The 1,089,955-nt window shown below is 36.9% G+C and overlaps 1 protein-coding gene and 1 pseudogene across 3 annotated transcripts; both read right to left on the bottom strand.

Moving 5' to 3' along the window:
• Positions 1 to 78,970: 78,970 nt before the first annotated feature.
• Positions 78,971 to 80,625, bottom strand: LOC309831897 (inositol-3-phosphate synthase 1-like; annotated as a pseudogene). Its single transcript has one exon. The product of its transcript is annotated as an inositol-3-phosphate synthase 1-like (transcript).
• A 39,304-nt stretch (positions 80,626 to 119,929) lies between these two features.
• On the bottom strand, positions 119,930 to 1,087,859 carry NKAIN2 (sodium/potassium transporting ATPase interacting 2; the record flags this gene model as incomplete). 2 transcript variants are annotated; one of them, XM_082669379.1, is made up of 6 exons in its annotated part: positions 119,930 to 120,015; positions 139,068 to 139,128; positions 263,649 to 263,849; positions 561,136 to 561,216; positions 629,343 to 629,480; positions 1,087,806 to 1,087,859. In XM_082669379.1, 6 exons carry the CDS (start codon positions 1,087,857 to 1,087,859, stop codon positions 119,930 to 119,932), a joined length of 621 nt encoding a protein of 206 aa, XP_082525505.1. The 2 variants fall into 2 exon arrangements, with proteins under 2 accessions (XP_082525505.1, XP_082525506.1); XM_082669380.1 differs by lacking the exon at positions 263,649 to 263,849.
• Between the last annotated feature and the right edge of the window lie 2,096 nt (positions 1,087,860 to 1,089,955).

Genomic DNA, 1,089,955 nt, shown 5'->3' with positions numbered 1-1,089,955 from the left:
TTCCTGAAATATACCACTGCAAAAATGGAAATCGACTAACTTTTGTGAGTTTCCATTTCCCCAAGTAGAAAGATGTCATTGAGAAGGTACGGTATCCACTAAGGCAAGAATAAGACAAGTTTAATATAAAAACAGAATAAGAGAAAATTCCTGACCTTGTTCTTGGCACACAAGAAAGTTGATTGTCTCAGAAAATATAGATAATTAAGTGACCCTTTTAATTTATGAGGTGCTTGAAATTCATTTTGACATTTCACTTGACAAAATCTAGGAAAATATTAAATGATTCTGAAATGTTCTAAGCTGACAGTTTAAGCCATTCAGTTACATTTATTTTTAAATTATGGCAAATAATTTTATCTATTTATCCCTTAACACACTTGCTACCAAGTTGGAATGGGAGAACCCAGCTGCCTTTGGAGGATGTTAAATACCACAAGCTGTTTCTCAAACACTGTGGAATCAATAAAGCACAAAATATTTTCTCAAATACTTTTAAAAAATTTCTCAGCATGTATCTTAAAAAGCTTTTTATTCACAAATTCTTAACTCATTTATATTTTATTTTTTCTTATAAGACTTTGGAGTTGTTATTATAAGCCTTATGAGAATAATGTTTTATTCCATAATTATATAATAGAAAAAGCACAAGACTGGGTAATTTAATATCTGTATCGTAGTCGTATTTTGCCATTGTCTATTTCTGGGCCTCAGTTTTTACTTCTGTAAAATGGGCAGATTGAACTGGATGACTCTAAGGTTCATTTCAATACTAAAATTATCATTTTCAATTTAACTAATAGACATTAATCCCTATTTTGTGTACACAGTTGTGAAATGTATAAGGTGTATAAATGGTGAATGTAACTCAATCCATGCCTGGATGGTAGAGAACCGTAAATTCAGGATTATGGGAGTTGCAATGCAGGGGGGATTTCTGCCTTGGTGGATCATAGAAAGTTTTATGAAGAGCCTGGAAGATAAATTAGATTCTTACAGATGGAGAAGTTAGTGAGGATAGTAAACATTTCAGTAGGAGGACTAGATGAGCAAACATGATGGCAGATCACATATGGTGCCTTGGGTGGCAGCTTGTGGTCCTGGGTGTCTGATCATATGTGATGCATGGAGAAAGGACAGGAGGGGAGGCAAGAAAGATAAGCTGACACAAAATTATTTAGGGACTCTGTACTGGCTAGTTCTATTTGTCCTTTAGATCCACTCTCTGCTGTTGTCTACCCTCTCTGCCTCTGGAGGCTGATGCATAGGGGCACACATCAATGTCCTCAACCACCCTCTGCCTTCCAAAGCTGCTCACCCAAGGGAAGGCACTGGCAGGTGACCAGAGAGTTGGTGTGTTTATTTTTCTAGCTCTCGATCTGCCAGTTCCCTGCATGCTGCATGCTGTCTGTGCCCCTCTATCAAAGGCCATAGGTGCCATCATCTCTGGGTTCTGAGAATTTCTTCCTTCAGATCAAGAGGAGGTGTGTTAGTTTCCCAGGGCTGCTATAACAAAATACTGCAAACAGGAAGTCTTAAAATAACAATAATTTATTGTCTCATAGTTCTGGAGACTAGAAGTCTGAACTAAAGCTGTCAGCAGGGCCATGCTCCCTCTGAAATCTGTAAGGGAGAATCCTTCTTCGCCTCTTCTAGCTTTTTGCGTTTGCTAGCAATCTTTGGCATTCTTTGGCTTGTAGAAGCATCACTGAAATCTTTGCCTCTGTTATAAGAAGATGACATTCTGAAGTACAGGGGGTTAGTACTTCACATATCTGTTTGAGGGACACAATTCAACTTATAACAGGAGATAAGGCTCCCCGCAGTTGCTAATACCGAGGTACTGTCCTATCTCTTATGCAAGTCCTAAACCCTATCCACACCTTTGTAATTGGTCCCAGGACTAAGCTCTACTATGTTACCCAGTTGGTTTGTACAGTCTGTTTTCTTCAGGGATTCTGATTGTACAGATTCGAGTTCCCTGACAATGATTGGACCAAGAATTTTGTTTTGCTTTAGACAGTGGGATATATTTAATAGTTTAAGTTCTGGGTTTAAAAAAAGATAGATACTGTAGCAAAGTAAATATGCAATAGAGGAAGGAGAGCCAGGGGACAAGACATGACGTAGTAGCTTATTGGTATGTTGCCATGTTGGGTCCCGATGGGGTCTGAAGTGGGAAGGGGCACTAAAGGCTTCCTGCATCCCAGAGTAAAATCCGAAGTCTTCCTTAAGGCCTTTCATATGGTTTCACCTCTTCCTACCCATGACCCTCATCTCCCCCTCATTCATCACACAGACTCTCATTGGCCCTTTGCTTTTCCTCAAACGTCCCAGTCATACTCTTAGCCCAGAGCCTTGATCCATATTCCCTCTGCCAGGAGTGCTTTTGCTCCCTGGCACAGGCATGACCCCCTCTCACTTCCTTCTGGTCTCTGCTCAAAATGTTCCTCTTCCAATAGAGACCTTCAATAACGGACTTTGGTAAAATACAGTCACCTTCATATACCTCAACCCCAGTCGTCTCCAACCCTTTATTTATTTTTCCTTACTGTGATCACCAAGTGAGGTAGTATTTATTTCTTTATTTGTTAATTATCTCTCCCTCCTTAGAATTTAAGCTCCGTGAGAAAAGGGATATCTTCCATTTGTCTCCTATTCTGCCCCAGTGGATAGAACTGTACCTGGCACAACAACATTCATTAAATGGCAGTCACCATTAGAGGCAGAATCTGTGGGATATGGTATAGATGTAACGTGGTGAAAAGGATGACCAAAAGGAACTGAATATGGCTCCAAAGGGTGTTTTTTCCTCTTAGGTAGACCTGATTTCACACAAGTTAATTTTAATGCCTTTCAAAGATGGGAATGTGTGGTAACCCAGTTTAGTTATTTTTTCATTTTACATTTAAAAAAAAGTTTCTTTTATTTTCAATGTCATTTTAAAAGTTTTAACGTTAGTCATTGAAATCAGTAATTCTTACGAGAAATGTGAGTAAGTTGTGACTCATAAATACATTTTTAAGATTGTGCTTCCGATTTGTATGCTGTTATTCTATTATCAGATTCTATTGATATGATTCTGTCTGTGGGTTGTGGCGGAAAGTTCTAGTGCTTTTTTTCCCCTTTCCTTTAACTTCATGTAACAGTCTTACTATGCCTATGCCTCACCAGCTGACTCAATGCTCCTTTCTTTACATCAAATAGTCAAGTTAGAGAATTCGTCAATATGTTTAACATAATTATCCAGCTTGCTCTGTGATGCATGACATTTGTTACTTAATTACTTGCTTCCAGATTTAGGCATGACTAAGAGATATTGTGAAATTACAACTCAACAATGCTTTATGGGACAGGTGTTCCCACACCTAAGAGACTATCCATCATTGAGCCAGCACCTCGCAAAATGGCGTCAAGCCAGCACTTCTCAAAATGGCGTCAGTGGATGAAATTCTGCAGGCAGATGGAGACGCGATCTGTTGACCTCTAATTGTCTCAGTGAGTCACGAATCTGCAAAACCTCTCAGACCCTGGGCTCTACAGACTATTTATGCTATTATTTTAAGAATCCTTTTAAATTCATAGGGACTATGAAGTAATAAAATTAGGGTAATTTTAAATTTACTAGTGATAAATAACTGTCAATGAACTTGAATCAAACAAGACTTAAGGGCTTCCCTGGTGGTGCAGTGGTTGAGAGTCTGCTTACTAATGCAGGGGACACGGGTTTGAGCCATGGTCTGGGAAGATCCCACATGCCGCGGAGCAACTGGGCCCGTGAGCCACAACTACTGAGCCTGCACATCTGGAGTCTGTGCTCCACAACAAGAGAGGCTGTGACAGTGAGAGGCCCGCGCACCACGATGACGAGTGGCCCCCGCTTGCCACAACTAGAGAAAGCCCTTGCACAGAAACGAAGACCCAACACAGCCAAAAATAAAAAATAAATAAATTAAAAGAAGGCTCAACATTAAAAAAAAAAAAAAACAAGACTTAAGTCAGGGAAAAGACCTTCTTTTTTTCCCACTAGAAAATATTATGATTAATAAAGTATTTTAAAGTCTAGATATAATTCCTACTTTTTATGTTCACTAAAATGCAGCAGTGAAGACTCAGAGTATATAATCATTCACTTTTTAATGTATAATATTCATTTGAAAGACAAATAAAAGTTAAAACTAGGAACTTGGAAATTCAAGTTTACTTCAATTGTTTACTGAACAGTTATGTTAAAATCAGATTATGAAGAAGTCAAAGTATATCACCATCCTGGCTACGGAGGATTATGACTGTTGATTTTATGCCATTTTTCTCTAATTCCAAAGCAGCCAGATTATTCTTGCTAAGGTTAGATTTGGAAAAATATTGTGAAGTGAACAATGTGTGTGTTGGTGTACCTTGCCTTGCTCATGGTGTAAGTGGTAGGGTCTTATGCTGGTAGTACCTGGAAAATAATGTTGCCTGCCAAATTCATCTGGCAAGACTCAAAACATTCCTTTATCATTCCCTTCATCAAAACTTAACCTTACCTATGTCCAGTTCCCTCAGACCTTTGTGTTGCCCTCAAAATGACAAGGGGTAATTATTATCATTAATAATAATATCACTTATCTATAGCATGATTCACAACATATTTTCACATGCATTATCTCATCCGATTCCTCAACATTGTACAATAGGAATGTCTAATACACATAAACCAGCAAACTACCGTCTGCCACTTGTACAGCTTTCAAGCTAAGAATGGTTTTAACATTTTTAAGGAGCTATAGAAAAAAATAAAAGGGGCCATGAAGCAGAATGTTGCCACAAAGTCTACAATATTTACAGTCACTTTACAGGTAAAGTTTCCCTATCTCTGGATCAGCATTATAACATTCATTAAGAGATGACTAAACAGAGACAAAGCTGCATATAGGTTAAAAGCTAGAAGCCTTTGATTTTAAATCTATTTTTAACAATGCCAAGAAACTAGTGTGCTCTGTCTCTCCCTTTCTTTTTAAATTTTATTTATTTATTTATTTTTGGTTGAACACAGGCAAGTTTATTTTGTTTTGATAGCTATCCCTTTTAATATGTATTAGAAAATGCATACTTAGCACATCAAACCCATGGTTTCACAGTAATCGCTACTCAGGATGAAATTGAAGTAGATAACTATATTAGACCTAAGACAACCTCAAGAAAAATATTGAGTAAATAGTACAGGAAGGAAATTTGGAAGTATCTGTTAAAAACAAAAATATAAATAACCTACGATTCTGCAATTCAACTTGTAGGAATCAACCCTCAGTAAATTTTCACACACACACACACACACACACACACACACACACACACACACACACACGACGCTCCTGCTAAGTATCCTATAACAACAAAAACAAAAGTCTTCCTGTCTATCACATGAGAAATGGGTAAATAAAATGTGGCAGAGTCACATCATGGCAATCTACATAACAATTACAAAGGATGAACTGCATCTAGCAACATGCTAGATCTCAAAAACATTGCTAAGCAAAGAAAGAAAACTGCAGAATGATTCAATACACCATCTGCATTAAACACAGTATTTTCAATAAACTCCCTTTCTTTCTCTCTCTCTCTCTCAATTTATTTTGCTTAGAAAGGAGTGAGAACAAGTTCTCCCTTCTCACTAACCACAGCCTGAGACCCTGCTGACCTCATCCTCCTTACTTATCTGTCTCTTTGAATCTGTAGTACGGTGAAGGCAATGAAATAGTAGGGATAAACAAGACAAGGAGAGAAGAAAGGATGGGCATATGGGAGAGTTGCATTATTTTAGAACAGGAATAAAATAAAAATTCCAAAAAATAATAAGAGCGCTACTTTCCATTGCTCTCCCTGAATTCAAATGTATCATGAGGGCATGGGCAATTAATAAGAAAGATGAGAAGTAGAAAGATGAAGAATGAGTACTTACTGACACTTATTTTGTACCAAGAACTTTAGGATGTGTTTTTCTTTTTTAAACATCATCTAACTTAATTCTTAATTTATCCACTATTATCCTATGTATAACAACTACTCAGGAATCCTCTCTGATTCTTAGCAGCTCAGGAAATAACACAGCCCTAAAGACATCCAACAGAGGGATAGAGTAGATAGAGTTAAGAATATGTAGTGACATACCACAGAAGTATAATCCCTAGGGTATGATACAAATAGCTCTTATTGGACATGCAACATCAGGAAACTTTGTCTAATGCCCATTTGTGTTAATGTTTAAATCACGTAATCATTTGGTCTTCAATTTCTAATCTGCAAAATTAGAGGGTTTATCTGGATACTTGAATCTGTTCCATCTCTAAGGCCTGTAAGTCTGAAATGCCTCCACTGGCTAAACTGTAGAGAATTACATCCTTCCAAGTCCAAAATATACCATTAGTTAAAACAATAAAATGTTGCAAGGGAATTGTATAATTGTATCAATTGTATCTCAATTGTATATCAATTGTATCTCCTGAAGGCTCTGAAAATAAACTGAGATTGAGTTCAATAGGAAATAAAACTTTTTGAAATACCTACTTTCTTTGACATTTTAGACACTATTATTGGACTTTTTCTCCTTCAGACTTAATAGTTCTATATGATTTTAAAATTTCAAAAACTGACAATCAAGTTCTGCTTCTATAGTCATGTAAGCTCTTAGGGGACTGACTCTCCCTCATATAGCAGATATAAACTCTGAATCAAAACCAAAAATAAAACAAACAACAACACACAGACCAAAAAACAAAAACAATTACTGAAAGCTCTGGACAGGGAGCAAAAGCAGGCAGATTCTGGAGGAGAGTCAACCTTGAAAGAAGGAATTGGCTCAGGATGAGACTCCTGTTTCTATAGCTTTATCCATAGGACAGACCATGGTCTGTGCTGCACAGGGTGGCAGGAAACATGTTAGAAAACTCAGAAGTTTGAATGAAACTCAGAGGTTTGAATGACTGGAGGAGAGTTTGGACAACATCAGCTGCCAGAAAGTAAGGGGGGAATCTCATAAAGAGAGAGGCAGTAGGCTAAGCCACAGACTCTATGTATTCGTTCTGCCAGAATCTCTGGCTGACTCTGAAACACACATGAATGGGGCACAGTGTAAGCAGTCCAGCTAAGGATAAAATAGTTACAATGAGATGAAAGCTGCTACAAAGAGACAACATTTGTAGTTTAAATCCAGCCAAGTTAATTGCGTGTTCAAACAAAACGAATAAGCAGTTAATAAATAGCTAAATCCAAATATCATTAAATATCAACAATTTGGAGAAATATAGAGAACTGATAATCCTACAACATATCATTCCCAATGTCCAGCATACAATCCAAAATTATTTGACATGAACAACAAGGAAAATATGACCCATTTGCATAAGACAAAACATCAACAGAGAGCAAACACAAAATAACCCAGATGTTGGAATTAGCAGACAAGGACATTTAAAGCAGATATTATAATTATGCTCAATGAGGTAAAGGAAAATCTTCTCATAATGGATTTTAAACTCTCAGCAAATGTACAGAAACTACAAAATAGAACCAAATGGAGATTTGTTCAAGATGGCGGAGTAGAAGGAGTGCTCTCACTCCCTCTTGCAAGAACACCAGAATCACAACTAACTGCTGAACAATCATTGACAAGAAGACACTGGAAATCACCAAAAATGATACCCAAAATCCAAAGACAAAGGAGAAGCCACAATGAGACGGTAGGAGGAGCGCAATCACAATTAAATCAAATTCCATAACTGCCAGTTGGGTGACTCACAAACTAGAGAACACTTATACCACAGAAGTTCAACCACAGGAGTGAAGGTTCCGAGCCCCACGTCAGGCTTCCCAATCTGGGGGTCCAGCAATGGGAGGAGAAATTCCTAGAGAATCAGACTTTAAAGCCTAGTGGGATTTGACTGCAGGACTTCGACAGAAATGGGGAAAACAGAGACTCCACTCTTGGAGGGAATGCACAAAGTGGTGTGTGCATCAGGACCCAGGGGACAGAGAAATTACCCCATAGGAAACTGAACCAGACCTACTTGCTAGTGTTGGAGGGTCTCCTGCAGAGGCAGGGGGTGGCTGTGTCTCACTGTAAGGACACGGTCACTGGCAGCAGAAGTTCTGAGAAGTACTCCTTGGCATGAGCCCTCCCAGACTCTGCCATCAGCCCCATCAAAGAGCCCAGTTAGGCTTCAGTGTTGGGTCACCTCAGGCCAAACAACCAACAGGGAGGGAACCCAGTCCCACCCATCAGCAGACAAGTGGATTACAGGCTTACTGAGCTCTGCCCACCAAATCAATAGCCAACTCTACACAACACTAGTCCCTCCCATCAGGAAATTTGCACAAGCCTCTTAGACAGCCTCATCCACCAGAGGGCAGACAGAGAACCAAGAAGAACTACAATCCTGCAGCCTGTGGAACAAAAACCACATTCACAGAAAGATAGACAAGATGAAAAGGCAGAGGGCTATGTACCAGATGAAGGAAGAAGATAAAACCCCAGAGAAACAACTAAGTGAAGTGGAGATAGGCAACCTTACAGAAAAAGAATTCAGAATAATGATAGTGAAGATGATCCAGGACCTCGGAAAAAGAATGGAGGCAAAGATCGAGAAGATGCAAGAAATGTTTAACAAAGATCTAGAAGAATTAAAGAACAAACAAACAGAGATGAACAATACAATAACTGAAGTGTAAACTACACTAGAAGGAATCAATAGCAGAATAACTGAGGCAGAAGAATGGATAAGTGACCTGAAAGACAGAACGGTGGACTTCACTGCTGAGGAACAGAATAAAGAAAAAAGAATGAAAAGAAATAAAGACAGCCTAAGAGACCTCTGGGACAACATTAAACACAACAACATTTGCATTATAGGGGTTCCAGAAGGAGAAGAGAGAGAGAAAGGATCCAAGAAAATATTTGAAGAGATTATAGTCGAAAAGTTCCCTAACATGGGAAAGGAAATAGTAACCTAAGTCCAGGAAGCACAGAGAGTCCCATACAGGATAAACCCAAGGAGAAACACACCAAGACACATAGTAATCAAATTGGCAAAATTAAAGACAAAGAAAAATTATTGAAAGCAGCAAGGGAAAAATGACAAATAACAACAAGGGAACTCCCATAAGGTTAACAGCTGATTTTTCAGCAGAAACTCTACAAGCAAAAAGGGAGTGGCATGAAATACTTAAAGTGATGGAAGGGAAGAACCAACAACCAAGATTACTCTACCCGGCAAGGATCTCATTCAGATTCGATGGAGAAATCAAAAGCTTTACAGACAAGAAAAAGCTAAGAGAATGCAGCACCACCAAACCAGCTCTACAACAAATGCTAAAGGAACTACTCTAAGTGGGAAAGAGAAGGGAAGAAAAGGACCTACAAAAACAAACCCAAAGCAATTAAGAAAATGGTCATAGGAACATACATATCGATAATTAACCTAAACATAAATGGATTAAGTGCTCCAACCAAAAGACACAGGCTAGCTGAATGGATACAAAAACAAGAACCATATATATGCTGTCTACAAGAGACCCACTTCAGACCTAGGGAAACATAGAGACTGAAAGTGAGGGGAGGAAAAAAGATATTCCATGCAAACGGAAATCAAAAGAAATCTGGAGTAGCAATACTCATATCAGATAAAACAGACTTTAAAATAAAGACTGTTCCAAGAGACAAGAACGGACACTACATAATGATCAAGGGATCAATCCAAGAAGAAGATATAACAATTATAAATATATATGCACCCAACATAGGAGCACCTCAATACATAAGGCAACTGCTAACAGGTAAAAAAGAGGAAATCGACAGTAACACAATAATAGTGGGGGACTTTTACACCACACTTACATCAATGGACAGATCATCCAAAATGAAAATAAATGAGGAAACAGAAGCTTTAAATGACACAATAGACCAGATAGGTTTAATTGATATTTATAGGACATTGCATCCAAAAACAGCAGATTACACTTTATTCTCAAGTGTGCATGGAACATTCTCCAGGATAGATCACATCTTAGGTCACAAATCAAGCCACAGTAAATTTAAGAAAATTGAAATCATATCAAGCATCTTTTTTGACCACAATGCTATGAGATTAGAAATGAATTACAGGGAGAAAAACGTAAAAAACACAAACACATGAGGGTTAACAATACGTTAGTAAATGACCAAGAGATCACTGAAGAAACCAAAGAGGAAATCAAAAAATAGAGACAAATGACAGTGAAAACACAATGATCCAAAACCTATGGGATGCAGCAAAGGCAGTTCTAAGAGGGAAGTTTATAGCTATAGAAGCCTACCTCAGGAAACAAGAGAAATCTCAAATAAATAATCTAACCTTACACCTAAAGGAACTAGAGAAAGAAGAACAAACAAGACCCAAAGTTAGCAGAAGGAAAGAAATCATAAAGATCAGAGCAGAAATAAATGAAATAGAAACAAAGAAAACAATAGCAAAGATCAATAAAACTAAAAGCTGGTTCTTTGAGAAGATAAACAAAATTGATAAACCATTAGCCAGATTCATCAAGAAAAAGAGGGAGAGGACTCAAATCAATAAAATTAGAAATGAAAAAGGAGAAGTTACAACAGACACCACAGAAATACAAAGCATCCTAAGAGACTACTACAAGCAACTCTATGCCAATAAAATGGACAACCTGGAAGAAATGGACAAATTCTTAGAAAGGTATAACCTTCCAAGACTGAACCAGGAAGAAATAGAAAATATGAACAAATCAATCACAAGTAATGTAATTGAAACTGTGCTTAAAAATCTTCCAACAAACAAAAGTCCAGGACCAGATGGCTTCACAGGTGAATTCTATCAAACATTTAGAGAAGAGCTAACACCTATCCTTCTCAAACTCTTCCAAAAAATTGCAGAGGAAGGAATACTCCCAAACTCATTCTATGAGGCCACCATCACCCTGATACCAAAACCAGACAAAGATACTACAAAAATAGAAAATTACAGACCAATATCACTGATAAATATAGACGCAAAAATCCTCAACAAAATACTAGCAAACAGAATCCAACAACACATTAAAAGGATCATACACCATGATAAAGTGGGATTTATCCCAGCGATGCAAGGATTCTTCAGTATATGTAAATCAATCAATGTGATAAACCATATTAAGAACATTGAAGAATAAAAACCATATGATCATCTCAATAAATGCAGAAAAAGCTTTTGACAAAATTCAACACCCATTTATGTAAAAAACTCTTCAGAAATTGGGCATAGAGGGAACCTACCTCAACATAATAAAGGCTATATACGACAAACTCACAGCAAACATCATTCTCAATGGTGAAAAACTGAAAGCATTTCCTCTAAGATCAGGAACAAGACAAGGATGTCCACTCTCACCACTATTATTCAACATAGTTTTGGAAGTCCTAGCCACGGCAATCAGAGAAGGAAAAGAAGTAAAAGGAATACAAATTGGAAAAGAAGAAGTATAACTTTTACTGTTTGCAGGTGACATGATAGTATACATAGAGAATCCTAAAGATACCACCAGAAAACTACTAGAGCTAATCAATGAATTTCATAAAGTTCCAGATACAAAATTAATGCACAGAAATCTCTTGTATTCCTACACACTAATGATGAAATATCTGAAAGTGAAATTAAGGAACCACTCCCATTTATCACTGCAAGAAAAAGAATAAAATAGCTAGGAATAAACCTACCAAGGGAGACAAAAGACCTGTGTGCAGAAAACTATAAGACACTGATGAAAGAAATTAAAGATGATACAAACAGATGGAGAGATATACCATGTTCCTGGATTGGAAGAATCAATATTGTGAAAATGATTATACTACCCAAAGCAATCTACAGATTCAATGTAATCCCTATCAAATTACCAATGGCATTTTTTACGGAACTAGAACAAAAAATCTTAAAATTTGTATGGAGACACAAAAGACCCCGAATAGCCAAAACAGTCTTGAGGGAAAAAAACGGAGCTGGAGGAATCAGACTCCCTGACTTCAGACTATACTACAAAGCTACAGTAATCAAAACAATATGGTACTGGCACAAAAACAGAAACATAGATCAATGGAACAAGGTAGAAAGCCCAGAGACAAACCCACGCACCTATGGTCAACTAATCTAGGACAAAGGAGGCAAGGATAGACAATGGAGAAAAGACAGTCTCTTCAATAAGTGGTGCTGGGTAAACTGGACAGCTACATGTAAAAGAACGAAATTAGAACACTCCGTAACACCATACACAAAAATAAACTCAAAATGGATTCGAGACCTAAATGTAAGAGCGGACACTATAAAACTTTTCGAGGAAAACATAGAAGAACACTCTGACATAAATCACAGCAAGATCTTTTTTGAACCACCTCCTAGAGTAATGTAAATAAAAACAAAAATAAACAAATGTTACTTAATGAAACTTTAAAGCTTTTGCAAAGCAAAGGAAACTACAAACAAGATGACAAGACTACCCTCAGAATGGGAGAAAATATTTGCAAATGAATCAATGGACAAAGGATTAATCTCCAAAATATATAAACAGCTCATGCAGCTCAATATTAAAAAAACAAATAACCCAATCCAAAAATGGGCAGAAGACCTAAACAGACATTTCTCCCAAGATGACCAAGAAGCACATGAAAAGCTGCTCAGCATCACTAATTATTAGAGAAATGCAAATAAAAACTACAGTGAGGTATCACCTCACACCAGTCAGCATGGCCATCAACAAAAAATCTACAAACAGTAAATGCTGGAGAGGGTGCAGAGAAAATGGAACCCTCTTGCACTGTTGGTGGGAACATAAGTTGATACAGCCACTATGGAGAACAGTATGGAGGTTCCTTAAAACACTAAAAATAGAATTTCCATGTGACCCAGCAATCTCACTACTGGGCATATACACAGAGAAAACCATAATTCAAAAAGACACATGCACCCCAATGTTCATTGCCGCTCTACAATACAGGTCATGGAAGCAACCTAAATGTCCATCAACAGATGAATGGATAAAGGAGATGTGGTACATATATACAATGGAGTATTACTCAGCCATAAAAAGGAATGAAATTGGGCCATTTGTAGAGACGTGGATGCATCTAGAGACTGTCAGAGTGAAGTAAGTCAGAAAGAGAAAAACAAATATCGTATATTAATGCATATATGTGGAACCTAGAAAAATGGTAGAGATGAACTGGTCTGCAGGGCAGAAATTGAGACACAGATGTAGAGAACAAATGTATGGACACCAAGGGGGGAAATCGGCAGGGGGTGGGGGTGGGATGAATTGGGAGAATTGGATTGACATGTATACATTAAGGTGTATAAAATGGGTGACTAATAAGAACCTGCTATGTAAAAAAATCAATAAAATAAAATTCAAAAAAAAAAAAAAGAACCAAATGAAAATTCTACCTGAAAAATACAATATGTGAAATTTAAAAATTCACTGTATTGGCAGAATAACAGAATGGAGATGATAGAGGAAACAGTCAGTAAAACTTGAAGATAGATAAATTTTTTTAATCTGAAAAAGAGGAAAAAAAGTTTTTAAATAGCAAGAGCCTCAGGTACCTATGAGACAATACCAAAATACCTAATTTGCAAGTAACTTAAGTCTCAGAAGGAGAAGAGAGGTTTGGTGAAACCTCTCTCTTAAGAGAAAATTACTTAAGGAAATAGTATCCAAAAATTTCCCCAATTTAGTAATCAACTATTTCAGCAGTCCTCAAGCAGAGTAAATAAGAACCTTGGCTCATTATAGTCAAATTGCTGAAAGCCAAATATAAAAGAAAAAATTTCAAGCAACCAGAGAAAAATGACATGTTATATACAGAAAAACATGGCTTCAAATGATCACTGACTTATCTGAAACTAAAGAGGCCAAAAGGTACTGGAACAACAGTACCTTTAACCTTTGAAGTGTTAAAACAACAATAACAACAATAAAACAAAACTGTCAACCTAGGATTGTATAACCAGTGAAAAGATCCTTCAAGAATAAAGGTGAGGGTTTCCCTGGTGGCGCAGTGGTTGAGAGTCCGCCTGCCGATGCAGGGGACATGGGTTCGTGCCCCGGTCTGGGAAGATCCCACATGCCGCGGAGCGGCTGGGCCCGTGAGCCATGGCCGCTGAGCCTGCTCGTCCGGAGCCTGTGCTCTGCAACGGGAGAGGCCACAACAGTGAGAGGCCCGTGTACCGCAAAAAAAAAAAAAAAAAAAAGGTGAAATAAAGACATTTCAGAGAAAAGAAAAAAGAGAAATAGTTACTAGCAAATAGTTACTAGTTACTTCCTGTACTATGAGTAGTGCTAAAGGAAGTTCCTCAGACTAAAAGTTCCTCAGGCTGAAGGGAAATGATACTAGAACAAAATCTCTATACTAGTGAAGAAATTAAGAGCAGCAAAAATGTGAAGTATTATGTAAATTAAGTACAAAATAGTCTTTCTTTTTAACTTCGTTAAACTACATATGAATATTTAAAGCAAAAATATAACATTGCTTTCTGAGAAATATCTTTTGTTTTGAGCCCTTTTTCATTTTTGGTTTTAAAGTGTCCTATATTATAAGGTAAAAGTGTCCACCTTTACTATTTCTATTCATCATTAGATAGGAAATCCCAGTTAGTTCAATAAGAAAATGAGGGATATTAGGGGGAAAGAAAAAATTAGTTTGACTTTATTCACAGATGACAAAATTTTTACAAAGAAAATTCTACAGAATCTAAAAAAAAGTTTTTAGAGGTAATGAGCATATGTAGCAATGTCATAAGATACAAGGTTACTATATAAAATGTTGTTGTATTTTTATGTATTAGCAGCAAACAATTAGAAAATGAAATTAAAAATCATTTTAAATAGTGTCAACATAAAATACTTGGCAGTGAATTTAACAAAAAATGTCAAAGACCTCTACATTGAAAATTACAGAATATTACTGAGGGAAATTAAAGAAAAGCTGAATAAATGGAGAGATAAAACATGTTCATGAATTGGAAGACTCAGTATTATTAAGAAGTTAATTCTCCTCAATAGATCTATAGACAATACAATTCCAATCATAAACCCAAAATCTTTGTTTTGACTAAATTTAACAAATTGATTTAAAAATTTATATGTAAATGCAAAGGACATGAATATCTAAAGCAATCTTGGAAAAGAAAAACAAAATTGGAGGACGCATATTGCCTGACTTCATGACTCACATAACTTCATGACACTTCATAAATCAAGATGGTGTGGTATCGCCATAAGGATAAACCAACAGAGTAAATGAACAGAACGAACACCTCAGAAATAAGCCCATGATTTATACAGTCACTTGATTTTTTACAAAATCCCCAAAGCAATATACTGAAGAAAAGACGGTATTTTTAATAAATTGTGCTGGAATAACTAGATATACATTTGGAAAAAATGAAATTTGACCCCTAATCTCACGTCATACACGACAATTAATTGGAAATGGCTCTTAGACCTGAGTACAAAAACCTTAATCATTGGGCTTTTAAGGAAATCATAGGAGAATATTTTTGTGACTTGAACATAGGCAAAGATTCTTAGATTATGAAAAAACAATAACTATAAAAAATGAATTGCTAACTATCAATTTATCAAACTTAAGACTTCTCATTGAAAGACACACATGAGCCATCAAATTGAAGTCTGGGAGAAAATATTTTAAAAACATGTATCTGATAATAATAGACTGGTATCCAAGTTGTAAAAATAACTCCTATGACTTGATAATAAGAAGGTCAAACAATCCAATAAAAAGTGGGCAAAGAATTTGAAGAGAAAATTTCACAAAAGAGATATATGAATGACCAATAAGCACAGGAAAAAGTGTGTGCATCATTAGTTGTCAGGGAAATGCAGATTAAAACTTCACGGAGATACCTCTACATAACCATGAGAGTGGCTAGAATTATAAAGACTAATAATAGTAAATGTTGGTGAGGAAGTTGCATGAGTGCAATTCTCATACATACTTGCTGGTAATGTACAAAGGTGTAACTACTTCATAAAAAGTTATGTCAATTTACTATAAAGCTAAACATTTTCCTATTTTATGACCCAGTACTTCCAATCTTAGATATTTACCCAAGAGAAACAGAAACAAATGTCTAGATAAGGACTAGCACAAGAGTGATCATAAGAGCTCCATTCATAATAGTCAAAAACTTGAAATAAAAAGGATTGTATTTTAAAATCTACAGCATATTTATATAAATTTAAAAAAACATAAAGAATGAACTATTGATACACACATTAACATAGATAATTTTTTTAATATGCTAAGTGAGAGACACTTTACACAAAAAAGTACCTACTGTATTATTTCATTTACATGAAGTTCTACAACAGGCAAATCTAATACACAGTAGAAAACAAATCCGAACACTAGTTGCCTTTTGGGATAGAGGAAGAGATTGCTTGGGAAGAAGCATGAGGAAATTTTCTAAGGGGGTGGTAATGTCTTGGTAAAGGGTTGGATTATACCAATATATACATTTGTCAAAGCTCAGAAATAAAAAAGTGACTGTAAATAAATTTTGAACTCTAAATATGCAAGCTTAAGTATTTGAGGGAAATGTATAAATGTCAGTAATTTACTTTGAATTGCATCAGAAACATAAGAGCAATTAACAAATGGATAGAAACGTGGCTAGATAAACAGGTATGTGATAAAACAAGCATAATAAAATGTCAACGGTAGAATCTAGGTGGTGGGTACTGTTATATTCTTTCAAATTAGAAAAGTTTCATAATAAAATGTTAGAAAAAAAATCATAACCAGGAATTATATTGTGGGAATGACCAAGAGTTCATCTTATTTAAAATTCTTGAGTTTACTTAAAGGCACTTTGGAAAGTCTCTTTATATACCAGGCATCTACTTGAGGGAAAATTAAATTCCATATTAATCTACAGAATCTTAAAGTTAATTCTAATGGTTTTGTTCTAAAATTATTAACAAACTCCTAAGTAATTTACAGGTAAAAACAGAATGAATGTTTTATAAAAGGGAGAGGAAAGTACAAACAAGATGCTATAGACTGCATGTTTGTGTCTCTTCAAAATTCACATGCTGAAATCTATTCTCCCAGTGTGATAGTATTTGGAGGTGGGGCCTTTGGGAGCCCTCATGAATGGGATTATGAAAGAGACCCTAGAGAGCTGTCTTGCCCTTTCTACCACCTGAGGTTATAGTGAGAAGACAGCCATGTATAAACCAGGAAACAGGCTCTCACCAGACACAGAATCTGCAGGTGCCTTGATCGTGGACTTCTCAGTCTCTGGAAATGTGAGAAATAAATTCCCATTGTTTATAATCTATGATATTCTGTTATGGTAGCCTGAATGGACTAAGACACTAGGCCTAATTGCTTTGTATAGAAATTTAGACTTAATCCAGAAATTTAAGAAAACTTGAGAGGATGGGCTCTGGGAGAAGTATGTCCAGACAGGCTCCCATAAGAAGAGAAAGCACAGAGCCCCTGATAGGCATTGTCCAGTAACAAATGTCTTCTTGCTGTATTTGGCTAGCTACAGGAATTTAGACATGAAAGATATTCTGTATTTTTTAAATATAAATGTTTTAATATTTGCATCTGTGCAGCTCCTTTGACCACTTTCCAGGAAAAAGGAATTTTCCAGCTATTACTACACTATCTTACTATTAGCCTTGAATCAGAAGACAATGAATGATCTACTAAACAGATGGCGTAGGCCCACAGCACATCTCCAATGCCTGAGCAGTCACAGGAGCATTTTCAGTGGAATCAAACCAACATTCACCATGGTGCTGCTACTGACTTTAGATACATTTTTTTCTCCAAATACATATTTCCTGGAAATTGTTTAACTGTATTACATTGCATTTTAGTATTTATCAATAGCATCCTATTGTTAGTTTTAAGGAAAGAAAAGTTTCATGAGTTGGAATAATTGTGTTTTTGGCTAAGCAAAGAGTCCCCTTATTTTTCCTGTCCTCTCTAGCTTGATTTGAAGTTATTCTTGGGTTGTATTAATATTCGCTTTCACAGCAAAAAGATTACAACTTGCTGAAGACTCAGATGATGGTTAGCATTTTTAGCAATAAAGTATTTTTTAAATTTAGGCACATACATTAATTTTTTTAGACATAAAGTCATTGCACACTCTAGACTACAGTATAGTGTAAACATAACTTTTATATGTACTAAGAAGCCAAAAAATTAGTAGATTCTCTTAATTGCTATATTTGCTTTATTGTGGTGGTCTGGAACTGAGTCGGCAATATCTCTGACATACGCCTGTATTGTCCTCTCAGTAGTGAATGTGTGTTGACTGTTTGATGGTGGTCCATGCAAGGGGAGATGCCCTCTAGACAGCTGGAAATATGGAGCTACTCTGCTCTGAGGAACAGGGCATTCAGATTGGGATGATCACATAGGGATGAAGCTATGGGGAAAAACTCTCATGGACAGTTGGGTGCGGAGAGAAAAGAGCAAAGAGGCCTAGTCAGGAACTCTGTGGAGGTAAAGTAGGAGAGGTAAGAAGCAGAATAGGAGCAAACTCACTTAGTATCAGAGAGCTGTTGGGAAGGGGGAAGTAGGATATAAAGGAGGCTAGGATTTTACAGAGTAATTAATAGTGAATTGGCCAGAAGAAATAGTTTCACTAAAGCTGTGGGATCAAATCATGATTACAAAGAGTCTGGAACAGGAAGAGTGTTTAGCCATATTTTTGGCATTAAAAATTCCTTCTTTACTTCCTTAGCAAGCAAAATATTGAATAAATTATTGTGATTTAATGGACTAAGTTGTCTGACCTGGTTTTCCAGAAGGAACATCCACACAAATGTATTTCTATTTCCTTAGATTTATTGGTTCCAACTGTAATTGTATCTGGATGTTCTCCATTTATCTATACTTTATTCATTTCCTTTCTTGATATCCTCATACTTTTTACTGCCTTTCCTTTTGCCTCTAGACCACTCCTGAAGTCATTTTAAAATGCCAAGTGAGGACAACCTACAGAATGGGAGAAAATATTTGCAAATGATGCAACAGACAAAGAATTAATCTCCAAAACATACAAACAGCTCATATAGCTCAATATTAAAAAAAAATAAACAAACCAATCAAAAAATGGGCAGAAGATCTAAATAGACATTTCTCCAAAGAAGACATACAGATGGCCAATAGGCACATGAAAAGATGCTCAACATGACTAATTATTAGGGAAATGTGAATTATATTAGAGAAATGTGAATCAGAATGGCCATCATCAAAAAATCTGCAAATAAGAAATGCTGGAGAGAATATGGAGGAGAAGAAACCCTACTACACTGTTGGTGGGAATGTAAATTGGTGCAGCCACTATGGAGAACAGTATGGAGGTTCCTTAAAAAACTAAAAATAGAGCTACCATATGATCCTAGTAGATCTGTTATAAATACATAACCAACAAGGGCCTACTGTATAGCACAGGGAACTATACTCAGTATTTTTTAATAAGCTTTAAGGGAAAAGAATATGAAAAATAATATATATATATAAAATAACTTTGCTGTGCACCTGAAACTAACCTGAAATTAACACAACATTGTAAATCAAGTATACTTCAATAAAAAAAAATAAAATGACAAGTGGGATTGATACTTAATGTAGATAGAAAAGGAGGTAAGATATAGTAGATAACATAGCTCCACCGTCACCTTAAGAAGGGGAGTGGGATGTGTCTACTGAAGAGCTACCCAACATATGTTGGGATGCCCTTGAGAAAGTGACTAGGAGGAGAGCAAAGCTTTCCAGGAATATTAGACCCTTGGAATGACTGTGAAAAAACTTTGTACCTCTCTTTGAAGCAATTAATTTATCAGTCCAATCAAGTTGGGGTTCTAGTGCCAAGTCTGTCATGAACTGGTTAGATGAATTAGACCAGTCATTAAGCTTTCACTTCTTCAGTTCTCACGTTTGAGTGAAGAGGGGTTGGACAATGTGACCTCTAAGGTCTCACTGAGATCTAACATTTGGTGATTCCTTGGGGAAGAAAGCTGGAATATGCCAAAATAAATAATAAAATAAATAAGTGGAAAGATCAGCCTGCTAGCTTTCCTATGTAGATATAGAGCTCACTGAATAATCTTTCTTTTTTTGGTTTCCACATTTCTAGATCACTTAATAATTTCTTAATTACTCAATTATTTTCATTGAGAAATTTCATATTTCTTCTCTTTTCTCCCAGATAAATAAAACATATAGCACACTAAAAAGAATCCTCAAAAACAAAAGGATAAGATAAATGCCTAATAAAATTTCCCAAGTTTATTTGTAAGTTTATTTATTGTTTAAGACCAAAACTTCATAGTCAAAAGAAAAGGGAGAATTGAGACAAGAACTGATTTTGGTTCCTATAAGGATAAGAGGAAAAAAGATTCCACAACTGATGTGACATAGTATAGAGAGACACTTGTTTCTTCTGTCTAAGCCCACAAACTAACTGTGAGAGAAAGACCTGCCTCCCTTTTTAATTTACGAAACCCCTCCTCCCTTTCCTAAATAGCTTGTAATTCTTTGATTACTAGTAACATTGAATGTCTTAGCATATCTTTATTCACTATCTGTAGTTCTCCTATCATAATCTTTGGTTATTTTTCTATTTATTGACATGTATTTTAAAGATATTAAACTGTTTTCTACTATAAATATACTAATTTGCATTGTAGATCAGCAATGTAATGATAGCTAATCACATTTTATTTTATTCAAAAATTATTTCTTATAGGCACCCATGATTTTATTGGTGCAACAAATCAGATATCAGCCTATAGGTCAGTATTCATAGGAAATATCTCTAAAGGTCTCATACACATTGTGTAGCAAGTTACAGTTTTCAAAGCCTTCAATTACTAACTTGAACCAGTAGGATAATAGCACAGTATTTTCACTGCAAATCCAGTTAAGCTGGCCTCTTCTGTCTCCATATACCTCATAGCATCTTCCCAAATAATCATGTTTAATGTGTTATACTTACTCTGTGAAAGCTTTCCAGCATGCAGAACTTTATTCTTCAAGAATTTAGAAATACTAACAGTGCCAGAATTTCAACAGGAACCTGAGAAAAGTAAATGAAAAAGAGGAACCATTGCAGGCAATGAGGGCAAAGAAATGGAAGACATTTCTACAGATGCGTTGTCTTGACTTTCTGTCAACTCTAAAATAGTCCAATAAAATGAGAGCATAGTTTTAGAACTAGAATTGTAAAATGAGAATGAATAGACTTTGCTTAGTTTTATGTTCTTTGTAAAAGCTTTTGGAGAAATCTAAAATGATAATCTAATTTATTGAGAGTTGCAATCACATGAGAAGAGGAGGCATACTAAGAGGAATTTTTTGTTTCATAAACACTGGGCAATATATTTTTTATGCTATAATGAAATTAAGAAATATTTTCATAGTATTACATGACAAACAAGAGGCAGATGAAAACTATAACCAAGAAACAAATGAATTATAGCAGAAATCATTAAATTAACCAGCTGTTCATTCTAATATACCAGTGAATGTTGGAATAAATTAAGACTAAGTCACTGTATTACCCAATTAGATTATGTATAATTCTCAACAGAACAGCTTATCATTTCCCTCTTTTCTTTTTTTCTTACTTGAAACCTTATTAAGCATTGAACATTGGTAAGAAAACAGAGTGGTGATATTACAAGGTCCATTAAGAATATGAGTTTCACAATATTAATAATTTTAAAATATTCTAGAAGATAATCAAATTAAGCAATTAAATATGATCAATCTATATGGATACATGAAATGGCTCAGATTTTCCATGTAATTGCATTTCTCTTTTCTTTCAGGCAAAAATTTGAGAATTAGATTTTTTTTTTTTTAAAGCCTATAAGGCTTCCGGGAAGATGGCGGAAGAGTAAGACGCGGAGATCACCTTCCTCCCCACAGATACACCAGAAATACATCTACACGTGGAACAACTCCTACAGAACACCTACTGAACGCTGGCAGAAGACCTCAGACCTCCCAAAAGGCAAGAAACTCCCCCACGTACCTGGGTAGGGCAAAAGAAAAAAATAAACAGAGACAAAAGGATAGGGACGGGTCCTGCACCAGCGGGAGGGAGCTGTGAAGGAGGAAAAGTATCCACACACTAGGAAGCCCCTTCGCGGGCGGACACTGCGGGTGGCGGAGTGGGGGAGCTTCGGGGCCGCGGAGGAGAGCACAGCCACAGGGGTGCGCGGGACAAAGCCGAGAGATTCCCGCACAGAGGATCAGGGCCGACCGGCACTCACCAGCCCGAGAGGCTTGTCTGCTCACCCGCCGGGGCGGGCGGGGCTGGGAGCTGAGGCTCGGGCTTCGGTCAGAGCGCTGGGAGAGGACTGGGGTTGGCGGCGTGAACACAGCCTGCAGGGGGTTAGTGCGCCACGGCTAGCCGGGAGGGAGTCCGGGGAAGAGTCTGGACCTGCCAAAGAGGCAAGAGACTTTTTCTTGCCTCTTTGTTTCCTGGTGCGCGAGGAGAGGGGATTAAGAGCGCTGCTTAAAGGAGCTCCAGAGACGGGCGTGAGCCGCGGCTAAAAGCGCGGACCCCAGAGACAGGCATGAGACACTAAGGCTGCTGCTGCCGCCACCAAGAAGCCTGTTTGCGAGCACAGGTCACTCTCCACACCCCCCTTCCGGGGAGCCTGTGCAGCCTGCCACTGCCAGGGTCCCGGGATCCAGGGACAACTCCCCAGGGAGAACGCACGGCGCGCCTCAGGCTGGTGCAACGTCATGCCGGCCTCTGGCGCCGCAGGCCCGCCCCGCCCTCCGTGCCCCTCCCTCCCCGCCCCTCCCTCCCCGCGGCCTGAGTGAGCCAGAGCTCTCGAATCAGCTGCTCCTTTAACCCCGTCTGAGTGAAGAACAGACTCCCTCCGGCGACATACACGCAGAGGCGGGGCCAAATCCAAAGCTGAGCCTCTGGGAGCTGTGAGAACAAAGAAGAGAAAGGGAAATCTCTCCAGCAGCCTCAGAAGCAGTGGATTAAATCTCCACAATCAACTTGCTGTACCCTGCATCTGTGGAATACATGAATAGGCAACGAATCATCCCAAGTTAAGGAGGTGGACTTTGAGAGCAAGATTTATGATTTTTTCCCCTTTTCCTCTTTTTGTGAGTGTGTATGTGTATGCTTCTGTGTGAGATTTTGTCTGTATAGCTTTGCTTCCACCATTTCTCCTAGGGTTCTATCCGTCCTTTTTTTTTCTGTTTTTAAAAAAACTTTTTTTCTTTTTTTCTCTTAATAATTATTATTTTTTAATAACTTTATTATATTTTATCTTACTTTATTTTATTTCACTTTATCTTCTTTCTTTCTTTATTTCCTTCCTTCCCTCCTTCCTTCCTTCCTCCCTCCCTCCCTCCTTTCTTCCTTTCTTTCTTTCTACTTCTACTAATTCTTTCTTTCTACTTTTTCTCCCTTTTATTCTGAGCCGTGTGGACGAAAGGCTCTTGGTGCTGAAGCCAGGAGTCAGTGCTGTGCCTCTGAGGTGGGAGAGCCAACTTCAGGACACTGGTCCACAAGAGACCTCCCAGCTCCACATAATATCAAATGGCGAAAATCTCCCACAGATCTCCATCTCAACACCAGCACCCAGCTTCACTCAACGACCAGCAAGCTACAGTGCTGGACACCCTATGCCAAACAACTAGCAAGACAGGAACACAACCCCACCCATTAGCAGAGAGGCTGCCTAAAATCATAATAAGTCCACAGACACCCCAAAACACACCACCAGACGTGGACCTGCCCACCAGAAAGACAAAATCCAGCCTCATCCACCAGAACACAGGCACTAGTCACCTCCACCAGGAAGCCTACACAACCCACTGAACCAACCTTAGCCACTGGGGGCAGACACCAAAAACAATGGGAACTACAAACCTGCAGCCTGCGAAAAGGAGACCCCAAACACAGTAAGATAAGAAAAATGAGAAGACACAAAGACACACAGCAGATGAAGGAGCAAGATAAAAACCCACCAGACCTAACAGATGAAGAGGAAAAAGGCAGTCTACCTGAAAAAGGATTCAGAATAATGATAGTAAAGATGATCCAAAATCTTGGAAATAGAATAGACAAAATGCAAGCAACATTTAACAAGGACCTAGAAGAACTAAAGATGAAAAAAACAACAATGAACAACACAATAAATGAAATTAAAAATACTCTAGATGGGATCAATAGCAGAATAACTGAGGCAGAAGAATGGATAAGTGACCTGGAAGATAAAATAGTGGAAATAACTACTGCAGAGCAGAATAAAGAAAAAAGAATGAAAAAAACTGAGGACAGTCTCAGAGACCTCTGACACAACATTAAATGCACCAACATTCTAATTATAGGGGTTCTAGAAGAAGAAGAGAAAAAGAAGGGGACTGAGAAAATATTTGAAGAGATTATAGTTGAAAACTTCCCTAATATGGGAAAGGAAATAGTTAATCAAGTCCAGGAAGCACAGAAAGTCCCATACAGGATAAATCCAGGGAGAAATACACCAAGACACATATTAATCAAATTGTCAAAAATTAAATACAAAGAAAACATATTAAAAGCAGCAAGGGAAAGACAACAAATAACACACAAGGGAATCCCCATAAGGTTAACAGCTGATCTCTCAGCAGAAACTCTGCAAGCCAGAAGGGACTGGCAGGACATGTTTAAAGTGATGAAGGAGAAAAACCTGCAACCAAGATTACTCTACCCAGCAAGGATCTCATTCAGATTTGATGGAGAAATTAAAACCTTTACAGACAAGCAAAAGCTGAGAGAGTTCAGCACCACCAAACCAGCTTTACAGCAACTGCTAAAGGAACGTCTCTAGGCAAGAAACACAAGAGAAGGAAAAGACCTACAATAATGAACCCAAAACAATTAAGAAAATGGGAATAGGAATATACATATCGATAATTACCTTAGATGTAAATGGACTAAATGCTCCCACCAAAAGACACAGATTGGCTGAATGGATACAAAAAGAAGACCTATATATTTGCTGTCTACAAGAGACCCACTTCAGACCTAGAGACACATACAGACTGAAAGTAAGGAGATGGAAAAAGATATTCCATGCAAATGGAAACCAAAAGAAAGCTGGAGTAGCAATTCTCATATCAGACAAAAAAAGACTTAAAAATAAAGACTATTAGAGGAGACAAAGAAGGACACTACATAATGATCAAGATATCGATCCAAGAAGAAGATATAACAATTGTAAATATTTATGCACCCAACATAGGAGCACCTCAATACATAAGGCAAATACTAACAGCCATAAAAGGGGAAATCGACAGTAACACATTCATAGTAGGGGACTTTAACACCCCACTTTCACCAATGGACAGAGCATCCAAACTGAAAATAAATAAGGAAACACAAGCTTTAAATGATACATTAAACAAGATGGACTTAATAGATGTTTATAGGACATTCCATCCAAAAACAACAGAATACACATTTTTTTCAAGTGCTCATGGAACATTCTCCAGGATAGATCATATCTTGGGTCACAAATCAAGCCTTGGTAAATTTAAGAAAATTGAAATTGTATCAAGTATGTTTTCCGACCATAACGCTGTGAGACTAGATATCAATTACAGGAAAAGATCTGTAAAAAATACAAACACATGGAGGCTAAACAATACACTACTTAATAACGAAGTGATCACTGAAGAAATCAAAGAGGAAATTAAAAAATACCTAGAAACAAATGACAATGGAGACAGGACGACCCAAAACCTATGGGATGCAGCAAAAGCAGTTCTAAGAGGGACGTTTATAGCAATACAATCCTACCTTAAGAAACAGGAAACATCTTGAATAAACAACCTAACCTTGCACCTAAAGCAATTAGAGAAAGAAGAACAAAAAAAACCCCAAAGTTAGCAGAAGGAAAGAAATCATAAAAATCAGATCAGAAATAAATGAAAAAGAAATGAAGGAAATGATAGCAAAGATGAATAAAACTAAAAGCTTGTTCTTTGAGAAGATAAACAAAATTGATAAACCATTAGCCAGACTCATCAAGAAGAAAAGGGAGAAGACTCAAATCAATAGAATTAGAAATGAAAAAGGAGAAGTAACAACTGACACTGCAGAAATACAAAAGATCATGAGAGATTACTACAAGCAACTCTATGCCAATAAAATGGACAACCTGGAAGAAATGGACAAATTCTTAGAAATGCACAAACTGTCAAGACTGAATCAGGAAGAAATAGAAAATATGAACAGACCAATCACGAGCACTGAAATTGAAACTGTGATTGAAAATCTTCCAACAAACAAAAGCCCAGGACCAGATGGCTTCACAGGCGAATTCTATCAAACATTTAGAGAAGAGCTAACACCGATCCTTCTCAAACTCTTCCAAAATATAGCAGAGGGAAGAACGCTCCCAAACTCATTCTATGAGGCCACCATCACCCTGATTCCAAAACCACACAACAATGTCCCAAAGAAAGAAAACTACAGGCCTATATCACTGATGAACATAGATGCAAAAATCCTCAACAAAATACTAGAAAACAATCCAACAGCACATTAAATGGATCATACACCATGATTAAGTGGGGTTTATTCCAGGAATGCAAGGATTTTTCAATATAGGCAAATCAATCAATGTGATACACCATATTAACAATTTGAAGGAGAAAAACCATATGATCATCTCAATAGATGCAGAGAAAGCTTATTACAAAATTCAACACCCATTTATGATAAAAACCCTGCAGAAAGTAGGCATAGAGGGAACTTTCCTCAACATAATAAAGGCCGCGTATGACAAACCCACAGCCAACGTCGTCCTCAATGGTGAAAAGCTGAAAGCATTTCCACTAAGATCAGGAAAAAGACAAGGTTGCCCACTCTCACAACTCTTATTCAACATAGTTTTGGAAGTTTAGCCACAGCAATCAGAGAAGAAAAGGAAATAAAAGGAATCCAAATCGGAAAAGAAGAAGTAAAGCTGTCACTGTTTGCAGATGACATGATACTATACATAGAGAATCCTAAAGATGCTACCAGAAAACTACTAGAGCTAATCAATGAATTTGGTAAAGTAGCAGGATACAAAATTAATGCACAGAAATCTCTGGCATTCCTATACACTAATGGTGAAAAATCTGAAAGTGAAAACACTCCCATTTACCACTGCAAGAAGAAGAATAAAATAGCTAGGAATAAACCTACCTAAGGAGACAAAAGACCTGTATGCAGAAAATTATAAGACACTGATGAAAGAAAATAAATATGATACAAATAGATGGAGAGATATACCATGTTCTTGGATTGGAAGAATCAATATTGTGAAAATGACTCTACTACTACCCAAAGCAATCTATAGATTCAATGCAATCCCTATCAAACTACCACTGGCATTTTTCACAGAACTAGAACAAAAAATTTCACAATTTGTATGGAAACACAAAAGACCCCAAATAGCCAAAGCAATCTTGAGAACGAAAAACAGAGCTTGAGGAATCAGGCTCCCTGACTTCAGACTATACTACAAAGGCTACTATAATCAAGACAGTATGGTACTGGCACAAAAACAGAAAGATCAATGGAACAGGATAGAAAGCCCAGAGATAAACCCAGGCACATATGGTCACCTTATCTTTGATAAAGGAGGCAGGAATGTACAGTGGAGAAAGGACAGCCTCTTCAATAAGTGGTGCTGGGCAAACTGGACAGGTACATGTGAAAGTATGATATTAGATCACTCCCTAACACCCTACACAAAAATAGGTCAAAATGGATTAAGGACCTAAATGTAAGGCCAGAAACTATCTAACTCTTAGAGAAAAACATAGGCAGAACACTCTATGACATAAATCACAGCAAGATCCTTTTTGACCCACCTCCTAGAGAAATGGAAATAAAAACAAAAATAAACAAATGGGACCTAATGAAACTTCAAAGGTTTTGCACAGCAAAGGAAACCATAAACAAGACGAAAAGACAACCCTCAGAGTGGGAGAAAATATTTGCAAATGAAGCAACTGACAAAGGATTAATCTCCAAAATTTATAAGCAGCTCATGCAGCTCAATAACAAAAAAACAAACAACCCAATCCAAAAATGGGCAGAAGACCTAAATAGACATTTCTCTAAAGAAGACATACAGACTGCCAACAAACACATGAAAGAATGCTCAACATCATTAATCATCAGAGAAATGCAAATCAAAACTACAATGAGATATCATCTCACACCAGTCAGAATGGCCATCATCAAAAAATCTAGAAACAATAAATGCTGGAGAGGGTGTGGAGTAAAGGGAACCCTCTTGCACTGTTGGTGGGAATGTAAACTGATACAGCCATTGTGGAGAACAGTATGGAGGTTCCTTAAAAAACTACAAATAGAACTACGATATGACCCAGCAATCCTACTACTGGGCATATACCCTGAGAAAACTATAATTTAAAAAGAGTCATGTACCAGAATGTTCATTGCAGCTCTATTTACAATAGCCCAGAGATGGAAACAACCTAAGTGTCCATCATCGGATGAATGGATAAAGAAGATGTGGCACATATATACAATGGAATATTACTCAGCCATAAAAAGAAACGAAATTGAGCTGTTTGTAATGAGGTGGATAGACCTAGAGCCTGTCATACAGAGTGAAGTAAGTCAGAAAGAGAAAGACAAATACCGTATGCTAACACATACATATGGAATTTAAGAAAAAAAAATGTCATGAAGAACCTAGGGGTAAGACAGGAATAAAGACACAGACTTACTAGAAAATGGACATGAGGATATGGGGAGGGGGAAGGGTAAGCTGTGAGAAAGCGAGAGAGTGGCATGGACATATATACAGTACCAAACGTAAGGTAGACAGCTAGTGGGAAGCAGCCGCATTGCACAGGGAGATGAGCTCGGTGCTTTGTGACCGTCTGGAGGGGTGGGATAGGGAGTGTGGGAGGGAGGGAGAGGCAAGAGGGAAGAGATATGGGAACATATGTGTATGTATAACTGATTCACTTTGTTATAAAGCAGAAGCTAACACACCATTGTAAAGCAATTATACTCCAATAAAGATGTTAAAAAAAAACCCACATTGTAAATCAACTACACTTGAAAATATTTTTTAAGTGCAAAAATTTTTTTTAATTAATTTTATTGTGTGTGCGTACCACAGTTTCAATATATAAATTATGTCAAATTGATTTCATTGTTTTTCAAAATAAAGAATTTTTGATATTTAGGAAAAAAAAAGCCTTTATACTTACATGAGTAGATGAAATAAAATTTCCTTTGTTGCCTGACTTCATATAATCTATTTGTTTCCTAAAGAATTTCACTTTATTCTCCAAAGCTTTTCTGTTAATTATGGTACAAATCTTCAAATAAGGTAGTAGCTAAGCTTCAATAAATTTGAAATTAATTCCTCATGTAATACAAATCCAAAAATAAAATTATATTTGAATAATAAGGAAAAAATTGTAATTTATGGACTCACTCCTATTTCTTATGAAGAGTTTAATCCCCAGGACATATTGTCAATGTACCTTTTATATTTCATTTAAAATAATCCAGTGATATCTTTTAAACTGGCCAGATAATTACAGTTATATTAATCTCAATGTTAGAAATAATTTTTAGATAATATTTTCTCAAAAAAAAAATTTTTTTTTCTCCAGCACATGTAAACAATTCTGGGAGGGTCTTGGTGGTCAGTTCTGCTGGGGAATGTATCAGAAACAGGGCCTAGAGTGATGCTTATCTCCTTCACCTCAAATTAAAATAACTCTTCTTGGTCATTGCTTCAGAAACTTTTTGTATTTGAGACACCCTTTTGAATACAAAATGTTCAAAATTTGGAACAATTAAAATTCTCGAAACAAATCTGCAAAATTTACAATAAAGCAACCTGCGTGTAACAAGATCCCACAGAGTTTAGAAAAGCATCTATAGAACTACATTACGTCTTTGAGAGCTTACTGAAATATGCCTTTGAGAAAAATTCTTTACTGCTCTAAGCTCTGTCATATACTCACAAAGCAAATTTCATGGATATCCTTGTAAATATATGATTTTTCCTTAAAACCAGTTGGATATTATAATATGCTTTCTTCCTTAGAGCCAGCTTTTTATCATTTTGTCAAACTTACTCATCTAAATGTTCACACGGTAATATATGTAGTTTCATTTCTAACAGAAGTGATTTTCCACACTATAAAAAATTTCACAGCACTCTATAAAGCACTGTGAAGTTCCAGTAACTCCATGGAACACAGCGTGTATGGTTGAGAAATACGCTTCTAAAATCTTGTCTGCTATGAGTCCATTTCCTTTTCTCCTGATTTATGCTTTTATACGCCATCTAAATTTCCTATTGTTCTGCATCATTTAATATTTTCCAGGCATGTAGTGAACTTTGCTTCATTTCTTCTTTTTTGTTGCCGTTGAGCAGTAGCCTTTTTAATTCTTTTTTCTAAATCCACTACCAATGATTACTTTTCTTTGGACTAACTCCAACTCTTGTAGCTGGTTTATAATAGATGTAGAAGGGAAATCAAGAAATCCTTGAAATCTAGGCTCCTAGAATAGAGGCAGAGAAACATAGCAGTGTTTGGGCTAAGGTTTTCTCTCCCATTCTTGACAGAGTCTAAAATCTAGACCATTCGAGTGGCTCTGGAGGGAGTACCATTTTGGGGCTGAGAGACTTGGCGGACATCCAAAACCACAGTGTTTAGGAGCATCCTGAGTCATGAGCATGACCCATCTTGACAATGAAACTGTTCCACTATACAAATACCAGCAGTGTCTGGGCTCTAATCCTTTCACTCAAGCAAGGGCCATAGTGTATCTTGCTTGCACTGACTGGAAAAAAAAAACTGTGAACAGCTTGATGTCTGGATGATAGTCAACCTACAACCTTTCTAAAACTGCCAACGAGCTCACTGGTTTTGCAGAATTGTGTCTGTGGACCCACAATTCCATTAGACTGGAGGACCTCCAGGTGTTTGCTTAAGGAAGTCATTGAAATTCAATGCAAATTAAGGCCAGATTTCCAGAAGAAGAAATTCAGCAGTAAGAATTTTCCAAGCACAAGATTTCAAGACACTATTTAGGTGTTCAATATGTGCTTATAATATGAGGAGTTAAAATAAGTTTTAACTTTTAAAAATACAAGCTACTTTGCAGTTTGGTATAAGGAACATTAGGTTGGAATATACAGAAAATTTTAGGTTCAGGCGAAATTTGTTGATTTAATGGTAATAAGATACCATTACATCATTTCCCAGGAGCTTGTTCAAGATATAATTTTCCACTGAGAATTTAAAAGCAACATATTATCATATAGAAAAATCAAGAAATATTAATTTGTGTGGAATGTAATAAAGATCAATAAACAAATAATTTTAATTTTAAAAATTCATTTTCACTCTACATGGAGCTAGTCAGATGTTACCTAAGAAAGAAGCCCCTATATAAAAAGTTAAAAAAACCCTTTAAGTTAAGGGATACATTGGAAAATCAGACTAAATGAGAAGATTAAATAATAAACGACATGCTGTACATGCTAAGTTGAATGTTTACAACTTGCCTAGATATAACATTCATAGAAAAAAACCTATCATCTTCTATCTAGCATCCTCATTTTGAAGATGAGAAAACCCAGGTAGTAAGTGGGTAAGAGATTCACTTGCTGTCACACAGCTCGTATGGTTGAAGGGTTGAATTGATTTCTTGGTCCCTGATCTAATGTTAACTAGAGCAGATAATAAAACAGTATTGTAATGTCGGATCTTAACAAACGGCACCGCAAAACAGAGGAAAGTTTCAAGTGAGCTTTATTAGGGAGCGCTCCCGGGCGAGGTTCACTGGTCCGAGTGAAAGGGGCCAGAGAAGTCGCACCCGGGCGAGGGTTGGGTGTGGTGAATCTGGGAGGGCGCAGGGTATTCCTTATTTGGTGGTCTTTTCGGGTATCCTGGGGGACCGTTAGTCCCGCCCCTCGAAAGGTGGGAAGGCTGGGCTGGGTTCAAAGTCCCCAGGTCAGTTTCTGGAACTGGGTGGTCCGGAGAATTTTGGTCTGATGCAACCTGCGAGTCTGATTGTGTTCCCCTGCCTCGGGCCAGTTGACCTTACAAGTATATATTAAAAAACAAATTCTTTAACCAATAATGTTAAAAAACAGTTATAAGAGTTATAAATTTGCAGCATTTTGATTAGAGAACATGTTTTTTACATGTAGGATTATAGTAATTAGCTTCCAATAACATCCTAATTAATATATTCATATGAGTATTTGAGCAAACTTGTAAATATTAGTAATAATGTAGAGAAAACACATAAAAAACTTTATTAGGATAACTAAAATGATCGGTTTCATTTAAAAATGTTAATGTAGCATATTCGATGGCAAAAAAATGCCACTTCTTCCCAAGACATACCGAAGCCAAGACTATTTCCCCATCTGAAATATGAGTTTATTTTCTCTTGAAGTTATTTTGAGATAGAAACAGGAGTCTTTTGAGAAAGAAAATAGGTGCTCAGGAAAAGGCTCATAAAGGCACAGGAAAGATCTAAAGAAAACAGAAAAACATTCAGTTATCCTTTGTAATTGACTAGTTTAAGGAAGCCACTAGAGTGATTTTAAAAAATAAATCAAATCAAGTCTTGCTTTTGCTCAAGAATGTTCGTTCATTGGCTTTTTGAAGCCAAATAAACAAAAAGTCCTCGCCATGGCCAACGAGGTCAACCTGCCTCCTCTAAGATGACCTTTCTCTCCCCCTCCTCCACTGCGGACACCTTGTCTCTTTTTCCCAAAGTCATTTCCTCCTCGGGGCCTATTTTCTTTGCTTCCTGCTGCCTTTCTTGCTGTGCCCCTAGATAACAGCATGGCTGACTCTTGCATGCCATTTAGATCTCTCTACAGATGTCACCCTTGCAGAGCAGACTTTCCTACTATCTAAAACATCCTCCCACACAACTTTGATATCTTTATCCTATTTTATTTTCTACCCAGCACTTATCACTATCTGGAATTAAGTTATCTATTGCCTGTCTCTCCCATGAGAATATAACCTTCATAAAGGCAGAAACAAACACTTATGAGAATATATATGTTTCCACTTACGAAAGAAGAGTAAGATTTCTTTTGCATTTACTGAAATCCCTGCATTATAAGTGCTTTACATTCATTTTCTCATTTTATCTTCAAAATAACCACACTAGAAAAATACTGTTATCATCATCATTTCCAGGTGGGGAAGTCAAAGCTTTTAGACATTAAATAATTTGCCTTAAGTCACGTAAGTATTAAATATTTGGTACGGGATTCAAACTTTGGTCTTTTTGGCTTTAGATCCTGAGCTGAAAACAATATGAGAAATGGAGTTTCAAGGCAGATAAGTGACATAATCATTCTTGTATATACAAAGTGATAGAATTAAAGCAGAATGTAGGTAGCGTGGCTCTCAGGGAATAGAATCACAAAGAAATTTTGCACAGACCAGGGGAAAAAAAATATTACAAGGTCTATGATAAGCAAAGCTGAAAACATAGTAAGCTCTTAAAAATATTTGCTAACTTGATGCAAAAAATAGTTCCTGCTACTATCAAGTCAATTATACTACCATGTCTGAATATAGAATTATAGATTCTTAGAAGTGGACAATGTTTTAAGATCTCCTCATGCCCGGGGTTCCTGCCTCATTGAGGCTAGTATCTAAAATATGAGAAAGAGACTCTCTTCATATATTAAAGATTCCTGGAGTGGATTTTTCTTTTTTTTCTTTTTATCAAATAGATTCTTCCCTCTTTTTACCTGTACTTAATTTTTCTGAACAAAGTTTCTTTTTTTTGGTGTTTTTGTGGAGTTGGGAGAACAATAGATCTGTGTTTCCTCATCATAACGCATCTTGGTTATAAATGTCCTTCTACCTGCTAGAACTTCTATCCAGTTCTATTGACAGTAAAGAGACCCTTTGATTACTTAGTAACCAATTCCTCCCTTTACATGAAGCATGAAGGCTTAAGAGCTGGCTGCAAAGTGTTAGAGAATTTCTCTTATCTCTGGAGCAGTTGGGAATTGCTAACTGGTTTCTGGAGTGAGCACGTTTTCTCGATTATCCCTTCGGGATCCTCACGTATTCTGGGATACATCTTCAGAAGACTAAGTCCTGGCAACACAGGACTGCAGTATCAGCTACCAAAGTCACCAAATTATAAGACTAGGATGGAAGTTGAATCCATTTTGGTTGAATAAGTCTGATCAAAGCTAGTCCCTCCAAGTCAGCCTTCTGTGTAAATGCACAGATTATAAGCTAATTATTCTACATGAAACACAATTGGCTCACTTGCCTTTTGATGCTTAAATAGAAAATCAATAGTGTAGACTGGCTCAAATTAACTTCGGTGAACCGGGCTTCCTATGGAATTAATCAAACAACTGTATCTTGTTGTGGCCCAGACATGCTCTCAGGGATTTTTGGATAGATGATGTAGTGATTAAGAGTGGGAGTGATAGAGCTAAACCATGCAGGCACATCTATGCTAACCACAAATATTTCTTTTAGTAAGGCACAGAGTAATTTTTGTCTTTAAAATCTCTAATGAAATCCCTAAAAGCATGGCATATAATTAAATTCAGAGTTTTTCAGGTGATGGAGGGTGTCTGTGTGAATAAACATGCGGTTCAACTGGACCCTCTTAAAAATTCCTTGGTTGGCTTGTCTGTATTTGCTTTTACTGCTCGCAGTGCTTTAAAACGGTCCAGTTAAATCAGACTGTCAGAATGGTGAGGTTCCCTGTTCGACTTACCCATGCCACACAAACCCACGCAGACTGTTATGAATATGCCACATTTGAGAAAACCTCCCGTTTGCGAAAACATATTGGGTCACATTAAAAAGGAGTTAAATGAATCCCTTTTTCAAAAAGTTTTTGGTAGGTAGAAAGGAATGCTGAGGTGACGCCTGTGTAATGGCAGAACTGCAGATGTCTCTTTCTCGTGGAAATATGCTCTGTGGGCTAAATTTCATCATATTGGGGGAGGGGAGAGCTATAAGAAGCATGTTTCAAATTACCCTGAAATGGAAGGCTGGCAACTTAAATCCTGACCTTCTGCAGGGTATTTAGAGTGCAGAGCAAGAAGCAGCCCACACATTTTCAAAAGGAACCCCGTTGTGAGCTGTGCTATACCTCAGCACTGCCAGGAATGCCCTCCTTCACTGCTCTGCATTGTAGAATGCTGGCAGTCATGTGTGTGACCCATTTATTTTACTGCTACAGCATTTACTGCAGGCACACTTTGTTTAAAAGGTCTCAATTCTGTTGCTTTTTTTTTACACCTTTATTGGAGTATAATTGCTTTACAATGGTGTGTAATTTCTGCTTTATAACAAAGTGAATCAGTTATACATACACATATGTTCCCATATCTCTTCCCTCTTACGTCTCCCTCCCTCCCACCCTCCCTATCCCACCCCTCCAGGCGGTCACAAAGCACCTAGCTGATCTCCCTGTGCTATGCGGCTGCTTCCCACCAGCTATCCACCTTACGTTTGGTAGTGTATATATGTCCCTGCCTCTCTCTCGCTTTGTCACAGCTCACCCTTCCCCCTCCCCATATCCTCATGTCCATTCTCTAGTAGGTCTGTGTCTTTATTCCTGGCTTACCCCTAGGTTCTTCATGACATATTTTTTTTTCTTAAATTCCATATATATGTGTTAGCATACGGTATTTGTCTTTCTCTTTCTGACTTACTTCACTCTGTATGACAGACTCTAGGTCTATCCACCTCATTACAAATAGCTCAATTTTGTTTCTTTTTATGGCTGAGTAATATTCCATTGTATATATGTGCCACATCTTCTTTATCCATTCATCTGATGATGGACACTTAGGTTGTTTCCATCTCCGGGCTATTGTTCTGTTGCTTTTAAATGGAATTATATAAGCCAGTGGATTTAAATGCATATGTAGGTGCATTATATAGATGTGTCCTAAATTAGATAAGATGGGGTTTTACAGAAGCTGGAGTGTCTTCCAGAGTGGAGTGTGCACCAATGTCCAGCAAGATGCATGTGAGAGGATAGGATGACTAATGACTCCTCCCGGGGGCCTTGATTCATGGGGAGCAATGAGGATGAGAAAAGGGATGGGTAACTAACCACACCCTTCAATTTAATGACCCTCCATGTAGGACTAGAGTCAGGCCCGTAAGGAATGAATCTCAACACTACTAGCTCTGCTCTAAGTAAAATGATAATGATTGGAGAAATAGCTTCAGTTCTCTTGAAATAATTGCTTATAATCCTGAAATTGAAGGATTTTAGGTTGAAAGATAATTAACAGAAGGGTGAACAAAATTGCCATGTATTTTTGGTTATAATTTCGCTGCTTCTGGACAAATTTCACAAACAATGAAAAGGTTTAAAAGAATGCACCATTTACTAAAGTCATTCCTTTGCGTCCTTTAACATAATTTGCTTATCAGTTGAGTCCTATTGGAGTCATATCACAACTGCAGTTCCCAACCATCACCACAATCACTGCATTGATGGAATTTAATGGGATAAGATGTCCAGGTTGCTCTTTAGGAGCTCTGTTTGGTAACCCCTCACACTTAATTTGGCTTCTGCCCCTTTAATATTACAAATCAAGCTATTTTTCCATCTGGTCTAATATGTCATTTAAGGCTGATATCTTCTTATTGATTTTCTGTCTGGATGATCTATCCATTGACATGAGTCAGGTATTAAAGTCCCCTACTATTATTGTATGGCTGCCTATTTCTTCCTTTAAGTCTACTAATATTTGCTTTATAGGTGTTCCTATGTTGGGTGCATAAATATTTACAAGTTATATCCTCTTGTTGGACTGACCCCTTTATCATTATGTAATGCCCTTATTTGTTTGTTATTACAGTCTTTGTTTTAAAGTCTATTCTGTCTGACGTAAGTATAGCCACTCCAGCTTTCTTTGGGTTTTCATTTGCATGGAATATTTTTTTCCACCCCTTCACTTCCAGTCTGCCTGTGTCCTTACATCTAAAGTGAGTCTCTTGTAAGCAGCATATAAATAGGTCTTGCTTGTTTTTCCATTCAGCCACTCTATGGATTTTGACTGGAGAATTTAGTCCATTTACATTTGAAGTAATTTACATTTAAAGAAATAGCAAGGTGTGTACACATTGCTATTTTGTTAATTGATTTCTGACTGTTCTGTAGTTTCTCTGTTCCTTTCTTCTTCTCTTGCTCTCTTCCTTTGTGGTTTGATGATTTTCTTTAGTGGTATGCTTAGATTTATTTTTCATTATCTTTTGTGTATCTAGGTTTTTGCTTTGTGGTTACTATGAGGGTTACATATAACAACTTATATTTGTAACAGTCTATTTTAAGTTGATAACAACTTAAGTTTGAACACATTCTAAAACTCTGCATTTTTACTCTCTCTACCATGCTTTAAAATGCTGTCCTATTTTACATCTTTTTATCTTGTGTATCTCTTAGCTAATTATTGTAGTTTCAGCTATTTTTACTACTTTTGTCTTTTAACCTTCACACTAGCTTTAAGTGATTAATCTACTAAATTTACTATATATTTACCTTTACCAGTGAGACTTAGACTTTCATATGCTTTCTTGTTACTAATTAACATCCTTTCTTTTCAGCTTAAAAAAAAATCCCTTTAACATTTCTTGTGAGGTTGGCTTAGTGGTGCTCAGCTCCTTTAGCTTTCACTTGTCTGGAAAACTTTTAATCTCTCCTTCAGTTCTGAATGATACCTTTGCTTGGTAGAGTACAAGAGTCCTCCCTTATGCACAGGGGATACATTCTAAGACCCCCGGTGGATGCCTGGAACTGCAGAGAGTACTGAACCTTGTATATACTGTGTTTTTCCCTTAATACATCCCAATGATAAAGTTTAATTTATAAATTAGGCACGGTAAGAATTAATGATAATGAGCAAAAATAAAATAGAACAATTATAACAGTATATTGTAATAAAAGTTATGTGGATGTGGTTTTCTCTTTCTCTCTCTCAAAATATCTTATTGTACGTACTCACCTTTCTTCTTGTGATGATGTGAGATGATAAAACGCCTACATGATGAGATGAAGGGAGGTGAAAGAGAGATGCTAGTGCTCTGGATGTGACAGAGGGAGAGTGTAAAGATAGTGCCCATCCTCCCAGGTCTCAGAGAAGGTTTACAGTCAGTCCTTAGATATGTGTTTAATTAGAATCCTGCCCCTCAGGCTGCAGTTATGATAATAAGCTAATAGGCTTCTTCCACAGAAAGACTGAGCTCCTGGATTGGTTGCCTCTAGTGCACTAGGGGAGGTAGCTGTTTAAGAACACTTTCTTCACTGGATACAGCCCTGTAGGACCCATGAGCGTAAGCCCCGCTGGCCACCAGAGCCAGGCAATGTAGAGGTGGTCCCGGCAGCAACTGCTTTGTTGTGATTTCCCTTTTGTTTGCCCAATGCGAAGGGGTCACTCTGCCAGTTTTAAGTTTTTTTTCTAGAGGAAATTATTCCATAGATAGCTGTTGATTCAGGGTTTCTGTGGAAGGAGGCAAGTTCAGGTTCTTTCCAAATTGCCATCTTGAACCAGAATGATCAAGTTATTTTCAAACCCAAATACTTAGTGTTCAAAGCACTAGTTTCATAGAATAAAAAAGACCTAAGTGAAAAGAACAAGCTAACATTGTTTATTGCTATTTTCCCTCTCAGGCAGGAAGAGAATAGAAGACTGTACTTAGAACTGGAAAGAAAACATTTCTACCTGATCCATTTGTAAAATCCTTTACACTCAACTTGTTTTAGAGCCTAGGTGAGTTGAAAATCCAATATATATGAAGGCTATGTTTCATTTGTTGAGTCTCTGGGATTGTGTCTGCAGGTCCCTAAACATGTAAAAAAAACATATGTGATTGAGAGTAAACACAGAACATTGGAAGGTGTGTCTGGAGGGTGGCCAGACATAGCAAAAACATGATTGGCCAGGGGCTGCTTTAACAGTAAGGGCTGCTAGCCAGGTAGATTCCCTTAATAGGGCTGTGAACTTGGCCAACATGGGGACTGTCTGGAGCTCAGCATTGTATTTCTAAAGGAGATCAGGACCTTGTGATGACACTCCTTTCTACAGAATAGACTTTGGTTTCATTCCAATCAATATTGAGCCTTATCCAGGAAAGTACTATGTAGATTTATCAAAGAGATTAATTTGGTTTTTAAATGATTTCTCCCAAATGGGAGACATGTTGCAAAGATTTAAAGATCAGCATACTTACAAGTCTACTATTTTGTTTTGTTATTTGGGAATGTATAGTTTAGCTCTATAACCAGCTCGCCATGATGAGACTATATTTTAAGTATTAATTTAACATCTTTGAAAAGTGGTGAAAGACTTTATACCAAGAGAAGATTTTGGTGAGTTCTTGGCATACGAGGGTACAGAAGATAATAATTTATCTTATTTTCAAGTTCCAAGATCATAACCATATTTTCTTCCCAAACAGACGGGGCCTAATACACTGTTCCTTAAAGGTTACATAACTTTAAAAACAGACAAACAGAATATCTTGGCAAAAGAACATATAACAGAGGAAGAACTTACTAAATTATACTTTCTCATGATAGCACAATGACTTAAACATACTGAAGAATATATTTAGTGAAACAAATTTTTAAGTTTACCGTATCAGTTATAAATAGCATTTGAAAAATAATAGGAGAAACGTTCAAAGGAATTTCTATTAATGTATGCTTCACTTAGAGTTTACAAGCATGAACTCAAAATTTTATTTAAAATATCAGGACTTAGAGACAACTTAGCAAAAAATCATCCATATGCAATCAATCTTCCATCTATACACAGAGGATTTGAAGATATGCATAAATTAATTGTTTCAAAAGTGACAATGTTTAGACAAATGAACTTACAAGAGCTATTGTTCTGTGTGGTCTTTTTTTTTTTTTTTTTTTTTTTGCAGTATGCGGGCCTCTCACTGTTGTGGCCTCTCCCGCTGCGGAGCACAGGCTCCGGATGCACGGGCCCAGCCGCTCCGCGGCATGTGGGATCCTCCGGGACCGGGGCACAAACCCACGTCCCCTGCATCGGCAGGCGGACTCAACCACTGCGCCACCAGGGAAGCCCCTGTGGTCATTTTTTTTTTTAAGCGAAGCTAATAAATACTCTTTGAATGCATGGGCAAAATTTGATAATACATGATAGGCAGATGGGCCAATTTTTTTTTTTTTCTTTTTAAGGAACTAACAATTCTTAATAATATGGCACAATATGCTTTAGGAGTCAAAAAAGTGGAAGATGTGAGAGATGTTTCAGGGGTTCAGTAGGAGGAAGGTCTAGTTTTAGAACAGTCAGGAAAAACTTCTGAAATGAGTTAAGATTCCAGTTGGATCTTGAGACGATTGAGGGGCCTTCCTAGTGAAGGAATTTAAGTGAGATACGCGGACAAGAGAAGACTTTGCACAGGAGCTGCAAAAAAGAAACAACAGAAATAGAGAAGATGATTTCTGCCTTCCTAGAATTTACATATAAATGAAGGACTATCTACACAGGAAAAACAAAATTCCATGAAATATTTAAGAGTCGTATTTTATGGACAATTCAAATTAACATTATGGACTATATACAATGTTGAGGAAGCATTAGAATGGCAGTATTATTCTGGGCTAAATTAGGGGAGGATTGTGGAGAAAATGGGTTTAGAGTTACAGTATAAAGAGAGCCTTTGGCATGAATTACTTAGACTTAATTCAACATTCTCACTGAATATTTGATCGTCCAGTAAATATATCTTGACTGCTCGTTCTGTTGCAGGTTTCCAAAGCCTAATAAACTGAATTTGAAAGGTTTTTTCCCTTTATTGTTCCTTATAAATGTAACTTGTAATTGCTACAATGAACCATAATTACCTAAAGTCAGATTAGATGAAATCTAAGTGCCATTACTATCTCCCTTAATTAGGGAAGGCAAACTCAAGGGAAAGGGAAAATGGATCCGGTGATGCTGGCTTTTACTTAAGCAGAGCAAGGACACTCAAGGGAAGTTAGACTACACCATTCTAATTCTAAGCTTATTAATGCATTACCAAGTTTACCATTTAAAAACTATTTTCGTTGCTATTTTAAAGTCATATCTTAATTTCCTGAAACCTCTAGTTTGACTTTTTCTGTTAAAAAGCCTTTCTTATGTGTGTGCAATGAAAATAAATAGAAAGAGAATGACTTTATGGTTGGAACCAATGACAGGACTGCCCAAATTTAATATTTATGTAGTTATTGTTCTCTTTAATTATATGCCAGTTGTTTAATTTTTCCCGGTATTTTGTTTTATAAGGGAAGATAATCCTAACACAGCTTAGATGGAGGAGACTGCAGAAATAGCCTTCTGTTTTTGTGCAGAGAAAAATAATTCTGCAAATGTAAAGACTTGCCACATCTGTTTCCTTTTCTTCTAGGTCTCTTTTATTACTGAAATGGTGGTAAATAAATCTCAGAGAATTATATAGATAAACTGCTTCCACCTATCAAGAAAATAAATCCAAAAGCAAACAAACAACCAAAGAGATGCAGACCTTCTGCTTGTGTACTCTCAGAGCATAATTTCCCCACTGTGTCTTGTCACGAGGCAAGATCTTCCTATGCAACCCAGGGCTCCTGAGGGACTGCTAGCGCCAGTCTCAGAAAGCTCGGGACGAGCATTTGAGCGTGTTTTAATATCACTGGGCACTTTTACATTTCTTTCAGTGAACAGGATTTCATTATGGTCAAACAGGGGCTCAAGAACTTTTTCTGATGAATTACTTAAAGGGGTAGAGGGAGCAAAGACTTGTCATCTACATATTTTATACTGGAGCTGGGACACAAAGCAATATGATGCCTAAAGGTATAACATTTGCAGTAAGAGAACTCAGAGTTTGAATTATTCTTGCTGCGTGACCTTGGAGAATTCCTTGTTTTTTGTTTTTTAAGCAAAACATTTTTTTTTTTTTTTTTTGCGGTACGTGGGCCTCTCACTGTTGTGGCCTCTCCCGTTGCGGAGCACAGGCTCCGGACGCGCAGGCTCAGCGGCCATGGCGCACGGGCCCAGCCGCTCCGCGGCGTGTGGGATCCTCCCGGACCAGGGCACGAACCCATGTCCCCTTCATCGGCAGGCGGACTCTGAACCACTGCACCACCAGGGAAGCCCTAAGCAAAACATTTTTGATACAAAACAATGCAAGGCAGTTGTAATAAAAATATTCAAACTATATCTAACAAATACAGGGTAAAAATGGATAATTTCTTTTTCTCTTTTACACTGACTGCCCAGAGGAAATCATATTTGCAGTATGTCCACAGGGACCTTTTCCTATACATTATACCATTTTTCCATCATGTGGATGCTATTTATTTTAAGCAACAACAAAAAAAGGATTTAATTTATTAGACAGAAATACTTCTACTGAAAATTATGTAATTAGATGGGTGGATTACTTAACCTTTTGCCTTAAGAGTCCTCCACTTTAAAATGAGGATGTTAATTCCTATTTCAAAGAAGTTTGATAAGGATTCAATGAGTTAACAGAAGCCAAATGACTGGGGGAGAGACTGAAATATGGAAAGGGCTCAGTAATGCTGAATGTTTTACACAGATGTGCTCACTTTCTCTTGTCTGGTTGTACTTCACTTCCAGGGTTCCACAGTGGCACAAACCATGTTACTTATTTATACCTTTCCAAATCCTAGAACAGGTCATGGTTCACAGAATGTGCTTAATCCGTGATTACCAAGTGAATGAAAACACCACAAGTTTAATACATATTGAGATGCTTTGCAGTGATTGAGTACATCAAGTTCTTTTTATGCTGAAAGCTCCTCGAAGACACTGTTCTATCCATTTTCTTCTCTTCAGCACATTAAGTGGGTCTTAACCGATACCTGGTTAGCATGCTCCTAATCTAGTCAAGCCCAGAGCTAACCTTTACTTCAGTGGAAAGTAATATGAAGGAGCAACTTCTTTAAAAAAATATTTTGTTTAAATGTATTTATTTTATTTAAGTTTATTTTTAGAGGTTTATTGAAGAATTATTGGCATACGTTAAACCTCACATGCTTAAGTAGAACAATTTGATGACAACTGACATATGTATATATCCTTGAAATCACCACTTAATCAGATTAGTGAATATAACCATCATGCTCCACATCTCCCTTTTTGACGCTTTGTAATATTTCCCCTCCTCCACTGCCTGGCCCCTGAACTAGCAAATACTGAAGGCCCACTATGGGTAGAATGAGAAGCTCACAGCCTCATTTCTCTCAGGCAGGCTGTTATCATTTTAAAACACCAAAATAATCCTCTAGCTCCTCGTGAAATTGCAGATGTAGAATGTTTGTTCGAGGACTACTAAGGAAGGGGGAGCTGAAGCCCGGACCCATGACTCATCTTTGAGAGAAGCCTCAAGGGAGGGAGGATCCACTGACAGTTAAGAGAAAGCCTTTGGGGTCCTTTCTGGTTGGTCCTCAGGATTGAGTTCTCTCTTCTACTCCTCTGGATTCTTGGAGAAAAAAAAATCTTAACTAAGCACAAATTTCTATATCTTTATTTTCATGTCAAAAATTGTTTCATCTATCTAGTCTGGGTATTTATCCGCTGGGATTTACCCTGAGGAATTAGATAATCATCTTCCTCTTTAATTGCTTTTAAACATATCATTTAAATTAAAATCTTCTAGTAAACTTACCAGAATTTCCTGGCAGCCTTTTTGTTTCTTTGAATGAAACAAAGAAACATCAGTTTACCTGCCCAGGAGCATAAAGTCAGTCATATAAGCAGCAGTTACCAAGTCTACTAAGTCCACTATCATATCTTTTATATTTCCCACAGGTCCTCAATTACATGCAATAATTTTTTATTCTGTACAACATGTGTAGAAAGTTTCCATTTAGCAAAATATTATTATATCCGAGACAATATCAGGACTTAAAAAACAATGCTAAATATACATAACATCAATTTTGGCATTTTAACCATTTTTAAGTGTATAATACAGTGGTATTAAGTACACTCATAATGTCATATAACCATCATCACTGTCTATTTCCAGAACTTTTTTGTCATCTTAAACAGAAACTTAAAGCAGGCCTTTATTTTTTTAAAAAAATAATAGACTTTATTTTGTAGAGTAGTTTTAGGTTCACAGCAAAATTGTGTAGAAAGTACAGAGATTTCCCATATACCTACATATACTCCCACATATGCATAGCCTCCCCCATTATTAACATTTCTCACCAGAGAGGTACATTTTTTATAACTGATGAACCTACATTGGTACATCATAATTACCCAAAGTCCGTAGTTTACATTAGGGTTCACCCTTGTTATTGTATATTGTATGGGTTTGGACAAAAGTATAATAACATGTATCCATCTTTATAATATCATGTAGAGTATTTTCACTCTCCTGAAAATTCTCTGTGTTTTACCTTTTCATTCTTCCTTCCCCCCAGTCCCTAGCAACCACTGTTCTTTTCACTCCATAGGTTTGCCTCTTCCAGAGTGTCATATAGTGTCATATGACTCCAACTATGTAGGCTTTTCCGATTAGCTTCTTCAGATTTATTTCTTTTTAGGGCTGAATAATATCCCATTGTCTGGATATACCACAGTTTATCTATCCACTCACCTACCAAAAGACATCTTGATTGCTTCCAAGTTTTGGTAATGAATCCACTCATACTCATAGCAGTATTATTCACAGTAGCCCAAAATTAGAAGCAACCCAAGTGTTCATCGATAAATGAATGGATAAAAAAAATGTGGTATATGCATACAGTAGAATATTATTCAGTCTTAAAATGGAAGGAGATTCTGACTCATCCTACAACATGGATGAACCTTGAAAATGTTATAAGTGATATAGTCAATAACTAAAAGACATAATGTATCATTTCACTCATATAAGCTTCCTAGAGTAGTCATTTATAGAAACAGAAAGAAGAATGATGGTTGCCAGGGGCTGGGGAAAAGAGGAATGATGAGTTAATGTTTAAAGAGCTTCAGCTGGGGAAGAAGATAGGTGGTGATGGTGATTGCACGACTGTGTGAATGTACTGAATGCCACAGACCTGTATTCTTAAAAATGGTCAGAATTTAAATGTTATGTGTATTTTACCACAAAATTTAAATTTTTGCTGTTCAGCCTTATATTCTTTCTTTTTCTAGCTGTTTAAAAGTAGACAGTATTTTTAGATGATGAGAAATAAAGAGAAATTTTTTCTTATTTTTTTGTTTACTAGCATCTTTCTGGACCTTATTCTTGAACAAAAATGATCTAGTGAGATTTAATCAATTATACTCTGGAAACATCTGTGACGTCTATAATTTTTCCCAGAATGGAAAATCAACAACAGAACCCTTGAGCTCAAAAATAATCTAATCTAACTCCTGAGTTTTACAGACAAGGATGCTGACACCTGGGGGGATTTCGTGACTTGGGGAGATAACATAGATGCTCTCTGACGCTGTGGGTCCACTGGCATTACTGTTCTAACAGAAAACAGGTTTCCAGGCTGTGTACTTCTTGTGGTGCAAATCATATTAGCCAGGAAAACAAAGTACTGACAAATTCAGTAAACAAAACAGCCATTAGGAAAACAGGATTAGGGAAGGGCTCAAAGAAGCCTCCGGGCAGTACATTTTGCATGTTAGAGGCTGTTAAGGCCTTTGATCCCCTGTCACAATACTCAAGGGCACTCAACTAACTGCTCACTTCCCTCTGCTGCAAATTGAGCATAATTGCATGGCATCCATCATAGAGCTCCTGTGAGATTAAATGAGATGGTGCGTTTAGATGATCGGGTACTTTCAGATGGCTCTGTGGAATGGTCTATTCTTGTTGTTTCTGATTCTTTTAGTCTAAAAATGAGCAACCCAGATTCATAGAATGGCTATGATATCACAAACCCCAAACTGTAAAATTATTGTGCTATAACCTTGGGGGTTTTCCCCTTATATATGAATTCTGTTCACCAATTTGCTGCCTTAAATGTCTGGGAAATTGTGCTAAGACATATTATTCTTAGATATTCATTACTTTATTTGAAAGACTTAAGAAGCATTAAACAGTAAACTTATTCAAAATGATTTATGCTTATTAGAAACTTATTAAATTTATTAGCTATGGTAACTTGAGGTTTGCAGGTACAACCAGGTAGTAGACTGTAAAGTCTTTAAGGGAAAAAACATTGTCCCATCTATGCTTCTCTTAACAAGTAGTTGTAGGCGTATGATAGATGGTTGTTGGATAAGTAATGGAATGAATAGAGAAATAATGAACTACCTGTTCATTGCTCATTCATGTTGGTATAGCCTTGATTATGTTTTCTAGTGTGTATTTCCCATTCATCTTTTATGTACTATCATTTTAAGTTCTTTCATTAAAAAATTAGTTAAGGCAATAATGCCACAATTCTGGACAGTCTTTAACCGTGGGCTCAATATGTCTGTTCTACCAGAGTAGATTTTATCCTGACCACAATCCTGTATCCTGTGTTGATTAAGAACATGGGTCATCCCAGGCACTGGAGTTGGGGAAAAAAGCAGCTTAGGGACATCCCAGAGTGAGTTGAAACAATGAACTTGCAAAGTATGTAGGACTAGGTCTCAGGCTTAAGGTGACATCAGTGAGTATCAGACTCCTGTGTGGACTGATCTGAAAAAGCTGCCAACTGGTTTTCTTTCTATTGTGAACTTGCTTTCTTTTTATCTGTAGCCATCTTAATTAATACACTTTTTTACATTAATTTATATTTGTCGGAATATTGATTTTTTCCTTTTGCCCCTCACTTTCTGTTTTGGGTCTTTTCCTTTATCATAAATAAGATAAAAGTTTCTTCCAGCTTTGCTTTCTGTCCCTCAAAGCCTGTAAGAATATTCACAGAGTACAATTACTTTGTGAAAGAAATGTTGCAGAAATCGGATGTGGTTTACAATCATTTTGGAGCTGGAGTAGGACCAAGAGTTAGTCATGTATAGAAAAAAATTTTATTTGCTGCTATCTGGGAAATAGCTGCTAAGTCTACTGTTCTCTGTGACTTTTCCAAGAAAAGGATTACAATTACTACAGAAATGAAGTGTATGGTCATATATTACTTCTAGAAAAAATAATTACTACCTACATTTGACAGACAGCCCTGTGTATGTTCAGAAAACATAGAAGCATAATGAAATTAAAAATTTCTAAAAGCCTAGTTGGTCAAACAATTTAACATCTAAACTCTTACGTCATTTTAAAAATAAGAACTTTAAGAATTTGGTTGAGGTTAAGGAAACGGTGTAGAGTCGGCACCTCTGTGACCCTTGTCACATGTCTTGTCACTTCATTGATAAACTCATAGCTCTCTCTTAATTAAGACATGGATTAATTTACTGAAATTATTTCCTTAACATGTCTATTTATATTTCTGTTTTCTAACTTTCCTATTGTCTAGTTTAGAACTGGTCCATCTGAAGAATTTTGTTTTTTATTCCAGAAAATGTTATTTGAATTATTATTGAGTTTCACATTACCTCAGTTAAGCCTCCCTTTGGTTTATGTTGACATCTGATTTATGGGCGATAGCCAGATGCAAGGGCTGCTAATTTCTCAACAGCTTTCTGCCAAGCTCTCATTAGCATTTAGTTAAGGTAATTCAGTGACATACATGTGTATTATCATTTACACAGCACTGAGAAGATGAGTGCAATTGGCAATGTAGGCAATTCAAGGGAATAGTGGAAGAACTCATCCAAAGATATGGAAAATGTAATGTAGGGAAGCGAGTGGCAAAAGGAGGGGGGCTAACTGATTGTCTTTGATGCAAATGGAGAATTTATGTTGATGGAATCTAGGTCCTAGTGAGAGGCCGGCATGTTCTAAGAATAAGGAGGAGGCCAGGGTAGCTGGAGGGGAAAGAGCAAAGGGAGAGAATAATAGGAGTTGATGTTGGAGATAGGTAACAGGATCACTGTAACGTCTGTATGAAAAATAGACTATTGGCAACAAAGTTGAATCAAGATGAACAAGAGGTGGAACCTAGAAAAATGGTACAGATGAACCGGTTTGCAGGGCAGAAGTTGAGACACAGATGTAGAGAACAAATGTATGGACACCAAGGGGGGAAAACCGCGGTGGGGTGGGGATGGTGGTGTGCTGAATTGGGCGATTGGGATTGACATGTATACACTGATGTGTATAAAATTGATGACTAATAAGAACCTGCAGTATAAACAAACAAACAAAAGAAAACAACTAATACTAAACTTTCTTTGGGTTATTTGTATGGAAATATGTTAATATAAATGTTTCAGACATTATGTGAAATTTCTAAAAATCTTACATGTTCTAGTATAATGTTATAAGTCATAATTCTAGTTATTACTTTAAAATGTATATCTCAGGGCTTCCCTTGTGGAGCAGTGATTGAGAGTCCGCCTGCCGATGCAGGGGACGCAGGATCGTGCCCCGATCCAGGAAGATCCCACATGCCGCGGAGCGGCTGGACCCGTGAGCTATGGCCACTGAGCCTGTGCGTCCGGAGCCTGTGCTCCGCAACGGGAGAGGCCACAACAGTGAGAGGCCCGTGTACCGCAAAAAAAAAAAAAAGATAAAAAATGTATATCTCAGAAATAACTAAATTTCCTTGTCAATTGCATTATTATGAACTTTCATCAAATCTTTAACCGTGGTCATTTTTAAGTCTTTTGTCATTTACAGACAGTTCTGGGTGTTCTCTGATGCTTTTGCAAAAATGTTCCTATAAAAGGATTTCATCTTCAAGGAATTCATGGAAAAGACTCTGACAAGTACGGGTTTCTGGTAACTGACTATACTGCTGAACTGAATGAATAAGCATTTTCAGAACTCTAATGGAAAACTTATGAATTCATAAAAGTGCTAACAAAAGATCAAGATGAAAAAAAATTAATTACATGGGACTGAGTGAACTGATGAGGTTGATTATAATTTTTGTGACTTTCTGTTTGAATAAAAAAAAAAATCCCACAAGGACTCAGAGGCAAAAAATATACAAATCAATTTTCACTGCAAAGTAAAGGAGCTGTTACAGTGGAGGATTACTGGACTGAATGTCAATATTATGACATAGTATGAGTGTGTTTTGTGTTTGGTAATTGCAATCATTGTTACTTTTGTTGTGGCCATCCATTTACAATGCTTGGTGTCAGTTTATTTATCTTTTGTAAAAATAAAATACAGTGTGTGTGTGTGTGTGTGTGTGTGTGAAAAAAAAAAGATGAACAGGAGGCCATTACAATAATACAGGGTAGAAATGAGAGTGGCATGGATTTACTGGTAAGTGGTCAGATACTAGGTAGGGTTTCAAGGCAGAGCCAACAGGATTTGCTGATACATAAGATGTGGAAATTGAGAGAAAGAGAGGATCCCTTTTATATTTATTGAGTCAGTATATGTGTCAAACATTGTGCTAAGTATCTTGGCCTAGAAAGATAAAAAAGCACAGTCCCTGCTCTTAAGAAGCAGATAACCTAGTACATTTTTTCCCCGAAACATTTTGATAACAACAGTAAAAAAAATAAATTTTATCCTGTGACCCAGTATGCATGTACATATATCTGCATAACTGAAATGGAGGTTTCAAGAAACTATATTTATCCATGTGATGTAAAACTTTAATTTAAAATATAATTTTAGTAATATAAAAATATAGTGTTCTTTTATATTCTATTTCATTAAAAAAAATGCTGGTCACAATCCATTAAATCAGTGGTTCTCAAACATTTGGTCTCAGGAACATTTTACACTCTTAAACATTAACAAGACCCTAAAAAGCTTTCGTTTATATGGCTATATCTTTTGATTTGCCACATTGTAAATTAAAATAGATAACTAAAAAATATTTAATTGATGTAAAAATGACAATAATAAACCTATTATAGGTTAACATAACATTTTTAATGAAAAATATTCTTAAGGAAACACGCAAAAATTAGTGAAAAGACACATTGTGTTACATTTTTGAAAATCTCTTTAATGTATAAGACAGCTAGATTTTCATATCTGCTTCTGTGTTCAGCTGGTTGAGATGTATTGTTTAAATCGAAGTACAGGTGACCCTCGAACAACGCAGAGGTTAATCTGAATTTAACTTACACTCCTTATGCGCAGTTCCTCTGCGTCCATAGATTCAACCATCCATGGACCGTGTAGTATTGTAGTCTTTATTATCGAAAAATATCTGTGTATAAGTGGATCCTCAAAGTTCAAACTTTTGTTGTTCAAGGTTGACTATATATGAAGAAAATCTGGCCTTATACAGATGCATAGAAGAGGGAGGAGCATTTTAATGGCCTTTTGAAGGTAATCATGGATATGCTTTGTTACACAAAATTCAACGAGTGGTAGTTTCTAAAACGTTATTTGCATCTTGAAATCTGAAACTGTGTCAATGAACTTTTAGTACATTTTCATTTAAATCCATTGGCTTGTCTTGTAATTTAAATAGATCTTTTACCAGTGCATGATTTTGGAATGTCATGCATTGGTCATTTGGAAAATATTGGTTCACCGAGTTACGAAGATTTTCCAGATGGTTTAGACATTTCATTATATAATATCAAAGAATTGCATTTGTTAATATCACCATCCATTTCATCAGTAAAGTAGTTTTGGCCTTGTGAATCCCTGAAAATATCTTGGGACCTCTCTTCTGTCAGGGTTCCACAGATCATGCTTTGGGAACTGCAATGTTAAATTGGTTTGGCAACCCACTAACAGGTGGCAAACCACAGTTTGACACAGAGAACATTCTAAGGCAGGAAAATTTAAAAAGAAAGAAATTTGAAGGAAATGAAAGAAGTATCATTGAACTAGATTTTAGTTTTATCCCCACCAACCAAGGTCATGGCTAATAATTGGATGAGAGGGAATTCAATTTAAGTTTATACAATTTCAAAACCGTGTTTTTTCCAATATAAATGCCGTCCTTTTACAGGAAATTGTTGTGAAAAACATTATTTATTTTTCAAATATTTATTTAGTATCTACTATAAGCCAGAAGCTATTTTATTATCGGGATTCCTATTATTCTAGGTATTATAACAGGCAAAATCTGCTGTTAGTCCCGTGGTAGCAATATTTTTTTAAAGTATATTAAAAAAAACAAATAAAATAATATTTCAGATAGTATTAAAGTCTATGATGGGAGTATGGAAAAGTAAGAGCAGTACTATCCAGGCCCCATGCTTTAAAGGTCTCCACTTGAAAATAAAGGCCCTTTTGCCATACCTCTGCCCACCAAACAAAGAATCCACAGGACCAAGGTTCATGGTCACCCTAAATCACAATCTCCAAATTCCTCATTCTCAGCGCCTCCTAATGGTGTTTGTATTCTAAGGGGAAGAATGAGCCACAGGTGTGGACATTCCTAGGACAATTTCTGGAAACAAGGAGGCTGGACTGAGCTGTCAATAAGAGCATGAGGTCTTTCTTGGTGCAGGATGAAGTGGAATGGGGAGGAAGGTAGGCATGTGGCAAGAGAATCCATTTATGCTCTGCTTTGTCCTATAAATGTTGAGGATGGGCCTGGATAAAGGGGTAGAGAGACTGGGTGAATGGTTCAGAAACTACTTGTACTTAGGCAGGTCAGTAGGTTACTTTTCAACGTGGACTAGACACACTTGTAGAAGCCCTATCTCATATCATATCAAACATATTTTAAAAGTACATATTAAATATTAATTTTTGCTGTAAAAATTTTAGGTTTTTATAGTTTTGTTTTTCATAGAATTTGGCCATGAGAAACTCATTTAATTTGCAACTGGCTATGGTTTGATTTCTTGGTGATTATTATGTATACTTGGAATTCTTGTGAAGAGGAAAAAATAAACAAATTATTGTGGAAACACAATGCAATTTTCTTGAGTCCTTAAATGATTTTTTAAAACCGACACAATATGTTTTGCAATATTTAATATTTTTATATTTAATATTTTTCAAAATTTATTAATTTTGAATTTGAGGTTTATTTTTATTTTGTAATAATATTTTCAAGTCTCATGTATTTTCCCAGGTCCTTGAGGAAGCTTATTGTGTTTAATGGATTGAACTCTCATAGTATCATTTGATAGCTGAGGGCCTAGAATTAGGCTGTGTTGTCCAGTAGAGTAGCCACTAGCCACACATGCTATTTAAATTAAAAACAAGTAAAATTTAAAATTCAGGTCCTCAGATGCACTAGCCATATTTCTGGTGTCCAGTAGTCTTACATGTGTTTAATGGCTACCATATTGAAGAATGCAGGTATAGAACATATCCATCATCATAGAAAGTTTTTTTGGACGATGCTGATCTGGGCTAATCGTAGCCCTGGAAGTGTGGACACTGATGCTATCTGCAGACTACAAATCAAGTGAGTTATGAAGTACTGAAAAGTCTTTCAACTGGGTTGTAAAGGAAAGGAGTGTGAAGAAGACAGATAACATTTGCAGAATGTTTTGGAGGAAGGTCTCCAAACCAAGTACAAATGAAATAGAACTGAGTACAGAATGAAAAGAAAGCCTGGAGGAAAATGTGAACAAATAAATGGGTGAAAAGGTGATACTAACTGATAATCAAAAACAATTCAAGACTTTGAAAATGAGAACTTGTGGCACGTAGGAAAATGAGAGCCAATGTAGTCAAGGACAAGAAAATCTGATTCAGGTATCTGCTGCATTTAGAGGAAGCAGCAGATTTCCAAGATAATACAGAGGAAATAACAGCAGAATCTGGCAACTGGTTAAGTGTGATAGGGGGGAAAAAAAGCTTCTAGGAGACAGAAGAGAATGAAGAGATGATTCTACCGAGTTAGTGCAATTGAGAAGGGTCCTGTTTGTGAGACTGGACAAAACTTGGGAGGAAATGGAGACTTGAGTGTTTATTCTTTTCAATTGAGAGGGTAGGCAGAGGGTGTTACCATCAGAAAACAGGAAGAAATGTGGGACTTGATGGGGTCATGGGTCAGTGGGTAAATCATTCACACAAAAAAGCGATGGCTACAGACCTGAAACAGATGGGCTTTCTCAAGGAAGGAAGAAAATAACCAGCAGTCCTTGTTTGGAGGGCACTCAACTCAGTGAAAGGAAGGAAAAGCTATGCCCAAAGGAATGCATAAGAAATAGTCAAAAAGGGTGAACAGTCCAGAAGAGGAACAGTTCTAAAAGCCAGTAGGAACATCTTAAGGTAAAGGAATAACAGAGAGAACTACAGGTAGAAAAAACTTTGAGATTAGAATAGAAAATGAATTGACTTACACCTATAACTACATCACTGAAAGCCTTTCTTATAGTGCTTGAATATGAGGGCAAGGAAATGCCTTGACCCTAGGGCATGAAGGACCACATAGAAAATTCTGGAATCAGGACTTCTCATTGCAGAAAGGATGCGCACACTGATTAATGGGTGACAGCAAAGGGGATATGATTCTGTAAGCCAGTGTTTAAAAGGCAGAGGCATATGTTTACAGTTAGTAAGAACAACTAAAATTTGTAGAACATGGTCTTGTTTCCAGAGCACACTTCTTGAGCACACTACCTCATTTAAGCTCTGATGTGTGTCATGTAAAGGCGACTCTGCTCTTACTTTCACTTCATGCATTGATAATGAAGTAACTGAGGTAAGAAGATGATTATTTGTCTGGGATTATCAGTTCCATCTACTGTGGCCCTACTACTAGTTCTTTCCACATTCCTAAGGCTGCATGCAAGGCTTTGCAACCTATTTCCCTTCCAATTATAACCAGGTTTCACCTGTCTGGTTTTCTTTTTCAACGCACATTCAACTTTTGCTGAATTGAATCTAATCGCCCTAGGACTATGTAATGCTTTAAAAGTTCACCCTTGGCCAGAAAAGAATAAAAGGAAAAGTTTTCAAAGGTGGTTTCCTGACTGTTCCCAAGTCAGAAAATTATATTCTGGGTCAAACCTTATGCCTTATTCCTAGTGTAGATTTTGTGTCTCTCTCATCTTAAAGAAGCTGTTTTGTCACAGAAGGAGAGGGAGAGTATGGACTCCTATTGATAGCAGCAGACTTTGGAGTAATAAGGGAAGCTTACATGTGGTTGAAGCTACACCTTACTAGTAGCTTCCACATAAAAACTGTTGAGAAAAGTATATTTCTTTTTTATTAAGGTATAGTCGATTTACAACATTATATTAATTTCAGGTATACAACATAGTGATTCAATATTTTTATGAATATACTCCATTTAAAGTTATTATAAAATATTGGTTGTATTCCCTATGTTGTACAATATATCCTTGTACCTTATTTATTTTCTACATTGTAGTTTGTGCCTCTTAATCTCCTGTCCTGATCTTACCCCTCCCTTCACTGCTCTCCCCACTGGTAACCACTAGTAACCACTAGTTTTCCCAAAGAGTGTTTCATTTAACAGTAGGACTCCCTAGATATATTGAGAGAGATGGAGAGAGAGAGAGAGAGAGAGAGAGAGAGAGAGAGAGAGAGAGGGAGAGAGAGAGACATTTGCCTAACAAAGCAGTGAACAACTGAAAAATTGTAAGGAATTTTTGAGCGAGGGAAATACCAAGAACACCTCAAGTGGCAGAAATGGCTGAGACCTTCAGGCTACTGCTTAAAGGATTTGAATGGCGCTAACATGGAAGTATTAAATGTTGTAAGTTCAAGATAGAGAGAGAGAGAGAGAGAAGGAGAGAGAGAATCATCTAGATAAGAAGAAAAATGATCTATCTGGTTCCATGCGTTTTTTTTTTTTTTCTGTTTTTGTGTGGAAAAACATTTTGGAATATTTTTCTGTCTTAAACTAAATGCCCACATCTGTGTCAGCTGAAGATTTCCTACTTTCACAATGAACCAAACAAAAGGTGGGAATAAGAATGGAGAGAGAGAAAGTGTTTTTAACAATAAATCACCCTGGGCATGATATAAAGCCTAAACCTTTTAAGAAGTGAAATTTATTTTGAGCAATGCTTATAAGATGGAAATACCAGTGTATTATAATGTAAGTAGTGTGTTTGACCAAAAGAACAATACAAAACAAAATGCAACAAAGCAAAAGCAACCAAGTTAAGAACAAATTATAGAATAATGCTTGTCTCTCTCAACAAATTTTCCTGATTCAATTTTGTATGATAATTTGTACCTTTCTATTTTTGGCTGTTTAGGGGATCTGGTCTTTTTTCTTCCTTGAAAGAACCTGACAGGAAATGATTTGACCACTAAGTCAAAGGAGGCATATTTACATAGTTCCTCATAATGTGACCAGGAAATCCTGTTGTAGAAAAAACGTTGCAGAAAAAGGAGGAAAAAAAAAATGTAGTCTGCTCATGTTTTCTTAAACTTCGCCTGCTCCACCCCTGGAGCCATTTAAAATACGGTCTCACTTTTTTTTTTTAACCATAGATGTCAGCACCAAAGTTCATATTTTTGGGTTTGCTTGCCTCTTGTTGAAAAACTAAGAAGGCGGAGGTTTCAGATACATTTTCCCATCATTTCTAGGTCTGCCCAGTCTCAACAGGGATGGTTGAATGTCCATGTGCAGGAGAAGGCATTCCAGCTTTGCAGGTTTCTAATCTCTTGCCTGACATGCCATCAGGTCTCCTGCTGACGTCTGTGAACTGTGCATCAAAGGCAGAAAGGATCTAGGCTCTGTGATCTCTCTCCTGAATGACAGCAACACTGCCAGCCAGGAGGGGGCTGTCACTTCAGATTCCACAGCGACTTGAGCAGCTGCAGCTGCTGCCTGAGGGAAAACCAGATGCACCAAGATTTTGAATGTGCTGTCAGGTTTGCTAGGAATGTACAGACTTGTTGCAGTTGTTGTGCAGGATTCTGGTATTTGAAATCTGTCACAAAGCCAGTTCCAATTTGGGTAATAATATGGTAACTCTGAGCACTGGGCGCCATGCACTAAATTTCACTTGAAGGTTCACACATTCTTACTGGCAAGTTCTATGAACCCCATGTTATAAATAGGGAAACTCCCCAGCATGTCTAAGGACACATGGTGAGTCAGTTCTATAAATGGTACTCTGGCAGCACATCTATTCTCCAGTAACTTCCAACCATTTGTGTTCTACGTATAACATATTCTATCCTGGGAGGGATGGAGACCATTTGTTACCACCTGGGAATGAAGAATTAGCTAGGTAAATCAATTGCTCTAAGTACATTTTATTTGGAAGGAAACATTATTATTGTAATTCAGAGACAAAACCACACCTTTTATATTATATGTATTTGTCTATGATCCTTATTGGCTATTCAAATGGCACTCATTCTCAAATTCCCTTTCTTTGTAAAGAAGGCAGACTTCTCACTCTCCTAATCAGATTTTCTCTTTCTATAGCTGTTTCCCCAAATTTGCTGTTTTTGTCACTTCAGAAAGTGTGAGCATGACAACTTAACATTATATCAGAGTTCACAGTTTTAAAAGCCACAGTTTTAAAAAAAAGTCCTTGCTCTATTGACTATCTTGATTCTCAACTTAAATGTTATTTGATTTTTTCGGAACTTAGTTGAAATCTTTGATCATTAAGGATTTTCATTAAGCAAAGGCACAAGTAGGAGAAATTAAAGTTCTAATGCGATTGTGATGAACTTCCACTACAGGAGGTTTTACCTCTAAGGAAGAGGACATGGGCCTGTCGCATAAGCAAGGATGCTGTTTGCCTCATTTTCCCTGTGTCTCTGGCATATAGAACAGTGCCTGGCATGAAGTAGGGACTATATAATATTTATCAAAGGAAAGCATGAATGAATGAATAAATTGCAGACTTTCAAGAGGAGCTTTTGATGTTATTCTGGGAAGAAAAAAGAACACTGGGCAAACTCTTCCAGCGATTTCTTTTTTCCTCACCTTTATTAATGTCAATGTATATTGCATGTGCAGAGGGGTTAAGATAAGGCCTCTGCCCTCAAGCCACTTTCATAACAGCTACTGATTCTGGTAAAACAGCTAGCTTCAGGTCCTCAGTCCTTGTAATGTCAGAGATATACCATTATTCCCCAGTAAATATTCTTGTATGCTCATCCCAAGATTCAGAAAACAGGAACTTTGTGGTTTGCGTCATAATTTTTATTTGGAGTTTCCTTCTGCTCTAATTCCTTATACCTACTTGGTGTTCTATTAGTATTATTGTTGAACTGAATTATTAAATTTCAAAAGCATATTGTAAAAGACAGTTTCAATAATATTTCCAGATTATAAATAGATTTTTCATTACTTTTTGCTAAGTACGGATGCTTAGAGAATTCCCAGAAGTTCCTTATCACTGAACTCTTTTGCATGGACATTAATAACTTTTTCCCCATCTGTATATTTATTTTGTCTCTCCAGCTTAATTGTTGTGTGTCTTTTTCTGACCCTCAGCTTTCTCATGTAGAAAATAGGGATAATATTTACCTTCTGAAGAGTTAGTAATATTCAAAAGAGCCCATATAAAAACCCTGAAAATTTCTTCACGTTGTAAGTACTCTGCTCAAAGTTGCCGATTATTAGTATTGTATGGGATTATGACAGAGACACTATAAAGGAATAATACATTGACTTTACTCTCAAGTAGCAACAGTCCCAGCACGTAAATAAACAGATCATAATGCAACTGGGTGATAATAATAAATGAAGGAAGTGCTTAAGAACATGGTGATTAACTTCATCCAAGGATACTCCATGAAGACTTCCTAGAGAATGGAATTTTGATTTCAAACTTGAAAAATGGGTATAAATGTACCAGTCAAAGAAAATTAAGAGGGTCATTTTAGGCAATGGTTATTCATGAAATAGAAGTTCAGAGTGACCAGAACCTTCAGTGACGGTTCAGCCAAAGTGGAGGTGGGAGAGAGGTGGATGAAGAAGTGGGTAAAGTTTGTTGAAGACAGATGTGAAGGAATTTGTATGGCAAGCCAAGGAATTAAATTTAATTTTCTGTAATTAGATCTATGTTTTGGAAAATTAACTCAAGAGGTAGTGTGTATGAGAGAATAGTGGTTAAAAGGATGGAGCCTAGAGCTTGCCCTATGACTTTAGGGCAAGTAATTCAACTCTGTGCCTCAGTTTTCCCAGCTGTAAAATGAAGATACTAAAAATACATACTTCATAAAGTTATTGTGAAGTTTAAGTGAGTTAACCTCTGATTAGAATAGTGCCTGGCACATAATAAGTGTTATAAATAAGTGTTGGTTAAATAACCATATAAAATAGAAAGTGGATAGCATGGAGGCAAAACCCAGATGGGAGGCAAGTGAGGATCAGGTCTCAGACTTAGACAATCATTTTAGTGGACTGCATAATGCAGAAAGAAATTTGTCTGGTTCAAAACACAGAGAAATCTGAATAAAATGACAATATTTCTTGAAACATAGGTGAGCTTGAACTATCAGTGATTGGGGGCAAATGCACAAAAACACATAGTAGTATGTAAACCAGATCTAGTCCTATTGCTGGGGACTGGGACCAGCAAGAGGCGGAAAGGGCAAGTTTCTGGGCATAAGCACACAGAGAGCTGAAATTAAGCTATCTGTGTAAAGCTAGAAACATTGAAGAGCCGATCAAGCTATGAAAATGGGGCCAGAAAATCTATCTCTTGGCCTGGGAGATGTGAGAAGGACATTTTTATTCTACGTATTCCGTTCCATAGATGGAAAAAGTGTCATGTGCAAAACAAATAGGTATGCAAAGCAATGTGGGGTCCTAATGAATATTGCCTACAAGTTATGGAGATTTTACACTGATGAAATGAACATAAAAAGTGTTCATGAACAACCCAACTATGTGCTATATAGGAAACACACTTCAAATTCAACTCCACGGGTAGGCTGAAAATAAAAAGATAGAAAAAGATATACCATGCCAATATTCATTGTTTAAAAAGGAGTGGCTCTTTTCATATCTGATAAAGTAGACTTCAGAACAATAAAAATTGCTAGAGAATAGGAGTGACATTACATAATGATAAAAGGACTAATTCACCAGGAAGACATAACAAACCTAACTGTATACATACCAAACAACATACATGAAGAAAAAAATCATGAAGCAAAAATAAATAGAGCTGAAAAGTAAAGTAGACGAATCCAAAATTATAGTTATCTAGGATATAGATGATCTGAACAATACAATCAACCAGAAGCTTTAAATGACATATATAGAGCATTTAACTCAACAACAGCAGAATATATATTTATTTATTATTTTTAAAATATTTATTTATTTATTTTTGGCTGTGTTGGGCCTTTGTTGCTGTTCACGGGCTTTCTCTAGTTGTGGTGAGCAGGGGCTATTCTTTGTTGTGGTGTGCAGGCTTCTCATTGCAGTGGCTTCTCTTGTTGCGGAGCACGGGCTCTAGGTGCGTGGGCTTCAGTAGTTGTGGCATGTGGGCTCAGTAGTTGCGGCGCATGGGCTTAGTTACTCCATGGCATGTGGGATCTTCCTGGACCAGGGCTCAAAACCCATGTCCCCTGCATTGGCAGGTGGATTCTTAACCACTGCCTCACCAGGGATGTTGCAGAATATTTAGATTTTGAAAGCTTCCATGGAAGAGTAGCCAAGATAGACCATATAAGACAACAAATTGAAATCATATAGAGTATATTTTCTGATCATAATAAAATCAAACTAGAGAACAACAATAGAAAGACAATAGGAATATCTTCAAACACATGTGAATTAAAGAACACACTTCTAAAAATTCATGGACCAAAGAGCAAGTTTAGACAGAAACAAAAACAAAAAAGAACAGAATGAAAATGCAGCATATCAAAATGCTATATGAGATGTTGTTAAAGCTGTTCCGAAAAGAAATTTATAGCATTAAATGCTTATGTGAGAAATGAAGAGAGTTTTAAAATTAGTAATTTAAGTTTCTACATCAAGAAACTAGAAAAAGAGCAAAATAAATCCAAAGCAGCATAAGAAATAATACGGATCAGAAATCAATAAAATTGAAAACAGGAAAACAATAGAGAAAATTAATGAACCAAAAAGCTTGTTGTTCAAAAAAAACCCAATAAAACTGATAAAACTCTAGTAAGACTGATAAAAATAGAAAGTGAAAAATAGTGATCAACAATATCGAGTTAGATGACATCACTCCTTATGCAGCAGCCCTTTAAAAGGATAATAAGAGAATATTACAGACAATATTATGCTCATAAATTTGACAGTTTGGAAGAAACTGACTCATTCTTTGAAAAACTCAAAGTAGTACAACTCAGCCATAAAGAGATAGTTAATCTGAACAGTCATATAACCAGTAAAGAAGTGAAATTCATAATTAAAAAGCTCTTTAAAAAAGATCTCTAGGCCCAGATGGTTTCACTGGTGAATTCTACCAAATGTCTAAAGAAGAATTAATGCCAATTTTACATAATCTCTCTCAGAAAGTAGAAGAGGGGAAAACTTTATAATTCATTTTATGAGGCTAATATTACTCTGATACCAAAACCAGTCAAATATAGTACAAAAAAAAAAGCTACAATTTCTCTTTTGAACCTAGATGCAAAAACTTCAGTAAAATATTAGCAAATGAAATCTAACAATGTATAAAAAATAATAAACTGTGACCGAGTGGGATTTGTTCCAGGTGTGCAAGGCTAGTTTAACATTTGAAAATCAATCCATGTAACCTACCATATTAACATGTTAGAGAAGAAAACTCATATGATCACATCACTTGACACAGAAAAAGCATTTGACAAAGTCTAACACCCATTCATGATAAGTAAAAGCAAACAAACAAACAAAAACTTAACTCATTAGGAATAGATGGAAATTACCTAACTTGTTAAAGAACAAATAAAAAAACAATCCACACCTAATTTTATACGTGGTTTGAAAAACTGAGCAAGATAGGAAATAAGGCAGGGATGTCTGCTCTCACCACTCTGAATTCAAGATAGTACTGAAAGTACAATATAGTACTGAGAGCAATAATGCAAGAAAAAGAAATAAAATACATACGGGTTAGAAATGAAGAAATAAAACTGTCCCTATTTGAAGATAAAATTATTGTCCATGTAGAAAATGCCAAGGAAACCCCACACACCAAAACCCCTCCTGTAACTAATAAGCAAGTTCAGTAAGGTTGTACAATATAAGAATAACACAGAAAAATTAATGGTATTTCTATATCCTAACAATGAAGATGTAGAAGCATAAATTAAAGACATAATAACATTTATAAACATTCAAAAGAAAATTAAATACTTAGATATATACTTAAAACAGGTACAGTCTCTGTATGTTGAAAATCTTTAAATGCTGATGAAAGAAATCAAAGAAGACCTAAATAAGTGGACATATCCTAGTTGGATTGAAAAGCTCAACATGGTAAAGATATAAATTCTCCTCAGATTGATGTATTGATTCAATAGAATTTCAATCAAAATCCTAATAGTATTATTCATTAGACATAGACCAGTTTATGTTTAAAATTATGTGGGAAGATATAGGACTTAGAATAGCTAAAGCAGTGATTACAAAGAAGAATGACATGAGAGGAATGACTCAACCTAATGATAAGGCTCACCATAGTAATCAAGACAGTATGGTTGGCAGAGGGACAGACACAGATCTATATGACAAAATAGAGAAACCAGAAACCGACTCACTCAAATACGCTCAACTGATTTTTGACAAAGGTGAAAAACAATTCACGGGAGAAAGGATAGCCTTTTCAAAAAATGGTGCTGGAGCATTTGAACATCAATAAGCACAGAAATGAACCTCTACCTACACCTCAAACATATAAAATGTAACTCAAAACCAATATAAACATAAATGATGAAACCGTAAAACTAAGTGCATATTTTATATATGCATGTATATGTAAATAATATACCAAACACATAGCTGAGTACAGCAACTAGGGGAAATCTCAATAAACTTGGTGAATTGTATCAATGTCAATATTTTGGTTGTGATACTCTATTATCATTCTGCAAGTTGTTACCTTTAAGAGAAACTGAGTAAACGGTGCATGAGATCTCTCAGTATTATTTCTTACAACTGCATGTGAATGTATATGTATAACGATCTCCAAAAACCAGTCCTGAAATGGTGAAGCCACAAGGGCCTTGGCAGAGAAAAGAGAGTTGTGATTCCATAGAAATGTTTCCACAAAGTAGGCCCGTTGAGACTCTTGGTTCATGGAAACAGCACTGTTGAAGAGGAGCTTACAGTCGGAAAATTCCAATCACATGAGAAAATGAACTACTATGAAAAGGTCAGCAGATGTAATAAATGTAAGATTCACATCTAACAATTTGAGACAGAACAACCTGGAAAAAAAAGTTTAAAATTAGCTTGTTCAAAATTTTCTAGGAAATCTTGGAAGGGAAGAAAAAACTATGAATCAAGAACAGAATGATAGGGCTTCCCTGGTGGTGCAGTGGTTAAGAATCCGCCTGCCAATGCAGGGGACACGGGTTCGAGCCCTGGTCAGGGAAGATTCCGCATGCCACAGAGCAACTAAGCCCTTGTGCCACAACTACTAAGCCTGCACTCTAGGGCCTGTGAGCCACAACTACTGAGCCCGTGTGCTGCAACTACTGAAGCCCGTGCACCTAGAGCCCGTGCTCTGCAACAAGAGAAGCCACTGCAATGAGAAGCCCATGCACCGCTACGAAGAGTAGCCCCTGCTCGCTGCAACTAGAGAAAAGCCGGTGTGCAGCAATGAAGACCCAATGCACCAAAAAAAAATAAACAAAATAAATAAATATATAAGAAAAAAAAAAGAACAGAATGACAAGGGGCTTCCCTGGTGGTCCAGTGGTTAAGACTTCACCTTCCAATGTAGGGGGTGCAGGTTTGATCCCTGGTTGGGGAGTTAAGATCCCACATGCCTCGCGGCCAAAAAACCAAAACATAAAAAAACAGAAGCAATACTGTAACAAATTCAATAAAGACTTAAAAAGAAAACAGACTGAATGATATTCTGGAAAAAATTCAGGAGGATTGAAAAATAAAACCAAATGGCCAGTACAGACATAAAAGTATATTTAGTAAAATAACTCTGTGAATAAGCTAAATAGAAGGTTAGACATAACTGAAGAGGAATTTAATGAACCAGAAGAGAGATCTGAGGAAAATAGAAAAGAACAGTTCCGAGATGATGAAGGCTGAAATTAAGGAACATAAAGAAAGTAGGCTCAAAAAACAGACTCTGCAGGATTCAATTATAAAAGGTACGTGGGAAGTGAGAGAGGGGGTTAGTATTGAAGACGCGTCTGAGATCTCTATCTTGGAAGACAGTGGAAATTGGAACTACCTGCAGAATATTTAAGTCGGATGCCCAGCTTTCAGTTACAGGTAAGAGCCAGGGCCTCAGGAGCAAGCAACATGCTGGAAGGACCTTGTTTTACAGAGGAGAACACTAAAGCCCATAAATGTGGTAGAAATTTTCCAAAAGTGGAAAAGCAGAAATTTTGATCTACATGTCAGAAGGATTAATTGCCAGCTAATTTGAGCTTAGTGTGGAATAGATGAAGACCAATATTAAGAATTCAAAGCATTTGTTTTTACCCAAACTCCTACAGGATCATATGATAAGGTGTGGCATGATGGTTCGGTCACGTAAAAGCTCTTGATCACACTGCAACAAGTGAATATTTTATCCTGACAAGTAGTTCATTAAAAAGAAATTATTTTTAGAGAATAAGTGAAATAAGTTAGTTGCTTTTGGGTAGCTACTAACTTATTCTTGATAGAGCAGAGCACATTACTAGAGTTAATAATGGTTGATGGCAGGGAAGCATTCACTGCTCAACATATTTTCCTTTTCAGTATTATTCAAACAAAATGGGCTATTTTTGCAAATAATTCTACTGAATTTTAACCAGTAATGAATGAAGAGGATGCCCTCACTTATTTATACATGAATATATTGTGTCAGTGTCAATAAGTTTATAAATTTACTATTAGTTTACTTATTTACTAGATCTTCTATTTTCTAGGACAACATTGTAATGATAATATAGAAACCTCTGTCTGAAATAATAGGGTTGGAAATCGTGATGCTTAGCTTAGTGAAATTAACAGAGGTGGCATGTATATAAAATCAATTCATTTACCAATTTGTTAAAATGTACTGAGAGCTGGAACTCTACTGCCAATAATGTTTAAGCAAACTTTCTGTTTCATAATATACTTGAGCAGTAAAGGGCAATGGTTAAAGAATTCCGGCTTTTGTGCTCAAACACATCTGCTCTGTTGATCACTAGTTGTGTGGTTTTAAGTCAATTAAAGTAGCCTTTTCATGCCTTCATGGGTGGCAGTAGGAGGACTTTATCTCAAAAAATTCTGCTGATTGAATTAACTCCAGCTTGAGATGCACAATTCCTGATAAACTGCTCAAAATAGTGTTAGGTTTTAATAGAATTTGTCATTGCCTCAGTGCTATCATGATATAGGCAACTATCAATTCTACTTATGAGACAGCTTTGATATGGAAATCTGATTAATAGAGTTTTCTGTATGTGGTTGTTACGAAAATGCAAACTTTAATGATGAGGTTCTTATAAAATTAGAAAATAAGAAAGCCATTTATATTGAGCTGCTGTGTTACAGGACTGTGTAAAGAAATTTCACGTATTTTATCTCATATATTATTTCATATTTCACATATATTATTTCACTTTATGTGCACAAGAGTCCCATAGGACAGTAATATTCTTTTCATTTCAGAATTGAGATAAGAGAAATCCTGTTTCAAGAGCCACACAGATACTTAGTGGCAGAATCATATTCAAATCCCCTCAAGTCCCTATTTTTTACTTTCTTGTAGAAAATATGATTAAGCTATAATATTGATTGAATGGAGATTAACTTTTCCTCATTTTGTTGCTTCCACTAAGTTAACTGCTTGAAGCCGGTCATGATGTAATCTTTTATTCCTGCTGTTGTGTATGTAACTATGCTGGAAATAAGTCATGAAACAATGATTGTTTTCGTAGTTTCTGGTTGATCTCTGATAAACCACCAATATATAGGTTACAAGGTCTGACTGATAAGATTATAGTTAGATGGATAGATAGATAGATGGATAGATAGGTAGATGATAGATAGATAGATAGACAGATATAGCTACTAGGAAAAACAAGGGCCAGTCTGGCTTGACCACAAATGGGTAAAAGACTAATTCTGATGAGAATCTAGAAACTTGGGCATTTGTAAAGTCTTAGGAATGTGCGCTTAAACCTTAGCAGCCAGGAGAAGTTAAACTAGCAGGAGGATGTAACAGAGGGGAAAATGACTCCATCCTCCACAATTCTCAAACATAGTTAAACATCAAAAAATGACATATAATAATACATTGGTAAACCTTTTAAATACTTGTATATTCAAGTATATGAGTGGACATGCTGTTTTATAAACATGCATAGAAAGAAAGAATTTCATGTTAATAAAATTAGAGTTTGCATTGCATTTGAAAAAAATAAATTATTCCATATTTAAATATTTGGATTGAGATCCAGATTTTTTTTTAACCTTTTCTGGATTTATTATATAATTAGGTATTTTGGGTTCAGCGTTTGCTTATATTGAAAATTTGATAGTTTTAGCTTTGTGAAGGCCGGAGTTTATATTCCAATCTTAGTCCGCCCTCTCCTGGTTACTGATAAGTATAAAAGATTCTGAATTTTCTCAATGGATTCCAAGATTTGTGTCAACATTTCTATTTCTGTATTTTTATAATTAAATTTCTGAAACGTGACTGTAAATCACCACATTTGATAGTTGACGACTGACCAGTTTACCTGAAGTACAGTGTGTGATGATCAGGAACCCATCTGTATGCACCAGGAACCTCTAAGAAGTTTCCTTTTGGGAGTCAAGATGCTTTGAATCTCAGGGGTCAAATGGAAACACCATAAGGGAAGAAGAAAGAAGGAAGAAAATGGAGGTAATTCAGTAGTTGCTATATGTCAAATGAAGTACTAGGTATTTCCCAGCCATCATCTCAAAGAGATCAGTGGTTGCTGATTTGACAAAAAAGGAAATTGAGGTTCAAAGAGCTTAAGTGACTTTCTCAGTATCACATAACTGGTAGAGCCGGGCATATGATGCTTTGTTGACTCCAAATCCTGTCCTCTCTTCACTAATACATAATAAAAGGTAGAGAAGCAGAAAAAGAGTGACCTACGGCAGAGAAGAGTTAGTGATTTATTTATTCAATTACGCATTTAATGAGCACGATTCAATTTGTGGATTGTGGAGTATATATTGTTAAAATAATTTAAACATATTCTAATTTACAATATTTTAGTGGGCAGTTAGATTGAGCTATAAATAGTGTCAGATGTCAGATAATCTCTTCATTACATAGTAATAACACAAAGTAACAAGTAAGAGCAAGTCAGAACAAATTGCATTCTTCTAATTCTTCATTTTAACACACACACACAAATTGTGTTTTTCTTATCCCCCAGAGGAAGGGGAAGGAAAGAGACAGGATAGAAAGAGGCTAATTTTTACCTAGTGCTGACTACCTGTAAGTGTTTTATGTATTTTGTTTTTATTAATTGTCTCAACAACCCCGTGGTGTGAGGCATTGATTTTTAATTATCCTGATAAGATAACCACACATCCTGGCTTGCTGGATAGTCCTGGTTTACTCTTGTTGTCCTGAGATAACTATTACTAGCACCTCCTTTCACTCTTAAAAATATCCCAATTTGGACAACGTACTATATGTCCTTCTAATTATCTCTGTTCTGTACTTGTAGAAACCAAGACCCAGAGAAGTTAAGCAACTTGGCCAAGGTGATCAGTTTGTAAGTTGCCACGTAAGGACTGGGAGAAAACTCTGCCTGACCCTAAAACCCATACTCTTCTTACTGTGCCAAGGTTGTGTCTGTCACAACATCTTCAGAATTTCTTCATAGCCTTTTTGACTCTCTCTTGCCTATTGAGGCATATGATTTACTGCTTATCTTGTAGGCTTTATAGGATAAGTCCTTTAAACTTGCCATTAAACTTTCTACATAAAATATAATTTCATTTTCAAAAAGAAAAACAGATCTTGTTGATAGGAACACTCATGAATGCTAACAGCCTTTTTAAACTGCTTCCTCCAGTTGCTTTGTAAAGCCATCCCCATATAGTGCTTAGCTAGGTCATATCAGAAGCTTCTTGTGGTATTGAAAGACTGTATTATCTTTATTTAATATTCTGCCCTTTCTCTAGTGCTCTATCAGATCAAAGTGTTAACCTTGTTGAGTAATAATTTTGCTAATGAGTTCCTGGTAAAATTGTGTCATTATTAGAGAAGAGAGAATCATTTGAATTAAAACTATCAATGCTGGGGTCAAATGTCAAGTAAACCAGATCCTTGAAATTTATCCTCAGGAAAGCTGTCCACGGGTGAAGCATGCTGTATGAATATAGGGTGAGGGGTGGTGGGTAGGGAGTAAGTTGAAGCCAAAATGTGAAATGCACAGCAAGAATGCCCTTGGGGGAAAAACGTACAAAAAGTCAGCTTCGGGGCTGTATCGGAGGTGTGTACCTAAAGGGAAGTGGTTTTACCCCCTTTTGCTTAAAGGTAGTTGAGGGTGGGGGAACTGAGCAGCCAGATAGTAAAATATTATGCTTGATACAACTCATTAACTTTAATGTGACATAACATATTTCTCCCAGGAGTATTTTGTTTTCTCTTCTTTCTCCCAGATATTTAAAAAATGAGAATATAGACAGAAATTTCAACATAGGTTGACAGCCTAGACACCCTTCCATGAGGGGTCTGCCTGCAAATTCTCAATGCAGAGGTGAATGCTATTTTACCTGGCAGTTGGTGGGGCGTCTCTCAGGACTTAAAGAAATATTATGAATGACGATTTTAGAAAGCTGCTCCCTTTCTGGGCTCTGTTCTTGACATAAAATTCCCAATTATATACTATATTTTTCTCTCTCTCTCTCTCTGCTTAAAATAACATATACATAATACAAGTGTTATCATAAACGTTCTCACATTTGTGTGAGAAACACTTTTGTGTTTTATGTGGGGAGAGAAGGAATTTTTGGTGCATAATGAGGGAGAAGGAGAGAGAAATGTTTCAAAATCTACACTTTGTACCGAGAAAAACCATCCTGGATTTTGCAAAAGCACTTCTACAAAGTCAGCAAGCTGAGAAGCTCTCGAATTTTTGCAAAGTCCACCTGGAAGAATTATTTACCATTTTATCAGCATCTTCTTTCTCATCTTGGCTTATTAGGGATTGCCAAAATGTATTACAAAGTACCTTAAAAGAAGCCTCCCTTTCTTTTTCTACTCACATATCCTTGTGTCTAGCCTCTTAATAGCCCATAATCAGGTGAGTTGTTTATGCTGCTGTTAAGTGAAGACGGCCTTATACTGGAGGTAACCTGGTGTGTTGCCATGGAGATGACATGAGCACTGATTGAGCATGAGGATTTTTGGCCACACTGTGGAAATAAGCATAGAGAGAAGACAAGTTGAGATTTTCTTTAAAAGGATCCAAAATAACATCAGTTATACTCATACCTTTCTTATGCAACAGATACTTCCTTTAAAGAGTTTATTTTTCATAAAAAAAAAAAATCCTGTTATAGATACATTAAAGAAGCCTGATAGTTATTGTTGGCTAATCTGGAAACAAAGAAAATGAGGATTTTTGTTGTTGCAATTGTTGTTAGTGATAACAATACCTACTCCCTGGTTATATTATTTTAGTATAATTAAATACTATAATATATGTCAAGCATTCAGCACGGCTTTTAACAAGGAGGCAGATTCCTAAAGCTGCCCCTTAAGACTCCCATTCCCTGGTTATTCAACCAAAGGCTAATCTAGACATTGCTCTATAGAGCAATCTAGGAGAGACTCTACAAATGTAATTAAGGTTACTAATCAGCTGACCCTAAAATAAATTGTCTTGGGTTACCTGGATGGACCCTGAGAAGCAGAAGAGAAAGGTAGAAATATCAGTTACATCAGTTACAGGGATGTGACAGAAGAAGTCAGAGATACCTGAAATGTAAGAAAAATTCAGTCCAACATTTATGAGCCAAGGAATGTGGCAGCCTCCAGAAGCTGCCCCTGGACAACAGCTACCATGGAGACAGTTACTCCAGTCCTACAACTGTGTGGAGCTGAATTCCAATAACAACCAAGAGAGCTTGGAAACAGACTTCTTTCCAGAGCTTCCAGAAAGGAATACAGCCCTGCTAATGCCTTGATTTCAGCACTGTGGGACCCAGAGAAGCTATCTGACTCCCAGAACTCTGAGATAATCAATCTGTGTTGTTTTAAGCAGCTAGATTTATGGTAATTTGTTATGGCATCAATAGAAAACTAATACAGGCACAAAGGAATGAGCAATGCATGTCTTTCCTTTTCTTCCTCTTTCCGCACTGCCCCCATCTTCCAATTAACATTGCTCTCTTCCTCCATTATTGGCAATTTGTTGTTATTACATACTGTACTTGCAATCAGAAGGAGTAAGAGAAAAAGAATGCTGCTCTCTCTCTCCCCTTGTCTTGTTCATCCTCACCTCCTCTTCCTCCAGCAGGTTCAAAGTGATAGATATGCTGTAGTGGCCGGAAGTATGACCAAGATTATTTAGGGCATGGGGGAAGAAACATTTCACTGTTTCTTTACATAACCCTCCCCACCCCCGTACCCTGTTCTTAGGTTAAAGCAAATTTCATGAATTAAAACAAAGAAAGAAAAAGGTGAAAGTGTCTTAGGAATAGGCTTATTTCTAATGTAGTACTTGTTTATTTTTGTAAAACATAGTGGAGGTGATTGAGAAAGTAGCAATCATGAGTTTGTAAGAAGGATAGAAATCTATGAACATCCTCATCAAGGTCAGAGTCATTAGTGCCCAATGTCTGTCTTACCATCAAGATTTCCTCCTCTTAATGGGTTGATATTCAACATGTGAAGTGCCCAGCTCCACTATAGCATCATATAATAGATGACATCCTCCCAAGCCAAATGCATCCCTTAGATAAAAACAGCTGATGATAGAAGGTTGTGATGTGTTTAAGTGGGAAGTGAAATGGATGTGGAAAGTTAAACCACATCCTGTAGGACCTCAGTGGAGGTCTCTACGTTAGGGCCTCCCTAGAAACCAGGCTGTCTTGGTTGGGTGCTCTCTTCAGCATATTCAGCATCTCAGGTTTAAATGAGTAGAGTTTTATCCAGATGAACATCTTGGGAATAGAGGATATTTGCAAAATAGCAAGCATAATTTTGCACCATAAAATCTAAGCTGGTCATAGAGGAAAGCAGACTCCCAGGCTGAAAGTGATCACTTTGGGGTAATGAAAGTTTACACTTGACATATGGAAGGTGATCAGAAGATATCAATGTATAATGTGAGAATGTACAGCTTAGAATAAAGTCAAGAATTTCCTGGAACTGAACTTTTTATCATCATCATTAATTACGATATTAAAAATACTTCGTGATTGTGGGGAGTTTTAGAATTTATTTTAAAAATTCTCTCTTACAAAACCTTCTCACAGGAGCACTGTGAGGTAGATATCATTATTATTTCCACATTACATATTAAAAGAAGCAAAGTCTCAAATAGTTACAGCACTCCAAAGGTCATTTATTAAGAAGTGGTGAAGATGAGATTCACATTAATGCTTTCTAATCCCTACCTTCTCCACAAAGGTAATTGGAGAAGACTAGTATAGAGTTCTTTTTCCTCCCCCATTTAAAAAAATTGTTGTAAAATATACATAACATAGGGCTTCCCTGGTGGCGCAGTGGTTGAGAGTCCGCCTGCCAATGCAGGGGACACGGGTTCGTGCCCCGGTCCTGGAAGATCCCACATGCCGCGGAGCGGCTAGGCCCGTGAGCCATGGCCGCTGAGCCTGCACGTCCGGAGCCTGTGCTTCGCAATGGGAGAGACCACAACAGTGAGAGGCACGTGTACCACAAAAAAAAAAAAAAAAAAAAAAATATATATATATATATATATATATACACATATACATAACATAAAATTTGCCTCTTAACCATTTTCAATTGTACAGTTCAGTGGTATTAAGTACACTGATATTCTTGTGCAACCATTATCATCATCCATCTCTAGAACCCTTTTCATCTTCCAAAACTGAAATGCTGTACCCATTAAATAGTAACTCCCCATTGTCCCCCTTCCCCCAGCTCCTGGCAACCACCATTCTACTTTTTGTCTCTAAGAATTTGAGGTACCACATATAAGTGGAATTATATGATGATTTATCTTTTTGTTACTGAACAGTCCTTTTTAATTCAAAATAAGAATTCTAGGACTCTTGCAGGTCAAGATAAGCTAAGAAATGTTTTTTGTTTTTTGTTTTTCAGGATTCTTGACTTGCCAAGTGATGTTCTCCCATCACTTCCAGTGAATCATTTGCAGACTTCATGTTTCTCATTCCTGTGGGCTCTGATAGGCTGGAGATCCTGGTTCCTGGGGGATGCAGTGTGAGGAGGGTTTCCTACAAAAGATACAGTAAGTGACCCATTGATCCTGAAACTATAAACTGCCGCCTGGTCACTTAGGGGTTCTCATGCTAAGGGACCAGGAGGCATAGAAAGGAGTACTACAACTGGCAGGGATAATTGATCTGTCCTCTTTCAAGAGGCAATGGAATTGTTGTTACATATGGAAACAGGGAAAATTATGTCTAGAACTCGGATTCACTGGAGTGTTTCTTGGTACTGCCAGGCATGATAATAACTTGATGGACAATTGCAAAAACCAAGGCCTGGCAAAGAACAAAGAACCAAGGGCATAGACTCCTCAGTGGTGAAGGTCTGGGTCATCCCACCAGATAAGCACCCTAGGCCAGCTGAAGATGAGGCAGAAGTGAGGGAAATCTAGAACAGACTAGAGAATAAGGAGATGATGAATACTAATTACAGCCTGATTACCAGTTAGTATTTCTCAGCTACCTCTCAAGAAATCTGTGACAGAGTGGGGCTCAGTGTGAGGTATGAGCAGATCTGAGAGGTGCAAGGAGTATTACAGCAGACGCCTTTATTGGCCCCTGCCTTGTCTCCTTGGTCTACCTCCAATCTCAGCCATTGCCCAGGTGGGTAGTTTTGTATGAGCTCTTGTTCAACTTGTGCTGGCAGCTGTTCCACCTTAAGAGTATACTGCATACGTTTGCACTTTCAGGGTCTTCTCTAATGCCATGGCATCCTACTTGGCCCTTGGGTAAGGGTAGCTCAGAAGTGCAGGGGGAGTTAGAGTGCCCCCAGGGACAGCTCTCATCCAAAAGGTGATGATGGGAACCAGTAGATGAATGCTCCAGATTCCAGTGTTCTGAGTAGTAATTCCAGGGAGGCATTTTCTACCCCTCTCAGAGTATCAGTGATAACAAAGTCTCTATAGCCATTTTTTTCTTTTCTTTTTTTTTTTCCTACTTCCTTGGAACAACTCCCCAGTTAATGACCTACTTCCAAGTCCTTGAATTCTTCCAGAAAGCAAATGAGCAGAAAAGTGTTTGCAGAAATGACATTAACATTAGGATCCATCAGAAGATGAACTTGAAGGATAGCTCCCATTAGCATATTTAAGTTTAAGCATGTATCTTTCAAAATGTATGGCTAAATAATCTATTTTTGGGGAAGGATTTTTGCACAAAAACAATTTGACTTTCATTGTCTTAATACTAATTATTATCATTTGTAGTTGCAGATGGTAAATCTGTACAATTCTTTTATAAATTTTTTGGTGACACAATGAAATTTAAAAGCATATCTGTATATGTGACTCAAGATAAGGTGTTACTTATCACTTGTTAAGCAACTACTTTTTACTGGGTATTTTTTCATAACTACCTTATGAACTGGGTGGACATTATGAACTTCTAGATTTATACCTTATGAAGATAATATGCCTTAGAAAAAGTAAGTTTCTTTCCCAAGATCACACAGATGTTGAATGGCTCAAACAGGATTTAAATCTAGGAATTTCTGTCTCCAAGGTCCATGTTCTTACTATCATATCTTAAAAGAGGTTATTAGGAAACCCTAAAATGAATTTTCATAATGCCTGGGACAGTTATAATCACACCTTTTATTTTCTAACATAATCAGAGCAATTATAAAAACAAAATTTTGGATATGCATAAGAAATAAGAGATCATTAAACAGTTTAATCTTTATCAGGTAGTTGAAGGTATTAAAATATTAATAACCAGATATTAGCTAATAAAACTGTATACTAATATGTTTAGTAGCATTAAAATTTTACATAGAGTCACTCAGTGAGATAAAAGTATATTGCAAATATGATAACTAAGATAGAGAAATGGTAAATGTTTGGTAGACTTTCACCCAAAGAAAGTCATAGATCTTGGGCAATAGGTCACCTGGGATTGTCACTCACATTTAAATAATAAAAAAACTCAACATCTTGCTTTGTGATTATATTTGATTTAAGGAATCAAATCAAAAGATGGAAACTAGTGGGCAAAAGATAGACTCACCATACTTAAGAATCTAAAATAATCACAAAAATAAACATAAAATTTTCCTTTGAGAGAGAGGTATATAGAGTTCACAAGAAGGTTCTGCCCCAGCTAGAGGAGGCTTCCTTTGAGGTAGCTCGAAGGAACTTTGAGTGAGATCTCTTTCAGTTATCCACTGTTAGGTAAAAAATTGGCCCAATTTCGTGGCATGAAACAACCATTTATCTTGCTCTTAAGTTCTGGGGATGATGAATTTGGTCAGGACATAGCAGATATATTTTTTTGTTTCTGCTCCATGGTGTCTGGCAGCTTAAATGGAAGATCCAAAGGCCCAGTGTGTGTGTTGGTGGGGGGGTCGGGGGTGGGGGAGGGTGGGAGGTGGATTCTAAGGCTGGGAATCAGAGCCTTCTAAGTGCTTAGTCACCCAGCTGGCTGTAGCTTGGGACTTCTTTTGGGACTTTTGACCAGAGCACCCACACGTGGCCTCTCCATAAAGTCTGGACTTCCCCACACATAATGGCGGGTTCTAGTTCCAAGCTTGCTGAGAAAGAGAGAGCTAGACAGAAGTTATATGATGGTGTTGCTTCTACTACATTCTGTTCTCAAGGCAGCCACAAAAGCCAGCCCAGGTTCAAGGGAAGGGGAAATAGACTCTTCCTCTTTATGGAGAAAGGCAAGATTCTGGAAAAGCTCACAGGGGACAGGAAGTATTGTTAAGACCATTTTTGGTGAAGGCTAACGTATCACAGATCTGAAGAATGAGTAGAAATTAACTGAGCTAAGGAGTGGGTGTGAGATAGGACGACGAGGAAGAGCGTTCTAACAGAAGGAAAGAGGACCACAGAGGACTTGCACAGCTGGAGAGAGGAGTGGTACTATTTAATGAGACAGGAAACACCAGTTCTGATGGAAGATCAAGTGTAGAGTTTTGCTTTGAGATGATTTTAAATACTCAAATTCAAATGTCAGTTCGCAGGGCTAGGAACTCAAAGTATTTCATCAGACTATATCAAATAGATTTTCCCATGGTTCAGTCTCCACTTATAAGCTGAAAACTCCAACCTTCCTTAAATTACTCTGGCATATCAAAAGTTTCTCATTTAGTCCTTCCTTTAACCAATAAGTAAATATTGAGCACCATAAGTACCAATTACTGTTTGAAGTACAAGTGATACTGTTGGGAAGAAATCAGAGTTCCTGTCCACATGGAATTTATATTCCGGTGAAATAAGTTCAACCCATAGGCAGTCAACTCACAGAGAGATAACTATAGTCATCGCTTGGTATCTGCAGGGAATTTGTTCCAGGACCCCCCTGAGATACTAATATCCTCAGGTGCTCATCCCTTACATAAGACGGTATAGTATTTGTATATAACTTATGCACATCCTTCCATATACTTTAAATCATCTCTAGATTATTTATAATACCCAATACAATGTAAATGCTATGTAAACAGTTGTCACCATGCTACAAATTCAAGTTTTGCTTTTTGGAATGTTCTATAATCTTTTCAGAATATTTTTTTTTTCTCCCGTTGCAGAGCACAGGCTCCGGACGCACAGGCTCAGCGGCCATGGCTCACGGGCCCAGTCGCTCCGTGGCATATGGGATCTTCCCAGACCGGGACACGAACCCATGTCCCCTGCATCGGCAGGCAGACTCTCAACGATTGCGCCTCCAGGGAAGCCCTTTTCGGAATATTTTTGATCCACATTGGTTGAATCCTTGGATGCAGAGCCTATAGATAAGGAAAGCTGGCTGTATAAATAACTGTAAGTGCTATGAGGAGAAAAGGCAAGGCATATATGGTACTAGAGAGTGACAGGTGGCAGTCATTTTAGACTTTAAAGGGAAGACACCTTTAATAAAATGATCTTTAATAGCGGCCTGCTGGTGGGGATGGTGGGGGAAAGGCTATCTTTGACCAACTGAGCTGCTATATTGATCCACCTGAGCAGGATTCTGACTTGGAAGTGTTCAGTCATGACTCCGTAGACAAGAGCTTCATCCTATTGGTTCCTCAGCCAAGCACATACTCCAAATGTCTGATGACTTGATTGAAATGGAGTGCCAGCATGCAAGTACCAGTGGGAAGAATGTTTGAAGCAAAGGGAGAGGCAGTTGTAAAAGCCCAAGTTAGGTGTGCTCCTGATACATCTGAGAAAGAACAAGGTAGCCAGTTTGACTGGAGAGAAAGTGGTAGATGAGGTTGCTGATGTATCCAGGGAGCAGCTCATGGAGGGCCACTTAGTCATGGTAAGGAAGGTTGACATGGTAAGGAAGGCTGCTGTGTGAAAACAAGCAGGAGGGGTTAAGAGTGGGAGCAAGGAAGCTAGGAAGGAGGTTATTGCAGAGATCCAGAAAAAGAAAACAGTGCTTAGGTCAGGCCGATGGAGGCAGAGATACTGAGAACAAACAGATTTGGGATAGAGATTGAAGGTGAAGCCTACAAGAAACCTCCTCTCTTCCAGGTCATTTTATAGCATTGCGGTTTCCATCCACCCTGCCACATTCACCACCTGGAATGAGCTGGTTTGATTCACTTCCCAGGCTACTGTGCTCCTATAGCTCACCTGGTTCATAAAATGCCCTCTCCTATCATATCATGTGTTGCCTCACCAAAGGGGAGAGAACATGCTTCCTGCCTCTCTGACGTGACTCACCGTGCTTGGTCCCAGCATGTGTGCCTTGTCTCTCTGTTTCTCAAGTGATTTTTTTTTCCCCCATGATGCTTCTTGATCTCTTAAGCAAAAGGACGCTGTTGACCCCATCCCTCTGCTATCCAGGCAGTACTGGATATGTTGCGTTGAGGCACTACCCAATGACAGCCCATTCCCCAAGAGTCCCTGAGGTAGTGTGGGCAACAGAACATTGAGAATCTGTGTGGTACGGTTATCTTTAAGCTCTGGTACATCAGTTAATGATTTTCACCATTGTAGGAATGTTAGAACTTTAAAAAATGAAACCAGCTTATGGTGAATTGTACAATAAGATTCACTGTCTTATATCCGAAGGCATTTGTTCTTCCTTTTATAATGACACTCATTTATTTAATACTTAAATATTTACTTGCCTTTGCCTTCCTTTGTTCTTTATCCTGAAAATTGTCTTTTAAATCTGTAAAATGCCTCAAGCTTTTTTGGAATCAAGAAAGGATTCCAATATTAAATGAACAAATGAATGAATATTTAAGTAAATAAAATACTTTGTCTCAGCTTAAAATGAAGACCTAGAAAAAAGAAACAATTATTTACCTTACAGAGGAAAGCTTCATGAGGCATCTTAAAGCTTATTTTCATGTGTATGAAAGGGAATGATGAACAAATATTGAATTTCTTTAAATATAGGACCTCAGAAAATGATCTTGGGTATTTTTTTCAAACTGAAATATATATTTGACATATAACACTGTGTAAATTTAAAGCGTACAACATGTTAATTTGACACATTTAAATATTATAATGTGATTGCCATGGTAGTGATAATTAGCACCTGTATGACCTTGAGTATATATCATATATATCCAAGAATAGAATATGTACTTATTAGGAAGAATTTCTGTACAAAGACAATTGTGAAATATTGGGAAGAATTAATGAAGGTAGTTGTGGCTGGGACTTCTTAGATGATTCTTTAAAATAACTTGTTTTCTTCTGCGTGAGACTACTTGCAATTCTACGTGGAAAAGAAGATAGAATAGATGAGTTAAATAAAAATAATTTTTACAAATAAAATATACAATTAATATGTGACTTTCCAATAAATTTATTTTTGGAAAAAATTTTAAAAATAACGTGTAGTTTTAAAATGTTTTAACGATAAAACTTTTGGTTATATAATGCATTGCATCTCATTTGAAGCAATTTTAAATGGGATATTTAAAGGAAAAAAATGATAAATTATGGGCAAAACACAACAGCAAGTCAAATTTATGATCTCTTTTTCTTGTTTTTATCTCTACAGTCAGTTTGACGACTAGTGCTCTAATTGATTGTTAGAAGTGCCAGACCAGATTCAACCATTCACTTAAACCAGAATACATATTAGGGTTAAGGATGAATAATTCAAGAAATATTTTGGTGGAGCTCTTTTCACATTGCAACTCTAATCAGCAGATGGAATTTAATAGCACCTGGATTAGGCAGAAACTAGTGAGGTAAAAATTTCTTCCTCTATACCTACAAAAAAATGTTCTCATTTGCACTAGGAATTTTTAAAGGGAGAAATCATTCAGATTATATCTTTTGAGTACACAGAAGGTATAGCAAGTTAGTTGAGAGCCTCCCACATGAGACAAAAGATATATGCTTTTGGATCAGAGATGAATTCACAGCAAAATGTAATCTATTGGGCTACTAGCCAAAGAGGCTTATCTGTGTTGCTTGTCACTTAATACACACAGATTCTCACATACACCCATATGCAACTACTGCTACTGCTGCTCTCCAAAATTCAACTTTAACCAAGGGAATTTCCAGCCAGGCACTACTCACTTGACTTTCACCTCCTGTTCTCTCTCCTCCCTTCTGATTGACTGGTCTTCAGTATGTCACACTGTTGATTGATAACTTCTTGAAATAACTTCTATTTCCATAACTTCCTGGGGGACCGTAAAGATTTAGTCCTATAATACCTGGTATAGTGGTTCCTGGCCTGTGCAGGCTTGGACTAGACTGTGCATTCTGGGGGTGGCTGCCTCTGCAGACACAGGCAAACCGAGACGTGGGTGACTCTGTGTCTGAGTCTCCTACGACTAAAGAGGAAGTATTCACTTCCGCTAAAAAGCACCAACTGCTGTCCAGTGAGAGTTGTCGCTGGGTGGCATTGCTGCCTCCTTACAAATGCCTTTATGAGCCTAAGGGAGTGCAGCTTGCTACTCTGAATTTTTAAAAAAATTAGCCTAGGGTAAAATTATGATGATATTTTCTGGATCTTGTGGCATTTGTAGTATGTATCACTTTTAATAATTTGTAACTTGTTTTGACTTTCTCAGTCTAATCCTTTGGTTCTAAGAGCAATATGAATTTAATAGCATGTAAATTCAGCTGTTTTAGATGGTCAGTGAATTAATAGTAAAAGAGGAGAAAGAACGAATCTGTTGCCTATCCCTTGTTTCTCATGGTGACCGCAAAATTTTGTTTTTTTTAGTTTTATGTTTCACACATAACAATAACATAGTTTAAATAAACTTCTGTTTTGTTAACCCAGTATTGTTTGTTATAGGATAAAAATAGTAAAACCAAGAGAGCTGTGTTGTTTTGATTAAAGAACTTAGCTTGGTTTTGGTGATGGTGATCGTAAATCTACTGATTTGCTGTATAAAACTTTTTTTTTTTGATAGTGGCACTAGCTTTATTATCTTTGGGGGCCTGGAAAGGTTGGGTTCTGAGGAGCAATGGGGACAGGAGTTATGGTGGAGCTGTATGGCCATGGCCTTAGGTGGTGGGCATCTGGGGTGACTCGGCCTACAAGTGCCCATTGGCGTCACCAGTATAGCCACTGGGGGCGGTGGGCACTGGTCCTTTCTTGCAAGGCACAGTTGGCAGCCACAAGCCCAACTCCCTTGAGGCCAGGGCACTCCATCTTGCGCTCCAGAAGCTTGTGGTTCTGCGGCCAGAGTCCCACGCAGGCTGTGAGGATATTCTCCATGCAGCTGCGGGGGCAGAAAGACACGTTGACCACCTGGCTGCCTGGCGGCGCAAGCGGCACCTGGAAGAGGATGCCAAGTTGAGCAGCAACAGCACGGGGTGGAAGCTCTGCGGCTGTGGGTCGACGTCGGTGCAGAAGCTCACACGCTGGCACAGTTCTGTCAGCAGCGCCAGGTCCAGCATGATGGGCCCGGCCAGGAGCGAGTCCTCGCACGTGTTGAGCAGCACCAGCGTGTTGGTACTGCCCAGCATCAGCTCTGATTGCTCATCCAGGGCACGCTTGCTGTCGCCCACGTATGGCACGTACTTGATGATGACACAGTGACCGGGCTCCACAAACGGCTAGTAGAGCGCTGGGTTGCTGTGCACCGTGTCGTCCACCACGCTGCTCTTGGACACCTCCTTGGAGCAGAACTGTGGCGGGGTCGACAGGTTCTGCCGGTCATTGTTGCCCAAGTGGTTGTACCTCACGATGGACGTGGTCTCGTGGCCAGAGCAGATAAGCAAACCCACGAGCACGGACTTGACCTTGGTCTGGCCCGACCTTAAGTCGTCTCCACCCACAAAGAGGCTGCACTGCCACTTGAACTCGAGGGCACCAGGCACCAGCATGGTCAGTGGGGACCCACCGAGTAAGGAGCAGCCCTCCAAGATGCTGGCCACCACAAACAGCATGGAGGGCGACACTTCCAGGCCCAGCTGGATGGTGCTCAGCAGGTTTTCAGTGGTGTCATTGAGGCCCGGGATCACTTCGGAAAAGTGCTCCGTATTCGCTGTCCTCTGCACGATGACTTCAGCCAGCCCGGCGCCGGACTGGAAGCTGCAGAAGTCGGTACAAATCAGCTCCAGCTGCTAGGCGCGCGTGCCCAGGATGACGTAGTCGGCCCGCGCGCTCCGGTTATTTAGTCGCGAGGAACTCTGGGAGGTAGACGGAGGGCCGCAGAAGCAGAGCCTCCAGGTGCGGCCACGGTTTTTCCTGTGGCTCCTGTGTGCACTGCATCGCTTCCGCCAGGTTCAGAGACGATTATGGCCCAGACGTCGAATGCGAGGTCGTCGGGCGCCACCATGGGCAGCAGCGAGCTGAAGGGCACAAATACCTCCTGGCTTTCTTTGACCAGGCCCAGGTTAACGGGGCCGCCTGCGTCAGCGAGACTTTGTAGTTGGCCTCCTTCTGGCAGGTGCGCGTGGGCCAGGACAGGCGCAGTCGGTGGGCCCGCACTGCAGTAGTCTGGAGCCTTTGTTCGCGCCCCAGCCCACAAGTACGACCGCGAGCCCGGGCACCTGCCGGGCGGTCCGGAAGGTGAAGCCCGTGGACCTGGGGTGCCTCTTGAGGATGGCGGCTTCGCGGCTGATGCACGTCATCCGGTACTTACTGCACCTCGCTGGCCTTGGACTGTAGACCATGTTGGACTCTGGACCACAAACTCGGTGGCGACCTCCATCGCGACGAGCGGCACGGAGTCAGCTGGGACAGCGGCGGACAGCTAAGTAAAACTTTAGAAAGCTTTTAATAGAGCTATAAAGTGAGTCATAAAATGAATTTTTATATAAAAAGATATCACATAACAGTTTAAATTCAACTTGGTTTGAATCAAACATATCCTCATAGACCGAAGACTCTATGAAAATATTTATCTGATTGGGCATTTCAATGAGAACTAGTCCCTTTGTTTTATGGTAGCTGAGGTCCTGACTGACATCTCCTGTAAAATAGTGAAGGGATGACTTAATTCCTTTTATTTCATAATAATTTAATTTCTAGAAGCCCACATAACCTTACAATCAATTATTTTATTGTCAGTATTTAATGCAAAACCTTAGATGGTATGACTGGGATGTAGAATCAAAGAATATATGTTGAAAAAAATTTTAAAACTAAATTGTTTGCATATTTATTTACTCTATGAAGTCTTTTAAACACTAGATGGCGCTGAAAATATATCATGATAAATTTTGTTATTCATCAAGAGGTTATATTAATTTTATGACCTCGTTAGTTGGTGCATTCTTTGTTTATATTTTTTAAACATTTAAAACAACTTAAGTGCTGCTAGTGTAATTGATTATTGAAATAGGTAATAAAATCACCAAACTGTAGAAATACAGAATTTGTAATTAAAATTATTCAAAGTGTTATTTTGGTGGCCCACAGATATTGCCTTATGCAGGCTTCCTCATCATATAAGGTTCCTCTCCTCTAAATTCACTAAGAGGAAGAAATACTTTGCAAATGGACATAATGAATAGGTTCATGAACTGTTTGATAATCTGATTAATGATGAGGTGTGACGTATGAACACATTGATAAAAGATTTAAATTCTTGACCCGTGATACTTCCTCCAACAAAGATAACATAAAACTAATGATACGCCACTACATGAGGACATCAGTGATTCAGGATTGATTTGTTGTCATTTCAAGGAATATTTACAATTAGTGCACAGAATGCTTTGAAATCACCCGCAATGTCACACAATTTAAAGGGTTTCCTCAATTTTACAGTAGTCCTAAAATTTTACCCATTATTAATAGATATTTTGTGAAGTTGAAAGAAACTTTTATATACTATTGCTAGTAAACACATTATGATCAGCTGTGCTAGAGGAAAGCCTGAGTTATCTTCCTTGTCCTAAGGAGACAGGATAGAAGAGTATAGCCAGTCCCTGGAGAGAGGTGTGTTAGATAGTAACATAATTCAAGTGTTCCATAGTGTCTGGATCTTGTGATATTTGTGGTATTTGCTGCTTTTAAAAGTTTCTCATTTGTTGTGACTTCTTTTCTCATGACAAATACATATTCATTTTTGTATGTAATTTTGTATTCTTTTTCTTAAATTGGGCTCAAAAAACTGTATAAGCTTCAAATTGCACAAATTATTCATTTTTATTCCATACAGTCTATGCTTCTTTTTTTCACTATTGGACTTTTGTTTATGTTGTTTTCTTTGTTTTTTTATGCCCTTTCTCTCAGTATTGCCTTTCTAATTTCTACTTGCCTAGGTCTACAAGACCTGGTACATATATCATATTTCCTTCATGAAAAGGGCTCTGATCTCTTTCCCAAAACTCTGCACTTCAAGTCAGTCAAGAGTAATTTCTCCCTCATCTAGAAAAATGTATTTCTATTTCTTTTGTGACCCATTTCTTTGTATATCTTGTATTATATGTATTTATGAATGTGTTATTTTCCCCTATTGGGGTCTTAACTTCCTGATGAAAGAGTCTCAATCTTACCCATATTTGCATCCCATGTAGTACCTAGCACAGTAATTTATATATTATAGGCAACCCACAAATATGTGTAAAATAAATTAATGAGGGCATGAAAATTGTTTGATCTGAGGGTCACAGCATATGTTCTTCTCTGCCTGTTTATTTGAACTCTGAATATTTTGGTCTTAGGTATATGCTTATATTTAAAATACAATATGCATCAACCAGACTCTTGGAGAAAATAAAGGAGCGTATTCTACATTTACAAGAAATCGTGGTCCTATCTCGATATAGGCAACATTACAATACCATAGATTCCTCTTCCAGCATATATTTAGTCTACATCAGAAGGCATCAAACTATAGCCATGGGCTAAATCCAGCCAGCTGCCTGTTTTTGTAAGTAAAGTTTTATTGAAACACAGCTTATTCATTTTTATCATGTCTGTGGTTGTTTTCAAGCCACAAAAGCAAAGTTGAGTAGTTTCGACAGAGACTGTTATAGTGAGCAAAGCCTAAAATCTTTACCATCTGGTGCTTTATTTATTTTTTAACATCTTTATTGGAGTTATAGTTGCTTTACAATGGTATGTTAGTTTCTGCTGTATAACAAAGTGAACCAGCTATACATAAACATATATCCCCATATTTCCTCCCTCTTGCATCTCCCTCCCACCCTCCCTATCCCACCCCTCTAGGTGGACACAAAGCACCGAGCTGATCTCCCTGTGCTATGTGGCTGCTTCCCACTAGCTATCTGTTTTACATTTGGCAGTGTATATATGTCCATGCCACTCTATCACTTTGACCCAGCTTAGCCTTCCTCTTCCCCGTGTCCTCAGGTCCCTTCTCTATGGCTACATTTTTATTCTTGTCCTGCCCTTAGGTTCTTCAGAACCATTTTTCTTTCTTTCTTTTTTTTTTTACATTCCATATATATATGTTAGCATATGGTATTTGTTTTCCTAATTCTGACTTACTTCACTCTGTATGAAGACTCTGGGTCCATCCACCTCACTACAAATAACTCAATTTTGTTTATTTTTATGGCTGAGTAATAGTCCATTGTATAAATGTGCCACATCTTCTTTATCCATTCATCTGTTGATGGACACTTAGGTTGCTTCCATGTGCTGGCTATTGTAAATAGAACTGCAATGAACATTGTGGTACATGACTCTTTTTGAATTATGGTTTTCTCAAGGTATATGCCCAGTAGTGGGATTGCTGGGTCGTATAGTAGTTCTATTTTTAGTTTTTTAAGGAACCTTCATAATGTTCTCCATAGTGGCTGTATCAATTTACATTCCCACCAACAGTGCAAGAGGGTTCCCTTTTCTCCACACCCTCTCCAGCATTTATTGTTTGTAGATTTTTTGATGATGGCCATTCTGACTGGTGTGAGGTGATACCTCATTGTAGTTTTGATTGGCATTTCTCTAATGATTAGTGATGTTGAGCATCCTTTCATGTGTTTGTTGGAAATCTATATATCTTCATTGGAGAAATGTCTATTTAGGTCTTCTGCCATTTTTGGATTGGGTTGTTTGTTTTTTTGATATTGAGCTGCATGAGCTGTTTATATATTTTGGAGATTAATCCTTTGTTGGTTGATTCGTTTGCAAATATTTTCTCCCACTCTGAGGGTTGTCTTTTGGTCTTGTTAATGGTTTCCTTTGCTGTGCAAAAGCTTTGAAGTTTCATTAGTTCCCATTTGTTTATTTTTGTTTTTATTTCCATTTCTCTAGGAGGTGGGTCAAAAAGGATCTTGCCATGATATATGTCATAGAGTGTTCTGCCTAAGTTTTCCTCTAAGAATTATATAGTGCCTGGCCTTACATTTGGGTCTTTAATCCATTTTGAGTTCATTTTTGTGTATGGTGTTAGGGAGTGTTCTAATTTCATTCTTTCACATGTAGTTGTCCAGTTTTCTCAGCACCACTTCTTGAAGAGGCTGTCTTTTCTCCATTGTATATTCTTGCCCCCCTTATCAAAGATAAGGTGACCATATGTGTGTGGGTTTATTTCTGGGCTTTCTATCCTGTTCCATTGATCTATATTTCTGTTTTTGTGCCAGTACCATACTGTCTTGATTACTGTAGCTTTGTAGCATAGTCCGAAGTCTGTGAGCCTGATTCCTCCAGCTCAGTTTTTCTTTCTCAAGATTGCTTTGGCTATTCGGGGTCTTTTGTGTTTCCATACAGATTGTGAAATTTTTTGTTCTAGTTCTATGAAAAGTGCCATTGGTCATTTGATAGGGATTGCATTGAATCTGTAGATTGCTTTAGGTACTATACTCATTTTCACAATGTTGATTCTTCCAATCCAAGAACATGGTATATCTCTCCATCTGTTTGTATCATCTTTAATTTCTTTCATCAGTGTCTTATAGTTTTCTGCACACAGGTCTTTTGTCTCCTTAGGTAGGTTTATTCCTAGGTATTTTATTCTTTTTGTTGCAGTGGTAAATGGGAGTGTTTCCTTAATTTCTCTTTCAGATTTTTCATCATTAGTGTGTAGCACTGCAAGAGATTTCTGTGCATTAATTTTATATCCTGCTGCTTTAGCAAATTCATTGCTTAGCTCTAGTAGTTTTCTGGTAGCATCTTTGGGGTTCTCTATCATGTCATCTGCGAACAGTGACAGTTTTACTTCTTCTTTTCTGATTTGGATTCCTTTTATTTCTTTTTTTTCTCTGATGGCTATGACTAAAACTTCCAAAACTATGTTGAATAATATGTGGTGAGTGTGGGCAACCTTGTCTTGTTCCTGATCTTAGTGGAAATGGTTTCAGTTTTTCACCATTGAGAACAATGTTGGCTGTGGGTTTGTCATATATGGCCTTTATTATGTTGAGGTAAGTTCCCTCTATGCCTACTTTCTGGAGAGAGTTTTTATCAAAAATTGGTATTGAATTTTGTCAAAAGCTTTTTCTGCATCTACTGAGATGATCATATGTTTTTTCTCCTTCAGTTTGTTAATATGGTTTATCACGTTGATTGATTTGCATATATTGAAGAATCCTTGAATTCCTGGGATAAACCCCACTTGATCATGGTATATGATCCTTTTAATGTGCTGTTGGATTCTGTTTGCTAGTATTTTGTTGAGGATTTTTGCATCTATATTCATCAGTGATATTGGTCTGTAGTTTTCTTTTTTGTGACATCTTTGTCTGGTTTCGGTATCAGGGTAATGGTGGCCTTGTAGAATGAATTTGGGAGTGTTCCTCCCTCTGCTATATTTTGGAAGAGTTTGAGAAGGATAGGTGTTAGCTCTTCTCTAAATGTTTGATAGAATTCATCTCTGAATCCATCTGGTCCTGGGATTTTGTTTGTTGGAAGATTTTTAATCACAGTTTCAATTTCAGTGCTAGTGATTTGTCTGTTTATATTTTCTGTTTCTTCCTGGTTTAGTTTCGGGAGGTTGTGCTTTTCTAAGAATTTGTCCATTTCTTCCAGGTTGTCCATTTTATTGGCATATAGTTGCTTGTAGTAATCTCTCATGATCCTTTGTATTTCTGCAGTCTCAGTTGTTACTTCTTTTTCATTTCTAATTCTATTGATTTGAGTCTCCCTTTTTTTCTTGATGAGTCTGGCTACAGGTTTATCAATTTTCTTTATCTTCTCAAAGAACCAACTTTTAGTTTTATTCATCTTTGCTATTGTTTTCTTCATCTGTATTTCATTTATTTCTGATCTGATCTTTATGATTTCTTTCCTTCTGCTAACTTCGGGGGTTTTTTGTTTTTCTTTCTCTAACTGCTTTAGATGTAAAGTTAGGTTGTTTATTTTAGATGTTTCTTGTTTCTTGTGGTAGGATTGTATTGCTATAAACTTCCCTCTTAGAACTACTTTTGCTGCATCCCATAGGTTTTAGGTCATCATGTTTTCATTGTCATTTGTTTCTAGGTATTTTTTGATTTCTTCTTTGATTTCTTCAGTGATCTTTTGGGTATTTAGTAGTGTATTGTTTAGCCTCCATATGTTTGTATTTTTCACAGATTTTTTTTCTTGTAATTGATATCTAGTCTTAGAGCGTTGTGGTCAGAAAAGATACTTGGTACGATTTCAATTTTCTTAAATTTACCAAGGCTTGATTTGTGACCCAAGATATGATCTATCCTGGAGAATGTTCCATGAGCACTTGAGAAGAAAGTGTATTCTGTTGTTTTTGGATGGAATGTCCTATAAATATCAACTAAGTCCATCTTGTTTAATGTATCATTTAAAGCTTGTGTTTCCTTATTCATTTATATTTTGGATGATCTGTCCATTGTTGAAAGTGGGGTGTTAAAGTCCCCTACTAAGATTGTGTTACTGTCGATTTCCCCTTTATGGCTGTTAGCATTTGCCTTATGTAATGAGGTGCTGCTGTGTTGGGTACATAAATATTTACAATTGTTATATCATCTTCTTGGGTCGGTCCCTTGATCATTATGTAGTGTCCTTCTTTGTCTCTTGTAATAGTCTTTATTTTAAAGTCTGTTTTGTGAGATATGAGAAATGCTACTGCAGCTTTCTTTTGATTTCCATTTGCATGGAATATCTTTTTCCATCCCCTCACTTTCAGTCTGTATGTGTCCCTAGGTCTGAAGTAGGTCTCTTGTAGACAGTATATATATAGGTCTTCTTTTTGTATCCATTTAGCCAGTCTGTGTCTTTTAGTTGGAGCATTTAATCCATTTACATTTAAGGTAGTTATCGATATGTGTGTTCGTATTATCATTTTCTTAATTGTTTCAGATTTGTTATTTCAGGTGTTTTCCTTCCCTTTGTTTCCTGCCTAGAGAAGTTCCTTTAGCATTTGTTGTAAAGCTGGTTTGGTGGTGGTGAATTCTCTTGGCTTTTGCTTGTCATTAAAGGTTTTAATTTCTCTGTCGACTCTGAATGAGATCCTTGCTGGGTAGAGTAATCTTGGTTGTAGGTTTTTCTCTTTCATCACTTTAAATATGTCCTGCCAGTCCCTTCTGGCTTGCAGAGTTTCTGCTGATAGATCATCTGTTAATCTTATGGAGATTCCCTTGTATGTTATTTGTTGCTTTTCCCTTGCTGCTTTTAATATTTTTCTTTATATTTAATTTTTGATCATTTGATTAATATGTGTCTTGACATGTTTCTCCTTGGATTTAACCTGTATGGGACTCTCTGTGCTTCCTGAACTTGACTGACTATTTCCTTTCCCATGTTTGGAAGTTTTCAACTATAATCTCTTCAAATATTTTCTCAGTCCCTTTAATTTTTTCTTCTTCTTTTTCTATAATTTGAATGTTGGTGCATTTTATGTTGTCCCAGAGGTTTCTGAGACTGTCCTCAATTCTTTTCATTCTTTTTTCTTTATTCTGCTCTGTGGTAGTTATTTCTACTATTTTATCTTCCAGGTCACTCATCCGTTTTTCTGCCTCAGTTTTTCTGCTATTGATTCCTTCTAGAGAATTTTAAATTTCATTTATTGTGTTGTTCATCATTGTTTGTTTGCTCTTTAGTTCTTCTAGGTCCTTGTTAAATGTTTATTGTATTTTCTCCATTCTATTTCCAAGATTTTGGATCATCTTTACTATAATTACTCTGAATTCTTTTTCAGGTAGACTGCCTATTTCCTCTTCATTTGTTTCTTCTGGTGGGTTTTTACCTTGCTTCCTTCATCTGTGTATTTCTCTGTCTCTCTTTTGCTTAACTTACTGTGTTTGGGGTCTCCTTTTTGCAGGCTGCAGGTTCGTAGTTCCCTTTGTTTTTGGTGTCTGCCCCCAGTGGTTGGTTCAGTGGGTTGTGTAGGCTTTCTGGTGGAGGGGACTGGTGCCTGTGTTCTGGTGGATGAGGCTGGATGTTATGTTTCTGGTGGGCAGGGCCACGTCTGGTGGTGTGTTTTGGGGTGTCTGTAAACGTATTATTTTAGGCAGCCTCTCTGCTAATGGGTGGGGTTGTGTTCCTGTCTTGCTAGTTGTTTGGCATGGGGTTTCCAGCACTGGAGCTTGCTGCTCATTGAGTGGAGCTGGGTCTTTGCGTTGAGATGGAGATCTCTGAGAGAGCTTTTGATGTTTGATATTACATGGGGCTGGGAGGTCTCTGGTGGACCAATGTCCTGAACTCAGATATCCCACATCAGAGGCTCAGGCCTGACACCCAGCCAGAGCACCAAGACCCTGTCAGCCACACGGCTCAGAAGAAAAGGGAGAAAAAGAAAGAAGGAAAGAAAAATAAAATAAAACAAAACAAAATAAAATAAAAGTTATTAAAATAAAAAATACATTATTAAAAATTAAAAAATTAAAAAGTAATAAAAAAAAGAAAGAAAGAAGAGAAACCAAACCAGAAAACAAATCCACCAATGATAACAAGTGCTAAAAACTATACTAAAAAAACCAAACAAACCGGACAGACAGAACCCTAGGGCAAATGGTAAAAGGAAAGCTGTACAGACAAAATTACACAAAGAAGTATACATATACACACTCACAAAAAGAAGAATATATATATAAAAAAAAGGAAGAGAGCAAGCAAATCAATAAACAAATCTACCAATGATAATAAACTCTAAATACTAAACTAAGATAAAGATAAAACCAGAAGCAAATTAGATGCAGAAAGCAAACCCCAAGTTTACAGTTGCTCCCAAAGTCCACTGCCTCAATTTTGGGATGATTCGTGTCTCTTCAGGTATGCCACAGCTGCAGGGTACATCAATTTGATTGTAGAGATTTAATCCGCTGCTCCTGAGGCTGCTGGGAGAGATTTCCCTTTTTCTTCTTTGTTCTCACAGCTCCTGGGGTTCAGCTTTGGATTTGGACCTGCCTCTGCATGTAGGTCGCCTGAGGCCATCTGATCTTCACTCAGACAGGACAGGGTTAAAGGAGCAGCTGATTTGGGGGCTCTGGCTCACTCAGGCCGGGGGGGGAAGGGGTATGGATTCGGGGTGAGCCTGTGGCGGCAGAGGCCGGCGTGACGTTGCACCATCCTGAGGTGCGCCACGCGTTCTCCCGGGGAAGTTGTCCCTGGATCACAGGACTCTGGCATTGGAGGGCTGCACAGGCTCCCGGGAGGGTGGATAGTGACCTGTGCTCGCACATAGGCTTCTTGGTGGCTGCAGTAGCAGCCTTAGCATTTCATGTCAGTCTCTGGTATTGGTGCTGATAGCTGCAGCTCGCGCCCGTCTCTGGAGCTCATTTAGGCAGTGCTCCGAATCCCCTCTCCTCGTGCACCCTGAAACAATGGTCTCTTGCCTCTTAGGCAGGTCCAGACTTTCTCCTGGACTTCCCCCTGGCTAGGGGTGGTGCACTAGCCCCCTTCAGGCTGTGTTCACGGCGCCAACCCCAGTCCTCTCCCTGGGATCCGACCTCTGAAGCCTGAGCCTCAGCTCCCAGCCCCCACCCGCCCCGGCAGGTGAGCAGACAAGCCTCTCGGGCTGGTGAGTGCAGGTCGGCACCGATCCTCTGTGCGGGAATCTCTCTGCTTTGCCCTCTGCACCCCTGTTGCTGCGCTCTCCTCTGTGGCCCCGAAGCTCCCCCCCTCCGCCACCCGCAGTCTCTGCCCGTGAAGGTGCTTCCTAGTGTGTGAAAACCTTTCCTCCTTTACAGCTCCCTCCCAGAGGTGTAGGTCCTGTCCCTATTCTTTTGTCTCTGTTTTTTCTTTTTTCTTTTGCCCTAGCCAGGTACGTGGGGAGTTTCTTGCCTTTTGGGAAGTCTGAGGTCTTCTGCCAGCATTCAGTAGGTGTTCTGTAGGAGTTGTTCCTCATGTAGATGTATTTTTGATGTATTTGTGGGGAGGAAGGTGATCTCCACATCTTACTCCTCTGCCATCTTGAAGCTCAAAGTCCCCTGGTCCTTTAATAAGAAAATTCTGCTGACCTCTGATATAAATCTTATTCGTAGTTAGCCAGATGACTGGATAGCAGAATGCAAATCTTTTCTTTTAAAAAATGACTTGGGAATAAGAGAACTACTAAAATTTGAGTTTTGGAGCTATCACTTTTTCAGAGTGTTTGAGAGGTTAGTGTTCTCTTGGAGCACGTACACCCCATTGGGTAGTAGGAACTACTCCATAGAAGTTTGTAAACAAAAATCCCCAAAAGAACATGGAGAAAGACCAACACATTGTATTTCCACAGAGTAGGCCAATTAGCAGTCACCAAATCAGTAACTTGTAAAGTCCTACAGGGCCCAGACAAATACAGTAACTGGTGGGGGAGGGGTGCATTTGGGGGAGACAAGAATCCAGGATCAGACACACAGCACCCAGTGCTCTCCATTGCGTTCGCTGATCTCAACACAGTGAGGTACGTCTGTGGTGATCTTAAAGCATGTAAGGGAAATCCCCTTTTCTCCTCGAGCTTCCACAACACTATTAATCACTGCTGCAACACGGCAGGACATGGGCTCCTTGCACCACGAAGAAATCATTGCTGTGGTCTTTCTGGAAGCCAAGGAGGAAAAGCTCAGAATTTTTAAAGGTTAAGGATTTTAGTCCTTGCTTCATATATCCATTCCTGGGCAGCACAGGATGTATACAAAGGTATCGTTCTTAAAACCTGTCCTTCTCAGCTCACATTAAAACACACACACACACACACACACACACACACGCGCACACACACACACACAAACACTCCCTGTTGTGCATGGTAGGCCTGGCCCAATCCAGTGAAGGATGGATCTGGTATGCAGAGTGAGTGCCATGTCCAGAGATTAGAGCTCTGGAACGGGAGACCTTTATCCCATAGGCGACCCACATCCATTCTTGGCTTTTGCTCGGTGCCTTTCACCTGGCCCACCTAACCTGGCTCAGCCTCTCCTAACCGCTCTGCCTCGCCTTTTCCTGTTCATACCAATTTCCAGTCTTCCAGGAGAAGGAGATCAAGTCATGGGGCAACCCAGTTAAAACCTAGTCTCCCATGAAACATTGACGGTAGAGAGGTTGCCAGAGGATACTATAGCAGAAAAGCCAGCTCTAATTGGCAAAAATGAGGTAGTTCAATAGGTTGTGCACTCCAGATAGTCATTCTCCGTGGTGAGAGAACAAAAGGTGAGAGAACAAAGGGTGTCTCTGCTGTGCAGACCCTGAGACCACTGTGCAGGAATAAGGGTCTTAGATGAAAACACAAAACCAGAATATTTATATTAAGAAAAAAGTTAACTCAAGATATACCATTTGCACACAACTAGTTCAGTTGGCATCCTGAGACAGCGGGACCCAAGGTGCAGTTATTGAAGGGAGCAAATAAACATAAGCGTCTTGGCTTAGAATACCATATGGGAGGGAGTGGGCAGCTGAGCAGCAAGTCTGCAGCTGTCTCCCCAAGCACCCCTTTTGCCTGTCATCACAACCCATTTCTTGGGACAGTTCCTGGCACCCTATCTCAAGAGTGGTTATGAGGAGACAAGATGTGGAAAAATCCAGCCTTACCCCTGAGAGATCCCCTCCTATGGAATATAGTGGCTTGTGGGTTGAACCCATCAAGGTTAGGCATGAGGTGGTCTCACGCCTAATCTTTTCACTCTGGCATGATAAATATTATTGTTACATACCCTTCTTTAAAAGGAAAACAACTTCTCTACTCAGGCCACTTTCAAAAGCTGGAGATTCGGGGGGTGGAGACTTGGATAAAGCATACAGGCTCTAGAGGGATTTCCTCCAGAGCCCTCCTGTGCATTTGAACAGAGTATGGTTGGAGTTCCTTTGTCTCACCACTACCCTGACCCAAGTGGGAAGAGGGGGCGATGGTGTGGACCCAGTCAGAGATACATGGTAGTGCCAGCTGCCCCTACCCACCCTGTCCCCACTTTGCCACTCTGCAGATTGATGCCCGCTCCTGGAAACTTCCTGATGGCAAAAGGATGGCCCCCACACTGAGGCTCAGTCCTTAGCCTCTAAAGCAGGGCAGGGCCCTGGATCTCCTCTTCCTCCCCAAAGTATGCTGGCCTTCCTTGTGAGCTGGCGACTTTCAGTGTACAGAAGGCTGCCACGTGGCAGATGTGGCATGTCTGGGCCTGGGGTGGCTCCTTGCATTCCTTGCCCTGATGGTCTAGACCTCCATAGTTGTCTCATCTGTCTCACTTTCATCTTCCTTCTGCATGTATTTCCCTTTTGGCCACCTCACACTCCCAATACCGAGCACCCACCAGGGCTGGTGACACAGAGATTCCAGTCCCTAAGAGGACTTCTCAGAGGTGAACTCCATTGCCTCACCATCCTTCAGGCTCCGGAAGCCCTCCGTGTGCAGTTTACTCTGGGGCACAAAGTGCAGCACGACCTTGGGGCTGGCAGTCACAAACGGCAAGCACGACCTGTGCTCCCGCTGGGACCCACTTACAGGTGCTGGCATGGTGCTGCAGCTGCGGCTCTGCCATCTGGGCCATGTCCTCTGACGCCACCTCTGGTGCCTTGGTGCTGCCACCTGCGAACTGCTGGCCTGACGTGGAGACCATGGTAGTCGGTTGAGCTCCTGATCAAGAGGTTGCTGCCCCCTGAGAAATCCAGAGGCAAAAGGTGGTGGGAGAAGAGGCTGCTGCAGCTTCTGTAGTACTCCAGGTGATGCTTATGACACGAGCATTTGAGAATCGTGATTTAGATAGAGCAAGAGAGTGCGTGAGGAGCAGGTTTAAATAGTGTATAAGCATGTAGGAGAGATTACTTACGATAGACCTGCGGCTTCCAAAGCTCACGCTGGGGAGGTTAGGAGAGTACGGAGGAATGGGATTTGAGATTGGGTAAATAAGCATCAGATAGTTAGCATCTGGACTCTGATGGCTCTGGGAGAGTGGACTTGGACCTGAGGTACTTAGGAAGAATCTCAGTAACTGTCAGAGGTGATGTGTCTGAAATAATTGAACTGAGAATAAAATTGCACTTAACTGTGAAGAATGCACTTTATTCAAGATCCAGTCATAATTGTAAATCCAGTAGTTCTCACCCAGGTCTAATCACAGTAGCACCAAAATTGAAGTTACTGCTTTTTTTTTTTTTTTTGCGGTATGCGGGCCTCTCACTGTTGCGAGCGGACGCGCAGGCTCAGCAGCCATGGCTCACGGGCCCAGCCGCCCCGTGGCATGTGGGATCTTCCCGGACCGAGGCACGAACCCGTGTCCCCTGCATCGGCAGGCGGACTCTCAACCACTGCGCCACCAGGGAAGCCCCGAAGTTACTGCTTTTATTACCTGAAGAAGAACACACAGTTTAGCTTCTCAGAGTCTCACCTTTCAAGTGTGTCTAACATGAAAATGAATGTATTTTTCCTAATACTTGAAATAGAGAACATTTTACTTTTGAGCCCCCTTTGGTCTAAATCCTCTAGGACTAGTTAATACATGCTTGGGTCAAGCCCAAGTTAGCATGATCCAACTAACACCAGGATAGGGGTTTCTGATTCTTCAACTATTTTGAAAAGACAATACAATACGAAAAGATAAAGTCATTTGCATAATTAGCTGCAAGTTATTTTGGACTGTGCCCCCTTCCTTCCCCTTCCTCCCCCACCACACCCCCCCGTAGGCTTAGAGGAAAGATACAAGAGGGGATAGAAGAAAAAAATGAGAGCAAAATGAATTTTACATTTTCTGCATTTGACAGCATTGTTCTTTCTACTGCTTAATGATACCAGATTATGAACAGTTTGTAAGTTTTTTCATAATATAAGTGCCTATCATCATCAGGGGTATTTTGTTTTTCCTCACTAAGACCATTCACTCTTATTTGCGTAGTGAAATCTCAGAAACATGCGAAAGACATAAACCACTGAAATTTAGACTATTTTTAGCCATAAATGGTTCTGATCAGCACGCATATCTGTAGCACTCGCTGCATATTTACCATGCATTATTAATTCTTTATGTTCACTAAGGCAGATATCTCAGTCTTAATATTCCTTTGTATTCCATTAGATTTATGGTACATCGTAAATCCTCAGTACATATGAGTTGATTTATACAGCTGTGAAAGAGGATAGGTTCAAATTCGTTGGTGATTCCAGTTGGGAAATTCGAGGTCTGTACAACTGCACATGGATGAACGTTGATAAGTGAAATGTCTGGTGGATACTATGAGAATATTCTAACAAAAATCATTTAGGAAAAGTGGGCAATTCTTTATGCAATGAGAAATTTACAAAAGAATGGTGATATATTTCAAAGCTTGTCTTTATAAGATTTGCACTTATAAGCATTTTCCAAAGTTAGAGAAAAAGACACTCTAAATCCTTTCGGGAATCTTTATTGCCGTTTGCATACATAGATACTCTCAGGGGGCCCTCGGTTATAAATCCCTTCTTTGTGATGAAGACAGGGCAGCTTTTGCCTCCCTTGCTGACCACACCTTATACATATGCCACGTCTGTCAGGAACAGTCTTCGTCTTCTGTGTGCCCCATCCTGGAAAGTACCCACATACGATTTTCTTTGCTTCATTTCTGGGTACAAATGTTTCTCTTTCTGGTTTGTTATATCAAAGATTGGGGCTATTTTGAAATATTAAGAAGCAAATGAAAATCCATCTGGCAGAGATTTTTTAAAGACATTTATCACCATTTTGGGAGCAATAAGAAGCTATTCTGTCTTCATTAAGGACAAAGTAATTGTCAATATGCTTAAATTGCTGGAAAGTGCACTAAGAATAGACACAAGGAAGAGTTTCTCTGTAGCGAGTGTTGTTAGGCCCTTGAATGGGTGACATAGGAGGCAGGTCACTTCAGAATAGATTTTTACTAATAAATCTTGGGTGTCTTAATAAGATCTGAATTATAGACAAATGTACATTTCTCATATTTTGGAAATAAACAAAACCAAAACTTCCCACCAAAATGTCCTTCTTTAAGGCATCAGTTCTTCCCAGAGCTAATAATAGTTGAAGGCATATGGAATAGATTCCACTGAAGACTATGAGTGCTGCTATGGAAAGATCTTCAAGGAATTTTGTTAAGTGTGTAAAAGCAAGGTGCCCACACAGCGTGTATAACTATGGCTGCCTTCAAAACGGCAGTATGACGTTAGAAATCGGGTGTGAGAGAGAGCTTTTTGATTTTGAATCTAGTGAATATATTGCCTATTCTGAAATAAATACAAATAATAAAATTCTAAAAGCTCTTTGTTACTAAACAACAACAACGAAAAACACCCTGAATTCATCTGATGTTGACCAATAGGGAAGTGGTTAGATGGTACTCCATCTAATGGAATAAACTCTGCATCTGTTAAAAAGAATGAGGTAGATAGGCATAGAGAACGTAGTAAGTGAACAAAAGCAAAGTGCAGTATGTGCAAAGTTTCATTTCTGTACATTTTTAAAGGTCACTCAAAGAGCATTATATACATACGCTATTCTATGTGCGGGTGTTCTTTTCTGGAAGGACACACATGGAATGATGAATAGAGATTAGCCATGGGGAGAGAATAGAGGGTGAATGTATGGGAAGGATGATTTTATTTGTCATAAATTTCTGAGTATTTTTAATATGTGTGTGTGTTATTTTTATTTAATGAACACCTAATAGTTAATTTTTGTTATGCCTCTGTGAAAAATTTTTAGTGTCATATTCCATATTTTCCTAAATTGATGTGAATCCAAGTGGATGAATTATATAATATAGAAAACTCCTGTAAAAATTTCTCAAGGAGATAGATAGCAGCCAATCTATTCTAGACACTTTCTTTTTCTTTTCTCTTTTTAGTCACAGTCTTTAGGAGTGATTTATTAAAAATGATTGGATTAAAAAAATGATTGGATTTTCCAAATTATTAGCAACAGTATGATGCAGTGGAAATAGTAGCCTGAGAGTCTCACTGAGACTTCCACTTGGGCCCTTTCAACCTAAGACACAGTAATCTTCTGTGTTCAGAGAAAGAGATGACTAGTTTAAGATTCTGTCCCCCTTAGAATTCCAGGATTCTAATTCTTATTGCTAGAAAGCAGAGGATTCAATGCTGATTTAAGTAATTCTGTGATTCAAAGATTTTTAATATCCTACGTGATATTATATATCAGCAGTTAGGAATGCTGGCTCTTATACCAGTGTGTGGGGGGTAGTACCTAGGTAGACTTGGCGATTATGGTTGGTATAATAATGACCCTCCAAAGATGGCCATGCTTTAACCCCTGAAACCTATGTACGTGTTACCTTACATAACAAAGGGATTTTTGTAGTCCCTTTTGCAGATATGATTAAGGACTTTGAGATGGGAAAATTATTCTGGAATATCATAATCACAGGGATCTTTGTAAGAGGGAGGCAGGAGGGTCAGTGTCAGTGGGGAAGAGGTGAAGATGACATCAGAGGTCACAGAGTCAGAGAGATTTGAGGATGCTATACTTCTGACTTTGAAGACAGAAGAAAGGACCTATAACCAAGGAAAGCAGGAAGTCTCCAGAAGCTGGAAAAGGCAAAGAAACAGATTCTTCTCTTGGACCTCCAGAAGGAACAAAATCCTGCTGACACCTTGATTTGAGCCCAGTGAAACCCATTTTGGACTTCTGATCTCCAGAATCATATCTTTTTTTTTTTTTTTTTTTTTTGCGGTACGTGGGCCTCTCACTGCTGTGGCCTCTCCTGTTGCGGAGCACAGGCTCCGGATGCACAGGCTCAGCGGCCATGGCTCACGGGCCTAGCCCCTCCGCGGCATGTGGGATCTTCCTGGACCGGGGCGTGAACCCGTGTCCCCTGCATCGGCAGGTGGACTCTCAACCACTGCGCCACCAGGGAAGCCCCAGAATCATATCTTAATAGCTTAATAAGTTTATGTTGTTTTAAATCACTAAGTTGTGGTAATTTGTTATAGCAGCAATAGGAAACTAATACAGTGATTTATATCTAGAATTAAAATTTGAGGGTCATATCAGTTGTTGTATGTGTTTCCATCTCCTTTAATACAAACAGAAATTGTCAACCAAAGCAAGACTGAAGAAAATTTGTGATCATTCACTAACAATCGATAATACACATAAAATGCTGTTGACTTTTATAAACAAAATATAAGAAAAGATAAATCAATAGGTAAGTTTTTTAAGGAACTTGCTTGGCTTTTAATTGTTAACACTGTTTCAGAAGGATAAATTGCCAATAGCTATTTGATGAGAATAAGAATGAGGGAATACCATTATGCTTGGCATGGATGGTAGAAAACTGTAGGGAACTGTTTCAGTTTTTTCCTAGCCTTCCTATGTAAATAATCCTTTAGGAAGATGTGACTTTTTGTAGTCGTAGTAAATCCTGCCTGTAAGAATGATTAACACTGGCAACAAATACTTAACAAGTCCTGGTTCACTGTCCATCTACATCCCATTTTCTCTAGCTCAGCACTTCTCTGTTAGTTTCAATTTTAAATGTCAAGCACAATCCAAGTGGGACTTATGGAGAAGGGAATTTATAAACAAAATATATTACAAGTGTCTTGTTTTCCTTCAGAATTGACCACATTTACCAAGATTCACTGTGCTTTTTTTTTTCTCACTGTGCTTTGTTTTTCCTCCCTATACAGACAGTGAAAGAATGTTGATGAGAGAGGTCCTGTGGTCATGATAAGTCCACTTTTAAGCCATGGAGACCCTTAGGGAAGGCTAATTCCAGGGTTTTCTGCTGAAGTCCACCCTCTGCCTGATGGCTGTCATTATTAAGAAATCCCATTTTTTTTCTTGTCTCAGTGAAATGTGTCTGGGGAGGAGGGGTGGGTGGAAAGAAGTGAATTCCCTGAATAGGGTCAGAACTACAAATTCTGTGAGTGAATGAATAAGAATCAGCTATAATCAGAGAGACAGATCTTCTTTGGTGTTACAGAAAAACATAGCAAGCTACTTACATCTGCTCTCTGGAGACTTTATTAGAAGTTAGAACTGTGGGCTCTGTGGACAGACTCTATGTTTGAAATTTGGATTTGTCACTTAGATGCTGTGGCAGTACAGAATATTGTGTGGCACTTATCATATCCTTAATATTATCTTACATTGCAGACTGTTTATAATAGAAAAAAGAGTAAGAGAGGTAACTTTGCTATTCTAATACTTCAGATATATGCCCACATAGAGAAGAAACACACAGAAGGAAGAAAATATAATATCTCTCGATCAATTACATAAAATATATTATCTCAATTTACTCGTTTGACACTGTGTCTTGATTCATGATTCATTATAATTAGGAATATTTTCCATTTCTAAAATCATTTTAGCAAGAAATCCATCTTATTTTAAATTTATTGGATATTTGAAGAAAATATTTGAAGAGATAATATCTGAAGTCTTCCCTAACATGGGAAAGGAAACAGTCACTCAAGTCCAGGAAGTGCAGAGTCCCATACAGGATAAACCCAAGGAGGAACATGCTAGACACATATTAGTCAAATTGACAAAAATTAAAGACAAAGAGAAAATATTAAAAGTGATAAGGGAAAAGCAACAAATAACATAGAAGGGAATCCCCATAAGCTTATCAGCTGATTTTTCAGCAGAGATTCTGCAGGCCAGAAGGGAGTGGCATGATATATTTAAAGTGATGAAAGGGAAAACCTACAACCAGGAATACTCTACCCAGCAAGACTCTCATTCAGATTTGATGGAAAAATCAAAAGCTTTACAGACAAGCAAAAGCTAAGAGAATTCAGCACACCAAATTCAGCATTTACAACAAATGCTAAAGAAACTCCTCTAGGTGAAAAGGAAAGGCCACAACTAGAAACAAGAAAATTATGAATGGGAAAGCTACATACAGTAAAGGCAGGAAATCATCCACAAACAAATATGATATCAAAATAAGCAATTATGAGACTAAGAGAGTACAAATGCAGGAGATTGGAAATGCATTTGAAATTAAGAGACCAGAAACTTAAAACAATCTTGTGTATATATATATATATATATATATATATATATATATATATATATATATATGTAGATTGCTATATAAAAACCTCATGGTAACTGCAAACTAAAAATCTACAGTAGATACACACACAAAAAAGAAAAAGGAATACAAACACAACACTAAAGATAGTTCTCAAATCACAAGAGAAGAGAGCAAAAGAAGAAGGGAAGGAAAAAGACCTACAAAAACAAATCCAAAACAGTTCACAAAATGGCAATAAGAACATACATATCTATAATTACCTTAAATGTAAACGGATTAAACACTTCAACCAAAAGACACATACTGTCTGAATGGATACAAAAACAAGACCCATATATATGCTGTCTACAACAGACCCAATTCAGATCTAGGGACACATACAGACTGAAAGTGAAAAAAGGTATTCCATGCAAATGAAATCAAAAGAAAGTTGGAGTAGCAATACTCATATCAGACAAAATGGACTTTAAAATAAAGACTCTTACAGGAGACAAAGACGGACACTACATAATGATCAAGGGATCAATCCAAGAAGAAGATATAACAATTGTAAATACATATGCACCCAACATAGGAGCACCTCAGTATATAAGGCAAATGCTAACAGCCATAAAAAGAGAAATCGACAGTAACCCAGTAACTTTAACACCCCACTTACATCAACGGACAGATCATCCAGAAAGAAAATCAATAAGGAAACAGAGGCCTTAAATGACACATTAGATTGGATGAACTTAATTGGTATTTATAGAGTATTCCATCCAAAAGCAGCAGAATATACATTCTTTTCAAGTGCATGTGGAACATTCTCCAGGATAGATCACATGCTGGGCCACAAAGCAAGCCTTGGTAAATTTAAGAAAATTGAAATCATATCAAGCATCTTTTCCAATAATAACATTATGAGATTAGAAATCAACTACAAGAAAAAAACTGTAAAAAACATAAGCACGTGGAGGCTAAACAATATGCTACTAAACAACCAATGGATCACTGAAGAAATCAAAGAGGAGATCAAAAAATACCTAGAGACAACTGAAAACGAAAACACTATGATCCAAAACCCATGGGATGCAGCAAAAGCAGTTCTAAGAGGGAAGTTTATAGCAATACAATCTTACCTTAGGAAACATGAAAAATCTCAAATAAACAACTTAACCTTACACCTAAAGCAACTAGAGAAAGAAGAACAAACAAAACCCAAAGTTAGTAGAAGGAAAGAAGTCATAAAGATCAGAGCAGAAATAAATGAAATAGAGATGAAGAAAACAATAGCAAAGATCAATTAAACTTAAAGCTGGTTCTTTGAAAAGATAAACAAAATTGATAAACCTGTAGCCAGACTCATCAAAGAAAAAAAGGGAGAGGGCTCAAATCAATAAAATTAGAAATGAAAAGGAGAGGTTACAACAGACATCACAGAAATACGAAGGATCATAAGAGACTACTACAAGCAACTGTGTGCCAATAAAATGGACAACCTGCAAGAAATGGACAAATTCTTAGAAAGGTACAATCTCCCAAGACTGGACCAGGAAGAAAGAGAAAATATGAATAGACCAGTCACAATTACTGAAATTGAGACTGTGATTTAAAAAACCCCCAACAAACAAAAGTCCAGGACCACATGACTTCACAGGCAAATTCTATCCAACATTTAGAGAACTAACACCTATCCTTGTCAAACTCTTCCAAAATATAGCAGAGGGAGGAACACTCCCAAACTCATTCTATGAGGCCACCAACACCCTGATACCAAAACCAGCCAAAGATATCACAATAAAAGAAAATTACAGGCCAGTATCACCGATGAACATAGACACAAAAATCTGCAACAAAATAATGGCAAGCCAAATCCAACAATACATTAAAAGGATCATGTACCATGATCAAGTGGGATATTTACAAGGGATGCAAGTTTTTCAGTATCCGCAAATCAATCAGTGTGATACACCACATTAACATATTGAAGAATAAAAACCGTATGATCATCTCAATAGATGCAGAAAGAACTTTTGACAAAACTCAACTCCCATTTATGATAAAAACTCTCCAGAAAGTGGGCATAGAGGGAACATACCTCAACATAATAAAGGCCGTATATGACAAACCCACAGCCAACATTGTTCTCAATGGTGAAAAGCTGAAAGCCTTTAAGATCAGGAACAAGACAAGGATGTCCACTCTCACCACTTTTATTCAACATAGTTTTGGAAGTCCTAGCCACAGCAATCAGAAGAGAAAAAGAAAAGGAATCCAAATTGGAAAAGAAGTAAAACTGTTACTGTTTGCAGATGACATGATACTATACATAGAAAATTCTAAAGATACTACCAGAAAACTACTAGAGTTCATCAATGAATTCGGTAAAGTTGTGGGATACACAGTTAATACACAGAAATCTGTTGCATTTCTCTACACTAACAACAAAAGATCAGAAAGAGAAATTAAGGAAACAATCCCATTTACCATCACATCAAAAAGAACAAACCTGCCTAAGGAGGTAAAAGACCTGTACTCTGAAAACTGTAAGACACTGATGAAAGAAATCAAAGGTGACACAAACAAATGGAAAGATACACCATGTTCTTAGATTGAAAGAATCAATAATGTCAAAGTGTCTATAATACCCAAGGCATTCTTGGGATTCAGTGCAATCCCTATTGGATTACCAATGGCAATGTTTGCAGATCTAGAACAAAAAACCTTAAGTATGGAAACACAAAAGACCTTGAATAGCCAAAGCAATCTTGAGAAAGAAAAATGGAGCTGCAGGAATCAGGTTTCCTGACTTCAGACTATACTATAAAGCTACCGTAATCAAAACAGTATGATACTGGCACAAAAACAGAAATATAGATTAATGGAACAGGGTAGAAAGCCCAGAAATAAACCCATGCACCTATGGCCAATTAATCTACAACAAAGGAGGCAAGAATATACAATGGAGAAAAGACAGTCCCTTCAATAAGTGGTGTTGGGAAAACTGGACAGCTGTATATAAAAGGGTGAAATTAGAACATTCTCTAACACCATACACAAAAATAAGCTCAAAATGGATTAAAGACCTAAGTGCAAGACCAGATAGTATAAAAAACTCTTAGAGGAAAACATAGGAAGAACACTCTTTGATATAAATAGCAGCAATATCTTTTGTGACTTGTCTCCTAGAGTAATGAAAATAAAAACAAAAAGAAACAAATGGGACCTAATTAAACGTAAAAGCGTTTGCATGGCAAAGGAAACCATAAACAACTCAAAAAGACAGCCCACAGGATGGGAGAAAATATTAGCAAATGATGCGACCGACAAGGGATTAATTTCCAAAATATACAAACAGCTCATGCAGCTCAATATCAAAAAACAACCCAATCAAAAAATGTTTGGAAGACCTAAGTAGACATTTCTTCAAAGAAGATATACAGATGGCCAAAAAGCATGTGAAAAGATGCTCAGCATCTCTAAGTATTAGAGAAATGCAAATCAAAACTACAATGAGGTCTCACCTCATACAGGTTAGAATGGCCATCACCAAAAATGTCTATTAACCATAGATGCTGGAGAGGGTGTGGATAAAAGGGAACCCTCCTATACTGTCAGTGGGAATAAATTGGTACAGCCACTATGGAAAACAGTATGGAGATTCCTTAAAAAACTAAAAATAGAGTTACCATATGATCCAGCATTTCCATTCCTAGGCATATATCCAGGGAAAACCATAATTTGAAAAGATACATGCACCCCAAGGTTCATCGCAACACTATTTACAATAGCCAAGACATGGAAGCAACCTAAATGTCCATCGACAGATAAGTGGATAAAGATGTGGTACATAAATACAATGGAATATTATTCAGCCATAAGAATGAATGAAATAATGTCATTTGTAGCAACATGGATGGACCTAGAGATTATCATACTAAGTGAAGTAAATCAAAGACAGACAAATATCATATGATATCACTTATATGTGGACTCTAAAAAAATGATACAAATGAACTTATTTACAAAACAGAAACAGACTCAGAAAACAAACTTGTGTTTGCCGAAGGGGAAAGTTGAGGGGGACGGATGAATTGAGAGTTTGGGATTAGCAATGCACACTACTATGTGTGGAGTGGATGGTTGGCAGGGACTTACTGTATAGCACAGGGAACTCTACTCAGTGTTCTTTGGTGACCTGTATGGAAGAAGAATCTGAAAAAGAATATATATATATATATGTAGCTGAATCACCTTGCTGTACACCTGAAACTGACACAATATTGTAAATCAACTATTTAAAAAAAAGAAACAAAGGAAACACAGTTTGCTGCTATTACTGATTCACTAGGTCTGGGGTGGGGGCTGTGAATGTGCGCTCCTGGGAGTTAGGTTCAGTTAGCTGAACCTAACTCCCAGGTTCAGCTGATTCTGCTGATCCAGGGTCTGCACACGTGTTGAAAACCACTCTTACAGTATGTACATACTTTAAGAATATAAGTCAGTTTGTTCTTCCAAACCATTTAGGGCTTTTCCGTACAGGAAAAGCCAAAGTCCTGACAAAGCTTTCAGGGGGCCAGGTGCCCTGGCAGTTACCTCCCTTGCCTCATTCCCGAATCCCTTCACCATTGTTGAGAAACTCTGCAAGTGAAATAGTTTCAGTGTGCTTTGCTTTAACATCAAAGCTGGCAATGAAACAAAAACCATTTAATTCATTGAACTCACTGGATTTCCCAGTCCTGAGGACAAATGAAATAAACCTACAACCATCAACACATTAATTAAATTTAAACTATGCGAGTGAAATAGTTTCAAGGTGCTTTGCTTTAACATCAAAGCTGGCAATGAAACAAAAACCATTTAATTCATTGAACTCACTGGATTTCCCAGTCCTGAGGAAAAATGAAATAAACCTACAACCATCAACACATTAATTAAAGTAAAACTATGCGAGTGAAATAGTTTCAAGGTGTTTTGCTTTAACATCAAAGCTGGCAATGAAACAAAAACCATTTAATTCATTGAACTCACTGGATTTCCCAGTCCCGAGGACGAATGAAATAAAGAAACCTACAACCATTGCATAGTTAAAATTCCAAATTCCTAACTCTAACCATTTAAACAACCCTGGCTGCAGGGTTGTTTCTGGAACAAACCAGGCACAGTCCAACCTGAGGGCCTTTGCACAAATAGATCTCCCAATTAAACGAGTCTCCCCTAAACAGGTACAGGACTCAGTCCTTTACCTCCTTCAGCCTTTGCTTAATTCTACCTTTTCACCTGATTTTAAATTGCACTCCCCTCCCCCCTCCCACCAATCTACTTGGCATGTTGATTTCTGCAGCATTGTCTCCACCTGACAAGTAAGAACTACATCATTGCTTACTATCTACCTCCTCCCACTAAAACTCAAGTTCCACGAACACAGAGACCTGTGTTTATTGTATTTACCAGTGTTCACAATCATGATATTTTTTCCCAGGACGTAAGAGGTGCTCAACACATGCGTGGAATATGTGTTTACAGAACGGAGATACCCTAATCTGACCCTGTTTGTTCATGCTGTGGACACAGGCATTAAGTCACCCCAAGAACAGGGCATAAAGAAGCATTTGCAGAAAATGTCTCCTTTGCAAATGGGTAAAGCCAAGTCACCCAAGTGTGTGTGTATGGGGGGCGAAGAGTGGGTAGGACTTTAAAAATGCTATTGCCAAATGACTTAGTGCAATTTGACAATTCCACAGCTGTCAGCTATTTGTTGTTTTTGTGGTTGATAATCAGTCTATTGGACAGTAGAGGCAGGTGGGAGGTGTATCCCCTCTCCACAACCCTATAACCAGAGTGTGTCACAACCAAGATGAGGCTTAGAGCCCATTCTGATGAACATACAAACGTTCATTAGCAATCAAGCACCAAGCAGTCACATACTCTAAGTTCAGAGAGTTCCCTACACTTTGTCCCCAAGCATTCCTAAAATAGGGTGAAAATTTTCACTCTGGGGCAAATGCACTGATACCCACCAGACAGAACTGGTCAAACCTTTCATCTCTTCACAGGTATATTTGTGAAGGCAGGGCGGCTGAGGAGGGAGAACCCAGCCCCACAAGTTGCTCACAGTATAGGGTACAGGGGAAGGTGCTGGGTTAATGGGCTGCTTGGTCCCTAGACCCTGTCCGCCCAAGGGTGGTGGCATCTGTGCAGTTTTCAAGGCAGCCACATGGCTTGGCCATTGCTCATTGTGCCAAAGAGAAATTATTTCTGATGTTCCTTAGAAGTAGAGGAAGGTATTTAAGGTGCTTGGTAGTCTTCTCTAGATACAGAATCTCATTTAAGTTACTTCAAAGTTAACTAAAGGCCCCTAGGATATAGACTAAAGGTATTCAAACACCTTACACTATTTATACTGAAATATTTTTATTTAAACTACAGACAATATAATAAGTGTCTTTATATATACACATAAAGTTTAAAATGTGTTTGCTAAAATCATCAACACATTAATTAAAGTAAAACTATGCAAGTGAAATAGTTTCAAGGTGCTTTGCTTTAACATCAAAGCTGGCAATGAAACAAAAACCATTTAATTCATTGAACTCACTGGATTTCCCAGTCCCGAGGACAAATGAAATAAAGAAACCTACAACCATTGCATAGTTAAAATTCCAAATTCCTAACTCTAACCATTTACATTCTGTTTGTAGGATCTTCACCTTTGGAAACTCCTATCATCTTTCATGTAGACCGAACCCTAACACTAAACACCTGACACTTAATGCCTCAAATAGGAGATAATCAAACTTCTTTAAAAAATGTTCTGGACACAATTGGTGAGTTTGTTCACAACTAATACACAGAAATACACATTCAACAAATCTCACAAAACTACTAGCCTTTTCTACCAAACATTAAAACAGTTTGAATTGTAACAGGAAAGGCTTCCTGTCCTTAAACAGGCAGAGTTGAGAGATGTCTAAGGTAGTTTGTAAATCTAAGTGGTTTAGAACAACTCAAAAGCATTTAATTAAAGCAGAATGTTCCGTTACAGCTCCTAGTCCTGTAGGATATATATTCTTCATATTCTCTTCCATTATGGTTTATCACAGGATACTGAGTGCGGTTCCCTGTGCTATACAGTGGGACCTTGTTGTTTATCTATTTTCTATTTAATAGTTTGCACCTGATGGTCCCAAACTCCCAAACCATCCCTTCCCCACCTCCCTTGGCATCCACAAGTCTGTTCTCTATTAGATCCCTTTAATAATTAGATCAGACTGAATATTCGTGGAACGAGAGAGCCGAGAAGTAGCAAGAGGTTATTATTGGCATAGCTGACAAGTAGAAGCCCCTTAGGACCATGTTTCCATAACTTACGAAGCACAGGACATGCTGCCTCCTGTCATCGAAGTGCTACGTGGATACCAGGCCGTCAGCAAGTTATGAGCTGCAGAACTTGGGTTTTCGTGCAAGTTTAAATGTCACTCTTCTAAGACTCAGCATGTGGTGAAACAAACTTAATTGAACCCAGTCACCTTTTTCCTTAACCTGGCAGGGATTCAACACCCCTTATCAGTCGCAACAATTCTCTTGTCAGCATTCATGTCACCAAGAGGAAATGACCCTGATCCCAGTTCCAGTGTTGCATGGTGACATGCATCCATACTTGTCCTATTCTCTCCTACAGGACACATCATCCCCATCTTAGGAAATGTGTTGTCGGTTGGGTCTTTTTCAAAGCAACGTAACTCGTAACTGGTGGAGAAAAGATGTAGTCCCAGGTCCACCCAGTCAGCTGGCTTCTGTTCCTTGATGCTGGGAACCACGTGAACTCAGTTGTAGCCTTGCTCCTTCCTATTCTTGTAAACCTAGGCTTTCTTGTCTGCTTTGATGCCAGGAAAAAAAAAAAAAAAGGATTGGATATATACTCTCACTAACCTCAATAATTCTTATTTTAGAATTTTAGTGGGAGGTATTGAGAAACAACCCTTGTTGTTATTCTTGAAATTTATTCTTAAAATTGTTACTAGATTGAATTACAGCCGTGAAATGTTAGTGCCCATGCACTGCAATAGATTTCAGTTATCCATACAAAATCTTTCTTTAATAAAAGTGTAATAAAAACCTGACTAATCGTACATATAACCAGTATTTGATCCAATTCATTGGAAGTTCTGAAAATACTCACCAGCCTTGGTAGCCAACGTATCCAATCTATTTTTTAAATTCTTTTTTGAACCATAATTATTTTTTACTCAAAAAATAATCCCAGGAATATTTTTAATAATAAATGAAATATATCCTAATTATGTCTATTCCAGTAACAAAATGGGGATAACTTTGAAGTGTGGGTAGAGGCAGAGGAATTTTTACTCTTGGCTTATCTAGCAAGCAGGGCTAGCTTTTTGGGCATGGGGTGTGTATCACATATGACCCCCATGCTCAGAGGAGTCTGATGCTTGGTTTAATGCTCTACTGTCCTCTTCAGGAAATTCTTAATATACTATTTTTGAGCATGTGGTGAGCAGAGGAGATACCCTGGGGGGACAGCCCTGCCAGTGTTTGTGATCTAGCAGCAGTGCCTGATGGCTCTGACTCAGTCCCCTGGGCACAGCATGCAGAGCAATTGTTCTGGCCAGCCCCAGGGCAATCCAAGGAGCCACTGGGCTGACTGGGTGACCGGGAAAGGACCTGGGACCAGATTGGCAGCGGTGACAGTGAAAGCAGCAGAGGAAGTGACTGCTGTACCCCTGGGGAAAGCAGAGGGCCCAGGCAGCCCTGGGAACTGTGGGAGGCCGGCTTGCCCGTTAATTCACGAAGAGAACCGGTCCCTGCAGCTCCTGCACAAATATTAACTATGATTTAGTGCTGGAACAGGAACTGCTAGTGCTCAGGCAGTAAACTTTGTCAATAAATTATTAGAAGATAAAAGCATACACATGGATATTGCAACAAAGCATATCAGAGTTGTTAGAATTATTCAGAGTTTAGAGTCTCTGGTTGTGAAAACTGCTGCAACATTGTAAACAAATATCCACTTACACATAGAAATTAGTCTGTAGCTAGCAGCAGACAGAAAAGAGCTCTTTTCCTGTGAACTTCAAATGAACAAATTACTAACTAGGAAGACAATTTTAAAATTATTTTTCTTGTTATTGAAGATAACAGCAGCAGAACACATAAGTAGGTGTTTTCAATGATGTAGAAATGAAGCCATTTTCAGCTTCTTAAACAACTTCAAGTTATAGGAAATATCAGAGGAAATACTAAAATGCCACTATAATTTTTAAAATTCAGATTACACGAAACTGATTTTTATGAAGAGCTAAATCTTTTTAGAAAAATTGTTCTGTGAACCATTAGTTCAAATGACTAAAATTTATATTTCAAAATAATTTATCAGGGCTTCCCTGGTGGCGCAGTGGTTGAGAGTCTGCCTGCCGATGCAGGGGACACGGGTTCGAGCCCCGGTCCGGGAAGATCCCACATGCCGCGGAGCGGCTGGGCCCGTGAGCTATGGCCGCTGAGCCTGCGCGTCCGAAGCCTGTGCTCCGCAACGGCAGAGGCCACAACAGTGAGAGGCCCGCGTACCGCAAAAAAAAAAAAAAAATAATAATAATAATTTATCAGAAATACACCCAATATTGTCACTTTTTTATAAAATATTCTTCACAGCTCCAGTAATAGGTGTATCAGCAGAAAGATTCTTCTCAAAATTAAAAATTATAAAAAACCATTGATGCATTTGCCGAGATGATTGATGTCATATTTATATTGATTGCAAATGAATTGGCTAAAAGCATATAATTTTTTTTTTTTTTGCAGTACGCGGGCCTCTCACTGTTGTGGCCTCTCCCGTTGCAGAGCACAGGCTCCGGACGCGCAGGCTCAGCGACCACGGCTCACGGGCCCAGCCGCTCCGCGGCATGTGGGATCTTCCCCGACCGGGGCACGAACCCGCTTCCCCTGCATGGGCAGGCGAACTCTCAACCACTGCGCTATCAGGGAAGCCCCAAAGCATAGATTTTGATGACTTAATTGTAGAAAAGTGAGTCAAATCTTACGATCAATCAAAATATCCCACTTAATAGGCTACTGTATTTATAATTAGAACACCAAAATATTATGTTTTATAATTTATATTTTATATGGTTATTTATGTTACTATTACCCTGATTATGTTTTGTAAGTAATAAAATATTTTAAGGGAAAATCTTTTTTAGCAGCACTTTCTTCTTACTCCTTGAAAAAGGGGCCCTGCATTTTCATTTTGCTCTGGGCCCCACAAACTGTGTAGTCCACCCTGATAGCAAGATTTAGCACTGATGCTCCCCTCCAGACATCTTCTCCTTGAGTTCTTATTCTTTACAACTTGAACTGACAGATGCTTTTGCCCATTAGAAATAGCAATGTTTCATGTTTAAGAATATTTGCCTTTTAGCACTCAAAACAACACATTCACTGAATATGCTCTGTTTTTCCATGAATTATAAGCCTCGGCCTCAGCCTCTCAGCCCTTTGGTTTTTGCCTACCTACCTGCTTTTGGAGATGGGAAGGCTAGTTCCATGGTGCGTGGAGCACAGGGTTGTTATATCCTTACTGATGGAGGATTTTTCATAGTTTTCGCTCAATTTGATACTTCCCCATTGACTTACCAGTCATAACTCAGTGCCCATTTGTTTGACTTCATCCTAAGAGTCTTGGTCAGCCTGACATAACAGTGACAAGAAGTTCAGGTGTTCTGGTGGCTTCCACTGTGAGGCTGGAAAGATTTATGTCTAGACAGCTGTGTGCAAAAACCTCTCTGCACGTGGAGATCAACATATCCCCAAAGGATATAATGAGTAAAACTAGAAGAATAATGAAGAAAAATGACAGGCGCATGGAAGGGGAACAAACAGGGTATGCCTCTGGTAAATAACTCCCTGAAGGACTGTTAGAAAGGACTTACTGATTAATTGAATCAATCCATCATCCTTGGGATGACAGCATCAATTTGCAATCTTTTCTGGGAGTTGTTTTATTCCATTGCTATTACCACTTAAATTCATATGAGGGTAGAGTGAGAGGTTAAAAAATACACCTGTTTTATTATTAGGGTACCACAGTTCTGTGCTCTCATTATAGAAACAGCTTACATTTATTTTAATAATGGTTTAAAATGTCGGAACATCAACATGTGGCTTATACAAGGATTTTTCCTCTTTGAATTTATCTTACAGAAATCAGCTTTTAATACCCATCAAAATTTTAAGCTCATTTGCTTCTAAACTCTATAATGTTTAAGAATTTTTGAAAAATGATCTTCTTTATAATTCTGGGGAATATAGAAGTATCTATCATTATCCCTTTTAGGAGGAACTCACCTTCATTTTCTTTGTGGTCACTGGCAGCCATAGCTTGTGATCCTTGTGCAGATTTCAGTGGTTAATGAGACCCTTGAGTGTATTCTCTAGTTCGAGCTTTTGTTGAGTTAAAAGGAATAGAGTATATACATGTCGTGGAGATTTTGCTCTCATACCTATTAAAAATGATTGTTTTAAGACACTAGCATGTTTTAAATTGGACATAATATACCATTCACAGATTTTGTTCTTTCCTTTCTTGGGAGTGGGTGGAAGGTAGATGCAATACAATGAAAAGAGGATTGAACATGGATCCTAAGCAAAGATTCACATGTGAGGAGAATAATTTGGGCTTGATTTTTTATAATGTAAGGATTTTGATATCAAAGTTTCCTGAGTATAAGCGTTGATTGCCATAATTTTACCTAAGACTGATAAAATCTCTGAAGGATGATTTTTCTTGAAAATCATAGGAAGTATTCAAGATGGAACAGCTTGAGTAATCTTAATCTCTCTAACATTAGCTATTCATAAATGTATTATGAAAGAAGTAGAAGGACTTCTAACCCTGAAGCTGAACATACTTGGTTGACTAATATATAAGAACATATCATATATACATGTTAACATATGGGTACATGTTATTGATATTTAAGAGAACTCTAACATGTGGGTGCAAAGTGTTGCCTGCCACTTCAGTAAACAAAGGATGTTGCAGCCATCAAGCCAGCAGGCACTGCAGCCGCCCCTGACTGTGCACACTGAGGGGATTCAGGATGGAGAGAAGCAGGACACTGGCCCCAGAGAGCTGAGGTGCGCATCACCTCATGATGAAGGAAGGATTTCAGAAAGCCCAGACTCTTGCATCTTCCCATACACAGAAAAGTGCTAAATTCATTAACTTGAGAGGTCTGGTTTTCTTTAATTAACAGTAATCTTTTGATGTTTTGTATATCCCAGCTCCTCCATTACCTCTTTAGAGCAGTCCCTCAGAGCTATCTGAGAGGCTGTCTTCCGGGCTCAAGTCCTCAGTTTTGTCTGCCAGATAAAACATAATTCTCAACTTTTAGGTTGTGCATTTTCCCCAGTAGACAAACATAAAAATGCATATTTAACATTGAAACTATACAGAACTTAATAAACTTAATACACAATAATTCAGAAGCATTTTCTGGTCTTACACTGTCTTAGAGTCTTCCTTATCAGCGTTCATTGTGATTTACACAGTGCAGAGCCACTTGACAAATCCCAGTTGTCTGGGGTGTAGTGTATTCTATTCTAACCAGAGTACACATAGTAGAATTTGTTGTAGAATGGTGAGGTATTTGCATTTTCAGGATAAATGGCAATCTTGTGTAATCTCTTAACCTCTGTTGGCCTTAGTTTACTGTTTCTATAATGAATGAGTTTATATCTCAAGTTTGTTCTACAATGTGATCTATTTAAAATGTTTATTTCTGAGTTCAAATTGTCCACTTGTTATATAGTACAGTGGAATGTTGGATATTTGCTTTACTGTTTCAAAGATTATGTTTTTTAGTAGCTACCAGATGAAGATCTTGGTACCACCTGTTATTTACCAAATGCACATCTTATTTAGTGGAGAACTGCAGGCTAAGGAATCTTTTCTTTAGATCACGTGTAAATATATGATCTTTTCTTAGGTTTGACCTATTAACTTTTGTCTCTTTTTATGCAACTGAGGTCTTGTGTGCACTTGCCCTCACAGTGGGAAGCAACATCCTGACAGTCATTCTTCGCTCCTTCAGTGAACCCGCATCAGCATACTTTTCACACAGGGAACATAAGTGAAAACAAGCTTGATCATTTACAAGGCTCTCACCATGTGGCCTAGAAGTGAAATACTACAAGTTGATATTCAGCGTCTTGTAATGCTTCCTCAAAGCCTCCCTTATTTTCAGTCAATTTTGGCATTTCGGCTTCTGGGGGCTGGTGTGCATCTGTGTGCTGTGAGAGGAAGGACATAACCCCAGCAGCCTGGAGCAGACCAAGCCCTCTATCCCTTGAGTACATATGGTAAACCTCAGCTGATATTGTGGCTATACTATCACAAGTGCCGGGGGTTAGTCTTTTCAACTTGCCTATCCTGTTTCAAAATGCTCACTATAATTGTCATCAAAAGTCTATGTTGGGCTTCTCTGGTGGCGCAGCGGTTGAGAGTCCGCCTACTGATGCAGGGGACATGGGTTCGTGCCCCGGTCCAGGAAGATCCCACATGCCGCGGAAGCAGCTGGGCCCGTGAGCCATGGCCGCTGAGCCTGTGCGTCCGGAGCCTGTGCTCCGCAACGGGAGAGGCCACAACAGTGAGAGGCCTGCGTACTGCAAAAAAAAAAAAGTCTATATCATCAAAGGGGCAATAAATGAGTATTTTAAATTATTTTATGTTAATTTGACATACAAAAAATGAAAAACCCTACTTATGTTAATCAAAGTTTTTAAATATAATGCCATATAATCCAGCTATTAGCTGGATGCTAACTCTAAATTCCAGATAGAGGAGGGAAAAAAGTTCTCCAAATGACAGCAGGTCTATTCCAGGCAGTCTTGTAAAAGAACCCTTAGAGATAATGAAAGTATGTGTTACCTATGACTGAGCTAAAATGGTGCCAAGGCCTGGCAATTCCTTTTTACTGCTGACACATCCCTGTATGGTATAGAATATCAGCATTGCCTCCACGTCAATGGAATAGGGTGTCCCTGTCAATGACATAATTGAATACACTTTGAGAAGGAACAAGGGCTTTCAGGGATGGCTCAGAAACTTGATTGTTTTTCCATTTATTTTTAAAATGCAAATTACACTAGTAAGTCAAAAAAATCACTCTGTTAAAAATACATTCAGAATTAACAAATGCCAAAAAAAAAAAAAGACACAGGATTGTAACTCTTGCCTTCTGAATATTAGGTTTATAACAAAAGCTCAGCCTAGAAAAATAGCATTCTTCACCGGATTTTGAGGAGGATACAGCTGTACAACTTAGATGTTTTTCCAGATAGAATCACACTACTGTGCTCCCTGTCCACTGATTCCTTTTTAGTAGTCAACAACTGTTTTTAAAAATTTTGGTGGTGATGATAGTAGTGATTAGATGGTAACTTGGCTGCAACTTAAAGCAGGAATATGAGGGTTTAGTCTCTGTGCATTTAAATTTCTATCCATATACATGTCTTATAAGGTGGAATCTCATCACAGCATGAATGTACAGTGAAACCTCATTTTTAATAGTCACATTAATACTCACATTAGAATAATTTCTGGCATGTATAGTATTTATATTTAAGAATCAAAGGATGATACATTGGTAAGTGTTTTTCTCATACATTAAACATGCATGTCACTATAAAATCATCGTATGAGGTTTCACTGACATGTTTGTGATTGTATAATTTTATGCATGTATATATGGACAAACATATACAAACCACTGAGAAAATTCAAGCACAAGTGCTTGAACTTTTTTCTGTAGTTTATATTCTAATTGTAACCGTTGTTCCTTTGTTTTCAAATGCGTATATGTGTAGATCACAGACATCCATGCAGACACAGTAATGGGACTGGTTTATGTAGATTTGGATGGGCTAACGTTCAAAGTAGGTTAACCCAATAACTGAAACTTCTTAGAAACAAGGAGAAAAAGTTGCTCCATGCCAATTTATAATTTTTCAAGTCTGAATTTCACTGCATTTAAGGGTGGTGTATTAGTTCTAAAAAGAAAAAAGTTGATTTTAGTGTCTCAGGTGGATCCCAAAAAAATGACTCATCTGAGTTCCTGACAAGCCTGAGCTAATTATGTTTTTCACTAATGAAAACCAAATAATGTTTGAATATATAGAACAAAATTTCCTAGGAATTCAGAATATTCCTTAAACACATTGACCTACTATTAAGTTTCCAAAGGCATCTTGTTGCCAACTACGTCAACAGCACAGTTTTTCTGCCACAATAATACAGGAGGATTAAAATACACCCTAACACACAACAGATCCCCCAAATACCACAAAGAGATCTCAAATATTTCACCAAGGTAACTATTGCTCCCCCCACCCACCCAAAAAATAATCTCGTACGCTGAAGTTAGGAAAAAAAGTTCACCTACGTAGGGGCTTCCATTTGAATTAGATATAAAAGAGTAAACATAGCTAATACATATTCAGTTGGCCTCTGTTGATAGAAATCCACAGCTGTTTCTGTGTTAGTAAAAGACATTGGTAGATACTTATAAAAGCACCTAGAGTGCAATAAATAAAATCAGTGAGTTAAGCCATTTCTGTTCTCTGCTTCCAGTAGATTAATGAGTTTAGTAGATTGATACGTTTCTCTTTGTCCCACCCAACCCCCTCAGAAGACCTTATTGAGGAATTATAAAGATGACGATTATTACTTTGTTATTATTACTTGTCTTTTTCTGGCCACCATGGAGGCTCAATGGTAAAAGCACTTTGCTGACAGCTGGCAGTTTTTGTACACAGACACACTGCAGTTGCTGAGCTATGCAGTCTTGTTTCTTGACATGACACACACAGACTTGAACTCATTCGGAATTAATAGCAGTGTGTTAGCCTAAAGGAAGTGACTTGGGGGTGTCTGCACTGAGATTCTCAGGCGCACAACTTAGGTGGGTTAAGGCAAGTATGTACGGTACAGCCTTTAGGGCAAACAACCTGCCATTTCAGACTTCAGTTACAGGGTCATCATGCCGTGTTTCGTTTGTTTGTTTTTTGCAATTACATTGCCTACATAGCTGTGGTGCTATCAAGACATACGGAGTGCAGAAGACAGGGCTCTCTAGCTAATGTGCCCTGGATGACTTCGCAGCTGGCAGAAGCTTACTGGCTGGGCTGCAGAGCAGTTAGTGACGGCCAGCAGAGGGCACCAGCACGTCTCCTTATGAACTTTCCAAAGGCCTGGGAGAAAGCAGCCTGCTTTCAGGAAATCCATGATGGGCGTATCCTGCATATCTGTCTGTTTCAGTTAGAAAGAGGAGGCCAAGTAGAATTGGTTGTGTGCCCATGTGTGCCCGTGTGTGTGTGTGTGTGTGTGTGTGGTCCCAGTGTACATGGAGGCTTTATGTTTTGTTAGTATGTATATATATTTAAACTTAGTTGCTTCTTGCTCTTCAAAAAATGCAGGAGGCCACTGCGAAACAAGTTCTTTGAACGGTCCAGGAGCTGATATACTGAAGCCATTTGTATTATTTCGACCTGAGAGAGAGAGAAAAAAGATGTTTTTAATCAAGGGTGAGAGCCCAGCACCTTTTCTCACCTCTCCAAGCACAAGAGTAAACCAAAAAAAAAAATAAATAAAAAAAAATAAAAGAGATCCAAAGCCCAAATTGTGCTTTAAATAGACAATTTTCCTCTCCTCAACTTTTTCCGCAGTGCAACCTTTTGGATAGAGAGGCCATTTATGGTAATTTAAAATCCATTTTCTGGGGGCAAATGAATATGTATTGCTGTACAATTAGGCCGCCAAAAAGAATGCAATGTTTTCAAATGTGGTCTGATATAGCATGGAGTATTTTCGCATTTATACCGCAGGGAGCCCAAACAGATCTCAACCTGCTTCGGCACTTAGGTCAGTGGTAGTCAAAGCAGTTACTTTGTTAGAAAATCAACCTGTGGGCGTGGGAATGTTTTTGCGCAGCAACTTCATAGCCATTATTTGTTTCAAAGAATTCTCCAAACTGTAAGAGAAAAATTAATGAAAACTTTTCCCTTTTAGATGGATTATAGATAATCTGAAGAATTACAGGCCAAAAACATTCACCCAAGTTAACTTTAAAAAAAGAGGACTGTCTATTCATTGACTACAGGAACTGAAACAAACTGAATGGAGGTCAGTTAGGACAGTGTTTTCAAAACCTTGTCCAGGCTCTGAGCCACAGAAGATTTGCTGGGTATAATGGAAACCCCACAGCTAAAACTGCGCATTGCTTTTAAGCATCTGTTTTCCTTCTAAGGAATGGCTTTTATTTCCAGTTGCTATATAATATCATTGGGGTGCTTGAACTGGCCCATGATGTTAAATTACTCTTATTTTATGAGACTTATTTATGGCAGGTTGACAGGAGAAGGTCTACCCCACAGGACAAAGATACAGGAGATGCTCAGGTCTCTGCCTCCCAGCAGGGGATGAAGTTTATGCTTGAATCATTTTTGGTTTTTCATGGGATTTTAATAGGCAGTGACTCTCCAGTGATTGTATTTGAGGGCTACACAGTTGAAAAAGTGCTTCATTCAACACCACATATAATGTGAAATCAAAAGGGAATAAAGGAAACGCAGGAAAAGGGGAGGGTGCAGGCATGTATGGAACTATGGCAGCTAAGTTAGTGTGAGGAAGTAAAGATAAGTAAATTTAAAATCAGGGAATGAAATGTCAGAGCAAACTCAACAGTCCACATAAGAATTTGGAAAAAACTAAGCAGTCAGGAAAACCAGTTGATAATTGGGGCTGTGTAAGGAACAAGTTGTGTGACCTTTGTGTTTCTTTTCTTTCATCTAGTTTCCTCACCTGTAAAATAAAATCTTAGTGTTCTAGTACTTGAGGTCTGCTAGAGGATTCTTTGTAGAAGGTATGGTAGTAGTATTTTGACTGGTGATTTATTAAACATTTAACTTATTTCATGAGCAGTGAGACTTGAAAGCTCTTATATAATTTTACTATTCTTAGGCAGTGAGGAGGAAAATAATATTTTTATTACTTTTGGTTCAGCATTTAAAGTACTTAATAAAATCACGAGAAGTTTTGTCTTCAAGGAATTTTGTTCCAGACATTAAATTTGAAGAGTCCTCTATTTAAAGACAACATTGGAATTATGAATGCCTGGTTTGAAACTATAGTCTTGATTATATATAATCGGCATTCTCGTGTTTTTATCAGAGCTGATCCTTACAGAGTGGTTACATCTAATTTATTATATTTTGATCATATTTATTGATCATTCATATTGACCAACACAATGTAATATTATATGATAAGAATGTTGTGTGATATTGTCAGAAGCAAGAAATTGCAGGACTTGTAGATGTTCTGGTCTACTCTTGAGCACAAACATATTGTTACATGTTACTTGGGCTGACATATGTGATATATTGTTTACAGAGGAAACCTTTTGGGAATGAAATACAGTGTATGGTGATTTCTGAGTTGATAAAATCTTTTCGTGAGTAATATTGGTTAACATAAGCATTATTACTACATCTAATAAATTATGTTTATTAAACATGTAGTATGTGACATGTCCTATGTTGTACATGCTCTACAAACATTGTTTTATGGAAATTCAGAACAACTATATGAAGTGCATATGCTATTGTCTCTATTTTGCAGGTGAGGAAACTTAGGCTTGGTGAGAATAAAGTTATTCAAATAAAGTTATAGGTCCAAGGTCATAAAGAATTTTATCTCATGCAGTCTGGCTTCAGTAGCTCGTCTTAACCACTACTCCTTACCACTGCTTCTTACTGCTTTGACTTTATTTTTTAATAGAACACTTTACACAAGGCTATGTTACAATATTGAGAAGAATGGTAAAGAATGTAAAGGATTTATCATTTTATTTTTTGCTTAAGCTATCAAATCTTTCTGGGAGGATAGGAATGTTATGGTATAAATAGAGAGACAACTATAGTATGGGGCAAAACAAAAAGATATCAAAGGAAAAAGATTAAGAAATGTTTCATAAAGGAAGTATATTTTAAGATACAATTTGAAGGAGAGTGGGATTTGAAAGAGTGGAATTTGGGGGAAAACAAACAACATTTGGTGTCAAGAGAACAGCATGGACAATTGGAAAAATACATGTCATATTTGCAGATGGTAAGAGTTTTAGTTTGACTGTAAAAAAAAAAAAAAAGAAAGAAAAAGGATAAGGGGAGATATCAGACTATGTGTGCCCTCAATAGATGATAAGCTTCAGGAAGCAGAGGCCAGCTCTTATTTATCATTACATTTTCCTGGGGGCTCCCAGCATTGTCTGCATATGGTTGAGACTATTAAAGGTTGAAGAGGAGAGATAATATTTCAATAGAACACTGGGGCCAGATCAGAGTAGATTTGCAAAGTCTGATAAGGAGTTTCAACTTTGTTCAGTAGGCAATAAGGAGTCATTGATAGGTTTTGGGCAGGGGCCTAACATAATCAGAGTGGTACTTTAAGAAGATTAATTTGGCAGTCACATGGAAGGTGGGATAGGAGTTCTAAAATAAGAAAGAGACTGGAAAACTTCAGTTAATGATTGCCTGAATTAGGGCAGTGGTTTTGGGAATGTAAAAGAGGGGATGTGTGATGTCCTGTTTACAGAAGGGATGCTTTGAATGACATACAGTATTGGCTGATTTCTGAATTCGATAAAGTTTTTTTATGAGTGGTGTTACCAAATGCTTTTGGGAAACTACAAGAGACACACACACAAAATGCAGGCATGATGCATAGATCATTCCCTTTGTAAAGAAAAGCTTAAAAGGGGATGTATAAGGATTACTTTAATCTCTCTGGAGGAGAAATAATCCAAAAAACGTATTTATTATCCTACACACTAACAATATTAAAAGGTAAAATGATTCAATGGTGGAGGACAACGACGACAAACACATATCTTCAAAGAGAGAAGCTCACATTTCGAAATGAATTGGAATCTTACTTTCTATTTTGATCTTCGCTTGCAATTCAGCATATCACTTGATGCTGATATATAGAATTTGTTATCAGTTGTTATCCAAGGGAATTTGCCTAAACACAGATATAAAAATCAGGCTCTGATTGTATGTCTGCTCTCTTGAGTGCTAGAGTTAAGGGTCTGATAAGTTTCAGTGTTAATATTCTGGTTTCATTTTCACTTTTCACACCAGAAAAATGAAAGAGTATTATTATTTTCTAACACTACACATAATTAAGGTGATAACCTATCATTTATCATCCAAATGAGAACATTTTTAAGACTAATAGGGTGTGCTGGTAATAATTATATCAGGACAACCCATGTAAACTAAGACTATACTGGGAAAACCAGGATATATGGCCTATATATAGTTACATATAACTACCTACAATGTTATATCATTTTCAAAATACACAAATTTTGGGTAATTCAAAGAAGTTGTATATTATATTGGATTTTTAGCCATGTAGTTGATACTTATGTAAGACTACTTTTAAAAGTAACTTTAGAGATAGCTTTCCTGATAAGTTAAATTTTATTCATAATTTAAAAAATTTATTAGAATTATCTCAGTCAGAACAATATTAATAGAAGAGAAAATACTGAAAGTAAATGACTGAAGGAAAGCTGCATGCCATCTATTTTGTGCCACAATAACATTTTCTTAATCATCTTTTAGTATCCCAGAAGAATACCTCCAAATTAAAGTACTTACATGTACATAGGCTGTAGCTGTAAATGAGATGTCTTCTGAGGCCCCTGATAGCCATAAGAGTCAAAGCCACCTATGAAATCAACTGAAAGGGACAATCGCCTTAATTAGTTAACTTTTCAGAAGAGATAAACGTTCATGATCAAGGTCTCACACAGATTACTAATATAAACCTTTTAATAATCTATTAAACCAGAACTAGCTAATTGTGGAGGAAAAAAGATAGTTCCTTCAAGGCAGTGATTTTTTTCCCCCCTCAACTGTGAGATTCAATTATTGCTTTACAAGAATCTATTCACTTGGGAGAAGAAATTTATATACTCCTTTGAAGCAACCAAGACCTAATTGGAGCAATAAAATTCACTTGCACAATTAAGATGCTATACGTCTTTTTGGTTAGCATGGAGATTTTCTGCAACACATTACAAATGTAAAAAATAATGATCGCTCAAGTGCATGTACCTATCAGCAATTGCGGCACTAGTAATAGTGTTATATCCTATGATTGTCAAGTACAAGGTGCAATGGTGGAGGTCATGTAAATTAGCTCAAAATGGCTGTCTCTGCCACTATGTGGTTCATAATCTCAAATAGACAATCAGAAATAAAGATGTGCAGCAAACTCTAACCAAACATTCAAATGCAATACATACCTAGGTATTTAAGGTACAATGAGATGTAACAAGAGTTACTGTGGTAGATTATATTATCCAAAATAGCTGCAACAATATCTCCTATTCCATATCTGCCTACAGTGTGACCTTGACACTCACCCCATCCTGAGGTTTGGGTCTTTGTCCCTTCCTCTTGAACCTGGGTAGAACTTTGTGGCCACTTTGACCAATAGAGTATGGTAGAAGTGACATTTTGTGACTTCCAAGGCTAGATCAAAAAAATGTCATGCACTTTGCTCTTTAGGGATGCTCTCTTTTGGAACACAGCCATCATGCCCAAACTAGGAATCCCAAACTAGCGCACCTGGAGAGATCAATGGAGGACCCTCGGATATGATTTTGGCTGACAGGCTAGCTAAGGTCCCAGCTGATAGTCACCATCAACACCCAGACATGTGAGAAAAATTGCCTCCAAATGATTCCAGCCCCAAGCTGTTGAGTCAACCCAATCTTGGAGTCTCCCAGCTGAGGGCCCTGACATCCGGGATCAGAAACAAGCTATCCTCACTGTGCCCTGTCTGGATTTTTAACCCACAGATCCATGAGCATAATAATGGTTGTTTTATACCACTACATTTTGGAAGGGGTAGTAACTGGGACAGTAAATACTAAGAGTGCTGTGAAAATGTTTTGGTTTTGTTTTTTCTTTCCCATTCCTGGATGTGGAGGTCATGTGGTGGGGCAAAAAGAGGCAAAACAACAAAAAGCTGACAAGATAGATGACTGGAAGAAGAAAGAGAGGAAACTAGAAACTGAATTAGGGTGCTAGAGGATATCTTTACTTTTTCTAATATCTTTTTCTATTGGCTTAGCTTTGACTAGTTTTTGTTCTTTTTAATATCCTAAGTGTTACAGGTAGAAATTGGAGCAAGTAACATAAAGTCCATGATGTCTGTTTAGTGGGGAAATCTTTTCATTTTTTTAAAATAGATTTTATTTTTTAGAGCAGTTTTAGGTTCACAGCAAAATTGAGAAGAAAATACCAAGAGTTGCTATATACCCCCTCCTCCCCCACCCCACCCAGCACGTGCACAACCTCCCCTACTGTCAACATCCCAACCAGAGTGGTGCATTTGTTATGGCTGATAAACCCATACTGACATATTGTTACCACCTAAAGTCCAGAGTTTGTATTATGGTTCACTTCTGGTGAAGTGATGTAATGACATGTATCCACGATGTTAGTATCATATAGAATAGTTTCACTGCCCTAAAAGTCCTGTGTTCTGCCTTTTTATCCCTCCCTCTCGCCTAATCTCTAGCAACCACTGATCTTTTTACTGTCTCCATAGTTTTGCCTTTTCCAGAATGTCATAGAGTTGGACTCCTATAGTATCTAGCCTTCTCTGATTGGCTTCTTTCACTTATTAATATGCTTTCAAGGTGCCTCCATGTCTTCTTATGATTTAATATCTCTTTTTATCATGAAAACCCTTTTATTGAGGCAGAATTTCTCTTCTGGTCAGAAGTGGAATAGTACAGCAGTCCCCCTTATCTGCGGGGATACAGTCCAAGACCCTTAGTGGATGCTTGAACCATGAATAGTACTGAACCCTATATATACACAATACTATTTTTTTTCCCTATACTAACGGATGGGTAGCATACACAGCATGAATATGCTGGACAAAGGGATGATTTATGTTACTGGAGGGACAGAGCAGGATGGTGTGAGATTTCATCACCACTACTCAGAATGGCTCACGATTTAAAACTTATGAATTGTTTATTCCGTTTAATCTTTTCAGACTGCAGTTGACGGCAGGTAATTGAAACCATGGAAAGTGAAACTACAGATAAGGAGGACTACAGTGTAATGAAAAGGACAGAGATCCTGATGTTAGAAGGATCAGGGTTCAAATACTGCTTTGACCACTTGCCAGCTGTGTGACCTTAGACAAATCACTTAACTTCTCTTACATAAGAATTATAATACTTAATACTATTAGTGTGAGGATAAAATAAGGAATGTAGAGCCCTGGGTGAGACATGCGGTGTGGAAGAAGAAAATTAAAAGCCCTTAAAAATTCAGGATTTTCTTTATAATTCTTCTAAACCATGCAGTTTAGGAGAAAGAAAGTTTTAATTTGGAACAACTGTAGAACTATATCAAATATTTTATAGAAGATGAATTAAAAGAGAGCAAACCTCTTTTGTTTTCTGAATTGCCCACGTTTGCACATTAGCTAATATAAATGGTACCAGAAGAGCTGTACAATAATTGAATGGCAACTATATTTAAAGTTTGTATTTTGAGAAATTATTTTCTACGATTGGGGATTCATTGCAGATAGTGCCTAAATTCCTGTTCATTTGGGTTCACTCTTTTTTTTTGGTGCGTGGGCCTCTCACTGCTGTGGCCTCTCCCGTTGCAGAGCATAGGCTCCAGACGCGCAGGCTCAGCGGCCATGGCCCACAGGCCCAGCCGCTCCGCGGCACGTGGGATCCTCCCGGAATGGGGCACGAACCTGTGTGCCCTGCATCGGCAGGCGGTCTCTCAACCACTGCGCCACCAGGGAAGCCCTGGGTTCACTCTTATCAACATTAAGACTTAAGGACTAGTTTTCTGAGAGGCATTCAAGCATTAAAGTTTCCTTGTTCTGAGGTTCCCTGTTAGTAAGATGGCCCCACCCTGGTGCTGGAGAAGAGAGTGGGCAGATGTAAACAGTAAGGTCTCCTCCACTGAAACCGAGATCCAAGTCAATCTCAGGCTTATTAGTGTTTTTATTGATGTTTTGAAATATTTCCTTAGCTTGATTCCAGAGGTGTGAGATGGATGGCAGAAAAAAACAGAGGGTAATTTATAAGTCAGAGACTGTGCAGTGAGCCAAGGGATAACTGGAAGAAACCAAGATGAATCTTCAAGTCCAAAGGATAGAATTGGGACCAAAACTGGGAAACAAAGCTTGAGTCAGGAGCAGTGTAGACCTTCTGGAGACATGAGAAAAGGCCAGAAGGGAAATGAGATGTGTCTGAGTACTGTTGCGAATGGAGGTTGAGTTGTCTGGGTCTTGCTCTTATTAGCCATCTATCTGATGTGTGGGTTGGTAGAGTCGATTTACAACTACCCAACTGGAGAGGATAGTGCTAAAGCTTTGACAGAAGGATTGCGATTGTTCTGATCATTCAGGTCATCTGGGGTCATGGAAAAGGATGCAACAGCAGATGACTCAGAACCAAGATGAGAAAAGAAGAGGATCTGAATGTAACCAGGATGCATTTTTACCATCTCACTTGTGAGGGGGCATTCAAATTTAAATCAGAATCAAAGGATATATTTTCTGTAGTGTATTTTATATACCTGTCTGTGTTCACAGCCAAAGAATTTATGTAAGGTCAGTTTCCACATGTACTCATTCTCAGTAATTGTTTGGATGTCTTCCTAAAGACCCGAAGGAGAGGAATATTAATAAGCTGGATCCAACTGACCACTAGAGTTAAGAGTGTGGTGGTCAGTGTAGGTAGACATGGTTCTCTGTATCTTTTACAGAATGGTGTTTCACCCATAATTTGGAACTCTTTGGGGTGCCCTGTGGGTGGAGAGCATAGTAGACGAAACTATGTTTTTCTCTCTTAAAATTGAATTACGGGGGTTAGCTTACATTTTTAGAATACCCTCAATACCACTTTGGTCTGTTTTCTGTTTCTTTTATATAATTACATTTATTTAGGCTCTAAAGAGGCCACTGAATATTGTAAAACTTTCCTAAGCAATAGGAGTCATGAAACAGCTAGCAGGTACTTCTCCAAGTAATTGTGATGGCATCTAGATGTTTGGCTCCTAGCTCAAATTTGTTGTCTAGGAGGATGTTGCAGCCTTTAATGGAACAAAAAGAATGAGAGGAGGGAGTTGGTGTTTGGCTTCATTAGGAAATGTAGTATGTAAGTTATATGTGGCACATACAAGCACCAAGGACCAGGAAACACTTGGGAAAAGGGAAATGTAATTGTAATTGGTGCAAGGCAGATTAGGGACTTGCTGGGATTTTAGAGGTTAATTTCTTTTTACTCATTCAGCTTTATTGTGCTTTATTGAAAACTATCTCCACCTGCCATATTGTGACTCTGCTTTCTGTTGTTGATCCTATCTCTATAATTTAAGCTGCATGAGATTTACTATTTACTACAGTAGCCCCAGAACCCAGAGCAGTGTCTGGCTCATGGAAGCCATATTTACTGAATAAACTCTTTAGGCTGTTGTTGTTGTTGTTTTTTTTTTTTTTTAAAGACAATTGATTTAAGCATGGAAGATGCTGGTAAAATTTCTAAGTGAAATTTGACTGAGTGCATTTACCCTTTCCTTCATAAGGTCTTGAATGATAATAAAGAGAGGACCTTTTATAGAAGATCTAGAATGTCAGTGATTGCTTGGGTCCTGTGAGATAAAAGAAATCTTTTGGACACCAATGGGAAGAAGGCACCGCCCTAGTCTCTTTGATCTAGGGGAGTAGAAGGAAAGAGGCTAGGACATGCTTTAGCATCAGAATGACTGGGCTGAGAGGGTAATCCACTGATGAATGCTATGTTGCAAATGTTGATAACTGCTAGGGAAAACATTGCTTTCTTTCTGGCCAGTTCATAGCATCCTAAACAGAGGTACATGACTGGGTAGGTGACAAAATAAAATTTGTACTTGTTTAAATTTTGTAGTGATTTGCGTCATTGTAGTGATTTGCTTTTGGTCATCTGAAAACAACTCAGGAATGTTATTTTCTTTTCAGATGTTACAGCATTTTCTCTTTGGCTTAGTTTTCCTATCTGCAATATGGGTGTGTTTTTGTCTACTTACCAACAGAGGCACAGAGATGCCCAATGATTTTAAATTAGTAAAGTGCCATATCAGTTTAATAACTATGATTTAATAAAGTTAATAATAGTGGGATTTCAAAATTACCAAGTAAGAGAAAAGTGCTTTTTGAATAAATATTTCTCACTCAAATATGTTCCCTGTTGTGAGCTTCCCTTTTATTTAAACCTTTTAATCATGAACACTGAGTTCAACAAACTTAGAACTGCTTTTTTAAATACATGTTGGCAGGGAGGTGTTGTAATATAATATTGTACCTTGGTTATTAATGACAAAGCCACTAGGCAACACACTCTCTTTTGGAGACAGAGCTGGAAAAGGCTATGGGGGGAAATTTTAACAGGCAGTTCACAGAAAGCTAAGCCTAAATATTTGGAAGAACTCATTGAAGGACATTAAAAAATTTGTGTGGGCCTATGAAAACAGAGTGTAAATCCATTGTCTCTGCAGGTCTCTATTTCAAGGGTACTTATCTCCAGTTGCACAAAAGGAATTCAGAGCATAACCTACTGTAGCCCAAATTCAAAAGCCCCGCCTTCCTCCCACACAGACTTACTTGGTGGCAGCAGTTCAGCTTCCTGTGTGAGCTTGATGTGCTCAGTCTGGACTTGTATCTCTGAGTGGACTCAGAGCTATTTTTTTTTCTGATTAGGAAAACACAACCCTTTGTAAGGGTACTTTGGTCTGTTGTTGTCTGAAAGGTCACTGAAGTGTGATGCTACAGAGAGCTTCTGGCAGGCGAAACATGCATTGAATGACATGAGACTTATTAGTTAAATCATGGCAGATGCTTCAGTTCCTAACCTTGTTCAGAAAATAACATTTTCTCAGGGTCTTAGGATTCTATTTTCCATGTTTCTCTCTTAGTTGTATCAGAACCAGATCTTCAGTATTTTAAACGTGGTAACACATTTACATATACTAAAAACTGAAAGTGGAATGCGATCACCACAATGGTATAAAAATGAAATATTTCTTTAGTTAGAGATCATTTGAGTAACCACTTTAAACTGTTGGTTCTAAAAATAAAAATGAAATATAAGTTTCCACTTGATAATCTGTTTTGTCTTTTCACTCTTGCCTATTTTTGCTAATTCTCAGTGTGGCCAGTACCTTAGGTAAGAATTGAAGAAACACATGCTGGTCTTCTGCTGAGACCAGGATCTTGCTATTGAATCTTATTCTAATAATCTAATGCCATCACTGGCTCTATCACAGGGAAAGTATGAAGTAGTATAATGATTGAGGGCTTGGTAGTTGGAAGACCTGGGCTCAGGTGTGCCTTCCCTTCTGACCAGCATCATATCCGCAAGCAGGTCACAGTTGCTCTGAGTCTGACTTTCTTCCTTTGTGAAGTGGAGATAATAAAACAGTTCCAACTTCACAGGGTTATATGTGTTTAATACTTAGATGCATGTATTTTATGGATGCACTACAGGTAGATTTCGGATCTCGTCTCTTTTAGCAAGGGATTTATACCAAAAGAATGATTCAAATTATACTTTAAAATATATATTTAGGTTCTTTACTGAAAGGATGAGAATTTTTCAGGCCTGGGAAGTAGGCGGAGGTAAGGGTCAAAGAAGAGGACTTTGTGTTAGAATTTACTGGAATTTTGTATGGAATGACATGAGTGTGGAAATCATCAGCAGAAGCTGAGGTAGGTTTATGGAAACCCTTAATGCCCACGTGGTTGGTTAATTGTGGTCTGGCAAGCAGTAGGAATGTGACATATGTGACATATTGTGGAAAAAAAGGGAAGATATATTTTAAAAAAACTACATAGAACTGAGTTTCCATATTTCAAATAGTTTTGGAAATCACCTTATATATTATCCAAAAGGATGGGGAGAGGCTAGGCCCAGCCTGGTTTGTAGTCTATGAGACTTCGACCCATATGTAGGGAAGAGGAACTTTACAGTGGAGTGGGCGAGAATGAAGACACCAAGAGCTCATCTCCTGAACCAGGCAGAGGGGATGAAGCCAAGGCTTGGTGGAAGGATTGCTTTGGAGAGGAAAAGCTTAATGGTTCCTCTCAGATTGGGAGAGGGTTTCTAAAAGACAGAAAGATAATTGCTAGTATAGAATTTTTGAGGTTCTGAGGGAAAAATGGAAGAAGTTTGGTAGCTTTGATTTTCTCAGGTTTGGGTACTAGACTTCAGGAACTTGGAAAGGTTTGGAGCACATCCTGTGGTGACTGTGGCACACTGTCCATGGGAGAGGAGTGAGAGCCCTGTTGAGCAGGAGAGAGCATCCAGCTGGGTTTAGGGACTCTCTCCAGCCACGTGCAGCAGCCCAGGGTTAGGAGTGGAGAAGCTGCACCTGAGCCTCGTCAAGCAGGGAGATGGAAAATCCAAGGACCGTGGAAGAGAAAGCAAGGAAGGAAACTAGGTGTGCCTGTAAGAGCATCACCGCTCCTGTGGATTCAGGAGACAGATGATGAGCAGAAAGATAAACAAAGATTCCAGTGGAGGGAAGCTCCTAAATAAAGGTGAAGAAAAATTCCTCCAGGAGGGAAGCAGGAGAACAAGGAGGGAGTAAAGATAGGAGTTTATAGTCAGGCAGAGAATTTTAGAACTGGTGATTTTTAGAGAAGCCTTCTTCCTCCATAATGAAGGTGATAAAAATTAGCCTCCTTGGTGAAGGGAACTAAGGAGGTAGCTGAAGTGAGTGGTGACAAAGATGGTAAGAGCTGAGAAGATCAAGAAATTGTAAAGCTAGAGTTAGAAAATTATGTATTCAGATATCTTTGTTACTTTCAATAACTGTGGAATCGTGTGCAGAATATGATGAAATGGCTAAGTAAACTTTATCTTAAAGGTGCCTGGCCTCACTTTGTGCCACGCCATTTGGGTGGATTAGATTTACCAGTCTCTGTTTTGTTCTCCCCTATTAGAATGGCTTTCAATTATGTGACATGCCTTGCCGTCGAAATTGGAAAGAGCAGTTATTACAGGCTGTAGGCAAGCTAGTTAGACATGGTTGGGTATGTCTTCTCAGCTGACATCCAGGATATATATATATATATATTAGAAGGCACAGCCCACTTAAATGCAGTGGTTTTAATTAGGATGTGGGCACATCAATGCATACATATTTAGGAAAATGAAAAATAAAGCGTGCATGCTAAAATCCCCTTGTAATTTTTGCTAACACAATCTTCGCATTATTTTGCAGCCTCCAGAAAGGAGGACTAAACCTAAATTACTCATCTTTATAGAACAACAATAGCAGTTTCAGGTATGAGGATGTCCAGTGGTTACTCTAATATTTTTCCAGCCATGTGAGAAAGGTGAAACTAGATTTGCTGTATGGGGTTCATTAAAAACACTTAAGATGATTCCTGTGTGAATTATGGTGTCCATTTGGTCAATACGGGTGGAAAAAGTTACCCTTTTTAAAAAAGACACCTATTTTTGTTAAATTCTGCATATCCCCCTGATTTGTCCTTTAGGTTTCGGTGGAAATGTCATTTCCTCAGGGAAGAATTTCCTAGTTTTCTTAACTGGATGAGGCACCCCTGGGCTATGTCCCCCTACCCCCACTCTCCTTGTCTGAACGCTCATCACGCTTTGGCGTAGTTCCTCCTGTGAACTGTGTGCTGGGCTGTAAGTATCAGGAGGGCAAAGACAGTGTCTGCCTCGTGCCTAGTGACTAATACACAGCCTACCATGTGCAGTGGCTACTCAGCAAACATGTGTTGGAAGAATCTACGTCGAGTCTCACAGTGAAGTGATGTGTAAAGTATACCTAGAATCGGGAGACAACTTCTGCTCCCAGCACTGACTCTAAATGATTGACTCAGGGCAAAACAATTTCAGTGTTCCTTTCCTCAGCTATAAAATTAGGGGATTAAAGCAGGTGATTGCTAATATTGTTCATAGAGCTATGATCTGCACAATTCCATATTTGTGGGATTGGTTTACATACTGATAATAGCAATAAAACATTTAAAATGAACAAATCTGCAAAGGCGTCATGAATGGGAAAATTTAGTGCAAAGGGGTTGTTTCCCCTCTGGCTGTTACTACTATTATGCATTGATTTTACTAAGCAAGTTTCCAGGGAGATGAACTGCTGAATAGGGTATATTGGAACCTGAGACATGAGACATGACAATTCCCAGTTGGAAAACAGAGTGATGAAAATGGTGGGACCTGGGAGAGAAGCATCGGATTGACAGGTTTGGAGCCCACAGAAATACTGTGGCCCCCTTTTAATTTACTTCCGGGATGAAGGTATATGGATGAGTGACCATGTGCGTCCCTTTGCCTCTGTGCTCTTGGGAATTCCTTTAACATCAGCGTCATTAGTTACAAAGGCAGCAGTCCGTATCCAATTTTTTTTGTGTGTCAGGATTGTTCATGTATAAACTAGCCTTCTTTGTTGGAAACATTTGCAATTAATCCCATAAACAAACAAACAAAAAATGCAAATCCTGCACTGCCCCAGCCAACCCTGCTGACACTGAGACCAGACTGCCATCTATTATACACAGAAATGAATTGAAATTCTCACTTTGGGCCTAACCTAATTTTCCAGTGATAATAGGCATGGATTCCCAGAAGCACTCTACACCTCTTGATAGTAACATCCTCATTTCCTTTCCTGGTAAATGTTTTAAATAAGATTTTAACACCAAAGGAAATTAACCTTTAAATTAATTGTAATTTTAAAACACCATCACTGATTTTTGTCTTCAGCCTAATTACTTTCTATTATTTAAATAAACCTCACCTCCTGTGAGCTTTAAGTTTGTTTCTCCTTCACTCCCTGCCACACAATGCCAGCCCATCCTCGTGGAGGCCTTCTTGACTCTGCTGCTGGAGCAGCCTCCTTTAAATGTCACAGGATTGAGGATTCGCCCTATGCTGCCTATTTACAAGGCACTCTTGCAGCGCTCTGTGTAAGGCTGCTCCACTCAGATGTTTTCATTCTGCATACCTGGTGGCCATCCTTAGAGATGCAGTGTTTTTAGTCCTCCTGCTGTTAAGAAGGAGATAGCGAAGCTTGGCCTTCTGTTCCTATTAGATGCCATTTCCACCACTAAAGTAAAACTGGTCGTAATGAAATTGGCAACAGCCAGCATCATTTATCAAAAGACTAACTTTGAATGTACAGTCTTCTTTCTTAGCACGTCTCAGCTTTAGAGAGCTTTTAAGACTTCTGTTTCCTGGGCCAGCTCTTTGTCTTGTTCTCATTTGTCCTTTCAAGGTAGGACTAAGGGATCCCAGCAATTTTATTTTGTGAGCCTGTATATTGGTGCTAAAAGCATCCTATTTTTCTGCCACTTAGCTTCTTTCCTTCTCATGTCATTATCCATGTGGGTATAGAGAGAGATGGTGAGGAAACGAGTACAGGACACCCAGTACAGGTGGACTAGGTATTAGAGAATTGGAAGAGGCAGAATAATCAAAATGGGAGATGTTTCTTTTAATCATTTCCGTAAATGTCACCACTTCTCCCTCCTTTCACATGCTGTTGCTTTCTTTTCCATTGAGGCGGATTAAAACAACTTGGATATTATTCATCTACTGGATCACTTCAGTTTTCTGCACCACATACCTCCTTTATTACACCCCCGTTAAAGGTCCTCCTTTGCTAGTATGAATGTAGTTACCTCAACATTGACTCTGTAGAAACAAGGTCCTGATTGTTTCGAATCAACAAAGGATAGGGAATGAATCAATTTCTTTCCCCGCTATTTTTGATTGGGGAACATTAGATTTATTTAAAGATGATCATAGTGTGCATGTATGTGTGTGTATAATAAGCAGTAGAGTATAATGGAGGAGACGTTAAGAGAAAAGGGAGAACATGAGAAGTGATTGTTAAAGAAGACTCAATTTGGACCTGAATATCCAAATTTAAAAATAAAGTGCATATGTTTTCTCTCCCCTGACCACAAGAGGGAGCAACTTAACAGCGGGCTGAAAAAAAGACCAGCACTAATTTTGGGAGACAGTGTAACAATTGTGTCACTGTTAGGGAAGGCTGTTGTCACTGATAGGAGCTTGCATGTGATTGACAGGAGGCACATCTATATGTAAGCATTCGTTTCAGGTGCTGATCATCTAGTTTGTCTTTTATTTTTACATATGGCAGCTTATCTTTTCTTTCCGCTTTCTTCCATTTGTCTAGAAAACGATGAAAGCTGCTTTATTCTAATTCATTATTCATTTACTTAGAATCAATTAGGGTCTAAAAAAATGTCACATTTCCTTAGGAGTTTCCATACAGTCCAAGAAATGTTAGTGGAGAGCTGATTGATTCGTTTTTTCCCCATATACTTACTGAGTCCTGCTTCAGGTTGGGGGTAGGCTGGATGCTGAGGATGTGGTCAAGATAGCTGTGGTCCCCACTAGCATCCCCTAATACTCTTACCCTGAGGGAGTCAATATGTGCTATATTATGTCAGAAGTTCACCGATAAGCTCAGTGACCTGGGGCAAGTCATTTAATCTATATGGGCCTATAAAATTAAAGTGTTGAAATAGAGCAGTAGGCAGTAGTTTCCTATCATTTCAAACTCTGTGGTGTTCTTAGTTCACAAGAAATCTTAAGTGGAATCAAGAGTTGTAAAATTAAATAAATGCAGAGCTCCTGTGCTCTGGGAAGTTGGAAGAGGAGCAGGGTGACACGTTCTACCTTGGCCCCACTATGATTCTGCAGGGCACTAGCTCGAGGTTAGTAGCCTCTGAAGTCTGGGGCTCCAGACTCTAATCACATGTGGTTCAGTTCAGAGATGGGGAAAGGAGCAGCACATTTTGCTTTTGTGGGAGCCTGGCAGATATGGACAAGGTTATTTCACTCAGTCACCTTCAGAATTACAAAACAAATGTTATAAAGAAAACAATAATATACTACGCTTTCATTTGATTGCTTGAGTATGATATTTGAACAGTAAAAATAGACACACCATTCTCATAACTCTACCTGTCAACCTGGCACCCAGGAGCTTGGCACCTTTTTTGAACTGCTAATTGCCTACCCCTTAGGTTATGTTTGGAGAGTGGTTTATAAATAATAAGAAAGAAAGCTCAGGTTACCAAACAGACTGTATAATATGGCCCTAACAACCAGATAGAAAGAAAAAGAAGAAAGGAAGAAAGCAGACATATACCCAAATGTTACTTGAGAACCAGAATTCAAAATTGTGAAATCATTCTAATTTTCTTTTTTGTTTGTTTATCTGTATTTTCTCTACATTCTGCAGTAAACTTACAGTCCTTTATAAACAGAAAGAGCCAAATATTTTTTAATGGACGAGTACTCCTCCCTTGCCACCTCTACCGTCCCCCACAGGCGGGAGAGTGTGTCCTTGTGCTCAAAGAATTGCATCCAAACTCAATGATCCTGTCAAACTGGAAAAGCGATCGAAATATACAGAACAGAGTTCAATACACAGAAGTGTAGGCCGGCAGGCTTTAGAAGAAAAATCAAACAAAAATAACAGAAAATTATTAGCTTCAGAGAAGTGAATCATTTCCTGTGGTTTGCTTTTCAAATGAAAGAGTCTATAAATCGATTATGACTTTTATCCCAAGGCCAGTTTATTTTGGGGAATTCAGGACAGGCTTTTATGAATCTGTGCTTGGTTGGTAGGTTTGTGCATGTGTGTATCTGAACATGTGTGTTTAAACATCTAGAATTAATTTTCCAATATTTTTTTCAAAATAAGCCCTCTTAGGATATTTTTAAAATGACATTCTGCATATTTTCCCGGATGATTTGAATATTTAAGGACATTTGCAAACACACTGAATCTCTTTTAGAAAAGATAGTGACTACTTAGAAAAATGGATCCACTTTCCAGAGGACTGATGTTTATTTTTATTTTTAGTTTAACTATTAAGGCAAAGGTTTATAAGAAAACATAATAAAAATTGAGAAATCATGTTGCCTATTTTTTCTATTATGGATATGTTATTATTTTTCCACAGCTGCATGTTTTCCTTTTAATTGTCACCTCTAACAACTCTAATGAAGCTGGTAAGTTCTTAGTTCTATCACTGTAAGTGGACATTAGACTCTGGTGCAGAAGAGCTGAGGATTAAGGGAGAGAAGAGCTACAAGTATAATAAAAGGCACCAGACCAGAAATCTCAGAACATTTTATTTCTTTCACAGAATACTGTCAAAGAGAACAAGTAGAGGGGAATAAAAAACACTGGAGGTCATAAGGAAAACTCAGCATGGTTGGCAACAGATGATACAGTGAAGAGCCCAGCCACAAAGACAGCTCAGCGAGGGATGCCTGCTCTCTTGGAGAAAGTCTTTTCTCCTAAGACATATCGCTGCCTTTTACAAATATATAAAAGTATGTTGTGATGGTTGCCCCACTCAAATAAGGTTCAAGTGTCAAGGCACACTCTCTGGAGCAGGTCCCAGCTTTTTTCTGGTGAGGAGCTTCTCATCTGAAGGCAGATCACCCCACCTCACAGCAGGAGATGCGGACCGCAACTCCTGCCTACTGGCAGTGAGCCAGGAGCAGGGAGGTTACCGTTACCGCCTGGAGCCTCTTACCCACAGGCATTTGATGTGCCAGTGAGCAGAAGCTAGCCCCACTCTGTTCCCCATAGGTATTTTCAAATAGCCAACAGTCACATGGTGTGTGCGTGCACGTGTGTGTGTGTGCGCGTGTGCGTGTGTATCTTTAGATATGAGATGTTATGGTCTGAATGGTATCCCCTTCCAAATTTATCTGTTAAAGGCCTAACCTGCTATGTGATTGTATTTGGAGATGGGGCCTTTAAAGAGGTAATTAAGGCTAAAGAGGCCATAAGTACGTGGCCCTAATTCAATAAAACTGGTGTCCTTATAAGAAGAGGAAGAGAGACATGGGGGCATGCACAGACAGAGAAAAGGGGGCAAAGTGAGAATTCAGCCTTCTATAAGCCAAGGAGAGAGGCTTTACGAGAAACCAAACCTGCCAACACCTTGATCTTGGACTTCTAGCCCCCAGAACTGTGAGGAAATAAATATGCATTGTTTAAGCCACCCAGTCTGTTATATTTTGTTATTGCACCCCTAGGTGACTGATACATGGGTGCGGAATTGCCCACATCTTCCTATTTGAAATCTTTGCTCCAAGGGTGGTTGTCATCTCCTGATAGGCACAGCAGATGGCAGTGTTGTCCTGTGAGTTTGCACAGCCAGTTGGCCTGTCAGGCTGGGGCTCTGGCTTAGATAAACAGAGGGTCAGAGATGTAAACTTCAAGGCCCAGGGTTTTCATTGGGGAAATTAACAACAACTTTGCATTAAAGTGTCTATATAAGTATTTATAAAACTGGCCTCTAGAAAAGTAAATGAGATACTGTTTAAAAAGAGAAATAAAGAAAAAAATCCTAGGCATTTGATGTGCCTGCAGGAACTCCCTCTAGTTCAATGATGATTTATTGCTATTTGTGGAGTCTAAGTTTGACTCTTCGCTCATGGAGCCTGAACCCTCGCCTTAGCTCCCTAGAGTGTGGTGCCTCTGAGGCTCTCTGGCTACACTTGCTGCTGAGCCTCAGATATCAAAAATGGGTACAGAGCCGGTCCGCTTCCTATTGATGTCAAGAATATTTCAGTCTTCCAGGTGCCGTAATTAGGCCCTTATCTCCACAGTCCGTTCTCAGCACAGCTACAGAACCCAAACTGTCCTGTGTTCCTTGTGAGGCTCTTAGGAATGGAAACTTAACTAATTTGGCAAGTAGGGAGCTGGCATCTCCTCCTGTACTACACTCCCATCAGGTTGCTTCATTGCAAATCCACAGCAGGTAAGAAGAGTTACACAGAGATCCTTTCCCTGTTTATATATACATTAAACTTTTCCCATCTTTCAGGACTTACTTTCTGAGAGCATTTGTGTGTGTGTGCGTGTGCGTGTGTGTGTGTGTGTGTTTTATTGTACATTCATCAAGCCAAAACATTTTTAAAGGATCAAAATAATTTTCTTTATAATTACTGAAAACTAGATAGAAATTGCAACCTTTTTTACACTTGAGCATTGGAAGTCATGTGTTCTAGGCAGTGCCTGGAGGTAAACATATAGACAGGTGATCAAGATAATGATAATGCATGGGAAATATCAATCTAAAGCATTTTACTCAACAAATATTCGTAATTGTCTGTGTGTGAGTGACCACAAGTAAACAGACCTAACTGGACAGAGAACTGGCCCAAATGAGCATCTCCTCCAGGTTGTTTAGTAGTCCCATGAATGTTCATGATAAGCATGAGTCTACTAGGATATAAAAAAAAGGAAAGTAGTTCATATCTTACTCACTGAGCAAAAAGACTAAAATTAGAAAAATTATCTATGATAAGTCTGCTTTTCTTTTAGATTAATAAAGGCACTTAAGGAGTTGTGGTCAAAATACATAAAAAGACATAAGCATTATGGAATACAGTTTATTAGATGCTTGAAAGATAAGCCTTATCTTCCAAAAGATATTTGTGACTTCACATCCCCTTGGATTTACATGGCTTTGACCAAAACTTGACCTAGGGCAGAATTCCCTAAAATGAGTTCCCTGGAATTATAATTCCCTGGCATATTAAGATTTCTTATGAAAAAAGGTTCCGTGTTCAAATGTTTGGGATATTAACTATACTTTTAGTTTCTGTAAAATGCCCTAACATCTACAGAATGACCACAGGCTGTTCCCAAGTTAAGCCTGGCCCACCCAAAACATCTGGAGACCTTAGATAGCCCCAAACCTTATTCTCTGACACTCACAGTGAACATGAATTTCATGGGGACCTCTTTCAAACTTAGCCAATCCTAAACCCTTTTACCCTGCCTTGCCTGGTCCTTTCCCTGGAAACCACAAAAAAAGCACTTGCTTACAGTTCTGCGTGTGTGTGTCTCTCTCTCTTTCTCCTCCCTCCCTCTCTCTCTCTCTGTCTTTCTCTCTCTCCTCTGTCTCTCTCTCTCTCTGCCTCATGACCCACGATGATGCTTTCCCTGAGTGGCCCTGCATCGCATGCTGTGTTCTCCCTAGGGAACCGTGAATGTAGTGAAACCCTTTTTGGTTTCTCTCTTTGATCGGCTTCTGGCCTCACTGTATCTCATCCAACACAATATGGTTAAAACAAAACTGGATTAGGACAAATTGGACATACTTCTTTATTGCAGTACTCTCAGAGATGTTAATACATACATGTGCATTCTAAATTTTCAGTGTCAAACTTACTTGGCTTTGGAATCTTTTTTGAGCAGTATAGCTTATGGACTAGCATTTCTGGGATCCCGCTTGGGAGGTACTATTCTGGAGAGATACCGATTATCTGTCTAGGAGACTTGGTGTGTCAGTATTTTTCTGAAGATAAAAATGCAGACATCATTGTGAAATAAAATCAAACATTATAGTTTAGAGAAAGCTCAATTCCCATATGAAATTTAACCTATAGACTCATCAAGGATTTGGCACAAAGACACTGAATGGTTAATAGCTGAATGAACTTACATAGTTTGTGGAGTCCATACATTTTAAAATCCATATATCTTTTACCATTCCTAATATTTACCCTTCCAACAGAATAAATCTTTTGGGCATAGGACAAGTGCTTACTAGATATCTTCTCATGCATCTTTGTTAAGCAGCTCAAACTTAACCTTTCCAAACTGAACCAGTTGCTGCATCCCCATTCTCCTTTCCTCAAGTGACATTTTCATCTATCCATTCACTCATATCAGAAATTCAGAAATCTATCAGTCTCTTCCTTACCGCTTACATAGTACCCATCCATAGCCCATTAATCAGTATTATTTTTATGTTTAATAACATATCTATCCTCTCCCTCTCCAACACTGGGCTTAGTCCAGACCCTCATATCTCAGTCATTTTCATGGTGTCCTGATCTGTCTGTCTTTCCTTCATCTCGACCCTCCCGTTCAAGTCTCTCCTTCATACTGATACCATTATGTTTTTTCTGAAGTGCATTTCTGATTGTTACTCTCTTTCTATTAACTGCCAATTGATTGGCCATCATGCTTTACAAAATAAAGTCCAGACTCCTTACTCTGTCATAACCGTTTTTCTACTATCTCATCTTTTCCAGTCATCTCTGGGTACATCTCTCTAGCACAGAATATAATTCAGTCATATTAACCTGACTGCTCTGCCCCCAACATGGCAGGCTGTGATATGTCTTGGTTCTTTTTCACCTTTTGCCTGGGATCACCTTACTCTCGTATCAGCTATCCAAATATCTATTTATTTTCCAAGACCAAGCTCAAGAGTGTCCTTCTCTATGAAACCTTTCCTGATTCCTTTCCTAACTCCCCACACTATACACTCTACAGAGCTTTATTATACTTATTTGTTCACATGTTTCTTTCCCCTACAAAATGCTTAATTCCTAGAAGTAAAAGACTGCATATTACTCATCTTTTTTTTTTTTTCCAATAAAGTTATTTATTTATTTTTGCTGCGTTGGGTCTTCGTTGCTGCGCGCAGGCTTTCCCTAGTTGTGGCGAGCGGCGGCTACTCTTCGTTGTGGTGCGCGGGCTTCTCATTGCAGTGACTTGTTGCAGAGCACGGGCTCTTGGCACGCGGGCTCAGTAGTTGTGGCTTGCGGACTCTAGAGCGCAGGCTCAGTAGTTGTGGCACACGGGCTTAGTTGCTCCGTGGCATGTGGGATCTTCCCAGACCAGGGATTAAACCCGTGTCCCCTGCCTTGGCAGGCGGATTCTTAACCACTGCGCCACCAGGGAAGTCCCTACTCATCTTAAAATATCCCAAAACTGACATAGCACTTGATACATTGAGGAGTGTTTTACAAACACTTATTTGTAAAGGACTATCATTTCCTTTTGCAAACAACAATAAAAACTATGCACTGTATATTTCTAGTTTTACATCGTGTGTGAGTATGATTGAGAATGTACCTCCACTAAATGACTCACATGATACAGCCTCCTTCTTTCTAGTATGACTGGAAAGTGAAGAAGAAACACATATTTCTCTTTGAGTATTTTCCTCGAATCATCCTATTAACAGAGCAGTGGATCCTCATCTTTTCCTCCACTGTCTCAACACCCCAGTCATTATGAATATCTTTGGAAACCAAGAAAAATGATTCCCAGCTCTGATTTTTCCTCAGAATAAATATAGCTGTATGGGCAAGTACCCAGAGAGCACTGAAGTACTTTTTCCAATCCTCCTATTTCAGATCCTTAGGGGGCAAGGAAGGAGTGAAACCTTCTACCTGCCAATTTTTAGAAGAGCAGAGGACAATGGAGCCACTTAGAGGCTTGTGAGAGGGTACCTCCATTTAAACTCTGGATCAACTAGTAGTGCGGAATGCTGAGACTCTGACATAAAGTTCTAGCTATTTGTATCAAATTGTAGGAAAGAATAGGAAATATGAACGTTTGGTTTCATGAAGACAAATTTCTTGAATCAATCTGGAGTCAGTTCTTGTGAGAATTTTTGGAACTATTGCAAATTGTTGATTGTTGGGATTTGTAGTCCTGGGTGAAACTGATTAGTTATCTATATGCTGGATACTTTTATGAAAACCATTTTAGCCTAATGGGCACAAAGGGCTTAGTCCCTATTCTAATGATGTGTTAAGGGATATTGTCTGAGAAGTAGGAAAGCAGGTAAGAGGCAGTAAAGAAGATGCTCTGAACTTGAAAGAAACAGAACAGAGCTTTAATACTTACAGCTGTCCTCTTCTTCAGTTATACATTTCACAACATAACAGGCGTAGATGAACCCTGCCAGCTGAAACAAAACAAAGATGCTTTAGACATGTGGCAAAGGCAGCAGTACTGGATCTCACTGGGGGAGCGACTTTTCAAAGGCATGTGGTTTTGACTAGATTCAGTGTTCCAAAAGAGTTCATCAGACTGGATCTGGACTCCAGTGTGGATTCTTGATTCATATAATGTGCCTTATAAGTGAATATATTACTCTGTTTTCCTTTGTTCTGCATTTATGTTTAAGATTTGTTAATTGCCAGGCAATCTACAAGTTATTTTAGATCCAGAGGAAAAATACAGGATTATGGCCATTCATCAATGGATTAGCATTTGCATTTGTGCCAGTCAACTTCTAATTCACTTTTCATTAGCCCAGAGCCTAAGATAATAAAATTGGACTCCTGCTGACTATCAGAAAAATGTTCTGAGAGAAAAATATTAAGGAGATTCCTTGAAATGTTGCCTCAACACTTTGTAAGTAAGAAAAACTCTTATTTAGACCAGTAACAGGAACCAGGACATACCGAGTATAGTTAAGATGACATGATACAGAGGAGCAACGGGGTGGGTAACTGTAAGGAATATCACAATGCATTTGACTGGGATTGCACACATCAGAGCATCCTTTCTGAAGCATACAACAGAGGTCCCTGTGGTCAGGGAAGTCTTTGCTCACTGAAATAGTATCTGTGAAGGAGCACAGTAAGGCCCTTTGATATATGTCCCCTCAGATGGTGTAGTTTTGTATTCCTTCATATAAGTATAATTATTTAGTCAAATGATGAGCACTGGTATAAGGAAGCAAACTAATTTCCTGATATGTGGAAAATTTTTTTTCCAAAACAATCCAGTTTGGAGGAATCCTTAAAGGCATGTCCTCAGGACAGTGATGAAAATTTTTCACGGTGACATTTCAGACAGGCATTGATCCTACTGAGTACTTGGCATTGGGGAAGGGAACCTTGGGAAAAAGGCTACAGTCTTCAATCAGGAAGCTAAGGTACAGGGCAAAAAGTTGCTGCTGTGATAAACCTAATGAACTTGTTTTCCATTAGCTGACAGATTGCAGTATTTCTGGAAGATGTGAGTGGAACATTTTAAGTCAGAGGGTACACTGATAGGTATTTAATGAGAAGAACTATTTGGAGACAGAGGTCCGGTTAAAAGGAACTTTAGAAAATCTTTAATTTTAGTTTGAGAAAGAAAGCACGTTCTGGCAGATTCTGTTCTTTTCCAAAGAGATCTGGCATGAGATAAAACAGTGGTTTTCCTGGCACAGAAACAGTGACCCTGCTTAAGAGAGAGCAATGAATGAGAAAGCAGACTTATGCAAAATATTCTTCACAAGATTTTGTTTTCAGATCCTGGCTGAGAGGGACAGTGGACCCGCTGCCCTCCCACCCCCAAGTGTAGTATCTGAACCACTACACATAGTAACAGAGAGCTAGATAACATACCACTGATGCTACATTAGCACTTAGGTTTTTTAAAATATGTTAGAAAAGTCATCAAGTAAGGATTTTTCTCTTTGAAGTATATGTTGCTATTGGCAATAAAATTGTGATAGTAAGAACAGTCTCCTTATATAATGGAATCATCAGGTTACTGTTTTTATGGGACTTATTTTTAGAATACAGGGTACTATTAAAAACCAGTGTATCCTATTTGGCTTTAGCAAAGATATTGATTTGACCAAACAAAATCACACAGTGATTTGAGCATTTTCACAGATAATGGAGAAACAGATGAACACTTCTTAAACTTTTATCCACCAGGGCCCATGAAAATGCCTGTATCACTGAGGGACCTAGTCCCATGCGTACTCTGTCATGGGTGCTGGATCCGACTGTGGCGAGGTAAAGAGGCTATGGGTTTGGTTAAATCCCCTGGGTACTGCCTGTATCTCCCCTTCTTCCTCCACAGGAAGGCCTTACCATTGTGGCTAAATGCCATAGATTTATCAGTAGTTTATCTCTTCTTTTCAGTTTAAAATACTTACTACTTGAATTATCTACAAAGCAACTTTTTTCCTAATCACAAACTTTTCTCATCACTTAATTACTTTTAAATGAAAATCTAGGTAAAGAGCATTGATAAATTCTGAGATTCAGGGCCAGTGAGTTTAAACTTCTCATTAAAGTGTCACTAGAATCTAGATTATTAACTGTACTCCCAGAATGCAGCCAAGGCACTGTATTTTGCTTACCAGTGATCTTTTAATTGTATTCGGTTGCATTCTTTAACTATCGGGGGAGTGACTTTGATATAAAAGTAAATCCTGCTGCATTTCATTACAAAAACTTGCTGATTAAGAGAACTTCACCTTTTAAATTGGTCACCTCTAAATACAAATGGAAATTGGTTTCTCCCAAATTAATAAAGATTCATAAACCTCTGTTACCTTTCAATTTTCCTACACCAAATACATGTCTAATTTAATTTTTACTCCCTCACAGCAACTTATAAATTTACCTACAGAAAAGCAGTTTCAACGAATTTCTTACAGCTCTGAATACTTCCTATAACATGCAACTCTGCTAACTGCTGCCCGGGCCACAAAGATGAACCAAGCCAGGGTTTCCCAACCTCGGCACCACTGACATTTTGGGTTGAGTAACTCTTTTTTGTGGGCTTTGTTATGCATTATAGGATGTATAACTACTAACATCCTATGATCGAGACAGTTGATAATTGAGATAATCCAAAATGTCTCCAGACATTGCCATACATCCCTTCAAAGGCAAAACTGCCCCTCGTTTAGAGCCACTGTTTTAGACACAGTCTAAAGGATTTTTGCAGTCTTGTAGCAGGGGTACACATATAATTGTACTTCAAAGTAGATTAAGATAAGTGCCAGGAGGAAGGAAGAAAATTGATTGTCTCCTAACTGACAAACGGTAAACTGGGTGATTTCACGCGTTAGCTCATTAATCCTCACAGCTACCTTTATATGTATTTTTGCAGAGGAGAGGTAAAATGGGCCTTGCTTTTCCTGAGCGAGTTCATCAAGCGGGGAAGTTATAGACTGTGTTCAAGGAAGAGCCAGTCCTTCCATCTGATGAGAGTTTGTGACCTCATATTAGAGCAACGGAAATAAAAGCTGTGAAGACAGATTAGGGCTTTAACCAGAGGGCTTTGAGTATGTATCAAATTGCAATTCAAACTATGTAATTTTCTATGCAGTACACTTAAGGAGCACCCCATCTTCTACTGAAGAAGTATAAAATTTTTCACAAAATACATATCCTTCCTAATGTGATATATAGTCCCTGTCTAGCCTCATTTCCCACCACTCCTTGTCTCAGAATTTATGCCAGTATTAAGCTGTTGGTAGTTTGCAGACATACATCAGGTGGTTGCCCTCTGTTCTTTAACTCTTTAACCCCTTATGCCAACAAAGTATGCGAATGCCCTACATCTCCTCCTCCCTTCCTTCCTTGCTCAGCTCTCCACCTTTGAGTAGTTCTAACTCATCCTTTAAGACTGAGTTAAAGTGTTGCCTTCCCAAAGAACTGGCAATCCATTCCCAGGGTAGGTTGTAGGTTGGCATTTTGGAGATAGACCTCGAGAGATGGGGGTGGAAGGCTTTGAGAGGGTAACGGGAAAGGTGAGAACATCTTCCAAGCAGAGCTCAGGCAACCTATGGGAAGATGTGGATTATGTTCAGAGAGGAGCAAGAGGCCCTGTTTCAGAGGAGTTTGGGCAATGTGAAGGGGTGTAATGGTTCCCAAAGTAGGAAACAGTGACCTACATGGTCATAGTGGATATGAATACCTGGAATGAAAATAAAATTATTTTATTCTGTTCCTTATTTAAAGATGGCTCAGAGTAACAATGAAAGATACCAGTGGTATTATACTAGGCAAACATATAATTATACACTTGTAACAAACCAAAATATTACAGTTGTCTTAGTCTTTGGCATTCAAAGCAGAGCTAAGCCTAAATCTTTTAATTTTTATTCATCTTTTCACCTTGATACATCTAATATGATTTATTCGCTTCTAATTCACCTGATAGGGAATTATATATCATCTTGATATCATTACTGGCTGAAAGGAAATGATATTTTCTCTCTATAACTAAATCAGATTAAAATTCTTTTTTGTATCTACAAACCGAATTATGACTGTATATCCCAGAAATTCACTTAGAAGCTAATAGATAAGAGGAAACTGAAACCTTTTGGTAAGTATTTAAAAAGATTTAATTGTAATAATTGAAAATGTAATAGCCTTAGTGTTTAAAATACTATCTTCTGGACTTTTATTCAGGAAGTTGGAGTAGACATACTTTTCCCTAACCCTTCCACTAAATACTGCTGAAAACCCTGGACATTATATATATAAAACACACATAGGAAGACTCTGAAATATGGAAAGAAGGTAGACTGGCTAGGAATCTTGGGACCCAAAGAAGGACATGGGAGTGAGTCTCCTATTTTTCTTTTGTCTCATATATACCATACTTGGGGCTGAAGAAGCCCATGACACAGAAATGCCAATAGGCACAGATAAAAGAGCCCCAACAAAAGCTTGCTCTCGCTAACCAAAGGACCAGGAAAGGGACAGCCTAACAAGACAGAAAAACAATTTAAGACAATAATAGCCCTCTTTAGCCAACGCCACAGAAAAAACTGTAACCCCACTCCCCAGCCACAGCAACAAAGAAGAGGGAGCCAGGTCTTCCCTCCTGGCCAGGCTGTGGTGTCTGAGAAGTGAGGCAGGGAGCCTGGACTTTCATTCCTGCCAGGAAGGAGGAAGTCCCCCTCCGTAGTGTCTGTAGAGACCCCCAAAGGGAATCTAGACTTCTGGCCTCACTCTGTAGTAAGAAGGCACCCCTCCCTTCCCAACTGGGTGGTGTCAGAGGAGGCTTAGTGGAGAATCAGGACTTTCACCAATGACCAGCAGTAATGAGGTCAATGCCCTGCCCTTGTGGTGTTAGATGAAGCCAGCTGGGAGCAGTAACAAGGCACTCCTACCCCCCCTAGCCTTCCCTGGTACCCTGGTACCTTGGTACCCTGGAGGTACCAGTGAAGGCTGAGTAGAGAGCAGGAACTTCCACTGTCTCCAAGCCTTAATGAGAAGCCCTTCCTCTCTTGAGTATCAATAGAGTCTGAGTGGGGAATCTGGACTTCTAACCCCTACTCAGAAGTAATGAGTCAGTGTCTCTCCTTCCCCTGCCAAAGGAGCGCCAGAGAAAGCCAGCTAAACAGAAGATTTAAGGAAGATATAGAGTCTCATAATATAATACCCAAAGCGTCCATGTTTCAATTTAAAATTCCTCACTGTATCAATTAGGATAAAGTTTTCAACATGAATGAAAACAGACAACCAATGGAAGCTAACACAGAGCTGGGTGACAGATGTTAGAATTATCTGGCAAACATTTTAGAGTAAAAAAAAATGCTTCAGCAAGAAGTTATGAACACACTTGAAATGAATGGAAAAAAAAGTGTCATCAAAGAAATAGAAGATATAAAGAAGAACCAGACTGAAAATTTAGAACTGAAAAAAAAAATTCAGTAACCAAAATTAAAAAAAACTCAATTGCAGAATGGAGGAGACAGGACTGAATCAGTGAACTTGAAGATAGAACAATAGAAATTACCCAATATACACGGGAAAAAAAGTAGACTAAAAAAGCAAATGAACAGAGCCTCATACAGCCATAGGACTATAATAAGACATCTAACATTTGTGTCATTGGAGTCCTGAAAGGAAAGGAAAAAAAGAGCAGTACTGAAAAAGTACTCGAAGAAATAGTGACTGCAAATTTTCCAAATTTGACTTATGTATTCAAGAGGCTGATTGAAGCCCAAACAGGAAAAACCCAAAGAAATTCATACCAAGATTCACGATGGTCAAAATTTAGAAGACCAACTACAAAAATCTTGGAAGAAAAAAGACAGAAATATTTATGTATAGCCACTCTGGAAAAGAGTTTGAAGTTTTCTTTGAAAAACTAAACACACAACTGCAATATAACCCAGCAACACACTCCTGGCCATTTATGCCAGAGAAAGGAAGATGTGTTCGCACAAAAACCTGTACACTAAAGCATATAGCAGCTTTATCCATGATAGCCCCAAACGGGATGCAATCCAGATGTCCTTCATTGAGTGAGCTGCTCAACAAACTGGCATATCCGTATTATGGAATACTACTCAGCAGTACAAGAAAGGGACTAGTGATACACGCAACGACTTGTATAAATTTCCATAGAATTATGCTGAGTGAAAAAAGCCAATTCCCGAAGGTTGTATACTGTATGATTCCATTTAAATAACATTCTTGACATGACAAAATTAGAGAAATGGAGAACAGATTACTGGTTGCCAGGACTAGGGAAGGTGGGGTGTCACAGGGAAGTGGATGTGGCAACACAAAGGATTCTTGACTGCACCACTGTCAGCATCCTAATGGTGATATTGTACTATAGTTTTGCAAGATGTTACCATTGGGCAAAACTGGATAAAGGGTACACAAGATCTCTCTGTATTATTTCATACAATTGCATTATGTATTTCGCAGTTATTTTCTATGTATTTCTATAATTATTTCACAATAAAAAGATGAATTTAAAAATACTACATTTAGGCAACTGTCATTTATGTTAAAAGACCTTTTCGTATTGTTATTATAATTTCTAAATTTGCAAATATATTTAAACAAGGTGGATGTACTTGTTTTCTTAAGTACAAAGACATTTTAATTCTGAGCCCTTAGATCAACATAGAAGTTCACAATAGTTTTTTATGCTGATACAATATAGAATTATTATTCAACGCTCCTTTTTTGACTGGGGTGGAGATGGGGGTAGCAAAACTATTTTTTTTTTATCTGCAAATGTCTCATTCTCAAATTGATTTGTTCTATGTTTCATTTAAATCATCTATTTTTGTTCTGAATTCATAATTCAGATGTTATAAGCCCATGCTTTTTATAATATGAATTTGAACAGAAGGATATTATATGCTCACAAAATATACTTTTAAGTTGCAAATGATTTTACTTGCTCTTTTGCATCTTATTCCATTTACGTATTTCAAGATTGCTTTAGCAAAATATTCTAATATGATTATATCAGTGTTATTAATGAAGGTCTTTTATATGAAATATTTTTTATGTAGACTGGTGTATCATTTCAGTTGTCCACCAGGTGATTCTTATCCTAAACTATTCCAATGGCTGGGCTATTAAGGAGCATGTTGCAAATTTTCTTTGCTATGAATAATCCAGGTGCAGTTATCAATCTACAATAACTCATGGAGGATTGCCTTTAGGGCTGTTGTGAACTTTCATAGCCTACTGAGTCAGAAAAGCTTTTCAGAGGATCAGAAACATATCTTAATACCAGCCTTTAGGTATTGTGTCGCATCACCAAGCATGACCGTATTAAACACTTTTTAAAAGATTAAATAAAGGTAGACGTACATGCAAACTTGCCTTATCTTCTTAAGGCTGGGAAATGGACTGAACTGCATGCCAACGCTGGCTTAACCAATAATTCTCGTTCTAAATTGGCCTCTGGAGACTGGTAGATTTCTTCAGGCCAACCTTACCAAAGAGTTACCCAGGTTCAAATGAGTCTAATGTATTAGTAAAGCTGGAAGAGCAGGAGATACTCAGGCAGCATAAAAGACGACTAATAAAATTCAAATGTCATCATGGTTAATGCCTCATTCAGAGTTTAAATATCCCATTAGTTTTAAAAACTGTACTGAGAGCAGTGGTTCAACCATTCTGTACATCTGCCATTTGGGAGGTGATCAAATAAATGGCTGATCTAGTGCAATAGAACTGCCACAAGATACCTTTAGTTTTTGAGACAGGACCCATAATGGGAGTTTGTAACCAAAATTGTTCATTGAAAAAGCGAATACAATGTTATATGTCAACTATATCTCAATTAAAAAAAGAAAATGATTGGGAAATGCAAAAAGCAACCTGTCAACAACACACTACTCTTTTGGTAATAAAACTAAGTTTGATGATAAAACTAAGATTGTATACATGTCAGAGGTAATAGGGACCCTGATTTATTTATAGTGAAGCACTTGAGAAAGAGAAGTGCTGCAATGTTCTGTAAAATGTAAACAATCAATACTGTCCAGTAGCAGCTTTGAACAAAGTAAGTACATGATTCTTTTGTGAGCAAATGGTACAAATAGCATAATTTTTGCTCAGAGATAATAGGGATCCTAAAGCAAAAGTAGTTGTACAAGTAAGACATGCAAAAATAAATTAGCCCATCTTAGGTATGTCGACATTAACAGACAGGGTTAAAAGAGTTCAGTGTGTTTCATTGGAGGAAGTGTGCTGTTCTAGAGATGACAGTGAGAGTAAAAGGCTAGATTCTTCTGAAGAGACTAGGAGAATTGTACTGCAATACTAGTTGCAAAAATGACCTGTGTGTTTAAAAAAGGTGCTAAAACTATATTAACATTTCTCTCTTTTTCAGAGGTGCTAGATCAGAAGATAAGGAAAATTTGGAATATATAACATACTTGGTGCTTCAGCACATATCACACCATGATATTTCAAGAAATCATGAATAAGATGACATTGTAAGAATATGTATATGTAAATGTATAGTATGTGCATGGAGACTATGCACTGGATCTGTATCTGGTTAAAGACTTAGACTCTGAAAAGAGCCGCAGTGAAGAGATCAGTTTAGAACTGGAGGGCAGTTTCAATAAGCATGCTTCAGGTATCTCACCCTAAGTCCTGTTCTGCATGTCATTTTAAAATTCTTGAGAAAGAACAACAATGATCTGATGATCAAATTCTGTAACTATATGGAGGATGCCTAAACTAGCAGTGTGGTCCTTGGCTAGCTGAAGAGAATTACTGTGTGTAGAACAAGGGAGGTGAATAGCCCCACTTCCTTCTGGTCTCATCAGTCAAAATACTGACAGTGTTCAATGCTGGTACCACAGTTGAAGAGAGATACTCAGCAGAATTGTAACCACACTGTGAAGGGAGATGGAGAAATGAGATAGGATGAGTGAACTTCCCAGCTCATAGAAAGTTCTTTACAAACATGGTGAGGATGGTGATGATGATGATAGAGAATTTCCCATGCAGATTGATGGTTGACTACTTCCTGGGAACATCACTGAAAACCCCATGACCTCTGTGATCACTTCCCTTCAGAGATTTAAAAAATAAGTAATGAGTAAATTATCATTGTTTAGAAATAAAAGTTGGAAATAGTAAGTCCATTCATATGTTTTCTGTATAAATAATATTTCTGTATAATTTCTGTATAGTTAACATTTAGCAAGGAGCAAAGTGAACACATCTACCTATGTTAGTTTAGTAAATATTCTGTTTTTCCATGTTAAAGTAACTGATGAAATATAGCAGGCCATTTAATATTTGGGCGATGGTGAAAAAGACATTGTCTTTGGTCTCTAGATTCTGTCTGGTCCACATTTCTAGGGGAATCTAGGATCCTTAGAATAATACTGCTGCACATGTGTGGGCACAAGGCCTCTGTTTAGGCAGAAGTCATTCCTTTCAATAGGATACTAAGTAGATTAGACTCCACTAGAGACCTTTCTGGAATTGACCAGTTATCATCTTCCAGACTAGAAGTTGATTTGCATTTAAGTGTTTCTTTACAGAAACAGGAGCTGACTCAAGAAATACAGCTGGGACTCATAAGTCTCACTGGGCAAACTACAAGTCGGATATCAGACTCCTTGCTGGCTCTGTCGATGCCAGCTGGAATGTCCCCATGGCTTGGAGGCATATGCTGTCCTCTCACAGCCCGCAATTTTAGTCCAGGCTGACTGGTTACGTGGTGGGAGGTGTAAGAGAGTTAATGTTATTCAACTTTGATGAACCTTCATGAGGTGTTTCTTCTTTTGGCAAATATTGAGGATCAGAAAAAGTGTTAAATGACAAGCTCATCATTATAAAAAAATTATTGGGCTTCCCTGGTGGCGCAGTGGTTGAGAGTCCGTCTGCCGATGCAGGGGACACGGGTTCGTGCCCCGGTCCGGGAAGATCCCACATGCCGCGGAGCGGCTGGGTCCGTGAGCCATGGCCGCTGAGCTTGCGCATGCGGAGCCTGTGCTCCGCAACGGGAGAGGCCACAACTCCCGTTGTGGGAGGCCCGCGTACAGCAAAAAAAAAAAAAAAAAAAAAAAAATGATGTCAACAAGAATAGTGCTCTCACTGTAGTAAAAAAGATAAAATAACCCAAAAACTAAAAAGGAAACATCGGCATACCAGCTAGAGAGAAGAGTTGCTTCAAAATGTTACAGTAAACCTTACTATTAAGGTTTTGAAAATATAGTTAAATAGGAAGCTTAGAGTAATCAGTCCCTTTTCCATGACATCTGTGGGAATAAGCTTTACACTCTATGAAAAGGTATTTTTATGTAGCATTCAGTGAAGCTTGCTTCTGAAGCAAAGTACTTTCTGTAACATGTGGCAGAGGAAGATGAATGGGAATGAAGGTACTAACAGGAAAAGAACCCCCAAGGGGAATAAGATGTAGATTGTGGAAGACACAAATTTGAAGACCAGTTTCTTCCCAAAGCAATTTTAAAAAGCACAAAACTGAATTAAAGTGTCATTTAAAAGACCCGTCAGCTCTATCCATGTGCAGCAGGGTAATCTAGTTGGACTGAATAACTTTGGAGTCAGAACTTGGCTATGATTGGTATTCTTCACTGTTCCTCTCTTCCTTTCTACCTGAGTTACCTTCTTTTCAACCTAAATCCTACATTATCTTCTTTCTACATAACACACAGCCAATATGAGCGTGAAAGATACAGGTCAAGGACTTCAGAATAAAAGGATTTCATTAATTAATGGTAACACAATTGTTACTACTTGGGAATATATAAACTAGGAAAAACTGCAACTGTATTTGTGTGTTTTACTTTTTCATTTTTCAATGTTTAAACTTCAAACAACCAATCATCTAACAAACCCCTCACGTCCTGGGAGGTAGAAAAGGAAAGACTAGTGATTACTGTTCAAGGTAATAGCTAGCATTGTTGAAGTGTTCACTATATTCTGGGCATATGTTCACATCTTTACGGCTATTGTTCTATCTATTCTTTCCAGAAGCAAGGAGAGATTTTTCCATATTACCCATGATTTACAAATGAGAAAGCTGAGGCTTGAGGGAATTAAGTGATGCTCCAAGATTAAGCGATAGTAAGAACTTGAATCCGGTTCTACAAACCTGAAATACTATGTTTTTCACTTTTACATGGTATTGTTAACTTATCCAACTGGCAAAACTGACTACTGTCGCATGAGGGAACATAAGATTGTAAAACTCTGAGTGAATTCATATTCAGAAAGAAAAATCCTAAAATTAAGTTCACCAACTTTTCCAAGTTGAAATTGGAATATAGAGGATAGTATTGAGCTTTGGATTAGCAGAGGTTGGAAATCAGCAAGAAAAAAACTGGCTCAGCTATCAGACAAACCATGGAGGAGTTTAATGCCACTTGTGGGGAGCCTGGGGTGTGTAGAAGAACTGGAATGTTCCTCCCACCCATTTAATTACCATTTCAGTTCTCTTTCAGTGATTCCAACTCATCATGATTTTATAGTCCTCTTCTGAATTGTTTGTATATGCCTCTACACACCAGAGTGGGCTTCTTATATTAGAATATATTGGTGAGCACCTAATTACCATCAGTTTACTGTTGGTGAGCAAGGCAAGCCTCACATTAGGTGGATGGTCATAGGGGCGGTGTGGTTCCAAGAGCCTGAAAATCTAATCAATGGCTCTCCTTGCTCATATGATAAAGAATTGATACCAAAGCATTCAGGAACATGTGTGATTTGGCCCAAGGTTATCCTTCCAGCCCCAACTCTTGTGGCTCCCCTTTAGTCTTCCATATTAAATCTCCAGGTAGTTACCCCCATATATATGACATACTGTTGGATACCTTCATGCTTTTGAATATGGCATTCTCCTACCCAACAAATAAAATTGAACACCATATAGTGAGTGCCTACATGCAGCATGGGCTACTTCAAGACTACTTTTCAGGGAAGTATTTCCCAAATGTCAAAAGGCACAGATAGGTACTCTCTGCTCTGTACTCATATAGCACCCTGTTAAAATACCTATATTATACAACTTAATTAATATTATCGGAATTCTTTTTTGGCCTATTAACTCTTAAACTCAGCTATGAGGATTCTCAAGACTCCCCATGAATATTTCTATGATCCCAGAAAGATCCCTCTTGCCCCTGTCTTGTCACCATTCCTCCTATTCCCACCCCACCCACCAGGCAACCAGTGTTTGGAAGTCAGTAACCATATAATAATTTTGCTGGGTTTTGACTTCATATAAATAGAATCATAATGATTTATGTGTGGCTTCTTCCACTGAGCATACTATTTTTGGGATTAATCCAAGATATTGCATGTATCAGTAATTTAATCTGTTTTATTTTCAACCAGCATTCCGTTGTATGAATATTCATATATCGGTTAACTTTTGCTACATAGCAAACCACCCCAAAATTTAGGGTTTGAAAAAAACATTCATTTTTTGCTCATTGTCCTGTGGTTTGGCGATTTGGGTTGAGTTCAGATGGGCAGTTCTTTTGCTAGACTTGGTTGATTGTTAATCATCTAGGCGGCTCTTTTCCTTGGGGTTGGCTGATTGTTAGTTGAGGTGATAAGGACAAATGTACCACATATTTGTAGTCTCACATATTTAATCATCTATCAGGGAAATCTGGCTTGTTCAAACTGATGTGGCAGTTTCCCAGAGCAGTAATAGTAGGCTGAACTTTTCAAGTCTCTGTATTATTTTTGCTATCATCCCAGTGTCAAAATGAATGGGTTACCATTACAGCAAAAATCTCCCATGATACCACAATTTACTTATCAATTAACCTGTTGAAGGAAATTAGGGTTGCCTCCATGTTTGTGGCACTATGATTAAAGCTGCCCTAAACATTTTCTACAGATCTTTTTGTGAACATACATTTTCCTTTATCTTAAAGAAATACCTACTAGTGGAATTGCTGGGTCATTGCAGGGTAGGAACCTGGCTGAATGGAAGTGGTCTGGGCCTCTGTAAACAATTAGCAGGGAGAATAAACAGTGGTTTCTTCAAGAATATAGATCGCTAGTATCCAACTTTTATCTTTATTTTTATTTTTTGGTATGTTTGTACAATGTGATCATCTTCCCAGTATCTCATTATACCCTAAACTTCAGTAAAGTTTCCCTATGCGTTCTTACATTAGCAGTCCTTTGGGGAACTAAAGGAATCAAGATAACAATGTACAAAGATGAGATGTAAGGAGACAATTGAGAATCCAGTTAAAAGAGTGGAGTTAGGGGTGTCAAGAAGGGCCCTAAGATTCTCCCAGTGATACTGCAGAATACATTGTGTATGGAATGGGAATTTGGACTATTTTTTAATCCCAGAGAACAAGCCGATCACAGTAGATGGAAGGCTTTCACTGGCAAATGAATAAGCATAATGCCTAGCACTTAGTAAGCTCTCAAAGATTAACTAGTTTCTATTTCCATCTAGTTCCAATCTTGTATCTTGGACTAATTTGAATAATTGTACTTTAGGATTTCCTGATTAAATAGTGACAGGAAGTTATGTTTCATATAGTTTACAGGTCAATGTGAAGATAAATGAAGTCACAATTATGAATGTACTTTGAGCTCTTAGGAGAAATACCCTATGATTTAATCATTCACATCATCTCTAATTGTTCATCAGACTCAGATTCTATTCAACCATCCTCCTCGAGAAGGAAGGAGGTCTTTTTATTTCTTTTTTGTTCCCAGACGTATTGATTGTCTCAAGTGGTTTCTGTTTCTGCTCCCCACCTTTTCTAACTGTAAGGATGTAGAAGTTGAGAACTGTCATCTAATTTAGAGACTTTTATGGAAACACCTTTTAAAATTGAAGTTTAGACATACGGATTAGAATTGTTTCTCTTATCTCCCCAAATTGTAAAAGTCCTTTAAAAGGTATTATTCTTTATTAGTAAATATCATTCATATTTCTGAGCTCTAAATCTTTCTATATTTATATTAAACTAATTCTATTTGGATTACGAGTTCTTATTTTCTCCCTCTATTATATCATTAAAGCTTTCTCATTATACACTTGTCAAAAATTATCAGAGAGAGTACAACATTGATAACTCCATTAAAGAAACAGAGAAAACAAAAGAGGAGAAAAAAGAGGATTTGATAAGTTTGTAAAGATACGAGGAAAAAAAAAAAACTTCTGAGAATGGCCCCCATGCTGGGATTTTTAAAAAATTCATTATTTAGAAATTATGATCCAGATGTTGTAAGAACCATGTTTTTGTTTCTTTAATTCAGCATATTCGTATTTAAACTGACTTGTAGTTTTTTGCCCCTAATCTGGGAAAATGTATTTTTCATTCCATTATATTATTTATTATATTTGAACATACACAAAGGAGCATGCTCTTCATAGCCACAGCGTCAGCTCAGAGAGAGAAAGAGCAGTCTGCTTTCTTCCTATCTTTAAAGGTGCTATCATTATCAGTGTTCTCCCAGAAAAGTGAGGCTTGATGACTACCTTCTCATTTTACCTTAAAGGCTTCAAAATTGTTGAAACCTCATTACTGAATGTTACTGCTGTGCACACGTGTATGAGTGCCTGTGCGCGTGTGTATATGAATGTCTGAGGAGACATTCTGAGGAGGGTCTGAGGAGAGCAAGAAATGGTAAGCGATGGCATTCTGTTGATTTTCATGGTCTTTTATGAAGGTTGACTGAGTTCTAAAATTAGTCTCCATCTGCTTCTGCAGATCAATTTTCTAAAATTCAGACAGTTAAACAGAGATGTTTTTCTACACCTAATTTCCCCCCTCCAATTCTTATGTCCCCATCTAGAATTTGTTTGTGACTAAGTGTAATTCCTTCTAAATACCTTTGTTCAGATAGCTGATTTCAACTGTTTGCACCTTCACTATCCCAGTGGTATACCATACTCAGTCTTTACATCTTCCTGAAAAGCAGGTAGACTTTGCTGTTCCTCGTCTCTGATGAACATATTCAATCTGAGGGTATTAGTAAATGCTAAAATTAGCATTTTATTATGTTCACACACAAACTCTTTTACTCCTCACAATCTTCTTATGAGGTAGGTATAATTATTACACTCCCTTTGTAGGTGAATAATTTGGGTTATAGAGAAGTTAAATGACTTTGTGAAGTCACCTGCTATCAAGCCATAGGGCTGGGATTCTAATCCAAGCTGGCTAGCTCCAGAATACATGCTTTTAACCACTATTCTATGCTGCCATTCCAACCTAGGACACTAAAGACTGCATTCTCCTTGGCACTTTGCCTTTTTAGAATAGCCATTTCATGAACTAAAATTTGTCCCTTGAAATGCAGCTGGTTAGGAAAGTAAGCACAAGTAAGTATCAAAAAGCATAACTTTCTTTCTGGCCTTTAACATTATTTATTTATTAAAAACTTGAATTAAAGGGAATACATTTTCTTATTTAAATCCTTAGGCAATTAAAAAAATCTGATCACATGGTAATATATTTCCTTGATTACATCTTATTTTGCAGAGGTAAAAATTTCAGGCTCAAATCAACTATTTCTGTTTCTTAGTCACAATTAATAGGCCGAACACCTAAGCCTCTAATCTAAGTTTCATATCTACATGTAAGATGAAATAAACTATGATGAAGATGAAATATAGACACCCAGCAGTAGAAAAAAGGAAACTTAAATTTCCTAAAAGGTAAAGTAACTGAGAAAAAAATACTGGGCACAAACATACATGAATAATTGTTAATATAGAGTTCCTATGGTTTGAAGTTTGGGACTCTGTTATTGGAGAAATTCTTTTTAAAAACACAGTTTTATCTATTAGAAAATATGGTATAATAGAAAGATGTTTAAAAAAATTACATTGTATAATAACACAGTTCAGGCTTTATTAAAGCAGAAGTGCAAAGAAATACGAGGCTATCGTAGGAATAAAATGCACAGCCACACCCACAGGAGCTTATACTATTTGGAAGGCAAGGGAAACAGACACACACATACAGACACACACACACATCACACACTACTTGAAAGGTAGAGAAAAGGACTGGAGGGATGGTGTACTTTTCCACTGCCTTTCTGTGGCTATGATTTCTTTTCCTACTCTAAGGGGGTGTATTGAGTGATTGGAGGGTGGATGAAGAAGAGAGGTAAAACAGTCTACTTCCTGTTCTCAGTTCTTCTAGCCTAGAATTGCAGCTCTGTTTCAAACTCAATAATGTCTCAAGTATGGTGTGTCCGGTAAAAATCGAGTATAGTGTGCAGTAAACCCCAGGACACTGGCATTCTCAGAAAAAATCCAATGCTATACTATTGGGTAGAAACATAAAGTCCATAGTTTTGCAAATATATCTGTGGAGGCTTAATGAACAACGAAGGAAAAGTTAGGTTTAATCATTTCTCATAGGTGGTCTGATTGTGAACAGAGATCTCTGTGCATTGTCTCAGAACAAAAATTCCCCCAAACCAAACTGCAAATGGACTCAGGAGGATGAGATTTGATTTTCTTTCCTGCCAGAGATGCCAGCGTTAGTCAAAAGGAGCAGAGTATTGAAGCTGGCACAGCAAGTGGGGCACTTTCCCGTTGGTTACTGAATCTTCCCAGGCTGGACCACTTCAGATTTCTTTTTTGGTCCTCTTGGCCTTGACCCTTTGGATACTCTCAGTATTTCAGCAGCTTGACCTTTCTAAGAGAACAGAAATGTTCAGGATAGTAAAAGGAAAAAAAATCTTTATTTCAGTTAAACCAGTGTCAAGAGTGTTCTGAAGCTGCCCATTGCAATAACCTTGACTGATACAGCTTGGTTTCTCACAGTGTTATCTTAGCTAAGATGGTAAGATGCTCAAGATGAATGAATAATTGAAGCTATGAGCACTTTCCCACTTCAGAGAGAATATCTGTTTATATTCACATGGAATGATAATACATTTTTCATGATAAATTGCAAAGTTCTACCTGTAAACAACTATATCCTATTCAAAGAGTTTTTTGGGGGGCGGGGAACAAAATGGGATTAAACAAACAAAATTAACGTATTGTTTCCTGGGTGGTCAAAGTTTCTTAAATACTTTAGAACTTGAATATATTGTTTGGAGATGAGCTCAATTTATAATGTAGGTTCTTTTAAAAAAAATCTGTATCAATTTCTTATTTAAGCCATTAATCCAATGGGTGAAAAATAGAAGTTCCTTTGAGGAGATGAAAGGCTGGCTTCATACCAAGAAAGCTGCAAAAGAAGGTTCAGGGTGACTTGGCCCAATTAGTCTCCTGGAAAATTGGCAGATGCAGAACTCACTTCTGAGTTCCATTTTTGCCTGTCTCAAGAACTGTCAAATACTTGCTCTCGCCTTTACGGCTCAATCCATTGAATACTTAATATTCCCAAATCCTGCAGTTAAAAGAGATGAAGCATTTTCTCTTCATGGAAGAGAAAAACTTGCTTATAAAATATAGACTGAGTCCTTTCCACATGCTCTGCCCAAGTGTAGTGGGAGTATTAAGAATGAGAGATCAGGAAATGAAAATTTACTGTTCCGTCAAGAGTTGGGAAATTTACTTTTTAAAATAATCATCAAATTCCTTGACAGAATTTCTGGAGCTCTGTACTTTTCTTTCCAACTGCACCCCAGGCATCTCTCCTTCGGTGTCCTAGTAGACCCTGCAAACTTTCCATGCCCCAAACTAAATTCCTGCTCTTCTCTCTAATACCTGAGTTTACCCACAGTCTTTCTGTTTCAGGAGATGACAATGCCATCCTTTTACACGTTAAATCCCAAAGCCAGTGGAGACCTCCTGGACTCTTCTGTCACACAATAGAACAAATCTGTTAGGAAATACTGTAGGATTTGCCTCTAAAGAATATCTAGAATCTGATCACTTTTAACCTCTGTCGTCTCCCAGCTCCAAGTTGCCATTTCTCTCACCTGGATTGCTGTAATAGTCTCCTAATTCATCTCCCCACTTCCACTCATAATTTACTTGCAACATAGCAGCCAGTGTGACCACTTAAGAATGTAAGTCAGATCATGTCCCTTCTTTGACCAAAACCCTCCCTGGCTCTCCAGTTTGCTCAGAGTAAAGGCCAAAGTCGTTACAGTAGGGCCCAAATGTGGCATAATCCTTTCCGCATTACCTCTCTGATCTGATCCTTTCCTCTTCCTCCCCTTGCTCACTGTTCTCTTGCCACCATGAACTTTCTTGCTATTACTTGAGTAAACAGGCCAATTGTAGCCTTTAGGCATTGGAGATTCTCTCTGTACCTCTTGCAAGTTTTGTTCAGATATCACCTTCTCAATGTTACCTTTTGATCTTGACTGTCTATTTTAAATTGCACCTTCCTTGGCACTCTCAATACCTCTAACCCTGCTCTGTTTTTTCCAGAGTAATTTCATCTGATACATGGACAAGTCCTTTTTATTCCATTCCTAAAGTTATTTGTGTGGTTGACCTGGGTTATTTTGTCACTAATGATCTAGGTAGAAGTTGCTGGGTCTGGTTCCTCTTGGTGAAACTGAATGTAAGTTGTAATTTGGTCCTGGTATCCCACTTAGAGAAAATTCCACAAAATTTCTTCCATATTCAGGTTTACCTCCATCCCTATCCATCCTGAAAGCCTATGATCCCATTTCTAAGGGTGGAGTCTTCATCCTCTGGGCCATAGTTGATCCCTTCACTATGGTTTAGATGCTGCATCCTCCTGCTTCCTTCCTTCATCACCTACTTTACCTCCACCTTTACCCTTAAATGTTCCCACTCTACTGTTTTTTTTCCTCTCAGGAAAAAGCCACTGAAATTATAAAAAGCCTTCCATTGACCTATGTCTTTCTGTCTATCTCTCCTTCCCATATGCAGCCAGGTTTTGAAGGATTATTCTATACTTGCTCTTCATGTCTTTCATCCCACAACCCAGAGAAATCAGGCTTGCATCTTCTCCTCTACAGTAAAACTCTTCTCACTAAGATGATATCCAATGACTTTTCAGGATCCTAAGTCCATGGACAATATTTAATATTGGTCATGGACAAATTATGATTACTCAACTTGGCTTCAGTTCCAATACCACTGAAAAACGCCAGTGTCTTGAAAATCTCACATCCTTTCACCTTAGTGACAGTAGTCTCTTCCCGTTTTTCTCCCATCTATTGATAAACTTCTGTCTCCTTTCTGGGTTCTTTTTCTTTCAACAGAACATTAGGTAAATATGATTCCAAAGTTGCCTTCTGGGCCTTCTTTGCTTCTCACTTCACACACTTCTGTAATCACTCTCACAACGTGTACTGTCTGTGGACTTTGGATATAATTTTAATGAGAACAGTATTATACATAGAGAAGTTGAAAGCCTGATTGCTCTGGGTTGTGGAATGAAAGTCATGTGAAGAAACAAGTATAGAATAAATCCTTCAGATAAGTGGCTGCAAATAGGAAGAAGATTCCAAATTCACATCTGCTGCTCACCTCCGGTACTTCAGACTCTAATGTGCAGCAGCCCATGCTGCACTGGGATGAGCTAGGAGCAACTCAGATGCATCTCGTTTAGCACTGAGTCCTCTTTGCCTTTTACTCTGGCCCTCCTCTCTTGCTCCCTGTCTCAGCAAATAGCACTGTTATCTATTCCGTTGCATTAGCCTGAATTTCAGACTTTATCACTGACACCTGCACCCTTACCGGCGCTCTACTAAGTCCGGAGTTTCAGCTTGCTAAGGATCTGTAAACTCGGTTCTCTTTTTTCCGAGCACATTGCCACTGCTTTAGTCTGGGTCCTTGCCATTTCTTGCAGAGTTTACTGTAATAGGTTGCCAATTCATTTTCCACGCTGCTGCCAGAATGATCTTTCTACAAATGCAATCCTAACGTGTTAGTCTTCCTTTAAAAAGCCTTTCACGTTCCTTCAGGACAAAATTCAAACTCTTTCACCTGGCGTATATGGTATTTCAAGATTTGCCTTCTGCCTGTCAACACCAGCTTGATTTCCTTTGCACTTTATGTTGTAGCCACACCAAACTCCTTGCAGTTGTTCATAAACACCACTCTCTCACAGCTCCCCCAACATGTAACAGCCCCTGGCCCTGCTTTTCCTTCTACCTGACAGGGAACTGTTATATTCAAATTGAGAATTCTTCCTATTGGTGTTTCTTCAAAAGTCAGCTTAGAAGTCATCCCCTCAGTCTTTGTTTGGGGGTCCTTACTTTATGAGACGATCCCTTCTTTTCAAAATTTGGATTTAAATTTCAGTAAGTTCAAAATTAAGCTATGCTCACTAAATAAAGCTAGAGAAAGAAAAATAGAAATTAATTGTAATTTCAACACTTGTCTATCCTATCCTATCTATCTACCCACCTTCTATCTATCTATCCATCTAATAAAATGTATCTATAATATACATATAAACCCACAGTTTTGAAAAATGTTAAATACCATCATATTATACATGCTGCTTGAGGCCCACTCTTGCCTCTAACAAAAATGTCATGAAAGTCTTTCAATGACAATAAATAGAACTCTGGACCATTTTTTGATAATGGTTATATTTATTCCATTACGTAGATCAGTATAATTCACTTAATCCCCTAACATTTTCAGGTAGTTTTCATTTTTTTTTATTAGAGACATCTATTAAAACATGGTTGATTAAGTTATCGAATTATTTCTTTAGGACATATTCAGAATGGAATTGCTGGCATGGATTCTTTGATAAATTTCACATCTTTTGCAAGTCTTCACTTAATCCTTCTATAAACAATTTCGAACTGTATTTTAATTAATTAATTAATTAATTAATTTTTGGTGTGCAATATCATATGTTACTGGTGTGCAATATAATGATTCACAATTTTTAAAGGTTATGCTCCATTTATAGTTCTTATAAAATATAGCCTATATTCCCTGTGTTGTGCAACATATCCTTGGAGCTTATTTTATTTTTTAAATCTTTTTTTTAATTTTTAAATTTTATTTTATTTATGTTTTTATACAGCAGGTTCTTATTAGTCATCCATTTTATACACATCAGTGTATACATGTCAATCCCAATCACCCAATTCATCACACACACACACAAACACACCTGCCACTTTCCCCACTTGGTGTCCATATGTTTGTTCTCTACACCTGTGTCTCAATTTCTGCCCTGGAAACCGGTTCATCTGTACCATTTTTCTAGGTTCCACATATATGCATTAATATATGCTATTTGTTTTTCTGACTTACTTCACTCTGTATGACAGTCTCTAGATCCATCCATGTCTCAACAAATGAACAATGTTGTTGCTTTTTATGGCTGAGTAATATTCCATTATATATATATACCACAACTTCTTTATCCATTTGTCTGTCAATGGGCATTTAGGTTGCTTCCATGACCTGATTGTTGTAAATAGTGCTGCAATGAACATTGGGGTGCATGTGTCTTTTTGAATGATGGTTTTCTCTGGGAATATGCCCAGTAGTGGGATTGCTGGATCACATGGTAATTTTATTTTTAGTTTTTTAAGGAACCTCCATACTGTTCTCCATAGTGGCTGTATCAAGTTACATTCCCACCAACAGTGCAAGAGTGTTCCCTTTTCTCCACCCCCTCTCCAGCATTTGTTGTTTGTAGATTTTCTGATGACTCCCGTTCTAACTGATGTGAGGTGATACCTCATTGTAGTTTTGAGTTGCATTTCTCTAATAATTAGTGAGGTTGAGTAGCTTTTCATGTGCTTCTTGGCCATCTGTATGTCTTCTTTGGAGAAATGTCTATTTAGGTCTTCTGCCCATTTTTGGATTGGGCTGTTTGTTTTTTTAATATTGAGCTGCATGAGCTGTTTATATATTTTGGAGATTAATTCTTTGTCCATTGATTCATTTGCAAATATTTTCTTCCATTTATTTATTTATTTATTTAGTTTGTTTTTTGCAGTATATGGGCCTCTCACTGTTGTGGCCTCTCCCGTTGTGGAGCACAGGCTCCGGACGCGCAGGCTCAGCAGCCATGGCTCACGGGCCCAGCTGCTCCGTGGCATGTGGGATCTTCCCGGACCGGGACACGAACCCATGTCCCCTGCATCGGCAGGCAGACTTTCAACCACTACACCACCAGGGAAGCCCTATTTTTGTTTTTATTTCCATTACTCTAGGAGGTGGATCAAAAAAGATCTTGCTGTGATTTATGTCAAAGAGTGTTCTTCCTATGTTTTCCTCTAAGAGTTTTATAGTGTCCGGTCTTATATTTAGGTCTTGAATCCATTTTGAGTTTCTTTTTGTGTATGGTGTTAGGGAGTGTTCTAATTTCATTCTTTTACATGTAGCTGTCCAGTTGTCCCAGCACCACTTATTGAAAGGACTGTCTTTTCTCCATTGTATATCCTTGACTCCTTTGTCATAGATTAGTTGACCATAGGTGTGTGGGTTTAACTCTGGGGTTTCTATCTTGTTCCATGTTTCTGTTTCTGTGCCAGTACCATACTGTCTTGATTACTGTAGCTTTGTAGTATAGTCTGAAGTCAGGGAGTCTGATTCCTCCAGCTCCGTTTTTTTCCCTCAAGACTGCTTTGGCTATTCGGTGTTTTTTGTGCCTCCATACAAATTTTAATACTTTTTGTTCTAGTTCCGTAAAAAATGCCATTGGTAATTTGATAGGGATTGCATTGAATCTGTAGATTGCTTTGGGTAGTATAGTTATTTTCACAATATTGATTCTTCCAATCTAAGAACATGGTATATCTCCATCTGTTGGTATCATCTTTAATTTCTTTCATCAGTGTCTTATAGTTTTCTGCATACAGGTCTTTTGTCTCCCTAGGTAGGTTTATTCCTAGGTATTTTATTCTTTTTGTTTCAGTGGTAAATGGGAGTGTTTCCTTAATTTCTCTTTCAGATTTTTCATCATTAGTGTATAGGAATGCAAGAGATTTCTGTGCATTAATTTTGTATCCTGCAACTTTACCAAATTCATTGATTAAGTCTAGTAGTTTTCTGGTGGCATCTTTAGGATTCTATATTTATAGTATCATGTCATCTGCAAACAGTGACAGTTTTATTTCTTCTTTTCCAATTTGTATTCCTTTTATTTTTTTCTTCTCTGATTGCTGAGGCTAGGACTTCCAAAACTATGTTGAATGATAGTGATGAGAGTGGACATCCTTGTCTTGTTCCTGATATTAGAGGAAATGCTTTCAGTTTCTCACCATTGAGAATGATGTTTGCTGTGGGTTTGTCATATATGGCCTTTATTATGTTGACGTAGGTTCCCTCTTTGCCCACTTTCTGGAGAGTTTTTATCATATATGGGTGTTGAATTTTGTCAAAAGCTTTTTCTGCATCTATTGAGATGATCATATGGTTTTTCTCCTTCAATTTGTTAATACGGTGTATCACATTGATTGATTTGCATATATTGAAGAATCCTTGCATCCCTGGGAGAAATTCCACTTGATCATGGTGTATGATCCTTTTAATGTGTTGTTGGATTCTGTTTGCTAGTATTTTGTTGAGGATTTTTGAATCTATATTCATCAGTGATATTGGTCTTTAATTTTCTATTTTTGTAGTATCTTTGTCTGGTTTTGGTATCAGGGTGATGGTGGCCTCATAGAATGAGTTTGGGACTGTTCATTCCTCTGAAATTTTTTGGAAGAGTTTGAGAAGGATGGGTGTTAGCTCTTCTCTAAATGTTTGATAGAATTCACCTGTGAAGCCATGTAGTCCTGGACTTTTGTCTGAAGATTTTTAATCACAGTTTCAATTTCATTACTTGTGATTGGTCTGTTCATATTTTCTGTTTCTTCCTGGTTCAGTCTTGGAAGGTTATACCGTTCTAAGAATTTGTCCATTTCTTCCAGGGTGTCCATTTTATTGGCATAGAGTTGCTTGTAGTATTCTCTTAGGATGCCTTGTATTTCTGCGGTGTCTGTTGTAACTTCTCCTTTTTCATTTCTCATTTTATTGATTTGAGTCCTCTCCCTCTTTTTCTTGATGAATCTGGCTAATGGTTTATCAGTCTTGTTTATCTTCTCAAAGAACCAGCTTTTAGTTTTATTGATCTTTGCTATTGTTTTCTTTGTTTCTAGTTCATTTATTTCTGCTCTGATCTTTATGATTTCTTTCCTTCTGCTAACTTTGGGTTTTGTTTCTTCTTTCTCTAGTTCCTTCAGGTGTAAAGTTAGATTGTTTATTTGAGGTTTTTCTTGTTTCTTGAGGTAGGCCTGTATAGCTATAAACTTCCCTCTTAGAACCCCTTTTGCTGCCTCTGATAGGTTTTTGATCGTCATGTTGTCTCTAGGTATTTTTTGATTTCCTCTTTGATTTCTTCAGTGATCTCTTGGTTACTTAGTAATGTATTGTTTAGCCTCAACGTGTTTGTGTTTTTTTACTTTTCTTTCCCTGTAATTCATTTCTAACCTCATAGCGTTGTGGTCAGAAAAGATGCTTCGTATGATTTCAATTTTCTTAAATTTACTGAGGCTTGATTTGTGACACAAGATGTGATCTATCCTGGAGAATGTTCCATGTGCACTTGAGAAGAAAGTGTAATCTGCTGTGTTTGGATGGAATGTCCTATAACTATCAATTAAATCTATCTGGTCTATTGTGTCATTTAAAGCTTCCGTTTCTTTATTTATTTTCATTTTGGGTGATCTGTCCATTGGTGTAAGTGAGGTGTTAAAGTCCCCCAGTATTATTGTGTTGCTGTCGATTTCCTCTTTTATAGCTGTTAGCAGTTGCCTTATGTATTGAGGTGCTCCTGTGTTGGGTGCATATATATTTGTAATTGTTATATCTTCTTCTTGGATTGATCCCTTGGTCATTACGTAGTGTCCGTCCTTTTCTCTTGTAACATTATTTATTTTAAAGTCTATTTTATCTGATATGAGTATTGCTACTCCAACTTCCTTTTGATTTTCATTTGCATGGAATATGTTTTTCCATCCCTTCACTTTCAGTCTGTATGTGTCCCTAGGTCTGAAGTGGGTCTCTTGTAGACAGCATATAGATGGGTCTTGTTTTTGTATCCATTCAGCAAGCCTGTGTCTTTTGGTTGGAGCATTTAATCCATTCATGTTTAAGGTAATTATTGATATGTATGTTACTATGACCATTTTCTTAATTGTTTTGGGTTTGTTTTGGTAGGTCCTTTTCTTCTCTTGTGTTTCCCACTTAGAGAAGTTCCTTTAGCATTTGTTGTAGAGCTGGTTTGGTGGTGCTGAATTCTCTTAGCTTTTGCTTGTCTGTAAAGCTTTTGATTTCTCCATCGAATCTGAATGAGATCCTTGCCGGGTAGAGTAATCTTGGTTGTGGGTTCTTCCCTTCCAGTCACTTTAAGTATATCATGCCACTCCCTTCTGGCTTGTAGAGTTTCTGCTGAAAAATCAGCTGTTAACTTTATGGGAGTTCCCTTGTATGTTATTTGTCATTTTTCCCTTGCTGCTTTCAATAATTTTTCTTTGTCTTTAATTTTTGCCAATTTGTGGCCTGGCGTGTTTCTCCTTGGGTTTATCCTGTATGGGACTCTCTGCGCTTCCTGGACTTGGGTGGCTATTTCCTTTCCCATGTTAAGGAAGTTTTCGACTATAATCTCTTCAAATATTTTCCCAGGTTCTTTCTCTCTCTCTTCTCCGTCTGAGACCCGTGTAATGTGAATGTTGTTGCGTTTAATGTTGTCCCAGACGTCTCTTAGGCTGTCTTCGTTTCTTTTCATTCTTTTTTCTTTATTCTGTTCCTCAGCAGTGAAGTCCACCATTCTGTCTTCCAGGTCACTTATCAGTTCTGCCTCAGTTATTCTGCTATTGAATCCTTCTAGTGTTGTTTTCATTTCAGTTATTATTTGTTTGTTCTTTAATTCTTCTAGATCTTTGTTAAACATTTCTTGCATTTTCTCGATCTTTGCCTCCATTCTTTTTCCGAGGTCCTGGATCATCTTCACTATCTTTATTCTGAATTCTTTTTCTGGAAGGTTGCCTATCTCCACTTCATTTAGTTGTTTTTCCTGGGTTCTATCTTGTTCCTTCATCTGGTACATAGCCCTCTGCCTTTTCATCTTGTCTTTCTTTCTGTGAATGTGGTTTTTGTTCCACAGGCTGCAGGATTGTAGTTCTTCTTGCTTCTGCTGTCTGCCCTCTGGTGGATCCGGCTATCTAGGAGGCTTGTGCAAGTTTCCTGATGTGAGGGACTGGTGGTAGGTAGAGCTGACTGTTGCTCTGGTGGGCAGAGCTCAGTAAAAGTGTAATCTGCTTGACTGCTGACGGGTGGGACTGGGTTCCCTCCCTGTTGGTTGTTTGGCCTGAGGTGACCCAACACTGGAGCCTACCTGGGCTCTTTGGTGGGGCTAATGGTGGACTCTGGGAGGGCTCATGCCAAGGAGTACTTCCCAGAACTTCTGCTGCCACTTTCCTTGTCCCTGCAGTGAGCCACAGCCACTGCGTGCCTCTGCAGGAGACCCTCCAACACTAGCAGGTAGGTCTGGTTCAGTCTCCCCTGGGGTTACTGCTCTTTCCCCTGGGTCCCAATGCACACACTACTTTGTGTGTGCCCTCCAAGAGTGGAGTCTCTGTTTCCCCCAGTCCTGTCGAAGTCCTGCAATCAAATCCCACTAGTCATCAAAGTCTGATTCTCTATGAATTCCTCCTCCAGTTGCCGGACCCCCAGGTTGGGAAGCCTGACGTGGGGCTCAGAACCTTCACTCCAGTGGGTGGACTTCTGTGGTATAAGTGTTCTCCAGTCTGTGAGTCACCCACCCAGCAGTTATGGGATTTGATTTTACTGTGATTGTGACCCTCCTACCATCTCATTGTGGCTTCTCCTTTGTCTTTGGATGTGGGGTATCTTTTTTGGTGAGTTCCAGTGTCTTCCTGTGGGTGATTGTCCAGCAGCTAGTTGTGATTCTGGTGTTCTTGCAAGAGGGAGTGAGAGCATGTCCTTCTACTCCGCCATCTTGGTTCAGAGCCCCTGTAGCTTCGAATTGTATTTTAAACATAGCCTAAACTAGATAAAGCATATCATACCACTTTCTGAGCTACTTTAAAGGTACAGGTTCTTTAAAATGCCTTATAGTGAGGAAGCTGCCTTGCACAACGCTATTTTTCTGTTATTTCGGGATGAAATTAGAAGCGAGTGCTGTTGGACATGCTCATGGAGCCAGGATCTTCAGGGAAGCCATGGACGGTTTCCAAAAAGTTATAAAACCTGAAACATGGAATAACCAGCAGCTGCTAACTAACTCATGATGAGGAGAGCCATTCCTAGATTTCCTTTTGTTCTGTTTTCTTCAAAACTTAGTGATTCTCCTGATGTGGCAAAAGGAAGGAGAACTGTGGATAAGTTTTTTTTTTTTTTGCATTATTTTAGTCATAAGGATGACACAGTGTATGAGTGGTGGAAAGAAAGCCCCACTGAGGGCATCAGATAGATGAGAATCTATAGTGAGAATCGTTGGGCTAATGAGAGAGTACCAATCAGTATCAGTCCTCTGGAGGTTTAATAGTCTTTTAAGTAGCCTCTGGTGGATTTAAAACAGTCAGGTTGAGGCAGGAGATAGATGGGCCTCCAGGGCAAACAGAGTTTTTCCCTGTGGACTGATACACCAAGACGGGAATAACAGGACAATTGAGAGAGGAGGCCAGGCCCTGCCCATATAGAAGATAAGAGACCACATTTTTCTCATTCTTGAAGTCAGGAGACCTCCCCGACTACACATGCACAGAAAGGCTCCTTGGAGGTCAAAAGGGGAGTGATGCTAACCGATGCCAACTGATGCTCACTACCCACAGGCCTCTTCAGTAGAATCCATCTTGGCTAAGAGATGTGCACACACATGGGAAAATCCTGAGATACACAAAATACGGACTTTGAACCAGGCAAACCAAAATGACTGGCCAAAGGAAACCCGGAAGAAATGCCCCGTATAAGTTGATTCAAACTGCCACAAGGGTGTGACTCTCTCTCTCAGCCTGCCCCTGTGTCTATCCACATGTACTGTATTCTTTTCTCCTAATAAATACTTTACTTGTTTCACTACTTTCCATCTTTGTGGGAATTCTTTTTCTGCAAAGCCGTAGGGCCAGGGCCTTGTCACTGACCCCTGGTCTAGTGGCTAGGATTCGGTGCTCTCACCGCCGCGACCCGACCTCAATCACTGACCTTGAACGGAAACCCTGCTTCAAGCTGCTGCAGGGTGAGGCCACCTGAGATCAAGGTGAGAAGAGATGAAATAATGAGTCAGAGAGCGGTTAACAAGTGAAGGCAGATTTTAGGCAGTAAAAAGAAAAGGGGAAATAAAATAAAAAGAAGAGAAGAAAGGAAATTAAAATGTGTAAATTACACAGTGAAATCTTGAAATGGATGACATGCAGAGGCAGTTAAAATAAAAGATATTGTCATCTTGAAAAATGGAAGCCAACCCCCTAATACCTCATTCCAGGAGGTCCAATTCTGTAGGGAAATGGGATGGGATTTTAAGGTGTTTATCAGCACACCGTTCATAGATATACAGCTAGAATTTTGCTAAGAGATTAGTGAAGTTTTATCACCTCTTTTCTCAGAAAGACTAAAATGAGTTTGAGAGTGTGAATGGAGACCAACAAGCAGGAAGCAGGAAATTCCCTGGGGGAAGAATGTCTGGCAAGAGAGAAGCTGAGAGAGCCCGGGGGAGGAGGGCTGAGGTTGCCCTAGGCACAGGCAATACCAACATCATATTGCAGGATGGAGGTAGGCATTTTAGACTTTAAAACTTGGTGCTTTCATATGTTTAAAGGAGCATGTTTAGTTTGTTAATGTATTCCTCTTCTGTTAAAGGAAATGTGTACTTTGTTTTCTCTAACCTCTATTGAATGTGACTGCTCTCATTTGAGAGAGCTATTGAAGTGCTGACAGAATCCACCTCTAGAGAGGACTGCAACCTGCCTTCAACCAGGTTGAAGATAATAAAGGAAAGGAGTTAACTCCTGAATTTCCAGAAGAAGGTGCATATATACACCATTCCTCCCTCTTCACCACTCCTCAATGTAAAACATGAGTGTCATTTATAGTGTGCTCCAGGGACCTATAATGGTCTCCCCAAGTAATGAATCTTCATGTTAGGTTTAGGATTAAGGGTTTGCTTTTTAAATAAGCAAATGGGTGCTGAAGTTGCCAGGTAAGCCCATCAATCACTTGTAATTAATCTAGCAATCTCAACAGTCTTGAGTATAATTTCAGTTCCTTTCCTATTTAATATACCTGAATTAGAAAAATAAATAAGAAGAATCAATAAAATGAATGAGTGTGTCTTTTAGGCATGTGGCTTGAAAGAGGGAAAACAATCTTCCTCATGGGGAGACGTGGAAAATTCTAAGCCCTTTTGTAATATTTCAAAGTTAATCTAGTTGATATTTCTACAGAACAGATGAAGAAAAGAATTCCCAGGAAACAGACGTTTAAAAAATGTTCATCCCTCCCTTTCTGAATTCTTTATTAATGTAATAGGAACTGTAGAGGCAGAGGGTGGCGGTTGGAGGGGCAGAAACACGTACGGCATGTGTGAGTTCTGTTCTGCAGAGTTTTTTTAGCACTAAGCATTCTAAAGATTTCTTTTTCTTTCTTTCTTTTTTTTTTTTGCTTTGTCTTTGGGGGATGTACAGAATGGTTTAATCATCTGGCTTTCGTATCTGACTGCCTAGGGTAGCTGTAGCCTTTCTTATCATTATGTTTCACCATGTGTCACCTTTCCCAGACAGCTATAGGATCAGGATAAGAAAAATTGTTTCTTTATGCTGTAGATCTAACAAAACCACAGGCTGCTCACAGCCCACCAAATGAATGCCTAGCATTTAAAATCGACCTGAATTAAATGAAGCAGTTGATTATAAATGCTAGACACTCAATTTAGAAACTGTGGCTTAAAGAAACAACATACGACTATGGATTGTTCGTTTTGCATGAGAAGAAAAATGTGATGATATGAGCAGAATGAAATATTTCCTGAGGGATGAGTGAATTCCAATGATTTTGGTGACCCAAAACATCTTTGTAAATGTGACGCTATAAAATGGGTATTTAAATGGCATTTGCATCAATATTTCTATCTCTGAAAGAAGCACAAACCAGTAAAGGACAAGGTATACACTTGTAATTCATATACCATGCCAATTATTAAAATACTGCAAATAAGGCAGAGAAACTCAAACAGAAAGGTTTTTTTAACCCTAGGTAGGAAAAATTTGAAGTGTGAGTAATTAGACAGTTCCTAGATCTGGGAAAGGACTAAGAAGATGCATGTGATTGAAATCTGTTTGTAGTTACCTCAAAACTGTTGTATATGAAGGTTTTGATATTGCTTTTTTAACTTAAGAAGCCCTGTATGATCAAGATAGGCTGACTTGTTATTTTTCTGATAGTGAAGGTTAGGAGTCTGGGCTCCCAAATGGCTAAGATGGAAGGATGTTTCACAGAATGGCCAGTGAGTGCTGCTAAGATGACAGGTTAGATTGATGTCTTGATGGAGAGGAAAGAACTTAGCTGAGATGGCTGTTCAGCATTTTCGGAGGGAAATTTTATTATTTCTCCACCCTGACAAAAATGTAGAGTTTGTACATGCTTTCCTTTGCAATAAGATTGGATACAGAACCTTAATAAAGAGTTAATTAATTCTGTCCTGGTCTCTTATATTCAATACTTTCACACATTATAGTGATACACCATCTAAAAATAATATAAATTTACATACTTAGTTTTTTAGGGCATCCTCTTGAACCTAAATGATTAGCATTTTATTTTAAATGTTTTGGACTTTTTGTTATCTGTGGAATGGGGACACAAACGTTCTGTTTATTTTACTTTTAATGGTATTGCAAAGATTAATGCTATTATGATTTTAACTAATATAAAGCCTTTGTCATATGGTATAATGTAACATATTAATAGTTAGGTAATTATTTCTTGACATCTACTAGGTGCTATGAATAGCATCATGTGCTGAAATACAATGGTGCCAGATAGGGAATATGTTCTTCCAGAGATCAGACTTTAGTGGGAGAAGCTGGACAAAAATACAAGTAAAATATAAATGGTCCAATAAGTTTATGGGGAAGAACGATGTGGATCAGCTAAAACTAAAGCAGAAAACCACAGCCTTATTTGCCTCAGGGACCAGAAGATGGGTTCAGGATCTCCAGAGTGTTGGAAAGGAGAGAACAACAGTGAAAGATGTGGACATCTACCTATAAAATTCTTTCAAATCCATGACTTACCCTTTTTCTTCATATGTGCTGCATATGATGTTCCAAGCTGCCCAGGGAGAAAACTATACTTGGAAGGCTAAATGAACTGGGATGAAATTTCAAATGCAAAAGTAAGAAAATTTGGAGTTCAAGTCCAGCCAAGCTAAAAGAGCTCGGTAAATACTTCCCACATAAAGTAAAGATTATAAAATAAAGATCATGCCTAGGACTAAGTGATTTCCTTGGATTAAGAGACAAATCAACAAAGTCCCACTCATAAAATCAAACCTCTACAAATTTAAAATAATCTGCCAGTCATTTAACTCTCTGGTAGAAAAGAACTCAACAGTCTTCAGGGGAAGTTAACAAAATCCTAAGAATCTACAACATATTATTTACAACGTCTAGCATATATCAGGAATTATTAGGCACGTGAAGAAACAAGAAAATGTGAGAAAGAAGAAAATAGAAGCAGAATAGCATATGACCCAGATTTTGGAATAAAAATGAAAAAATAAAACTATTAGTAAAAAAAATTAAAAAACTTAAAACTATTAGTAATATGTTAAAGATCTATAGAGAAACACTATTATAATAGATGAAGAGATGGGAGAAATTCAGGAGAGATTTCTAAAAAGAAGCAAATAGAAACCTTAGAACCACAAAATACAGTATCTGAAATCAAATATTTATTGGATGGGATCAAACACACTCTGTATAACAACAGAAGAAAGGGTCATTAAACTTGTAATAGATAGTACATTATATATGCCATCCAAGTTGAAGCCCAGAGAGAATAAAATGGAAAACAAAGAGAGATTCAACAATGCCTTGGGAGAGTATAAAGCTATCATTATTGGATATTATTGGAGTCTGAGAAAGAGAAGATGTGAGGAATGAAACAGAAAATTTAAAGAAACATTGACTGAACTATTTATAAATTTGATTTTTAAAAATTGCACAAATCAAATAATTTCAATGAATATCAAATACTAAAAATGCAATGAAAATGAAATCTAGACACATCATAGTCAAACTGCTGAAAACTAAATATAAAGAGGAAATCTTACAAGCAGTCAGGTGGAAAATGATAAGAAAAATTCATGGCTTTTCATCAGAAACAGTGGAGGCTAGAAGACAATAGAATGTCATTTTTAAAGTACTGAAAGAATAAAAAAAGAAAACCCACAATTTGTCAACCAAGAATTCTATATCCAGGGAAAAAATTTTTTTCCAATAAAGAAGGCAATAAATTCTGAGTAAAATTGTTGCAACGGACCTTCACTATTAAAAATATTAATGGGAGTTCTTCTAGTTGAAGATAAATTATAGTAAGAGATAAACACGTTAAAGAAAGAGCACTGGAAATGTTAAAAATGTAGATAAATATAAAATGTTATTTTTCTTTTTTTCTTTCATTCTTTAAAAGACAATTAATTGACACATTCAGAGCAATTAAATTGAACACCTATCTTACACCACCCACAAAAATTAACTAGAAATGGATCAAAGACTTAAAACATAAGACCTGATACTATAAAACTCCTAGAAAAAAAGTGTAGGGAGGAAGCTCCTTGACGTTGGTTTTGGCAGTAATTTTTGGATATGACACCAAAAGCACAAACAACAAAAGTAAAAATTAAGAAATGGGACTATAGCAAACTTAAAAGACTTTTGCACAGCAACAGAAACAACTAAAAAAAAATGAAAAGGCAACCTACATAATGGGAAAATATTTGCAAAGCATATATAATATAAGGGGTTAATATCCAAAATATATAAAGAACTCATACAAGTCAATAATAAAAAGCAAACAATCCAATTTAAAAATGGGCAGGAAAACTAAATGGACATTTTCTCAAAGACATCCAAATGGCCAACAGGTACAAGAAAAGATGCTGAACATCACAATCATTAGGAAAATGCAAATTAAAACTACAAAGAGATATCACCTCAAACCTGTTAGAATGGCTAGTGTCAAGAAGACAAGAGTTAACAAGTGCTGGTGAAGAAGTAGAGAAAAGGGAACCCTTGTGCACTGGTTGGTGGGAATATAAATCAGTACAGCCACTGTGGAAAACAGTATGGGGGTTCCTCAAAATATTAAAAATAAAGCTACCATAAGATCCAGCAATTCCACTGATGGGTATTTATCCAAAGAAAATGAAAACACTAACTTGAAAAGATATATGAAACCCCATGTTCATTACAGCATTATTTACAATAGCCAACATATGAAAACAACATGTGTCCATCTGTAAATGAATGGATAAAGACAATGTGGTACATATATACAATGAAATGTTATTTAGTCATGAGAAAGGAGGACATCCTGTCATTTGTGACAACATGTATAGACTTTGAGCACACTATACTAAGTGAGATAAATCTAACAGAGAAAGACAAACACTGTATGATATCACTTACATGTGGAATTTATAAAAGCCAAACTTGTAAAAACAAAGAATAAAATGATGGTTACCAGGGGATGGGGGTTGAGGAGACAGGACAGATGTTGTGTCAGGGTATAAACTTAGTAGTAGTAAGTAAACCCTAGAGATATAATGGACAGTACAGTGAATATAGACAACACTATTGTATTATAATCATCAAACCTGCTTAGAAACCAGAACTTAATTATTCCAACTACTGGAAAGAAAAGATAATTATGTAACGTGATAGAGATGCTAATTATCCCTACAATGGCAGTCATATTACAAAATATAAATGTATCAAATTAACATGTTGTGTACCTTAAATGTACACAATGTTATCTGAATATATTTCAATAAAAAGATGATTGTCAAATTCACTATATAATAAAATATATTGTGGAATTAATAACATGTTGAAGATTAGTATATGTCAACAACATATAAAGAATGGGATGATTTAAATGAGATTATAGATTTTTATATGTGAAATTATATGTGAAATGTTATGACATTAATTCATGTTAGAATGTGGTAAGTTAAAAATACATATTGTAATCTTTACAGTAATCTTTGAATAATACAAAATGGTATAGCTAAAAAGATAATATAAGATACAGAATGGAAAACGAAGATATAAAAGTGTCAAATTCTCAAGAATTGAAATCATCTGGAGTATGTTCTCTGCCCACAATATAATTAAATTATGGATTCAAAATAAGATATCCAGAGAATTAATAAATCTTTATAAATTAAGCACCACACTTCCAAATAGCCCATAAGTCAGAGAAGAAATCACAAGGTAAACTAGAAAATATTTTAAACTTATGTTGATGAAATCACAGAATGCTAAAATTTATGAGATGCAGCTGAAGCTATAATTAAAGGAAATTTTATAGCTTTCAAAGGAGAGGCTTACAATCAATAGATTAGGTTTTCACTACAATTTTTTCTTCAAAAAGAACAATAAGCCCAAAGAAAACAGAAGAAAGGAAATAATATAGATAAGAATGATAATCAATGAAATAGAAAACATCAAAACATAGAGAAAATCAAAGTCAAATATTGGCTGGAAAGGTTAATAAAATTATTTATGAAATAGATAAACCCCTGGAAAAATGAACCAAGAAAGGAAAATAAAAGAAAAATCTTGTCTTTATTACAAATGATAGAGGAAGCATCAGTATAGTTCCTGCATTTATTGAAAAACTAATAAAAGATTACTATGCTGATAAATTTGACAACTTAGATAAAAGGACAAAAGTCCTTGAAAAACAGTTTACCAATACTAACAGAACATTATACTAGTGAAAGAAGGCAAATATGAAAGAACACATACTCCATGATTGCATTTATATTAAGGTGGTATCATTGGCAGACTAAGGTGTACTGAAGCAGATAAGAGCAGCAGTTGCCCCTGGTGATGGGCTAACGAAACCTGACTGAAAAGAGTGCACAAAATACGTCCATTTTATTTTATATAAATTATACCTCAATTAAAAAATATAAGTAGACATGATATTTCAGATAGTGATAAATATTATGAGAAAATTCAAGGGGCAGTCTGATATACGTTGACTATAAGAGTGAGAAGGTTAGGTGTTGTTAAAGACATTCCTGAGAAGGTAGCATCTAAACCGAGACCTAACTGGCAACGAGGAACCGGCTGTGTGAAAATCTGGTGACAGTGCTTTCTAGGTATAGGACTCTGCATGTGCAAAGGCCCCAAGGCAGGAAAAGCCTGGCATCATTTATTTGGTCATCAGAGAATCAGTGGGGTTAGAACTTCTTGAGCCTGTGTGTGGTGGGAGCTGAGGTTATAGGGGAGGCAGGGACCAGTTAGGGATTTGAAACAAATAAAAACATGTAAGGGTTCTATAAAAATATGAATTTTAAATCTGTAGAATGACACCAGTACTTAGTTCTATTAGTCATTGGCAATCTATTTCTTACATATATCTGAACATAGCTAAGGTTTCACTTAATTTATTTTTACCTAGTATAACTAAAACTAGCAAATAAACTCTTGGAACTTACATAAGGAGGCGTTTTGTAAAGTTGCCTCGTTGGCTAGAATAGCAGAATATAGAGAAAAGATGGAGGAAGCAAGGAAAGGGAGCACATGGCAGAAAGACGGGACTTGAGAAGAACTGGGTGGCAAGAAAAGCATTGCAGAATGTTTTACAAGTGGTGTGTGTGTGGGGGGGGGTGGGAGGGACTGGCAAAGGGAAAAGGAAGCATCTTTGAGCATTTGACATCTCATTTACCCCTTCTCCGATATTTAAAAGTAAAACAAACAAAACATTCATGTGGAATTTGAATATGACAGTGTCCTTAACAATGAAAGCAAAAGCACATCCTGTTGCCTTCTCGCCCGGAGTATCTCTTTGGTGGATATGACCTTATGGAATCGCAAAGCAAAAATCTATTTTACATTGAGAACTATTTTGGAACAGCAATGCCAAAAAACAGGAAAGTGAACAGTTTTCTCCTTTTCCTTCTCCTTCTCCCTCATTAACACCCAAAGTAACACAGGAAATTGGCACGAAGCACAATTTGAGACATGTGAAGCATAAAGTGTGTCCCATGTTTCAAAAAACAAAAAAAAAAGACACTTCGGAGGAAAATATTCAAAGATGAGGAAGGCTTCCCAATCATCTGTTTTTAGTTCCTTTACCTAAAAATTTAAAACCCTTTATTGTATTAAATGTTAAAATAATTCTTTGGTTTGAGAGCACTTAATAGAGACAATTCTGGAAAAACATATAATCTAGAGCCTGTCTTTTCCTTGTGATAATATTCTATCAATACCTTGCCAGAAACTGTGTAAGCAAACTTTTAAGCAAGGGCTTACCTATGCACTTACACTCTCTGCTGTATGGGCAGTGTGTTCTCTGCGTGTGAAGTCACCGGCAGGGGTAGGGGTAGGGAGCCCTGAGGATCCGATAGAATGTTTCAGCAGAAACGGAAAGTAACATAGACACTTCTAATAATACACGACTGTGATTTGGTTAGTAGGCAGAGGAGGGGACATGCAGGAGGGACAAGTGCCTGAGAATGATTAGGTTTCAGAAGTTGATATGTTTGTGAGTAGAACTGAGTACCACACCCCCAGGACATCTTGTCCTTGTGTCCACTCTTACAAGGCAACCTTGGGTCCTCTTCCTCTCATTTTGAGCAACAAAAGTAAAATTCATCTTGACAACCTCCATTGTCTTGGGAGGCACTTGAAAACAAGTGTTTCAGAGAAGCCTCAGTTTCCTGCATGTCTAGAGCTTAAGGCTGCAGCTGGCTCTTTATGGAAAGCTAATACCTTGGTAATAATATGAAATCAACTAAAAGCTCAATTGTTGTACCCTCATGTTTTCTTTAAAATAAATGCCCGTTATCTTAGTTGTGTCTTATGAAACATTCTGATGGGGAAAGAAAAAGTTGAGGCAAAGGGCAGGATGCAGAACACAAAAGAGCAAATATCTGGATAGATCACAAAAATTTAATTTTGTTTTAGATGTGTAGCAGGATACAGTTTTATAAAAACGTAAGGGACTTCGGGGATGAATAATTGATTCTATCTTAAGAGGACCAACTTAAGAACTCCCATTCAGCTCCTATAATGCCTGATCTGTAATTTAGTTGGCACAGTGATTGTCAAATCTCACATTTACCACATGTTTTGGTAGAGCTATAATTTAATTTAATAACATTAAAGAGAACTCTTCAGTTTTTAGAGATCCAGGTGGTGGTACACAACAGGAGGAAATTCTGCAAAGAAATTCAGTTACTGACCACAGAGGCTGGGAAGACCAGGTATTAATGCTTGTGCATGTTACTTCTCTAGGAGGCCTTCCACACTATTTCAAAGAACAACTTAAGAGAAGTGTGACCTAATCTCAGCCTGAACCTCTTTGGCAGGAATAAAGGCTGGAGAAGATAATTTAATTGGTGAGACATAAGAGGATCCAGTGTGACTCTATGAAATGGTATCCAAGTCACACAGACGTCTTTCAGGACAGAAGTGCTGTGCAGCAGCTTGATAAAACCAGGCACTAAAGTGAGCCAAGAAGCAGCAAAACACACATTTCCTTCTTGATTGTTGAGGCCTCTCTGTAAATGCAGTGAAATCACTAAGGGAGGCTTTAAATGTTGTTGAACAAACTGGTCGGGCTCTCATTGGATAAAGCCATTGGGATTTCAGCAGGCTATTCACTGAGACTCTATTACTTCTCAAAGGAAGGGGAGTGGGTATTTCCACTGCAACATGCTTTGATTGCATTTTCCTATGCTCAGGTCATTTGAAAAGAATGTTAAATGTTTCAGTGAGTCCGAATATCCAAATATTTATGAAAATGATAATGATTGTAGTTTGTACTTATATAGCAGCTTCCATCTGAGGCGCTCAGACATTATTTCATTACCTTTAAAAATATTATCTGGAGGTTGGTTAAGTGGAAACTATATATTTGCATTTTATCCCTAGTGAAACTCGGTTAAAGGATGTGCCAAAAAGTTGCGAGCATTTAGGCAACTTTGTGATAAGTTTATTCAATATGCTGAATTTCATCTGAAAGTAATAAAAATCAAGAGGATAAATACAGGGTTTTTTTGCATTAACATTTAATTGATAGAATTTTCCTTAGTATGCTTTACTCCTCTCAGCCTGATTTCTTCCTGCCTGTTCTGACTCCAGGGTAAACTAAATAAAAGAATCCATTTACAGTCAGCTTTCAAGTGATAAGAAGCTGTCTAGGAAAGCTCAGAGGTATTGACTCGAAGTCTGATAAATACAGAAATAGATGGTTTAGTAGTCAAAGCAAAAGCCTAAATACAGGTTTCTTACAGCAAGGAGAGGCAATAATTCAAGGCAGTTCTCTCTGCACCGCCCCCCATACTTGAGAAATATTGGGTTGGCCAGAAATTTCGTTTGGGTTTTTCCATGTCTCCACAGACTCCTTCTAAAGTATGCATTAACCATTTTTATTCCATAGACTCCTTTGGCAGTCTGGTGTAGCTTATGGACCTCTTCTCAGACTAATGTTCTTAAGTGCATAAAACTTAAATTCAAAGACTTACAGAGAAAACCAATTATACAGAATTACAATAATCAAAATATTAAAAAATTGTTAATAGTTAATATAGGTGCATCTTTACTAACATAATAAATAAGATCTAGCATCAGGATCGATAACTTCTGTAGTTTTGAATTAGTGATCAGCATAAAAAATATTCGACTTTCACAGTAATTGTAATGCCCTATAGGAATACCTTTTTGTCACTAATATTTATTGTAGAAAGAAATGTTATATTTCAGTAAGAAGTTAGTGAAAATAAAATGTCATAATTTTATCCTCAGTCTTCAAGAACCCTGTGTTAAATCTATGAAGGCCTAGGGAGCCAAAGACCATAGTTTGAGACACACTGATATAAGGAATCCAATGTTAGAATTTATGAAGGGTGATCATGTGACCAAAGTAAATTATTGGTTTGGACTCTTAAGGATTAGTATATGAAAATTTCAGCTGAGTTTGGGGTCCTATTATAAGAAGTAATATAACACTTATTATAAAATAAGAAGTAATATAACACTTATTATAAAATAAGAAGTGTTCAGACATTTGAGGGAAACTGCTTTATAATTTAGAGTTTTGTTAATATAGAGTTTTAAAAACTGAATGACATATGTAAATAATAGAACCATCAAGAGTGCTTTGACCTTAATACTTTCCTATGACTGACAGAGTGAAATCCAAATTCCTCAGCATGGTGGTAAAATCCTATCTAGCTTTTCCAGGCTTGTATCCATCTACTTTCTTCCTGCCTAAGGGACACCCCTACTCCTGCTCTTGCAAATCACCACTCTCCAATGCTCAGTGTTCCAGACAGATCAATCCTCTATTCTTTAGCCTATATTTTCCTGCCACTGAGGATGTATGCAATTTATTCGTTTCACCTATTCTCCAATTCTACTGCACAAGTCCTATCCTTTGAAGCCAAATTGTGTCCTCTTGTAGTTTGGCTCATATCTTACTTTTTTTCAAATACAAAACAATAATCAAACGTTTAACAACCAAGCCAAAAAAGCATCATATTTATTATATTATTTGTTATATTTATCATTAGAATTCACCATATTTACAATAACTTACTTTTAATTATATACATTTATGGTTGTATTTTTCTGTACTGTGAGCTTTGTTATAATCTGAATTGTGTCCTCCCAAAATTTCTGTGTTGAAGCCCTAACTCCCCAGTACCTCAGAATGTATTGATAATTGTATTTGGAGACAGGGCCTTTAAAGAGGTGGTTAAGTTAACATGAGGCTCTTAGGGTGAGCCCTAATCCAATCTACTGGTGTCATAAGAAAAGGAAACTTGGGCACAAAAAGAGACACCAGGAATGTGTGTGCACAGAGGAAAGGTCATGTGAGGCTGCCATGATCTGTAAGCCAAGGAGAGAGGCCCCAGGAGAAACCAAACTTCGTGACTCCTTGATCTTGGACTTGTAGACTCCAGAAGTGAGAGAAAATAAAAATCTGTTGTTTAAGCTACCCAGTCTGTAGTATTTTGTTATAGCAGCCCTAGTAAACTAATACAAGTTATGAATGCTTGTACACTCAATATCTATGGATTCTTTGTAAATTTAAAAATAGAGGAGAGAGAGAGAGAGAGAGATATGAAGGACCATGAAGTGGAGATAAGAAGGTGTGTCTCTGTTCATTTTGGAGACATTTCCCCTTTCTCATTTCTGTTTCTCCAGAATTCATTATACCTTGGTCAAATTGATTGATAATGAAAAATGCAGAATTAATTATTAATTTAAGATGTTGATTATTTTTTCCCACTCAGATTGCTAATAGACATGATTATCAAACAAAAATGGTTGTTGCAACATGATAGTTTGATAATCTATATTGCATTTGTAAATGGAAATGCTACAGTGAAAAGAGGAGGCTATGTCAGAGAATGTCAATTAAGGAAAATGAAGTAAGGAAGTATTAAAATATTTGAAAAAATATTCTCAGAAGGTAATATATAGAAGAATTAAGGGACTATTGGCATAAGAAAGGAGGAAAGATACAAGCTATGTGGTGTAGAAATACATAATATTATGCAGTAAGAGGAAAAAATGGCCAAGAGAGCTGATGAGTGAAAGCCTGTTGATGAGGGTTAGAAAGAGGTTATTAGAAAACAGATGAGTGGCATCTTTCTCATACTGGCAGAGTGCCTTAGAGGTAACAAGAAATTAAGAAAAACCTCAGTATGGAGTAATGACATCATCTGAGTATAAATGGGTTATATAAGATCAGGTAGGGCCGAGTGGTATTGAAGAAAAAGACAAGCATCTAGCTAGTCCACCTGTTTAGCAGGATAATATATTTCATATTGTAATGAATAAAAAAGGATTTTGAAAGTTGGTTATTATAAGAAACTTTGCTATTATTATCCGCTCATTCTCACTGGAGGAAATGTAAATGGTTAAGTTGGCAATAAGCTCTTGTATTGAACTACACAATTCTTGTACCTTTACTGATGATAAAGACATGAGAGAAACAACTGAGGACAAGAAACTTCATTGGGGCTTCCCTGGTGCCACAGCAGTTAAGAATCCGCCTGCCAACGTAGGGGACACGGGTTCGAGCCCTGGTCTGGGAAAATCCCACATGCCGCGGAGCAACTAAGCCCGTGCGCCACAACTACTGAGGCTGCGCTCTAGAGCCCGCGAGCCACAACTACTGAAGCCTTCGCGCCCTAGAGTCGTGCTCTGCAACAAGAGAAGCCACCTCAATGAAAAGCCCACGCACAGTAACAAAGACCCAATGCAGTCAAAAATAAATAAATAAATAAATTTAAAAAGAAAAAAACACCAAAACTCATTTCAACCTCCTAGAAACTTCTGGTTTCTTCTAGAAAAAAAGAAACTTCATTGACTGGCAATGTTTCATTCATTCATTCATGCAACAAAAATTTACTGAGTGACTGCTATGTGCCAGGAACCATTCTAAGTATTTGGATACAACAGTGAAGAAAGCAGAGAAAAATTCTCCACTCATTCTCAAGAAATGTTGATAGCCCTTATTTGATTGGACATAAACTCATACAAGCTTGGGAAGTGAATGAAGATTTTAAGGTGGCAGAGGTGATTTGAAGAACTCATTTCTATTGTAGATGTGGACATGAAGCCTCAGACACCTTTCTAAGATTGTCCCAAGAAGTGACTCTTAATAGGAACACATTGTAATATTGGATATATCATTTTTTACCTGACTTTGCTGCAGGGGACACTTACTAACACCCGAATTTAAACAATGAACAATTTAGTGTCAGTCACAAGTCATTAATAGACTTACATACACTGAGCTCCCACACGCCTGAGTGTGGACTGAGAAAGGTCTGATTTGGATGGTCCTGAAGCCTCTTCCTTTTAGTAGAATAGTAGGAATCTGGCTCAACAGAAGCTGCCTATTTCTAACAAGGTCATTCTCTGCGCAGGAAGCTCATACCGTTAATGGAGTCAAGTGGGTGTTCCCTGTTCCCTCTGTCATTCCTAGAATTACATAAAATGGCCCAAGGACCATTTTTACTCTCTGTGTCCAGTCTAGGGTCATCTAAGCTTGCCTCTCTGTGGGCTAAGGAGGGTGTATGGGATCAAGTGTGTTCTGTCACTTCTTAGCTTCTAAATCTCCTCTTCAGTAAGCACTATTTTAATTTATTATTAAATTCAATAGTAAATGTGCACTATTTGTGTAAATAGTCATGTACTCTTTGAATGAACTGCTCTCATGGAATTTATATTCTAGTGTGGGAAATAGACAATAAAACATATGTAAAATATTTATTTGTTAGATAGTGATAAGTTCTAAGGAGAAAAATAAAGCAGGAAAGGGATATAGAACGTGTGAGTGTGCATGTGCGTGTGTGTGTTGCTATATTAGATGAAGTGCCCAGGGCAGACCTCATTGAGAAAGTGCCATTTGGGCAAAGACCTGAAGGAAGTGAAGAGAGAACCAAAGGAATTTCTGGGAGAAGGATAAGCATTCCAGGCATAGATCATTTGAAATACTAAATGTTCCATTAATATTTTATATGATTATTTATGGACTAGATTCTTCAGTTAATATTTATTAAATTAAAACAATTTTCTGAACCCCTGCTAGGAATTGGTGGTGTAAGAAGTTTTGTCCAAAGCATGTTATAATATGAGATTGAAGAATTTTTTTGATCTTACTTGTGGAATTCTATGGTAATGTCAGTGGAATTGTGCTTGGCCCATATTGACTACTTGGTAAGTCTCTGTTGGATACATGAATAAATAGATGATCAGCCATCATTTGCCTGGTACTGTTCCGGTTGCTGTGGGAGACGTGCCCTAGGAGTTTGAAGCTCTCCCAGAGCAGAAGGGCTAACACCAGGGAACTGGCAAATAAACAACAATCGTGATCAAAGGTACCATACAAAAGGAAAAATTGAGCGATATGTTAAGTGGGATATAATATGTAATTTTAAAAAATTAGAAAAGTTGTTTTTACAGGAGATGACATTTAAAATTACATTAAAGCATAGGCTCCTGACAGAGAAAAATAGTGACAATACCCCGGAGGACAGAAAATACTAGAAAATGGGAGGAAATACAAGATGTTCAATTTTCCTGGAACATAGAGCTTGAGTCAGAGAGTAGATAGTGATAAGCCAGGGAGATAGATTGGAGCCATATTGTATAAGGTTTTGGATTCTGGTCTGAGGCATTTGTAGTTAATCCAACAGAAAAGGGGAGCCGTTGAACATTTTTGAAAGGAGAGAAAAATAATCCAATCTGAGGTGTAACTTAAACATAATTCTCTGGCAGGGTGGCTGGCTCAAGGAACAGAGAGATGAATCAGTGAGCCTCTGCCATGGGGATGAGGCAGGTACTGGGGTCTGAGGGGTAGCTTTTGGAATGCCTTTGTCAGTCACAAGAAAGCCAGAGGGGAGGCCAGTGTGCAGTGGTGGGAAGGGGGCATGTGTTGGGTGGAGCTGGATAGTCATTTGCATGCTTAGCTGTTAGAACTGGAGTTTGAAGCTGTCTTCTTTCAAACATTAAAAAAAATAATCAAGCCTTATATAATACACTGCTAATACAACAAATGAAATTTTGGGATATTACCCTAACTTTCCTTGACCAGTTTAACTTACTGATCTGGAATGCCTACAACAATAAAGAATTCAGAGACTGTAGGTATTCACACTTTGTTCTCTTTCATATTTTTCTGTCTTCCCTTAATAAAGAGAATCTTAAAAAGCCACAATACCTTATTTGTTAAAATCTCAGTAAATAAGATATTGATGCTCCTACTGGACTGTGGGTTATTTTATGCTTAATCTCAAAAACATTGACTTTCATATAACATTTAAATTTGAACCCATGCTGTTTATAACTATTTGGATCTATTTAATGTAGTATGCTGGCATATTTTATAGTTCCAAGATGACAAGTCACTCCTCATTAGATTAGCTCATTTCAGGATCATCCTGCACACACTTGTGTTCCCCAGCATGCTCTCCTTCTATGGGATTGATTACCTTTTAATGACTACACCCTGTCATGCCTTATTGCTTTCAAAAATGTAACATATGTCCTAGAGAAGCCTGTTATAATTCTACAGCCATGCATCTATATATAGGTTAGTCTAAACTTACATGAAACATCCTAACAATTACTTACTCTAGTCATAGATGAACTTCAATTTTATACGTGGATATATCTCATTTGATTTCTCATCATGTTTAGTTGAATAAAGTATAAATGGTATCTTGTGAATCCTTCACAAGGTACATGCATCTTGGTAATTTGGGAAAAAATAAAGACATATCCCAGTAGATAACAACACGAATCAATATACGATAGTGATAGGAACGTTGAGGTGTGCAGAGTAATATAATGGCAAAGCAAATGAGGTCTCCAAATGCCCCAACAAATCTATACTTTTTTGAACAAAAGGAAATACAGGAAAAACAAATGTGGAAAATGAGAGGAAGATTTCATCAGAGGCCAGATAAATAAATGATGTTTCAAATACATATTTTAAAGCTAGTAAGGAGTGAAAAAGACCTCTAACATAAAATTCCAATTTATTAGCAGCAGAGTTGCTCTTTGCCAATAAAAAGAATAGCAGAAGAAATTTTAAAAAATTACAGACGAATATGTAGGGTTCTAACAATGTCACTAAATTTTTCTTCATACTGATTTCATGAAAAATATAGATGCAAAGTAGGAAAAACAAAAACGGAGAAAATTAGTTTTGAACATCTGTAGAAAAAGATTGAAAGCTATAGGAGAACCATATTAAATTTTGAAAACAAAGCAAATGTTTTAAAACATTTAACCATACTTTGCAACCACAGATCAAAGAAACAAAAATAAATAAGACACTTCTATAATATATACTATGAAGGAAGACCAATGACATGAAAGGAACCAAAAATAAAGAAAAAAAAGGAAAGGCTTTCAATAGTCTGAAGATCACCAGAGCACTGATGGTTGAATCAATGCCACCTCTTTAATCTACTATAAATTCTGTCATTCTACTTCTGGATTTTCTTTACTGTTAAGTTGCTTTTCCCTCATTTAAATATCCTTTTAGTAACCGTTAGCATAGTATCCGCTAGCATAGAGGGCTAGCTTGAGTTCGGGAATTTGCAGAGCTGGTCATAGTGGCAGAGTAGGTTAAGTCCTAAATTGTAGTCTTTCCTGGCTTTTCCAAAAAAAAAAAACAAAAAGCACAAGTGGGTTTACCACAGTGACTTTAAAATGCCCAGTGTTGAAAGCAGAGGTAGGAACTTTTCCTGACACTACTATCTCACTGTCACACAGAACAATGAGGAAGGGGCCTCAGGCAACCAGCCCTGGCTTTTAGTTATTTTGGGCCTTCTATCCAGAAATGTTGGAATAAAATAAGGTGGAAGATCTTGGGTAACACACCTAAACCATCACTTCTTTTGCTTGCTTGCTTATTTATTTAGTTTAAAAATAGAGTTGACCCTTGAACAATGGCTGGAAGTTAGCGATGCCGACCCCACCCTCCTACCCCCCCCCTCGCAGCTGAAAATCTGCATATAATTTATGATCGGCCCTCTGTATTTGTGGTTCCTCTGTATCCACGTTCAGCATCTGGATTCAACCAACCGTGGATCGTGTAGTATCACAGATTTACCATTGAAAAATATCCACCTGTAAGTGGACCCTCAAAGTTCAGACCCATGTTGTTGCAGGGCCAAATGTATATCTTTTGTAATGAGTACATTGAAAAAGCGACACAAAGGGAGTTTAGTTATGCAAACTAAGGTAATCTCCCAAATGTGTTAGTCTCAAGTGTGGATATTAATTATTTATTTAATTAATTCAGTAAATATACATGTGCCAGACATTAGCTTAGGTATCAGGGCATGAAATGGCAGAAAAGACACAGTCTGTAGCCAGAAAGCATTTCAAAGAGGATGGAAAGTCAAATAAAGAAAACCTTATTTAATATTTTCAGTTTTTATCCCCAGCATTTACTCAGTGCCCAGCAGATAGGAGATTCTGAATAAATTGCAGTTTAATGAATTAGAGGATGTGGTGAGAAATCAAATGAGACAAGGAATTCAGTGTGGCAATTAGTTCAGTTGCTGGTGGCATTCTTCAGAACTTTGTTTATTATGCTGAGCTTTATGTTAACTACATTTACAACCGTAAATACTGACTGGGGTCATCCCAAATGACTTCAGGTTTCCAAGGTTCTCTGCCAAACCTCTCAATAGCTGCAGTGAACAATTTGCAAGCTCAGTTAATTGGAACCTGCTACTGATGCAGGTGCATAGTAGAAGCAATTGAACAAGCGTTTTGAAAATTAAGCCTTTGAGGAACTTACTAAAAGAGTCATGGAAATTAGAGCTGAGAAAGATCTGATTGTGCTAGGTAATTCATCCCTTGAGGACTGGTATGCGATTGTCTTTTACAGCCAATTTTCCCATATATTTTTCTACTTGAAGTTTGAATGACTCAGATAAAAGGGCTTCTAATATTTCCATTGAGACAATATTATAAAAGACCTCATATTAAGAAATATTTTCTGATACACATCCTGAATTTTCCTTTGCTTAATTTCATCCCATTAACCCCAATTACACCTCCCTGGGGCAACAATAAACAATTTCAGCTTCTTTTCTGAAGTTGCACTTTTCAGAGATTCCCCATTCTTTCCCGGCATGATAGAGTCTGGCTGTGCACCTCAGTTCCTTTACTTTGTATTCAAGGGCCAATCGAGGCCTTCTAATCACTTTTATTTCCTTTGTTTTGAACGCCTTCTAATCTGAAGGAATTTTGACTCTTCCTATAAATCCTTATATGCTGTATACCCATTGTGGTCCGTGCATATGAACCCTGATCATATAATAAGCCATTTTTCTCCAGGTGGAACTGGTAATAAGAATGTGAAAAAAAATCTCAGTGTAAAGGGCATGTATGAAAAGCTAAACTGACAGAAATCACATTCTTGTTAGGATTTTCATCTTGCTGAATACAATTTTGTGCTAAAGAGATTATCTTAGGAGGTTGTGTCTACAGTACTGTTATTGTGCTGGTTGATTTATAATCAGAGTGTGTGGTTAGCAAAGCTGCATCCTTCATTCAGAAAGAGATTTTGTTCTACAGACAAGGTGACATGAAGCACTTGCCCTTCTAAAAGAGGATTAGAGACTTTTACATTTTAAAGTCCATTTTGGTATAATTACTAACATGAAGCCAGTTTCCAATTTCATATAAGAAAGATCTCTAAGGAGACATCCAGCTTAATTAACTGAGAAATACGGGTATGACAATTTCACACTGATAGAGTGTGACTTACTATAAAGACCCTAACCTCACCTGACCACTTTAGTGAAAACTGGCTAAAAAACAGTGTTTAAAATTATGTCTATACATGGGCATTAAGAGCCAAGAGGACAAGAGAAAGAGGGCAGAGTAATTTGGATATTTTCTTGTTCATTCTGTTAATGTGTAGTCCATGAGATACTTGAAATATTTTTGGCATGTGTGTCAGAATTCATCTCATAAGTATAATTTCATAAATAGATTTTTTTGTAAACAGAATTCATTCATTTCATCAACAGAATTCACTTCTACCTTTATAGAATATGTGCTTATATATATATATATATAGTCTTTGTTTAACCTGTCACTGTATAATGAGCATAGGGATGCGTCTATGCGTTCTGCTGACCTAACTGGAACTCTGGCCAAGCTCTGCCAAGCAGTCATGAAGTAGTAGATAACTGTGGAATTGCTTCCCTGTAAAATTGGTTGGTTGGTGTAAACCATAACATTCTCCAAACATACAGGCATGCACACACAATATATATTAATCAATATACCATTTTGATAACGACAAAGTTTGATCATGTTCAGAATGGAGGAAATAATAAGTGGATGGGAGTAAGAATGAAGAGAAAAATAAAAGAAAACCTGAAGAAATTAAAAGAAGATAAACTGGGAAGAAGAGAAGCAAATAACTTTTTTCCCCATTACTTCCCACTTTTTATTTAATGCCTAGAGTATGTTTTAGGGACTTGCATTATCAAGAGCTTTGAGTAAATGTGAAGAGTAAAGGGGAAAATGCCTAAAATATTAGGATTTAGAAACTCTTCTGCAAGATGCCTGAGGTTGATCACAATTCTCCCCCAAGAGCAATATCTGAGCTTCCCCTTCTATCTCATCTCCTTCTGCTGTTAGAAAATAGGAATGAAGTGAGGATATGGACCATGTAGTGGGGTTGTGACCTCCACTGTCTTTTAACTGAAAAATGGGAGTTGAAAAATAAAGCTATATAATATTTTCTGAAATATAGACACTTTTGCATATATGTTCATATGAAGCCAGATTTTAAAATCTATTTTTTAACCCAAGTATTCCTTTCCACCTAAAGATTTGGGCACATACCTACTCTACCTTAGCCAAGGGCTTGCTAGGTTCAATTTGCATGTCAATAGACCTGCTCAATTATACTCCAATAAAGATGTAAAAAAAAAAAAAAACCCACAATAGACCTGCTGACATGAACCATGATGGATAGATCCCATTAAGGAATTCACTCACCCATGCCTAGCCTGTTTTATCAAGGGATATTTCTAACTCATCCCGCCTGAAATACACATTTAGATTCCCACTGACCAAGAGGGACTTAACATTTCCCTGGGCTTGACTAAACTTGAGACAGACTTCTTCCAGACTCTATCCCCACGGCCCACCGCCACCCCACCCTTCTTTTTCTTAGAGCACTTCCTTTAGAAAACTTGTATTTGTAAATTCTTTCTCTGTCCCTTTGGGATGTAAATCTTTTTAAAAGCTTCTTGACAAATTTATAACCCAGGAATGTCTTTCTCAAGGTCATGAGAGCCACCCTTTGAAAAGTAATCATCAAGGAAGATAGCATCCCTATCACCTAGTTTCTGTGGGAGGATAGGAGCTTAACTTCATAGGGCACCTTCCCCCAAGTTGTAAAACTATCTCCTGTCTGAAGATACTACAAAGTTTACTTTTCCTCTGGCTAATGCCAATTAACAAACACAGGTGGCTTTATATTACCAGATCTCCAAATATTTCTCATCATATTTCGGTCAGCCCTTGTAAGTATACCATTGGCTTTCTAAAAATCAGCTCCTGTCCACCTAGAAAGCCTAAATATTAGTTTTTTTTTTTAAAAAAATCATAGTATCTTTTCTAACCACTCTGAACACTCACTATATATAGAATACAGAAGGTTGCTTGAATGAAGGTAGCAAAGAAGAGAAAGATACAGCCTTTTAGGAATTTACTATCTTTACAGGGATAAAAATATAAACACACAGGCACTGCCATTTAGTAAGCAAGATAGCTAAAAAGATAAAGAGTTAAAAGAAGACACAGAATGGTATACTTATAAGACAGATATATTTAATTTAAATTCAGCATATATTAAGTATGCACTATGTTTTATCTACCCTGCTAGGTTCTACATTAATTCCTCCATCCATCCATCCTTCCATCTGTCCATCCATCCTTCCATCCATCCAAACCTCTTATGAATGACTAATTTGTACCTTTTGTTAAGTGCTATAGATAAAATGATAAATAAGACATTTCTGCACTCAAGAAGCTCATAATGTACTAGAGGGTACAGATAGGTGTAGACATTACCCCTAAAATGTCACAGTACTAAATGCACATGGTTATGGAACATCCAAGGATGAAGGTTGACCTGAGGGGTCAGGGACAACTTGACAGAAGACGTGGTGAGCTGAAGGTCTGAAGGCAAAATGAGGTTCTCTAGGGCAAATGAATAACTAACATTTAGTTAAGGGCTATTGTATGACCTTGTGTTATATGATTTTTGTGTATATTATTTCAAAGCCTCAAAATGTCCCTGCAAAGTAGGTTTTAATCACATTTTAATCACATTCCCAAGCCAAGGAGGCATGTGGCAGCTTCAGGCCTAGTAAGTAGCAGAGTGAGTAGTTCAAGTTCAAAGCAAAGTGGTTTCCAAGTTTATTCTATTTCAATTACACCACAGGTCCCCAAAAAGACGGGCAGAGAAAGTTCCATCCAGGCAGAAAGAAGGACATGGGCAAAGAGAAGTGTGGTGCAGAATTTTGCAAGTATTTCAGTGTGTCATAGGCCACGAGTAGAAAACGGTGAGAAATGGGTCTGAAGAGTGGGGTGGGCCCAAATTATGAAGAATCAGATTTGCCAGATAAATTAAATTGAATTTTACAGTGTGGAATTTGGATCTAAAATAAAGAATTTTAGACAGAGGACTAGGGTGTGAGTCAACTATGGTAGCTATCTAGAGGTTGCATTGGAACTGGGAGAGTATTTGGAGAACAGTTCAAAAGACCTGATGTACAAAGATGAACACAGCATAGACCCCACCCACCATAAAGGCTCTTTGAAACTTATTGGGAATCTTTGTATAATTAGGACCTTATCCAAGGATGTAAAGTTACTGATGTATATTTTTAATTTTCTTTTATTTTAATCTAGCATGAATTCATGGATTTCTTGTTGTGGCAGTGACAGTAAGGATCCTAAATATGCCACCTCCTATTCCCTGGAACCTGTGAACATGTTATGTGACTAAAGGATCTCTGTAGATATGATTGGGTTATAGATCTGGAGATGGGGAAAGTATCTTGTATTATCCAGGTGAGCCCCGTTTAATTACACAATCCCTTAAAAGCAGAGAACCTTTTAAAGTGAGGGTCAGAAAGATGCAGCATGGAAGGACTCCACCTGCCATTGCTGGATTTGAGGATGGTGGGAGGAGGCTGCAAGCTGAGGGAACTGGCTGCCTTTAGAAGCTGGGAATAGCCCTCAGCTGGCAGCAAGGAAATGGGGACTTCGCTCATGTAAACTCCAAGAACCGAATTCTTCCAACAACCCCTGAATAAGAAAAGACACAAATTCTTCCCTAGAGCCTCTAGAAAAGAGTGCAGCCCTGCTGACACTATGATTTCAACTCAGTGAGACCGTGTTGGGCTTCTGACCTACAGATGCTGTGAGCTAATAAATTTTTGTTGTTTTAAACCATTAAGTTTATGGTAATTTGTGACAGCAGTAATAGAAAACTAATACACTTGCAAACTTAATGTCAGAGCTGAGGGAAGCGTCAAATGGTGCCAAGAAAAGCTTTAATAAATATTTTCACAGAGGTGCAATAAATCAAATGGGGAAGATAGAGAAACCCAAAAATAAAAGTACAGGACTCCAGCATTTTTATGATCTTGGAACAGCAGGAACTAAGAGGCCAAGTGTGTGCTTTATTCTGGAATCTTCTAAAGGAAGTGAGGAGAGCATGGGAGCTACTCTAGGTCTTAGAATTGTGTCATAGGTGTTAGCAGAAATGCTTATGTTCCTTTGTGCACCATTCATTCTTCCATTCATTCAATAAATACTTGCCTAGCACCTCCCAGTCTAATGGGGGTATGTCAATCTGTAAACAGCTGCAGTGTGGAAAAAGCTGAGATAGGTTTTTTACAGGATAATTGTTGATGACAGCACTATTCGAATGTGCCTTATCAGTTGGTGATGATAATGTGCAGAGTTAAACGTTCAGAAACTTTATAGCAAATCGAGAATGTGATTTTATGGCTGTTGAATCTAATAATAAAAACGAGCTTGTTTTAATGTTTTTTTAAATTTATTTTTTGTAGTAACTTATTTTTTCTGTACTTTATAAAAATATCCATTGTGATGGATTGGGAAAATAAAAAAAAAACAGCGAGTTTGAGAAGCACTGGTCTAGCATTTAAAAGAGGTAGCAAGACTAGACCCGGTGGAAATAGAGGGAAGGAGGGGAAGTCGAGGGTGTCCTGTCTCAGCTGTTTTTTTGGCCTGAGTTTTTTATATTTTCAAGAAGCTGCATTATGGAAAATATACGGAATACCTTTGCAGAAGTCAATGTCCCTCCTCTGTTTGCATGTAAGTCCCCCTCCACCATCTCTCCTGTTAGCCCAGTTCTTTGAAGAAACTTTCACATAGCAAAAATTTATGCAACTATTCATCCCATCAATTAAAGATTTTGAAATAGATCCTATTTAAGTAACATCCACACAGTAGCTGAGCACAGTTTTCCTCTTCACCCTCTGTACTAGGAGCTTGTGCTAATTTTCCTGGCATTTTCACAGCTCTGGCTTCAGCATAACTTCTCTCCTTCACACTAAGCTGTTCTCTGATAAGGTGCAGCTTGGGAAATCCATTGCTCTCTGGACCAGTCAGGTTTTCACACCAGTTAAGTTAATTGACAGAAGGCTTAACATATTTCTTAATTATGGCTGCAAAGTCATTACTGGAAGAATCCCTCAAATCATAGAAAAAGAGTGTTTTCTGATTCACTGGTTATGAAACTGGCACAGTGAAAGCACAACACACAACCTGATGGGATTCTAAGAAGTGAGAGAGTCCTGATGGAGGTCACGATCAGGTGTTCCCCCAATTCTGATCTTATGCAACATCTCTCCACCTTGGGTGCCTTTGTTCTACAAATCTTACGAACAATTATTTAAAAATACTGAATGTTGTCTTTGAAATTGCTTTGGAAATTTACTATTATTATAAAAAGGTAAAAGGTACTATTCATAGAGAGAAATAGCCACTGAATTCTGGTTTGCTAAAAATGCCTCTTAGGCTTAATCCATGTGAGATAACTTGTTGCTACTAATACTTCAATTAGTCTTTGTTTTCTTTGGATATCACACAGTTAGTAATACATTATAGATTCACAGAATTATAGACGTGAAAGTGTCCTTAGGAGATGATCTAGTTCAATTTTCTCATTTTATGGATAAGAAAGTTGAGACTCAGTGAGATTAAGTGACTTCCCTTAGGTCACTTAGCTTATTAATGGTAGAGCAAGTCTAGAAGTTTTCCTATTTCTTGGCTTGAAAATTTTCTTTGTATAATTATAAAAGTAATAAATACTCATTGTAGAAAACTTGGGATATACAGAAGGTATAAAAACAAATTAAAATCCTGTGTAATTCTACAATCCAGAGATATGTGTTTTTAATACTTTCTTACTGTATATAGATATAAATTTTTTCCTCTGAAATTGGGATTTAATTGCATAGTTTGGTATCCTCTTTTATTCGACATTAATATGTCAAAAACTTTTTTTCACTGTCATTAAAACATTCTCTAGGCTATGTGTTTAATAACTGAATGAATGGTCCAACTAGTAAAACTATCTTTGGTCGTTGGTGAATGGGAAGACTGTTAGCATCTTGTACTTCTTTTTAAACTAGTCTTGTTTCTTCCCTTTGTCCATTTTTTCACATTTTTATCATATCGTTATTCATCAGTGATTTATAAATGTTCTTTAACTATTTAGGACACTAATTCTCTTTTCTCCTACCTTCATAAATAGAGTACTAGAACATTTTAATTTTTATTATGATCCAGGGTTATCATTTTGAATTTCACCTCTTACCATGGGCTATATTATGGGTTAAGAAACTTGCCAAGATCACACAGCTGTAAGAGACAGATCACTGATTCACTTTGCTGTACAGCAGAAACTAACACAACATTGTAAATCAACTATACTCCAATAATAATAAAAAAGCAAACATGTCATACAAAAACCTCTTTCCTAATGCACCTGCTTTTCTGTATAGCTGAGACCTAAAGAGTAGGGCTTATACCCAAATTGCTATACAGTTAATCAGAGATTTACAACTGGTAAAGTATTCTGACAAGAAGTAACTAACAAATCAATATCCTATGTCTTCTGCTTTTCATTTTGATTCTCTTTGATACCTGGAACTGAAAACATCCCCATACTGTTCAACCTTAAGATTGTTGTTCAGCTAATGACTCTTAACTTTTCTTCTCCATTTATGCCATAGGATGTCTCAAGATTAATGAACAACTTCATAACCTATTTATTATTATTATTATTTTGATAACCAGGCAACCTTATGGAAAGAGAACATTTATATGGATTTGTGGACTAGTGATTTGTCTGATCTTTGGAATACAGCAATGTCTAGGTAAAGAATATACAGAAATACAATTGAGAAATAGCAGAAACATTCGTATCCTTTCTGGAGACATGAACGTTTCTTTTATTTCAGTAGCTATGATTGTTCTAAATTTGATATTTAGTCACAGATCTCAGTAAACAGTTTTTAAAATAATATTTAAAAGAAAGAACATGTAAAATAACTTGAAAATTTGTAATGTTATCATATGTTTTATTCCATAATAATTTTTGATTTGGAAAATAAAGATAAGTTGAAAAGTACTGCAGATTCATAGTTCAGAAAAAAGGAGATTTTAGGAAAATTCTGATACCCATAAAATTTCCACTAATGGGAAATATCCTAAATATTAGACTCACCTTTAAATTTAAGTCTCAGAAATTTTGTCACATTAAATGTTAAAATCCCATCAGGTGATGGACAAATTGAATGCCTCTAAGTGTTTGTACTTCTACTTTGATATATTCGTATTTTAAACCTTTTTGTAAAATCTTCTTTAGCTTTAAGTATGTGAGAATATTTACATATTCTGTCATTCACTTTCCCATTTCGATCTAGTTTCGATTAAATTCCTTCCTTTGGGAACTGGCCACATCTTTTGCAGTAATTGAACATTTTACAGTATCCTGCATTAGACTAATTTATCTTCTCCACTATAGTAATAGGTGTCTGAAGAAAACTAATTGCAAAAAAAAACAGATGAGAACCCAAAGATCTCCCAGCAATTTGAAAGTGGCTGGCATTCAAGCCAGGCATTTTATGGGTTGATAGAATCTTTGTTAATTGTGAGAGACATTTGCTCTTTACTGGAAAATGGAGTTAACATGTAGCCAAGGATGACATCTCCCCTCTTTGAACTTTACCATCTTAAGGACACTTCTTGGAAAACATTTTAGTTTTATGCTTCTAAATGAGCAGCATCTGTCTGTTTAGTGGTGATAGGAAAATGCTGATAGAAAGATATGTTGGAAAACAGCTCTGCTAAAATCTGTGTATTCCCCAATCATGACCATTGTTAATTTAGTAGAAAGGATATGCATCATCATTTAATCAATTGATGGGGCCCCTACATGACCCCAAATGCATAAAATGAAGTAGATGTTATGTTACTTGGTTTCTAAATAGTTGAGAATTAATTTTTAAATTATAAGCTTTCTGGAAGTGTCTGATGGTCACTACATGGGCGTAAAGTAAGGCCTCTCCCTACTCCCCAAATCTGAGAGAAAACAGAAAAAGTAAATAGATGAGGACCTACTAATTTTTAAAAACCTAGTAGCAGAGGAAATTTGGGAATTCACAAGGTCAATCAAAGTCATTTGAATAAAGTATGATGGAGTAACCAGAGAAGTGACACATAATCACTGTCCTAAGTGACTCAAATGGTCTTCTTGTAATCCAGATCCACTCCTCTCCCGACCAAGTTAATAAAAATAAAAGGCCAGAGAGGAAGGATTTGTCTGTGTTCCCCCGGCACTTAAGTACATAAGCCAGTAAAATGTGTATGCAGTGGAACCAAAAATATTTTTCTGGTTTATCCCTATAGTAGCAAGGGATGTATCAGGCTACCCTGTTTCAATTCCATCAGCCATTAATCAAAATAATCACTGTACTCTGGTTCCAAGCTCATTCTCAAAAAATAAAAATAAAAAAGATAGAACAGTAAAAAAGAAGCACAGAAACAAATTTTTCTTACTATAACTTGCTTCTTAATGTAGATTTTTCTAATAATTTTTCTAATAAAACCAACTGATCACAATTATCTTGTCTGTTGGGCAGTTTTTTCATTAGAAATTAATAACTTGGTCATTTATCAACATTTTTATAAATTAATAAATTACCATTGGCTCCACAGCAAATTCTTCTGGCTGTGGTTTATGTCAGTGAATTTAGTGAGTCTCCTGACCCTGATTTCCTCTGGCAAACTTGAATGTCTGGGAACCTTGAATCCTGAGCTAAATAGTAGACTATGACAGGAACAGATAATATCCCCTTTTTTGGGTTGTGGAACAGTGAACTTACCAACAATACCTCTAACATCTCTAATTTCAATGCTGCCTCTAATGATCATGGAATTCGTAGGAGAAACAGGAAAGAGAGCAGAAGCAGCTGTGTAAATGTTTGCGCATATGCACCATTTTAAATGATGGAATAAATGGCGAAACGGGGATTTTAACTCATCATACACATAACATTCTCAATTCTTAAATAATTCATCTTCAATCTAATCTTTATCTAAAACACATTGAGGGCTTACGACATTCTGAGTTTTATATGTGTAGTGGTTTACTGAATCTCACAAAAATCTTCTGGGGCAGGTGCTATTTGCTTTCACAGACCAGGATGTTGAGGTATAGAGAGATTAGGTAATTTGCCAAGGTCACATGGCTAGTAAGGAGCAGAACTATGGTTTGTCCCAGTGGATCTGACACCAGAGTCTGTACTTTCAACCTCTACAATGCCCTGTCTCTATGATGCCACAGTGTCTGTTTATTGATGGCCTACAGTGTGCCGGGCATAATGCCAGAAGCTGAGGAGGAAGCAGTGAGCAGGACTCACAAGGTCTCTACTCTTAAAGGCTTAGGCTAACACTTCTGAATTTTGAAGGAATTAATTTTTGAATGAATTATAATTTTAATGTTTTGATCATGTTATCTGCATTGTCTTTTTTTCAAAGTAACAGACCCATGCTTTTAAAATCTGACCAACTTCCGGGAAGCAGAACCCCAGGCACACACAAGCCCAGGGCTGGAGTGCTGTTCTGGGTGAGGGTGTGATGGAGAGGGTGAAAAGGCACTCCCTGGGCGTCTGCCGTGGAAGTTGCTGGGGAGGGGAGGACACAATTTGTTTGTGACAGAAGAAGTCAGGTAAAGGCAATGTGCCTAAATGGTAAAATCACAGTGAGAGGCGCATGGGATCCAGAGGAGGTATTGTTTGCCGCATCTTACAGCATAGCTATGCTCCGGGATATGAAAAGTGAGGAGTTGATGAGGGCAGCATCCCAGCCTTGACATTGACCCTGTTGGAATATAAGTGCTCCACTCTTGTTGTTGGCTTGCTAATGACAAAAGTCAGTGAATTTCCCTAGGCCTCTGCTCTTCACTGATAAAGTTAAACTTGTATCGTTTACCTACTGACTGACTCAACTTGTTTGTTATAAAACATTTGTTTTTATGATTTATATTCTAAGGAGGATCAAAGTGGCTTACATGTTAAAATGCATGTGAATTAGGACAATAAAAGAGACCAAAAGGCACATAAATCAAGTAGGCTGTGAGGGATTAGTAAAATCAATTATAAAGCAGTTTGCCTTCACAAATTGCAAGATGAGGGTACAATACAGAATCATAATCACAATAAATGATGAGAACTGCCTTCAGCTGCCTTTGCCCCAAGGTTCAGTGCAAGTTCAGTTCCTCATTTTCTATTCTCACCTGATTTAGTGTTTCTAGTCAGAGATAAGTACACACTGCGTTTCTGTCTGAGGGGCCTTATATTTCCATAGCGGATTAGTCAGAGCCTGTGTAGTGTAGTATTTGTGATTCACACTGGTGTTATTTTCAGCACTCATCTCCAATACTTAAAAATCCTGGGTTGTAGTTCCTGTGAAATCAGGGAATAATTTCTATTAGATTTCTACTTTCATTTTAATGGAAAAAATGAGTTATTATCTTTTAATATTTGATCTTTTGGATCTAAATCATATCTAAATACTGATGAATCCCAATTTTCTATTTCCAGCACTGACCTCTCCACTGAGCTCAGGTTGCTATATCCACCTGCCTGGTCGGCACCTCGGCTTGCTTGTACAGTAGATATCTAACTTGATATGTTCAGTCCAGAATCATGATTTTCTTACTCTGATTCTACTCCTTCACATCTTCCCCATCTGAATAAATAACATCACTATTCAAATGTTGTCCATTTAGGAGTTATCCGTGATTTTTCTTCTTCTCATGTGCACATTTTGGGCAGATCCCCAAGTATAGCCAGAATCTGAACATTTTTTGCCACCTCCTCTGCTCTACCACTCTGGTCTAAGACACCATCTTTTCTCACCTGACGTACTTTGGCTGCAACCAAACTGGTCTATATGGAATTTCACTCTTCCCATAATGAATTCTTTGCACTGTGGTTCAAAATCTTTAAAAAAATCTTTAAAAATATAATTAGGTCTTAAAAAATATAATGAGATCAAATCCAAAGTCTTAATCACAGCCTTCACCATCTCACTTGATCTGGCTTCTCCAAATTTCTCTTCTACGGTCTTCCTTCTCACTAACTCTTCACAAAGACACTGGCTATCTTGCACTTTCTTGAGAATGGCAAACTCATTGCCATCTTTGGACTTTACGCTTGCTATCCTCTTACTTTGGAATTTTCCTTCCATAGATATTAACATGGTTCATGTCCACTTCATTCAGGTCCTTAAATGTCATCAGAGATGCCTTCTCTGCCCTTCCAGAACTAATCCCTCCTACCATTTATCCTCCGTTTTTGTACCTTGCTCTATTTTTCTTCATAGCCCCTGTCACTGCCTGACATTATATGACGTATATGTTTATTTTCTGTCTCCTCCATTGGAATGTGAGCTCTAGAGGGTAGGGTCTTTGTCTGTCTTGTTCTGTAAAGTATTCTTTGGGCCTCAGTGATTGTACTTAATAGGTATTCAGCAAATATTTGTTGAAATAAATACTTGCATACATAGATTCTCTGGGTGTAGATTATGTGGGCTATGAATTAACCACCCCTTCCCTACTGGCTCCCTTCCATTACTCTTCCTTCCCTAGTTATCGTAATGCTTAAAATGCACATATAAATGTCATAATGATGAGAGGGAAAGGGAAAAAGAGAGATAACCAACCTCTGGTTATTTTGGATGAGAATCTTTGAGAGAAGACTAGAGGAAATGCAGTTGACTTCCGGGCACAAATGGAAGCACCAGCCATTAAGTAGGTTCCTCTCTAGGCCCCTTTGTCTCAGACAAAACAAAGCTGGAGAAGAAGCTCCCCCAAGAGCACAGAGCACTTTTACCTTCCCCATGCTTTGCTTGCCGCCTGGAGCAGTCTATCTCCTGTCAACCTGTCTTCTGCCATAACACACTAATTGTGAGGGAGCTACTCAGACATCATGAGGCCTCTTTAGGGGAACTAACCGTCTCATATACAGGCAGCATGAACACACAGGCTGTTTCTGAATCATGAAGTGTTTTGTTTTTCTGCTGGGCTAGGCATCAGGTTGCTTGTAATGCTAACTCTGATCCCATTTGCCACCTGGTTGAAAAGATCATAAGCCCAATCCATCTTCAAGATGTGCACGGTGCCTGTTCATTTCTCAACATAGTTGGTCAAGCCTTCATGACTTCCACTTCCCGCTCGTATCCCCAGAGATATGCTATGATGACGATGGATTGTGTATCCCTGAGCTGTCCCCAAACATTACCAGTAATGTCTCTCAATGATAACAGTATAGAAGGGCCTTTGTCCACAGTGCTCTGTAAGCCACCACTGTAAGTCACTTCACAGTTATTTGTGAAGGATGATACACACAGACACACAGGGAAGAAAACAGAATCTCTAAACTGCTTAAGAAAAAACTCCATTAAAATAAAGAAGTAATGTGTGTAATACATTGCAAGTTGCAAATCATTTTCTCATACACTTTATCTCTTAGCTCTTATACAAATGCTATAAGAGAGATGTTGAGCTCTATTTTATTATGAAGAAAATGAGATTGAAAGAGATTAAGTGATTTTCCCAAAATGACTCTTAGAATCAGAATGCGAATCAAGGTCTTCTGGTAACTGCTCTTCATAGATGCACAGTCTAGGTGAAGAAACGTTGCATGCATAATAAAAAATTCATGATTGATGATAAAGAACAGCAACAAAATTGCTAAATGGCATAGCAATAATTTCCATTGTTTTCCTATTTTTAGACCCCAAAATATTGCCTTTACAAGGTAATATTATAATTTTGCCCTGTGGAATAAAGATAGGGAATGCATTTTTAAAAAACTATACATTATTGAACCACTCCTTGGACATTTAAAGTTATTTTATTTTAAAATTTATTTTCCTTTTTTTCTTGGTTATATTTTATCATCCAAGGGTAAGAACTACATTCATACTATCTTATTTAATTAGATTGCTTAGGTAACAACTTTTGGCAGGCATTTTGCCAAGCACAGCAAAAACATTAAAAAGAAATGGTTGAGCTTGCTGTTTATCATAGCCAATATTATTACTACTTTTATAATATTCAGGGTTTGATGCTAATTGATCTAATGCCCATATCAAATAGGATATGGATGGAGATAAACATGGAACCAGGATTATTATTCTAGAGGATCTAAGCTCAGGGTTAGACCACATTTGTTTAACATTCATTAGACCTCATAGAGCATTCGAACCTTAAATCAAATTTTATTTTACTATTACTCTTTCCCTTGAAGTATTTATGCCCTCATATATTTCCATTACCCTGCACTTCTCTATGTTTGTGCATACTGTTACTTATGTTATCATAATGCCAGTGGGATTTGATCTGTGGAATGGCTTCTTTAACTCAATTAAATATATCTGACAAACTGTATGAAGTTCTAAATTCCAAGGGTTTATTTTTAACCATGATAAGATGACATATTATAATCACTTCCTAGCTAACCCAGATGGGAAGATACTATACGACAGAGGAACTATCACTGGCTGATGTGTGTGGATAACTGTAACTGAGAATGCATCATGCTGTTAAGCTCCAACAATTGGTTTGCTGCTGTTATAAATGTGGGTTATAGGTGAAAATAAGAATTCTTTTCTCAGGAGGGCTCCTCTTACGTGCTCTTCCTTATACATTTTCACACAGTTCTAACAGTTTTTGAATTTTTGAGCAAAGATAGCTGTGAATGTGTTGGTATATAGTTTTGGCTGCTTCTTACCAAGGTTAATGATGTGTTTGGTTAACTTCCACCAAGATTGTCAGGTAGCAATTTCTTAGGACTCAGAAATTAGAAGTGTATGTTATTATTATTAACATATACTATATACGTTAATATAATATATATTAACATAATATATATTAATATAATATAACATATAATAAGTTATTATTTTTTTTTTACTTTCACTACAAAATAATTTATTAAAACACACAGCTTCAGCACTAGCCTCCTACGTACAAGCACACACACTCCTGACTACCCTGACTAGGGGATCCTCTTCTTCCCCCTTGCCTTGAGGACCACTTCTATCAGATCTTTCAGATACTGGATCTCCTTGGCCAAGGAATCTGCCTTCTCTTTCAGAGCCTCATTCTTCTTTTCTGTCTCTTTACATTCACCAGTGAGGGCCTCCTGCTCTGCCATCTTTTATTATTGACTGTTTTGTAATTCTGCTTTCTTCAGAAGATTTTGATTTTGATTTATTTCAGTGGTTCACTATACTTGTTTGCAAAGTACATTTAAGCATAATGGGAGAAAAATACTAAGCAGCTCCACTGTCAATGGAAAAATCATGCTAGCTGTGGTCTCTGGGCCCCTGTCCATGTTAACGGCCCCTCCTCCACCATCTTGATGTATACTTCCTGTTCTTTGGGAGCCCATAAGGTCCTCCCCAGCCAGTCTCACCTCATCTGATCTCCCACGTCAATGGACCCCTGTAATTTTCTCTAACAAGCATTTGGCATGCAATTTTCTCCTGCCTTCCAGGGTTACTTAGCTGCTTCATGGCTGGATTATGCTTCTGAAGATCATGAACCCTTTTTATATTTTTCGTGTACTTACACCAGCCCTTAGCATAATGCTTAGTAATTGCTCAGTTACCACTTGTTGAGTAAATGAAATTACAGTGTTTGCTTCTTCTTTTTTTTTTTTTTTTTTTTGCGGTACGCGGGCCTCTCACTGTTGTGGCCTCTCCTGTTGCGGAGCACAGGCTCCAGACGCGCAGGCTCAGCGGCCATGGCTCACGGGCCCAGCCGCTCCGCGGCATGTGGGATCTTCCCGGACCGGGGCACGAACCCGTGTTCCCTGCATCGGTAGGCGGACTCTCAACCACCGCGCCACCAGGGAAACCCCTGCTTCTTCTTATGTTTAGGATAGGTAATAATGGAAAAGAAAATAAGCATCTCATACTTCCAAACAGAATAGGTTTATAATTTGGATAAGAAAACTTCCAGCATAGCATCAGGCAGGGACAGAATTCCCTGAAGGTGAGCATTGGGCAAAAGGAAAGAGAAATGGAGGTGGGTGTGTCAGGAACGCTTTGTGATCTTAAGCATCTTTATCTGAGATTCGGTGATTCAGATACAGATTCCAGAGAATCTGTTCCTCTGGAAAATGAGGAGGTTTGATTAAGTCCCTTTCAGTTCTGTCTATGAATCTGTGAGTATTTTAATAAAAATGTCATACTGAGTATCTCTTCTATGCCAAGGACTGTGGTAGAGACTTTCACAGATACTATCTAAAGATCAAGAAAAATCAGAAGAATGGTAACAGAGTTGAAAAGCACATGGAATTACTCAGGCAACCTCAGTTCTAGTCCTGGAGATCCCCATGTGAAAATGCACAGGAAACAATACCCCAGATGGCAGGGCAGCCAGCGGGGATGTGCGATAGAGTGAGATGGGAAGTATCATTCAGTCAATGGCTTCTGCACAGTAGGCTGAATTTAGCTTGGAAGCAAGTCTCTTCCTGCCAAAAGCTATAACAGTACTCCAATCCTTCCATTCACCCTTGCAGGTCGGGCTGGCTTCACGGGCATGAGATCCGTGCAGTCACACAGGGCCTCATGCTTAGAAGGGCCCAGTACTTGGTTTAATGTCCTGCTGTCCCCGTCTTGAAATTCTTAATAACTTTTAAACAAGGAGCTTTGCACTTCCATTTTGCATGAGGCCTCACAAATTAGGTAGCTGGTCTCCCTTGTAGGTCAGAGTGAGACTGAACAGGGATGAGAGAACAAAGAGAGCAGACACAGATCAGCTCCGGAAGGCAGTATAGACTATAGCAGGTGCCAGGCATTTTGCAGGGTATACTCTGCACGGTCAAGCATCTGCACAAGCATCTTGACAGTAGTTAGTGGGAAGGACAACCAGAAATACTGAAACATAGTTGGGGAAGAACCTATACTTCATGCCTCCAACTCTGAGCCATTGCAGAAGGCGGGACAGAAAATGCCAGGCAATTAAAATAAAATCCAAGTTTCAAGAAAGTAATTATTTTAATGCAGGTGATATGTATGTACAATGATAGCACACAAAAGAATAAGTGAAAAAGAACTACAATAGTAAAAAAAAGTTGAGGATTTAGACAAACCAGTACAGATCATCATATTTTTCTAATGAGTAAAGCATGTAAGCCACATTATATAATTGTATAATTATATATTAGCTCTACTTTCTTATTTACATTTATTTTCTCATATACCTATTTGTTCAGTATACGTATATATCTATATATACATGTAAAATAAAGGGAACTGGTTCTCTCTCTCTTATTTCACAGAATGGATTCAGTCATCAGATCACTCTAGCTAAGAGCTCTATGATTTCAGGCAAGTCACTTAACTTTCCTAGCCTTTCGTTTCCTCCTCTATATTATGAGAAAATTAAATTAGATCTGTCAGGTTCTTTATATATGTAAAGTTTTGGGTTTTTTCTCTGAGGAAGAGAAGAAAATAGGAATCTAGTCTCTTTCAAAATGTGGGTATTGTTAAAAATAAGAATTTCACTACAGGGTGTACAGAAAGCTGTCAGCTTAAGGCCAACCTCCCTAAAGTTTAGCTAGTGATAAGAGAATATGCACTAGGCTCCTGATCTCATGTTCCTCATGCTGGTCAGCTCTCTCCCGGAATTTATGTACAGAGCCCATGGTTGTTAAAAGGTTGTATATTGTAGATGTCTTTTCTGTTTCGACTTTGTTGTCCTATGATCTTCCTTTAATATAATGCCCTACGTAACCTCTACATTTACACCATATATAGCAGTGTGTATTTTATGCTCTGTGAATACTTTCTGTACAGTACATTTGCACATTTACAATCTTTTTGTTCACTTTTAATAACCTCTCTGCAGTTCTGTCCTGAATTATGCGCTCTAAACTGTGCTCCTATTGTGCTTTAGGAGTTTTTCTGGGCCTATTACAAAGAAATCTCATGCTTTACTTTCATTTGCTTGTGAATTTAAGCTATCTTCATCTTGAATGGGATATTTTTCTCTGAAGAACAATAAAATGTTTGTGTATTTTTCCTAGAGGGGAGAACAAATAGAATATGAATCTCCAGAGTCTGTTCTCTTATAAATTGCAATACTACTGAACAGTGCAGCTTCTATCTGATTTGACTCTTTGTAAAATTTTATTTGCATATATTTCAAAGAGTGCTATATAGCTACGGCATCGATTATGTAAGGGAGAAAAGTGTATCTGTTCCTCCTTCCTTGAAAAGTTAATAACAAAATCTCTCTCTAACTCCCTCTGTGTGTGTATGTATACACACACATATGTACACACATATAGAAACGCACATGTATATATACACATAGTTATACATATTTTGTGTATGCATATGTACATTCTGAGCTTTTCTATGAATAGAGAGATAACTGAGGGAAGAATGCATGCCATATTCCTGTTGTTTAATATAGTACCAGACCCATAGTAGGAAAAATAAATGTTCAGTGAGTGAATAATGAATGATTAGCTACTTAATTTAATCTTTAAAAAATTACTACATTATGGCATTATAGCAATTCTCAAACTTGTCATTTTGAGGCAGTTGTGATATCCTGTAAGGTCATTTAACATTTTGACCCTAATATTACCCATTTAATCTCCCATTAATATCCTCATTGACAACAATCTTAATATCAGAATCAAATAGCATCTATGAATGTCTACCAAGAACAAGGAAATATGCCAGGGTAGAGGAACAAAGTCCTTGCCCTAAAGTTCCTACAGTTTTGTGTGAGGAAAGGGGGAATAAACAGTAAAGAATAATCAAATTGTTCTATGTTACATGAGCCAAGAAAACAAGTACCACGCATATTCAGACTAAGAGGTTTGCAGGTGTTGGTGAAGATTTGTGGAAGAAATCCAACACTTTCTACTGAGGAGTGGGATGCCTTGAGTGAATCTGAAACAACATGACTAAGTAAACCTAAACCAAGACTCTAGTGTAGAGAGCTTTTCAAAACAGGCTGTGGCATTTACATTTTATATGGGCAATGGGAGGACACTAAAAATTTTTGGACAGGGTGGGTGGTAAAAATATAATGCAGTTTGCCTTGGAAGGAAAGCTAGATGACAGTAGATGCAAAGACCTGTAGGGAATTATTGCAATAGTTAAAGCAGTGGCATAAAATACACACTACCCAGAATCTGATGAATGGGTATTGACAGTGGAGACCGAGGAACATGAAGATTTCAGAAACATCACCAAGGTGTATAAACGGAAAGAACTGAGTAAATCTAGAAGAGGCGATTATTTGATTGAATGTTTAGTTTTAATAATGGTTATAGGCTGAATTTTATCCTCTCAAAAGATATGTTAAAATCCTAACCCCCAATACCTGTGAATGTGCCCTTATTAGGAAATGAGGTTTCTCATATATAATCAAGTTAAGGCGAGATCAGTAGGGTGAGTCCTAATCCAATAAGATTGATGTCCTTGAAAGAAGAAGGAGGGCTTTCCTGGTGGCGCAGTGGTTGAGAGTCCGCCTGCCGATGCAGGGGACACGGGTTCGTGACCCGGTCCGGGAAGATCCCACATGCCGCGGAGCGACTGGGCCCGTGAGCCATGGCCGCTGAGCCTGCACGTCCAGAGCCTGTGCTCCGCAACGGGAGAGGCCACAACAGTGAGAGGCCTGCGCACCGCAAAAATAAATAATAAATAAATAAATAAGAAGAAGGAAATTTGGACACAGAGATGAAAACCCCATGTAACAAAGAAGCAGAGATTGGAGTGAAGCAGCTGCACGCCAAGGAATACAAAGAATTGAGGGCTACAGCCAGAAGGCAGGAAGAAAGAAGCAAGGAAGGATTCTCCCCTTAGGTTCCAGAGGGAGCATGGCCCTGCTGACACCTTCATTTCAGATTTTAGCCTCTAGAACTATGGGAGAATACATTTTTTGTTTGTTTGTTTTAAGCCATCCAGTTTGTGACACTTTGTTCTGGCAGCCCTAAGAAATATCAACAGTAATGCTGGGCCTGAGCAGGATGCTGTTTGGAAGTACTTACCAGGTTATTAAAGACAATGATGAAGTTAAGAAGGGGGTTTAAAGCTAGATTTTTTTTAAGCCACTTCATTGAGGTATAATTGACATTTAAAAAGCTGTACATATTTAATATATACAACTCAACGAGTTTGGGGATAAATATACACCTGTGAAACCTTCATCACCAACGAGGTCATAGTTATATTTACCACCTCTCAAAATTTCCTCCCACCCCATTGTTACTATTATTAATTAGTATTAGTATGTGTATGTGGTAAGAACACAACATAAGATTCACCGTCTTAGAAAATTTTAAGTATACAATATAGCATTGTAAGCTATTGGTACTATACTATATAGTAAATCTCCAGAACTTATTTATCTTGCATAACTGAAGCTTTGTACACTGTGACCATCACTTCCCAGTTTCCCCCTTCTTCCAGCCTCTGCTAATCATCATTCTACTTTCTGCTTCCCTGCATTTGACTGTTTTAGATTCCACATACAGATGAGGTCATGGAGTATTTGTCTTCTGTGTGTGGCTTACTTCACTTAGCATAACGCCCTCCATTCCATCCATGTTATCACAAAGAGAAGAATTTCCTGCTTTTTAAAGGCTGAATAATATTCCATTGTGTTTGTGTGTGTATCACATTTTCTTTATCCATTCATCTTTCAATGGACATTTAGGTTGTTTCATAATGTAGCTATTGTCAATAATTCTGCAATGGATAAAAACGATGCAGGTTTCTCTTTGAGATCCTGATTTCAGTTCCTTCATATATATGCAGAAGTGGGATTACTGGATCATATGGTAGTTCTATTTTTAATTTTTTAAGAAACCTCTATAATGTTATCCATAGTGGCTTTACATTTCCACACCAACAGTGTACAAAGGCTCCCTTTTCTCCACACCTTTGGCAAAGTTTATCTTTTTTTCTTTCTAAAATAATAGCCATGCTATCAGGTGTGAGGTGATACCTCATTGTGGTTTTGATTTGCACTTTTCCTGATGACTGGTGACATTGAGCACCTTTTGATAGACTTGTTGGCCATTTGTATGTCTTCTCTGGAGAAATGTTAATTCAGGTTCTTTGAGCATTTTTTAAAATTGGATCATCATCATCATTTGCTATTGAGTTGTATGAGTTCCTTATATATTTTGAAAATTAATTCTTATCAGATATATGGTTTGCAAATATTTCTTCCATTCTGTAGGTTGCCTTTTCCTTTTGTTGATTGTTTCCTTTGCTTTGCAGAATCTTCTTAGTTTGAGATGTGGGTGAAGTCTGAGTTTAAGTGAGAGTTGAAACCATGAGGATGAATGAGTTTCTTAAGGGAGAAAGCTGACAGAGAACCTCATAGGCTTGGGTTGGTGGTGTGCAGAGACTCTCCGAGGAGAAAATAGTCCTAATATCCAGCATCTGCTCATTCCACTGTGTAAATACTCCCATCATGGCTGATGTTACTGGGTTGCAAAATTCACAAAAATTTAACAATTGACTCCTTATGAGCTGGTATGAGTTGTTTTCAGCATACCACTGCTGTGGTATATTCATATTTAGGGCACATATGGAGGAAATGGTACTGTCAAATGAGGTAGCAAAATGGCTAGACAGGCATTAGGACCAGGATAGTGAATTATCATGAAGAAAATCATAAAGAATTTTAAGAGGATGATTTAGCCTTTCTCTCCTTTATTGCAAATTTACATCGAATATTAACAGCAGAACTATGCTTCCTAGAAAAACTAATCTACTATTTGTTTCTCCCAACATTCTATTACTTTTATTCTCAACTCTATGCCTTTGTGAGTAGTAACAAAACAAAAAACAATGACATTGTTTTCAAATAGTTATTAAATAACTAAAATTTCTGGAGTGATTACTATGTGCTAAAATACTTTACATAAATTATTTCACCCATTCGCCACAGTAACACTACTGTTGACAGATTATTATTATCCCAAATTTATAGCTGAAGATAGTGGGCTACAGAGAGCTTGTATAATATGCGTAGGTCCTCCCTGTTGGTTATTGACAGAATCAAGACTCATGAACGTCTGTTTGACTCAAACTCAAATGCCTACAGAAGTGAGAGAGGTAATTACTGAGTGGACTTGGCCAGCTACAAGTGCCACTCTGTTCTCACAGAATGTTGCTGTGCAGCAATAAAAGCTCTGAATCACAGAAATTAACATTTTTCAAGGGAAGCCAGAAATCCAGATTTAAATGTGAATTCTCCATTTTTAAAAATGTTGCTCAAATTTTTATTACTTAAACATCATGGTGGCCAAAAAACTATGAGTATATGCCATCAGATTAAATTCTGTACTATATTGCTTGTGCCAACCAGCTTTTCAAGAACAGTGGAGACGGCAAGAGGAATGAGGATGGAGGAAACTTCACAGATATTAAATACGTCATGTGAAGAGTTTTCAAAAGTCCAAAGGAGAATTTCCATGCAAAGTGTTTAAAGTGCATACTATGTGTAAAGTAGAACACTTATTTTTATCTTTTTCCATGAATGTGACATAAGCAGAAATGCTCTTATATCCATTATCTACCATTTTTGAATTGATTTCAGTTCTTTTCAATAAATATTTATGAAACATTACCCATTTAAATCTGTGCCTTGAACTAGGTGGTGTCTGTCATTTGCTTGCTACTAATTTTCTTGACATTCCATCAACTTTCCTCATTTCTTTCCTGCCCTTGGAGTGTCAGTCAAGGTCTGTTAGAAGGTCTCTTCTGTAATTTCTCTTTGGATGTAAGCTGTGTTTGTCCTGGTTGATAGGATGTCTGGGTTCTGTCAGGGAGAAATGGTGGAAAGTAATCTGGGGTCAGTTTATAAAGGGCCACGCTGAGGAATCTGGGTAGTGAGGAGCCATTTAAGGATTTTAAGCAAAGGAGAAGCATAGTAACAGCTATACTTAAAGAGGTGACTCTGGGTCACTTTGTAAAATACAATGAACTGTAGACAAGGCTGAAGGCAGAGGGCCCATTTCTGAGGCTGTGATAGTAGTTCAGGGGGAGATAATAAAACCCAGAAGAGATAATAGCAAATAAGGTCAAGATCCAAGAGAGATATATATATTTAGAGTGGAACCAACATACTTATTGGATATGGGAAATGAGGGTTATAATCCAACACTACTGTTAGGGACTGAATGTTTGTGTCCCCTGCCCCCTGAATTTATACGTTGAAGTTCTAACCCCCAGTGCTTTGGGGAGCTAATTACAGTTCGATGAATTCGTGAGGGTGGGAGCCAGGTTTGCTGGGATTATTGCCCTTGTAAGAAGAGACACCAGAGAGCTTGCTCTCTCTATTTTGTGCGTGCACTGAGTAAAGGCCATGGGAGCACACAGCTAGAAGGCAGTTATCTGCAAGCCAGGAAAAGAGCTGTCACCAGAACCAAACCATGCTGCCACCCTGATCTCAGATCTCCAGCCTCCAGCACTGTGAGAAAATAAGCATTTGTTGTTTAAGCCACCCATTCTATGATTTTATTATGGCAGCCAGAACAGACTAATACAACTCCTTTATTTTACTGCACAAATTCTTCCAACTTTGGCCATTAATGATTGGCTCTCATGTTTTTTGACATACCCCCAACATTGTTGGTTTTAAATATACGTATATATTTCTCTACTTTCTGGTATTACAAGATATTCCAGACTCATGAACTATTGTTTTAAGGACCCCTTGTTCTTCTTATTGGACAACGGATTAGAAACCAGTATCTGGGCATTAGATGTACTCATTTCTATGGGGGTGTCATTGCTTCAGGTCGTCTTAGCTGACAGCAAGGAAATATGTGTATATAGTAACTGTGTATATGTATCCATGTGTGTATATATGTGTAACTGTATATATATTTATATATGTAACTATATGTATCTACATTAAGCTAAACATGAGTTCATACTGATGTCTACAACTCTAATCTATTAGATCATTCAGCCTTCTTTCCTCGTTTATCTGCAGTCTCCCACTACAGCAGTGAGAAATCTGGCTTCCACTATCTACAGCCTTTCACTTAATTGTTCAATCCCAGTATACATGTGTAGCAGTATCAGAATTATGAACCTGTGCTCCCATGGAAAGTAACTTTATCAACTAGAGTACAATGTTTATGTGCAGTTTCTTTTTCTTTCAGTCTTACAGACTCATTTTCAAAGTTACTCATTTCCAAAGTTACTTAGATCAGCACCTTCCCTCACATCCCCTTCAGTGAAGTTGTTTCATACATTTGTAATGGAGTTCAAGTCTCTTCTCACAGGTTGCATTCCTTTCTGGGGTCATGGAACCTCCAAAATATTTTTTCATACATTAAGGTTTACTCTTTATGTTCTGATGTGGTATGGGTTTTAACAAATGCATAATTTCATGTATCCATCATTAATATATCAAAAACAATAGTTTCACCACCCTAAAGCATCCCCTATAATTTATCTATTCAATCTTACCACCTATGCCCCTCCCTCCTGGCAATTACTGATATTTTTCACTGTATTATAGTTGTGCCTTTTCCAGAATGCCATGTAATTGGAATCATACAGTACATAGCCTTTCTAAATGACTCTTTCATTTAGTATATGCACTTAAGATCCATCCATGTCTTTTGTGGTTCATTTTCTTTTAATGCTGAACAATATTCAATTGTTTGGATGTACCACAGTTTATTTATACATTCTCTATTGAATGACATATTGGTTGTTTCCAATTTTGGGCAGTTTTGAATAAGGCATCTATAAACATTAGTGTGCAGATTTTGTGTGGATATAAGTTTTCAAATCATGTAGGTAAATACTTAGTAGAATGATTATTGGATGACATGGCAAGATTGTTTAGCTTTGTGAGAAACTGCCAACTGTCTTTCAAAGTGGCTGTACCAGTTTGCATTCCCACAAGCAAATAATATTTCCCATTTCTTCAGATCCATGTCACAATTTGGTATTGCCCATTAAAAAAATAATGAGCCATTCCCATCAGTATTTAGCAGTTATTTTAACTTTTAAAGTAATAGTTATAACAAATAAAAACAATACACATTTTACAGGCTGGCAAATCCTTGCATTCTCGTTAATCAGATGTTGGGTTATTTTCTGAGTTGAAAGTCATCATCGATACATTTAATTTTACAGAACTTTACAAAGATTAATTAAATACACTTACGTTGGAGGGATGAGTAATATAAATAATCCAAAGGCGGATCATCTAAATATGAATTGTGTTAGCCTTTTGAATGCATTTTATGATCTATTTTGTAATGGCAAATTTACCATCATAATTATGTTATGTTTAAGAGTCATCATAGCTTTATATTGCCAAAACAGCTAGTGGGAAGAGGTTCAATTTTTATTATGAGCTTCTTAATCTATACTAATCAGTTTGCATGAGTAATTAATTTTCTACATTTATCTTTAACTTTCTGATTTGACATCGTGTAGCTTCAAGTTTAGGGAAAATTACCATAGTTTTTTTTTTACGTTCTTTCCACACATCAGCTAACAGTAGGAGATGGAGTGATGGTTCTAGGAACTACCTTGGATTAGATAGCTCCAAAGATATTACAGTATGCAAGAGGTAAGAGTTGACTACATTGGATTTCTTATGGAAATACACTAATGAAAAGTTAAAACTGAACTAGATGCTGAAGAACTTAAATTCTTATTGTACAAACATACTGGTGACTTGTAAGAGCTACCTCTGTTTATGATTCAAATAATTCTACAATATACTGTTTTAATCCAAGTTGATGATGTTTTGAACTCAATAATTCATTATAATTATTTCTATAGTCTTAAAATACAGGATAGTAGAAATTTAAGATTCTTTTGAATATTTTATATCTATGGATTTGTTAATTTTTGTGAAAATAAAATGGTTCCTGATGTAACAATTTTCATTGTTATACAATGTAAACTTCAAAAGAATAGGAAAATAATATTTCCCTGTATTTAGCTCTACTCATTTGGAAAAGAAAATTAGATATTAAAGTTGGAGAGCCCCAGATGATCCATTAGAAATTGAAAATTGATTTTAACTTATCTTATGCTGTTATTAATGGTGTATTATTTCTGCTTCAGCTCAGTCCCTTATCCCTACTTCATTATATTGCTGTTCTTTATGAGAAAGGTATGATTTAAATAATGGCAATTTGCTGATGATGTGTGGGTTGCCTGCACCTCTTGGCCTAACTACTAAGTGTTGTTCTACAACATCCAGAAGTGGTGGCAAATAATATGAAATGTATTTTTTGAATAAATGCTGTACATAAAGTGGCAATATACATAGAGCAGAAAGCATTAATTAGAGTGAGAAGCAGCTAGCAAAATGCTAACTTGTCATGCAAGGTGAGCCAAATGCTTACTGGGTGCCCACAAGGCTCTTGACATTATGGTCTACTTTGCCATGCCTGTTGTCTTCCCCATATTCCCAAGCCAAACACTGAAAACAGCCACAAATAGTATAATCCATTCTTCCAGTTTAGAAACTCCTCAGCATTTTTTAACAGCAGCCAGTTGATAAACTCTTTGTCTGCATTAGAAATTCATGTGAATTTAAAACCACATTCTAACACAGACAGTCCTGACAACAATCCCATGAGCCTAGGGAACTAATGATACTTTTACTGGTCCTTGAAACTTTGTTCCTGATTGCATTCTTTCTGTGGAAGGACTGTAGGAGCAATAATCAAATGCCATTAGTTACCTAGTACTTATCAGGCAGGGAAAAAATGTGCATAGGTCAATGTGCTAAGAAAACCTTTCATGACTAATGAGTAAAAAATGTCATCTTGAAACTGCTCAGCAGTTTTCCTAACAGACCGAACTTGCACTATATCCTGAGAATGGATGTAGGTGTCTAAACGTAAGAAATGAAACCACATAGGTACTGAAAGAAAACATGGGTAAATTGCTCTTTAACATGAGTGTAAGGAAAGGGTTTCTATGACTCAAAATTCCAGAAGTAATAATAAAAAACTATTAATAACTTTGACTACACAAAATGAAATTTTTTCCATCACCAAGAACACCATAAATAGAGAGAAAAGGCATTTGAAAAACTGGGTGAAAACGTTCACAACACACATGACAGAGAAAGGGGTAATATTTATAGCATAAAGAATTCCTAAAAATAGAGGGTGTACTTTTTTTTAACATCTTTATTGGAGTATAATTGCTTTACAATGGTGTTTTAGTTTCTGCTTTATAATAAAGTGAATCAGCTATACATATACATATATCCCCATATCTCCTCCCTCTTGTGTCTGCCTCCCACTCTCCCTATCCCACCCCTCTAGGTGGTCATAAAGCACTGAGCTGATCTCCCTGCGCTATGCAGCTGCTTCCCACTAGCTATCTATTGTACATTTGGTAATGTATATATGTCCATGCCACTCTCTCACTTCGTCCCAGCTTACCCTTCCCCCTCCCCGTGTCCTCAAGTCCATTCCCTATGTCTGCATCTTTATTCCTGTCCTGCCCCTAGGTTTTTCAGAAGCATTTTTCTTTTTAGATTCCATATATATGTGTTAGCATACGGTATTTGTTTTTCTCTTTCTGACTTACTTCACTCTGTATGACAGTCTCTAGGTCCATCCACCTCGCTACAAATAACTCAATTTCATTTCTTTTTGTGGCTGAGTAATATTCCATTGTATATATGTGCCACATCTTCTTTATCCATTCATCTGTCAATGCACACTTAGGATGCTTCCATGTCCTGGCTATTGTAAATAGGGAGGATGTACTGTTTACATGGTTTACCCCAAAGGTAACATCTTGCAAAACTATAGTAAAATATCACAACCAGGATATTGACATTGATACAATATACTGATCCTATTCAGACTTCACCAGTTCTACTTGTACTCATTTGTGCCATTATTTTTTTAATGGAAAACTAAAGAAAAATGAAATTTTTGAGTCTCAGTCTCCTCCTCTATAAAATGGAGAGTGGTAATATAAACTTTGCTAGGCTCTTGTAGGGATTAAATGAGCTAATCATGTAACATGCTTACCACAGTTTTGGCACATAGTGACCATTAAAATATCCCCTCTTCCATCCATCATCATCATGATCCAACCCTCTGTTCTTATTCCCCTCCCAGCCCTGTGCTTAAATCCCTCCTATTTTTTATTTCACCAAGCTCTGTCCTATTCCTTACCTCCCTGCAGAAGCCTAAATCTCCACTCCTTACTCTTTTTTGTGGTACCCAATATGTTCCAATGGTCCCTTCTTGTCTGGGACCCCCAGATGAACTAGAATTGAGGGAGGCTATTCACACTCAAAAAGTAAAGGGAGCTGGAGAAGGTGAACCCTCATTGTGCTAAAATCGTAGCAGAGGAAGATGTGTATCTTTCATCCTTATTTTGAAGTTCTATAGATGTTTCATGAGAAATACGTTGGTCAATGAAGGTTAGAACATATGATACTGTACTATTAGAATGATAATACATGTGGGCTAAGTAGAGTAGGCTTTTAAAGTGCTGCTCGAGATCCATTTATTATATTCATTGTAACAACAAATGTTAATTCAGCACTTCCTGTGTGTTCATTGTATATGGACGTTATAGACACTGTTATGTATATACTGCTCATAGTTATATAGACATTATCTAGTGTTATATTGATATTGTTGTATAGATACAGAGTAAATAGTGATTCAAGACAGCTTCTTAGAAGAAAGGCAGGCAGATGATTAGCAATAGTTGTAATAAAGTGAGTAAAAGAAGTCCCTGCCCTCAGGAAGCTTCCATCTTAGTTTTTATTTGAAATAGTGTTCTGGGGTGTAAACAACTGCTTAAACCTTCAAAACACAACCCCCTCGTACCCCTTGGAATACTCTTGCCTTAAAGGAACTGTCATAGGCAGGTTTGGATGATAAAGGAAAATCAACTTGGCATATGATATCCAGGGAAATATGGGAAAAACGAGAAGTCCTTTCTTTAAAAGGAAACTAGAATTAGAACAGGGAACAGAAATATTCTAGGATGGTGAAGCCCAAGTAAGGGAAAACCCTCAAACATAGCTTAATGCCAAAGGCCCAAGTCAGTTTGCCAGTGTCCAAACTGATACTGGATATGTGACCTAAGAGTCAGCTCTTTGTGGTAGTGGTGATGGGAGGGCGCTCTGGGTAATTCAAGGTAGCTACTGGCTCATTTGGAAAAATGCATGTACCAGAAAGTGGGTCTAAGTCAAAAGCTATAGAGAGAAGAAAGGGAGAAGACAGAATTCCTAGTAGACTTCAGGCAAATTGTAGCAGAGTTTGTGAGAGAGTTACACCAAAAGTCATTTCAGTTTTATAAGAGACCCCTTACCCTAAGAGAATAAAATAGTTATTAAAAGGGAGAAACTCAACCTGGGGATGGGAGCAATTTAGGGTAGATTATCCAGAAGAACAAGAAAGCTAAGGCTAAGGTGTTTGGAGGGATTTATGGACCAAAGGGGACTATTTAAACCTAGGCAAAACTAACCCAATGAACTCGGCTTAATTAATTCATGCATTTAGAGTTTTATTCTTTATTATGTGCAACAAACTGTGTTAAACACTGAGAGCTATGCATATAAGTAAAACATAATCCCTATCCTTATTTCTTACCTTATTAATGAACTACTTCCTATCTTTGTAATGATGTTGCAATTGTTATCTAAATAAAACTGAACTAGAGCAAAGGGAAGAAGCATTGAAGAAAAGCAAGGACACCCTGTAGAAGGAAAAATAACTTTGATTTTACCCTTGGGTGAAGGCACTGAATGGAGAATGTGAATTATATTTTAGTAAAGATATCATCATTTCTAATATCTGTTCTTTAAATACTTCTGAGAGCACAGTTTACCGCACTGAATTGGCAACTGCATTGTTAAGCCATGACGCACAAGTTGTGGTGCCTTCCTGTGCTGTGCTCTGGTTTAGCTCAGTGGTTGCTTTGATCAGAAAATTATTCATCAATTTCTAAAAGCCACACAGGGGCTTAGCATTTAAAACCTCCTAGAACAGCAGACTGTTTAGCTGGAATGGTATAAACTGGAACAAAAGGCAGCCACTCTTCCTGGCTGCCTTGGTGTTGGCTCATTGGATTCCATGGTTCAGTGACTCTTATCTGAGCAGTATGAAACTTTATCACGAAGAGTTTTATTCTGCTTTAAACCTGCAGATGAAAAGTAATTTAGTTCATATGCTGCAGTGATGCAAATCAAAACCCATAACATTTTTATTAATTGCTGAAAGCAGACAGGGTTTCAGAAGCACAAAAGTACCAGCATAGAACTATAGAAACAAAATAAATCTGAAGACAAGGTCTGGAAAGGGGCCCAGTGTTTTGGAAGTGAAGGGTCTGCTTATATATGATTTTACAAGTGTAATTTTGCTGATGCAAAATCACTACAAGTAGTTTAAGTTTTAAAAATTCTTTGGCATAAACTAAAGCTTCTTAATTCAAATCTTGACATTAAGCAGCTTTTAACTTATTTTTCACTTACAGTGAAAACTGATTTTATTCCTGCTCAGCCCATGTTCCTACCTGCTGTCATTTTGGACACAATTTCATTGTAGTCCCTAAAGTCTTCTCTCATAATAAACAAGTACCTTCCCAGATAGCTAAGGTCTAAGACACTGTCTACTCTGTTTGTAGAAAATAAACAGTGCCTAGCACAGTAGTCAGTGTGAACAACTCAAATAATCGTAAAAGAACTGAAATTTCAACCCTGACTTTTACTGCTCAAAAGAAGGGGAATGGATAAAATAAAAATCTTTGCCAGTGCAGCAAGTCAGAGATCATTATATATGTCACACACATATACACACACACACACCACACCACACACACATCAAACAAACACAATGAAAGTGCTTTTAGTTTTCCATCAATTCAGTGATGATAACAGTAACATTCAGCACCATGTGACTCAAGGACTTAGTTGTATTTGCAAAATTATTAGTTGTTTCTATGTAATCTTAACTTATCCAGATTAAAAGTGAGAGTTTTTATAGCAAGTATTCTATTCTACACAGTATCTATAGGATTGGCTTGGTGTTTTCTTTCTTACTTTGAGGTGCTTTCACATCACATCCATCCAGTATAGTGGGTTGTATGTCAAAAGTCCTCAAAAGAATCATCTGAGGAACTTGTTAAACTACTGCTCAAGCCCAGTTTCCAGATATTTGATTCAGGAATCTGAATGTTTCCAATACGTTGACGAAGTGATTCTAATGTATGTCATTTGCAAACCACATTTTGAGAGACTGTCTAAAATTTCAGGTTTAAAAATGCTGCTTCACACCTATTAGGATGGCTACTATAAAAAAAAGAAAGAAAGAAAATAACAAGTGTTGATGAAGATGTGGAGAAATTGGAACCCTGGTGCACTGTTGATGGGAATGTAAAATGGTTTGGGAAACAGTATGGCGGTTACCTAAAAAATTAAAAATAGAATTAACCATATGATCCGGCAATTCCTCTTTTGGGTGTATATTCAAAAGAATTGAAAGTAGAGTCTTAAAGAGATATCTGTACACCTGGGTTCATAGTAGCATTATTCACAGTAGCCAAAAGGTGGAAGCAACTCCAGTATCTATTGACCATGAAATGGATGAATGGATACACAAACCGTGGTGTATACGTACAATGAAATATTATTCAGTCTTAAAAAGAAAGGGAATTCTGACACATGCTACAACTTAGATGAGCCTTGAGGACATTATGCTAAGTAAAACAAGCCACACAAATGGAAAAATACTATATGATCCCACTGATTTGAGCAACCTAAAGTAGTCAAATTCATAGAGACAGAAAGTAGAATGGTGGTTGCCAGGATCTGGTTGGCAGAGGAATGGGGAGTTGTTGTTTATTGGGTATAGAATTTCAGTTTTACAGATTAAAAGAGTTCTGGAGATTGGTTGCGCAATGATGTGAATGTACTTGGCACTACTAAAGTATACACATAAAAGCGGTTAAGATGGTACATTTTCTTTTGTGTTGGCTGTGAAGGGAAAGTGGAGATGGACAGCAGTTTGAAGGAGAACAAAGATAAAAAGATTCCTTTTTTAAATGGAAGTGTCTTGAAAAAGACTAAACTGAAGGAAAGGACTCAATGAAGGGAGAAATGTTGATAATGCAAGGGAATTAAATATAATTTAACATATGTAAAATACATTTGTAATTCACAAATGAAACTTGGCACCTAGTAGGTTTGCAATACTCTTAATCTTTCCATGTATACTTTGCATCAGAGAGTGAATAAGGTAAAATGTCTGAGGGACTCTAACTTTCCATAATTCCAAGACATAAGGAAAGTGGGTAGGTATCATAAAATCCTACTTATCCGACTGGAACTGTGCTAGCATCGAAATGCTGAATATTTTATCATCAGTTTCAGAAATGCCAAATGGAGAAGGAAGTTCACTTCATTGATCTTGCACTGCACACTCCTATTCATAAAATGAGTTGATTATATTGATTCTTTGAACAAAATGGCGATTAATACTTCTTAACATTCTAATCTTGGCAATCCTATTGCACTGTTGAGGATAGAGAATACAAATTCCAATATTGGGACCTAGATTTAATTCTGTCTCTTCCAGAGCTTAGAAATAGTCTAGTACTGAAGCTTACAGATCCTGGCATTCCTTTCTCCAAATGGAACAGCCTAGCTCTGGACTGCTCTGGGCTCTAGGGAGGTGAGGTCACCTCGTGCTGAGGTGCTTCTCTGCCAACACAAAGCAGGACTAAAACATCCATTTTTAATCTGAATGGCCTGCCTCCCAGGTGTTTAGAGAAAATCTAAAGAGTATTCTATGCCTAGAGCACCAATGGAACACTGGGAAATAGATGCTATTTTCAGAGCGGCACATATTTCCACTAAAAACTTCAAAATATGCTTGACACAGGGCTGAGTAGTATTTGAAAGGTAGCAATTTAGAAATTTTAAGATTCCAAATAAGCCTCTTTTTGCACATATTTAAATTATTTAAACCATGCATGTATCTTTTTCCCATTATAATTTGTTCCACTTAATTTGCCATAGCTTACAGTTAACTGCTCTACCCTCCTATATTTAATGGAAAACAACAGCAACAACTAACTTGTCAGTTGTTAGTTGAGGTGAGAAATCCCCAACAAGTCCTATGAATCATCAAGAGGACTAAAATTTCCTGACAGCTACATTGGTCTTTGCAAAAAGTCTAAACTCTCCACCCATCTGTTACTATAGAAGACTCTGACATATGGTCCTTGTGCTGCTTAATTACACATTTCTTTTCCACTCCAGTTAACTTATTTCACTTATTTGTCATTTCTAATATTTTAGCTAAAATTATGCCATTTTCTTCCTTTCAGTTTGACTGATAGCAAGAATTTTGATTGCCAGGAAAAAAATGATTCAGTCCTCTAAAATAAAAATGAGGATCTAATCAGCAAAAAGTCCTGAAAGAACATGACATTCTATTTAGGAGATGATTGGCTGCCCATAAATGAGAGAGTGTGTGTGGGAAACTTCCTTAAGTCCCTGTTATTTGATTAACTCGTAAAGGCTAAGATCGACTGACAAATTCAATTATACATTCAAATTATATTTCTAAATTGGTTTAATTTTTTAAAGTGATGAATGAACCATAGGGGAAAAATTCCATTACAATGTGAATGAGAAGGAATAAGTCCTAACATTAATAGTATGCCAGTGCACAAAAACTTCCCTGTTTCTCTTGATTAGCTGGATAGGTTTAATGAACAGAAATATCTGGTTTATAGGTCAACTGTGGTGTTTACTTTCTAAGAAGAGAAAGCTCTTTAGGATACAAAAGAGAAAAAACGTGATGATGTCCTCTTGGGCTGATTTTATCTTAGTAAGGCAGATCATAAATAAAGAAAACTATTTGTCTATAGATTGTCTTGAAAGGTACAGAATTTGCTAATGACTGCCTGGTAGGAGCAATTCAGGAAGAAGTCATTGCTGATTGCAAAAGACATTTCTGAGTTAGATTCTAATACAGTCACATAGTGATAAGTAATGTGTTGCTAAACATTTGCCCCCTCTGGAGACTTAATGTACCATAGTCAGAAAAAAAAAGAGAAATACTTTCCATATAGTCTCCTATTAAAGTTTGAACCATTGTCAGCACTTGAATATAGTAAATTCTAGTTTTATGGAATAGGTTGAAACCAAGACTATTACATAAAAATTGATTTTGACACAAAATGGATATTAGCAATTTATCCTAAGAATGCTATTGAAAAAAGTCTATTTGACTAATGAAGGATGATAAAGCATACTACTATTTCTCCTTTTTCCTTCTATACTGATAACTTAGCACACACACAAAACAATAAAATTACATTTAAACTCATAAGTATTATTTAAATCTTCTTTACAAGTCAGTCATTTTTGCTCATCAAAAATGGCATGTTCAATTGAATTTTTACTCTATTAACAAATATTATCGATTGCAGCTTATTATTTTTTATTCTTTAAATTTTACCTGCAAAATTTAGATTATTTAAATTGACTTAGAGAGAGAGCACTGCCCAACGAGCCGCCTTGTGAAGGTAGTTGTGAAGACTGGCAGGATAAAATGTTTGGAACTTTTTTGAGTTTCTTGCATAAACTTCACTTTTGAGCACTTATTTTCTGCTAGGATAAGTTGCAGTTGAGGAAACAGAGGCTCAGAGAAATTAAACACACGTGCAGAATCATACAGCAAATTGGAGTTTGAGTGATAGATGGTATAGTTGCAAAGTTTATGAATTTTCTCAAAGTACTTGATATATTAAAAGACAGTGAGCAAAAAGTATACACAAAAGTTCATAGCTGCAGTATTCATAGTAATCAAAAAGTAGGACCACCCAAATGTCCATCAACTGATGAATGAATAAATGAAACATGGCACATTCTACAATGGAACATATTTGACAATAAAAATGAAGTAAAGATGCATGCTACAACATGGATGAACCTTGAAAACTTTATGCTAAGAAGAATAAGTCACAAAAGACCGCATATTGTATGATTACACTTAGGTCAAATATCCAGAATAGGCAAATCTATAGAGATAGGATGCAGATTTATGGTTTCCAGGGACTGTGGGAGGCTGGGAAGGGCACTGCTACTGGGCACAGGCCTCTATTTGGAACGATAGCAATGTTCTAAACTTAGATTATTGTTATGGTTGCACAACTGTGATTATACCAAAAGTCGCTGAACTGTACGCTTGAAATGGATGAATTTCCTGGTATATGAATTATGTCTTGATAAGTTGTTAAAAATAATTTGGTTATTGAATGTCACAATGATCCCATGCTTTTTCTTCATTTTACAATATTAGGTGGATATGTCCTTAGAGATAAAATTATGTAACTCCGAGATCATTTGTGAATATGCCTGGAAATCACACCTCTCCTAGAATTCTGAACAATCAGCATCCCTCCTCATTCCCCTTTACTCTTTCATTTTACAGAAAAAATCCCAGGTTGACCCTCCTCCAGGAGAGCAGGCAGAGAGTGTGCTCCACTAATGGCCAGAATAGGAGTGTGCTAATGGATGCTTATGAATCCGAGAACACACAATTAATGCATAAATATAGGCTTTTAAAATTTTATTTATTTATTAAAAAAAAATTTTTTTTTGGCTGTGTTGTGTCTTCGTTGCTGTGCGCGGGCTTTCTCTAGTTGGGGCCTGCGGGGGCTGCTCTTCATTGAGGTGCGCGGACTTCTTATTGTCGTGGCTTCTCTTGTTGCGGAGCATGGGCTCTATGTGCGTGGGCTTCAGTGTTGTGGCACATGGGCTTAGTAGTTGTGGCTCGCGGGCTCTAGAGTGCAGGCTCAGTAGTTGTGGCGCATGGGCTTAGTTGCTCTGCGGCATGTGGGATCTTACTGGGCCAGGGATTGAACCCGTGTCCCCTGCATTGGCAGGCGGATTCTTAACCACTGTGCCACCAGGGAAGTCCCCAATATAGGCTTTTAACGGTAGAATTCCAGCCATCTTGGTGAGAGAGATATACTTTTTAAAATGATGTGGCTGAATTAGTATTATTCCTTTCAAAATAGTTACCAAGGGTGGATCTCTATGCTCTAAATATGTTTATTGACTTAAATGCTTATTTTTATTACAATGATTGTTATTGTCACTCTGGAGTTGTTTTAGCAGGTTTTGATACTTTCTCTTGAATAGTGGCAATAACTAATTCTTTGGGGCTGAATTTTATTTTTGAGATATGACAAAAGTTATTAGAATTCAAAGCAAATGAATATGACCAGTAATAACATGGGGCATTGAGTAATCCCACTGGGGTTCAGAAGTCAATATCTATCTGGCTTCTCCAAAAGAAGAATTTCAAATTATTTTGAGTAATTGCTGTGCAATTCATTTGATATATTACATGTATTTATTGGATCTCAATAATTTCCTTAAACACTGGGAAAATGTATTGTTATATAAGGTGACATCAATGAAGGCTAATGAACATTTACTAGCACTACAATTTATAAAATGATTTTCATAATCTATCTCAAAAATTCTAAGAAAAGCTGCAAATTTTTTTATCCTATTTTAATTGAATGTGAGGAAATTAAACAATGAGAAAGTGATAGAGCAGGGCTCAAAACTAGATGTGCATACAATAGTTCTAGACCTTTCTTTTTAATTAGGATGTTGTCTTGCACTGCAATTTTATAAAACAACACTTGTTTAGATATGCTCACACATATATGATGGCATCCACCCATTCATTCACTCACTCAAAAAACATTTGTTGAAGGCCTACTATGTGGCAGGCACTCTTTCAGGTGCTGGGAATATAGCAGAGAATAAAAACAACCAAAACTCCCTGCTGTCATGGAGTTTATCACATAGCAGAGAAGATGACCGTCAGATAAACGAGCAAAATATATAGTATGTTAGATGGTACAAGTGCTATGGAGAAAAAGAAAGCAAGAGGTGAGGGAGAAAGCCATGGGTGATAATCAGGGGGAGAAAGTTCTAGGCAGAACTCTAGGAAGTTCTGGGAAGAGCCCAGGCTAAGTCTGAAGACCGGAGTGTTCTCGGTGTATTCATGGAGAAGTGGTCAAGGAGGTAACAAGACCAGATGATGAAGGCAATGTAGACACTATACTGAATTTGGCTCTGGCTATAGCTAAATGACATTGGGGAGCCACTGCAGACTTTCAAGGAAAGGAGCGATGTGATAAAACTCATGTTTTAGAAGGAGCACCATGCTGTTGTGTTTAGACTGAAGTGGGGCAGGGCATGTTTCCTAAGGATCCATCTCATTAGTCTAAGTTCACAACAGATATTCTCAGACTCGGCATTTTTACTGCTCCTCATGCCACAGCTTGGACCCAGGTGTCTCTTGCTTTGCCCATTCGGAAAGCTCCCCCCAGCTTCCCTACTGTAGGGCATAGTATAAAAATGGTTGTATAGGAACCCAAAGGTGGAAACTACTCTATCATTCCTGTATATGGTGGGTACAGCAGATAAGAGCAGAAGTCAAAATAATGTCTGTCACTTATACTATGTCCTGGACCTTGAACTCTGGTTGCAAAGCAAGATGAAATGTTAATTATACAGGTCTCTACATTCTTTTAGCATTTTAATGTTACCTCTATATTTGTGTTTTAAAAACATAACCTTTTTTTGCCAATAGACCTCAGATCCCTGGTTTCAGAGCCTATTGCCATGAAAAGAGGGAACAAAGAGAAACTTTATCAAGCTGATAGGAAAATACCAAGGAATAGTTCAAACAAGGGACCTACTTGTAGACATTGCTCTTATTTTGGGGGAAAAAGTCTATAGTGGAATTGTTTTAGGGCACATCTCCTTTAACAACTGTATTTCCTTAACCTAGCCAAATATGTAGCGCTAGAACAACAGATTTAGCCAGAATCTAGATGTTATATTTTGCCTTTGGTTCATGTATGTTGGTGGGGGAGTGGTGTGGAATGCAGAAGAGAGAAAGGGAAGGAAGCCAGGTGGCAGCTTTGTGAAGTTTGCTGGAAGCAGTGACAAGGGGCAGGGATTGATGGGGACGGGCTGTAGCCCGTATAGGCCACTAGGAATATGCGTTGTGACTCGATTCTCTCAACAGGTGCTGCTCAATGGCTCTTACCTGGTCATACCGCCGGCTGCCTTGGGTGGGACCATAGCCACCATGGTGTCAAAATGTCCTGATTTAGGAAGGGGCACATTTAAGGCCTCTTTTTGGATACTTCCTAGATTTGCCTACAGAGTAATTGTTGTGGGGGAAGCGGGGGTCATGGCAGTAGAAGCTGATCACGGCTGAAGAGGGACCCTCCAGCTCTGGCAGCACAGGGGAGGGAAGGGGGAGGGGATGTGAAGACAGGACGGAGGGAGAGTGGGCAATGAGGTGGTGGAACCACCCTTTGACCTTTCATCTCCTGCCCCACCCCCTTCCTCAAAGAGGTGGGCAAGCATCTATGTTTGGGACGGCCAGCCAGGTGACTCCCCCCAGCCCTCTACCCCGCCCCAAGCCTGTGGCACCTTGTTCTGGTGCGTGGAGAGACTCTACAGCTGATTCTCACTCTTAAAAGCTTAAAATTAGGGAAAGTAGCAAGTGTGACCTGGTAAGGAGAAAAGAAAATGGAAAATGTGCTCTAGAGGGCTCCAGTGGTGAAGAGCACAGGGCATACCGGAATGAAATCCACTTTTTCACGGCATTTGCAGGAAGTGGATGGCATTAACAGGGTTAAACTGCCTAATGAATTCTGCATCCTGGATGTTCAGCACTCTGAACCGTTCTGTTTTGCCAAGGCTCCTGGGATGGAGCCTTGACAAAGGCTCCTCTGACATGAATAAATGTCTCCTGCCACTGCTGGGTTCTGGCTCTCCCTGCTTAAATGAGGAGCCTCCCATTACTCAGTCAGGCATACCTGCTTCCTACTTCGGAGCCTCCATTTCTTGGAAATAACCTGTCAGGTCCCATCTGCTTCATGAAGCTGCCAGCCCCCTGAGAGGAGGACCTTCACTCTGCTCTCCTGTCAGATGCTGGAAACCCAGAAGGGAATAATCCTTCCAATCTGCCAGAAATGGCTTTTGTGATATCAAGGCCTGCCTCAGGGAACCACAATATTCTATACTCAGATGAAAATTAGATTTGTAAGTACACCACTTTCTTTCTTGGGTGGCTTGCAAAACTTCTTCTCACCTTTGTTTGTAGGGAGAATTGCAAGGCCTTTAAATTTATAGCCATTAATAAGCAGGAGTCTGCCTAACACAAATATTGTTTTCCTATATCAGGCAGGTGTGGAGAAAGCTGCAGAATAGACAAAAGTCTTTTCACCAGTGAAAAATGAACATTAAACTTGCACGTCAGCTCCAAGCATGAAGTGGATTATAGCAGGTGCAATTAATTGCCATTACGTTTATTGGAACCTTGAAAACAATTAGCAAGTGTCCTAGTTGATATGACAGATTCATTAATCATTTAATATATTCCTACAAATTGATTTATCAATCAAATAGCTACCTCTGGTTGAATAACTCATGACTGTCTTATGGCTCTATTCATAACTCTGGTCTGTTTTTTAAAGGAAGCCAAAAGGCTTTCACTTAATTTAGATCCCTCAGTTTCAGTAGTTATATAGATTACACCTCAATCTCTTGAAGTTAGAAACACCACAGCAACAAGAGGGATTCACAAAGCAGACATTTGAAAGGGCTGGAAACAACATGTCAGGGTCAGGTATACATTCTTCAGGGGAAGAAATTACACTGACTAAAAGGACTTATTCAAGGGACTGTCTTGAGGACAGTGCAGCTGGGCCTCAGGAAGAGCTAGACCTTGTCCAAGCCAATTTTAAAGTTGCTAACTGAGCAAAAAGGCTTCTTGGAGATATAAACTATTCAAGGTCACTTACTCATTCTCCTTATAGCATCTCTGACAGATGACCAGAAAACTTTTCCTTGAATTTCTGCATTGATGGAGGGTTCACTTGCATTATATTTTGGAATGGTTTTGATTATCAGAATTACTTTTTATTCAGAGTAAAATTTTGACTCCTAGCCCTGGAACTACACAGAGTGAACCTTACACCTTTTCCAGGTGATAGCCTTTCTAATATTTGAAGACAGCCATCCTAACCTCTTGAGTTTATTCGGTTCAAGAATGTGATTTTTCATGTATGATGGCTCTAAAATCTCTTCTGTGTCTCCATCTTTTAGATGCATTTCCATTTCCTAAACTTTCACCTAGCACATGATATTCAGATAAACAGTCTTTAGTCTTTTGAAACCTCTGTTCTCTCATCTGTAAAATATATACTGTCTACCTCTTTGGGTTGTTGTAAAGCCTAGCAATGAAGAATATTTAATATCCATCCATCCATATACCTGGCACGAAAAAGAAAAAAAAAAGAAATGACCACAATACTCCAAATGTGGAAGTATGAGTTCTAACCACCTCCATTGTTTGAAATTCTGAAATTAATGCAACTTAAGTCTGTTTTGTCTTTATTTGGAACCTTCAGCACATTGTTAACTCCTATTGGGCTGGTTGCCAACTAAAAATCTGTGAAGCATTTTCTAGTGATTTCTGCTAAACCATATACATCCTATCCCGTACTCTATTTGAGGCTATCCTTACAGGCTTTCTTAGGAGGGGACAAAGCTTAATGCCAGTTTATTATGGTGATTAAGAGAAAGAGTTTTCTGGATTTGAAAGTTTGCTCCTCTACTTAATAGCCATGACCAGATATAAGGAATTAAATCTTGCTGAGGCTCAATTTCCTTATCTATATAATAGGGATCACAATAACACCTATATCAGAGGATTGCTGTGAGGATTAAATGAGCTTTATAAGGTGTTTCTTTGGAGTGCTTGATACATAGGAATCACTGCATAAAATGTGCACTATTGTTATTATTTTAAATGTTCACTCTGTCATGTATCATATTGTTTTTCTTCTCCTGTCTCTACTATTTCTTTATATAAAGCAGAGAGAAATATTTTAAAAATATAACTAAGACAAGAAACACTATAACTTAAGATCTAAGCCTCTTTTTTACTACCTACCATAATGAAACCTGATCTCTCAAGTTAGATGTAATGCTATTCTGTTTAACAAGTAGAGCTTCTTAAAATAAAACAAGGTGTAAAAAAACCTCCTTGTAATAAGTTCAGTCACCTTATTAATTTAATTCGGTTGAATTTAATTTAACTTTATTTTTTTTCTGTTGGGAACTCATTATGTCCTAGATAAAATGCTAGGGTGAAATGAAGATCTGGTGCCATGCAGTTGTGGTAGCCACATGGAGTGCCTCGATGCTCTTTGGCCACTCATTTATATTGACAGTTTTCTACCTGCTTCCACTAGTCCTTATTCCTGCATCCAGCTCCTTGAGTCTGAATTTTTTTGACCTTGTCAGTTTATTCATTTTGTTCTCTAGAATTTCCATATCTTCCAATACCTCTGCCTGGATTTCCTGCCATTTACCCTTTTCCTCAGGACTTTCATAGAGCAAAAACAACAACAAAAAAAACCTATCTCAGCATAAGGCTTCAGTCAGGATGGAATATTGCTCAATAGTGTATAAGATATAACAACAGTGGTTAAGAGCTTAAGCCTTTTAATCAGACAGCCTTGAATTTGAATTAGAACTTCCCCACTTATTAGGGGTGACCTTGGTTAAGGACACACCTAAGCCTCTTTTTCTTATCTGTCAAATAGCGGTAATAGTATTTCCTAGATCTTAAGGGCTTGTTGTGATGATGAAGTGAAATAAAGCATTATTTCACTGTTTAGACAATTCTTGAGTTATTATTAGCTATTGTTCAATTAAATTAAAACGTATTGATGTCCCACTAAGTACTAGGTGCTGGACCACAGCAATGAACAAAACAAAAATGGCCCCTGCCCTCAGGAGCTCATGGGTCAGTGGCCCTATCACCATCATGATCATCATCATCATTGCTGTAGTGGTCATCATTGGTCATCATCCTTAATCTCTCTAAAGACCAAATGGCTGTCAACAGTACACGTGGAAGGAATCTGCAGGTACCTTAATTTAGTGAGTCCGCATTCTTTCTGAGCTTTCTTCCTTTGCTTCACAGTTTTTAATGCTATTTTTGACTTTTTTCTTACACGTAATACCTGCTTAGTTAAGTTATTTCCATCAACTATTTTCCAGCCCTCCTATTTTGAGCCTTAGTCATTGCGATCTCCATTAGTTATTCAAAATTTTAGGTTTAATAGTACATCTTACGACTTTACTGTGACTCTAAAGCTTATTTGTCCTTTTTTATTTCCCTTGAGAAATCTTTATATAGCTTTTGAAAATCAGTACATAATTTACCTGTTTCTAGTTGTTCAATGCCTACATCTTTGTAGTTCCCCCAAAGTTACTGATAGTATCTCAGCAATCTTATTCACAAACTTTTCCAATAACCCGGGATGCAATTTTTTACTAAGCAAGAGACTTGAATCCATGTAGAGTTTCTAGGTATTCTGTTCTCCACTTAGGGTTTAATTCTCTCTTACTAACATCCTCTCTCCTCATATCAGTCCGTGACAAATAAGATATGAACAAGAATGCAGCTGGGAATTTCTGCATTTTCTATGTCATCTGCTACCATTTGGTCAACGATCTTAACAGCAGATTATTCCTCTCTTATTTGTATCTTATTCTAAACATACTAAGAATCATTTTTACTATTCATTTTTAAAAGTCTTCACTTGCTGTACTTAATAATAACTAAAGTACTTCCAATCTTGTATATGTACTGCTTTCAGTGAGAGCTCATAGAGAATGCTCTGCATCCAGATTCATTCATCTTCTAAGTTAACTCTTCCTACTATTATCAAATTTGGTTTTGTATGGTCAGGATTTTGTTCTGGGGCGCATCCAGTTTCTTTCTGAGCAATATTTGTTTGAGATATTTTGGCCATTGTCTCTGCTCTGTCTTTTAGCAGAAACATTTTTTAAGAGTAGAGGACATATTTGTGACTAAATCAAGCATTTCTTTCCATGGCTGTTATAAACATTAAGATAATATCATCACATTTGCAGAGATTTGCCATGCTTCCATTTTGCTGTTAATTGGTTCTTCTTGGGTGGTCAGAATTAAGTGCAGATAACACTCCTCCTATTGCTTACTCTTTCTGTGGAGAGGCAAAATCATCAGGAAGATAATAAAGAATTTCTTAGATGCTCTGATTCTATCAGGATATAAGCCATAGTAGCTGTCCTAATAATGGAAGTCTGTCAGAATTAAGATATTTTGTCTCATAACTGGTATTAGGAGAATCTAACCATCTAAACAGGATTGTGGGGTCACTTATTTCTCAGTCTTTCTTTTGTTCTCACTCTCGTCTTGTGTTCCCAATTGAATGGCGTCCATTATTCTCCCACAGTAAGATGATTATGGTCTCCCCTTATCATTATATATTGGTAATATACACTCTTCTTCTTCACTCTGCTTTTTTGGGGGACCAAATTAGCTTTCCATTGCTATTCACTAGCCATAAACCATTCTGGTCAGTTGTGGGTACCCATGGGATTATATTTGTAATCCTGTGTTTAAATTTCAATTTACATTGTTTATTTAAAATCTGTGAATTGGAGTATAGATATGGTAGTCACAACATTTGTGACCAATGCTCTTTATTTCTTCTTTCTTCTCTCATTTTTTCCTAATGTTTTTCTAGGAAGTTGCTAACACAGTGTCCATTATATAGAATTAGTTCAATAAATGTTTGAATGAATATATTAATTTTTATGCTTCAATCTCTGACATATTTCTTATTGGTTTTACTTTAGGGAGGTGGTGAATTTTTCTCTCTCAAATTCCCTTCAATGCTTTAGTGAGCATCATCTCACAATATTCCTTTGGGACATCCTTACAATCTACACAAATATTTTCCAGGAACTCCCATTTTGCTACCTGCAATCATGGTCCAGAAAAACAAATATACTGTTCACCAGCACCATATATATATATACACACATATATACATACACACACACACACACACACACACACATATATATATATATATGTCAGTTCTTTGTTTCTCTCCCTTTTTTTTTTTGTCCATAGATTCTACTTTCAAATGGTAGAGATAAAAATTGCACTTATGGGCTCCAAAGTCTTTTTCTTTCCTATATGACACTGAATTTACTAAACATATATCCAGATCTGTTTTGGCATACTCCAGACTTACCCACAAACTATCAGAAGTAAATATTTGTTAGTAAATGTTATACTTCTTGGCAGGTTCTCAATTATGTCTCACATTTGTATTCTGGCAAGATAGCTTATCTCCTAACAGACATGTCAGAGCTAGTATAGGGTTTTAGAAATGTATAATCTTCTAGTGTTTTTTATTTTTCTCTTGCTTATAGCACCACAGGTTAAGGTACAGTCAAATGCATGAATTAATGTAGTTATTGAAACACCACATGAAAATCAAAGAAATGTGTGGGTTAAATAACTTAACAAAATAGAATTTTCTGCTATCCAGAGCCATAATAGGCAAACAACTTCCAAAGTTGCCCAAGAAAGCAAAGGAGGATAAGGAGTAATCAGTGCTCATGGTTCAAAAATTATGCTGATTCTTTGAAGTCTGGAAGAAATTTTCCCATACGGAAATTTTCCTTTCTTTTTCCTTTTTTCAGTTGTTCACTTTGGAGAGTTATACCTACCTTTGAAGGTTCCCACAGTCTTGAAGGATCATTGGTTTGTTCCAGAAAGCAGTTTTTGTCTTTTCATGACAATACATTTGTGAAAGGCTTATGACGTTCCTGACAGACATAGCACTGGCTGAATGTGAATTTAAGTACCCCCAGTAGAATGATGGAAACAAGTAGTAATGCCCTTTTCTTGCATGCAACGTTTACCCTATTCAGCACATGAGCTCAAGATAACTTCTAACCCACAGAGCTTATTTTTAATTCATTTTTAAATAAAAATGTTATCATGTGAGTAAACCAGTACGCCAAATTTAACTTTATGAAACCGTACATTTAAGGAATATATTCGATTTGGAAAATTACCCACATGGCATTGAAATAATCTCACTATATTTTCAATGCCATGTTTGCATTTTTAATGACTAAAGAGATTCTGATTGTCTTTGGGGTACAAAGATATGTTGACCAATGTCAGAGCATTTGTGTGTCAGTTTAGCTGTTGAAATTTTACATTTTGCTGCTCCCAGAAAACTAATAAGCATTGCTGATTTAACAGGAAAAGGACAGTACTAGCATCAAGGCAGGTGAACTGGGAGTTTGATGAATATGGAAGTCAGAAAGGATCATGAGTCTATTTCTTACTCCTTCTATACATTTTCTTGGCTACAAACTGCCTTTTTCTGACACTTAAATTCTGTAATGTGTCTAAAGAAGTCCCACTGTGAAAGAAAATGAAAACAGTGTTGGCAGGAATTTGCTGGCTCTTCATGTTAGCCACATATGAGATTCATGAAGACAATTCACAATGCTTACTAATCATTCAAGTCAACAGAAATGGTCCTTTTGTTGTTCATCCTTATATATTTAAGTGCAAATATGTCACACTCCAAAAATTTGAACTTTCATATCTATGATTTACAAGGTGAATATTTTCATAAAATTCAAAATATATTTTTTGTTTATCCATACAGAAAATAAATATTAAATATTCAGAAAGGGTTCTAAAGCAGTTCAGAATGCTTTGTGTGTCTGAATTTGATATTTCATGGCATTTTCATCACGTATATTTGGTATATAGGTATATATACCTATATATATATAGCAGTATATATAGCAGTACTTGCATGTATTTGTATCTGTCAGTTAAATGTAACCCAATTTTAAACTATTCTCTGAGCTGGAATGTTTTAAACATACAAACAGATCGAACTGTATAGCCATGTCCAAGGTCTTTGAATCTCCAGAGCTGTCCTGTGTGGGCTCACTTTAGCTCCAGAGGTCAGTATGAGTACAAATCCCTAGCCCAATTTGGGACGGAGGGACAGAGCTAAACTCATTCCCAAAGCATCCTAAAATGGTGTGACGTCTTTATTTAGATATGTTTTATTAGGTAATGCAATAATCCTGATAAATATATAAAACTAAATGGTCCTCACGGCAGAACTGGTGATGGCCAAAAGCAATTCCAAAAGCTTCTAGATTCTTAATGTGAAAAATACAAAGATTCAAACTTTGGTAATGACACAAAGAAAATCACCATTAAAAAAAAAAAAAAAAGAAAATCACCATATGTAAATCTAGGTTAATATTGATTAGAAAAAGAAAATTTTGTTTACATTTATTGTCATGTTTCTTTTTCCCCTGAGAAACTATTATTACATTAATGTTATAGGTAATAGATTCCAGTTAACAAATTACATCCACTTACTTCTCTGTTTCCTTTAATTAGTTGCTTTTCCATTTATTTTTTGATGGTATTATGTTGTGTTATTTGATTTTTATAAAGTTTTCTCAGATTTTTAGTAGACAGAGAACAAATCATAGATAAATCCATACATAACTAACCTGAGTATTCTTCAACAATATCTATAAAACCCATATGGACAGATGTTTGCGGTTAAGCAGCTCAAACAAAGGAAGTCATAGTCAGTGAACTGTCCTTAAGAAAGAATTTATAAGATCACAAAATTTAATTTCCTTTCTTATAGTTGTAGTATCACAACAGAAATGAACAAAGAAAACAAAGATAAAACACTATAAAACAAATAAAATTCCAAACTTGTAGCCCAGATTTTTTTATAAGTCTGTGGTCTAGTTTGTATATGTATATATCCTTAGTTTAATCAACCAGGGTTTTATTTTCTATGCTAAAAATTCTAAATTACAGTACTCTATGAATAAATAAAATAATTTACAATAAGCTTAGTTTGGAAAGCTTTACAAGACTTGGTCTTCACAGTTTCAAAATTCTAAAACATTATTAAAAGAGCATTCTAATTTCAGTATTTATTGATACATATCAGAAAAGAGGTGATTTCTATAGGAAGAGCCTGATCTAGTATATTTCTTTTCCTTGGACTCCAAGGAAAGCACCCTAATATGTTGTCTGAGGTTGGGAAGTGAGCTTCTGTGTTAGGGCACCCAGATATTTTTAGGTGCATTTTTTTTTCTCTTAGTTTAGTTTCTGTCAGGTATCTAATGTTTTACTTACTCTAAATTCCTATAAGCCAGCTTCTAGGTAAATGTCACTGAGCTGACTTGTAATGGTTTTGGAGGGCACAGTTTCACATCTTTGGTCAGAGATGACGTCTGTCATTTACCTAAATTATTAGTTCCTCTTTGAAGAAGTCTGGTAAAAAAAAAAAAAGAGTATCATGCTAACCATTTGCAAACTGAGGCCCTAGTCAGTTATCTGACATTTATAGGGGCTGAACTGTGTTTTGGACATAAAGTCCTCCACCTTGTGACTATAATTTAATTTCTCAGTTGTGATGAACCTCTTGCTTTTGGAAGAGAGTTACTGATGTAACTCAGAAACCTTGGGTTTTTATTAATGAGATTCTGAGTGAACAAAAGTAATACTAATCAATTCAGAGGGCAGGATATTTTTAAATGTTCTTTCCCACATATTGGTGAGATCCTATTAAAATACTTAATGCATGGGTTATTTTCCCTTGTGACTTCCATGAGTTTGCCTGATTTTTCATCTAATTCCCATAATGTTCATCTGTAGAACAATGATTATAGAGTCACTCACTTAAAGGGTGAAAATAGCTTATTCTGAATATTAGTAATGAGGTGTGTAGGAAGTCATCAAAATGTGAAATTGAAAATATATCAATGAGTCATCTTTATAAACACATAGTCCTTTTAGTATTTGCTATGAGCAAAGAATTCTGCTAGATTCTAAACCTTACTTAATTAGCATGGTGCAAGAAAAAGAAGTGAAAACTTAATTTTCCCTCTATTTGTTTTTAGATCTAATACCAATAAAGCTGTACTTTATCGACATTGTTTATATTTTTTACTGTATTTTTGACTATAAGACTAAGATTTTGCATATTAAATTGAGTTCTTATAATAGCAATATGAAGTTCAAGATAAAAATACTATGCTTTGTCCTGAGAGCTGTTTTAATTTTTAAAAATATAATCATCTTTTCATCACTGTGTGAGACTTTATACACCACTGGAATTGATCCATTACAGAACCGAGATTCCACATGCCGTGAGCAGTCCTCACAGCTAGAGGCCACGGAGTATGGGCAAAAGGGCACAGAAGACATGTATTGACTCATGACTCATGTCATGTATCAGTATAGAAAGCTGCTCCTTAGGAGGAAATATTCCACAACCCATAAACTATGAAGAATTCAGAGTGAATAATTACATATTCACCCAGGCCTGAAACATCAGTAAATGTTTCTTTTCTTCTGTCTGCAAGAGTAGGTACAGGTTGAAAATGTTAATTTTGAAATATTAAATAAAAAAAGATCATAGTTACAAATAGCAGGGAAGATAAAGAGATCAGGACACAATGCCAAACATTCCAGGTTCTGGAGGATAATATTAATATACAACATTTATTGAGGGCTCGAGATATGGCAGGCACTGTTCTAAATATTTGCCTAGTTTTGTTAACTCATATAATCCTCCCTCAAACCTTATGAGGTAGATACTATAATTGTTAGGCTGTGGCAGATCTTATTGTCCCAATATGATTACAGTGACCTCTCTCAGGCCACATGCTCTTCTACAAGGTAATTTGCCACTCCCTCCATCAGGATGGGGAGTCTAATTCTTCACCTCATGAATCTGGGACTTCCAAGCCTAGGTCATAAAAGCCTTGCAGCTTCCTCTTGGGTCTCTGAGAAGGGACCCTCCTGGAATACTCTTGCCCTCCAAGGTAAGCTTCCATGCTAGAAGAAGTCCAAGGTACGTGGAGAGATCACGAGTAGGTGCGTAGGCACTCTGACTCACCCCAGGCTGAGCCCCCAGTGGTAGCTGCCACCCATGTGAATGAGCCATCTTGGATGCCCAGTTCAAATGACTCCAGCTGCAGCTCCAGCCATCATCTGACGGAGCTCCTAAAGCCAGAACCACATGGCTGAGGCTCGAGCAACACACAGAACCCTGAGAGATAGTAAATTGTTGCTTGAAACCACTAACCTTAGGGGTCCATATATTAAAACAACCAACTAGATCGCACTCCCATTTTACAGACAGGGAAGCTGAAGTACCAAAAGGTTAAAAGATTTACCCAGGGCTTCCCTGGTGGCGCAGTGGTTGAGAGTCTGCCTGCCGATGCTGGGGATGCGGGTTCGTGCCCCGGTCCAGGAAGATCCCACATGCCGCGGAGCAGCTAGGCCCGTGAGCCATGGCTGCTGAGCCTGCGCATCCGGAGCCTGTGCTCCGCAACAGGAGAGGCCACGACAGTGAGAGGCCCACGTACCGCAAAAAAAAAAAAAAAAAAAAAAAAAAAGATTTACCCAATGTCCTACTAAAAAGTGGAGTTTCTAGGACTGGAACATAGGTAACAACTCTCAGCCTTTACCCTATACTCTCCCTACATCATTCTAGAAAATATTCCGTGTTGTTACCAGCAGTGACAGAGCTGTGGACTACATGGATGACTCTGACGGCCTTCTGTGGCAATTCTTCTGCTCCTAAATAACATCCCTTCCTTTTTTCTATTGACAATTACTTGATTTTTTTTTCTTTTCTGCTGAAACATTGGAGTTGGACAGGGAAATTAAAATGGCAAATCTGATACAGCTTTGAAAAATACAGTACATAAATTACTATCACATTAAGATGATTACAGCATAGAAATGACAGTCAAAAGTAATGAGAAAAGACCTCTTTTCTAGAGAGTAAAGCAATTATCCTGCACGATTGCAAGTTGGCTGTAAATCTAAGATACACTGCCCGCCTGCTTCTTACACAGATCTGATGTTTCTGTGTCATTGTTATGTTACTTAATGATACCAATTATTTAAAAATTAAGCACAGGGTACTCATGACATGTTATTTATTATATCCAAGTGGAGACGATTTCTACTTTTCTTCAGGGTAGCACAGCCATTCACGACTCCTTCTCATGCCTTTCATATTTTCCCTGAAGCTGTACTTTTTTTATGCTGACACTTTTAGTGGAAATTTCTGACATAAAAAATTAAAAAGGTCAATTTTATGATGAAGCACAGTAGCTTAGGTATTCTAAATGGCACCCTAGACTAAAGAATCGAATTGCTTTTTCATAGCACAATTCTCTCAAGTGCCCACACTGCACACTGGCCTAGACAGAGACCAGGAAGCATCTCTCTTCTGTTTCAAGGTCCACTGGGACTTCCTGAGCTAAGTGAAGCCATAAAAAAATAGAAATCACCTGGAGCCTGTGAAAATTATAATCGAGTAAAACTTACAGTTACGACAATCTTAATCCGTCTCTGTGTATTCGCCTCATGTTTTGTCACCTGTTTTTGTCACAGGTATACTTTTAATCACATTAGAGATGGCACAACCCCACCAATCTAAGACTTCTGAGTGCAGGACACAGATGTCACTTCCGGCCCATGTAGATTGACCAGCTGCAGAGATGGGTTACAAGTCCATGTACTGCCAGGGTGTGAGATACAGGAATTTAAAGGGCAGGACAAACTGAGGGCCTGGGTTCTTCCCAGAGGAAGTATTTTCTGAAGTAATCTTGTTCTGATTTCTGTTAGTACACAATAGAAATAGTATTATCTGTATACTTTAGAGGAACAATAAAATCTAGCAATTTGGGGTAGAAATAATACAGGTAAGAAAAGTTAGCTTAAGTGCTCTAAATAGCAAATGCCTGTTAACCTACATTTATTTTGTGGGCCTGAAATCCTGCATTAGTTTCTGCTGGAGTTCATAAAAGCGTTGTTTATGCAAGTAAGTATTAAAGTGTCATAATATTTACCATTTAGGAGAGCTCTTGTGTAACAGAGACATGTAAGTGTACTTATAACTGCAATATAAAAAACAATAAGTATTTCATATGATGGAAAAATTATGAGCTAAGAACTCAGGATCTATGTTAGGTATTACATGGTTAATGAGCCATTAGATTAGAAATCTATTCAGTAACCAAGGAGTAAGCCAGAGACATTATCTAACTAATTTAATAATATTTATCAACACAGAACATTTTTTTCCTTATTTTTCTTCTGATTCCCACACATTCTGCCACTATTATATTTATTGCCTTTGAACAGTCACCTTTGAGTGCATTCTGAAATCTAGTTGATTGGCTTTGGTCAGCATAAGGTCTAGGAATTCTGCCGAAGCTCAGGTTATGTGTTCTGACTATTAGACTTTTAGTGATTTTACTGCACTTTAATTTTAAAAAGCTTTTCAAGACTTAAGAAAGCCCCGGGAGAAACCTGATTAATATTATGAGTTCTAGTTTATAATGGAGGTGACCGAGGTGATGTGAAAGTAACTCACTGAAGGTCATGCAATGAGTCAATAGAAAAGATTCCTTTTTTTTTTTTTTCTTTAAAGCCTTGTTTGCTTACTGAGAGACTAAGTCCCAAGTGAGCCTGTTTGGAACGCACATTCATAAAAGTGACAAAGAAAGAACAATGGCCCAAATAAGTCCTGGTTCTGCCAGCTATTGAGCAAGTTACCTAAATTGTTTAATTTCAATCTTCTTGACCTATACACCTACTGCTAGTTTTTTTTCCCTGCACAAAATTTTACACCCCCTTTTACTTTTTTGTATATATGTACAATCAAGCCCATGAGATAACATCAGTTTCTTTGGGTCTTAAGAATGGACCTAAAAGTGGTTGTAGTTTCAGCAATTTAACTTGTTGGGGTGACAGTTAAGTGTTTCTGTTGCAAGGGATTTATTTTGTTTCCCATGATAATGGCCTAAGAAAGGCCTGATATCAGGCAGGAGAGAGGAACTCCCATTATCTGTTCTGGAAGCCAGCGAACAGCTGGGGGCACATTTTCAATCCCACAGGCCTCAGGACACTGGAGGTAGCCCATCTAGGACACAAGGTAGGGAGAAAACTCTGAAGAAAACCAGTTTGTCTTTGGCTTCCTTTCCTATATAAGCCTATGTGTTCTTTGAGTCCTCCTCCTTTAGCAAAATTTGCCCTCCATTTTCATCTTTTTAATGAGATTCTACAATGGGGTATTTTTTGTGCATCATAGTGTTCTGATAGTAAATTCTCTCTCAAGTCACAAGGCAGGTTGCCCAGAACCCTCCAGGACTTTTGGTTTAGGATGGACATGGTCTAGGATTTGGTTATTAAGATGGGAACACTGTACTTTGTAAACGCACAGAACAGTATTTAACCCTCCTGAAGCTCTCACGAATCAATAGGTGGGACTGCATTAAAAATATTTATAAGGGAGTAATGTAATGTTTATATTTTATCTGAGATTCATTCCATTGTGCGGGTAAGAGTAGACTTGCCCCAAAAAACTCCTCTGTGAGTTTAGGAAGCTGGAATTCTGGGCCGGTCCACCTCTCTGACATATGCATGTATCTCAATCTTCTGCAGAATAAATTATTTTGAGAAGCAGGAGTAGAGAGAGCAGTTTATTCATTCTTGACAGATCACAAGGTATTGTCCATATTGACAGTCTTTTTTCTGGGCAGGCTGTAGTAGCGGTAAATCTTACTAACCTGCTCAAAGTCAAATGAAGACATTAAGAGAAACAGAGCACAGTCCTTCCATGCACCACTGAAGAAACACTGTCCAGAAAAGGGGGGTGGGGCAGAGATGTTCAAAGGCATATGTTGCATATTACAAAGTTCTACTAGAGTAAAACAAAACAAACCCAACTCAAAAAACAGATGAAACTTCTATTCACCTATTCATATATTTCAGGTAAAACAAAATTCAAATGTTTTTATTAAATCTACTGGCACTTTTAGCTGGCTCTGCAAATATAGTCTTTACTCCTGTCAATAAATATTCATGTTAATTTTCTGGGTAAAAAATCAATTTCATGCTAGCAGAATACTGTGGAATGCGGTTAGATTAAACTATGGCTCCCGGCTACACGTTTCCAGCACCAAAAATAACCATATGGTGTTGAATGTGTGCAGGTCACTCTGGAGATTTACTGTAATTATGTCATGATGTACTTATTGTTATGGATTCAGCAGCCTTTCTTGCCTCTTACCTGCTTTGTTCAAGAGCAGCTGCTGGCTTCAAGCTGTTGTCTGTTTCCAGCACAGAGGCTGAATGAAGAAATGCTTTCTAGGGAAGTCATGTTCCAAAGCAGGAACAGCAACAATAAAGGGATTCAACGGGGGGACATAAAGTTCACTGGGCAAAAGTCTAGTAATCAGCCGGTGCTAATTTAATACTGCCAGTTCCAATCGGTAAATAACACTGCCTATGAAACTTATGCAGAGTTGAAAGGGATGGGGGATGTATTTAGTGGACAGCAGAATAGAATACTGCTTTGTGGAGTGCCTGATTGTGATGGTTTCATTAAATCGACTGCATGAGTGAGCTTCAACTACTATTTCTACTCACCATGTGTGCCAGGACAGCAGAATCGTGGATGCCAGGGTGCAGAACATTTCATATTTTTTTGCTAGATAATCCTCAGTAAAGATATGTATATAATCACACACACACATACTTTAACTACGCATCATACATTAAGTGTTCATATATGGAAGTAGAAGTGCTTTTAAGCAAATGCCTAAAACGCTTGATAGAATGGTATGTATGAGATGCAGATTTATGGTAATTATTTTGGATTACTGACTTTCTGGCAATAGTATCTGTTTCCCCCCTTTTGTTTCTTTAATGTGTTTTTAAATTGGTTTTAAAAATGTACCTTTATTCATACAGTTTACCAGGAAGTAGGTAGGACTGAAACAGATGCAACTCAGGGGACTTTATTTCTCCTACCAAGTCCCCCTGGATTCTTAGGGTTCTTGTTCCACCGGCCCTTAGACAGGAAGTATACAAATACTGGGGGTTATAAGGAATGATGTGCCCATGTGTCCATGTCCAGTGTCTCTGGACCCCTCTGGCTCCTCCTGGCATGTCCCCCTCAGAGCACTTCCTATGCTCCAGTCACACAAATGCTGGCCTTTCTCCTTCCCCTTTACCTGCTGCTCCTGGGTAATTCTTCTCACCTTCAAGACTAAGTCAGGGGAAGCTTCACCGCTGATTTCCTAATCTCAAGTGGGCTAACTGTTCCTTATCTGAGTTCCTCTATTTTCTGGGCTTTTTTCTATACTACTACTTATCACATCACTTTGTAATATTTGCTTTCAACCTGGAATATACTCCTTAGGGCAGTATATTGTATATTTGTATACAAAATGATGCTTTTCTATGAATGTGACTTGAGAGAGATGTACAGTGTAAAGTACAGGCTAGATCGTGGATCGTGATTCCCTAACCACCTGCATTGTGACGTGGACCCTCTCATTGTAATGAGTTTAAATTACACTAATTGCTCCAATTAATAGGTTGGGTATTTAAACGATTATGGTTCCCATATCAAATGCATAGTTTATCTTGGGTTAACACTGGAGTCTGCTCCACATGAATGATTTTTTCATAGTAAGTGATTATAATATATAGGGTCCTCAAGGCCTTCATCATAAACATTAAAAATCTTAGTCTCTATGAGAAAAATAACCACCTTAATTTTTTTAAATTACTTTATTTCATTCCCACTTGACTCACTTAACTTTATGTTTACTTTAGATTATGATATGAGGGAGGGTCAAATAGCACCTTTATGAGAATATGAATACTTTAACTCAATGACTATTATGTCATCTACAAATTTGAAGTCGTTTGCATAAAAATCTGAGAAGAATAGAAAAGCTATTTTTGCGTACTCCTTCCACCCTACTTTTACACCTTATAAAAATATTAAAAAGTAAAACTAGAATGGAATATTACTTTACTGATGTATTAGTAAATTATAATTTACTAGTTATACTAGGAGTTAAGCCAGTATTTCAAAGAAAGGCAAATGTATTAGTAAATGTAGTACATTTTATAATAGAGGTGGTTTTAGATCCCTTTAATAACAGGTAGTTAAATACTCAGTTTTGTCCAAATAACACTTGACAGATTTTTATCCTGTACCTTTATGTTCCAAAATATAACAAACTGCATTTTGATCATCTGATGACTCTAGGGCAATTATAGTACACCAGACATAGGAAAGAGGTTAGAAAGCTGTGATCCAAGTCCTTTAAGATTTATATTCAAAAGAGAAACTATAAAGCACACTTGAATTTTTATCATGTGCTTTTTCCCACTGTGTGTTTCCTGACTGTGCTTCTTCTGTGTTACAAGAGGAGGTGAATATCTCAGAGTTGAAAAATCAAATAGGTCAAATTTTTCAATGGATAATGCTGGGTGTGTAATTTTTCCCCATCCTTTTGTGGCAGGGTGGACTTCCTGAAGGGGTAGACATGAAAAGGAAGCTTGCATAATGCAGAAGGAAAAAGAGAAATGTAAAGTTAGTGAATTGATGTAGGAACCAGAGCCTACACAACCTGAAAATAAGGAACAAAGATGGAAACAACATAAGAGGCCATGGCCCTGAGTTTGTCTGAACTCCTAGGGGAGGCGCTAGTCTGAAAGGCAAAAAAAATGTGAAAAATTTAAATTTTATACAGGAGTGACAGGGAGCAAACACAGAATTTGGGGACTGGCAGGCAAGAAAGCTGGTTTTGGCAGCAGTATTTTGTGCTGATTGGAAAGGAGATAGACTGAGAGCGGCGAGGTTAAATAGAAATTAAGTTGAAGTAGTTCAGGAGTGTAGTGATGAGAGTGAAGATCGCCATCTGGTCAATGGGGATGGAGGGGCTATTTCTACCTTTTGGTAGAAGTGATCCGGGATTTTTGGACAATCTGAATGAAGCATAAAATATATGGAGGTAAAGACAAGCTTAATTCCATGCTTGGAATAAAAGTAGTGTTTCCTACAGTGCAATTTGGAAAGGGGGGGGTGTTGAAAGGGAAATATAAAAAGTCACAAGTTTATCTGCAGCCATTGTTTTGCATCCTTTTCTTTTGCAAGAAGTTGGGAGAGTAGGATAAGGTAAATAGATGGGGGGGTCTTAAATATTTGATTCTGAAATGACAGGCAAAAGGAAGTTATGTGACAATATGAATACAGTTCTTAGGAGGAAAAGTGCAACTACAATGTATAGAATAACAGAACAGAAGAGGACGGAGTGGAGTCAGTATCTTTGAAAAGAAAGCAGTTAAAACCACGCAGGTGAGACGGGAAGAGACAGCAAGGGTGGCAACAGGGAGGAAGGCTCAACCTGAGTTGCATCGTAGATGAAGAAGAGGTAGGAGGAGCCCAACTGGAGCAAAAAGGGACAGGGAAAAAAATTCTCTTAAGGTTGAAAGGGCCTGAGGAACAAAAACAAGTGTGGCTCAAAAAAGATACATTCAAACTCAAAAACAGAGTGAAAGGATATAAATGTAAAATCTGTTGAGGTAAAGCACTGAATGTGATAAAAGAATGACACTTGGCTATATTGTTATTTCTGTTAGCATTTGGAAAACAGCAGGAAAAAAATTAACAGAAAATCAGTGATATCATTAAATTGGGGACATTAGAAATGTTTTGTATCCAGAGGATACTCACACTCAGGGTAGAGGAAAATTAACCTGTGATGAAGAAAGTTAGTTATTAAATTGTCTTCCAAAAGAGTAATGGTCAGTTGACTGCTAGAAACAAGAAAAGAAGAAGAATTAATCAGTGATAAAGGGGCAGGATTTGAATAAAAGGAAGTTCTATAAGATACTGCAGACAGACTCCAGGAGGGTCCCCATGATTCTTCCCTCCTCACATTTATGGCTTTGCATAGCTTTTGAGTGTGGCCTCAACCTGCTTCTAGCCAGTAAAATACAGTGAAGGTGATGGGATGTATGTGATTACATAGTCATGATTAGCTACATAAGATTGTAGGGCCTGTCTTGCAGGAGTCTCCCTCTTGCTTGCTGGCTTTAAGAAGCAAGCTGCCATGTTGTAGGCTGCCTATATAAGGCAGTGTCTTAGTTCGGGCTTCTATAACAAAGTACTGGGAGGCTTATAACCAACATAAGTTTATTTCTCACCGTTCTGGAGGTTGGAAGTCCCAGATCAAGGTGCCAGCATGGTTGGGTTCTGGTGAGGGCCCTCTTCTGGGCTGCAGACAGCCAACTGCTTGTATCCTCACATGGTTGAGAGCACAGAGAGCTAGAGCAAGCCCTCATGTCTCTTCTTTTTTTTTTTTTTTTTTTGCGGTACACAGGCCTCTCACTGCTGTGGCCTCTCCCGTTGGGGAGCACAGGCTCCAGACGCGCAGGCTCAGCGGCCATGGCTCACGGGCCCAGCCGCTCCGCGGCATGTGGGATCTTCCCGGACCGGGGCACGAACCTGTGTCCCCTGCATCGGCAGGCGGACTCTCAACCACTGCGCCACCAGGGAAGCCCTCCATATAGGAATTTTTAAAAATTGTGCGTTTGTATCTTTTTGCTAGGCACAATGATAACCACTTTCCATACGTTTTCACTTTGACTTCCCCAAATTCTTTTTTATTACCCCCATTCTAAAAGATGAGAATGCTAATGTTAGAGGATATTCATATTTACCAAGTACACAGAGCTATTGTGTGTCAGAGCTATGATTTGCATCCAGATCTGTCTGATTACAAAGTTCATGCTATTAACTGACAGCCTCTGTGGGAAGATGTAATGATTGGAGAATAGTTCAGGCTAGAAATAAACTTTGCCTTTATGGATTCCTGAGGAAGCCAGGGCCAAGTAAAGCTTGGAATAGGATCTATGAGTTTTACATATAATCAGTGTGAAATATTGAAATTCCTAGAGGACACTAAAATCATGTATGTCATATCTCTTATACCTGTTTCTAGTTTGTTAGGTCAAGGCTCTACTACCTTTTTTTTTTTTTTGGTCCACACCACACAGCTTGTAGGATCTCAGTTGCCCAACCAGGGATTGAACCCAGGCCCTTGACAGTGAGAGTACAGAGCCCTAACCCCTGGACAGCCAGGGAACGCCCTCTAGTAACTCTTCATATCACCTCAGTTTAGGGTTTATTCTCCCTATTTTGGCTTTTTTTATGCAAAAGCATCTTTCTTGAAATCACTTCACTTCCACAGTGGGTTGATCAGAAAATTCTCTAAAATCTCGTTCAGTTTCTATGTCCTATGTTGTATGACTCAGTTGATTTGCTTTGCATAACTTCTTGCAAACAACTCCACATATAATATGGTTTACAAGTCTTTAGTGTTCAGTTTTGAACAACGACAAATTGATCATACTTTGAGAAATCACTGCATTAAACAATCATTTCATATTTAATGTATCTTTTACTACTAATTATAATTATTCTTTGCCTTTTAGCTTAAAATTGAATCCTTCACCTCTCCACAAGAACTGAAATAGGCAGAACCTTTATGTTGCTCAGCTCTCTGTAGCAGCCTTCCATATGTTTACTTCAAGTCACTTGTGACATGAGAAATATTCCAAGTACTTAGTTATTTACTTAATTTGCCAGTCTCTCATCTTCAGAAGCCCCCAACCTACTGGATTTTAAACCTCTAAACAGATGTCCAGACATATCAGGAACTAAGAAATATGGTTAAGTGACTGGCTGGCTAATGAAAAAGGCTGGAGACAGAGATGGGGAGCATATTGTGAAAACCGCTGTGTGTCAGACTAAGGAACTTGTATTTTCACCCTCTTGGCTAGAAGCAACCCATTGCAAGGATTAAATTCATCAAACTTTCATTCTTGTTTCTCTTTGATGGGCTTTTTATATTTTTATGAAATTTCTGTCTATTCACTGCCCCCCGCCAAATGCTTCAAAATAATATACGATGGGAACTGTTTTTCAGCATTTTGCTTTTGCTAAGGCAGTGGTTGTCAAACTTTACTGTGCAGCAGAATCACCTAGAGGAGTTGTTAAAGAAGTCAGAAAGAGAGAGACAAATGCCATATGCTAACACATATATATGGAATTTAAGGAAAAAAAATGTCATGAAGAACCTAGGGGTAAGACGGGAATGAAGACACAGACCTACTAGAGAATGTACTTGAGGATATGGGGAGGGGGAAGGGTAAGCTGTGACAAAGCGAGAGAGAGGCATGGACATATATACACTACCAAACGTAAGGTAGATAGCTAGTGGGAAGCAGCCGCATAGCACAGGGAGATCAGCTCGGTGCTTTGTGACCGCCTGGAGGGGTGGGATAGGGAGGGTGGGAGGGAGGGAGACGCAAGAGGGAAGAGATATGGGAACATATGTATATGTATAACTGATTCACCTTATTATAAAGCAGAAACTAACACACCATTGTAAAGCAATTATACTCCAATAAAGATGTTAAAAAAAAAAAAAAGAAGATTGCTGGGCCCTGTCACACCGTTTCTGATTTAGTGGTCTGGGGAGAGGGTCTGAGAATCTGCATTTTTAACAAGTTTCCACGTGCTGCTGATGTTCCTGGTCCAAAGACCACATTTTGAGAAACCCAGTGCTCAGGAATATCCACTGCAAGTCATTAGGCTGTTAACTGCAGTTCTATATTTTTTTAAATGTAAAATATTTTCAGTAGCTTCATGCAAATATAAAATTTCAAGCAGACATATAGTTATTATCTTATTGCCTTTGAAGATATCAGATTGCAAGTGTAACCAGTCTTATGGAATTGGTACATTTCTGAAACTATTCATATGTTGAATTCCATTTTACATCACTAAGGAAACAAACTTTTGGTTGAATTCTCAAGAGAGAAAAAAATATTTTATGGTATAAATGCTCACCCCTAATTTGCTTGTTTGAATGCTTTTATCGTTTTGAAACTTAATGGCTTCTTACTGTGGGGACTCACTTATAAAGAGCCCATTCTTCTTTAGAAATGAAGTGATTTTTACCGGATCACAGGGAGCCCCAACTTTCTACAAAACTCTCAGAGGGAGCCAGAACCTTGTGGGCTTTGTCATTTACTGCCAAGTCCCAGATCTCTCTGCATAGAGACTGTTTTTCGCAACTTGCTGTGAATAAGAACAGCTGCCCCTTTTGTCTTTGCTTTTGAAGGCAGTACATATGCTTGAGTGATTGAACAGGGGCTGGTGTTGGCTCTTCATGTGCTAAAGCAGGAGGAAGATCAAATCTGGTACATACCCTCTGGTCAAGTACCCACCCACAAGGCTAATTAAAATGTGTGATGGACATTGTGACACATGACTCTTTTTGAATTATGGTTTCCTCAGGGTATATGCCCAGTAGTGGGATTGCTGGGTCATATGGTAGTTTTTTTTTAGTTTTTTAAGGAACCTCCATACTGTTCTCCATAGTGGCTCTATCAATTTACATTTCTACCAGCAGTGCAAGAGGGTTCCCTTTTCTCCACACCCTCTCCAGCATTTATTGTTTGTAGATTTTTTGATGATTTTGATGATTTACAATAGCCAGGACATGGAAGCAACCTAAGTGTCCATCAACAGATGAATGGATAAGGAAGATATTACTCAACCTTAAAAAGAAATGAAATTGAATTATTTGTAGTGAGGTAGATGGACCTAGAGTCTGTCAAACAGTGAAGTAAGTCAGAAAGAGAAAAACAAATACCGTATGCTAACACATACATGTGGAATCTAAAAAAAAAAAAGCGTTCTGAAGAACCTAGGGGCAGGACAGAAATAAAGACGCAGACATAGAAAACGGACTTGAGGACACGGGGAGGGGGAAGGGTAAGCTGGGACGAAGTGAGAGAGTGGCATGGACATATATACATTACCAAATGTAAAATAGATAGCTAGTGGGAAGCAGCCACATAGCACAGGGAGATCAGCTCCGTGCTTTGTGTCCACCTAGAGAGGTGGGATAGGGAGGGTGGGAGGGAGACGCAAGAGGGAGGGGATATGGGGATATATGTATGCATATAGCTGATTCACTTTGTTATACAGCAGAAACTAACACAACATTGTAAACCAATTATACTCCAATAAAGATGTTAAAAAAAAAATGTGCTGGGCTGCTGCTGGGCTCTCACACACTATCCTCTAGATGGGGTTCCTGCCTTTCATGTGGAATCGGCTTGGTAGACCCATTACCAAACTCCCTTCTTCCAGTGAACTCTATGCAAAAGAAAAAGGAAAATAGCTTCTCTGAATGGGGGAACTATTGACATGTGGCAGCACAGGAGTGACAGAGATTCAGATCTGTATAAAGAGATAATTCAGACAAATATAGGCAATGTAAAGAAGTCTCATTAAAAAGTCCACATCGAAATACCGAGACTTATCTTGTCACCCACAGGAATAGAAGTTTCTGTTTTCCATGATCACATTAAATGGGACAGGAACATATAATCCTTTTTCTGCTAATGGGATGTGACTCCAGTAGTGAATTAACACTTTCTTCTTATGGTTCATTCTGATTCAGTAAATGGCACAGGTGATATTTCACCTGTCAAGTGTTTACTTATGTTTGTTCCAAAATGTGTTGAGGAAGAGGGTGGGTGGGAAATCCAGGCTGATCTTGATCAGAGAACAGAGTGTATTCTCTACTTAGAGCTGAACATTTATCATGACATATGCTGGCTGCACAGTCAAAGCTTATCACCGCCCACAGCTTCCGAAGCACGACAGGATAGCTCTGCGGGGGGCCGCTTCCTCGGCAGATGCGGTTTGATACGTCAAGGGCAGGACCTGAGTAAAGTGGAGGTAATACATTCAGCTGGGCCTTCTTTGTGTGAGTGACGGGGGAGGCTTTATTAATTCGACCTCATAAAATTTTTTAAAATGCTTATTTAATCCAGTTTATCGTTCTCTGATGAGAACTGGTCATAATTTCAAGTTGGAATATATCAATCTTTATATTAGAGAACATTGATTTATATTGACCCTAAAACATAGATCAAGAGGAGAAATTTCATTCAAGTCAGCACATCGTGTTTATATTTTATCACAGGTGTTGGGAGTCTTTTTCCCTCTGGACTGAAGTGACTTTAAATACTACTTTGCTTACACAATTCTTTATAAGACTTAATTCTGAGCTGACACAATATTGTCCTATGGTTGTGAGTTCCTACAAAGATATTGGTGTCTACTGTAAGAACGTATGTCACATAAGCTTAAAGTTAATATTTCAGCTAATAAAAGATTTTTAATGTTATGCCCCCAGTCAAACGTTGTGACTCTTTTATAAGTCATAAACAAATTACTACTGTGACCACTTTCAAGTGTATGGTGTCAGCATCTCTTTAAAATAGACTTTTTGAAATTTTCTAACTTATGACTATAACATTCCCCATTCTACACGGGACACTAATTATTAAAATTTGGTATCTCGCTGATCATAGCTCTCTGGCTATTTCTTTTCTTTTTTTTCTTAACATCTTTATTGGAGTATAATTGCTTTACAATGGTGTGTTAGTTTCTGCTTTATAACAAAGTGAATCAGTTATACATATACATATATCCCCATATCTCTTCCCTCTTGCGTCTCCCTCCCTCCCACCCTCCCTATTCTGGCTATTTCATGATTAGCCATTTCTTGATAATTTGTCCTCTGAATCTGTTCACCATTTTATTTAAGTCTGTCACCAATAATTTTTATTCCTAAAAGAAAACTTGGATTAATACATGTATATAAATGCTTTGGGGATTGAAGTAAATCTTAGCTTTCTTGAAGGATATGCATGTGGTATCCCTTGCCAGTGTTTGCTCTCCTCTCTACATTTCTCTGACATTTCCCTTGCCTTTCCTGTCATTGTTCTCCTCCCTCTGTTCCTTTCTTTCACTATGTTTCTCTTTCCTGCAAGTTTGTCTGCTTCACTGGTGCTCAAGATATCAAGACTGAATTTCAATGATCTCTCAAGCCTTTATTTCCATTTCAGCTTTCTCACCTGTTTATAAGTGAGGTGCTTAGAAGGCTAGAATTACAAGAAACATGGAATCTTTTCTCACATGGAAAGGAAACCAGAGGGATTCTAAATTATATCCAATTATAGATTTTCCAAGCATTCATTTTCTCTATCCCCATATGTCTCAATCTCCTCTCTTCATTCCCATCTATGGGAATGCATATGCAGCAGAGCACATACACTGTGCATATACCGTGGCCATAAGCAAAGTAACCAGAAAGCAGCAACATCAACAACATAATTACCCCCTCTGAAAATGACATCATTCTATAGCAAGCATCAGTGAAAGGCTGCAAAGACATTTATCTGAAAATACCAATTAAATTACTAGATTAACAATATACCAACATGATGCATCAAACCCTTATTCTGTGAACTTAGAAGATTTGAAAAACATGTAGTCTACATTCATTCAGAGATGTTCTTCTTTCTACATAACACTTTCCCAAAAAGGAAGTAGAAGACAGTCCACTGGTGTGATCTCTATTAAACAAGATGATATTCTTAGGTGGGAAGCAGGAAGGATGGATAAAGGATGTTAAAACAAATTGCTACTGCTTTATAGTTGGCCTTGAAAATAAATAATATGTAGATAGAGCTCTAGGTCAGATTTCTTATAGTGCTAACAAAACAGTAGGTGAATAACTGAAACAATATAAGGATTTGGAAGAATATAGGGCTGTAGAATATGACTGGGTTCTAGCTTAGTCTCAACCACTAATTGATGGGCCGGCAAAATGAAGGTTTTTGATAGATATGCAACAAGGAAATTTGTATTATTGGGTTCTTATTTCTATACACAGACACCTTACTCACTGTTAAATTGCTTCTTAATCAAGGTCATTAACTAGAATACAGTCACGTGTCAAGAAATGTGCAAAAACACCTTCAGGATCTAGAACAGTTCACCAATCCTATGCACTTTGTTCATGGGGGGGGCCCTTATTGTGACCCAAAAGTGAATTATTGTTTTTTTAAATAATTCTGATGATCTCAGTTTTCCTATCCACGGAAGACTAAAAATAACATATAGAAGCTGGAGAAGCAGAAAAAGATAATTTTGGTCAAATGAGGCAGACAAAACTCAAATGCAAGGAGAGTTCAATTTAGAAAATTTATCATAATTAACCACACTCTTAACAAAGAAAGAAGAGAAGGAAACTTGACTTGATAAAGAGTATAATACAAAAAAAAAAAAAAGCAAAACAAACCCAGGAAGTATCATCCTTAATACTAAATTTTAGAGCATTTACAGTAAAGGCCAGAACAAGACAAACATGCCAGATTCCTGATAATAGATCTATAGTTCATTATCATGCTGGCAAATAGAAGAAGACCACACAAAGATGTAAGGTCAAAGGAAAAGAGAGGAAGGAAACATTATTATTATTTGCAAATGATATGTCCACCTACACTGAAAATCCAAGAAAATCTACAGGCATGCCTTCAGAGCAACAGGATTCATCAAGGCTGCTGGACACAAAATCAAAATTATTCCTAAATCTCAATATTTACAGTTGGAAAAAGTAATAGAATTAAAAAAAAATCAAGTTCATAGTTGTAATAATATCTCAGGTACCTAGAGAGGTTCCCTGGGTACAATAAGAGCTGTGCTAGTCTTTAATGGAGATAATTATTAAATTCATTGTGTTATATAAAAGAAGACTTGAAAATTATACAGCTGTGACATTTATAGTTGGAATAATCAATGACACAAACAATGTCTCTCTGCTCAACACTGTAAGATATTATTTATTCCTTAATCAATTTTTAAAGTTAGTGCAACTTCCAATAGTGTTTTTCATAGAACTTGATGCACTAATTTAAAATTCATATGGAGGAATGAAAGCCTATGAAGAACCACTTGATTCTGAAGAAGAAACAAGAAGTGAGCATTTCCCCTATCAGATATCAAAACATATTATAAAGCTATAATAATTAAAGAAGTCAGGCATAAATACAAGGATAGTCAAAAGATCAGTAGAATAGCATAGAGAGCCTGGAAACAAAGCATACAGGTAAATGAAAATAACAGAATTAGCAACCAGTGGGGAAATAAAGGATTGTTCACTAAATGATTTTAGGACAACTTTCTATTCTTATGGGAAAAATCAATTAAGTATTGTTCAAACATCACACTAATAAAGAAAAGTAAATCTAAAATAAAGAGGTAAATGTGAAAAGCAAATGTTTAGAGTATTTGTTTTAGAATAAATATAGGAGTGTATTTTTGAGATATCTAGGTGGGTAAAATCTTCCTTAAGTAAGGTTTAAAAAGCACATGTCTTAAAGGAATATATTTGATAAATTTGACCACATCAAGATGGAAGACACAACAAAGCTAAGGGAAAGACTGGAATAGTAATAATCTCAAAAAGATGGCTTTTCAGAATATTATTTTAAACTAACAAATATTTTTCAAAACTTGAAAAATAGACAAAAGGTATGACTAAAGAGTTCACAGAAAGTAAAACCTGAATTTCTGCAAAGCACATGGAAAGGTCCTCATGTTTCTGAGTAATTAAGGAAATACAGATTTAAACAAGGTGACAATGCCACCCCTAGATTACTGAGAAATTTGAAAGTCTAACTTCTCTTAGCTTTTAAGGTCCTTGAGAGGAGGAGAGCTACGTTAGGATTTGTCTTGGTTTTGATCGTTTCCTAATTGACCTATAGGCATTTAGAGGCATCAGTCAGCTGCACACTACACGGTGGGAGGTAACAAGAAAGGACAGATGAAAAAAGAAGATGGTAGTGATGACGCAGGGGATGAGCCAGGAGCTTGGGAAAGGAAAATGCCAGTGCAGGCCTATTTTTAGGAAAATCTCCAAATTGGGCCTGATATAAAGCTGGCACCAGATGTGTAAAGATTTTTTTCCTTCTGAAGGGACCTGAAGAATGACCAATGTTTTTAATAAGGATAATCAAATCTTGCTAAACTCTTCCCAAGATCCCTATATACTGAAAATAAATGACTAATACAGAGAGCTTCATCTAGTTGGAGGTCACTTTTTTTATTCTCCTTTGACTCTTGTTTCTTATCTATTTAAAGACTTGCTCTTTGACTACAAAATACAGCAAAATAAAAGTGAAATGTGATTACATCATGGGTGGAATTTGAAATCAAATTGCATCATGGGCCTGCAGTCTTACCCCAGACAGAGGATATAAAGGGTCATTGTAGGTTTCCCTTTGCTGGATTGGAGCCTGGGCAAACCTGCTGAGACAGGGGTTTGAGGGTATGATCTTCTTTCTTTTTCCAGCCAGAGTGAACAGTGCCATCTCTGGAATATGGGAGCAAATCCCCCAGCCAACTGGAGGTTCCTAACTTTGGCCTGAGATGTTAGGGGGGTAAAAATGATCATTGACTGTGTTGAACACTTCAGCCAGTCTCTGTTCTTGGTGTTTTGAAATGTCCATATATTTTCAATTAAATAAAGTACTGTCTGGCTCAGAGAAGAGAGGCCTTTCCAAGATTGGCAGATTAAAAACCAGTTAGTTGGACACACTTGCAGAGTTGTATTTATTATTGGATAAGGCTGTCATTTTAAAATTGCTGACTCTACAGAGACAAGACTCCGTAGTCATGAAGGCTTACGCTCTCTTCTTTTAATATTCCCCAGAGAGCCCTGAAGAATATTCAGTAGACTGTAACAACTCATTAAAGATCAATCTAACTGACTCTTAGTTCTGTAGAACATAAATATGCTCCAACTAAAGGTCCTCTTTTGTTCTTTGGAACTAGAGATATTTCCCTTCCTTCTTCCAAAGTTTCAAGGATATACAGTTAAAAGCACTGTCCCATAATCATAAAGTAGAAAGTTGACTGAAAAGGATTCAGAAGCCAACATAATTTAACAAAACCCAGTCTGGGAGCTTTTTCCAGAAAATTCCCTTTAATATGTTAGAAAGGTGAAAGAGATGGAAGCAGTCCCTACAGTAAACATTCTTGAAGACACTTCGGTAGGAATTTATTTTGTGCCCAATAGTCTTAAAGGTCATTATCTTAATGATGAAGGTGACGATAACAAAGGAAACCTAAGTTTCCTGACTCACAAGATTTGATTTCCTCTATTAGCTAAAAGCATGCATCACTGCAGATTTGTAATTCCTTCATCTCACTTCTCTGAATCCTGGAGCAGTAGCTACTAGTCCTACCAAAGAGTGTTCATGAGGCACAAAAAGATGGTTGATGAACTTTTCTCCCAGAGTAAGAAACTAGTCAGTGGTAGAAGAGTTAAGAACGGTATTCTAGTCCACCTCCTAAATACTTAGAGGAGTGTTTCTCTCTTTAAAATGTGCTCATTGTCAAGACAAAAGCAAAATTATTGTATAACTCTTGGTGTCCATTCTAATACTAAAGGTAACTCTCCCTCTCTGTACTTAAAATGATCTCAATTTGTAACTACCTGGATTGCCTCCAGAATCATCTATAATTTATTTTATTTATCCCAGCTCACCTGGAAGAACTCAAAATGACATGGTGACTTTGGTTTGTGAGGTCAGAATCAATAGCCATTAAGAGAATGAGGAGATTTTTAAATCTAGGGGAAAAGCAAGTACTTAAAATATCCCTTGCGTCAGCCTCAAAATTCTAGGTACTCAGACAAGGCGCACATGGTAGAATTTTATCATGATGCAGTACATAGCTTTAATGCCTGGAGAGATAGGAGTGAATACAAGAACTGATCATCAATCAAAATTAAGAGCTAAAGTTCAGCTTTCAGAGTATTTTGGACTTGTGTGGCACATTTAGAGAAGCACACAGATCCTGAAGAAAGACTGAGATAGATGAAAGCGGCAGATAAGAAAATTTTATGTAAGCCAAGTGTATGAGTTTCTCTAATCAAGTCATTGGCATCATGTAAATGCCAGACGCCACTTATATACAGCTTAGATACAGCAGATGTTGGCATTTCAGTATAGGTTGCCCTGAGAGTAACCTGCCCTTGAATGGAAGAGGAAGTTTACTGGCAGAGGAGAATGATTTTCTGTGAACAGTTATAACCCCAATAATAGAACTGTTTTCAACCAGAGGTTGCGTGGTGGGAAAGGAGGAAAGGTATAACGATACCTCAATTCCAATCTAAAAAAGAATATCAGCTGCAGTTTAAACTGTGGACGTGTGGGTTGTATACATAGAACCTTCTCCTCCCTCTCTTCTCAAACCTCAAGGCTTTATGTGAAATGGAACAAATCACATCCCTTGTGGTTCTGCTCTGTTTGGTACAGCTGCTTGCTGCAGGTGGTGCCCTAAAAATATATTGTTTGTTTATTTCGCAATATAGCAGTCTGCAGAGTGGTACCTAAACAGGCAACAGCTCCCTGCTCCTTCTGTTAGTGAACCAAATGATGAAAGACTAAGACCTCTGCCAACCTAGCATGAAAGGGCCCAAATAAGAGGTGCAGGTAGCGCTTGAGGCTCAGCTCCTGATAAGTTCCATTTTCTTTGGATTCATGAAGCGAAGCTGACAAGCAGACTATCTGTCATCAGAGCCTCTGACCAGGTTTCAGCAAAGCAAAGCCAAGAAACAAACCGCCTTTGTTGGGAGAATCATTGTGCTTCCCTGGAGATTAACATCTGTAAGCATATGGGGTCTAAAGGGGGGAAAAAAACTGTAATGGATCACAAAAGGAAAGTAAAATTGAAGATTAATCGCAGGTAAATGTTCATGTAGATTCATTTAAACAAAGCTTTCAATGATTTTTCATTCATAACTTAAATGATCAAATAACTGTCACAGCCACGCTGGCAGGGCACTCAGAGTTCATCCTGTTTATGGTTGTTGAACACAACACAATAACTTATATGTGAAAATGTTTTACCCACTATAGTTAAAATAACGATACACAAAATGATATTTTCATTGGTACTATTCTAGATGTTCCCCATTGAATGATCTTTAAAAAACACCCCCCCAAATTTCAAGGTTTATATGAACTAATTTGTATAGAGGGAACACTGATGATAATGAGTCATGCCCATCAAACTTTGGCAAGGCATTGTTTACTGTAAAAATCTTAACATCAGTGGGATTGTGATGAATAGATTTTACAATCTAATAGATGAATAAGTAAAATGTAACACTGGAAGGGATTTTCTAGAAAAAGCTTGAGAAAGATTGACTTACAGCAATCAAATATTTCCCTAAAATTCAGTGATATAGAAATGCACTGGATTATTAACGTGAATGGAGCCACATTTGCAGTTAACATTAACGAAAAGGGTCATGTGAGAAGGAACTCCCTCATTAAGTACAATACAATATAATATTATGAATTGTTAGGAGAAGAATAGAAGTGAGAAACATATGTGTATGAAAAGTTGTGGTCTTGACTCAAAGGGTTACTGCTTGAGAGGAATTTAACAATGAGTGGGAGTCGGGACAAATGTAGCCATGGAGCCACAAGGACTGGAATAAGCAAGAGAATAATGAAGACTGGGAATCACACACCCAGTTGTGTGGGTTGAGAACAGTAGAGTTTAAAATCCTATCTGTAGGACTGGTAAAAGCAAATGTACAGAAGGAATATTACAGATGGCTCTTTTTCTACTGTGTAAACAATATTTAGCTTAAGTGTGTTTGCGCATAGTTTTATTCCTTTTCACTCAAGTATAACACACTAAACAATAAGTTATCCCTTGTATTATAGCTATCATTATAAATCATCTTTACATCCTTCTTTTGAGAATGCCTTGCTGTTATTTGAAAACACTAACGCATTCTACTGTTATTATTCTACCACTGTGTGTAGAAGTTCCTGTGAAGAGGAAGTTGCCATCAAAGACTTATTTCTTAAAAATTTTTTATCATAATAACTGATCATGAGTGGAAAGGCATCTTACAGGCAATGATACGATCTGTATATGACAAAGGAAGATGGTAACCTTTGTTCAAGTTCAACAGCTTGTCATGTTTTTCAAAAAAATACTTCATTTTACTATATATATTGATACTTTCTTTCTTTCTGAAATAATTTATGACTAAAATTAAATATAAGAAATGGGATTGCACATCATTCATTGTACAGTACTCTATGGAAGTAATTTAAATCTAATTTGTAGGACTGGCAAAACTTAAATCTAATATTATTCAAGAAAACCCAATTATTAGTGATTTTTTGCAGGCTATAATCCTTACTACCATCTTAAATATATTGGTATTTTTATTCCATGATGTTTCCAAGCATTCTCGTAGATCAAGTGATATTATGTTTTGGGGGTAAGCAAGTGCTTCAAACATTACATATAGAAGCAGATATTGCAATCTGATGATAATGGTTGATATGGGATAAAACTTGCCCCCATGTAGGCTGGTGTGTCGATACACTAAATAGTATCACACTGAATTTAAGAATCACAGTTCTATCCGGGGAGTAAGTAAACTTTAGTTCATTTTTGCACATCGCTGAGTTAGCCTGACTAAATACTAGTGTTCTTCGGAGCAGTGGACAAAACTGAGCTAAGGAGAAAATAAATAATACCACTTTTATTGTTTTCAAGGCAATTTCTTAGACATTATCTCATTTAGTTCATAATTACAGAATAGTTTATTATGCAGCTGGGTGTAAGATTTAAGGATTGTTACTCCCAGACTGTGAATATTTTACCTGATGTTTCTGAATTTGCATGTAGGGAATACCAGTGAATATTAAAGGCAAAAAATGCTTAGGTTTAATTTGACTTTAGAGGCTGTTCAAGTTCTTGCATTCTACTTGTTCCCAGACTCGCAGAACTGCTCACCAATTTACAAGGGCACCTTTCAGGAATAAAGCAAAATAAAATAAAGCGCATGACAACTGATTGTTCAGGGTTTATTTTTACCAAAACTTGATTGACATCTGTGGATAAGACATTAAGGTGTTATGCTCTGAAGGGATAGTGTTCAAATGAATTTGTTATCGTCTAGAGGAATTGAGAATAGATTAGAAATTTAAACATGTGCCCATTTCAGAAGTATCAGTTGGTCTTGGTATTTCTTACTATTCAGGGATAAATCCAGTTGGGGTTCTAAACTTAGCTTGTGGAACATTGTTTATGTGCTTTGGAGCACTCAATTGTACCAAGAACTGTCGTTTCCCGATTCTATTTACCACCTTCATTCTCTTAATTAAGCAACTTTGTCCATTGGAAAAATCCCCTGTTTACAATTGTGATTTGGTTTTTCTTACCATATATTTGTGACTATTTGTATAAACTATTCTGATGTTGCAGAAAGACAAATCACATTTATTTCCTTTATTGACAAGCAAGATTGTGTATCTGTGTACCCAAGAGAACTAGAGTTGGAGCACTGTGTATAATATTTGAAGCCAAGCAGCAAAGCTGTTGAACCATCCTGGGAGCTAGGAAAGAAGCCGAGTGCTTGTCATTCTGTCCATTTCCATCACAGACAACAGGGAGTTTTGTGCTAAGAAGAAAACTATTGTACAGTTTTGCACATTGGACTAGAATCAGCAGACTCAGTTTGCAGTCCTAGCTCTATACCAACTCACTCCTCAGTGTGGAGATATGGTAGGCACGGTGTAAGTACAGATTCAGTATTTGACCACAGGTTAATTATGTGACTAACTAACTCGTCACATAACTATGTGCTTTACCCTGCAGTACTGGAAGGGAAATGACTCTTGAGGCCCAGAAAGGAGTTGGTGGAACAACCAGAGCTATGGTACCATCTTGGCATATAGAATCATCTTCTTGCCCAAACACCTTGTGTTTCTGAGCAATTCAGGACATTTGAGGAAACAGTAGTAAAAGAAAAGGGAAGGGACTAATATTTCTGGTGAAAATTTTGAAAAATATATCCACCTTGGCCCTACCTCAGGCCTAAGGACAAAAAAATTTCCAGAAGTATATTATGTTTATGGTAATCTTTTAAACAACTGGGTAAGTAATTCCTCGTCTCAGCTAGTGTTAGCAACCACTGCCTTAGGGGAATGGGTAGGGGCCCCAAGGGGACAGGGGACATCCCTGTCAGCCCTCCCCGAGAATTAAATGCCTGCTCCCCACTCTGTGGCTCTCTATGGACTGTGGGAGGGAGGAAGGAAGAAAAAGAAAGGAAGAATAAAGGAATAAAGAAAGAAATAACCACTGCTTTAGAATAATGGCTTCCAAACATTTCTCCTCCCACATACCCTGAAAGAAATTTTTAAAAATCCACTTGAAACTAGGTACATTTGAAATTCATATCTGATATTTTCATCATTAGTCTGGCTAATGGCAAAATAATTTATTTTGGCATATTATAAATATTAATATATTTTAAAGATACATTATTTATTCTTATAAATATATCCAATGCGATTTGAATACCAGTATGATGTGAAGTTCACTTTCATGTAAAAACACACATACATACTCTTCTATAACAATCATAAATTTTATGTAGTTCCAGTTTCCACAGAATATTTTCCTAATGTGGTATGTTTATTTACTTGAAAGTTTTATATTGATCATTCTATCATATTTCTCTGTATAACTATATATAGTTATATATATATATATATACACACACACATATATAAATTTGTATGTGTTAAATTGAATATGTATAAATTTAAAATCGACCTTTCTTTCCCATGTCCATAAGGCATTAAGTGTTAAAAATGGGCTTTTTTTGACATTTAAATTTTTTTTCCGCTTTACTGAGGTATAACTGACAAATAAAATTGTAAGATACCGAAAGTGTACATTATGGTGAATTGATATACATATACATTATGAAAGGATTCACACTATCTAGTTAATTAACATATTCATCGCCTCACATATTTCTCTCTTTTGGGGGGCGGTGAGAACATATAAATGTATTCTCATTTGAGCCATTACCACAATTATTATTTTATACAATAGATCAAAACACCATAGTCTATTACAAATGTTGATCAAAATAATTACATAAAAAATAAAATTTCATTTGAAATGCGTTTCTGATTAATACTAGAATGAGGCAGAGTTTAGCATGAATTCTATTCTAGTTGCTTTTGTTTTAGGTTTAAGCATTTCTGGATTTCTGGAAAGTATACAAAATTTCTGGAAAGTATACAAAAAACACCACCAAGATATAATAAACAGCCATTATGCTTGTAACTCTTTCTCATAAAGGCACCTAGATTAATCTGGTGTATATAAAATATGTGGGAAATATTACTTAATTTCAATATATTTTTATCAATTAAAAACATGTGCTTTGAGTGTATTTTTATCAAACTGTGGAGCTGCAGGTCTGGCTAATTTAGTTTATGCAAAATGGTGACTCCAATAACATAAATGGCTAAATCATTTTTCACTGTAAAACAAATCAACCAAATCAAACTTGCTTTTTGTCTTAAAAAAACTGTTAATTTTTCAACTCAAATAAATGTCATAGAGAATATCCACATTGCAACCTTTGCACTTCTGAATGCAGCAGTAGCTGGGTATCAGCTCACACCATTTCTCCCACTCATCCCTTTAAAATGGTACAAGTTCACAACTTAGATTTAATATTTACCACATTAATAGCAACGTCCTAGGCTACGTGAAAATCGTAACCCAAATCTTTGAAAATCAGACCTCTGTGGATAAGTGTTTCCAGATTATAGGAGAAAAAGTCAGCGTGAGCAGTAAGGCCCTTTACTCTCATATGCACGCACCACACACTTCAGCAACGTCTAGAGAAACACCATGTGCCATTCCCATCACAACCCCAAGTCAACTTGGATAAAGGCAGTCAAAATTTTTGCAAATTTCTTCACCAATGGTATTCCTAGGCAAGTCTTAGCAAGCCAAATGGCCAACATATTATAGATCATTAACTGGAAATAATTGGAAACATCTGTGACTCTATCCATCTGAAAGGCATATATTTTACTTTCAAAAGTTTTTGGTACCATGATGTGTTGAACAATGATTTCTATCATTTCCAGCACTCTACAGAGCACAGAGTTTTATGAATAGGGAATAGATATAACTGAAGCTTAAACTGGACAGTGAACCTAATTTTTGGCTATGAACAGGGCACCAGAAACTTTTCTAAAGTTTTCTTCCCTGCTAATTTGTACACAGTTTCTAAGCCACTTTTAATGGCTGTAGGAAAGAGTAAACTTATTTATATTTTTACCAACATCTTCTACTGGTCTCTTAAATTAATAGTCAACCTGCTATGAACTTATAAGTGTGTCAGAAGTAAAGGAAATAAAGAAAAACAAAGCCTGGCAATTTTGGTTGGAGAAGTTCATATAAAATTTAGAGATACTGGTCCTCTGGAGGTAGCTGGAGAAGAAAGGGATTAAGTATTTGCTTTTGTTTTCCAATGAATTATTTGGAATTTTAACATATGTTTCAAAATAAAAAGTTACTTCAGTTAGTACAATAAAAGTTTCCCTTGATGATTCATTTATTTACATTTCTTTGTAAAACATACTCCCTCTTCATTGTGTTGGTTATAGGAAGTAAGGTATAATGTGTGTGCATAACAAACATGAGGTATATATACCTCCCTTCCCCTTACCCATGGGAGACATAGCTAATTAATCACGGCATTCTTTGCTACTGAAGAGAAGTCTGAATTTTAGGGTTTCATGAATCTGTTATCTATCAGCTGATGCCGGCATGCAGATTTAAGCCTATTTCCTTTCCTTGGTACCAGAGAAAAACTTAGGTCAGCATGTCCACCCTCCCCACTTACTAGCTAAGAAATCTTGGGAAAGGCTTTTAATCTGTTCTGCTGCCCTCACAGGACTGTTACACAAGTGGAAAGATTAAATTCCCATAAACGCATTTTGTAAACTGTACAGTTGCAATCACACATTGTTTGAAGAAATAAGATTAATTGTTTTGTAATGTAAACAGCACCATCTCTTCAGTTAATCTCTTCCTGGGCTCTTTCCATACATATTTATTTTATCTATTTTGTAAGTGCAGTTTTTTTTTATTTTTGGTTTTATTAAAACTATCCACACCTGTATTCCCTTTGAATGTGATATCTGATCCTAACCAGAAGAAAATGCTGCTGGAGGAGAAAGCTCGAAATCTCACACCTGGCTCATCATTATGGCGCTCTGGCAGTCCTTTCTTCTCGGCTGGAGGCTGTGTGATTAATAACCCCTCTTCCCAATCATATGGATATAATACTCGTCTTCCTTTGGCTGGAGATGGGAGATATCTTATAAATGTGTGACGCACATGGGGGCTTCGTGATGCTAATCTCAAAATCAGCTAGGAGTTGATTGGCAGAAAACCGAACAATGGGGTGACAGGTGTGCTGGGGGTCAGGAATCTGTGAAAGAGAGGCTGAGTGAGGGTGGAGGAAAAGAGCTAGAGAGATTTGGAGTTAATCAAGAGCAGTAGCTGGGACAGCAGCCGTTTATGAAAGCAGATCTAAGCCAGATATCCTGGAAGAGAGGGCAGCTTCAAAGGCTGGTGAAAACAAAGAGAGGTGTGGGAGTTTAGCTGACTTCACAAAAAGCAGGATGGAACTAAGACGCCAAGATGATGCCATAAATGGCACAAACGTATTCTCTGTGTACAACATTCCCAAAGTGTGCCTGTCTGCCCCAGGTTTGTACCCTGAGGAACCACGCCCATTTCTGATTATGACAGCCTCAAGGTCAGAGACGCTCTCATTTGTTTCTCTAGATGCCAACAGGGGACATGCACTCAGGAAGTGTTCACCGGACTAGACGGAACTAAACATTGGATTGTCAGGAAGTTGATTTGGGTAACACGAAAAGGGGAGAAGCAGAGAATCGAGCCACAATTTCACCCCTTAAACATGCCAGCAGAAGTGACGAGGATGACTACAGGAACGTTTAGTTGGAAGGCTTCCAATAACTAGGCGGAGCACATTGTTCAAGATAAGCCCCATTTTGGTTTGCATTCTAAAATTCTAGTTAAGATGTGCTAAGTTTTCTGCATAGCAAATGCTTTCACCCCAAGGCCAACTAGACGATAACAAGTCCAAAGACGGAAAGTGTGTTGAAACTTTTCCAAAAAACTGGCTTGGGTATCTGTTGCTGACTTACTCTCTCAGGTGATCCAGTCAGCATAGCAAAAGAACTACCCCAGAGAGAAGAACAGGTGGAAAGGGGAGAGGTACGGGTGCCACATCCTGTGATGGCCCGCCCAAACGATTGCCCCACTCAACCGGGGTCAATGCAGACAGGAGAAGTGAGAGCCAGTAGCTTGATATATTGGTCACATCTGCTCTTAGGGACACTTCATCCATCTTCTTTGCACTCTAGTCACTTTGCCTTTACGGATGGTTTTTACTTATGTAAAAATATTTTTTCTTTGGGCAGTATGACAGACTCAACACATGCTTCCGTGTCCAAATGTATTTCTTTAGCAAATTATCTGCAAGCCAAAATTTTATGTGGGGTTTAATAAATCTGTGAATATAGTTGATACATACACACTTTAATTCAAATAACTCTCTTAAAATAGTCACATTTAACTATCCATGCACACAGACTATATGTTTACATCATCCCTGTTGCATAAGTGGAAGTTTTCCAAAAATTCTGGGTACAGTAGAAAGAGGGAGTTCCAAGGAAGGAATATTACCTCTAAAACTCCTCTCTAACACATATATGAAGGCATTTAATCTGTCGCCAAATACCAGAAATATTTTACTTTTCCCATGTGAGAATGAATACTTCACCTAAATGAATTTTAAACAGTGAAATGACTACTTCCATCCCATCAAATCTATCTTTACTTAAAAATAATCAAAATGAACAGGTTTAGAGTTTCAAACTATTAGAGAAGGTTTTTTAGTTTTGTTTTTTTAATTAAGAAGTGCTTCAGCTTGGACATATTCAAGGGAGGTCCCTCAGTGCTTTAGCCAAGAACATAATTCAAATATTGTGGAAATAATTTATGCTACTCTTCAAATATTTACAGGTCTCGCGCCTTCCTGACCAATTTGTGATTGTGTAGGACTGTGTGTCTAGTTCTGGACAATGAACTACAAGCAATGATGAGCTTCTCCTCCCAAGGAGGAGCATTTTAGTGCCATTGTAGACACTCCAGATCTATCCTTGCTCTCTGGCATGGCAACCCGTGATGATTGAGATGGTGGCTGTGTCCCTAGCCTTGTTTCCTTAGTGACAGTGATTGGTAAAACTTCCTGCTGACCCATGAGAATAAACCTTTGTGGTTTTTAGTCACAGAGACTTGGGAAGTGTTTACTAGCACAACATGCAAAGCGCATTGTGATTATATATGTGTGTGTATGTGTATGTTTATATACATGTATTCCTCTTTTTTTTTTTTTTTTTTGCGGTACGTGGACCGCTTACCGCCGTGGCCTCTCCCGCTGCGGAGCACAGGCTCCGACGTGCAGGCTCAGTGGCCACGCCTCACGGGCCCAGCCGCTCCGCGGCATGTGGGATCCTCTCGGACCGGGGCACGAACCCGTGTCCCCTGCATCGGAGGCGGACTCTCAACCACTGCGCCACCAGGGAAGCCCTATTCCTCATTTTAAAATATCTAATAACTATATATTAGTTACATAACCTAATACACACACTCACATAGTTTCTTTTTAAATTGCAGAAGAATTTTACGTCAACCAATTGGTGCCATTCTACCCAGAATATTTTATGTCTTGTTATCTAAGAATTGTGAGTTAATATCATTCTGAAAGTAAAGAAGGAGGCCACAAGCAGATTCTACTTGTATTGTTAGTTGTTTATAATTGTTAGGACGGTGCACCTCAGTTGCAGATCTACATGGAGTCTAAGAAAATATACGTAGATCTGCACATACACAATCTGTAATAAATGAATGGAGACATGTATAATAAAGTTGAATGAATAACTTTATGAATCCCACAAATAACTTTACGAATCCCACAAAAGTGTGCATTTAGTTTTAGTGAAAGTTCTTCAAAAACAAAGGAGTTATTTATAACTCCAACTGCCTTCTTGTAGAGGGAGGGTTCTTCATTGACATAATACTATGAAAAATAGGGGCATGATAGTCTAGAAGTGGAATTTATAGAAAAGCTGAATTGTTTTGAAAAAGGTGGGGGGTTGATAAAAAGAGATGGATGGTACCTAGGGTAAATCTAAGAAGAAGCTAGGGCAAAGGGAGAGGGGAGTTCCCAGAATTAGCAGCACAGCCAGAAAGAAGCACTTGGCCCACAGCACAGCCTGGTTTAACCTGACACATCCCTGTTAAAAGTGGCACTGATTAGGAAAAAGCACAGAGCCACATTTTACCCACGGGTTCCAACTGTGTGCACTGAGTTTGCACAGAAATAAAACAGTTCCGGAAGCACTAGAAGGAGTGGTTGGCTGTCGACACTTACTGCGAGGACAATCTGGAGGGAACTATGAGCCACTTCTATGTACTGGTACTCCAGAAAACACCCCGAGACCGTGATGTAGCGATGGTCTTCTGGGGCCCAGTCTGGGGCAGGTGTCACTGATGTCACCGTACATCCTGGTCCATTCTCCATCCACCAAGATCGGTGCATTGAAATATTAAAAGTCAGGATAAGGTCTGTTTCCTGCAAGAAGGCAATTTATAAGGATGAGAATTACTTTGTAAATGTTAGTTAGCTTATTCGGACTGAATTGCTTTTGAGTTTCCCATTTTGAAATGTAGGTTTCTTCCCCTCCCCTTGCTGTATTTTATAGGCAGAAAGGTAGCATCTAAAGTCAAACTATCAGTTCCACCTGAAAATTATGTCTGTCGATTTCATATATGAAGGTTTGCCTGACTGCAGTGATACAAATAAAAATACTTATTAGTAGAATTGTCAGACTTACATTGTTACACTGAAAAGTCTTAGCTTTTAGGACTTGTAAATATTACAAAGGGAGTGTTTTAAGCTATTTTTATCAAGTGCAGTTCATCTTCAGCCTGCTATTTTCCTCTCCCTCAGAATATTTACCTTTTGCACATTTTAAATGTTAAAACTGTACATCAGTTTGGCAAAATTTAACACAATAATGTGGTTAGTGGTTAAAATATGTGAGAACTTTACTTAATAAAACACATTATTTCTTGTCCCCCCACCACTTATTATTATTTTAGAAAATCAGGATCTTTTCAATCTTGCCAACTCCTAATATAAAATTGGTCACAATACTTCTTAAAAAGTATCATCAGCAAATTATTGCAGGGTGAAAATAGTTAAGTCAACAACTCTTTAGATGAGGTTCAGCATGTTAGGTGATGTGCAGCTACAAATGGAATGATGGTAGTTTCCGCACTAGTGACCTTGAAATCACATACACAGATGTGGAGATGTCAATAGCACAGGGACGAATGTTGTTTTCCAGGAAGAGAATGCATCAAACACATCCTAGTATTCAGCAAGTCATGAGGGAAGATTCTAACAGAGAGGATCAGTGGTGGAAAAGGAATTATTTCGGTCTCAGTGATAGAACCTCAAGATAATAGATGCCAACTACTCTTATGCCAAAATGAGGTACCAGATTGACCAGGCCGATCCTGCATAGGAAATATTAAGACATATTCACTTAAACTGAACATATGAAAGGGCTGAGCATAAGTGATCAGGGAATTTGGAGACTGGAAAGAGTATTCCTTCGGAGAGTGCTATGTTATGAGTCTCATCATCTCCATAAAGTGGTGGTAAGGGAGGGGGTAAGGTCTCTTCTCTTCAAGCCTATTGAGAAGGGCTTCAAATTATCCCTTGGAACCTGGGAGATACAGCAAACTGGTTTCTGACTCAGTCAGAATAAATCTCAAAATAAAAGCCTGTGGCTGGAGCTACGTGCTAAGTGGCCAAAAATGTCTTTTTTATTGCATTAGTTGATTTTTGAATAGTGAACCAGTCTAGTATAAATCCCACTTGGTTGTGGTGTGTAATTATTTTTGTACATTGTTGAATTCATTTTGTTTGAAAACATTTTGTTAGGATACTTGCATCTATATATGTAAAAGGTAGTGTTCTTTTCCTGTATTTTCTTTGGTTTTGGCATTAGGTTAATGCTACCTCATAGAATCAGGAAGTTTTCCATCTGCTTCTGTCTTCTGGAAGAGATTGCAGAAAATTGGAATAATTTCTTTCTTAAATGCTTGGTGGAATTCACCAGTGAGCCCATCTGGGCTTGGTGCTTTTTGTTTTGAAAAGTTATTAATTGAGATATATATATATCAATTCATTCAATTTATTTAATAGATATAGGCCTATTCAAATTTCTTCTTGTGTGAGTTTTGGCAGATTGTGACTTTAAAGAAATGTGTCTATTTCACCTAGGTAATCAAATTTGTGGGCATGGAGTTCAGCTCTATACTGAAGTCTGTCTTCTCTACTACAGCAGCTAAAATAAAATTTATCTTGCCACTTATAACAAGTTTCCAGTGCAATATTTTTCTTAACAGCTCTCATGTCTTTCTCTTACCTGGTTTGCTCTCTTATTTCACAGAGTACATAATTCACGACTTTCTTAAGAATAGGTGAATGATTTTAAGTCTGAAGTGTTTTTACCCTACTTTTATATTAATTGACTGATATTTTGGATGGATATGTGCTTCTTGGTTGAAAATCTTCTCTCAGAACTGGGTGGCTGTTTCTCCATTATCTTCTAATTTCCATTATTACAGTTAAGAAATCTGATATCATTTTGTTCCCTGTAATTTTTTATGTAACCTGTTTTCTTTCTTTTGGTTTCTTGCATCTTTTTGTTTTAACCAGTGAAATATTTCAAAAACATCAAAAAGTATAGAGGATATTATAATAATACCATTATACCCACCACTCAGTTTCATTGAATCTTATGTTATATTTGCTTAAAGTCATTTTTTAAATAAAATTTTATACATATAAATGATGCTTCCTCTGTAGTCTTCCTAAATATGATTTCCCCCTTCTCTCTCCACAGATAGTTACTATCATGATTTTGGTGTCATTATTCTCATGAAAGCTTTTTGTAGTTTTACTGAATATTTACATAGTTATTAATAATACAAAATGCTGGTTTTTTAGGTTTTAAAATATATATATACTCTGTAACTTACTTTGGTTCCATGTTATATTTTTGAGGTTTATTGATGTAGAAAATCTTTTTAGCTTCAAGTTCTGAAATTCAGTAAAACAGTATCTTGATGAGTTTCTTTTTCACTTAGTTTGTAGAGCATCTGGAGGGACTTTCCATCCAAGAGCGCTTTCCTTCCATTCTAGAAAACAACCTACATTATATCCTTAATTGTTCCCTCCCCTCTACTCTTTTGTGTTACTGCAAGAAGCTCCTATTAGTCAGACATTTGTCTTTCAGGATTGATCTGTTACATTCTTATTTTTTCTTTCGTATTGTTCATATCTTATATTTCTCTTTACTCTCTTGTAGATTTTCTTTACCAAGTCTTCCCAAACTTATATTGAACTATGGCTTTAATTTTTAATATTTGGAACTTTAAAGAGCTAATTCTTCTCTAATTGTTGCTTTTGTATAGTTAATATATTTCAATTGTTTCTTGGCTATAAATTTTCTTATTCTCTGAATAGTTATTCTTTTAAAATTGTGTTTCCTACTTTGTTTTTGTTTTATCCAAGTTACTTATTTTTACTAAATAAGTAAACAGATAAGTAGATAATATTAACAGTAATTATCAAGGATCTACTATGTGCAATAGGCAATGTTCCTACCTTTGTGAGTGTTCATTTGGGGGTGAGGTAGATGGACAACAAATACATGAACGTATCAAAATGTCTGTGTAGTGATTAATATATGCAGAAATATAAGCTCAAGTAAAGAAATAGAATAACCAAGAATTGGATGATGGGGAGTGTAACACAATATTAAATATAATAGTAAGAAAAGATGTCTCATTATTTTGTATTTGCATGAGTTCTGAATGAAGTATAGGAGTAAAGAGAGCAGATATGGGGAAAAGCATTCCAAGCAGAGAGAATAGCCAGTGGGAACGCCTGAATATTTTCTATTATGTTTATTTTTGCCTCTGACTTTCTTGTTGGAGCTGTTCCTTAGAAGTCTTTCACAAAAGTTGTCCTTTCATACCAAAGAGAAACTAAAACTTGGTTGGCAGTTTGTCATGCATTAGTGGGCTGATCAGCTGGTATCCTTCACATATGATGACTGAGCAGGGCCTTCCAAATGCTAGGTCTGTAGGGATTGGTAGGACTTTGTTCTGGGTCTTCCAATTTACTTATGGGGTATACATCAGACCACAGCCTCCTTGGGCTGAACTGGGGAGGAGCTGATGCTCTTGCTACATAATATGCAGGCTTTTTTTTTTTCAGCACAGTATTTAATTTAATGCTCACGTATTCAGAAACTTAACTCATGCCTGCCTGTGCTTCAAGAGTCTTACCAGTCCAGAGGAGAAGCCTCGTTGCATAGACTAAAGGAGGTGCCTCAGGGCAGTCTAACTGCCCTTTGCACAGATTATTCAATTCATTCGCATTTTTAGTCCTGTACCTCACATACACCTTCCACTTCTAAATCCTGACTTTTCCAAGGGTTTTATGGGTCAAATCTGTACATTGGAACCCACTGCATGATCATAAGTTTTAGGTTTTTCCATTTGCTAAGTCATGTGCTAATCCTCTACTTTCTATCATCCAAAAACTGTTGACACTTCTTGTCCATTCTCTTTTTACTGTGTGTTATCATTTTTTTATTCTTTAATACCACGTGGTGGAGTTTCAGGATGAAATGTAAGTAAGTACATATATTCAACCAGTGATCATTAACTGGAAAGTTTCTGGCATTATCTTACATTCTTATTTAGTTTCTTGTGGACATTTAAACAAAAGGTCTCTGTGTAAGCATAAAATAATGCACACATAAGCATGTGTGCCTTATTTTAAGCACAAAATATAAATTCCTGCTTGTAAAATAGACAATCGAAAGGTCTCCTTAAGTCCCCTTAAGTGCAACAGAAATTCCTGAGCATGACCTGCTCGATGCATAATCAATAGGTTATTTAATTCCCATATATTTTGTGATTTTGAGTTCAAAATTATAAGGACTTTTGAGACAAAGAATAAGTCTTGATAGCACAAAATAAGGCATAAAACCACAGACCAAATCTTGTATATTATCAATGAATTCACACTGAAAAGGATACAAGATAGGCTCAGAATTGTAAGATTAAAAAACTTTTACATCTAAAAAGACTTTAATAATTATATGTCCAGAGTAGTATAGTGTAATTTGTATCAATATATTTATTCATCTCTCTTAGTAACTATTCAAAAAGTTCAGATTAAAGGACCCCATTATTGGTCATGTCATTTTTCAAAATAGCAGGGTCTGATATATTACATGAAAGCTGTTATTAGCATTAAAAAGTTGTTTCTGATGGGGTTGTATGTATTCAGGGCAACACAAGAAGCCTAACTGCTCAACAAATAATAAGCATTTGATAATTTAAAAAAGAGCATTGAAAAGTAAATGAGAAAGTGATACTAGTCATGTCTGAGAATTTCAACAAAAAGCTACAATTTACTTTCACAATTTATGGCATTTATTGCATAATCTATTCTAATAGTAAACAATCGATTCAATATTGCAAAGATTAGAAGGTGGAGGTAAGAGTGAGAAGCTTTCAGTTGCAGTTTAAAAAATCTGAAATATTTTCTTAAATTTCTGGAGTTTTCTATTAGTTCTTCTTTTGAAATAATAATATTAAAAATTGATACTCTCGCTTTTATAGATTGATTAGTTAGTATCTGAAAGTATAGAAACTATGCTTCTTAGTAAATGGCAATTAGGTTATAGTTATCAGGATAGTTACTAACAAATATTAATTATTCATATACCATATGCAAAATACTCTACCAGGCCGTGATGATGAGAAGAGATGTAAGATGCAATCTCTAACATTACAGGACTTATTGTCTCTTTTGGAGGGCAAGGTATAGAGATAAAATGTAACAATAAAAGGAAGCATTTGATAAGCACCTAATGAGAGGTGTGGACAATGCGTGTCTGGGAACTCGGAGGGTGTGATGCCTGTGGACTCCAGTGGGGCAGCATCTCAGAGATGGGAACTCTAGCTGGGGTTTAAAGTAAAAGCCAGGTTAGATAGATCCACAGCCTGGGGGGAAAAGACCATTTTAACTGGCGTGGACCAAATAATCAAAATTGTAGAGCTAAGAATACTTGTGTATTTAAAGACAAGTAAGTAGCCTTATTTTTATGAGATGAGAGTTTTTAAGAAGGAGTAGTGTGTAAAATCACTTCAGAAAAATAAGTTGAGGACAGATTGGGGAGTGACTTAAATGCCAAACCAAACATCCTGGCTTATTGAAAGATTTTTGATCAGGGACAGGACATTGGCGCTATCAAACATGAACAGAGATATATTACAGAAAACATAATCAAGTCTCCTGTAGGATTGGGGTGGACAGTGCAGGAAACATGTGGTGAGACCAGTACAGGTGCTGTGTTAAAAATAGTCACGATAGAGGTGATCACACAGATGCTATAAAATCCAAAGGCTTCATCTTAATCACCCTAGACTATTCTGCTGAGTTCCCTAAGTGTCCAGGGAGGTGAGACCAGGATCACCTCAGAGTAATACTTTATATTATTTTAATACTCTCAGAGTAAGAATGGGAACAAGTCAACATTACATTAAAACATACTTCTGGTGCTGATATTAGAGGAAGGCCAGGCAAGCACATTGAATGGTAAGAAGCAAAATTTAACAACAATAAAAATACTCTGGAAGGTCAAAATAGTTATATTAATAAAAGCATGTGTATTTAGACATTGGGACTAAGAAGTAGTTAGAGAACCCTGTGATTGAATGGCATCCTTAATTAGCTGAGGATGCAGGAGTTGGGATAGTGAGGAAGGCTATATTTGACACCAAGAATCACTTATTCTCAATGAACTCTTTTTTTTCTTTTTTTTTACAACCAAATATACACTGAGTTAAAGTTTATAAGATCATCAGAAAGCATTGTGTTATATCTCATTGCCAATATCTATATGTGGATACTAATTCATAGGAAATTCTGAAAAATTCTTTAGAATTTTCACAGCTTATTTCCAGCTGGTGAACTTAATATTCTAACGTTAAACATAGCTGTTTTCTTCTGTTAATACATGCTTAAATCTATGCAAACCTGCTCATACATATAAAAACCCTAATGCCAAATTTATCCTGGTAACACAAGAATTAGTGAAAGCAAATCATATCGTTCAAGATGCCAGGAAGAAGGAGCTAAGAAAATATGGTTTTGAAAAGATAAGCAAAATTACAAATGCACTTTATTTGACAAGTAGAATGAATGTTGCATATATAGGAGTGCAGCGTAGAACATAAGGAAGTTCATATCTACCAACTCCAAAATCCAAAGTTGTAATTCATCCTACTATATGATAAACTTAAGAAAAGTAGATGGAACATCAGAAATATATTTGTGCCCCTACTTTCTTCTAGAATCCTTAACTATGGGTAACTTTGGGAAATGGCTGATTATGCTTCATAATTCAACATGACACCAGAGGTAGTGTTAACTCCAGTTCCTGGCTCCTGTCTTTAGTTATTCAAGGAAAAATCAAGAAAATATTTCTGTGAGCATGAAAAACATTACAACCATTCCTCTAAAATCAATGAGGAAAATCTGATATTTGGATTTATAAAATCTAGTTTTAAAAACAAAGCGTGTTTCCTCCCACTATGTGGAAAGATTCACTAAAGAGGTAGTACAAAATGTTTCAAGTTCATTGCTATTACATGTTTTCATTGTTTCTTGCCTGAAAACAGGTTTCTCATGTCTGTGTTGCGACAAAGGCCATTATTTCACTTTTCTAGATCTTATCCTAATTGCCCCCTTAGTCCAGATAAATGTTCTACGTTATTCTGCAACTGGTCTGCATCCTGAGCATTGTTGCAAAAATTACATTTTAATGAAATCCTCCTCAATACTTCTTATTAACATCCTGCATTTATCTCTGTATTTAAATTAATATTTTGGGCTACCCCTTCTAAGCTTTTCCTGATTAATTCCATTCCTTTTTTGAGATCATAATGTTATAACTGGTGTGTATGTGTGTGTGTATATATGTATATATATATATATATCGAAATTATCTTGGTCCATTGTTTTCTTCTTGTGGGAAAGGGATATGTTAAGCCCCAATATAGTCACTGTTCCTGCTTAGGAAATACATATTAACTCTAAGCTAGAGAAGAAAGTCTGCGTTGGGAATACAAAGAATTTTGTTTCAAGGTGATCCTTGTAATGTTCTGAAAGAGCTGTGTGGAAGGAAGGGAGAGGAGGGAGAGAGGGAGGGAAAGGAAAGGAAAAGAAAGAAAGAATTCAGAAAGGAAGCTGCCGTGCTGTTAAAGTTAATTGAACCTCCAGGCTCAAAAGTCTTGATTATTTTTTTACTTCCAAAGTTAGGACTCATCAGCCATGAGTGGGATCTAAGTTTGGCAAAATGAGTCTTCCCTCCTCTCTTTCACACCCTTTCTAGCATATGCTAGAGGCAGAATTTTCTCAGCTGGTTACAATAATGAAAGATCAACTTCTCACTGACTTTATAGTTTTCGATGTACTGAAACCTCTTCAGGCAGCTTTTCCTGCTGTTTTCTCACTTTCTCATTTGTTCCCACCCTGCAGGTATCTTTTCCCATTTTGTGAGTGTTCCTTTCCCGTCTAAGAGCTTTGAAAAGAGATCTACATTCCCTCTAGGGGCTTAGGGACACAAAGAACAGGTTAGCTATTTCAAGAGAAGATGTTACTGCCATTTTGGCACTCATCTGAAGGCCACCATTTCCTTTGTTTCTAAAGTACATTTATGTGGATTTTTTTTTTTTTTTTGTGGTACGCGGGCCTCTCACTGCTGTGGCCTCTCCCGTTGCGGAGCACAGGCTCCGGACGCACAGGCCCAGCGGCCATGGCTCACGGGCCCAGCCGCTCTGCAGCATGTGGGATCTTCCTGGACCGGAGCACGAACCCATGTCCCCTGCATCACAAGGCGGACTCTCAACCACTGCGCCACCAGGGAAGCCCCCACATTTATGTGGATTTTTAATTGGCATAGAGGCAGAGGTGCTGATGATACTGAAGGCTTGGTGACATTTCAGGAACACTGAAATGTTCTCCTCAATGGTTCCCCACCGTTACTGCCAGTCATTATCCCACCTATGTGTGCAGCCCACCCCCCCGTCCCGACGCTATCATCTTCCCAAAATTGGAAATGCTGACTTGGATAGTATCTTCACTTGCCCCCAAAGATTTTAACTTGTCAACAGAATTGAATTGGGAGCCCAATCACATTTTGATCCATAGTTCAAAATGTCTCTTAGTTAAATTTATTACCAGAAATGCTAATAAAGTTTTATGTCCTTTCCTTTCTTCATTCATTCTCTGGGAGAGAATAATGCATGGGAATATAACCCAAAATGGTAGCAAGATGGAGATAAGCGAAGCATTAATGTCATTGATGCTGGACTTTAGAGAGCCATCTTTCAGTTATTGAGAAGGACCATAACTAGAGATGCAATGAAATACTAATTAACAGAAAATTTCTCTATAAGACCTCTTAAACCTTTTCATTTTGAAGATAAGTGTATCTCCTAGTCCATTATAAATTCTTCAACTTACTGTTAAGTTTGAGAAAATGTATATACTGCAAAAAGAAAGGAAATAAAACTTTTGTATTTATTACCTAGACTATGCCTCAAGAACACTTAGAAGGAGAGATTATTATCCTTATTTAACAGAAGAAAAAATGAGGCTGAGAGTGCATATATAACTGCATCAAGTTATTTTTATTAAGGATGAAACTAGGTTTCAAACCTATTTTTTGTCTGAATGCATGCCTTCCAACTAAACCTTGTTGCCTCTTAAGGAAATTCTCTTGGCCACCTAATCAATCATTGCCAAAACACCATATTTGGTATTCTTTAGGAGGATGTTCTAGAAGAAAACCCAGTGGACTCATAATTCATACAATTTATTTTAAAAATTTCTAAATGCTGTTCAGAAACCTACACAGCACTATAAAAGACCTGGACGTGTCCTCTTTGGTGGTTTGCTAACGCTAATCCAAAATTCATTGTACCCTGAATTTACAGTAGAGGTATATTAGCCATGCATTTAGATGAAGGAGCTTTTAAAGATATTTTAGTTGTACTTTATTCTCATGAGAGATTTTTTTTTAAGTGGTAAGATTTGTCTCTTGTCTTGTTTTATCCTGGCAAGTACATAGATCAATACTGCTTAGAATTTGTGGAGACAAATATAAATAAACCTCTAAGTCTAAATAAAACACCTTTAAGTATGTACCTATTTCCTTTGGATTGCTTCCAAAGAGCTCTTTGCAGCTTTTGTAATGCACAAGTCCTAGAGGCTACTGGTGGAAAAGTCACTGTCTAGAAGAAAACACTGAGAAATAGAAAAATACTCCTCATTACTTTTACATAGAAAGAACACTTAGTTCCTCTGTCTCCTTTACAAAGAGGGGATATTCTTCCCCGAAGTGTAAGAGGACAGAGAAGTAGAAGTTGGGAACACAAATGTGGGGAAGAAACAATTCAATAATTTTGTTACAGTGGTGAAAAGGTGAGGATGAAGTGAGGTGGTGGGCAGGAGAGTAGTTCATTCTAGAAATGGTGCTGATGTTGCAACAGCATCAGTCACAACTCAGTCCTTCTTATTTATTTATTTATTTATTTGCGGTATGCGGGCCTCTCACTGCTGTGGCCCCTCCCGCCACGCAGCACAGGCCCTGGACGCGCAGGCCCAGCAGCCGCGGCTCACGGGCCCGGCCGCTCCGCAGCATGTGGGATCCTCCCGGACCGGGGCACAAACCCGTGTCCCCTGCATCGGCAGGCGGACTCTCAACCACTGCACCACCAGGGAAGCCCAGTCCTTCTTATTTAAAAGATGTGCTTCCTTCCAACTCTTTTTTCCCCTTCACTTGCCTGCAGAAAGGCATCATTCTCTATCAAAATATTCTTTTCTATTTATTGACGATTCTCTTCTATTTATTGACGATTCTCTTCTTAAGAGTACCAAAAATGAAGTCTTGTGAAAACGAATAGTTTAATAATTCCCCATCCAGAAGTTCATAGCCATAAGCCAAGGGGCCATTTGAATTTACATCTTACACCTTAGCATGTCCATTGTCGTATAATCTTAAGTTATAGGTGGATTTTGTTAAGCTACTTCAATAAAGGCGTAATAAAGTAACCAGCTATTTTCCTGCAGTGGACATAAGAATTGTGTGACATCTAATCTTCTCATTCACCTGAGGGATCTTTTACAGTCTCCTGGTCAGACTGTTTTAGAGTTTGCATCTGAAGACACTGACAAAACTGCATCCTTTGTCCAAGGTACTTGCAGGGTCTAAAACTGATGTCCTATGAGGAATTTTGAGAGAATTTAGGTTGAATTGTCCGGAAAAGACTAAAAGAGATTCTTATAATTGCCTTCAAATATTTAAAGAAATATAAAATAATCAGAGGGATCAGACTCATTTATATTTAACTTCAGGGAGAAGCCAAAGATTCAAGCTGATGAAGTTATCTGGGAGGTAAGGCAGACAATCCTCAAAAGATTAGAAATGTTCCCAGAAAGAATGGGTGGTGTTCTGAGTAATGAATTCCCGTAGCTAGTGGTATCCAAGCAAAGGCTGGATGGTCCTTCAAGAGTGAAGGCTACACTCAAAACTTACACAATCTCTTCCCTCAAAATGATTCTGTGATTATATGAATAGAGAGAAACTAAAGATCATATGTGACATGATTATCCATTGCCTAGGTTTATTCAGTACCACTGAAATAGGGGAATGTAAACTTCTGAGTATATCACTCTATCTAGTTCATATGAAATGACTTAGAAAAATAAGCTGTAATTTTAAATCTACCAAGGACTAGTTTATGCCTAGCTGTTAATAATCTGCCTCTATTGACAGCTACTCATGTTAGCTCTTCAATATACTGCACTATGCTGTAGTTGACAATGATTATATATAAATTCTCAGCACCGGGCACTTAGAGAATCTCTTTAGAAGTATCAAAATCACTTCAATACTCTTGTGAAAAGGAGCAATTTTAATAGTTTTTCACTAATCAGTGATTGTTCACAGTTAGAACCAAGAGAATAACTTGAATTTATACAGTGAATCTGAAAAGGTTCCTACAAAACTCCAGCAATTTAAGAATTTAATCTAGTTAGAATATCATAAAAGTTACTTCCATTATAGAATATAGCTACATGGGTTTTTTTTTTTTTTTTTTTGCTTTTTGGGGTTTTTTGAATTAAATATTCCTTTATTGCTGAAAAATGCTCACCAACACCTGAGCCTTCAGCAAGTTGCAATCATTTTGCAATAGTAACATCAAAGACCACGGATCGCCACAATAAATCTCATCATAATGAAAAAGCTTGAAATATTGTGAGAATTACCGAAATGTGACACAGAGACACAAACTTAGCAAAAATAGTGCCAATAGACTTGCTCAATGCAGGGTTGCCACAAACATTCAATTTGTAAATAACGCAGTATTTGTGAAGCACCGTAAAGCAAAGCACAATAAAACAAGGTGTGCCTGTAATTAAAGCCCCTACATGTTTTTGGGGTTTTGTGTCTTACACTTGTGTTCATATTGAAAACAAAATTTTTTCTCAATGTTTTTGTCAAACAGATCCCACTAAGACCACCATGTTTGTTTTTCTCAAGTTTGTTTTTCCCCTATGAGAAGATCTCTTCACAAGCAAGGGCACCAATGGCATTTCTTTTTGGTGAGTCTCTTAAAAATACATCAGAGAGAACTTTCAAGCACATATTGTGAGTTGACCCTCTGGGTACTCATGATGTCTCCCATTATCAGCATCAGAACATTATTGTCCTACCCATGGCTGGATGATTCCTCAACATTGATAAAACTCTACCATGGAATATCATTGACCAACTTTGTTGATCACTGAGCATGTTTCATGAATTTTTATTTTACATTACTCTACTGGGTTTTCTTCTCCGTGTAAACAGGCTTTAGTCTTCACTAGCTCTTTAAAAGCACCATCATCAAGCCCACTTATAATGATTGTCCTCTGCCACACCTGGCCTTGTCTCTCTGCCATGGTTTCAGTAGACTCTCCTTCAGTGAGTGCATCAGAATCACCTGGAGGGCTTGTAGAAACAGGCTGCAGGGTGCTACGCCCACAGTTTCTGATTGGTAGGTTTGGAGCATGGCTGAGAATTTACATTTCCTAACAGGTTCCCAGATGATGCTAATACTGCTGATTTAGGACCTCACTTTGAGACTCAGGGCTCTACCAGCGTGCCTCATACTGTTTGCCAATTTTCACAGCTAGAGGCACTTAACGTCTTGATTCTGCCCCACGCATGTAGGAAGGAATACAGGCCTTTCATTGGTTCAGTACAACGTAACTTTACCACGGGTTTGACGTGGGTAGCAGAGCTGAGCGTTTGCTGAGTTTTCCAGCTCCCATCCTTCAAGCCTTCCTGGATTCCTTGGTGGACACACTATTTCTTCTGAGACTAGGACACTTGGATTTTCCTTGCTCTGTTCCTTCTGGAAGCTGAAGGTGAGCAGTTAAGTTCACTACCCACATCTGGGAATCTACCTGGTTGCCTTCTGGACATTTGTGACCTTATGCTCCCTCTGGCATTTTTGTTTTGCCCGCACTTTCTTTCTGTGGCTTGTTGTTAAGACTTTGAAGTTTGCCTTTTCTGTGCCAGTGAGTCTAGCGTCCTAGGTCTGGCATTCCCTGGCCCGACTTCAAATACCCCAGGCTACCTTCATCTCTGCTTTTCAAACGTGGATTATTTATTCAGTTGAACAACATTGTTGCTATTCCTGTGACTGCTGCCTATTCTTTTGCTCTCTTGATTTCTATATGTGTTTCCAGATCCCTCAACCCCGAGCTCCATCTGCCTCATGCTCTGAGACTCAGTGCTGGCTTGGTCTTTTTCCTCTATGAATGATTACGTTTCTGGTAAGATCATGCAAGTTGGCCGGAAGGTTCTAATGTCACCTACACACATGACTTAGACCCAAGTAAGTCAACTATATTTTTTCCTTTTTAAACCTGTGTCAGGGAGGTCTCTGGGCTTGTTATGCAAAGTGTAGTCTGAGGATCGGTGGCTTTCAGCATTTCGGGGTGCTTGTTAGAAGTGGTGAGCCTCAGGCTCCACCTCAGATGTACTGAGTTAGAATCTGTGTGTAACAGGAGCCCCAGGTGATTTTCATGCACATTGTAAAGAACTGATGTATGGTATAGAGGCTATAGGAGGAACTGCTGCCACCTGAGACTAAATGGGACTCTCAACCTTACCAATCACTTTTCCAACTTCCTTATCACCACTGATGTAATTTTACAAACCTGTGTTGGGTGAGTTTCCCACTGACAATGTGAACTATGACCAACAACCCATGATTCTGCAGGAACCCAGAGTCTCTCTGTGTATATCTCACATTTGTTGTTTCTTGGGACTTCTCTTGCGCAAAGCCTTTTCTACTGTGTCAACATACCAAGGGAATATTTCTTCATGCTTTTGGCCATGATCTGATGTGGGCTTAGATGACAGGCAGCCTGAGGGTCCAGGGTGGATGAATACCACTCAAGTTCAACAATAAATTTTAGGTGCTTAATGTAATGCTGGCCCACAGTAGGTGGCCATCCAAACATCTCTCATCAGCATTTATTATGGAGAAGATGTTATCGGTAGATCAGGCTGGGTGAACTAACTCCACCCCAGAGCTTCTGTGGTGGATGGGGCCGGCAGTACTGGCCTGGACAGTGACCAGTGAATGACCTTGTTGCCAGCAACCCATCCCTAAAGGAGCAATGCTTCAGGCAGTGACTGAGTCCAAAAGTCAGGTCCAACCATTGCAGGGAGGGGGCTAATAAGACACATACAGAGTGTCAGAGCCTCAGTCGAGACTGCCTACCTTTAGGATAGGGCTACACCCCAAAAGGAAGAAATGGCCATGTTAAGCTGGAGACCCAGGTGGACAGGCCCTTATTCATAAGCAGTGCCACAGAAAGAACATGGGTTCTATCAGTAGAATCCAAGCTGGGTTTGTGTGAACCTTGAGTAGCTTTAACCTTGGATGGTCTTCCTAGGCAAATGTCCAGGATCTAATAGAGGACTCATAGTAGATGCTTAGTTCAATGGTAGTTACTATTATGTTTATTGTAGGGAGAATCATATTCTTATGTGAGCCTATGGACCTGAGGGCTACTCCAGGTTCTTTGAATTCTGACCAGATTGGTTGGAAGGTTGGTTGGAAGGTTGGGTAGCTAGTGTAGTTCAGGATCTGAGCAGAAGGCAGCATGTGTGCTCAAAGCACAAGTGCTTAGCAGGGTATATTGGAGGACTTTTTTTTTTTTTCCCCCTTTCCTCTTTTGTGCTCTTCTCTTGTAATTTGATGACTATCTTTAGTGTTGTGTTTGGAGTCCTTTTTCTTTTTTGTGTGTATATCAATTATAGGTTTTTGGTTTGTGGTTACCATGAGGTTTTGGTATAGCAGTCTATATATATGTGATTGTTTTAAGTTGCTGATCTTTTAATTTCAGATGCATTCTAAATATCCTTCAATTGTACTCTTCTCCTTTCACGATTATTTGTTTTGATATTATATTGATATTTTACATCTAATTGTTTTGTGTGTCCCTTAACTGCTTATTGTGGATGCAATGATTTTATTACTTTTGTCTTTTAACTTCCCTACCAGTTTGTGTGTGGATGATTTCCTATCTTTACTGTAGGTTTGCCTTTACCCATGAGCTTTCCCATTTCATAATTTTCTTGTTGCTGGTTGTGACCTTTTCTTTTCTGCCTAGAGAAGTTCCGTTAGCATTTGTTGTAAAGCTGGTTTGGTGGTGCTGAATTCTTTTAGCTTTTGCTTGTCTGTAAAGCTTTTGATTCTCCATCAAATCCTAACGAGGGTCTTGCTGGGTAGAGTATTCTCGGTTGTAAGTTTTTTCCTTTCATCACTTTAAATATATTGTGCCACTCCCTTCTGCCCTGCAGAGTTTCTGCTGAAAAATCTGCTGCTAGCCTTATTGGAGTTCCCTTGTATGTTATCTGTTGCTTTTCCCTTGTTGCTTTTAACATTTTCTCTTTAATTTTTGTCATTTCGATTACTATGTGTCTTGGTGTGTTCCTCCTTGGGTTAACCGTATGGGACTCTCTGTGCTTCCTGGGCTTGGGTGACTGTTTCCCATATTAGGGAGGTTTTCAGCTCTTAGCTCTTCACATATTTTCTCAGGCCCTTTCCCTCTCTCTTCTCCTTCTGGGACCCCTATAATGTGAATGTTGGTGTGTTTGACATTGTTCCAGAGGTCTCTTAAACTGTCCTCATTTCTTTTCTCTTTGTTCTGTTCTGTGGTAGTGATTTCCACCAATCTGTCTTCCAGCACATTCATTCTTCTGCCTCATTTGCTCTGCTATTAATTCCTTCTAGTGTATTTTTCATTTTAGTTATTGTATTCTTTAACTCTGGTGTTCTTTATATTTTCTAACTCTGGTGTTCTCTGTATTTTCTAACTCTTTAAATACTTCTTATAACTTCTCACTCTGTGCATCCATTCTTTTCCTGGGTTCTTGGATTATCTTTATGATCATTACTCTGAACTCTTTCTTGGGTAGATTGCCTGTCTCCACCTTACTTAGATGTTCTTCCAGGATTTTATCTTGTTCCTTTGTCTGGAACATATTCCTTTGCTGTCTCATTTTCTTTAAATTTCTATTTGTATTTTTATGTCTGTGGTAGGTTACATTTCTCAACCATAGAGAAGTGGCCCTCTGTAAGGGATGTTCTATGTGTCCCAGCAGTACAGTCCCCTCCTGTCACTCAAGGGCCAGGGAAGAGCTGTTCCAAGGGTAACCTCTGACCTGAGTTTACAAACTCAGTTCTGCAGCTGCAGGATTGTAGTTTTCTTGCTTCTAGTGTCTGCCCCCTGGAGGGTGAGGTTGGTCTAAGAGGCTTGTGCAGACTTCCTGGTGGGAGGAGCCGATGCCTGCCCTTTGGTGGGTGGGGCTGGGTCTTGGCCCTCTGGTGGGCAGGCCTATGTCAAGGGGCGTGTCTAGAGGTGGCTGTGGGCTCAGGAAGTCTTTAGGCAGCCTGTTTGCTGATTAGGCAGCAAACAGGGGGGCCCTGTGTTCCTGACCTGTTGGTTTTTTTGGCCTGAGGCTTACCAGCACTAGAGCCTACAGGCTGTTGGGTGGGGCCAGGTGTTGGTGCTTATGACCCAGGCAAGATGTCTGCCTTCAATAAGAGTTCATATAGATGGCACTCTCCAATATCTCTGCCACGGCCACTGGTGTCCATGTGCCCAGGGTGAGCTATAGCTGCCCCCAACCTCCCCAGGAGACCCTCCAAGACCAGCAGGTAGGTGTGGCCCAGGCTCCTATGAAGTCACTGCTTCTGCCCTGGGTCCTGGTGCCCATGAGACCTTGTGTATGCCTACCAAGAGTGGAGCCTCTTCTTCCCCTAGTCCTGTGGAGCTCCTGTACTCCAGCCCTGCTGGCCTTTCAAGCCAAATGCTCTGGGCCTCCTCCTCCTGATGCCAGAACCCTAGGCTGGGGAGCCTGACATGGGGCTCAGAACTCTCACTCCTGTGGGAGAACTTCTGCCATATAATTGTTCTCCAGTTTGTGGGTCTCCCACCTGGGTGGTATGGGATTTGATTAAATAGCAAGTGTGCCCCCTCCTACTGTCTTGTGGTTTCTTCTTTGTGTCTTTGGACATAGAATATCTTTTTTTGGTAGGTTCCAGTCTTTTTTATTGAAGGCTGTTTAGCTAGTTGCGATTTTGGTGTTTTTGTAGGAACAGGTGAGCTCAAGGTCCTTCTACTCCACCATTTTGTCCTTCTGGGCCCCACATTTTTTTTTCCCTTAGGTTTCTTGTCATGCCTCCGAGAAAGTCTGAAGCAGACTGGAGGACCTAGGCTTCAGGGTTCTGCCTGACAGTGAAGTTCCAGGGCAGCTTGTGCTCCAGTAGTCTTGGGAGTCCTCATAAGCACTGGGACCAGCAGCAACAGTGGTGATGAGCGACTCTAGTCTCTCTGTAGTTTTCAGGGTCAGTAGAAAATGGATGGATTAAGGTATCTAGATTCCAAGGTTCTCTCTTTTTCTTTCCCATAGTTCTCCCAGAAATCATGAATTGAACTCTAAGAAAGCAAATTGCTTGCATGAAATAGATTTTTGGTCAGTTACAATAGGTCAGAATGGAGGAAACTCCTTGCCTGCCAGAAGTTTTCCAACAGCCAAATGAAAAGATACACAGGGCGAGATCCCAAAGGAAGGAGCTTCTGTCCTTGTGGAGTTTGGGGACCTGCATAATGGCATGCAGAAGCATTCTGGTTTCCCAGTCTGGAAGCCTACATGGTTTTGAGTAACTTTGCAGTTTAAAAAATTCAGTCACAAAAGAACTGAAATTTATTGTAGATCCTTAGGCTAGATCCAAACCTGACATATCTGACTGCTTTCACTCTAAAATGCAGTAATTAATTTTTCCTGGTGCTGCATCATTGTCACTTAGCATGGATTGAAGCTTTAGTTTTTATTAACTAGGGAGAAATCAAACTATACAGTTGAGTCCATGTTAATCATTCTCCATAAAGAGAGATGTATGTGTCTGAATAGTAAGACTATTTCACGTTCAGGAAAATTTTGAAAGAGCTCATGTAACTCATAGCAATCACTTTTTTTTCTCCTGGTCTAAATTATCCAGGTAACTATGTAATTTCTCTGCTCTGTTTACCAGTGGAAACTAAGATGTTAGGGCTGGTGGGAAAAGTAAAAGACGGTGAATAAGAAAATTGAGGTCATGGCCGTGGGCATCATTCTCTATATTGCTTTCTCATTCTATAATACAGGGGAGATAATGAAGATCCCTTTCCAGATAATTGAGTACCGGAGAAATATAGTGAGAATTGTTACCTTGAATGAGGACGAATTTGGTCTTAGTGGTAAAACTCTGTAGGATATTGAAATAATGAGATTTCTGACAATTTGTAATAATTAACCATTTTCATCTGAAGAATCCTACCTGTAACTGGAGATTAGCACACAGCTGAGAAACTTTTCCCATCACTTTGAGATACTTCCCTCTGTGGCAAAGGACAGTCTTGACGTGCTCTTACAGTATTAGTGCCCAGAACCTGTTCCCTGGCTGTGTCACTTTGTCCATAGGACTCCCCCTACACCCAATCCTGACCTCTGCCTAAGTGTAAGGAGCCTACATTTGCCTGTATATATTTCTGAACACAATATTGGCTTACCCACCCTGCTCTAACCCTTCTTCTCTGCACTCTAACCTAACACCCCAGACTCTGCACGTAGAATCCTTGCATGACACCTCTTCCTATGCTAGCTGCATTCCTGCCTGTATCTTCCCATCAGCATGGTTTGGATTCAGATCCTGGGCCTGCCAGTCAGGCCTTCTGTAACCAACTGCTTTCTAAGACCCAATGTGCAATGCACATCAGCATAGAACCTAGAGTCTTAATATATTCAGTAACTAATTGGCATAAATGTCTCTTGGATATGGCAAGTATCCAAGAAATACAGCTTCTGAATTGACATTTATTGAGTCAAAATGTTTCGTGTACTTATAATGAATGTGGTGATGTGAGCTCTGTCTCTTTATAACTTGGCTTAACCTTTCCTTTTGGCTAAAATGGATTTCTGGATAGTATATAATTTTTTGGCAATATCTTAATGTTGAAAAAGGTTTTGATGTTTATCAGATTTAAACCATAAACAAAGCCGATAAAGGAATAAGAAACTTGTGTTCAACTAGATTAATGATCCTAAGTAGGTGTAGCTTCTCTTAAGCTCCAAGGTACTTATTTTCTTCTTCAATGTAAACAGAAAACAGTATTTCTCCTGTGTACATGGGTAAATTATTCCTTCCCATGGGCCAAAATAAAAAAAAAAATCTTGATACACTAGTTTTCTGGGGCATAATTTAAGGTGGGAAACAGGATAGAGTATGAATTTGGGGGCTAGTGGAGTCCGAGAAATCATTTCAGAGCCTTCTAGACACAAAAGATAAACTGTCTATCAGTATCTGAGGAAAATACCTAAATTTTCAAAAGTTAGTTTTTGGGGCAAAAGTCCCCTGAAAGTGGGAGGACTGTTCTGATAGACTTCTGATCCCCTGCCCTCTCAGAATTCTTATATCCCTGGGGCTTACTTGTTAGACTCGATGAATTAGGAGAAAAGAAAAAGTACTCATCTCCCACTCTTCAGGTTTTCAGAGATGAAAAAAAAAAATTCCATTTCATTCCTCCCCAGTAGAAAGATGGGAGAAATGTACCTCACATGTCTCTCTTTCCTCTCACTGAGCCCCACCACCTCCATGAAGAGTGACTTATCTGATGGGTAAGTTTGGAAAAGGCACTGAGCATGCTCAGTTTGGTCATACCTCTCCTCTTATTTGGAGCCAGCCCATCTGCAGAATGTACACAATTTTTATAACTCCACAGGATGAAATCAGAGGCCATGCTATATCTTCTTCGCAGTAATATTCATATGGATATTTCATAAAAATATTAGCATTTTTATATTGTTATCCTTTATAAAAACATGCAAGTCAACTGAATTTATGCCTGAAAGCTGAATGATCCTACACTGGAGAACGGGGCATGAATACAGGAGCCCCATGAAAGTACCGGAAAGGAGTCTGTAATACTCAAAAGCCCACTTTTGAGTGGGCTTTTAGTATTATAGTGCCCATAGCCCACTTTTGAGGAATGCTGAGTTTAGGACCCCAAATCCATAACCTATGGTTAGTTGGATTACAAATGTGAATCTTATACTAGACAAGGATCAACAAAACTAGTTAGCTCCTGTCTCTTGCCCAGGTAGCATATAGTACATTCAGATAAAATTAGCTGTATATCATTAAAATATCCATCCCCAAGTTCCTGGGAACCTGAAAGGGCCTGTTTCATGAAAATTAACTAAGATTACAGTTCTTCAGGATAATGAAGGGCCATCACTGTGAAGGATAAAATATAAAGAAGACATGATTATAGCCTTCAAAGACTGAACAACCTGCTAAGCAGTCAGTCAAACACAAGAAATTACATCATAAGGTAGAACATGGCTGTAATCTTAGGAAAGATTAGCAAAAACACTTTTGAAGTTAAGGAAGGTCATATCCGGTTGACCTATCATGAAAGGCTTAATAAAGGAGTTGATATTTTAACTAGGCCTTGAAGAACAGAGAATATTTTAAGTAAGAAGGGAATGATGGGCAAAGGTAAAAAGTGAACAAAATAATTTAGAAAGGAAATAAGAAATGGTGAGTTGGTCTATGGGGCTACAGTGGTTTGCTTCTGTATGTGTATGTATGTGATTGTGGGCACAAGTGTGTAAATACGTGTGGGTGTGCACATGCGAGCATGAATGTGTAAGTGTGTGAATGTATGTGTGCGCATGAATGTGTGTGTGTGTGTGTGTGTGTATATACACATGCCCCCGGGGACAGTCACTGTGGGAGTAATGAGGCTGTGAGTGGGATGTGCTATAGGAAAGATGAGGATCATAGGACACTAAAGCAGAAATAAGAGGACTAATGGAGCATCCTTTTGAATATGATACCCATAAGTACCTGGGATTTTGAGTTTACACAATCTAGAAAGCCAGCTTGCATGATGGAGTATTTAGACTTGCATTGTGTAAAGAAAAGTGAGGGATGGAAACTGACATCTGTTGACAACTTTATAGATGTCATCTCATCTCATTATCACTACAGTCCTTTGGAGAGAACATTCTTACATAGAATGAGGGAAAACGGAAACTAAGTGATTAAGTGACTTGCTAAAGTACAACTAGGACCTGGATTGAACTCACATTTGTCTTACACCAAAGCTTATGGTTTCCGCCCAATACAAGTGATTTTCAAATTTTAGCTATTTGTACAATAGCTATTTAGTTTGCCTTATTACTACTTGTACTAGTTTCTTAATATTTTCTTATAATTAACTTATACATAATTTAATTTATTTTGAAAAGGAAATTCATATCACTATTTGATGTGCTGGTTATACTTTCCTAATACAAACGAAAGTTCTTGTATAACATGGTATCCTCTAACTAGCACATAAGGTTTCTTTGTAAAAACCTTACACCCCCAGCCCCAGGGATTCTGGCCTGGCTTAACTCTGATTAAAGACACAGGGCTTGGTGAGCAAAATCAAGACTGTATTTCAGCCTCCACTTACCCCTTCAGGCAGGTGTCTTCGGGCAGGGCACAACCTGCACAGCTGTATGTAGTGGCTCTGAACAAACCTCTTAAATTGAAAAAAAAAAAACCCAAAATACCTGCCTGGCCATGTACCCAGGCACTTTTGGAAACCCTGCATATAATCTAGCACTTTTGGAAATACTGCCTTTCACAAAATAAGAAGGGGCCTGCCAGTTATCTTGATATCTGGGGAATTCCTCTTTTAGACCTCTATTTAAGTATGGGAAGCATTTAATGAGGTATGAATCATTTCACAGAATGTTTTCCTAGATGTTTAACTCATCTTTTTTTAAAAAATTAATTTATTTAATTTATTTATTTTTGGCTGTGTTGGGTCTTTGTTGCCACACACGGGCTTTCTCTAGTTACGGTGAGCAGGGGGCTACTCTTTGTGGCAGTGCACGGGCTTCTCATTGCGGTGGCTTCTCTTGTTGCAGAGCATGGGCTCTAGGAGTGCAGGTTTCAGTAGTTGTGGTGCATGGGCTTAGTTGCTCCACGCCATGTGGGATCTTCCCGGACCAGGGATCGAACCCATGTCCCCTGCATTGGCAGGCAGATTCTCAACCACTGTGCCACCAGGGAAGTCCCTTAAGTCATCTTTAAAGGTGTTCTAAATATATGGATTTACACACCTGGATATGTAAATGCTGTCTCTTTGGTCAATGGATCTCCATTGTACAGCTGATGATAACAGCTCAGGTGTCCTAGGACCTGCCTCTTGATATGGTTATATCATGACTCAGTGATTCATTTACTGCGTATTTTGTCAGAAGTTTCAGAATTTCATCAATTCAGAGCTGATCGCAAGGCTCCCACAAACTCTGAAAGCTTTTTGAATGGGACTTTTGAAGTCTGGCCCATCACCTCTGTTTTTAGTCCATTTTCTATATTCCTACTTAGTTCAGATCCTGACAATTAATTCCTCTTTAGATATTCATGCAAAAAGCAAAAAGTATTCCTTTTTCTATTTTCAAGTGGTAACACAAAGTAAATCTGGTTATATATACATTTTAAAGAAGACAATGTGTTACAATAAAAAGAGTAGGGGCTTTGGAATGAGACACACTTTGAATCTGACATTTGATGGTTTCTAACTGTGTAACCTTAGCCAAATTGATTAACCTTTCTGTCTTCCTCTTTCAAATGTGGATAATACTTTTAAGTTTTTCTAAGAGACCAAAATATATAAAGCAACTGCAGCACAAAGTAGGTGCTCAATGAAAATAATTTTTCTTCTTTTGTAATAACTTCAGATTGTATACTAAAAAGGAAAGATAAGCTATTGAAGAATTTTGTAAAACGTTTGATGTATCACTGTTTCCTATCCAACTATTTGGTACTATGAAATGAACCAGATATTTCCTGCTTGCTATCATTTTAAGCAACTACCTTTCTCCAGATAAAAAATAAAACAAAGGACTATGATTTCATATTCCTGAATTATAAGAGCTAGCATTTTCCTTCCCTGGTCACTAGGGTCACAGCCTTAGTGAAGAGCAGAATCTGCTCCAGGCACCAAGCCCCTCTGCTGTGGCAGTGAGGGAAACTTGACTTAAGAAACTGACATGGTGTCAAATCTCCCATTGAACTGCAGCCTGTGTGGTTTAAAAATTAGATTTTTAAGAGAGGATGTGTCCCAAGGAAAGAAAGAAATTATGCTCAACTATGACTTCACGATTTATGTTTAGACACTTTGTTGATACAATTGTACATCGATTATATTTCGTGCCTAAGTGGAATGAAGGAAACTTTAGTGTCACGAAGATGGAGGAGGAAAACGCAGATCAATATTACAGAGGATGCTCAAGGAAATGACTTTTCTTCCTACTTAGTATTTTAAATGTGTGAATGATGCATCTTAGTGATTTAATTCTCTTAGTTAAGGACAAAATAAATATAAAAAAAAAACTGGCTTTTAGAAATCAAGAAGTTAAAATGGAAAATTGTAAGAAACTAAGCAATACAAATGAGCCACTTTATTTAAAAGAACTAATGAGAAAATACAGTGATGGATTTAATTTTTTATTTAAATAAATTATAACCATTTGATCAGGTGATCTTTTCAGAATTCAAACCTCTAATTTTAACAAGTAGATAATCGGATTCAAGACAAACACATACCACAAATAGGATCAAACTTCTTGAGGACAACCTATTGCAAGAAATAAAAGTCCTACCGTAAAAAGTGTAATTCTGTTCCCTGCTTCTGGGAAAGTACAGAAAATAAATAATATTTTTTGCCATAATTTGTAAGGCTTCCCCATAATTGGGATTTTAAGAAAGTGAAAGTGTACCTATGAGAAGGTATTTTGCTAAACTTATTCCTTTCACTTCAAACCATACCACCATCTCATGATAAGATAAGAAAATTGGTATTTAAGCATTAGAAAGAGCATACTTTATTTCCATCTTCTCTGATTTGTGTAACCCTTAGAGTCTTAAAGCCACAAAGAAATTATATTACCTGCTGGTAAGTAACAGAACCAGATGGAAATCTCAAATCTCCTGAATCTTATTCCAGTGTTCCTTCTTACACTTTTATTCTTCTAGATTGGACAAATTATTCACTCTTACCCTATTGACCTTACAGGGATCATCACTTAAGCAAAATGCCCTTTTCTTTTCTTAAACATCTGGAATTCGCTATTTGTAAGTAAGTAAGCTCACTAATTACTTCTATTAATCCCATAGACTTATGTCTTTACTTAACATGAGAGTCCAGGGACGTTTTCTCTTCTTAAGAGCATGTAACTGAGTATTTGTTTATATTTACCTGTTTGACACCTCTTTTTCCTTCTTCTGATTACAAGATTACCACTTTTGTTTTGGGAACTGCCTTTCCACGTGACATTAACTTGACCAGTCACAGTACTTCATCCTCCTAAACACAGTGATTTGTAAAAGGGAAAGGCCCTATTTCAAGGAGAAACAATCAAGAGTCCCCCTCAGTTGGGGGACTGAGCTGGACCTCAGAAGAGACGATGTCTCTCTTTCTGAGACTGAATACACCTAAGATTGAGAACTTGTAGAGGCCTAGTGCCATCTCTCCTACCATATCAGGGAGCATATCTAAGAGTGAGGCAATAACACAGAAGAAAACCAATGAGAGTAACAATAAAGAAAAGACGAGACAAACTTCTGATAAATTCACATGACTTGTATCATTGGATTCTGCTCATCCTGAAGATAGCACCACCTCCTTAGATTTTCTAGTTTATGTGCCAGTACCTTCCCTACCTTCCCTCTTTTTCTCTTAAACCAGCTTTGGTTGAGTTCCTGTCACTTGGATTTAAAGAGTTGTAATACAGTTTCATTCTTATTTATTTGCATCCTCGAATTTTCTTTAAGTAATCATTATTACACATAGTCACCATCCTCTACAACACTAAGATCTAAGGAATTATGCCTCTTCTTTTGTATTTCCTTTTCTACTCACATTTTTAAGTTTGTTGATACATGTTGAGCCCTGAGGAATTTGTTTTAGTCTTCTACTGATAAGCCATACACACTTAGGGATCTTCCTCTCCTCATAATTGAGTGTTTGTTCCCTTTCTCTACAGATGAGAGGGCCATTCTGCTCCTTCCCTTGCAGCACACTCATGCATGTGATGAGCCAAAGAACAGTTCTCAAGTGAAAACCTGAAACATATTTTGCTTCCCAGAATAAAATTTTCAGAGGCTGCAGGGCAGTGAGCATTGCAGTGGGTTGAATGGTGGACCCCCAAAGTATATCGATGTCTGAACCTCCAGAACCTGTGAATGTGACCTTATTTGGAAAAAGGGTCTTTGTAGATGTAATTAGGTATCTCAAGCTGAGATCATTCTAGATTATTTGGGTACACTCTAAATCCGATGACAGTTGTCCTTATAAGAGCCAGAAGAGAAGACCATGTGAAGATGAAGGCTGAGATTAAGAGTTACGCCTCTACAAGCCAAGGAAACCTGGAGCTACCAGAGAGGAAAGAGGCAGGAAAGAATTCTTCCCTAGAGTCCCCAGAGGGAGCATGGCCCTGCCCATACCTTGATTTCAGACTTCTGACCTCCAGAACTGTAAGAGAATAACTTTCTGTTGTTTGTCGTATTTTTTAGCGGCAGCCACAGGAAATGAACACAGGCATTATAAAACAGAAATGTGAAAATTATCACTTTAGAACCAATGAATGTACAGGTTATTATTTTTGTCACTGAGGTTCTCAGCCTAGGACACAGTCCTGGCCGGTTTTTGGACAGAATTGGCTCTGGAGCAAGGGGAGGGACAAGGATTTGCAGAGCAGTGAGGAGACGGAAGTGTCTCCAGCCACAGAGTTGGGAGAGGTTTTCAAATATAAGCAAAGCCTTATTTAGGGATCACTTTAGTTCTCAAATTCTTCATTTGGAGAGAAATATTTTCTCCCAATCAAACTGATCATCTTTTCTCGAGGCAGTGATGTATAGTAAAAAGTGCATCGACCCTACAATCAGACAGGTCTGGGTGTGAATTATGGGTTCTGCCTCAGCTCTGGGATCTTGAATAGTCTCTGATCCATTCAGAGCAAATGAGACTTGTGCTCAGCGTGTGAGAAAGAAACGCTTACTCTCTTACAGATGAGAGTGCGAGGAGAATGTAGGGTCCAAAGTTGCTGAGTTATCTTCTGGCTCTGAAAGGACACCTCATCTTAGAATGGAGCCAACCAGAAAAATTGAAACCAAGATTGGGAGAGAAGTGAGACATTGATTACAAGATTTCGAATTCAGCTCTGCTGTACCCCCTAGACTTTTTAGTTACAAGAGCCAATAAGTCACATTTTGTCTAAGACGCTTAACCCACAGAGTGTTACTATACTATGTAAAGTCACGTAATATGATTCCTAAAATGTAATATATACATGATAAATATTAGTTCCTTATCGGCCTGGAATTCCACCAATGTATTTCCACAGAAAGTGCCTTAGAGTGGTGATTTTTCAACCGTGGCTACACATTAGAATCACCTGAACAGCTTTTAGAACATCTCCGTGCGCAATAGCATTCCTCACAGATTAAACCAGAGTCTCTGAGAGTAGGATTCAGGCCTTAACTATGTTTTTTGTTTGTTTGTTTGTTTGCGGTACGCGGGCCTCTCACTGTTGCGGCCTCTCCCGTTGCGGAGCGCAGGTTCAGAGGCCATGGCTCACGGGCCCAGCCACTCCGCGGCATGTGGGATCTTCCCGGACCGGGGCACGAACCCGTATCCCCCGCATTGGCAGGCGGACTCTCAACCACTGTGCCACCAGGAAAGCCCCCTCACTATGTTCTTAAAGCTCCCCTGGTGATTCAAATATGTAGCCAAAGCTGAGAACCACTGTTTTATAGCTAACTCACAAACAGGATTTGTAGGTCAAGAAAAAAAATTAAAAAGAAGGCTTTTACTTTAAATAGCAACCCTAAATATTGCCTATTTATTGTGTCAAGATTTTGAAGTTCACTACCTCTGTGGAGACGGCTTCTAAGCTTGTTTTTGTTCCCTCCGGCAAATTGTTGCTAGTTTTCTTTAACAGGAGTCAAGAGAATATCTTTTTAGCCTCACTAGGCCATGCTCATTTATTCTTATTCTGCGAAAACCCCTCCAAGCTTTTGAGCTCGTTATTTTATTAGGGACTGATGAATTTAACTTGACCATACACATTGCTAAAAAGCTTAGTCTTCCATTTGAGGCAGGCCAACAGTCTGTGTTATCTTTAACCCTTCAGCTTAGCTTATGAAAGATAGTGTTACATTGATAGCTGATGTTAAATTGTATGCAAATTATGAACTTTTTAGGTCCCAGCCCCTATGGAGCGTATAAAACTGAAGATCCTTATGATAACCCTAGACACTTCTGGAAGAGTGGGAATTTGAAGCTACCGTGTGGCACAAGAGCAAGCACTGAATAGCTGTGTTTGCTATGTTGAGCTTCCGCTTTTCTCATTTTTTAAATGAGGTGAATAATATTTCACCTATAAATCTTACAGGATAAATAAACTAGTTATTTGCATGGATGAGGTTTGTAAACCGAAAATAAGGATAAAATATAAGTTAGGCATTTTTGAAAAGTAGAGTTACCATACATGTGAGTTGTGCCTGTATGGTTAGAAGAATAAAGATGGTTCAATAAATACTAAGGCAATACTTATCCAAAAAGTTGTGTCTCGTGGGTCAGAGAAGGAGTGGAAACCTGCAGAAATCATCTGGGCTTATGGTATTGTGTCATTTGTTTCTGTTCATTGTCATTCACATCAAAGGGAGAGGCCTCTGATATTTGTAGGCATCTAGAATGAGCCAGACAGTTTTAAAACATCATTTATTAACATTATTTGAGTGCCTAATATGTACTAGGCACTGACTTCGATAAATCCTCACAAGTAGTCTAGGAACCCAAGGAATGTTAAGAAATGTAAGGCTACACTACAATTAAATAGCAGAATCAGGATTTAAAATCAGGTCTTAACTCTGTAGCCATTTGTTTGCAATGATGTCACCCTGATTCCCAGTTCTAGCACAAAGACAGTTTTTCATCTAAAAAGAGATCGGGAACACTGACAATTATCATACATTTTTTCCCCCAGCAATTATTTTTCATACTGCAAGCTTTGAAGGTACTATTCAATACAGGGGATGTGCTGGTGCAGATTCCTTGTTCCCCTACTGAAACCATTTGTCAGATTTTAGTTTGTCATCTTAGCATCTCACTGATGCTGTCATCACCAAAGTAGTAGTGCTTTTCAGGGAGATCGGCCTCTGTAACAGGACAGGACTTTGCAAAATCTATGCATTCTACCCTCTAAGCACAAATACTTCTTTTAGGAATTTCGGATTCTTTCCCTCAAGTGAAGTGGAATTACCAGGTCAAAGAACTGAATGCTTTTTGTATCTATTAAATTTGTTTTAAAGACCATACTGTGAAAATGAAATATTCTGTTTCACAACAAAGATATTTGAGGCTTTGGAATTTGCAGAAATGGAATGTATCTCATAATTAGTTAAAACCATTTCTTTACACACAGTCTTCAAAAAGTCCTACTGGCTTCCAAGGAGTATAGAAAAACAATTTATTTGGTAGAAAACCTCTTCTTCCATTTTAACAGGAATAGAATTATAATTGCTAACAGGGCACAGGTTGAGAATCTTTGCAGACCTGAGGAAATGCACCTCCCAGCCGCAGCTTAGGTACTTGTTATATCTCTTTGATCCTCAGGTAATAAATCAAAATTGAAATAAATTTATCTTCATGTTCTAAATGTGCAATGTAATTCTCTTCTTTAAATGTGATGATTAATGCGGAAACCTTTCCAGGAACTTTTGGGAGGAGATAAAGTTTTTTGTATTTAAAAAAATTTAAAGAAATTAAAGAAATTAATTTAAAGAAATTTTAGATACAGTTCCTTATAATTTTAAATTCATCAAGAGGAAACCAGCATTTTATTTTTTTATTTTTAAATTTTATTGAAGTAAAGTTGATTTACAATGTTGTGTTAATTTCTGCCATACAGCAAAGTGATTCACTTATACATATATAAATTCTTTTTCATATGCTTTTCCATTATGGTTTATCACAGGCTATTGAGTATAGTTCCCTGTGCTACACAGTAAGACTTTGTTTATCCATTCCATATATATAGCAATAGTTTGCATCTGCTTATCCCAAACTCCCAATCCTTCCCTCCTCCAAACCCATCCCCTTTGGCAACCACAAGTCTGTTCTCTGTATCTGTGAGTCTGTTTCTGTTTTGTAGATATGTTCATTTGCATCGTATTTTAGATTCTACATATAAGTGATATCATATGGTATTTGTCTTTCTCTTTCTGACTTAATGCACTTAGTATGATAATCTCTAGGTCCATCCATGTTGCTGTAAATGGCATTATTCATTCTTTTTTCATGACTGAGTAATACTCCATTGTATAGATGTACCACATCTTCTTTATCCATTCATCTGTTGACAGACAGGTTGTTTCCATGTCTTAGCTATTGTCAGTAGTGCTGCTATGAACATAGGGGTGCATGCTTATTTACACAGAGCCCCTGGCCCAGAAGATGATTAGTATATTAACATCACAACGAACTATTCAGAAGAAATACTTTATATATATATATGTATAAACCACAGTATATTAACATCACAATGAACTATTCAGAAGAAATACTTTATGTATATATGTATAAACCACTTTTATCTCTGACTCCACATTTAGTGGGCCTACGATCTTGACCTGCCGCAGTCTCAAAACCATCTTTTCATGAGCTGCTTTTTTTTCCCTCACTCATCAAGGCATTAAAATAACCTGTGAATTGCTCCTCATAGCCACCATGTTTCCCCTGCTTCTAACTATCTTTGTCTTTTGGAATTATAGTCTCTTTGTTCCTTTCAAAATTTAGATTCATTTAAGAGGACTTTAGATTTATTGGCTCTTGTCTTATTTGGAGAACAACCTTATAAAGCAAATTATACTGGCAGGAACATCTAACTATCTAACCACGGGCATAAAAACGTAATTTGTAGGGAAATGCAAAAAAGAAAAAAAAGAAGAATTTGTTCTTTATTCAAACAATCTGAAATAAGATATTACTATCTTACTACCAGAGTCATGCAATGAGAATTACTGAAGAATTAGTGACTTGTGAACAGGTGCTATTGCTGATATAAACTTGTACAGAAATTGTGCCCTATTATTGACTACATTCATTACTGTGAACAGAATATTTGCTTTTGGATTCATTCATCAAACTGCGAGAAACAAATCATTCTCTGCCGTCCCCACTACAAAGCTGTCTTTTTTTTTTTTAATTAATTAATTTATTTATTTTACATCTTTTTTGGAGTATAATTGCTTTACAATGGTGTGTTAGTTTCTGCTTTATAACAAAGTGAATCAGTTATACATACACATATGTTCCCATATCTCTTCCCTCTTGCGTCTGCCTCCCTCCCACCCTCCCTATCCCACCCCTCCAGGCAGTCACAAAGCACTGAGCTGATCTCCCTGTGCTATGCGGCTGCTTCCCACTAGCTATCTACCTTACGTTTGGTAGTGTATATATGTCCATGCCTCTCTCTTGCTTTGTCACAGCTTACCCTTCCCCCTCCCCATATCCTCAAGTCCATTCTCTGTGTCTTTATTCCTGTCTTACCCCTAGGTTCTTCATGACATTTTTTCCCTTAAATTCCATATATATGTGTTAGCATACAGTATTTGTCTTTCTCTTTCTGACTTACTTCACTCTGTATGACAGACTCTAGGTCTATCCACCTCATTACAAATAGCTCAATTTCATTTCTTTTTATGGCTGAGTAATATTCCATTGTATATGTGTGCCACATCTTCTTTATCCATTCATCTGATGATGGGCACTTAGGTTGCTTCCATCTCCTGGCTATTGTAAATAGAGCTGCAATGAACATTTTGGTACATGACTCTTTGAATTATAGTTTTCTCAGGGTATATGCCCAGTAGTGGGATTGCTGGGTCATATGGTAGTTCTATTTTTAGTTTTTTAAGGAACCTCCATACTGTTCTCCACAGTGGCTGTACCAATTCACATTCCCACCAACAGTGCAAGAGGGTTCCCTTTTCTCCACACCCTCTCCAGCATTTATTGTTTCTAGATTTTTTGATGATGGCCATTCTGACTGCTGTGAGCTGATATCTCATTGTAGTTTTGATTTGCATTTCTCTAATGATTAATGAAGTTGAGCATTCTTTCATGTGTTTGTTGGCAGTCTGTATATCTTCTTTGGAGAAATGTCTATTTAGGTCTTCTGCCCATTTTTGGATTGGGCAAAGCTGTCTTAATTAGACTGTTCCTGAAGCCCAAGTATCCCTTAGACTTCCCCATTTGAATGTTTAGGTTCAGCTGGTGATTTGAATCATCCATAGATAGTTATAAATATGAAGAAATTTTAGTCTTTTGTTAAGCCCATATATATTAATATGTCTCCTTAATACAATTCTTCTAATACCTGGTACTCAAACCAAGAGAGAAATAATAATTACTATTTGTATAACCACACTAAGGTTTTAGAATTTATAATCCCAGTCACGATTTTTATAAGTAGCATATATCCTATTTGTTCATTCATCTAACAAACATAGTGGACATGAGTGAATCATTGCACTGAAGGAGCTAATAATTCAGCAAATAAGGCAGCTAACATATGCCTATGAAGTACTGTAATATGAGCTAGAGCCTGAGAGGTAAATAAGGAATATAAAATAATGCTGAAGAGATTTACAAGGAAGGAAGATCATAGAAGAATTCGGTGTAGATATAATATTTAAGCTAGCCCTTGAAGGATATTTAGGAATTCATCAAGTAGAACTGAGAAAAGGAAAAAACTGGTTTGAACAGTGCTATTGTGTCGGGCAAGTGTGAGACATGTTTGGGTTATAGAAAACAGTGTGGTTTGAATTATGTAGATGATTTTTTTTTAACTGTGAGAATAGATAGGAAATTACTTTGGAATGAGATGGAAAAAAAAGACCTTAATTCTAGGAGGAAGAATTTTTGTTTTTATATCTCTTATTTTAAAAAGTAGCTACCAGTCACTAAGCACTGACTATGTACCAGGCACTAAGAGAGATATTTTATTTGTAACATATCAATCAATTCTCATAATGATTCTTTGAGATATTATTCTCCCTGTTTTAATAAATGATAAAACTAATATTCAGATAAATATTTGGCCTAAGGTTGGTCAAAAAAGCTGGTCAGTGAGAGATCTTGAACTCAAAGGCAGACTTACTTGGCTCAAAAGGCTGTGTCCTATCCATCACATCACACTCTTGGACTTTATTCTTTAGGAAATGGAGATATGTTGAACACTTCTGAAGATGGGCATATCATGAGCAGAGTCATTCTCTTACACAATCTTTAGGAAATAACATGGCCACAGCTATGCACCAAGGAGGGTAATCTGCCAGTGGTACATAGGATGGAAACCAAGGTTCATAAATATAGGCATAAGGCAAGAAGAGTTTTACCCAGAAAGATGCAGCAGAGAATAGGTTATAGAAGTAATAAGAATTCACAAAAAATAGAACTTATGCATTGAATACTTTCTATTAAAAGAACAGAGATACATTTTGGTTTCTGAAATAGCCAATAAGCTTCTGCCAGACCAACACTTTTGCACATAACAACTATAAACTTTAGGCAAAATACAAAAAGCCTGAAGGCACTGGAACAAATGTAGTCAAAAATGGAGAAGAGCTGACACTTAGAAGAAGGGAATGGCATATTGCATGCAGTATATAAAGTTCTAATGAAACTCAGAGTTTCCGGCCAAAAGAACAAGATGACAAAATGCAGGGCAACCACAGATGCTAGGAAATAAGGGGAGAATACGAAAATGGAGATAACTGGAGAGGAAAATCCCCAAATTCTGTGTATAAATCTGCCAAAATATCTGGCTGTGCCCTGAAACACACATGCACAGGGCAGACTCCAAACTGTAAAGAACTATAAAAATATGGGAATAGAATCTAAAAGACAGCGGATATATGTATATGTATAACTGATTCACTTTGCTGTATAGCAGAAACTAACACAACCTTGTAAATTAACTGTACTCCAATAAAAAGTAATTAAAAAAAAGAACCAAATGGAGATTTGAGCCACTTCTCAAGGGACAGAATTTGATTTGCAGTTTGAATCCAACCAAGTCAATTGCCTATTAAAACTAATAAACAAATGAAAAGTCAATGCTCTTCAGAATAAGATAACGAAATATAGCCTGAAAGATATTCAGTGTGCTGTCACATTTGGGCATCCTCTTACTCCAAAATTTACTGGGTACTGACCTAAATAAAACAAGATTATTTAGATTCTCTTGGTGGATTTTCTCTCTGTATTAAAAAAAAAAAAAAGGGTGATGGAGTATCATCTAAAGGAAAGCCAGCTGGGTCTGGGTAAGAATTCACTGGGTAGTGCCTTGATTAACTGCATCATCCTAAAATCTGGCCCTCTGCTTTGAGTGACCAGACATTTCTTGACATCTATGGCCTTTCACGCCCCAAGTGTCAATTTATGGTAACTAATGTCATATGAGATTGGAATACTTATTTATTAATTTATATAAGAAATACACTTTTATAGACTAGAATAGTCACACTGGCATAATCTTCCTATGATCAAGCATGTGGGAAGTCAAATAATAATCAGAAACCCATTTTAGTTTTCCACAAGAAATCACTGTGGTAGACACAGGAAATATTCAAAGTGTGACTCCTCAGTGCACTTTCTCCCAGTAGGCAGACATGTATGAAATGCTAGGCTATAATCAGAAGGTAGCTTGGTGAGCCAGAAGTCAGAACAAGGGGAGTCAGATGAATAGAAGGTCTAATAGCATCAGGGTAAGAAAACCGGATGTATTCATCTCATAATGGTCTTGTTACTGACATGGAAATACTTAAAGAGCTCATTCTCACTTCCCACTGGATTATGCTTGCAGGGGCCCTGCCACCTTTTGTGCATTAACTCTCCTTTTTCTATTCTTCCAAGGCTGATTAATTCCACGACTGCACGTTCATGCTTTGGATATATTGAAACTTTGAAAAAGTTACATGCCAGTCCTGCTGACATGAGAGCCACCTGCTCTCTGTTAGGTGACTTTTGTATTTCTCAGCTCTTGAACATGTCGATTTGACAGTGTAATTCCCCAAAGATTATCCTATTTGTCTTATTTTTGGAGTGGGTTCTCACAAAAGTGAGATTTTCCTCCAGACCCTCTCATGCAAATAATAGATAATAACAACATCAGTCCTCATCATCAGACATACATAGTTGGAAATGGTTTGAAGCCAAATACTCTTTAAGATTTCTACTTACTTTTGGGTATTTTGATTATATCTTTCCCAGACTTTTAATTTTTTCTTTTAATCCATATATTCATAAAGCTTAAAAGTGACATAGTGATCATCTGCCTCAATAGCTCCTCTTTATAGGTGAGAAAAGTTCTGCTCAGAGAATTTTAAGCCATACAATATGTAAGTTATACATAGTGGAAAGTCGGGATCCACTGGCTTTTAGCCTCTCCTATCCTCTGCTACCTTATGGGCATTAGGCTTCAAGCATTAGATTTCCATAGAGATTTACTTTGTAATCTTTAGGCTGGTAACTCCATCTTTTGAATAATTTTGTTTTTTAATATTTTTACCACAGGATGAACACCTAAATTTCAAGTTAGGCAATACTGCTGTTAGTTATGTGGATTTAATTTATCTAAAATAAATTGCTGCTGCATTTTATTATTTTACTAATAATAAAGAAGGGAAATTTTTCTATTTTAGTTAATACAAAGAAACCTTTAGTACTTGATTCTGGATTTGTTTCTTCCTAGCAGTTTTCACGTAAAAACCATGTTCCTGTAAAGAAGACCTTCATCTATTCCAATAACATGGATTGATTCAAATGAAAACTCAGCACAAATTATATAACCAAACAAAAATGCCTATAAATTATGGGAAGGAGGTGAATTGTTATTTTAAAATATAAACAATAATCTTCATATAAACTTTGAGAATGAATGGTAGTTCCAAGAAATAAGAAGAAATAAAAAATACTAGTGGAAATACCCACTGCTTGTTTCTTCAGCTGCAAGTGATACTGAAATTCAATGAAGCCAACATACATTGTAGAAATTTAAGTTGATAAAGAAATAATTTATTTTCTAAACTGTACTTATGGTAAAGCACTCAAAATTCCCCCCATCTTGTGTCCTAGTCACATTATGGGGATCTCAGTAAAGAATGGCAGGTCCAGTTTGGTCCAGAGGTATGCCTCAAGAGAGAGCCACACTTAAGCTGTCTTAGCAAAGCTCATTATATTATAAACATCCAGGGGAAAGGAGACCAAAACTTCTATTAGTATATATACCTATATACAGTTGGTTGTCCATTAGTATCCATGGGCGATTGCTTCCAGGAACTCCATGGATGCTAAAATCTGCGAATGCTCAAGCCCCTTGTATAAAATGGTGTGGCACAATGAATAGAGTGGTCCTCCCTATCCGTGGGCCTCACATCCATGGATTCAACCAACCAAATGCAAAACTGTGAAATTTCAATCCATGTTTGGTTGAATCTGTGGGTGTGAAACCTGTGGATAGAGAGGGTCAACTGTATAACTTTGGTTATATTGAATAATACATCTACACTCATGATTATTTTACTCTGTTCTATCTATTCTGTATATAATTTAAAACAGTGTTCATCTCTTGTTTTTAATACTATTTGTTTATCTCTTCTCCAAGGTAAATGATTCACAATCCTTTAATCGCTTAGACTAAATTTCCATTTCCTTAACCCTGATACCCTTATGTCACTAAAGAAGATGACCAAGTGAATAACAACAAAGTAATGAGGAATTATTTTAAAAGAAGTAGAATTTGGATAATATTAAATGAGCTATTTCTAATTAAAAATAGAGTTAAAGATGCTCGGTCAAACTTCTTCTGGCATAAAACAGTGTTTTCTAAATTTTTCTAAGTGCCTTTTGATTGAATGCAAATAAGAGTTTTTTAGATTTAAGTCAGGAATTCAATAATGGTAAGAAAAGTCTATCCTTTATGTGTATACTTATTAAAATAGGCCAATGATGTATAGGAATACAGTATAGTCTGTTCAGAGTCATCTTTTCAGAATTAAAATTTTCTATTGATGGCCAAGCACCTTCCTTGGAAGAAAAGTCATAAAATATGCATCAGGAGAAGTGCCACTTAGGATTTTATTTATTCTGCCACCCCCCATGGACTTCTTTTAAAATTAATTTTTATTGGAGTATAGCTGAGTTACAGTATTGTGTTAGTTTCTGCTGTACAGTACAGTGAATCAGTTATACATATACATGTATCTACTCTTTTTTAGGTTCTTTTCCCACATAGGTCATTACAGAGTATTGAGTAGAGTTTCCTGTGCTATACAGAAGGTTCTTATTAGTTATCTATTTTATATATAGTAGTGTATATATTTTAACCCCAATCTCCCTTTCCTCCTTGGTAACCATAAGTTTGTTTTCTACATCTGTGACTCTGTTTTGTAAATAAGTTCATTTGTACCATTTTTTAGATCCCACATATAAATGATATCATATGATATGTCTTTGTCTGACTTACATCACTCAATATGACAATCTCTGTAGTTCCATCCATGTTGCTGCAAATGGCATTATTTCATTCTTTTTTATGGCTAATATTCCATTGTATATATGTACCACATCATCTTTATCCACTCCTCCATTGATAGAAATTTATGGTCATGATGGACGTGATGCTTCCATGTCCTGGTTATTGTAAATAGTGCTGCAGTGAACATTGGGGTGCATGTATCTCTTCGAATTATGGTTTTCTCTAGATATATGCCCAGGAGTGGGGTTGCTGAGTCATATGGTAGCTCTGCTTTTAGTTTTTTAAGGAATGTCTACACTGTTTTCCATAGTGGCTGCACCAATTTACATTCCCACCAACAGTGTAGGAGGGTTCCCTTTTCTCAACACCCTCTCCAGCATTTATCGTTTGTAGATTTTTTGATGATGGCCATTCTGACCGGTGTGAGGTGATACCTCATTGTAGTTTTCATTTGCATTTCTCTAATAATTAGTGATGTTGCGCATCTTTTCATGTGCTTTTTGACCATCTGTAGGTCTTCTTTGGAGAAATGTCTATTTAGATCCTCTGCCCATTTTTTAATTGGGTTGCTTGTTTTTTTGATATTGAGCTGCATGAGCTGTTTGTATATTTTCGAGATTAATCCCTTGTTGGTCACTTAGTTTGCAAATATTTTCTCCCATTCTATGGGTTGTATTTTCATTTGTTTATGGTTTCCTTTGCTGTGAGGATTTTATTCATTTTTTATTTCACCTACATTGTAGTCAGATTTACTGATCTCATAGAAGTAAAGTAAGTGAAGTTGCTAGGATTTTATTCATTTTTTATTTCACCTACATTGTGGTCAAATTTACTGATCTCATGGAAGTAAAGTAAGTCAAGTTGCTATCTGCTTCCTCCATTGGTCTGAACTGAGACAGAGCAAGGTTGTGTTTGGGAGATACAGTCCTAATGATACTCTTTTACTCTAGAAAACTAGTGTCAGTCGCATCAATATTATAAGCTTATAGCAAAGTGTGTAATATTGCATGTAAAATTGTGAGTTAGTTTACTAATGGAAGTGTGTGAAATGTTAACATAAACTAATATTTTACCCAGTAGAGATATCACTCTGGAAAAGATATGAGCACCCCATGCTATGATAAATATCAAGTCAAAACCAAAAATATATTATCCAGAACTCATTCCAGTGCATATTTAATCTAAATGCAAGGCATGAAAGAATGTGAGAATCAAACTCCTATGCACACACTTACTCATTCGTTCATCAAACTGATCTATTTTGAGTGTGTGTTATGTGTTAGGCACTGGAATAAGTTCTGGATAATATTTACAACAAAGGAATATAATCTTGTTTGTGCCCTGAGTAGCCCACAGCTTAGGAGGATGTGTAAGTAGATATTATAAAACATCGTGTTAAGTATTTGTGAGTGAAAGGTCAAAGAATAAGGTGAAAGGTTTGTTTTGGAGAGCAGATGCCTGACAGTGCTATGAACCTCGTTTGGCCTAGGGCTGGCGGCCAGCTTCACAGAGAAGGGGATGGGAGAGAGAAGAACAACAGTTAGCACAACTCTGTGTTTACTACATGGCTAAAACTCTTCCAAGTACTTTATGTCAGCAATTAATTTAAACTTCAAACTTATCCTGTAAGTTGGGTTCTACTATCATCACCTCTATTGTAAGGACAGGAAACTGAGGGACAAGGTCACACAGCTAGTAAGGGATGGAGATGGAGAAAAAAAAACCCAGGCAGTATAGCTCCAGAGTCTGAACTCTCAACCATTACCCCATTCTGTCTCTTGTCAATGCTTTTAGGATACAGGTTTTGAAAGATGAAGAAAGGAGTTTCCAGGTAGAGAAAAGTCTTAGACACACGCATGCAAAGTCTGTGAGTCCAAAAGGGGTGTGTTATGTTTCTGGAAAAGTAAGACATGTGGGGCGGCTGGAGGTTAGGTACACATTGCTGAGAGAGGGAAGCAGGAGGCTGGCAGGGAGCAGACTGGAGACTCAATATCATCGTCTTCATTTCCTCCTATCCCCCTATGCCCAGTTTCCCAGATTTATTTTATTTTATTTTTATTTGGCCATGCCGTGTGGCATGTGGGATCTTAGTTCCCCAACCAGGGATCAAACCCCTGCCACCTGCATTGAGAGTGCAGAGTCTTAACCACTGGACCACCAGGCAAGTCCCCCAGATGTCTTTTTTTTTTTTTTTTTTTTTTTTTTTTTTTGCAGTACGCGGGCCTCTCACTGTTGTGGCCTCTCCCGTTGTGGAGCACAGGCTCCAGACGCTCAGGCTCAGAGGCCATGGCTCACGGGCCCAGCCGCTCCGTGGCATGTGGGATCTTCCCAGACCGGGGCACGAACCCATGTCCCCTGCATCGGCAGGCGGATTCTCAACCACTGCGCTACCAGGGAAGCCCCCAGATGTCTTTTTAAAGTATCCTTATATCATGACCTCTAAGGGCCAGCAACCGAATGTCTTAGAAATATTCTGTTAAACAATTTCTAACAGTTGGAGATTCTATATGATTTCTCTTCATCTCAGATTCTTTCAAAACATCCTATAAAACCATTCTAGGGTGAATGATGAAAGAATAAAGTAAAACTGACTTTAGCCTCAAGCTCTTTAATGATGATTTTGGCTGTCTTTCTTTTCTTTTTTAAAAATTTTTTCCCCTCTAAATATGGCCATAAGAGGATTTTTGCCTTCTCTTGGAGCCGAGGGAAACAGTATTTATTTTTCTTCGTCAAATCATTGAAATTGAGAGGAAATGTTGGTCAGGTAACGAGGAGCATTGTTTGCATTCCAGACAAGTGCAATGAGAGGTGGCATTCTGGTTTCCTGCCTCACCCATAAGTCTCCTTCCTGAAGAATTCCTGTGTTCACTTACACTGAGGTTTCCAAGCTCTTAAACCACAAATACTCCCCAACCCAGAGTTTCTGCAACCAAACCACAACTACAAATAAGAGACAGCTGATTTTCGGCCATTAAGAGAATGCACACAGACTGACAGATCTTCATGGACATATGTATTTCCTTGCTCAAATGTCGTAAACACCATCTCAGGATTGTAGCCAAGTGACAGCAAGGTGAAGAATTATAGTCTATGAGCACCTGCCTGTGGCCGGCAGTGCTGCCTAGTGACCATCTTGACCCTCTCGGTCAGCTTTTCTCGTTTCCCTAAGTGAGGTCAGAAACTGTCAGCCCCAGGGTGGCAGGTAAACCACAGAACTCTTTTGTTTGCCAGGTGCAGTGTTTTTAAAAATACTTCAAATCGTTTGCCAGCACTTAAAAATCAGAAGTTTGGGGCTTCCCTGGTGGCGCAGTGGTTGAGAGTCCGCCTGCCGACGCAGGGGACACGGCTTCGTGCCCCGGTCCGGGAAGATCCCACATGCCGCGGAGCGGCTGGGCCCGTGAGCCATGGCCGCTGAGCCTGCGCATCCGGAGCCTGTGCTCAGCAACGGGAGAGGCCACAACAGTGAGAGGCCCGCGTACCGCAAAAAAAAAAAAAAAAAAAAAAAAATCAGAAGTTTATACGTAAACATTGGAATGGTTAGCTTCTTTGGAAAACTTAGAAGATTTGGCACTGTTGGGTTCTGTAGGAAATCAATTGGAACTGGCCACGGTCCCCTTGAGAGAGGACACACTCTCCACTCTAATCACTGTCCCCCTTCACGAGCAGGTTGCCTGCTTAGCTCTAGAAGATATTTGAATGACTGTCTTCTGTTGCTTCTGCTACTTCAGATGGTTATACCTCCCTCCCTTCAGTATATTACCATTTGTTACCTCCATCTTGTTGAAGGGGAAGATAAAGAAGGCAATTTAGTTTAATTCATGAAACATTTACTGAGTGCCTGGTTTGTGCCAATAATAGGTTAAGCACTAAGGGTAGGAGGAGATCAACCTGAGTAAAATGCAGTCTTTACCCTCAGAGAGCTTTAAACTAATGGTAGAAGAAAAACAGACAACACTGACAAGAGACCATGGTCAAGACAAAAAGTCTGATTCATTTGGTAATGAACACATAAATGTTGTCATAGTCAGTTCCCTCTTTAGATTATGGTTGTGAGAAAGACATCTATGTCTATACATCTATCTATCTTTATATATATATACATTCATATACACACACGTGGATACATGTGTGCATAACAAAGTTTAAGTTTTGCAATCCAGTGGGGCAGTAATTAAGTTGAAGATCATAGATATATAGCAAAATACTTTATCAGCATTAGATAAAGTATGAGCATTAGAGCCTAGTATCTTTATAGAGACAGTGAATTATTGTAAAATTAATATAAATTATAAGTGACAGTAGGTTTTTATAGTATTCCAAGTTTGTTTCTCTCTCTCTCTCTAGCCCATTTCATTTGTTTTTTTTTTTTCAGAAACAACTCTAAGCCCAACAAACTCCAAACTTTCCCCTCCATGATTTCACTTTTTCCCGTTGCTGACAGTTCATCCTTACTCACATGGATGGATGACCTGACAGTGCCATCTGCTTAGTAGCATAGGAGATGATAGTTAATTCCCCATTTATGTGAGCCACCTGTTGTCCTATTCGATTGTTAACCAATTTAACTGGGGTCCTTTCATGAAATGCAGTTCAAAAAGTATGGATTCTAAATCCTTTCTTTGGAGGGAGAAAGAATGGGGCTGGTGATGTGACCAGAATGACACATGACAAGTTCACTGATTCACTATTACTATTACTATTTACTGTTACTATTACTGACTTACTATTCCCATTACTGACTGACTTCATGAAGATAAAACTATCGTAAGTTTTCTTTCCTTTACTTCTCCACTTTTCTTCATTCCATCTATTACGACTAAAGTATTTTTTTAAAGATTACATTATTTCCATTATTATTATGATTCATTTATTGCTTACATTAAATGCTAGAAATTGTAAATTTTAATTTTTTTCCTCAACGCAAAGTTCTCTTCTTTTTAGATATCTCTAATACGTGCACAATTAAAGTGGCTGTTGATGAATGAAGCGGTTTAATACTTCAATGCAAAAGTCTTTTAATAGTTATATTTTAAAATATCTACATTGTTGAAGACTATAGCACTGAGATATTACTAACTAAATGCAAAAAAGCAGGTAGAGATGTGATTTTGAACTTATTCAATCTTTTGCTTCTGCTCTTTCCCCTCTAAAAAGTAACTCTCCTTTGGACAGAAAACGAGGTTGGCATGAAATGAAAAAAAAAAAAAAAAAAGCAGGAGTCTTCTGGGAAAAGTCAGCCCTGGGATGCTATCTGCTTTTCTTTGCTCTGAGATCAAGGTGTTTCCAAGAAATACAGTATTTATGAGTATAGAGTTGTAGGAGGTGAGGAGAGGTACTACCACTTTGGGAGGATTTAAAATAAGAGGCCAAATGGAAATTTCAAATCTGTATAAAACCTAAATGATAAAAAAAAAAAAAAAGAGTACCAACCTAACCTGAGATTTTTACTTTTAAAATTTCTTTCCTAAAGTCCAAACCCCTATCTTTCAAGAGCTTGTGTATCCCCAAGAGTTCATCTCAGGAAAAGATGTGGACACTAGGAGGACTTCACAGAAACAAAACCGTTCAAGGCACAGTTTGCCTGGCACGTCCTGCCATCTCAACTCCACTAAAAAGACTGTCCTGTTCTATCTTTAAACTAAAGGGATTCAGTACAAATATTGTCAGCAAACACATTTTTAAAGGAAATCATATTGTGTAACACAAAGTTGTTTTGTTTGTTTTTAGGTAGCTGTGGTAGCCTGTCCTAAATTCATAAAATAGACTGTTTTTCAAAGTAACATACAAGTAAAGATTATGATTTAGAATCCCATTTGCTCATGATTTTCTATAGGAACATTTGAGCTAAAAAAATCTTTCGGGGAAATACCCCTGTGATATTCTGTGAAATTCTGGGTGAAATTTACACAGAATTTACAATGTGAAATTCTATGTATTCTTTTTTTATTTTTTAAACTTTATTTATTTATGGCTGCATTGGGTCTTCATTGCTGTGCGTAGGCTTTCTCTAGTTGAAGTGAGCAGCGGCTACGCTTCGTTGCGGTGCGCGGGCTTCTCTTGTTGCGGAGCATGGGCTCTAGAGCACAGGCTCAGTAGTTGTGGTGCACGGGCTTAGTTGCTCCGCGGCATGTGGGATCTTCCCGGACCTGGGCTCAAACCCATGTCCCCTGCATTGGCAGGCAGATTCTTAACCACTGCGCCACCAGGGAAGTCCCAAAATTCTGTGTATTCTATCTTCAATTAATTTTGGCATGCTTTGTTATATTTGTAGCCAACATCAATCTTTCCCCCTCTAACTCCTTGTAGTTGGAATCATTAAGGGAAAATGTGCTTAATTACATTCAATTTAGCATTTTGTGGTACACAGTCTTATATAGTTCTCTAACTGTGCTTTGAATCTTGCCTTCCATCAAGGCTGCATTCTACAGAGGAAGGAAATGTCATGTACTTTATCTCTTTTAAATTAGCTAATGCCGTTTTCAGATAGTATCTTGCAAACAGTAAGGATTCAATAAACACTTGTTAATCATACCTCTCAAAGCTCCCTAAGTATATACCACCAAACGTCTCAGAGACTCAGGGAATAAAAACAACAGCAACCAGTCCATAAGTTTCCTGGCAATATTTCAAATTATTTCTTTCTACAAAACATTCTCTTTTATTAGCCAAGTCATAACACTTATAAGATTGAACTTCGTCGTTAAAAATATTGTTACAAAGCCACACAGGGCAGGGGTTATTATTCTCACTTACACCATGAAAAGGTTTCTTTATGTGTCGGATTCACTCCTGAGCCCAGTGTGACAAGTTAAGAAAAAGTCCAGGTTTTGCTTTTCCTCTGTTCATTCATTTGACAAATATTAATGGGTGTCTTCCCTGTACAAGACATTCTGCTAGGAGCTATTCAGGATACAACGATGAATCAGCAGAGATCTTGCCCTCAAGTCTTATGATGCTTTGTTGTAAGGAATACTGTCAAAGCTAGGTGGAAAGGCCACTGAGACTGGAGCCCTGAAATCTGTACCCGACAGCTTTCCACAGCATTACATGCAAATGAATAAAGTAACCAGGAGAGCGGATTTCATTTTTCAATTCAAATAGATAAAAATGCTTAGGAGAGTACATTTTAGTTTGGGAAAGGAGTATGTATTGTAACTTTTCCATTTTATATTTTTAGTAATATTTATTAAAAACACTTATCTTTTTCTGGTGGAGATAATGAGGAAAAATTATCAGGCATGGAGAGAAAAATCTAGTGATGATACATTTATCTCTTATTAAAAGAGAAAGAAGACCAGAAAAGAAATAGGAGGAGGACTGAAAAGTTGGAGTGGGAGAGGCAGAGCCACTGGGAAAGAAAAAATTTTAGAAAGCCTGGACATCCTTTATTTCAACCCAAATTTATGAATAAAATGCAAATTGGTGGAGAGTATTCATATTTGTTAAGATTTCAGATAAGCCAAGGAAAGGGCTAAGAAGATAGCAGTTAGGGATTACATCACATAATTTTAATATTTGTATTTAATATAAATCAGTGATTCTCAACATGTAGTGTGACTGTGAATCACGTATGGATTTGGTTAAGATTTCCGGTTCTAAGGGCATTTCCTAGAGTTTCTAATTCAGTGGGTCTGGGGTGGCATCTAGAAATCATCTACTGGTCCTCAGCTATGAGAAGAAGTACAAGAAATACTGCTTACGACTTTGCTCTGGTCTAGCCCTTGAGAGAAAGCTATGATCTTGATCCTCAAAGAAAACTGTGTTTTATACACTCTATATCTCAGACCTATTCTGTGACATTGCTGTCCTCCAATGACAAAAATACCCAAATAGCTGAGACTGTTTTGAGAAGGTGACTAAGCCTTGGTGAAATTAAAGTTTTGTGACACTTTATTTCCTGAGACCAGCAATGCTGAGAACCATCTTGGATTGATCCTGTTGAGTTTAGGTAAAGGGAAACAATTATATTCATTTGGTCTAATGTGACTTCATTCTAGGGTCATCACACATCTTAGTTTTCTTAGGACAGTCTATTTAGCCCTCTTGTCCCTTCCACTCTCAAAGTGTACCAGTCTGGACAATAAGTTATATGGTCACCCTATATAAATATAATAAATAGAAAGGAAGAGGGAACTGAAACTATGAGAACCCTAATTTGTAGAATAACTCAATGAGGAATAGCAAATTTTGATGCAACTGTTAATCAAATATTCTATAATTTTATGAACTTAACCATTTTGAGCTGACATACAGACACAAAATGAGTTAAATTGATGAAGTAATTTCTTAATTTATATACATGAGTCAGTTAGAACAAGTAATTCTTGATTTATTTCTCTGAAGAGAATTAAATATTTTTAACCAAAATGTATGTAATGAAAATGTAGATGAAGAAACTTAAGGAAAATTAATATCAAAATTGACTATCAACAAAATCATTTCAAATGATGGTAGTAATAAGAGTGTATACACACACACACACACACACACACACACACTATATATATTTCAATAAGAGCACAATTTTGCTTTGAAGAAGACTTGACACATTACCATTCAGAATCATTCTTGTATCAGGGAAGGGAAAGTATCAGGATACATGGAGTTATTAGACCTTGTGGAATAAAAGCTATGTGGCATTTGTGGGTTTGGGGTCATTTAATCTTTGTGACTGTCCTTTCCTTCTTCTGTAAAATGGGGCTCAAATCCCCTAACAGGTTTGTTGTGATGATTAAATTATAAAGGTGAAATAAAGTAGTACATATAACATGCTCTATAAATTCTGGTTGCAAAGCATAAGCCTGTCTAATCTTCATGCTCTTCTTGTCCATTCAGTATTTTTGTCACTAGATGAGACCCTATAATGATGTATGTCAATAGTTGAAGATTCTTTTTAGGTGTACTGATTTTATTTTATTTTTTTTAACTATTTTATATTGGAGTATAGGTGATTAACAATGTCGTGTTAGTTTCAGGTGTACAGCAAAGTGATTCAGTTATACATATACATGTATCTATTCTTTTTCAAATTCTTCTCCCATTTAGGTTGTTACATAATATTGAGTAGAGTGTACTGATTATAGATCAAATATCATTAACAGTAAACACATATGTCATGATGAGGACGTTGCAGAGGTAGAGGGGATGCAAAGAGGCTTGGTTTCATGGAGATTGTGGACAATGAAAGTTCTAGACACTAGAATATGGGTGATGCAGGTAAAGAAGTATTTGGAACATTTTTATCCTCAGAGATATATATTAGAAAAAGAAATGTGTATCAACAATGCCTGAGTTTAATTCTGAAGAAAGTAAAATTTTAAAAATTCCCTCACTATCTTCGTTTCTGGCCTCTTCCTTAGCCTTTTCGTTTCTTTCTCCTTTTATTTCAATCCTGAAAATTTTCCTAAAAGTGGTTTATGTATTATCTAAAAAGTTATTTCTAAGAGAACCCTGGTAGCAGCTGTTCAGTATTCGTCATTTATACCTGTTACAAACAGAAAATTGCATCAGCAAACCAGAATAAAAAGATGGTAAATATAAAATACAAACATAATTTTTATGTGAAGAAACCTTTAAGACTATTTAACCTTCATCCTATCAAACAGGGATTTTTCCTCAAATGCAGTTAGCATGAAACATGTACTAATATAGGCTCAGTTTTAAAATTACAAACACCAGTTGGGACTTCCCTGGCGGTCCAGTGGTTGGGACTTCACCTTCCAGTGCAGGGGATGTGGGTTCAATCCCTGGTTGGGGAGCTGAGATCCCACATGCCTTGTGGCCAAAAAACCAAAACATAAAACAGAAACAATATTGTAACAGATTCAATAAAGACTTTAAAAATGGTCCACATCAAAAAAAAAATCTTAAAAAAAAATTACAAACACCTGAGACCGCATAAAACCTTAGAGCCACTGTATTCCATTCATTCATTTATTCATTCATCCATCCAATGTACATTCTGATTTACTGAGTCCCAATCATGTGCTAGGGACAAAGGTAGAGGATGGCTGCCAAATGGCAGCACATGGGCAGATTTAGCTTCCAGAAAATTTCCATGATGCCTACACAATGGTCCTAATGTCTAAAAATTGTAAGATTCACATCAATATTTAAATATCCAGCTGCTTTTTTTTTTTTTTCAATTGGAAGGAATGACAGCACTGGTTCTAAACTCCTGCTTGGGTGTAAATGGCTGAACCTGAGTTGTTGCTGTCTCCACTGGTTGGGTCTTCCAGTTTGCTATATAGCCCACCAATCCTCATTATCTTATGGTTAATGACACTCCCCTTTTAGCTCAGTCGCTTTACAAGCCTGAACCATGTCAATTCTACAATGTAAGCATCACTGGAATTCCTTCATTTTCCCTACATCTCTATTACCTATACCCTAGTCCACTGCCATTATCTGCAGCCTGGATATCTTCAGCAGCCTTCCAACTGGTACCTCTGCTTTCTGTCTTGCCCTGCCACCCACATTTCCTAATCAAATAGCTACTGTTCAGACATACTGCACTTCCTACAATACAAATCTGACCATGTCACAATGGCTTCCCTCTTCCTGAACTGAGCCTTCCATTCACTTCCGCAAAACCCATGGTTGGCAGTTCTGAACTGTATACTCTAACTATGGAAAATAAGCTTGAAATGTGGCATTTCTAGGAGTATTAAGATAAAAACATTTGTCTCAGATAGGCAAGCTGATTAATTTGAAAAAAGGGACATACTTGCTAATCCAGCACTTCAGTAACACAGAATCCTGTAAGAACTAGGCAGGGTAGTTGTCAATGGACGCGGGCATCAGAGCTTGAGTTCAAAAGATCAAAATCAATAGCATTACAGAGCATTCTTTCCAAAGTATGGTAATGGTATAACTCCCTTTGGCTTTGATGGAAGTCATGAAGCTAACATGCCATGTAACCTTTTTAAAATGGAAGGATTAGCATTCAACTGGGGCTGCCATATGGAGTGTGTATTGACAGAGCATGATGCATAGAGCTCGAATTGACCAAAGTGACTTAAAGTTCTTCTCTTTCCTCTTTTGTAAACTGAGTACCGTATTATCCTCCCCACCCATATGATAATGATTTGGACTTTCAAAACAGAACTCAGTGGGGACTCAAAAAATACCATCTGTAGCAAGAGGTTAATTATTTCAGTGTATGATTCATATACCAGTAGTAATGCCACTTGAGAGATGTTATTTAGATAATCATTTTGTCTGATGGTTCTTCTTCACTGATTTATTTAAGAAAAATATAGAAAAGGCCTATGAAGTGTAGGGCACTGTTATTGATTGACAGAAATATTTCTAGTCAAAATTGAGAGAATCTCTCTTACTCTTTTACCCATGAAAATGATTGTTTTGCAGAAAAGTGTAACTGAATTATTATCTTCAGGGGGGTTACATGGAATATTTTCTGTAAGAAGTTAATCAAAATATTCTGCAATTGTAAAAATTCAAATATATGCTAGACAAATTTAATTCTTTGAATTCTATTTGCTGCTACCCATGGATTCCTCAAATACTGAAATAATTTCAAAGTAAATTGTCTTCTTTTAAAGAACTAAACATAAAAATGAGAAAATAAAACATGAATTGTAAACATGGATTCCTGAAAATAAATATTTTTAGTAGGGTTCTGGGGCAGCTCGCTGTCACATAAAATGTTTTAATACAAGATAAATCATGATTCAAAAATAAATTTCCTTTGTAAAAATAAAATTTAGGTTCAATAAGGTTGACTACTTTTATATTATAATAGGATGTAAGTATGCCACTGACTTCAGATGCTCTTATGGGTTGCCTTGAAAAAGAGTTGTTTCTACTTGAAAAAGCTACATACATGGATGGCATTTAGAACTTAGCTGGTTGCTAACCTCTAACTGTTTACTAATCTGTGGATGTCCATAAGCAGTCGCTTATTACGTCCTCCTATAAACAACACCCATTACTGCAGTGATGCTGTGCAGTCACATCACAGCTGCTTGGTTTGCTGAAGTGAATATTAACAATCTCTTTTACTCATTGTAACATGGTACTCACTCAAACAGTGGCTCAATCCTTCTGCTTTCACATATATTCCCCAAGATAATGAAATCCATTTGGGAGCTCTGGAAAGCTTAACCAGCATAGATTTGAGAAGCCATGCTGCCAGACCCCGTAACAGGCTATTTGATGCTCTACTCCACTTTGATTTAAATGGAACCTCTGATACAAACAGAGCATGCCTCATGTATTCCAGAGCCTTGTGTTCTATTTCTTCATACCCCAAGGATGTCACTTATCATCACCGTTGGTCATGCAGAGCTGAAAGAACAGGAGAGGTAGATGTGCTCTGCCATTCACAGCTGGGCTCCATTTTGGCTGCAAAAGAAAGCTACTTGAGGCATTGTGGACTATTTCTTAGCCATTTAATGACATTCGAAGAAGAGCAAAGAGCAGCTTTTATAAAAATGACATTTCAACTACTCTGCCTTTTCTTATTTTTAGCCCTAACTCAAGAAGTATCCACCATCCTAAGACATTTATTAATTCATGAAGTGATGGAGAGCTGACAATTTTATGGATCATGATAAAACCAAAGAAGTGTTATGCTCTTGATTCCTTACAAGAAAAGATGATAATTATATTAAACGTTCAGTTATTTAGTAAGATATAACTAGTAAACATAGAGTCGTTCCAATCAGCAAGACTCACTAGTTTTTCCTAGGAATGTAATAATTAAAATGGTTTTAACTCTAGTTTCTCAGAAGTACTTTTTAAGGAAGAAGTCCCTCTATCTAGGTAATTTTTCATAAAATGAACTTATGCTTTTAATTTTCTCAGGACAAGTTAGCTTCAAAGTTAGATGTTTTAAGAAGGGGAACTAATGTCTGTTTGACAGGTTTTAAAAGTCGTACTTGACAGCATGGTTATAGCTGTTTGATAGGAAGACTTAGACATTTCGCTTTATCGAATGTCAGGCGGCAGAAGTGAAGTATCATCTGAATAACTTCTCTTCTTTAAAACCAGCAATTTTTCATTTAAAAGCACAAGAGTAGTTTTAATCAAATAATGGTTCCTAATATCACTTATAGCTTTAAAACGTTATGATTTTATGAGTTCAAACCATTTGTTCAGGGTTAGAGGAAGCCAGAATTTCACTTCTGTTATTTCACTCTGAACTGGAAGTCTGGATATCAAAAGTCCTTAGAATTCTGGGGGTCGGTCTAAAGTGGAGAATTCGATAATCTTACAACTTCCTTTTCAAATGTTAACTCATTAACAACAAGCATTAATTGTTGCTATTCCCAATGCATTTCCACCACAACACAGGATACATATATATCCCATATATATATATATAGGCTATCAAAAGATATCTAATTTCCTAACTCAAATTATCATTCATCTGATATACATGATGGTAGTAGGGTTGCCAGATACAGTAGAGGATGCCCTTTTAAATTTCAGTTTCAGGTAAACCATAAATAATTGGGTATGTTCCAAATATTGCACAGATCCTTTAACATTTTGGTCTGATTAAATAGGTTTTCAGTCACTGTCAGCCATTAAAAGAATTTTACTAATTATGAAGACAAATTCTTTTCATTTTTAAACTTCTGGAATTGGGATGGTGTGATGGTTAATTTTATGTGTCAACTTAACTGGGCCACAGTGTGTCCTGTTATTTGGTTAAAATTATTTCTGGGTATGTCTGTAAGAGTGATTCTGGATGAAATTAACATTTGAGTCACAATGGGGTCAAGCAGGTTGCCCTCCTCAATGGAGGGTGGGTCTCATTCAATCTGTTGAAAGCCTGAATAGAACCAAAAAACCCAGTAATGGAGAATTTCCTCTCTCTGTTGAACTGTCTTCAACATGGGTTATTGGTCTACTCCTGCCTTTGGACTACCACACCCCCTCCACCTTGGCAACCACAAGTCTGTTCTCTATGTCTATTAGTCTGTTTCTCTTTCATAAAAGTTCAATTGTGTCATCTTTTAGATTCCACATATAAGTGATATCATATGGTATTTGTCTTTCTCTTTCTGACTTACTTCACTTAGTATGATAATCTCTAGTTCCATCCATGTTGCTGCAATGGCATTATTTCCTTCTTTTTAATGGCTGAGTAGTATTCCATCGTATATATGTACCACATCTTCTTTATCCATTCTTCTGTTGAAGGATGTTTATGCTGTTTCCATGTCTTGGCTATTGTGGATAGTGCTGCTATGAATATTGGGGTGCATGTATTTTTTGAATTATAGTTTTGTATGGATGTATGCCCAGGAGTAGGATTGCAGGGTCACAGGGCAGCTGTGTTGTTAGTTTTTTGAGGAACCTCCATACTGTTTTCCATAGTGGATGCACCAACTTACATTTCCCACCAGGAGTGTAGGAGGGTTCCCTTTTCTCCACAGACTCTCCAGCACATTATTTGTAGACTTCTTAATGATGGCCATTCTGACTGGTGTGAGGTAGTATCCCATTGTAGGTCTGATTTGCATCTCTCTGATAATTAGCATTGTTGAGCATCTTGTCATGCACCTGTTGGCCATCTGTATGTCGTCTTTGGAGAAATGTCTATTTAGTTCTTCTGTCCATTTTTCAATTGGGCTGTTTGGTTTTTTGTTGAGTTTCATGAGCTGTTTGTATATTTTGCAAATTAAGCGCTTGTCGGTTGCATCATTTCCATATATTTTCTCACATTCCATGGGTTGTCTTTTCACTTTGTTTATGGTTTCCTTTGCTGTGCAAAAGCTTTTAGGTTTAATTAGGTCCCATTTGTTTATTTTTGCCTTTATTTCTACTACCTTGGAAGACTGACCCAAGAAAATTTGGTATGATTTATGTCAGAGAATGTTTTGCCTATGTTCTCTTCTAGGAGTTTTATGGTGTCATATCATATGTTTAAGTCTTTAAAGCATTTTGAGTTTTTGTGTAGTTGTGAGGGTGTGTTCTAACTTCATTGATTTACATGTGGCTGTCCACCTTTCCCAACACCCCTTGCTGATGAGATAGTCTTTTTTCCATTGTATATTCTTGCCTCCTTTGTTGACGATTAATTGACTGTAGGTGTGTGTGTTTATTTCTGGGCTCTCTATTCTGTCCCATTGGTCCATATGTCTGCTTTTGTGCCAATACCACACCATTTGATTACTGTAGCTTTATAGTATTGTCTGAAGTCTGGGAGGGTTATGCCTCCTGCTTTGTTCTTTTTCCTCAGGATTGCTTTGGCAATTCTGGGTCTTTTATGGTTCCATATAAATTTTAGCATTATTTGTCCTAGTTCAGTGAAAAATGTCACAGATAATTTGATAGGGATCACATTAGATCTGTAGATTGCTTTGGGCAGTATGGCCATTTGAATGATATTAATTATCCTAATACAAGAGCATGGAATATCTTTCCATTTTTTGAATCACCTTCAGTTTCCTTTATTAATGTTTTATAGTTCTCAGCATATAAGTCTTTCACTTCCTTGGTCAGGTTTATTCTCAAGTATTTTCTTTTTTTTTTTTGGTGTGATTTTAAAAGGTATTTTTTTTTTTTTTTACATTCCCTTCCTGATATTTCATTGTTAGTGTAAAGAAATGCAACTGATTTCTGTATGTTAATCTTGTATCTGGCTACCTTGCTGAATTTCTTTATCAGTTCTAGTAGTTTTTGTGTGGGGTCTTTAGTGTTTTCTATTATATATATAGTATCATGTCATCTGCATGTAATGACAATTTACCTCTTCCCTTCCAATTTGGATACCTTTCATTTCTTTTTCTTCTCTGATTACTGTGGCTAGGACTTTCCAATAATATGTTGAATAGAAGTGGTGAGAGTGGGCATCCTTGTCTTGTTCCAGATTTTAGTAGGAATGCTTTCAGCTTTTCACTGTTGAGTATTATAGTGGCTGTGAGTTTGTAAGAAATAGCTTTTATTATGTTGCAAAATCTTCCCTCTATACCCACATTGGTAAGAGTTTTATAATGGATGGATGTTGAATTTTATCAAAGGCTTTTTCTGCATCTATTGAGATGATCACATGGTTTTTGTCTTTTGTTGGTACGGTGTATCATATTGATTTTGTATATGTTGAACCATCCTTGTGAACTTGGGATGAATCCCACTTGGTCATGGTGTGTGATCTCTTTTTATGTGTTGTTGGATTTGGTTTGCTAATATTTTGTTGAGAATTTTTACATCTATATTCTTCAAAGATATGGGCCTGTAATTTTTTTTTTTTTTTGGTAGTATCTTTTGTCTGGTTTTGGTCTCAGGGTGATGGTGGCTTCATAGAATGTCTTTGGGAGTGTTCCCTCCTCTTCAGTCTTTTGGAAGAATTTGAGAAGGATCAGTATAAGTTCTTCTTTATATGTTTGGTAGAATTCACCTGTGAAGCCATATGGTCCTGGACTTTTGTTCATAGGGAGTTTTTTTTGGTTACAGATTCTGTTTCACTTCTAGTGATTGGTCTGTGTTCAAATTATCTGTTTCTTCTTGATTCAGTTTTGGTGAGCTGTATATTTCTAGAAACTTGTCCATTTCTTCTAGGTTGGCAAATTTGTTGGCATGTAATTGTTCATAGTATTCTCTTACGGTTTTTTGTATTTCTGTGGTATCGGTTGTTATTTCTCCTTTTTCATTTCTTATTTTGTTTATTTGGGTTCTCTCTATTTTCTTCCTGGTGAACCTGGCCAGAGGTTTTCAATTTTGTTTATCCTTTCAAAGAACAAGCTCTTGGTTTTATTGATTTTTTTCTATTGTTTTTTTAATCTCTATTTTATTTATTTCCTTTCTGACCTTTATTTTTTCCTTCCTTCTGCTGACTTTAGATTTTGTTTGTTCTTTTTTTCTGATTCTTTTAGGTGGTAGGTTAGGTTGTTTGAGATTTTTCTTGTTTTTCTGAGGAAGGCCTGTAGTGCTGGGAACTTCCCTCTAAGAACTGCTTTTGCTGCATACGATAGATTTTGTATGGTGGTGTTTTCATTGTCATTTGTCTGAAGGTATTTTTAAATTTCCTCTTGATTTTATCATTGACCCATTGGTTTTTTAGTAGCATGCTTTTTAGTCTCCATGTATTGTTTGTTTTTTTCTCATTTCTTTTTCTCTGGTTGATTTCTAGTTTCATGTCGCTGTGATCAGAAAAGATGCTTGAAATAATTTCTATATTCTTAAATCTGTTGAGGCTCATTTTATGCCCTAATATGTGGTCAATCCTAGAGAATATTCTACGTGAACTTGTAAAGAATGTGTATTGTGGGTTTTTTGGATGTAATGTCCTGAAAATATCAGTTAAGTCTAACTGTTCTATGGTATCATTTAGGATCTCTGTTGCCTTATTGATTTTCTGTCCAGAAGATCTGTCTGTTGATGTAAGTGGGGTGTTAAAATCTACTATTACGGTATTCCCATCAATTTCTCCCTTTGTGTATGTTAGTATTTGTTTTATGTATTTTAGTGCTCCTATATTAGGTTCATGTATGTTGACGAGAGTCATATCCGCTTCTTGTATTGATCCTTTTATCATTATACAGTGCATGACTTTGGACTCAGGGTCTGGACTTCTCAGTCTCCATATTTGTGTGGGCCAATTCTTTATAATAAATCTCTTTACATACACACATTTTATTGGTTCTGTTTCTCTGGAGAACCCTGACTAATACAAATAGGAGGAAGGAAAAAAGTACCCACTCTTCATATCATTGAAGATAGCAAATTTGCCATGCCTTCTGTTGGTCTGCTCTGCTCTGCTGATCTTGTTTATTGTATATGGACTTGTTGTGGATGGGCAGAGACCTCAATACCCTCTGCTGCTAGGGGGCTCAGTCTCAGGCAACTTTCCTAAGCATAGGTTGTCTCTTCCGACCTTCAGCCACAACAAGCATCCAACCACAACTTGGGAGTTCTCACACAGCATTCCTCTCACACAGAAAGGTGTATGTCTTTCTCTTCACCCTGTAAATCTACAATTCCTAATCTCATCCACAATCTAGGACCCAAGTCTGGGAAAGCATGGCAATATTCACCTCATATACACTTCGGGCACTGGGAACTCTAGGGGAAAATATTTGATGCCCTCTACCTACCTTACCAATGTTCCTCCCATATTGAGATAGTAAATGGGGCAAGTCATCAAAGCCCAGGCTAAGCAGACATCAACTGGAAGACCAAGGCATCAATCTTTCTCTCTTGCAGGCAAATAAACATGCTCAATAATTCTGTTAGGGTTCCCATTCACTTTCCCCAGGTGAACAACTAGTCCAGCCTCTGGGAAGTCATGTGAGAGGAGAGGCACTTTTCATGGATACTGCAACCTTCCATGTGGAGAACTCTTCACACTCCCCTCCCTACCCCCCCACCCTCTCACCCCACTTCCCACCCCCATCCTTGCTTTAAATCTCTGATGGTCAAGGCTACCAAATAAGTTTGGTCTCTCTAGCTGCTGGGAACCCTGGCATTTGTACATTAAGAAATAAGCTTTCTGTGAAACTGGCTCTGGAGAAGTCAGTAACATTGTCTTTCTCAAAGCTCTGCTGTAGTCTCTGCACTACTCACTACTTACCTGGGTGGGAAAGATGTCAGTAAGTAACACACAACATCCTATTAACAAAATAGGCTAAATTTTATTAGAAATTGAATTCCTTATTAATGTTTGTTTTGTTTTTATTTTTCCTTCCCTTTTCCCTAAATGTATATATTTAGGGAAATAACGTTGTGCTGGAAAAATAATTTCAAGAAGTTCACTGAGATATCTAGAAATACCCTGGGGTTTCACAAAACCAGGGTTGGTGATCACCTGCTCATGAAATAGTCGTTCTCTCAGATCCTCAAGGGGGTTTGGCTGGGAGCCTAACTTAAAGAAAGAGCTACCTTGCAGTTGTCAGAATGTCAGGTGGATCAGAAGTCAAGTCCTATAATGTTAGCACAGCTGGAAGGGAGCAGGCAGGGGCTGTGGACATGCCCAGACAAGAGATCAGAAGTCCCGATCTGAAGCAGTGTTGAAGAAGGGTTGACTTACAAGACTAGGATCAAAGATATGTTCAGGTAAAGTGGAAAAGCATGGAGATCAGGACCTAGGCAAGGAGTCTGAGCAATAATCATGGGGCATCTGCAGTAAAAAGAAAGCTTCATATTGAAAACAACAGACCTTGTGAAAAGAAGCCACCAGAAATTGATTATTTCTATTCTCAGTTGGGTCCTTAGGGTGGCCTCAAAATCTTCTTACATAAACCTAGAAAGCTTTTCTTTTATTGTTTTTATTTCAAACTTTTAGATTTCTCTTCAAACTTCCAACACTTTTCACCTGTCTCACAGTAGAGGACTCTGGTCCTCACTTCACCGAGCCCTTCAGGAGAAAAGTATCTCTATTTTATCCTTTAGCAACAATGTTTATATCACTGCCTGTGCTTATCTTTTCACCTTCCCTCCTGGGCCAGGGGAGGCGGTGCTCTTCTTCCTGTCTAAGGTAATTTCTCTTCCTTTTCGCTGACTCTCCATCCTTTCCTCTATCCTCAGCCTCCCCCACTCTCCTCTCTCTTGCTCTTCCACGAAAAATTAAAATAAAAGTAGGAGAGTTAAAGGTTCTCTAGTTAAAAAAAAAAAAAGAAAGAAAGAAAGAAAAAGAACTCACATTTCCCTCTAGCCACAACATCTCTCTTTGATTCCCTCCTTAACCAAAATTTGGAAAAAGAAGTTTCATTCTCTTACTTCCTCTTTTCCACATACCTCCACATGCCTGAATCAGGTATCAAATCTTGCTACTCCATGGAAATATCCCTAGGTATACTGATCAACATCCTCTTTTGGACCTACTTCAATATACACACTTCAGTTCTTATTCTAACTAAATTTCCGCAACAATTTACAGTGCTGACATTGCTTCCTTCTTTGAACTCTTTTAATGCCAGTGGTTATCCTTTGAACTTCAGTCTACCACATTTCATCTTTCTTAGGCTCCTCCCTCTCTGCCTCCTCCCTAAACATTGATTCGCTCAGGGCCTTGTTCTTGGTTCAATCATCATTTCACTCTATTTACATTTAAGTAGATTTAATGATTAAATTAATGACTTCCACTGTACTTAAGACTCTTCAATTCATAGCTCCACACTAATGTGTTGAGTGTTGAGTTCTGTATATCTGACTGGCTGCCCTACAAGAGGCCCACTTCTAACTCAGCAAGTCCAAAACTCAATCGGATCATGTGTGCTCACCTCTCCTCTTCTCCCTCACAATGACATTAACCTCCTCTGTATAGTCAGTATCTCTGCAAAATAAGAATTCATGCCAGAAATGGTTGAAGGCATTTTAACTGTACTAACTCATTTAATCCTTATAATAACCCTGTACAATAGGAGATCTAATTATGACAAAATATAATAGCATTAATATTTACCTATTTGCTCAAAACAGAAACCTGGAGGTTACTTCAGGCTACGTCCCCCACCAATACCCTAAACATTCCTCATGTCCTAGTTAATCTAATTCCATAATATCTTTCCAATTGTCCCTTTATCTCCAGTCTAATTGAGTACAGCTGTAAGTCAAGTGTAGCAGTAGTTTCTGGACACCTTCCACAATGTAGTCACAGTGATCTAAAATTCAAATCTGATTATTTCTCCCCAGTGTTCAAAACTCTTGAGTAGCTCCCTATACCTTTTAGAATAAAGTTCATATTTCTCAGCTTAGAAGATTCTACAAGAACTGATCTTATTTTTCTGCTAATTTTTTCACTTTGGAAGGAAGTGCCTCTTTTTCTGCTTCCCTAGAGGTCCATACACTATGAACTCCAGCCCTTTGGAAGGTGATAGAAAGTTTCTGCCTTTTGCCTGCACTGTTCACTCCTTCCTTTCCCCTTCTCAAACTAATTGGTAAGACTGAGGAAAAGATCAGTGGACGTTAACAATTAGTATCCATGCAGAGTAGTACAGCCAGGTGACATAAATCTTGGGGTAAACAAAGTTTTTACGGAAGAGAGTGAAAGAGCAAGGTAATGAATAAGAAGAATGCTGAAAATCCCTTAATTCTTTCTTCACCTTTTTGGCCTTTTGCTAGGTGAGGCACCAAAAAACCCCATCGTCTCCTTTGGATGGCTGAACAGAGAGTATTGCCATCAGAGTAAAGCTGAATTTCAATTAAGAAATTGAGGTAGAAGAAATCTTTTGGGAAGAGAGTAAAGGTTTAGAAGAGTTTGTTTACAATGAAAGTGAAGTTCCAGAAGGCACAGAGAATAGGATGTGGAGAATGGGCAACAATGGGAAGATGTTAGCAAAGGGAAGAGTACCGTGGTTTGCTGATAGAATATGAGAAAGTAGAGCTCTTTGGAGGGACTTTTATTCGGACTTTGGTGGAGGAATAGCTAGCCTGCAGTTCAAAGTAATTATGATACCTAGCATTGTTGAGTTCTTCCTACATGCCCAGAATTTGTCCAAGCACTGGACATGGACTATTCTGCTTTGACTTTAAAGGTGAGAAAAAGCTAAAGCAGAGGAATGTGCCTAAATGTCCATAGTTACAAGGTGGCAACTCTAGGAGCAAGCCTAAACACTACATGATAAGAGAATTGAATTGTTAGGTGAGCATATTGCTAGCATGGCTTGGGACCAAATACTGGTGAATAAATATTTTCATTGCCTCTGCAACTTAGCTCTGGGTGAAGCGAGACGGAGAATTAGATCTCTTTAAATTCTCTAAAGCAGAGATTTCTCAAGCTTTAAAGCTCAGACAAACTTTAGCTTTCCTCATAGTCAGTTTATGCCCTTTCCATAGTTAAGTGTTAGGAATCAAAATAATTATGCAAAATATTATGCAAAATGACCTTATTATGGTTTAGATAGTGACTTGTATATTTCCAGGGTTCAGAGGTTCCTTGATTCCTGCATTTCACCAATGACACTATCCATGTATTAATGTAAACCCTCACTGAAACATTTGCCTGATGTAACAGATACCAGTGAAGAAAATATGTATATTAGAATATGATCATCTAAAAACAATTATCTAAAATTCTGAAATATGGCTAATTCCTAAAGTATTTTTGTTGTTCACTTTTTTTTTGTTGTTTTGCCCTCAAGGCTAATGAGTCAACCTTTGTCAGTCTCCAAATTTAGCTCAAGTTCAATGTCAAGGACATTTTCATTAGCATGGCTTCTCTTCATCCTCACTGAACTTGAACAGGCATAAAGTCTTGGCTCTTTTGGGTCTGTTCTCTGCAGAAGAAAGATTGGTATAGTGGAAAGTGTATATATATATTTTTAATTCATCAATCCCTAATCTTAGCTTTACTCTTTATTAATTATGTGATCTTAGGCAGGTCACTAAATTTCTAAGCTGTAATTCCTTAAGTGGTTAGGACTTTCCCCAAGACCACATGATTGCTCAGCTCTTTACCCTTCCCTGTCCTACTTTATACCCTCTGTGACAAGTTTTCCTTGAAGTTACTCCCTTAATAAATCCCACAAATAAAATCCTTGTCCCAGACTCTACTTCTAGGGAACTTGACCTAAGACATTTGGTACACCCACTCTTGTTTCTTTGTCAGTGTTGGTGATGGTTATGGGGGCATTTTTGTTGGTTTGTTTTGATTTGGTTTTCAGCTAAGAATTCTCTTTTCTGTGAAAAGTTTGCTGATAACCTTACCTTGACCAGTGCTCTTTCATCTAGATTGCTGATGTACTTAAAATATACTTGATATTGTAACAACTAGGCATTTCGTTGCCATTCTGTACATGTCTCTCTTCCAGACTATATGCTCTAAGAGGACACTGCAATCACTTTTCCAATTTTTTTTTTTTTTTTTTTTTTTTAGCCTCAGAGCTTGGCAGGGTTCCTTATTCACAGAATATGTGAAATAACTGTGGAATATACAATAACAGTGGGGAAGAGATAGAAGAAAATACTTATTACCTCTCTGGTTCTCTGCTCTTTTTATTGATATCCTTAACACAACAGTATGAAAAACAGGAACAAAAAAACCCTTTCAAATTTCTTTGGTAACAGAAGAGATGCAGAAAATTGTATGAGCAATGGACAGCGGCAAGTATAAATAGGGAAAGGGAGCAGAGAAACCAATCTCAATGGAAGAAAAGGCAGAGTGTGGGTGAAAATGGCTCAAGGCTGTGAAACAGCCTCAAAAGCAAATACTGGTTTGCGGGCTTGACTCTCACAGGTCTTCATTCCTTCATCTTCTTGACTTCTCCATACTCAATTTCAGGCTCTGTAGAGTTTTCTTCTCTACCCTTCATACCTAAGTCAGATAAGTTCTTTTCCAAATGTTATATGGGCATTTCTGTCTTCCTTCCCTCAAGAGTTTCTTGCCCCAGACCAGGAGAGTCTAGAATTATAAACAACTGACTTAATAAGTAAACCTTTGGCTACATCCATGTTTTTCTTCACAATGATGGTACATTCGAATTTGTGACATCGTGAACTTTGAAAACAATCATGTGCTTGTCATTTATTGACATCTCTAGAATTTCCCTAGTTCTCCCAAGGGAAGTGTGGGTACAAGTGACCATGACCTTCAGGTTCAGACTTACCAGATCCCTAACAAAAAGCAAATCGGGGTCCTACAAACCCCTCCCCCCCCATCCTCATTGGTGGTGGCTGGGATTGTTCTTTGTTGCTGATATACTTGGTGTCTCTCTCACAGAAGAGAGAAATCCAAACATCATGGAACCTTTGAGTGATTATATTCTCTACTCTTTTTTTTTTTTTTTTTGCGTTACATGGGCCTCTCACTGTCGTGGACTCTCCCATTGTGGAGCACAGGTTCCGGATGCACAGGTCCAGCCGCTCTGCGGCATGTGGGATCCTCCCGGACCGGGGCACGAACCCGTGTCCCCTGCATCAGCAGGCGGAATCTCAACCACTGTGCCACCAGGGAAGCCCTATATTCTCTACTCTTATCTTGTTCATCCAAGAACTCCAGGCACTCCAACTTCAGGCACTCCAATTACCAGCTGGCACCTAGCCACCCAAGTGGAACACCGGCCTGCTTCTCTGGAGCTTAAAGACCTTGGCCAGCTTTATTATCCCCTTTCCTTGGGGTAATGGAAGTTGTTCCCTCCTTTCTCAAACCACCTATGAAGCTACTGGCTCAAGTCCTGCTATAATGAACTCATGCCAATGCTTTCTTCATGACTTTAAGCGTCACCCAAGATTCGGATTTCCCCTTTGACTTAATTTCTCACTCTCTCACAGCCCCTGGAAAACACGACTACAATGTTTGCCACAGATATGGGGCACCATGCTGAGGGCCTCAAGGCCACTGACCCTGACAGCAAGGTGAATGTGGCATCCCTCCCTCTCCGCATATCCTTGCCCTGAGAGCCCAGTGTGTCTCCTGATAGAGTCAGTTCAGAAATGAAGGTATATAGTGTTAGCACTTCATATCTTTCTTTCAAGTGATGAGAGGACAGGATTGTACAGAGTTAGGTAGTCTATATAAAACACATTTCAAAATTCCTAACGCAGTTAATATGCCATCCATCCAAAGTGCAAATTCCTGGCAATTCTAGTTCATTGGAACATAGTCCTGACACTGGATATGACACAAAACCTCTGAGCACAGAAGCAGCTGTCACAAAACTTCAGCCCTGAAGTATGGCCTTAAAAATCTCAGAGAAGAAACTTCTACAATTTAGCACATAATTCTTGATTAGTTTGTGATTTGGGTTTCTTAACTCACAGTCAACGGCTCAGGGTAGCAGCAAAATAGAAGGGAATAGACAGGAGTTTATGGTGGAGGCAATGCAGGTAAGAAGTGACAACTGAGAATCTGGCCAGTAGTGAGGGGAGGACCAAAAGCAAGAGCATTTTGCTGCATTTGGGGAACATTTTAAGAATTCATACAGTTTCTGCAATTGAAGATGTAATTTCCCCCATGTTTTAATGTTTTGAATTTGACATGTATATACCTTGTCGATGAGTATATTTAATACCAGTTTATTTTTCTAGAAAGATTTGTTTTTGTAGCAATGGTACTTCCTCATATGAACAAGTCTTACAATTGAGAAAATGTGATATTAATAGTGACCCCAAATTATTAAGGAAAGTTTAAATTGTGTTCAAAGTTTTTACAGTTTTTTTTTTTTTTTTACTTAGGAAGATCTTATAATATTTAGTAAATATTAGAATATATCCCACAGGGAAAAAGGGGGTTAACTAAATAGTTTTGAATATTATTAAAATTATAGTTCAGTTATCTGGAAATTCACTTATTGAATTCTCCAGCGGCAGCTGAAAATGCCTTATGCTAAATAAAACCTAGTGCTTCAGAACCTGGTGTTCTCCTTTAACAAGTGAAAAGAAAACACGCTGCAAAACGACCTATATTCTGTTAAAGCAGTTTTTCACAGACAATTTCTGTTCCTTTCATTTTGATTTATAAGATTAGCACGCTAACTACATAAATATATATTTCTCTGATTCACTAGTATATTTTTGCTTTTTGCTTTTAAATGATTATATACTAGAAAGACGTATCTATTCCACATACAGATGAATAAGGAACATAATAGCATCATTATAAGGAGACATTAAAGAAGTGTAATATGTTACTTACCATAATGAGAAAACACCCAAAATAGGTCACTGAAGTAGAGTCTCCCGATGGTGAACATACTTTTTATTATATAAGTCAAGGCAGGAAATATTTTCCAGAGGTTGCACAAACAGACTAAACCACAGAAATAACATTCTTTCAGATAAATGATCAATCTCTTTATGGTCCCCGAGGCTTATTTTAAAGGAGCTTTCAGCTGGGGGTAGACCAGAAAGTCTGTGATGCATGTAATAGAATCAAGAGCTCCATTACAATCCCAAATTGGTAGCACCTCTGAGTATCTCTGGGCTCCCTGTCTTGAGAAGGATATATGGGCCCAAAGTCCCAAATAACTTACCATAGCTCACCCAATTATTAGTATACATAATTGAAAGTGAATTTCATTTATTGAGCTGACCCGTCCTACAGGTTCACTTCAGAACCTGATATCATTTAAAATGGTGGCAAAAATTCAAAAATAGTGAATCCAAAGAAAACATTAATATGTTCAGTGAATACGTGTATGAGGATTACTATAACAATTGCTAATACAGGCCTCAGATTTTTAAATTCTTACAGTCAATTTTTCTAAATTCTAATTGCCTACGAATATTTTTAAATAAAAGATTTTCTTAAATTATGAGAATCTTAGTAAAGAATCTTAGCAAATTCTTGGGAGTAGAGGGATGTGATGGGTGAAGAAAACTGAATTATAGAAAATTCATACAGCTATAATACACACCATCACTTTAATAGAAGTAATTTTTAATTAATTATCTCTCCATGATGCTGTGTTAGGCACTATTCATTGATAATGAAGCAGACATGATCCATGGCTGCTATAAAATTTGTACCTATGAGAAATCACTGAGACTTAAATGACAAGTCAAGGGGATATTGCAATGGAACCTATGGAATTTCCTTGGGCCACATATAAGCAAGGGAGCATGCTCATTTAGTGATTTCTTGCAGGAAAAGGAGGTTTCTAGAGATAGTGCTATTAGGAAGATTGGGCACTTGCTGCAAAAAATCCTCTTTTTAAGGGCCTGCTAGTTATGCTTTGTTAGGTTCCAATATAATTCAATTTTTCATAAAGAATTGTTTGGCAGTATGAGCAGAGAAGTTTTCTTTCCCATTATTATTTTCTACAAGGAGAGATTTTTCTTAAAGCAGTCCAGGCTCCTTCCCTACCACCTAGTCCTCCAATGGAGGTAGAGCTAGTTGCCTCATTAGGGGTTTGGGAAAGGACAAGGGCACCTGCAGCTCAACTTCTGCCCACCCTTCTGTTTGGGGCCTACCTGCAGGGAACAAGTGTTCTGACTGTTGTCAGCCATTCTGTGAGCTTAGGCTCAATGGCCTGGCCCTGGCCATGAGGCCAGGTCTTGTTGGTCACAGCCTGTGACCTCAGTAACGTGCCCACAGATGAACACTACATTCTCTGCTATCAACCTTAGCAGTAATCAAACAGGGATTGGGATTGAGATCTTCCCTCTACCTTATCCTTTTCCCCCTCCTTAAAAAAAACCTTTTTGTTCTGTTACTATTATTTTTGCATAATTTACATATACCACAATGCCCTTTGCCCTTTTTTAGTGTAATTCTGTGGGTTTTGACAAGTCAGTAGATAGAAGGGTTCCATCACCACCACCCCCCCACCCAAATTCCCCTGTGCTCCTAGGTAGTCAACTCCTCCTCCCACGCTAGCCCCTGGAAACCATGGATCTGTTCTCTGCCTCTGCAGTTGTGCCTTTTCCGGAATGTTATATAAATGGAGTCACATCAAGGGGATTGGACCCTTGTTGGTGTGGCTTCTTTCACTTGGCATGGTACATTTGAGAGTTATCCATGTGGTAGTTTGTCCCATTTTATTGTTGAGTAATATTCCATTGCACGGGAGTATCACAGCCTATCCATTAACCAGTTAAAAGAAATTTGGCTTTTTCCAGTTTTTGATGATTATGAATAAAGCTGCTATCAATATCTACATATGGATTTTTGTGTAATCATAAGTTCACTTAGCTCAATATTTAGGAGTAGGATTGCTAGTTCATATGGTAACTATATATCGGACTTTATTAGACACTGACAAACTATTCCAAAGTGACTGTGTCAATCTGCAGTCTGACCAGCAATGTAAGAGTTCCACTCACTTTGCATATTTGCCAGCACTTGTTATTGTTGGTTTTCTTCTTTATTTTAAACAGTTTAGCCATTTTAATAAGTATGTAGTGATAGCTCACTGTACTTTTAATTTGCATTTCTCTATTGATTAATAATTTTGGACATCTTTCACATGATAATTTGCCACATGTATGTCTTTGATCAAGTGGCTGATCAAATATGTTGCTCATTTTTTTAATCGGGTATTTATATTTTTACTTTTTAGTTTTAAGAATTCTTGATATTGTTTGGCTATAAGTCCTTTACCAAATATATCATTTGAAAATATTTCTCTTTTAATTTGCTTACCCATGCTTGGAGGTTTAAATTTTGACAAAGTTCAATTTATCCTAGTTTTCTTTTATGGATTATACTTTTGATGTCTTCTCTAAGAAATTCTTGCCTAACCAAAAGTCATGAAGCTTTTCAGCTATGTCTTCTAGCGGTTTTATAGTTTTAGGTTTTATAGTCAGGTCTAAAATCGATTTTGACTTAACTTTTGGATATGGTTTGAGGAATGGCTCTTCTTTGACTCAGTACTGTATTCAATAAGTTTTAGTTTCTTAAAGGTTATTTTCAAAGCACAAATATTTGCAACCCTAACAGTGAACTTCTGATTGTTTGTTACAATGAAACTTATTGGTCTGTCTTGCACTTTACATGGTTCTTTTACCCATGCATGATCTTGTAAAATCACATATTGCTCATCTGGAAAATACTGGTTTACTGAACCATTTAGACTTTCTAAAATCTTGACAGACTTCATTACAAAATAACAACAAATCATATATTTTAATATTACCAAGAATCTCATCAAAATATCTTTATATATTTGCAAGCTGTCAAGCTCACTGTGGTTGATGTAAGTTTCAAAAAAAAAAATTCTAATTCTTGCTTGAAAATTCAAATGTTATAATTGGCATCAAATTTAAGGGTTTTTTTTCCTTGAAGTAGCAGGTGTTTTTGTTCATTTTCACAAAAATGTCTGGCAAATATCTGAGTTTGTATAACCATATTTTATCAGTCAGTTGTTCTTTAAAGTAAATATCACGATCCATGAAAAGAGTTGCTAGTTCAGTTTCCAACTCAGTCACACAAATACTTTTCCTTCCAGGCAACCATCACACTTCAGTGAGCAACAGAAGTGTTTATGCATAATTCCCATTTTGTCACACAGAATATTAAAAAGATGTGTCATTAGCGGTTGAAATTTAATAAAATTAATAATTTTTACTGCTTGATCAAAGATATTACTAAGTGAAATTGTTTTTTCTTTTCTGTGAACGCATGATGGTAAAGAAGACAATAGCTACTAGTAGTTAGTACCACTATCTATTTGTGCTAGGTTTAATTTACCATTGCTTTTCGTAAATTTTAAATATTGCCAGCAATTTAATTTATCATTGCTTTTGCATCTTCAATGCACATATCAACACTGAAAAAAGTAAATAACATATTAGCACTAAACAGAAAATAATTTTTACCTGATAGGCTAAAAGGGTCTCAGGGACTCCCAGGAGTTCACGGACCATACTTTGAGAACCACTGGCCTAGGATATTGAAAAGGCGAGGAGAATAAGAGAGAAGTAGTACCGGCTTTAGAAACATCAACTGAAGCCTCATATCAGGACCCTACCAAAACAAATACAGATGGAAAAAGAACCTTCCTTAGAAGGCAAGTTTCACAGGTGTAAGCAGTTCCCTAGCAGGAGGCATGGGAAGCAGGCCTGGTGGCACAAGACAGAAAATGCCTGCTCACAAGCAATACAGAGATGTGTCCATAGACAGAGAGCACACACTCACTGCAGAAGCAGGTGCCAGAGAGTCAGTGCTCAAAGGGAAAATGGAACGTCAGGAGGTTTCAGGAGGCAAGACAGATACCTCAGGAGTAGCCCAAGGATGAGAGCTCCCACAGTTGCTGGTTTCTGATCATTGCGATAAGACCGCAACTTTGCAAATGCCACTTTGAGAGGACAGTTTAGATGGAGGCATTTACAATTTTATCCAAGGTATGATGATTGTACACACCTGAAATAACACATACAGTGGAAAGATGGGATTTTCACAGATCTAAGAAAATATATACTAGAAAGACTGGGGTTTACAGCGTCCCGGTACTGTGGAGGTCTCTAGGTCATGGAGGCCAGGAGAGATTAAGTGCTGCTTACTTGCCCAAGGTCTAGAAGTCCAGTTTTAAACAACAAGCTTCCAAAAGGAAGTTGTTTGCTTTCATTTTTCTCAGAAAAGGAACTTTGCGTTTTAACTCTGGATGCACAGAAACATTTTGGCATTTACATCTTGTATCTCAAGTACAGACCTACGGCAGATTTTTATACACTGATATGGAGGTGCTCTGATATCACAGAAGAAACTCTAATCCTTCTGCCCTTGAGAGACACTGGGAATAAATCTGTAACTCAGTGTGTCTTACAATGGTGACAGGTACACAGGGGAAACTAGCATTAATCCACCCTTCACTATGTGCTAGGCATTTTGTGTACTTTAAAAAAGAAATCATGGGCTTCCCTGGTGGCGCAGTGGTTGAGAGTCCGCCTGCTGATGCAGGGGACACGGGTTTGTGCCCTGGTCCGGGAAGATCCCACATGCCGCAGAGCGGCTGGGCCCGTGAGCCATGGCCGCTGAGCCTGCGCGTCCGGAGCCTGTGCTCTGCAACAGGAGAGGCCACAGCAGTGAGAGGCTCGCGTACCACACACACAAAAAGAAATCAGTAACTCCAATAACCCCGTGAGATAAGTATTGGATTTTATAGATGAGGAAACTCTGGCTTTGAGAGGGTAAGGAGTCCAAGATGGCACCTGCAATTGGAGCCTGGAATTAAACCCAGGTCTGTCAGACTCTAAAGCCCATAGATTTTCCATTTTCACCAGTATTTTTCAACACGGTTTCGGTTTGTTTTAGCAGAATTTAAAAAACTTTAAAAAGAACACAAAAATGTTAAAGCTCCTTATATAGCACCAACATCCATGAAATTCTAATCAAATATTTGAAGAACCTCAAAAGCACTTCCAAAGGGCTCTCCAGATAGAAAACAGCTGCCCCGCAGCTGCCTGCACTACGTGTCGTCCCTAGTTCAACATCTGCTACTTGGTGTTTTTTTTGCCTCTCTTTTTTTTTTTTTCAAATTGCCCTCAATGCCTAAGATTGTTCATGCCAATGCATGGAGCTTTTCCAATTTATATCCAAGCTGGAAACTGTTTCTGGTTGTATCTACCTCTTGTAGCTTTAACTGCACATGAGTGGAAAAGCCTCCGTGAACAGAGCAAACAGGCCTCTATCCCTTTGTTATCCAAACAGGAAGGCACAAGTGGCTTTTCCACCCAGCCTGGCTCTGTATAAAAATTAGTTGCACTGTCAGAAGGATTTAAGTGGAGCAATTTATCTAGGAGGAGAATGTCACATTATTGCAACATCTTCTGCATATCACATACTGTACTGTACAGTGTCCACAGATTTAGTGCTTGTTATATTATGCTGGGTGCTCTATATATTATGCTGGGCCTCAGCTTCAGCTCTGACAGGGCGATCCTTCTGTGTTGTTCTGTCTTAAAATGAATCTTAAAATTTTCTTGGCATAACGCAAGAAAAAGATTAAAAACAGGAAGAAAAATATGAGCAGCGTTGCATTTTCGAGGTATTATTTTGTCAAGAATTGAAAATAATAATTAGATGGAGATAAGGCTAGAGGTAAGAACACCTTTCCAAAACTCCAGAAAGAGGTAAGATATGAGGAGTCAGTTTCAACAGTTCAACAAGAAGGCAGAAGAGGGAGTGAACTGAGGGTCTTTCCCAGAAGAGGGAAGGCAGAGAGGGTCAGGAGAGAGGAAATCAATAGGTCTCAGTGCATGGAATATGGAAGAAATAATGGAGGAAGACGTCCTGTTCTTTTAGCTCTTGGTTCCAATTCCAACGGGCAGTACTGAGGAAGGGCATATGCTGGGGCCAGAACATCCCAAACAACATTACATACTTCATGCAAAATATTGTTTCACGTCTTTGTGTCTGTGCTGTGACATTGAGGTCTTAAAACATAAAATCGTTAGGTCTTAAATTCTTCTTTGTTTGCTAGGACTTTTTCTAGCCCTCCTTATTCATGTTTTGTTAAAATACAATTTCCGAGGTTGTTCACAGAATTTTCATGCATTTTTATAAATTATATCTCTTGTAAAGAACAGATTAGATGAAAACCAAAATGTTAAAAATCCAAGATTTCTTACCCTTTAGTAAGGAAGTGTAAATCGCTTGTGTTTACTGTAAAAAATATGATCTGACTTGGTCTTCTTTGTTTCACGCTTTAAATAATGTTTTGTTCTATTTTACCTATTTTGTCTTTTTTATAAAAGAGTTTTACTTTCTATTTGTCCCGCAATGATTTGGAAAGTATATAGTCATTTTAGAAATTACTAGCTGTTCATTTATTGTGTTAATAAATCTTATTAAATCAATATTTAATTCCAAATTTGAAAACAAAACAGTAACTTAAGCATTCCACTTACGGAAGATGAAGAGTTTAACTATTTTGCCTTCCCTATTCCAGTTCCCTTATTCTGGTCTCTATTTTGCGATCAGAAATCCCATTTGAAAAATTAGATCTTCACTTTCTAGATTTCTTTGACTGCTTTTGTTTCCAAAGTTAAAGCAAGCATTTAGCTTTCGTGAGATCGAGTTTCCTCCACTATCTGATTACTATCTGGTTCCAACAGACCTCATGCTGGCAAGACGGATGGCGAGCTGCCAAAATAAGGAGGCCTAAATGCACATCCTGAGAGCCAGAAAACTCAGGCCATGAGGGTAAATAAGGAGGAGAACTTCCCTGGGTAAACACCTCAGCTGGAGATGTCTCTCCATGGCACGTACTTGGGAGGACTGACTGCCTTTTGAGACTGTGGGATGGGACAGGGAAACACAGTTACATATTAGAATCCATTCCTTTTACACAGCCACGTTATTTTTTAAAATTTTATTGGAGTGTAGTTGATTTATAATGTTGTGTTTCAGGTGTACAGCAAAGTGATTCAGTTATACATACACTCATTCTTTTTCAGATTCTTTTCTCATATAGGTTATCACAGAATATTGAGTAGAGTTCCGTGTGCTATACAGTAAATCCTTGTTGTTTATCTATCGTATATATAGTAGTGTATGTATGTTAATCCCAAGGTCCTGATTTATCCCTCCCCCACCACGTTTCCCCTCTGGTAACTATAACTTTGCTCTTCATATCTAAGTCTGTTTCTGTTTTGTACATAAGTTCATTTGTATCACTTTTTAAAATTAGATTCCACACGAGTGATATCATATGATATGTCTTTCTCTGACTTACTTCACTTAAGTAAGTGAATAATGATAATCTCTAGGTCCATCCATGTTGCTGCAAATGCCAATATTTCACTCTTTTTCATGGCTGAGTGGTATTCCATTGTATGTATGTACCACATCTTCTTTATCCATTCCTCAGGCGATGGACATTTAGGTTGTTTCCATGTCTTGGCTATCGTGAATAGAGCTGCTATGAACATGATAGTTTTGTCCGGATATATGCCCAGGAGTGGGATTGCTGGATCACAGGGCTACTCTATTTTTAGTTTTTTGAGGAACCACCATACAGTTCTCCATAGTGGCTGCAGCAATTGACATTCCCACCAACAGTGTAGGTGAGTTTCCTTTTCTCCACACCCTCTCCAACATTTATTGTTTGTAGACTTTTTGATGACGGCCGTTCTGACCTACGTGAGGTGATACCTCATGGTAGTTTTGATTTGCATTTCTCTGATAATTAGTGATGTTCAACACCGTTTCATGTGCTTTTTGGCCATCTGTAGGTTTTCTTTGGAGGAATGTCTATTTAGGTCTTCTGCCCATTTTTTGATTGGGCTGTTTGTTTTTTTGATATCGAGCTGTATGAGCTGTTTGTATATTTTGGAGATTAACCCTTTGTCAGTTGCTTCATTTGAAAATATTTTCTCCCATTCTGAGGACTGTGTTTTCATCTTGTTTATGGTTTCCTTTGCTGTGCAAAAACTTTTAAGTTTAATTAGGTCCCATTTGTTTATTTTTGTTTTTATTCTCATTACTCGAGGAGGTGGGTCAAAAAGATCCTGCTGCAATTTATGTCAAAGAGTGTTCTGCCTATGTTTTCCTCTATGAGTTTTAGTGTCTGCCCTTACATTTAGGTCTTTAATCCATTTTGAGTTTATTATTGTGTATGGTGTTCAGGAGTGTTCTAATTTCATTCTTTTACATGTAGCCAGTTTTGCAAGCACCACTTATTGAAGAGGCTGTTATCACTCCATTGTATATTCTGGCCTCCTTTGTCATAGAATTAGGTGAACATAAGTGCATGGGTTTATTTCTGGGCTTTCTATCCTGTTCGATTGATCTAAATTTCTGTTTCTGTGCCAGTACCATACTGTTTTGATTACTATCGTTTTGTAGTACAGTCTGAGGTCAGGGAGCCTGATTCCTCCAGCTCCATTTTTCTTTCTCAAGATTGCTTTAGATATTCAGGGTTTTTTGTGTTTCCAAACAAATTAAAAAAATTTTTTTTCTTCTGCTTCTGTGAAAAATGCCATTGGTAATTTTATACGAATTGCATTGAATCTGTAGGTTGCCTTGGGTAGAACAGTCATTTTGACAGTATTGATACTTCCAATATAAGAACATGGTATATCTTTCCATCTGTTTGTGTCATCTTCTATTTTTTTCAACAGTAACTTATAGTTTTCTGTGTACAGCTCTTTTGCCTCCTTAGGTAGGTTAATTCCTAGGTATTTTATTCTTCTTTTTTTAATGTTTATTTACTTACTTATTTTCTTATTAGTCAACCATTTTATACACATCAGTGTACACATGTCAATCCCAATCTCCCAATTCATCACACCACAACCCCCACCCCCCTCCACTTTCCTCCCTTGGTGTCCATACTTTTGTTCTCTACTTCTGTGTCTCAATTTCTGCTCTGCAAACTGGTTCATCTGTACCATTTTCTAGGTTCCACATACATGCATTAATATATGATTTTTTTTTTCTCTTTCTGACTTACTTCACTCTGTATGACAGTCTCTAGATGCATCCACGTCTCTACAAATGACCCAATTTCGTTCCTTTTTATGGCTGAGTAATATTCCATTGTATATATGTACCACAACTTCTTTATCCATTCATCTGTCAATGGGCATTTAGGTTGCTTCCATGACCTGGCTATTGTAAATAGTGCTGCAATGAACATTGGGGTGCATGTGTCTTTTTGAATGATGGTTTTCTCTGGGTATATGCCCAGTAATGGGATTGCTGGAACATATGGTAATTCTATTTTTAGTTCTTTAAGGAACCTCCATACTGTTCTCCATAGTGGCTGTATCAATTTACATTCCCACCAATAGTGCAGGAGGGTTCCCTATTCTCCACACCCTCTCCAGCATTTGTTGTTTGTAGATTTTCTGATGATGCCCATTCTAACTGGTGTGAGGTGATACCTCATTGTAGTTTTGATTTGCATTTCTCTAATAATTAGTGATGTAGAGCAGCTTTTCATATGCTTCTTGGCCATCTGTATGTCTTCTATAGAGAAATGTCTATTTAGATATTCTGCCCATTTTTGGATTGGGTTGTTTGTTTTTTTAATATTGAGCTGCATGAGCTGTTTATATATTTTGGAGATTATTCCTTTGTCCAATGATTAATTTGCAAATATTTTCTCCCATTTGGAGGGTTGTCTTTTCATCTTGTTTAGGGTTTCCTTTGCTGTCCAAAAGCTTTGAAGTTTCATTAGGTCCCATTTGTTTATTTTTGTTTTTATTTCCATTTCTCTAGGAGGTGGATCAAAAAATATATTGCTGTGGGGCTTCCCTGGTGGCACAGTCGTTGAGAGTCTGCCTGCTGATGCAGGGGACATGGGTTCATGCCTCAGTCTGGGAAGATCCCACATGCCGCGGAGTGGCTGGGCCCGTGAGCCATGGCCGCTGAGCCTGTGCGTCTGGAGCCTGTGCTCCGCAACGGGAGAGGCCACAACAGTGAGAGGCCCGCGTAAAAGAAAAACTAAATCTTGCTGTGATTTATGTCAAACAGTGTTCTTCCTATCATTTCCTCTACGAGATTTATAGTGCCCATTCTTACATTTATGTCTTGAATCTATTTAGAGTTTATTTTTGTGTATGGTGTTAGGGAGTGTTCTAATTTCATTCTTTTATGTGTAGCTGTCCAGTTTTCCCAGCACCACTTATTGAAGAGACTGTCTTCTCAATTGTATATCCTTGCTTCCTTTGTCATAGATTAGTTGACCATAGGTTCATGGGATTATCTCTGGGCTTCCTATCCTGTTCCATTGGTCTATATTTCTGTTTTTGTGCCAGTACCATATTATCTTGATTACTGTAGCTTTGTAATATAGTCTGAAGTCAGAGAGTCTGATTCCTCCAGCTCTGATTTTTTTCCCTCAAGACTGCTTTGTCTATTCGGGGTCTTTTGTGTCTCCATACAAATTTTAAGATTTTTTGTTTTAGTTCTGTAAATAATGCCATTGGTAATTTTTTTTTTTTTTTTTTTTTTTTTGCAGTACGCAGGCCTCCCATTGTTGTGGCCTCTCCCGTTATGGAGCACAGGCTCCAGGCGCACAGGCTCAGCGGCCATGGCTCACGGGCCCAGCTGTTCGGCGGCATGTGGGATCTTCCCGGACCGTGGCACGAACCCGTGTCCCCTGCCTCGGCAGCGGACTCTCGACCACTGTGCCACCAGGAAAGCCCACCATTGGTAATTTGATAGGGATTGCATTGAATCTGTAGATTACTTAGGGTAGTATAGTCATTTTCACAATATTGATTCTTCCACTCCAAGAACAAGGTATATCTCTCCATCTGTTTGTATCATCTTTAATTTCTTTCATCAGTGTCTTATAGTTTTCTGCATACAGGTCTTTTGTCTCCCTAGGTAGGTTTATTCCTAGTTATTTTATTCTTTTTGTTGCACTGGTAACTGGGAGTGTTCTCTTAATTTCTCTTTCAGATTTTTCATCATTAGTGTATAGGAATGCAAGAGATTTCTGTGCATTAATTTTTTTATCCTGCAACTACCAAATTCACTGATTATCTCTAGTAGTTTTCTGGTGGCATCTTTAGGATTCTCTATGTATAGTATCATGTCATCTGCAAATGGTGACAGTTTTACTTCTTTTCCAATTTGTATTCCTTTTATTTCTTTTCCTTCTCTGATTGCCATGGCTAGGACTTCCAAAACTATGTTGAATAATAGTGGTGAAAGTGGACATCCTTGTCTTGTTCCTGATCTTACAGGAAATGCTTTCAGTTTTTCACCATTGAGAATGATGTTTGCTGTGGGTTTGTTCGTATATGGCCTTTGTTATGGTGAGGTAGGTTCCCTCTATGCCCACTTTCTGGAGAGTTTTTATCATAAATGGGTGCTCAATTTTGTCAAAAGCTTTTTCTGCATCTATTGAGATGATGATATGGTTTTTATTCTTCTATTTGTTAATATGGTGTATCACATTGATTTGCATATATTGAAGATTCCTTGCATCTCTGGGATAAACCCACTTGATCATGGTGTATGATCCTTTTAGTGTGTTGTTGGATTCTGTTTGCTAGTATTTTGTTGAGGATTTTTGCATGTATATTCATCAGTGATATTGGTCTGTAATTTTCTTTTCTTGTAGTATCTTTGTCTGGTTTTGGTATAAGGGTGATGGTGGCCTCATAGAATGAGTTTCGGAGTTTTCCTTCCTCTGCAGTTTTTGGAACAGTTTGAGGAGGATGGGTGTTAGCTCTTCTCTAAATGTTTGATAGAATTCACCTGTGAAGCCATCTGGTCCTGGACTTTTGTTTGTTGGAAGATTTTTAACCAGAGTTTCAATTTCATTACTTGTGATTGGTCTGTTCATATTTTCCATTTCTTCCTGGTTCAGTCTTGGAAGGTTATACCTTTCTAAGAATTTGTCCATTTCTTCCAGGTTGTCCATTTTATTGGTATAGAGTTGCTTGCAGTAGTCTTTTAGGATGCTTTGTGTTTCTGTGGTGTGTGTTGTAACTTCTCCTTTTTGATTTCTCATTTTATTGATCTGAGTCCTCTTCCTCTTTTTCTTGATGAATCTGGCTAATGGTTTATCAATTTTGTTTATCTTCTCCAAGAACCAGCTTTTAGTTTTATTGATCTTTGCTATTGTTTTCTTTGTTTCTTTTTCATTTATTTCTGTTCTAGTCTTTATGATTTCTTTCCTTCTGCTAACTTTGAGTTTTTTTGTTCTTTCTCTAATTGCTTTAGGTGTAAGGTTAGATTGTTTATTTGAGATTTTTCTTGTTTCTTGAGGTAGGCTTGTATAGCTATAAACTTCCCTCTTAAAACTGCTTTTGCTGCATCCCGTAGGTTTTGTATCATCATGTTTCCATTGTCATTTGTCTCTAGGTATTTTTTGATTTCCTCTTTGATTTCTTCAGTGATCTCTTGGTTATTTAGTAACGTACTGTTTAGCCTCAACGTGTTTGTGTTTTTTACATTTTTTCCCTGTAATTGATTTCTAATCTCATAGTGTTATGGTCAGAAAAGATGCTTGATATGATTTCAATTTTCTTAAATTTACTGAGGCTTCTTTTGTGATCCAAGGTGTGATCTATGCTGGAGAATGTTCCATGTGCACTTGAGAAGAAAGTGTAATCTTCTGTTTTTGGATGGAATGTCCTATAACTCAATTAAATCTATCTGGTCTATTGTGTCATTTAAAGCTTGTGTTTCCTTATTAATTTTCTGCTTGGATGATTGTCCATTGGTATAAGTGTGGTGTTAAGTCCCCCACTATTATTGTGTTACTGTCGACTTCCTCTTTTAGAGATGTTAGCAGTTGACTTATGTATTGAGGTGCTCCTATGTTGGGTGCATATATATTTATAACTGTTATATCTTCTTCTTCAATTGATCCCTTGATCATTACATAGTGTCCTTCCTTGTCTCTTGTAACATTCTTTATTTTAAAGTCTATTTTATCTGATATGAGTATTGCTACTCTAGCTTTCTTTTGGTTTCCAACTGCATGGAATATCTTTTTCCACCCCCTCACTTTCAATCTGTATGTGTCCCTAGGTCTGAAGTGGGTCTCTTGTAGATAGCATATAGATGGGTCTTGTTTTTGTATCCATTCAGCAAGCCTCTATCTTTTGGTTGGAGCATTTAATCCATTCATGTTTAAGGTAATTATTGATATGTATGTTCCTTTTACCATTTTCTTAATTTTAGGGGGTTGGTTTGTTTTTGTAGGTCCTTTTCTTCTCTTGTGTTTCCCACTTAGAGAAGTTCCTTTAGCATTTGTTGTAGAGCCGGTTTGGTGGTGCTGAATTCTCTTAGCTTTTGCTTGTCTGTAAAGCTTTTGACTTCTCCATCGAATCTGAATGAGATCCTTGCTGGGTAGAGTAATCTTGGTTCTAGCGTCTTCCCTTTCATCACTTTAAATATGTCATGCCACTCCTTTCTGGCTTGTAGAGTTTCTGCTGAGAAATCAGTTGTTAACCTTATGGGAGTTCCCTTGTATGTTATTTGTCGTTTTTCCCTTGCTGCTTTCAATAGTTTTTCTTTGTCTTTAATTTTTGCCAATTTGATTACTATGTGTCTCGGCATGCTTCTCCTTGGGTTTATCCTCTACGGGACTCGCTGCCCTTCCTGGACCTGGGTGGCTATTTACTTTCCCCTGTTAGGGAAGTTTTCGACTATACTCTCTTCAAATATTTCTCAGGTCTTTTCTCTCTCTCTTCTCCTTCTGGGACCCGTATAATGTGAATGTTGTTGTGTTTCACCTTGTCCCAGAGGTCTCTTAGGCTGTCTTCATTTCTTTTCATTCTTTTTTCTTTATTCTTTTCTGCAGCAGTGAATTCCGCCATTCTGTCTTCCAGGTCCCTATCCGTTCTTCTGTCTCTGTTATTCTGCTATTGAGTCCTTCTAATGTATTTTTCATTTCACTTATTGTATTGTTCTTCTCTGTTTGTTTGTTCTTTAATTCTTCCAGGTCTTTGTTACATTAAACATTTCTTGCATTTTCTTGATCTTTGCCTCCATTCTTTTCCCTAGGTCCTGGATCACCTTCACTATCATTATTCTGAATTCTTTTTCTGGAAGGTTGCCTATCTCCACTTCATTTAGTTGTTTTTCCTGGGTTCTATCTTGTTCCTTCATCTGGTACATAGCCCTCTGCCTTTTCATCTTGTCTGTCTTTTTCTGAATGTGGTTTTTGTTCCACAGGCTGCAGGATTGTAGTTCCTCTTGCTTCTGCTCTCTGCCCTCTGGTGGATGAGGCTATCTAAGAGGCTTGTGGAAGTTTCCTGATGGGAGGGACTGGTGGTTGGTAGAGCTGGCTGTTGCTCTGGTGGGCAGAGCTCAGTAAAACTTTAATCTGCTTGTCTGCTGATGGGTGGGGCTGGGTTCCCTCCCTGTTGGTTGTTTGGCCTGAGGTGACCCAACACTGGAGCTTACCCAGGCTCTTTGGTGGGGCTAATAGCAGACTCTGGGGGGGCTCACGCCATGGAGTACTTCCCAGAACTTCTGCTGCCAGTGTCCTTGTCCCTTGGTGAGCCACAGCTGCTCCCCACCTCTGCAGGAGACCCTCCAACACTAGCAGGTAGGTCTGGTTCAGTCTCCTATGGGGTCACTGCTCCTTCCCCTGGGTCCCCATGTGCACACTACTTTGTGTGTGCCCTGCAAGAGTGGAGTCTCGTTTCCCCCCATCCTGCCGAAGTTCTGCAATCAAATCCCACTAGCCTTCAAAGTCTGTTTCTCTAGGAATTCCTCCTCCCTTTGCCAGGGCCCCAGGTTGGGAAGACTGATGTGTGGCTCAGACCCTTCACTCCAGTGGGTGGACTTCTCTGGTATCTATTTTATTCTTTTTGATGCAGTGGTAAATGATATTGTTTCCTTAATTTCTCTTTCCAAGCTTTCGTTGTTAGTGTATAGAAATGAAACAGACTTCTGTCTGTTAATTCTGTATCCTACAACTTTACCAGATTCGTTGATGAGCTGTAATAGTTTTCTGGTAGCATCTTTAGGATTTTCTGTATATAGTATGATGCCATCTGCAAACAGTGACAGTTTTGCTTCTTCTTTTCCAATATGGATTCCATATGTTTCTTTTTCTTCTCTGATTGCCGTGGCTAGGACTTCCAAAACTATGTTGTATAAAAGTGGGGAGAGTGGACATCCTTGTCCTTTTCCTGATCTTAGAGAAGATCCTTTCAGCTTTTCACCATTGAGTATGATGTTAACTGTGGGTTTGTCATATATGGCCTTTATTATGTTGAGGTAGGTTCCCTCTATGCCTACTTTCTGGAGAGTTTTTATCATAATGTTGAATTTTGTCAAAAGTTTTTTCTGCATCTATTGAGATGATCATATGATTTTAATTCTTCAGTTAATGTAGTATATCACACTGATTGATTTGCAGATATTGAAAAATTCTTGCATCACTGGGATAAATCCCACTTGATCCTGTCGTATGATCCTTTTAATGTGTTTGATTTGGTTTGCTAGTATTTTGTTGAGGATTTTTGCATCTACGTTCATCAGTGATATTGGTCTCTAATTTTGTGTTTTTCTTTTATGTCTGGTTTTGGTATCAGGGTGATGGTGGCCTCATAGAATGAGTTTGGGAGTGTTCCTTCTTCTGCAGTTCTTTGGAATAGCTTCAAAAGTATAGGTGTTAACTCTTCTCTAAATGTTTGATAGAATTTGCCTTTGAAGTCATCTCATCCTGGACTTTTGTTTGTTTGTAGTTTTTCTAAATCACAGATTCAATTTCAGTACATGTAATTGGTCTGTTCGTGGTTGTTTTTCCTGGTTTGGTCTTCGGAGATTGTAACTTTCTAAGAATTTGTCCCTTTCTTCTAGGTTGTCCATTTTATTGATTTGGCCCTCTCCTTTTTTTTCTTGATGCGTCTGGCTAAAGGTTTATCAGTTTTGTTTATCTTTTCAAAGAACCAGCTTTTAGTTTCATTGATCTTTTCTACTAATTTTTTTTTTTAGTCTCTAATTTATTTCTGCTCTGATCGTTATGATTTCTTTCCTTCTACTAACTTTCGGTTTTGTTGTTGTTCTTTCTCTAGTTGCTTTAGATGTAATGTCAGGTTGTTCAAAATTTTTCCTGTGTCCTGAAGTACGCTTTTATTGCTATAAACTTCTCTCATAGAGCTGCTTTTACTGCATCCCATAGGTTTTGGATCATTGCATTTTCAATTTAGTTTGTCTTGAGCTATTTTTGACTTCCTCTTTGCCTTCTTCAGTGATCCATTGGTTGTTTAGTAGCATTTTGTTTATCCTCCACATGTTTGTGTTTTCTTAGGTTTTTTTCTTGTAGTTGATTTCCAGTCTTACAGTATTGTAGTTGAAAAGATGCTTGATACAATTTCACTTTTCTTAAGTTTACTGAGGCTTGCTTTGTGGCCCAGCATGTGATCTGTCCTGGACAATGTTCCCTGTGCACTTGAAAAGAATGTGTATTCTGCTGCTTTCAGATGGAATGCTCTATAGACATCCAAAAGTCCATCTGGTCTAATGTATCATTTAAGGACTGTGTTTCCTTATTGATTTTCTGTCTGGAGGATCTGTCCACTGATATAAATGGGGTGTTACTGTGAAACTCTCCTTTTATGTCTGTTAACATTTACCTTATATATTGAGGTGCTCCTATGTTGGGTGCATATGTGTTTATAATTGTTATATCTTTTTCTTGGATTGATCCCTTGATCATTATGTAGTGTCCTTCTTTGTCTTTTGTAACAGTCTTTGTTTTAAAGTCTGTTTTTTTGATATGAGTATTACTACTCCAGCTTTCTTTTGATTTTCATTTGAATGGAATACACATTTCCATCCCCTCACTTTCAGTCTGTATGTGTCCCTAGATCTGAAGTGAGTCTCTTGTAGACAGCATATACGGGTCTTGTTTTTGTTTCCATTTAACCAGCCTGTGTCTTTGGTTGGAACATTTAACCTGTTTACATTTAAGGTGATTATCAATATGTATGTTCTTATTGCCATTTTGTTAACTGTTTAGAATTTGTTTTTGTAGGTCCTTTTTTCCTTTCCTCTTTTGTTCTCTTGTGATTTGATTACTTTCTTTAGTGTCGTGTTTGGATTCCTTTCTTATTTGTGTGTATATCTATTATAGATTTTTGGTTTGTAGTTACCATGACCTTTACCAGTCTATATATATACGTGATTGTTTTAAGTTGATGATCTCTTAATTTCAAATGCACTTCAAATATCCTGCATTTGCACTCTCCTCCTCTCATGATTATTGCTTTAGATATCATATTAGTGTGTGGATGATTTCCTACTTTTTTTTTCCCCCGGACTCGCAGGCTCAGCAGCCATGGCTTATAGGTCCAGCTGCTCTGCAGCATATGGGATCCTCCCAGACCGGGGCACAAACCCATGTCCCCTGCATCGGTAGGCAGACTCTCAACTACTGCGCCACCAGGGAAGCCCATGATTTCCTACTTTTATGTGTGCCTTTCTGGTGAGCTTTCCCATTTCATAATTGTTTTTGTTTCTAGTTGTGGCCTTCTCTTTTCCACGTAGAGACGTGCCTTTAGCATTTGTTGTAGAGCTGGTTTGGTGGTGCTGAATTCTTTTAGCTTTTGCTTGTCTGTAAAGCTTTCAATTTCTCCATCGAATCTGAATGACAGCCTTGCTAGGTAGAGTATTCTAGGTTGCAAGTTTTTCCCTTTCATCACTTTAACTATATGGTGCCACTCCCTTCTGGCCTGCAGAGTTTCTGTTGAAAAATCAGCTGAGAACCTTATGGGGATTCCCTTGTATGTTATTTGTTGCTTTCCCCTCATTGTTTTTAATGTTTTCTCTTTATCTTTAATTATTGTCAATTTGATTGCTATGTGTCTCTGTGTGTTCCAACTTGGGTTGAGCCTCTATGGTACTCTCTGTGCTTCCTGGACTTGTGTGACTGCTTCCTTTCCCATGTTAAGGATGTTGTCAGGTATTATCTCTTCAAATATCTTCTCAGGCCCTTCCTCTCTCTCTCTGCTCCCTCTGGGACCCCTATAATGTGAATGGTGTTGTGTTTAATTTTTTCCAGAAGTCTCTTAAACTGTTCTCATTTCTTTTTCTTCTTTTTTCTTTATCCTGTTCTGTGGCAGTGATTTCCACAACTCTGTCTTCCAGATCACTTAATCGTTCTTCTGCCTCACTTATTCTACTATTGCTTCCTTCTAGTGTATGTTTCATTTCATTTATTGTATTATTCAACTCTTTTTTGTTGTTCATTTTTTTCTGATTCTTGGTTTAAAAACTTCTTGTAACTTCTTGCTCTGTGCATCCATTCTTTTCCTGAGTTCTTGGATCATCTTTACAATCATTACTCTGCACTCTTTCTTGGGTAGATTGCCTATCTTCATGTCACTTAGTTGTTGTTCTGGTGTTTTATTTTATTCCTTCATCTGGGACATATTCCTCTGCTGTCTCATTTTGTCTAAACTTCTGTTTGTATTGTTATGTTTGTGGAAAGTTATGATTCTTGACCTTGGAAAAGTGGCCCTCTGTAGGGGATGTCCTGTGTCCCAGCAGTACACTCCCCTCTTGTCACCCAACAGCCAGGGGCCAGCTGGTCCCAGGGTAGGTTCTGACCTGTGTTTGGAGACTCAGTTCCACAGACTGTGGGACTGTATCTTTCTTGCTTCTGGTGTCTTCCTGCTGGTGAGTGAGGCTGATCTAGAGGCTTGTGCAGGCTTCCTGGTGGGAGAGGCCGGTGACTTCCTACTGGTGAGTAGAGTTGTGTCTTGGCCTTCTGCGGGGCAGGACCCTGTTAAGGGACTTGTCCAGAGGTGGCTGTGGGCTCAGGAAGTCTTTAGGCAGCCTGTCAGTGGGTGGAACTGTGTTCCCACCCTGTTGGTTGTTTGGCCTGAGGCATCCCAGCACTGGAGCCTGCAGTCTGTTGGCTGGGGCAGGTCTTGGGTCTGATGTCCCCAGAAAGATGTCTGCCTTCAGATGAGTACTCCTGGATATGTTTGTCACCAGCAGGTAAGTCTGGCCCAGGCTCCTATGAAGTCACTGCTTTTGGCCTGGGTCCCAGTGAGCACAAGACCTTGTGTGCATCCTCCAAGAGTGGAACTTGTTTTCCCCAGTCCTTTGGCACTCCTGTGATCAAGAGCTGTTGGCCTTCAAAGTCATATGCTCTGGGGGCTCCTTCTCCTGATGCCAGACCACAAGGCTGGGGAGGCTGACGTGGGGCTCAGCACTCTCACTCACAAAGGAGAACTTCTGTGGTATAATTATTCTCCAGTTTGTGGGTCGCCCCACTGGGGGGTATGGGAGTTGATTACATTGCCAGTGCACCCCTCCTAGCATCTCTTTTTAATTTATTCTTTATCTTTGGATGTAGAATAAGTTTTTTGCTAGGTCCCAGTCTTTTGTATCAATGTTTTGTCAGCAGTTAGTTGTGATTTTGGTGTTCTTGTGGGAGAAGGTAAGCTCAAGGTCTTCTGTTCCACCATCTTGTCTTCTTAATCCACTATGTGTTTTTCTGTCCTTCTACTAAAGGCGAAGTGTACCTCCCCACATTGTGACTTGGGCTCAGCCGTGTGACTTGATTTGGTTAACAGAATGTGGGCTAAAATCTCAGTGAGCCAGTTCCTAGATCTTAAGAGGTATTGTATGTCTTCACTTGCTCCCTTCTGCTTTTAACCTTTCCATAAGAAGAGCATCCCCAGAACCTCAGAACTCACACCTATCAAGCAAATCAGACCCCAACCTGCAGCAAACAGGTAAGCTTATCTATACACACAGCATAAAGCAGAGGTACCCAAACAGTCTACATCAGGGGGTGGCAAACTATGGCCCAGGAGTCAAATCCAGCCTTTTGTTTGTTTTTGTATGACTCACAGCAAAGAATGGTTTTTGCATTTTTAAAGAGTTCTTAAGTAAAAAGGAAGTCTGTGACAGAAACCGTATATGGATTGCAGTCTAACATGTTTACTATCTGACATCTAAAAAGAAAAAGTTTGCTGACTCTTGATCTAGATTACTACCATCCAGCCAACCAGCAGACCATGAGTGATCCCCTCTGAGATCAGCAGAGCTGCCCCTGCCAACTTCCAGTCATGAAAGAAGTAGGTGCTTGTAATTATTTTGCAGCATTATTGTGACGAAAGCTAAGTGATAGAAATGAAAACATGCATGGTCCCTCCCTTCATGGAGCTTGCTTATTGGTTAATGAGACAGAGCATTATTGGTTAATGAGACAGAGCATTATTAAATAATGATAGGAAGAAATACACAAATACCCATTTTGATAAATGTTATGAACAGAGATATGTGAGATTGGAGGTTTGAAAATGGAAAGTGGGTGTTTAAAATAGTCCCTGAGAAAATAGAGAAATGATTAGCAATGCATAGTAGGATTGGTGGTTACTGCTGAAGGTCCAACTAATAGGTGATCATGAATTTAGAATAATACACATCTGTCCTATAGCCCATTGTTTATCTGTTTTAGGGGGTGGGTAAATGGTCTAAAACACATTACTGGTTTCATCCAGGATTGGGTTTTACAACTAGGGTGTGATAACAGAGCCAGAAATCTACAGGAACTTAGTGTATTGCCAAGAATTATTAACATGAGAATGGAATCCAAACCCCAAGAAGAAAACTGATGAATTGAGACCTTGTTAAGAGGTCAGTAGCTTAAAGGTACTGAAGAATTTAAACACCAGGTTGAATAAGTGCAGTTCACAATGAAGCCAAAAAACAAGAGTTTATAGTCAGAACACATTTTGCATTGATGACTGTTGAACACTCATTTCACAAACTTAGTCATAAACATTCCCCTTTCTTTTCCTCCCTTCTTCTCCTCCCTTCTTTCTTTCTTTTCTCACTTTCCCTTTCTTTCTGAACATTACAGGACAATATTTATTGGAAGAATTGTTTTGTTTATGTGAAATATGAATTTATGGCTTTCTTTATATTCACCTATGCCTCCCTAAGAGTTTTCCCTGGTTTTATTAGCGGAGATTTAAAATACATATTAGTATATTAAATCCTAAGAAGCCCTCAGGAAAAAATCTTGTAAAACTTTAACTCAGCATTTCACAGACTTTTTTGACTACCAAAATCTTCTATTGCTTAATGCCCAATCATATCCTGCTGAGGAAAACATTTTAGTAAACAATGGTGTCAGCTAATCAATTGTATTAATGTATCTGAGAAATAGTGTATCAACAGGAGGAAAAAGGAGTTCATGGAATCAAAAAAAGGAGCCCTAGAACAATTAAGTCACTGATTCACGCACTTAACAGTTTCTGAGTGCTTGCTGCCTGCCACCATAGAACACAACAAATACAACACTGCCTTTACCCACGATCTAATTAGACAGAGACACAACTAACTAGATGAAGAACTGCCACACAGAATGGTGAGTACTTATGAAGGCCTATACTGAGTTCTCTTCAGGAAGAGGACCTGCATCTCTACTGGACTTGGTGGTTGGGGTTAAGAGGGGTTGAATGAAAGTTAAGCAAATGCTTTATAAGAGGAGGTAAAACTTGAATTGGCCTGCCATATCTGTAATTTACTTTAAAATTCTTGAACACAGGGTAATACTAATCGCTAGTTAGTTTAAGTTTCAATTTTGGGGCCAATCAGGTTTGGTGAGAATACTCCAGTGGTAGAGTTTAGTAGAAAGGCCAACTCCAGAGGCGGTACCAAAAGTCTTCCATTATCCAGATCTTGATCAAGATTGTAGGCTTAGCATAGCAAATATATTTTTATTGCTGAATTTACTGTTTTTTTATTATCATGAGGAATATGAGAAAGAAGCTCTTATTGGTAAAATCAAATGTATTCAAGATTGGCTAAAACATGTTAGAGACACTCCCCATCCTTCTGTGAGTGGGATCTGAAGTGTTTACTCTCTGGACTCAAGCTTCCAATACCCTCCCATAGAAATCCTGTATGCAGCCCTTGTTAGAAAGATTTTCCATCTCATTCATCTCAGGCCTCTTTATCTGCTACCCAGATCAACCAAAAAGAAACCTATGCAAGTCCAAATCATGTAGGGTCAGTGCCTAAAGAACTCTGTAAAGATGCAGAGGCATGAAACAGCTTTATAAATTCAAGGAACACTAATTGATTTCACACAGAATGAAGGGGTAAGTGAATCTAAAGAGGAAGATTAGCATTATCCAGGGAAAACTGGGCCTTAATCACATATGGAGATACAATATTTTTTTAGAATGGCAATAGACACATCAGATTACAGTAGCCTGATAAAAACACCCATTTAGACAATCCCATTGATTTCCTTTGCTTTGATTATATGTTGGTTTCTCATATAGATCGTATTAAGGTGAGTGAATGTACTAACCAGCTAATGCAATTATTGAGGTCCCTTTGGAAGTCATATTACTCAATAAAATGGAATGCATTGCCATTCTGGTATATGCTCACTCTCTTTGGTGAGGTTAATATCAAACATTCCATTGAGTCTGGTCAATTCTACCTGCACTCAAAGAATCAAGTTTCTACACACGCAAAGCAGAGGGTCAGAACCTTGGCTATTGTGCCTCCATTGCCCTGTGAGACTCACCCTGAGTTCTGTGATACCCCTGGCCCCCAAACCCAGAAAAATCTCCTGCTCTTATGGTAACAGAGAAATGGAAAATGTGGGCGCTTTTATAGAGATTGCTGAGATTTGGGTGGTGAAATATGAGAAGTTTGTGCAGTCTGTTAGCAATAAAAGTCAATCTGCAAAAATTGTAGTAACTGGGATGAAATATTTGTGTCCTATGTAGTTTACATATACTTAAAATGGAAAATCAGTTTCTAAAAAGATTCATGTCTTGCCTTTTTACAACTATTTTGCTATTATAAACACACCAACTGCACTTTCATCCTGCAAAGGGTGAGAGGAGGGTATGAACCAGAGTGGATGCAATCTGAGAGGAGGTCCAGAGAGCTGGTGTACACAGAAAGAAGCAGTGGAAAAGTGCATGCAAATTTTTTTTAAAAAATAGAAAGATTATCTTAAAATAAGTATTTCAAGGGATGCGATTAGTTCTCCTGTTGCTTTAGGTCTCAGTTTACAACTAATAAAAATAATACTAATGTTCACAAATTATCCAGGGATTCAAATCTTTTTGGAAATCTCTATAGAGCCTAGTGCAGAGGTCTCAAAGTGTGATCAGGGACTCTTTCTGCAAAAGTATTTTCATTAAAATACTAAGACTTTCTTTCCCTTTTTTTTCCACTCCTGAGAAGATGATAGTGGAATCTTCTAGAAACTACCTCATGTATACTATCGCAACACAGTGAATGCAGAAGCAGGTATTAAAATGAACAATTTTCTGCTAAACTGGATAGTAAGGAGATTTGCAAAAGTTGAAACACCACCACTCTTTTCGTAATTTCTTTTGTTTGTTTTGGAAAATAGTTATTTTTCATGGAAATATGTTGCTTGTAGTAAACCCTAATGGGCTTATTTTTATTCTTTTAAAATAAACAGGATGGGGGAGGAGACGAGATGGTGGAGTAGAAGGACTTGAGCTCACTTCTCACAAAAACACCAAAATCACAACTAATTGCTGAACAATCATCAGTAAAAAAGACTGGAACCTACCAAAAAAGATATTGTACATCCAAAGACAAAGAAGAAGTCACATGAAATGGTAGGAGGGGCGCTTCTGCAATATAATAAAATCCCATACCTGCCAGGTGGGTGACCTACAAACTGGAAAATAATTATGTCACAGAGGTTCTCCCACAGGAGTGAACTGAGCCCCATGTCAGGCTCCCCAGCCTGGGGGTCTGGCATTGGGAGGAGGAGCCCCCAAAGCATCTGGCATTGAAGGTCAGTGGGACTTGAGTGCAGGAGCTGCACAGGACTGATGGAAACAGAGACTCCACTCTTGGAGGGTTCACACAAGGTTTCACATGCACTGGGACCCAGGGCAAAGCAGTGACTCCATAGGAGCCTGGGCAGACCTACCTGTGGATCTCAGAGAGTCTTGAGGAGGCAGAGGTTGGCTGTGGCTCACTGTGAGGGCAAGGACCTGGCGGTGGAAGCCCCAGGTAATACTTGTCAGCGTTACCTCTCCCGAGGGTTGCCATTTTGGAACCAAGACCTGGCCCCATCCAACAGGGAGCAGGCTCCAGTGCTGGGTTGCCTCAGGCCAAACAACCAATAGAGTGGGAACACAGCCCAACCCATCAGCAGACAGGCTGCCTGAATTCGTCCTGACTGCACAGCCACAGCTAAGCACACTGCTTGACACAGCCCTGCCCACCAGAGGGAGAAGACCCAGCTCCACCCACCAGTGGGCAGGCAACAGTTCCTCCCACCAGGAAGCTTGAACAAGTCTCTGGACCAACCTCACCCATCAGGGGTCAGATACCAGAAGCACGAGGAAATACAAACCTGCAGCCTGAGAAACAGAGACCACAAACACAGAAAGTTAGAAAAGATGAGACAGCAGAGAAATATGTCCTCGATGAAGGACCAAGATAAAACTCTAGAAGAGCAACTAAGCGACATGGAGATAGAGAGGCAATCTGCCTGAAAAAGAATTCAGATTAATGATAGTAAAGATGATCCAAGAATGTAGGCATAGATCAAGAAATTACAAGAAATGTTTAACAAACAACTAGAAGATCTAAAAACAGAGATATACAATACAATAACTGAAATGAAAAATACACTAGAAGGAATCAACAACCAAATAAGTGAGGCAGAAGAATGAATAAGTGAGCTGGAAGAGAGACTGGTGGAAATCACTGCCACAGGACAGCATAAAGAAAAAAGAATTTTAAAAAAATGAAGTTTAAAAGACCTCTGTGATAACATCAAATGCAACAACATTCACATTATAGGGGTGCCAGAAGGAGAAGAGAGAGAAAAGGCCTGAGAAGGTATTTGAGGAGACAATAACTGAAAACTTCCCTAACATGGGAAAGGAAGCAGTGACACAAGTCCAGGAAGCACAGAGTATTATACAGGATCAACCCAAGTTGGAACACACAGAGACACATAGTATTCAAATTGACAATAATTAAACATAAAGAGAAAACATTAAAAGCCATGAGGGAAGAGCAGCAAATAACATACAAGGGAATCCCCATAAGGTTCTCAGCTGATTTTTCAACAGAAACTCTTCAGGCCAGAAGTGAGTGGCACAATATACTTAAAGTGATGAAATAAAGTGATGAAAGGGAAAATCCTGCAACCAAGAATACTCTACCCAGCAAGGCTGTCAGTCATTCAGATTTGACGGAGAAATTGAAAGCTTTACAGACAAGCAAAAGCTAAAAGAATTCAGCACCACCAAACCAGCTCTACAACAAATGCTAAAGGAACTTTTCTAGGTGGAAAAGAAAGGCCATGACTAGAAATAAGAGAATTATTAATGAGAAAGCTCACTAGAAACGCAAACATAAGGGAAATCATCCACACTCAAATTGGATATCTAAAGCAGCAGTTGTCAGAAGAGGAGAGTACCAATGCAAGATATTGGAAATGCATTTGAAATTAAGAGACTAGTAACTTAAAACAATCTTGTGTATATATAGAATGCTATATCAAAACCTTATGGTAACCTAAAAATCTACAATAGATACACTCACAAAAAAGAAAAAGCAATCCAAACCCAACACTAAAGCTAGTTATCAAGTCACAAGAAAAGAGAACAAAAAAGGGAAAAGGACCTACAATTAACCAAAAGGTGATAAGAACATACATATCACTAGATAGCCTCATCCACCAGAGGGCAGACAGCAGAAGCAAGAAGAACTACAATCCTGCAGCCTATGGAACAAAAACCACATTCACAGAAAGACAAGATAAAAAGGCAGAGGGCTATATACCAGATGAAGGAACAAGATAAGACTCCAGAAAAACAAGTAAATGAAGTGGAGACAGGCAACCTTCCAGAAAAAGAATTCAGAATAATGATAGTGAAGATGATCCAGGACCTCAGATAAAGAATGGAGGCAAAGATCCAGAAGATGCAAGAAACGTTTAACAAACACCTAGAAGAATTAACGAACAAAAAAACAGATGAACAATACAATAACTGAAACGAAAACTACATTAGAAGGAATCAATCGCAGAATAACAGAGGCAGAAGAATGGATAAGTGACCTGGAAGACAGAATGGCAGAATTCACTGCTGCAGGACAGACTAAAGAAAAAAGAATGAAAAGAAATGACAACAGCCTAGGAGACCTCTTGGACAACATTAAATGCAACAACATTCGCATTATATGGGTCCCAGAAGGAGAAGAGAGAGAGAGGACCCAAGACAATATTTGAAGAGATTATAATTGAAAACTTCCCTAACATGGGAAAGGAAATAGCCACCCAAGTCCAGGAAGCACAGCGAGTCCCATACAGGATAAACCCAAGAAGAAACACACCAAGACACATAGCAATCAAATTGACACAAAGGCAAAAAAAATTATTCAGAGCAGCAAGGGAAAAATGACAACATACAAGGGAACTCCCATAAGGTTAAAAGCTGGTTTCTCAGCAGAAACTCTACAAGCCAGAAGGGAGTGGCATGATATACCTAAAGTGATGAAAGGGTAGAACCTACAACCAAGATTACTCTACCTGGCAAGGATCTCATTGAGATTCGATGGAGAAATCAAAAGCTTTACAGACAAGCAAAAGCTAAGAGAATTCAGCACCACCAAACCAGCTCTACAACAAATGCTAAAGGAACTTCTGTAAGTGGGAAACAGAAGAGAAGAAAAGGACCTACAAAAACAAACCCAAAACAATTAAGAAAATGGTCATAGGAACATACACATCAATAATTACCTTAGACGTGAATGGATTAAATGCTCCAACCAAAAGACACAGGCTTGCTGAATGGATACAAAAACAAGACCCATCTATATGCTGTCTACAAGAAGACGTAGGGACACACAGACTGAAAGTGAGGGGATGGAAAAAGATATTCCATGCAAATGGAAATCAGAAGAAAGCTGTAGTAGCTATACGCATATCAGATAAAATAGACTTTAAAGAATGTTACAAGAGACAAGGAAGGATACTACATAATGATCAAGGGATCAATCCAAGAAGAATATATAACAATTATAAATATATATCCACCCAACATAGGAACACCTCAATACATAAGTCAACTGCTAACATCTCTAAAAGAGGAAGTCGACAGTAACACAATAATAGTGGGGGACTTTAACACCTCACACCAATGGACAGATCATCCAAAATGAAAATAAATAAGGAAACAGAAGCTTTAAATGACACAATAGACCAGATAGATTTCATTGATAGTTATAGGACATTCCATCCAAAAACAGAAGATTACACTTTCTTCTCAAGTGCGCATGGACAATTCTCCAGGATAGATCACATCTTGGGTCACAAATCAAGCCTCAGTAAATTTAAGAAAATTGAAATCATATCAAGCATCTCTTCTGACCACAACGCTATGACATTATAAATCAACTACAGGGGAAAAAAATGTAAAAAACACAGACACATGTAGGCTAAACAATATGTTACTAAATAACCAAGAGATCACTGAAGAAATCAAAGAGGAAATCAAAAAATACCTCGAGACAAATGACAATGAAAACACCATGATCCAAAACCTATGGGATGCAGCAAAGGCAGTTCTAAGAGGGAAGTTTATAGCTCTACAAGCCTACATCAAGAAACTAGAAAAATCGCAAGTAAACAATCAAACCTTACACCTAAAGGAACTAGAGAAAGAAGAACAAACAAAACCCAACGTTAGCAGAAGTAAAGAAATCATAAAGATTAGAGCAGAAATAAATGAAATAGAAACTAAGAAAACAATAGCAAAGATCAATAAAAGTAAAAGCTAGTTCTTGGAGAAGATAAACAAAATTGATAAACCGTTAGACTCATCACGAAAAATAGGGAGAGGACTCAAATCAATAAAATTAGAAATGAAAAAGGACAAGTGACAACAGGCACCACAGAAATACAAAGAATCCTGAGACTACTAAAAGCAACTCTATGCTAATAAAATGGACAACCTGGAAGAAATGGACTAATTCTTAGAAAGGTATAACCTTCCAAGACTGAACCAGGAAGAAACAGAAAATATGAACAGACCTATCACAAGTAATGAAATTGAAACTGTGATTAAAAATCTTCCAACAAACCAAAGTCCAGGACCAGATGGCTTCAGAGGTGAATTCTATCAAACATTTAGAGAATAGCTAACACCAATCCTTCTCAAACTCTTCCAAAAACTTGCAGAGGGAGGAACACTCCCCAACTCATTCTAAGAGGTCACCATCACACTGATACCAAAACCAAAGATACTACAAGAAAAGAAAATTACAGACCAATATCATGATGAATATAGATGCAAACATCCACAACAAAATACTAGCAAACAGAATCTAACAACACACTAAAAGGATCATACACCATGATCAAGTGGATTAATCCCAGGGATGCAAGCATTCTTCAATATATGCAAATCAATCAATGTGATACACCATATCAACAAATTGAAGAAGAAAAACCATATGATCATCTCAATAGATGCAGGAAAAGCTTTTGACAAAATTCAACATCGATTTATGATAAAAACTCTCTGGAAAATGGGCATAGCAGGAACCTACCTCAACATAAGAAAGGCCATATATGACAAACCCACAGCAAACATCATTCTCAATGATGAAAAACTGAAAGCGTTTCCTCTAAGATCAGGAACAAGACAGGGATGTCCACTCTCACCACTATTATTCAACATAGTTTTGGAAGTCCTAGCTACGGCAATCAGAGAAGAAAAAGAAATAAAAGGAATACAAATTGGAAAAGAAGAAGTAAAACTGTCACTGTTTGCAGATGACATGATACTATACATAGAGAATCCTAAAGATGCCACCAGAAAACTACTAGAGATAATCAATGAATTTGGTAAAGTTGCAGGAAACACGATTAATGCACCGAAATCTCTTGCATTCCTATACACTAATGATGAAAAATCTGAAAGAGAAATTAAGGAAACACTCCCATTTACCATTGCAACAAAAAGAATAAAATAGGAATAAACCTATCTAGGGAGACAATAGACCTGTATGCAGAAAATTATAAGACACTGATGAAAGAAATTAAAGATGATACAAATAGATGGAGAGATATACCATGTTCTTGGATTGGAAGAATGAATACTGTGAAAATGACTATACTACCCAAAGCAATCTACAGATTCAATGCAATCCCTATCAAATTACCAATGGCATTTTTTACAGAACTAGAACAAATCATCTTAAAATTTGTATAGAGATACAAAAGACCCCGAATAGTGAAAGCAGTCTTGAGGGAAAAAAACGGAGCTGGAGGAATCAGACTCCCTGACTTCAGACTATACTACAAAGCTACAGTGATCAAGATAACATGGTACTGGCACAAAAACAGAAACATAGATCAATGGAACAGGATAGAAAGCCCAGAGATAAACCCATGCACATATGGTCACCTTATCTTTGATAAAGGAGGCAGGAATGTACAGTGGAGAAAGGACAGCCTCTTCAATAAGTGGTGATGGGAAAGCTGGACAGGTACATGTAAAAGTATGAGATTAGATCACTCCGTAACACCATACACAAAAATAAGCTCAAAATGGATTAAAGACCTAAATGTAAGGCCAGAAACTATCAAACTATTAGAGGAAAACATAGGAAGGACACTCTTTGACATAAATCACAGCAAGATCTTTTTTGATCCACCTCCTAGAGTAATGGAAATAAAAACAAAAATAAACACATGGGACCTAATGAAACTTCAAAGCTTTTGCACAGCAAAGGAAACCCTAAACAAGATGAAAAGACAACCCTCAGAATGGGAGAAAATATTTGCAAATGAATCAATGGACAAAGGATTAATCTCCAAAATATATAAACAGCTCATGCAGCTCAATATCAAACAATCCAATCAAAAAATGAGCAGAAGACCTAAATAGATATTTCTCTATAGAAGACATACAGATGGCCAAGAAGCACATGAAAAGCTACTGAACATCACTAATTATTAGAGAATTGCATATCAAAACTACAATGAGGTATCACCTCATACCAGTTAGAATGGGCATCATCAGAAAATTTACAAACAACAAATGCTGGAGAGGGTGTGGAGAAAAGGGAACCCTCTTGTACTGTTGGTGGGAATGTAAATTGATACAGCCACTATGGAGAACAGTATGGAGGTTCCTTAAAGAACTAAAAATAGAATTACCATATGATCCAGAAATTCCTCTACTGGGCATATACCCAGAGAAAACCATAATTCAAAAAGACACATGCAGGGCTTCCCTGGTGGCGCAGTGGTTGAGAGTCTGCCTGCTGATGCAGGGGACGGGTTTGTGCCCCGCTCCGGGAGGATCCCACATGCTGCGGATCGGCTGGGCCCGTGAGCCATGGCCGCTGAGCCTGCCCATCCGGAGCCTGTGCTCTGCAATGGGAGAGGCCGCAACAATGAGAGGCCCGCATACCGCAGAAAATAAAATTTTTTTTTAAAAGACACATGCACCCCAATGTTTATTGCAGCACTATTTACAATAGCCAGGTCATGGAAGCAACCTAAATGCCCATCAACAGACAAATGGATAAAGGAGATTTGGTACACATATACAATAGAATATTACTTAGCCATAAAAAGGAACGAAATTGAGTCATTTGTTGAGACGTGGATGGACCTAGAGACTCTCATGCAGAATGAAGTAAGTCAGAAAGAGAAAAACAAATATCGTATATTAACGCATGTATATGGAACCTAGAAAAATGGTATAGATGAACCGGTTTGCAGGGCCAAAGTTGAGACACAGATGTAGAGAACAAACGTATGGACACCAAGGGGGGGAAAACCGTGGTGGAGTGGGGATGGTGGTGTGCTGAATTGGGCGATTGGGATTGACATGTATACATTGATGTGTATAAAATTGATGACTAATAAGAACCTGCAGTAAAAAAAGAGGAACATACATATCTATAATTACCTTAAATGAAAAAGGATTAAATACTCCAATCGAAAGACACAGAGTGGCTGAATGGATACAGAAACAAGACCCATATATATGCTGTCTACAAGAGACCCACTTCAGATCTAGGGACACATGCAGACTGAAAATGAGGGGAGGGAAAAAGTTATTCCATGAAAATCAGAAATCAAAAGAAAGCTGAAGTAGTGATACTCATATCAGACAAAATAAAGACTGTTACAAGAGACAAAGGGCATTACATAAAGATCAAGGGATAAATCTAAGATCAAGGGATAAATCTAAGAAGAAGATATAACAATTTTAAACATATATGCACCCAATATAGGAGCACCTCAATATATATGGCCAATGCTAACAGCCATAAAACGAGAAATTGATAGTAACACCATAATTGTGGGGAACTTTAACACCCCACTTACATCAATGGACAGATCATTCAGAAAGAAAATCAGTAAGGAAACACAGGCCTGAAATGACACATTAGATCAGATGAACTTAATTGATATTTATAGAGTGTTCCATCCAAAAGCCACAGAACACACATTCTGTTCAAGTGCACATGGAGCTTTCTGTGGGATAGATCACATGCTGAGCCACAAAGCAAAGCTCAGTAAATTTAAGGTAACTGAAATATCAAGCATCTTTTCTTACCACAATGCTATGAGATTAGAAACCAACTCTAAGAAAAAAAAACTAAAAACAAAACAAAACCAAACACATGGAGGTTAAGCAATATGTTACTAAACAATCAATGGATCACTGAGGAAATCAAAGAGGAAACTAAAAAATACCTTGAGACAAATGAAAATGCAACACAATGATCCAAAAGTTTGGGGACATAGCAAAAGCAGTTCTAAGAGGAAAGTTTACAGCAATACAATCTTACCGCAGGAAACAAGAAAAATCTCAAATAAACAACCTAACCTTATACCTAAAGCAACTAGAGAAAGAAGAACAACCAAACCTAAAGTTAGTAGAAGGAAAAATCATAAAGACCAGAGCAGAAATAAATGAAATAGAAACAAAGAAAACAATATAAAAGATCAATGAAACTAAAAGCTGGTTCTTTGAAAAGATAAAATTGATAAATCTTTAGGCAGATTCATCAAGAAAAAAAGGGAAAGGGCTCAAATCAATAAAATTAGAAATGAAAAAAGTTACAACCAACACCACAGAAATACAAAGGACTATAAGAGACTACTACTAGCAAACATATGCCAATAAAATGAACAAGCTAGGATAAAGGGACAAATTCTTAGAAAGTTACAATCTCCCAAGACTGAATCAGAAATAAATATATAATATGAAGAGATGGATCACAAGTACTGAAATTGAATCTGTGATTAAAAACCCCTCAACAAACAGATGACTTCACAGGTGAATTCTATCAAACGTTTAGAGAAGAGTTAACACCTATCCTTCAGAAATTATTTCAAAAAAATTGCAAAGGAAGGAACAGTTCGAAACTCATTCTATGAGACCACCATTTCCCTGATACCAAAATCAAAGATACAACAAAAAAAGAAAATTACGGGCCAATATCATTGATGAACATAGATGTAAAAATCCTTAAAAAATTCTAGCAAACCAAATCCAATAATACATTAAAAGGATCATTTACAGTGATCAAGTGGCATTTATCCCAGGGATGCAAGGATTTTTCAATATCTGCAAATCAATCAGAGTGATATACCACATTGACAAATTGAAGAGTTAAAATCATATGCAGAAAAAGCTTTTGATAAAATTCAACCTTCATTTATGATAAAAAAAAAAAAAACTCTCCGGAAAGTTGGTATAGAGGGAACCTACCTCAACATAATAAAGGCCATATATGACAACCCCACAGCTAACATCATATTCAACAGTGAAAAGCTGAAAGCATTTCCTCTAAGATCAGGAACAGGATGAGGATGTCCACTCTTGCCACTTTCATTCAACATAGTTTTGGAAGTCCTAGCTGTGGCAGTTAGAGAAGAAAAGAAATAAATGGAATCTAAATTGGAAAAGAGCAAGCAACACTTTCACTGTTTGCAGATGAAATCATACTATACATAGACAATCCTAAAGATGCTACCAGAAAACTGCTAGAGCTCATCAATGAATTAAGTAAAGTTGAAGGATACAGAATTAATACACAGAAATATGTTGCATTTCTATGCACTAACAATGAAAGCTCGGAAAGAGAAATTAAGGTAACATTTACTATTGCATCAAAAAGAATAAAATACCTAGGAATCAACCTACCTAAGGAGGCAAAAGAGCTGTACACAGAAAACTATAAGATGCTGATAAAAAAATAGAAGATGACACAGATGGAAAGATATATCATGTTCTTGGATTGGGAGAATCAATACTGTCAAAATGACTATACTACCCAAGACAACCTACAGATTCAATGCAATTGCTATAAAATTACCAATGGCATTTTTCACAGAACCAGAAGAAAAAAATGTTTTAATTTGTTTGGAAACACAAAAGACCCTGAATATCTAAAGCAATCTTGAGAAAGAAAAACGGAGCTGGAGGAATCAGCCTCCCTGATCTCAGACTCTACTCCAAAACGATATGGTTCTGGCACAAAAACAGAAATTTAAATCATTTGAACAGGATAGAAAGCCCAGAAATAAACCCACAAACCTATCGTCAATTAATCTGTGACAAAGGAGGCAAAAATATACAATGGAGAAAAAATAGTCTCTTCAATAAGTGGTACTGGGAAAACTGTATATCTACATGTAAAAGAATGAAATTAGAACATTCTCTGACATGATGTAAGAACCATGAACATTCTCTTACACCTAAATATAAGACCAGATTCTATAAAAGTATTAGAGGAAAACATAGGCACAACACTCTTTGACATAAGTTGCAGCAGTATCTTTTTGGATCCACCTCCTAGAGTAATGGAAATATAAACAAAAATAAACAAATTGGACCTAATTACACTTAAAAACTTTTCCACAGCAAAGGAAACCATGAACAAAACAAAAAGACAATCTACAGAAGGGGAGAAAGTATTTACAAATGGTGTGACTGACGATTAATCTCAAAAAGATACAAACAGCTCATATAGCTCAATATCAAAAAAACAACCCAATCAAAAAATGGGCAGAAGAACTAAATAGACATTTCTCCAAAGAAGACATACAGATGGCCAAAAGCCACATGAAAAGATGCTCAACATCACTAATTATTAGGGAAATGCAAATCAAAACTACAATGAGGTATCTCACTGGCCAGAATGACCATCACCAAAAAGTCTATAAATAATAAATGCTGGAGAGGGTGTGGAGAAAAAGGAACCCTCCTACACTGTTGGTGGAAATGTAAATTGATACAACCACTATGGAGAACAGTATGGAGGTTCCTTAACAAACTAAAAATAGAGCTACAATATGATCCTGCAATGCCATTCCTGGGTATATATCCAGAGAAAAACATAATTTGAAAAGATACATGCACCACAGTGTTCATAGCAGCACTATTTACAATAGCCAGGACATGGAAGCAACCTAAATGTCCATCAACAGAGGAATGGATAAAGAAGATGTGGTACATATATACAATGGAATATTACTCAGCCACGAAAAAGAATGAAATAATGTCATCTGCAGCAACATGGATGGACCTAGAGATTATCATATTAAGTGAAGTAACCCAAAGATAAATATATGATATCATTTGTATGTGGAATCTTAAAAAAAAATTATACGAACGAACTTGTTTACAAAGAGAAATAGCCTCACAGACATAGAAAATAAACTTATGGTAACCAAAGGGGAAAAGTGGCCGGGGGGAGGGATAAATTAGGTGTTTGGGATTAATACATATACACTACTATATATAAAATAGATAACCAACAAGGACCTACTGTATAGCACAGGAAACTCTGCTTAATACTCTGTAATAAGCTATATGGGAAAAGAACCTGAAAAAGAATGGGTATATGTATATGTATAACTGAACCACTTTGCTGTATACCTGAAAGTAACACAACATTGTAAATTAACTATACCTCAACATAAAATAAAAATTAAATTAAAAAATAAAGATAAAATGTATGAATGATAAAAAATAAAATGGATAGATAAAAACTTTAAACATTATTAGTGGTAATCAGCATCTACATAAAGCACATCTCTTTGTGGTCCTCAAACAATTTTAAGAACGTAAAGAAGTCTTGAGACCAAAAAAGTTTGGGGATATCCCGTCCAAAGTTTTTCATATTTGACACTACCCATTTATTTTCATCTCTCTGAAATAAACTAAACCATGGGGGAAAATCCGTTTCACGTGTGTGCCTCTTATATTTTAAGCTGAGACTGTTGATCTGAGACAGTCTGAAGGTACTTGCACTTCATTTTTCATTCCATTAAGATGGTCTCCCGGTGGCACTAGAATGGAGGAAAAACCTTTTTACTCTGTCTACAATGGTAAATTTCAGTTTTCGATGACTTAGCATATCTACCATCTCTATTCCACAGTATTATGTGAATTTCTAAGCGCTGAAATTTAAAGGAATTTATGTTGATTGTTAGACTCTCAGAAGCAATATGAAAAGTCACTACACATTTACATGACTATGAACTGAGTTTTCAGGAAACTCCCAAAGGCACCAGATCCTAGAGACTTAAATCTTTTTTTTTTTTTTGCGGTACGCGGGCCTCTCACTGCTGTGGCCTCTCCCGCCGCGGAGCACAGGCTCCGGACTCGCAGGCTCAGTGGCCATGGCTCACGGGCCCAGCCGCTCCGCGGCATGTGGGATCTTCCCGGACCGGGGCACGAACCCGTGTCCCCTGCATCGGCAGGCGGACTCTCAACCACTGCGCCACCAGGGAAGCCCGAGACTTAAATCTTAATGGTAAATTTCTCTACAGTGACAGACATGAAAACAGTGTAGCAATAAAATATGAGATCTGCCCAGATTGAAGTCTGTTCACTTGAATGTAGGGCACTGTGTGCATTGCTTTGACTTATTATGGGAAGAATTCATGGCCATGAATTCGTTGACTGCTATACAGAGAGCTGACAGCTGCGAATGGATCTCCTTGTTGGTAATAGTCCAAAGTGCAAAGGAGGTACCCAGTACATTTTTAAAAAGACATGGGCTATTTCAGCAGAAAAGAGTATAAGACTTGTCTCCTTTTAGGATATATTTACCATTAAAATAATGCAATGGAATTACCCCCAAACTGTCTCCCACCTGCTCTATCTTGTAGGGTAAATCTGTTACTTTTCTTTTTCCAGTCAGAGTTTAAGAAAAATACAAAACAGTACATCCTAACCATTCTGATCCTCCTCCCATTGAGTCTTGTTATATAGAGCATGGTATTGAGAGAGAGAGACTCAGCTAAACAACAAAAACACATTTAATGTTTTTACAATATTTTTTTGCCACAGAACAGATTGCAATTTACAACCTTGCCATTCTGTCAAATGCTATGACACTTCACAATGCCACCTAAATGCAAAACTGGCCAGGTTTAACATAACACAAGATTGCAAATGTCACTGGAAAGAGATGATGAATGGCTGTGGGATATTTATAGACACTATATAGATATGTTGGCTAAACTGCTTGAAGGAAATCTGTTAAAACCGATTATTTCAATGGCTTTTTGTGTTGCAGGCATCTGAGGTCCTAAGGTCTCCTAGGGTAGCATGGTTTCTCTTGCTCCAGACTTTTCTCCAGTAATCACTCTGCTTGCATCAGTGTTGCTCTGTGCCCCAGAGCAAGACAGTAACTCACATCAAGGCCGATGAGGGCACTACAGAGAACTTAGCCTCTGCTTCTAGGTGACCTGCCCAGAAATTCTCGCTTTCCTATCACGTCTGGGTCTAGAAGATTGCTGGGCCTGCCTGATGCCTTAATCATCTGCCTCCTTCTAAAGCGTCTTCCAAGAGGCAGAGTCACATTTAGGATGTGGAAGTCTTCAAATGACCTTGGCATTAAATGATATACTCATTCTATGTCATTTTTCAGGTCTTGATGTTAACAAAGAACAACATTCAGGGTAGAATATTCTCAATTTTTCCTCTGAGATATAATGTGATAAGCAACAAAACTCACTACAGTTCACACCTCCTAGTTTGAAGGTGGGAGTTCTACATACAGAATTTAGGGTTATGACAGTAATAGCCAGGCCTTATATCATGATTATTATGTGTCAGGCCCTGTTCTCATTTAATCCTTATAACATACACATGGGGTAGCCTCACTGTTGTATTCATTTTAAACATGATGAAACACACACCGAGAAGCTAAATAAACTTACCAAGGCCACACAGCTAATAAGTACGAGATTCAGGATTCAAAGTCAGACTGGCAAAGAGTTCATGCTTTTAATTATGATGCTATATTGCCTTGCCAATAAATAATATAATACTCAAAAGCAATGCCACATCTGTAATACCATATGTAGTGACTAATCTCATCTTCTGACCTAACGGTCCTTTGAATGGATGCTAATGCTGTGCTAGAGGCCTCGAGATAGCACAAACTGAAGTGTGGGCAGACGTATCAGTCAGAGCAGGCTAGGTTATGTTGGGGTAACACACAGCCTCTTATCTTAATGGTTTAAGGCAGCAGAGATTTATTTGCCACTCTTGTTTCCTGTCCATGACAGGCTAGCTCGGGCCTCTGCTCCACATGGCCACTGTCCTCACACCAAAAGCCAGGATGCCCTAGGACTTGGTACCCACTCCACTGTAGCCTGGTTGCAGGGAGAAAGGATGTGACAAAACATTTGCCAACCATTAAAGCTTCTGCCTGGAGCTGATCTATGTCATTTTCCCTCATATTTTATTGGCCTAAGAGAATCACATTACCTAACTCTGAGAGGAAGTACAGTCCTCTCATGTGCCCTGAAGGAGAGAAAGTTGGGCTATATACAAAGAGTCCTAAGGACTATCACAGCATCATTACCATGTTGAGGCAGGGTTAGTTGAGACAGCATGAGATGGTGTCTCACCAAGGGCTGGGAACATTGAACCAGGACACCTGAGAGTCTTAGTTTTCCTTGTCACTTCTTTGTGACAATGTTTATGACTACTCAACACTAGGTTAGAAGTCCTGCTATACACTCATAACACCTGCTGCTTCTTTCACATCACTCATCATATTTGCAATTATTTATTCTCTTCTGCATAAGATTTTATATAAGCTCCACAGAGGCAGAGAATAAGTTTGTATTGGTCATTGCTGTATTCAACCATCTTCCACCCCACCCTGATACTCCCTGATTCAAATCAGCTCAATATATATTAAACCAGAAAATATGTATTAAGCTAGGAAGAGTAAACAAGGAAAACAATCTGTACCTGGCATCCACTGGCTTTTTGAGCCAGTTTCACTTAAGTATCTCACATTATTAAACAGAACTATCCTCTCAGTTAGCAAGTCTATACCCTAGCACAATTTTTGAGGCAAACAGAAGGTTCTCTCCTTCCTGCCCACTACCGCTTAGGGCATCTTAAATAGGAGACCACGTTTCTCATTCCAAACAAAGAGCTTAAAGGAATAAAAATGCAAATATCTGAATGAGTTGCCCCATCAACATGAATTACAGTCAAAGTAATTATTTTCCTGGTTTGATCGGGATAGAGATTAGAAAGGTAGAAGACTAGCCTTTTTAAAGGGAAGGGAAGACCAATGAAAGGAAAAAAAAAAAACTGGAGTAGAAAGAAGAGTCTGGAGGTGAGATGACTAATTTGAAATTTAAATGTAACCATAAGCCTCAGCTTATATTTAACTATTCAGCTGAGATCTTCTGTTACATCTTGATTATGCTTTCATGCCCACAGTGATCTGAATACCTTCATGGTATTCATGCTCATACATCATGAACTGTACGAACTTGATGCAAAGACATATAAGTAATATGTTTGGCCATCTTTAAATAGCATCATCACCTGTTGCTTCCCCCATCCAACAGCTGTCACCATCATAAACTGCATAGAGAAAGGTTCAGATTTAGACTATGTTCACCTGGGAGAGAAGAGTTAATACATTTTGAAGCACAAGCATAACACAATGTCTTTTTTGTTTGATCTAAAGAGCAATGCATTCTATGTCATGTAATACACAGGTTACTGGGTCATGTGCAAATCTGGGGTAATTACTAATATTTAAACTCACATTTCTATGTTAATTTAAAATCACAGCACCTTCATGTTTCATCAGAATGAGTCACTTTAGAAGTCTAATAGTATTAAGTCAAAGTGATGCACTGTTAATAACAGAGGGAAAGGCCTTTCTAGTAAGAAAGCCTTTTCTTTAAACCAATTGTACATAAAAGAACAATGTAGGAAGCTTTTAGTTTTCTTAAAGCAGTCAGGCATCATAAATTATGCTTCATGTCTGACCTCAAATAGAGCAGGATTATCTCTGAGGAGAGCAAAGTAAACATTAAAAAGCTCAGGTTACACAGAATCCTGCAGAAAGTCCCAAGGTGGGAAATAATCATTGATAGCACTCCTAAATTCTTCTCTGTTCCTCTCAGGATTCATACTGTCTTTAGGGACAGTACTAATTTGTTTAAAAAACTCAGTGTAGTAGTTTGGGGGCTTTTGTTTTGTTCTGTCTCGTTTTCCTTAATCAGCACAGTTACGCAGTTACTTGAATCAAAAGGAAGCCTTTGTCCACAAACACAATCGGAAAAGTAGGATTACCTTGAAAAAGGAAAATTGTGCCTTTTTAGTGTGGAATTCTAAAGCAAAATGTAACCCAAAGAGATTTTTCCAGGGAAAGGCAAGCCATCTTTAGAAAAATTTCTACTCCTTTGTATCCTGGATATTAAATTCTTAGATGTTAAGTCCACATTTTCACTATGTACTGTTTAATGAATGAAGGAATAGAGACATTTCTCCGTAATGGGACTGTTCTCACCATGATTTATTGCAGCCAATCTATAACAGCACAAGAAAAGTCATCAATATTTGCTTATGTTCATTGTATGTAAGAATCTTATGCATCTTATTGTGTAATAATACGTGTGTGGTATCAGTGTCTGAAACAATAGTAGCCAGATCTTTGTTCTGGTGTTTAAAAAAGCTAATTATTAATTCATTAAGACAGTTTTGGGCTTCTCTCGTGGCCCAGTGGTTAAGAATCTGCCTGCCAGTGCAGGGGACACGGGTCCAAACGCTGGTCTGGGAAGTTCCCACATGCTGGGGAGCCACAAAGCCCATGCGCGACAACTACTAAGCCTGCGCTCTAGAGCCCGCGAGCCACAACTACCGAAGCCCACGTGCCTAGAGCCATGCTCTGCAACGAGAGAAGCCACTGCAATGAGAAGCCTGTGCACCGTGATGAGAAGCCTGTGCACCGCAGTGAAGAGCTGCAACTAGAGAAAGCCCACATGCAGCAACGAAGACTCAGTGCAGCCAAAAATAAATAAATAAAATAAATAAATTTAAAAAAAGACAGTTTTATATCATGCAAGATACTCTGAAATAAGGGTAAAGAAAAAAGAATAAGATTTTTCAAACATATATAAACATATTTTCAAAATCATTTCTTGATCATATACTTCTTTAAATTACAAATTGAACAGCCAAGATTTGGTTGATTAAATGGGGATGTTTCTTTGTTTTAAAATGGAAACATTCTTGGTAGAGTGGAAAGAACACATGATTTAGAACCTGAAAGCTGGATTCATAACCCCAGCCTTACCAATTACCAGGGACAAGACCTTAACACACTATGAAACTTTACAAATTAAAGTTTCTTCCTCTGTAAAACATATAACCTCTAACTCATGGAGTTTTGTATAGGTTAATTTTACATTAACTGTACCCTGTCTATACCTCGAGAGTTTGCAGTGGCTAAGAAGGACATACATGGAATGTATTAATATGTCTTCCTAAGAAAAAATATGGAAATGATTAAGCATCTCATTAGTCTCTGAATTTCCTGCAAGTCAGGATAAAAGTAGAGATGGGAAGAAATACACAGACTAATAGAAAGAGGAGGAAGTAGGGTAAAAGTTGGCTAATTTCAGATACAGATGTTTTCCTATCATTAGATTCTACATTTTCACATACCAAACTCAGTAATATAATGGACAAAATAATTGAAGCAAAATTGGGAGAAATTTTTATATGATTTTGCTATTGATAAAAGCCAAGGGCACCATTTAAACAACTCACCAAAGGTCAAACAATGTGATTCAACTAGTTGGTGATTTAACTTAACACATAGATAAAAGACTAGAGGTATGGTGACACAACCTTCACTTAACTTTGATAAAGAGTTCCTTTCTTGGTCTGGTTTTGACAGGAGCTAAATAGAAGATAATTTTTGTTCTTTTGTTCCTTTCCTTCCTTTAGTGAGAACAGATTGGGTCATATAGATTTATAATTTAGAAAGCAGGTTAGACAGGGTTGTGTGAATTATCAAGTGTAATATTAATTTTTTGAACACCTTAATATATTTTTTATCTTTTAACTTATTTGCCTTCTATTCAACCAGGATCATTCATTTGCCTTTGGGAAAATTAGGATAAGTGAAACAGAAACGCAAAAGGAAACAAAGAGTCAGAAGTAAGAGTTTGATATACAAAAGATATAAAAAGAATTCTTGAGTCACAGTCATCCATAGTTTTGGATCCATGATTTAGGGAAAGAGAAATATGATTTTCTATTTTTGTTTGCATAACCTATTAGAATTTTACAAGGCAAAGGCAGAGTGTATATCATAGAATTTTACTGCCTGTCAACGGTAGAGAGAACTTTGGTAAGTCCTTGTCACATAGTATAGAAGGATAAGGTCCACTTATTCAGCTCGGGGGTTGTAAGACATAGGACAGACAGGCTATTGGTAGTGTCCAAAGTTCCAGAGGCAATAAGTGTTTAACAAGCTTAATGGAAAGCTAAAAGCAGGGGGGACTCTTGCCATGTTCTCTTGGGCATCCAAGGACCAACTACCATTACACCTGAGGTACCTAACCCTGCACCAACAGCTTGTGCACAGTGCAGAAGTGATCTAGAGGTTCCTCTGTAATGCCCAAACCCTAGAAAGAAGCTGGGATTCCAGGTGGGGAAATGCTAGGGGCTTCACAAGAGAAGTCATCCTGGGTACGAAGGTTTTACTGCCAGATGTCCAAGGAGCCTAATAAGAATCAGACCCAAGGGGTGCAGGTAACAAGAGGTGATGGCCAAAGTCCCTGAAGGCAGAGGCTAAGCTAAGTTACATCAGCTTGATGGTTTCAACAGTAGAGGCCGGCAGGATGCATGGAAAGACCACACTTTGGCCTCACAGATGAGACCAGCACATGGACCAGCACAAAACTAGAGACGCCACTCTTGCCCGCCTGTATACCTGAGAACTTTGCACTGTTTCTCACTAAAGTGCAGAAATCATCTTGGAAAGAGGGAAAAAGAAAAGCGAAACAGTGCTGGTTCTGAGTTGAACCTTGAATCAACCAAAATTGTACCAAATTTAAACTATTTTTAAGCACAAAAGAGATACCATTAACTGGCAAGTTTAAATTAAGTGTCTTTGCTTTCCACTGTGGTGAGAGGCTCATGAGGAAAAATTAGTATCAGCTACGGAAAATAATAAGCGTACATTTTCTTACAACATCTGTGTTGGCTGGATAACTCCGAGAACTCAATGTGATCTCAATTCTGGTGCTCCTCTGTGCACAAACACACAGCCAGGCTACTTGGAGGCAGCCTTGGGTCCTTCTCCAGGAGAAAGTTTACATTGATTTGGGCTCTTAGATAAACATTTGACTGAAAATGCCATGCTAACACTAGAGAACGCAGCAGAAATGCTTGTGGCTTAAAGCACCTTCACGCTGGGACAACGATCCCCACACTGGTAGCTGAAAAGCTTCAGCAGGGCGTCTATGAAATGTCTGGCCCAGAGCAGCACTGACTCTCAGTGTGCCTGCCAGGAGGAGTTAGCTATGAAATGTATGCCCAGGAAAGAGAATGAGTTCACTTGCTTGATAGAGGGATTTGGAACTGACCAACTGAATTTTGCAGAAAGTTTAGCACAGACGATAATTTTAGTTTTTGACATAATTAAAGTTGAGCTATTCTTTCTGTCTGTAGCTATATACCAAGATGAACTGCCTCTGGGGTATCCTCCTGGGTTCATGATAGTAAAATTTTGTCATTGGCCTAAAGGAGAACACTCATCTTTCCATTTTCCTGTTGTAAAAGGGCATACTCCAGTCTCATAAAAAATACCAGTTTATTTATTAAGTATGTGATAAAGAGAAGATGGGCTTCTGATCATTTACTGGAATAATGTTTTAAGAAGTACCTGTCAAGTTATGGCCCCCTCCCCAGCCTCCTGCAGAAAAATAATGCTTGCTGAATCTAAATACTTTCTACTAGGTAAAACCTTTGGAGTTGGACAGACTAGTGATAAAATTCATCCTGCTGTATGACATCGGTCAAGCTACTTCTCTGATGCAACTGCAGCCGAAAAAAAGGGGCTAATGTTCCCAAATATGTACTTCACTGGATTTCTGTGAAGATCAAGTGAGATAAGTATATAAAACCCCTGAGTGTTTGGCACATAGTAGAAATTCAATAAATGTTAGTCCTGTCCCTCTCATTATAATTTAGGGATCATAACATAATCCTGGCCAAAATTCTGACAACAAATCTGAAATCATTTGAGGTTCTGCCCAATAACGACTCATTGCTGAATTTCAAAATATTTTGCCAAAGGAATTCTGATTTTAAAGTTTCCCCTCCACTTGTTATTAAACATTTTTGAGCACAAAGAAAGGACCAGGAACTATATAGACATTCCTGTTTCCTTAAAAAACTCCAGAAGAAAGCTTTTGTTTTTGTCTTTCAATCAAGGAGAGGAAAGGAACTGGATTTTTTTAATCTTCCTGTTTGCCTTCTAAAGTACAGTCTTTAATTGAGAAGTTTGAAGTAAATGATGATGAAATATAAACTTATTCAAATAATGGCACCAAAGCATTTCTTTTAAATTGTTATGAATTCCTGGTTTCATAAATACATGTCGGGACCAAGTGTTACGCCTAAATTTAAACCACTGGGATGTTTAGGCTCTGATCTGTAGTTTGGGAAATAAGTAGTCTTTTTTTTCAAAATCTGCTTCTGAGAACCTCTTTCCTTTTGTTGGCCAAGTGAGCATCAGTAGTTTTTCCCCCTGAATATTCAACTCAGTGGCTTCACTGGCTTGGCCACACTAGCTGTGTGATATTGGGAAACACGTTTAACCCTTTGGGGTAATTTTTATTCCTTTATATAAAGGAATATGCCAGATTAGATGGGCTTCCATGTTTCTCCCACATCTAAAATACTGTAAATCTATGTAGACCTCTCTATGTGTAGAAAGAAGTGGTCTGAGTTGGCAACTGACTTAGATTAAAAAGGACATGAGTTAAAGATTGCTCCAACTTCTCTAACTTTGGATATCAGAGAAGTGCTTGCCTGACTCATTCTGATTTAAGGGCTTGCTAGGCGGCCAGCGTTTGCCGGACTCTAGGAATCCAAGGCAAACAGTTTCCACCCTCGCGGCTTTGAAGTTTAGTTGAGAGAGGCAGATATAAAACTAGTGTAACCTACAGTACATATAGGATTCAGTTAGAGTAGGGGAGAGGGGGAGAGGGAGAGGAGAGAGAGAGAGAGAGAGAGAGAGAGAGAGAGAGAGAGAGAGAGAGAGAGAGAGGAGAGAGAGAGAGAGAGAGAGAGAGAGGGAGAGAGGGAGAGAGGGAGAGAGGGAGAGAGGGAGAGAGAGAGGGAGAGGGAGGGAGGGAGGGAGGGAGGGAGAGAATAATGCCAGTAGTATCACTAGCAAATAACTGAAATTGGAGTTTCTGTGGGTCAGGATGTGTTTCTTTGAGCAAATTCCCTCCTTCCAGAGCTATTAATATTGTTTTCAGGTCAGAACCGAGTTCAGTGAGCAGAGGGTAGGTATATCTGAGACTTCTGCTCAGTATGCTGTTGAGCAATGGGTCGCGCTCAGTTTCTGACCATCATCAACTGGAAACCAACTTCATTAACCACTGAGTAATTACTAACACTCCCATGAATAATGGTCATGGTAATTTTAGAAACATCCATTTAGCTGACACATCAAAGGTGACCCAACATGTCTCACAAAGTAATGACTCTGACCAGTGAAAAATTAAACCACATCTTCTCATCAGTTTGTTTGCAGATCAGTTAATGGAGTCTGCTACAGAATAGGTTTTATTTTTACTTTTCTGGCTTCATTTACATGACCTTGACTGGGATAGAGGAGAGGTTTTCAGATAGAATATTGGCAATGACGCTGTCAGTGATTCTCAAACTTGTTATTCTGGTGACTTTGTGGAAGCTCACCATGATCCCCCAAGCTAAATATCACATTCACCCACAAAAACTTGGGTGTGATGTCTGTGACTTTGAAAATACTTTTTTTTTGGCTTGCTTCGACTGTTTAGAAAGTAATTGTGTTCTCACCTGAGAAATGGTCTTGAAATACTGAAATTTGGTAGAAAAGGATGACGAGGAATAAAAGATAGAGTGTCAGAGACTAAGACAATAGGGGGTCAACAGACAAGGTCAAGGGATAAAAGCTTAGAGAAGGTGGTAGCACTGCCGATGTGGACTCTAAAAAGAAAGGAAAGATCCTGATACAAACTTCAGTTACACAGTCCTCAACTAAATTATGTAAATGCAGTTCATAGCCATAAACAAAACCAATTTTTTCCCCTATGACAACGGGCTGATAAGACTAACACCATCTTATCCTTTTTATTCCCTTATCTGGTTTAATTCCACGGCTCACCATTACAACCCTGAAACACTGACTTACAAATACCTTCACCTGCCTTGCCCACTTCCTTCTCAATTATAGTCACCTGGAAAAACCTCAGTTCTAGGTTAAGCAAACTTATCTGCCTACTCCACGCCTGCATCAGACAACCATGCTGTGACATTTTATATTGATGACCACAAATCCCCAAATGGCAATCCATGATACTCTGAGATTCTACTTTAATTCTTTAATGTATCAGGCTTCATGCTCTCTCCTCAATCCTCCCTCACTTTCCTCTGTCACTTTCAGCTAATGATCCTGCCTAATATGTCATTAATACCACCAAGAAACAGGAACGTTCTTACTTTCTACCAAAATCAAAATCTGTTTGAATCTGAACCGATGTTTTCTCTTTCATTCTTTTATAATGAATAGTGGCCCAGTTTCTATCAAAGGCCAAACCGTCCACCTGTGCTTCGAAGCTCATCACCATTTCCTTCTCAAGGACTTTATTCCTAAGTTTTATCACTCCTGCATAGTCAATTTCTTGCTTGCTTTTGGATCAAAAAGATACATATAAAAACTTCTTTATCTTTCATCTTAAAAGTCATCCTTTTAAGAGGCTAGAAGCAATGAAACTCTGGTAACAATGAGCACACCTAGGGCCAGATGGGAGTTTCTAAATACCGTTCTTCAATAAAAAGAACCAGGACTCCTTGGAAAGCTGGTTGATTTCAAGGCTGAATTAGCAAAAATACATGATGAACATCTTGTGGTGCCAGAAAATAAGGAAATGTACACACATACAAGTACACACACATACACACGCAGAAAAGAAATGTTAAGTGAAAGAAAAATGAGAAGAATTGGGACAAATATTAAGGTCGTAGGAGGCAACCTGAAAAAGCCTTCAATGGCTAAAGTTAAAACAACCTGGGCAACAGAATAAATGATAGCATTGGATGAAAAAATACAATAAACATCCAAAAGTTCATACTGACATAAATAAATAACAGAATAACTAATGAGCTACCTAAATAAAGGGGAAGAAGTGACATCGCTTTCCTACAGAATTCCAAGTAATAAATATAGGATGAATGAGGAAAATAAAAAGTACCATTAGAATGCCTCAGTAATACCCGCCACAGGCAGGATCCACCAATGGAGCCAAAATTTATAAGCAAGAGTTTAAGGAGAAACAGGATCCTTGCACGGGCTCAAAGTATCTCCCCCCGTTTAGTAATTACAAAGGGAAAAATAGTAACTTTACAGAGGTAAACCATGGCAGACACCACCTTACCCAAGTAATCATGCTCAAAATAACCAGAGATACAGTTTGACATAATGTATACCCTGGCTTGAAGCACTGAGAAGGGCGTACTGCCTCTGTGGTATCCTTTTCAATAATACATACCCTCAATCTAATCATGAGAAAACATCAGACAAACCCAAAGTGAGGGACGTTCCACAAAATACAACTTGTACTCTTAAAAAATGTCAAGGTCATGAAAGGCAAGGGAAGACTGAAGGCCTGTCACAGATTGGAGGAGACTAAGGAAGCATGACAACTAAATGCAAAGTGGGATCTTGGATCTGATCCTGGAAAAGAAAGACATTCATCAAAACACTCAATATATTCTGTACTTTAGTTAATAGTATTGCACCAAGGGTAATTTTTTTGGTTTTGATAAATGCTCTCTCGTTATATCAGATATTAACATAAGAGGAAGATGGGCGAAGGGCATATCGGAACTCTGTACTACTTTTGTAATTCTTCTGTAAGTCTAAAATTATCTCAACATAAAAAAGAGAAAATTAAAAAGCCACGCTTGACCTAATATCTCCTTCCAGTTACCACACAGCAAAGCTTCTTGAAAGAGTGGCCTGTGGCTCCTGACTCTATCTTCTCACCTTCAGCCAGACTTTGGATGGACCCATTGCCAAAAACTGTCATCATTCAGTTCCATGTGGGCAAAACTGATGGGGCCTTCTTTACCCTAATCTACCTCCATCTCTCAGCTGCAGTAGTTTACAAGGTTGATAGCATTATCTTCTCTTGGCTTCTATGTCATCACACACCCCTGGTTTCCTATGTCATTTACTCTGTTCTCCTCCATCTCCTCTGATTCATTCTCTTCCTCAAACTCCAAAATTTATTCCTTGGCTGTCATCTTTTCTCTGTACTCCCTCCCTCATGATTATCCACTTTCATGGTTAGAAGAGCTATAAACATGGTTACAACCCTGACCTTTCCTCTCCCTATCTGAAGGTGACAATCTTTGACTGCCTGAAGGATCCTGGTTTTCTTTTTCAGCAGTGAGAGCTGGATGAGGACAGAGTGGGCACCTGAGTTTTGTGACTGTATCTCCGGAATATTCAACAAGTTCCCTTTTCAGTAAAAGGGAAGGCAAGATCTGATCCGTTCAGTATTTTCTAGGGTGAATATCATATGCTATTGGAAGAACTTAATTACATTCTCTGCCCAGTCCAATCCCATTATTGCTTCCTGTCACTGTATTTGTAATTCAAAGAAAATTTTCCTTCCTAATATATTATACCCAGGAGGCCACACATAATACAAGCACAACTTAGTATGATTCATATACAAATGAATTTCTGTTTCAGGGATGAGATTATTTCTATTTTATTCCCCAAATGATGATTCACAGGTATAATATAGACTGGACTGGATCAATTCCTTGGCATATTTTGCTTAGGAAGCATGGCAATATGTTAATATCCTCTGCTTCCATAAGAAAGAGGAAATATCACATGGTTAGCATCCTGGGCCTTTAAGCGTTCATGTAATGCTGAATCCAAGAAATATTAGGAGACTTGTAACATTATCAAAAAGAAATCTGTGGTTTTTCACTGACCGAAATGGCTATCAGTTTGCTTGTACTGATGTGTGTTGAGAAAGCGTGGGGAGAGGGGGTGTGGAAAGAGAATGGGAAGCAATTAACTAAGCCCCTATGCTTTAGCTCAGGCAACAGTGTTAGGCTGGTAGCACGATAAAGGAAAAGAGAGGGACAGGGCCTATAGATACCCTGGACTTTACTCTTACCATCTGAGATCAAGTACCCAAACTGATTTCTGCCCCTCACTTGATTCTTAAAGAAAATTTTTGAAATACATTTTCAGGAGACAAAAACATATAACAGGAAAGTTGGTAAACAAATAGTATACTACTGGGGTTTAAGTACAATTTTTAAACAGCTGCCTCTGTGTATTACAAATGTCAGTTTTAGGCTCCAGCTGTTCCAAATAGGTTTGTTCCTAAGCTACTGGCTGAACAAATGCAAAGGATAATTGTTCTGCTAATAACAATGATAATTGTTCTGATGTTAAGATAATTTCCATATGTATTTATAGTTGAATGGTCTTGTAAATATTATTACATATCTAAAATGTTACGGTAAAATATAACTTAGAATACTTCATAATATTAAATTAGTTTGTGTATATTAGACATTTCCATCAAAAAGCAATAGAATGCCCTCTTCCCACTTTACTTGAACTACTAATAAATCAAGGATTTTAGCAAAGACAAAAAACAAAAAAACTGGTCATATTCTAACAACTTATGGTACCTTGTCCAAATGCATTTTAGGCATTTCTCTTAACACCATTTGCAATGAATAACCATTTCTTACTTTGTTTCTCTTTAAAATGAAAAAAATCCTTTTCTTCAAATAATTCTAGAAAGAACCATATTATCTGTGTCCAAACGAAAATGTGAAACAAAATCTTGTTGTTCATATACAATAGTTTTATGACTTGCCAGTGATTCATTTATATTCAGATATTCTGTGTGCTGAGTTCATCTGACTTGTCCAGCAGAAAAGGAAAGGCTTTTGTGCACTTCACGTTCAAAAACTTCAGTGCTCCACATGCCCGCTCTGTGATGCTGAGCATGTGCCTTTGGGTGCTTTTGAAATGAGTTATCCACTTTCTCTTTGCTCACTTCTCCATCTGGAATGTTCTTCTCCTACTCACTATTGCCTCCCCTGTCTCCATGTCCACTTTCTCAACCCAAAGCACTTCTTTAAAGCCCAGTTTAAATACTTCCTGCTCATTGATGACTTACTTGAATTCTCAAGCCACAATGAGTTCCTCTATTCTACTCGTAATCAGAATTAGGCTGCAAATGTCTTGAGGATGTGCTATGGTCTGAATGTTTGTGCCCCTATCAAACTCGAGCCTAATCCCGAAATGTGATGGTTTTTGGAGGTGGGGCTTTTGGGAGGTGAGTGGGTCATGAGGGTGGAGCCCTCCTAAATGAGTGCCTTTGATAAGAAGAAACACCAGAGACCTTCCACTCTCTGCTGTCTGCCATGTGAGAACACAAGGAGAAGACTAACACTGCACACCAGGAACCAGGTTCTCAGCAGACACCACATCTGCCAGCACTTTGATCTTTGGATTTCATAACTATGAAATATAAATGTATGTTGTTTAAACCACCCAACTAGGCTCTATTTGTTATAGCAGCCTGAACTGCCTAACACAGGATAGAATCATATTTACTTCTGTTGCACCTCCCAACAGGTTCAATAAAAAAAAGACACACTTAAATTACATTAGGTGATATAGGATGGATACACACACACACACACACACACACACACACACACACACACACACACACACACACACCCCCCCCCTAGACAATTCAAGATCTTGCTCAGGGACACCTGAGGACCGACTTTGTTTGAGGACGTGGCCTTGCTGGTGATAAATAAAAAGCAGTTTCTCAACAAGTGCTCAGCAGTTTTCGTAACTCTAGGTGGACACTATATAATATACAGTATTTACACTGCATGGAGAGTATTACCAGTAACTGCTTGCCATGTTTGGGAACTAAAGAACCGTGGTGGGACACTAAGGGAACAAACTAAGGGGGCAAAAAACACACCAGTATTCTCTTCTATTCCTGTTCTATCTATTAACTTTGCTTCTACTAAGTTCTGTATTCTTGGCTCAATAAATCTGAAATTGGATGTGTGCAAGATTAACAGTATGACTTGCACCTTGATCCACATACTATTCTTTATCCATATTATTCTTTCATTTTATGTATAACGCCAGATCTTTGAGCAGAAATAAAGAGTAACAAGAAATCAAACAGCAAAAAACTGGTGTTTCTCTGCACTGTTATTTTTTTCTGAGAAACCTTGTTCAAAATAGAACATTAAAAACAATTGAAGAAGAGAGAGCAGTAATTAAATGTTGCTATTTACTTCTAATGTGTCAGAATATACAGTATCTGTCACTAACACAGAATCAAATAATCAAATTTCATGGCAGAATTCCTGAGACTAATGTTTGTGTCATTTCATTTCGTAGTTGTTTTGTGGGTAAGTGAAAGCCAATTTTACCAATTATATTACCATCATTTAGCACACGGCACATAAACAACTATATCAGTGTCATCAAGTAAAGTAGTTAGCACTGACGGGTGCACACAAAGGTAGGGAATCAGCTATAATAATAAGTTACATACATATAATAGTATATAGTATTTACACATATATCCTCCAGCAGGTTATTTATTGTAAACTTGGAGAAAATGATAGTTAAATAAGTTTATGTCTGTCAAATAATAAACACTTAGAAACATAACCTGTGTTGGAAATTGTCTCACTCATTTAAAGAATCTCACTATAAGATTTGGCTGACAGAAACTAGCTGTGTTGCCGAAATGTATCTGATGCTATCCCACCAGTGATCTTATCTCTTGCATAGATTTGCTCTCCTTTCTAAGTGTTTGAGATTATTTTCAAGTCAAACAGCTTCCAGCTTCCATTTAAAGAGCAAGTGAATCAAAGTTAAGCTATTTTCAGGGCAGGCATTGGAGCAATTCTGCATACACAGTATGCGACATAGTGAGTCGAATTCAGCCCCAAACCTCTGGAGGAAGTTCAGTTGATGTAAAATTTCAGTATTTCCACTCTGCTTTTTTTTTTTTTTTTTTTTTTTTGCCGTACGCGAGCCTCTCACTGTTGTGGCCTCTCCCGTTGCGAAGCACAGGCTCCGGACGCGCAGGCTCAGCGGCCATGGCTCACGGGCCCAGCCGCTCTGCGGCCTGTGGGATCTTCCCGGACCGGGGCACAAACCCGTCTCCCCTGCATCGGCGGGCGGACTCTCAACCACTGTGCCACCAGGGAAGCCCTCTCCTTTTTAAACAGGAAGTGAGAAGGCCTTGCCGTATCCTAATAGAAGAGTTAAGTCACTGCCCAGCGAAGGAAAAAAACTGATTCCTCCATGATTTGCTTGATGTGTTGTTTACAACTTCAAAGGAATCTACCTATGAAACTCTTTATCATCAAATTATATTCATCTTTACCTAGAGACACACAAAAGGACTTCCGGAGAGTACTAGGATTTAAAATGCACTTAAAAAATGTTGATTCTATCACCTCATAGTCCTTAATTTAAAAGCTAGGAAAGATAAGTTTCAGGAAGTTTTGAAATTTTCAGTAAATTATTTTTATTTAAATATAACAATTGTGACTGGTATGTTGAACAGGCAGGTGTCATTGAATTTAATCAGATACCATTTAATTTAAATACCATTTAATCAAATACCATTAAATGGTATTTCTTCCTATTGTCACTTCAAATTTATTGAGGTGAGGAAAACATTCCCTCCCCCTGGATTAAAACACAGGCTGTTCTGAGACATTTCTGTTCTCCATTAGTTACTAAAAAGCGCACTCTGAGTGGTAAAACACAAATTAAATTCCATAATTGAATGCCTAGTTCCATGTAATTTTCCAAAGCTTCATATTTATCCAAAATTGCTGTTGCTCACCTGTTCCACAGCTGTACCTGCTAAAGGAGAGACCCTGGACTGGTAAGGTGGAGGGTGGTGGCCGGTCATTATTTCACAGCTCCTTACCCTCCATCAAACAAGAGATTTCTAACCCTTCTGAGGTTAGAGATTTAGTTGGGGGATGGGAAGAAAAGTAGCGAGGCTGAAAAGTTCTTACTTGGCTGTAGTGTCACTGGCTGGCTTCCCGCTCTCTGCGTCTGGCAGCTCTCTGTGTCTGGCAGCTCTCTGGAGCTGAGTCTCTGACGGTTCTTCAAGGACCCTAATCCATGGCGGGTCTCTCAAAATGCAGTTTACTTGACCAGCGCAAATATATTCTAATTCCACCCCAGGATTCTTAGCGCTTACCTGCAGTACTTCTCCACCAAGAACTGATGACCTCTACGAGACCTCCTCTCTAACATGAGTTTCAGCTGGCTCTCCCTCTGAGGAAAATGCCTGCATCTGCTTCTTGGAAAACAAGGTTGTATTTTACCTCAACAAACACTGGGAACAGGCTGAAACAAATGCAGTAGCAATTCTTCTCACTCTTTGGTCGGGGCTAGCTGGCTTATCTTTACCTTAGAGATTTCTAGGCAGGGGTTGGATACTAGTCCAATGTGCCCACTAATAGAGCTCATAGCTCAAGTTCTCCCAGCCAGCCGAAGGCCAGCTGAAGGCCCTTCCTGTCTTCAGGAGTACCACACCCTTTTCAGTGGGGGAGTGGGGCTTTCCTCCTACCTGCAGCTCTCCACTAACATCTCCTGCATTGCCTCCTCTCAAATCCCATAATCACATCTCCCTATCCACGTAATGTGGACTCAGGGGTTTGTACTACTTTTATAAATTCTACATATAGATTTGTACCATTTTAGAATTCAACATCTTTTGTGTTTTGGCTCAGCAGTCAAAACTTCTAATTTAATGTTCTATTACACAATATTTATTTAAGTCATCTAACACTAGTCAATGGCAAGATTTTCACCTGGAGAATTTTTATTAAACATCAAATTGGGTCATAGATTGGTAAAGTGTGTTTTGTTCTGAAGTTATATCTAATAAAAATAACCATCAGTTTTCTTATCACAATGAAGAGCTCTTTAAGCCTGTAGGCAATTAGTATTGAAATTAAGTGCATAATGAGTTATTACTATATATTTTATGATGTGCTTGTAAAGGTATTAATTACTTGGTTAAGTAGTGAAAGGATTAGTTGTATAACTGCATGTAGAGTTTCCCAAGGAAAATGAAATACAAAATTTGATTAAGATGACAAAACATCTACCACATTTCTTAAGTTTTAGAACGATTGGTATGCATAGTGTATACCATTTAAATTCTATTAAAGTTGTAAACATGGAGCAACATATCTAGTAAAAAGAAATATTCCTTTGACTTCACAGTGGTATTTTGATTATTTTTATTATTATTTAATATTCACCAAGCCGCTATGCTGAGCAAAGCTCTAATTTAATGTTTATCAAGTGCTGTTAAGTACTTAGATAAAGGGGACCAATCTGGGATTACTGTATTTTGAAATTCAAGCTATCTATTCATCAAAATGTTTGGTGAACACATATTTCTCTTTTTTAATTACTTCTTATTTTATTCTTCTTTTAAAAGTTTGATTATTACGGGTATTATGTTTTTACAGCCAGCTTTTTCTTTAGTTTATTGATTAGTCAAATAAAAATTTGAGTAACTATTGCATTATATTGATGACCATGAACTTAAAATAGAACTAGGAATCAGAAGATCTGAGTTTGTGTGTCTGCTCTACAAGTTACCAGTTGGTCAAAACACCTATCCAAGCCTCTGTTTCTTTGTTTAAGTGAGGTTAAAAATGCCAAACTTTCAGAAACCTGAAATAATTTACATGAAAGCTACAAAATTGTATACTACAGTTCTAAGTATTTTAATTTTTCCCCACTCACCTACTACCACACTTTATCTTCCTTAAACCTAAAAGATAACAGGAGATTCCAGAGTATTTTGACTGTTAAATCCCAGTTTTCTTTACCTGAAGATAACTGGTGTTGCTATAACATGCCATATATTTAAATTATGAAAATAAGGCTGTCCCTTAACGATAAATACATTTTTTGAAAGCATCCCATTTTCCTTTTACCTTAAATTTACATCATGGTGTTTATCTGTTTTTCTTATTTTTTGAAATTCACGGTCACTTTTATTTATCTGAAATTTAATTTTTAAATAAATTTCTTATATCAGATGATAAATTGGTAAGTATGTAATTGTCTCCTTTCTAGATAATCAACATGCTCAGTCATTATGGTTACATCATTTAAAAAAATAAATCATATATCTCATGAAACATTATTTACTACAAACAAGTTTAAAGACAGAATGAAAAGCAAATCTTATACTGTCCGTCAAGGAAATGTAGCAATAGGCTGATCACATAATGGTCCTATCCAGATGCAGCCTGAAAGATGTTAACACAAGTCTCTGATAGATGCCTCCAAGGAGACGGATGCCAGTGTTAGGAAAATGACTTAAACAACTGCTAACTGGGGTCTCCCTAATGTGTGTCACAGATGGGATTGGCAGAAAATACTGGTGGGTGTTTAAAAAACATGACCTAATCTTTCCCTAATTAATGAGGCTTCTAATTGTGTAATAATTGGTTTTCACAGTTGAATGTCACAGTAGTATTCAAGACATTTGCCAATGTATTAGCTCTAACACCAAGCAAAGCACATACTTTCTCTCAAATGCATCTTTCTATATACATTTTCCAAAGTATATTTTATAGTATTGGTCATAGTTATAGAAGCTTATGTTAACTGAATACTTACTATGTTCCATACTGGGCTAGCCTTTTATATTAATTCATCCACTCAGCAACTTACATATAGTTCCATTATCTTTTTCATTGTAAAAATGAGTAAAGTGGGGCTTCAGGAAGTTAAGTTAGTTGTTCATGCTGCCCTCTATCTCACCTCTAGGTGTCTGACTGAAATACTCAGTATGTTAACCTCTAAAATACACTGCCTGGAAGACCTAAATAGACATTTCTCCAAAGAAGATATACAGACTGCCAACAAACACATGAAAGAATGCTCAACATCACTAATCATTAGAGAAATGCAAATCAAAACTACAATGAGATATCATCTCACACCAGTCAGAATGGCCATCATCAAAAAATCTAGAAACAATAAATGCTGGAGAGGGTGTGGAGAAAAGGGAATCCTCTTACACTGTTGGTGGGAATGTAAATTGATACAGCCACCGTGGAGAACAGTATGGAGGTTCCTTAAAAAAACTACAAATAGAATTACCATATGACCCAGCAATCCCACTACTGGGCATATACCCTGAGAAAACCATAACTCAAAAAGAATCATGTACCAAAATGTTCATTGCAGCTCTATTTACAATAGCCCGGAGATGGAAACAACCTACGTGTCCATCATCGGGTGAATGGCTAAAGAAGATGTGGCACACATATACAATGGAATATTACTCAGCCATAAAAAGAAACGAAATTGAGCTATTTGTAATGAGGTGGATAGACCTAGAGTCTGTCATACAGAGTGAAGTAAGTCAGAAAGAGAGAGACAAATACTGTATGCTAACACATATATATGGCATTTAAGAAAAAAAAATGTCATGAAGAACCTAGGGGTAAAACAGGAATAAAGACATAGATTTACTAGAGAATGGGCTTGAGGATATGGGGAGGGGGAAGGGTAAACTGTGACAAAGCGAGAGAGAGGCATGGACATATATACACTACCAAACATAAGGCAGATAGCTAGTGGGAAGCAGCCGCATAGCACAGGGAGATCAGCTCAGTGGTTTGTGACCGCCTGGAGGGGTGGGGTAAGGAGGGTGGGAGGGAGGGAGATGCAAGCGGGAAGAGATATGGGAACATATGTATATATATAAGTGATTCATTTTGTTGTGAAGCAGAAACTAACACACCATTGTAAAGCAATTATACTCCAATAAAGATGTTAAAAAAAAAAAAAAGAGTAGCCCCTGCTCACCGCAACTAGAGAAAGCCCACACGCAGCAACGAAGACCCAATGCAGCCAAAAATAAATAAATTAAATTTAAAAAATAAATAAATAAAATAAAATACACTGCCTGCCATGCTAAAATGTTGCATAGTTCTCCTCTGAAGAGGATTTTTAAAAGTCAGTAAAACAATGTTTTTAAAATAATCATTAGTTATAGTATACATGTTTTAGAAATACATGTGAATACAAAGGTGTTTAGGTGTGTGTGTGTGTGTGTGTGTGTGTGTGTATGCGTGTATGTGTGTGTGTAAAAGTGGAAATAACTCTAGGAAGAGTAAGGTAAGATTGAGTTCTAAATAGTTTATAACACATTATCTCGTTTTCCCTTCATAAAAACACTGTGGAGTATATATTCTTAACCCAATTTCACAGATGTGTAACTGAGGCTTAAAGAAGTAGTATAACTTACATGCTATTTCATAGCCAGTACATAGCTAAGCTAGGATTGAAACATAGGTCTGCTTGACTGCAATACTTTTGTTCTCAACCACTCTAGTGAACTATATTTCCTTAGAAGAAAAGAAATGTGGATTATTACAGATGTGCAAAAATTATCAGTAATAACAGGGAAGAAAAGGACAGCTTTTTAAGTAAAGGCTGGCATATTTAATTGAAAGAAACTGTTTTCAAAGAGAAATGTAAATTACAAAATTAGCTGATTTAGACCTATGGACATTAATTTCTTAATCTCAGTTTTTTAACTGCCTATCAGTACTTCAGAATGGCTGGAGCTGTGCTCTGTGAGGAAGTTGCCTTGTCATAGGATATTTGTCTGAAGTTTAATTCATAAACTTTTAAGTATTTGCACAAATTACTTAAATTGGTTTCTTTATATCCCACTATATCCTGCTATGCTTTCTGGCTACATCATTAATTTGCTTAGAAATCAAATGTAAAATCCACATCCTTTCTGCTGCAGAAGATACTGAGTGTATTTAATGCGTAAATATGTTAACTTCGGTTTATAAATAACGAATTGAAGGTTGACTAGAATATGGCTTGAAAATCCATAATAAATTTTGCCACTTTCTTTCTTTAATCACTATTAAACATATTTATTAAAACAACTGAATTAATTAAAACATAATTAAAATCGTTCTTGCTGAAGTTTGACAAGATATATATTTATTTTAAAGTAACAAATACATTATCTAGATTTAATTCATGTTATAAAATATGATCCTATGTGGAGAATTTATTCCAGATAATTAACTTGATTAATTTGCATACATGCAAAAGGAAGGTCCTAAAAATGAATGAAAGCATACATGCATGCATGAATAAATAAATGACTGAATGAAAAAAGAGTATTTTGAGGCTGAACAGAAGGCAGTGGGACAGACATTTGCTTCACTCATGGCTCTGACACAGAGTATTTGTTTAACTGAGAAAAGTGATAAAATTATCCTGAATCACAGTTCTCTCATCACTGAACAAGAGTAGTAGTAAACCATGTACACTCTAAACTTTAGATGAACATTATAAATATCTCTGATTATAGCAAAACAGAACATTGATAAATTTATTCATTGAATATCTTTCTGAATCACTACTATCTAACTTGTGCTATGCATTTGGAATATAGAAATATATAGATATGACCCTTTCCTTACTATTCATTCCAAATGAAATTAATTTCATGAATAAGTCTGACAGAAATTAGGTAAAAGAATGTATGTATAAGAACCTCGATGTGACAAATGAAGAAGTAACTTCTGTTAAAAGAGAGCAATCTTATAAAATACAAGCAGAAGTAAAACAAGAACAACTGACTATAAAATATGCAATTAACTATTTTGAAAATAAAAATATACTCATTGAATAAATAGGAACTAAAATTGGATAAATCTAGTTTAACTGAGCTAATGAGAAGTTAAATGTATTAGAATATAGCACAGTAGCATTAATTCAGAATGCAGCACAAAACACACAATCATTAAAATTATACTAAAAAAGTGATTAAGAGACACAATTAACAGTACGAGCATATTTTCAAAGGCAAAAATGGGTTTTCAATGGAGAGAATGGAGGCAATGGCAGAGAAAAATTACTTGAAGAAAAAAACCTGAGAATTTTCCAAATGGATATGTTTTCAAATTGAAAAGTGTTTTTCACACATTATGTGGATGCTACATCTAAATATAACAAAACGACCTCCAGTAAAATAAAAAGAAAAAAAGAAAGTTTTAAGATGGAAAGGTTATTTGCAAAGAGACAACAATCAGACCAAGAACAGATTTTTTTTTTCATATGCTAGAAGAAAACAGAGTAATATCTTCATACTGCTAAGAAATCTTAGACATTTTTGCTCAGCTAAACTATCATTGGAATGAGGGTAACATAAAGACATCTCAGCAAATAACTAAGGTAGTCATCCCTACAGACCATTCCTCTGTCAAAAAAATTATTGAGAGATGAACTTATCAAGAAGAAAAGTAGACACAGAAGAGAAGATGGTCTGTAAGAAAGTAGAGAGCACATACAAAATTAAACTTACATAACTTGTTAAATTTAATCAACTATGGTCTGCAAAAGGGTGGGGAAAAGATAGCATTAAATACTTGAAATAAGTGAAAATACAACCATCATGACAGGAAGTATAAGTAGATTTGACTCATGTTTAAAAGCAGAGACTATAAAACTGAATAAATAAACAGGATATTGCTTATTATTCCACTCACTGCTTAGAAGATACATATCTAAAAAGACAAAATTACATAAAAATATTAAAAATAAGGTAATTAAAAAGATTGACCAGGTAATACTAGTAACAAGAACAGTTACCACCAAGATGCAGCCGTATTATTCTCAGTCAATACAGAATTTAAACAAAAAGCATCAGTAGGGATAAAAAGACACACTACATGTGAATAAAAGGGAATATTTACAAGGCAGATAGAATAATCGTGAACTTGTGTCTAACATGTGGCTGAATACAGATAGATGAGGTGGGAGGGGGGAGAGAGAGAGAGAGAGAATGTGCACGCGCGAGAGAGGGAGAGAAATAGATAGGGAAAAGAATCCAGCAGAATTTGATAAAGCAATTGACAATTCCACAGTTACAGAGTCAGAATCTGAAAAATTAAGCACACGCGGATAGTAAAAATATAGATTTGAAAAAAAACCTGTTTTGACACACTCATGTAGATATACATATATACACCTGTGTGTATAAAATTATTGTACCCAGCAAAGTGAAAATGCGTATTTTTAGAAGTAGAAATAAAACATGTACTATAGCAGGCAACTGAGTTCATGGAAAAAAGAAAACCCATGGGGCTGTAACTGCGGGCACTACACCAGATTTGACCAAGGAGAGGGCAATAAGGAGTTTGTGGATGTTTATTATTTAAATCAATTTTATCTCCTGTAGAACAAGCTAAATCAGGGTCAACAGGTTAACACTCCAGCTACTAGCTATGATTTGAGGAACTTTAACTTCCTCTTGTACCAGCTCTAAACCTCAATTTAAGACTTCTTTCCCACGTTCCTTCTGAAACACAGTTAGTTAACAGGGATGAGAAGGCAGTGAGCTTATGGAGTCCACACATGGGGACAGAAGAGCACAGTGTCTTTGTAGACAAAGGCATAAAAGTGGACACCTATTGCTTCTGCCCCCGTTTTATAGAAATTGCTTTTTCCCTTCCACGTGGTCACAGACGTGGCAGCCAAGTTTATATAAGTTGGGGCAGGGGCAGCCATTATGATTACAGCTCATCCACCAGCGGTCTTTTCTCACAAAGCTGAAGTTTCAAATAAGTGAATCCTGCCCCTGTTTGCTAACTATGTAAGTATGCTTTGCTGTGAGCCATGCTTATTTGCTTTTGTTTCACATTTGTTTTACCTTTTTTATTTGTCTGTTTGCCACATGGCTCCCATGTGGAAGATATTTCACGGAGACACAGAGAAAAATGAAGCCGAGGGCTTCCCCGGTGGCGCAGTGGTTGAGAGTCCGCCTGCCGATGCAGGAAACACGGGTTCGTGCCCCGCTCCAGGAGGATCCCACATGCCGCGGAGCGGCTGGGCCCCTGAGCCATGGCCGCTGGGCCTGCGCGTCCGGAAACTGTGCTCCACAACGGGAGAGGCCACAGCAGTGAGAGGCCCGCGTACCGCAAAAGAAAAAGAAGCCAAAATCCTATGAGGTGAAGCAAAGGAGCCTGAGAGAGAGCCTGATAATCTACAATTCCAGCGTTTGAAGCCTGGCAGCCTCCCAGCTCTTGAAGTGCATGAAACACCCCTGCCTCCTTATGATAAATTCTCCTTTTGGGCTAGCAAGCTCATGCATTTTTCTGTTAGTAGCAATTGGGAGAGTCCTAACCAATTCAGGCAAGGCTAAAAAGGAATGGGGCCGACATGCATGGAAGGGGTCAGGAGGCAGGAAGGGTTCAGGACACGAATCACCTGGCACACCTCGGAAGCATCCCCACATACGACCTGAGCGTTCAGTGGGCAGCATGAAGCCACTGAGGAGGCTTACAATGACCCCAGTTAGAGGACCTGGGGAGGACACTGTAGTGATGATTTCTATTTCAGGAGCTTTGCCCAGGGCTGACCTGTTTAAGGTGTAAACAAATAAATAAATCATACACAATAAAGACTGAGCTGCAAAGAGCCCCAGGGCAGAAAATATTTAGGGAGCCTTGCTAAAGAGAAACCATTTCATGTCTACAGTTTTACAGTTCTTTCTCATTCCCCTTGTTTTCATATGTGTTTCTGGCGCTCGATAGTCATTACTTGGGAGTTCGAATTTTTTTATTGAGTGATTTCTAGTTCAATGGTTGTCCTCCACTTGTAGAGTCCTGCTTTGCCCTCTGCTCTGTCGCTCCGTGCCGTGGAAGGGCAGTCTCCCCAGGCCTGCCCTCTGACCTGCCCTGCCCAGCTGCCCAGCAGTAGCTTGTGCGTCAGCACCCTATGCCTTCTCACCAAGTAGAATAATGATTCATTTCTTCCTTCAGCCAGAACTGTTGCTTCACGCCGGAGGGAAGCGTGAGGACGAAGGGAGGGCGGGCATCCCCAGGCCTGTCTTCCTGAGCGGCACTCCCCACCCCGTTCCTCCCTCACTAGGCCGGAAAAAGAGAGATTTGCAGGCTGCTGTCAATGCAGCAGTTTGAGCTCCAGGCATCTTGCAGCAAAAACTGAACTTTCATCAGAGGCAAACTTACACGGCAATTATTTCAGGTCACTGGTGTTATCATTGTATCCTTCAGTGTAAACAGACACATGGAAGTGACAGTAAGGCTAATGAATAATTTGTTTTAGAGCATTTAAACAGCAAAAATCCTGTATTTCTTAAGGGCAACCTGCTGATTCATGCACTGTAATTTCTAAGGCTTTCTCATTGGAGGAAGTCGTTGGCTTTGTTTACTTTTTCATTCCAATAAACGATTCAGAGATTCCACACCACAACTAACATTCTGTAACACAACTGTCATGCTTTAAAGGCCAGTGATATGGCATTGAGAAGAAATATAGCTACTGACTCGAGTACCCACTACAAATAAACTAGTCAGTTGAACTACAAATTTAGAAATTCAATGGGATTTAATTAGTAAACCAATCAACCAGTCTTTTTGCAGAGTCTCTTGTGAACTCTGCAGTGTGTAACTCCTGCCCTAGATAAAGAATGGATTGGATGTGATCCTTGCCCTGAGGCAGCTTAAAATCTAGCTGGAAAAATACAATTAGTACAGGTAAAGCCTTAGAGAAAAAGATAAGAGATGAGTGTTATGGTAAGATTGTCAAATGCAATGAGTTGAGGGATGACAAAGTGAGTTGGGATAAAGAGAAAACTCCACGAAGGAGGTGGCCACTAAAGGATTGGTGAAATGGGACAAGTGAAGGAGAGAAGGTAGGGGGCGCCGGGCAGATGTAATCATGAGAATAAACTCTAAGCATCTTTCTTCCATATTGCAAAGTTTGCTTCCTTCAACAAAACACTAAGCTATCCAGAAATCTAAACCAACCTATATGTCATTCTCAAAAACAACTATCAACTTTTGGTATCACATGCATGTCATAACCAGCTATTAATCTCCATGAAGCACGGGGCTAATTTGGCTAATTTCAACTTAATTAGTTAGGAAAACAAAACAAAACATAACACATGCACCACAGAAGCACTGATAGCCATTATTCGAGGGCAATTATAATAGTCCATAAATGCAGGACCTAGCATCTCTACGAACACCAGGCTAAGTACTTCACATACATTATTTTTCACTTTCTGATTCAGGTACTCTTATTAGACCCACTTACAGATAAAGAACCTGAATACCAAAAAATGTCATCAGAAGAAGATATAAATCAGAAGAAGAAGATATAAATCCTAGCCACTCACCTAGTCTCTCCCTATTTACAAAAGCAATATCAACTAAGCAGCAGAAACTTTCAATTTGCCATAATCTGCTCAACACTGACCTAGGTGCTCTAGTGAATACAAAATATATTGTACTTTGCTATGCCTCAAGCCATTTATAATTTACCTGAATTAAAATGAACATACAAGAAAGCTAGCGATAAATATATATTCGTAATGGAGGCAGGCAAGAAATTTTGAAGGAACTTAGAGAGAAACAATGTGGGTGCCAGTAAGTGAGAAAAGACTCGGATGACTTAAACTCTGAAGCATGTAGATGATTTGGAGAACTGATGGAGGCCGGCATTTAAGTGGAAAGAGCTGTAGAAGCAGAAGAGAATATGAGCACTGAGTATTCATATGACATTTTCTTAGAATAAGTACTATTGCTGGTAGACTACAAGCAACCCCCACTAAGCAAAGTAGAGGGGGTTTGTTCACTTGGGACAAGTCACATTTTTCAAGAGCAGCATCAAATTTTAAGTGCAAGGGGCTGGCTAAGGGAGGAGAAACTATGAAAAGATAAGCAAGACAAGGCAAAAGAGCCAGGGGCAGGCCAGTCGCGAAAGAGCTAAGTGTCCAGGGTCAGGGACATGTTCAAGCATAGCAGACAATCTGCATTAGATCTTCATGCAGGTGAGGGAGAGCTTCAAAAAATCCAGGGAGCAAGGTAGGTCCACTGAAAACTCTCATCTCCATCTCACATCCTCTTGGCCTCATTTCTGACTCTAGCCCTGGCTGCAGCAGACAGTTCCAATAAAGCTTCACTGTATGCTGACATCACCTTGCCTCAAACATGCATTACTGTCTTTTGCCCTCTGGCTTGGAGTCTTCTGGCTGAGTAGCAATGTCTGTGCCCCCAAGGAATATCCTCTACGATGATGGAGAGACAGACCCACGGGGACATGCTTCTCCCTGTCACTCTCAGGCATTCTATAGATTCCTCAGAAGGTCCTGGTAAAATCTAGCCCCAGTTGCCCTGTGAACTCAACAATTCACCCTCTTATTAGCTTTTCTCCTTTTTTATTTCATTTTCCGGTTCCCTTATTCTTGCTCCTTGAGATCACTTCCCAAATAACTACCTGCATATGTCTTTGTTCATTTTCTGCATTTGAGGGAGACCCAGGCTGAACATTAAGCAAGAAGAGACTGTAGAAGGCGGGGTCATGTATTAGGAAAAGGGGCCATGGGTAAGGGATACTCACACCAAGAAGAAACCTGGCATAATTCTAACTCTTACCTTGTAGACACACACCTATCTTCTCTGCAGGAAGCAGGAAGCATCAGTGCTGGAAGAGATCATGGTAATCCTAGCCTCCTCTTTGTGGGCAAGAGGAAACCTGGTGGTGAATGCTAGAATTCGCAGTCTGGTCTCTGGAATTTGAATCAGTGCACTGGCCATTACCTCTTGACGCCTCTATACTATTTCATGCCATCCCTAATAATTTCCAACTCTGACTACCCGAGGATTTGGGGATTGCATGTAGAATAAAATAGAAGTACCTATTTGGATTAGGCTAAGAGGGGCATTTCCTCATCAGGAACAAGTTTTGGCTAGAAAAAAAAGGCCTAACCAAAAAACGCCTATTTTGATGTTTAGTTTGATAAGTGTTGGCACAGAGACAAGAGAGTGGTAAAGACAAGGAAGAAAGAGAATCACAAAATTGCAGTGTAGAGAACATCTGATGTTTTTACTAGACCATTATCCATCTCTCCTTTTTCTGCCAAGGCACCAGGGCTTTTCTGGGGAGCCACCTTCTGGTCAGTCTCAGTCTGGGGGTTCTAGTCTACTGACCAGGAGTATGCACGTGACCCAGGCCTGGCCAGGCAGAACTTTCTTTCCCGCAGACACAGCACCACTACTCAGGGTGGCTTGATTAGAGGCCTAAAGGGAAAATAAACCTGACTCTAGTGGCCCCAAGTAGTTCAAGTAGACCAGATTCTGACTGATCTGTTACTACTGGGGGAGAGAAGCTGGTTTTAATTTGCTGAGTTATTTTGCTGATTGACTGAAGGGAAAACCTGCCTGCGAAGGAAGGCAATGAAGAGAGATAAAGAGAAGACAGGTGGAGCCTCTGGACACTGTTCCAGCTCCGAGATCCAGCTGGCCATGGATCTTTTGGTAACATGAGCATCCCCGCTATCTCCCTACCTATAATTTTGCCCTATCACTTATCCTAGTTCGAGCGGAATTTCTGTTACATATACCTTAATAGCATATATGTTAAGGCAGAAACTGGTGTTAGGCACGAGATTAGTACCAAGGTATAACAGGTAAGTTCTCTACCCAAAAGGAACATATAATTGATTATTGCCATGATAATCAATCATTTATATTGAGTCAAACATGAATATAAATTTACAATGAAATATACCCCAAACCACATTCTTGAGCACAGAGGGCATATGTCTTCTGAGTTATCTAGACCGTTTAAACTCAAACTTATTTTTCAAAACAAAACTCTAGCTTCACTCCTAACTAAATATTTCTATCTGAAAACGTGAGTTCAGAGATTCCTTCTAACTCTAATGTTTGATGAATCTGTAATCTTAGTTTATCCTGCATGGCATCTCTTAGTTGTTTGTAAAATAATCTTTGTTGGCTGTTGATTTTTATTGCCAGGTTCTGCATAGTGAAGAATAGCTTATCTTTTTACCTGATTAAATAGTAGGTGCAGTTGAAAGGATTTTTTTTTCTAATTTATTCTTTCCCTTTGAGGATTTCTACATACTTGGTTTCTTTAAAGGATACAGAAAGTTATTAATCCTCCAAAAGTTAGATAGTTTCACATTACCCCAGGAACTGGTTTCAGAGAAAATTATGACACCAAGGACTTGGTAATATTTCTCTATGTGTGATAATCTCCATTGTTGAAACTATTACAGAGTAGCAGGTTTTTTAGAGTAATGGGCTAAAATGATCCAGTTTCATTTAAATTTAAGTCAATTATATTTAAGGAACTGTGTTGGGTGAGCAAATACTTAACACATGTTTGCAAGGTGGCAAACCTCTTGCGAATGTTTACTTAAAAAGGCAAAATATTGTACTACAATATTTGACCCATTGTTTAATACAAACAGAAAATACCTCCATCAGCATATATAAAAGAATCTTAGGTAAATAGAGGGCAAAGCAAGGTGCCGAGGTAAAATGAAGAACTTAATGCTTTCCATGGCAGAAACATCTAGATTCCTTTTTTTTTTGCGGTACGCGGGCCTTTCACTGTTGTGGCCTCTCCCGCTGCGGAGCACAGGCTCCGGACGCGCAGGCTCAGCGGCCATGGCTCACGGGCCCAGCCGCTCCGCGGCATGTGGGGTCTTCCCGGACCGGGGCACGAACCCATGTCCCCTGCATCGGCAGGCGGACTCTCAACCACTGCGCCACCAGGGAAGCCCTAGATTCCTTTTGATTCTCATTTCTTCACAGCTGTTGAATACATCTTTGTGTCTCTGTCCCTTTGGTACTATCTTTGTTCAGACTATCAGCCTCCCTCAATGGGTTGCCTTAACAGCCTCTTAACGGATCCCGCTACTCCAGCTTTTATTCCCTCCAAGCAAATCTCACGTTGCTACTGATCTTCCCTAGCGTGAAGCTAATCACATCACACTCCTCTTTACCAAGTACGCTTTGTGTGGAGTTTAAACTCCTTGGCATGGGATGCAAGGTAGTTAATAATCTGGTGGCTACTGAACTAACTTCGCTGTTTCTCTGGAAAGCCTTTCTAACCCCCTTGCCCTGTGCAACCTCTATTAGATGACCCAGTTTAGGGGTGTGTTAGGCCTTTCCCAGTGTATTCCTACAAACCCTGCTATACTCAGACTGGGTGATTTGTGTCTCTTTAATGTCTTAATAGCTCTCTACTGATCCAAATCATAACATTTATCATGCACTATCATGTTTCCCACATGACCACATGACTATATTATGTGTTACTGTATTGCTCAACAACCATTAGCTAAATATATGAGTAAATGAATAGTTTTATCTAAGCCAGTTGTTCATAGAACAGATGAATGCAGAATCCATCATTTGATCCTACATTAAAAATACATATATATAATGTGAAACAAATGTCAGGAACAAATTCTACTATTAGTGATATACCTTCAGACATGTTGGCCATTTAGAGAAGTTCAGGAAAAGTATACTGTGTTGCTGAAAGTAAAGCCAGTGACACTTCAGTTATTTCAGAGCAGTTGTTTTGAACAGGGCTGAGAATAAGAACACAATGGCAAGGAGAAAATCATATTTTTTCTGACACTGTTAAATGTTATGTGATGTTTTGGCCAGAATAAGCACAAAAGAACAATAATTCAAGTTATACCAAAAAAAAAAAAAATCCAACGAAAACTTCATTGTGGTTGCCCTTATTCCACATGGAACCATACTGACTATGCATCCAGTTATTCTGTAAATACAGGACCTTGTATTGATTTGCCTGTTTGTTCTAATTACATTAAAGTATAGGTTATAGAATAGATAGCTCTGGGTAGAGTACTTACTTCCAGTTTTCTAAAGGAAGGAGTGCTATAGTATTAATTTCCAGGTTTCTAGGCGACAGGGTAAAGTGCTGCAGTGCTTGATTCAAGACACAAAGTCCACAAAACCTATTCCTGCAACAGCTGACAGTACTAAGGGAAAAAAATCAGACTGGAAGACTGGTACCGGGGATATATCTTTGTGACTACCGTGTTGAGAGTTTAGTGTTATGCATTAACATATAAACTCATCACATACCTCCCCCCACCTCTCCAATAGTCCTGCAAGAAAATGGTACTAGGTCCTACCTTTCTTTGACTCACGTATAATGCTTAAACTGTGCCTCAAAAAAACCTGATTAGTTGACAGTCATAATTTCTGGTCATTTTCCTAAGCTGCAGCTTCCTCTTATTTCCCTGGGCTCAAAAATCACAGATTCATTTTTTTAACTGTTCTCTTTTCTCTGACTCCATCCGAGATAGCTCATTATTTGGGTTATAACTCATCTATTATCTTTTTCCAGGGAATGTCTGAGCTATATCTCTTTCTATTTCTTTTAAGTCCTCTTATACCCCAGCAGCAATTATCATGTAAAAGGCCTAGAGGCATTCACCACTTCTATCTGGAAGAAAGAAATAACCTCATGTGGTACTTGGTTTATCTAGTGCCTTGTTCTTTTAACCTGTGAGATCCATTGAACTCATGTAATTGTCACGTCCAAGGCTTTTCCAGGGTTCCCTTTTGCCGACCATATTTACTCTAAACTCTTTCCATAACCTCCTATGTTGTCTGCTGTTCAGTCTCCCCATCTCCTGCCTTGCTAAATGCACTTGCCTTATGGGATTTTAACCTCTTTTTCAGAACCACTCTGCCATCCCAGCTTCTCTTGATGATCTCATTCACTTTGCTTACCATATTCTGCTCTTGCACCTTTATACGTATTATCATTCCTTCTATCTAGGATGCACACACTCCACATTCTACTTCATACGCATCACCTACCTCACACTTTAAATCGAAATTCACCTCTCCTGTAAGCCTGATCTATTGCATCATCAATCTGTCTCTCTTTTCTTATATACTGCTGTACCTCTGCGCACTCTGAGCACCCTGGAACTTATTTTGTGCTATGTTGTCTTGCACTTGCTGATATAGAACTTGCTAAGTTTTCTTAAGATGTTTCTTATTTGCTTGTTTTATATTCCCAATGTGCTCTCAGGTTGAGAGGCACAGATTCCAGGTTCTTAGCATCTTTTACACTCAGAGCACCTTTAATAATGGAGTGTTTTCTAAAGTCCTCACTCAATCCTGTATTTTCTGCAAATGTAACTTAATATGTTAAAACAAAACAACAACAATACAAACTCCGAATTATATTCTTTCCCCACCTCTACATTTATGGTAGAGAAATTGAAACTAACCTCCACATAACTACATAATTATGACAGAGGACCACATCCTAAACCATGTTTAAGAACGGAAAATGTCATGGGCCATGTATGTCTCTTTCCATTGCTAGAATCACGAATTTAAAAGTTGTACAAAGAGCTAATTTCACTTTCTGGCTGGATTCTACTCTTGCTTTATTTACTATGTTACATGAAAAAAGCAACTCATAAACCATTTCTGCCATTAATAATAGATATGAATTTCATCTGAAAATACCTCATTTGGGATGTTTTTACATAGTATAAGAAAAAAAGGTTAAACTCCCACTGCCTATGTGAGATAAATAGTTCTAATTAATAGAGAAATCAGTTCTGAGCCCAGAGAGACACACATGTACAGCACATAGGTCCTGTTGGTGACCTTTCAGATATTCCCTCACATTCTCCTTTTGTCTCTCTCTAAGTTGTTGTCTCATTTTCTGTCAGTAGTTCACTGGACTACAAAAGATACCCACAGAGCATAAAAAGAAGCTCAGCCTTTCTCTTCAGAAACCAATTGTGTCACTTAACCGCAATTCTCATCTTCCAAGTCTAGAAAGCTTGCAAATTCCACCCTGAGGAATGTTTGCCAGCCATGTTGGGGTTCACCAGGGCAGCCTTGCTTCTGTGGGGTTTTTATCTGGTGTCCACGTACAGATAATGTGTGGATAAGAACAGTACCTTTGAAAGTTCCTCAGCGGTGGAGCCTCAGACGCTAGTTCCTATGCATCTTACTCTACAGACCACCTGTAATAATGTCAAAATTGCCTATGGTAATCACTGCTATGTGAAAAAATATACCTATTCAATTAAGCACAGAGAGCCAACATGCGGAAAAGGCAGATGTTAAAAGCTAGTGAGTCTGACAAGCACATGCGAATTTAAGAAATGGAATCAGGAGTCTCCTTCTGTTAGTTTAAGAAATTCTCTTGAATTTTTATCACTCAAATGCATTCATCAAACAAGGGGCTAACAACACATGCCCTGTGTATTTCTTGAGGTTTTTCTAGGGCACAAATCAACAATGCTTATGAAAATATTGGAAAAACATATATTTGTGGATAGAGATGTGTATATATAGTGAGATTTAATTAAAAAGGTAGTATTCATACGTTACTATTTTCATTATTTTTGGTAAAATGACAGAGTGAACTTTGATATGTTAAGCAGTGTCAAGTTAACTTACATAGTAAATTTTATCAGGCTGTCTATGTAGACCAATAACATTTCTCCAAGCAAATGCATAATTGTAGCATTAGATAAATAAAGTTTACAACATTAGGAAAGGCTTATTTGTATTTGGAAATGAATAATAAATACACTGTAACATGTAAACAGATTTGAGCATGCCTTGTAAAATCTGTCCTTATTTGCCAGCAAGATAATTCCAAATTTATTTTTCTAATAACCTAGTCACTGAGTAACTACAATACCTATTGATCTTGTTTCATCCAGATCAATACCACATTGTCAAACAGACTCAGTTTTTCTATACACAACATCTGAAAAAATAATAACTGCTGAGTGAAAATACTATTAATCTCTTTTAACTAAGTAGTCATTGATGTAACATTCCAAATAAAACCTGCCATTCCAAGACTTTCTATACATACAGTTCTGTTTGTTCCACTCTTTCAGAACTAGTTTATTATAGACCTGAGAAATTAATCCACTATAACCAGACTATTGCCTGCTATGGCTTACAATGTTACAGGTACATTACATTAGGGGTTTTTAAAACACATGTAGTAAATGAAGATTTGTGTCTTCTTTGAAGACCTTCTTATCAGGATAATACTTTCATAATCCATGCTTAGAAACTTAAGAACACTGTTCTTCCCCCTTTCCTTCCCTGTCCTTTTCTGGTCAGGGTTTTTTGTTAGTTGGCCAGGGTTTGTGTAGACAGGACAGAAGCATAGTTTCTCCTCTCCACATGTGGGTAATCGCTCTTTTATACATCAAAATGACAAAGTTTTATTAAAGTGTTTTTAATTCTACCAACTTTCAAGTCACTATAAGTAACTTAATTGATAAGGTGATTAGATAGCGTCATTTTGGCCACCATATTTATTTCATTTCTACCCTAACTTTCCATATGACTCTCATTTGTTTCTCGCTCTCAGTGAATCCTTGGGGAAAAGTGTGAAAATGGTATCTTTCAGGGCTTCCCTGGTGGCGCAGTGGTTGAGAGTCCGCCTGCCGATGCAGGGGACACGGGTTCGTGCCCCGGTCCGGGAGGATCCACATGCCACGGAGCGGCTGGGTCCGTGAGCCATGGCCACTGAGCCTACACGTCCGGAGCCTGTGCTCTGCAACGGGAGAGGCCACAGCAGTGAGAGGCCCACGTACCGCAAAAAAAAAAAAAAAAAAGTTATCTTTCGCAGAAAAATCTTAATAAGGATAGCCACACTCGTTGGCTCCTAAAGACAATGACATTGCCAAAAACTCATGGTTTAAGAAATGAGAGCAAAGTAGTATAATGATAATCATTTTCATGTATGAGACAATATGAAAGGCCCCATTCCATTCATTTCTACGAGGCAGGTAAAACATAGGAACATGATCCTGAGCTTGTTTTGCAATATAGAGGCTGGATATTCTTAATAAAACAGAGTATTATGGAAATGAATAGTGAGGTAGTAAAAAAACAATGCTTAAAAGTCATTTTTGTTACCCTACAAAAACCCTCATAAAACTGATATGCACTTTCCCCCCGAAATAGTAACAGGAAATGAATTTTATTGAAATAGATTTTCCATCTTGATTTAAACAGAAGCATCTGTTTTAAACTAATGGACTAAAAGAGAAATCCTGCACATGGATCAACCACAGAGTTCCTATAGAACTACAAATTTATATACAAGCTAAAACCTGTGGATAGTTTGTGTCTTTGTAGGATTCTATTTGTAATAGAAAATAAGAGGCAACCACAGGTTTTCTGTCATGTAAGCAGGTGACACTATAAGCTGACAAGAAAATCATAGTACCCAGCTGGAGAATAAACTCAATGGCAATACTCCATTCACTGAAGCATTTGATATTTATTCCCATGCGCAGCCTTGTCCCAAACCGTATTATTAATACATCTACCCCTGAAAGAATGCTCACCGTTTCAGGACATATATTTCATCACATTCTCCTATGAGAAGCCCTTACAACTACACCAAATGCCATGCTGTATATAATGAAGAGCATATATGTGATTGAGTAGTAACATTTTATATTCTATATTATACGAAAGCAGTTTTATATTACCTTAGCACCATTCTTACCGGAGAATATAACATAACTTTATAAATATTCCATTATATATGGTAGTGACTTTAGGCACTGAACTCTGGGTTAGAAAAATATCATTTAATGGTTTATAGAAATTCGACAATATAATACATTATTCCTAATAAAAGCCACCACAGCAAGTGAATTGTATGGGAGAGGTAAATATATAGAGAGTGGAAGGCCAAGAAGCAGTTAAAATATCTGGTGGGTTGTTACTGAGAAAGCTTCACTAAGCAAGACGTGTTTTCATTTTCTATTAGTGATTAGGAAAGTAAACTGATGGTGGATCATTGAAGAGGCTAAAAATGATTTTAAGGATAGGAAATGTATATATACACATTGACACACACATATACACATGCCTCTAAATAATTAATTTGCTAAAAAAAGAGCATTATACCTCTACACTTGTGTAGTTTTTAGTATGCACACATATACAACCTGAGCATTTTAAGGAAATAATTGGGCCTGTATACAAAATACTTTACCTAGACTCGACTTCAAAGTTATAAGGAGAAATCATACTATTGATAACTCATGAACACAATTAATTTTAATTAATTTTTATATATTTGAAACCTAAATTGTACTGCAGAAACAAGAACTGTACTTACAGAGATGCAAAACGAAGCATGTAACATAGAGAATTCTGAGCACCTAGCACAGTGATCAGCATTCATGTATTAGTAACTGAGTAGCTATCTATTAATTGCCTACTATATTCTAGGTACTATGCTAAATACCAGGGTATATGATAAAGGAGCATTCAGGGAGATGAATGCAAATGAATAGTTAAAATACAATGTAATGACTAAAGAATAAAAACCATATGATCATTTTAATAAATGCAGAAAAAAAAGCATTTGGAAAAATTCACATCCCTTCATAAAAACAATTCACTGCAAACTAGGAATAAATGGAAACTTCTTTAACATAATAAAGAATATCTAGAAAAAAACCCCACAGCCAACCACATACTTAATGGCTTAAGATGAGGAACAGGGCAGGGATGGGATCAGGAGCAAGGCAAGGATGCCTACTTTCAACATTACTGTATCACATTGTACTAGTGGTCCAAGCCCATGCAACAAGGCAAGAAAAATAAATAAAAGTCATAGAGATTGGAAAGGGAGAAATTAAACTCTATTTGCAGACTCCACAATTTATCTGTACAGAAAAATCCCTAAGAATTTACAAAAAACAGGCTGCTAGAAATAATCATTTAGTTTAGTGAAAACCTAGAATACAAGTTCAATATAAAAAATCAATTGTTTTTTATATGGTAACAATGAACAATTGGAAACTGAATTATTTAAGAGTCTGGGTTTAAAGAATTCTTTTATGTTCTCCTGAGAAACTGAAATGATTTTGTTCAGGTCAGCTCAACAAAAGCTGTATCTTCATTGCTCAAACTGTTTAATTTCCACTTTCCTCCTTGGCAACATGATAACCAAGTCACAGAAACTGGAAGTGATTTACATTTATGTAAATAATGAATAAGAATTCAGAGAAGTAAAGTGACTTAGTAAACCCACAAAACTAGTGCCAGAGCCTAGACTACAATTTTATCTTTTTTGAGTCTCTGTCTTATTTGAGATGTTTCCCCTTCTTATGGTACTTGTTAATGTTGGCAAATATGCTGTTGCACAAGTCAAGTGGCACTACATTTTAAGTCTTCTCTTCTGTCATCTTTTAAAAATAATTGTGAAAGTGGATATTAGTGTTGACAAAAGTACTGTAGTTTTAAAATAAAATTCTCAATGTTATAAACACTAAACAATTTTATAATTACTAGAAATTATTAGTAGTCTACTCATAATTCTTAATAAGAAAACTCTATGCAGTAGCTTTTGGGGACCTCACAGCACAAACAGCATTAGAAGAAATATCTTAATCAGTATGATATTAACCAGATCATAAGCATCATGGAGGAAAAACAAAAAAACAAAAATGACAAAGGGCTCACTCTGCATTTCAGCCTCTTTTTCCATCTCTTCCTGGAAAATAAATTGCATATTTTGAGAATACATAGGGAAGTCTCCTTTTCTTGTTGGCCTTTCTGTTTTTCTGTTTGGCTAGGCAGTTTAAAATAACAGCTAAAAGCCTAAACCCTAGAGCCAGCCAGCCAGGCTTGCATCTGTGCCCTGACACTTACTAGCTTGTGACCTTGCTTAAACCCTCTAGCCTCAGTTTTCTTATCTCTAAAATGTGTAGCAGTATTCACCTCAATTGAGTTGTATAGATTTAATGAGATCATGCCCATAAAGAGCCAGATATGGTACTGGGTACCTAATAAAAGCTCACAATATTTTATATATTATTTCTCCCTTTTTGATGGTCTACATAGAAGTAGTAAGATATGTAAGTAGTAAGATATAAATGTAGATCTCTTCTTATATATCTTCTTTAAACTAGAATTGCTGACTTTCAGATTTACTACTTAAGTTCCTTTAAACTTCTTAAACACTATTTGTAGGTATGGAATTCATCTTCTGTCTAGGTACTGATTAGTTCTTTAACGTGGGAACCATTCTTAATTTAATTCAGATTCTGGAAACTTGCATTAACTTTTCAAAATCTGCAGAGATGATTATGTTTATGTGGAAATTTTGAGTTGCTTAGCTACAGTAACTTTGTTCTAAGTGTGCTGAAGAAAGTAAGATTATGATTTCTATACCTCAAATATGCGATTCTGACTCATAGTTTTTACACCTACAAATCATACAAATTCTCTATAACAGTGTAATGCTTGTGTGCTGTTTTCAGTATCCTGGAATGCTCACTCCAACTGTTAAACCCACACATCAATTCATGGTTAGTTCCCCTTGATTGCCAGCTGGGGATCACATCCTGCTAAGAGATATTCTAGCCAGGTTATTTTCATTGTCCATCCACCAAAAATCGTGTAATTCCTGTGCCTATTTTGGTTCTTTGTCATACCTGTCCTTTGTTTGTTTTTTGTTTCTTTTGGCTCTATCTCTGGCTCATTTTGGTCAAGAAATTGAATTATTTTCCTGATTTTGTTTCACTGATCTCACAAACTGAACCCTTTCTTCACTCACTTTCTGCTTTATATTTCCCAGTTTGATTTCCAGCCATCTATCTGTCCACATCTGTCTTGATGACCTCTCCCCACCTCAGCTAATTCCATGCTGGTGCTTATACTTCTTCAGCATCCAAGAAGAATTCACTTTCTTTTAGGAATTCCTATATGTTTGTTGAATGAGTGGTGTTCTATACAGAACATATTCTAAAGTACCTAAGATCACAAAGATGTACATGTCATTATGTCGATTAAGTCAAGTGATAATCTCTCAATGTCCCCTCAGTCTTTTTGTCATCCTTCAAGCGAATCAACACTGTCAAGAAGATCAGTGGCAGAAAGAAGCAAATATGCATAACACTATTGGGAATAACCTCGGTTTCCTTTGTATTAGAATCTGAAGTACCATGCCTCTTTTTTTTTTTAAAACTAGAGTCTACACTGATTACTATAGTAATGATCTAGGCTCTATGAATTCTTATATTGTCAATTATACAAATATGATCAGCTGAACAAAATGTTCAGAGAGAATTTTTGCCTGCTTTCACACAGAGTGTAATAAATCTAATATCATAATAAAATTAACTACTCCTTAAAACTAACAAAAAACTTACCCTTCATGATACGTAAAATTTTTGTAAAGAAATAAAAATCTAAACTGTGCATTTTAGATCATAGTCATTGAAAATCTAAAATAATTTTTGTCTGAGTATATTTTCTGTACATTCCTCCCTTAAAATAAACAACATAAAAATGTGGTCAATTTAACATGAACATGTAAATCATTTCAAATCAAGCATTATTTGCATCTCCTAGAAAGCTTTATGTAAAAAAAAAAGATTTAAATGGAAAATGGTAAATATTAGAAATATTAAAATATCTCTCTCTTACAAATACAATAATAAGGCAGAATTAATTTGACACTTATTTGTATTTGAAATCCAGAATGAAATATAATATGATTATTTTTCATATGAATAGTTGTTTTATAGAAATTTGCAGTTACATAACTTCTTTGGGTAAACATGGCAACATAAGTCAGGTCTGTCTAGGAGGCAAAAGATAGGATGGCTGAGGCGGAAGGAGCAGAGCCCAGGCCATGCTCTTCCTGTCTGCTCTGCCACCAGCCAGTCTCCACCAAATCCTGAATAACAACTGATTAGCACTTTTGATGAAGGGCATTGCTATGGAAGTTGCTGTTTGGAGTACTTTGGGGATAAATCTGGGAAACAAAAAATAAGTAAATTCTGGGAATATAGATCAGATTATTTTTGTGCATGAGATTTAAAGCTCACAGTTACTGTATCAAACAAAAAAAAAAGAACTATAAATTAAACTATTCTTCTGCCCTAAAGATGGTTTTATATTATTACTCCCTCTTTAGTTTCTGAGCGACTCCCTAAAGGACCGATTCTAATTACTGAAGCTATAACAAGATTTATTTTGAATGTTACATATACACTCACAACCAATAATTTAGTTGCATCAACTGTGACTTCTGTGAATTTCACATGAACTTAAGGGCTTTAAGATATAATTACCAGAAAAATCTAATGTGAAAATCTAATCACAATAAACCTCCCAAGGCACATCTAAAACTGAGGGTAGGAGTTGTTCTTTAGAGCACATGGAAAGTAACTCTAACTCAGATTGTATCCTCTGTGCTGGCAAAATCTGGTCAAAGTGCCCCTCACAGAATAGATTTAATATAAATCTGTGAGATTAATTAATTAAATTTTACATCTGAAGAACCAATGTTTACAAAAATTGGTTTGAGCCAAAGAGTAAAGCCCTGTGCAACTCTGAGATTCTAGTCAGAAACTGCATTGACTTGATGCAAGGTTATTTGATTTGATCTCTAAGGAGCAGAGGAAAAGAGCATTTGGGGACACGGTATGATTCTCCTGCAGGTGTCTAATTGGTTGTGGTACAGGTCTCATTAGGATACACAGCACTATGTGTGACTAAAACATATACACGTACACACACAGACTCACATACACACAACCTTGGGATGCTGCAAAATGTAAATGTGTTTGGTGAAAGGCAATGTAAATGCCTGCTGAGACTGCCAATGACAATGCGATGGTAACCACGCGAACTTTGTGATTTCCTAATGCTCCATGGAAAATGAACAAAACTGAATATCCTAAGGCAGGAAGTAATCATTAGCTTTGAAAAATCTATTAACATGCAACAAGTTGAAAGATGGAAGCAGAGCAGTCCAGAGTGATCAGGGAAGCATTGCTCTTTTTCTTTACTGTAATAAACAAAACATTAAAAATATTTGTTGTTCAAGCTTTCATGAAACGTATTGCCTGACATGTTCTCCCTTCAAATAGTTGCACTTCTTTCAAGTCTTGACTCAAATTTTCCCTTCTCTATGACACCTTCCCTAACTACCCTGTGTAAAATTCTCATTCCCCACCTCTGCACTATCAGTTTCCTTTAATTTATTCTATTTTCTTTTGTATAGCACTTAGAGTCTGTACTTTCCATCATGTTATTTACTGTTTTGTATGTTGCTTATTGTTTGTCACTTGGCCCATTAGAGGTGAGCTCCCTCAAAGGAAGATTTGGGGATTTTTTTTTTTCCTGATGTGTCCCAAGTACCTAGAGCAGTGCCTAGTGCCTGAAGAAATTTGAAGAAATGATCACATAACTATGAAAATCACCATGACCCTCAAAAGAGTTGCTCAGTAAATATTTAAGAATGCAATAATAGAATACTAAGGCCTCTAAATGAAATCATTTTGTGATGGTAGAAAAAGACTGTCAGGTGCTGAAGGGGTTGGAAAATGAGAACAAAGGAATAAGGGGAAAAGTGAAGAAATGAAAAGTAGGAGTGCCTTGAAGAAAAGAGAAAACAGTTTAATCAGATGCCTCAAGGTTTTGATATATTTGACCAGATGTCAATAATGATCCTAGATTGACCCTTAACCTCTCTGAAATACCTATGCTGCTCAGTCATTATAGAGTAAGATTCTCTAGGAATGTGTTTCTAGATAGAAGTCTCAAAATGCTATATAACCCAAGAATAAAGTTCAATATATTTTAAAACTATATTTCCCTTTGTTTTCTTTTGCTGTCAAAAATCATTTCCTTTGCTACCTCCCATGGGCTTTTAGTGGGAAGAGGTCAGTGAACCACTTTCTGATGCAGTGGTATCAAACTTGATAGCAGATGGGATGATCTGTGGAGCTTCTAAAAGTGCAAGAACTGTTAAATGAGAACTCCAGGGATGGGATCCAGGCCTGGTTGTTTTTTTTAAGCATTCTGGGTGATTCCAATATATAGCTAAGTTTGACAACTATAGTATCTGAGAGGGATTGGTCCCAGGACCCTGCTATAAAATGGCCTGGTGCAGTCGACTCTCTGTATTCACTGGTTGAATTCATGGATGCGAAACCCACAGATACGGGAGCTGACTATACTGAAAATTCTCTATGCACTCACTTACTGCATGAAGATTTGTCAATCCTTGAAACTCAGTTTGCTGGAGAAGCTTTTGAACCTGGGGGCTAATCGTTAATCTGGAGGCAAATCAACCATCTACCCTAAACTGAGGCTACAGAAACGAACACTGGCAGTGTATCTATAACTTTAGCATACCCTAGAATCACCTGGAGAGCTTATTAAAGTGTGGATTCCTGTGCCTCACATCTAGAGATTCTGATTCAGTAGGTCTGGGGTGGGGCCTGAAAATTTTCTTTGTAATGATCTTTCAGGTGATCCATCTGCAAACTAAAGTTTGAAAGCTGTTGCTCTAGAAAAGGGGCATTTTGGGATAGAGATCATCAGTCTTCTGGGATAGCCCTGGGGGAAATCCAGTGACGGGGGAATGATCACATCCCCGTTCCAACCTTCTTATGACAAATATACAGTGAACCTCAACAGCTGATTTCTCAAAATCCTAGGTGACTCAAAGCCTTCAAGGGTGGCCCAGTTCTAAAATGGATGATTTGAAAGAACAATATGCTGGAACAGTACGCAATCCCTGATATGTAATTAATAGAGCCACCACCCACATCAGTTCCATGCACATGTGTGATGTGTTTCCAACTGTCTGTGATATGTTTCTGATCGCGGGTCCTCTCTGTGTTACAATAACATTTGGTTCCTGAACGTCTCTCTTCAGGCGCTTCAGGAATACAGCCTAGTTAGTATCTGTCACCCTTGCTAGATCTTGCACTGCTTGGAGCAGGGTCTGCCACGTTCATCTTCAAAATCGCACTTAGCAGAACATTAAGCACACGTTATAGGTCTACAGACTTTTTCATGGCAATGTCCACGGTTCCCACATTTTTAATTATGATTCCATATGGAAGCTGGTGAGATAAAAGGATATAAAACTAGCACTGGTTAAAACAATAACTCTTCCTATAATCAGCTCAATAGCTCACCAAGGCAAAAATAGTTCTCAGCTTCCCACAGGCCTCTCAGATTGACCCTTCGTGATTATGTTCCTATTAAATATTTCCTTTATTGCTTTTAGGACTTTATTTAACCCACATAAAACTACTGGGGGGTACAAAGTGGTTTTTCTCAATATATTCATTGGTAAGTATGGTTCCAGGTCCTATGACCCGTGTGAGATGACATTTCTGCTTAACACTGGAATGGTCTTGACCAAGACCATTAATTCAAACAGAAAAAAAAAGGGAATCTCCATCAAGGCTAAACAGAGGAGTTAAAAGAAGTTCCCAGTGACACCAAGACAATAGCTCACCACTAAACGGCAGTTTGCGCAAGGGGAGGCTTTGTCACTTGCTATGCATATTTTGCATTTGCCAAATTAGGCACCTTCTTACATAGGGGTGTTGGAACGTGAAAACTCACAAGAGGATTTTTATTCAGTAAAAATTCTCATTTTTCCAATACTAGGAAATGCAAGTAATATTAATATGAGATGAACATTCCAAATATCTCTAGAAGTGTGAACCAACAGACCTTAGTCTTATATTAGAAACTTTTCACATCATCACAGTTTAATATTTTTCATAAACCAAGAAGTTTATGTGCCACAATACCAGAATAAAGAGTCCACATTGCTTTCCACTGAGGCACAGTACTTCTATCTCCTGGAGGACATTGCTGCATTTTCAGGTGATGAACCAAAACTGGAAAAATACCTGTCATTGTGCTGATTTTCTTAAGAGACTCACGAGACCATAAATATTTTCTTTCTTTCCATTTTGGATCCTTTATAATATCTTGATTTTTTAAATATCTTGTAGATTTATACGCCTGGATCTCCCATCTATCTGCATTTCTAACTAAATGTCCCTCCCACCAGTAAAAACACAACAACACACTAACTGCAGCAACATTCTTGGAGTGACCCACCTACTTCATCCATTGTTGACAGTCCTCCCACCGAGTTCCACCAATCCCCCACCAAAACGAGACACAGACCACATTTACTTGTAGAGGTTGGGGGTACAGGTGGTTATGCACTATGTTGCAGGGCTGTCAGACAGGCTGTGGCTCTAAACAGAGGCCATATGGCAACAGGCTGGCTTCTCTGTTGAGCCCTGTGCCTGTTACTTAGTGGGAGGATGCTCTTCTAGTGTTTATGTTCTTAGATCTATTTTAATTTTCTTCATGGCTACTTCTCTGTGACTCACTGTTGGCTTCCTGTTCTCTCTGGCTACTAGGTAACATTCAGATAATTTTAGCAACTGAGAACATTCAACATAAGTTTATTCGGGTCTTGCCTCTCATCCATTTACATTTATTTTTAGTCTTAGTGGAACATAAAGGACATGCACTCTTGGTTAAATTCTTCTCTGATCTGCCAATGAGAGATGGATTTGAAAAATCTGTGGAAGGAAGCAGGGCCTCTTGGAGGGATGAAATAGGAAGACCATCACCCCATGGTGTATTTGGGGGTAATTCTGCTTCCTGTGTAGCTGCAATATGTGACATGACTTGTGGATGTTGTCAAGTATACATCCTTTCCATTATTCTCCAAAGGATGACTACAGTAATGGATCTGTATACAAAGTGCTTTTAGGTAGCCGTGTTAGCCAAGAGATCACTTAAGCCACATTTAAATTAAAGGAGAACTTGGCATAAATCATCTCTAGGGCTAATTCAAGAATAAAATCAGTAGGGGGAGCAAAAGGAAATTATTTTTGAACTCTCCTGCACTTTCATATACATGAATGATTTTATAAATACATTTGAAGAATTATTTCAAAAGTGGTGAGCCCTTTTGAGGGTCAGCAAGAGTGCATGTGTTAACATGCTGCATTTGTCAAATTGAGGAATTGATTTTTTACTTCTCCTTTAATTGTACTTGGCTGCCGGGTTATAAGGGACAGCAGCTGGGAAGGGGGTTCAGCAAGGTGAGATTTGGTGACCAATTCCTTGCTTGCTGTTTTTAAATTTTTGACAAGTAAATTGACTTAGTGGTATTTGGAGAGTATAAAGATGAACCCTTAATCACCCCAAATATTTCCTCAGTTGGCATGCTCATGTCCGAAATCTCTCAAGACCCAGAGGATGGACACATAGGAAAGTGATGACTCATTTACATATTAGTTCAAATTATTTTCAGTTACTTAGTTGTTGGTATTAATATTATTATTATTGAATTATTTTTGTCGGGTACTGTCTAAGAACATTTTTTAGAAAAATGGTAGCTAAAGAAAATATGAAGAAGGATTTCACTGCGATAGGCTTTGAAATGTGCAGAGAGGAGAAACTGAGTAAACCTCACAAAAACCGGATGAAAGAAATCATTTTTTTCTATTTTTAATTGCCTTGGGCTCTCATGTGTGCGCGTCTCTCAAAGAAGGTACAAAGTGACCTGTGATTTTCTGTCCTATTTGAAGAAAAATATCCTGAACTTGGGGCACAGCCAGCTCTCAGAACTGCCAAGGGTAGAACTCATCATGTTTTTACCAGACTTAAGGTTAAAATGTCTTTAGCCTGTTTTTCTCTCTGTTTGATCTAAAGCAGCATTTATAGAGGTATATTTATTTCTAAATTAAGATACTCAAGATATGTAATAGATATCAATTTGAAGATTTTAAAAACCAATCTCTGGTTGGGAAATAACCTATAAGTCAACTATATTTTTCCTGCTGAGGACTTAGGATAAATCATTGATCTCTGTTTTCTTCAATCTTGTCACTGCTGGTGCGACTCATTTGAAACTAGTGCTGTCAATTCTGTCCTCGGCAGCACAGAGTTATCAGAATATATGCATCAACTTGCTTCCAGGTTTTCCAACAGCTCATTATATGTATGATGAGATGAAGTAATTGTTTTGTCATCAAACTAAAATGTATATTTTTAAAACATGTTTTATATATGTTTACTAATAGGTAATGCTGAAAAAATGCAAATAGAATTCTCCCTCAATATTTTGTGGAAAGGAATTACCTGAAATATTTTCAGGTTATGGGTATATATCGAAATGTTTTTCAATAAAATGCAGTTTTTGAGTAGTCAGACAAAAACAGTTATGACAAGAAGAGCTATTAATTAAAATATCATGCATAGCCTCTATACCCACCATTTAATTCACAATTATCTCGAAACAAGCTGAAAGGACTGAGGACTCAAATGTCCATGCTTTATAAAATGTCAAGTTAAAGGCCCAACTGTGAACCAGATTGCTTATGATACAGGCCTTTCAATGGTAAATATCAAATGCATAACGGACAGCATGAATCTTTTAAACTTTATAAAGATGGCATGTGGACTCTAACATTTTGGGAAAATTAAGTCACTAACATTTATGAAGACACATGCATTTAAGCGCTACACTGGATCCCTCTTGATTAATTATATGCATGTTGAAAAGGCATACATCAGATTCTACCATGATGTTAAATGTCCTGGTTAAAGAAAAGATGCAAATGACTTCTCAAAGTAATTTAAAATAGTATGGGAAATAAGGTCTTATTCAAATGCCCTTAGACAACAAATAAAATTCTATTTTTAAGATAAACTGAAGAAACTTGGTTCCATAATTTTAAAATGTGTTGGACTTGGTCATTTCTAAAGTTCTATGGGATCCAGCATTCTATATAATAATAAGTATTATCATTTCTTTCACCAAAGCACTAAGGATTTTACCAAATTTCAAAAATCACAGTAATTATTCCTCTGAGGACATTGTCCTAGTTAGGGAATAATGGGAAAATGACAGAGATTACATGAATTGTTCATGTGTTAAAGAAGCTTTGGTTTGAATAGATTTAGAATAACATCCCTTTGTGTATGTCTCAGTGGTTAGGTAATGTTTCTTCCGACATTTGTTCTAAAGAACATCAAATCCCAAATCTCCACTTACTTGGATCTTCATTTTGAAATGAGCATAAAATTAATGTCTATATTTATTTGGCTATAGCCCCTTTAAGTCCAATATTTTTATAAGGTAGCCTTTTAATATGCTGCTTTCTAGAATTGTATTCAATCACATGATGAAAACAACAAAATCATTGAGGGTAGACTTGGAAGACATCAGCCAAACCACCTGGCTCTGCTTCTTGCTCATTTTAAGGATGATGTGAGAGAATTAATTACTTTAATCAAGCACCTTGGCTTCTTGCTCACAAATTACTGGGTGGGTATACATGTAAATGCAGTAATTTACTGAGTGAGTGGCAGAGAGTTAGACAAGTCATGGGCTCAGAAAAAACTTCTGTTCAGAAATGCAAGTGTTATAATGCAACAAAATAGAGTTTTAACTAGCAAGATAAGCCAAAGGAAAAATAATTAACAATGCCTCACAATGACCTATAAAAAGGCAGTCTGTAATTACACTGTTAGAAGAACAAATAAAACGTATATTCAGCAAAGTCATGGGTAAATTTTACCACTCATCCACAGAGTTGGCATTGTCTTCTTTCAGTTCTCCAGGGTCATAAACTTTGTGGTCATTCATGATCGCTTTCCTTCCTCCACCCTTTCTAACTCCTGTTGATAATAGCATATTCTCCTGAATCTTAATCACCAATCCAATGTCTCCATGCTGACTGCCCAGTGAGAGATACTCCCTCTATCATTAAATTGAATGTGTAGTCATCTGCTGGGGTGAGGAAGGATGTGGAAATCCTTCTTCATTGGTTTCCATGGTGTTATTTACCAGTGTGTGATTCCCCTGTTAAGGAATTCGAAGTGACCAACAACTTCAATCTCATCTGAGTCATCCCTTTGCATTAAAGAGCTCTGTTTGGGGTTGAATTGTGTCCCCTAAAATTATATGTTGAAGTACTAACCCCTAGTACCTGAGAATGTGACCTTACTTAGAACAGTCATTGCAGATGTAATTAATTAAGATAAGGTCATACTTGAGCAGGGTGGGCCCTTCATCTAGTAAGACTGGTGTCCCTATAAAAAGAGAAGAGATGCAGAGAGGAGAATGCCATGGGCAGACGATGCACAGGGAGAAGACAGTCATGTGATGACGAAGGCAGAGATTGGAATTGTGCAGCTGCAAGCCAAGGAACACCAAGAGTTGCCTGTGATACCCAGAAGCCAAGGAGAGGGAACACAGCTCTCCCGACACCTTGATTTCAGACTTCTAGTTTCTAGAACTGTATAAACCTAATCTCTTGTTGTTTAAGTTTCTAATCCTTTGTTACAGAAGCCTTAGAAAACTAATACAACTTTAATTTTCTCTAATTGGCTACTTTTAACATGTATCTGAGTCTGTGTCTTAAACCCAACTTAAATTCTCACTTATACTGCAACCTCCCTAAGAGCAGATCCCATGGATTCCCTAAGAGCAGATCCCATGGATTCAATTTCCTTAAGTTTTCCTCACTTCAAATCCCTTTTTACCATGCCACTCGCCTTGGTATCATGTTGAATGCAGGGATTAGGTAGATCTTGTTGTCTTACTGAACATCTTATTACAAATGTGGTAAAGAGAAATCAGGATAAGGTAGAATAATAGAAAAATGTTAATATTTTGAGTGTTAAGGTCATCTTTCCTTACTATATGTCTATAAAATAAGTGATATGGAAAGCCGAACACCTTTTATATCTATATTCATTATGAAAATATACATAGAATGCTGTAGGGACTTATAGCTGAGGATATGATATAGAGAAATGCTTGGACACAGTTGAAGATGGACAAGATAACCACCAAAAGCATGTATTTAAACCTAGCATAAAGCCACCGTAATTAAAATGTGGTACTGATGTCAAAATAGAAAGATATACCCATGGAAAAAATACAAAGTTTAAAAGCTCTGTAATAGAAATATAAGGTAAAGGTAGCACTTCAGTTCAATACAGGAAGGGAGATTTATTTGTTTACTGATGCTGGGAAAACCAGTTAACTACTGAAGAATTATGAAAGCTAGATCCTTACCCTCATTCTACATCCTATGGATTAAATATGTAAATTTCACAATAAAAATAAAAGTGCCCAACACTGATAAGAATGAAATTGCAACAGACCCTTTCATACTCTGCTGGTGCAAATAAATAGTGGTAAGGCCCTCAGGTTTTGCACTATCACATGCAATCTGGTAATGTGTTCAAAGAACTCATCCTTTCTTCTTCAGTTATTATATCTTTGGAGCTATTAACTTTAGCAAGTATTCTAATAGCAATGTCACTTCATTCATAGATTCGGAGGCTTCAATGTGCACATGAGTCACCTGGAGATCTTGGTAAGATTACAGATTTTGATTCAGGAGCCCTGGGGAGGGGCCCAAGATTCCGCCTTTCTGTCTAGCTCCCAGGTGACTGCCTATGCATCTGGTCTGAGGGGTCACGTCTTGAGTAGCTGTGCATTTTAGATCATGACCAAAAATATCCTGCAAAGGCCCCAGTTACAACTTCAGACCCATACATATGAAGTCTAAATAGCTAGTGAAGTACATTTGTTTCTCAACCTTTTCCCTCTTTCTTCCTCCTACATGAAACACTGATATCAGTAGTTTACTGAGAAAATAGTTCCACTAAAACAATATTTCCTGGGCTTTAGAGCTCATTACTTCTTTGCCCTGGGAAAGTTTCCACTTGCAACTGCCCTAAAAACATTCTTAAACCTGACTTCCACCATTGAGTTAAATTCTAATGGCTGAGAGAGGAGAAAGGTATGAAAAGCTCAGTTGGGGCCTTTCTGGAAAGTTTAACAGCTCTTCAATGCACTGACCCTTTTGGGATGAGGCAAATCCACTCTCACTCCTGGGGAGAGACTGCACATTAAGGTGCACTTGATCAGCCCTGACTGCTCTGCACTCTGAACAGCAAAGCTTCATAGAACACTTCCTTTGACCATCTCCAAATTTGAACTTGACAAGGATGTAGTTCAGATATAAGGCAACAGAAGAAAGCAAGAATCACTTTTGAATACAACACCTTCTGTACTAGAGAAATGAAAGGTTCTGTTTTATACCTAAACACCAGGGGGTAACAGCCCTCACAGAGGCTCACTAAGGCTGTCATTAGAGTTGTTGAGTGTCAGGGCAGGCAGTTGGCTAAATAAAGGAAGAGCCTGCAGAAATTTGGGCAGAAGGCCAAAATAATTTGAAAAATACCTCCGGTGATTTGGACATGTGCTCCACCCACCTGCACCCACAATGTTTCCCTGTGGGTCCTGAGTCACTATCCCAAAGAGTGAGGACAGAATGAAAATAGTATATTGTGTTAAAAGAGCATCTGAACTTCTGCCTCTCTGTTTTTGGATTTAAAACTGTTTGTAAGATTTAATGTGGTGATAGAACTTATTCACTTACAAAAAGGCAGCTCATTTACCATCCTGAATCTTGTGCTGGCCTTTGAACACAATCTCTAGACTAGTAGAAGTTCCCAATTAAAGAGCTGTCTCCGTATGGAATTATTTCAGCAAAAGCTCCTTCTTTTTACACAAAACTAAAAGTCTATGCCACAATTATGAGTGGTAATTTGATGGAAGAGGTTCTGATGTTAAAATACATTTGACGTCTTTTTCCTAGCGTGCTTTATAACCTTTTCATTTAAATACATTGAATTTGTTCGACCAGCTATAAAGAGCTCTCTCTATTGAAGAGGGTCAAAGGCTGCTTGAACTTCAAGAATACATTAGGAAAGTGAAAGAAGGTAGAGTATTCCACTGAATATAAAATGTAGATATGATCCTGCAATCCCACTGCTGGGCATTTATCGGGAAAAAAAATAAGCCAAATCAAAATGATACATGTACCCCAATGTTTACAGCAGCACTATTTACAATAGCCAAGACATGGAAGCAACCTAAATATCCATCCACAGATGAATGGATAAAGAAGATGTGGTATATATACATACAATGGAATATTACTCAGTCATAAAAAATAATGAAATATTGCCATTTGCAGCAACACATATGGACCTAGAGTTTATCATACTAAGTGAAGTAAGCCAGACAGAGAAAGACAAATATCATACGGTATCACTTATTATGTAGAATCTAAAAATAGAATACAAATGAACTTATTTATAAAACAGAAATAGATTCACAGACATAGAAAACAAACTTATTGTTACCAAAGGGGAAAGGGGAGGGGGAAGGATAAATTAGGAGTTTGGGATTAACAGATATACACCACTGTATATAAAATAGATAACCAACAAGGACCTACTGTATAGCACAGGGAACTATACTTAATATGTTGTAATAACCTATGATGGAAGAGAATGTTAAAAAAATTATATATATATATATATATATATGTATAACTGAATCACTTTGCTATACACCTGAAACTAACACAAATTGTAAATCACTTATATTTCAATATAAAATTTTTTAAATAACATAAAATATAGATAAGCACAAGCATTTTTTTTCACCTTGAACATGAAATGGGATTTTAGTTTTTATTTCTCTAATGCATATTTTAGAATCCTTTGGCATAGGCTTCATTTTCAATTTAGATCTAATTGTCACCTTTATGAGTTGTATGCTGAGATGTAATGATATTTTAGGGATGGCTTTATAAAGCCTTTCCTTCCATTTCCATGATCAATGCATCATAATTACCAGAGGTGGAAGGCAGAGGTGATGAGAAAGTCCTTGGTAATATGCTCAGCCTAAAGGGAAATGTGTCCACATGAAGGACATGCAAGTATGTAGGCAAAAGCACACTTGCCTCAGCTGCTATTTCAACTACCTGGTTCCTTCAAGTCCTCTGATGTTAAACTGGGCATGATCATTTAGTTTAGACTTTCCAAAGTAAACCCATATGCCTAAAATCACTTATCGTGTAATAGCCTGGAGCCAAGGATGTTTAAAGCACTGGCTCTCAAACTTTTTTGATTGTAACCCCAGTATAAAAGATCTAATACATACTGTAGATATATAGCCTTACTCTTGCTGTGTACAATGCCTGCTGATACTTTTAAATCAATTCACTTCAATTCTGTGTTTTTTATTCTAATGTGATGAGAAACAGTTGATCATATAAAAATGACTAGCTTGTGCTCAAAATAATTTAAAATGTTCTCATTTTAAAATGTAGAATTCAGTGTTGAGAAACAATGAGTACGCTGTTGATGAGTTATTCTTCTACCATCTATTTGTATTCAAAAAGCACTGAAAGAATTTTATAATCATTAAAAGCAAAAGTTAACATCAAGTTTTCTTAAATAATGTGCCATGTTTCTCTCAAAAGGGCATTGGAAATCAGCCCAAGTATGAAAAACAAAAATAAATGAAGCTTTACCGATGTTAAAGTATAATTTTAATAAAGTTAAAAACATCATTCCCATGCAAAAATATAGTGAGCATACATCAAAGATTATTTAGTGTATTAATGAGTGAACCAGCAGAATGGTAAAGCTGGCTCAAAGGAGGATAGGAGCCAGTGTAAAGTAAAGAATGATGAAATAAGTTTAAGTTAAATATAAAATATATATAACCTATATATAAAATAGGTTAATGTTCTACAGAATAACAATAAAACAACACCTGTGATTCTCTATTAGAAATAATTTACATCTCTACTGCACAAAAAGTCACTTACTATTTATCAATCTTCTCATATTCATGTGTAATTTATTAAAGTCTGTGCCCTGATCAAGAGTAAATAGCATAACAAAAAAAATTACCTTCCTATTTAGAATGTCACATTTTCCTCAGAATGTTCTGCTATGATAGTGAAAGGGCATGCAGAAATATTTTCACCTAATTTCTAAGACTTAGACTACTGTTCTTAAAAATATGAAATGTTCATTGGTAATAACTGAACCAGATTTATTTTTGTAGCTTCAGCACCTTGGACAGTGTCTGGCACAGAGTAGGCATTTGATACTTTTTTTTAGTGAAGAACTACTAATTCTTACAGAAATGAAGGGGGCTTCTAATTGGCATAAAACTCTACAAGAGAACACTTAGTATTAGTGTAACCTTTCCATACCTAATACTATTTTTTAATCTATACAGACTGCTTCACTCACTCATCTAGTTCTTATTTTGTGAAAATTCTTGCCTGACCCAATACAGTGTAAGTAGAAAATATTTTGGGCTATTTTCACATCAGCACAAGTAGCCTTATCACTCTTATTTACAATATGAAAATATGAGTGTACCAAACAGAAACATAGCCTGAGGGTCTCTATGAATGTTATCTGGAGGATCTTTTTCCAAGGTGCTTTCTGAGAGTGGCAGTCTTTGAATAAATCCCTATGATTTTCCTTTTAGACTTGGCTTAACTGGTTGAATTTTGGGCAGGGCTGGAGAGCTCAATTTAATGTACAAACACCAGTTAAAAGTTATAATTGATTAAATGCTTCATTAAAATCAGTAACAAAACAAACTAGGAATGTACAACATTCACATGTAGAAATCTTTAAGTGAACAATATGAACAATGAAAAAACAGGAAGATACACTATTTTCTTGGATAAGAAGACTCAACATTATAAAGGTGTTAACTACCTAAAAATTAATCCATATATTTAATGCCATTGTAATAACTGCATATGACATTTTTCTAATCCAGGCAAGATGATATTAAAATTCATTTAGCAAAATAAGAAGCAAGAATTGTCAGGAAAATTCTGAAAAAAGGCTTGCAATAAGAAATGACTATCCTTAGCAGATATTAAAACATTTTATAATGCATAAGTCATAGCAAGAATGATGATGGACATGAATAAATAAACGGATCAATGTAACAACAAATAAAGCCCATGTAAGACCACAGTTTGAGATTCAGGGAACATTTCAAATCAGTAGCAAAATAATGGATTTATTAAAGAAATAGAAAAAACTTCTGAAAAAGTAAGGTTAGATCAACATCTCATATACACCAAGTATCAAAACTTTAAATATAAAAATAACCCATAAATGCACTAGCTGAAATGAGAATATTTTTCTGCAATCTTAAAGTCCAACTATGAAACGTAACTCAAAAAACACTGACAAATTTGATAGCATAACAAGTTACACATTTCTGTTCAAGTGGAGGATTTGCATATGCATATAGTTCTCTCAAAAGGCACAAAGTTTATCTGCAGGAATTCACAATAAACTGATAGTGAGTGGCTGTAGGACACTCAATGGGTGGCAGGGAGACTTTTCACCATACATCCATTTATTCTCTGAACACATATCACTTATTATTTAAGAAGAATGTAGCATAAGGGACAATGCACATATAATTCTGAAATGTCATGGAGTGATCGCACCTTTAATCTGCAGTGTAACCAAGACAACCCAGGTCTCAAAGAAAAGCTTTCTTCTTGGCATGCTGCTATGCACCACCCTCTTTCAACCTTTCAAGTCACCTCTTGGTGTCATTTTACACAACTACAAAGGTTTCCACATCTCTAAATTTATATTATATGCCCTGTGCTAATCTGTACGACCAGACAAAGAAGCGAAGGAGAATATCCCTCCATGTAAGCTGTCCTCTAAGTAGGAGTTCATGGCATTTTCCAGCATGCAGATTGTGAGGAAGGGAGCAGTGGGAGAAAGAACGAGAGAGGTGGGTCAGGACATACAGGGCTCTGAAGTCTATGTCAAGGGGTTGGACTTGATCCTGGGGGCTGTAGAGAGCCACTGAAATGGGGAGTACAGTCATCCAATTTGCATTTTAGAAAGGTAACTCGGGCTGCAGTGTAGAACACTGATTGTACGGGGCAGGTAGGGGAGGTAGCAGCATCAGAGTGCTGCTGGTGGACTGGACTATCTCCCGTACTACAAGAGGTTACACGCTCTATTTAATTAACATCTTGAAATGTTTTTCCTTTCTTTCCCTTCCATCACAATTAATCAGAGTTAACTTATTTACTGTACATTAATTATGTGGCAGGCATGGTTCTAACACTGTTTCATGCACTTCACTTACACCTTGCAATAACCTTATGGCATAGGTAACATTCCTATCCCCTTTTCAGTGGATGGAAAACTGTCACTGAAGGTTCATGAATATGCCCAGGTTCACACAAGTGGCAGAAGTGGAGTGTGAACCAGCATGTGGGTCCAGAAACAGTGCACTCCGCCACTCGGCTGTAGTGGTTCCCCATGGGCTAGGACTTCTGTGATGACAACTGGAATATCTTCCCTGTCTCCCAGACTTCCGGTTTCAACTCAGCCAACCAGCCTCTTTCCAAAGGTATCTGCCTCAAGCGTTGTTTACATCACCTCCCTTTTCTGCTTTGTATTGCAGAAAGCAATACTGCTTGTCACTGAAGTTCTCTTTAGTTATTTAGCATCTTTCTTATGGCTGTATCTTTGCATAAAATGGGACTCCTAGTTTTTTAGGCACACTCACATTCAGCATCTCCTACAAGGCTCCCATTTTCATGAAATCATGAAAATTAGACTTTTAGTCTAAAATCCTTTCTCCCATCTCCCACCAATGACTGCATTCAGTATTAAACACTCCAGCATATGATTGTATGTTATCTTGATTTATGTTGCGAGCATTAGTCCTATCTTCCCATTTTAGATTTTTTAAAAATATGAGCATCTCTGTCTCATTTCTTTGTATTTGTTGCAGTCCAGACATGGAGCAGGAAGTCAGTACATACACAGTTAACTGAAATGTTTTCATTCAACAGCTATTGCTAGATTGATGTTTCCCAAATTTGGCTTTCAACTCATTCCATGAAAACAAGTCTGTTAAAAAAAATTAGTTAAAATATTTAAACAAATTTTTCAGAAACTTTCATATGCTAATAATGAAGTAGGAGGTAGACTAAATTGTATTTGATTTCACCACAAAGCCCCCCTCACCTTTTTAAAAGCACAATATAACAACAGCAATAAAGATTAGTAACATTTACTGTGCATGGACTATGTTTCTGGTAATATGTTAAGCCATTGCCATTCATCATCTCATTCAGTACTGTTTGTGTCTCTTGGAATACTACTACTTTTAGAAAGACAGTTGGAAAAAGCTCATCCAGATATATTCATAAAGTCACTCAGGTAATGATTTCTATTTGCATACTCTTTTTCTGTCCAAGAAAGTAGAATGTGATCTCTTTTTCACATTTGGGGGAGGGAGGGAGAGTTGGAGGAAGGTGGTCAAAAGCTACAAACTCCTGTTCATAAGATAAATAAGTACTAGGGTTGTAGTGTACAACATGATGACTATAGTAAAAACAAAAAAAAAAACCAAAAATGAAAGTAGAATGTGGAGAATCATTAATGCCCCCAAACTTGAAAGCAGAGTGTATTTTTAAATGAATTGCAGTATTGGGAATTCTTGGCTTAGAGAGTCTTTCTTTCGTCCATATATATAATGCTATATAAATCTTTCACAGAGCTTTGGATATGATCACAAAGACTCTTAAATCTAGCTGAGACCAAGGGTCCTTCCATTTTTTTAACCTTCTTTATCCTCTGGGATCTCAAAGCCTTGTGAAGGGGCACAAAGGTTTTCTTCTGGCTTTAGCTGAGTTGTCCCCTTTTCACCTCCAGACAAAACTATCAGTGCTAATAGGTTGGTCTGCGATGAATTCTCTAAAAGTTAATATGGTCTTCATTTCAGCCGGAAATACAAGAGGAATCAGATAGCTGAGATAATAATGAGGAAAAGATAATTTTAATATCTTGGTAATTCGATAATTTGTCAACTTTTGAATTTTCTTAAACCCAGAAAGACTATTTAGGATATGGAGCTCTCTAAACTTGTGTTTTTGGTTTTTTTTTTTTTTTTTGTCTTTCCTCTTTGCATGGACTACAAGATCCACAATTTCCAATAAGACCTGTTTATAAGTATTAGAGGCATATATAAACCGGTAAAAATAGAAAGCCAAGAGTTCCAAGAGTTCAGAAATACAGTGTCTATTGATGACTAGGATTACAAAAATATTACATTTAAAAGGACTTGAAATAATCATCTAATCCTTTTTCTTTTTATGTGAATATTTCACTTAATGACATGGTGAGTTAGTAGACAAGATAGGTATAAATATTGTTACCCTTGTTGTTTATCCAACAATACCCTTCTAATAACAGTCTGTTTTGGCAGTACTTTAACTGATGCAGAAATTATTTCGAAACCTATATTAATTACCAAAAATGTCCTACGTACTACTCACAGCATGTAAAATACCAAGCTCTCTGACAATGAGAATCACTGACATACAGTGAAAAAGAGAGTAAGAATAGATAAGATAATCTCAGACATGATAGAAAAACCTTTCCCCAAGAAGACATTCAGATTTTCTTTGATTTTTATCTTGATGAAAAATATGTTTTCACTATCACAGCACTAACATAACTGTGGTCTACGTGTTTTACAATGTATATATCCGGTTTCTATCATATTTCAGCCAATATTCCCTATTCTTGGTCAATATGTTGAGATGCCGTATAAGTTCTGTCATTCAAAACAATCCTACTCCTGCTCTCCTAGGAGAAACATGTTTTTGAGAATTTGTGATGTGCGACTTTAACAGAAGTAGCCTTAGACTTCCTACTTGCTTTCTTCTTTTGCCTGCTTTTTGTTTTAATTGGTATGATTCAGTAGTAATTTAGTATAACTCATTTAAAATTGGTAATAACTACTATCAAACAGAATACAAAGTATGCTTAACAAGGAATTCAAAATGTTTTTGTAAAAAGTTTTTTAAAAGCTTCAGGATGACTATTCGCCTATCAAGTTGAGAGTTAGGGCGGTCAATATATAAGAAGTACCTACCGTATGCCAGATCTCTATATGCTTAACTGGGAATAAGGCAACAGTAAATAGAACAGACATAGACCCTACCTTGTGAAACTCACAATCTCTGTGCAGGCCCACAGTTAGCATGCTAAGCTCTCACTAAACTCTGTACCTCAGTTTTGCTAGCTTTTACAGCGTGTTCTTGCTTACGTCTGCCCATCCTTTCCTGTCAGGTCCTTTCCTTCACAAATAGTCAAGGGCATTTCTGTACTCTGAAGGCTCTAGGCTGAGAATACAATTCAATCTGTTTGCTTGGCTTTCAGGCCCTTCATGCACGGCCCCTGCCGATCTTTCTACATTGTCCCTCTGCTGCACATGACCTGATACAGAGTTCTGTCACCTGGCACACTCAATACTGCATGAATGAATAAATGACATTTTTTGGTAACTTTCTCCTACTTCAAACTCTCTTGCCTTTATTCCTCATTTAGGCTTTTTGAAAACAGGAAGGTATATTACCCATCCTGTTCTTCTTAGCTATATATAGTCTCCCTGAACAGCTTATATGGCCACTTGGTTGGGTTGGAGAGAAAATAATACGTGGAAATACACATTTTGAGGACTTCTTATATGTAAAAATTGAGATGCTCAGTTTCCTTTAGTGTGGGGAGACACCTCTTTAAAGTAGAACAGTGAGGATTTTTAAATTTTTGTCTATTTTTCTTCTTTTTCTAGAAACAAATCTAAAACCATAAAATTTGAATTTTTCCATTAAAATTTCATAAAAATTTATTCATTAAAATTTGCCTGACATAATTATTAGTTTGATCTGTTTATTTTATTTTTAACTTTGAGGCTTGGTAGCAATAAGAGAAAGTAAACACCTAGAAGAAATAGTATGTACCATGCAGTAAATACTGAACATTTTACTCTGCATACACTGCATGTCCTATCTCAAGACAATTATTTTCCCAACATCTTTTGTGTTGTGTTTCAAATCATACTCCTCACTTTTTCTTCTTTACTGAATTCTGGAAAAAAAGTGCCAGACATTAATATCTCAGCTGGAACAACCAAGACCACATATTATTGAGGTTTCTTATTAAAAGTGGCATTTTCATTAAAATCCCCTTCTTCACTATGAAAAGCCATGATGATGTATTACCTATTTTGAACAAATGTGCTGCATAAAGTGCCTAGGAGGTAATAACACAGTTTAAGAAAAAAATTAAATATGATGGCTAGCCAAATGCAATTTACACATTTGTGTTTTTTTGATGGCAAGTCATATATCTTGTAAAGAGGGATACACCTGAAGCATGAGTAGAGGAAAAAAAGTTTGTAATTTTACAGAAATAAAAATATATTAAAAAGCGTTGCACAGGGCTTCCCTGGTGGGACAGTGGTTAAGAATCCGCCTATCAATGCAGGGGACACGGGTTCAAGCCCTGGTCCCGGAAGATCCCACATGCCGCGGAGCAACTAAGCCCGTGCGCCACAACTTCTGAAGCCCTTGTGCCTAGAGCCCGTGCTCCACAACAAGAGAAGCCACCGCAATGAGAAGGCTGTGCACCGTGCCGAAGAGTAGCCCCTGCTGGCCGCAACTAAGAGACACACGCAGCAACGAAGACACAGTGCAGCCAAATATAAATAAATAAATTAATTAAAAAAAAAAAAAGGGTCGCACAAAATCTAGAAATTTCAGAACAAAAAACTCCTAAAGCAAAACCAAATGAGTGTTCAATGATACCCTTTATCTTTTTTCAGATAAGAACCTGTTGCCTTTTACCCTCTTGTCCCCAGGGTGTGAAGTGACTGTCTCTCCCTCCCTCTGACTCCCCCAGGAGTGGCTGGGGCCTGCTGGCTCCTGGGAAGGGGTGGATTTGGATGGACCATGTCACTGTCCTTGAGGGCAGAACTGGGAGCTCAGGTACTGGGTTGAAAATACAATACTGCCATTTGCAAGCTATCTGACCTCATACAAGTCCTCTCATCTCCTTGTACCTCACTGCATTCAGCTGTAAAAGAAGACTTTAAGGAATGTGAGTACAAGTCAAAACCCTCATCTTTCCAGTATAACCCACCCATATTCTAGTGTCAATCTATTTTCTCCACATTTCAAATACAACGGCCACAACCACAACAAAAAGATGGTACACTACCTATTCCCCAAGCAGCATCCCTAGTTTCCAGCTCCATAATATGTTGCCATAACTCCTGCCCCCACCCCGCCTCTAAATTCTACTCATTTTTCAAAGTCCAGCTATGAAGCGACTGTGCTGTGGTGCCTTCTATATCCTCCACATACTGCACTGGGCTGGAAATCATCACAGGCTTTGCGAAATTCTCCCAGTATGCGATATGTAATTCACTGAAGCACCGATCCTTTTCTACCTTTCAATTCATGCACATGTTTTTACCTCTCTGCTACATTATAGGTTCTTTGAGGGCAGTACCAAAACTTACTCATCTTTATATCCTCCTTGGTACCTATCAATAGCCTAGGCTGTAGCAGGAATTTAATGAATGTTTATAGTGTCAATGAATATTTTAAAAAGTTATCTTTACTATTTTATTCAGTAGGAAGATAAGAAGATATAAGATCAGAGTTGTGAAAACCTTGGGAAAGTAAAAGTTTTATTGACATGAAAGGGATGATGGCTGGAATACTATACAGGCACATTTGACAAGGGAATAAAAATTCTTGAGGGTTATTCACAACTGACAGAACTCTGAGGTGTGACTTGGCTACGGAAGAAATTCCTGGGCTATAAGTATAGCTTTACGAGAAATTGAGATAACACGACTGGAGAACATTGGAAGAAGTAAAATGCCAAGGAGAACAGCTTTTTCAGAGCTGTCAAGGCATCTTAATTTGTTTTCATGCAGAAAGACTTCTCAAACTGCCACTATCTTGTCTTCTTGTCATAGCAAAGTTTCTATAGATTGTGTGCCAATTCCACTTTCTTGGTAGCTACAAAATTTCACCAAAGTTTGATAAAGCCACTCCTGCAAGCCAACATGTTAGAGTGTTAGAGCCAACATGTTAGGCTGACTTTGTCCATGGTTTGGCACCATCCCTGGGGGAAAGTCAAAGGAATCAGAGATGGATCCTGAAATAGTGCTGCTGAGCCTCTGCTGGAGGTCCAAATCAGGGAGAGGTCACAGTAACTCTGCAGAGGCAACATCTCTTGGGATCATTCAAAATGTCATTGAAAGAATTAATGACTAAGTCTGGGACTGCAAAGGATAAGCAACTCAGGACTTGCTCCTCCAAGTGTGGTCTGCAGACCAGCAACCTTGGCATCATCCTGGGGCTACTTAGCAATGCAGATACCCAGGCCACCATCCACATTTACTCAGTAAGAGTCTGCATTTTAGGAAGATCCTAGGTGATTCATACTCAAATTAGACTTTGAGAGGCACTGCTCTAAGGCAGGGGATGGCCAAGAAAAAACAAAACAAAAGTTTTTGTACCTCATTGTGATTATAAAAAATTTTTAAATCATAGAAGCAAAATTTCCCATTCAATTTAAATAATGAAGATATTTTTAACATAATACTCTTCAAAACTAAAGAAAATAAAGCTGTATTATTAAGAAGGAAATGAAGGGGAAAATAAACACCTAACCTAAGATATTGCTTGTGATAATAAATGGACTTCATTTCCTTTCCAAAATGTTGTCATCTGAATACGGCATTACTGAAAATATGTAAGTACTTGCTCAGAACACCCCAAATTAGTCATTATGCATGCTGCTTGCCTGGTCCTTAATAGTCATTTATAGTTAGTAGGCATTTATTATACATCATCATAAAGCAGAGAATTAACCAATGAATACAGAATATTAATTCCATTACAATTATATAGAAATATTTAAAATCCTAAGTACAGTACTTTTCATATTAGTAAGAACAACATGGCTTTAGAAAAGTATCCATATAATGAGTTCCCCACTTTCCTATTTTACCAATGCCAATACCTGTTTTTATTTTTTCTGAAGAAAGCTTAAAACGGATTGCAAAATCAGGTTTTTCCTCAATCAAAGCAACACTCATAAACATAAACATGTACCGACTTAAAATATACAAAAGACTTTTTGATGACAATCAAATGACTTTTATGTACTCACACTGTGCTGTTTGGAGTTCAGTTCAAAATTAAATATATTTTGGCCTCAATTATATTTCAACCTAAGTGAAGTTCACTATTCACTTCAATATTGTCATTATTTTAGGTATATATATATATATATATATAATATCAATATATAATAAAATATAATATAAAATTATACTTACACATTATAGTTTTTCAAATTACATGTATGGTATTCTCTCATTAAATATATTAAGTTCAGGAAATCCTTATTAAAAGATCACAGGTTTAATAAAAGCCAAATATTTTGATTTTAAAATGCAGTGTAAGAGTTTTTTAAAAAAATTAGAATCTTATTGTACTTGAAATATTGCTGCTTATATTTAAAGGTGTTTGTGAATATTCTTTTGTGTGTGTGTGTGTGTGTGTGTGTGAATATTCTTGTGTGTTTGAATGAGTGTATCTAAAAAAGATCCAATCTTAGTGCTAATACAAAGGGAGCATATTTATTTAGCGAGTGACATGTGCCAGGCACTATGCAAAGCTTTAAGAATTCAAAGACAGTATGAGTGTTCCTTCTCTCAAGGAGTTCAGTTTTGTAGGGAAGAAAGACAGCTAAATCAATGCAATACTATGCATTCTGCATTATGACAGAGGTATTGGAATAGGCATATCCATGATGGAGTTTGCTGTCTAAGGATTGGTCTAGAGAAATCAGAAAAGTTGTCTTGTTTACATTTTCTAGAAGCAAAGCCTGTGACAGATATTCTTGAGAAAGTGATTTTTAGAGAGAACGTTCTCAGGGAAAGGGGAATGGAGAAAGGAGAATAGGAGGGGGATAGCTAAGTATGAATGTTGTCTCATATGAAGAAAAGTTGCAGCCTGGTCTCAAAGGAGGCTCTCACATTGGTTCCCACTGAAGCAAGGGGTTCTGTCAACCAGTCATTTGTTGTGGGCTACTAGGGAAGGTGGGAGGTGCTGGCAAGGTTCTCTCCAGGAGGATTGGCAGGACTGGAAATGTTGGAGTTTATCGGGGGGAAAAAAGAAGACACATCAGCATAGGAGATAGTATAAGGTGAAGATGCAGAAATACGAAATAATGGTCCCTATATGTAATGATCAAGGGATTTTCCAAAAGCACAGGGAAAAGATTGTTCCAACTGACAATTAGCTATTAACTATAGAAGTTAGTTCATGTAATGTTAGCAGGCTAAACCCAGAGGACATACTTCCTGATCATTATCAGTCAATTATAGGACAGCATGTCTATACAGTTTCGATGTTTAAGACAAAACCTATTTCAATTTATATTACTCTGAATCCACAGGAGTATTTCTCAAATGAGATAATGCTTGAAGTATATTTCTTCTTCTTATCATTTCTATAACGCAGAAATAACTCTATGACATTTCTATAGGTTAAAGTTGTCATATTCACTGACTTATTTAATTCATCTGAAGCCTTAATACGTGCCAAGCATTATTACTAAATATGCTTCTGTGTGTTTCTGATTTAGCTCATTATACTTTAACAAAGCCCCACAGTAATAAAATGTGTGATTGATTCAATTTTCCCTCAAATATTCTCAATAATAATAGCTAATATGTTATGCATGTGCTTACTGTGTGGTAGGCATAGTACTAAATCCATTACAGTTATTTTCTAATTTAATCACTATAATAACCCTATAAATAGGTACCATAATTAACACCATTTTACTGATGAAGAAATGGGCTTACAGAGGTCAGTGACTTGTCTGAACTCATCTACTTGGTGTGCAAGTCTGTCTGTTGACCACCATGGTGTACTGTTGACAAGAAACCAGAAGGACTAAATTTCAGAAATTAACCAAAGGCAAAAATTTTCAGTATGTTCATTTTTATCCAAGTTGATCTGGCTGGAAGTTTCATGTTATATTTGACATATGTGTGTAAAATAAAAAATATTTCTTAAATTATTTGAATCTGGCATCTATGAAATAAGGCTATTTTACATTAAAATACCACATAGGATGTAAGGACACCCTATTGTAAAGATCAAAGGAATTATATACAGTAAATTAGTTAAAAATCTAGGATACAGACAAAAACATAGTACCAAGACATGTGAACATATTACTTACCAATTAAAATTATCAACCGAGTCCTCAGAAATCTAATGACTCTAATGAACCTATTCTTTTAGAGGTAATACCTACTGCACAGTTGTGTGAAAATCATAAAAAAATATTAAAGTATTCTGTAACCTATAAATGTCAGTAACAGGTTAGCTATTACAATCAAATCGAAAGGGTTTCCTTTTACTTTATTTTCTTATATTTTTACTGATGTGAATCTTTTTCTTTTTTAATCATTTATTGTTATTGGCTTCCATGGTCCCCAGACACCATGACTGTTGCCCGTACTTCTCTATTGTAAATTTCATCTAAATTCTAGAGGCCTTTCTCAGACAAATGTGAGCATGTCCTTATGCAGATGCTACTCTTTTGTTTCTGTTCTTTAAGGTAATATTTTAAGTTTACTGGTTACCACCAATCGAAATAGTCAAATCGTTTTGATTTTCATATGTTGTCACTCATCTCAGTTACAAACTTTATTACTTGCATGCTTTGGAATTGAGAACATACTCTGTCATGTCAACTTATCTAGTAATTTACAAATTTTAAATTTATTAGTATTGTTGAACATTCTCTTCAAAGATGGTCACAGGCTAGACATAAATCATTCACCACACCTGTGATTATTCCTTCAGGATACATTACTAGCTATGGAAGTACAAGGTTAAAAATGGTACAAAAACTTTTAAGGCCCTTGATTTATATTTCCAAATTGCTTTAAAAAAAACTGCCCTGTGCTATACAGGAGGTCATTATTAGTTATCTATTTTATATATAGTAGTGTGTATATGTTAATCTCAGTCTCCTAATTTATCCTGAAACTCACACAACATTGTAAATCAACTTACTCCAATAAAAAAATAAATAAATGAATAAAAAAAAAGATTGTGCCCATCTGCACTCCAAATGTAGTACATGATAGTACCTTTCGCATTGCATTCTTAACAACATTTCATAGCATTTATTTTCTGAAGTGCTAAGATGTCTGTCTTATTAATTAGAGAACTGAAATTCATAAAGATTAAACTATTGTTCAATGAACAAATTAGTAGAAGATTTGAAAACAAAACATAGAATTCAGGGTTAAAGTACAGCACAATACAGCATAGCTCAAGTTCTTGAGTCACGCTAATGAGTTCTAATCCCTTCTCTACCATTTACTGGCGTGTGACTCTGATCTCCTCACCTGTAAAATGGACATAACAGTAACTATAAGTTATTTTTGGAAATGAATGGATAACACGTGTGTAGCATTTATCTAGTGCTTGCCTCACTAATGAGGGCTCATCATTTTCTGAAAACTGATATTTACTTTCTCTGAAGATATTAATTTCAAGGAATTTTAACCTAAATGTTGCAGTCAGAAATTTCTAAATATAGAAAATTATGTATTGCAACTTGGCATATACCTCATGATAATAAGAGAAAAATAAGTAAGTTGATTCTAAAATAAATGAGCTCTTTCTAGAAAGTATCTTCCCTCCTAGAGCTTCAGTTAAAAATTAGATATGATCTTCAGGACTTAGAAAATATCATCAATTTTGAATAATACAGCAATTAGACAAAATGGTCTCTAGCTCTTTGTTCTCATTTACAGGAAGATAAATATAAGAACAATTTTTTTCCTAATGGTACTGAACTGCATTCTCTTTTACTAAATACTGTCAATTTCCATGCATAGAGATTATAAAGTAGAAGATATTCTAAGTGAGATTTCAAACTAATTAGCCTCCTGTCTGACATATTCACTGACAAGAAAAAAAAATAGTACATCACAATTTATTTAAACTCACATGACTGAAATTAATGATATTACTGTTTGCTATTTTAACACGTAGGAGAAAAACAGACAGAGCAACATAGTTCCACTACTGAACATTTGGTTATTTGTATTTAAATACATTTTTTTCATATTTTAAACTACTAGCTATTAATGTGATAACAAGGAAACAGTGAACCATGGGCAAGGATTATTATTATTATTTTTTTTTTTTGCGGTACACGGGCCTCTCACTGTTGTGGCCTCTCCCGTGGTGGAGCACAGGCTCTGGACGCACAGGCTCAGCGGCCATGGCTCATGGCCTAGCCGCTCCACGGCATGTGGGATCTTCCTGGACCGGGGCACGAACCCATGTCCCCTGCATTGGCAGGCGGACTCTCAACCACTGCGCCACCAGGGAAGCCCCAAGGGCAAGGATTATTAAAATAACAAATCTATGACTCTATATATTCTTCTTCCTTTGAGAGAAATTCCACAATCCCTTGCCACATGTACATAACTCCGTTTGGAAACTACTCATTTGGCCTCACTCTTTTCATTGATGATGTTGACATATCAACTCATAGTCTACTGGGAACTGACTTGTTTTCTTTCTTGTTTTGTTTTGCTTTTGCTATTTTCCAGGGTGCTCCAAGAAACTTGACTGACACACAAACACTCTAGCTGAATTTTTTTTTTTTTAAACAACTAATCTTATGTGTTTGAAGTTCTACTGAACAAGGTCAACGTATAGCTAGGGCCAAGTAACAATCTAACCTTGGCCTTAAGAGTTATGCTGTCAAATCCAGCTCTTGTATGATTATAACACTACATATAGTTTTAAAAAGTGAAATGCAAAGACGATGAGGTCATGCAAGATCTGACCTGTCCTCCACTTGGTATCTCTCACAGACAAAGAGGATGAGGAACATAGTACGGTAATTATCACAGTGATGATTATTCTTTACCATGATTAAAAAATGTGAATATATTTGGTGACTTCTCCATCCATATTTTTTTCAGTACTTTGAGTGACTTAGACAAGGCATCAGTGGTGAAGTCAGAAACTAGAACATGATAATTTGAGGTCCTAATTTTCTTAAAACTAAAAGTGGTTGTGGAAGGTATAAATGATATGACATGATATGACTGTTCAATTCCCACTACTGAGATGTTTAACCCATACAAGGAAGTTTTCCAGGAACTTAAAAGTGAAAAATAAGGTTTAGCGTTTGTAAATCATAATATCTGAAGAAAACAAATCTCATTCCTTTCCTCAATTTTTTATTCTTTCAATAAATATTTATTGAGACCCTACTTTGTACTGTGTACTATGCTAGGCACTTACAGTCTTGGAATAAATTAAAGCACCGACTTCAAAGAACTTATTATCTATATATCTATATATATCTATATATTATCTATATATTGACAAGTGCTATCAGATGTTACAAACAATTGAAATAAAAGAGAGGAGAAAATAGTTAATCCCTCTCCGTCTTTTTATTAACAAGCATCTCCTTCCAACTCCAATTACCATGCCCAGAGGAAAACAGTACATACCTAAAAATAATCCATGAAAAATTGTCCCAGCACAATACAAATTTTATGAAAATCATAATGGAGGAATCATCAAAAAAAAGCTAATTTTATTATATTGCTTCCAGGGTTCAGAGTTGTCTCTCAGAATCTGTACCATCCCATGAAATCAAACTAGTAATCTCTCTCCATCTGCCTATAATCTTAAAATGAGATTGGAAAGAAACGAAAAGGCATGCAGGTATGCTTATTTGAGGCAAACTTTTTTATCCTACATTGTGCTCTGCTTTCAAATTTAACAATCAGTTAACAAAGATGCATTAAATGGTAATTGCTTACATCAGAGATTGGTGATGGACATACCTGGAAAGTGGATAGCTAATTCCAAGTAGCTTTATTTTCCCTTTGAAAATTTATAAGTGACATGGTTGATGGTGCTGTTTGATTTTTTTTATTCTACTGTAGCTTCTGTTCTGAGCAGATAATATGATTACAGAAACAAAGTATAAATATCTCATATTGCCTGGATAAGGTTATGGCTTAATTTAATTATAGTAATTTACAGCCCCATTGCACAAGCTTGTTAAAAAATGTGCTGCTTGCAATGGGCAGTAGGTTGACACAAACTAACAATGTACATTTAAACTAAACTACCTCATTAAATTTTAAGATGCCATTATTCCTTGTCTTATTATTATTCTAAATACAGTATTGTGGCTTCTATGACTCATACAGAGCAGTTTATGACAGACTTAATTTTGAGGCGTGCTGCATCAGTCATACTTTTCTTTCAATTTAAGTGATGTACAATGTCACATATAGGGTTGTCAAGTTACTTAAGGAAATTTCCAGTGTATTAGCTGCCATTGTCATTAACATCAAGAACATAAACAAACATTACTCTGAATAACTCTAGGAAGATAGGAAAACAAAATCACGTGAAAGGTGTTACAGTGCAAAGGAGAGAGAACTGGACTTAGTAAGAGATCTTATGTTGGCACATTCTTAATTTCCTCTGTAACCTTGGGCAAGTCCACTTTCTGGGGCTAAATTCTTTCGGAGCAGATATTCTCTGAGCTCTCTCTTAGTCTTAATACTCCAAAACACCAGGAAGTCATTATAAAAACCTTATAAAAGCAACCTTCTGTTTGCTTCTAAACATGAAATAGAAACATAAAGGTAAGAAGAGCCTTATCTCCAATATGCAAGTATACTGTTTTTTCTCTTTTATAAGAAGGTATGTTAAATCTCTAACAATTACTGCTGTGAGTGTTGGAAAGTGAGCAAATCCAACTGTTCAAATAGATATTCCTTGTGGACTTGCCACATGGTCTGCAATTCTCATATTAGTCACTATGTTGAAATCCCTTGTTAAAAGGTCACATCATTTGGGAAGATTAATATATTAAAATTCTTAGTAAATTAAACTGGTGGAATTTTAAGAGTGGGCATATTTGCATAGTTTAGAAATTAACTAAAAGGAGGATTTTCTTGTGCCAAATGTCTGTCTCCATAATCAGATAAAGCCTACTCTAATAAGGTTGGAACCTCATCTTCTTCTGTGGTATTTTGTTTTTTGTACATTGAAGGGACCTTGGTAAATAAGAAGACTATCAGCTTCTAGAGTAGAGACCTTGAATGAACAGAATCATTGGAAGCAGAACATCTAAATATATTAAGAATGTAAGTGAGAAATTTAGACACCTCTGGGCACATGGGCAAATAATACTGTTTATGAATGGGAATGGATATTTATTTTCTATGATGATTTGTTTCACCAAATACTTTAGCATAAACTCCTTAAATTCACAAGTTATAAGACACACTGCTTGAAAGTTACTTGGAGGGGCCCAGGAAACCTCCTTGTGGTTCCTTTGATTCGAGTCTTGAGCAGACTTTATGCATAACCTACCAAAGACTTATCTATAACCTTGGGAAAACACACATTTAAACCACTATCTTAGCTTAAATTATTGATAGATTATCATAGTAGTCAGAACTAAGATTTGTGAGGAAACACACATAGGATAAAAAAATTGTAGATTCAGATGGTGGGCAAAGCAAGAGTTGGACTTGAAGGTCATATCCATCCAATGAGATCTCCCACTTGGCTCTCTGAAGAACTAAGAAATAGTGTGAACAGGATGGGTACATGGGGAAATAGGAAAGGTGATGAAACTAGAAGTAAACTTTCTTTTTTCGAATTCTATAAAGGACAGGTCCTCAAATCCCTGCAAAAAAATGTTTACTGATTATAGTAATAAAAAGCATCAGAAATTCCTAGAATGTTAGACAATATTAAGAATGGACCACACTCAACCTATAGATTTGAGGCTCATATCATTCCATTGCCTAGCTTTTAAAAATGTTACTTTAATATAAAGCAGTAGAGAGAATTGGTAAAGTCAAGATCAATATCCAAATATACAGGAGAAGAGCAAATAAACGTGAAAAAGTTCTAATTAAAAACAAACAAAATGAGATACATTGCACACATTCAAAATAAAAGAGTAAGAGGTTTTTTTTCAGTATTTCCCTATTTGAGGCATTTATCCACTTCCCATTTCTATTTTTACTTTATAAACTATCCTTTATATTATACCAAATATTTCACAAATGAGTCCCTATGAAATCCTGCTGTTGTGACATTCCGACGTTGAGGAGACAAATTTCATATTTCTTTCAGCTGACTAGCAAAAGAGTTTTGGGAAATATTCAGCGCACTCCCTGTGTTTCAATCTATTTCATTTTGTTTGAAGTCCCTACTGTCTTATTACTCTCTATTCCTTATAACATGTAAAGGATGAGTGAGAAAAGCCCTGGGTTAAGAGCTAACATCAAGAGTGAAAATGGAAACTCAGCAATCTTTGGAGTCAGCTTGTTAAAGATGAAGGTGGGTCAGACACAATAACTAAGACAAAACTCTTCCACTCAGCTTTATGAAAGAAATCCACACGTCTCATACTTAGAGTCAGAGTTATCATCCAGGTGACTATACCTCTTATGGATCTTCATAGCATCAACCTAGTTGCCTGTACAACTCATAGTATACTGGATCATAAAGAAGGAGCTTTGACATTGACTTGAACGTATAGTTTTGCCCAAATGCCTCACTCTATAGATGGTGATTTGAGTTGCTGACCTGCTCACAGGCGGGGCTTTATTAGAGGAGGGCTCAGGCAGAAGCAAATAGAGATCACAGGATGGGGAGGTCACCTGAGGGAACCCCAAGAAAGCATAACCAGCTGTCATTACTCTGAGGTACTCAGTAGGAGATGTAACACTTAGAAGAAATAAAATGTATAACACCAAGCCAAAGAAGCTTTTATTCTTTATAATACATAAGTGTCCTCAAATCCCTTCAGCATGGTATGGTAAATTCTCTTTGGTTGAGAAGTATACAGAGGAGGAAGAGAAACAGGAGGAGGAGGACAGAGTCTGCTCACACTACTTACGACTTGTTGGTGTAATGGAGAATGGAACCTGGTATGAGGCAGTGGTTCTCAAACTTTAGAAAGCATCTGAACCACTTGGAGGGCTGATTAAACATAGATTTCTGATTCACTAGATCAGAAGTGGAGCCTGAGAATGTGCATTTCTAACGAATTTCCAAGTGATGCTGCTGCTGGTCTGGGGATCATCCTTTGAGAGTTATTGGTATAGGGCATAGCAAGAACCAGAGTGAGAACAGCTTAATGTCTAGCAGAGCCATTTTTGATGCCCAGCTCAAGGCATGAGTAATAGGTGAAATCTAGTCCTGAGCCATGGGACTGGCTTGTATTAGCCAGGAGGAATAGGCATCTTTTGATAATGTTCTTGTTCAGAAGGAGCTCCTTTTTTTTTTTAATGTGCACAAGGTGCTTTCTATGCTGCCAGGAGCTTGTTGAAGACAATATAAGCTATCTTGTTTAGGGAATTTTTATATGCTGGGCACCTTGCTAGAACACACACACAGCACATGTTCACATGTATGTATATATTCATGTATACTTGTGTATTCATAGACACATCTATGTATATTTATTCATATATGTATGCATGCACATATGTATTTATGTATGTGTACTCTTATCTCTGTAAAACCCTGCCTTGGAGGATTTTTATACATACGTATATGTGTGTGTGCATGTATGTATAGGCATACCTCAAAGATACTGAGAATTCAATTCCTGACTATTGCAATAAAGTGAATATCACAATAAAGTAAGTCACACACATTTTTTGATTTTCCAGTGCATATAAAAGTTATGTTTAACCATTGACAAAATGAAAAGACAACCAACTGAATGGAAGAAAATATTTGCAAATGATATGACCAATAAGGCGTTTATATCCATAATATATAAACAGGTCATACAACTTAATATCCAAAAACAAAAACATAGGAAGACCTGAATTGATATTCTTCCAAAGAAGACATACAGATGGCCAACAGGTATATGAAAAGATGCTCAACATTGCTAATCACCAGAGAAATGCAAATCAAAACCACAATGAGATGTCACCTCATATCTGTCAGAATGGCTATCGTCCAAAAGACCACAAATAACAAATGTTGGTGAGGATGTAAGAAAAGGGAACCCTAGTATACTGTTGGTGGGAATGTAAATTGGTGCAGCCACTATGGAAAGCAGTATGGACGTTCCTCAGAAAACTAAAAACAGAACAAATATATGATCCAGCAATCCCACTCCTGGGTATATAGACAAAGAAAATAAAAACACTAATTCAAAAAAGTACATGCACTCAATGTTCATAGCAGCATTATTTACAATACCCAAGATATGGAAGCAACCTAAGTGTCCATCAACTGATGAATGGATAAAGAAGATGTGGTATATATCAATGGAATACTACTGAGCCATAAAAAACAATGAAATTCTGACATTTGCAAAAACATGAATGAACATAGAGGGTATTATAAGTCAGACAGAGAAAGACAATACTGTATGTTATTACTTATATTTTGATTTAAAATATAAGTAATTAAAAAACTAATTAAAAAAACCCAAATATAACAAAACAGAAACAGACTCACAGATATAGAGAACAAACTAGTGGTTACCAGTGGGCACAGGGAAGGGAGGGGGCAAGATAGGGATAGGAGAAAAGAGGTACAAACTAGTATATAAAAAATAAATAAGCTACAAGGATATATTGTACAGCACAGGGAAACATAGACATTATTTTATAATAACTTTAAATGAAGTATATTCTATAAAAATATTGCATCACTGTGCTGTACACTTGAAACCAATAGAATACTGTAGATCAACTATATGTCAAAAAAAAAAAGCTATGTTTACATGTACTGTATTCTATTAAGTGTAAAATAGCATTAAGTTTAAAGGGGGTACATAACTTAATTAAAAAATACTTTACTGCTAAAAAATGCTAACCATCATCTGACAGTGCAGAGTTGTCACAAACTTTCAATTTGTAAAAACTGCGGTATCTGTGAAGCACAATAAAGTGAAGCACAATACAAGGTATGCCTGTAATCTGTTATCTCACAAAAACCTGCTTTGGAGGTTTTATACTCTATTTTACAAATACAGGAAATGAAAGTTTGGAGTCAGAAATTAAATTGTCATAGTTGTCCAGCCAGTAAAAGAAAGCGATGGAATTCTGACCCAAGTCTTTGACTGCCACACAATCTTTTTTCTTACTAGCATCTAAGGTGTTGCTACCAGATATTTATAATTTGTCTTTCCTAGGGAGTTTCCTAGGGAGTTGGAAGCCCAACTCTGATTGAAGGATAAAAACAACAATAATAAAAAACACTAGTTACTGGCCTTCTGATTATAGTAGAGAATGATTTAGGAACAGACTTGTGATCATGGATCACTCAAGAGTTTTAGGGTTTAGCCAGTTACATATATAAGTTCCCTCTTGAATTTGGTTGGTTGACTTTTCTCCTTGAGTAAGCTTGGACCTATCTGTATTCCATAAATGTAATTAAGTAAAAAGAGTCCATTTGATTTCTGCTTCAAAATATAAATTTATACAATCCATGGTACTTAGAATAAACTTGGTTTAGAAACACAGACAAAAATATCGTAGGTGAAAGAAGTCCTTAAAATAATCTCAGTTCAAGGTTCCTGAACTGTGAGTTCATGAAACCAATGGGTCCCAAGGGTCCCACAAAGTGGCTTCAAGGACACAGAGAATCTTGTTGAAATGAAAATATTTTTGAATATGTGGATTTTTATGAATAGCTATTGCACAGCTGCTATCATTTTCTCAGAGTTGGCCATGATCTAATGATTTCAGAAACATGCATCAGTCCAACTACCTCTTTTAAAAAAGAAAAGGAAATGTACCCAGAGATGTCACTCAGTTAGCAAGTGCACTTATGCCCAGTGTTTCTAGACTAGTGCTCTTGACATACCTTATGTTGACCTCCAATCTAAAATTGCTGTAGCCTGTGCTAAGCTCTTGGGCTGTTTAAGATTTCAGAGCAAAATCCTGGGAAATTATATGAAGTTTCCACTATTTTGGTTTTTTAAAATATGGTTATTGATTATAAAATATTAAAAAGCCATCTTATCTAATTTTAGTTGATTTATATTAAAATATTTAATAAAATCATTTATAATACTGCTTGTTATAGTTTTGCTACTGTACACAATTTTCATTTCCTTGGAGATTCTAAGATATCAAGATTCTCATGTGGTTTCCACTTCTGTCCTTATATAGATTTAAAATCCAATTTTATGAACTATGATGGAATATAAAATGTATATTCTTATTCATAGTTTATCTTATTATTCATATTTACTTATTCTCCTTTTTCTATTGCATGACATTTTTTCTAGTCCTGAGTAGACTAAACAGGTTCCTTTTTTTTCTAGGTCTGAATTAGGAAGTCAAAAGTTGAAAATATATTTACCTTCATTTAAATTGGAAATATGAGTGCTAAGAGATATAAGTCTTAATGCTCAGAGTTGGAAAGATGAGCAGTAGTGCTATTCTCACCCTATTTTCTGACTTGATTTGCTCTATTACACGTACTTACTGTTTTGTGACTCAACTCCCACATTTCTTGGATGTGATTATCTCTTAGTGAAATGCATGACACATAGATGCAAAACATATTCTCTTTCCTTTTATTCTTTCATGGCTATGGCATATGAAGTGATGTTGGCAAAAATAAAATTCACATGATCAGAACTTGACAGATTCACTGCAATAGAAGCATTTTACAATAATGCAGTTATAATTGATGCTTTGTTAGTGTCATTGGTATTACAGTTTGTATACTGCATTTCTTATAAAGTGTAGCTGATTACTATTGTTATTAGCAAAAATCTTTCAACATAAATAATATAAAGGGAAATTGCTTCCATACAAAACTATTTGATCATATACCTCCCACACATATTTTCAACAGAATCAAATATTATATCAAAATTGTGCATCTTCCTTGGTAACTATGAATCACAGAAGCTGATTAATTTTCTTAAACACACTTACAAAATGAAATCAGTTCTGTGACGGCAACTGTTACTTTCCCCTAGGCTCTGCTTAAATACAGTGTTAAAGAAAACGATCCTCTTAAAGATTCCACCTGTCAAAACGTAAAGCTCCCAGGAGTTCAGTAGTCCACACAAACACCAAGTGAAGACAAAGAATGTGATTCGTGTGGCCTACACTTTGGTTTAGTTCATGTTTGTGTTTTCAAAGGCAGTTCGACATACTTTTAAAATTTTAACATTTTAGACATCATATCATTATTAAAAAATAAAGGAAGTATATTGCACACTTTAGAAATACATGGAACCAAAACTGTTTTTAGATCCAAAAAGAAATCATTTAAACTAAAGTCTATTATGAGATGTCAACCATAATCAGTTTCAGTTAGGCTCCCAAAGGATGTTAGAGTGGCTTAGTCCTTGAAGGAACTGCTACAGTTAAAGATCTGTCTGCACGCTCATTATAAGTCTAATTTTTGAAAGGTTTATAACTCAGTCCGTTTAATTTGCTTTGCGAAGTAACTTGGCACTCTGCTTTCTCACCCAGATACAGTTTTGAGGGTTTAAAAATATATATTTAAATTGCTTTGGCTTTTCAGTGATGCGACCTTTTCTTCATTATTGTCCCCCTAATAAACCTTTTTAGACATTCTTTTCCTAAACATTCCCCATAAAATTTTAATCTCACTGATATCCTTATATCTGTATACATACTAAGGCCCTTTGGAAGGCCTCAAACACTCAAAATAGCTAACTTATTTTTTAATCTTCCCTCAATAAACCAATTTTCGCTCTCTTGAGAGAAAACTGCACCACCACTGAGAACATGCATGATCTACAGAAACACTACAGGTCTCTTGGGATCCACAGATTTCAAGATTTCTCTATTAATGAATATGTAAAGGAATTTCTCAAAGTCAGAGTAAATTATATAAGAATGAAGTTCAGTTATGATCTGCTTTGATATAAAATAACCTGGTAATAACCTTTAAAAAGAATGCTTCATTAAATCTTTGAAACAGGAAACACTTCTGTCCCTAAATTTCAATAATGATAAAACTCTGTATCAAAGATTTGGAAAATAGAATTTAGAACAACTGATTTATTAGCAGCTGATTAAGATAATACTATCACAGGTTAAAGTGAATTGCAATTTTTACTTGATAATGGCAGATGTGATTGAACTACTCCTAAACAGACTTTTACAAAATGACATATAGTACTAATTATTTTGTAGAGGATAAAAATATCTGTGTTTATACAATGAAACAATTTTAGAGCTGGAAAAGATCTCGTAGTCCATTCTTCCCTGATTCTTTTACAACGATGTAGAGTCTGAGACCCAAGGGTATTATCAGAGTCATATTACACCAGCTCAAGGCTGGGAATAAGATTTTCTTCTTCACAAGCCAGAGTACTTGTCATAATTCTTACGATAATGTCTTTCCTTTGGAGTGACTCATTGCACAAAAATTTGGTATCTCTAACTTTCCAGGAAATAAATCACTAATAAACAGGTTTCTTCTAAGTGTCCAGTGTCAAATCCAATAAGAGTTTACAAGCATCTGTGAACCTTCTTTGGGTTGCACAGTCTCTTCTTTGACGTGTATAAGTCTTATATTAATTGATCATTTATAAGGGAATTTAAAGCTTCCTTCTTCTTGTTAGATTCCCTAAAGTTACTACATTTCAGAAATTTGTTATTGAGAACCACTTCACACACTATAAAGCAATTTCAGAAATTATAGTTTTCTGTTAACACATCAATAATAATAAGTGGAGTAATGTCAAAGAAATTTTAAGAATAAAAATATCTCTAGAGACAATTTTGCAAAGCAAATTCAAGTGGAGGAGCTTAAGGTCCTATTTCTAGTAAAGCTGATGGTAACTATGACAATGTTGATGATGATGATAGCTCAACATCTTGGAAGTAAAGCAAGTTGCATTTTTAGTTACAAAATACTACAAATTCTAATAATCATAAAGAAAAGTAAATGTATAAGCTGACAAGTCAGACACTGGCATATATCTTAACAATATCTGCTCCTTTATGTCTCACATACTCTTTTCTTTTCACACACTGTAAGCTTTTTCTAATGTACTTGCAAACCTACAAACCTAGGCCTGAACGGGCTGTAAGAGTAGCTGATGTTGAACTTTATAGTTTTTTCTCTTTATAGCGGGTGAGTAGTAAGTTGTAGCTGGCAGTAAGCCACCTGCTCATTAAATATTTTAAGCCCTGAAATGAAAAGCCTCTCAATATGCTGTGCAGACTTTTCAAAAAGCAAACAAATAAACAAACAAACAACAAACTTCATTACTACACTTACACTGATCTGGCATTTAACAAGGTATGAGCAAAGTTTATGCATTGTAATGAACAAAAAAGCAAGTGACCTCAAAAGGTGAGAGACGGTGTCAAATTCTGAACTCCATCCAAAATAAGAGTGTCTTTTCCTCTGTAATCTGGTTGAGGCAAAATGCATTTGGTGTCTCAGCATTTTACAGCTGTGATTCCATCTAAGGAGAGGAATGCTTGCTCTTATGTTTTTCCCATTGTTTGTTATTTTATTTTTTAATGTTCTTTCTAATTGGGTTTAGTACATTTATCTGAATTCAATCTGCTACTGGTTTTTCTTTTTGTTTGTTTTTCCTTCTTTAAAAAAAACAAAACTGCATATTAGTATCCCTTTACATGCCTGAATTGGAAAAAAAAAATTAACAGTAGTTATAATTTCTCCATAAAGCTCTCAAATTGTATTCTACTGCAGACTCTCAAACAAACAAACCAAAAGAACGCAAAGTACCATTTAAGAAAACTTGCTGCTTTGAGATTTTCTTCTTAAATTTCTTTCCATATATTTTTGAGCAAATAAGTGATTCAATAATAAACTTAAAAATGTAAAGCTTTTAATTTTTAACCCTCTCCCATGCCATAATTTTTGTCACTGACAGAATTCTTTCTGCCACATCACTGTGTAAAGGGCGGCATTGGGGGTGTACGTTGGCTGAGACAATATGGCCGGGCAAGCTCAATGAGCTGACTCAGTCCATCTCATAGATTGTTAGGTTACCATTTGAATTCTTAAAATAAACCTTTTATTTTATAACAGTTTTAAATTTACAAAAGGTTTGTGAAGATAGAAGAAAGACAGTTCCTGTATGCTTCACAACCTGTTCTCTTATTATTAACATCTTACATTAGTATGGTACATTTGTCACAACTACTAAATACATATCAATACATTATTATTAACCAATATCCATACTTTATTCAGATATCCTTAGTGTTTACGTAATAACCTTTTCCTGTTACAGGATCCTATCCAAGGGACTACATTACATTTAATGTGGAGTCATCATATTGCCCTATACTCCTCTAGACTATGACAGTTTCTTATACATTCCTTGCTTTTGATGACCTTGACATTTTTGAGGAATATTGGTCAGACAATTTGCAGCATTTCCCTCAATTTTTGTTTGCCTCTTATCCTTATGATTAGACTGAGGTAATGTGTTTTTTGGGAGAAGGACCACAAAGGGATAGCACCATTCTCATCACATCCTATCAAGACTACAACCCAATCAAAAAATGGGCAGAAGACCTAAATAGACACTTCTCCAAGGAAGACATACAGACGGCCAAGAGGCACATGAAGAGATGCTCAATATCACTAATTATTAGAGAAATGCAAATCAAAACTACAATGAGTTATCACCTCACACCAGTCAGAATGGCCATCATCAAAAAATCTACAAACAATAAATGCTGGAGAGGGTGTGGAGAAAAGGGAACCCTCTTGCACTGTTGGTAGGAATGTAAACTGATACAGCCACTATGGGAGAACAGTATGGAGGTTCCTTAAAAAACTAAAAATAGAATTACCATATGACCCAGCAATCCCACTACTGGGCACATACCCTGAGAAAACCATAATTCAAAAAGACACAGGCACCCCAATGTTCACTGCAACACTATTTACAACAGCCAGGTCATGGAAGCAACCTAAATGCCCATCGACAGACAAATGGATAAAGAAGATGTAGTATATATATATATATATATATATATATATAAAATGGAATATTACTTAGCCATAAAAAGAAATGATTTGTAGAGATGTGGATGGACCTAGAGTCTGTCAAAAAGAGTGAAGTAAGTCAGAAAGAGAAAAGCAAATATCATATATTAATGCATATATGTGGAATCTAGAAAAACGGTACAGATGAACCTAGTTGCAAAGCAGAAATAGAGACGCAGACATAGAGAACAAACACATGAACACCAAGGGGGGAAAGGGGGGTGGTGGGATGAACCTGGAGATTGGGATTGACATGTATGCACTGCTATGATGGAATAGATAACTAGTAAGAGTCTGCTGTATAGTTTGGGGAAGTCTACTCGATGCTGTGTGGTGACCTAGATGGGACGGAAATCCAAAAGGGAGGGGGTATGTGTATATATATGGCTAATTGAGTTGGCTGTACAGAAGAAACTAGCACAACATTGTGAAGCAACTATACCCCAATTAAAAAAAAAAACTACATGCTATCAACATGATGTATGACTACTATTGATATTAACCTTGATCATCTGACTGAGATGGTATTTGTCAGGTTTTTCACTGTAAAGTTACTTTTTTCCCCCATTTCCATATTGTACTCTCTGGAAGGAAGTCATTATGGGCAGCCTACACTTAAGAAATGGCTAGTTATGCTCTACCTTCTGGAGGGCATACTATCTACAAATGTTATTTGAAATTTTCTGCACAGGAGACTTGTCTATTCTCTAGTTAATCATTTATTTATATTGGTATAGACTCAGAGATATTTGAGTTATAATCCAACACTGTTATTTATTTTTTTGCTAATTTGTTCCAGCTTTGGCCATTTGGAGCTCTTTCTGTTGGCTCCTATACCCCTTTGACATGTCCTCATTCGGTGTGTGTGTGTGTGTGTATGTGTGTTATCATTTCCTTTCTGGTGTTACCAGATATTCCAGGCTCATCTCCATGTTCTCTGCTGTAGCCCTAGAATCAGTCATTTCTTCAAAGAATGCTTGGCTCCTTTTATTTGAGAGTGGCATTAAAAAAAATCTGTATGCTGAATGTACCATCTAGTTTTTATTTGATAAATACAGCAGTGTTTGTCAAACAACATTGTTTTCTGATCTAATAGTGCAACTAATATTAAGATAAATATTCTTCTTTTAAAAGCCCTTTCCTTATACCTGTTAATATAGAATATACTCAACCTCTCAAAGCTTGGCTTTAGGAAAAAAGTTCTTTGTTTTTTCTTTAAGAGAAGGGGAATCATTCTGAGATGAGAATAATATTTATAAGAGGAAACTTGATGCTCGGGTTCGAATTGTCTTCCTCACCTTTCCGCATGTTAGCAGGTAGTTGGCTTTGTTCTCATTACCTCAAGTGAGAAACTGTGTCAGAGCAGAAACCCAAAATAACCTGCCAGTCTCCCTGGGTTTGTGTGCAAAGTACTGAAGGTCTTTGCAAAAGGATAATTATTGGCATTTTCAGGGAGTTTTGACCAGATCATGGAAGAAAACCCTGGAGTTCTCTCCCAAACATCCAAAGAGAAAGAGAGAGATAGAGACAAGAGAGAGAGAAATTATTTTAGAGGATTAGGCAGGGGTGGCACTACGGGGGAAGTGCCCGACAGGTAGTTCCAAGCAGGCAGGGTCACATGCAACGTGGCAAGATTCCTGGCTCTTACACGTAGTACAAAGTAGCAGAAAACTAACAGGTCTCCAGAATTGGAAAAATAGGTATCTCATTCCTAACCTGCGTGGACCACTTATAAGAGCAGATAACCCAACTTCCTCCTCCCCCTCAATATCCTGACACCATGGAAGATGCTAGGGAAAGAGCAGACACCTGGTGTGGACCCTTACAGGAGGCTCAGAGTTAGAAAGCTAAGTTGGGCTTTGAAGCACTAAGGCATATTTCTAGCTTATTTGCCTTTGTGGACTAATACTTATACCACAGTAGCTCTTATATTCTCCTTACTTTGGTTAAGGATTAGAGAAAATCTGTTACCCCTTGAAAGAGATTTATAAGGGATGCTTTTTAAGTACTTGGGATATTTGACAGAAAGAATTAGTGCAGAGTGGGATAGCTTTCTCCTTCCTTTTTCAGGATTATTTAATTTTGGTTGGAAGTCCCAGACTCAGAATTTATAAAGTGCTTTCAGTTCAAAGGGCGACACTGATTAAGGAGGTTGGGTATGTGGTTAAGAACACAGATTTTGATGTTGTCAAAATAGATGCCATGAACAGAAGGCTGCCTAAATTCATATCGGGGGTCCACCATTTTCATGAGCTTTTGGACCTCGGCTTGTCTGTGTTTCAATGTCATGTACATGTAAGAAATAAAATAGGGGCACAAAAAGTCCCCACTTCATTATATTAAGAGGAGTGAGTTCATATTTGCAAACAGATTGGAATATAGTAAGCAAGATATAAGTGATTGTTAAATAAAGATAAATGACTTGAGCTATAATGATTTGGTGCTATCTTCACATATACTTCTTTTGTTAGCACAATGCACATAGCATTGCTTTAAAAAAGGAAATCCTTGTCTGAATAATTTAAAGTCCTAACACTGACTAATATTTAATTGGTTTAAAAACTTGGTATCTGAGAATTTTGATTATATTTTTGCTTTTGATTGCTTTAGCAAATGAGACTATGCCTTAAACATGCCTGTCAAAAATCAGCAGAGTATACATTTATTCTTACGTTCTCAAACACGTGCATACACACACATACACGCATGCAGGTGCTCGAGTTCATAAAAGAAATGGGTTTGATTGATTTAAAGCTTCCTTCAAGGCTTTTGAATGAGATTCAGATGCCTCAAATTTGACCAAGAGGCAGATGCTAGTCAAAGCTTAGCTTACTTAGAAAGAACACTTTTTCTTGCAAGATGTAAACACCAAAGAGATATAAGTTTTCACTTCTTGGCTGAAATGATTTCCATATCTTGCCAATCAGGAGAAGCTTTGTTTTAAAAGTCCAAGGATAAGAAATTATTTTTCTATGCATTCTTTATAAACACACACACACATGTAAGCATACACACTTCAGGTCTGGAAGCTCTGTGAACAGGCATCTTCACATTCAGGAATTAGAGAAAGCTATCTTCACACAAAAGTCTGTGAAGCCCTTTAAAAATCAGTGCTTTAAGTTTTTCAAAGATTTATTTATTTATTTTGGAAAAAAAAAAGCAAGTACCTCATCAGTTCTCTCACAAAAATCTTCAAATGCTTTTGGGAAATAAATGAATTTTAAACTGTGTTCAGTCATACTTTATTCAAACAAAGCAGTGAAAAAAACCTTTGAATCAGAACTACAGTTCACCATAATCTGGTTAAAATTATCTCCAGCACCACCTGTCATTATTAATGTGCAGGAGAAAGAAAACTACCTTCCACCTGAGAATGTGGCCCATCAGCACGTCGGTACTGTCTGATCCTAACGGCAGTTACATTTTCAATTCTTCTTGAACTTTCATATATTTGTTGCAGGTAGCTCATGGTTTAATTTAAATTTGTTTCAAGGAACACTTCATTACCATTTACATCTACCCATGGAAGAAAATCTACAGGTCTTTTACATCTTCTATCTTTAGGTTCTGTTAAATTTGCAAGCTTAACCATTTTGCTTGACTTAAAAAAAAAAACTGTTATGTTGTTTTGGAAAGTGATAATATGCTGTAGCATAAGTACCAAAGTATCAACTGTTAGACTGATTCTTAGCAGAAACTAGAGATATGTGCTCTAAAAGCCTGGTTTGGAAAATAACTCATAATTAGAAAGAGATATATAAAGTGAGGCCCCCTGCTCAGGCCCGCAAAACAGAGATGCACATGTTAACTGAAATCCAGCTTTTAATTTTGGTGATTTCCACTTATGTCAAAATCAGTTGAGTTACATGTCTCATACCCACTTCTTATGGCTTGAGAAGTTTTTCCACAAACTTTCAAAGAACTTATTTTGGAATAGCTCTAGAATGTTCTAGTCTAGATGAATGTATTTCTTGATGTCCAATTGGATCAAAAGAACCATGGATCTACTCTTGAACAAAGCATCTATATGTATAAGATAATAAAATCTTCCTCTTGAGAGGCATAGGAAATATATATGACAGAGAAGCCCCCAAATAGTTCTACTTGCTTATAATTTGTAAGCATAATTATTGACACAAGTTATGTCAAAGAAAGTTACTTTGACACCCACAACATTTCTCAAACATTTAACACCTGGTATGTATTAGTCATGGTGTTCTTTTTTGCCTTCTTTAAAATATTTATGTTTTATATTTTTAATTGAAAAAGAATATGTGTATATAAAGAGCATTTGCACACACATGCACACACACGAACACATATATACCACTAGAAGGAACATCCTGAGTGCAAATATCACGGGCAGTTTTGAATGCTGTGGGTATCTCTGTTTGAAGAATCACTTTGTTCTTCCAAGTGGGATAAGAGATGCATTAATCAGCTTACATAGCATGTTCATGGAAAATAGAGCCAAAGCCCAGCAGAAGCAAGCTCAGGGGGTGTTTGTTTTAATATCGTCTGTGCTGATTTTGCCCAATTTGTTTATTTACTTTCCCTTCTTTGTAATAAAGAACTTAAAATGGCTTACAAAGGGGAAAGGGTACCACTAAAATAATGAAACTTGGCAGGTACAACCTTGAACAAGTGGAAATTTGCCCCCTTAAATACAACTCTAAGAAAATCTAAAGCATAAATTTTTACTGATATACTTTGTCTCTCATTGATAGGCAGCAGTGATTTGTATTAATAGATGATAACACTGACTTTGATGTTTACTCACACAGGTACCTATAGTTGAAAAGAGCTATTATTGGTTAGTATCTAAAGATTGTCCTTTTATTTGTGACTATAATTACTGCTTTTAATGACTATTTGCACACTGTGTCTTAAGAACTTTTTGGTTAATTTTTTTCCCCTAGGTTTTGACACATCATTTGGCAGAACTGATATGGTGCATTCAGTGAGTTCCAGATGAAAGGTTGGATGTAGGGATGTTGGTGGACTGGCATCTCACAAGTCCCACAGCCTTTGACATAAGGTCCACAGAATGTCTTTTCAGAAGAGCCACCTAATTCCTTAGCAGTGAGGCATACAGAAGAACATGAAATTGTCATAGGACGTTTCCAACAGCACTTTGCAAGTTTTATTTAGTCTAGTGTACTTGTGAGGCATTAATATAAGAAAAAGTATTAACAAATACGAGAATTTACTCTTTAAGAATTTGCCCACATACCAATGCAGGGGACGTGGGTTCGAGCCCTAGTCGGGAAAGATCCCACGTGCCGCGGAGCAACTAAGCCCGTGCGCTAAAACTACTGAGCCTGTGCTCTAGAGCCCGCAAGCCACAACTCCTGAGACCATGTGCCACAACTACTGAAGCCCGCGCGCCTAAAGCCTGTGCTCTGCAATGGGAGAGGCCGGTCAATGGGAGGCCCACGCACCGCAACGGAGAGTGGCCCCCGCTCGCCGCAACTGGAGAAAAGCCCGTGCGTAGCAACAAAGACTCAAGGCAGCCAAAAATAAAATTAATTAATTAATGAAGAATTTGCCCACATAGATCTCAAAAAAACAAAAACAAAAACAACAAAAAACAAACTGGTTACTACAATGAATGAAATCTCAAAGCCATAAATGGTCTTGAATTTAGGAACTGCAATTTGCATATCTTATTAAATAGTGCAATGCTTTTCAAATTCTAAAGCAAAGGAGCACTTTATTTCATAGCCAATCTTACTAAGACACTTACTTCTGTCTGTTTTACCTGTGGCCACCTCATCTTTCTCACCTCCTGGTCAGCTCCCATCTCTGTCTAAATATCTTTACTTGAATTATTAAACAGAAGTTCTCATTGAGTTCCCTGGATCCACGGACTATCAGAATACTTTGTATAAGAGAGTAGGCTCTCAACAGTATCAATGCTTTATTACTACATTTGAGATGACAACTTTTATTTATTCCTCAGTGAAGCATTTAGACTCAGCACACATTTTAGTGTATAAATACTTTCCAAATATTTTAATAAAGCAGCTGCTGCATTAATATGGAATATGTGCAATAAAAATTGAGAGTTATACGTGTAATTGTCTTGGGACTCTGCCTGCCTTTGAATATGCCAGAGATTGACTAATAAGATATATATTAGAAAAAGAGAAAAACAACAGAAAGCATAGTTTAAGAATGGTGGACTAGAAGGATATTTATTCCAGGACCCCAAAATTACATATAAAATTAGTTTGTTCTAAAGAAATAAGAAATTCATATTAAGGCAGAAGATATAGTTTTTCAAAAATACACTTTGCTATTATATATTTAGAATTTAGTGTCTTGAGGCCCCATTCAGAAGGCCAAATGTTTTAAACTTCGTGGGCCATCTAGTTTCTGTTGCAACGATTCCACTGTGCCCCTGTAGCCTATGAGAAGCCATGGACAAGAGGTCAATGAATGGATATGGCTGGGTTCCAATAAAACTTTGTTTACACAAACAGACTGAGGGCCAGATTTAACCCTTAGGCTGTATTTCATCAATTTGTGTTTTAAATAAAAAAGAATGAAGAAAGGACAAAATAATATTATTGATATTTTAGTAAAGCTAAGTGAGCTTAAATTGACTTGAGGGACTGTGAATTTACAATGATAGAATTCACCTATTTATCCTTTAGACTAACATTATCCTGATAATTTAAAATCATGAGAATATTTGCTATACAGTGTGGAGAACACCTTCACTTACTTTAAAGTTTGGGATTTGTTGAGTTTCTATTCTCCTGACAAATATAATGATGGAAGGATGGCCATTCTCTAACAAAAGAAAAGATTTTCTATTTCTCTGTGTGTGTGTATGTGTGTTCAGTATATTGACTTAATTTTTTCTCCTAATTATAATGGCAGTAAAACCTGGAAGTTATTCTTCCCACCTCCTTCACCCTTCTGCAGTCCAGTCTTCCTCTTGAGTTACTTCCTAAAGAACTCTTACTGTTTTCAACTCCATCATCTTTTGTCTAGACTCCTGCAAAGACCCCTGATTGGAACCCAACACCCATGCTTCCTGGACACTCCAGCTTCAGTACAGTACTACTGTCAAAAGGCAGAGCTACTCTGCCTAAATTCTTTCCCTTTAATTAATATAAAAAGTAACATCCTTCATCAGGCTTCCAGAGTCCTGCCTGACTAGGTTCCTACAATCCTTTCCTGCCTCTCATTTGTATGTACCTTGTCATGCTCTGGACTTTGGTCACAGTAGCTTGCTCTTAGTTCCTGGTACTTGTCATATGCAAAGGTCTTGCCATCAAAGGACCTTTGCATGTGTTATTTTACCTGGAACAGTCTCCCCCCATCCCCTTATCTAGTTAATTTCTACTCATCTTTCAGAGCTGATCCTAAGCTTCACTTCCCTGGTGAATCCTAACCTGACCTGAATGACCAGCTCAAGCCTCTCCTATTTGGAGTCTCTTTGTACCATTAGGGCCTGGACTAGGGCGAGGTGCTAAGGATGCACTCACTGTCAGGGCCTTGCCAGTATGGGGTTACTGTCTTTAGGGAGATAAGAAGAGGTGATCGGGAGCAGAACATCTAATCACATGTAATTCCAGGCCAATTCAGGTTCCACAATAAGGGAATGAGATAGAGGCATCATTCCTCTCTCATCTTAAACCTACATTTTATATTCCGTTGTGGGGTCTCTGGGATCCTTACTGTAAAAAACTGTCCCTATAAAACTGACAAAATAAGATCTATAAGGAGGGCTCTGTAATGGAGTGTGATTTTTCTATTATTAAATAAAACACTACTCAATTTAAAACACATTTTTAAGCAGGCATATAGCATTATATTATGGTTTACATTAGCAAAAAATATAAAAAAGGACCAGAAGAGGCCTTTGTTATGTGCAATGATTATCATGGTAACACTGAATAAAGCTGGCATGATTTAGAACCACAGAGATTATTTTTCATTTTCTGAATATGTATAGATTGAATATATTCACCCATACACACATACACACGCATACATACATCTATACATACATCTTATACTGTTATATATTTTGGCGACAATTGCAAAGTTCTCCATCTGGTCTTGCAGCAAAGAGTCCAAACACGCAAGGAGAAAAAATGTATTGGTCAATTAAAATGAACTATTTGGAACAGATTTGATTTCTTTAAAGGGTCGTATAATTATATTGACCATGGTCTATATACCCATTCCATCAAAAAGATCCTGGAAATCTTGAAAAAGAAAAACCTTGTTGAGCAGCATTATGTTTCATAGACTAGTTGAGTTTCATGCTGTTTTATCTTTTTGTTCTAAAATTTATTGCCAAAATATTATAACTTTTTAACACCATAACTTTGTACAATGCTCCATAAAAAAGAAAGAGAAAAAGAAAGAAAGATCACCCGAGGGAATACTTGTAAGCAACAGTTACTCTGAGAAACAACTGAGATCATGGAAGAAAATGGAATCAAATATTCAGAGCACCTGGACACAAGCACGGCTGTTGCACTGAGGAATTCCAGAGACACCATTGACATGGTATCCAGTAGCCTCCCCTCATCCACAGTTCAGCTTTCTGCAGTTTCAGTTACCTGCAGTCAACTACAGTCTGAGAAGATTACATGGAAATTTCCAGAAATAAACAGTTCATAAGTTTTAAACTGCTCACCATTCTAAGTAGCGTGATGAAAATTTGTGCCTTCCCACTCCTTCCAGCCCAGGCCCTGGACGTGAATCATCCCTTTCTTAGTTATCAGACCGATTGTTGCGGTATCACAGTACCTGTGTTCAAGTAACCCTTATTTTACTTAAAAATGCCCCAAAGTGCAAGAGTAGTGATGCTGGCAATTTGGATATTCTCTTACTGTGACTAATTTATCAACTGAACTTTATGATAGGTATGTATGTATAGGAAAAAACACAGTATTGATATATACAGTTGACCCTTGAAGAACATGGGTTTGAACTACATGGGTCCACTTATATATATGCAGATGTTTTCCAATAAATATATTGGAAAATTCTGGCAGATCTGCAACAACTTGAAAAAGTTCACAGGCAAACTCCATTACCTAGAAATATGGAAAACTTTTTAAGGAAAAGTTAGGTACGTCATGTATAAAATATATATAGATACTAGTCTACACTTATGTAGGCATAAAGTGAGTGACATTTAATAAATAATTAACAATGTGTTAGTTTTCTTACTGTTTTATAACTATGCTTTCAAAGAATTACATTACCATACAGTATGCCTCTCTCTCTTGTAATTGGAGAAGGCTATCATCCTAGGTGTGTTTTGTTAAATGTAACAATGTTTCAAAACTGTATTATGAATATGACTGTAATAATACATGCCATAAAATTTTTATAATGATTTATTCATTTGTGTGTAGGCCAGGCTACCATGGAGCAACTGTATCAGTTATACTAGGCTACCATAAGGCAGTCATATTGCTGCTTCTTCGTTCTTGATGCACAAATTGTTATACCTGTAAATAAATATAAATTTTTTTTCACATTATATTTTCATTTTTGATGTCTAGTGTTGGTAATATGTATAATATCTACAGTGTTTTGTATCATATAATATTGATGTAAATACTGACAGGTGATTCACCTTGTAAACAGATGATGTAAACTTACGGAATTGATAACTACAGTACTGTAAATGTATTTTCTTTCTTATGATTTTCCTTAATAGCATTTTCTTTTCTCTAGCTTACCTTACTGCAAGAATACGGTATATAATATATACAACATACAAAATATGTGTTAATCGACTGTTTATGTTATTGGTAAGGCTTCTGGTCAATAGTAAGCTATTAGTAGTTAAGTTCTGGGGGAATCAAAAGTTGTAAGTAGATTTTTGACTGTGTGAGGAGTTGGTGCCCCTAACCCCAGTGTTGTTCAAGGATCAACTGTATAGGATTTCAACACTCTCCGTGGTTTCAGACTCGGGATCTTGGACCGCATCCCCTGCGGATAAGGGGGGAATACTGTAATCTGGGAATATGGTCTCTGGAGTTATGTGTTGGCCCTGAAGGGCAGAATTGTTATAAAGAGGTTAGATCGTTGTTGTGAAGTAAGACAGAACTTTATCTTGAGCTTGCACATAATTAAAAGGTAAAAATTAAATTATCAAAAAAAGCCATCTTTCAGCTTTACTAAAATGAACTTTCCAGTCTCATATTTAGTTTGGTCCAAAATGCCAGTGTACTCGTTTCCTCAAAATGCAAGCGCCACTCTCCAATGGCAACTTTGCCCACACAAATTTCACTGATCAGTGTTTCCTGTATACTCTTTTCCAGCATCTGTTAGAACTAAATGCAGAACGTAAATAATTAATAGAGCTATCATGTTTTTATTTTTCTTTGAAATTATGAAGTCAGTGGAGCAGAAGTCTAACTACACATGTATCCTGTAAACACACACAGATAACGAGGGTTGAATAATAACTGTCTGTAATAGAAATTTTATGCAATTTGAGCTAAAACAATTTAAGTAAAGACATTTCCATTTTCCTATCATATTTCCCCATGAATTTAGAGAAGTGAACAAACCATCAGAAGAGTCTGAATTGTAAACTTTAGCTAAGATAGACAGTAATGTTATGCACCTCAGTATTGAGGGCTGGATAGTTAGTGCCACTCACTTTAACATCTAACTGGATTTCTGGCAATTAGGCTCTCGATAAACATTTGTTGAATTAATCAGCATAAGAATTCTCCTTGAATTGTTTTCATATCTTGGCTATTGTAACTAATGCTGTAATAAACATGGGAGTGCAACATATCTCTTTGATACCCTGTTTTCATTGTTTTGAGTGTATATTTCCATAAGTGAAATCGCTGGATCATATGGTAGATTTATTTATTTATTTATTTAACATCTGTATGGAGGTATAATTGTTGTGTTAGTTGCTGCTGTATAACAAAGTGAATCAGCTATACGTATGCATATATCTCCATATCCCCTCCCTCTTGTGTCTCCCTCCCACCCCTCTAGGTGGTCACAAAGCACTGAGCTGATCTCCCTGTGCTATGTGGCTGCTTCCCACTAGTTATATTTTTGTTTGAGGTACCTCCATATTGTTTTCCATAATGGTTGAACCAATTTACATTTCCATCAACAATATTCAAGGACTCTTTTCTCTACATCCTTGCCAACCCTTGTTATCTTTTGTCCTCTTGGTGACAGCTATTCTAACAGGTGTGAGGTTAATATAGATCACTGTGGTTTTGATTTGCATTTCCCAATCATCAGTGATGTTCAGCATCTTTTCAGGTACCTATTAGCCATTTAGATATCTTCTTTGGACAAACGTCTACTTAGCTCCTCTGCCCATTTTTTAATTGGATTGTTTCATTGTTGCTATTCAGTTGTATGAGTTCTTTATATATTCTGGATATTAACCCCTTATTTGATATATGTTTTACAAAATGTTTTTCTCATTCTATATGTTGCCTTTCAATTTTGCAAACTGTTTCTTTTGCTGCACAAAAACTTTTGTACAAAGGAATATTTTTCATCCATAAGGAAGAAAGACATCCTGCCATTTGCAGCAACATGGATGGACCTTGAGCACATTATGTTAAATGAGATAAATCATACCGAGAAAGACAAGACCTGTATGATATTACTTACATGTGGAATCTAATAAAGCCAAATTTGTAAGAACAGAGAATAAAATGGAGGTTACCAGAGGCTGGGCTGGGGCAGGAGTTGGGGGGCTAGAACAGATGTTGTTTAAGGGTCCAAATTTAAAATAAAACCTAGAAACCTAATTCACAGTATAGTGAATATAGACAACCATATTGTATTATAATCGTCAAACTTGTTAAGAGACTAAAACTTAATTATTCTGACCTAAAAAGAAGGGATGGTTATGTAATGGGATAGAGGTGCTAATTATCACTACAACGGCAGTCATATTACATTGCATTTACTACATCACCCTGCTCAAACTTACCTTGAAAAGTCTATTGAAGCTTTAAGTAGTATAAAATAGGTTGCTTCCTTTATCAATATTGGAAGATATAAAATCTGAATATTGGATTCATAAGACATATTCATGTTATTCAATGCAGGTGCCAAAATAAAATTAGAAAAAATTTGAATTACATTTATTGAGCACTTACTATGTACCTAGCACTATATTCGTTACTTTAACAAAGGAGTATTTCACATTTAATCTTACGACACAATAATGAGTAGGTTCTATTATCTCCCAATTTTATACAAGAGATTAAATAATTTCCCTAAGGCCACCATCCAGTAAGTAATGAAAAAGGAATATGGATTCTTTCTGAGTTGACTCAGCCTGAGCTTTGCTCAATTAAATTTCTAATAATATTATCACAGTAAACACTGTCTTTTAAAATAAATAAAACATGAAATGTTATACTACCCTTTTGATGCTTTATACCCTTTTGTACCAGATGTTAAGAATATACTTGTTATTCCCATATAATTTCGTAGCTAATAATAAATCAGTGTATGTGAGATTGGTTATCCTAAATATTAATGTAGAGATAATTTCGCGTTGGATTATGATTAAATTTCCCTGGATCCTGAGTCATTTTTAAAGAGCATTGTCTGGCTTTTCCTTGTAAATGGAGCAACTTGTAAATAGAAAACAGCCCTGAATTTGGAGATGTGGGGATGCGCATGTATGGCTTTAGTTACAAGAAGCTTGGAAAACACATACCTGTGGTAGGATTTTTTTCTTTTATTTACAGATAATGGTCTTGCATGAAGCTGGTATTAAATAAGATTACAATAAATTTTTTTTTAATTTAGTCAGACTAAAATCTCTGTAGTTCTCAACTGTATGAAAAACCCTTTAGTCTTAAATTAATGAAACTTATTCTTAGTCCTGATGTTTTTTTGTGGTTGGATAATTCTAGAAGAGGAAAAGGAATTTACCTGGTGATATTATAGACTCTTATACAGGTTGCTTACTGTGAAATCAAAAGGAAGAATTACACCTGATATGTTCATAAACTTTCCATTGTGTTCCGGGATCATGTAAGTTTTCCTTAATACACTTAAAACAGTAAAATAAAGTTGACTCTCAGATATTGAATACTGCTGCTATGACAGTGCTCATTATATATTCATCCTAATTCTGCATTTCTTATCATAAAAGCAGACCAGCCTGTGGTTACTTAGAGATGTCCTTGTACCTTTTTAAATTAAAAAATTGTAATAATGAATATGATATCATTACTCATACCTTTTGTTAACATTTCTATTCTTCTTTTGGGGGATTCTTTCTAGAGAATCAGAGTTTAAAATATTTCATATTTTGAGATGCAGAGCTTTTCATAAGAGTTGAAAGAAAACAAATTACAAAATCGTTGACTTCCATTAAAATTTTTCATAGACAATTTTAGTCGATTTTTAGAAGATTTAACATCTCACTGATTTTTTAAATTCTGAGCTTAAATGAATTCTCATTTTGACTCCATATGTTACTTTGAGAAAGATTACAGTATGCCTGCAGTGATAGGATCTTTTTTTACATGTCTTATTACATGTTGCTGTGGGTCTCCACTGAGAAGACCTATTTTAATTCTCATTTTCAGACTCTCTCCTGAGAAGCAGAGCCGGAATTTGCTTTCAAGGTCACAGGATTTGATGGATGAGGAGTACTAGCAGAGATCCCAGTTTCTTTCCAAATTGAAAGAACAACAGAAAAGAAGATTAACCTGTCCCAATTAAGCAGAAATGAGGCCAAGCGCAGGTGACCTTTTAACAACTGAGCACTATAATTTTAAAGCTGAATTACTGTTGCTTCTTTATTTTTCAAGCTTGTTGTGACTGCATACTAAAAGTAGCTTATATTTTATATAAAACTCTTCAATTTTCAACTCTTTGCCACTTAGACTAGCTTGTTCTCTCACTGAGCACCATATCATGAGAGTTTCAATATCACAGTTAGCTATAAGTGACCCTCACTTTATAAAACTTGGAGAATTTATTTGCCTTAGATCAAGGATCAAGGTTCCTGGGTGCCATCCAGGGATTTGTGCACGAGTTGGGATTCTTAATGCAGTTGCCAATTACTGTCCCCCAAATGTGTAAAACATTACACTTATCCCAACAATAAAGATAGCAAGCCTATTAAAGCAGTATGATTTATGATTTATAAATAAAGAGAATGTACAGGAAATATTGATATCTGTGAGTCTGTTTTCATAGAAGTCTTTCTCTTGTAATAGGAATCATCACTCTGCTGGCTGATTTTCTTTGCTGACAGGCTTCAATCACTTTACTTTCTCACATTTCTGGCTCAGAGGTTCAGCATAAAACTGTTTTGCAGAGTTGTGGAATATATGCTCAAGATTTTCTTCTTAAGATTCACTTTACTTCCATTGGGCAGATTTCAATCATAAGTCAGTATATTTTCTGATATCTGCAAGTCATAATATTCATATTCTATATTTTCTCCAATGTAGTTCTCAGTTCTTTAATAAGTACATAGATGTACATATTAAAATATGGCAAATATTTCTTTAAAAAATGATTTGTCAATGAAGTCCTCTTCCCTAGAGTCCCAAATAAGCATACAGTAAGATAAAGTAAAAGAAATACTTCAAAACATGAACAATCCAACCAAAAAATGGGCATAAGACCTAAATAGACATTTTTCCAAAGAAGACATACAGATGGCCAACAGACACATGAAAAGATACTCAATATCACTAATTATTAGAGAAATGCAATCAAAACTACAATGAGGTATCACTTCATACCAGTCAGGATGGCCATCATTAAAAAGTCTACAAGTGGGCTTCCCTGGTGGCGCAGTGGTTGAGAGTCTGCCTGTTGATGCAGGGGACGTGGGTTTGTGCCCTGGTCCAGGAGGATCCCATGTGCTGCAGAGCAGCTGGGCCCATGAGCCATGGCCGCTGGGCCTGTGTGTCCAGAGCCTGTGCTCCGTAGCAGGAGAGGCCACAACAGTGAGAGGCCCGTGTACCATAAAAAAAAAAAAAAAGAAAAAAAAGTCTATGAGTAACAAATGCTAGAGAGGGTGTGGAGAAAAAGTAACCCTCCTATACTGTTGGTGGGAATGTAAATTGGTGCAGCTACTGTGGAGAACAGTATGGTGGTTCCTTAAGAAAACTAAAAATAGAGTCACCGTATGATCCTGCAATCCCACTCCTGGGCATATATCCAGAGAAATCTCCATATCAAAAAGACACATGCACCCCAATGTTCATAGCAGCACTATCTACAATAGCCAAGACATGGAAGCAACCTAAGTGTCTACCAACAGATGAATGGATAAAGAAGATGTGGTATATATACACAATGGAATATTACTCAGCCATAAAAAAGAATGAAATAATGCCATTTGCAATAACGTGGATGGACCTAGATATTATCATATTAAGTGAAGTAAGTCATACAGAGAAAGACAAATATCATATGATATCACTTATATTTGGAATCTAAAAAATGACATAAATGAGTTTATTTATTGGGCTGGCCAAAAAGTTCGTTCAGGTTTGTCTGTAATCTTATGGGAAACCCCAAATGAACTATTTAGCCAACCCAATACAAAGAAGAAATAGACTCACAAATATAGAAAACAAACTTATGGTTACCAAAAGGAAAAGGTGGGGGGAGGGATAAATTAGGAGTTTGGGACTGACAGGTACACACTACTATATATAAAATAGATAAACAACAAGAACCTACTGTATAGTACAGGGAGCTGTATTCAATATCTTGTAATAGCCTATAACAGAAAAGAATCTGAAAAAGAATATATATAACTGAATCACTTTGCTGTACACCTGAAACTAACAAAACATTGTAAATTAAACTTCAATTTTTAAAAATGGCTAAAAAAAGTGTAGGCAAAAAGTACTATAAAGATGTATTAGGAGGTTTGTTGATTAAAAGAATTTTGTTTACAAAAAGAAATACTTCAAAACTTTGATGTGAAAGAAGATTATAATACTGAACTGTCAGGATGCTTGTCCTAGATTAGTGGAGTCAGTCAACCTGAGTTATGTAAAAGTGGTATTTCCTATCGAATATTTGTAACTACTTTCAGTTTTAGAAGCTCCAATATAAAGCTATGAACATGAAACACAGATTAGGGATCTTACATGGGGGATGTGATGCTTTTTGTCCTATGGGAGAGGTTAGTATTTGGGGAAAAGGATGAAAGGTACATACCCTGAAGTAAATGTGTACAGCCTATTAAATATTTTTTGCTAAGTACTAATATTTAAATTAGTGAATCTACTGGTTAAAAAAAAAAACCTCAAACAAATTAACAACATAATAAGATACTCTCTGAAGTTAAGCTTAGCTGATTAAAAGACTGAGAGTTCTGTTGGATTATGATGTTTTTAATCTCTTCAAACAGTATACTGTCTGTCATCACACATGTTCTCTCACTCCCTCTTTACTTCTTTCTCTTCCCTTCCACCCTTCTCTCAATTTCTTATTATGTTCCAAACTTGAGAAGCATAATCTGCATCTCCTCAATTGATTAGGAATTTGGAAGGAAATGAATCTTTCCATATATATGCATGTATCTACACACACACACACACACACACACACACACACACACACTTTTCAAAGAGTTATACTATAATTACACTACACTAAAGACAAAATTCTGTATGTGCCCAGAAGTTTTGTAGGGTCACCTTACACTTTCAGTACTTTGCTAAGTCAGGTTGATTTTGGTGGATCAAGAAATTGGAAGTGTTCTGTGATTTCTCAGAAGCTTTAGACATTGTCTCTGCATAGCACAAGATCACATCTTGTGTAAATATGTAGTATAAAGAATTCAACTAAATCCAGCATCACGACAGACTGAAGTAGTATATATGGCCTCTGTCCTAGTACCAGTACCTAGAAATGTTGAATAAAATTTGACTTTAAAAAACTTAAAAACACACTGCTGAGAAATAAAGGGAAAGTTTTAGGTATTAGAAACCCAAAGGAACCAGCCAGAATGCTGCAAGAGAAATTAAATAGCAGGAAAATAAGAAAGTGTGGTTAAGTGAAATAGAAGTTATAAAAATAGGTCCAACATACATCTAATAGGAACTCTAGATGGTGAGAATAGATGGAATAAAAGGGAGGCAATAATCATTCAGAAATGGTCAATCATTTTCTAGAGGTGAAGAAAGACATGTGTTGGGCTTCCCTGGTGGCACAGTGGTTGAGAGTCCGCCTGCTGATGCAGGGGACACGGGTTCGTGCCCCGGTCCGGGAAGATCCCACATGCTGCGGAGCAGCTGGGCCCGTGAGCCATGGCCGCTGAGCCTGCGCGTCTGGAGCCTGTGCTCTGCAACGGGAGAGGCCGCAGGAGTGAGAGGCCCGCGTACCGCAAAGAAAAAAAAAAAAAAGAACGACATGTTTCTTCAAGTTGAAGTAACATGCCAAGTTTGAATTATAACAAAATATGTCACTTTTAGAGAATCATGGTGAAATTTTAGAACATAAACAAAAAATCCTTAAAAGCAAAGAAAAAGCATGTCATCTATATAGTAATGATGAACAGACTGACAGCAGGTATCTCATCAGCAAAAATAAGGGCTAAATATAATGAAATATCTTAATAGTTCGGAGTGAAAAGAATTGTTAACCTATCAGCTTTGAATTCCATACCCTGCACAACTAGCCGTGAAAAGAATGAGAGCTAACTAAAGACGTTTTCAAAGGCAAAAATATATTACCATTTACAGACCCTCACTTAAGGAACTTTTAAAGGATGTACTTTATTTATTTATTACTTTTGTTTATTTATTTTTGGCTGTGTTGGGTCTTCACTGCTGCATGCAGGCTTTCTCTAGTTGTGGCGAGGAGGGGCTACTCTCGTTGCAGTGCATGGGCTTCTCACTGCAGTGGCTTCTCTTATTGCAGAGCACTGGCTCTAGGCACACGGGATTCAGTAGTTGTGGCACACGGGCTCAGTAGTTGTGGCTCGCAGGCTCTGGAGAGCAGGCTTAGTAGTTGTGGTGCACGGGCTTAGTTGCTCCGCGGCATGTGGAATCTTCCCGGACCAGGGATCGAACCCGTGTCCCCTGCATTGGCAGGCAGATTCTTATCTGCCACCAAGGAAGCCCTTAAAGGATGTACTTTAGTAAGAAGAAAACTGAACTCAGAATGAAGGGATAGAATGGAAGAAGCAATTGTGAGCAATTAAATCATTCAACTTATTGATTAATGTAAATAAACATACATTGTTAAAAGCAAATGGGTAATACGGGAGAGTTTTTAAAAAGTGAAACTAGAAAACTAAGTAATGATAATATAGGGTGGGGTGTGTGAACGTTAAGGTTAGAGAATTTTCATTCCTCATACTATTTGGAAAGAACAAAGTGATACTGAAAAACCATAGGTCTGTTAACTAAGTAAACATGTGAAGAGTAAACCTGGAAAAACTAGAAATAGAATACACAGCTTCCAAATCATTGGAAGAGGAAAGGGGAAATTAAGAAACCTCACAAGTCCAATATGAAGTAGGACAAGGGATAAAAGCAAATAAAAAAGAACATAGTGTGTAAACACACACATCTACATGTAGATTCACATAAAATTATCATTTATATCATTAATTATAATAAATATAAACATTAAACGCCTCTTGAAAGATGGAGTTCTTTAAAATAATAATAAAATAAAATCCAGCTATACATTATTTGTAGAAGACACACTTTAGCAAAATGACCTAGGAAATTTTACATGAAAGGGATGAAAATAAGTTGTATTATACCGATTCAATGAAAGCTGATGAAACAATATTAACAGCAGGGTAAATAAATTTGAAGAGAGAATGCTCTCTCTTCATAATGAAAACATGAATCATAAGACAAACTTACAGAACAGTATCTGTTATAAGTAAAATTATTCAGAATATAGATAATATCATCATTTTGGTGTCAAGAAGGATTTTTCTATTCTCTTTAAGCTGTCATTTGCCATTACTACTCTACTTATAATCATGACAGAACAAGATTTTTAACATGACACTTATCCACAGTTTTTTTCCAGATTGTATGCCAAAGATTTGCAATCCTATTATCTTTTGATATCGTGTCATATTTTAATGTAAATGTGCTAATGTGATTCATGTTTCAATGCACCAGCAAGTTGCTTTGTTCAAAGACACAAGTGAGCCACAGAGCCAGGCACTGGCTTTTTTGTGAACTTTGTTCAGGCCACTGAAGTCACAAACATAGGACTGATCCCGCAAGGTCTAGGTTAATTTTTTCTTTTATTAGTCTCTGGGGACTCTTTCTCCCTTCATCTCAGTGGCTGAGAAAGCAGTAATGTTTAGAATAAATTTTCTAAAATATATTATCGGAGGAATATTAATGTATCCGCTTTTTTTTAAATATATAAATTTATGTATTTATTTATTTATTTTTGGCTGCATTGGGTCTTCATTGCTGCCCGCAGGATTTCTCTAGTTGCGGCGATGGGGGGCTACTCATCGTTGCGGTGCATGGGCTTCTCATTGTGGTGGCTTCTTTCGTTGTGGTTGTGGAGCATGGGCTCTAGCCACACGGGCTTCTGTAGTTGTGGCACACGGGCTTAGTTGCTCTCTGGCGGCATGTGGGATCTTCCTGGAGCAGGGCTCGAACCCGTGTCCCCTGCATTGGCAGGTGGATTCTTAACCACTGCGCCACCAGGGAAGTCCCAAATGTATCCACTTTATACTTGCCTTTGGTGATCAAAAACTAGAAAGGCAGTCAACATTCACTACAGATCATTAAATTGCATAGGCCATTAGTCTGGTAGCCTGACCCAGAGGTCTGAGTCAGAAGTCATGAGGACTTATGGAAGAAGTCATTCAGTCTCAGCAATGGTTAGAACTCTATGGTAGGGACCAAAGCTCTGATTGGCCCCTTTTCTGCATTTGATCACTTGAGACTATGCTCAGACTTCCAAACACGTTCCCAGCAGGCAGCTGTGAGGGTCAGGATTACACATTTCTTTCTGGTCCTCAGCTTTGAGGGTAGGATGACTGGGTCCCATGCAAATTTCCAGTTTTATAGGCTATACTATATTGCTTAGGTACAGTTTTAAAAGGTGATAATTCAATTTATTAAAGTAACAATTTAAACAGAAAATTCAGGGTACAAAACAATGTGTAAAATATGTAATCATTTCCATTAAAAAAAAAAAACTAGAAGAGGGGAAAGACCATGAATGTACATATTTGGATTGTATTTACTTAAGTACCTCTGAAAGGATAACACTGGATACCTGAGAAGAGAACTGCATGGCTAGGGAAAGGGGTGGGACAGAGATTTTTCCATTGTATATTTGTTAATTCATTTTAATAAGCATGTACTTTGATGCAGGAACTCTCTAGCTAGAAATTTTCCCTGTGAATAGAGACATATTCCAAAATACAAATTCAAAACAATATTCACTATAATAATGTTATTAACAGGAAAAAAATACTTGAGAAAAGTTAAAAGTAAAAGGAGAATCCCCAAAACATTAGAGTCCTACAGTTTTTCTGATGCCACCTGACAATATCAGAATTCTAGATGGTATTTTTTTTCTATACCTTTTTTCGTTTTTCTTCTTGCAGAGTAGGTTATTTTAAATGTAAGCATATTGTGCCCCATTAATGATAATGGGTATGGTACAGACATGAACAGATAAGTACAGTATTCTCTCAATGGGTCATTTAGTTTGCAATGAATGATGTACAGACCGCACAGCATATTAAAAGCTGCAGTCCTACATCTGTTCCCTTCATCCAATACCCTTCTTCAATTTCCTTTGAGAATGCACAAAACAATGGCACACTTTTCAATTCTGACTACTGTCAAATATCCTGCCAGAGTTTCAATGAAAAAAGAATGTTAAACCTGGTACCAATTTATTTAGATTTGCTTTGGTTATTTTACATTCTACTTTAAAATAATTAAGTCACAAAATAGCCCTACAGAATGGTTCCTTGCTCATATGGCTTATTTACTTCTTAAATGACTGTAATATTTCAATAAATTGCATGCTTTATTTTTGCAATGAAATTCCATAGAAATGCAGGCAATAAATTGACATAAGCTATACTAAATACAGAACGCTGAAAATAGAATTCTTTTAAGCAAATGTGACACGGAAGCAACTTATGTTCCAATTTAAAGCCTATCAAAAGACGAAGCATAAAGACTTCTCATACTGCAAAAAATGTAATTTTCTAAAAACAAACAAATTTCATCTCTTTAGCATCTTGCAATATTAAAAAATTATGCACCTTTCAGGCACAGAGGTTACTGAGTAACTGATTCAACAAAGTGGATTTGGCTATAAAATGAAGAATGAAGTGTGCTTCCCACACACTGCAGAGGTATACTAGGGACTCTAAAGGAAGGCACCAGGTCTTAGGTGTCTGTATGCTAAGCGCCTTGCTTGGTAGCTGGCAATGAAAGTTATTAACACTATGAATGCATGTGTATCTGGAGCCATAGCAAGTAATACTGTAATTGTTGAAAGTGGATGTTAATAGTATTACATATCTCCTGCGGAATAACTTGAGAAATCAAGATCTCCATATCATAGCATGGCTTAGCCTCAGAATATGACATTTCTAGAACATTAGAGAAGAAAGAGAATTCAGAGATCATCTAACCCAGCCTGTCACAAATTACTATTCTTTTGTAAGACTCTCTGAGGAAAAAAAAGGATGTGTAGTTAGATAAGTGTAGAAAATACTGTACAATGCATGTAGATTCACACACATATAATCGTAACGGCTTTGAGAGGCCTATGGTTAAAAGTTAAAAAGACTCTCACACATACTTGTTTATCTTTCTTTAATCTAGCACTTCTGTAACTTATTTCACTTTCATTTTTCAACACCTTGCACAATCAGGGCTTGGGAGAAGACAATTTGAGAAATGACAAGGAGATTGATTCTTGACTTCTCAGGAAGGAAACTGAGGCCTAGAATATCAAGCTATTTTAGCATGGTTACTAACTAGAAACTGGCTGAGGAAGATATAGAGTCTAGACACTTAGTTTCAGTCAGTGTTAATTCTAATATATAGTCCTACTTCCTATGGAGGCAGTATATGCAGAGTAGTCCTATGAGGAGTTGCAAGTTAAGCTAATCCAAAAAATAAATAGTATAAATTAAAATAAATTCACTGAGAGTTTCCAAAGTCCCAGGTACCCATCTAAACGTGTTAAATATATCGACTCAAGTAAATCTCTATTTTATACCACATTCCACAATAAATAAGAGAGATCAGAGACCCAAGAATTAACCAACAAACCAGTTAAGTACCAGAAAAACAGGAGAAATCTTTCTACAATATTTAAGTGGAGAGGATATTTCTAACTATAAATTATATCACAAAAGCTGTCATAAAAACAGAGGTTAAAATCAAACAGCAACAAAATTTAGACTCAAATAAAGGTCTAATATTCATAATGTGTAAAATAGTTTTACAAATCAACAAAACAGACAACTTACAGGACAAATGAGCAAAACACATATAAGCAGGCTAATGGTCAATAATCACATGCAATGATATTCACTGCAAATTCTAAAGTGAAACTAATATATCCATGTATTGGATCAACCAAATTGATAAAATCCACTGTGGGCAAGTGCAAATGGCACTCTCCATACCTAAATAATTTTAAACTGTGCATCCTCCACGGCAGCCAAACCGCACGTTAGGAATGTACTCTGCTGAGATCTGGGGGTAAGTTGGTCGAGAGCTATCATTATACAGTTGACCCTTAAGCAGCATGGGTTTGAACTGCATGGGTTTGTTCATAAGCAGATTTTTTTCAATAAACATCTTGGAAAATTTTTTCGAGATGTGCAACAATTTGAAAAACCCCACAGACAAACCACAATGTCTAGAAATATTGAAAAAACTTAAAAGTTAGGTATGTCACAAATGCATAAAATATATGTAAATTCTTGTCTCTTTTTTCATTTACTACCATAAAATACATGCAAATCTATAATAAAAAAGGTAAAAGTAATCAAAACCTAGGCACAAAAAGACTTACAGATTTTACAATACATGGCACCATCGCAGTCCAGATAAATAACATAAAGATGCAAACATACAGTATAAAATAATTGCATAAAATTAACTGTAGTAAGACTGTATTAGTGTAGCAATTTTATAGCCACCTCTTGCTGCTGTTTTGATGAGCTTCAATGTTGCCAGTGTCTGCTTAAAGCACCCTGTGATGCTTGTCATTTCCTTATGAACAGTTCATCTCTCCAGTAACTTTTGTATCAAAGTAAAAAGTGATCCCTCATGATTCTCATGTAGTTTTCATTGTGTTTAGTGCAATACCGAAAACCTTGAATAACACTGTGGGGCCCACATAAAGTGCCACTAGTGATGTGGAAGTGCTCTCACGAAGCAGAGAAAAGTTATGACATTACAAATAAAAGTTGAATTGCTTGATGAGTACCATAGATTGAGGTCTGTAGCTGTGGTTGCCTATCATTTGCCATTTCAAGATAAATGAATCCGGCGTAAGAACCATTGTAAAAAAAAGAAACGGAAATTTGTAGAGCCATCACTGTAGCTACACCAGCAAATGAGAAAACCTTGCACTTTTTGCAAAATGCCTTTTTTACCTTGTATTAAAAATCCAGCTTTTATGTGGGTGCAGGATTGCTATAAGAAAGGCCTACCTATAGACTAATATGATTCTAGCAAAAGCAAAGTCATTATATGACAACTTAAAGCAAAAGGAAGGTGAAGGAGATAAAGCTGGAGAATTTAATGCCAACAAAGGATGGTTTGATAATTTTAGAAAGAGGTTTGGCTTAAAAAATGTCAAGATAATAGGAGAAGCAGCTTCTGCAGACCAAGAGGCAGCAGATGAGTTCCCACATGACATTAAGAAAATCACCTAGGAGAAAGGATATCTGCCTGAACAGGTTTTTAATGCAAATCAAAGTGTATTTTCTGGAAAAACACTGCTACAAAGGACATTTATTAGTATGGAAGAGAAGCTAGCACCAGGATTTAAGGCCAGAAGGGATAGGCTAACTCTACTAGCTTTGTGTAAATATAGTCAGGCCTATGATCAGGGCTGCCCTTATCTATCCGTGAGCCTTGAAGGGAAAAATAAACACCAGCTACCAGTCTTCCAGGTGTACAAGAAGGCCTGGACGAGAACTCTTTTTCCGGATTGGTTCCATCCATGCTTTGTCCATGAAGTCAGGAAGTACCCTGACAATATGAGACTGCTTTTTTAAGTTCTTTGGTATTGGACGATGCCCCTGGCTACCCCAAACCCCCTGAGTTCAATACTGAAGGCATCAAAGCGGTCTACCTCCCCCCAAACACAATATCTCTAATTCAGACTCGAATCTGGGGGTCATAAGGACCTTTAAGGAGCATTACAACCAATACTGTGTGGAAAGGACTGTCAATGCTATGGAAGAGAACCCCTTTAGAGAGAACATCATGACAGCCTGGAAGGATTACACCACTTGAAGGTGCCATCGTTGTTACAGAAAAAAACTGTGGAGGCCATCCAGCTCAAAATGATCAATTCCTGCTGGAGAAAACTGTCCAGATGTTATGCATGACTTCACAAGATTTACAACAGAGCTGATCAAGGATATCATGAAAGAAATTGTAGATATGGCAAAAAAGGTAGGGGGTGAAGGGCTTTAAGATATGGATCTTGGAGAAATTCAAGAGCTAACAAATATCACACCAGAGGATGTAACAGAAGACAACTTGACGGAGATGGGTGCTTCCAAACCAGTGCCAGACAATGGGGAAGAAGATGTAGAAACAGCAATGCTAGAAAACAGACTGACATTAGACACTCTGGCAGAAAGGTTCCAATTATTCAAGACTGCTTTTGACTTCTTTTATGACATACACCCTTCTATGATATGGGCACTGAAACTAAAGCAAATGCTGTACAGTTAATAAACTTATCTATTGTATATGTGTGTGTCTTGGTGTGAAATTCTAGTAACTGTATGGCAAGAAATCTATGAGATGTTTTCGTGTTAACATCATCATTAACGTCTAAGTATTCATTGTGTGGAACACTATGTACAAGACTTTTATTGAGGTGGATAACCTATCCTTACTGTTTTATAAGTGTGCTTTCAAAGAATTACATTACCATACAGTACGCTTCTCTCTCTCTCTAACTGGAGGAACTGTGTATCAGCCGATCATCACAGGCAAATTGTCATGTTTTAAAAATGTAACAATGTTTCCAATACTGTATTATGAACATGACTGTAATACTGTATGCCATAAAAATTTTGTAATGATTCATTCATTAATATATCGGCTAGGCTACCGTGAAGCAATAGTATTGATTACACTAGGCTACTATAAAGCAATCATATTGTTGCTTCTTTGTTATCAATGCATACATTGTTTTACCTGTAAATAAATATGAATTTTTCACATTATCTTTTCATTTTTGCTGTCTAGTGTTAATATGTATTACACAGTATGTTATACATAGTATGTTAGTATGTATAACATCTACAGTGTTTTGTATCATATAAGACAATATTGATGTCAGTACTGACAGATGATTCATCTGGTAAACAATGTAAACTTATAATATGTAAAAATACAATACAGTACTGTAAATTTATTTTCCTTAACATTTTCTTAATAACATTCTATTTTTTCTGGCTTACTTCATTGTAATAATACAGTATACAATACGTACAACATACAAAATATTTGTTAACTGACTGTTTATGTTATTGGTAAGGTTTCTGGTCAAGAGTAGGCTACCAGTAGTTAAGTATGAGGGAGTCAAAAGTTATACATGGGGCTTCCCTGGTGGTGCAGTGGTTGGGAGTCTGCCTGCCAATGCAGGGGACGCGGGTTCGTGCCCCGGTCCGGGAGGATCCCACGTGCCGCGGAGCGGCTGGGCCCATGAGCCATGGCCGCTGAGCCTGCGCGTCTGGAGCCTGTGCTCCGCAGCGGGAGAGGCCGCAACGGTGAGAGGCCCCCGTACCGCAAAAACAAAAACAAACAAACAAAAAACAAACAAAAAAGTTATACATGGATTTTAACTATGTGGGGGATTGGTACCCCTAACCTCCAAGTTGTTCAAGGGTCAACTAAATTCATATGTAAATAGATAAGAGTTTTTTTGTTGCAGAGCTGTATTAACAAAAAACCAAGAATAATGGAACAATCACCAAAAAGGGAAAATGAAAATAAATTTTGGTACATTAAGGCAAATGGAATACTATGGTGACACAGAGAGAAAGAGCTTTATATGTATTGACATTAAAACTGCCCAAAATGTATTGAGGGCGAGAAGCAACAAGCAGAAATAGATACACAATATTATTTTAAAGGTGCACATGTGTACGCTTGGTGACACTTGCATGTACATGTGTGGGTATACCTGAAAGCAGAAAAACGCTGTCACTTAAAATATAATGCCTGATGCTGCTTCTGTTACAGTGTCTCCACCCCTTCACCATCCTCTACCACTCTGCCATGCTGCAACTCACTTAAAAAAACAAAAAGATCGGATGAATGGATAAAGAAGATGTGGCACATATATACAATGGAATATTACTCAGCCATAAAAAGAAACGAAATTGAGCTATTTGTAATGAGGTGGATAGACCTAGAGTCTGTCATACAGAGTGAAGTAAGTCAGAAAGAGAAAGACAAATACCGCATGCTAACACATATATATGGAATTTAAGAAAAAAAAAATGTCATGAAGAACCTAGGGGTAAGACAGGAATAAAGACACAGACCTACTAGGGAATGGACTTGAGGATATGGGGAGGGGGAAGGATAAGCTGTGACAAAGCGAGAGAGAGGCATGGATATATATATACTACCAAACGTAAGGTAGATAGCTAGTGGGAAGCAGCTGCATAGCACAGGGAGATCAGCTAGGTGCTTTGTGACCGCCTGGAGGGGTGGGATAGGGAGGGTGGGAGGGAGGGAGACGCAAGAGGGAAGAGATATGGAAACATATGTATATGTATAACTGATTCACTTTGTTATAAAGCAGAAACTAACACACCATTGTAAAGCAATTATACTCCAATAAAGATGTAAAAAAAAAAACAACAAACAAACAAACAAAAAGAAAAGAAAATCTAGTGAGGGGTCTGTCCAGACTGCACTGAAGGAGATAGGCCTTTAATTTTATTTTTAGATTATTAAGCAATCTCAGAAAGCTTTTAGCCATGGGGCCAATCAGGCTGAAGGGATATCTGTTACATTACATGTTTGTGTATATACTTATATAGATATATACAAATGTCTACAAGGATTCATGCCAACTTAACATTAATTCTGAGGATTGGGCTAAATGGGGTATCTTTTCCCTTTTTTTTTTTGTAGTAAACTTACTGCTATTATAATTAAAATAAACATTACTAATTTCTAAAAGACATAAAGCCAAATATGCAAAAGGGAACTCTCAGGCTTTTCTCTACTGTCACCATAATGGTTTTCTGTCCATGTGTTTTCCTGATGAACACTGTTTACAAGTGTCAGCGTTTCTCTGAATTATTTTCCACTTACTCATTTTCCCTAAGTGCTCAAAACCATTTAAAAAACTAGAACTTTATTTGTATTTCCTAAATGTGTTTACACTTCAGCTGGTAGTACCTTTGTTTTCAAGTGTTTCATCTCAAATTCCTTCTTAACTGACAAGGGTCTGTACACATCTGTGAGAGCTGGGCAACCCATGTTGAAGGTCAGCCTATTTGCAGGCACCCAGCATCTTCATAGGGACTATTTCCAGACAATAAGGGCATTCATACTTATTAACAATTAAATATTCATTGTTTCTCAATGAGGTCCATCATGAATATTATATGCACGTGTATCAGAACATGACCAAGTGACCAGCAGAGGTAAAGTTCAAAACTTCATAAATCTCATTTCAACATACACAATAGTGCTAAGTTGACCGTGTGTGTTCAATTTTAATAATAAAAACAATCTAAATAGATACAGGTGAACAGAGATAGGTTGATAAATAGATAAAATTGGATTGCCTGTGTTTCATTCTCTACTTCTGGTAACTTGTGTGCTGTCAAGGTGAGGAGGTTATATCTATGGAGATACTTAAATGCAGCATCCAATAATTAAAGAGAACACCATTTATTTTGAGTGCTATTAAATTGTCCAGAAAGACATTGAATGGTAATAGAATTATGAGTTGCTCATATACATTCCAATACATGACAAGACACCACCTTTCCACTCATGTCATGAGTCCTACTAGAAAAACAACAATAAAAATCATTCAATAATTCTCTGAGCATGTTTTCAGAAAATAAGGTCCTCACTACACTAATTTTTACCTAACAGAAAAATACATTGTCATTCATAAGATTTTTCAGATTTAAAAATTAGACCATTCATTTTAGCCTATATCAATAGATTTTCAGCTTTTAAGCTACAACCAGAAATCAGGGTTGTTTACCTACATAATGTCATTCACCTCAAGCAATACAAAAATTATCGCTTATATCACATATTAAGTCAAGACTCTTACATGTTTATATTTTATAGTACTACCATAGGACAACTTAGTACTTGCAATAATATTCTCTGTATAAAGCATTGCATTTCCCAATTCACTTTATGCTCATAATTTTATTTATATTACTGTCATATTTATATTCAGAGAATTTAAGTCTAAATTAAGACAAGTGAATAAAAATTTTTATGATGAAAACTAGACACAAATATCTTTTTAATATAATCACCATGAACACTATACACAGGTCTCAATGTAGTCGAGATCTAAGTCACAGTCTAGTCTACATGTGCCCATGAAAGTCAGCACGTAAACCAGTAATTCTGAAAGAAACACTGAGTTAAGTATATTGACATAATTAGGCTTTTCTGGTTTATTCAGGAACAATCTTTGGCATAGCCACTGGATAATGTATTTACTGGATAATGTTGATCCTAATTTTCTGGCTTTGAAGTTATTTTGTCCTTTATTTTTTAGCTTATTCCCAATAAATTTACTTTTATATACCTAATGTTAGCATTTTGTCTTATATATAGCTGAAGGAGAAATCAACACTTTCTTCAACTATGATGGTGCTAGATCTCTGAATCAATGTGCTACTTTAAAAACTCTGTTTCCCCGTGGATGAGGAAAATCCACTGCCCTCATCGAATAATTTGTTTCATTGATTTCTCTTGACTTTAAGTACTTGAGAAACACTTGGTGATCATAAAGATGATATAAAATTTCAGTGTCATTTGCCCTGTAGATAACAGTGCTTCTAACAACTTTGCCAAGAGCTCTCAATATTAAAAACAAAAAGTGATTGTTCTTTCTGTCTTTTAATAGTCTCTGGATGAAGAATGCTGAATATTGGAAATAATGTTTTTGAAGCATTTAGCTAAAAATGTTCACTTTTTTGTCCTCATCATGTAGAAATTCTTTCAGTATTCAATATAAAAGCGAGTGACATTTATTTGTGTAAATTGTATATCACACTGTTACAGCCATATTCCTTCTTGTATATTCATTGCTTGATTGGAGCCTCCTGATTGGCATCAGAAACTGTGTGTGTGTGAGAGAGAGTGAGAGAGAGAGAGAGAGAGAGAGAGAGAGAGAGAGAGAGAGAGAGAGAGAGAGAGAAGGGGGGTTAAGGGAGAAAAGGGGAAGAGAGGGAGAGAATACAAGTGGAGAGGATGAGGGAGAGGGGAAGCTGGGGTAAAAAAATAAATAACTCTCAGGAAGACAAAATAAAATATGGTATTGTAAGACATGGATGCCCTCTGTTTGAGTACTTGAGAGTGAAATTTGACCACATCCATCAGTGAATTTGGCAGGAAATGACCTAAAACTGTCCTTTCTGGATACTGAGATGAGAATGTTGTCCAGGCTGTCTCCGTTCTTGGCATCTACTGACCAGAGACTAAGATAGCCAATTAAGCCTAATTGTGATAAATTATGTGCTTTATATTCATTCTGATGGAGAACTACTGCCTAGCAGGTAATAACCCCAAACCGCTAAACTAATTGTGGTTAAAACCTTGTGTTAGGAGTAGGATGACCCTAGATGAAAGAGGGTAGTGCTTCATCTATGATGCCATTATTCCTGCATCCCAATTTATATATACAATTAATTTTGTGACAGTGTATGAACTTATTAACATTAATATGGCTAACAAGGCCTGTCCTTCCAGTATACTCTCAGCTTTTAATCCTAGCATAGCTTCATTGGCATGAACTTGAAAACCACAAAAATCTGAAGGTTGTACTCTGTTTCTGTCACAGATATAGGAAATCCCATTACAATTATTCTACACTAACTTTCCTCTACTTCTCATCTTTATTTCAGTGATCCTCAAGTGATTTATTTTTGATATCATACCCCTATTAGTAAAAACATTTTATATTTGTTTTGACATTTATAAATCCTAATCATGTATCTCTGGACTAATATTATCATTAAAATATACAGAAGTAGAAAAGTAGATAAAATAAACCCCAATAGGAATTCTAATGCTTTCTTGCTCCATCCCAGTGGGTTGTCTTACACACCCCATGGGGTGGGCTGACTTCTCTTTATAGACCAATGCTCTGGTCAACAGACTGAGGTTTGCAAAAGGAGAAATTTAGCACACACTGATTCTTCTATCTCAGTACAGTTCAGATGTATAAAATTAAGAGTTGGAAGGGATTTTAAGGGTTCATCCAACCAGTAAATCTCTTTTACCACATCCATGACAGGTGGAAATTCAGTATAAGAAATACTATATTTTATACTTGAAATTTGCTAAGAGATCATAACTGTTCTCACTACAAATACACACAAATGATAACTATGTGAGGTGATGGATATGTTAATTAACTTATGGTTTAATCTTTTCCCAATGTATACATATATCAAAACATCACATTGTACACCATAAATATAAATAATTATTATTTATCAATTATATCTCAATAAAGCTGGGGGAAAAGACATAAACAAACGAACAAAAATAAGTCCATCCCTTCCCCAGCAGTGCTCTTCTTGTTGGACACCACTGTTAGAATGTTCATTATTATACTGATGAATTTAGTGTCCATTTAGGACTTACACTGTCCATTTAGCAATCATAGGTTTGGTCATCTATGAATAAACAAACCTAGTCATTCTTTTTTCATGGTAGCCTTTCACATATTTGAAGAAACCTATGTAAGTTTGGTTCCTCTTATTGATACTGTCTCCAAGTTTAATATATCCACTTGCTTCACCTAAACTTAATGAGGTATGTTTCCTAAGCCACATTGCTCTCTTTCTTTCCCATTTTTCTTTTTTTTCCCCCCATTTTTCTTTGAGCATCAGTAGCTTCTGAACATCTATCTGGAAATGGGAAACCAAGAAATGCAAACGTCACTCTAGATAAGGTCTGACCATTCCATAATTAGAGAAGGAATATACCCTCCATTGATCAATAACCTATTTCATATAGCTAAATTAAATGAATAGTTCTTTTTTGGAAATATAATTATTTGTCTTCAAGAGTTTCAAAGGCAAACAGCAAATTTATTACATCATAATGTTGCATATTAAACGTCTGCTGTGGTATGTTATTTAAAAAAAAATTGTAAGGAGAAAAATCAATGGACCTAAAATAAAATGGAAAAATAAACATGAATCCACTAGGGCCCTTCAGATAATGCGGTTGACTTTTCTTTCAGTAAATATAGATACGCTATTTCATGTGGAGGGACCTAGAATAATCATGATAAAATTACTTTATAGTAAGTGTGCCTAGGCTAAAATGTTCCATTATTTTAACGGATTCTTTCCATTTCTGGTTTCATTGATGTATGTTTCAGCCATATTTTTTTGTATTACTGCATAGCTCGGTTAAGTACTTCTCATGCACCATTACTGACTTTTATGTTATCTTCCTAGGTAGCAAATTTACAAACCTTAAGCAATTTGAATCATATATGTTTAGAATTTTAAATCACATGGAGGTAAGCAACTGATGGAATTCAAATGAAAAAATCATTCCTTGAGTAGAAATGTTAAGCTATTTTGGTCAAAATTAACTTAAAATTATGTTTTGTAAAAAATCACTCAATTGTCTTAACCTCAGGTTCAAATGTGAGGAGTAAATTGACAGCTTGGTATTCCACTGCATTTCAATGCTTGACCAGTCTCAGAATCAATTAATATTTCTGTGAAGATAAGCAAAATCTATTAAATGAAAATGTCTCTTCTTTTGCTCTCCATTGTGAAGAACTTATTTTCATTATGAAAAAAAAACATCATCCTTACAGAATTGAGAGTTAAAATGATAACTGTAGGCTTATATTATTAATAAGAATGTCTTATTATATGGCAGTGTTATATGGATTATTAATGTTTAGATTAATACCTTTAATCATATAAAACTTGGTTATCAAAAATTTATCACACATGCACACACACAAGAAGGAAGTTTTCATGTTAAAATAAGCAAAGTTTTAGGAATTGCAAATGGTCTACTCTTAACATTTAGAAAACATATAAAATTATATATAGGTACACACATTATAAAGTTTTCCATGTGAAATAAGATGATATAGAAAATAAAAATAGGTAAAAAATTTATTCTATTAATATTTGGTAGTCTTCCAACTGGTTGGTAGTGGATCATAAAAACTAAATGCTATATTTTGAGAAAGGTGATAATGTGGGTAAACATGAAAGGGAGGAAACAAATACAACTGACTACACAGTTGATACTGGAAAATATCTTTGTTTCTTCCCATTTGAAAACGCAACTCTTCCCTTCGATTACAATAAGAAAATCCAAAATTAGCACTGTAAGCTAAAGATTCATTCTGGAGACTATAATTTACTGATTGTACCTACTTAAAGTCAAATTTATTCAATTTTAATCACTTCAGTCTTTGACTATACTGGATTGAAAACAAATTACCACTAAAAAAACACTTCAATACTTCTTCTAATAAAGTTAGGCCTCTTATCTGAATTCTTGTGAGTTGTTTAAAAGGCCTAACCTAAGTGTAAAAATATTCCTTAAGACAGTTCCCTAAATATTTATGTGGCTGCCTTTTGAGTATCAGGGAGCATATTCAGTAAGGTAGCCTTATGTGTCTATTTTCACTTATTTAAGATGTTATTTAATTAATAATCCCTTCTTCATCAAAAGTATTATATATATATATATATATATATATATATATATATATATATATATACACACATATAATTCTCCCATATATATGGAAAGCTTGACCAGGCATGGGTTGAGACATAAACCATCAATTAATCTTTAAATTTAAAGAGGCCAAAGCCTTTTTGTACAAGTCAGTAGAGCACGTGGGGACAGGTATTGATGTTTTAAATTCTGATTATGAATTCTATTCATTGTACCCAGGGACAATTAGCAGGCATCTGCTTTTTTAAAAATTTAATCTCAGATTAGGATCTATGCCTAGAAGCTCCAATTCTGCTCCCAGAGTTCATTGCTTTTTTTTTAAGTCAGGAGAGCTAGTAAGTCTCCTCTTTAACTTTTTTAAGTCAGGAGACTAAATGGTTAATGATCCATTGAAAACATCCCAGTAGGGGAAATGTGTAGCTTCCTATACATTGAGCTTAATATTTCCTGGCCCTGTGCTGTGGGAGTATAACCAAAGTCCACAACAGGCTTACCTGGAAGTTGACTTTATTAACTAGCCAGGTAAGAGAGGGCAGTGTCCCTCTTTTGGTTAGCCACTCTTCCTGAATGTGGATTGAAAAGACTAGATACAGGGTAAGAAGGAGTAAATTCCTTCTAAATAGAGGAAAGGCATTTTTGATTGGTTATTATAGGGGACTGTCTTTATTAGTATGAGGCACTAATTGAGTGCAAATTCATTTGAGTGGGCATTAAATTAGCCTGGTTCTCAGAAAGTTCTGATGACGAATTGTTTGAAGATCAGCTAGGCCTAGAATCAAGCCATGATCAAACCCTCATGTGTACATGCAAAATCTGAGCTGAGATTTCCTTTATCTATACTAATCATACAATTAAAGGAGGTTAGACCTATGAGTAACGTTAGAGAACATTTATTCCAATGTCTCATTTTAAGGATAAAGAATCTGAAGCCCAAGGTAGCAAGTAATATGCGAAGAATCATTCAGTGGACAAACGGCAGAGCCCTGAACTCTGACAACTGGGGTGTACACAGCACTGCAATGGAAACTGAAAATAGATCCCAGCACTAGAGAAGCTGGAGAGTCTGATGCATGGCATCACTTCGCACACCACATGAGTGAATTTACTCTAGTGCAAAGGGCAACCTAATGGCTTGAAGGGGTGATGGCACTTCACAGAACAATGTGGAAACAGAGGGCCGCAGTGTTAATGCGTGTCATGGGGGTGAGGAATGGAGAGAATGAGTTTCAGTTACACCTCCATAAACTCACTGGAATTTAAAAACTTTCAGTCCTAGGGAAGCTGCCAGAGTTACTGTGCCCTGCAGAGATGGGAGGCAATTAAGCAGAAGTCAGGATGTAATGACTACAGGATGGGAGAATGCTTAAAGAGTTTAAGGCAATTAAGATTCTATGACCTATTCTTGTGTCAGCTCTGGGCTACCAAAGCGTCATTTAATCACTGTATTTTACATCTTCAGCATAATGAAAACACCTGCAACTTCATAGGTTCCGACTTAACTTGCAAATAGAGTACTTCTGTGTTGTGACTAGAATTTTATTTCTTATAATAGGTCATCTCCCCCACTGCTACCCAGTTTCATGAGTCAACCTCCCGGATCCATTACAAGAATAACTAGTTGAAGCCATTTTCATCCTTCTTTCATGAAAACATGAAACAAAATTCAAACATATTTTAACTTTTGTTTTAAAACAAAGGTTAAAGCATTTTAAAAACTTTGTCCTTATTCCATTAGTGTTCAACAAATAGTTATTGAGTGGCTATCATCTACCAGGCACTAGCGTTTCAATATCGCTGAAGGAGCTCAAGGTCTGGTAGGCAAAAAATATATGCCAGGAAATATTACAATATTAAATTGAGGCATTTGCAGAAGAGTTCTATGCAAACACTGATGAAGAGTCACCCAAAAGGAAATACTTTAAACATAAGTGACTATGGGTCAAGGGGGAAGGACATTGTAGACAGAGGGAATTTTCATGGGAATGGCAAGTGGTTTTGTGTGGATAGGGGACCGATGAGATGTGGGAAGTAGGTAGCAGGAGTTAAAAGTAGTCCAGGATAGCTTAACCTTGGCACTATTGACATTTTAGACCTGATAGTTTTGTTTTTGAGATGGTCCTGTGCACTTTTAGCAGACATCCTGGGGTCCACCCACTAGATGCCAGTAGCACACATTCCCCTCCCCGCCCACACCACCATAGTCGTGAGAATAAAATGTCTTCAGACCTTTCCATATGTCCTCTGGTGAACAGCATCTTTCTTAGTTGAAAACAGTTGGACAACTGGTAGAAGCTAGATCACCAAAAGTCATCGTATATGCCATGAAAAGGAGTATATTTGTGATCCCATACATTGCAAATGAGGTGACAAGACGTCATTGAGATGCTGTTGCCTTTCCAGTACAAGTTCACATGCCACTTGACGTTTTATAAAATTTTACAAAACATGTATATTTTGAATATATGCAGTTCTGGAGAGGGAGGCTTGAACTTTGCCCTTTTCAAAGGGGATCTAAATTCCTAAGCTAACATTAATCACTAGAAATGTCTGTAATTACTGAATGCTCCTCATGTATGCAACCCTCTTATAGAAGCAAACACAGAAACAAAATAACATAACTTTCAAGACAATGGTAGTAAAATAATAAACAAGATGTGGACCCTGCCCCTTCTTACTGAGCAGCATCCTGGGCAGAGCAAGACACCCAACAAGACGAAAGCTGTGCACTTATTACACATTTAAGTAAGCAAAATATATTGTACTGATATAAGGATTTTCCCCCCTTATTTTGAAAGCATATAAAATTGAATGGAAATAATGCCTCTTTGCTTTGATTTTGATGAACTCTTACAAAGCAAAAGATGTTCTAATGTGAATAGCAAGAATTTGCCAAATGAATGACCCACTGGCAATCTTAAATATATCTTTTACAAAGACAGTGAAGAGGTCCCATAGCACCCTTCGATGGCATGCCAAATATGGGTAGTAGCTCCTGGCTTTTTGTTCCTGTTTTTTAGTTTTTTTCTTAATGTCCCAACACTTGGCAATAATACTTGGTTTTCATCAGTGCTCCCTTCAGCATTTATTATATCACTGTTGCCCTTGTAAAAAGATTACAGGTGTTAATCACAACTACAGTGTTGTCGCATGAAATTCTGAAACCTGATCCAACAGTGGTATGAGAAGTGAAAAAAATTTGTTTGCATATATAACGTTGAAACAATGGTGGAGTCTTATTGATTCTTTTAGAAAGTTGCTCTTCCACAGAAAATCAAATATTGAATGACCTGATAAAATAAAATATAAAGTATTTTTAGATAACACTCTAAAAAACAAAACTGAATACACTGATCAAATGATTTAACAGCATAAATAACATGGTTACTCCTATTTCCTTCAAATCATCCTATATGTGTGTCTCATGGTTAAAGACAGTTTGAATGCATTAACCATTACAGGACAACCATCCAGTTAGGTATTTAAAGTGGTTTTGAGCTATTCAAGCTAGTTAAACATAACTAGCAAAACTAGTTAAACATATTGGCAAAAATATGTGGAATATTTCAAATCTGGACACCATTCATTAATGGTCAAAAATATTTACACAATTCGTTACTATGTCCTGGGCACTAATTAACTTCTTTTTTCATTTTGAGCATCCAAGGAATCAATTTTTGTGAGATAGAATTTGAAGTTTCTAATCAAAATTGTAGTGCATTTTGTGTTCATGTATACATTAATGTGTTCATGTATTTCTTCTATATGAACTATATAAATGCTGATGTTAAATACCGATTGCATGCCAGATACTATGGTAGTTGTAAATACAATTATTTTCCCTGCACTTCAGGGAAGCTACAATTTAGTCAGGAAAATAAATATTACTTAAATAATCATGCAAATAATGACAAAATCCAAACTCTGCTACATCCTGAAAAGGAGAGTTACAGGTCATAGAAGAGTATATGATGTGAGAAATTACCTATTCAGGAAGGTTTCTATGAACGGAGATTTAAAGTACAAATAAGAGGTAAAAAATCAAAGAGGGAAATGGACAGCATTCCTGGAGAAGAAACAACATCTGCAAAGAGCTTGTGAGGGGAGGGCTCACAGCCATGGTCATTGACTGAGTTCCTGAATATATAATTGGAATGGACCTACTTTGTAGTTAGGAAATTCCCAACATGCTCGTTGGTGTGTGGGGCAAGAAATACTGTAGTGAGGAAGTCCAAATGGAAGCGTCTATCAAGAGAGTAAATGAGCAATTCTCCCCGTATAGAATAGTAAAGATTAGAGCCACCCTTCTGATGGGCCTATCATACCTCCATATAATCCATGAGTTTGGACTCTAGGAAAGCCATATGGATGCTGAAGGATGACAGTAGATTATTCAAAACTGAAACAAGTGGTAGCCCCAGCTGCAGCCACCATACCAGACATGGTATCTTTGCTAGAGCAGATTAACACTGCCTCTGGAATGTCATATATGCTCTTTTTTAACCCAGTCAGAAATGAGAATCAGAAATAGTATGTATTTCTAATCTTGCTCCAGAGCTATGTGAATTCCTCCTCCTTTTGTCGAAATATAGTCTGAAGGGAATTGGATTGCCTGGAGATCTCTCAGAATATCACACTGATCCACAGTATTAATGGAACCCTATCAATAACGTCATGCCAACCAAAACAGATGAGCAAAAGTAGCAAATACAGTGGAAGCTTAGAAAGGCACATGTGGTATGATAGGAAATAAGCCCTACAAAGACTGAGGGGCCAACACACGAGTGAAGTTTGTAGGGTTCCACTGGTCTGTGGCTTAATGGGACATTCCCTGAAAGTAAGGGGCAGATTATTGCCTCTTGCAACTGTCACTACCAAGAAGCGAGAACAACACCCTGTGGTCCTCATCATCCTCTAAAAGTCACATATCTCATACTTGGAAATACTATTCAAACCCATTTACCATATGTCCATGACGTATAACTCGCCCTCCCTTTCTGTAAAGTGGATTTGTTCATTCAATATGATTTTATGCAAGATTCTGTGTCAATGAGACAAACACTAGAAATCTTCACATACTGGTGTACTCACATACTGAGCCAATCCATTATTGCACTGAGGTACTAGCGCAATAATGGTGGATGGCATTGGGGTGCAGGATACCTGCTAATGGACCTTACTTTTAACCTCTAGTCTTACTCATGCCCCTGAAATACTACTTTTGTCTTACAATGGATTGTTACTGGGCCCACCTAATTTATGACTTAGTAGCTCTGATAGAACCCAGATCATAATAGGCACTTTTGACAGCATACTCACTTTATGTCCCACGTTCAGGCACTTCATCTCTACCAGGTCCCAGAAGCATGCCAGAGGCATGGTCTTGTATTTTGACATGGTCTTGCAAATGGCATAGTTTTGCTCCAGGACCCTAAGCATGTATGTTATGATTCTTTTTTTTTTTTTTTTTCAGTTTGCCCCAAGCTACAACTGGGCTTGCTTACCATAGATATCTCCAGATATCTATGATATCTCCAGATATCACAAGGTCTATTAGGTCTACGGTCCTAGGGGCAGGACTGCTTATATAACTGCCTGGCTCAGCCCCCAAGGTCTATGTAGGTTTGTCTGAGACATTTGTTGTGACACAGTTAAGTTTTACCCTCTGCCAAAACTTGCTTTCTCTGATACCCTCCAGATGTTGCTCCTGAGAGCACACTCCAGTAAACTTTCTCAATGCAAATCTTCTTCCTGGCATGCTTCCTGGGGGACCCTATCTGAGATTAGCAGAGAGAGCAAGAAGATAGAGCCAGAGACAGAGCACAGGGAATCTGAAGAAATACCGTATTATTTCATCATTTGTAAGGTGGACATCTTTTTGCATATCACTTAAGTTGGAACGCAGTTAACAATCCCTATGATAAACAAGTATTGTGTTATATATTTATTGTAGTAGTAATTGAAACGCTTCAGAACGTACCACCCAAAATATGCTGCTTCGGCATATTATTTTCAGCTGAAGGCACTTGAGACCCAGCAGACATAAGAAAGGCTCTCTGACCTCCCCCATTCTATCTAGAAGCAGGTCATAAAATTTCCTGTGAGAAAGGTGCCCTCCCTGTACCAGGAAGAGAAGAACATTCTTATCACTGAGACTGACAGGCCATGCCAAAATGGACCTATACAAACCAACCTATTAAAATAATCCTTATCTTCCATTAGTTCTCCCCATATATTTCCCAGTCACTGTCCCACAAGTTACTGCCTCCAGCCCAAACCCCTTTGCTTTGTCACTTCTCCACAAATTTATCATTTTTTTAAAAACTATAAAAGCTCTGGGTCCTAACTGCTTCCTTCATCTTCATTTTCCTTTTGAAGAATCCCACGTGCATGTGAAAATATTCAATAAAATGTGTATGCTTTTCTCCTGTTAATCTGCTTTAGGTCAGTTTAATTCTCAGGTCCGGCCAAAGGACTTAGAGTGTAAAAGGAAGTTTTCCCTTCCCTACACAGTACATTAATGAATAATGTGTCTTACATCCAAATCATAGTAGATTTGATTAAAAACAAAATAAAGCAAAGGAAGAGGAGTTTAGAATCTAGACTTGCTGGAGTTTGAAGAACTTTTAAAGGGCTTAGTAGAGAGCCTAAGAGCAACGCAAAGCTATTTAAGGAGAAAAGCATTATAAGGCTTTCATTGTTGTTTAAAGTACTCATCAACAAAACATTCCTTTTCCTTATTAAATGTATCTGGCTCTCGGGTCAGAAAGAGAACTTGAGGTCTTCTGCTCATTAAGACCAACTTAATGGCTTACCAAGACCTCTATGGTCTGACCTCGGGCTTTCTTTTGATTTCTCAAACATATTAATCAGTTCCTATACTAGGGCTACTGTACTAGCTATTTCCTCCTCTGGGAATGCTCCTTCTGGAGACTTCTGGATGCTATATTCCTTCTAGTCCTTCAGATTTCAGTTTAAAAGTCATTGCCTTGGGCTTCCCTGGTGGCACAGTGGTTGAGAGTTTGCCTGCTGATGCAGGGGACACGGGTTCGTGCCCCGGTCCGGGAAGATCCCACATGCCGCAGAGCGGCTGGGCCTGTGGGCCATGGCCGCTGAGCCTGCGCGTCCGGAGCCTGTGCTCCGCAACGGGAGAGGCCACAACAGTGAGAGGCCCGCGTACCACAAAAACAAAACAAAAACAAAAACAAAAAATAAAAGTCATTGCCTCAGAGAAACGTCCTTGACTCCCAAACTGAAATCAATAACTAGTCACTCTGATTAGTTGTCTCAAAGTATTTGTGAGTTTCTAAAACTTTTCCTGATAATTTGGTCTTATTTCTGTCTCTCCTGATTAACTTACAAGCTATAAAACTCAGAACTCTATTCAGAGTAGCAAGAACAGTCCCTGTAATATATAATAGCTGCTGAATAAATATTTGTCAAATGAATGAACACACAAATTAAAACGCAAAATTCTTATTTCCTTAGCTTCAAGCTTTCTGCCCTTCCTCTGCTCTATATGCCATCTCACTGACTCACAACATTGCCCCATGGAAGTGCCTGGCTCTGGCAGCCTCAAACCTATCCTGCTAATAGACTAATGCACTCACAGTGCAGAAATGACTGGCGGTCAGCAGCTGGCATCATATTCACAGAGAGGAACATATTTTGTTCGATATTTCAGTAGACTGAATGTTTAATTTCTTAAAAGAAGTTAAAGTTTCATGACTCAATGACGCAATCTGCCTAGGTGGTGTCAGGAGAAAGCAAACGAACTATCTAGCAGCTCAAAAATTTCCCCCTTACTGTACGCCCAAATTTCCCATATGTTCACAAAACACCTATCATTATCTTTTTGAACTAGTATACTAAAGATTACAATTGGGGAAATGATGAAATAGATAAGGCTTATTTGAAATCATCTAGAGATGATTCTGAAAGCAAAATAAACACTAAACTTCCCCCTAGAGATTTTAGAAATACATTTTCCTAGCTCCAGAGAGCAAAGTTTAATGTGCTTTCTTTTAAAAATAACTGGACCCATATGAGATGCTGAGGTAGGGCTGCCTCCCACTGAAACCAAATGTCTCAGGAAAAGAGGCCTCTAACAGTTTACAATTTACAGTTATGTATTTCAACTTCCAAGAAAATCAACAGAAACTATTTTTAGGCCTAATCTAAACCCATCTCCACCTCTCCACCTTTTGTTTTCCTGGAGAACACAGCAAATGTCATAGATCAAAGTCTGTTTTCTCTGAGCACATAGGGGACTTGAAGGCTGTCCGCTCACTACCACTGTGTCAGATGGATAATGACAGACGTAATGTATATAGCATCTCGGTAGATGAGGGATTTTTCACTTCATCCTAGGAAGCCGGAAGACAATAAATTAGTGTACTGCCTGCACAGACTGCCACGAGGAAAACGCCACCAGCTGGAGCAGCAAAAACAAACAATCCCAAGTGCCTTTGTAGTTTACAAGGGGTCATTTTTCAAGAAGATGCATGTGGATAGAGTGGGGAGGCTCCTAGCATATGGAAGAAAAGTAATGCTGTGTTTCAGAGGCATTTCTGGGAAGACGCTACCATCAAATATTCATGGTAGCCTCATGTCTGTATGAGCCGGGTTGATAGAATAGTGCCGATTCACCTGGCACCAGATCTCAGCCCCCTTCCCATTCTCCAGCTACTAAATCCTGGCTGTCAGTGATGGGAGCTGATGGGAAATGATAGCCTTATGAGCTACCTCATGAACTGTAACTCATTTTTTCTCAAGACCCAGACTGACAGCCCTTGCATTTTTCCCTTCCAGCAAAATTGAGCATAAATCACTTTATCATTTTTCCACGTGACAGTCTACCAGAATTCTGGAATTCTATATGAAGTCATAGGGGCTGGTAAGAGAAAATGAGACAACTTGTATCCCGTAGCTGAAGAGGACTGTCCCTCCAAAGGCATTAATTCAACCATAAAAATACAATCGCGACTCAATTAAATACAAACTCTCTCTCTTTTGACAGACACCCCATCAGCTTTTTCTCCTCCAGAGTTTTCTGCGTGACAAAGACGAGGAGAGTTATGGAACATAATTATGCCTTTGTTCTAACAAGCAGGGAAAAGTGGTCCAGTCCAGTTTAATGCTGCTACCACTTAATTCCAGTGCCGGAGTCTTCAGAGTGAGAAGCTCAGTGTCAGGAGCTGACACAGGCCTTACCAGGTTTGCTGCGAAGAAAATCCGTTAAACTAATTTAGAACAACCTGCCAGTGTGCCTTCCTTTCTTCAAAAAGATTTTACAAGTGCATCACTCTGCTGCCAAAGAGGGATACAAAACAACTGGGATGCCCGACTATTTGGGGGTTCCGTTTCACTGGGGAGCCAGGAAGGCGAATCTACAAGGAAGATGGTACCTACAGTAGCCGCATGCAAAGGGCACACTGGTATATTTGAGACACAGGAGGGAGTGGTCAATTGTTGGGATGAAGGAGGGAGGGGTCAGGAGAGACCTCACAGAGGGAGCGATTGTAAGTCCAATCGGGAGAGAGAATGCAGTGTTTCCACCAAAAGGACCAGTGACTCTCCTAGTGGTGGCCACAGAAGCTGGAAGTCTAGTCAGTTTATTTCACCTTCATTTTAATCTAAACACAAGCCTTTCTCTAGTCAATGGTTCACTCAAACTGTATAATTTTAAATAGAGCCTTCCAAAGATGCTCAACACAACCTATGACTGAACAGGCTGTGTTTATACAGTGAGGGTCTATAATACCACACATCTGAACGCCCTAGTAACGGGACAGAAAACACTACACAAGTGGTTTGACAATCACAGGCCAGAACTCACCTTCCTTGCATGAGAGGGAAAGCTTAGATTAAACTCTCCTTCACTGCTAGTGGTACGTCATGAACATTCTGACTTGAAAACTATCTGATCGTCTAACCTGGAACATAGCTCCCCATGACTCTAGCATGGCTGCATCTGAATCATGGCAACAAATACACCATTTTAACATTCAAAGCATGTGCAACGTTGTTAAGCCTATTAGATCTCCTTTTGAAATTTGCTCTTCTCAAAGATGACTATTCAGATTAAGAAGGGAGTTTACAGGAGTTTGTGTCTTCTACGGCCAAACAATGGCTTTTCTTTCTCACATCTCTCAAAGTCCACTTTCTGAACATTGATTCTGACCTTCTCTGATAAACATCAGTGTCTAAACTATGTAAACGGACCCTTTTCTCTAGTTTTCTTTGGTTGGCAGTAGAACTCTCTCTAGCTGTTACACATAGATATTTAGATACATGAACTCAATTTTATAGATGTGTTGGACTTAAATACTTTGAAATGCCCATATGTAAATGTGCACCTCCCAGACTGCAATGGTGTCTCTAATTTGTTGTTTTAATTAATTAAATCATTACATTAAATATATACCTATAGGGCATGCATTTCACTAGAGATGATCCCACCCCCAAAGACGAAAAATTAGTTCTTGGGGGATGAAAAAATTCTTACGATTTTTATGTATAAAGCATAGATATAAATATGATATAAACAGATATATTTGTGGTATTAAACTTCGTAGAAGAGGGAATCCTTAGGGGAAAAACATGGGGGAAAAAAGATTGACAACACTGCCATAGGGCATCTGTAGTGGTCTCAATGAACAGGAAGTAATTGGTTTTTCTAATGTTTTAAAATAAAGTAATCCTGGTGACTGATTCGGCTTTCATGGTTTTATTTTCATTTGTAGAGGAGTGATAGAAGCTCCAGTCATGTTTCTGAAGAGAGCTGAAAATAAGGCATAAATATAAAATCTACATGTGGGAATCTGGTCAGAGATATTGCAGTGAGTAAATAGAGAGCAGGGACCGGAAAAAATCAGTTATCCTGTCAGACAAGCCCCTGGATGAAAAACAATTGACAGTTTCTGTTTCCCAAGCAAACTTTGCCTGTGATAGAGTGTCAGAGTGAGTATTTCAATCCTACTGTAATCATCTGCACTTTATAAAATCTCTCTACAAATTAGTATTTCTAAAAATAGGCAATAAAGAAGTTATTATCTCATTCTAACTTATTGCCATTTTCACTTGATAAAGTTCCATTTAAACACCTATGGAGGTCATGCATATTAGCGAGACATGAGCAGTTCCAAAAGCATGTCTGAATCATACTGAAAATTCATGACACCCAGTAGTTGAAAGCTTGAAAGGAATTGTGTGTGGGGGCTGTTTTGATCTGTACTTGAAAATGTGTATGATGATTTAAAATGTCCGCCCATCAAGGGGAAGAGTCTGTCACTTCCCCTTGAACCTGAGAGAGTTTTTGTGATGGTCTTGATCAACAGATGTGTTGAAAGTGACACTGCATCACTTCTGAAGTCATGAAGGAAATGGGCCTCCACCTTTCTTTGGGACACAGCTTTGGAGCTCTGAGCCACCAAGTAAGAATATCACCTGAGGCTGCCATGTTGGATAATGTACATGGAGATATTACAAAGAGATACAGAAGGACCAGGTTTTTTCCGCTCTGAAGTGCTGGGTTTGAATGTATCTTACAAGACTACAACCTGAACCACCCTCTGACTGCAACCACATGAAAGATCCAAGTGAGAAAAGCCTACCTGAGCCCAGTCAACCTCCATAAGAGATAATGATAAAATGATTGTTTTTAGTCACTAAATTATGGAATTTAGGGATAGTTTGTTATACAGTGAACATGTGATCACACACACCAAGTGAGAATGAGTCTATGACTCATATATTTCCAGAGAAACTTTTTTCTTTTTTTCAAAATAACCTGGACTATTTTCTGGAATATTATAGCATAAAAGAAGTTTGGTGGTTTTTTTCCACCTGAATGGATCAATTCTCTATATTGTAAATTTCATCAAAGAATTATTCCAATAGTTCATTTGCCTTAAAAATAATTGAACTTGGTAACTTACATTATATATTTTATCTAAAGATTTTCAAAATATTAAAATATTTGTCTTCATTGCATAGTCTTTTTTTTTACATTTTCCCCTTGAATTTATATAACTTGTTTTTTATGGAAATACAGTTGATTTACAATGTTGTATTAGTTTCAGGTGTACAGCAAAGTGATTCAGTTACACATATACATGTATATATACGTACGTACATTCTTTTTCAGATTCTTTTCCATTATAGGTTATTACACCCTTGAATTTTTCATTTCCTGATTTCATCTACTTGATTTTAATGTCTCTTTGACCATGCAAATCATCTTATTTTAGTTTAATTCCTGCCGCTGATTCTTTCTAACATCAAGTACTTTTTGAAAAACCTATTCAAATGATTGCAAAGACTCCCCAGTAATACAGGACTGGCTGAGGGACATGAGGAGCCCTGGCAGCAAGGGCAGTAGTAGCTGCCAGAGACCAACATAGTAAACCGACGTCTGTGTCCCCAGTGCCGGCACCAGTTCATTACAGTCCCCTGGAGTACTACTGCCCTTGTTTTCTGCCTCTTGAGGTCCCAGGGTTGTTCATTTATTTATTTAGTCATTCATCCCACAAGCCTATAAAGAACACCAACAACAGTGCCAAATACTGACTTAGCCCCAGTGATAAAAAGAAAAATAAAATGTGACCCAGGTCTTCAAAAGTTTCCTTCTGGAAAGAGCCAACCCCACTGATTCTGGTGAACAGCTTTCCACAACAGAAGTATGCATAAAGCGCTATGGGAGCACAGAGGAGGGAGTTCCCATGTCAGCCTAGAGAGATTGGAGAAGATACCACAGATAATGCAACACTGGAACTGATGATTAAAGAAAGAATGGAAATTCAAAAAGAAAGAGTATGAGTTCACATGCAGGAGAACACGATGGATGTCAAAAGTCCATGTTTAGGAAACACAAAAGTAGCTGGTTCTGCTGAAACTGAAGGGCTTCTGAGGGGTACAGAGCATGGTAAGTTGGAGCCATGTTCTGGGAGAACAGGTGAGTAAGGGCTGGATAGTAAAAGCCTTGCATGCTATGCAAAGTCTCCACTGCTGGTGTATAATGTACAACCCCACATTGGCACATGGGCACACACATGCACACTCACAGACGTGAAGTGTCGTTTAGTGTTAACATTGATTTAGTAATACCAGAGATTCAGGTTATAACATCCTGTACCTAATCTTGGAAAAGATGTATCTCTTTCTTTCTATCTCTCCCAAAGAAAATATATTACTCTTAGCCTTAAGTATTTCCTCAGGTTCCCTGAGAATGTCCTCTGAATGATTAACTCACTCTACAATTATGAAGGATTTCCTAATATTTTGCCTCTCTTCTTCCCTGCTGCTGCTTTCACTGAGGCTGCCCTCGCTGACAAATGAGAATCATCAGCTCCTAACTTATTTATAACGTCCTTTTATATATTTGCAGGAGAGCTCAGGGAGCAATTCAAACAGAAATGCAGCTGCTTTCAGCTCAACTAAATAAAAAAACCAAGCATACTTAGTTCGGTCTCTCAGATATGGCATCTCAGTCCAGTGACACTGTTAATAAAAACTTGTAGATAGTATGGAAGAATCCTTGTTATTGTCAGCAATCTGGGGTTGGGTTGAAACAATGTCTTCAGCTCTTTGATGGTATTTCCTGTTTTGTAAGATGTACTGACCATGGAAATTTATGTTTACAAACTTAGTTTATGGTACTTAGGAAATGATACGAGTGGAAGGAATTCCAGAATGAAGGATTCTTAAAAATAATAAAATTGCTGAATAATAACTAAGCAATGGGAAAACTGCTGGATCCATTATTTATAGGGAAACAGAGGAATTCTGTTGAGCTAAATCATACTATACTGGCATAGAATCTAGAAGAAAGTAAATGAGAAAATATGGAAAATGTCCTTGGAAGGGTTAGAAAAATATGCCTTTAGCATTCAATTCTCTTGAAGTAAAACCTAAATAAAATGCAATTCTGAATACATTCTTAAATTGCAAGCATGTAGCTAGGCTTTGTTCCATGGGAATGGAGGAAGGAATAGACTTCCATTAAATCAGGGTAAGATGTTGTCCATGAGCTGTAAGGAACCTGCTGCGTCTTCCTACAAAATAAGCATAGTTAATAACTAATTCTCATATTGTGTTCCAGCCACCCTAAGAGGTTTACAGAGACCAGCTCATTTAACAAACACTAAAGCATACAACAACAAGCTACATAGTTGACACTATAATTATCCAAATTTACAGGTAAGGAAACAGAGGGGCAAAGATTAAATAAATTGCTGAAAAATCACCTAGTTAAGGTGTAACAGAATGTGATTCTCCTATAAGTTTTGGTTTTAGTTTTTAAAACAGATTTACCTAGGCACAACTGACATACAATACTGCTCATATTTAAAGTGAAAATTTGATAAATTTTGGCATACGTGTACATGTGTGAAATCATCGCTCTCATCAAGATAATGAATATATCTATCACCCCCAAAAGGTTACTTGTAATCCTTTGTAACCCCTCTGGAATCCTTCAATATCCATGCCTCCAGGCAACCACTAGTTTGCTTTCTGTTGTTATAGATTGGTTTGAACTTTCTGGAATATTGTACAAATGAAGTCATGCAATGTGCACTCAATTTTTGCCTGGCTTACTTCACTCAGGATAATTATTTTAGGATTTATCCATATTGTTGTATATATCAATCATTTATTCTTTTTATTGTTAAATAGTATTCTATTGTATGGATATACCACAATTTGTTTATCCATTCATCTGTTGATGGACTTTTTGTTCATTTTCCATATTTGGCTATTACAAATAAAGTTCTATGAACATTCATGTACAATTATTTGCATTGACATAGACTTCACATCATTTGGGTAAATATCCAGGAGTGGAACAGCTGTGTTATAACAGATGAATACTTAACTTTTAAAGAAACTAATGAATTGTTTTCTGAAATGATTGTAACATTCTATAGTCTTACCAGAAGTGTATGATAGTCTCATTTCCTCTACATCCTTGTTAACACTTGGTGTGGTCATTTTTTTTTTTTTCCATTTCAGCCATGTGTATTGGTATCTCATTGTGGTTTTAAGCTGCATTTTCCTAATGACTAATTGGGGTGCTTATTTTTCATCTGTATACCTTCTTTGGCAGTCAGTATGTTCAAATCTCTTATCCATGTTTTTTTTTAATTTTATTTTTCTTTAATTCTTGAATTCTGAGAGTTCTTCATTTACTCTGGATACAAGTCATTTATAAGAAATATGATTGGCAAATATTTTCTCCCATTCTGTGAGCCATATTTCCATTCTCTTAATAGTATCTTCTTAAGTTTTAATATCAATATGGTCAGATTTATCAATTTTTGTGTGTGAATTATGCTTTCAATATCATCAAAAATTTTTCCAAATTTAACATCACAAAGACGTTTGCCTCATTTTTTGCTCTAGAAGTTTCATAGTTTTAGATTTTATAATTAGGTCTATGATCCATTTTAAAATAATTTCTTATATATAGCATGAGGTATAGATTGAAGTGGGTTTATTTTTTGTATATAAATATCAGTTACTCCAGAACTATTTACTGAAAAGGCAATCTCTTCTCCACTGAATTGCCTATACATGTTTAAATAAATTTTGACCATATATGTTTGGGTCTATTCTGGATCCTCTATTCTGTTCAGTGATCTGTTTGTCTATTTTGATGCCTACCACACTCCTTTTGATTCCTGTAGCTTCATAATGAGGCTTGAATTCTAGTAGTGTAAGTCTTCCAACTTTATTATTCTCAAAATTGCTGTGTTTATTATAGGTCCTTTGCATTTCCATATACATTTTACAGCCTACTACACTCCTTTTGATTACTGTAGCTTCATAATGAGGGTTGAAGTCCAGTAGTGTAAGTCTTCCAATTTTATTGTTCTCAAAATGGTTGTGTTTATTCTAGGTCCTTTGCATTTCCAGACACATTTTAGGAGCAGTTTCTCAGCTTAAAAAAAAAAAAAAAAAAAAGCCTGCTGCGCTTTTGATCAGGGTTGAGTTGTATGTATAGATAAAACTGGGAGAACTGACATTTTAAAAATATTGTGTCTTTTGAATCATGAACATTATATATCTCTCCATCTACTTAATTCTCTTTAATTTCTCTCAGCAGTAGTTTGTTTCTTCAGGGTACAAATATTTAACATGTTTGTGATATATTTTCAGTTTTTAAAATGATATTGTTTTTAAAATTTCATTTCCTGGTTGTTTGTTCCTAGTATGCAAAATACATTTGACTTGATTACATATATCACTCTTATATTCTATAACCTAGCTAACCACACTTATTAGTTCTATCAGCTTTTCGTATATTCCACAGATTTTCTACACAGAAGATATGTTATGTGCAAGTACACATAGTTTTACTGCTTTCTCTCCAATTGGATTTTAAAAAATCTTGCCTACAATAGTTATCATTTCTGGTGCTCTTCAATCCTTTATGTAGATACAGACTGCATTGTTCAGAACTTCTAGTACCATATTGATTAGATGTGGTAAGACCAGCTATCTGTGCCTTGTGCTTGATCTTAGTGACAAGCAATTAGTCTTTCACAATAAATGTACTGTTAGCTGTAGTATTTTTGTTTTTTTAACAGATAACCTTTATCTATTCCTGAAGTATGTAATCTTGGTTTCAAATATTTGAAGTTTTTCCAAATACCTTTCTGATATTTTATCTAATTTAATTCCATTATATTCAGGAAACTTATGATAGGATCCTGAGAATACATTTTATATGATTTAAATGCTTTCAAATTTATTAAGGTGGTCTGTCTTGATAAACACTCTATGTGTACCTAGAAATAATTTGTAGCGTCCTATTGCTGATTGGCATATTACAAAAATATCAATTAGGTGAAAAGTTTGGTAGCGTTTTTCAAGTCTTCTATAACATTACTGATTTTCATTTTATTGAGAGATAGGTGATGAAATCTCTTACTATATTTGTGGATCTGTATTTTTCTCCTTTCAGTTCAACTGGTTTTTGCTTTACACATTTTTAAGTTTTGCTATTGATCTATAAACATTCATGATTTTTAGATTCTCTTAATGAATTGACCTCCCCTGATTAATATAAAATATTCCTCTTTATCCCTGGTAATACTATTTTTTGCTCTAAAATATACTTTGGCAGATATTAATAGACACTACAGCTTGCTTTAGGGTTTATCATATGCATCTTTAACTTATCACATTCTATCTTCAAGTAATAATTCATACATGCTATAAGAACTGTACATTTTACTGGGGAAACTTCCAGGCTTTGTATGATAGTTGTCATACATTTTACTTCAAATATGCTATAAAGTCCACAATATATTGTTATCGTTTATGCTTTAAATAGTCAATAATCTTTTAAAGAGATTTGAAAAATAAGAAAAGCATAAGTAGCCATATAGTTACCACTTCTGGTGTTTTTTCAGACCTTTGTGTAGATCCAGATTCAATCTGTACTAATTTTAATTTGGCCTGAAGGACTTCCTTTAACATTTTTTGCAGTCCAGGTATACTAAGTGATTAACTCTTTTAGCTTTCACATTTCTTAAACAAAACCTTAATTTGCCATCAATTTTGAAAGACATTTTCACTGGGTGGAGAATCTAAGCTGACAGGTTATTTTCTTTCCATCCTTTCAAGTTGGGGCTAGCCTCTCAGTTGCATTGTTTCCAATGAGAAATATGCTGTCACACTTACTTTTATTCCTCTGTATCTAAGGTGTCTTTTTGTCTGTGGCTACTTTGAAGATTTTGTTTTTAACACTGACTTTACCAAATTTTACTATGTTGTTCTTTGGTAGACTTTTATTTGTGTTTCTTTGTTTCATGTTTCATGTTATTGAGATTCATGGATCTGTAGCCTTATAGATTTCATCAAAGTTGAACATTTTTCTGCTATGATTTATTCAAATAATTTTTCTATCTATTCTTTTTCCTCCTTGTATGTTACTCAGTAAAATTTAGGTGATACTTGCAGTCATGACAACAAATGAAATATCTGTAGAAGAACACGTAGAAAGCAGAGAGATAAAGGCTGTGAATAAAACCAGAATGGGCGTCAGTATTTAAAGGGCAGCAGGAGGAAACAGGAACTTGTGATGATGGTGCAGAAGGAATGCCAGAGACACAGGGGAAGACCAAGAGCTCTTATAGCAAACAGTCTGTTCTGGTTATACATTTCTGCATCCAACCCAAACTCAGTGGCTTAAAGCAACAAAATTATTTTACTATCTCTTACAGTTTTTGTGATTCAGAAATTCAGGAAAGGATGAGCAGTGTAGTTCTGGTTTGGCATCTCTCATGAGGTTGCAGTCTCTCATGAGCAACTGGAGCGAGCACAGCTGGGAATTGAAGTGACTGGGACTAGTTGAGTCTCTCTTTTCAACTATTCTCAGGTCCTTTCAGCAGAGCTTCTGCAAAGAGCTAGTTTGAGTTTTGCATGGCATGGCAGTTCAGGATAAGTGATGGCATAATTCTTGCCTGATAGCTTTAAGATTACTTATTCCATAGAGCAAGGTGGAAGCTATATCACCTTAGAAATCACATAGCATACTGTTGCTGTACTCTATTGGTCAAAAGAATCACAACGGCCCTCCTCATTTCAAGGGTAGGGATATAGATACCACCTCTCCATGGAACAAACATAAAGTCATAGTGTAAAAAAGGCATAGGAAAGGGAGCTATTGTTGCAACAATCTTTGGAAAATACATTCTGCAACATACTCCAGGGGAGGAGACAAGTTTAAGAAGAAAAAGAGAAAAAGTCACAAGTGCTAATTACTACAGAGAGCCTAGGTTAGATGAGCACTGAAAACTGACAGTTGTATTTGGCCATTAGGCATTCATTGGTATATTTGGTCTGAGCAATAACCTCTGGATAGTTACAGAAGTGTGTAAATAAAAATAAATTACACAAAAACAGAAAAATATAAAGGCATGAGAAGAATATTGTAAATAGTGTCAAAGTGTTTACAACACAATAATATATATCATAGAGTTTAATTTTGTCTGTTTTAATATTGAAATAAATACCATTTTTTGAGTTCTTATCTTGTGCTAGGCACTTAAATATGTGCTTATTTGAAGACTTTATGAGATATTATTATGTACATTTTACATTCGAGGAGGCTGAATCTCACAAAGGTTACATATATGGGCCAAACTCACACATCTACTAACTGATCTCATTGCAAAGTCTAGGTCTTTCTGACTCCAGAGTCCCCACTTTTCCTGCTATGCTTGACCAGCTGTATGATCAATGATTGAAAATTCTCTTTCTCTTTATTATTTATCAATTAATATTCATAGTAATAGTCCATCCAAACACTTAATAAGTTTAGTCACTAAAAAAATGAAAAAAAAAAGTAGAAAATGCAGTTCTTAGTACTGCTTCCTCACTGAGTGCGCACAGGAAAGAACACAGGTGTACATTGTACTTGACCATTAGCATTGGCAACAGAAATGTTTAAACTCTAGATCTGTAAAAAAAAAAAAAAAAAGCATTTAAATCCAACTACTTTTCTTGACTAGTTTGCTAGAATGTGTGTGTGTGTGTTCTCATATTTACCTTGGGAATTATTATTTTGAAAATAATTTTCTTTTTATATCATGAAGTTGAGGGTTTGGGGATTTACTCAACCATTTATAATAGGATCCTGAGGAACACAAAGCAGATACTGAAACAGCCCCACACACATCCTATCTGTAGGAAAGGTCAGAACCTCGCAGGGTTTTCACTGAACCTTAAAAGACAAACAACTTCAACACAGCACTGCTGTGTCTTGGCTCACTGCAATCCCAACCTGCTGAGAATAATAAAATAAAGAGGATATTTGATCCAGGGTGCAAGTGAGCTATTTTTGTTGTTGTTTTGTTTTGGGTTTTGTTTTTCTTTGCAGGCAAAGGCCAAAGACAGAATTCAGTTTATTCATTAGTTAAGCACGAATAACCTATTAAACTTAACTTGAGTGTGATAATCTCACTTACACATTCACAACAAAGACCAAAAATATAAATAAATTTGTTTTTCTGAGGTAGCACATAGTAATAACTTGAACAAGGGAATTAATAGCTAAACAAGCTAACCCTGGTTAGGTCATGCAGGCAAAGATAGACATCTTTCTTTACATGTTCCATCTATCAGTAGAAATGCATCCCGATTTTTCATAGTCCGTCTATTTTGGCCCTTACAAGAATGTGATTACTCACTATTGTCTTTTCAACTTGGTAAAATAAGATTAAGACGGCTCCCGAAGAAGCCAATCATCTGTGTCCTATTCGGCTGCCATTATAGAGCAAGTTCAATTTGAGTGTGTGCTTTGGGCCAAATGGCGGAACCGAAGGAAACTGATAATAAATCACAATAATATTATTTAATATTTGATAGACACTATTTAATCCTACCACATTAAATCATACTTTTGATTTTACTATCACTCAACAGGCTATTTCATTTGTATCTTGCTTCAAACTCTCCCCATAAATTCAGTTCATTCATTTATTTAAAATAATTAACAATTAAGTGCCTGGCACTGTGTTAATCATAATGAACAGTTCCCATTATGCAGTAAAAAAATCCTGTTTGACTATTAGCATATTATTGTTTGATCTACCGATTCCATCTCTGTACCTGAGAAATGTCTTCTGAGTTGCCTGTGTTTATACAGTAGGTACTGATGAATATATCTAATAATGGACAATAGTTCGGTCTTAATATTACAAAATAAAAGAGTTCTATGTGAAGGATGACAGATGATTGTCCATGTAAAGTGAACTCATCTTGCCTGTTCATGGTTGTTCTTTAACCCTGGTATGAATCACAACACCGAATCCCAAGTCCATAACAATGAACAGAACTCAGTAGCAACCCATTTACTGCAGCACTCATTAAAAATGTTACAGTGAAGTCATGTCAGAGTTACTGTGATAAATACAGTTGGATTCAACACAAGGAATATTTTTTTTTGAATACATTATTGGTATTATTATTTTGAACAAACTGTTTTCTGTTAGATCAACTCAGAATAGGAAAAAGGAAAGTTTTTATTTAACCTTCATTTATTGCTTCTTTAGTGTTTTTCCTTTCTTTATATAGATCCAAGTTTCTGATTTTTAATATTTTCCTTTTTTCTAAAGAATTTCTTTTAACATTTCTTTCCTGCAGGTCTATTGGCAACGAATTCCTTCAGTTTTTGTTTGTCTGAGAAATTATTTCTCCTTCACTTTTGAATGGTAATTTCTCAGGTGTGGAATTCTAAGTTGGTGGGTTTTTTTCTCTCAACACTTTAAATATTTCGCTCTGCTCTCTTCTTGCTTGCGTGAGTTCTGAGAAGTCGCATGCAGTTCTTTCTTTGTGCCTCTGTAGGTAAGGTGTTTTTTCCCTCTGGCTTCTTTCAGGACTTTTTCTTTGTCTTTGATTTTCAACACAAGGAATATTTTAAGAGAAGTTAGAAGTTCTGCTGTGCATGGGTGGCATACAGAGAAATGTCCCACAGAAACACTTTCACAGGGAGAGACTTTAGGTAACTCTCAGAAGTCATCTGGATGTTCAGTCACTACTAATGGCCACTTGGATCTTAATACATACCATTTGTTAGAAGTAAAAACCATCTCTTTCTCCAAAATTTGAGGGCAGTTACAAGATGCCATATTCTTTTGGTCATTATGGTTTTGGTTGCCAGTAATAGCAAGAGCCCTCAAGAGTAAAGCAGTAGTTGGAAGAAGTAGGCAACTTCTGCTTTCTGAAGAGAAAACCAAGATGGATTAACCACTCAAAATATTTTTTTCAAGCATAATGGGACCCAAGGAGAGAGTATATACCTTTCTGGGTTTTGACAGTGGCAGCCATTGTCTGATCCTCGAAATTTTTTTTGAAATGCTATTTATGGCCTAAAACTCTGATGGGGGATGAATACAGGAAGTGAATATAATATTATGTATGTATGTGGTAAAATATTATTGTAGGCATTTACTTTTTTATCTATTTGGAAATCCTAGGCAGTGTAGTTATAATTTTATTTATATAATTATATAGTTATAATTATATAGTTTATATAATTATATAAACTATATAAACTAACTATAAACTATATAATTATATAATTATATATAATTATATAGTTATAGTTATATAGTTTATATAAACTATATAATATAGTTATATAGTTTATATAATTATATAAACTATATAAACTAACTATAAACTAACTATATAATTATATAATTATATATAATTATATAGTTATAGTTATATAGTTATAATAGTTATAATTTTATTTTCACGGTGCTTCATTAGTAATTCTATATTATTGGAAAGAAGATAAAACTACATAAAAGCCAAATGCAGCAGAAAACAATATAAGATAATCCACATAGAAACACAACCTCATCATTTGTCCAGACTCTTTCGGTGTCTTTGCTGTGACTCCACAAAGCAATTGGATTAGCAATATAGTTGGCCAATCTGAACCAACCTGGGGCAAACTTGGAACATTCAAAGGGAAAGTTTTTGGCACATAGTCAATTGCTAATTGTTTTCCTGTGCAGATAATAAGCTTCTACATACAGTTCTTTAATAATTTTAACTATTGAAAAGCCTATATTTTTGTTCCCTTGAAAAATAAATTACCTTATAGCTTTATCCTTCTCTTTGTAATTCTACTCAATTTTTCTGTATTTGTACTCAGGTATTGTGAGGATTTTAGGCTCTACCTGCACACAAACAAAACAGTCATTTTGTTTAACCTACCCTCACTCCACTTCTTTCTAGCCTTCTCCATCTGAAAACCAAATACATTACCTTAACTGCACTTTGATGGGCAAATGCCTCTAGGAAACTGGGTTTCTAGGCAACGGTGCAGAGGGCAAGACAAAAGAAATAGTTCCTATTTCAACTGTCAGAACAAAAGGGATTCCTTCATAATGCATTAATGTCCACAGTCCTGGTGGAGTATTTGATTTAATTTTTCATAAGCTGTTATCAAAAACCTGTCTTTTCAAGTAACTATTTTTCTAAAGTTATTGTTTGATTTGTCTTTTTTTTAAAGTATACTACAGTTTAATGATCTTTAATGTACCCTGGCTAATTTAATAGTAGTGTTTTTTAAATTCTTCCTCATCAGTTCATCTTCCCTTTATGAGAACACTCTGTTCAAATGATCATATTCCAGTATAATCAGGACATAAAGGGAGAAATCTTGCTTACAAGACAGTATGCAACCTTTTCACATTATCAGCAGACTTCAGGATCTTGTATTTGAAATTAAAGGTATTATAAATACAGGGAGATCACAATTAAGGTCATTTTTTACTCCTCTCCAGAGTAAGATGAGGGACTTTTTAAAACTAATTTGTACAACAGAAAGGTTAAAGCACTGCTAGACCTGGAAAGTAATTCAGGCAGGAACAAACAGTGAATGTAGACTATTATTTGCAATGAAATATTATCTCGTGTCTTCTACTCTTTCTGAATGAACGGGTCACTTCAGGACTACAAACTTGTTGCTTTCTGAATAACAACAGTTAACCTGGATCATAGAAAGAGATAGGAGTCTCCTTAACCAAATTGCATGTGCATATTCCTGGCATAAAATTTGTAATTCAGTAGGCTTCAGTCTCAGGTAACTGTGTCTGCAACGTTTAAGGAATGTTTAACTGAATCAAAACAAAGTTCCCATTCCTCAGCGGCGATGGAGTGCCTTGGTTATTAACAGTCCCACCAAACTACAGGAAACAATGTTCCTTAGCTATTGAGTTTCGTTTCACACTGGAATTTTGGGGAATTTTTCATGACTGATGAAGAGATCAGAAATATGCCACCCCAAAATATGCCACTTTGGCATAAAAATTATTTTGAGCTGAAGGCAATTTAAAATCAAAAGATGTAGGAATACGTCTCTGCTCTTCCCCTTATCTGCCTAAAAGCAGGGCACAAATTTCCTTTTGAAGAAGGTACCCTGCCTTGTACCAGGGAGAGAAGAGTGACTCTTATCTTGGGAGACAGGGAATCAACACCAAGATGAGTTTGCATAAACAGAACATAGTAAAATAGCCCTATCTTCCATTAGACACCTCCCCCCATACTTTCTAGTCATTTCCTGACAATTTATCCTCCTTTGAAACTCAACCTCTCTTTCCTTTTTTAAAAAGGTATATAATCCCTGAATCTAACCACTTCTTTGAGTTGCATTTCTTTTAAAATGCCATGCACATAGGTATTAACAAAGATTGTGTACCCTTTCTCTTGTTGATCTGTCTTTTGTTAGTTTAATTTTCATGGTCCCTGGAATAGAATCTAAGAGGGTAGAAAAAAAGTTTTCCCTCCCCAACACTGATCTGGTATTAGAGGTATAAAACACTACTGGCAGGTGACCAGATGTGACTTCAGAGTCATTGTTTATGTACAGATAGTGCTTGTAATAGAGATAACTTTAATAGATTAATGGAGGAACTTACATATAACACAGAGCTCTGAAGGTTGAGGTATGCAAAACGACGAAGAATAAAGTAGAAGCACAGAGTAAAGCTGAGAAGGAGGAGATAAACTGAGTGATGATTGGCTATATTCCTTCATGAGACATGGCTGCTTTTAAAGTTAACATGAAATTTATTTTGTCCCAAAAAACAGCTAAATGGGCACAGCGAATGCTAATTGGAGAATGGAAAGCAGACACAGAAATAATGGAGTCTCATCCAGAGAGAATCACTCCTTGCTTAAACAAAATTACAGAGGAAGAATTTTCCTATGCATATGGGAAAAATGTAAAGCTCCTTCAGAAATCGTTTGATATAGACTGTGTATAATATAAATCATTCAGATATGTAAAAGATTAAGCACTGATGAAAAACCAAATCAAATAATACACCATTCTCATCCAGGACAAAAGGGAATAAGAGTGCTAAGGGCACATCAGTGATCAGTACTGGGATAACACATGTTCTGGAAGTCCACAGAAACAAAATACCTCGTTATTTTGGACTCCATGGATAAGAAGCTTTTTTCAGTTTCTGAATGAGGAGAAAGCACACATTAATATTGGCATGCACTACATAATATTTCTAGTTTGTTGTATATCATATGCTCATTAACAATATAGTAATGTGTATATTTCCCCTTTGAAAGTTACTCTAACGAAATGGTAAAACTCTCCTAATGGGTTCAGTTACTCTAACCAAATGCACTGTTATACTAAGAAAGTCCCATGGTGTTGGTGTAGAAAAACAGTCTTGGAAGACCCTATCTATTTTTTTTTTTTTTTTTTTTGCGGTACGCGGGCCTCTCACTGTTGTGGCCTCTCCCGTTGCGGAGCACAGGTTCCGAACGCGCAGGCTCAGCGGCCATGGCTCACGGGCCCAGCCGCTCCACGGCATGTGGGATCCTCCCGGACCGGGGCACGAACCCGTGTCCCCTGCATCGGCAGGCGGAACCTCAACCACTGCGCCACCAGGGAAGCCCAAGACTCTACCTATTTTTTATGATAAAGTATTATTTCATGTTTGAAGAAAGAAAACTTAGGCAAATAGTTGCCTTATAGCATTTTGTCTTAACTTGGTTTCAAACTGGTTTTGCTTTATAGGTTCCTCTGGCTCTTCAAGTTTGTAACATTTTTCTTTTTCATTTTTTCATAAAACAGAAAATGAAGTTGACATTTATTAAATGACTAATTTAATAGTCTAGTCACTGTGCTAGAATTTTATACATGGGAGACTGGGTCATAAGCAAGTAGTTAGGTACCTTGTCCAATGTCACACATTTAGGAAGTAAGAGTGGTGGAATTTAAACCCTGGCTGTCTGATTCAGAATCTCATTCCCCTCACTACCACTCTGGACTTCCTCCAAAAGCACCTGACATAAAGGAAGGGGAACCTGGTACTTGTCTATCTGAGTGTCTTTTAATTCCCTGCTACCTATTAGACGACGTAGCAGCATTTGAAGAGGGAGTAAAATAAAGAATGTGAAATCGTCTCTTGATGATTCTGGGTCTAAGTAATCCTGAGACCGAGGAATTAGCTTTGTCCACTTGCATTACCTTCAAATATGGGGCATGTTTATGAGTTCTACTTAGAGTGTCCTTAGGGCCAAGTCACAAAACACAGCATAGAAGACCTGTGATACTAACATAGATTTTTCAAATAGTTACAAAGTCTTCATCATGCTATCAGGACATCTGGTGTATAGCACTTAAGATGTTTTAAGGAGAAATGAGCACTTATAGCCAAAATTAAAATATCATATGCTTTAATGTTAAGAAATAAATGTATAAACTAGGTTGGGAGAAAAGAGACATATATGTACATTGATAAAAATGTATCAGATAGACTGCTTCTCTCTTGTTCAGATATAGTAATTTCTATTGTTTTTTCTTTAAGTTGATTGATTCTTCCATCTGCTTTCTCTATTCTGCTTTTAAGTCCATCCACTGAGATTTTTAATGTATGTTTTAGTTCTAAAATTTCCATTTGAATTTTCTTGATATCATCTATATCTTTGCTGAGACTTTCAAATTTTGCTGAGACTTCCTATTTTTTCCTTTGTTTCAAATGTGCTCATAAGTGCTTGCTGAAGCATTCTCTACAGTGGCTGCTTTAAAATCTTTGTCAGATAACTCTAACACCTGTGGTCATCTCCATATTGGCATCTGTTAATGGTCTTTTCTCATTCAGTTTGACATGTTCCTAATTATTTTTATGAGAAGTGATTTTTTTTTAATCAAAACCTGTACTATTTGTATTATGTTGTAAAATTCTGGATCTTATTAGTCTTCTGTTTCAGCAGGCCTCCCCTGACACTGCTCCATTGGGTGGAAAGGCACATACAATTCAGATGAAGAGATTCCTATCTCTTTCTATGGTCCAGTAAACTGTTACTGTTATCCAGTTTGGGATTTACTGGTCAAAAAGAAAACGCAGGATACTCACTGCTATCCTGGCCATTCTGTTCTTTTAAATCTGAAGTGGTCTGCCTCTTCTCTCCATCTTTTAGAATTTTCTTATGTTTGCTTATATTATACCCAGTTTTCAGCTGTCCTTAGTGGGAGGGATAGGACAAAGTGTGTCTACTCTATCTTTTTCAGAAGTAGAAGTCCTGTGCAAATAGACTGAAAAAATGATGTGTGGGACTATAAGCAAAGATCTAATATTTGTGTCACTGGAGTCCCAGAGGAGAAGATAAGACTTTATTTTCTACCATCAGAAACTAGTAAAATGAGAGCAAATTAAACTGTAAGTGAACAGAGAAAGGAAATAATAAAGATGAGAGTGGAAATCAATGAAATAGAAAAGAGAAAAACAATAGAAAAAATCAATGAAGCCTAGCACTAGTTCTTTGATAAAATCAATACTACTGGTAAACATTTAGTCAGACTAATCATAAATAATAAAAATGACACAAATTACCAATATCAGAAATGAGAGAAGTGTTGTCACTATAGAACCCAAAGCTATTAAAATGATAATAAGGGAATATTCCAAAGAGCTTTACACCAATATATTCAAACACTTAGATAAAACTTATTGATTCCTTTAAAGATACCAAAACTTACTCAAGAAGAAATAGAAAGAAGATCAAATAATCCTATATCTATAAAGAAATTGAAATTATAGTTTAAAATTTCCTCCCACACACATACACAAAATCTCCAAGACTATATGGTTTACTGGTGATTTCTACCAAATATTTAGTAAAAAAAAAAATAAAAATCTCATAAGAACTCTTCCAGAAAATTTAAGAGGAAGGAATTAGTTCATTCTATGAGGCCAGCATTGCTCATATATCAAAACTGGACAAAAGGCGATACAAGAAAAGAAAGCTACATACCATTATCCCTCATGAACATAGAATCCAACACTAGATACAATGGATAATTTCCCAGGAATGCAGCATTTGTTGAAAATTTAAAATAAAAATAATGTAATTTATGACATTATCAGACTAAAAGTGAAAAGTCATTTGATCATTTAAAGAAACGAAAAAAAGCTTTTGATAAAGTCTATCCATTTTGATAAAAACTCTTGGCATAGAAGAAATGAAAACTTCCTCAACTGGATAAAAAACATTTAACAAGAGCCTATAACTAATATCAAATTTAATGGTGAATGACTGAATAATTTCCCCTAGGATCAGGAATAAGATAAGAATATTGACTCTCAGCACTTTCATTCAACATTGTACTGAGTTTCTACCCAGTGCAGTGGAATAAAACACACAAATAATAACAACAGCACATGCAGACCGGAGAGGAAGAAGTAAAATCCCCTGGGATTTGCAAAAAAGAAATATTAGAGCTAACATATGAGTTTAGTATCGTTGTAGAATACAAAGTAAATATTAAAAATCAACAGAATTTCTATATATTAGCAATGAACAATCAGATATTGAAATAAGAATACCATTTACAATATGATGAAAATACAAAATACTTGGGTATAATTTGATAAATGATGTGAAAGACCTACACACTTAAATGTACAAAACACTGCTGAGAGAAATTGAAAATGACCTAAGTAAATGGAGAGATATATTGCCTTTGTAGTTCATAACACTCAGTATTATTAGAATGTCAATTCTCACAAACTTTATCTATGGATTTGGCACGATCCTTAGAATGGAAAAATGCAGACTATAGTAACAAAATATGATTAACGATTGCTTTTGGATAACTCAGGTGGTGTGGGGAGGTACAGGAGTGAAGATTACAAAGGAGTATGGAGAAACTTTTCAGTGGTGATGGATATATCTAGTGTCTTGATTGTGGTGATGGCTTCTCAGGTCTATACATATGTCAAAACTTATCAAATTGTACATTTTAAATATGGCCATTTATTGCATGCTAATTATGCCTCAAGCTTTTAAAAAAATTAAAATAGAGAATTACACACGCCCTGACAGTAATGAATGAATGGGGTGAAGGGAACAGGCTTACAATGAATCCAGCTAGGTTGAGGTTGGCCTATCTTAAACTTAATTTAAGAAAAATTCTAATTTTAGATAGCTAGAAGTTCTTTCAAAAGCCCTAATAATAAAGTAATGTTACCTGATTTTTTCCTGTTGTTTTGTATTTCTCTGTCTTAGAAGTCTCAGGCCTGGCACTGCAAAATGTATGAACCTTTATGTTGTTTGGAGTTAAATAATATTTTCAGGGAGATTCCATACTTTTTCACTAATGGGTTAATTAACATGGGTTTCCTAATATTTTAGGATAATAAAAAAGTTTCTATATTTACCTTGGTGAAACAACCTCTATACTGAGGCTTTAAAAATAAATATTCTTTCTTTATCCAAATAAATCTGGATAAAGAAGATAATCAGTTCTAAGGTCTGAAGATTGTCCCACAAAAACTGTGTACTATTCCCATGGGTTCCTTAGACTCATGATAAGCACCCATAAATTTTCTAGCAAGATTTTTATTATTTTCTATCAAGAATCCAAGTATCATTGAGATTATCTGTGGTTTTTACCATACTATGTAAAACTTAAGCTAAAAAAATATATATTTGCATACATTTAGAACCCAGTAATCATGAAAAATGGTCTCACACTCAACTATGCCTATAATTTATATTAGAAAATTCTTCCAGTATGATCATCAACCATTTTTATTGAGCATGCAACCTGTCAAAAGTGTTACAGTTAGGCGTGATTATAGAAACAAATAGTTTGAACGTGAGCATTCATTTATTCAACAAATATTCATTTGAGTTTCCAACATAGACTAGGCATTTCACTAGGTACTGGGATATAAGGGTCAACAAGAAAGACATGATCCTGGACTTCATGGTGTTAACATTGCAATGGGAGGATACAGACTAAATATTTTTGTACTAAGTATATTTCATTGGAGAATGAAATTAAAAGAATCTCTTGATAAATAAAAGATACAGGATTTATATTTTGATTATATAGTATAAAAATAAACATGCCTTAAATTCTAATTTAATCAATGCAAATTTTATAAGGTTAAAATATGCATATGTGCATAGTTAATTTACAACTCTTGAAATTATACAGAAAATATTTAAAAAATAAGCTTTTGAGAAAATCTAATTCTAGCACTCTTTAATCTTTTACATAAACAATTCTTGGAAACTTCCCTTCCAGTAACAGTGGACTTGGTAATTCTGACCAACTCTCCTACTGAGTACTTCTAGAAAAATAGAACAAATTATAAAAGCATCTGAAGAAATCTGAGATCTGGTAAGATAGATAGGGAAGGATTGCTGAGTCAGGATTTAGAAAAGAAGAAAGAGTCAGGGACTTGGTGGCACTACTCATTTGCAGGTATTTGCTGATTCCTGAGAGGGTTGCTGAGAGGAAATGTTGGCAGCCTCTCCTAGCTAGGGCACAGTGATGATGTTCAGGGGTCACCAAGGTTCCCTGGTGAACCCTCCATCCTTCAGACTGAGACCTCAAAGAATCTCACAACCTCCTCTCCCCACCCCCTGTAAGGATAAAAGAGAACAAGAAGTAGAGAAATCTTCCCAGGAATGGCAACTTACCTTCCAATCATCCCCACTTCTGAAAATGGGTAAAGGTGATCCAGGATTGCTAGTACCCAGACAACTAATAGAAACAAATATAAATCCTCTATAAAGGATGATAAAATCATCCTACACATGCTTCTACAAATATTTTCAGATACAATATCTGGTACATATTGAAAAACAACCTTATATGATGTCATAACGATGGATACATGTCAATATACATGTATCCCAAACCATAGTAGGTACAACATCAAGAGTGAACCATAATCACCCAAACAGTAGAAAAGAACACACCCATAGGTACTCTAGATATTAAAGTTATATATACTTTAAAATAATTCAAGAAATAAGATACAAGATTAAGCAGTTTGGTAAAGAAATAGAGACTATAAAAGAAAGGACAAAGTAGATTGGAAAAGAACCAAACAAATTCTAGAACTGAAAATTGCAGTTACCTAAATTAAGAACTCAAAGGATATGTTTAACAGCAAATTACACACAATGGAAATGAAAATTAGTAAACTAAAAGCTAAGGCAGAAGAATATATACAGAATGAAGCAACTTATTTTTTCCCATTTATTTGTTCCTAGTCTACTTCCTCCTACCATAATGTAAACTCCCTCAGTCCCAGGATCAGGGCTTGCTCACTGTGATTTCACTGGTGCCTAGTGGAATTCTTAGCCCAATAGTGGTTATTCATTAAATAATTGTTGATAAAAGAAATATTTGGTTAGAAAAATTCACTTCTATAATAACTGTCAAGGCAATACTTCCGACAGAGAGTGTGCTAATTAAATACAGTTGACTATACTGAAAAAATTTTGTAGAATAATTCCTAGGTAGTGATGGAAGGGGGAAAGAGGAAATGAAAGGTATTCGATTTGGGCAGGGAGGAAGTGAGGAGAGACCGGTGTTGTTATTCAAACATAATATCACTGTGAATGTATGATATCCAACATGGTCTGTATATAAGTTATTAGAATTAGTAAGTAAATTTAGAAATGTTGCTGGATTTAAGGTCAATGCACACAAAAATCTAAATTCATATATCTATGCTATAATTAGGAAATGGAATTTTAAAAGATATAACACTTATAATAGCATCAAAATGTGAAACTCCTACAAAAAATATGAAAATATAATGCATAGGCTACCCAACAGGAAAGCATTAAAATGGAAATAAATTAAACAAATTCTTGAATAGGAAGAATGTATTGGGAGTAAATGTCTTACTTATACTGGGACTTTAGATAAAGCTGTAATATTTAAGAGAGAGTGTTTTGGGACGAGGATAGACAAGGATAGACCAATAGGATAGTTATATGAAACCCAGGGAACTTTGTATACACGAACACTTGACTTATCACAGAGCAGATGTGACAGGAAAGGACAGTCATTTTAGTAAATGGTTCTGGGACGATCAGAAACGCATATGGAAAAAAGTGAAACTTGAATCCTATTTCACAATATTTCATGAAATAAATTCCTTATTAGATTATAGATAATATAAAAGGTTAAATGAATGCATCATTTAGGATTGGGTTTCTCAACAGCAGCACTATTGCCATTTGGGCCAGATAATTCTTTGTTTGGGAAGCTGTCCTGTGCATTATGGTATGTCTAGAAGCATCCTTGGCCTCTATGTACTGAATGCCAGTAGCACACCGTCAGTTGTGACAACCAAAAATATCTCCAGACGTTGACAAACGTCCCCTGGTGCAAAACTGCCTTCAGTTAAGAACTACTACTCTAGGAGATAATGTCAAAGAATACTTATTATTTGGGATACAGAACAACTTCTTAAATAGGACACAAAATGCTCTAACCGAAAGTAAAAACTTTTCAGTTTGACTTCTTTAAAATATAAGAAATTCTGTTCATCGAAAACATCATCAGGAGAATGAATAGGCAAACCACAGAGAGGGAGAAAGTAATAGCTGTCTAACTGGCAAGGGGCTCATAACCAGATTTTATAAAGAACTCAATGAGAAAATGACAAAAATAACAGAAAAATGATCAAGAGACTTCACAAAATGAAGATATCCAAATGACCAAGAAAGATATGGAAAAGTGTTCAGAATCACTAGTAATGAGGAAAATGCAAGTAAATCAAAAGAAAATTCTACATCTCCATCAGAAATGGCACAATGAAAAGCCTGACAAGAGTGACCAAGTGACCTGACCAAGAGTGACTGAAGATGTACAGTGGGGGTCAGCACACTTTAATTGTCAAGGGATGGATAATAAGTATTTTAGGTATTGCAGGCTATATGGTCTCTGTCAAAAGTACTCACTGAGATATCACCTCACACCAGTTAGAATGGCCACCATCAAAAAGTCTACAAATGACAAATGCTGGAGAGGGTGTGAAGAAAAGGGAAGTCTCCTACATTGTTTGTGGGAATGTAAATTGGTGCAGCCACTATGGAGAACAGTATGGAGGGTCCTTAAAAAATTAAAAATAGAGTTACCATATGATTCTGCAATCCCACTCCTGGGCATATATCCAGAAAAGATAAAAACTCTAATTCAAAAACATACATGCACACCAATGTTCACAGCAGCACTATTTACAATAGCCAAGACATGGAAGCAACCTAAATGTGCATCAACAGATGAATGGATAAGAAGATGTGGTGCATATATACAATGGAATATTACTCAGCCATAAAAAAGAATGAAATAATGCCATTTGCAAAAACATGGATGGACTTGTATGGTATCATGCTAAGTAAAGTAAGTCAGACGGAGAAAAGACAAATATCATATGATATCACTTATATGTGGAATCTTAAAAAAAAAGATACAAAACAGAAATAAACTCACAGACATAGAAAATAAATTTATGGTTACCAAAGGGGAAACAGGGAAGAGGGATAAATTAGGAGTTTGAGATTAACAGATACACATTACTATGTATAAAACAGATAAACAACAAGGACTTACTGTATAGCACAGGGAACTATATTCAATATCTTTTAAAACCTATAATGGAAAAGATTCTGAAAAAGAATACATATATATGCATATATATGTATGTATGTATAACTGAATCAGTTTGCTGTGCACCTGAACTTAACACAACATTGTAAATCAACTATATTTCCAAAAAAAGTACTCAACTCTGCTCTTGTGGTCCATATGTTGCTTGTGGGAGTGTAAACTGGTACAAAAAATTTGGAAAACCGTTTGTCATTATCTTCTAAATTAGATATCTTTCTAAATTACCCACACCTTCTTAGCAATTTTACTCTTAGGTTATATACTCCTCAGAAATGTAAGCAAATATGTACTGAGAGACAGGTACAAGAAGTTACTGGCAGTATTTTTGGTGATAAAAAAGGAATAGAAATATCTCACACATCTATTGAAAACAAAAGGGATACATATACTGCAATATATTAAAAATGAAATATTTTATGGCAACACAAAAGAATGAACCAATGAGTTAAGTCAAACAAGCATAATATTTGAAAGAAGCCAGACAGAAAAAAGTACATACTGTACTCTTTAATTTTTCATAAGGTGTTACCAAAACCTGTCTTTTATACTTAAAAGATATATATATAAATGTGTTTAGTAACAGTATGGAGTTTAGCAGTGCTTAATCCATATAAAAGCATTAACAAAAGGAAATAAATAGTACCATAAATGTCAGGATATTGGTAGAAGTTTGGAAGAAGGCACATGGAAGTGTTCTGAGATGCTATTTTTTTCTATTTCTTGACCTGGATGATGTTACACAGAATTTGCTTTGTTTCATGCACATAACACATATTGTTGTTTGAGTGCTATATTTTACAACAAAAATAGTTTTAAAAAGTAAATTACTGGAATTTTATGATTTGTCTTTTTTGGAAAAAGAGAAAGCGATATGAATATCCATGTAAGGCAAACTTGCATGACAGCAGACACTCAAATAAGGAAGTTTCTTCCCATACAAGGATATTGAGTGCAGCAGCCTGGGTGAAACTCACAGCATGTCAAGTATTTCTCCTCCCTTGTGACTATATCAAGCCAAGTAGCAGAATCTTACAAATAAAGAATTTGTAATGTAGCTCATTTTCCCAATTTTTCCATCCTTACTATGCATTTTGCTCAATACTTGGAGTCACTGGTCCCATGAAAAATGTGGTTTTGTACCAGTTAGCACTGAAATTCTGACATTTATCCATCTCATTGGTCCTCAGCCCTGGCTGCATATTAAAATCAGCTGGCAACTTAAGAAAAAAAAAATCCATGGCCTAAACCTAGCTCAGACTAATTAAATCAGGCTCTCTTGGGGTGTGGCCCAAGTGTTTTTAAAGTTCCCCAGAAAGATTCTAATGTGTAGCAGGTTTGAGAACCACTGACTTGTCTGATGGCCCCCTCAGAAGTATGCATAATTAAGTCAGAAATGTTCAACTGGCCTCAGTACAGTCAATCAGGAAGAAAAAAATAATGGTTTTGGTAAAGATGGATATTTCTCACATAGCTGCTAGTTTATTTTTATTAAATATGAGAAGGCATTTTTCTAAAGCTTACAAATAAATTCTCTCCTTCTGAATATTTAGCATTCATCCACAAAAATAGTAAGAAAATAAAAATAGAATTCACTGATCCATGCTAGCAGTTTCTTATTACTTTGGTCCCAGCATGCTCTTTGAGTCTTTTCAATGGTCTCGTTCACCTGCATTTGTCAGGAACAGTTTTTATAAAGAGGAAACCATTAATTGTACCTAGTACTTGGCCAAAGCTGTTTTTCCTTTAATTCCACCCTCTGCTTCACTAAGGAATCCCCATCTGTTGGATGCACTTAGATACCATGAGAGGCAAAGTTTGCCAAGACTTGCTGTGTATTTTTGGAGTGCTGTGCTTCCCTGACCGTTCTTCCCCACAACCTAAACCCTGCAGAATACCTGTCTGCAAGCTTCATGAGAGCTTTCACCCATTTGAAAGCTAAATGGTTTCACCCAAGTTTAATTTCACAGAAAGGTTCTATGGGTTTCTATAGCATTCTCTGCAAACTCTATGACCCTAATGCATTCTCTAGAGTTGGATACTGTTACTTCGCCCTAGAGGAAGACAATTCACTACAGAAGATCCAAGAATCCCAAGTAATTGACCTTCAACTCTTAAAAGAGATTCCAAAAACACTGGGTGGACGCCCACCCATCCTAAGTTGGAGATCCGCCAGCCCTCATAAACATCATAAACGTGAAGATATGTGCAACCTAAAACAACATTTTAATAACTTAAAAAATAGCTGTTGATACTTTTTGAAATTTGAAGAAAAGTCTGCCAGAATAATTTTTAAACTTCTTCCCTTCCGGAGCATATATTCAGTGACACAGATTTAAAAGCCCATTATATCTGAATTTCTACTTCTTCTGTTCTTCTTTTCTGATTAGTCAACTAGTAGACTGGTTATGTCTTTTCCACTCCATCCATTACAATTTGTAATACCCTAATTCAGGTTCATAACATCTCACTTAAATCTGTACAATTTAAAATTGCCCCATAAGTCATTCTTCCCACCACTGCCAATTTTAATCATCATAACACATTTATATGCTCAAAACTCTTTAAGTCCTTCCCAAGCATAAGAGTGAAGTATAGGTACTTGAGATATGAATATAAGGTTGCAATCTTGATCTGCATAAACTCATCTCAGCTTATTTTCTACCCTACTTTTCATTCGTACCTCTACACACCCTCTGTCCATCAACTTGTCTGATTTCTACCTTAGGTTTTCCAATGGTGCCTTTGGTCAAATCCTCCCCTCATCTCAGCCTACTTGAGTTCTACCTCTAAGGTGTTATTTTGTTGAAAGGTAAATGGAGACCCACCTTCATCAGAATCACCTGGGATTTGAGATGCTGGGCTCAGGTATCTTTATTTTAAAGAAATTCCCCAGGTAATTTTTAAGCACAATAAACTCTGAGAAGCTGACTTCGAGAAGTTCAGGCCTTTCTTCTTCCAACAAGGTTAATATAATTTTAAAATGAAAAAACAAAAACAAAGTGCATTTAAATTCTGACTCTACCACTTAAAAACTGTTGACTTTACAATTCATGAATCTTCCTGAGACAAGTTTTCAGGTTTGAAGGGAGATAATAACCCCTGTCTACCTGACATGCTTGTTATGTGGATCAATAAAAAATTTCTATGAGAAAAAAAATTGAAATGTATACAACTCAAGTTTTTCTGTTCCATCCCACCACCCCACCCCCCTTTTGGCACCACTGGTTCAAATCCCTGGGTTCAAAACCTGGCTCCAACGGAAACCTAGTCACCAAAAATAAAACCTGTCTATGTCTCAGGGTCTCAATCCAAAAAACAAGGACAATAACAATATCTATTATTAAATGAGACAGTGTACTTAGCCCTGTGGCAGGTACACAATAAGCTCTCAGCAGTTGTTAAGCTATTATTAACAGCTATTCTTATCACTGCTGCTCTTAGAGATCATTATTATTGGTAAGCACTGAGTAATGTTTGAATTGATTTCTACCATAAAATGCTTTAGAAAAAAGTAGTTATCATTAGTTGCTAAAATTATATTTATCTATATTATTTAAATTATAATGCAATTTATTCAAACTTAGAAAAAGTTTCTAAGTTAATTCCCTTGAACAAAATTTCAAAGGAGGGACATGATGCTGTAAACGTTAACATCATCAGCATAGTTCCTTTTATTGCGATTATTTAGAATTATATTGAGGGGTATGTTACATAATTATTCCAGAGACATTGATAAAAAGCAAAGGGCCATACTTACTTTACTAGACCTATTGAAATATCGACCTATTAAGAATATGTCAACTGCTCCTATTCTAGATAGGGAATGAAATTATTCTATAATGTATTTCAGTATTCTCACAACTTATAAAAAACATAAAATTCTAATATTCTAATGACAACTAACACTTCTCCATAAAGAAATCTAAATGATGCCTGTTGTAGAGTTAAAAATAAATTTAAAAAAATTAAATTCCTTTTTTTTCTATGTAGCATTTCCATTACTGTGGGAGATGCCACCATCTATTTTGTCCCCAAGGCAAGCAACTTTCTAAGTTACCTTTGATTCTTCATACTTCTCCCACATATAATTTTAATTTAACAACATCTTTAATAGTTACTTCTTCCTTTCCATCTCTACAAATTCTTAATGATCTCTGGCCTGAATCGCTGAAACATACTCCCTATCAGCAGCTCTACTTCTAAACCTTCTCCCCTCTAATTAAGCCAAAAGGACATGACTAAAATCACATTTTTCTGATTCACTATTGTATTTCATTAAAATTACCCCCCTTAAATCTCTCCACTAGTCAGCTGATAGCCTTCTATCAAATTTGGGTGACAAACCTTATCGAAACCTCAGTGCATTTCATCGCATCATTTTTCTCCAGTTCCTTTCTCTTTCCGCAGCCACTCTCTTTGCTCCAAAAAAATATTCTTCATATCTTGGTACTATCTTTCCCTTTCTAATGTTCCCGTCTAGTATTTGCAATTTATTTTATTTTATTTTGATTTTTTTTAATTATTATTTTTTTGCGGTACGCGGGCCTCTCACTGTTGTGGCCTCTCCCGTTGTGGAGCACAGGCTCCGGACGCGCAGGCTCTGCGGCCATGGCTCACGGGCCCAGCCGCTCCGTGGCATGTGGGATCTTCCCAGACCGGGTCGCGAACCCGTGTCCCCTGCATCAGCAGGCGGACTCTCAACCACTGCACCACCAGGGAAGCCCTGCAAGTTATTTTAAATACTCCACTTACCCCTACATGGTGTATACGCCATACATTACAAAAAATTGTGAGATACGCATTATTTGTTTTAGAACTGTAAAGTACCTCTAGCCTCCTATGCTAAAAAGGTAAAGTTGTAGAGAGCAACACAGTAGTACCTTCTGCCTGGATGGGGAGCATGTGAAGGCATATGCAAATACAGAATACCATGAAATCAAACTAGAATATAAGCTCCTGAAGGCTGGGGTTTTGTCAGTTTTGTTCACTGCTATAGCTCCAGAACCTAGAAGCTTAGCCTATGGTAGTCACTCAAATATTTGTTGAGTACACTGAGTGAATGAATCAACAAGTATCAAGTATATCCCCACAAGATTGATCAATACCTACTATGCAAAGACTGTATAGAACATATAATAATATTCTCAGCATGAAATGTAACTATACCTATTTGCCTATGATGCAAGGTCAGCAACTATTTATTCAAATACTTATACATGCCATCATTCTCTATATGAAAGTAATTATCTTAGTCTGCTTGGACTGCTCTAACAGAATACCATAGAGACTGGGTAGCTTATACCCAACAGAAATTTATTTCTCACAGTTCTGGAGGGTGGGAAGTCCAAGATTGAAGGCTCTGGGAGGTTCAGTATCTACTAAAGGTCTGCTTTCTGGTTCACAGACAGCTGATTTTTTGCTGTGTCTTCAAATGGTGCAAGGGGCAAAAGAGTTCTCTGGGGTCTCTTTTATAAGGGCACTAATTCCATTCATAAGGGTTCTGCCTTCATGACCTATTTCCCAAAGTCCCCACCTCCAAATACATTAGGGGTTCAATTTCAACATGTGAATTTTGGAGAGATACAAAATTAGCAGTTATCAAGGGAATAATCAAATGAAAAAAAAATCACTGATATCTCTTTGCCTAGACATGGAATGAGGAAAATTTTAAAGTTTGAGAGAGGGATTTAATTCTACATTCCTGTGAGTCATATGCCAAGTATGAGTTGTGACCAAGATATTTATCTTTCAAAGTCAGGTAGTATTAGAGACATCAACGAGCATCATACTTCCATCAACCTTTTTTTTTTTGAACCTTAGAATGCAACATTATGTGTTTGCTACTGCATCAGGTGAATGTGTGGGTTTTAATGTTGTTAGTAACTTATTAGAAATAGACAAATTGTAGATATAGCAGTTGTTAACCATAAATAAAGCATACACTATTTGTTAAATAAAAATAGAGAAGATTGTTCCAAAAAATATAAAAATGCAAAACCCAACAAATGACAGATGAAAGCATTTCACACAAGATTTCTGTCTTCAGTTGCCTATGACTCGAATTGGATCTGAGTGGTCGTTCTGTGGGAACAGAGGACAGTGTTGACTACAAAAGAACAAACTAATCATACTGAGAATATCAGCAAAATGGGGGTACCCTCAAATTTTAAGCATTGAAATAATTTTAATGAGACGATCAGACTTCTTTCCATTTCTTTGTATCTATTTTATGTTTTAGTATTTAAAAAATTTTAATTATATACCAAAGAAGTGTTATAAATTGTCTTTAATGGTCATTCTTATTCTGGCCCTCTGGAGAGAGGATGGAGAAATCAAACTGATGTTCAGAAAGTCCAAGCCCATATTTTCACTCTTTGTCCTGATGCTGTCAAAGCCATGGACAGAGAGAGCTTCTCTGATCAATTTAGCACCATGTTTTGGGGCTGTGATGGTTAATTTCATGTGTCAAGTTGACTAAGCCATGAGGTACCCAGACATTTGGTCCAACATCATTCTGAGTGTTTCTGTGAGAGTGTTTCTGGATGAAAGTAACATCTGAACCAGTAGAGCAAGTAAAGCAGATTGCCCTCCTTAATGTGACTGGGCATCATCCAATCAATTGATCTGAACTGAAGAAAAAGGCTGAATTAGAGGAAACTCCTCCTGCCTGACTGTTGAGCTGGGACATTGATCTTTTCAGATTTGGACATGGATTGAAACATTGGCTATTCCTGGGTCTCAAGCCCGCTGGCATTTGGATTGGAACTTACACCATAAGCCCCCGTGGTTCTCAGACCTCTGGTCTCAAAATGAAACTACATATCAGCTCTCCTGGGTCTCCAGCTTGCCAACTGCAGATATTGGGACTTCAGTCTCCATAATTGCATAAGCCAATTAGTTATAATAACTATCCTTTTAGATATATTGACAAATAGCTATACACACACACACTACATAAATATATATATTTTCTATTGGTTCTGTTTCTCTGGAGAACCCTAATACAGGAGCATTTATATTAAGAGGTCATGTTTTATTTTTTGACACTATAATATTGTTAAAGGAAGCCAAGAAAAAGTGAAGAAATTGATTGAGAAAGTATGTTTATAAAATTCCCTTAGCAGAATTATAGACCTATAAAACCTGGAGAGGACATAACCAAGTCATTTTACAGATGACCTCATTCAGCCCAATTTCTTCATATAATTTTCCAAAGTTTCTGTGCAGAGTAATGAATCATTATAATAAAGCAAAAATAAAGAGGAAATCTACACATTAAAGATATGGCTCTTGGGCTTCCCTGGTGGCGCAGTGGTTGAGAGTCCGCCTGCCGATGTAGGGGACAGAGGTTCGTGCCCCGGTCCGGGAAGATCCCACATGCCGCGGAGCGGCTGGGCCCGTGAGCCATGGCCGCTGAGCCTGCGCGTCCGGAGCCTGTGCTCCGCAGAGGGAGAGGCCACAGCAGTGAGAGGCCCGCGTACCACAAAAAAAAAAAAAAAAAAAAAAAAAGATATGGCTCTTGAAATATTAGGCAATATAAGTGTTATGCCCAGAACATAATATCTAGGTCTTTGTAGGCATGGTTAGGTTCTTAGGCTCTGAGTATACTAGGAAACATCTCAGACTTTAGACTTAACAAGCGTAGACTTCAGCTGTTTCTCTGATGCATAGAAATTGCCTAACCTTAGGCAACTTACTTTACCTCTTCTGACCTTCATTCCCTTATTTATAAAGTGGGGAAATAACATATACTTTTTAGGTGTGTAGTGAGGATTAAATGAGACACTACACAAAATTCTCACTGTGTGCATATAAAGGTCACATAAAACATGGTCCCTACTGCTGTTATACAACTATATTTTAGCGCCATTATGTATGTGTGAAGAATACTGGGCTCCAGGTAGAACGTACAGGTGCTGTTTGCTGGGGGTGGAGTGTTCACAGTGGGGTGAGGTTTGGAGACTTAACTTCTCACCAGTCTCTACCAGTGCCTGACATTTCATTATGATTCATTACTTTAATTATTTGTAGTAATGGAATTCTTTTCAACTATCACTCAGTTTCATATTTGAGATTTCAGCCATGCTCTTGGTATTATTTTTGTCTTAATTTTGTAAGAGAACTCTAGCTTTAGAGAGGAAAATGACTTGTCCATATCATAAACCTAGCGAGTGTTATAGACAAGATTAGAAACCAGATCTTCTGTTTTTAATGCTTCCCGTTACCCACAGTCTTGTTCATATATAAATATCATTTAAGGGAGATTTTATGAGTTATTTCCATAAAGAAATAAAGCATAGTCTATGAGTGACATAAAAAATTATTCCCAACAATTGACAGTTACATTCACTGTATTGGATCATTTTGGTAAGAATAATGCTAATAAGTACCTGTGTAGTGCTTTATAAGATAATTTATAGGTATGTTAATGTTACACACCTTAAGTTTTTCCTATTGCTCAAGTGAGTCAAACTAAACATGGATTTCATTACTTTTAGCTCCAACAATTGCTCTATTTAGTCACAGCTGTTTCCAAATTCAGGGTTTTATTTACTTATTGAAAATCTGACAGGGAGCAAAATTCAAAAGAAAAAGGACACAAATCAAACTTTTTATAGAAGGAGGACATAACAAAAGACTAGGAGCTTAGTGTCCTAGCTAAGTGACTAACCATAGATCAGAGAACCTATTCTTCATATGATAAGTAAGACCTCTAGGCTTTCATTTAATTATTTTAAAACTCTGCTAGGTTTCTGACATTTCTGTCAAATGTAATGTCTTTTAAATTGTTCTGCCCTTCAAAAATCAACAGAAGGAAGAATTGTATTCTCTTCTGTAATAAATATACTTTTTCTGTGTGATTGGGGCAAAGCCATGAAATAACCAACTACAGTGAGCATGCTTTGACGGCTCTTCTAATGGTTACTGCTACAATAAAACACAGTCCTAAACTCTTCTGCTCAGGACAAGAGAAGTCTTTCTCACTATGCCTTCTGCTGGAAAACTTCTCACCTGATCTTTCTAGGGCTGAAAATTCAATCTCTGCTTTGCTTATGATTTCAAAGCCTTAAGAGTCATTTCTGGTCAATTTATTCTTCTGTGTCTATAGCTAAGAAGCAATGGAGGAAACAAAAAGCATCACAAAGGGCATTCATTTCTTAATTTAGCAAATATTTATCAAGTGCCTACTATGTACACAGCGTTAGAATAGGTACTAGATACTGTAGTAAAGCAAAGTGTAGGGGCCTCACAAAGATTACAGTCTGTGTGAACTATTATTCTAAGAATTCAGTTGCCCTTAAGGAAGTCGAATTATTTTAAGAGTAATAAGAAATTTCAAATATATCAAAATGTACCTTCCAGTTTTTAAAGTGTTTCAATACAGGAAAAATAAATAAATAAATAATAGTGATATTAGAAAAGGAGACATAAATTCCATTCATATAACACACACTGCCCTGAGTTCTGCCTACATAGAAGTACACTATAAGGTTCATAGAAGGTCAATGAACTTGATGGATCAGTTGAATTGGTGGTCTGGCATCAAGGAACCAGATAGATCACTTTTTACCTGGAGATTCTAGTTTCATAGAAACAACCACAAGTGCTGGATTGCTAAACAGAGATTAGTAATCTACAGAATCTGTTAAATCTTCTCACTGACGTAGGGAGGTGGAAGGATAGCAGGGTCGAGAACATGGCGGTTGGGAGACTTGAAAGATCACAAGTTCAAGTTTTGACTATATTCTGGGCAGCACCAAAAGTAATTTATAAATGGACTCAGTCCTTTCACATTTTTTCCTGCTCTTTGAGCTTCCTCTGGGACCACTGAGGCGAAACTAAGAACTCTGAATCCTAGAAGACAACTTGAAAAAATTATATTTAACCTTAGACTCCATAGTCACTGGGGGACGTATTACCTGATGGAGAGTTCCCTCTCTGTGTTCTGACTCTTGGATTTGAAGAGGCAAGAAAGCAGAAGTGATTTCAGAATGGGTTCAGAGTCTATTGCTCTGCAGAGGTATATGCTCCCAATTGTTAAAGGGCTCCTCATTCACTGAACAAATATTTCTTGAGTAGGTACTCTGTGTCAGGCCCTGGTGAACAAGACAGGCAGAGTCCTGGACTTTAAAAGGTCACATCATGCCAAATTGCCATTGACAGATTAAGAAAACAAATGGCCAAAAGGACAGAATGATTTACAGAGACCTGCTAACCCCTTTTGCTCACACATATAAACATCACATCATCAGCCAACAGGTATGTTTGTGACAAGAATAATCTTCAGAACATCAACCCTCATTGCAGTCTGCATCTAAGTTGGAGCTTTCACTGATACTACTCAGTAACCATTCATGTTTGCATTGTTTTATCCTGGATAGCAAGGCTGTAATCGCTCACTGTATTTACTGACATCTACACCTGTGCACAGCACAACGCTGTGTTACTGCAATATAGCTATTCATCTCATGGAAACCAGGGCCAGAAAGTGAAAATTTCCTTCGAATATACCAACTATGAAGAATTTTCCATCACAATACCCAACAGTACCAGAAGTTTGACTTTTTAACATATTTTTCAGGTGCATCTATGTTTCTCTTTTTACTAGTTCCCTATAGCTCTTGCAGTGGCCTTGTACCACATACCCTGTTTTCCTACAGTCTACAATATTAGACCCAGGATTGGACTAGCCCCTTCCTTAATCCATAGACTTTAATTCCGGATTTGCAGCTCTCATGCTTTCTTCTACTCCCTCACTCCCATGGATATGGCCTTTCCCAACAGTTCACAGATGGGCTCTGAGATAGAGAAGCACATCACCATTTTCTGGGGAAGGTAAAATGAAAAGCTCCTTTGGTGACTCTAATACGTATATTCACCTTCCCTGCGAATTACAGTACTGGGCCTTTCCTAATCCATTCTGTAGTGAATATTTCTGAAAGTTCTGTTCTTAGAGTTCTGTTCATTTAACCTCGGGATTGGGCTAGAAAATAGGAAGCAGGTTTCTGTCTGTATTAGAAAAGTTTCATCTGCAGGTGGTATTTCTCCCATTGGAAAAGATAGAAGCCAAATCTAGTGTTCAGACAGCATCTTAAAAAATAAAAGTCAATTTTCTTCTGGTTAGCACTTCCCAGACAGAAAAATGTTCTGACTTTCTTCATAGCTGATCTTCAGCCTGTTTGGTTCAGCCTGTCTAATTCTTAGAATATTGAAATACTTCCAAATCTGATGGTAAATAGCACTGTCCCACGCTCCCTGAGTGCTGTGCCACTGCCCTGGCTCCCCTCTAAGATGTCTTCTCCCCATCCTCCTGAAGATCCAGCAACTACAGTCTCACTCTTAGCACAACATAGGGCTATGGTTGGCATCAGTTCTGACTGGTTTGTGCTCAGGCAGTATCCATATTTACGTTTTTGAATATGAACTCTGTTTATCTCAAGTTAGAAAAATTCATTAAAATCCTCTGCTTCCGTCTTAGGTGAGAATAAGCTAATGAAAGATAATCCCCCACCCATTCCCCTCTGAGGTTTTGTTATGAGAGCTTTTGAGGGAAATCACGAGAGCAAAAAACTTTGCAATGATGGTAAAGACAAACATTTCACATTTTCAGACACTTGGGATATCTACCAGGTAGACTGAAGTTGGTCTTACATCCATCCTGTCAGGCTGACACTGTCAACAAAACCTAAGCCTCCAAATATCTTCAGGGGGCAAAAGATGGGGACCCACATGTAGCTCGCACACAGTCCAGGAATAATCAGTACCATGAGCTCTTCTGTAAGCAAAATCCCACCTATGGGATTTTGCTCACCTACTCTGAGGCCAAAAATTCAGCTCCAACAGAATCTAGATCCAGAAACGCACAGGGAAGGAAAATGAATACATTGTTTGGCAATTAATGTCAGGTCGATTTTTACCCCCTTTTTCCGACATGCCAATAAGGTTCACTGGTACAAAAACACTTAATTCATTTGAGTCATAATTGTTTCAAACCCATAAAGAGAAAGGGAGAGAGAGAAAGGAAGGGAGGGAGGTAGAGAGGGATAGAGGGAAGAGGGAGAGAGAAAGATGGAAGAAAGAAATAGGATTTAATGGATTTGACCTTTTGCCAAAGGGGGAAAATTCTATAACTTAGCCTTTCTTAACACTGACTTGTGAGGTGGCCTCTTTCCTCAGGGCTTTATTAGATTCCAGGGAATAAGCAAACTAATCCATGCTAATACTGTAATGTCCCTCTACAGAAACAACATATTTGCATTTGAATTAATGTATTTAGTAATATTTAGTAAGCACCCATTAAGCACTTAGCACTATGCTTAACAAAGAAGAAACCAAATGAATATAAAACACAAAATAACAACAGCATTGCTGCAGGGAAGTTCTTTTGCTTAAAAGTCCCACAAATAGGGAGAACTTTTTAAATGTAAAGAAAGGAAGCTCTTTGTATTGATATACAGCACAGTTGGAAAAAGTAGTGGGGAAGGTGGGTGAGAGAGATTTATTTATGGTTGACTTTTGTTACTTGCAGTGGTTATGTTCTATAAAGTCACTGCAAACACTAAGTTATAAATACTGAATCATTGCTCCTATGGGAAAAACAGGGTTAGGTTCCTGTGAGCCTCCACTCACAACATTTTCACTAACCATCAATACAATAATCTTGTTTCTGTTTAAAATCACCTCATTTAATAATTTATTTTTATTCATTAACATTGAACTCATGGCCAACAGCACTATAATTCATGCCTGAAGGAAGCTTAACTAACACGCATTTTCTCCATAAGGCACAGAACAGTTTTCATGTACCTAGGAACACTCGTCAGCACTTCAGCACTATGTTTGGGGGGTATCTTAACCAGCAAAATCACCAACAAAAGCACCCAAATACAGGAAAACATGGCACTAAATAGACTGAAAAGGGCACTTGTTTACTGTATGAGAAGCAAAAGACAGAGCATTGTCTTGTTCAGCCTCAGCTAAGAACATGTACATTGGGTGGCTCAAAATTTTCACTGCTCTGCACACATCCATGAATAAACATGAAAGCACCATGAGTACTGATTTGGGGCTTATAAAGAAATTTTAGTGGGTGGGCAAATTTGGAACCCACTAATAATGAAGATTGTATTTATAAAGGGAAGCAGACAGTCTTCATTAAAAATAACTGGAGAGATGAAGAAGAACACAGTTATTTTGGGAATCTGTAAAGAAGTGGATCATCTTGCTGTAGATCAATGTTTTCAAAGTGTGGTACCTGGACAAGAAGCATCAGCACAACCGGAAGTGCCTTAGATGTGTAGATTCTTAGGTCCCACCCCAGACCTGCTAAATCAAAGTCTCTAGGGAAGGGACTTAGCAATCTATGTTTTAACATGCCTCTCAGGGGAGTATGACCACTGTGGACAGTTCTAGTTGAAGAGTAATAATAGGAAATAAGGGCAGGTAGGTGGGGTATAATAAAATTTGTCAGTGTTCTGATGGCCAAGTCAACAAAGCTGGGCTTTATCCAATAGTAATAAGAGGGGGAGCAGTCTTTGGTTTTGCTCTACAGAACGAAAATAAGTTTGTAAAATTGATAGTTAAGGTTACAAAAAATTGGAAGTAATCTAGAGTAATGACCTAAAGCAGGACCTATCAACATTGGCACTACTGACATCTTGAGCTGGAAATTTTTGTGTTGTTAGGGACATTTCTGTGCATAGTGGGGTATTTAGTAGCACCCTAGGACTCCACCCACTAGATGTTAGTAATACCTCCCCTTCATATGACAACCCAAAATGTCTCCTGATGTTACCAATTGTCCCCTGGGAGGCAAAATTTCCCCTGGTTGAGAACTACTGGCTTAGAGAAGTTCTTTTTAATTTGTTTATTAATTTATTCAATTTAATTCAGGTAGTATTTATTAACCACCAATTCGGCCTTAAACTGGGCTTAGGGTACAGATGCAGAGATAAACAAAGCACAGTTTATTTTGGCTTTTTTCTAAAGTCTTAAATTTTAGAAACCAATTAACCCATCTTTAAAGGGTGGGAAATAAGTGTTCTTATTCTAGTTTTATATAGATTAAGCCATCAACCTATAGATTTAGTTTTTGGCACTCTGGATATGAGAAAAATCCAATTTTGAAACCACAGAGCTGTCCACAAACGTTAGGCTGGAACTATGTTACTGATACACTTTGGTTTTTGTGGGGTCTGCTTTGTCATTTCAAGCTTCATTGAATGCTTGACATCACTGAACACAAAGCAATGGGTAAATAGGACAAGAGGTAATCAGCCAGACACTGGCATACTATTCCTTGGCCTTTGGGTCTGATGCTTTGTTTAACTGACTAGGGGTCGGTGCTAAACATTCCGAAGTCATGCAAGAATCACAGTGATTGAAGAAAACTTTAACTAGGCCAAAACTTCATTTTATAGAATAGAATAGTGAGGACACAAAACGACATCGCTGCTTGCTTATTATTGTACCTCTACGGTGAAACTGGAGTCTGAAAATTGTGTCTATATGTATGTGTGTATGCATGTATGTGCACACACACGTATTTTATATATATATATATATATATATATATATATATCTCAAAGGAAGTTTTTAGCAAGAGCTCCATAAATATAGAGCATAAATATGTAAAACAGTAGTTGAGAGGAAGTCTTGATCTGTAGATGATGTAAGCATAGAATTTCTTGTCCAAACCAGGTCATTTTTGGAGTGAAGTATAGTAGAATAACAAAGGAGGATGAAGACTGACCTGGGCAAACAAAGATTTATGATCATTTTAGCTACAGAGAATTAGAAATTCAATTTTGTAATTTCGGGAGATACTGATTCAATGAGTCCAGCCAGGACTCTGGGAATCTTCATATTCAAAAAGATCTAAGAGTGGTTATAATCGTGCATCGTGGAGACAGAGCCTGGCTGCATGGATACAGAGTGACATTAGAGGGAGGAAGCCTCCCAACAGGTCATTAAACTGCCTCAAGGAATTGTGGGAGGGCTGTCAGTGGTTAAGGGACTCCTGTTTCTCCTTTCACAGCTTCTCAAAGCACTTGGTCCATCTCCCTGACATGCCCAGTCCTGCTGGTGTCTTTTGCCCTACAGCCAGACTTTAAAAAATGTCCAGTGGAACCTTTTACACCTTGTAGCTGGCTACAAGAGTATATATTCAGGTGTGGAGCCCTTTCCACTTGTGACACGAGTCTCACTTGGCCAGATATTTGGCACCATGATCTTATTTTCTGCAGCAATTGTCTCCATTGGATGTCTTTACAATCTTTACAATTTCAGGGATGTTATTTTTTAAACAGCAGAAGTCAAATTAATACCTTGGTCATTCAGTAACATCAATGGCTTATAGTTAGAAATCAAGTTCAAAGGAACTTAAAAAGTGAGTAAAAGAGTCATGTGGTACATATATACAGTGGAATATTACTCAGCCATAACAAGGAACAAAATAATGCCATTTGCAGAGACATGGATGGACCTAGAGATTGTCATTCAGAGTGAAGTAAGTCAGAAAGAGAAAGACAAAAATCATATAATATCACTTATATGTGGAATCTAGAAAAAGTGTACAGATGAACTTATTTGCAAAGCAGAAATAGAATCACAGATGTAGAAAACAAACTTATGGTTACCAAGGGGGGAAGCAGGGGAGTGGGATGAATTGAGAGGTTGGGATTGACATATATACACTACTATGTATAAAACAGATAACTAATGAGAACCTATTGTATAGCACAGGGAACTCTACTCAATGCTCTATGGTGACCTAGATGGGAAGGGAATCTAAAACAGAGTGGATATATGTATACATATGGCTGATTCACTTTGCCATACAGCAGAAACTAACACACCATTGTAAAGCCACTATACTCCAATAAAAATTAACAATAAAAAAGAGAGGAAAAGAGTCAAACCACTGTAAACAATTGTGTATCACAAGCAAATACTGCCCTCACGCATTAGCCCTTGTTCATCTCAGTAATTTTTGTTATTAAAATGGACTACTGATTGTACCTGATAGAGAGGCACATAATTTAATCATGAAGTGAGATCAAATTATCAATATAATCTTATAAAGTCTTACACAGCACCATTTATTCTTGGTGAAGATGATCCAGAATCACTCTGTGCAATATTTGTATGTCTTTAATCCAATTTGAATACTTCTCAATTCCCTGCTCATGTCAGCTTTTTTAGGTTGCTGCCATGGTATACTTATTTTTTTCATTTATTCAGATGACATATATTGATTGCCCATGACATGCTAGGTGATAAGATTACAATAGCGAACAAACATACCAAGTTCACTGCTCTATGAATTTTAGTTTCTAGGTCTGGGGAGACCGATATTTAACACATATAGACAATTTCAGAGAATGAGTACTACGAAGAAAACTCTTTGGGATAAAAGTATTACTATTACGTTCTCAGAGAGTAGCTAATACTGATATTTCATGTTTATTGAATACTCTCACTGTATGAGCCCATAGCTAAGAATGTTACTCCCATGAAATCATTTCAGATTTACATAAACTTTCTGAAGTTAGTATAATTAATATTCCTATTTTACTACTGGGGGACTAAGAGTCAGAGAAATAGAGTAACTTAAGGTCATTCAGATATTAAAGGGAAGGGCCAAGATTTAAAGCCAAGCCAGCTGCTTGTCCAAGCTTCTCATGCAAGTCCATGTATGGAAGACAGAGTGATGACAACAAAATAACTGAGAGATAAATATACGATAAGTACAGAAGTGGAGAGGGGCGGACACATAAGAGGTAAGAATCAGAAAAGCTTTCCTGGAAACTGACATCAGAGCCAAGTGAGTGGTTAAATAGAGTTTGGCCAAGAGAAGTAAGGATGAAGGGGCCCTTCAGGCAGAGGGAACAACATGTGTGTGGCAGCAAAAGCACGCCCATCCCTCCAGTGAGACAGGAGCGTAAGTACAGGAGGCTGCAGGAGGTGGGGGAGGATGGCAAGGGATAAAAGTAGAGACAGGCAGAGGTCAAACTGTGGAGGGCCTTGTGTGCCACGCTAGAGAGTTTGATTTTATTCTGTAGCTAACAGGGAGCCACTGAAGTGTTTCAAGCAGGTAAATGACCTTATACGATTTGCCCTTTTAGAAAGATCACCCTGTTGCCAGTGTCCAGAGTGGATTGGAGAGAGTCAGGCAGGCAGCCAGAAAAAATGGTTTGGGACAGTTTATCTGTGGGGCAGTCAAGAGTTGATGATTTATGTCAGCCAGCAACTGTGAGGATGGATGTCATCTCTAGTAATGAGGTGAGGGAGGCAAAAGTCATATGACTCGGTGACTGCGAAGGGAAAGGGAGCTTGGGGGAGAAGTCGTGGTGGAGTCCCCAGTTTCTGGCTTGAGGGTCGGTTGAATGGTGATACTATTGGGGGAACAACAAAATCGGGTGAAGCAGACGAGGCAAATTGCTAACTGCTAGGCTTCAGTTTCCTCATCTGCAAAATGAGGAGAAAAAATCATATTTACCTCATTGATTATGGGGAAGACTAATGAACTGGAAAATATCTGAGCCATTTAGGATAATTCTGGGCACATGCCAAAAAGCCATAAATTATATCAATGCCATGAGCAACAGACTTTACATAATTCTGTTGCATGCTCTCTTTCTTTCACAAAGGTTAAAGTTATTGCCCCAAATAAACTGAAGTTGGCAATACAAATTTAAGCAAAGAAATGTGAAATTTATAACAGGAAATAAATGCTGCTCCCATTATATGGCAAGTCTTAGTCCCTTTAATGGCTATTAGTGAAACGGAGCAGGACCCTGTGGTCCTGGCCCCCCCATGTCCTCAGCCTGCCTTTTGTCATGGAAAAACTTTAGCCAAAGAATAAGTTTAATCAGAGAAGTAAGAAAATGCAGAAACAAAGGAAAACAGTCCAATAAGACTAAATAATAATAGTTTAGTCATTAAGCAAAGTCAAGGACCTTTAGTTCCTCTTCAAGGGCTATAGATAATATTCTGAGCCATATCCCGGGAGCTGTCTTATAGATACTGAAACCCCTACCAGGAGGAAGAAGTTAACTACATGATGGCCGGGCTGTAGCCATGACATAAGCTGCCACAGTTGTGAGAACTGGCCTCAAAGAAATGGGAACAAACTGATCCTGGAACTGAAGATTAACTGTACTTAAAACAATCAAGATGACACTGGTCAGACCACCACGTGACTAATTTCAAGATGATGGTCAGAGCTGACTGTGCTCTTTCTGCAATGTAGCCCCCTCCCTTCACCTATAAAAGCTCTTGCCCCCTGATTGTCAGTGTCAGTTACAGGAGAGTCGGCCTTCAGACAGGAGTCTGCCCCCCACCCCCAGCTGGCCAGCCTCTGAAATAAAGCAACAACTTTTCCACTGATCTTGCTTCTTTATTGGCTTTAGAGCAGCGAGCTGCCGGACCGCCACTTTTGGTAACATTAGAGCATTATTTATTTACTCTGTATGTGGGGTATAGTTGAGGATAGAGAAATCCCATAGCTCCAGGAAACTTGCCTGCTTTATATTCTCTGCCATTAGCTATGAGTTCCTGACACAGAATCTTATGACATGGACTACCTCAATATTGTATAGCTTCAGCGGATTTGAAAAGACCTATCAGGGCATATCCTCAAGATAAATCTTCCAAGCTATGAGCACTTTATCCAGAAGTGTACCAGAATGGGGCTGGGCCCTTCAGACAGAGCAGAGTTTTAGCCCATATTTGTTTCAATTTGGCTAGGTGCCTGTCTGCTGATGATTTCAGTTACAACTGATAGAAAGAGAAAAGTTAGAAAATGAATAAAATATAGATTGCCCATGAATTAATTTCTCCCCTTTTTCCTCTTAGAGAGGAAGCGTCCATCAAGGATATAAACAATATAAACTGCACTTTCTTCTCCCCACAGTCAGTAGTCTTTTAAATAATATATTGATTGGACTTCTCTGGTGACGCAGTGGTTAAGAATCTGCCTGCTAACGCAGGGGACATGGGACATGGGACCCTGGTCCAGGAAGATCCCACATGCCGCGGAGCAACTAAGCCCGTGCGCCACAACTACTGAGCCTGAGCTCTAGAGCCCGCGAGCCACATCTACTGAGCCTGCATGCAACAACTACTGAAGCCCGTGCACCTAGAGCCCGTGTTCCACAACGAGAGAAGCCGTTGCAGTGAGAGCCCGCGCACCACAATGAAGACTAGCCCCCGCTCGCCGCAACTAGAGAAAACCCGTGCACAGCAACAAAGACCCAATGCAGCCAAAAATAACTTAAAAGAAAATAATAATATATTGATTGGATATAGGATTACTGTAAAGCATTTGTCTTATACCTTTTATATGAATGCAAAAAGAATTAGGTAACTGCATTACCTCAATCATAAATCTGACAGAGAGAAAAAAAGAAATGTTGTTCCTAAAAACTATCTACAGTCTAAGACACCTCTAAATGCAAATACACCATTTTGGTTCCACTGTAAATAAATTGATCGATTAATTTAATGTGTCTGAAAACAAAGTGAAGACATACTTTCATTACCTTACAGTTAGGGGATAACAAAATGTGTGTGTTCATACTAAAGCACTGAGAAGTTTAGAATGGAATAATATAAATGATAATGTATGCAAATACTCATGTCTGGCTTAAAAGTAACATGTAGGGACGAAGATTCCTGACCAGTGTTAAGTGGAAATTAAATTTTTTTTTGTGCCTAAAGAACAAAAGCATTTAGCATTTTTTAAAATTATCAAGACCTTTTCTGTTTGGCTGATTTTTATTATTCAGTAACCATCAACCTATTCTCCTTAATGGTAGACACGAAGATATTCAAGCCTTCATCAACCTGCTGCTACAGAAAAGTTCAGTGTATGATATCTCACTCTTGGATATGAGGCAAGGATCCCAAGGGTGTGCATTAGTTAGAATACGGTTAAGTTGTAACACGTAGATCCCAAAATACATAATGCCTCAAACTTAAGAGTTTATTTCCTTTACCTTTAACAGTTCCTGATCTGCAGGTGGGTTTCTTCCTCAACGGTGGTTCTCAAAATTTTTTATCTCAAGACTTGTTTAGACTCTTTTCCCAAACAAAAAGTTGGTGAGAAGAGTGACATTGTTTTACATTTTTGTGACTCTCTTTAATGTCTGGCTTAATAGAAGACAGCTGGACTTCATATGTACTTTTTCATTTAATCTTTTGTGATATGTTGTTTTGGTTGTAATATATTAAAAGAATACAGTCTCACAATGAAATATACTAAACAAAGGGAAGAGCAATTTCACAGCCCTTTCAGATGCTTGTGAACATTTCAAATAAAAGTGGACATTCTTCTTTGATACTATATCCAAACTTGACAAGTGGCAGTTTTTTAAAGGTTAGTTGCAATGTGGAATCTGGACCATATCAGTGAACATTCATCCTTTTTTATATTAAAATGCATTGGCATGTCTTGCATGTTGAATAACATCATGTATGGGTCATTTGGAAATTACTGGTTTGCTGAGTTATGCAGATCTCCCAAATGTTAACTTATATCACTATACAATATTAAAAGTCACATTTACTAATATCACTGATGTTTTCTTCAGTGTTATGGTAAAAATAATTTTTAGTTCACAGACTTCCTGAAAGGGTCTCTGAAACCCCCAGGTGTTCCCAAACGATATTTAATGCACCACCGCCCCATACTATGATTCAGAGACCTTGGCTCCTAGCTTGCGGCTTCCCTATTCTCCTTAAGACTTCATCTGCCCAGCCAGTAGAAGAAGAAAGAGGCTAGATAGCACACTTGATTCTTAAAACAAAATCATTTCCCTGAAATGCCACACATTATTTCTGCGTGTATTCCATTAGTGTAAACTAGTTATACAGTCACATGTAGATGCAAGGGAGGGGGGCAGGAAATGTAGCCCCTGGGAAATACCTTATCATCTTGTTGCTAAAATGCTCTCATATCATAGCTGTATATATGTTGGGCAACAGGAGGAATTCTTTCAACCTCAGCTGCTTGATAAGCTCAGAGTAACTTCTTAAGGAAGTTCTAAATGGGGGTGAACAAAGAGAAGGTAGGTCTGCACAAATGAGATGCAGCCATAAATCTGCTGCATCACTGAACCACTGGGGCACAAGTAGCCACAGTGGCTGCACCTGGTTTCTGTTCATCCTTACATTAATCACCCAAAAACGGAGCAGATTTCTCAGGGTTTTTTTCCTTGCAATTTTGTTAGAAAAGTAATAATTGCATGTAGTAAAAACGTATAAAAACCGTTTCAAAGGATATATAAAATGAAAAGTAAAATTTTCCCTCTCCTCTAGTAACTCATCCTCTACTCTTCCCCTGGGTAAGCTCAGTGAAAATTCTGGCATTTTTCCCCTAGAATTTTTGGTTTTTTCCTTAAAACTTAAAAAGTCAGGCTAACAGAGAAATCACTGTGATAGGGGACATTGGGATTTTACAAGATAATGGAGCTACAATGATATTTCACAAGGGTAAGCCAGGTTCCTTTCATAATGTCTTGCCTGATGTACAAGTGACATTGTAGCTCTAACACTGGATTTCTTGATGGTTTTTTCAAAAGGACACCTGAGACACTTTCTTTTGTTAGAAGTCTTTTCTCATTATAGAAATAATAATCAAGTACAGTACTGATTCTGCAATCAAAGGGTTAACCTTCTATACTTCTAGGCTTCTTAAAAGGTACAAGTAATATCCTGCCTTTTTCCTACACTGAACTGCCGTGTTACAATCTTTACTGTATTTAAAACCTGCATCAGCTAGGGTCCAATCCTAAAAAGAGAAAGTACTTTAAGACTTTTGGAAACTAAATTTGTAAAGCAGGGAATCGATCACATACATGATGAGTGAATGGAGAAGTTGAACTGAGAATATTGAGGAAAAGCAAAAACTAGCAGCAGCGGAAAGCTATTTCTAATCCTAGGCTAGAGACAGAGAACGGAGGCAGTGCTGATGGAGCCCTGACTGGAGGCCATTGTTAGAATCTGGATCCACAGCAAGTACAACCAGCAGGACATGGAGGAGACCATGGTGGTCATGGTTGGGGTCTCTGGCACTCAGGAAAAGGAAAAGAAAAAGAAATACCTGGATTCTCATTTCTTTTTGCCAATATTCCAGCAACGTTAAGAGTTCCACTGGCTAAACTTAGAAGACAGATGCCATGGAGCCTGAAAGGGTCAGCTCTCTTGAGATTTACAGCAGAGCACTAATATCCCAGGGTCTTATTCCTAACTCCCAGAGATACAATGACAGGAGACCTGGCAGGATAGACCAGCATGAGCTCAGCCAATGCTCAGTGATCAGTGAAGGGCACAGCGCCGTTGACATAAAACTCTATAGGCTGGAAAGAGAGGACACAGAGTGAAAAAGAAAAAAATAAAAAAAGGAAAAGGGAAGAAATGGATCTAAGTATCAAAGGTGGTGGGATCTAGACCTCCTGGGTTCAGCCTCCACTAGCAAAAAAGAGGTTTGATAGATGCTATATTGTTTGGGTCTTGGGCCTATTTAGAGCATCAGAAATTTCCACCAGGCACAGCTGAGCTACTGCTTTCCCTGTAGAATCAGCGTGTCTACTCCAGCGCCCATGCTGGCAGCTAGACCAGAGGCTTCAGGCTTCCCACTACACTCCAGAATTGACCTTGAGGGGGTAGCCCTGCTAGATTGGGTAACACGTTCCTTCCCTGTAGCCTGTGCAAAATCAGAGTGACTCAGCTACAGGTAGGTTCATGAAGGGTTTCACACTTCCCAGGAAAGGACTTGCCTAAGCCCTCTCACCTCATGAGGTGGGCCTTACTTCCCCACCCACCCCTGGTTGGACAGGCTCATGGCTGTCTCATTCTTTAATTGAACAGGATGTCGAAGCCCACAGCTCTGCAGCACCACAAGCTAAATTTCATCTCCCTCACCATTTCCATCTTCACCTTCCAGGAAGATGTCAGTGCTGGTGTGAGAAGCTCAGTTATGAACTAAAAAATTATTCTGAAGGGCCTGGCCAGTGTGGCTGGGTGCCTTTAGAAAGTATAACTTATAGTGACTGACAGTGTCCAAAAGGATTAGAAATTTCACTTGGCTTCTGGAATTCATATCATTCAGATCCCTGCCGGCATAGTTGACATGTTTGGCATGTTCAGATAAGCCCGGCTCTTCTCTCTTCTGATTCCAGAAAGCACTGAGACCACAGATATGTAAAAGAAAAGAGATTGGAGTCTCATGGGAGGAGATCGTAGAGTCTTTCTCTGAACTTCACTGAGGTCCTAAAGTCATTTCCGTCTTGTACTAATAATGAATTATACTCATCACACATCATTGCAATTACATTTTAATTACCCGTCTTCTCTGCTAGACTTTTGAAAATATGAGCAGAAGACCTGAGTCTGGCTTGCTCACTGCCCTGAACCTTGGACCCAAGGCATATAATTGATGCTTACGAATAGTTGTTGGAAAAAAGGAAAGGAGAGAAAGAAGAAAGAATGGAAGGATTGCAATGATAGAATATTGGTAAAAGACAAGATCTTCAGATTTTTGAAATATCGTTGCAAAGTATCCAGTGTCAGAGACTGCACTGACATTGAATGACACCTGTTTTTAGTGATACTATATTTCTTCCATCTATAAGGCATGACACTAAGCTTCTTGCTAAAGCAACATTTTGCTGGCTACAAAGTCAGTAAACTTTATTTGTAATCCAGAGCCCATATTAAATGAATGACATAATATAATGCTGTTTACCTTGCATCCATCAACAGTGCTGACAATACCAAAGTTCCTTCACTGAGAACAGTTTGCCAATCAAGAAGTTAATTTGTAGGGAAGCATGGTCAAATTTAACCAATAGATCTATTTTAAGGGCAACATGTCTTCTTTTATAAATTAGGACACCTCTAGATAAAAACAAACAGCTTTAATAGCATAGATTTTTATGTCATTTTCCCATGAAAGACTAAAAATCAAAGTAAGATAAATTATACTTAACAATATTAGAAAAATAATTTTTAAAAAATATGGTTCTAAGAAGCATCTCATTATTTGTCTTGTGTTGGGAAGATCGGAGCTGGTTGGGAGGAGGGGTTTTACATGTGCCATAGGTTTAAACAAAGGCACTGACATAGGAACATTTATACCTGTCATATGTTCTCTGATTTAATAAAGAGAGAAAACTTATAAATTTGAACATATGGATCAAATTAAATTTGCTTTGAGGAAATATACAGTGCATACATTCGGGGCTAATTCTCCTTGTAAGGAGATATTTAATGCAATCTTTAAATGTACTACTGTATTTCATGCTATGGGGTTCTGTCTGCTTAGCATTTGCCCATTTTTTAAATAAAAACATTTTGCATTATTCAAACCAGAAAATAAACAACAGTTCAAAAACAACTTATGTTCTTTACTGTAAAAGCTGTTGACTCAAGTATATTACAATAATCTCACCAAGAAGTCATTTTCCAAATCTTATTTAATCACACTTGGATAAAAAGAAATCATTTTGTATGTCTTTGCATGTGTGCATGTGGCTAAAAGGAAGTGGACGTGATATGTAATTTGTGATTTAACAGCGCCAGTTTTAGTCAGAGCTGTGAATTTGCAACTTTTTTCTTTTAAGCAGCATTACATCTCCAAATAGGGGGCTCTGAAATCTCAGTTCCTCTGCTGCTTCCTCCCCACACAGACACTTCAAATCTCAAAACTATTCATTGTTCCTATGGCCTTTCCTGCTACCTACAATCAAATCTTCTCTTACATTCTATGAACATTCTATATTCATATTCCAGTATAAGCTATGCACAGGCAGCCTCAGACGTTATATCTTTCAGGGGTCTATATTTGAAGCAAAAGCAAAAGCTTAACCTAGAGATTTTAAGCTCTAGAAGAAATGCAACTCAGTCCTAGGTTAGAGTTTTTGAGCCATTAGGCTCTTGATGGAGGTCTGGGAGTCATACTGTGTGAAAAGAGATGTTTACTCTGACTGGAAATTTCTCTCCTTCTTCATTTAGAAAATGTCCTTCTCCTCTTTCTTTCTAAACTCTGTATCCCTTTCACTTCCTAGAGAAGATGATGGTATCAACCACATCTTCTCATGAACTGATACAAGGTAAAAAAGAATAACATAACCCTGGCTGAAGAAGGAGCAACTTTTCCAATTTTCATCTGTTCTCCCTCAGTATTTTTTCTGGTTTGATTCTTCGTCTGCTATGTAGAGTCTGTGCTGGTTCTTTTCAGGTAGTTACTGATACCTAAATGAAATGAAATCTTGCCAGATGAGCAAAAGCAGATCTCAAAGCACAGTAATATCTTTATAGAGTTTATTAAAATGCTATTACTTCATTAATTCATGCCAATGAACTATTCATTTAATTAATCCATATAATTAATCAATTTGTTAACCTGTTTATGTAACAAATACACAGGGAGCGCCTACTGGCACTGTTCTCAGTGCTTAGAATACTTGGGTGAAAAAGCAAAGCCTCTATTGTCACAGGAGAGATGGACATTACACAAGTCAACAAATAAATGTAAGAAATAATGCCAGACTGTGCTAAGTGCTATGATTAGAACTAAAGATAGGAAACAGGATTGAGAGCTGGAGGAACCATTTTAGGCAGAATAGTCTAAGATCTTCTTGAAGCGGCAACCCTTAACTGGAGGCCTAAATGAAGAGACGGAGTCCTGGGCATGAGAAGGTCTGAGGAACAAGGCTCTGGGCAGAGGAAATAACATATAATAAGGAACTGAGATAAGAATATGCCTGGAGGGTCAAGGAACAGGAGAAGGGAGTAGGCTGGAGACGAGGCTGCACGGTGCACAGAGGTAGGAAGGGGCCGGGGAGCCCAGCAGAAATCTTTTCAGAAGGTGCCTTGCACACCATTGTATTAAATGCTTTTCTACAAAGTATCTTTATTATTATAGCTTTAGAATTGTTTTTCTGATTTTGAAAAGACTGTAAAATAAGCTACATATGGGTAATTCATAATTTATTAAAATATTCTCTATCGTTTGGACATTTGGGTAGTTACCAGATATTTTTTCCCATATATATATGTGTGTGTGTGTGTGTGTATAAAACACTTCTAAATCTTTGCACATAACACAACACCTTGTCCCAATTTCTAATTGTATCTATGACAGGACACTTTAAAGTTGCCTTTTAATTACTAATAACTTGTTTAAAAACAACCATGACTTAAAACCTTGCATGCAAAGAACAAATACAGAAAATTGATGCTAAAAAAGCTTATTCACTAGTCAGTTCTCTGAATCTAATTTGCTTAATTGGTTCAAAAGAGCATGGTGCTAATGCAGTAACAGTTAAAGGTGGATGGGTGTTGGCTTACGGCACTGCTGCTCAACGTAACTAGCAGGCATCTATGAGTTTCACAGGTCATAAGTAACACTTGTCAACCATGCTGATGGCTCAGCACATCTGTATCACTATTATTAGAAAATCAATGTTCAGTCCATTCTTCTGGGTCACTCCATTCAGATACACTTCCCCCTTTTTTCCAAAACCCTGACTCCTTACCCTTTTACCACTCAAATTGATGACTCATGCCTTTTATTTTACTGAAGCAATTAAAAGAGAATTTATTGTCTCACCGCCAAATCTATGAGGTTGCCTGCATCTATACCCATAAGCTCTGTATTCTCTCCTTGAAATAGATGCACTATCCCTGTTCCTATCTAAGGTCAAACCCTCCACTTCAGCACTGGATCCTGTCTTCTCTAAGCTACTCAAGAACTTAGCTCTTACACCAATCAGTTTCTCCCTCTCAGTACATTGTTTCTATCAGCGTACAAACATGCTCCTATGTCTGCATTCAACAAAACATATAAACACAAACCTCCCTAGACTGTCCTGTTTCTTTTGCTTCAGCTCTGTTTCTATGCTTCTTATAGCAACAGTCCTTGAACAAGCTGCTTTACTTACTATCTTCATTTCCTCACCTCAGCTCCTTTAATAAAGCTTTCTTTACTATCCACCAAAACCACTGAATGCAAAGAGTAACTTCCACTTTGCCACATTTAATATTCAGCTTTCAATCCTCATTCTTCTCACAATTTATCTTCCACACATCTTATTTCTTTTAACCTAACCTCTAGGACACTAAAGTCTCCTGACTTTCTTCCTACTTCACAGTCCACTCCCCCTTGGTCTCCTTTTCTGGATCCTCCTCTGCCAGAGTTGCAAAGTTTAGAGCCCCAAAGCACAGTCCTTAGCTCTCTTCCTTTCTCTATGTGTCTTTCTTAAGACGTCTCATTCTTTCATGTGCCTTTAAGTTCCACCTATATACTGATGACTCAAATTTATGTCTACGATTCAGTACCTCTTTTGAATGTAAGACTCACATATTTTATTGTTTACTTGGGAGGTCTAATGGGAAGTTCAGATATAATGGGGACAAAATAGAGCAACAGGTTCTGCACACGTATTCTTCCTCCTTTCCTATCTGCCCCTGTCTGTCCCCAGCTCAGGAAATGGAAACACCTAATCCTCAAAATGGCTCAGACTATAAGCCTGAAAGTCAATTCTGATCATTCTCTTCCTACACGCTGCAGAGCAGTTATTAGCAAATCCTACTAGCCTAAACTCATATCATACCAAGAGCAGAACTAGATATAATCTTAAATGGCATCCACATATATATTTTCACTATCTCCACTTCAATCTCCTCATCCAAGTCCAAAGCACCTATAACTTAGATGTAAAAGTATCCAAACCGATTTTCATTTTGCTACTCTTGTCCACCTACAACAGTCATGGTGATATTTCACAAACAGAAATTAGATCACATCATTCTTACCCCGTTCAAGTTCTCCTTATGCTTAAAATAATGTCCCAACTCCATACATTTTCAAAAAGCTGAGAAAAATGAGGAGTTATTTTATACTGTTTTAAGTTCATTATAGGAAAATCAACCTATAATGTTCAAATATTTTAACAAAGATCTATTATTTAGGGGTTTTTTTCCAGTTTTTTTTTCATTTTTTTAAAATATCTTTATTGGAGTATAATTGCTTTACAATGGTGTGTTAGTTTCTGCTTTATAACAAAGTGAATCCACTATACATATACATATATCCCCATATCTCCGCCTTCTTGTGTCTCCCTCCCACCCTCCCTATCCCACCCTCCCTATCCCACCCCTCTAGGTGGTCACAAAGCTCCGAGCTGATCTCCCTGTGCTATGCGGCTGCTTCTCACTAGCTATTTTACATTTGGTATTACATATAAGTCATGTCACTCTCAATTCGTCCCAGCTTACCCTTCCCCCTCCCAGTGTCCTCAAATCCATTCTCTACGTCTGTGTCACTATTCCTGCCCTGCCCCTAGGTTCTTTTCATTTTTAATTGAAAACAGACTTTCATTTTTATTAAAATTTGTGCATAGTTGTAAAGCAATAAAAATTTTATTGTATATTAGTGCAAATAAGTTTTTATCAATGGTGGTCATCAAGGATTAGCTTCAATCATTTTTAAAGGTCTTGATCAGGGATTGCATGTAGACATTTCAAGTATGAAGTCATGTATTAAAAAACTGTATTAGCAAGAAAAAACTTAGAAATACATTAAATATTTGGAAATAATTTCTGAAGCTTAAATTTAGTATTTAATATAATTCCAAACACTGTATAGATTTTATAATAATTCTGTACTATAAAGAAGACATCATGATTTTTTTTTTTTCCCAACTTCCACATAGATGCTTCTAAATCCTCTCTAGTTTGTCTCAGAGTGCAGGACAATTTTTTGCTATGTGAGTCATAACTTGAAAAAGATGTAAAACATCCCCTTAAGAACTTTCTATGCATAAGCAAATGCATGTATTTGTTTACATGTATATATATATATATATATATATATACCATACATTTAGAATATATATTTATAAAATTATATTTATGTAAAACCATACATTAACATATTTTGTACTGTAAACATCTATAAAAGTCTATATGTTTACACAAGTGGAATGATAGTACACATATAATGCAAAAACTGGCCCTTTTGCTTTCAACGGAAAATTTAGTTATCTCTTTTTTTAATTTATTTTTTACACAGCAGGTTCTTATTAGTCATCATTTTATACACATCAGTGTATACATGTCAATCCCAATCTCTCAATTTATCACACCACCACCACCACCCCCTGCCGCTTTCCCCCCTTGGTGTCCATATATATTTTCTCTACTTCTGTGTCTCAATTTCTGCTCTGCAAACCAGTTCATCTGTACCATTTTCTATGTTCCACATACATGCCTTAACATACGATATTTGTTTTTCTCTTTCTGACTTAACTTCACTCTGTATGACAGTCTCTGGATGCATAATATCTCTACAAATGAACAAATTTCATTCCTTTTTATGGCTGAGTAATATTCCATTGTATATGTGTACCACATCTTCTTTATCCATTCGTCTATTGATGGACATTTACATTGCTTCCATGACCTGGCTATTGTAAATAGTGCTGCAGTGAACACTGGGGTGTATGTGTCTTTTTGAATGATGGTTTTCTCTGGGTATATGTCCAGTAGTGGGATTGCTGGGTCATATGGTAATTCTATTTTTAGTTTTTTAAGGAACCTCCATACTGTTCTCCATAGTGGCTGTATCAATTTACATTCCCACCAACAGTGCAAGAGGGTTCCTTTTTCTCTACACTTTCTCCAGCATTTGTTTGTAGATTTTCTGATGATGCCCATTCTAACTGGTGTGAGGTGATACCTCATTGTAGTTTTGATTTGCATTTCTCTAATAATTAGTGATGTTGAGCAGCTTTTCAGGTGCTTCTTAGCCAACTGTATGTCTCCTTTGGAGAAATGTGTATTTAGGTCTTCTGCCCATTTTTGGATTGGGTAGTTTGTTTCTTTAATATTGAGCTGCATGAGCTGTTTATATATTTTAGAGATTAATCCTTTGTCCAATGATTCATTTGCAAATATCTTCTCCCATTCTGAGGGTCGTCTTTTCGACTTGTTTGTGGTTTCCTTTGTTGTGCAAAAGCTTTTAAGTTTCATTAGGTCACATTTGTTTATTTTTGTTTTTATTTCCATTACTATAGGAGGTGGATCAAAAAACATCTTGCTGTGATTTATGTCAAAGAGTGTTCTTCCTATGATTTCCTCTAAGAGTTTTATAGTGCCTGGACTTACATTTAGGTATCTAAGCCAATTTTGAGTTTATTTTTGTGTATGTGTTAGGGAGTGTTCTAATTTCATTCTTTTACATGTAGCTGTCAAATTTTTCTCAGCACCACTTATTAAAGAGATGATCTTTTCTCCATTGTATATCCTTTTCTCCTTTGTCATAGATAAGTTGACCATAGGTGCATGGGTTTCTCTCTGGGCTTTCTATCTTGTTCCATTGATCGATAGTTCTGTTTTTGTGCCAGTACCATACTGTCTTGATTACTGTAGCTTTGTAGTATAGTCTGAAGTCAGGGAGTCTGATTCCTCCAGCTCCATTTTTTTCCCTCAAGACTGTTTTGGCTATTCGGGGTCTTTTTTGTCTCCATACAAATTTTAAGATTTTTTGTTCTAGTTCTGTAAATAATGCCATTGGTAATTTGATAGGGATTGCATTGAATCTGTACATTGCTTTGGGTAGTATAGTCATTTTCACAATATTGATTCTTCCAATCCAGGAACATGGTATATCTCTCCACCTGTTGATATCATCTTTAATTTCTTTCATCAGTGTCTTATAATTTTCTGCATACAGGTCTTTTGTCTCCCTAGGTAGGTTTATCCCTAGGTATTTTTATCTTAATATTGCAGTGGTACATGGGAGTGTTTCCTTAATTTCTCTTTCAGATTTACCATCATTAGTGTATACGAATGCAAGAGATTTCAGTGCATTAATTTGGTATCCAGCAACTTTACCAAATTCATTAATTAGCTCTAGTAGTTTTCTGGTGGCATCTTTAGGATTCTTTATGTATAGTATCATGTCATCTGCAAACATTGACAGCTTTACTTCTTCTTTTCCAATTTGTATTCCTTTTATTTCTTTTTCATCTCTGATTGCCGTGGCTAGGACTTCCACAACTATGTTGAATAACAGTGGTGAGAGTGGACATCCTTGTCTCATTCCTAACCTTAGAGGAAATGCCTTCAGTTTTTCACCATTGAGAATGATGTTTGCTGTGGGTTTGTTTTATATGGCCCTTATTATTTTGAAGTAGGTTCCCTCAATGTCCACTTTCTGGAGAGTTTTTATCATAAATGTTGTTGAATTTTGTCAAAAGATTTTTCTGCATCTATTGAGATGATCATATGGTTTTTCTTCTTCAATTTGTTAATAACGTGTACCACATTGATGGATTTGTGTATATTGAAGAATACTTGCATCTCTGGGATGAATCCCACTTGATCATGGTGTATGATCCTTTTAATGTGTTGTTGGATTCTGTTTGCTAGTATTTTGTTGAGGATTTTTGCGTCTATATTCATCAGTGATATTGGTCTGTAATTTTCTATTTTGTAGTATCTTTGGTTTTGGTATCTGGGTGATGGTGGCCTCATAGAATGAGTTTGGGACTGTTCCTTCCTCTGCAATTTTTTGGAAGAGTTTCAGAAGGATGGGTGCTAGCTCTTCTCTAAATGTTTGATAGAATTCACCTGTGAAGCCATCTGGTCCTGGACTTTTGTTTTTTTGAAGATTTTAAATCACAGTTTCAATTTCATTACTTGTGATTGATCTGTTCATATTTTCTATTTCTTCCTGGTTCAGTCTTGGAAGGTTATACCTTTCTAAGAATTTGTCCATTTCTTCCAGCTTGTCCATTTTATTGGCATACAGTTGTTTGTAGTAATCTCTTATAATCCTTTGTGTTTCTACAGTGTCAGTTGTGATTTCTCCTTTTTCATTTCTAATTTTATTGATTTGAGTCCTCTCCCTATTTTTTGTGATGAGTCTGGCTAATAGTTTATGAATTTTGTTTATCTTCTCAAAGAATCAGCTTTTACTTTTATTGATCTTTGCTATTGTTATATTTCTATTTCATTTATTTCTGCTCTGATTTTATGATTTCTTTCCTTCTGCTAACTTTGGGTTTTGTTCATTCTTCTTTCTCTAGTTCCTTTAGGTGTAACATTAGATTGTTTATTTGAGATTTGTCTTGTTTCTTGAGGTAGGCCTGTATAGCTATAAACTTCCCTGTTAGAACTGCTTTTGCTGCATCCCATAGGTTTTGGGTCGTCGTGTTGCCATTGTCATTTGTCTCTAGGTATTTTTTGATTTCCTCTTTCATTTCTTCAGTGATCTCTTGGTTATTTAGTAACGTATTGTTTAGCCTCCATGTGTTTTTGTGTTTTACGTTTTTTCCCCTGTAATTCATTTCTAATCTCATAGCATTGTAGTCAGAAGAGATGCTTGATATGATTTCAATTTTCTTAAATTTACTGAGGCTTGATTTGTGACCCAAGATGTGATCTATCCTGGAGAATGTTCCGTGCGCACTTGAGAAGAAAGTGTAATCTGTGGTTTTAGGATGGAATGTCCTATAATTATCAATTAAATCTATCTGGTCTATTGTGTCATTTAAAGCTTGTGTTTCCTTATTAATTCTCTGTTTGGATGATCTGTTCATTGGTGTAAGTGAGGTGTTAAAGTCCCCCACTATTATTGTGTTACTCTCGATTTCCTCTTTTAGAGCTGTTTAGCAGTTGCCTTATGTATTGAGGTGCTCCTATGTTGGGTGCATAAATATTTACAATTGTTATATCTTCTTCTTGGATTGATCCCTTGATCATTATGTAGTGTCCGTCCTTGTCTCTTATAACAGTTTTTATTTTAAAGTCTATATTATCTGATATGAGTATTGCTACTCCAGATTTCTTTTGATTTCCGTTTACATGGAATATCTTTTCATCGCCTCACTTTCAGTCTGTATGTGTCCCTAGGTCTGAAGTGGGTCTCTTGTAGACAGTATATATATGGTTCTTGTTTTTGTATCCATTCAGCAAGCCTGTGTCTTTTGGTTGGAGCATTTAATCCTTTCACGTTTAAGGTAGTTATCAATATGTATGTTCCTATGACCATTTTCTTAATTGTTTTGAGTTTGTTTTTGTAGGTCCTTTTCTTCTCTTCTGTTTCCCACTTAGAGAAGTTCCTTTAACATTTGTTGTAGAGCTGGTTTGGTGGTGCTGAATTCTCTTAGCTTTTGCTTGTCTGTAAAGCTTTTGATTTCTCCATCGAAGCTGAATGTGATCCTTGCTGGGTAGAGTAATATTGATTGTAGGTTATTCTCTTTCATCACTTTAAGTATATTATGCCACTCCCTTCTGGTTTGCAGAGTTTCTGCTGAGAAATCAGCTGTTAACCTTATGGGAGTTCCCTTGTATGTTATTTTTCCCTTGCTGCTTTCAATAATTTTTCTTTGTCTTTAATTTTTGCCAATTTGATTACTATATGTCTTGGCGTGTTTCTCCTTGGGTTTATCCTGTATGGGACTCTCTGCTCTTCCTGGACTTGGGTGGCTATTTCCTTTCCCATGTTAGGGAAGTTTTCAACTATAATCTCTTCAAATATTTTCTCTGGTCCTTTCTCTCTCTCTTCTCCTTCTGAGACCCCTATAATGTGAATGTTGTTGCATTTAATGTTGTCCTGGAGGTCTCTTAGGCTGTCTTCATTTCCTTTCATTCTTTTTTCTTTATTCTGTCCCACAGCAGTGAATTCTACCATTCTGTCTTCCTGTTCTTCTGCCTCAGTTATTCTGCTATTGATTCCTTCTAGTGTATTTTTCATTTCAGTTAGTGTATTGTTCATCTCTGTTTGTTTGTTCTTTAATTCTTCTAGATCTTTGTTAAACATTTCTTGCATCTTCTCGATCTTTGCCTCCTTTCTTTTTCCGAGGTCCTGGATTGTCTTCATTTCATTATTCTGAATTCTTTTTCTGGAAGATTGCCTATCTCCATTTCATTAATTATTTTTCTGGCCTTTTATCTTGTTCCTTCATCTGGTACATAGCCCTCTGCCTTTTCATCTTGTCTATCTTTCTGTGAATGTGGTTTTTGTTCCACAGGCTGCAGGATTGTAGTTATTCTTGCTTCTCCTCTCTGCCTTCTGGTGGATGAGGCTATCTAAGAGCCTTGTGGAAGTTTTCTGATGGGAGGGACTTGTGGTGGGTAGAGCTGGCTGTTGCTCTGGTGGGCAGAGCTCAGTAAAACTTTAATCCGCTTGTTTGCTGATGGGTGGGGCTGGGTTCCCTCCCTGTTGTTTGGCCTGAGGCGACCCAACACCGGATCCTACCTGGGCTCTTTGTTGGGGCTAATGGTGGACTTTGGGAGGGCTCATGACAAGGAGTACTTCCCATAACTTCTGCTGCCAGTGTCCTTGTCCTCACGATGAGACACAGCCACCTCCCACCTCTGCAGGAGACCCTCTAACACTAGCAGGTATGTCTGGTTCAGTTTCCTATGGGGTAACTGCTCCTTTCCCTGGGTCCCAATGTGCACACTACTTTGTGTGTGCCCTCCAAGAGTGGAGTCTCTGTTTCCCCCAGTCCTGTCGAAATCCTGCTATCAAATCCTGCTAGGCTTCAAAGTCTGATTATCTAGGAATTCCTCCTCCCGTTGCCGGACCCCCAGGTTTGGAAGCCTGATGTGGGGCTCAGAACCTTCACTCCAGTGGGTGGATTTCTGTGGTATAAGTGTTTTCCTGTTTGTGAGTCATCAACCCAGCAGTTACAGTACTTGGTTTTATTGTGATTGTGCCCCTCCTACTGTCTCATTGCAGCTTCTCCATTGCCTTTGCATGTGGGGTATATTTTTTGTTGCGTTCCAGTGTCTTCCTGTCGATGACTGTTCAGCAGTTAGTTGTGATTCCGGTGTTCTCGAAAGAAGGAGTGAGAGCATGTCCTTCTACTCCACCATCTTGAACCAATCTTGCCCGTAGGTTCTTCAGAACCATTTTTTTTTATTCCATACATATGTGCTAGCATATGGTATTTGTTTTTCTCTTTCTGACTTACTTCACTCTGTATGACAGACTCTAGGCTCATCCATCTCACTACAAACAACTCAATTTCGTTTCTTTTTATGGCTGAGTAATATTCCATTGTATATATGTGTCACATCTTCTTTATCCATTCATCTGTTGATGGACACTTAGATTACTTCCATGTACTCACTATTATTTTAAGATATAGAAATTAAAAACTGAAAAAAATTAGAATAATGATAAATAATAATATTTGCCAGTGATTTAGATGTGTGAAATTTTGACACATAAATTGAGGTTATACTCTGAAGATAGAGAAAAAAATTAATGTAAAGTCACTACATATGGGGATTTGTTTTTATTCATATTAGCATATATTTTTTTTAACATTTTCCAAAATGTATATGTGTGTTTTCCTCATTTCAGCTTGAAGTAAACTTGAGGTTCCTCTCTTTTAAGGCAGTTTAGCAATTTAGAGAAGCGAAAAAAAAAAATCATTAAAAATCCTGAGGACAGCCATTCTAGAAAGTTTGAAAGACTGGCTTTCCTCTCTCTGGGAAGGGTACCTCTCCAGTAAGTGGACAGCTGCAGGAAAAATAATCGCAGATCCAACAGACCCTGGAGATCTGAGGGGTGAGAGATGTCACAGACAGACTGCTTGCATATGCTGCTCCAAGTCTTGTCTTTTCATGTTGTTTTTGCTTCTAACACATTCTGGGAGAATGTAACTTGAAAGTTGGTTGAAATATGGTCAAACAATGATTTAGATTACAAAGTACTGTGAGAATATGAAATTCCAAATTTCTTTCATTAATAATACTTTATATAATCATTTACATTACTTTGTCAGTACAAATAAATTCCAGTTTCTCCTTTTTTCTGAATATGCAATTATTTTCTTCCCCTCCTTTTTCAATATGTCTTCAGATTTAGTAATTCCATAGTTATCAGGGAAAATACTAGGGTTTGTGTTCCATTTGTATTTTAGCTTGACTATTTGATAACATTTTCCAAATGGATCATGTCACTTGTGCCCCTGTAGAGAAATTTGATCTTATGCAATACTCAAGAGGATGGAATAATTCAGGAAATAAAATGCTTATAACCAGGAAAGTGATCTAAACCTGGAAAATGTTATAACCCTGATAAATCACATTTATGACGTGTTTTTTTCCTTTCTCACTTTTCTAAAAGAAACCCATAAAACTGTTACAACTTGAATTCTTAATAAACAATGGAATTAGTCACAGACTGAGGACCCATCTTTCTAGGGTTAGAAGACTGCAGTGAAATACTCTTTTCTTATTATTTCATAAGCAATTAATACTTTATGGTTTTAACACTGTTTGTTCACATTCGTTGTGTCTATTAGATAAAATTAAGCTATCTTTGTTTTCGAAACTGTGCTTCTGGCTTTACATTTTATGAAGAATAACAAGAGAAAAAAATACCCAGCAGTACTAATTATTTGGTTATTTGGCAATATTAAACGCAGCTTTTTTTTTTTTTTTTTATTGAGAAGAAGGAAACAGGAAGCAAAGAACAAGAATTGGACTCATTATGCCTCACACTATGACGCCACAGTTAACGTACTATATAAATGTGTTAAAAGGTGAGTAGTAGGGGGTCTGGATGTACAAAATGCTTAATGGATTAATTTTAGTGCTCATAAAATCGGAGTGCAAAAGCTCAAGTCCATCCATTTTGCAGGCTGCCTGATGAATCTGGTGTACCAGGCACACCCCGAGGAGGGCCTCAGCCCCTCGGAGTGGCTGGCTAGCTACAGCTCTCTTCAGGAGCAATTGCAGTGTATGCCAAATTGTGTGATATTGGTTCCGCTCTTGGGACTAATTGAGAGCACCAAACTCATTCTCACTTGTGATTCAAATAAAAGATTTGAGGACCTGTCACTAGAGATTTTTCTGGCAGAGTGGAAAAGGGACAGAGTGTCCCTATGGTATCAATGCAGCTACTTCACGACAAAATGCCTAGTTTTTATAAAATGCCTATGAAAAAAATGACATTTTTTGAAATACCTCCTAATTACTTCAGTTTTATATATTACACTACTATGAGTGTGAAAACCCTAGAGTCTTACAATTACCATTAGACTCATTCCTCTAGCAGGTTACATGTGCTAATGAAGGGAAGAAAAAAGTAATTATAATTCTATAAATGGCTGTTTATTAGTGAGTCATCCTCTTCTTTTTACCCTTCTAAGCTGCTTTTCTGGATGCATCAGGCTGTGTACACATTTTGCTTTTTTAAATGTTGAAAACAAATCTTTAAAGAGGAGGAGGGGAAGTAGCACTTTGAGTGCTATGTTGGAATGAAAAGCAACTTCAAAATTTCTTCATGCAGTTCTCAATCAGGAAAGAGATTTAAATAGTCTAGTTTTCTTTGTATTGCTTTACATTTAATAACAGTATTTACTAAACATTGCTCCCTGGTTACCTATAGTGAACTGAACTACTACTTCAACTGCATTTTCCATGTAAATTTTAACTATAGGACAGAATAGAGGAGGTTTGTTACCATATGAAAAGCATGGAATATAGTCACTTATTTGCTCTCTCTGGCCAAATAACCCTGGATGCTAGAAGCAGAAAAAATTGATTTATTTCACCATATAATATCCTCTGAGTTGTATCTTTATATAATTTCCCACAGTTCATCAAAGCCTCAATTATCTCTGAGTGAATTCTCAGACAAAGAGATTGACATTCTGCCCTCCAAAGCTAATTTGGCAACTGCCAATCCCAATTTAGGTGTCAAATGAGTTCCAGGGGTCATGTTAGGATGATGGTTCACAGTGAAGAGGGGGATTTTGATAAGGTTCTCACAGACTGAGAATACATGAGGGGCTGGGGTGTACCATGCTGAATTGGACATAATTCTCAAGTAAATTTTGCCAATATTTCAGGATCTAAGAGCCCACTTAATATGAAATCACTGTAATCTAGACAAATTATTTCAAGGTTTTTAAAAAATATATAGTGGTTTTCATTGTTTTTATCAAAAATTCCAATATTTCTAAATTTAAAGCCATGGAACTCTTAATGGAAACATAGTCTTTCATTCTTTACATGGCTCTGTGAATAATAAACCTATAAAAAGTATAGCTGCTTTAATTTGGCATAGAATAAAAATTGCTGTTCTAGAATGATTTCTGACTAGGCTTTGAAAACAGGATGGCACTGGCTTAGACCGCGTTTGTATCTTCTTTCTTTTATTTCCAGCAGGATACTCTCTTGAAATATTAATCTCTGTGCTTTTATTTTTCACACTTAACTTTTGCAGACTTTACCTAGTGAGTCAGGGACATCCTTCTTGCTTCAAAGAGAATTACCATTGTTTTAATAGGAATGCAAAAAGAAAAAAGTAGTTAGTGCTTAATTTTTTTTTGACTTCCATATCAGAAATAATAGCTTTGAAACCAAAGCTTTTGATTAATGAGAAAATAAAAGGTTAACTGAACAAACATGGGGTAAGGAAAACTGCACATAGTGTATTTCTTAATAAGAAATTAGAAAGAGAGCATATAAGACTGTATAAGCCCAAAGCTAGAGAAAATAGAGTCGGAGATGCTGCAGTCATAAAACAGTGTGTGTCTTTGAATGAGTAGCAGATCTTCGCCAATGTGGAGAGCACCTGAGTCAGCATTCTGAGGATGTCACAGTGAACTCTGCCAGCAGCAATGGAGACCCAGGGGAGTCAATACCTGGAGACCATTCTGCTCTTCTAGGGAGCTCAGGTTGACTATTTTCATTGATCTGTGGGAAGACCTTCTACCAATATTTTACATGCATGATGCCTGTGAATCATCCAGCAGAAATAATGTTTGCTCATGCCCCAAGACTTGGTTTATGCTCACGGAGATTCCACTATGTGGAAGGTCCTCGTTTCAATACCCGAGACACTTTTAAGCCCCATAAAATAAAGCCTGGGATTCTTGACACCCACAGGGGCATCTGAAGGGGGAAATCAGCAAGAGGGAAAATCATCAAAGTAAGAGAGTACAAATTAGAGCAGCTAATTTACTAGAGCCATCTAGTTCTTGCAGAGAAAGAGAAAGCAACTCAAATATTAGAGAAAAGAGCAAAATTGTGAAATGGTTTACATTGTTTTAGCCACAAGAGTTAAAGAAGGCATAAATCCAAGTGAGAATTCTCAGATATCTTTGTGGCTCTCAATGACAGCTTCATGGAGCATATAAGAATTTTGCTACCCTGGGAATAAGGATCCTCGGCTTCTGGAAATTCAATCTTAATTTTTAAAATGTATGCAAATAAAGTAAAATTAGAGGCATGGCCATTCATGGTCTAGTAAACTCCACCACGGACAAAGGTATGGGAAGGTTTCTGGAAAGAATTTTGTCACACAAATGAAGAATATATATGATTTGAGTATTAAAATATGAATTTAAGCATAAATTCTCCCCAGAGCTCTGGGTAATCCAATTTTTTGCTTTACTTGATACCTTGGTTAGAGTCAGTGTTAAGTAATAAATCTTCATATGCACACATATCACAATCTACAATGGGATCCCTGCTAAAAGGAAGCCAGAAACCAGGAACCTTCTTTGTGCTCTGTTTAAAGGTTCTGGGTAATCTAATCCATAAAAGCAAAGTATGGATGATGAACAGACAAAAATGTCATCAGTTAGGAATTTGTTAGTGTATGTTTGCTACTAATGAATTATTTTAGTTCTTGTTGAGTGAAAATGTTTTATTTCGCCTTTATTGTTGAAGAATATTTTTGCAAGTTATGGAATTCTAGGTTGTCACTTTTAAAGCACATTAAAGGTGCCATTCAATTGCCTTCTAGAGTCACTCCTCCTGTTGAAAGGTCAATTGTCAGTCTTTTATCTGTTCCTTTGAAGGTAATGAGTCTTTTATCTTTGGTGGCTTTTTTTTTTTCCCTTGGATTTTAATTTTCAACAGTGCTACTATTCTATATTTGGATGTGGTGTTCTTGGTATTTTTTCCAGTTGAGATCTGAAAGTCTTCTTGAATCTGTGGGTTGATGTATTTAACCAGTTTTGAAAATACTCTATCACTTCAGATATTGCTTCTGTCCAATTCTAGCTTTTTCCTGGCAATTCAATTATTTATATATTGCATCTTAGCTGAGCCCCATATGTTTCTGACATCCTTTTAATATTTGTATTCTTTTCTTTTTGTTTTTGTCAAACTCTCTCGGTGCTTCACTTTGGGTATTTGCTATTGACCCATCATCCTCCAGTTCACCAATCTTGTCTTCTACTCTTTTAAATCTACTATCAAACACACCTAATGTGTTCTTACTTTTAAATGTTATAATTTTCAGTTCTAGAATTTCCATTTGATTCTTTATATAGATCCTAACCCTTTTAGGGTAAATTCTTCATCTTTCAGTCTATTATCTCCAGTTTTTCCCATTATTTTCTTTAACATTTTAAGTCCTCTTATCAGGTAATTACAATATCTGAATTATCTGTTGGTCTGTTTCAATTGTCTATTTTTTCCTTCACTTTCAGCAATGAGGTCCTCTCTTTTAGCATGTGGAGGAATTTTCAACTGCCTGATATGCATATAAATAAACGGTATAAGATAATGCTATCTTTCTAGTAAAATATTTTCCCTTTCCCTAAACTAGACAGATAAAGTGGTAGCTGATCAGCTTATTTCAATCAAGGACTGTGCTGAACTGAGCCTGGATTTTAGTCCCCATAATGTTTAGTGTGTCTCTCTTGACCCTGGCTTGTTCTCCATGTTTCTCAACTATAACTTGAGTTTATTCTGCAGAGCCCCTCTCCTATCTTCAGTCTCCATTTTGTAAGACTGCCAAACAACTTAACTCTGCTTTTCTGTCTGTCCATTTATTCCTTTAGCCTTATAAAGAATTCATCAAATGCCCTAAGAAGAAATTTGTCCATCTGCCTGAGGCCCTCTCCCTTAAAACTACGCTGATTTATACAAAGCCCAGAAATAGCCTTCTATGGGTTTAAAACCTGGATTCATAGCCTCCTTCCCTAACCAGAATTAGCAATTGCCCCCAGAGTACAGCATCTTCTAAAGGTCAGCTCATCTCTTTGGGGCATTTACATTTCCAAAGTATCACTCTCTACTATTTTTCATTTGTTAGAGTGCAAGGTTTACAATACACACACAAACTATAAATAATAAAAAATATGCATTTCTTGCTTCATCTCATGGTCAATCTATAAAGATTTCTGTAGCCTCCCCCAACACAGAACAATTCTTTTCCTCTTTTATTCATATTTTGCAATAAACTTTGCCTTTTTTTTCCTTTTCTGAGTAAGAAGTGAATTAAGGAAGTTGGATTCTTTGTGGATGATAAATCCTTTTGGACATGTTGCATTTAAGGTGTCAATGGAATTGACATGACACAAGCAGAAAGTTGGAGATGTGGGACTTTAGCTTAGCAACAAGGTCAGGACTGAAGATATAGATATAGATCTGGCAGACATGTGTAGAGATGATAGCTTAAATTATGACAGTGAACTGCATTTTCAAGTGAAAGAATGTAAACAGAGAAGTAGAAAGGTCCAAAGATCCGACTCATCACTTTAGGGGCCTTAAAACGAAGTGGAACAAGTAAGCAAACAAAAGAGAACTGAAGAAGAAAATAAGCAGTTTAATTCACTGCACTATTAAAGGAAAAAAGAGAACAGAGGCAATTACAGTTTGACCAAATTACAAAAGGTTGGTTCATTTCTATTTTGGAGGAAAATTACATTATATTTAATTCTTAATAACATGTAGGACATTTATCCTACATCCAAAAGCAAAATCTTTGAAGGTTTGAGAAATAATTTTTTTTCCTAATTCATTTAATGACAGTTAATTGAAGTTTTCTTAGACTATATGCATTTTACAACAAGAAACAAAAAAAATATGAATCCAATCAATTGTCCTCTTGATTATTTGTTAAATTTAGTCCTAAATCTATCAGAGGTATTCTTTGTTTATTAATAATTGTACAGATTTCTTTACTTTTTGAAGAGCACCATTAATTCAAGTTAAAAATGATTATAAGAGATGTCTCTCCATACCACCTTTTTTCATATAAAATCATAAAAGAAAATTTTGATACAAACATTAATTTCGCTGAGCTGAAAATATCCAAATATCAGATACCTTTTTAAATGAATAATTCATTTTTTAAATAAAAGGAATAAAACTGGGATTGTTGTAATAGTACATTTTTTCACACAGCACTTGAAAATGGTTTCAAGGATTTCTGCCCATTTGCCTACATTGTATGACAGGTTTTATCCTCTTCCTGTCTCTTTTGTTTACAAGAGCAATTTTATTTCTCAAAGCTTAAATAAGCCAAATTTTTTTAAACATGTTTACTGGAGTATAATTGCTTTACAATGGTGTGTTAGTTTCTGCTTTAAAACAAAGTGAATCACCTATACATATACATATATCCCCATATCTCCTCCCTCTTGCATCTCCCCCCCATCCTCCTTATCCCATCCCTCTAGGTGGTCATAAAGCACTGAGCTGATCTCCCTGTGCTATGTGGCTACTTCCCATTAGCTATCTATTTTACATTTGGTGGTGTATATATGTCCATGCCACTGTCTCACTTCGTCTCAGTTTACCCTTCCCCCTCCACGTGTCCTCAAGGCCATTATCTATGTCTGCATCTTTATTCCTGTCCCTAGGTTTTTCAGGACCTTTTTTTTTTTTTTTAAGATTTCATATATATGTGTTAGCATATGGTATTTGTTTTTCTCTTTCTGACTTACTTCACTCTATATGACAGACTCTAGGTCCATCCACCTCATTACAAATAACTCAATTTCATTTCTTTTTATATCCCATCGTATATATGTGCCATATCTTCTTCATCCATTCATCTGTTGATGGACACTTAGGTTGCTTCCATGTCCTGGCTATTGTAAATAGACCTGCAATGATAATTGTGGTACATGACTCTTTTTGAATTATGGTTTTCTCAGGGTATATGTCCAGTAGTGGGATTATTGGGTCATACGGTAGTTCTATTTTTAGATTTTTAAGGAACCTCCATAGTGGCGGTATCAGTTTACATTCCCAGCATTTGTGCAAGAAGGTTCCCTTTTCTCCACAGTCTCTCCAGCATTTATTGTTTGTAGATTTCTTGATGATGGCCATTCTTACTGGTGTGAGGTGATACCTCATTGTAGTTTTGATTTGCATTGCTCTAATGATTAGTGATGTTGAGCATCCTTTCATTTGTTTGTTGGCAATCTGTATATCTTCTTTGGAGAAATGTCTATTTAGGTCTTCTGCCCATTTTTAGATTGGGTTGTTTTTTGGATATTGAGCTGCATGAGCTGCTTGTATATTTTGGAGATTAATCCTCTGTCAGTTGCTTCGTTTGCAAATATTTTCTCCCATTCTGAGGGTCATCTTTTCGTCTTGTTTATGGTTTCCTTTGCTGTGTTAAAGCTCTTAAGTTTCATTAGGTCCCATTTATTTTTGTTTTTATTTCCATTTCTCTAGGAGGTGGGTCAAAAAGGATCTTGCTGTGATTTATGTCATAGAGTGTCCTGCCTATGTTTTCCTCTAAGAGTTGTATAGTATCTGGCCTTACATTTAGGTCTTTAATCCATTGTGAGCTTATTTTTGTGTATGGTGTTAGGGAATGTTCTAATTTCATTCTTTTAAATATAGCTATCCAGTTTTCCCAGCACCACTTATTGAAGAGGTTGTCTTTTCTCCACTGTGTATTCTTGCCTCTTTTATCAAAGACAAGGTGACCATATATGCATGTGTAAATCTCTGGGGTTTCTATCCTGTTCCATTGATCTATATTTCTATTTTTGCACCAGTACCATACTGTCTTCATTACTGTAGCTTTGTAGCATAGTCTGAAGTCAGGGAGCCTGATTCCTCCAGCTCCACCTTTCTTTCTCAAGAGTGCTTTGGCTATTCGGGGTCTTTTGTATTTCCACACAAATTGTGAAATTCTTTGTTCTAGCTCTGTGAAAAATGTTCCTCCCTCTGCTATATTTTGGAAGAGTTTGAGAAGGATAGGTGTTAGCTCTTCTCTAAATGTTTGATAGAATTCATCTGTGAAGCCATCTGGTCCTGGGCTTTTGTTTTTTGGAAGATTTTTAATCAGTCTTAATTTCAGTGCTTGTAATTGGTCTGCTTATATTCTCTATTTCTTCCTGGTTCCGTTTTGGAAGGTTGTGTTTTACTAAGAAGTTGTCCATTTCTTCCAGGTTGTCCATTTTATTGGTATATAGTTGCTTGTAGTAATCTCTCATGATCCTTTGTATTTCTGTGGTGTCAGTTGTTACTTCTCCTTTTTCATTTCTAATTCTATTGATTTGAGTCTTCTTCCTTTTTTTCTTGATGAGTCTGGCTAATGGTTTATCAATTTTGTTTATCTTCCCAAAGAACCAGATTTTAGTTTTATTGATCTTTGCTATTGTTTCCTTCATTTCTTTTTCATTTATTTCTTATCTGATCATTCTGATTTCTTTCCTTCTGCTAACTTCGGGGTTTTTTTTGTTCTACTTTCTCTAATTGCTTTAAGTGTAAGTTTAGATAGTTTATTTGAGATGTTTCTTGTTTCCTGAGGTAGGATTGTATTGCTATAAACTTCCCTCTTAGAACTGCTTTTGCTGCATCCCATAGGTTTTGGGTCATCATGTTTTCCATGTCATTTGTTTCTAGGTATTTCTTGATTTCCTCTTTGATTTCCTCAGTGACCTCTTGGTTATTTAGTAGTGTACTGTTTAGGCTCCATGTATTTGTGTTTTTTACAGATTTTTTCCTGTAATTGATATGTAGTCTCACAGCATTGTGGTGGGAAAAGATACTTGATATGATTTCAATTTTCTTAAATTTACCAAGGCTTGATTTGTGACCAAGATATGATGTATCCTGGAGAATGTTCCATGAACACTTGAGAAGAAAGTCTATTCTGTCATTTTTGGATGGAATGTCATATAAATATCAATTAAGTCCATCTTATTTAATGTATCATTTAAAGTTTGTGTTTCCTTACTTATTTTCATTTTGGATGATCTATCCATTGGTGAAAGTGGGGTGTTAAAGTCCCCTACTACGATTGTGTTACTGTTGATTTCCCCTTTTATGGCTGTTAGCATTTGCCTTATGTATTGATGTGCTCCTATGTTGGGTGCATAAATATTTACAATTGTTATATCTTCTTGGATTGAGCCCTTGATCATTATGTAGTGTCCTTCTTTGTCTCTTGTAATAGTCTTTATTTTAAAGTCTATCTTGCCTGATATGAGAATTGCTACTCTAGCTTTCTTTTGATTTCCATTTGCATGGAATATCTTTTTCCATCCCCTCACTTTCAGTCTGTATGTGTCCCTAGGTCTGAAGTGGGTCGTAGACAGCATATATATGGGTTTTGTTTTTGTATCCATTCAGCCAGTCTATGTCTTTTGGTGGGAGCATTTAACCCATTTACATTTAAGGTAATTATTGATATGTATGTTCCTATTACCATTTTCTTAATTGTTTTTGGTTTGTTATTGTAGGTCTTTTCCTTCTGTTATATTTCCTGCCTAGAGAAGTTCCTTTAGCATTTGTTGTAAAGCTGGTTTGGTGGTGCTGAATTCTTTTCACTTTCGCTTGTCTGTAAAGGTCTTAATTTCTCCATTGAATCTGAATGAGATCCTTGCTGGGTAGACTAATCTTGGTTGTAGGTTCTCCCTTTCGTCACTTTAAATATGTCTTGCCACTCCTTTCTGGCTTGCAGAGTTTCTGCTGAAAGATCACCTGTTAATCTTATGGGGATTCCATTGTATGTTATTTGTTGCTTTTCCCTTGCTGCTTTTAATATTTTTTCTCTGTATTTAATTTTTGGTAGTTTGATTAATATGTGTCTTGGTGTGTTTCTCCTTGGATTTATCCTGTATGGGACTCTGTGCTTCCTGGATCTGACTATTTCCTTTTCCATATTAGGGAAGTTTTCAACTATAATCTCTTCAAATATTTTCTTAGTCCCTTTCTTTTTCTCTTCTTCTTCTGGGACCCTTATAATTTGAACATTGGTGGATTTAATGTTGTCCCAGAGGTCTCTGAGACTGTCCTCAATTCTTTTCATTCTTTTTTCTTTATTCTGCTCTGTAGTATTTATTTCCACTATTTTATCTTCCAGGTCACTTATCGGTTCTTCTGCCTCAGTTATTCTGCTATTGATTCATTCTAGAGAATTTTCAATTTCATTTATTATGTTGTTCATCATTGTTTGTTTGTTCTTTAGTTCTCCTAAGTCCTTGTTAAACGTTTCTTGTATTTTCTCCATTCTGTTTCCAAGGTTTTGCATCATCTTTACTATCATTACTCTGAATTCTTTTTCAGGTAGACTGCCTATTTCATCTTCATAAATAAGCCACATTCTTACATAGCTTTTTTACATACCACGTTCTTCTTTTTTTTTTTTTTGTGGTACGTGGGCCTCTCTCTGTTGTGGCCTCTCCCGTTGCGGAGCACAGGCTCCGGACGCTCAGTGGCCATGGCCCACAGGCCCAGCCACTCCGCTGCATGTGGGATCTTCCCAGACCGGGGCATGAACCCGTGTCCCCTGCATTGGCAGGCGGACTCTCAACCACTGTGCCACTGGGGAAGCTCTACATACCACATTCTTAAATGAAAATGTATATCTAGATCTCAGAAGCAACTATCAAAATTATTAAAATGTGACAGCTTTCTAGACATTACTATTAAAAGCATTCATTAGGTATAATTAATTGCTCTAGGGTATGTTTAACAATATAAGTTTCTGATAATATAATGAAGCCCAAGGGTTATATACCTGCATCCCTAGTATATAAACAAATTGGGTTGTTTTAAGTGTAAAATAATCCCTTGGTTACTCTTTTATGATCTGTAAGTTAATTATTTTATTTCTAAATATAGGTGGTGCATCATTCACTAATGGTGCCCATAAATTATGAAAGTAGAAATTGAGATCTCAAAATAGTCATATAAAGAAAAGTGTTAGGATATAATTTCAGCTAAGAGTAGATTACAATTGTAACACACCCAACAGAATACAGTTATTTGCAGAGAGCAGAAGAGCGCTAATTTTTTTCCTGTGTGTAACTATTCAAAAACTATTTCATAAATTTTATTTTCCCAGGTGATGAATCTAATAGGTGAATTACCATATTATATGTGTTTTCCTTCTAACAGTGCACTTTGAAGTTAATTACAGAACAAACAGATCTCTTCTCTTTTCAAAATAACTCAATTCAGTTAATACCTGGGATTAGTTTGCATTTCTATTTGATATGTGAGCAAGAAAATCACAATTGACCAGAATAATCCAACAACACAGTAAGACTATTTACATCAGGAATTCTCAAAACTATTAATCCAATAGTCAAGGTCACATTTAATGCTCAAAGGCAGCTGCCTACAAAGTCAGCAAACACTCTGGGTTACAAACTAATGTTATCTCTGTTTCATTAACAGAACATCTATTAAAATATCACCTCAGAAAGTAAGAATCTGCAGGATGTTTCAGGATATTTAGTTAAAACACTAATATCTAAAGCATTAATATAAATAGTGTGGAAATAGTTATTATGCAATGTATATGTTTATTTGTTCCTACCATATTATGTGCTAATTTATATGACATTCCCGATATTTTATTAATATCATTGAGATAAAATTTTAAAGAAATTTCTCTGGTTGATTAGTTTTAGTTTTCCTTAAATCTCATGGGGATAATCATTAAAATATATTAATAAATATTGTAATAATAATGCTGGATTTACACAGGATTTTTGATGAAAAATATATTATCTATACAATTATGGGTACAAAGAAAACTGAATATCAACCAGGTCAGCCCTGTGTACCATATTATTGTAATTAAGCTGTTTCATTCCCAAAGGTACACACTGGCTTCATTAATGATGCTAATATCTATTTCTCTCATAAGTACAGGCAGATAGTTTAGCAGAAAAAGCAGAAAGACACTGGAAAAGGACAACAAAAAATTCTAAACTCTAACGGGTAACTCAAGTTTGCCTTAATATTTTACTGCTTTTTATCATTTCTTGCCAATATTCATTATGAAGAAATCAATTCTTTACAAAATGTTTTATGGAAACAAACCTACTTCTCTCACGTATATAAAGACCACAGAATTTCCTCCCTGATTCTGTTTCCCATATTTGTCCCTCAGCCTCAAACAAACTGACCCATTCTTATGGTCAAATTAGTTTATTTTTTTGGGTGAGGTGAGGGAAAAAAGTGGTTTATATTCTGTAACCTAAGTATTATCAGCAGTTTCAAGAGTCCCATTTTTGAGCTTTCATATATCTGTACATTTTTCAATCACCATTGCTTATTTCTGGCTCTCTGATACTTGAGGAATGTGAGGCAGTTGCAGAAGCTAAAGAATTAAATGGCATAAATATACCTTTCTCAAACCCTTTGAGCAGGAAAGGGAGGAAAATCCCAGTACAGATAACAATATAACTTTGCCCTTTATGGTTTTCCTTTAGATTATTTGTTAAAAGGAAATTATTAAATTTTCATGTGCTCTGCAGAGTCTAGCCTTTGTTTGTAAGATGAAAAGAAAAGGAAATATTATTAACTGCTTCACTGCCATGGGATAGTCATTACCTGCCTGTGTGCATTAGAAGAATTCTTAGTCATTTGGGATGCAACTCTCTTGAACTCTAATGTTTTAGGATGTGTCCTCGTTATGGTTTCAATGCCCATGTCCAAGGTCATGGGATCACAAGCTTTATTTTGTGTCTGCAGTCATCACATGGAGCAGTGAGAAAAATTACACATTTGTGCAGCCAGCTTGGCTCAGATTTCTCCCTCTTTTTTTTAATATTAAACAAACTCTGATCTGCTCGATCATCTTACTCAGCCAATATGACTGAATACCTGTCCTCCAATTATTAAGGTGATTATTTAAAATTGAAAATATCATTAAAAGTCATTTTAGTGAGGAATCTCTTTGAACAAAGTGGATTATACAGCAGAGATATATAAATTGGGTAAGGAATTCAAGTCCTGGGAATGTGAGCTTTAAGCAGAAAATGATGTGTCTTTCCTAGAGCCACCTGAACAATTCCTTTTCATTGGTCACGGCATGTTCAGGAAAGGACTGCCTGCTGCTGAGAGTGTGGAGTATGATGATCGGCAAGAATACAGAAATGCCATCCACCAGGGCAGACACTGCCGAGGGCCACAATGAGGACTTGCCCAAAATCTGCTCATAAAACTACAGGTTCCAGAAGCCTTGGGTCTATTTCATATGATAACGTCACCCTCTTACTTTATCTTTCATCATTTGAAATTGAAAAAAAAAAGTCAACATTATTTATACTCCATACGATCATCTCAATAGATGCAGAGAAAGCTTTCGACAAAATTCAACACCCATTTATGATAAAAACCCTGCAGAAAGTAGGCATAGAGGGAACTTTTCTCAACATAATAAAGGCCATATATGACAAACCCACAGCAAACCGTCCTGAATGGTGAAAAACTGAAAGCACTAACACTAAGATCAGGAATAAGACAAGGTTGCTCACTCTCATCGCTCTTATTCAACATAGTTTTGGAAGTTTTAGCCACAGCAATCAGAGAAGAAAAGGAAATAAAAGGAATCCAAATCGGAAAAGAAGAAGTAAAGCTGTCACTGTTTGCAGATGACATGATACTATACATAGAGAATCCTAAAGATGCTACCAGAAAACTACTAGAGCTAATCAATGAATTTGGTAAAGTAGCAGGATACAAAATTAATGCACAGAAATCTCTGGCATTCCTATACACCAATGATGAAAAATCTGGAAGTGAAATCAAGAAAACACTCACATTTACCATTACAACAAAAAGAATAAAATATCTAGGAATAAACCTACCTAAGAAGACAAAAGACCTGTATGCAGAAAATTATAAGACACTGATGAAAGAAATTAAAGATGATACAAATAGATGGAGAGATATACCATATTCTTGGATTGGAAGAATCAACATTGTGAAATGACTCTATTACCCAAAGCAATCTACAGATTCAATGCAATCCCTATCAAACTACCACTGGCATTTTTCACAGAACTAGAACAAAAAATTTCACAATTTGTATGGAAACACAAAAGACCCCGAATAGCCAAAGCAATCTTGAGAAAGAAAAACGGAGCTGGAGGAATCAGGCTCCCGGACTTCAGACTATACTACAAAGCTACAGTAATCAAGACTGTATGGTACTGGCACAAAAACAGAAAGATAGATCAATGGAACAGGAGAGAAAGCCCAGAGATTAAACCCATGCACATATGGTCACCTTATCTTTGATAAAGGAGGCAGGAATGTACAGTGGAGAAAGGACAGCCTCTTCAATAAGTGGTGCTGGGAAAACTGGACAGGTACATGTAAAACTATGAGATTCGATCACTCCCTAACACCATACACAAAAATAAGCTCAAAATGGATTAAAGACCTAAATGTAAGGTGAGAAACTATCCAACTCTTAGAGGAAAACATAGGCAGGACACTCTATGACATAAATCACAGCGAGATCCTTTTTACCCACCTCCTAGAGAAATGGAAATAAAAACAAAAATAAACAAATGGGACCTAATGAAACTTAAAAGCTTTTGCACAGCAAAGGAAACCATAAACAAGACCAAAAGACAACCCTCAGAATGGGAGAAAATATTTGCAAATGAAGCAACTGACAAAGGATTAATCTCCAAAATTTATAAGCAGCTCATGCAGCTTAATAACAAAAAAACAAATAACCCAATCCAAAAATGGGCAGAAGACCTAAATAGACATTTCTCCAAAGAAGATATACAGATTGCCAACAAACACATGAAAGAATGCTCAACATCACTAATCATTAGAGAAATGCAAATCAAAACTACAATGAGATATCATCTCACACCAGTCAGAACGGCCATAATCAAAAAATCTAGAAACAATAAATGCTGGAGAGGGTGTGGAGAAAAGGGAACCCTCTTGCATTGTTGGTGGGAATGTAAATTGATACAGCCACTGTGCAGAACAGTATGGAGGTTCCTCAAAAAACTACAAATAGAACTACCATATGACCCAGCAATCCCACTACTGGGCATATACCCTGAGAAAACCATAATTCAAAAAGAGTCATGTACCAAAATGTTCATTGCAGCTCTATTTACAATAGCCCAGAGATGGAAACAACCTAAGTGTCCATCATCGGATGAATAGATAAAGAAGATGTGGCACATATATACAATGGAATATTACTCAGCCATAAAAAGAAACGAAATTGAGCTATTTGTAATGAGGTGGATAGACCTAGAGTCTGTCATACAGAGTGAAGTAAGTCAGAAAGAGAGAGACAAATATCGTATGCTAACACATATATATGGAATTTAAGAAGAAAAGTCATGAAGAACCTAGGGGTAAGGCAGGAATAAAGACACAGACCTACTAGAGAATGGACTTGAGGATATGGGGAGGGGGAAGGGTAAGCTGTGACAAAGCGAGAGAGAGGCATGGACATATATACACTACCAAACGTAAGGTAGATAGCTAGTGGAAAGCAGCCGCATAGCACAGGGAGATCAGCTCGGTGCTTTGTGACCGCCTGGAGGGGTGGGATAGGAGGGTGGGAGGGAGGGAGATGCAAGAGGGAAGAGATATGGGAACATATGTATATATATAAGTGATTCATTTTGTTGTGAAGCAGAAACTAACACACCATTGTAAAGCAATTATACTCCAATAAAGATGTTAAAAAAAAATGGTTAAAATGAAAAAATAAATAAATAAATTAAATTAAATGGTTAAAATGAAAAAAAGATTATTTATACTCAATATCATAGTTAAATAATAAATAAACATACTTTAAAATGCTCAGAGTGCTTTGGGAAACTCCTGTATGCTAGATTATAAATGTGTATTACCATCACCCCATCCCCCACCCACCAAGATATATAGCCCTGCAAAGGTAGTTCCTGGAGACTTTTTAGCTCTTTTAGCCTTTGAAAGCAGGTTATCATCTCTGCGTTTTAAAAATGTCAACATCTTTGCAGGGTCTTTCTGATCTAAGGGATAGAGAGGTAAAAGAACATTTTACAATCTCTATCTTTTACAGTTAATATGAAGAAGTACAAGTTTACAACTCTCTCAAGTGTCTCAAGCAAGATTTACTACTACTTTGAATGGATTATCTCATTTGACTTAGTTGCTGTTAATTGCATTCCAAAAGAAGAAGGATGTTGGTTTTAGAGATCTACAAACTGCATTATTTCAATAGTAAGGCATTTATGTTAGAAATATAATAGCAAGACATACGCAAACACACATACATACAGAAACTCATACAGGACGGCACAAAATAAAGAAACCTAAATGAAAATGTAAGTATTTTAAGTCCTTCCTAGATTATTTTAGAATAAAATGTCTATTTTATTCATTTATGTAATAAATTATATCCCTCTGGTAACAGTTTTATTCAACTAAAACCCATTAATTATTTGAATTATTATATTGCTATTTGGGTCCAATCAGGAAAGTCTTTAGCAGAGTAATAAGCCAACTAAGTGATTTCAAAAATCTTCAAGATTTTATCTCTGAAAAACTTCCTACTCTGCTTCAGAAATCTCTTACAAGTCAATGTTTTAAAAGTACACAGTATGGTCACCGTAATAATCAATATTTCATTTAGTTTTGCTTAAAATAATAAAATGACATTTTTGTGACACACTGAAATGTTTCTTTGATGGTAGAAATGCAGAGAGATAGATGAGGACATCTTTCAATTTACCTTCATTCGAGGTGCATCTAAGTGACAAGAGCAGGGTGAGACTCTGCCTTACTTAGGAAGAGGCTTGTTAACACACAACTGATGACTCAGGCAAATCAGATGGCAAATTACCTTTGAGAGGTCCCCAGCCTCCAAATAGAAGCAGATAACAAACACATTCCACGTAACCCAGAGGACTAGCCAGACAGCATACTGTAGAAAAGCAAGAGAGAAATAACATAATTAACTTTGAATCAACTGAGTAAGATTTAAACAGAACTTGAACTTTTGAACACCAAATCTTAAGATTAGTGGAAAATACTAGATATTTTTTCTTTCTAAGAAACAGGATGAGATGTACATTTATCTCTAGTTGGATTTTTTTCCTCACTGTAATAGACTCTTATAGTATTACAGCTCAAACTTGCTTAGGGATAATTTTTTCGGTTTTTAGACAAAAGAAATATCAGTCCACATTTCTGTTTTAAGAGGGAATGGTTGTGGTTTCCAGATATCTGAAAAAATGATGCCCCAGTAGATATATCAACTACAACCCATTTAAAAGAGAGCTCTTATCTTCCTTTAACAAGATCAACCCAATGTTTGATAACATGTAGCCTTTCCCCAAGTTATCGAGGGTCATCTTCAAATCAGTTTTCATACCTCTGTCCCATCTAATCAGCTTCTCTCTTTGGCATCTTCTTTCCATTTATCCTTTCACCTTCTTATTTTATCCTCTCATGACCTCCCACTTTAGTGACCATCTAGTTATTATCTCTAATTTTATTCTGTTGTCTATGCAATGTGCTTTCTTCACCAATGACAAAATTTTCTTACCAAGACACAGTTCTGAGCATTCAGTTAACCAAAATTTATTAAGTCCTTAGAAGGAAACATGCTAGAAAGACACTGAGGTTACAAAGACCAATGATAAATTCTCCCTGAATTCAAGTCAAGTGAAAGAGGTAGATTAGAAAAGAGAAGATTCTTACACAAAAATCATAAAAGGGTGTATATAGTCTGAGCTCAAGGAAAGAAGATGGGAAACGTGTGCAAACTATGATGAGAAAAGGTAGTCCTGCAACATCTAACAGAAGAGGTGAAACACCTTCCATAAGAGGTGAACCAAACTAATTTATGGATTTTACCAAACAGCAGTGTGGGGGATTGGAAAGGCCATGGTGGAAGGCTGAAGTAAACAAAGAAAGCAGCAGGTGTGAACTTAAAAAAAATGGAACAAGAGGCTACAATGTCATTTCTCTGCTAAATGAATACCAATGGCTCCCATTCTTTATATGGTGAGTTCCAAAATCTTTATTTTATAGTTCAAGGACCTCCATGATCTTGTACCATGTTATCTTTTCAGACACACGTTTCAGTTCATCTTTCAAGTCATTATGGATTATGGACACATTGGATTACTTGTTGCTCCATGTACATGGAAAGCTATTTCTCACCTCTGTGCCATTTAAATAATTTTATCTTTTAAGAATTTTCATTTTAATAATTTTACTTTCCCTAAGTACTCCTCTTACCATCTATCAATTTTTTATTTTTCTTCAGAAGTCAATATAAATATCATCTCTTGAGTGATATCCAATTAGAAATGGTGTATCCCTGCCTTGTGCTCCAATAAGATCTTGCTTGCTCGAATTTCATTCCAAATGTCTTATATCTAATTATTTGCATATTTTCCCCAGTGCACAATGATAAACTCCTTGAGAGAAAAGACTCTTTCAATTAATGCTTATATCTCTAAGTTGCTAACTTAGTACTCTGTACAAAACAGGTACTCAGTAAATATTTTGTAAGTCAATCAATGAATGAGGAACAATACAGAAAAAAATCTTAACTATTTTCAGAAGCAGAACTCCTTCCACCCATCCCAGATCTGGTTCTTATGAGAATTCTATGATCATTCATGTAGTATGAGGACTGAGAGCCCTAAATGATAAGTTTATATAATAAACACTGACTCAGCTGTTTTCCGGGGGATGCATTCATCTAACTGTTGAATATGTGCACTGCTCAGTGAGAACAAAATAAGAGCAAAACTATATGATCTAACACAAAAGAAGGGGTTTGAGAAGTGAAGGCTGCGTACTGGAAATAGGGTCAGGAAGCTAAGCAGGCTGGGGCATGGAACTTAAGTTTTAGAGCAGAGATCTAATGAGATGTCTAAATTTGGTCTGTATTATAAAGTAGAAACTTGTTCACAAATTTTTTAAATATTAAAATCTAGACTTATTGGGTTGTTTTGCAGATTTGGATATTAGTTTTAGAAATATAATGAAGTGCTGGGTCCCACTTTAAGAATAAGTAGGTGAGAAAAAAAAATGCTTGAAGTTCCTGTGACTTGGTTTATATGAGTGTAAGAAAGAATGAAAGCATGATCGACTGAAGTGTTTGATCATGTTCTTTGTTCCTGGTGACACACTTTCCCTACCTTATTTATAATGGAGAGCTAAGTAACCACTATTTACTAAAAAACAAAGTAGCAGGATAAGTAAAATATTTGGTAAGAGTGGATGAAACACACTGTATAACATATATTATATATTCCTGAAAGTTTGTCATTGGTAGTTAGGTTTCCTGATGAGGCATTAAAGAATGTTAATAGAAAAGCTATAGCTTTTCTATTTTGCAACTGAAATTATATTTTCAGATGATAAAATGCTGAAAATATTATCTGCATCTATGGGGTACACATGGCATAATCACTATTTCATTAGATGTTGAATATATAATAAGAATTTGGAATTTTCATCCAGATAAATTTAGATATCACTCATACTAAGTTATGCATTTATGTGTATGTGTAAATGTAAATTATACTTAGTTTGGTTAAAAACATGAAGCTGAAAAAATTATGCTTTAGTCCCCAAAATTAATAATTTTAGGGAAAGACAGGTAAGATAATGGGTCACATGCAAATAAATTGCATATAGAGATTAAGAACTTGGGACCTAAAGTTTGCATCACTTAGGAGCTCTGTGGCTACATGCAAGTCTCACTACTCTTTAGTTTCCTCAAATGTAAAATCACCTTTTATTACGATGATTATGTTATATCATCCCCTCTCCTTGTTTCAGTAATATGGCAGTAATCCCCACATTTTAATCTCCTTAGAATACTAAAACAATATACTTTTTACATTAACTTTTGCAAAATATTTTTCCACCTAGTTGAACTTGCAATCTAGACTTTATCCCTTAATGAAACATGTTCTTCCCTAGAATAAGTTTCTTTTTTTTTTTCTTTTTTTTTTTTTTTGCGGTATGCGGGCCTCTCACTGTTGTGGCCTCTCCCGTCGCGGAGCACAGGCTCCAGACGCGCAGGCTCAGCGGCCATGGCGCACGGGCCCAGCCGCTCCGCGGCATGTGGGATCTTCCCGGACCGGGTCACGAACCCGTGTCCCCTGCATCGGCAGGCGGACTCTCAACCACTGCGCCACCAGGGAAGCCCAAGTTTCTTCTTTGATACATGAATGCCAATATTGATAGATGGATGACATTTTATAAAGCAAACCTTTTTTCATTTGGTTTCATTAAAACAATTTATTATTTATGGTTGACCATACTATATAATTATAAAGCATTTTCTATATCATACCTTATGAGTTGCTCTTTCACGTTATTTTTAGTAATGATTTTGTTCTTTTTTATCCCATTTCTCCTAGAGTAATCCAAAAGAATATGTCCAGAGGGAACATAATAAACGTTCCTTCTATATCTTTGCATTTATTTGCATTTTATTGCATATTTAATTACAAACCAGTTAGTCTACAATGCACTCTACTTCGTTAAAGATTTACAAAAGAGAATTATCACCTTTAGTGGTGTGGCACTTTTAATAAACACATATGCAAATATATATAAATGGTTTAAATTATATTAGTGACTTTCTCTTTAAAACTACCACAGTTTAGAGAACTATTATTCAATAATATCATAATTATTAGAACAGGGGTCCCCAACCCCTGGGCCACAGACCAGGGCCACCCAGCAGGAGGTGAGCGGTGGGCAAGTGAGTGAAACTTCATCTGCCGCTCCCCATTGCTCGCATTACCACCTGAAGCATCTCTCCCACCCCCCCGACCCCCGGTCCATGGAAAAATTGTCTTCCACGAAACCAGTCCCTGGTGTCAAAAAGGTTGGGGGCCGATGTTTAGAAGACGAAAGAGCCTAATACAATTCAAGTACCAGCCACATTTCATAAGTGCTTAATTAGAAAAAGAGTTGAGGCAGTGAATCAGTTCATATTTATTAAGCACCAGCTGGATGCCAGTGAGTATAACAGATGCTGTAGAGAAGCATTACAAGATATAACTGAGCTGCTTACTCCCCTAAAATGATTTATGTTTACCATTGATATGCAATTGGTGTAATCCATAGAAACGTTTTCAGGTATCATTATTTTTTATTTACTAGAAAGCAACACTCATATCAGTTTACCAATATCACTGATATTTTGCTGCTAGTATGAAAGTAATAATGTAATCGGTTCTAATGAACTATGATAGAAGCATTCCTAAGAAGCATTGTATTAACAAATCTGTCTTAAAAACAACTCCTTTAAGCAACATTTTAGAATTATTAACAATCAAGTGTTTTAATACTGACAGTGAGACTATTTTAATAGATATACATGTATACCCATAAAACAAATATCCCTGGTCAAAATGATTGGACTATAGTCACCTTTTGCTCCAAGTTAATTATATTTTAGCTTTATTTTCTCATTTTCAACAGCAGCATCATTTAATCTGCTTAGGCATTCTCATCACTTTCTCATCCATTGTTATAATAAAAAAGAACAAAAGTGGCCCAAATAAAGCAGCTTATTTTCTAATTCTTGATCATCTTATGACCAGTGACAGTCTGCTTTATGATGTAAATCCTGTCTCCTAATTCATAAATCCTGTTACATCTACTTCATGCTATATAAACTTTCACTTAAAAGAAATAGCTAAATAAAATACACTACTATTAAAAGTATTAGTTTGATAATTAGACAGAATCTGATAAAAATCCAATTCTAATCATAGATCACACTGCAGATCATTTAGAAAGGCAGGTTTCTACCTTACTATTTTACCAATGCTGCTATTATATGTTCAAGTTTCCTTGTGATTCTATGTTTATGCACACATTTTAATGACAACCATTTTATAATAAGATTATATTTTCCCTCAATTACAGAAATTTCTTATTGTAGAAAATCTTTAAAATTTTGAACATCATAGAAAGGAAATTGAGAAAATACCATACTTAGATATAATCACTGGTATCATTTTATTGTATATGTTCCCATATACACTTTTTTTCTATGAAAATGTTTCAGACATATATGTTTAAATAGGAATCTTACTCTATATTCTGTTACCTGATTTTTTTGCACTTGATTAAAATGTCTCATTGAATATTCTGTAACATGTTACAATGCAAAAATGCAGTGAGTTACTCAACTAATTCTCTACTATTTAATTTTGTGCTTTTCCTATTGTTCTATTTTGATCAATTACTATAAATTTCAATTTTGCTTAAAAGTTTTTAGTTTAGTTTGACATATTAAATCATAACTGAAAATATTTTGCTTAAATGGACTATTTCTAAGACAGACTATAAATGTTGGAATATCCAACAGACATTATTTTAATGAACATATAAACATGGCTATTAAATATTATGCAACTCCAAATAAAAACTGAATCCCCAAAGGCATTCTATTCTTCTTGAAGCAAAAAGTGGAAAATAATTCCCTTAGATTGAAAAAAAAAAAAAGAGATACTCATTCAGCATGAAGACAACTGTATAGAACTAATTTCTTTCCTTTTAACTCATGCAACATATTTCAGACAAAGATATTTACGGCCCCACAGCCCTAAGGCTAGAAAGATTCCATTGAAAGAACTTTTGGTACTAAATAATAATAAATCAAGTTATATAGGAACATCCTAATTGACATATGCAAATAAGAGATTTGAAAGGCTAATAAAACATAAGAACTAGTGAGAAAATACCAATCTGCACTTTTAAAAGCTGAAATCTGCACAGATTAAGAATCAGATAGTAGGGACTTCCCTGGCGGTCCAGTGGTTACGACTTCCCCTTCCAATGCAGGGGGTGCAGTTCGATCCCTGGGTGGGGAGCTAAGACCCTACATGTCTCAGGGCCAAAAAACCAAAACATAAAACAGAATCAATACTGTAAAAAATTCAATAAGGACTTTAAAAATGGTCCACATCAAAAAAAAAAAATCTTAAAACCCCAATCAGATAGTAATTTATTCATGTATATTTGTTTGTATAGCAGTGTTTTAAGATGTAGATGTGTAATACATAGATCTGAAAGTGATACGTGAGAGAAAAAAATCTTCAATCTATTAAAAAGGCAACTTGTGTTTATTGTCATATTCATCACACCTTGTGTCTAGAAGTGACATCAAAAAAAGAGTATTCATTTTTTCCAGTTAGCAAAGAATTTTAAAGTGATATTTATTGATATTCCTGGTTTTTGAAATCATGTTTTAAAATTCTAATAAGAATAGTTCTTCTAGGGCTTCCCTGGTGGCACAGTGGTTGGGAGTCCGCCTGCCGATGCAGGGGACGTGGGTTCGTGCCCGGGTCCGGGAGGATCCCACATGCCACGGAGCGGCTAGGCTGGTGAGCCATGGCCGCTGAGCCTGCGTGTTCGGAGCCTGCGCGTCCGGAGCCTGTGCTCCGCAGCGGGAGAGGCCACGGCAGTGAGAGGCCTGCGTAACGCAAAAAAAAAAAAAAAAAAAAAACCACACAAAAAAACCAACAAAAAAGAATGGTTCTTCCTGTGTTGAAGTTTCTTGGACTAGCCCAGCAACACTAAAGAAAATGAAATTGCCTCTGGTTCTGGTTATGTAGGAATTTGAAGATCACGGTCAAGATGATACTAGAATGCATTAAAAAAAAAAAACTATTACCATGTGAATTCAAAATTTTTGTATATCTAATACTGTTTTTTTTAACTCCATTATTTTGATGTCCCAAACTTCCCATAGACCTGAAATTTGAGAATATTACTTGTTACTTTATATAGCTAAATAAATAAATAAATTAATTAATTTTAAAAAGTCTTTGCAGATGTGATTGATAAAGATTTTGAGATGGGGAGATTATCCCGGATTCTCTGGGTGTACTCTTGTAAGTGGGAGGCAGATGGATATTTTACACACATAAATAGGCAATATGAACAGAGCAGACAGATTTAAAGGTTATATTAATGTGGTCACAAGCCAAGGAATCCTGTAGCTACCAGACTCTGAAAGAGGCAAGAATCAGATTTCCCCCAGAGCCTCTGGAGGTAGTATGAGCCTTGAGTTGGGCTCAGTGATACTGATTTCAGATTTCTGAACTCCAGAACTGTGAGAGAATGAATTTCTGTTGTTTTAAGTCACCAAGTTTGTGAAAATTTCTTACAGCAGCCTTAGGAAACTAATACAACCATCCAAATCTTCTCTTCTGTTTTCCATTGACCTGTCTTTGAAATGTAACCCTAAAGAGTATAATACCTAAGTACTTGTGGAGAAATGTAATTATCTTCAAAATTAAGATCCACTTTTTTGGGGCAATTATATCATTGCTTCAGAATCAGTCCATTGCTAACCTCTGAATGGCATGCAAACATACACACCCTGTTTTACTTATATGCCTTATGTAAGTGCTGTGAAAGTCTTTGCTGGAAAATAAAAATATTCCTGTTTTATGAATTCCTGTTCTTAGGGTATTTCCAGCATTCTAACAATATAAGGCTGTTTTATTGTTTTCAGAAGTTATTGCATAAAGTTCTAGGATGCAGAAATCAATACATTTAGAGTCCTGAATATTTCCAGACTTGTAAAAAAAATTGTCAAAATGAGTTAAATACCTAGGAAAAGATACAATTCAAGAAACTCTTTATTCAGAAGCAAGGAAGAGGGAAAGCAGGTGATAGTTATTATCAATATAATGGACTAATATTTAGTTGGAAAAATGAATTATATGATATCATTAAAATATTAAAAATTATAATAAATAGCAGTCCTAAATTTATCAGCTGTTGCGATTACCTTGAAAATTTAGAAAGGTCTTAAACTATCAATTGTTTATTATGTGTCAATCCAAATATTCTTCAGTATCACTTTTTAGCAGTTTAGCAATTTTTAGCATTAAACTCTGAGTGAATGCTGCCGTATCAGACCCCATAGATTGAGTGGAAAGCATTATCTTTAGCTATATTCATATATTTTATGACTATTATGACCACTCTGAATACATGTATGGTTCCAGTTGATTGATATATCCTAGGATACCTAAAAATGTTGAGTCCCCTCTCTGTATAACAAATACTTCATTTAAGAAGACGCATTATCCATATATTGATTTATAACCTTTCAGCCGTGCTTTATGAAAGAACTCATGGCACACATAGACAAAGGTACTATTTGTAAGGCTCAATGATACAAACAAAGGAGTTGGCTTGCAACTGAATGTGACTGGCTCAGGGGCTCTGGCCACCCCAGGTTCCTGAAGAGCTCAACATGCCAGCACATCTGTAAACTATTAGCTGGGACACTATTGGGAAGTTCTGCTCAGAAAAGTCGTACATAGTACACAATTTCTTTTCAAAAAGATAGTCTTGCTAATGCATCAAAAATAAAGTCTGCCTGCTCAACCTGCTCAGTAGGGTAGCTAGTTCCCCACGTCTTTATATCCTTTACAGTCATCTAGAGGGTACTTCTGAATATCACACAGATGATCCAATTAATTGTGTAGCAGTTGTAGCAAATAGAGACAAATCAATGAGGCAATGTTCAACTCAGTAGCCACATGTAAACATGAATATATATTTAGAATAACTAGGTGCTTGGCTACTTTTTAGATTGCAATATTCGTGTGGAGAATGTAGTAGTTCATCTTAGAAGCACTTTGTTTTTCAATTTGCCAAACATCTTTTCATTTATTACCTCAAAAGCAAGACTGAAATTACTAGCTTCAGGATCACTTTGGTAAGATGGATAAAATGAAAACAAAACAAAACAAAACAGAGATTTAGTTAGGAATGCTTTTGGTTGTAAGTAATAAATATTGAACTACAGGTGGTTTAAATACTAGGGTTTTTAAAATCTTTTTTCATACATGAAGTCTGGAAGTGAGGTGCTGTCGGTTCAATGTTGCCATGGCTCTAGATTTATACATTTGGGGTTTCCTTCCAAATCCTCACATAGTTAACACACCCTGCAAGCAGAAACGTGCTGGGAAGGAAAGATCCCTTCTTTCTGCAACACTTTGTTCTTTCAGGAAAGAAAAAAGTTCCCAAATGCACTCAGCAGATTTACATCTCGTTAAGTGAAACTGTGTCACATGCCTACTTTCCTGAACCCAATCACTAACAAAGAGGACTGGGATTATCATGGTTGTTTTATACCAATTGTAATTCATCCCCTGGACCTGAGAGAGGATCAGATCCCACTGAGAGCTCTGCTGACCATCCAAATATCTGAACAATATTGGGATTCTGTTAGCAGAGAATGGGGGTTGGCAGGCAGAGCTGTCTGCCACTATAACCTATGCACATCCTAAATTTTTGTTTCCTGTAATATGCAAAAGTGAATAACTGCTATTTAACGCTTCTTATGTGTGTCTTGTTTTCTAGAGAAATACTCAACCCTTTGCTTCAGTAAGACTATACATATTCAACTAAACAGAGAAGTAATTTAGTATTACACCCAAAGTAAGTATAAAGATTCCAGACCATCCATGGAGGAAGCACACAAATCAGATGTAGTGTTTTGCAAACAATCTGCAAGATGCAACTTAAGGAACATACGAAGAGGAAAAATATAGAGTGCTAGTGGTCTCATTGGAAATGTAAAACAACTATGTCTTGAGAAGGAAGAAAAGTATTATGGAAAATATTAAGAATATTCAAATAAGGAAAACAGGGCCCTCTAAAGAGTTAAAAGTAGAAAGTTAACAATGGCATTTTCAAAATTTATAGAAATATGCTTCACTGAGATGTGGTAGATGTGTCGTGGTTGAGAATTTTGATTGAGTAAGCATAATCTACCACTTTTTTCCTTTTGAAATTAGAAAGTATCTTGTCTCTGTCAACCAGAAAGGTTTTCATCTCTTCTTCGCTTTTCTATCCCCTTAGCCTTCATCTCAACTTCAAAGCAAGACTATAGTGAGGTAAACAACCTTCTAAAATATGTAAATTATCCTAATTGGGATATGGTAAATCTATTAATATAACCTTTAAAAATGTCTACTTGCTGTGCTTGGTTTAAAAACATCTAAGTACAGATACAGGTCTCTCTCTCTCTCTCTCTCTCTCTCTCTCTCTCTCTCTCTCTCTCTCTCTCTATATATATATATATATATATATATGTATGTGTATATATATCTATATATGTATGCATATATATATATTTGGTCTTATTTTAGGCTGAAACATTAAGGAAACTTCATGTCTCTTGGGTGCTTTGTATGACATTACACTGTAAGTATGGGGTGAGTATAAAGTTCTCCCAAACATTTAAAATTACTTCAATACAGCTTCTTAACTTGCTTTTGGATAAAACGATTTGCAACAAGATTTTTACTGAGCGAATATTCTTTCTGCCTACATAAGTGACAGGATAGACATTTACCAATATTTCATGTGATATGTCTTCTCAATACCTGTCTTCTTGATTGGATACTGTCAATAGTAAAAGCTTAGTTATACCATATTTGGTGAATACTGCTTGCTACACTGGTATGTTGGGCTCAAGAAGCTAAGAAGCCCACATAAATAAAGCCTCTTAAAGAGATAACCATATATTCAAATCTAAATGTTAGAGTGGAAAACTTAAAATCACTAGATTTTTAATTAATTAAATATCTGTATTGAAATGCATACTGCATAAGACAGAAGCATTGAATATAGAAAGCTTACCCTCAGAAGAGCTAAAATGAATCATCATGATATATTAGAACTATGTTTTTTATTAGTTGGTTTAAAAGGGGAAGTCTCTTACAAGAACTTGGTCCAATGCAGAGCATAATTCAGTTTTAAGTTACACATATTTTCGCTGTGTAAAGGATACTCTGAAAACAATAATAATAGTATCCAATAAAAATGTCTTTTTGATTTCATTTCTAGCTTTTAAGAACACAGAGGTAAAGTTATAGGTTTACCTGATTAATTACGCTTTTGGTTTCATGTGCAAACTTTGATTCATAAATGGAATACAAATCAACAGTGTGTTTTTGAAAAATCGATTTAGCAATTTTCTTAAATTCATTTATTTTTTAATTTCTTAATTGTGGTAGGCAGAAAGATGGCCCCTCAAATATATCCGACCCTAATCCCCAGAACCTGTGAATATGATGAATTATTACTCCTGTGACTGTGTTATGCCATAGGCAGATTATCCAGGTGAGCTTAATCTAATCACATGAGTCTTGTAAAGCAGATAGCTTTTTCTGGCTGGTGGCAGAAGGGGAAGTCGGAGAGATATAAAGCATGTGAAGCTGCAAACAATCCCATCAAATAGTCAGCAAGGATATGAGGACCTCATTCCTACAATCAAATGGAATTGAATTCTGCCAAAAACCTGAATGAGATGGATGAAGACTGTACCCCAGGGGCTCCAGATCTGAGGCCAGGACAGTCACTATCTTGATTTCTGTCTCCTTAGATCCAAAGCATAATATTCAGCCAAGCCCGCCTGGACTTCTGACCTACAGAACTGTGATAGAACAAATGAATGGGTGTTACTTTAAGCCTCTAAGTTTGTGGTAATTTGTTATGCAGCAATAGGAAACTAATACATTAATATTGAGGTTTTCATTTTTTAAAAAATATTTTTAACTGTCAACTAATTTCCCACAAGGGCTAAGTGCTATAAATACAGTGTATATTAAGTAGACTGGATCTAGCAGACTCTTTCAGACTGACTTTTAGTATAGGTACTTCCTTTTGAATTTTAAGACATTTTGATATACGACATCAATTTGTCTATGTTTTTTTCTAGAAATAAAATTGTTATCATTATTTATTAAATTAGTTACTTCATAGAAAGGTATATCTAGAAGTTAGGAGACCTGGGTTCAAGCCCTATCTCCATAATGAATCTACCTCTATAATTTGGACAATATTGGTATTTCTATCTAATTTTGAAACTAACATTCCTAGATGAATGCAAGGTGATTTACTATTATTTTTTTGGAGAAGTAGACCCTTTCTCACATTACAAGTGTTAGCTGCAGTGCCCATGGGCTAGCTCAACAATGGTGATAGCAATAAACATAATGTTTCATTCCTTATGTCAGCCACTTAACACAGTCAATCATTTTTATTGGATACAATGATTGCAGAGTGATATCAACCAAAAGTATTAGCACTGACAATCACTTTTTGTATCATTATACAAGAACTCTTCTATAAAGGATGTATTCACAATTTCTTAAGGAATGTATCTTAAGAAAAAACCATCAGCCTTCTTAACAGCCATCAAGTAGATACATTCTTTGCAAGACTGACATTATGTGATCAAATGTGTTGCTGCTGGTAGATAGGGACTTGGAGAGTATGTAAAAATAATGTCCCCAGATGTGTACGTCTTAATGTGCATTTAGTACTAAAATGACCTTTGAATGAGGGCTTAATAGATATTAACTTTCTAGGAAGATGAAAATAAGGTCAAATAATGATGATCTACAAGTCCCCAAAATGGATACTTATGTTTCATTATACATATGAGTTTCTCCCAATCTTTTGTTTGCTTTTTTAGTCACCCAAAGGCTAAAATGACATTCTCAGCTTAAACATGGTATTCAAGTATAAAAGCTTTAAAAACTATCTTCCTCTTAAAAATAGTTTCTCCTACTCAAGGGTAAAATTGAATTTAGTCCAAATCAGCCTAAGAAATCAAGTTTTATATTTGGCTCTAAAACAGCTATCATATCTTCATCAAATTTATGACTATTTCGCCCAGGTGTTAAGAATAGGCTATGGTCTTAGATTGGATGCCTACATAGACTCCTTAGAGTTTTTCCTGCTCATTGTCTGTAGAACAGAAATCTTTTCTTAAAATTTCTGCTCTTTATTTTTTAAATTGAATTATAGTTGATTTACAATGTGTTAATTTTTGCTGTACAGAAAAGCAATTCAGTTATATATATATATTCTATTTTTGAATATTCTTTTCCATTATGGTTTATTGTAGGGTATTGAATATAGTTCCCTGTGCTATACAGTAGAAGGACCTTGTTGTTTATCCATTCTATATATAATAGCTTATATCTGCTAACTCCAACCTCCCGTTCCATCCCTTCCCCAATCCCCTCCCCCTTGGCAACCATAAGTCTGTTCTCTATATCTGTGAGTCTGTTTCTGTTTCGTAGATGGTCATTTGTGTCATATTTTAGACTCCACATGTAAGTAATATACAGAACATAAATCTCAGCAGAGACACATGCCTTGCAAATGAAAGGTTACAAGGTGTTATAAGGTAAGTGAGTGTGAGGAATGGTGAAAATTCATCCAAACTGTTTGTAAAATCATGTGCCCTATTTATTGTTGATTCCTTAATAGTTTCATATTCATGTGGAAATGATATTTTTTCTAATAGATCATACATAAAAATTGAAAATCTTTTATCAATTTATTTCAGTACAAACTTATTTCTGTGTAAAATTTCAATATTACAGACATGTATTTGTAAGAAGTATTATTCAAATAAAGCATTTTGGAACTCAGATTGTAGTGGATGCTGTCTGGTGGGTGGGCACTGCCTAGGTTCCCCTTTAGGACTGAAGCACTAATCATTATCCAGCTACCAGAAGTGTTGCCTGTTGACAGCTCACAGCCAAGCTCCTTATCAGGAATTACCCTTGGTCAAAGTGAGCTGTCTTGCTTATGATTTATGCTCACCTCCAGGAGCAACCCTCATCTCATGCCTGGTTAATACTAAACTTCAAAACTCCCAGACCCTTGTCTTAATTCTGGACGTTTATTAAAGATCAGCACAGTTTCAGAGCTCTACATTGGATCAGCTGAGGCTTCTGTTGGCTGTACTGAAGTTAAACTTCATCTGACCAGTCTTGCTTCCCTCACTTTATTACAGGTGTTGTCCCTGGGAACACTCCCCTATAAATGATGTGCATGTGAATTTCCACCTCCGAATCTACTACAGAAAAACTTGACTAACAATGATTGAAAATAGGAGTGGTCCTGGAAAGCAGATATTAAAGGGGAATTTTGGACCTAGATCACTTCCTGATGCCTGGCAACGAGGACATCATGATAGGAATAGATGGTATAATGACAGCTCTTGGCATACAGTAGCACTAAAACTATTAACTTTTGTACTGGTGGTGAACTGGGATGACTTATTTAGCTATAGATGAATAACTAACCTGCCAGCAACAGAGCAAGGCTGAGTCCCCAGCATGGCACAACTCCTTGAGAAGACCAACAACCAGTCTATAATAGATGATTACATTGAATCCTTTCTATCCTAAAAGTGAGAGTGAGTCATCTGGGCAGAAGTTGAAATTCTAAGTATAGATTGTCTTTCCTGCTTCTAAGTTTTGGAAGAACCACTAACTGAGGTCTTAAAGGATGTTTGACTCACCAACACAGGGTCCTCCAAAGCACTGCACTGATACAAAGGACACACTTTATAGTTAGGAAAGGATGGAAGTTAACAAATGCCTATGGGATCTATTGGTGTCATAGCACCCAGAAATTGTCAGTCTGACAGACTCATCTGACTTTTGAATTTGCAAATGGGGTGCTAAGTTGGAGATGATACTGTACAAGGCTAGGTGTCTTCCTACAGGATGCAGTAAATGCCCTACACGAATGACTATGATATGGTGTTGGGTCTTCAACAGGTAGAATACACGGATCTGGAAGCGGAGGAGCGAAAGCAGGAGTAGCTCTGCTCACTGTCACTCACTGTGATGTATTTGGAGAATTTGTCCTTCCTGTCCCCACAAATTAGCCTTTGTGGATCTAGATGTCCTGGGTTCTAGAGGGAAATACTTCCACTAGAGGATAAAGCAAAATTTCCACTAAACGTAAGCTATGGCTGCCACTCAGTCACTTTTGATTCTTTGATCTAAGAGACCAGCAGTGATGAAAAGAATCACCCTCTTGATAGGGGCAATATATGAAACAGTGGGGCATCTCTTGCTAACCCCCTACCCAGTTTTAATGGCAATGCATCACAGAAGTAACCATGGCTTGACAAGCATAGTGAACAGTGACTTATATTCCTCATGGTTGAGGGTCTGGATTAACCCAGTAGGTAAGCTGCCTAGACAGGAAGATGAAGGTCCAGAGAATATAGATAAAATGGATAGTGCAGCATACTCCAAGAGCAACTGCAGAGGTGGAGCTGCAGTTTGTCCCACTGATCTTGTAAGTTCACTTAGGAAAAGAAATCAACTAGTAGAGGGGGTGTTTCCAAATTGGATGACAGTGCTACCTGAAGCAGGTGGATCTGTGTCGTGCAAGGTACGGATTGAAGAGAATCCATGGTGCACCATCTAGATCTACCCTTTAGCATTAAGTGCTTATTCTTCCAGCATGGCTAATTAATGTCTCACAGCTAAGCCCCTCTCAAGGAATTGCCCCCTGGTCAAAGGGAGCTGCATAACTCAAGGTCATGTCCCACTCCTACAGGCAGCATATAGCCAATGACAGGTCCATGGGGGAATACAAAGGCCTGCCCATCATTCTCCCAAATTTGGACATATATGAAATATCATAAGGGCTGTAGAGTGCCCCATAACATAAAAGGATTACAACTGCAATGCAGTTCCAATTTTTCATCTACCCAATCCTGTCTTTGTTCTTAAGAGCACACTCCAATAAACTTGCTGAATATAAATCTCTATCTCTGAGTTGGTATCCTGGAGATGCTGACCTATATGTTGAAGTTACTACAACTTATAGAAAAGAAAACGTCCCCTGAATTTCTTCAGCAAAAAATGAGATTTCACAAATCACTTTGATGATAATACCATAAGCGTAAATGAAATACTAAAAACACTGTAAGAAATAAGCAAGAATGGGGCTCAATTTCATGTGAAAATTTATAAGCCAGGATCAATATCTGAAACACTCTATTATTTTATAAATATATTACAGATTTTTTAGAAAATCACACAGGTTGTGACTATTTTAAAGGGTTTACCATCCAAATGTCCAATAATATATCAATAATGTCTGTACAATAATTTCAACAAAGCTGTCCCCAGTGTGTAATACACATAGACTGTGCCTAAATAATATACCCAGTCATTTGCTTCTGGCCTCTTCAGCTGAGTCTTCCTTTCGACTTAGATATTTTTCCCTTTCTTGTCCTTTCACCTCCCATGCACACCTATAAAATCATATGCTTACCCCATATTGTAAGGAAAGTGGCAATATCCTGTACTTTACAAATTTGTTATTATTTTAAATATTTTAATGTGAAAATATTTTATTTTTGAAGACAATGATATGGAAAACCATAGTTCATTAAATAAATCACTATATTTTATATCACTATATTTAAATCACTATATTTTATATCACAATATATCACTATTTTTAATTCCAAACATATTCTCTCTGTCAGTGCAGAGTAGCCCAAAATAATATGGTTATTTGTGAAGGCATCCACATACATATTCTAATTATTATTTCCTAAGCCCTTTCATTTTTTTCCGGCACTTTATACATTTATGAGTATAATATGGAATGATTGTATTGACATTTACAGATAATAACAGTATCATTTATTACCAGTTCAATATGTTCTAAATACTGCTAAAATAAGTTTACATCATTGCCTCTTTCAATCCTCAGATAATCCTATCAAGTAGGTATTATTATTTCCACAATAAAATTGAATGAATAGACACAAGACTACTCACCTCTCCTATTCAATATTATACTATATAACTTAGGCAGCACAGGAGAATGTAAGAAATCAATAAAAAGTTAGGAAGGAAAAAATTAAACTTTCATTATTCATAGATGATATGATTATTCACAAGAGAATTGGCAGAAAAATTATTAGAGCTAATTAAGAGTTGAACAATGAAGGATGATCAATACAAAAAAAAATCTATTGTGTTCCTATAAACAATGAAAATAGCAAGCAAATATCATTTTAAAAGTTATTGGTTCTGGACTTCTGGCTTCTGGACACTTGAGATGTAATAGGTAATTTTTTTTTTATTCTTTCAAAGTTTTCTTTAGAAACCAAACATATCAACAAGGGCAGGGAAAGAAAATACATAGTATCTTCAACAACACTTGCTGACAAAGAATCTCCATATATAAACCCCAAAATACGGGTGGATGTGGCCAAACCATTACAAGATCTGAGTAATAGAAGTTACAGGAAATGAAAAGGAATGTCTGATGAGTCCCATGAGCCACAGAACCTCTAGATCATAAATAAAAGTTACCTCTAGAAGTTAAGGCCCTCACATTGAACAGAATCCTGGCTTCAGATTCTTCGAAGCGTTGGCCAAAATTGGGGACTCACTTGTGGGTGCAAAAACTGAGTGGCTAAGGTCATTAAGTGGGGGGAAGGGAGATGGGGAACAGTTGTGGTCATATATGTCCTCCAGGTAAAATTACTTGATTCAGCAAATAAAATATTGTATGGAACATATTTACACTAAAAAAGAAAATGTTGTGTACTGGAAAATCAAATTATACCAGGCATCTATATTTTATCTGGCAACTCTACCTCCAGGGTTTCAGAAATATCTAGAAGTATAGAACCTCACCCTGAATTAATACTACTGGAGGTCAAAGAAAAATGAGCAGAGCAAGAACACTGGAGATAAAGAAGAGATAAATACTAGAGGGAATTAATGGGTCAAGAGATAGGAGATCCCCCCAAATCTTGTAGCAAAACATGTCATCTACAGATTGAACACCATCTTGAAACACAAGGTTTTCTGGAAAAGATAACCTCCCTGAATTACACTTAGGCCAGAGATGGAGACATGGAAACACCAAAAAAACCATAATTTGAGAAGGGGTACCCCTAGAGTAGTGAAGCAGTGAAAGCTATTTTGATCCATCTCTGCATTCTCCACAGCAACCTCTTCATAAAAGTCATAGAAATTCTATTTTATTCAAACTAGGGAAAAATAAAATAAAATCACCACCAAAAAGTGTAGCCACAAAAGATGAAAACTAAATTCTAATATCCCAAAATGAGCTAAAAAAAATTAAGAACACAGAAGACTGAAATAACAACAACAAAAAGAAACAGAAAAGCTCAGAAACTGAATGGTTATACAATAAGTTTAAAAAAAAAAAAAAAAGAACTGACAGTTCTCAAGCAAGAGTAAGAAAAAAAATCTTCAGAAAGGATGATGGAATTAAAAGGTACATAGTCAAAGAAAAATACACTGTAAGGTAAATAAATGAAGTATAGGAAGGTGCAAAGGATAAAATAGAAAGAAAAAAAAGGAAAGTGAAAAGATTAAGAAAATTATACACACACACACACACACGTGCATGCACGCGCACACACATACACACACACAGAGAAAACAGGAGTCACCAAAGAATGAAATCAAAGAAAAGAACAGAAAAATATTTAAACCCTTAACTCAATAAAATTTTCTTGAAATAAAAGAGCACTCATTCCACATATTAAAAACCAAAATCAACTTAAAACATAAAGGAGACATATGCCAGTAAAAGTATCACTTTTTAAAAACTGAGGTATAATTTATATATGATAAAATGCATAAATTTTAAGTGTGCAGTTGTTTTAGTTTTGACAATTGTATAAAGCCATGTAAGCAGCACCCCAATTAAGATATGCATTTATAGAACCCAAATAATCACCCCCAACATAAGATTCTACTGTTTTGATTTTATTAACATAGATTAGTTTTCCCTTTTGTAGAACTTCATGTAAATGGAAACACAAGGTATACAATGTCTGCCTTCTTTGATTGCACAGAGCGTTTCTGAGATGAATCAATGTTATTGCTTGTGTCAGCAGCTTATTCTCTTTTATTGTGTTACACTTTATGAATACATCCAGTGTGTTTACCCATTAATCTGTTGATGGATATTTGTCTTTTTTCCTGCTTCTCAGCTATTAAGAATAAAGCTGTTATCAATATTCATATACAAGACATTTTGTAGACATAAATTTTCTATTTCTTTTGGATAAATACTTAGAGGAGTGGGATTGCTGGATCATAGAGTATGTCATTTAAAAACAATTGCCAAACTGTTTCTACAATGTTTGAACCATTTTATATTCCCACCAGCAATGCATGAGAATTCTACTTGCTCCAAAGTCTCTCCAGCAATTGGTATTGCCAATCTTTTCTATTTTAGTTATTCTAGTTTGTGAAGAAGAATCTTAGAGAGTTTTAATTTGCATTTCCCTAAAGTTGAATGTACTTTTATGTGCTTATTGGTCAGATATTATCAATGAAACAAAAATCTAATTCTTGAAAAAAATCAATAATAAAATTGATATCAAGACTGACAAAGAAAAAATAAAACAAAATACAATATCATAAATGAACAGAATGTCCAATATTCAGACACCTGCAGACATCAAAAGGATAATAAGATACTGCTAAAAACAACTCTAGACAAATACATTCGACAAATTAAATGGAGTGGAACAATTCCTTGACAGGCACATATTATCAACTTAACCAATATGAAATAATTTGAATAGCCCTATCACTATTAAAGAAATTTCATTCATAATTTTAAAACTCCCAAAAGAAAATTTCCAGGCCTAGATGACATGAGAAAATTCTCATGAGAAAATTCTTCTAAAATTTAAAGAAAAATTCTTTAAATTCTTTAAAAATTCTTCTAAAATTCTTCTAAAATTTAAAGATTTAACACTGATTCCACAAAATTTCTTCAAGAAAACAGATGTGAGAACACTTTCTAATTCATATTATGAAGTCAGTATTACCCTGATAACAAAACCCCAGACAACAGTGCAAAAAAATAAAAAGAAAATTACATACAAATGTCCCTCATGAATACAGATGTAAAAATCCTTAACAAAATGTTAGTCCTTGAAATTCAGCAATATAGAAATATATTAATCTTCATGACTAGTCTAAATTGGGATATGCTTTATGTAAAATCTGTACATAACGGTTTTGAAGACTCAGTACAAAAAAAAGAATATAAAATATCTCATTAACAGTATATATTTATTACATCCTGAAATTGTATTATTTGGATATATTGGGTTAAATAAACCATATTATTAAAACTAAAAAAGTATATTAATCAACTATGATCAACTATTCAAATAGTATTTATTTAAGGGATGCAAGCTTATTCAATATTTAAAAATTGATCAATGTAATCCATTATATTAATAGGTTAAAAAAGAAAAAAGAAACACATGATTATATTGATTGATGCAGAAAAGCATTTGACAAAATTCAACACTAATTCATGATTTAAAAACCAGGAATAGAGGTGAATTTCCTCAATGTGATAAAGATCATCTAAAAAATGCTTACAACTAAAATCATACTTTATGTTGAAATACTGAATGTTTTCCTTCTAAGATTAACAATATGGCAAGAATGTTTGTCCCCACCATTCCTTTTAAAAGTTTGGAAGCTCTAGCCAGAACAATAATACAAAAAAATTAAATAAGAAGCATAATGGTCAGAAAAGAATGAAGATAATTGTCCCTATTTATAGATGACATGATTGTGTATGCTGAACTCAAAAGGACTCTACAAAAATCCTCCTAGAACTAATAAGTGAGTTAGGGTAGGTAAAAGGTTACAAGAGCAATATACTGTATTTCTGTATACTAGCAATAACACAGAAATTTAAAATACAATACCACTTAAAATCACTCAAAAACCCCCAAATATCCAGGTATATATCTAGAAAAACATGTACAAGATTTGTATGATGAAAACTACAAAATGTTGAGAAAGAAATCAAAGATGATCCAAATGAATGGAGAGACATACCACATTCATGAATTGGAAGACTCAATACAGTGAAGATGCCGAACTATTCCTCATTACAGGCTTAAAGTACAGTTAAAATAATCACTATCCAAATCCTAGCAAGATTTTTTTCATAGATATAGACAAGATTATTATAAAATTTATATGGAAAGGTAAAGAAATTAAAGTAACCAAAGCAACCTTGAAAAAGAAGAATAAAGTGAGAGGAAAGACTGTATTGATTTAATAGTTACAGTAATCAAGACAGTGTAGTATTGGCAGAGAGAGAAACACATAGATTAATGGATCATAATAATGAACTCAGAAAAAATGCCATACAAATATGTCCAACTGATTTTTGACAAAGGTACAAAAGCAATTAAGTTGGGAGAGTCTTTTCAAGAAATGTTATGAGAGCAACTGAATATCCATAGGCAAAAAATAAACCTGGACCTAAACCCTACACATTACATGAATATATTCAAAATGGATCATAGACTTAAACATAAAACATAAAACTATAGAACTTTTAGAAGACAGTATAGGAGAAAAATCTTTGGGAACAAGGACCTGGTAAAAAGTTCTTAGATGACACCAAAAGCATGATCCATAAAATTTAAAAAAATGAATAAATTGGACTTCATCCAAATTAGATATTTTGTTCTTTGAAAGACTCTGCCAAACTACTTTCAGAGTGGCTGCACAATTTTATATCCTACCAGAAATGTGTGATAGATCCAGTTTTTCCACATCCTCACCAGCTTTGGTGTGCCATTTTTTTTTTTTTTTAATTTTAGCTGCCGTAATAGGTATGTAATAATATCTCATCAGGTACTTAATTTGCACTTTCCTAATGTCTGATGATGTTGGGAATGTTTTTCATGTGCTTTTTTTGTCATCTGTATATCCTCTTCGGTGAAATGTCTCTCATGTCTTTCGCCCATTTTCTAATTGTACTTTTTTTCTTTTTTTGGCCATGCCACGTGGCAGGCAGGATCTTAGTTCCCAACCGGGGATTGAACCTGCATCCCCTGCAGTGGAAGTGTGGAGTCTTAACCACTGGACCACCAGGGAAGTCCCTGTATTGCTTGTTTTTATACTATTGAATTTTTATTTTTTTTATATATCCTAAATATAAGTTCTTTGTCAGACTTGTGGTTTGAAAGTATTTTCTCCCACTGTGCAGATTGTCTTTTCATCCCTTCAGCAGGGTCTTTCACAGAACAAAATATCTAGTTCAGATAAAGTCACTGATTTCCACTACTCTGTCTTCTAATTCACTGATCCATTCCTCTGTATCATGTAATGTACTATTGATTCCTTCTAGTGTATTTTTTATTTCAGTTATTGTATTCTTCAGCTTGGTTAACTCTTTATACTTTCTCTTTGTTAAAATTCCACTGTGTTCATCCACTCTTCTCCTGATTTCTTTGACCATCTTTATGATCATGATCATTACATTGAACTCTTTATCCTGTAGACTGCTTATCCTCGCTGTTTAGTTCTTTTTCTAAGGTTTTGTCTTGTTCCTTCATTTGGAACAGATTCCCATTTCCTCATTTTGTCTAATTCCCTGTGTTGATTTCTATGTATTAGGTAGGTCGGTTACATTTCCTGATCTTAGAGAAACAGCCTTATGTAGGAGACATCCTAGGGGACCAAGGAGCACACTCACCTCTAGTCACCAGAGCTATGTGCTCTAGTGGCACCCCCTATGTGGGCTTCATGGGACCGTCTGTTATTGATGGGCTGACTACTGTGGGCACACAGGTAGACAGGACTGGCCCCCAGTCCAGTTGGCTGCCAGGCCCTGCCTTGGGTGGTGGCTGACAGCCTGCTGTTGGGCGGGGCTGGATCCCTACATGGCTGACCTCATGGCCTGAGGGGTCCCGGGACTGGTATTGGTACACTGGTGGGCAGGTAATCCTCTGGCACTAATAGGCTAGAGAGAAGACTCTAAAATGGCAAGTTGCCAGGGCCAGTGTCCTTATAGTAGAATAAGCTCCCAGAAACGTCTGCTGCCAGCATCTATGTTCCCAAAGGGAGTCCCAGTTGCCTCCTGCCTCTCTGGTAGGCTCTCCAAGGTCAGTAAGTGGGTCTGACCCAGGCTCCTTTCAAATTACTGCCTCTGCACTGGGACTCAGAGTGTGTGAGATTTTGCACACACCATTTAAGAGAGAAGTTTCTGCTTCAGACAGTACTCCAGCTCTCCCGTACAGAAGCCCCACTGATCTTCAAAGCCAGATGTTCTAGGGGCTCATCTTCCTGTTGCATGAGTCCTGGGCTGGGGAGGCTCAGCGTGGGGCTCAGACCCCTCACTCCTTGGGGAGAACCTCTGCAATTGTAATTACCCTCCTGTTTGTGGGTTGCCCACCTGGGGGTATGGGTCTTTATCATATCACCTCTCTAACCTGCAAATATCCATCTCATTGCAGTCCTTCTTTATAGCTTTCGTTGTGGAAAATCTTTTCTGCTAATCTTCAGGTCATTCTCATCATTGAGAGTTTCTCTGTAAATAGTTGTAGTTTCGGTGAGCTCAGGGTCTTCCTACTCTGTCATCTTGGCCACACATTCTGTCTTTTATGAGTTTCTTAGGAAAAGAGTCAAAGGGTCATGGAAAATTTGAAATTATCAGTGAAAGAAGAGACGAAAAAGTGATAAAAGGAAGGCAAGACTGACATGGTTTGGATGATTTCAGTGAAAATCTGTATTCCAACCACCTGTACTTCATTAAGTGCCCAAAAAATATTGAATTATTGAACACTGGCTTTGGGCACTCTGGTAGGTGCTAACGTTGAGTTAAAACCGCATACGCTGCCTGCTCCCATGTGGCTCACAGTCCACACCAGCCATGGAAACACTGGATAGTTACAGATTATTTAGTAATTAGTGTGTTATTTAGATTAGTGTGATGGAAGTTAGCCCAGCGGGCACTGGGAATACTTAGGGGCCTACCTTTGCCTTGCTGTTAGTGTGAAGACTCACTCGGGTCGCCTCGAAAATCAGCGAGACGACAAATTTCCATTTCCTAGCTAAAGCTGCCTTTAACGTCCTCATTTATCATCCTCTGTACAAAGCAGTTCTGGTTTATAGTTGAAACTATTAGCTGTTTGAGAACCCATAAGCACCCTAAAAGGTATCACAGCTCGATCAAGTTCACCACTTTAAAAAACGGATAAGGCAGTCATTGTACCGCAGGGTATTCATTGAATATCATGGATGAAATGTTTTAAATCAAGATAGTCACCTACTTTTGCTACATTCTCACCATTCTGACTAAATATTTATTCTCATAACAAACATTTATTGAGCCCATAAATTGGGCTGGTAGCTGCAGATATAGCAATAAATAGTAAGCAGTTTGCCTTCAAAGATCTCAGTCTACTGGGGGAGGTAGGCAGGGGAATGAATGATTTTCATATGTGGAAACACGTTATGAGGAATAAAGGGAACAGCTCTCTCGGTTTAGAATAAATCTTATCCTTAGGAATGCTTGGAGGGTTGCAGAGTATCATTTCTCAACTGCTTTTTGTCTCATTTTACTTCAAAGACCTTCCAAAGAAGAACATTTTAAAAATTCCGTCATTTGAATTGGGCTCTTGGTTTTGTGGAACTGGGCAGCAATTACAAGAATATGTTTCTTATAACATTAGAGATAAATGCCATTTTGGATAAAAGTTTAAATCAAAACCCTGATAGCGCAAGAGACAACTAAATATGAGAGCAAACAGCTGACACTTTAAATAAAATGGGAATATATCCAAATGTCAAGACAGTATTGATGATTTTAGCAATTAAAAGAGCAGTAGCACTCTACACATTTTGCAAAAGAGCAAGTTCAGCTTTGCCTCAATTAACCCAGATTTCAATTCAAGGGCAGAACGAGCATGAGCCAAATGGATCTTCCACAAACACCACAGTGAAAATGTAGCATATTAGATCTGCTCACCTTTTCTTTTTTTAAAGTTCTGGTCATATTTTTTAAAGCCCGTTTTTAAAACTGTGGCTTAATTTATAGCTGCAAATTTCTCCACCTGACGATCCAGATGTCACTAATTAAAAACTTAAAATGAAATGTGAAAAATGTGGAATTATCAGTGCAGAAAAATGGAAAATAAAGAGTGACTTTGCTTTTTCAAAATAACAAAGGGCAGAATGAAAATGAGTTTGTTCTGCCCTTGTACCCCGACGCATAATAAGAGATTGAGGGGACAAACTCAATGAAATTAAAGGGCAAGATACTTAAAATGAATGGACATAGTTATTTGTCCAGCATGTATAATAACATTTTAGCACTCTCAGTTACTAGAGGTCATAGAAAACAAATAAAAGATACCTGGGATTCAAAAAGAATAGAATAATTTTCTAAGTAATGAAAACATGTATGGCGAAGATAATGGCATAATTAATTATACTGCTGTACTTCAGGGAGCATTAAATAAATCATCTAACAAAAGTCACCCCGTCAGTAATTAAATGCAATAAGGGTTCTCTACATGTCTTTGAAATCTTCAGAATTTTCTATTGCTTTCAGTGAAGAAGTAACTAGACCTCTCTGACTTGTTAGCCCATAAAATATGTCCCTATATTTTTGGGGGGCAAAGTGGGTTTGGAATCAACAGTTGAATACCAAAGTAAAACATGCTGAAATATTGGCTTGAAGTTAGATTTTGATTTAAATGTATGTTCTTCCATGCCCTATTTTAATAATTTTCAGAGAGTCACAAATTCTCTGGGCCATAGTTTTCCTATTTGTAAAATGGATTCACTGAGACTTACTACTTCCTTCTGGGGACTGGGCAGACACACTGCAGTTTTACCTTTATATGCTAACTCAACAGGGCACATAGGCCTGAATAGGACCTGTAGCCCAGAAATAGTCTCAATAACCCACCATTGCTCAAAGTAAAGAGCAAAGCACCTCTAATCATAATTCTGTATTAAATAATTATAGAAATGAAAAAAGAAACTTTAAGAAAGGAAATGTTCACTAATGCCTCTCGGTTCAGTGTAAGCCCCAGAGTGGTTTACTCCGTGAGCTTTAGAATCTCTTTCACTCCGTGAGCTTTAGAATCTCTTTCTCTTGGGGTCTGAGTATGAAGAACAATAATTTGACTTTTTATGTTAGGGTCAGGCTTTGATCATTCAGAGCTAAACTACTTGTTCCCCTAATTGGGCTACATGCTGTTTCTACATTGAGCATTATGATTCTGTCATTTTGTCTCAGCACAACTTCTTTTTGGTCCAGAAACTGTATTTCTTTTTATTAGGTAGTCGAATTCTCTGTGAAGCTGAAAAGTTGAAAGTCAAGGAAAAATAAATTGAAATGAAGAAAATAAATATGAAGGGGACAGGGGAAAACTTAAAAAGAAAATCAGTAACAGAGAAGCATAAATAATAATGCTAAGATATTATCTAAATGTGAAAAACACTCAAAAGTCTATCAAGGGGCTCTCCTTAAGAATTATCAACAAAAATTCATTGGCATATGAGGAAAACGTTGTTAAAATGAAAATCCATAATTTGTTTCACTGTCTCCAAAGACGATTTTGAGTAAATGTCAGAAACAGATATAAACCTCAACCAACAATTATTTGAATTGCTGAGGGAAATCAGGGAAAATCTGACAAAATTTCAAAATTGGCAGGGTCTAAACCCATAATAAGAATAAGAGAGCAGAATATCAGTACTACTTTCTACAATATTTGTAATCTCTTTAGGTCTTGGATATATATATTTTTTCTTACAAGAAGTAAAGTAGCATTGCTCATGTTTACTATGCAATCTATGAAAAACTCTATAAACGCCAAAACTATTTCATGAGGCTTTAACAGAGGAGATGGTATTGAAATTCTGAATAGAAATGATTGGTACTTAGCATTTCTCTGGCATTAGCAGAAATGATTGGAATTTTTTCTTTTAATTAAAACTGTTAGCATGAAAGGATTTAAGGATGATCAAAAGAAATCCAACCAGCAAATTTCATTAGCCAAGAAAGTTACAGGAAAAGTAAAAGGCACTATTTGCTAGTGTTATAAGAAATGGATCTACATAGCAGACATATTTGGAAAAGTTCTTATAAATATATTGACTCATTGTGAGCAAAATGTTGGATAAACTAAAGTTCCACAAATTGTGAATAACCTAGAAAACTGGTGACCAAAATCTTTAAAGGAATATTTTGCTCTATTATTTCTCTGATCATGAATGCATATATTTTAGAAACCTGGTACTTAAGAAAATCAGATATTTTTCTTCTCTCCTTTTTAGTTTGTGTAAAAATAGTACCTAATGAGATGATAAAGAATTATGTTTATTGTAATCTAACTCAGTCACTCCAGGAAAAATCACAGGAAGTGCAAATGGTTATGAACTCACAGACCACAGTATGTAACCAAAGCAAGAACAGCCTGCTTCATACAGCACTAGCCATTTCTCTTGTCCTGTTATTAATACAATTTAAGTAGCAGACATGCGAAGAGTCTTTTAGAAATACTGAATCAGTACCTAGTGTCTAAACTGGTCTCTCTGAAATTAAAAAAAAAAAGAGAGAGAGAGAGAGAGAAAATTCTTCCCTATGCTGTATAAGTTTCTGTTCAGGATAAAGACTTCAGTCCAAAGGCTTACATGTAGGTAAGCCTCAAGAGGTACTGGACGCATTGTTATGAAACATAGAATCAAAACTTGAGAAAGGACCACAGTGCCTTATTCCAACAAGCTTTGAAATACTGCTAACCAGGGCTCAGCCCTCCCTAGCTGCACGCATCACTCCTGAATTCTACCAGCTCAGGAGCCCTGCAGAAGTCTCCTTAAATGTACTTCTTTAGAGCCCCACTGCTAATGAGCCATAGTTTTTCTTTACCTTCCATGACCACCAATAGAAAAAAACACGGAGCCACCTAGCACATGTCAAATACAATGGTGCTTTCCCAGCCCACCTGAATCTTTAAATTCTGCAAGGTACTTTGAGTTGAATAAGTCACCTTACTGCATTTTAATTTATCTCTCTAATAGCATATCTGCTACTAACATTTAGAGACTTTTCCAGAATGTTATAATTGCACTGGGAAGTTTTACCTGAAATTCCTAATTTTTCCTATTTTTCTTTTTCTTAACTTTCTCTTGTGATTTTTAGAAAACGATCAATATCCCTCTTTTCCACTTTCATTTACCTTTATAGTTTTCATGAATATCAAAAAAATTACTTCTCTAACCTTATGACTTTTAGAGACTCAGTACATAAAAATAACTATGAAGATTATTGTATTAATGAACCAGATGTGTGTATATCATATAATCTGCTTAATTTACACTGATTACACTGACTTTATCCATCCACCAATCATCTCTTTCTATATGTTGATGTTCACTTCTGATATACATGTTGTCACACTGATACACATACAGTTATGAGAGTGAATAAGAAATTTAATGACTGTCTGATTACAATTCACCTCTGTTGATTTTTTCTCTTGATACTAAGCCTCCTAGATGCAAAGTTTAAGGAAAACGTTCACCCGTCTTGTGACAGAAATATTTTAAGTTGACCCCATCAATTCTGAGTTTCTGATAGCTGTTTTTATTTTAACAGGAAAATAAGATTTGTTTTGAAGAAGAAGAGATATAAGCAAATAAGAGTTTATAGTAAGGGCTTCCCTGGTGCCGCCTGCCGATGCAGGGGACACGGGTTCGTGCCCCGGTCCGGGCAGATCCCACATGCCGTGGAGCGGCTGGGCCCGTGCGCCATGGCCGCTGAGCCTGCGCGTCCGGAGCCTGTGCTCTGCAACGGGAGAGGCCACAGCAGTGAGAGGCCCGCGTACCACCAAAAAAAAAAAAAAAAAGTTTATGGTAATATAGCTGCAGATTTGTCCATTTCTTACTGGAATACGAAAAGGACTGGACCTTGCACTAAATGTGTATTTTGAGAGACAAAAGCAAGGACATCCAGCAGGATAGTATCTTTTCTCTACTGCATTCAGAGAACAAAGGGTCAGTGCAGTATAATTTATATTTGGAGATTCAATACTTTGGAACATTAATCCTCTGCCAATTCTATTCATATGCTAAGCCCTTACAATTGAAGTCATGTCTTCAATATGTTGATTCTCTAGAAACTAGAAAAGATTTTAGGCTCTTAGCAACTTTTGATCCATGAATAATTTTACACCTGTCAATGGCTTCCAAAATTGTACAAGTTTCTTCAGTTTTATGAGGTTTTCTTTTTGTGCTGCTATCCTGAGAGAAGTCAGTTTTTAGTGCTTTCACTACCTTCTCTGACACTGTAACTACTTCTTTCTATAAATGATATCTGCTCATTTGCTTTCTGTAATATCCTATTAGAAAAAAAATCCATAGCTTTATCTCTGAATTCCTGTCACTTTGTAGCCATATGCCTGGGAAGCCTGGATGGCTTTGTTGATTAGTTGCAAGCACAAGATGCCAGACATGCTGATTCTGGATGTGCTGAAGATCTTCCAAATGCAGATGCATCTACCTCATCATCTAAAGGAGAAATGTAGTCCTTCCCTAAATTTAAACTGTAGGAATTTTCATTAATATACTGAAAATAATATATTATGCACATTACCACTTCAGGGCTATATTCATCATATTCTATATAAAGAACTAATACTATTAGTATATTAAATATCCCACATTAGAATTTTCATTTTATATTTAGAGAAACTGAGGCAAGGCTTCTATATATAAATTGAAGTATTCCTACTAGGTGCTAGGCACTCATGAGATAGGATATTAGATTAATGTATGTACAAACAGAAGCAACTTATTCTAATGGAATGTTAGAATGAATTCATCTGCTTTCTACAATGGGCACTGAAGTGGTGCCCTTCTATATTCTCTCTTTAGGTAAAGGCCCTCAAGCCCAGCTCCTGAGAATACGGGTTGCTGGGGACTCACAGCTGAGCTTCTCACTGAGCATTGCCCGAGGCCTCAGGGAACCGCATCGTCCAAGGCTGCATCCTTCCCAGGGGACAGGATGCAACTACCGACAGGCTGATGCAGGGAGTGAAAGACCCCAGCCCTTGCATTGCCTCGATTTGGCCCAACTCTGAAGGGCTATGCCTGCTCCATAGTCCTCAGAGAATGAGCTGAGGCTTCCTTTGCAAAAGCACTGCAGCTTCTCCCTCTGCCTTATTCTGCCTCCCTCCCTTCCTAGTAGGTGGGTCTCCCACAGCATGTCCCAGCAAGCCCCCTACACCTCAAAGCTTCAAAACCTTTTCCTTCACAGGAGTAATATTTAGTGGAAATGAGTTCAAAGAGAGCACCAAAGTGTCAAAAAGTCCTGAATATTTGACTCATTTTCCATGAATGATCTGTTCTGATTTAAAAGGCAAAACAAATCACTCTGTGATTTTCTTTAACTTCTGCTCATGCAATGGATGTCGAGGAAGACTTTTCCAATGGTCTAAATTGCTTGGCATTGCTAGGAAACAGACATGGAGAAAGTACTTCACGTTCTAAAAAAGGTAAAAGCAATGGGCTTCTACACCCCTGGCAGCCAATCCACCTCTGCTTCCTCACTCCAGTCCCACCGCTCCAGCCTATTTAAGCAGAAGCTTGAAGGTCTGAAAAGCAAACCTTGGTCTAGTTAGAGACGCCAGAGCTTTTCCCAAACTTCCACCTCCCCTGGGAGGTCCAAGAGACTCCCTTGTAGAGATAGGAGCTAATCACAAAAAAGAGAGACTGGCATCTCCTTCAATAGGACATTTTGATAGGAGACTTGCTAAATGGGCCCTCAGTGCCATGAACTTTGGGTTGGGAGAAGAGATTAAAAGAGGTTGAGCCAGAGTGGATTTTTCTGCAGTGAAGATTGATTTTGCCATGGTGATATTGCTGAAGGATCCTTCGAGGAAATGACACATACTCTATCAAAGAGCAAGCATGCGGGTGCCAGCCACATAGAGGGTATAATTGGAGAAATTTCAATAATCAACATGGGAGAACTTTCACACCAACAATTAAGTAAGAGATATTTACCTCTTTCTCCCCTCTGGTCAGCAATATACTGGAGAAGAAAGAATCCCAGAAGACGAGGGGAGAGATCAGAGACAAAGAAAGCATGGAAAAGCAGGTCATGGCCTCTTTCCAGTGCAAGTTGATGAATCAGGGAGGGAAGTTGATGGGGAGGATAATCAGTAAAGTGGAAAAGTGATTAAAGTTTTAATCTGTATTGAACTGGAATATTAATATCTGAAAGAGCTTGGAAATCTATGAGATCGGCCTGAGAAGTTTTTACAGAATGGGAAACGGAGATCACACACAGTCAAACGCAATGACTGGAGAAAACTAATGATGCTTCCACCCACTAGGAGTAAGATCAAGTGATTATATTTTATTGGAGAGGAATGATTAAATTAAAAACATTTATTGTCCTGTCTGATACACTAACTGAAGATACACTAACTGCAGGGCAATTATTTCTGTTTACTAAAGGATTTTCAGCTATGCATCTTTATTTCCAAATGTTCATATACTTAATTGGTGGGAAGCATGGTCATGAGTGAAAAATAAAAAAACCCACAAAGAAATTATCCTATTTATGTAAATAAAAATGCATGATTATGTGTTTGTATACATTTTCTATATTTATATCTCTCTCGCTCAGAAGTTTGAAACTAGAGGTTAACAGTGGTTTACCGTGGTTATTAGGATTACTTAGAGGTGAGGGGAGACTGAATTTTTACTTGTGTTGTTTCCACTTTTCATAACGCATTTAACTTTTGAAAGTAAAAAATATATATATAGGGGCTTCCCTGGTGGCGCAGTGGTTTAGAATCTGCCTGCTAATGCAGGGGACACGGGTTCGAGCCCTGGTCTGGGAGGTTCCCACATGCCGCAGAGCAACTAGGCCCGTGAGCCACAACTACTGAGCCTGCGCGTCTGGAGCCTGTGCTCCGCAACAAGAGAGGCCGCGATAGTGAGTGGCCCCCGCTTGCCACAACTAGAGAAAGCCCTCGCACAGAAACGAAGACCCAACACAGCAAAAATTAATTAATTAATTAATAAACTCCAACCCCCAACATCTTAAAAATATATATATAAACTCAAATGCATAGATTCATCAGGCAGGCAGTAGTCTCTCTTCTGCATGCAGGTCTCTTCAGACATTGGCAAACATGTCATGACTTTCTAATCACTAGAGATGCTAATTAAGAATGGGCTCTATTGGGTATATAAATGAAAATCCAATAACAAAACATGCCTGACATCTCCATAGTGGTTCATGTTCTTTCCTATTCGCTTCTTACTTCCTGCTTACATTTGGTTTCACATACATTAATGTAGTAGATGTGGTCTTTGGAAACTGGCTAATCTGTGATTCTCTATTTTTAAATCATGAAAACAACTCTATAATTTTCCATGGTGGCAGTGGATATATAAATGTTTCCAGAGCAGCCCAGAAGAGTATCCACGTTGGATGTATGTGAGCACAAAGTGACAGAAGCATGGGTGTATGAGTGGGGCATCTTCTTGCCAGGTCTTTAATTCTACTAAAACGAATTTCTAAAGGGAGTTTGTGGCATTTTCTTCTCTGTATATTTTTCAAACTGGATATAGTTTTATCTGTCTGTGAGTGTTAGTCTAAGATCTTGTTCAAATGTCTTCCAAGAGACAATAATACTTTGTCATCAGTTCTAACAAACATAACTTAGGGAGATACATTTGGTGTTTTTGTGAACTGTAGGTATAACATAAAAGAATCTATAGCCCTCCTTTTGTTTGGTAAAACATTAAGTGTATTTCAAATATTGACTTCATAATCACAATTTCAGAAAGAGTATAAATTAGTTGTCTTATGTAATTTAAAAGTCTTAGCATGAGTGACATGTCAGCAAAATCATTATAAGTAGAGGTGGGAATTCAAGACACTTCCAATGCAGCTGCACAAATAATAAAGTCAAAAGAAAAATTATCTATATAAGTGAAAAATCACCTTCTATTGCCATGCTAACCTAATGAAACAGATATGTGCCTTTCAATGCATTTTTCTCCATTTGGCTTAGTGGTTTGTTCTCATTTCAGTGTTTAATTGGTTGCATGCTTCTTCATGAACACGTCTTAATGAATATGTCTTTTCACCAAGCACTATTAATCTGGAAGAACTTAAAAGTTTCTATGAAGCACAGGTATGTTAAATCTGACAAATGTATCGAAAAGAAGTTACCCAAGTAGTTTGACCTCTTTCACTATTGTTTGAGGTTGTTAATCTCAAGAGTGAGAATAAAAATGAGAAGAGGGATCAAAGGTAAATGTTGAGAAGAGAGGAAAGAACTACAAGGGATGAAAGAGAGAGAGTCAGAAATAAGAAATGTCATTTGACCAACATTCTGGGGTAAAGTATATGGATCAAGGAAGGTTGGAGCATATCATTAAAAGGGTCCAATAAAAATGCCAAAGAATAATAGAATATTGTGTCAATTACTGTGACCAGAACGAGCGTATAGAATCACACTGTTCAACTCAATCAATTCACAACTAAAACAACAAAGACCCTGAAAAGTGTTCTTTTGCCTGAAGTCATACAATCATCTGGTGTCTAGCTCAGGGTTCTTGATTGAAAACCAAGAAATATAAAGAGAGGAGTTGCAAGTAATAATGAATTATTTAAATAAATATGCTAAAGTAAGCTGTCAGATGATAGTTGAAAGTCTTAATAGAATAAAAAATTAGCAGGTATAGAAAATTAAAAACCCCAATAACAGAACATCTACAACATAAAGTTATAATTTCATTACTCATTAGAATGACAACTTGATCTCAGAGATAGACTTGCTATTATTGCAAATTAATAAGTTAGACAAAACAGATTTTTAATTTAGGAAATGCTCTTGGTATGACTTACAACTTCAAATAGCCTGGTATGATTGAAAAATTACCAGAGAACAAACTCTAGGCTTGAGTCTTTAACAAGATCTGTACAGTTTCATCAAAATGATTTACCCTTTCTCAGCTTCTAGTAATTCATCTAAAATTAATGGCTTGGATTTGTGGGCTCTTAAATTCCTTCTCCACTCTTAGTTTCTATAAATTAATTAATATATAAGTTAACTTCTGATTCTTCTAGATTTAATACATTTCTTCTTTCCAGATAAAAGTCAAACTTCAAAGCTAAACTATAACGTGAAGGGTACCTTTTCTCAGTTTCTCTCATCTCATCCATTTTCCAAGTCAAAAGTATTACTATCTTGTAGTAGTCTGTATAATATTTCAACTCTTCAAATAAAACGGTGTGTTGGTATAATGGGTTCAATTAAACCAGATGTTAAATCCTTTGTGATTTGAATGAAAAACTCAAGTATGGTCCTTTCTTTGTTGTAAGGTTTTGGCTCTGGATTCATCTGTCCACTGTCCTACCATAAATGAGTTTAAATGTGCAAACAAAATAGGTAACAGATAACTCTAATGTTCAGCCATGACCATTACATGGGTGAAAATATTTAAGCAAAGAATGTAGATATATTTTGCTAAAGTAGGCAAGAGAGAGTGCTAAGGTTAAATAATTGGATCTGAACCTCTTTCTAAAGTAAAACAAGCCTTTGTTTTTCATCCCAATGTTTACTGTTGTAAGGAATAACAAAGACTCAGGTCAGTAATTATTCAAAAGACATTTTAGCTTTGAACTTTTATATCTGTTTACTAAATATTAAATTTGATTATATTTAGATCTCATGTAAACTTGGCTTATCTTTAGCAGATAAATACTGTACTTACACATATAAAAATTGTGGTTATGGGATCTGATGAATCCGCTATCAAGTAACACAATGGTGTATAACTAAAGTTATGGTGAACCAGTTGTTTATAGTTTTCATTTAAAGTTAAAAATAAATTTTCTACCATGCTTCACATTTTATATGTTGAAATGATAAATTCTGGCACTTCATTATTATATTTAGAAAGAATATCTATATTTAATTTCAAAAAACTTGTTAAATTTGTTAAAGATTAATACAAAATTTCTGAGAAATGCTCATTTTAAATAACGTTATCTGATGCATTCATTTTTAAAGGTACAAAAATGTAGCATATTTTAGTAAATAATTTCAAAATACAGAAATTTACATTGCTTTAAAAGGTTATTTTCCTATTGATTATGGTTATAAAGAGCAGGAAATTCAATTGTAACTGTCAACCCTTATGTATATTAAAAGCTTTCCACTTCCATCAGTGATGACCACAGGACACACATGGCTATTGACTGTAAGCTATTTGTACAGGATGGATTAATGGTACCTTCTCCCGAAAATATAAATATTTCAAACTGAGCTCATCAAAACTTCAAACTGTTAAACAACCATGAACAACACCCAATCCCATTCACCCACCTACCACTCTTCCCCTGAGGTTTCTTGAAATAGCTCCTTGTGGAATAAGAAATAAACTGATGAACAATAATGTAAACAAAAGCATATTAATTACTTTACACATTCTGACACAACTGGGCTGTTCAAGAAATTATATTTTTCTTTACCTTTATTTAGCCAGAACATTTTACAGCTTACTTTTATTAGTGACTTGTTAAAATATCTGCTGGATGCCTTAAAATAAGCATGGGCAGACCCAACTCATTTGTCTTTTCTCTTACTCAGTATATAATTTGCTATCAGAGGAATAAACATCCATATTACCTAAGCTAAGTACTAAATTTCTCAGGAAAAAAAATCATCTAGAGGCCCTACCTATGTTACACCTTTTACAACAAAACATGAATTATTGAATTTTATTTTCTATTTAATAATATTAGGTTAAATTTAGCAGTGAAAGTTTGACACATATATACCCATATGTATATGTACAGAACTATGTGTGTACATATACTTGTTAAAGGGAAAAACCCAAAATGGTGTCACTTGTGTTAAAGCCCATGACACCAAACCTAGACTTAATACCTAATTGCAGTTTCTACCTTCTCTAGAAATGAAATCTGAACCAGGTAGGAATTTTCTGGTCAGCACCAATGCAGTAATCTGTCACTTGAACCCTCTCCATCTCCCAGAGGAAGAAAAGGCAATCTGCATGATTAAAAACAAAACAAAACAAAACACACTTCTTATTTCCCCTTCCCAAAAAAGATGTTCTGGGCCAAAATAGCCCTTCCTTTTCTTTTGCTCAGATAACTTCCTCACCTCACCCTCCTTTCTACAAAAGCCTTCCATTTTGCTCCTCTGAGCACCCTTCTAGTTGCTAGATGGGGTGCTGCCCGATTCATGAATTATCTTACAGAGCCAATTAGATCCTCAAATTTACTTGGTTGAATTTTGGGTTTTTTTGACATATTCATACATTAACATATGTAATATATTCACTAATATATTTAAAATACAAACTGATATCCAAAGATGAACAAGAATAAAAAAAGTACTTCTCATAAAGGTTCATATATATATCAGGGCATGGACTTGACCTTGGGTTGAGATCTGAATTTATTCCTGGTATCAGAGGACTCATGTGGCCATCAAGCCCCCTGGAACTAGACAAAACTTTATTTGAAAATGTCAGAACCATAGGCCTTTCATTTTCACAAATATCTTGAGAAAACAATGACTTGTTCCAGTATTTATCATCATAATCAGTACTTACTAATTCTGTGACTTTGAGCTAGTTACTTAAGATTAGGGTGTATCTGTTTCCTCACTGTGATAACAGAACTCATGTAGTATATTATAAGGATAAGCATGGTCTATGTAAAACTCCTGACACTTGTTAGATATGGAATAAATGAAAGTTGCAATAATACAATAATAATAAAGGATACATATGCCATGGCTCAATGGCTAAGCTATTAGAGTGATCTGGTACCTATTTCAATTGTACATTTAAACCCTCAGCATATAAATTCAAAGGCAGGTACTACATTGATCGATAAAAGTGCTGAGTCATGGAAGATTTGTTTTTCTTTAATCATCAGTTGCTTGGATTGAAATAACACTTGATCACATTAAAATTCCTAAAAGATCTATTTATGCATGAGGAGTTAAGGTCCATACTTGGTTTTTTAGAAGGTAAAAGATTTTTGTTTTCATTTCCACAATGCTTCTCTTATATATATCAGATACACATCTACACATAGGAGTATATTTTAAAGGCTATTTGCAGTTTACAGTTATAAAGGCTATTGAGATGTTACCTAGTCACCTAATCTTTCCTGGACCTGTGCCAACTGAAAATTGGAGTCCACCATAAAGCAGAAATTTACTTTTCAAAGGCTCCCCTCCTTAAATTTCTTGCCTATCAAGTCTTTAGTTAGAAGAAGTAATTTACCATGTTAGAAAATTAAAGAGACCACCTTCCTGAAAACATATAATACTCTATTTCAAAATGCTTCTGCTCAATAAATAAATGCTTGTGGATTTTGATTGTGAAAATCAAGTAAACTAATCTGGAGTTGTTAGTGGTGATGTTGGTGGTAGGGGTAGGTATGGTAGAAATCATCTATTAGTACCCTGAAGAGCAAGGACAATTGGGAGGGACTAAATATACAATGGCGGTCCAAGATTACTGAAGGGATGATAAGAAGAGAGGAAGGAGGAAGAGAGAAAAAAGTGCTCATAGAACTCCTGCTATTTTCATTCAGAAGCCCTGGGCAGGAGCCCTTTTTACGTTCAGAATGTGGTAAGTTCTTTCTTGTCTCTTTGCCCCTGCATAGTCTGATTCTCTTCTTAGATTCTTTTCTTCCTGGCCAAAATACCATGCATTTTCCTAGTTTCAGCCAAAATTTTACCTTCTGTACAGAGTCTTCATTAACTCCCTGAGACAAATATGGATGTTTCCTCTTCTTATGTTTCTCTATTATGGTACATAGCATTACTGTTTATTTGTTGTGTAAGCCCCTTAAAATTGAAAATGATTCTTTAGATATTGTACATTTTGTAAACTGTGTGCTTTGAATATGATAATAATTTTTTTGTGTTGCTTTAATTTTCACCTGATGCTAATAGCAAAAATCCAACACAGAGTTTCTTAGTTTGAATGACATGGTTATTCCACAGATAAGATGACTTCTTGAAGCATCACTCATATTGACATACGAGCACATTCAAAAATTATAAAAACAATATTATCAATGAGGAATGATTAACAGACAAGTCTTCATTAAAATATTTACAATCTACTGTCTGTGTCACTGAAGAAAACTTTCAATACTTGTAAAAAAAACACCATGAAGTCCAGAAATCTAGGAACCAGAGGATCTGCGGTTGGAAGAAATACTAAACATCATTTCTTCCAACCATCCTGCCAGTAAGTGAATCCTTTATCCTACATTTCTGCAGGGTGAGCATCCAGGCAATGCTAGGTCTCTCCACTAGTCCCCTTAAAGGATGATCTGAGAAATGTCACGGTCATGTATAGAGCGACATCAGAACAGGTTTTGAATTCTTCCTCTCACGTGAAATAATGTGAAAATCACACATACCATGAAATAAAAATGAAACAAATCATTTAACAAAGTACAACACTCTTAATTGGTGAGTTACAGTTTTAAATTATGCATTTTGTATAGATTTTAGTAAATAACTTTAAGAAAGTTTTCACCACATAATTAAATTTAACTGAATTAACTTCAGTCCTTATTCAGAATAGAAAAATAGAGGATAATAGAAAAGAGAGGAAGAACTAGAAAAAAAGTGGTATAAAAATTTTACAAACAGAATCCTCAGCTAAATATAATAGAATCTGGAGACCAGAAGGCGGAGCTCCACATCCTTTGACAATAGCAGAGCCAAAAGGAAGAATAAAGACTCCTCTTCTTTCCTGGTAAGGACTCGGCCAATGAAAAGCCATGGACTCTGTTTTACTCTAGCCCTTCTAACTTCCTTTTCCTCTTTATAAAAGCATCCTCCTTCCCTTGCTGTGCCGGAACTTACAAATGACTCACCACGGTTATGGACCACAAATTGTAATTCCCTGCTGATCCCCAATAAACTCATCTTTACTGGAGAAATATCTGACAATCTATTTCAGATCAACAGTTGTAATATACACTTGTGGGTAAAGCTGAAGAAAGGTCATGGAATTTTGAATATATGCACACTGATATCTATGATGATCTCATTTTTTATGACATAAAAACAATGTTTTCCTGACTATTTCAAACAAATTTGTTTGTCTTTGTTGATATCAAAACACAATGTACATTCTGAATGATCCCTGGAAATGCCTCATTTAGTAATATCAGCCTTTTAAAAATGCCATTTTTCTTTCCAGAGCACAGATCTGATTTGGAAAAAATGTAGGAAAATATACCGATATGGAAAAAGAATACTCTAGAATCTAGTAACAGTTTAAAAGATCTGTGTTTTACCAGTTTCAATACTCAAATTACAGGTGATGGGCAGTTCGTAGAAATCTATGTGATTCACAAATGGAATTTTAGAAATTTTGTATTCATTACAATTTTGTTTCCCTAATTTCCTCATTTATGTCTTCTAGGGTCTTCAGAGCTCTCTTGTGCTTATTATTATGTTACTATTAATGAAATCAAAGTCCTTCCCAAAGACGATTTGTACTCTCCAGGTGGTAGCAGGCTATCTGTAGGCATTTTCCAAGCTTAACAGAGTACCAACACCTCTTTGTGCCTGGGAAGGAAAGGGACTCCCATGATTTAGAATCAATTAGATCCAAAAAGATTTAAGTGGATTAAGATGCTTATTCACTGAATTTAGCAACTGGGAAGATAATTCCGTTACTGATGACAAGGCCCATCCATAAGCTACCATATATAATTACTCTGGAGAGACCCTTGATACATCATTAGCCCTGGGCATTTGAAAACCACATTACTCTTGGAGGACTTCATTAAATTCCTGTGGCCCTTAACCACAGCATTCCATGAAACTGTTTGCTGTGTTATTCTAAAATGGTTTAGAGAGGCAGAGTTAAGATGGCAGTGTGGGAAGACTTGGCACTCCCTACAACTCGGGCACCTGCTAGCCACTGGTGGGGGACTCTGATGCCCAAGGAGATGGAAGGAACCCCAAAGTGAACAAGTAGGACATAGGGGGACTGAAGGGGGAGGAGAAGTGGAGGTCAGACAGGATCTGCGCCCCTGAGGCTGGGGAGAACAGAAGAGGCAGGTGGGAGAGGGCTTCCAGGGGGAATGGGTGAGGAGTAGAGGGTGACTGCCCCGCCCACTTAGGCAGGGGAGCCTGCTGAGCTCCCAGGCCTGTTCCCTGACCTCCAAGGCCCCCTCCAAGCTGCATGGGTCCTTGGGGGTATAGGAGGGAGGCCAGGGAGATCAGGAGAGGCAGGCGGAAGGGGCCCTCCCAGACCAGAGTAGCAGGAGAGGAGAGAAGGGCATCTGCCTCACCCACTTGAGGCCAGGAAGCCTGCTGGGCTCCCAGGTGAGGTCTCCTGCTCTCTGAGACCAGGGGTGGAGGACACATCTGGGCCCCTTCTGTTCCTTGAGCCTAAGCCCCACCCCCACAGCCCTGTGGGTCCTGAGCATTGGCCCCACCCACCACCCAAACCTCACCCCTGCTTAGGCCCCACCCTCCACAGCCAAGGCGTTTTTCCCCCCTTTTTAATTTTTTTTTTCTTTTCCCTCCTCCTCTTTTGTACTACTGTGGTACTGATGTACCTTCCAGTTGTTGATTCATCTATATTTTTATTTTTATATTCTTCCTAACATATCTGTTAGTTTCCTAGTCTAATATTATTTTTTACTTTGTTATTTTTTTTTTTTCCACCTCAGGTGGCTTGCGGGATCTTGGTTCATGAGCCCAGGGTCCCGCTGAAGCTCCTGCAGTGGGAGATCAGAGTCCAAACCACTGGACTAACAGAGAACCTCAGACTCCAGGGAATATTCATTGGAGTGAGGTCTCACGGAGTTCCTCATCTCAGCACCAAGACCCAGCTCTACTCAATAGCCTACAAACCCCAGTGGTGGAAGCCTCAGGCCAAACAACCAGTAAGACAGGAACACAACCCCATTCATAAAAAAAAAAAAAAAAATGAGACGGCAAAAAAATATGTCACAGATGAAGCAGCAAGGTAAAAACCTACAAGACCAAATAAATGAAAAAGAAACAGGCAATCTACCTGAAAAAGAATTCAGAGTAATGATAGTAAAGATGATCCAGAATCTCAGAAATAGAATGGAGGCATGGATTTAGGAAATACAAGAAATTTTTAACAAAGATCTAGAAGAACTAAAGAACAAACAAGCAGAGATGAACAACACAATAACTGAAATGAAAAATACACTAGGAGGAACCAATAACAGAATAACTGAGGCAGAAGAACGAATAAGTGAACTGGAAGACAAAATGGTAGAAATAACTGTCGAGGAACAGAATAAAGAAAAACAATGAAAAGAATTGAAGACAATCTCAGAGACCTCAGGAACAACACTAAATGCACAAATGTTTGAATGATAGGGGTCCCAGAAGAAAAAGAGAAAAAGAAAGGGTCTGAGAAAATATTTGAAAAGATTATAGTTGAAAACTTCCCTAACATGGGAAAGGAAATAGTCATTCAATTCCAAGAAGCACAGAGGGTCCCATACAGGACAAACCCTAGGAAAAACACACCAAGACACATATTAGTCAAACTAATAAAAATTAAATTCAAAGAAAAATATTAAAAGCAGCAAGAGAAAAACAAAACATAACATACAAAGGAATCCCCATAAGGTTATCAGCTGAGTTTTCAGCAGAAACTCTGCAGGCCAGAAGGCAGTGGCAGGATATACTTAAAGTGATGAAAGAGCAAAATCTACAACCAAGATTACTTTACCCAGAAAGGATCTCATTCAGATTTGATGGAGAATTCAAAAGCTTTTCAGACAAGCAAAAAGCTAAGAGAATTCAGCATCACCAAACCAGCTTTACAACAAATGCTGAAGAAACTTCTCTAAGCAGGAAACACAGGAGAAGAAAAAGACCCACAAAAACAAACCTTAAACAATTAAGAAAATGGTAATAGGAACATACATATCGATAATAATCTTGACTGTAAATGGATTAACTACCCCAAATAAAAGACAAAGACTGGCTGAATGGATACAAAAACAAGACCCACATATATGCTGTCTACAGGAGACCCACTTCTGACCTAGGGACACATACAGACTGAAAGTGAAGGGATGGAAAAATATATTCCATGATAATGGAAATCAAAATAAAGTTGGAGTAGCAATACTCGTATCAGATAAAAAAGACTTTAAAATAAAGACTGTTACAAGAAATAAGGAGGGACACTACATAATGATCAAAGGATCAATCCAAGAAGAAGATATAACAATTATAAATGTTTATGCACCCAACATAGGAGCAGCTCAATACATAAGGCAAAAGCTAACAACCATGAAAGGAGAAACTGACAGTAACACAATGATAGTAGGAAACTTTAACACTCCACTTACACCAATGGACAGATCATCCAAACAGAAAATAAATAGGGAAACACAAGCTTTAAATGACACAACAGACAGATAGTTCCAATTGGTATTTATAGAACATTCCACTCAAAAGTGGCAGAATATACCTTCTTCTCAAGTGCACATGGAACATTCTCCAGGATAGATCACATCTTGGGTTACAAATCAAGCCTCAGTAAGTTTAAGAAAATTGAAATCATATCAAGCATCTTTTCTGACCATAACGCTATGAGATTGGAAATCAACTACAGGAACAAAACTGTAAAAAACACAAATACATGGAGGCAAAACAGTCTGCTATTAAATAACCAAGAGATCACTGAAGAAATCAAAGAAGAAATTAAAAAATACATAGAAACAAATGACAGTGAAAACACAATGACCCAAAACCTATGGGACACAGCAAAAGCAGTTCTAAGAGGGAAGTTTATAGCAATACAATCTCACCTCAAGAAATAAGAAAAATCTCAAATAACCAATCTAACCCTACACTTAAAACAACTAGAGAAAGAAGAACAAAGAAAACCCAAAGTCAGAAGGAGAGAAATCATAAAGATCAGAGCAGTAATAAATGAAATAGAAATGAAGAAAACAATAGCAAATATCAATAAAACAAAAGCAGTTCTTTGAGAAGATAAACAAAATTGATAAACCCTTAGCCAGACTCATCAAGAAAAAAAGGGAGAGGACTCAAATCAATAAAATTAGAAATGAAAAAGGAGAAATCACAACCGACACTGCAGAAATATGAAGGATTATAAGAGACTACTACAAATAACTGTATGCCAATAAAATAGACAACCATGAAGAAATGGACAAGTTCTTGGAAAGGTACAACTTTCCAAGACTGAACCAGGAAGAATTAGAAAATATAAACAGACCTATCACAAGTAATGAAATTGAAACTGTGATTAAAAATCTTCCAACAAATAAAAGCCCAGGACCAGATGGCTTCACAGGTGAATTCTATCAAACATTTAGAGAAGAGCTAACACCTATCCTTCTCAAACTCTTCCAAAAAATTGCAGAGGCAGAAACACTCCCAAATTCATTCTATGAAGCCACCATCACCCTGATACCAAAATCAGAAAAAGATACCACAAAAAAAATTATGGACCAACATCACTCATGAACATAGATGCAAAAATCCTGAACAAAATAGTACCAAACAGAATCCAACAGCATATTAAAAGGATAATACACCATGATCAAGTGGGATTTAACCCAGGGATGCAAGGATTCTTCAATATATGCAAATCAATCAATGCGATACACCACATTAACAAATTAAGGAATAAAAACAATATGATCATTTCAATAGATGCAGAAAAAGCTTTTGCCAAAATTCAACACCGCTTATGATAAAAACTCTCCAGAAAATGGCATAGAGGGAACCTACCTCAACATAAGAAAGGCCATATATGACAAACCCACAGCAAGCATCATACTCAATGGTGAAAAACTGAAAGCATTTCCACTAAGATCAGGAACAAGACAAGGTTGCCCACTCTCACCACTCTTATTCAACATAGTTTTGGAAGTTTTAGCCACAGCAATCAGAGAAGAAAAGGAAATAAAAGGAATCCAAATTGGAAAAGAAGAAGTAAACCTGTCACTGTTTGCAGATGACATGATACTATACATAGAGAATCCTAAAGATGCTACCAGAAAACTACTAGAGCTAATCAATGAATTTGGTAAAGTAGCAGGATACAAAATTAATGCACAGAAATCTCTGGCATTCCTATACACTAAGGATGAAAAATCTGAAAGAGAAATTAAGGAAACACTCCCATTTACCATTGCAACAAAAAGAATAAAATACCTAGGAATAAACCTACCTAAGGAGGAAAAAGACTTCTCAGAAAATGCTAAAACACTGATGAAAGAAATCAGAGATGACATAAAGAGATGGAGGAATATACCATGTTCTTGAATTGGAAGAATCAATATTGTGAAAATGACTCTACTACCCAAAGCAATCTACAGATTCAATGCAATCCCTATCAAATGACCAAGAGCATTCTTCATAGAATTAGAACAAAAAAATTTTACAATTCATATGGAAACAAAAAAGATCCTGAATAGCTAAAGCAATCTTGAGAAAGAAAAAAGGAGTTGGAGGAATCAGGCTCCCCAACTTCAAACTATACCACAAAGCTATGGTAATCAAGACAGTATGGTACTGGCACAAAAAGAGAAATATAGATCAATGGTACAAGATAGAATGCCCAGAGATAAACCCACACACATATGGGCACCTAATTTATGACAAAGGAGGCAAGAACATACAATGGAGAAAAGACAGCTTCTTCAATAAGTGGTGCTGGGAAAACTGGACAGCTACATGTAAAGGAATGAAATTAGAACACTCCCTAACACCATACACAAAAATAAACTCAAAATGGATTAGAGGCCTAAATGTAAGACCAGACAGTATAAAACTCGTAGAGGAAAACATAGGAAAAACACTCTTTGACATAAACCACATCAAGATCTTTTTGACCCACCTCCTAGAGTAATGGAAATAAAACCAAAAATAAACAAATGGGACTTAATTAAACTTAAAAGCTTTTGCAGAGAAAACCAAACCATAAACAAGACAAAAAGACAACTCTCAGAATGGGAGAAAATATTTGCAAATGAAACAACAGACAAAGGATTAACTTCCAAAATATACAAACAGTTCATGGAGCTCAATATCAAAAAAACAAACAATCCAGTTAAAGAATGGTCAGAAGACCTAAATAGACATTTCACCAAGGAAGACATGCAGATGGCCAAGAGGCACATGAAAAGATGCTCAACATCACTAATTATTAGAGAAATGCAAATCAAAACTACAATGAGGTATCACCTCATGCCAGTCATTCTGGCCATTATCAAAAAATCTAGAAACAATAAATGCTGGAAAGGGTGTGGAGAAAAGGGAACCCTCTTGCACTGTTGGTGAGAATGTAAATTGATACAGCCACTATGGAGAACAGTATGGAGGTTCCTTAAAAAACTAAAAATAGAACTACCATATGACCCAGCAATCCCACTACTGGGCATATACCCTGAGAAAACCATTATTCAAAAAGAGACATGTACCACAATGTTCACTGCAGCACTATTTACAAGGCTATTTACTTTATGTGTAAATAGCCACTATTTACACATAAAGAAGATGTGGCACATATATACAATGGAATATTACTCAGCCATAAAAAGAAATGAAATTGAGTTATTTGTAGTGAGGTGGATGGACCTAGAGTCTTTCATACAGAGTGAAGTAAGTCAGAAAGAGAAAAACAAATATCGTATGCTAACGAATATATATGGAGTCTAAAAAAAAAAATGGTACTGATGAACCTAGTTGCAGGGCAGGAATAAAGACGTTGACATAGAAAATGGAGTTGAGGACATGGGGTGAGAGGGCGAAGCTGGGGCAAAGTGAGAGTAACATCGACATATATACACTTCGGAATGTAAAATAGTTAGCTGGTGGGAAGCAGCAGCATAGCACGGGGAAACTGGCTTGGTGCTTTGCAATGACCTAGAGGGGTGGGATAGGGAGGATGGGAGGGAGGCTCAAGAGGGAGGGGATATGGGGACATGTGTATGCATATGTCTGATTCGCTTTTTTGTGCAACAGAAACTAACAGAGTATTGTGAAGCAATTATACTCCAATAAAGATCTATTAAGAAATAAAATAAAATAATTTAACAACTGCATCTCTACTGATAGCAGGTACACTGTAGCATGCATAGTCTTCGATACTTCTAAGCATTACCATTTCATGCGTTATCTGATGAGTTCATAGAAAAGGAAAAGCTGCTTTTCTGGGATCTTTATCATTTTACATTTACAATTATATATTATTTATTGTTCTGTTCATCTCAGATGAATGTGTGTAGCCTTATCATCTATGCCTGAGTATAGACAATAAACCAGTAAACCAGTAAAAATAATCCTCAAAAAAATAGAGCTGTTGACAGATAAATAAATTATGGAAATAGTGAGCAATGGACATTTTGGAACATCTTTAGTGCCACAGTTTATAACCATACATGTTATTTATCTTGCTTTTCAGTGTCAGATTGAAAATGTTTCATTCCTGGTAATGGTACTCATGACAACAAGCAAGGTTTGAAAAAGTAGTGGCCCTTTTTCTGCTGAGTCCTGGAAGTTGGAAATCATAATGGAAACATTAAAAATGGAAAGAGATAAAGAGGAGTGGGAAAGCTGGTCTACTGCTACTCAAAGTTTTGTTATAGATTCGTGACAAGGAGATACATAAAGAACATTTTCTTTAAAAGTACCGGTAGAAGAGTACTGAAACCTATTCTGAAGAGGACTTAATTTTGATTATCTCTTAGTTCAAAACGTTTTTGACTCCTAGATGATGTATCTTTGCTGCTCCCTAAATCTCAGTAAAGCATGGCCAAGGATGATGTTGAAATACACAAAGGAGTGAAATTCTTTAACATGATAAATAATCATTTGAGAGCCTACTTGTGCCAGGCACATGCTCAACATTTAATATTAATATTTCATTCCATACTTGCAACAACTGATAACTGATGTGAAGAAGAAACCAAGGCTTAAAGCATTTATCTGACTTGGGACAAGCAACCGCATTTCAGAAATGATGGAGCCAGATCTTTATCCTCATATTCCAGAAACCTTGACTCTTACCAAATTTTATGATTTTTACAGAAAAAATATATTAAGTTATGAGCAACTAGCTATTTCCAGATTAATGTCCAATATTATCCCATCTGGGGAGAAAGTCACGGCTTTAAAAATTACTGACCAATAAAACTCTATTCAGTAGGTACGTGGTTAGTGCTCAGATGCTCTGCTGGATCACTTCACTGTGTGAGAGACTGTGCAGGAGAGGCTAGGCGCCAAAACTGTCAAAGAATGAAAATAGCTAAATAGATGGAGGGGAGGACTCCATTAGTTCTGTGAACACTGTCTTTTAGTTATATAAGGCAAGCAGACACTTAAGTTCACTTAAAGTCAGTGGAGAAAGTGCAAATGTAACAAGACCTAGTTTGGTTGAACAAAGGCAAGTGCTTACATGTCGTTGGCGAGCATGTAAAGTATTCAATATACCTCCCCCAGAGGTATATTGAGTCTCTGTACTGACAAAGACTAAAATAATTCCTGAGAGGATGGAGATTCAAAGTCCCCATCCACTTCTTTTCCATTTGAGAATCAATGTTGTTTGAATCCATCTGATGTACAAGGGTATCCCCAGGTAATACTAAATGACAGGAAGGAAAACAGCGGTCCTCAAAATAAGGGAAATGTGGGCCTGTGACCCACGTGTAATACTAGGGCTTAGGAAGAAGGAAGTGCTGGGTCTAAGAATAAGATATAATTGACCTCGTTTTAACCCTACCCAACTCAAGCACTCTAGAGGAGCTTTAGGGAGCTGAGTGAATGGTAACAGTTTTAATACTTGGGACAGGCAAGTGACCTGTCCAGTACAGACTGGGCATGACAGAGCTGGAAGGGGCTCTTTGAGGATGGGTTGCAATCAAAGCCTGAACCAGTCAGCAGAGACCTACACTAGTGGCTGTGGTGGCTTGGAGTAATTCTCTGATGGCATGTATTGGGGATAATAAAATCTGTCCCCTAGTAGCTATGGCAGCAGCACAGATGGAAAAGGGCAAATGAACTGAACTGTCTAGGTGTAGTCATTATACTGCAGCAGGTGGTGACATTTTATGAAGCATCCAGTATTCTTGGTACAGATTATGTGGTCCTTCAGCCATGTGGTAGTATATTTGAGTACTGATTTTGTCAGTAAGGTAAAATAATCAGGACTAATTTCTTGGACATGGATAAGCATTGGGCATGCTGGAATATAACATGCAAGGGGGTGATGGAGGGGAGAACTGCACCTTACTAATCTAGGAAGATGTGAACTTGGAGTCTTTATAATTTGGATATTAAATGACCTGTAATTTTATTTTGTTGCAAGCTGATGAGATCTCGGGACATCTAAGTTCCAACTTAAAGTAAGTAAATGTAAAATCATGAAAATTCTGTTCTTTGGCAGGTGGCAGAGGTCCCATGAGCGTTCCATATTTAAAGGATTATGATTTAACCCTACAAGCTGCATTGTTATATCAGCAAGACTTGGTTCAGCATAATTTGCTTTGAGGGCAAGTTAATAAGGAACAGTATTTTTTTGGTAAACCAAGCTGAAAATACTATCACTAGAGGTGTGCCTCAGATTCTTTTCAACCAACATTTTAGGAGATCACTAGACAGAATTAAGACAGATATTTACCATCCTGTTTAGTTATATCCCTACAACCTGGATCAAGTTTTGGGACATATCCAAATGCGTTGAATATTTTTACGTAAACTTTGACATGAATTATTTTTTTCTGATCTGTTCATATCTCAGTAAAGTAATCATCTAGAATGCCAGTCACAAATTATTGTCCCTATGCCAAATGTAAAGTGGAAAGTCATGGAGACTTGCCATTCAATATGACAGTAAGCTGTCTGTTTTTCAGAACATTCAGTTTATGATTTAAATTACAAATCCTAGAGACAAAAGAGTAAGTTAGAATATCAACAGGAATCAATTTAAATAATGAAACAAATAGCAGCTTATTGCCATGGGAATATTAATAATCACAATACTTCAATTTCACATATCCTTTCTCCCTAAAACCGAAAATATGTTTTCTCACTGTGGAGTTAGTGAAAGAATTTGTCGCAGATGGCAGTGTGTTGCTCTTGAAAAAAAAAAAAAAAGGTAGAAAGCAAATTATGGAAGTCAGGGTAACCACGATCAACCGAAGTCTGCTACATTGTAGCTGAAATCCTAAATGCTGGAGCCAGAGATTATCAACAGTGCCCTGGCAGCCCCAAGCTTATTGGGCTGAGAGTGAAAAGACTTTGAGCCCTAGTAGGGTGGTACTGAATGCTTCATCTGAAGGCTTTTCCCTTTGGTCCTTTAAAATTACCAAGAGCTGTCTTCATTTTTGAATAATTTGAACTTCCAGGACTGAACATCTTTCTCTGATGACACTAAATTTTTAAATAACAAAATCAAATAAAATCCCAGTTAGTTGTTTTTAGGTATAACCTAAGGATGTTCCTACAGGACAGCAGTGAGACGGTCTCCCCCTTTCCCTCCTTAGGAAAACAGAGAAAAATACCAGAACTAAAAACAAAAAATAAAAAACACAAGAAAACTGTATGATATCACTTATACGTGGAACCAAAAAAAATACAACAAATTAGTGAATATAACAAAAAAGAAGCAGACTCACAGAGAATAAGCTAGTGGTTACCAGCAGGGACAGTGAAGGGAGGAGGGGCAATACAGGGGTAGGGGATTAAGAGGTACAAACTATTAGGTATATTTTAAAATAAGCTACAAGGATATATTGTATAATATGGGGAATATAGCCAATATTTTATAATAACTATAAATGGAGTATAACCTGTAAGATTGTGAATCACTATATTGTACACCTGTAGTTTACATAATATATTAACTAAACTTCAAAAAATTTAAAAAGCCCACAAGAGCCTTGCTTTTAGCTAATATGCCTAAACGAGTGTAAATGCAAATAAAAATAACCAAATGACTGATCAATTTACAGATTTTTCAAAAAATCTATTTTCCTGAAATACACTGCAGAAAAACAAAGCAAACAAACAAAAAACCTCTTGTAAGCCCCTCACCCACCCCAAAAGAAGATGTCGTAAATCTTTACATTTCAGATTTACCTGGAGGACTTGTTTCAAAGCTGAAGGCTGTCCCCCTCCCCCCCATTCACAATGACTAATTCAGCAGGAGGGGGCTTAGAGATAATTTTCACTGCCAACAGTTGCCAGGGGATGCTTTGAGAATCACTGCTTTAAGGAGTCTTAAGTCCTTTGAGAATCATTGCTTTAAGGAGTCTTAAGTCCTTCATCTGAGGGATGATCATTCTGTCCAGCAACTTTAAAAGTTAGGAAAATCTTTGTTAGAAAAACACTTAACATATGATTCATCATTTTTTAGCAGGATGCCTGAGAGCGCGCCACTTAAAAAAAAAAAATCTCAGTCTTTCATGGTCTACACATACTCACAGCCTTAGAAGAATTCAGAGGACAAGTTAATTGAAAAGATTGGTTTATTCTGTGAAAGTCCTCTTAATTAATTTTGGAACAGAGTAAGGATATAAGTACATCAATTTATAAATACATACATAGATAAATACCAAAACCAATGCTGGAATTGGAAGGAATTAAAAGGACAAAAAAAAAATCTCTGAATAAAATGAACTTACAAAGACAGGAAAAAAAAGGTTTACTACTAAATCATCTTACTTAGAAAGGAGCTTAAATTTTTCCTTAATTAAAAAAATTGTGTTCTTTCACTTATTTGCAGTCAACTTCCACACAAAAAACTTAACATCTTCTTGCTTTACCAAGAAATTAAGAAAGATACAGACATATATCTTCAAAGGCCAAAAGAGAAAGCAATACAAGTAACTCTGAAACAAGAGGAACATCGTTGGCTAGGGAATACCTGCTCTGAACTTACTTTGGTATCGTGGTTATAATGGACCCACTAAATGATGATTAATGAAAAGCCTTTAGAGTATCTTTAGAGAAAAAAGGGGGAGCAAAAAATAGGAAGAACTAAAGCTTTATTGTTTTTATGGTGATAACTTGGCAGACTATCTCTTCCCAAAAGTGTGTATTTTGACTTGACTTCCATTTCCTGGTATATGAGATTGAATAAAAATAAAAGTTCATATTCGCTATACATCACAACAGCGATATATAAAAAAGAGGCTAGCTAGATGAAAATCTAAGGATAATAACAGAAAGCTCAGGGTTTCCATGACTGTTGGTTATTAAAAAGACAAAATAAAAGCAGCAGGGGCGCTTGAATGCTTTCATATGCTTAATAATTAAATCGTTACCAATATCACATAAATAAAACTTTGCACTGTGAAAAATAATCTAATAAAAATGGTTTTCTTCAAAACTTTTTAAAAACTGAAAGATTATTAACTAACATGAGTGAAATGAAATAATTTATAATTTTTCTACTTCCAAAATAATTCAGAACCCAGCAATCCTAATCTGATTTCACTTATTTAAAAAAGCTGGGCAAAAAAAAAAAAAAAAAAAGCTGGGCTTCCCTGGTGGCCCAGTGGTTAAGAATCCTCCTGCCAAGGCAGGGCACACGGGTTCCATCCCTGGTCCGGGAAGATCCCACATGCCATGGAGCAACTAAGCCCATGTGCCACAACTACTGAGCCTGTGCTCTAGAGCCTGTGAGCCACAACTACTAAGCCCATGCACCACAACTACTGAGGCTGGTGCGCCTAGAGCCTGTGCTCTGCAACAAGAGAAGCCACTGCAATGAGAAGCCTGTGCACTGCAACAAAGAGTAGCGCCCGCTCGCCACAACTAGAGAAAGCCCACGCGCAGCAACAAGGACCCAACGCAGCCAAAAATAAATAAATTAAAAATAATAATAATTTAAAAAGCTGCTGGACCATAAAGACAGACAGTTTTTGAGAAAAGATGCATAGCCATTGATGAAAGAAGAAAAATGTATTATATGTAACATGTATAAGAGCTCAGTCATCCATCCTGATTCCTCTGAGAACAATCTCCATATCTTTCTTCTTTATTTACTATGGTTTTGTCCAGATATCAGAAATATAAATATACAGATGTAAATATGTGAATTTGTACCCAATTTAGTATCAATATAATTATTTCCCAAATTCTCGAATATATTTGATGGATAGCATCCTTATATTCCTACATACCTCTACAAAAGAGCTTAAAAGATGTGCTTTTTAAAAATTATTCCTCAGGGGCTTCCCTGGTGGCGCAGTGTTTGAGAGTCCGCCTGCCAATGTAGGGGACACGGGTTCGTGCCCCGGTCCGGGAGGATCCCACATGCCGCGAAGCGGCTGGGCCCGTGAGCCATGGCCGCTGAGCCTGCGCGTCCGGAGCCTGGGCTCCGCAATGGGAGAGGCCACAACAGCGAGAGGGTCGCGTACCGTAAAAAAAAAACAAACAAATTGACTCCAATGCATTTCAGAAAATGATAGGTCTAGGCAGACAGAGGTTTAACAGTGGAGTTTAGATAACATGCTCCTGTGCATGGAGTTCCCAGATGAGTCAATGCTTCCAAAAACCACTGACAAGATGTCTACAAATACAGCACCAGAGATGACCAGGAAAATGGCAACTATTCCATTAAGGAGACAACTGGGCGATCAAAAAGCATCCTGCAGCTAAAACTGTTCACAAGGTAGCTGAAGGATCAACTTCAGACCATTTTGTGATACTGTTGCAAATAAAGGTTTATTTTGAAATAAACAGTATAGAGAATATTACACAAAAGCGGTTTTGTAATAATTACTACTCTTAGAGACGATTTCTTCAGTTAGTTTCAATTTGGTTGACATGATAAAAGGACAATTATTAATGAATTTCAGAATTAAATAAATTGAAGTTGAAATCCTTTGTTCAGTCACACCATTTTTTTTTCCTTTTTAAAGGATTGTTTGCAATTGTTACTTGACACACCAACTAACATAAGAAAACCCAAAGCAAGAAAGTCATAAAGCTACCTTTTCAATTTGCCACAATTATTACCATAAAATTTAGCAAATACCCTGGAGGTGGTACCCATGTTACGTCAAGACCGTGCCTCCTCTTATTACTGTGGAATAAAGGAGGAGGGCAAAAGCAGGAGTGAGATGCCACTGACCTTAGCTGTTTTCTTGATTCAGAGGTAATAATGCATGGAGTGAGAAAGAAAAGGGAATAAGAAAAGAGACCAACCCAGGAATAAAGAAGAGATTTTAAAAAGAAATAAATCAATATTACTGGAACTCCAAGACAATAACGTAAAACAAAGGCTCTAGAAAATAGATGCTCTGTCAAAATTTATATTACCAAAATCATGCAAGAAGTGGAAAACTTGAAAAGACCAATCACTGTAGAATAGATTGGAAAGATGATTAAACAGCTACCATCCATGAAAGTACTAGAACTAGATGATTTCATAGATGAGTTCTAGGAAACATAAATAGCTCCAATCCTACTTGAACTATTACAAATCACAGAAGGGAATCTCCCCGATTTATTTTTTGAAGCTTGCATAACTTGCAAAATATTATAAGTGAAAAGCTATGAATCAATCTCATTTTTGAATAAAGATGTAACAATGGAAATAAAAATATTAGAATTAGAATTTAATAACTGAAGCAAAGAGTAATATATTACAAACACATATGGTATAGCCTAGTAAAGGAAGGTTGGGTTAATATTAGAACATTTATCAACCCAGTTGAATGTATCCAAAATTTTAAGAAGTAATATTACCATATTAATACAGGTTCAAAAACATTTAATAAAATGCATTACCATTCTTGATAATTGAAGGAAACTAAATATGGTAAAGACTATTTAATAAATACCAATAGCAATTACACAATAAATAGCAAAATACTAAAATCTTTACATTTAAATTCAGCAACTTGACTGAGATTCCTGCAGTTGCCACTTATATTTAACTGTCTTAGAGAGTCTTATGAATACAATAAGGATATAAAATAAATACTATTAACATTAGACATAAATGAAAAAAGTTTATTTTTTTAAAGCTATCACCCAAAAAACTCAAGAGATGCTAGAAAACCTTTATTAATAAGATAATTTGAAAATGATAAATATGCCAAAGCAACATATTTTCTCCATTTTAATAATAAGCACTTAGAAAGGGGAAAATATTCCATTCACAATTGTTATAAAACCTGTAAGAGTATATAGAAATAAACTTAACAAGAAAAGTATAAAATCTACATGAAAAAAGCCTACAAAGTCTTACTGAAAATCAAAATAATACAAGATAAATAAAATGGCATACCAACTTGTTGAATGGGGAACCTAAAACTCATAAAGTATCTCTTTCATAAAATTAATTTTTTTTTTTTTTGCGGTACGCGGGCCTCTCACTGCTGCGGCCTCTCCCGTTGCGGAGCACAGGGTCCGGACGCGCAGGCTCAGCGGCCACGGCCCACAGGCCCAGCCGCTCCACGGCATGCGGGATCCTCCCAGACTGGAGCACGAACCCGCATCCCCTGCATCGGCAGGCGGACTCTCAACCACTGCGCCACCAGGGAAGCCCCATAAAATTAATTTTTAAAAAAAGTAATTTCAATTATAGTTCTAATAGGTTTAATTTTTTGAATTGAATATAATAATTTTAAAATTAACATTAAAGAATAGATATTGGAGGATAGCAAAAGAAAATATGAACAGATGGCAGACTTGCTTTACCATCTGTTAGAACACATTATAAACCCATTGTAGTCACTAATTGGGTAGTGACAGAGTACACAAATGAAACAGTGGACTAGAATACAGAGCTGAGAAAAAAAATCCTGCATATATGATAATTTAATGTAAACAAATAAGATATTTCAATTATTTGGGGAAATAAATGGTGGCACAAATTGTTACCCATTGGAAGAAAATAGTGTTGGTGCCCCATTTGATATTAAAATATGTTCTCGATGAATTAAGAGTTTACTATAAAAATTAACAATAAATATCTTAGAAGAAAATATAGGAGATTAAATGTGTAGCTGAGAGTGGGTATATCTTTATTACCAAGACAGGAGACTCAGAATCTATAAATATTTTACTAGATAAGAATTTAAAAAAATTATTTTGGCCAAAGAGACCAATATAAAAACACATAGCATATGAGAGATTTGAGGAAATTTTCAATACACATTGAAAAATGATGGGTTAATTTCTATAATATCAAAACAACTTAATGTCTATAAATACAAACTAAAAAGGACAAGATAAATATCTCAAAAAATGTGCAAAGATTTGGACATTCTACACATTGTAAACTGATTCAACATATTCAAAGAACGATGCAGCCTTATATAATTAAATAGAAAATGTTGATGGTAAGTAAAAGAAAAAAATGTATAACAATATACTAGATTTTAAATAAATGTGTGGACATTGAAAAATTGGAAAATAGATTTAAAAAAATGATAACAGTGCAATTATCTCTGGTTATCAGCATTTTGAATACGTTTTGGTTTCATTTTTATACATTCTTAACTGTTTTTCTGTACCCAAATACCCTTGTCTTTAGTCTTCTCAAGGTTAGTAACTGGCATTACACTCCATCAGTTGCTATTATTCAAGTGTAAAGGTAGAATAATTGTCAGCTTGGTAGAGAATTTACTAAATATTACTAAATATATAAAGTATAAATACATATGCATTTGACAGTATTACATTTTGATTGGGACCATTTCAGAAGCAGCCTTCATGCCAGAGATCTGTGGTTATTTGAACCTTTATTGCTAGTGATTTCTTGACTGTGATACCTGTAACACCTGGCAATGAGATCCCTGTAGAGGTGGTCACTGAAATTAAGATGATTCCTGATTCCTGGTTGTGTATGATTTAACATCAAAGCCCCCAGGAACTACTGAATGGGAGTAATAAATTTCTTGTTCTATTAAAGATATATGTATCTTTAAGAGAGAGAGAGAGAGAGGGAGAACTTTCATATTGTAACATCCTTCTGTGACCTATTACTTACTGCCTATATACTGCCTGTCTTCCCCACAAGAGCTTGGATTTGGTCTTTTCAGCGTTGAATCCACAGTGTCTAGAAGAGTGTCTGGCACAGAGTAAGTGCTAGTCAATATTTGTATAGTGAAAGAACAAAGAATTACTTTTGTCAGAAAATAAATCTAGAAAGCTTTCTTGTGTGTTTGTTTTGGAAAACTTTGTCAGTTCACATGTTTAGTCTTAAAATTATGTGCATCCAATATTTAAGTTCATCAGGAACTCAAGATTAAACAACCTAATGCATAAGGAAAGCATTACTATTCCCAGGATTGGGATGAAGGAGAGCAGAATATGACGCCCCAAAATACGCCGCTTTGGCATATTGATTATTTTGAATTAGTTGAAAGAAATCTCCCATGTAAAGGGTACCCCCTATACCAGGACAAAGAGAGACATTCTTATCACCAGAGATAGGGAATTTACGGCCAAGAAGGCTGTATAAACAAACCTTGTTACTTCCTCACTAATTTACTACCCCAATGCAAAACTTCTTTGTCTTATCAATTCTTCAAAAATGCATTGTTTCTTTCTCTAAAAGGCATAAGAACTGCCTGCTTTGGTCACTTCTTTGAGTCTCATATTTTTAATGGATTCCTACAGGTAGAAAATTAAATTTATCTTTCTCCTGTTAATCCATAATTTAATTATTAAACCATCCAAAGAACCTAGAAGGGAAGAAGGGAAAAGTTTTCCTTCTCTACAGAGACAAGAGAGATTTTTCTTGTGAGTCTGTTGAAAGCAATGCTTTCAACAAAATCTTTACAATGAATCAAGGTCATAAGTCTGTTTCTCATAAAATCACTTAATGTAGGTTAATTGACATATTGCTAAAATGCAATTCAGGAGTAAAAAATATCCTGTGAATGGCAGTGATTTTGAGGTTTTCCTGAAAAGCACTAGGCATGCAGATAATCTATAATACTGGCTAACTGGAGGCCCATGGACTTTAATGGACAGTCCGCTGGTGGTTAGAATGATACCAGGAAGGTGAGAAGTAGACAAGACTTGTACTTGACTAAACCACACACCTAGGCACACAGGTAGGCTAATGAATTTCAACAGCAGAATCATGGTTCTCCGCTACAGAAAATATCAGGTTTACACTTAACAGACAAAAGGACAATTTACGTCCTACAAAATCTACACCGTAAAAATTTGCTGCATTTTGTTGTAAACTAGACAACTGTTTTGGGTATATGTACTCAAACTGCTTCTTCAGTCATTAAAAAGAAAAACCAAAAAATAAACAAACAAAAAAACACCCGAGAATGCCAAGGCACTGGCTGGTAAACCTTGCAAAATAAACTGGTTATAAAATGTACACATAAGTAATTATATGACATTACTCTATGCATAAGGTAACTATATATAGGCTTGTGAAATATTTGGAGGTTTCTCCCCTAAATGCTGACTGTAATTTTAGAAAAATAGAACTGTCACTACATTTTTGGTACTAATTCTAAACATACCAGGTGTCTAATAAAGGCACTCAGTAAAGGCACTCTTAGTTTAGGATGATAAAATCATGTCATCTACATATTAGATAATATTTACTATTTTTATCTAAAAGTGGTATCAAGTTATTAGGGAACAGTTTACAAAGGGTCTGAGACATATCCCTATCTGGTCACACCCATGTAACTAATAAGACAATAAAAGTTTAGAACTGAATTCTTAAAATTTTCCCCCAAATTATTCATCTTGCTTTAATCATTGCCTTGTCAAATGACTCCACCATTTCCCAGTCTCTTCTTGAAAACATCTACAAACATATCTGTCATTTCATTTCTCCTTCCCCACCATGTTGCTAGCCATTTAGGACCACTACCTATATAAAACCCTTTAATTGTCTACAGAATGTCTTATATAAACAATTTAGCACGCTCAAGTATTTTCTTCACAACCTGGCCCCTATCTACATATTTAGCCTTACTTTTAATCAGTACAGCCTCTGTGTAGCAGCCATGTGTACCTGATAGAAATCAATAAAAATACAATTATATATTTAAACACCTTCATGTTTTCACTTTTGTTACCTTTGCCTGAAATTCTCCCCTCTTCCTGTCTTTTCCATGATACACTACTCATACTTTAAGTCTTAGTTCATGTGTCATTTCGTCTATGAAGCACCTCCTGAACCTTTCCAGCCCCCAGGTTGACTTACCCAACCTGTTCTGGGGATCTTGTGATATCCTTTACATATTTCTCTCATAGTATTTATGAAAAGCATTGTGTTTACATGGTTACATGTTTCTTTCCCCCTCTATTAAAATGTAAACATTTGGAGCCTTTGTTTACATGGTATGCCTTTTGCATAGCACAGTGCTTACCATATAATGGACAATCAATTAATGGCTTTTTAAAGGGTGAAGAGATTCTAACAGTCATTGGCTTTCCACACCTTTGCATAACAAAGCCGCCTGCTCAGCTCTCACTGAAAATAGGAAATGATTCCAAAGTAACATATGTTTAATGCACTTTAATAGTTATCATTCCACTTTTGATTCAAAATGGCAAACTGAGCATGCAGCCTGTACAGTATTGCTAAAATTATTAGCAATAAAGCATCAGCAGCAGAGCTATTTCTGCCAACTGCTGGAAGAGGAAGACCAGACATTTAAGTGCTGACTAATAAGCAGAGTGGAGCAACTGGCAGTCCAGGATGTGTATGGAGGGGCAGTAGACACAAAGGAAGCTAAACTACTAGGCAGAATTCTTTATAATCTGAGACTGGAGGAAGGAACATGTAAACAAAGGGGTGTGTAAAAGTGGGCTGGAAAACAGAGATAGTTCCTCCACCACCTTTAGAACCAGAAAACCATTTAATCCCCTAGAGAGAAAATGAGATTTTTTTTAATAAGTAAATAAACAGTTATAATACATAATAACTATTAAATGAAATTATCTGGGGATAACAAAGTCAAATGTTCAAAAGCATAGAAAATCATCAAAATGATAGATACATACAAAGTCCAGAGTTGAAGGTATTTGTGCTTTCAAATCAAAAGGGCCTACAAAATTTTCAGTTAGGTCCACACTTAAACACCTCATTTGGAAATGGTAAGACAACACGCATGAAATGAATATTTCAAGAATTTTTAAAAAGTTATCTACGAATGAAGAACAGATCAATATCAGACTTCCCATGAATAACACTGCTTCCTAGAATACAATTGAACAATTACTTCAGTGCTTGAAGGAAAATTAATTCTCACCCATGAATTCGTCCTCTAGTAAACCTATTACTCAAGTGTAAAGATAGAATAAACTCAGAAAGCTTACCTCGTGAACATGATTTTTCAGGAATTTGGGTGAAGAGTATCATAAAGAAAATACGTAGGATCTAACAAAGCTTGAATCTAACTCAGGGGGGTGCAGAGCAGGGAAGATGGATGTGTAATAGGCCTGGAGAGTCACCAATTTAGACAGGAGAGGATAGGGTACTGAGAGGGAAGTCTCCAGGGAAGAAGAGCCTAGCCTAAAAACAAAAACCCACATTTAAAATCATGGTCAAATCTAAAGAAAATGGTCTAAATTCAAACAGGAAAGCAGTGGGTTTCCAAAATACAAATAGAATAAGAATTGGAAATATACTTAGGATACACTTCTTAAAAAAGCCTTTTTCTTACGTTCAAGAATAAAAGAAAGGCAAACTCTAGTGGATAGGGGGAGGGGGATTTGGGGGGTAGGGGCTGTCAAAACAAAGTGTGATCCAAAAATAAACTCGAGTGAAATGATTTTGCTTTTACAGACCCTCTGAGATGTCTATATATAGACCACAGAAGAACTATAAAGAGACTAGGAACAGCTGGAGAAGGGTAAGACTTTTATTTTAAGTCTAATTTTACATTTTGATTTTTAAAATTCTGCATAAATTAATATGATTTTTTTTTTATTTTAGGAAAGAAATAATACACACATATGTGTGTGTGTGTGTGTGTGTGTATATATATATATATATATATCTCACGTCTCCTCTCAAAATTTTTTTCCAAAAATTATTAGATGACTTACAAATAGGAACTTAGATTGTTAAAATGTAATTACTTATATTTGTCACATTCTATAAATCTTTAGTCACAGTCTAACATCAGAATGTGAGCACAAAGTTATCTTCTTGTAGAAAAAATGGCCCACAATTCCCTAAGGGAACACATCCTTTTGAGAATAAATTGCATTCACCATGTTGCATTATTACATTTATTTTAGGACTACAGGCTAAATCCATAAAAACTTGTAATGATGTTTTTTTTTTTTTTTTCCCTTCCAGGCTTATGGGAAAAGAGTTAGTTTCACGATTACTCTAAGTCATTAGAAGCAATGTTAATTTACTACTATCTCAAGTCTTTTCATCTCTAATCTACATTGATTTTCTGTCCTGAACAGAAAGTGTGCATTTTTAATGCTTTAGCTGCAATACATTTTCTTTTGGGTAGTTTTTTTCCTGCAAAAAGTGAATAAAAGACTCAAAACAACTGCTTAAACATAGATTAATAATTTCCTAGACATGACTGAAAAGAGTACACAAATTTTTAGGGAGGTAACGTTACTAGAGTGAAAGAAGCAAATGACCTGGAAATAGGGCCCAGAACCTACTCCTCATTTATTGCTGTTGGTTATAGTCTCCATGGGGACCTGAGCTCCTTGAACACTTAAAATTCAAATCATGGCTGATTATCAGTACATAGTAAATTCCAAAAATGTAGAGTCTTTTTTTTTTTTGTCACACAAATTGAGTTTGTGACTATTTGCTTTTACAGACCCTCTGAAGAGTCTATACATTTCCCGAATCGCCGTAACAGAATGTTTTTACAAAATAGATCTTAGCTTTCTTTTCTGGTGCTCCAGGCACCTTGTGGCCCTCAAGACTTGCCCAGGATGACATGGGGATCCTTTCCTTTTAGTATACTGGCTCAAGGAAAAGCAAAATCAAGGAAGTCAATGCAGGTGTTGATTTGTCTGAAGCTGTCTCATTACTGTCTCTGTATGCCGTGCCCTCCCTCCATGGAGAGAAGGATGTGTGTCAATTCACAAAGCAATACTCACTGACAAGCACATATTAATACTTTAAAAAAATAACTGTAGAAAAAAACAAACAAGAAACCAAAAAAGCGCGGCCCAAATTGAGGAACAAAAGTTTAGTGCTCAGCAACAATCTGAAATCATCCATCTAAAACCTTAATATGCAAACTAAAAGTAGTATTCAATTCTTCATTATTTTGGAAGAATGAGTAGGGGTCTAATGACAGTCTAATAGTTCATTATTTTTAAAACCCAATGAATGAAGATTCATGAACACTGGCTTTTCTTTCTAACCATCACAGCCCTGCTCCCTGAAATTAGCTTTAATCACGTTATTTTAATCTCTTGATTTTTCGGTAACAAAACAGGAAACCAATCCCAATTTTTCCCACTCATTTAATTTTGGATTAGCTATTGTAGTTTTTCATGGAAAAACTCTTCAATAGGTACAATAATATACATACATACATACATATTTTTGGTATATAATATGGGTGTTTTTTCGGTTACATAGAAACAAACTCTCCCATCAGTTATTGGAAGCTCTTTGCAAATAAATGTGGAAAGAGATACTTTTGTTCTTAATTAATATATATATAATATATTATACATAATTATATATATTGTATATAATTATATATAATATATAATATATAATTTAATATATATTAGATGTAAATTATGTTATATATGCATATGTACATATGCATACATATGAATTACCATTATTAAAACGCTGATTGCCATAATAAAATTTGTTTTAAATACCATTCTAATTCACTATTTCTGGAACTTAAGGATTCCCTATGATATTGTTCTTCTGCAAAAATATCCATCGCTAAAGGTTTTGTGTTCTTAATTCTTGAGAAATAAGGTCATTTCCTCACTAAATACAGAGCTAAAAACATAATCCTTGATATAGGGATGGCAGAGCACAATTTAAAATCTAAATGATCTTCAAACTGCAAATGCCATGATGGATTTTGGATTTGCCAATAACTTAACAAAACCTGTTTTCATTTGTCAGATAAATTGTGGCCCTCTGAGCTGTGCACCTAAAAGACAGTTCAGTACAATGGTTAAGAGAAGGGGTTTGGTTAACAGCATGGGTCCACATCCTGACTCTGCTATTTCCTAGTCATACCAGTTTGAACAAAAATTTTATAAAGTTAATGTGAGTTCTGTAGGATTTGTAGAGGAAGGAATCTAGTAGAATCTGTGGATAGTAATGGAAGTGGTAAGAAAAAAAGAAACATGATTCTTATAAATATTACTGTGATTTTGGTATGCCGTCCTCTTCTCTGTTTTTATGAAATCTGAGTAATGGATTTTTAGCTACTTTGAATCTATTTCTAGTTTTGGGATGAGTTTCATCGACCAAGCCAGTGGTTCCAAGCTCTATAAATTATTCTTTTTTCTTTCAAAAATAACTTGGTTAAATAGAGAGAAACAAAGCAAGGGAGGGAGGGAAGGAAGGAAGGAGAAGGAAAAAAAGGAAAGAAGGAAGGAAGAAAGGAAGGAAAGAAGGAAGGGAGGGAGGAAGGAATGGAGGGAGGGGAAAAAAAATTGAGAGTTATGGCAACATGTCTTGTGGCAATATCTCCAAACAAATTGCTATGCCTTCACCAGGTAGGAACCTACACACTCCTCAGATTATTTTAGAGTTTAAAGCAGTGCAACTCATTAACATTTTTGGTCATTAACTAATAACCACTGGATATCTTAAATCATGTTCTGCTTGCCAGTGTCTTTAGCCCAAATGAAGATGCATTTGGCAATTCCATTTATGACATAAGCTAATTCTTTCATGGGAGCCATTTGTATGTATTTATGTATGAATTATTCCACCAGAATTAATCTGGCCTTTTCTCTGGGACTCTCGATGCTATAGAGAATTATACAGTACAGACGATTTCTATGGATTCTTGCTTCAGATTTCCTTTGCTTGGAATTGAAAGCAGCTATTTAATTTTACTTCAACATATTATATTCTTTGAAATGACAGAGGCCCACAAAGGGTATTAACGAGTTCTTGTCCTAATTAACTGTTTTAAATTTAAAATATTTTCTTCTTTGCTCTTATGAAATAGAAGACTAGTAGAGGAAAAAAAACTCATTACCAGTGCTATTTAAATTTTATTGGTTGCTACTGTGCTCAGTGTTTCAGAGGATGTCCACATGCTTTTTTTTGAGGGGGGGTAGTTTTCAATTAAACAATAAAATGTCCCATCAATAAACTGAAACTCTTTACAAATAGCAAATGTGGAAAGGGATACTTTTTCCTTAGATTCTATTTCAGGGCATCTGCCTTTTTCTTTTAGCAAAATTAGCCCTAAGGATAATGAAGACATCATCACACTTTTCAAAATGAAATTTAAAGCAATAGAGGATATCACGAAGGGAAAGGGAGTTAATTTTAATAAGAGAAAAGTAATAAAAATCAAAATGAAATTGATATTTAAAGGGTAAATACCTTTACTATGTGATCCAAATATAAAAATTGTTATGATAAACACCTCTATAGAAAAAAATTGAACAAACACAAAATGACAGTCCCTCGAAAAGGAAATAGAAATGGTTAATGAATATATGAAAAAGCCCAACTCAGTAAAATAAGAAATGCAATAAAAAATGACACTTTTTCTCCTAGTAGATTAAAAAATATGAGAACAGATAATATTCAGGGTTAGCAAGAGTGCAGAGAAATACACTCTGCTGTACACTGGTGGGAGGATAATTCAATAAAATGATGTTGGATCAGTAATTATCAATTATATAACAAAAAACTTAAAATTGTTCATATTATTTAGTTATATCTAGGTATTTCTCCTAAGGACTGAAATCAGAAATGAAGATGAGGGTATTTTTTTATGGAGATGATTATAGGGAAATATGTGTCATAAAAACATGAAAATAGTATAATGTATAATAATATATAATATACCATAAGATACAGCATATATTATGTTTCATAGTATAATATACAATAATAGTGTAAAAGGTTAAATGAACAATGAAATAGCCATATGAATTCCAAAATTGATGTCACATTACATAAAAAAAATACACGAGATGTAGCATAATCTGATACATTTCAGTTGCACATACGTGAAGGAAATGTGCAAAAATATCAATAATAAGTTTCACTTGTGAAATTATGAAAGTGCTTATCTCTATTTTTATACTAAATTGTTTTCTATTTCAATATAAAATGACAAATATAGAAATCATAAAGGCTTACATTTTTAGGGGAGAGGAAAAGAAATTTCATTGTTAATATTTAAGTCTCCAGAGAGCCTATGGAAATTTCTTAACTGCAGCAGTACAGTGTTGTTAGTTGCAGCTTGTCTGATAACTGTAGGAAGTTATAAGATCTTCCAGTTACCAGGAAGATTCCTGCTAAACTCAGATCCTTCATTGACCAGAATTTCTGTCATCTATGATTCCATTCAAGTTTCTTTTAATTAAAATTCCTTTTATCAGACTTCCCTGGTGATGCAGTGGTTAAGAATCCTCCTGCCAATGCAGGGGACATGGGTTCGAGCCCTGGTCCAGGAAGATCCCACATGCCACGGAGCAACGAAACCCATGCGCTGCAACTACTGAGCCTGCACTCTAGAGACTGCGTGCCACAACTACTGAGCCCACACGCCACAACTGCGGAAGCCCAGGTGCCTAGAGCCCATGCTCCACAACCACAACAAGAGAAGCCACCACAGTGAGAAGCCTGTGCACTGCAACGAAGAGGAGCCCCCACTCGCCGCAAGTAGAGAAAGCTCGCGTGCAGCAACGAAGACCCAATGCAGCCAAAAAATAAAATTTCTTTTATCATCTTTAGGCAAACAAAATTTTTGACTCCATTTTTATGGCAAATTCTCTATTTTCCTGAATCAACTTTTGACCTTCAACATGACATCATGCCACTAGATTCCATGAATTTGGTATACAGAAATGGTTTGTTATACAGAAATTACAGAGAAATAGATAACTAGAACAGAAATTGAGTGGTACTGTAACACAAACCTAAAACACACAGCATTAATTTTGAGACAAGGTGGCAGCTGGAGACCAGAAGGGCAGTGAGAAGAATCAGTGAAAACAGGAAAAACAGTAAAGAAATTGTTTTTGAGGACTGGAGAAAAGAGGACTCACAATAATTATTATTGGAACAATAAGCTTAACTATTGCCTGAAATAATTTTGAAGATAGAAAATATACCTATAAACTTGTGGATCTGGCTAAAGGGATATCCAAGCAAACAGTTGGCAGTGTTATTTGTAATCTTTTAGCCATACATAACATGGTATTATAAGAGAGATGAGCTAAAGAAAGAACAATTCAGTTTTCAAGTAGAATTTAGAAGATATATTGCTAACTCAAGACTTTCTGGGTTGGAAAATAAAAGTTTCACATTTACAGCATCTCCAGCTGGCAAAAGATTTTCCAAGTTAAGACACTGTTTCAAGAAAAAGAACAGATTAAGGATTCTGTCTGCAAGACAAGATCAAATCAAAGATGTAGCGCTAAGACACAGTGTTAAGACCTCAGAAAGATTTCAGAGATCCTCTCAATTATATAAAAGTTCTACATCTTAAGTGTGTCCCACAGTATCCTAACTCTTATGTAACACTAGAGAGAGTGTCCTGTCTTGAAAACACAGGACACTGTCTCTAGTGGGTATGTATTTTATTGAAGAGGATTGATAGGGACAGAATAAAGGGACAAAGTAGGTGATTAAACAGTTAATCCCACTAGGGGATTGTAAGTAGAGAAAAGTAGAGAAAAAAAGTATGGGAGACCCCCATAAGTTAATGATCATTCAAGAAAGCAGGTTTGCTTAACCACAAAACCATGGAGGCTTGTTTAGCAACAAAACCATGCAACAGAAGCATGAGACATGCCCCCAAACAATAAACAATGATGGCATGAGACCCACATCCTGCTCAAGGAGCTTAGTAGATTAATGATTCCTAGGACACACTCCTCTGCACACACTAAAAACAAAAATATAAAGAAAAGGTCACATTATACTAAAACGTGAGATGATTTACCATTTTTAGCATATGTTGCCACCTTTTTTGCTCATTTCCATTGCACCATCGACAGTCCTGGCTTGACCAGGTAGGGACAAGAAAACTCCCCCACACAACATGGAGGAGGTGCTGATGATAGAAGCTTGCCATCTACTCAAGAATGAGGAAGAAGGTGGTCTTCTCTCCCTACCCACTTTTCCTTTGATTATAAAACTGTAGCCCAGTAAGTTCGTGGCATGGCACCCTCTCGCCCGCTTGCTTGTAAGCTTCACAAGTCTCCCATTCTAATAAATCACTTCTTATCTATCAATTTGCCTCTCGCTGAATTCTTTCTGCACTGAGGCATAAAGAACCAGAGCTCCACAGAGCCGCCCCCCTGCCCCGCATAGAATGCCACCTAGTGGTTTCGGGATGGAATTATAATTTGGTACACAGAAATATCACACAAAAAAATTTAAGAGTTGTAGCAGCTTAAAATAAAAGTGGCGGAAAGAGTTCAACCAATAGCTTACAACACCATGCTCTATTTTAAATTGCCTATCAGGCTATTTCTAGTATATACAGTTCAGTATTATTTTCAAATGATAATAAGCATAAAATTATTATAGCTAACATTTACTGAGCACTTTTTAAATACCAAGCATTGTGCCGAGATCATTTATAGAATATCCCACTTACTCCTCAAAAAAAAACAAAAAACCAAAAACAAACACAAAAAACCTTTTAAACTGTTCAAACATTTTGATCCACGCCTAGATTTTCATTCCAGGAACTTTATCACAAAAAAGAGATGACATATTTATATGGTGATACTCAGAGCAACACTATTTATTAGAATAAAATCATGGAGAAGCCTCAAAGTCTAATGAAAGAGGAAAGTTAAATTGAGAATCTTTCACATGATGGCTTATAATATATCAATTGAAGCATATGAGTCACTATAACTATTGCTTTCATTTTTAATGTAAAAAATCTAAGGATTGGTCAGGTTATGCTGTCCAAAGTCACACAGAAATTGGTAGATGAAAGATTTCAACCCTGGAATTATGACTTCAGAAAACCCACTCCCAAGCACTGTACCACCTTCCTTATATTGGATCAAATTACAATTTATAAAAGAAAGTAAACACTACTATCATATCTTATCATTGAGAAACTTCACTCTGCAACAGAACACATCCTACTTGTAATCTTGTGAAAAGTATTACAAGATTTACAGGGAAACACACCCTTAGAGGTGACATACACTCATTTCTGGGTATGTTCCCAGAGGAGAAGACTATGGGCTTCTGACTCAGCCTTAGCCAGACAGTGGATATCTTGATCCCAGCTGCCACCACATTGCCTGTTTCAGTGCCAATGAGCTTTATCTGGGTCCCAGATGACAGAGAGTGAACAGGTCATAGGAGGGCATCTTTTATGTTAAGGAGGCTTTCGTGAAACCCGAGAAGGCCTGCTGGTTTGTGTTGAATAAGGCAGATATTTAGCTACACTGTCTTATATAAATGCCTTTACCAAACTTTTGCTTTATAATTTAAAATAAATGCCTATAGATTTTTGCTTTGTCAAAAACAGAAGAAATAGAAAAAAATGGTGACACTAAAAAAATCTACATTAATGAAGAGCTATAGCTGAGATCTGAGGCACATACAAGAGTAAAAGATCTTGTTATGGTTCCCATAGCAACTGCAACACAGTTGCATTTCACTTTTATGTTAAGTACGTTTAACTTGAGTGGGAATGCAAAATACTTCCTCTGAGCCAAAAAGAGAATTATGGAGAACACAGAGACCATGTTCCAGACTATTCTGGCTTTCAAGTATGTCAAATATTAACCCTAATACGTATTAACATTTTCCCATCAATACTATATGTTCATTTGTATTGATTTTAAACTACCTTTATTCAATTTATAAAATATAATTATCTAAAATGGGAAGAAGTCCCATTAAAATCTGTTAAATCAGAAACCATGACTTTACAATTCATACATATAGGGGCACTGTCCTGCTTGTAATTATAAGAGAATATTGGCTGAAAGTACAATCTATGAAAATACAATCTGATTCCATTCACTGCCAAGTGTTTTAAGCTTGACATTTTTAATTACTGTAGATATAATCTGAAACTATATAAACAAACACATGGTGCTTTAAGCAAAGGATATACATAAAAATTTTCAAGACATTTGTAGTTTGCATATTTTTCTCTATTTCAATAATGAAAAGCAGGGAGGGTACTTACTCCTGTTATGTAACGAGGTCTATATTGAATAGTTCCAAATAAACCAAGAATGACGATAATAATATGTACAAAATTTGCCAGGATAGGTGCCCACTGATATCCAAGGAAGTCAAATATTTGCCTCTCCAGCACACAAACCTAGAAGAGCAAAACAGGATATATAGATAAGCAGTGATGAGAGAAAATAAAGGATCACACCGACATTATAATTAGCAATTGTAACTGTGTTACCATATCTGGCATTTGTCTTTAACAGTGAGAAAGACATTTTTAGGTATATTTCAAAGGAAGACTATGGAAGCCGTGGATCCAGAGACAGGTACAATCCTTTCAGGGATGATTTTATGGAGGCATCAAGTAGTATTCGCAGGATGTCATCTGTGCAGTCACAGGATAAATTATATTGTCATATGCATTGTCAAACACTTGAAGTCATCAACCAGCAAGTTCGGGAAATGACGTCCACACCAAGGGCTTGTTGTTAGGATCTGCTCAAATGTCACTGTATAAGTTGGGAATAGAGCAAAGGGGGTTGATGGAGAGGAAAAAGAATTCTTCGGCAAGTCAAGAGACCAGATTCTGGATGTCGACCTGCCACTAGGCAGCTGTAGTGCCCCAGGTAAGTCATTTCCTTCCTCTGGGAGTCTGATTTGATTACTCATTTGTAAAATGTAAGACTTTGACTAATGTCTAGGGTCCTTCTAACTTTAATAGTACTAGATTATAAATCAAATGTGACTTTAAAAAAAATCATATCCAGTTACCTATAGTAACCAGGAAAAAGAAGGGCCCTGAAAGAAACTTAAAACAATTTTTTATTTTAAAAAATAAAAATAAAGCATCACTGTTATAAAAACAAGAAACTTAAGGCATTTGAAATTCTTCCATATTCATCTGTGTTTACAAGTTTACAATTAAGTCATAGGTAAACAGTGGGGGAAGAAAAGCAAAACCAATCAAACAACCAACTCACCGACCAACCAAACAACACCCTGAGATTGGTCAGTAGTCTAGAAGTGCCACTTTATATTGACAAGTGAAACCTGAATAGCTGACAAGCCTCTCATCAGATCTAACAAAGCAAAAGGGAATGGTGTGAATTAAACGCAGCTTTATTTTTCCTGCCTGCCCTCAGGTGGAATGATAACAAACTGTCTGTTCCTAGTAAAACACTGTAAAAGGACCTGATGTTAAGCACGGAGATTCAACAATTGTTTTTCAATTAACTTTTAAAGGAAAATGATTTTAAAACCCCTAAGTCACTAACTATGCTTTATCACTCTGCTTTAATGATATTTCTTTTCAGAAGAACACACTAACTCTTCAAACAGACGGTTTGCTTTTAAATTAAATACCTGTAGCCTAGGTTTGAAGACTTCTTGAATGACCATTATTCCCACTGCAGTTCTTTAACTGACAGCACATTTTCTCATCAGGCATTGAAGGAGAAAATAAACTCATGACAACTGTTTGCATGACACCTCTATTTCCTAAGACACACCAGGTACCATGTTACGTTGTAACAGTAAGAGTCCAGCCTAAACAAATCTTAAGTTTCACTTAGTCCTGGCAGTGAATAAAAAAAAAAAAAAAGAGAGGATCTAGGTCCAGGTCTGTTCTATGCTACATATTCTAAATCCAAAATACCCACCAGAGTCCCAACAGTGGAATTCAATATTCTGATTGATTAACAAACAGACTGTCATGGAATATGCACATAACCCAAGCCTCATAAACTTTGAACTGTCTCCTGATGAAACATTCCTTCAATTGTTATCATGCAGTCAACACTCCTTATAAAGGAGGCCCATTTGTGATGTTAAGCAATATTACATATGCCTTGTTGGAATTCATCAACATTATCAAAAGATAAGTGGTTGTTCTCAGCATTGCTAATTGTCTATATAAAAGCTCCCTCTAACACAGAACTCTGTTATCTTTATCCTATGAATAAACAGTAAGTACAAATGTAAAACAGCAGCAAGAAGAATTTAAACTCTATAAATTTTGAGCATCATAACTGTGGGGACACAGCAGGGAAAAGGTATAGAGGATAAGTGCATCAGTCAAACAGTGGGAAATCCCTCAATAAATGCTCCAATTATGGAAGAAAAGAGCAAGTACCATCGTTAATTATAACAAATATATAGAGAATAATATACTCACTAAGTCTGCAAGGCTAAAATGAAGTTGCATCAACATTTATCAGTCTTCTTTTATGACAGAACTAATGGTTTCATCAAACATTACTTATGAGGTTATGCAGACTGAACAAGCTAATGTGCAGTTCTTCACTTATAGTATTTCTGCTTTTTCCTCCTCTTTTTGATGGGCTCCTTAGTCATCCTAAGTAGCTTTATCACAGGTTTTACTGTTTAGAGCTAGGGCTGAAGAATGGAAGATTTCAGTAAGTATAAAGGGAATTAACAATTTACAGAGTAGGTACAGTCTTTCCTAAGAACTCCTTCCAACAGGATGTATATTAACTATGAAATCACTAGGAGGTTGTGGAGTTAGAGGAAAGAGAATATTTTCTTTTTTAAGTTAATTGAATTTTTAAAAATTAAAGTATAGTTGATTTACAATGTTGTGATAGTTTCAGGTATACAGCACGGTGATTCAGTTATACACACACACACACACGCACACACACACAACACACACACACACATACATATATATTCTTTTTCAGATTCTTTTCCCTTATAGGTTATTACAAAATAATGAGAATAATTCCCTGGCTATACCGTAGGTCCTTGTTGACTCTCTATTTTATATATAGTAGTGTGTCTATGTTAATCCCAACCTCCTAATTTATTCCCTCCCCTTTGAAAACCATAAGTTTTTTTCTATGTCTGTGAGTCTCTTTCTGTTTTGTAAATAAGTTCATCTGTATCCTTTTTTTTTTTAGATTCCACATGTAAGTGATATCATATAGTATTTGTCTTTCTCTGTCTGGCTTACTTCACTTAGTATGATAATCTCTATGTCCATCCATGTTGCTGGACAGTATTTCATTCAATTGGTATTCATTTCAAATGGCAGTATTTCATTCTTTTTTATGGCCGAGTACTATTTGTTAAAACACTTACTACATGCCAGACTTTCATACTATTCCTTGGTCATCGAATCTGCACAAAACCCAGAGAAGTAAATATTATTGTCTTATTTTTCAGACTAAGAAATCTAAGATGTAGTATGGCTATGTGATTTTCTTGCAGTCTCAGAAGTGGTAAGTGGTCCAACAGGAATGTAGGCGTATGTGCATGCCCTGTGCTGTGTCCTTGCTTTAGAACTCTTGCCACATCTAGTCCAAAAAAAGAAAGCTTTCACAGATTTTGCTGGAGGCATAGGTCGGGTACAGGATATATGCTACATTTTTACCTTATTTATTGTAGAATAGTATAGAGAATCTCTTTGATCATACTTGTCACCTCATAACATTATATCATCACTGGTCAAGGCAGAGTTCCTTTTCGTTTTGTTTTGTTTATTTTCTTATTTGACTCCAACAACCCATGCTCTCAATGTTATTCCCCTATCATCCACTGGACTCTAATATACTTATTTTATGCCCTTTGAAACACCTGACATACAAATAGATGCATATAGCCTTGAAAAACATTACTGCTGTTGTTTGTGTGTGTGGCATTTTCACATAAAAGGTCTTAGGGAATAAGTCTCTTTCATGCTTGTCTATTTTGCTAATTTTACATAAATTTTTAAAATGTTTTTTATTTATTTATTTTCTTATTAGTCATTCATTTTATACATATCAGTGTATACATGTCAATCTCAATTGCCTAATTCATCACACCACCACCACCACCCCCACCTGCTTTCCCCCCTTGGTGTCCATACGTTTTTCCTCTACTTCTGTGTCTCAATTTCTGCTCTGCAAACCGGTTAATCTGTACCATTATCTAGGTTCCACATATATGCGTTAATATGCAATATTTGTTTTTCTCTTTCTGACTTACTTCACTCTGTATGACAGTCTCTACAAGCATCCACGTCTCTACAAATGACCCAATTTCGTTACTTTTTATGGCTGAGTAATATTCCCTTGTACATATGTACCACATCTTCTTTATCCATTCGTCTGTCGATGGGCATTTAGGTTGCTTCCATGACCTGGCTATTGTAAATAGTGCTGCAATGAACATTGGGGTGAATGTGTCTTTTTGAATAATGGTTTTCTCTGGGTACATGCCCAGTAGTGGGATTGCTGGGTCATATGGTAATTCTATTTCTAGTTCCTTAAGGAACTTCCATACTGTTCTCCATAGTGGCTGTATCAATTTACACTCCCAACAACACCCTCTCCAGCATTTATTGCTTGTACATTTTCCGATGATGCCCATTCTAACTGGTGTGACGTGATACCTCACTGTAGTTTTGATTTGCATTTCTCTAATAAATAGTGATGTTGAGCAGCTTTTCAGGTGCTACTTGGCCATCTGTATGTCCTCTTTGGAGAGATGTCTATTTAGGTCTTCTGCCCAATTTTGGATTGGGCTGTTTTTTTAATATTGAGCTGCATGAGCTGTTTATATATTATGGAGATTAATCCTTTGTCCAATGATTCATTTGCAAATATTTTCTCCCATTCTGAGGGTTGTCTTTTGGTCTTGTTTATGGTTTCCTTTGCTGTGCAAAAGCTTTGAAGTTACATTAGGTGCCATTTGTTTATTTTTGTTTTTATTTCCATTACTCTTGGAGGTGGATCAAAAAATATCTTGCTGTGATTTATGTCAAAGAGTGTTCTTCCTAAGTTTTCCTCTAAGAGTTTGATAGTGCTCAGTCTTACATTTAGGTCTCTAATCCATTTTGAGTTTATTTTTGTGTATGGTGTTAGGGAGTGTTCTAATTTCATTCTTTTGCATGTAGCTGTCCAGTTTTCCCAGCACCACTTATTGAAGAGACTGTCTTTTCTCCATTGTATATCCTTGCCTCCTTTGTCATAGATTAGTTGACCAGAGGTGTGTGGGTTTATCTCTGGGCTTTCTATCTTGTTCTGTTGATCAATAGTTCTGTTTTTGTGCCAGTACCATATTGTCTAGATTACTTTGTAGCTTTGTAGCTTTGTAGTATAGTCTGAAGTCCGGGAGTCTGATTCCTCCAGCTCTGTTTTTTTCCCTCAAGACTGCTTTGACTATTCGGGGTCTTTTGTGTCTCCATACAAATTTTAACATTTTTTGTTCTAGCTCTGTAAAAAATGCCATTGGTAATTTGATAGGGATTGCATTGAATCTGTAGATTGCTTTGGGTAGTATAGTCATTTTCACAATATTGATTCTTCCAATCCAAGAACATGGTATATCTCTCCACCTGTTGGTATCATCTTTAATTTCTTTCATCAGTGTCTTACAGTTTTCTGCATACAGGTCTTTTGTCTACCTAGGTAGGTTTATTCCTAGGTATTTTATTCTTTTCATTGCAGTGGTAACTGGGAGTGTTTCCTTAATTTCTCTTTCATATTTTTCATCATTAGTGTATAGGAATGCAAGAGATTTCTGTGCATTAATTTTGTATCCTGCAACTTTACCAAATTCATTAATTAGCTCTAGTAGTTTTCTGGTGGCATCTTTAGGATTCTCTATGTATAGTATCATGTCATCTGCAAACAGTGATAGTTTTACTTCTTTTCCAATTTGTATTCCTTTTTCTTCTCTGATTGCTGTGGCTAGGACTTCCAAAACTATGTTGAATAATAGTGGTGAGAGTGGACATCCTTGTTTTGTTCCTGATCTTAGAGGAAATGGCGTCACTTTTTCACCATTTAGAATGATGTTTGCTGTGGGTTTGTTGTATATTGCCTTTATTATGTTGAAGTAGGTTCCCTCTATGCCCACTTTCTGGAGAGTTTTTATAATAAATGGGTGTTGAATTTTGTCAAAAGCTTTTTCTGCATTTATTGAGATGATCATATGGTTTTTCTTCTTCAATTTGTTAATATGGTGTATCACAATGATTGATTTGCATATATTGAAAAATCCTTACATCTCTGGGATAAATCCCACTTGATCATGCTGTATGATCCTTTTAATGTGCTGTTGGATTCTGTTTGCTAGTATTTTGTTGAGGATTTTTGCATCTATATTCAACAGTAATATTGTTCTGTAATTTTCTTTTCTTGTAGTATCTTTGTCTGGTTTTGGTATCAGGGTGATGGTGGCCTCATAGAATGAATTTCGGAGTTTTCCTTCTTCTGCAATTTTTTGGAAGAGTTTGAGAAGGATAGGTGTTAGCTCTTCTCTAAATGTTTGATAGAATTCACCTGTGAAGCCATCTGGTCCTGGACTTTTGTTTGTTGGAAGATTTTTAATCACAGTTTCAATTTCATTACTTGTGATTGGTCTGTTCATATTTTCTATTTCTTCCTGGTTCAGTCTTGGAAGATTATACCTTTCTAAGAATTTGTCCATTTCTTCCAGGTTGTCCATTTTATTGGCATACAGTTGCTTGTAGTAGTCTCTTAGGATCTTAGTATTTCTGTGGTGTCTGTTGTAACTTCTCCTTTTTCATTTCTAACTTTATTGATTTGAGTCCTCTCCCTCTTTTCCTTGATGAGTGTGGCTAAAGGTTTATCAATTTTGTTTATCTTCTCAAAGAACCTTCTTTTAGCTTTATTGATCTTTGCTATTGTTTTCTTTGTTTCTATTTCATTTATTTCTGCTCTGATTTTACGATTTCTTTCCTTCTGCTAACTTGGGTTTTGTTTGTTCTTCTTCCTCTACTTCCTTCAGGTGTAACATTAGATTGTTTATTTGAGATTTCTCTTGTTTCTTGAGGTAGACTTGTATAGCTATAAACTTCCCTCATAGACTGTTTTTGCTACATCCCATAGGTTTTGGATCGTCGTGTTTTCATTGTCATTTGTCTCTAGGTATTTTTTGATTTCCTCTTTGATTTCTTCAGTGATCTCTTGGTTATTTAGTAACGTATTGTTTAGCCTCCTTGTATTTGTGTGTTTTATGTTTTTTCCCTGTAATTGATTTCTAATCTCATAGCGTTGTGGTCAGAAAAGATGCTTGATATGATTTCAATTTTCTTAAATTTACTGAGGCTTGATTTGTGACTCAAGATGTGATCTATCCTGGAGAATGTTCCATGCACACTTGAGAAGAAAGTATAATCTGAGGTTTTTGGATGGAATGTCCTATAAATATCAATTAAATCTATCTGGTCTATTGTGTCATTTAAAGCTTGTGTTTCCTTATTAATTTTCTGTTTGGATGATCTGTCCAGTGGTGTAAGTGAGGTGTTAAAGTCTCCCACTATTATTGTGTTACTCTCGATTTTCTCTTTTAGAGCTGTTAGCAGTTGCCTTATGTATTGAGGTGCTCCTATGTTGGGTGCATATATATTTATAATTGTTATATCTTCATCTTGAATTGATCCCTTCATCATTACGTAGTGTCCTTCCTTGTCTCTTGTAACATTCTTTATTTTAAAGTCTATTTTATCTGATATGAGTATTGCTACTCCAGCTTTCTTTTGGTTTCCATTTGCATGGAATATCTTTTTCCATCCCCTCACTTTCAGTCTGTATGGGCCCTAAGTCTGAAGTGGGTCTCTTGTAGAAAACATATAGATGGGTCTTGTTTTTGTATCCATTCAACAAGCCTGTGTCTTTGGTTGGAGCATTTAATCCATTCACATTTAAGGTAGTTATCGATATGTATGTTCCTATGACCATTTTCTTAATTGTTTTGGGTTTGTTTTTGTAGGTCCTTTTCTTCTCTTCTGTTTCCCACTTAGAGAAGTTCCTTTAGCATTTGTTATAGAGCTAGTTTGGTGGTGCTGAGTTCTCTTAGGTTTTGCTTGTCTCTAAAGCTTTTGATTTCTCCATCAAATCTGAATGAAAACCTTGCCAGGTAGAGTAATCTTGGTTGTAGTTTCTTCCCTTTCATCACTTCATCATGTCACTCCCTTCTGGCTTGTAGAGTTTCTGCTGAGAAATCAGCTGTTAACCTTATGGGAGTTCCCTTGTATGTTATTCGTTGTTTTTCCCTTGCTGCTTTCAATAATTTTTCTTTGCCTTTAATTTTTGCCAATGTGATTACTATGTGTCTTGGCATGTTTCTCCTTGGGTTTATCCTGTATGGGACGCTCTGGGCTTCCTGGAGTTGGGTGGCTATTTCCTTTCCCATGTTAGGGAAATTTTCAACTATAATCTCTTCCAATATTTTCTCAGGTCCTTTCTCTCTCTCTCCTCCTTCTGGGACTCCTATAATGCGAAGGTTTTTGCATTTAATGTTGTCCGGGAGGTCCCTAAGGCTGTCTTCATTTCTTTTCATTCTTTTTTCTTTATTTTGTTCCGCAGCAGTGAAGTCCACCATTCTGTCTTCCAGGTCACTTATCCATTCTTCTGCCTCAGTTATTCTGCTATTGACTCTTTCTGGTGTAGTTTTCATTTCAGTTAGTGTATTGTTCATCTCTCTCTTGTTTGTTCTTTAATTCTTCTAGGTATTTGTTCAACATTTCTTGCATCTTCTTGATCTGTGCCTCCATTCTTTTTCTGAGGTCCTGGATCACCTTCACTATCATTATTCTGAATTCTTTTTCTGGAAGGTTGCCTATCTCCATTTCATTTAGTTTTTTTGCTGGGGTTTTATCTTGGTCCTTCATCTGGTACATAGCCCTCTGCCTTTTCATCTTGTCTATCTTTCTGTGAATGTGGTTTTTGTTCCACAGCCTGCAGGATTGTAGTTCTTCTTGCTTCTTGTGTCTAATTTTACTAAATTTTGGTTCTTGGTTGTTTGGCTTCTGCACAGTAGCCATTATAAATGCATAACTTCTTGCTTTCCACAAAGAATTCTGTACCCTTTCACTACTATTTTTTATGAGGTTTTTTAAAAACATAAATAGTGGCTACTTTTTATCAACCATTTTAACTGTTATTTATGCATCTGAGATCATCACTTTATTCTTTTCTTTTAGACTCTTTTAGACTATTTTCTTTTAGACTATTAATGTGTTTGATTATACTGACAATTTTTGTCAGGTTCAATTATCATTTTTTTTCCTGTGGAAATCTTTTCTTGAAATGGAATATTATTTTTATCACATTTCCAGTTTGGGTCAAATACAATTTTATTTCAGAGTTTTGTATCTATAAACTGATGTATAATTCAATTTTCTTTTTCCTTCATTCTCTGACTCTGTTCTAAAGGTTGCACTGGCCTTTAAACCTAAGTAAGGCTCAATGTTTGTTTAGACCCTTAACAACCTTTGAAGAACAAACAGTTCTATTCTTTCCCCAAAAGCAACCTGTGTCAACTTAGGGAAACACATTTAGGTGCATAGATTTTCCTATATTGTTATGTAGGTGCCAGTATATAGGCATATATCTGGTGTGTGTTTGTGTGTGTGTGTGTGTGTATGTGTGTATACATCCTTTTCACATCATTTTATCTACATAAATGGGATTGCAATGTAAATATGACTTTTCACCTTACACTTCTTACTTAGTAATGTGTCGTGGAGGTTTGTCTACATTAGCACACCCTGCTTTCATAGATCTATCTCATTATACCCTTAAACATTCCATTTTAATAGATATTTTATTCTATTTTAATAGATATAGACTTTTAACACACACAGGTGCATTAAACAACCTTGTATATGTGTGTTGATATATCCACAGGCTATATCTCTAAAACTGGAAATGCTGGGTCAAATTCTAGTCGTAAAATTTCAAATATTACAACAATTGTTATTAATTATTTTTTGGTATATATGTAGTACTGATAAGACATGAAAAATTACTTTTCTGTTTGCATTATTTTAAATGTGAATTCTAATAGAATTGTTAGTTCAGTCAAGTATGCTTAAGCTGAAAAGTTTTCAAAAACCTTTCTGATGCTTACAATTAAGTAAAATTTATCTTACTTTGAATGACAACAAATGTTCATAAAAGTACTGGTGCAACGACTTCATGATAAATAAATTAATTGACTTTTCAAACTGGAAGAGACTCATTCCACACCCATCAATTTACACCTGAGAAAACTGGGCCCCATTAAGTTAACAGTTTTTTAAACTAACCTTGACCTCTTAATAGGAGAATATTCAGTTTGAAATTTGTTTCGAATGTTTGCATGGCAAATAGAAATCTTCATATTTCTTTGGTAGCTACTGCCATTTAATTTTTTAGCAAGGAAATTGCATTTATGTGGATACACTAAAATATATTTTTTTAAACACCCAAATTGTACATTTACAGCTAGTTGTTTTTGATTGATGGGGTGTGGAATTGGTTTCCTTAAGATACTGCATTTTGTTAATAATCTCAAAGACTTCTTAATGAATGTCTCCCTCATATTAGCATAATTTTCTTATGTACTTAAAATTTAACATGTGAGTTATACAAATAATACAAAATAAAACTTATATATGACCTCTGAGAGAAAAAAAATAGGCTTTTTTGTATCATGGTAGATCATGAGTTCCTTGATTTTCAAAAAGTGTTGTTAAAGGCTAGAAACAACCAAATTAAATTGCTACTGCTAAACTGTAAATTGAAATTGCACTTATCTATGGGTACCCTTTTCTCCTCTCTGTACCCTCCCCCCTTTCAGTGTCTCCACTCCCCTTAAGGAACCTGAGGTTTCAGATCGGATCAAATCTCAAGTCTCTCAGAAAATAAACAAGGTAGACTCAGATTCAGATGTTACGTAGGTAGAATGCTCCCATTCAAAGTTCATTTGCAGTGTTAAAGACAAAAAGAAATGACAAAGTTGGTCAAAAGTTAGTAACATATAAATTGTGGAATTTCAGGAATCAATAAAAAAATGATTTGTATTTTAGTTGTTTGCAGGAGAAGATAACTTGTAAAATTACCTTTGTTTTAGCATAGGTAAAACGGGAAGGAAACGGGAGGGAAAATCAAGATGAAAATTGAAACAGGCTTTAACAGTTCCCAGGATGGGTGCAAAGTTCTTATTTCATCCAAAAGGACCATGAAAGTTTAAACTTCCAAGCAGACATAGAGCAGAGCTGTTTGTCAGAATTTTGTCAACAGAAATTACTGCTAATTCTTTTCCCTGCATTCCAGTAGAGTATGGCCAATTTATTTTTCCCAGTTGTATCCCCTGTTTCCTGCCCCACAGAGAACATAAAACAACCCAGAAGGAAATGAGGAAACTGTTCTGATACTGTCTCCTTGATCCATATAGGACTCTGTTCCCTTCAGCAAGATGTTCCTGCCCTGAGATCTTACCTTGGATTTATGTTTCTCCTGTGTCTGGCTCCCTGGGGCAGCATCTGCTGTGTCTTTGCTGTCTGCTTATTTTGGTAAAGCTGCTAATTCTGTCTGTGTTTATTCTGTCCCTTTGCTGGTTCTTGTCATGCTAGATCTCATCCACAATGTAGTTACTTACCCTCCCCTGAAGTCTCCTACAGTGAACTGTAATCTTGAACATATTCTGTACTTAGCTGCTCCAGAATCAGACAAGTTGGTTTCTCTTATTTTAAGCCAATTCCCAGGAAAGCTGTAAAGACTAGAGGTATTGGGTCTTTATAACATTGCTGAGGTGCTGAAGTCATTGTGATATTGTCTAAAAATATCAATATCACGAAGCCAAACTCTATATAATTACGATTCATTATTCCCCCGTTTAAGGTTCTCTTGTGTTGTTCAAAATGGACAAGATAAGTGAGAACATATATGTCATCTTTTAAATATTATATGCAGGTGATATACTAGAGACAAGTTTCTTTCCTTTTACCAAGTGACCATATTCATATAAGCAATGAAGAGAACAAACTCAAAGTAGGGTCTGCAGTGATTACACATGTAAGATACAGACAAAACCAAGCACAGAGATTTACTTGAAGAGTTTTAGTTACTCTTAAGTAACTGGAATTATTCAAGTGTATGTGTATGTATATGTGTGTTTGCATGTGCATGTATGTATATATATATATATATATATATGTACTGGTGTGTACATGTTTGTTCACTAAAGGGTACAAAATGAAATTGTAAGGTGTTTGGTAAAAATGGGCCACAAATACCAACAATTTATATTAATTCAGTTGAACCAAGGATTTTCTGTCTCCTTCCACATAATTTCTCTTCTTTAAAAGCAAGACAAAAAAATAAGCCACAACAACAAACAACAAAAACGTCACCAAAAGACATCTGGCCCTAATGACTGGTTATAAGAGAAATCAACATGTCATAGTGGTCAGAACTCAAGTTTTAGAATTAGAAAAACATATTTGAACTCTTAACTTGCTGTATTACCACGAGGTAACCTAATTGCTACAAATCTCAGTTTCTTCATCTATAAAATAGGGATATTGTAGCTCCTAAGAATTTCATGAAGATTAAAGTAGTAATGCACACAGAATACTTATTAAAATGCCTGGGTTGCTTCCTAAAATGGCTGCTATTATTAATATTTCAACTGCATAGCAAGTTTGGATATTGGATTTTAGTACAAACGTCATTCTAGACTAATACTCCTGACAGAATATTTCAGTTAGAGATGATCACATGTTTCTCATTCTGTTGGTTACAAATGCAAATAATAACATGGCAGACATGAATTACCTTAAGTATTCAAAGTGATCTTTCTTAATGAATGCTTCCCTGAGTAATTCAATACCCCATGTATTGATTGTAGTACTTTTTGTAGTATACTATGCTAAAAACCAGATTTGAAACATCATTTCCTGTTATTTTCCATCATTCTCCCCATCTTTCAAATATGAAAAACATCAACATGTATTTTAAAAACTCTATCTCCATATAGTTAAGCACAGTAAAGATTTTCAAGAAAATTCTGGTGAAGATTTGGCATAAGCTCAAAGGAACTAAATAAAAACAAGGGTCTATGTTTCTTACAAAAGTACATTTTCTTATAAGCTGCACTACTGAAAAACAATACATGGTGTTTCTTAACAGATCTTTATTGAATTGCAGGGTCAGTCACATATTTCTGAGGTTGAATTAATAGGGTTATTTAATTGACCCACATAGGAATCAAATAGTGTATTTTAGGACCTTTTCCACTATTTTGTGTAATAATGCCGCTTCTATATAATTTTAAATATGCCAGCTAACATTCTAGTTGTTGTGATAACAAAATCATTTATTATTTCTCACAGCTGTTCATTCTGCCTAGCAATTTATAACCATTTCATAGTGAACACTCATGCTATCAAAAGACAAGTTGATGACTATCATATTATACTAGATTAAAAAAAAAACCCAGAAAATAGTCTTCTGAAGATGTCGCACACAAGTTAACACTAGAGCACAAATAAAAATATTGTTTGGTTGTTGAACTGAACTTACCAAGTCAAATGATCACTTGATCTGTGTATTCATATGCTAAAGCATTTGTGTGCATGTGTGTAACCACTAAATGTTACTTGATTTTCAGCAGTAGGGATTTTAAAAAAATAAACAATATTTTTATAATAATTATTCAAAATTCATTGAGTAGTCTGATAAGCTTCAATACTTCAATGTAGCAAGTTAATGCTTCCTTTTTTTTTTTTTTTTTTTTTTTGCGGTACGCGGGCCTCTCACTGTTGTGGCCTCTCCCGTTGCGGAGCACAGGCTCCGGACGCGCAGGCTCAGCGGCCATGGCTCACGGGCCCAGCTGCTCCGCGGCACGTGGGATCTTCCCGGACCGGGACACCAACCCGTGTCCCCTGCATCGGCAGGCAGACTCTCAACCACTGCGCCACAAGGGAAGCCCCAATGCTTACTTTTAAATCATGCATTCTACAAGGATTATCTACCATTACCTTTATTGTATAGAAGAGGAAATAGAGCCCTTGTTCAAGATCATGATTATAGAACTGGGATCAAATCCTAGTCATTCTAACAACAATGTCCATGTTTTTAACCACAAACAATTTACAACTAAACATACTAGAACCTTACGGTGTTGATTTCAAAATCTTTAGGGGCCTCAATTCTGCTTTACTACCAAATACTTCCCTAATTAGACATGTAAACATAAGAGATTTTTGCTTTTGGTATAAAAGATCAAAAAGATACACTAATAAATATTTTTATATAGAGCTCTATGGTTTAAAAACTCACATAATCATTATGATAACCCCACAAAATGATCATCATCATTACTATTACTCTATAACTACAAATTATGTAATGCTCTACAGATAAGTTTACAGCTAAGAAAGAACCTTTTTGAAAATAAGTTCAAATTTTATTCTACTGATACAGTTAATAGCCTAATAATCTGGCAAAGTCACCACAAAATGACATTTATCTGGAGTTGTGCTGTGAAATGGTTTCATAGCGTAGTAGCCAAACTCTCATTTAAGTTTAAAGTCTCCCTATGCTCATATGAAATGAGCTAAAAACGTCACAGTCCAGGTCCTCTGGGTAGATGGATCACTGTTTTGATTTTTCCAGAGTCTATAATTTTACTCAGTGGAAACCTTACTTCCCAGAAGAATCAGAACACATCAAAATGACAGCTGTTCTAGGTAGTTTTCATGGCTCACTTAAAGTACATGACAGGTAGGAGTCAGGAAGTTTAATGTACCCATTTGACCTTGAATTTCCAGTATCTCCACAACAAAGTCTTAACTGATTCAAGGTGAAACTAATGCACAAAGAGTTTAAATATACATAACATAGGAAGAAAATGTCCAATGTCCAGAAGACCTTGGCCATAGACTTTTAAATCATGTATTCTACAAGCACTGATGGTGTATTGCAGGTACTGAGAAATGTAAAGCACTGTCTGAGGCACAAGTGAGGTGTGAGGCTGGGAATAGGTGAGCAAGTGAACCAGACAATTTTCATGTTGTCTGGCAAAGTTAGTCTTATACTATGGGATATGCTAATATCTGAAATGGTTATTAAGGAGAAATTCTCAAAACTCTCAAGAGGTCTCAGGTGTAGCTCTTCAAATGACACCCCTGCTGGGGGACTATATATCTGGTTCTGATCCATTTCCAAATCTCCTATTGCTCATGTAGTAAGTATATACAAACAAAAAAAAATCAAAATGTGGCTAATATTACCAATACACAAAAGAGTAGATGAGGGATAGGTTGACTATATTTTAATAAGGGACTTTTAGAATTGAATAGAATAAGTTGCTAAGTTCATCATCAGTATCATTTATTTGTTCACTATGGATTTTTTATTCATCAAGAGATCAGTGGAAGCCAAATAACAAAAATAGCTTGCAATGTTCTTATTTTCATGCATCATATGGTATTGCTTTCTCATAGCAAATGACTTTCTCTAGAGAAAACTCTATTGCTATTTTTTAACAGCACAATCACATTAAACGTATTAAAGCTGCCATCTGGAGAATTTGAAATTTGTCAACTAGGTAAAAATGCAGATACACATTTTTTTTTTTCTGAAAAGCAGATAGAGTCCAAAAACATGCCTCACATATCATTATCAGAGAAGCAGTGTCTAGGCAGCTTTCAGGTTTGGTCCCCCAATAAATATTTGTGCATCTTTGTAAAGATTTTTATTTTGTGAATTCAAAACAAGGTAAAATGCCACTCTAATCCTCCTGGCCTGCCCTCATTTAAGGCAGTGAATTAATAATGTAATTACTGTCATCAGTGTTCCCTGTTAAACAGATGTTGTATATTTAACAGAATCGGTGGTGTAAGCACACTTGTCACAGGGAACAGAAGTGGACATCAGAGCGCCCAGAATTCTGATGTCTTCCCTGTCTCTTTCCCTCCCATCTGCTCTTCCCTTACTTTAAGAAAGGCACCAGCCAATGCTTCAGGGCACTGTTTCTTTGACTACAGCGAGACAGCCATATGGAAGATGTCAATCAAACCTCTCAAACTCTAGGTTACGTCTCTTTCATAAAATTCAATTTCATAAGGATGGGAGATGGAATGACAGTCTCACTTACTCTCACTGCTAAAGGCCAATCAAGGCAGAAATGTTATCAAGATCACTCCCGTGTACTGGCAGTCACTGTGGCAGTGGGTTACATCAGAAACTGCAAGTAGGAATACAAGAGAACACCATTGCAGACCACTACAGGCACACTGTAGAATTTGTCATGAGGTATGCTATTTCTGGCATGGTAAATACCATGTCTTCGTGTGCTCTTTAAAATAACCGTCTTATTGAATTCAACACAGATGTGGAGATGCTGTTCTGAAAAAGAGTCAGTCATAATATTTGATTTCCAATTGACAGGAGGTGTCTGTGGCTGTCCATGGTTGAATATAATAAGAGATGATATTCTCTATCTCTTTAGGAGTTCTATCATAGACTCCATTAATGTAGAATAGATAACTGGTACAGGCTTAAAATGATAAGTTCTGTTAAGCTATGAAATGCATTTCATACATTAAACTTAAAAATTCAAAGCATTACAGACACTCCTAAATCATACACATGGTTTCTCTGTCCATATGCACACATATTTCATGTACTGCAGTTACTACTCATGGCACTTTTCCAAGCATTTTACACACAGTAGCTTATTTAATGACGTAGACAATATTATTGGCTTCATTTTAAAGAAGAAAACACTGAGGCAGAGAGATTAATTTGCTCAAATTTACATGGCTATCAGTGAAGATGATTTGTCCAGAGTCCAAGCTTTGGACCACAATCATATCACCTCCTATGTGATACTAAAACTATATGTGTATATATAATACATGCATATATAGAATATATGTATGTATCTATATGTTTCATATATGTTGTTATAGATACAAATGTATATATACACATACTTTGCTATACTTTGCTTCTAAATTATTTTTTTTGTTTAATGTACTCATAACATTTCTTTTCAGTGAGTTCACTAATAAGTTGAGGAAACCACACAAAACACCACTCGATACAAGTTTTCAAGTAATAGCGTTTTTTCCCACATAATGTAGCCCTCAGCATGGTACCATATTCCTGCAATGCTATGTTTTCTCTCTCCCACTGATATGCAGTTTCATTCCACTGACAATGGGGAATAAATTAGACAATACCTCTGAATGATGCTATTACATGGACAGAAATTTAGGATGCTAAATCTCTTTAAGTGGTCCAATATATTTATGAGTTTTCCAAAGCAAAGAACTACCTATAAATATGAATATTCTACTGATGTCTTGAGTTCAATGTCAAGCAGTAGAAATTCAGTCAAACTTGGTCATAAATAATAGGATTCTCAGACATATGCTTTTGTTCTGGTTAGTTGAACTGTATGCTGTAAGTTGTGCCTACATGTGTCTGCTCCCATCACTTGAATTATATGTTTATACAGTGCCTGTTTTAAACACAAACTCAAACCTGGTTATGTCAGTTGTACTTGTGACGGGCATCACTATGTAATTTGAATATTACATATACAAAACTACTGAGTACAAAATACAGATTTAAAAAAATAAAAACTAAATTTAACATATTAGAAAGACTACATAAAGTCTACATAAAGGCATTAAAGTAATTTTTAAAGGAAAGTTGGAAAAACAATGATAAAATCTAAAAGGAATCTTTTCCCAAATGATTTTACAAGTCTTTAAGTTCTTATTCCACTGTAAAGAAACCAACACATAAAAATCCATAAACAACAAATTATGGATTTTTTAATGTGAAAAGAAAATGTCAGCTACTGATTCCACACACAAAGAAGAGTCCTAAAATAAAATGGGTCGCTTATATATGTATCACTTTTATAATTCACTGTCTTAAAAATGCTTTAGATTAATTGACCCAATGTCTACAGAGATGGTTATATTGTATCACTATTCTGGTATCCAACATATTTCTTGTAATTCTTTGTGTAAAATAAATAACATATCTACTGCACTACACAATAATCTAGAACATTTAAATGATTCTCTAGAGCCTAATTCCTGATATTGTTTAGTAAAGATAACTTTGGTCCAACATTTCATACTTTGGAGCAAAGGGAAGCCAGAAGGGTGAACAATAAGGATTCTTGACTTCCTTCATGAAAATGGTTTTAACTTTTTAAAAGCTATCAATTCTTTTTCTCAGATCCATGCATAATTAATTAATCAAGACTCTATATCCATTTGCTCAGTGCTTGACAATCTCAGCAGGAGTAAATATCAGGTGCTAGAGCTGTATTGTTTTTCAGTTCTGACAATAATTCTCACCGTTTCAAAATGTATCATAACGATTTGTTTGTTGGCAAGGCTTCCTGAGATTTAGGATTTTCTTTTCCTAGAGCTGGAAATTTCAAAGAATGCTGAAATATCCATGCTATCTTCACATAACTCCCTTATAATTAGGTTAAACTTTTGTTTTTACTATAATGTATTTCAGGTGTACAGCATTATAATTTGACATCTATATACATTACAAAGTGATCACTACCACAAGTCTGTTACCATCCATAACCATATGACCCATTTCTCCCTTCACTCATTTCGCTCACCCCCCAGCCTCCTTCCCTTCTGGCAACCACTAATCTGTTCTCTGTATCTATGAATTTGTTTTTATTTAATCATCAGTTTTTTTTAGATTCCACATATGAGTTAAATCATGTAAGCTTTGTCTGACTCTGTCTAACTTATCTCACTTAGCATAATACCCTTAAGGTCCATCCATGTTGTCGCAAATGCCAGGATTTTATTCTTTCTTGTGGCCGAGTGGTATTCCATTGTATATGTATACAATACATGTATATACATATATACACACACATACACACACGTATACACTTAGGTTGTTTCCATTTCTTGGTTATTGTAAATAATGCTGCAATGAACATAGAGGTGCCTCTATCTTTCTGAATTACTCTTTTCATGTTCTTAGGATAAACAGCCAGAAATGGAATGAATAGCTAGGTCAATGGTAGTTCTCTTCTTAACTTTTTGAGGAACTTCCATACTGTTCTCCATAGTGGCTGCACCAATTTACAGTCCCAGCAACAGTGCACAAGGGTTGCCTTTTCCCCACATCCTTTCCAACAATCGCTATTTCATATCTTTTCAATAATAGTCATCCTAACAGATGTGAGGTGATACCTTGTGGTTTTGATTTCCATTTCCCTAATAATTAGTGACACTGAGTATCTTATGTGCCATCTGTATGTCTTCTTTGGAAAAGTGTCTATTCAGATCCTCTGTCCATTTTTAATGGGGTTGTTTGCTTTTGTTGTTGTTGAGTTGTATGAGTTCTTTATATATTTTGGATGTTAACACCTTATCAGACAAAGGATTCACAAATAACTTCTCCCATTCATTAGATTGCCTTTCCTTTCTGATGATGGCCCCCTTCACTAGGCACCAGCTTTTTAGTTTGATGTCATTCCAGTTGTTTATTTTTGCTTTTGTTTTCCTTGCCTTTGGAGTCAGATCCAAAAGAACATTGCTAAGACCGATGTTAATGAAGATACCACCTATGTTTTCTTCTACGAATTTTATGATTTTAGGTCTTATATTGAAGTGTTTAATCAATTTTGAGCTAATTTTTGTTCACAGTGAAAGACAATGGTCTTTCACTGTAAATATTCTTTTGCATGTGGTTATCCAGTTTTCCCAGCATCATTTATTGAAGAGACTGCCCTTTCTCCAGTATATGTTCTTTGCTTCTTTGTCATAAATTAATTGACCATATGTGTGGTTTTATTTCTGGGTTTTTAATTCTGTTCCATTGATGTGTGCCTGTTTTCGTGCCAGTATCATACCACTTAAATTACTTTAGCTTGAAATCAGGAAGCATAATACCTCTAGTTTTGTCTTCTTTCCCAATATTGTTTTGGCTATTCAAGATTTTTGGTGGTACCATATAAATGTTTGAATTATTTGTTCTAGTTCTGTGAAATATGCCATTGGAGTTTTGATATGGATTTCACTGCATTTGTAGATTGCCTTGGGTTGTATGGAAATTTTAACAAAATTAATTCTTCTAATCCATGAATATGGAATATCTATTTATTTGTGTCTTCTTCAGTTTCTTTCAACAATGTCTTATGGTTTTCAGAGTACGAGTCTTTCATCTCCTTGTTTAAATTTATCCCTAGGTATTTTATCTTTTTTTGGTGCAATTTTAAATGCAATTGCTTTCTTCTTTTTTTTTTTTTTTCACTTGATGATCTACCCATTGATGTAAGTGGGGTATGCAGAAGTTTCTTAATTCGTCAAGTATGGTAACCATAGAAGAGAAAGAAAGGCTTGAAAAGGATGATTAAGTAGCCCTTTGTCTTGTACATTAAAGATATGGTAATTAAGGGCAATAATTGTAAATTGTATGTGTGTATACATACACAAACACATATTACATACACAAATATTTTTACATACATACACACACATATCACCTATCAGACACTATTAGTTTATATCTCATTTAATTGTCTAAACATGAAAGATAAATATTAAAATCCCCATTTGATGGATGAGTAACTGACTAAACTGAAGGTTAAATATCTTGCTTAAGAAAAGTAAGCAGTAGATATGGAATGTGAAGCTACATCCAATAACTGAGTGCATACTCTCTCCCCTATATTACCTCACTATGTTAAAGAGTGTTTAAGAAACTTTGATCTGTGTACCTTCAAATACCTTGAAGATTTCTTCTATCTCTGTTTTAACTAGTTACATGTCTTGGGGAGACGTTTGCCCAAAGTAGTAAAATGTTATTGGCAAAAGGGCAAAAAGTTCAATTAAATTTGTCGTTTATTGTAAACAGTTGAAAAACAGTTTAAAGCTATCTATCGTATTTAACAGTTAGGAGAAAGTATCAGAGTAAGTAAAAAAAATTATATATATATGTGTGTGTGTGTGTGTGCATATATGTGTGTGTGTATATATATATATATATATATATATATATATATATCTAGAGAGAGAGAGAGAGAGAGAGAGAGAGGGAGGGAGAGAGGGAGGGAGGGAGGGAGGGAGGGAGGGAGGGAGAGGGAGAGGGGAAGGGAGAGAAGCCATGTCCCAGCCATATACATAGAGTTTTACCTGATAGATCATACTAAAAATGTTTGAGAAAATTATAAGAAATTATTTGCCAACAAAAATCTTTAAACTGTTCCTTTATATAAAGTATAATTATGGGTATTATGGGTCAAATGTTATGATTTGGTTTCCAAAAATATATTACCTTAAATAATGCAAAAAGTATTTTACCTCACATGTGGACAATCAAGTTGACAAAATGAAAATCATAACTAATTCTTAAAATAATGCTGTTTCCTGCTACCTTGCCCTTTTCATCTCAGGGTTTGTTGCTGTTGTTTGTTTGCTTTGGTTTTTAATTCTCTCTAGTTTGATTTGCTTCACTGACAATTACATTTCACTGTGAAGGAAGCAATGTCAGTCCCAGACCTCAGCCCCTGGGGTCCAGCTGAGCTCTGCCAAGTCTACCATTAGTTACAATCTCAACAGCTAATTTATAGAGCAGCTTTTACTGGTATGACATCACCAAGGCGCTGCCCTCTCCTGCCCTCTCCTGCCACTTTCCCATTTCCAGTTGTTCCAAGAGGGTTGATGGCCTAGCAAAGTCTGAACCCTCATGTGTAATTATAGTTCTGTAAATACGCAGTATCATGGTGGGAATTAGAAAGCAGCCTGGACAGTAAAGTACAATCTACTAATTACTTGCACTGATGGTTTTTCTATAAGAAAATAATCATGGGTCTTTTGATAAAAAGCAGCAAAATTGCCTGAACTCTCCTCTGCTATCTTATTTCAAAATATGTTGACAGTTTTAGAATATCTGTTTCATTGTATCCATTCTGAAAGTTCTAAGTTTGAATTATACTCTAAAAGTGGGTATATTTACAGTAATGATATTTGCTAGAAATCCTGCCTGGAACTCATTGAACTAATTTGGTATGTAACAGTATTGGAAATAATCTATAAGAAAATAATGTGCTTGTATTCAAATACATCTAAGACAATAATAATTTTTAAATTTTAAAATGTCCATAGGTTGCTTGTGGCTTTGAAAATATTCATGGTTGAAGTTATTTCTTGAGAATTAAAAAACATGAACCTAAACACAGACATGATATAAAGTTTAACTATAAGATATCTTTCTGTTAATTTTAGTATACTTGAATGAAGTTACTAAAAAGCATCAAACACCATAGATTTCAATGAATTCTGGAAATTTATATTTATATATCCAGATTCATTTCTATTTCTGTGATCTACATATATATATAATCTATGTCTATATCTATGTATGTAATATACATGCAATTTATATGTCCACATATTTTGGATGTGGACCTGACTGTATAAAATAATGGTATTTATGCAGTGACTTCTGTCAACAAACATCATGCAAATTATAAGGTATAAATTGTGACATAATATGTACGTAGACTCTAAATATATTAAGGGCTGGAACAGTGTTTTATTCCTCAATTATAGAGCTAGCACACAAAAGCCCAAACATTATTGATTTTAAATATTAGGCAACATTATATATACATTTTAAAATAGCAATCAAAAATTGAAAGCTATACTCTGATGCTGGAACTATTCAAGAATTCAACAAATGAATGCTATGTGAGGTCAAACATTAACTACATGATGCCACGGACATGTTTAATTAGATTGACTGTGGTAATCATTACACAAGGTATACTTATATCAAAATAACTTACACAATTTTTTATTTGTCAATAATACCTCAATAAAGCTGAAAAAAATAAAAAATAAAAACAGTTTATCAGCATTCAAAAAGTACAAAAATATTAAGTCATCCCAATTCGCTCTTCAGCCTCCATTCTCACTGGAGTTTAATCTCATTTGAAGGTTACTGCCTTGTGTCAGTTTTCACATTCCACAATGTAATTGAGATTTAGTGATATAGGAGGTTTTATATCTATTTTACAGAGCAATTTCATTAGAAGTAAATGGCTGGTTGGAATAACTATAGCTTTTTTTCTAAATTAGACTTTAATTAGAAAACTAACATACGAGTGCACACAAAAATCAAACTAGGATGTGGAAATATATAAGGTAAGAGTTAATAATCTTTAATCAATATAAAAAGTTTGATGCATATTTTCCAATCATGGCTCATCATTATACACAGTATCCAGTTAATGTTTTAGAGCTTGACTTGAGTAAGAGATCTCTCAGACTTGGCCCTGACAGAGGCCGTGGTATGAGTGAATATAAAAGAGGTTGCTGAGATGCAGCATCTGCATACTAGAAACTGTGAAACTTATGATCTTAAAGGAGAGTTTAAATAAGTTGCTTTTAAATAAAAGTTGAATGTATACTTTTAATATAATTCTCCAATTTTGAAAAGCTTCTCATTCCACTGACCCCTGCTATACATACACACTGGTATTCTGAAAACTGAAAGAAATTTTTTACTCTGTGACGCTCAGATGCCTTGAACCCATATGATCTGGGGAAATGCAATACACTGAACTTATAACTTCAAAGGCTAAGAGAAATACAAGAGGTAGTTAGGTGCTACCCATGAGGTGATCTGTTTCCTTCATCTTGTACAAAGATGACAGGTTGTTATCAGCTACTAAACATTTCTGAAAATGCTACTGATAGCTGCTTCAAAATTGCCATTTGCTGTTGTGTGCATCTCAGAAACAATAAACCTTACCCACCATGAAGCACTTGATAAAGCATAGATGCTTCTCAAATTTGAATTTCATTATTGACCGAGTGATATTGTGCCGATCTGAAGAGGAGTATGATAAAGAGTTACGTGTCTTAAAAGAACCACGGGGGATATACAACATTTGTTAAGCCGGCAGATGTTATTGTCACCTGTTATTATAAACAATAGAAATCACACACACACACTGCAGGATAGATGATATGATTTATAAACCAGTTATTAGGTTGATCTTATCTGGGCTGTTAGTTTGATAGAAGGCTAGGAATTAACCACATGATGAATTTTATTTTCTTTTTGACAAGAAATGTAATTTTGTAAAATGTATGAACATGACCATATTGTGAAACTAAGAGTCTAAAAAGTGCCTCTTCAACGGACAGGTGTAATATAGGTACCAAGTCAGGAAGATGCGGGTTGTCTCTGCAGAGCAAGGCCAAGGAACAAATGCTATCTTACAGTCTATACTTTTCGGCTCTATAGTGCCAAATGTTATTTTGTAAATATGCCCTGAGGTCACTTCAGTTCCATTCTAACCTCCTGAATTCATAACAAACCTAAAGAGAATGGGAGTTTCAAGGCTGCATGATTTTAATATGCCTAGCAAATGCAAAATCCATTAATAGATATTAATAAGTAGTAAACCCTTATTTCACCCATTGTCATATGACCCGTTGTATACATATTTAATAAATATTTGAAATGCAGTGATTAACCATCATAGTAACTTAAATTCCAGAAGGCTTAGTATTCATATCTGTAAATGGGTACAAACACTGCATCTTCCTCACAGGGTTTTTATGGTATGTGAATGAGATATTAATGATAATAAAACTTATTAAGTGGTAACTATATTTTGTGCATTTTATATGCATTACTTAATTTAATACCTATAACATCCCTATATGTAGGTTTCATTGTATGCCCATCTTGTAGATAAGAAAACTGTAGCACTGACTAGTTAAGTAACTTGCACAAAGTCATGGAGACCATAAGTCAAATCCAGATAGTCTGCATCCAGTGTCTACATTTCCAACCACAACACCATACTGTGTGATAACCATCATAGCTTGTCATTAACTGAACAGGACTCTCAGTGTTTGGTCTTTTCCTTTTCTAATCCATCCTCTGTATACCACCAGAATGGCCTCTAGAATACAGCCATAACCCATTATTTCTTTATAAATTGCAATCTGTTCTCACTAAATCTATATAGTCAAATTCATTCTCATGTCAGATGATACCCTTTGGCTTCTGGCTGAAGTTTTCATTCCACTCGCCCACTAAACTCACAAACACAGCCTAAACATTATCTTGGGGATTGACAATCCATTTTATCTCATACCTCTACAGCTCTCTATATCCCATGCACATTTCCTGGAACAAACTTCCTACTCCTTCCCAGACAAGCTATAGCCACTCTTCAAGATACTGATCAAACTTTTCTTGTGAATCCTGTGGCAGTCTCAAGAGAGTTGAGTAGCCCTCCTCTGGGCTGTCTATCTCTCGGACTAAACTTGTCATGGTCACATCCCACCGTGTCCCAGTTATGAGTTTTCAGGTCTCTCTCCCTCATTGGACTGTGAGCTCCTTCAGGATGACAGTGGAATCTGATGCAGCCTTGGGTGATAAGTGCCTGATAGCTGGCAAATATCTGGCCCTCAAAAGCATTTATTCCAATACAATTTGCTTTCCATATGAAACTCATTTAAGTACCATATTAGCACCCAATTCAACAGTTTAATTCAATAAACATTTATGGAACATTAATGTCTGTCAGGCACTGCAGTGGGTATGCACAGGTCTGAAACACACATAACCCTGCCCTCAAAGAGGTGGTGGAATGGCATGGGCCCCTTCCCAGTTAATTTTGACACTTTCTACTAACACAGTTGTTCACAGGGTATTAGACGGACACAGAAGAGGGACACTTCGCCCAGGCTGAGGAAGAAAAAAGAGAGCATGCATATTAAGGCTATCTCCCCTCAAATTGCCATTTAAACCTCAATTACTAATAAAGTAGAATGCTTTCCATCTAACAGCTGCAGTCCATCTATTTCGTGATAAGTATGATAGGTTGTTACTAAGGTAATTCCATCATGGTCTAAGAGATCCAAAGATGTAAAGCCATTGTATTATAACTAGCCCTGTTGAAGTGTTCCTGCCCTGATCATTCCAAATGGAAAATGGCTAGTCATTTGCAAATTTAGTGATTTGGCAAGCTCCTCAATTAATGCTCTCAACAATAGATGTCAATATGCTTAGTTTCCCCTCACAATGAAGAGAGAGAGAGGGAGAGACGGGGTTGGGGGGGGGAGCGGGGCGGGGGGAAGAAAACAAAGAGAAATGCAGAAAGACCATTGGGCCACAGATTTATTTGGATATTTCTCGTATCTACAATATTTGGAGATGACATTTTGGTCCTGAGAGTTTTTGTCAGAGTCCTAAACAACCACAGCACTGCAGCCAATCCCTGTAATTTTTCTTCTCTGCCAATGCTCTACAAGCCTGCCTCTTTACGTGTTCTATCACTGCTTCCGAAATACGAATTTCTTGAGGGCAGTCCTCTTGGGTTCATCAGTGTATCACTCTCAGTGCCAAGAAAAGCATCTCACACTTACTACCCACAGCACAATCATTGAGTATTAAGTGGAAGCAGTTACAAATATAAAAGAATTTCACTTCCCAAAATTCTCAGATTGCAGTAAAATAAAAGGACGATTTATAGAATTAGAATTCAATGGGTCTCCACTACATTAAAATGTTCTCTATAATAGCACATAAATTAGAGAAGCTCTACATGTCCTTGTTCCCTTGCAGTCTGTTTTCAAGACAAAAGCCAGTATGATTCTCTTAAAATATACTCAGGTCATGTCACCCCTCTGCTCAAAATTCTCCAACAGCTTTCCATCTCAGAATAAATGTAATGGCCTGAGTCCCTCCATTATCAGACTTCCCACCCACTTCTCACCTCTTTGACTTCACTTCCTGTAACTCTCCCTGAACTCACTCCACTACAGGCACACTGGGCTCCTTGCTGATTCTTGAACACAGCAGATATTCTCCTGCCTCAATGCTTTCACACGTTCTGTCTTCTCAGCCTAGGAAACTCTTTCCCCGGATACCTGTGTGGCTCACGCCCTTATTTCCTTCAGTCATTTACTCAAAATTCATCTTCTCATTCAAAGCTTCCAGATCACTTTGTCTACATTTACAGTCTCACCCCTACCATGTGTTCCAAACCTCCCACTTCTATTATTTCTCCTTTGCACTTACCACACTGTAACATATTATATACGTTACCTTTTTATCTTATTTCCTGTCTTCCTCACCAGAATGTAAGCTCCATGAGGGCTGGGATTTTTCTCTTTGGTTTACTAACATACCCTCTGTGCCTAGAACAGTGCCTGACACACTGCAGGTGTTCAATACATATTCCTGAAGGACTGAATGAATCTCAGTAATGATAATAAAACTTTTTGTGAAATAACAAGTGTTAAAAATCAGGAAGAGTACTTGCTCGCTACTATAGTGATTTATAGATGCTGTTTTAACTCTAAGTAGCTGTATAATCATTACTAATCACTTGGTTTGCTATCTTTAACGAAATCATTACCAGTGAGAATCAATAAAGACTATTAATCATTAATCTCCTCTCTCTTATACTTTGCCAGAAAGCAGAAATCCCTCAGCATTAAGATGCCTTATCCACAGAATAGACCCACAAAACTATTTTGGCGTATAGCTTGAGGAATTATGAAAGCGAAGAAGACAGAGGCGTCTAGAGGAAGACCCCACCTCAGGCATGGGTGTGGATAGTCAAGAATCACTGTTACAGTCTTCCAGGCATCAGTTACCCTTGGAGAGTTAGGGCAGACCCACTCTGCTTTAGATTTCATTTTAAGGGCACATGTTCTTCGTCTTCTGGTCTAGTGGCTATGCTTTTGTTTTTCGTAATGTTCTTTACCTATTATCAATAATGACAATGACAGCAAGAGTAGCAGTAACCACAGCAATCATTTATCGAACCCTGATCTATTTAGGCTAAACCTCTGAGTGATATTGACTAATATCATGTTTTAAGGTACTTATTTGTATTTCTTTCCTCTATTTTACTTTCCTCTTTTAACATCCCCCTCCACCATTCCCTTGGTAATGGGTACTTTCACCATTGCCTCAGGGAGGTGTATGAAAGAGATAAGTTTAGGACTGGGCGGTGAGTTACAAAAGATTAAATCCTTATAAGGCAGAGAATTCACGAGGACTGGATTCCCTGTCCTCCCTGTACCAACACACACGCCACCACCACCAAAGACTAGAAAGTGTTTTCATCCAGAATGGGGGAAGCCACAGGATGTGAGAGATTTCTGGGAGAAAGCTACACAATGACAATGGAAATACGACAAGACCCAATGAGGAAATGTCAGAGAGAGCAAGCAGACCCGAAGAGGCAGCTGGACAGGGATGATGGATGCCTCAGTGGTACACTGGGTGAACAGATGACTCACTGACTGGAGGTGACCACACCTCCCTCTCTGCCTCACCCACACCAGTGCAGTGGCGGCTCTACAACATGTATAGTTGGGCTCAGGATCCCTAACCTGGATGGAAGGCTCAGCGTTCATCTGGGTTTGCAAAGTACTTTAGAGAAAATTGACAAAGTATAAACTATCCATTCATTCTATACACAAAACTTACTGCAGCCCTGACCAGAATGCATGGAGGGGAGAGCTACTCAAATGACTAAGGTGAAATTTTCTGCCCGTTAAGAGGGATAAAAATTCGCAACAGAAATTCAGGTTTTTGTTGGGTTTGTCTTTTGTAGAAAGCAAAGACTAGATCCCACATCCACCTGGGATTCACACCTGCTACATGTGCACTACTTTATTTCCACTTCAAAACAATCCAATGTAGGGGAAACTTATTTTTTTCTAGTTTACAGTTGAGAAAAATCGGTGCCCAGAGAGGTTAAGTTACTTGCCTGAAGGTCTAACTGGTTCAAAGTTACGTTCTTAATCTCTGCAACATAGAGCTTCCAGTCTTATTCATTTTATATTATTAGATATTAGTTTCGAGTTATTATTTTGCTTTCCATGGTTCCCTGGTTGCACTGAAACAAGAAGCTAAAAAAATAAAGCCTTTTACAAAATCATGACTTTAATCATTGGATATTTTTGTACTGACCTAATGCTTACACCAAAAAATGAAAGAATGAATAAAGATCCAATCCATGATGCACGTTCTGATCCTTCATTTCCTTTTGAGGTAGGGTGTGATGAAACAACCAAGTAATACAAATATACAAAGGTACAGGATTGTGTGTGGGCTGACTGTGGGAACATGTTGCCACCTTTGCTGTTTAGCAGCTGTGTGACTGACCACCTTAATTCCTCTATCTATACTCAGATTTTTATCATCTTTAAAAAGATTACCACAGTGGCACCTACTTCATAAGACAGTCTGAGAATTAAATGAGTAAACCTATGTCAGGTGCACAGAGGTGAGGGCTTTAAAGTGAGTGCTAGGTTTTAACACAGACAATGTTTCAAACCACTTTCTCTCATAACCAGGAAATAAAACTAGAACTTTCTAGGTCTTACATAAATTACATTTTCTCCTGCTTTATTTCAAAGAGACTTCCATAAATGGTCCAGGAAAATTAAGGAATTTTCATTACCCGAATAATTTCTAATTTTATAATCATGAAGACCCCAATTAAACTTGGTATAATCCAAGAAAAAATTCACTGTTCTGAAAATCCTGGGTGACTAAATTAGTTCTAGGTGATGTGCAGGGCGGATTCCATATTCTGAGACCATAAGAGCCATAGGAAGTTTGGGCAACCTGATCTCTGAAGCAAATCGTAAACCTCAGACCTGGAACCTGCCTCCATTTGTTAAGGGTCTGTGTCAATATGACATTTTCAAAAAGGGTATACAAGAGCAACTCAGGCTAGAGGACGGAGATTCACAGTGTGTTTTACCCTTTGGTTAGCTGACTAGAGCATAACAGAAGTGATAAAAAAACATTAGCTCAAAATTTATTGGTCATCTTTCATCCATCTTGACAATGAACTGGATTTTTTGGATGACCAACCTGATCAGGGATGTGGAAAGCAATCCTTTAGAAAAGAAATCCATTCAGTTACAGCCTAAGAGAAAAGCATGGGCAATCTCAGGCACAAGATTTTATTGTTCACTACTAGAATTTGTTGCTTTTATATGCCGCTGTGTATTGTTTCTCATGCAACTTTTTATCAAGAGAAGAATGCTAATAAGACACTGTTTATCCCAGGAGGAAAGACATTATGGAAAAAATAATGTGAAGATGAATTCTATCCTCTTGACGCATTCACACATAAATTCTATTTGCCAATGCTTATTAGTGTTTAAAATGTATCAGGAATTTAGAATACTTACCTTCGCTTTACTCCTCAAGAATCCTGAAATGTAGGCTATTAAGCTGTTGCCTAGATGAAGAAACTGAGGCACAGACATTTCAAGTAAATTGCACAAGACCAAACATTAGAGGAGGGATTTGAAACCAAGATTTTCTGAAGTCCAAGACTCAATACCCGTGCTCAACTATTGGGAGAAGAATTTTTCTGCTATATGGCTGTTAGATTTAGGATTGTATAGGGTTTTTTCCCCTCCCTTTTCTCTTTCTCTGGTAGTGGTGCTGAAGTTACATAAAAGTATTAAGGACTGTCAGTTTCCATCTGGTTCCTGGGTTACCTTTCAATGGACTCTGAGATAGCAAAGGTGGCTGGTTACATTTAAGATTGATCAGACTGCCTCACATTCTTTAACAAGGCTATGAATTATACATAGACATGCAAGGGCTCTCTGCAGTACCTCATTTTTCACAGAAATATGTGAAAGGAAATCACCCTTCATCAGAAACCGGTGCAGTTTTCCTAAGATAAATCTGTGACCTGTACCTGTGGGTGAAGACCTTTCGGATTATTGCCGCAGCAACATCTCCCTAATCTTCAAAGTATTTTGCCCAAATGATGATCTCAGAGCCCAAGGATTAAAGAAAGTCTCCTTCTTGCCAACTGACTTGCTGAGAATAGAGTAGCATGTCAACATTCCAAGGGGTGACTACCCTGGTAAAGGATGATTTAATTAGATATCTGAAATGAACTTTTTTTCCATATCCATTTGTTCAATGAAGAAGAGCTTCCAAAGAAAGGTGATGTTGCTCCTTTAGAATTATTAAAAGCTTTGAGGAGCAGCAGACTGAGCAAGGAAATGATGCCCAGAAGACACCAGCACCATGGGCTGTTTATGACGTGGGTAGATAAAGGGAAAACAGAACGGAGAGGAATTTCTAAAGCAAAGGACGAGTAAGAGTATATTTTAATGCAAGCGTCCTATGACTGACTATGGCTGGAGTGATGGTTTCAATTTGATGGTCTGAGCAAATAGTGTTTCATGCAGTTTTTTTGGGTATCAATGATCAACACAGAGAGCTCTGGACATTCTGATCACTGACTGTGATGGGCTTTCTCCTGTTTAGTATTCACAGGTGAGCCCGACTTTCTCTTACTTTCCATTCGTAACAAATTTCTAAAATGGGAGCTTTCCTTCTATTGCTCCATGACGGGCTGCATGAAAATGCATCATCCTCTGTGAGATAGAAGGATCACATGGTTATCCAGCAGCTGTGCCTTGTTCAAAATATCAGTATGAATTAACATGCATATTATGAGGATGCAGGCAACCACTCTTCCTTCCCCCGCTCTCCCCCAAGGTTGACACTGTTCAAACAAATGTTTGAAATTAGACAAGTGTTCTTTATCCTTAGCAGAATAAGGAAAATTCACAAATTCTAGTATATGAGCACATAAACATTTCACCATTTTCCAAATATACAAGTGTGAAATGGCTGTCATAAATACAAATGTTCATAGCTGTACACAAGATGGGGCCAACCACGTTATGGCAGCATGCCTTCCTGCATTTTATCACGGCACTAAAATATGCAGTTCCCTCCCTTGAAAAAGCACCGTTATAGGCATTATAAAGAAATGAGCCACAATGTGGTCTGAGCAATTATCACCCTGGAGGGAAACACGATGACGCAAGTGAACAGGAATAGCTGTTTAGACAACCGGACTCTACTAGTTCATTATCAGAGCCAAGGGGTTTAATTCATCACCTGGCTTCAACTTTAGAGAATTCCATTCAGCTTGAGGCTAAGGCAGTGAGGGGACTTAAGGAGAAAGCCTACTGAGGACAATCAAAAGCTGACTATAAATAGAGGTGGCTACTTAGAGTAATAATTAGATGTTCATGAAGAGACGAGGCATATGTTAGGTTGTACTATTGTTTTGTAATGCTTTTTTTTTTTTGTTAAAGCGTCTTACTATCTACTTTTCATCTCTCTAATAACAATGTTTAAGGATGGAGAGAAGCAGTGCTTAACAGGAAACTGCATCTGATTGTACTGTCCATTTAACGATGAAGTAATATAAAGACTTGCAAGTCCTTCCTGTAGGACTTCTTCATATTCAAAACCATTATCTTGGGTTGCACCATAGCTATATTTGTGATAGCCTCTTATTTTTTTTTAAAAAAAACTCCCATTGTTTTGGCTTCTATAATGAAACAAATAAACACCCACCACAGAAGAAAAGGAAGAAGTACAAATCAATATATACAGCATGGCTATACTCTCTAGTCCCCTAAAATGAAGAAAGACATTCACCGTTTCCTAAAAGCAATATCTTTATAAAACAGTACAATGTTTGGCAGATGTTTGTCTCATGGGGCTGGCCTCCAACATGAGGTATATATAACAGAACAGGAGAATTTGCTAGATTGGGGAAATTACTTCAGTTGAAAGTAGAACGTTTAATAAAGTAACAGCTGCACATGAACAACAAATATTATAGAAAAGATGATATGGAAAAAATGAAAATTCCAGAGTCAGACAGTGAGTTATCAACATATACTAGAAGAAAACTGGTGTGCCACTGCAATCTTTCAAACAGTATCCACGGTTCCTCATTGAAGTTTTATAATAAATGTTATTAGGGAAGAGAGAAGGTTCACTTCTGATTTTCGGAGTAAATAATACTAATGATTTGAACTCTCTCTCTCTCTCCTCACCATAAGAAGTAGAATACTATTGAATTAGGGAGGAGTTAAAGCAGCCTCCAAACTAACAAACTACCCTAGGTGTGCTGACATTGAATCTTTATTCTGTCAGGGAATACTCTAAAGACACAACTCCTTTCCCAAATTATTTTTTCATATTCCTTCATTTGGGGAAAATAACATTATCACTATTTGCAGAAGACATGATTTCCTATGCAGAAGATAAAAATAAATATACAGATAATTAACAGAAAAAGAATGTGAGATTAGTAAATTTGCTGTATTTATATTTAGCAACAAAAACATTTAAAAATGACATATTGATAATATATTCTCAAAGCAATGAATTTAGAAATTCCTAACCATGTCTGAGAGAAATGTCTAATCTAAACAAATACAGGGATAGACCATGTTCATGAACTACAAAACCTAGTATTGAAAAATGTCAATTTGTCCCCAAATTGATTATAAGTTCAATGCATAACCAATCAAAATGCCTGTTGATATTTTCACTATCTTTGTTATCCTACAGATTTTGAGAAGTAAATACATAACTGCAAGAAGGAAGACAAATGAATTTACTTTCATAATTTTTATTTAACTAATTTGTATATAGTTGCTGCTCTGTGGCAGGCATTTTTCTGAGTGCTTACAAATATGAATTGATATAATTCTCATAACAACCTCATGAATTAGGTACTATATTATCTCTAATTTAGAAATAAGGATACCGAAGCACAGAGAAGCTAAATAACTTGCCAAAAGTCACAAAGGTAGTAAACTGAACCCAGAGTTTCTGAGATTTTGCTTTTAACCACTAACAGTGAAAGAGTGAAGAAAAGCAATTGAATCTTCTTCCATCCTATTCTACGATAAATTTGTAAAGTACTACATATCTAACTTCCTTTAGTACGTGCTTAATTGTAAATTAGACATAAAAGTTCATGCTATGCATGAATATAAAGTATATATGCACATATGTATTTTAAATATAAAAATATCTATTAAGACTAAGAAACAGTTTATAGCCAGTAACTCAGAAGTCCCGCATGTGGTACCCCCATTTTATTATCTCATCTTCCTTCTTCAGGTAACAACTATCCTGAAATTGGTGTTAATGATTTTATTGCCCTTTTTTAAATAGTTTTTACCACTTATGTTTGTATCACTAAACGATATTTTAGTTTATGTTATATTATGCATTATAAAATGATTTATAGTTGAGATGATCTATGATTTGTTACTTTGCTCCAAATTATGATCTTGATATTGGTCTTATAATGCATTTAGTTGTAGCTTTTTCATCCATTTCACTAATGAATATGACGTTTATTTATCCTTTCTCCTGTGAATAGATTAATGCATGGTTTCCAGTTTTGGGTATATATTTGTGTGTGAGTAACCATGCATAAGGACACACATGCACACACACCGCTACAAATGTTACTGTCATAAATATTCTTTATATACCTTCTTCACATGTATAAGAATTTCTATAGACTTCAAATTTAGGATTAGAATTGTTAGGCAGTAGGACTTACAAACTAATATTTTTTTAGGGGATGACAAACATTTTCCCAAAGAGTTCTATCAGCTTGAATTCACACCAAAGGAGTTTGAGGGGCACCAACAGTACATACAAAGAATATCAACAGTTTTGACTGACTTATTAAAATTCCCCAATCTGGTGGTTTTATAATGGGTTCCCAGGGTAGGCTTAATTATCATTTTCCTTATTGCTAAATAGCTTTAATATCCATGCAGGTGATTATTAACAATTTTAAATTCCTTTTGTAAAATGCCTGTTCATTTCTTTTTTTTTTCTTTAACATCTTTATTGGAGTATAATTGCTTTACAATGGTGTGTTAGTTTCTGCTTTATAACAAAGTGAATCAGCTATATATATATATATATCCCCATATCTCCTTCTTCTTGTGTCTCCCTCCCAACATCCCTATCCAACCCCTCTAGGTGGTAACACAGTACGGAGCTGATCTCCCTGTGCTATGCAGCTGCTACCCACTAGCTATTTTACATTTGGTAGTGTGTATATGTCCATGCCACTCTCTCACTTCATCTCAGCTTACCCTTCCTCCTCCCCATGTCCTCAAGTCCATTTTCTATGTCTGTGTCTTTATTCCTGTTCTGCCCCCAGGTTCGTCAGAACCTTTTTTTTTTTTTTAGACTTCATATGTATGTGTTAGCATATGGTATTTATTTTTCTCTTTCTGACTTACTTCACTCTGTATGACAGACTCTAGTTCCATCCACCTCACTACAAATAACTCAATTTCGTTTCCTTTTCTGGCTGAGTAATATTCCATTGTATATATGTGCCACATCTTCTTTATGCATTCATCTGTCGATGGACACTTAGGTTGCTTCCATGTCCTGGCTTTTGTAAATAGAGCTGCAATGAACATTGTGGTACATGACTCATTGAATTATGGTTTTCTCAGGGTATATGCCCAGTGGTGGGATTGCTGGGTCGTATGGTAATTCTATTTTTAGTGTTTTAAGGAACCTCCATAGTGTTCTCCATAGTGGCTATATCAATTAACATTCCCACCAACAGTGCAAGAGGGTTCCCTTTTCTCCACACACTCTCCAGCATTTATTGCTTGTAGATTTCTTGATGATGGCCATTCTGACTGGTGGCCATCTGCTTCTCCTGCTTCTCCTCATTGTAGTTTTGATTTGCACTTCTCTAATGATTAGTGATGTTGAGCATCCTTTCATATGTTTGTTGGCAATCTGTATATCTTCTACACATATATCTGTATATGTGTCCATTTTTGGATTGGGTTGTTTGTTTTCTGATATTGAGCTGCATGAGCTGCTTGTAAATTTTGGAGATTAATCCTTTGTCAGTTGCTTCATTTGCAAATATTTTCTCCCATTCTAAGGGTTGTCTTTTTGTCTTGTTTATGGTTTCCTTTGCTATGCAAAAACTTTTAAGTCTCATTAGGTCCCATTTGTTTATTTTTGTTTTTATTTCCATTTCTATTTCCATTTCTCTAGGGGATGGGTCAAAAAGGATCTTGCTGTGATTTATGTCATAGGGATTGTGCCTATGTTTTCCTCTAGGAGTTTTATAGTGTCTGGCCATATATGTAGGTCTTTAATCCATTTTGAGTTTATTTTTGTGTATGGTGTTAGGGAGTGTTCTAATTTCATTCTTTTACATGTGGCTGTCCAGTTTTCCCAGCACCACTTATTGAAGAGGATATCTTTTCTCCATTGTATATTTTTGCCTCCTTTATCAAACATAAGGTGACCATACGTGCATGGTTTTATCTCTGGGCTTTCTATCCTGTTCCATTGATCTATCTTTCTGTTTTTGTGCCAGTACCATACAGTCTTGATTACTGTAGCTTTGTAGCATAGTCTGAAGTCCGGGAGCCTGATTCCTCCAGCTCCGTTTTTCTTTCTCAAGATTGCTTTGGCTATTCGGGGTCTTTTGTGTTTCCATACAAATTGTGAAATTTTTTGTTCTAGTTCTGTGAAAAATGCCAGTGGTACTTTGATAGGGATTGCACTGAATCTGTAGATTGCTTTGGGTAGTATAGTCATTTTCACAATGTTGATTCTTCCAATCCAAGAACACGGTGTATCTCTCCATCTGTTTGTATCATCTTTAATTTCTTTCATCAGTGTCTTACAATTTTCTGCATACAGGTCTTTTGCCTCCATATGTAGGTTTATTCCTATATATTTTATTCATTTTGTTGCAAACTTGCCTCAACATAATAAAGGCCATATATGACAAATCCATAGCCAACATTGTTCTCAGTGATGAAAAACTGAAACCATTTCCTCTAAGATCAGGAACAAGACAAGGTTGTCCATTCTCACCACTATTATTCAACAGAGGTTTGGAAGTTTTAGCCACAGCAATCAGAGAAGAAAAATAAAAGGAATCCAAATTGGAAAAGAAGAAGTAAAGCTGTCACTGTTTACAGATGACATGATACTATACACAGAGAATCCTAAGGATGCTACCAGCAAACTACTAGATCTAATCAATGAATTTGGTAAAATAGCAGGATACAAAATTAATGCACAGAAATCTCTTGCATTCCTGCACACTAATAATGAAAAATCTGAAACAGAAATTAAGGAAACACTCCCATTTACCACTGTTCATTTCTTTAGCTCATTTCTTCAGCTGAGGGTTACTATTTTCATAGACTCGTTTATGTATTTGGGAAATTAATCTTTTTGTTGTGGCAGTCGTTACATTGTTGAAATAACTTCTTCTAGATTTGACATGCCTTTTTTATCTTTATGTCATTTGACTAATAGAGCTATATGTTATATTACTTTTGTTTATAATTTATATGATATGTGTTCTTCTGTCCTTTGACTTTCAATCTCTGCCTCCTTATATTTTAGGTTGAGACAGAGTTTAACTGAATTGTTAAAAATGCAATCCAACAATCCTTTTGTATTAACTAGAGGTTTTAGTCAATTTATGTATATTATTATATCTAAAAACTTGTCATTGCTACTATTTCTACAAACTCATTTTAGGTTTTCTATTTCTATCCTTTTTGCTTATTGCCCTATTTTTAAACAATAGAATTTCTGTCATTCCATTTTTTATTCAATTTGTTTAGAAAGTTTATCCCTGTGTTTATTCTTTTAAAAATTATCTTTGCTGTTTTAGAATGCATACTTTTTTGCCATAATTTAAAGTTAATTAATATCTTTACCTTCCTTCAGACGACACCAAGTCCTTAGATACCAAGACCTATCACCTCTTTCCAACAAATGTGCTATTTTTGTCATGATCCTACATTTTTCCCCTTCATGAGTTAGAAATTAGTACTAGTTTTTTTGTTTTTTTTGTTTTTGCGGTAGGCGGGCCTCTCACTGTTGTGGCCTCTCCCGTTGCGGAGCACAGGCTCCGGATGCGCAGGCTCAGCGGCCATGGCTCACGGGCCCAGCCGCTCCGCGGCACGTGGGATCTTCCCGGACCGGGGCACGAACCCATGTCCCCTGCATCGGCAGGCGGACTCTCAACCACTGCGCCACCAGGGAAGCCCCAGTACTAGTTTTTATCCATGCAATGTTTGCTTAATTTACTCAATATTTACCCATATCTTTACTCACACTACCTCCTTAAATCTCAGACCATATAACTGTGATTATAATCCTTCTATCTCAAGTACCTCCTTCAGACTTTCCTCTAGTGAGTATAAATTCTCTCACTTGGTTGTTTAAAAGATCTTCATTTCGACCTAATGCTAGCAAGACAGTTTTCCTGGATATGGAATTCTAGGTTCATAATGATTCTCTCTCAATAGACTGAAGGCACTATTTCACCGTCTTCTTGTTTACATTATTGCTGTTGAAAAGTCTAACATCAATTAACTTACTGATGTTTGTACACCATATAATTTTTTTCTGGAGGTTTGTAAGATCTTCTCTTTGTATTTAGATTCTACAGTTTTACTATGATACATCTAGTTGAAAATATCTATTAATTATCCTTGGAATTCTTTGGGATTAGTGGATTTTAGGATTGGAGTCTTTCAAAAATTGTTAGAAATTTACTCATTTTTCCCCTTTCTATTAGTGCCTTTGAAACTCTGAATAGTCATAGATGAGAACCTTTCACTTGATTCTGCCTATCCTTTAATCTTCCTTTCCTGTTTTTCATCTGTGTGTCTAGACTTCATTCTGCATTATTACTCTGAATCAATATTCCTGGAAACCATTTTATACCTTTATCTTTGTCTAACCTGCTGTAATTCATTATTATACTTTTAACCTCAATTGTCATATTTGAATTTTATTCCATTTGATAATCTTTTCGTCTGCTTGGTTGTACTTTATAGCCTCCTGTCCCTTGTTAAAAAACAAACATATATATTTCATATTTTGTTATTTCCAATATCCGAAGTCTCTATTGATCTGCTTCTCCTGCTTCTGTACATTCTCAGTTATGTTGGTTTTTTTTACTTTATGGTTTCTGTAAGCTGCTTATTACTCTAACGGGACCTATGGAAATTCTCTGAAACTTAGGTAAAGCCAAGTCTCTACAAAAGGAGGTGTATGTTTTATTCTTGTTGACTGGGTCTTGTTGACCAAAGATAATTTTAAATTAAATTCTCCCCTGAGATTCACCCCCCTCTTCAAATAGGTAACATTATTTGTATTAAAAAAGTGACATAAAGCTTTGTGTGATCATAATTCTCAGGCATACAAAGTTTGTGGGTTTGATTCTCAAAATGCATCTGTTTCCCTTTTCCTGCAACAAGGCTGAGACAGGGAAGTCTCTTTGCTATCTCCTACTATGTAATGGGTCTTAGTTCTCCTTCATCGTTATATAAGAAGGCAGTCTTTTGGGTTTCCAGCTTTTTTTGAGATATATTAGATCCCCTATGTCTGTCTAGCTCTAGGTCTTAACTCCTATCTTCTGTGCCTCAGGCAGCCTTTAAAGGAGATACTCCAGGTCATGAGAATGCAGTATAAACCCTCATGATGAAAGCAATCTTGGTGCTTATGCAACTCCGGAGTTCTCAGTTCCATCTTACTTCAATACTCTTTGATTCTTTTGTGTATTTGTGTGTGTTGTGCCAGCAGTGCATTTGAATAAGTTTTTAGAACTATTTTTATCCAGCATCTTATTGTTTCAATAAGAAGAGTCATTCAGGATATCTAATGGATCATGCTAGTGGAAAATGGAAGCCTCATCCTGTCTCCTTAGTGAGGGAACCTAGACTATGGATAGAAATGCATAAAACATTTGCTTTAATGATCCATTGCAATGGCAGTCCTATAACTAACACCCCCACACCTCTCCCTAAAAAGAGTCTTGTGCCACCAGCAGCCTCTACTATCCTGAGTATCAAGAATATCCTTTGATTCTTTGTAATGACCTCTGTATTACAAAATCTATTTACTTTGAAAGAGGAAAGAGCAGGTACTTTGATGTCAAGCAAACTTCATATCCTGGTACTATCCCTTCATGTTTTAAACACTTTTCTCAGATTAGACTAATCCATTTATAGAGGTGTCACAGCGACACAGTAGATGCTCAAATACAGTAGTAATTGAATATCAATAGGCTCTGCCTTTACCTTATAAACTTCACAATATCCTGCCTCAAGAAGTAGAACACCATCCTTTCACTACTTGCTGAAATTTAGAACCTGAGTTTGTACCTCATCTTCTCATCAGAGCATTTAGTCTATTTGCTTGTTATTCACACTTTATTTTCTAAAAGCTGCACATAGCATATGATGCTTTGCAAGGAGAGTTATGCTCTGAGGTTATATAATATTTCACATAGGAGAAGTTTTCCCATAATTTTGCCCTTTCCTTGTGCAATGTTAGCACACTGATCTTAGATCACAAGCCTATATGACAAGAAACATGCTCTGAAGAGCCAAACAGTGCATTATAAGTTAGGATTTAGGCTGTGCCTATTAACTGTTCAGTGGCATTACAATAGGATATCTAAAATATAGTTTCGCCCCTCAATCTACTATGGGCAAATTACATTTACATGTATAAAATTATAGCTAAACATAAAGTTTATATTTAATTAATGATAAATGTACAACAGGGACTAAGGAATTTGTGATGGTGTTTGAGGCATAAAGTCATGCCTTAAAAAAAAACTTAAAATAAATCCTCGGTGCTTATAAGTAATAAACATAATTATTTAACTCACTTTTGAACTATAACTATGTAAGCAAAATGCTTATGAGATAAAAGGAGAAAAAGCATGATTCATTTTAAAAAACACAGATGTACTAATTAACTACTTATCAGTAGGCATTCATGTACAAGAACTGCTCTGAGTCAGCTCTGCCCAGGTACCAAGACATTCCCACTAAGTGGAAGGCAATTCAAAAAGCATTTTTCTCATCACCCCATTTTAAAGATGAAGAAACTGAGGCCAAGAGAAGATTAATGGAAAAACAGAACCTGAAGCTTAATCTATCATTTGAGCACCAAAATAGTAAGAAAAAAATCTCATTAGAATTTTGTTAACATAACAGTCAATGAACTAAAATGTATTCTGGAGCTCATTTCTTCTCTTTTCTCCTTCTTACATATGTTCACAGAAAATTCTTCATCACTCTAATGAAGCAAAGGCTACAATTTTAAAGAGCAGTATCATAAAAAGAGTCGATCTATGTTAAAATGTTCTGCACATTAATTATTTCAATGATAACACTTTACGCTTCTTGAATTTACCTTAGAAGAGTCTTCCTACTTAATTCAATAAAGTTAATAGTATAGTAAATCCTTAATTTAAAGATGCTTGCATTATAACAAAGGAAAACTGATGGGATAAAATTCAGTCTACTAAATACATACAAAACATAGCTATGTGAGTTTCCCATTAATATATAATTTAACCCACGAAGGGAAAAGGAATAGCAATTGCATCACACAAGTACACATTTCAGATTCTACCCTTAGGCAGTCTTGTTAAAAGTAGGAGAAACAGCCCACTCTTGTTGCTTTCACAGAAAGAGCAGCCATCATCCACTCACCTCCCGCACGTCTTTAGGAGAATCCTCCTTTTACATGAGTACAACCACAAGTGTTTTCACATCATGATCTAGCAATACCATACATATCTGAGCATTTGCTCACTCAAATTATTTGAGAGTAATAGAACTAGACAAAACTCTCTAGTTTATGAGGTTGAATAGAAGTTGTAGGAAATAAAATAACTCAAATCACTTTTTCAATTCATTATCATTTCTTGTTATTAGTTAATATCTTTTGGATTGTTTTCAGAGAAAAACCAATTTTTTTAATACCTAAGCACAATCATACACACACAAACAAAATTCTGAACTTCCATATTCCTCAAAAAAAGAAATCATGGGAGGTAGCAAGAAACACCAAACATTTTAAGGGATGAACAAATATTCCTCTCAAGTACATTTGGGCTCTTCACTATGTCACTGATAACCGCTCATGCTGATGCATCTTTTTGTGTCTAGGGTAGCTAGAATAATGGCTCCCCAAAATGTCCATGCCCCAATCCTTGGAATCTGTGAATATACTGCCTTACATCACAAAAGTAAATTTGCAGATATAATTAACATTAAGGACCTCAAGATGGGGAGATTATTCTGGATTCTGGTGGGCTCAATGTAATCACAAGAGTCTTTAAAAGTGGAAAACACTTCCCAGTTGAGGTCAGAGAGAGGTGACAGCATGAGAAGATGGCAGAGAAAGTCCGCTGCACGATGACCCACTCTTGTTGATTCTGAAATGTAAGGCTATGTGCAAAGACCTCAGAGAGGCCTTTAGAAGCTGAAAAAGGCAAAGAAATGGACTGTTTCGCTAATCCTCCAGAAAGGAAGATGGCCCTGCCAACACCTTGATTTTAGACCATTGAAACCCCTGCTGAACTTCTGACCTACAGTACTATAACAAATCTGTGTTGTTTTAAGTCGCTATGTTTTTGATAATTTGTTACAGCAGCAATAGAAAAATAAATTCAGCACCTGATTCCCCAGAACAACCTTGTGAGGAGGGAGAAAATAGTCGGTATCTCTTTTACAATTGAGAGAACTAGTGCTCAGATCCTTGAGAGAATTTCCCAAAGGCCCCTCTGCTAAACCGTAGTGGTGTTAAGGATGCAAAGACCTGCCCCCTAAATCCAGGTCCACCGCACTGCCCCTCAGATGCATCCCTTTATGGAAGAAGTGTTGAGGCCATGAAGACTAATCTAAACTACTCCCAAAACACCAGGTCACAAAGACAACGAGGCTGTGAAACACAGGTATGGCACAAGTGAATTATGGGTAGTAGAGGCAGGCAGGGCACAGTCTCAGAGGTGTGGAAAATCATCCTGTTTTCGAGGAAAACCTGGAGGAGATCCAGTGTCACTGGTCCTTGAGAAATGGGGACAGGGGTGGAGTGGGTGGTGTTGATGCAAGTCAGGTTGGACGACACTGAATGCCGTGATGAACATACATGCTATATGCAACAGACAACGGAGAGGCATCAGTGGCTTTTGAACAAGAATGTGCCTCCTTAAACGTGTGCATTAAAATGACTGACCTACTGGCACTGTGGAGCAAGAAATGCAGTAGGAACTGACTAAAAATAAGAAACCCCCAAACAATTGCAACACTATTTTATTAGCTCCAATGAACTGCAATGAAAACTGAGACTACACTAAAGTAGAGGAAACGGCAGTTTTGAGATCCAAATAAATAAATAAAGAAAGAAAGAATAAAAAACAAAAAATTGGTTTGAAGAGGAATGCTGAATGCAGGGTGCAGGGGAGAAATGGCATTTCATAATATGAGACTTCTACCAACTATCATTGTGTGAGTATTAGTCAGGTACTCTTTTAAGCAGCTTAGATTCTATCAGTAATTAACCTTCCATTAAGCACTATGCTTTGGGCTCTGCATTAAGTAAATTATCACCTTGTATTTGCCTCACAACAAATTTATGAGAGAGGAACTCTTAATATGCCCCTTTCATACATCTTGATACTGAGTAGATAGGATACAAAGCACGCTCATGATCACGAAACCAGGAAATAACAAAGACTGGACTCAAACTCAGAGCTAACTGAGTTGAAAGTCCCAACCATAAAACTGTAGATATAGTCTTCCGATTCCTGACCCAATGTTGTATTACACTTTGGTAAAGCCCCGGTTTCAGAGGAAGTTAATTTTATTTTTCTGAATGTCTGTTACTGACGCATCAAAAATATTTTTTACTCTGGTTAATTTGCCAACTGGGGGAAAACAGCAGTTCAAGCTGGAGGATAATACAGATTCCTTCATTTTTAACAAATGAAAATAGGCTAGCAACTCATAATAGCTAAACTGCAAGATCGGAAGCTAATGAAACCATAAATACATATATACCACTCCTGTGGATTCTAAATTCTGTGCTAAATTAAGTCAAAACGCTAAAATTGTGGAATTGGCCTAAACTGCCAAGTTTTATTTCTCCCAGAGTAAGACTCTTTAAATACTCACTAAGCTGCTTAGTATCTTTTGAATGAAAGAACTTTTACCATACACTGAAGTGATAAGATGGGATGCGTAAGAGCTAAAGTAATAAACTACATGGATTAAATGTCTCTCAACATACTATCAGGTTTAAAAGCTAAGGGGAACGCACTTAAATGAAATAAAGAACATAAGAAAATGTAACTAGGATTGGCCAAAAGCCAATATCTGAGAAATAGCATGAGACATGTTTCCACAGTGAAAATGTGCTAGATTATCTCTCATTAATGAACCAAAGAAGTAGACCTTTAATTGAAATACACTTTGAGCATGGAGCAAACATGCAGCAGGAATGAAGAGAGGATGATTGAGGTGTAGATTTAAAACATACTGAGCAGTTCTATTTTTAATTTTTTGAGGAACCTCCGTACTATTTTCCATATCGACCGTATCAATTTATGTCCCCATCAACAGTGTACAAGGGTTCCCTTTTCTCCACGTTTGCCAACACTTGTTATCTTTTGGATTTTTTTTTTTTTTTATAAAAGCCATCAAAACAGGTGTGAGGTGATATTTCACTGTGGTTTTGATTTTCATTCCTTTGATAATTAGGGATGTTGAGCACATTTTCATATACCTGTTGGTCATTTACACGTCTTCTTTGGAGAAACGTGTATTCAGTTTTTGCCTGTTTTTTAAATTATTTTTGTTAAGTTGTAGGAGTTTCTTATATATTTTGGATATTAACCCTTTACCACATACTTGGTTTGCAATTATTTTCTCTCTTTCACAAGCTGACTTTTCATTTTGTTGATGGTTTCCTTTGCTGTGCAGAAGCTTTTTAGTTTGATACAGTCCCGCTTTTCTATTTTTGCTTTTGTTACCTGTGCTCTTGGCATCAAATCCAAAAAATCGTTGCTAAGACTAACGTCAAGGAGTTTTTCCCTATGTTTTCTTCTAGGAGTTGTAGTTTCAGGTCTCACATTTAAGCCTTTCATCCATTTTGAATTGATTTTTATGTATGGTGTAAAATAAATTTTTCAATTTCATTCTTTTGCATGTGGATATACAGTTTTCCCAATACCATTTATTGGCGAGACTATCCTTTCTTCACTGTGTGTTCTTGACACCCTTATAGAAGATTAGTCGCCCACTAACGCATGGGTTAATTTCTGGGGCCTGTATTCTCTACCATTGGTCTATATGTGATACTTCTGGGTATATAACCAAAGGAATTGAAATCAGGATCTCAAAGAGACATCTGCACTACCAAGTATGTTGCAGCATTATTTACAAGAGTCAAGATATGGAAGCAACCTAAATGGAATATTATTCAACCTTAAAAGGGAAGAAAATTCTGACACTTGACATGGATGAGGCTGGAAGACATGATGCTAAGTGAAATAAGCCACACATAGCAAGACAAATACTACATAACACCACTTATATGAGGAATCTAACATGGTCAGTCTCATCCAAGCAGAGAGTAGAATAGCGCTCGTTAGGAGCTGGGGGGTAGGGGGGAGAGGAAAATGGGGGAGTATTCGTCAAAGGTTGTAAAGTTTCAGTTATAAAAGATAAGTCCTAGAGATCTGCTGTACGGCATAAAGCCTATGGTTAACAATACTGTATTAAATACTTAGACATTTGCTAAGAGGGTAGATCTTATGTTAAGTGATCTTATCATACACACATACAAAAAGAATAATAAAGAGGATGGGAGAAAACTTTTGGAGATGTTGGATATGTTTATGGTCTACTAAAGCTACTTTCATATTCTCACTACTGTGAATAACGAGATACTGTTGATTCTCACAAAGACTTGAAATAATATTTTGAGAAATGAATAATACTTTGGAACCAAAATCTGGCATGTGATTGTAAAATTCCCTGTGTATAACTTGGTTACTCTGTGCACAAAGTCTGCGATAGACAAGAGAAGCAGTAACAGTCAAGCTAGAATTGCTGAAAGCTTCGCCTTAGTCAATAACCTAGGATTCTGTTCTTCTGTAGCAGAGTAATTACAGGAAAAGCCAATTCAATAAACGCTGAGAGTTTGATTGGAGGATTCATGCAGTTCTTCACGCACAAACAATTATTATAAAACAATCACAACATTTATGGAAGGCCACGGTGCCAATAATCTTGTTGATTTTAAGATCTATGCGGGTGACATTCCCAGTATTCTGGCTGCCAAATTCCTCATATTTCTCAACTCCAACATCTTCCTCTCCATTTTCTCCTCTTTACCTTGTGTTTCAGAACAAATCCCACTTGTTTGCAAACCCATTTCTGTCCTTAAAACTCTTTCATCAGGGGCTTCCCTGGTGGCGCAGTGGTTGGGAGTCCGCTTGCCGGTGCAGGGGGCGCGGGTTCGTGCCCTGGTCCGGGAGGATCCCACGTGCCACGGAGCGGCTGGTCCCGTGAGCCATGGCCGCTGAGCCTGCGCGTCCGGACCCTGTGCTCCGCAACGGGAGAGGCCACAACAGTGAGAGGCCCGCGTACGGCAAAAAAAAAAAAAAAAAAAAAAAAAAAAACCAACAACTCTTTCATCAAATCTCTTCTGGGAACTCTGTCCCTTTCCTCACTTTTGTCTTCTATTCCTCCTTCTCAGTTTTCCTTCTCAAGTCTCCTGTACTTGAGAAAATCTTTCCGTGTTAAAATTAACTATAAATTCCTCCACAGTAAGATACCTTCCTCTGTAAAATCTATTTAATGCTATCTTTTAAAAAACACTACCGTAATAAAAGTGAAAATGCACATGACAGATACAAGGAAATGTAGCACTTAGTAGTGATGGAGCATATCATTGCAGTGGTAGGATTACTAAAGATTTTTCTGTATATTCTAAGCTTTATTTCAACATATATTCTTTATGTCTCAAAACATTCCTTTGATATGTTACCCAGTATTTTTCTACAATCAAAATTTCAAAAAATAGTCTATATTCAGTGGCTTCCACATTCGCCATTGGCCTGACATTCACCCTTCAACCTATTTTAGTCTTGTTCCCTGTTTTCCCTACTTAATTAAAATAGCTCTCATGAAGGCACCCAATGACATTAAAATCCATGAGATTATATATATATATATATATGTTTAAAATTTTTCCTTTATTCTTAATATCTTGGCTTCAATTATTATAATAAAAAAACTGTCATCTCTTTGAAATCTCTCCTCTCTCAACTGTCTTGTATAGCTCCAGGATTTCCTCTTTTCCTTATTCCTGTTCCTTCCCAGTTTCTTCCTTGCCTAACCATCTATCTCCCCATTGGATGTCAGAAAATGACAAGGTGCTACTGAACTCCTTTCACTGTCTCTTTTTCTCTACTTTGTCATTTTTTTTTTTTATCATATTCCCCAGGTTCAAGTCTCACCTCCTTGCAAATCACTGTTCAATGAGTCTCTGCGAACATGTTGGTTCCCTTGAGCTATATACATTCAATTGTCTGCTGGACATATCCTACAGGTGCCCTCATCGCACCTAAAAACCCCACCACCTAATGCAATCACATCATCTTTCTCCTCAATGCAATCCCTCTTCTTTCTTCTTACCCTTATAATAGCATCGTCTTTTAGTCACTTATCGAGCTCAAAAATATCAGGGTTATGTAAGAATCCTTTTCTTGCCCCATACATTCAGGACATTGTTATACTGTCAGCAAAGTCCCATAAGGTTTAATGTATTTTAGCCACACATTCCTAGTATTTTTATTTCCTTTCTTCACTCACTGATTTTTCTGCAGATGCTATATTCCACCGAAAAGCTGTCTATATACACACACATACAGACACACAACCACACATCCAGCTTTCTTGGGTTTAGTTCTTTCAGTTATGTTTTGTCTCACTAGCACTTTATGAACTTTTTGTCCTACTGTTCCCTTCCACAAGAAAATAAAACAAAAAAATAAATGCTTTCTGCCTCCACTTGCTAACTAGTCACTCATTCCTTAACCAATTGTAATTTGTTTTGTTCCAGGATTGCAAATGAAAAATGTCCTTCCTCTAGTAATTACTGACTTCCAGCACAGCAAGACTGAATTTTCCTAAGTCTCACCTTCCTTAATTGTTCTGCAGTATTTCACATTGCCAGTTATTCACAGTTTCCTAAATTCCATGACTGACCTCTACCACAGGCATTTCTCAGCTGGTCCTACTAGGTAAATATATCTCTCTACATAGATTACTCACTCTCTCCTGGCTCATAATGTAGAAGTTGTCAAAATCCTTTGTTTGAATAGTTTTTCTATAGTATCTCTCAGATATCATGTTTCTAAGTTTTAAACTAGAATACTTATGTGTATCATCCAAAAATCTTTCTCATTTTTGACTGTCATAGGTGTGATCACAGGTACCTAACAGACACCTCTGTCTTAAACTCAACACATGCAAAACCAATTTTACATTCTAGGCTAAACCCAGTAGCCAACTGACTATTGGTTACTAGCCTATGTCTATTATTCCACTGCCAATTCCAACACCTCTATTTTTCCAGTAGAAACTGTTGTCACAAATACTCCATTTTCCTTGGTCCCATGCACCCCACTTCTTGCTAAGCCCTAAGCATTCAACATGTCCAATGTTTATTTCATAAATCCCTCTTATCCATTGCATCTTCAGTGCTACAACATATTTTTCCTCATACCAGAATAATCTTCTAAAAGCACTCTTCTGTTAATATATATCTTTTCAAAAACCTTTCGTGTCTTCCTATTGCTTGCCAAATCAAGGACAGATTTTTTCACTTCTCACCCTAGGATTCAGTATCTCTGAAAACCTTTGTGTGGACCTCTGTTCAGCATCCTCTGGGTCACCTCTTAAGTTAACCCCATCCAACCCTGACTTTTAGAATCAGACTTGCCTTTGACAAAACCAAAATACCTGTAAGTTTAGTAACTGCCTTAGGTGATCATTCTGGGTATCCAGGTTTGGGAACCAATGGGACACAGTTTAACCCCAATTTATCTTCCCTGCTTTATGTGCATTATTTCCTTATTCATGCCTCCATTCCAGAAACTCTGCAAGCTCCTCAAAGACAGGGACGTATTTAACTTTGTACATTATATGGCACATAGCACAGTGCCATATATATATATATATATAGAGAGAGAGAGAGAGAGAGAATTTATTAATTCTTGAAGAAAAATGGAATTACTAAATTTAACCCATTCACTCACATAAAGTCATTACAATTAAACATATTAAAATACAGTCTTTACTATTTGCCATCCAGGAATATATCCCAAGTGCTCAGGGAAAGAAGGGCATTTTCCGTACAAAAATTTTATAACAACATATTTTCTGCCTCTTTTATGGTTCTTAAACTTTACTGTATTATAATGGCACAGAAGAGGCCATATAAAAAATGTCCCATGGAAAATTAAATAGAAAAAAACTAAAATTTTAATTCAAAAACTCACAATTTCTATCCAAACTAGAGAGTATTTCCCCTTGTATGCAAAATTTCAAACTGGCAGCCCTCTATCTATCATAAGTTATATTCTTTATTAGTATTATAATCTTGCTTCCATAATGAGTATCATCAAAATCTAAACTTACAAAACTATTACTAATAACAAAGTGAGGCTACCTTGAATGCCTTTAACAACTCAGTGAATATGAAGTGTACCAATCTTCTTTATATGTATTACTCTTTATGGACACATATATTCTGCTTTTTGTAAAGCTGTTGGAAGCTGAGATATTTTCTACAGATAAAGTATAAAAGCCCAAGCCAGAATTCATCTCTTCATAAGGAATAAACCCGTGTGCTTTCTCAAAAAAGGTGAGGAAAGATGAACATGTGATTTTGACCTTCAAGATTTATGTCTCCTGGTAAGCTAAAGTATAAAAAAAATTTTAAATGATGTTTTAGGTGGAGAAAATGGTTTGAACAGTGTATAACAAAACACACGCTGTCCTTTAAGCCTTGGATAGAGAGTAGAGAACAGATGGAAAATTCCATTGTGTGCTTTCTCTGCCACCTGTCACCATCTGAATGGTAGCCAGCATTATAACTCTACCTTATTTAGTCGTATGATGGAAAGATTGGCACTACTGAGGAGCTACTCTACTAGAAGATAATGATACTTAAAAGCTTGCAATAAGTATAATACAGACTGTACTTCTAATCAAAACTTGGCAATCCAACATTCTTCATTCAAACAATAAAATTTTAAATGTTTATAACTTTTGTGTTAGCTATAGAATATGTTTTAGAATTTATGGAGAGTACTAAGCTAAATGCAATTAGTAAAGCTTACATGGACAGACCCCCTATATGCTTATTATCTCAGGCAGACCACATTGATGGAGGATGAAGAAGAATGTTTAACAAAATTGAACATGAAGTATGTGAGTGGTTAACATTTTATCAGTACATACAGAGACATGCATTATACCCATATTGTGTGGTGGCTCCAAGGTTAGGGTCACAATGGGCAATTGGTTAAATAGGAAGAGATGAAGGAGGATATAGCACTCACCTTTCTAAGGAATATATAGTAAACATAGTAGAAACGAGCACTTGATAATATACCTCTAATTGAGCTCTCTCATTGTTTTATTTGGAATCATTCTTTTTTCCCAACTGTACCTTCTGGTTATTAAGGGCATATCAGTGACTTTAAAGGCACAGCTAGCATTGTGCTAAATATCCAAAGACATGATTAATAAAGTTCAGGTTGAATTAAATTCTTATTTGCCTGAAGAAAGACTGTGAAAGAAATAGCATTTTAGGAAAGATTTGCGTGAAGGAAGGAAGAACTAAGATGTGGGGAACAATAGCATTGGAGTATCATTGATTCAATGATGCTTTAGAGGCAGAAATGGTTGGACAAATCTGATGCTGAAAAGTAAGTACGCAACAACTCCTTAGAGGAAAGAACCAGACAAGAAGAAGAGCCAGAGAAGGTGGGAGAGTTAGGTTGGCCTGATGAAGTTCTGGGTACATATAGACATGATCTAAATTCCAGGGTAACTTTGAAGAAGGGAACGATCTGCAAAGCCTAAGACATCTAAAAAAAAGAAAAAAGATAAATGACATTAAGAACTGACAATTCAAGGCAAAACTTGTGTTGATTAATAAACAAAACACTTTAAAAACAAATGGCTATGCTATCAAAGATTTGTGGGTGTTAATATAGTATAACAAGCAAGAATAATTTAGCAAATAAATAGGGAGCCTTTAGAAAATCTCATTTAGGTTATTTCAGAATTTTTGGAGCGCTGTATACTTTTGCTGGGTATTTAGAGTTGACATCACATAAAAATAACAAGGTCAGGGCTTCCCTGGTGGCACAGTGGTTGAGAGTCCGCCTGCCGATGCAGGGGACACGGGTTCGTGCCCTGGTCTGGGAGGATCCCACATGCCGCGGAGCGGCTGGGCCCATGAGCCATGGCCGCTGAGCCTGCGCGTCCGGAGCCTGTGCTCCGCAACGGGAGAGGCCACAACAGTGAAAGGCCCGCGTACCGCAAAAATGAAATCAAGCAAACAAACAAAAAAAAACAAGGTCATAAATTACAAAGGTCCTGGGGACATGGAGAGTAAAACCTATACGGAATCAAAGTATGTCATATCTCAAGATTTGATCTTAAGATTTGAAGAGATAAAGATGGCTTGTTTGGACCCATTTTCACTATTTTCTTCTATGTAAGTGGGAAGTCTGAGGAAAGGAAGACAAATAAAAGTAAACGAGCATATTCCTAGCTCCTTCCAAACCCTTGGAATGGGAAGATGGGTCACAGGCAAGATTTCACTCCTCTTGCTTTGGCAGCATCCTAGTCACCATCAGGACTCACTGTAGGGAACACAACTGCAGAGCTAGGACACCACCTGTGTATCCAGGAGGCAATGGATCTTGTCAAGGAGGCAATGGATCCAACCAATTGTGTTTCAATACTAGAGCAGAAAATGTTATGATATCACATAACGTTAGATTGTACAGAATTCTCAAAATTAACTCAGGGAGATCAGCTCAGTGCTTTGTGACCACCTAGAGGGGTAGGATAGGGAGGGTGGGAGGGAAACGCAAGAGTTCGTAAGTCTTCCAACTATTAAGACCGAATAGTTCTTTCTCAGACCCAGACTGGCCCACAAAGCACCCCAGTTCCTCAGACTTCTGCCCTCTTCTATTTAAAGCTAACACCTAGTCTATTTCTTGTGTTTTCCTTCTCTAAAGAATCAGCATGGAGAAAATGTAATCTCCCTATTTTTACCATATAACATAAACTGTCATAAATTAGTTACAAGGTGGAGGATTCTATAAGGATTCTTAAGTTTGTACAATAAGGAGACTGAGGGTACCCCTGTGAGCATCATAACATAACTGGAAAATAGTAGTTCCAGTCTCCTCAAAACATGATTACTTTTCCTCAACAATTATGACATTCATGCAATGTTATGAATGATGACATTTGTAAGCAGTGCTACTGGAGAATACTTTATGTAAGCAAATTTCAGAGGAAAATGCATAGATTTAATTAGGAAAAGGGGAAGTACTGTTAGGGTAAACACGGACTTGGGTTAAGGATCAGTGTCTCTTCCTTTAATCGTCATACAGTGTCTTTTGCATTGTGCTTCAGCTTCTAAGGAACTGTTCATTCCTCTTAATTCAAATTGGCCCATTCCTTCTGCTAAATTTGTATACATATTTTATCTCAAAGGTTCTGCTAATGTGTAGTTCTGTCTTCCTTAGCACTTAGGCTTGTCATCATTTTTCACGGTGTATGCTCTATTACAGCTCTTCTCTCTTTATTTCCTTTTAACTTAACTTAGCTCCTACTAATAACCATTTCATTCACTTGGCATTTTCTAGTTCATTCAACAAATATTTTCAGATCGGGTCATCTTATAGGCCACTGAGTAACCCATGGATGAAATATCTTTGAGCCACTTGCCCACTGAAGTCTAGACAATCGCATCCAGAGAAAGAGTTGGGAAATCAGAAGACTCCAAGACTGGCATTTCTAAACACCACTCTGAGAAATTGGGCAGGAAGGGAAGAAAATTCTTGCATGCCGACAGATTTAAAGACATTTGAGAGCTTTTGTCTAAATCATATTTGCCTACAAAAATGAAGCTAAGGAATTTTGATATCTAAAATATTATATTGGGGCTTCCCTGGTGGCACAGTGGTTGAGAGTCCGCCTGCCGATGCAGGGGACACAGGTTCGTGCCCCAGTCCAGGAAGATCCCACATGCCACAGAGCGGCTGGGCCCGTGAGCCATGGCCGCTGAGCCTGCGCGTCCGGAGCCTGTGCTCCGCAGCGGGAGAGGCCACAAGAGTGAGAGGCCTGCGTACCGCAAAAAAAAGAAAAAAAAAATTATATTGTAACTGGTTATGGAGGTTAAAAGAGGGAAGGCAGAGAAGGTAGGACCTAATAAAGAAATGAATAAATGCCTTTTATGTATTTTTGAATATCCTTTCCAGGTATATGTTTGTGTGGAGATATATATATATATATATATATATATATATATATATATGTTTGTGTGGAGATATATATATATATATATATATCTCTTTTGATAGACAGATCGATCTTTGAAAATACTTGGAAATCATGTGAACACGATATACTATTAGAAAACTAATTGTATTGTTTTATACATTATGAGACAACTTCTCATTACCTATTTAGAATTAAGGCCCCAGACCAGAGATTGTCCAGTAGGTAGCCCATATACTGTGAAGACTAGGTAAAGTGAATCTTCAACTTATTGGACTTCCTTGATAGTGAGTAGCTGCCTGCCACCGTCATATCCATTCATCTTTAGTCATGAGTTAGTAACTTGTGACATGCTTGCATTCCTCCATTTGTTTTACCTTTTGTTACTTTTCTTCCATCTTGTCTGCCCGTCAGAAGATGTTTATCTTTAATTCTCTCCTCTGAGCTAGACTAGAGCAGAAAACAGGTTGAAATATTCTGGATACCGCTCTATCACTACATACCTTTCCCTAACTCTGTGCCCCCTATGATATAATAAATATACCTTCAATTGTGCTCTATTTATTACTTGACTAATAGTATTATGTGGTCTCTCAACTTGTAATATAAAGGTTTGCTTATTAGAATGTCTTTCCCTATATTTTTGTGATAAAAAGCTGCCCACGGTAGAATAAATGGCATATTAGACAACAGACTATGTGTGTGTGTATATATATATATATATATATATATATATATATATATATATATATATATTTATATATATATATATATATACTTTTTTTCTATTGTAAATTACTTTGCACTGGTGAATAGTTTGAAAATATCACTTAATGGTAAAATGATTTTGTTGCATATTAAAGACTGATTTCAGTGAAAGAGTAAGGGCAATGGACCTATATTAAACACATAGGTAAATGGTAGGAGAGTTATTTTCTAGAATGCAGGAGCTCTCACTCAACAGGAGTATATAACAACAGGAGTATATAACAGGCTTATTAAGAACTACAGCAAGATTGCAGCAAGTGGGAGCCAAGTTACTAGCTACTACCATGGTTAGTCTCATATCCATTTTCTTTGCTTCCTTCCATCACAGGATTACTTGTATATTCATGTTGGCCCAGAGGCTCACCTTCCCTCAGCTATGAGGCATTATCTTCTAGGATATAAGAAGTCATAATTGTGCCTAGGTTGGTCACCACAGGGATAGACTGGTGCATGGGAAACTGAGTCTACCCAAAACAGCAAGTCATTAGTGAAAAGCAGAAACAAATGAAATCTGTGGCATCTTTGGAAAACTGGGTGGTTTATAACTATTTATTAGAGGTAAGAATGCTCTATAAATCTAAAATCATAACACTGGTATTAATACCACTTTTTTATGGGTGTTTGAATCTGCAAATATACTAAGTGTTTCACAGTAAAAAATAGATTAAAAGAAAAAAAGAGTCTGAAGCTTACAGAAACACAGAAGCACTGAAATCCTTGGAGGAATGTGTGTAAATGTAAATGTCAGCTTCAGTATTAGAATAGTTTTGCAAAACAGCAAAGTTATAGTTCTACTTTCCTTTAAATCAAATACATGAACCATCTCATAGGAAAACCATCAGCTACACAGGCTCTAAAATGCAGAGAAAACCAGTCCACAATCAACGTGAAAAGGATACAGACAGAAATATGTGATTGGTCCCTCTAAGGGGCATAAATACACTCAGTGAGGTTTGCCTTTCAGGCCATCATATGTAGAGTATTACTTGCCTCTGTTTTTTGACTTTCAGGAGAATAGTAATAGTGAATCTTTCAAACTTGAAGAGACATTTCTCTCAAAGAGTTAAACACACAAGAATAAAAAATGTGTGGTTTCAGCAGCTTCACCTGTGAAATGGAGGTTATAAATCCTCTATTTCTATTTCTTACAGGGTCATTGGGAGAACTCAAAGATATTTGTAAAGTGCTTCTTACAAAAAGACTCTTGTGTGTAAGTGCTAAATTCATCATAAGTAATAACACAATAAATAAAATTGAAATTCCTCCCCAAATACCTCCTAACATCTTACCTGGCAGATTTATTAGCATTACTGAAAACAATTCTTATTTGTTAAAAGAAGACACCACATATTCTTGTGGTCAACAAAGTAAAGAGATTGGCCCTTTGCTGTATCAAAGTCTAGACCACAATACAGCTATTTGTCAAATAAGGGATGCAGGTAAACATCAAGTCAAAAATAATAAAATAAAAATAGAATACAAAGAAGAGAAGGGAGTGGAAGAAGAGAAAACATCAGAGGTTTAAAATAATATGAGCAGGAATTAGATCTAATCATTGGGAAAAACTGTGCCTTTGATAATAGTGACACATTATCTGTTGTTAATGATTCAACAATTGAATTCTTAGAAGGTGAGCCAGGTCTTGACGATCTGAGAGAACACATGTTCAACTGCAAAACTGAAGCACTTTTGCAGGAAATAAACCTGTTTTGAAGAAACAGTACTTCTTGGAAATTTTTGTATTATACAAATTGTTATGAACAACAACAAAAAAGACTGACCGAAAAGGATACCAAATTCCACTGACTTACTTCTAAAAGACGTCTTAGTTTTGGGGTTCTCTTATAACCTATCAATATATTCAACAAATAGACAGGTGGCTCCTGGAAGACTGTCAAGTTCATATAAAAGTAATTTGAAAAAACTCACAAAATATCCATTGACCTAACAGCTTACATAGGAAAAATACAAATTGAAGGTTATTCCAAAGCTTTCAATAGGAAAAAAAAAAAAATCCCACCTCTGCTGGAATCGAGTATCCATTCTCTCCCATCATACCTGACTTATTCTTTGACACCTTCAGTTAGTTTAGTTCTGCTTTCCAAGTCTCCTAACATTTTATAGCTAACAGAAGACACAAAATATAACATGTTTCTCCATCTGTTTCCTTAATAAATAGCCTCTGCTAGAATGACCAGTGTACAAACAGCAAAATAGAACCACTCATCATACCATATACTCACACCACCAGAGAAAAGAGCTTTGCTTTGATAAGGGTTTTCTGGATGGTGTGACATAATTCTTCCTATGCCTCAGAGGTATTTGGGCATCTGGACAAAAAATTATTCAAGTGAAATGGAAAAAAAAAATCTCTACAAACTAGTAGATGGCTTATATTTTATAGGGATATTATACATACTTGAAAATAACCAATAAAATAACTTTATCTTAAATTTTATATGTATATATTTTTCCATATTCAATTTCTTTGCAAAAATATTATATGACGCAATAATAACACATGCTTGGTAATACTAAGGTTCCAAATTACAAGTTATAAAAAGAAGTAATTTACTTTCTAATCCTTAACTCAAGTTAAAATTAATGATAATTCTAAAAGACTTTCTTTGAAGGGCATGGGGTAAAATAATGTTTAAAATGTATTATTTTAGAAAATGGGGGCAGTTAGTAATCAAGTAGAATAGAAACATTCTTATGATTTCAGATGATCAAGAAGAAAACAAAATGAAACTTTTATACAGAAATCGTATAATAAATGACTAGGAAAAGAAAACTTATATAGATACGGAATTAAAATGTTGCTGCCATTTTGTACCATCCTTAAAAAATATAAAGTACCATTAAGGTAAATTTAGCAATTCTTTCTTGGAGAAGTCTAGCCTCCTAAAAATGAATAAAAAGTTTTGAAAGTTATAAGTTATAAATTAAGAGAAAATTTATCACAACAAAGAGTTGGAAACATCTTAGTTGAATATCTTATGATTTCATCTCTGTTTATGAATAGACAGCTCAGCACAAAGCGTCCATATTGAATGGCCAAAAAACATGTACAGAATGAAAGAATGGATGAACGATTAGGTAGCTCTAACTACTGGATATGCATATTAGCCCTGGGGGAAGTTTTTACTTTCTTAATTAGCTCAGGACCCAATGTAGTACTTGACTGTAGTATTTGAGTATAATGAGAAAAATGGCTTATATTCCCAAGTCAGACTTTATTCTTGTTCAAGGAGTGTCCACATCCTACAATACTATACCTAATATTCACAAACACTGAAAAGGTATTGTGCAAAACTAAATATCCAGAAAGGATTCAAGCCTTATAGAGATTTCAGAAAAGTGGGAAAGATACCACTTCTATTAATGCCAGTGATCCATGCCTTAGGGAAACTTTTTCATATAATTTGAAAAGACAAAATTCCTTAAAACCTTTGGACAGAAAAGAATTCAAAAATCATTCTCTAGGTATATTTGTTCAGGGCTCAAGAGAAGGTACCTGAAAGACTGCTTGCTACGCTGGTCATCAATCAGAATTGCAATGACTTTTTTTTTTTTCCAGAACAATATTTCCAAGTAGATGTCTCTAAGCTGTTTCTTCAGAGTCACAGATTGCTCACCAGCACTTAGAAACAACACAAGAATGAGAAAACATGTAATTCTCAGAGGATTCTATTGTCTTAGGCTGACTAAACTGATGTTTCAAAAAGACACAAAAGCAGACTTCATTAATCAATATATGTTTAAATGACTTATATCTCGTGTATGTTAGCAGAACCATTCCCATAGTGACTTTGGGTTAAATAATTCGAGGTATGACTATGTTTTAGTACAATTGTGATGTTTGGTATACTACCAGCTTATTTTTGGAAATGAAAGTTATCAAAGGATCACAGTTTAACTAAAAAAATAATATTAAGACTAAAGAGTAATTTAACCTTACTCAAAATATAGATACAAACGTGCACATGTGAATGTACACACATATACGTATGTGTGCATAAATGTAGTGTGTATGCCTGTGTACATATACACACACCAAGAAGCGTTAGCCCTCCAACAGTGTCTTACTCTTGACTATGACAGAATGGAGTATCAATAATAACAAACTCTAAATTCCCATACTACTAAAATTGTTTTGTGTTTTTTTTGTTTTTTTTTTCTTGCGGTTCATGGGCCTCTCACTGTTGTGGCCTCACCTGTTGTGGAGCACAGGCTCCGGACGTGCAGGCTCAGTGGCCATGGCTCACGGGCCTAGCCACTACGCGGCATGTGGGATCTTCCCGGACCAGGGCACGAACCCGTGTCCCCTGCATTGGCAGGCGGACTCTCAACCACTGCGCCACCAGGGAAGCCCTAAAATTGTTGTTTTATATTCAAATCAGACTAACAAAACTATGTCCTCCCCACGTACCATCTCATTTTAAGCATTTTCCTCTGCATTTTCTTCTGGACATGAATATACACAGGCAGAAAATACTCTCATCCTGTATCACGCTACAGACCTCAATATTTTCAGTGTCTTTTTCGTCTACTAATAGGTGGTAACTATCCCAAGTCAGCAGATGATTCACCGGAAGCAAATGTTCTAACTAAATCTCAGTAGGGTCTACATGGGACCACAAAAATAAAACAACATTGAGTTCAATTTGTCCATGCAAGTTGCCAAAAGAAACAAAAGAAACTAAAGTTAACTTTGTATTTTATATAGAACCTTCAGAATGATCCATATAGAAACTTGTTTTAAGTCTATTTATCTGTAAATGTCAAGTCCTGAGTAGAATTAAATCACAGAAAAATACTTAATGAAATTCTTGTACATGGCTTTACAGAGCAATATCTTGTGTAAATGATAGGACAAAAGAGTTCAGGAAGGGTGGGAAAAGGATACCCAACTGGAAGACAGATATGCACCCTAGATTCTACTCATTTCACTTATTCTGGGACCTTGCTTTAGTGATTCTTCCCCTTTCTCCTGCAACATCAATCGTTTTACTTTTTACTAGATCTTTCCAATTAGCATACAAACATACCCTGATTTCTCCTCCCAAAAGGAACAACAGCAGCAAAGCTCATTCTTGTCCCCATTTTCCCTTCCAATTATAACATCATTACTCTCTTTCTCTATAGAAGTAACTGTCTGTACTCTCTGTCTCAAATTTCTTTCTTCCTACTCTCTTTTGAACATGTATCAGTCAGGCTTTCACTCCCACCATGGAACAAAAAGTGCTCTTGCCATCATCAGTGATCGTCACACACCAAAATAGTCAATTCTTAGTCCATATTTTACATGACCTAGCAGCAAGTGACATAGCGACTCTGCCTTGACACTCTGCCTTGACACGTTTTTACTGGGTGTTCACTCACCTCATTCCTCTCCTACGTCAGATCTTTACTCAAATGCCCCCTTCTCAGTCAGGCATTCTCTGACTATTCAATTTAAATTTGCATTCACTCCCATCAATACACCCGACTCTTTCCCTTTTCTCCATAGCACTAAATACCACCTTACCCACTTTCTCTTATTATGTGTGTATATGTTGATACATACATATGTATATATGTTTGTATGTATTTAGTTATATAACTTACTCAGTATTTAGCTACTTTATTGTCTGTTTTCCCCAAACTAAAGTGTAATATCCATGAGGACGATACTTGATATATCTTTCGGTTGACTGATACAACTAATACCAAATGAAATGAGATAATAACATAGGTAAATCATGAATGCAAACCCACCCCATCCTGGGCCCTACAGAAATCTTGTCCTTGTCCCCTTTGACATGGAGCAAAATTGAATTTAACAAAAGAAGGAAATAAAACAAAACATGCGTGACTTATTCCATAAGAGTATATTTGTCTTTTCCTTATTGAAAAGAAGTTCCTTAACAATCAGGGAGAACTATTCTTCTGCACTTAGCATGTTTTTCATATTTCATAAGGGTAAAATATCTTTACTTATTTCAAAGACATAACTGATAATTGCACTTTGGCAGGATGGCAAATTGCTATCATGACTGCACCTGTATTGACTTGTCAGCAAGGTATTCACCCCGTATCAAGCACTTGCCTTTGCTTGTTCCTCTTGCATCATAACGCAGATGTTCTAACAGGTTTATTTAAACCTCCTGGACTTAAACATCCCTCACGAGCTGCCTACCCATATAATTCTTTATGGGACAGGTAGAAGTTAGTTGTTCTGATGGAAATATATAACGCTAAAACAGGAACCAAGGTCTTGTCTCCTACCCAGGTTTATCAGACAGGGTGCAAGAGAACAAATGTTCCTCTAGGATATATTAATTTCTCAGTGAAAAGGTACACAAAATATCTGATTGATTCCTGTCCAAGAGTATATTTTTCACAGAAGGCAATTTTGTAATATAAATATAACATCGAGCAAATAAAGTAACCTCGTCAACTAGTACAAAAAGGAGCTCATATTCTTCCTAATGATAAAAATCTATTTAATTCTAATCAGGTATAGTAGCATTTCTGTAATATGCATCTTATTCAAAATGAATCCTTCCTATGAGTACCCTTAACAGAAGAGAGAGCAAAGAAGATAAAGATGGCATCACATTTCCAGGTGGTAATAGCCTCTACATGTATGAAATTGAGGTGCATGGAATTCTATAATCCACTTTCTAGTATCATTTCTCACCCTTTATACCCAACAGCCTGCTCTGTGATGTTAATACAGAGTGCTCTATACAAATCAGTTTTGCTGGGTAACAAAACCTCTTATTGACAACTCTCTCTTAATTATCTATTTTTTAATTTAAAACCTAATTTCTCCCCCCCAGTTTCTGTTCTTAGCACTTGGTTGTAGTCATACCCATAAACATTTCTCTGAAGAAAATCTGTGTTAATTATTTTGGTTTCTCCCTAAGAAAGATTACTTGTTTTACATAGATCAGCCAGATTTTGAATCTAAATCGTTCGGCTTAAAATTATTTCCTTTGAAAATTCATTTATTTTATATACAATGGAGTATTACTCAGCCATAAAAAAGAATGAAATAATGCCACCTGCAGCAACATGGATGGACTTAGAGATTATTATAATAAATGAAGTAATCCAGACAGAGACAAATATTATATGATATTGCTTATATGTGCAATATTTGTAAAAAATACAAATTAACTTATTTACAAAACAGAAATAGACCCACAGACATAGAAAACAAACTTACAGTCAGCAAAGTGGAAAGGGGGTGGGGGGATAAATTAAGGTTTGGGATTAACATATATAAATTAAGAGTTTGGGATTAACATATATATACTATATAACATATATATATACTACTATATATAAAACAGATGACCAAAAAGTACCCACTGTATAGCACAAGGAACTATACCCAATATTTTGTAATAATCTATAAGGGAAAAGAATCTGAAAAAGAATATATGTATATATGTTTATATATATATTCTTTATATGTATATAAAACTGAATCACTGTGCTGTACACCTGAAACTAAGACATTGTAAATCAACTATACTTCAATAAAAAAAAAAAAAAGAAGAGGGCTTCCCTGGTGGCACAGTGGTTGAGAGTCTGCCTGCTGATGCAGGGGACACGGGTTCGTGCCCCGGTCCGGGAAGATCCCACATGCCGCGGAGCGGCTGGGCCCTTGAGCCATGGCCGCTGAGCCTGCGCGTTCGGAGCCAGTGCTCCGCAACGGGAGAGGCCACAACAGTGAGAGGCCCGCGTACCGCAAAAAAAAGAAAAAAAAAAAAAGAAGAAGAAAATTCATTCATTTAATCAAATAAATATTTATGGACCTCCTATTATATTCTGGGAATTATTCTAGGTCTGTTTGAATAAAACCAAAGCTTCCTATCCTTAGGAGGCTTCCATTCTAGTGGGAGAGAGACAATCAACAAATCAACACACACATATATAGGTACAATTCTTTATATATAATTTGGGACAAACTTATTAGAAGCAATCCATCGATGTAAATGAAGAGGCTTAAATATGTCATATTCTTAGATGACATAATTAAAATTCTATGATTTTAGGAAAAAATCAAGAATGTACACAAGATATATACTGGCATACCTTGTTTTATTGTGCTTTTCAAATAGTTTTTTTTTTTTTTTTAACCAATTGAAGGTTTGTGGTAATCCTATATTGTCAGATGATGGTTAGCAATTTTTAGCAATAAAGTATTTTTTAATTTAGGTATGTACATGTTTTCCTAGACATAATGGTATTGCACACTTAATATACTAGAATATAGTGTAAACATAACTTTTATATGCACTGGAAAACCAAAAAAATGTGTGTGACTCTCATTACTGCAATATTTGCTTTATTGCAGTGGTCTGGAACAGAATCTGCAGTATCTCTGAAGTATGCCTGTATCATACATACGCATACATATAAATGTGTTAATCATCACAAAATACTTATATTAGTACAATTTTATAAATAACTTACATGGCCAGCAAAAACGGGATGGGAAAATAGATGAGGGCACATCCAAAATAAGATGGTAGAGGAGGAAGCCATTAAACTTGGTGCTCTACATACTTACTGTCATGGAAAGATGCTAATGAGACAATGTTACATGAAACAAAGAATAGCACATACTATTTTTTTGCATTCCTTTATCTTTCATATCTACAATTTACTCTACATTTCCTCTCATTTACTATGTTCTTTAATTTGTTCAGGTATCTCGTCTTTCAATTTAGGTTGTAAATCGGGTGTAGGAATAAGTAGGAACATCCTGCTCCTGAATCATTTCACTGATATTGTTTCTAAAACTTCGAAATATACTCTACTTGAAAGCTAACCTTTAGGACTCAGGCATTATCTCCTTCCTGTAGGTTCCCAAAGTCCCCCCTCATAGCAAGATTAACACTGTATTTCTCATGTTTTTTTAAAATTTATCTTCTGCTTATATCCTCTACATCTAGCAGATTCTTGAATTACAGTGCAAATTCAATACAAGTTTGCTGAATGAGCTAATAAATAAACTGGCCTTACATTATTTTTAAAATCTGAAATAGAGATCTAGAAAAGGTCACTTTGCCTACCCAATTTATGCCTAGCCCCAGGAGTTACACTTGATCTACTTGTAGTGTCAAGCAAAAAAGAAAGTCTGTCTAGATGATTTTTCACAGATCTTACTAATTCAATCTATGTCATATTAAAATTGATCACAGGTTATGTCAAAGCAAGTCAACTCCCTAAAACAGTCAGTAAACCCACTGAAAAAAAATATCAAACAAGGTGATTTTTATATCATTAGTTAGTTATTTGTTGGTGGTGGACTAAATTTCTCCTTTCTAATAAGTTATTTTGTTGTTTTATGGATGCAGCTCCGGACACTGTATGAAAATGAATGTGCATAGAAAACAGGTGTTTTATTAAGAATAAAGAAATGATTTTCATTCTTTTTTGCAAAACAAGATGTTGAAAAGTATCATTTATTAGAGAATAAATTCATGATGAAACTCATTTGTTTCATCATCTTTATCAACCATGCAAGAGTAAATTCAAACTAAATTGGAAATACAGCAAAAATTTTCATTTAGTTTACTTTTTATTTTTCATTTGCGTAAAAAAACCTGCACGAATAGGAAAACAAGTTCCATGTTCTATGCCATTTATGTTTTAAGCCCTAATTATATTTAAATTACTCTTCAACTCTTACTACATTAACATAATTGTGTGTCAACTAGCAAGATGTACTTATTGAATGAGGTATTTTTAGAACATTCTACAAGTCAATAATGCCTTTTCCATTTTTTTTACGTATCACTTTGTCAATTATCTTTTACTAGAAGAGTTCCTCTTTTTCCTTTTGTTCCTCTGAAAATGGAGCTTTCAAAACTTTCAACCAAGCTATTTTCTACTCTTATTCCATAGAAATGGTGTTAATGGTATTATGTGAAGCTCAATTGATTTAGTTTTATGTGTATCTCAGAAACTATTGGCAGGAATATCTTTGTGTAAATTTAAGCTTTACATTTGCCAGCAGAATTTTTGCCAAGATGCAACATTGTCTTGTAATGTGTGACACAATGGAAGACTAAGTCCAGTAGAATCATTTATTCATGCAGTTGAGACTGTAAATTGGAATTCTAGGATAAGAAAGTGATCTAACTAGTCACACTTTCACAGTAGCAAATGTCTAAAATACTTTTGGATAAACAAAGCAAATGCAAGAAATCCACAAATATATATTATTTAACAATAATCTTCAATTTTAAAAATGGAGTCATATAGGATCTTACAGTTGGTTTTTAGTGTCACCAAAAAACAAAAAACAAACCTGAACAAAATTTTCTTTCCTACCATGGATTAAAAAAACAAATCAATTACTTTAAAATCTAAAGTGTTTTCATTGTGTAGTTGTATTTAAATTTCAATTATATAATCAAAACTGTTTTCATTTTATCCTTTAAATATTAATCTATTTCTCTCAAGCAAATATTTATCCATGATTTAAAGCTACATGTAATATCAAAATGTAGTTTACAAACCACATTCTCCTATCTCACTCTTCCCATCTCCTTGACTGCTTCTATAAACCACCATTTTCAAGTCTTTGTTTCTCCTGATATTTAACTAAATGATTATAAAGAATATGCTTATACTGATATTTTCCGATACTAGTTTTGGGTACTTATTTCCTATTTATTTATTGCCTATTTATTTCCTGTTTATTTCCTCTTTTGCCTTTCCTGCTACCATTTTCCCACTATGGTTACATAACACATTTTGGTCATATTGACATCAAATTTATAAATTTTATATTTATTAACAAAAGTCGTTCATTGTCAGGCAAAATGGAATAATATACAGTCAAATCTTTTTATTGACCATAGTTCCATTCTATAAAGTAGCTGCAAACACTGAATTAGTGAACACTGACCCATTGCTCCCATGTGAAATACAGGGTTAGGTTCTTACAAGCCTTTTGCCACAGCACAGTAATCAATCAATCGATCTAGAACCTTATTTATGTGTTTCTGTTTAAAGACACCTTATTTAATAATACTGTTGAAATATGAACACTTAAGTCACATCCAACAGCCCTACAGCTTACTCCTGAGTGAAGCTTATCTAACACCTGCATTTTCTCCACAAAGCACAGCCCAACCTTCCTGCACTTAGGAACAACTAGACAGCACTTCAATACTATTGCATATTTGGAGGTCATCTGAAACAGTGAAATCACAAACAAAAAAGTATAAAAATTTAAAAAAAAAACATGGCACTAAATAGCGAAAAGGACACAAATTATGGGAGCAGAAACAGGCAGGCAGAGTGTCGACTTGTTTGGCCTCAGATGGGATTGTGCATGTCAAGCAACTCAAACTTGCTGCTCTGTGCATGTCTGTGAATGACTGCAAATGTGCCATGAGTATTGATTTGGGGGTTACAAATAAACTGTAGTGTTAGGCGAATCTGCAAATACAGAAGTAGTGAATAATGAAGACAGACTGTACTTATAAGTCCTCCTGAGGGACTTTACTTTCCCCTAGAGTTAACTGGTTTTCAATCCTTAATTCCTTTCAAACTTTCACACACATCTCTAAACATCTCTAACTCCTAATCATGCTCCAATCTAGACTGGGTACCAGTGGTGTGGCCTGGGGACTGCATTTCACCAACCTAATGGGGGTGTGGGGGTGATCATCTAGTTCTTTGATCTCAAGTCTTTTTGCCTGATTTTGTGAAGACATCCTCCAGTGGCTTCCTAAGAGAGAACACTTTATAGGTAAACATTTTCAGACCTTAGATATGTGAGAAGATCTTTATTACACTCTCTTAATGATGGTTAAGTTGGGTATAAAATCCTGTATTGAAAATAATTTCTCTTTAGTTTAAAATTTTTGTTTTGTTGACTTCTAACATTCAGTAGAAAAACTAAATGCTATTCTAATATCCAGTCAAAAACACTGTTTTTGGTTATAATCTTTGCTTTTTCCCTATGGACACTTTTAAGATCTAGTGACTCTGAAGTTACAAAATGATGTACCATGTGTAAAGCTTTAAAATCTCTCATATCTTATCTATTCTCTTTGTTCTGGTGGGTGTGGTGTTAATGTTAGGGTTCTATTTCTTTACTCAATTTTAATGGAGTTTTGTGAGGGAGAATAAAATTTAAAATGTTTGTATACAGCTATAGTTACCTGAGTCCTGTAAACAAGTTAATTTTAATATAGCTCATTCATTCACTTACTCAATTACTTGACAGATACTGAGTACCCAAAGTAGATTTCTAAAACAGAGAATCTGCCCTCAAGAGTTCTAAAACAGAGAAAGGATAGAGGTATGTAAATTACTGTAATGAGAGGTAAAAAGTGATACATGCCATAAGAGATGCAGATACTGTGAGAACTCGAAGAAAGTGATTATTAACAGCTGGGGAGATCATTAAACATCTCATTAAGGTTGATGTGATGTAAGATCTGAATTTGAAAAGATAGGCAGGACTTGGATATGGAGAGAGAAGACCCACAGGCAGAAGGCATTACGGCTTCAAGGAGTGTGAATAAAGGCACAGGAATATGCAGTTATCCAGTGGTGTAAATGTTGAGTAATTTAGTTTTCTTCATGAATGTGCCTAGAGCAGAGCTACTAATAAGCTGATTTTTGTTCTCTCCCTTTTTTGCATGAACGCCATTCCTAAAGTCTTTACTACACTAAAGAAAAGCTAAAGTTTAAATTTCATGATCTTGAGTATAATTAGGAAATCAAACAAATATTCAGTAAAATAATCAGAAAATCAAACTTTAAACATTGTGAGGACCATTTAAATTCATGGTCCAATGCCTCTCATCATGTGAAAAAGATATTTTTGCAGAGAAACTAATGTTAAAACTTGAATCAATATTCATACTAGATCTTTTTTAAAATAATGTATTTGAATTCTGAGCTTTAATAATCAACAAGACAAGATATTCTGATTTAGAATTGCGGAGAGCTAAAATGATGACTAGGAAAGTACACAAATGGCTTGTTACAGATACCATCCCTGTTCACCGATACTGAAGAGACCTTCACAGGGCCTCGCCGCGAGGCTGTCCTCCCCGTAGCTGACAGGGAGCCACCTCCCCCACGCCCACCCACCCCCACCCCTGTGAGAGCGTCATAAAGCAAAACACTCTAATGCTCCATTAACTAACACTACTGAGTCATGACTCAAGACTGACCAACTGATACTAAGTACCGTATATAACGACTACCGTTTATGAAAGCCTCAGCATTACTGCATTTCAAAGGTATCCACTTTTCCCTCTTTATTTGATTGTTTCAGTTGAAATCATTAAAAGTAATTTAAAAGAGAATCATACATTACTTTTTAAACAAAACTAGAAAGGGGGATTAATTTTTTTTAAAACTGTGTTTAAAATAAAACCACAAATAAGGACAAAACAATTACAATGAATGGTTTAGAAAAGTTACTGCAAATGTCCCTAGAGAACTGCACCATGTCTAAAAAGTAATTTGCTTTAACATTTACTTTTTAAAAGCAATGTGCTCCCATGTGTATTTTTCATACCTTATTAAAAACAAATGGTCATGTTCTATTCTCAGTCAATAAACTATAAAGCCTACAAAACCGGGTTAAACGAACACAAAATATTCCATGACAGAAGAAAGCCCGTTACGTCTTAAGCATGTTTTAAGCACGACTAACACTGCATTTGAACAATACCAACCATCCAAAGAATAGTGAACACATCAAATTGATTTTCAGAAATGGTGAAACATTTGTACACATAACGTTATTTAAGCAAAAGCTCACATTTTATTGACTTTTTATATTTTCCATTAAAATATTTTGTCACTGTGCAGACAAAAATCCAAAGATCAATCATAGCTTCAGATATGAATAACAATCTCCTCTTTTCACTGATTGAAAGTACCAGATTTTCTATCTAAATTCAAATTTTAAATTCTTTGCTGGCAAATCATCCTGTTGGCAACAGGCTATTATCCTATCAAGACCACAAAGAGGCCCTCAGTCAATGTGTGAAGAGGGCAGAGAACTCCTAGACATTTCCAAGACCTAGGAGGACTGCACCACCAAAAAATTTAAGTGAATTAATTTAGAATAAACCCTTATCTTACCCACTGCCAAACTCAGAGTGTGTGACAGTGTCTAGTAAATATTAAGTACTCTGAAATGTCGATGATTTCTCCTACCCCAGAAGAGACTACAAAGAGTCAGGAAAACAGCAATTTTTTAAAGAATATATTTGAATGTCTTTAAGATCAAATCCACTTCAATTCTGTAACATTTTCTGAATACTTACTATGTGCAAAGATTTAAAAGTTTATTTCCCATGACAGAGGCTATCCTGTGAGAAACCAGGTCATTTCATTCGCAAAATTTGGGGATTTTTTTGAAGAATCAAGGAAAATTCAATAAATGTTGATCAGCCTTTAATATTTCTACCATTATAGTCATACTTACCATGGTGTCAGCTTCTAACCATATTCTACATAATCTCCCCCTGCATGCAGGGGAATAATATATATTGGAATTTCCATTCAAATACAGTTTCTTCAGAAATCACAAAAAAGATAATAGAAATAAAGACATTTGAATTAAATATTGTGTAGGATAAAATATGTATAGTATAACACAAACATAACAATATTACATAATATTTCTAGAGTTATTGCAATTTAATTATCTATTAACTGGAATTATATAAACACTTTTCCATATATAATGCACACATACATGTCTCTAAGTCATTGAAAAGTTTGTTTAAATCTCAAAATAACCACAACAAACCTATCAATATATGAAAAGAAGACTATGTTATGGATAATTCACTTTTCTGGCACCCTAAATAAGAATTTGTATTCTACTGTTCAGATCTCACCATATCAGTGGGCATTACATGGATAATCTAAATTTCTACTGCAGAATGTGGGTTATTTGCTCGTACAGCTTAATGCATCAACAACAAAAACAAATACTGTACTACTAGCTGAGTTATATTAGGTGCTCAATACAACTCAGGGGCTGGACTAAAAATCTTGAACCCACACAACTATGTTATGAATCAAGTGTTATTAATATTCAGATTTTACAGACCAAGAAATTGAGTCTGACATGCTCAAAAAGCTACCCAAGATCACACAGCAAGCAGCCTAGTAATAGAGTGAGAATTTGAATCAAGTCTATTGCACTCTAAAGCTTGAGCTTCTGTTTTCCATGTTGTACTTGCCACATTTAACACAGGAACACCCATCAAGACGAAATCTTTATGAACATTTTTCTGGTATTTTAACCATATATGAAGTAAATTACCCCAAAACAAGCATCCAAGGCAAGTCTAAGGCTCATTTGCCAATGAGTCACCCTATAGAAAACAAGGTATGGAATTCGAATGCACATAACACAATTGTAATATTTTATTACTTATAACTGAAACTGGGCAACTAAGATGCAAATTATTTGTACTGTGTTATGTTGCTTACCCTATTGTTCTGGTAAGAAATAAATATTTATTGACTTTATTGAAGTCAAAACAAAAAGAGGGTTTCTTTTACTTAGTGTAAAACAAGTAGTCCTTTACCACTGTCTTCCAAAAAAAAGAAAAATGGTAAATTATGCAATTAGGAAAAATCAATGTTTTTTAATTCATTTACTCATTCATTCTTAAAATATCTGTTGCACATAGTTATGTATCAAGCACTGTACAGGTAGGAAAAAGAAAATTTAAAGAAAATGGAGCCCCTGCCTAGGAAGTACTTTTAAGGAAATAAAGTTAAAATGTAAAAGTTATGTGGCAATACAGAGAAGGATCTAATTAACTGCATCTAGTGTAACTGAGTGAAATAGTTTAGAAACATATACTTTATTTATTCCCCCAAATAGTTAGCAGTTTCCAAGGAACAAACACAGCGTAGGATCCTTAAACAAAGTTTAAGTCTCTTTAAAATTAATAAGAGATTAAGAATTCCTTAACAGATTCCCTTTAACAGATTTATAACAAAGTTCGTTATTATTTTAAAGTAATATGTGCTTATTCATTTAATCAAAGAACATTCTGGGAGCACTGGTGTGAGCTAGGTTATATGTATAATATGTTTCCTTTAATTGGAAATGTGTTCCTTGACCACATATATTTGACCAATCCATGAGTAATCGTCTGAAATTCACAATTTTTCTTAACTGTGAGAAAAGATGTTAGATGTTAATTCCATCTTATTACTACCTTATTAATGGTAATAAAGGAAATATTACCATTATATCGTAGAGATCCAATCCTACCATTTTTGAGGGCAGAAGCTAGTCATGCCATTTGACTGTAGTCACTGAGCTAATTCTATTTTTATGGATCATTTACCATCATTTAGACATAGCTCCTTTAAGATTGTCTTTAAGAGGGTATGTTAGAAAAGACCTAAAAAGGCACAAAAGTTAGAAAAATATGAATCGTGAGAAAAAGGAGCAACATGACTCTCAGGAGAAAAATACGGGGGATATGAATCCACAGAAACAAAATTTTTCTGATATTGTGGTGATTCAGTTTCAGGAAAGAAAAGAATGACAATAAAGAAACTAAAAATAAAAGCTATAATAGTAGCGTTTAAAATTTTTTAGGTCTATTGGAAGCCTACAATACAACGATACTACACATGGGCAGAGTTTATTATATTCAACAACAACCTCTTAAATTTGGCATTCTCGAAACTTGGTGTATTCGAAACTGGAAAACTTTCTGGTTTATAAAAAGCTGTGTTTCCTCAGTAAAAAACTACTTTCAAGTTTGTTTCATACTCTAGATCTTTATTTTATATATTTTGTTCTTTACACCATTGAGATCAAAGTTCACTGTACTAAAAAATGAAACAAATATACAATGAAACTAACAGCACAGCATATGGTTAACCCTTTGGGCATGGGCTTGTGCTTAAGGATGTGTGAGCAGTAAACAGAAAACGACACTTAAAAAAAAGACACTTAATTGCTACATTTTAAACTCAGAGACAGGAGTGCCAGAGGTGCTCAGACACACTTCCAAACGAACTGTTAGTTATTGTAGTTGGGAAAAAATTTTAGGTTCACACTTGGGTGCGCGCGCGTGTGTGTTTCCAGAAGGGTTTCTAGACTATCACCGTTTAGGACCATTTACCCCAGGAAAATCAGAGTTAGGGGAGCAATGCATATTTTGTTCCAGAGCAAACATTTGTTTTCTTCGTAGAACACTTTTACATGCATACTCAAGTATCTAATAGATAACATTAAGTCTGTTCTTTAAAAAAAAGTATGGGACGTTAAAAGCACTTTTTTGTTAATCATAGCAGTTACGTATAATTACATAAACAAATATGTAGAGCAAATTTAGATATATTCATATATCCAGAAGGGCTATGTTCAGAAGAAACTGTCAAAGACTTCAGCCCTAATATATCTTCCTAATAGCTTTCCCTCTTTACTTTCTTACTGTGAGATCCATGCCCTTGAGTTAAGATATGTCACAAAGAAACCTCTTTAAATGTAAATACCTTTAAAAGAAACACAAGTTAACCCAGTAGCCACTCAATATGAATAAGATCAGCTCAGTTTATAGGTTTTATACACAGACTCTAAGATTGAGAGGAACTGTCTATTTTGATGATTGAGTTAAAGGATAAGGATGAATTAGCAAAAAAAAAAAAAAATATCAAACACTAATAAGAACCTGCTGTATAAAAAAATAAATAAAATAAAATTCAAAAAAAATTATTAATTGCCAATTTCTGTCTAGAATAGTTAGGTCTTCCCAAACTCTTACCACTGGTTGTTATCACTTAAAACTATTTTTCTATTTCTTTCTTAATTAAAGCAAGCACCCTTTCTTTCTTGACTTCCTATCAGATGAAGGACTGTTTATATCCTATATATCCCATATATCTCCTGTATTTTTAGTTACACATCTCAACAAGATAGTAGCAAACCCAACCCATAACCTTAGGTGAAAGAGCAAACTCTAAAAAAGTAATTTGTGTCAATGGCTTTAAACTGACAGTATTTGTTTCTGTATCACTAGAAACTGGCACAAGGCCTGGTATACAGTAGGCATTCAGTAAGTGTTGAATTTAGTTTTTACCTGCATCCTTATTATTAAATATGGGTCTGCTTTAAATGAAAAAAAAAAAAAGGATGCCTTTTGGAGAGATAAACAGGAAGTGAGTGGATGTATACCAACAGAGTAAGTATTCTGAAATGCATGAGTAAGACAACAGAGTAAGGATGAGACAGAACTGCCAAAGCATTACATAAGAATTATGTAAGACTTTGCCAATGAGAGGCCAATTAAGGGACCTTGTTTCTTAGCACCCAGGACAGTGCAGAATATCCAGGGTATCCTATAATTGTTGTCCAACATTTAAAAAAATGACTACTACAGTTTTGAAAATTCCTATAAAAGCAAAACACCATATCAGGATAAACTGTGACCTTTTTCATGATATTGTCCCTATCCTATTTATCTTAACAACTAACTTCAATTAATATGGTTTTCTGGTCTATAGTCTATTCTCAGTATATCCTTTGGAAAATTTTCAAACAAGCTAATACAATGCAGTGTATAATTGTAAAATGGTTGACTAGGATGTTTCTTCTTGTTTTTGCTGCCTATAATGAATCAATGTCATAATAATAATAAAATTTGGCATATAGTCATTTTTTCCTTTTTGGTTTTTTTTTTTAGGTATAGAGGATAGGCACTTGATAGGCTTAACATAAGTAAAGGTAATGATATTAAAAATCCCTTTTATAATATTTCCTATAGCGATTTAGCAAGCAGTCTGTATTATTATAGTGTTATGCTAAGGAATTCTACTCTCTGAAGATTAAGGAACATTCCACATTAGCTGCAATTGGTAAGCCCTGGATATAACCTGGATCTAAATTTCATGATTTCCAGATCATCCTTGTCCAAGAGAAATTTCACTTTTATCAATATAACTGAAATATGCTGTCAATCTAATCATGAACAATTTCAAGATCACATTAGACATCCAGTCTGATATTAGAATATACTTCCTGATTAATAACTGTACTCTGACAGTTTCATCACATACCATATTAGTATAGTTATCCCATTTCTTATTTTATCACTTAGCCCAAATGAAGGGAAAATAAAAGATAAGAATCAGGTCTGCTTTTAGCAACATTTATGTGTAACTAACATTGACCACTATTATACACTTTTAATATTATGCACACTTAATGGGCTAATCTAAAGAATCAATAATCTCTTTGGACCTATGGGTCTCAAATGGAAATACTGTGTTTTGTTTTTTCACCTTTCTCTAGTCAGTTGTGCCTTTAAAGTGAGTCATTAAAAGTGTCCATCTGATTTAAACCTAAGAGATCTGCCATATTCCTGGTCCCCATATATAAATGGTGTATTTCTAGATGTTATGCTGCCATTGGCCTATTTGTTGCACTGTGTGCCAACACCACTCTCCTTCAGCTATGGAGGAGTAAGAGAGAAGAAAGAGATTAAGGAGGGGATTTTGGTTTGTTTTTTTAATTTTTTAATAAACTTATTTATTATTTATTTTTGGCTGTGTTGGGTTTTCGTTGCTGCACGTGGGTTTTCTCTAGTTGCGGTGAGCGGGGGCTAGTCTTCCTTGCAGTGTGCGGGCTTCTCACTACTGTGGCTTCTCTTGTTGCGGAGCACAGGATCTAAGTGCGCATGCTTCAGTAGTTGTGGCACGTGGGCTCAGTAGTTGTGGCTTCCCGACTCTAGAGCGAAGGCTCAGTAGTTGTGGTGCACAGGCTTAGTTGCTCCGCATCATGTGGGATTTTCCTGGACCAGGGCTCGAACCCGTGTCCCCTGCATTGGCAGGCGGATTCTTAACCACTGCACCACCAGGAAAGCCCAAGGAGGGGATTTTGTATGTATCTATAAACTCATTTTTCTTAACAATAAAGCTACCTGAAGCAACTAAATTTAAATATCACTACAGATATCTGAGTGGTGAGTTTGTGATAATGTTATGTTGTTATTTGGACTATTCAGTGTTTTAAAATATTTAATATTGAAAAATTTAAATATCCAATTTGGACTGAGTTAGACTGTATTAGGTTAAAGCTTAAAAAAATTGTGACAGTTTGACCACCATTTTTGGCATACATCAGAGATTTTTTGTTAAATTTTAACAATTCTCAAAGATAAATATTAACAAAGTTTTTAAAATTTTTAAATTATTAGATATCTTTATTTTAAATCTACTTTTTACATGTTTAGTTTTAATTTATGGTTGCCAGTGAATGTGATTATATAGTTTCTGTTTTGCAGAAACTTTCCAGGTTTTCTTATATTCCACTAACAGATATGTCTTTGCATTTTTTCCATTGACAATTCTTTTAAAAAAAGAATAATTGTTAAAGTACAAAGTTTAACATATATTTATATAATCGACCTTATTAACTATATAATTAAAATTATTTAAGAATTTATTTTGTCTTCTGGTCAACTTGATCTTTCAGAGACTGAGTATGGAGCATTTAATTTCCCCTACCATTATGCTTCTGAGAATTTCTACCCCATTTTTAAATATATATATATTACAATACTGTATCATAAAATGTATAAAAATTCTTAACAGTTCTCCAATGTAGTTGGTTCCTTGTTCAATACAAAATTCTCCTCTTTGTTACATTTAATGCTATTCTTGAATCCTATGTTACCTGATACTAACATATCCAATTTTCATTTTGTGTTTGTTATTATCTGCTATACATATATCATCACTTATACATAACATTTGTCATTTTAATAAGTGTCTTGTAAATAGCATAAATAGTATATATATTTTTGAGCCAATCTGTAAGTCTTTGACTTTTAACAAAAAATGTAATGTATAACCAGATGTTTGTTCACCTTACCTTGTTTTCTATTTTTATGTTTCTCCTTTATGTTTCTTAACAATATCCATATTATTGGGCCATTGTGAAGATTAAATAAGCTGATATTTACAATTCCTGGCAAACAGGATTCACTTAATAAATGGTACTAATGTATCTGTTTGCCTTTTATGTCCTTTCCTACCTATTCTATGCTTTGGTCTCTGATAGCCTTAGAAGGTATAACTGATGTTATAAATTCTACAGAAGGTAACTTTTAGTTTTAAATGATATATGTGTTTTCAGGTGAGGGCAAATTATCAATATGGAAAAACTGAGGCTAGATAGAACTTCAATAGTATTCAATTACGTGTGTGATTTATTCCCTTTGCTATCAAAATCATTTCTCCACCATAACATAAATTAATATAAAGCTATTTTTATTTACCTGCCTTTTTTCCTGATTTTTCCTACACTAAGTTTCAATGATTTATTACAGTAATCTTTTACAAGATGCCGAGTGTCTCTTACTTTAGAACTTGTGTTTTAGTCTTCTGCCCTCATTTGTCTTGAGACAAATATAGACAATGTGTAAATCGGCAACTGATTGCTCCTTAATCAGACACAGGATTGTTGAATTCTGTAGTTTAGGTGCAATAAGAGCAGCAGAATACTGATGCCAGGCCAAAAAGTTAAATACATGGTTTGCACCGGATTTACTTTTGTATTGGAGCCGAGACTGTCATAGTATACATAACACAAAATGGTACTGATCTCCTGTTGAATGCTTGCTTATGAGTTTATGATTCACTCAGAAGTGAGCCCATCCTTCTGCAAAATCATTTAGGGCTTTTACACATCTATTAAATGATCTTATTACTATTTTTTTAAGTGGGCTCAATGTGTTGCTTTTTGGGTATCTCATTTTTCATGGTACTCAAACCTACTAGACTGGCGCTTCAATAAAGAAAGAAAAGAGTGTATAATGTTGTGAGTGGTTATAATTTGCCCAGATTTCATACTGTATCCTCTAATTCTCACTATGGCCTTTTCAGAAAATGCTTGCCCTAATGCTGTTAGCAGGAATAACTTGGATATTCTTTGTAATAGGAAATTTCCAGATGTAACCTTGGAACCAATCCACATCACCCTTATATTCTAATGTCCTTTCTATTTGTGCAAATTTATTTAGATTTACCTATCAGGGTTGAGACGGGCAGAATTTGCCTTAAAATTCTGTGAAGAAAAAATAGGAAAATTAGAATATTTTACTAATTAATATTTTGAATGTCACCTGAGAGCCCCCAGAGAGCACAGCTACAGGGGGGTACACTTTGGAACTTTCGATGACCTCTTTGATACTCCCATGAAATTGCATAAAAACAGTTTTAACATGGCACTCTCAATGACAACAGCCTTTTACGGCAATGCATGGTTTTTCCCTCTTCAGCTATTCTCTGTTCTGAAATCAGACACTGGATGCCACTGATAAGCTCATGGGTAGAAGGGCCAGAATAAGGAATAATGGTCCAGCACCATGTGATCCCTCAACAAATCAAATTAGCAATCTATACAATTCTAAGTATTCATATCCTATAGGATATGCATTTTAATATCTCTCAAGATACCAGACAAGTGGAGTTGGAAGGGAAATTTTAAATCAAACCTAAAATTCTACTTTCTTATCCTGCTTTTAACATTTGAACAGACATGACACACTACATGACAGAGCTTACTTAAAACTCTGACGAATATGTCACACGCCCATAACGCTGTTTTAGATGTTAAGTTCGTTCGGTTTTTCCATAACATTTTATGGAAAAACCTGAGCAAAATTTTTGGCCAAAACAACACAAAGACACATTATCCCTTCATATCTCTTGTAGATGCCAAATCACTACCATCAGTTATTTTCTTATTTATACATTTATTTTTTAATAGATCTCTATTGGAGTATAATTGTTTCACAATACTGTGTTTGTTTCTGTTGTACAACAAAGTGAATCAGCCATATGCATACACATGTCCCCATATCCCCTCCCTCTTGAGCCTCCCTCCCACCCTCCATACCCCACCCCTCTAGGTCATCGCAAAGCATCGAGATCTCCCTGTGCTGTGCGGCTACTTCCCACTAGCTAGCTATTTTACATTCGGTAGTGAATATACGTCGATGCTACTCTCACTTCACTCCAGCTTCACCCTCCCCCACCCCAGGTCCTCAAGTTCATTCTCTATGTCTACGTCTTCATTCCTGCCCTGCCACTAGGTTCATCAGTACCATTTTTTTTTTTAGATCCCATATATATGCGTTAGCACGTGGTATTTGTTTTTCTCTTTCTGACTTACTTCACTTTCTGTGACAGACTCTAGGTCCATGCACCTCACTACAAATAACTCAATTTCGTTTCTTTTTATGGCTGAGTAATATTCCATTGTATATATGTGCCAAGTCTTCTTTATCCATTCATTTGTTGATGGACATTTAGATTGCTTCCATGTCCTGGCTATTGTAAATAGTGCTGCAATGAACATTGCGGTACATGTCTCTTTTTGAATTGTGGTTTTCTCAGTGTATATGCCCAGCATTTATTTCCTTCCATGTCTTCAGCTAAGAAAATCTACAAAAAGCCTACAAGAATACTATATGTAACCATCTCACAAGTTTCTCCTGAAGCTCTTGTGATCCTTGCTAGGTCTGGAAATCTTTTTCCTTCATTAAAGACGAGCTATTATCATTTGTTGAGCACCTATTGCATTCAAGAAGGCACTGTCAGGCATTGTAGAAATAAGGTGTTCAGCTCTTCCAACAAGTTTGCAAGGCACCATATTTGGCACTATTCTTTAGAATGACACAACTGAGGTGCAGAGGTCTTCAATAATTTAAGTTTTCACAGTCAATAAATGATGGAACCAGAATTCCAGGCCTGTCCAATTACAAAGTCTGGACACCTTCCCCTCAGGATAGACCTTTTACCCAAATTGTCTTAAATCCAATTCTCTCAAGGATTTGCACTATGTGGGGGGAAGGGATAAATCAGGAGCTTGGGATGAACACAAGCACACTACCAAATATAAGATAGATGACTGACGGGGACCTACTGTATAGCACAGAGAACTCTGACCAATATTCTGTGATAGTCTATATGAGAAAGGAATCTAAGAAAGAAAGAATATATGTATACGTATAACTGGAAAAAAAAGAAGAATGACAGTTTAACAGGTTAATGCATGTTCCTTTATTCACTCATTAAATAAGTTTTTGTATACTTAATGGTCTTTGTCAGGTCCAGTGCATGCAAAAGAGAATTGGACCTGGTCCCTGCCCTCTAAGGACTGTAAGCCAATTGCTGTGGGAACACAGAGGAGAAACTAAGGTGGTCTTGGGAAGAAGAAAGCTTAACAGAGGAACTGGTATCTCAAGTGAGCTTTTTAGAAGGATGTAATGTATTGATGGATGCTAACCTTAAGGGATTAATGTGTAATATTAGGAAAAATCACATTCTTCTTTTTTGCAGAGACATTCTAGAGCCCCTTAAGTCAAAATAATGACCCTCCATGTTAAAAGGTTCATATTTTTCAGGAATACACATTCTTACGGAGAAGCGTATTTCAGTGTTTCCCCAGTCATACCATTCACTGCCACTTTGCCCACGAGCAAAACTAGCCTTGAATAGTTTTTTACAGGTAGCATGAAATTTATAGCTAACCACATCTGTTGATAAAATATGCTTTTAAAAGCTCAAATGTTAATGGAAATTTGTTCCAACAAAAGTACCAAAGGACAACTGGCATGCAGAAAATAAATAATATGTTATTCTGTTTGAAGTAACTCTTTTCTCACGTTCATAGAAAACAAGTCAATACTTTTAGTTCCAAATTGAGAACATTTCGGTTAAAAGAAATCACCTAACAACACAGGCAGACCACTTAGGCACCATTTGATGATTCTTCTTTTATTTTCCCCATCTTTGTAGCACATGCTTGAAAAGATGTGAGGAATAATATTGTTGCTCTATGTACACCCACAGGAGTGAAGTGCTATCCTTCCAACTTTTCTGAGGTTTTAATTATGAGAGTAATTATGTTGACATAATGTACAAAATATTGTGATGTTTCATTTTCAATTATTTAATACCATTGGCAAACTAGGGCACAAATTACAGATACGCATACATCCATGTTTGCTAACAAAACATTGCCAAACATTATTAAATTTTTAAATTATAGTTAACAACAATAGGTAACTAATTTCCCTTAAGTACTTCTCCTGCTAGGATTCCTACTAATTAGAGTCACTGGAGCTGCCCTGAAGTTTAACACTAATATATGCCTTAAAGTGTTTAAGTTTTATTATTTATCTTACCAAAGAGTTAATTCATGGGTCATTATATTAAAAACTACAAATACCTTGTGTATTTTTTAAAGGTATACTCTATTTGATTGAGCATTTGGCTCGTCTCTTTTTCCAGCACTGGAAAGCAAAAGAACCATTAATACAGATTATTTTATGTTTCTATGTATAAGTAATGTAATACTTTAATCCCTCCCCCACATATGTAATCCTTAGAGTAAATAAAGAAACGGATCCAGTTAAAAGTATGTACTAGTATAGAAAAAGGATGTTTTTTAATTCATGCTTACAACTTCATTACGTAGGTATATAAAATAAAGAAGTGTAGCTTAGTCTGTTTTATTTGAAAATTCCTGTAACTTTTCAAAGCAAAAACTAAACCAAGAACCACTGCTGACAGCCAACTTTGACCCTGTCCTTGTGATCTTCTTGGCAACATAATTTGCACCCTGTAGAAACGAAGATGACTTTTTCCTATGACAAGGCTGTGCTCGACACTGGTTAATTAGCACACAGATGGCAGGGAGGCTGTCCATTTTACCCCCTACTATACAAACCACACATTTATATTGCAAAGTGGAATATTTGCACAAGTCATATGGCAGTAATCAGGTCCTCATTTTTGAAAGTTAGAATAAGAAGAAGGTAATGATTATGAACTTCAAAGTACAGTGCACTCAAATAATTGGACAAGCCTCACTGAGAAAAGACGAGGCACAATTTACTGTGCTCTTCTTATAATTTAATTCTTAATTCTTGGAAAAGGAAAGGTACATATGAAATTTACCTAAGATACTCTTGTATTGGTTGGCAACATAAATATAGCATGGTTTAAAGGAAAAGTGGAGAAATACCATATATACTTGTTTTAGAGATGCATTTTGAGGGTTTTGGTTAAATGTAAAAATCTGAAAATAGCAAACACACAGGACTTCAAACAGGGAGGCTTCATTGGGAATGAGGGACACTGAACAAAACAGAGTTAGGATCCCTTGCCTCAAGCAGTACATTTTTTGTCCCTTACTCCATACCCGAGATAGATAAGATTTCCCCTCAAACTGATGAATGGCTATGAAAAATTTAAATATTTACGCTCTTACAAAAAATATTTCTGAGCTTAAGGAAATGACTATAGGTATAGTTTCAGAAGCTTTCTTCTGAGCTATTGGCTGCCTTAGGCAAGTAAAAATAAATAAACAGGTGGTAAGTGTTCATTGACAAGTTAATTCATCATTTACTTTATTTAACTGTCATCTGGATGTGGATAATCAAAACTTGATAGAGCCTGTATAAAACACGCAACATTCAAATCTCGGCTATTTGTGAACAAGGTCTCTTGTTTATTGATTTTTTTAAACTAACTTTTCTTGTATTTTCTATCTTTAGTTAAATTTTTTAAATCACTTAAAAGAGGACTTCAGAATGTTAAACGATAATATTTATACAAGATTTGACGCAAGGAATATTTATTTCAAGACTATTTCTCCTTGAACACATATTTGTTTTGGTTGAACCATCACTGGTACTATGAAATACGTTTTGGTACTCTATGCTAAAATAGTGTCTCAGCAATTAAATCTAAAAGCACTCCTATTTCTTGATTATATTCCAAGCACCAAGTTAATTTTCAGATCACTTATTTTCTAGTTATTGCATTCAAAATGCTAAATTGTACAGTCTCATCCCATATTATACAATTTTACAAAATGTGATCTTTAAACAATTAAGGAAAGAAAATCTTTGTGTAGAAGTGCATATTAATACTTTTTCTTCATTTTTTGCTGCAATAAGACCAGACCTTCCTGTAGGTTTTCCAAGACAGCCTTTGAGACTGACTATATCTTCATGCTTCCCTGGCAATGACACTCTTCACTTTGAAGATGTCAAACAAGGAAAAGCAGCATCACAAAATTTAGGAGTGAGAATGAATGTGAGCCCTGAGCACTGGTCATCCTTGAAGCAGAAAACTTAATGTGTGTTCCAGATAAGAAATCTGCTGCAGAGGGCTAGGACATGGGACCACAGCCAGAGCTTACACTCCTCTTTCATGATTCTTTAAAAAATGCACTGTACCAACTCGTTTGGAAGGAAACTTATTACTAATGGGATGGATTTTTCTTTTCCTTCCTTTTGTTTTCCTGGTTTTTTTTTTTTTTTCTTTTCAGTTAACAAGGATTATATACAGCTACTTTTTAGAAGAAGTACTGTCACTGCTACAACTTGTGCAAAGTAAAATCCTGTCATCTAACTAAAATTTTAGTAGGAGGCTTTGAAAAATAAATCTAAAAATAGCATGTTAATGAAATAAATTGTAGGACACCTCACGTGTTGTGCAGAATACATTTGTAAGTAAAAAGAAGCTTATAAAATAATACAAGCTAGAGGATGTAGATTTCTACTTAGGATATAGAGAGCTGCAAAAGTGACCCACCCCACCCAAACAATGAAAATAGGCCAGATATTCTACAGAATTTTTCTTGAATCCATCAAGAAGCTGTAGTCATAGTGCAACCAAGAAATCTGAATTCCAAGGAGCGACAAGTCCCTCCAAGGAAATACAGGACTCACAAACCATCTTGCCTATCGAAGAACATGGAAAGATGAAGCAAGGGCCTCCATAAGTGAGACTCAAAAACAATTAGCTACAAATTTAACAAGATGCTCAAGAAGTTTGGGCTAAGTGTATCCATTTGGAATAGCTGCAGACCCTACACACGAGGGGACTTCAAATTCATTTGCATGCTCTCTGCAGCAGTGTTCACCTGATGCTAAGAAGAAAGATTGGGGGCAGGACAGGAGCCTGAAAAGAGATACCCTAGGTGAGGCAGGCAGTCTAGAGGAGATTGGCAGCTGTGAGTACAGGCACAAATGCCTTATAGTTTTCTGGATTCTTCTCTCATGCAAAGCAAAAAGCCTTAAGACATAGGGAAGAGGCAGCAAAGATGCACTGTGGCTGGAGAAAGAGTAGAAAAACAAAGCCCAAGGGGCTTAGGGGAAGGACAAGAAACTCTCTTGGACCTAAGATCCTACAACCACTCAAAGCTTGGATCTCCTATCACTAAGAACAGAAACACCCATTCAAGGTCAAGGTCAAAACCAGATACATACAAGGCAGGGAGAGTTTGATTGCCAAGCGGAGGAATGGCAGGCATGCTGAGACTTCCCTACCCAGAACCCAGGGTGCATATCTTCCCCCAAACTCTAGCTGAGGCAGAACAATAGAGAACCCCCATTTCTCCATGGGCCTATCATGGAGTACCAAGCAAGAGCCGTCTACTGGTAGGGAAAGGCAAGAACATTAAGGGAGCCCAGCCTCTGCGGTACAGACCTGCAGGGATGACAGAAAGTTGAGGGTCGAGAATTAATACTGAGAAAAACCCTCCATCATCCCAGCTTTCACCTTAAGCACAAGACAAAGATGGCCCCATCTCTAGAGGAATTTCAAACCTGTAGTGTACTACCAGGAAACACAGCAATGTCAAAACCCAAACCCAAGCAATTCCTGACCAGAGTGACTGAATCCCCCAAAATAGTGGCCTGGTAGATGTTGAAACCTGCCCATTCCCGTATGTAAATGCTATATGCATCAGTAGCTACTGAGTTTCTACAGCCATACAATAGAATCAGCAGTCATGCAATAGCCATCATTAATTAAAATGAAGTACTGATAAATGTAGCAATACGTTGTATCTTAAAAGCATTGTACTAACTGAAAAAAGTCAGAGGTAAAAGACCACATGTGTCATTCTAAAAACACAAAACTCTGTACAAAAAATTGACCAGTGGTTGCCTGGGATGGTAAGGAAAGGGGTACTGATTACAAAGGGACATGAAGGAACTTTGGGGAAAGATGGTAATATATTTGTTTACCTTGACTGTGGTGGTGTTTCCATGACTGTATACATTGTCAAAATTCATATAATAGTACATCCTAAAGGGTGATATTTTACTTTATGAAAATCTTAGTGAATTTGAATTTAAAAATGAGTACAAAGAATGTAGTATACATGAAGCCATATAAAAAGGTAAGAGAGAGAAAGAGACAATAGAAGTAAGGAAGAAAGAAAGAGGGGAAGGAAATATATTAACATTTCTGAATTTTAGACAAAAAACATTTATTAAAAAATAAATGTAGTATTTAAAAATAAAAGCTGGGTATAGAATGTGAGTTGTAAAAATAAATAATTCTCAAATAATATTTCTACCTTTTAAACAAACACATTGCTAAAGAAAGTTCTAAAGAATATTGACAAGGACACAAATAAGCTTACTATTCTATAGTCAAGACATCTTTTATTTTTCATCTTATGTTACAGATAACACCCTTAATACTTTTACTTACTTAAATCAATAATTCTTGAATATTTTTCTTATGTATGCCTATATCTCATGGCAATGAGTTCAGGTCTAATTTATCTTTTTTTTTTTTTTCTATTTTTTTCTAATTTATCTTTGTGTAGTAAAGAAAGTCCACAAATTTTAGCCCAGTTATTTATGATAATGACCAAAACTTATTAATAAAGAAAGCTTTTAAATATAAACTCAATAACACCATAATAAAATATATTTTATATCAGGCCCTGTTTGATTGTCTAATAGAGAGTTCGATAAACTTTGCAAAAATAATTAACATCAAAACGTATGATTTCAAATGCTTTGTGAAGTTAGACAGTAAAAACCTTCAGTAAAGGTTAATGTAAAATTGACTGTGTGAGAATGTTAGTGTGAAGCAAAAAACAAAAGTATGTCTGACGAAGACGCAAAGGTTGGGTATATGAACAAACAAGCTGAAACCTGTTTCAGGATTAACAGGCAGTAGAAACATGGTAGTTGAAGGCTCAAACTCAGTGGTAAAACCAACTCTGTTTAAAGGATTACTGAGTTACACTTGCATTTTTTACAATCTCTTCAAGTATCAGTTTCCACATCTATAAAATGGGGAATATAATAGTACTTTTCTTGTTTATAGAGTTCTTATGATGAATAATGTGTGTAATATAAATAACCTGGAAAACATTCAATGTACGTTAATTGTTGTGTTATTTATGATTAATACTTTTGCTAACATATAGAATGACAGTCAAGTGTTGTAGTTAAGTAACATTTACTTGTTTGACAACTGCTTATCTGTTCAACTGATAAATGAGAAGAAGCTAGTATTTCAAAAATACATTTGACTATAACAAGACTGGAATCTCAAATCAGGGAACGAGGTTTAATCACCAGTTTGTTAGAAAGAAACAGCTTTTCTTAAATTCATAATAATTTTTAGTGACAGATATGTATATGTGTTCACTAAGGACTGAACACATTATGATACAAATTTAAAGGAATATTATATATTGGAGAAAATATGGTTAATATAAATGTTTCTCAAGTAAATAGGAAGTAGCAAATTCGGTGAGAAAAGAGTGTGAGAGTGAAGGAAAAGGGAGATGAATATAAAACACACACAAAATAGCAGTTTAAAGTTATTTAACGAAGGAACAAATTAACTGTATGACTCAATAGCTCATAAATCCACTACAGATTTTTGAGATCATGCAAAAATTAACCTCCATTGATAAATTGTTAGGAAAATAAAATAGAAGGGGAAAAGTGAGAAAACCTTGCTTGACCCAAGTCCCACCCTATCAGTGACTTCACTGGAAAAATCACTCAGCTCTTTGGGATTCAGTTTACTCAAATGCAAATGAGAAGTCTTCAGGATACCTTCCAAGAAATACATATTTGCATGAGGAATTCTTAAATCAAACGCTGAGCAAGAAGTGTTTGAATGATCATTTGCTATATCTTTCAGGCAAGATACTGAATAGGAGGGGGAAAAACATTGAATTTCTTTCACATTGTAAACAGATTCAAACTTGTATACACTTCACTGAGTTAACTAGCTTTATGAAAATAATACAAGTTGTCACGTTTAAATCTGACAAAGTAATCTTTAGAATCGATGCATTCTATGAAAAGTGATCTAGGTTTAATGAGATCCCACAAAATTAGCCAAAATTAAAATGGAACTGATTTGCTCTATGATCTCTATGGAACAGGAGCATTTTATTTGTAGAGGCTGATTTACCTTTAAAATGTTTTTAAAGGAAGACAAAAGGGCTATTCAAAAGAATGTAAAAAATATAGAAAATATTTATTATTATTTAGCATTAATTATACATTAATTTTATAAATATTTAACATTATTTAAGAATAGGACCTGGATAATAAAAATGTATTCCATCTATTTGTATTTTTACATATAAAGGTTCAAAATTAAAAAGTTCAATAACATTTTAAGGTAAATAAAATAAAACTTTCACTTCTAATCCCCACAGTCTTATACGTAGGGTACCCCTTGACATATTCTTTTCAATATTTTAGAGGCATCTCAAACTATATATGTATAAAGTTATATCTAACAATTCTTGTTTCTCATCCTCCAGCATGCCCTATTCCAGTAAATGGCATGAGAGGTTATCAAAAATTGAAAGTAATTCTTAATTCCTCTCTTTCCTTCCCATTATATGTAGTAAAATGGAAACCCTATTAGAAATATCTTGTAAATTAACCTAGTACTAGTGCATACAGAAATAAAAAGACAGAAGATAACACGGTGTGTTATGAAAACCTCAATCAATACTTAAGCCACTTTTGACCTAGGACATAGAGAACATAAAATGAAATATGAATAAATATTGATTAACCCAAAAGAAGGCAGGAAGGGAGCAACAGAATAAAAACAAAAATTAAATAAAAACAACAGGGGATATATGAAAGTCAAATAGTAAGATGGTAGATTTAAATCCAACCATTAAATTAAATGTATAGGTAGCAACACACTAATTAAAAGGCAAATACTGCCAGTTTAGATAAAAAAGGAAAATAAAATTCCATGTTGTCAACAAGAAAGAACATTAAATATAAAGAAACAGATATGTTGAAAGAAAAGGGGAAAATACTATAGAATGCAAAGAGTAAGCATAAAAAATGGTCAGGTTATATTAATAAAGTACTTAAGTAAAATCAAGACAAATATGAGAGAATAAGAAATAATGAAGAGAGTGGCAATTAATCATGAAGACATAATACTAAATGTGTATTTAAGTAAGAACAGAGCTTCAAAATGCATTAAGCAAAAACTGACAGAAATAATGAGAAAAATAGAAAAAATCATGATTACAAATGGAGATATTAAAATGCCTTTCCCTGCCACTGACAGAATACACAGACAAAAAATCAGTAAGGATATATCACATCTAAACAATAATATCAATCATCTTAACCTAATTAACCTTCATAGACCACTACATGCAACAACAGCAGTATACACATTCTTTTCAAGTATAAAGAAAATGTTCACCAAAATCGATCATATGCCTGGCCATAAAATAATTCACAATTTCAAAAGACTGATATCTCCCAGAATATTTTCCTTGATCAAAACAGATTTTAATTAGAACGCGCAAACAATAAAATATGTAGAAAACTATCATATAATTTATAAATAACATAGTGTCAAATAATCCATGAATCAAGGAAATAATCATAATGAAATATTAGAAAATCTTTCCAATGGAATGATAATAAAAATACAACATATTAACAATACACAATGTTATGAAAATAATGCTTAGAGGGAAGCTTATAGCTTTAAATGCCTAAAGTAGAAAAAGAAAAAAATATTAAGCAATAACCTATTTTAATACTATAAGAAGAAAGTAAAAGAAGAACATAGTCCAAAGTAAATGAACAGAAAGAAATGATTGAGAGCAAAAATAAATGAAATAGAAAACAGGCAAACAATAGAGAAAATATAGCAAAAGTTAGTCTTTTGAAAATATTAATAAATTTGATTACCCCTAGCAAGAAAAGAGTGAAAGCAAAAATTACCAATATCAAAAATAAGGAGGGAATCCACTTTAGATCTTACAGATATCTAAAGGGTAATAAAAGGATATTATGAACAGCTTAGGCCAATAAATATGATAACTTAGATATAATGAAAGATTACCTGGGGGTGGGGGTGGGAAGCAAATTAACAAAACTAAGAAGCAATAAAAAATTTCTTTAGCTCTCCGTATTACCAAAATTTAATTTTTAATCAAAACCCTTCACACAAAGAAAACTCAAGGTGCAGATAATATCTCTTGTGAATTCTATGGAACATTTAAGAAGAAAATATCATTCTTACACAAACCCTTACAAAAAACAGAGGAGGGTCACACTATATTGACTCTGATACCATATCGGTTAAGACATTACAAGGAAAGAAAATTATAAAACAATATTCCTCATGAAAATAGACAGAAATATCCTCAACAAAATACTGTCAAATACAGTCCAGCAATATTCAAAAATGATAATACATCATGCCCGTGTGGTTTATCCTATGAATGCAATGTTGACTCAACCCTCCCCAAATGCAATTTACCAAAAAAGCTGAATGAAGTACAAAAATAATATAATCATTTTGATAGATGGAAGCATTTGGCAAAATTAAAAACTATGCATGAAAAAATGTCAGCAAACTAGGAATGAATAGATGTGAAGTTCCTCAATTTCATAAAAGCCATTTGCAAGACCAAGGGCTTGGGGGTGAGGGAGGGAATGACTAGGAGTTTGGGATTAGCAAATATAAACTATTATATATAGATTGGATAAACAACAAGGTCCTACTGTATAGCACAGGGAACTACATTCATTATACTGAGATAAACCACAATGGAAAAGAATATTAAAAAAAAGAATGTCTATGTGTGTATAACTGAGTCACTTTGCTGTACAGCAGAGATTGCCACACACTGTAAATCAACTATACTTCAAAAAAAAGAAAAAAAAAACAAGGGCTAAATTCAAATTTAATGGTAAAAGACTGAATGTATTTCTGGGATGAAAACAATGGTGTCTGCTCTCACAATGTCTATTCAATATTATACTGGAGGTTCTATTCAGAGCAGTAAGACAAGGGGAATAAAAGCATAAATTTTGAAAAGGAAGGCAGAACACTTTATTCTCCAGTGACATAATCTTCTCTGTAAAGGAGCCTAAGTACTAAGAAGTACTAACAACTAGAATTAATAAGTAAGTTTACTAGGTTGCAGAATGCAAAGCTAATACGTAAAAAAAAAAAAAATGACTTTCTATAACTAATGACAGAAAAATTTTAAATTTAATAGAAATACAATTTATAACAACATTAAAATATGATAAATTTAACAAAAGATGTGCAAAATCTGAACTCAGAAAACTACAAAATATTGCAAGATTCATACTGTGCTCATGGACTGGAAGCCTATGTATTCTATACAATTCCAATTAGAATCTCCACAGGTTTTTGTTTTTTTTTAAATAAATCAAGAAGTGGATTCTAAAATTCATATTAAAATCCAAACGGCCTTAAACAGACAAAATAATTATTAAAAAGAAAAAATTAGAGGACTTATCCTTCCTGATTTTGACATTTACTGTAACACTAGTGTTGGCACATGGATAAACATAAGATGGTGGAAAAGAATAAACAGGAATAGACCTATACATATACAGTTGATTAATTTTCAATAAAAATATCAGGATAATTCAATAGGAGGGGGAAAAAAAGAAATTTCAACCTCTAATCCTAAATATGAAATATATCACAGACCTAAAGAGAATGTTTGACTCCTTGAGATAGGCAAAGGTTTTTAGAAATGATACCCAAAAACACTAACTATAAAAGAAAGAAAATGATATATTAAACAAGGTGAAACCACCTAGTTGAGAAACAACTAACAAATAAATATGGCGTAACATAATCATACACATACACACAGACTAAAAGAGATTTAAAAACTCACTTTACATATATTTACCAGAATGTTCAAGGAAAGGTATAATATTACATATTGTTCCAGAATTTGTGAAATAATTGATTTATATAACTCTAATTATATAGAAAATTAATTTTCAAGTCTTTTTGCATTAACTTAGACAAAGTTTATTTATTTTTGTTGTTTTTAAAATTTAATTTATTTTTTTATACAGCAGGTTCTTATCAGTTATCTATTTTATACATATGAGTGTATATATGTCAATCCCAATCTCCCAATTCATTGCACCCCAATGTTCATTGCAGTGCTATTTACCATAGCCAGGTCATGGAAGCAACCTAAATGCCCATCGACAGACAAATGGATAAGGAAGATGTGGAACATATATACAATGGAATATTACTCAGCTATAAAAAGGAACAAAATTGGGTCATTTGCAGAGACGTAGATGGACCTAGAGACTGTCATACAGAGTGAAATCAGAAGGAGAAAAATATCGTATATTAATGCATATATGTGGAATCTAGAAAAATGGTACAGATGAACCAGTTTGCAAGGCAGAAATAGAGACACAGACATAGAGAACAAACAGGTGGTGGTGGGACAACTTTATTTTGAAATTTTTTACACACTTTAAAAATGGACACAACTACAAGACCTATAAAAAAAATAATAACACTCTGATGAAAGAAATAAAAAATAACTGAATAAATGGAGAGGTATTCCATGTTCATGGATAGGAAGACTCAATACTGTCAAGATTTAGTTCTCCCCAACTTGGTCTATAGATTCAATACAGTCTCCATCAAAATCCCAGAAAGTTATTTTGTGGATATTGACAAAATGATTATAAAGTTTGTATGGTGTGGGTGGCTTACAAATAATATAAATTTATTCCTCACAGTTCTGGAGGCTGTTAGACAAAGACCAGGGTATTATCACGGTTGGATGAGTGCACTCTTCAGGATTACAGACTTCTCACATCCTCACATAGTGGAAGGGGCAAGAGAGCTCTAGGGCCTCTTTTATAAGGGCACTAATCATTCATGAAGGCTCTATCCTCTTGACTTAATCACCTCTCAAATGTCCCACCTCCTAATACCATCACCTTGAGGGTTAGGTTTCAACACAAAGATTTGAAGGAGACACAAACATCCAGATCATAGTATATTAAGAGGCAAAAGATTCAGAGTAGCCAACACAATATTGGAGGAGAAGAACAAAGTTGGAGGACTGACACTTCATAACTTTAGAAATAGATCAATGGAACAGAATAGAGGGCCCAGAAATAGACCATAGTCAACTGATCTTTGACAAAGTAGCACAGGTAATGCAATAGAGAAAAAAATAGTCTTCATAACATATGGTGCTAGAACAGCAAGACATCCACAGGCAAAAAAAGAATCTAGACAGAGACCTTACCACTTTCACAAAAATTAACTCAAAATGGGTTGTTTATATAAATATAAATGCAAAACTACACAACTCCTAGAATATAACATAGGAGAAAATTTAGATGACTTTGGATTTGGTGATGACTTTTGAAATATAACACCAAAGGCATGATTCATGAAAGAAAGAATCGAAAACATTAAAAAATTCTGCTCTGTGAAAAACTATGTCAAGAGAATAAAAGGCCGCATACTGGCAGAAAATATTTGCAAAAGGCATATCTGATAAAGGACTGTTATTGAAAATATAAGAATTCTTAACACTCAATAAAAACAATCCAATTTTTAAAAAATGGGTCAAAGATCCTAATAGACACCTCAGCAAACAAGACATACAGATGGAAAATAAGCATAAGAAAAGTTGCTCCATATCATATAGCATCAGGAAATTGCAAATTAAAACAGTGAGATATCAATACATACCTATTAAAAATACCAAAATCTAGAACACTGACAACCCCAAATGCTGATGAGGCACTGGAAGTCTCATTCACTGCTGGTGGGAAGGCAAAATGGTAATGGCCACTTTGTAAGACAGTTTGGCAGATTCTTACAAAATTAAACATACTCTTGCAATATAATCTGGCAATTGTAATCCTTGGTATTTATCAGAGATATTGAAAACTTACATCCACACAAAAGTCTGCACATGTTTATACCAGCTTTATTTATAACTGCCAAAACTTGGAAACAAACAAGGTGTCCTTGAGTGGGCAAGGTACATCCAGACAATGAAACATTATTTAGCATTAAAAAGAAATAAGCTATCAAACCATGAAAAGACATGGAAGAAACTTAACTGTATATCACTAAGTGAAAGAAGTCAATCTCAAAAGGAATGGAATTCCAAAACCCTAGTGTGATTCCAACTATACGATGATCTGGTAAAGGCAAATTTACAGAGACAGTAAAAAGACCAGTGGTTCCAAGCAGCGTAGCGGGGAGAGAGGAATGAATAGGTAGAGCACAGAGAATTTTTAGGGCAGTGTAAATTATTCTGTCTTACACTATAATGGTGGATAAATATTAGTATACAGAGAATGCACAGCACCAAGGGTGAACCCTAATGTAAACTATGGGGTTTGGGTTACGATGATGTGTCAGTGTTGGTTCATCAATTATAACAATGTTGATGGTTAGGGAGGCTGTTCACACAGAGAGGAAAGAGGGTATATGAAATCTCTATTTTCTGCTCAATTTTGTTGTATACCTAAAACTGCTCTAAAAAATAAACTCTGAAAAGAGAATTTTAAAAATTGACCACATATCCAACAAACAGTGGAGTAGAATTGGCAGGATAGGCAGTGTCAGAAGTACTCTCTATTAATGTCTTAATCTTACTTGTAATTTTTCTTGTCTCTCACCCTGTCATCTGAGAAGATTGTTAAAATAACGATAAAATATGGTTAAATTTTACAATGAATCACTTAACACTGTATATGCTTATCAACAATCCGGGTATATGCTTATTAACAATTTGCAGTTCCAAAAAAACATGCCATGCTAAAAATATTTAATGAAAGAGGAAATTTTAAAATGTCAATTATAGGACCACTGTAAAAGGAACTTATTCTTCCAACAAATGTCTTCACAAAACAACCTGCTAGACTACTTGACAAAATGTTCCGGTATGTTCAAAACTGTTAAGTGATGTCAAGTTTCCAAAGACAAGGTGAGAAATTCAATCAGCCATTCAAATGGTATGTCTACAAAATGCCAAACATCTGCATACAAGACGGAATGCCTGACTTTTCATCTGAATGATTAAAATCATCTAACACAATTACTAACATTTGGATTGTGCTTTATAATTCACCAAGTGCTTTACACACCTCAATTCACTGAGCCTCAGAATAACCCTGCAATAGGTAATAATTATGCCTCCTTCCTAAGACTGAAGCTTAGAATGAATAGGGGAGTTCTACTAACTCAACATTAAATTTATAAACTGGAGATGGTCTCCTTGAAGAAAAAGGCACAAGAGGAACAGCCAACAGTGGGCCTACAAGCCAAGACCTCAACTGCTTACTCTTTCTTAAAATAGTAAAGACACACTTTCATGTGTCTGTGTGGATGTGCAGGGAGTTTGGGAACAAGGAAACAAGAGTCAGTACATTTAGAATAATTACCACTTCTAGGAAAACTGCTCTCCGATCCTCATTGTTTTAGTAAAAGGAGTATCTCCAAAAGATAATATAGACATCAAAGTACCAAGTGTCCATAATGTGAAGGCTCATTGTGTTCCCGACATTCTGTTTTACTATGTCTGAGTTGGAAGAACAATGATGAAAAGCTTTCCTCTCTCCGTGTGCAAGATTCAAAAGGGCAGTAATTACCACAAGAGAGGAAAGACATCCTTGTTTCTGGCACTTTGCCATTATTAATTTGTCTTAGGACACTTTTGTGTCAAGTGCTTTCTAATCTTTTTTTAACATGGATAACCACATTTGCACAGTTAGCAATTGTTTTTGCAATATTAACAAGCAAAAGGAATCTGGTCCCATATGGCGTTCCATTTCTATGGGTTTCTATTTATTTAAATTGTCAAAGGACACAGCTGGTTCAGAGACAAACCCCTTAAAAACCATTCCTATTTTTCACACCAAAATCATGTTATATATATTAGCGATTTATTATATTTTTCTCAAAATCTCATGTTTTGTTACTTGTGTGATTTCTGATAGCATGAAATATTTGTTTTGTCTCCTTCATGTAAGCACCTTAATGAAAAAGAATTCCTAAGTGTGAATACTTGCCACTGACAAAAAAATGATGACATGGCTGTCACATGAATCAGTGATATGCTAGGAAACCTGATGTTTAGTTAAAACATTTCTCTGAATAAATACTTCAGGAATAATGCTTTTTAAATTTTGTCCAGAGCTCTTTGTAAGTAGCTGTGTTTCCTCTAATCAAGCTGTTATAGGAAGAATCAGGACAAAGCTCAAGAGATTTTTCTATAACTGTTAAATATTTAATTATATTGAACATGGCGTTTAAGTATGGATTTTGATGACTCTGAGTGAGCCATTAAAAGACTGGAAACACAGCTATAAATTCTATCAAACTATTGACCAATAGGCAGCATATTGGCTTACAGTATTCTCTGGAGGAATAGTTTCCAGAAAACAGATAAACTTAAGCAGGTATCTCAAATACATAAAACCCTTGATTTAGTAAACAATTTACTGCAAACACCAAGACAGAAAGCACTCTGTCAAGTAAAAATTTACATGGTACTTATGATGGTTTTTTTGATGTGTTAACTTGACTAGGCTATAGTCCTCAGTTACTGAATCAAATACTAATTGAGATGTTGCGTGGAAGTACTGTGTAGATGTGATTAAAGTCCATGATCAGTTGACTTTGAGTTGGGAGATTATTTTAGATAATCTGGGCTAGCTTGATATAATCAGTTGAAAGGCAAAGCTGAAGATTCTCTGAGAAAAGAAATTCCCCCTGTGGACAGAATCTTCAGCTACTGCCTGAAAGTACTAGTCTGCCTTTCTTGACAGCAAGCCCTATATATTTTGGACTTACCAAGCCAGCAGACACAATTGCGTGAGCCAATTCTTTATAATGAATCTCTTAACATATTGTCTGCTGGTTTTGCTTTTCTGGTTGAACCTAATACAAGGCTATGGGACTAAATTCAGGCCAAGTGTAGAAACAGTGAGTTTTAACATACTTTTAGCTCTCAGACCTAGAGTCATGGGACATTTTTATTTTCTTCAATGATTACACTATTAGTATGTTGTCTGAATTATGGTAAAAGAATAAGGTTATTGAATCTATGGTGGGGAGACAAAGAAAGCCATGATTATCTATTGGTTCTATGACATAAGAGACAGGTAATAATATGCAGTTTCATTTTGAGCATGTTTCAGATCAAATGGTATCATTCTTATTGAATAAAGATCTTGGTTAAGGAACGAAAATAAATAAAACAATCATGGAAATAGTTAAGGACATGTAGACCGAGAAAGAATTCAAAATGGCTCAGCGAAAATTCTTAGAAGGAGGATCAAGAGGAGTTAAATGGTTTGGGCAGAGGAAAACTGAACTTGAAAATAACTGTTGTGTGGGATGTAATAAGTGATTTCACAAGCATGTACTATGAGTGGCAGATTGAGGCTAAAAAGGATGAGGGGCAAGTAGTGGGATGGTTGATAGAGAAACAAAGTCAATTAAGCCGTTTGGTATGCAATAATACACTTTTTGAAAAGTGGTCCTCAAACTTTCCTTGAAAAGGATGTTAAAAATGCAGTTTTCTATGCCCTGCCTTCAGAGATTCTTATTCAGCATGCACGTAGTAGGGCCCAGAAATCCTCAGCTTTTAGGCAAATGCCATTAATGATTCTAATGCAAGTGGTGCAGTGATTATACTTGAAGAATCATAGCTTCAAACCTTCTGCTTTTATTTCTGTATTACAAAGAAAAGCACGCAGATTGCACTTAATTTTTAATAGTTTTTCATAGGATTATTATTACTCTTGGTGATATTTTCACATTCCTTCACTTTCCTACAAACATACGTTTTGGTCTCATCATAAACTGCCCTATCTACATATTTGGACTGTGGCAATTTCAACAAACAAAAGAACTAAAGAATGAAATAACCGTTTATGAAGTAACATAATGGTTTTACCTAGCCATAAATTTTAAAAAGTACAATATTTAAGGATGCAGAATAAAAAGAGAATGATTGTAGATCATGTTGGTTTTTCTGAATCATCTTTTTTTCTTACAGTTTCACCAAGATATAACTAAAAAGAGCACTGTATAAATCTAAGGTGTACAGAATAATTATTTGACTTATGATAAGTCATAAGTATATCAATATGATACTTATAATATATATATAAGTTTAGTGAACATCCATCATCTCATACAGATAGAAAATTAAAGAGAAAAATATTTTTCTCTTATAAGAACTCTTAAGATTTACTCTTAACAGCTTTCATATATAACATATAGCAGTGTTAATTATATTTATCATGTTGTACATTACATCCCTAGTACTTATTTATCTTACAACTGGGAATTTAAATCTTTTGACTGCCTTCACCCATTACTCCTCCCCTCACTTCTGGTAACCACAAATCTGATCTTTTTCTATGAGTCTGTTTGCTACTGAAGTATAATCGAGCTACAACACTATGTCAGTTCCTGCTACACAACATAGGGATTGGATATTTCTAAACATTTCAAAATGATCACTAGGATAAGTTTAGTTACATTGTGTCACCATAAAAAGACATTACATAGTTATTGACTACATTCCCCACACTGTACATTTCATACCCAGGACTCATTTATTTTGCACTGGAAGTTTGTACTTCTTAATCTCCTTCTCCACTTCTTTCTTCTCCCAAGCTCCTCCCCTCTGGTAACCACTATTTTATTCTTTGCATCTGTGGGTCTGTTTGTTTTGTTATATTCATTCATTTTGTTTTTTAGATTCCCCATATAAGTGAAGACATACAATATTTTTCTTTGTCTGACTTATTTCACTAAGAATAATACTGTCCAGGTCCATCCATGTTGTCACAAATAGAAAAATTACATTTGTTATGGCTTAGTACATTTCACTGTGTGTGTGCATGTGTGTGTCTATGTGTCTGTGCAACATCTTCTTTATATATATACAACTGTTGCTGTTGTTATATATATACAACTGTCCATCTGTTGATGGACACTTAGGTTGCTTCCATATCTTGGCTATTGTAAATAATATTGCTATGACCATTGGGGTGCATGTATCTTTTCAAACTGGTGTTTTCATTTTCTTCAGATAAATGCCCAGAAGTGGAATTGCTGGATCATATAGTAGCTCTGTTTTTAATGTTTTGAGCAATCTCCATACTGTTTTCCATACTAGCTCAAACAATATATATTCCTACCAACAGTTTACTAGAGTTACCTTTTCTCCACATCACTGCCAACAGTAGTTATTTCCTGTCTTTTGATTATAACCATTCTGACAGGCGTGAGATGATATCTCATTGTGGTTTTGATTTGCATTTCCCTGATGATTAGTGATGTTGAGCATTTTTTTCATGTGTCTGTTGTCCATTTGTATGTCTTTGGGTAAATGCCTATACAGGTCCTCTGCTCATTTTTTAATCATTTTCTTTTAAATTTATATTGAGTTGTAAGAGTTCTTTATATATTTTGGATTTAATGCAATCCCTATCAAAATACCATGACATTGTTCACAGAACTAGAACAAATAATTTTAAAATTTGTATGGAACCATAAAATACCCAAAGCAATCTTGAGAAAAAAGAACAAAGCTTGAGGTTATCACACTCCCTGACTTCAGACTATACTACAAAACTATAGTAATCAAAACAGGATGGTACTGGTACAGAAATAGACACATGGATCAATGGAACAGAATCGAGAGCCCAGAAATATATCCATATGCATATGGTCAATTAACCTATGACAAAGGAAACAAGAATATATAATAGGGAAAAGAGAGTCTCTTAAATAAGTGCTACTGGGAAAACTGGACAGCTAAATTAGAAATTTTTCCCACACCATATAGAAAAATAAACTCAAAATGGATTAAAGACCTAAATGTAAGACCTGAAACCATAAAACTCCTAGAAGAAAACATGGGCACTACACTCTTTGACACTGATCTTAACAATATATTTTTTTGTACCTGTCTCTTCAGGCCAGGGAAACAAAGGCATAAACAAACAAATGGGACCTAATGAAACTTAAAATCTTTTGCACATTGAAGGAAACCATCAACAAAATAAAAAGGCTACCTATCAAATGGGAGAATATACTTCCAAATGATATGCCTGATCAAAGGGGTAAATATCCAAGATATAGTATAAGTGTTATTTGTCTTTCAACAGAGAATTATAATCCAAGGGGAAATGTTTGCCATTATTTTCCATATGACTTCCCTAAATTATTTGATGTTGTTATTGTTTCTATAATATATCTAATACTGTCATGCAAGGAACTCACGAAACTTAATTCCAAAGAACAGGAGCCTCAATAAGCAAACAGCTACTTTTAACCATATAAAGAAGAAGATGTACAACTCTGGACAATCATTAAGAGCTTTCATATATTGTATATAAATAATAAGTACATTTACACACATGAAATACCTATTTTTGAAATATATTAAAAGAAAAGGACTGCTACATTCCTGAATCTTCTAGAATAATTTTCTAAGCAAACTGCTCACTGAAATAATCACACAGATTAGACTTTTCAGATTCATTACAGCACAATTAGTGCAGAAAAAATAAAACAGACACTAGCTACAATCTTTTACTGTTCATTATATAAAGTCCATCTTTCTTTGAGCACAAAGGATAGTCTTTGTATCAGCATTTATTTTTTTATGTTTCGAAGGGAGATTTTTTTTTTTCTGTTAAGATCCCTGGGGCTTTGTAGCTGACACAGAGTACTTCTATGACTTCTACAATTCAAAGAATTCCCCAAAGAACCAGAGCTCATCATTTTAAACTGCATTATGTGAAAATTGAAAATGTTTTGTTTTACATACAGCACTAATGAAATGATTTACTTGCATAAAACTATTGTAGGATAATGATATATCTGAGAGTTTCATAACGTGAAAGAGTTCAATTCAAGTTTAAGATATTAAAATATAGTAGCATTTTGCCATGAATTTCATTTCAAAGTCAAAGGGCCCTGGAATAGCCCAAACATAGATATGTTTTACACTCAAATTGTTATGCTGGAAACTAATGCACACAAACACTGAGTAAATGATGTATTTCAAGATAGGGGGATTAGCATGTCATAAATTTTAATATGAAGAAAATGCTTTCATTTTTTCTTCCAACCAATGATAGGAATAGATGTACATTGTGTAATAATTAATTCAATTTTCTACTAATTAATCCCCTTGTCCCCAGTCTATTGCTCCATCCACTTAAATCCATGGTTAACAGTTATTGAAATATAATTACATACGCCTGTATCGAACAAAAATTTACTTTAGGTTTGCCCAATCCCTTTAATTTTATTACTGAGAAAAGATGTTTTGTTAGAGCTTAGATTTATTTTTCCCAAAATTAAAAGGACATCTCTTTAGGCTTGGCTGTTAAAGTATAAACCTGTATAAGTTGTTTCTGCCTCCAGAATTAAATCAATTCATTATGAAAATAAGCGATCTTATGGTGAATCCATTAGTGTAGTCTTATTACTTCCCTCAGCACTCTAGGAGAGCTAGTCCCTCTAAGAAGGAAAGTATGGCCAGCACAGGATACTCAGAGTTCTCTACCAAGACACCAGTGGTGGACAATCAGTGGATCAAGGAAGCCTTCAGATGGTGGTAAGAATAAAGCTAATTATGGCTGATTAAGAGGCCCATATTTAGGACGTAAAAACAAAATAAAACAAAATGTTGCTAGGAGGAATTTGATAGACTAAGACATAAGGAAGAGTTTGAAAATCAGGCATTTATTTAAGAGTTTTGTAAGCATTAGTGGAAAATGAAGTGTAGGCAAATGGCTACAAAAAAAAGGTTTGGGAACATTTGAGATCCTAAAGATTCCAAGATAGAGATATCATCCAGTTCGTTGAAGCCTTGACAGTAAAGAGGAAACAATGGACATGGAAGCTGAAGAGCAGCAAACGTTTGAGACCAGGATGCTTGACATACCCCTGAAGTAGCAGTTAAATTTGATAAGTTAGATTCCTTTCAAAATTTATAATAAAATAGTGTCTTCTTTGCATAATTTGATCATTAAAAGATAAGAGACAATGACTTTTCATCATTCTGTGAGCATCTGGCCATTTCTTACTATCTGATGAGCTCTTTCTTCTCTTGTTTTGATGATCTGACAGGATATGCATTAGGCCAAAGTACAAACAAAGTCATTATCAATCTGTATGTGTGGTGGCAGATGTCTGTATTCATCACTACTTCTGCAGTTTTAAGTGACAATCAAACACGCATTTTTAAAAAACATTTTCTATACTGAAGGTGACAGTGTAAAATTTCAATCTCGAAAAAGTAACAGGGTTTTCTAATGAGACACATGAATCTGCAAATGAAATAATCTACCACATTCTGATGTTATACAGTTACGTGGAAAAACTTGTAGGACATGAAATTTCCTAGCTGAAACCCAGCATCTCAGTTAATTAGGAAGGACATAAAATGAACTCTTAGGGCTTCCCTGGTGGCGCAGTGGTTGAGAGTCCGCCTGCTGATGAAGGGGACACGGGTTCGTGTCCCAGTCGGGGAAGGTCCCACATGCCGCGAGGCGGCTGGGCCTGTGAGCCATGGCCGCTGAGTCTGCGCGTCCGGAGCCTGTGCTCCGCAACGGGAGAGGCCACACCAGTGAGAGGCCGGCGTACCGCAAAAAAACAAAACAAAACAAAAAGGCTTCCATCTGCTAAAATGAACTCTTAAAAACCATCAAAAGATGCTACATCAATAATTCACAGCTTCGAAAGAAAAAGAGACAGTGTTTAAGAAAAGGAACTTTAGGGGGAAATTCTAGTAAACACTAATCTGAAAATTAATGATTATCCATCAATTACTAAATATAAATTTATATCTCGAGAAGACTATTTTGTAGAACATAACTGTTAATTATGCCATGCAAGAAACACATATTCAAGGATTAAGCTTTCAAGTGTAGTTACCATGCTCAATACAGAGACTATATTCCATCTAATAGCTTACTCTTAAACTGATATTTCTGAAGCTTGTTAACATAAATTATGTCAACTTGTTGCTATACTTTTATTAGTAATAGAAGGATAGAATAAACAAAATATATAAGCACTAAATTAGGAAAAAATATAAAGAAAAGATTTATATTTGTGTGTGTGTATTTGAATAAGACCATGGAAGTGTAATCATTACTTTACTCCTAAATTCTCACTTTGCTTATGATTGCAAGTTCTGATGTCTATTTTCTCCATCCATTATATCATCTGATGTCTGTTTTCTCCTTCCTTTATTATATCATCTTCTTTTATGCCAAGATCTGCAAGAACAGGATCTTTGATTGCTTAACTCCAATGTGAAAATCTACCTAGGAGACTCTCACCTTGACACTTCCCATAGGGAGGTCAAAACACAGCCAGTTAAAACTCTCAACCTATATTTTCCAAAGGCAGATAAAGGTCATTGGACTGGCACTAAAACGAATAACGATTAAGTCCTCATCTTGCAAAATTATCTCTTTTACATGTTTAACATGTTGATTCCAGTAATGTCTACATTTCATAGTTGTAATAAATAACATGGAATCTACTAATAGACTTAGCATCTTAGTAAATACTAAGATAATAGAGCATATTTTCAGACTTCTCATAAACTAAACATTTCCATACATGCATTTGCATGATCTACACTTCCCTAATAATTTTTTAAGTGTTTAGAACAGTGCCTGGCATAGATGTCCATTATAAATGTGTTATATAAAATATAATAACCATCTGCCAACTGAGTTATTTTCTCAATCAGGTCTATAAGTTTCAAGTTCAAAATATTAAAATATGGATATAGATATGTCTCTCTGATCTTAGAGGAGGCAAGGTTTGGGGCAATTTATTGGCTTCTGATCAAGCAAAACCACCTAGAACTGAAATTTCCCAAATGCAAAATATAATTAAATTTATTTTCATAAAAATCACTTGGATAATAATAGTAAAAAAAAAATTAACCCAATTCAGCAAATATTTATTGAGGACCTGCTATGTTCAAAATATTTTACTGCTAACTTCAAAGAATACACAGTTGCATAAGATGAAGTCCCTTTTTATGGTACAGTACAGTAACAATTATGGGTTATTTTCTGTAATTCATAAGAAAATAGTGATTTTAAAAAAATATTTGCAATTATAAAGTGATTCATTATTATAAAGCTTAATTATATATTTATATCTTATTTAGATTGATCTATCAATTAATCAGTCTATCAACCTACCTACCATTACCTACCTACACATATCTATCCATTTATCTATGAGAAGAAAAAAAAATCCATCTGAAAAAATATCAGACAGGGCAGCAGGAAATTTATTCAGAATCTGTGGCTCGAGGCACTGTGCAATATTTAAATCTCTTGCTCCTCTAAAGCTCTTACAGAAAATAAAAGTTCAGTTATTGCCAAAATTAGGCATAGTTAATTATTAAAAATGACAACTAACATCTTCAAGTGCCATCCATCATTTAAGAAGGATTCCAGTTGAGGGGCACTTTGATTCCAAGAGAAAACTTCTTTGATGTTTGCACATTGCTTCACAAGCAAAGAAACCAATATAACAGTCTCAGTAACAATTCTCCTCAGAAAGTAATACTGTGGATAAAAGACCCAGTATCCAGGGCCTACCCTCAGGTAAATCGGTAAAATGGAGAAAACATGCCTTGAGTACCAAACCACTCTCCCTGGGCTCCCTCCGGTTGTCTTCACTGCCTTTCTACTTTCTTGATCCCCACCCCTTTGCCCTCTTGTAACTTCTCTGGTTCTCGATTTAAACTCTAATTACCAAAGTAATTAAAACCGCATAGAGCTTTACATTTCTGTCGATTGCTTTTGCATGCCTTTATGTTATCCGCTCCTACAACAAAGACAGGTGCCATAACACGTTAAGATATTAGCTAACTTAATGTCATTGTACTTGAGTTCACTTCTGATTCCAAATTCCTCACTGCTTACACATGGGATAAAATGTTCAGTTTTAAACAAGACAAGCAAGGTCTGCATAGCCTGTATTAATGATCTTTTCCCCATTTGCCTTCTGATGTATTCACGTCTGTGATCCATTGGTCTTACTGAGTTGTGCTTAGATCTGATCATGATTTGCCACAAATCTTATATATGGCCTGAGAGCTTAGTACATTAATTCCTCACCATGATTTTGAATTCCTGATCTAGGAATTTATCATTTTATTTTTATTTTCAAGTTAACACTCCTATTATCTTTGCTAATTTTGATCATGTTGTAGTGCCTGTATGGTACAGCAACTTGGGTCCATGACCAACATCTAAAGCAAATGCACATTCCCTCCCCAAACATAGTACTATGCCTGATATAGATCATTTAAGGTCTTAGTTTTGTATTATATTGGAAAATCTGAATTCATTCTTTGTACTCTAGTCAGAATTGGGTCTTTTCTCTTTGAGTACACTGTGCTCAAATTATTTCCGAAATTACTCTTCCAATCCAAACTAGCCAGTCAGGTAGAGTATAAAGTCTACAGCCAGACTGCCTAGGTAAGAATACTGGCTTTCTAAAGGACTAGCTCTGTGACCTTGAGAAAGCTCTGTGACCTCAACCACACTATATCTTAGTTTCCTCATCCATTACATGGGGCTGTTTCACAGTACCTTCTTCCTAAGGATGATGTGACAATTAAAAAGTTAATGTATGTGACACACTTAAAATTATGTTTGATATGCAATGATCTCTAAACAAGGATTAGCTTTTCCCATTTAATCCAGATACCCATAATAATGTATGATATATCAGTGGTGTATGTGATAATATATTCATGGCATACTTATTTGTTTTAATGAGAAGTTCTGAAAATCTGTATCTGAGCCGCATTATCTGATGCCAATGGTACTCACTTCCAGAACTGTGGCAGAATTACACCAGAAGTGTAAGGAAATCAGTCTTAAGGAAATCACACTGTGTCAGGAGCTGCCAAACTCTAAACTCACAGTTGTGTAATTCATGCTCCAGACCTTGTTTTTCCCTTATTAGGAAATGTCTAAATTTCATATGTGAGATAAAATTCATGTTGCTTCTATCTATGCTTCTTGAATTTACGTATCTCCAAAGATCACCAAATTTGTTCTGATTTTTTTTATATTACTGTGAATTTATGCAGTAAATTGTAATTGGTCTAAAATTCTCCTGGATTTGGATTGCAAAGGTTTGTAAAATTTCCAAAAAATATCTTGGGAGATCTACCTAACATTACTCGCTTTTTATTTTACCAAGATAGAGCACTTAAAGCAAAATGTGAAGTCAAAACAATAAAACAAGGAAGAAATTTTATGCCACAGAGTTTAAAAACTATGTAGAAAAGCATTTTAAAAAAACAACTTAAATATAAATCACACTAGGAAACACTTTTCCATGATATAAGACAGGCAAAGTTTGTCTTAATAAACATTGCATACTAATGAAAAAAGACAAACACAAAAATGAAAAACAGGCAGATATGTGAATGATAAATTGACCAAAGAAATCATACAGAAAACAAATGAAAGGTATTCAACCTCACTGATAATCAAATTCTAGCTGAATTATAATGCAACGTCATTTTTCCCCTATCATACCATAGAACATAGACATATTATTTTGTTATAAGATTATGTATTAACATGCCCCAAATTTTCATGCTTATCCTATCTCCTATAAAGCTATTAATTATTTTTACTAAATCTAGAATGAGGAAGGGAAAACACTTCAGGTGACAGCACTATTTAAAAGCATTACATGTTTCCCCCTAAGACCAGAAACAAGAAAATGATGTCTGTTCTCACCACTGCTATTCAATATTCTACTGGAAGTTGTAGCTAAAACAATGAAACAAGAAAAGAAATGAAAGGTATCTAAACTGGAAGAGGAAAAACAATCTCTTTTTTTAGAAGACATAATCCTATATACATATATATAGTAAATCCTAAAGAATCCAAAAAAAAACTAGCTGAGCTAGTTGTTAAAGATTGGCTGGTCCTGAAATCCAAACTATGACCTGCAGAATTTCTGGTGAGAAAGGAGCACGAAGCAGCAGCCCTAGCACCTAAGAGAAATTTTTAAAAGCAGATTATGGTAACATAAATTTACGCATGTGAAAAACAAGAGAGAGAGAAAAACAAGAGTGAGAATGAGAATATACATACACACTAGGGAGAACAGGTTTTGTAGACTAACAAGTTTATTTAGCAGATTGGAAAACAATGCTGAAAACTCTGTCAGGCCAGAATGAAGAAAATCTGGAATGACAATTTAAAGAATTTGGAGTTCATTCCATAAACAGAAGGGAAACAGTGAAAAATTGGGGGCTTGTGGATAAGTCTATTATTAACTTCCCATTGTATAAAGGCAAAGATATGTAAAAAGTACACGTACATACTAAGTGGGTGGTCACTGAAATATGTGAACCAACCAGACCCCAAATGTATGCAACTGTCATTTTCCCTTTAGGTACAGATAGTCTGGTATAGACAGGATATGCAGGTCCTGTCATGTATTTTAAGTGCTTGTTTTAACTTCTGAATATATTTGGGGAGTTCAACTATTTAAGTTTATGACAAACTAAGCAAATCTGTTTTGGAATATCATTTCAACTGTCTTAATATTGACTTTGACAATTATAACAATCCCTGCCTGAAGCATAATGTTTTTATTTGTTTTTTCTACAAATGGTAATGCCTCTTTATAGATGTGCTGTCCAGTATGTGTGAGTGTGTTATCTGTCACCCAGGGTGAACTACAGGTTTATACAAGCACTGCACAGTTGTTTATTAGATGAGAACCACACAATAACTGCTGCTTAATAGAATTCAAAGTGCCAAGAAAATCAATTGTGTTAATACAATTCGGTGCACATATTTTAATAACCCAAGTTACAATGACACTTTGAAAACACTTTCTATTTATTGCTTCAGCTGAAAGTGTCCTTATTTCATTCAGTCAGATACAGATATTCACAAGGTAAGAGAAGAATCATTCTACTCATTGGAATTAAAATCCTCAGATTTAGGGCTTCCCTGGTGGCGCAGTGGTTGAGAGACTGCCTGCCGAGGCAGGGGACACGGGTTTGTGCCCCGGTCCGGGAAGATCCCACATGCTGTGGAGTGGCTGGGCCCGTGAGCCATGGCCGCTGAGCCTGTGCGTCTGGAGCCTGTGCTCCACAATGGGAGAGGCCACAGCAGTGAGAGGCCCGCGTACCACAAAAAAAAAAAAAAAAAAAACCCTCAGATTTAATTGCGAATCACACATATGTGGCTCTTCACTCTTATTTAAGTGATGACATGTAAGTGGTTATAAAGGAGGTAGAGGGATAATCTTTTAGCAATATTAGTAATCTGCGAAGGCTTTATAGGAGAGATTAATTCGTCACTAAACTCATTTTTTCTTCCACCTGGTGGCCAAACTTGCCTGCATTTCTCTGATTTCCTTTCTAGTTGGTGTGGACGTATAGCTATATTCTGGCCAATCAAATGTGGGCAAAAGTGGTACTTATGTCTAGACTTGGCCCATACACATTTCCCAATACAATCCTGTCCTCACCCTCTTTGCCCATCCCATAATTGAATGGACAGGACTTACTGGAATTAGATAAGGTTACTGCCTGATCAAAATGGATGCTGGATCCCAGAACAATTCTACAGAAAAGAGTACTACACCTGCTCTGGTATAACAAGAAATAAACATGTACTGTGTTAAGTCACTGAAATTATGGGGATGTCTTTTACAGTAGTTAGCCTGTTTTGGCCGTATATTCCTGCAAGATACAGGGTGTGTCTTCTTTACTCTGTTTTCCTTGAATATAGAAGTGTGTGTTGGATTTAAGCAGGTACTTGATGAAGTTTGATTTAAAATGTTGACTAATCCTTTCAGCTAAAATCTCCTTGTAGTATGAAGTTGGGACGGACAACCCCTGAATTTCCTTCCAAAGCTAAGATTCTTTAACACTCCATGAATTGAGGATTCTAATTAGCACCTTTCTGTGTGGGAGCTCTTTTGTGGAAGCTTTTTAAAGCCTACTTTGTTTATTTATTCAGCAAAGATGTCATTTTGCACATATCAAATATTTCTTTAAATTCTATAAAGCCCATGCTCAATTTCCCTCTGATTATTACAGAATAGGCTGCAATGACACTAGAATGTAGAAATAGGGATAAATACTTTAATATAATACCCTTTTTTGCCTTAAAATGACCAGATAACAAATCTCTATTGCATGTTAGAAATAAATATAAACAAGATCAAATTCTTAAACCTAAAAGTACAATTTCTATCTTGTGTGACCCCTTTGCATCACTAAACCTAAAACTATTAGTTGCTTATATTCATAGGAATAGCTATCACCATAGTATTGATAATTATCAAGATGTCACTCTGAGGTGAAGTTTAAAGAACTGAAAAATGGGAACCATCCATTAGTTATAATGTTAATATTGCTTGCTCTATTTTATTGCATTAACCTTGAAAAACTTTAAAAAATATCATAAATATTCAACTTATTTCACTTTCCTCATACTTTCAGAGAAAACAAGATGAAATAATACTATGACTATAATAAAATCAATATTTACTTACATTCAGTTTTAAGTATAATTCTAGAAAGAATATGATTCTTTAGCAGTGTTAGAAAGATATACCTTCCTTTCTTGCCTCTTTGCAGCTTTCTATTTGAATTTTCCCAAAAGGTCTATAAGTATTTTGCTAAGAATCTACTTGATATTTTGCATGCATAACGTTTTTTGTTCCTTTGAGGTAGGAATAGCTTACCTCACTTTATATCTGCAATTAGAATATTAGCTTAAAGCTGCTAGAGAGTGAAACACAACAGCATTTCCAGTAAAACTCCCAGTCATGTGTTAAATGTAATATACGTAACGTATGCAGTAAGTCCCCTACATATGAACAAGTTCCATTCCGAAAATGCATTCGTTAAGTTCAATTTGTTCGTTAAGTCCGACAAAGTTAGCCTAGGTACCCAGCTAACACATCGGTTACATAGTATTGTACTGTAATAGATTTATAATACTTTTCACACAAATAATACATAAAAAACAAACAAAAAATAAAGAAAACATTTTTAATCTTATAGTACAGTACCTTGAAAAGTATAGTAATACAGTACAACAGCTGGCATACAGGGGCTGGCATCAAGTGAACCGGCAGAAGAGTTACTGGCTGGAGGAGGAAGAGGAGGTGGGAGATGGTACAGCTGAAGGATCGTCAGCAACAGACGATCAGAGATGGAGGGCAAGCTGCAATTTCACTCACGCCTGACGTTGATGGAACGCACGTTCACATCTTTGAAAGTTTGCAACTTGAAGGTTCAGATGTAGGGGACTTACTGCCGTGTGTATGCTAATATATACATTGGCACGCTAAATGTACCTTACATGAATGTAATGTACGTTATGATGATGTATGTTCAAATGAATGAGAAGAACAAGGCTGTTGGTAAGTAATGTTAAGAATCAACCCAATCACTTTTAATTTATATTTTAGAGGCTAATCATGTTTTTATGAAAGCAAGAGATTCCCAATTGTAAATGTGCTTTACAATTTCATGCAATTAGATAATAGGAAATATGTTATTATTTGGGGCTAGACTGACATCAATTTAAACTGAGAGAGTTTTAGAGGAGATATTATATAAATTCCAATCATATTCTACTTTAGTTATAAAATCAATTAATGGTTTGAGCTAATATAATTTTCACTTAGCCATTTAACTGAAAAGTTTTGAGAGTATTTGGATGTAATTCCAAGAGTGTATTTAGAAGAAGCAATCTTGCTCACATGATGTAACATAAGGAGTCAAAGTTTCAGCCAAATTCTGCTGTATTCAAATTATTCCTTTATTAGGTATTAAACAACAGAAACTGACTTCCGAATGTTAAAATCAAGATAATGTTTTGTAAGTGCTTTGAACTCTAGCAAGTAAGTGAAAAACAGACTGCTGTACACACATACATTTCAAATCTCATAGCAAAAACCTGGGCTGAATTCAAGGCAAATCTAATGTACCAAAAGGAAACCAAGCAGTGATTCCACAAGCTTGTGCAGATTCTCATAGGCTTTTGAACTTTTTTGACTTTCACCCACAAGAAGAAACACAGTTTAGATTGCAACCAGGTTATTCTATTTACCCTATTCCAGTGTTCTGCTCTATGTTATTCTATCCTATCATATTCCATTCCATTCTATTTCACCTAAGAAAATACAGGTTTAGATACATTAATTTCAAAATCCAGCAATAGATTCCATAGCACAGTTTTTAAAAACCTAATACATATTATTTAAAGAATTCAAAAGCAAAAATATTAAAATCAGTGTTCTGTAATACAAAAAAATGTTCAATTTCTCTAATAATATTGGTCCTATCAGGAAAAGTTAACATTGTTTTATTAGCAGTACTGTGGCAAATACCTTAGTTTTATAATTGCCTGAAAAAATCGATCATTTTAGGAAAAAGTTATTCTAGAAAAGACTTCAATAAACTATAGAAATAAACTCTCTAATCCATTTATTTTATTCTTATGCCAAACCCTGCCATTTCACTTCAAATTACTATGACTAAAATGAAGAGATGAAAATCTCTAGGTCCTAAACTTTTAAAATTGGAATGATATGCTAAAGAGCAGAATCCAGGGGAAAATCTCAGTGGGTGTCTGACAACAGAATTAGCTCTCATGATAAAAAATAAAGTTCCTAGACAACATGTCTTTAAAAAGGCTTAATATTGAATGATACAGATAAGGCTGTAGGAAATGTGAAAAACCTATATTTAATGGCAAAATGCTAATCTAGTGGTAGTCTTTATTTTATTATTTTTATCTTTCTGACATAAATCAAATTTCCTTAAAAAAAAGAAGCCTGACATTATAATATTTTTCTTTAAGATAGTGACAAAGCTTCCAAAGAAATTCCACCAAATTTCCTTCATCATGGTCAAAGGTCAGCTTTGAATTAGGAAAAGTTTATGAAGTACTTACGAGTTGACTGTGATTAGTTCTACCAGCAAATGATCCAGCAAATGATCAGTTTATTAAAAAAGACAAAATATGTGACTAAATTAGTTTAGCTAGGTATAAACACTCTAGGTACCACCAAAGGTGTATTAAGAATACCCGTGGAACTAAAACACTTATTGTTCTCTTGCAATTATACTTTTGTGGTCTAAATGCATATATTGCTCATAAGTCGTCACTTCTTTATGGCCAAATTCACTCTATTTACAGAAATTATCAAAGGATTTCATAGAAACCAAGAAGCCACAGATCTCATTTAAGATAAAATCAGTTCACTGTGTAAGCAGGACGTGATACAGAAAAATGTTCTATAATGAGTTACTGCACGCTTTCATTGTCCAACTCTAGATATTAAATTTAATGGTTTTGTCTGGTCAGACATCTTTTGCCACACACCAGAGATATTTCTCCCTGCATGCTTTCTACTTAGTGGAGATAAACGCAAGTTAGGCTAAGTAAAGAGAGCTGTATATGGAAATGACATAGCATCCTTTTTTTTCTTCATTCATTCAACAAATATTTCTAGAAAGTATACTGCTCCAGGTGTACTGAACAAGACAAAGTTCCTGTTCCCATGAAATTAGGGCGGCACAATAGAAAAAGAAACAAGAACAAATCTAAATAATGCCAAATAATTCTGTGAGGGATCAATAAAGCAGTGTAAAGTGATGGAGTGCAAAGAAGGGAGTGGAAACTATGATATGATAAAGCAGGAGAAGGCCATGTTTGAGCTGAAATCTGAGTGAAATAAGGAAACAAACCAGGTGAGGATTTACAGGAAGCGAGGAAAACGTAAGAGCTTGAACTTAGAAACTAATTTGGCTGAGTTCCCATTCTTCCAGGAAATCGTTCCACCTTTCAACCCTTAAATGACAGGCTACAAAGGAAATTATTTTGAATACACTTGATAAAATTTATAAGAGGCTGTTACTACTTTTTATAATCTGCTTTCAAGATAAAATGGTATCAGGGCTAATTTCATGATACTTAAATATGTATAAATCTAATTGGTCAGCAAACAGGCAATATCTATGAAATTCATATTATTCAAAGAATGGTTTATGATAAATAGCTATGCAATTCTTAACGTGCAATATTAAAAATAAAAACAAACTTAACAGACTTTAATCCTGTTATATGTATTATTTAATATTTTTTACATAAGAAATTATCTGTAACCCATTGGTAATTGTAACTGTTTTTAATATTCCATATATAACCAAAAAAGTTCTGTTTAAAATTCAGTATACACACAACAGTATTCCTAACTACACTGTTACATAATTCTGAACCTTGATTTAAGCTAGGATAAACGAAAATCAAAATAATTCTATTGCAGTCACAACACCCACAATGTCGAAACATTTTTAGAAATTTAAAATATGATTACTCTGACAGCACCTGTACTAGCCAGCTACATGTGACCTATTCCAGGTAATTAGTCTCCCAGTTACCCTATTGGGTTTTACAGAGAATTATGGCCAGCATACATGGCAACAGTAACTCAGACTGACAATGATGTAATATAATCTTAGGTGTTATTATTAAAATTTTTAAATATTCAACTTGCATAAATATTATAAGACAGAGCGTATACTAATTATATTTCACTTCAAACTCTTCACCTCTGATTCAAATGTAATGACAGGTAATGTGGCACTGAGGCAGAATAAATGCTTGATTTTTCTGTGAGCACCATACAGGACTGTGATTCTCAGAAGAGAAGGAAATGGTTAGGAAGGCATCTCTATGGTCACATGTACTCTGATAAATATTGCCCTGCAATGTTTCAGGAGGCCAAATAATTGAAAAAATTGCAATGCATCACTGAAGTCAAAACACGAACTGACTTTGAGAGCTGGAGGCTACATTTTACTAACTTATTTTCAAATGCCCCAACATATTGGGAATATGTAACAAAAGAGCAAATTGAATAAACTGTAGAATTACATCCTTTCATATTTTCTCCCTATTGGAAGTTTTCATTCAGACTTGAATATTCCTGCCTATCAGCAACATTTTATTAAACCTATAATTAGTGATTCTAGTTTTTCCTCTAGGGACATTACGTTTGTAATTTGACAAAAAAAAACACCATTATTAAAGAAAGCTTGATATATCTAAAAGCCTACTTTTTTATTTCAAAGTGTTTAAAAATTGTATAAGGCCCCAATAAATGCTTTTTGCCAACATTATAAAGATAAGATATGCCAACACCATATGGACATAGGACACAGGTTATAACTAAAGTATTATTCTTCATTTGTGAGATTCTTAGCCTTAAAGAAGTAATAAAGGAAATCTAGATTTTGCAAGCCATTAATGATAATTACTAAGAAACATCTTCAAAACCCCACAAGTTGACTGGGAAAGAGCACCTTCTGCTCATGGAACTCATTTAAAGGAGTAATTAAGTCATAGCCTTAAATCTAACATTCTGTCACAAATTTATGATAGTTGAGTTCAACCCATTCTTTTATCAATGTAGGCAAATTATGAAGAATATGAGATGTACACTGTACCTTTAAAACAAAAACAAATTTAAATAATAGATATTTTCAATTTTCTGGTTTCACAGTGACCTTTGTGATTTATAATTTTTTTCACTGCACCTCATAAATTTAAAAAAAATCTAACAATTTAGTTTAAAAAGTACTGAAGTACTGTTTAATAAGTACCCAACAACTTAACATTACAAATAATTATGGGTTAACCCTTAGCAACCATTTGAAAAAAATAATACACATGAATGAAGGAAAAAATAATATGTTTTACTTTGTTCTTAAATAACCACAGTTACTCACTAATAATATATGTGTGCCTGTCGGGAGCCATGCAGCTTCTTAAACCTTGGAATCAGATTAGACACCACCAGCCTTATAGTACATTCCACACCGATTTTCCCATGGTACTTGCTTTTTATCACAGGAACAACTGAAAATCCAGCTTCTCTAAACCATGACGTCGTCAAAAGGAATTACTCTGCTCTCATGTTAAATCTGAACTACCTGGAGGTGGTAGTTTGTGTGGTATCTCATAGGTGTTGAACATCACTATTTTCCTTGAAAATTTTGTCCAAAAATCTAGGGTGTTCCTGTGAGCTCCCTGTGGTGTCCTTGGGTGCCTCAACAGGCATGCTGTTTTATCCTAGGGTTTCTGATTTCCACAGCATAATATTAATGTATATTAAAAGTTTACTTGAAAAGTTCATTTGAAGTACTGAAATGAAGGCACTAAAATATCTGTTAAAATCTTTTCTACAATTCTGTCTCTATTGAGGAGTTTTCACAAAACCCCTTCACAGTCTACAAAACTTTATACATACATTACTTTGTACAGGTTTAAGGAATAAAAAAAAAAAATCCAAGTACTACCTGGTGGTACCCGAGTCAAAGAAGTAGGACTAAGGATTCAGTCCAGTCATGCTAAGTGACTTCGAGTTTGTTTACAGTAGCCTGATTATTCCATTTATCTCCCTTCAATTTCCAGTTCATTTTCTCTTAATTCATCATCTGTATAAATGGAGACTAACTCTTCTTTCTCTTCAGTATTAAAGCTGTCCTGTAACCGAAGATCATTCTTACCACTCTCCAAACTAAATGACCCTATTTCCCTTTAATCTTCACTCACAGGTTCTACTTCTCATTCCTTTAATTACGTGTTTCTCCTTTTAAGATTACCCTTAATATCACCAAATTTCTTCAGCATAATGTATCCTCAAAGAGAATTCGCTAGATATAATAGTAAAATTATAGAATGCAGCTCTATGAGATTGACTGAAAAAAATGATTATGAAAAACTTCCGTAAGCCAATGAAGTATCTTACCATTTACATGGGTTATAAATATGAAAAGTTCTTATGTCAGAATATTTTGCTGTTTAGAAACAGTCGTATGGAAAATGTTTGGCCTATCCTAGTTAGGAGTATCGTTATGAAAATTCTTGCATTTTAAAATATCTATGAAAAATATAGAGTAGTAAACAAGAAGAATAGCAATGAGACATACTTGTTGGCCTTTTGCAAAGCTGACCTTAACTATTTAATACATTGCTTATGGACACCTTTTAGAGTCACAAACAAATATCAAGCAACATTGTTCCTTATATTTCAAGTATGTTTACCAGAAACTTTTATTTTAGCTTGCCTTTTAATCACAGTACATTTCTTTCCTGGGGTGGGGGGGCGGAAAGGGGGGAATCACCTGCTTTCTTTTTTTTTCGTTAATATACTTCGGAGTCAAAATTCTTATTACACTAATTCACACAGATTAATGAATATTTTGTATTAACGCATATGTGATTTTCAAGCATCAACTAATGTTCCAATGTTAAGTGTGTAAAAATCAAAGACAGCATACTTTGTTTGATGTATAAATGTGATCAACGTTTTAGGAAGCAACTGTGTAACAAGGGTTGAATCAGAAAACCAGGCTATGGCAAGCTACACAGTATACCACCGCAACACAGCCTGTACAGCCAAAAAAATTATTTCTACTAGATTAAGAATATTCCTATTTAAATAATAATTTCATATGCATTATAACTCTGCTTAAAAGGATTTCATGTCTGGGGAAGTACTACCATATTGACTGTTTAAACATAAAGGATTATTAAGAAAAAGTACCACATGACTAATATCCCTAAATGCTACTCCAAAGGCTGCAAACTGGCAGGCCACAGACAACGGCTGGCCTTCAGTTTGGCCTTCACTTCTTATGGCTTTTTCCAGCAGTATTCCTTTATGTGACCTGCCTGGCCCACAGCACTTTTGAGTTTGTGATCAACATTCATCACCTACTCTACTTTGAAACGAAGTCTAGGCTTCCAAGTGTCATAAACATTCTGGAACTGGAATGCCTGAAAAGTTGTGGAAAAGTGAGATGTCATTTACAACTGGCATCCAGAATAATTTCTACTCCTTTTTATGTAATGCACATGCATAGTTCAACTCCTCTATGTTTTACCTTATCTGTACCATTTTTTCCTGTTTCTGTAAAAACAACAAAAATCCTTCATTCATTCATGTTTAATGCTATCTCACTCAATGAATATCTACTTCTTGATGCCACAAAAATAAAACGATCCAAAGGAAATTGAATTATAAGTGGATGACAAATCAGATTAAAGATAGCAGTCCTCCACCATCCCATTCTAATAGTCCTTATTCCTACGGTGTGCTTCCTATGTGTGTCAGTGCTATATAAGTGTCATTTCAACTAATCCCCACATGACCTTATCCCAATATCAGTCTGTCACCAAGGACACTGATGCCTAAAGAAATATGTGACCTGCTTGAAATCAAGTAAGTGGTACAACTTGTATTTAACATCAGATCTCTCTGACCTCCCCCAAGAATAAATTTAAAATATAATTTTTATTTTCTAAGGCTATCCCCCAAAACTTGGAGTCCCCGCTAAACTTCAAAGAATTTTAAAATCTAAATCACAGAGACGCATTCCAAAAGTTGGTGTTCGTATACAACATGTCCTGTGCATGCTGATTTTTCAATATTTCAACTACTTTAAACTTTAGGTTTCAATTTATGAAGTGGAAACCTTCATGTCACTGTTATTCCCAACAGCGTGAGTATTATCATTAAAATACATTTAAAATATCATTAAAATAGCAGACATTTTAAAAGACAAAGTCAGCTTGCTTTTGGATTCATTTTCTTTTAATGTGGTGGTCTGTAATTTAATAATATAGGAAAAACTTCAGCAGGCCTTTCAAATACAGCCCCATTTAGTGTAAGCTAAAACTGTTAATAGAGTTCAATTAATAATCAATATATACAAATTTTATACTTAAAGTCTTATTGAGAGTTTTACAGAGAACAATTGGACTTTAAATTCAAAGAAAGGAGTTTCTATTTGTTCATGTGAAATCCCAGGGGAAAGCAGATACTTCATAGATAAAACTAAAATTTCACTGCAGTTTGATTATAAATTTGAAATTTCAGATATTCCCAAAACACCTATAAAGATATTCATAATACATAATAGACATTCTTACATAAATTTCCCTTCTCCTGAATCTGAAAATTCTAGATTTGGTAGTTTAGAATCAACATAATAAAATTGCTATCCTTTGTTTTAATTAATCAAATGTAGCCATCCTACTGAGCAGTGTATATACAGAAACACTGGTTTTAAATGAACATTTATTGTTTTGGGGTGTGCAAGGACAGGGGATTCAGAGCATCGCCTAAACGTGCTCCACAGATGGGCGCAAATCACAGCTATCAGCGCGCACACCAGAGATGGGCATGAAACGCTAAGGCTGCTGCTGCAGCCACCAAGAAGCCTGTGTGCAAACACAGGTCACTATCCACACCTCCTCTCCCAGGAGCCTGTGCAGCCAGCCACTGCCAGGGTCCTGTGATCCAGGGACAACTTCCCTGGGAGAAAACACAGAGCGCCTCAGGCTGTTGCAACGTCACGCCGGCCTCTGCCATCACAGGCTCGCACCTCATTCTGTACCCCTCCTTCCCCCCCGGCCTGAGTGAGCCAGAGCCCCCTAATCAGCCACTCCTTTAACCTGCTCCTGTCTGGGTGAAGAACGGACGCCCTCAGGCGACCTACATTCAGAGGCGGGGCCAAATCCAAAGCTGAACCCCAGGAGCTGTGCGAACAAAAAAGAGAAAGGGAAAGCTCTCCATGCAGCCTCAGGAGCAGCGGATTAAATCTCCACAATCAACTTAATGTACCCTTCATCTGTGGAATACCTGAATACACAACGAATTATCCCAAAATTGAGGCGGTGGACTCTGGAAGCAACTGTAGACTTGGGGTTTGCTGTATGCAACTGACCAGTTTCTGATTTATATGTTTATCTTACTTTAGTTTTTAGCGCTGGTTATCATTCATGTATTTGTTTATTGGTTTCGTTGCGCTCTTCTTTTTTTTTCTTTCTTTTTTTCTCCCTTTCTTCTAAGCCGTGTGGCTGACAGGGTCTTGATGCTCCATCAGGTGTCAGGCAAGAGCCTCTGAGGTGGGAGAGCTCAGTTCAGGACATTGGACAACCAGAGATCTCCTGGCCCCACATACTGTCAATCAGTGAGAGCTCTCCCAGAGATCTCTGTCTCAACACTAAGGCCCAGCTCCACTCAAAAACCAGCAAGATCCAGTGCTGGAAACCCCATGTCAAACAACAATCAAGACAGGAAAACAAGCCCAACCATCAGCAGAGAGGCTGCCTAAAATAACACTAAATTCACAGAAAGCAAAAAAAAAACACCACCAGACTCAGTCCTGCCCACCAGAAAGACAAGATCCAGCCTCAACCACCAGAACACAGGCACCAGTCCCCTCCACCAGGAAGCCTATACACCCAATGAACCAACCTTACCCACTGGGGGCAGACACCAAAAACAATGGGAACTACAAACATGCAGTCTCTGAAAAGGAGACCTCAAACACAGTAAGGTAAGCAAAATGAGAAGACAGAGAAACACAGAGCAGATGAAGGAGCAAGGTAAAAACCCACCAGACCAAATAAATGAAGAGGAAATAGGCAGTCTACCTGAAAAAAAATTCAGAGTAATGACAGTAAACATGATCCAAAATCTTGGAAATAGAATGGAGAAAATACAAAAATGTTTAACAAGGACGTACAAGAACTAAAGAGCAAACAAACAATGATGAACAACACAATAACTGAAATTAAAAATTGTCTAGAAGGAATCAATAGCAGAATGCTGAGGCAGAATAACAGATAAGTGACCTGGAAGATAAAATAGTAGAAACAAATACTGCAGAGCAGAATAAAGAAAAAAGAATGAAAAGAATTGAGGTCAGTCTCAGAGACCTCTGGGACAACATTAAATGCACCAACATCGAATTATAGACATCCCAGAAGAAGAAGAGAAAAACAAAGGGACGGAGAAAATATCTGAAGAGATTATAGTTGAAAACTTCCCCAAATGGGAAAGGAAAGAGTCAATCAAGTCCAGGAAGCGCAGAGAGTCCCATACAGGATAAAGCCCAGGAGAAACACGTCAAGACACATATTAATCAAACTATCAAAAATTAAATACAAAGAAAAACATATTAAAAGCAGCAAGGGAAAAGCAACAAATAATACACAAGGGAATCCCCATAAGGTTAACAGCTGATCTTTCAGCAAAAACTCTCTAAGCCAGAAGGGAGTGGCAAGACATATTTAAAAAGATGAAAGGGAAAAATCTACAACCAAGATTACTGTACCCAGCAAGGCTCTCATTCAGATTCGATAGAGAAATTAAAACATTTACAGACAAGCAAAAGGTAAGAGAATTCAGCACCACCAAACCAGCTTTATAACAAATGCTAAAGGAACTTCTCTAGTCAGGAAACATAACAGAAGGAAAAGACCTAAAATAACAAACCCAAAACAATTAAGAAAATGGTAATATGAACATACATATCAATTACTACCTTAAATGTAAATGGATTAAATGCTCCAACCAAAAGACATAGACTGGCTGAATGGATACAAAAACAAGACCCATATATATGCTGTCTACAAGAGACTCACTTCAGACCTAAGGATCATACAGACTGAAAGTGAGGGGAAGGAAAAGATATTACATGTAAATGGAAATCAAAAGAAAGCTGGAGTAGCATTCTCATATCGGACAAAATATACTTTAAAATAAAAACTATTACAAGAGACAAAGAAGGACACTACATAATGATCAAGGGATCAATCCAAAAAGAAGATAAAACAATTGTAAATATTTATGCACCCAACATAGGAGCACCTCAATAAATAAAGCAAATGCTAACAGCCATAAAAGGGGAAATTGACAGTAACACAATAATAGTAGGGGACTTTAGCACCCTGCTTTCACTAATGGACAGATGACCTAAAATGGTAATAAATAAGGAAACACAAGCTTTAAATGATACATTAAACAAGATGGAGTTGAACATTCTTCAGGACAGATCATATCCTGGGTCACAAATCAAGCCTTGGTAAATTTAAGAAAACTGAAATTGTATCAAGTATCTTTTCCAACCACAACGCTATGAGACTAGATATCAATTACAGGAAAAAAACTGTAAAAAATACAAACACATGGAGGACAAAAAATACGCTACTAAATAACCATGAGATCACTGAAGAAATCAAAGAGGAAATCAAAAAATACTTAGAAACAAATGACAGTGAAAATCCAATGACCCAAAACCTGTGGGGTGCAGCAGAGCAGTTCTAAGAGGGAGGTGTCTAGCAATACAAGCCTACCTCAAGAAACATGAAAAATCTCAAATAAACAACCTAACCTTACACCTAAAGCAATTAGAGAAAGAAAAACAAAAAAACCCCAAAGTTAGCAGAAGGAAAGAAATCATAAAGATCAGATCAGTAATAAATGAAAAAGAAATGAAGGAAACAATAGCAAAGATCAATAAAACTAACAGCTGATTCTTTGAGAAGATAAACAAAATTGATAAGCCATTAGCCAGACTCATCAAGAAAAAAAGGAAGAAGACTCAAACAACAGAATTAGAAATGAAAAAGGAGAAGTAACAACTAACACTGCCGAAATACAAAGGATCATGAGAGATTACTACAAGCAACCCTATGCCAATAAAATGGACAAGCTGGAAGAAATGGACAAATTCTTAGAAAAGCAGAACCTTCCAAGACTGAAACAGGAAGAAGTAGAAAATATAAACAGACCAATCACGAGCACTGAAATTGAGACTGTGATTAAAAATCTTCCAGCAAACAAAAGCCCAGGATCAGATGGCTTCACAGGCGAATTCTATCAAACATTTAGAAAAGAGCTAACACCTATCTTTCTCAAATTCTTCCAAAACAGAGCAGAGGGAGGAACACTCCCACACTCATTCTAAAAGGCCACCAACACCCTGATACCAAAACCAGACAATGATGTCACAAAAAAAGAAAACTAGAGGCCAATACCACTGATGAACACAGATGCAAAAATCCTCAAAAAAAATACTAGCAAACAGAATCCAACAGCACATTAAAAGGATCATACACCATGCACTCCTGGGATAAACCATATACCATGGTTTATCCCAGGAATGCAAGTGTTCCTCAATATATGCAAATCAATCAATGTGGTAAACCATATTAACAAACTGAAGGAGAAAAACCATATGATCATCTCAACAGATGCAGAAAAAACTTTCAAAAAAATCCAACACTTGTTTATGATAAAAACCCTCCAGAAGGTAGGCATAGAGGGAACTTACCTCAACATAATAAAGGCCATATGTGACAAACCCACAGCCAACATCGTTCTCAATGGTGAAAACCTGAAACCATTTCCACTAACATCAGGAACAAGACAAGGTTGCCCTCTCTCACCACTATTATTCAACATAGTTTTGGAAGTCGTAGCCACAGCAATCAGAGAAGGAAAAGAAATAAAAGGAATCCAAATTGGAAAAGGAAAAGTAATGCTGTCACTGTTTGCAGATGACATGATACTATACATAGAGAATCCTAGCGATGCTACTAGAAAACTACTAGAGCTAATCAATGAATTTGGTAGAGTAGCAGGATACAAAATTAATGCACAGAATTCTCTTGCATTCCTATACACTAATGATGAAAAATCTGAAAGAGAAGTTAAGGAAACACTCCCATTTACCACTGCAACCAAAAGAATAAAATATCTAGGAATAAACCTACCTAAGGAGACAAAAGACCTGTTTGCAGAAAACTATAAGACACTGATGAAAGATATTAAAGATGATACAAACAGATGGAGAGATATACCATGTTCTTGGACCAGAAAAATCAACATTGTGAAAATGACTATACCACCCAAGGCAATCTACAAATTCATTGAATTGCCATCAAACTACCAATGGCATTTTTCACAAAACTAGAACAAAAAATTTCACAATTTGTATGGAAACACAAAAGATCCCAAATAGCCAAAGCAATCTTGAGAAAGAAAAACAGAGCTGGAGGAATCAGGATCCTTGACTTCAGACTATACTATAAAGCTACAGTAATCAAGACAGTATGGTACTGGCATAAAAACAGAAATATAGATCAATGGAACAGGATAGAAAGCCCAGAGATAAACCCACACACATATGGTCACCTTATCTTTGATAAAGGAGGCAAGAATATACAGTGGAGAAAACACAGCCTCTTCAATAAGTGGTGCTAGGAAAACTGGACAGCTACATGTAAAAGAATGAACTGAGAACACTCCCTAACACCATACACAAAAATAAACTCAAAATGGATTAAAGACCTAAATGTAAGGCCAGACACTTTAAAACTCTTAGAAGAAAACATAGGCAGAACACTCTGTGACATAAATCACAGCAAGATCCTTTTTGACCCACTTCCTAGAGAAATGGAAATAAAAACAAAAATAAACAAATGGGACCTAATGAAACTTAAGAGCTTTAACACAGCAAAGGAAACCATAAACAAGACGAAAAGACAGCCCTCAGAATGGGAGAAAATATTTGCAAACGAAGCAACTGACAAAGGATTAATCTCCAAAATATACAAGCAGCTCATGCAGCTCAATATCAAAAAAACAAACAACCCAATCCAAAAGTGGACACAAGACCTAAATAGACATTTCTCCAAAGAAGATATGCAGATTTCCAACAAACACATGAAAGGATGCTCAACATCACTAATCATTAGGGAAATGCAAATCAAAACTACAATGAGGGGGCTTCCCTGGTGGTGCAGTGGTTGACAGTCCGTCTGCTGATTCAAGGGACACGGGTTCGTGACCCGGTCTGGGAAGATCCCACATGCCGCAGAGCGTCTGGGCCCATGAGCCATGGATGCTGAGCCTGCGCGTCCGGAGCCTGTGCTCCACAACGGGAGAGGCCACAGCAGTGAGAGGCCCGCGTACCACAAAAAAACCCAAAAAAACAAATAAAAAACTACAATGAGGTATCACCTCACACCAGTCAGAATGGCCATCATCAAAAAATCTACAAACAATAAATGCTGGACAGGGTGTGGAGAAAAGGGAACCCTCTTGCACTGTTGGTGGGAATGCTAATTGATATAGCCACTATGGAGAACACTATGGAGGTTCCTTAAAAAACTAAAAATAGAACTACCATATGACCCAGTCATTCCACTACTGGGCATACATCCTGAGAAAACCATACTTCCAAAAGAGTCATATACCACAACGTTCATTGCAGCTCTATTTACAATAGCCAGGATATTGAAGCAATCTAAGTGTCCACCGACAGAAGAATGGATAAAGAAGATGTGACACATATATACAATGGAATATTACTCAGCCAGAAAAGGAAATGAAATTGAGTTATTTGTGGATAGGTGGATGGACCTAGAGTCTGTCATACAGAGTGAAGTAAGCCAGAAAGAGAAAAGCAAATACCATATGCTAACACATATATATGGAATCTAAGAAAAAAAAATGGTTCTCAAGTACCTAGGGGCAGGACAGGAATAAAGACTCAGACGTGGAGAATGGACTTGAGGACATGGAGAGGGGGAAGGGTAAGTTGAGACCAAGTGAGGGAGTGGCATTGACATATATACACTACCAAATGTAAAATAGCTAGCTAGTGGGAAGCAGCCGCATAGCACAGGGAGATCAGCTTCGTGCTCTGTGATCACCTAGAGGGGTGGGATAGGGAGGGTGGGAAAGAGATGCAAGAGGGAGGGGATATGGGAATATATGTACATGTATAGCTGATTCACTTTGTTATACAGCAGCAACTAACACAACAATGTAAAGCAATTATACTCCAATAAAGATGTTAAATAAATAAATAAATAAGTGATCATTTAATTTGTACATAAATTAGAAATGTATTCAGAGGCTCAGTTTAATGTATATGCATATATACAGTATATAACATATATTGACACATATATTTCATGTGAGAAAAAACATCATTTCCAAATATAGGTGTTTTAAAAGGAAACCTGAGTATATTTTACTGGTAGAATTACTCTTGTACCCTATTGATAGTTTGCAGTACAGCAAGTGCACTTGGGAGTCATTGGGTCTTGGCTTCAGTGTGAGAGTGGCGTTGAGAATAGATGGCTGCTCTTAGCGCTTAGCGTGGAAGATGAGAGACTGCTATTTAGATAAAGCAAAGGGTTATTTTTCCTACCCTACAGCTCCGTCCCTTTTTCGCTGGAGATCACCATGCCCAACTGAATAGATTTCCCACTAGGTATATTATCTTGAAGGAAGAGTCTTCTCCTGATTGTATTCTGATGGTATATGCAATCTAGTGTTTATGCCCCCCTCCTCCCTGCCAAGTCCCAACTCCCATGATGACTTCAAAATGAAGTAGTAAGAGAGAAAAGGAGGAGGACAGACACTGGCTGGCTGAGGAACACTGAATACTCTCCCACCATTGTCAAGGCCTTGGTGCAGTATTTGCAGCTTCAGAGTCTGGTCAGCTATATTGCGTGGCCAGGTTTGTTTATATTTTTCTTGCATAGGCACAATTTGCTATTGAAAATATCTAACTACAATTTGAGGTAAATATAGCCTCTTGCTCTTGGGTTTCTGAGGTCACTTCAAACCCTGTTTCTTAGGTCCTCAGTTTTGATGATTTCACTGTTCTGAGACCAACAGATGAGTTCACTATTCAAACTGGACATGACTCAGTTTCTTCCATCCATTTCATTGCCAAATACACGCAACTCTCTACTGCAGGCGTTTCTAAGAACTGGCAAAAACAATGCACAATATAAGCTGCTATGATAAATATTAATTGATTTGGGTTTGAGTGTCCCTGAGTGGTTTTACCACATCCTGTAACAATCAAAAAACGCTTCCTTCAGATAGGACACTGGATGATTAATACATAAGGATGTCCATCCACCATCGTCTGTATACAATGGAATTAAGACAAATTAAACAAACTTCTGAAAGTCTCTGTTACTCTGAACCTTGCTATATCTTCTAGCAAAGGTGAAGCTCTTCCACATTATTAAGCTTAATGGATAAACAAATTATGGAAATATCTACAGGGGAAACTGAATTAGGAGTGATTGAGTAAAAGATAATGATCTACAATATCCTTGCATCCTAATTACCCTAAAAGCTATGGAGCATACACATGTGTGTCAAGATTGACATCTATGTCATCTCAATTAACCCCATCAAAACCCTATGAGGTACATACCAATAACCCTATTTCAAAGATAAGCAAATTGATGCTTACGATCAAGTAAGTGGGATATACGCTCATGTCTCTATGACCCCCAAAGTGTATGCTTCTTTCAAACACAGGGTTGGGTACTTACTATAATAGCTAGTAAAGTTGTATCTGATGAGCTAGTTCTATGTAATGTGAGGATTTGCCAAGTATGTGAGAGTTCTGGACTAAAAATGCTCAACGAAATTAAGTTTTGTTTTGCCCAACCAGACTGGTATTTCATGCTCTTGTATGTCAAAGAGAATTAAATGTCAAATGGGTTAGTCTTGAGGTTAAATCCAGAGATGCTCTGCATGTGTGGATAGGGAGAGAATACAATAGTGAATGTTATCAGTTAAAGTTGAGTGCCTAACTTCACCCTACTCATGTCAGAACTTTAGAGATTTTACAATTTCAACTTGTTTCATTCCATTTTTCAGTGGGGCTGGGACTACCTCGTGTCCCTCCCCAATTCATCTGTTAAAGCTCTAACCCGCGTATCTCAGAGTATGACTGTATTTAAATATTGTGCCTTTAAAGAGGTAATTAAATTAAATGAGGCTGTTAGAGAGGGGCCTAATCCAATCTAATTGGTGTCCTTACAAAAAGAAGAGATTAGGACACACAGACACCAGGGATACCTGTGCACAGAGAAAAAAGACCAGGTGAAGAGGCAGCAAAACAGTAGCCATCTGCAAGCCAAGGAGAGAGGTTTCAGAGGAAACCAAGCCTGCTGGCACCTTAAAGTTATAGCCTCCAGAATTGCTAGACAATAAGTCTGCAGTTTAAGCCACTCAGTCCTTAGATTCTGTTAGGGAAGCCCTAGGAAACTAATACAAGTAGAAAAAATAGCTCGATATTCATACTGGATTCTGTGCAGGAATTTTGATATGCAAGCTTTTGCGCAAAACTACAAATGCAGGCAGGTTGAGTACATGTGAACACAAATGGACCGCTTTCATCTCTAACTAAATGTGTTCTCAATACTTATCCCACTTTACAGTGGTAGGCAGGTCATATGCATTCACATAAAAAAAGTAACTACCAGAAGGAAACCACAGCTTAAAAAGAAACAATCTCCCATACACCCATTAGTTTAATTTCCATGTACATTAATGAGATCAACATAAAAAATAAAATAAATAAATAATCGCAAGAGGCTGAATGCTAGAGTCACTAATGGGGAAAGTCTGAAAAGCACAGACACAATCAAGAACGGAGTAAATAAGACCCTTAAGGGAAAATACTCAATAAACTCATCCAATTTTATGTCAGGAACACTTGGCCCTTCACCGAGATGTCAGTTATGAGAAAATGAGGTTTTTAATTTCAACAATGGCTCCCTAGGTCAGTGTAAAAACAACTTCACCAATCTCTCAAAAAGAAAACAATAGTTATACTTCTTATGAAATTACTTATTTCATTTATGAACAATGTCAGACAAAAATGTATCACACATGCAAGAAAAGAAAAAGCAAAGTAAAACTAGTTTAACTTTTTTGAATGGCTTTTAAAAACGCTTAATAGATAATCAAACTATCTGTATCAGGGATATATATATATATATATATATATATATATACACTATATATGTGTATATACCCACATATGTATACACACACACACACACACACACACACACACACACATATCTCCATAAAAAAATATATTTTACTTTTTGGAAACACCTCCTACCCTTCCCCATAGACAATCCAATTCCCAGTTGCTGTTCAGTATACATCCCAGGAATACCTGCATGTTTTGTTACTGCTTTAGTCAATTCATCATTATTTCTCACGTACACTGCTATGATTGCCTAAGTTCCCTTCTTCCACTTCTGCATTCTCCACAACGCAGTCAAGACATCTTCTAAAATGTAAACTGGAACTCTTTCACTTTCTGGATTAGAGCCTTCCAATAATTTTCTCTTTGATTAAGGTAGGATTCCAACTCTTTCCAATGGTCTACAATGTCCTATGGGATCTGCCTGTACCTTGCAAATTCATTCCATGCTGATTTGCTGACCCCATGCTTTGCCAGATACACTGGATTTCTTTTGGTCGCTAAACCAATGCCTTAGTGTTCTCGAACTTGCTATTTCCTTTGCCTGGCACACTTTTCTCCCAAATCACTATATGGTGGACTACTCACGCTTCATCGTAAAGGTCACATTTTCAGAAAAGTGTCCCTTGAGTACCCAAGATAAAGTAGTCCTTAACTGTCAGGACGGGCACCACCCTGTTAATTTTGTTATAGCATTTTTCACTCAAATTATCTTGCTCATGTATTTATCTTGAATTGCATATTTTCTCTCCTCTCTCAAGAATGAGAGACCTTGTATATCTTCCTCACTGCTGAAATCCTGGTACCTAGAGCAGTTTCTGGTACAGAGAAGGTGTTCAGGAAATATTGAGGCACTCAGGAATCATGGGTCCCAACCCTAAATCCTGCCACCTCTGCTCTGAGAAGAACTGTATAAATTAGAAAACAAACAAACAAACAAACATGAAGTCCATTCCCTTTAATGCTCTCCCTTATACCTTAGTCATCCATCAGGATCCAGTGATCTACTTCCTCTTCTCTGGTCCCTATCTTAGTCCCTCTAAATTTCTAAAATTAAGTATTTCTCCCAAATAGAAACCCCTAGCTCACAATGCACTTGTTGTCAAAAACAGCCTTCTACCTCTACCCAAAATCAACTCAACCTCCCTTCACTCCATCTGGCCATCACATTTGACGTAACGTTTAAGAAAAGTGGCACCTAGTATCATTTTTTTCTTTCTTTCCCTGCCTTCCCAATATTTGCATTTCTGGGCTTCTCATTGTTGCTAGGGCCTTGTTCAAAGGACCTTAAGGTGCAATTTAAAACTAAAGGCACATGTGGTAATATGAAATGAGTTTATGCCATTTTATCTTTTCATTTATGCCCATTTCCTTGTACACTTTAAAATATCAGATTTAATAATCTTCCATTCACTACCCACCAATTACTTGCTTCTCTATTATCCTCATACATCAGTTCCCCAAATTCAGAAGCTGTAACATAATCTGCTTCTTACTTTCCTTCAAATTGTTTTTTTCCATTTATCTCCAACATGCAATTGCTAAATCATATCAAAATTGCCTCTGATACAACAAAGCAAAAAGGACAGCATATATTATGTCTATGCTTTCATCATTGATACATAAGACTCATGTTACTGCTATTTCCTGATTTCCCCAATTATAAATTCCAAGGGCCACCTTCATCAATTTGTTCTGTCATTCACTGGATGACATTCACTGAACATTGTCATTCACTGAACTCTGTCATTCACTGAACATTTCTTGAGCAATCTTCCGGACACCCTGCTAGATGTTGGGATAGCCAAGACAAATAAAGCAAAAACAAAAATCGAAGTCCATATTTTCAAAAATATGTCACATCCTTGCAGCTTAAATTCAAATGGCTTCTAATCTAGAAAAAATCAGCAGTTTTGAAATGCCAGAACTCATAACTCATAATGCAGTTTCCACTTTTTGCTTTTTGCCTGCCATGGACAAGGTATTGTACATAAATTATTTACGGTTCTGATTAAAAATCACATATCCATGAATCTCTCCCAATTAATACTTGTATGGCTAAAACATTGTCACAAATCATTGGGGATATTTACTTTTATGTAAATTTACAACAGTATATTTCTAGTTTTTGTATAATTATTATCCCACAGATATTATTTGTATATTATAATCTTATAATTTTTTCAGTTAAGGATATGATTTACAAATTATCAAGATAATTTACCACATTAATAGAATAAAAAGGAAGAATCATATGATTATTTCAACAGGTGCCGAAAAATCACCCGGTAACATTCAATACCTAAATCATGCTAAAAACGTTTAAAATACTAGGAATATAAGGGAACGTCTTCAATATGATACAGGACAGCTACAAAAACATGTATAAATAATACCATATTTAATGGTGAAATACTAAATGCTTTCCCTCTGAGGTTGGAAACATGACAAGAATATGCAATATTGCCACATCTACTTAACATTATGCTGAAGGCACTAGCCAGTGTAATAAGAAATATAAAGCACAAGGATTTGAAACAAAAAGCAAAACTGATTTTATTTGCAAAAGAATCTATGCACAATTAAACTAAATGAATTTAACAAGTTCACTGGAAACAAGGTCAAAATACAAAAATAATGAACATATTTATATTTCAGAAAAAAATTTTTAGAAAATTAAGGGAAAATACCAAAATAAAAGATACCCCAAGTGTCAAACACTTGGGAAATAAGTGTGCTGGAATATTATAAGAGTATAAAAATGACAATTACAAAATGATTACTGCATGAAATTACGGAAGACTTAAAAACAGAGTAATATAACATGTTCATAAATCGGGATAATCAAGGACATTAATTATCTCTTAATTGATCTATAAATTCAATGCAGTCCCAATTAAAATATCAGTTGTTTTGTTTATATTGTAGCTGCAATTCTTGTTAATGTGGTAATTGAGGATCTATTTCTAAAATTGATGTGGAAATTCAAAGTATCTAGAGTTCCACTGAAATCTTTAAAGAGCGACATAAAGCTGCAGGACTTACACTACCAGACTTCAAGACTTACCAAGAAGCTACATTAATTATGTAGTGTGTTCTTGGTGCAAGGATTAACAATTAGATCACTGGAGCAGAACAGAGAGACTAGAAGTTGACCTTTACATTTACAGTCACCTATAATTGTGCCAAAAGTGTCACAGCAATTCAGTGACAAAAGGGTCTTTTCAAGATAAGTTGTTGGATCAATTGGGTATCTGGGAAAAAATAAACTCTACCTTGAACCACACACATACACAAATAATGTGAGACAGTTCATAAACCTAAATGTGAAAGATAAAATAATAAAATTTCTAGAAGAAACTATTGGAAACTATCTTCATGGTCTTGGGTAAACAATAATTTCATAAATAGATTAATTGGATTTCATTAAAATTAAACATATCTAAGAGGTATCATGTAAAAAGGCAAACAGTATAGAAAACAATATATAAAGGACTCATATCTCACATATATAAATGTATATTACTACAAATCAATATGTAGACAACCATATTTTTAAAAGTTAGCATATCTTAATCAAATACTATATGAAATATCCAGAATGCCAACTAGCAAGTTAAGAAGTGATTACATCATAAGTAATTTAGGAAATGAAAATTAAAAATATAGTGTGACAATATGACACTAGACTGGCTAAAATGAAAAGGGTATACAATATCAAATGTAAGTATCAAAAGAATGCAGTGCAAATGGAAATCTCATATTAACTAGTGGGAGTGTACTTTGGGGAATTCTTTGGCATTATTTACTAAAGCAAACTATATTTACCCCCATGACTCAGCAATTACACTATTACATAGAAACCCATCATAAATTAGTGCATATGTCCCAAAATTATAGCCCCATATTGGAAATAATCCAAATGTACAATAGCAGTACACATGGGAAGGTCAAGGAGGGATCTGAAAAAGTAGTGAATTTTGACGTGGGAAGTTGCTATATGGGAATACACATATGTAAAAATTGATCAGTTGTAAACTTCTGATTTGTTTTCAATACTCTATGTAAATTATACCTCAAAAAAATTAAAAATCAGGTAAAATTGATTTGTGTAAATACTGAAAGAATATCTGAATTTTGTAACTTTTGGCTAGCTATAAAAGATGATAAAGTTTTCCTCCCTCCTTCCTTCTGCTACAACCCTGGCCAAATGTATATGGATAATCAATCTTCTGTTAGAGGTGATATGAAGTTTCCATTAGAGAAATTATGCTGATTAAGTGATAGATTTTATTCCTCATTTTCTAACAGATTGGTCCTCACTATACACTTCTTTATTTAAATTACAGCCAGATTATTCTTGGATTATTCCATAATAAAAAGGCCATGAGGAGAAAACGAAATATGAAAAGTTTCCAGAAAAATATTCTGAGATACAAATCATCTTTAGTTTGACTTGCAAAAATAAATTTATGTTTCACAACATGATATTGTTTTCCAAATTCAGAATTAAAGGTGATAACATGGTTGAGAAAGTAAAAGCTGACATATATATTACTATGGAATTCAGTATCTTGTCAAAGTGTAGGTTCTAAGTAGATTTCCTTTGTTTATAGCAGCATATGTAGGTTAATACTCAGGTTCCTCATTTTTAACAGGATGGGGATAATATTTTCTTGATAGAGTTGTTGTGAGGAATAAATTAATAATTACCATTTTTCCCAAGCAAAAGAAACACTTGACAAAGGGTTAATTTCAACAGTATACAAAAACAGTTTCAGTGCAATAATGCCATTAACCCCCCAAAAAATATGGATTGAGGACAAGAATAGTGATTTCTCAAAAAAATAATTACAAATGACACAAATATATTTAAAATTCTCAGGCTCGTATGCCATTAAACCTATATTCAGATAACAATGAAAATTTATTTTTACCTACTATCATTATCAACAATCCACAATATAGTGTTAATGAAGATGCAGGAAATGTATAAATTTTGAAATACTGCACAAGTGTAATTTGTCTGTATCTCTACAAATCATAAAAATATGATTTTTATAATATTATTTCATAATTCCATGTAGAAAGTAGGTGCCTAATAATGGGTTCCCTGAATGTTTAAAGGACTTAAATGAATGAACAAATGAAGGCATTTGCTCAAATATATACAGGCAGGACACTTATTCAGAGAGCAAAAATTAAAAGTTGAAAATGAATGATTATAGAATATCTATATCAAATATTGTAACCATAACTAATATTTGTGGGGAACTGCAATAGAAACTACAGAGAGGAGAAAAGCTATGTCCAAGGTAGGTTTTATGAGGTTATGTGCTTTTATTCTGAGGTGGGAGGAGGATTTTATACATATAAATATTCATGGTCCTTTATATGAAAAAGAAACACAACTGAAATTTAAGTGTTCTATTACTTCAAAATATCTTCCTACTGATAGATTTACTAGGGCAAGTAATGGCCAATTAAACTGAAGGATTAGAAGAACTAGCTTGTGGAGGCAAAATGAACAAGCTTCAATAGCAAACACGTATCAGCTGAAGATGTTTCAAAATTACCAGAGTTAATAAAAAAGTCACTTTGACAGCATCTTTCTTTGAGGAGCTCAGCTTTTTTTTTTCTCTAGACATTACCTAATTAAATCTCAAAATACATAGGGTTGCGTAATCAACTCTCAAGGTTCTTTTGCAAATCTATGGGAAAAGTAAACCTTTCCTCTAAGCATTTAGTTTAGTCTTTTTATCTCTTTTGTTCTAAACAGAAATTGAATCTTATCATTAATCTGTGTAGTTTTTTTTTTTTTCTTTTTTGGCTTCCACTTCCATATTTGCAACTTGCTCTTGCATGGTAGAGCTTGTTCTCTAGAAGTGACCTTTCAACACCATGGGTCAAAACTGCAGCCACCCATAGGTGAAATCACTGTTGTTGTTTACTGTTCTCAGGTTAGTGACAATGACCTGAACACTCATAATGCTGGATCCAAATGTCACACTTTTCAGTGTATCCTGAATACACAACGTGCTGGAAAAAGTTAGAAAGACTGTTTTCTAAAAATTCCCAGCATGCTCCATCCTGTGCTAATAAGTAACTATCACATAATGAAGAGAGTGAGAAAGTACAGTACAAACGTACTGAAGTCGGTGAATAAAATAAGTATTACCAGGAAGCCAGGACTTTGAAACAGTGCTTCTCAACCACGGAAATTCTGCCCACCATGCCCACCCCTCCGCCAAGGCACATATGGCAATGTTGGAAGACATATTGGTTTTCAAGACTCAGGAGTGGGGGTACTATGGTCATCTAGTAGGTAAAGGTGCTGATAACCATACTGCAATGTATAGCGTAGGTTCCCACAACAACAACAACAACAACAACAAAACATCCAGCAAAATACCAACAGTACTGAAGTTGAGAAATCCCAATTTAAAGTACAGCCAGAGCATCACAAGTGCTATGACCATCCTACAAAGTCTTGAAAGGTATCTCTAGTAGACATATTATTGGGTGGCAATGGTACTTTTTATTGTGAAACAGATCATTAGTAAAAAGGAAGAGATGTAGTATGTATTTGACGATTAAAAGCTAAAAATAAATCTAATACTATTGTAATCATCATCCAATTGAAGAGATGAAATATTAACAATACCTTTGAATCCTCCCCAATCACATTTTTCTTTTCTCCAGAGCATTTTCCTGAATTTTATCATCCTTCTCTTGCTTTCCTCAATAGTTTTCTTTTAAATTATGTATGTATCCCTACATAATATATATTTCATTTTGCCAGTTTTGAAAATTTTGAGGTGAATCGAAATGTAATTTTATTTGTATTTTAGATTAATATTCTTTTTGTGAGATTCATCTATGTAGATTTGAGTATATTCATTTAACTGAAGAATGTATTTTAATCATGAATGGTTGTTAATATTTTTTTAACTTAAATACAATGCATTCTGGAACCACTCAAATACTTGTATTTACTTTTCTGTTTAGAACTTTGATAAGTGCTATGGAGATTTTAAAGATGTAAGGTGGTGTCCTTGCTCCTAAGATTCATGGGAAGTTTGTAATGAGATCAGATTAAGGAGGTTGAGTTATCTTCCTGGAATACAGCATAGATGTTAAGTGAATGGATTTTGGAGTAAAGAGACGTGGATTTGGATCCTTGTTTTCTTATTTATTTGTTGATTCACCTTAGCTAACTCCATCTCTTTGAACCAAATTTTTTTTTTGTTTTCCGGTACGCGAGCCTCTCACTGTTGTGGCCTCTCCCGTTGCGGAGCACAGGCTCCGGACGCGCAGGCTCAGCGGCCATGGCTCACGGGCCCAGCCGCTCCACAGCATGTGGGATCTTCCCAGCCCGGGACACGAACCCGTGTCCCCTGCATCAGCAGGCGGACTCTCAACCACTGCGCCACCAGGGAAGCCCCCAAATTTTTTCAGTGAGAAAATAAAAAAGTATTTTATATAATTGTTGTGATAATGCTTACAGAATGCAAAAATAGTAATTGAGAAAAGAACGAACACCCTAGAAGTGATAAGCTTTTCTGTAGTTAGAATATAGGCATCCTCTAATTTATGACCCAATTATTATTTGTATTCCTCTAGGCACAACATAATAAATTGAGTTTCCATTCTCGAAAAATCACAAAATCTAAATTCTTTATGAAAGCAAATAAAATTAAAACAAAGATATTTCAAACACTGAATATGTAAATTTAACTATAGTGGCATAACATTTTGATATACAACTGTGTGTTTTTTTCCATTGATATTCCCCTTCCCTCATCTTCTTTCAATAGATACACTACATTCAGAAAGAGCTGATCAAGAACAATCAGCACACTCTGGGCTTTTCCACTGTTTTAACGACTTGGGAAAGGACTTAGAAGCAACAAATGTTTTTGAATGTCACAGTTTTCAATTATAAGAAAACAACTTGAGAGAAAGAAAAGTTTTGCTTTTCTTTCTTTTCTAGTCAAGACTTAAAATAGTAACATTTAAAACATAGAGTGGAAAGGAATTTATGATTATCTAAGACATGTTTTCTCATCAAAAGGTGATAAGAATTTCACCAGTGGGTAGGAAAAAACAATAAATAGTGATGTTACGGGATCTGGAAGATTTCTGGTGGTGGGTCCCAGGACCCCTCCCACTGTAGAAATCCAATATGATGGTTCGGCAAGAGTACTGGAACTCCAGTACATATCTCAATAAGTTTGGATGTAATCTCAGAGAAGAGTTGTCCAGGATGCTGTGTAAGATACTCCAAGTCTTACAGAGAATTTACAACTAACAGGGCACCTGCGTGGTGGAAAACCACTGTCTGAGAAAAGTGCCTAGCTAGGGCCTGAACATAGCCTCACTAAGTCCTGTACAAGCCACAGTATGATAGGGAGAAGAAAAGCTGAGAATTCTGAGATGTCAGGAGAGTTGTGAACTGGTTGAGAGACCAAAATTATCTGAAGAGATACAGCAGTAGGGTCCAAGAAGACATGGTACATATACACCAGAGAACTGAGTGTCACGGTAGGAAGTGCACCTCAGCAGCAGATGTAACAGGAAGAGCGAACAATTCTTGATCTGATAGGATGTCACATCTCAACAGAAGCCAGCAATGAAAGAAGATAACCATTTATCAATTGCAAACCCAGTTCCCACACCTACACTATAGTATTTAGTAAAACTCTCCTAAACCCCAGAAGCTCCCAAGGGAGGCAGGGGAAGGAATGGGCAAGAAAGCAGCACATGAGCTGCTCATGTTAATCCAAACCTGATTGACTTTTAAACCAGAAGCAGCTAAGTTACTATCAATGGCAACATTAAGATTTCCTTCATAGAGTAGAAAAGTGGACTCATACGCTAAATTGAGCTTCCTGACAGTTAATATTTTACTATGATTTTTCCTACTTGAATTCTTTATAACTGTGTAAAATTCAAATACACTCTACAAATAAACTTTTATGAAGATTGTTTTGCTTGGGTTTGACTGGCCAAACATTTTAAACTAACAGTCCAAGAAATTTAGAGCAAAACATATGCTTTTTTCAAAAAAATTATTTATTTTTGGCTTCGTTGGGTCTTTGTTGCTGTGCGCGGGCTTTCTCTACCTGCGGCAAGCAGGGGCTACTCTTCCTTGAGGTGCGCAGGCATCTCATTGCAGTGGCTTCTCTTGTTGCAGAGCACGGGCTCTAGACACACGGGCTCAGCAGTTGTGGCTCATGGGCTCTAGAGCACAGGCTCAGTAGTTGTGGTGCATGGGTTTCGTTACTCTGTGGCATGTGGGATCTTCCCGGGCCAGGGCTCGAACCCGTGTCCCCTGCATTGTCAGATGGATTCTTAACTGCTGCACCACCAGGGAAGTCCCAAAACATATTTTCTTTGATTGTAAATCGCCCTGAAATAGGCATAGGCAACCTTCATTGTTTCCAGGAAACTAAGGTCATACATATTGATTTTTCTTTCCCATTTCTGATTCAGTTAGGGTGAATGCCTCCTGATATCTCTGAATGATAAATGCTGGGGACAGCTTCCCTAGTGGCTGAAAGTTCAAGATCCCTTGCTCAGTCAACACACTGGCAGCAATCTCATGCAGCAGTAGTCACTACAAAATTTGTCCTAACTGAAGAATTATTATTCTCTGTAGGAAAGATTGTAAAAGCTGAGGGTCTCAGGTTAAACTACCAGAGTCTTACTGTCATACAATTAAAAATATTATTAATGACTAGAGATGAGTCTCTCGTTTGCAGGAATGAATTCATTACAGGAATGCTTGATGGTTGGGGTCAAGCTAGAAGGATACTAATAGAATCAAAACATTTTATATTGCAGCATGGAACTATGGATACTCCTCGCTTTAGTTTTGCTTTCTGTAATTAAAAAAAATTTCTACAATGAATGTACACTATTTGGGTAATAAAAATAGGATACAGAAATAAATACCCTTCTTCAGAGCTGGATAGGAATTTAATAGTCAACTGTCTCAAATGCTTCATTTTAGAGGTCAGTTAATTAAAGTCCAGAGAGTGTTCTGGCCCTAGGTCACACTGCTAGTCAATGAAAAGGATGACAGTCATCCCCAAATGTTCTGTCCATCAACCCACTCTATGTAGGAACTGGTGGAGTGAAAAAGGAGGCACACTGTTTGGATCATTCTTGAAAAGGAAGGCAATACCTCAATAATACAGCTCATAAAACCCACTGCATAAATCATGACTTCTTAATATTTTTACCAGCATCTGATAATGGACAGCAAATTGCCTCACACCAAGAGAACTGTCAACAACTTTACAAATGATGAATAAATATGATGCGTATCGTGATTTCATGCTTTTCAGTCATTAGGAGAACTGCCATTAACTTTGCAACCTACATACTGTGTATTTTGCATTAATCTTGGTGCCAAAATAAAGAAATTATACTTGAAACCATAGCAACGTTTTAGACTATGCAAAAGGAAGATCTCGAGGGTAAAGATTGATGTCTAATAATAACATGTGATGCTTTGCTGTGTTTCATCATTCTAATGTTCTATTATAACTAGTTTCAGTTTGAAGAATTTCAGTATTGTCAGTTTCCTTCTGAAGTTCCCACTTCTTATTTCAAAGAATTTTACTTGGGATATCACTAGGAAGTGTTGGCTGCAGCTCACAGCTGATAATTCTCCCAGATCCTGTTTTCCAGTGAATAAAATGGAAACTAATGAGATCTTAACTTTTGAAACTGTCATCTTATGAAACACAGATCTTAAAATTAAACCACATTTTTGGCTGCAAAATTTTTATTTTAATAAACTTTACTTGGGGCCTCAACTTATATTTTCCAAGAGGGAGGGAGGCGAATAGAAACACCTGCTTCTCTGCTCTCTGCTTTCTTCAGTCTGTTTAAGCAAGAATGAGGTGAAAACAATTCAAGGGAATTTTCAGAAAAATTATAATCGGACTCTCAATAGTTGATAAAAATTATAAAAGGGAAGATCTTTACACATAAATCTCAGAGTAATATAGTAATTTTATTTATGTATTAATTTCAATTTTGAACTTTTTATCAACTGTAATGGAAACTTTTATTTTTTGAATTAAAGATCTATACCAGTTTACTCAAGACAGACCATTTTTTCCAGCCTTACTGATTTCTAAAATCACGTGAATCCTTACACAAGGGATACTGAGTAACATAAACTAGCTTTTAGGTAAGAAATACTTACCTCACGTAGTTCTGACTTTTACCAACTTACAATTTGGTGGAGGACCTAATTTTCAAATATAACTCAGATAAGAGTTTCTTGAGGAGGGTAAAATTAATGGAATTCTGGTTCAGAATTTTAAGGTATTCTAAAAAATAATGGAAAGTAGTAACTGGCACAGTTCTAAGCGGGCCTTTATTGGTACTGATGGTCTTAAGCAAACTGTAATAAGACCTGGACAGATATCAGATCAAGAGAGGACACTGGTAAGTCTTGGTACGCAAGTATCCCTTGCCAGTAAGTGAACAAGCAGCTTGGTTTAGTGGTATGGGAATCGTCCTGGCTTTACATCCCAGATAAGATCACCTATATCAGTTTCTACCTGCCATTACCTGAATCACATACACTATACTGTTTTCTGTCCTCCAGATAATTATTTTATACATTTCAATATATGCAATCATAATCTCTTTTTAAAAATCATTTGAAAAGATAGGTGATTGTTGGCCTCAAATAATAATTCAAAGAAAGTGAAAACGGGCAAGAAAAGTGATATTTGGTCCTAGATTTACATACTAGAGATCAGCATTCTACCAAAACTGAATGAAAAATGAATACAAACACTTAACTCACTTATCATGCCTACAGTATGCAGTAATGCATTAAAACTGTTTCTATTTACAAATACCTGGAAATATAGTAGGAGAAAAAGAGGAACAAATATATAGTTATTTTTATATCTGGTACAAATGAGAGATATTTGAAGAGAACATCACAGTAACTAAAGGAGGGAAAAACAATTTCAGGCAGGGGTTATAACAGGTTTTACGGATGATGCTTTTGAGATATACCATGGATGATGGATAGGTTGATCTGATGAAGTATATGGTCACTGTATATCAGGTGGAAAAAACAACATTACCAATGTTACACTTCAAAACATGGCTTTGGTTCATATCCTACGGAATGGATATCCCTGGCACATGTGTTTGTCCAGAGTCCTGTAGCCATTGCACAGGTAACAGCAACCGAATTCTACTTTGAGTAGCCAGATTTCTCACGCTCTTGCTCTAGGCTCTACTACTTTCCCCTAGCCCCAGCCATCCTAGTTAGAGAAATAAGCATGTGACTAAAGCTGAGCCAGTCGGAACTAATCGTGGACCTTGACTAGGTCTATTGGGAAAAAGAAATTCTCTTCTGACTGAGATTACTGACACCAAAATTCAGGTAAGCCTGGAGCTGACAAAGATCATCACCATCATCACCGTGTCAAGCTAGCCTATGTGAAAATAAAACTTACTTTGAGGAAGGAAAAACTAAAAGGTGGGGAGTGGTCAAGCCCTGATGCTATTTTTTTCTGTTGCTCTGACTCTGGAGTAGCAAACTTAAGTCTTTAACTGACAGGGAGATGCTATAAATGTGTAAAGCACTACCTGTAAAATAAAATGGATTGGTGGGATCTGAAGAAAAACGAGACGTACTCCAACCATGAATATTCTAATTTGATTTTTAAAGATATTATTTCAATCACAATAGCTTTGTGGCCAGATTTGTCCTGATGGGTACCAGGTGGCAATCTCCGTGTGAATCTTAGAAGGTTTGCTGTGACCTACATCTGGCCTTTCAGTTATATAATCACTTTTCTTCTTTCCCTTTACTTTTCTTGTTTCCTTCCCTTCCTTTGTCCCTCTCCTGTCCCTCCTTACTCCCCTTCTTCCTTCCCTTCCTTATTTTTCGTTGGATTTTCATCTCTTGGCAAGAAGAGAACACACATACTACCTGTGCAACACACAAGGCAAAAAATAATGCTGGAAGATCATGAGTTTCGCTAAAAGAATTTTTAAAGTATTAACAATTCTATTTTAAAGTCAATTAACCTGACAGCAGAGTCGGACTTACTTTAGACCAGTGGGTCTCCCACTGGGGCCACCAAACCACGAGGAGCACCAGCATCACCTGGAGCCTTGTTTAAAGTCTCAGGCCCCACCCAGGCCTCCTGAATCAAAAACTACCAGCTGTATTCCATGCGATTCTGGGGTACCTTTAAGTTTCAAAAGCACTGCTTTGGAGGAGTGACATGCTGGCCCGGGAGCTAGTCAGGGACTCACACATTAAGAGAGCTGGTGGTAAATGGAAAGAACATAAAGCCTCAAGAGGAATGACTACCATTTTATGGATAAACAGACATGGTAATAACATACACACATAAACGAATAAATGTGAGCAACCTATGAAGAAGAGCAAGATGAATTTAGGGTTGAAAGAGGAGAAGACACAGCTGTTTAAACTCTGTGGATACCCTGCCTAGGGTTTAAACCCCGACTTTGCCATTTCCTCCCTATGCTAAACCTCTCTCTGGCTCAGTTCTCTCATTTCTCTAATGGAGAAAATAATAATGCTTACTCCTTATGAATCTGATGGGGCTTAAACGAGTCAGTACACGGAAAGTTCTTAGATTAGGTCAGGCACGTGATACGTGCTCATTAAAGTTGTTAGCTAGAGTTCAGCTCTCCTGTTGCTCTAACATATTCGGTAACCAATAGCTACAAGTGACGATTTAGATTTAAATTTAAATCAATTAAAATAAAATGTTTTGCTCCTCAGCTGCACGAGCCACATTTCAAGCGCTCAGTACCCATATATATTACAGAACGTTTTCATCCTCAGAGGAAGTTGTACCCAACACCTATGCTCTAGGCTGTGACATTTATATGCTAATGACAGAGTCAGAGGAGGTGAGGTGGGGACATGGTTGGTTAGGTGAAAAATGACTGTCAGGTCTCCATGCTGCCATCACATGAAACAACAATCATCCGCCTCCTTACTTGAAGGGCCTACTCCCTTCTTCTGGGGCCCGCTGTCTCCTCCTGGGACCCTGAAAGCCCAGGTAGGCTGAAATGTAAACTGAACTCGAGCTCTGAGCCTGTTCACTAGGAAAGCCTGCTTTGCCGACTGGGTCTGTCCCTCATCCATCTCACGTAATGAGTGAGTAGAACTTTGAGAAGCCCGGGCTTCTCCTCACTGTTCACCAAACCACCACCAGTGTCTGTTTTCTCAATCCCAAAATAGGACATATGAACTCAGCTGGAAGGTATTAAGCAGAAAACCAGAGGCGATGTGAATCTAAATGTACCCTATTACCCAATCTCAGTACAAAATACACAACATTCATTAGTAGATATTTCCATGTGCCTGCTCGTTTATCATCCGGTATTCATCCTGAAATTCAAGGCCATCATTAAGTGGGATTCAAGCTTTCTTTCCTATCATCTCTCCTTCTGAGCTCTTATTCTAGTTAGTCACACTTCCTTTCTGACCCTTGATTACACCATGCTCACTCACACCTCTGCACACTTGCTTATGCTGCATCTCCTGCCTGGAATGGCTGCTTTGACGGCAGCTCCATACATCCGAATCCCTCCACCCATCAATATCCAGCTCAAATCTTACGTCTTTGAAGCCATTTGTGAATAGCTCTCACATCACTAATGCTAAAAAACCTGTCTAAATAAAAAAAATTCACATATATTATCTCCTATAGATAACATATATTCCTCTAACTTAAAAACGTAGATCTTGCAGCATTCCCCGTAGTAGGTAAATGATCTTGATTTTTAAAAATAACCCCTGAACAAATGATTCAGGGGTTATTTGTTCAATCATTTTGAACAAATGATTTCAAATCTACATTTGAAAATGTAGATTTTCAAAGATGCCTTCTACTCAGTTCTGCATATAGGCTCGTTTCTCGCCTTGTGAACCATAACAGAAAACAGAATTAAATAATTTTTAGTTTAGTATCTCTTTATCCGTTTTTTTTCTCTGCTTTTCCCTTATGTATCAGAGCATGATTTAGTAAATATTGTTCCCCTGAGTCAAGATATGCAGGTGGTATTTGCTTTGGATGTATCGTGGAGGTGGAGGTTAATGTGTCTGGGCTTTTTTTCATCATTCTCTACAGTCTGCTGCTATCACCTTTTCCTCTCTGTACTTCCATCAATAATAGAGCTAATATCATGGAATCGATTTCTGCATTTATTCAAATTTCACATAATATGCACCTTATACTGATCCCATTGTGTTACTAAAACATTCTTTTTCGTTTATATTGATCTTTGAGACTAGGAGTCTATACTTAGTGAACATCACCTGTAGCTAAGTCATTTCAAACTTTAGCTGTAACAATGTTCTACCTGCTAGATTGTCAATTCTTTTTTTTATCTCTGTACCTTTTTTTTTTTAATTGGGGTATAGTTGCTTCACAATGTTGTGTTAGTTTCTGCTGTACAGCGAAGTGAATCGGCTATATATACATATATCCCCTCTTTTTCAGATTTGCTTCCATTAATGCGTGTATGTCAATTCTAAATGTTTTTAAACATTGGTGGCTATGTAGGATATAGAAAAAGGTCTTTCCATAAAGAGACAAATTAGGTACAAAATACATTTGATTATTACAGGAGAGTTTTACAACAGCTTCCTATGATTGAGTCACAATTCAGTTTTCTGTGTGTGTATGTACATGTGTACTCACAATGCTTCCAAGCTCACACTGTGTGTATGGATTCTTTCATTTTGCTTGCATGTTAGCACTGCCTACAGTGGCCATTCCTCTGTTCCTCTTTATTCTCTTCTATAAATCTCAAATTACTCTTTAATATGTGTTTATGAGCTATCAATTTTTATCCCCTCCATATTTTAAGAAGGCAAACACCATTAAGAAGACTAACGGGATGGTGGGCAGAAGCATAGGCTGATAAAAATTAAATAGGGAACAAATGATTCCCCGTCAGAGCCATTCTTTTAAAATAGCCAGTTATTATCAATAAAAAGCTTTATTTAACATTTCTTTTAATAGCATTTTGTAATAGACACATGTACCCTTCTGCTTTGTAAATCACATGTTATCTATAGCACTCTTCAGCAGGCATTAACAGTTTGAGAGAATCTTTAAATTCTAGAACCTTTTACAGAAAGGGCAGAGTTGTACTTCATAGGCTTTTAAAGTATTAGATATGGTTTTTGCCAAACACACAAAAGATAATCATTAGTAAAAATCTGTATCTTCGGCATCTTCTGGGAGCATTCTTTCATCTTCCTGCTCTCCTCTAACAATATTGCATTCTCAGGAGAATTTGCATGTGGCGGCTCTTTACTCTCACCCCTCTCATACGTGTGGTGGGCCTCAGATAAGGATTGGTATAATCCATATTGTTCATTGCCATTGGCTCTTCCAGACATTTCTCCCTTCCTCCTCCACAAAGGCGTACAGCTGTAGGTGACATTATCATATTAAAGCACCCATGAGCCTTCTTCTTCACCCCCAGGTCACACCCCTCCATAGACTATGCAGAGTTTAGCTTTGGGCTCAATGTCAGCCTCTGCAATGCTACTCTTGTTGTAACTATTGGTGATTTCAACATTCAGGTAGATGATGTGCCCAATTATTTAGCTTCACAGGTAGGCCTCACTGACCCACTGTCTTCCAAGAATCTTGTCTTTATTCTAACTGACCCACTGTCTTCCAAGAATCTGTCTTTATTCTAACTTTATTCTAACTCATGCAGCCACTCCAGAGTCTCAATTCTGAATGGCCTCGTCTCCAGTCACAATATTCTCTTTCCATCTTGTTTCCTCTGGAATTCCGTCTTCAGAATGCTTCAGTCACACCAGGAGTCTGATCCTACCAACTTTTCACTTCTCTCATCTTCCTCTTGTCCTCACTTTGCAGCAAAGATGCCATAGTTCCCTAGCCCATTCTGTTTCCTACTTCTTAAAAAAACTTAGGTTTTCTTGATGTTTTTCAAACCTCTACCATCTCTTCCTTTATTCACCCTCTTACCTGGCCAACTTGGTTCTTGCCTCCCTGAGAAGGCTGAATCTATCACAAACTTCCAAAAGATTTGGTCACCATATTTAAACACCTATCTGTGATTAATGTCTATCTAATATTCTTGATTGCCCATGCATTTATGGAAGGCTTTTCTCCAGATTTCTACTAGTACCAACCTTGCCTCTTCAAGGACACTACTCAGCAATTAATTATTACCTGGCCCTCAAATACAATAGACGATATAATACAATAGATTTGTTCAGTGCTGAATGATTATCATTTGTAAAAAAAAAAAAAAAATTGTAGCTACATTAAACTGCAGGACTATTATTCATAATAAATAATAGATTTGTCATTTTGAAATTCTTGATCATTTAGATGATTCAAGTTTCCATTAACAATTTCCCATTAATGCTGCTTTGTAACAGGAAATGCAATAACATTTATAAAATGCAAAGACATTTATAAATGTCATTAAAAATAAGTGATTTATTGAGGTGACTACTGGAATAAAGAAAAGACAAGGAAGCTGCACACACTGCTAGACAAATGGAGATGCTGTAAAATCTTTTCTTTGCCAGGTATAACCAAAAATAAAGCACTTTTTCCGGTGTAATATTTCAATTAAATCCATCCTTCTTGCAATTAGAAATAAGTCAAAATGAGAACGATAGATTCCATTATTTTTTGAAATCAATAAATCATCAACATTTTCAGGCCAAGCAAGTATCATAGCCTCATAGCTGCATCCTCAAAATGTGAAAGGCAGTGATAAAGTAAAGCACATGGAGGGCTGTAATACTTCATCCTAAGTGGTCAGTGATATTGATGAATCAGTATTCTGCATTGTGAGAACAACTAGACTATCTAATTAACCAACATGAAGTCTTAGATGTCTCTCTCAATGTCTCTTAACATTGATTAGGCAATCAATTTTGTCTTAAAGTGCAATGGCATCTCCTTGCAGTTTTGAGTGTTTTTGACTTACTAACTACACGCAGGAAAGGATAACAGCCTGAAGAATCCAGTCCCTGTTATTAGGTAGTATATAATCCATGAGTTTCAACTCACAGCATAACTAATACTACAAAGTCATTATCAGAACTAAAGTAAGAAGCTATTCCCTTTAATATGCCACCATCCAATTTCAGGAATGGATCCTAGATCGTTTTTCTCATCAACTGCCTGATGACTGATACAGAACCTCTGAAATAACAGATTTTGTTATAAATGTGCAACAAACACACATCCATGCAAACAAACAAACAAACAAAAACTCTTGATTTCCACAATCTATGTAGGGATTTCCACAATATATGTAGGGTATATATCAGAAAATGGAAAATTACAAGAAAAGAGTATTTTAAAAATATCAAAACAAGAAGTAACTAATTTGTACGTGCTGGAATTTCTTTCTGGCTCCTTTCTGAGCCTGCCTCGTTCTTTTTTAGCTGCTTTCTCTCTCACCAACATAATCATGTTGCCCTCAGTGCCTCCCCTATTTCTACCCTACCAATGCTCTGTGTAACCCCACCCCTTTAGAAGCCACTCAGAGCAACCTTCCAGAAGGTAGCCAGTCATGTGTTCACCGGGCAGCTATTCCTTGCCCAGCACCAGAAATTTTAAAGTGACCTTTAACACATTTATCTGATGGTTGAAGGCAGTAGATTTCAAGGCACCCTAGCAAGCCAGTGGACAACAGTTTACATTTATATTAGGTATAACTCTAAATGGCCAAGCTCAAACAAAGCTTATTTTGAAATACAGTACCCGATATTTATCAAAATGGAGCTTAAAATCACAGGCCCAATGATAAGTACTATAAATCACTTTAATTAAATTCATTTCTAAAAGTTCTATTTTTTTAACATCACTGTGGATATCAGACACTTTGGGAAGAGAATAATGAATTATGATGCTATAGAAACTTCTTTAATCAGGGCAGACTTGCGACTTGAAGAGTTTTATGAATTTGGAATATTCTCATTGATCTTTAAGGTCCAGAGACTGTCTAGCAAATGTTAAGTTTAAGGAGATTTCTGAAAATTATTTGAAATTATAAGGAGTCACTAGTTTTTCAGAAATACTGCATTTTGGAGTGTTATTGCCAACTGCAACTTGTATAATTTGTTCAAATTTATAAATATCTGGAGCCACCTGAATTCATTGTATTATGTAACCTTACAAAATACAAACGGTTAGAGATATAATAATTAGGTTTCCTTTCCTCTTGCTGAGTTTTTACATAGCAGTAGATTTTCGTTAGAACTGTTATAAAACTCCTCTCTCTGAAGTCAGTTGAATAACATGGATAAACATGGCTCTCAGTTGTATGAAATAAACAATTACTTCATTCACTCAAACTATTGAATATGTGCTTTCTTATCTACCCAGACTAAACAACTGTTTTTAAAATAATGACATGTTCACAGTGTCCATTTTAAATGGGGAAGAACTAAAACTATAACTGATCTCAATTTTATATGAAAGAATTCTGTAAACAAAAACAGTCTAGAAACATTTCAAATTAAGTACTTATAGGTAGGTAGATGTGCAATTATAGATGATTTTAAGTCAACTTTTTTTTTAACCAACATTTTCCAAATTGTCTTCAATTATGAACTTTTTTTCACAGCTAGAAAAATACATGTTATTTAAGAAAAAAACCTTTTTTTCTGGAAGAAAATCATGTTTTGATTTAATGGAATAATATCAGTGAAACATGAACACTGAGGCATGGTCATGAAATCTTCGAATAGTTACCACCCTGTAGACATGAATGGACACATTACTCTGAAAAACTCACAGTTAAGGTATTTGTGGTAAAATATAATAAGAGATAACTAATGATGCCCACCCATCCTCAGTACTTGTAAATATACCAGAGGGACAAATAAGGCATGATTAGAGGGTGACCCATTTAAAGGTAACCCCAACTAATTCAACAAGAATTTCAATTTGACACGTATTAAGAACTTCTTAAATAAACTTTACAGTGTGCTACAATTTCAATTTGTTTCCCAGATCCACCAGCCCTGCCCTTAGCCAGCCAACCAGAACAACCTCAACTTCTCCTTTTCTCATTCTACCAAACCGCATATTTGATCAGTCAACAATCCATCAATTCCATATCAGCCAGACTCCATCACAAGGTACACGTGAATTCTTATGATGCCTGAAATCTGAATGTATCTTACAAAAAATACTGTTGTGTGATTATACAATGTTTATATTTTCTGTTAAAAGCTTTGATGACAATGTTGTATATTACAATTAATAGCATCTTGATAGTCATGAAATGCAGTATGTATATATGTATATTTTTATGTTTGTGTATATATCTATACACTTAGAACAAATATTTTATTAATTATTTTGTGTATTTGTTCTCCGCCAATCTACTGAATAAAAAAATGTTTTCTTCTAACTTACTATTGTTGGACCTCACTGAACATCTTCCCAATACACTGTCATATTTTTGCCTTTAATAAAGTGGAAGTTTGTACCTCTTGGGGCAAAATCATACACAAGACTCCAGGAAAAGGTGGATGGTGATGACATGAGGGCAAGGGAATTTAGGCATATCTATTTCTTTATTAAGCACTGTTAAATTTCTATCACCTCACAGAGGAATATCAAATTATGTATAGATTTATTGATCTTTCTTGGCCTTTATTGCTTCAGATTGGGAGCAGTTTGGGGCTAATCAGGACCTACAGGAACTGATATAAGAAATCTGTGCTAAGAGGCTATGGGTCTTTAGAAACCACCTCATTAGATCATACAATATTTTAAAGCTGTTAAGCAGCTATGTTTCATGACCTCTTCTTTTTAAGTTTCACCACAATTCTATGAACCTACTGAATTATCCAGATATATGTCCTGGAAAAAAAGAAATGAAAGGTAACATACACTTTTCTATTTTTATTGAAGTTTTATGCTTAAAAGCTAGTGTTATTCTCAATAAGCAGTTTATCTTCATACATAATTACTGAGCAAAAGAAACATGGTCTAAGCTCACACTAATTTAGATATAACTTGCAGCAGATGATTTCCAATTGTCATTGCATCTAGCCAATACAGTGGAGTCCAACAGCTAAGAGTGAGGGCTAAAGATCTTGGTTGCCTTACTTAGTAGCTGTGTGACCTCAACAGTTTATTTAGCCTCTCTGTGCCTCATTTTCATCCTCTGTAGGAGAGGGATAAGATAAACCACTTCACAACATTTTTGTGAGGATTACATGAGATAATCCAGCAAAGTACTTAATCACTGCCTATAACTATGCACTCAATCTCTGCTATATGACTGTTATACCATCGATACTATTATTATACAGCAATGTTATAAAGTAGGCTCAATCATCAGGTAATCAGTGGATAATAACCCCTGAAATAGTGTCAGTAGATACTATTTGCAACGGATACATCTAGAATGTTTGTCTTAAAATTACAAATTTTAAGGGGACTTTTGGAATGGTAGAGGCAGTGCTTCCCACATCACGTTCAATGAGAGACTTGGTCAATGGCTGAGTGGCCACAAATGCATGAAGGATTAAAGGATCATTGCTTAAATTGTTCTCTTTGTTAAATCAATTCAAGAAAGCTGTAGCCTGCACTCCTATCTCGGAGCCGGGTAGTATTAATATATTAAAAGATAATGAGAGGCCCAAAGGAAAGACACCTGGTTTCGTTGCTTCTCTCAGCATCCCTAAGCTTATTTAACCAGAAATTCTTTTATCACAGAATGCCTTTAACTTTTTAATTTTAACGTCTTTACTGGAGTATAATTGCTTTACATTGTTGTGTTCGTTGCTGCTGTATAACAAAGAGAATCACCTATATGTATACATATATCCCCATATTCCCTTCCTCTTGTGTCTCCCTCCCACCCTCCGTATCCCACCACTCTAGATGGTCACAAAACGCCGAGCTGATCTCCCTGTGCTATGCAGCTGCTTCATACTAGCTATCTATTTTACATTTGGTAGTGTATATGTCAATGCCACTCCCTCACTTCACTTACCTTTCCACCTCCCCATATCCCCAAGTCCATTCTCTGCATCTGCATCTTTATTCCTGTCCTGACTCTAGGTTCTTCAGAACCAATTTTTTTTTAGATTCCATATATATGTCTTCGCATATGGTATTTGCCTTTCTCTTTCTGACTTACTTCACTCTGTATGACAGACTCTATGTCCATCCACCTATCCACAAATAACTCAATTTCATTTCTTTTCATGGCTGAGTAATATTCCGTTGTATATATGTGCCACACCTTCTTTATCCATTCATCTGTCGATGGACACTTAGGTTGCTTCCATGTCCTGGCTATTGTAAATAGAGCTGCAATGAACACTGTGGTACATGACTCTTTTTGAATTATAGTTTTCTCAGGGTATAGGCCCAGTAGTGGGATTGTTGGGTCATATGGTAGTTCTATTTTTAGTCTTTTAAGGAACCTCCATACTGTTCTCCATAGTGGCTGTATCAATTTACATTCCCACCAACAGTGGAAGAGGGTTCCCTTTTCTCTACACCCTCTCCAGCATTTATTGTTTGTAGATTTTTTGATATTGGTCATTCTGACTGGTGTGAGGTGATACTACATTGTAGTTTTAATTTACATTTCTCTAATGATTAGTGATGTTGAGCATCCTTTCATGTGTTTGTTGGCAATCTGTATATCTTCTTTGGAGAAATGTCTATTTAGGTCTTTTGCCCATTTTTGGATTGGGCTGTTTGTTTTTTGGATACTGAGCTGCATGAGCTGCTTGTATATTGTGTAGATTAATCCTTTGTCAGTTGCTTTGTTTGAAAATATTTTCTCCCATTCTGGGGTTGTCTTTTCATCTTGTTTACGGTTTCCTTTGCTGTGCAAAAGCTTTTAAGTTTCATTAGGTCCCATTTGTTTATGTTTGGTTTTATTTCCATTTCTCTAGGAGGTGGGCCAAAAAGGATCTTGCTGTGATTATGTCATAGAGTGTTCTGCCTATGTTTTCCTCTAACAGTTTTATAGTGTCTGGCCTTACATTTAGGTCTTTAATCCATTTTGAGTTTACTTTTGTATATGGTGTTAGGGAGTGCTCTAATTACATACTTTAACATATAGCTGTCCAGTTTTCCTAGCACCACTTATTGAAGAGGTTGTCTTTTCTCCATTGTATATTCTTGCCTCCTTTATCAAAGATAAGGTGACCATATGTGGGTGGGTTTATCTCTGGGCTTCTATCCTGTTCCATTGATCTATATTTCTGTTTTTGTGCCGGTACCATACTGTCTTGATTACTGTAGCTTTATAGTATAGTCTGAAGTCAGGGAGCCTGATTCCTCCAGCTCCATTTTTCTTTCTCAAGATTGCTTTGGCTATTCAGGGTCTTTTCATTTCCGTACAAATTGTGAAATTTTTTGTTCTAGTTCTGTGAAAAATGCCATTGGTAGTTTGATGGGGATTGCATTGAATCTGTAGATTGCTTTGTGTAGTACAGTCATTTTCACAATATTGATTCTTCCAATCCAAGAACATGGTATATCTCTCCATCGGTTTGTATCATCTTTAATTTCTTTCATCAGTGTGTCATAGTTTTCTGCATACAGGTCTTTTGTCTCTTTAGGTAGGTTTATTCCTAGGTATTTTATTCTTTTTGTTGCAATGGTAAATGGGAGTGTCTCCTTAAATTCTCTTTCAGATTTTTCATCACTAGTTTATAGGAATGCAAAAGATTTCCGTGCATCAATTTTGTATCCTGCTACTTTACCAAATTCATTGATTAGCTCTAGTAGTTTTCTGGTAGAATCTTTAGGATTCTCTATGTATAATATCATGTCATCTGCAAACAGTGACAGTTTTACTTCTTTTCTGATTTGGATTCCTTTGATTTCTTTTTCTTCTCTGATTGCTGTGGCTAAAACTTTCAAAACTATGTCGAATAATAGTGGTGAGAGAGGGCAACCTTGTCTTGTTCCTTATGTTAGTGGAAATGGTTTCAGTTTTTCACCATTGAGAATGATGTGGGCTGTGGGTTTGTCATATATGGCCCTTATTATGTTGAGGTAAGTTCCCTCTATGTTTACTTTCTGGAGGGTATTTACCATAAACTGGTGTTAAATTCTGTCGAAAGCTTTTCTGCATCTATTGACACGATCATATGGTTTTTATCCTTCAGTATGTTAATATGGTGTATCACATTGATTGATTTGCATATACAGAAGAATCCTTGCATTCCTAGGATAAACCCCACTTCATCATGGTGTATGACCCATTTAATTTGCTGCTGGATTCTGATTGCTAGTATTTAGTTGAGGATTTTTGCATCTATGTTCATCAGTGATATTGGCCTGTAGTTTTCTTTTTTTGTGACACGTTTTTCTGGTTTTGGTATCAGGGTGATGGTGGCCTTGTAGAATGAGTTTGGGCGCATTCCTCCCTCTGCATATTTTGGAAGCGTTTGAGAAGGATAGGTGTTAGCTCTTCTCTAAATGTTTGATAGAATTCGCCTGTGAAGCCATCTGGTCCTGGGCTTTTGTTTGCTGGAAGATTTTTAATCACAGTCTCAATTTCAGTGCTTGTGATTGGTCTGTTTATGTTTTCTATTTCTTCCTGGTTCAGTCTTGGAAGGTTGTGCTTTTCTAAGGATTTGTCCATTTCTTCCAGATTGTCCATTTTATTGGCGTAGGGTTGCTTGTAGTAATCTCTCATCATCCTTTGTACTTCTGCAGTGTCAACTGTTACTTCTCCTTTTTCATTTCTAATTATATGGATTTGAGTCTTCTCCCTCTTTTTCTTGATGAGTCTGGCTAATTGTTTATCAATTTTGTTTATCTTCTCAGAGAACTGACTTTTAGTTTTATTGATCTTTGCTATCATTTCCTTCATTCCTTTTTCATTTATTTCTGATCTGATCTTTATGAATTCTCACCTTCTGCTAACTTTGGGTTTTTTTTGTTTTTCTTTCTCTAATTGTTTTAGGTGTAAGATTAGGTTGTTTGAGATTTTTCATGTTTCTTGAGGTAGGATTGTATTGCTGTAAACTTCCCTCTTAGAACTGCTTTTGCTGTATCCCATAGTTTCGGGCAATTGTGTTTTCATTGTTATTTGTTTCTAGGTATTTTTTTATTTCCTCTTTGATGTCTTCAGTGATCTCTTGGTTATTTAGTAGCATATTGTTTACCCTTCGTGTGTTTGTATTTTTTTAAGTTTTTTTTTTTCCTGTAATTGATATCTAGTCTCATAACATTGTGGTCAGAAAAGATACCTGATATGATTTCAATTTTCTTAAACTTACCAAGACTTGATTTGTGACCCAAGGTATGATCTGTCCTGGAGAATGTTCCACGAGAACTTGAGAAGAAAGTGTATTCTGTTGTTTTGGATGGAATGTCCTATAAATATCAATTAAGTCCATCTTGTTTAATGTATCATTTAAAGCTTGTGTTTCCTTATTTACTTTCATTTTGGATGATCTGTCCATTGGTGAAAGTGGGGTGTTAAAGTCCCCTACTATGACTGTGTTACCATCAATTTCCCCTTTTATGGCTGTTAGCATTTGCCTTCCTATGTTGGGTGCATAAATGTTTACACCTGTCATATCTTCTTCTTGGATTGATCCCTTGATCATTATGTAGTCTCCTTCTTTGTCTCTTTTAATAGTCTTTATTTTAAAGTCTATTTTGTCTGATATGAGAATTGCTACTCCAGCTTTCTTTTGATTTCCATTTGCATGGAATATCTTTTTCCATCCCCTCACTTTCAGTCTGTATGTGTCCCTAGGTCTGAACTGGGTCTCTTGTACACAGCATATATATGGGTTTTGTTTTTGTATCCATTCATCCAGTCTATGTCTTTTGGTTGGAGCATTTAATCCATTTACATTTAAGGTAGTTATTGATATGTATGTTGCTATTACCATTTTCTTAATTGTTTTTGGTTTGTTATTGTAGGTCTTTTCCTTCTCTTGTGTTTCCTGCCTAGAGGAGTTCCTTTAGCATTTGTTGTAAAGCTGGTTTGGTGGTGCTGAGTTCTCTTAGGTTTTGCTTGTCTGTAAAGGTTTTCATTTCTCCATCGAATCTGAATGAGATCCTTGCTGGGTAGAGTAATCGTGGTTGTAGATTTTTCCCTTTCATCTTTTTAAATATGTCTTGCCACTCCCTTCTGGCTTAGAGTTTTTGCTGAAAGATCAGCTGTTAACCTTATGGGGACTCCCTTGTATGTTATTTGTTGCTTTTTTCTTACTGCAATTAATATTTTCTCTTTGTATTTAATTTTTGATAGTCTGATTAATATGGGTCTTGACGTGTTTCTCCTGGGCTTTATCCTGTATGGTACTCTCTGCACTTCCTGGACTTGATTGTGCTTCCTTTCCCATTTTGGGGAAGTTTTCAACTATAATCTCTTCAAATATTTTCTCTGTCCCTTTGTTTTTCTCTTCTTCTTCTGGTATGTCTATAATTCGATGTTGGTGCATTTAATGTTGTCCCAGAAGTCTCCGAGACTGACCTCAATTCTTTTCATTCTTTTTTCTTTATTCTGCTCTGCAGTATTTGTTTCTACTATTTTATCTTCCAGGTCACTTATCTGTTATTCTGCCTCAGTATTCTGCTATTGATTCCTTCTAGACAATTTTTAATTTCATTTATTGTGTTGTTCATCATTGTTTGTTTGCTCTTTAGTTCTTGTACGTCCTTGTTAAACATTTTTGTATTTTCTCCATTCTATTTCCAAGATTTTGGATCATCTTTACTATCATTACTCTGCATTCTTTTTCAGGTTGACTGCCTATTTCCTCTTCATTTATTTGGTCTGGTGGGTTTTTACCTTGCTCTTTCATCTGCTCTGTGTTTCTCTGTCTTCTCATTTTGCTTACCTTACTGTGTTTGAGGTCTCCTTTTCAGAGACTGCATGTTTGTAGTTCCCATTGTTTTTGGTGTCTGCCCCCAGTGGGTAAGGTTGCTTCTGTGGTTTGTGTAGCTTCCTGGTGGAGGGGACTGGTGCCTGTGTTCTGGTGGATGTGGCTAGATCTTGTCTTTCTGGTGGGCAGGAGCACATCCTGTGGTGTGTTTTGGGGTGTCTGTGAACTTAGTATGATTTCAGGCAGCCTCTGTGCTAACAGGTGGAGTTGTGTTCCTGTCTTGCTAGTTGTTTGGCATGGGTGTCCAGCACTGGAGCTTGCTGGCCGTTGAGTGGAGCTGGGTCTCAGTGTTGAGACGGAGATCTCTGGGACAGCTCTCACCGATTGATATTACGTGGGGCCAGAAGGTCTTTGGTGGTCCAATGTCCTGAACTCAGCTCTCCCACCTCAGAGGCTCAGGCCTGATACCCGGCCGGAGCACCAAGATGCTGTCAGCCACACGGCTGCAGCATCAGTCTGCCATTATTGTTGCTTTCTTTCTCTCTCAACAACTAAGCACGATAACATATATTCTCTTTCTCCTGAGCCTGGAGAAGCTGAAGGAGAGCTGGTGGGAGCAGAAGGAGCCACAGTCACAGTTGAGGCTTGACTCCAATGAAGTCAAAACAGTGCGAACCACCTTTCCTGGGCACCCTGCACCAACCTTCCCAGTATGCAAGCTCACCTATTAAGAGTTCTTGATTTACATGCTGTCTAAGCCACTACTTTTTGGGGTCCTGACAAGAACCATGCAACTAATGTAACAAGTGAAGTGGACCAAGTAGAAAAAAGAAAAAATTGCAGACATAGTACCTAGAGGGGCTCCTATTTCTTCTGGGCACTGCAAAAGAAAAGCATCAGGACAAACCAGATTATGAATGTCACCAGAGACCAGGCTGAGCATCAGCGAGACAGGCTAGGCAGGTGGGAGCCACATGTCCTGCTAACGTAGACAGCCAGTCACTTCCATTCAACACTGCAGGCCTAACATGGTCAGATCTTTGATTTCCTCTTTTTCTTTCCCCTAAAATCCATATTTTCCTGTAATGTCATATTTTCTCATATTTGCATCTCAGATGCTTATCTAGCCCAAGTTTTGCATGGTCAATTAAATAGTTCTATGTTTTATACAGTCCCCCTGGCCAACAACTTGAGGCTTCTGGCATAGACTTCAGGAGTCCAAACGATCATCTACTAATGCATATGAATCATTCAGCTAATGGCTAGTTTGCCTCATAGCAATCCTGTGAAGGAATTATTCCCAGTTCTCTGATAAGAAGATCAAGTTATAGACAGGTGAGGTGACTTGCTCAGGTTCACAGATCTGGCAGGTGGAAGAGCCAAGATCCACACCTGGCCATTCCTGGGTGCACATTATTTACGAGCATTCATTTGTTTTCCAGTAGGATGTGGAATTTGGGGCGAAAAATGTTGATGCTGATTACTTCCAACTCACTCAACCTCACTCATTCAGAGGTGAGGAAGCTCTGGTTAAATGATTTACTTTTCATATGAAGAAGTCAAACCAGACTTCAGGTTGAGGGACTTTATCATATATTACCCTTACATGGTAATAGAATTTTTGTCTCAGGTCCTCAAATTGAAAAATATATTTGAGTTTCTAATCCTTGCTAATGCTTATTAAAATTTTGTTCTGAGGAATTACAGATACAAAGAAAACTTCAAAGTGGATAAAATCCTTATTTCTTCAGATGAGGAGTTGGCAAACTGATTCAAGAACTAAATCTGGCTCACTGCCTGATTTTGTAAATCATGTTTTATTGATACACAGTTACACCCATTCATTTACACATTATCTGTGGCTACTTTCATGCTACCACAGCAGAGCTGAACGGTTGTGACAGAGCCCATATGACACACAAGACCAAAAATATTTACTCTGGTCTGAAGGGACCAATCTGCCAACTTCTGCTCTAGATTTCTAATTTTTTATACTGGAAACAAAATCAGACTATCATAACCCTTTGTCCACAGAGATCACTTTTTACAGACCCTCATATAATTGCATTTTTCTAGGTTCCATGTTACAATCACTCACAGGCTCACATTAAATGTAGATAATAAGAAAAATGCCTACAATCAGTTTTTTACTATAGTCACTGGAAGCGTTTTGTTGAGGATGTTTGCCTCATCACAGCACTAGCTGTGAGAACAATGTATCTATAGTTGGAATAAAAGAAAAGGTCTTTTCTTCCTCTTGAGAAATTAGTTAGCATTAATAGCATGACCACTTCAAATCTTGCAAATAATTTGTTTTCTCTTTCCTTTAGAAGATAGAAATTTATTAGCTAAAACTGCAGTCTTCCAACTTACATTGCTGAGTATACCTTTCAACTTTCTAAATCTACCCTTGGCTTCATCTTAGCTCTCTAGTGTTGTGTCCTTTTTTTCTTAATTTCCATTCACTTTATGTCATTGGGATGTATCATTATTTTAGCCATACCTTATCTTTTTAAAATTAATATTGGGCATAAATAAATGAGAGTACCAGTTATGTAGAAACAGACCTGAAAAGACAAGACACTGGCACCTTTTGCCCCTGTCACGGGAATGAACCTATGATTGCCATCATGCTCTATCCCAGGGTTCAGTTTAAGTTTTTAGAAAAGAAGAAAAGAAAATACTCTGACCTCACGAAGACCTCAAATGAAAAATTCTGCAGCTCTGTCTTGAGGAGAAAGAGAACCACATCTCCTTGGTTAGTCAGAACATCTCCTAAAGTATAGCTCTCTCATCCTCATTGTTTCAAGGATTTTTATATAGAGATCCAATGAGATTTAGGGCAGAATCCATTCTGTAATGGCAGCTTTATATGGCAATGTCACAGAAAGTGGAAGAGGGAGGAATAATACCAATACGGAATTATACTGATGTTACTAAAACCCGAACAGAATAGGACATGGGCAGATGTTCACGTCAACTCTTCGTCTTATTGCCAAATAAAATATGAGGCTGGCACTGACCATTCTGCCCTGCTGCTTGCTTCCTGGGCAATCCAAAGCATTGAGAAAGATGCTATCAAATGCCTCAGAGAGACCACCTGGGAGAAACGTCTTCAACTTTGCTGAGATATAAGTAATCAGTATATCGGAACTTCATTCTGTAAATCTTACTATGGTATGCAAACACATTGATATTAGATTTTTCCACTATACCTACCTGGAGAATATTTCTATGAAAGGTTTTTCTACCTGAAGCAAAACTGAATTCACTTGTAATTCAATATTGGAGAAAAGCAACTGACTCATGCAGCCCCACCTCCCACTAACAATATAATGGAAAGGTGAAGAAATTAGAAAAGTAAATATGTAGTTCAAACCAAAAAAGCATTTTATATACCTAATCACTTTAAGAAATGAAACAGAGTTTCGTGTCACACCCACAGTCTCCTGTGCGATCACTTCTGAATACTGCCATATGGAAGTCTGTTTTTAAGTCCTGGTATTTCTTTTTTTTTGAAAAATTATTTTTCCACTTCATTCATAAGAAGTGGTAACTCATAAGATTAAATAATACCTAGATCTTTATCATTTTCCTTTAGTCTGATCTTTAAACATGGACGTATAATTGCCGTGGTTACACGTAGATGGCATTCAGTAGTAAGAAAAGCATCAAGCTTACAAGTTACCACACGTTTTGGGGTGAGGAATATCTACTTCACAGCTCCTTCTTAAAGTGCTACTTCCTTTTTCTCCACTGAAGTTACTTCAGGCTCAAATCCAGCTTTTTTTCCTAGCTGTTCACACAAAAATAGTGTTCATCCAACTGTATCTTTACAGCTAAGATTTTAGATTTCTTCAGAAGAGAGCCTGAATTAAAGTTAAAACTTCATTCAGCTATTTTTAAATGATAATGTGCTATTACCACATAAGTTACCAGACAATGTCACATTAATCATTACACAAACATCTCAGAAGAGTGCTGTTCCTATGACAGTTTAATATGACCTCAAGGAAGATCTAATAAGGATGGAACATGCTGACAAAAACCAGCCACAAACCAGAAGGAACAAGAAGTACGTGAACCACTTTATGACTCAGCCAGAGGGACTTCTTAGTGCAAACTTGAAGATACTGCAGATGAGAGTATTAAGGATACATGGTATACCTTTTATAGAATCTCCATTTTCTTACTAATCATCAGAAGAAATGGCCTTAATGCAACAAGTAAAGAACAGCATTTTGACTGGATAATTAGAATCATTCCAGTAAGAATTTTGTCACTGATCTCAAAGAGCTAAACATGTCTTGAGAAATTATTTAGGGAAAACAGAACTTCTAATTATAATAAAAATACAATTTTTGCATAAAATTTTTGATATTCTATAGGAAAGTCTGTGCTTTCCATAATACATTTCTATGTCAATTTGGGATATTTGAAAGACACATAGAACACTAAAACACCAACATTATTAAAATACCAACATTATTAAAAAATAAGAAGTTGAGTGATGGTAGCTTTTTTTTTTTGAGTTACGTGGGCCGCTCACTGTTGTGGCCTCTCCCGTTGCGGAGCACAGGCTCCAGACGTGCAGGCTCAGCGGCCATGGCTCACGGGCCCAGCTGCTCTGTGACATGTGGGATCCTCCCGGACTGGGGCACGAACCCATGTCCCCTGCATCGGCAGGCGGACTCTCAACCACTGCGCCACCAGGGAAGCCCCGATGGCAGCTTTTAATTGCTACATATCATTAATATAAATTAAACATTTTTCATATTCTAACACTTTTGAAATCAAGAGGGGTCTTAAAAGTTAAGTCATGTCATAGTTTCAATGGCAGCTTGCCATGAAAATAATGGTATAACATAATTGATGGTGTCTTAGAACCATAAAACATAAGCCTTTTCTGTAAGGTTAACTCCACCTTGTTCATTTACAAAAATGTTCACAAATCACATTGCTAATGAAGCAATGCTATGAATCATTGAAATATAAAATTTTTACTGTTGTAAAAAAGTGGTATCTCGGGCTTCCCTGGTGGCGCAGTGGTTGAGAATCTGCCTGCTAATTCAGGGGACACGGGTTCGAGTCCTGGTCTGGGAAGATTCCACATGCCGCGGAGCAACTAGGCCCGTGAGCCACAACTGCTGAGCCTGCGCGTCTGGAGCCTGTGCTCCGCAACGAGAGAGGCCGAGATAGTGAGAGGCCTGCGCACCGCCATGAAGAGTGGCCCCCGCTTGCCACAACTAGAGAAAGCCCTCGCACGGAAATGAAGACCCAACACAGCCAAAAATAAATAAATAAATTAAAAAAAAAAAAGTGGTATCTCTACATTTTCTCATCACTAATTTTCAAGGAAAAATATTAAACGCCACTCATTTATTTTTCCTTAACTTCTTTTTTTTTTTTTAAGGGAAATACATGAAAATATCTGTTTGTGAACATGGTCATCATGTGACATGGTTTGAAATTTTCTCATAATCCTGAGCTCTCTTCCTTTGATATGTTCTATACAGAATATGTGAAAGAACATGGTATTTAAATGTTGCTTACAGAAAGTGGAAAGTCTTCCTTATTTTGGTTGCTATTATGTACCGCAGATTAACATTAATAATGTTTTTGGCAAATTGTTTCTGAGAAAATTTACTGGAAAACATCATTGATAATCTAATTGGCAAACCCTTACTAAGTACGCAGTCAACTAAATCCATTAAGTTCTGTATATACGGTCTAATGTTAAATCATGACTTTCCTAGTACAGTTAGAATATTAGATCTAAATTCAAAACTTCCTCTTTTTTCTTGTTAATTGACAGGCTGATAGATTTAGCCTATTATTGTAGCTTGATACATACAACTTTTCCAAAACTTGTATCATTTTTTCCAAGCACACTGGCCTTTCTGTCCCCTAAATTCCTTTCTTCCTGTGATCCTCTCCTTCATCCTAACAGAGCCACTGTCTCAATGATCGTTCCCCATTACTAAGAACTGGAATTCTATACAGCACTATCAGTTTCAAGCATCTCGCTCTCTGACCACCAAATCCTGTCCCCACTAATATCTTATCTGCAATAATCACTCCTTAAGGCAACACTGGGCACAGTTTCTCACTCCCTCTCCATTGAAAACTCTCCTTTCTTGGGTTTAGGAGCGCCACACTCTGGTACATTTCCTCTTTCCTCTCTCGCTAGTTCATCTCAAAGTCTTGCTGGGTTTTTTTTTAATGAATCTAATTTTGGGGGACCCCAGCTGAGTGCTTTGAATTCATCTCTTTTCCACTTCCACTTACTCCCTTAGTGATGTCACCAATCTCATGGCTTTAAGCATCTTCATGCCTCCCCAGAAGACATCGCCCCTGAACTTAGACCGCATAGCCAACTTCCTACCTGACATCTCCACTTTAACTTATCTAATAGGATAACACGTTCTCATACTTGATTTTCGACATTCTTTCCCCTCTTCCCATCTTCTCTTAGCTCAGTCTCTCTCACCTCAGTTACTGGACAACACAACTTCGTTAATCAGGCCAAAAATTCTTACAGTCCTCTTTTACTCCCCTCTTTCTCTCATAACCTCATCCAAATCAAGAAATTCTAGTATGATGTATATAATCACATGAAATAAAAGATATACTGTCTTTAAAAAGAAAAAGAAATTCTATTAATTCTTCCATAAAAAATATATTCTGAAATGCTAATTAAAACTCCAATGAGGGCTTCCCTGGTGGCGCAGTGGTTGAGAGTCCGCCTGCCGATGCAGGGGACACGGGTTCGTGCCCCGGTCTGGGAAGATCCCACATGCCGCAGAGCGGCTGGGCCCGTGAGCCATGGCCGCTGAGCCTGCGCGTCCAGAGTCTGTGCTCCGCAACGGGAGAGGCCACACAGTGAGAGGCCCACGTACCGCCAAAAAAAAAAAAAAAAAAAAAACTCCAATGAAATTCTCCTATACGTATATTACAATTACTAAAATCAAGACTGATAATGTATTACAAGGATACAGAGCAACTGGAAATACATTGCTGAGAAGAGTATAAATGTTAACACATTTTGAAAACCTCAAAGATTCTTAAAATGTTAAATATATACCTACCCCCTGTGTACCAGCAATTATATTCTCACTATTTATCTATGAGAAAGAAAAACATGCCCACAAAAATAATCATACAAGAAGGATTCTAGCAGCTTTATTCACGTAAACACGAACTATGAACACACTATAATGTCCACCAACAGAAGAATGAATAAACAAATTGTGGTATAGCCACGCAATGGAATACCATTCAGCAATAAAAAGAACTACCGGTAGCCACAAAGATATAGATACATGTCACAAACATGATGCTGAAAGAAGCAGCCAGATATAAAAGAGTATACAGTGTATTATTCTACACACACACACACACACACACACACACACAAAGAATGGGCAAAACTAATCTAAGGGGAAAGAAACCATAACAGTGGTTGCCTTTGGCAATATGGAGATTGATAGGAAAAGGGAATGAGGGGACTCTGCAGGCATGGCAATCATGGTAATCTTCTATAACTTTATTGGGTTGTTGTTTGCATGAGTTATCCACTTGCCAAAACTCACCAAACTATGCAATTAAGATGTATGCACTACACTGTGTGTAAATTGTACCTCAATGATAAACCCACAAATATCCAGAAACTGAGCATAATTACTGCTACCATTACCTATTGCCTGAATTACTGCAGTAGGTCTCTGTGGGTCGACAACATATTTTTCCTGCACTGTTTTCTACCTATGAACCAGAATGTTACCCTTTATAAAACAAGCAAAGTCATGTAGCAGCCGTGCTCCAAATTCTCCTTTGATGTTACCACTCAGAAGTAAAGCCAACATCCCTTAATGACTGACGAGGTTCTGCAAACTCTGGTCCCATCCTATCGTATCCTCCTCTGATCGCACATCTGACTATCCCCCATTACTCAGTTCTAGCCACACATGATGTTGCTTGCCTTTGCACTTGCTATTCTTTCTTCTCTTCCCTCACATATCAGAATATATTCCCTTAACTGTGAAATCTTCACCACATGTCAATTACTCCAGGAGACCTTACTTGACCTCGATACACAACACCTAAGCCCTCACCATTTCCTATTCCACTTCCTACATTGTTTCTTCATAGTACCTATCACTAATATACTATATAATTTGTTCATTTTTTGTTTTTCTGTAGCTCCCATCCCACATTTTAATGTAAAAATTTATGTAGGCGAGGCGGTGACATTTTTTGCATTTTGTTCACTCACTGCTATATTTCATAGCCTAAAATAGTGCCTGACATATAGAAGGTACTCAGTAAATATGAATTAATGCATAAGTGAATGAATGGATGGATCTATAAATATGATCACTCTCTCTCCAATGTCCTCCCTCGGTTATTTAAGAAAATGTTGAGGAAGGCGTAGATGGAGCAAAGGACAGTCACAGAGCTGATCACCAGAGAAATTCCTCAAGCTTTACCTAATTAGAATAATCAACATTGGTTTTGGATTTGCCAAGCTTAAATCATTCTGCCTTTCCTATTATAACAAAATCAGTGCTAAAGTTTTTATCAAAATCCAATTTTTACTGTAGCACAACATACAAAACCAAAGCATTTATCAATTGCTGTGTTGATATCATCAAGTGAATTTATCTCAGAATCTCTTAGATACAAACTGTAAGTGGCCTCATTTGGTCTTTAATGAAAGCATATTGCAGTAAGAGGTACAGAAATTTCCCCATCAACTACAACAACAAAACAACAAATTCTTAAAGAATAAAGATTTTTTCCAAACAGGGTTTCCAACCCTTCCACTTATTCCAGGGTGTCATATGATCAATCAACTGCTAACAGAAGCCACCAACTACTCAATCATGTTAACTTGCGTCAAGGTAACTCTGCACCAGCATTAGATAGCAGGGACCTTAAGATGGAATCTTGGTTTAAATAAATCACTTTAAAATACTCAAGGAGGACAGTATATTTGTTACTAAAGCTCAAAGGCATATGCCATTTGATACTCATATAACATGGGTTGTAGTGTCAGATATTTCTCCCAGTAGCGAGCTTAATGTGGTGGTTAAACACATGCTAACTGGATTCAAATCCCTTTTCTATCACTTCTTAACTGTGGGATCTTGAGCGAGTTACTTAACTTTCCTCTGCCTTAGTTCCCTCGTTTATAAAATATAGATAAAATAATACCTTCCTCATAGGTTGTGGAGATCATACAGTGAGACAGAGAATAAAGTGCTCAATAGTGTTTGCTATTACTGTCATTTACATGTAATTGTAGAGGGGATAGCACAATTGTTTTCTATCCTTATGAATTCTCCATTGCAATCTGATAACTTGGCTTTAAGAAATGCTAAAATAAGAAAGCAGTGAGGAATGCTGTGATGTATAGGTTAAATAACTCTTGCTGTGATTGGGTTTATACTTGTGTTAAATATTTGATTGCCAAGTTTGACACTGGAGAGGTTCGACCGTGAGCACATGAAATCCCTCTCTTCATAAAGCATCAGTCTACCTTGTAACACAGAAGTCCCCGTGCCTCTCCAGAGAGCAGAGACAAGTCTCTTCCACGCTCCTCTCTCTGCCCAACCACTTTGGGTAGACTACAGTCTTGACTAGTGTCTTGGTGATCATCGTCTGCCAGCCACAATGCCAGAGAACCATGGATCACAGCAGGCCTGCGTCCCTGCCCAGCTTCCATCACTGTTAACGTAAAAAACACTGATGCTACCGTTATCCTCTTCTAGCCAAATCAGGACCCCTTCACTGGCCCCAATGGCTCTGTTTGAACCTGTATTCCCACTAAGGTGCAGATCTCTACTGACTAGACGCAGAATCAGCAGGCAAACGCTGCTGTCTACCAAGCCTGTGCCACAAGAGCCCTTCTGAAGGGCAAACGCGTTCTGTCACTGTGGTAGCATTTAGCGCACCTGCATGGACTCATACCCAGAAAGTGTAGGATTTTTTTTTTTTTTATCTTCCTTACATACTTATACTCATCTGGGTCACTGTACCTATGGCTACCCATAGCTCGGCCCCCTGCTGACTAAGTCAGACTTCATTCTTTACGGGGAATGTTTCCCTGTAAATAATTTGTCATTATTAGAAAAATAATTCCAAGAATTACAGGGTCAGATATTCCTTAGCTCAATAATAACACTCCCCAGATAGTTCTAAAGAGCTTATATTACTAAAGATACTGCTAGTAAAATACTATGAAGTATTAAATTAATAGACCCTAGAAGACAATGCAGATACAGCTTTTCATACTGCCCAGGACTGCTCCAGAGCCCACTCTTTCATCGGCTTTCTTGAAAAGTGAACGTGAACATGTATAAACTCTTCGAAACAAATCCCACGTGTTGGTAATATTTAGGCAAATCCTTTTTTGATTCATAATATATTTTTCATGTAATCAAACTGCAGTGTAGATTACATTCTACAGTGTTACTCAAAGTGGCATCAGAAGCAATGACTGCTTTTCCCTCATTTCAGTCTGTCTAGGTATCTGAATTAGTTCCGTACCATGCATGAGCAACTTGGGCAACATACACTTTTGAGTTTTTATTTTACAGATAAGTAACATATTCATCATCACTGTTCAAGTAGTACACATTTACAATTTTAGGATTAGAAATATTAGTCCACAAATTTCCAAACTACTATTTTCTGAGCACAGTGTCACATGTTTAATAATTGTTTCCAGGCAATATGCAGAATTCTACAGATAATCAGTTGACAAACCCACCCCCCCAAAAAAACCCAACAAAACAAGGGTGTTTTGATCCCATGTTTAGACTAGCACTGTGTTAGGTCTCTCATAAGAAAAACAAGAGCAACAGGATAGCCTTCCTTTCCAATGATCCGAGTTACATATTTGAAACAATTACTATTAAGCAATGATGGTTTAAATGCTCAAGTACATTTTTTTCCAGCTGCATTACAGGATTTTTTAAAAGGAAGAAATAGATGTCATGTGGAAGAGTCATAAAAGGCTCTTTGAAGAGGCACATACATTCACAAAAGAGGACATGCGTTCAGAGAACTGTCCAGTGCACCAAGTCGCTTCATTCGAGCATCACCATGGCTCAATACAAAGGAATCTAAGACAAACTTAAACCCACCAACTGACATAAGGAAGTGCCCTGTGTTGTAATCACGATCTTCCCTCTAGGGACATTCTGCCACCACTCACTCCAGAGTCTCCCAACCTCCAGACTCTGTCTTCCTTAGCACCTCACATTAATTTGCCTCTCAGATTGTATCATATCCAGTTTCTAGTAATGGCTAACACCTCCTGAAAGCTTCCACATCCAAACTTCTGGCCCTTCTTTTCTGATGGGAGCTGGAGCCTGGAATCAAGTTAGATTTCCAAAATCAGGCATTAAGTTCTCATCCACGATGATGGGCACCAAGCTTGGAGCCAGGCTTCTTCCTGGCCAGCTGGACCATGGAAGCTGATGCTCCAGGTGACCGAGATGGCCTGTACCACTGAAGTGGCAGCACTCCCCAATGCCAGGTTGGGTCTCTGATCCTGCACCTGAACAGCTCCATTCCTTGCGTTCTGAGAGCTCACCTCCTTCTCCATTCGACCCACTAACGCCTATGAGGGGAGAGTCTGCCTGCCACATGCCAGGAAGCTACGTCCTGCACTAAAATTCTCAATTCTCTTGGTACAAGTCTTGCCACCTGACTGCATCCCAAGTGCTGAATCAGCCTCTGAATACTCTCCCTACCTGCTCCAATGTCTTGGTACTGACAACTTCTGAAATCGGGACTCAGGAAGTTGCACCTCACAGAACCTGTGCCAAGACTGCCTGGTGGCTGCAGGCTCTGCAGCCACGTTGTCTTTCTTCAGTCCTTGCCCTGCCTTGGTGAGTAGTTTTCCACCCCACTTACATTTGGCACCTGTGCTCAAGAGCTCAGCAGGCTTGACACCCGGGTCGGCTTGACTCACCATAAGTCGGTCACTTACTTTCTGATACAAACACCTATGACCACACCACTAGGCTACTGCCCCAGGACACTGACTCACATCTTAGCTCACATTCCATCCCAAGTGCCCTCATCTCAGGACACTCACACACATTTTAGCTCTATCACAACAAACTAAAAGGCCGGTTGGTTCCTAGTCCCAATGGAGTAAAGTAGTTAGAAAATAGATGCTTTGTCAAGAAGCATACCAAGAAATTAACAGAAATGATGACTCCTGACATACTGTGTCAGCAAAGACCTAGCTAACTGGATGTTTGTGATTTCCTGGAGGATTTGCTCTTGCAGCCATTATCCCTGAATGATAGCCTTTCCGCCTGCCAGCTTGGGGCTTAAAATGGAATGGTGACCAACACGTCCTGGCTGGGTCTAAGTTTCAGGCCAGCTTCTCCCAGCACTTTTCCTTAGGCATTTGGCAGAACTTCAGAGCTCACCAGCTTTCTGGGGTAATAATCATTTTTTTTCTCCCTCAGATTTCTAGATGGCTGCATTAGTCCTGTATACGTTAATGACTAGGTGGCCATCTTAGGGGGTCTAAAGTGCCAACCTTAAGGTCTGTTAGATCAATTCTCTCACACCTTGGCAATGTCTCCTCATTGCTTTTTGAAATACATACATACGGTTTTACTATGCATTCTGGGGGTACCACACAATAATTCGATGGCATATTAGACCTTATTATAAAAACAAAACTGATATAAAACATGAACAATTCTATTGTACCAGTAAATACATCACCTATGGCAGGATGTTTCATTCCTGAAATATAATGATATAACCTTGTCACCTCCTTCCCATAGTTTGTCCCCACCCCCCAAATTCCAAGTAGGCAGCCAGCTTCTTTGTGCTCCTTTGCCTCAGGGAAGTTTTGTGATACTGGGCAGAAAACTGAAGTTGCAATCAATATGCCAGAGAAGTGTGTGTGTGGGGGTGGGGGTGGGGGTGGGGGGGGTGGGGGGAATGGCGTTAGTGAGCTCAGGGAGGGAAGATTCTATAAGACAAGGAAGCGGTCAGAAGTTCTGGCACCAGAACTATCAAAAGCCTGCCGCGAGTTTCCTGGTTCCTGGAACTAATTAAAATTGTCATGTTGTGATATCAACATCCACCTAGCAGCAAGAGATTTTTATTGTCACTTTCTAGGAACAGCACATGAAGTAAATGCATGACAGAAAACCTCTTCTTTTATCTCAACATTGATACAATCACATCTTAAAGAGCTTTTCCTCTATTTACAGATTATATCAACATTCACATAAAGTATTCTATTTGCTGCTCTTTTGCCATTAGCAGATGTTGTTAAATATGTGTCTGTTGGCTCCCTATAAACACTAGGCACTAAATAAATGTTACGTTCGATATATATCAATGAGAGGAATTACATATATTTGGAAGGCAAAAATAAATTTTATATATCTGTAACTACTTTTCAAACATGATAAAACTAATTTTTTCTAGAGAACAGTAACTTCCAGACCATTTTCCTCCTACATAAACTTCATTAATAGTGTTCTTTTTAGATTTAAATAACTTTCTAACTTCATTACTTGTCCTGCATACACTCAAAAATCTGCTAATTCAAAGGAAGCACTCAAGCATCCCTTTATGTCTCAAGGATCAGGAAATCTTATGAGAAACAGTAAGTGGCTTTGTCAGATAGTGAATGAGGAAGAAACTTCTGCAGTAAGGAATAAACCATGTGCAATTTTAACATGTAAAAGAACATTTATTTAACTTGCACTTAACTTAAAATCCAATCATAAGAATGAAGGTCTTTAAAAATTAAGATGTCTCTTCTAGAGTATGATCAGTACCCTGGAAGGCAGCTATACTGGTAGTAACTGATCTTTTCACCAAACAGAAATTCAAATCAAAGCAAACAAGACAACAAAGAATCTAATAATGTGTAGGTTCCTTACAAAGGCTTTAACTCTGTTTTTCAACATCAGCACTATTGACATGTTGAGTTGAGTAATTCTTTGTTGTTATGGCCTATCCTGTGCATCACAGGATGCTTTACCCACTAGATGCCAGTATCACCTCCCCTCCCTTTCTTCCCCCTCCCCTTCCCTCCCTCTCTCCTCCGCTGCTGTGACAGTCAATAAACACTGTCAAGTGTCTCCTGGGAGGCAAAAGTCTGCCCTACTCTCTCTCAACCCTAGAACCACTGTTTTAATCTCATCCCCTTCTAATTAGCTTCTCAATGGCATCTCTTTCATACAGCTGTTTACTGAGCAAGAAAGGATTTGACTTTTAATGTTTACAAAAATAAAAAGCTGCAATGTCTTTAATTTGGTATCTATAACTAAGGAATGTGCCAAATCCAACCCATGGATTTTTTTTCGGTTTCTTCCCATCTAAAGAGAGTGTAATTTGGTGAGTAAAAGAATGTCTATGCTTTGGGGTTAGGCAACCTAAAATCAAATTTCATTTTTAACATTTAGAAGCTGTGTGATCATGGCTAAGTTACTTAAATTCCTAACATCTCTAGTCTTCAAATATTAGAAAGGCAGAAAACAATAGTATCTCTACGTCACATATTGTAAGAATTAAATGAGATAATGTCTCTAAAGGGCATGCCACATATTAGATAATCCATTATCTCATGTTTATGACCATTAAAGAATAAAACATCACTTGTTATATGAGTGTTTTTCTTCAAAACAGCATACTTTTTCTTCTAGCTTTTTAATAAACTAGTACTACATTATTTGGAATATCCTCTAGTTCTCTAAAAACAGAAAATTACATTTATTTCTGTTTGCTCTTATGATAGGACAAGGAAATAGGGTAAGCACAACTTTGACAGTTGTTTCATCTTTCATCTGTAAGAATCTGTATGCTGGAGAGGTTGTGGAGAAAAGGGAACCCTCCTGCACTGTTGGTGGGAATGTGGATTGGCACAGCCACTATGTGAGTACAGTATGGAGGTTCCTTAAGAAACTAAAAATAGAGCTACCATATGATCCAGCAATCCCACTCCTGGGCATATATCCGGAGAAAAACATGGCTTGAAAGGATACATGCACCCCACTGTTAAATATTCAAAGTTTACAATAGCCAAGACATGGAAGCAACCTAAATGTCCAGTGACAGATGAATGGATAAAGAAGATGTGGTATATGTATTCAATGGAGTATTATTCAGCCATAAGAATGAATGAAATAATGCCATTTGCAGCAACATGGATGGACCTGAAGATTATCATACTAAGTGAAGTGAGTCAGATAAAGACAAATATTATATGATGTCCCTTATATGCAGAATCTAAAAAAAAAGATACAAATGAACTTACTTACAAAACAAATGGACTCACAGAGAGCAAACTTATGGTTACCTGGGGGAAGGGTGAGTGGGGAGAAATAGACTGGGACTTTGGATTGACATGTACACACTGCTATATTTAAAATAGATAACCCACAAGGACCTACCATACAGCACAGGGAATGCTGCTCAATATTCTGTAATAACCTAAATAGGAAAAGAATTTGAAAAAAATAGATACATGTATATGTATAACTGAATCACTTTGCTGTACACCTGAAACTAACACAGCATTGTTAATCCACTATGATCCAATATAAAATAAAAATTGAAAAAAAAAGAATCTGGCTGTATTCATTCCACACATAATAATTAAGGGGGAAAAGATTTCTTTTTCTGTTGACACAACTTCTCTAAATTCACTAAAGAATTAACTGGACTGCCAATTCTAACAAGACCACCCTGAAACCCCTTCCTCCTAGGCAGTTATCTGAAACCAGTGAAATGCATATTATTGAGACTGACTAGAAATATATTGTGTGATATATTCCTCAGTATTATACTCCAACAGGAATCACAGAGGACACACTCAATTTTGTAAACAGTTGAATCCGTCGCAGCATTCCTCATGCATCCGAAATTCAAATAAAGCACGGTCCCTGCCCTCAAGGAGCTTACACTTACTACATATTAAGTAATGTGGGAAAGTATGCTTTGTAACTCTTAATTTGCATTACAACAATGAAATTCAAATAATGAATATCAATAGTCAGGAAATAATTAACTACCGTAGAAACCATACAGACAACCAATTCATCTTTTTCAGGATACACGTTCTCTTCACTTTGCTAAACATTCCCTTCTCCTTTCAGCAGGTTAACATGCTCCAGAGTCCCCCTGGTCTCACTCACAGTGACTCCCCAGTCAGATCATTCCTCATTTCCAGGTGACAAACCCAGGAAAAAAATGATAGTAGAGTCCATCCCTCAGCCAGATTGAGAATGTGCCAACTAATACCCCAGATATCAGACCTCGGCTTAAATGTCAGCTCTGCAGGCGACTTCCCTGATTTTGCCAACCAGAGTAGGTTAGTTCCTTCTGCAGTAAGGCTTCCTTCAGTCTACAGTTGTCCTGTATGAACTTTGCACAAATAAAATATGTCAGTGATTTAAACACTAGTGTCTAAAGCATAAGGCTATGGCCAATTTATGGGTCAGCATTTCCAGGTGGAGGATTATCAACTCCTTATTTTTTCTGAAATTCAGCCAGGTGGCTGGCATCACCTAATATTACTGCCCACAGCTCTGGTTTAAGGAGACTCACTTGCCAACCGTACACGGCTAACAACTGAGCAATCCGGGTACTTATGAATAAACTTAAACTCCAGCAAATAGAAAAAAAGACAGGTTATTTTTTATCTACTAGATCTAATTTGAAAAATTCTATTGCTTAATATCTAAAAAATACAATTTACATTTATTTCAGCTTGTGTTTAACTATCACTTATAGTCTAGAAGAAAAACTAAACATAACTTCATTGAAACTTCTGTGTTGTCCTTGATCTTGAAGGCTTCTACAATCTCAAGTGTAATTAATTATCAGCAACAAAAACATGCTTTCTTATTTAGTTGTCTTGTCAGGGACTTCATCTATTTTCCGAAATCATATTCAGTTCAAAAAACATTTTTTGAAAGTCTAAATATGAATAAGAAACTGCTCTACTAAGTACTGGGCTAAAAAACCTAATAAAGAAAAAACACATGAAAAATCATTTTAATAACATGAGTGAAATGTTTAAAAAAAAAAAAAAAAAAAGCGGTATCTACAGCCCAGTCTGGAGTTCATTGAAGTATTACTGGGGAAGATGAATACAGAATAAGCCTTAAAAGGTGACTAAGAATTTTTTCATAAGAAGGATTATATGAAATAATATGATCAAAGCTGTAGAACAGTGTGGTGTTTAACTGTAACTGAAAACAATTTAGAATTAGGAGTACCTAAGTGTGAGAAGTCAAGGTCCCAAAATGGGGAGGTGTCTAGAGCCTTTCATGGACTCCTTCATTAAAACATCAAAGCAGCATTGTTTCCAGACGTGTATCCCTTTGAGAGAGAACTTTTCCAATTAGGCCATAGAATAGCCAGATTTCAACAAGGTAAAGAAAAAGAAGGGAATGATTACTCTTTGACAATCCCATTGGTTTGATAATGTTTGGCTGTCCTGTACAGTATTTTGCATAATATCACATTACAGGAAACGCAATGAAAATCCTTAGTTGTAAAATTTCACCTCAGTTCTTGCAATCAAACAGGGTAGCAAGTAGATGCAGCAATTACTTACTCATGTGAAAACTATTATTCACTTCATTAGATCAATGTTTTCTTGTTCCAAGTTTTTCCTACGGTTTTGCTTTCCACTCTTCGCTCCTTGCTCACAGAAGAATAATAATTTGTCTGTTCTTCTTAGGTTAATAAGATATTCTCCCAAATCAGTCACAGCAAAGATATCCCTGTGCCCAGGGATATACCACATATACACTATCACATGCATGTATGGATACAAAGATAAAGCCACTTTAGATTCTGATAGTCAACCATTAGCCCAGCTGTTATAACAGTATATTTAACAGGACCCAGGGGAATGAGTAAGCTTGATGTTTAATGCAAAGCAGCTTGTTGAAAAATATGATCACTTCATATAATGTTACAAAGCAATAAAATGAAAAAGGAGGTCCGGGGAGATATTTAACGTATATTCATAGAGTTTACCTAGTAGGAGGTTGTACACTTACTAAGGTAAGTGGAATACAGTATCAGAAAAACTCTAGGCCTAGTATATCCATCAAAATTATGTAGAACATGAAATATACATTTGAGTATAACTTGAGTACATGTCATATTAAAATTAGGCTGCAAAGAAGAACAAAATCCACGTTCTGCTTATATGATTCTATTCATGTATACTTTTGAAAGGTGGTATACGTAGATTTTTATAATAGCATAATTTACTAGCATTTAATTCAAAATACTTACATGTAAGTCATGTACAAATTTTTTAATGAGAACTCTATGTGGATTCAAAATGCATTATAAGACCGTAGGTCTCTTGCTCAACTGTGACCTGCGTAGGTTTTATTAACAAGTATATGCTTAAAACAAGGAAAACACCCAATATTTACAAAATTAGATTAAATGAACTGATTGTGTCAGTCTGAACATTATCTAAGCAAGTTAAAAAGTTCAAAATCATCTAGCTAACATGTTTTGTTTACCATGACTCAGTTTTTCATGGAACTACTGGGCTGACATGACATCATTCTTAACTTTCATTAAAAAGAAAGAAAGAAAGAAAAACATCTGATGTGTAGAGTTCTGTAGGTTTTTGGGGTTTTTTTATACCATGATTGTCCTGGGAGTCAATGTGAAGACAGAATATACGGGGAGTAAGAAACGTTAAAGACAATTACTACGCCAATTTTTTTTTTACATCAAACGTTAGCTAAAATGTTCCAGGATTTGGATAAGAAATAAGAGAGGTTTAAAGGACATATAAGGCTCTGATCCTCAAATAATTTTTAATATATATGAAGACAACAACCTCAAGTAAATGAAAAAACTAGAAAATAAATATCTAGCTCTCTAATAAAGTGTTAAGTGGTAGAACGTTAGTAGAAATAAAAAGTACAGTACTGTAAATATTCACAAGAGGAGAAGGTAAACATTTCTTAAGGCTGTGTCGTTAAATTGTGCCACATGACAAACCTGCACCATGGTTTTAATGAGATGGGCTGAGATCACCTACAGCTCTGTCCAGACAGAGTGAAGCATGAGAAAGACAAAAGCCCAGTTCTATGTATCAAATGACTTGCTTCTCAGTTAAAGTCAGGCCCTTAAAATCACATGAACACCGATTTCTGTATTTCAATTTCTTTCTTTTAGACAAGGAAAATCTCAAGAAAACAGATGATGCTAAAACCAACCGTTTTCCTTCATGTTCTTTCCTTGTGATATGTTCCGTGAGGTGCCTTATGCAACACAGCAGGAGTGAGGCTGCCGGCGTTCTCATCTTATTAGCTACAGTAGTTTCCTTTACATGGTTTTGCATCTCACTGTTCTTTAGGGTACTTATATACTAAGGGAAATAATATAATCAACATTCCCATTTTATAAATTTTGATAGAAATATGTACATGAAACTTCATTTATTTAAACTCATGTATTAGACAGGTATGCCAAAGAATACGTATTTCTGGCTCTCAGGGAAATAAGGATGCTATCTTCCCCTCACTGTCTACATAAAGGATTACTCTAAAAATATCTTTGAGTATGTTAATAATAATAATAAGCTAACATTTGCTAGAGGCTGATATATACCATGTAAAAAGGTGCAACTTCAGTTGCTTTACCGTATGTCACTTTATTTAACCCTCCTAACGATCCTATGAGATAGAGGTTAAGCATCTTGCTCAAGGTCACAAAGCTCGTGAGCAGTGAATACTGGACATGAACCTAGATAGTGTGCCTTTAGAGCTCTACACTGACAGTATTATATTTGCCCCAACTTTTTTGGCAGCATCATTACAACAATAAGCTGCTTTTCTGAAGCTGAGCACACAGATCAGATTTCTCTCGACCTAGGACAGTACGTGTATTTTTCTAGTCTTATATCCATCCATGTTTCCACAGCGTTTACACCAAATCACCCTTGAATTTGTAGCTTTGAAGGGAGTGGAGTTCCATGGTTTTAAGTAAAATTTTAAAAAATGCCCAGAGGGAATCATGCAGCTAAGATCTGCATAACATTTATAACATTTAAGCAGATGAGAATTAGGGACTGTAAGACTTTAAAATTCATACTGGCAAGAAGCCGAAAGCAGTAAAGATAAAAGAAAACAAAATGATGCAAATGTAAGTGGATTAAAGAGACAGAAAAATCAGTGAGGGGGGGAATCTTTAATCAAGCCAAAGTGCTAAAGACAATAGAGGTTGATGACGCGGAAATAGTTAATAGTTTTACTACTGAGATTAGCCCTATTCAGGTGAGTTTTTTTCAGTTCTAGTTCTTGATAACTCACTCTGGTACACCAAGAATATGTAGACTGGTGGAACTGAGATGAACTCCACATGCAGAAAGAATTTTATTTAAATAGGCTCAAAATGTGAGAGCTAGAAAGGAGTTTAAATATCATCCAACCCGATCAGGAAAAAAGTGAGACCAAAAGAGGTTAATTAAGCTTACTCAAGGTCACTCTAAAGTTGATTAATGTAAGCTTGAATAAGACAGTTACGTAGTAGCAGAATCTATAGTAATGTAATTCTTTTAAAAATCTAACATAGTATTCCATAAAGGGAAGGACCACAGAAAAAAATCTTTTTAATATTGCCCTTAAATCCTTTTGAAAATCAGCAGCAAAGAGATTATAAAAGATGGTAAATTATAATGATCATTAAAATATTTTACAGAAAATTGTTCCTTATTTATTTTCTAACCTCTGATGATCTCTGCATGTTCTCATTATGTCTGGAGATGAAACCAACCACAAAGATGTTCTTCTCAATTTCTCACACCTTAGGCAAGACATAAAAGATAAAATGTGGGCAATCAAAATTTAAAGTTTGTAAATGCTATCTGGACTCCTTTAAAAAGTACTTGGGATGAAAGGGCATATGGCAGGGAGACCTGAAGAACACTCAACTATTTAAAAAGCAAAAGATGATTTTTTTTTTTTTTTTTTTTTTTTTTTTTGCGGTACGCGGGCCTCTCACTGTTGTGGCCTCTCCCGTTGCGGAGCACAGGCTCCGGACACGCAGGCTCAGCGGCCATGGCTCACGGGCCCAGCCGCTCCGCAGCATGTGGGATCTTCCCGGACCAGGGCACGAACCCGTGTCCCCTGCATCGGCAGGTGGACTCTCAACCACTGCGCCACCAGGGAAGCCCGAAAAGATGATGATTTTAAGATTAACAAAGCACACAGCACTAGGAAAATTAAAATGCAAACATATGAACAGTGTTAGGTGGAAGGGAATAAGATGCCCTGAAGGAGATAGCATGTGAGATCTCTGACTGAAGCAGTAGGTGTAAGGTGAGAAGGAATGAAAGACTTGGCTGTGAGATGGGAAAGAGTAAGGGAGCGAAAGTGTAAAAGACAAAAAAGATGGACTTCAATGTACATGAAAAAGGAAACCACAGAAAATAAGTGACATGATGTAAACATTATTTGTGAGAGGCAGTAACCTAATAGTAAATGGATTACTGAAGTGAGGCTCGAGTACGGGAAAATACTTAGCGGGGGAAACAATGCTTCAGCCAGGCACTCCTTCTGCGAGAGAACAGGTGACTGGCTTACACTAAGTGATTCAGAATTTGATGACATTCTATTCTAAACATTCAGCCAATTTGTCGAAAAAAAATATTTTCAGATTCCCCATGTCTTTGATGGAAAACCAATGTTCAGACACTATATATATACAAACACACACATATATATGTATATGTGTATATATATATATATATATACACGCACACAGATATGTATGTATATATAACTCAGTTTTCCCATTATTTAGATAGGTAGTTCTACTAATATATACATATATATATTTTCAAATCTCATCTCTTTTACTTAAACATTCACATTCTTTAAGATAACCATATGGATGCAAACATATGGATAAACCAGATTTATCCTATTAGGAATATTTGTGCCATCATATCTCACATTTTCCAGATAGGACCTCAAGTGTTTAGGTCCCTGCTTTAATAATCTACCCAATTCACATCCTTGGGTTACTCACTTGGTCCGGTGGATTATAATGCAGTCTCCATACTTTAATGTAGATACAGCTTCCTTAGACTTCACAATGCTTTGCTTAGGTTCCACTTAAAATGAATTTAGTGTTCATTTCGCATCCAATTTGTTTGCCTTTTTACTTTGAGTTTTGGTCACATAAGACCATATCAACAATCATAATAATGTGCTATACTAATTTTCAATTCAAAAGTGTATGTAAAATGTAATAGGCTATCAAATTGTTATGACTCAGATTTAAAGCAGTGTGCAATTGGAAGGACTTAGGAATGTTTACCTGATAATATAATTTGCTTATAGCTTACGTGCCAGGCATAGTCTTATATGCCTTATGTTCATTGTCTCACTTAATTCTTCAAATAACTCTATGAGGTATATATTATTGTTTATATTTTAACAGGTAAATACACTGAGTAAGTATTATAGTTCAGTAAGAGGTGCAGGCCATATGCTGAGTACTTTATAAGTGTCCTGTGACTTAATCTTAACAAAAAAAACTGAAGTAGGCTGTACCTTTATCCTGGTTTCACTGAGGTGAAGAAAATTAAGTAATTTGCATAGTTAGTAAGTGGCAGGTCCTGGCTCACGGAAGTTAAGTGGCTTTCTGAATACACCATAGAGCTTAGATTTAAAAAGATGCTGATTTGGAAGCTCTGGTCTCAACCACCAGAGCAATGGTCACTTAATCTGATTCCTGCTTCTTGATGGACAATTTTCAGACCACCTGGGACAAGGCCAAAGCTACATTATTAAGTTACACAAGAGGTGTTATAGCTTCTTATAACTGTTATCCCATTATATGAAAATTATCGCAGTCAGAAAGTTTATGCCCCACCACACACATGCTAATTTTTTGCCGTGAGTATTTACTATCCTGAAGCCATTTTCTTTCAGATTAAAGATCCTCTGACTCCTTCTCTGTGCTCACACCAAAACTTTAACAGCTAAATTTTCTGTTTAGAAGAGCTGAAGGCAAAAGCAAAACTTCTATAAATTTCTGAGAAGATTACTAAAGCAACCTTCTAAGACATGGCACACTTGTAGCTTTTTGCCTATTTGACAACCATTCTGCAAGTATTTACAAAGCATCTATTAAATACTGGTTAGTGTATTTTGAATACCAGGGATATAAGTACAGTCTCTGAACTTAAGAAAATCAATATTGAAGTGGGGAAAGAAAGGTGTAAAGGAGTATACATATGTAACTACCTATAATACAGTTTGTAGATGCACAGTAGAACACTGGTTAAGGAGGCCGATTCTGAAAGCGAACTCTCGTGTTTGAATAATGACGCAGCCACTTTAAGAGCTGAGTAAAACTGGAAAACTTAGACCAACTTTTGTGTAATTCAGATTTCTCATGCATAAAAAGGAGATAAGAGTGTTAACTTCGTAAGGTGATACTGAGAATTAGGCAAAATAACTCTAGTGGCTGACAGTTAGTACATAGCTAATATGTTTTATTTATGATCATGGAATGTGTGTGAATAAAGTCATACGGGAACCCAGATAAATGGCCACTCTCTTTTTTCTAGGGGAGAAAAGCAGGCAGCTGGTATTAGGGAATTCTTTGTAGAGTTCTTCTTGATCGTCCTGTGCCTTGATTTGGGTGTATGGAGAAGGAAGCAGGAATATATTCTAGAGAGAGGGAACCACCTAAACAAGAACATAGAGAAAGAGAAATGTATGACCTACTGGTGAACTAGTAGTGCTTCAATATAGTGGAACATGGGGTCTGGGTTAAAATGGCAGGGTTAAAACGGTAACTGTAATGAAAAGAGCTAAGAACAGATTATAAAGACACAGAACAAACTAAAAGCAAGAGAGATCAATGTCTGCCAGCAGGGACCCTCGAATGTTGACTGAGTTAAGAGATGCTAAACAACTCGATGGGGCAGACTACAACTCTCAGGTCCACTCCCAGTACCAGCACTAATTTGCTAGGTGGAACGGTGGCTTATTCAGATTAAGCGCTCAGTAAACGCCTTTTGAGTAGAAGTGATGAATAAAGGAAGATAAGACAACCGTCAAATGATCTAACTTGTTACGTAGCTCCCCCTGAATACTTTCCGTAAGTGACAACTGAGTGATAACACCCTACCTTTATTTGATTTTGTCACTAACTTAACAATTGTACAATAAGTACGTAAGTTAATAATTTCATTAGCTCAACACAGAGTATGTCATGGGCATTTTAAAAAACACTCTCCATTTCAAATGGGAGTTTACACATTTCTTATGAAAGCTTATCAATCACATCTTTCATTTCTACTTATCGAACCAAATAGTTAAACAACCTATATTTCTGCTAAAATTCGGCATAAAAAGTACACCATTAATTTTATGATAAAAATTACCTGAAATTAATTCTGTCCCTCTGTATTAGCATTGGGAATCAGTGGTGACTTCAAGGTAATTCATATCATTATAGATAGCCCATTTCGAAGAAGCAGGCTACAACTACGCACCACATTTAATTTAATCAAGCATAGTGCACGTTACCAGTTAACTTGAGAGTAACTAACCTGAGTGCCAAAAGAAATTGGTCCTGAAATAGATTATATGTATCAATGAAGTCAATGGTGATTGACTTTGTTTTATACTCAATGAAAATTATTATATCATAGATAACTCCAACCATTTTCACCATCATTTTACATTTCTTGAGGAAGTAGAGAATATTTTTCAAGAGATTAAAGTCCTGTATTTGCAAAAGTCCTACAGGTAATATCTGTAGGAACATTTCCCACCATTACACTAAAATAAAGTCATGTGAAAATGAAGTTTTCTAATGCTAAGGAGCAAAATAGACAAATAATGTAATTAGATAAGTATTTGTAAATTTTATCAACTAAAGAATATTATGCATGTGAGTTCAGAAGGTTTTAGCATTGGAATCTTACTATATGCTTTTGCTAAACACAAATAAATGGTAATAAATAATGTAAGTCAACTCACTATCGCATCAGCCAATCAACACATCAATATCGTTTTCTCCGTATGGATTCTGCTTAAATCATTAAATCGAGTGTGTATTTCCTGAATTTCTGTTTTGATCAGCTTCCTTTATTTGCTACAGAAAACAATGGTACTGAAGATGACTGTATTGAGCAGGTGCGTTAAATCATTTTTTTAGGAACAGTAAAAAGCTTTTTAGTTACCAAACTGGTAGCAGGTGAGTTAACAAGTGACTAGACTGATAAATATAATTCTAAGATCATTGTCAATTTTCCATTTCCTTAAGTTGAGCTACTTGTCAATGTTTCGAATTGCTATCTGTAGCAGAGACATCTGAAAGACTGTCTTCTGCAAATAACTGAATTTATTTCTCTGCAGGACACATTTTTGTGCCATACAGACCTCCGGCAACTTTATGTTACTCGCCTGCTTTGCCGTAACTGCTCTTAAGGATGTGTGACTCTAATGTATACTGCTTACTCTGAAAGAAATCGGAAAGAAAAACTTAGACTGCACATAATAATAAGCACTCTAATAATTGCAGTAAATACTTAAGCTGCACAGTTTTGGATTCCACTGGGATATGAGAATTAAGTGGGTTCCACTGTAATAAAATCTTCAAAGAGTATTAACTAACATTCTCAGCTGTGTATGATCTCAGAGTATAGCTAAAACATTTTCCCCCAAAGGAAGTTATATGCCAACTATTCCTGTCTACTGCTACTAATAAGGTATGCTAATTTGGTTAAAATACTCGAGGTAAATACAGCATACTGATTTTTATGTGGAGCTCTTTCACTACTATTACAGAAGCAGTTGTGTTTCTTTCTTTTTTTAATACATTATTTTTTAGAGCAGTTTTAGATTCACAGCCAAACTGAACTGAAAATACAGAGTTCCCATATCTTCCCTGCTCCCACACACCCACACCTCCCCCATTATCAACATCCCCAGCCACAGTGGTACACTTGTTACAATCACTGAACCCACACTGATAAATTATACATCATTATCACCCAAAGTCTATGGTTTACATTAGGGTTCACTCTTGGTGTTGGACATTCTATCCATTTGGACAAACGTATAATGTCATGTCTCCACCACTATAGCATCACACAGAATAGTTTCACCGCCCTGAAAATCCTCTGTGCTCTGCCTGTTCATCCCTCCCTTCCCCCAACCCCTGGTAACTACTGATCTTTTTACTGTCTCCATGGTTTTGCCATTTTCAGAAATGTCATACAGTTCACAGTATTTCTGATAGGCTTCTTTCACTTAGTAATATACATTTAAGGTTTCTTCCTGTCTTTTCATGGCTTGATAGCTCATTTCTATTAACACTGAATAATAAATTATCTGGAGGTACCACAGTTTATTTATCAATTCACCTACTGAAACACATCTTGGTTGCTTCCAAGTTTTGACAATTATGAATAAACCTGCTATAAACATCCATGTGCAGTTTTCTGTGTGTACACACATTTTCAACTTCTTTGGGTAAATACCAAAGGGCACAACTGCTGGATCTTATTGATTCAAGTATATTTAGCTTTGTAAGAAACTGACAAATTGTCTTCCAAAGTTGTTATGCCATTTTGCGTTCACGGAAGCAATGAATTAGAGTTCCTGTTGTTCCACATCCCAAACAGCATTTGGTGGTGTCAGAGGTCCACATTTTGGGCATTCTAATAGAAGTGTAGCTGTACTTCGCTGTTGTTTTAATTTGCATTTCCCTGATGACCTATGATGTGGAGCATCTTGCATGTGCTTATTTACCAAGAGTATACTCTTCTTTAGTGAAATGTCTGTTAAGACCTTTGGCCGTTTTTTTTTTATCAAGGTTTTCATTTCATTGTTGAGTTTTAAGTTTTATATGCTGGATAACAGTACTTCATCAGGCAGGTTTTTTACAAATATTTTCTCCCAGTCTGTAGCCTGTCTTATTTTGTCCATAGTATCTTTCACAAAGCAAAAGTTTAAAAAAAAAATTTTAACTTTAATCATGTCCTGCTTCTCAATAATTTTTTCATGGATCTTACTTTGATATTGTTTCTAAAAAGTTAACTATTCCAAGGTCTAGATTTCCTCTTATGTTATCTTCTAGGAGTTTAATAGTTTTATATTATACATTTGAGTCTGTGATCTATTTTAGGTTACTTTTTGTGGAGAGTGTAAGGTCTGTATCTAGATTCACTTGTTTTGAATGTGATGTCCTGTTGTTCCATTTGTTAAAAAAAAAAAAAAATCGGGCTTCCCTGGTTGCACAGTGGTTGAGAGTCCGACTGCTAATGCAGAGGACACGGGTTCGTGCCCCCGTCTGGGAGGATCCCACATGCCGCGGAGCAGCTGGGCCCGTGAGCCACGGCCGCTGAGCCTGCGCATCCGGAGCCTGTGCTCTGCAACGGGAGAGGCCACAACAGTGAGAGGCCCGCGTACGGCAAAAAAAAAAAAAAAACATCTTTTCCCAATTGAGCTGCCTTTGCTCCCTTATTAAAGACCAGTTACTGTATTTATGTGGGTCTATTTTGGGGCTGTCTCTTATGTTCTATTGATCTATTTCTCTATTCTTTCACTAATATCTTGCTGTCATGGTTACTATAGCTCTAATGTAATCTTAAAGTAACTATCAGTCCTCTGACTTTGTTCTCTTTCAATCTTATGTTGACTATCCTGGGTCTTTTGTCTTTCTATATAAACTTTAAAAGCAGTTTGTTGATGTTCAAAAAATTACTTGCTGGGTTTTTATAGAGATTACATTGAATCTATAAATCAGATTTGGAAGAAATCATTTTTTGACAATATTGAGTCTTTCCAGCCATGAACATTCAATATTTCTCCATTTATTTGGTTCTTTGATTTATTTCAGTTTTATATAGTTTTCCTCACATAGATGTACATATTGTTAGATTTACACCTAAATATTTCACTTTGAGGGGTACAAAGGTAAATGGTATTGTGTTTTTAATTTCAAATTCTATTTGTTCATCGTTGGTGTATAGGCTTGTATATTAACCTTATATCCTGCAACCTTGTTATAGTTGCTTATTAGTTCTAGGAGGGTTTTTTTTTGTCATTTCTTTTAGATTTTCTATATAGACAATCCTGTCATCTGCAAACAAAGACAGTTTTATTTCTTCCTTCCCAGTCTGTACACTTTTTGTTTCCCTTATCTCATTTCGTTAGATAGAATTTCCAGTAAGATGCTGAGAAAAGATGAGAGGGGGGCATCTTGGTCTTGTTCCGAATTTATAACATCAAGTACGATGTTAGCTGTAGGATTTTGTAGATGTTCTTTATCAAGCTGAGGAAGTTCCCCTCTATTCCAGCTTTGCTGAGAGTTTTTAATCATGAATGGGTGTTGGATTTGTTAAATGCTTTTACTGCATCTATTGATATGATCATGTGTTTCTTCTTTAGCCTGTTAATTTGATGGATTACTTTAACTGATTTTCAAATGTTGAAGCATTTTGCATATCTGGGATAAATCCTACTTGGTCGTGGTATGTAATTCTTTACACATTGTAGGATTTGATTTCCTAATATTTTGTTGAGGATTTTCACATCTACGTTCATGAAAGATATCGGTCTATAGTTTTCTTATAGTGTCTTTGGTTTTGGTAGGAGAGTGATGCTGGCCTCATATTACGAATTTGGAAGTATTGTCTCTGCTTCTGTCTTCTGAAAGAGACTGTAGAAAATCGGTTTACTATCTTCCTTAAATGTTTGGTAGAATTCATCAGTGAACCCATCTGGCCCTGATGCTTTCTGTTTTGAAAGGACAATTATTGATTATTGACTCAATTTCTCTTATAGACATAGGCCCATTCAGGTTTTCTATTTTCTCTTTGTTTGAGTTTTGGCAAATTGTGTCTTTAAGGAATTGGTCCATTTCATCTATGTTATCAAATTTGTGGGTATAGAGTTGTTCACAGTATTCCTTCATTATGCTTTTAATGTCCATGAGATCTGTACTGATGTCCAGCAAATGTATTTTATCTATATACTTTGGGTTTACTTTAAAAAGCTTAATCTGTGCTACACACACTTAGTAATAGTTGTCAACAAAAGGCAAACAAGGAAAATGTCTATAATATCCATGTGAAGCAAAACAAAAAGAACAAATATTTATACCAAAACAGCATACAGCTTACAGTATATTTTGAAGTTATTTAGCTCTATTCAGCTCCTTACTGTCATGTCTAATACCACTGATTTCTCCAGAAAATCAGGGAGCAGCCCATGAATATAGATCCAAAAATATCATCTGAAATTAATATAGTCTATTTTTCCAATTGACTCCACATATTTCAAATGCAGAAGTCCAGTCATTATCATCATGAAAGTTTTATATGAGCTGGGTTCTAGAAAGGGGTAAGGCAACACTTGGAACAGATGTGAAAATACCTATGATAATAAGTAATTTAAAATCGATTGGGTCTTTTGAGCATGAAATATTTCTTTAAATCTGAAGTGGTGATTAGATCAATGTAATACTATTGACCTATAATAATGAAAATCCTTATCCTATTTGCAAACTGAGGGATTTGAAATTTTACCCTTAAAAAACAAGGACACTGTCAGTGTTTAGTATGAAAGCAGACTACCCAGAAGGAAAAATATGATGTCTTTAGTTTTGTACTTGCATCCAGAAAAAAATTAATTGGAAGATACAGATTAATTGGAAGAGGGAAAATAACTGTTTCCCTCCATAAAAGTAAACACAGATTGGCTAAATCTTTATAACCCCTTATTCACGAATAAAATGTATTAAGCATTCATGCTAGACACACTTTATGGAGCTCTTGAGGTACAAGATCTCCAGGAGGGCAGGTATCCTTGTTTATTCACTAAAGCCTCACATGCACCTAAGTAGTGCCTGACTTTAGTATTTGCCTCTCAATATGTAATCCTCTTAAAACCATATAAAGTACATATCACTATTCCTACTTTACAAGTAAAGAACAGAGGTCAACAAAGTGAACCACACGCCAAGGATACAAAGCCAGACGTGGGAAGATGTGAGACTGGAGTCTAAGTCTGCATCTGACAGATGCAAAAGGCCACCCATTGCCTATTCTTCAAACTTGCCTACTCCTCCAGCCAGTTCTGCAATAGAGATGTACTCTGAAAGTATGCATAGTGTATATATCATTTGATACAGTGATTTTTTAACTTGTCATTTGATGCTTTTATCATCTTTATTGGAGTATAATTGCTTTACGATGGTGTGTTAGTTTCTGCTTTATAACCAAGTGAATCAGCTATACATATACATATGTTCCCATATCTCCTCCCTCTTGTGTCTCCCTCCCTCCCACCCTCCCTATCCCACCCCTCTAGGTGGTCACAAAGCACCGAGCTAATCTCCCTGTGCTATGCGGCTGCTTCCCACTAGCTATTGGTTTTACATTTGGTAGTGTATATACGTCCATGCCACTCTCTCACTTTGTCCCAGCTTACCCTTCCCCCTCCCCATGTCCTCAAGTCCATTCTCTAGTAGGTCTGCGTCTTTATTCCTGTCCTGCCCCTAGGTTCTTCATGACCATTTTTTTTTTTTAGATTCCATATATATGTTAGCATATGGTATTTCTTTTTCTCTTTCTGACTTACTTCACTCTGTATGACAGACTCTAGGTCCATCCACCTCACTACAAATAACTCAATTTCATTTCTTTTTATGGCTGAGTAATATTCCACTGTATATATGTGCCACATCTTCTTTATCCATTCATCTGTCGATGGACACTTAGGTTGCACTTTTGTTAAATGCCAAATTCAGGATTATTTCATTCCACCTTAGCTTAAATTATAGTTCTCAAAGTTCTCTCAGAAATAAACCACTGGGAAATGTATGGATTTTAAATTCAGTAGTTGCATTAAAAATCCCCATTGATACATAAATGTGATTTCCAGCTGATGAACATAAAATAATTTACTGAACTGTAATCCTAATCTTATTTTTTTAAAAAGCCTTTTCCTGAGGTTGCTTTCACATCATTGAGAATGACCCTGTGTCAGATTTTTCACTGCAAAATATACTATTTACAGCATTTCTAATTCACTTATAAAAATGCATGCAGAAAATTGACATGTAAGATCCTGGTGTGAGTCTCCTTTTAACAACTTTTAAACTCTTTGAGCAAATACCATCATAGCACTTACCTGCTGTGCACTGCTTTTTGGTGGAAAGTGCTCTTTGGGTTTCTCAGCAAGATTAGCAAAATTTTAAGCATATTTTTTCTTTTATTTTTCTATGAAGACTGGAGAAGATCATTGTAAATCTTGCTGCATTCTCTTCAAGTAAGCTTTCTTTTGACCCAAAAATATTCTTGTTGATGACAGTACAATTACTTTGACTTTAGTTCTAGACATGCCAATGGGTATGTGTTTTGATCTCTGAGCCTTGATGTCTATAAGTAAGTGGATAGGGAGCATTCTCTCCTCCTTTTCTCATAGAATCTCATGAAGGAGATGAGCTAGCACATGTGAAAGCACTCTGGAAACTACCAGGCTCTGTAGAAATATAATACTATCTGCAAAAGTTGTGCAAGAGAATATGCAATCTTGTTCTGAGATATGAGAAACATGATATCCAAAACTGAGGGCATTTAATTCTTCCATATGCTCCAATATATTCCATATCCTTTTTCCTCTCTCATATAGGACATACCCACTACACTACTCAAGCTAGAAACCTGAGATCACCTAAACCCACTGCATCTACTTCACTCCAGATATAACTATTCTAAGCAGCTAGCATGTTTCTATTCTATCTTTACAGTCACCACTTTAATCCTTGCCCTCCTCATTTTTCCTGCAAATGACTATAATAATCTACCTACTGGGATCCTTGCCATGATAGCCAAAATAACTTTCCTAAATGGAAAATCTAATCTTGTCACTTAATTGCTTAAGTGACACTTAATTACTAAATTGCTTGTCACTTAAAACCTTCAGTTGGTCCCTGCTGCTCTCAGGATCATGTTCAAAATCTTTGTTTTCTAAGGTCATTTTGTATCTGGCCCCTCCTTAGTGCCCTGCTTTTCACACTAGGATACAGCCATGCTGGAATCTGCAACTCTGTGAAAACAAGCTCCCAATAACTCTGGGGCCTTTAAAAATGCCATTAAACTCATGTCAACTGGAAAGTCCTAATTGTTGTCACAGTCTCCCTTAAATTTAAGGACTATTACCACAGTTAAGAAAGGATTTGTGCCTTTCTTGTAAATATTCTCATTGTAGAGACCTGGTCCATTGCTACAGATAATTGAGAATTGGTCCCAACTTGAATGTGGCATTCAAGAAGGAAAGAGTCAAAGGCATTGATAAACATTAATAGATTGATTTTAAATCTGTCCATATTAATATCAATTAAAGGGTACGTACTAATGAAAGAACCATTGCTAAATATAAATTTTATGTCATGAAAATTTAGGAAAATATGGGATATAGAGAAAAATAAAACAGCCATTATCATCTTCCACCAAAATATATACATATATATTTACAAGTATAGTATTACTGATATTTTTATGTTTAGAAGGTAATGATGAAAATGATAACAATAAAAGATTAGTTAATACTTATTGAGTATAACTGTGTGCCAAGCACTCTACTAGGTATTTTGCATGGATTTAGTTAATATCATATATAATATATGAGATATATATATATATATATATCATATAGCAATTTTTGGATACAGGGGCTCATCAAAAAGGTATATGTTCCAGTATGAATTTATTAGGAATCAAAAAGCAGTCTAACTTTCTTCCAAATATATTTTTTTCACATTCAGAAATCTTTTCTTTCATATATATGAAATAGTTAATACATACAAAAGGCATGAGTTAGTTATTATAATAATAAATGAAAAATAATAATCTTAATTTTACTTGTGTAAATAACTACTTGTTAATACGGACTGTGTAAGTTGTAGATACGGGGTATGTGGGTGTGTGTGTGTAAATTTTTCAATTCAACAAAATTAGATTGATTTCTATCTTGTTACGATCCTATTCAGATACAAATAACATATAGAAAATCTAATAGATAGGCTGGCTTATAAGAAGAATTCATGTAAGATTTGGATTCTAAAAGCTCATGACACTGGCTCCCTAAACTTGGAAGAATTCTCATGATATATTTTTTTTAATATTGGCCATTTGCTAAGAGCAAATATTTGGAGCAGGTATATAACTTGTTTTATTTTTCTAAATGTTTTAAATTCTAATAAAATAGCTTTTTATCCAAATTTTTGTTTCTCAACAAATGAATAGTAAAAAGGAGTCCATAAGGGAAAAACAAAACAAACAAGCAAAACCTCAGAGAGTTATCAATTTAAATTGTACACAAATACACATTAGGAACCAATTATATCCTTTATGTAAATTTATCAGATGAAATAGGACGTATCTACATTTTTATGATTCTGAAATTAAATTGTACACTTGCATCAATAGCTTGTAATGTTAAGTAACTGGGAAAAAAAGGATCTAGTAAATATCTCATGTGATAATGTTTTGATTTTCATTGACATTAAGCATAGGAATAGAGTGGAGAGACCACTAATGTCAGAGTTTGAGAATTAACGCTTCATTCAGATCCAGTCCTTGCCACTAATTCAAAGTCCAAAATCCAGCCCAGGTTTCCCTTTCTCTCTCTCTCACCACTCAAGGCCTGATTTCTAAGGCTGGATTATTTGCCTCTTTCTCCAAGTTCCTAAAACTCCTTTTCCATACCCTTAATCACACTTGACAATAGTGCTATTTCTCTCCCGTGAGGTCGGGGGCTGGATCATATCTACCTGTGTGATTTATTTGCCTAGCTGCAATCCTCATACAGCTAATCAACAAGAAAGAGGTCAGATTTTTGATTTAATGATAACTTAATATTTAACACAAAAATAATTGTATTTGATCCAACTAGCATTGTCATCCAACAAAAAATCATCCAATATTTTCAGATCTTATTTTTCTTCGTCTTACAACAGCACACGTTTTAATTGGATTTTCTAAAGTAAATTATGATCCTATGGTTTCACATTGCAAATTGGCCTTGAAGAGTCAAAATTTTGATTCTCAGCATTCAATAACCATCATAGTATATTTAAATATTTACTCTATGACTATACTAGAAAATTCAACTCAAGTTTACTAAAATATCGCATATTTTACTAAAAGTAATAAGTATTTTTCTCCTTCCCTTAAGTTCCTTTTGCAAATGTATCTGCAAAAGAAAACAGATTTATGAATAATTACCAAATTCTATACGTAAGGACTATATTTAGACACGCTAAAGATAACAGCATTCAATTCTAGTAGAAAGCAGAAACAGAATGTGTTATATAAAAGCAAATCAAATCTTATATAAAACCTAAATAAATGAAATATGAACATTTTAGTAAACTAGTATATCAAAATGTCTTGTCTGATTCCACCAATCACACATAAAATTGATTTCATTACTATACAGAAACATCATATCTTATATTTTCGGGAGTTATGTTGGTAAATAAAATAAGTTCCTCAGTCATCAAGAGCTCCTTGGCAGATAAAAATCTTTGAAATAGAGGTACCAAGTAAAATTGACATACAGGAACATCAATATGCAATACAAATCTTTTGAAATCAGACTAAATAACTTTTGAGACTAGAAAATTTTATTTTACCTATACTATGATATGCCAATGAATAAATAAATCCTTGAAACCAACTGCCCTGCAATCCAGTTTTAATACTATGGTGGTATTTACACTGATGTAGGCAAGTTAATTTATGATAAAAAAAATTTAGTCTACAAGGCCTCCTGATTTTTCTGAAGTTTCTGGCAATATATCTCACAATATGGTATTAGAAAAAATGTTAAGAATTTATATTCCCGGAATGTTTATTTCAAAAAGAAAATTCTCATTTATACAAATACAGGTAAGAAGAGAAAGCAGATAAAAGGTGTGCTATAATGAGCTAGGAAAAATGTTTTTGCTAGTAGTTGTCTGGGTGCTCCTGTGCAAAGCTAGATTTAATCAAGGGCCATTAAGTAAAAGTGCTAATTATCTTCAGTTTATTTTCTTCCTCTTCCTCTCTTTTCTTATTGAGGAATTTAGTTGTTATAATCATTTTTGGTACAATATAAATTCAAGGAAAGTAATTTTATAGCTGTTGCAAGATTATAACAATCATCATCTATAGCCTATCTGCATATAGTACATAAACTGGAAATTAACAAAACAAATACTTAAGATACGCAAGAAGAATTTAGTAAAATGTAAAAAGTGATATTCAATTTCATTTAAAAAATCACTGACCATCAGAATCATTTAAGTATAAACATAGTGGAAGTGAGACTCAAATTTTTAAAAAATATCACTGACCATGAGAAATGTCTAAATAAAATAATAGTGAATAGTGTAACGTTGAGTGGATTTAGACCGATAGATCTAGAAGAAATTGCAAGAGACACACTACCCATTTCTAAACTTCTAGGAACAAGACAGCCTTTCATGAAAGGTCTTGAAGAATTTAGCAAATACCTGCGGCAAATCTTATAGTATCTGCAATGTGCAGATGTAGAATTCCAAGGAGAGACGGGAAAATACGTCAGCCTAGGTTGACTCAGATAAGATGCCCAGAGCCCTGACTCCTCAGAAGACTGTTGAGCCCACCTCCTGGCCCAGCTCCTCTTTCAGGCAGGTTCCCTGTGGGCGTTAATCTCTATTTCACACTTCTTTAATGCTTTGATGCCCAAGCTTCCTTTCCCCTCTAGGTCTGTAATCTCATCCCTTCGGCCATTTCTGAGGACAAAATTGTGTGTGTGTGTGTGTGTGTGTGTGTGTGTGTGTGTGTGTGTGTGTGTGTGTGTGTGTGTGTGTGTGTGTGTGTGTGTGTGCGTGTGCGCGCACGCGCGTGGGCGCACAAGTGCTTTCCACCTGAATATTACTTATTTCCTCTCTGTCCACTGCCTTTAATTTTGCCTTGAGTATTTTCTTCTCTCAGTGACAGGAGAAAGGCAGGTTTCCTGTGTCTCAGGAGGCTGTCACTTTACGGTAAATTATGCTTTTATTAATATTTCCCATTGCTATAGGCTTAGCAAAATAAATGGCATGCCCAGAACAAGAAGTTTTAAACTGACAGAGCCTGTTATTTATTTATATGCCAACTTAGTGGAATTGCTAAGCAGAAAAAAATGGGGATGGTTACAAGTCAGTAAGCCATATCTTGCTTCAGCTATATGAAAAATTAGAACGCAATTTTTTCAAGTGATCACTTTATTAACTAAGGTTATAAATACTTTGAAAATAAAATGTATGCCTCCTTCCCTCTCTCTCTCTCTCACACACACACACAGAAGATGAACAAAATAAACTCTAACTTATATTTTCACATAGAAGACAGAATAGAATTCTAAATTAAAAAAAATTTCCTAGTGATGTTTACTTCATACTGAAGAGTCTTTCACCAGCTCCACTAAGTTTTGTCAATACTGACTAATTTGAAGTTCAACCATTTTGATTACCCCCCACTGCTAATTCGTGGTAAAGACAAGTAATGAGGAATTAACACATAGTAAGAGGAAGAAGGAAAATAATCCAGGATACACTGTTGTTAAAAATGACAACGCAAATAACTTCAACATTTTCACTAATTTAAGAAGTGATTTTTAAAAATACATGATTAAATAATTATATTAGGAACACAAGATTTAAACCTATAATCTCCATTTTACTTGGTTTCATTGCACACACACACAGGCATATACCACGTAGGCATCTTTGGTTTGTTCACTTAATGTGTCATAGTTAAAATAAATACACTATTTTCGAAACTGGTGAAAACACTTAACATCATGGGAATTAAAAAAAAAAAAACACTAAGAGAACTTCTTTAGACTAGATCACGAAGCTCTTCAATTTGCTGTTCCTTGCAGATAATTCTAGGATTTGGTTAAGTGCCTAGTGTTACATTGTCTGTGTTCAAACCTGGTTTTGCCATTTATTAGCTGTGTGACCTTGATCAAATTACTTAACCTCTCTGTACTGCAATTTCCTCATCTGTAAAATGGGCTCAATAATAGCATCTACCCCAAAGCGTTGTTGTACGATTCAATGAGTCAATATTTGTAAAGGGTTAACAATAGTTCCTGGCAGGTAGTTGACATTTTAATAAGTACTTGTTGATTTAAAAATAGATTTAACTTCCACTACTGCAGAGTGAATTCTTAAGAGATCATTTTCATCTAGGCCAAGTCATGATCAAAAGCAGTAAGTGTAAAAATCTAATAATGCAAAGAATAGTCCATTCGTGCAGAAAAATCATACTAAAATGGTTAGCTTTCTATGGGAATACGTGGTTGCTTCACATCTTCAAGGTCGACCCGACAGCCCCTTTTAAAAAGTTAACAAACTATATTCTATTCCCACGATACATATCCTAAATGAAAATGGAATTAAGAGGATTGGGCAAAAATGGAATTAGTGGTCATATACAGTAAAATGCAAAATAAAAGAAATATTAGCCTCAATGCTAAGGTATTTTCCATAATTAAATTCACTTTTTCATAATAAAATATAACTGAATTATGAATTTTTTAATTTGGCATGTGATGTTCATTGCACTAGCAATGAGAAAATCAAACTCTGTAATTTTACTTCATTTAGCTCCTGCATTGATGAGTTGTTTTAAACCCAGGAATCAGTCATTTTAAAAGGCCACAGAGAAGATCCAGTAGATGTCTTGTGGATCATCCAGCCTGAGTCACAACTGAACCTCTCACCCCCTTCCTGTGAAACTGCTCATTCGGAGCTTATCCACGTTTCTCTCAAGCCTCTTATATGGTTTCTGATCCAACAGCAGCGTATAAGCAGCAATATAGGAGCAGAATAAGAAGATGGACACAAAGACCCTGACAAAAGTAAAATGCATGTGTGAAAGAAAAAATCACAGAAAAGATTTAAAGATTCAAAACACCACTGGATCTGCGTGGGCGTGCATGTATGCTTGTGCTCACACACAGGTTGTCCTCATGTATTCTAGCAACACAGGAGGCTCCTGACTGTGTTACAGCCGGAAACGGAAACTGATGCTCAAAATGGTGGCTCTGAGTTATCAAGAAAGGTTTAAGAGGTCTCAAGTATACTCCATTTAACAAGGCAGATGACAAATTAACTGTTAATTTAGTACTTACTAAGTGCCTTGTGTGGTTAAGTGCTTTATAGACATTCAATTAGTAAATAATTACAAGGTGCCCAATAAGCACATCCTCACTGAATCTTTGCATGGCCATATCAGAGATAGGGTTTATGATCGCCCATTTATGAAGAAGCTAACTAAAGGAGAGAGGGTGCAAAGCCTGTGTGACATCGCAAAGCTGCTAGACAGTAGAGCCGAGTAGGAGGGTGAATCCAGATCTCTGTACTCCAGATTTACCCTTATATTTACAGAGATTTCAAAGGTTAAGCCTAAACGCAGAAGGCTCGCTTTTTTGGACTACCATCTCCCATGTAAGAACAACTCCACATTAGCAAGGTCTTAATGTACTTAAGAAATGTTTGTAAAGAAAAAAAATCTGTTATTTCCATATTATAAACATCAACTATATTAAATGATCCATTTTTCACCTTCACATGTTCTGTCCAAAGCATATACTACACAGATAGCAGCATAGAGTAGATTTACTTATTTACCTTCCTTCACCTCCCCTTGACCTTCTCTTTGGTTTAGTAATCTGTTCATAAACGGCCTAGCAAGACAGAGACCTTCAATCCAGTAATTATGCCACCAGAAAAAAAGCCTTTGAAACAAACACAAATGAAAAGGGCCCTCAGGAATGTCAATCGCCTCAACTCTCTTTTCCGTTCCTCTCCAGGCAAGCAGCTATCACCCCAGCACCCCCTTTATTGAGGCACGGCTTCCAGCTCAGATGCTTGACATCCGTCGCAATTTTTTTTTTAACACCCCTCCTCCTGGGAAACTTTCTTGTTGCTGCTGCTGAATCCCCATCCTCCTATCATCTCCTCCAGTTATAAATTCTTTCAGAATGAACTATTTCTAACTGAAACTATGAACACTAGATTCGAGAAATCTGCTTTCAATCCTAATGTTTGCTGGCAGGAAATTCTGGGAGTTAGAGACACCACCACTTGCAAACGCATGCACGGCAGCTTTCTTGTCAATCCCTCATAGAGTCTGCCTGTGGGACATCTGATAAATAGATAGTCTCTCTTCCCACCTCTATCTTTTGCATATATGAATGAATAGAGACACACACAAGTATGTGTATATACTCCATATGCCAACGGTGGCAGCTTCAAAGTATCATACTTAAGTTTTATAGGAGCAATGCCTGACATATTTGAGTCACTGAATTCTCAGTAGGACTGCTTGAGTTATAGCAGATCTTGAAATGTGTCTTAAAATGAAGACAACAAAGTTAATAATGCCTATTTTAGTAACAGGCTTCAGAGCTTTCTGAAAATCTAATAAAATTAATCTAACTCTGATTAATGTCAATTAAGATATGCTTACATGCTCAGACATGAAAAATAATGTTACCAAAAAAGAGAAAAACATCGAGCAGCTTCCTTTTCACGGCATATTTAGTTGCAAGAATATCTACCCAAGCTTTTCATTAGCAAGTCTATATGGGTCATAACTCCCCTGTGACTCTGTTAGGTTTTTCTTCTAGTTGATTATTTGCTGCTAAGGAAGACTGCCTAGAGGTTTTCCAAAAGGTTTAGAGCCTCGAGGACAGAAGTTAGCAGAAATTACCACAGCACTATTAATCCTGCTGTTTAACACACGTCTCAGTTTAACCCAAATATTTCAATTGATAACCAGTGGAGGACTAATTGCAGTGTTATGGTCAATATTAGTGAGTAACTACATCATTCAACAAGTACTGATATAAAAAGCTGCTATATACCAGGTATAGTGCTAGGCATGGGAGTACAAAAGGAGAGAATAAACAGGCATTGCTCTCAAGAAGCTCAAAACTCATGAGGCATCGAGGGAAGGGACCGCGTAACTGCAATACTCTATGCAAAGGGCTATGCTAAGGAGAGGACAGTTCCCTATGGGCTCACAGTGAAAGGCACAGTAAATCAGAAACACGGGGCCCACAGACTTCCAGGAGGATGTAACATCTAAGTTGAAAGCTTAAAGAGGAATAAGAGTTTGGTGAAGAAAGGGGCAAGAGTGATTCAGGATGAGACACTAGCACATGCAAAGGCCACGGCTGAGCAAGAACTCAGTGAGTTTAGGTACTGAAGTGTCTCAATACAGCTGGAACCAGAGAAGCACTTACCATTGAAGATACTGAAGCTTCAGGTTGAAGGGCTCCTCACTTGCACCAGCCCTTCCCAAGGCCCTAGAAGGAGCCCTAGCAATGGGTTCAAATGTTTTATGTGTTCAGGAAAGAGTTAACCTAGCAGGCCTGACACTCCTCCCTCGGAAACACCTGCCTGCAAGGCTGGCTTTTGGCTGGCATCTGGGAACTTAGATTTCAGGAGGGTTCCCGCCATCCCATAAATAAGAGTAGCTCACTGCACCTAAATTGCTTGTAGAAAGAAAATGGTTTACGCTGAACACTTGCTTTCCTTCTGCAAGTTAGGAATTTGGGTACATGCTAGGCAGAGGACGCCTACATGACCAGCTACCAATAGAAAGCCTGGGCACTGAGTCCCTAAGGAGCTTTCCTGGTGGACAACATTTCCCACTTGTCACAATCCATCCCTTGAAGAATTAAGCATGTCCTATGTGACTCCACTGGGAGAGAACTCTTGCAAGTTTGCACCTGGTTTCCCCCGGACTTTGCCCCATGAACCTTTTCCTTTCTTGGCTTTTGCCTTGGATCCTTTCACCATAATAAACCACAGCCACGAAGCTCTGAGGACAATTAAATGCTGAGTCCTATGAGTCCTTCTAGCGTATCATCAAACCCGGCAGTTCTTGGAGACCCCCAATATGTTTTATAAAATGGTCAAAGGTAAAATGGATTTTTATTCCTTTTCTTAAAGAGGGACCCCAAATTGTGTAGCCTTTTAGCCTCACAAAATCTGGAACCTCCTCTGGGTGGGTGGGGATAGCAGTGCTAGTGGGGTGTGTAATGAGACATCAAATCAGGCAACAGGATAGCCATTGCAAAGATCAAAACATATGGCAGGAAGATAAATATCACTTTCTTCTGTAAATATATCTACATGATTTGGGACATAAGATAGAAATCAAGGAACGGTTGCTATTACATTAAAAATGAATACTTCCCACAGGAAAACTGCTGTTTGAGAGAGCGAAGGGCAGAGCAACATGAGGTCTTTTATAGCCTCTGTAGGTCATGGCCAAACTTGTGTACATGAAGTTTGCTTCATAAATTCTGAGAGCTTCTGTAGCTATGAAGTTCAGGGGCATTTGTTCTTTTTGATCAACATTATATCGGCCAGCTTGAGAATAACATAGAAGGGCTGAAACTTGTGAATACGAGTGAAGTAGGTAAAATAAATGACTTTCATTGACCAAATATAGGTGTTCAAATACCTATCATGGGAAGGTTAAAGCCTAAACGATCACTGGCTGTGACTCCTAACTTGGGAGAGAAGCCTGAGGCTCTTTGTAGAACTCTGACCTAGAGTCACTCCAATACATATAGTCATAGCTCAGCAAATTGTTCCTAACACTGATTAGGTGCATTAATAAAATCTCCAATAGTTTATACATTTAACTATACTTTATTAGAAGATGTGAGACATTTATGAATCACTTTAAGTGCAGTTTAGCAAATATTTACTGACCCTTGGCCCTGTATGTACAAGGTTCTGTGGTTGCCGCGGTTTGCTACAAAGGCCCCTATTCAGGACTAAAGCACTCATTCCCCCAGTTGCTGCTGGGAGTGTTGGCTGCTGACAGCTAAGAGTAGAGTCCCTCTAAGAACTACCTGGGTGAAAGGGATATGCTTTCTTCAAAGTTACATCTCCTTCCTGGATGCCTGTTGCATCCAAATGACCGGCCAGCATGGGGGTAGAAAAGTGCAGCCTCATTGCCTCAGTTTGGGGCAAACAAAATAGTGTCCAAGCTTCAGAGCTCCCTGTGGGATTGGCTGAAGCTTTCAGCTTCTCCTTCTGCACAATCCTGCTTCCCTCACTCCCCCACAAGTGTTGTTTTCAAGAGGACTCGTCAATAACCCACCTCAAGCAAGTCTCCATTTCAGGCTACATTTACTGGGGAAAATGGACTAAAAATGATGTTGACATTGTCTCAGTCCTTAAGGAACCTACGTATTAAATGGGAATCCAAGTAGGGCAAGAGCATCTGCTCCACAAAAGCAGGGATAGATGACAACATGAGTGAATAACAAAGTAGCCTACAGTGAGCGTGACGACAGTAGTACGTAAGTCAAATGAGGAAGAAGTTAAACTCGGCTGGGTGAATGGAGAGATACTTCATAGGTATATTTTGAAATAGTCCTTGAAAATCTATAAATTATTGGCATTTTTTATAGAGTGAATGTTTGCCATTCAGGCAGGAGAAACAGTGGGAATAAAGGGAATGGCCTAGAGGTCTGCTATGGGGGGCGGATGAAGGAAAGAAATAGTATGCTTGGCTGGGAAAGAAGGTAATGACCAAATTGGGGAGGCTTGTGAGTGCCAGGGGAAAATGAGATCTCTAACGGTCATTCACAGTGTTTGAACCCACGTGTGATATACCCAGATTGGGCTTGGAAGAACGGACAACGCAGGAAGCCAAACTCGAGCAGTACGGCTCTGGAGCCTTCTCCAGTACTATCCCACTCCAGGACCACCACTCAGGATAAGAGACCAGGAGATAAATGCCAAGGATTCTTAGTACTGCTAACGGCAGGCTAGGGTAGGACACGGGAGGGAGACCAATGCATACTGGTTGGTGATGTCTCTATAAAAAGTCCACTCAGATCCAGAATGAAGAAACATATCCAGGTCTGAGCAATACAAAGCTGGAGTGAAAACGAGGTCAAGGAGTTTAGGACAGCTTAGAAGTCAACGCATTACACACAGGATTATACACAGCCTCTGGCTCATGGTCAGAGGCCCAGAAAAGCCAGAATAAAGATGACAGCCTTAGGAGAATTAGGAAGGAACGAGGGCCTGGATGTTACACTCTGGACAAAAACAAGTTCATTAGTTATCGAAACTATATATAATGCTAGGGCTCAGAGAAGGCTGCTCCCAGATATGCCACAATGGCATATTGATTATTTTGAACTAAAGTTACTTGAGAAATAGCTGGTGGGGGAAATTACAGAAAAACATTCTGACCTCCGCCCCCATCCTGTTTTCCCCTGAAAGTGGGAAATAAATCTCTCATGTGAAAATATCCTTCCTATATCTGGAGGACAGAAAGCATCCTTACCACCAGAGTTCGGGAATTCAAGGCTAAGAAAGCTGTATAAACAACCTTAGTCACTCCTTCATTCGTCTATTACCTCAGGCACAAGCCCCTTTGATAATCTTCACAAATAATTGTTTCTTTGTCCAAAAATAATATATAAACAGCCTGCTTTGGTCACTTCAGGGGCCCCATCTTTATGAGACCTCTGTGCATACAAATTCAATTGTTTTTTTCTCCTGTTAATGTGTCTTGTGTCAAATTGATTATTAGTCCAGCCAGAAGAACTTGAAAGGCGTAGGGGGAAAATTTCCCCTCCGTGACAGTACAAATCAATACAACAAAAGCTCACAAGTGGCCCAGCTGAAGGAAAGCAGTGAGCGTTGTGGCCGCTACAGGTGAGAAGATAGAAATGAGACAGAGGCTTTTAGCTTCAAAGGAAAGACATGTTCTCGCAGTGGTGTAGCTGAAGGTAAAATATAAGTAGCAACTGATTTATTAAAATAAAAACGACTCAATGTCATTTTTACGAGGGAACTGACACCAGTTAGTATGCAGAAAATGTTATAAATGACAGACACAACCATGACTGGTCACAGCTTAGCCTGGCATGGAATCTGGGGTCAGCTTCACAAGAGACCATCTGGAATCTGATATGAGTGCCAGAAGGGGAAGGATGCCTCCTAGAGGGCTGCTGAGGTACCACAGCCATCCGTGATGCCCTTGTTTAAGGCAGGTGGCATCTGCTAGCAGGACTCAGTAAAAATAGCCATATCACCTCTACACGTGGCTCTCATCCATTCCCCCACCCTTGAGCCATCTCTCCACGGGAAAGTTGGGACTGAGCAAGCCGCAGACCCAACTGGACGTGCTGCAGGCCACCTGTCTAATCAGACACCAGGAGCCACTTCCATGCTAGAGCCAGTCTTCCTTCTGCGCTCCTCTGGACTACACAATTGAAAATTCACACCCGGTTATAAAAATGGAACGGAGGTGCTTTCCTGAATGACTTGAATCCGGGTTGATTTTACACGCTCTCGACTGGAGTGACTGCAACAGCCAGACTAACTGGCCCGTTGCCCCAAGCAGATGACCTTCATTACCGAGGGACCAGTATCACAGCCTCACCCCCAAATTTCTAGAGCTCAGGAATTTTTAGCCAACAATTCTAAAGAACATATGTTCATATGTGAAAATTCTGCTAGGTCACTAGCAAAACTGAGCTGTGGAATTGAGCTGTGAACAATTTCTAAGATACAATGTTAAAAAGAGGTAATAAAATGTAACAGAACCTGAGTGATAAAGATGAAATTCCATATGCTCTAAAATAGAGACAGATGATGTGGTGGTCGACTGCATTTGCAGAATGGCTCCTCAGAATTCCTGAGATGTAAGAAACACACAGCCAAGATTGTTTTCCAAATGTAGTGCTCTCCATATGTAATCAAATTTTAAAAGGAAACAGAAAAAACAAAAGTTGTGCTCTCTGTTGACAGGAGCTAAAATAAATTTGAGGAGTCACTGCAACAGCAAAGCATGACTAAGCGACCACTGTTTCTACTCTGTGATGTTCCAAGTTGTGTCACTTCACCCCCAGACCCTGGGGACCAGATGACATGGGTTAGAGCACCCACCACCCACTTCTCATCTCTAGAAGGCCCCTTCTTAGGGAAGGCTTCCACCTTTCTTCCTTTCTGGATTGCCAGCTGAGCTGTCCCTCAGAAAACAACAGGTGACTTGCTGCTTTCAAATTTATAGTTAAATCAACTTATCCTTCAGAAAAAGTCCAAAAGCTCAGGGGGCCAGAAAATGTTTTTCCTCAGACTGAAAAATATTCTTCAGCACTGCCCACATCCACCACCTAATCGCCCTGCCAGCCCTGTGGGCTCTCCGAGAGCTCCCCACAATGAGCAAAGATGAAGCACGCATGGGCCTGGAGTACATTACTGAAATGTGCAATTCAAGCCCTGATGTGATGAAAGAATGAAAGCTAAGCTCACGGAGTGGTCTCTTATAATAACTGGCTGAGACAGGATTGGCTAAGTTATTTTAAGTCTAAGTTGCATTGACATACAAAATGTTGCATGAAATCTCAAACTCAAGCTACCAAAAATCAAGTAAAGAGACTAAAATGTACTGAATACCTACTGTGTATCTTGTAAATTACATCATCCTCTCAAACTCAAGTGCTGCTGTAAGAAACTGCCTTTCTCTTACTTTCTCATGCATTTCGTTCTAATTATTTTTATTAACAGAATGCTTAAGAGGTTGAGTGGTAGAGCCAGACGGCTTAGGTTCGTATTCTTAATCTTCCACCTACTATATAAACTTGAGTAAGTCACTAAAACTCCACATACCTCAGTGTCACCACCTATAAATTGAGAATAATAATGCCTACGTCATGCAGTTCTGGATTCTGGATTATTCTGGATTGCATGAGTTGGGACACAAGGATTTAGAACAGTGTGTGGTACACACTGCTATTGTTCTTTGTGTGTCCATTCCCCAACTAGATTTTTCGTTCCTAATTGTTACATCTGGCACTTGTATGCCTGCCAGAAAACAGTTTCCAATAAATATTTGGATAAGTGGATGGATTTAATTTAATCCACACACTAGCTCTGTGAGGTAGATATCACTATCAGTATTTTAAGATTATAACTGAGGAACTGATATCTTCAAGAAGAAACGCATGTGTAAAACATTACAGAGGTTGCTCAAAAAATTAAAAAACTGAACTACCATATGATCCAGCAATTCTATTTCTGGGTATATAGCTGAAACAAACAAAAAACCCAAAATCCCTATCTCAAAAAAAAAGTTCATTGAAGAATATTTACAATAGCTAAGACATGAAAGCAACCTAAGTGTCCAACACACACACACACACACACACACACACACACACACACACACACACACAGAGGAATATTACGCAGCCATAGGAAAGGAAATTCTGCCATTTGCAGCAACGTGGATGGACCTTGAGGGAATTATGCTAAGTAAAATAAGTCAGACAAAGACAAATGCTGTATGAACTCACTTACGTGTGGAATCAAAAAGTAAAAAAAGAAAAAAACCTCATAGAAACTGAACAGATTGGTAGTGCCAGAGGCAGGGGGTAAGAGGTGGGGCAAGTGAATGAAGGTGGTCAAAAGATACAAACTTCCAGGTACAAGATATGTAAGTTCTGAGGATTACTATACAGCATGGTGACTATAGCTAACAATGGTATTTTATATGTGAAAAGTGCTGAGAAAATAGATCTTATAGTTCTCATCACAAGAAAAACATAGTCCGTAACTATGTAAGGTGATGGATGTTAACTAAATCTATTGTGGCAATCATTTCACAATATATACGTATATCAAATCATTATATTGTACACTTTAAATACAAAGTTACCTTTCAAAGAAAAGAAGAAGAAATGCAGCTAGTCAGCAGCAGAACAGAGATTTGAAATCAAGAATTCACGCTTTCCCACTGTACCACACAGAGAAATTGAGTATAATGCAAGGCCTTGCTATACAAAAAACAACTGCATGAAAGCTTCGCTTGGGTAAATGTCCAACGATTACAGCTCAGTACAAAGTGTTTTTACGTTCTGTTTCATTTTAGAGAGACATTGTAATTTGATAATTAGGTATCTCACCCTCAGACTTCTATTTCTAGCATCTGTTCTGTTGCTATAATGAGTACGTCCAAGTGAAGTACAGTGAGAATCAAGGTTTCCCATAATGGACTGTGGTTGAAAAAAGGAAAGACTATGGATTAGAGAGGAAGGGCAGGAACAAAAGGGACAGAAACAGAGAGACTTAGGAAAACGGTCTTCACAAAGTGGCTAGGTATCATGCTACCCATACCACCACTGTTTCCCTTACAGAGGGTGGAGCAGGAGAGAGATATGATTCAAAAATAATAGTACCCATGCTGGGTCTGTTTTAGGAAGAATGCCCAGCTATCGCACTGAAGTCCAACCTGCTCTGTCAGTTCACCTCAGACTCCAGAGAGAAGAACTTGGAAGAGGCTGAAAGGAGCTGCATAGCTGACAAGAAAGCAGATTAAAAATATAGGGAGAAACCGGCCACATTATGCTCATGGAAAATGTCCATTACAAGATGCCTCTGTCACATTTCACAAATCAGCCAAAGAGAGGATCTTCTCTTCTGGCCCAAGAAAGCTGGCTTATATTGACAAATAAAGGCCATATTGTATTCAAGATATCCTCAAGCTGGAGTCTGAGTATTTGCTGCTTTTAACACAAACAAAAACGCAGCACAGTGGAAATACACTTTCAGGCTGCATCACTGTGTGTTGAGACAGGATCCTTACAATGCACTTTGCACTCGGAGGATGATATGCTTTCTTGCTTATTAAAGTGGTTACAGAAGCAAAAGGAAACCCATTCTAAGTAACAAGCTTTTTACATATAAACACATATGGCTAAATCATATGTTATCCTTTCATTTTTACAATTAAGCCCTGCTGTTTCTAGTTCTCAAGTCTATAATGGTCTTAGGACCTGTTGTTGCTGAGGGGTTATTAGCATACTATTTATAAAACATTCCAATTCAAACGTGCATATGCATATATGAACTATGAATCAAGACCCATAACTCTTTTCTAATAAATCCATAGTGCCTGCTGGAAGTGCACTCTAGGTAAGTACATTTTACTGCTCTGTCGAAGCAATTAATTAGCTAAAGCTGCGCATATTCCTGCCAGAGCAATCAGGAGCCACAGCCAAACAGGAAAAGAGACGCGGCCACGGCAGAGGACAGCCAAAGGGTGCCATGGTGATAACATGGCTCAGGACACAGGAAAATAAAAATCATTATCTGCAGGTCCCCAATATACCTATAACTCAGAAAAACAACGTTCTAAGAAAGTGATAGCAACAGAGTAAGGGGTCACGCCCTTATACATACTTCTTGATGGGGCAAACATTTCATACCCCTGGGTACTGAGACCTGGAGAAGGCGGTCAAAGAGCGGAGATGGTTCAGGGTGTGAACGGTCCAAAGCTAAGTCATATGTAACTGAAGTTCATTCTTCCTAGCTTCCTATGCTATACTCCTCCCCTCTAGACATTCACCCATACTCTCATTTTCACATATGCTCGAGAAGTTACATATAGGCAGATGTGTGCTTAGGTAAATTAGGTATACATACATATATACATACGCACATTCACTTCATTGTATTAAGAGAAAATACAAAAGCTTTTTAAATTATGCACTTGGTATTTAAGAACTTAAGAGTATGGATTTCAAGTAAGAAAAGAATGTGGAACTCCGTGTAACATGACATGTGAGTAAGACAGAAACAACGTATAAGCAGTGGCAGAGACCAGAGCAAGGAGGCGCTAGTGTGCACACAGGCTGCAAGGGGGCAGCCAGTTGCAGTCATTTGAGCTTTTCAGTTTGAGGGTTCATGTGTGTGCAGGTGTGTGGGTTTGCCTGAGAGGAATGACGAGGAGAGATGAAGAAAGAGCAGGGAGTGAAAGATTAGAAAGTTAAAGGAAATACTGTGAAGATCTTCACTTTTGCAGAAATAATGAAAGACCGTGTGCTGTATAAGATTGTGAGTGAAAGTGCCGGAGGGAAGGGAGAAAATAAGAACACATAAAAGTCAGTCTGCTGGATTTACATGGTTTACTTTCCAAAACGGTCTCACTTTTCTGTTCACTGAAAAAGACGGCCGACTCAGGACCAGGAGCTACTAAGCATTGAGGATATGGACAAACCTCCATATTAATACCCAGAGATTGCTAATTAGTCATAAGCAGACAGATAATTGAATACAAACAACCAAGTTCTAGGTGTAATATCGTGAATACCATCATGTGTAACGAGAGTGAGAAGAGAGACTATGATAAACCAGGTAAGACAATGTTTTTCTTCCCAGACGGTTAACACTGGAAGTTATGAAAACAGTGATAATACAATAGCAAACATGTATTTAGCCTTTACTAAGTGAGTGGCAGGCACTTCTAAGTACTCTTGTTGAGTTTTACTGTCATAACAACCCTATAAAGTAGGTATCATGATTATTGCCACTTTACAGGTGAGGAAAATGAAGCATAGAAAGGTTAAGTGCTGGCCTCCAGGTTCATGTGTGTTCCTTGTGGAGTGTAGGGGTCTGAACCCAGGCAGTGTGACTCCACACCATGGTGGATACAGCAACAACAATGATGGCTGAGCACTTACTACGCGCTAGGATCTGCTCTAAACAATCTACTCATATAGTTTAGTATTTTCTTGTAGCCCCATGAGGAAGACACCTCCATTTGTGCACATATGAAAACTAAGGCTTAAAACCTGCCAAGGTAATATACATCTTCTAAATGCCAGATATTAGACTGAAACCTTGGTCTGTGATGTGCTCAAGGGCCACGTGGCAACAGAAGTCCGAACCTTCCAGAATCTGCGTCAGCATCCATCCTCTACAGTTTGACATGAACTACTGACATCTTCTTAACCTCATTTAAAGCCTTTGGCCCAAACCTGGGCTCCCACACCTCAACGATTCTGCCACCTCAACCATATATAATACCTACTGAAGCTCATGTTTTTAAACGTATGAAATAAGGTATACAGATATTTTATTAAATTGCAAGTGTTTAAACATTACACATTTCCCCCATGGTCTCCACTATTTATTTAAATGTATGTATATTTAAAATATTTACATCTAAATTAGCATTTTCCCTGGTACGGATGTCAAATGTCACCTCCTAGAGGTATCTTGAGGGAAGAGTGAAGTTCTTAAAGTCTAGAATATTTTGATGTCTTTCCATTCATTGGTGCTGGGAGAGCTGGATTTGGATATTTCACTTTAGTTTAACTAACCCCACCTGCAAAAATGGCCTAAAATATTTCTGCAAAGAAACACAGATTGAAAGCAATATAAGTAAAGCAAGTGAAAGCAAATAATTCTTAAAAACTGATCTGGTAGGAGTTCCTTGCTTGAGGATACAAAGTAAAAATGATAATAGGTAACCACATCTGATACGGCTCTTATGAAATATATTTATAATTTTTAGCAAAAACAAATATTTTGTGACATTTGAAAAGATAAACTGATTTAAAATATGAATTCACAAATAAAATTCTATGTATTTCATATTCAACCTGTTTATTTTTATAAGTTCCTTGTATATGTTTATAAATACATAATATGTTAGTACAGTATAAATAACTACAACTATATTTGTAGTGTATGCTAAAATATATTTTATTGCCAGTGATGAAAGATCAAAAAAGTTTACAATCCTCTATTCTATGCCAGTAATTACATTTAGCTATGCATGAGTTTAATTTCAGGAGCAATTGCATATAAAATGAATCTACTAAAGACTGTTTTCCTTTTAATAAGAAAACCAGTTGTATAACAAAAAAATAGGGAACTAGATACATGGTTTTGAATTTTTGCCTTACTTTCCTCAGTAGCTAGCTAAAAATGACATTAAAAGCCACTGTTCATTGAATAGAGCTATGACCATGCTTGACACTGGCTAGTCCTTTACATATATTGATTTTATTCCCCACAACAACCCCATGAGATAAGTAACTAATCCAGTAGAGAAAAAGAAACAAAAAAACAAAAACATGAAAGAAAAAAAATAGCTGTCTTGTCACTAAGGAAATAAATGATAGTTAAACAACATAAAGCTATTATTTTGCCCATTACCTTTTTAAAAATAAATTGTGATATATTTTGTCCTATATCAAGGAAGGCCTAGAAACTGGTACTCTTATTACCACTTACTAACGGTGCATCCTTGGACAAGTTAATTAACATCTCAGGGGTACAATTTCTTCAAATTCAATTCTTCAATTTCTTTTTGTATAATGAGAACAATAATACCATATATCTTAAGGACTGTTGAGAGAATTAAGTATGCTAATTAATGTAAACGTTTTTTCACAAGAGTCCCTGGCACATAAGAACCCAGTGTTAACTATCCTATACTACAAGTTCTTTTAGAATATAAATTGGAATTATGTATCAAAAGCCATGGGGGGGATCATTAAAAATAAGCTACTCCTGAAACTCATTCTACCCTAAGGAAAATATACGATATTTTGGAGAAATACACACATACACAGACACAAAACTATGCATTGTCCCAATATTTATAACAGCAATAAAATGCAGGGAAAAGGAAATGCCCTACTGTAGGAGGATTACCTAACAATATATGGCATTTTCCCTATTAGAAGGATATGCCAAAACTAACAGGACCTTGGCCTTACAGTCTTGATCTTAAAGACTATGTACAATATGGAAACATTTTAGGTCACAAACTTAAATGAAAAAAAATAGGTTAGCAAATTTCACATGTATGTTTATATTTTTATTTACTTATCACTATAATAGACAAAGCTATTTGGGGTAACAGGTTGGAAAGAACCATTGTTAAATTATAATGGTAGTTTTATTTGGTCGGTAGAATAAGTGTTACTGTGTTCTACTGCCAAAGGTGTTCCAATCTCTGTACTGTTTATGTTGAAACGTCCACAGCGATACTTTATTTTTTCCACCCTCTTGTTTCTAGCCCCACTTCACTCAGTTTAATCCTGATTAACCAATGAAGAGCACTGTTTTAAAAGGCTTGGATTAACTACAGACAGCATTTCTAAATTTTCTTAACTGAATGCATATTATTCGTAAAAGATCTGAAAATAATCTTTGATACTGTGTATTTATGAACTCACTTCTGAGATTTTTCTAATAGATCTCTTTGGCAATAGCTCTTATTGTCTAAGGTTGCTAAGTGGTATGAGCAGTATGAATAGTCTGTACACAGTGTCTGGGTATAGTACATCTCCTAATATTTAAATCACCTTAAAAAAAGGCTATTAAAACATGAAAGGATCCCAAGAGTAGGAAGGGAAGGCATATTTGAAAAATTCTCCATTTACTTTCTTTGAACACCAAGCGTGCTTGCCTTTTCATAGAAGACAATAATAGTGTAAAAAGGTTTTCTTCATTTAAATTACATCTCAGTTAATGGAGTCCCCCCAGTACAGAATTACACGCGTTATCTAATTTTTTGACAGAAAGGGAGAGAGAAAGATTAAAGACTTTTTGAGTAAGTTTTGAAAGCCTGTCTTGCTTCTACCATACCCATAAAATAGCTATGAAGGTTAATGAAAATATAATAACATTTTAAACTGTTTAAGAACCAGTCATTATAAACATTGACATTGACATAAACATTATAAATGGCATTACCTATTGAGACTATTCCCCCCCATTAAAAAAAAAAAAAGTGTTGGATTTCTACTTGTCTTCAAGATGCATGTGCTATTAAGACTTGTTTTATCAACCCCTAAAATGTGTAGCAATTTGTGAACAATCTTAGCCAATCAGGGAAATAAATATTTAAAGCAATTTTCTAAGTACTGCATTATTTACTATCTTTCAAAGTTTGGAGTTCTTTAATCAAATCACAGGAACTTTTATTTTCAAAATATTTTATATGCTGAAAGCTTTCTCCTAAACTGCATGTACTTACAATAAAAAAGCCATATTTTCATTAATCACTGTAGCAATGCTCTTTTTTGCAAGTTTTTTCTTGTATTGCGGCATTTTTCCATTGCTGGATGACATTTTGGTTTTAGCAGATGGATATTTTCATGCCAAAGCATTTGAACATCCCAGAGAGAACCCTGTGTGGCATATTGTCTATTTCTTCCATTGTTTAATCTCATAACTTTAACATTCTGCTTTGAAGAATTTTATAATTAAACACTGAAGATAAAATTTTAATTTTTACCTACACAGTCTACTAAACTTAACTGGATGAGTAATCAGAAAGCCATTCTTTCATGCAATAAGTAGTTGTTAACTCCCTATTGTTCTAGGCACTGGATTTATAGCAAATTATATGTTAAATAAGGGAGACACACTTCCTCTTGGGCAACTTACACTCTGGTGAGTGGTACCCAGTTCTCTCTGGGAAGCTCTGAAGTTTGGTGCATTTCTAGATGTTCAGAAAATGAACCACAGGCTTTCTTCTTGCCTCTGCCAGAGTTGGAGGAGACTTCACTATTCCGACTGCATTTCTTTCTGCTTTTCCTCTTTTCTACATAGCCTCAATGGGGGTGGGCATGGGGAGAGCAAGGTTGGTAGAAATCATCAAGAGGACCTCTGGCTGACCTGGGAGCAGCACCAGGTAATCAGAGGCTCTTCGCCCCCAACCCTGTCCTTGGAACAAATGCTCCACACACCATTCCCACAGTAGGAACTGTTCAACGACACACCCTTGAGAGAATAAGGTATTGTAGAGACTACCTGGATGGTATAGGAACGGAACCCAGTTAAGGCCTCTATAGAAAGTTTTAAGATTCTGGGGGGCGGGATCAGAAATCTACTCCTCTTGCAGCCGCCCAAGACAAGCCTCGTAAGTAAAATCCCTTGTTTATTAAAACTGCCACCTGCTAACCCGCAGTAGTCTGCCTCTTTCTTAGGTCTCTCCTTACCCTCTGTGTACAGGGGCTAGTTTGCAAACCAAGAAACAGGGGACAGTTTTTCCCCTCTTTTCTCAAGTTCCACAGTCAACTGCTAACAACTGCACAGAGGCTCCTATGATGTAAGGCTGGCTTCCATGACTCTGACAGTACAAATTGAACATCAACCCAACAAAAATGCAAATAAGAGAAACTTGTGATGGGCATACGGGCTGGGTTGGCAGGATCAAAGAATGTCTCTGAAAGCCAGATTATTTTCATATTATCATCTATTATGACTGTTTTCCCTGATGTTTATTTCATTAGCCCAGAAAGTAATGAGGAGTTAACCATACTTCATTCATTCATGTATATTCCTTGAGCACATGTCCCTGCCTGCTGCAATGTTGTGATGGATACAAAGAAATACAGTTGAAAAGTTATGGCCTCTGCCTACAAGTAGTTTACACCCTAATCTTGGAAACAGTGAAAATTGAAAACAAAAAATTGAAAACAGTGCAGCATAAGTTCAAAGGAAGCTGCTTCTTTTACAAGGTGCTATGCTCCTCTCTATTCTGTGAGGGATGTAAATCATGAAAAAATAAGGCCAGTCTCTGGAAGCACCATGACAGAAAAGGACTGCTGAGATCTATACATAGATTAGCATAGAGAAGGCAGCAAAATATGAAAATGGCCAAAACAAAGGAACCAAAGAGATACTCTGTGCCCAGAGAGCCCATATAAGCTAGTGACTTCGACTAAACCTTGTGTGAATGCCAAGCTACTCATCTAGAGCCAAAGGATGAGAAAAAGCGGTGGGTGGAACCACTTATATGGTCAGCACAGAAGGAGTGACAACAATGCAAACAGAGCCAGGAGGATGCATTCACAGAGACTGAGCCCCCAGTCTATGCCAGGAGCTGTGGCAGGCACAGGAGCAAGCCACAAAGGCCAGGAAGACAGGACAAATCCCTGCTATCATGGAGCTTCTGATGCAGGCTTCTGATAGTGACAGTCTGAAAAGCCAAAATGAAATAATGGAATGGAGGATGATGCCAGGTTAGATGGCGCTACATAGGGTGAAGGGCCAGACTTGCAGAGGTCTGGGACAGAGTATTCCAGGCAGAGAGCATTGCAAAGGCCCTAAGATAGTGACTAGCTTGTTATTTTACTGGAAAAGAAATGAGTGTGACGGCACACAGTGAACAAAGGGGAAAGCTGTTGGAAAAGGTGTCTGATGACAAATTGAAATTATAATGGAGCAATCATAGTTCAAGCATACAAAAATAAAGTCAGGCAATTGAGGACCTGGTCTCAAACATGCCCCTGCACCACTGAGAACGTGAGCTTTCTGTGAACCACACCTAACTCCAGACATTTTTAAAACAAAGCTGCAATCTTATGTCTTCATAAGGTTGAAGACATAAGGTTGTTCCCCCTTGTAACTATGCAACCATTTCGGACGCCAACCAATCCTTATTTAACACGCACCCATATTTCTTGCAACCTCCAATTATAATTCCTGATAAACAACTCATGTAACTAACTGTAACCTTGAAGGTTTTGCCTTTGTAAGTCTCCCCCATTTTGTAGTCTGGCGGAACACAATTCAAGTGCTTCTCGAACCTATGTCTCCCAGGCTGTAGTCTTAAATCCCAAGTAAGCACCCTTTTATTTCAATCAGGTATCCATTTCTGAAATTTTAGTTAACATGTCCAAGAGGTAAGTAGGGACCAGATTACATAAGTCCTTGTACAGACTGAGTTTGGATACTATTCTACTTGGAACAGTTGATGGATTTAATAGGAGAGAAACAGTAAGATTTACACTTTAATAAATTACCCTAGTTGAAATCACTTGCATAAAATATGCTCTCTTTTCATCAGTTTTATCCCCACCCACAATTCTCACATGTTTATTTCTTATTGCACGTAATAAATGTATTGAATGTGACCTTACTTACTGGTTGGCTCAGTTCATGCCTGTTGCCCCAAATTAATATTAATAGTACCCTCATTCACTCCCAAATACATCCAGGTTTAGACCAGGGTTGCCAAACATTTCCTGTAAAGGGCCTGTGTGCAAGTATTTTAGGCTATGTAGGCCAGATGGCAATGAAACTCTGCCACTACAGCACAAAAGTAGCCACAGACAATATATAAACTAAAGGAGGTGGCTATGTTCCAATAAAACTTTATTTATGGATACATTAAAATTATATATGAAGTTTCAGTTTTAGTATCACAAAATATTCTTTTGATTTTTCCAATTATTTAAAAACACAAAAAACATTCTTCGCTCATGAGCCATACAAAAACAGGTAGCTTGATTTGGTCCAGGGGTTGTTTGCTGATCTCCTGTTTAGATTATAAATTAGATGGTGACCCTTATAATAACTAAAATTTATTGAGGGCGTACTATGTGCCAGGCAATCCTCACAACAAGCCTATGAGGTACATAATAGTATGTGTTTTGCAATGAAGAAACAGAGTCATAAACAAAGGCAAGTCTAAGAAACTCATCACCCAAGGTCTCCAAGCTAGGAAGTGGCATAAAGCCCAGCTGTAGAGCCCACATCCTTAACCAAATTGCTAAATAATATCACAATGCACTTTCATCCTCCCCTCCTGATGCATTCTTCCTTCTCCATCAACTTTTTAGTTCGTGCATATTTTAGCCTCCCTTTACCTACTCCTCCCTTTCGCTTTCTTTGTTCATGCCTTCTTTTCCCATATTCTATCAAAATTATAATTATAACCTAGCTTTATGCCTAGGACCAGGAAAAAACAAACCAAAATTAGATTGCACAAAGAACAGTCCTTTCAACCTTGATAGTCACCCAAAATTTCTAGTTTTCTTTAAAATTTCTAAACATAATTATTCCCTTCATGTTCCTCAAAAGAAACCCGTTTTCCTCCTAAGCACCAGCTTTCTAGGTAGACATGTACCTATTATCTAATTTCATTGTATTTCTCTTTTAACAACCAGTTATATAACAGTGTTTTTCTTTGCAACTGTCTTGTGAGCAAATCCCTAATTCTCTCACTTTCCTTGTATCTCTAAGAAAATGGTGTCAAGTTAAAGAAGATCCAGGTAAGTTACTCCATATTCTTAAATCTATGATATGCCATAGTCCTAGTGCACTAAGCTAGGAATTTTACCACCATATTGAGGATTTGAGGTTCTATATTTCAAACAACTCTCTTAACAAATGAATTCTTGGAACACAGGTTGTTTTTAAACTGGGGGCTTTCAGTACGTGCTGCCACAATCCTTCACGATTTTAAAGCATTTTACAAGTGTTTCTTTAATGGTGGCTGTCTACTTTGACGGTACAGATGGACAAAAAAAGAGGAGGTTACTTAATTCCAGGACCACTTTCACTATTGAAGCATCTTGCCAGCAACAAGGCAGCAGTAAAGCTCAAATAGTTTATAAATGTCACCAAAATCCTACGAACAAATTACTGCCCAAGTCATTTTGCTTTAGTGTCTTTTATTTGGAAAAAACATATGCTGTTTAAGGGAGGAGAAAAAAGATGCCATTTGACTCTTGAGATTCACTATCATTTTCCACTAAATTGTTGTTAACAAAAAAAAAAGTCAAGTTGAAGCTGCTGATTTAAGTTGCTCATTCCATGTCAATTTCTGAAACAGAGTGGCATTAAAATCAAAGATGCATTTCAGGAGAAACATACACTTAGTTTGGAGCGATGAATGAGAACAACCTGTTTGGTTCATATTAAGCTTGCAGATTTGTCAGCACTGGGTAGGCATGGAAAAGACAGAGCGAGTGTTTATGAGCTCTCTGAAAGGATTGATTTTTACAAGTCTCTGATTTAGCTGGAAGAGATGCCTATATATTTAGTTAGAAAAAGGGTTAATGGATTCAACCTTTTGAAAAGTGCACTTCTCCATGTGCATATAACATGATGGATAGTTTACTGAATGCACATGGGTAAACATAGGTGAAAACAAATTAATTGGAAGGTATAGGGTTTATTGTTTATTTTTTTCTTGATAGATGGATCTCATTATTTTCCTTGGGCAGACAAAGCCATAACAGTTTCCAGAGAAAGGAGAAGTGACAGCTCCAGGAAACTGCTTACAGATGGACAGCCAGCAGGCTAAAAATATTACTTGTGTCCACCTCATCAATAAGCTGGCTCCATGAAGAGTGGCAATTATTCTTTTCCTCCTTCTTCTGCCCTTTGAGACGCATGGAGGCGGTCATTGATAACTGGGTATGTAGAACAAAATATCTACAGTAACAAAAACTCATTTACTAGGGCAAATCCATATCTGAGAGCACCACGCCTTTCACGCCGTTATTTAAACAGGCAACGTGTACCTATCAATGTCTTAGAGGATTATGCTGATACTGTGTTTTGTTACAATCCTATTAATTATTAATGATGCATATTTATTATTCACCTATATTTAGATAGTCTGTATTATGTACTGCAAAGGAGGAAAGAAACATCACTGAGTTGAAGGAGGTGAGTTTTCAATCTTCCACACATACAAATGTCACAAGAACTAGCCTTTATCCTTTCTTTGGCTGTACCAAAGAGGATCTTTAAGTTTTTTGTGACAATAATACCAAAAGAAATGATGAAAATAAAATTTTATATGAAATCACAAACTATCAATGCTTGTTAACAATCAGGAAGCAAGATACACAGCTTTATTATTCTTTAATATGAGAAAAAAATGGAGTACCAATTACTGTGTAGAATTTAAAAAAAAAACAACTTCTCAATTAAAGGCACTACAAAATAAATGACAGTTTCCAGGCATCAGCACAAAGCTAAAGGGATTTCAATGGCCTCATTACTTTTATTACCCTGCATTGCTCAGTCAAATCTACTGCAAGGTTGTGTTTAGGCATAGGATCTGTCCTGTACTTGCAGAAATGTGGGCAATGGATCAGCTCACCTGAAATCAGTAGAGCAGACATGCGAAATCAGAGCACAGCAAATGCTATACTTAGTTATCCTGCTTTATGCAGATAGCAGAAAATGTATTAACCAGGAAAGGAGTTAAGAGAAAAACGGAAGACAATTTCAACCATACTGGTCAAATCTTGCCATATTAGATCACATTTTAAGGTACTTGTGGCTATTCCCTTTGCCTTTCCTTTTAAAATATCTCATTTCCTGGCATTTATATTCTAAAATAGATGAAAAGGATTCACATTTTGGTTAATTTCAATAAATTACAGAACAGTAAACGTGAGTTTTTTAGTCAGTCTAAAAGAGAGAACATGCCTTATACACTGCAAACATTTTCAGATTCTTCCTGGGCTTGAAGGTCATAGTGATTAACTGTGCTGCTATTCTAGAGTTGCATGATTATCCAACAATCAGGGATTCCACCCAGAGCTGCCATGACTAAACTAAGGAGACCCTTGTTCCCAGTTTTCCTAAATGTCTAGTCTCTGAAGACTAGAGAGAGGAGTTCGCTCAAAGGTAAATTGTCTTGCTGGGTGTAAAACGGCAGTGGATAATTAGAAAAAACAAGCAACAACTAAATATCCTCCACCGAATTCGCAAATCAGCTGCCCATTTTGAACTTCAATCTTGTAAAACCAATAGGTTTTTCAGTCTATGATACAATTATTGTTTTTATTTAAAAGATTCCCAGGGTGCTAGTATCTGAAAAGAAAATATTACTCATTTAATAGTGACAACACAGTGCTTTCCCTTCTAAATTATGCATTCTTTTTATGCTGTTTTTTGTAATTTCATAAGATAGCAACTAAACGCAGCAGTATTTTAGGGGGAAAGGCATACTGAAACCTTTGTGAAATTTAGACAAGTTATTTCTCTTACCTCCCTATGAAGAAAGAAAACTCTGTTCAGGTGGCAGGATTTTTTTTAAATGGGCAATATATAAGACAATCTAGGTGAAATCACATTTGAAACATATTTCATCTGAATTTAAATTTGTAAATTTTTCATGCTAGCTAAAAACTAATATCCAATGACAAATTAATAAAGACTATTTATCTTTGAATTATATTGAAATATTCCATTAAGAAAATTCTTTGGTCATTATCTTAGGACACTTTTGATCAAAAGTGACATAAACCCGGGGCTTCCCTGGTGGCGCAGTGGTTGAGAGTCCGCCTGCCGATGCAGGGGACACGGGTTCATGACCCAGTCTGGGAGGATCCCACATGCCGCGGAGCGGCTGGGCCCGTGAGCCATGGTCGCTGAGCCTGCGCGTCCGGAGCCTGTGCTCCGCAACGGGAGAGGCCACAACAGTGAGAGACCCACGTACAGGAAAAAAAAAAAAAAAAAAAAAAGTGACATAAACTCAACAGCACAGAGGGGAAAACTGCTGGTTCCTACAATCAAGCCATGGGAAGGGCTGTGATGGAGCCACTCATTTGATCCAAGGACCTGAATGCAACAAGGATCCCTTTCCCACATCTCCCATCCTGCTTCTCAGAGCCTGAGAGGAAAGCCTGGTGTGTTGTGTGGGTGAGTGTGTGTTTCTAGGAGGTGCCCGCTGTAGGTAAACAGCCCATTCCCTCCTTGACCTCTGTGACCAGGGATCTGCATCACAGGGAATCAGGTTTGCTTACAGAGGAAGTCAGGCATTCTGACCCTGTGGCTAGGTGAGGGGGAAAGGAGGAAGCTGTCCAAAACTCAGAGACTGCTATTGCCAGAAGTTCTGGGCAGAGAATACCTGAAATGTTTGCTGATTGTTACCAATGGAATAAAGACAGTCCATATTGGTATTTTAGATTTCTCCTATGTCTAGGGTAACTATGGTAGCTGGATCATTTATCCCAATAACATTATGAGCATGATTAGAAGAACCCAGTAGTATTCTTGTATCATATTCACCAATTTTTAATAAGTACTGTTTGAGTGAAGTTTATAAACTGAAACTTGTGTTCCTGGACATGTTTCTCATCTACTGCAAAGCCCCCCTTGGTCAAACGCTCAGTGCTGTTTCCCTAAGGTTGCTGTTGTCATAACTTTAGACACAAATCCTCATTTTCATCAAGCTCTGTCCTATCTGACACCCCCAGGCCTCCTCTACAGGTGACCAGTCCACTGACATAGCAGAAATTCCTTACTTGATCACCCACCTGTATTCTTTCTGTAACTTTTATCTTAAGAGGCAAGGTGAAGTTACAGGAAAAACAAGCTTTGACTCAGAAGTGCCTTGATACCTATCTCCCCACCTGTATTTGATGTGATTCTGTCCAAATCCCAGTGGCTGTCAAAGCTTAACTTCTCTTTGGAGTGCTCTTGTGAAGACAACAGAGATAATATATCTAAAATACCTTACCAAATATAAATATTTATTTCTATTCATGCCATCAGTTTATTATAACTCTTTCCTTCCTTTTAAACACTGTATCATTCTCCAGTAACCTTACATTTGTAAGCATCAGTCTCACGGTTGTTTTCTCCATCCTTACAGACTTTGAAATCTGGAAGGATAACAGTCCTAACACTAAACTCACTGTTCTAGAATCTCATAACTGCTAGACTAATCCAGATTAACATTTATGATTCCTGGACATATTTTCCTCCTCAAGCCCTTTAGATACACTCTCATAAGCTCATCCCTGAACCTATTTCAAACCTTACCACAGAGAGGAGACCATCTTCTAGAACGAAAAACAAGCCACTCCTTAGAAAACTGTTCTTCATTGTGTGTGTGTATATATATATATATATATATATATATATATATATATATATATATATATTTTTAAGCATGGTGAAAGGCTCTATTTATTGCTCCAAGTCTATACAGGCCATCTCTATAAAAAGCCATGTCCTGGCTTTATATATCAAGCTTCGAACAAGTTCTCTAGCCCCCATTTCTAATCAGGTTGCTGCCCCTAAGCTCCTTTTTTTTTTTTTAACATCTTTATTGCAGTATAATTGCTTTACAATGTTGTGTGTTAGTTTCTGCTTTATAACAAAATGAATCAGCTATACATATACATATATCCCCATATCTCCTCCCTCTTGCATCTCCCTCCCACCCTCCCTATCCCACCCCTCTAGGTGGTCACAAAGCACTGAGCTGATCTCCCTGTGCTATGTGGCTGCTTCCCACTAGCTCTCTATTTTACATTTGGTAGTGTATATATGTCCATGCCACTCTCTCACTTCGTCCCAGCTTACCCTTCCCCCTCCCCATGTCCTCAAGTCCATTCTCTACATCTGCATCTTTATTCCTGTCCTGCCCCTAGGTTCTTCAGAACCATATATATATATATATATATATATATATATATATATATATATTTTAGATTCCATATATGTTAGCATATGGTATTTGTTTTTCTCTTTCTGACTTACTTCACTCTGTGTGACAGACTCTAGGTCCATCCACCTCAGTACAAATAACTCAATTTCATTTCTTTTTATGGCTGAGTAATATTCCATTGTATATATGTGCCACATCTTCTTTATCCATTCGTCTGTCGATGGACACTTAGGTTGCTTCCATGTCCTGGCTATTGTAAATAGAGCTGCAATGAACACTATGGTACATGACTGTTTTTGAATTATGTTTTTCTCTTCACTGTGTATTAAGAGCACACAAAGGATCAAGCAGTGTTTAAAAAAAATAACAATGCTGCCTCTCCTTCCACAACTGCCAGGATCATAAATTGGCACTGACAAGAACTTCAGGAACTTAATACTATAACAATTCTGCCTACACCTATCCAGGTGTAGCAAACGGCCCATTGTCAAGAGTTCTGGTCTAGGACAGGCATGTTTAGTGACTAATGAAATGCTGACGTCAGAGACAAAAAAAAGAGGTAATGATAAAAATATTCAGTCTCTGGATTTCAACCATTATTCCACCTCACATCTTAAGCTGCCAGCTTTTTCCCCTGGTTTTTGGCGTTTTTACCTGCGATTGGATATCATACACAGGCTGGCCAGCACCCCAGATGTTAAATTTAAGAAGCTAATCATTATTACTCCTTCCCCCACCTTATCCATTCAACTTCTGCTTCTTTCTCTCCCCTCTCCTCCTCCCTCACTCCCTCCCCACCTTCCCTCCATCGCTTTGCCCTCATCCCTTTACCATTTGTCTCACTTCTAATTTCTGAGTCTTCCCTTGCTTATCCTTTTCTCTTTCCTACATTCAGACCTCTGGAGTCCGAGAGTAATCAAAGGAGTTAAGCCCCAGGTGGGAAGGCCATCTCACACATGTCCTCTATTACAAGCCTTCTTTCCTGACTTTCTTCATCCTCATGTTAACTGAAGATGGTCTTTACCATTCTTTGGATGCCTCTATACATTTTGGCATTTACCATATTCTGCCATCTATAACAGTTTCTTGTATAAAGAGCTTATTATTTTTGTACAGCTTGTCTAGCTTATATTTTTGTACTTTTCAGCAAAAGTGTTTTACTAATTGTTATGTTATATTAACTTCTGTAACTTTTGTATTAGGCTATCCTTTATCAAAAATTGTGTTTCTTTTGGTTAATCGTTTAATAAACATTCTATATAAATTTAGTTTCTACTCTCCAGGAACATTTGCTTTCTAACATTAAAAAAGCATTCAAGCAAAACAAATACGTGTGTGTGTGTGTGTGTGTGTGTGTGTGTGTGTGTGTGTGTGTAAAATCTATGCTCTTCCACATTGTTTTCCTAGTAGGGATGCTTTTTCACATTTGTGAAGTACTTGCAAAAGGGCCTGGATCATCTGACTACAAAATACAAAGTAGTTTGGGGGTTAGGCGTGAAGTATTAACATGTAATTCTAATCCTTTTTTCTGAAATCAATATACCCATGGCTTGTCACTTTCTGGTTAAGACCTGTTGTTTTAAAAGATGATAATGAAAATACTTACGCAACCTGCTATTAGTATGGTTACATAGACCCAGCCTTACTGTTTATGAATCAAATATCCATGTTTAGACTTGGGTATTGCCCACAAATTATGTACACAGGACTGTATATTCAGTCAAGTATAAACCTCAATTAATGACACAATATCATCATATGTTAAAAAAAAAAAGGATTCTCTTTTTGTGTCCCCTTTATGTCTGCATTTTCAAGTCCATGGATACTTTATGTATTTAATATCTATTCACCCAAACCACCTTCTTTGTATACTTATATTTACCTATAAAAATGCATACATTATTGTTTTGTATATGTGTTTTTTGTATATGTATGTTTTGTATATATCTTTGAAACTACAGAGTTTAGCAGTTTACGTATTCTTGTGAAATTTTCTATTTTTACTAAAACTTACATAACATTCAAGCATGTTGATAAAATATGGTTGTCATGAATCCCTTTTCATTCTTGCACATTATTATATGATTTTACCACGCTTTACCACTCCATTCACCAATGGATGGTCATGGAGGGTGGACATTTCACTGCTACAGACAATACTGAAGGGATCACACATGGCATCGGTTTGTGTATATTGTTTTCTTTGTGAAATTTTATTTAGTTTTACCCTTTTATTTGTAAGGGTCATTTTTTTAATAATACTTCATGCTCTAAAGGGCAAAATATTCAAACGAGTTAAGCTGTGAAAATGAGAATACACCCCTTAATGTTACCCATTATTAACATACAGCTGGTGTTTAAAGAATTTAGCATCTGAAAATACATGCGGGGGAAAAAATCTTTTTTTTCTCATTGAAAAGGTACTGTAAACCTAATAGTCACCTCAAAGAGAACCTGATTGCATCTTCTGTCTAGGGAAGGTATGTAAATCATTTAGAACACATGAAAAATGTAATTCAACACTTCCCACAACAGTATCTTCAAGATAAAATAACAATAATTTAAAACATTTTTCTATGAATGACTTCAGAATAAAACAATGGAGTACCATTGAGTCAGTGTGTCTCAAAGGTAGCTGAATTACACTTGGAAAGTAAGACTTTCTTGTAAACTCAAGGTTTAGGAACTGCTATCAGGAAGAAGTTGGTGAAAATAAACAGAATAAACATGACTCTGTTGCTAGATCAACGACATAGTTCCTCAGCCTCACATTACTACTTGTTTCAGTGTGAGCGACTCTCCTATAATTGTGTACTGGGATGAGCACCCCACTGGAATTAGAAAATCTGGGTTCCAACTCCACCTGTGTCTCTTACAAACTGCATATATCTGGAAAAAGAATTAAATTATTTGAGCCTCAGATTCTTCATCTTTAAAATGGACCAAACAGTACCCTCTCATAGAGATGTTCTGGGTATTAAAATCAGGTGTGAAAGCTCTGTAAAGTTCAAAGCACTATACAAAGAAAATTACTGAAATGGTTATTACTGCCACATTTTAAATATGCCTTAGAGAGATGCAGACTATAATCCACCCCCCCAAGGAGTCAGTAGGAGTTGGGAGTGACTTATTGTCATGGGCCACTTTTGACTGTTTTGAGGTTTCTCCATTAGTGTCACCACTTCTACTTCCCTTATACCTGTAAGAAGCTAAATTCTGTAATCTTTATCTACTTTTGGCCTTTTACTGAGTACCATTAAAACAATGCTTCCAGGGAGGCCAAGGCTAAAGTCATTTCATTCCCCTAAATGAACTTAACCATTTTGACCAAATCATTTTGGTCCCCTTCATGGCATCCCATCCTGTGTCTTGGTAGCACGAACTCCTAGTTTCTTCCCCAAGAGAGCAAATGGAGAAAGAAAAGAAGATGGCTGGCTTGTTAATGAATAAACGACCATTTGTAACATCACGCGATGCTATTTCTCACTGACATTTATGAGTTGCTATTAATAAAAAAATGTTCTTTCTGAACTCTCATATAGCTGTCTTTGAAGTCAGTAATAATCATTTTAACACAAAGCTTCATTCCCTTTCTCCAAAAAGCTCTAAGCACCTGGGAGACATTATCTTATTAATCCTAATGCACACAGAGAGGCTCCAAGGGGGTGTTTCAGAAGACAAAAAATGTCTATAAAGTTCACCATGACTATCATTAAAATATTATCTGTTCAAATGCATGTACAAAACACAAGCCTTTAGCCACAGGAATTCACTTAATTTAAATAGCCTGTAAAATAAAACGAATTTCTATTGACAACTATTATGTGCTATAAATTTAACCTGTTAAAACAGATTACTTCAAAGGCATATCCTTAAGTTATTTTTGAAACACACCTATTTCTCTTTCTCCCTACAAAAAGGATAAAAGTATTTTAAGACCCGAATCATCTGCAAAATTCCTAAAACCTCTTGCTGATTCAATAGGTACAATTGATTTTACACAGTCCTGGTCCTAACTTTTAGACTTTGTGTCATTTGAAGCACTCAACTTTTAGAATGATAAGAAAAACTGCAATGTTTTTGAATGAATTACATTTAAGTGAATGAATAGCCCTACCTAAGCTGCGGAATACAAATGATTGTGAAAATAAATTTAGTTTGTCTTCTTTGTGCTAAGGGCCAGGGCACAAAGTGAACATAAATTAACTTAGTTGACTACATTGACTGGGGAAAGTCGGGTTAGAGAAAACAAAATGAACTTCATTTGCCAATCTCTCTGTCTGGTAGAGTTTTCCAAGGAAACCCACCGAGCCCCAAGCCAGGATGAAGGGTATCTGCTGACCCACCTTTCTCCATAATGTAGTGAGTATGCTAAAATGTGGGAAGAGTGATGCAGATACTGCTCATTATGCAACTGGAAGATGTGACCCAAGGTCTTCTCTTTAACTTCACTGAAGGCAAGATCATGTATTTTCCTTCTTCTGTAGACATCTACCTCATCCAGTGCCCTGATCAGTTACACTAAGTGAAATCCCCTTTTTCTATGTTCCATTAGTAAACTACCACCACCAATTTCTTTGTTGGCAAGACTCATCATCATTATAATTACTGCTTCTATGCATGAATGGTCCAAAAATCTACACACTCAGTGAAATCAAGGATAACACTTCATTCTTCAGTCCCAAATTAATTAGTCCCGAATTAGTGCTAATTCGTTTGGCATATTATTTAACACATTCTGACTGTGGGGTGGATGGAGGCTTTGATGGGTAGATAGGTGAAGCAGCTACATTTACTGACTATGCCCCCAGTACTCTTCTGAATCCCAGTGGAGCTCTGAAATAGCTGGGAGAGATCTGGAACCTCCTGAGCCCCCCTTGCATTTTGGGGTATATACTGGGGAATATTTCCATACATTGTTTTCAGTTGAGAATGCAGAAGGCCCTACTTTTCAGAATCATTTAATGTTCATTTTGTAACACCTGCTATATGCAAGAAACTATGCTAGGTCATGTGTGAATTAGAATATGACTCAAATGAGTGATGTAAAAGTCCTTCCTTTTAATTTTAAATATTGGGATTCTACAATTATGAAAATAAAATACAGAGAATTGACTCAAAAACTGCCAAGGCCATGACAACTCAGAAGTCAATATTGAATATAATTAAGTGTGCTTTAAAAATTGTGTCATCTTATGAATGGAACTAGAGTCTAAACAATAAGCACAATAAAAATATGCTTTCAAACAGGTCCTACTTACTCTCTTCAAGAACATTTGATAAATTTATACTATAAATCATGCTCAATTCACTAAGTGTTTCAGCTTTTAATGATCAGTAAAGTCCAGAATAGAGACCTAATGTGATTGAGAGATACACTTAGGAAAATTACTATAACAGTATTAACTAGTTTGCCATATGTCTCCAAAACACATTGCTTTCCCTTTGTTTATTTTACTATTGACAGCTGAACTTCCCAATTCTTCTTCATATCAAAAATGAAAATAGCTTTCAATTAACTGATAAACATCACAGAGACTCAGAAATATCCCCAAGAATTTAGAGCCCAGAAGGCATTTTATTCTCTTGCACATTCTCAAAAGTAAATGTCAGTCTTGTGTAGATGCTGGCATTTTTTTCCCCCACTTATAGAAGGAAAGACTGATCAGTCAGAAAGGAATGTTTACTGATACAGTCTTAACAGTAGTCAGTGCAGAAAATTCTTCCTGAAATATTTAAATCTTCCTCATTCTCTTTATATCAATTATACAGAAACCTGTTTGTGTACACACAAAGTAGGTGATCTCCAGGCTCTGTCTTGTCTCTCTTCTAATTCAGTACATTAATGGAACCATCCCAGTCACCCTAAGAGCTTCTTCTCCCATCTACAAGATTGCTTTCAATGATGTAATTCTAGCCCAGGTTTCTTTCCCTTCCCAATATAATTCTATCAGAATACATTTTCTCCAAACAAAAATCTGACCACATGTTTCCCCTATTCAAAATCCTACACTGGCTCCCCATGAATACTGGCAAGTCCAAACTCCATATCATGTCTATAACCTGAGCCCAGGCACTTTTGTGGCATGGCCTCTGTGCCTACTTTACCTTCTTAACTTGAGGTATTCCAACTGCTTTGGTTCCCATAAATCACAGGCTACTATGTCTCCACTTTTCTCATGCACTGTCCCCTTCTGGAACGTCTTCTCCCACCCCATCCACCTAGCACCCACACATTCACTTCCTCTTCTAAGGAGGGTCTCCTCATGAGCACATCAAGATAGAATCGGTAACTCAAATAGTAAATTTTTCTTTATATTTCTTTGTCAAGATACCAGGTAATACAAGTGTTTTCATTCATCACATACCCTCCTCCTTTTCTCCTTCACTTTCATTTTCCTTCATCTCAGAAGATACATACTAGCCACACTATTTTTCCCTTCCCACCTATCTTTTTTCACAACCTTTCAACACTCCCCAGTGAATGTTATCATGCCATGAAGTAAAAGAGCTTGAAGATGAAGTTGTAATGGAAGTTGGGCCCATTACAATTTTAAAAATGTGTAAGGAGTGATGAAAGGGTCAATCCATTTTTTGACCCAAAACTCAGTCCTCAAACTGTAAGTCATTTTCTCTTTTTGTAATATCCTGAATGACCATTCCAATATATTTTCCTGAATTTAGAAATCTCACTTTGGCATAAGTTGATTAGAAACATAAAGAATTTGTATTTTTCAGCTACAGAAGGATACATTAGTCTAATCTGAATATTTCTCATGTCTTTTCTGACCCTTCCTCCAATGTTTTCCTAAGTTTTAGACACCTGTATTTGTTTCCTACCACATAAATATATCGTCCTATGTATTGTCTTCATAATGAATGAAAATTCATAACTTTTGTTGAAGAATTAGTAGACATCTATATTTAATTGTATACGCCTACTTAGTTGCTTTTTTTTCCTGCAAAGTAACAGTGAATTAATTACCACACAGTTCCAGACAGTCCCTTTTTCTTGTCTATATCAATCAGTGCAAATATTAGAGATAATTCAAGGAAACTTATCAATCTTAGATATTTTCTTTAGCAAAAATCAATTCATTATCTGGAATTTCAAGATTTCAAAAATGTGCTTAATGTTATTTTTTTAAAAAAACAATTCATTGTTTGTTAATTATCTTTGAAACATTTATAATCCAAGTAATCATCAAACCTGCACAAATCCACAAAGGTCTTGAACACTAATAGGAACTGAGGACCCTGCCAAGTCTCTAATTGTATATGATTGTATCATTTACTTACCAAATATGCTATTTAGTACATTTAATATGACTTACAAAGAGATTATAAACACAGATATTACTAAATGTAATCTATTCTTTGATAATTTACCAGGCTGTTTCGGATCACACAGCATTTCAGAGACATCATTAGGAACATCAATTAACACTGAACTGCATCCATATGGTAGAAATGATAGAGACAGTGAAGATTTTTCAATCACCGAGATTTTTCAATAAATGAGAAAACATACAATGAAGAGTTATTAGGCAAAACTAGTAGAATACCCAACTGAGTTTCATATTAAAACATGTAAATGGTGTTAGTGTGTACACGGAAAACAAGGTAGGAAAACAGTCCAAAAAAAGGTAATATCTGGCCAATGGAAGTACAATCTATAAAAGAAATTTTCTTTAGCCCTACAAAAGAAGCAATTCAAGCATCAGGTTTGTTTATGAAAATAAAAGAGGTAAAAGTAAGAACAATATAGGCCATAAAAATAGTTTGATTCCCACAGTTAGAGTGTGGCTTAATATTCAATTTTTTTTTTTTTTTTTTTTTTTTGCGGTACACGGGCCTCTCACTGTTGTGGCTTCTCCCATTGCAAAGCGCAGGCTCCAGACACGCAGGCTCAGCGGCCATGGCTCACGGGCCCAGCCGCTCCGCGGCATGTGGGATCTTCCCAGACCGGGGCACGAACCCGTGTCGCCTGCGTTGGCAGGCGGACTCTCAACCACTGCGCCACCAGGGAAGCCCAGTATTTAATATTTTTAAATGAAGGGAAATATCCCCCTTCAGGAAAAAGCATCCACAGACTAGAGACGGATGGTGTAGAAGCGCTCTGATTGGGCAGAAGGGGCAGAAGATGACACTGGAAGCTACTGAGACAAGTGTGTCAGAAAGTCTGATGTGCATCTTACAAAGATATCAAGGATGCCCAAGACTAAAGCAATACAACTGACAACTGATATTCACAGCCACCTCAATCTGAAAGTGCTTAATCATCCAGCACAAAGTCAAATGCAGCTGGACCTACTTCATATTTGATTCACAGGCCTGGGATCCTGAGATCTGGGAGAAGTGTTTTGGGGGTCTACCAAAATGAGAAGTAACACACCTTCCTAGGCAAGCCACTGCTTTGATTGTTTATATAGCAATAAGGTAAATATTTCTGGGTGCCAAGAGACAGGCTGATCAAAGGTCTTCACTCTCTCTTTACCTCTGTTAAATCCGGTGCCAAGAATCAGACAGGTACTTTACACACTGCTCCTGCTCAAGGAAGGAATTGGTCACTAACCAAAATATCTTGGGTGCCAGAGCTAATATCACTCACTGAGCCTTTAAGAGGGGTTGACAAATGGGTTGCCTGGATTTACAGCAGCCTCTTAAAGCACCACCTGATTGCTGGGAAAGAAGCTTTATTTCCTATATTGCTTTCCTAGGTGTGATACTGTGGGGCCCATGACAACACACTTACCTTATTAAGACTGTGCCCCTTGCTTTCTACCTATACATTTGTAGTCTAGATTTTCCCCACTTTATTCTAATCTACATTTTACTCTCCCCAGATTATTGTCAATACATGAAAAGCTAGCTTAGATGAACTTTCAACAAAAGATCAAATACATGGGATTTGGAGATGATATATATGTAAACGTACACATACACACCAGCTGTTGCAAATACAGCCTGTTTTTAGGGCAGGGATCTGACTATGGAGTGGTGCACTCACAGTCCTACTAGAAGGAAAATATGTCAGAAGACAAATGCAAAGACCTCCCAAGTCACAAACTGTACTTACCTAAAGGCCTTCCATGACAGAAACCAGACTGTAAAGGGTTAACCAGAAAGTATCTCATGAGGAAGTGGAAGGACAGATATTGGCCTTTTGCTCTAAACTTAAGATTGGTCATATGAGCTCTCTCGTCTGACATCAGAGCTTTTTATAAAGCAGGCATTTTGAATAGCTTGATACACCCTTTATCATCATGACAGACGCCCCGGAACTACCCTACTCTACTTCTTGACAGCTTTGTAGCAAGCACTTCAAAGATCAGGTTGTAGAGCCCATGCATCACAAGGAGAAGCCTGAGAACTCAAAGTCTGCACTCCCATGCTCAGGGAGCAGAATCTCTTCTCCCAGCTCCAGTATGAACACCCATCAGAATCACCTGAACAACTGATGGAAACTCAGCTCACTGGGGACCATCCCCAGAGTTTGATTCCATAGGTCTGGAATTCTGCATTTTTAACAAGACCCCCGGTGATTTTCAGGCTGCTGGTCCAGGGATCGTATCTTGAGAAGCACTGCTACAGCCAGGGTTTGAAATATATTTAATGGTTCAGTGACTATCTGACCCACAAATTACCTTTATCTCCATTTCTTCCTCCCTCCTTTCCTCTCTCTCTCTCCATAAAGTGTTTTTATTTGGAAGCTGTGTTCATGGCACAAAGTTGAATAAAATAATACCCTTCTATTTTTAGTGCAGTGAAAATATGCTATAATACCCTAATAATGAACACCTCATATATTTGTCCAAACTCATGGAATGTACATCACCAAGAGTGAATCCTAAGGTAAACTACAGATAATTATGGATATTTACGGTACCTCAGTCAGCTGTAACCACTCTGATGAGGGATGTCGATGACGGAGCCAGTTGCATGTGGGGAGAGGGCAAGGAGTGTATGGGAAATCTCTGCACCTGCCTCTCAATTTTGTTATAAACCTAAAAGTGCTCTGAAAAATAGTCTTTAAAGAAAAACAAACACTCTCCTTATATTCGAAGAGCACTTTTTTCTCTACCAAACAATTAGGGAAAAAAACTAAAATAAAATGTGTAAGATAAACTTTTTATCATTTAATTCAAATTATCCTCCTCTGAAAACTACTATCATAAGAAATGTTCAAAGGGCTTATGCAGAATCAAAGAGGGTCAAGTGGTCAAGAGAGTTTGGAAAACTCTGGGTTAAGGAAGCTGAAAGTTTCTTTGTTGGAGAACTTTTCAGAGAGCTAAATGAGTTAATGTGTACTGTGACTCTCTGAGAAGTTTTTAAACATTTACAGAACTTGTTTCATTATGAATACTTGTTCGCATTCTAGGAATACAATTTGTAAAAGAGTATCATTTTCTCCAAGGACTCAGATAAATGATTGACTTAAGTAGGATCATTTTTCTTTTAAATCACTTCAAAAAGAAATATTATTTGTATATTAGGGCACTGTACATGTGTGTAAAAAGATTAATTGTGAGATAATAACTTCACTGTAATAGATTTAAGCTCACAATTGAAATTAGGTTTTACTAGACCTATTATTGAATACAAATTCCTAAAAACCTGCAGAAAAAAAATGTGAAATACCTTTCTTTTCACTCTTTGGAGCTGAGTAGTTACTATGAGAATACTTGCTAATTAGTTAATTTATTCTGTACTTGATGGCTAAAATACAGACTCACAAAAAATTTACAAGTGTCAATCTCCAGACAGACCTAATTCTTTTTTTTTTTACTTTTTTTTTAGCATCTTTATTGGAGTATAATTGCTTTACAATGGTGTGTTAGTTTCTGCTTTATAACAAAGTGAATCAGCTATACATATATCCCCATATCTCCTCCCTCTTGCATCTCCCACCCATCCTCCCTATATGACCCCTCTAGGTGGTCACAAGGTACCGAGCTGATCTCCCTGTGCTACGCGGCTGCTTCCCACTACCTACCTCCTGTTTCACATATGGTAGTGTATATATGTCCAAGCCACTCTCTCACTTCATCCCAGCATACCCTTCCCTCTCCCCATGTCCTCAAGTCCATTCTCTACGTATGCATCCTTATCCCTGTCCTGCCCCTAGGTTTTTCAGAACCTTTTTTATTTTTATTTTTTAGATTCCATATATATGTGTTAGCATACGGTATTTGTTCTTCCCTTTCTGACCTACTTCACTCTGTATGACAGATTCTAGGCCCATCCACCTCACTACAATAACTCAATTTCATTTCTTTTTACGGCTGAGTAATATTCCATTGTATGTATGTGCCACATTGTCTTTATCCATTCTTCTGTCGATGGACACTTAGGTTGCTTCCATGTCCTGGTTAATGAAAATAGAGCTGCAATGAACATTGTGGTACATGACTCTTTTTCAATTATGGTTTTCTCAGGGTATACGCCCAGTAGTGGGATTGTTGGGTCATATGGTAGTTCCATTTGTAGTTTTTAAAGGAACCTCCATACTGTTCTCCATAGTGGCTGTATCAATTTACATTCCCACCAACAGTGCAAGAGGGTTCCCTTTTCTCCACACCCTCTCCAGCATTTATTGTTTGTAGATTTTTTGATGATGGCCATTCTGACTGGTGTAAGGTGATACCTCATTGTAGTTTTGATTTGCATTTCCCTAATGATTAGTGATGTTGAGCATCCTTTCATGTGTTTGTTGGAAATCTGTATATTTTCTTTAGAGAAATGTCTATTTAGGTCTTCTGCCCATTTTTGGATTGGGTTGTTTGCTTTTTTGGATATTGAGCTGCATGAGCTGCTTATAAACTTTGGAGATTAATCCTTTGTCAGTTGCTTCATTTGCAAATATTTTCTCCCATTCTGAGGGTTGTCTTTTCATCTTGTTCATGGTTTCCTTTGCTGTACAAAAGCTTTTAAGTTTCATTAGGTCCCATTTGTTTATTTTTGTTTTTATTTCCATTTCTCTAGGAAGTGGGTCAAAAAGGATCTTCCTGTGATTTATGTCAGAGTGTTCTGCCTATGTTTTCCTCCAAGAGTTTTACAGTGTCTGGCCTTACATTTAGGTCTTTAATACATTTTGAGTTTATTTTTGTGTATGGTGTTAGGGAGTGTTCTAATTTCATTCTCTTACATGTAGCTGTCCAGTTTTTCCAGAACCACTTATTGAAGAGGCTGTCTTTTCTCCACTGTTTATTCTTGCCTCCTTTATCAAAAATAAGGTGACCATATGTGCTTGGGTTTATCTCTGGGCTTTCTATCCTGTTCCATTGATCTATATTTCTGTCTTTGGCCAGTACCATACAGTCTTGATTACTGTAGCTTTGTAGTATAGTCTGAAGTCTAGGAGCCTGATTCCTCCAGCTCCGTTTTTCTTTCTCAAGATTGCTTTGGCTATTGGGGATCTTTTCTGTTTCCATACAAATTGTGAGATTTGTTGTTCTAGTTCTGTGAAAAATGCCATTGGTAGTTTGATGGAGATTGCATTGAATCTGTAGGTTGCTTTGGGTAGTACAGTCATTTTCACAATGTTGATTCTCCCAGTCCAAGAACATGGTATATCTCTCCATCTGTGTGTATCATCTTTAATTTCTTCCATCAGTGTCTTACAGTTTTCTGCAAACAGGTCTTCTGTCTCCTTAGGTAGATTTATTCCTAGGTATTTTACTCTTTTGGTTGCAATGGTAAATGGGAGTGTTTCCTTAATTTCTCTTTCAGATTTTTCATCATTAGTGTATAGGAATGCAAGAGATTTCTGTGCATTAATTTTGTATCCTGCTATACTACCAAATTCATTGATTAGCTCTAGTAGTTTTCTGGTAGCATCTTTAGGATTCTCTATGTATAGTATCATGTCATCTGCAAACAGTGACAGTTTTACTTCTTTTCCAATTTGGATTTTTTAAATTTATTTTTCTTCTCTGACTGCTGTGGCTAAAACTTCCAAAACTATGTTGAATAATAGTGGTGAGAGTAGACATCCTTGTCTTTTTTCTGATCTTAGAGGAAATCGTTTCAGTTTTTCACCACTGAGAATGATGTTGGCTGTGGGTTTGTCATATGTGGCCTTTATTATGTTGAGGTAAGTTCCCTCTGTGCCAACTTTCTGGAGGTTTTTACCATAAATGGGTGATGAATTTTGTTGAAAGCTTTTTCTGCATCTATTGAGATGATCATATGGTTTTTCTCCTTCAATTTGTTAATATGGTATATCACATTGATTGATTTGCATACATCGAAGAATCCTTGCATTCCTGGGATAAATCCCACTTGATCATGGTGTATGATCCTTTTTATGTGCTGTTGGATTCTGTTTGCTAGTATTTTATTGAGGATTTTTGCATCTATGTTCACCAGTGATATTGGCCTGTTGTTTTGTTTCTTTGTGACATCTTTGTCTGGTTTTGGTGTCAGGGTGATGGTGGCCTCACAGAATGAGTTTGGGAGTGTTCCTCACTCTGCTATATTTTGGAAGAGTTTGAGAAGGATAGGTGTTAGCTCTTCTCTAAACGTTTGATAGAATTTGCCTGTGAAGCCACCCCATCCTGGGCTTTTGTTTGTTGGAAGATTTGTAATCACAGTCTCAATTTCAGTGCTTGTGATTGGTCTGTTTATGTTTTCTATTTCTTCCTGGTTCAGTCTTGGAAGGTTGTGCTTTTCTAAGGATTTGTCCATTTCTTCCAGATTGTCCATTTTATTGGCATAGGGTTGCTTGTAGTAATCTCTCATGATCCTTTGTATTTCTGCAGTGTCAGTTGTTACTTCTCCTTTTTCATTTCTAATTCTATTGATGTGAGTTTTCCCCTTTTCTTGATGAGTCTGGCTAGTGGTTTATCAGTTTTGTTTATTTTCTGAAAGAACCAGCTTTTAGTTTTATTGATCTTTGCTATCATTTCTTTCATTTCTTTTTCATTTATTTCTGATCTGATCTTTATGATTTGTTTCCTTCTGCTAACTTTGAGGGTTTTTTGGTTCTTATTTCTCTAATTGCTTTAGGTGTAGGGTTAGGTTGTTTATTTGAGATGTTTCTTGTTTCTTAAGGTAGGATTGTATTGCTATCAACTTCCGTCTTAGAACTGCTTTTGCTGAATCCCATAGGTTTTGGGTCGTCGTGTTTTCATTGTCATTTGTTTCTAAGTATTTTTTTATTTCCTCTTTGATTTCTTCAGTGATCTCTTGGTTATTTACTAGTGTATTATTCAGCCACCATGTGTTTGTATTTTTTTACAGATTTTTTCCTGTAATTGATAGCTAGTCTCATAGCATTGTGGTCAGAATAGATACATGATACGATTTCAATTTTCTTAAATTTACCAACGGTTTCTTTGTACTCCAAGATATGATGTGTCCTGGAGAATGTTCCGTGAACACTTGAGAAGAAATTGTATTCTGTTGTTTTTGGATGGAATGTCCTATAAATATCAATTAAGTCCATCTTGTTTAATGTATCATTTAAAGTTTGTGTCTCCTTATTTATTTTCATTTTGGATGATGTCCATTGGTGAAAATGGGGTGTTAAAGTCCCCTACTATGATTGTGTTACTGTTGATAACCCCTTTTATGGCTGATAGTATTTGCCTTATGTATTGAGGTGCTCCTATGTTGGGTGCATAAATATTTACAATTGTTATATCTTCTTCTCAGATTGATCTGTTGATCTTTAGGTAGTGTGCTTCTTTTCTCTTGTAATAGTCTTTATTTTAAAGTCTATTTTGCCTCATATCAGAACTTCTACTCCAGCTTTCTTTTGATTTCCATTTGCATGTAATACCTTTTTCCATCCCCTCACTTTCAGTCTGTATGTGTCCCTAGGACTGAAGTGGGTCTTTTGTAGACAGCACATATATGGGTCTTGTTTTTGTATCCATTCAGCCAGTCTAAGTCTTTTGGTTGGAGCATTTAATCCATTTACATTTAAGGTAGTTATCAATATGTATGTTCCTATTACCATTTTCTTAATTGTTTGGGTTTGTTATTGTAGATCTTTTCCTTCTCTTATGTTTCCTGCCTAGAGAAGTTCCCAAGTTTGTGGATTTCATAATTATTTCCATTTAAACTCACACAAGTCTGTAATACTATATCAAAAGATCATTAAGCCATTAAGTTAAACGTTGGATATTTACTGTAAGGGTCAGAGATTGATAAGGATTGCTGCTCGTAACCTTTTCAAACCATAATGTATCAATTTCAAATTACAGAACACACTTTAAATATCATTTATACATTGGAATAAGCTGAAAACACATAATCACTGTCTCCATGAATCACCACTTAGCCTCATTTCTAATCCTCTGATGCAGACAAAGGTTACTAGGCTACAGTCTTTGTTTTCTATTTGATAAGCATTAAGAAATTAATTTTGAGGATTTCACTGATCTCTTATAAAAGGGCAGACACAGACTGTTTTCTAAACAAGAGAGTAAAAACTGTGTTTTCATAACCACATCTATAAAGATTTCCTCTCCCATGAATGTGTTTAATATAAACTACAATTATAAAACCAAGAAGTTCTTATCTCTATATGTTACTACATAAATTCCATAAAACCCTTCCACATTTCCATGGCAAGAGGGCATGCCATTCTTTCATTCATTCACTCATTCATTCAAACTGCATTTATTCAGCTCCAATGATATGCAAGGATGATATCAGAACAGAGAATTTAAAAAAATGAATCAGAAACTTATTAGAATATATATTATATTAGAATATACTAGAACATACTAGAATATATATATATTATATATATAATATATATTCTAGCAGGATGTTTTTGACTTAAAGAAATAACAATATATAAATGTGACTCTGTCATGAAGAGAGCTTCATTAATGGAGAGAACAATTTTTTGATAAGCCCACAAAATTAACTCAGCTGGATAATTCTAGGCACAAAGGCAAAGCTTCTAACTCTTCCAAAGAATCAGAAAACCCAGTTTAGGCTGCTTGAAGGAGTCACGGTGGGGTGAAGAGCGAAAGACTTACTTCTTTCCCTTACAGTGATGTTTATACTCAACTTCAGCTCTACTGATTAAAAGGAAGTATTCTTCTGATTTCATTTTCTACTGCAGGTAAGAAAATTCCACCCTTAACATCTTTCAGTGATAATTGGAGGATGTTGCAGAAAATACAGATCTCACTGTATCATTGATCAGCACTGATCAGAACTCAGGAGAAACATTAGTACTCTGCCAAAGCAACTGACCTGCAAAGTAGGAGATCAAAAACTACCATTTAAATTCTGTCTAGGCAAATGACCTTGCTTAATGCGCAAGGCATGAGGAAAGAGCACTGAGAGAGCCTTATAAGAGCCCGGAGCCCCAGGAGTGTGCAGAAATCACAGCAAATGTGCATCCGACACAGCAGTGAGATGAATGGGTTCCAAGGGGAACTTCTGGTCTCGGGGGCTGGTCACTTAGTTCTCATAATCAAAGAAGCAACCGTATCCAACCAGTAGCAGTTATTGAGGGTAGAACTACTTCAAATGGCAGGTCCTGAAGTAAACTGGACATTTTCTGAGATGCGAGAGCAATGAGAATGTAGTTCAGAATATCCCAATCCTTTGTCTGTGGGAACCCACTTTTTTTATATTTGAGGAATTTTACTGCCTTCTCTTGCAGGTGCCTTGGAACTTTGCTATGGTTGAAATGACTACTTTTGCTTTGTTTCTAAAGTAAATTTCATCATAAATGGTGTCTATTTAAAATACCTGGACATCTTGCGAAAGTCTACTATGTAAAAAATGAGCTGTAACTCTGCTGGTTAATTACAAAGTGGAAAAAAATCAGAATCTAAATGTTTTACAAGGAGCCCTAGAGATATTAACTTCTTCCTTTGTAATTCAAGATGCTAAGACTAAAAAATAAGTGATCTGCTAAAGATTACAGGTGACAGATAAAGGACAGAAAGTAGGGTGTTGATTGCCAATCCAAGTCTCTTTCTACCATCCCACGGCAAATCAGAGTTTTATGTCTAGAATATTTATCTATATGATGAGCAGAGAACTAGTTACATTTCCTGACTTTTGCAGTAAACTATAGGCTGTCTTATTTTCCATTTACCAGGGAAGTCAGAGTTCAATGATGTGTATGATCCACTGTTGTACAACACCCCAAAGGCACTGTCTTCAAGCGAAGGACACCTCGTTCCTTCTTATATCATCAGTGCCTGATACAGTGTCCCGTACATCCTAGATACTCAAAATAGATTTGTCTGAGAGCTGAGCATTCAAAGAATATAAGACAATCTGCTAGAAATCTTCTTTAAACTCCATAATATTTAAAAGACATAATTCTGAAGACATATGATCTCAGCTACCCTCTGGTTGTTTGGTCTGACAAGTGTTGTAGCATGTTCTAAGAGGTATTATTTTAAATATTCTCAAAATGGATCTTGACTGCCAAAAGGCTCTAGAACACCTTGTACATTGTGAGTTTATAAGCAAAGTTGGATTTTTTTCACCTTTTTAAGTGGGCTTTGAAATCTGTAGAAACTACAAATTTTAGACTAGTTGCTGTCATATAGGCTAGAATTTAGATGGTGGACAGCTGGAAAGGTTTCTAAATTAGCATGCCTTCAAATAAGTCTCCTTTAGCGATCTGCCTAATATTTTAGTAGAGGTGGGTAAAAAACATTTTTCTATTAAAAATGTTTAATTCTTCATCAAAATAAGAGAATTATTATATGTGCTAAATACATCAAAGCAAGTTATTCTATTTGGAATTAACTTCATTTCACAGGCTTTTCTCCCATTCATCCAAACTGAATGAAAAATTCCTCTCAAAAGGAGAAGTCTAATTTGCATGGATATGATTACAAAACCTTTTTCAAAATACAGTTTTTCTAGCTTTCACTTGGACACTCTAGGTATTTCAGTTCATTTTAGAACTTCATTGTGACTGAACAGTTTTTGAAAAGCTTAAAACTTTAGAAAATTGAGTATACAATTTATTCCTGTTAACTAGCTCTATACCATGCATAAGATTTCTGTGGGCTAAGACTGCCAATTTCAGTTGCTTGTGAGTTTTAAGGTCTCAGAATTAGTGCAAGGCGTATAGATGCACCACTAAATGAGCAGGGATAGACAAGCAGTAAATATACTCTTCAGAAATGGGTTTGGGGATTTTTTTCCCTACCATGATTGAAGTGAATATTGAAACTAATTTACATTTCCCAAGTTATGTAAAGAGTAACATGAGGAATTATAAATTAACTGAGCTTATATTTTCTAACTACTGCAGTGATGTTTTGGAGCCCTGGGCAGCAAGCAACTGGGCCACCCACCAATTCGGTTCTGTTGTCATACGCTTTAGAGCTTTAGGAACCATATGTCCAGTCAGTAGAGGTATCACTATCTCTGCCAAGTGCCATCCTTGTAAGTTTCTCTGAATATGCTCATCTCTATTCTGACTTCCAACACTGGGGCCAACAACTTGGTGAGCAGGGGCTCACTGTGTTCCCGAGCTCATAAGTAAGGGTACAAGCATATACTGGGGGACAAGGGAAGTGCCCTTCTGTTTCAATTAACACACACACTGGCCCGCTCTCACTAAGCCACAAGTGGATCCAAGCTTTCCTTTCTAGTTGTAAGCCCAATATAATCAAAGCAGTCTCTTCCATTACCACCATGGAATTTCCAAATAGCATTCACATGGTGAAAACAAAATTTCATTGATTCTAATTTATTTAGAATTGAGAAATAGCAAGAATATATTTTTTCCTGTTTGTCCAAGTGAGGAAAAGCATGGACACCTTATTACTGCAGATGATTTAACCAACTAAAAAAAGAGCCAATATTCAGAACACAAATTAGTCTTTGGGGAATCATATCAATGAATACTTACTGATAGATAAAAAGGTAACTTAGTTTTACAAAATAAATGTATATACATATACACACACACACTTATACTTCATATATTATACTTCAATGACTTGATCTTTATCCCAATTTGAAAGATTGTGAAAGTGATGAACATATTCATGTTGTTCTCTTTCCCTTTATATTCATTCTCCACATAGATCTGAGAGCCAACATTTCTTATTAATAGCCACAAAAATGTTATTTTATGTTGTCCAGTGGAAACATTTTTTTTGCAAAACAGTCAAATGAACAAACTCAAGTCACAAATACAGGGATTTTCAACCTTTGAACTGTAATAACATCTTACTTCATTTAAGCTGGTATGAGAGTAATCTACTTGAAATAATGTTTGCATTTCAAAGCAAGAAAGCAGTGCTAAAATGTTGAATGATAACAAATCCAAAAAAATGTCAATACAATAAAATTAACAAAATGTAAGTATTTGCATTTAGGTTGAGCAAACTCAATTTGGCCTCAAGTTTTCACAATTTCTGCTTATCCAACACAGTTTTAAAAGGCAGAAGTCTCCTTTATTGTTTCAGTTCCTATGCCCACAAGGCAGCGATGCTCTAACAATAGTATGAGATGATATGCAGATAATTACCATTAAAAGCATAAGCCATTCACAGTTGTTAATACTGACAGGAGTGGTGCTTACACTTATGAATCAAAGGCTAATGAAGGCACAATAGATACTGAAATAACAATAAACTAGAGTATGCTCTTATAACAGTAGCTCAATCAAAAATATATTCACATGACTTCCTGAAATGTGGCCTGTTAATGCACAATTACAAATTCACCTCCCAATTTGTGAACTATCTAAATGAATCAAAGTATACAAAATAGAGAACTGGAAATGGAATCCAGTAGTAGTGGTACAACATAGAGTGTAAGGCCTTGAGCATTAGAATCAGACTCCGGTCCTTGCTGCCAGTAATTGCCTCTATGACCTTGGACAAATGTAATAATAATGTTAATATTAATAATAGTTTCTATGGCAATTACTTGCATTATATCATGTGATTTTCATCTCATTAAAATAAGTACCACTTTCATACCCTTTTTAGAGATGACAACACTGAGATTAGTGATGTTAATCAATTTTTTCCTGGTAACATGGATTTATAGATTTAAACCCAGGAAGCTTAGCCCTGATACATCCATGTGCTTAACCACAAATGCCATATAGGGAGTCCCACAGTCTCTATCTGAAAACAGCTGCATCACAGATGTCTGGGGAGCAGTCAATGATGTCATGAAGCAAAGCTTAGCACAGAATTTGATGATTGGTAAATATTATATTAGCATACATTTATAAATCAGAATAGTAATAAGTAATGATAAATCAGAAATCAACAAAGATCAAAATATCTACGATACAAAAATTATGTCTGAGCTAATTCTGGCAAAGGAAATCGAGAAAACTCTACATTCAAAACCTATGAGCTGTAACTAAAGCAGTATACAGAAGAAAATTCATAGCCTTAAACACATTTTTAAACAAATAAGAATTAAAATAACTGTATAATGTATTCAACTTTGGAATTTTGAGAAGAACTACGAAATGAACTTCAGGAAAACAGAAGGACTATATAATAAATATAAAGGCAGAGAGTAAGATATTAGAGAACTATAAAAACATCACCTTTATGAGTATTAATGAAATTCAAAAATAAAATAGCAAATATACTCAACACAATATATTAAAAGAATAAAACATGATCAAGTGAAGCTCATTCAAGAATTTTAGGGACGATCCCCCACTAGGAAATTTGTTAATAAATGACATGTATTTAGAGGTTAGCCCTCAGCTAGGTCCTGATAAAGAGAAAAAAACAAACCTCTTTTAATGTAGCAAAAAATGCATACTTAATCCAGATCATAAACAGATGTGTGCTATATGTATATGTGTTGGAGGGGAAGGTAAGGCTGGAGATGTATATATATATGTGTTTTATATACTCAAAACAAAAGCCAGAGTCATGCCTTGTGAATAATAGGAAGCCTTCCTATTACAGTAAGGATGTCAACTAATATCACAGTTGTTTAGGAAATATTGGTCATTGCAACTAGGCAACAGAAAGAAATAAAAGATAAAAAATAATGACAAACTTTTTTTTTTGGCAGATAGTGAGTTAGGTAAATATAAAGGCTAAGAGAAAAAATTGAAAACCTATTTTTAAAAAGATATAATTTCAGCAAAGCACAGGTTTTATAATTAACATGTGAAAAGCAATCACTTTCCTTAACTAAAGAGAAAGATTTTTCTCTTCTCTACAATTGCATGCTCAATTTCTGGAAGGCCCTCAACAGATATTAATTGAATAAATAAGTAAATGAATAATTAAATATAAGCAAAACCAAAAAGTATGTCAATGATAGCAACCTCAAACAGAACATACATAGGATTAACTTAAGAAATCCATCTAGTCTACATGAACAACTGAATAAATGACCAATATTATAGATATATTTCAGACAAATATATATACATACATGCAAACATATGAGCATATAATGCAGTGCCAGTAATGAAAAAGAAATTGTTTTTGTTTTTTTTTTTCTGTAATTCCAAGAAACACTTGAAACAGCCTTGATATTTGAAATAGAAGATTGTTGAGGGCTACCTGCCCTATCACATATTAGGTAATATTATAAAGCCACAATAATTAAAACAGTATGATCCTATGCTGCAAAAGAACCTACATATTGGCCTATCTACAGAGATATCTCTAGGTGCTGGTATTTCTAAGTATTATATTTTTATTTTATTGGTAATATTTAGCAACCTTGTTTGTATTTTTAAAATAAGCATGCATCAATACTTAAAAACTTTAACAGATGTTTAAAACAACTTATGAATGCCCTTTTTGTATGAGAAACAATATAAATGAGAATAAAAGGCTCTCAACTCTTATTCATAACCATGAAAGCTTGTCTGAGAGGAGACTTTGATTTCAACTTGTCAGAGATCTGAGGCAGGGAAGACAGTGCTGGTTAAACACCCTGGATTCTAAGTGCAACAACTATAAAGTATTGAACTCTTCTATTCATTTGTTTTTGATGAAGCTAGAAAGTATCAATGTGTACACAGTCCTAAATAAAGGTGCCAAGATCTTATGTACTACCCATTAACATGAAATTTCCTGGGTGCATTTAAGTTATATATATATCAAGAGAAATTGCCTCTGAATCTCTCATCTAAGCCAGTTATGGCATAGGAACTAACTATAAACGAAATTCATAGGGGTGTGTGTGTGTGTGTGTGTGTGTGTGTGTGTGTGAAGAGGAGGAGAGTGTGGGGAAGGAGGAGAGGGAGGAGGGAGAGTAGAAAATTCATTATTAATATGTTCTGGATTTGGGGTCCACCAGTGATTTTACCTCAAATCTTACAGTATAAAATATAAAGTTATTAAATTTGCCAATACTTAGATCCATCATTCTTGGGTCTCATATTTCCTTTTGAGAGTATGTAGTTTAAGTATCCTGGTCAGTTCCAAGTGGAAGTTAGTCTATAATGACCAAAAATCAAGTAAAAATGAAACTTCTCCATCAGCTGAATTGTGATCTATTTCACTAAAGTACCCACCATATTTCAGCCTCACCTAAATTAATGTGAAATTTGTGGTAAGCTTGGTTGATTAAGATCAAAAAGAAAAGAGATCTCTTAAAATCCCATTTTCACTGTTCTCAATTCAAGCAAGCACATGATTCTTGTTCCTTCAGGCGACACACTCAAAGAATCAGGCCTCACCAGACAACTCAGGGAAATCATATGACCCTGACTTTTACAAAATACTTTAAAGTACCTCCATATGATCCTTCTAACTTCTACTCAGTAGGGGACCTTTCATATACTGCCACGCTCCTTGAACACAGGGTTCATGCCAGTTGCTTCCCTTTGTTGTACTACCACTGTTCTTAGACCTTTAAGGTTTACTTTTGCTCCCATCACTCTACAGGTATTTACTCATCTTATCATAATCCCAGAAAATTATAGAATTCCAAAATCCAGTTGACTATTCTAGTCTTTGGATAAATGTTACTATAGTGTGACATCCAAGGATCAACAAAGCCTTTAAGTAAGATCATACAGTTTCCAAATCTGCCTCAAGATGCTCTTTGGGTGCACTCAGGAGGTAATACTGGTTTAATCTGATTTCATTCCATGATTAAATTTAATGTGTTAGAATTTTTTTTTCAGAAGGAGACAACTTCTAAGAAATACCAAATTACACAAGTTTTCAGGAGTCAGTAACTACTGGGACTCAGAAAAAATGGCATCCATGAAATATTATGAAAGCAAAATTCATTGGTGCTAACTTATGACATTTGAGAAGAGAAAAACAATTGACTTATATTGTCACTGGAAAGATTAACCTCCAAATTTTTCCATGTCAGAAGTCATTAAAAGAACCAAAAAAATAAAAAAATAAAAAATTAAGCCTCCTTCTTTAGGTAATAATACAGCAAAAAGTTTCCAAATTTCCTGAGTTTTGGGACTCTACTTATATCATTCTGTGTCTCTCCCTGCTGATTATTTCTCTCTTCCATTGTATCAAGGGCTAAACTGCTCTTTTGCCTTTTGGAAGTGAGCACAGCCTCCCTTATCATCACTATGTGGGCGCACCTGTCCCTGCATGGCTGCAGGAGAGTTAACCAGCCCAGGTAGACAGGTCCACCGTAGGGAAGGGAGCATATTCTAACTTGAAAGGACCAGACACAGGCTTGTCAATTCTAACCTGACTAGTGTTCTCTCAGGAATACTGAGTTGCAAGATAAAAACGAAGCTTTGATAATCCAAATGCACTTTGATAGAACATCAACTGAATTTAGCACTGAAGAGCAACATTTTTAAGGTTCTAAATTTTAGCTGGAGGCAGAGGGAATACCAGAAGGAAAATAAATGAAAGGGGCTCACTACTTCAAAAGCTAATCTTTGTAATGCTTTTATTAGCAATTTAAAAAAAACACATACACACTTTTGAAGTAGAAAAGAAACGATTTTGATGCCTGATTGCTCTGGGGTATAGCTTAACTTCCCAGTCTTTCAAAAACAGGCAAGGTCAGGAATTTCTTTTACTGCTGTTGAGCTTGTAAAATATTTTGTTGGTAAAGGAACCAAAATAGATATATATATATATAAGAAATTAGTTGATGAATTGCTCATTTAGTTCCTGCAATAAAAGATAAGTATCCGTTGTATTCAGAGTGAAAAAGGTTCTTCTTTCTAAAGAAACTGCTCCCTTAGGCTGGATGTAAAGGCATATATTTTCACTCTTAAACAAACACTATAAAAATATTTAGACTAGACTGTAGAGAAGTTGTAGTGGGACTGGTAACTAGGAGAATCTACAATCAATCTCCCTTAAACCTAAGCAAGGGGGAAAGGGGAGGAAAACAAGTGAAAATACCGTTAGCTGAGTCTAATGGGAAAATATGTGTTTCAAACCAAAGTACATAACTCAAAGGCCATGCAAGTCTGTAAACAGGAGGATAACAGGTAAAGTCAAGATCATGTTTGCAACATCTATACTCTAAGAGATTTCCTACCTGAAGATCTGGCCTTAAGAAAACTCCTGCCTGCCAGATACAATGTGGGTTTTGTGGTTATCGGATCAATGATATAAGGATATAACATGTGGTCTGAGGTATAATAGAGAATTCCTAATTACACAGTATCCACATAATATCAGTCTTAAGAGACAATAACCATTATTTATCCTTTCAGTACCAAGTAATTCTAAGCTGTTTTTACATCATCACAAGGACATGCATTTCAAAATGCATTTCTAGCACCCTTGTTATTTTCCCTCCAATATTGCCATAACATACTCTTGGTTGACAAATTGCTTTTGGATTCTTGGCCTGTCCCTCTCTGCTATCAGAAGGGGAACCCCACACATTATTTCCACTTCACAAGAAATACTAAAATACAGTGTTTCCAGTCTTGATAAATACCATCAAAGATATGGTCTTGAATTTCTTGTGCACAATGTTAGATAAAAATCTTCTACTAATTACTTAAAAGTACAGCAGGGTTTGAATGGTGGCAAAAGGGATATAGGACATTTGGGGCAGAAGCAGCATGAATCAACTGCGTAATTGAGAATGATAATAAGAACACTAGCTAGTAGTTATTAAGCACTTTTGTGCATCTGCCACTATTATTTAGACCAAGTCACAGATAAAGCAAAAGGACATATGGATGAAGCCCCTTGCACAGAATCACATAGTAAGTGGGGTGTCTAGACAAGAGGAGCACACATATCTGAAGAAATAAGATACAGGGAAAATGGAGGAGAGCTAGGAATTATTTTGAGGGGAGTTGATGCAGGGGCCCAAATTCCAAAAGAAGATGAAGATCATATATACTTTTATTCTACAAGTATTAGAGATATTGAAGGTCTGCTTAAGAGAGCTGAGGAAACAGGTATTCCTCAAGACCAATTTGCTATAACTACAAAACATGCTATAATGTAACATCAGGGCTTTCTGAGCTCATGTGCAATGCTCTTAGACCCATAATGTAAACATTTAACTGTTTATGCTCAGATTACAGGTTTGGTTTGGGAAAGATCAAATCCTAATGTGTGAATCATTTTACAGCACTCTCTCACTTCAGGTTTTATTACTGTCTCTTTTTCTTGCATTTCTGTAGATTTGAATCACAAAGATTTGTGGTAATGCACCACAAGATGTTCATCTTTACGTATTTGCCATTACTATTGAGAGTCCAATCATGCTATCAGAAAGTCAGCTTTTCTCAGAGAAAATACATTGGATATAGACTCTCCCAGGCCTCTCTCTGAACAGCAGTGATTAGAAAAAGGGGCCCTGAGAATGTGACTGTGGCGGACTTTAACACAAACCCTCAAACAACTACTAGAAAACTCAAATCATCATATGATAATGGGTAATACCATTATCAAAAAAGAATACATAATACATGCTGTTAATTATCAAAACACAAATTTCAAACTTCAGTTGTGAAAAAAATATTTTCCTTTTGGATTGTAAGCATAATACTCTTTATCTTGAGAAATATTTTTATTACTACTATATCAACAGAGAGCCATATGTAATTAAACTAGAAAAATATGTTCTTCCCCGTTAATATTACTTTTAGAAATTCCACAACAGCCATTAGACAATCAAAAGTAGCAACGCTTGACTCAGGAAACGTGTCTTTGATATGCAAACTAACCAACAGAGAACCATACCTCCTCTGTTCCCTGCACCCTAGGAGGCAACATTCCTTTGTCTTAATCATCCCAGGGCCAGGCACTAAGCAACTAGGGACCACCCTTATATAGCCTACTGAAATTATTCAAACAAGCCAATCCTTAGTCAGTTACCCTGCCCTGTCTTACCTTTCCTGCGTAAACGCTAATAAAGGCTCTAGCCTAAACCTATTGCTTTATCCTGTTTCTGCTTCCTGACCAAAACCTGATGTTCCTCCTGTGACCCTGCGCTTGGAGCTGCACCTCTTGTTTCTAGGGCAACTATGAGTAACATTAAAAGTTACTTTCAATGCAAAAAAAAAAAAAAAAAAATAGCAATGCTAAAGCCATTTTACAAGAAGACTATGCATTCACAGTTGCATTATTCCTGTTTCCCTGACAACCTGCCAGCATTCATGACCCAACCAAATTCCCAACAGTGTTACAGAACAGGCTTTTAATAATGCAAAAGGGCTTTCTTTCTTCTGATGGGATGATGTTCTCCTAGTGAAAATGGAATCAGCCATTAACAATCTGTTCATCAGTTTTCCTTTCAATGTCCCAAATGTGATTTAACCTTTGTTAACCAGTTCTCAGATTATTTTACACTGGATGCTAGTTAGGAAGTACATTTATAACTGTGATACAATTGACGTCCAAGGGCTCTGAATAAGCAGCTGCTTAAAACACAATGGTTGGCCTTCTTCCACCTACTTGTATATCACTAATTTATTTTAAATATCTTTTAAGTGTTATAACTAACATGAGAAGAGCAAAATGATCTTTACCGAGATATATTCTAACAGGTTTTTCAAAACTTAACTGGTTTTTACGTAATCATTGAAGTTATCTTAAGGCATTGATGCGACACATTTAACTCTACATAATAGAACACTCAACTTCATCCTTTTTCAAGTCCCTGAAACCAGACACTATGCTATCTCCTGTATACTTGTAAATGACTAATGCTGCAGGTGATTTCCAATGTTTTTTAACTTTTTATATCGTGAATCACTTCCCTCTTTATTCTCTACATTGTTGATAAAAGAATGAGAAACATGCTTTGCTTTGACGCAGGATTTTATATTAAAGAGTGTCTATCATGCCAGCAATAGGCAAAGTGGTTCAGTTTACTAAAACATGTAGGCTCTGTGTTGTTAATCAATGACATTTTATTAATTTTTTTTTCTAGAGAAAAAACTAACACAAAGTATTATATACAAAAATAGGGCACTAGGCAAACAGTCATTACCTGAAAGGAAGTATTTTTATACTATTGCTGCATAACCTTCATTGGTTTGTAGCCATGACAATACAATGAAGGAATAGCTAAACAGACATGTTTCAGAAAAAACAATCTTGCCTCTGAGTGTTCTATTATAAGATTTTATTATTTTTTAATTGGGAAAATCAAATGATGTTAAAAATGTTATTATTTCACTATTACACCAATATGGCAACACTGATCATTTTTATATTGCTGTGCAGTCCCCACCCTTAAATTTAAAAAATAGTGCCTTTCACCCTAGGCTTTTAATAAAGGCTCCAAAATGAATGATTTATTTACCTACCTACCTACTTTATCAAATAGTAAAAATGACAACAACAAACTAAAGGTATATAAGAAGATACTACTTTCAGTAGATGAAATTTTAGAACTCGAGGCAGATAATCATCAATCTCTTCCTAAAGACCCTTAAAAAGATGGGATCAACACGCTATTTAGGCAGATTAGTGAAGATCATAGTGGAATGATTACTTCCTGGCTCTCTCTTGTTGTACTGAAACATATCTACCAGTATAGTCATACGGGTCACCTAGAATCCTAAATATTTGGCATTATATTTGTGCTTCATGAGTCTTTGTTACTATCTGTAAATCCATCCACAGCTACCTCCGTACCACCTCCATCCTCACCATAACCCTCAGACATAGTGCAGCTTCATCTTTTGTTTTCGTTTCTTCCAGAAGAAGACTGTAAAAGTGCTGGTTCTTTTCACTCTGGCCCTCCCTCTGTCAGCTCTGTCACCACACACACTAGAGAACCTGGCTGGTTCCTCTTGAGGAATAAGAGTCCCCCAGCTAGAAACAGTTCAAGAATCATTGTGTGGTTAACAATCAAGGAAAGGGAACAGGGGGCTCTTCTCCATTTTGGGTCCTAGTAGCATTGACCTCCACTTCAGTTCAGTTGAACAAAGATTTATTGAACACTTACTAAGTTGGCGCTAAAGATACAGAACAACAGGAGAGTACGTCCATGCACTCCAGGGACAGCCTGTATAATATCTGTGAAGTTCTCTGCCCTAAAGCTAATTCTCACAGCTAACAGTTATATTTTAGTTGGCATCCCATCTTGAGATCAGTTTCTAAAGAACGCACACTTGGTACACAAAGACAAAATTATCCTTGTAAATTCCTTAAATCATCCACGAAATCCAGTATACAACATCTTGCACACCATCACTGTCCTAATGATTTTGCATTCAACATTTTGAGAACCACTGAGTAAGACCAGGAAGCAATGAAAACAAGTTTTGTGAAAACAACTGGATCGTCAGCAGTCTCTTAATATTAAATTATTAAATGAATGGGGAGACAGAAGATTTTAAAGAATCCCTATTTGCCTGCACGTTTGATCAATTCTACTTTAATATAAAAATCTCATTTCTTTAAACAAAGGTTGATTTTGTTTTTCTGAGGTTTTAAATATGACAATATACCTAAAGGCACCTAAGTTAACATCTGGCACACAGTATGTACCAACACATGTTTGCTGGCTGTGAACTAAATCTTTATTTGATCTACAACTTTGAAAACTATGAAGAACTGGCCATGTGCTTCCCTGTCTTTCCAACCCGGTATCACTTACTGTGACTCCATGTACTAACCATCACTCTCTCAGGCTCTTGAACACTGACTGGATAAGACAGGTCAGGTCGCATTTCACCCCTCACCGGGGGTTAGATTCTAAAATTGGCACCTTAACTTACATGTATGATGCAACCTACTGTGAGAAAAAAAAAAAAAAAAAAGCCAGGTTCAGAGGTTCAGAGAAGATGATTTTATTAGGTTAGACTGAGACCGCAGAGGAGGTTTCATAGAGCTGATGAGGCATATATAGAATCGTAGAAGATGTATTAAGTCAGATTGGCCAAATAGGGCAGGGCGTTCTAGGTAAGATACAGTTAGGTGAGAACTGGATCATGAGGGGCTCTTTGTTCTATGCTAAGGAGATTGACCTTTATTTTACAGGTACTGGGGAGGCATTTAAAGATTTTGATTAGGTGAATGTCATGGTTGTATTTTCATTTCAGATATATTTTTCTTTATCTGAAGTGAGAAGTGTAAGGGCAATAGAATGAGAAGTTGAGAGACTAGTTAGGAGGTTATAAACCTTGACAGGACAGTGGGGACAAGAAATGGAAAGGGGGAAGCTCTGGAGCTCATCTGAAAATTGACAGCTGATTCAGCTGAGCTGAAGATGTGTGAGAGTGATGGCCAATACCTGTCTCCTGCAAACCAGGAGGATTTGACTGGTTGAGGATGGGATTCTCTGAAAGGCAGACTAGAGGAGGGATAAATGTCACAGGAGTTTCCTGGGGGTTATCTGAGAAGATATGGCCACCAGGAACTTTGACATACAAGACTAAATAAATGTCACAGAGGAGGCTAAGGTAGGGGGTATATAGACTTAAGAATCTTCAAACTCCGAGTAATAATGAAAACAGAGATTGACAGACATCTAGAAAGTGAGATCCACAGTGGGTCAAAGGCTTCCCAGAGAAACAACTTTAAGGAGTGGGCAGCTCATAAGTCGTCAGAAGAGAAGCAGGAAGAGAAACAGAAAGGACAGTAGGAAGGAGCTGAGGAAGAGAGTTTCATGGACAAATGCAGTGGCAGAAAGATAAGAGCTGAATGGCAGGATGGCCTCAGGTTGACCTGAAACCGCAGCACAGTTGCACTAGGGCACTGGACACAGAAGGTGGGCCACACTGGCCCAAGCAGTGAGTATGAAGTGAGGAGGCTGGGAGAGCTAGTGTAGATGCTCCTTCAAGCAGCTGAGCTAAGGAAGGGAGAGATTAATGGACAGTATCCGAAGTGCAAGGGTGCTCAGTGTTTAGTTTTGTTTCGGGAAGAGAATGTTTAACATGTTTACAGAAAAGGGACATGAAACAGCCTTTTCTGATCAATAGTGCAACACTGATCAGTAGTGACTGCCTGAACACAAGGTCAAGAACAACTGTGACACCCGTATGGTTCAGAGGGGAAAGAAAGCAGTGACTAATGATGAGTGCCTGCTACAAGCAGGAGAGGGGGGTAGTGGCACAGATGCCCTGGATTTGCCCTTCCTTTACAAGCTTACTCCAAATGACTAGGCTTATTCACAGATGAGACACACTTTGTACATACTGGTAAATGTTACAGTTTTCTAATTATAAAGGGAAAGGGAAGAAAAAGGTAGTCTTTGTAAGGAGTTACTGGGAACAGTCAACTGAGTTACTATAGAAATAAGCTTCCCTAGGATCCACTAAATTGGTTATGAGAATGTTAGAGAAACACAAACATGAAGGCATTATTTTCCCAATTAACGATACATTTGAGGGACTGACCTTAAAAAAAAAGGTAAAATGAAAAAAAGATGACACTCATTTATATGTTGCTTCGTATCCTGACTTTGTGGCTAAGAACCTGGGGAGAGGGTTCTCTTTGCTGTGTGACATCACCGTTTCCCCAGAGTTGTGAATACTTTGGGTTGAGACAAGAACAGATCTTCAGGTATCACAGATCTGAATGTCCGATTGCATCTATTGCCTGCCCTAGCCAATCAATACTTCTTAGGATCTGTGAGGCAAGCACAGGAAAAAATAATGGCTACCTCAAATCCTTAACCTCAGAAACAAACAGAAGAAAACAAACAGAAACAAACAGAGAAAAATGGGTGTTAGTAGGTTGGAAGCAAAATCCCTACCAAAAAATTGGCCTTGGATTAAAGCAAAACCCATTTCCTGTACTCTAGATCTTCTATACACACAGATTCAAGACAGCTTATCCTGAACACGGGCCATTTAGAAAATGGACACATACAAGTAATGAATCATAAAATATACTTGAGTAATTAGGAAAAGCACAATGTTGAAATGGCAGAGTTGTGATTTTTTTAAATGTTCATAGTGATTGTCTAATAATCATGTATAACATCATATAAACAATTGATCATCTTAAAGCCTGTTTTTTCTAAAATTGATCATTTGAGTATAAAAATAAGTCAATGGATGTATATTAAACAAGTCCATACGTTATTCATATATCTCCTTGCATTAATTTGTTAAATGTTTACTTTTTCCTCTTCCTTATTTTTAAAAGATGCACTCTCCAGCACAAGAGGACTTGTTTCAACTATGCAACACAGTAGTGGGAGACGCCCACGTTGAGCAGGTGGGTTTTCTACAGTTCACTCTGTGCATTCTAATTCATTACATATCATTTTATAAAAGCCACACGATAGTGTTAAAATGTAAGGGATCTACATGTATAAACTATCATATCTAGTAAACTTTTTGAGGGTTAACCTGATAAGCTGGATTTAATATACATATTAAATGATGTATTTATTACTTCCTGAATCAGGGGAATATAACCTACTGACTGAAACAATTGATACATCATGCTAAAAAAAAAAAAATCAAAACTGGAAACTCATCTCTTACACCAAAAGTAACCTGGACAGTGTCTGAGTGCAGGACGTAGTTTCTCTCATCAACAAATCATCACTATCCCATTTTTAAAAACTAATTGTATCCCATAATCTCATTTTTTTTACATCTTTATTGGAGTATAATTGCTTTACAATGGTGTGTTAGTTTCTGCTGTATAACAAAGTGAAACAGCTATAGTATACATATATCGCCATATCCCCTCCCTTTTGCGTCTCCCTCCCACCCTCCCTATCCCACGCCTCTAGGTGGACACAAAGCACTGAGCTGATCTCCCTGTGCTACGCAACTGCTTCTCACTAGTCAGCTATTTTACATTTGGTAGTGTATATATGTCCATGCTACTCTCTAACTTCCTCCTAGCTTACCCATTCCCTCCCCAAGTCCTCAAGACCATTCTCTACATCTGTGTCTTTTTCTTCAGAAACATTTTTTTTTTAGATTACATATATATGTGTTAGCATATGCTATTTGTTTTTCTCTTTCTGACTTACTTCACTCTGTATTACAGACTCTAGATCTATCCGCCTCACTACAAATAACTCAATTTTGTTTCCTTTTATGGCTGAGTAATATTCTGTTGTATATATGTGCCATATCTTCTTTATCCATTCATCTGTTGATGGACACTTAGGTTGCGTTCATGTCCTAGCTACTGTAAATAGTGCTGCAGTGAACATTGTGGTACATGACTCTATTTGAATTACGGTTTTCTCAAGGTATATGCCCAGTAGTGGGATTGCTGGGTCATATGGTAGTTCTATTTGTAGTTTTTTAAGGAACCTCCATACTGTTCTCCATAGTGGCTGTATCAATTTACATTCCCACCAACAGTGCAAGAGGGTTCCCTTTTCTCCACACCCTCTCCAGCATTTATTGTTTGTAGATTTTTTGATGATGGCCATTCTGACTGGTGTGAGGTGATACCTCATTGTAGTTTTGATTTGCATTTCTCTAATGATTAGTGATGCTGAGCATCCTTTCATGTGTTTGTTGGCAATTTGGATATTTTCTTTGGAGAAATGTCTATTTAGGTCTTCTGCCCATTTTTGGATTGGGTTGTTTGTTTTTTGGATATTGAGCTGCATGAGCTGCTTGCATATTTTAGAGATTAATCCTTTGTCAGTTGCTTTGTTTGAAAATATTTTCTCCCATTCTGAGGGTTGTTTTTTCATCTTGTTTATAGTTTCCTTCGCTGTGCAAAAGCTTTTAAGTTTCATTAGGTCCCATTTGTTTATTTTTGTTTTTATTTCCCTTTCTCTAGGAGGTGGGTCAAAAAGGATCTTGCTGTGATTTATGTCATAGACTGTTCTGCCTATGTTTTCCTCTAAGAGTTTGATAGTGTCTGGCCTTACATTTAGGTCTTTAATCCATTTTGAGTTTATTTTTGTGTATGGTGTTAGGGAGTGTTCTAATTTCATTCTCTTACATGTAGCTGTCCAATTTTCCCAGCACCACTTATTGAAGAGGCTGTCTTTTCTCCATTGTACATTCCTGCCTCCTTTATCAGAGATAAGGTAACCACAGGTGCGTGGGTTTATCTCTGAGCTTTCTATCCTGTTCCATTTATCTATATTTCTGTTTTTATGCCAGTACCATACTGTCTTGATTATTGTAGCTTTGTAGTATAGTTTGAAGTCAGGGAGCCTGATTCTGATGAACATAGATGCAAAAATCCTCAAAGTACTAACAAGCAGAATCCAACAGCACATTAAAAGCATCATACACCATGAACAAGTGGGGTTTATCCCAGGAATGCAAGAATTCTTCAATATATGCAAATCAATCATTGTGATACACCATATTAACAAATTGAAGGATAAAAATCATATGATCATCTCAATAGATGCAGAAAAAGCTTTTGACCAAATTCAATACCAATTTATAATAAAAACCCTCCAGAAAGTAGGCATAGAGGGAACTTACCTCAACATAATAGAGGCCATATATGACAAACCCACAGCCAACATCGATCTCAATGGTGAAAAACTAAAACCATTTCCACTAAGATCAGGAAGAAGACAAGGTTGCCCACTCTCACCACTATTATTCAACATAGTTTTGGAAGTTTCAGCCACAGCCATCAGAGAAGAAAAAGAAATAAAAGGAATCCAAATTAGAAAAGAAGAAGTAAAACTCTCACTGTTTGCAGATGACATGATACTATATAGAGAGAATCCTGAAGATGCTACCAGAAAACTACTAGAGCTAATCAATGAATTTGGTAAAGCAGCAGGATACAAAATTAATACACAGAAATCTCTTGCATTCCTATATAATAATGAAGAAAAATCTGAAACAGAAATTATGAAAACACTCTCATTTACCACTGCAACAAAAAATAATAAAATACCTAGGAATAAACCTACCTAAGGAGACAAAAGACCTGTATGCAGAAAATTATAATACACTGATGAAAGAAATTAAAAGTGATGCACACAGATGGAGAGATATACCATGTTCTTGGATTGGAAGTATCAACATTGTGAAAATGACTATACCACCCAAAGCAATCTACAGATTCAATGCAATCCCCACCAAACTACCAATGGCATTTTTCACAGAACTAGAACAAAAAATTTCACAATTTGTAGGGAAACACAAAAGACCCCAAATAGCTAAAGTCATCTTGAGAAACAAAGACGGAGCTGGAGGAATCAGGCTCCCTGACTTCAGACTATGCTACATAATCTCATTTTTATTTTTTAATTTGAAACATATTTTAATTGATTCCTAGCAATTCTTAACGATATCATATGTGTTCTACTGCATCCCTCCCTAAACATTAATTTCAGATCACTTTTCTGTATCGATTCTTTCCTCTCCTTATCTCATGCTGTACTCTATTAATAGAGCTTGCTTCTAAACTCTAGAAACCACATTTGTTCACTTTTCTCAATAATGCCTAGCCCAAATCTCTTAACTATTTGGCTTTACATCCTGGAACTTCTCACTTTCAAAACTGTGATTTAAACATATAAGTATCTTTTTTGAGTCACACAGTGCTTGGCAAAATGGTATTTCAGCAGAGGTAATGAAGAAAATGTAAAGTTAATCTATCCTGCAACAATGAGAAAATCTCTAAAATCTCAAATTCTTTTCAGTATATTTTTACTGATAACACCAACAATCTTAAATAACATAACAATGATGTGTTATTAACATCAATAAGTTAACATTTCAGAGATATATATGTTGCCATAAAAATGAACAAAGTACATTTTCAAAAAAAAGTTAAGGCGCAGAGTAAGAGGATTTAGCAGCTGCAAGGAAGAAGGGGATTACCGAATCAATAAAGTAGAATATGCAGGATGCCAACAAACTGGGAAAAGTGTGAACTGAAGGAGTCTTTAGGAAAATGTGAGCCACAGAGGAGAGATAGGAAAGCAAGAGATCATACTATCATTTGGCATATAGTTATGTATGTGCGTATGCATGTATACACACATGCAGGTTACATGATATACACACATCCCATAATACACATGTATATGTACTATACATTATACACATACATTACACATATGTAATACATACACGCCTTACATGATACACATACATAAATATATATATATACATGCGTGTGTATACATACACATATATTTTACCTAAAAAATTACAAATATACACGTTTGTATGTATGGGCAGCAGAGCCCATACACCTGCAGCAGGTGTAATAAATGTGACTGTGTTTCCCTTACAAACTTTCCTGCCCTACAAACCTCCCCGCTGCTTCCAGGAATTCATGCAAGGCACTCACCCTCTGAAGACTGTGGGAGGGTAAGGGAAAGGAAGGATGGGCAAATTAGCTATAATTGGATCTTATTAACTTAGTCATTTAAATTGCTAATCTGTTTCCAAGTAGGCTCATTTGTAGATAACTCATCTTTAGCTGACTGAACTTGGCTTTTCTAACCCATGCTTTTAATTGGAAAAGGAGAATAAGTTGTCATTTATCCTTATTTTACTTCATTTCGAAAATAAATAAATGGTCAAAAATGTCAAAAACCACTAGAATTTGGAACTCATTTTTTTTTATATCTACACAGTTAAGGAGTATGATCATGAAATGACTAGATTTTACATGTGTTCAATTAACTTAGAATCTCATGTAAACCTAGATGATGTAATTAAAGGCAGTAAAAAATGGGGGGAGGGAGGGAATTCCTGAAGTAATGTCTCAGCAAAGGCATACAAAATATGCCTTTATAGCAAACCTATAAGGCAAAAAAATGTAAATTTTTTTTCTTTTTAAAACAAATCTTCATATCATTTCAACACATATTCAAATGCCAAATCATTATGTTGTGCACCTGAAACTAATATGCTGTATATCAATTATACTTCAGTTAAAAAAAATAAACCTTTATGTAATTCAAAATTCCATAGAGGGCTTCCCTGGTGGCGCAGTGGTTGAGAGTCCACCTGCCGCTGCAGGGGACACAGGTTCGTGCCCCGGTCCAGGAGGATCCCACATGCCGCAGAGTGGCTGGGCCCGTGAGCCACGGCCGCTGGGCCTGCGCGTCCAGAGCCTGTGCTCCGCAGCGGGAAAAGCCACAACGGTGAGAGGCCCGCGTACCGCAAAAAAAAAAAAAAAAAAAAAAAAAAAAAAATTCCATAGGAAATGTAAACTAAGTGAGTACACAAATTGCATTTCTTTCTGGGTCACTTTTAGAAGAGAAAATTGCTGATGGTTTGAGAGGATAATACTCACAGCATATAATATTGATTTATTAAGAAATGTAATATGGGAAATTTATGTTAAACATTGAAATGACATAAAATATATAATTTGGACTAGACTTTAAGCTTATGAGAGGAAACATTGTTTTTTGGTTTTTTTTTTTAATGCCTTATCTTCGGGACTTAAACTGTATCCAGAATATAGTAGGTGCTCAACAAATACTGGCTGAATGAATACACTTAATTCGTTAACTCATTTAACAGTCAATACAAGATAAATGTTTTTATGTTGGTTCTTATTTTCCTTCAAAAGATTTAATACTGACTTTACATAACAATATAATATATACCAAATCCTATCCTGAAACATATAGAAGTTGGGGCAGGAAACTCAGTTTTTATGTTACTTCCACTTTAGCCTATTCTGAAGATGCAAACACACAAAAGTTAGGACACCAGGGAGAGTTGTCCCTGATCTCCAATTCTGGATAACTTACACAGGGAGAAATGATGCTAAGAGAATGGATCCAATAAAAGTTTCAAAACTCTATTCTAATATTGATATGCAAAGGACACTGAACAATGATATTATATCCATTAATTTTGGCAGGAAGAATATTTCTCCCTCACCAAGAGTGAGTGACCCATTTTCACACTGGCTTTTGCAAACACAAAGAGTAGGTATAGACAGCCTAGGTACAGATGTATACTTCACAGGATCTCAGGGGAAAGAAATATCCTCTCTGCTTCCTGCTGCCTTCTCTGTTTGAATATTATGAAGAGGAACAGAGAGATCACTCAAAGTACTGATATTATTTCAAGCTGAAGTGAATAACAGTATTAAAGAGAATGACTGAATAAGCAATAAGATATCTATCTTCTACAGCAGCTAGACCATTCAAGTTCACTAACAAAAAAGGCACTAATAAATCATATTTTATTAGCTTCCATTGAACATTGTTTTTCATCAGAGTGACTTTCTAGATATAGTATCTCTAATATGAGATTACAGTTCCCTCCAAATAGACACCCTGATATTGAAATGGATCTAAAGTCTTTATCCTTTCTATAAGATGATCCATGATCACCTATAAGATGACCCATTTTACTAAAATATCCTTTGTTCCCCCTACAAAAATGATGGCATTAGGTAAAAGGTGACCAAGACGAGTTTATTACTCTGGAAAACAGACTCATAAGGACTTAGAAAAAAACCTTACTTTTCAAACCTGACAATGTAAACTGACCTTCAAGATCAAAAACGAAGAAGACGAAAAAAAAATTCAGAGATTTTCATGATTCAAATGCCAAAAAATATTTACCTCAATATGCTTTCTTTTCACCTCCACAGTGAGGGAGACAGGAATTACGCTCTGAAAACATCAAGGCAATTTCACTTTAATGTCACATTGTAAAAGCATAAAAATGTAAAAGTATAAAAGTGTAAAATATCACATTGTAGTATTTGTAATATTCCCATTGAAGTGGGAATGTTAAGACAAAAGCTCATGCCACTAATTGGTTACATTTTATGATGAGAAACTGTACCAGAGAAGGTAGGTATGATGTTTTGACAGGCATGCTGAAAGTCTAGCAGTGTCATTTAACTGATAAAAGCACTGGGCATCTGCAGCAGTACAGACCTGGATTCAAATACTGGCTCCAATGTGTACCTTAGGCAGGCAAATTAATTAAGATCTCTGATTTTTGGTCATTTAATTTGTAAAATAGAAATAATAAAAGAACCAACCTCACACAGATGCTGTAGGGACTGTAAGAGAAAAGGTATGTGAAGAATTTTAAACTATACCTGGAACAAAACAGATGCGATTAAGTTATCTCTATAGTGAAATGCAAATCAAAACTACAAATGAGATATCACCTCACACCAGTCAGAATGGCCATCATCAAAAAATCTACAAAGAATAAATGCTGGAGAGGGTGCGGAGAAAAGGGAACCCTCCTACACTGTTGGTGGGAATGTAAATTGGTGCAGGCACTACGGAAAACAGTACGGAGGTTCCTCAGAAAACTAAAAATAGAGCTACCATGTGATCCTGCAATCCCACTCCTGGGTATATATCCAGAGAAAACCATAATTCGAAAAGATACATGCACCCCAATGTTCACTGCAGCACTATTTCCAATAGACAGGACATGGAAGCAAACTAAATGTCCATCTACAGAGGAATGGATAAAGAAGATGTAGTACGTATATACAATGGAATACTACTCAGCCATAAAAAAGAACAAAATAATGCCATTTGCAGCAACATGGATGGACCTAGAGATTGTCATACTGAGTGAAGTAAGGCAGACAGAGAAGGACAAATATCATATGATATTGCTTCTATGTGGAATCTGAAAAAAGGGTACAAATGAACTTATCCACAAAACAGAAACAGTTACAGATGTAGAAAACTTATGGTTGGTTACCAGGGGGTAAGGAGGGGGGGATAAACTGGGAGATTGGGATTGACCTATACACACTACTATATATAAAATAGAAAATGAATAAGGACCTGCAGTATAGCACAGGGAACACTACTCAATACTCTGTAATGGCCTCTATGGGAAAAGAATCTAAATAAGAGTGGATATATGTTTATGTATATGTATAACTGATTCACTTGGCTGTACACCTGAAACTAACACAACATTGTAAATCGACTACACCCCAATAAAAATTAAAAGAAGAAGAAGTCGTCTCTATGGGTGAATGATGGTTCTGGCTGTTGCTGAGGTGCCTAGTATGCATAGAGAAGAGGCCTGTGGTCCAGGGAAGTAGCCTCAGAAAGCAATATTATTTAAGGGAAGAAAGCTGAGCAAAGGAATTTATTTCAATGCCAACTTAAAAATATAATTTCAGCTTAAAACTGATTAACATTGTGCACCGTGGCATGAATTCATACAGCAATCTATACAGTATTTTGACCAAACACTGATCACTGCTTCTGGGGGGAAAGCACGCACTAAACTGCCAAGTTAATCAAGGTTCAAACACTGCATATAAATAGATTTTTATTTTTTTAATTTCAGCAAGTCAATTATGTTTATAATTAACTAGTTCTTGACAGTACAATGCCTTGAAGCTTTAACAAATTTCCTCAAGGCTTTTAATTTTGCAATTTTTTCAACAAAACCTGCTCATGCATGATTCCTTGGCCTTTCATTAACAATTACAAGGGAATATTCGGTTTCTTTTGTACATGTAAATTCTGTCAAGAGAGGTCTGATGTTGGCAGTTTTTACTCCATTTATTAAATAGTAAGTAATATTCCCCAAACTATTGCCTTAAAATTTTAAGATATAAAATTTTAAATAAAATTTAAAATGTAAAAATTGGAAAAGATCTAAACAGTTTTTATGTAGATTTGTAAATTTTTCAATTTGCTCTATAAATTGATCACTGAATCAACAGATCAAAGTTGAAAATATCTGGAAAGAAAAAAATCTTAGATTTACAAATAATCAAAAAGATACAAAATGTTGACTATAACTTTAGTAGTATAGAGTTACTGCACACTGAGGGGGGCGGGGTCCATTGCGGGTGGGGGGGTGGCGATGAGAGAGAGACAGACAGACAGAATGTCTGCGAGGTTTATTCCAGGAACGAAATTCAGTAATCACATCAATCCACAGTAGTTCTGGTCACTATAGATGGTAGACCGTCCCCCAGTGTACTTAGGCGGATGATTAAAAGCATACCTGGAGTGGTACTCTCTCAAGAGAAGATCTCATAAATACTGCCTCTTCTATGAGATGCACAGGGTAAAACAAACTGAACATCTTTGGACTGATGTATGTATCAGAGGAGATGTTATCACTACTAACGACCCAGTCACAGCTAATGATTTTACGGCTAACCAGAGGCCTGGGTAGTTCTGCTAAACTTACAGAACAGCTTTGCAGCACCTCATGGTGGTTTTTATTCTCAGCTGAACCATTTAAAATGCAGTTCTTTTAATGAATTATGAAATGATCCAATAAGATCCTCTCAAGCATGAGGCATGCTGTGTGACTTCATGGTGATAGAATTTAAGAAGCCAGGATTCAATTTAAAAATTTTAAAGAATGAGGGATTAAAACTTAAACCCCTACAAAAACTATCAGAAATATCCATTAATATAATGTACTTGGGGAGGGAAAGAGTTCACTGTATCTCTTTTTAAGAGAAAAAAATAAACACTTTTGTTTAAAGAAGATTTTGGCCAAAATTGGGTTACAGTCCCATCTCTAAAAGTCACTGACAAATGCATCTGCATGGTTACAAACATGTAACCATGGTTGGCTTATACCAATCAGAATTTACCCTCAAGAAAGGATAAGCATCCCTTTCCCTGAGCTACCAATACACATTCTATAGGCAAAGAAAATGGGAGAAATGGTATTTGAGCAAGCAGACAGCATATGCCTTCCATACTCTGCTATTCATGATCCAAGTTAAAATTTCCTTGAGGACAATCTGGTAATACAAATCCAATTCCTTCTAATTGCGCATTCCATTGGAAAAGGAAATTTACCTCTAAAATTTTTATCTTAAGAAAATAATCAGATAAAGTGTAAAAATGTGTACATAAGACTTGATTTCAGGAATACTTAAAATATCAAAAATAATGGGAAAATGTGTCCATTAGAAGGAGGTATGTTAAACAAATAATGGGATGTTTATATTGTTAAATAATATGTAGTCTTTGAAGATAATGACATACAAATATTTGTTAAATAACACTAAAACTTTTTTATGTAAATATATGCTCTAAAATAAAAACCTAAGATGTCTGACGTCCAAATGATTACAAAAGCCAGAGGTAACTTATTTTCTTCTCTGTACTTTAAAAAATTTTCTGGAGTATTTTAATAAATATATATTTTTAATCAGTTAACAAACTATAGGAAGGAAGGAAGAGAAACAAACTTCTAATATTAAAAGCAACAAATGTATATAGTTTTTATAATAGCAGAAAATTGTAAACAATGTCAATGTCCAACATTAGAAGACTTGCTGGGAAAACCTGTAGAAATGTTACTGACATAGAAAGATGATCATAACATGTTACTGAATGAAAAGAGCAGGTTACAATACCATATACTTTGTACATTGCCATTTTTGTTATATATATATTTGTAGGTAGACATTATCTCTAGGTGGTAGGATAGCCATGGGTCTATTTTGTTTAAATTTTTACCCTTGTTCTCTCATTTTCATACAATGAGTATTTATTTTATAGTTCTCTATTACTCATTTAAAAAAGGAAAAATTTACTAAGAAAAATAAGTGGATTTTTGCTTAATGGAAAGAACAGATTGGAAAGGAGGACATACAAATTACATTAGTTGTCTAGAGCTGCTGTAGCAAATTACCACAAATTTAGTGGCTTAAAAAATACGAATTTATTACCTTGTAGTTCTATAGGTCAGAAGACTAACAAAGATCTCATAGACTATAATAAAGGTGTCAGCAGACTGCATTCTTTTTGGAAACCAGGGGACAATCCCTTTCCTTGCCTTTTCCAGCTTCTAAAAGCCATCTGCATTCATTGACTTGAGGCCCTTCTATCTTAAAAGGCAGCAAGGTCACGTCTCTCTAATTCTTTTTCTGTGACTTCATCTCTCTCTGACCTTAGCTGAGAAAGGTTCTCTGTCCTTAAGGACTCATGTGAGTAGACTGGGCCCACAGAATAATTTTCCCATCTCAAGTTCTAGAATCTTCAACACATCTGTAAATTCTCCCTTGGCATATATGGTAACATATATACAGGTTCTGGAGATTAGAAATTGGACAGCCTGTGGGGGACTATTAGTCTGCCCACTACACAAATTATCAGGGGTGCCTGCTTTAAATATGGTTGTTACTAATGAAACTTGAATTTACAAAGAAAACAACTCATTCACTAACTCTTCACCTTACCTCATCTTAGATTTCTCCTATCTTAATTATATGAAACAGATGTGCATATCTATGTAAATCTTAGAACCAAAAGACTTCTAGACAAAAGCACAGGATAAAATCTTTGTGATTCTGGGCTAGGCAAAGGTTTCTTGAATAGTCAACAAAAGAACAGTCTATATAAGAAAAAAATTGATCAATTATACTTCATAAAGTTAAATACTTGTTCTTCAAACACTATTCAGAGAATGAAAAGATTCAGTATCGTGCAAAGGCACGTTTCATAGAAGACTTGTATGCAGAATATATGAACACTCAGTTTCAGAATAAAATTTCCAATTAAAAATGGACAAAAGATTTGAACAGGCAATTCACCAAACAAGGTATACAGCAAGTAACACATAAAAGATATTCAACATCATTAGTCATTAGGGAAATGCAAATGAAACCGCAATAAGATACCACTATACAGTTGTTTAAATGGCTAAAAAGAAGACTGAACATTTCAAGTGCTGGTGAGGAGTCAGGGTACCTAGAACTCTCATGCACTGCTGAGAATGTAAATGCTAGGAATGTAAATGCTGAGAATGTAAATGCTGGGAATATAAATGCTGCAAACATTTTAAAAAGCAGTATGACAATTTCATAAAAAGTAAAACATAACTATTATATGGCCCAGCCCACCACTCCTTTATTCAAGAGAAAGAGAAAGGAAAGCATACATCCATAAAAATAATTGTATACAGATACTCACAGAAGCTTAGTTTTTGAAATCCCCAAACTGGAAACAACCCAAATGTCCATAACAGGTAAATGGATAGACAAATTGTGGTATATCCATAAAATAGAATATTATTCAGCTTTGAAAAGGAATGAACTGTTAATATGCACAACAACACACCAATGGATCTCAATAACATCATTATGTTGAAAGAACCCAGACAAAAGTAGAAGTAATACCATATGATTCCATTTGTATAAAATTCTAGACGTGGAAACTCTGTATAGTTGCAGAAAGGATATCAGTTGTTATCCAGGGGTGGGGATTGGAGAGATGAGAGGGTAGGAGAGCAAAGGAACACAAGGAAACTTTTGGAAGTGATGGGTAGGTTCCCTATGTTCATTGTGGTCATTGTTCCAATTTTGCATATATATGTCAAAACGTATCAGATAGTATACTTTAATTATGTACATTTTATGTCATGTGAATTACATATACTTCAATAAATTGTTTAAAAACAAATAAAAAAGATAGGTTGCCTATATGAATAGAAGGAAAAGTAGGTTTTGAAGCTGACAGGTAAGCCTGGGCTCAGCTGGTCAAAGAATTTGTCACAGGTTTGAATTCTGTCCTGTTTGTAATGGGGAGCCAACTGAGACTGATTTAAAAACAAAGCAAAACAACAAAAAAAAGCAGGAGTGATCTGATCAGGCCACCGAGAATTATACCCTGAAGCAAGTAGTGTCGATTTTGAACTTGAATGGCAAGAGTCTGGTAAGAGGAACATACTAGTTAGAAAGGTTGTACACTTCTTTAATTAAAATATGACAAAGGCTAAGCTAAAGCAGGGCCAATGGAAAAAGAGAGGGAGACTGATTTGAGATACAGCCATGAAGTATAAGAATTCAGTCTCTAAAAACTGATGACCCATGAAACCTGGGGGCATTCAGAGAGTGTTAGATCAAAGATGAACTAAGTTTGGGAGGCTCAGTACATGATGATGCCACAAGACTGAGGTATAAAACAAGGATGAGGAAGGGGGAGATAATGATCTAGGTTTTACACATGTTGACTATGAGGTGAACGGATGATACTCAGATGGAGACTAAGCCTTCTGTTAAAAATAGGAGAAGTTGGGGCAGAAAATGTAGATTGGGGAATAAATACTTTATGATCATTCAAAATAAAAGCACAGACGATGGTATCACTGAAATACAGTGTATAAAACAGTAATGAAAGGGGACTTCAGTTGAGGTTCCAGAAAATATCATCAAGGGTTGGGTGAGTATGAGTGGAGAAAGATTTCATCCGACATAAGGACCAAAGGAGGAAGAGATGATCAACAATGGGCAGAGGGAAGCCAAAAGGTTCTGAATCAAAATCAAAGTCATTTTGGGATTCAGCAAACAGGTAGTCATTAAGAACTTGGTGAGAGCAGTAGCCACACAGCCTTATAAGCAGAATCTGATCAAAAAGAATGTAACCAATGTATTAGAGTTAAGGAAAAAAGAAAGAAAGAAAAAAAAAGTGGGATAGTGATTAGGGATTACTCCTTAAAAATGTATCAGTAGGTAGGTCAATAAAAATTATATGCAAATAAAAGAAATTATGATAATCATCCCGATGATTAAAACTGTATGACACAAAACTGAAAAAGAAAAAAAACAGTTGCAGCCATTTTCCATTTTTTAAACACAATTTCTAAGAACAGAAAGAATCATCATAATAAATGGTATCACTATAGCAATAACTCTGCTAACTAAATTTGACTAATCCCTTATGCTCCAGTAACTACTATAAGCACACACAAACTTTAATCTTCAAAAAGCCCCTATATGTACAAACTATTATTATTCCTACTTTACAGGTGAGGGAATTGAGGCTAAGAAAGGATAAGCAACTTGCCCCCGGTAAGTGTCATAGCTAATGTTTGAGTCCAGGTAACACTCTTAGCTACGACACTAAGGTGTAATTATGACTCTAAAGAGCTCTAGTATGACACAACCTACTTTCTCAATGATCTGTCCCTGGGATCCTCTTAAATCTACAATGAAAGCATACAAAATAGCTATGTCACCTACAACATTAAAATATGAAGAAAAATATAAAAATTCACCAAGGCCATAGCTATGAACTACTGAAGTGATGATCATTCAGTTACTATTTCACACTTTACTTTGACCACCAGTAAGGAGAGTAGGTTAGACGGTTGTCAGTTAAGAAGTTCCCAGGTGCTACTTTGATCTGTGCTCAGGGAGAGTAAGGTCATTTTACGAAGTCTTTGATTCCTTCAATTCTTCAGACAGCAAGCTCTCAATGAGAAATGGGAGTGGTCCACCCAGATGTTCAGATGGAAATGTCTTGTCTCTCGCCAAAGAAACTGTACTTCCTTGAAATTTTAAAGGAACAGATTGTGTTGTTTGGGCTCTGTAAGAGGCTGAATCAAAACTTGGGATGTTCACTTAAAAATTAAGACCGTGGTATACTTCAGATGCCGGTCTTATTGCTTTGATGCACCCTGACTTGGGAACGAAAAGGGGAAACGTATTAAGTAGCTTGTGCTCTACACTGGATGAGGACATTTTTTTCAAGAGATTTTGTATAGTTAGACTATGGCAAGGTATTACCCTCCATAGAAGATTACCTGACTTTGTATATTTCTGTTAAATTTTATATTTCTGTTAAATCAACTTAATTTCTTTGCTGATTGAGTAATCTCCATTATCATGCTTTATAATTTTATATGTTGAAAATAAATCAGTTACTTCAATATGAAAATGTTACACCAGGTGTTCAAAATTATGTGGTCTCAGAACCCCTTTACACTGCAAAAAAAAAAAAAAAAAAAAAAAAAAAACACTGAGGATCCAGAACTGGTTTATGTAGATTATATATATATTGATATTTACCATATCAGAAGTTAGAAAATTTTAAACATGTATTTAATAAAATAAACCTATTATATATTAATATATTTATGAAAAATAACTGTCTTCCTAAATTAAAATAGGCAAGAAGTATTATATTTTTATATTTTGCCTATCTTAAAGTGGCAGGTTTTAATGAAAGAAAGTTTGATTCTCATATTTCGTTCTCCATTCCCTATGCCATTTTGTTTGAAGAATGTGTAGAAAATCTAGCTTCACAGACATGTAGCTGGAAAAAGAGGAATATTAGAATAGCCTTTGAATATTCTTTGATACTACACCAAAAATTAAAAGTTGTAGTTCTTTAAAGGTTAAGTTGCAATGTGGATCTGAAACTATATTAAATAACATTTTTGTAACATTAAAATCAGTTGTCATATCTCACACTTTGAATGGACTTTTTTGTCCATGACAATTTTGTAATATCCTGTACTAGTAATTGGAAAATAATGGTTTGCTGAATTATGCAGATTTTCTAAAAGATGACTCATTTCATTAAACAATATTTAAAAGTCATACTTATTAATGTCATCATCCATCGCATCAGAAGAGCCTTCATATACTGGGAAGGTGCTAAACTGATGGCAGAGACTCATTTTCCAAAACTGAAAACTCAAGTTTATCATTGACAACAAATACTGTCAGTCGACTGTCTTCCTTGAAGTGACAAACTCACTTTGTCCATTTCCAAGAAAATGTTTGAAAATACCCAAGTCTAAATAATCAGTTTGTCAATTGTTTTTCAAGTAAAAGTGATGACATGGAAAAAAAAAAATCTCGTTCAGTTTGCAACTCAAACAACTGCACAAGTGTTTTTCAAGACAACGATCATACTTCAGTACACAAAGTGCTTTATGCATGCTTCCTATTTCGTCACACATAATATGAAAAAGATGTTTACTCAAGGGTTAGGGATTAACAAAATTTATAATTTTTACTGCTTCAAAGATTTAAGTGAAACACCTTTTTTAAAAAAAAAACTACAAGCACTGTGAATGCATAGTGGTAAAGAACACAATGGCTGGTACAGTTTGGTGCCACTGCCTTGATTCACGCTAAGGTGACCATATTATCACTACTTTTTGCACCATCAGTACAAGTGTCAACAAAGTGAAAACGGTAAATTATGTCTCAGTATTATTAGGAAGAGTTTGACCTTCCCGATTCCCTGACAGATCCACAAATCATACTTTTAAAACTGCCATGAGACAACAAGTAAATGAGTATACATTTATGTAATACTGCTAATACCTTATATTATGACTCTGATCTTAAATTACTGAATATTGAGAAGGGATATAAAAAGCACACCATCCCCTTTAAATTACACATGCTACTTGTTAGGACACATTAACTGTTAGTGAAACAGAGTGAAAGATTTATGGGCAAATGCTCGCAGTTTGTGTGCAGAAGCGGGTGTGAGAGAGGAAGAGACAGGGAGAGACACAGGGAGAGAAAGAGGGAGAGAGAGAGAGACAGACATACAGAGACTGCAGACAACAAAATGGACCCTTTCCAAAAAGCGCTGGGAAAGTAGTTTGAAAGCCTACTCAGTACCATGCATGGCCTGGATTTATTCACAGCATTCCTATTTGTTTTATTAAAGAAACAAAGCAATTAACTAGAATTAGGAAAGTCTGCACATAAAGCAACTGCACCTAACCATAAGCTAATTTCTGTTATCAGAGGTATAAAGAAGTGTGGAAACAGAGTGAAAGTCAGGAGTACCCATTTGGCAAAAGAACAATCCGCAGGTCTCAATGCAGAGGGTGAGGGAAGGGCGTTGCAAGGTGTGGAGTGACAGGTCCTCTTAAGCTGCTGCCTAGCATTGCTGCTGTGGATTTGTGAGCGACGTACCCCTTTTGTGATAGGGTAAAAAATAAAGCAGACTACTCAAGACTTAGATCTTCCTCAGAATGCAATAATCAGCTCTGATGACTGCTTACCATATATGCATGCAAAACATAAGTTCTCAATATCAGTTGAAAATGTAAGGCTGCTAGACAGCTAGATAAATAAGTAGATTGGGCAATCTTTAGAGAGACACAGACAAGAGGCGAGAGACAAGAGGCGAGAGAATATGAGAAACAGGCACCTCAAATTAAACCAGAGACGGGAAAGAAAGCTTTGCATTTCAGGATTACAAGTGTTCAGAGTAAGTTTGTGATCATGAGTATTAAGTTTGGCATATCTGGTAGAGTCCAGGAATGTATTTTAATTCTTTTAAATTTTAATACAAGCTTTTCTTTCGTGTGCAGAAATATGGAAAACCATCTCAAAGCACATGCCCGAGTCTCATGACAAGCTTATCACCTTTTCTCCAAGAAAAGCCACAGTGACTGGCCACATGCCAACGTGCCCATTCGTTGGCAGTTACATACACAGGCTAGGCCCTCAAAGCGTCCATCTGAGGATCGCCCGTTATTGTTCAGTGGGCCTGCATTAATGAGTTCACCTGATCTGGCTGGTCAAGTGTCAATTTTAATGTTGCCAAGACTGCCTTTTAGCAGGGTCACTTTGCAGGATGACAAATGCGAGATTTAAAGCATGACCCACTTTCTAGTCATTGAACATCTCCTTTAGAAGCAAGAGGATCAGCATGAGTTTTTATAAACACGCATCCCAGCAAATACACTTTGCCACAGTCCCTGCGACTTCTAAATAACTGGCTTAAGGCTGGTCATCTCTAAGGCCTCATAATGGGATTTGTGCTGATTCTCTGCAACTGCTTCACACAGGCCATTTCCTCTCCTACCCAAAGGGCCCTGGGGCAGACTGAGTTCTTTAGGGAATAAAAGATATGACAATGCCTTTTGCATTCACTGTGATTCTCAAATATTTTACAAAGAGACGTACATAATATAGAGTTCTATTTTTGAAAGAAGTCAGGACCTAGGATTACCTGGCTCCCTTTGAACAAACGTGTTTACATTTTGTCTGGCTTGTACACCAGTTCTGGTCTTTAGTTGTTAAAAAAAAAAAAAGGAACTGAAGCTTGTAAACATACCCTGGGAAGGCAGGCAGTGGCCACGCAGAGTGTGGAGGAAAGATGAGCAGGCGTGAGATGAAAGATCACATTTCCCAGTTGACACCATTCAAAGCATCTGACCAAAGCAAAGCCGTTGGAGAGCTCGAGTTTCAAAAAACAACAAAACCCAGTATTCTTCACCCTAGCTGTACCTTCTGCCCTGGATTGACTCATGGGTCATCGCTGGGTCAGCGTGGCCAGCAGGACATGGTGGACGAGGGTTTTAAACAGGATATGGTTCTATGTGCCATTGTCTATTTGCTCTTTATTGAATTATCAGGTGCACAACTCCCTTTCAATCTTTTTTCTCTATTCATTTCTTTCCCTTTTTAACCTATAATCTCCAAACTCAAAGTCCCAGATACATGAGGACATGGAGTTGGCTGGGTAGAGTGCAAGTCAGTGGAATGGAGACCCTCCAGTGCCCTCCTTCCCTGTGTTCCCTGTGTTCGGGGCAAATAGATTCAAAAAGCGTTGGTATACTGACCCAACCTGGTCTTTTGAATCTGAAAAAAAAAAGTCAGTAAAGATGACAGGCTCTAGAGTCAAACTGCCTGGTTCAACTTCCAGCTGGTTCACATACTAATGGGGTAACCTTAGAAAAGCTACTGTCAAGTCTCTAAAGCCTTAATAGCCCCATCTGTAAAATGGGAATAATAATAAACACCTCAGGGGGAGAGGATTAAATCAGATACTATATAAGTAAAGTGCTTAGCATTTCAGTAATTATTAGTCAGGAAAGAAAAGGGGGGAGGGGAACAGGTACAGTGGGAGAGAGAATAAGTACATTCCAAACTGCCTATAAATGTAAATCTGTAAAACAAATTCAATTTCCCACTTGTTCTATGATAAATTCAGAGATGCACTCTGTGTAAAAATATATATAGATACAATATAAATACATTCAAATCTTACTTTAAAAAGCACATATTGCAAAATAACTGTGATAAAATCTAAGTATTTACTAAACTCCAACCAACAGCTATGCCAGTAACCAAGTAGGGGGGGAAATGCCCACATGCTTTAAATTAGTGGCTTTCACACATTTTTAACAATAGGCCACCAAAAATACACTTTATGAAGAACAAATAAGATTTTTAAAACATGAAACTAAAGTTTCACAAAACAGTCATTACACTTGTTAAATCTTTTATTCTAATATATCTTATTCTGTTCTATTTTGATATTTTCTGCAGTTTCATTTTGAAAAATGTGGTTATGACTCAGTGAATTGATATCACGATCAACCAATCACAATTTGTGATGTGTGTATTTTAACTTTAATCTATATTCTCAGAGTGGTTAGCATTCTCAGACGTGGCCTGAACATAAATAAAACCTAAGACATTATTCTTCCCTGGAACATGTTCCTGTGTAAATTCTACTTCTTCTGAAAGTCCCTGCAAAAAGTGCACCTCCTTTTTAAAAATCTCAACCAACCCTCCTCTAGGGAGCATCTCAGAGTTTCCTCCTTAAACACTGTTAGGCTTTTACAGCATATAGACAGAAGCAGGATCTAAAGTAAATTCTACACAAACAACACATAAGAGCAGCATTTGGAACAGACTGACCTTGTTGGAGTGTTAGCATGGATGAGCGGGGAAAGAAATTGGGGAACTGATAGGAGAGTCTATCACAGGAGTCTTTGCCATGAGAGGACAAAGGCTTGTCTCAAGGAGTGACAGCAGGAGTGAAAAGGGAACAGTTATAAGAGTCAGGAGGGATTGATGGGATTGGTGACAGAATGTCCAAGTGGTTGAAATGGCTTCATAAATATATAGTACCAAAAACCATATCTCCTGAACCTTGTCCTGTTGTCACACTGTTAAAACCATACCAGACTGTAAGAACTAGAATTATTTATCATATGTTAATAGACTCAATTAGGAATTCCCTGCAAGGAAACAAATGGTTGGAGTTAACAATAGAAATATACAGGACTATAGTCCTATTTTTGTTATTTTAATGACTATTATATCTCCAAATAAAGTAAGCATTTTGCCAGACTTGGTGCAAAAATAATAGATAAAAAGGCAATGAGGGCTTCCCTGGTGGCCCAGTGGTTGACAGTCCCCCTGCCGATGCAGGGGACACAGGTTCGTGCCCTGGTCCGGGAAGATCCCACATGCCGCAGAGCGGCTGGGCCCGTGAGCCATGGCCGCTGAGCCTGCGCGTCCGGAGCCTGTGCTCCGCAACGCGAGAGGCCACAGCAGTGAGAGGCCCGCGTACTGCAAAAAAAAAAAAAAAAAAAAAAAAAAAAGGCAATGATATTTGAGATGAACACAGATATTAAGTATTTCAATACTTAATACTAGGGGACATATTACATTAAATGACTATGACATAGCATATGGCATATATAAGAAGATACATACATAAAGCACTATAAAACACTATATAATACACATATATATTTAAATAAAGCTTAAACGTGTTAACTGGTTTCTAAGAAAAACACATTTATAGTAGTATATTTTAGATGTCTGCAAATATTTGTAGTCATTCCATACATTTTTTTGCAAAAAATTATTAGCAAGACTATTTACAGAAGAATTCATTTGTCTAAATTAGACAGGTGGGAATATGTTATTGTTTTCCTGAACATTCTTTCAATCTTTGTTGACTTTTGACGCAGAATCGTTGATCAATTTCAGTTCTTTCGTTCCCTCTCCCTTTTCTGCTTGCTTTCCTTTTTCCTTTTCTTTCCTCTTTTTGAACTTCCCTCCTTCTTTGATTTTTATTGCTGGCAAGTAGTTACTCAAGTAGGTGCTTTTCTTTCTCAAACACATATCTGAATGTTCTTGGGCTTCAGTTCTCTTCACTGAAGATCATATAACCAGATGTCTTAGAATAAAAGGACATATTCTAATTGGTTCTTCACGCATCTGAACAGAACCGCAGCTAAACCACCCGGCTGGCTAAAACAGGCCCCCACAGGAGACTTGACATGGGCAGAGCGTCGAAACATTCCCTTCCAAGATATTAAAAGTGGCTCATGTCACCAGTTTGGAAAATCATTTACCTAATAAAGTTAGTGACTAAGAAAATAATTAGCAGATGTTATTACATGCTCTGGAATTAGCTCAGTGTTTTACTCCACACAAATTATGGACTTGCTGACAAAAGTCCATCCACATTTTCTCCATGAACTTTCAGCTCTAGTCAGTATTAGAATTTCCCATCTCCATTTCCAGTCTAGTTCTGCATGCCGTCTTTGAAGTCTAGAGCTCTGGCCAAAGCCTGATAGTGATCACCTGTCTCATTGACATCTAGACATCTCTGTATGTCCCACTGCTGAAGGACATAGACCCACTGGGATCCCTGCTGCCTCATTTAGAGCCCCTGAAGCTGTACTGCTGCTCTGAGGATGCTGTGCCCTTTGTACACTGTTTTTGGTCACTTCTCTGCACCACTGAAAGTCCACAGGCCTAGGCTGTGGGCATTTATCTTCCCCCAACACCTCATCTGCTTGGCCCTACAGAGTATATTTTGGGTCATTCCCACTTACTTTGCCAAACCTGCCTGGTCTTGGTCACATGTCTCATCAATGTCCATAGAGATAAGACACCCAATTAGTAAAACAGTATCAGACACATATTAGGTGATTCACAGAAAAGTGTTCAGTAAACAATTGTATTCTATCAGAAAGTTCAATAGAAGTTCAAGTCTGGTATTACCAAAGATGAGAACATCAAGTGGTAGGAGATGGGTGTACTATGAAAGATGGTATTTGGATTCTTTAATGTTGAGTACATATTAACATTACATTTATGTATATATAGCCATGGCAAGAATATTAATTTTGAAAATGTAAGATCATTCCACACTGTGAGTGCTTTTTAGAAACCGTAACACGTGTAAGTGTCCAAACTTATGCCATCAATTAATAAGTATGAAAGCGTGATTCTGGATCTCTATTTATATCTGTGATATTATCACCTTTTCATAGATGACTGACAATGAAATAAATCTTGGAACCTCACGTTGTTCTTTTAAATAGTAAGAGATCATTTCCATCAAGAAGAGGGGAATTTACCTGCTTTGGGTCAAGAGACGATATCAGAATAATTCTGAAAGGAATGTGAGGAGAAAGTCTAACCATGAATTATTTTACCTATTTGGCTAACACAGTGCTCCAAACAGAGCCACTCATCCTTGTGTTCTTTATAACTCACATCAGAGCTTAAGTTGGTTCAGCATGCCAGCAGAGCACTGCTCAAATCTTAGAGCACAGTGTGGGCAGTTCAAAGCCTGCCAAAGCCTATTTATAATCCATCCGAAGGCCTGTCTCATTCTCAGTGGATTTGCAAGTTCAAACACAGTATAACACTGCAAAGGTTGTCAATTCTCTCGCTAAGTTGTTTTCGTGATAACTCTAATTCTTTTTTGCAATAAGCAGAAAAGAAATTTAGCACTTCTGGATGAAGCAAAGGTAAATGAGAATGAGTACTGCAGCCAGGCCAGGTTCTGAACTACCTTAAATGCCATAGTTACACAGGTAGAACTTAAACTCTAGGGCCAAAGCATATCTGTAAAAGACTCATTTTGTGATAATATGCAAGATGGATTATGGGCTGGGATAACATTTTAAAAAATAATTCAGGAAAAACTAAAAGTGTGAATTAAGTGGGTGGTAAGAAAAAAAAAGAGACAGGAGAGTAAATTAAAAACAAAGAGGTAGACGTGGTTGTTACTTCTTCAGTGATCCAGCACGAGCACAAAGTTCTATTTCTTCATAGACTATTCATTTGACTCAAATTATGCTACCTTATATTATTACCTTTTTTAGTGTTTATCCTCTGTCCCCAATCACATATTACAATCTTGAAATGTCCATAATATTCAAGTATCATAAACAGGTGGAGCACCTAACTCAGAGGGTGCCCCAAAGTGTGTTACTGTTGGAAGCAGAACATAGAAGTAATGATAGATGGAACTTGGTTATTATTGTTGTGTATTAACTTTGGGGAGAAGTTAAATACAAAGACATGTCCTTTAACTAGAATCTTTCAGGACATGAATTTGTCTTTGTATCACTGTTGTGTAGCACTCTAATGCAACCCTGGGGTCCAATAAATATTCACTGAATAAATAAATTGCATACAATTGTATTCAAACCAACAATAATTATGTTTCAACGTAGAAATACCAACCTGATCATAATTACTACATGGTAAATAATGTTTTTTCCTTTGAGTGACTAACCCTTATCTGCAATATGCATTCATATTTGCATATATAGTATAATCAGCACCTAAAAGAACATCTTAAACATTCTACTTAGAAAGGGGTATGAGCGGTATAAATCAGTATTTCTACTGATTCCTTTTAGAATTCACTTGACTTTTAAGGGCGTGAGTCATTGTTCATCTTTCTAAGCAACAGTCTTTAAAATCTGTCACTCTGGCCCCTAAATTCTCATTCATTTCCTAAAGAGTTGACACCCCTATCCATGTGTGCACATGCATTTATTTAGTTGGAACATTAATGGAGTATTTTTAGAAAATACATTTTTTTAAAAAACATGATGTCTATAAGTGAAAAAACAGTGTATAAGACTCTGCTATGTAGGCAGATGCCAATTTAAGAAACAGCATGTTACTTTGTCCTGTTTGTGACTGTCAAAAGTATTCATATGAAAATGAGTTAGATCAATTATCTTAATAGTTCTGGATAACTGCATTTCTCATTTAATTGCTCTTACTAGCTCAGGTCTACTCCAAAATTGCCCATTTCCTTTTTCACTTTCTCTATGTAGACATAGCTTTAGTCACAGTTTTCAAAATTAGTTAAATAGTCTAATCTCTAATATTACACTCAAAAGCCATTCCCTTTAATGAATAAAAATGAAGGAAAAATAAAATTTACAAAACAAAGTTACTTCAAAAGCAACAAAACAGATTATAATGGGAGTTTCTCAGCATCACTAGATGGCATCTCCAATTTGACCAGGTCTAGATCATTCGGAAAAGATGTTTCATCGCATGTCAATGCTATTGAAACCAAACCATGTGATGTTTCAATATTTTGATCATCTATTATGTGCCAGGCTTTGTGCTAAGGGCTGGTGATTTACTTCAATGATGAACAAGTAGTTTATCTTTACAGAGTTTACAGTTTATTAGAGCAGAAAAACAATTAACCAAGGACTCACACTATATTGAGACAAGGGACACCTCACAGCAATGCCACTAACTAGCAACAATTGTTTTGTCTTTCTGGTGTAATTTTGTACTCCTTTCCTTATAAACAACAAAAACAGATAACAGGATTTAGCCTACCAATGTGAAATAAATCTACTGGCAATTCAGGCATGTTTGGGTAAAACGTGCAACCCATTACCTGGTGAGAATAACATGCTATCTTGATATTTAATGGCTAAAAAATCCTACAGAGAATTTTTTAGTAGATAATTTTAAAACTCAGATTCCTAGACACATGGGGGAATAATAAGCCAGTATCCATGGAGTTGAAATAAAATGGAAAAGAGATGACAAGGCTGTTTCCTTTCTTTGTCTGGCTTCATGGAATTTATATTGTTCCCCACACTAAAATCGAAAGTATTTATGGAGTATATTTGTTAGTTGCCAAATTCCTGGAATAATTTTGTTTTTCCATCTTCTCCCGAGGCTTCCGGTATAGCTGAGTAAAAGCTGATGAATTCCAAGGTAAATAGTAGACAAATATTCTATCCCGGAACTTCAGCTGATTATTCTCACTTTTGGCTAATTTGCATTTATTAAAATTCATGTTTGGGACACTACACTTTTCTGTGGACTTCTTGCTTTAATTAACGAAGTAGTTGTATGTGCGGCAAAAATTGAAATTCTGAGTCTCAAACATGGAGAAGTTATTCCTTGTTGCCATATCCTTACCAAGCCATCAGTTGTCACTTTGACGTTGCTAAGGAAGTAGCTTTTTGGAATAGAATGAGATGTTAAGCAGAGCAGGGTTTTTGCTGGTTTTGTTCATTAACCAGGTTCCTAGAAATATATCTTATTATGGCATTCTACTAAGAATGCCTGCACTGCTTTTTTTTTTTTAGTTTAAGGAAATTTAGAATTAAAGAACTATATTAATAAATAATAGTATGTGAAACACTGCTGAAGTACTCTTATACCTATTTGTATCTTACTAAAGCTCAATGGCAGCAATCAAATATAAGACATAGATACAGAGGCAGAAATCCCAAGCACCTTGCCACATAAAGCTCTAATAGCCCCACATTTCTCTCTCTAATGTGCTAATGGGAGAGAGACTGTCTCTGGCCTCTCATTCCCCAAAGGGAATGTCTACATCTAACAGACAGCCCTCTGAAAGTAATGTGTAAGCCTTACCTCCAAACCAGCAAGCACTTTTGACAAAATAAAAGTAGTACTGTAATTCAACAACTCTAAGGTGACTTTTTATCTTTCATATTTTCACATTGTTGAAATTGGGATGAATCTTCAGTTACGAAAAGTCATACTTTAATTGGAAGTGCTTTTCCTTTCTTAGTGGCATACTGAACATAATAATGCATCTTTGAATTGATGACACCTTAGAATGGATGAAATATGATTCCTCTCAACCTGTAGGGCTATCAGCTACAGTAGCAATAAACATTAGAAATACAGTAGGTCAAACAAAAACCCTGTGGATTTACTCCGAATAAAGATGCAGAATAGTTACTCTCACATGTACTGCTGATCCTAGACACATTGACCTTTAGAGCACACCTGCACAGATAGGTAGCTCTATTTCCTGTAACAGGACCTTAGAATATAAATGCCAGGATCTCATTTTCATAAATAATGCAGGCACTAGGGCTATTTTACCCTGATTGCTTATTCTCCATTCTCCAAAGCTTATAGCTTATACCCAAATGATGAAACCTTACCATTTGCATTAATTCATGGATTTGAAACCGACCCTTCACAAGTTCCCTAGGGTAGTTTCATTTCATTTGTATGCGTGTAAATAGCACCAAGGCTGACATAAAAATTAATGAACTATTTACTTTAGGAGCCTATGCCTAGCTCCTAAAAATCAAGCAAATGCTTAAGCTTATTAAAATAAAATTAAAGCTATAAAGTCTTGAATACTGAAGAGAATGTCTAAAATCGGTGGTATTTAAGTTTGAAAAATGTAAACTAACAGCAAATTTAAGATGAAAAGAAATAACTGTGGAGCAAGTCAGATTCTGGTACCACCATGTAGTTTAGGAGGCAATCTAGTATTAATTCAAACCAATCAGGAACAACGGTAGTTCCTGATCTGGGGTTTGGGCCAGGAGATGAACACACTTCTTAAACTGCCTTCAGTTAGTGACAATAACTGTTACTGTTTTTATAGCCCTGAGTATAATTGTCTTGTAGTATGAACAGTTTTACATGTTTTATATATTCTGACAATAATTCCTCAAAAAAAACAAGAAGTGTTCAATCTGACCATGTCTCTTTGAAATACCTTCCAATTGATGTCACTGTCTGCTCCACATAAGAATTAATCCTGGATTTACCAATGGTACCTATGTTGCTCCTTCAATGCAGCTTTAATTGCAGCTAATTCTTATTTTGTTGAATGCTGATCTTATCAAAAACATCTTGATTTCAGGGTCTAGATTTGCCCCTAATTTTGAGGCTGTTGTGGTTTCTGATTTTAAGTTTTTCATTTTTAAGACATACAATACAGCATAGCTTTCTTTCTCCAGTTCCAATTGCTTTAGAGAACCAAACTGGCAAGAGCCACAGTTCAGCACAAAAAGAGGACATAGTTTTCATTGTTTTACATGACACTGCCTATATATGCTTATTAATCTTTATTATTTAATATGGTACATAAAGATTCTCAATAAGAATATATAGATACCTATTCTCTTCTTTGGGGGATTTCTTCTAAGTAAAAGGAGAACGTATAACTGAAAGATCCAGTATTAAATAATCTATTTATACCAACACATTTTATTCTTTGGTAAGTTGCCTTTTTGCCCCCTGTATGTCTTTGTTACAGCAGAGTATCAAAATCAAGCCAATGTGAGTTATTTAAGAAGGGAAACCCATATTTTTAATTAACACAAAATTGCACTTGATCAAAAAAGAAACTTAACTGAGGCACAGAGTACAAAGGGAGTGGGATGAAGAACTAGGGGATCTGTATACAACTGTTTTCAACATCCCATTTGAAAAAAACCAAAGAGGCTAAAAAGCAAATTATTCTTTCAACAAAGAACTGCAGCTACTGACACATTCTAGTTCACAGAGAGAACTACTTAAAAATACCTACTTTGCAGAATCCTTTCTTGTTCCACATAAGATCATTCACTGCTTCAGAGTAATCTGCTAAGGGGTGCTGGTTGATAGGACCATTGTGAATTGGCACCGGGCCAAGATAGTTGGCCATGCCTATCACCTGGAGTCCACTTGAATGTTATCAGAACAGCAGACCTGATGTTTCTGGATTCCTACCACATGCTGCAGCCATAAATGGGTAGTAATGCGTTAGATAAAACACGTTTTATAGGCTAGTTCCATTTGGCCATGTTTATAGAGAACAGTCACAGGAATATTGCATGAGAAAATGCTTAAAATAGATTGTATTTCATGCACTTTATCTATGAAAGCCAGAGTTATTAAAAGCACATCAGCCTAAAACAGAATTTATTCAAATGTCTTATTAGACCTCTATCTTCTGATCACACATATTGGATTTATCGATACAGTTGACAAAATGGTTGCCACATGCTGAAAGTTGCTATGCATCAGGGATGCACAGCTCAATTACATCAAATATCCAATATCCTTTCAAGAAAAAAATAAAATTTGGAACAAAATACAAGTCTGTATTTCTAAACAACTCATTCAACTGACATTACCAAAACATATTCACAATGAAAATGCTCCATTTCCATTCAAAAAGGATTCAAAGGTACTTTAGCATTTCAGTAAGGTAAAATTATCTGTCAAACTAAGTAGCCATATGCTGAAATGAAGTTCAAAGAATCTCTTAATCAGAACATCTTTCTTTTATGAAACAAAAGAGTTTCAAAGATTTGACAATACACACATTTTAAGGAATGTCTCACATGTGCTAATCTCAAATCATCAAGTTTAGAGAAACAATCCATAATGTCAATAAGTGCAAAGTATTTTCAGATATCCCAGACATAAATAAGGAAAAGGTATTAATCACCAAAATGTGGGAAAGATTATATTTAAGACTTTACTAGTTGATAACTTGAAATTCTTTAAGAAAATGTAACTTTTGAATTTGAAGCATTTAAAAGTAGAACACAAAATTTGCTATCGTGTGTTCTTCTTTGCACATTAATACTAATATATTACAAGCTTGTTAGCTAACTTTAATTTCCAACTACCAAGGAAACCATTTTCTAGATTGGAAAATAACCTATTATTTAAGAGTACAATGGCAAAGTGTTGACTTGAAATTTGAGAACAGTGGGCTACAGTCAACATTAATGACAAAGGCCTGAGGGCCTTACTAGGAAAAAAAGTTTTCTTTACTATTTACCCTTATTAATCGACCTGAGATTTATTCTCTCTTTCAGTAGAAAAGAATACAAGTTAATGCAGGTAAGACAGAGAGATAGAGACAGACAAAGGGACAGACAGACAGAGAGGAAGATGGAGGGAGCGAGGAAAAAGGAAGAAAGGAAGGATTACAAATAACTGAACATTTAATGAAAGACACCTATATTATATATGTTGATTGTTTTCCCTTCTCATACACCCTCTTTTGCTTCAAATATTGTTAAGATACAAGCTTTTAGATTTTACACCTAGATCTCACTGACTCATGAAGATTGTAATTAAAAGTAAAATCTTCCCATTTATCAAGATTACACACTAATTTGAAGAATCAAAAAAATTCATTTGAGTATGTTTGGTACTTGACTCCAACCATAAACTTTATTAATGCTTTGTTAAAATGACAACAATAATAATGAATAGCAGAGACAATGTATACTCAGCCAAGTGCCTGTATTGGAGACTTCCAGTTTTTTTTGTAACCAACCTTTGAGAGATTTAATAACTATTAAAGCATCTACCAAGAAAATCCTCAAGAGAGGCTTATAATTTAAAAACCACAGCTACACAGGTATATGTAAAAGTATGAGATTAGATCACTCCCTAACACCATACACAAAAATAAGCTCAAAATGGATTAAAGACCTAAATGTAAGGCCAGAAACTATCAAACTCTTAGAGGAAAACATAGGCTGAACACTCTATGACATAAATCACAGCAAGATCCTTTTTGACCCACCTCCTAGAGAAATGGAAATAAAACAAAAATAAACAAATGGGACCTAATGAAACTTCAAAGCTTTTGCACAGCAAAGGAAACCATAAACAAGACCAAAAGACAACCCTCAGAATGGGAGAAAATATTTGCAAATGAAGCAACTGACAAAATGATTAATTACCAAAATTTACAAGCAGCTCATGCAGGTCAATAACAAGAAAACAAACAACCCAATCCAAAAATGGGCAGAAGACCTAAATAGACATTTCTCCAAAGAAGATATACAGACTGCCAACAAACACATGAAAGAATGCTCAACATCACTAATCATTAGGGAAATGCAAATCAAAACTACAATGAGATATCATCTCACACCAGTCAGAATGGCCATCATCAAAACATCTAGAAACAATAAATGCTGGAGAGGGTGTGGAGAAAAGGGAACACTCCTGCACTGCTGGTGGTAATGTGAATTGGTACAGCCACTATGGAGAACAGTATGGAGGTTCCTTAAAAAACTACAAATAGAACTACCATATGACCCAGCAATCCCACTACTGGGCATGTAATTATAAACATAATTGAATTATAAACATAATTCAAAAAGAGTCATGTACCAAAATGTTCATTGCAGCTCTATTTACAATATCCTGGAGATGGAAACAACCTAAGTGTCCATCATCTGATGAATGGATAAAGAAGATGTGGCACATATATACAATGGAATATTACTCAGCCATAAAAAGAAACGAAATTGAGCTATGTGTAATGAGGTGGATAGACCTAGAGTCTGTCATACAGAGTGAAGTCAAAAAGAGAAAGACAAATACCATATGCTAACACATATATATGGAATTTAAGAAAAAAAAATGTCATGAAGAACCTAGGGGTAAGACAGGAATAAAGACACAGACCTACTGGAGAACAGACTTGAGGATATGGGGAGGGGGAAGGATGAGCTGTGACAAAGCGAAAGAGAGGCATGGACATATATACACTACCAAATGTAAGGTAGATAGCTAGTGGGAAGCAGCCGCACAGCACAGGGATATCAGCTCGGTGCTTTGTGACCGCCTGGAGGGGTGGGATAGGGAGGGTGGGAGGGAGGCAGATGCAAGATGGAAGAGATATGGGAACATATGTCTATGTATAACTGATTCACTTTGTTATAAAGCAGAAACTAACACACCATTGTAAAGCAATTATACCCCAATAAAGATGTTAAAAAAAAAAACAACACACAGCTACTTTGGACTTCCATCTGATGGAGTTCACTGCTTCAGAAAAGGGCCAATTCATCTGACTACTCATTCATTTCTGATCACATTTAAATTGCATCAACTTTAAAATAGTGAGTTCACTATTTTGTCACCTTTAGTCACTTGGCTTGCTCCCCCTCATCCTTGGTGTCTGTGATGCCTACCTCTCTCGGGCCATTCTCTTTAACTCGTCTCCCCCAGTAGACTGTGACGTCCTTGAGGATGGGGTTCTTGCCTTTCTTTCCTTTGGGTTCCCAGCCTTGCCAACAGCGCCTGGCACATGGTAAACATTCACCAAATGTGAAGAGAACTAACCAAGATCCCTTCCCCATCTTGTGCTTTTTATTTAGAGAACTAAAAACTAAATTTACACTTTAAAAAAATCAGAATTTGAACTCTTTATCAAGCTGGTCCTTCATTATGTTGGGCTTTCACCTAAAAAGTGGGCATAACATTTAGCCGTCACAAATATGCCATAACATAGAGTGATGGAAAATGTAAAGTTTCTCAGGACCATGTTAAGATAACAAGGCAGACTAATGTAGCTCATCGGTTTTAAATTATTTCTACAAAAAGTAACACAGGTACACACATATGACACACATCTCTGTAAAGGTGTAGATATTTAATGTATATAGAGGGAAATCACAATTAACAGTAAATCAAAAATTAATGCTTTTTAAAAAAAAACATGCTGTTTTTAATTAAGGCTACAGACAAGATGAAGACTTCTGGAGCTTTTTTGGGTGAAGTCCATTGGAGGCTGGGTGAGGGAGGTGGTAAGAGGACAGTTTTGTTGTAACTAGATTATGCTTGGTTCCCTGGTGTAAGTGGAGAGCTGACTGACCCCTGGGGAAGATGTCACTGGGGAAAATATGCGCTTACAGAGCGGCTAAGCATGACCTACAATAAAGCGGTAAATTATGTCTAGATCAGACACACTAATACCTACCCTTTCTTTTGGGCTAGAGAGCACAGAAATGTTTCCTCCCCAAGGCAAAATTGAGAGGAAAAAAATTTTCTTTCCTTCCACTGCAGTAAATATTTGAGCAATTTAAGAAGAAAATTGATTTCCAAAACAAACAAAAACAAAACAGCTTTTCTATGCACTATTCAGGGTCCCCAGAGGTACACTGAGCAGGTTGGTGGATGCTGTCTCAGAATCTGAAGGAAAAAGATTGGTTTCTTTGTCCCCCTCCCTTCTCCAAACTGAAATTTATATCAGGGAGCTCTGTAGGCAGAAACACCAAATTTAGAGCCACTATTGCCCAAGGACAAACTCATTCTAGTCTCAACAGAAAACTTCCCAACAATTTGAGCCCTCTCTGGGGAAGAAGCAGAGATGACTGCGGTCAATCTGGTCGTATACCTGTAATCTCCACACGGCCAAAGACAAAGTGAGTTTTATTAGCTACTTTAATACTATGAAAGGTCACCCAAATTATGATTTTTACTACAATTAGCTTACAGCACAGCCATAGTATATCTCAGCTGCAGCACCGTTCTACTGGAAAAGGAATGAAATTCTTTCATAATTCAGAAATATTATAAAAACTACTTCCAGTGTGATCCTTAATACAAAATGGACAGTTACCAGTATAACTGAGGGCAGGCACGTGGACATAAAGGATGTCCTTTGGAAAAACACTGGAACATAAAACCTTATATGAGTCATAAATAAAGTTTACAAGCGATGTAACTCTGGGAATAATGCACACTAGATGTGGCTTACTCAACAAGCAATGACTGTCAAAATAACTACCTGGTAGGCTCTCATTTAATCTGTGGTATTAGTATTATCAACAGTAAGAGTCAATGTTTAATATTTTTTAAGGATAGCAAGTAAGCAAATTGGATGCCAATGAAAGCTACCTTATGGGTTATACCCATACATATCTTGAGGTCTGAAAACAAACTGTCCTTTGCAGTTATTAAAGAACAAAACATTTAAATATATCAACAGGTTTTATAAAAGTTTTAACTTATAGACTACAGTTGATCTTCATCTAATGTTGGTCAAACTGCTGAAATGAATAGCTGTTACCATATTGATTCCCTTATAACTATCAAAATGAGCTTTTCATATCCCAGTTGTATTATCACTGATTATAATGAAATGAATTAGATTAATTAGCACAGTATAGCAATGACAGACGATGATGTGGATAGAAATAGGGGAATTCCCTTGTGCCTTAAGAACCCTATTAAGAAAGTTAATAACAACATGTCACAACTGTTAAGTGAGTTTTTATGTGCCACAGAGTATGCTAAGTTTATGTAATTTATCCTATTTATACTTACAAAATACCCTTAGGATAGATGTATTATTATCACCGTTTCACCAGATAAGGACAAAATGCTTAGAGAGTTTATGCAATTTGTCTGGATCCTCAAAGCTGGGAAGCTACAGAACTGGGCATCAGCCACTGTATAAAATGACAGAACTAACAACAAAAGACCACCCCCAACATCTTTTTTTTTTATCTATCCAACCTGCAGAAAGTGAAGCTTTTTCCTCCCTTTACCCTTTGATTTTCTTTTTATGACCTTGGAAATATTTTAAGTTAAAAAAGTTCCAGTGGACACATTCATTCCCCATTTTAATTGCTAAGCATTACACGGCACTGTATCTTCCTGTTCCTTTGAAATCCACACAAGCTCCAGGTTTTTATCTCTATCCTTCTCAAGATCTTTCCAAGCCTCTCCTAGTCCACAACCAATATTATTACTTTTTTTAATGTCTTTATTGGAGTATAATTGCCTTAGATTGCTGTGTTAATTTCTACTGCATAACAAAGTGAAGCAGCTATACGTATACATATATAGCCATATCCCCTCCCTCTTACATCTCTCTCCCACCCTCCCTATCCCAGCCCTCTAGGTGGTCACAAAGCACAGAGCTGATCTCCCTGTGCTATGCGGCTGCTTCCCACTAGCTATCTACCTTACATTTGGCAGTGTATACATGTCAATGCCACTCTCTCACTTTGTCCCAGCTTAGCCTTCTCCCTCCCCGTGTCCTCAAGTCCATTCTCTACATCAGCGTCTTCATTCCTGTCTTGCCCTTAGGTTCTTCAGAACCATTCTTTTTTTCAGATTCCATATACATGTTTTAGCATATGGTATTTGTTTCTCTTTTTGACTTACTTCACTCTGTATGACAGACTCTAGATCCAACCACGTCGTCACAAATAACTCAATTTTGTTTCTTCTTATGGCTGAATAGTATTTCCTTGTATATATGTGACACATCTTTATCCATTCATCTGTCAATGGACACTTAGGTTGCTTCCATATCCTGGCTATTGTAAATAGAGCTGCAATGAACATTGTGGTACATGACTCTTTATGAATTATGGTTTTCTCAGGGTATATGCTCAGTAGTGGGATTGCTGGGTCATATAGTAATTCTATTTTTAGTTTTTGAAAGCAACCTCATACTGTTCTCCATAGTGGCTGTATCAGTTTACATTCCCACCAACAGTGCAAGAGGGTTCCCCTTTTCTCCACACCCCCTCCAGCATTTATTGTTTGTAGATTTTTTGATGATGGCCATGCTGACCGGTGTGAGGTGATACCTCACTGTAGCTTTGATTTCCATTTCTCTAATGCTTAGTGATGTTGAGCATCCTTTCATGTGTTTTATTGGCAGTCTGTATACCTTCTTTGGAGAAATGTCTATTTAGGTATTCTACCTATTTTTGGATTGGGTTGTTTTGACGGTGTATTGAGGGCTTGTCCAAAGTGTAACTAATATCCAGTCTAACATATGATCAAAATTTTCTGAGTCAACAGCAGACACATAACAAGCATCAGATGTTTGGGATGAGTAGTGAGAGCCACAGGAGTTCAGAGAAAGGACAGCTGATGTCAATGTCAGAGCCAGCTGGGGCCTTAGTCCCTTCACTAAATCCCTTATTACAGCATTGAGAAAGCTGATCGTTTCAGGGATAGTCCTCTCCACAACAGCCATGGTCTTCAAACTTAATGTACCCTTTTCAGGTAATTTTATAAAACCATGTACCCCTCACAGACTTTGACATTTAATTTTTTCGTGGCAAGTTTAAATAGCGAGAGATATAAGCTGTGGCACACTAAAAAGATGAATGTTTTGGAATAAAATTTACATAATTCTTGTAGTAAATCCAAAGTTATCTAAATACTAGAGAGAACGACATGAACAAGATATTATTTACAGCTGGAAGTTTTATTTCACTCCTATTTCCTTTTGAACTCATATTTCTATCCCCACTGAATTTTATCCTAATGTAATAAGTTTTATGCTTGAAAGTCTTTGTATTGATATTTCTCTGTAATAAAAATATGTAAAAAGGACTTTTAAAAAAATTTCCTCATGACCCTATATGACTAAGTGTAAAACAATTTTTTTCTGGATTGAGTTATAATGAAAATTATTTGAAGAGCACAATTACCAAAACAAACGTATCTAAAGTTGCGATGAATAAGTACTAAACAAAGATCACAATTACTAGAAATTAATCCCTTAATGAGATGAATAGTTTGGCTTTTTTCCATTTATTTCATGTATGCCATGGGTGACTATTACTTACTGTTAAAAGGAGACAGCATCAATTTTCTCCCATATTTTTAGTTTGTTTTATCTTTATTACTATAACTGTGGAGATTCTTTGTTCACATGAATAGAAGGAAATGGAAGAAACTCATTTATTATAGCAATGTCACTCAAATCCTTGAACTCCTTCTCAGTTACATGCCAAAAGTCAGTGATCTTACATCAAAAATTATTTTAATCATATACTGGCTGACAATTCAATTAGGCCCTTCTGCAATTTAGCTTAAACAGAGAACTGTAAACCACCTGACTTGCAAATGGATTTATTACCCAGTCATTAGAGCCATTCCACCTGTCAATACAACCAAATTTTCTCTCACAATTTTGGGGGGTGGGGCAGATGGGGAATTGGGGGAGGTGGGTATCCTCAAAGCTCTGAGTCTATATACCAGTGAGAAATCCTCATATAACCCCAGGGAGTGCAGTTTAAAGTCCACTATACAACAGCAATGATGACAATTTATATTACCTTTATACATGTTCACTTCTCCTAAAAGTATACTAGTGAGTAAAACTAGAGCACACAGATTTGAACCAAATAAATGAAAAATCTCCCAAGGATCTTCCTTCCATTATCAGCAAATAAACACACACACATTAATGGTTCAAATATCTATCACAATTAATTCAGTTTTAAGACAAGTTATGCAGAAATCTTCCAAAGAATGCCAGGACTTGTTTTTATATTCCTCAGCAAGATTGTATCAGTCAAACAAGGCAATGCATTATCAGTAATACCCATTCAGCTATAATTTCTGGAAAACAACTAGAAGATGTATTTCCTTAGTTGGGTTCTGAGAAATAGAAAATTGACTCAAACCTAAACAGTGTTTCCTGGTTACAAACACATTTTTTAAAGAGTTACAGGGAATTATTAAGGAAGCAGCCAAGTACGTTGAGCGGTTTTACAGCTTTAGGAGACTGCAAGCCGAGGCTTTCCTTGTTCGGTGGTAAATCCCTGGAACTCGCACAAACAAATACACACAATGCAGCTGAAAGTACCAAGGCACAACCTCCAAAAAACCAAATGTGTGTCAAGTTTCATTTGTAGAATGTAGTTGCTTTAGGAATGTTTATTTTCGGTTTGTATTTTTATCATATATTTGTCATGAGATGAAGTTGTATGAGAAATTTTACTTATTAAGAATGAAAAGGAAGAAAATAAAAAATAAGAGAGCCCATGGCCTTTGCGAGATACTAAAATCATAAGCAAAAGGTTTATATTTTTAATTTATGAATTAATCTCTATGTTTTCCCCCTATTTTTCCTGTAGGAGCTACATTGAGGCAGATCTCCCCTCTACAGTAATACCGAAAGAAAAATATCACTCACCGAAAAAGCAAAATCTTGACGGCGCTCCTCACTCCTTGCCTCAAACCACGACGTTAACAAATGACGCCGTCCACGCACACCTTTTATACATGGGGGTAGGCAGCTTTCTAAGATGATTCTCCATGACCCACACCCTTGTCAAATTATCTCCATCTCTGGTATGAGAGACACCTGTGATGTGATGGGCCTCACTCCTGTGATGAGGTTATTTGGTTCAGCTGACTTTAAGCAAGCATGCCTCTCTTCAGTGGGCCTTATCCAATCACATCAGCCCTTTAAATCTGCATGGAGACATCAAGTCAGAGATTCAAAGCATGAGAGGGAAATTCTCTGTCACTGGCTTCAAAGATGGAGGGGACCACCTGATAGGGAATGCAGATTGCCTCTAAAAGCTGAGAGCAGCCAGAAAGGAAAGAAAAATCTCAGCCCTGTGAGTGCCAGGAACTAAACTCCGCCACAATCATGTGAGCTTGGAAGAGGACCCCGAGTTCAGATGGTAATGCAGCCCAGCTGACACCTCGATTTTAGCCTTGTGAGACCCTAAGCAGAGATTTTAGCCTTGTGAAACCAGCCTCATCAGCCCAGTCTTCTCATCTACAGGACTGTGAGCTAATAAACAGGTGTTTTAAGGCACTGTGGGCTTGTAAACCATCCCCCATATAGCGAGGGTAAGGAGAAACTGAAGAAAGAGGCAGGTCACTCCAGATTGGCAGGTGGCAGATTTACTAAGCAAAGGAACTTACATGGGAGGTTGTCTCGGGCGGCTGCAAGACAAGTAAATCTCCACACCCACCTGCCAGAATCGTAAAAGTTTATATAGAGGCTTTAACGGGGTTCAGCTACCTACGAAGTCTACGTGGTCTCAACAAACTTTACTCTCTCAAGGCTACATCCTTGGAACAGTTCCTAGTGTGGGAATGGTGGCCGGAGCATACATTCCAAGGACAGGGGAAGGGATGAGGTGCCTCTGATTGCCCGAGTCCAGCTTGTGGTCAACTCAGGTCACGTCTTCTTGATGACCTCCTCCAACTGGCACTAAGTTTGTGGGAACTTGTTATACAGCAACAGGAGACTAATATAGATGCAACCCACAGACATACCATTAGGGAAATTCGAGTACCTTCCAAAAGTCTGAAAGGTCATTACTGCTCTACCTGTCCAAGATAATCCGGACACTGTCTACCTACTGTTTTGGGCTCTGTACTGTGAACAAAAGCCCTTCAGTGTCCACCAAAGGGAAAATAAACGTGCTTGATGGATACCAAGAGTTGAAGCTATATTTGAAAAGTACAATATGAAAGAGACGGATTCTCTACTTCATTATTTCTCGTTCTGTTTATTAAGCCTCTGAACTATGAGTGAACTACACTTTGCCCTTTGCTTATATAAACATTCTCATTTAACTGTCCCAACTCCATGAAGTAGTTATATCCTCATTTCAAAGATGAGAAAATAGAGTCCTAGAAGTTTATCTTTAATATATTTCATGTTTTCTTTCTTTCTTTTTTTTTTTTTTTTTGCGGTACGCGGGCCTCTCACTGCTGTGGCCTCTCCCATTGCGGAGCACAGGCTCCGGACGCGTAGGCTCAGCGGCCATGGCTCACGGGCCCAGCTGCTCCGTGGCATGTGGGATCTTCCCAGACCGGGGCACCAACCCGTGTCCCCTGCATCGGCAAGCGGACTCTCAACCACTGCACCACCAGGGAAGCTCCTCATGTTTTCTTAATCTTATATCTCTCCTATATTTTATACCTAAAGTGTCTCTGTATCTTCAGTTTTCATATATCACCTTTGAAACAGCCACATCCCAGACAACCTCACCACCAAACCAGTTAATGAATTTTGAGACCTCTCATTCATAGTTCTTGACTCAGTTATTTGAAACAACCCATTTGAACATGCTGTCCTCTGAGTTTACTGGCAGGCCACTTTGTTTATACACTGAAGGTGTCAATAGGCTAAACTTTCCTAAAGCGGTGATATTCCAGCCCCAGCTGCACATGAGAATCACCCAGGAGCATTAAAACATCTGCTATCTGGGTCCCAGCACCAGACATAATGGTTTAATATTATCATTTATCAAGTGGGGCCTGAGCTTGAAATGTTTTTAAATCTCTCCTAGAGATTCTAAGATGGAGTCAAGGTCTAGACCCCTGTAGAGTTGGCTCATATTTTGGAAGGAATTTACAGGGAATATTATCTGGACTGAGAGCAATGGGGAAAGGGAAACACTAACATAGACCACGGGGAATGCTTTTGCCCCAAGATACCCACCTGGGCAGCTGAGGCCTTACGGTCTCACTGTAAAGAAGGTCTGCTAAATGTTTCACAGCTATGTTGATACAAATAGTCCTGTGGGCCTTTCTACAATAGCAGTATAATTTTAAAAGATTTACACTGTTGCTTTATTTAATGTTTCCATATGAGCCTATTTAAAAGAAGTACCTTCATCTTCTAAAATCACCCATTCCTCTTCTTCCATTCAGCTTAATATATATAATGTTATCTTTTTTGTTTTATGCTTCAGCTTAATTGCTCCCAACTTCGTCTTCTTCTTTTTTTGTATCCTACTTAAAGTGTTTCATTAACTTTTTCTCTGTTTGTGATAATTTAAGCTAGTTTTTAAATTATTTGTGTTTTAATGGGAACATCTTCATTAACAAAAATAGAAATGTATAAAATAGAAAGCATATCTGCATGTATACACCAAACCCAAAGGTAAATCTCTCTTACAGTCTACAGTTTATTCATACCTAACTTTTTAAATGTATTTTTTCCTTGAATACATTAAATCACTCTGGCCTGTAGGCTTTCTTCGATGTTATTTCCTCAGCCTTAAATAATTTTCCCTGGTTAATTCTTCCTTCCCTTTCTGGTTTCGGTTAAACATCGTTTTTTTTTTTCACGAACGTCTTCCCAGATGGAGCCGGTCTTTCCAGACTTTGAATGCATATAAATATATTTATAAATGGGATCACTCCATTTATATTGTGTTTATTTTCATGCAAAAGAATGTTATGAAATTTTCCAGGTCAGTACATGTAGATCTAACTCATTGTTCAACTTTATAGAATTTCAACTTTTTGTTTGTTTATATTCTCTCCTATTTACCAATTATCTTGATACAGTGTTTTACCAGTGGAACTTATGGTGCAATCAAGATTCTTGTACAGGGCTTCCCTGGTGGTGCAGTGGTTGAGAGTCCGCCTGCCGATTCAGGGGACACAGGTTCGTGCCCCGGTTCGGGAAGATCCCACATGCCGCGGAGCGGCTAGGCCCGTGAGCCATGGCCGCTGAACCTGCGCGTCTGGAGCCTGTGCTCCACAACGGGAGAGGCCACAACAGTGAGAGGCCCGCGTACCGCAAAAAAAAAACAACAAAAAATAATCCTTGTACATACGTATTAGGTCACCTGTACATTAATTTGCTTAGATTCCTTCAGGTCGGATCATTGAGTCAAAAAATTTTCTCATTTAAATTTAATTTTGACACATTTTGCCAGATTTTTCTCCATAAGTTTTCTTTCCAATTTATACTTCCATCAATAGTGTTAATTCTTTTAAATTTTTATCTTTTTTGTCTTATTTTGTTAAGTGTTAACTCACTGTCATTTTGTTATTATAAAAAGCCATTTATATTTATATTAATCAATACATGTATCAACTGCTACAAATCATTCAGTAATGACCAAGGTGATTCATTTCACAAAACTGTGAGAACTGAATAATGCAACACAAGCCTCTAGGTCAAAATTTTAAATCTCAGCTCATCTATCGAATTCATAAAAGATAAGTGAATGGTAGTAACAGCTTACCTAAGCTTTTACATCGCTTAACCCAAGCCTAATCCAGTAAAATCTCACAGGATTTAAAATTAATTTTCATGTGTAGGAGATAGTTTCAGAAGTCTATGTACAAACTAAAAATAAGATAGCAGACCCAATATCATTTTTCTTTTTTTGATATTACCGTGTGAGTGCCATATTTTAGACTCATGTAAGATGTCAATTGTATTTATACATATGTTGAAGTTATGAATAGCATACTATTTCACACATTTTCCAAAGCCTTGGAAGTCCATACAAATATATATATAAATTTTAACAAAATGACTATTTAAAAAGCAGGAACTAAAGAATTAATAGCAGTAACAATAACCACAACAGCAGCAGCAGCAACAATAACAACAATAAACCTGAGACTTCACTTGAGAGAATGGAGAATCTCTGCCAAAATGTTGGTTTACCCTTGTTTCTTACGAATAGCAAATTTACAAAGAAGAAATCAAGAATAACTACATATCCAGAGTTTTAATTTATAATAGACTATCCTAACACTTAATATTGTCAATGGAAAATATATCCTCAACTATTTACCCTAATTTGGTTAAGAATATAAGTAGCAAATGATATTTAGGCTGCAGAAAGTAAGACAAGAAGTAAGGGGCTAGTGGGAAAATAGGGGATATTAGAATATCCTTCATAGTCCAGTCATCATTCACTGCAGAAGTTAAGAAGAAAAGTGACATGGCAAACATCAACAAATGTAATAATGCTTGTGATACCAGATATGGTCAGAGACAAGAAAAAGAAGCTAAGGGGTGTGTGTGTGTCTTTCTCCCTCTCTCTCTCCCAATCTCACACATACACACACACACACATGCACGCGCGCATGCCTCTCCACAGTCTTATAGATTTGTAGGGTTGGAAGGACATTGTATCCCATTTGGTTCGAGATCGCTAATAATCTCTCATCAGAGTTCCACCTAACACATCTGACCCAAGGCCATCTGGCCAAGTCATGTCCTTTCCTAGTGATAGGAGTTCACGGGCTCATCAGGCAGACCATTCATTCCACGGGCCACGGTAATGTCAGGGAGCTATTCAGCTCTTTACTGGATATCTCTGTTAAAAAGTCCCACAGGCATTTCCAAATCAATCTGCCCAAATTCAAAGTCATTTTATTCCCTGCTGCAAAACTGTTTCTTTTCTAATATTGTTCCCTGTCACAGTTAACAGCCCTACTACTGCGCCACGCCAGGGCCTGTGGCATTCTCTCTGACCCATGCCCTTCCCTACTCCCGTGGCCTGGCAAACAGCAGACACTGAGTAATAGCATGTAAATGAAAAAGAAAAAAGGAGGAATGGAGGGAAGGAAGAAGGGAAACAATAAGGGAGGGAGAGAAAAAGGGAGAATGGGAAGGAGGGTGTTTCTTTCAATTTGGGAATATATTGAGGCCCAACTGCATTGTTTCTACTGTATTTCCACATTGATAACCCTTGGTCAGGCACTTCTGTTTTTTAATTGGATTACTGCAATAGCCTACTAACTTGTCTCCTGCTACCTGTCCATAATTCTCTTATCTCTAAAAATGGTTCCATCAGAACAGTAACGGTTACCTCTGGTTTAAAATGTATTTAATGGATCCCACTATTTATAAATCATGTTCAAGTTCCTTAGCTTAATTTGGGCCCTTAAATCCAATTCTTAGTATGCTTTTATATTTCCATCTCCGGCAGCCACAAACCCATCTACTCCCCCTCCCACTCCCATCCACATGAAGATCATACAAAGGCACAAGTGAAATGGAATCATCAACCTTGCCACTCCTCATGCAGTGTTCACAACCTGAAACAGCATAACCTGATTCCTTCTCATCTAAACCCTATACAGTTAATCTCTCCTTAATAGTCAACCTGAAAGTTACATCTATAAATCCTTCAACACCCTCAGAATTAAGAAATCCCACCCTCTTTGTGTGTCTACAAAATTTGGTTAAGTCTATCACAGTATTCATTTTAGTCTGAAAGGGATAAATACAACAATAATACAAGCACATAATTTTATAGTCCAGGAATCCCTAGGGTGTCAGCTCCTCTGAAGGTTGACCAGGCTCTGGCCATTTCTGCATCTTTGTATCTCTAGCACTCAAGTCAGAGCCAACAACAGCTCTGCAAACATCAGCCTACATGGTGGACAGAAACCTGGGGATTTTTTTCCAGAAAAAAAAAAAAAAGTTAGGTCACATGGCATTTACATTTTTGATAGACCTATCCTAAAGAAAATGTTTCTGCTTCTCAAGAGGGTTATATAGTTTTAACTTGACCCTTTATATATTGCATTGCTCCAGGGCTCCCCACATTTGTAATCAGCACCCCCAGACCACTCTGATCCTGACCAACTTCAATAAATATGAACCAAGTAAGACACACTGATCTGGATGCCCCAAAACAAACATCCCCTCCCTACCATCTGCTCCCTCCGTCTGCTTGGTCTAGCTCTCACTTTTGTTCTCTCGCTCCCTCGCTCTTCCTTTCTTCTTTTTCTCCTTCCTCATCCTCTTCCTCCTTCCCTTTTTCTTCTTCTCCTCCTCCTCCCCCTCCTCCCCCTCCCCCTCCTCCTCCTTCTTCTCTCTCTCTCTCTCTCTCTCTCTCTCTCTCTCTCTCTCTCTCTCTCTCTCACACACACACACACACACACACACACGCACACACACGCGCCCCTCAGGAAAATTACGGTGTTTTGGACTTAACCCTCTCCATTTGATTCAGTCGTCTCTCAACACCCAGTGCTGTCTTTTCCTTAATTAATTTCAACAAGCAGGTTTGGACAATAGTTCACCTTCCTGTGTCCTTCTGCCATTGGATGAAGCACCAGTGAAGTCCTATAGGAGATACAAATTATAAGCTAAAACTCCACGGGCTGTATAGGAGTATACTTGTCCTCCCTCTCCTGAGGACATTACGCTGAATTTCCATATTTGATGGAGCCGAAGTGACTGGGACCAGAGAGTGGCCAACAGAGAGTGGTCTGCCTTTACCTATGTTAAGCCTGAACTCAGCATCATGGGGCATGCAGAATACATGCCCCCCTCACCCAGAAAACATCTTGTTTTTCTGGTCAGAAACGCTCTGTAAATGATCAGGACTATTCTAGTCCAGGTGTAACCCCCACTAATAGATGACACCATTTCTTTAGCACTGGTTAAACTATATACTTAAATTAAAACATTTGCATACGTATTATCGGACTCATATAATAAAGGGTTCTTCCCCATTAAAGTCTCTCCCCTGTTCACTTGGCATCCACCACTTGTATGAAAAGAGATATGAAGGGAGGGAAGGATAAGCAGACAAAAAAGATAACTTTAAGAAGCATAGAACCTAATCCCAGCATCTCTCTTTTATTCCATTCTTCTTAGCTCCCAATTCAGCATTATGAAAATCCACTGAAGGGTCAGATGTTCTACATAGCATAAGTATCCCTGAAGCATCACTTAAATAATTAAACAGAACTGACTTGATCATTCAAAAGCCTTTCCTTCTCAAAGATGACATTCACTTTAGTATTCAAATCTCATTTGGAAGTTAACTCTGCTGCTCAGACTGCAGAATGCCTTCTGTTTTGTAATTCTAACATGGCATTATTCTCGTGCATTAGTGACACAGTGTAAAATGCTGGCATTTACGGAGTACTTAGCAGTGATACCAGTAAATCAAGAAGACATTTCAGTAATGCTTAGGTTTTAAACTTCTACTTCACTCACCCTCTGTCCTAGCCATTAGTGAAGTATAATTGAAATCTTAATTTTCACTGACTTAGGCAGAGTCAAGACACTTCAGGAAACAATAATGCTACCTGACATGCATGACCTTTTTGATTAAAATAACTTGTCACTTTTAGAAAATGCCCCTTCCTTATCTCATTAACAGCTTCACAGCCTCCAATCTTCAAAAAAAACATGTATTTTGGGAGATGCCTAGAAAACCTGCTTTACTTTTAGTGGTGTTACTAGAATAATAAAGCATTTATTATTATAAATGTTATTATTAGCAAGAAGCATTCTGGCTTCTATAGTGAAACATACAAAAACCTTAAGAGCGAATATCAAAGCATCTCCAAGGATACAAACAGTCTATAAGAACATCAAATTCAAAAATATTCCCAATTTATTCACTGCTCTCCGAATATGCAAATATTCACAAAACTAATTAGACCAATCAGTGTCTAATACCTGTATCATAATGTTGACTAACGAACAATTCTGTAGATAGCTGTAAGAGATAATTGGATGACATTTAATTTACAGAGGGAGAGAAAAAAAAAAAAAAAACATACACACAAACAAGAGCTTATTCCTCTGCTCAGGTTTTATTGTCTTTTCCCAATTACCCAATTCTAACCAGGGTGAGCTCAGAAGCGTTTGAAGGAGATACCAAGAACTAAAACCTCATTCCATAAAGCAACTCTTTGAATTAACTGATCTTTCCAAAAGGCATGGGGTGCTGAGGACCAAAACTTGACCCAGGGCACAGATGAAGAACAAAACAACATGGTACAATGGGATTTTATTTTTTAACAATATTTGTATTTGGTCCTAGTTAGGTAAGCTGACCTTCTTAAATGGAAACCAATGAGATAGCTAAAGAGATAAGTCTCTGGAATGTTGGATGACATAAACTAATGCATTTACAGAGGATTTGGGTTCTGACATCATTTAGTGTCTAACAGAACTAAAGATTTTCAAATGCTTCAGAATACCACTGAAGCCCAAGAAATCTTAAAGCCTGTCTGGTAGAGCAGGAGATAATTTAGGTCAGAAATACATTGTGCACACGTGTACACCCATACTGCCCACACACACTGGCCTGAAAGATTGGAGCTCCATCACTTGATGATAAATGCCATCACCTTGCTAGAACTTACAAAATATACTTTAAAATTATAGTTTTCTAATGACAAGGTTTTAAATTTGTATTTAAAATAATATTTTTAAAATACATAAGCTTTTCTGAAAGTTTGGCATTGCTTGCCGCCTATCAGAATTCATGTTTGATCCTTCTTTAAAAAAAATAAAAGGCAGAGGGATGGAGAATATGAAATAACTTCTTATACAGTAATATTGGGTAACAGTTAAAAACATGATTGCTCAGAATTTACGTTTGGAAGTAATAAATAATTATATTTGTTTCATCTGAGTATACTTACAAAGGAGAGGGCAGGGTTCAGTCCATATTTAAATCTTTGCTAAAATGCAATGTTTTGCTGTACCTATAAAGTCCTAATCAGTTACATACATATGCTTTGTGATGAAGTTTAAAAAAATAAAAATGTGTCATCTTTGATAGAGAAAGCAATCAGTCTATAGTTATTTAACCATGAAGCTAATTGGCCTGATAAATCTTGAACTCTTGAATTTATTGACAACAAACTCTGCCCTACAGAAGCAAGTCATTCAGTTGAGAACAAGCCTTAAAAATATATATGAGTATGTGTAATATGTGTGTTTCCTTACTCATACACAGGCACATGCATATTTGAAATTTAGAAATTAAAAACCAAACAGGAAAAAAAATCCTCATGTCATTTTTCATTTTGGTTTTAATTAAGTTGTTCAATAATGCATTCATTTTCTGGGAGACTACTATTAAGTCAAGTTACATATTTGACACTATGTATCAACACGGGTGGTTAGGACTAACATTCACTGTTTTGATGCTTGGATTTGAATAGATATAATATTAATAACTGTTAACAGGCTACACCACTTTATTTGCATTTTGCCCCAAAGTATGAAGTTTAATTTACAACTCTAGAGTGCTGTATAGGTGCAAATTCTAATGCTTTACACACCCATAATTTAATAGGGAAATTGGTATACATAACAGTAATTCGTTCAATTTCTACTTGAACCACCACTGAAAAACAAATATTTGGAGTCCAGCAGGCTTCTGGGACTCTTCACTTTATTCATCTGAATATAATATGAGAAAATCAACATAGCCCAATTGCAACAGAACAAGTAAATTCAAGATCTTATTTGGTATGCATTCAACATAAACCAACAAAAAAAAGAATTTCTACAACTTGTGCTCTTTAAATGAATGTATAGTGGAGATTTAAGTAAAAGGAAGTGTTTTTTCTTAATGATAATACCAAAAAACCCGATAAATATTAGTGAAAAGTAGCATTTTATATTTTAAATTGATACACACATTTTTGTATTTGCTTGTCATTCCATTTAGCATTGCATGTTCTTCCTCAAAATACATGAGCTACACTCTGTAAAAGTTTCCTACAAAATACTGCCCATTTGTGAAACTTGAGAATTTGTTCAAATAAATTCAAATATAAACACATGTTTTTATCCAACAGGAGTTAAGATAAAAGGAAAACAAATGAATCAAGTGTCTGACAGAGAAATATGAATGATACTATTTTTCTTTTCTATGCAAGGGACATACATTCTGAATTTAGGAAAAATATCTGCGTAACCCATTATTATTCTTCCTCCAACTACCCAAGGATGTCTGAAATACAAACATAACCAGGATAACAGAAAAAAGACTCTCTGGTTTTCATTTAATTAACTGCTGGAGAAAGAGTTTTGGATAAGATACAGGTAATTAGCAGGAAAATTCATCTTACATGTTAGTTAGCATATTTTTTCTCAATGAGATATACATCACAACTCCACTACTGAGTTATAGCCTTCCTCTTGATAAAGACAATCATTTGATTAAAATGTATCCCTTACATATATAGTCCTCCTAGGCTTGAGATAGTTTTATCTCTTTTCAATTTTTAAATCATTAACAGAAAGCTGACTGTCCTGATTTTAAGTCAACATTAATGTTCATATCAAAACACATTTATGAATGAAATATTAATATCCCAGGTCCATATCTGTTTTTTGATTGTTCTAAACTAGAAAAAGTCAGACCAAAATGGTCCAGTAGATAGAGAGGAGGGAGCACCATCACAGTCCTTGACACCTCCTTAACTATTCTTCTAAATCCTTAGAAGCTAAATGACACTGAATGATGGAAAGGAGGAAAACTCACATCTTTATATACTTTATATGCCTTGATTTTTAACTCATTCCTCTTGTAGAAAATTTTGCTTCCAATGCAGTTGTGTAACAAGGTGGTACATCCTAATTCTTCATCATTTGCAAATACATGGTAATGATGGTTAATTTCAGGCATTAACTGGAGGGTGGTTTTGGATGAGATTAAAATTTAAATCAGTGAATTTGGGTAGTGCAGAATGTTCTCCATATGCGGGTGAGCCTCATCCAATCAGGTGAAGGCCTGAACAGAACAAACAGAATGGTTTCTACAGTAAGAGGGAATTCTCCAGCAAACTGCTGGTGGATTATAACTGCACCATTGGCTATCCTGGGTCTCCAGCCTGCCAGCCCACACTGCAGATTTTGAACTCACCAACCCCCATAATCACGTAAGCCAATCCTTATAATGAATCCCTTTCAAATATATATACATGTATATATTTGTATATACATGTCTTATTCGTTCTGTTTCTCTAGAGAAATCTGACTAATAAACAGGGCATAGACCAGTAACCTTTCTAAAAATTCTTTCTATAAAATTATTTCTTAATTCATTATTAAGTTTTAGTGCTTCAGAATGCTCTCCTTGTACCTAAGAATATATTTTATTAGCTGTGTTTGGTTCATTTATGCACTTTCGTATCCACATGGAAATAAGACAATTCGGTACTCCTTTTTCACATTCAGGTGAAAAAGGAAAACATAAATTGAGTAGTGGATTCCCTGAGCATTTCTATTCTTTTAAAAAATGTATTATAATATTTCTTCGAAACTCAGTTTATTCACCATTTGTTACTTCTTAGAAGTGCATTGCTCTATTTTATCTATTATTTAACCTTAAAGAAGGAATATCTAAGGAGTAGTTCAATGTTTTCTGCATTATGTAGAACGGGTTGTTGGTAAGACTGGTTAATAACTTTATTTCTGCTTCCATGTTTAAAGTTTTCCTCTCTCTTCTTCTTAATAACTAAGCCTAAGCTAAAATGAGGAAATAAAATGGATTTGGGTCCAGAAAATTAATTCTTTAATGATGGGTAGCTGCAGAGGTCAGGCACACTAACATTTCATTATAAGCATTACAAGTGCTTCATCTTCTCTTAGCTTCTGCAGGACATACTCTCTGAGGATCAAGACAAAATGTTAATAAGAGGTGTGCAGGCAATAAACTTAGTCTTCTGTAAGTCCTATTAGAATTCTCTGTTAGAAAATAGAAGATAATGTCCACCCTAATATCACTTCCCTTTCAAGGGTCCTCGCTGATGCACTCCACCTCAACTGCGTTCTCTTACCTCTAAGTCAGCTGACCTTGCCCTGGCAAGAACTGATTACTCTGAAAAGCACATTCTTCAGTTCAGTGGCCAACCTTTTTGCTTACAGAAGCAGAAAACTCCCACACCAATGCACCAATATAGTAGGCTTACATTTTGACCTTGGGTTTTTGTCCCCTGTTATTCACAGAATCTGATACTTATATATACAGTCTACAGTCTCCATTGAAAACTTCATAGCCTCTATCGAAACCACTAAAAGAAGACACCTGGAAAAACCATGTTAATTTTTGTTTTAACAGATATAGTCATTTCCCCCTGAAGAGACATAGTTTTAATCTAAAGGAAAAAGAAACACAGCAAGAATCAATAAAGCCTACTGCAAAGTTTCATCCAAAGAAGACCTTATATCTTGACTTTTTCTCATCTTCAAGAGAAAATATCCTTTGGGGAAGAATTACAGTTTCGCTAATTTTCGAAGTTATGATGGCATTCACCTCAGGCAGCTGTAGAGGATCCAAACCATTTTGTGTGCATCTTGTAATGCTTCATAACGTACCTATTCAATTTCCTGTCTTTATGAGGATGTTCTCATTCTAATCTAATAACATTCTCTATAGATGAATGGATAGGTATTACAGATTCATTTTCATCATTTATATGAAAGCACTTCTACTTTCACTTTTCTTTCCTTTTTCTTACAATGTTAAAGTTTCGTGGCTTTTAGCCATAATATCAAAATTTTCCATGAAATTGTTTTCCTACCTAGATTTTTAGGATAAGCCTCCTTTCTTTAAAAAAAAATAGGTTTGGGGGATTTCTTTGTTCTACATAGTTTTTTTTTTTGTTTTAGGGCTCTGAAGCTATCACAATGTTAAGTTATGTAAGGAAAGTCCTATCCTTTAATAATTCTTCAAATATTTCTGGCTAAGAATCTAACAAAATAGCTGGACATATAAATTTCATGAAACAACTCACAGTATTTGTGACGAAAAACTGTGAATCTGGACTTGTGAATACCTAGGAACCCAGGAAGCAAACTGTAGTTCTGCTACGGTGATAAATTTTAATGTTTACTCTTGAATGTAAAGTCTAGAAATCTTCAACTTGAATCATCCATTGGTAACTGGTAACCTTCTCTTCTATGGAGACAGCCCAGGCCTTGCTCCAGACACAAGAAGGATGTAGGCTAGACAAGGTTCAGTGCTTTTTCTTCTGCTCTTTTAGTGTTTCCTCCTCCCTCTCTCGGGGTCTTCTCCTCCCAAAATTCACTTAGTATGTCAAATCCTAGCCTGTCTCTCATTCTTTCAGGAATACAGTATATTACGTAACTTGCTGTCTTTAACCACCAATAATAGTCACTAGCTTTTAGGGGTATGTATGGTTTAATTACATGTATGCAGAGACAGAAAACAGTAGGTTCTGATGGTGAAGTTAGACTTCATGGTTTCCAGCAGCAATGATGTATTGGGGAGAGAATAGCCTTCTGCTCAAATTACACTTCAGCAAAGAGAAGAGCTTATAGGTGAAGCCAGAACTCTGCTGGGTCAATTTTCTAAATGTTAGATTTTTCAAACAGACAATATTTGTTTTGGTATCTGAGGGGCAAAGAAAATCTGGCAGCAAATATAAAAGTTATAAGATATATTGATCTCTGATGTTGATCGTATTAAGTCCCTGCTTTATTTGATTAATAATATAAATTTTATAGCTACTGTGTGCTTACCATATATCAGGCACTATTCTAAGCACTGAATGCATATTTGATCATCTATGCAGACCTCACAACAACCATGTGTCTATCTATGACAGGCAAAAATGTACAGCCCTGTTATCTGCACAGCAGGGACTTCTATCTAGAAGGACTTCTATCTAGAAGTTAAAAAGTAAATGATGTAGCCTATAAAAAGGTCTGTGGCTTTTAACACTGATGGATATTTTCTAAGTAGGAGAAAAGCTATGCCAACCTTAATAGGTCAAGGGGGACTTACTCCAAGCTCACGTCATGCTCTTGCGTCTTATGGAGACTTCTACAACATCCAAAGAGTCCCAAGGCTCAATTACATATGTTTTCTTTCAATCATTCAATAATATCCATGTTCCAGACACCGGGCCAAGTGGCAGTATTCTCGGTTACTCAGATGTTAAACATTAGTTCCTATTGCCAATTTTCACAGTAAATTAAGACCTTTTCATTTTGCAATTAACCTTCCACTATGCTATTTGTCACAAGAATGCCTTGAGTTCTGTGATGACCTAAAATCAAAGACATACTAAAAATTCACATTGATCAAATCTGGATAATAATTTTTATTCGTTTTCCAGACCATTCCAGAATATAATTAACTTTTAAAGCCCTTTTTTAACCTTTTAAAGGCCTTTCTAGGAATATATCAACTCCCAACAATATTCATCTATATACACAAGAACTAAAATTTCAAGTAAAAAAGGGACATATAATCTGTCTGTATCTCATTACATTTCACTCATCCAGGAGGCAGGAGACAACTGGTAAGAAAACCCTCCAAACCCTACCAGCCAACACTATACATCCAATGACTGCTTAAGATAGACGTGATGAGGGCAACAAGCTTTCCTAAAAGAGATATATTCACCATAGTGCTTCAGGAATATCAGCCTCGAATGTTAAATGTGTAAGGATCAAACCACAGGTTTCCATCCAAACAGACACAAAGAGATTGACTAGAAAGTAGAGTGTGTGTCCATCCCAACTGGACAGGAATACTTGTAAGAGAAGGACTGTCTGTGCAATATGAAAGAGCGAACTCCAATGAAGCACATACAATCCCGTATTAAAATACAGGGATACTGATTAAAATCAGTATCATTAACATATATAATATATGACACATATATATGATTAAAATCATCCCTGACAAATATTACTCGGGAAAATATTCTACTTTTATATTCTTCCTGTGCTAAATGTTGCCTTGTCAGAGAAACCTCATCTATCTTAGCATTAGCTTTATTGTCATCCTGTCCTGAGTGGTCTCCAATCCTGATACATTTTTGCTTTTTGGATTTAACACCACTTAAATACCCTGTATGTGCTTATTATCTATCTCCCCAACTAGAAAATTATCTTCATCAGAACAAGGAGTTTTTCTTTGTTTGTACCAATTTCCAATGCTAAAACAGCTTCCGGCATATAGTAGGTACTTAATAAATATGAATCAAATAAATGAATCATTTAATACTTTATAAAACCTATGACAACCACAGCTTATTACTAAACAGTAAATATTTTTTAAACCATGTCTTATTACAAAATGACTAACATCCTTTAAAAGATCAATATTGCTAAAGAATGGAGAGAAAAGTAAACCTAACACATAATCCTCATCTCGCAAAGGAGAGAACTGAATTTCAAAGAGAGTAAGTTAAAAAAGTAAGGGCTGATTTGGGGTCTTCCTACTCATTCGGTATTGTTTCCTGTGATAAATTATGTTTCTGTGTCCTAGGCTTTGTGGCAATGAGAGTCCCCCATAAAATGAAAATGGTATTTTCAGGTTATGTTCCTTTAAATTTATTTTCAGTAAAATAACTAAATTTCAACTCTTATTTGTTTCTTTTGTTTTTCTTAACAACGCATTAAAAGGTAGCATATACAACAAACCTCTGTATACACAACTGCCATACATTTTTTTAAAATAATAGATGAGAAACTTCGCAAATAAAGGTTAAGTCCCATTCAACTCTCCCCAGATCCATTAACCTCTTCTTTCCCAAGGAAGGCAAAAACTATGCAGAATTTGGTGTGTAGCTTCCAGTCTGCTATTTATACTTTTATACCTAAGCAGATCCATTAAAAGAATCAGTATTGTTTTGTGTTTTAAATTATATGAGTAGTGTAATGTACATACCTGATTTCTTATCAGTAGACATTTTGTTTGCGATATTACATATTTGATAGATATAGGTGGATATATAAGACATTTTATGGATACATATTATTTCATCATATGATGGAATTTTTCATTTTTCTCACATATCCCTCCATAAGTTAATGTCTTCTTTCAATTTTTTTTTTCCTTTGGTCAATTCATTTTATCTACCTGTTATCTTTGTGGCAGACACTGCTGGTTGGGTAGCCCTAAACCCACTCCAAATCTCTTTTTCTTTTTCTTCCCTCCATACAGAGTCTGAGAAAGCAAAATCTTCCTTTTCTCTAGCTTCCTTTGCATCCATGTGACACTAATCTACCCCTCTAGACATTGGCAAATATGTATAGGTGGACTTTGGTAAAGCTTTGGCTTTCCTGAGAAACAGGGTAAAGGTCCTTGTGCAACTCTTTCCTCCATTACCTTTTGAATATGGGCCTACTATCTGGAACTTTGGAAGGTATATTGAAATCATGAGGGAAAAACAAAGCAAAACAAAAAAAAACTGCACAGGTGCTGGCTTTGACATTTTTTGAGCTGATGCAACCATGCCACGCCATCATTTATGCATGCAGAAATGTGTGCCAGTGGTCTTGTTTGTGAAAAAATTCAACCTCTATCATTAGTTATGTTTCTGTATACTTGCAGCTGAATACATTGTTAACCCATACCCATTTCTTCACCATTATATTCATTTCCATTTTATTATCTTTTTCCTTCATTTCAACACACCTCTCTTTTTAACTCTGCCCCCTCCTACTTATGAAAATATATGTTCTACACTCTATGACATAAATCATAGCAAGATCCTTTCTGACCCACCTCCTAGAGTAATGGAAATAAAAACAAAAATAAACAAATGGGACCTAATGAAACTTCAAAGCTTTTGCACAGCAAAGGAAACCATAAACAAGACCAAAAGACAACCCTCAGAATGGGAGAAAATATTTGCAAATGAAGCAACTGACAAAGGATTAATCTCCAAAATTTACAAGCAGCTCATGCAGCTCAATAACAAAAAAACAAACAACCCAATCCAAAAATGGGTAGAAGACCTAAATAGACATTTCTCCAAAGAAGATATACAGACTGCCAACAAACACATGAAAGAATGCTCAACATCATTAATCATTAGAGAAATGCAAATCAAAACTACAATGAGATATCATCTCACACCAGTCAGAATGGCCATCATCAAAAAATCTAGAAACAATAAATGCTGGAGAGGGTGTGGAGAAAAGGGAACACTCTTGCACTGCTGGTGGGAATGTGAATTGGTTCAGCCACTGTGGAGAACAGTATGAAGGTTCCTTAAAAAACTACAAATAGAACTACCATACGACCCAGCTATCCCACTACTGGGCATATACCCTGAGAAAACCATAATTCAAAAAGAGCCATGTACCAAAATATTCATTGCAGCTCTATTTACAATATCCTGGAGATGGAAACAACCTAAGTGCCCATCATCGGATGAATGGATAAAGAAGATGTGGCACATATATAAAATGGAATATTACTCAGCCATAAAAAGAAACGAAATTGAGCTATTTGTAATGAGGTGGATAGACCTAGAGTCTGTCATACAGAGTGAAGTAAGTCAGAAACAAAAAGACAAATACCATATGCTAACACATATATATGGAATTTAAGAAAAAAAAATGTCATGAAGAACCTAGGGGTAAGACAGGAATAAAGACGCAGACCTACTGGAGAACGGACTTGAGGATATGGGGAGGGGGAAGGGTAAGCTGTGACAGGGCGAGAGAGAGTCATGGGCATATACACACTAACAAATGTAAGGTAGATAGCTAGTGGGAAGCAGCCGCATGGCACAGGGATATTGGCTCGGTGCTTTGTGACAGCCTGGAGGGGTGGGATAGGGAGGGTGGGAGGGAGGGAGACGCAAGAGAGAAGAGATATGGGAACATATGTCTATGTATAACTGATTCACTTTGTTATAAAGCAGAAACTAACACACCATTGTAAAGCAATTATACCCCAATAAAGATGTTAAAAATAAAAAAGAAAATATATGTTCTACTTCACATCATTTCATACCTAACTAGCAAAATTTTCACCACGCATAGATCTTTAAAGTAAGGGGGAATGGGAATGGCTGCTATTTTTAATAGAGTAGTAATCATGGTAAGCCTCATTGAAAAGTGAGCAAAACCTGAAGACAACTGATAATTTTGAAAGCCATATCTTATTTTTTCAGAAGATATTTAGATACCTTTAAAATTACTTTGCAGTGGTATTTCACCTACAGATGAAGGCAGTCCAATCTTTATTCAAACTACATCTATTCAGACACTATTAAGTGAGAGACCAAGAGCTAGGAGAGAAGGAGGAAACTTACAGAAGGGTAGAAATGGGGCTCTCCTTGTGGAGTCCTCAGTCCAGGAGAGAGGGGGAGAGGCAGACCCAGGACCTTGCAAGGTGCCAGACATGATACAGATGAACTTGCAGGTCCTATGACTTTGGGAGGAGGAAGGCTCCTCAATCACTGAATGCTTCCCTGCAGATTTAACCCTTGATTTGACATTTCACAATGAGCCGAAAGTTGAGAAGCTAACAAGGGCATTCCAGAGAGAAAGAAAGGCGAGAGTAAAGACAAGAAGCACCTGGGCAGTTTTAGGCAAAGGGTCATCATTTTATCTTGAAGGAAGCCTCAGTGTGAGCCACAATGCAGGAAAGATGCAGGATGTGCTGACTGACAAGGGCACAGCCTAGTGGGGAAGCTAGGATCCAATTCTATAAGCACAAATAAATGAAGAATCTTAAGCATTAAAAATATCATCAAATGGTCCCCAAAGTATTTTTAAATGTGTTCAGATAATACAAAAAGAAAAATATATATATTTAATCTCTTCAGATACCAAGGAACACATTTAATTTAATGTACTAAATACATTCTGCAGCTTCAGACATTCAATTTTCAAATCATCCAGCTCATACTTGTGGTTTCCAAGGAGGGGCACGGGGGAGGGATGGATTCGAAGTTTGGGATTAGCAGATGCAAACTATTATATACATAATGGATAAGTAAACAGGGTCCAACTGTATAGTACAGGGAACTATATACCATATCCTGTGGTAAACCATAATGGAAAAGAATATGAAAAAGAATGTATATATATACATATGTATAACTGAATCACTTTGCTGTACAGCAGAAATTAACACAACATTGTAAATCAAGTATACTTCAATAAAATAAATTTTAAAAAATAAAAATAAATAAATGCCCTGCTCGCCCCCAGATAGAATCATCCGGATCACTATAATTGTGCCCCTGCCTCCTTTTTTGCACATGTGATTAATTGGAGGGCGTAAGACAGACAAGCTTCACCCACTTGCTTTTTTGCTCAGCATCTTTTTTTCCCTCTCGCCTCACAGCGATTATATTCAGAACACATTTGAAAACAAAGGGTTGGTCGAGAATTCCAACAGGCGTAATTAATGTCAAGTGTTCCTGCAAGTGGCGTTGCTTTCCTGCTGCCTCTTCCACCTGCTGCCGTTGGTGGCTGCCTTCATAATGCCGCGTCCATCTGCTGAAAATGTGCATCCAGAATTCATCATTTTACAACCTGAGAGGCACCTGAATCTTCTTGTCCTCTTCTTAAGTGAGCCCTCAGAGAGTCACTTTATAGGCACAATTAGTTAAGTGCTGTGATGCCACGGAGATTAAGCACAACCGGTACAGAACTTTCAGTAGCTCAAGGTGGTTTGTTCATATTCAGACAGTTGGCTCAATAAAAAAGAGAAAAGCGCCCAGATCCTATATTTTGATATTTTGCTTATAAGTAGGAAGTATGTACTAGGAACTAATTTTATACATATGTGTATATATATATATATATATATATATATATATATATATATATATATATAATTCCCACATATATATTGATGTATATATGTATACATATATTCATATATATAGACAGACACTTACTGTCATCGTGTGTAACATGGCTGATGATACACTGGCCACGTTAAACTTCTGTGCTCCACATAGACCTTTCGGTGGAAGTGAAAAGCCACAGTTAAGATTCTCCCAGCCCCATTTCTGACCAAGTGTACTTCAAACATGAATGAGGACATTAAAGCTGAAATTGCTGATAAGACAAGGCAACACAAAACAAAACAGATAGTAGTAGAGTAAAAAGAGGGTAACTTTTTTTTTTTTTTTTTTTCAGTACGCGGGCCTCTCACTGCTGTGGCCTCTCCCGTTGCAGAGCACATGCTCCGGACGCGCAGGCTCAGCGGCCATGGCTCACGGGCCCAGCCGCTCCACAGCACGTGGGATCTTCCCGGACCAGGGCACGAACCCGTGTCCCCTGCATTGGCAGGCGGACTCTCAACTACTGTGCCACCAGGGAAGCCCAAGAGTGTAACTTTTAAGTTTTTAAGTACAGAAGTGGTGTTTGTCCCCCCATCCCAATGCTTAGCGCATTACTATCTGGCTGCCCCGTGGTCTCAGCTAGGTGCCACAAAGATAAGAATCAGAGAAACAAATTATAGTCATAACTGATAATAATTTAATGTGTTTTATCCCTTGAAGAGTATTTCCTATTTCAAAAAAAAAAACTCTGAGTCACAATGGCTTAAAATACACACGTATATACACTCACACACACAATGTACTTCTGATAGTGGAGCAGAGTAGGTAGATAAGGCAGTTATTTGAGGGAAATTATAAGGAAGGTACCCCAGCGCTTCTCAAAACATACAGCCAAAGTGCTGCCTATTCCAATCACACATACGAGCAGCCCTGTGTTTACTTCTAGCTGGACAAATAACTTTGTGGGGCTTGGTGAAAGGGAATATAATACAGATCACCCTATAATGATCATTCCTGAAAGAGGATTTTTTTAAAAATTCTTTTGGACTAGAGGGATTTTTGTAATATTTATATAAACCATGTCCTTAATATTTTAATAGTTAAAGCATAAAATAATAATCCTATTTCACACTGAAAAATTTCCTAAGATCTAGAACCATGTCTGTGATTGTCACTGAAATACTCCTAAGACCCAGCACTTGGAACATGACAGGTGATCAATAAATATCTGTGGAGTGAGAAACAGCCTTCTGGGGTAGGCATTACTATCAACATTGAAAAGATGAAGATCTTGAGGCTCAAAGTTAAGTGACGTGCTCAACTATGTTTGGTAGTTTTGCTAGAGAAACAGTGAACTGTGGTATCTTGCTTCTTTGACATCACTAACTGTTCCTATACTTCTTCCTAAGAACATCCACCATCTATAAACTCTCCCGCTTGGAGAGCTCAGTCAGTCTCAACTTCAATCCAAGTAACAAACTATTGACCACAAAGTGTATCCAGGCATTGTGCTCCCTGTTGATGGATTACAGAGATAACGCCCTGGCCCTGTGAAGCATACCATACACATGTAGTAAAATCCTATGAAAAGGTACCTTCACAGTAAAGAAAGCTACCGTGTTAAATAATTGCAATTGCCTCCTACACGTTGCCTAGGCTCCTTCCTCAAGCTAGTAGGGGAAAACTTGGTTAGAATTAAAGCTCTTCTCTTCTTGGGGGGGGGGGGTGGTGACTGAGTAAACGTGGAGAGGAAGAAAACTACTCAGAAGACGATAAGCAACTGAGTTTCAGATAATAAGAAAGCAGAGGGTTCCCCTGCATTCCCAGGGTTCTCCCAGCCAGAGTTCCCTGGGTCAGGCTGACAAAGGGGGAATTAACCAAAGAGAAGCCTCCTGAAATTGCCATCACTGTCCTGGAAATCCCAGCCAACCACAGGACCCAGAATCATTCTCATTGATATTTAAACTTTTAGGGACCAAAACCATAGCCAAGATCAGGAAGGGGTGTTTTTAGCAGCCAGCTCTTCCTTGAGAACTACAAGCCAATTAGTTTACTTGGGCTTGCCTATACTTACAGTATTAATCTCCCCAAAATGTGTGCTAACATTTTAAGCATTTTAGCACTTAAGAATGTTTTGAGTCCCTCTAATTAATTAGACTGAGTTTTATTGTATACCAATAATACAAGACAAAATTTAAGAATAGATTCAATAAAAGATGCCAAAACAAATTATTATGTGAACTCATAGGAGGAAGAGCTCACATCTGACTGGAGAAGAGAGGAAATGAATCATAGACAAAGCGGCGCTTGAAATCTGCCTCAAAAGCTAGATAGTATTCTGATAGAAATGAGGGCATAATTCCAAGTATATGCAACAAACTGAACAAAGGCACCAAAGTAGCTATTGTGAGAGATTCTGGAAATAAAGCAGTACTGTAGTTTTACTAGATCACAGGATATAAGTAGGGGAATGAAGCATGCGGGGGTTTAAAGGAATGAATACTGATTACAGACAGTCTTGAATATTCTGATAAGAACTGTGAGCAAAATGATGGTAGAACTGGGAGACCACAGAGGGTTTCGACCACGGAGTAAGGGGCTTAGCAGGACAGGGTAAGTGATGATTCCCAAGCCTAAGTTTTGAGCTCTAATCTCTTAAACAAATTAATCTCCAAATGCTGTAAGATACCATATCTTGCATTTCACTGTAAACTAAAAGTCCCCTATTACTGACAAACTTACTGTCTCTACTTCTTGACAACCAAGTCCAAGTTACAGGTCCAGCTTTGATTTTTTGGCATCTTGGATTATCTTAGGACATTTCTGGATTCAATAACTACAGAGGTGATGAGGATGGAACAGAGAAGGATCTCACATCAGCCTGTTCCAGGGGCAAGGGGCGGATGGATCTCTCAAAAACAGACCACACAAACCATCGAGATACTCCAAACACTGAGTGAAGTGGAAGCTAAAGACACACAGATATTCTGCATAAAAGCTAGACTGGCAGCAGAAAACAGGGACGCAATAAAAATAAACAATAAAATCCAGGGGGAAAAAGCAGTTACTTGGGCAATAAATTTAAGCAAGGACTTAAAATTAGACAAAAAGATAGGAGACCGGTGTTAGGTACAAGGTGAGAACACGAGGGAGGGAATAAAACAAGAGCCCAGATAACAGGACCAGGAAACATGTTTAGTGTCGATCTGTTAGGTAAGAAACAGCTGCAGGGCTCATTGAGTTTTCAATGTGGGCTGGCCTGGTTCCAGGAACAGGAGTGAAGCTGAGCTTCCAGACGGGGTAAGGGGAACTGATGGATACTGGCTGAAGGCGGAGGCAGGGAAATGGCTGGGCAACACTCCAAATCCATTTGACATTTTCGCTTCAGAGTTATTTTTCGACCCTTAATCATTTTGGGAACTTTTTATATATGCCCTTTCTACACCTCCATGTCCTTTCTGTAATGAAATGAGGAAATTGGGATATGATATAGAGGTGAGAGGGAACTTATGTCTTTATAGCATAGACCACTTTTTTTTTTTTTTTTTTTTTTGATACGCGGGCCTCTCACTGTTGTGTCTTCTCCCGTTGCAGAGCACAGGCTCCGGACGCGCAGGCTCAGCGGCCGTGGCTCACGGGCCCAGCCGCTCTGTAGCATGTGGGATCTTCCCGGACCGGGGCACGAACCCGCGTCCCCTGCATTGGCAGGCGGACTCTCAACCACTGCGCCACCAGGGAGGCCCCAGAGACCACTTTTAAGTAAAGTTTTTCTACATCTGAGCTGGGATGACTAGGATTTACATTAAAGCCATCAGAGGCCATTCATACAGCCTTATAAAGCAATCCAATGTTGCTGACACTGGAAATTGATACTAATTAAATCTGATGAAACTAGAGGAGGTTCAAGAAAAGCAAAAGAACGATCAAGGGATAAATGGACAGCTGTATAAGGATGATGAAATGCTGACTTATGTACTAAATTCTAGGCTACTAGAACAAAGAAGGTAAAACTTGAAGGCAGAGATGGTTTTCTAATAAATAAAAGAAAGCAAAATTGATGTAGGTAATTTCTACTTCACACCACAATGCATTCTTGGAAATCACACCATGAAACAGCTTGTATTTTCCCCTAGGAGTAATTCTGTAATTGGATATTGTGTTCCTGAACAAAGATTTGTTTTTCAAATAAATCAGAGATATGATCAACAATATGCTATAAAGGCGAGGACAGAACAATGTTAGGCCTGTATAATAATTTAAAATATCATCAGTATATTCCTAGTCCTATACAATGGACATAAATGAACCGTACATGTTGATTATACAAGGGGTACAAATGCACTATAAAACTGTACACACCACACATAATATTACAACTTTGCTGCCTCATAAATTTGTCCTATCTAAAAATGAATATACAACTAGCTATAACGAACATAATTTAAATATTTAATCAACAATATTGAGTGCCTTCTTAGAATTCAGATGGAATATTTTGGAAAGCTATTATTGGAACTTGAAAATTGGCATAATGGAAGGTTCCTTGAATATCTGCTTTCTTTTTTTACCTTCTGTTCCTGTCTATCTACTTATCTATCTATCAAATTTACTATGTAGCTGGTTCTATTCTAAGCATTTTATAAGTACTAATTTATTTAATCCTCATAACGACACTGTAACATCAGTGCAATTATTAAACTCATATGATAACTGAGAGGTGAGGCAACTTGTCCAAAGTCAAACAGCTGATAAGGGATAAAGCCAGGATTCAAAGCCAGGATCCAAATTACTACTCTATGCTACCTCTCCGCACAATGGCTTTTTCTCTCAAAACTTCCCTGTAATAAGTAGAAGCATTCTAATGACATTTGAGTTGTGTTCAAATATATATACACATATACATATCATATGTACATACATACATGTTAGGTGTAATACGGCTTTGTGATTATACATAATTATTAAATATATATTATATGTATAGATAATATATAATATAGCGATTGAATGCTGGGCAATAATATTACCATAAATAATATTAGTTAGCCAATTTCTGAGAAACATGTCTAATTTCTAATTAACAAGAAAAAGAGTTATAGTGGATCTGATTGCCAATTTCATATACACACATGTAAACACATACACAATAAATATGCATAAACATATTCTTATATTTATTGGGAAGATAACTAAACCCCTCATTTTAATACAAGAGTAAGATTTCAATATATGTATCACTCAATAAAGACAAAGTTTATAGCTCCTGGGGCAACCAATTAAAGGTAAAGTTTTCTTTTCAGTTTGTTTGTTTCCTGTGTAATAATGCATAGTCTAAAACACCCTGTTGCTGAGACAGAATGCAATTATGAGGACCAGAAGCCTTTTAATGTGTTCCTTCCATTTTCTTCTATGTAACTTCAAAGAGGATAAATCTACTCATCCTTTCAGGAAGAGCACTCCCATTATTTTTTTGTATTGACTACCTATTTAAAATTAACTCACATACTATCATTATACCCTTTCTTCCTTTGTATCTCTCTAAAGAATCTATATTTCTATTTCCATTTAATAGACTAGTTGTGACCTGCAGAACTTTAACGTAAGTTAGCCTGCTGGTCCAACAGCTGTTGGAGAGTTTAAATATGTACTCAAATGGGGTTCCTAACTTAGTGTAAAGGTTCAAGAACCAGTTTCTTCTTGGACAATTGTTCTTGCAGAAATTTTGTGTCAGGATTGTGCAAACAGTACTTTCAAAGGTTCACTCTCTCATACGTGTGTGCGTGCATGCATGTGTGTAGAGAGAATGGAATGGGATAGGATAGGACAGGATAGGACACTGTGTGGTAAGGATGGGCAAGAGGACAGTTTGCAATCACATTCACTTTCCCTAATATCTGGATTGGTGTAAGCTTGTGAAGTATCATTTCGGTCTTTAACTGCAGAAGTTCAACACCGACAGTTATCAATATTAACACAATAATACAAGAAGGTGTAGAAAATGGGAAAAGCTCTTTAAACATGAGTTAAATGAATCCTTATCTGCTGTCAAACAGAGAAAAGAGATTATATCATCCCACAAATGGTAAGTAGCAGTGGTCATTCTTGACTCAAATCATCATCTCTCCAAAAAGATCTCAGTCATAAAACTAAAATGGTTTTCACAAGGCACCTAATATTATGAATATTCTAGCAAGTAAATATAGCCCTAGTGCTGACATAATAAGAATTCTATTAGTGATTTCATTTGTATATGCCTACAGACATAAACATGTTCAGAAAGGGGAGTAGACTAGAACAGAAACTGCATTATGCTGAAAAATACCAATAATAAGATGCTGGCAAGTGTGCTTTGATTGCTCACATTTCTTCTAAAGTGCTTTTCTGGTCTATGAGCATGTGAGCTTTAAACAAGTTTGCTTACAGCCACAAAAGTATTTAATGAATCAAGAATAATAGTAGTATACGACAAGGAAGGCTTTATGTACAGTTTTAAGACTTGTTGTAGAAAATGAGACACAGGAGGGAACTCGGTGCATTTATGGCACTATGTCTTTTTTCTTCTGCTTTGTCTTCTTTATTAGAATGTTACTTCCAGAGTTGCCAACGTGCATGTCCAATCACCAAGAGCAATGACTACAATTGCAGGCTACAGAACTGTACAAGGGTAAAGACACACACACATTTCTGGCTTTGCATAGGCCACGGCATGTGCCTCTAATAACACCAGTGCAGTGTTTGGAAAAGATAGTCAAGCTAGGTTATGTTAGTCACAACTTTTTTTTTCATTTTTGAAATACAAACTAGAGTTCAAGACATATTTCTCTCTGCGTTGACTCCAAAAGATTTTGACATTGTTATCTAGGGCGGCAATCCCTGAAACAGAATAAACGAGGGCTGGAATAACCCATCCTCACTATCACTTATCAGAGAGGTCCACTGTGAGGGTGCTCACTTATCTAGAAAGAAAATCTAAGGAATGTCCATGCGGTAAAAGGTTCTAGCCCCTAGTGTGGGCCTCTCATGTATAGTGATATATAAACTTTCACCTAGCAAGGCTGGAATGCTGCTTCCACCTAACAAGTACACATGGCAATTGCCTGTGCCCCAAGCACTGGAATAGGGGAGAGCACATGAAGGCGTCAGGGTGGGAGGAGAAGAGCTATTCAAATGGCCACCTTAGGGGGACCCTGGAGTTTTCATCATCTAAAGCCCTCATTTCAAGAATGGCTCAAGGAGGTATACACTTGAGGCAGGACCTCCATCTGTGCCCACCAGATCCAGCTAAGCACTCTGAATATAGAAAGTCAGAGCCTCTTAGAAAAGCCCACCTAGTAATGAAGACCTTGCTGTGTGCTTCAGGGAAAAGGAATAGAGAAAATCTGGAAGAGGAGTGGTCCTGCCACAAGGTAAGTGACAACTGCAAGGGCTTATCAAGCACATATGCGATGGTGGGGATGCATATCCAGGAGATTTCATTCAGAGATTGTGAAATGACGGCCATAAGCCAATCGTAGCTCACAGGTGTCTTTAACTTAACCTGCTGCATGGTATAGGCTTGCAACTGATTTTCTTAAAAAGTAGCATTAGATGCCTGCATTAAAATAAAGAATTTTTACATAATATTTCCAGTTTATTTTTTAAATAATTTAGTCTTGCAACACAGCAAACTCACATGACAATAATCAGCTGGGTGACTTATCACAGATTTAGCACAAACAGCTGCAGTGTTTATCTCTTTAGAAAAGCACATGTTCTCAGTTCCTGGATTTCCACAACTCCTATGAACTGTGTTTTATGTTTCATCCATCCCCGTAATATAAAAAGTAAGGGGCAAAAGATAGATCAAGAAAGATATATGCTACAGACTGAATGTGTGCCCGCCCCCAAAATTCATATGGTGAAATCCTACCCGCGACACCCCCCCCCCGCCCCGCAATGTGATGGTATTAGGGGTGGAGCCTTTGGGAGGTAATTGGGTCCTGCAGGTGGAGACCTCATGAATGATGCTGGTGCACTTATAAAAGAGACCACAGGGAGTTCCCTTGCCTCTTCCACCATATGACATGTGTCAACAGCAAGAGGATGGCCATTTGTGAGCCAGGAAATGAGTCCTCACAAGACACCAAATCAGCCAGCACCTTGATCTTGAATGTCCCAGCCTCCAGAACTGTAAGAAATAAATTCTGTTGTTTATATACCACCTAGTTTCATGTGTCTTATTATAGCCACCTGAGCTAAGACAATATGTCTTTTGGAAAAAATAATTCTCATTTCCCTGGCCACTGTAGTCACTTGAAACCAGAGTTAGACAATGAGGTAGCAAGTATTTTCATAGTTCTATTAATATATTTCTGCTCTCTGCATGATGCTAACAGGTTTAAGAAACACAAAACCCAATTTGAACTGGAGAATCTGTTTCTTCACTTGGAAAGGAGTATAAATATACCCATTTGGCAATCACAATAGAAACTAAAAGAATATCATGTTCAAGGACATATAAGTAATTGTCTTTCCAACAACCACTTTCTGAAAATAAGCATTGTAAAGTGAGTACAGTGGTTTAGCAGTGAAAGCTTTTCTGGGGTAGGTCTCAGAGAAAATGCCTCATTAACATAAGCCACACACTCAAGAACAATGGCCAACAACCGCCAAGGAAGCTACTGGCCATGTGGAATTTCTTTTCTCATTTGTAACAGTTTCTGTTCTTCGGCGTTATGAAGAATAAGCATTCATTCACTTGCTCCACAAATATTTACTGATGCACTGATTACACAAGAGGCATTCTTGTCAGCTCTGAGGATAAGGTAAACAATTCAGCCTACACCCCTGCTTTCAAGAAGCTTTTACTCAAGACAAATGCATAGATGAGGAAATATATAATATCAGCCAGTGGCAAGTGCTTTAAAGAAAACTAAAATAAGGTAAGTGATACAGGCTGATGGAATAGAGCATGCTATGATAGATCGGGTGCTTTCCAAAGGCCTTCTCAGGAGAAGATATTTGAATAGAGAATAGAGTCAAAATAAAGGTCTAGGGTAAGAATATTCTAATCAAAAGGAACAACAATTGGTAAGTTCCCATGGCAAGAAGGGCCAAGACCACCTGGCTGGACTGGAGTGAGTGACAGGGAATGTTAAGAGGTGAGATCAGAATGCAGGGGCAAAGTCTTGTAGGATCTTGTAGGCCACAGAGAAGAGTTATGTATAATTAGAAGCCACCGGGGGTTCTCATCAAATGCATGGCATGATCTGATCGTGTTTCGAAAAGATCACTTCTTCTACACTGTGGAAGACAGACAGTAGAAAGAAAGCCTGGCAACAGCGGCAGAAATCTTTTCTCTGCAGAAATCTGAGAGAAAAACAAAGGGAGCGGCTTGCACCAAGTGCTGTGCATACAGAAAGCAGCAGTTGGTTCTGGGAAATATTTTGAACGTAGAGCCAATAGGATATGTTGATTGATGGACGAAGGGAGTTTAGAGTTGTCATCAAATAAATCTGTGTAATGTAATATATTACTGGATTTTCTGTTTGTATTCTATTTCCTGCTGGAGCAGAGTAAAAACTTGGAGATGGCATTGGGGCAGGAGCTGGTGGGCAAGGGAAGGGATATTCCTGTGTTCAAACTCATCAATCTTCCAGAATAATTATTGTTACTCATGAAACAAGAATCAAATACTGGTTTTCCCCTTCCTTCCTTCTTTCCTTCCTTGCTTTCTTCAAGTGAACCATCCAAATATATTTAAAGAAATACATCAGCAATTTATATTTACTTATAATCAAGTTTATGAATGAAATAATACTTTTAAATACAAACGTTTAAATTTAACTCAACTGTAATTTTAAAGGGATAACATGACTACACAGTTGATGTTCTGCAGCTTTCATCAGTACTCTTTACCTAGTTATTTTAGTAATGAAGAATTTGAAAGAATGAATGGTGTCTCATGCAAACTGCTCTACATATTTAAGTTCTGAGTAATCGAGCATGAAAGTTGAAACAGATTGAGTACGTTATGAACAGAGTTTAATGTAACAATCAAATAAACTGCATTCATGATATCCATAATCATTAGTCGGTGGCATGACAATTAGCTACAAATGATAAACAGTTCTCATTAATTAATATGATCAGTTCTACATTTACATAGCCATACCAAGTTTTTAACTTTTCTTTTTTTTAATTCTTCAATATCTCCTTGAGATTCAGCTATATCTATTCTACTCTAAAACCACAAATGTGTCATACAATGAATGTTTGTTTAATATGTTGATTGAATTAATATTGCTATGTTTCATCAACTCTCTCTTTTCTTTCCCCTTCTCTCTCTCTTCCCTCCTCACTTTCCCCACCCAGTATGGCTCCTAGATCACAGATCACAGATCTCTGATCAGACTTCCCCCAAATCACTATTTTCTTCTCTGCTTCCAGATTGCTTCACTGGAAAAGTTCTTAATGCATTCTCCTGTTCCCTGTTCCCTGGTCAGAAAGTTCAGCTCCTGGGTACCAAAGGGCTCAAATGCTGAGGTGGAAGATCAGAAAAGGACAAGGCAGTGTGATACCCAACAAAGAATACAAGCCAGAGAGAGACCTGGGAGAATTTGGACTTAGCCTCTGGGAGCTGTGGTGGGCATGGAAAGGGAATGCATGGGGGCAAATGAAGAGCTCTTGAAGCCCTACCAACTCATGACTGTGGTTTTCTCGCTATGACTAAGAGAAGTAGATGATGCCAGATATATGCTCTTAAGTCCTTAACAGTGTCTTGGAATAAAGCTTCCTTCCATAGGATCTAAATAGTATTCTACCGGTATACAGAGAGAGTAAGAAGAAGAAACATGAAAGAGTATTTGAGAGGAACCAACACAAGTTAGTTTTACACAAAAATATTTGAAACGCCATTATCTTTCTCCTCATGTAAATTTCTTTTCATGTAACCTGGCTTTTCATGGATAAACATGGACACATATGTTCAGTTTAAGCTGAAAGGGGTCATAGTCAGGTCAAGAAAAAGTCCAAGTACTGTGTAAAACTTGATATATATTAGCTATAACATGCTTCCTAGATTAGAGCTCTGACCTTGAAGACAGAGAGTTGGAATAACTGAATAATGCAGCCATTTCACCTTTTCACATCAATCAGGGTACTGACCCCTAAAGGAACTGTGGTCCAAGTGAAGGTTACTCTCAAGGTCTGAGATTCCATTCTGTTCTTGAGTGTAAGAAAACAAGCTTGGAGAGACAAGATATACAAGAACTTAGTAAAGACTCCAGCATGAAAAGTCTTCTTTCTTAGGTATAATAACCTCCAAGGTTGGCTCTTGAATGATCATTTCCCAGTAGGGAGGGACTCCAATCAATGGCTTTGATTGATGCCACTACTCTTCCTTTGATACCAGAACACAAGCACAGCTGGCTTGAACTTCTACCAAACATCGAGAAAGGGGAGGAAAAAAGGAAATAAATCTACATAGAGATTTCTTAGTAATCTAAACAATTTGTCAGGTTATTACAGAATTTCCAGGTTTTACTCTATCACAGTTAGCTTGTTCTTTAGAGCCAATGGCAATTCGGCAGGTTGCCCCTAATTCCCGTTGTTTTTCTTTGCCCAATACAATCAATGACATAATCATCAGATGCTAAGCGACAGAGTTAATTTTTTTAGGGCAAATCATCTGAAAATGGTGAAAAGACTTCAAGTTCCTTAAGGAAAACACATTGTAAAATTTCCATAGTGATAATTTTATTAACACAGTGAGAGTTTTGAAGCTCCCTGTAAAATTAGATTTAAAAATTAAAGTGTTAATTTCATTTAAAGCACATCTACCTCATCGTGCACATTAAAGCATTTCAAAGAAATACATTTTAACAGTACTTTATACAGTCAACATTTAAGGGAAAAGCATAGACAACAAATAGAATTTCAGGGAAATTAGTGATGCATGCCTCAGAAATTATAGGGGTTCATCTTAAACTCATTATTTAAGTGTAGGTTCTTTTTAATTCCAAGAGAAATACTTTATTTTTCTTTACTCACCAACTAAATTCCTCATTAACCTACAAGAACACAGCAACGCTGTTGTGCAGCTGATAACCCTACCTTTTTATTATGCAAATGTGACTATACAGGTGGTTACAGATTTTGAAATAACTGTTGCTAATTATACATTATTCTCCAATGCCAATAAAAAGTGAATGAACTTGATACTGACATAAGGAAAATATGCAGTTTAAAGAAATGACATGGTATCCAAAACAGATGTTATCATAAATTACAGTCTAATAATTTAAGGGTGAAATTGTGCTTAAGGCTCAGTCACTCATAATGGATTTCTTTATGACTTACCCAACAGGAATCAGGGTTAAACATTCTACAAACGGTTTACTCTTGCTTGAATTATATGTGATTAAAAGTTTCAGCTTGACACAATTGATTAATTATCTCCGAAATTCAACTGTTGTGTAGAAATAGTTCACTGACAAGGATCGCTCATGGCAACACAAGTCATGAAGGTTTACTTGCTGAACACAAGGAGGCAGAGAAGGAAGGGAAGTGAGTCGCACACACTAAAACAGCATGCGCCGAGATAGGGCGGCAGTTATGCAGTTTCCAAGCTGACCTCAGAGATACAAGCAGATTTGTGGAAACAGCAGAAATCAAAGGTTACATATTCACAGTCACACAATCACTGTTCAAGAAGCTGGGGTGCCAGGCCTAACATTGAGGGGAGCGAGACAGCCATTTAGCCTGGGCCTCACCTTCTCAAAGGACCTCAGATTTAGACTTTCATCGTACCTCTTTTTTAGCTTTACCACATGGTCACAGATACACTGAAACGATGGAATAAACCGAGGTGTTCATATGAAAATACTCAATACACCATAATTATCGTAAGAATGGTAGACGTCTCTTTATTTTCCAATACACCAGAAGTCTCAGCAGTGCAAGTAGCTAGAGCACTCTTGACCCCGAAGATGCCCCGGCAACCCAGAAACGGAGAACTGCAGATGTTGAAGATAAAGTTCTACACTGTGTTAGCTTTAGGATATGGTCATCAATACCATTATTAGTAAGTTTAATAGTAGACCATCAGAACAGGGGGTTTTAGCAAAGTAACTGTTTTCTCAAATAGAAGCAGTTATACTGACCCAGGATAAAATAAGTGAGGAAGAAAGAAACTAGAGTTCAATGTGAGTACTTTATCATCTTAAGCATTAACAATATCTTCAATTAATGAAACACCACTATTTCACCCATTCTTTATAACTTTGCGCAAATATTGAAAATATGGTTCATAAATCTTGAGGTTTCCACATACAAAATTTATACATACATTTGTGTGCATGTGTGATGTGACAGTTTCTAAAATATATGTGACACTGCTCTTATCCCTTAAATTTCAGGGTGGCAGAAATATACACATAAAGAACCCCAACAAGGTGAAGCAAAGTTCTGTCCAAATCTTGAACTATGACCTAAATTTAAGAGTTCAGTGAAAAAGTTTTGAAGATACAAGGTATGGCAAATAACCCAGACAAGTTGCTATTTACTGCACTGTATCTGCATAAACAGCAAATCAAAGTGATTGTTTCATAGTTTCTCTTCATCCAAAAGTATGCACCTTATTAAACAAGAGACTAATTTCTCAGGTTTTATGTTTTTCCTTATCAAAGTATTTGCTACTGAGACTGAGTGGATCTGGGGTAGGCATATGCTTCTTTATTAGGCATCTATAAGATTAGGACATGGGATAAGGCTACAGTAGTAGCTCCAAGGAGGCCTGGTAAGGCTTTGTGACTATGAAGATATGATTGTAGGCAACCTCGCTGAGGAATAAGAGACAAAAACATAAGGCTATTGGAGGGGGCAAGGTGCCACAAGGACAGAGTTCGGACTTAGGGAGAAGGCTGGGGGTTATCTTTTGAGGGAGAAGGACAAGGTCTAAAGTCTAATTAGGGGTTAAAGTGGGAATCTCATAATTCTCACAGTCTAAGCCAAAGTACCATGCTGGAAGTGATTTAATTTGAAATTCAATCACAGTCTAAGCCAGAGTGTCTACCATTCTGGAAGTGATTGAATTCAGAATCCTACCATGATAAGAATGAACTGGGACAGAGGTGGGATGATAATAAGGCTGCTTGCATCAGAAATTGGGAAAAAGGAACTTCATAAGTGAAAAGCGAGAACACACGGGTATGGGAAAAGAAGAAAGGACTGACACTTGCTTTTTGTTTTTTTTGCTTCAGGCCCAGGAAATTTTGAAAGAACTTGCGTTATCCCATAGGACTTTAGAGCGAACTTCAAAGAATCCCTTTGGAATCAATTAGTGCCTACAAATATTTATCTAAGAAGTTACTCAAAAATATTTGACAGGTAAACATTAATACTTAAATTCAATGATGTCCAATAACACAGCCCTGTGAAAAGAGTGTTTGTCTGTGTTTCGGGTTTTTTTTTTAATGCTATTACAACATTAAGCATTTGATAAATGTATGAAAATGGTATTATCAAGCTGAAATATTATGACCTCCCTGAAGCATCTCCAGATTACTCTTCCAGCTATTCAGTTTATGTGCATACCTAGAACAGTGGGATAACCAATGAAGCTAAGTTATATTAAAGTCTAATTTTCAATGAGGTAGAGATAATTATTAAAATCACATTGACTCTTTTCATGGGGAAAGACTAATAGTTATAGCATACCCACTTTGAGTCATACCCACTCCATATATTTTCTACTGAAACCTTCCCAACAAACCAGTGAGGTGGGCATTATTTCCATTTTACAAATTAGAACACTGAGGCTGAGTTTAGAGGCAGAGTGTATATATATATATATATATATTTTATATATATATATATATATACATATATATACATTTCATTATATGTTTCATTATAGTATTTCACTGTAGTATTTCATTGTAATTTCATACAATGAAACATTACTCAACCATGAGAAAGACGAAAATCCTTCTGTTTGTGACAACGATGGGCCTTGAGGGCATTATGATAAGTGAAATAAGCCAGACAGAGAAAGACACTTAAATACTGTATTATCTCATTGATATGTGGAATCTGAAAAACCCAAACTCAGAGAAACAAAGAGCTGAATAGCGGTTAACAGGGGCGGGTGGTGTAGGGGTGGCGTGGGGAAATAGGGAGATCCTGGTCAAAGGGTACAAACTTCCAGTTATGAGATTAACAAATGCTGGGACTCTAACATACAGCACAGTGATTATAGCTAGAGCTAATAATACTGTAAGAGAGTATATCTTAAACGTCTTCACCACAAAAAAAGAAATGGTAACTATGTGACAGGATGGAAGTATGACCTAGTGCCATGGTGGTAATCATTTTTCCATATATAAATGTATGAAATCAACACCTTAACCTTACATAATGTTATATGTCAATTATATCTCAGTAAAACTGGGGGAAAAAGAATTGAGCCCAAACTACTTACTCCAAAGCATGTCCCCTTTCTACAAGGGGACATAAAAATTCACCTCCAGAAATAAGAATCACCTCCAGAAGAATACTAGGATTCTTAAAGATAGTTTTACCATATCTCTGCATCAACATTTTTCTTGAAGGACTCAAACAATCACGCAAGTCATAAGAAATATCTTTTAGGGCTTCCCTGGTGGCGCAGTGGTTGAGAGTCCGCCTGCCGATGCAGGGGACATGGGTTCGTGCCCCGGTCCGGGAAGATCCCACATGCCGCGGAGTGGCTGGGCCCGTGAGCCATGGCCGCTGAGCCTGCGCATCTGGAGCCTGTGCTCCGCAACGGGAGAGGCCACAACAGTGAGAGGCCCGCATACCGCAAAAAAAAAAAAAAAAAAGAAATATCTTTTAAAGCACGCTTTTACTATTTAGGGTGAAAGCAAGCTGTAGTTATCTATCCCAATTCACAAGTATTTGAGGAAAGAATAATAGGCACATTCAATAGGTGATAAACACCCTAGAAAAATCTAGATGTGTCGTGCACACTTACTAATTATAGCTCAGAGGTAACTCTGTGCTCTTTTATAAGCCCAGTGGCTGTCACCCTTTTATAATAGTTTGTCAACTGTATTCCTTTCCAACTATCCCTGATGGAAACATCTAATTACTGAAACTACCAAAGTAAATGCATTTGAATTAAAGCAAACCACACTGTAAACTTTATGGCCATAAATTCTGTAAGGCACATGGGATTGAATAACATGAAATGACTTGGCCACTTTAAGAGAGAAAGAAAAAAAAGCATCAACATAGCAGCTAAAACCTAACAATGGCTTTGTAAGAGTACTTGACTCAGTTATTATATAAATAAGCATACCTGCAGGAATGAATGCAGTTGTGGTTACAATGAAGTCTTAAATAAAAAGGAGGGCCTTTAAAATACACATCAACTGTTCTGAAGCTACTGAGAAAGTTTATGAATTTAAACCATGGCCCAGTCTTCTTCTACAATGACAAATCACACCTCAAAATCGCCTTCACAGTCATAAAACCCTCAAGCCAGGCAAATCCCTGAGCTGTCCTTTAGCTTCGGCCAACAAAAGTACCAGCAATAAGTACTGCTTGTAATCCACCTGCAGCATAGTCTAACTGAAGGTAAATAAGGCATTCGTGCAAGAAATTAACACATGGCAGAAAATAATACTGAGCTCCAGGGCAAAATTCAGTCTTCTGTCACAGTGAAAACTCAAAGAATATAACTTAGACTATGAAATCCCTAAACAGTATCTGATTAGTATAATTCAGAACTTTACTCCAGGGACACATACTTTTACAATAGTTTTTTTAACCTTAGTTTATCTTGCTCTTAAAGAAATTCTTCACTCTCTAAAATTATACGCAGGAAAGCAATCATCACTTGTTTTTCAATTAGTTATTAAATCTCTTTGATATTATATCCTTTTCCATTAACATTAGTCATTATTTTAGTTATTCCTACTGCACTGATTTAGAAGGTAAATGAACATTCTGTTCCAATGTGCTCAGTTTTTGTTTCAATTCCTAAACAATTTTAGGAATTGAAAAATAAAATTAAAAATTAAAAACTTTTTTAAAAAATTTTTTTAAAAATTAAAAAATAATTTCTCATGTGCTAATCAGTAACATATTTCAGACTATGAAGCCACTGGGGAGACAGCTCTTCTAAGAACTCCTCCCAAAGAAGTGCTTGGGAAGAGAAGCACCCCGCAACACTTCATGGGTCCTTGTCTAAAATTTGGTAGCAAAAACGAAAATCACAAGCGAATTTCTCAATTCCTTATCCACACTCCTTTCTGAACTCTGAAGCAGAGTAAAACAATGCCTGGAGATGTTGATCCCAGAAGTTATGAAACAGCAGGGCAGATCAAATAAACATTCTGCTTAAAACTGCTGCGTTGACTAATTTTAACATTAGACTCTGAAATACCTTCCTAAAAAACTACATATGTATGTATAAATGTAATCCATGTAGTGCCCAGCTTATGTGAATGCTTTTTGTGTGTGTTAAGTGCTTTTGCATAATTTCAGCCAATGGTGGCTAGCCTAGCAGATGAAACTAACTTTCAGCCCATGAGCACCAGGCTACTGACACTCTCAGCCAATAGGGCTCTGCAACTTTATCCTGGGGGAACGTTTTCTGCAGTGTATATTTCTCTTGCTATTCTGGTCTTTTTTGCCACTTATTTCATGTTCTGGTAAGTGGTTTGGGCCCATAATGACAGACAAATGGAGGCTAGACCTGCTAGCAGAAATCAGTAGCACTGGTTGTCAACATGACTGTGTTATGATGGCTCGAGGTTCCTTCCAGAAAATGGCTGAGGACCTATTAGGTAAAGATCTTCAGGAAGTTCAGCACTGGTGAAAGCCTCCTGGCATTATGAAAGGCACCAAGGACATACTGGAACCTACAAGGCTAGGACAACACTTGTGTGGACAGTTGCTGGAAGAAACAGCGGTTAGAGGAATCCTAATTTGAGGAACTGAAGAAAACCCAAGAGAGAACAGTGATACTGGACATCTAGAATGAATCTTCATAGGAACTAAGCCAGACTTTACAAACTGTAGGTCCTGACCTATTTGTGGGTCATGAAATCAATTTTGTTGATCAAGATCTTTTTTTTCCAATATAATAATATAATAAAATTGAATAAGATGAAAATATCATAGTGCTTCATTCACAGTAACTTATTGGCCATACAATTCCTGCTTCATTTCTAAGTTATGTCTTGTTATTCCATATAATGTCTACCCATGGGTCACATTTTAAAAAGTATGAAAGCCAATAACCTACGCACAAACTACCACAAGTAGTGCTGAGTTAGCATCTCCATTTCATGGAATGCATTCCCCACAGAAAACAGGTTATGAGGATACAGAAATGGCCCCTCTGGTGTTACAAATCTCAGCTTGAGGAGTGTGCAGGAGTTCATTTGCCTCTGTGTATTAATATCTTCTATGCCTTGTTGAACAATAGGTACTTGTGTGCTAAGACCCACCAGAACCACCACTACCACTCTCCTCAAATAACTATATCTTTGGGCTCTGGTTCAGTTTCCTGATTGACACTCCATGACTTCATCAAGACAGGAGACTTATCTAGACTCCAAACTCTCTTGGTCCAAATCTTAACAGTCTGCCTAGATCCTCACAGACTCTTCAACCCAATACCTAGACACTTGTTTAAATTTCCCTTCTGCCTGGTGATCTGCTCTGAAAATGAACTATAGCTACAAGCCTCACCTGACATCCTAGAACCACTGCCTACTTCTTGGAACCTACTTCTGCTTTATCCTAGCCACCAAAATTTTATTTCCTGATACATGGCTGGACTTTACTATATTCTTTGGATATTCTAGGCAGATTGACAGCTGTGAAACCAACAGGATCCTGTGGGGCCCTCTCCGTACAAAAGCTCCTCTGTGCCCCCATTTCTTGCTTGTAGCAAAAGGTTTTAGTCTCCTAGATGTTCCCTGAGTTCCAAAGAGCAGGCACAAGCAGTTACTAATTAGAGAAGTGAGAGTATGCAGAAACAAAGGAAAAGCAGTTAAACAAGAAAAGTAATGACAATAGTTACACTATAAAACAGAGTTCTAGTTGCTCCTCAAGGCATATACGTAACAATCTGATGGATAGCCTTGAGCTGTTCTTCAGGAACTAAGACCAACTCCCTTCCACCCAGGTGGAGGATGGTGACTATATTCTTAACACAAGCACTAGACCCCAGACTGGTTGGAACCAGAAGGTTGATGACTGAGATTCCTGAATCACCACCCTGTTACCTCACCACCAACCAATCAGAAGAAAGTCATGATTCCTGCAGCCCGTACCCCCAAATGTTGCCTTTAAAAAACACTCACCCGGAAACCACTGAGGAGTCTGGGTCTTTTGATCATGAGCTGCCTGTACTGTAAGCAGATAAGGTAGAGGGTCTCCAGAGAAAGAGAACTAGGCCTGGCTTTCTTGACATAAGACAAGCCATTTTTGGTCTAAGTCATTGTGTGATCTAGGCCTGGCCACAATACTTGCCCTTGATCAGGTCTCAATAACTAATGATCTTAAGGGCAGTGTGAGAATATAGGAACAAAGGAAAAGTAGCCAAGAAACAACAGTTCGTCAATAAAACAGAATCCTAGCTCCTCCTCAAGGGATACACATAACACTCTGACAGTCTTTGAGGTCTGCAGGAACAAAGGCCCCCACCCACATGGAGGACGCAATGATGATGTTGACCCTCTTAACTTCAAGCAACTAAAGCTTGGACTCTGTCGATCTTTGCCCCAATTCTATGCTGAATTCCCCTCTGCTCAAGCCCCCCTCATGAATATGCATGTACCCTTAGCTTAAAACATCCCCCATTTTGCTGTTTGGGGAGACACTGCTTCGGGAAAGATCTCTGGTGTCCTCCTTACTTGCTGGAAGTAATAAATCCTTCCTTCTCCCGAATTTTTGATTGGTTGGGTCTTTTGGCTTGACACCAACCAAGGAGCGAACCCAATTTTCGGGTAACAGTATTCCTTGCTGGGCCCTGCAATAAACGCTGTACTTTCCTTCACCACAACCAGGCATTGGTAAATTGGTTTTGCTGTGAGGCACAGACTTCAGTTTGATTTGGTAACAACGGCTCCTCTAAGAACTAACCTTCCATGTGGGTCAATTCTGCATAGCTAATGCTCACTCTTCCTTCACTAACTTCTATTATGTTAGTCCTAATATATCCAGCAGAGCCTGTCTGAGTTAGACAACTTTCATGATTTTCCATGATTCTGTAGATGGAATCCTTCTCCCAGCTACTTGGTATCAGGTAGGTCTGTAATAGTCAGTAAATGCAGGTCATCCTCTGAGTCTGCCTTAGAAAAGAAGTTACATATCCTTTAACAGCTGCCCTTGTAAATGAGTTCTGGTTTCATGGCATCTGCAGACTGTCTCATCTCTGGATACTTGACTGAGGAATTGTAAGTGCAATCACAGTGAAGCACAAAGTGCTCAAATAAACTTCTCAAAAATCAAAACAATCTTTGGAGTATGTCCTCATGGCCTTTATCCTTTCTCTTTTTCTCTTCCCCTAGTGTTGGAAATGAGCTTATTCAATTCTAAGCCGTGTGATTTTAGTTAGGAATGCTTTTGGCTATAAGCAACAGAAAACCCAGCTAACAGTAGCTAAAACAAGTAAGGGTTTATTTTTCTCACAAAAGAAGACTAGGTGGACATAGATGGTGGCTGTTACTAGTTCAGCACCTCAAAAATATCAGGTCTGAGTTTTCTGGGATTCTCAAGAAGCTCTGTGCCTCAGACCCACGCTTAAGGCACTAGACAGGCAATCAGAAATGACAGTGTTGGCCACATCTGACCCCTTTCTTCTAGAAAACAAGCACTCCTTGAGAAAGCCTTCCAGCAGCCACACTGGGTCACACGGACACCGGTGGATGCAAATAAGGCTGTACAAATTAGGAAAAAAAATGTCAGGATTAACTGAAGCAGATAACAATCCACTGCTTGTGTTGGGCACATTACCACCAAAACAAATTGGGTTCAAGTAAGAATGAAGACAGTGGAAATGAGTATCACATTAGCCATTAACAGAGTTTCCCACCTAATGCCACCTCCAGCTATGAGTCAATGGGTCAAAGGAATGTAGATATTTTTTGTCTATATTTATCAATAGTTGAGTCTTCATAAGGTGAACTATAAGGTACTACCAAACATTTCTTAGTCCTTGGGTGGTGACTGACCAATTTTTAGGAAATAGCATCCTTATTTTCATATGCAATGGTGTATTCTTAATGGGTTTATTAAATCAACTGGAGCAATTAATTCTCCAAGAGTTGTCTAAATCTCAAATTTTAAAAGAAAGTGTTCAAATTCAGTTAGAAGAATAAATGAATATTTGGCTTGGGAATACCTAGATTCAAGATCCAATTGTGCCTCTTGTCAACAGGGAAATCCTGGACAAGTCAAAACCTTTTCTGGAAATCAAAATAGTTCCAATGAGAGTTAAGTTGGATTTAATGATAAATTTACTCTAGCTCAAAGCATCATTTCTAGAATAGTTTAGGAGGTGAAGGTGATTCTGAGGAATGGGGCAGGGACTAGACACAGGGCTTCTCAAGGTCCATAGCCATTATACTAAAACATTCTTATTGAAACATCAATATAACACACATCTCCAAGAACCTAGTGTCAGAATAGCAAAGCCTTTTGTGGTAATGATAATGGTGGTGGTGGTGGTGGTCTGTTGCTCCTTGACATCAAGAATTGGCTACTTTTTGGTGGTGGTGGTAGTATATTGTGGTCACTGAGCTAATTGTGATTCTCTAGAACTTAACTGGGATCCAATCTCCAGATTCTAGCAACGATAAAAGAATGTCCATTTTTAATGAACAGATTTTCATTTCAGAAAACTGGTGAATTAAAGAGTTATTTCTTCTAGAATAATAGTATTAAAGACCATGTTCTATAAAATCAATTCATTTTGTTCCCATCATTGCTCCTGGAACATAGCTCATTAAATTTTAGACACAATTAGATGTAAATCATAAAATTTATTGCCACACAAATAACAATACTTTAGCATAATTAACCTTAACACCAGAAGTCTTCTTTAATTCCTGCCAATTAATCAAGTTATTTCACTGTGCTACAGTCTGAATGTTTGCGCCCCTCTAATTTCACATGTTGGAATCCTAACCCCCAATGTAATGGTGTTAGAAGGTAAGGCCTTTAGGAGTGATTAGGTCATGAGGGTGGAGCATTCATGAACGGGATTAGTGCTTTTATAAAAGAGATTTCACAGAGTCAACTAGTCCTTTCCACGATGTGCAGATACACAAAAAAGGTGCTGACTATGAACCAGGAAGAGGAACCTCACCAGAAGGTGGCCAAGCTGGCATCCTATTTTGAGCTTTTCAGAACTGTGAGAAATAAATTTCTGTTGCTTATAAGCCACCGAGGCTGTGGCATTTTGTTACAGCAGCCCTAACAGACTAAGGCACACTGTAAACATTGTCTTCTTTTAAACACTGAAAATATTATCTTTATTGTATTATCTCATTTTGTAACTTCTTTAAATAATAGCACATTGTAGGTAGATAACTTTTATTTTATTTATGTCAGCATTTTATTTCAGGGCTCATTTCTTCCTGTGACATCTTTTTATCACCACTGCAGATATTTCCATACACAAATTTTATTTTCCTTTAGATCTCTGTTCTTAAAATGTTTTATGCAGTTATTTTGTTCTACATCTTCATAGATAAAAGCAATAATAGGAGTAATTAATGTTTTGCTATTTTACTCTGAGTAAATATGCAGAGTAGTCATTTGATTACCAAATCCATCCAGGATCTGCAATTAGAGCCAGTTCTACAGCTGCTCTCTTCTCTTTTCCTATAATGCATGTTCTTTTCTTTGGAACTGTTGTTTTCCAATACGTGTGATGTACAATATTCAGAATGCATCTTCAAAATAAATGTGGCTTCCCTTTCTATCTTCAAGGCCAAAGTGGGGAGAAACTCTATTGAGCTTTTCGGAATTAAAGTGGTGCTTTTAGTGCCTATATATTTTTGTGGGATAGTCGATGCAGTCAGCAGCTTTGTCAATTTGGTTGTAACTGTCATACTAGGCTTTCCAGATGTTCAAATGTGGAAATGTCATAAAATGCCACGGCAAGGATGCATTACTTTTTACTCTTTTTCTTGTCTATTTTTCTCCCTAAAGAAAGGATGAACAAAAGCAGAGCCATAGCTAGGATGACTGTCCACCTTCCTCCCTAAATGGCCTAAGAGAAAAAGCACAAAAGAACCTCCAGGATTCTTTTGGTGATTATAAATGTAGCACAACCTACATGGCTGGACAATTAAATTTAATATTTGAATTAGAAGAGAATCCTGTATTAACTCTACTAGAACTCAAGAGATATTTTATTTATATGATTAAATGACATTAGATAACTGATATATAAAAATATAGCTTATTCTTCTAAATTTGATACAGTATTACAATATAGTTGTCTCAAAAAAAAAAACAAAACAACACACCTTTCTTCTAAATAACATATAATAAGATTTCCCTTAGGACTAAGCTTTAAAAAATCTACTCCTGCACTTACACAATCGTAGAATCATAAAATAACTTTTTAAACTGGAAGGAAGCCTTAGACATTACCTAGATATGCTGACAATTTATCAAAAGATGAGATGGTTTTAATTAATTTATCATAAGACTACCACATGCATGCATATGTGTGTGTTTGCTTGGGAGAAACATTCCTTACTTTTAAAATTCACTTTATAACCTAATGGCTGTGATAGTAATTACAGAAATTGTAAGAGAACCACTTGGACACATCTTCATAACTTCTCACTTCTTCCCCAGGAAAAACATTACTGCCTAAGTTTCCTCTATATTGTTCCATAAGGTTCCTGCCACTTGTTTTCATCTAAAAACCAAGAAAGATAAAAGAAAACTATTCCAATTATATCTGTTTCTCCTTGCTTCAAATCAAGTTTACAGAAACAAGCATGATGAAGTTATCTTTTTAATTCATTGAAAAGAGCTTCTTAAGTTTGTTTGAAAATTTTGTCTTAGGAAAACTACTCAAATGTCATCTGTAGCGGGGGAAAACATTGTAGAAAATAGATTTAACAACTCTTGTAGAGACTTGTGACAGCACCCCTAAGGCATCACATTTCAGATGAGTTTCAATGATTTTATTTAAATTTCAGAAAATAATGGATTTTAAAAGTGCTGTTATGGAGACTGAAAAAAATGAATTGTGAGTAAAAATTCCTATCTCAAAAGTACTTTGGTCCAATCAAATTTAGAAACAGAAGCTACCTTATTTGTTAGAGTTATCTATTCTTTAAGATTTTCTAGGAACAATAGTAATTCTTAGACCCTAGCATGGCCAATTTAAACCTCAAAAGAAGACCAGGTGCTCAAGACACATTGAATCGAGTGAGGAAGAAAGAACATGAACATAAAAGGGTAAGTAATGGCCCTCTGTAGAATATTGCACATAAAATAAATGGGCTAGAACATAAGACCTATAAAAACGGAGGAAAGGGAGGGTTCACCATGGATTGGAGTAGTGGAGGAAGATTTTTATAGAGAACTTAGGCTTTGATAAGTGTTTGAGAAAAAAAATGGTACAATTCTCATGAGTAGTGAGGAGAAAATGAGCATTAAAATTGGGGATAATGGTGAGAGTAATCCAGGGTAAGCCAAAAGAGGAACTATAAACCAGAGACATCAAATAGTCCTACTGGGTCACAGACAAGTGCTCAAGGTAGGGAGTAGTGTGATAAAATTAAGGAATTGATTATAAAGATCTTTCAGTGCTCGCCTGAGGGAATATGGACTTTTACATCAGCTCACAAAATCACTTGTGAAGTTGTTGTTGTTGTTAATTTCAAATACATGTGTCTAGGACCCACTCTAGAGATTCTGATTCCCAGAGGCTGGGATTGGAGACTATTTTTAAAACGATCCACACGTACAGCACCAGCTTTACGGGCATGAGACCTATGCAGTCTCACGGGGCTCCACGCTTGTAGGGGCCCCAGCCTTAGTTTAACACTCTGCTGTAGCCACCATGAAATTCTTAATAATTTTATCATTAATCTTTCATCTGCAGCCAATTTTTGTCACTCCTTTCATATACAGTGTTCACTAGGGCCCATGAATACAGAATTCCAGTGAACCCAAAATGTATGGAAGTTCAGCAAGGCTGAAACATAAGGTAAGTTTACTACATCTATGCCTGAATAAGTGGGAGTGCCGATAGCCCCCAAGAGGCCATGTTTTCTGCTTGAACCAGAATTTTCATCGGGGCAGAAAGAAGGCAATGGCATTCTAAGCAACAGAAACCATAAAGGGACCCTGTCATACCCTTCTTATTCACACTACTTCTCTGTATTAGCCAACCATTTACACTGAAAATAATGATACAGAAGAAAAGAGAATAATAAGGCAACCTATAGTTTCTTTTCCTTTCAGTTCTTCCTTATTCATCTCAAGCCAAATGAGAGTGTTAGTAAAATGTGAATGTATCAAAAAGTTAAATAAATGCATCTGAGTTAGTTTTGTGCAGCATTTCCCTTATTCTGGTAAGAAAGAATTATATAGGCACATACAAACCATAAAATACAAATTGTGTAATGTCAGTGTTTCTGCATATGAGTTAAATGGTCTTATATTTGCATTTAAAACTGTCACTGTACCATATAAAGATGACTAGTAAAACCCATGCTAATGATTTAAAATTTTAATTTTTCTTTACTTAGCACAACATTAAAAAGAAATTTTAGAAACACCATGACAAGTTGAGAAACCATGGGCGAGCAGAAAAAATTTTATATTCTAATTCCTTTAATGGAAGTTTTTTTTCTGCCTTTGAACAAGGGGCTCCACATTTCACTTTGCACAGGGTCTTGCAAATTATGTAGATGGCCCTGCCTAGATAATTGTGACAATCAGGACTGAGAACTGCTGGTGTAGGTAAGGGAGTAAAGAATTTTGAAGAAGGATGTATTTCATGAAGTTTAATCTATAGAAGCCTGACTGAAGTAAGTAAGAAAAATGTAGGAAGACCCATTGGAAATGTTTATAACAGAAAGGTAAGGAATAAAGACCTTCACTAATGTGAGTACAAAGGGAAGAAAGAAGAAAAGGAAGAAATTAAAGGAAAAGGGAATCTAAAGAAAGCATGGGACTCAAAATGGCAGGAAATGGAAAGGGAGACACACACAAAAAAGTCTCCAAATGTTGAAACCTTGGTGACTGTCTAACAATGATGCTATCAAATTAAAGAGGAAGTCAAAGGTCTCCACTTTATACATGCTGACTTTTGAATGGAAGACAGATACTGAAGAATATTGTTCGGTGTCCTGCTGGATAGTGCTCTTGAACTTAAGAGAAATCTGGCTACCATCATGGACGTAAAGTTTCTCTATGGAATTAAATAAAATCATACAGAAAGATAGTAGAGGGAGAAGGCAAGTCACAAATGCCTAAGCCTTACATGATACCGCTGCTTAGGAAGCAAGAGAAAGAAGAGCAGCCAGGACTTGAGACAGAGATGGAGCAACTAAAGGAATGAGCAGAGATAGGACAGCAACTCTCAGTGACACCAAGCTAGAAACTGATTTATTTAAGAAGAATTGTGCAGAATAGTGTTGGATGCCTTAGAGCAAAGAGAATGTGATATGATAAAAGTGTTTTGAATTTTTAAGTGCATATTCATAAGTGACCTTGGAGGAAGCAATTTCAGGAGTGTAGCTTTTCAGAAACTGTCAGACTGGACAGAGTTTAAAGACTGAGTGGGCAGTGATAAAATGGAGGTTGCAATCGTACCGCTCACTTTGAAGGTGTGCTTGGAAAGTAGAAAGTTAAATAGAAGAGAGGCGAGGTGAGCTGGGTTAGTAGAATCAAGTGAAAATCTTTTTCAAGATACATGAGTGATCATTTTCACCATATATTTATGTTTTTACCATTATATTAATGTTTTATTATTTTTACAGACCACCTGCAATCCTTGGAATAATCAAGGGACAGAAAGATGAATGAATAAAAAGAAAGACAGTAGAAAAAAGAAACGATGATACATGAGCAAATGTGCAGTCTCTTACTGATCCAACAATACGTATCCTAAGGTACCATGAGGGAAAACAAGAATGAAAATATATGTGCTGCCTTCAGGGAGCTTATAGTTGGGAATATATTTACAGTTCCACTGTTAACTAAATATCAAGCAGAGTCTAGTAAAGGTCATAATGAAATGAGCATATAAATAAGCCAAATTATTTTTGAAAATCCCAAAGTGGCATGTAAATATTTCAGTGGTGAGAAATGAAAGAATCTAAAAAGGTTACTCTGGGATGGTGTTAGAATGGGAAGAAAAGGGACCAAGAATTAAAATATTACTACTTCCTCCTCAAAGAGAAGCAGGAAAGAGAGAAGAACATGTGAAACTACAGGGCGATGTAAACAAGAAGAAGATGCTATATTGAACTGTTTTAGAGGAGGGAACACAGGCCAGAAAGCTTTCATGGTCTCAGTGAGTCAAGAGGTAACTTCACCTGCTGAGAGGGAAGGTAAGAACAGATATGAGAGCCTCGACAGAGAAGGATCGATAGGACTTCTGACTGTTCTGCCTCTCAGGCAGAATACACCTAGTTATTTTTAAGAGCTGATCTTCCTCTTGAAATCACCTAAGGTTGTAACCATACACAATAATCACCCTCCTTCCTGTATTTCTATTATCCTTATACTTTGTTCTGCACATTACTCTATACTCTTCTGCTCTGCTCTCCAGGTATTTTTAATTCTGAGTCTTATCCACGTCTGACTAGAGGTTGCTGAGAGACGACAGGGAGACATGCCTTATTCTTAATGTGTGTCCTTCCAAGTGTCTGCAGAGTAGTCTTTCAATTAATATTTCCTGATTGGCTGAAAGAGGAGAGGTGAAGTATTACAAACATATTTAATGGGAAGATTCCTCTCTGCTCTACTCTAGGAGATTTATAATACTAAATTGTGTATTAATACGTGATTTGTACAGAGCAGTATACCACAGAAGCAATGTTTGTAGAATTCAAATTAGAGGTTTCATAGTTAAAAGTAATTTTTCATCTCACTAGCTTCCAAGAATTTTAAAGAACATTTTCCTTTAAGATATATTGTAGATTATAGGAGCAGAGTCAGATTACAGGAGCAGAGATATCTAATTACTGAGTATACAGTATAATAATAAAAAAAAGCAGGATTGTTACATATTCTATCCCTAATTCTACTATGAGGATGAAGGACAGCTGAAAAAATTAGATTAAATAACAACCTGACTTCAGACTATACTACAAAGCTACAGTCATCAAGACAATATGGTACTGGCACAAAAACAGAAATATAGATCAATGGAACAGGATAGAAAGCCCAGAGGTAAACCCACACACCTATTGTCAACTAATCTATGACAAAGGAGGCAAGGATATACAATGGAGAAAAGACAGTCTCTTCAATAAGTGGTGCTGGGAAAATTTGACAGCTACATGTAAAAGAATGAAATTAGAACACTACCTAACACCACACACAAAAATAAACTCAAAATGGATTAGAGACCTAAATGTAAGACCAGACACTATAAAACTCTTAGAGGAAAACATAAGAAGAACACCCTTTGACATAAATCACAGCAAGATTTTTTTTGATACACCTCCTAGGGTAATGGAAATAAAAACAAAAGTAAACAAACGGGACCTAACGAAACTTAAAACCTTTTGCAAAGCAAAGGAAACTACAAACAAGACGAAAAGACAACCCTCAGAATGGAAGAAAATATTTGCAAATGAATCAACAGACAAAGGATTAATCTCCAAAATATATAAACAGCTCATGCAGCTCAATATCAAAAAAAAAAAAAAAAACCCAAAAAACCCAATCCAAAAATGGGAAGAAGACCCAAATAGGCATTTCTCCAGAGAAAACATACAGATGGCCAAGAAGCATATGAAAAGGTGCTCAACATCACTAATTGTTAGAGAAATGCAAATAAAAACTACAATGAGGTATCACCTCACACCAGTTAGAATGGGCATCATCAGAAAATCTACAAACAATAAATGCTGGAGAGGGTGTGGAGAAATGGGAACCCTCTTGCACTGTTGGTGGGAATGTAAACTGATACAGCCACTATGGAGAACAGTATGGAGTTTATTTAAAAAACTAAAACTAGAATTACCATATGACCCAGCAATCCCACTACTGGGCATATACCCAGAGAAAACCATAATTCAAAAAGACACGTGCACCCCAATGTTCATTGCAGCACTATTTACAATAGCCAGGTCATGGAAGCAACCTAAATGTCCATCGACAGATGAATGGATAAAGATGTGGTACATATATACAGTGGAACATTACTCAGTCATAAAAAGGAATGAAATTGGGTCATTTGTAGAAGCGTGGATGGATCTAGAGACTGTCATACAGAGTGAAGTAAGTCAGAAAGAGAAAAACAAACATCGTATATTAATGCATATATGTGGAACCTAGAAAAATGGTACAGATGAACCAGTTTGCAGGGCAGAAATAGAGACACAGATATAGAGAACAAACGTATGGACACCAACGGGGTGAAAGTTGGGGGGGTGGTGAATTGGGAGATTGGGATTGACATATACACACTAATATGCATAAAATAGATAACTAATAAGAACCTGCTATATAAAAAATAAATAAAATAAAATTCAAAAAGAAAAAAATAACAATGTAATCTGGATAATTCAAATCCAAATATACACTGGCTAAATCTTAAAATGTTAAACACTTAAAATGTAATGAATAAAATAATTATACAAATAATTCCGGCCAAAAATTGATTTTTCTAAAATACCCAATAATTGAGAATTCCTTTCCAATTAGTAAAATTATCTCAATTTGAATTTTATTTGAAAGTATGAGCTGATAGTTGGAAATGATTTAACTGTGTTGACTGTCATCATCACCCAGATTCACAGGATAATTATTTCACTTTTATTCAAATTTGGAGGAGTTTGTGGTTGGTTCTAGTTTTAAATGTTGTAAAGACTGAAACTATAAAGGTTGCTGATTCCTATTTATAGTGGATCCTCACTATAAAGTCCCGCGGACAATCACTTGTAGATTATAAGCAATAAAGACATACACAGTATGTGTTCTATATTCTGTAGGGAGGGAGGTGCACATCTTCCACTATACCAACTGGGAAAGTTATTAATCTGTAGGATAATCAAAGTAATAGCAGTATAAATACTTCATAATGGATTTATGGTTTAGGCTACCTATCATCAAAGTGTCTCAGAACTTTGACTTGTTTTAAGCATGAACATAGCAAAAAGTTGGAGGTTTTTCCTTTTAATTTCACCTGAGCTAATGCATAAGGCCATCTCTAAAAAGACATGAAATAGAGTCCTTTCACTGCTTTTTAATTTCTGCTCAGAATGTCAGAGCTAGAATGAATTTTGCAGACCGTAGATCAATCTTCTTCAACCTCTTCGAGAGAAGGTGAAGTTCACAGGGTCCGTCCCAGGACACCCATTCAGAAAGCCATGGCAACAAATTAAAAATTGGCCCACTCTAAATCCTGTTTACTCTAGCCTATCAGTCATTCAGTCATTCATTTTTAAACTTTTTTTGCTGAAGTATAAAATACACAGTTCAATGAATTACCACAAAGTAGACATGCAACCAACTACCAGGTCAGGATACATAACATAGTAAACCAGAGCCCCGACTTTTTGTTCCTTCCTGGTCACTACCATCTCCTCCACCTCCCAAAGAAACTACTACCCTGATTCTGTCACTATATTTTCTGCTTTATAATTTTATACAAGTAGGATCATACAGTGGGGATTTTATTGTTTCTGCTTGTTTCTGTTTCGGAAAGTCACCCAAGTTACTACAAGTAGCTATAGTTTATTCATTTCTTTTCCTGTATACAATTCTACTGTATTAATACCCCACAATTTCCTTATGCATTATGATAGTGATAGACACTTGGACTTTATTCCCCATTCTCCAACTATTAGAAACAAATGTTTCTATGGACATTTTTGTCCATGTCTCTTGGCAAACATGTTCAAGCATTTACGTTGTATATATTACTAGAAATGAAATTAGTGGGTTATACAGTAGACTACTTTCTCTTTTAGTAATAAACATTGCCAGACTTATACAAAGTGGTTGTACCAATTTGCTTTCCCACCATTAGTATTGGCCAGTATATCTTTAGATCTTTAAAGAAGCATTTATTGCATGCCTACTATATTCCAGAAACTGTGTTAATTTCTGAGCCTTCAGTTATGACTAAAGGACAGAATCTTTTCTTGAGGACTTCTCAGTCAAATAGGGGTGACTGACATATAAACAAACATACAAAAAAAAATCCAATATTTACATTAATATCTATACAATATAAAGATATTATAATACAAATACCTGTACAGTCTTAACCTTGTTTCTGCCTCCATGACATAAATGTGATCAACACTATCCTGGTTGTAAATGACTATATAGGAGACAGTGTAGGCATTAATGAGTGCGTCAAACCTGGAGTCACACAGGAGTCAGGAAACTCTTCCTAAGAGTGACAATGTTAAGACTGACCTTAAAGATGCTTTACTTCAAGGAGGAAAGGACTTTCTAGGAAGAGAAAAGTTTGTGAGCAGACTCACCCAAGATTTTATCAGCATGCCACAGTTAGAAAACTGGAACAGGAGGGCTGAAGTATAGATTACAAGTAATAAGGAGGAAAATACTCCAAAAGAAGGGGTAATAACATGGAGAGCTTTAAGTGTTCAGCTAAGGATTGGGGACTTTATTGCATAGACATGAGGAACCATCAAAGGGCTTTTAACAGAGGAGTAAAATGAACATACTTGAATTTCAGAAAGATCATTATTGTTTTGGAAGATGGATTAGAGGGACACACTATTTAAAACCCAATACCATTTAAATATCCATTGTCATTGTAACAGTTGAAGAGAAAGATGATGATGATGGCTTATACTACAATCTTTGCAGATGGGAGGAAAGGAAAAGAGTGAACACGGTGTTAATGAGATAGAATCAACAGAATGTGCCACGGATTAGATGTGGGTATGAGGAATAAGGAGGTATTTCGGTTTGTTTATTGTGTTGACTAGCTGGGTGTTGGTGCTGCTTGCCAAGATCAAGTAGACTAAAGGAGAGGAATATTTAGAAGAAAAAAAATGATTTCCTTTTGGAGAAATCTGGCGAGTAATTTTACAGATTTTATACAGCCACACAGTGTGGCAGCTATCACTGGTTTTCCCACAATACCCTGTAATTATGGAAATGAACTAAACTTTAACTAGGCTCATGGCCTCGCAGTTAAGACTACATTTCTCAGCCTTCCTTGCAGGTAGGTGTGGTCACGTGATTAAGGTCTGACAATGGGATCTGGACAGAAGTTATTCTGTAAATTGCAGGTCATGGGAAGAATGGTTGAGCCCTTCCACTTCCTCCTCCCATCTCATTAACTGAAAAGAGAATGTAGTGATAAAGACACATTTTTGTATTAGAAAAATACACTCAAGAATAGCAGAACCACAAGACTGAAGAAGCACCTTGTAAAGCAGAGTTGCTCTATCCTCCTGTATATTATTCTAGACTTTTACTCAAGAAATAAGCATCCTTCTCACTTAAACTACATTCTGTTTTGGTCTATTAAAACAACTTAAAACAATGTAAATGATATCCTAACACATGGACGCTAAAGATGGAGGTGTCTGACATAGTTCAGTGATCTAGGGGCCAGATTATAATTCCAAGCCTCCCACCATGAAAACAGAGGCAACACCTTATGTGGGTATATAAGATAAGCATATTTACAAAAACATATCTCCTATTCTTTTTTTTTTTTGCGGTACGCTGGCCTCTCACTGCTGTAGCCTCTCCCGTTGCGGAGCACAGGCTCCGGACGCGCAGGCTCAGTGGCCAAGAATCACAGGCCCAGCCGCTCCGCGGCATGTGGGATCTTCCCGGAGCGGGGCACGAACCTGTGTCCCCTGCATCAGCAGGCGAACTCTCAACCACTGCGCCACCAGGGAAGCCCCATATTTCCTATTCTTGATGAGAGTTTCACTGACTAATATGAGGCTTTTTGACTATCTCCATTCTGCAAAGATACGGAATTTCTAGGTACTAAACAGAATGTTTATATGAAAAATTAAGAAATGATTTTTAGAGGCCTTAAACTGCAAAAACTTAGTAGCTTAAAAAATAGCTTATTTTAACTTATCGTTAATGGGGGTAAGGTGGGGGAGGGATAAATTGAAAGATTGGGATTGACACATACCAATACTATATACAAAATAGATAACTAATAAGGACCTACTGTATAGCACAGAGAACTCTATTCAATACTCCGTAATGGCCGATATGGGGAAATAATCTAAAAAACAGTGGATATATGTATTTGTATACAGATTCACTTTGTTGTACACCTGAAACTAACACAACATTGTAAATCAATTATACCCAAAAAAACATTTTTTTTTTAAAAGTTTATTTCACTTCCATAGAATCATACCAAGGCAAAGAGTCAAGGTTAGTGGAGGCAACTCAGTCCTAAGAAATCATTAATGCAGTTAGGTCCCTTGCATTGTTATCTTCTCCATGGTCAAAAATGGCTGACTCAGATTCTAGCCAATAGGAAGGGAAAGAGGAAAAAGAGAATGCACCCAATGCCTTAGAGTGTAAACCCAGACATATCACGTGTCACTTTTATTCTCATTTCATTGCCAGGAACTAAATCATATTGCCACATCTTAAAGAATTCTAAGAGTCTTGTCTTGTGCCCAGGAAGAATAGTATAGGTTTTGGTAGACCACTAGCAGCTTCTTCCACATTAGGATAATTGGGAGGAACAAAATGGGCAGAAGATCTAAATAGACACTTCTCCAAAGAAGACATACAGATGGCCAAAAGGCACATGAAAAGATGTTCAACATCGCTAATTATTAGAGAAATGCAAATCAAAACTACAATGAGGTATCACCTCACACCAGTCAGAATGGCCATCATCAAAAATTTTACAAATAATAAATGCTGGAGAAGGTGTGGAGAAGAGGGAACCCTCCTACACTGTTGGCTGGAATGTAAATTGTTACAGCCACTATGGAGAATGGTATGGAGGTTCCTTAAAAAAACGAAAAATAGAGCTACCATATGATCCTGCAGTCCCATTCCTGGGCATATATTCGGATAAAACCATAATTCAAAAAGATACATGCACCCCTATGTTCACTGCAGCACTATATACAATAGCCAAGACATGGGAGCAACCTAAATGTCTATCAACAGAGGAATGGATAAAGATGTGGTATATATGTATACAATGGAATATTACTCAGCCATAAAAAAGAATGAAATAATGCCATTTACAGCAACATGGATGGACCTAGTGATTATCATACTAAGTGAAATAAGCCAGACAAAGACAAATATCATATGATATCACTTATATGTAGAATCTCAAAAAATGATAACAAAACAGAAAGAGAATCACAGACATAAAAAACAAACTTATGGTTACCAAAGTGGGGGTGGGGGAGGGATAAATTAGGAGATTGGGATTGACACATACACACTACTATATATAAAATAGATAACCAACCAAGGACCTACTGTATAGCACAGGGAACTCTACTTGATATTTTGTAATAACGTATAATGGAAGAGAATGTAAAAAAAAATATATATATATATATATGTATATATGTTAAAGCAAATCACTTTACTGTACACCTGAAACTAACATGATATTGTAAGTCAATTATACATAATTTTTAAAAAATTGCCTGGGAAAATTGTACTTAAAATTGTAAGGTTAAAAAAAAGAATACATGTAAACTGGAGAGTTATATTCCAAAAAAAAAAAAAAAATTGGATTTGAGTCAGATTATGAAGGACCTTAAAGACTTGGTGACAAAACAAATTTTTAAACAACAAGGTTTATAACTGATCTGACTGCATGTTCCAAGGTTGACTGGAGATGAACTGGTGGTAAGGAGAGCTTTTGGGAAGCCACTAAGTTATATAAGGAAAGCATTTATGTAGTCTAGAGCAAAGCAATGACCTTGAAAATAAAGACAAGGGGAAGAATTTAGGCAATACTGCTGAAGAGACTATCCAATGGCCTAAATAATTATCAAATGCATTTTTCAAACTTAATCACAAACAAATAAAAAGGTGCTTGACAAGAAAATTTTTAAATGTCAAAGTTACAATTAATCTTAAGCATTTGTATATTTAAAACGTTAACACTGTTCACATTTTAAAAGATTCTTGATATTAAAAGTCAATGTGTTGTCTGCTTTACCAAATTATTTCTCTCATATTATGATCAGATTTATATGGATATGTCTGCCCATCATGAATGGATATTAAAAATCTGATCTATGTGTTCAATATCTCAAAGGCTTTCTTTAGAGACAGAAATATGATGACTATCAAAACCAAAACAAAACCAAAGTTCATTTCCTACAAAGCAAGCAAGCAGCAACCTCACAATCATTTAGAAAAAAAAAAAAAAAACTCATATTGAAAAGTAACAGATGTCGACTCTAACAAAAAACAAAACATCCACAGGCTTTATTTAATTGTCAGAATTATCTACTTTGTTTTATTTTTCCCATAATCAAAATTAAACGGGTGATTTCAGTAAGTTGCTTCCTCAAAGAAATAATGGTAGCTAACATTAATATGACTATGTATATATATTATTTTAGTAATCCTTTCAATAACTCTATGAAGTAGTTATTGTTACAGACCCATTAACAGACAAGGAAAATGAAATGCAAAGGGATTAAATTTGACTGGATCACAGAGCAGGAAAGATCCTGATGTTGTCTGACTCCAGTGCCCACATATTTAGCCATAATGCAATACTTCCTTTCTAGTTAGACACTATCTACTGAAGGAAGCTAAGCATGTTCCAAGAATAAGCCCAGTGTAATAAAAAATAATAATAATAATTACAAAACAGTTGATCCGGAATTAACGACAAGTTAGTTGAGTTCTAACCATGGCACAGTAAATTTCTTCAATTTTTTTTTATTTCCTCTTTGATTTCTTCAGCGATCTCATTTGTTTAGCAGCATATCGTTTAGCTTCCATGTGTTTGTATTTTTTACAGTTTTTTTTTCCTGTAATTAACATCTAGTCTCATAGGTCAGAAAAGGTCAGAAAATATGCTTGAAATGATTATGACTTTGTTAAATTTACTGAGGCTTGATTTGTAAACCAAGATGCGATCTATCCTGCAGAATGTTCCATGTACACTTGAGAAGAAAGTGTATTCTGTTGTTTTTGGATGGAATGTCCTATAAATATCAATTAAGTCCATCTGGTCTAATGGGTCATTTAAAGCTTGTGTTTCCTTATTTATTTTCATTTTGGATGATCTATCTATTGGTGTAAGTGGGGTGTTTAAGTGGCCTACTATTATTGTGTTACTGTCGATTTCCCCTTTTATGGCTGTTAGCATTTGCCTTATGGTTTGCCTTATGGTAAATATTTACAACTGTTATATCTTCTTCTTGGATTGATCCCTTGATCACTATGTAGTGTCCCTTCTTGTCTCTTTTAATAGTCTTTATTTTGAAGTCTATTTTGTCTGATATGAGAATTGTTACTCCAGCTTTCTTTTGATTTCCATTTGCATGGAATATCTTTTTCCATACCCTCACTTTCAGTCTATATGTGTCCCTAGGTCTGAAGTGGGTCTCTTGTTTTTGTATCCATTCAGGGAGCCTGTGTCTTTTGGTTGGAGCATTTAATCCATTCACATTTAAGGTAATTATTGATATGTATGTTCCTATTACCATTTTCTTAATTGTTTTGGGTTTGTTTTTGTAGGTCTTTTCATTCTCTTGTTTCCTGCCTAGGGAAGTTCCTTTAGCATTTGTTGTAAAGCTGGTTTGGTGGTGCTGAATTCTCTTAACTTTTGCTTGTCTGTAAAGATTTTGATTTCTCCATCGAATCTGAATGAGATCCTTGCTGGGTAGAGTAATCTTGGTTGTAGGTTTTTCCCTTTCATCACTTTAAATATATCTTGCCACTCCTTTCTGGGCTGTAGAGTTTCTGCTGAAAGATCAGCTGTTAACCTTATGGGGATCCCTTTGTATGTTATTCATTGCTTTTCCCTTGCTGCTTTTAATATTTTTTGTGTGTGTTTAATTTTTGTTGGTTTGATTAATATGTGTCTTGGCATGTCTCTCCTTGGGTTTATCCTGTCTGGGACTCTCCGTGCTTCCTGGACTTGACTGACTATTTCCTTTCCCATTTGGGGGAAGTTTTCACTATAATCTCTTCAAATATTTTCTCAGTCCCTTTCTTTTTTTCTTCTTCTGGGACACCTATAATTCAAATGGTGGTGTGCTTAATGTTGTCCCAGAGGCCTCTGAGACTGCCCTCCATTCTTTTCATTCTTTTTTCCTTATTCTGCTCTGTGGCAGTTATTTCCACCATTCTATCTTCCAGCTCACTATCCGTTCTTCTGCCTCAGTTATTCTGCTATTGATTCCTTCTAGAGTATTTTTAATTTCAATTATTGTGTTGTTCATTACCATTTCTTTGCTCTTTAGTTCTTCTAGGTCCTTGTTAAAAGTTTCTTGTATTTTCTCTATTCTATTTCCAAGATTTTGGATTATCTTTACTGTAATTACTCTGAATTCTTTTTCAGGTAGTTTGCCTATTTACTCTTCATTTATTTGGTCTTGTGGGCTTTTATCTTGCTCCTTTGCCTGCAAGATATTTCTCTGTCTTCTCATTTTGTCTAATTTACAGTATTTGAGGTCTCCTTTCCCCAGGCTGCAGGGCCGTAGTTCCTCTTGCTTCTGTTCTCTGCCCCCAGTAGTGAGGTTTGTCCAGTGGCTTGTGTAGGCTTCCTGATGGGAGGGACTGGTGTGTGCCACTGGTGGGTGGAGCTGAGTCTTTTCCCTCTAGTGAGCAGGGCCATGTCAGGTGGTGTGGTTTGGGGTGTCTGTAAACTTAATATGACTTTAGGTAGTCAGTGTGCTGATGGGTGGGTTTGTGTTCCTGTCTTGTTTGTTGCTTGGTGTGAGGCATTCAGTGCTGGGAGCTGCTGGCAGTTGGGTGGAGCAGGGTCTTGGATTCAGATAGAGGCCCCTGTGAGAGTTCTCGGCGATTAATCTTCCCTGGGGCCAGGAATTCTCTAGTGGTCCAGCATCCTGGACTCAGTGCTCCCACCCCAGAGCCTCAGGCCCGTCTTCCAGTCGAGGAACCAAGACCCTGTAAGTCACTCGTCCCGGTCAACATAATTAGTGCCATATATGGGATCATCAATTTTTTCCCAGCCATATGGGAGCTCATTTTCTTTGCATCCTTCTGGAGGTTTAGCCTTTTTCTCAAGTCGTGGATCCAGCCATGATGTTGTCTTTGTGTTATGGTGGTTCTAAGTAGCCCTGAAGGAGGTGTAAGAGTAATTGTCTAAATTTCTTCAATATTAAAAACAAAGTATCTGTGACTCACAGATATAGAGAACAAACTAGTGGTTATCAGTGGGGAGAAGGGGAGGGGAGGGACATGATAAGAGTAGGGGATTAAGAGGTACAAAGTACTATGTATGAAATAAATAAGCTATATAATATATGGTAGAACACAAAAAACATAGACAATATTTTATAATAATTTTAAATGGAGTCTAATCTGTAAAAATTTTGAATCACTATGTTATACACCTGAAACTAATGTAATATTATAAATCAACTGTACCTGGATAAAAAGAATAAATTATAAATTAAAAAGAAATATAACATTTAAAAAAAGTGTTATAAGAAAACTGCCACCTTCAATAATGCTGGTGAAAACTCTTTAGCTAAATAAATAAATAAATATTAAAACAAAATAATTAGAAGTAAATTATGCTTTATATTTCAATAAAGTAAAAAGAGACCATTTCAGTAGAGTATTAGTTTTCTAATTACCTCCTATCATTTCTATCCAATACATTCTCTCAGAACAAGAGATAATTGAAAAATATTACTTAGCAAACAACATAGACTGAACTCCTATGCACTATAATTCATATACATTGAGAAAAGTGAGCTCTACCAAGTCTATAAATAGACACTATTTATTATGACAGTAGCACATTATTCCAAAATCCATGTTGTTCTTTCCCTGCCCCCAAACTGACCAAAAGCTGTATACAGAGAACTGCTAGAACTAGGTACCTAGTAAGGTGAAGCCTAAAAAAGCTACAAGGAGTTTACAATATCAACCTAAAAGTTTATTATACATGGGACTTTCAAGTTTGGACAGAGGGCTACAAAAATCCATAAGCGCCAGAGTTATTAAAGCCCAACAAACCTGTCATGTGTAAAATCAGTTCATTCCCCAACAATTTACAACACATACAGATGAGACTTAATCCAGGTAAGGATTTATTTTCATAGCCTGACCATAAACTCTCTGTTTCTCATTTCCATAGGTATTTCTTTTTAAAATCTACGTAGCATACATTTAAAATAATATTCAACAGCTGAGGAATTTGAAAACTCATTGAGCTACTTACGTAAGTTGCTTATCAACTGAAAATATTAACATTTTTCAAATAGGCAATCTCTTAAGAAATGAAAGAGAATTAAGTTGCTGGGTACGTTCATTCTGATTTAAAAAAAAACAAAAAACAAAAAAGGAAACATTTAGACAGTGTCTCTTTAACGAAGATTGAAATTCAGAAACCCTAAGATAAATTAGCGGGCATTGCATAAGAGGCATACACCTTGAAACAAAAGCACTCAATAATTTATAAATTACTAAAATTCATCAAGAGTAGGCAATTTTAAAAATAAAATGGAATAATGACCGAAAAATGATAATACCAGAATTAGAGTTTCTCATATGTGATACACACTATGTGACCTCTTGCAGTAAGAAAGTATGCTGTAGTCCATGAAATAAGAAATTTTCCCGTCTTATTAGATATGTCCAGTAATCATCAATATGTCCAGTAATCATCTTCCCCTTTCCATCTCACAAACTAGATGCAAGCAGAAGAGAGAAACCAGAACAGTGAAAGACATGGAATTATGTCATCTGAGAAATAAAATAAATGTTTTCAGGGCTACAGGACTTCAAATATTTGAAGGATTTTCCTGCAGAAAAAGAGCTAGATACACTCCACACCTGGCATAATTCCTAACACATTACAGTTGCTCAGTAAATACTGACTCTATTACTGAGAAGATGAATCAATACACAAACCATTTGTCCATTGTTTCCAGAGCCAGAACATTACTCTAGAATCACAGAATTCGGTACACATTATAGGAAGACAGAATTTTTCTTTACTGTATGAAAAAATATGTAAATTTTAGCTGTCCAACAATGGAAAGGGCTGTCTCTCAAGGAAAAGTGTGTCCCAAAGCTATGCGCATTTCCCTTGGCTGTTACAGAAGGGAGTGCTCTGCAGATGGGCATTCAGGCTGGTGACTTTTAAGAGTCCCTCTGATGCTGTGATCTCCTTTCCTCTTGGAGTGTCTCTGTTGTGTGCTCTCATTTCTCATTTAAGCTAAGAATTTCTGTTTACTCTCTGCCCTGAAAATCCATTCTTATTTCCATCCTCACAGAGCAGCACGCACTGATAAACCAGAACAAATCTTCAGCTGACACCCGCCTGTTCTTACCACTCCACCACAGTCAAATTCCAAGTCCTGGAGAGAAGTCAAGAAGAATCCAAGTGCTCTTTGACTACAAACACCACCCCTAAATACTGGTATTTTTTCTTTGCTGGTTTATTTTGCAGTGATATTAGCACATTTTTTTTACAACTTTTAAAGATGATGATTTGAGTAACGATACAGATGCGGCTAATTTCCTGCTTTTGTTTACTACAGTCATTTGATAAACAGTGTGGCGGGGTGGGTAACGAAGCTAAATAATTCAGTCCCATCTGAAACTGCTGCAGTTGAACAGAAGTAGCCAAAATGGGCCTGTGGGTATTATATGAAGATGTAAGCAATCGGCGTTATTCTTCCTTATTCTTGGTTGGGAAAGCAATGATGATGTGGACTCTGGGTGGTTGGAATCAGGTTGAGAATTAAGAAACCTTAGGTTCAGATCTGGCACCACATCACTCTAAGCCAGCTTTCTCACATGTAAAATAGGGAACCGTGGCAGCTATTTATCCTCTCCTGCATCCCAGGTTTTTGTGCCTCTAAAATAAAATAATAGCAAGGGAAACATTCTGTTCACAGTGCTATATACAAGCATCAGGTAGCACTGACTCTAGGTATGGGTTTAAGGTCCATGACTAGTTTAAAAGGAGGCACCCAGGGCTTCCCTGGTGGCACAGTGGTTGAGAGTCCGCCTGCCGATGCAGGGGACACGGGTTCGTACCCCGGTCCGGGAAGATCCCACCTGCCGCGGAGTGGCTGGGCCCGTGAGCCATGGCCACTGAGCCTGCGCGTCCGGAGCCTGTGCTCCGCAACAGGAGAGACCACAACAGTGAGAGGCCCGTGTACCACAAAAAAAAAAAAAAAAAAAAAGAAAAGAAAAGAAAAGGAGGCACCCAAAATCAGATCAATTTAAAACCGGTCAGTGCTATAAAGTAGCCATTATAGAGTAGGACTCTATTATCACCAGCCTAGAAATTAAGTACTTATTTTGCCACTCTGTTATTGCCACTGACTTCGTGTACTTTTTAAGCTGCTTGCAAAGACAAACCTAAATACTTCAGAAATGTATAAAACGTGTCTTACACAGAAAACAGCCCTTTGGTAAATTTTATTTCTTATTGATTTTGTCTTTCCATCATATTCATTGCAAAGTCAAGTCACACAAAGAAAATCAATAACTGAACATTAAGAGAGCACTATTCATACAAAGGGCTTCCTACTATTTTGCATATCTATTCTTTTTCTTTTCCACATTCTGTAACGCTGCAGGTTGAAAAAAAATGCCTTACTGAATAAATTAAAGTTAATATTCTCCTGCCTTTTGAAGGAGCAAACATATATTAAGTCCAGGCAGGATCTTTCTTTCCTTTTTTTCCCCTCCCTGGTGCTCTGCAGGTTCTTTATCAATATCAATGACTTAAGACCATATTGTCCCATGGCTGCCACTGAAATGAAAGGTACTACAGCATCCTGTTATGAAAGGGCATTTAATGATTTAGCAGGTGAGAGATTATTAAATCTTGAATTTGAAATGCTGGGGCATTATGAAACTACATACTTCAAACAACTATAGAATCCACTCAAACTATATCTCTCTTCAGGAGATGAAATGCCATATAGGTTTCAGTGTTCAAGTGTTTTCAGAGGCTTTGAAAACTGAACACCTGGGGCTTCCCTGGTGGCGCAGTGGTTGAGAGTCCGCCTGCCGATGCAGGGGATGCAAGTTCGTGCCCCGGTCCGGGAAGATCCCACATGCCGCGGAGCTGCTGGGCCCGTGAGCCATGGCCACTGAGCCTGCGCGTCCGGAGCCTGTGCTCCGCAACGAGAGAGGCCACAACACTGAGAGGCCCGCGTACCGAAAAAAAAAAAAAAAACTGAACACCTGCAGTTACTCACACATGAAATTTGCCTTTGCAGTATTAGTATTCCAACAGCATTTTTCCTGAAAATATTATATTAATTAAACTATAGTTAATTATGTTTGGAATTTTGCATTAAAAGACACAATGCAGTTAATATTAGCTGTTCCATACTCATAAAACAAAAAATTTGTCTTTCAATTAACGTTAACAATATTGGATAAGGGTGGTTTTTATTTCCCCATATTAAAAATATTTTGAAAAACATTTGAGGAAACATGAAAATCAAGCAGCTCTAAACTTTTAGCGTATCTCACATACACAGGGACAATCTGATTGAGAGAACTCATGCACACTTTCATCACTGGTTTGCTGTAAATATTTAACATGTGAATCTCTGAGAAAAAGAAATGTTTGCATATACATGCATACATAAGTTTTCAATAAATGTCAGACATATTCAGAATGCGTGGCACATAAATCACAGATAATTTTTAAATATGCAATACTATTTATTGCAAATTCCAAATAGCCAATTGTTTCACACACATTCTTTGTTTTATCAAACTCTTGAGTCAGTAGCTGTATTAGTCAGGGTTCTCCAGAGAAATGGAATGGGGTGTGTGTGTGTGTACATTATATATATATATATATAAAATATATATACACACACACGTATGTACATGTATATGAGAGATGAGAGAGATTTATATGGGTATATGAGAGAGAGAGAGATTTATTTCAAGAAATTGGCTCATATACCCATATATGGGTGTATGAGAGACAGAGAGATTTATTTCAAGAAATTGGCTCATTAAGATTGTGCAGACTGCCAAATGCAAAGTCTGCAGGGTAGGCCAGTAGGGTAGAGATCCCAGAAAGAGTTGAAGAGCTGCATTCTGAAGTCAGTCTGCTGACAGAATTCCCTCTTCTTTGAGAAACATCAGCCGTTTCTGTTAAGACCTTCACTTGATTGGATGAGGTCCACCCACATAGGGAGGGCAAGCTGCTTTACTCAAAGTCTATTGGTTTAAATCTCATCTAAAAAATAATTTCAGGGACCACCCTGGCGGTTCAGTGGTTAAGACTCCACACTCCCAATGCAGGGGACACAGGTTCGATCCCTGGTCGCGAAACTAAGATCCCGCATGCTACACGGTGCAGCCAAAAATGTTTTAAATGAAAATTTAAAAATTAAAAAATAAATAAATTTTTAAAATAACTTCAGAGAAACATCTAGAAGAATGTTTGACCAAACATCTGGGTACCATGGCCTAGCCTATTTGACACATGTCATTAACCGTCACAGTAGCTAATCTATGGTTGCAATCTACGAAAGGAGATTCCCATTATGAATGTTGTTGATATTTTCTCTTACTTTAATGAATACTGAGAAAGTGAAATGAAGAAAATTTGTGTCATAATGATATGAGTGACTTCTTCGCTGAGCTGAATAACAGTATACAAATACTAAGAGAATATTTCCTCAAGTTTTGTGCTTCTAAGCAATGTAAAATCTATAGCTATACCACACCTTTAAGTTTAATCAGCAAGTTAACATTTTCTACAGGACTTTCTTAAGTTCAGACAAACAGCAAAACAATAAACCAAACTGTGATTTGGAGTATTTGCTGATTTCCGAGGTGTAAATACATCTATCATGGCCAATTTCAAGCTAACAATATAATGTCACTTGAGCGAAGTTGGGACAAGATGTGCGGTTATACAACCCCAGATACAACAGACAGAAATGTCCTCAAAAGCACAGGTAGTATTGAAATAATTACTTAATAATAACAATAATTAACATAATTAGGACATGATAAGTTTGGAGTAAAATCTTTGTTTTTAATATGATTTAATTAATTATACATTTATATAATTTAATTTTTAATAATGGCTATGTTTAACAACCAGCTCACAACAATTCATAAACATTTAACAGTCAGCTCTTGAGAACCAGTACCAGCTGGCTCCAGCAAACCACTGCAGGCTTACTTTTCCTAAACATTGCTGGTGGATGAAATTTTACAAAGAGAACTTAATTCACTTGGACTCAAGGATTAACATTAATAAAATATAATAAACTCCTCCTGTAATGTATTCAGCCTTATCAGTTATTAATACTTATTATGAAGTTGCCTATCAGCTCCTTTCCTGAGGGCAGGCTTTGATGAACAGAGTGACAGTGTGGAGACATGAGAGGGATATGGAAAAGGAATACAAGTAGAAAAGGAAACAGCCCCAAAAGGAGGCTCCCACAGAAGCAAAATGTGCCAAGTTGAAAAACTGCAGATTAGGATTGGCCTTTCCTATGTGGTTGTACATTGCCAGGACATAAATGCAAATATTGAGAAGCTTCAAATGCTCAGTTTTACTGTAAACTTTTAGAAAGAATTCAAATTTCTTTTTAGAGTTTTTGCCTAAAAGCACACATTCTATGGATGGTTTGTGATTTCAAGCTAAAATTCAATAAGTGTTCTTAGAATATATACTTTTATATCTACTTCACAAAATGATATTAGCCTATAGAGGATGCCAGCAATATGGTCACAACCTAAGACAAACATGCATTTTGCCAGTATCTTTGTGCTAATGGGAAAATGAAAAAGAGATGAAATCCTACCTCACTTGCTTTTATTCAATTGATTAAAAAATTTGCTTCTTAAAAAATTTACAGAAAGTTTCAAAGTCTTTCTTCAGAAAAAGAGGTTCTAACAAAATAAAAATAAAAGTTCCACGGGTTCTAATTTATGACCATACTCTTGTCTTCACACACATCAGGATATTAGGTCTTCTCTTGTCCAACAACTTCACAATTTTAGAAAGTTTTAGAAAGGACTGACTATGACATTGGTATCATAAGTTTAGAGCCCTGAGATGATTAACTTTAATAATTTAAAGATAGATAGGCAGAAGAGTGTGTAAGCATGCACACACACACATACACACACACATCCCTATACCTGCATCTCAATTTTCTACCCTCCTGACAGGATTAGCAGCTCAAAAAAAAATGTGAAGGACACAAATGTTTCTTCAAATCCCCCATCTTCACATCCATCTTTCCTTTCATCTTCTCCATCCTTCGAATCCTACTTTCCAAGTATACTGGAGTTAACTCAGAACATCCACAATCACTCTGGTTACACCCAAAATTTCAGTGCTAGTTCTTTCACGCTTTCCTTCTTGTCTCAAAATATATATGCCCTGGACAAGGAGAACAAGTGAAGTTCTCCTTGTCCGGTACTCTCTGCTAGCTTATCCTTTAAACTCTCTGTGGTAAAAATTTGCAGAGGTATTTATAGAGCACTCCCTTCCCCTGCCCTAGGTAAGTTCTTCATATTTAAAAAAAGATGTTTGAGGGGCTTCCCTGGTGGCGCAGTGGTTGAGAGTCCGCCTGCCGATGCAGGGAACATGGGTTCGTGCCCTGATCTGGGAAGATCCCACATGCCGTGGAGCGGCTGGGCCCGTGAGCCATGGCCGCTGAGCCTGCGCGTCTGGAGCCTGTGCTCCGCAATGGGAGAAGTCACAACAGTGAGAGGCCTGTGTACCGCAAAAAAATAAAAAATAAATAAAAAATAAAATAAAAAAGATGTTTGAGAAATGAAGCCTCAACCAGTGAATCAGCGTATACCAATGCAGTGTAGTAGTCCTGAAATGTGTCCACAGAACATTAGTTCCTTGGAACGTCAGCACATCTGTGCAGAAAATATGGGTGTGGGATCAAATAAGTTAGAATATTCGTGGGTTAACTATATTGACTTAGTCCTTTTGTTTTTAGAATGTTTACTATGCTAAATGTGCACTGTTTATTTCCAAGATGGAGACCAAACTGAAGCGTTTCCCAATCAAAACTGATTGTGGAACTTTGATTGGAGTCTATCTTGGGATAAATGCTCCATGCAATGTAAGTAGTCCATGGTAGGAATTAAATTCTCAAATAATGTTGAGTCAGATGAGACTATCAGTATTCCTCAAATTAAGCCATGTGGATGACTTACCACCCTTTAGGTCATAAGGAATAGCAAAGTTAGAGAAAAGAGGAAAGGGAGTCTGTCCTGAGTGAAGCAGTACATGATATTCTGCATATAACACCTTTTCTTGTGAGAGGTAGATAAAAGACTTAACAAAGTGGCAACCAAGAAATGGAGCCAAATCATGGGGCTGGGAAAATACCCAAGGCAAACAGTGAGAAACATGAAGAGCAAATACTGGTAGTATGAATAGATTACCTAAAAGTTAAATACATTTTCCTTGGAGAGCTGTCTTTAAAGAGCTTGGTGCATGTCAACCTTTTTGTGTTGAGCAAGAACTTAAACATGGCCAGTACTTCACTCAAACATGGGTCACTTTCCAACGTATGTCTTCTAACCTGAATCGTCTGTCCCTCTGAAGACCAGTGAGTCTCAAACCTTAGAGTCCATATGAAGCATTTGGGGAAATCTTTCAAAGTGTAGTCTCAGGATTCCACTCCCCCGGGGATTCTGATTCAATAAGTATAAGGTGAGCTTGAAAATCTGTTACAGGCTTTACTCTGAGGAAGGCTGATTTAAAACTAAGCAAAAGAAACAAAGACAGACCACATAGAATACTTAGAAACAGGATTAATTTCATTCTACATTAGAGCAATTTTACAAGTCCTATCAGTCTGTTTTAAATAAGACATCTGAACCCTCTAAGTCCCCCTTTTTCATGTCTTCTTCATATCACAGAATATCTCTACTTTTTCACCTTTTCTTTGTACCTTTTCTATGTAATCTCAGGCTAATGCAGAGGATACAGCTATGATTAAGGGCATGACACTTGAGTGAGATAGCCTGGGTTTGAATCCTAGCTCTAACACTTGTGTGGTACTTGGTAGATCACCGAACTCTCTGGTCTCAATTGCCTCTTCTGTAAACTGGGGATGATTATAACAGAACCTACTTTGGAGGATGTTACAGAATGAATGTTTATATCCCCTCAAAATCTGTATGTTGAAGCCCTACCCTCAGTGTGGCTGTATTTAAAGAAGGGGCCTCTAAGAAGAAATTAAGGGTAAATGAGGTCATAGGTGCAGGGCTCTGGCCAAAGAAGATTAGTGTCCTTATAAGAAGAGACAGCACAGAGCTCACTGCCTCTCTTCATGTGCACATAAAGAAGAGGCCACGGAAAGACACAGCAAGAAGGCAGCCATCTGAAAGCCAGGAAGAGAGCCCATCAGGAACCAACCATGCTGGTAGTCTGATCTCAGACTTGCAGCCTCCAGAACTGTGAGAAAATAAATCTTAGTTGTTTAAGCCACCCTGTCTGTGGTAGTTTGTTATGGCAGCCAGAGCAGACTAATAGAGGGTTATTATAAAGGTGAAATGAAATAATTCATTTAGAATGGCCTCGGGTATGTAGTAATTATTGTGTTGATTCATACTATATCTTACAAAATCTTCATTTTGGACATGGGAAGAATTGTGGCATTAACTATATTTCATGAAGATCAATCTATAATCATAAAAATTTCAATCATAGGAGAGAAATAACACTACTTTCTCTTCTCTTTCAGTAACTCTAACCACTTGGAAAATAACAAAGTGTTCCCTGAATTATTTCCAGCATTGTCAATAAAACACTCTATTTCTTAATTAAATGGTTGATTTTAGGCACTTCAGTTTTCATGTTTAATCATGTTTTATTGGTTTGAAGCAATTCCTATAATGCACCCCATTTTCAGCTACCCCTGGCATGTTAGAAAGTTAAGTTGGATGAACTGGAGAGCAATTTAATCCCGGTGAACATGTGAGATTCCCCCAAACCTTAGCTTCTGCAACAATATTTTCATGAAGATTTTCATGAAGTTAACCATCATGATTGGGAATGAAACTATGCATACTGGCCTGTACTAGCAGGTATTATAATATTGGATTCAGTAGTTTCCGAAGCCTTGAGTGGAATGTCTAATAAACCTACAGGTTTCAACTTAGGGATAATACAAATAAATAAGCACATAACCTCTTTCATATGTAGCCTTAATCTAAAAGCACAGTGGTTAATGGATTCTTTAATAGAAATTTGCAAGAGAGGATGTGCAAAAGCAAATACAAGTTAAAAGAGACAAAGCTGAACTCAAGACCTTAACAAAAAGCAAAAATGCATCCTGTTCAGAGTAAAGAAAATACAGTTCAAACATAAAATTTTGGCTGGAAACAGGTTGGTAACTCAACTCAAACTGAAGTGGATTCAGGATTAAATGCTAGGATTTACTAACATGTGACATAAATTATATTATTACATACATACAAGTCTCAAAAAATATAAACTAATATGTATTACGAAGTACATGTTATATCTGAATTCCAATCATTAGGCCTATATTTCTTTCAAGAATATCTCTGACACAGGAAAAAGATAATTCATTTCAGCAACAAAAAGCCCTCAATTAGTTATCATGATTAGAGGTAAAATATGAGAGTTGGTTTACTAAGCAAGAAAATATAATTCCCTATATTTTGGGGAAGGGAGTCACTGAGCTCTAATGATTCTAGGTCTTCCGGGAGGTAAAACGCATGGTTAATCTTACTTAGTATGTAATTAACTTAAACTATAAACTTAATCCAAAACACAGAATGAATTGACTGAAAAATGTCTGCCAAACATTTGATGCTCTGTTGGGAAAATATGTTCTTGGAGGGAGATATGTAACTATTTCACTGCAATACGGATGTAAGACGGTGCTTATTGCTGTAAACTATTATTATAGAATGATAAAGATAAAGATTAATTAACCAAATAGGTAGGGGTTTGACCATTGCACTCCACACACTTCTTCTCTAAATTTGCATATGAGATAAAGGCATAGCATGGCATGGACAGAATCAAAACGTTTTCAAAAGTGTTTAAAGTTTTAAAAGAAAACTATATACTTATCTCTTATACTTAACATATGTTTATAAAAATATGCATATAACGTGGTACCTATGTATATAAGATACAAACATAGCAATCTAGATAAAAGCCTAATCAACATTTGGGCTGAATACCTTTCTATATTATTAAAATAGTCACTGTACTAAGTTTAATAATGTTCTCTATAATCTACTTGACTACCCTTTAGCTGCAAGAAAGGGCGGAAAGGTTTAATTAAGGATTTTAAATGACAGCAGAAAATAGCCTCAACTTAAAAGTTATTTTATATTCATTATGAGCTCTTCTTCAGGTGAGCTAAAACTTACAAATTTAAGAGCATACATTGAATGTATTGTCCTCAAAACAAATGACGGTTAATGAAACAAATATATATCCTAAGGAGTTCAGTTTTAATTAGTGGAAAATCGGAAGTGCATAACATTTTAAAGGCGTTTTGTAAGTTACAAGGACATCGTAAAAATCAAATCAATGGCTGTCAGCGAATCTGCTTGGCATACTTAAATAGTTAAACCTTATAAACAATGCATTATTGTTCACATCCCACCCCCACCTGCTTTCTCTTTATAACAAGGCAGAGAAATATTTAGAGCAGAGAGAGCAGGAAGCGGACTCAGAAAGCTAATTAATTGTTCAACTTCACAGAGCCAGGAAGTGGCAGTAGGCAACCAAATATATAAGGTTTCTGACTCGCAAATGATGATACATTTTTAATTAAAAGCATTTCCAAACTATGTGTAGTTAAACTCCTCAAAGGCCATTTAAAAGAACCACTGTATTGGTCATGGTGAAATTTTCTTTTAAAAGTCACCTTCACTTTAGTCCAGATTAAATAATCACCCATTCACTGTAGTAGAGTTATTCATTTTTTTAACAAGTAACTATCACACACTTATTCTCTGCCAATTGCTGTCCCACTGCCTGAGAATAGTGTGGTAAATAGAATCCCTACCCTCGTGAAGCTCACTGTAGACCAGCACAGACATCCTATTAAAATAAAGATAAATATGTTTGCATTCTGAAATATGAAGTGAAGTGAATGATGTAAAACAAGTTCAAGTTTCTGTTGCAACACATAAAGAAGACCTAATCTGGTCTGGGTGGTCACTGAGGCATTGTTTGAAGGCACTTGTGCTAGCTGAGGGAACTGGCCAGGAACAGCTAGGTAGGGTAGAAAGATATATGAGGGTAGTAATGGTGGAAATTAAACAGGACAGGTCCAAAACATATTTAGGAAGGAAATCAAGAAGACATAGTGACAGGGTAGAAATAGGAGGTGAGGAGATAGAGTCAGGATTAGTGAGATTTTACTTAATTAAAAAAGAAAAAAAAAACAACAACTAGAGTGTATTCATAGGACATCTGTATTCACAAAAGCTAATTGATGTTTCAGGTTAATTACTGTTCTCCACATGTTGAATTTCTGACATAGTTTCTGTAAGCATAATTCGGCAACATAACAATGGCAGAGACTGTCATGCCAAAATGAATTGCCAACATCTGCAATTAAAATAAACGTCTATGAGACATAACTGTCAAAATAGTAATTACGACTTGGTGAGCTAGAAACACTCTGAAAACTTATTTGAAGTTAAATTCCTGTCCTCTATATAGACTCAGTACATTCCAACCAAGGTATTTCCCCCCCTCCAAAAAAAAGCACCCAATCAAACTCTTTATAACTGAATATTCAATAACATAATTCAGATAAACAGTATATAAAGTGGGAACCGCTTTGAGTGGTTTAATGATTCTGAAATCATGTTCTTTTAAAATATATTTCAGTTTTGAAAAATAATGAAGAATAAACCACACTCAATTTTTAAAATTCAGTCATTTATGACATTCATCATATGCAAATAAATTTTCTAAGATCAGAGCACCCTACCAAACACAAAGTTAGAACTTTTTATGTTAAGAAGTATTTACTAAGCAACCTATCAGATTTGACAAAGTATAAAAATCATAAAATTCTGTAAAAATATTATTCAAGAGGAAAATATTCTAAAGTATACTTCTAGCAAATCTTAAAGAGGTATCATATTTTACCAATTCTGAGACTCAGATTTTTACTTTTTTTTTTAACATTTAACATCTTTGAAATCAAGATGCCTCTTAAAATTGATATGATATTTTAAATGCGGGGAAGACAAACACAAGGGACATTACATAGTTGCAATCACCTGCTCTTCATCATAGCTAAGCAAACTGTCTTCCTGACTGAGCCATGTGCCTTGTTGGTAAAATATCGGTTGAGTTTAACTGCTGTTTAAAATATCTTCAAAATGTTTACAGTACAATTCATCACTGAAACAAAAATTTATTGTTTACACTGTTGCATGGCAACAAAGGACAGGAAATAGATTTGGTTTTAGCAAAATATTCTTCATTGGAAGGATGACCCAATTACTGATTTTCCTTGCTCTGTATAACACAAGAAAGATATCTGCAGTTACATGAAGCCGTGTTACAGTTTGTTGCTGATAGTTGTGCAAAACGGTTGCCTCACAGGCCATTCTGTGCAGCTGAAGGAACGACAAATTTGCCCAATCTTTCAGAATAGATACAAAAATGTTTCAAAGCAATGAGGGACAGATGTGATGGATTCATGAGTTGGGTGGAACTATCATTAATAAAACTGCCATAGTTTTATTGAAAGCTTTCTTTTTTTTCTTAGTGATATGTGAAATGATAATACATCTTACAATTAACATCATATTAGAATCAGTGTAATAAGGTTATGAAAGAGCAATGAACTGTCAGATGGTTATAGTCTCAGCACTTTAAATAAAAATCTGGGAAACCACTCGTCCATTTGTTAACCTATGTGGGCCCCCATTTTCTCACCTGTAAAATAAAGTTGTTGGGATAGACCATTGCCAAGGTCTCTTCTAGTTCTATGACATTACACATTTTTATTAACTTTAGATCTATTTGAAATATTTATTTACAGGAAAACCTGGTTCACTAAAATGTTTATTCATTTGAAATGCTAATAAATATAGAAGTAACCAGTATTTCTTCCTAAGAATATTGTATTTAAGCTTTTAAAAGTAAAACACGATGGTAACCATACTAATAGTAGAAATAAGCAAACAGTAAATGAAATAGTTAGTGAAGATTTGCTCAAATATTTTACATCTTCACAACTATTTAGAAATCACTATTCTTCATAATAAGAGACTAGATGCAATGAAAAAGAAAGATCAAATCATAACTTTAGTTTAAAACATACTTGTCTTTGAGTCCTTTGAAAATTTATGAATGTATTGTAAATGTTGTATTGTGCTATCTGCCAATAATTTTCATTTCACTAGAATAGTTATTAAGCCTGAATACTTAACTATTCAATAATTCTGAGTAAATGAGAAATTATTATAAAGCAGTTTGATGCAAAATCTTACCATCAGATAAAAATTTCCATAGTAATATACCAAAGGGCATATATCAAATTTGAATATAAAACCTCATTTAACACAGACACTCTGGGAAGTGAGACAAGTCTAGTGAGGTTAAAAGAATGTGGTAATGAATATATTTTGGGTAAAGTTAAGCTTTCTAACTTGTGTTTAGAAAGTGGTGATAATTAAGGTGGATAATTTCACTAGAATATAGTTTACCAAAGTCATTGAACAATCATGCAAAAGTATGGAAGACCAAACAAATTTTTTAAGTAATCTAGAAAAAATGAGATGAAGGGAAATTTTACACAGATAAATTTATTACTATATAATTCAAGAAATAATTTAGACTGATTCTTTCTCATAATAGGTTGCGAATTCCAAAACTTTTAGTTTTAAAATAGACAGTTAAAGGAAAATCACAACGAGGAATGTCAGGAATTTGACAAGAAAAAAATTATATTGTTTGAAAAGGCAGAAAACAATTCCAAAATCAATCTTACTTTGGTATATATATATATGATATACATGCTAAACTAACAATATGAGATCAAAATATATATTCAAACATGTAGTCAAAGATTAATGGCACTCAAACTTGATGGGATGACAGCACCTATTAATTCAACCTGGGATTAAAGATATTCTTGTCTTGGTTAAACTATTTAGAAATTTTTATTGGTAAAAATGGTTCACATTCATCTCCACTGGTGTTGTTTTCCATATACTCACTTTATTTTTTATTTATTTATTTTTTTTACTCACTTCATTTTATCTGAGTCAGATATGCAAGCTCATCAAGAGTCTTGTCTGTCCTGGTCATCCTCTTACTGTAAACACGCACAATCCCTAGTGCATAAGAGGTACATTAGGTGCTAGATCTCTATGGGTCTCATTTCTGTATATACTGAGAGCAGAGATACTAGCTGCCCCATAGTAAACAGTTTGAGAAGATAGAGTTAGTGTCTCCCACAGGAAGAGAAGGCAGGTTTGTCTACCATCCAGTATAATCAATATAATAGCACTCTCCATAACAAAGTTCATGCAGATTTGCTTAGTATTCATTATAAAAGATTCAGATTTCCTGAACTCAAGATTCCTCAGCTGTGACACAAACCAACTGTGTGTCCTGGGTGTGTCCATCCATGTTATCCACAAAGTATTCGGAGGGATAATGAAGTTCATGCTGCTTGCTGTGCTACTAGTAATAAAGTCTTTGTCTCTGAACCAGGAGTACTGTGTCACCTGCCAGCATCTGCCATGAAACTCCTGCAGGCTAATTTGTTGGCGTGAAGGTAGGATAAAATCTCGGACTCTCCCCATTATTGATAGGAACCCAAACATTTCTCAGAAAAGGAATGGATGCATTTTCCTGGCAATTTTTCCAATTTCTGGGTTTTTGAAGTTATAAAATATTATTTAGCCCCTTAAGTTATTATTCAAAAATATATAAATAATATGATTAATTTCATGACTAGTGATTTCTGAAACAATATAACTATCTGTTATTTGAGCCCAGATGGATTAAGATTTACAGGACACACCCCAAAAACGGGTCAAACCCGGTTGCCCCCACCGACCTGTTCACTCATTCTTGTTTCCAGTTCAGTCAGGTAAGCTTACATCCAAGTGAGGGGGAGAAAAAATGAAATGAAAATTTTAGATGGAGTCTTGCTAACTAACAACCAAGAGAAGTCATTTAGCATGTCATTTCTGAGATGTCAAAACAAATGCATATCAAATTTATGAACATGTTCACTGAGTGAAAAACCTATTAACTACTTAATTACAAACTCTTCCCCATACACTCCCATATATAACTCTTTTGGAGAAAAATATCCAGTGTCACATTTAAGATGTACTTGTGCATGGTGAGAAATCATTAAAGCAAGGCTGAACACTGCAAGGGTGTGAGGAGGGTAATCTGAGAAACAACCAACTAGACCTACTAAGTAAGTCTATTTCACTATGCTTATGACAATGGTCAAGTTCTGTATACAAAACGGGCAGATAATAAACACTTGATTAATTTGAAGATGACAGGAATACAAAGATAACTTGCCACTGCACCCTGATAACCTGCTGACATTTTGAGAAACTGCCATAATGGACCAAATCTGTGAGAAAACAAAAGTCAATGTTCAGTTCCTAGATCAGACACATTTAATTGATTGTTTCTTGTTGTCTTTAGAGAAAAGTCCATATAATGGATTGGAATAGCTTTGTACAGTTTAATGTGAAAATCACCAGTTGACAACTTTCAAAGCATGAGTTATCACACTGACAGAATGCAACTAAATTAGTGTTTATTAACCATGTTTAAAATTAAATAGGTAAATGACATTATGACACTTTGATTATATCCTCTGCATATTTCCAGTATCTGATATATCAAGAAAATTAGGTGTACCTTATGAATCCTATCCTGAAACCTTACTGTATTCCTGACAGTTCATGGTACGCAGAACAAAATTCAAGAGAATCCTAGCCAATTGCTATGAAGTGAGAGACAGGGCTAAGTTTGAAAGAGAGAGAAATAAATGACAATGATTGCTGCCAGAGTGAACTTTCTCTCTTTTTCTGTGGTAGACAGAAATACTATGGGCCACTCTCAAGTAATTCCATAGAGAAGAGGCTGTGCTAACCTTTGATGCTGAATATTACAAAAGCATATCATCAGACTGAGGAACCTTGATATTCTTCATCATTTACTATTTACTGTTTCTTCAGGTAACTAATCTATACCCTCTTATTTCGGAAGGCATTTAAAACTGAAAAGCACTTTCTCCAGCTGCAAAAGAGAGTTTGGAGTCAGGACTTTTCCATCTGTGTTCCAATTTCAGCTACAAGGAATAAAAGCAACAATTAAGAAAGAGCTAATATGGCAGGGGTTTCCTAAGAGGCATCAGTTGCATTGTTTCACATTAGCTGTTCGAACAGCCATCAGAGGATAATAACTTTGTCACTATGAATCAATAAATTATTCAGTTGCAATTTCCCATAAGTCACTGCTATTACTACCAGTAATCAAGTCTCCTCCTTTGCTTCTTGAAATTAAATTTGAACAAAGCATTATGACTAATTATCAGTTGATCTTCAAAAGCTCCTACCAATAATTTGACATTTTAGACATTAGACTTTATTAGTAATAGATGAAGGCTCTGTATATTTTTAAGTCGTGGTGAATTGCTAAGTAACTGCACAGAGTTTATTCACCCTACTATCAGTGAAGAGCATTATGCTGCCTAGATAAAGCTAGATTCAAATCAATTAAAAAGATGAGTTGGGTTTTTTTATCATGTATTTTTATAATTTATCTGACAGCTGTTTCCTGAATATGGCTGAAGAATGCATATGAAGCAGATATAACCCCTCTGAATAAAGTGATACTTCTTTAAATCTCATTTTGGAATGTATTATCTCCAAACAGGGTTGTTGAGTTAATTCTGCAATCATAAGATTCAACATGGCACTAAAAACTTCCTCATCTTCCAGATTTTGTACTAATGTTTAATTAGAATTAATTTCATGACTGGAAATAGTGCCATTTCAATATCAATATTAGGGAGGTCAAACTTTTCAGAATGACATTTATATGAAAATAGTAATGCAACATAGTAATATCAACAATGTATATATTGAAGTAGTTGAACCGCCTATCTCTTTCTAGATGCAGGAATTCCTCTTTTAAAGCAAAATAAAATGAAAGATTTTTGTGTGTGTGTGGCCTGTTTTACTTTGGTTATATTGGGTAGTACCAACTTCTCATGTACAGAGGCAGTATAAACACAAAAACTTCCATTCCTAAGGGTCCACTCATGTCCACTAACAAATCCATCTAAACCCAAGTAAGGCTGTTTTGTGTAGTATTATCTACTTGCACACGAGTGCACCTATAGTGGCTTCACTAAATGGCTTACTTCCTCCTTTAACAGAGTCATCTTTTTACAAGGCCATTTTGCACCTGACTTACCATTTGATAAATTGCGTCCTTCAGTATTTAAATTACTCACCACCCTTTTACATTTCCAGACCATAGATGTGAGGCCGTTCTTCTACAGAGGCACCAATAATTCTATACAGTTTTTAATCTTCCTAAAATTTGTCTAACAGCCAACTAAAACAAAATTTCATTTAACATAACTAAGACTATATCAAGAAAACTAGTATCAGCCTCCTTACCTAAAGTCTTCATTTCTCAGGGTAAAGAAAGGATTGTGTCCCAGTAAAGATCAATTTAACCTCCCTTTTTCTCAATTCTCTAAAATTATTAATCAGTTGTCTCTTGGAAACTCTTACTTTAGACCAGTTATAATCATACTTCATTGTTTATAATATGGGAATGAACAAAAGTCTCCATTCTAAGACATGAAATATGCCTGCAACACACAAAGAGAATTGTGTGATGTTTCAAAGTTTCACATTCAATGAATTTTCACTTTACAGAAAAATGACTGATATGTACAGGCAGCAGGAAGGGAAATGTCTACTATAAATTTACTTCTGACCCATAAGGAAATATTTTTGTGGCAATGAAAGAAATCTCAGAATAATATCTCCTATTGAAATTGGGAAAAAACAAACTAAAACAAAGGAATGCCTGGTACACTGAACCACTTATTTTAGAATTTATGAAATATTTCAAAAAACATCAAGAAATATTAAATTGAATCCCACCATGTGAGGTTCTAAAATAAATAAAGTGTTTCTAAAACTGCAAATACAGATGTTTAATTGAAAACAATCCTAATGAGAAAAAAAGTGAAATAACTAAAAAAAAAAAAATAATCCTATTTCACTGGCTGCTTTCTAATAAATTCACTATGAAAATATGACTACAAAGAGGTAGGAGCACAAAAGAAGGAACATAAATAAAATCAGAAACTTTATAAGAATTTTAGATTACAGCTCAAAATGAACTGAGACTTAGGAAAACTACTAAGGATAATAATATTAACATAAAAGACATGATTTTAAAAAGAACACAATCAAGGAGGTGATGGACCAGATGAAAATATAATATTAACACTTGTTAGATCAAAACTTTGACCCCTCAGCTGCTATTTTCCTCCATCTTCTCAAAGAAATTCTCAAATCAAATGTAAAACTAAAAATTATAAATATATTCAATCTTTTACTTGAGTGGACCATTTTAAATATTACTAATGTTTTTCCTTTTGCTGTTCCCTACTAGTCTAAGGCATCCCTTTGCCTAGGGGCTAAGATTTGTTTTAGATGTATTGCAAAGAGAGAAGCTACAGAATGGTCAGTTTCTGACATGAAAATATGATTAGGCAAGAAGCCAAAGTCTTTAAAGGCAGCAAACTTTCTAGAGTAAGTATTCTCCAAATTGCTTCATCTCCTCATTATTTCATGTCAAAAACTAAACCTGAAGGAGTGAGAGATTCAGAGGATTAACCGACTATAGAGGAGATTCTTTTCCTCATCACTAATACTTGGCTGAATTTTTTTTTAAGGAGAAACTGATCTGGGGAGACTAAGAACAATTTTCCATCATGCAAAATTTGTTGGAAGGTATATGTAATAAAAGTGAGAGAACATATGTTCTGATTTCCAATTTGGGGGTTTGACCTGTAATGGTTAAACCCAGGCCAGGGCCTCTTTCCTGGATATCCAACCTGGAACTGAGGAGAGGGAAGAAGAGAAAGGGGAGAGAGGAGAAAGTCAGAGAGAAAAAGGAAAGGGTAAAAGATGAAGAAAAGAGGGAAGGAAAGAAGGGAGGAAGGATAAACGAAGAAAAGAAATCTGCACTCAAGATAAGAGATGGGCTAATTCAACAGCTTACATTAGTGCCTCTGAGTCACAAGCCCAGACTCAAATTTCAGCCTCATGGATCAAGAGAAAAGCCAACTTATGTAGTCATGAATCTAGTCATGCAAAATGTGACCAATACCTATCTCACAGATTTTCTTCACAAATTAAATGAATTAATATATATGCAACAAAGATTTTATTTATATGTATATATACACACATCAAACACCCATTCTCCATAGAGAGTGTAAATAACAAGGCTTTTGTTCACTAAAGACTTCAGAATATTTGGCAATCCACATTATGGGTGGTAACCAGAGAGAGATGAATTGCCAGGCAGAGTGGAAGCAGAAGAAATTGAAGCCCTGGGCAATTATGAGAAAGAAGGTGGGAAGCAAGTGCCAACACCAACACTGTGCCAGAAGAAACACAATAAGTAATGTGACCCACCTCTGTGCACAAAGATCTTTACGGGGCCTGAACACTCTCAGAAGGTTCAGTCTGAGTGGATTATATATGAAATCAGGTCTTCAATCTGCATCTGAGTTTATAAAGGCAGCTGAGAGAGACAGAGGCAAAGGTCATACGAGTGAGCCCTTCTGGGCCTCAGGAGAAAGCCTGGAGAGAAACTGGACGTTCCAGGCCACAGAATTGGAGGTTAATCAAAGTTAAAGATAACTGAGATGTAGGATGGGGGCCCAGCTAACAACTAACATTGAGGTTTACATATGTAAGTTAACTTCAAAAGACAGATGATGACAATAGGACAATGATGATGAATATCTAATAAGAGCAGGTAATTATAGATCAAGTAAACTTGCCGACGTGGTACTCATTAATTTTAGCAAGGCATTTAATTAAGTCTCCAATTATATCTTATGGACAAGGCAGAGGAATGAGATGGGGGAAGTAAAAAACACCCCATGAGTCAGGAATCTATACCCAAACATTTTGCACGCAAACAATGATTAATGAATCTATCTGAAGTTGGAGGGAAAGTGGTGTAACATAGGGTTCTGTGACTTACTCTGCTGTTGATGTATTTTCATCAGTGATTTGTAAGAAAGATAGAGAAGGCACACTTGTCAAACTGCAGACAATCCCAAACCAGGATGGAGAACAAAGGTGTATGCTGGATGAGATCATGAGAACGTAAATTTTTTTATGATGGGCAGGGCCATAACTACAGCCCCTCAGTTACATTTTAAAAATCAGTGGAGTAGGGCTTCCCTGGTGGCGCAGTGGTTGAGAGTCCGCCTGCAGATGCAGGGGACACGGGTTCGTGCCCCGGTCCGAGAAGATTCCACATGCCGTGGAGCGGCTGGGCCCATGAGCCATGGCCGCTAAGCCTGCGCATCCGGAGCCTGTGCTCCGCAACGGGAGAGGCCACAACAGTGAGAGGCCCATGTAACACACACACACACACACAAAAATTAGTGGAGTAGAATTATCTAACTCAGTAGTGTAAGTGATCACAAATTCAATGTGATATGGTTGTGAAGGGAGCCAGTGACATCAAGCCTACATCAATGTCAGCCAACGCCCTTTCAAATTCACAGGAGCCAACCATCTTACTCCATCCTCCAGTGATTTACTATTCTTAGTTCTCATTCCTGTGCTGTCAGTGGAAATTTAGATGATTAGAGGACAATCTCTGGGCAGTATGAGGTCTTAAAGCTACTTGAGAAATAAATATTGTGTGGATATTGGTTTGTTAAGAATGAAGCCTCAGTGAGATAGGCAAGCTTTCTTCAAGTATGTGAGAGTTTGTTCTGAGATATATTTGTTCTTTGTTTTGCTAAAGTACAGAACCAGCCCAGCTGGAAATGTTGGAGGGACCCATCTGGCTCAGTGCAGTGAGACCAGACACAGTGAGAATAAGAGGGTGAGATGCAGCTGTGAAGCCAGCTGTAACTCAGGCGTTCAGTCTTTCCTAATTTGAGAATCAACAGGTAATTTTGAGCACCTTCTCTCTGCCACACACTGCTTGGTAGTAAGCTGAATTTGATATTAAAAACATTTAACAACTGTATGGCATGAGCACTGACCAGTCAGAACAGATGCCTGATCCATCAGAAAGGATGCCAATGGCAAAGAGCAGAATGCCCACATCTCAGTTCAAGATTATCAGTGGAAGGCGCAAAGGTCCATGTGTAATGATAGCACACGAAGACACCTGCTGTACTGGAAGTGTGAATGAAGAGTAGTAGCAGCCCTGAAAAGAAAAAGGAAAAACTTAAAATTCAAATAGCATTTGAGAGGGAGCTTGATGAATAGTTAGGTGAACCAGCAGGTCAAGGGAACATCAAAGGAAAAGTCAGAAAACTGCAACAATATCAGGCATGTCTGGAGAACCATAAGTATTTCAAATTTACTATATCAGCATGAAGGTGGGAGTGAGTGGCCAGTGGTAAGATTAGAAAGGCATACAGAGGCCAGGTCATGAAGGGTTATGTGTGCTATGCAAAGAAGTATATAGGCTATCCTTTGGGCAATGGGGAGCCACTGAAGAACTAGTGAGCAAGAAAGCAACATGATCAAAATTATTCAAATGAAATACCGCTCTAAGGGCACTGAGAAAGACTGACTAATAAGGCTACTGCAACCATTTAGAACTAGCATAAACTAAGGAAATGGCATAAGAAGCGGAAGGAGGAAATACTGAATCACTGTTGCACATCTAAAACTAATAATAATATTGTAAATTAACTATAATTCAAATTAAAAAAAGAAAAGGATGAAGGAGATGAATATCGAGATACCAGGAGGTCGGCAGTCAGCAGTAACTGACTCAAGCAGGATGACACAAAGATTTCTTGCTTAGTAAATTGGGGTCATTCACTGAGACAAGAACATAGGGTGGGAGGCACCTATAGGGGACTATGGAAAATAACAAATTACATGTTTTGAGTCTGAGCAGCCCATAGGATATGAAGGAGGAAGTATCTAAGTTAGGTAGGGAATTTGAGAGAGACGGGATCTAAAGTTATAAATTTCCGACTTACTACATCTGAAACTACACTGCAAAAGTATACAGGAGAAAAAGGAGAAAGAGCTGAGGTCAGAATTAAACTTAAGAAAACTAACATTTAAGTAGTGGGTTGAGCAAGAGAAGCCTGCAAAAGAGACTACAGCCACAGCTTTCTAAATATATAGCCTTGGGCAAGTCACTTTGCCTCAAAGAACTTCAATTTCCTCAACTTATAACTTGGAGATAATAATACCCTGCACTCAAGATAATAAACCAGCATGCTTGGTCACACTCCCAAATGTTAGATCTCTTCTTTCTTTTGTGCATATTTTGAGTCTGAGTCACCGACTGGCTAATGTTGACTAGCTAAGAGTAATTTATTTAAATAGCAACTTGAAAATTTCTTATTAAAAAAAAATTGAACAAATTGGTAGCGTGAAGGGAGAATGCAAGTTCTGGAATGAAATGAATTTGGATTCCTGACGCGACTTTGGACAATTTACTTTACCTCTCTAAACATGTTTTCTCAGTTGTAAAATGCATACAACTGTGTGCCTCATAGGAATTCTGTTGCTTAAGGGCAGAAGCATAAGCAGCTCACCTCGCTCTGCTCCTGCAATTCAGCAGGTACAGAGAAGTCTTAGTTCCTTCTCCACTGCACCTCTTTACATCTCAAGTCTACTGTACCAGACATAATACAAGATTTCCTTAATGACTCAGTGTTATCATTATGAACATCAGTGAATGTTACGTGTCTGAGATGCAGATGCAGCTGCAAATGCAATAGAACATCAGGCGTAACGAGTCACTCATGTAACACACAGTTGACTTGCCTAATTTTGTCGTATGCATGATACTGAATCCGCAGCAGCTTGAGATGATTTACCAGGCACCCAAAAATGTGAACAGCTGCCTTTCTAAGATTTGATGTCGTATAAGGGAGATGAACGAATGTTGCAGTGATTCATCAACCTTTCAAACGTTTGTTTGTTCTTTTACAGCTAACACGACTTTCTTATGTGTCTGGCCTTGCCTTTTATAAATGAAGTCTGGAGTCTATGTTGTACCCGCTATATCCCACAGCACTACAACTCAGCTCTGTTCTACTCCATTTGTGCCCATTATCTTAAGATCCTGTGGAGTTTAAACCCACACCAGAGATGCCAAAGGATCTCTCCTGGATAATTCCTTATCGCAATCACAGTCTCCTTTGCCTAAGCATCTACATTTCATACCACTGTGACCCTATTCATACTCACCCTGCCCCCCAGGTGAGTAGCCCAAAACTCAGCCCCAAGATGAATGGCCAGCTGACTCACAGTCTAGCGTATGACACAGCCTATGTAGCTCTGAAAGGGTGAGCTAAGCCATTTGGATTCTTCGTTTTCAAAATGTATAAAGGGAAACAACAAGAAATGATGCCAGTCAGTAGTGAGTTAATGGTGACATAATGCCACGTGTAATCCAAAGTTTGGAGGGACCAGAAATGATACAGAGAAGAGAAAAATGAAGTCACCTGGTGGTGAACAGAGAGTAAATTAGAGTTGATGAGAGAGAGGGAGGAAGGGAAAAGGAGGGGAAGTGGAGAGGTAAAGGAGCCAGAGCAGGAGAAACACATTCATCTTTAAAGATGCCTTGAGCCTCATGGGCTATGAAGACTCACTTCCACTCTGCGTTTTTCTCTAACATACGTGGCTTTTTTTCCTGAGGTAACTTAAGAGGATCTTTTTTCGTTCAATCAATTTAGCCTGCCTGATAGATTACAATGGTATCAAAACACAACTTACAACACTTCAGTCAAGTTTATCTTGTATAAAGTGCTGAATTGGGATGGCTGCCATGTTTTTTTGTTTTTTGTTTTTTGTTTTGCTGTACGCGGGCCTCTCACTGTTGTGGCTCTCCCGTTGCGGAGCACAGGCTCCGGACGCGCAGGCTCAGTGGCCATGGCTCACGGGCCCAGCCGCTCCACGGCATGTGGAATCTTCCCAGACCAGGGCACGAACCCGTGTCCCCTGCATCTGCAGGCGGACTCCACCACTGCGCCACCAGGGACACCCCTGCCATGGCTTTTGATTGACCTTGGAGATTTAAGTTCAGATGAACTCCTCCTCCAGTACCTGCTCGCCTCCCCCATCCACAAATCCCAATGTAAGGACAGGATATTCCTTCCCAGAACCCTGGGGTATAAATGATGAATTTTCTGGGGTTCTGGGTTTTCTCTCCTCAGAAAGCCCACTCTGTTATCCCTCTCTGTGGTTCTCTTTCTCCACTTCTCGCCCACTCTCTTCCTTTTTCTCCTCTGCTTTTCTTTTCTCGGTAGCTTGTGCCTCATCCCGGTCCTTGAATGCTTCTCGGGTTTCACAGGTCCTTTAAAAATATCGACAGCCAATCTGCACACCATCCAGAGAATCTTCTCTCATCCTCACAACCTGTGCTCTTCTCTGCCATTTCTGTTTCTTCTGTTTTACCAACAAGGTAATGATTTCTAGATTTGTTCAGTTATTCTGGAGTCCTGAGTGATTCTGAAAGCCTGTTATGATTCAGAGGCTGGGATCCAGACAGCTGGAATTTCTGACAGTGAGAGCTATCAAATGACAGAGACGGAGCAGCATGTTCCAGGCTGTGTGGCCCACGGCCATGGACAAGACCACTCAGGACTCTGGAGAGACTCCAGCAATGTCCATTTATAACACACCTTATATATCAAAAACTGAAAAAAATGCCCAGAGGTTTTAAAAAATATTTTATATATTAACATATTAATACTTTTAACCTAAAAATATTAGGCAATATCCTTATGCTACCCAGAGGACATTAAGGCAAAGCATCTAAATTTTAGATTCCAGGCCTTCTGTGAATTGAGGCCTGGCCAAATGGGCATCCACCCTCTGGGATAATTCCTGCCAGAAATCTTATAGAATGATACTGGCATGAAAACCAATGGTTGGGTATGATCTTATCATATTATAGCTCTACACTGTAATGGTTTCATCATAGCCTTTTATTTGAATATTTGACTAAATCCAACTAAAAGGGACAAATAAACCACACCCCCAGCTTTGTTCTACCACTAACCAGCCGTGTTACAGTCACTTTCAAGCTACCGGCATCAACTGTCTAATCCTTTCAAATGAGTGGATCAACCAGATATCTGTCCTCCCTTAGTGCTTTAAGAGCCTATAATATACATTTATTTGGTTTTCAAAGCAATAAAAAAAAAAAAAAGTTTGAGCTGAGAGAATCTTTTAGGAGAAGTTATTGTCCTATATGAATAAGCTTCAGTGAAAGCATTATAAGAGCTAGAAATTTTTGCATACAAATTGTTTGAAAATAGAGGCAGGTAAAGATGTCCAATATCCAATATAAAGGATAAAAATTCACTTAGTTATTTCCTATTAGCACCACAGAATGTCAGGTCCTTTTGCCTTCTGCTTGTTCCCCAACGTCATTTCAGAAAAAATACTAGGAGACTGAGCTCAAACTATGTCAAGGCGATAAAACTGAAGTCAATGATATCTGGAACCCTCACTCTCAGAATAGCACTATATGAAAATTAAGAGTGGCATGGAGAGCCCTGTTAGCCAAATAAACTTGGAAGATCTACACATGGTGGTCTGTACAACCTTACAAATGTGCAAGTTGTATCTGTTAGATGACAATCAAGAACTTTTTCCATGCCCTTTCCATGAGTGTAAAAAGGAATATTTTCCTCCCCAAGGAAGGAGTAGCAGCTAATCTGACTGGGGCAAGCCTTGGCAGTCATTAAACCATACTCAGTTAGTAGATGGGATTCATGTGTTAAAGGCCATTGCTCATGTGTCGCTAGGGTCAAGGACATAAAGCAGTTTGACCTGCCTGTGTTCAGAAGTAACAGGCAGTTCATTATTTTTCTTCACCTTTTAGGCACACCTGGGTAAGATCTCCCCATCCTGAAAAAAGAACAAAATTCTCTCTCTCTTCCAGGCTTTTAGAGATTGGTTAAGCCCTGAAAAGTTGGCCTTGCCCACAGATCTGTTCCAAAGTCATTAAGAGGCCACCTGGGTTTTAGGTAGAAGCCTCACTGTATCATACAGTTTCCCAGAGGACCACTTTACGGCGGAACCAAATATTTACGAAGACCAACAGTAAGGCTGTTACTTTCATCTCTATTTTATATCTGTACCCATTCTTTATTTCATTCAGAAAATAAAGCAAGAAAGAGAGATTTGTCATTTCCCTCAACACCTGGACTTCTAACTTATCAGTATGTTGACTAAAAAATTTGTGAATAAATACTAAGACTAGAAACTCACAGAAAGATGCAGCTTATTTTTGCCCTGTGTTTGTTGCTGAAGCTTATCACTGTGGTAACGTTTGCTTTATAGGAATGGCTGAAGTCAGACAGCTTATCAACCTTATATGGCTAAAGAAACCAAGTTTTCTATGGGGAATAAGCACCAATGTTTGAGGGTTGGTCTTTGGGAATTAGTACTAAGTATTGGTGGCTGACATTAGATGAATACTCCAGATTCGGTTCCTCTTTATCTTGGTGTACAGGGATAAGGAGAATAGTGAAGAAACTAATCTCTTGATTCTTGAAGCTTATTCACAAGCTCTGAAAGTGACCAATACATGATCTCAAGTTCATTCTGCATTTCTCTTTTGCGTGGTCAAATATACATAACATAAAATTTACCATTTTAACTATTTATACATGCACAAGTTGGTGGCATTAATAAGCACATTCACAATGTTGTGTAACTCTCACCACTACTTCCAAAATTTTTCATCATCCCAAACAAAAACCCTATACCCATTCAACGACTCTCCATTTGCCCCTTTCCCCAGCTCCTGGTACCCTCTATTCTACTTTCTGTTCTATGAATTAGCCCATTCTAGATAATTTATACAACAAATCATACAACATTTGTCCTTTTGTGTCAGGCATATTTGACTTAGCATAATGTTTTCAAAGTTCATCCATGTTATATAGCATGTATCAGAACTTCAATCCTTTTTATGGATGTATAATATCCCATTGCATTATATACCACATTTTGTTTATCCATTCATCTGTTGATGGACACTTACATTATTTCCACCTTTTAGCTATTATGAGCAATGCTACTATGAACATGGGTATGCAAGTATCGTTTGAAGTCCTTGCTTTCAATTCTTTTAGGTATATAGCTAGGAGTGAAATTGCTGGATCACATGTTAACTCTATGTTTAACTTTTTGAGAAACTACCAAACCGTTCCTCAGTAGCTGCCCCATTTTACATTCCCATCAGTAATGTACAAGGGTTGCAATTTCTCTAAATCGTTGCCAATATTTTCTATATTCCATTTTTGATAATAGTCATCCTAATGGCTATGAAGTGGTCTATATCATTTTATACATAAGACTTCTGACTAAGGTGGACCCTGATTATTACTTATCCAACATCCAATTCTTCTTTCTTCTTTTCTACAGAATTCCATTTTGCTCAGGTATCAACTGCATCCCCAGCTCTAGATGCTGATGCTGATTCACCAGCCACTTAGCTCGTGGTATTCCCCATTACTGATTTTGGTCCAGGCTGGATTCAATCAGACAAAATGAAAGGCCTTTAAGGGCTTGAAAGATACTCCATGTTCTATCTCTCTTTCTACCCCATCCCCCTCACCCTAAACAGACACCATAAGTAGAAAACACACTGTCTTAGCTTTTGCTGGAGTTGTCTTAGAGCAACTATCCTGATGACAAGACCAACACTGCAAAGATGACAGAGAAAAAGAGACGGAAAAAATCTGAATCTTCGATGATATATTCAAACCAAAATCACTCAAACCAGAGAACCCACTCTACCTATAGATGTCTTTTTATGTGAGGTAATAATTGTTCTATTTTTTAAGCCAGTATGAGATGGAGTTTCTGGCATCTGAGCTCAAAATCATCCAAACTGATTGCTTTAATATGGACCAGAAAATAGGTTGAACCATAGAAGAGTGGCAGATTTTTATCAATGAACAGATACAGATGAATGCCAGCCACACATATATCACATAAAATTATGCTATCTTTGTGGTTTACAAGTGAGAAGAAAAATAGCAGGTACCAACTCCCAAATTCAGACGAAATGGAAATACCTATAACGTTAATTTTATGTCTTGAGTTTTTTTAAAAATTCAAGAATAAAACAGAATTTGTTTTAAAATATGAAAAACATGGAGGTGAGGCAGCATAAATCATATGCCTCCTAACCTCTAATACATTCCCAACTTTCATGAGTTGACTTAATATTATTTTCAACTTAATGACTCAGTGCTTTTATTAAAAACATGTTCTCCTGGGCTTCCCTGGTGGCGCAGTGGTTGAGAGTCTGCCTGCCGATGCAGGGGACACGGGTTCGTGCCCTGGTCCGGGAAGATCCCACATGCCGCGGAGCGGCTGGGCCCGTGAGCCATGGCCGCTGAGCCTGCGCGTCCGGAGCCTGTGCTCCTCAACGGGAGAGGCCACGACAGTGAGAGGCCCGCGTAACGCAAAAAACAAAACAAAACAACAAACAAACAGAAAACATGTTCTCCTCTGTGCAAACTATTATTTCAAAAAGAAGCCTGACATAAGCCTTTCCTTTGAGTTCTTACTCGAGGTATATGTATTGGACATTCATTTAAGATGTAGGAAAAGAAAATTTCTCCACCATCCCAAAATTCTTTTTTCCTTTTCTTCCTTGCATTCACTCAATCTTCTATTTCCATGGAGACAGCCTGTTCATGTCACCATTAGCAAATGAGTTGTACAGTTGATTCTTCTTTCTTCTCTCTGGTACTTGGAAAAAATGCCAAGAAACCTATATTTGGGCAGAGCAAGAAATTCACTCTCCACAGAATGAACCCAGTTGTCTCCAAGTCATTCTGGGGTAGAAAAGGGCAAAATATAATGGTCACCCTGAAACCACTCTTAGTCAATTAAGCAGGACACCTCATTTAGAATATGCCATTCAGATCAACTAGCTCCACATATGTCAACTCACAATGCCCCCTAGGAAGCACTTAGTCCAACTAATCATACGATGATATGCACTAGGGGATGCGATGGAAGCATGAGAAGCTGAGATATAAATGACTCTTCTAAAATGTTCTGGTTTGGATTTATGATATACAGGTCAAGTATCACTTTCAAGGCACTCAGAAACCATTAAAATAGAGAAAATAATCTCTTCTGGGTCTTATCCTTTCAATGCCATTCAGCAAATTGTTCTTTAAGGCCAGGTCTACACTTGAAAGTGCACGATCCAGCTCATCCTTCTGTAGCTGCTGTTTCACTCTCCGTTCTGTTTTAAAAGCAGCCAGAGCTGAAAATAGCTCAAGAATGTGAAGCCTGCGTGATGGTGCGGACACCGTTTCAAACATGCACAGAAAATGTTAAGCTGGAGGCTATCTTTCTCAAGTGTGGACAGTCCCTAAGAGAAACAGTTAAAACTTCCCCCCAAAATATTCTCTGCAAATAGAGGTCATTAAAAAAGGAGTCAATATAGAGGGATCATTTGGCCTCTAATTAGGCACAAAGGTAGTCTTCAAACCTAATATCTCTCAGGGATATTGAAGGGAAAGACAAAAGACTAAAAGTACAATATTGTCAAGTTTATTTATAAAGGAAAAAAAACCAAGCACTATCAAGTTTTATACATAGCTCAATATATTTTTTTCCTTATGGTCTCTCTGTACATTTTCTGGTAAGACTTAACATTTTCTCTTTGTTATAAAAAACTGCATATTAAAAACTATTAATTCAAAAAAATCCCAACTGAAAAGTATTTCTAAGCAATAAAAAAAATAGAAGGTATGTGTGAAAAAATATATAGGCTGAAGATACTAAGTTACCATATATGAACTTCGTTAATCTTTGTAACTCGTGATATGTTGTCTATATTTCCTTTATATTAAATTGGCACCAGTAAAACAAACACTGTATATAATATTATTAAAAATGACATATATACATAAGGGATAATGTGTCCTCTTTGTCTAGATTGCTTTTCCTCTTGGTACTTACATTAAGATATACTTACAGAGCACTTAATTTCTCCCAGGTACTATTTTAAACACCTTACGTATATTCGCTCATTTAATCTTCACAATTACCCCCTTGTCGTACAAATAAGGAAACTGATGGACTGAGCAAGGTTAAGTAATCTTCCCAAAGTCACAGAGCTAGTAAGGAATAGGGCCAGAATTTAAATCAAGAAAGTACGGCTCCATATTCCATGGTCTTAATCACCATGCTATTGAGAGGCTTCATTTTCAGCCTCTCAAAGAAGAAGAAAATGATGGATAATAGGGCAACAGAACAAAGGTCTAATTCTGCTTTTGTCACTAAGTACATCTGACCTTGGCAATTTCCATAAATTCTTTGTACCTCTCATTCCTCATTAAGGAAATGAAAGGTCTTTATTAAAATCTCTTTTTCCTCTAAAATTCTATTATTTGGAGCTCTTGACCTTCAACATATTTACAATGGATAAGAGCATGGCAACACAGTGCCAACGACCAGGGCTTGGAAAGACTGAAGACACCAAGAGCTGAAGGTACACAGACAACGATACAGCACGACCTGCTTTAGAATTGACGCCCTTTGTTACAGCTTTCCACTAATTATTCCTGATTTTTCCATCTTGTTTTAATGTTGAAAATGGTTGTTCCACATAAAGATAAGTGTCAATGTTACTGTAAAGAAACTCTGTGAATAAGCGAAACACTTTAAGCTAGAGCAGACAAGAGTGCGCTTCTTCTTAACCATGGGGACTACACATGTCATATCTGAGCGTAGACCTGGATAATATATTTCCATTAAATGTCACAAACACAGAACCATCATTACAAGCAGCTTAGAGGAGAAATATTGAACTGCCCAGACATTTTTTAAATGCCCACTTGGGACAGAAAATAGAGAGAATGTAATTAGTTAATGAATTCCTGTGTAATGCTAGAAGGAAATCTAAAAATGATCCAATAACTACATGATAGTCTAACTAGCTTGGTTGTTCATTAAAACGCTATTTTGCAAACGTGCATTCTGACTTTTATAATATACAGATTGTAATACATATGCTCACTTGAAGAGAACAACAATTTCACACAGATATTTACAGTAAATCAATACAATCTGCATCAAAATATGCAATCTCCATGAGGCAAGAGGATTCATTTTTAAGGATCTCCCACTGTGTCCTGTTATTAAGTTTCACAGATAAGTATTTTTCAGCAATATTTTTTTTCTCCAAAAACACGTCTATACAACTGCAAAACAGCTAGTCAATATAGTCAATTGAGGAATACTTTCACTGAGGCAACTGACACAATGTTTTACTGTTCTGAAAGAACTGACCAACTGATTGATTTTCCTTTTTATTAAATTGATGAGCTATTTTTGTGGACAATTCCATCAAAAATTAACTTCCTTCTTTTTTCTATTCAACATATTCTTGGTGGAAAAACAGCTATTTATTTGTTTCAGTTTAGTTTTCACTTTTCTTTTTACATGCAATTTTCATTATTATACCAAAAAGTTAACACACAGTTGCGGGAGGAAATTCATAATCCAAAACATAAGCCTGGTAGCATTCTCTACTTTTCTTCCACACTTTTTCCTATGTACATATATTTTTCACCGGATTTAGATAGTAAGGTATGTATATTTGATGTCTTTGTTTCTTATTTAACATTATATACTGAGCATACGCCAATTCTTTATTATTCCAAAATATTTTAATGACTGAAAAATGTGCTATCATGTGGTAGTAACATAGTAGTCTCTTAATATAGGTTTATAAACAAATCATCAACTATATTTTTCCTTTAGAGAAGATTTCTAAAAAAAATACCTTTATCAAAAAGTACGAACATTTTAAAGATTACATTAATTTCTGCCAAACTGTCCACTTGAAGGTTGTGTGGATATTTTCTTTCATCAGCTAATATATATATTCTTCACCACCACTGAGGAGTATGTTTTTGTCCTAGTTAATTTTGTAGATAAAAATGATTTAATCTGCCTGTCTTATTACGAGTGACTTTAAAATGTTTCATCTGTTTATTAACCATTTGTACTGTGTCTTCTTTGAACTGCCTATATCCTTGCCATTTGTTTCTGGCAAGGATAAAAGAATATGACTTCCTTCTTTTGATCGTTACTCCATCTCAGCTGAATCTTTCACGCTTCATTGACTGATGTGGCCACAGCACCATAAAGTACAAGTTTAGGAAAGTACGCTAGACAAACTAAAAGAAAGTGCCAGCATTCTGGTTGCTTTTCCTGCCTTTGTGTGCAAAATGCAACATTCATTAACGATACAAGGCAATGATGAACTAATAGGGCCTGTAACTGGCAGGCCAACTTAGTCTACTAAACTAATACAAAGATGATATTCTATAGCTCAACAATCCAAGCGTCTCTTTCTTGTACTTCCTTAGAACAGTGGCTGTTCTTGCATCACAGAAAATATATTTGCCTTACATGTAGCATTTAGAGATTCATTGTTAACTGCTCTTAAAACTCAATAGCCACGGTCATTTTTCTATCACATGAATTATTTATACTTGAATATTTTGAAGCTAAATATTAACTATTTCCAAGCTAACACTTTCTGAGAAAACTAAAACATACAAAATCTGATCAACAACAAACATTTCAATCTAAACATCTTTTTTCCCTTTTCAATACCAATGTCAGAAATGATTAAAATATAGTTATTGTAGAGGGACTAACTATTAGAATAAGTAATAAGAGATAAACACCAAAGCTCTAGGAAGCCAAGTTGTGTAGCTGCTAATCAGAAGTATACCTGATACAAAGCTACCCTGTAATCCTATCAGAGGCCAACTGTCCTTGCAGCCTGATTAAAAAGTGAAATCACACTGGAACCTCTTGACATCGTTCAGAAAGAAAGGCATCCAGAATACAGGGCCTGGGGATAAGTATGCATTAAAAAATGCTAACACATTGCTATGTGAGTAAATCCATAAAAAGGCACAAAATCAAATAAGGTATTTTAAAAATATGATCTGTAAGTACATCATCACTTCTTTCTGACACTTAAAACTGGACCAAACTTTGTGAATATGATAGGTTAAAACTGTTCCTACTTGTATCTGAGATAATGAGAAATCTAATAGGCATAAAGAAGAGGGATACATAATCAACAAAATGAGCTGTATTTTTAATACAATCAATTATACAGAAATATCAACACTGATAGAACAACTGAAATGATCAGGGTATAACTGAGACACTGTCAGCTGCTCAGCTGTAATAGTAATCTAAGGTACAACAGGGTACCATGTTATCACCAACTTAGTCATCAGCCTCTACGCTGAGTAAATGAATGCTTTATCTTATATTATTATCGATGGGTATGAAATTTTTGTAATGAGTTACTTTTACTGTCTGTTAATTGTTACTCTAGAAAGTATCTGGACAGATTATCAGAATAACAAGAATGCAGGAACAGCAACCAATTTTGTCATTACCTGTTCATTTCTAAATTTCTCGTATTTAAGACAAAGCAATGGGGTATTAATTGAACTAAAATCAAAAGTGTAAGGGATTCCTTTAGGAAAGTGGTTAGCCCGTAGCATATAGACCACACACACACACAAACACACACACACTCACACACTGATTTGAAAATCTTTTCACTATCTACATTCAGTTTTGCCAATCACTTCTTAATTCTCATGTTTGTTTCCTTAATTCTCATGTTTATACACACACCTACACACACGCACACACACACAGTCCAGACAAAACAAAAAGGCTCAAAGTCTCATCAGCTTAGTTTCTGACTGATTTAGGCATGTTTTAAATTTACTGAGCATGATGGGACACATTCATGTACAGTGCAGCCACACCTACATATTTTGTTTTGTTTTGATTTTCTTCTTCCTTAAACAATGGCTCTTTCATTTTAACTTTTACAAGGCTTTGGGTTGCTCTTTTTATTTATTTATTTATTTTTATTTATTTATTTGTTTGTTTGTTTTTGCTGTACGCGGGCCTCTCACTGTTGTGGCCTCTCCCGTTGCGGAGCACAGGCTCCGGACGCGCAGGCTCAGCGGCCATGGCTCACGGCCCTAGCCGCTCCGCGGCATGTGGGATCTTCCTGGACCGGGGCATGAACCCACGTTCCCTGCATCGGCAGGCAGACTCTCAACCAATGTACCACCAGGGAAGCCCGGGTTGCTCTTTTTAAATACCATTAAACAAATCACCCTGATTAATGAGCAACGAGTTTGTGCTATAAGATTTTAGCTATCAAACCTTTATTTACACACTTACTCCAATGACATGATAGGAAACTTACTTTTTTATTGGGGGAAAGTGTTTTGCATTTTTGTTAACATAAAAGTAAGCTTCTAAAGATATCCCCCCATACATCTAGACAAAACTCTAATCCAAAAAGATACACGCACCCCATGTTCATAGCGGCACTGTTCACAATAGCCAAGACATGGAAGCAATCTAAATGTCCATCAACAGATGATGGATAAAGAAATGTGGTGCATATATACATACACAATGGAATACTACTCAGCCATAAAAAAGAATGAAATAATGCCACTAGCAACAACATGGATGCAACTAGAGATTATCATACTAAGTGAAGTAAGTCAGAAAGTGAAAGACAAATCCCATACGATATCACTTATATGTGGAATCTAAAATATGACACAAATGAACCTATCTATGAAACAGAAACAGAATCATGGACATGGAGAACAGACCGGTGGTTGCCAAGGGGGAGGGGGTTGGGGGAGGGGTAGAGTGGGAGGTTGGGGTGAGTAGATGTAAGCTATTATATAAGCTATGGATAAACAACAAGGTCCTCCTACTGTATAGCACAGAGAACTATATTCAATATCCTATGATAAACCATATTGAGAAAGAATATATAAAAAAAGGATATATATATATATGTAGATACATATATATATACACACACACACGTATAACTGAATCACTTTGCTGTACACCAGAAACTAACACAACATTGTAAATCAGTTATACTTCAATTAAAAAAAAAAAAAGTTCCCCCAAACATATACACATATACATACACCTGGTCTGAATATTGACTAAAAGATAAGGTTCACTGTGTTATTATTAAAGTCAGTTTGTATAATATACAAAATATTTTGCATTCAAATTCATTGACAGCACCTGTAACTTACTTACTTTTATTCATTTTACGTAAAGACTCACAAATTGTCCCTGAAAACCAAACTGAATTTATTGCCCTTATTTTAAAGTAGTGTGAGAGAACACTTTTTTCAGGATGGAAATGACACACACATTATCTATTTCAACACTGTATACAAAGCAGTGATTTCTTTTGTAATTAATGGCCTAAGCCCCAGAAGGCCTTGTACCATAGTTTACCCAAATAATTATATATAATGATCTTATTTTTAAAATACATATGAATGATATATTTTACTATGCAAAAACAAACCAAGAGTTAACATTAAATAACATGAAGAGATTACTTCTTACAGATGGTGGAAATCACCAATTATGTATGTTAGCAACATGAAAAGTTTTAACAATCTCTTTAAGTTCTAAAAAAATTGCATTCATATTTAGTCTATTCATTCTGTACATGAATTCAAATATAATTCATGAAATAAAAGCTAATCTAAAATTTAAATATGGTCACTTCTATTTTAGTAATATGGTATATTAAATCTTAATAACAATATTATGAATAATAATAATAACAGTAATAGTAATATTGAATTTAAGCACAAAACCTTATTAAAGATCTACAGAATATATCTAAAAGTATCCTGGTCACTCCAGCTCCCTTGTGTATAACAGAAAGTCTATGTACAATCTAATATGTCTATGTTTTTGTATATCATGATACTGGTTTATAGAATAAAACGTGTCATATTTCTGTCACATTAGTCACTAGAGAACTATCCTAATATGATTTCATGTTTTGAACTGCAATATTTTTTTATTACCACATGAAGCATTATAAATGAAATGTACAAATAGGAAACATTTTTAAATGGGCATAAAAAACACAAAACAGACTCCAGGAACAGTTCCTTAAGAAAGAAAGATAATGCATTTTCTATGCCTAATATCTCTTCACAGAGTTAAAGCCAAGCTAGTTCCCTCCTGAGCAATCCAAATTATGAAACTAGATACACTACATCAGGTTTCACTGTAAACAGCCTCATTTCATTTCACTCACTATATTGCTTCTCCTTCTGCCCTCCTTGGGTTCCCATTCAGTGGTCAGAAAAGATGAAACCATTCTTCATGTACACAAACTTGCTTCTATTTTTATGACTCATTCTTTAGAATGAAATCCCCAGCCCCAGCCTACTCAGCACACTATTAGAGGTCCCTGTTGGGCCTTTTCCTTGCTCGCAGCCCTGCTATCTCTTAATGTGACTTTGATGGAAATTTGCAGAATCATATCTGGTAATTCTTTTCATTCACACTAAAGTTAACTAAAAATACCACTTTAAATTAGATGCTTTTAGGGAAATACCATTCGTCCAAGATAACTTTTTACTACATTAAAAGAGGGATTGAAGATGCAAAATGAGGTGAAAAACTTTAATGTAAATATCTTTATAGTCCAAGTTACACTTTCTGAAAACCAGTATTCAACCTTTGACTGTACCCAAGTGATTCAACAAAAGCATATCAAGATACAGTATATTAGCATTAATTTTAATTCCTGCAAGTTCCAACTAATTGGTAGTTCTAAAATAAAGGCAATGATAAACTTTCCATGCTTCTATCTTTACAGGTTTCTTTAAATAGACTGAGGCTCAAACTGTCCTTGTCAAATATGCAGTCTTTGGGTAGATATGTGCTATGGGGGTTGTTAGAGCACCATCAAATACTGTCCTTCACCAGTAGGGGCGCTACAGCTGCCCAGCTATATTGTCAAGTCTCCCTGGCAGGCACTCCCTTGTTAGTTACTAAGGTCTCCTCAAGTGAATGTAAGCAGAAGTGATGTGTGCCATTTCTGGGCCTAGATGTGCCCCCTTTTCAGTCTTTCCTATACTCTCAGAATACTGAGGTGTTCATGCTCCAACTGTAACTCTGCCATCAGGTGATGGTGGAGAGATAAGGCAAAAGGAACCTAAGTTTCTGAATGACCACAAGGAGTAGAGCTGTGCCAATGACCTGGGCCACTCCCTTAGAGAATACTACACGAGCACTAAGAATTTCTATGTTCTTAAAGCACTGTATCTCAGGGTTTCTTCGTTATAGGAACTTAGCCTGCACCCTAATATGAGATGGGGGCAGGACAAAGCATGAAAGATACAGTATGAAATTCTGCACTTTGGATTACCTATGTCCTCTGATTTTATGTACTTGTTAAAAGATAACCATGTTTCATAAATAGACAACACACCTATCTGAGCAACAGACATGAAACATATTCAGAAAAAATGTTTGGATTATTCATATGGAGTTCCATTGATCTTGAATTGATGGCATAACTCTAATGACTTTCTAGTACCAACAGTTCAACTCAGTTCCCAAGAAGCAAGCCAATGCCCAGAAGGGGGATACATTCAATATAAATTCTCAATAAAATTACATGTAGTAGTATACACTACCACTTTTCAAAGCTTTTGAAGTTAAAAGATGAGAAGAACAACGCCTTCTAGAAAAATAAATAAGCCAATCAAACCATTTCAGCCGCGCAAGGGAATAAAAGGGTGGGGGTTGCGGAACAATAGGAGAATGTATAGAAAGCGTTATCTCTGCTAGTGAGGGCAAGAAAAGCTTCCACAGAGAAGCTGTTTTGGAATAAAATCTGGAATAATGGTTTGTTAGGTTGGCAAGGAAATATACGTATACTGGAGGGAGGAAGGGAAGGCGTGAGGGAGAAGGATGGAAGAGGGACATTATGGGTCCACAAGGAGGAAGAGGATGAGTGAAAGGAGGAGAAAGAAGAGGGGCAAGACATGAAGGAGAAAGAGAAGCCAAATACAGTCTTCAGTCTACAGAGTATTCTCTGTTACAGCCTACCACCATTCTATCCCTCTCAGACCAAACTTGCAACCTCATACTATTTCTCAACACAGAATGCTTGTTGCCACTAAAAATGTATTGCAGTTGGTCTGGAATCTATTTCTCATATATTCTATATGCCCATTTAAATTCTGATCATAGATGAATACGTGTCTTATAAAATACAAGTAATCTAAATTCAACAATACATTAAAAGCAACAGCTACCATGACCTGGTAAGAAATATCCCAGTAATGCAAGGATGATTTAATATTTAGAAATCTGCTAATCAAATATAACACAGTAACAGATCAAAGATAAAGTGACAAATTCAACGGGACCTAAAAAGTCATTTAACAAATCTTAATATGCATTCTTGATTTTAAGCACACTTTTTAGGAAAATAGACACAGAAGAAAAAATTATGGTATTTTAAAAATACTAAGCCTATAACATACTTAAAGAGAATACAAAATATGTACTTTTGATAAAATCAGAAACAAAACAAAAATATTTTTCACATTGTTATTTGATAACTTTCTAGAAATTTTAACCAATGCTATCAGACATGAAACAGAAATAGGAAGTATTGGAAATGAGAAAATAACATTACTGATATTTTCAGATAATTTTTATGCCTGGAACTACAAGAAAAAGAAATGAAAACTATATATATATTTAAATCAATAAGAAACTAGACCAAATTAAAATTATAAAAATTAGTGTTTTTCCTATAAATACGCAAAATTAGTTAAAGGAGAAATCAGATAAGTCCTAATACAAATAGCTATATATCATAAGTGACCTAAAATTTTCTAGCAAAAAATAATGGGATACATATATGGGTAAAATATGATTTTATAGAGGAATCTAAAAATAATTTTGCAAGAATGGAGAATTATCCCATATCTTGGGGTGGAAGATATATATGAGCCAGCAGACTTCTAGGAGTACAGCAATAATTTCCAGTAGAATTTAATGAAATTCCAGTGAGAAAAATAATTAGTGATCTTAGCATTTATCTAGTAGACTAAATTCACAAAGAATAGCTAAACATATCAGAAAACTGACTAGAGAGTGTAGGTGTATACACTGACAATTAAAACAATGTGGTCATACAAAAGAATTAAAAGAATAGCAGAATAACTAATGAGATTGCCCTGAAATTTCCTGGGGATATATATAACCTTGGTATGTAATAATGGTAATAATAATGATAGTAATAATAAAAACAACAACAATTTCACAAAGGGTCAGATTATTCAATGAATGATGCTGGAAAAGTTTGCTAATTAAAAAAAATAAAATCCTATCTTAGAATCTCCAAATTATGTCAAATATATTCTAACTGAATTAAAATTTTAAATTAAGCTATAGCAGACAAGTAATACTGTTCACACCTTAAAATCTCCTAAGCATTCAAATATGGGATAAAATTATAAAGAAAAAGGCAAAGAAGTTTAATTATACATAGCTTAAAATGTCTTATATCAAGAATGTTTTGGACAAAATTTAAAGCAGGGGCTTCCCTGGTGGCACAGTGGTTAAGAATCCGCCTGCCAATGCAGGGGACACGGGTTCGAGCCCTGGTCCGGGAGGAACCACATGCCACGGAGCAACTAGGCCCGTGCGCCGCAACTACTGAGCCTGTGCTCTAGAGCCCGCGAGCCACAACTACTGAAGCCTGTGTGCTTAGAGCCTGTGCTCTGCAACAAGAGAAGCCACTGCAATGAGAAGCCTGCGCACTGCAACGAAGAGTAGCTCCCGCTCGCTGCAACTAGAAAAAGTCCGCAGGCAGCAACGAAGACCCAACACAGCCAAAATAAATAAATATATTTTTTAAAAAAAGCAAAAAAAAAAAAAATTTAAAGCAGAGTTCAATTAGAAAAAAATATTTTTTAAACAAATTTGAGAAAGGTAAGTACTTACCTTACAAATTAATTAATTAAATATTAATATCCCAATTAAAAACACTAATAAGAAACACAGATAAAAACATGGATGCAATTCACAGAAGAAATACATATGTTTATATGTATATGATAAAATATTCAACCTCACCAATAACCAAAGGAAGGCAAATTGAAATAAGCATTTTTAAAACATACCAAATTAGCAAAAATTAACAAAATATATTATATTTTATGCATATAGAAAGTTATTTGACAATATATAAAAGAACCTTTAACATGTTCATACATTTTAACCAAATAATTTCATTTTAAGAATTTATGGTAAGGAAAAATCAGAAATGCTGTTAAGTATATATTTATAAAACTATTCATTTCACCATCATTTATTATAGCAGAACAAGTCAAGTTTCTAAAAATAATGGAAACAACCTAAATGTCCCTAAATAGGGGAATAGGTAAAATTATTATGGTATATTAAATATAATGCAGTCATCAAATTTTCCAATGTACCTATAATTATATGGAAAAGTGGGATATAAAAGTGTAAACACTATGATGTCAAATTCTTAAACACTCTGTGTAGTCATAAATTTTTTTCATATTTGTTATATAAATGTGTATACACACATATACATGTATAGAAAAAAAAGATCAAAGAATTACCCAAGAATGGTAATAGTTGTCTTTTGGCAGTGAGATTACAAGCTGTTCTTAATTTCTTCTTCAAACTGTATATTTTTTAAATTTTCCACAGTAGACATATTTTTAAAATCAAAAGAAATAATAAAAATGTTTTTATACACCCACTCAAGTTTTATGAACCTTTTTCAATGTAATGTTGCTGTATCTCATTGTAATGAGAACCAATACTTATGAAAAAATACGTCTCTAGAGCAATACATTTTTAAATTGCATTAATATTTTTGTTTCTAACAAATTATTTCATTTCATGCCAAAATAAGCGTTTTCAGGCCCTGTATTAGGAACTATGCTAATTCACACGGCTGCTAAATGCATTCAGTAATGATAATGTACAATCTCCATTTACCCCTAATCTTGCCCTTTCCCAGACAGGACTGTTAACAGGTGGACATGCTTCGGAAATCAGGATGCAGCATTCAAAGACAAGAGATTACTTAGATAAATCAGATAATCTGGAATGTTTGTAGTGTAATCATTAAAGTTAGAAATAGTTTATGAATCTTCTAAGATAAAGATACAATACAGTAAAATCATGTCATAAGCTAGGATTTAGGAATTCAGCCCAAGTGTTAGCCACATCAGAAGAGGGAAGAAAAGCATCGCTTTCCTCAAGGCTGAGCAAGATACACAGCTAGACAGTCTCCATGGTGGAAAAGGCAGTATCCAGCAAGTCGGTACTGACTGCCACATAACAGGTCAGTGCTAAAACCTGGGATGTAACAGTCTCTCTGACAATGAAATTGGCATCAATAAGGCAATGTACTCCCTTGGAGAATTTTCTTGAAAGGAATTAAAAAGGAGCAGGAGGCATAATAGGGGCAATTTTTTTCTTCCTCCTCTTGTATGTCAAAAAATTATTTTAACCAAACAATATTTAAAACCAGGAAAAAGGCAAAAATCATCAGTCATGAAATACAAAGAGGATCTGGGTAAACAGTGTACATTTATCTAGCGTTAAACTCTGCACACGATGAAGAGTAAAGCAACGCTGCTTAGAACCACTTGTACTTGATAAGCACAGACATAAGGAAAGGTCAGAAACTGGGCCCACCATCCACTCAGTGTCTCCTGCCAAACACCTAGGAGTCGTTACTGGCTTCACCCCTTCCTCAGCCCCTCATCTTCTTCCCATCAATATGCTTGTCAACCTTACTCCAGAAAAATGTTCAGAATCTGCCTGTTTCTCTCCAACTCCAACATCACCTCTCAGTCTAGAAGAAAGAGGTGCCCCCCTACACACATTATCCTGCTCTCTACTCTTGCCACCATTTTCCATAAAAATTTTAAAGGAATCTGCAAAACTATAAAGCAGACCATGTCACTGTGCCGCTTAAGACTCTCCAGTGACTTTCCACTACTCTTAAAACAAGGTAGTAAAGCACAAAATCCATCAATGACTTCCCAAGGCTCTTAAAACAAGGTGGTAAAACACAAAATCCAATCCCATGGCTTCCATTTGGCCCTGCATAACTCTGAACCTCAAGCCTTCTGTTTATTCCAACACTCCACACACACTGCCTTCTCTCAGGTCTTGTAACACACCAAGCTCACCCCTCTCTCTGTACCTGAGTTCCCTCTTCCCGGAGTAAGTGCTCCCCAGAATGTCCCACACTTGGTCTGTTCTTGTCATTCATGCCTTAGCTTAAATATTACCTCTTCAGAGAGGTCTTTCTTGAACATCCAATTAGCCCTCTGGTACTCGCTTATTACTTCACTCCATTTTATTTTCTTAACAGTTCTTATCACCTGATATTTCCATCTTACTCATTATTTATTCATTGTCCCTCACTATTAGAATGTATGCACCCTAAGAGGCCTTATCCTTCTCGCTCAGTGTTAACCCCAGCCCCCAAAATAGTGCCTAGCGCAAGGTAAGTCCTCAAAAATTGCTTGAAAGAATTAATAAGGTATCTCTGAAAACATATATGATAGAAGAAAGAAAGATTTACTTCCTGAAGAGCTAAAAATATTATAAAGTCCTATGAGTAGCTTAAAAAGACGTTAAAAATTGGGAATGGACACTTCAATGGTAGAAGATCATGGGAAACATGAAAAATCTAGGATTCACTCCACTTAAAAAAAAAAAAAGGAGACATAAATTATAGATGATGTATTATGGGAGTGTTTATTTCATATGAGACTGACAAGGAAATTCAATCAGGGATTCATATTCAAAGAAAAGATCTTGCCCCATTAATAAAACTACTGGCAAATGAATGGATAAATACCACAAATGTTTCAAATTAAATGAAATGTTTAATTCCTTTTTTTTTTTTTTTGGCTGCACTGCGCGGCATGTGGGATCTTAGTTCCCCAACCAGGGATTGAACCCATGCCACCTGCAAAGGAAATGTGGAGTCTTAGCCACTGGACTGCCAGAGAAGTCCCTGAAATGTTTAATTCTTAAAAAATCAGAATGGCGTCAGATGTTTGAACAACAATACTAGAAACTAGAAGATGAAAAAGAAATATCTCCAAAATCCTAAAAAAAATATTTCCATACTATAATTCTATACTCAGGCAACTATTAATTGTGAGTGGAACAGACATTCAGACATGAAAAGTGTCAAACCATATGTCTCATGCACCTTTTCCCAAGAAGCTCTTGGATGTCTACTGCACTAAAACAAGAGGACAAAACAAGGAGAAGGAATATATGAGATTCCAGAAACAGGATCCAACTGAAGAGTGGAAGCAAAGAGGGTCTCTGGGGGGGTGATGGTGACAGGGGTTGGCTTTGAAGCTGACTTAGAGAGCAGCCAGGTGAAACACTGGCTAGTTGGAATGTTCCAGTGAAGTATCTCCAAGAAGAAACTGAGAGGACACAGGAATTGTTGAAACATACCACAAGGAAACCTATGTTTCTAAGGGAGTATCTGGGGGTGAAGTGGTATACAAATGAAGCAAATTGATAACAAAAAAAAGACAATTATGAATTAAAGGGAAAAGACACCAAAAAAGGAAAGATATTCATTATGCAGCTGTTAATAGCACCTTACAGTCACAATAATACAACCACTGAATACTTATCTGACCAAAAGTATGATGTAACGATACTGGTAAGATGGGAGGGATCAAAAGTGTACATATATGATGGCATAAAGGAGCCCAGTTCTCACTAATCACAGTGGGAAATTAATAGATAATGTCTGAAACTGAAAAATCAAGAAGTGGCAACATAAGCATGTTCCTTAACTATATGGAAGGAAATATCAAAAGAAATGGCTAAAAGAGTATTTTAGCCATTTAAGAGTATTTTAGCCAATTAAGAGTAGTTGTTTCTAAGGACTGAGAAACTGGGACTACAGGGGTGAGAAAAAAAGTCTGGCATTTATGTATATATGTAACTGGTAAAATGAAACCTTAAAAAAGGGAAAAAGAGAACTTTGGGTAATTTCTCTCTCATCTAATATTTGAGCATTTAACATTTATTTACATCCACTGTAAAGAGCAGACTGTTTTCTACTATAGCTGATTAATTCAAGGAATCCTACAGGGCACTAATCAAAAGGTAGAGACTTTAAATAATGTGATCTGAAAGAGAAACTCTAGATTTCCAAGTAACAGCATAATAATACCTAACAATATACAGTGTTTATTGTATATCTGTAATGCATAGTTTATTTAATTCTCACAGTATCCCTTGAGGTAGGTACATACTACAGTTGCCCCCACATTAAAGGGGAGGAAACTAAGGTTTAGAAAATGCCAATCTTTGCGCCAAGTTTCACACCCAGAAAGTTACAGTGATGAGATTTCTGTTCTCTCTGATGGGAATGCTTGTTCCCCAGAAATCGACATGGCTCACTGTCCTACCTTCTTCAGGTCTTTGTACAAATCTCAGTGTCTTAAGAGGATTTCCCTGACCACCCTATTGAAAATGGAAACCAATTCTCTCCCCGACACTCACACCAGCATTCCCTAACCCCTGGGTTCTTTATTTTTTCATTGCACTTCTCCATCTGAAATACCACATAGTTCATTTGTTTATATTGTTTATTGCCTGTCTGATCAATTAAATGTAAGTTCCATAAGAAGAAGGATTGGTGTCTCTTTTCTTATCTGTCATATCCTCAGTATTCAGATGAGCATCTGGCACATAAGAGAGTCAAAAAATAATGTTGAATTCACTGAAAATTCATGAATGTAGAATCAGAGCTCTTTACCACCAGCATACTACGTTGTCAACTCTAGTTTATTCATTGTAAAATGTTGTAGAGATTATCAAGTCTTGTCAAAACACTTTCAACTTACCACAAAAAGACAACACAGATGAAAACACTTTTATGGAAAATCAAGCCCTACTACTAATTCTTAAAGACAGCACCTCTTCTTTCCATGTAACAGAGTGGATTGCAGCAATGGACTTACTTTTGCCTTCCCCAGGATTAACTCGCAAAGTATTGACTTTTCCTGATAACCAATTATAACCAAATGCCTTATGGTAAGTGAGTGTCATTGGTAGAGAACAAGGCCCTTGTGTAGGAAGTTTTTTGTAGATAAACTAGAAAAGCATATGTTCCTCCAAAGTCCTACAGCAGAAAGCACTTGAAATTGCACAGTCATGAATCGAACAGACTGACTTAAAACCTGTCCCCATAGATGCTGAACGATGCAGCTTATTTAGCTTCCACTGAATGATGGAGAATCATTATGTTCTTCCTATTTCTTTATGTACAAACTGTAACCCAGGATTGATGCAAACGTAACAAGGTAATAATTTACCTTTCAAATCAATTCACAACTGCATGAATTTAGCATTCTGGAAGGGAACATAAGGATTGAAGAAGGGAACCCACTCATTCTGTTGTTGGTTAGATTAAAAGATGAAAAATCTACAGTCTTTTCCAGATTTTAAAGCTGTACATAGCTAATGGCCAATGCAATAACCTCAGTAGATTTACCTTTTCATACTTGAACATACTGAGCGCGTTATGACAAAAATCAATATGCACTACCAAACGTAAGGTAGATAGCTAGTGGGAAGCAGCCGCATAGCACAGGGAGATCAGCTCGGTGCTTTGTGACCGCCTGGAGGGGTGGGATAGGGAGGGTGGGAGGGAGGGAGACGCAAGCGGGAAGAGATATGGGAACATATGTATATATATAACTGATTTATTTTGTTGTGAAGCTGAAACTAACATACCATTGTAAAGCAATTATACTCCAATAAAGATGTTTAAAAAAAAAAAAAAAAGGCTAGGAAGGGGGCTTCCCTGGTGGCGCAGTGGTTGGGAGTCCGCCTGCCGATGCAGGGGACACGGGTTCGTGCCCAAGTCCGGGAGTATCCCACATGCTGCAGAGCGGCTGGGCCCCTGAGCCATGGCCCCTGAACCATGGCAGCTGGGCCTGCACGTCCGGATCCTGTGCCCCGGAGAGGGAGAGGCCACAGCAGTGAGAGGCCCGCATACCTCAAAAAAAAAAAAAAGGCTAGGAAGGGGCAAGTTTAGGCATATTCGATAGATATAGTCACTGAGTTTAATGACAAAGCCACTGAAAGCAAATTTCTTTTTCCACAGTGTTTTGTTTCCCCTTGGTTGAAAGCACATATCCCTGGGTCTTGATTTGTCTTTAAAATGCTTCAGATTTAGGATTAAATGAACTAACTCTTCAGCATCTTTTAGTTCTTTGGACATTTAGGATTTAAAGACCAAACAATAACACACTTTATTTGGGACAGGAAAATGTCTCCTGATAAACTGTTATATTTGATTAGTAGGTAGTTTTCTTTCTTTTCTTTATATTCTTCCTTTTTTCTTTTTTTTTAACTATTCACCATCTTCAAAACACAAACAAGAACTGACCAGATGTTTTCTACCATTTATCCTATCATTATTATTAATTCCTAATATTACTCAGAGTTCCAAGTACAAGGTATAGTGGGACAAGTGGTGGAGTAACTATTTCTACTAAAATGTGAAAGGTCTTAAATGAAGAACCTATTGGGGTAATTTGGTTTATAATCAAGTTTTCTCTATTTACTTATATTCATGTAATACAAATTAAAGGTAAAGATTTATAAATAATTTTGAAACTGATTAATCTCTAAACCATTTTACTTGTCTGTGCACATTAATCAAATCAGTGATATTACTAGCAAACCTTCTATGCATGTTTTACTGGAAAGTTGCAACTTAGGATTACATCTTATTTATAGTCAGGAAGAATGGATTTACTTTCATTTTCAGCGTTCAGAAAAATATCATAAGCAGTTTGAAAATAAAAAAATCATTTAATATGTACCAAAGCAGCACTTGCAATGGAAAACCAAGGAAAAGATGTTCCTGCTAAACTTATATATATACATATATAACACACATCTACACGTCTCTTTCCCAACCTTTCATTAATTTATTCCATCAGTCATTTTTTCTTAGAATTTTTATTGAGAATCTACTCAGTACCAGCAGACTCTGGGCAATAGTGCTGGAAAGTAAGAGATGCATGTGACATAACCCTGCCCCAAGGAGCTCACAACATCAATGAAAGCTGGAGTAAGCCCACAATTAGAACCCCATATAACAATGAATAGTAGAAGGATGCTCAAATACCACAAAAGTTTTCATCTAAACGACAATACATTGCGGGGTACGGAAAAGGAGCTGTGATGGAGTGAGCTTGGGGAAAGCATCAGAGAAGAGAAAATATTTGAGCCAAATCTTGGATAATAAAGTGAAGATGAGAAAGTGCATTCTTGACTGTGGAATGGTTTATGCAAAGGCACAAATTTTGAAATAGTATGAAACAACCTGAAAAACACAAATAATTAACAATAGCTACAGCTTTTTGAGTACCTATTTTTGTACCAGGCACACTACTAAACATTAATTTAACAACAATATTTTGAAGCAAATACTTTTATTTGCATATTTTTCCTAAGGAAGCAAAGGCTTAGAAGAGCTACATAACTTGTGCAATTCACATAAAATTTAAACTTCAAGTCAAGTGATCTGATTTCGCAAGTTTTGCTCTTAACTGATCAACCAATACACTGAACTTTCTTAAGGTTAATACAAGAAAAGAGACTAAAGAAAAGAATCTAGACATAGCCAAATATGATATAATGCTCTGCTAAGGAGCCGGGACTTGTTCCTAACAGTATAAGTAGCCATTAAAAGATTTTAAGATGGGGAATTATATATGTGTTAGAAAATTTACAGTAATATTCCAAGCCAGAGTAAATAAGATCCAAGGGTAACAATGGAGATGAAAGATGAAAGATACCTCAAGTCAAGAGATCTTTAGGTGGGAGGATCAAGAAGACTTCAGAGCTGATTAGATGGGGATGGTGAGAGAGACAGCTGAGCTGTCTCCCTGGGTTCTGGATTAGGCAACAAACAGGTAGATGTTCAGATGAAAGGTCTAGAGAGGAACGGGGGAGTCATTTATGTCTACAGTATTACAGAAGGTATAGTTATGAAAAAATCACCACGGAAAAGCATGAGAATTTTATAAATAGGGAAGGTGGGATGGTAGAAGTGGAACCCAACAATATAACAGATTTATGAAGTTGACGAGGAATTAACTTTAAAAAGAAAGCTGAAAGAAAGCAACTCAGAGAGGCTGGAGCAAACAAGAGAAAGAAAATAATGCTATAATAACTAAGGGAGAAGAGCAACTTTTAACATGAGCAGTCCACAGTCAAATGCTGCCCAGACAAGAGCCAAGTGCTAAAAGTGCATGTACCATGTTTGCTAATTAAGACCCTGGTTTGTTTCCTTAGAACCTTTCTCTGGAGTGTCTCCTTCTTGCAAGAAGGTTGAAGGTTGAAGAAGGAAAGGGACTTGAAGAAGTAGAACAATGAGTATAAACTATACTTTCACTACACAGAGTAATAAATGAGAACGCAGGTTGAAAGGAAAGAGGAAAGAGTTAGTATGAGGGAGAAATTGAGGGTACAGGAGAGAAGGAAAGCTGAATGTGCAAAGTCCTTGATTGAAATGCATGAGGGACATTTACCTCTAGCTACATCTGCCATGGGGAATGTCAGCTTTCCCGAAGTAATAAATCATACTGTTGGCTTATTCTACGGAGATAATACTTCAAAACTACCTACCGGATCCTTCTTAGGTACCCTTGGGAACAATTCATTTTCTACCATTTTGCAAAGAGAGCTAGATTATTTGTCTAATAAAACATAAGTGGGGACTTCCCTGGTGGCACAGTGGTTGAGAGTCCGCCTGTCGATGCAGGGGACGCGGGTTCGTGTCCCAGTCCGGGAAGATCCCATATGCCGCAGAGCGGCTGGGCTCGTGAGCCATGGCCACTGAGCCTGCGTGTCTGGAGCCTGTGCTCCGCAAGGGGAGAGGCCACAACAGTGAGAGGCCCGCGTACCGCAAAAAAACAACAACAACAACAACAAAAAAAAAACAACACATAAGTGGGAGAAAAAACACTTTGGTACATTGTACAATTAAAAGTTTCAAAAATCTTGCCTTGCATAATTATGTTTTTCAAATGATTTGCACTCTTTAAATCTTCCCTCACTAAAACTTGTTCATGCATTTTCATTTTCTCAATATTCAACAAAGCCATTCCTCTCTTTGTTTGATTATCTCCACCACTGTTGACCTTGGCACTATGGCAATGGCTTGACATAGAATCGTGGAACCACATGACCCCTGGGAGGCTACCTAACTGATACATATTAAGCCACTTGAAATTTTGAAGTTTATTCTTCTGAGTACTGGTATTATTATTATTTTTAAAAGCAAACTACATTTGTTGCATTAAAGTTAAGATTTGGAAATGTTTTATTCTATATACAGAATAAAATATATAACAAAAATAAGTAAAATGCAATGTATATATCTCTAACTTTTGTTTTGAATCAACCCTAAAAATTAAAGCATGGTTATAAGAAAAGGTTAAAAGAACTAGACGTAGAGATTTCCATACAGCTTAATAAACAGACAGTGTAAAAATGTTTATTACCGGAATAGATGCCATTATATAGTTGTCTTTAAAACGACACTTCCAGAATGAGCCAAAATTAAAGGCATTTTACCCTGATATAGTATCAGATACAGCTTTTTATTAACATTTAATGACTTTCTGCAAACTTTTGCAATATTTATTGCTCTGAAAAAAAATTCAAGCATCAGGATTAAATTATCAAAATTTCCAAGAGACTGATTTCATAAATGATACAATAGACATTTCATATATTAATTTGTCAATAGTCATGCATTGCTCACATGAAAGGAAACTGTTTTAAACCTATTGACAATTTTAAGATGGTCCTAACAATATTTTTCTTTTTTTGACTAAAAGAGTCCTAAGAATATTTGGTCTTTTCTTGGACAGTTCATTTAACTTAATTAAAAGGAACAGAGAAAAACGTGAAAGTAATTCTTAGAGCACAGATGACCATAAAAAATTCAATAAAGCCTCAACAAAAGCAAAGATCATTAACCAGGATACTGCTGTGTAAAAGTTCAATTATTAAAGATTGATATAATGCTTTTACCAATTGTTCTATAAAACCAATTAATTTTTAGGAAGTTAACTGAGATGCAGCTAGAACTGTTTTTTTTTTTTTTTTTAGTTTCAGGGCCAAATACAGAAATTTGAACAGTGAATGTGTTCAATTTATCTACTCTTTATTATTGTTATATTTTAAAATATGTAACTTATCTATCCACAGTCCCACCTCAGGGCCTCTGCATTTACTGTTCCCTCTGCCCAGAATGTCCTTTCACCAGATACCCACGTGGTTCCCGCCTTCATTTCAATTCAGAATTTGCTCAAATGTCACCTTATCAGAGACATTTGCCTTGAGTACTCTAAATGAAATTGCACCTGTCCTCCTCCAAGTCTCTTTCTATCCTTTTGCCATCTTACGTATCTGATGGCTTCTCTATCCCACAAAATGTAAGCTCCTGCTATGGTCTAAATGTTTGTGTCCCTCCAGAATTCATACGTTGAAACCTACTGCCCAATGTGATGGTATTAGAAAGCAGGGGGCTTTGGGAGGTGATGAGGCCATGAAGATGTAACCCTCACGAATGATTAGGATCCTTATAAAAGAGACCCCAGAGAGCTCTCTTGCTCCTTCCACCATGTGAAGACACAGCAGAAAGATTGCCACTAGGAATCAGGCCCTTACCAGGTATCGAATCTGTTGGTGCCTTGATTTTGGACTTCCTGGCATCCAGAACCGTGAAAAATAAATTTCTGTTGTTTATAAGCCACCCAGTCTATGGTATTTTGTCATAGCAGCCCAAACGGACTAAGACAGCTCCAGAAGAATAGGGATGCGGTTTTGTTTACTACGATATCTCCAGCTCCTACAACAGTACTTGGTCTGTGGAAGACAATCAATGAATCACTGTGAATGAATGAATTTCAGAATCCAGAGATGAAAAGATGGTATACCTGATTTTGAAAAAGAGGGGACAGGATCATTAAATTTCACTCTGTAAGTTATCCACCTCACCCTGCCAATTTATTTACAATATAAAGCTCTCGACGATGGAACCACGTATAGTCTCACTACTTCTTATAATATTTAAGACAGGCTGTAGCAATATGAGAGATCCTGACAGACAGGTCCCAAAACTTTATTTTATGCCTTCCTCATGCTTTCAACAACAGGAAAAAAAGAAAAACAAAACAACCAAGCAACAAACAACAACAAAGGAAACACAGACAAAGGCTAGAGGAGGTAATATCTCTCTTTAAAAAATTATCATTGTTCTTTGATATTTTGATCTTTATAGCTGAAAGGAAAAAATGTGTACAAATGTAATGTATGAACTGTCTTTTCTTCATTTAAATATACCTTTCATGATAACCCTACGATTTGATTAATGACATATCTTATTGCTATGGCAGAAATAATTGAGCTTTGGTGAATTAGTGTCATTTTCCGTAGCTGAGATGGACAAGATCAAGGTAGACAGGAGGAGATGGAGCCTGCATTTATGAGATGGGCGGAGTGTTTACCTGCAGTGCACTGCACTGCTGCCTTAGCACAGAGCACAGGCATAGGGGATGGCGTTCTTCTAGGCCCAAGGGGAGCTTCAGGCAAGGAAGGTGCCAAGGAATGTACCAACTCTGCTCTAAGCGATGCCCACAGGCCAAGAGGGCCTGAACACAAACCAGCTTCTCTGTCGGTTAACGCTATAGCTACAAACAATCGTCTCAGGAAAGAGATCATTTGATCACATCTTAACTAACAATACTGGAAACTCCAAGATGGGGTCAGAAGACTTGTTCATCCCTCAACACCTTAATTCTCCAATCTGCTGGTCCAAATGGAAAATCCATAGATGTTGTCTATAAAAATAAAGTGGTACAAAATGAAAATTCCTTGGGAAGTAAAAGTAAGAAGTGAGGGGGGTAAGTAAGTAAGTTTAAATTCCAGCCTATGAAATTGTTACAGTTACCTGTTAACCTGATGAGGACAAACATTGACACTGTAGACAGTCTTCGAACTATTATAATACAGTCGGAAAATAAAAATTCACATTATTCAGTTTTAATATATAGCATCACCCTAGAAGCTCTTTCAACATAACTGTTTTCCCCTCCATCTCCACAGAGCTCTGACCTTATACCTTATATATCTTTGTCCCTGTGGATTCCTTCAGAGGCCATCTGACATAAGAAAATGACCATTTTAAAAGCTGGGGGGTTTTATTATTAAATTTGTATACCTACAGAAACTCAATGAACTAATAGCAGGAAAAGGGAGGGCTTTGAGGTGTGGCTATTCAATTAAACAATTATTCATTGTCCACTTGCTATGTGTACTGCCCTGGTTGCTCCTAGGGACTCAATGGTAAATAAGACTAAATCTTTATCCAATGAAAGCTTTACAGTATAGTAAGAGGAAAATGATAGATCCATGACTGACTACAATACATGCTAGAAAAATGCGATAAGGGGACAGAACCAACGTCTGTGAGGTTCAAAGAAGATGACATTACATGTTTTGGGGGATCCAATATGGAAGTAGATCATGAGAAATGAACTGTAAGAATGGCTACTGTAGGCAGAGAGAACTGCAGGAGAAAAAGTAAGGAAAAAGAAAGAATAAGTATGCATAAAAAGAAGTTCAGTTTATTAGATCACAGGGAATACACAGTGGAGCAGCAGGGAACAGACTGGGAGGTCATATCATAGAAGGCTAAGATGCTACATTTGAACTCAATAGGCAAAAGACAGTATTAGAAAGAATCTGAACAAGGTAAAGGTATTACTGTTTATCTATTATGAATGGTACTCTAACAGCAATGCAGATGGACTGAGATGGGAGAGTGAGGAGATGGGACGGGTAATTAGGATGCAACCATAGTCCATGTAAGCAGGGATAGGGTCTGGAATAAAGTGATGATAATCAAAATGGGCAAGAGCAATAGAATTAATACAGAATAGAAAACTGGATTTGCATAGGATCGGCTACAGAGACACTGGAGAAGGGCTTATTGATGAGATATCCAGCTTCAGTGACATCAGGGAATACTATGCACTCTCCTAAGCACTTTATAGGTGTCATTCACTCATCACGACAGCAACAAACCATCCTTCCATTTTACATACGAGAAAACTGAGGCTAAGAGAACATACGTAACTTGCAATGCATTAAGTGACAAAGCCAGAATCTGGATTGAAAACTGCTGGACTATATTATAACTCCCAAGGAGGATACAGGTAGTTATACTAATAATAATAGAACCATATATTTCATTTCAAAGTTGTTCCCAGATATTCTGATTTACAATTGACATCAAATTATCAAATGCATGATATCAAATCTATTAGCCTTATTTATTTAATTTTCTTCACTTCTTCAATACACAGTTAATTGGCAAGGTTATAGTACAAATAAGATTTTGATGCACATCAGGTATCAAAATAAATTAAAGGGAAATTAAAACAGAAAGGAAATTTAACCAGAAAAGTGGGATATACCAATACCTAGAGTCCAGATAGGAGAACAATCTGGAGGGGAAAAAACTTACAAGGTACATTTCATACTCTGGTGTTTTCTACATAAATGAAAAAAATAAAATGTATTATCTGTTAGATTATTTGACATATTTTCTAGATTTTCTCCCTAAGATGATAGAATTAGAAACAGAAATACTTATTTTAATGTTACCTAGCGTAGAATCTCAATAAAATCAGCATGACTTTCAGGTTATTGTTTCTATCGAAAATGACAAAATCTGCCTTTACTTTATCACTTCCAAATGTCTTCCAATAATGTATCACCAGGGTTATAAACTAAGAGACATATAGACCAATGAGACACCTCACATTATGAATTTTAACCTGAAATACACAAATACATTTTACATGATTGCCCTCTGTATACTGATTTCATTTTGGACACATACACAATAGGATTTCAGACTCTGAACAGACATTTAGAAAAATGTGCTTATCACCTCTAAGAAATGCCACTAAAATAAAATGAACTTGCTCTTATTTATTTCTGGCTTCAGTTTATGTTCATGTTTGTTTCTTCTGGTTGTTATTTATTACAAGCTTTTATTGAAAGTAGAGAGAAGGGGCTTCCCCGGTGGCGCAGTGGTTGAAAGTCCACCTACCGATGCAGGGGACGCGGGTTCGTGCCCCGGTCCGGGAAGATTCCCACATGCCGCGGAGCGGCTGGGCCTGTGAGCCATGGCCGCTGAGCCTGCACGTCCGGAGCCTGTGCTCCGCAACGGGAGAGGCCGCAACACTGAGAGGCCCGCGTAGCGCAAAAAAAAAGGAAAGAAAAGAAAGAAAGTAGAGAGAAGATTTAGAAGTTTTGGTGGTAGCTGTGAACTGAGCACTTATATGGAAATCATCATCGGCCCCACATACTTTAATAGGCACAGGAGATGGCACGATCTGGAAGGAACACAGGTTGAGAGCTGGTCAGTGTGAATCCACCTGGCCTCTTCTTAGCCACCACTCTCACCAGCAGACATCTGTGAAGAACAGCCACTAGGCAGTGCTGGGGTGAGGAGTAGAGACTTAAGGAAGGCACCTGGCAATGCGCCTGGAACACTGCAAGCATTCCAAAAATGCTAGCTATTATTTCTATTAGCTTCCTCAAGGAGCAAACACCAAGTTGGATTAAATTAGAGGCAAAGAAACATTACATGAGAAGAGAAGCACAAAAGAGAGGAGAGTGTGTGTGAGAGAGAGAGACAGGAGAGAAAGATCATTTTTCATACATGGAAAGCTCCAGGAAGCTCACCAGAGATTTTTATGTACACTAATCTTTAAAAATTTTGGAACACATTGGTGCAGTTGGTTCTCAATCAAATCAGCCTCAGTCCTGTTTACTTTTCCTAGAGGTTATATATATTTTTGGATACCTGCTGGCATATTTTTCAGTTTAGAGAAACATCTGCAGAGGGAGATGGATGCATCATTTTACCCACAGGGATCTTTCTCCAGCCCGTGCTTGCGGGCATGGAGATGCTGACGCTAGGTGAGATCCTTTGGACTAGACACCATGTCCTCCTAGGGCATTCAGTGCAGCGCTAAGGATAAATCAGACACTCCTTGTTCTCTAACTAAATAAAAAGTGTCATTTTGTCAAGTAAACCTGATTTTCAAAAGAAAATAGGCAAACATCTAGCTGATCACTGTTCTTCTGGCAATGTTGAATGGGAGAGTGTTACAGATGAAATAGGGGTGGATAGCAAAACAAATGGGTAACCACTTGCTAAACTGTTCCTTCTCAACACACTCTTAGAAATGCTGCTGGACACGATTTGGGGAAATGTGTCAAGTCCTGAATTGGACTTCTCTTTAAAATGAGGTCCTATAACTTACAAGGCCATAGTGTGTCTTCGAACCCAGTGGGCCTACTGGAGCATTTCTATCATGACTAACTCCATTGATTCATCCAACTCATCACACACCTTTTTTAACTGTGATCTGGTTCCCATGTAGGTCTATCTATATGGAAAGAATGTACTGATCATGTGGAATTTATATTTCTGTTCACGGTGACAGTTAACTCTTATAATGATTCAAAAGCATCGCTTCTATTTGTGATTTAATATCTTACATCACTCAACAATAATGACTCTTACTAAGTCATGTTATTATGTCCTATGTGGTATTTCTTTGTTTAAAACAGTAAACTAGCATTTTAGTGACTAAAAGAAATAATAACAAGAAATTTACAAACATACACACGTATATAACCATACAACATATATATGTTTTTATATATATGATTAAAAAGAGATATTGATAAAATCTTATCTTTTGGGTAAAAAATGTCTTTCAAAACAATGAGTTCACCTATCTGAATGCGTGGAGTCCTCAGAGCCATTCCCATTACCAGGGTTGCTTCCCCAGCCCTGTTCTCAATTAAAGCGTCCAGCATAACACCCACTGTTTTCCAGAATTTCCTGATACTGACCTCAGCTGCCTCCACAATCCTGCCTCTTCGATAGTGTGTAAAACTCATTTTCTGCTCATTGCTCATTATTTTCCAATACTGGCCCAATATGGTCTTATTTTGATCCACAAAGTCGGACTTGAAGTCCATTAGCTTAGATTCTCAAGTTCTTCTACCAAGTAGAGAGCTATCTGCATAGCTTTAAATGCAGCACTTCATGCTTTAATGAGATCTAGGCTGCATTCCTCTGTAACTCCATGTAATCCTCTCCTTTAAATGTACCCACGTGTTTGGGCAAATTATGTTTCCCCTTAAATACCCTTGGCCTCCGTTTTCATATCTATAAAATAGGTTTAGAAAATTAAAAAGATAATGCTAGAAAGGACAGTTTAGTACATAATACATGGAAACACATTTAAATTCCTTTATTTCCATTTATCAGTTTCCTATCATTTATCAGTTTCCTATCTCCCTAATACACTCTCAAAAGGACAGAAGAAACAACACATTCGCACTATCTTTCAAGTCATCAGATAAACCTGATTATGCCTTTGTTTAGCAGGTTAGCCTTGTCAGGCCAATAATCTGTGTCATCCTCACTCATCAAATACAATTGTACTGACATATGGGGCAGCTGACTACATCTTGGAGAGGTTAAATGAAATTATGAAAGCAGAAGCTTTGATCTTCTGGCCTGCAATGTGTCTGATAAATACAACTGATAGCTCTGTGCTTCGATATGTGTGGTCTTTTTTTCCTAGGACACGTCGTTATTAAGCATGTTGAAACTTCGGAAGAGCTATACTAGATAACTGTGTGTTTTGTCCTGTGTTAAATAAATTTCTGAACGTAAAAAACATGTCATCTTTTTTTTCAGAGAAGAATTCTATTGCAACCTTTAAAGAGCACACAATTCCAAAATTATTTAAAGTATCTAGACTACAAAAAATACAAAAAAAATCCTCAATTTTTAAGGCAAGCACAAATATAATACCAAAAACTGACACTAGTAAATATAATATATAATCAATTCTCTGATTTATAGAGTCAGGGAATAGAGAGGCAGAATTTTTTTTTAATCAGCAAATAGAATGCAGCAATGTACCAAAAGATACCTCTAGACACTTCTAAAGAAATTAGAACCCTTGCTCGCTGTTGGTGGGGATGTAAAATGGTGCAGCTGCTATGGAAAACAATATGAAGATTCCTCAAGAAATTAAAAATAGAACTACCATATGATCTAGAAGTTCCATTTCTGGGTATTTGTCCAAAAGAAGTGAAAAAAATATCTTCTCATGTAAAAATTTATTATAAGATCTTATGAGATACATCTATGTCAATGTGACAATATGCTCTGATTTAATATAAATTTTTCTTTGGTTTTAGGCTTTCTGCAAACTTAACAAAAAGAATTTTTGAAATTTCTATGGCTGATTGAGTAAATGTAACTACATTTACACATTAACGCTATTATGAGTTATCTGAAGAACTGTAGAGGTTTGTTTTTCTTTTAATTTCATAATTACAACTTTACAAGCTTACAACTCCTCAGGAACCATTACAGACTACAAGTAAATAATGGACACATTGAAGAGCCCTTGGCTGCACTGTCCAACAATGATCACATATGGAAAAAAATAAATCTCTACATCACAGACTTGTTTTATATTAATAATGAGGTAGGTCCTCCTGACATAGGGATTGTTATTTTACGTACACTGATGAGCTCCAGGTGTTCCATAAACCCCTGATATTATATACGAATATGTGACAGGCATTTTTCTGGACAGAGGTTCCACAGCTTTCCTAGATTGGTAAAGCGGTCCATCATGTTCCCCCAACAAAAAGTAAATAAATAACATATTAAGAGTATCAAACTTCAAAGAGGAGAAATAAAAACATTAGAAAGAGGATAAAGAATTAAATCTAGATCAATTATTGTGGTCAGAAAGGGAAAATTAGGAACCTCAATCTCTCCCTCTTTTCTTTCTTTTTCTTTTGCTATAGGTGCCAGAAATCACAAAGTTATTTATATTGCCAATGTGACAAAACTTACTCAGTTAGAGAAGGAGGGCACTGAAGGATACTAGCTATTCTCAAACTTAAGTGCACTCATCACCTAGGGGCTTCCACGGTAGAAGTGTCCAGCCCCAACTGAAGGACCACGGCCAGCGGAGCCAGGAATCTGCAGGCTTAACAAGCACAGGGGTGATACAGACAGAGGGAGTCAAGAGAACACCTGATGAGAAACACCACATTCCTTCCAATCCATTAACAATTTCTCCTTAAATGGTCTGTGCTATGTTGTAATCTGTAAACCAGGCACCCTGAGGCAAGATTCTGCTTATTATTAGCATTTTCTCCAAAAAGCAACCTAAATTCTCAGAGATGCTATAATTTAGAGAAAGTTTATGAAGAGAGAAATACTTAATACATGAATGCTACTTGCAATAATTTTCATGATATCAAACAATAATCACAAAGGCCATCATCTTACTAACTACCATTCATTAAAACAGGGATACACGACAACCAGATAACCACAAATTTAGACTATACGTGCCGCGAAACTGAAGGTGAAGACAAAAATAAAATTTATTTTATATTCCAGACTGTACCTCAGTTTTAACATCCCTGTAATGTTGGGGTTATAGGATCAACAAAGCTTTCAGAAAAATCATGAGACTTCTAGTTAATTCTCCAACATGTATTAGCCTTACATACCTGACAAAAAGGGAGGGGTTTTATTTCAAGGTCTAAAATAAAAAGGCCATATAAATTTGACAGCTCATTTTGATAAGTAGAAAAAGAAGAAATCTAAAGAAATCAAGAATATAGGCAACATTTTAACCATTATATCCAATTTGTTGCCTTTAAATAATAGGTCACTTTAAACTATAAAATCCTGAAACATATTGTGGAAGGGTAAAAATGCACTTAATTGTAAAACTTCAAAACAATATAACCCTGATAATTGTTAAAAATGCATTTGCACCCTGCAGGGTACAACTAATAAGGCCAACCTAAAATTCCTCAAAATATAGCCATCATTTTAATCGATTCACCATAAGTCTAAGCAATGCAATTAATTCTCTGGCACTTATGCAAGTTTGCTAAGGTGAATCCATGTGAACTCAGACATCATCAGGCAATATTTATGCACCTGGTACACAAATAGCCTTGTCACTCAGGAACTGCCTCCTTAATACAAAAACACCAGCATACCTATCTCATTTCCATCATCCTCAGACATGGCACGTGCAGCACAGTAAGGGTGGCTGACAGGGAATGGTAGTAACTCTGGCTGGTCTATAAGTGGCAAATATGGTGCTCTGAGAAGTGTAGAGACCGCCAAACACAAAGAAAGGATGCTAGAAAATATCATTTTCCACCCATCACTTCCAGATCAATTTGCAACAGTCAAAGCCCTCTCCAATGACATTCATATAAAAACATGAATTTAAATGTTTGCTATTTGAATCGGTTTCCAGAATCAGTAGGAAATATGATGTCACCTTGGCAGTATTTTTTATGTGCCACCCAGTTTCTAAATGTCAGACTTAAAACATCCAAGAATATTTTTCCCTAACTTTGCCTCAGCCATATGTATTGTGATAGAAGGGCAATAATATTTGTTCACAATATTTTAATTCATCAAAATTAGAGATGAGACTCTATTAGGAAAATTCATAAACGCAGTAAGTTGAAAACCTACGGCAATCAGTAATATGGATTTCAGACAATGCAAATTTTGCTTAAGATATTAAATGTGCTTATGTAAAGGGATATGTTTATACTATTTCTTTACATAATATTTTACTTTATCACTTCCCAAACTCAGCTCTATCTGACTGATTTGGATTTTAGACTGCAGTCACATTCTGGACAAAAGAGAGGTATGAATGCTGCTCCAAAGACAGTAAGGAGAATGTTTCTGTTTCAGTGACAGGTCCAGGCCAGGATGAAAACAGGAATAGTCACTGGGGTCCTGTCCCAGTCAAGGAAATGCCCAGAAGACCAACCTACTTTAGATCTGTCTCAGTGTTCACAATCTTTCTTTGAAAGGCCTGAAGATCTCATTAACTTAATGACCCTCCGATTCCATCCAAGAAAAGCTCAGGAAATCACACGCCCTGTCCAGACTACGGAGCGCAACCCTGGTGCTTGGCCCTTCAGTTGTTCCCCATTAAGATCACAGGCCTTGCACAAATTACTTGCCCACTCTTGCAACTCACTTTTCTGATCTGTAAAATGTGTATACTGATGACCACTTTGCAAGGCTGCTTTGAAGACAAAATGTGATAATATATGTAAAGCATCTGGCACGCTGCCTGGCATATAAAAAGTACTTAAATGTAGCAATTACTGTTAACTAATAATTATCATTGTTAATATTTTGATATCCATAATAAGTCTGATCCATGGAAAAGCTCCATTTCCAGCAAACAGTCAACACTGCTGTGGTGACATTTTTCCTCTGTAGAGAAGATAAAGCCAGACAACTTGGCATGCGGCATGTGTTCTAAAATTGTATAAGATACCAAAGGCAATGGAAAAGCAGATGAGAACATTTTAAAAATTAAAATGCCTTTTGATTGCTCTGCGTTATGTCCTGTGTTGCAGAGAGGCACTGTCAAAATCAGTAGCTTTATAAATGATGGATTTTGTACAGCATAAAAAAGCATGGCGAAGTATATTTCAAATTTTGTTTTGAAAGCATTGATTCCCATACATCTTTGAAATTAAATTTCCCTCATGGTTCACCTTTAAACCCCTTACCCTGCTCTAAGAGAAAAATAAGAAAAGGAAAATTCTCCTTTACAATGCCATCCAAAGGTAAACTGCAGATAAACATTAGGAATCACATAAATGCATTATTATACAAGTCTGATTTTCTCTGCTAAATATTCTTTTTGTCATTACTCCAAGTACTTGAGGGTCACTCATATTTATTTTTTTTCCTTGCGTTTTTGTAAATACAATGAAAAGGCTAGTGTTTCTAACACAGTGCTTTGTTTCTGTTTATCTGATAATGCAATAACCAAGATTTCATTACAGCATAATATATGTCTGTGGAATGAATGAATGGAATGTCAGGTCTAATTCTCTGCTTTCCTTTTTATTAATATTACATTTCCTATAGGTTTTCCCTTTTTTTGTGACCACTGCACTTGAGAAATATTGAGCAATTCGTACTCAGAATTTTTTTTTCTACTATGTCCTTTGCACGCAGGCTGAAGATAGCATTGAGTTTTTCTACTGTAGATTTGTGAATTATGTATAAAAATGGCATTGTGTTTTAGTAAACTTTGGCATATACCCACATGGTGAGTAAGCCTAAGGTGAAATTAGATTTTTCTTCACGGGGTAATGATTACATTCTCACTGTCACGGTAGAAATCTTTTTTTTTTCCCCCTCAATGTAAAACTAATCAGTTGTAGGAAACTGATCAAAAAAATGTGGCATCCACATTAAAATATGTAATTTTATTTATTATACTGTGTGGTGCATAGTACACGAAAATGTGGGCTATGAATGGTGCTTATGTTGGGTAGATCAATGATGATATTCAACATGGTGATGATGATACTGATCTATAGAATGTCTGGTGTTATCATTCTAAGTCTCCAAAAGTTGTGGCAACCTTTTTTTGTATTTAATTAATGTTGTTAACAGCACACATTTGACTTGTTCCTTTCTTGCCTCCAAAAATTTATTTGGAGCGCCACATCTACTCTACATACCCAAAATTCCTTAAAGGGGTTTCCATGACAATGTGTATGGATAGTAAAGTCCTGGAAGAGACTAGAAATGTTTATCTTTGTCATGGACTCTTGGAAAGAGGAGCTTCTACTAAAATACAATGGGTGTGGTTCACGCAAAGAGGAGTTAGAGCAACTAAGCAGTGAAAAGGCTATTTCTCACCATGAGCATGGGTACAATGTCCTTTGATTACTCATTGTCTCAATTCAAAAATCCTGGTCTCTATTGCTGACATTAACTTGTAGGACCACCACTGGCCCTTAGCTCAGAAGAAAAAAAAAAAAATTGGCAACTTGCAAGTGCTGGTATCAGCAGTTGTCTTCTGATCCTTCCCAGTTACGTAGGGGAATGTGATTTAGTCCTTTTTACCTTCAGACATCTCAAGTCAGCTCCTTAAATAACAGCTAATCTGGATTCGTGCCATCCTTGCTGTTTGACTGAGCCCAGGAGGGTGTTCTGTAATGAGTACCATGAGTGAGTTCTGATCACATCCAATAGCATTCCCGGCGCATATATTCTGCAACTTGATATACAGGCACAGCAGTGATATAAAGAAACACTTGAAGAAAGAGAAAAAGGAAAAAATAAACCCTGACTCATTCATTCAATCACTGAATAAATATTGTTAAAGGCACTCTTTTGAATATTTTGAATAAGGTGTTGCAGGGGTTAGTGATAGAAAAGAAATGACATAACATATTTGCTTTCAAGTAACTTCTAATCCAAGAAATAATTTAACACAGAAGTTAAAAGAATATGGCACCCCTGTCCATATCCCCTTGGATCCCTTTACCAGCTTTCTGCACACGAGCTCCAATGCACTCTCATCCCCAACATCAGCATCTGTAGCTTCTTGTTAGAAGGCTGCCCCCAGGGCTGCCAGAACTGCTTTGACTACACCCGTGGAGAGTGCTAACCACCAGAGAGTTGGTGCTACCTTCCCAGCCTCAGCCCTTAGCCAATGAGTAAAGGGATGGAAACATAAACACTCCACTCTCCTTGCCTCCTAGTTGGGACAACTCCATCGTGTGCCTCACACTGTCTCAAGAGCTCTCCTGCAAAACTGAGTCATGTTATCCCCACCCCGTGGGTTTTTCCTAGAAGTCTCATCCTTGTTTGTCTTCCTTCCATTCCATGTCTACTTCCCCACCCTGAAACTGTTTTTTCTCCAGAAATACTTCCTAATACATCACTTTCACATGAAACCCATTTCAGGGACAGCGTATGGAGGCAGGCAGCTATTAACAGGACTATTTCTATTATTACTAAGGGTGATTGAAAATGATACAGAGACGAATGATAGTTTTCCTAAAAGTTAAGCAGAATGATAGGACTCATTGAACAAGTACAGCAAAGTAAAGGGAAATCAAGTTGTCAAACTCTCAAAAGCCCTTGAGTGTCAAGAAAATGAGCTTGTAACTTATTTGATAGAAGATGAGAAATTATTGGAAGGTTTTAAGTAAGACAGGCCATGTCATATGACTTTAAAAGTTTAACTTGAATAATTCAGTAGAAATGTCACTAAGTCCTAGAGCTTTTCTGTTCATTATGAATGTAATATAAGTGGGACCTCTTCAAAATTAGCAGAGATGCTGTGCTTTACACTCCTTTCTCTCCAAACATGGATGCTGGTATAAAGCATATTGAAGAGCATGGCTGACTCCCCAGAATTATATCTATTCTGAAATGGGGGTACACTCTGAAAGTAAACACACATCCCTGGTCTCAGTCAAATTATCCCCAGTCCTTAAATAGGATACATTCACACTTTAAAGTCATACAGAACTTAGCATTAGTCTGTAGATTCCTTGTCTCTTCTTCCTTAGTATCCCATTGTTGTGCATGGCTATCTGACAATCCAAGCTATATGCTCCAGTACAGGAGCATCTGTCTAAAGTTTCTAAAGCATCTTTCATCTTTTAGCCACAGATAATAGTAAGATAGTTCCAGACATTGACGAGTATAGTTTCATAACCACAGTGTCATACACTTTGAGGCAGTATTTCCACCTTAGTCTAACAGTACCCACGGTTATAATGGCTTTTTAATGAATACTTGCTATTTATTTCTTGGCTACAGATGGAGTTCATTGCTCTAGGCACTAGAATGTTGCTTCCTGATCATTTATAAAGGTCCTCATGTTTGAAGGACTTGACACTGAAACCAGCAATTCTCACCCACACTGTAGCATGGAATCATGTGGGAGCTTTAAAAAAAAAGACTCCTAGGCTCCATCCCATCCCAATCACCTCGGCAACGGTATTTTTTTTAAAGCTCTTCAGGTGGTTCTTAATGTGTCCAGTGTAGAGAACCACCAGTTTAGACTGAGAGGTCTGATTTTTAGATATATAAATTTTAATATTAAAATTGAGAATTTTGGGTGACAGTTGGTCCAACAGATAAATACAAGAATACGTATGTAAAATTCCTGTCAGTTTATAAATTATTCTCACAAATATCATCTCTATGAGACAAAAATAAAATGATTTTAATCATTCTAAAGAAGAGGAAACAAATACTAAGAAACTTTATGTGATATACTCAAGGTCTTATAATAATAAGTAGTAGAGCCAGGACACAACTTCTACTTCCAGGCACAGAGTTGCATCTACAAAGGAACATGCCACTTGGTTTGATGCATCAAAACATAACATCCTAGCAGGGAGGGAAGAATGAGTAGGCAGAGAACAGAGTATTTTTAGAACAGTGAAATTACTCTGTATAATACTATAATGATGGATATATGTCATTATGTCCTAAGCCATAGAATACCTAACAGCAAGAATGAACCCTAATGGAAACTATGGACTTGGGGTGATTATGATGTATCAATGTAGGTTCATCAATTGTAACAAATGTACCACAGTGGTGGGAGGTATTGACAATAGGAGAAGCTATGTATGAATGGGGCAGAGTGTATATGGGAAATCTCTGTACCTTCCTCTCAATTTTGCTGAGAACCTAAAATTGCTTTAAAAATTAAGCCTTTTAAATATATTAATAATAATAACACCCTTCAGATCCCTTTGTTGAATAGTGCAACTACTTGTGTATATTAATTTTTTGTTTTGCTTGGCTGAAATATTTTAATATGAGCTACGGAGAAGAAAATCATTCCTATTATAAGATTCAATCCCTTTCTACCATCTTTCAGCAAATTGGCATGAATATATTGAGAATTCTCCCAAGTCAGCTTATGATAAAATGCCTTCAAAGACTATAGAATATGCTTCCTCTTATACATGTTTATTAAGCAAATACTTTTACTATGGTAGATACACATGCATTGATAATGGCGACCCAGGCCGATTTAGAAAGAGATGCAAGCACATTTGGGGGTTACTAGCCTTTCAGTCATGGTCTAGAACTCTGAGGTAAAAAATCTGTGCCTAGGCAACAATTTCCTTCGGTTCTTAACCATCCTACACAGTGCTAGACTGAATGACCCATAAGGGCACATTCATCCTTGGACCCCCATCTGCAAGGATACAAGGCAAAGAGTGCTTGGCAAAGAGAGGGCACTCACTAGATATTTGTGAAAGAAAGAATAATCAAGAGATAGGGGTGTGTGTGTGTGTGTGTGTGTGTGTGAATACCTCTAGGAAAGAGATTTCCAACAGTATTTTCCATTAGCAACCTCCCCAGGAAACCTGGGTTTGAAGAATATTGTAATGACAAGGAGTCCACGTGCAAATACTGCTTGCTCCTTTTTTCTGAAGAATTTACTGCTCTCATAACCTGTATGAAGCTAATTTTCCTTGATGCAATGTTGATATAAAAAACGTTTTGGGGGACTTCCCTAGTGTCACAGTGGTTAAGAATCTGCCTGCCAATAAAGGAGACACGGGTTCAAGCCCTGGTCTGGGAAGATCTCACATGCCATGGAGCAACAAAGCCTGTGCACCACAACTACTGAGCCTGGGCCCTAGAGCCCGCGAGCCACAACTACTGAAGCCCACGTGCCTAGAGCCCGTGCTCCACAACAAGAGAAGCCACCGCAATGAGAAGCTCGCGCACCGCAACGAAGAGTAGCCCCCGCTCGCTGCAACTAGAAAAAGCCTGTGCGCAGAAACACAGACCCAACCAGCCAAAATTAAATTAATTAATTAATTTTAAAAAATGTTTTTTATTCCTATTAGTATCCAATCACTTCTGTCATCACAACAGAGATAATATCACCTCTAAAAGGCAAAACACAGATCACAAAGGATTAGAAGTCTATGCAACAGATGTCTACAAGTTAGACTAGACAATTTCAAGAAAAGCCCAAGGGCTAGAGTATTTAAATAAAAACAGCACATAGCTACATATATCTCTCCCTTACTTGGCCCTATGTTCTCATCAGAGGAGAAGTATTGGGCTCATTTTTTAAGCAATGATGTAAACACACTACCCTAGTTGGGTTGGCAGGAGGAGGGTGATATCTTTAGCCTATGAGAAATTAAGTTAGCAAGGAAAACCATTCATTCTAGAGAGTTTCACAGACTTTTCCATCACGTCTGGGTTTACATACACCTAGAAATGACAGGGTTGATAAAGCGTAATTCCAATTCAGCATAACATGTTGAGTTCTGCTCCAAGTGCGGCACATTAATAGGGCAAAACAAAAGATAGTTCGCTTCTAGTTACAAAAATAAGATGCATATAAAACACTCAAGTAAAAATGTAAGCTTCCAAAACCATAGTTATAAAACTACAGTGCCCAGAATTCAAAGAAGAGAGAGATTAGCATGAGTCAGAGAGACCTGGCAAAGCTTTCATGGAAGATGAATGAAGAGTATTTGAAGAGGCTGAGGAGAAAAGAAAAAAAAAAAAAAAAAGGTTTAAATATAAGCTGAATAATAGAAACTAAAATTTTACATAACTTTGTCAAATTCATCTTTTTATTTAAAACCTTTTATCATCACTGATATGGCCTCTTCTCTATAACTAACGGAAGTATGAGATATATAATAAAAATCAAGAAAATGAGAAATACAAAATATGCAATTCACTTGAGATAAATAATACAGTATTTGGCATAAGTATAAAAAGAAAATATACCACATAAAGCAAAAAAACTGTTAAATCTACTTCTCATGTCACTTTTATATTATTCTTTTTGATGACTGCATGTCTACTAATGAAATGCTTGAAAGTCATTACATTTTATTTCTGTCAAAAGACTTTTAAGCTATTTGAATCACATGGCTTTTTTTAAAACTATCACAGATGACTGAATTCTTTATATTATTGAATTGTTTCATGTCATAGAAGATACACATTTGATAGTATTTGTATTCACACCCAATTCAGAAAGGTAGCAAGCTATCAGCAAATTAAAAAAAAGTACATATATTGATTATACTCCAAGAATACAAACCTATAATTAGAATATTCCACTTCAACATCTATTTGTCTCAAAAGCCTAAAATGACCCCTCAAAAAATCAAAAGGTATCTATTGAGTTGGGATTTAAAGATGTCTTCCAATTAACATCTTAACACAGATTTCTTCTTGGGTAATGTTTAATTCTTTCGTTCGATATTCCCTCTGCCACTCAAACTAAGTAATCTAGTTCAGTTTCACTTGTTGAGATTTAGCCACAGGCCTGCCTACAATAGCAAATATCTCCTCAAATGTTTCTAAACTGGGAATAATTCTTGATGAAGAGTATAACTCTAATATTGTATAAATATGGAAGCCATATGATGATATAAAAGGGACTCAAAATGGTACCTTAGAAATTATCCAATCTGTTAGACTTGCACAACAAGGTTGGGAACAGATCACCTCTTAGCTTCCTTCCAGTATGAAAATTCTATGCTGCTAGTGTGATATGAATAAATATGTAAGCTTGGCCATCAACTCCAGATTGGTGACTTTCTCCAGATAATGCCATTCATGATCAAGCACATATATGTCCACGTGGTGTGATTAAGCCCTGCCCCCTCTCTCCTATACATCCCCTTTGTGCTAATCTAAGCCTGGAGAGCCTGAAAGTTATTTCACCTGTTCAGAAAACACACACACACACACACACACACACACACACACACACACACACACACATATATATGTTAGCTACATGGTTAAGGGGAGGCATGTAATAGAGATTTGGTACAGACCAGCATCTAAAGGGGATTTTGGCAGGAGATGCAGACAATGGAGAGAAACAAACCTATAAAAATGGGGATGCAAAATCCAAATTCCAATACCTAGAAGATATTAGTGAAAATCAGGTAGAACTAACTCCTCCCTCATAATCTGTGCTATAGCCAGACATTTAGTTCTTCGATATGCCCTGTATATCAGGTTCCTTCTGCCCAAATCCCTCTCCTCCCAGCTCTTTAGCTAACACTTCTTCAAGACTTAAAATAACTATCAGTTTGTCCAAGAAGCTTTGTCCAAGTTTCCAAGGCAAGTGTGGTTATCCTACTATTTTGTTATATCATCCTGTAACCCCCTTCTCATTTTAACATTTAGCATACTATATTGAAATTGCCTATTTATTTAGGTCTATTCCATATCAGATAGTGACCAGAAAAACAAAATACCTAGTTGGCTCACAGTTCAGGCAGATAAGATATTAGTGTTACATCAGAGGAGATATACTGAGGATAAAAACCTGAATTTCTTATTCACAGTTGTGGTTCTTATCCCAAGCACAGTGACTGGACAACAAAATAACAATGAAGTATTTGATACCTGAATAAAGAAGTAAATCAAACAAACAAACAAAACACTTATGTCCCAAGAAACCAGCAAACCAAGGCATGGATTGTGGCACTGGGTACACAAGACCAGGACCTAGTTAGTAGGTCTGGGATACAGGACTAGACCAGACAAGAGGAAGGAGGCTCATTGCTAGAGGAGCCCAGTAGAAATTTAGAGGAAAAACTCCAGACACACAGACTTCAGAACTCACTAAATAATGGCATAAGGGCCCTCAGATGTCCCTAGTTTCTGAACAAGGATGATACTCCAGCATGGAGCACAGCTAATACTCTAAGTGGAGGTTAAATTTAGAGGACAACTGTGAAGAGAATTAAATCAGTCACCATTGCCAAAGACATCCAGATTCAGAAGTGGTTAAGTTCCAAGGAAGTTCAAAAGAATATATTAACCTAATTGTTTATACACTGCTATACACTGTTACGGAATGAAAGTTTGTGTCTCCCCAAAATTCATATGTTGAATCCCTAACTTTCAGTATGGTTGTGTTTGGAGATAGTGAACCTGTGCTCCACAGGGTTAAAAAACCCTAAAACTGTGCCCCAGAGGGTTAACAGAAACTGGTGACTAACAGAAATTCTTGAGCTTGTCACACAGAACAACTTGTTAAAAACCCCTCCACTTGTAACTTGCCTTCACTGACCAAGTTCACCTTAATTTTTTGACCCCTTAACAACCCCTATAGATAATGTCTCTGACAAAAGAGTCACTATAGTAATGGGAGGCTTAGGTTGTTTTCCAGGAATTTGGAGTTGACCTCTGTCCAGTTCAAGCCAGCTAAGACTGTTTGGGACCACCAACCCTAAAACAGGGCCTGCGTCTGATAAATGACCTTTTAGATGTCAGAGGGCCAAAAACCTCACCCTTGCAGATCATGCAAAAGAGGCTCCGTTTTTGAACATGCGTCTCGTGAAGAAGCATTTAACTCAGATATGCCTGCACAGAACACCAATTACTTCACCTTTTCCTTACTTCCATTCACCTTTCCCCACATCTAAGCCCACCCTGCTTCTTTATCCCATAAATATCTCAAGCCCCTCACAATCAGGGAAGCAGATCTGATATTAGTTCTCCCCTCTCCTCACTTGCCCACCTCTTGAATAAACCCTTTCTCTGCTGTAAACCTCAGTGTCTCAGCATTTGGCTTGCTGTGTATCAGGCAAACAAATCTGGTTCGGTAACAATAGGGCCCCTGAGGAGGTGATAAAAGCTAAATGAGATCATAGAGGTGGGGCCCTAGTCTGAAAGGGCTAGTGCCCTTATAGGAAGAGGAAGATACACCAGAGCTCTCTCTCCACCACTGAGGACACAGTGTGATGAGGTATTTGCAAATCAGGAAGAGAACACTCACCAGGAACCAGATCAGTTGGCACATTGATCCTGGACTTTCCAGCCTCTAGAATGGTGAGAAATAAATTCTGTTGTTTAAGCCACACCTTCTGGGTTTTGTTATGGCAGCCCACACAGACTAATACATATACCAAAATTAATTTTTGTGTATAACATGTCAAACTAAGTCGAATAAAGTTTGTCTTGTCAGCATTATTTTACCACTTTGGAGGAGAGCAAAACTGGATAGCTACAGATGCAGATGTTAGTAAACAAATACTCCAAAAATCACAGCGGGCTAATTGACACTCCCACCTCATCTACTATGGAATTTGCCCACTATCTGCTAGGAATATCCAACAGTTTCTCGGCCAACAAAATTGAGCTCTCAATGATGCTTTCTGAACCCATTTTGCATCTGTCATTCTGTAAAAGTCATGCTATAGCTGCTTCCAAAAATGCATGACTGACAAGGTTACACAATAACTGACCTAAGAACACTCAAGCCAAGTTCTTAACGATGATAGAGGATCCCTTGGGTATTCCTACTGTTAGCTCTGCTGTTTTTCCTTTTGCTGATGAAAATGATCGAAAAGTTCTAAAAGTCCTCAGCAGCCTGGGTGTTGAGGGTTATTTAGGACTGTCTCAGCAGTTGCTGAAGTGAAATGGGTCCTCTGGCTCTTGGCTGTATTACTGTCTTCAGGAGATGTGAGCCTTCCCAGAATGTCACATCCGGGAATCCTCCTCAGATTGCGTACAGCCTTACTGTTGATGATGGATGGATGCCATAAAAGAAAGTTATTGAGGTGTGAATTACCATCATAACTGAATCCTTCCCTGCAGTGATAAGGGCAGAGGCCTGCTTAGTTTCCAAAGGAGCTATAATATATAGCACTGTAAAATAGGTCACTCCCTTCAGCCTTATTTGCCCATATTTAATTATTATGCCTTAAAAAAGCATACACTCTACTCTGACATCTCACTTTCACAACATTCACTATACAGTAGAGTTTGGTATTAAGCCAGTTTATTTTGGACTCCATCCAAGACAGTTTAATTAAGAATATCTGAAGTATCTTGTTATGAGATGATCTTACCTGCAAATTGGTCCCACTGAGAGTGCTGTGTTAAAGTTCCCAAAGATATGGTCCCATATCTTTGGGAACTTTAACAGGAAGGAAGGAAGGAAGAAGGAAGGAAGGAAGGAAGGAAGGAAGGGGGGAGGGAGGGGGGAGGGAAGAAGGAAAGAAATTTAAGCTTTTTCTTCTTCTTCTATTTGTATACATATATTGCTCTGTTCACTGCTATCAGACTAGGCAATTTTCCTAGTGCAAGTGCGAAAGAGCAGTTCTGCTAAGGTCCAAAGGCAACCAAGTTTGGGGATGTGTACTGGACTTGCCATTGCACTTAAAACACACAAAAGGAAGAAGTTCTACGGGTCTGCAACCTCAGTCAATTGTAAAATGGAAAGAACAGTAATAATTCTAACGGTCTAAAAGAAATAATTCATTTCCCTTTTGCATAAAGCTATAAAATCCTATCTAGAATATACTTTGAATATTTTTCTAACAGCCCTACTGGAAACACTGAAGAGTGGTACATAAATTATTCAAATACCAAATAAAATTAATGAAGGTGTTCCTTTCTACTACACGCAAATCCCAGAATGATGAAATGAAGTCTTATTGCACAAATTTTCCCCTTTTGTTCCCCAAAACTAGAATACATTTTGGATATTCAGTAAAAGCCTATCTAATGCATTTGTTTTTCTGAGTACTATAGAAGGCTAAAACTGTGTATTTCAAAACAGGAAAAGTACCTTCAATACACTTTAGATGTTTGACATCCAGGACTCTTTTGTCTTTATTTTGAGAAAGATAATAATTATATAAGCAATTAGTTGGCATGTTAAAAATGTAACCAGGCTTTATATATTATAAAACTGTAACCAAATATCAAACAATTAGAAGTTTTCCCTCAATCTAACATCCCTTTTGGTATAAACATGTGAGTTTTTTGCTTACATTTTTGCAAGCTTAAAAATCCATCTCTAAGTGAAAGAGAAAACTGCGTGTTTCATTTTTTCCCTATGTGTGTATAATTTTTTGGCACAAGAGATGTAATTTATATGTAAATTTTATGAATACAACTTTCATAGTTTAAAAAAGTAAATATTTTTAGAACATCATATAATCATATAAAGAATACAGCATTTGCCTAAGTACTCTTTGGATAATAGTAGTAATTAAACATATACAAACATACGTGCTAAGATGTGCACATACACATGAAACATTTGACAATTACAGTCCTGCCATATTTAATGAATTCTATGGGTTATAAAGAAACTACTGAAGAAAAAGTTTTAGAAGTCATTATTATTTTATGCAAAATTTTGTCAAATATCTATTTAATTGAAAACAAGGAAAACAAAAAAATGTAACAGACCAATTTATTTTTAGTCATGTCCAACTATAGGGGAGGTTTTGGAATGGTCGATTTATCTTTAAGGGGTTTATGTTTAGCTTTTTTTTCTGGAGGTCTGAATCATTTTTCCAAGTAAATTTGCTTATAATTTTAAGAGGCTCCTGATTTTGAAAAGTGGCATTTCGAGCATAGTAACACCTTTCATAATCGTTTCTATATTCTCTCTGTTAATAAGCCCTCAATAAATACCTTGCGACTAAAAAAGGGGGCTAGAAATACTTTAAACTAGTCAGTTATTAAAACTAGAATTATTAGCTAACAGCAGTGCTGAGAAAAAAAGAAAGCAAGGTTTAGGGTTGGGGGCAGCAGTTAACAGCCAAAATGAAAATAAATCTGGAAAGTTAGCAAAAAAAGACTGGCCTATTAAAGGGAACTATGAACTCTAAGAACTGTAAAAAAAAGAAACAAAACAAACAGATGTATGCTCATTTTGTATTGTTTAGGTGTAACCCTACAGAAAAAATAGGATTGATGTGCACACTCTCTCTAGACACATTTAAGCATCTGAAGATTGTCTGCTATCAACATTTTCATAAATGAAGTTCTCTAAATCAAGTCAAATTAAAAGTAGAACTTTTATACATAAGGGGTTTATAAAGCATTTTAAGCAACTCCATTATATTTTTTCTTAAATTACGAGAAAATTTTAGATTATAAATTTTAAAAATGGGAAAAATTACTTTGAAATGGCCCCTTTATTTTTGTTTCTTTTTTTGAATATTCAGGTTCTGACGTATCATTATGACCTTTCAAGACACTTTTGCCTCCTGCAAGTTTAAGATGTGAGGGCATGCTCTGCTCTGCCAGCCTACTGAGCTGACCAAATAGGACAAGCAGAGTCCCGTCCCCCTAAGCAGGACAGGATGGTTGCTGCCCTCAGTTTCGTGCTGCTCTGCTCCCTGGACGTGAAGCTCAGCAAGACTGGCTCCACAGCAGACGGAGCTGAAAGCCAAGTATGACGGGCAATTCTGCAGGTTAAGTTGTGAGACAGGGGTTCCTCCACATCCAAGAAAGCTCACTGCTAGCCGCATCCCTAAACAAGCAAAGGAAGAAAGAACGAATTCTCTCGTCTAATCTTGGGAGGTAAACTGCCTTTTCCTGGCACACAAAGTGAAACCTCACACCCTTTGTAAGACACTTGATTTCAAAAGCGCATTTGAAAGGCAATTACCCCTTAAAAAAAGATTCCCAGATCCCCAGCCCCCTTGGCAGAACTGTAACAAAAAACACTGCTTTAACTACACGATCCCTCCATGTGCCGGTTCGCTTACCGTGTCTCTGTTGACAGACTGTTTTGCCTGAGGCACATTAGTTTTACTCTGTTTGGGAAATGAAATAAATATATTAGTTATTTCTTATCAGATGGCATTTTATAGTGTATGCTTTTTCTCGAAAATAAAATAAAAAACCTTCCTAAGAGCAGAAATCTGACATAACTCAAATAAAAAATGACTTCCTTCATTCAGACAGCAGCAGGATGTATGATTATAACTTTTATATCAAAGATGGCTTCCTGCTTTCTTGTTCAACAATGGAAGGAAAAGGATACTGTTCAATTATATAAATCATCCCTCAGAATTTATGAGGTAATAAAAGCTAAAAAATACAGATTCATAAAGGAGATTTTATGAAGTAGCATTCAAAATCATTTCAGTTAATTTCTCATATATATTAGAAACAAAAAGGCTGACTTCAGGGCTTTAGCTTCTCCTTATTCATTTATTAAAACATCAAATTACTTTAATCCAGGTCTCTTTTTCTCAAAGATAAAAGAGGAAATTAAAAATCACTGTTGCATTCATGAAAGAAATTTTTGGCGTCTGATTTCTAAGAATACTGCATTACGTACTTTGCCGATCTTTTCTGGGTAAACTTTTCCTCCTATTATCTGCCACTGCTTCAAAATCTTGGTTCTTCTCAAGATCCTACTAACCAGGTATAGTTGCATATGTAACTTTTTAAAATAAGCTTGTCCTCTTTCTCAAATCAAAGCCAAGTTCCATCTACAAAACTTCTCACAATTAGTGCTGCTGTTTCCATGCATAAGGACTTCTTGGAAAGAATATTATGGAGGAGAGTTTTCACATCACTTTCCACAGAACAGAATGTTCCACAGTGGAATGGTAATGAAAACTATCTCAGATTTCCTCTGAGTAAGAAAAAGTACAACACTAAAATGAATAAAACGGGGAAAAAATTCAGAAAGAAAAATGTCATAATGTAGTAAGGACTTTAGTGTTAACTCTTGAGTGATAGGGAGACCAATGAAGCATTCTGAAGGGAGGAAAGATACGAATTCTTGTTATAATACAATCAATCAGACTGCAGTGTTGAAAATGTCACATGCGTAGAAATCGAGCAAACATCCAAGAGAAGGAGGATTGGCTTGGACCAGAGTGGTGGCAGAAGAAATGAGACATAATTGGAATCTGGATATATTTTGAAGGTAGAGCCAACATGATCTCTTGATGGATTCCATGTGGGTAGAAGAGAAACAGAGTAGCCAAGGATGAGTCCCAAATGTTTGGTCTAACAACTAGAAGGGGAAAATCCCCTAGAAATGGGGCTGGGAGGCTGTGGGAGTAATGGGTCTGGAAGCAAATAATAGGACACCCTCTTTGGCACGTCAGGTCTAGATACACATTATTAAGAACGACTTTCCCCAAGAATACTGTAACGATGCAATATTTCTAAATGAAAAAAAAATCAGGTATAAAATCAAATGTGCAGTGTAACTCAAATGTTGAGATATCATGCATACCAAAAACATACTGTTCTTTAAGTGTAAACAGTTAACACTAGTTATTTCTAGACAGTAAAACAAAATATAGGTGCTTTTTATTTTCTTCTCTATACTTACACTGAACATAAATTACTTTTATAATATGAATAAATATAATAATACCTCAAATATAATATTTAATATTCTCAGATCACATTCTAATGTCACATCTAATGTCAGTATTCTCAAGATTATTTTAAGGCGCATCTTTTGTGGGGATAGAAAAATGAGTCAGAGGTGGTCTGGTTTCTTAAGGAGCTCTTTAATTTTATTGAAGTATAGTTGATTTACAATTTTGTGTTAATTTCTGCTGTATAGCAAAGTGACTCAGTTATACATATATATCCTCTTTCATATTCTTTTCCAATATAGTTTATTACAGGATATTGAATATAGCTCCCTGTGCTCTACAGTAGGACCCTGCTGTTTATCCATCTTATATATAATAGTTTACATCTGTTAATCCCAAACCCCCAGCCCTTCCTTCCCCCATCACCACCTTCCCTGTTGGCAACCACAAGTCTGTTCTCTATCTCTGTGAGTGTTTTTGCTTCATAGATATGTTCATTTGTGTTGTATTTTAGATTCCACATATAACTGATATCATGTTGTTTGTCTTTCTGATTTACTTCACTTAGTATGATAATCTCTAGGTCCATCCATGTTACTGCAAATGGCATTATTTCATTCTTTTTTATGGCTGAGTAATATCCCATTGTATATATGTACCACATCTTCTTTATTCATTCATCTGTTGATGGATATTTAGGTTGCTTCCATGTCTTGGCTATTGTGAAAAGTGCTGCTATGAACATAAGGGTGCATGTATCTTTTCAAATTATAGCTTTGTCTGGGTATATGCCCAGGAGTGGGATTGCTGGGCCATATAGCAACTCTATTTTTAGTTTTTTTGAGGAACCTCCATACTGTTTTCCACAGTGGCTGCACCAATTTACATTTCCACCAACACTGTAAGAGGGTTCCCTTTACTCCACACCCTCTGCGGCATTTATTATTTATAGACTTTTTAATGGCCATTCTGACTGGTATGAGATGGTACCTCTCTGTAGTTTTGATTGGCATTTCTCAAATAATTAGCAATGATGAGCTTCTTTTCATGTGTCTGTTGGCCATCTGTATGTCTTTCTTTGAAGAAATGTCTATTTAGGTCTTCTGCCCATTTTCTGATTGGTTTTGTTGTTGAATTGTAGGTACTGTTTGTATATTTTGGAAATTAAGCAATTGTTGGTCACATCATCTGTAGGATGTCTTTTCATTTTGTTTATGGTTTCATTTGCTGTGCAAAAGCTTATAAGTTTGATTAGGTCCCATTTGTTTATTTTTGGTTTTATTTCTATTGCCTTAGAAGACTGACCTAAGAAAACATTGGTACGATTGTCAGAGAATGTTTTGCCTATTTCTCTTTCAGGAGTTTTATGGTGTCTTGTCTTATATTTAAGCCATTTTGAGTTTATTTTTGTGTATGGTGTAAGGGTATATTCTAGCTTCACTGATTTGCATGCAACTGTCCAACTTTCCCAGCACCACTTGCTGAAGAGACTGTCTTTTTCCCATTGTATATTCTTGCCTCCTTTGTTGAAGATAACTGTCCAAAGGTATGTGGGTTCATTTCTGAGCTCTCTATTCTGTTCCATTGATCCGTATGTCTGTTTTTGAAGGCACTCATTTTTTTTTAACAAACTTTTTAGTTTAGGAAAAGTTTAGATTTACAGAAAAGTTACAAAGATATTAAAGTTCTTATACACCCTTCACCAAGCTTCCCCTAATGTTAATATCTTGTGTAATGATGGTGCAGTTGTCAAAACCAAGAAACTAACATTAGTATAATGCCATTAACTAAGCGAACAATGCTGTTAACTAAAGACTTAATTCATATTTCACCAGTTTTTCCACTAATGTGCTTTATGCTGTTCCAAGTTTTAAGTCAGAATACCCCATCGCATTTAGTCATTGTGTCTTCTTAGCTTCATTTCAATCTGTAAGTTTCTTGTCTTCCCTTGTTTTTCATAAACTTGGCCGTTTCAAAGACTGCTGGTCAGGTATTTTGAAGTTCTTCAATTTGAATTTGCCTAATGTTTTCCCCATGATTAGACTGGAGTTACAGATTTAGGGAAAGAATACCAGAGAGGTGAATTGTCTTTCCCATCACATCATATCAGGGGGCACGTGATCTTAACATACCGAGAACCTCTACATTTACAATAGAAATTTCTCTACTGTAAATGTACTATTTTCCTCTTTCCATACTTTTCTCTTTTAGAAATGAGTCACTGTCCAGCCTACACTCACAGGGAGGGAATTAAGCTTCACATTCCAGAATGGGGAGAACCTATATATCTCATATGACATTTTTCTGTAAGAAGAATTGTACCTTCTCCCCATTCATTTTTTTATTCAACCATTTATTAATATGAACTCATGGATATTTATTTTATTTGTTATCATATATAATTTTATTTTGATTCTTCCAATAATATAGTAGAAATAGGGAGGACACATATTTTTATCAATATTTTACAGATGAGTATATGGTTCAATATGTATAAATACAATTCACAACAGAGATTCAGGGTGAAGAAAAACCACAGAGTGTTTGCTGAAAGGGAGCAAAATATACGACCCCAAAATATGCCTCTTTAATTTTGGAGAGCTGGGTATTTTTAAGAAACAGCAGATACAGGAGAAGCTCTGAAAACTGTGTAGAAGTTAACCTTCTGTAAGAGACATTTGCAGTTATAAGGGGAATCTCTATTTGTAAGGGTGTCTCCTTCTCTGTACCTGGAAGAAAAGGATGACTAAATCTCTAGAAACTCTTATTAATGGAGAAGGCATTGACTTAAATCTGCATAACAACCATACCCTTGTTTACTGTGCTTTGCCTGAAAAACTCCCCTAACTGTTTCCCCCCACCCAACATCTTTCTTTTGTCTTTAGCTGGAGATGGTATTTAAGATAGTGGCTTGGACCATTTGGGAAGCTTTGCTGGCTATCTCCCATGAATACAGAACACATACTTGTTCTTAACCTTTTGTTTGTTTTTCTCCTGTTAGTCTGTGTTTTACTACAGGGGAGTGTCTTAGCCAAGAACCTAGAAGGGCAGAGGGAAAATTATTTTTCCTCCTCCAAACTCGTAATTATGCACCTCAGAGGGAACCCCATATGGGAACCTTTGGTAGCTTGGGCATAAAAATGAATTATAATAAAATAACACTTCAAGAGATATAGAATTTCCACAGAACTCTAGACAATAGTTGCAGGAGACAAATCAGTTGTCTTATAGGGACTACATTCTTTCCATTTAAGTCAAACCTAAAAGTTGGCTATGAGGTCATAACCACAAAATAAAGAATACACTCATTTATGCAATATGATGTCTATGCTTACGCATAAAGAGCCCCTTCCAAAATTGAAGAGTAAACCACATTTACTTCGCCTTATGTACTAGAGAAAATACCTATGAAAAAGAATAAAAAAGAAGTTACTTTTGCCATGAGCGGAAAGCACACCCAAGAATATAAGTGCCAACCTCTCTTGGGACGGATAGAGAGGCAGATAGGTAGGCTGGAGATAAATTAATCTCATCTTCTATTTATTAAAAAAGTAACAACTATGAACAGGATGCTTTAAGAACTATGTACCAAAAGTAAGTACTTAGGCAGAAAACCTAAGCATGAATAAATTGGTCAGTTTGATTAACAAACATGGGAGGGTGAAAATTTAAATGCCTCTCTTTTTTTTTTTTTTTTTTTTTTTTTTTTTTGCGGTACGCAGGCCTCTCACTGTTGTGACCTCTCCCGTTGCGGAGCAGAGGCTCTGGACGCTCAGGCTCAGCGGCAATGGCTCACGGGCCCAGCCGCTCCGCGGTATGTGGGATCTTCCCAGACCGGGGCACAAACCCGTGTCCCTTGCATCGGCAGGCGGACTCTCAACCACTGCGCCACCAGGGAAGCCCCAATGCCTCTCTATTTTTATTTTAGGATTCAACAATAATAGCAACTGATTGAATAAAACTGAATACAGGGAGAAATCAGTGCAATTAGTTAATGAATTTTAAATGGAATATGATTATTTCAGTTTTCCAGTTCAAATGAAGCTACATATAACATATATTGACATTTCATTTCTTCCTTATTCCTTCCAAACTATTATACAAACTATCTTGATATAAACAAACTATCAGTTGCCTAAGAATTTTACAACAGTCCACAAAATGTCTTAAGTAAAAGAAACAGGTTCAGGCCCAGTTTCCTATGAGTACCATGAACAAGAGGTTTCCTAACTTTACAGATGCCAACTAAAGAATGTCACTTGCCACCCTTTTCCTTAAGGACTGAGTCATTAGCCACTGTAGTCACTGACCTTCAACATACCCGGAAAAGAATTCAGGACAGAGATCAGGAATGAGGCTCTAGGAAAACTGGCAGAACAGGAGTTCAGATAGCTAAATATTCTCAGGACAAAATTTTATGAACTCAATTTCGTGCATCTTCCCATACTTGGAAAAGCACTAAAATCATTAACTAAGATATCTGTTCCTTATGACTAGCTAACCTTCAACCAAGATGTGTGCTTGACTGCACATACCCCTTCTCCAAAATCACATATGTGCTGACCTCCCCTCTTACCTCTTTGGAACAGTTCCTCAGAGCTATCTGATAGGCTGTCTCCCAGGCTACAGTCCTCAGTAAGTCCCCAAATATAACTGAAACTCACAGCTCCCACGTTGTGCATTTTTATTTCTGTCCAACACAGAAATAATGAATAATATCAGGTCATAGAGAACTTTAAGCAACACCAATATTCCATGTTCTTCAGAACAGTTCAGAGTACAAGGAATAAGATGCCAAAGGGAGTAAGTATTCTGATTATTGTGATTATATATCTACATAGTGTAGCATTCTCTCTCAAGAAAGACCTTTACATTCTAAAAGTAAAGAACAGTTTACAAGTGCTATAGTTCATTCTGAATCCCTAAACTCTGCTGAAAAGTTAAAATTTTTCTTTTTTAATGAAAAAGGCTACCCATGCTTTTTTGTACAATACTGATTCTTTCAGAGTCAAATCATGGAAGCACAGAGTCCATTCTGGAGACAGAGAAAGGTAAGTGGTCACCTTCCACGCGCATGCCTTATTTACTTTGTGTATCAAAGGAAAACTGAATGGACAATGCAGGAGTACATGGATGCCAAACACCTTATTGCTATAGAAAATTTGTACTTTATAAAGAAACCCAAATTGATTAAACAAACTGAAAAAAGGATTTTTTTATTTTATTATAGGGTCCAAGAGGCACCATAGAAATGTAGTCTAAAGGCCAAGGTACTAGAAATATGTGCTATAAAGACCTCACAGCCAAACATTTGATCAGAGGACTTAAGAAGCAAACTGAACACTTATTATTACCACAGTTAAAACTGTGTGGTATCTGGCCAAAAAAACTTTTTCAAAAAGAGAAGAAGGAAGGCACAGTCAAGATGGCATACTAGGAGGACATGGAATTCGTCCACAGACACCTAAGGGGATGGGAGGAACCCCTAGTGACCGGGTAGGACATGGGGTGCTGGGGGAGTGAAGGGGGAGGAGAAGTGGAGGCAGGACTGGACTGACGCCCCTGAGGGGTGGCTGGGGGAGGGGAAGGGGGTCCCGCGCTCGAAGGGGGAAATTGGGGAACCACTGGGAGGGCAGAGGATCAAAAGGGAGCATGGCCAGGTTTCCCCTGCCCACTTGGACCCACTTGAACCTGCTAAGATCCCAAGCCTGATCCTCTGACCACCTAGACTCCCTCCAGCCATGGGTCCTGAGGGAATGGGGGGGGGGGAGCAAACGTAAAGGCCGGTCCTGCGGGACCAGCACCCCTGAGGGGTGGCTGGGGGATGGGGGGAGTTCCTACACCCAGCGAGACCCACCCACGGTTAGGGGTCCAGTGGGGACAGGGAGGACACTGGGGGAGATGGTGGGGGAGGGGTACGAGGGAACAGAAGGGAAGAGGGTCATTGCTTTCCCTGTCCACTTAGGCACCGGGGAGGCTGTTGGGCTCCTGGGCCTAATCCTGTGCCCTCAGAGCCTCCCTCCTGCCCTGCAGACCCCAAGCCCCGCCCCTACACCCCCACCCAGGGCCCTACCTCTAGACTCGGAGATGCCCTCCAACACACTGGGCCTAAACCTCACCTACACACCCTCACCCAGGGCCTTACCTCCAAACTCTGGAACTCCAAACTCCAGAGGCCCTCCCTTCCATGAGCTGCCTCTCCCCTTCTGCGCAGGCAACAGGCCTTCACCATGCCCCACCCCAGGCTCAAACCCCCCCCCCCGACCCACCTAGGTCCCACCCCACCCTAAATCCTGCCCCAACCTAAGTTCCACCCCCGGCCTAAACTCTGCCCCCATAGCCGAGGCATTTTTTCTTCTTTTTCTTTTTTCCTCTTTTAGATTGGCTTCTGTTTTACCTTGTTGATTCATTGTTGTTGATTCTTTTATATTTTTATTTTTCTTAATAAGTATTTTATTTTTCTAATTTTATTTTATTCTTTACAGTTTGCTATTGTTCTCTCCTTTTCACTTATTCCCCACCCCTCCTTTTCTTTTTCTTTCTTTTTTCTGTTGTGGTTTTCTTTTACCTTGTTGAAGATGTTTCAATTATAGTTTTATTTTTCCTAGTATAATTTTTATCGTTCTAATTTTATTTTGTTTTTTATTCTTCGATATTGTACTGCTCCTTATTTTTCTTTCTTTCCTCCTTTCTTCTTTTCTTTCTTTTTTTTTTTTTTATCACACCACAAAGCTTGCCAGACCTTGGTTCCTAGACCACAGGTCTGGCCCGAGCTCCTCCGGTGGGAGCTCGAATCCAAACCGCTGGACTAAGAGAATCTCAGACCACAGGGAATATCAATCGGAGAGAGGCCTCCCAGAGGTCATCTCAGCACCAAGACCCAGCTCTATCCAACTACCTGCAAACTGCAGTTCTGGACGTCTCAGGCCAAACAACCAGTAAGACAGGAATACAGTACCACCATCAAAAAAAAAAAAAAAAAGAAACGACAAAAAAATATGTTACAGACGAAGGAGCAAGGTAAAAACCTACAAGACCAAATAACTGAAGACGAAATAAGCAACCTACCTGAAAAAGAATTCAGAGTAATGATGTTAAAGATGATCCAAAATCTCAGACACAGAATGCAGAAAATACAAGAAATATTTAACAAGGATCCAGAAGAGCTAAAGAGAAAACAAACAAGGATGAAAAAAACAATTACTGAAATTAAAAATACTCTAGACGGAATCAATAACAGAATAACTGAGGCAGAAGAACGGATAAGTGAGCTGGAAGATAAAATGGTGGAAATAACTACTGCAGAGCAGAATAAAGAAACAAGAATGAAAAGAACTGAGAACAGTGTCAGAGACTTCTGGGACAACATTAAACGTACCAATATTTGAAGTATAGAGGTCCCAGAAGAAGAATAGAAAAAGAAATTTGAAGAGGTTATAGTTGAAAACTTCCCTAACATGGGAAAGGGAACAGTCAACCAAGTCCAGGAAGCACAAACAGTACCATACAGGATAAACCCAAAGAGAAACACACCGAGACAAATATTAATCAAACTACTCAAAATTAAAAACAAAGAAAAAATATTAAAAGCAGCAAGGGAAAAACAACAAATAACATACAAGGGAATCCCCATAAGGTTAACAGCTGTTCTTTCAGCCCAAACTCTGCAAGCCAGAAGGGAATGTCAGGACATATTTAAAGTGATGAAAGGGAAAAACCTACAACCGAGATTACTTTACCCAGCAAGGATCTCATTCAGATTTGATGGAGAAATTAAAACATTTACAGATAAGCAAAAGTTAAGAGAATTCAGCAAGACAAAACTAGCTTTATGACAAATGCTAAAGGAACTTCTCTAGGCAGGAAACACAAGAGAAGGAAAAGACCTACAATAACAAACCCAAAACAATTAAGAAAATGTAATAGGAACACACATATCGATAATTACCTTAAATGTAAATGGATTAAATGCTCTAACCAAAAGACATAGACTGGCTGAATGGATACAAAAACAAGACCTGTACATATGCTGTCTGAAAGAGACCCACTTCAGACCTAGGGACACATACAGACTGAAAGTGAGGGGATGGAAAAAGATACTACATGCAAACAGAAATCAAAAGAAAGCTGGAGTAGTAATCCTCATATAAGACAAAATAGACTTTAAAATAAAGACTATTACAAGAGACAAAGAAGGACACTACATAATGCTCAAGAGATCAATTCAAGAAGAAGATATAACAATTGTAAATATTTAAGCACCAAATATAGGAACACCTCAATACATAAGGCAAATGCTGACAGCCATAAAAGGGGAAATCAACAGTAACACAATACTAGTAGGTGACTTTAACACCCCACTTTCACCAACAGACAGATCATCCAAAATGAAAATAAATAAGGAAACACAAGCTTTAAATGACCATTAAACAAGATGGACGTAATTGATATTTATAGGACATTCCATCCAAAAACAACAGAATACACTTTCTTCTCAAGTGCTCAAGGAACATTCTCCAGGATAGACCGTATCTTAAGTCACAAGTCAAGCCTTGGTAAATTTAAGAAAATTGAAATTATATCAGGTATCTTTTCCGGCCACAATGCTATGAGACTAGATATCAATTACAGGAAAAAAACTGTAAAAAATACAAACACATGGAGGTTAAACAATATGCTACTAAATAAGTAACAGATCATTGAAGAAATTAAAGAGGAAATCAAAAAATACCTAGAAACAAATGACAATGAAAACATGATGACCCAAAACCTGTGGGATACAGCAAAAGCAGCTCTAAGAGGGAAGTTTATAGTAATACAATCCTACCTCAAGAAACATGAAATATCTCAAATAAACAACCTAACTTTACAACTAAAGCAATTAGAGAAAGAAGAACAAAAAAACCCCAAAGTTAGCAGAAGGAAAGAAATCATAAAAATCAGATCAGAAATAAATGAAAAAGAAATGAAGGAAACAATAGCAAAGATCAATAAAACTAAAAGCTGGTTCTTTCAGAAAATAAACAAAACTGATAAACCACTAGCCAGACTCATCAAGAAAAAACGGGAGAAGACTCAAATCAACAGAATTAGAAATGAAAAAGGAGAAGTAACAACTGACACTGCAGAAATACGGTGTCAGGATCATGAGATCCTGATCCAAAAAGGATCATGAGAGATTACTACAAGCAATTATATGCCAATAAAATGGACAACCCGCAAGAAATGAACAAATTCTTAGAAAAGCACAACCTTCCGAGACTGAACCAGGAAGAAGTAGAAAATATAAACAGACCAATCACAAGCACTGAACTTGAGACTGTGATTAAAAATCTTCCAACAAACAAAAGCCCAGGACAAGACGGCTTCACAGGTGAATTCTATCAAACATTTAGAGAAGAGCTAACACCTATCCTGCTCAAACTCTTCCAAAATATAGCAGAGGGATAAACACTCCCAAACTCATTCTGCAAGGCTACCATCACCTTGATACCAAAACCAGACAAAGATGTCACAAATAAGGAAAACTACAGGCCAATATCACTGATGAACGTGGATGCAAAAATCCTCAACAAAATACTAGCAAACAGAATCCAACAGCCCATTAAAAGGATCATACACCATGATCAAGTGGGTTTTATCCCAAGAATGCAAGGATTCTTCAATATACACAAATCAATCAATGTGATACACCATAAACAAGATGAAAAGACAACCCTAAGAATGGGAGAAAATATTTAAAAATGAAGCAACTGACAAAGGATTAATCTCTGAAATATACAAGCAGCTCATGCATCTCAGTATCAAAAAAATACAAACAACCCAATCCAAAAATGGGTGGAATACCTAAATAGACATTTCTCCAAAGAAGATATACAGATTGACAACAGACACATGAAAGGATGCTCAACATCACTAATCATTAGAGAAATGCAAATCACAACTTCAATGAGGTATCACCTTACACCAGTCAGAATGGTCATCATCAAAAAATCTACAAACAAGAAATGCTGGAGAGGGTGTGAGAAAAGGGAACCCTCTTGCACTGTTGGTGGGAATGTAAATTCATACAGCCACTATGAAGAACAATATGGAGGTTCCTTAAAAAAATAAATATAGAACTACCATATGACCCAGCAATCCCACTACTGGGCATATACCCTGAGAAAACCATAATTCAAAAAAAGCCATGTACCACAATGCTCATTGCAGCACTATTTACAATAGCCAGGACATGGAAGCAAACTAAGTGTCCAACGACAGATGAATGGATAAAAAAGATGTGGCACATATATACAATGGAATATTACTCAGCCATAAAAAGAAACGAAATTGAGTTATTTGTAGTGAGGTGGATGGACCTAGAGTCTGTCACAAAGTAAGTGAGAAAGAGAAAAACACATACCATATTCTAACACATATATGGAATCTAAAACAAACAAAAATGGTTTTGATGAACCTAAGGGCAGGACAGGAATAAAGACACAGATGTAGAGAATGGACTTGAGGATACGGGGAGGGGGAAGGGTAAGCTGGGATGAAGTGAGAGAGTGGCATGGACATATATACACTACCAAATGTAAAATAGATAGCTAGTGGGAAGCTGCTGCATAGTACAGGGAGATCAGCTTGGTGCTTTGTGACCACCTAGAGGGGTGGGATAGGGAAGGTGGGAGGGAGACATAAGAGGGAGGAGATATGGGGATATATGTATGCATATAGCTGATTCACTTTGTTATACAGCAGAAACTAAGACAACACTGTAAAGCAATTATACTGCAATAAAGATGTTAAAAAAAAAAAAAGACCAAAAATAAAGAAAGAAAGAAAGAAAAGAAAAAGAGAAGAAGAAGAGGAGGAGGTGCAGGAGGAGGAAGGGTGAGATAAAACTAAGTATTTAGACACTGGAATTATTTTTCCCAGAAATTAAAAATAAATATCTTTGCCAGGGTGACTTTTGAGAATCATAGATTCAAAAGATTTAAATATTATTTAATAAGCTTATATTATACTAGTTTCAGCAAGTATAATAAATATGAACATATACATATAGATAGATATACATATTTAGGAAATGCAATTGCAAGTATATAATTTCAGGACAGATAAACGCAATACTTCAGAAAGACACTAAAGATGCCACTATCTGTAGAATGTCCCACCACAATGGCAACATAGGTTGCTAGGAAACCCAGTGAGATGAATAACAAAAGAAAGTTTCAACCATGTAAAGATCTGATGTAAATCGCTAAGCAAAACAAATTCATTTCTGGTCTTTATGCTCTAAACTTTGCGAGATTTGCATTGTTCCATAAAGAAATCTTAAATATGCAACGTAGAAAATCCTGTAGCTTTCAAAATATCAGGGGTGCTCTAAATTCTTAAATCAATATCTCCATACACCTGCAAAGATAATGGCCATTCATCCCTCAGTTGATAACACCACCTGGTATACAAAATCACTCATTCATTCAAAAAAATTTATTAAACACTGATCACTTGTCAGGCAGTGATATAAATGCTGGAGAGAAAAAAACCGAGCAAAACACAATCCTTGCCCACTGAGAAAATAAAATCTAGTGTCAAACACAAATATTAATCCAATAATCACATAAGGAAATGTGAAAACTTATTGTCACAAGTGCTACAAAACAGAAATACAAGTTGCTTTAAAATTGTTCAGTGGATGAAGTTGACCTGATTAGAGAGATAAGGAAAAGCTTTCCTGAGAATGTGATACTTTACAATGTTATCAAGGATATGTAAGTGTTAACTAGGTTAGAAAAAGAGGAAACAATTTTGAAAATAAGGCATTAGAGCATGGATAACACCAGAAGACAGTGTGGCTAGAAAAGATAGAAAATCCTAACAAAGGTAAGCCGAGGTAGAAACCAGGATAACGGTGTCCTTGTAAATTATGTTAAGAGTTTTTGTCTTTCTGCTAAGAGCAGTAGGCCAGCTTTGAAGTGCTAACAGCAAGGGAGATAATGCAATTAGATATGCATTTTAAATGTTCACTTTGGCCACTGTGTAAAGAAGACAAAGCGGAGCCAGAGGACAAGTGGGGAAGATCAGTTCAGGGGAGGAGGCTGGCTACAAGAGAGACATGAACCCAGTCAATATATATTTAGGAGACAAAATCAACAGGACCAGGTAATGACTGCACATGGGATGAGGGAAGAGTCAGAGATGATTCTGGGGCTTCTGACTCCTACTTACCTAACCTTTAAAGTTCTTTTAATCCCAGATTTGGGGTGATTAATTAAAGCAGCAAATTATAGTCCCCTTTGATGAAAAATCTAAAAAAAGAGGATGTTGAGAACAACACCTGTATCTCCCGCTTATGCAGGTGGCATTATTGGAAATAAGGAACACTGGAGGAGAGCCAGGGTTTATCTGTCTGTTGGCTTGATTGTTCAGTTACTTTGGGAAATTAGCTGAATTTTGGTCATGTTGAATGTGTCAGAGGTGACTAGCTGTCAGCCAAAAATTGATGCTTATTTCATAGTGGAGAATTATTGTGGGAATTAGGTGCTCAAAGACTATATTTCCCAGCCCTCCCTGATCCTTTACATCTGGCTAGGGCCACGTGCTTAGTTCTCACTAGGGGAGTACGGACAATAGTACTGGGCCACAAAGCTTAAGAAGCAGGTGTGATTTTTACCGCCTCTTGGTTCCCCAACCACTGACCTCATGCAAAAGTCTACAAGCCCTAAAAGAGAGTAAAACTCCAAGTAAAAGGGAGTAGGTTTCCCTAAAAGTTACCATGTAGAAGGCTGCATGCCCACCAGAAACTCTGAATTGGGCTAAGAAATCAAGTTTTATTGTGCTACACCATTGGAATTTCGGACTACATTTGCTACAACAGCTAGCAATATCTTAACTAAAACATGGAACTTGATATATGTTTGATACTTTCATGGGAAGCTGTCAGATAGACAATTAGATACACAGATCTAGAGCTCAAGGGAGAATTCTGAACTGAAGATTTTACTTTGAGAGTCATCTGGGTAATGGTGATAATTAAAGCTGTAGGCCCAGATGAGATTGCTTAAGGAGAAAATACAGTTTAGAAGGGGAGAGACCCTTAGATAGTTCAACAGTAGAGAAGACTTCGGGACAGAAGTATAAAGTCATTTTCTTCTTATACATGTATTGGTATAGTTAAATGGTTACTGGTATCCAGAAGTATCTATTCAGTGACAGTTAAGTCGCCTGTATTTACTCTACGAATATTTATTGATCATCTATTATATCCCAGACACAGTGTGGGGCATACAGATGCAATGTTTATCAAGTCCTCAGAAAGATCACTATGGTAGCATATAACAGGGGACTCGACCTGGCCAGAAAGTCAGCGGGAGTTTCACAGAGGATCTTTTAAGCAGAGATTCAAAGGCTTAGTAGGAGTTAGGCTGGCTACGGTGAGGGTGGGAGGGCAGGCTATTCCTGGCCTGGTACAGCATGAAGCTCCTGATAGCAAGATGCTGAGACATTTGAGGAAGTGAAACAGTGACAATATGGTAAGGGGAGGGAGGGTGGGTGAAGAAGACCAAAAGCTAAGTAGGGATGAGGTCATTCAGGAACCCCTTAGGCTCTACACTAAGGATTTTGGACTTTATCAGAAGTGATGAGACACAATTTAATGGTTTTAAGCAGGAAGGGCATAGAATAATGACGTCAGAACTTTGTTTCACATTTGTGATTTGAAGTAGGCTTTTATGAGCTGTTTAACACTATAACCACCTATTGGAGGTTATCGAGGGGACATGACTGCTGGTTAACCTACAAGCTGGACCTGGGCAATCAGAGGCTCTTTGCCTCCTCCCCTATGCTTGGAATGTATGCTCTGCCCACCATGCCTGCACTAGGAGCTACTTCAAGGGTACAGCCTTGAGAAAGTAATGTGCTATTGAGATCGTCTAAATGGTACATGTGACTGAACTCCATATGGCCCCTACATAAACTCTTACGATTCTGGTGAGCGGGTACAGAGATCTATTCATCTTGTGGTTGCCCAAGACAAGCCTACTGTGTAAGTCCCCTTGCTCATTAAACCTGCCACCTACCAATCTAGAATGGTCTGTCTCTTTCTCTGGTTTCTCCTTGCCCTCCATGTACAGGGGCAGATTCAAACTTCACCCGGGAAACTCCCAAGGTTGCAAACCAACACCATCATATTTTATTCCACTGGAAAACTTCCGGAATCCTAAACTCTTTCCTACAAGCTATTGTTAACTTGAATCCTTTGTTATTTGAGTAATAGTCAAATTTATACTCTCCTGTATAAATTATCCATACAAATGCTCTTTAGTCAGCAACACAGTGTCACTGTAGCTTCTTCAGAACTTCACCAACACAATTTAGGACCCTTCTTTATGCATCTCGATTAAGTTTAACCAATGATTTAAAATGTGTGCATTTATTCAACAAACACTGACTGGACCAAGTAAACAGAACCAAATAAGACCTGGTGTTGCCCTCAAGAAGCTTACTGTTTTGAGGTAGAGGGAGAAAAATAATGATAGGCCAGTATCATTTTTAAGTACTCATTAAGTACAAGTTTTAAGAACTCCATAAGTGCAGAGGAAGTGTGGAAGCATTGGGGAAGGTTTCAGAGAGGAGATGATATTTAAGCAGGACCACAGAAGGTTAAACAAAAGTTAAGTAGATCATGCATGAGAGAGTGGCATTCCAAAGAAAGAACAAAGCAAAATCAAACGAAAAATGAAATTTCATGGCAAACATAAAGAATTAAACATTGAATTGGTAAGAATGGTCTTTTAGGCCAGGTAAAGAATTTTGCATACTGATAACCCTTCATAATATGGCTCACATAGCAAATTTTAGCTCCCTTACCTTGCTTTCCTTTTTCTTTCTAACATATCACTTAGTTTCTAAAATAATACATACTTAATGTATTTATCATGTTTATTTCCTATCTTCCTTACATTGCTTATTCCCTAACTTCCATTAGAATGTAAGGTCCAACACCAGGAGAGTCAGTAAGCTTTGTTCTGTTCATTGAAGTAACTATAACACCTAGGTCAGTACCAAGCACATAGCAGACACTCAATAAATATGTTTAATTAAAAAAAAAATCATCTTTTGAGTCAGCTATCTTCAAAATGTTTTTTATCACACATACCTATCAGCTAAAACTACTTGAGTTCATATCTCACATATATGTATATATATAAATGGATTTATTTATATCTATATTCACCACACTAATAACAATGTATACATAATAAAAGTCATACAAAACATTTCCTTTAAAAAGAAATTAAAATAATTAGAAATTAAAGTTCTAACAATTTCTTCCCCTGGCCTTTCTCCATTGTGTCATCTGTGTCGCAAAACATGCTGTTTCTTTAATTGCATCCCCTGCCTTGGTAAGAAATCACATTACTTCTCCATATAGCCCAATGGTCAGACCCAGTCACATGGCCTCCCCTATCTGAAAGGGGCCCTGGTAAAGGGAGTTCAGTGCTACTCAGTTGTGATGCAAACCTACTGCGCGTGTAGCATCCAGTTAGGCCCATGGAGTCCTCTCTCCTTCTGTCCCCTCTTTGGGACTTGGACACAAGGGGCTCTAATTCACATAATGAAGCTCATGCTGCTTGTGGTGCTATGCATAATGAATTTCTGTCTCTGACTCAGAAGTCTCATGTCTTCCAATAACATCCATAAAACAATAAGAGAGTAAGTCATTAGCCTGTCAAGAGGGTAAGATCAAATCCCAGACCTTACAGGATATTGACATCATCCTGCTTCTTTTGAAAGTGATAGGGAAATAGCTCCATAATGTCCGCTCTTTCCTCTTGATTTCCTAATTCTACAAGGGTCTGAGTATGAACACATTTTTGAAGTTCTTCTGTAACTGAATTAAAATAACAGTAAGCAACTCTATTACATAAGGGTTTACATTTAAATTGTTCATTGTATTACTCAGGAGAATAGCGGTGTTTCCCAGTGAAAGGAGAAATGCTCAGGAACAATGAAGAGAGAGAAATAATGATCCACTACTTCTCCTGGAAGTTTAATGGGAGAGTAAGAGTGAGAGATGAGGAATGTAGAAGAAATAGGATATAAAAACCACAAGTTACTTCAAAGAATGGAAAATCGTTTGAAGGACTTACTGAAGTAATTCAAGTATATTTATGCAAGTGATAACATAAACAATTAAAGTGGACTGAGGGATGGCCGGCAAAGCAAGCTGCATTTTATTTTAATAGTAAAGACTACTGCAGGGGTCAAAAAATTTCTACAAATACCTGGCTTAGAGTTCCATGGCAAAGTTTAGAAGGTAGGAGATTTAAACAAAGAACACTTTGTTCCCCTATTCAAATCTCTTGATTTGATTTTAAATTATTTTTAAAGCTTAAAGATTTTACCATATTTCTTTAAAATTCATATTTATGGACCATGAGTTACATTTGCTTTTCAGATTCCCTTCCGGTTTACAGGTACAAGAGAAAGCTTCCAATAGTTACTTAGGATAGGAGGTTAGCTGATTGGTCCTGAGCAGAATTTCTTACAAAAGGAAGTAGGCTGTCCTAAATAATCTAAAATAAAGAAAAGAGGGATTGAAAAATTTTTTTCAGTTTATGCCATTATAAATCATAACAGCCTATCACAATTATCTTCTCATCCTTACCCTAGTGTCGCATCTGGCCTATCACATTTTTAGTTCAGTGTTAAACTTTGCAGAAAATTAAATACAGTCTTTCCTTTTAGGCAACAAAAGAAGAGGTATAGCAGATTTCATTTCACAAAATGCACTTCTTCTACTGGTAATTTAAAAATTAGCTGAAGTAAAAGTGAGAACCTTGGTGCAATCATTTAGCCTTTTTTCCATTAAAATAGCATTTTAATTTAATAGTTTGAACAGTCATGCTCACACACGTTTTTTTGGGACATTTCTCAGAAATACCCCTAATGATATTGCCATCACAAAACAGAACACACATACACTACATGTTGGCAAGATTATTTTCAACTGTGACAGTTACTTAATAGATTTGAATGCACTTAATTTTAAAATAGAGGGGAAATAAATTCTAATGAAGTACTTAGAACTTTACTTTTTCTTATAATTGTAGCTTCTTGATGCAAAGAGCCATTAGTAAAATTATACTTTGAAGAGGTTCCACAAAATGTTCAGAAGAAAAGAAAAAGACCCACAAGTTATAATTCGATAGTATTTGCATCTTGAAAATGGAGATTACTTTTTTTTTTGGCTGCATTGAGTCTTTGTTGCTGCACGCAGGCTTTCTCTAGTTGCGGCGAGCGGGGGGCTACTCTTCGTTGCAGTGCACGGGCTTCTATTGTGGTGGCTTCTCTTGTTGCAGAGCACAGACTCTAGGCACGTGGGCTTCAGTAGTTGCAGCACGCGGGCTCAGTAGTTGTGGCTCATGGGCTCTAGAGCGCAGGCTCAGTAGTTGTGGTGCATGGGCTTAGTTGCTCCATGGCATGTGGGATCTTCCCAGACCGGGGCTCGAATCCATGTCCCCTGCATTGGCAGGCGGATTCTTAACTGCTGCGCCACCAGGGAAGCCCAAGATTACTTTTTAATTGCTTCCAAATTCAAACCTCTAACCTAGGGTGAGAGCTGGCCACCAAGCATCAAGTTAAAGAGGAAACATCCCTCTTCCAGTCTACTTTTCCCTCAGGGAGCAGACTTCCCCTGTCCTGCAAAAAATACCACTGGACTTACAACAGCAGAACAAACACATGTTGCTTCTTCAGCAATAACAAGGAATAGGAGCCTTCAGGTATACACCAGCAGCCTGGGAGGGTGAGCCCCAGTGCTCCAGCCTTCTGCTTCAGTGGTTTATTATAGAAATTTCCACCAAAGTTTAAAAATAATACATATAGAATTAATTAGGTACCTGTGTGTTACCCATCAATGTTTTAAAATATGAGAAAATCTTTTAAATGGTTAGCAATTCATCTTTTTTTTTTTTTTACTTAAACTTCATTTCTAGTAACAACTGTAATATGTCTTTGCAATTTATAATGTATGAGGCTGCCATCCTGTGATGTTTTGAAGGCCTAATTCTACAGACCAAAAATGTTTAATAGACAGGAATGCTGCATTTGTTTTTAAATTTCTCTTTTCTTCCTTTATCCTCATCTCCTCTCTTTAGATTTAACCTTCACTCTTTCAAAATATGAAAGATCTTGGAAAAGCATTTTAAAAATATTTCTGGTTTTTACTATGCTAATCATAACACCACCTCATAAAAAAAATGCTCAAATGCAAGTGATACCTTTGTTAAATGGTTGACATTAACTTCACTAAAAACAAAATCTATCAAGTAGTTGAATTGTATCGGGTTTTTACATACATAGGCAAGAAATGTCCCAGAAGAAGCCTAAATTAAGCAAATGAATAAAAGCTGCAAAGCTATTCCAAAGTTGTTCTGGGGCACAGTAGACATCTGGGACAGGAAATCCACTTGTTCAATTTGCCTGATCTCTTGCCAAGATTTTTAACACTTTCCACACCAAACATTCAACCAGCTCTGTTCAAAACAACATTGTGAGGATTTTCAACTAGTTACATTTTTATTCTTCAAATTTCTCTTGGCCATTTTGGAGGCAAAAGCTGATAAATCTTTCTTTTTCCTGCAGTCTTTGTCATGGGTCTGTTGATGCTGAGAGAGTAGCCTTGCTGAGATGTCTTCGATCAGCAGTGTTCTTCTTTTCAGGCCAGTGACACCATATAATGGGATCACCCCACTAAATCCATGCATTTCAGGGGATACTGAATGTTCTCCTAAGGCACTAAAAGCAGTCATCTATTTTTAAATGGGGAAATTAATATAATACAAAATAGCATCTATCAGCGAACCACAGCGGTTCTTAATCACTTTTAATCTAAATCTTCCATAAAAGTGCTTTAACTGATTTGAGTTACCATTTTAATGATACTTATTCCATCTCTTGAAATAAGATGGGCTGCTGTTTGAAAACACATATCACTCTGAATGCTGCATAAGGGTTTTTATCATTGTTTTTAAAGCAAAGGAAATCTTTAAACACACACAGTGGGAGATTTTAATAGATCGCAAAATAAGGTGCTTTGGTACAACCAAAGTTACTGAAATATACAACAGAGTCAGTTTAAGTGCTTTTCAAAGCAAATTTCAACTTGAATTTTGCTTTAGCGCAGTTGAATATGCCCATTTTAACCCATCCTGAATATTGTTAATGATCACTTTAATAGTATCTGAGAAAAAAATGATCCGTTGTCAACAATAAGAGACTGATATGCAATACATGGCAAGTTTGGGGCTAGGTGCCGCAGCATTCTCTCAGGATTAGGATATGACACTGGTACCTAATTCTGTGTTCAAAATCAGTGCCAATATATTAGCATACTTTGAAAACAGAAGTTTAGATAAACCTCGTCAATTAATTAGTGTCAATAATCTATTCTAAACTAGAATATCTTTTGAATTCAATTGCTATTTCCCAAATGATAATCTCTTTAAAAATCCTTTCTGTTTAGTCTTAATGACTGGATATCTTTCAAAAAGTATATCATGTACTTCCTTGCTTTCTGAAACATAGCACATTGAACTCAACTTTTCATTCAGGCAGAGAAGCAGAAAGGCAGCCAGCCTGCTATCCTGTCTCTAAAGCAGGAGATCTAGCCCTGAAACTCAAACCCTTCACTTGCTAACTGGGTTCTGGGACAGTGACTTTTAAACTATAAACTACTTTAAGCTCCTAATAATAAGGTCCTCAAAGATAAAGCAAGGTGAATCAGGGTTGATGGTACCCTCCCCTCAAAATGTCCCCAAACGGCTACATTTTAATTCTTACATTTGCTAGACTTATATTTTGCCCCTTTAGGTTTTTACTAGGTAATATAGTTTTCATTGCCATCAGTGCATCTACCATAAAGCTCTTTCTTTTCTTCACCTTGCCCCTCCAAACGGTCTGCTATGGCTTATAATACCAGATTATAATCATGTCATGTATAACGGTTTCCATCACTTATTTGTACAGTGCATGGGCTTTCATGCATGGATTCTGTGAGATGGGTCTGCCTGGATACTCAGGGGTCTCTTTCACTTTTTTTTAGGATCCTGATTATGTGTTGTATTACTATACACATTATGATTATTCAAAAAGTCAAAAGTGCTTCCTAAATGTAAAAATAAGTACTTTCAGTTATGTGCAGATAAATTCTATCAGTAACAGATAAACTGTCAAAAGTCACGCAGTTAACAGCAAATCCAGAACTAAACCCCAAGGATTCTACCTCCCAGTTCAGTATTTAACTTCTAAAAGAAATGGTCTATATATGTTGCCTTCTTTTCCTAACTATTTATTTCCTCCTGAGTCCCTCACTCTGATCTTCCCCATTCTAATAAAACGGCTTTATCAAAAATTCCCCGAGTTTCAAATCCGAATGCTGACCCAGCCCTGTTTCTCCTCAACTTTCTCTTCAGGGTGTTACCCTTCTGGGTGCTCCTTCACCCCACTCTTATGTCATTCCTTGAGGATACACTAACTGGTCCTTCTCCAACTACTCCAAGTACTTCTTTTCTTTTTTCTCCAATAATTCCTTTTCCTCTCCAAACCCCATGTGTGGCATTTCTGAAAGCACAGTGGCCAGCCCACTTCTTGCTTCCCACTAGCCAGAAAACACCCAATCTGAATGACTATGCTTGACCTCTAAATAAATTCTGTAATTGCGTGGGGGACATTTCTATCGCTTTACTACTGTCACTTCAAGCGCCAAAGAATTTGAAACAAGTTCTTACTTATTCATTCTCACTGAACTGGTTTCCACTCCCAAACTGAAGGCCTCCCAACAGAGTCACTCCTTCCCCTTCCTCCCTGAGAACCCTCTCCACTACTCTACCCAACTACTCTGTCATTCCGTCTCAACAATTACTTCTCCTAAGTTCCTCCATTATCAGCTGTGCACCCTCTCTTGTCACTCTTTACCACATGATGGGAGCCAGCACCAAGTTTCTATTTCTTCATAATGACCTGGAGATACTGTTTTAATTACAGAGGTACTGACAGTTATGCCAAACACGTTTTGCAAAGAAAATACAGGTCTTGGTTTTTGCTACCATCATTTCTATCGTAGCTATTATCCTAGGCTCTCATTATCTTAAAACCTGAATGTCCTTCTACAGCTTAATAGTGGTCTCCCTGACTAGAGCTTTCCTCCATGTGAATTGGTCCTACACTTTCTACCTATTTTTCCTTAAATGTTGCTTTGAACATGTCACATAAAGAAACTATGTTGGCTGTCACTTATCTCATAAAATGTAAACTCCTGTCAGGTTTCAAAGCTCTTCATAATGACAAAAGCAACATTTATTGAGTGTTTAACAGGTGCCAGTTACCATTACAACCATTTTACATGTATTAATTATTTTAATTCTTCCAACAGCTCAGTGAGGTAAATACTATTATCAACCTCCTTGTACAGATTAAGAAAGTGAGGTACAGAGCGAGGTGAAGCAATTTGTGCAAGGTGACACAAAGTGTAGAGGCAGCATTTGAGAATCTGATTCCAGCAGCTAAACTCTTAAAAACTACATTAAACTTCAAAATCCATCACCTTAACTACCTCTGATGTTAAATCATCTAAGTTTTCTCCATGTTTCAACACTCGACTAGACTTACCACATCAGTGAACCCTCCCTGAGATAGTCTAATCATTTTAGTAGTGCTGACCAGATGAAAGGAAAGCTCCATGTCGTTATATTCCTTTTTGAATTTGATGGGGTTCAGGACATGCCACCCCCAAATAGGGCACCTTGGCATTACTGAATATTTTAAGCTGAAGGAGTGTGAGAAAACAGCAGAAGCAAAGTCATTCTGACTTTCGCCTCAGGCTTCTCCCTTGAAACCGGTCATAAAACCCTCATGTAGAAGGTGCCCTCCCTATACCCAGAGGAAAAGAGCATCCTTATCTATGAAGACAAAGAGACGCCAAGAAGAATTCCAACAAACTGGACTTACCACGCTTCCCCCATTTTACTACACTTATCTCACACTCCTTAACCTGTCGTATTTCTACACAACTGCCCATTTTTCAAACCTAGCATACATACACTCAGGCTGAACTGTTTCTTCTGGGTTTCTTTTCCTTATGAAGGCTCTTGTGTCACATACAATTACATGAAATAAATCTGGATGTTTTTTCTCCTGTTCATCTGTCTTTGTTAGTTTAATTTCCGGACCCAGCCATGGACCTTTGAGGGTGGAGGAAAGTTTTTTCTCCCTACATAGTCCATAACACCAAACTCTGTACAAATCCCATTGCACGTATTCAATCAATATTTATTGACCAACTGATTTATCCACTACAAAATGCATCATTCTAAAGGCAAAACTAGAGCTAGGCCTTCAGAAATGCCCAAATTTAGGAAGAAAGAAGAGATCAAGAGACAACCGAGGCAGAAAAATGAGTGGTCAGAAGCCTGGGAGTAATTTTTATCACAGCTATCCCACTGCAAAGAACTATGACGTTGTGTAAATCACTTACTTGGAAGCGGTAAATTATCTCATTAAATGTAGTAACAGGGCAAATTAATACTTTCCAAGGAGTACTTTTTAATTCCATATAAGGCTTTAAAAGAGTTAATTTATAAAATAAATAAAATAAAATTCAAAAACAAAGCTATTTATTTTAAGGGATTATTTTATTTCAATTATGTATATTCTCACTATAAAAAAATCATCAATAAAAAAAGGATGGCAGAAAAAATATTCAAATTTAATTAATTCTATGCCTAACTTTTCCCTGGTTTTCAGATAGCTTTACTCCTACCAGCTTTAAGAACAGTATTAAAAATCATAATCAGATTCTAAAGTCGCCTTATCCATACACCGAAGGGTCGAGAAGACTTTATAAGAAAACAGTATTTTTTAACTTAATGGCTCCCTAATCCTCCCATAGCCCTGCCCCTTGGCCTAGCCCTCTACCCCATCCCCTTTCACACACCCACAGTGGGTTCAAACTCTAGGCCTCTCTTACCATACGTTGAAAAATAACCAGCTTTTGTTACACAACAGAATCTTCCATTTACAGAGACAGCTAATAGTGAGTGCTGGGTGCGTGACGTAACATTACAGGGTCTGTATCTATATATACTCTGCAGCTGCAGGACTTAGTGATTTCCAACTCTCTGGGTATAATGCAAAGTCAAATGCCAGATCAAAAAATAAATTTGAGAGACAGCATGATGAAATCAAGGGACAATGATTCCCTTTGCACTACCCATCTGAGCAAGATCTTACATCAATATTAGTACCATAGCACCTGGCCTGAACCAGCTGCTTCATCTTCCAAACTAAAAATAAGATGCCTGATCTAAAACAGTGAGGGACAATATGAAGAAGCCAGGTTTCATTAAAGGGTTTTTTCAATTTCTCAATGAAAAAAAAACTGATGAGATATATATGTATATAATTATATATATGTGTATATATATATATATATATATATCCATTGGATACATTAATGTCTCACTTCTACCCTTTCAGGTCAGTGTTCTTTATTTTCTTGTAAAGTGCCAACTTATATAATGATCTAGTGAAATGTGATTGGCTGGCATGAAATATTACTCATTAAAAACACAGTAGCAATGGCCAAAATGAATCCTGAGCAACGTTGTTGATATAAACCATCAGCTGCGTTGTTTTTGAGGCCAAATCGTTCTGAAATGGCTAGAATTCTTTTCCTCTATGTTTACAATATATTCATTCTAATTGCTTCTTGGGTGAGATCTAAAGCTGCAATTTTAATTTGACACTTTATTTAAAAGTCTCTTATAGAAGAATAGATATAATATTTAACTTTTAAATATTAAGGTAGATCGCATCTTCTTATAGGATTTAAACAAAATAAAAATTGCTGAGGGGGTATTGCTAAATAGAAAATGATTGGCGACAATATCCCAATTAATGTCAAAGCAAGTATCAAATTTTTTAAAGTTCATTTGGCTACAAGAGGCATAAATAAATACACTTCCGTTTCCCTGTGACCCACACTCATGATGTACGAGATGGCTGTCACGGAGGGGTGCTGGCTGGGCAGAGCCCCCTGGATGCTGGCATGACTTATTCAGCTGTGAAGCATCTGGACGGTCAGCATGGCAAGGCTGAGGGAGCATTTGTGCCCCATAATGCTGTGCACTGCCACTGCCATCTAAATGGGAAATGCACCTACAGACATGCGTCTAGAGAATTGATCAAGACAACTAGAATACAGGCAGCTTCCTTTTAAACTAGGCAACAAACGTATGGATACCAAGGGGGAAAGGGGGAGTGGGATGAATTGGGAGATTGGGATTGACATATATAAACTATTGATACTATGTATAAAATAGATAACTAATGAGAACCTACTGTATAGCACAGGGAACTCTACTCAATGCTCTGTGGTGACCTAAATGGGAAGCAAATCCAAAAAAGAGGGGCTATATGTATAGCTGATTCACTTTGCTGTACAGTAGAAACTAACATAACATTGTAAAGCAACTATACTCCAATAAAAATTTAAAAAAATAAATTCCCAACAAAACTTGAAAGTTCCCTTCTATCCTTTTTGTTCTATTGTGAAGAGATAACTACCAGTACTTATTGTAATACTGAAGTACTGTACCAGGACTTCATTTTCTGGAGCCTGCAGACAAATGCTGAGTCGATTTTGGCTGCTTAAGCAGGAGAATGAGAAACTATGATTAATTACTCAATTGCCAGACAGCCACTGACCCATGTGTCTTTGCATTGGCCACATCCTTTTTGTCCTTCTTTTAATGCCTTCTGCTTAGTCCAGTACGTGGCACATAACAGATGTTTAATAAATGTTTTGAAAGCGTTTTATTGTTTTAGGTACACCACTGTTCTCAGCATGGTATGAATATAAAGACACTGATGACAACTAAACTCTAGGCTTTTAAGGACTTACATGTGACATCTCAGTTATAGGACCTTACCTTTAGAAAACACACAATCTACTTTTTTTTTTTTTTTTTCTGAGAGAAGATGTTTTTAAGTGTCAGGTAATCATCTAGAGTCTTAAGACTGTTACTTCTGTTTCTGCTATTTTGACAAAGTATTATTCAAGCTGAAAAGAATAAAGTATAACATCAAAGAGCAAATTGCTTAGTTTCAATCAGTCGTGCTGGTCATGCCTTCCAGCTTTCTATGGTGCACTCATATTCTAGTCCAAGAGTTAATTTGGGGGCTGGCACAGATTTCTACATTTAAAAGCTAGCTCACTGGTGTCCCTTTAATGTCTCTACTGGAAATGCATCCTAAATAATTACCCTGCTGGTCTTGGGCATCTCTCAAGGCATGTCTAGAGTCTCGCTTTCCACTGCATTGCTTTGAGAGCTGTTCTTTGTTTCCACTTTCCTTTAAATTAGGAAGTAAGACTGGGAATCCTCCAGACTCGGTTCAGACTGTATTTTCTAATTAGATGATTGGAAAACTTTAATTAATATGATGACCCCAACATAAAAATCAGGTCATACTGTTAAGTACTTATAACTTACAAATTTTAGCAGGCACCGACTATTGCAAGTCAGCCAACTTTGGTAGTTCTCAACAATCCTTTAATTAGGCTAGAGGGAAAGTAACATGCACTAATGTTTGTCCTGGCTAAATTCCAGTGGGAGATAATTGCAATCTGGCCTACCTAAACTTCCACCGGTTTCATCTGAACACAGTACGCTTCTCCTTTCTCTGCCTCTGTTTCATTCTGCACTGATGCCTTTATGTGGGATGCCTTTAAGTGGGCTCCACTTTTCACCCTGAACACTGTGGATATCCAGTTAACAAGACCTGCTGAAAACCCACCACATCCAGAAGAACAATGCACTAAGAAGTGCAGAGTGTATTCTAAGATAACCCACTTCCCTCTTCTCACATATAACAGAACACCCAAGTCAATTCCTATGAACAGCATCATTTTTATTTCCCCCCTTGCTCTCATCCTACACCCACTACACCCACCGCCCCCTCACACACACCACTTTCACACACCTAAATTTTCAGAGGATCCAAGTATACTTTTAGGAGGATTGCACCATCACTGCAAATCAGAAAAACTTCATATACATGCACCTACTTCCAAGTTTATTAAAGTTTTTTTTGCATCTATTACTGCTATTTTTCCCTGTACTGTATTAAAGAAAAATGCATGATGTGCTATATTAATTGCTCTCCATACAAATATGGAGCTGGAAAAGCACCTTCAGGCCTGGATCTCCCAGAAAAAGGCAATTTTTAACTGCAAAATTTAATCATAAAACCATCAAGTTAAAGGGACCTTCAAGAAATCTATCATTTATTCCCCTCTCTCTAGGCATGAAAATTAGAGTCCACCAAAAGACTGAGTTAAAAAGAAATCAAGTTGGAAAAAGAGACATTATACAATCTAAGACAGGATAATTTAAAAGACAAATCTCTGTTGTTTTACTATACTTCTTCAGCAAAAAATGGACCTTCTGGCAAATCAGGATATCAAATATTACAACGGTTGTTGAATATTCTTGGGTTTGGGGGCTCACCAAAGGAATATAAATAGTTTAAGAATTTTTAATTGCAAGTTCCTGAAGGGCAGTAGTTATCATTTGTGTGTGTCTGTGTGTGTGTGTGCATATTTCCATAAAAGCAAGGAAAAGTTACCCAACTCTTTAGTCTTAAAAAAGTTTACTTTTGAAGTTATAATCATATTATTAACTCTTATCCAAATCTTTTATTGAATTAGAAATTCATAATTTGACCCCAAATTTCTCACATCTGGCTCTCCATTTAAACAATTACATGTCTACCTTATAATCAATGTATACTTCTTACCTGAACTCTTTCTTAATTAAGTAATTTCACAAAGACATACATACTGCATTTAGCAGACTAGCAGATTCGGGAAAGGACAAATTAAAAGTGTCAAATATTCATCAACAGTCTTTACTGGCACCAAAGGAAAGATGACATTCACTGAGTCTTATATAACATCCACCTGGCTCAAACTAAACTGAGCAAAACAGCCAAGAAAGTAAAAGCTTGGTTGAACACATAATTGACCATAAAAGGGAGCTTTCAGATAAATCTAGATTCAGTGTTGCCTTTCCAGTCGATATGCCCACAAAGGCTTACTCGGTACTCCCCTTCCCTAATGTATGGCTCAACCTACCTCCCAGTCTCCTTTGTCTTTCCTCCTGTTGCTCTCCATAACTTCATAGCTGTTAGTCCACTAGCCCGCTCTCCTTAATATATACCTGCTTGGAAACACAATATCTAGAGAGTTTTCAAAATGTCCGGATGGCTAGGTTGCTTCCCTGAAGATTCTATTTCCATAGATCAAGGGGATGGCTGTGACGCAGGCCACGGTGCTCCTCAAGGCATGACCCTCAGGTCCACAGCGACCAGGCCTCCAGGCTCGTCTTCCCTTCACAATCACCTCCACTGTCCTCTGGACAACTCAAAATCTATTATGAAGGAAACCTGCTGTTATTTCTAAGTGCTCTTTCTAGCACCTTGCTTTTTAGCTCAGTGGTTCTCAATGAGGGGGCTATTTTGCAATTTGGCGACGTCTACAGGCATTTTTGCTTGTCACAACTGGGATTATGCTACTGGCACCTAGTGTGTAGAGACCAGGGATGTTGCTAGACATCCTGCAATGCACAGAACAGCCTCCACTACAAAGAATCGTCCAAAATGGCAATATTGCTGAAGTTGAGAAAGTGCTTTGCCTGAAGCCTACCTTTGCTCTTCCTTAGTCACTGGGCTCACATACTCATTGAACAAACATTTCCGTCCCTCCCAATTCATCTTCCTCATCCTAGCTGCCTCCTGACCCTCCCTAACCATCCTGGTTAAACGAAACTCTCCCCAAATTATTACACACATCTACCATCCTCACAACACCCTTGTTCCCTCCTGGCTGTGTTCCTTTTCAGTCCCATATTTCTGATCATCTTTATTAAGGCCAAAATACAGAATGATGGTTCTTCTAACAGCTGGACCTCATGGCCTCTCATCCTTTGAGAAAACTAAACCTTCCATCTAATTTGGTGGCCAATCAGGGGCTTCTACATCACTCCTCTCCAAGATCTAAACTTCTATATCTGTCGTCTCTCCCACCAACCACCTTTCTCCCACCTTTTCTATTATCTCCCTTCTTTTGAACCCAACTCCTTATTCTCCAGTGTTTGCAATGAGATTCCAGTAATAGAACTAGCCCTTCCCATTTTGACATCAATCTTTCCCATCCAGTCCTACAGTTGGTCAGACATTCTATTCTCATAGCTTAGAGCTCTCACAGACCCTCAGTTTGTTCAATCTAAGGATGAGGAAACTTCCATTTTCTGCTTTTCCATCCCAACTCTTAGAAAGTTGGGTAATGATGGAGACGTATCTGGTTCCCCTACAAATGCACGCCACCCAGTTTTGCTAAGGTCTTCGATGAACTTAGCAATCAATTTAATTTGTTGCTGCTTTGCCTTCACATTCCCCACAGGGCTTGCCCCAAACCTCACCCTACTCTCACATCACGTTGTTTCTTATTCTACTGCGGGGAATCAGGCCATTCACTTTGACAATTAACTTCGAGAGAGACACAAATGCTATCCTATAAGATTAAACTCCCTCCAAAAGTGCTCAAGTCCACCCACAAACTGCACCACCCCTACCCCTTCCATTCTCTGCTTCGCCTCCCGTTTCTCCCCTACTTGCCAGTGTGTCAGATTCTACACTGTACCACACATATGCCCTTTCATTCTTACCTTTTTGCTACTATCATTCTTCCTTCTGGGATTCTCTTTCTTCCAGTCTCTAGCTATAGATCTTACCTACCTTACACCAGACCTTCATACATTGTGAGATCAGCCTATGAGGAGAAAACCTGTAGCTTCCCCCTATCTGCTCAGTAGTTTATTCTTACTTCTCTTACAGCAGTTATCATTCTGTATTATACTGTAGGGATCTACACAACTATCTGTTACTCTCAGGTGTCATATCCTTTAATATCTTTGACAAAGGTCTAGTTTGTTTCCACTACCCAAATCCACTTTTTTTTTTAACATCTTTATTGGAGTATAATTGCTTTACAATGTTGTCTTAGTTTCTGCTGTATATCAAAGTGAATCAGCTATATGTATACATATATCCTCTCCCTCTTGCATCTCCCTCCCACCCTCCCTATCCCACTCCTCTAGGTGATCACGAAGCACGGAGCTGATCTCCCTGTGCTATGTGGCTGCTTCCCAGTAGCTATCTATTTTACATTTGGTAGTGTATATATGTTAATGATACTCTCTCACTTCGTCCCAGCTTCCCCTTCCCCCCGTGCCCTCAAGTCCATTCTCTAAGTCTGTGTCCTTATTCCTGTCCTGCCCTTAGGTTTATCAGAACCATTTTTTTTTTTTAGATTCCATAGATATGTGTTAGCATACGGTATTTGTTTTTCCCTTTCTGACTTACTACACTCTGTATGACAGACTCTAGGTCCATCCACCTCACTACAAATAACTCAGTTTCATTTCTTTTTATGGCTGAGTAATATTCCATTGCATGTATGTGCCACATCTTCTTTATCCATTCATCTGTCGATGGACACTTAGGCTGCTTCCATGTCCTGGCTATTGTAAACAGTGCTGCAATGAACATTGTGGAACATGGCTCTTTCTGAATTATGGTTTTCTCAGGGTATATGCCCAGTAGTCCTGTAGTGGTATTGCTGGGTCATACGGTAGTTCTATTTTTAGTTTTTTAAAGAACCTCCACACTGTTCTCCATAGTGGCTGTATTAATTTACATTCCCACCAACAGTGCAAGAGGATTCCGTTTTCTCCACACCCTCTCCAGCATTTATTGTTTGTAGATTTTTTGATGATGGCCATTCTGACCAGTGTGAGGCGATACCTCATTGTGGTTTTGATTTGCATTTTTCTAATAATTAGTGATATTGAGCATCCTTTCATGTGTTTGTTGGCAATCTGAATATCTTCTTTGGAGAAATGTCTATTTAGGTCTTCCACCCATTTTTGGATCGTGTTGTTTGTTTTTTTTGATATTGAGCTGCATGAGCTGCTTTCACATTTTGGAGATTAATCCTTTGTCAGTTGCTTCGTTTGCAAATATTTTCTCCCATTCTGAGGGTTGTCTTTTCATCTTTTTTATGGTTTCCTTTGCTGTGCAAAAGCTTTTAAGTTTCATTAGGTCCCAAAATCCACTCTTGGCTTCTCCTACCTTGTATTACAAACACACATATATGTACTTACATATGTGTGCATATATCTTAACAATATATTGTAGTATATATCATATATACATATATGTCTTCAAATGTTCTTGAATTCAAAGTAACTTAATTACTGATAAGCAATCAACTATTTTTCAATAAACAAATAAACAAACAAATAAATATTACTACTACAGAAGCTCTTAATGAAATGGTAGACACTCTCCCCGCCACAAGAAAAAATAAATGAAATTTAAAATTTATTGGGGATTTTTCACCCACGTTTTATGAAATAGGTTGAGAAGTTTGTGAATCTTCTTTAGTTGTACAGGCATTTTTCTGGTGAAAGAGTTCATAGCTTTTAATAGGTTCTCAAAAGAGCTTGTGATACACAAAAAAGGTAAAAACTACTACTCCACAGATTTGAAACATAAAGACAGAATTAACTTCTGTATTTTTAAATTTTCAGAATATCTAAATAATGTCTCAAATTAGATAATATGAATTTAAACTGTATGAGTTCACATTTTTAGAAAAATGGATCATGTTGGCCCAGTTTACATCAACATTTACTTTTTACTAACACTGATCTGATTTGCTGTCAGCATAAATGTGATCTTAACAGCACATAATGAACAGAGAACATTAAAACATTTTAACTACTATCATAAGTAAATTGGATGGCTTAGTAAACTAATAAATAAGGATCAGGTTGCAATTTAAAATAATCTTCAATTATTAAAACCACTAGATATTAGAACAATTTACAAAACACAGCTTGACATTCCAGTTAGATCATGTCCTAATTGCCAAAAGGGTAGAAACAGACACAATTTATTCAGTACATGTCATTACACTATTCATGTGTGGACGTTTCACAAATCCTACTTGATAAATTGATTTAGTAATTGCTTAATTTCCTCCCATTATTGATTGATTAATTGATTCATTATTTTAAAATGATCATAACTAACACACAGCATTGCCGGTTAGGAATCAACTCCAAGTTGATTCCTAGAGTCTTACTGGGTCTTCTCCATCACCCAACACCCCAAGGCAGGGCAATGTGCACACCTGGCTCTCATTACCAACACATGACTGGTAATGGCCATCTAAGGGCTGCATTCAAACACATCAGAAAGATTTTCAGAGAGATGTATTTTGTAAAAGAAGATACTGTTGCCGAATTACTTTTCAACCCAAAATGTGACATTCCTCCTATACATTAGGATCACTGCCTCTGTCTATGACTTTGTTAACATTTCTCATCCATCTATTCCCCTTAAAGTTCAATATATAACATTTTTATTCACATTAGGAAAGATTAAATTAAAAGATGGGCCTAACAGCAGCAAACGTGCAACAAAACTATTTTGTGTATAAACTCTGCATCAAATTGCCATATAAATTTCCAAAAAAAAAAAAAAAAGACTCACTAGGGTTCATTTCTCTCAATTTAAGGGAAAAGCTAAGATTTTAGGTCACTATGTTTCTTAACAAAACCGTACAAAGTAGGTGCAATAACAAGGAGATCATTACTACCTCATTCTTGAGAAAACCAACAGGTTTCCCCTAAGGATTAAAATAAGAGAGGCATATAATTAAAGGTCACCAAACACTGCTGTTACAAAATTTACATTTACTAAACATAAACTGAATTTATGCCATGTGCCTGATTTTTAGGGCAGTTTTTTTTTTTTTTTTAACAAAAGCAAATCTATTCTGAGACGGTCTATAAAATGGTAAACTGGGAAAGCACTGTCCCATAGATCTTAAGAACCTGTGGAACTTCCCAGGAATGTTTTAGATAAAACCAGATGTCTTGAGAAAATTCATTAATAAATTCACAGTTAACTTCACAGACTTCACAAGACTGTCCTTTAAAATATATATCATCTTGGGCTTCCCTGGTAGCGCAGTGGTTAAGAATCCACCTGCCAATGCAGGCGACACGGGTTCGAGCCCTGGTTTGGGAAGATCCCACATGCTCGGAGCAATGAAACCCGTGGGCCACAACTACTGAAGCCCACACGCCTAGAGCCTGCGAGCCACACCTACTGAGTCCACGTGCCACAACTACTGAAGCCCGCACGCCTAGAGCCCGTGCTCCGCAACAAGAGAAGCCACAAAAATGAGAAGCATGCACACCGCACCGAAGAGTAGCCCCGGCTCGCCTCAACTAGAGAAAAGCCCATGTGCAGCAACGAAGACCCAACACAGCCAAAAATAAAAGCAAATAAATAAATTTATTTAAAAATAAAAATAATATAAAATATATATCATCTTAAGTAGTGTTACATGTTTGTGAACTATTAGACATTCAGAAGCCAGACACTCCCCTTCCCCCTGCCCCCAACTGCCCCCCATCCTGTAGAAGAAAGTTGAAAACCTTTCATACCAGGCTAAAAGAAAAGCAAAACTCAGGTTCATAAATGCTACTGACCAGCCATAATATAACTACCATCTTTTGTTTGAATAAAATGGAACTGCATTTTGTGAAAGATGGACAAAAATGAAACTCCATTAATTCCTATTGGTAAGGGTAAGGAATACATAATCCTATACATAGCTCCTATATTTTAGGAGTTATAGATGCACTATCATCAAATCTGTGAGCAAGCTTTATTAAAAAAGAAGAAGAAGAAGAAAAAAAGACCCAGGGCTCTTTATATACCACCTGTGTATTCTCAAATCTACAACAGCTTCCAAATCCTACAGATATGCAGCTCCCTCACTGCTGCCAAAAACCAGAGTTAAACACATCCATAAGACCCTAATCTCATCTCTGTCCCTCAGAGTAATCAAGTGGAGCAAATAGGTAGCACTTGGATACATGTCCTGTAGAGTCCATGATCCCTATTTTACAGATTAAGAGAATGAGGTCTGAATCACTGTGTCCCCAGGGATGAATTATTACTTCCAGGAGCAAGCTGGCCCCCACCACTGCAGACTCTGTAACAAAGGAGGTACTCAAGCCGAGGCAGTAGAAAGAGCTCTTCTCCAAGGGCCAAGACCGCAGAAGGCAGCACACCACCAGGCTCTAGTGCTCTCTGCTCACTGGGGCCTGCAGAAGTCCTCCCCACTTTTTGTTTCTCAGTGGCATCAGAGATGTCCTTTATAAAAATGAGACTCTGGAAGATTAGCCTTGTAGATCTCCTATGGCTAGAAGAGGGTCATATGAATTCCCTACCACTGAACATTTCAGACATAAAATTGATCGTCCATCATTTGACACACAGCTGTCAGTTAAAGGATTTGAAATACCTCCTTATTCTATTGTGTACTTAGCACCATACAGATGCACACAAAGAGTTCTGTTAGCAGGAGAGATTTGATTCCTCCATTCCAAACCAAGACTCATTTGTTTTCAAAGAATGCAGCATTGTTGGGGGTTTTTAATGTGTTATTGTTTTTGAGTGTATGCATTGATTAGAAATCAAAAGTCAGTATGAGCACTCTTCACCACCTGCCCTGCAAAGGCAAACATTTAGGGTATGATGCTGGAAGACTGAGTTTGGTTTTAGATGTAGGATACGGGCATTGCTCCTCAGCCACTGCTACTAAAAGGAAGTGCTTCTGGGCTCTTCCCTGGTGGTCCAGTGGCTAAGAATCCGCCTTCCAATGCAGAGGACACGGATTCGATCCCTGTTCGAGGACCTAAGATCCCACATGCCGCGGGGCAACTAAGCTCACACACTCTAGAGCCCACGTGCAGTAACTAGAGAGCCCACGTGCCGCAACTAAGACCTGATGCAGCCAAATAAATAAATAAAGATTTTTAAAAATCCATCTGAGAACAGAATTTCCTTTAAAAAAAAGAAAAGAAAGAAAGTGCTTCTGCAGACGCCCTCTCCTAGGTGTTCTGAAGCTCCAAACATCCTTGGAACCTGCAACATGTCACCCTCTTTGCAACATCAGCAATTGGACTTGACTGAATTTCAAAGTTGAGGGTTGTGATTTTAGTGGCCAAAACACAACTGCAAGAAACTCAAGTAAAACATATTAAAAAAATGGTCAAGTATTTGAAAACAAGCTTCCCTTCATTTACTTTAATTACGTAATAATAATAGTTGATATTCTTTTTTTAATACTTGATATTCTTAAACATCTTTATGTATTATTATTTGTTAGATACCTGTTCAATAGGTTAAGAGTTTCCGTACTGAATTTTTAGTCATTAAGTATTGTTTAGATAATAATACTATTAACTTTTAGACTGCATCATGAACCTAGAGTAGTATTTCACTGAAAACTATTCCTGAAAATACTAGTTCCATGCAAGGTTAATAGGGGATACCAGAAAAGAGGTTCCTTGGTTTGTTGCAAACACTTTGTATTTGCAGACTTAAAGGGAATTAAGCAGGGGGTTCTTTAGTGCAGGAGCAGATACACTAACATGAATCATGCCCCTTGGGGGCGGGAGAGAGGATGATGACGATACTGCTCCACCCCACGACATGGTTAATCTCACAGCTCATGTTTGAGGGGGAGCGTTTTGCAGGATAGCACCCACGGAATGCTGCCTGACCAAGCAGAATTCTGACTGCTTTGTGAAATCTAAGTTTAATTCTTAAAGAACACTTAAAGTGGGTACATCACACACATAAGCATATTGTTTATCTATTTCAAACCATTTGCACCTACTTTGTAATCCTTATTCATATACCCGCCGCCCTCACCCCAAATGATGGATAAGTGAAGAAAAAAATGTTTCTACAACGAAACAAGTTTTTGCAACTAGGGCCACGGGTCAAATGATATATAGGCGTCCCTGCAACTACTCCCAGTCTCACTAGATGAACAGTTCTTAAAAATTAAACTAGTAATCATTACAGAGATTTTTCTAGGTATCAGAAGTAACACAGCAATAAAGCTTCACGTTTGTGAAGCTCTTTCATGTAAACTTTAAGCACATTTTCTCAGATGCTCCTAAGCGTTCTGTAGGGTAAATGGGTCAGGAATTATTTGCCCCACTTTCCAAATGAGTAAACAGCACCCAGGAATATAAATGGCTTGAGCAAAGTCACAGTTATTTAGTTGTCCCGTATGGAAGCGCTAGACAGGGTAGAAAAAAATCTGCCTTCTCACTTAGTCCAGTGCTTTTTCAGCATATTTCCTCAGATCTCTCTCTCTCTCCCAGGGCTGTGTTTTGCACAGCGAGAAGCTATTCCGAAATTCAGACTGAGGGGCTAGGCTGGCAAAGAGAAGCAGTTGAAGGGACCAATTCCACTCCAGCATTACCAGGCATAGAAGGTATAGACTAGAGGCACTGAATCCCTTTCAGATTTTTCTCTCTATTCATTGCAAAGACACAAATGCTGTGAAAAGACCTTCCATTTCCCTTACTTAAACTTCTGAATAGAACTAAGCTGGAAGTCAGAAATAGGCACACTTGGTCCCGAAGAGAAGTTTTCTTTCACATCAGTAACAGGCAAAAGGAAGAAATGAGCTAATTATCTAGTTGGGTTGAAGAATTTCAAACACAGATTCACACACTCCTGCAACAACGTTAAGTGAAGACCTAAGTTCTAGACCAGTAATTCTCAAAGTTTGACCTGCAGCATCAGTGTCACCTGGGAACTCATCAGAAATGCAAATTTAAGGTCTCTGTCCTACTGAATCAGAAACACTGGGGTGAGGCCTATTGATTTGTATGGGAAAAGCCCTACAGGTGGTTCTGACACACACCGCAGTTCCAGAATTTTCTAGGATGTTCAATGCAATGCATATTTTAAATAACCTATCACTTGAAGTTATTTCCAACAACAATAATTTTAACTAATATCCTCACCAATAGTGGTCTAGGTGGACTTAGGATTTGGGACATGTTAAAAAAAAATAGAAGCAACAGGCAAATAACATTACTCTGCATTAGCCATTCATCAGGGTTTGGATTCAAAAATAATAGGAATGTGAGAAAAATAAATACATTTTTCTTCACATGGAATCTTTTTTAAACATACCTCTCAAAATGTCCGAGTCCCTGTTAGCCAGAAATGCAGAGCGGCTGAAACTTTTTTTTCTACCCTTGAACAATGACAGAAATACAGCCTCACTATGAGGGGTTATTTCTCTAGGGTACAACGACAAGTGTGTTTTGCAGTGTTAGGGCACATGTGAAATCTTGTCGGAACAGCCAGGGACACTAACTTTGCAGGAGCACCCTCTCCTTTGATTCTCTAGTCCACACACTGGCAGTTCAAAGATGGTAAACCCCAAGTCCATGTGGGCCAGCCAGGTGTGGATAGGGGCCTGGCATCAAGCCTTCTCTGTGCCTGCTTAGTCTTGTGTTGATCGGGAATCAATAGGTAGATGATACTGCCTTTGTTAGTAAAACAAATGTAAGCTACTGCTACCGTTTCATGTTCCATGGTGAACATGGATGCAATGGACGCAATGTACGCAGTGATAAAACCTCCATCAGGCTTAAAGTCAAGTTAAACTTGAGTTTGAATCTAAGCTCTACCACTTACTAAGGGGGTAACCTAAGTAAGTTGCTTGAACTTCCAGAACCTGTTTCCTCCTCTGTAAAATGGGGATATTAATATCTGTTACCTACTTCATAGGATTATTGGAAGGGAATCAGTAAAAAAACACATGTTTAGACGTTTAGCATTTAGCCAGAAATACCTTCCAATAAATACTAACGTTTTCATTATTTTTAAAGTATTTTACAAAGTTGGATTTTGAAAGTATAACAAATTATAAAGACGAACGTTTTTTCAAAGTGCACATAAAAATCAGTTTATTTGTAAACTTTTCAAAAATTGTTTTCATAGGGATAAAAATTTGCATGTAGGATCCAAATAATTTAAAAGGCAAAAGTTATTAGCATTAGAAGTCACTCTATTCCTGTTCCAGGCTAAAAAAAAAAAAAAAAAAAAAAAAGACAGTCTATAGCTTGCATTAGATTAAATGTTAGGACCATTTCTATCAGACACGATACTCATTTTAGACTTTAAGCAAAAAAAAAAAAAGAAAAAAAGGAAAACTGATTTCAGGAAGATGAAGCAACTACGTCCTTTAAATAGTAAGAGCTTTCAAATCTAAACACACCTGAGATATTAAAAGAAGAGAAAACCAGTTTATAAATTTTATTTCCCACCTTAATCTGCAAAAATAAAATGATATAATTTTATCTTGTGCTTTCATGATTTTTAAATGTTCTTCAATTTCCTAGGGTTGGTACAAATGTTTCATACACTTCTATTTCCATGCAATAGAAATGATGTAGGTATAAATACAGTACTTAATTGTATTGTTGTTATGAAGAAAAATAAAACCCTAAATACTTCATATCTTGATGGTCTATATATTTCATTATATTTAAAATACACAATAGTCAAGGGGGAAAAAAGGGACCAAAATTAGAAGAGTTCATTCTACAGGTGAAATAATAGAACTGAAATAATTCTCCTGTGTATGTTTGGTTTCTGATATTTGTGTGCTATAAGGCATGGAAATAGGTAAGCAATTATTAGCAATATTACTTTCAAACCTATTTTTGGAGAAACTAAACTGAGTTGCTTAAAATTCTACTAAATAACTGAAACAAATCCCTTGAAATTTTAGTGAAACTCACAGATAATGGAGGGCTGAATGAGGGACTTGAGGATCAAAGGCTAGATCCATGGAGGGGCAGGGTCCTGGAACCAATCCCCTGCAAACACCAAGGGACAACTGTATAGACAAATATTTAATGATCCCATAATTTTAATATTTTTATTTCCAGTATAAACGCAGAAATGTTAAAACGTGTTTCTGTCTCAGATTTTATTTTTGTCAAGTACACACACGCACAGGAAAGAAACACACCAAGAAATAAAGACCTCCTATTTTAAGGAGTCCCTGGCTGCCATTCTGAAATTCTTGACTGGGCAAGTAGAGAATCGGACCCCAAAGTAAAGCAGCATCAGAGGGAAAAGCTGGTGGCAATGCCCATTTGCATATCTGGGCCATTGTCCACATATGGGCCTCAAGCCAGAGATGACTCTGGCATTCTGCACAGGGGATGTTGCCCATTCAAGCCTTTATTTGAGAAAGAAGGGGAAACAGCGTTCTCCGCAACTTTGGGTGTATGAAAAAAGAAGTTGCCCTTGGTCTGTGAACCAAGAAGCAGAGCTGGGCACTGGAATAAGTTTCTACATCCTTTTTTGGTCAACATTAGAGACGAGCAGTGCTGAATTATAACGAAAGAGTAAATTAAAGACGAAAACATGCATGACAATATTGGGGTGCAAAAACAGAAAACATTTAAAAGGAAGAAATTTATCATTATTTTACAACGTAGCAAACTCTTAGCATATTTTTCCATAATAAGTTTCTGAAATATTATGTGGAAATTGTTAGTCTTCTCCATGAATCAGATCGATTAATGACCTCAAGATTTTATTACCAATGGCATTTGAATCTAAAATTTTAAATTCTCTGAGAGGGAGGGTTGTGAGAGATAACGTTCTACACTTCTGGAGAACTTTCAAACTTGTCAAAAGTACTCTAGGAAAATCATAAGATTCTACCGGCACTCTTCAAGCCACTTTGTGTCAATGCTCTATTCTAAGTAACCAAAGACCTTATAACTATGAACACTGCATAAAATCACAATCGACACCACTGAAACACTCCATAATTATGATAAAATTGTTTTTTCTTAGTCCACGTATATACTCATGGCCTTCTCTAATAAATTTGTACCTCCAAAAATGCTTAGAAACTATGCAGTAGAAAACAACTGATCATTCTTAATTGTTTCAAATGAGCTTCTCCAGGCAGCTGCACATGTGTACTAACCTAATTGTTAGTTGCACCTGCTCCAAGTTAGCAATACTTCATAGAACACATGGCAAGACTGGCATTTTCAAGTGTTAATCTGTTCAATGTAAATCTATACTTTCTTTCAATAGTTTATGATACATATGCTTTGTGCCATATAGGAGTCTAATGTACAAAAATGTGGGCGATTTCTAATTTCTTTACTTGAAAACAAAGCTGTCTTTTCAAACTAAAATAAATTATGCTCTTCCATATTATGGCTGATTTTTCACTGAGAAATATCTGAGTTTTGAGCATTTTTTTCAACATTTATATAAAGTACTCTTTGATTCAACCAAACATCGAAGAAAAAAAATAGCAAAAACTCTTTCACAAACTGCTGAAAGTTTTAAATAAGAAGTTAAATTGTTCTTGTCCTGTACCACCATATCCACCACTGCAAATGCAGTGATGCCTTTTGTGACTAACATCTTCAGTTTCTGAGCATTAAGGACAGCAATGATAAAAATAAAATAACATTCTTCAGATTATGAGCTTAGACGCTGGATTCTGCACATGCAGCAAATCTGTTTCCAGAGATCACACCGCTTTTTCACAGAAATCACCCTAAAATCTGAAGTTGGAGTAACCATTCAGCTCAAAGATTTTAATGTATGATATATAGAGACAGATACTTTTTCATAAAATGGACAGACACTTTTTCATATAAATGGAAGTTTTATATTAAATCTGTACAGTATGAAATTCTAATTTTTTGTCTTATAAACTGATTTCCTGATTTTTAAAAGAATGGATGTTTATCCACACTTGTCTGTCAAACATTAAATTAAATGCACATTTAACATAATTAAAAGCAAAGATACAGAATCCTGACAAGTAAATTTCTCTGGAGCCTTTGTCTCTGTCCTTCGCTTGTTAAAGGATCAAAACACTGTGTCTGCTCTGATAATATACTGATGAATGAGGTTCCCATTGCCACAATACTAAAGCTACTTCATCTCCTTCTAAGGTTAGCTGCAAGTTTACACAGACATAAATATTGCTTTAAGTCTAGTTAAAATACAAACACTCTACTTACAAAATTGGAGTCAAATGTTTCTAGGGACTTAACAGTTACTTAACAAAGAAACTTAATAAAGTTTCTATCTCAGAAAATTCTGGCTTCAATTAATTTTAATAAATCTAAGATTTTCTGTCCAGCTGCAAAAAAATACCTAAATGTTACGAGAACGCTCACTAAACACTACAGAAGTAAACAAAACTAGGCCAACTTTTGTGGCAATCAGTGGTACATTCCGGAAACCTGGCTACTTATGAAACAAACTTTACTCATAATAGCTCAAAGATACATAAAGTTTTCAAAGAGCTATCAAGAACAAAGAAAAACATAAACACCCACCTAGTGTGTGTGTGTGTGCGTGCGTGCGCCCGCACGCACACGTACAGTGCTTTGCAACTAGTTGCAAAAGAATTATTTTATTTAAAATTAAATTCTATATTTATATGAAACAACAATTAACAGGAATCTCTGGAGTCCTTTAAATGTGATCATTTCACCCTATTAAAACAATTGGATGTTTTTCGTCCTTTGTTTTTTCTTCTGTATCTGCATTAACATGGCTGCTAATTATATTAGCCTGGTGGTACAAAAAGTCTGAATGGGAAAAATCAGATGATTCTTATAGAGCCTAAAATACCTCTTAGGATTGAAATGTATACTTGCTTAGATTGAGAACTTCTATATTACTGCTACTTCTATTTTGTTAGAGAACTTAGCTTTGATTCAGAATTTCTGTTTCATAAGTGACATAACACCTCTCCAACACACCATTGCATATATGCATACACACAAACACACACACACACACACCTTTAGCCTTATTATGCTACTTTGTATATTAAGCTTCCCATTTGTATATTTATGTTTTTCTAAAACTGTTTAAGTTCTTGAGTTTGTATTCATCACACGAAATGCCATATAGATCTAATGCCTACATCTACCATAATAAAGCCCTACTATGTTAACAGATTAAAAGCTAAATCACATTTTTAAAATTCAAAATTGAAAAGAGCATAAGAGTGCTCTTACCCACCCATTCTCACAGCTTTATGCTTTTACACAGTGAATCAGCAAATGTATTCTTTTCTGAATCATATATGAACATAAGAATGTTTTGAAAATGTTTACAGTTTGGCACACCTGGCCTTCCTGGTGGTTTTCCAAAGTAAACTCGTTGTTCTGATCAGCTTTATCATTAAGAGTGAAAAAAAACTTTATTGCAGAACTTAACTGAATATGTGGTACAGAAAAATAAACTGTTTTACATGTCACTGAGAAAATGTTACATTCTTAAAATTATATTTATAGTTCTACCTTCTTTTTCTTACAACCAAGTGCAGAAGTAATTCACAGATCAACATATACATTATCAGATAACTTTCCTGGGGAAGAAAAACATTCTTGAGACAATATACAACTAAAAGCACTGCTTTAGCTAAATATTAAAGAAAACAACAACAACCGTTCCTGGGCTTCATGACAACTGATAAACAATGAAGAACACTTATCAGTTTCAACAGCAAATTCTTGCTCTTTCGGTTACTGATTGGGCTCTTAGATATCGTCTCCAGTCTTGTAGTCCTTTCAGCCTTTATGAAACAATTGTTGGAAATGTGGGTGGCTATTCAGATTAATTTATACTTTCCAAGGAAAGCTGTTTGATAACCGGAGTGAGCAAGTACCTCCTACCTCAAATTAAGCACTTAAGGTGGTCTATTTTTCACCTCTAAACTATCCTCAGCCCCTCCTTCTATTGCCCTTAGGGAATTTAAATTCAGAGACGTGACGTTTTCCATTATTGGCTCCTTGCCTCTTTGCAACTGTACAACATTCCTCAAAAAGTACATATAATTCTCCAACCCACGGGATCAGACAACAGTATCTATTTCAGGAGCAATTACATAGATAATGTAAGATATAATATTTTTCCTTAGAATTGTTTGTAATAATTGTGATTTCAAGGCTACTGGTTCAGTCTATGGCAATGCTGTCCCTGAGTTCATCTAAGTATTTCTCTTCAATCTACATACTTTTAAAACTCAATGTGTCCTGTAGATCAGACTGCTGTAAGGATACCATCTGCACTACACAGTGGTTTGTTAGAGCATTATACTTATAAGACAATATATTCCTTGAAAAATAATACGTCAATGAAGAAACAAAGATACTGCAAAAATTACTACATAGAAGAAAAGTCAAATATTCCGTTTTTTCTCTTGTTTTAACACCTGTATAGTAAATTACATGTGACCACCACGTTGTTACCTTAATAGGAACGCAAAGCATAAAAGAACAAGAGCTAGCTACCTCTTGCTTTGCTTAAAGAAATTAAAGACAAGTTTAACCCGCACCTGCCAAACTGTCTTCAGAGGGAAAGAAATAGGCGGGGACGGAAGGCCTCACCTGTCCTGTACCCCACAGTGCGTCTCCCTGAAAGCACTTTAAATATAGGCAATATATCTGTCACCTTTTCTTTTCTTTTTTCTTCCGTTCTAATCAATGGCAGACCTTTTACTGCACTCCCTTGCCCACTATCTCAAAGGCACGTTACAGAATAAGAGGATCCAAGTGTCACTTACCAGTTGCATGCCACAGATAAAGATAAGCGTGCACCTGCCACTGCAATAACCCATGGTTTCCGAGACCCCTGCCACAGCCAAACTGTCCCACGTCGGCCACCGTCGAGCCCCCACTTTATCCAATCAGATCGCGGGGAAGGACAGGCAAACCTGCCGAGGGCTCGTGGGCTCCGGGCTGCAGCTGCCAGCGTCCTGGGTGACAGGCATTAGGACCTGCTAGCGCAGCGGCGGTAGCGGCGGCAGCTCCAGCCGCGCCCGCCACACATACCTTCACTTGCTCGGTGCACACGCCGTGCCGCGGGCAGCAGCGCCCGCGGAGACGCGCCCGGGGCCCGCAGGGGCAGCAGCGGCAGCCTCGCAGCGCCGCCGCGCCCTCGGGCATCTGGCCTCGAAGTTTCGCCCCCGCCGCCTCGCCCCACGCCCCCCAGCGCGGCCGCCGCCCGACGCGCGCTCGCCCGGCGCTCTCCGCGCGCCGGCTCCGGGGGTGGCAGAAGCGTGCGCGGGGCGCTGCCCGCCTCCCTGCGCCGCCCGCGGCTCCTCTGCGCCCCGCGCTGCGGGGCCCAGCGGGCGGGGGCGGGGCGGGGGCGTCCGGGCTCCGCGGTCCCGGGAGGCGGCGGCCGAGGCTGCTGCGCGCAGGGATGCCGGGTCCGCGCCGCGTCCTGCAGCGGCGCTGCCCCTCCCCTCGCCCAGATGTGTTAATCCTCCTACAACAAATCCTTCAACCTGCTCCCCGCCGCCCCCTCCCAAAGCGTCAACTTCCTCCAGCCCTGCCGAGGCTGCAGCCGAGGGGGCTGTTGGCGGCGGTGTCTAGGCGGGAAGGAGCGACGCAGAAGCGGCGGCTGCGGCGGTGGGGACACTGGGGCCCGCGGGCTGAAGAGTCCGGGCGGCGTGTCCGTAGCTTGCTGGGCTTGTGTAGGTCCTGCTCCCGCAGCCAAGCCCGGAGCACTATGCGCGACCGAGCAGCTTGTGTGCCTGTGTGTGTTTGGGGGAAAAGGGACGAAGAGGAGGGTTAGGGAAGGAGGATGGGTGATGAAATAGGAGTGCAGCCCTGGCATCCCGACCGGCCGGAAAGCCCGCGTGGCAGACTGGTCGGAGGAGAAGGGACGCAGCGGTTGCCGACGCACTGCCAGCCGCCCGGCACCCGGCTCCCGAGGATGTGCAAGGGCCGGAGCGTAGAGAGTTACGGAACAGACCCTGCTCCGGAAAAGGGGCCGGGTTGCTGCTGGAGTTGGTAGGAAAATTGGGAACTGGGGGAAGTAGGGACGCAATGAGTTGTCGTTGCTGCTTCAAACTGTTGTTTGTTTTCACTCAAGAAATGAAAGGATCAGAGACAATTTCAAAATGAAGTACTTCAGCCTCAGGGGCCGTCCCGGCTGGATGTGGATTCCTGGAGGTGGATGCTGCAGCCCTCGCTCTGGAACGCCAGCCAGAAGCTATGCCTCGGCTCCGGTAACCTGCTAAGACACACGCTTCGGAGCCCGTTGCTGCCACCTGCGGGTGAAAAGCTGAAGAGCGAAGCAGACTGGTCCAGGTGGCGTCCCCTGGGGTTTGGGTGTCGGGATCCAAGGGTCAGTGTTTTCTTTATAGACCTGAGCCGCTTGTCAAATCATTTCTAACTTTCCCAGGAAGTGAAGGTGTGGTGTAGAGATCCGCTGAGGTACTGAGTCCTTGGTATGAAGGGGCAAGATTGGTAATTAAAGAGAACGGTTTAGGAAACTAAATAGCAAGTATCTTCCCACACCCTCCGAAGAGATTAAGACTGTTGAAACCACATCAAGCAAAGAGCTTTCCCTAGCAAGTGGGATTTGGCCCTACTGAGAAAATGGTATTTGTGTAGGATAATATTATGCTGGGAACCACAAATACGGACCCCAAATGATTGCTTCCTTTGAGTAAATAATGATGTATCAGAATGACTAAATATAAATAAATTGAATAGGGCATAGGGACCCTAGTCCCCAGAAGCGTGGGACTGAATTTTCAGAAATGATTTGTCAACTGTACACAGTGGAAAAGAGATTTGACTTGTTGACTTGTTAAATTTGTAGAATGTGGATATTCTGTTACTATAATGAGAATGCCCGATTTTAATCGCCCCACTTGTAAATGGCCTTTTCTCTGAAAAGTGTCTTTCGAAGTTTAATGAAATG

The sequence above is a fragment of the Grampus griseus genome (genome assembly GCF_964374135.1).
Source record: "Grampus griseus genome assembly, chromosome: 13".
In the NCBI taxonomy this organism is placed as follows: domain Eukaryota; kingdom Metazoa; phylum Chordata; class Mammalia; order Artiodactyla; family Delphinidae; genus Grampus; species Grampus griseus.
Note: the sequence above shows the minus strand (reverse complement) of the source record. Positions and strands in the feature narration are given on the sequence as shown.